Here is a 1,153,433-nt window from a genome sequence, read left to right on the forward strand (position 1 = left end):
GTTAACCATGATTCCAGCCTCGGCTGCATGGTTCTCAGTGATCGATCTGAAGAATGCTTTCTTTAGCATCCCAATTGCAGAAGAGAGCAGAGACATTTTTGGCTTTAGTTTAGGAGGTCGCAGCTTCCGCTTCAAACGCGCTCCTCAGGGCTACTGTGAAAGTCCATCAATATACAGTCAGGCTTTAAAAGCGCAGCTTGATGCACTGGTTTTACCCAGTGGCGCTATCCTCATTCAGTACGTTGACGATTTACTAATCGCCGCGGATACTGAAAAGATTTGCAAAGAAGCTACCTTGTCATTGTTGCGTCATTTGTCTGCCTTCCATCACAAAGTGTCTCTCTCAAAGCTGCAATATTGTCGACAAGAAGTGACCTACTTAGGTCATCTCTTGTCGAAGGAGGGAAGGAGACTGACCCCAGAACGAATTCAAGCCATTGCACAGTTGAGTGTGCCAAGAACACAGAGAGAAGTGCGTGCTTTCTTGGGCATTACTTCATACTGTAGGCATTGGATTCCTAATTTTTCCTTGTTGGCAAAACCTTTGTTGGCATTAACATGTAAAGACACACCGAATCCTATCCCATGGTCTGAAGAGTGTCAGAAAAGTTTTTGGGGATTACGTAATGCATTGTGTTCAGCTCCTGTGTTGGGTACTCCTGACTACAGCAAGCCTTTTACATTGTATGTTCATGAGAAAGATGGTTGCGCATTATCAGTGTTAACACAGCCTTTTGGCGACAGACCGCGTCCATGCGCATACTTTTCATCAACCTTGGACCCGGTAGCGAGGGCATTGCCAAGTTGTCTGAGAGCCACAGCCGCTGCAGCCATGTCTATGGAGAAGTGTGGCTCACTGGTTAGAGTAGGCAGACCTGGAAGCAGAGGTCAGCCCGGGACCAGGGTTCAATTCCCGGCTCGGCTGGGTCTTGAGTCCATAAATTGTCCATGGACTCGATAATTCTCGCTCCAGTGCATACTCGATTCATGGGTTCACACTCTGCGACTCTGGGCAATAGCTTGCTTAATCTCCACAATGGCCCCTCGTGGCGGGATGCCTGGCTTTCACCTTGTGGATGCCCTGCTGGGTTATCTCACAGGGGAATACCAGGACGGGTTCCCTAAGCAAGCGCTTAGAGACCGGTTGGTGATTTGCGCTATATAAATATCTGTACATTTACATTTACATATTCGACAGTCTGCTGGACTAGTAATGGATAATACATTGATTGTCATGGTTCCACATGCTGTGGACACATTGTTAAATAGGACCAAGACACAACACTTAACTAGTGCGCGGTTATGAGCTGACGCTGTTAGCAAACCATATACACATAAAGAGATGCAACACGTTGAATCCAGCTACACTATTACCAATTCCAGCAGACCTAGATGAGATAGAGCAACATGATTGTCTGTTCAGAACAGAGGAAGAAACGAAAGGGAGAGTAGATCTCAAAGATACTCCCCTGACTGAGTGTGATGGTACTTTATGGGTGGATGGTTCGTGTTTCAAGCTTCCGAATGGTGATACGACTGCTGCATATGCTATCACGACTTTGCACACAATTGTTGAAACTGCACGTGTGCCACAAAATTCGGCTCAAGCAGCAGAATTGATTGCCCTTACGAGAGCATGCGTGTTGTCTGAAGGAATGAAAGTGAACATATACACGGACAGCCAGTACGCCTTTGGCGTGGCTCATAGTTTTGGGCGATTGTGGAAGGAACGTGGGTTCCTGACTTCGCATGGAGCTAAGATTCAGAATGGCAAGTTGGTGAATGATCTCCTTGAGTCGCTGACCCTACCGTTGCAAGTTGCGATTATGAAATGCAGTGCGCACAAGAAAATCACTGATGATGTTGGCCGTGGTAACGCGTTTGTTGATGAAGTCGCGAAAGAAACAGCAAAAGATGTGAAGACTCGAATGTATGTTGCAGGCCCTGCCAGATGGGTTGGTGATGTTGGAATGTGTGAAAACACAATAGAGAGTGTAAAGTCCCTTCAAGCTGAAGCCACAGAGAAAGAGTTAAGCAAGTGGAGAGAAAGTATGGGTAAGTTGGATGAGAATGGTTGTTGGATTGATTTGTCAGAACATAGGCGATGGTTGTTACCTGATGCATATGTGCTTCCAGTGGTTACTATGGCACATGGAATGGCACACATCAGTACGAAAGGAATCTGTAAGTTGTTGGCTCCAGTATGGCAGAATGCTGGAATTCCTAAGTGTGCAGAGAATGTGGTCAAGAATTGTATGGTATGCTTGAAGTACAACCCTGGTAGGGGAACCCCAACTCCAGCTGGTCATTTTGCGCCTCCATCATATCCATTTGAAGTTTTGCAGCTAGATTTTATCCACATGGAAAGGTGCAACAACCTGAAATATGTATTGGTGGTTGTTTGCGCTTTCTCAAAATGGATAGAGGCCTATCCTCTAAAAGATAACACTGCTCTATCCACAGCCAAAGCCCTTGTGAAGGAATTTTTCCCTAGGTTTGGAATGCCAAGAATGGTGTGGAGTGATAATGGAAGTGAGTTTGTGGGTAAAGTGATGAAGAATGTGTGTGAGGGACTAGGTATAAAGCAAAAGTTTCACGCTGCAAATCACCCCCAATCAGCTGGATTAGTGGAGCGCTACAATGGCGCTCTAAAACTTGAATTGGCCAAAATCCAGGCGAGCACCGGTCTTAAATGGCCTGACGCCCTGCCTTTAGCACTCCTGTCCACTAGAATGACCGTGCATTCACGGGTGGGACTTAGTCCCTACGAGGTCGTTTTTGGCCGCCCGGCCAATGTATGGGGTGTGCCAAGACCGACGAAATTCAGTGAGATCGAGCATCCAGTACTACTTGATTACTTGTATGATTTGACGGTTAAACTGCGTGTTTTACACCAACAGGTGCACGATACTCTCCCCCCGGCTTCTGAGGCTCCAGGACACCCCATTGACCCTGGCACGTGGGTGCTCATCAAAAACTTCCAGCGGAAAACCCACGAGGAGCCCCGCTGGATTGGCCCTCACCTCGTACTACTGTCTACAAGATCAGCTGTTCGAGTAAAGGGGAAAAGGAACTGGATCCACGGCGCCCACGTGAAGAGGATCCCTTTGCCTCTGCCGTATGACCAGTGGGTCCAGGAGGGTATCGCAGACTCTGAAACAGACACTGTACCTCGTTTTGTGCCGTTCAGTGATGCATGCATAAGAGGCACAGCTTCAGCGCAGGAAAGTGACGATATTTTGCAAGAAGCTGTGCCACCGTCAATTCAATTGGACACTACAGAGCCTGAACTCTTGTTCCAAGATCAAACAGTACCTGGCCGTCTTCATTACAATCTGAGACCAAGGCCCATGGACAAATAAATATTCCTTTTCTTTTACCTTTTTATTTTTTGATAACCAGAGCTCTCCCATCTGAAGGACTTTCTTGATTTTTGTTTTTCGAACCACCATCCGGGTTCAGCCGCAGGGTCGCGGTGCCAAGACTTTGGGGTACAGGCCGAAGACGTTAGGTCGACGGTTCTGGTTGGTCTAGGGCGTTCCCTGGACTGACAGGCGTACTCCTTAGCAGAAGATACTCACCCGCCGCGAGCGGCACGATTAGAGGATGGAGTTTTGTAAGATGGAGAGACTCACTGAGGAAATGAACTTTAAAGCAAGAATATGTAAAATAATAAAAACCAAACGTTTTGTATTTTTATGCCTATTTGTATTATGTAGTATGGTAGTGTTTACTGTAGGATTTGTATTCTTCTCCTCTCAAGAGCCCATTGCACCCACTGTACAGCCTATACCTCCTCCTACTATCTCCTCACACTCTTTTCACCCTCTGCCTGAACATGAACATGCTAGACGATCGGAGTTTGTGAATAACTCATTTATTCAACTCCTGCACCAGCACCAACTAGTCATGAATACAACAAATTGTTGGGTGTGTGGTTTAATGCCACATACCATTAATAAGGGTATTCCCTATCTAGTGCTGCCGTATAGTTACAATGGATCGTCATGGGCATTCCAGACCATGTGTCTCTATGCTCTAGATGCCTACTCCCCGCGACAACCGCGTTCCATCAGACCTGGTACCAATAATAAAGCTTTAATAAAAGGAGCTGCCGATATGAGCAGAGATATCGATGCATACTCATCCATTCCCAAAGAAGAGCTGAGAGCTTATGTAGGGTGGAACGCGACGGGGTATAGTATTAGCCTGGGTGAAAGACAGCGGAAAATCTCATCCCCAATCTGGGTCGTACCCCACATAGGTCGGTTCTGTTTGCAAGGTAATGGTCAGAATCCTAGAGCTCAACTGGGAAGAAGTGACTGTACTGAAACGCACACTTTTCCGTCACAGTTTTCCCCTGCGTTTTTGGCTGCCAAGGGTACATATTTTATCTGCAATGACCGAGCATATACATGGTTGCCCCCTGATTTCTCGGGCACATGTTATATTGCAAATATGCTACCGCCAACATTTACTGCCGCCTCCGACTATCACAAGACCAGAGTTGTGAGAGGCGTGATTAGTAAGGAGGATACTGCCGGTCAGGAAGCGGGAGATTTCTTTTTGGGTTTCCTGCCGTTTTGGGGACCTATGGTCAATAGTAGGAACCTGAGACAGCTGACTCGTGTGGTTGAATCCACTGTTAATGTTACGGCTGGTGCCCTTGGTAATTTGACAGCTGAGCTCCAAGCGGATCGCCTCATGACTTTGCAGAACCGCATGGTTCTAGACGTCATAGTTGCAGACCGTGGTGGGGTATGTAAGGTTATCCAATCCAGTTGTTGCATTTTCATACCAGACAATGCTCCAACAGTCTATCAAGCCATCTCCAAACTGCACAAAATATCTGAGTCCATACACGTGGATAAAGGAGATTGGTCACTGGTGGGGTGGTTCTGGGAACTGATATCTGCCTGGGGTTGGAAAGTTCTGATGGTCATTGGAATGATCTTAGCCATCCTTTTCCTGTTCTGTCTGTGCATACAGTGTGCTCCTGCGATATGTGGCCTCTGTGCTACATTATGTGTAAGGAAACCTGTATCGAGGGACGAGCTAAGTAATAGGATGATGCTACAGCAACATCTCCATGACTTCGTGAACATTGACCTAGACTCGGATTGAAATGAGTATAGTTATTGCCTATGTAAGGGCAAAAGGAGGGTCTGTCGTACTTTTGAATTTGGGACCGCGTAGGAGGCAGGGCCCTACCCCTGTCTATCCCGGTAATAGTGAACCGCGAATGATTAATGCGGTATGTACGAGTGCTTTCTGTAACGTTTTAGCTATGAATGCACTGTGTATACGCTATTTCACATCACTACGTGGGTTCCATTTTGTAGCGGTGGCCATCTTATGGTTGCCCTCACATAGGCTATATAGCATGAAGCGAAAACGGGCCTTTTAGAGCACATGTGCCTTTCTTTGACTTTTCTGTGACCTGGGCAGCTTGGCTCCGCTGCCCCAGGTCAAACTGGTCTCACGAGTTCCCCGTCCTCTGGCCACCTGCGATTAGCATCAGGGCTTGACCCACCATAAAGTCTTTTCATCCTACACAAGCCTCCAGCTAATCTCTTTCACACCTGACTGTTCCTGCTTTATGGCTTGTTTCCCAAAACAGGAGATGCTCATGTTTATTGGGGCCTATCGATATCTGATGTGGGATCTGAGCCTTGCTGGGTAAATAATTACGGGCTGGCTTAACTGGAATGTGGGATGGTCATCATGACTCTGCCTTTTCGTTTGAAATGTATACATGTAATAGCCATATCATAAACTAAGGAATGTATGCCTGAGGCAGGATATTCTGTATTTAAGAAGAAGCCCGTTTCTGTGATTTTCAGCAGTCTCCTGAGAACATACACGCTGTTGTACTTCTAGGACGCCTGTAATTGGTCTGCAGCCAATAAACTGATCTTTGACTTCACCCAGAAGACTCTGTGTTTCTGTAGGTCTGAAACAGGAAGAACCCCGAAGTCATAGGGTGTGTTCCCCTGCACCGCTGGGCTTAAAATACCCAGTACTTCAGCCTGGCGAGCCAGTACCCTGCTACCCCCCTGTGAAGAATCATCTCATGGAACATCACAGGAATACGTGTAAAACTAACCAATGAGGATTGGGTAAATTATATTAAGGATTTGGATATTATTTGTCTCCAAGAGACATGGTACTAAGCTGATATCATGTTGGATGGTTATTGTTCTCTTAATGTCAAAGAAACTCCTTCAGCGGCTGTGAGGGCGAAAGGAGGGCTCGTGATTTTATTATCAGTCAAATATGGGCATATACAAACCCATGTTGTAAAAACCACACCCTGGTACCAGATAGTTCTCATTTCCAACCTTATTCGGGTTAAGTTTAAGTTACTGCTAATAAACTGGTATTATAATATTTTTGACCAGAATAGCAGTCATGTGATTGAGGACTTACAGCTGCAGATTATTAACATTGCGGGGAAGTAGCAGCCCTTATGTATTCTGTGGGTAGGGGATTTTAATTGTACCATTTGTGTGTTGAGTAATACTGGAGTTAGTAAGCTGCTAGACACAGACTGTCAGCCACAGTCACATTTTACCCATACTGTGCAGGGCGAGGCCTTGAACTCCATTATTATGGGTAACAATCTAGGTCTTATTAATACTAATTGTTTGGATTGTAATTCTCTACCTCAGTGGCCCACATATGATGGAGGAGGTAGAGGAAGTACAATTGATTTTATGTTTATAACCAGGAAGTATTCCCCTCTTGTTGGTGACTTTGAGGTAGCACCAAATGTTGCAAGTGACCATAATCAACTAACCATATTTTTTTAGAATAACAGACGGGATAGAGAAAGGTGATGGATGCCCTATTAATTTTAATCAAAACAAGGGAAGGAAGCTAAATTGGGGCGAAGTTGATCCCACACAATTTGAAGCAAAAATTATTAAGGCAAATTTGAATCTTATTACGAATTGCCTACATGATGACACTTTCCCAAATGATGTGAATCACGACTTCAAACTGATCTGTGCAGATGTGGCAAAAGATTTGACCAGATCGGTTCGAGAAAGGGAATCCCAGGAGGTGCGATGGTTTAATGCGGAGTGTTCTAGAGCACATAGGAATATAAAAATGGGCCTTCACACCACCCCACATAATAGAACGCAAATTAAAATTAGAAGGCAGATTTGTAAGCGTACTATCAAACAAAGACAAGATAAACTGCGGAGTTTGGCGTGGGAAGACCTAGAGAGAGCAAGTGCGCTGACAGATTCAAAGAGTTTTTGGGACATAATTAATTGCCCTATATTTAAGTATGAACCTAAACTTGTGGACTTGATTTTGGGGTCTGTCTGGGAATCTCGCTTCTCAGGTATGTTTAACCCAAAAACTACCTCAGTAGACAAAGCAAAAGGGGAACCGGTATTTGACTTAACTTTGGCCTCACAACTAAGTTTATCGATTACAGTGATAGAGGTGGAGGACGCGCTAACAAGAGTAATTAGTATGAAAGATCCTGGCCCGATGGAGTTCCTCTTGATTTGTTTAAAAATAATCCTAAATTATGGGCACCCATACTCACTAATATTTTTAAAGCTGTAGTGATCGGTCCCATCCCATTAACCTGGAAGGAGGCAATTGCTGTCCTAGTATATCAGAAAGGTAGTAGGAATGACCCTGCCTGTTACAGGCCAATTTTGTTAATTGATGCTACTGCTAATGTACTGGGGAGGGTTATCCTTGCGTGACTTGAGACCTGGGCGAATAGTACAGGGATTGTGTCAAGATTCCAATACACATTTAGAAGGGGGCTGGCCACTAATGAACAGTGCCTAAACCTGTCCCTTATTATGGACAAGTTCATGAAAACCAGGAGGGGCTCCATCCATCTGGCCTTCATGGACTTGTCCAATGATTTTGATACTGTCAACCGGGAGAGATTGTGGGGCTTGATGGAGCAAATGGGTTTCAAAGAGGCTCTTATATCCTTTCTACATAGGCTTCACACCTCCACAACGGTTGCCGTACGTTACGGTCCTAGGGGGGAAGAAGACGGGCCCCATTGTTTCTACAGAAGGAGTTCGCCAGGGCTGTATCTTAGACCCAATCCTTTTTTTATTGTATACAAATGGTTTAGATGCCTTTTAAATAGAGAAGCAACATGATTTCCCCAAAATTTGAGACAACAAGATCCCATTGTTATCTTATGCAGACGATACTGTTTTAATGGCTTTGACAGCAAATAGACTCCAAAAGTCACTTAACGCTTTTACTGATTTTATGGCATCATTGGATTTAAAAGTGAATTTTGTTAAATCTTATGTCATGGTCTGTGGCCCTAAAAGTACTAAAACAAGAACATTTGAGGTTAGGGGCAAGACTTTTGACAAATAATTTTTTTTTACATACTTAGGGAATATTTTTATTGAAACTATGACTTGGGATCATCTCATTGCAGCTAGGGCACAACAAACCAGCCGGGCTGTGGAAGGACTATTTCGATTTGCTCGTAAGCTAGGCCATAAACCAGTGACAGAACTAGTTAATGTTTGTCGGTGGAATCATATGGGACGGGAGTCTGGGGCTACTATAACACCCGACAGTTGCAGGTCCTGGAAAACAAATTTATAAAGAGATTATTATTGGCTACTAATAGTGCCCCCACATATTTTGCCTTTAGGAGCTAGGGTTGGCCTACCTTGAAGATCGAATTGCCATTGCCCAATTGCTTCTATGGGCCAAGGTTTGGTTATCTGAGGACCTAATGTTCTCACGAGACGTTATCTTAGATTGTACCAACTTAGATAGTGCACTGTCCATCCCATGGCTTCGCTTTGTGAAGGAAAAACGATATGAGTTAGTTTTGGGGCATTATTACGATAATCCTTCAAGCATTAACACAAATGCTAAAGATGTCATAAAACAGGCATCTTATGCAGCACATCTGCGCAGTGCACAATTGGTAGCACCAGATCCCCTCTGTTTATCCCCTGGAGAACGGAAATTTTACCTAACTACTTACCACTAATGTTCAAGCACGATTTTACCTGACTAGGTTTCGAATAAACCCATTGCACTATTTAGTGGCATTTCCTAAACAATCAGGCTGGGTTCATGGTTTATCATCCTGTCCGTGTGACAATTTCACAGTACAGAGCACGTTGCACTTTATTTTGTTTTGTCCCCTCTATAAAGTGCCGAGGGGTCAATTTTTAATCCCATTATTAAGGTAAATAAGGCCATGCACTTTTATTGGCGGTTTTAATTTTCTACCGTCTTTGTCTACGCTAACTATCTGCACTGCTGTTACGCATTTTATTAGAGTTGCATTGTCTATAAGAAATTGCTATGAACTATTATAGCTGAAGAGATTCTGAGTAATCGTTTTCTACAAATTAGTTACACGGTCTATACTGTGCAGGTGATACTAGAGATGGATGTTTAGGGTATTTGACACCAGGGCTCATATCTTCTTTTAATATGTATGTACTTTTTTTATTGATTGTTATTATTATCTGCTTTTATCTACGCTTTTGTAGCCATGAAATGTTAATTTTATCTTCGCAATGTATTTGTGTCTAACTTTTATGGTTCTTGTAACCGAATAAAGTTATTTTGATGAAGTTCGATACTTTCACATTCAACTTATGAGGGGCACCTAGTAATGGCTTGTGGAACTGCACCTTTATGAAAGAATATAAATCCCTTTTCATTTGATTTTTGAGGGACATCTAGGGACTTATTTATGGGGATTTTGCTTAGGGCAGTTCAGTAAGTCACTTTGCTGAGCTGCCCTATGTCAAAGTGAAAGGGCCAGAATTCACCATATTGATCCAATACGGAGCATTCCTGTCCTTTAACCCTGCTCTGGCACTGTTTTGGCAGCCTAGCACCATTGCAGACACCCTTGAACCATTGTGCAAGGGTGCCTGTCTTGTCGGCATGATTGGTTTTGTGCAGGAAGGGGCACCTTCCTGCACAAAAACAATCCTCAGAGCGTTTTTTCCTCTTTCTTTGAAAGGTCGAGAAATGCAGTACACAAGGAAAGAAAAAAAAACTAGGCAAAATAAAGTTATTTTTCCTAGTTGCACTTCCCCTGGGGAGGCGTAAGGTTCTGGCACATCCCCAGGTTTATATGGTTTTGTAAATCTAGGGAAGCAACAAAATCCATGGGTGTTGCATGGGAACACCCACCACAAAGCCCATGGAACACCTTCCTAGTGCAGTGTAAGGCAATGTAGATATTTGCGCTGCCTTGCCTTACTCCATATCTATGAGGCCATTCAAAACCACAATAAGTGGATTTTGAGTGACCTCATAAATATGATTTGTGGTTTGCGTTGCCAGAGCGTTAATTTCATGACAGGTTATCAAAGCTTTATTAGAGTGACAAAACTGTAAATGAAAATTTTTATGTTGAAGCCAGACTGTCTCAACTTTGTGTAGGACATTTTAAACAGTTGCATCTTACTCAAGAGGTACATTTAGAAACAAAGTGAGTTATTACAGCAGTGTGACAGACTTGTTAAGCAGTTGCTTCTGACTTGAGAGGTACATCTAGTAAAGTTCTGAAGGGTTGAAGTATAGTTAAAGATTTCACACACTTTTATTCTGACTCAGAGAGTATATCCAGTACTTAAAGTTACTGTAGCTATGTGAAAGGCTTGACAAATTGGCTTTGCCAATGCTTGTTTTCTTCTGTGAGCAATCTATAATACTGCATCAATCAGGTCAGCTGCAGTTGTTGGTCTGTTAATAACCAATGATAAAAAAAATCTTTCAAATTCTCAGAAAGTCCTTAGTAATAAGATGGAGCAGCAACCCTGTCCGACCAACTGCCTCTGACGATAAACTTTGAAAGTGGAAATATACGAAATGATATGCTGAGAACCTTGACAAAGTGACAATAATCCCATATGAGCTTCTGGTTTTGTATGCTTTCTTCTGTAGACAGCTCAAAACTGAAACAGGAAAGTTTTGAATTTCAAGGATTCAGGGGCATATGTATCAACATCTCCATTTGCAATTCTCAAATAGCGATTTTTTGAGAATTGCTATTTGAGAATTGCAAAACGGGATGTATCTAAAAATTCACACAAATTTTGCGAATTCTTAAAATTCCTTAATTGCGAATAGCAAATTGCGAAATCGCAATTAAGGAATACCTTCCCATTCATTCCTATGGGCCAGGAGGCCCATAGCAATGAATGGGAAGTCCTTCTCAATTTGCGAATCGCTATTTGCTAATCGCAAATTGAGAATATTTTCAAAGGTGCAAGGGTGTCATGATGACACCCTGATGCACCCCTGAAATCAGCATGTGTGCGCATATGGCGCACATACATGCCTAAGGGCATGTATGTGCGCCACATTGCACTTTGAAAAATGCAAAAAAGTGCATTTTTCAAAGAAATCGCAAATTAATTTGCGATTTCTTAAGGAGAAATCGCACAACTTGGGTGCGTGTTACATAGCATTTAAGACATCGCAATTTGCGATTTCTTAAATACTTACGCAAACTTAAGAAATCGCAAAATTAGCGATTCCTTAAGAATGCGAGGCTGAAATGCCTCATACATCTAATTTTGCGATTTTGTATTCGCAAACGCTGTTTTTTTGCGATTCACAGCGTTTGCGAATACAAAATCGTTTCATACATATGCCCCCAAATCTTTTCTTGGACCTTTTCTTCATATAAACTGAGTGGGCCACACTAATGTATTTCTATTCAGAAAAGATAATAAGAGGAATTTAGCAGCTTCAGATAAGATCCTGATGATTATCTAGAGGAAGGCACGGTAACATGCTTAATCTGTAACTGATTTACACGATCTACAAGAATCACTTTTGAAGTGAAAGGGTCATTGGCAAAGTCCTCATGAGCGCTAGCAAGAATATAATGCTTAGAGGAATTGTCTTGGGGACATAGCGAAACAAAACAATGATAATTATGGTGAATTGAGGTCCACCACACCTGAACACAGTAATCATGCAAAACATGGATGAAATGGTTGTAATCGAAGGGGCTTATTTACAAGCCCCTTGCGATGCCGGTGCGTCACTTTTTGTGACGCACCGGCGGCCCTTTTTGCTGCCCCATATTTACAAGGACAGGAAAAGCCGCCCTGCGTGGCTTTTCCTTTCCTTGTAAATACGGCCCCTTTACACACAGCACTTTACGTGAAAGGGAAGTTCAATGGGTGTTGCTGTGGGTGTTCCCACGCAACACCCAAGGAAGGTGACATATTTCCAGATTTACGAGGAATCGTAAACCTGGAAATGCGTCTGAATGCTACGCCTCCCCAGGGGAGGCTTAGGGAGGTGCAATGAGGAGAAATGTATTAATTTCCCCTGGTATTTTTCATCTTTCTATGGGTGCTGCATTCAGCAGCACACGTAGAACAAGGGAATCTCCTCTGGTGATTGTTTATGTACAGGAAGGTGTCCCTTCCTACACATAAACAATCATCCCAGTCACGCAAGCATCCTTGCACCATGGTGTAAGGGTGCCTGTGGCAGCGCATGGCAGCCAATTGTGTACCAGCACAGGGGAAAGCACAGAGATGCGACATATTATTGTGATTATGTTGCATCCCTGTGCTTTGAAAGTGCTGCAGCGTTGCGCAGCCAAAGGGCTTGCGGTGCCGCACTGCAACACTTTCTTGTAAATGAGCCCCAAAACTATTGACATTAGTATAGATACTGCATAGAAAATACGTCCTGGGGATTGCTGGTCCTACAGGAAGAATGGAGATTGGTTCTGTGAGAGTGCCCAAAACCAGCACAGCGACTAAAAGCAAATTACCCAACACAGCAAGCACATGTAGGGCAGCAAAGAGACCGAATGGGCACCTGAGAAAACAAGGCTGCTGCGAGGGAGAAGGCGGAGTATGACCTATTGAGAGAGTTGAAAAAACCTGCATCTTGCTGCCTTTTATAGTGTCTCTGCCTAGAATGACCAGGAAGGGTTGTTATGATGTATAGTGATGGGTGTCATCTTGGATTGGGTACTACTGTGGTAACAGTCGGTGACTCCTTAATGGGAACTACGGTGGGAACTAAGTTGGCCATGAGTCCCTACTCTCCAACTATGGCTTGATTTCTATAGTCTCCAATTCCTCTGGTATCTTACTCTTACTGGAACCCAAAGACTTCTCTCGATGAGCTGTTGTGATGTGTGCGGGCCCCTAATCTGTGGGTATGCTCCACAATTATTTAGCTACTAAATTGGTAGAGTAATAAAGGAATGTAATGAGTAATTGCATTATTCTTCTGAAAAGTTACTGTAATTTTCTCAATATGTGTCACATCGGTGACATGAATCATAGATTTCTTTGTGTGCTGATGATGCGTCATTCAAGCTATTGATTAATCTTTAGACAACACTATATCATTGTAGTTTGGGTGTTATATTGTGGCCTTTCAAAAGTTGTCTATCTGTTAATCTGTGCTTTTTAGTCAGGTAATTTTACTGATACCATAGCTTATATAATGAGCCATTGTATATATGAAATAGTGCCTGAGGTTATAAAGAGGACCTGGCCAGTTGGGTGTTAAGGTTTACTTACCTCTTTAACTATTGTGTTTCCTGCATTTTTGAGGTTTTGTGTTGTAGGTGCTACTAACAAACTGTCAAGAAACGTTTTTTTATGACTTGCACCTGAAAATTACAATCCCTCAAGAAAGGAGGTGTATTTACATTCGTTTCCTGCCTGGGTCTGCTTAAGAAGAAGTATGCACCTGATATGCAGCTGTTACCGTATTTTACCTAAACTAACCTCAGGTTTACAGTTTGTAGCTGCTTCTGTGTTCATATCCTGTCCGGAACAATACATTTCGATATGCATACCATTTTAATCAGTTCCTCCCATACAAATATGCAGGCAGTGAGTTTTACAAGCAAAGCATGCATTCATTATGTGCTGTACGGCAGAGGCAACCTGTTACAGTACACTCTGAAAAGTGGGTGGGAATTTCAAAGTGAGTGAAGACAGCTCAGAGAGTTGAGCACTCACTCCAGTAGAAAGCGCCCACTTGAATGTTTTAAGTATGAATTTTGCCATTGCTGGCACAAACGTTCATCCTTTCGTAGTAGGTACAACTCTTACTACTGAGCCCGACACTAGTAACGCACTTTCTATCCATCCATAAACCGGTACTCACTGCTTGCGTCTGCAGTATTCTCCCACTCATTTTCATATCAAAGTAAGGCGAGTCATAGGTGCAAAACGAAAATAAACTAGAACTTTGGCGCTAAAATATTCTCGCACTTTCACTGTGCAGTCTGCAAATGCGCTTTGGCGACTAAATAAGGGTATAAAGCGCTACGTAAATGATGCTGCCATAAAATCGTATGTCTGAAAGATCAGTGCGGTGTTTTATGCAAACTGCTGCATTTTTTATTTAGAGTGAATAGAAAAGAATTAGCACAAGCCGCTGGCACTACAATGTCATTTAAGCTTCTCACTCAGAATGAGGAGTAAAGCAGCTTACTAGCTGCATAAAAGAGGTCAGACAGATACCTAGGATGACAAGACACCATGAGCTCCTCGGAAGACCTGCAATATCCCAAACGTCTGCTTGCATACACAGATGGATTTCTTGTCTCCAAGGTAGGAAACTCCAGATTGTGTAGAAAGAAATATAAAATAGCTTCATAGTTTATTCACGAAAGTAGAAATGTTGACATGAACTTTAAAATGGGCAATACCATTTCTGATCAGCAGTTGAGAAATATAAAGAAAGGGGAAACATGTTTTAGATTTGGGAAGAGATGCAGGGAGCAAAATAAAGACTGGTTTGCATGTGAATGAACAGTAAAGATTTCGAATTACGAATTTATCTTAAATAACAATATAGTTGGTCCTATGTCTACACCGTACCCCATCCTTTTCTGGTGGGTATGGTGAAACGAGAATATGACAGGGACAGCCACATGCCTCCTTAGCAGCAAGGAGACAAGAAATGTGTAGGCCTTAATTCCTAAAAATAACCTTTTTGTTTTTAATAACGACATTTATTTAGCACCTCGAACAGCCCTTCTCCTATTTCTTTGCTCTGTAAATTATCACAGTTTTTATTACCCAATTTAACGATACTCAATTTACGGAGAGTGTAAGGCTGGGTTGTTCCAAATCCTTACTCGTAACGTGCAAATCACAACTGATGTTAGTGGCGAGCGTTAACTTAATTATTGTGAAACGGGCGGATGCCTCTGTAGAGGGCATTTAGAAGTAGGCAGAATAACCTGTTCTGATACAAAACAAATATACATTTGTTTTGCATTGTAGCCGGTACCATGCTGACAGTGCAGAATGCTGAACATTAAATTAATAGGTAATACAGGATACTATATGACCTCTACAGAAGAATAGACCCATAATCTATGAGTATATATATATATATATATATATATATATATTCCATTCCACATTTACCCAAGAGCGGGGCACACTCACTTCTCGACGCACATAGGGTCAGGGAAGAACAGGCACACACATTTGGGGAAACACTCCTTTCCCTCATAGGCTGTCCGCTACACAGTGAAAGCCACCATACAGACTTCCCAGTGATCTCCTTTTATTTGAATGCAAAACACAATTGCACTCAGGTGAATTAGTACACCATTGCATTCTGGGACTGGCAGTCCAATCAATCAAACCCATGTGGGCTGCTGGCAGTCTCTGTATAAAATAGTGCTAATCACGGGCATGTCTTCAATATCTTCCCCCAATACTACCATGTGTCAAAAGTTCCGCTCCGCTGAAAACACAGTCCAGCAGCGGAGCCGCTGTTGTCTGCGGCGGTGCGCCCCTCGGGTAGGCAAGCCGATTCTATTCCGTTCAACATTTACCCAAGGGCGAGGCACACTCACTTCTCGACGTCCATAGGGTCAGGGAAGAACAGGCACACTCGACGTCAGCAGAGACCTGACACGTTTCGGGAAACACTCCCTTCCTCATAGGCTGTCTGCTACACAGTGAAAGCCACCATACGGACTTCCCAGTGATCTCCTTTTATTTGAATGCAAAACACAATTACACTCAGGTGAGTTAGTACACCATTGCTTTCTGGGACTGGGAGTCCAATCAATCAAACCCATGTGGGCTGCTGGCAGTCTCTGTATAAAATAGTGCAAATCACGGGCGTGTCTTCGATATCTTCCCCCAGTACTACCATGTGTCAAAAGTTCCGCTCCGCTGAAAACACAGTCCAGCAGCGGAGCCGCTGTTGTCTGCGGCGGTGCGCCCCTCGGCTAGGCAAGCCGATTCTATTCCGTTCCAAATTTACCCAAGGTCGGGGCACATATATGTATATATATATAAATATATGTGGCAAAACAATGGTAACTCACTCGAGAAGCACTCGGGAAACACACAAGGTTACCAGCCTTTATTGAAGAGGTACGGGCAGGTACAGCAGCTGGTAGATTGTAGCAGTCTCTCGTGCTGCCTGACGCGTTTCGAATTTAATTTTTTCAAAGGCTCCCTACGAGAAATGTGTGCTCGGTCTCCTCCTCCCAATGCATTTATAGAGTCCAGCCCTGCAATAGAGCCACATGTTATCCTTTGGCATTGTGGGAGTTTGAGTGTCTATTATCATTTCAATGTATCGCACAATTTTCTGCCTGATGAAGCCCTGGATTGGGCCCCTGCCGCTGCTCGAGTCCTCGATCCTGCTGTGTTTCTCCGCATATGAGGTAGGTGAATCTTAACCACGCGGCCCCCTGAGCATTATGGAGTAGTGCATCCTCAGCGGCTGAGCGGCCACATATAATTGGCAAAACACTGGTAACTCACTCGAGAAGCACTCGGGAAACACACAAAGTTACCGGCCTATATTGAAGAGGTACGGGCAGGGACAGCAGCTGGTAGATTGAAGCAGTCTCACGTGCTGCCTGACGCGTTTCGAATTTAATCTTTTTCAAAGGCTCCCAACGAGAAATGTGTATATGTATATATATATATTCACTGAAAAAACCATAGGTTTCAGAGACGTTATAGTTAGAAATTAGCATTTAAAAAACCTTAGAAATTCACAGAAAGAAACATAGGTTTCAGTGGTGTTATAGTTAGCTGGACATTTCACCCGTACAAAACCATAGAAATTCCTCCGTTATAGTTAGTTCTGCTAACTATAACTCGCGCGCCCGCAATGCACTGCTGATGATGTCACATGTTACATCATTCATGACATGGTCAGTGACATCACTGACGACATCTCAAATGACATCACTGATGACATCACCGATGACATCATCCAGTGAATGTGGTTTAGTTTGAAATGTAAATATGTATTATATATATACCAATCTGTATTGAAGATTGAGTGGATATATAACTGTCTGGATGGAGGATTTAGTAGCTGTCTGACTGTTTAAGTGAGTAATTAAAAGTGTCTCCCTTCATATATGGATTAGTAACTAAACTATGTGAATATGTGCATCGCTGTCTCTGTTGTTGTATAACATGCTGCATCAGTTGGTCACTAACTACATGAGTGTGTATATTAGTTATTGATTAGTTGGGTGAGTATTTGTATGGGACACTGAGTTTGTGTGTGGTTGGATGAGTGAGCGTAACTCTATGCATTTATGTGTGAATGGTTGATTGACTAGGTGTATAGGTTTAAGAGTGCATGTGGAAACAGTTGTTTGGGTGACTGAGTGTATTTATTTGTGTGTTGGTGAGCGAATATATGTTTTAGTTGTACATCTTCAACAAAGTAAAAAAATAAAAGGCATTGTATGTGAGAGTTGGTGTATATAAATACGTATATATAAGAGTCAGTGATTGTGAGAGTAACTATATGAATGAGTGTATAATTGTAATGGTGATTTTTTAACATATTAACTATGAGTTACTATGTGTTTGAATAAATGAGGTGTTGTGTGTAAAATTGTGTAAGTGAGTAAATGTAAGTGTGATTAATGTTTTTCATGAGTGAGTAGGATGACTGCATAACCGACTAAGATGGCTGCTGATGTGTCAATGTCTATATATGTGTATAAGTGCATTTGATAGTGGTCTATGAATTAGTGACTGCATGTATAAGTGATTCTGTTGTTGAATGTGTAGTTGTGTGTGTAGACATAGGAATCAGTGAGTGGGTATGTAGTAACTGGTATTGGTGTGTCAATGGTTTCAAATATGGTACTCTGTATTTTACAGTGAGTGATGAAAGGTTATACTAGTGTATGATGAGGTGTATCAGATTGTCACGTGGATGATGTCATCAGTGATGTCATTTGAGATGTCATCAGTGATGTCATCAGTGATGTCACTGACCATGTCATGATTGATGTAATATGTGACATCATCAGCAGTGCATTGCGGGCGCGCGAGTTATAGTTAACAGAACTAACTATAACGGAGGAATTTCTATGGTTTTGTACGAGTGAAATGTCCAGCTAACGGTAACACCCCTGAAACCTATTGTTTTTTCTGTGAATTTCTAAGGTTTTTTAAATGCTAATTTCGAACTATAACGTCTCAGAAACCTATGGTTTTTTCAGTGAATTTCAAAGCTTTTTTAAATGCTAATTTCTAACTATAACGTCTCAGAAACCAATGGTTTTTTCAGTGAATTTCAAAGGTTTTTTAAATGCAAATTTTTAAGTGTAATAGTAGTTATACCTATTTTTTTGTACTGATTTTCTACAGTTTAACTGTTTATTTATAAATATTTTATTCATTAAATAACATTATATATTTTTCTGAAAATTGCACAAAATTTTTTTTTCAACTTTAAAACTGAAATATATGTTTAATTTGTTTGTTTTATTTTTTATTTTAATATATTATTATTTTCTTTTTTTTTTTAATATTTAAAAAAATTTTTCGGAGTCACGCACCCAAAGCGTACACATCACGGTGTGTGTGTGGATTCTAGCCGCCATTTTAGAAACATCGTGAAGGATCCACGTACGGTGTGCAACGGCTGCGTGTTTTTCAGTTACATCATATAAATTTAATATTACGTGATGTGCGCGATTGGTATGCGACCAGTCCGTGACTCCTGCTCCCGCGCATTCGCGACACATGCACATTATGGTACTCGACGCTTGCGCGGTGACGGGTCCTGCGTGATGTCATATACGTGCTGGGGCGCGCTGGGTGCGCAACTCCCGTGAAATTTTTTTATGTTCTAAAATGATATGTATGTGTGTTTAATATATATATTAGGGCATGAGACTATCTAAGATATTCATAAAAATAATATATTTGTACTTACAATAAACTTATATTATTTTTAAATATATTTTCGCGAAGTCGCGTCGGGTGCATGCTTCGTGAGCGCAGAGTGCGCGGATCCCATGTAACCTAAAAAAAAAAGGTTTCATTGGTTCATAACATTTCCCACTGTAACTATTGAAGGACCCCACCCATTTTATTCATTCTTGTTGGAGCATCTTTAGAGAGACATCTCTTTTCCTACAAGAACCCTTTTTGCTTGTTTTTTTGGTGTTTTTCAAAAAATATCAAACAAAATGGCATCTGGACAGCAGGAGCAGCAGGAGGAAGTATCTTCTGAAGACGAATTCTTGCAGGAGGCACCACGTCCACAGAGGCCGGAATGTCGTGTGGAAATTCTTGACTTTTCCACCTGGAGAGAAGAAAGTAAATGCGAGAAAGGTGACGTGCAAAATTTGTGACCAAGTCCTGTCAAGAGGCAGTGAAAAAAAATACTCTTGTGACACTGCTTCTATGTACAAGCATCTCCGGACCACACATCTTCTCAATCTTGCTCGGGAGGAAATGAGGCGAGCTGCTTTGAACCCCTCACCTGCTGTTGCAAGCACATCTGGAGCGTCCTCAGGAACACCTGCAATGGACATTAGGCCAGAATTCGCCTTTCTCGAGCAACACTGCGTGAAGTGTAAGAAACGTATATACTTCGGTGAGCAGTCGGTGGATGCAGTTTGTGCTGCGCAAACGCAACCATCATTGTTAATTTTTTTGTTTTTTTGTTTTTGGAATGATAAGTAATTCCAAATGTTTCCTGTTTTATTTGTTCTTTTTTTGTTCATTTTTTGAAAAAACACCGAAAAAATGCAAAATTGTTAAAAAAATAGAAAAAAATAAAAAAGAAGAAAAAAAAGTTCTTATTAGAGCTACCTCATCTGGTTAAAGAAAGAACTATAATTGCAAGGTAATGTGTGAAAGTTTGGTTGAATATATGTATACAGCATGATTGGCTGAAAGAATGCATTAGTAGAGTATGGTGAATTTATAGGTGAAGATTTATGAGGAAGTACTGCAGCGTGACACCGCAAGCTCTTTAGCTGCACTGCACTGTGGCACTCCCGAAGCACAGGGATGTGACATATGTACATGAATTTGTTGCAACTCTGTGCTTCCCTCTGCACTGCTGCACAAACTGCAGCCATGCGGTGACACAGGCACCCTTGCACCATGGTGCAAGGATGTCTGTGTCGTGTGGAGATTGTTTTTGTGCAGGAAGGGACACCTTCCTGCACAAAAACAATCAGTAAAGGCATTTTCCTCTTTCAATGTATGCTGTGGAATGCAGCATGCATTGAAAGAGGAAACAATGAGGAGAAATGAAAACAATTCTCCTTATTGCGCCTTGCTACACCAACTCGAGGATGGCGCAGCATTCACACACATCTCCAGATTTACGATTTCTCATGAATCTGGAGATGTGTCTTGTTCTATGGGTGTTGCATGGGAACACCCACAGCAACACCTATGGGACGCCCCTTCAACGCAAAGTTCTGTGTATGAAGGGGTCGTATTTACAAGGAGAGGAAAAACAACGCAGGGTGGCTTTTCCTCTCCTTGTAAATATGAAGGAGTGCCTGGCGCCATCACTACGTTACAAAAAGTGACGTACTGGTGGCGCAGGGTGCTTGTAAATCTGCCCCATAAGTGCTTAGGTATTGGCAGACTGATACAATAAGAACATAGTGCTGGATGGGTGATTGAAGAATTACATGAGACTGACAGGAGGTATCCTGCGCTGCATGGGTACTACTTCATTATTTAATGGAGTGGACCAATAGTATGTATCTGCTTAGAGATTTGTAGGGATTATGCACAGAATATTTTATGTGTACTTGTGTTGGTGTCTATGTCATTTCATAAGAATACCACTAGTAACTGGAATGATGACAGCGCTGCAAACAGAGTAAACATTTAATTTATAAGTGCTTACGTATTGGTGGATTGATAGGATAAATAGACAGTGGTAGATTGGTGATTAAAGAAGTGCATGGGACAGACTGGACGATTTCTACACTGCATGAGTACTAACTGGGTATTTAGAAGAGTGTATCAATAGTATGTAGCTAGTTAGAGTTCTGCTTGGACAGTGCACAAAATATTATAGATGTACTTGTGTTGTGACTTATTCATAATAAACATACTTAGAATTGCAAACATCAACATAAACAATGGACTACACATTACTTTAAAGTGAAAGGCTATCGGCCATATTAATCTGGGCACATTGCGTATTATAATGGTTCTTACACGAAAGAAAAGGAAAAAAAGGGGTGTTAATATACACAAACTATCCTTAAATAAAGTTCTAGCGATTATAGTTCCATTCCATTCACAGCTCATTTGAGATGTCATGAGTGATGTCATGAGTGATGTAACTGACCATGTCATGAATGATGTAATGTCTGAGGTCATTAGCAGTACATTGCAGGGGCGTAAGTTATAGTTGGCTCAGGAAACTATAACTGCTGAATTTCACTGGTTGTGTATGAGTGAAATCTGAGTCTAAATATACCGTCCCTGTAAACTTTTTTTCAGCAAATTTCAAGTTTTTTTTAAACGTTAAGTAAGATGCATATCAGAATGGATGGTGGGGGGTTGGAAGCAGGGCCAGGCATTGTGCTGCCCCCACCCAAGCTTGCTGCTCCTGCCTTCCCTCCTCCTAGCCATCCATTGTCCAAGTCCATGTCTCTGCTCCATTATTACAGCCCTGAGTGGCTGTTGTTCTGCCACTGGCCTTCCCGCCTTCTCTAAACAGTTAGCTTGCTGCTCCATCCACCTCCTCCCTATCCTCTGTTGTCTGAATCCATGGACTAGCCTCCTCCCTCCGGCTATGCATGGTCTGATGTGCTGCCACTGCCCTCCATTTAGCATGATGTACCAGTCCACTTCTCCTGCCCTCCATTGCCCAATTCTATGCCCCATCATTGACCTCCTGCTTAGCCTCTGTGCTTAGCTTGCTGCCCTTATTCTTCTTCCCCCTGCCCTACGATGTCGTTGTGCATGCCCCTGCTCCATCCTTTTTGCCCACCATGTTCCATGGACCTGCCACTCCTATCTATTCTGAGTGTTCTGTTGAGCTGCCACTCCCCTCCCACCTGCCTAGCATTGTCAGATGACTATAACCTGTCCCTGCCACCTCCACCCTGCCTGTCCACATTCCATGCCCGAATCCCCTTCCTCCTGTCCTCCATGGTCCATTTTACTGCCACACCCTTCTGCCCTCCCTGGTCTGTTGTGCTGCAACTGCTCCTTCTGCCTGCCCCGCGCAGTCTGTTGTGAGGCCCCTTCCCCTGAACTCTCTTGTCTGTGCCCAGGTCCTGACCCTCCCTTCTATCCTCCATGGTCCTTTGTGCATGCCCCTGCACCTTCCTTCTTGCCCATCATAGCCATTGTGCTGCCACTAACCCTGCCACTTGCCATGCATGGTCTTCTGTGCTGCTACGGCCCCTCCCACCTTCCCTGTGTGGTCAGCTAGCTGCCCCGACCCCCTCCCACCTTCTCTCCATGGTCTGTGTGTATGCCATCATAGTCTCACTGTTGCTCTCCATGGTGTGTCTTGCTTCTAGTGCCCATCCTGCCTGACCTCCATGGTCATCTTGCTGCTCCTGCGCTGCCCCCTTGCCTCCAGCCCTCTGTTTCCATGTGCGGACCCCTATTCCCTCCGTCCTGGCTTGTCTGTTCCATTGTAATGCCCCTGATCCGTCCCTCCTGCCCTTTATGGTCTGTTATTCTGCAGCTTTCTCTCCTGTCTGTCCATTATGGTCAGCAGCTACAATTGCCTCTTTCCATTCTGTTCTCTGTTGTCCATGTGCATGGTCCTGTCCCCTCCCTAATGCTTTCTGTGGAATGTTGTGCTGCACTCCCGTCCCGCATGCCTTGTGTGGTGCATAGTGCTGCTGCAAACCCTAATGCATGCCCCGTACGGTCAGTTTGGTGCACCTCTCCATTTCCCTCCTGTCCTCTATTATCCGAGTCCATGTCCCTACCCCAATTCCTCCTGCCTTCCATGATCCATTGTACCACACTTGCTAACATTTTGAACTTGGGAAGAGGGAGATTTTGAAAAAAAACTGGGGTATTGATTTTCCCCTTTGACTTACATTGAAAAAGAGGAGATTGTAGACAGGAGACAGATCAAATAAAGCACATTTAGGCGTATAAACATTGGACGTTTCCTGGCTGAATCGGGTCTGTTGGCATGTATGGTTGTACTACCACTGCCTCTTCCTTCTGCCCACAATGGTCTATTATATTGCCACAGCCTCACTTGCCAGTCCTGTATTGTTGGCTTGTTGCCACAGCCCCTCTTTCCACTGCCCTCCATAGTCTGTTGTGCTGCCACTGCCCTTCCTGCCTTCCCAGTGTGGTCAAATTGTTGCCTCTGCACACTCCTACCTGCCTTCAATTTTCAGAGTCTGTGCCCCTGGCGTCTGCCTCTCAACAGTATCCTAATGAACAACTAGATTGCTAACATTCTATATTTATTACAAAAGTGTGGAACGCCTGACTACATCTTGATGTAATCAAAACTGCAATACCTAGATCATTTCAGTTAGAAATTACATATATGAGAGGGTCTCATTTGCATCAAAATTATGGTTAGTGCTCTAAAAAAATAAAATGAGGACATATTTTCTGAGTTTTCAAATAGCGACAAAGCACTTTTCAATTATTTGTTATCTTTATGTTTTTTTATCCAGTTGACCACTTGATTAAATGTTGCACTTAGGGGAGAAGATATGGTGTTACTCCCAGAGCTGCAGACTTTGCAACTGGGCAACCAGTTTGGAGTTTCTGCTTCAGCTCGACATTCTGTGATTCTGGTCAAATCAATTAATCTCCCCATGTCTACAGCCAAAATGAATTTGTTCTTGTGTGATGTAACCAATGCTCATGTAAAGCACTCCAATACCTGACAAGTCTGCACTATATAAAACTGCAAAAACACAAAAAATAAATTTGCACACTTCTGTCATTGGGCTACATGTGGGCTACAGCTGGGTGATATTTGTGCTACATTTGGGCTCTTTTGTCTCTGGTGGCAATCTTGGGAGATTTATTTGTTATGAAGTTACCTAATTTCCTCATTTACTGCAGTCTCCTCAGTAGAAAATGCTTTCAGTTTTTTACTTTGATTCCATCAAGAAGGTATTCAGATATGTCACACATTTGCCATAAATTCTAAATGTTAGCACTGTAGTTGCTCATTAGGGGTCATATGTATCAAACGATTTTGTATTTGCAAACTCTGCGATTCGCAAAAAAACAGCGTTTGCGAATACAAAATCGCAAAACGCAATGTATGAGCCATTTTCGCATCGCATTATTAAGGAATCGCTAATTTTGCGATTCCTTAATTTTGCGTAAGCATTTAAGGAATCGCAAATTGCAATTCCTTAAATGCTATGTAACAAGCACCCAAGTTGTGCGATTTCTCCTTAAGAAATCGCAAATTGCCAGCAACTTAAAGTTGGTGGTAATTTGCGATTTCTTTGACAAATGCACTTTTTGGCATTTTTCAAAATGCCATTTGGCGCACATACATGCCCTTAGGGCATGTATGTGCACCATGTGCGCACACATGCTCGTTTCAGGGGTGCATCAGGGTGTCCTTATGACACCCTTGCACCCTTGAAATTATTCTTAATTTGCGATTCTCTAATTGCGAATCGCAAATTGAGAATGACTTTCCATTCATTCCTATGGGCCTCCTGGCCCATAGGAATGAATGGGAAGGTATTCCTTAATTGCGATTTCGCATCTTGCTAATCGCAATTAAGGAATAACAAGAAATCGCAAAATATTTGCGAATTTTTAAATACATCCCTTTTTGCGATTCTCAAATAGCGATCCTCAAAAAATCGCTATTTGAGAATCGTAATAACGGATTTTGATACATATACCCCCTGATCACTGTAGTAAAGCTACTGCTCACCACAGAAGTCTGCTGCTGGTATTAAAAGTGCATGTTTCAGTCTGCATGTCAGAATTTTTCAATGAAATAGAAGAGGATTTGAGAAGTCACTCAAAATGTGCCCTAATTTTTCTTTCTTCAGCACTAATCATAATTTCTATGGCAAAATGAACCCCCTCATTGTGTTCCTTTTTAAATTAAATGTTTTAAGTGTCACCAGTTTATTCCAATCAAGATGGCTTCAGGTGGGCCATACTTTTGTCATAAGTAAGACTGTTAGCGCTCTAGTTGTTCTTTAGAACACTCTGGGACATTCTGTCATTGGGCTATACTTGGGCTACATCTGGGTGATATTTGGGCTACATTTGAGCTCTTTTGTCTCTGGTGGCCATTTTGGGAGACTTATTTGCTATGATGTTTCCTAATTTCCTCATTTACTGCAGTCTCCTCAGTGGGAATACTTTCAGTTTTTTATTTTGGTTCCATCAAGAAGGCATTCAGATGTGTCACACATTTGCCATAAATTCTGAATGTTAGCACTCTAGTTGCTCATTAGATCACTGTAGTAAAACTACTGCTCACCAGGGAAGTCTGCTGCTGGTATTCAAAGTGCATGTTTCAGTCTGCATGTCAGAATTTTTTTATGAAATAGAAGAGGATTTGAGAAGTCAAAATGTGCCCTAATTTTTCTTTCTGCAGAACGAACCATAATTTCTTTGGCAAAATGAACCCCCTCATTTTGTTCCTTTGTAAATTAAATGTTTTAAGTGTTATCACTTTATTCCAATCAAGATGGCTTCAGGTGTGCAATACTTTTGTCATAAGTAAGACTGTTAGCGCTCTAGTTGTTCGTTAGAACACTCTGGGACATTCTGTCATTGGGCTATACTTGGGCTACATCTGGGTGATATTTGGGCTACATTTGGTCTCTTTTGTCTCTGGTGGCCATCTTGGGAGATTTATTTGTTATGAAGTTTCCTAATTTCCTGCAGTCTCCTCAGTAGGAAATACTTTCAGTTTTTTACTTTGGTTCCATCAAGAAGGCATTCAGATGTGTCACACATTTGCCATAAATTCTGAATGTTAGCACTCTAGTTGCTCATTAGATCACTGTATTAAAGCTACTGCTCACCAGGGAAGTCTGCTGCTGGTATTCAAAGTGCATGTTTCAGTCTGCATGTCAGAATTTTTTTATGAAATAGAAGAGGATTTGAGAAGTCAAAATGTGCCCTAATTTTCCTTTCTGCAGCACGAATCATAATTTCTATGGCAAAAGGAACCTCTCATTGTGTTCCTTTTTAAATTAAATGTTTTAAGTGTTACCACTTTATTCCAATCAAGATGGCTTCAGGTGTGCCAGACTTTTCTCATAAGTAAGACTGTTAGCGCTCTAGTTGTTCGTTAGAACACTCTGGGACATTCTGTCTTTGGGCTATACTTGGGCTACATCTGGGTGACATTTGGGCTACATTTGGGCTCTTTTGTCTCTGGTGGCCATTTTGGTAGACTTATTTGTTATGATGTTTACTAATTTCCTCATTTACTACAGTCTCCTCAGAAGGAAATACTTTCAGTTTTTTACTTTGATTCCATCAAGAAGGCATTCAGATGTGTCACACATTTGCCATAAATTCAGAATGTTAGCACTCTAGTTGCTTAATAGATCACTGTACTAAAGCTACTGCTCACCAGGGAAGTCTGCTGCTGGTATTGAAAGTGCATGTTTCAGTCTGCATGTCAGAATGTTTTAATGAAATAGAAGAGGATTTGAGAAGTCACTCAAAATGTGCCCTAATTTTTCTTTCTGCAGCACTAATCATACTTTCTATGGCAAAATGAACCCGCTCATTTTGTTCCTTTTTAAATTAAATGTTTTAAGAGTTACCACTTTATTCCAACCAAGATGGCTTCAGGTGTGCCATACGTTTGTCATAAGTAGGACTGTTTGCGCTCTAGTTGTTCTTTCGAACACTCTGGGAAGCTGCAGTAGAACACAAAGAAATCAACTGACAGTCTCTGCCCTTGTTGGATGTACATGTTTTACTGAGAATGTCAGACTTCATTCTCACATGACTGAGAAAGATAATGTGAATTTACAGAAAATATGCTCTCAGTTTAGCTTATAGATCACCTTCCAAACCTCTGTGGGAAAAGCATGAGAAAATAGTTTTCTCTCAAACATGATTCATGATATCACAGCAGAAGGCTTTTTCACATGGTAAAATCACCTTAGAACACACCACAATTCCTAAAATTATTATGGTACCATCAACAAATGATTTATAATGTAACTAAAGTCTTAAAACCTTCTATTAACTGCAATGCTTTTTAATGAGGTGCTCTCATGTATATTGGTCCCAAGATGGCTGCCAACACTTCTTGGATGAAGTGCTGACAGCCAAGCAGATTTCACGATGAGATGTGCGGTTAGGCTCCCCCCAGATATATATGTGATTTTACTTTTGATTTTCTCAGGAACTACTGAACGGATTTACACCATTTAAGCAAAAGGCACGTGTCTGAACTGAGGACTACCTCTTTGCCAAATTTGGTGTAATTCCGTTCAGCACTTCTGGCTGTAGCTGCGGCAACAGGTCCTATGGGAAAATGCATGGGGAAAACTCGTTTTGGGACCCCCTTTTTTCTCGGCCCCCGCTTGCCGAATCACCGTGAAATTGTCAGGACAGGAGCAGACCGGAGCTGGCCAAAAGTTTGGAAAAGTTCGCGAAGATTCATCAATCGACGCCAACGTTATTCCAAAAAGAAAGTTGCGGATTTCCTATGGAAAATAGGTCCTAACTATAACTACCTACTGGCGACTGCCAGTAGGTGATATATATATATGTGTATATATATATATATATATATATATATATATATATATATATATATATATATATATATATACATATACATATATATATATATATATTTATTACCTACCGGCGGATGCCAGTAGGTAGTTATAGTTAGGACCTAGTTACCATAGGAAAATCACAACATTCTATTCCCAATAACTTTGGCGTCGATTGACGAATCTTCGCGAAATTTTCAAAACTCGTTGGGAACTCTGTTCCGCTCCTATCTTGGGGTGATTCGGCAAGTGGGGGCTGAGAAAAAAGGGGGTCCCAAAATGTGTTTTCCCCAGGCAATTTTCAATAGGAACCTTTAGTCGCAGCTACAGCCCGAACTGCTGAACGGAATTACACCAAATTTGGCAAAAAGGTAGCCCTTGGTTCAGAGTTGTGCCTTTTAGTTAAATGGTATAAATCCGTTCAGCAGTTTTTAAAATATTAATGGAAAAATAAATATATATATCTGGGCGGAGCCTAACCACACATCTCATCGTGAGATCTGATTAGCTGTCAGCACTTCATCCAAGAAGTGTTGGCAGCCATCTTGGGACCAATACACATGATAGCACCTCATTAAAAAGCATTGCAGTTAATAGAAGGTTTTAAGACTTTAGTTACATTATGAATCATTTGTTGATGGTACCATACTCATTTTAGGAATTGTGGTTTGTTCTTAGGTGATTTTACCATGTGAAAAAGCCTTCTGCTGGGATAGTATGAATCATGTTTGAGAGAAAACTATTTTCTCATGTTTTTCCCACAGAGGTTTGGAAGGTGATCTGTAAGCTAAACTGAGAGCATATTTTCTGTAAATTCACATTATTTTTTTCAGTCATGTGAGAATGAAGTCTGACATTCTCAGTAAAACATGTACATCCAACAAGGGCAGAGACTGTCAGTTGATTCCTTTGTGTTCTACTGCAGCTTCCCAGATTGTTCTAAAGAACAACTAGAGCGCTAACAGTCCTACTTATGACAAACGTATTGCACACCTGAAGCCATCTTGATTGCAAGAAAGTGGTAACTCTTAAAACATTTAATTTAAAAAGGTACAAAATGAGGGGGTTCATTTTGCCATAGAAAGTATGATTAGTGCTGCAGAAAGAAAAATTAGGGCACATTTTGAGTGACTTCTCAAATCCTCTTCTATTTCATTAAAAATTCTGACATGCAGACTGAAACATGCACTTTCAATACCAGCAGCAGACTTCCCTGGTGAGCAGTAGCTTTACTACAGTGATCTACAGAGCAACTAGAGTGTTAACATTCTGAATTTATGGCAAATGTGTGACACATCTGAATGCCTTCTTGATGGAATCAAAGTAAAAAACTGAAAGTATTTTTTACTGAGGAGACTGTAGTAAATTAGGAAATTAGGAAACTACATAACAATGACAGAAGTGTGCAAAACACTTATTTATTGTGTATTTGCAGTTTTATATAGTGCAGACTTGTCAGGTATTGGAGTGCTTTACATGAGCATTGGTTACATCACACAAGATCAAATTCATTTTGGTTGTAGACATGGGGAGATTAAGTGATTTGACCAGAATCACAGAATGTTGAGCTGAAGCAGAATCTCCATCCTGGTTCCCCAGTTGCAAAGTCTGCAGCTCTGGAAGTAACACCACATCCTCTCCCCTAGGTGCAACATTTAATCAAGTGGTCAACTGGATAAAAAAATATTCCCTGGTGAGCAGTAGCTTTACTACAGTGATCTAATGAGCAACTAGAGTGCTAACATTCAGAATTGATGGCAAATGTGTGACTCATCTGAATGTCTTCTTGATGGAACCAAAGTAAACAAGCATTGAAAATGCGATAGGTCTCGCCTTCGATTAAGTTAAAGCAATTCTGTGTGTAATTAGGTGGCTTTTTTGCTTTGCTTGTATTAGTGTTTTTCAAACTTTCATGTACATAAGATGCATATGTATGCATATATGTATATGTATATGTATGCATTCATTTATATTTGTATTTATATAGATATGCAGATTATATATATGTTTATATATGTATGTATATATATATACACATACATATATATATGCATATATATGCATATATATGTGCATATGTGTGTGTGTAGAGAAAGGTAGAGGTAGAGAGGTAGAGGTGTAGAGAGGTGGAGGTGAAGAGAGGTAGAGGTGTAGAAAGGTAGAGTAGTAGAGAGAGAGGTAGTGAGAGGTAGAGAGTAGAGAGTGAGTAGTAGAGTGTAGTAGAGAGAGTAGCAGAGAGTGAGTAGTAGAGAGTAGTAGAGAGTAAGTAGTAGAGAGTGAGTAGCAGAGAGTGAGTAGTAGAGAGTAGTAGAGAGTGAGTAGTAGAGAGTAGTAGAGAGTGAGTAGTAGAGAATAGTAGAGTGAGAGCAGTAGATAGTAGTAGAGTGAGTAGTTGGGAGTGAGTAGTAGAGAGAAGTAGAGAGAGAGAGTAGTAGAGAGAGTAGTAGACAGTGAGTAGTAGAGAGTTGTAGCGAGTGAGTTGTAGAGAGTGAGTAGTAGAGAGTAGTAGAGAGTGAGTAGAAGAGAGTGAGTAGTAGAGAGAGTAGTAGAGAGTAGTAGAGTAGTAGAGTAGTAGAGAGTGAGAAGTAGAGAGTGAGTAGTAGAGAGTAGTGAAGAAGTAAAGAGTGAGTAGTAGAGTATAGTAGAGAGTGAGTAGTAGAGAGTAGTAGAGAGTGAGTAGTAGAATGAGTAGTAGAGAGTAGTAGAGAGCGAGAAGTAGGGAGCAAGTAGTAGATAGTGTGTAGTAGAGAGTGAGTATTAGAGAGTAGTAGAGAGAGTAGTAGACAGTGAGAAGTAGAGCGAGTAGCAGAGAGTAGTAGAGTAGTAGAGAGTGAGTAGTAGATTAAGTAGTAGAGAGTAGTTGAGAGTGAGTAGTAGAGAGTGAGTAGTGGTGAGTGAGTAGTAGAGAGTAGTAGAGAGCGAGTAGTAGAGAGTGAGTAGTAGAGAGTGAGTAGTAGAGAGTAGTAGAGAGAGAGTAGTAGAGAGCGAGTAGTAGAGAGTGAGTAGTAGAGAGTAGTAGAGTGAGTAGTAGAGAGTGAGTAGTAGAAAGAGAGTAGTAGAGAGTGAGTAGTAGAGTAGTAGAGAGTGAGTGATAGAGAGAAGTAGAGAGTAGTAGAATGAGTAGTAGAGAGTAGAAGAGAGTGAGTAGTAGAGAGAGTAGTAGAGTAGTAGAGAGTGAGTAGTAGAGAGTGAGTAAGAGAGATAGTAGTAGAGAGTAGTAGAGTAGTAGAGAGTGTGTAGTAGAGAATAGTAGATAGTGAGTAGTAGAGTGAGTAGTGGAGAGTGAGTAGTAGAGAGTAGTAGAGAGTGAATAGTAGAGAGTGAGTAGTAGAGAGTGAGTAGTAGAGAGTGAGTAGTAGAGAAAGAGTAGTAGAGAGTGAGTAGTAGAGTGAGTAGTAGAGAGTGAGTAGTAGAGAGTGAGTAGTAGAGAGCGAGTAGTAGAGAGTGAGTAGTAGAGTAGTAGAGAGTGAGTGGTAAAGTGTAGTAGAGTGAGTAGTAGAGTTTAGTAGAGAGTGAGTAGTAGAGAGTAATGGTAGAGAGTAGTAGAGAGTAGCAGAGAGTGAGTAGTAGAGAGAAGTAGAGAGTGAGTAGTAGAGAGTGAGTAGTAGAGAGTAGTAGAGAGTGAGTAGTAGAGAGTAGCAGAGTAGTAGAGAGTGAGTAGTAGAGAGTAGTAGAGAGTGAGTAGTAGAGAGTGAGTAGTAGAGAGTAGTAGAGTAGTAGAGAGTAGTAGAGTAGTAGAGAGTGAGTAGTAGAGAGTAGTAGAGAGTGAGTAGTAGAGAGTGAGTAGTAGAGAGTGAGTAGTAGAGAGAGAGTAGTAGAGAGTGAGTAGTAGAGAGTAGTCAGTCAGTGTCAGTCAATCAGTCAGTGTCAAGCAGTGTCAGTCAGTCAGTGTCAGTGTCAGTCAGTCAGTATCAGTTAGTCAGTCAGTGTCAGTCAATCAGTGTCAGTCAGTGTCAGTCAATCAGTGTCAGTCAGTGTCAGTCAGTCAGTCTCAGTCAATCAGTGTCAGTCAGTGTCAGTCAGTCAGTGTCAGCCAGTCAGTGTCAGTCAATCAGTGTCAGTCAGTGTCAGTCAGTCAGTGTCAGTCAATCAGTGTCAGTCAGTGTCAGTGTCAGTCATTGTCAGTGACAGTCAATCAGTGTCAGTCCGTGTCAATCAGCCCATGTCAGTCAATCAGTGTCAGTCAGTCAGTGTCAGCTAGAGCAGCTCTGCTGACCTGGTTCTCTGGCTCTAAAGCAGCTCTGCTGACCTGGTTCTCTGGCTCTAAAGCAGCTCTGCTGACCTGGTTCTCTCCCTCTAAAGCAGCTCTGCTGACCTGGTTCTATGGCTCTAAAGCAGCTCTGCTGACCTGGTTCTCTGGCTCTAGAGCATCTCTGCTGACCTGGTTCTCTGGCTCTAAAGCAGCTCTGCTGACCTGGTTCTCTCCCTCTAAAGCAACTCTGTTGACCTGGTTTCTCTGGCTCTAGAGCAGCTCTGCTGACCTGGTTCTCTCCCTCTAAAGCAGCTCTGCTCACATGGTTCTCTGCCTCTAGAGCAGCTCTGCTGAACTGGTTCTCTGGCTCTAAAGCAGCTCTGCTGACCTGGTTCTATGGCTCTAAAGCAGCTCTGCTGATCTGGTTCTCTGGCTCTAGAGCAGCTCTGCTGACCTGCTTCTCTGGCTCTAAAGCAGCTCTGCTGACCTGGTTCTCTCCCTCTAAAGAGCTCTGCTGACCTGGTTCTCTGGCTCTAAAGCAGTTCTGCTGACCTGGTTCTCTGCCTCTAGAGCAGCTCTGCTGACCTGGTTCTATGACTCTAAAGCGGCTCTGCTGACCTGGTTCTCCGGCTCTAGAGCAGCTCTGCTGACCTGGTTCTTAGGCTCTAGAGCAGCTCTGCTGACCTGGTTCTCTGGCTCTACAACGGCTCTGCTGACCTTGTTTCTCTGGCTCTACAGCAGCTCTGCTGACCTGGTTCTCTGCGCTCACAATGCACGCACACAACTTCGTGAAAATATATTTAAAAATAAGTTTATTATGAGTACAAATATATTATTTTTATGAATATCTTAGATAAACTCTTGCCCTAATAAGTATATTAAAGACACATACATATCCTTTTGGAACATAAAATTTTTTGGCGGGAGTCGCGTACCCAGCGCGCCCCTGCATGTATATGACGTCACGCGGGACCCGCCACCGCGCAAGCATCTCGTACCATTATGCGCATGTGTCACGAATGCACGGGAGCAGGAGTCGCGGACTGGTTGCATACCAATCGCGCACATCACGTAATATTAAATGTATATGATGTAACTGAAAAACACGCAGCCTTCGCACACCATACGTGGATCCTTCACAACTTTTCTAAAATGGCGGCTAGAATCCACTCACCCACCGTGATGTGTACGCTTTGAGTGCGCGACTCCGAAAAAAAATTGGAAAAAGAAAATAATATAAATCTATTAAAATAAAAAATGAAAACAAAAAAAATTAATCAATATTTCAGTTTGCATGTTTAAAAAAAATGTTGTGCGCAATTTTCAGAAAAATATATAATGTTATTTAATTAATAAAATATTTATAAATAAACAGTTAAAAAACTGTAGAAAATCAGTGCAAAAAAATAGGTATAACTACTATCACACTTAAAAATTAGCATTTAAAAAAACCTTTGAAATTCACTGAAAAAAACATAGATTTCAGAGACGTTATAGTTAGAAATTAGCATTTAAAAAACCTTAAAAATCAGAGAAAAAACCATAGGTTTCAGTGGTGTTATAGTTAGCTGGACATTTCACTCGTACAAAACTATAGATATTCCTACGTCATAGTTAGTTCTGCTAACTATAACTTGCGCGCCTGCAATGCACTGCTGATGATGTCACATATTACATCATTCATGACATGGCCAGTAACATCACTGATGACATCACTGATGACATCTCAAATGACATCACTGATGACATCACTGATTACATCATCCAGTGAATGTGGTTTAGTTTGAAATTTAAATATGTATTATATATATACCAATCTGTATTGAAGATTGAGTGGTTATATAAATGTCTGGATGGAGGATTTAGTAGCTGTCTGTTTAAGTGAGTAATTAAAAGTGTCTCACTTAATACATTGATTAGTAACTAAACTATGTGAATGTGTGCAATACTGTCTCTGTTGTTGTATAACATGCTATATCAGTTGGTCACTAACTACATGAGTGTGTATATTAGTTATTGATTAGTTGGGTGAGTATTTGTATGGGACACTGAGTTTGAGTGTGGTTGGATGGGGTGTGTGTAACTCTATGCATACATGTGTGAATGGTTGATTGACTAGGTGTCTAGGTTTAAGTGTGCATGTGGAAACAGTTGTTTGGGTGCCTGAGTGTATTTATTTGTGTGTTGGTGAGCGAATATATGTTTTAGTTGTACATCTTCAACAAAGTAAAAAACATAAAATGCTTTGTGTCTGAGAGTTGGTGTATATAAATAAGCATATATAAGACTCAGTGATTGTGAGAGTAACTATATGAATGAGTGTATAATTGTAATGGTGATTTTTTTAACATATTAAACTGTGTTTGAATAAATGAGGTTTTGTATGTATAATTGTGTAAGTGAGTAAATGTAAGTGTGATAAAAAATTTTCATGAGTGAGTAGGATGTCTGCATAACTGACTAAGATGACTGCTGATGTGTCAATATTTATATATGTGTATAAGTGCATTTGATAGTGTTCTATTAATTAGTGACTGCATGTAAAAGTGATTCTGTTGTTGAATGGGCAGTTGTGTGTGTAGACTTAGGAATCAGTGAGTGGGTATGTAGTAACTGGTATTGGTGTGTCAATGGTTTCAAATATGGTACTATTTATTTTACAGTGAGTAATGAAAAGTTATACTAGTGTATGATGAGGTGTATCAGATTGTCACGTGGATGATGTCATCAGTGATGTCATTTGAGATGTCATCAGTGATGTCACTGACCATGTCATGAATGATGTAATATGTGACATCATCAGCAGTGCATTACTTTAATCCAAAAATCTGGCGGCCATATTGGCCTGGTCACAATGTGAAAATTCAGGAATTGATACAATAAAGAAAAGAATACAAGTGTTAATATGCACACAATTTCATTTCAGTATATCTTGCCCCGTGACCGCCATACCTGTATGTCCGTCAACGTGACTTATTTATAATAAACATATTTAGAATTGCAAACATCAACATAAACAATGGACTACACAGTACTATAAAGTGAAAGGCTATCGGCCATATTAATCTGGGCACGTTGCGTATTATAATGGTTCTTACACGAAAGAAAAGAAAAAACAGGGGTGTTAATATATACACACTATCCCTAAATAAAGTTCTAGCGATTATAGTTCCATTCCATTCACAGCTCATTTGAGATGTCATGAGTGATGTCATGAGTGATGTAACTGACCATGTCATGAATTATGTAATGTCTGAGGTCATTAGCAGTACATTGCGGGGGCGTAAGTTATAGTTAGCTCAGGTAACTATAACTGCTGAATTTCACTGGATGTGTATGAGTGAAATCTGAGTCTAACTATACCGTCCCTGTAATCTTTGTTTTTTTCAGCAAATTTCTAGGTTTTTTTTAACGTTAAGTAAGATGCATATCACAATGGATGGTGGGGGGTTGGAAGCAGGGCCTGGCATTGTGCTGCACCCACCCAAGCTTGCTGCTCCTGCCTTCCCTCCTACTAGCCATCCATTGTCCAAGTCCATGTCCCTGCTCCCTTATTACAGCCCTGTGTGGCCGTTGTTCTGCCACAGGCCTTCCCGCCTTCTCTGAACAGTTATCTTGCTGCCCCATCCACTTCCTCCCTATCCTCTGTTGTCTGAATCCATGGACTAGCCTCCTCCCTCCTGCCATGCATGGTCTGATGTCCTGCCACTGCCCTCCATTTAGCATGATGTACCAGTCAACTCCTCCTGCCCTCCAATGCCCAATTCTATGCCCCATCATTGACCTCCTGCTTAGCCTCTGTGCTTAGCTTGCTGCCCCTATTCTCCTTCCCCCTGCACTCCGATGTCTTTGTGCATGCCCCTGCTCCATCCTTTTTGTTCCATGGACCTACCACTCATATCTACTCTGAGTGTTCTGTTGAGCTGCCACTCCCCTCCCACCTGCCTAGCATTGTCCGATGACTGTAACCTGTCCCTGCCACCTGCACCCTGCCTGTCACCATTCCATGCCCCAATCCCCTTCCTCCTGTCCTCCATGGTCCATTTTACTGCCACACCCTTCTGCCCTCCCTGGTCTGTTGTGCTGCAACTGCTCCTCCTGCCTGCCCCGTGTGGTCTGTTGTGAGGCCTCTTCCCCTGAACTCTCTTGTCTGTGCCCAGGTCCTGACCCTCCCTTCTATCTTCCACGGCCCTTTGTGGATGCCCCTGCATCCTCCTTCTTGCCCATCATAGCCATTGTGCTGCCACTAACCCTCCCGCTTGCCATGCATGGTCCTCTGTGCTGCCACGGCCCCTCCCACCTTCCCTATGTGGTCAGCTAGCTGCCCCTAACCCCCTCCCAACTTCCCTCCATGGTCTGTGTGTATACCATCATGGTCTCACTGTTGCTCTCCATGGTGTGTCTTGCTTCTAGTGCCCATCCTGCCTGACCTCCATGGTCATCTTGCTGCTCCTGCCCTGCCCCCTTGCCCCCAGCCCTCTGTTTCCATGTGCAGACCCCTATTCCCTCCCTCCTTGCTTGTCTGTTCCATTGTAATGCCCCTGATCCGTCCCTCCTGCCCTTTATGGTCTGTTATGCTGCAGCTTTCTCTCCTGTCTGTCCATTATGGTCAGCTAGCTACCATTGCCTCTTTCTCCTCTGTTCTCTGTTGTCCATGTGCATGGTCCAGTCCTCTCCCTATTGCTTTCTATGGATTGTTGTGCTGCACTCCCGTCCCGCATGCCCTGTGTGGTGTATTGTGCTGCTGCAAACCCTGATGCCTGCCCTGTAGGGTCAGTTTGGTGTACCTCTCCATGACCTTCCTGTCCTCTGTTATCCGTGACCATGTCCCTACCCCAATTCCTCCTGCCTTCCATGATCCAATGTACCATACTAGCTAACATTTTGAACTTGGTAAGAGGGAGATTTTGAAAAAAAACTAGGGCATTAATTTTCCCCTTTGACTTACATTGAAAAAGAGGAGATTGTAGACAGGAGACAGATCAAATAAAGCCCATTTGTCCTTAAAAACATTGGACGTTTCCTTGCTGAATCGGGTCTGTTGGCATGTATGGTTGTACTACCACTGCCTAATCCTTCTGCCCACAATGGTCTATTATATTGCCACAGCCTCTCTTGCCAGTCCTGTATTGTTGGTTTGTTGCCACTGCCCCCTTTCCTTTTTGCCCTCCATAGTCTGTCGTGCTGCCACTGCCCTTCCTGCCTGCCTAGTGTGGTCAAATTGTTGCCTCTGCACCCTCCTACCTGCCTTCAATTTTCAGAGTCCGTGCCCCTGGCCTCTGCCTCTCAACAGTATCCTAATGAACAACTAGATTGCTAACATTCTATAATTCTTACAAAAGTGTGGAACTCCTGACGTCATCTTGATGTAATCAAAACTGTAATACCTAGAGTATTTCCTTTAGAAATTACATATATGAGAGGGTCTTATTTGCATCAAAATGATGGTTAGTGCTCTAAAAATCTAAAATGAGGACATATTTTCTGAGTTTTCAAATAGCGACAAAGCACTTTTAAATTATTTGTTATCTTTATGTTTTTTTATCCAGTTGACCACTTGATTAAATGTTGCACTTAATCAAAACTGTAATACCTAGAGTATTTCCTTTAGAAATTACATATATGAGAGGGTCTTATTTGCATCAAAATTATGGTTAGTGCTCTAAAAATCTAAAATGAGGACATATCTTCTGAGTTTTTAAATAGCGACAAAGCACTTTTAAATTATTTGTTATCTTTATGTTTTTTTATCCAGTTGACCACTTGATTAAATGTTGCACTTAGGGGAGAGGGTGTGGTGTTACTTCCAGAGCTGCAGACTTTGCAACTGGGGAACAAGGTTGGAGTTTCTGCTTCAGCTCGACATTCTGTGATTCTGGTCGAAACACTTAATCTCCCCATGTCTAAAACCAAAATGAATTTCTTCTTGTGTGATATAACTAATGCTCATTTAAAGCACTCCAATACATGACAAGTCTGCACTATATAAAACTTCAAAAACACAAAAAATAAAAAGTGTTTTGCACACTTCTGTCATTGGGCTACATGTGGGCTACATGTGGGTGATATTTGTGCTACATTTTGGCTCTTTTGTCTCTGGTGGCCATCTTGGGAGATTTATTTGTTATGAAGTTTCCTAATTTCCTCATTTACTGCAGTCTCCTCAGTAGAAAATGCTTTCAGTTTTTTACTTTGATTCCATCAAGAAGGTATTCAGATATGTCACACATTTGCCATAAATTCTGAAAGTTAGCACTCTAGATGCTCATTAGATAACTGTAGTAAAGCTACTGCTCACCAGGGAAGTCTGCTGCTGGTATTGAAAGTGCATGTTTCAGTCTGCATGTTAGAATTTTTTAATGAAATAAAAGAGGATTTGAGAAGTCACTCAAAATGTGCCCTAATGTTTCTTTCTGCAGCACTAATTATAATTTCTATGGAAAAATGACCCCCCTCATTTTGTTCCTTTTTAAATTAAATGTTTTAAGAGTTACCACTTTATTCCAATCAACATGGCTTCAGGTGTGCAATACGTTTGTCATAAGTAGGACTGTTAGTGCTCTAGTTGTTCTTTAGAACACTCTGGGAAGCTGCAGTAGAACACAAAGGAATCAACTGACAGTCTCTGCCCTTGTTGGATGTACATGTTTTACTGAGAATGTCAGACTTCATTCTCACATGACTGAGAAAGATAATGTGAATTTACAGAAAATATGCTCTCAGTTTAGCTTATAGATCACCTTCCAAAATCTCTGTGGGAAAAGCATGAGAACATAGTTTTCTCTCAAACATGATTCATGATATCCCAGCAAAAGGCTTTTTCACATGGTAAAATCACCTTAGAACACACCACAATTCCTAAAATGAGTATGGTACCATCAACAAATGATTTATAATGTAACTAATGTCTTAAAACCTTCTATTAACTGCAATGCTTTTTAATGAGGTGCTATCATATATATTGGTCCCAAGATGGCTGCCAACACTTCTTGGATGAAGTGCTGACAGCCAATCAGATCTCACGATGAGATGTGTGGTTAGGCTCCACCTAGATATATATATATATTTCTTTTTCCATCAATATTTTAAAAACTACTGAACGAATTTACACCAATTAACTAAAAGACACAACTCTGAAGCAAGGGCTACCTTTTTGCCAAATTTGGTGTAATTCCGTTCAGCAGTTTGGGCTTTAGCTGCGACTAAAGGTTCCTATGGAAAATTGCATGGTGAAAACACGTTTTGGGACCCCCTTTTTTCTTAGCCACTGCTTGACGAATCACCCAGAGACTTTCAGGATAGGAGCGGACCGGAGCTGGCCAAAAGTTTTGAAAATTTTGCGAAGATTCGTCAACCGGCGCCAACGTTATTGGGAATAGAATGTTGCGGATTTCCTATGGAAAATAGGTCTTAACTATAACTTCCTACTGGCAACCGCCAGTAGGTAATATGTATATATATATATATGACCCCGGACCCCACCTATTATGCACTACACGTATATGATACTTACATTTTAGAAGAGTAGTCGACAGACACGGGAAATATAACTCATGATCCATTGTCTTGGTCACATCAATCCTACCAAAAATCAAAATCTGTTAGCAATACAGGTCACATGAAAAAAATATGGTACTTTTGTCCAACCTCTCCCCATCCTATTAAATTATTGGCCCAACAGACTGTACTACTGGGAACCGGTAAGTAAGCTGGTGATGCACACCTGTTCTCATAAGATTAGTTATAAATACTACGAACTCTCCATTGTGTTGTCAAGGTCAGTGAGTAATGATTTGTTTAAAGTGTAACCAGACACTATGGGAAAAGGAAGAAAAATCATTCAACTATTGTTAATGATAAAGCTGTCTGAAATATTCCTGCCACAACTTTATTTCTCAATGAACTTTGTGTTTTAGGTTCATTTTCTGTCGAGATCATTGTTTTCCATTCTTTCCTATGTGACTACAAATATATATAAGCTGAGTAGTTCGTAGGCTGAAGCAGACACAATGGCCACAATTGTGTATGGGTCTCCCATAACAAGTGGATAAATAGCCCAGGATTGGGATGGCATACTTCAGCAGTGCATGCAAGTGCTTATGTGATGAGAGAGTTTTGTGTGTGCACAAGCAACTGCTTTCACATTTCTGCTTTATGCACTGTATATCACTTCTTAGCAACTGAAGCTACAGTTGGCGTAATTTTATAGCGGTGCCTATGCTACTGAACAGTGAAAATAGGGGGTATACTGTTCCTTACTGACTAAAGCAGACTCTCTTTTTTTATTTTTTTTATTTCTTTATTATTCAGTTCATAGCAAATAACATATATTAATCAATCAATTAAATCATAGAAATATTACACAATTGCATGTAATAGCGCCATACATAAATCACATTAAAACAAAAATAAGAGAAAAAACAATAATAATTGAAAAGTAGCTGCATTTTAAGTCAACATCTCCATATATTGTAGCATTGGCTGCCAAATTGTAATCCCTAATTGTTTCTTCCTCAAAGATCTTATGCAATAGAGGCTAAATTCAAGATTAAACACATTATAAAACTTAGCACGCCACATTTCATATGATGACGCCTCTGATTGCAACCACATAGAAGCGACACATAATCGGGCAACAGCCATAGCTATAAATATAAAATATCAAAAAGGATAGCAAATATGCGTGGGTTCAATATCCTCGCCAACACCTAATAACATAATCTCTCTAGAGATATGGACATCGACCCCGGTAGTTGGCAATAGAAATTCTGAGATGTCAGCTAAGAACTGTTTTAAAACTATACAATCAAAGAATATATGTACAATATCAGCTTTCTCCGCCTGGCACCTAAAACATTTCCCATCGTACATCCCACCCCACTTCATCATCTTAACAGGTGTATGGTATAAATTAAACAAAGTTTCATAGTGTTGGGTGCGTAGATTTGCCGTCAATATAACTTTACTTGCCATATCAATTGATGATTGCACATATGAGCCAGTATTACCAAATCTATCCCTCCACTTCACATCATGCATCTCAATATCATCCCGCTGAGTCACCAATAGTATGTCATACAGCGCCCCAATCTTGGCTTTTTTGGACAATGCCTCTAATAAATCATTGGTTGTTATAGACGTGTATCTGCAGTGTTTGTTAATAAAGTCACGAATTTGCAAATATTTGAAGAAGTCATACTTAGATATTTTATGTCGTTCCACTAAATCAGAAAAAGGATGAACTATCCCATCCCTGTAAATATCCCCTAGGCGTTGTATCCCCTTACCCTTCCAAATAGCCATCTTTGTGTCCCAGAACACCGAAGGAAAGATTTCCATGGAGTTGAATGGTGTATAGTAACCTATCCGATTTATAGATACAATTTTGCGTATCATCTTGCAGGCTCTATATGCAGCACAATGGTTTTAAATCGAGTTCTTTTGAAATAGCTTGGTTCATAGAACGTAAGCAGGGCCTCACTTGCCTGAGTCCCCAACAGCATCTGATATACGTTAGGAGCTTCGAATGGCCTTGCTTCAGCCCCAATCACTAGATACTACATATTCTGCAAAAATCAAACTAGATAATAAAAAGCAAAATTTGGCACCCCCCCATCCACCACGTTTTCTATGGAAGCGTCATATATTTTGAAGCACGCCGAATTTTCTTCCACCCTCATATAAACCTATCTGCAATAGACTGAAGCTGCATTAATTGTACTCGTGTCAGCTCTAGCAATACCGTCCTAAAATAGTACATTACCCGGGGGAGTATACACATTTTTAAAACATTGCGACGTCCTACCATTGATAAATGGAGACACTCTACCTTTTCCAATTGACTTTTTGCAGCAGCAAGTATATCTGCCCAGTTCACTTCAACTATCTCTTGAAGTGACATCCGGATCTTTATGCCCAATTATTTTGCTTCAGGTGTGACACGGACATCACCAGGACAAAGTCCCTCGGTACAAACAACCTGGGTTTTAGAAACATTTAACTTATATCCAGCAACTTCCCCATACTGCTTCGTCTGAGTCTCGATCTCCCTTAGTGCTTGCTCTGAGTCAGATGTTACTACCACTATATCATCAGCGTAAGCGAGGACACGCATTTGATATTGCCCCACTACCATCGACTGTATACCATTGGTGGTCTCCAGTATTTGCAACGGTGGGTTAATGTAAATAGCAAAAAGTAGAGGCGAACAGGGGCATCCCTGCCGGGTGCCCCTAGATATATATACAAAAGATGACTCTTTCCCCATTGTACAAATTCTTGCCCGTGGTCGTTTATACATAGTCTGCAATGCTAACAAAAATTGGGGACCAAACCCCATCTTTCGCATTGTAGCCCACAAAAACGACCACGATACTCGATCGAATGCTTTTTCGGCATCTAAAAAAATTACACCTATATGCTTTTGACATGTGGTAGCATAGTCTATCAGCGAGATTACCCTATGTATATGATTTACCGTGCTCCTACCAGGCAAAAAGCCATGCTGGTGATGAGATACCAACGGTGATATAACTTGTGCTAGCCGAGTTGCAAGGATTTTTGAGTACACCTTACTGTCAGCATTTATTAATGATATCGGTCTGTACGACCCCGGGAGCCTCAGAGGCTTAGCCTGCTTCTTAAAAATCACTATATTGGCATCATCACAAGATGGTGGGGGGTTCCCTCATTGAGCTTCTAAAAACGTGGCTAGCATATCATCCTTGATGATTGAAAAAATTATCCGATAAACCTCCAAAGGGAGCTTTCCCTAGCGCTAATCCAGCTAACGCTGTCTGAAGTTCTAGCATGGTTATAGGAGCCTCTAGCTCTTCCCGTTCAGCTAGCCCTATCTCAGTTAAATCTAAGTTGTGGAGATATTGCTCTATAATGCCCTGCGCCACAGGATCTTGAGTATATAGTTCTTTATAATACAAATGAAGTACCTCCATTATACCTTCCATAGTCTCAACTACGCCCCCTTTACCAAAATGTCTATTCGCTGGGAGGTTTGTCTGCCCCGCATCCTTTGAGCTAAACATCTGCCAGTTGTCTCCCCATATTCATATCTTTCTGTCTTATATATATTAAAAACTGAGCAGCAATTTCTTGGCTCCATATCCCATTCATTCTAGCTTTGCAACAGGCCATCTTAGCTTGCATCTCTTTACTATCCACATTTGCTCTAACCGCTTGTATAAGTTCACATTCAGCCTTCTTTAATTCCTCACATAAACCCAGCATTTGTTCTTTCTGTTTTTTCTGCTTAGCCCAACCATAACTAAATGTTTCACCCCTTAGCCCTGCTTTCAAGGAATCCCAAATCATTGGTTGAGCAGCCGATCCTTTATTACTCTCTAAAAACAATGTAGCCCAAGTTTGAATATGATGAATATATTCCTCATCACTTAAAAGTGTTTTATTAAATGTGAAAGGTCGCTGCTCACTTGAAAGGGTAAAGCTAACAAGATCCATAACCACAGGCCCATGATCTGATGAAATACGGGGCCACACCTGTATCTTTGAGCCCACAGTCAAAAAACGAGGTAGAAAAATATAATCCAACCGAACAAACTCATTATGTGAGGATGAATAAAATGTATACCCAAGATCACCATCTCCATGATTCCCTACCGTCCATCCATCAACTAATCCATGGTTCTGTAACAACTGTTGCAAAGCCCTAAACACTTTAGGCTTACGCCCTTTGTACTTGGCAATATATGGTTCCCATGTCTGTGCTTCCCCGTGTATATTAAAGTCCCCAACTAATATCAATGGGGTCCCCCAAAGAGCCAACTCAACATTTAAAAACTCCAAACTCTCAGCCTCGTCCAAATTCGAGCCATAAACTGTGCATAGCACAGTCTTAATCCCCCCTAAAATACACTCAGTAATGGCCCACCTCCCAAAATTATCCACCCTCTCTTTACCCGTGCTGATTATGCTATGACGTGCCATAATCGCCACCCCCCTATTCATAGTAGATTGCTTGGAAGTTGATAGTAATTTAAATCACAGCTCAGATAATGTCCTACAATTATCCCAGGGTTCATGTGTCTCCTGCAAACAGAGAATATCGGGGTTAATTAACCGCAACTCAGCAGTAACACGCTTCCTCTGAAGGACATTGTTTAACCCACAAATATTAAATGAACATATGCGCAGCCTCCTATCTGCCATTACTTATTAAATACCACATGGCCATCAATATACCTGAACAATAAACTCTATGATTCCTACAACACATGCTATGAACTGAGTTTTTACCCTTTAACACCTTCCCACCCAACCCTCTACACCCCAAGTGACCCTCTATACCCCCATGACACCATCCCACAAGTCCCCCCCACCCACCCTGACCGTGACCCTCCCCAAACAATAGGGCTTTAGGGCCAATTGCCCTTGTGATGCTTGGTGAATAGCCCACTAGTACTCGCCTCTCCCGCATCATTATATATATATATATAGATACGACTAAGAAAGAAAAAACAGAAAGCAGACAAACAGAAGATAGTAAAAACTAATCCAAAAAGAAAATCATGTCGTTCAATATAAAGTCTGTTACCTATATATTTATCCTCAACCCAAAGATAGAAGATATTCTTTGGCTACAACATCAGAAGTGAAAAAACAGGTCTATCCCCTGTTTACAATCTTTTAAGTAGAAAATAGAAAAGCTTGTGTGCTATTTGCTTGAAAAGGAGTGATCAACTGCCGCAACTGCCATCTCTTCTCCACTGTAGAATGACAATAGTCAGGTCTCTTCTTATTTGGTCTAGCCAAATCGTACAGTGCCTGCCTAGCCAGAAAATTATTGAGGGAAATCAGAATTGCCCTTGGCTGTTGCAATACTTGCCCACTCTTTACGGGCCATTGTCGAAACGGAAATCTATGTCCCGCTGTATTTCCTGCGACCAGTTCCATTCTTTCAGCTCAGGGAGTGCTTCCTCAAACAGCTCGACTACAAATTTTTGAGCATCTTGCCCCTCAAATCCTTCTGGCACCTCCAAGATGCGCAGATTATTACGACGCAGGCGTTTTTCTAAATCGACCAGCTTATCATGCATATCATCTTTATTGGCTTTTATGTCTGCAACAGCATCCTTTTGAGCCACCATCTGATCTTCTAGCAACGAAATACGGGTCTCTGCTTCCCCCATCCGGGCAGTAAAGTCGATGCAAGTTTTCGCCAACCGTCTAACTGTATTTTGCAGCTTTCTACATGCAGTATGTGTTTTTAAATTTTCTGCCCTCGTTTCCAACCTATGCACTGAGATTAATCTATAAATCGCTTCCAGTGATGCATGACCTTGTATCTCCTCTACCGGGCCCCCACTGGCTTGGTCAGATAAGTCCAGACCTTCGAGCAGCGGCCCCCCACTAGAGAGCTCCCAATCAGAGGTTTCTGTCATCGCTAATCCGGTCATTCCATCCTTAGCTTTCTTCCGTATAGTTTGTACTTCTATAGACATACCCCCCAAAGAAGGATTTTTAGTGTGGTTGCCTTCCATAGGGGTAACATCACCAAGCCCCTCCTCGTGAAATTGGAAATTTCCTTCTACATCAGACTCTTCCGACTCTTCCGAATGCTCTGAAAGCTAATAAAATTCACTATCCTTACTACTAATAATAGGTTCATTCCTATCATTACTAATAATACCCATCTCATCGATTAATGCTGGTTCATTAAGAGTGTCAATAATGCCCTGGTGTGGTGCAGCATGTTCCAAAGGTAAGCAACTCTCCTCAATAAATGAGCCAAACGGCTCAACCCCCCCTTGTTGGGCATTAAGGGTATCAGATTTTGAAGAAGCAGTCAAGGAAGTCACCGCTTTTTTGCCAGCAGCCGCTTGAAAAATCTGCGATATCTTAGGTGTCCCTTGTACAGAGCCCGTACCCTGTGGAGTACTATCCTGACGCTCAGCGCCAAACAATTCTTTAGAGTCTTTTGCTGCAAGTGCTGCACGTGTTCCTACCGCAGCCTCCCCAGTGGATCTTGTTTTCCCACCTCGAGCAGCTTTAGGTGCCATATCAAGCCTCCAGTAGTGTCCAACAATGTCCCAAAGCACACAAAAACAATGAATTTCAAACTCCCCAGCTGTTATATTTTGTTGCTTTTTAAAAAAAAAATTTTTAACACAGGCTTATTGCAGAGGATTAATATATAATTGATTAAATAACAAAAAAAGTTTGCCCAAAAGGTTCTTCCCGTCGTTTTTCCCGTACTCTACCAGCTCACAGCCAAGACCAGTTTTTTTGTTTTACGGAAGATTTATCTGGAGTAGCTTTATATCTGCTGACCTGGTTCTCTGGCTATAAAGCAGCTCTGCTGACCTGGTTCTCTGGCTCTAAAGCCGCTCTGCTGACCTGGTTCTCTCCCTCTAAAGCAGCTCTGCTGACCTGGTTCTCTGCCTCTAGAGCAGCTCTGCTGAACTGGTTCTCTGGCTCTAAAGCAGCTCTGCTGACCTGGTTGTATGGCTCTAAAGCAGCTCTGCTGACCTGGTTCTCTGGCTTTAGAGCAGCTCTGCTGACCTGCTTCTCTGGCTCTAAAGCAGCTCTGCTGACCTGGTTCTCTCCCTCTAAAGAGCTCTGCTGACCTGGTTCTCTGGCTCTAAAGCAGTTCTGCTGATCTGGTTCTCTGCCTCTAGAGCAGCTCTGCTGACCTGGTTCTATGACTCTAAAGCAGCTCTGCTGACCTGGTTCTCCGGCTCTAGAGCAGCTCTGCTGACCTGGTTCTTAGGCTCTAGAGCAGCTCTGCTGACCTGGTTCTCTGGCTCTACAAAGGCTCTGCTGACCTGGTTTCTCTGGCTCTACAGCAGCTCTGCTGACCTGGTTCTCTGCGCTCACGATGCACGCACCCGACTTCGCGAAAATATATTTAAAAACTAAGTTTATTATAAGTACAAATATATTATTTTTATGAATATCTTAGATAATCTCTTGCCCTAATATGTATATTAAAGACACGTACATATCATTTTGGAACATAACATTTTTTGGCAGGAGTCGCGCACCCAGCGTGCCCCTTCATGTATATGACGTCACGCGGGACCCGCCACCGTTATGCGCATGTGTCACGAATGCGCGGGAGCAGGAGTCGCGGACTGGTTGCATACCAATCGCGCACATCACGTAATATTAAATGTATATGATGTAACTGAAAAACACGCAGCCTTCACACACCATACGTGGATCCTTCACAACTTTTCTAAAATGGCGTCTAGAATCCACGCACCCACCGTGATGTGTACGCTTTGAGTGCGCAACTCCGAAAAAAAATTGGAAAAAGAAAATAATATAAATCTATTAAAATAAAAAATGAAAACAAAAAATTAGTAATCAATATTTCAGTTTGCATGCTTTACAATTTTTTTTTGCACTTTTCAGAAAAATATATATAATGTTATTTAATTAATACAATATTTATCAATAAACAGTTAAAAAACTGTAGAAAATAAGTGCAAAAAAATAGGTATAACTACTATCACACTTAAAAATTAGCATTTAAAAAACCTTTGAAATTCACTGAAAAAACCATAGATTTCAGAGACATTATAGTTATAAATTAGCATTTAAAAAACCTTAGAAATTCACAGAACAAACCATAGGTTTCAGGGGTGTTATAGTTAGCTGGACATTCCACTTGTACAAAACCATAGAAATTCCTCCGTTATAGTTAGTTCTGCTAACTATAACTCGCGCGCCTGCAATTCACGGCTGATGATGTCACATATTACATCATTCATGAGATGGCCAGTGACATCACTGATGACATCACTGATGACATCTCAAATGACATCACTGATGACATCATCCAGTGAATGTGGTTTAGTTTGAAATTTAAATATGTATTATATATATACCAATCTGTATTGAAGATTGAGTGGTTATATAAATGTCTGGATGGAGGATTTAGTAGCTGTCTGTTTAAGTGAGTAATTAAAAGTGTCTCACCTAATACATTGATTAGTAACTAAACTATGTGAATGTGTGCCTCACTGTCTCTGTTGTTGTATAACATGCTATATCAGTTGGTCACTAACTACATGAGTGTGTATATTAGTTATTGATTAGTTGGGTGAGTATTTATATGGGACACTAAGTTTGAGTGTGGTTGGATGGGGTGTGTGTAACTCTATGCATACATGTGTGAATGGTTGATTGACTAGGTGTATAGGTTTAAGAGTGCATGTGCAAACAGTTGTTTGGGTGACTGAGTGTATTTATTTGTGTGTTGGTGAGCGAATATATGTTTTAGTTGTACATCTTCAACAAAGTAAAAAAATAAAATGCATTGTGTCTGAGAGTTGGTGTATATAAATAAGCATATATAAGACTCAGTGATTGTGAGAGTAACTATATGAATGAGTGTATAATTGTAATGGTGATTTTTTAACATATTAAACTATGTGTTTGAATAAATGAGGTTTTGTGTGTATAATTGTGTAAGTGAGTAAATGTAAGTGTGATTAATTTTTTAATGAGTGAGTAGGATGACTGCATAACCGACTAAGATGACTGCTGATGTGTCAATGTCTATATATGTGTATAAGTGCATTTGATAGTGTTCTATTAATTAGTGACTGCATGTAAAAGTGATTCTGTTGTTGAATGGGCAGTTGTGTGTGTAGACTTAGAAATCAGTGAGTGGGTATGAAGTAACTGGTATTGGTGTGTCAATGGTTTCAAATATGGTACTCTGTATTTTACAGTGAGTAATGAAAGGTTATACTAGTGTATGATGAGGTGCATCAGATTGTCACGTGGATGATGTCATCAGTGATGTCATTTGAGATGTCATCAGTGATGTCACTGACCATGTCATGAATGATGTAATATGTGACATCATCAGCAGTGCATTACTTTAATCCAAAAAGCTGGCGGCCATATTGGCCTGGTCACAATGTGAAAATTCAGGAATTGATACAATAAAGAAAAGAACTCAAGTGTTAATATGCACACAATGTCATTTCAGCATATCCCAGTGACCGCCATACCTGTATGTTCGTCAACATGACTTATTCATAATAAACATACTTAGAATTGCAAACATCAACATAAACAATGGACTACACATTACTTTAAAGTGAAAGGCTATCGGCCATATTAATCTGGGCACGTTGCGTATTATAATGGTTCTTATACGAAAGAAAAGGAAAAAAAGGGGTGTTAATATATACACACTGTCCCTAAATAAAGTTCTAGCGAGTATAGTTCCATTCCATTCACAGCTCATTTGAGATGTCATGAGTGATGCCATGAGTGATGTAACTGACCATGTCATGAATTATGTAATGTCTGAGGTCATTAGCAGTACATTGCGGGGGCGTAAGTTATAGTTAGCTCAGGTAACTATAACTGCTGAATTTCACTGGTTGTGTATGAGTGAAATCTGAGTCTAACTATACCGTCCCTGTAATCTTTGTTTTTTTCAGCAAATTTCTAGGTTATTTTTAACATTAAGTAAGATGCGTATCACAATGGATGGTGGGGGCTTGGAAGCAGTGCCTGGCATCGTGCTGCCCCCACCCAAGCTTGCTGCTCCTACTAGCCATCCATTGTCCAAGTCCATGTCCCTGCTCCCTTATTACAGCCCTGTGTGGCCGTTGTTCTGCCGCTGGCCTTCCCGCCTTCTCTGAGCAGTTAGCTTGCTGCCCCATCCACCTCCTCCCTATCCTCTGTTGTCTGAATCCATGGACTAGCCTCCTCCCTCCTGCCATGCATGGTCTGATGTGCTGCCACTGCCCTCCATTTAGCATGATGTACAAGTCCACTCCTCCTGCCCTCCAATGCCCTCCAATGCCCAATTATATGCCCCATCATTGACCTTCTGCTTAGCCTCTGTGCTTAGCTTGCTGCCCCTATTCTCCTTCCCCCTGCACTCCGATGTCTTTGTGCATGCCCCTGCTCCATCCTTTTTGCCCACCATGTTCCATGGACCTGCCACTCATATCTACTCTGAGTGTTCTGTTGAGCTGCCACTCCCCTCCCACCTGCCTAGCATTGTCCGATGACTGTAACCTGTCCCTGCCACCTCCACCCTGCCTGTCCACATTCCATGCCCCAATCTCCTTCCTCCTGTCCTCCATGGTCCATTTTACTGCCACACGCTTCTGCCCTCCCTGGTCTGTTGTGCTGCAACTGCTCCTCCTGCCTGCCCCGCGTGGTCTGTTGTGAGGCCCTTTCCCCTGAACTCTCTTGTCTGTGCCCAGGTCCTGACCCTCCCTTCTATCTTCCACGGTCCTTTGTGCATGCCCCTGCATCCTCCTTCTTGCCCATCATAGCCATTGTGCTGCCACTAACCCTCCTGCTTGCCATGCATGGTCCTCTGTGCTGCCACGGCCCCTCCCACCTTCCCTGTGTGGTCAGCTAGCTGCCCCTGACCCCCTCCCACCTTCCCTCCATGGACTGTGTGTATACCATCATAGTCTCACTGTTGCTCTCCATGGTGTGTCTTGCTTCTAGTGCCCATCCTGCCTGACCTCCATGGTCATCTTGCTGCTCATGCCCGGCCCCCTTGCCCCCAGCCCTCTGTTTCCATGTGCAGACCCCTATTCCCTCCCTCCTGGCTTGTCTGTTCCATTGTAATGCCCCTGATCCATCCCTCCTGCCCTTTATGGTCTGTTATGCTGCCGCTTTCTCTCCTGTCTGTCCATTATGGTCAGCTAGCTACCATTGCCTCTTTCCCCTCTGTTCTCTGTTGTCCAAGTGCATGGTCCTGTCCCCTCCCTATTGCTTTCTATGGATTGTTGTGCTGCACTCCCGTCCCGCATGCCTTGTGTGGTGTATTGTGCTGCTGCAAACCCTGATGCCTGCCCTGTAGGATCAGTTTGGTGCACCTCTCCATGACCTTCCTGTCCTCTGTTATCCGAGTCCATGTCCCTACCCCAATTCATCCTGCCTTCCATGATCCAATGTACCATACTAGCTAACATTTTGAACTTGGTAAGAGGGAGATTTTGAAAAAAAACCTAGGGTATTGATTTTCCCCTTTGACTTACATTGAAAAAGAGGAGATTGTAGACAGGAGACAGATCAAAAAAAAAACCCATTTGGCCTTAAAAACATTGGACGTTTCCTGGCTGAATCGGGTCTGTTGGCATGTATGGTTGTACTACCACTGCCTAATCCTTCTGCCCACAATGGTCTATTATATTGCCACAGCCTCTCTTGCCAGTCCTGTATTGTTGGTTTGTTGCTCCTGCCCCCCTTTCCTTTTTGCCCTCCATAGTCTGTTGTGCTGCCAATGCCCTTTCTGCCTGCCCAGTGTGGTCAAATTGTTGCCCCTGCACCCTCCTACCTGCCTTCAATTTTCAGAGTCCGTGCCCCTGGCCTCTGCCTCTCAACAGTATCCTAATGAACAACTAGACTGCTAACATTCTATAATTCTTACAAAAGTGTGGAACTCCTGACGTCATCTTGATGTAATCAAAACTGTAATACCTAGAGCATTTCCTTTAGAAATTACATATATGAGAGGGTCTTATTTGCATCCAAATTATGGTTAGTGCTCTAAAAAAATAAATGAGGACATATTTTCTGAGTTTTCAAATAGCGACAAAACAATAATTTGTTATCTTTATGTTTATTTAACCAGTTGACCACTTGATTAAATGTTGCACTTAATCAAAACTGTAATACCTAGAGTATTTCCTTTAGAAATTACATATATGAGAGGGTCTTATTTGCATTCTCTTTTTTAGAAAGAAGAACAAAACTTTGGTTTTAAATTCTCGTCCGTCCTGAGGAAGGTGCTACTATTGTAACCTATGCACCAAAACGCGTCGACAGTGGGACTTTTTAAAGCATATGAAATGTATTTGTGTAGTATTTAATTTGCAATTTTGAAAGTACATGATTTGAACTGTGTGTGACTCTGAGATAGATACCGTAATACGGAATTGTTAGATAGCATATATAAGACTGTACCAGAGCACCCAATCAGAGTATATATTGAATGCAATTTTAAAATATGATTTTATTGAACATAAGTGTTTTCCTATGAAAAATAAATTTTGAGAGTAACAAAAAGTATATTCTAGTCTGGAGTTATAATATTTGTCCAGTGTCACAGTCAAAAATCAAAGGTTATTGATCTAAATGTGTAGGCCTCGTGGTCACCAACTAAAAGAGTAATACACAGAAAGGAATCTTTTTTGATAAATTTTTAACCAGTTGACCACTTGATTAAATGTTGCACTTAGGGGAGAGGATGTGTTGTTACTTCCAGAGCTGCAGACTTTGCCACTGGGGAACCAGGTTGGAGTTTCTGTTTCAGCTCGACATTCTGTGATTCTGGTCAAATCACTTAATCTCCCCATGTCTACAACCAAAATGAATTTGTTCTTGTGTGATTTAACCAATGCTCATATAAAGCACTCCAATACCTGACAAGTCTGCACTATATAAAACTGCAAAAACAAAAAAAATAAAAAGTGTTTTGCACACTGTCATTGGGCTACATGTGGGCTACATCTGGGTGATATTTGTGCTGCATTTGGGCTCTTTAGTCTCTGGTGGCCATTTTGGGAGATTTATTTGTTTTGAAGTTTCCTAATTTCCTCATTTACTGCAGTCTCCTCAGTAGGAAATGCTTTCAGTTTTTTACTTTGATTCCATCAACAAGGTAGTCAGATATGTCACACAATTGCCATAAATTCTGAATGTTAGCACACTAGTTGCTCATTAGTTCACTGTAGTAAAGCTACTGCTCACCACTGAAGTCTGCTGCTGGTAATAAAAGTGCATGTTTCAGTCTGCATGTCAGAATTGTTTAATGAAATAGAAGAGGATTTGAGAAGTCTCTCAACATGTGCCCTAATTTTTCTTTCTTCAGCACTAATCATAATTTCTATGGCAAAATGAACCCCCTCATTGTGTTCCTTTTTAAATTAAATGTTTTAAGTGTTACCAGTTTATTTCAATCAAGATGGCTTCAGGTGTGCCATACTTTTGTCATAAGTAAGACAGTAAGCACTCTAGTTGTTCTTAAGAACACTCTGGGACATTCTGTCATTGGGCTATACTTGGGCTACATCTGTGTGATATTTGTGCTACATTTGGGCTCTTTTGTCTCTGGTGGCCATCTTGGGAGACTTATTTGTTATGAAGTTTCCTAATTTCCTCATTTACAACTTCTCCTCAGTAGGAAATACTTTCAGTTTTTTACTTTGAATCCATCAAGAAGGCATTCAGATGTGTCACACATTTGCCATAAATTCAGAATGTTAGCACTCTAGTTGCTCATTAGATCACTGTAGTAAAGCTACTGCTCACCACTGAAGTCTGCCTCTGGTATTCAAAGTGCATGTTTCATTCTGCATGTCAGAATTTTTTAATGAAATAGAAGAGGATTTGAGAAGTCAAAATGTGCCCTAATTTTTCTTTCTGCAGCACTAATCATAATTTTTATGGCAAAATGAACCACTAATTTTGTTCCTTTGCAAATTAAATGTTTTAAGTGTTACCACTTTATTCCAATCAAGATGGCTTCAGGTGTGCCATACTTTTGTCATAATTAAGACCGTTACCGCTCTAGTTGTTCTTTAGAACACTCTGGGACATTCTGTCATTGGGCTATACTTGGGCTCCATCTGGGTGATATTTGTGCTACATTTTGGCTCTTTTGTCTCTGGTGGCCATCTTGGGAGATTTATTTGTTATGAAGTTTCCTAATTTTCTCATTTACTGCAGTCTCCTCAGTAGGAAATGCTTTCAGTTACTTTGATTCCATCAAGAAGGTATTCAGATATGTCACACATTTGCCATAAATTCTGAAAGTTAGCACTCTAGTTGCTCATTAGATCACTGTAGTAAAGCTACTGCTCACCCGAGAAGTCTGCTGCTGGTATTAAAAGTGCATGTTTCAGTCTGCATGTCAGAATTTTTTAATGAAGTAGAAGAGGATTTGAGAAGTCAAAATGTGCCCTAATGTTTCTTTCTGCAGCACTAATCATAATTTCTATGGCAAAATTAACCCCCTCATTTTGTTCCTTTGCAAATTAAATGTTATAAGTGTTACCACTTTATTCCAATCAAGATGGCTTCAGATGTGCCATACTTTTGTCATAATTAAGACCGTTAGCGCTCTAGTTGTTCTTTAGAACACTCTGGGACATTCTGTCATTGGGCTATACTTGGGCTACATCTGGGTGATATTTGTGCTATATGTGGGCTCTTTTGTCTCTGGTGGCCTTCTTGGGAGACTTATTTGTTATGAAGTTTCCTAATTTCCTCATTTACTACAGTCTCCTCAGTAGGAAATACTTTCAGTGTTTTACTTTGATTCCATCAAGAAGGCATTCAGATGTGTCACACATTTGCCATAAATTCAGAATGTTAGCACTCTAGATGCTCATTAGATCACTGTAGTAAAGCTACTGCTCACCAGGGAAGTCTGCTGCAGGTATTGAAAGTGCATGTTTCAGTCTGCATGTCAGAATTTTTTAATGAAATAGAAGAGGATTTGAGAAGTCACTCAAAATGCGCCCTAATTTTTCTTTCTGCAGCACTAATCATACTTTCTATGGAAAAATGAACCCCCTCATTTTGTTCCTTTTTAAATTAAATATTTTAAGAGTTATCACTTTATTCCAATCAAGATGGCTTCAGGTGTGCAATACGTTTGTCATAAGTAGGACTGTTAGTGCTCTGGTTGTTCTTTAGAACTCTCTGGGAAGCTGCAGTAGAATCAACTGACAGTCTCTGCCCTTGTTGGATGTACATGTTTTAATGAGAATGTCAGACTTCATTATCACATGACTGAGAAAGATAATGTGAATTTACAGAAAATATGCTCTCAGTTTAGCTTATAGATCACCTTCCAAAATCTCTGTGGGAAAAGCATGAGAAACTAGTTTTCTCTCAAACATGATTCATGATATCCCAGCAGAAGGCTTTTTCAAATGGTAAAATCACCTTAGAACACACCACAATTCCTAAAATGAGTATGGTACCATCAACAAATGATTTATAATGTAACTAATGTCTTAAAACCTTCTATTAACTGCAATGCTTTTTAATGAGGTGCTATCATGTATATTGGCCCCAAGATGGCTGCCAACACTTCTTGGATGAAGTGCTGACAGCCAATCATATCTCACGATGAGATGTGTGGTTAGGCTCCACCGAGATATATATATATTTATTTTTCCATTAATATTTTAAAAACTACTGAATGGATTTACACCAATTAACTAAAAGGCACGACTCTGAAACAAGGGCTACCTTTTTGCCAAATTTGGTGTAATACCCTTCAGCAGTTCAGGCTGTAGCTGTGACTAAAGGTTCCTATGGAAAATTGCATGGTGAAAACACGTTTTGGGACCCCCTTTTTTCTTAGCCACTGCTTGACGAATCACCCCGAGACTTTCATTATAGGAGCGGACCGGAGCTGGCCAAAAGTTTTGAAAATTTTGCGAAGATTCGTCAACCGGCGCCAACGTTATTGGGAATAGAATGTTGCGGATTTCCTATGGAAAATAGGTCTTAACTAAAACTTCCTACAGGCAACCGCCAGTAGGTAATATGTATATATATATATATATGACCCCGGACCCCACCTATTATGCACTACACGTATATAATACTTACATTTTAGAAGAGTAGTCGACGGACACATGAAATATAACTCATGATCCATTGTCTTGGTCACATCAATCCTACCAAAAATCAAAATCTGTTAGCAATACAGGTCACATGAAAAAAATATGGTACTTTTGTCCGACCTCTCCCCATCCTATTAAATTATTGGCCCAACAGACTGTACTACTGGGAACCGGTAAGTAAGCTGGTGATGCACACCTGTTCTCATAAGATTAGTTATAAATACTACGAACTCTCCATTGTGTTGTCAAGGTCAGTGAGTAATGATTTGTTTAAATTGTAACCAGACAATATGGGAAAGGAAGAAAAATCAATCAACTATTGTTAATGATAAAGCTGTCTGAAATATTCCTGCTGCAACTTTATTTCTCAATGAACTTTGTGTTTTATGTTCATTTTCTGTTGAGATCATTTTTTTGCATTCTTTCCTATGTGACTACAAATATATATAAGCTGAGTAGTTCGTAGGCTGAAGCAGACACTATGGCCACAATTGTGTATGGGTCTCCCATAACAAGTGGATAAATAGCCCAGGATTGGGATGGCATACTTCAGCAGTGCATGCAAGTGCTTATGTGATGAGAGAGTTTTGTGTGTGCACAAGCAACTGCTTTCACATTTCTGCTTTATGCACTGTATATCACATCTTAGCAACTGAAGCTACAGTTGGTGTAATTTTATAGCGGTGCCTATGCTACTGAAGAGTGAAAATAGGGGGTATACTGTTCCTTACTGACTAAAGCAGACTCTCAATGGGATCTGTATGAAGTCACTGGGAGTATGCGCTCATAAGGGCAAGTTTCATCACCCACCTGAAGGTGGCATGCTTCATCATTGGGCTTGCTCCTCATTAGGCTGGTGCTGCAATGCCCAACTGGCCCCGCGATAGGGCTCTTTATTGAAGAACTTTTAATTGCCAATGGTTGACTGGCTTTTGTGAGTGTCTTTTCAGTCTGTGGGTGAGAAGATTGGAAAAAGGATGTGAACTATAATCAACTAGAGGGCTGGTGGGGCTATCTATTTAATATGGTTCCAAATCTATGTTAAGTTAAAAACAGAATAAGAAATTATTAGAAAAAACCTTTTAAGTGTGTACTTCATGGTGCAAGATCAAGTGAGTGTACCTAGATCTTAGTCAATGGTCGACATGTTTCATGCCTCAAATATGTCGAAAATCGATCAAGTGTCATTTCTTCACAACCTTTGACGTTGCATACCTAAGCTTTTGAAGGGAGGCAACCTACGTGTGTGTCTGGGTTTCCTCGCTATGATGAATGGTGTGAAAGTTCACCCTAAACCAAACTAAGTCATAAACACTCACGTCATTGCATGTGTGCATCACATTACGACAGGTTCACTGGCAGAATATCGACTGACAAAATTTCCCCATACACAAATATCGAGTTATAAATATCGATGTAAAAAATATCGACATCCTATATTATAATGGTAAGTACAAAAATAATTTTTAAAAAATGTATGTAAAAAATATAGTTGTACAAAATATTGATTTTAATATATGTATACAAATTATATTAAATATATTAAATAATAAAATTTACTTTTCAAAAATAAATTAGATTTAATATACATTTTAACAAATACATTTAATTTAACAAATCTAAACGTATGTATATAAAATGTGATATATATATATTTACTTTAAAACAATCAATAAACTATTCATTTGAATTTATTTTATAATTGTATATATGACAATTTACAAATATATATATATATATATATATATACATATATATACATATATACACCAATAACTTAAAATCTGATTAAAAAAACATTATATTATAAATTAAACCATTAAACTATTTAAAAGTCTTTAAATTTAAATTTGCCACTTCAGTGAGTGCAACAGTAGGTAAAGTGTTGGATAGCGGAGGGGTAGAAATTACTTTTCCCATTCCTGTGAGTGCAACAGTGGGAAAAGTGTTGGGTAGCAGAAGGGTTAAAAACTACTTTACCCATTCCAGTGAGTGCAACAGTAGGTAAAGTGTTGGATAGCGGAGGGGTAAAAATTACTATTTCCACTCTAGTGGGTGCAACAGAAGGGAAAGTGTTGGATAGCGGAGGGGTAGAAAATACTATTCCCATTCCAGTTAGTGCAACACTAGGAAAAGTGTTGGATAGCGGAGGGGTAAAAAATACTATTCTCACTCCAGTTAGTGCAACAATAGGGAAAGTGTTGGATAGTGGAGGGGAAAAAAACGAATATTCCTACTCCTGTCAGTTCAAAATTAAAAACAAACAAAATATCACCAACACAAAATATTAAAAGATAAAATAAAATCAAAAATATATAAAAATATTTTAAAAATCTGAAAAATAGAAACCTATTATAATTTAAATGCATATGACAAATACCTAGAAATATTATATTAAATACATTTAAAAATAATTCATAAACAAATAACTATTTTTAATATGAACTCATTTATAAACAAAAGCATTCATTATTACATAAAGTTAATCTTTTTTATTTCCTACCCCATAACACCGCACAATTCACGACACAGATCAAAAATCTTTAAAAAATGTACCTCCATAATTAACCTAATTAACTATCAATTAAAGAAATATTATTAAATAAAAAACAAATCAAAACAGATAAAAATTAATTTACTCCCCAAACGTTACCCCTATAAAACCTAAACTCACACAAAAAATAAACAATTACCCTAATTGCTTATCAATTGATGAATTAATAATAATGATCTATAGAGAAGTGGTTCTGTCTGGAATGTAACAATTTATTTGTTCAAATGTAATTAATATATCCAAAACATTCAATTTTTAGTGAAAATCATTTACCAAATCAATAGAAGACAAAGGTTCAACATCACATTTAAAGAACCAATTAGGAATACGCTGCACACACCACAGGTAAGGAGCTGAAGGGGGACAGCCAAATACTCTGTGTGCATCCTATGAGAACAGATGCTATCCTTTTGGGGGCACTTTGCTGTATTCCAATGTTGTAGAGTCTGTTGATGAGGGTGTGGTGGGAGAGGGTGTTGAATGCAGCAGAGAGGTTGAGGAGAATCAGGGTTGCAATTTCTCCACAGCTGAGTAAAGTTCTGATGTCTTCAGCAGTGGCAATCAGCGTGGTCTCATTGCTGTGGTTGGCTCGGAATCTTGATTGTGAGGCATTGAGTAGGTGGTTTTCTTCCAGGTATTCAGTGAGCTGTTGATTGATGGCTTTCTCAAGTACTTTGACCGGGTAGGCTTTCTCAAGTACTTTGACCGGGTAGAGGAGCAGGGAGAACGGTTGGTAGTTTTTGAGGTTGCTGGGGTCTGCAGAGGGTTTCTATAGGTGGGGTCTGTGTGTTTCCAACTATTCTGGAATGTTGCTGTGGAGATGGAGGTATTGGCTGTTGGTCGCTGGTTGGTTGAGGTTGTTGAGGCTGAGGGTGGTGGGTTGTGGCTCAAAGGTGTTGTAGATTTTGGCAATCTTGCTGTGGACGTGGTCCTAGAGTGGTCACAGAGTTTTTGTGATGGGTGGATGGTGTTCTCTGTGGCTGTCGGGTTGGAGAATTCCTTGACTATTTTGAAGAGTTCCTGTGTGTGATTGGCGGCGGTGTCGATGCAAGCAGTAATGGCTGATCTCTTGACTTCCTTGATGCGCCGGTGGCAGTTGCTGAGAGCTGCTTTGTGGACGGCTTTGTTAGAGGGGTCCTTGGTCGTGTGCCATCGCTTCTCGAGTCAGTAGCAGTTGTGCTTGGTGGCTCTGAGATGTACCAACTGGTTTGTTTAGTGGTTCTGTTGGCTTTTGCTGGTTTCAGCAGGCAACTCCATAGGCGCACTTGGTGATCCAGGTGTAGAAGTTCTGAATGGCCTGTTCAAGGTCTGCTGAAGTTTCAGGTTGTGTGGTACTGAGGGCCTGTGTCCATTGGGTGTCAGTTACCTTGTCTCAGCTGCAGTGGGTGGCGCTGTGGTGCTTGATGATGGTATGCTGGGCGTTGGAGATGGTGAAGTGATCAATGGTTTGGTCAGTCCATGAGAATTCTGTGACATGGGTGAATTTGATTTTGCCACTAGAGATGACAATAGGGTCGAGTGTGTGTCCGACTTTGTGCTGACCAGTGCTTAATCCACCAGTAAACAACCCATGTGTGAACTTCGGAAATCACTGCAAACAAAAACAAACATGCACGCGTTGTGAGGAACCTATGTGAACATATTATTGGTAAATGCTCATATTGGTGTAAACATATTGGCTGTCTCACCCTCCACATTGTCGGTAAGGTCCCCGAGGATAATGAGGACATACTCACATTATTCAGGCATCAAAGATATAGATACATCTCTTAGTAATCGCTGTAAAGATCTATACTAATCAAGAAGTACTTGATACACACGTAAAGAATTATAAGTAAGTACTCAATATCAAATCTCCCGAGGGCCGGGCTCCTAGTTATAATTTCTTGCACTCCGTGGATCACCAGTGCATTAATCTACCGCCAGCCTCACATCCGCAGATGAAAGAGAGGCCAATCTGAGTCGGTTATAATGGCCGCCGGGGAAGGGAAAGAAACCTAATTACCGGGCGGTGGCCTGGAACTGAACCCAGGGTACAGCAACCTCATGGAGTACTGCGAGGATATAATCATAATGATGATTGGGATTTGGCAATCCGCAGTGCGCAGCCAAGACTTGCCCGTATCATGATGTACTCAATGCTGTTAAAAAATGAGAATTGTTGCTTGGTAACCATCAAAGTGTAGCCGAGCCACGAATGTGAGCGTGCATGTCGCTGTTGAAGCAGGAGGCAGATGGATCACACACAAGTGGCACACTGATGGTAACAGTGTACACAGAGTAAACGTTATAAAAATGTAAAAGCAAAACAGCTAATGTATGCCTCAAATGGGGCGGTGCAGAACGTTTATACCATGTGCTCATAGTGGAGGTATCTGGGAATGCACTTAAATCACTCTGTATCAGGGGACGTGGATTAATGAGCATGTAATTGATCTGTGTCTAAATATAGAAAATCAAAAATGGAGTATCAGAATGACCCCTTCTGGTCCTTGCATGGGTAGGTGGGCATAATTCCATCATAAGGACCCTGCGGTCTTACAATCTTGGTGGGTTAGGTATAACCACTGATCTGGTACCCCAAGAGGACATAGTTCTGTGGGATGGTGTGCAAGATATTTCCTCTCGTCAAAGAAGGAGAATGGTCAATTTGAACAACGTGCCCTTGTCTCTGCAGGGATTCATTAGCGGATGTCCCCACAGCAGTGTGAGTATAACAGAGTCACAAGGTTAAAGTATAAAGACCCTCAAACCCTGAAAGGGATCATGGGAAGTGAGAATGGTTTTTGGTAAATCCAGATCTCAATCCATGGGATCTTTTCATTATGTCCATTGATATACGTTTTCAGCTTAAAGACCCACTTTTTTTCTTTCTTGAAGGGTCTAGTGGGTATGTTATCCCCTTGTATAGTCTCCAGTATGGTCCCACTTGTGCCATCTGCAAAGTGATTGACTGTGTTGGAGTGTGTGCTCAGTTTTGAAGTGAGGCGGCAGCACCTGATATTACTGCGGTGTTCGTCGATTCTCATTTTGATTGACCTGGTGGTCATGCCTACATACCTGAGGCTGTAACGGCAGGAGATAAGATAGATACAGTGCCCTGTCTGACAGTTTGCGGGTTTTAATAATTTCCATCATTCTCTTAAGCCCACGTCAATCTCTTTAGTTGTGTATGTCCAGTGGCCTACATTGCACCACCCACAGGGATAATGTCCCATCACGGGGGTAGACCCCAGGAAGTGGTGATGCTCTTTGAGACTCCATTCCCTCGAGGTCTGGTGTGTATCATGAGATCTTGGATATTACTGGTACGTGTGAATGTGAAGAATGTTTCTCAATCTTGGTGTCCCCACTGTAAATCTTAACTCACATCCTTTTTCCAATCTTCTCACCAACTGACTGGAAACACACCCACCCAAGTCACCCATTGGCGATTAAAAGATATCCAATAAAGAGCTCTGTTATGAGGCCCATTAGGCATTACAGTGCCAGTCCGACAAGGAGCAAGCCCAATGCCACCTTCAGGTGGGAGAGGGCACTCGCTCTTATGAGCGCATGCTCCCAGTGATTTGGAACAGACCCCATTGAGAGTCTGCTTTGGTCAGTGCATAACTGTATGGCCCCTATTTTCACAGTTCTTGATTAGAGGAGATTGTGTACTGGTCTAATATTCTCCTTGTCCTCCCAAATATATATGACTTATTCAACTGAAGCCTGTGATATTTTATGAGTAAAGTGGCCATGTGCAAAACAGCTGCAGTAATGGAGAATGACTACTTTTCACCAATACATATCATGAGGCAAAAACGCATACATCCTTGAAATGCTGAGAGTCCACAATGTGATGGAGCACCCAACGAACTGATATGGCTGAAGGGACTTCACCCAACAAGATAATCATTGGAAAGAGATTACCCAAAGCCATTTCTGTATGTTTAAAGCAGTGTGTGGTGATGACATGAGGTCTGGCTACCCAATTAAAGCTGTCTGTAGCTAGACCTAAAGAACAGGTATTAAAAGAAACATGGAAGAGAAGCAGGAGAGGGAAGATGACAGACATGACTGATATGGGCATCAGCAGGACACCAGCTAAAAATGGAGAGAGGAAAGAAGGAAGAGAGATGAAGGGGGCAAGGCCTTGCAACAGAGGATTATAGGGGAGTAAAGGGAGACAGACTAGAGACAGGCAGGCATGTGGGCCATAGGAAGCAGCAGCCCACGCTAGACTGGGCCGTGGCAGGGGAGGGGCCATTCTATATACAGAAGGTGAATTCCAATAGGGGTTACATTGGCTGTATCATTATACAGTAGAAACATTTTCAGCAGGTGACATCTTCTCCGAATAATACGTACATTAAATTGATTTTCAAACTTTTCTGTTACTTAAGTATTGTATTTTAATACCACTATCCTCTAGGCAATGTTTACTGCGTGTGAACTGGGCGTCTTTGACCTGTTACAGCAGTCAGGCATCCCCCTGTCCTCTGCCACCATTGCTGATCGTCTGCACACCAGTGTTGATGGAATGGAAAGGTTGCTCAGCGCATGTGTGGGATTACAACTCCTGGAAATCGAGATGAACACAATGGAAGGTACTAACCATATAAACATGCAAGGTTTGGCTAAACTAAGCATTGCAATATCTATCAGTAGATTAAAAACATAAAAGTCGGAATATCAGGAAAAAAAATTGTGAGTATTTAGTTTCCCAAACTCTAAATCACCCACTTAGTATTTAGTGCATAAGTGGAGATCTTGTAACTAAAGTTTCCCATTGAAGGTTGCCTGCATTAACTGCCCCATATATAACTGTGTACACCTGGCATTTGGTATTTACAATTGCAATTGCTTTTCGTTTTCTTCTTCGAATAATGTTTCCTTTTGGCTTGGCATTTCGAACTTGCTTCATGTAACACAAATGATTTATTCATCTTCCCTTTAAACCTTTTTATTTCTTCACAGCAGAGACTTGAAAGTTCTTTATATTTGTTTCAAATAGTACACTAAAATGAAGACACTGTTTCATCGTGCCTGCTTCCTGCTGCTTTCATTGGGATGGCATGTGTTTCTATCAGGGCCACTAATAAAAACTGCACATGATAAAATAGCATGCGCACAGGCTAAACTCCATTTGCTTGTCTCTTTAAGCAGCAATCATAAAGTCAGAACTAAAATATTTTTAATTGCATCATAAACATAACTGCCAGGGTTTCCGATTACCATGTGTGACATTTTCATAAATTCTGTGTAATTATGAGTGACATTCAACGACTAAGAGGGACACTTACTCGCTAGGAAAAATCATGCAATGAAGATGAGGGAGACATATAAATATCAGAAATTACACCTTTTTGAGCAACCAGAAACTCTAAGGGGCTCATTACGATGGTGAGTGGACCTGAGCAACACCATCGTTGCGGTGTTTGGGACCGCCCGCCAGACATGCGGCGGTCTCACCACTGCAACTAGGATGCACCCGCCACACTGGCGGGCGCATCCAGGGCCTTTAACATTGCCGACGGTGCTGCTGGCTGCAGCATCGTACGCAATGTTTAAATGGCATGCACTGCATTTCCCTGCACTATGTAGCAGGCACCATGCGGTGCCTGCCACGCAGTGCCGGGAAATGCAGGGGGGTACCCATGCAGGGGGGTACCAGGGGTACCGCCCCCAGTGCAGCAACACCTTCCCCCTCAACAAGGCCGGCCCACTACAGGCCCCTGAATCCCTTTCTGCCTTGCTTTTTGCGGTGGGATGTCCGCTGCAAAGAGACAGGAGGAAAGGGATTTTGTAATCCCTAGGGCAGTGCCTGCAAGGCACCGCCGCAATGCTGCCCTATCTTTTGGTTCTGCAAAGCGGGCGGACACGGACTGCCTTGCGGAAACGTGGCGGACGGTCTTTGCGTCCACCATGCTGCCCTGAGGTTTCCCCCTGCCATCATAATCTGGCGGGGGGAAAACTGCTGTCAGATGACGGAAGAACCGCCACCGCCGGCCCTGCGGTGGTGGTCCTTCCGGCATCCTAATCGGCCCCAACGTTCTTAAACCGCTGCAAAGCACCAGTGCTGCTTGGAAATTCCATCTGTAACTGTTTCTGCCTAAGACCGTAATTACACAGAAGCAGCACACCTCCCTGCCCCCACCCACTCCTCTAGTGGTCTCAGAAGGATAGAAAATGAAAAATTTGATAGTGGTCTGAAAATACAGACAATAAAAGCTTGTATCATAGCGGCTATAGTTAGTGGAGCTCTGTAATGCTCTGCAGACCAATAGTTTTTCAAATTTCCAGGATTTCTTAAATGGACTGAAGAGTGCCCAGATGCATTATAGCTTGCAGCACAGCGCTATAAAAAGTTAGCAAATAAAATAAATACAGTCAACAAAAGTGTATCATAATCTTTTTGGGAATTATTGGTTCCAAATAAAACATTAATGTGAGGCATGGCAATACAAGACGTGCACATTTCAGAAAAAAAGCAAACAGCAACTGGTGGCGCTGTGGTTTGTGTTTATGCGGCTTACGCCCACACCCCTTTCCCAGTGACAGCCCTGAAGAGAGAACAGAATATACCAACAGAACCTCGAGGAAGTGAAGGTTTTAAAACTAACAATAATAGCATAGGAACAGACAGACAATAAGTAACACACACAAATGGGGAACGGGGCTGTCACGAAAACTGCAGTAAATATACATGCCTTGCATGGGGGAGAGTCAATCCTGGCCCCTATCCAATCCGTGCTGTGGGCCCCAGGCAGTGAGCCCCTCCGGGCACTTCAGCTTTAGTGCTCCCAGGTTCCATGCAGCCCCAGCGTGCTCATCAGGTGGTTATGCCTATTTGTTGGTGCATTACCACCCAGCACTTCGTGATTCTCCCTCAGCCCTTCAAGCCTGTGTGCTGCCCCATTGTGTCTCTTTGGTTGCAGGCCCAGAAACATTGCAAGCAGTTAGGGAGCCAACCTGGCTCTGGCGATGTTAATGTTAGGGTTATGCACCCCAGGAGAGTGGGCACACCCCAGAAGTGTTTCAGGCCGTTGTGGTCCCTGGGCGGCACCAGCTAGCAGCTTCAGTTAGTTCGGGGCCTAGGGCAGTGAGGGAACAGTGCCGCCCCCCAGCCATTTCAGGGCGCATCCTCTGAGTGTGTTGGAGGACACGGCTCCCAATGCAGTGCGGCCATGCCAGAAGTCTCGCTTCTGTGCCTGGCCCTTCCTCACCTTTGATTGCGGGTGCAGCTTCGACCGGCTCTCTCCACTCCCGCCATTATTTACCAGGCTCTCCTGAGCCTCCTCTCAGTGCAGCCCTCTTGAGGCCGTGTACTGGTATGGGCAGTCGCTCACTGCTGTTGCCGGTAACTCACCAGAGTACAGCCATCGACTCAGGGTTGATATCTAATAGACCACATCAATGTTTGACTTGTTGCTTCTCCGGGTGCAAGTTTTGGTTCTGAAATCCTCACGCATATGGAGCTGCCAGTTAAAACACTGAACAAGGAGAAATGCCACAGCCTGCTGCAGCATTAGTCCCCGGGGTAGAAAGATTCGCATTTGCCAGCCTCTGTGGACGACAGGAGGCAGTAGAAATGCACTTATGCACAATAGGGTCGCTTCCATTAGCAAGACTTTGCCTGGCAGGACTCAGCACGTACGCCACGGCGCGTTGGCATGCCAGCTAGTTTTAGCCAGCATAAAAGTGCTACCGCCAGACAGCCGAGGCAGACACTATGCCCATTATGCGTGACTTTCCATTTCAGTGCGATGATGCAGATCACCACACTGAAATGCGTTATTCTAGCACCTGATGAGTGGCACTTGGCAGGGTTGCATGAAGATATTGTTTACTGTGCAAACTCCCTTCATTTTAACCCTTGCACAAATAATTTGGAACATTTTAATCAGCTACAGTCTCCCAAAGTATAACACGCAGAGTTTCCATTCTCTACATCCGAGCTCTGTTGCATTCCATGGTGGCTGGTCCAATGAGAACGTTCATTTAGGGGGCAACATAACAAAGTGTATACACTGAGGCAAACACCGTCCCCTAGGTGTTGCAGTCGGCCTAGCGGGGAATCAGATCACTAGGCAAGCACATAGTAAGGATCCTATGTTTCTGCACAGGACCAGTAAGAGGGAAAACCGCATCAAGCTGATCAATTTTCTGAGCAATCAAAAAAGGGATGTCCTCACAATCCTGAGGACGTTTACCCATAACCAAATTAATGATAATGAGACTAATCACATGCCCTCACATGCGCAGCCTGCACAGGTTGTGAGAAAAGCACGGGCAACAAATTGGATCAGGCGTCTATAAAGGAGAATCACCTGAGCATACAACAGACGCACCTCTGCCAAATTGGCGTTGATATAATTAGGATATGGTGTAAAACCGGACAACACAGATAAAGTAGCCCTGTCAATACTTAAGGGGCTCATACGAACAGTAGCAATAGGATGGGGTGGGACACCATTAAACCAAATCTGGTGCTTCCACGTCTTAAAAGGAACATCAACAACCACATAAGGGTGATAAGCTGCTGGAAAACGTAACCCAGGAGTAAAACACTTCTAAGCCGTATGCAGAATCCACCTCAACTACAAAAACAACAGAGACCCTGCTTTGGGGACTCCATGCTTCAACAAATGTTGAGTAACCACCGCGTGGCAATGAGCCGGAATTGCATTCGGTTGAGCCATTCAGCCTAATAAAGGGACTCAAACTGTAGCCCAAAAACGGGTCAAAAAACCTTTTGAAATTCAAGCTTGAAAAACCTACAGCAATAGGTTATCCCTACAAACTGAAGAGGAAAAGCCCTCTCACTACAGACGTCTCCCGGAAAAGGTATTAGGATATTGTGGGCTAACACAAGCGTTACTCAGAGGTCCGTGAATAAGTGCCAGACCAAACATTGATGGGATTCTGCGGAATCATAGAACTATGCTTGGGATCATAGGATCTTAGTAGGCAGAGACTGAGTCATCCTACCACCTGAGTACCCATGAGCCTGGGACCGACTATCTATAGTGTTTCACTTGCTCTAATACTCACTCACAGAGGAACAAGTGATTAGACACCCCAGAACACAACACTCCTGACCCTTTAAGGAATCACGGTTGCAGGACACACACTTTCGCTCTCACACTCATACTAGTCCACAATAAGATCTGACAGAGACATCAGAAAAGTTTAAAATGTTTATTTTAACTATTGTGCTCTAGTATGCAGTAGACATGCCACAACAAGTAAGAAAATACTTAACACGAATACGGTCAACATTGTAAGTAGTCCACAAATCATAAAAGGAGCTGTCATTATACAAGACAGGGTAGCCTAACCCCATTCCCTTCTACAGAAGCACAGTGATTATATATAAGAAGATGTCTAAGTGTATGCCGCAGACCCCATACCTTAGCATGCTCAGATGAAGGTTCTACATCTCATGTGCTGTCACAAACTTGTCCCTGAAAAGATGCCTGTCTAAGTGTGTTGTTACTTATTCATGCATACCTATATGGCAGAAGTACTGTTCCCAAACAACAGCTGCTTTTGTGTTTTTTGTCTAGGTGCTGAGGCCTGACCAGAACAAAATAACAAGGGGCATTGTAGTTCGCCCCTATCTATGGTATGTTGACTAAATCTCAGGAAAGAACAGAACATGAAAACAACAGTAGATTCTGTGTGAAAATACAGTGTGGCACATAGCAAAATACATTTGTATAGTAACATGTGCAAAGCAAAGGGCAATCTGCAACGTGCTCATGCTAACATAGGGGAAACGACAATGGCCCTGCCTGGGACATTTGACACTACAATGGGATATTCTCCAATGATATAATTAAACAGACACTACATTGGCATACATACCAGTCAGCCCTAGTGACTGAGAACACTTTTAGAATTTCACATCCTAGTATAAAACAAATGAACTTTAAAACAGCTAACCAGCAACCCTAAGAGAGGTACTATTGCAAAACTAAAGTGCAAAATTAGATATGTGCAGTAGATTTAATGGTGTCATTTTGCAGGCCAGAAAGTGCAAAATTGCAAAGTAGCAGGTTAACTCCAGAAACATGGTCCTGGACAGTGTTGGAATGGTTTTGTCTACAATAAAACCCACTGTTCGCTGAACCACTGATGATCACAACTTAGCACGCTTGTACCATATATTCATCAAGAAGGTGCTAATAGCATTCACAGTTAGGGCTGAGATATCAGTTTTCAGGATTCTCTGAGCAACTGCATAGTGGCTCACCACCAGGTTCAGACACACTGGGCATATTCACTTGAGGCACTAGTTAAAATATTCTGAGCAAAAGAACAAAATATGGTCCTTTGTCTCAGAAACCAAACCACAGTCTGGGTACAAGTTAGAGGTCTGATTGTTCGTCCATTTGCTAGTAAGTGATTTCAAGGGTAAATTGCACAAACGGAAGTGCGTGTACAAGCTCTTGGCTAAAGATGGTGTAATAGTATCCAAGAATAGTTCAGAGCAAGGATTGATCTTAAACTCGAGAAGCTGACGAGGTAAATACCCATTTGTACCCCTCACAACATGTTGTTCACAGACATATGCCCGGTAGCAGGATTTTAGGCCATCGGCCTCAGCTTTGCATATATTTCCTTGGTCTTCTCACAGTCTCTGTAAACCTAGTTTCTTGAACAAGCTTGATATATGCTCATGTTCATCAGTTCCCCAAGAGAATCCCTAGACTCAATTAGCTCCAGCATGGACCAAATGTGTATCAAATACACTAAAGGCTTCATTTGTGCCACGTCAGAGATTCTGTTGATACCTAATCCAAGAAAAAGAGGGATGAAGGGTGTGCTGACCTAAACTGAAATAAGCGATCTTACAAAGTTGTTCTTTGCTTTGGCCAACTTCCGGGTGTCAGCACAGTCACAGATCTCAGCTCCAAAAAGCACTGCTCTCTGTGCTTTAGCCAGGTATACTTGAAGGGCAGGGGATATTGAGCGGGAGCAAGTTCTTTTGTGCAATTGAAGGATTGCTCTTATTAAGTTGAGGTTCCCACTTGACTTATCAGATAGTTTAACCCCCGATAGTCAAAAAAGTGGACCATTTCCAGAGGTTCATTGCCAGCCCTGCTACACAATTCCTAGCTACACCAGTCCCAAAGACCATATATTTATTTTTTGATGCATTGAGCTCGAGGTCTCTGGCTTTGCAAAACCCTACTAATGTATCAATCAGGTTCTGCAGCCCCATAGGGGTCTTAGAAATAAGAAGTGAATCGTCAGAAAAAAGAAGTATGGGGAACTTCTTACTGGTTAAAACAGGCGAATCGTTCTTGCAGATCACAAGTTCCTTTACCACATCCTTAATATACAATGTAAACAGGGTGGATACAAAAACGCACCCCTGGCATACGCCAGGTCGGATGGAGATGCGGTCAGTCAATTCACCCTTACTATCTCAGCAGCCCTTACTATCTCAGCAGACCTGAGCAGATTTTTTGATGTGTAGTCTTACAATAAGGTTTATCAAGTTGCCAGGGGCACCTATTTCAACCAAAACTCTCCATACGTTCTCTGAGGAACAAGGTCAAATGCGGCTCACAGATCTACAAAGGCCATGTGTAATCTTAGTTTTTTCAGCAGTGCATACTTCCAATACAAGAAGGGCAAATTTAAAAACCTGCTCTGAAGTACTAGTTTTTATGCTGAAGCTAGCTTAGAGTGGCAACAGGATATGTACCTCATTTATCCAGTTTAGCAGCTTGTCACGGACTTGCCTTGCAAAGACCTTCTGCAGATTATCTGTAAGGCTCATAGGCCTATAATTGGACAGAAGGCAGACATCACCCTTCTTATAAATCAGAATTATCTCCACTCCCCACCAGGACTCAGGTATTGCCCCCCTGGCCAAAATGGCATTAGATAGAAGATTGACATAACTAGTCCAAATTTTGGGCTCTGACTTGAACATATTATCAGGTATTTTATCAGGGCTGGGAGCTTTCGCTGATTTTAGGTGGCTGAAGGCAGTAGGAGTATCCTCTAAACAAAAGGATATTATACTATCCTCCCCTGCATCTGCATTTAGTATATTTTAAGCAAAGTTCTGGGCCTTAAGCCAGGTAGTGAGTCATCAAGCTTCTCTTGAGCATAGAGCATAGAGAAGTGGGGGAGCAACCTCTCTGGTGTAATATGATTGTGATATGTGCTCACGCTGTAAATACTTCCATGGGATATTATATGCTAGTAAGATCCGTTATCATTCAGTTTGGCAACAGATTCTGCCAGTTAATTTCATCCCAATTGCTCTTACCTTTTACAAGTGCCACTTTATAGTTCTGGCTAGCCTGTATAATCTCTTCAAGTATACAACCTTTAACAGCCTCCCTTAATACTTGTTTGGCTAATTTGCACATATGATTGAACCATGTTACCTCATTAACAGGGGATGTTTGCTTATGATCAGCTTTTTTATAACATATATCAATAAGTTTGTTGACATTTTTTTCATGAATATCTAAAATAGGAACTGCAGCAGAAGGAAAACCTTGATAATCAGATAGAAAAGCCACAAACAGACCATATATCTCTGAATGTAATTTGTGATCGGACATTACATGTGGCCAATGGACTCTCCTATGATTGTTCACTAATATTGGTACCATAACCGTTGTATGGCAGATGGTTGAAGCCTATCTAAGGGCAAGCCCAGAAACAAATGTAACCAGAGAGTTGTGGTCACTGTCTGTACGAGTTTCAACTTTCGGATCAGAAAGCAGTGGCCAGAGCCTCACATTTAGGAAGACATAATCAATAGAGCTCAAGTAAGGGCCTGTTTTGAAAGTGGGTGCCCTATCAGGATCTGAGCGAGGGCAACCATTACAATCCCTTAGGACCCAGCCAACAGTCATAGAGGTTAGTTGGAGAGCAGCACTCCAAAAATAATGCTAATATTTGCCTGTTAGTTGAGAAATATTCCACTGTTCATCCTTATTAGCTCACTAATGTATGGTGAGAGCTGAAAAGACACATTCAAATCTTCTGCCACTATTACTTTTGTATGTTATTGATGTAATTTAACAACATTTATTTAAAAAAGCCAAAGTAGGTGAATCGCTACTAGCAGGCGCTGACCTTACATAAGCATTGATTAATACCATGTTCACACTGGAGGGGAATTTAAGGGAGATCCCTACTAGATCAAGGGAATCAACCGACAATAATGTATACAAACACTAGATATTATTTTTTACAAATATTTGCAGCCTACCAATGACCCACCCAAATTTCCCCGGAGTCTTAACCAGGCCTGGGCATAGTTCACGGAGTATCGCTACGCGGAACTCGGCAAAGTGACCCAAAAACTCAGTTGAGTTCCGCAAGTGGCTGAGTGCAGAGTGCAGTGTGAACTGCCATTCGCGCTGGTCTTCCTGCCATTTGGGTAGAAATTCTACCCAAGCGGCAGCTCGCACTCGGAAACTTACCGCTCGCGAGCATGAGTGGGGAAAAAACTTCATGGCACTACGCAAAGCGGAGTTTTTTGCACTTCAGAAGCTCTGCGGAGATCGGAGTGCAGAAAACTCCGCAAACTCCGCGAACGGAGCGGAGTTCACTGCCCAGGCCTACTCTTACCTTCCACACTACATAGCAAGAAACCATTAATAAACACCTTTTTCACTGCCCAGGTTTCTTGGAATATACATACATCATGGTCGCCTATGTAAGAAATCCGTTCAGTGTCAATTCTTTCTGTTTAATCTCTGCCAAATTCATAGAGAAACTAACTTGTGGATCACACTCAGCTATTGGATACTGGTCTTCAGCCATTTGCTCTTTCAATACCAGCCCAGAGCACCCTAGTGTATCAGCATTGCCATCTGGGTCTACAATTTTTGACACAATGTAGTCAGCCAATAGAGCAGGCTCGGCTTGTTGCCTCAGTCAATCTATTGAGTTCAAACTAGATGCCTCTGGTCCCATAACAGATTCAAGCATACTGGGGCTCAGGTTAGTTAGGTACCACAGGTTGTCTGAGATGGACTGAGTGGCCGGGGGTGATAGGTTTAGCCTAATTTCGCACTTGGAAGGCCCACAAGGTGCCAAGTTCATAGTTAAAGATTTATAAGGGCTTTAACCAGCATTTTATATTTTAACGACACAAGAATGTAGTTAGAGGTTCATGAGCGTACGCTGTTAGTTATGCTTTGCCCTAATACAATGCGTGACCTTGTTGATCAGAGACTCAGTGTCCTCAAATGAGCCAGAAGCCAGTTTGAGAACCGGGGTCAAATAGATTACACTCCTGGATTTATCGCCATGGTCAATGTAGGGTGATTTCCCAGAGTAATTTGAGTATACCAGTCTGGGTGCCTAGTAGCAATAGTCTCACTTGCCCTAAAGGTAGGCTGAGCAATAGGCCGGTCAGTGCAATAAACAGAGGTGAGTCTTTGGACCGTGCAGATGGTCAGATGGCCTAGTAATAAGCATAGGGGATTTGTAGTCTGCCAGATTCTGCCGGGAACACAGGACTCTCTTCTCTTGATCCAGACTTTGGGCAAGCTTGGTGCCCGAAGTGAACAATTGATTAGTAGTGGCATGATTCAAGTCCTGGGTGCAAGGGTGTGGCTGCGTAGGAACCTAGGGGCCTAGAGACTTACTTCCAATAAGATTATTGCCAGGCTGGGTCCCCTTTTGTGGTCCCACAATCCAGACCCGCAAGAACATTTGCAGCAACAGTTGCTGGAGGGACTGCTTTGCATGTGAAACACTTTAAGTTGTTCAGCTTATGATGCAATGAAGAATAATAATCAGTGTCTGCTGGTGCCAAGGGAATATTAGCAGTTATGTCTCTAGAGGCACTATTTACTGTGGCTACAGGTAAGCCTTTGGGCTTTGTCATGGGTACAGTGGTGGACAAATTGTCTCCATGGTGTTTAAAGGAGAGAACCTGTTGGAACAGGGAATGCCAGGAACAATGTGAATTTTGGTTGACAGTTTCAGTCGGGTTGACATTTGCAAAAAGTTGCAGGTGGAAGTCTCTCAGGTTTTTCTGCTTGCCTATTCCACATAAGGGTTTCAGGAGCGCTAAAGGCATCCAGGCTAGTTTTATGCAAACTACCTTTGCTTCTGCAAACACCAGTGCTCTACATTTTCCTGAACATGTCCGGCACTTTTGGTTTATCTCTGATGTTAGTTGTTTTGCTTTGGTTTCTAGACTGTGTAGACCTCCTCATTTAGATGGTCCATATCGTCCAAAGTACTGTCTCTGTCAGCGTCAATAGGGGGGTCAGAACCCCTCCCCCCTGCAGCTTTTCTTGATTTTTTAGCATTTACTAACGTTTTGGGTGTTTTTGGTGCCATTGTTAAAATCTTGTGCACCAGCACCAGACACTCGTCAAAACTGCCAGGGGCAAAATGAAAATATACCCGGGCAACAAAAAGTTTTTAAAGCAAATGAACGTACACAGTCCAAGCAGATAATGTCCAGCAGAGCAGGGCACGGGGGAAGAGTGTGGGCCTGGCTTGGCCTCTTCTTGACGATGATGGATGAAGACAGGCCCGTCTTGGCCCAGTCTTGGCCAGTCGCATGCACAGGTATGTCCTGCAGTGCGGGAGAAGTCCTGCACTTAAGAGCGTGATGAGAAGAGCTGTTTGCATCTGAGAAGGGTGGGGGACATGGTCCCACCCCAGCACACGTGCGTACTCAAGCTGCTGCAATGCAGGCCGGAAAGCCACTAGCAAATGCATCCTGCGCTGCCAGAGGAGTCCTGCACTCAGGAGTGCAATGAGAAGAGCTGCTTGCCATTGGGAAGGCTAGGGGACGTAGTCCATCCCCACCCACAGGCCTTACTCATGCTGCTGAAATGAGGGCCTGAAAACTGCTGGAAAATTCTACAGTAGCCAGTGCTGGGTCCACTTGTTACAATTCTCAAATTCTATAATTAAGCACAGCCCAATCTCCGAATGTCTCTGTCCCATGGATATCCTCGTGCACCCAGAAAAACAAAACACTTTTCCTAATGTTGGTTAGAGTGGATTTATATTATTTTTCTTACAGTTGTTTAATTTTTTTTGCATTTTAATATTTAGTTTTTCCACAGTTTATATAATTTTTAGAAAAATATTATTTTTATATATGTTTTACATTTATTATATTACTTTACTTACTAATTATGTATATATATTTGAATATATATTTTTGCTTCTGCTACTATTATTTTTGTAGATTTGTAAATTGCTAAATATTGTTATTATGTGTTTAAAATATGTATGTTTAATCTTTCTATATTTAGTGCACAGTATTAAAACTATTTTCTATGTTTATTTTGCTATTTTAATTAGGTTACATATTTCTATTTATTATATATGTTTGGAAATTTTCAGTTTATTTTACTGTCATTATTTAAAATGAAATGCATTTAAAAATTGTTTATTTATTGATGTTACATTCTTCATGTATATATATTTCTACATAATTTAAAAATATTTATGTATATATTTTATCTAAATATATATACATTAAATAAATGATGAAAAAATGTATTTAACATTATATTATTTTAAACTAATAATCTATTAAAATGAAATTAGTTTAAAGTCAATATGTATAAAAAAAGCTATTCTTAACTGTTACTTTTCGATATTCTCTGGCGCAATATTTTTGGATCAATACCCTTGACCCACACCTCAAGTTTTCGCAAACAGTGTCTGACAACACCATCCCTTTTCTAGATCTTAACATCAGTTTGCACAGGGGCACATTATCAACCTCCTTGTATAAAAAACCAACAGACCGCAATAGTCTGTTACTATACACAAGTCATCACCCCCGAAGCCTGAGGGATAATTTACCTATTGGACAGTTCCTTAGGGTAAGACGAAATTGAAGTAACTTGTCAGACTACAGAGTAGAAGCGAAGAAATTGGCTAACAACCTACGGGCACGGAACTATCCTGCCAAACAGATAGCCCTAGCCAATAAGAGAGCCCGAAATAACCATCGAGAAGCCCTGTTGGAACCCAAAATAACAGCTCCTACTGAGGTCCTGACGTGTGTCACATCATTTACCCCATTGTCAAATCAGATCACCAAGATAATCAAGAAACATTGGAACATTTTAAACACAGGCACTATGCAACTTGAAACCCCTAGATTTTCATTCAAACGTACAAAAAACTTGAAGGACACCTTGATTCACACTCGTCCACGCCTACAGGGGCAGCCAATCCAAAGACAATTATGGGATTTGCCACCTGTAACTGGACATTACCCCTGTGGCTCATGTTCGGTATGCCCCATGACTACAACACACAAGTCTGTCCTTTTTGACAATAATTTTAAATGGGAGTTACGCCGCCACACTAATTGCAACACAGCCAATTGCATATATCTGATTACATGCCCGTGTAGATTACAATACGTTGGCATGACCACCCGCCCAATTAAAACACGCATGACTGAACATCGCAGCAATTTTCGCTGCAGAAAAATCAACACTAGAATGTGTACACACTTTCTAGAAAAGGGACATCCACCAGAGTCATTCACCTGGCTCATATTGGAATCATTTTCCAATATCACTAAAGAAGCTTTGCTTGCTAAAGAACAGAGGTGGGTGTTTAGATTGGGCACCCATGTGACAGGATTAAATGACGCCATTCCTTGGGCCTCCATCAAACCTCCTTGAACAAGACCACCTTTGTGCTAACACTAATTCTTGACAAACTGCACTCTCGGATACTTACGTATATGCCTTACGTATATGCCTGAGTGGACAAGAGAGTGTGTTTAAATCAGAGACCCTGAAAGAAATAAATAGAGTGAATCACGCAGACTCGCGGAATAGACTCTTTCTTTTGAGTGATTGCCTCTATGTGTACATGCAACAACTATTGACTTAGAACAAGAACCGTTGCACTTCACGAGCGCCATGACGACACCAAATAAAACCACCCCCCCCCTTCCCTACCACTGCTACTTACTGGTGGTATCTACACCTCACGTCATCCCGAAGGTTTAAGACTCTACCATAAAGATATATTAATACAACAACGAGCCTACTCTGACAACACGGAGTCAGAGGCCACCACTTGACTCAGATAAAGTACCTAGATCAGTATAACAACGAGTCTTTTTTGTGTACATGTATCCTGGGGCCAACCCTATTCAGGTTGAGTACAACGACCATACATTTCGTACCTATAAGTAGAATGCACTGACAGCGGCTCAATCACTAAGATGATTCAGTAATGCACATCGGTAAACTGAATAGTGAAATACACCCCTGACACATATTGCTATGGGACTAGATCCCTCACTCAAGATGGCGACCGGATTCACCGCCGGTCGGGATGGGGTAATGCAATCTCTAGTGTCTCTTTCACTTCCGGGTCTGAATCTAACAGACGCTGCCTTCATATACCGACACGAGACTCGGAGTATCGCCACCCAGTCCTGGTAGAACGGGGTAGGTGTATACGAGACACGGACTCGGCGTGTCAGTAAGTAGACAAAATCTTACTTGTTGACCCTTTACTTTTGTAAATTGAGTTGTGCATTTGGTGAATAATATTTTTGAAACAGGGATCCGGCGTGTCATTAAATAGACAGAAACCTCACTTTGTTGAACCCATGTTATGGTTAGATTCTTATTGAGGTGCTACTCGCTTATTTACCGTGGCTCCTTCAACGCTCATAGATTTACCATGTGGGTGATCTTCACTTCTAGATTCAACATCGGATGAGTATAGATTTGATTGTCAATGCCAGACCTAAATGAGATAGCATTTAACGCAAACCTATTTAATGTTGTGTCTGGTTATGTATCTAACAAACGAAATCACAGCACACAAACTACTCTGACAAGAGCACTCGAGATGGCCACATTTACATCTATTGAATGTATTTTTTTAGTAAGAGACTAGGGACTGAACCATCTCTAGATATAGGGGTGTTGGTTATAGCCCTCACCGACTGTAGTCCTCTCTAGATCATGACCCGTTTATGCCTTAACGAAACCAGAGAAGGGATTACTTTAACCCAGGAATAACCTGTTTCTAACCACATTTGCCAGTTTTATGATCTGACTTTGGCAATAAGAGAAGGGGTTACTAACAACCCTGGAGTATGTTATTTCTAACCACCTCTAGCTTTCTCCCTATATAATTACAGAACGCGAGGAACTCCTTGCGTTTATCTACCAGGAACTGCAGTGGACTATCCTTAGGAATTCTTAGGGTAAGTCCCTCTATTAATTTAAAATTTCACCATTCATCACTTGTAGTAGAAGTCACTTCACAGGGTTCAGATTCACTACGTTTTTTACCACCCTTCACGTCTAGAGTGCACTTTCACTACATTTGCACTCAATTGTTCACGTGATAATTAATGTCAGTACACCGTGACTGTTTCATGCATTCTTTAACCTCCTTGGCCTTTATCCCCTTACAGGTAGACCGAGCTGCAGGTAACTCTACAACTGTGACTTAGAATGCTCACTGTTTATTAAGATATTATGATGAATTTTAGATGTAGATAGAGAATATCTTTTGGTCCTGAGGAATCGCCAGAGAATTTCTCTAATGGAGCGAGAAACATGTCGACCTTACTGAGGCAGTGTACATAACCTAGTCTATAACCCTAAGTTAGTAACACTCAACCTCATAGTTTTTTAATTAGGGGAGAAGGCTTCCTAATAAATTGGTTGAGTAAGCACTTCGACCCCTATTTTTAATAATCAACACACTTCATCTACATCACCCTAGAGCCCCACACACCCATGCAACTACCGGCTTCATTGGATAAAAAGATCTCCACAAAAGTGCTCCTTAAACAAGAGCCCGTCGGGTATTGCACCAGCCGACTCGACGCAGGAGCAGCCCGATGATGACGCGATACATCCGAAGGGGTACGTGAATCACGATACCCTTTAGGTTGTGTGAGGGCCTCAATATCCAACATTTCAATTGTCCGTGAACACAATTTCTCCCCTCTTCCCTTCCCTTACCTTTCCACTTATAGGAACAGCTCTGTCAATTTTGTTGTACATTCTGAGGGCACACACAGCTGGACCTTTTCATAAAGCGCCTTTACGCCCCCCCTGTTCATTCTTTGGATATATGCAATATTTTTGGAACAATCTTTTGGTTGTTCCCACTATATGTACAGGACCATGATATTGTGGTAAATTATATTTTTGGTGCGATATTTGGGTGTCTCGATATTTTTGACAGCAATATTCTGCCAGACAACCTCACCAGTTCATCAGCAGGCCAAGCTGAATAAACGTCTTGAAGGTCTATATATCAACCACTGGGAAGGGCATAGAAAGATGAACAGCAAGTTGGACTGTACTGGAACTACAGAGAGAAATCTTCAATACCTCTATAAGGAATGCACAATACCGATAGCCTCAACCAGGCAGAGGCTTAGTGAAAACTACTACTAAACTGCAAGAATCTTTTGCTAGTAAATCAGACGTATACCCAAGCTATTATTAACTTATCAGTAAAGGCTGGTATTATGCCCAGTGAGTGGAAATCAGCACATATTAGTTCTCTTTTGAAGAAACTTTCCTGAATCCCGTATTGATATTGATACGTTTTTATTGTGTGCGAATGCCAACGGCGTCTTGGCGCTAATGTCTACCATTCTGACTGAAGATGAATCAAAAAGTGTAAACTAGTTTTTAATACTTTTTTTATTTTATCTCTCAAAATGAACAAGAAAAAAGCCAGGATTTAAGATGTTTTCTAAAACTTGAGAGGTTGGATGGGCCTCTCAAGTGTTCCGGTAAATTATTCCACCAGTGGGCTGCAGTGGTTAATTTGTAAAAAGAAGGCAGCTTGCACCAGCCCATTTCTCCTGTTAGCGTTGCCTAAAACAGAACCAACTACCAGCCATGAAAGCAGGGAGAGGATGTGGTGTAATGGCCAGAGCTTCTGACTTCGGAGCGGGGCATCGGCTTAACATCCTGTGATTCTGGGCAAATCACTTGATCTTCCTGTGCCTACTATAAATTAATGTGTCCTTAGCTGGTGCTCATGAAAAGCGCCAGTGTTGATGATAATGTGCCGAAACTGAGCACCGAAAATCACTGGCTCAAATTGAAATTGTAATGTGGAAAACTCATGCCCCCCCCCCACCCCAGTTAAATCTCCTGATTTTACGAACATTGATTGTTCTTAAATTAGTTGAGCCCAGTGGCCTACTGGGGTTATACCTAGTAAGATTTCTCTTTAGGTAATCTGTGGCAGCTCCATACAGGTTTTTGTGAGCAAGACAAAGAGCCTTGAACTTGACTCTATCCTTCAACGGCAACCAATGAAACTCTTTAGTTTCCATCACATTGACTAAAATGAAGGAATTTTCTTTAAAAGTCTTGCTGCTGCTTTCTAAAGGCATTGAAGTTTTTTCAAGGAACGGTGATGAAGCCCTACATATAGGGCATTGCAGTAGTCCAATCTTGGTAACACAAGTGCTGTTACTACTGTTTTCTGCAATTCAAAAGGTATGTACAAAAGAATCATCCTGATCTTACGAAGTATGAAGAAACAGGAGGCGGTGAGTCTATTTATCTGTGTATTAAAGTACAGACTCAAAGAGTCAAAGATTATTACTGGACAACTACCAACCAATATCACAATGCCCCTTCCTGTGGAAGCTGTTGGAGTGCACTGTCTATAATCGGCGGTCCAACTATGTAGAGAAAATCAACTATCTCCACACTTTGCAAGTGGGCTTTTGTGCGGGCTCCAGTACAGTAGTTGTATTGGATGACCTGATATAGTGGATCACCAGTTACTTCTAAACCGTCTGTATCAGAAATGATAAAAAGACCATGAAGAGTTTAAAGAACAAGGGGAGGGAGCCTGGTGGAACTCCACATTTTTAGGGACGTTTGGGGCTTATTTACAAGCCCCTTGTGCCGCGGTGCGTCACTTTTAACAATGGATATTACTGTCTATGCATACTTACCGTGTTGTGGTTACCTATTTTAAACATATGAATATTGGTGGAAGAGCTTTGCACACTACTTCTACTAAACACTAGAATTGATTACCAGCAAAGGTAAGAAGTATTACTGAAATTCTTCGTTTCAGGTTAGATCTGAAAGTCTGGCTATTTTCCAGATAAAACTAAATACATTCTCTCCACTACTGGTTTCATTTTCCATCTTTAGTCATTTTTCGGCTAAAGGTTTAGCACCAAGATACCTGTTGGTGATAGCTGCTCTTTAGAAATTCACATAAATCAAACAAATTAAAAATGCTGAAACTGGTCAACAGAAACAGACGTTTAACCCAAGAGAGGCTATGCTTTGCACATACACCAACAGGGATGACACAGATATGCTTTCTACTGATCCGTCCCTGGTGCTTCAGACATTAGATAAATATACCCTGCAAAGCTGTTTGGGAATTAACAATGCTTCCCATGAAAAAGTGGTGCCAAATTAGCATTTTCCTAAGAGAATGCAGGCAGATGACAAATACAGACAGATCACTGAAATAGCACCAGAAAATGTATATTCTCTCATCAGACTATACACAAAATGTAATGTTCAGATTGTGTAGCCATATTCATTTTGTTCCTATTTCTGCCATCGCGTCAATGCAATGATCCTGCTGTTTTTTTCCATCAGTGGTGTGCCGTATATATTTAGTATGGCAGCAAAAAAGAAAGGTGTGAATGCATCACTCACCATGAACCGACAGGTCAACACCATCACATCCAGCTGATTTAACATCTTCCGCATCCTCCGCAACACCTTCAGATGGTCCCCCCCCCGAGTCAAGGAAGATAGTCACCCACGCACTCATCACTAGCAGACTGGCCTATGGGAACGCGCTCTACACCGGCATCAACAAGTCCCTACTCCGCAAACTCCAGACAATAGAGAACACAGTCGCCAGACTCGTCCTCGGCATCCCCCGGCACGAACACATCAGCCAACACCTGCGAAGACTCCATTGGCTCCCCGTGGATAAAAGAGTCACCTTCAAAATCCTCACTCACGCCTACAAATACCTACACAACAATGGACCCAAATACCCTAACAACAGAATCAACTTCCACATACCCAAAAGAAACCTCCAATCTTCCAACCTCGCACTGGCCGAAACCCCGCGCATCCACAGAGACAGAGCAGGCGGACGATCCTTCTATCACATTGCAGCCAAAACCTGGAACAAACTGCCAGAGGACATCAGATGTCCCCCTCCCTGGACACCTTCAGGAAGGCCTTCAAGACCTGGCTTTTCGGTTAACGGAGCTGCAGACCCCCCTCCCCCTAGCGCCTTGAGACCCTTACCGGTGAGTAGTGCGCTTACAATTCCCTTATTGATTGATTGATTGATTAGCAGTTTCTATGGGTACCCTTCCATCATGCCGATACATTTATACTAATCAATGTTGGTGCTCTAGTTGCATTTCAGCCTCTTTAAACCACATCTACAGGACCCCTCCTTTCACTGGGAAGCTTGAATGAATCTTAACCAATTGGAATTCTTCCTGGTATTCCATTATTTTTAGCTTATATTTCCAATGCTAAAGATGACCAGTCATTGGTCAATTAGTGTTGTCTCTGCCCTAATAGCAAGAGTCATTTTTTCGTATCAGTAGCTCACTTTAATCTTCAGTGCTGTATTTACCGCTGCAGCTGAACAGCCTAGTTTGACATTCTGTTTTGTATTGAGATTTGCTATTGTGCATCACTACATGGGGTGCCATTTTCCTTTGCTGACTTGTTGCCATTTTATCACTCCAGCGTTTTACAGGAACACAGACCTATCAACTACCTACCTCACAGCGTCCAGCCCAAAGTCCTTGCTTCCCATGATGATTTACTATTCTCAGACAGCATACAAGTATTGGGATTACTTAGCAGATGCAGTAAGGTAAGGATGACATTTCTGGCCATTTTGTGTTCATTGTATTTCCCATGAAGAATTTACTAACCCATAGTAGGCATGATAAATAATATCTAAGGTCATGGCCAAACCATTTTTTCATTACTACCATGCTCACATATCTATGCTATCAACAGCATCTTTGTACCATGACTGAGATATCATCCTTCCAATTCAGGCAACTGCACACCGTACTAGGAACAAAGGCCCTGATTTAAAGTGTTCCGGACGGATACACCATCACAAATTTGATGGATATCCCATCCATCTTATCGCAAGTGCCACAGGACATAATGCACTTGCAGTAAGGCAGACACAAAATATGTCACATTTGGGATAGAGGAATCCATCCGCCAAACTCCAATCAAGCCCTAATTTTTTAGTAGCATCATTCATAATATGGGCCGATTGACCCAATCAAAGGCCTTCTCTATGAAAGGAAAGGCAACTGTGATTGACATTTTTGGTGCATTGTTCATAATTGCAATCACTAAACTAGGGCATACTCAACCATTGTTCAACCAAGGATGAAGCCATCGTGCACTGCTTATATGAATCCAGGAAGCAGTGGTGTTAGACAATTGACCAGCATTTTGGCAGGAACCTTCCTATAGACATGCAATAATAATACTGGTTATTAGGGTGTGCAAAGCTTTAAGTCTTTTCTCCAAATAGTAGTCATATTAGCCTAGTTCCCCTTTGGTGGAATACCTGTGTTGAAATGGTTTATAGAATTCAGTGTAATTCTCTTTCTTTGTATCGAGCAGATTCAGCATTCAGAATTTGAACAATATCTGAGATTAGCACCTGGCAGTTTACCAGTTTCAATAGTTGTTTTTATAATTTACGGGCCCGATTCACAGAACTAACTTAAGACAAAATCCTAAACTTACTACCATTTTGGTATTCACAGAAGGCACTTACTCATTTTGGTATTCACAGAAGGCACTTACTCATTTCGGTATTCACAGAAGTTAGGAGTCCTAACTTTAGGACTCCTAAATGCCTTCTGTGAATACCGAAAGTCTTAAAATTAGGATTTTTCTCAGTTTAGTAGTAGTATAGTTAGGACTCCTAACTTTAGGACTCCTAAATGCCTTCTGTGAATACTAAAAGTCTTAAAATTAGGATTTTTCTCAATTTAGTAGTCCTAAATTTAGGACTCCTAACTTTAGGACTCCTAAATGCCTTCTGTGAATACCGAAAATCTTAAAATTAGGATTTTTCTCAGTTTAGTAGTAGTATAATTAGGACTCCTAACTTTAGGACTCCTAAATGCCTTCTGTGAATACCGAAAGTCTTAAAATTAGGATTTTTCTCAATTTAGTAGTCCTAAATTTAGGACTCCTAACTTTAGGACTCCTAAATGCCTTCTGTGAATACCGAAAGTCTTAAAATTAGGATTTTTCTCAGTTTAGTAGTAGTATAGTTAGGACTCCTAACTTTAGGACTCCTAAATGCCTTCTGTGAATACCGAAAGTCTTAAAATTAGGATTTTTCTCAATTTAGTAGTCCTAAATTTAGGACTCCTAAATGCCTTCTGTGAATACCGAAAGCCTTAAAATTAGGGGGCCCGATTCACAGAACTAACTTAAGACAAAATCCTAAACTTACTACCATTTTGGTATTCACAGAAGGCACTTACTCATTTTGGTATTCACAGAAGGCACTTACTCATTCCGGTATTCACAGAAGTTAGGAGTCCTAACTTTAGGACTCCTAAATGCCTTCTGTGAATACCGAAAGTCTTAAAATTACGATTTTTCTCAGTTTAGTAGTAGTATAGTTAGGACTCCTAACTTTAGGACTCCTAAATGCCTTCTGTGAATACCGAAAGTCTTAAAATTAGGATTTTTCTCAATTTAGAGAAAAATCCTAATTTTAAGACTTTCGGTATTCACAGAAGGCATTTAGGAGTCCTAAAGTTAGGAGTCCTAACTGTACTACTACTAAACTGAGAAAAATCCTAATTTTAAGACTTTCGGTATTCACAGAAGGCATTTAGGAGTCCTAAAGTTAGGACTCCTAACTTCTGTGAATACCGAAATGAGTAAGTGCCTTCTGTGAATACCAAAATGAGTAAGTGCCATCTGTGAATACCAAAATGGTAGTAAGTTTAGGATTTTGTCTTAAGTTAGTTCTGTAAATCGGGCCCAGGATTTTTCTCAGTTTAGTAGTTGTAAAGTTAGGAGTCCTAACCTTAGGACTCCTAAACTGAGAAAAATCCTAATTTTAAGGCTTTCGGTATTCACAGAAGGCATTTAGGAGTCCTAAAGTTAGGAGTCCTAAATTTAGGACTACTAAATTTAGAAAAATCCTAGTTGTAAGACTTTCGGTATTCACAGAAGGCATTTAGGAGTCCTAAAGTTAGGAGTCCTAACTATACTATTACTAAACTGAGAAAAATCCTAATTTTAAGACTTTCGGTATTCACAGAAGGCATTTAGGAGTCCTAAAGTTAGGACTCCTAACTTCTGTGAATACCGAAATGAGTAAGTGCCTTCTGTGAATACCAAAATGAGTAAGTGCCTTCTGTGAATACCAAAATGGTAGTAAGTTTAGGATTTTGTCTTAAGTTAGTTCTGTGAATCGGGTCCTACATATTTAACTGTCGGGCAGTAAACATCCCCAATTGAATTTGCAACTTTATTTTGCAAATTGTAGCTGTTTACTTAAAAAACACTAGAATAAAATCGATGAAAGGTTGCAACTTTCGTTATGGGACATATTTGCTATTAATTTTGTTCTGTTTCGAATATTCTTTGGTCATCACAGACAAAATATGGACTGAATGTGTAATGAACTCATGCCACGATTTCTGCATATCAAATATAAGACAGGCTTGAATAACTCTCCATTTTCTCATTGCTAAAATCAACACCACAGTACCTTCACAATATAGTCATTGCATGTGTATTTGAAGCATCTGTAGAACATCATGAGAGTAGTTTAAATGTTGGGTGTAATACCGAGTCTTTGTTTTTGGTCCCAACATTATTTTATTGGTACATCTCCCTCTGTAAATTCCAAAAACATTGAGTCTTTTTAACACATTCTGTCAAAAGCCCCTTGCTACATGATCTGTTTCTGACCAGATCAAACTGAACCATGATTTCTTCTCTTCCTCCCCTCCTTCGTTGTGTATTTTCTCCTCTTGCTCACTTATATGTATGATTTTATCTTGTTTTGCATCATATGGTATTTCATTATTTACAAATAAAATCTCTTAAACTTAAAAAAAAACTGAACCATGATTGAAATTGCATGATCATTATCATAATGTGATAGATCACTATGGAGAAGAGACTAAGGATATCACTTGGAAAAATAAATCATATACATTCGCTGGATGAGAAACGTTAGTAAGGCAAATGTCTTGAGTTTTGGGTCTTACATTACTACTTTGCCGAGATAGCACACAAAAGCGATCATGCAAAGGACTTAACGTTAAGCTAAAGTCTGCTCCAGGAATAGAAGACCCATTGAAAGAAGAAAGCTCAACCAACAGCGTAATTAACATCAAATCCTTATCAGTATGAGGTCTATTATGTCCTAAATAGAACACATATAACATTTTCTTTAGAATTATCCACTGTCCTGAGTCATTTACAGTAACCTTTGAAACTAAGATGTATTACACCTCAAAATCGAAACTCCAGAATATTCAAGGTTTGTAATGTAATCTAGTACATATTTAAGTTTAATTTACAAAGAACTGCCCAATCCTGGACTGCTAATGCAGCTTTTCAAGACATTTAACTAGAACTTTTATCACACAAACCTGTCACATCACCAGATGTCCACATTACAGATAAAGCAACCCTTTGACATTCCACCTAATGAGTCCTATAAAATATCCAAATTGAAAAAGTGGAACTGATATAAATAAACACTAAAAAAAGAAAGAAGACAGACCCATCAGAACCAGGGGACAGGATCAAGTCGCCACAAAACACAGAAAATTCCCTGAGGAACCCTAGCAGGCCAAGTACAAAGGTATATATTTATGTGAAAGTCACGCAGCGCAGCTCAGTAAGTCACCTTGCTGCACCACGTGACAGGGAAAGGGCAGGAATGAGCCAAATTTTAAATAATATGGCAGATTCCTATCTTTGAACCTGCACTACCAAACTGTAGGCCAGAAGCTGTGCTGTGCCAGGATTGTGTCTAACCTGACAGGGTTAGTGTCAACTCCAACCTCCATATGCAGTTTGGGATCAAAGTAAGCCATTTCAGTGACATTCTCAATAGCTTGTTTAATTTTTTGGAAGCTGTTCTCACATGCATGTGACCAATGAAAAGACACTTTCTCTTTCGTCAGTTCTTGTAACGGTGCATTGACTGTAGCAAAGTCTTGTATGTATATAGAACAGTAACTGGTCATTCCAAGAAATGATCGTAACATAGACATTTCGTGTGGGTGAGTGGCAGTAAACAACGCTGGCACCTTAGCCGGTTAAGGGTTCATACCCCCATCGTTTAATTCATGACCAATTAATTTCAAGCTTTTCGTGTGGAATTCACATTTGTCAGCATTTAGAGTACAACCTGCATCTTTCAGTAAATGACATATTTGTATAAGAGCTTTGTCATGCTCTTTGTATGTGGCTCCAAAAACTAATATGTCATTGCTATAGTTAAATGCATTTACTGCAAGCCGTTTGATACATTGAATGGGGTCTTGGAAAGATTTTGCAGCTGAGGATACACCGAAACTCAATCGCTTGTTGTGAAAAGGTTGTACTGTACCTGGATTTTTCTTCAAGCTCTAATTGGTGATATCCTTTATTTAAGTCATTGAGAGAAGAACTTCACACCATTCAGGTGCAATGTGTGGATCTGGATGTCTCTCTCACTCAGTCACCTTGTTGACCTGACGCATGTCAACGCATATGCATACAGCCCTTTCACTGTCTCTTTAAGGGACTACTGCAATGGGAGAAACCCATAGCGTTGGACCAGTGGAGCATTCAATGATGTCATTTTCAAGCAATTAATTAAGTTACTTTTTAACAGCCTCTTACAAGTGAAACGTAATTCTTCTGTGTCTTTGTTCAACAGAACGAACATACTCTTTTATGTTTAACATTGTTTTAATTGTTTTGAGTTTTCCTAACCTGTGAAATAATGAAGGAAATTGACTTATAATTTCAAGATGGGCATTCATGTTGTAGTTCACTGATGTCAGTCCCATATCAGCAGCTGTGCTGAAATAAATTCAGCAAGCAAGCACTTGAGGCTTACTTGAAGTACATGAATATGTGCTTGCACCACAGTTTACTTATGTTTCATTGTAGCTACATACAAACCTTGACTCTTTAAGGGAGTTGAGGTAGCCCATGTGCATACTTCATACGTTAGTTGAGGTAACAGAGATAACTCTTGATACATCTCCTCAGGCAGGATATATATCGATGCACCGCTATCAATTATGAATGGTATCGAATATCCATTTATCATTAGAGTGTTCTTCAAGCAATATTTGAATGTTTCTGGTGCTTTTTCTTGTTGATTTGTCTTTACTTTGAATTTTTCTGACTAGTCCCAAAAGTGCACCCCTTTATGAAGCAAATAATGGCATTGCGCAATTGTCATTGTCACTTTCGCCAGAGACTGATACTGAAGAACTCTTCGTCGATGATTTAGATGACAATCAACTTCATTTTGTGTTGATTTGCCTCTGTTGTTGTGACCGCTTGGCGTTGTGGGTGCGTCGAACAAAGCTGAGGTAGCGTTCGGTTGGTCATTTTGTCTTCACGCTGTGATGCACTTACTTTTCTCTTCATCTTGCAGGTCGTCCCAACATGATTTGCTTTACCACAGATGATGCATATTTGTCTGATTCAGGGACATTTGTCTTCATGTGGCAATGACAGTCCACATCTATAACACGTTTTCGTCTTCTGTGGAGACATCACCATGTGTCCCCCCGCCTTATACCTTAGTGTACTCTTCATGCTCATGACTGACTCACTTTGGGTGCCTCGGGCCTCCATGTCAGTTGCTTGAGGATCAGCACGCTATTCTGCGCGAGCAGTCTTGTGGACTCGTTTAAAGCTCAGAGTTTCCATCTGCATGTGTAATTGAAAGGTATGTAACAGACATCCATCGATCACTCTGAGGAGGGTAACTTCCTCATCATTAAACTCATTGAACCTACAGTGTTTCACCAGAACATCCCGTCTCTCAAAACATTAATCTACTATTTCACCTCGAATCTGGCGTTTTTGACTAAATATTTATCTGTCATAATGCACATTTAGAACTGGATTCAAGGCTGCTTTACTTTGATCATACAGCACTTCACTTTCTTTTGGGATCTATTTCATGGCTTCTTTCACTCCATCACCAGCCATATTCTTCAGATACTTTATGATCTTTTTATGATATTTTACATCTATTGCATGTATGAAATATTTAGAAGTCTCCATCCATGCAGTCCATCTATTGCCAATATTGTATTTCTTGGCAGTATCAAATGCAGATGGTGGTTTTAAGAATGCATCAGCAGTATACTCTGCAGCACATTATTGAATGATGATTCATTAATGGTTTTGGTAAGTAGATGAACCTTGTATACCATTAGTCCATGAAAGCAGATAACATTATGATAATTGTCAGCTTGAGCTTAAATGTTTCTTCACAAGCACCTGGCTACATCATTTAGCATTCTTTCTCCATTTAGCATATGGCATTAATTTACGTAATGGCGCTGTACCTTTTATTTGCGGCCGTTTCACTCAGTTCCTGGCCACTGACAAGTTGGCTTTCAATGTTGCTTACTTTCTCTAATTGTTTTACAAAGACTGTGTACTCTTCTACACTTCGACTGTGCCACACGTGGCACGCACAAGCACTTTACTGGACCACGGCAAACTCTCTGAAGGAGGGCTTTCAGTGTACTGGCTTCATATTCCCTATCTCGTCGCCCATTGTAGCGTCCTGTCAGCTGCGGAACTTGCCAATAACCACACAACACGAGGAGAGTAGTTGTACATGTCTTTATTCTGCTGCGTGTAAGTCAGAACTCAACTTTCTAAGCCTGTCTTCAACTTATCAATCAATCAATCAGAGCATTTGTATAGCGCGCTACTCACCCGGAGGGTCTCAAGGCGCTTGGGGGAGGGGGGTCCGCTACTGCTCGAACAGCCAGGTCTTGAGTTGCTTCCTGAAGGAGAGGTGGTCTTGGGTCAGGCGGAGGTGGATGGGGAGGGAGTTCCACGTCTTGGCCGCCAGGTAGGAGAAGGATCTTCCTCCCGTTGTGGCTCTTCGGATGCGGGGGAAGGCGGCGAGGGCGTGGCTGGTTGATCGTAGCTGGCGGGTGGGAGTGTAGAAGGTCAGGCGGTCGTTGAGGTATCTTGGGCCTTGGTTGTGGAGAGCTTTGTGTGCGTGGGTGAGGAGTCGGAACATGATTCTCTTGCTGACGGGGAGCCAGTGCAGGTGTCTCAGGTGTTCGGAGATGTGGCTGTGTCGGGGAATGTCCAGGATGAGGCGTGCTGAGGCGTTCTGGATGCGCTGGAGTCTTTTGTGTAGTTTGGCTGTGGTTCCGGCGTAGAGGGAGTTGCCGTAGTCCAGTCGGCTGGTGACAAGGGCCTGGGTGACCGTCTTCCTGGTATCGGTGGGGATCCACCGGAAGATCTTACGTAGCATGCGTAGGATGTTGAAGCACGACGAGGAGACGGCGTTGACTTGTCTGGTCATGGAGAGGGAGGAGTCCAGGATGAAGCCCAGGTTGCGTGCTTGGTCTGTAGGTTTGGGTGCGCTGCCCAGGGCAGGAGGCCACCAGGAGTCGTCCCAGGTGGAGGGCGAGGATCCCAGGATGAGGACTTCCGTCTTATCTGAGTTCAGTTTCAGGCAGCTGTTCATCATCCACTCGGCTACGTCTTTCATCCCTTCGTGTAGGTTGGTTCTGGCGGTGGCGGGATCGTTGGTGAGGGAGAGGATCAGCTGGGTGTCGTCAGCGTAGGAGACGATGTTGAGATTGTGTTGGCGTGCGATGGCCGCAAGGGGGCTCATGTAGATGTTGAACAGCGTGGGGCTGAGTGATGATCCTTGTGGTACGCCGCAGATGACTTCAGTGGCCTCGGATCTGAACGGGGGGAGGCGGACTCTCTGTGTTCTTCCGGCGAGGAAGGAGATGATCCACTCCAGAGCCTTCTCCTGGATTCCAATGTTGTTGAGGCGCTGCACTAGGGTTCGGTGGCAGACCGTGTCGAACGCCGCGGAGAGGTCCAGGAGGATGAGAGCCGCTGTTTCCCCGTTGTCGAGCAGGGCTCGGATGTCGTCGGTGTCTGCGATGAGGGCGGTCTCGGTGCTGTGGTTGGCCCGGAAGCTGGACTGCGAGTGGTCGAGGGATCCATTCGTCTCGAGGAAGGCGGCCAGCTGTCTGTTGACGGTCTTCTCGATGACTTTGGCCGGAAAAGGAAGGAGCGAGATGGGGCAGTAGTTTTTGAGGTCGGTGGGGTCCGCTGATGGTTTCTTCAGTAGGGTGCTGAGTTCGGCGTGCTTCCTGCTCTCTGGAAAGGTGGCGGTGTCGAAGGAGGCGTTGATGATGTCTCGTAGATGGGGCGCGATGACGGCGTCGGCCTTGTTGAAGATGTGGTGGGGGCAGGGGTCGGTTGGAGATCCGGAGTGGATGGTGTTCATCGTGCGGATGGTGTCTTCGGTGCTGACCGGGGTCCAGGCGTGAAGGGTGGTGGTGGGGGACGTTGGTGCGGTCGTAGGGTGCGTCGGCTGTGTGCTGAAGCTGTTGTGTATGTCTGCAATCTTGCTGTGGAAGAACGCGGCAAGCGAGTTGCAGAGGTCCTGCGAGGGCGTGATGTCGTTGTTTCCGGCGCTGGGGTTGGAGAGCTCTTTGACGATGTTGAAGAGATCCTTGCTGTTGTGGGCGTTGTTGTCTAGTTGTTCCTTGAATGCGGTTTTCTTGGTGGTGTGGATCAGCTGGTGATGGTTTCGGGTGGCGAACCAAAAGATTTCCAGTGTTTCTTTATTAACAAGATACTACAAATAGCAAGCAAAAGACTCTCTTGAATAAAGTCATAATTTCTTTTATTTCTAGCAAAGTATTGCACAGGGGTTTGGAAATAAATTGCTTTGGCTACCTGGTTTTGCAGCTTTAATATCATTCTTTAGAGCTGTTGTCCAAACAAGATTACAGTGGTCCCGACTCCTTAATACTAAAGCTTGTTCAATTTATTGTGGTTTGATAAGAAAGAATGACACCCTGGACAGTAGAACTGGCCGATTTTGCCAGGTTAGCCACTAAATTTTTGTCTTTCACAGTAATGTTAGCCACACACAGGTCAAGAAGGACCAAGATTAATGATCAAACCACATCCAATGGTAATAGCAGATCTCTAATAATGAATGGAGATGAATTTTTGTAGTTGTCATGTAACCTACATTTAAACAGTCCTGCCAATAAAGGCCAGGTTGGAGATAGGTCTGTAGTGTACAGGATTTAGAGAGTTGGCCATTTGTTTGTTCAGTTTAGGAATAAATATGTCATATATTGTAGAGCCTATGACCACTCCTTTTTGTAGACAAACCTTTAAGATATTTGTTATCTCCTGGCCAAGCATAAAGAAGTGGTGCCTCATCATATTTTCCACTGCAAATCTCTGATCACAAAATAGGGCAGATGGTGTAAACCTAAGATGCTTACATGCATGTTCTAATTTGTTGCAGAGGAAATCTTTGTGATCTAAGACCCAACGTGTGGCTTAAAACCTTATTGGTAAAGTTGTAATAGACACGTACAAAATCTGCATGATTATTGACAACCTGGGGCAAGTTGGTGGAACAGTGTATGTTTCTGAAAGTCATCTAGCCTCTAGAACCTTTATTTTTTTGCTTAAATTAGTTTTATTGATTTTTTATATTTGCAGTGCATTGCAGGTCATGCATCTACATCACAATTCAATTTTTACTCGATAATGCTCCTGAGCAGATTTACAATATAGTTTGCTGCAATTAAAAGCATCAGATTCTCTTTCAGCTTTGTACTGGTAGCTGCGATGTCCTAGTGAATATATGTTTAAACAATTTACAACATAACATTGATATGACAAGGAAAATAACTCATTTACCCTTACTCTCAGATTAGAGATATTAAAAACAGTGCATCGTATTAGACATCATATATCACATTTTCATGCTGCCTATCTATTTTCTTGCACGCAGCACTTGGTTGTGTGTTAACCTGAATATATGCCTCCACCGAGGTTCTCACTCCTTAAATGGTACATGTTGTTTGCTGTGTTGTTTGGCCTGGATAAGCATCACCCGTCTTCTTACGCATGTTGTTGAACATGTGACGCATGCGCTAAGTAGTCTATTATCCTTTGCCTAACCTGGTAGATTCTGGCCCGCATCTCGCTCAGGTGTGCTATCCAAATCCTCAGGATGACTCTACCAGGATGTGCGAAATTCTGTCAAGATCATATCTCACTCCAGCGCTGGTGGCTGATTCCGAATCCCCATCGCATCCTCCCGACGTAGCGCTATACTCTCTGCCTGTGCCCAGCAAAGCAGCGACTAGAACCAGGCCTTCGCCGCTGGGGGCTCAGGGGATTTCCAACGCCGCGTGAGCAGACGCTTGGCTACTATGAGCCCCAGATCTATGTAACAGGACGTCACTTTATATTTACTAGACCTCTGGTACAATCCCAATATACACACCTCCCAAAACCAGTTTAGTTTGTGCTCTGTACATTGTGCTATAGCTCTGTGTGCCATATAGTACTGGATGAGTCTGAATCTGGCATTTCGGGGGGACGCGGGTAGGGCTCTTCAGGATATCTTCCTATTCACGCTCAGTGCTGGGCCGCTGCAGATCCGCATCACACTGGGTGCAGAGGGAGCGCAGCTGTGGTGCCGTGTGCATCCTCAGAGAGTCTGCAAACCATCTGACGAGATGGCGGCCCACACCCAACTCGCAGCATGTAGTAAGAACTGACCCTGTGGTACGCCCGAATCTTCAGCGAGCACATCAAATGGCAGAAGCTGCTCGTCAATGTACAGGTCCCCTAGTGTCTGTATGCCCACTTCTTCCCACTGAGATAGCTCTGCACTAGTGATAGCCCGGTGTCTCCTAGGCATGCCTAGGATAGGGAGAGACGGCGTATATGGGGTCACTCGGTACGTCATACGCAGGCTGCGGTGGAAGAAGTAATAGGCCACCTCTATAAGCAACTGGGCGGGCGGTCTGCTCTTTCTGTTGGGATGGAATATCTGAGTCGCTGAGTCTTCCAGGTGGCGTGCGCTCAGCCATCTCGCCACCCACGCTGCAAGATAGTATCGTTCCATATTGTGTAGCAAGAGGCCCCCATTATTCGCCGAGGGGTACATCTTGGACACGGCCTCTCTGCTGCGTGACCCACTCCAGATGAATTTCCGCATATCTAGTTCTAGGCCTTTAAACAGTGCTGGTTTAAGACGTAATGGTACAAGAGACGTGGGAGTACCACCATCTTCAGCAATGCAATCCGCCCCATGACTGTCGGAGGCAGGGTGCCCCAGAAAGCCATCTGTGCCTGCACCGCAGTGATAGCTCGCACCAGCTTGCCCTCAAGCAAGTCCACTGGGTCTCTGCATATAAGTATCCCGAGGTACCGGAACGCCAACAATTGCCAATGCACTGGCTTGCCATTAATAATCATGTGCGGGTCTAAAGTGGATTCCAAGAAGGGGTATAGGCACGATTTATCCCAGTTCACACGAAGCCCTGACACGTTTGTAAATTCAAGCAGTATTCTTTCTATTGTCGCGCAGGGTGACCTAACGTCTCTAAGATATATAAGCAGGTCGTCTGCATATAATGAGATACCATGTATACCATCCCCCAGGGGGATTCACCACTCGTCCTGTGCTTTACGCAATGATTCGCCCAATGGTCCCATGGCCAGCGCGAAAAAGAGTGGAGAGAGTGGGCAGCCCTGTTGTGTGCCTCGCTTAATTGGGATCCGGTCTGATACGTATGGACCAGTCTCAACCTGGCCACTGGCTGAGTATAGAACAGTTAGATGAGGCCCAGGAACTCGTCTGCCAGGTCGTATTTGCGCAGCGCGGCAAATAAGAAACCCTATTCCAGGGTGTCCAATGGTTTTTCTAACTCTAATACTAGGAACCCTGAATGCACCCAATCACCTCTGGAATAGTGTGCCACCCTGAAAAAACAGCGCAAATTTATTGATGTGCTGCGAGCAGGCACAAATCCATTTTGGTCTGTGTGGATTAGTATCGGAACCAATGGGGGCCTGCCTGCATGCTAGTATTTTAGCTAGCACTTTATAATCTGTATTTAGGAGTTCCAGCGGGTGATATGAGCCCAGCAGCTCCACATTTCTGTTTGGTTTCGGCAACGACACCAGTTAAGACTCACATAGTGTGTCTGACAGTATCCCTGTCTCCTGCGCGATTCGGTACATGGAAAGGAGCTGCGGCGCCAGGGCCTGTTGGTAGATTTTGAAATATTCAGCCGGCAACACATGGGGCCCCGATGCTTTGCCTGTGGCTAATGAACGTATCGCTTCATGTATCTCCGGTAATGTGATCTGCTTGTTCAGTTCGCCTCGCTGTGCTGCAGTGATTTGCGGCAGGGTCAGAGGAGAGAGAAAGGAATCTAGTTATGTTGTTTCAGCGCAATGTGTGGACCTGTACACTTTGGTGTAATGTGCTGTCAATTCGTTGTGCATATTGTGTTGCTTGGTGAGCAGCTGCCTGGTGGCAGATTATAGTAGTAATATAGGTATCTGCACGTGTTCTTGCCTAATCATTTTCGCGAGTAGACTACCGGCATGATCTGCTGTTGCATGGGTGCGTGCAGCATGTGACGCATCATTTAAAAAGTGTAGCCTCTCCACACCTCCACATGTCTTTGCTTCTGCATGTCTATTGCTTGCTGTGTGGCTCCACCATGTATTAGGTCAGCCACCAATCTAGTCAGGGTGTTCTCAATGTGCCTTACTTCGCTGTTGAGTTGCTTTCTAATACACCAGTTCAAGCCTAGGCATTGTCCCGCATCCCACAACGCTCCTGCATCAGCTATGGAGACAGTTTTTTCTTCAAAGAATGTGCCTATCGCTGTGTCTACTGCCTTTTTGAATGGGGGATCCTCTAGTGCCAGGGGCTGTAGCCTCCAGAGGAGGATGGTGTGTCCCACATTGTCCCCTTGCAACTGCAATACATGGGGGTTGTGGTCTGAGTGTGTTTTACCAAGGTAATCCATGCTGGTACACTGCATTAACACCGACTGGCATGGGACAAAGCGTTCGATGCGAACGTGTAGGCCATGCAGATGGGAGTAATGAGAGTACAAGCGGCACCTACGGGTTAAGGGCTCCCCACACGTTTGACAAATCCCAGTGGTGCAGCCACTCCTCCAGCCCCCGAGCGTTAGATGCTGTAGTTGTTTGCGACAGTGGAGGGAAGTACCTATTCAGGGCAGTGTCAAGAACTGAATTGAGATCCCCTGCCAGTAACCAGGGAACGTTGTACCAGCGCAAGAGCAGGTCGGTCAGCGCGTGCCAGAACATGTTTTGATTTGTGTTCGGGGCATTTATGGAACCCAGCACCATGAGCTTCTCATTGAGTCTCCCCTTTGATAGGACATATCTACCATATGTACCTACTTCAGTCTCTTCTGGTGTGAACAGTGTCCCCGGCCTGACCCAAATCAGGGCCCCCCCTGGCAAATGATGAGTAGCCTGTGGCAAGAATCTGACCTTTTCACCTTTGCTGGGGCTGGCAGCTCTCTGGTTGGGCTATGTGTGTCACTTGTAAGAGCACTACGTGAGTATTGTGTCAGTTGAGGTATGTGTAGATTTCATATCTGTGGGCTGATGTGTGTAGCTCCCTGACATTCCAGGTAACTACGTTTGTGGCTGGCATGTAACAAGGGAGTAAGATAGCACTGCATGCAGGCAACTTAGCGTGCCTGGGGTGAGGCGTCTATATGATGTGCGGCCAATGGGTGTGAGTTGCAACCATGTTTTTTTAAAGCTTGTGTGTATGTCATTACGAGGAGTTACTGAGAAAGGGATTATTGTGAAACTTAACTGGGGTAGAGCAGAGGGACAATATGTATCTGCCCAAACAAGGAACAATGCCGTGTGGCAACTTATGACTGTGTATGCCGATTTGATCATGTCAGTGGGAAGAAACGGATGAGGTATAGTTTGTGGTAGGTGTAGTGACGTTGTGGATCCATGATGCGCATGTGTACTCGTGTGCTGTGCCGTAATTTGTATAGTGCACTGGTCGCCTGGTGGCTGGTGGGCCTACAAGGGAGCCAGTCCAGCATAGCCGGCCACAGCTATGAACTATTAGGGTACCATGCGGAATGTGCATATATAGCCTGGGTAGGCAACTGTATAGTCTGGTGGAAATGTATAGTTGCGTGACCACTGATTGTGGTGAACCACTACATTAAATTATCTGCAGTCTGTGGTGTCACTACAGGAAGTGTCTGCGACTCCTCGCTAGCTGGCCACACTGCCAGAGAGCTGCCAACACTCGACGAAAGTCCTGCTGAAGCATCAGTGTCTCTGCTGGGTTGCTGTATTCTCATGCTCAATGTCAAACAACGATGGGGAGAGAGCGAGGAAAAAAGGTTGGGGCGTCCCTATCCCCGGTAAGAATCAGATAAACAATGTGGACGAACCCAGAACCTGAGTAGGGAAAAATTTGGACTCATTGCAGATTGTCTGTAGTGCCAAAGAATCATTAGATTGTTTTAAAAGACCCCTCACACACCAACCTAGGTGGTGTCATGCTTCATCATTGGGGTCCCAACCGGGTGGCCAAGTGCCGCCCGGTTGTGCTACGACGCCTGATTACAGCGGAGCTGGTGTGGTGCGAAAGTGTGATGAAGTGAAGTGCTTGTTAAAAATACCTCTGGGGATCCTTACCATGTAAGTTTTATTCGTTGTGGCCCAGGGTATGTTTAAAATGACAGAGTGGACAACTAATGGAGTGATTTGTCTCATAGTTATCAAAATTGGTCTACATGTTTCAGCCCACGTGAAAAGATAGGTGGGGCTTTCGTCAGGACCTTGTGCAAAAGAGTGAAAAGTGGGTGGCAAAATTACGCCACGTGAATAGCAAAGTCACAACACACTCGCTAAGGTGTGTTGGAAAAGAAGAAGGAGGTCGGCACTGTGGGCCGTTTTGTCGGTACACTAGATTGTAGTGCGAGGCAGCGAATGAGGGGCCAGGAAGAGGAACCGCCTCTGTTCCCACTTTGGGTCAGGCAAAATTCCTGTTGTAAACCTGTTGCGGCTCCCTGGGTCAGCAGCCGAGACCCAGGGAGCCGCAACAGTACCTCATTTACTGCTAAGTCTGCCTATCCCAGTGCCCCTTGGGCAATTCAGAGCTAGGATCCAGAGACCCCCATACATTGACAGATTGCAATAAGTTCACTGCCCTGTAAAAACACTTTGAGCAAGCCTATACATTGGAAAAGCATATACAGCCAGGCAAGGCACAATCGTAGAGGTCATTAGTCATCATAGGAATATAATCTGTGCTTCATATAATTACCATTAAAACAAGCTGGAAACAAGTTAAAGGTTTGGTGGGTTTATCCAAGGGAAATGAAATATATGCTTTACTAATTTACTCAGACATGACAAACTACAAGAAATAGTGTGGTGTGCTGGTTGCTAATTACAGATCAAAACCTTTCCCTCCCAATCTTTTGATGTACTTAATTTATAGTACTGGAAATAACAGTGAAAGGAAACCCACTGGTTATCTTTTTCTTGCAGGGAGGGGACATGTCAACATGAAAGAGCGTTTGGAACATCATCAAAAGACATGTTTGAAGCACTTTATAGGTATGGGGATTACATTGTGTCACTGACTAGTGCAGAAATGTATTTCTTCTCAAAGAATCTTTATATTAGTTGCTTGTGTTTCTTTTACTGATTCATATTGTTGCATGGTTAAATATTGAAGTCAGTTAGCAGCTTTTCTTTGCATAAGCAATGCAATGACGACCCAATGAACAAAGCAATTTGCAAATTTAAGTTGAACTTGGGTGCTCAAATGTTTGATTTTTAAGTGAAAATACACATTGTGTATTCAGAAAATACAAATTTAGTGGCTGATGCCTCCTCCCCTCTTGTAATGTCTGCACTCAGACCACAGCCAGCTATCTCTCCCTCCTCAGGATACTGAAGACTTTGTCTAGGCACCCACCCAATTAACTGGCTCAAGGACTAGCCTACTAGAGTATGGATCCCCACCCTGTTCTGCCTAGATTGCTGCTCTAGTTGAGCCCCTGCGCTCTTGGTTTGACAAGGGCTGAGTGCGACAAAGCCATGTGCTTGCCTTGGGTGTGTTTGTGTCATCAGAAGGACGTAGGGTACAAACATTACTCAGTTTTGTTCTATGATTTCAGGATCTTGGATCGCTAGAATAAAGGGGGTGAGTGAGTGAGTGAGTCAGTGTACTGAAGTACAATGCAGAGCAGTGTGTCTGTAGAGGAAAAGAGTTTAGGGGCATGTAATAAACAATATCCAATCAAATAACTTTAGAAAGTGTCTGGACCTAAGTAATCAATAATCCAAACTCTAATTGCAGTATTTGAGCAAGGTTTGCTGAACTTTGTAACATTTTTCACTCATAGATTTTTAAGAAAGACCAATTGGCAATTGGAGTATATTCTAGTGCATAACTTAGGGTGGGGTATTTTTATTTTTTGACATCTGCTAGCTAATTACAATGCCCTAATGACTTATTCTAGTATTTGAAGGTGCTAGTATGTGCCAGAACCTTGCTCCCTAATTGAGTAAAGCAATGTTTATTACTTAAGCCATTCAAAAAGGTTCTACTCAAATATGTACAAGTTTTGACTGCATCAAGTTTTTGTTGCCCCAAGGTCCAAATGTAGGTTTTGTGCTGTTCTTTTCCTACAGACTAAAATCTTTGGTTTAGAGATATTAATCTCTCAAAAATGTTTTGGGCATAGTGATAATGCTCCGTTTGAGACCTACCAAAGTCAGATCAAACAAAACCAAGTCATCAGCGAACATCGAAATGTGTGTACAATTTGGTAGAAAACTCTTCCAATTCCCAATGTGAAGTGGTAAATCATAGCGAAACAGAGAGAACAATAAAAGGGGTGAGGGGCAAATAGACAACCTTGTTCTGATTCATTTTGTGTTTTGATCAATGATGATAAGCCTTTGTTTCTTCCAGCAATATTTTGCACCAAGTTGATGTATTCAAAGACCCAATCACACTCAATAAATTTGTTAGTATTTCGATTTGCAACATTTACTGCTGCAGTGTTGGTCTGACTGAACGATCAAATGCCGTGGTAAGTCAATAAAAGCTATATATACAGTTTAACTCCTTGCAGCTCTGTATCTATCTATAATAATCTGAACTGCAATTTTATCTATAAGTGAACAATTAGATCTAAAACCTGTTGCTCACAAGGGGGGTGATATTTTTCTGACAAGCCCATGGTCGAAAAAGCTCTAGTACACTCCTTGCAGCCTTTTCCTCAACTGCATTCAAAAGGGCAATTTGCCTCTAGTTACCAGGACTTTTCCTGTATCCTTTTTTAGGTCTCGCCTTGGCAGCGCATGCGCTGCATGCGCTGTCTCAGCGAGACATAAAGTAATCTGTATGTTGAATTATAATGGAAAGGAGCGGAGTAATATTACATAATATAAACAAATAAATGTTGTAGTACAACAAATGAATTTATATTATTTGTTTTTATTTCTCATTCTTTATATTTCTTAATATTGTTCCTTCCTGATTTTTTCAATTATTCAATCATTAAATAGTATTCCAATCAACTAATACATTGGTTTTCATCTAAACCTATACATGTACAACTGTTACATTAATTCCAACTAACAATATTCAAAATTTCAAACAATATAATAAATCCGTTGAGTGAATATTGCTCAATGTACATAGCCATACAGCCGACGCGTTTCGTCCTGTCTAGGACATCATCAGGGCTGTAATGAAGGAGAAAAGAAAAAAGAATATCGTATCACTCTCCATTATTCCATGTATGATTCTTACTAAGTACCTATACAAGGAAGAAATGTATCCCTAGTATACAGAATATACCTATTGAACAATACAATCATTAAAATAAAAATCAAAAATATCCATTTATGATCGAACAGTGTTAACAAATATTTTCCATTCTAGTGATGAGCTAATCGCTACTTTGACCCCTGATTTTCCAGTTGTGCCCTTGGTCCCACCCATAGCCGTATTATTCCTTTCACGTGTTCCATTACAGAGAGGATAACCCACAGCATCCTACCTATAATATAACTGTTTACAAAATCAACATTCATTTAAGAACTCACAATTTATTATCAAACTTAAAGATATAAGCTCCAATTCAATTTTATATTTTCCAAAAATTGACCCTTTTGTCATAAATCTGTATTTTGGCTTAAACTTCATGTAATCTGTTGTTCCGCTTGCTATTGGCTTACTTGTGGTAGTGTTGTTGTTATTTCCCTTTCTGTTGGCTGTTGGTCATTTGCTAACTTCCGTGTAGTCCCGATACAATGGTGCCTAACTATAGTTTTATTCCGCTCTGCTTGCACTTCTTTTAATTGAAGTGCAGTGTGCCATCTGTTTTTCACGCTGCAGCCTGCGTCTGTAACTGAAGACTTTCGCTTTCGTGTATGCTGGCTAGTTATTTTAGCCTCAGTGACGGGCGAGGCAGTATTGCATTACAGAATTTTTTTGTGCGGCGTTTTGAATTTGTGCGTGTTTTTCTCAGCAGAGTCAGCTCTGTACGGCATTAACTGCACAAAAACGTTTGCCTGTTTTAGATTAAGGAAGGAGGTTTAGGTGTACACAAAGACAATGTTTACTTTTTTCCCGTTGGCAGCCACTTTGTTACCGTGTGCATAAATGATGACTCGCCCCTTCTTAGACAGCTGGCGCCATCTCCTCCCCTGCGGCCTCCACACCTCACTCACTCAGCCTTCTTCCTCCCCTGCCCACTCCGGCACATCCTCTTACCGCAGCCTCTTCCCTGCCCCCCCCTGAGAGCCCTTGATGCCAGGCCAGCAGTTCACAGATTCCCTACCTCAGCCACTTTGTTCCCGTGTGTATAATTGATGACTCTCCAGCCTCAGCTTTCAGCCGCCAGCAAAGGTGGCAGCCAGGGCAGCAAGCACTCGAGCAGGCCAGGGGGGAGGTCACATTCTCACCAGACCTCCCACAAAACACCACTCATCATAGCAAAGCAATTATTGACCTCGGGGGAGTGGTGTGAGCCAGTTCTAAGTGAATCCAGGCTCTGATTGACGAGCAGTTGCCACGTGACCAACATGCATCCCAGCTGTTGCATGGCTATTCCATCAGGGCCTCTGACCCTCTGTTTGGGTTCTGCGAAGTTGCACAAGTGTGTGTGTGTTTTGCAGCCTCTGTACAAAATATTTCAGCGTACATAGGTTTTTCACTTTGCCACATCCTCACAAAAATGGTGACCTTTGTGACAACTGATGTTCCAAGCAACATTATTCAATGCAAAAAACTATTTCTCTTGTTTTGTTTCCGGCGCACCATGATTTCAGCTGCAGCAACTTTGCTTTTCGCCCCTCACGTAACGTTACTGATCAATAAAGCATTATTAATCAGCGCTCTGCTAGTTTTCACGTTAGTGTTGGATAAAGCATCATTTATCAGCGCTGTGCTCATTTCATGAGCGCTGCGCTGGTTTCACTTTATTTACTCTTCCTCTCCGTTCGCCCCCTCCCATTTAGTCAGTAAGCTCAAACAGAGCAATCGGACGGAGAAGACTGGTTATGCTGCAGCCAGCCTCAGAGCAGGGGGCACTGGTCTGTGCCTGCTCTTTGCAGCTACCCTGGCCATGGACTGGCCCTGGTCTCCACGAAACATTCAGGTATTAGCTCTTTATCAGCAGGGTGCCCCTTCACGAGCGCCACGCTGGTTTTGCTTTCACAACTAGCCTAGATTTTCAACTTGCTACTCCACTCCATTGTCTGCGCTCCCCCTACCCCGCCCTTCCAATCGCTCACGGGGCTCCTGCCTGCCCCTGCCTCACACCATGCCCCACCTCCTCACTCATCCCAGCTTGCCCCCTCTTGTTGTTCTTTTTATGTAAAGGATCTGAAAGGACGGATCATATGAAGGCAGTGGACTAGCACTCACCCTCCCTTCCTCCCCTCCTCTTTTCCACACCCAGCTGATTAGAAAAGTCAATCGCTCTTTTCTTTATCGTCTGCTGCTCCTGCCTTTTCACTTTTCTGTTGCCCGTTTCCCTTTTTTAGGTTTGTGTAATGTTGTCTGTTTGACATTTTTCTGTTCGGAAGTGCAGCCTCGGGACAGAAAGAAAAAGAATGTTTAGAATACTAAAAATCAACAATTAAATGAAGCAAAACAGAGTGGTCGCTAAGTGCCAATATTGGTTTTATTCATATCCAAACACATTAGCGCCACTTGGGTATGACACTGAAGCGCTAGTTTCATTTTTCGTTTTTCTTCAAAACGGTGATTTCAATAAAACTGTTTTTCAACTCCTTTTCTTCACTCCACTGTGAAATTGATTTAAAAAAAAATGCTTTTGCTGGAAATGTCATATTTGTAAGAATTGTTTTCTGTTACAAAATGCAGCCTAAGGACAGAGACCAAAAAAGGTTCACAATACAAAAAATATTCATTTAACTAAATAAAGCAAAACAAATAGGTTGCAAAATGGCCACAATGCTTTTATTCACACCCAAACACATTAGCTCCAAAATTCCAGCTCTGCCACTGGCTTGTTGTTTCCTCTGGCATTCTGCAGAGGCCAGCTTGCAACCTTAAAGGAAGGGCCTTTCATCCTTCCTTAGGGCCAAATAAACTTGGCTAATGAATGCGCCTAATAATCATCGAGGCTGATTGTATGCACACACTGTTGAACTGTCTGGGCACACGGCTGAAGCAGCGCAGTTTTCATTCTGTTAGTATGACACAGATGTTAAATTGTGTTTCAAATGGCATCACATGCTTTAACTACCAGTAGGAACCACACACGCTTCAATAGCCACAGAATAAACCACAGAAATTAGACTACAGTTTTGAGCACTCTGTTATCTGTTTACCGTCTATCTGCCCCTTCACTGTCTCCCCACCAGCCCCTTCACTCTTCCTCTCTTTCCCTCCACTCTCTTCTCCACCTTCACACTTAAGAATCCATCAAATGCCGCAGTTTACTTTATCAGGCATGTATGTGCTTTGCTTATTTTTGCTTGTTTTTGTGGCTTGCACACTAGTAATGACTGCTCGGGGTGCCTCTCCTCGCTTCAACCCACCCCCGCCTTGGAGCACATGTGTACGGTGGGCAGGACCAGAAACATTGTACACACACACACACTCACACAGAGGGGGGGGATCAACAGTTGCCGCAAGAAACCTCCGGTCCGGGCGCCATTACACAGGGATTTTTTACTTTCCCTTGTGTACCACATTCACCAGTTATAGCACCTTCCTCCTCTGGGATCTATGGCAGTATGCCGTTTTCCCTCCTACACTGTGTCCATCACCAATCACAGTAGCGTCTCAATTTTACAGGGCGTGCCTCGTAGTCTTTTCGTTACATTCTTGCTAGTCTGGACAAGTGTTACGAGAGAGTTGACACCGCTTACGCAGCCAACATTATGTGCATTATAATTTTATTGAGTTGTGAAACTTTCCTTTCGTAGCGATAAATACAACCTTTTCGCACACTTCATCACAACGACACCTTTGGGACATCTCCAGCATGCCTTTATGAACTTGTGACCCATTTTCATTTCTGTTACTTGTTCATATAGCGCAGGGGTACTCACAAACTTTCTCTTGGGGGCCAAATTTACAGTGCGGTTTGTGGCCGAGGGCCGCACCTTGGGGGCGGGGTCATTGGGGGAGGGGGCGGGGCTAGAGCAAAAAAAAAACTGCGACCATGAGGTGGAACATAGGTCCCTGCAGCGGACGCCTTCGTCCACTGAGCCACCGGACCCGGCATACACATATCTCTCCATCTCCCTCCCTCCCTCCTCCGTCTCCCTCCCTCCTCCGTCTCCCTCCCTCTCAGTCTCCCTCCCTCTCAGTCTCCCTCCCTCCCTGTCTCCCTCCCTATCTGTCTCCCTCCCTCCCTCTCCCTCTCTCTCCTTCCCTCTCTCTCTACCTGTCTCCCTCCCTCTCTCTCAATCAGTTTGTCTCCCTTTCTCTCTGTCTCCGTCCCTCTCTGTCTCCCTCCCTCTCCATCTGTTCTCCCTCTGTCCCCCTCCCTCCCTCTGTCTCCCTCCCTCTCCCAACTTGTCTGTCTCTCTCACGCTGTCTCTCCCTCCCTGTCTCCTGCTCTGTCTTCCCTCTCTCCCTCCCGCTTTAAACTCATCTGCCGCTCTCACTAGCTGCTGCCCCCCCCCCCCCCCCCTGCCCGTCACCTCACCCGGCGCTTCCCTGGAACACAAACAGCCGCCGCTCCAAGTACTTCACAGCTCTTTAAAAGGCCAAGTCACTTGTTAATGAGGCTTTGTTGTATTTCATCTCTTCTTAGCGCCCCTGCATCTCCACTCATTCAGAGGGGAGATGCAGGGGCGCTAAGAAGAGGTGAAATACAAAAAAGCCTCATTAACAAGTGACTTGGCTTTTAAAAGAATCGCCCGGCCCCCATAGCTCCGCGCTGCTGCAACCGGCGGTGCACAGGTACGATGTCTGCAAGGTCCGCGGGCCGCCAGGGAAGGCTTGCCGGGCCGCTGGCGGCCCGCGGGCCGTACTATGAGTACCCCTGATATAGCGCATGTTCCAGATTCAGCACGCTTCTTGTGCTTGGATAAGTGGGATTCATTCTGGACGCTGGTCCTGTTACTGAGGGCAAGGGCAGTATTTTAATGCAGTGTTTCATTCATGGACTTGGCACCTTGTCAATATGGTGTGCCAAATTATTGGTAGGTGGTTAATAATGTGCTGTCACAGGGGGATACCTTGCGTGTACTGCTGTATTTACATAATGCACCTTCATCTGTTTTGCACATTGTAATGCACAACCTTGTTTCCTGTCATGCAGACAGACTCGGGCTATGGTATAGCTCCCTAAGAGTGCTTTCAGTAACAGTACATGTTGTAGCACCCCAGGATAATGTGCTGAATCGCTAATTACTAATGCTACAAAACCCTATTCAGCTGCCTGCATCGTCTTGGTACGGGGATGGGCGTTGGTAGTGCTTGGCAATCACTGCAGAGTGCCTTGCACTACATATATAAAAATTTGGTGACGATTTGGAGGGGAGATATTTCTAAGAGGGCTGGGAGTATAGTTAGGAACTATCTACTGGTTCAGGATTACTTCTATGTATCCTATACAATTTGGAAATGTAGTCAGCTTAGACCTTAGGTGTAATGGAATTTATTGAGAGCTTAATTTTTGACCCACAATTTATTGCCACAATCTTCTGAAAATACTTTGAATATTTTGAATACTTTGAAATTTTCTCTTATGCGGCTTGATGGAGATCCTGCCAGTTTAGCCTGGACTGTCTTCTTCTTTGAAGAATGTGATTTCTGTTTATTTTTTTTCCCTCAGCATCTTAATTTTCTCCAAATGTTTTGTAGAGTATTGCCGGAATTGTTTATGGATATCTTTGTTTATTTCTGCTGGTATTTTTAAATCCATCAAATCCTTTGTAGACCTCTTTGATATTGTATATATTTCTCCATTGTCCTCTATGTTATTTACTCAATTTTTTATATAGGACTTAAATTTACCAATTTGTTCACTTTTGGCAACCTTTGGTAAATCTTGGTGTAGTTATACCATTTAATTTAAATATGTTTTGTTACATGGGTTCCAATGGAGTCAACCTCTGTTTAAGTTGATATCCACCTTACCAGAGCCAGTTCCCAAGAAGTGGTCTGTAGTAGTTTGGAGCTGTAGCTGAATGGAATCACGGGTGTGTATCGCGTTCATAATATATACTTCAGAAATCAAATTAAATGAAGCAGTGGTGCCAATCATACACTCAATTATTGATGTACTATAAGTGCCACATCAAATCTGCTGGGCCGGTATCTCTGTCTCCAAATATCTATTTATAATTATGTCATCCAAAGCTTTCAACTGTTCTAATGGAAGTATTACATGTTTATCAGCTTTAGGAATATTTGTGAATATATATTCGGGGATATTCCGGGCTTCTTCTAGCTCTGTTGTACTGTGTGCCTTTATAGGACCTTTTTGATGCCTTTGCATTAAAGTCACCCATTATGAATACCCATGTGCCTTTTCTCTTTCCCTATTATTTCATTTATGAAATCGAAAATGGAAGTTGATATTGAATGATGTTATTGCCAGGCAGAAAATATGTTGAATAATAGGAAAGAGTTACCATTGCCATGTTTGATGTTTGGAAGTTCAGTCGTTATACACTGTAAAGTATCACTGGAATGTGGAATGATCGGGTAATTGAGTCGTAATCGGCGGTAAAAGAATAGCAATATCACTTTAGCATGCCCCATTTTAGAGTTACTTGCAGACTCTATTTTTATATAATATTTGTCAACTAAAAATAATTCCAATTGCTCAGGATTCTTATAAGGTGCTGATTGCAAGGTTGGCACAGCTCATCCACTCTTGGCTTCCTTATGCCTGACCTGGGACATCTTGAGAGCTATCCTCCCGCCCTACAGGCTCACTAAGATCCGTTCCCAGAGTAGAATAAGTTTCATTCTCCTGGGCTGTGTGTTGGTGCCCTGCCCCCAGAATATTAACCCTCTGGCCATGTGCCGCTCCTGGATCACTGGTGAGATTCAATGCGCCTAGAAGCCTTCCTGCTTCAGGCTACTGCTGAAATACAGACTCAGCGCAGCCAGTTGGTGTGGCAAGGGCAGCCTCGTCAATAACAAAAAAAGTATCAGATATCGCATTCTCCACATTTCACAGCATTTTTTAAAAGAGTGCCCATTTTACAAAATTGCTGATTTCAATATGTTTTTTGCAAATTGTGAAATCCTTGTGGGTCTGGTTTTATGAATATGGAGAGTTTGCTTTTATTAAATATGTTGGTTCAAATGTATTAAATGTTCAATTTGTTTTCTTCATGTGGGTCTGCCAAGTTGCATCAGAGGAGGGTGAATTTTTGGTAAAACTAACTGTTGAATATCGTTTTGAGATTTGTTCCTATTCAAAGTTCCTGGTAGCCAGGACCAGGATAACCCCTTGCCATTTGCTGCAAGGTTTTAACAACTCCACCTTCTAAGTTAATCTGGATGATTATTGAATGGCTGGCATTCAGTAAAGCAAGTGAACATTCTTGTGGAGTGGTGAGTTCAGTGTTAAATATTTCAGAAACATCATTTATCCCCAGCTATCTGTTGGGGATTTTGCTGATGCTTGCGCCATTAATACATGAAAAACCTTTCCCCCAGAAAATTCACAGTTACACCGTATTACCCATGGTGCAAGACTTGACCAGAATTCTACCTTTACATTTGACATTTAATTTCTATCAATAAACTGGACCCATTTTATTGTAATTGAGTAGAATGATGGAAGTTGTGGATAAGTCAAAACAGATCTGTTGTAACCTATTTACCTGTTGGTTCTTCTTTCCAACCTTTGTTGTCCCTCCTTTCCCTTCTTTTGTTTTCTTCTGTTGGAATCTTCAGTTGAAGCTCAATTAGAATGTTGGTGAATCCAGTCAGAGCCAAGTCAGACGAGACCAAGGCAGGCATATATTTACATAATAAATTTTGACTGAGCCCCATCTACGGTGTTTATCTTTTGAAGATCCATTATTCTTGATCTATTAGGGGGACCATTATTTATTTGAAAAAGTTCTATAAAATCCATAATAGATGCCGTAGATGGCATCAAGTTTAAGACTTGAGATAAATAGGAGTTGTTGATAGAAATATGTGTGCTGTCTTTTCTTGATTAGACCATAGTATCATTTTCAACAATAACATTAAAATTAATGTAGAAATCATTTGCCAGTGGATTAATCCTTTGATCAGCCACTGATATAGTTTCTGTAACCAGTCATGAAGTTATCACTAGGGGTTCCTTAATGGTACCCGCTCAACAGCTCGAGAACTAAAGGATCCAATACCATTACAATATGATTATCCCATTAGTAGATGGCTCAAGCACTGCAGTATCAGAGGGAATTTTTACTTATCTCATTCTTCTTTTTATTATTCTGAGCTTTTTTGTCTTTCGTATTTTCTTTACTCGCTTTTTCAGTTACCTTCTATTATGTTTTCTCATTCTTGTTGAAGGTGAGCAGTTTCTTTGGTCTGCACGTTAAACATCAAAGGCAAGGAAGTATGGTACCAGACTCATAGGGTGGATCAAGTATAGAGGGAATTTATTCATTTAACATTTTGCTGTCCCCTGAAAATAATGTACACAAGGATTACATTTTCTAACAATGTGTTTCTTTTGTTACTCACTTTTCCCCAATGGTTTTCCCACTTGGGTAGCCAGATTTCTTTTATTTAGACCATTTCCATTTCAGTTTGTTTATTCAGTAACCTAACCTCTACACCCTTAATCAAATATTTTTTGTCAAGGGTATTTCTGCTACTTTGGTCCTTCAATTGACCCATAGCACTAAGGGGGTGTGTGAGGGACAACAATATCGTAGGTAATGTCTCCAATGTATGATCTGTGTTAAAGACTTTTTTTCTCACAGTTTTAGGGTGCATTGCAGCACATACAAAGCATCTAACACTTGGATATAGTGTCCAGGTAGCTGGGATCAGGAATCCATGGGGAAATCTGACATACTGGATAAATCTTCCATGGCTGGAAAGTTGTTACTCGAATTTCTGTCAAAATGCACTAGATTCTCCTATATTCTTTTGTTTGCTGCTAAGGGAGCCAGACATTTCATATAAATGTCTGGCAGAGCAAATTCTAAAGGGGTCATAGTTTAGGGAATTTTATTTGTACTTTTAGGGGTAACTCCAGGTGTTGTTATCTTATTACTGAGAGTTTCAGTAACTGTTAGGGGTGTTTGGAAGTGCAAGCCACAAAAGACCTTTAATTATTGGACTGTGATTGAGTATCAGTAGTTGTTTCTTTTTCGCATATATTAACAACAGTTGGATAACCCACAGTCATTTTTACTTCCCTTAGCTTTAGGAAACAAAAGTGGGAATCAGTGGTAAATGCACAAGAAAGTCTTAATGCAAGGATTCCATCTGACCCTATTTTAATTCTTGCGCCATTGTTTGCTATTTTTCCTGACAATATTTCTGTTCCTGAGGTTCTTAATTGGTATTTTGATGACAAATGATTTTTTAAGATTCTTATAGAACTGCCACAAGTTCAGGTTGTATTTCTGAATATCGGCAACAAAAATATCAACCTACCTAAACATCAAGGAAAAAAAATTGACTTTCAAAATATCAGGGACCCCATACTTATGATTAAAACTACATAAATAGAGTTATTCCAAAATATAATTCAATAGCAATTTCTAAACTTGAAAAAACTATACTACAAAAAAAGGATTACAAAAATATTGAAATACAAAATATAGTTTTAAAATATTTATTGTATTTATTTAAAATTAAAAAACACTTAATAAATATTCCTTATATAAACACAATTATTTATTTGTACAATTATTATGTAAATTAGTTTTGATTTTTCAAATAATCAAATAATTTTACAAATAATCAAAAGATAATGTAACTTTTATATATTGCAAAACAGTTTATTTGCAACAAAAGACTAATTCTAAAAATGTTGAATATGTTTTATAAACATCTATTTATCTAAAAATAAAAATGTTATTAAATATCTTTCTAAATAAATGTATTTTTCAATTTAAATTGTTTTAAAATCGTTTTTAGGAGCATAGACAATGTAAAACAATATTTTTTATCAATTTTAATTTGTAGTAAATTAATATATATACATAAACCCATGGCCCAAAGCAACAAAATCTAAGTAAGTGTTTATAAAAATAGCTTAGAAACCCAAAGATTTAATTAAATAATGCCAAAAACAAAATAAATTAAATGCAAAACTCAAACCTCAAAAACAACAAGCAAAATCTGAAGTAAACATAAAACAATAGGTAATTCAAAATCGTTAACTAAAAACATGTATACAAAGCAAACTTTACTTTTGTGAGTTGCATGTACAATTCTAACACCAACACAGCAAACATTGCGAAAGAGCATTATTTTGGAGGGTCAGGTTTACTATTTTAAATTCAGACCAACTAACATTGGGGAAAATGCATGTATTTGGGTGTGGGGGACATATTTAATATTCTAATTCCAATCTCAATATCATGGGGAAAGTACTTCTATTTTCAAAATTACAATCTTAATATCATGTGGAAATTGCTTATATTTTTGGAGTGCACGGTGAGCTCAAATTTGCTATTCCAACTCCAGTCCAACTAAAATTCTAGAAAACACATCACGTCTTCCCTTCTTCATTCTTTGTCTACCTCCACTATTCCTTTCCTCTCTCCCCTGTATTTCTCTCCCCCTGCCTGCTTTGTTTATCCTTATGCCTATGCTATGCTTTTGCAACTCATGTAACTATGCTCCAGCAACTGATATAACTGTGTAACTATGTTCTGAAACAATGTTCTTTCTTATGTAAAGCGCTCTGATACCTCCTGGTCTAGCCAGCGCTATGTTAAACTTCTCAAATAAAATAAATAAACAAATAAAATAAATAAAATTGTAAGTGCAATATATAGTTATAGATATCACAATTAAGAAACAAAATATTTTTGACCTTTAGTTTAAAACTTAAAATGCAAATCCAGCACACCTTAAAAAATATAAAGAAAAATGAAAATATATATAACCAATGTAATGAAGAATACGTTATGGGCCCGATTCACAGAACTAACTTTTGGTATTCACAGAAGGCATTTAGTAGTAGAAATTTAGGATTTTGTCTCAAGTCTGTCCTAAGTTTGTCCTAAGTCTGTCATAAGTTTTTCTTAAGTCTGTCTTAAGTCTGTCTTAAGTCTGTCTTAAGTCTGTCTTAAGTTTGTCCTACTACTTTTGGTATTCACAGAAGGCATTTAGTAGTAAAGTTAGGATTTTGTCTTAAGACAGACTTAAGACAAACTTAAGACAGACTAAGACAGTCTTAAGACAGTCTTAAGACAAACGTAAGACAAACTTAGGACAGACTTAAGACAGACTTAAGACAGACTTAAGACAGACTTAAGATAGACTTAAGACAGACTTAAGACAAACTTAGGACAGACTGAAGACAAAATCCTACATTTCTACTACTAAATGCCTTCTGTGAATACCAAAAGTTAGTTCTTTGAATCGGGCCCCTCCCTGCATGACTCTGCAAACGCACCTCCTGGCGTTCTCTGCATTGGGGGATTAATTCCCCATTGCTAATGAGGGTCCCTGGGGCCAACTAGGCCACCAGAAACCTCCAGTAAGCCTCACACAGTGGGATTGCTGAGAGTTGATACGAGGCCACGCCCCTTTTACACCACTCTGCAAACGCTCCTCTTGGTGCACTGCTGGTGGGGTGATGAAGTCCCCTTGTGTCCTGAGGACCTCAGGCCTGAAGTGGACTTCATCCCCCAAGCAGCAGTGCACCAGGAGGCACATTTGCAGAGTGGTGTAAAAAGGGGGCGTGGCATTGTACCACTCTCAGCAATCCAGCTGTGTGGGGCTTACTGGAGGTACCTGGTGGGCTAGTTGGCCCCCAGGGACCCTCAGTATTCAAGGGGACTTAATCCCCCAACTTAGAACATGCCAAGAGATGCATTTGCCTGTAAAACACCTTTGAAATTCACAAAAAAAAAACATAGGTTTCAGGGACGTTATAGTTAGAAATTAGCATTTAAATAAACCTTAGAAATTCACTTGCAAAACCACAGGTTTCCGCTCCCAAAGACTGCCTTTTCATGTTTCAAGTACGGGTTCCACCTCCCATTACATTTGAGATTCGAAATCACGTCTCCTTGGGTCCGCTGATATGCGGTGGGGCTATCCAGCGGCTGGGGCTAGCCGCTTATAAATCCAAACGAAGTTGCTCCAAAAAACAGAGATCAACACAGGTAGGTTTGAGTTTGCCCTTTATTTTGCTTGGAACTGCAGTCTAAGAAGCAGGAACCAGACAGCCAGCAGTTTCACCTCGCCGACGCATTTCAGAATAATACCTTTCATCATGGCGGTACTTCACACAGCAAGACTGTTTTTTTCACCTGGTTATAAATGTGTGTTCCTGCCTCAGTGGGCGTGACGTGTCAGGAATTCTGGTTCTTGTAGTTCATTATATCGCTACAGTGAGCTTGTCTCGTCACTTATGTATTCCTTCTCTAAAATATCACAGTGGGTTGACTGTACAGTTCCGCTCCCAAATACTGCCTTTTCATGTTTCAAGCACGGGTTCCACCTCCCATTACATTGGAGATTCAAAATCACATCTCCTTGGGTTCACTGATATACGGTGGGGCTTTCCAGCGGCTGGGGCTAGCCGCTTATAAATCCAAACAAAGTTGCTCCAAAAAACGGAGATCCACACAGGTAGGTTTGGGTTCGCCCTTTATTTTGCTTGGAACTGCAGTCTAAGAAGCAGGACCCAGACAGCCAGCAGTTTCACCTCGCCGACGCGTTTCAGGATAATTCCTTTCATCATGGCGGTACTTAACATTGCAAGACTGTTTTTTTCACCTGGTTATAAATGTTTGTTCCTGCCTCAGTGGGCGTGACCTGTAAGGAATTCTGGTTCTTGTAGTTCATTATATCGCTACAGTGAGTGTGTCTCGTCACTTATGTATTCCTTCTTTAAAACACCACAGTGGGTTGACTGTACAGTTCCGCTCCCAAAGACTGCCTTTTCATCTTTCAAGCACGGGTTTCATCTCCCATAACACTGGAGATTCAAAATCACGTCTCCTTGGGTCCGCTGATATGCGGAGGGGCTCTCCAGCGGCTGGGGCGAGCTGCTTATAAATCCAAACGAAGTTGCTCCAAAAAACAGAGATCCGCACAGGTAGGTTTCAGTTAGCCCTTTATTTTGCTTGGAACTGGAGTCTAAGAAGCAGGAACCAGACAACCAGCAGTTTCACCTCGCTGACGCGTTCCAGAATAATTCCTTTCATCATGGCGGTACTTCACACAGCGAGACTGTTTTTTTCACCTGGTTATAAATGTTCGTTCCTGCCTCAGTGGGCATGACCTGTCAGGAATTCTGGTTCTTGTAGTTCATAATATCGCTACAGTCAGCTTGTCTCGTCACTTATGTATTCCTTCTTTAAAACACCACAGTGGGGTGACTGTACAGTTCCGCTCCCAAAGACTGCCTTTTCATGTTTCAAGCATGGGTTTCATCTCCCATTACATTGGAGATTCAAAATCACGTCTCCTTGGGTCCGCTGATATGTGGAGGGGCTCTCAAGCAACTGGGGCTAGCCGCTTATAAATCCAAACGAAGTTGCTCCAAAAAACGGAGATCCACACAGGTAGGTTTGAGTTCGCACTTTATTGTGCTTGGAAAGCAGTCTAAGAAGCAGGAACCAGACAGCCAGCAGTTTCACCTCACCGATGCGTTTCAGGATAATTCCTTTCATCGTGGCGGTACTTCACACAGCAAGACTGTTTTTTTCACCTGGTTATAAATGTTTGTTCCTGCCTCAGTGGGCGTGACCTGTAAGGAATTCTGGTTATTGTAGTTCATTATATCGCTACAGTGAGCGTGTCTCGTCACTTATGTATTCCTTCTTTAAAACACCACAGTGGGTTGACTGTACAGTTCCGCTCCCAAAGACTGCCTTTTCATGTTTCAAGCATGGGTTTCATCTCCCATTACATTGGAGATTCAAAATCACGTCTCCTTGGTCCCGCTGATATGTGGAGGGGCTCTCCAGTGGCTGGGGCTAGCCGTTTATGAATCCAAAAGAAGTTGCTCCAAAAAACGGAGATCCACACAGGTAGGTTTGAGTTCTCCCTTTATTTTGCTTGGAACTGCAGTCTAAGAAGCAGGAACCAAACAGCCAGCAGTTTCACCTCGCCGACGCGTTCCAGGATAATTCCTTTCATCATGGCGGTACTTCACACAGCAAGACTGTTTTCTTCACCTGGTTATAAATGTTTGTTCCTGCCTCAGTGGGCGTGACCTGTCAGGAATTCTGGTTCTTGTAGTTCATTATATCGCTACAGTGAGCTTGTCTCGTCGCTTATGTATTCCTTCTTTAAAACACCACAGTGGGTTGACTGTACAGTTCCGCTCCCAAAGACTGCCTTTTCATGTTTCAAGCACGGGCTCCACCTCCCATTATATTGGAGATTCAAAATCACGTCTCCTTGGGTCCGCTGATATGCGGTGCGGCTCTCAAGCAACTGGGGCTAGCCGCTTATATATCCAAACAGAGTTGCACCAAAAAACGGAGATCCACACAGGTAGGTTTGAGTTTGCCCTTTATTGTGCTTGGAACTGCAGTCTAAGAAGCAGGAACCCGACAGCCTGCAGTTTCACCTTGCCGACGCGTTTCAGGATAATTCCTTTCATCGTGGTGGTACTTCACATAGCAAGACTGTTTTTTTCACCTGGTTAAAAATGTTTGTTCCTGCTTCAGTGGGTGTGACCTGTCAGGAATTCTGGTGCGCTTAAATTAAAGTTGCTGTTCCCAGATGCCGATGCTATCGATAAAGAGCGAGTAAATGCTCGAAGCGCGTCTAGCGATGGAAGTTTTTTTTAAAAGGCATGCTGTGAAACAAATGAATTATGGACTCAGTTGCTTCCTTGATGCCAGCCAAGAAATGGAAAAGCAAAACATGAGGTGTGTGTCCAGTTGCATTGGCACAAAAAATAAAGGATTACAGCCGTCTTCATAATTCAACCCACTGTGGAGAGAGAAACAACAAAGGGGCAATAGCGACATCTATTTGGAAAATAAGTGAGTAGAACTGTATCTACCATAATGCCTAGCGACATACGCCCACTGTGGCTAGACAATAAATTGCGCAGGTGCGCTTAAATTAAAGTTGCTGTTCCCAGATGCCGATACTATCGATAAAGAGCAAGCAAATGCTCGAAACGCGTCTAGCAATGGGAGTTTTTTTTAAAAAGGCATGCTGTCAAACAAATAAATTATGGACTCTGTTGCTTCCTTGATGCCAGCCAATAAATGGAAAAGCAAAACACGATTGTGTGAGGCGCCTCATTTGGGAGCGTATACTTTTGGATTTGTAAGCGGTTGGCTCTGACTGTGGGGTGCCCCGACGCGGACGAGTGGATTGTCAACGCAAGAGAAACGAGGCACTGAATTAACGTGTCCAGTTGGATTGGCACAAAAAATAAAGGATTACAGCCGTCTTCATAATTTAACCCACTGTGGAGAGAGAAACAACAAAGGGGCAATAGCGACATCCATTTGGAGAATAAGTGAGTAGAACTGTATCTACCATAATGCCTAGTGGCATACGCCCACTGTGGCGAGACAATAAATTGCGCAGGTGCGCTTAAATTAAAGTTGCTGTTCCCGGATGCCGATGCTATCGATAAAGAGCAAGCAAATGCTCAAAACGCGTCTAGCGATGGAAGTTTTTTTTTAAAAGGCATGCTGTCAAACAAATGAATTATGGACTCTGTTGATTCCTTGATGCCAACCAATAAATGGAAAAGCAAAACACGATTGTGTGAGGTGCCTCATTTGGGAGCGTATACTTTTGGTTATATATATATATAGACATTTAACACCAACCACAAAGAAATTAGAGCCATCTTAAAAAAACATTGGTATCTAGTTCGAGGGGATCCCTCAATAGGTTCGAGAATGAATAGACAACCGAACATTACTTACAGGAAATCAAAATCCCTGAAAGATCTTATTGTAAGTAGTGAGTTTCAAGACAGAAAGAGGGGAGCTACGAATTGGCTCCAACCGAAGGCAGGTTTTAATAAATGTTTTAAATATAAAGCATGCAAACATGGTTTGAATGGCACGAATTTTAGAACATTTTTTAATAAAACTATTTTTATTAAAAGCTTTTTAACCTGCAGATCGGATTTTGTTGTCTATTTATTACAGTGTAGCTGCCCGAAAGTATATATAGGAAGTACTACTCTACTACTCTACCTGTATATAAGAGAATTCTCCAACACAGAAGAGCAATTTTAAACAAAGATAGAACATACCCAGTCGCAAGACATTTTGAAAAATGTCGTCAAAGCGATCCTTTGAGTCTCCAATATAGTTGTTTAGCTGAGGTCCCCCGTAAAAAAAGAGGAGGGGACAGGGAGAAGGAACTGAGAAAATTGGAAACTTATTATATCTTAGAGTTTAATAGTAGGGAACCCCATGGACTTAATGGCGATGAGGATCTTTATACCTGCTTGCACTAAGATAAGGAAATCAGGGTGGCTCAGGGTAAAAGCTGCACAAAAATGAGACTCTTTTGTATTTTTTCCTTTTTTTAAATGAGAGAACTTTACAACGAGTGAAGAAAGGACATAGAGGTGGTGGTTCTCTTCTGTATATGAAATGTGTTTGGAAACAACTTTTTAACATTGAAAGTGTAATATTTGTTATTTAAAAAAACAAAAGTTTTTTAGATATTTAAATATGCAATGCGATTTTAATTATGTACTTTTGGGATAAAGTGTTTTAAGAAGAGTATGAAATATGTTAATTTATGGTTTGCAAAGCACTTGCACTTTAAGAAAAAACTTTGAGATTTTGAAAATTAACAATACTCTGTGAGGCACTGACACTTTCAATGATCAATTTGCACAAAGCACTGGTGAAATACCTCTTTAAAATATATATATGTCCAGAAAGAAGAAAATGAAATATAATAGCAACACATGTGAATATAATAGATTTTGTGATGTTATTTCTTCATGTACTATGTCCATCTAAAGATGGCCGCCACTCTTGACTAAAAGGAGTTTGTGGGCATATGTATGGAAACGTTATTAGTTCTTCTTCATTGTTGTTACTCTTTGATAGAGTATTTTAAGCAAAAGTGATGGCGTTTTTAACATCTGAACAAGGCAGCTGAGACTGCTAAAATGCGTAGAGGTTTCTCATCCAAATAAAAATCCGAATGATTTAATCCCTTTGGAGTGCTGGACGGTTTTCTTCCTACCACGACCGGGAACAGCCGGTGCCTCACACAGTGTTTGAATCAAGCCTCTGAAGAAATGCTAATGCAGCATGAAACGCGTCAGGCACTCGAATGAATTTGGACTGTGTTCCCCTTCCACTGCGCTGTTTCCTTGCAAATTAAACGAAGATTTACCTACCTGCGTGATGGCTCTTCTAATGGGTAAAAAATGAGAAGGTGGATTTATAAACGGCTGTTCCCGGTCGTGGATGAGCCCAGCCACGTAAAAGTGGACCGAGCTGCAGTCATCAGACAAGCGGCGCAAAGGGCAGCAAGGTCGTTTTGCAAGGTGTTATTGGCAGTCCAGATGGAGCGTGACATTTTCCAGACCCACTGGGGTTTTAACATTTTTACATTTCCACTGTGAGAAGGCAGCTCACTGCAGCAAAATTTACGGCACTACTCATACCAGCAGGCTCTGGGAGAGCCAACGCCCACTGAGGCAGGTGCTAAGGATTACAAATAGATGCCGGTGCCTCACACAGTGTTTGAATCAAGCCTCTGAAGAAATGCTAATGCAGCATGAAACGCGTCAGGCACTCGAATGAATTTGGACTGTGTTCCCCTTCCACTGCGCTGTTTCCTTGCAAATTAAACGAAGATTTACCTACCTGCGTGATGGCTCTTCTAATGGGTAAAAAATGAGAAGGTGGATATATACATATATATATATATTATCTACTGGCGGTCGCCAGTAGATAGTTATAGTTAGGATCGTGTTTCCATAGGAAATCCTCAACATTCTATTTGGAATAACTTTGGCGCCGATTGAAGAATCCTCGTGAAATTTTCAAAATAGGTGGGGCGCTCCGCTCCGCTCCTTCCCTGAAAGTCTCGGGGGGATTCGTCAAGCGGGGGCTGAGAAAAAGGGGGGCTCCCAAAACGCGTTTTCCCCATGCATTTTTCCATAGGACCTTTAGTCCAAGCTACAGCCCGAACGGCTGAACAGAATTACTTGAAATTTGGCAGAGAGGTAGTCCTCAGGTCAGGGATGTGCCTTTTGCAGGTCTGGTGTAAATCTGTTCAGTATTTCCTGAGAAAATAGAATTTAATAGCATATATATATCTATAAGCGCGCACCGTGCGCGTACGGTAAACTTACCGTACACGCACGCTGCCGTGCGCGAGCACGATTCTGATTGGTTGGTAGATCTTAGTAAACATTCGAATCGGTCGAAACCAGGAAGTGTCGACCGCCATTTTGTCTCTCGCAGTCTGAGGGGGTGAAAAACAAAGGTGGAGAATGTGAAAAGGGGGCAGGGTGGACAATTCCTGACCCCCTAGCCTTTGTCAGGGGGTCCCAGAAGGACCCCAAGGGCCAAAATTTCTTTTAATTCTTTTTCGAAAAATCACGGAGTGCGCGTAGCGTGCGCGTATGGTAGAAACGTAAAAATTCCGCGAAATGCGTGACGTGGGTGTGCACGGTGCGTGAAGCGCACCGTGCGCGTACAGTACGCGCACGGTGAAAAACCTTAAATAAATACATAACTTAGCATTTCAAAAACCGTACAAATTCACTGAAAAAACCATAGGTTTCACACACGTTATAGTTAGGAATTAGCATTTAAAAAACCTTGCAAATTCACTTAAAAAACCATAGGTTTCACACATGTTATAGTTAGCTGGACATTTCACTCGTGAAAAACCATTGAAATTCCCCCGTTATAGTTAGTGCAGGCAACTATAACTCACGCGACCGCAATCCTCTGCTGATGACGTCAGATATTACATCACTGATGACATATGTGTCTGAAAAAAAATATTTGTAATATATGTATAGCTAAAAATTAATGGAAGAAGACATGGGTAAATAAGTGTCTAAATACAGTGATGTAATATCTGACGTCATCAGCAGAGGATTGCGGTCGCGTGAGTTATAGTTGCCTGCACTAACTATAACGGGGGAATTTCAATGGTTTTTCACGAGTGAAATGTCCAGCTAACTATAACATGTGTGAAACCTATGGTTTTTTAAGTGAATTTGCAAGGTTTTTTAAATGCTAATTCCTAACTATAACGTGTGTGAAACCTATGGTTTTTCCAGTGAATATATATATATACACACACACACACACACACACACACACACAAAGGAAGAGCTGCACTCCATGATCAGTTTAAAATCCTTTCTATTTCTGAAATAAACAATTTCACCAACGCCACCATGGTCTTTTTTACAGTTGGTGAGTCCATTTTCTATTTCACTCATATGCATTAGCATCTGGGACATTGTGGAGGACTGACTTTGGGGCGGACTGCAAGCCTCATATTACTTTGCCTGCCCTGAGGGCTGCTGGGAGGAGGAGACAGGACAATGCCAATGCACCAGTTGGATGCTCAAAAAGAGACCCCGGTGAGATGCTGTGGAGGACAGACTTTGATGTGTACTGCAATCCCCACATTGGTTTGCCTGCCCTGACAGCTGCTGGGAGGAGGAGGCAGGAGAACACCATAGTGCCAGTCTAATGCTCAATCAGAGGTTGCTTTCCCTCCTGCTATGCAGGACATGCCCGCACAAAGTCCAGGCCAAGAGCGGGCCCATCTGCACCCATCCACGGCTGGACGAGGCCAGGCTGGGCCACGGCTCTTGATTCCCATCTTTAACAATTGAGACTCCTGCCTGATGATATTGGCCAGCTGCTGGTGTGACAAGTAAGGCTGTCCTCGTCTTCAAAGGTTGGTGAACTGCCGCTCTTTATTTGGGGCATCAGGTGTTAAGCCAGGTCCATTATTCCCTGTACTTTGGACAGACTTTCTTTAATGATGGGAATGAACAGTGCTTTGAGGAATAAGGGTAGATTTAAAGCTTCACACTTAACTCCTTCTATTACCTCTTACCTCACTAAGGCAATGGGCTGTATCTCCACTGAATTTAACCTGGTTGAAGATTGCATTGAAGCAGTGCAGAGACTGATTACTGAATGATTTTCTTCGTCGGAAGTCCAGCCTGGGGTACCCAATGCAATTTCTCAATTAATTTAAGATGGCACCATTCAAAAGGTGTTACGTCCTTCTGATCCTAAGGCAGTGATATTCAAAGTATGGCCCGGGAGCCGCATGCGGCCCTCCTGACCTTTACATGAGGTCGCTTGATCAACAGCAACACTGGCAGCTATTCACTCGACACTGCACTAACATAAAACAATTATTAAATACACAGGCAAGTCTTTATTTAAAATTCAATAAAGTTAAAGAAAGGAAGTAACTAGGTTGTCCTGCACCACTCAACTTTAGGAACACCTTCATTTTTTAAGCCATCTGTGAGAAGTTGGCCTGATATATGCTGTCCACTAGTTATAGTGGGCACCCTGTATCAGTCCAAACAACCCCTTATTGGTTATAGGTTAAAGACAACCTTTATTGAAAGCTATCCTAGTGGTAGCTATGGAGAGCAGCCTCAGGCTAAGTCTTGAAGGAATGTAAAGCAGCTTGTTTTACCAGTCTATAATCTCTTGAGTCACTAAATGAAAGATATCCACACCAGGTATATATATAAAATATATGTATTTATTACTAAACACACCCTCCTAGTCTCTTTATGAGACTAGGGGTCAAAACACATAAGTTACACTTTAATAATCAAAGTAAAATAGCACAAATACACGTCAGGCCCTAGGGTCGAGCCAAACCATATACTAAAATAGTGGTATAAGAACCCCGACTCAACTAGACACAAGGCCTAGAGCCTGTAGAATTGCTGGGACCCCAAGGAACCACCCAAGGTAGTGACACAGGGAACCCACGGGGGGCGTGTGCAGTGTGTGAACACAGCCACGAGCTCCCGTTAGCTTCTATGGGGAAAGTCGCGGTTAGATTTTTAAAGATTAGGGACACTTAGAAATGAGTCAGGACCAAACCCTTTTGGACTTAGGAAGTTCTAGGGCTAGCACCCATGGGAGCACCAGAGTACTCGTGTTACCTCACCCAGGGAAGCCGGGTGCATGGGTGTCTTTTGGTGTCGGGTCGCGTCGGCGATTTCAATGGGAGCTGGCGAAGAAGTGCTGCTGCCGTGAAGATGCGAAGTGTCCGAAGAGATCCAAGCATGGATTGAAGATGAGAAGAACCTGAAAGCAGAGGGGACAGAGTCTGGGTCACTAGCCAGTGACCAGGAAGGCGATGAGCAGATGCCCACCGATGTCGGGTGATTTCAGGTGAAAGAGGTGAAGCTTGACTCTTCAGCCACGAGGACCAGGAGGTGTCGAGGACAATCAGGAGCTGGATTCAAGCTGTCCCACAAAGGATGTCAAGTGCTGCAGCTTCGGTGCCCGGATTAGACACAACAAGCCTTGACAACAGCAACCCACACAGAAATGAGAAAGATGCTTCGGTGCAGACCAGCAAGGTCTGTGGGACTCACCACGTGGTTGGGAGTCAGGGCACGTCTGGAGCAACCAGAAAAGCCCAAGGAAATACAAAGTTACCCCCTCAGGGACCCACCAGTCAACAGGCTAGGGATCACGAAGGGACCTCAATACGAAACACAAAATGGTGGCCCACGGGTCACTCGGAATCACCAGGCTAACAATCTTCAGTGGATTCAGTGCTTGAGGTAGGGGCGACAAGGTAGCCCAAACACGACTTCAAGAGACGTCGAGCAGTCAATGCACTTGCAAAAGTGCACGGTGACCAGGAGTTCTGGTTCCACGCTACTCACGAGGGCTACGGGTCTCAGCTTTGCTGGGGACTGGGGTCGGTCTCTGAGATGTCTGGAAATCCTCTTCCTGGGCTGCAAATACTTCAGAGTCCGGCAGGAGCTTTGATAATGCAGACTGGCAAATTGCTTCTTTGGTGCCTGCCAAGCAGAAGAGTCACTCCTTGACCCCAAGGTAGATTTATTTCTTCAGTCCTCTGGTCTTGAGTAGAGCGTCAAAGATCCAGGATTTGGCTTTAGAGTTTTGTCCAGGGTAATCTGGTTACAGAGGTTCCTTACTTATACCTAAGGAAGGGGTTGGACTAGCTCTGGGGACCCACCTATGGGAGGGTTTGGAAAGAGGGGTGGCTACACCCATTTCCTTTGTCCAGTTTCCCGCCAGACCAGGGGCAGGAAGCCCCTGAACTGGTTTGAGCTGGATAATGCACAGGGACACCAAATTTGCCCCCAGTGCAGGACTTCAAAGCACTCAGAGAGTCCTCCCACCCAGCCCCAATACACATAGGCCTGTCTGGGAGGTGGTTACACCTCCCTGCGACAGGAAACCTATTGTCCAGGGCTCTATTAAGTTCCTACCGAGTATACCAGTGGTGTCATGTCTCTCCCTCTTGAAGGGTGGGATCATACTCCCACACCAGTTACTGTTGTGGGGGTATGATTCCAAGGTGTTTGACACCAATCACGACATGTTTCCGTGCAGCCAGTCCAAAGTTAGTATTTACCGTTTGGTTATAATGCACTTAAGAGTATATGGTCAGGCTGCACTACAAACAGCATCAGAGAAGGATCTCCGAACGCTGCTGAGGGGCTCTGCTCATGCAGGGGCACCCTCTCAGATAAAAAGCAGGCACTCTGCCTTCAGGATTGATAACGCCTGCCATAGGAGTGACTTATAGGTTTATATGTGTGTATATATATATATAGTGATATAGGTAACCTATATCACAGTAAGGGGTGCATGCACCAACTTACTCATGCTTCAGTAGAAGACCTGTGGTGTCATTTTGGGTGGCTTTCCAGGGGTGGCATAATACATGCTTCAGCCCCTGGTAGGCCTCTGGGGTACTTATGCCCTGGGTACATAGTATACCATATACTAGGGATTCATAAGGGTACCCCAGAATCCAATCTGGAGTGTACCTAAATTACATGGAATCAATTTATAAGAGAAAGCAGATATGCTGGGGACCTGGATAGCAGGTTCCCAGCCAAACTAAGTCAAAAACCATCAAAACACCAAGAAAAATGTAGGGGCAACAATGCAGTCAGATTCCACCTTCCTACACCATCTTGCAGCAAAAGTATAAAAATATGATAAGACCTCTTCAAAGTTAAAAACGTGTATTTCATTATGCAAAACCATTTCACCTTAGTGCATCAGATTATATTAGTGCATTGAGATGTATTTTTTTAAGTGAAAGGTTTGAAACATGAATTTAGAAACATTCATTCTTCCCAATACACTTACAACATTGCCGATAGTGAACTAAGAGGAAAATCAGTTGTTATGTGCACCCTTTGGGTGGCCTGGGTTCCTATTATGAATGAAGAAAAAGGAAAGAAAGTGAAATAAAACTATTGCCTAGGATCACACAATTTGGTAAAGTGGGTTTTCTGCTTTCATATTGTGCAATTCAGCCACTAGATGTACATGCTTTGCTTCACCTATACCCACCTTACCACTGCCCCTCCAAGACCACCACTCTGCTGGCATTAGTGGGGCCCTCGGTCACATCACAGACCAAACTTTGCTGCCCTTGGGGAAATGTTTGTGACTACCCATTCTAAGATATTGAAACAGGCAAAAACGAAGATCCAATGTTCACCACAAGAAGATTAGAGTATAAATACCTCTGGTTTACCTGGCCCTGTTGCTTCAAAAGTCAACAAACCACCACCGTACAAAAGGAAACGGGTTGAAGGGAAGACATCTAAGCACCCTGAAAAGGCTCATGGATCAATGGGTACCCCACATAGGGATAAAGAGTGCAGAGATTCCCCTTCTTGGGGTCGCTAACCTAGTGTTGTATAATCCCACCAATAGGAATAATAACAGGGACGTATTTCATACAAGCAGTCAATCACTTCTTACTGCCATGGAAGCTACGGTTAACTCCTTTCAGTAAGAGATGCTGGACCAGCTCAAACACTTGTCTGATAAGATTGTTTTATTGACAGAATCCCTAAATAGTGTAATATGAAGTAAAATTAGGCAACTCAGAGAAAATGTGTCAAAATATCAAGTGACTCAGTGTAATTCCACTAATGCCCTCCCAGGCCAGCATCCCCCTATGGTGAAACAGCCCACATGTCTCTATGTCCATGCAAGGGAGTCTTGCTCCCCCATCATCTGCGAGCATCCAGCCAGGCATTCATTCTGAGCCAGTCTCTGCACTAGCCCAAAGGGGTCAACTTGCTTGTCTACATCTGCCTCCTGAATGTACCACATACATGATTATTTTGTAGGGCATGCCACCCTTGGAGGAAGATGTACAAGAGGATGTCCAAAGTCTCATTAACAAATCTGCATTCTGGTATAAGAAACATGTGAATTGCCAATTTAACCTAGCAGGCAAAGTTATAATGGCTCGCAGAAAAGTTGTGTGGGATCATCAGCTAAGATCTCGAGGGGGGATTGTGCAGTCCTCAATTTTAAAGATCAAAATGTTGTCCTCTTTCTATTATCATGCCTGGAATACCTTTTCACTCAGCAAAGTGAAATGTGTGTCTACCGTTGGGTTTCTATACCACCCATATTGTACTGAATTAATTGATGCTAATTGGCGTACAGTTAGAAATACTAAAGGAACAGTGCAATTGGCCACAATCCCCACCCCCAACCTCTTTGAGCCTTTATCAAGTTTGTCAGAAAAGTAATATAGCCTTTTAGTTATATAGTTACTGCCCCTGTTCTTTCACCTGGTTCTAAGAAGACACCAAATCTTAATGGGGACCAGTATGTAGTCATGACTTCTTTGTTTTCTATCATGGAAGATTGCAAGGATCTGACAGAAACTGTGTAACACAGATTGGCTTTGCCTAAATTGAGACTTGATATAATAAGCTGCCAAGAGACCTTGTCCACTGACCCTTTCTTTGTAGAGGGTTTTACGTCCTATTGTTCTCCTGCTATTCCATTTACGGCAGAAAGGGGGGAAGGGTGGATTGGCAGTTTTGGTTTCTATAGTTATTAGGAACCTGAAGGTTAAGGTATTGGTATCCAATCCTTGCTATCGGATCCTAAAGTTATTGCAGCCTAATTCGATCAATGTGATCCTTATACATTTTTATTATAATTCTTTTGCAATACATTCAATTGGTATGATTGAAGAACTAGAAAAGTCTGTTATTGAGCTAATGCATTCCAAAAGGGTCAATACCTCACTCATCTGGGCGGGGAATTTCAATATTGTTAAATGCATTTATAGCTGTAATCATACTTGTGGCTTTTTAAATGATCAAGGCAATAACATTACTCATTTTGTACATTCTATATATGGGGAAGCCCTGAATCGGATTGTTGTTACCCATAATCTGCATTTTTCCTCAGATATTATTATCCCAGATTTAGTTAATCCAAACACATTTGTTGGAAGAGGCAAATGCAGTATAATAGACTTTATCTTACTTTCAACCAATTTAGTTTGTAATTTGTTGAGTTATTAGGTGCCTTCTTTACCTTTTAGTGATCATAACCCAATTATTTTACATTTCTCTTCTTTTCTTAATCCCAGAAATGAGAGCGAGACCAAGCCTCCATTGAATTATTCTGTGACTGAAGAGGTTTGTATGAAATGGGAAACAGTGGACCCGAATATATTTTTTGAAGGTCTGATTAAAGATACCGATGGGGACCTCACTTGTTGTGTTCCCCCCATGATGACCCTATCGAAATCTTTGATGGCTTTACAAAGATTTATAGCACAGTCTCACGTATATTAACCAGTAATAGAGCTTATTGGGAGATTGTAAATCACCCTTTTTTCAGAGTGATCGGCTTCAGACATAGATGCCATATTCCAGAAGGCGACTGGATTAAACATTACTCACAAATATTTAATTCTAGTATTGTGTTAGCAGACTAACCTCCCCTAATTGGTGGAGCAGATCCTCCCTTAGTCAACGAAAGTTGGCTTGAGGAACTGATTGATGTGGCAGACGTATCAAAAGCTGTTTTCAGTGCTGCAGCTGGGAAGGCCCTGATGGGGTACAAATCAATTTATTTAGACATACTCCAGTTTTAGGGCCCCTTTATTGACTAATGTAAAGAAAGCTGTGATTAAGAAAGGTCCCCTGGATTCCTGGATGGAGTCAATTATAGTGCCCATATTCAAGAAAGATGAAATGAACCTCCAAGCTTGTTTTCACCCTAGCTCACTATTAGATTCCTCTGAAAAAATTTCAGGGCATTTAATTTCGGGAAAATTGGAGGAATAGGCGGAGGAACATTTATTTTTCTATGAAGCCCAGTACGGGATCCAGCCTGGCCTAGGCATTACTGAACAGGCACTTAATCTATCTCTAATTCTGGAGAAAGATGTCAAGCACAGGAGAGGTGATATACATTTGGCTTTCATGGACCTCTCCTGTGCCTTTGACTTAGTTGACAGGGAGAAATTATGGCTGCTAATGTAACAAGCTGATATTGGTCCTCCTTTAATGGATTTTCTCAAGCGTCTCTACTGGAACACCTCTACTAAAGTCCGTTTTACAGAAAATGGTGATTGTACTTCCCTAAGGTTACAAGAGGGGTGGAGACTGTCAACGCTGAAGGCAGATACAATCAGGTTTTGAAAGAGCAGTCACAGATCAAAAATTGGAAAGTAAAACTGGGAACAGAATCGCTGCAAGGCAGAGATCAACCAGGTGTCAGACAGTACAACAAGATGCCTAATCTCAAAGTGATATAAAAAATGGTCCCCTGCTTACCACTACTGATTAAAGAGAGTCATCATGCCATAGTGTTGGAGGCAGTGACCCCAGAGCAAGCATCCAGGTTTGTGCTTGTGAAGCCGTCCATACCCGAAGCGGCACCCCATCAAAGCTGCAGAGTGGGACTCAGAACAAATCCAAAGGTCTCCAAAGTTCAGCACCCCGAGAGCGGCGACTGAAATCGTGAAACTTTACTTTTCCCATGGAGACCACAAAAGAGGTCACGTTTCCAGTCATTATCAAAGATGACCCAGAGGCCAGCACGTCACAGGGTCTCAGAGATGCTGCAGATGATGTAAGTGCGGGTGGACAACCAACAATCTGGAAAAGAGCTCCATCCTCAAAGTAAGCCACTCCCATAAATGGATACAATGCTGCCACCTTCCTGAAACCACCACCACCTTTCGATACCATCAAAATGCAAAATATTGGTAATAAATAGATTGTTTGGATAGCATCATTTGAAGATTTGATTGATGCACTTGAAGAGACTGATAACAGAAAGATTATCATATACCTCAAAAATTTGGCTGGTGATGGTGTAAAATAATTCATGAGGAAGATGTTGTGAACTGACAAAGAAATCACATACATCATATTAAAGAAACTTTGAATCTCAAGTTCCATACAATACCCAATGTAGATTACAAAAGATACATTTTCAGTCAAGAACAACAGAAAGTTGGTGAAATTTGTGGAAAGACTCAACACATTCATCAGGCACTGTAAGTTCAATAATTTTAATGACAAAGCAGCTGTACGTCTAGAGTTATTGATGGATGCTTGTCAGATTCATTGAGTCAACAAATGCTGTGAAAAACTCTTAGTCTGGAGTGAGTGTTAATGGCTGCCAGAGCTGAAGAGCGTGCTACAGACAAGTGGCTAACATGGATGCTGGAGGTGCCCAGAATGAATCAGTCATGAATGTGAAAGGTAAGCCAAAGCAAAAGACTGAAGGATACAAGGTGATGTCTACACATAAAAAGAAGTTGCGTTTTAGATGTGGATTTCCATTTCCATACAAAGGTAAATGTCCCTCCATTGGACAGATATGCAAAGGCTAAGAAGGAGAACCATTTTGTGACAGTTTGCAAAGGTAAAAGCGAGTGCGTCACGACGCGAAGAAAAAAATTGCCTCTGGAACGTAACAGGAACAACGTTCGACGCGCACCCACAAGCCCAAGCGGCAACATCAGTTAAGACACATCATCTCTAAACGAAGATGATTGTCATCTAAATAATCATCAAACAGTTCTTTTATATCAGTTTCAAGTGAAAGTGGAGAATATGGCTGTGCCATGTTGATATTTACCACAGAAAAGCGTGGACATGTTGTACTTGCTGCAAGTGCAGAGAAATGTCTGTAAAACAAACTAGACATGCCAAAGTACCAAAGTCATTCAAACATTGTCTGAAGATTACACCGAAAGTAAATGGTTGTTTAATACCTCATCATCGACAGTGGTGCATTGATAAACATAATGCCTGAGGAGAAATATAATGAATTGTCTCCAGTACCCTAACTTACGCTATCGAAAACCAAAGTGTATACCTAGGTTGGATCAACACCCTTAAAATGTCAAGGTTCATTTGTAGTGATGAAGAAACACAAGAAAACAAAGGTACAACCACCCACCAATGTGCTTCAAAGTGCAGTGTCAAGTGCCTGTCTAGTCAGTTTCACCACAGCTGCTGATATGGAACTCATTTCCGTAAACTACAACATGAATACTCACCAAAAAATGGTAAGTACATTTTCTTCAGAAGAACTTGGAAGAATACTTGTGGACATGGATTTTATAAAATTCTTTGTCTAAGTTTATCTGTGGTGCACCTTTTCTATTTGTTTAAATTATGAAAGTAAAGCTGAATATTAATGAGGACATCCTTCCTGTTGCTCAAAGACATAGACGAAGTGCTTTAAACCTACAACATGCTGTTGAAAAGGAACTTAAATCATTACTTAAACATTACATCATTGAGTGTTATACTTGCCCATGCCATGGGTATCTCCCATCTTCGTAGTGCCCAAAAAGACAGTGTAGGAGTGGTATGCACATGCTTTGACAAATGTAAGGTAAACAAGGTAATTGAACAAGAATAACATCCAGGTCCACACATTGCTGACATGTTATCACAATTAAATGGTGCAAAGGTATTCTCTCACCTTGATTTGAATAAAAGTTGTCTTCAGTTTGAACTTGAAGAACATTGCAGGTACATTACAACCTGTTCTACTCATGTTGGTCTGTTTTGATACAAAAAAACTAAGTTTTGGGGTGTCATTAGGTGCAAAGATTTTTCAAGACTTCATTCAACATATCATACAGCCTTTCATTAATGCATTCAATTATAGTGATGATATTGGTTTTGTGAGATACACAAAGAGAGCATGATAAAGCTCTCATGCAAGTATGTCATTTACTGGCTGATGCAGGTTTGACTTTAAATGCAGATAAATGTAAATTCCACAAGACAAAGCTAAAATTATTTAGCCATATCTTTTCTGAAGGTGGTATGGCACCTAGTCCTGCTAAAGTACAAGCGCTGTCAAATGCTGATCCCCACAAGATGCTTCAATGGTTCATAGTTTCTTGGCATGGCCAGCTCCTGTTCCAGATATATACGAGACTTTGCCACTGTACGCGCTCCATTGAGAGATTTGATGAAAAATAATATTTCATTGCATTGGTCACATCCCCTACAACAGTCCCTTCCTCCCTGTCCTGCTACCAATCAGATACAGCAAATTGAGGACCATATATCCTGTCCTACAAGGCATAATATATTACACACATAGCAAACACAGGACCTAGACCGCCCGTCTGTTTTTTCGCAAGTTACCACCCTGTTGTATTTTATCTTATCAGCAATTGAATAGCACACACGATTAATATGATACACAGTACCTTCTTAGTCTGGGCATCCTTTTCGTCCAACTCTGGATTTCATTTACTAGTTCATGGTTGTTTTTGCTGGTTGTGAATGGTGACTAGAGATTTATTACATATCTTGGTTTGTGTTTGGTAACATGAAACTAAAATAACTTTAATTCTGCTTAATAATAGTGTCAGATGGTCTTCGGTAAGTCTTACTAATTGTAGCAGTACAAAAGAGTGACACAGAATGCTTTTTTGGAATGAAGAAAATAAGCACTATCAGCAAGCAACTAGGTACATGTAGAATTTCAAGAGAACAACAAGGCTTGTGTGAGTTAATGCCAAACTAACTTTGATCTGATGGGTGGAATGGTGGACAATTTAGATGTTTCAGTTAATGTCAAAATAGATTGGTTGACTGTTGTTTGATCAACCCAAACTCCAATTTCTATCAGACCACAAGCACTCACAGATTAGTCTAGCTTGGTCTCAGGAGCATAATAACACGCCCCTGTGGTGGCTTTGTAAATGTTATGAATTTTAGCCTTTTTCTTTTCTGCAAAATCGAAAAAAGTGCTTTCATTAGGTGTGGGAGGAACTTGCGGAGTTACATCACAACTCCGCGAGAGTCCACAAACGGGTTGGAATTGGCAGGTTTGTGCTGGTTTTTAGCCAAGGAGATTTTTCAGTGCTCGAAAATTAGTGCGAATGGCACTACGTTGTGTGCCAGAGGGGGGCTGCTTCTTGAGTTGGTTTTGCTTCCACTCGAGTAGATTTTCCATTAATGGTCGCGACCGCCCGTGTTGGGAAAATCTCACGGGTGCCCTCCTAGCGTCTGAAAATCACACTAGGAGACGCCAATTTTCACTTGCCAATTTACAGTTAGCGAGCCATACGCCAGAAAAAACTATGCCACGTGATCGTTGGTGGAATTTAGTCAGAAGTCGGGCCAAATCTCTCCCAACTCCACAGGTAGAGCAGAATGTATCACCCACCATTAGTTTTCATGTTGTTCCTTATTGGTATACTTGTTTTAACTTTGAACATTTTTTTCCTTTTTGGCAGTTTGCTTATTGTTGACCTTCAAGCTCAATGTTTCTTTGACTGCATTTTTCTTGATATGTTTTTCATAAATCTTTTCATTGCTGAGCCAAGCTCCCAAAACTGAGTGAAGGAATATATCAGCCAGCAACTGATTTAATCTCATGGTCCCTTACTTAGACAATCCAGAAGCTCAGTACCATTTCACAATAACAGTATAACTTCTATTATATTATGCATATATGTACTATGCACATATCACCTGGGAGGGTATCCTGGTACCTGAAAGAATAACGCTGTGACCCTGACTGGGGACTATTGGAAGAGCTAGGTTTTTATTTTTGTGCAGAAATCAAGGGCTGAGCTTGCAGCTCTGATGTGCAGGGGGATGCCGTTTCAAGCTTTGGGGGCTGGTAAAAGAATATGTGCCCACCAGCACTGGCTCTTCAGATGTGGGAGTGGTGGGCAAGCAGGAAGGTAGCAGAGAAGAGGTTTTTGAGAGGGGTTTTGCAGCTGTTCCGATATGCGAGGGATTAATAGTATAGGGCTTTGTATGTGCATATGAAGAGACTGAAGAGTGCAAGCTTGTGTGAGCAAGTGGAGGCCTTTGAAATGTGAGGAGATGTATATGTAGGGGGAAGTTTAAGTGTGAGCCTGACTGCTGCAGTTTGGATGACTTGAACGTCTTGGCTAGATGTACGGAGATGCAGACGTAGAGTGCCTTTTCATAGTCCACAATGTGGTGCTCAAGGCCTATGTGATGGTTCTCCAAGTTTTGAGCTGTAGCCATCTTTTGACTGAGTTGTTCTGGTTGGTCATCAAGAGCTGATTGTCCACCACTATTCCAAGGTTTCTGGCTTAGTTAAATGGGATGGGTGCTAGTTCTAGTTTGGCTAGACACTAGGCTGTGCTCCATAGTGAGGTGTCTTTTCTGAAGAGTAACACCTCTATCTTGTCAGAGTTGAACTTCAAACAGTTGGTCTTCATCCAGTTGGTAACTTCGGACATGCAGGTGGTTCACTTCATCTAGGTATTGGGGGTGTCATCGGAGAGGATTAGCTGGATTCCATATGTGTAGGAGATAATGCTCATTCTGTGGGCTTAAATGAGGTTGGCAATGGGTGCCTTCTAGACACTGAACAGAGTGAGGTAGAGCAAGGATACTTGGGGAACTCCACAGATCAAGTTGGCAGAGGTTTATGGTTCAAGCTGACTGATTGGGAGCGTCCACTGAGGCAGGAGCTGATCAATTGGCTGGCTCATCATTCCCAGCTAGGGCCCTGGGAAAACTTGTCAACAAACAACTTGCCAACCACCTCAATGACAACCACCTCCGAGACCTCTCCTAATCTGGATTTAGGCCTATTCACAGCACCAAGACCACACTCATCCCTACCACTGACAACATCCATATGACATGAACAGAGGAGATACAATGGCACTCATCCTGCTCAACTACTCACCCGCTTTCAACACCATTTCCGACCCTCTCTTTGATAATGGTACCATAAAACCAGCATACATAAGTATTACACTTAAGGTGGATGAGCTTGCATTATCGCTATGTTATCTACGCTCAAACCATTTGGCTTAAATTCTGATGAAGGTTTATTGTTGTTTTATTAAGATATGGATAGCCCATATTTGTGTGATCCTCATTTTCTAACTCTAGGCTTTTTGTATCTTTGAACACCACACCTTTATTAGGTTCTAAAATACAAACTCCCCACTGGGCAGATTATGACATATCTTTCACCTTTATAATGTTACACAAAATAATAATGCTAATAATAATAACTTTTATTTACAAGATAAACATGTTGTCTATGAGTTTAGGCCCCATCTTCTTACTAACAGACCTCCTCTCAATTAATTCTTTCACTGATGTTTCCTTCTTCCGAACCTTAATCTGGGGTTTCTGTTACTATTCATTCAACCCAGCATTACCTTTAAGGTAATCTGGGTGCATTGACAATCATTATCACACACCACCACTCTTCCTTTAAAGCTGAATATGCTATCTTCTAAAGTAACTGCTCCATGCTTGAGCACCCTAATTGGTTTGGAATACGTTGATATTTTTTTTTCACTAACTTGGGTGTCTTAATTCTGACCCATTGACCCTTTAACACCTTTACCGCTTTAGCACCCCATCCCCCCCCCCTTTAATTTACAGATTTTTCCTCTTGTTTTTCCTCTGCACTCTCTCTGATTACGTCCTTATCCTTGTAATCACAAAAAATCTTGTTGCTAACTAGCAATTTAGGTTTCGACATCCTGCTCAATTTGACATAAATGCACAGCGTCCCATCATCGACCTGTGGGCCCATATCATGCCGTTGATTTTCCATGGCAGATTGGCAAATGCTAGTTGAACACTATATTTACTCATTCCATTCATTTTCTCAACTAAACCATTTTCCCTATGGCTATATAAAACACCTCTTTTGTGAACAAGATGTATCGCCTCTAAATTCTTCTTAGTTTCCCAAGAACAGAACTGTATTCTGTTATTACATACCTATTCTTCAAGGTATCCTTTCCTACATAATAAACATTGCATATTTTCAACATTTTGTGGAATGCTATTTCATTCAAACATTCTACCTCAAACCATTTAGGAGCTAACCTGTCATTAATATGACATATCTATTCCTGGCTCTGTGTTAATTGATGGGGCTGAGCACATCAGTGACCAGGGATTTTTCGAATACGCTACACGATTTGAAAGTTGAACATAATTTTATTAATTTTGTCAATATTCTAGCAAGTCACAATTTATTTTATTACTTCCTCCACATCTTTGTCTAAGGTCGGCCACCAGTTTAACTTGCTTATTTTTTTCTTCGTTATACAATGATTAATGCTCATGATGTCATAACTCTCTCAACCTCGACCTACATCTACTAGGGGATACTAATTTGCTTGATCTTCAGACTCTCCAACAAACTTTGCTTAATTTACCCTTAATATGAGCAAAACCTAAGAAACTACAAGCCCCCATTCACTAGCCTTCTCCATTTGTATTTGTTGTTATTTAAAAATGTAAAGTGATTTATTGTGGTCCTCTACTCTTCCTTCATCATGTTTTCATTCATATCCTTTCCCATAGCCCCAATACAATCTTGTTCAACACTAAACTCAATTAACAATACCATGGATTCACAATCAACTACATGATTTTCTGTCCCTGCAACTTAGTCCACAATAAAATTGTATCTGTGAATGTTTACCAACCACATGACAATCGTTAGCAAGACCAAATCACACGGCCTGGTGGTCATCAAATAAAATAACGATTTATGATCTGTGCAAATTGTGTAAGGACTTCCCCAATACGTATTTAATAAAATGCATAGGTGCCCAGAATACAGCTAATGGCTCTCTCTGTATCACATATAGTTTACCTATATAGGACAGAATACCTGAAGCGTAGGGTATTTCAACTTCTGTATTTCTTGAATATGGTTAAGGGTAGGTACTGGCATCTTTTTACATGAGAGTTTATTTTTGTGTATCAAACTTTCCCAATCCAGGGACATCTTTTATTGCAAGTTTCCTGTTCTCAAAATATTCTTGCCACATTTTACACCACCACATTTTCCCATTTGTATCTCACGGTTCAGAATCCTCAGGAACAGTACCCTCCAGAAGCCTTCCTTCCAGCAGTACTGCATCTGATATAGTATTCACAGACTATCAGTCTGTCCAGCCAAGGGTGGGAGGCAGTTTAGGGCAGGTATATCAGGAAAGGTGATTTTGAATGAGATGAGAACACAAGGTTATTGTGGAGGTTCACATATGTGTACAGCATACCTTTGCACAAGCACCTTCTAAATACAACAGTTAACTGTAATAAACAATCCTAACGTTTTTTTAAGATGAGCTAAGCACAAAGCCTTGCAATCATCATACTTGCATTATTATTGTGCGGAGTCTTAAGGAAGTCACATTTTCTTTGTGTTTTTTAGGATTCCTGTGTGTTGGTTTAAATCAGAGTTGTTTCTCAATTACTCTCCTGGTCCAATCACAAGTGAACATTGAGGCAGTTAGCTGAGGCTTACAAGGGTACCTGGCAAACATATCCTTTTGAGCAACTTCCTTTCCTTTGTTTAATACTTCAAGGTCCGTAATCATCTCATAGTTTCAGGATTAGTCAAGGCATTTGCCTGTGGTATTAAACCACCCTCCGATAATCAGTTCACTAATTAAAAGCTGGATTTACCTCGTCACTATGACTGTCCGAAATGCCTCATTTAGCCGTAAAAAAGTCCAGCAATCTTCACTAGATCTTTTTCTCTGTGACCTGGTTTGGACTGGACTGCAACTGCTGTTTATTCTCCAGTCTGGAATCTTCTTCCTCAGTACTCCTGACAGCTACCAAGAATAACTGACAAAAGAGAATATCACTCACTGTCCTTCAATATACAAAATGGGCACAACATATTTGTAACCCTTACGAGATCTCTTAATTTCATAGAAAATGCTCCAGTCACCCAGCATTGTCACCACCATGCGACCCTAGTAAGATGTGCTCTTCCACAACACCTATCACTGCATCTATCAAAGTAGGGAACCTGTTGGCCCAATATTCTGACTTCTATCGTGAGGGCCAGATGGGCGCAATTGATATGTTCCATGGGCTTGAGATGGGTACAAGAAACCACATGCCTTACACGTTAGAGTATCTCACATACTTATATTCGTTTCTGGAAACCCTTTAACAAATTTGACAAAATACTTACACATATGGCGTTAAACCACCTTTTCATTTCCAAATCTCGATGTTCTGTAATATATCAGCTAACCTATTCCTGGGCCTTATTCACTTGTCCTCATTAGTTTGTTCTAAATAAGATACTGTTCAACCTTCAATTTTCTCATTTGAGAGTTTACTCTTAAAGCTTTTTCTTCATTGTGTCTATTACCTTGCTCAGTTTGATATCTTGTTATATCTTCATCTCCCCACAGAAATGTATGTTGTCCTGAAAATATTACACCCCATTCATGCTATAAAAAATTGCAGCATTCTCTGAAACACTACCAAGGCCGACACTAACCCAAAAGCTATTCTTTTGTTGTGATAAGCCATGAGCTGCACAACAAAAGATATGAGATGAAATGACAAGGGAGGTAACTCTATCTGATGGTAAGCAGACAGTAAGCGTGAGAACAAAAATCATTTTTGCTCTTCCTATGGATGCAAATATCCCCCATGTTTAGCAAAGGGTTTATGTTAAAATAGAATAAATGATTAAAATCTCTTATATCTACGAACACTATCACTGCATTTTCTGGTTTGTGAACTGAAATTATGAGGGTGAGCCATTTCTGAAGCTTCAGTTTCTTCAATGACATCAGCTTTACATAATTAACCAGCATCCTGATGCCAATAGATAAAATCCTCTCTTTAGGTACTTTCGGCAGTAGTGCTGTCTGTAAAATTATCATGTGATCAAAATTACATTGATAGAATTTATACGAAAAAGTTTGGGGTACCTACTCACACAACTATTTATTTCCTTTACGTGTTCGACCTAAAATATTTGTTCTTTTGTACCCAGTTTCAGAAGCATTCCCAATCCATCTTAGAGCCCCATCCCAATATGATTGTATTTTTTATGACAACTATTGCTCTGTTTTTAAACTTTCCTTCTGGTATAAAATAACTTGTCATTTGTATTCTCTCTTCACAATTAACCTTTAGCCTGACATTGTTCTGCATAAAGTCATCCTTTTCTTTGGGAAATTTAATCTTGGGTACTTGTTGAATATAACTTTATACCTCAACGTAGAACCTAATAGTACTTCAAATTTTTTATTACTCATTTCTACTTAACATTTGGGATCATTTATATTTCTTTCCTCACAGTCATATAATTCATCATGCAATTCACCCAATACACTTAACATATAATCAGATAATCTTTTTGCATTTCAAACTTATAGCCTTGCTAGCTGGTAATATTTTGAATTTGAACTTGGATTTTGGACTTCATTACTTTCATTTCTTGGAGCTACAGCCTTATTGTCAGACACATCCATTATTATTGTTTCCTTGTGCTTTTTACACATTCTGTGCATTTATTAGTGATTATATCTCCTCTTGCAATTGCCAAACACTCTAAAATGTAGGTTTTCATGTTCTCCACAATTTTCCATGTAGGAATTTGTTTGAAGTATGTATCATAAGATTGCCTTGTATTTATTCATCTTGCTGTCCAATAAATTTACACTTTATTACTACCCCCTTACACTTACAACAAAACAGTTGATGGATTTGTTTTCATAAAATTCACTGAAGAAGAATTTGTAATGTTGTAGTATGATGTTCCTTTTGCCAACAACATGCATTTGCAACTTTTGCCAATGTTTACTCGTTTAGCATATAAACTAACAAAATTGCCACTATTCTCACCATGCAGATATGGTAATGTTATAAAAATACTTAGAACTTCCTTTGCAAAATGATGTAGTAGTCTGACTTGTTTCACGTCTTCAGAAAGACTCTTTAGAGATATTCCACCTTAATATAGACTCCAGAATTTCATGGTACCAGAATATCATTGGTAAATCCTCATGGACCAAACTATTGAGTATATATATTTGCCTTGTATTGACCAAGCATGCATCTATAGATAGGTATACATTTATTTTATTGAATTCTATATCTATATCTATCTATCTATCTATCTATCTATCTATCTATCTATCTATCTATCTATCTATCTATCTATCTATCTATCTATCTATCTATCTATCTATCTATCTATCTATCTATCTATCTATCTATCTATCTATCTATCAGGTGTTTGTTAAGCGTGACTACTCACACGTGAGGGTCTTAAGGCGCTGAGGGAGGGGGTTTTCGCAGGTTCCAGTCCATCAAGGAGGGGGTCTGTCGACGAGCCAGGTTTTGAGGTTTCTTGTGAAGCTGGGGAGAGATGTTGTCTGTCTGAGGTGGAGAGGGAGGGCGTTCCAGGCTCTGGCCTCAAGGAAGGAGAAGGAGCAGCCGCCTTATCTGGTCTTTCTGGTATGGGGGACCACAGCGTAGGAGAGCTGGGCTAATCGTAGGGTCCTTTGGGGTAGGTGGAATTTGAGAGGGCTGTTCAGGTATGCTGGTCCAGTGTCGTGAAGGGCTTTGTGAGCGTGGGTGAGCATCTTGAAGGTGACTCTGGCTTCAATGGGGAGCCAGTGGAGTGTGTGCAGGTGTTGAGAGATCTGGCAGTGTCTTGGCAGGTTGAGGACCAGTCTTGCGGCAGTGTTTTGGATGTTCTGTAGCTTGCGGGTGAGGTTTTTGTTTATTCTGGCATAGAGTGCGTTGCCGTAGTCGAGCCTGCTAGTGACCAGGGCGTGAGTGACGGTCTTTTTGTGTTCGAGGGGGATCCGCCATAGGAGGCGGAGGGTGTGAAAGCAGGAGGACGAGACAGAGTTGATCTGGCGGTCCATTTTGAGCTCTGAGTTCAGGATGATTCCCAGGTTTCATGCGTGGTCCGTGGGGGTGGGCCGGCTTCTGAGGGCGGGGGCCACCATGTGTCGTTCCATGCGTCGGGGTTTGGGCCCATGATGAGTACTTCCGTTTTGTTGGTGTTTAGTTGTAGGCAGCTGTTTTTCATCCATTTGGCGACGGCTTCCATGCCTTCTCCAAAGTTGTTTCAGGCGATGTTGGGTTCATTGGATAGAGAGAGGATGAGTTGGGTGTCGTCTGTGTATGACACAATGTTGAGTCCGTAGGTTCTGACGATAGGGCGAGCCGAGCCATGTAGACATTAAAGAGCGTAGGGCTGAGGGAGGACCCCTGGGGGACTCCGCAGGAGGTAAGTGTGGGGTCCGAGAGGAAAGGGGGAGTCTGACCCGCTGCATTCTGCCGGAGAGGAAGGAGCGGATCCAGTCGAGGGCCTTGTCTTGGAACCCTGCGTCATGTAGTCTGTGTATTTGGGTGTGGTGAGAGACTGTGTTGAACACTGATGAGAGGTCGAGGAGGATGAGGGCTGCTGTTTCTCCTTTGTCCAGTAAGGTGCGGATGTCATCTGTTGTGGTGAGGAGAGCGGTTTCTGTATTGTGTTTTTTTTCTGAAGCTGGATTGGGAGGAGTCGAGGATGTTGTGCTCTTTGATAAATGTGGCGAGTTGGCTGTTGATGGCTTTCTTGATTACTTAAGCTGGGAACAGAAGCAGGGAGATGGGTCTGTAGTTTTTGAGGTCGGTGGGGTCTGCCAAGGGTTTCTTTAGGAGCGGGTTGATCTCAGTGTGTTTCCAGTCGTCGGGGAATGAGGCGGTTGCCAGGGAGCGGTTGATGGTGTGGCAGAGCATGGGTGCGATGGTGTCATGTTGAAAATGTGGTGGGGGCAGGAGTCCGTGTGGGCCTGGAGTGGATTGACTTCATCGTCTTCAGTGTGTCTTCGGTGGTGAGGGCTGTCCAGTTGTTGATCACTGGCTTCAGGGTGTCGGGGTGGTTGGTGAGGGTTCAGTGTGTTGGTTGTCTTCATCAAAGTTGTCGTAGATGCTCTTGATTTTGCGGTGTAAAAAGGTGCTGAGTATGTCGCAGAGGTCTTGTGAGGGAGGGATGTCGGTAGACTCGCTGGTGGGTTGGGCAAACTCCTTGATGATGTTGAAGAGTTCTTTGATGTTGTGTGCATGAGTGGAGATTCTGTCTACAATCGCTTTTTCCCTCGTTTCTCTGATGAGTTGGTGGTGGGTGTTGGTGGCAGCTCTGAAGTTGTTGTGGGCTTCTGTGGATTTGGTGTTCCTCCAGGCCTTTTTGAGGCAGCAGCAACTGCTCCTGGACTCTCGAAGTTCGGTGGTGAACCATCTAGCTTCCTTGGTGTGGGTGTTGTTGTTTTTCTTGAGGGGGGCTATGGTGTTGGCGCTGTCGGAGATCCATCTGTGCAGGGTTCGGGCTGCGGTGTTGGGGTCGTCGTTTTCTGCGATGGTTGGGGTGGAATTGCTGAGTGATTAGGTTAGCTGATGACATCATCCAGTGAATGTGTGTTTTTCTGAAAACTAAATATGTTTTATATATATATCTCAAGGTCGATAGAAGGATTAATGGGTATTTAAGTGTCTAATTGGACGATTTTGTTTGTGTAAAATTGATTGTATAACTGACTGATTAAGTGTATCTTAGTGAATACATAGGTTAGTGAGTAATGTTTAAATATGTACATTTCTGTATCAGTCTCTCACTTTGTGTATAAGTGGCTGCATGGGTTGGTGAGTGGGTATATGAATGTCTATATGGATTATTAGTTGGTATTTTGAGTATCAGTCTGAGTGTCTGTATGGTTCGGTGGGGGGTATTACTTACTGCATAGATGCATGAATGAGGGACTCACTGTGTGTATGTGTTGAATACAGCATGTGTGCAGGACTGTATGGGTGGATGAGTGTGTGTATGGGTGTGTTGGTGAGTAAATGACTGTCTCAATAGTGTCTTTATGAGAAACTACATATGTTTTAAACTAGTATATGTGTGCATTGGTGTATATAAGTGAGTATATGTGAGAGTGAGAGAATGGAAGAGTTCCTGTATAAACTAACTATAACTGACATCCCCGCAATGCATTGCTTATGACCTCACATATTACATATTACATCACTCATGACATCGTCAGTGACATCACTGATGACATTACTGATGACATCATCCATTGATTATTTGTAAAAGTCAATTTGATTTAAATATGAATACTAAGGTACTACAAAAGGTAAATTAGTATACTTTCTATACTACTAATGAGTGATACTATTTCTAACATATGTTATCTCAAAGCATGTGTGGGTGTCTGTATGAGTCTGTAAGAGGGTGTCTCAGTGGCTGTATGGGTCTGTGAGGGCCTCTATGGATGTGTCAGTGGGTAGTGAGTGGCTGTATAGGATTATTAGTGGGTGTGTGAGTGGCTCGATGAGTGTGTGAATGGTTATGTGAGTAGTTTTCTGGGTGTGTGAGTGGCTATGTGAATGGCTGTATGGGTGTGTGACTGGCTGTGTGACTGGCTGTATGAATGGGTAAGTAGGCATGTGACTAGCTGTATGGGTGAATGAGTGGGTTTGTGAGTGGTTGCATGTATATGTGTGGGTGTGTGAGTGTGTGTATGGGTGTTTAAATTGGCATATGAGTGGCTGTGTGGACTTGTGAGTTGGTATGTGAGTCGCTGTACAGGTGAGTGATTGTGTGATTGGCTGTATGGATGTCTTAGTGGGTACATTAATGGTTGTGTTGGTGTGTAATTGGGTGCATTAATGGTTCTGTGAATGATCTCTTCAGTAATGTCACTTGAGATGTCATCAGTGATGTCAGTGATAATGTCATGCATAAAGTAATATTGTACGGTCATAAGCAGTGCATGACGGGGGCCTAAGTAATAGCTAGGCCCGCCATGTAACTATAACTGCTGAATTTCCATGATTTTGTGTCATTGAAATCTGAGCCCAATTATAACGTCCCTGTAACCTTTTTTTTGTGAATTGCTAAGTTTAAAAAAATACTATTTCCTAACTATAACAATCTTAAACCTTTGTTTTTTTCATTGAATTTCTACAGTTTTTTTTGTGAATTGCTAAGGTGTTTTCTACAGTTTTTTAATGTTTTTTTCTAACTTTAACGTCCCTGTAACCTTTGTTTTTTTCAGTGAATTTGTAAGGTTTTAAAATCCTATTATCTAACTATAATGCCCCTGTAACCTTTGTTTTTGTAGTGAATTTTAAGGTAACCTTAGAGGATGGGTGTGTTATTGGTTCTATGTATCGTTGAGTGGCTGTAAGTGGCTATATGAGTGTGTCATTGGCTTTATGGGTGACTAAGTGGCTGTATGCTAATGTTCGTGAAGTGGGCTGCTTGCACTCTTGGGCCCACTCCGGTGTCAATGCACCTGCAGCACCATGGCTATGCACCTGAATTTCTTGTGGCTGTTACTTAACATTTACAAACTGATTTCTATTCCATGTGAAGTGGGCTGCTAGCACTCTTAGACCCACTCCAGTGTAAATGCACCTGCTGTACCATGGCCACACACCTGAATTTATTGGTGCTATTGCTTGATATTTATAGGATTCACAGAAAAAATATTAGATACATTTTTTTACATTTTCAAATCCATTGTGAACTGTTCCCATACGTATTTTCTGGAACGTGATTTTAAAAGCACTAAAAATGATATATAGACATTATACAAATTATATTTGAGGTAAGTGGTTTACTAATAATATATTTAAATGTATTTACTGACAAGTGATTTAATATTACACACGTTTTAATACATATTTCTGTACAACATTATCACAAAGTCATTGTGCTGTCACAGTGAAACCCATGTGACACATGAATAAAGGGGCATGGTTGGTTAAAACAGATTTCATCACTCTCCAGAGGAAGTGCCCTCCCACTTTTTTTTTACTTCTGTGGCGTGCGCGAGCGCGATTCTGATTGGCTGTTAGATCTTAGTAAACATTCGAATCGGCCGAAACCAGGAAGCGGCGGCCGCCATTTTGTGTGTTTCACTCAGAAAAAAAAAGAGTCAAAACAAGAAAAGGGGGCAAGGAGGAGAGTTACAGACCCCCTTACATTTGTGAGGGGGTCAAAGAAGGACTGTAAAGTACAAAGAAAACATTTATTGATTTTTAAAAAAATCACGGGGTACGCGTACGGTAAGCTTACGGTAAGCGTACGGAAGAAAAAATAAATTAAAAAAGAAATGAAATGCAGATTAAAGAGTTTAGATATTAGGGAGCTCTAAAAAGAGCCGTTGTGTTTATGAAGTCATTTTTTTAGTGGTACCTACAAGTAAGTACCAATGCAGAGTCTAAGGTTCAAGAGGAAGACTCTGTTCCCTTCATCATTGAAGTGCACACCATCTCCTCTATAAATGTCTTGCATGTCATAACGCAAGTTGTTGTGGTAAATGGCACCCATACCATAGTCACGGAGGAAAGCAGAAACAGATTTGTTGACGTGCTTTCTTGCTTTGTCAATCTGCGGACAGAAATGATTGGACCAGTTCCATTTTTGCCTTTGGCATATGTTGGAAAACACAAAGGCAGTTTTAGGGAAAAGTGAAAACAGTTGTGCAAAGGTGTCCTTCATAAGCATTTCCAGACCTACCCCAGTCAAAGTGCCTAGGTCATTGCCACCACAGTGCACTATTATGAGGTCAGGGTGTTGGATTTGCATGAAGGATTTCACCAATGGCATCAATTGGTGCCACTTTAACCCTCTCTGACCAATCCATTTAATGTCTACATTTGGCAAAGCAAGGTCTCTCACCATACCTGTTTTCTCTGCAAACTTTTCACTCCAGAAGACATAGCTGTGCCCTACAATCCACACTGTGAACATCTTCAAAGGAGAACTGGATGCACTCAGGAGGTGTCTTTCAGTAGAATGGCAATATGAAAAGAAAGACAGTTTGGAAATGGAGGCATACATATTTTTTTCAAAACAAAAAGAACTGATTGGCTGTTTCATACCATTCTAGAATAAAAACTAGGCTGTATGTGTAAATTAATAGAAGCATGTTTTGTATTGGTACAAAAAAATGTGTTACCAAAGAACAGTACTATGGATTTGCTGTTAGGTTTGAAAAGTCAAGCACTCTTGCTCTGTGGAATTGAAACATTGTGTGGCGAACTTCTGACCTAACTCCACACAGCAGTGTTCCATGAGCTGTTGCTATGGTAGCAGGCAGAAGTCAAGTTGGGGGAAGGGTCCTAGGCAGAAGTCAAGTTGGGGGAAGGGTACTTTTGGAAATGGGTTGGTTTTCAACCAATAGAAATGTGTGATTACATTTGAAATAAAGGGGGAAGCACTGAGATTTGAAACTTACATGTATATGTGTGGAAAAATAGAGGGAAATTTTACCATTATCTGGTTCTGCTGAGAGGAGAGAGGTGTAGAGAACAGAGATCCTGGCTCTGATAATCTGCTGTTTGAGTGCCACATTTCTTTCACAACTAACTAATTTTAAAGGTGAGGTTAGAGTTTGAGAGGAGATGTATATGGTAAATTAAGAAATGAATAATAGAAATGTAATTCTTTTTGTTGAAGTTGCGTTTATTATTTTCTGTTTTGGGAGAAATTTAAATGTGAGGAACATGTAAAATAATATGGACTATGTTTTCACGATAAATTAAGGTGTACTGGAAAAAAAAAGAATAGTTTAAGGGTTTGAGGTTGGACTCAGCAATGCAAATACATTCAGCATCACTAAGGCTGGTTGCCCTTGCTGGAATGTAGGCAGCCACCCAGGTTACACATGGTGGTGGTCTGAAAAAGCAGTTTGGACATGTGCATTTAAAAAAATCAAAAAAGTGGATTCATAATGTGTCAGTCTGTAAAAGTGATTTTCACTTGCCAAAAAAAAAGAGCAGTAAGTGTGCTTTCAAATTGGCAAAGAAATTTCGTTTTGGGACTAATGTGAAAACATGACTCTGTGTGGAAATAGGAATTACAGGCAGAGATTTATTGCGTTTTTCTCTGGTGATTTCACAGTTGCATTAGTAGGAAAAAGGGGGAGCGATTTTTTGGGGGAAGAAGCAGACTCTTAGCACACACCCAGCTGCTTGCCATGTATAATCATGCACAGTATTTACAAGCGAGTGGGGTTTTCAGGTTTCAGTCTGTAATGCAAATACATTCAGCATCACTAAGGCTGGTTGCCCTTGCTGGAATGTAGGCAGCCACCCAGGTTACACATGGTGGTGGTCTGAAAAAGCAGTTTGGACATGTGCTTTTTAAAAAATTTAAAAAGTGGATTCATAATGTGTCAGTCTGTAAAAGTGATTTTCACTTGCCAAAAAAAAAGAGCAGTAAGTGTGCATTTAAATTGGCAAAGAAATTTCGTTTTGGGACTAATGTGAAAACATGACTCTGTGTGCAAATAGGAATTACAGGCAGAGATTTATTGCGTTTTGCTCTGGTGATTTCACAGTTGCATTAGTAGGAAAAAGGGGGAGCGATTTTTTGGTGCAGAAGCAGACTCTTAGCACACACCCAGCTGCTTGCCATGTATAATCATGCACAGTATTTACAAGCGAGTGGGGTTTTCAGGTTTCAGTCTGTAATGCAAATACATTCAGCATCACTAAGGCTGGTTGCCCTTGAAAGAGTGTAGGCAGTCACTGAGGATACACATGGTGGTGGTCTGAAAAAGCAGTCTGGTCATGGGCTTTTTAAAAAAACTGAAAAGTGGTTTCATAATGTGTCAGTCTGTAAAAGTGATTTTAACTTGCCAAAAAAAAAGAGCAGTAAGTGTGCATTCAAATTGGCAAAGAAATTTCGTTTTGGGACTAATGTGAAAACATGACTCTGTGTGGAAATAGGAATTACAGGCAGAGATTTATTGCGTTTTGCTCTGGTGATTTCACAGTTGCATTAGTAGGAAAAAGGGGGAGCGATTTTTTGGTGCAGAAGCAGACTCTTAGCACACACCCAGCTGCTTGCCATGTATAATCATGCACAGTATTTACAAGCGAGTGGGGTTTTCAGGTTTCAGTCTGTAATGCAAATACATTCAGCATCACTAAGGCTGGTTGCCCTTGCTGGAGTGTAGGCAGTCACCCAGGATACACATGGTGGTGGTCTGAAAAAGCAGTCTGGTCATGGGCTTTTTAAAAAAACTGAAAAGTGGTTTCATAATGTGTCAGTCTGTAAAAGTGATTTTAACTTGCCAAAGAAAAAGAGCAGTAAGTGTGCATTCAAATTGGCAAAGAAATTTCGTTTTGGGACTAATGTGAAAACATGACTCTGTGTGGAAATAGGAATTACAGGCAGAGATTTATTGCGTTTTGCTCTGGTGATTTCACAGTTGCATTAGTAGGAAAAAGGGGGAGCGATTTTTTGGGGGAAGAAGCAGACTCTTAGCACACACCCAGCTGCTTGCCATGTATAATCATGCACAGTATTTACAAGCGAGTGGGGTTTTCAGGTTTCAGTCTGTAATGCAAATACATTCAGCATCACTAAGGCTGGTTGCCCTTGCTGGAGTGTAGGCAGTCACCCAGGATACACATGGTGGTGGTCTGAAAAAGCAGTCTGGACATGGGCTTTTTAAAAAAACTGAAAAGTGGTTTCATAATGTGTCAGTCTGTAAAAGTGATTTTAACTTGCCAAAAAAAAAGAGCAGTAAGTGTGCATTCAAATTGGCAAAGAAATTTCGTTTTGGGACTAATGTGAAAACATGACTCTGTGTGCAAATAGGAATTACAGGCAGAGATTTATTGTGTTTTGCTCTGGTGATTTCACAGTTGCATTAGTAGGAAAAAGGGGGAGCGATTTTTTGGGGGAAGAAGCAGACTCTTAGCACACACCCAGCTCCTTTCCATGTATAATCATGCACAGTATTTAGAAGCGAGTGGGGTTTTCAGGTTTCAGTCTGTAATGCAAATACATTCAGCATCACTAAGACTGGTTGCCCTTGCTGGAGTGTAGGTAGTCACCGAGGATACACATGGTGGTGGTCTGAAAAAGCAGTCTGGACATGGGCTTTTTAAAAAAACTGAAAAGTGGTTTCATAATGTGTCAGTCTGTAAAAGTGATTTTCACTTGCCAAAAACAAAAAGAGTAGTAAGTGTGCATTCAAATTGGCAAAGAAATTTCGTTTTGGGACTAATGTGAAAACATGACTCTGTGTGCAAATAGGAATTACAGGCAGAGATTTATTGCGTTTTGCTCTGGTGATTTCACAGTTGCATTAGTAGGAAAAAGGGGGAGCGATTTTTTTGGTGCAGAAGCAGACTCTTAGCACACACCCAGCTCCTTTCCATGTATAATCATGCACAGTATTTAGAAGCGAGTGGGGTTTTGAGGTTTCAGTCTGTAATGCAAATACATTCAGCATCACTAAGGCTGGTTGCCCTTGCTGGAGTGTAGCAGTCTGGACATGGGCTTTTTAAAAAATCTGAAAAGTGGTTTCATAATGTGTCAGTCTGTAAAAGTGATTTTCACTTGCCCAAAAAAAAGAGCAGTAAGTGTGCATTCAAATTGGCAAAGAAATTTCGTTTTGTGACTATTGTGAAAAGAAATGTAGTAATATATTTAAATAAAATAAAGGAATTTTTTTTTTAGTTTTTTTCAGGTATTGCTGAAGAGCAGTGAACAAAATTTAAGATGCCTACAAAATCCAGAGTTCAAAAAACGCACAAAAAAAACCTATATTTGAAGACAACTAGAGGACCAAAGTTAGTAGAAGATGCTGATGTTGGGAAAAAGAAAAAATCTTCTGGTAAGCACAAAAAACAATTTCTAAAAAATATATTCAAAAGAATGAAAAATGTACAAAATGTCTGTACTCGAAAGGATGTTTTTAAAAAAAAAGGACAGGAAAAAATTGACAATTTAGTTAATGCAAATATACCTTCAGCAACTGAAAAGATTTATATAAATAGAAAAACAGCGTTTAAAGAGATACGTAGAAAAATGTTTCAGGGAAGAGTTATGTCTAATTTGATGAAGGATGTGAAGAAATATAAGAAAAAGACAAAGTTTTATAAAAGAAAAAAAGAAATAGAAGCCATTGCAGCAAAGGCATTAGAATTAAAAAGGAAACTATTCATATTAATTTTGAATAGGATGCGTACATTAGACAAAATGGTTAATGTACTGAAATCACATAGCAAAAGGAAAAGAGTAGTGAACAGAACAAACTTTTGTAAAGTGTTTTTAGGCAAGTGGATGCATAGTTCAAGTAGTGAACCTTTTTTTAATGAAGAGAGCTATTTTCAAAGTAATAGTTTGCGGCATGCAGTTGACACCAGAGGTCGTTCATACGAAGTAAAAAATGGTTGCATAATGGAGAAGGAGATAATGGTTCCAAGAGATGAGGTACAAGTGATGGCAGATGAGGCAATGGGGAGACGTCCTAAAGCCCCAGTGTACACTTGGAATTGTAGTAGTATTTGCACTGTGCGTCAGGAATCTATTGACAAATTTCGAGAGTTTCTAAGAGAATATAGTAAAAAAAAGTATAAAACAGAAGATTAAGGTGCTTCAAAGTCTGGATCCATGCAGAGTGAGAGAGAATACTGGTTTGCAGGGTCATTCTCTGGCTTGTCTATCTAGAAAAGTGTGCAATAGTGTTTTCCATCATTTTAGGATGCTGGCTGTTCATCATACTGAAATGAGAAAGTTTGTGAGACGGTTGTATTTTGCCAAAAGTCTAGCAATAAAGTTAAATGAATTGAATAGGCTCTGTTCCGAGGAACGGTATCAGATGTAGAGAAGGTTGTTGATGAAATTCAGTTTTGTTACTTTGGTCCTGAACAAAACAGTGCAGAGAAGGACACACTAAATGAGGAAGAAGTGGAAGAGAATGTAGAACCCTCTGTAAGTTACACATTTAATGATCACATAACAAAATTTGCAATTGTCTCTAATGAAAGACCAAATTTTACTTGTATTTGTTGCCGCAGAACTCATTATAGAAAACAAACTAGGAATGTTGATCTCTACAGAAAGAGTGAAAATGAAGATAATTATAAGTGGAAGGATTTTGCCACATATATATTTCTAGAAAATTGTTTTGATTTGGGTGAAGATCAGCGTATTTGTAAATACTGTTACAACAAGTTAGAGGAAAATAGAATGCCGACCAGAGCTGTACATAATAATTTAGAATTGGATGCTATTCCTGCTGAACTTTCTGAATTAAATACATATGAGTCTATACTCATTCAATGTGTTCATCCGTTCCAGACCATAGTACGTATGGAGCCCAAAACTGGTAAATTACCTCCTTCTGATTTACTGAGAGGTTTAAAAGGTAGAGTGGTGTATTTGCCCTTGGATTTGAAAAAAAATATGGAAACTATTGATGCGGATACTTTGGAAACTGAACCATTAATTATTCTGGTTAATGGTGTACCTACAAAGAATAAGAAGATTTGGCAGGAGCTGGTAGATGTACGGAAAGTACAAAGAGCAAATTTGTATTTGAAAAGGAATAACAAATGGTATGAATCAATTTATATAGAAGAAGAAGAAGAAGAAGATTTACAAGAAGACACAGAAACACCAACTGGACAAATTGAAAAAGTGGACAAGTCAAAGGAAGAAGAAATTTATGAACATTTTAGCATACATCCTCTTCATTCAAAAGAAGTTATGGGAGACAATATTGATCTCTTTCAGATGAAGAAAGCAAAAGGGACTCCCGTGAGTGTATGGGAGGAGAGCTTGGAAGCTCGATGTTTTCCCCAGCTGTTTCCTAAAGGAAAAGGAGGACGATACGATGAACGTCCAGAACAGATTCCAGCTTCTGAGTATCGGACTACAAGACTATATGCTGAAGATCCCAGATTTCGACAAAGTATTCCTTATTTGTTCCATCTTTTATTTGAAAGCGACTTGTCTGCACTGTCTTATGCAGTAAATCACATTTTAAAAAGTGGAGTACATTTACAAAATGTGTCTGCTAAGGATTTTATAGAGAAAGTGCAGCACCGAGATGATCATTTGGAAACACAACTGATCAATCTGATGGCTTGTCAGCGTGGGACAAATGAATATTGGTACAGACGCCATGGTGAATTAAAATGCATGTTACGGAATTTAGGAACACCAACATGGTTCGTTACCCTAAGCTGTGCCGAGTACGCTTGGGATGATTTACTGGATTTTCTACGAGAGGCAAATTCAAACATTAAAAACATCGAATACAAGACAGCAGGAGAACTGTGCTCATTGGATCCGGTTAATGTTTGCAGATATTTCAATCATAGATTTGAGGCTATGATGTCCTTCATCTGCAATAAAAAAAATCCACCTCTTGGAGAAGTAGAGGATTTCTTTTGGAGAAAAGAGTACCAGGCAAGAGGTGCTCCTCATATTCATATGCTGTTGTGGATCAAGGATGCCCCAAAGTTTGGAACAGATACTGATGAAGCAGTGTTATCTTACATTGAAGAATATGCAACATGTGCTATACCAAAAAGCACAGAAGAGAAAAAGTTAAAGGAGCAAGTTTTACGTTTCCAAAGTCATCGGTGTGGAAAATACTGTCGACGGAAATACAAGAGCAAAGATAAATACTACACTAAATGTCGATTTGGATTTCCAAGACCTGTTCTTTCAAATGGAAGAGTCAACAGTTTTATGTCAGCTGTGAGACATACTATCACAAGAAAATCACCTAAGAATACCTACAACCTAAAAAGAAAAGAAGAATCAAAAAATATAAATGACTACAACCCAGTCATTTTATCCATGTGGAACGCTAACATGGATATACAGTATGTAGCTGACAATTCCATTGCTGTTGCTCGATATGTAACGTCTTACATTACGAAATCAGAAAAAACAGAATTGAAGGAAATGTGGGAAGAGATTTCTCACGAGAAGACTGTCAGTAAGAAGCTGTACAGTTTCAGTTTGAAGATGTTATCGCATCGAGAAATTGGATCCTACGAATGTTCAGATAGGTTATCTTCTGCAAGTCTCTACTCGAAGTCAAGAAGAATAATTTGGGCAAGTTTAGGCCTTGCAGCAATGAGAAATCGGGTACTGAAATCTGTAGGAGAAATTGAATATTTGGCCGAGAATGACCCAGAAAGTACAGAGATTTTGAAATCAAACATGTTGGACACTTATTATCCCAAGAGAAGTCAACATCTGGAGAACATGTGTCTCTATGAAGTGCTGCAGAACTACATTTATTCACGGAAAGCCGCAGAAGACATCAACAATGGAAAATATAAAGTCGTTGGTGAGGAAGGATGTTTGGTGAAGCAAACAAAAGGAAGTTTGATAAATCACAGGAAGCTGAGTTGCGACACTACTGACAAGAAGGAATTTTACTACTTGGCTCTTTTACAGTTGTTTAAACCATGGCGTACAGAGGATGAACTACTGGGAGAATTTCAAAGCTATGAAGATTCTTTTAATGCTTGCAAAGACAGCATACAATGCAGTACATTCTCAAGTTATCTGCAAATGTTAAATGAAGAAATTGAACAGGAAACTACAATTGCAGCAGAAATAGCTAGAGACAGTTCTCAGGACAGCCAAAGTTCAGGAACACTCAGTCAAGATCCCCTAGGACAACCAATCGTTGAAAATGAAGCATCAATAGCCATGAATGAAATGGAAACGGCTATGAATCAAGCTCAAGAAGAATTTATAGACTTAGAAAATTTGGAAAGACAACTGAATCAAGAGCAGCAACAAATTTATGAAGAGATCAGAAACAGAATTGATCACTGATTTCTACATGAAAAAAAAGAGTGCTCATGCACATCATTTCATCCAATCAGGATGTATGTAAGCGGACAAGCTGGAACTGAAAAAAGTTTCCTTATAAAAGTCATCAGAAGCTACCTACAGCAAAAAACAGATTCTACTTTGTCTTGTGTGGTTACTGCTCCAACTGGGTTAGCAGCATATAACATAAAAGGAATCACTTTACATCGTTTGCTAATGTTACCAGTGGAGCATGAGAACAAAATACAATACAACAAGCTAACTGGAGAAGCATGCTTGGAAGTTTCAAGAGTATTGAAGAAGATGCAAGTTCTCATTATTGATGAGGTGAGCATGGTATCAAACTTAATGCTTGCCTTTGTGCATTTAAGAATGCAGCAAATTCTAAGGACAGACTATGACATGTTATTTGGTGGAAAACACGTCATAGTTTTTGGAGATCTTTTGCAACTTACCCCAGTTAAAGGACAACCAGTGTTTAATACTGTCACACATGAAGACACGAAGAAGTCATTAGGAAGCATCGGAAATACAAATATTTGGTCCTTCTTTGAGTACAAGGAACTTACTACTAATATGAGGCAAGCAAGCGATGAAGAATATGGAAGTATTCTGAAAGATATCAGAATTGGACTACTCACAGAAGTTGGCAAAAAAGCATTACAGAGTCGGCTGCTACATAATTTATTTCCAAAGGAAGAAATAGTTGCAGAGAAAATATACAAGAATATTGCAGAAAACAAAAGTGTCATCTGCTTAATGCCAACTCTACGTGAATGCTCAATATTTAATGAGGAGCTTTTGAAATTGGAAAAGGAAGAGATCAGGAAATTGGAAGCAGTGGACAAAATTGAGGATGGAAGAATTACTGTCACAGTAACAGGCAAACTGAAAAATAAATTGGACTCACTAGAGAAGAACATCTCCAAAACAGCTGGATTAGAAAAAGATCTATATGTTTGCATGAACTGTAGAGTATTTTTAAGAAGAAATTTGGATGTTGAAAAAGGTTTAGTTAATGGAGCTATGGGAAGAGTTGTGGGTTTTATTAATTATCAGAAAAAAGATGGAATTGAATGTTTAAAAATAAAATTTGATCAGATAGAAGAAGTTAAAGATATTTGTCGTTGTACAGTTCGTTTCATGCTTGTGAAAGACTTATATGTACGTAGGAAGCAGTTTCCGTTTTCTCTAGCATATGCTGTAACTATTCACAAGTCTCAAGGATTGACTGTAGATTGTGCATTTGTGAACATTGGTTCAACTGTGTTCAAAGAAGGTATGGCATATGTTGCTTTGTCACGAGTGAAAACATTATCAGGTTTATTCATGATAGACTTTGATGATTCAAAAGTTAGTGCTGATACAAACTGTGTAAAGGAGTATAATAGATTAAGAAGAAGCTATGCTCCTCATTTAGGTCAGTATCCTGTGTTGGAGAAACGTGTAGTTTCTCGTAAAAGAAAAAATGAGAATATCTGTAATGAAGATGTAGAGAAGAGGAAAAAAAAGAGGAGTGATGTAATTGCAAGCAAAAAGAAAAAGGAAAATGAAGAACAGGTTGTAGGATGTCATTTTGAAAATAGCTCTGGTGTCAACTGCTACGCAAATGTAGTGCTGAATGTTGCATTTTATCTGGAAAGTTTGCAAGAGCAGATAATAGTAAATCAGGGAAAAAGATTCTGTTCTGAGCTGAGTCTCCTTTTTCAAAAGCTGAGTAAAGATAAAACTCAAATAGAAAGTGCTACTGAAATTAGAAAACTTTTAGATATATGTTCAGGACGAACACAGTTTTCTCAAAATGAACAGCAAGATGCACACGAATTTTTGATGTATTTTCTTCAAGTACTGGAAGTAGAAGAAGTTGCAATTGATATTTTATTTGGTCTCTCTTATAAATGGGAACATAGTTGTGAAAACTGTTATAATATATGTGGCTCTAATGTTGATAATGAAAGGTTTATTTATTTGACATTGCCAGAGAGTAAAACAGTCACTTTTGCAAAATTAGTTAAAGATGCTAATCATAGCATGAAATGCGGTGAGTGTAAATCTGACATGTTTTCAACATTAATTTTAAAGGAATACGGACAGTATGTAATTTTAATGATGCAACGATGTAGAGCTGATGGTTCAAAATTGGATACTTTAATAAAGAAGTTTACAGGACAGCAATTATCAATTTCAGGAAAAACTTTTGTAACTGTTGCAATAATTTTCCATGATGGACCTACTGTTACTTCTGGACATTACACAGTTTATCTTAAATGTGAAAAAGGCTGGACACTGTGTAATGATTCCCAATTGATTTTCAAACAACGTTTGCCTTTTGATTTAGCAAATTCCTATCTAATCTTCCTGAAACCTAAATTTTAGAGAGACTTGGCAAGATCTGGACAAAATAATTTTACCATTTTACTGGATTACCATTGGAATTTTGTAAAAAAAAGATTTTTTAAATTATCATTTGGCCTAATGGAAAGATAACCAATTGTAATGTGGACTTTTTTAATTTTTAATGAAACTTTCAAAAACCAATAATTTAGAGATAATCGGTAACATCTGCACAATTTAAATTTTGGAATGTTATTGGAGTGCCATTGGAAATTTTTTCAAAAATGATTTTAAAAATTACTATTTGGCTATGCGGAAAAGTAACCAATTCTATTGTGGACTTAATAAATTATTCAAAAAATTTTCGTGAACCAAAATGTTACAGAGAATCGGTGAGATCTGGACAAATTAAACTTTAGAATTTTATTGGATTACCGTTGGAAATTTATTCCCAAAAATTTTTTAAAATTACTATTTGGCCTAAAGGAAATAGAATCAGATGTATTGTGGAGTTATTTGAGATATAATATTGTGATTATACTTCTGAAACAAACATATCAGACGGTATTTTAAAGAAATAAGTATTGGTATTAGATGATATTTTTTTAGAATATTATGCATTTCTATAATGTTAAGTTTAAGTAAAAAGAGATTCTGGGCTTTTTTAATACAATCTTTGAGATTGTTATTTTGTTTTGCCCACTGTAAAATGATGAATGCAATTGCTTTCACAATTTATAGTGAAATGCAATATATTCTGAAAACAGCAAAAATAAGGCAAAAATATTTTTTGAAAAATATGTAAATATGTGTACTGTATTATAAAATGTTTTACAAATATTAATACTTTTTTCTTTTTTTTCAGATTGATATAGAAAATTTTCGAAAACTAGAACCATTTTTAAAGCAATTTTTTTTTAAAACAAATGAATAAATATTTTTTTGAGTGGGTATGGTAAGTCAATAATAATAATTGTAGTCTCTCAAGGACCTTGTAATGTGATAATTGATTTTTAGTGTTTTTTTAAAAAAAAAAAAAAAAAATACGCGTACCGTACGCGTACGGTAAAAAAAAAAAAAAAAGTTTTTAAAAACATATATAAAAAATAGATGAAAGGTAAGGTTGGCTCTTAAAAGAGCCGTTGTGTTCATGCAGGGACAGAGGAAAGAAAGAATGGGAAAATTAGTCTCTGCGACAAGTGTGCTGATCTATTTTGTTGTTCACTAGGGAAACACTGGTCTCCCTATGACAAATTAGATCATGACAAGAGGCGCATCGAATATCAACCCTCCGAAATCGAGGGTTAATTTCCAGAGGGCCAGCAAAAGGAGATGCTCCCCCCACAGATGAAGGGCTCACCTGACCTGCAGAAGAAGGAGTCAGCCCTGCAGATGATGGTCCAGGCTGAGCTGCTGTGGATGTGCTTGGTTGACTTTCTGAAGAGTTACCTCCAAAAAGTCGAGCATGTGTCCTTCTGTGTACATCCTTGAGGTGTCTCTTCATGGTATGATTCCCAAAGGAATACTTCCTGTCAGGATTACCTCTTGAAAGTACACGCTTACACAGCCTACAAGTTACTAAGGGTGCATTTACCTTTTGCTGGCCTTCAGGAAAAGTAAAATAATCCCATACATAAGAGGGCTTTTGTTTCCTCGCTCTCTGCCTCAAGGTAGTGCTGCTAGTGCTAGCCTCACTCTCAGAAGAGCTCTGCTGTTCTGCCATCGTATCACAAAGACAACCCAGCTCCTTCTCCTAAGGGATCACAAGCAGAAATGAGAGGAATGGGTGTGGTGTAGGAGAGTTCTAGAACTGAAAGTAGTTTCAACCAATCAAAAGTTGTGTTTCATGATCACATGACCTACCGTACGCTTACGGTACGCTTACGGTACGCTTACGGCAAAAGTGCGCATGCGCGTAAAAAAGACACGCGCTTGCGCGCATGCGCATAACAGTCACTACCCGACACTTCCGCGTAACGTGCGCGTGTAGCGTACGCGCGCACGCGTCCCACGCGGAGTACGCGCGGCTACGCAAATTGCGTAACTATACGCAAGCAGCGTAGAAAAATTACGGACGTTGCGTAAACCGTACGCTTACCGTAAGCTTACGGTACGCGTACTAAAAAAATAATAAAAAAAATAGAAAAAATGTACTGCAAATAAATTTTACATGTTTATTTTAAAAAATATATTTAAAAAAAACATATTAAAGAATTTTAAAAATTTAACCATAGTCTTTATAAAAGGTAAGAAAATTAAAATAAAAATATGTTTAAAAAAATAGAAGAAAAAAAAAAAAATTAGCATTTAAAAAACCTTGCAAATTCACTGAAAAAACCATGGGTTTCACACACGTTATAGTTAGGAATTAGCATTTAAAAAACCTTAGAAATTCAGTGAAAAAACCATAGGTTTCACACACGTTATAGTTAGGAATTAGCATTTAAAAAACCTTAGAAATTCAGTGAAAAAACCATAGGTTTCACACATGTTATAGTTAGCTGGACATTTTACTCGTAAAAAACCAATGAAATTCCCCCGTTATAGTTAGTTCAGCTAACTATAACTCGCGCGCCCGCAATGCACTGCTGATGACGTCACATATTACATCACTCATGACATGGTCAGTGACATCACTCATGACATCACTGATGACATCTCAAATGACATCACTGATGACATCACTGATGACATCATCCTTGTGATAGAGTGGCAGACCTCCTCTTCCCCTAATATAACCTTTGATACACACATTCAAAAATAGAGACTAAAATTTTCAAAACAATGGACATACCAATAACAGTTACAACAACCTCTTCAGTAATTCTAAGATCCACATACACATCCACTCATTCACCAACAGTCCTATACAGTCACTCATACATGTACTCACTTATCATATGTACTCATACACCTATACATCCTGTTACACAATGCCACTCATCCATAGAGCTACTCACACACATAGTCACTCATGCTAATAAAGAATCAAACATACATTTACTTGCATATACAGTTATACACACACCACCACACTTACTTCTACGGAAACTTACACATACTTAGTCTTTTAAACAATCACTTATAGAAACACATACTTATTCATACAGGAACTCTTTCAATCTCTCACTCTCACATATACTCACATATATAAACCAATAGTCACATATACTAGTTTTAAACATATGTAGTTACTCATAAAGACACTATTGAGACAGTCATTCACTCACTAACACACCCATACACACACTCATCCACCCATGCAGTCCTGCACACATGCTCTGTTCAACACATACAAACAGTGAGTCACTCATTCATGCACCTATGCACTACGTCATACCCCCCACCGAACCATGCTGACACTCAGACTGATACTCAAAAAACCAACTAATAACCTTTATAGACACCCATGTAGCTACTCACCAACCCATGCAGCCACTTATACACAAAGTGAAAAAATGATACAGATATTTACATATTTAAACATTACTCACTAAGCCATGTATTCACTATGATACACTTAATCAGTCAGTTACACAATCAATTTTTCAAAAAGAAATCATCCATTTAGACAGTAATATACCCATTTATTCTTCCATCGACCTTGAGATATACATATATAAAACATATTTAATTTTCAGAAAAACACACATTCACTGGATGATGTCATCAGTGATGTCATCAGTGATGTCATTTGAGATGTCATCAGTGATGTCATGAGTGATGTCACTGACCATGTCATGAGTGATGTAATATGTGACGTCATCAGCAGTGCATTGCGGGCGCGCGAGTTATAGTTAGCTGAACTAACTATAACGGGGGAATTTCATTGGTTTTTTACGAGTAAAATGTCCAGCTAACTATAACATGTGTGAAACCTATGGTTTTTTCACTGAATTTCTAAGGTTTTTTAAATGCTAATTCCTAACTATAACGTGTGTGAAACCTATGGTTTTTTCACTGAATATATATATACATACATACATACATATATTACCTACTGGCGGTCGCCAGTAGGTAGTTATAGTTAGGACCACGTTTCCATAGGAAATCCGCAACATTCTATTTTGAATAACTTTGGCGCCGATTGACGAATCCTCGCGAATTTTTCAAAATAGGTGGGGCGCTACGCTCCGCTCCTACCCTGAAAGTCTCGGGGGGATTCGTCAAGCGGGGGCTGAGATAAAAGGGGGGTCCCAAAACACGTTTTTCCCATGCATTTTTCCATAGGACCTTTAGACAGGGCTACAGCCCGAACGGCTGAACAGAATTTAATGAAATTTGGCAGAGAGGTAGTCCCCAGGTCAAGGAAGTGCCTTTTGTAGGTTTGGTGTAAATCTGTTCAGTAGATTCTGAGAAAATAGCCTTTAAATCAATATATATATCTGTGGCAGCTTACGGTGCGCTTACCGTGCGCTTACCGTAAGCTTACCGTACGCGTACGGTGGCGTGCGCGAGCGCGATTCTGATTGGCTCTTAGATCTTAGTAAACATTCGAATCGGTCGAAACCAGGAAGCGGCGGCCGCCATTTTCTCTCTCGCTTCCTGAGTTGGGCAGCAAAAACGAACCCCAAAAATGTGTAAAGAGGCAGTTTCATGAGATCCTAACCACCCAGCATTGATACAGGGGTCCCCAAACCACCCCCAAGCCCAATTTTTTTTTCGGAAAATCGCCGATTACGCTTACCGTACGCGTACGGTAAAAAATTGTAAAAAAAAAAAAATTCTCCACATTCTCCCCACCCCGTGTGCAAATGGTGCCCGAAGTGCACCATTTGTGCATGGCATATAACATCTAAGAAGTTAACAAAGAATACATTTCACAAAGATGCGCAAAATATGTCCCCCATGTGCGCACGGTGCGCGAAGCGCATCGTGCGTACATGGCCCATCCCGCTTAACGTGGGCACACGGTGCGCGCAGCGCACCGCGTGACCACTGTGCGTGCACGGCACTAACTGCGTAAAGTGGGCGCGCGGTGCGCGAAGCGCACCGCATGCTCACTGTGCGCGCACGGTGCGCGAAGCGCACGGTGCGCGCACGGAACGAACTGTGTTAACTGGGCGCGCACGCCACGAATGGCGTAAAGTAACTTAGCAGTTAAAAAACCTTGCAAATTCACTGAAAAAACCATAGGTTTCACACATGTTATAGTTAGCTGGACATTTTACTGATAAAAAACCAATGAAATTCCCCCGTTATAGTTACTGCAGGCAACTATAACTCACGCGACCGCAATCTTCTGCTGATGACATATGTGTCTTTATGAAAAAAAAATATTTGTAATATATGTAAAGCTAAAATTTAATGGAAGAAGACATGGGCAAATAAGTGTCTAAATACAGTATTAGCATCAGCAGAGGATTGCGGTCGCGTGAGTTATAGTTGCCTGCAGTAACTATAACGGGGGAATTTCATTGGTTTTTTTATCAGTAAAATGTCCAGCTAACTATAACATGTGTGAAACCTATGGTTTTTTCAGTGAATTATATATATATATATATATATATATATATATATATATATATATATATATATATATATATATATATATATATATATATATATATATATATAAATATATATATGTTGGTTTAACTGAGTGTTTTAGTCATTGTATGCATTGTATATGGGTGTGTGAGGGGGTGTGTGGGTGGCTGTATGCATGAGTGATAGGGTGTGTTAGTGGCTGTATAGGTGAGTGAGTGGGTGTGTGAGTACCTGTACGTGTGAGTGACTGGGTGTGTGAGTGGCTGTATGGGTGAGTGAGTGGGTATGTGAGCGGCTGTATGGGTGAGTAAGTGGGTGTGTGAGTGGCTGTCTGGGTGAGTGAGTTGGTGTGTGAGTGGCTCTATGGGTAAGAAAGTTGAAAGATGAGTGCCTGTATGGTTAAGTGACTGGGTGTGTGAGTGGCTGTATGGGGGAGTGACAGGGTATGTGAGTGGCTATATGGGTGAGTGAGTAGGTATGTGAATGCCTGTATGGGGGAGTGACTGGGTACATAAGTGGCTGTATTTGTGAGTGAATAAGTATATGAGTGGCTGGGTGGGAGAGTAGATGTGTCAGTGACTGCATGGGTGAGTGAGTAGGTATACGAATATGTTTATGGTAGGCCTGGGTAGTGAACTCCACTCCATTCATGGAGTTTGCAGAGCTTTCTGCACTCTGTGGAGCATGTGGAGTTCTAAAAAACTTCGCTCCACGGATCAGAGTTTTTCCTCGATCGCGGTCACCAATGTTAAGTTGACAAGTGAAGAAAATCCAACGCTAGACCACCTCCCAGCTAGATTTTTCAATGCCGGCAGTTGCGGGTGGTCGTGACTGCTTGCGTTGAGAAACCTTCCATTCGCGTTGAGGAAGCTGCAGCTCGAGTAGAACACCTACTCGAGTGGCAGTAAAAGCAGCACCCTCTTGCGTTATGAATGGTGTAGTTTGTGCTGATTTTATAGCACGGGACAAATACCAGGCACAAACATCTACTCGAATGGCATGACATACTAGAGTCCATCACTTACAGAACTCCATGAACTCTGCCCAGGCCTAGTGTATTGGTGAGTGAGTTGTTGTGAGGGCACATATGGGTGAATGAGTGAATATGTGAGTAGCTGTATGGGTGAGTGACTGGGTGCATGAGTGTTTGTGTGGGTGAGTGAGTGGCTGTATCAGTTACTGTATGGGTGAGTGAATGTCTGTGTGCGTGTATGAGTGAGAGAGTGGGTTTGTGAGTAGCTATATGGGAGAGTGAGCGGGTGTGTGAGTAGGTAAATGATTGAGAGGTCTCTGACTGGGTGCTTGTATGTCAGAGTAGGTCTGTGAGTGGGTACGGAAGTATCTGAGTATGTCTGTGTGTGTGAGTGTCTGAGGTGGACTGAGCAGGTATCTCAGTGGGTACAGAAGTATCTGAGTGTGTCTGTGATTGGGTGTGTGAATATATGAAGGGGTCTCTGACTATACTTCATGAGTGGGTCTGTGAGTAGGTACATGAGTGTCTGAAGAGATCTGCTAATGGGTGCACGAGTGTCTGAGTGGGTCTGTGACTGTGTGTATGAGTGTCTGAGCAGATCTGTGAGTGAGTATGTGAGTGTCTGAGTGGTTTCTGTGAGGGGGTGCATGAGTGTCAGAGTGGGTCTATGAGTGGGTGTGAAAGTGTCTGAGTGGATCTGTGAGTGGGTTCCTGAGTGTCTGGGTGGGTCTGTGAATGGGTGTGTGAGTTTTTGAGTAGGTTTGTGAGTAGGTCTGTGAGTGTCTGAATGAGTCTTGGACTTGGTGCATGAGTGGGTCTATAAGTGGGTGTCTATGAGTGAGTGCGTGTGTGTAAGAGTGGGTCTGTGAGTATCTCTGAGTGGGTCTGTGAGTGGGTATGTGAGTATCTGAGTAGATCTATGAGTGGGTACATGAGTGTCTGAGTAGGTCTGTGAGTGGGTGCATGAATATCAGAGTCGGTCTGTGAGTGGGTATGTGAGTTTTTGATTAGGTATGTGAGTGTCTGAGTTAGTCTGTGAGAGGGTATATGAGTGCCTGAGTGGATCTGTGAGTTGATGCACGTGTCTGAGTGGGTCTTTGAGTAGGTGCGTGAGTGTCTGAATAGGTCTATGAGTGGGGTTGAGAGTGTTTCAGTCTGCGAGTGGGTGCATGAGTGTTTGATTGAGTCTGTGAGTGGGTGCATGAGTTTTTGAGTAGGTGTGCGAATAGGTGTGTGAGTGTCTGAGTGAATCTGTGAGTGGGTGTTTGAGTTGATTTGTGAGTGGGTGCATGAGTGTCTGAGTAGGTCTGTGAGTGGGTGCATGAGTATTTGGGTATGTCTGTGGATGGGTGTGTGAGTTTCTGAGTGGGCCTGTGAGTGGGTACTTGAGTGTCTGAATAGGTCTGTGAGTGGGTGCATGAGTATCCGAAGAAACATGTAAGTGTATATTTATCAAAAAAATGTCAGCATATTTTGCGAAACCACTGCGATGGCAGCACTGAGCATCAGAGTAAATTTGTGAATCATGGCATGCCTTTATTGCACTCATTGGGTCAGGGTACCTCTACCCTGACCTCTTCTATTATATTTCAGCTCAATATTGGCGGCTGATGACCATTCCCTGATATGTGAAATGGCAGCACAATTTTTTGCTCAAGTTGCGGCCAGCCACTTTTGGCTTCGCAGTTGGCACGTGGATTTGTGAAGCGCCACGTTAGAGTCGTGAAAGATGTGCACCTCTAGATATAAAAATGTATTTCTCTTTTAATATCTAAAAAAATACTGAAAATGTATATATATATTTGTACATATATATGTAGAGTTTTTTTAACTGTAAAACAAAGGTTAAAGTAACTTATAGTTAGGTGAAATGTTCAGTAACAACATAGGGGCATATTTACAAGGGGATTCCACCACGGGAACGTCACGGAAACCCTGCACCATATTTAACGCTGCTTTGTAAATATGGTACCCTTTCATGCAGATATCTTTGTGAAAGGGTAATGTAATTGGTGTTTCTGTGGGTGTTCTACCCATTACTTTTCGACACTGCCCCAGATTTACAAGGAAATGGCAATCTGAGGCAGCGCCAAAAATGAATGCCATGCAATTTTTATTTACGGAGTTTCATATAGAGCGAACGTGACCCGAAGGTATTGGGTATCAGAGCGCTTTACATAGCACCCGTTGTGTTAACTGAGGACACATTCATTTTTGTTAGTCACAGGGAGATTAAGTGACTTGCCCAGAATCACAGGATGTTCAGCGTCATTGCCGAGACTCAAACGCAGGTCCCCTAGATTCGAGGTTGGCCGCCCTAGCAGTTAGGCCAACTCCTCTCTACGTTAGACTGGCGCAATGAAGAGAAATACTCTTTTCTCCTTGTTTTTGCTTTTTCTATTTGTGCTGCATTCAGCATATAGAAGTAGAAAATCAACAGTATTGATTGTTCATGCACATAAACAATCATTCCCTGCAATGCAGGCCCCTTTGCAAGGATGTTTGTGTTGGTGCTGGGCAGCTATTTTTAGTACCAGTGCGAGGAAAAACACAGGGATGCACCGCACTATTGTAAATACGGCGCATCCCTGCATTTCGGAAATGGAAGGTACAGAACTGCACAGTTTGACGCATGTCAGCACTCTATCACTTCCTTGTAAATATGCCTAATAATGTTTTTATTAAATTTTATTTTATTAAAAAACACTGAAACTTACTATAACTCATGCCTTAAGGTAACTGTAACTCAGACAGCTGCCATGAACAATTTTCTTATCACTGATTTCATTACAAATGTTACAGTGAAATTATTAATGCTGACCTGAGTGATGTAATATGTGGGGCAAATAGTAGTGCATGGTGAGGGAATAAGTTATAGTTACCTCAGTGCATGAGTTATAGTTACTTGAGATGACTGCCTTCTCCTCCCCCTAATATATATGCTTTTGCTCCTGGGGATGCGATCCCAGGCCCTAAAGGCCAATTCTATGCTATGTTGCCAAAGGCTGTGTTGGCATGGGGTTGGCAGCCTACAGGGGTTGGTTGCCTTGGGGTGGGTTGGCTATAGGGCCTGACCTGCGGCCAGGCCCTCTAGCCAACTCAACTCTGTGAATGGCTGAAGGTTATGTGCAGTGTTGGGTTTATTGTCACTGGGTGGGTTGACAACAGGGCCTGGCCACAGTCCAGGCCCTGTGGCCAACCTTCCACTGTGCATAGCCACAGGCCATGTGCTGCATGGGGTTGGCTACCTGCGGGGGTGGCCAGAACCTGTGGTCAACCTCTCCTTCTGCCTGGCTAAAGGCCATGCACAGTGTGGGGTTGGCTGACTCTGGGTGGGTTGGCCACAGGGCCTTTCCCCAGTTGTGAATAGCTGAAGGTCCCCCGGACCAAATCCAATACAAAATAGTGACTGGGCTGTGTGGCCCTCCATCTTGAGCCCTATCAGACCTCTGGGACACCATCTCCTGGGGCTACATGACACTGTTAAGGGGAGGGAGGCCACACTGCACCCCTCTCCAAGCCTCCTCAGCCTCTGGAACCCTATTCCCTGAGTCCAGATACATCTAAAATGAGAGGGGGCCACACAGCCCCCTCCCTGAGCCTTATTAGGCCCTGCAGATGCTATCACCCAGGGAAAGAGGTGGTGCCCCAGTGCCCACCTTGTGCACCCACATACTGCATCTCCTCACACACTATATGGCCTCATTGCCCCTGTGGCCCCATTCTTCTTCCCACATGGTGCGGGGGCCATTACTGTTCCCACCTGGAGGGAGCAGCTATTAATGCTGCTCCCTCCTGGCAAGAGCAATATGGGTTCTGTTTCCCTACCCCCATCAGTGATGTCATTTGAGATGTCATCAGTGATTTCACTGACCATCTCATGAGTGACGCAATATGTGAGGTCATAAGCAATGCATTGCGGGGGCATAAGTTACAGTTAGCTGATTTTCTATGGTTTGGTGCATGTGAAATCTGAGTATAACAATAATGTCTCTGCAGCCTTTGTTCATTAGTGAATTTTGAAGTTTTTTTAATCTTCTTTCTTAACTGTAACCTGTAACCTTTGAGACAAGGTGTGTGAGCTGCTGTATAGGTCAGTGAGTGGTTGGGTAAGAGGCTGTAAGGGTCTGTGAGTAGTTTTGTGGGTGTGTCAGTGTGTCAGTGGCTGGATGGTTTGGTAAGTGGGTGTGTGAGTATCTGTATAGATCTGTGAGTGGGTGTGTGAGTGGCTGCAAGGGTCTGTGAGTGGGTGAGTGAGTAGCTGTATGGGTCAGTGACTGGGTGTGAGTGGTTGTATGGGATTGTGAGTGGGTTTATGAGTATTCATATGGGTGTTTAATTGGGTGTGTGAATAGTTTTGAGGGTGTGTGAGTAGATTTGTGAGTCTGAATAGATTTGTGAGTGGCTATATGGGTCTCTGTGTGACTTTCAGTCTGTGAGTGGGTGTGTGGGTGGCTGAATGGATCCATAAATAGGTGCATGAGTGCCTGTATGGGTCTGTGAATAGGTGTGTGTGTGGTTATGTGGTTATGTGAGTGGGTGTGAGAGTGACTGTACGAGTCTGTGAGTAGGTTTGTGAGTGGCTGTATGGGTGTGAGTGTAGGTATGTAAGTGGTTTTGTGGGTGTGTGAGTGGTTTTGTGAGTATGAATGGGTCGTTGGATATCTGTGTGAGTCTATGAGTGGGTTTGTGACTAAAATTATAGGGTGTGAGTAGTTATATGGCCCTGTGAGTAGATGTGAGAGTAGCTGTATGGGTATGTGAGTAGGCATCTGAGTGGCTGTATCAGTAGCTGTGTGAGTGACTGGACAAGAACAGAACCATATCTGCCACTTTATCCAACAAGAGACTAGAGTTTTACACAAAATGCCTACCCAACTAGAGTAACTTCTACCTGGTAATTAGGAAGTGCTAACTCGTTGGGTAAATGTCTAGTGCATATTCTATCCTACATCTGCGTAATGGACCAGGAAGAAATGTCTTCAGTGACCCTGTGTGCATTTAATTTCGACAATGTGATTGTTCCTCAAGCGTCTTCTTCCATAAATCTGTGATAACATAAATCCTCCTATAGAGAAGACAACAAGACTACAAGGAGGTGAATCTCTACCAAATCAGGGTTTTTCCTCTTAACTTAAAGGTTCTTTGTTTGGTGGAGATTTCCTTATATTGCTCGCTATTAAAATTGTGTTCACCGAAATTGGTGGGAAACATGCTTGGTGTGTCTTTTGATAAGCTGTGCATCAACCTGTGGAAAGGTGGGAAGACCTTGTATACTACTAAGGTAGACAGGGCAGGGCTAAATGAGTGAATGGATGAGGCTTGCACATGATTTTGCATATTTAAATACTCATAGTAATTTAAAGGGAAAACCATGGACTCTCCTTTCACCAGGAGAGGACTAGAATGAACCTACTCATCACAGTCACTACAAATTGCACTCCGATAGATCAACAATGAATTCACCTCCACTAAGGATTTCAGATTGTTTTTCAATGAGTAATTGCTGAGAAACCACACCTGCTTTGCCTTCACCAAGCCCAGGAAGTTAGGATCATTTGTCCTTTACAGAAGTAAAGCTTCAACTGGCGCACCTGCTATATCCCCCAACCAGTTGCACACCAGGAGGGCTCTGTGGCAGTATTCCCTGGGCTGATTTTGGCCCAGTGGACCACATCCACCGGGGCCAGGTCTTTTCGAATGTGGGTGGGGGGGTCAAGTGGACCCCCTCCCTAGGCCTATTTTGGCCTGGCCTTTTTAATTATTATGTTTTTTTTAATAAATAAGGGGAGGGCGCTGCACAGATCACCCTCCTTAGCCAATTTCGGCTCCGTGTACCCCATCCACCATGGCCCTGCCTCTATTGCGGGCACCTTGGTCCCACCTAGGGCACCCACTCACCACTGATTGGATGGTGGGGGGAGCCCGAAGACCCCTGTGGTCCCTGCTGGCTCCCTGCCTTCTGCAGGAGCCAGCATTGCTTTTACAGAGAGGAAACTGCTGAACATGCAGCTCCCTCTCTGTGAAAGCAATTTTGCTCTACTTCAAGCAAGCAAGAGCATTTGTAATGCTCTTGCCTGCTGGAAGCAGAGCATTTGCTATGGCTTGGCAAGAGTGCTAAAGCCCCCACCAAGCCATAACAAACAGCTCTTTCTCAGGAGTTGGCACCTCTGGACATAGCAGGAGCTGGCCAAGGAGGGTTATGGTCCCCAGGGCCATCTATGCCTCTTTTATTTCACACCAGGGTTGATGTTGGTCCCTGGGGCTGCAGCGGAGTCCAAGTGGCCCCCTCAAAATATTTGAAATTAAAGCTCTGGGGAGGTGGCAGACCCTGGGGCTGCGAGGGGGATCCCTGCACCCCCCCACATTTTTTTAGGAAAAGCCCTGGGGAGGTTGCTGTCCCCTGGACTGGGGGAGTCCGAGAGGCCAACCCCCGGTTAAAAGTAAATAAGCCCTGGGGAGTTGATGGTCCCCAGTGCAGCGGGAGGCCATATGGGCCTCCTCACATTCATTTGTAAAGAAGCCCCAAAGAGTCCTCACTTCATCTGGCACCACAATCAATTAAGTCTATCATCAACCCTATATGGCAGATTAATTCATTAACTCCCGATGAATGGATTAGAGGCAGCGCAATGTGTGTCTCACGCCATTGGTCGTCACGTTCAAGCAGTCCCTGTTGGCCCTTCAGCATGGGCGGTAAGTTGTTCATGCACCAGGTACACCCCTCGCCAGCCGCTGGATGTCATCCGAGACGTAGCTACAGGTGTCGATCAGATGGATCGGCATCCTTGGGCTTGAATAGCCCACGACCTCACTTGGTCAGCAGGGTAGTCAGGGCAGCGGCGGTTCAAGCGGTTAAATCAATTCAGCTCCATTGTTTCACCAAAACCGCTGAACTCCAAGGGCGGGTGCTACCGTTGTGCGAGGGTGAGCTCACATGTAATATCACAGCTCCAAAGGTACGAAGCACTTGCAGGGTTTCACGCAAATATTTATTAAAAGCAGTTCTCCAGATGCATTTCGGCGTGATGGTACCTGGTGTCCCATTGGCTTATATTCTGTGTCAAAAGTTCTAATTGGTTGGTTCTCAGCCAATGGAAGGGCAGCATCGTTTTGATGGATATTCCACAGCCACAGCGTGTCACCGCACCAGCGCTGGCACCACAATCAATTAAGTCTCTCATCAACCCTATATGGCAGATTAATTCCTTAACTCCAGATGGATGGATTAGAGCCAGCGCAATGCGTGTCTCTGCGGCGACACGCTTTTTCCTTCTGGAGAGAGACTGGTGATATGTGTTTGCCAGCTTGCAGGTGCTGCCTTGTGACCGCCCTCTCGGTCTGGTGCAACGCGTTTTGCCTGCAACCTTTGGTCTGTGCACGAAAATGCTACGTGTCACCCCCCAGTGCCCCACATGGTGGAAACAGATGCACTGGGAAGAGAGGAGGCAGAATTTGTTTTGCCTCTTTAAGGGGGACTAAGGACGGACTTTACCTGCTCTAGTGCTGCAGCGGCGAGAGAGTACCGGCCAACACTGTTTGGTAGCATCAATGGTGTAGTAGAAATCCCGTCACTGTATTGGGCTCAATCTGGACTCCATCGTCCATGATGCAGTGCAGCAGCAGGATCAGCGCGAGGTGCCTTACAGCTGTGAGGCGTAGGAGGGGCCCGTGATCACGTGATGGTGTGATCACAATCAAAAACAACAGAGTAACAAACCCCTAGGAACAACAAGGACACTGAAATGGGCACTCAGGAAAGCCATTTACAGGATGAAATGCGTCTGCCCAGCATTTCAGGAAGCTTTGAATTGCCAGCACGTCTACAGCAATAAAGCTGTTTTTAATCCCCCGGAGCTGTGTCACGTTTTTTCTTCTGGAGAGAAACTGGTGGGATATATATATATATATATATATCAAAAACCCACAGTCCAGCCTTGTACAGCAACTTCCGCCGAGGAAATCTGGCACGGACCTCTTTTACTCTCCTTCACAAAATTACGGACAGCCACATCCAATATGTGTGCAGAAGTTTATTCAGGCAATAATACATGCTGGATTCTCAATGCCCGCCATGACGCGTTTCGCTAGCTTTCGCTAGCTTTCGCTAGCTTGACCACATGACACGTTCGTAGATAGGAGACTGATAAATACAACAATGTGCACTATTGGCTGTAAACAGTGAGGGTCAAGTGAATGAACATGAAAAACAGACTCAAAGTAAACACATTCTCCGATAGAACTACTTGTATACCTTACAAGTATGTTGGAATATTTCAGTTCGTAAAGAGAAATACAGAATCATGCCACTTTATATCTCAGTTGAGAAATGAAAATTGAAATTGATGCATAGTGCCTATTATACTGAATGAGTCATATGTCAATGGGGTTAAAAAGTGAATACAGGTTATTTGAAAAGTCTTGGCGAGGATCTCTAATTTCCCCTATATTTAAGAAAGGCAACTGGGCCCTTGCGGAGAAATATAGACTCATCACACTACAAGATACAGATGCCAAACTTTTCGCAGGAATATTATTAATTAGACTAAATGAATGGGTAGCAGAATATAAGACCTTGCCATTGAATCAAACTGGCTTTATTAAGGGACTTGGAACAATGACAAACATTATGGTGTTAGCACTACTAATTGAAAAATCTCTGAGAGAAAAAATGCCCCTCTATCTGTGCTTTGTAGATTTTAAATCTGCTTTCGACTGTGTGCAAAGGAATTTATTGTGGAAAAAACTTATTGAAAGAAACATTCCATTTGAACTGTTAAGACTTATTCAACTGTTACACAATAAAACCTGGGTAAAAGTAAGGATGGGGGACGGCAGATCACTAACTAAGGAAATTCCCGCAACAAATGGGTTAAAGCAGGGATGTGTGTTGGCTCCCCTACTTTTTAATCTATTTTTAGGAGATTTACCAGGATACCTAGATGAACTCAATGCACATCCTCCGAAGCTAGGGGATAAACTGATAACTAACCTAATGTATGCAGATGATGCCATTCTTCTAAGCCATACCAAAATAGGTCTTCGGCGTTTAATTGACAGAACAGTTTTGTATGCACAAGAAAATGGAATGGTAATAAATGAATCCAAAACAAAAATCATGGTGGTCACTAGGAATATAAAACTGAGACAAAAAAATAAATGGTATATGGAAAGCACCCAACTGGAACAAATAGAAGTGTACAAATATCTGGGTGTACTATTTGACCAAAATGGAAACTATCAATTACAGAAAATTGACATACAAAGGAAAGCTAACTCGCTAACTGCAGCATTCAAGATAGCACAGAAATCGCTTGGAACTCTGACATATGGGCCGCTTTTGAAAATTATAGGGGCTAAATTGCTCCCAACAATAACATATGGTAGTGAGGCATTATTGGGGACGGATGCAGAACTGTTAAATAAGGTTCTTTCAAAAACATATAAATCCCTCTTCTATCTCCCGAATAACGCTTCCCCAGCACAAATTAGACTGGAGTTCGGGTTAACTAACCAAGTTATTGCAAGAAAAGGCCAATTTATTAAAACGTGGTACAGGATCAAAAATGACCATGATGATCATATATCTCAGTTACTTTGGCAAGAAATCAATAAGAATACCAAATCGGTCGTAAGGAAATATCTCAACGATGCATTAGAAGAGTTTGCACTAATGCCAATCTGGAACAACACGATAAGCAATGGATCCTTTAAAAAATTAGTAAATCGAACAACTAATCCCCTTTCACTTATACAGGATAAAGATACACTAGCAAAAAGAAAACACTCATGGTCAGTAATAAACGGATACGAAAAGAAGAAAGTACAAGAATACTTGGAGACACCTTGGTCTGAAAAAAGTAAACAATGCCTTATGAGAGCAAGATTTGGAATTTTACCGGGCCTTAGTCATGTCCCTCCGTGGAAAAAAACTAGTAGCGGTACATTGTGCAGACTTTGTAAAAGTGGAGAAGAGAATATTGTCCACCTTTTATGTATTTGTCCAGGACTCCGAAATGAAAGATGCACGTTACTGAAACCCCATTTTAACATGCGTGGAACAAGGACATGTAGACAGGCATTTAAAGTCTGTCTTCATTCGAACGATATAGTCATGAACGTTACCTTTGTAAAGTTCCTAAAGATTGCATCTATAAAACTGGGAGTATAAAATAGAAAAACAAAAATGTTTTTATGAAAAAGTTTTAAAAGTACAATTTTAGGTTATAATAGTTCTTTTTATATTTAAATGTAATATATTCACTAAATATGTCTTGGTATTGGAAATATTGTAAGATTGTAATTAATCAAACAATAAAGAATTGTCTTGTATTTGAAAAGACCTTATTTCCTAAAAATGTATTCGCGCAAAAATGCAACAGTTGTTTCACTTAAGTAAGTGAAAACCAGTAAGAGCCATGACATTGTACCTATAGGAAAGAAAATGCAAGTGCAATAATTTCATAAAAAGTACAAAATAAAATGACTTCTAACATTGCAAAGGAATTGTAAATGCATACGGATTCATGGTGTATTGTCAGTCACTTAAAACCACAGATAAAAGCAAACAATGCATGACCATCAAATAGGACTGGAAGGAAATAAAGTGCAAGTGCACTAATATAAAATACTATGCATAAAAATCAATAGAGTCAACCATATTAAAAAGTAGCTTAAAAAAACAGTATTTCATAGTGAGTACTAAAAAGGTAATAAAAACTCTAAAAATCGGGATAAGTTACCTAAAAATGTATGTTATGGCAGTATAGCAGTGGGGGCAGAAAGATTGGGATCAACTGGCAGTTTCCTGTATTTGGGAGTGGTCTTTGCTGCGAACAACTCCTGGAGTGGGCATATTGCCCACGCCAGGAGTAAGTTCTCAAAGTCCATTAATTCGATTTTGATCCTCCCCCGCCCAAAATTGACCGGGGCATTGCCTGCTATTTTAAAAATATACAAAACTCAATGCGTCCCGGTTGCTACTTACGGTGCTGAGGTTTGGGGTATTGCCAGTTGCTCTGACATAACTACAGAGGAACACAGATTTTGTAGGAAACTTCTCTGTGTTCCCATTACTTCCCCACATTTTATATGCCATAGGGAATTGGGTTTGCACTTTATAGGGGATTTTATTCGCGCCCGTCCAGCCCTCTTTTGGCTGTCGATTTGGAAAAATCCCGCTGCTAAACTGACTAGGGATATTATTGAGGATTGTCTCCGCTGCGATAGGGGCATGACCATTCCCTGGTTATCAGGGGTGCATAGTATTCTCCGCAGCGTGAACCTTGAAGACATTTTCTTGAAACCCTCTACCACTAAGCACCCCACTAAATATGAACTTAAAAAAGCACTTTACATGTTATTTGATGCCGAAAGGGTAGCAAGGGAGTCCTCGAAATCTAGTGTTTCTGGTTACTTAGCCTGTAATTTTATAATGTATCCCATACCCAGATATTTATCTCTTCCATTGAGCCATTGGGAGCGAGGCCTTATATTTCGCCTTAGGGCAGGCACCATTAAACATGCACTTAGCTTCCCTTTATGGAATTTTAATGCCCAATCAGTTGAGCCATGCCCCTGTGACTCCCAGAGTAGGCAAACAACTCTACATTTTTTATTTTTTTGTAAATTTTATATGAAGTATATTAAATGGTTTTTAACCCCGTATTTTAAAAAATCAAAACCAATTAGCCTGGAAGTTGCATTTTCAATGATTTTGTCCCTGGATGACGATGAACTTGTCTTTCGTGTGAGCTCTTTTTTAAAAACTGCGGTTCGTGCCAGGTCTACAATGTCTTAAAGTTTAGATGGATTATCCCCCATGTGTAAACAGCATTTTATTTTATCGCATGATTTTATAATTGTTCTTTTGCACTTTTATGGATTGTCAATAATCCGAATAAAGTTTTCATTGATTGATTGATTGATTGAAGTGCTGAGTCACGTGCAAATGTGCAAAAATTAGTGCAAAGAGAAATAATTATTAAATGTCTTGAGTGGCTACAGTAAAACCTTGTTCAAGCCTGAACAATGATAAATTTAATGTCTAAAATAGACAAAAACAACAATGGAACAGTACAAGAATAAGATCACAGTATGAAACAGGATAGCTATCTGACTCTAAAAAATGGCGAGAAACTCAGATAAGGCAATATGATACTAGAGGTGGGCATATATTGTGTATATCTTCGCTGTTGTTGAGGCCATTAGGCATTCTCGTTTTGAGGGATAGAATAAAATGAGTTTCAAGTTACCGGAGAATTTTCTCACGGTTCCCACCCCATGCGGGCATGGGAACAGCCCCCAACACTGTATATTCAAGAGCTTTAAGTTTGTTATTATGGACCAACTTAAAATGCCTGGCCACCAGATAGTTCGGATCCGAATATATATATATATACTGACAATACATATACATTGTTAAGGTGTGCAGATGTGGAGTTATGAATAGTAAATCTATATTTACCTATATGCACTTTCTCAATATTGTGGTCCTCAATGCGATGTTTTGCCCATGATATTTTGGTAGCACAATGTTTCTGTAGTTTATCTTTCAATGTACAACCCTGATAGAAACTAGCATGTATGCCTCAGGCATGTCTCCCTGTCCCTCCCAAGGAGTCTCTGGCACAAGTAATAAAATAACCACAGATGACATTTGTGAAATGATGGGGAGTATGCTATAAAATACAATAATGGTGGTAAAAAATATATATTTATAGCTAGGACCTGAACTCAAGAGCAAAAACATAACTGACATCTGGAACATATTGGGACATCGGTAAAGAAGAACTCTAGAGATGTGTCCTGACCTATTACCAGAAAATAATAATATATTTAATGCCACTTTTCTAGCTAATGGTAGATTTAAATAGGTGAATAAGAGGTGCCTATTTAATAGAATTTGGAAAATGGCAGCTAGCTCCAAAAATGTTGCTGAATTTTTTGAGGTGTGGAGGAGTTGGTGTAGCATTTTCCTAATTATGGAATGTGGTGGAGGAGCCTTTGTCTGAGTTTCAGAAACAACCTCAAGATGGAAAGTAAAATGAATAACTGCAAGTTGTTATGTAAAAATGTATTTAAAAAATGAGAGATGGGAAGGCTGATTTGTGGTTTATGAGTGGGAAAAGTATGAATTCTCCTAAACGTTCTTCATCAGGTCATTTTACTTTTATCATCCAGCCACAAGCTCAGTAACCAGTAAAAGATGATTCATTCTGCTGCCACCAAGGGTCTTCTTGTGGCTTAGAAAGAACTCTTATCCTAACTGCTGTTTCCATATCATGGGAGGATTAGCCTTTTGATGCTCTGATACCTTATGGGGACGCTATGGGGGAGTACAGTCTGGACTCACTTCAATTTCACAGCAACTTAAAAAAAAACAGCCTGCAATCTCTCATTCTGAATTGCTTTAGTATGACATCAAAGAAATCCCTTAGCTGTAAGGTTCACAATAGAACCCTGAAATGTTCCTTAGCTTTGAAAAGGGGCTAAAATGGCCAAAACTCGTACAAGGCTCAAAAATAACTTTGCGGTGGTGAGTCATTTTAATATTTCCTGATAGGTGGTTAGATAAGCCAACGGTCTTTGCCTAAGTACACTTTGCAAACTATTACGTGAATAACCTGACAGACTAACCAAGCGGCAAGAGAATATATGTGCAAAATCATTGCTGTTACATGACCTTTGAAAATGTGTATTTTTGTCATTTTGATCAGGTCGGAGGATGAGATGTTAAAGTTTATGCGTCTCATGAATTCTGTTTGGATTCTCTGTGGCAAGGATGTCATAACAGCCTTTGATCTTTCACCTTTCCCAAAAGTGTGTGACTTGGGCGGTAAGTATTATACTTGTGATGAACTTATGGATGTATTCATGGAGGCCCACTGTAGATCATCTCTAGATAAAAAAGAAGGCATTTGAATATTGACCAGATTTCCAGTTGCATAATATTAAAGCCTTTGCAGGGGCACAGACCAAACACAATTTGGAATTGGCACATACAGAATCATCCAAGATGCTCAGTGCATCTTGGAACAAGCCGCTGTACAGGTCTTTTTTTAGATGTTTCATTAAAAGAAAGTATATATATATATATATATATTATATAAATTCTATTTCCTAACTATGACGTTCCTGTCAGATTTGATTTTTTCAGTGAATATATAAATATATATGTTCCCCCTCAGCGGGCCTAGGTGGTGTGGGTGTTTCTACCCTTCCCCCTTTTCTTAGTATTGATTGTTTTTCAACCTTTTTCCTTGCAACTCAGTTTAACAGAGTCACAAAATGGTTGGAACTGTTGGAAGCTGATCAGATCGCAGGCTCGAGATCGGGAGTGTTCATAGAGCCTTCTCATTGTTATTTGGATATCTGAGAAATGTCTAACTTTCTCAGGAACTACTGAATGGATTTACACCATTTAACAAAAAGAGTACTTTCTGAGCCAAGAGCTACTTTTTTGCCAAGTTTGGTGTAATTCTGTTCAGCAGTTCAGGCTGTGGCCATATCTAAAGTTTTCTATGGAAATTAACATGGAGAAAACATGTTTTGGGACCCCCGCTTTTCTCAGCCCCCACTGAACGAATCACCAGAAACGTTCAACACAGCAGCTGACTGGACTGCCCCATTAGTTTGAAAATTTCGTGATGATTTGTCAAACCGCGCCAAGATATTGGCAAAAGAGAAAAAAGCTTTTTGAATAGAAACAAGGTCCTAACTATAACTACCTACTGGCGACTGCCAGTATGTAATATATATATATATCTGCCACCAAATGCCACATATACCGACAAAGACTTTTCAGGCTGAGTGCTCTTTTCGTGAGAGTGGCATGCACAATATTTAACACCAGATATCCAACAAAGGACAGAAGAGCACTCCTTGGGTTTCCGACACCATTTATTGCATCCAACAGACTAGTTTTGGCGATCAGTGTTGATTCAATAAAGGTTTAGTAAATTTCACTATATATATAACCTACTAGCAGTCGCTATTAGGTAGTTATAGTTAGAACCAAAGTTTCGATTGGAAAATAATTTGTTTGTTTTGCCAAAACACTTTTTTCCAATATTAAATCTCTGGAGATTTTCCTTTTTTTAACACAGCTAAAGCTCGAACAGCTGAACGGTATTACACCAAATTTGGCAGAAAGCTAGATGTCGGTCCAGAATGCGTGCTTTTTGTGATTTGGTGTAAATCCATTCAGTAGTTTTTTAGATATCTATATTTTAAAAATATAGATATCTGGGGACACAAGTTCTTGCAGAGCACTCGCAAATCTTACTAAAATGTTATTGCAACATTTCAACCAGGAAGTGTTGGCAGCCATCTTGGGTCTCAGCTTGAAGCTGAGTCCCATAATTGTTTTTTTTTTTTTAAATGAAAAGGGAACAGGGTGGTAATACCCTAACCTCCGAGATATAGTGGGGGAGAGGGTCTTCCTCTCAGGGACCCAGCCGGGGGTAAAATGCCTTTTTGTTTTTTAATTTTAACACGCACCGCAGGAGAATCCCCAAATCTGTGGCTATATTTTTTTTTAAAAGAAGCACGGGATCTCGCGCTTCACTTACTATAGGCCCCCAGGTGGGCCAGGTCCAGGGGGCAGTGTGGAAATGAGGGGGTGCATGGAGCCCTCCTCCGCAGGCCATTCAAAGACCCGGGGACAGCTTCCTCCTGGGGCACTGAATTACATATGAAATAATGCAGGCACCTTCCTGGGGCTAAATATGAGAAATGCAGGGGCCACATGGGCCCCCCACATCCCAAGGACCAACACCTCCCTGGGACTATGATACAATACTATGGTGTGGGGGGGTCTGGCCCCCACGCTGCCCTGGGACTCCACCTACCCAGGGCACAAATCAAATAAGGAAGGGGTCCGTTGCCACAATGGGTCCCGTGGACCACCACCTCCCTTTGGAAAATTTAAACAAAGGAAGGGGGCTGCATGGGCCCCCTCCAGGAGCCCTACTGGGCCCTGGGGACCACCACTTTACAAGGCCAGCTCTAGCAATGTTCAGAAGGGCCCACCCCCAGGACATTGCAGTTTGCTATTGCTTGGTGGCAGCACCACTCCCACCATACAATAGCAAACAGTGTGCTCCACTTTAAACAAGCAATTCTTTTATTAAAAAAATAAAAAAGGGTCAGACCCCGATTGATGGTCCAAAACGGTCCAGGGAAGAGAGACAATGGAGCCACCCTCCTAAAAAAAAAAAAAAAGAAACGGCAACTCGCCAGAGGTCCCGACCCCTTTTTCCACTACTCGTGCTCCAGGAGGCATGTTCTCAGAATGACGGAGAAAGGGGGTGTGGCATCTGATGACTTCTTAGCAATCTGAAAGTGTGGGTCTTACTCGATGTAACAGGAGAGCTAGTTTGCCCCAAGGGCTCTCAAGAGCCAAGTATACTTCATCCCCCAACTAGTAGAGTGCCAGGAGGCGTGTTTGCAGAGTGGTGGAGAAAGGGTGTGTGGCCTCCTATCAGGTCTCAGCAATCCTGCTATATTGGACTTACTGGAGGTCATAGGAGGAGTAGTTGGCCCCCAAGGACATCCTTGGGGGCCAACTACCCCTCCTTTTATCTCCAATAAGTCCCACACAGAGGGATTGCTAAGTGGTCTGCGGAGGCCATTCCCCCTTTCTCCACCGCTCTACAAACACAGCTCATGGTGCACTACTGGTTGGGGAATGAAGTCCACATTACTCCTGAGGGACTTTGGGGGCCAACAAGCCCTCCTGGTACCTCCTGTATGTCCTACACAGCAGGATGGCTGAGAGCTGGTAAGAGGCCCAGCCCCCTTTCTTCACCACTCTACAACTGCAACTACTAGTTAGATAACCATTGAAATTCACTGAAAAAAACAAAGGTTACAGAGACATTATAGTTAGGAATTAGCATTTATAAAACCTTAGAAATTCACTGAAAAAAACAAAGGTTACAGGGAATTCATAGTTAGGAAATGGAATAAAAAATTAGAAATTCATTGAAAAAACCAGAGGTTACAGAGACGTTATAGTTAGGTTCAGGTTTCACTCGTACAAAACCAGAAAAATTCAGCAGTTATAGTTAACTCGCACCCCCGCAATGCCCTGCTCATGACCTCACATATTACATCACTCATGACATGGTCAGTAACATCACTGATGACATAATAGGCCCCTGTATATGAGAGAAAAAACTGGAAAACCAAAAAAGGAAAAACTGTTAAATATAAAATCTTTTCATATTTCAATATAGAGACTACAATTTGCATTACGTATTTCTTAATTACCTGATGATATTTATTCTATGATGTTGTGAGAAGTTGGCCTGGCATATGCTGTTCCTAGTTATAGGGACACCTTGCACCAGTCCAATTCGACTCCTATTGATGATAGGTTTAAGACAACCTTTAAAGAAAGCTATCCTAGTGGTAGCTGTGGAGAGCAGCCTTCAGGCTAAGTCTTGAAGGAGTGTTAAGCTTATTGTTTTACCATAATAACCTCTTGAATAACCAAATGAAAGAGTAGCCCACACAGGTATATATATAAAATATATGTATTTATTCTAGACAGAATCCCACAGTCACTTTATGTGGCTAGTGGCAAAGTTACAATTCAAACAAGCATTTCTAAACACAATAAATAGCACAGAAATCAATGGGCCCCAGGGGGGGACCAAACCATATACTAAAATAGTGGTATAAGAACCACGACAATTCTACAGGCAATGCCTAGGGCATTCAGGATCGCTTGCCCCTTCAGAATCCACCCACAGTTAAGAGGAAGGGGACCCACGGGAGACGCGTGCAGTGCAAAGAGCTGCTATCGGGATCGCAATGATAGCCTATGGAGAATGTCGCGGTTGAATATTCAAAGTTAAAGGACACTTCTAGCAACAGTACAAAGTTAAGGCTTGAGACTTAAGGCTTTGGGGAGCCCACCACCACTGGAGTACCGAAGTACCACTGTTACCTGCCCCAGGGAAGCCGGGTGCATAGGTCGATCCTGGTGTCGGGTCGCGGGCTGATTTCCTATGGAAAAGTAGTCCAAACTGCTGCTAGCTGCGAGTGTCGCTGAAGTCGTGAAGATTGAAGTTGAAGAGAAGATAAAGATGAACCTGAAAGCAGAGGGGACAGAGTCTGGGTCACAGCAAGTGACCAGGGAGCTCACAGCAAGGAGCTCGTGGAAGTCGGGTGCTTCAGGTGTAGGAAGTACAGCTGGGCTCTGCAGTCACGGGCTCCGGGAGGCTTCAAGGAAGGCCAGCTTCTGGAGGGCGACTGTCCCACGTCGGCTGAGGGTCGCTGCGGTGTTAGTGTCCCGATTGGATCCACTAAGCCTTGGCAACCGCAACCCACGCAAGACGGACAAAGTAGCTGCTGGTGCAGACCCACGAGGTCTGAGGGTGCTCTCTTTTTCAGGGAGCGTAGAGCAGGCCTGGAGCAACCAGGGGAGCTCTTAGAAGCAAAGATTGTCCTCTGTCAGGGCCCACAAGTCGAGGGACAAGGGACCGCGGAAGGCAGCAAAATGGAGTGCGTAAAAGGGCTCCCACGGGCCACCGGAGCGGGCCAGGGAGCTGAGGGTCGGCACAAATGCTGCTGGATGGTTGGCTCAGAAATGGGCCAAAGCACAACTTCCCCACTGGTCGGGGTCGTGTGCTGGACAAGAAGTGGCCGGTGTCTCGGGGTATGCGGGGATCTCGACACCCACGTGGTCCAGGGTGCTCAGACTTGCTGGGCACACTCACAGGACGCTGGGATGCACTGGAGACCCACCTCGAGGGTGCTGGAAGGCGTCGAAGATCGTGAGAGCAACGAAGTTCCAACCGGGTATCTTGTAGTCTTTTAGGTGCCTGCCAAGCAGGGGGATAACTCCTTTATCCCAAGGGAGATTTCTTCTGTCAGCTGGGCAGCAGCTCGTCGAAGGTCAGTTCTGTGAAGTTCTGGACGAATCTAAGGCTCTAGGGCAAAGTTATTCCCATATATCCCCAAGATTAGGGGATGGTCCAAAATAGAGCCTGCCAATCAGAGTAGAGGCGGGAAAGGGTGGCTACACCCACTCCCCTTTGTGTGTTTCCCGCCTGGGCGAGGGGCAGGATGCCCCTGAACCGGTTCCAGGCGGTGTATGCAGAATTGGGGCTCTGCAGCTGCCTACGTGCAACTCTGAATGGACATTTGGTGCACCCACCCTGTTCCAATCCACATTATCCTGTCTGGGGAGGTGCTGGCACCTCCCTGCCACAGGAGCCCTATTGTCCAGCTGGCGAGGCTGGGATTTTCCCCAGCAACAGCCAGCCAGAGTTGTGTAGGTGGCGAACAGTAGCCATTTTGTGGTACACGTGCACTTTTAAATTGGTGTCTAAAATCTACCGCTTTTCCCATATCACCCTCCTAGCAAGGGGGAATCGTGCCCCCATGCCCATGGCTGGACTGGGGGTATGATTCCTTCATGTTTGACACCAAACACGATATGGTTCTGTGTAGCCAGTCCCAAGTTACAGCGATGACGCAATAACTTATAATGCGGTAAGAGTATATGGTATGGCTACACTACAAACAACCCAGTAACGGTTTTACGAAGGTTGCAGGGAGGTCCTACTCATGTAGGGGTCCCCCCTCACACATACCTCAGCACCCAGCCCTGTAGGATTACCAGGGCCTGCCATAGGGGTGACCTATGAGAGTATATGTGTTGTAATGGTATGGGACATAGGGTACCTACATCCCTGTAAGGGGTGCTAGCACCACCTTACCCAGGCTACAGTAGTGGCCTGGTGGTGTCAGTTTGGGTGGCTGTCCCAGGGTGGCACAATAAGTGCTGCAGCCCTGGTAGGCCTACTGGGGGACCCATGCCCTGGGTACCTAGGGTACCATCTACAAGGGACTGGAAGGGCATGCCCAGCATCCAATTATGTTTGTACCTAGAGTACTCACAACAGTTTTAGGGAGAAAGCAGATAGGCTGGGGTCCTGGATAGCAGGATCCCAGCCAGACTAGTCAAAAACCACTTAAATACCAGGCAAAAAGTTGGGGGCAACCATTAGTCAGATTCCACTCTCCTACAGATGTCCATGGAGAATTTGTATTACAAGTTGAAATCAAGTAGTATGTATCAGTGATCTTTTGTAAATTTGATTGAAAATGAAATAGTTTACGTCAACAGCCTTAACAATTAGAAAATATTGGTACAATATAATAGAGCTAGATGGATCAGGAGGGTTGAGGCTCTAATTCAAAATTCGTTTTGTTTAATACATAGTTACAAAGAGGACTGACGAGGGGGTTGATAATCAAGTTACCCCAGATGTGCTGCTACTTCCTCATCATGGTTTAACCCAACAGCATGCATTGTCTGGAATTTGATAATCATTCTAGAGTGCAGTTGTCTCAGTTGCACATTTCTGTTGCCACCCTGATGTTAATGGGTATTCTGTCTAGGACATCGAATTTAAGTAAGTTTGCCTTAATAGAATTTTCCATTTAAAAAAACTTGGCCGCCGGGTATTATTTATTTCTATTTGAGATAGTGCTCATGTGTTCTAGCACTCTCAGTTTGGCAATGTGTATAGTGCTACCAATGTAATATTTGTTGCACGGGCACTTGAGGCAGTATACACAGAAATCGGAATGGCTAGTTAAATATTGCCTAATTTCAAATTCTTTCTCTTCTGGATTGAGATTAACTTTTTTGATATTTTCAGTGTATTTACACACCTTACATTTAGTACAACAAAAAAAATATTTATTTTGACTGCTGTTGGTTTTGGTTGGTACCAGGTTCCTACATAAACTGTCTTTTAGGGATTTACTTTTCCTAAAGGTTAGTTTTGGGTGGTTATCTAGATGTTCATTAAAAATGTTATCAGTCTGTAAGACATGCCGATGTTTCTAAAGCACATGTTTACTTTTCTCCGAACCTTTGTTGTATGTTGTTATGTATCTGATGGTTGAAATTTCACTAGTTGCTTTTTGGTTTGCTAATTAGCACATCCTATCTTTTGATCTTACTTGCTTTGTTCAGGGCAAAATGTATGTTCTTTCTGGAATGTCCCCTTTTCAAAAACCTTTGTGTCATACATTGTGCTTCCTTTTTAAATTTCTCATCTAAGCTGCAGTTGCGTCTCGCTCTCAAAAGTTCCCCTTAAGGTATGATGTAAATTGAATCCCGGGGATGTCTGCTGGAGGCATGTAACAAGTTATTTCGTGCAAGTTTGTTTGCAATTTAGTCAGTCAAGTCAGTCAAAGGCTTTATTTCGATAAAAACATATCATAAAAGCTTTACAAAAACAGAATTTAAATTCATTTAAGTTAAAATCCTAGTGTTACAATAAGAGTAAAACATATCATAAATAGATGTTTAAGAACGGATTAAACAATTTCTTTAAGCCTTTTGCTTCTGATGCGCCATGCCCAAGATAAAAATTTTGATAGGGCGCAAGCATACAGAGGGCGGGAGTCAGACATTAAAATACGTAACGCCTCAATGTAGTGCCTAGTGCCTAAGGAACGGCACAGTTGCTTGAGCCATCTTCTTCTTGGGTATGCATACTGTGGGCATTCAAATAAAAAATGGGCCACAGACTCTTGTCTGGATATACAAAAAGGACAGAATTCAGTAGTCTGGGCAGGGGGATTCCACCGGGAAGTAAAAACATAAAGTGGAAGAGTCCCGGTCCTAAATTTGAAGTAAAGAGATCTGTCATGAGGTCTCTCAATAATGTCAAGATACAGTTCCCGGATCGGCTGGTCCTTGAATTCCAGAAAGTCCTCCGTGAGTCTACCCAATGTACAATTTGTTTTTCTTTGGGTCGCAATCCAATTCCAATATAGAGACTTAAGCGTAGCTTTCGGGGGGGAAGACCTGTTTTCCCATGCTGCGCTTAGCCCAAGATTGCACAAGAGGATTTTCATGTCGCTCAGCCACTTTATCTTGTGCCATCCCGGGAGTGACATAACTTCGGAGAGGCCTTTGGCATATTTAGCTAGTTCCGGGACACGCCATAGTCGGGCCCATAGCAGTAAAGGGCGAAGTTTCGCCAGGTCGTCAATAGGACGACAACCTAGATCGAGCATCAGTGGGATCGTTGGAGTACCTTGAGGGAGTGACATGATGGCCCTACAAAACTTTCTCTCAGCTCTTGACAACTCACTAGTATTGCATGAACCCCACAGCTCAGCCCCGTAAAGAGCAGAGCTGACTGCCCTTGCTGCATAAATTTCCATAACAGGGGCTATAGGTCTAATAACACAGGAACGCTGTTCCTTCAGTAAGGCCCCTGTTACTCTCTTGTGGGCTAGCAACATCTTGCTTAAGTGGGGGGCCCATTGCATATTATGAGATAAACGGATCCCTAGGTAATCAAACACATCCACCCTCCCCAAGGGTACGGCATTTAATGTCAAAGGGCGCACAAGTTTTTTTGGGGGGTTCATCACAAGATATTTCGTTTTTTCAGTGTTGATTACCAGGCCCCGTTTAGCGCAGAAGAGTTGGAAGTTATTTAATAATTTTTGGAGGCCCATAGGGGATTTGGAGAGTAAAAGGGTGTCGTCTGCGAAGAGGAGGGTAGGGATACGTTCCCCTGCCAGGGATGGTTCGTCTGAAGGATCGTTCAGCAGATGCTCAACCACACCATTCACATATAAGGAGAAAAGGGTGGGGGCTAGAACACATCCCTGGCGAACCCCTCTCTCAACCGGGATTCTACTAGTTCTCTCTCCATCCCTGCCCCATCTAATCTGGGCAAAGTTGTTTTCATGCAACCTTACAATTAACAAAAGTAAGTAGTGGGGCACCCCCATGTCAGAAAGTACTCTCCAGAGGGTCTCCCTGGGTACCAAATCAAAGGCAGTCTTTAAATCGATAAATGCGAGATAAAGACTGCCCTTGCCTAGGACCACCACCTTCCAATACACTAGTAACAATCTAAATGTCTGTTCAATAGTACCAGTGCCTGTTCTAAATCCTGCCTGGTAGTCGGAAAGGACATTGGTTTCGTCGATCCATTGCGATAATCTGACTAACAACACCTTCCCGACTACTTTTTGGGTAATATCCAGCAGGCTTATGGGTCTATAGTTAGACGGGTCGTCCCTGGCCCCCTTTTTAAAAATAGGGACAACCTCCGCCCCTTTCCACGATGTCGGAATAGGAGCTCCCCTACTAATAGCATTGATCAAACAACAAATGAATTTGCCCCAATTCGGAATATCCGAACGTAGGAGATCCCCGGGGATACCATCTAAGCCGGCTGCTTTTTGGGGCCTAATGTTGCCAATTGCATACTCGACTTCTTTGATCGTAAAAGCAGAATCTGCCAAATTTACCCCCCGGTCATTGAGTGTCGTGATTGCGCCTAACGTGTCGGTTTCATAGTCTATGCTTCTTATTGGGAGGTCGGGAGTTGCTAACGCCACCCCCCGAACCAAATCATCATTAGAGGTGGCTATCGGGGAAGTTTCAAGAATCTCCCCAGTGCGGCTAGCATACAATTTAGTAAAATGGTCGACCCATGCTTGACTTGTGATATTACATGTGATAAGTTCACTATCGGGTCTTGTTTTAGCTCTAATTGCATCCCAAAAACGCCTTGAATCTTTCCTCAAACTGGCCTCTTTTAAGGAGCACCAGTATTCAAGCTCCCACTCCTTTCTAGCGCTTGCAAGGGTTTTCTTATATGATGTCCTAGCTCCCTGAATTGCTTCTTGATTTTTGCTTTTGATGGCCTTAATCAAGAGTGATTTTGCGTGTCTACAGGCCGATGTATACCAATCATGTTTCACCCTAGGATTCCTAGTTGCCTTGTTCTTGACCAGATGTTCCTCTTTAGAAAACACATTCCCGATAGACCTAAGGGTTTCCTCGAAGACGGAAGTGACCCGGCCAGGGATCGAGATGGCCGGGTCGCTATTGTCCAGCTCCATTTGTGAGGCAATAAGCAATGTGTGTATAGTGAAGAGTTTTGTTTCATCCTTGGAAACCAAACTCCACTTCAGACGTCTCCCACAAGAGGAGACAAAGGTTTTCAGTGTATTTACACACCTTACATTTAGTACAACAAAAAAAATATTTATTTTGACTGCTGTTGGTTTTGGTTGGTACCAGGTTCCTACATAAACTGTCTTTTAGGGATTTACTTTTCCTAAAGGTTAGTTTTGGGTGGTTATCTAGATGTTCATTAAAAATGTTATCAGTCTGTAAGACATGCCGATGTTTCTAAAGCACATGTTTACTTTTCTCCGAACCTTTGTTGTATGTTGTTATGTATCTGATGGTTGAAATTTCACTAGTTGCTTTTGGTTTGCTAATTAGCACATCCTATCTTTTGATCTTACTTGCTTTGTTCAGGGCAAAATGTATGTTCTTTCTGGAATGTCCCCTTTTCAAAAACCTTTGTGTCATACATTGTGCTTCCTTTTTAAATTTCTCATCTAAGCTGCAGTTGCGTCTCGCTCTCAAAAGTTCCCCTTAAGGTATGATGTAAATTGAATCCCGGGGATGTCTGCTGGAGGCATGTAACAAGTTATTTCCTGCAAGTTTGTTTGCAATTTAGCTTTGACTCCAGTCTATCATTGGCTACCTCTAAGTGTAGACCCAAAAACTCCATCTCCTGTTTGTTTATATTGCTGGTAAATGACAGGTTCACATGGTTCATGTTCAGATCTGTTTCAAACTCTTCAGCATAGTCTACTGAATCATTCCAAAAGCAAAATATATCATGTATATAACTGACCCACAGGACGGCACGGGTATTACAATAATGGTGATGTCTGAACCCCTGTTCCTCCCACCAGCCCATATATAAACCTACATAGCCATTGTTGTCCCCTGAGCCCTGCAATAGATTTTCTGATCAAATATGTAAAAGTTATTTGTCAGGCAGTATGCCATCATGTCCATCACCATTTCTGTATGCAGGAGATATGAGAGTGAACATTTCTTCAAGACATTTCTGCAAGCCTGCAGCCCTGATTATGTGGTAAGCATGTGTATGGACTATTGACAATAATAAATACTTATTCTACCAAACAACACCATAAAAAATGCATATAAATCACCAGAATCCTCAACGTAGTATGTTGAGTCTTCTACAAAAGGTTGTATGACGTAGTCAAGGTAACTGGACGTGTTTTCTAACAAACTCCACATTGAAGAGACAATGGCTCTCCCTGGTGGTAATGTGGCATACTTATGGAGTTTAGGTAGTAAATAAAGAATTGGTCATTTGGGAAAATCAAATTTCAGAAATGTATATTCATTACATTCCAATTATCCTTCTTCTCTCCGTTTCATAAGGAATTCATTGATATCTTATATTGGATTGGAGGGCTGTTACTTTGTTAGATATTTTTTAACTGGACCCATCATTTAGTTGTTTATAACCGTCCGTCAGTTACATCTCACCTTTGTTTTTTCAGTGAATTTCTAAGGTTTTTTAACTCTGTTTTCTAACTACAATGTCTTTGTAACCTTTGTTTTTTCAGTGAATTTCTGAAGTTTTTTAAATTGTATTTCCTAACTTTAACATCCTTGTAACCGTTTGTTTTTTTCATTGAATTTTTAAGGTTTTTTAAAATTCTATTTCCTACTTGTAACCTTTGAAAATAAGTTTGTGAGTGAGTGCAGAGTGCCTCAGTGGGTATGTGATTGAGTGCCTGAGTGTCTCAATGGGTTTGGGACTGGGTGTGTGTTTGTGTGTCTGAATGGGTCTGAGACTACCTGAAAAGTGTCTCACTGGGGATGTGAGTTGGTGCACCACTGTCTGAGTGAGTCTCTGACTGTTTGAGTAGATATATAAGTAGGTGCATGAGTGTCTGAGTGGGTCAGTGACTGAGTGCATGCATTGTTGAGTAGATTTGATACATGAGAAAGATCTATAACATGCAACTTGAAGCTTGCAGTGAGAGAGCTTGGACAGGATCTGCACCAGTAGCCATCATCTAAGTTTGAAGGACTATTTCTGTACATAGTTGAGAAGGTTCTGTCTGTACTTGCCTACATATATCAGTATATCAGATAGTGTAGGAGTACACCACTATCAGTGCCATGTGATGTTTAAGTAAATGTGCTGGTATGTAACTGCCTGCTATAATGCCTCTATGGCTGTCTAAATGTATATGTAAGTGGCTGCGCAAATACTTCAGTGCCTGTGTTAGGCAATTGAGAGCCATGTAGGTATCACTGCACATACCTTTGAGTATGCTGAATGCATAAATAATCTCTGATAAGTGACTGAATGTATATGTGCTTCTGTAGCTTTCTGATTAGGTTGAAGAGAGGGTCTATGCTTTGTGAACATGCATATCAGCTGCTTTAGGGCTTCATACTCTATATAGTACTTCCCATAGGGTCCTACAAGTGCTCAAGTAACGTATTCAACTAAAAAGGACATCTGTCAATCTCTTAAACACAAAACAGGATCCTTTATGGCATACATACAGCATTTCTTAGAAGTGTGTTATGTGTACTAAAACGTGCGTTTAACACATCGAAAACGACTATAACATGCCAAGTGAAGCTTGCAGTGACAGAGCACAGACAGAGTCTGCACAAGTAGCCATCAACCATTTTGAAACACTATTTCTATGCACGGTTGAGATGATTGCATCAGTACTTGCCTACATATCTGAGAGAGTGTAGACGTAAACCTCTATCAGTGCCATGAGATGTTTAAGTATATTTGCTGATCTGCAACTGCCTGCCCTACTACCTCTAGTGCTGTCTAAATATGTATGTAAGTGGCTGCAGAAATGCTATAGTGCCTGTATTAGATAATACAGAGCTACGCAGGTGTGATTGCAGGTGCCTTTGAGTCTGCTGCATGCATTAATAGTTTCTGGTGAGTAACTGAATCGATAAGTGATTCTGTAGCTGTTTTAATAGCTGAAACAGAGGCTTTATGTTTTTCTGAACATGTATGTTGATTGCTTTAGGGATGGCATAGTCTAAGTAGTACTTGGCATAGGGCATGCACGTGCACAAGTAACTTAGTGAACTGAAAGGAACATCTCACATCTTATAAGCACAAACCAGCATGTTTTATAGCACACCTACAGCATCTCTCACATATGAGGTGTGCATAATGAAACTTGGATTTAAGACTTGACAAACAGCTTTTACATGGCAAATCAAGCTACAAGTGAAAGTGTGCACACAGTACCTGTACTACCAGGCAGCATCCATGTTTGAAAGAGTATTTCTCTAACCCCTTCACTGCTAGGCCTTTTCCCCCCTTGTGCTAAGCCTTTTTTGGGCTATTTGGGGTAGTGCGCACTTAGGCCCCTGTAACTTTTTGACCACATAAGGTATCCACGCCAAATTTGTGTCCTTTTCTTCCAACATTATGGGCATTCTAAAGGTACCCAGGGTTTGTGGATTCCCCTGGAGGGGTCCCAGAAACTAGCCAAAATACAGCTAAAGTTTTTTTGGGGGGGAATTGGAAAAACGGGCTGAAAATGAAAGCGTCAGGGTTTTTCTCTGCAAATGGTATCAAAAAGGGTTTGTTGGGCTGAAATCACCATTTTCCCAGCTTTTAGGGAATGACAGACGTTTATCAGAAACCAACATTTTTTACACAGTTTTGGCATTTTTCTGGGACATAGCCTTTTTTTGCTATTGTTTGTGCTTTCTACCTCCTTCCAATTAATGGTATAAATGGGTGTGAAAGCAATAATGGATCCTGGAAAGCTATACATTTTATTAAAGTAGATAAAATTATGAATTCAGCAAGGGGTCATTTGTGTAGATGCATCAAGGTTTCTTTATAGACATTGATAGTTAAATATAGGAAAAATTGAAAATTAGTTGAAAAAACAGCCTTTTGTGTCAACTATTTTACCTGTACCTTCTTCTAACTATGACAGCTCTTTGAAAGCAAAATACCATTACATCTGCTGAACCTTCCTGGTTGTGGGGATATATAGGACTTGTAGGTTCGCCAAGAACCCGACGAACCCAGAGTCAAAAACTGAGCAGCAATTTGCAATGGTTTTTTATTATGTTTCGGGTATATAGCAATTTTTGTGGGAAAATGTATACATGGAAAAATTGGTATGAAAAACACCTATGTATTTCTGAAATGGGAACAAATTATAGAGTTTAGAAACAGTACATATTTGCACTTTTTCGAAATTGGGAATACTCATACTACCATGAGAATTATCGGTCATTTTTCAAAATGACGTCTTTTTTACACAATGTCTTTCGTTTGGAAGGCAGAAATGCATCCAAAACCAATAGGTAATAACAGTTGCTTTACAAATCTGAATTACCCTAAGTCTCCCGATAAAAATGGTACCTCACTTGTGTGGGCAGGCATAGTGCCCACGACAGGAAATGGCTAAAAACCCAACGTGAACACACCACATTTTCACAATGATAATTTACCCTTTTTTTGCGAAGTGTCTAGCTGTAGTTTTTGAACACTAGCTCTGCCGGCACCTAGGGAAACATAGCAAACCAATACATTTTTGAAAACTAGTCTCCCAGGGGAATCTAGGGTGGGTGATTTGACTGCCTACCACCAGGTTCTGTTACCCAGAATCCCTTGCAAACCTAATTGTAAAAAAACCCACTTTTTCTCCACATTTCTGTGGTGGAAAGTTGTGGAATCTGCATGGATCCACAAATTTCCACCCACCCAGCGTTCCCCAAAGTCTTCCAAGAAAAATGGTACCTCACTTGTGTGGGTCGGTCTAGTGCCCGTGACAGGAAACGGCGCAAAACGCAACGTGGACACACCTCAATTTCGCAGAGAAAAATGACCCTTTTCTGGCATAATGCCTAGCTGTAGTTTTTGAACCCTAGATCTGCCGGCACCTAGGGAAACCTACCAAACCTATACATGTTTGAAAACTAGACACCCAGGGAAATCCAAGATGGGGTGACTTGACTGCTTCCCACCAGGGTCTGTTACCCAGAATCACTTGCAAACCTAAAAAATTGTCAAAAAAGCCACATTTTCCCCACATTTCTGTGGTGTAAAGTTGTGGAATCTGTGTGGATACACAAATTTCCACCCACCCCACGTTCCCCAAAGTCTTACGAGGAAAATGATACCTCACTTGCGCGGGTCGGCCTAGTGCCCGTGACAGGAAACGGCGCAAAACACAACGTGGTCACACCTCATTTTCGCAGTGAAAAATGACCCTTTTTTGGCAAAGTGCCTAGCTGTCGTTTTTGAACCATAGGTCTGCCGGGACCTAGGGACACCTAGCAAATCTATACATTTTTGAAAACTAGACACCCAGGGGAATCCAGGATGGGGTGACTTGACTGCTTCCCACCAGGGTCTGTTACCCAGAATCACTTGCAAACCCAAAAAATTGTCAAAAAAGACACATTTTCCCCACATTTCTGTGGTAGAAAGTTCTGGAATCTGTGTGGATCCACAAATTTCCACCCACCCCACGTCCCCCAAAGTCTTACGAGGAAAATGATACCTCACTTGTGAGGGTCGGCCTAGTGCCCGCAACAGGAAACGGTGCAAAACGCAACGTGGTCACACCTCAATTTCGCAGTGAATAAGGACCCTTTTTGGCAAAATGCCTAGCTGTCGTTTTTGAACCATAGATCTGCCGGGACCTAGGGAAACCTATACATTTTTTAAAACTGTACACCCAGGGGAATCCAGGATGGGGTGTCTTATCTGCCTCCCTCCAGGTTCTGTTACCCAGAATCCCTTGCAAACCTAAAAAATTGTCCAAAAAACACATTTTCCCCACTTTTCTGTGGTGGAAAGTTCTGGAATCTACGTGGATCCACAATTTTACACCCACCCCGCTTTCCCCAAAGTCTTACGAGAAAAAAGGTACCTCACTTGTGTGGGTCGACCTAGTGTCCCCGACAGGAACCGGCACAAAACCAACGTGGTCACACCTCAATTTCGCAATGAAAAATTACCCTTTTTTGGCAAAGTGCCTAGCAGTAGTTTTTTAACCCTAGCTCTGCGGGCACCTAGGGAAACCTAGCAAACCTATACATTTTTGAAAAATAGACACCCAGGGAAATCCAGGATGGGGTGACTTGACTGCCTCCCACCAGGGTCTGTTACCCAGAATCCATTGCAAACCTAAAAAATTGTCAAAAAAACACATTTTCCCCATATTTCTGTGGTGGAAAGTTCTGGAATCTGCGTGGATCCACAAATTTCCACCCACCCCGAGTTCTCCAAAGTCTTCCGAGAAAAATGATACCTCACTTGTGCGGTTCGGCCTAGTGCCCGCCACAGGAAACGGTGCAGAACGCAACGTGGTCACACTACAATTTCGCAGTGAAAAATGACCCTTTTTTTGGCAAAGTGCCTAGCTGTAGTTTTTGACCCTAGCTCTGCGGGCACCTTGGGAAACCTAGCAAACCTATACATTTTTAAAAACTATACACCCAGGGGAATCCAGGATCGGGTAACTTGACTGCCTCCCACAAGGGTCTGTTACCCAGAATCCCTTGAAAACCTAACATTTTTTCAAAAAAACACATTTTCCCCACATTTCTGTGGTGGAAAGTTCTGGAATCTGCGTGGATCCACAAATTTCCACCCACCCCGCTTTCCCCAAAGTCTTACAAGAAAAATGATACCTCACTTGTGTGGGTCGGCTTAGTGCCCGTGACAGGAAACGGCGCAAAACGCAACGTGGTCACACCTCAGTTTATCAGTGAAAAATAACCCTTTTTTGGCAAAGTGCCTAGCTGTAGTTTTTTAACCATAGCTCTGCCGGCACCTAGGGAAACCTAGCAAACCTATACATTTTTGAAAACTAGACACCCAGGGGAATCCAGGATCGGGTAACTTGACTGCCTCCCACCAGGGTATGTTACCCAGAATCCCTTGCAAACCTAAAAAAGTGTCCAAAAAACACATTTTCCCCATATTTCTGTGGTGGAAAGTTCTGGAATCTGCGTGGATCCACAACTTTCCACCCACCCCGCATTCCCCAATGTCTTACAAGAAAAATGGTACCTCACTTGTGTGGGTCGGCCTAGTGTCCGCGACAGGAAACGGCGCAAAAGGCAACATGGTCACACCTCAATTTTGCAGTGAAAAATGACCCTTTTTTGGCAAAGTGCCTAGCTGTCGTTTTTGAACCCTAGCTCTGCCGGCACCTAGGGAAACCTAGCAAACCTATACATTTTTGAAAACTAGAAACCCAGGGAATCCCGGATTGGGTGACTTGACTGACTCCCACCATGTTCTGTTACCCAGAATCCCTGGCAAACCTAAAAAAGTGTCCAAAAAAACACATTTCCCCTACATTTCTGTGGTGGAAAGTTCTGGAATCTGCGTGGATCCACAACTTTCCGCCCACCCCGCGTTCTCCAAAGTCTTACGAGAAAAATGGCGCATCACTTGTGTGGGAGGCCCAAGTACCCGTGACAGGCAAGGGCCCAAAACGTAGTGAGGCAACATTAAAATTGCCTATCTCAAAACCACATGGTTTTGCAATTGGGGTCACCTGGGTTTTTGGCCCGGTGCTCGGCGGCCATCTAGGGAAACCTACCACACCCACACATTTCTGAAAACTAGACACCCGGGGGCTTCCAGGGAGGTATGGCTTGTGTGTATCCCCCAAAGTTTCCTTACCCAGAATCCCCTGCAAACCTCAATTTTAGCTGAAAAAACCCCACTTTTTTCACGCATTTTTGTGTGGGAAAGTTGTGACATCACCGGGCTCACACAAATTTCCCACCACCCAGCATTCCCCCAGGTCTCCTGGTAAAAATGGTGCCTCACATGTGTGGGAGGCCCAAGTACCCGTGACAGGGTGTACCTTGTCCCTTTTTCAAAAGGACAAATATTACTGCACAGCCATCTAATCCTCAAGCACACACACATACTGGTTGGATTTGGCACAAGGGTGAGTGATGGATCAGTATATGCAATTGTATTAGCAAGTGATTTCACAAAAATGACATGCACTGTTAATAATTGAAAGGGCGAGAAACTGAACCATTGACTCACAGCTCGTGAGCTGTAAAGACACAACAAGGCACCAACCTCTCTACAGGCCATTCATACACCTTTCATACATGTGACACATACAAAACCATTCACACCGCCAGCCGCGGGCCCATCAGATTACAACACTCACTCAAGCAGACAGCGCCATTCAAGGGCCCATCACTTTCAAATGCCCACATTCCTGACACAGCAACCACACAAGCTGATGGATTGCGTGGAGTGGCACTCAGCTAGCAGTGTGTGTAGTGGCCAGCAGCAAATCACTACTCACACACTACCAGCCGAGCGCCAGTCCACGCACACCGCTAGCCAAACACCAGTCCATGCACACCTCCAGCCAATGGCCAATCCACACACACCACTAGCCAAACACCAGCCAACGCACACCGCCAGCCAAGCGCCAATCCATGCACACCGCCAGCCAAGCGCCAATCCACATACACTGCCAGCCAAGCGCCTCTCCACACACACTGCCAGCCAAGTGCCAGTCCACGCACACCACCAGCCAAGTGCCAGTCCACACACACCACCAGTCAAGTGCCAATCCAGGCACATCGCCAGTCAATCGCCAATCCACGCACACTGCCAGCCAAGTGCCAGTCCACGCACACCGCCAGCCAAGCGCCAGTATACGTACACCGCCAGCCAAGCACCAGTCCACACACACCACCAGCCAAGTGCCAGTCCACACGCACCACCAGCCAATCGCCAATCCATGCACACCGCCAGCCAAGCACCAGTCCATGCACACCGCCAGCCAAGCGCCAGTCCACGCACACTGCCAGCCAAGCGCCAGTCCATGCACACCGCCAGCCAAGCGCCAGTCCACGCACACCACTAGCCAAGCGCTTGTCCACACACACCTCCAGTCAGGCACCTGTCCAGACACACCAGCAGCCAAGCATCAGTCCATTAACACCGCCAGCCAAGCACCAGTCCACGCACACTGCCAGCCAAGGTCCAGTCCACGCACACAACCATCACATTTAGGATTTTTTTAGACAAAAATAAAAACACAAACAAATTGCAAATAGATACAAATCTACTAACACAAAATCTGAAACTAAATACATTGCACTGATGCCAACCTTGAAATAGAATCAAATTGTTTAAAGAATACAGACCAGGCAGTTCACTTTACCACTCATGGATGCTCCCAAAAATTATTTTGCATGTGGTAAGCTCTAAAACAAGCAGGGACTCACAGCCCAGGGTTAGAAGGACACTCGGGGCAGTACATACAAGTCTCCTTCCGCGTACCTCTTCGCCAACAGACTCTACATCTCCTGGTGGGAAAGTCTTTTGAGGATGTGGGAGGAATGAAATCTGGAAAGTGGCGATCTTTCTTTCAATCGAGCCACATCCTCCACCACTCCAACTCTAGGAACACTTGCCTATTCCACAACAACAAGGCTGCCTATCACAAATTGCTGAAACTGAACAAAAGTCAACTTTGATGCAGGAGAACACTCCTTGAACACAACAAAAGCATTGAAAGTGCTAAATTAAAGAGATGGATGGCCAACTTCTTATACCAAACTTAAACCTTACGAATAGCAGTGTAATGTTCCAACCTCTGATCTACTCTATCAACACCACCCATGTGCTTATTGTAGTCTAAAATGCATACAGGTTTGTACACTTCAGAAATCAGACCCCAACCAGCCACAGGTGAAGGACTCTCATCATGGATGGTAGTCAGCATGTACACATTCCTCCTGTCCACAAATTTTACAGCTAGTAGTTCATCACTACGCAAGGAACTGCACTGTCCCCTCTGAAGTTTACTGCAAACAAGCTCTTTTGGATAACCTTTACGGTTAGAGCGGATTGTGCCACAAGCAAAAGTGTCCACTTTGAACAATTCCTTAAACAATTGCACAGAAGTGTGGAAGTTATCAAGGTACAAATGGTGGCCTCTGTTAAACAGTCCTCTAGCAAGATCCCACACAATTTTCTCAGAAACTCCAAAAGTGGACGGACAACCAGGGGGGTCAATAGTGGAATCCCTACCAGTGTACACACAGAAATTAAAAACATATCCTGTCCTACTCTCAGACAACATATACAGCGTAATTCTATAGCGTGCCCTCTTGCTAGAGATGTACTGTCTAAAAACCAAACGGCCCTTGAACAAGACCAACGACTCATCAATAGATATTTCTTTCCCTGGAGTTGAAAATCGATCTACAAAGTGATCAAGAACAGGCCGAATCTTAAAAACACTGTCACATTCAGGGTGATCTCGTGGCAACGCCAAAGAATTATCAACAAAATGCAGCATCCGTAGCAAAAGTAAATACCGATCACGAGTCATAACTGCAGGAAATATGGCCGTTGCCATCAAGGGACTGGTAGACCAATATGAAGACATGGACGGCTTCCCTATCAAACCCATCAATAAAGTTAAACCCAAAAACTTCTTCATCTTTTCCAAATTTGTGGGAGTCCACTGGGTAGCTCTAAAGTGGGGCCTAAGTTTGTCACTGTTGTCCCTCAAAAACTGCCTATCAGCCTCAGGCTGTAATCCAGATGCCTCTTGCACCATCGGCACAGCAGTATTCTCCTCTAACACAGGCACTTCATCCGCACTGAGAGTAGCTTCATCTGCACTGAAAGTACCTTCATCATCTGATGATTCCATGTGGAGAGAAAACTCACTGCCTGAATCTTCCCCTCCCTCCTCTCCCTCAGACGCACTGTCAGTCTCATAATCCTGCTCAGAGGAAGATTCAAGAAGCATACCAACCACCTGCTGAGCAGTCATTCTACGGCTAGCCATACTGCTTACTAATAAAAGTAACTTGTCAAACAAGTCAACAACAACAGACACTTTAAAAAATAAGTAATAAACAAAATGCACCTTTATCAGAAATACCTACATACTCCAAAACGATACCACTCACTTGCCAGAAGCAGCTAAATTCACCACCACCTACTCTGCACAGAAACAGTATGGATCAACAATATCCCACTAAAAAAGAAAGAGAAAAGAAAATTACACATAAGACAATGCAAAACACATCGCAAAGAATTCCATGCACAAAACACTAACTAAATAAGCTGCCATTATGACACCACTTACAAAAAAATCATCCACACATGACAAAAATACTCATTTGGAGAAAATACAACAAAAATGTTTTGCTTACCAAAAAAATACAACTGTGCAAAACTGCAGAACACCACTGTCAAAATCTCACACAGGAATCAAAAGCTTTACACTAGAATAAAAAGGAGAATAGAACATTACAATCACATATGCAAATAATGCACCAGTCCACACACAATCCACCAGCCAAGCTAAGGGGTTGGTGGGCCTAAGAGTGTAAATAAAATATTCACCCCCATAAAAGGGGAGCAACCCTTGCCCTTGAGGCCACTCCCAAACACAAAAAAAGGTGTCTAGTGGCCTCTGCCCCCCTAGATGGCAGATGGGCCTAAAAACATACTGCTATTCTGCCACCCAGAGGGCAGAAATGACCACAATCATCCTCCCACAAAGGGGAGCGACCCTTGTGCAAGGGGCTGCTCCCCAACATAAAAAAAACGGGTGGCCTAGTGGCCCTACAAAAAAACAAATCAGCCGATCTGCCCCTCAGGGTGGCAGAAACGGCCAAATTAATGCTTACCAAATGGGAGCAACCCTTTCCCAAGGGGCCACGCCCCACAAAAAAATCCCTGGTGTGCCCAATTTTTTTTTCAAAACATGGCAATCTGGCACTCTGCGGGGCAGACACAGCAACAAATATTGACACCAAAAGAGAGTGACCATTGCCCAAGGTGTCACTCTCCACAAATAACTCCCTGGTGCCCTAGTGGGCCCTACATTAAACAAGCATTTGCAATGCAATCGGTCTTGCCTTTGGGACCTTACATGTACTTAGCTATGCAGCACATTAGGCTGCACCCTGAAACATCTGCTGTTCTTTGACATGGAGGGAAAGCAAGCATCAAACTGCGTGACACGCCAAGTATTGGAACACACGGGGAGAAATATTGCCTTTCAGCGGGAAATGGTATAGTCCAAAGCTCTGTTTTTAATATAAAATCTGAGCCTTCGGTGGTCATATCACTGAAAATACAAGATTTAAAAAAGAATATTGTCTATCGGTGCTCGTGGTAGACAATTTCTATGGACTGAAAACTAGAGAATGCTGAAGTCATTCTGGTATTTTATTGACCTCTGCTGGTTGTTTTCTATCAAGAAAGTTAAATAGAGTCAGTTGATCTGAAAAAAGTCCCTAAGCGGAAGCAGACACGTCCTAGGGCTGATCTCCAAAGCCCACAAACCATATAAACATATAAGTATATACTAAAGTATATACAAGAGGTCTCAAATGCTCGACCTCAAAATAGCGAAATATGTCCCCCCATGGGGGCAGACTGCCAAAATCATAAGCCCCCAAAGGGGAGTGACCCTTGCCCAAGGGGCCACTCCCCACTAAAAACTCCCTGGTGGTCCAGTGGGCATTTCTTTTCTTTTATTTAATAAAGAAAATCTACCCCCCCGGGGGGGCAGACAAAGCTTGAATACATTGCCCTCCAAAAGGGGAGCGACCCTTGCCTAAGGGGCCGCTCCCCCAAACAAAACAAACAAACATTCCATAAAAAATGGCCCCCAAAGGTGAGTGACCCTTGCCCAAGGGGCCACTCCCCACTACATTATAGTAAGATGGCCAAAGGGCTGATTTAATTATTTTTAAAAAGTCTGCCCCCCCCGGGGGGCAGACAAAGCAAGGAAATATTGCCCCCAAAAGGGGGCGCGACCCTTGCCTCCCCCAAACAACAAAATGATGGCCATTTTAAAAAAAATCCCTGGCGTCTAGTGGGCATTCCTGTTGGTGATCCAAGGGAAACCTCAATGACGTCAGCGCAACTTGTGCGCTGACGTCATTGATGACGGGGGGAGGCAGGGGAAGGTCTTCCCCTGCCTTCCCCATGAAAACAACCCAGATCGGCCACCCGCGGGGGGGCGCCAGCGATTCCCCGTGGGTGGGTGTCATGACGAGCTGGGCTCGTCATGAGCACACGGCGACTGTGTGCCATGACGAGCCCAGTTCGTCATGAGCACCGAAGGGGCTATAACAATGAGAAGGATGTATCAGTACTTGCCAACAAATCAACTGACAGGCTGTTTCTATCGAAGTACAGCAGGAAGATATTTGAGCTTTGAATTAAAATGTGTCCTCATTTTCCTTTCTAATGCACTAACCATAGTTTGTATGGGAAAATAAACTCCCTCATTGTGTTTCTTTCTAAATTAAATATTTTAAGTTTTACCAGTGGGATTCAATCAAGACGGCTTCAGTTGTGCCATAATTTTGTCATAAATAAGACTGTTAGCTACCTAGTTGTTTCTTATAACACTCTGGGAATTTGCTCATGTTGGAAGTACTTTTTTTACTGAGAATGTTAGATTCTTATGTGGCTGAGAAACATAGGGGCCGATTATGATCTCGGTCAGAAAGCCTCCGACCTTATATCTTTCCAACCAAGATTGGTGGTTTCACTTCCGACCAACTAATTACAATTTAGGTGGATGGAAGTGAAAAAGGCCTGTCAGTCCGGTTGGGTTCTGACAGGCTCAAGGAGCCTGTCAGCCAGTCAGAACTGGCCAGTAATCTAGAGGGACGGCATTTTACAGCATCCGGGTTACGATGCACAGTTTCTGGCAGGCTTTCCATGTCAGCCTTTCCGACAAGGAAAACCTGTCAGAAAGCATGTTTGGGGGCCCCTAGCATGGCCCCCTTTTGTTTGTAGCCTCCAGTTGGGGGCTGAGGATCCCAGCACTATGTGGCAGGCACCCTGAGGTGGCTGCCACCTGGTTCAGGGATGAATACAACCTCTCATTTCCATATGGGAACTTGTGCCACGGCCGGTTTACGTCCTTAACACATGCTCCCATAGGGAAATGTGAGTATTCAACCACACCATGTGCGGTCACAGCGTAATTAGGTGATTGGGACCACCGACCAGAGGTTGGTTGGTCCCGTTTCCATGACGGTGCAGCTGCACGGCATCGTAGTAAGCCCCCATATTGTGAATTTACAGAAGATATGCTCTCATTTTTGCTTCTGGAGCACCTTCTATGACCTCCATGGGAATCAGCATGAGTAAACTGTTTTCTTTCAAACAAGATTGATGTGCTCCCACCAGAAGTCTTTTTCACAGGGTAAAATCACCTTAGAACACATTACACGTCCTAAAATTAGTATGGTACCATCAACAAATGATTTCTCGTTTTTGTGACCCTCAAAACCTGGCATTCACAACAGTGCATTTCAACAGGGTGCTATCATGTATATTGGTTCCAAGATGGCTACCAGCACTTTCTGGGTGAAGTGCTGAGAGTCAATCAGATCTCACCATGAGATCTGTACTTAGGCTCTGCCCAGATATCCTTATTTTCTTTCCCTTACATTTCTCAACAACTACTGAACAGATTTACACTAAATACTTGAAAGCGTGATCTGTGAAACAAAATCTACCTTCCTGCCAAATTTGGTGTAATTCTGCCCAGTGGTTCAGGCTGTAGTCGTGTTCTAAGCTCCTTTGGGAATTAACATGGGGAGTTGTATTTTTTGACCCCACCTTTTTCCTGGCCCCTTCTTGACGGATCACCTCAAGACTTTCTATTAACACTGGACTCACAATGACACTTTTTTTGGAAAAGTTTGTGGCACGTCAAAAACACTTTTTCTATGGAACTATCGTCCTAACTATAACTACCTACTGGTGACCGCCAGTAAGCAATATATATGTTCTTCGAAATGGGGTTCCTGGTTGACTGGGGTGTACAGGCCCTGGTCAAGCAGTAGCCACAAACCCTAGTCAGGGTAAGTCATAAAACACACCCTAAATTAACATAAGAGGCAACGTGTAAAGTATTTGCACTGCACTTTAAACAGTAAAACAGTGAAAACATCACACTTAAAGGTTCCACACCAATTTAGAAAAATAGCTCTTAAATACCAACCACCAAGCCAACCTGAAATGAATATTCATTTCAGGTTGGCTTGGTTGATATTTTACCAAATCGAAGCTGTAATACTGTGCCTGGAGTGGTAAAAAGCTTTAGTCATTTTATAGTTCGACATGGACAGCACTGTGCTAGTCCTATGCCTAAAAACTTTTTTGTAGAAATGGCAAAATAATTTGCCCCTTTCTATCTTGGTGTAGATGACATTGTGCTAATCCTATGCTTGAATACTTTGATCACAAAGCAGACATTTGAGGTGAGCAGATCTAGAGTGTTGCTGGTGTTGAGGGTGCTCTATACAAGAGCTGCTTTCCACCTAAACTTGAGAACTACCCAGAGTTCTCTGCTTCTTTTTTGCATAATTTATGCGTCACTCAATGCCTGAAAGGGTATTATTTTGAAAAGGGAGGGGTCACAAAATGCACTTTTTCCATAGGAAAATAGAAAAAATATACTGTAAAAAATGCTGAACGGAATTGCTCCAAATTTATCAGAAGCTTAGATCTTGATCCAGAAACCGTGCTTTTTATGATTGAGTGTAAACACAAGCAGGAATGTTTGAGAAACAAAGGCTCAATAACTTGGTATGTTTTTGTATATTTCACGCTATGGAGGATCTATGTAGCTGGCAAATCTGAAGCTAAGATCTGATTAGATACCACCACGTCAACAAAGATGTGGCTGCTGCCATTCTAAAATTTGTGGAATGAGTTCTCTGTCATAGAAATATGTTAAAAAAAGATAAAAGGGAGCAGGTTAGGTATACCCTGTCCCCCTATGCCTGATGGGGGTATCCCTCAGAGACCTCATGGGTCAAAAATGATTTGATACATTTTTTTAGTGCAAGGTAGCGGAGGCTCCATGGATCTGCTGGATGGCATGGGCACCAAAATAAATCTGATAGGGAAGGATGCCTTTCGGCCCCTTCTCTGAGTCTACTGACACAATAGGAAATTAAGAAATCCCAGATGGAAAGGTAAAATAGAGATAGAACATAACAATTTATATCTACAATGGCTAAGCTTTCCCAACAAGCGTGCCAAAGAGGCCCTATAGAACCCATTAAAAGTATCATCACTCTCTTGTGTATAATTGGTGAACCTCAGCACTAACTATGACAGAAGTGCTGGGTAGTGCAATATTAGCAACTCAAAGGGCAATCCAGCTACATAATTACAACTTTTACTTGCAAATCAAGTGGTAAAACTTTAATGAAATAGTTTACTGTCACAAAACATTCAGAGACATCTTTTAAAGTAAAAATATTGGCAAAATGAATTTGACCATAAATCAATTAGAGCAATTGTATAATTGGTCTCTGTGTTAATCAATGATATTCATTTCTAATATGTAGGAAGTAAGAAAAGTCAATAAGGCACTCCTCTAGAATTGTTCAGGGGAAACTCCCATCAAACACCACCACCCACGCCACTTAAGCCTAATTTAGTGTTGGCTTTGATGCAAGGATCTTGCCAAACCTGTGGTTGAATCCTCATCTATGCTTTCAGCCTTTCCACACAATTGCCATGTGACGGTTGGGTAGTTCTCGACACCCAGTTCTGATATTTGTGACCAGGAAGTGAGGGTGATTTTGGAACAGCTCCGCTACCTCAAGGCTGGTGGAAGCTCCATGTACTCTGCTCCAGACAGCTCAAGCTCTGACTTGTTACTGACAAACAAAAGCGATGCACACGAGTCATCACTGCCAATTGTGACTAACCAGAAACCTACTTAAGGGTAATAAGGGGGAATGGACCTTGGAGCAGTAATAGGTGTCCCTTTGGTCAGCTGTACATACTAGGCACAATATACACTAAAGACTAGTGCGAGATTTAGAGATTGGTGGACAGATTACTTTGTCACAAACGTGATGGATATCCCATCCTCCTAATTACAAGTGATGTTTCATGTGATATAAGGTGGATGGCATCTGTCACATTTGTGATGGAGTAATGATCTGCCAAACTCTAAACCAGGCCCATAGTTATTAGGCACATTCAGATAAGGGAAAAGATGCAGTGGTAATAACAGGCTGTCAGCACCTCGGGTAAGTAGATAGATATAATATGGAAATAAGTATAGTGTGCTCAAATGAATAGACACTATGCCATCCAAGTAGTGTACATTAATATCTGGGCAATAAAGATCTCCACATATATACAAGCTTATTTTACAATCTAGTGCTCAACAGTAAAGTGATTTTGATTTGTCACTATTACAGATCCAATTTTAATTTAGAAAGCACTCAACAACAGCACAAGTTCAAAGAAAAGTCTATATGTCAGAAAATTGATAGCCCAAAAGTCTGTTGACACGGAGGTTGAGATATGACGCGCACCGCGTGTTTCATTGTGTTAATGACTTCTTTCAAGGCTTAAAAACGTTACAACCCCATTTTTCCTTTTCAAATCAAGGGTTTTGACCTCAGAAGCCCCCTATACGTTAAGGAGGAGTATGCGATAAATGCAACCTCTAAGAAGTCGAGGTTTGGGTGGATCAAATGTTGGATCTAGTTGCCACCCTCCTTGAAGAACCTAATGCCTGTAGTTATCTAAAATTACCTCTTGCTTGAAGGTGAAGAGAAAAATTCAAGAAAGTAGAGTGGGCATACGATGGCCCATTGTCCGGTAAGGGGAGGTCTGTGAATGAACATAAGTAGCAGACCGTAGTGGCCAGGCAAACAGTATCAGGCGTAAGATTATTACTTTTGTTTGAACTTCTGCTGTTGTAGAGTGCTCTATAAATTAAAATTGGATTTGTAATAGTGACAGATCAAAATCACTTTACTGTTGTTGTGCTCTGAATTGTAAAATAAGTTCTTAGGCACATATTATGACTAACAGCCACACCCTGTATTTACCTGGCATTAGAGATTGGCGAGCCTCTGTAAGCTCGAGCCTGAAGCCTGGCTCTGACTCAGCTTGAGGTCCTGTTAGAACCTCAAGCCCATAGAGCGACTAGCTTTCATGGAGCTCCTTTCTCCCTCTGTCTACCCAGGATGCGGTGTTATGGTGAAAGATGCCGACTATAGAACTCGAAAACCCGAGTCTTGACATCAGCTCAACAAGTGATTTCGGGCAAATCGCTTAATCTCCCATACCTATAAATCATGCATGAAACCTTGTGTAATGTAACTGGTGCTCATGTAAAGAGCTTCAATACCTTTGAGTCGCGTTTGCACAATATTTTAAAAACTGAAGAAGAATGCACTAAGAGGTAAAAACAAAGAGTTAACATAAGGAAAGACAAATATACCCATTTACTGGCTGATCTGTACAGAGTAAAACTGTAAAACCTGGATAAATCATGGCTTCCTTTCTTAAACTGTGCGATCTTAAGCAAATATTTGATTTCCCTAAAACTCTTTTTTCTTCATTATCGCTTGTGAACGCACTTTCGAATATGTGACTTCAGAGTAAGAGTCGTAGAAAACTGTCACTTTTAGTAAGTACTTCACAGTGCAATGCTATCATGTGCCCTATTAATGTTAGAGCTTACACATGTTAAAGAAATACACTTTTTTGAGCTTTAAAGAAACTTTATCATAATTTACGTGTTTTTTTTGTATGGTCTTCATAGCACATATTTTCAGGGCTCGGCTCATGCACATGCTTTAATATCCAAGCCAGATCCTCGGCTTGGCTCTCCCAGTTATGTTGGCCCGCCCACCTCTTCCTAGGACTGAGATCAAAATAGTGATGGGTGGAATGCTTAAATCAATTTCAGCTACAGGAAATAACCCGGGCCGCATGAAAGACAATCATAATTGTTCTGCCTACCATACCACCTCTCATTAGAACTGGCCATATGCAAATCAACCTTGCCCCTGCTCCAATAGGAACAATCCAGCCTAACTGCCAAGCCAGATCCTCTGAACCAGAACACAAGCAACCTAAGGCTGGCTTCAGCCTATGTCGGTCCCTTTAGTTAGGTGCAGCTTGGTTCCATGGCTTGGAAGACAGAATAAACAGTGGACTGGGGTGTGTCTTAGAGCTATTACATGTTGCTGGGATTAATTCAAACATTCCATCCATCACTATAATGTATTCTTCATTGAGATGCCATAAGTGTGACGGATATGCCTAAATTTGAGTCCCTTGCTTACTGTGCCACTCGGAGCTGCAGGACCAAGCTTGATTGGCTTATGCCTAGATTCAATCTGAGCAAGCATTGAGGGGAAAAAAATGATGGCTTGGGATGCATCCTGATTAATTACCACTATCAGCATACTGTAACCCTTAGCTAAGCCTTTACTAACATTTTTTTACCTATGGAATTTAATTTTTTTCAAATCTAATCCTGTGGCATCAACGAATCCTGACATTGATGAGGGTCAATGTATAATGGCCCCAGGTGGGGTATTTGGAGCCCCCCACCTTGCCCAAGCTGTAGGGGTGCTTTTTTCCACTTATTTTGCCCAAGAGCTGGGGATTTTGTTATACCCCTACTTTGCCTTAGGGTGAAGGAAGTGATTGGTAACCCATTAAGCCCTTGGTTAAAACAGCGGGATGGAGGAGGCACATCAAACTTAAACTTTTCCTTCTGGCAAGGGGAAGAGCGGCTGGCCCTTCTCACTCTTGTATAAGCCAGTGAGGCAATAACCCCTCCTCAAAACCGTGACAAGGTCTGTGGTTCAACAAATATCACCACCCTTTTACAAGGCAGGAGAAAGTTGAGGTCATTAATTCCCTTTTGCCCTTGGGAAGGGCAAGGGGGAAATACATGTCCTATTGGGATTGGGCAAGATTGTGACCCTGGAGTAAATTGGGGGCATAAATATCCCCACATCTTTAGGCATTTCAGAGTAATTCCACAAACCACTGAGGAGGCAGGCGTTTGCCCCACTGAAAATGTTAATAATTCCTCACACTAGTCATTGGCAAGGCAGCACACAAATAGCCTTCCCTGACCAAAAGGCAAGCATGTGGAGGCATAAAAAACCTGACACTGGGGATAGAAGAAGATTTGGGGATCATCAATGCTTCTGCAGGTTACTACACATTGGAACCTTCAGGCTGCATTGCCACTGTAAAGGATGACTGGACTGTAGGGGCATGGCTACCAATGGTGCAGGAGGTGATCTTTTAATACTAAACAAGGAGAGAGGGCAATGTTCCTTGCTTGCATGGGGGCCTGTGTCCTCCATGCGACACCCTTGCTAGACTGTGGGACAATGAAGACCTTTACTCAGTACAGAACAGTAGCGGCCTTTCCAAACACAAAGCCCGGCTTGCACTTGGAACCTGCTCTGTCTCTGACCGGAGACAGCAGCATACCCTAGCTAGGCCAGTCTGCACACGAAACAAAAGCAGTTTGTTATATATTTGGAAAGTGCATGTGACCATACCTCCAGTGTTTTATTGACTAAATGACATCTGCCTTGCGTGAACGAAGTCTGGGAGTGAGCAAGTAAATTTTATTGTACAGTAAATTAAAACCATTACAAACATCCGTCAAATTAATCAATTTCATAAAAAAAGTTAATTTTATGACACATTACCATTGTGGCAGTTCAAGGATAATAAAAGAAGCCACTGCTAAATATGTGTGAAACCTGCCGCAGCCGCCACTTCACCTCGCAGCCCAGAAGCGGGGAGACTACAGCTCCCAGGCGCCCTAGCGCCCGTTGACGCCACCCACGCGTCCGGAGGCGCACAAAAGACCGTGGCTTCCTCCGCGTCGCAGGACGCGCGCGGGCGGCGCCCGGGCAAATGGCGGGCCCTCTGTAGCCCTCAGGAGCCGAAGGAGGCCGGGCCGGGCTTCCCCCTTGACTTTTATCTGTACTGTTCCCAGTATATTGTAATTTGGTTCGGTTTGTTATTTAGTGTTTGTAATTGACATCCTTGATTTGTTTCCTTCAGTCCAGTTGTATGCATTACTTTAGTAGTGTATTTTATTAGCTTCATTAACATGGCTGAATGTGTTAATAGGGGTACCCTTGATGGTTATCTGTTTAAAGTCAATTCGGGACTAGATCGTGAAGCCACTCTTGCAGAATCAAGGGCGAGGCGGCGTAGCTCTATTGAGCTTATTAAAAGCACGCCTCTATCTACGGACCTTCTTCATCTAGTGACTCCCCCAGGCACGAGTGGTCCTTCTCACAATGAGATTTCCGTCCTCTCTGGTAATAATGACTCCCTAATATTATCTCGGAATTCAATCTCTGTTGAGCCATCCAATGATCTGTCCCCAATTGCCTCACCCATACCTCTTAGCCTAATTACCGAACCAGTTGTATTGAATGGGTTATTACCACAAGCTATCAAGCCTTTACCTCAAAAGGTTAAACCACCCAGGCAATCTAAACTTCCAGGCCCATTACCTAGGAAAAGGAGAAAGATAGACTCTGAGCTACTAAGGAGTAAAAAAAAAACCCGGTCGTAATTCTGATCTGGTTAATATTGATAAAGGCCTCTTACCCTGTACTGAAAATACATCTCTCTCAGGTATGTCTACATCTCGTTTTGCAAATGATACAACTACCACGTTGATACTCGGCAACATAGACCAGTTATTGAAATCTCTTATGTTGCCTATTGTTGAGAGTTTAAAAGCAATTGAAAAAAGGCTAGACAAAGTAGAATTCCTAATGGGTAATAACAGGGAATCAATTACGAATTTTACAAAGTCAACTATAGTGTCCCCTATTGTTTTAGCTTCTGCTGCACCACCCTCTACTGCATTACCACTAGAGTCTATCTCTCAAATCCACCCGAGTATTAATAATGTAACTAATAGCAATGCAGGAGGAACCACTATTCCCAATTTAATGCAACCCATCATTTCAAGCAAGGACAGAGATTCCCTGGGAGAAAATATCTCAACACAAAAAGGCCCAATGTACGATAGAAAGGGTTGCAATCCAGTCCCTATTACAAAGACACGTGGGCCTTTTTCTATTGACTTGCCACCAGAAGCTGTCCCTCTTGTAGTTGTCCTTGCGGGTGTACCAACTTTAAAGGATGGTGTAACAGAGGGTTATTTGCAGCTAAAGAACAAGGTGATCCACTGGCTTGGAGAGAACCGCCCTCTCCCCTCGTATATCAATGGAGAAATCTTACACGTTAGGCGTCTACCCTGGCTGGGAAACACACCAAAGAATATAAACGGGGATATCATTTTAATTAACTTTAGGGATCCTAGAGCTGTCAGCCACATTCTTAACTGGCACACAAATCATATGAGGTCTGTCATTACTACCTGGGAATTAACTTATTTCTATCCCAGATCTCAGACAGTTTCCATTATTAATCCTGGGGCTCTACTTTGTAACCAACCTAACCCTCCCATTCCGCTCAGAAATCGATATGAGGCGTTAGCTAATCTTGAAGACGTGGACTGACTCAATAACCCCAAGGCTCCGTCCTTGGTCCCTGATGAGCCACTTCCTGATATATTTCCATCTTTTAATGAGCTAAGAAACTCAGTGCCAGAAGTAATTGCAGACACTTGTATCAATCATCTCATTGTCCCAGATTCTCTACCATCTGTCTCCTGTTTGGCTGGCACTGAGGCCATTACGGGGAATTTACTCTCTTGGAATATTGCAGGGCTGTCCTCAAAACTGGAATCTGAGGATTGGATAAGTTTTGTTAATAATTTTGATCTATGCATATTCCAGGAGACTTGGTTATGTGAACCCTCTTTTGTACAGGGATACTTGAATTTTTCTGTGCCTGCATTAAAGGGCCCAAGGGGGAGACCTATGGGGGTTTAACTATATGGGTCCATCAGAGTTTAAAGCTGGCTATCAAAGTTGTTGACACTAATAATCGAGATATCCAACTAATTAAGATGGACCTAGATAAATTAGGAACGTTGGATATTTATAATGTCTATGTCCGGAGTAACAGAGGGGGGAGGTCTGAGGCTCTAGCAGCCTTGGGTTGTCTTCTTGATACCCATTCCTCAAGCACCAACATCGTCATTGCGGGTGATTTTAATAGAACATTTGAACCCCTAGTCAATGAAGATGATCTTTTCGGGGACGAAGAGGACCGGCAATGGGGAGTTCCTAAATTGGAGCTCACTCCGGTTGTGCGTTGGTCCAATGATGTGATCGGTCTAAATGCCCTCTGTTATGAAAAGGGCTTAAGAGCCCTAAATGGAAGGACTAGTAGTGACAGAAATGGGACCAGTACATTTGATAACGGGTGATACAATAGTAGAATTGACTACGTTTTATGTAGTCTTAAACTATGGCCCCTGATCTGCGACATGGAGGTTGTTGGGAGGATAGAGAGCGATCACAACCCCCTGTGTGCAATTCATAAATGGTGGTCCCATACTAACCGTCCCATAGGCCCTCTTGAGATCGTCCCCCCCCCTGATTGTCCCCACTAACGATATGCATAGATTAAGGTGGGAAAATATAGTAACTAACCATCAGGTTATTGCTAATATCAGTGGACAAGTAGACAAAGCAATATTGGACATAGAGCACTTTAATCCACTTAGCACTGGCTTAGACAAGGTAGCAGGAATACACAATACCCTCTTTTGCACAATCAAAAACTATTTCCTTAAACCTGCGAAAAATAAAGGAGCCAGAGCTCCAAAGCCTGCTAAGTGGTATAATGACCAGTGTAGGGAAGCAAGACTAGCTCTAGGTAATGCCATCAAGGGGGGGCAATCTGTTGTGATTCAATCTGCTAGAAAGGATTACAAAATCAGTATATCTAGGGCAAAGAAAGTCTGGGACGAGCACCACTGGTCTGAGCTAAAGGCAGCTAGCGACAGTAAAGATTTCCGGTTATTCTGGCACATTGTTAGGTGGGGAAATTCGGGTTCTCCCGAGCCACCGCATAACAATGTGCCAGAAGATGAGTGGGTAACATTTTTTAAAAATCAGTACGCCGAGCGAAATAATGCCAATCTGGGCACAGAAATTAGTGTAGATCAATTCCAAGATAATTTCTTCAGTATCGCTGAAGTCATGACGGCCCTTGGCTCAGTGGCTTGTGGACGCACCCCTGGTCTCGATGGGGTGCCAGCTGACTTAATCATTAATGATAAAGAGCGCTGGTGCAAGTACATTCATCTTCTTATGAATGCTATTGCACGGGGTGCAGCGATACCAACATCTTGGCAGGGTGCAGTCATCATACCTGTCTTTAAAAAAGGTGAGCGGTCTCAACCGGGTAACTACCGACCAATAAGCCTTATAGATACTATTCAAAAGGTTGTGGGGCGTGTGATCGTCAATAGGCTCCTGGATTGGGCGGAAGAGTCTAATGCCCTTTCACCCTTCCAGGCAGGCTTTCGTCGGTCCACAAGCACGGTAGATCAGGTCTTTCGTTTTACCCTGTTGCAATGGAGAACTGTTGTGCTGGGTAAGGGAAGCCTGTACGCGGCTTTTGTTGATTTGCGGGCCGCTTTTGACCTTGTTCCCCGGTCTAAGTTATGGTCGGTCCTTAAGAAGCAGGGTCTCCCAAGCGAGTTATTATCTTTGATAATGAGGCTCCATGAATCCAACTATGCTAGAATCCAGTGGGGGGGACTAGGCTTGGTAACTGCGGACTTCCCTGTCGAGAGGGGAGTTCGGCAGGGATGTTCGATGGCTCCCGTGCTTTTTACATTGTACATCAATGACGTTGTTGCCCGTATGCTCTCTGCACAAGTGGATGCCCCTTTTTTAGCTGGGACCCAAATCCCTATTTTAATGTTTGCAGATGACACGCTCATCCTATCTAAAACCCCTAGCAGTTTACAGCGTGCCTTGTCTATTTTTGATCAATTTTGTGGGGAGTATGGCTTAGAGGTTAACACAGCCAAAACAAAACTAATGATTTTTAACCCCCATCGTAGTTTTAAATCTAAAATTACCTTGAATGACCGCCCGCTAGAGGTAGTGAATAATTTTATATATTTAGGTATACATATATCTAGCGAGAAGAGTTGGCGGCATCATATTGATATTGCTACACTTAGAAATAGGCAATTGTCTGATGCTATTTGTACAGAGCACAGAAAATCTATAACCAAACCTGTATAACCTGCCCTACAGGTCTACGAAGCAAAGGCTCTAGGCTCTGTGCTTTATGGTGCTGAGCTCTGGGGCTTCGAGAAGATGGTTGCACTTCAATCCTCGGAGAATACATTTCTTAGGGCAATAACTGGTGTCCCTAAAAGCACCCCATTGTTGCCCCTTAAATACGATTTGGGTAGAAGAGCAGTCTCAGATATGGCAAAGCTTCGCCCGATCTTGTATTGGCGCAGGCTATGGACGACCTGATGTATACCACAAAATTGGATGGTTAAAATCACTTAAGATATCCCTGAACGAGCTGGGTATGTGCTCACTTTGGGAAGATCCGGTGAGAGCAACTTTTCCATCTAAAAGCATTTTAAAGAGCACATACTGGGAGATGGTTGCCTCCTGGCACTGGAGTAGCTCCAGTGCTGGTTCCATGACTGGAGAATTCCTAGAGGCCAAGATGTACCCCTGTCTAGAACCCTATTGGGATATTATAACTAGGCCTGGAGAAAGGAAGCTCCTCTTCCAACTCAGAGCAGGTGCACTACCCCTCAAATCTTTGACAGCTAAGTGGATAGGTGGATCTTGTGATAACTGCCCTGTTTGTGGTATTACTAAAGAAACCATCGGTCATTTTTTGTTTTCTTGTAAATCTTATGCGGTTCCAAGACGTATCTGGTTGTCCCCGATGTGTAAAAACTTAGGGACAAGCAGTAGTATTGTAGCTTTGCGTATTATATGCACTAGCACTTTGACTTGGATTTCAGTAGCTACCGCAAAGTATTTAGGATGGGCATGGTTGATTAGACAGAGATTGCTAGTCACCTGACTATTCTCTTGTTCAGATAGAGACTGCTAGTCATTTGACTATTCTCTGCTATGCCAATTTTCTCTGCATTTTTATCCTGTATGTCATTTTTAAAATTATTTTTATCTAAATTATTTCATTACTCTTCATAACTTACCACTACTAACGGAACAGTGCATTCTATTTATATAGGTTTAGCAACCAAGTCAGAAAACATTGAGAAGTATGTTTTGAATTTTGATGCTATTGACTGGAATTTATTTCTATTTTAAAATGTTGTATGTATTGTTTTTTTTGTAATTTGTATTCTGCTTTTATGAATGAAATTCGAATAAAGCATACTTTGACTGACTGACTCATATGTAAGATAAAAGCTTTTAAAATGCGGCTAATGATTTATGAGCATAAAATTAGCCTGAGCGCTGATTTGGTTCACGTCTTAAAGTGCAAAATTCGCAGCAGAGGATCTTGAACCTGCGAAAAGTGCCATGCGCGCAGGTGACTCCAGGGCAAAGGCAGGGCAGCCGGGAAACCGTTAGGCGTACAGTTTTGTTAATGAAAGCCTGTATACTGGGATGGGGCGCATGTAATGTTGCATCAACCTTAAGAGCAAGTAGCGGGGTCTATGTGCACAAGGTTGCCTCAAGATCTATAATCAATAGAGTCCGGGTGCTAATTAATATTCGTACTTAGGGGGAGATTTATGTGGGACAAATTAAGAGTCAATTAAGATAAAAATAGTGACTGGCAGCTAATGCAGGCCTGTGATTAGCAGCAGGGCCTGGCCCTTCAGCCTCTTAATCGTGTGTTTAGCAGCAGTCTGGTTCGGGCAGCCGGTAACACTGTCCGAGTGTGCCGGAGAAAGTGCTTAGTGCAGAAGCGACATAAAAAATATTTGCAGGGCATCAGGGGTTGGCCCGCCGCATGGCCTTGCGCTATATATTTCATCATTTCAATTCAGCAAATAAAACCTATTAAGGCAGAAAAACAGTAAAACAGATTAATTCCTAAGAGTCCTTCAAAAGCAGGGAGTGGTACTTGTCTCAAACATGTTCTCTTACCTCGCTCATGCCTCCAGAGAACCAAAATAGGAGAATGCAGGGGGTACTCTGCCCCTGCCAACCTCCAGATTTGTGCTAGCCATAGGCCTCTGCAGGCTCGCTATGACAGGTATTTCCAAACCACACAAACGTGTTTCAGAGAGGCTGTCTGCTTTGTACTGGCTCTCTCCACCAAGGAGAACAGAAAACACACCTTTAGTTGGGGAGGGAAGGCAATGAAGGCAATGGGGTGGGTGGCTCGAGGCCAGGTATTATTATTTATATTTTTTGGGGGGGGGGGGGGATACCAGGTTTTATTCTAATTTTGGTCATTGCTTGGACTTCTTCCATTGTTGCATAAATACGTCCCTGATTTTCCTGCACTTCCGAAGTCAGGGGTAAGCAGTTCTTTGTTATTTAGGAAATTGAGCATGCAGCTAGACTTTTCTTGAATATATGGCATTCTTTAATGTTTATATAAATCAAATGTTAACTTTTCTCTTTGATTTTTTTTCCTTTTTAAGGCTGTTCAGGAGCACTAGCCAAGCAATGTATTCTGGCAAATCCAAATTCTACTGTCACAATCTATGACTTGCCTAAAGTTGTGCTAACTGCAAAGAGGCACTTCCTATCCCCAGAAGAACATCGAATCCAGTTCCATGAAGGTCGGAAGGTTTTGTGTACATGCTAATGTGGGTTATAAAAGAAACGTATTTTTGTCACCATCAATCCCAGGATTGTTTTCAAAGGCACCAAGGCACCAAAAATGGCGACAGGCAAATGACTAAAACAGCACAGACATTACACATTTTAATAGTTTTCTATTCCACATGAGCAATATGACACGAATTAGCAAATTATCAATATTGCAGTGCCAGATGTAGCCTCTATTGAATTAATGATAAAGTATAAATGCTGCGATTTAAGCCAATTATTAAACTATTCTGATAATCTCTAACTACAAAAGTGCATTATCTAAACTTAACAATTTTTTTATCAGAGAACACATTAAAATATTTAGCAATGAAAACAGCAAGAGCAGCCAGAAGTCAAAGTTGAAAAGACAGGGCATAAACAAATAATGTCCTATAAATGTTCAGATGTTTTCAAAACTTTGTAGTTTGGTATTACCATTTATAAGTAATGAATATACCTAAGGTATTGCATAGTATTTGCATGTATGTAGAACTGCATTACTAACATGACATTATTATATATTAAACAATGGTTTTAAAGGCTTGTGGCGAAAGATGTCTCATTCGAAACCGCCTGCCCTGAGTAGAAATTGTAAATACATTAATAAATTAAGTTAAATTGAACACTGCTCTGAGGGAAATCAGTCAATACCGAACAGAGTGAGAGCATTGGGGCCATATTTTGTGGCTTCACCTCATTAGGAAGAATCTTCTTCAAACGAAGGAGTAAAAGAAAATAGCAGATCAGAAGTTATAGCACTTCCATCTTTTCATATACAGAGCACCCACAACTGGGCTGCGATTCCTATATCAATTCCTATATCACTATTATGCTTACTGTGCAAATGCAGTTTTAATAAATAATGTTTTGCTAAGCTATTAATATGAAGTTTGAGGAAAAGTAAAGTCATCTTTGACTTTAATGGAATTTGCCCAATATAAACAAAGTCCAAGTGTGCATAGCTAGGACATCTATTGTTTGAAAGGGAGGAGTAAAGACTAAGGAAAAGTGAAAAAAATATGCATTCAAAATGGATTAATTTGTATAAAGTGATACTTTCATTCTCTCTGCCTATAGAGCCTTCCTGACCCAAGAAGCCTTAAATTTGTCTGAAAAGCAAAAACCTAAAGACCTATTAGATGGCACTAATTTAACATAGGATTTAACCATTTAGAAGAACTGATTGCCTAGAAATGGTTAGCTAAGATGTCAGAGTGTGTGTCTTTTAAATTAAAGGGTTGGAAGTTGACATTAGGAAATTACAGCTCTCTGTATTGTTGGTTGTGTGCCGAAATATCGTAGGCAAAAATATTGAAATGCAAAAATGTTGCCAAAATTACTGAGGACAAAAATATTGTCTTAATATTCTTTGTATGTAAATGACACATGTTTGAATACAAAAATAAAGAAAACTAAAATATAATCACAAATTGGGCAAATATATCAAAGTATTAAAATTCACTATTTATTAACTTTAAAACATATTTATTTAGAAAACGGAGTACATTAAAAAAAATAACAACAAATTCTGACTTACAAACATAAAATAGAAATATAGGGGCAGATTTACAAGCCCCTTGAGTCATTTTTGCGCTACAGTTGCGTCACTTTTTGTGACGCAGCAGCAGCGGAAAATGCTTCCCATTTACAACGTGACGCATCTAGGGACATGCGTCATGTTGTAAAGCCCTGCGTCACATTATACCTGCGTCAGGTATAATGTATGCAGGGTGGGTGTTCCAATGAAAAAAAGCCTCGTAGAAGTGACGCAGTGAAATCTACAAGATTTCACTGCGCCACTTCTAGGACGCCACTGCGTCAAATTCTTACGCCTCCGTGAAGCAGGCATAAGGAGTGACGCAGCACAATGAGGATAGGCCTCCCCCTGCATTGCTGGAGTTGCGTCGTGCTTGCGAAACGACTCCAGCAATGAGTGACTTTTGCGTCAACAGATGCGTCAGAATTTCTGACGCATCTGTCAATCCTTGCGCCATGGTGCGCCGTATTGTAAATACGGCGCATCCATAGTGGCGCAAGAGTTTCTAATGGTGGCGCAGGGAAGGTGACGCATCTTTACAGATGAGTCACTTTCTTGTAAATCTGCCCTATATACTTTAAATTAAAAAAAGAATAAACATAAAATATAATAAATACAATTATATACTAAACATTAAAAATAAAATAAAACATACTACTTATATTGACCAATAATTAAAAACACAATGATTCTATGTATGCATATGATATTTACATAGTACAAACCTAGCCAAAAGGCTGCAGAGCACTGTGAGTGGTCAAAGGCAAGCTAAAGTTGGCAAGTAAGAAGAGAGGAAACTCAGTTGTGGACTGTTAACGCATTGCGATGTAGATGGTCTATATACCAAATATAGAAAATTACACGTACAATGAAATTATTACAACTAAAAATGTATATATTAAAAATAATATTATTTACAAAATATGAATACATCAGTCAAAACTATTTAAAATAACTTTTAAAATTAAATCACAAAAATAAATCACAAAAACAATTAAAATATTACAAAAATTACACTTGTAGGGTTCAATGTTACTATTCCCACTCCTAAGTAAACAACAGAAAGAAAATGGTTGGACCTTGGAAGGGAGCCAGTTTTACAATTCCCACCCCAACATAAACAACAGTAGGGAAAGTGTTGGACTTTGAAGTTGGCAGATTTACAGTTGCCTCTTAATCGTGAACAGCAAGAAAGTGTGGGATTATAATAGGGTCAAATGTACTGCCTCACTCCAACGTATGCAACAGTAGGAAAAGTGATGGACTTTGGAGGGGTAAAACTAACTATTCCCACTCCAACCTCAGCAACAGTAAAGAAAGTTCTGTGCTTTCGAGGGGTTAGATTTACTGTTGGAAATTGGGTTACTAAGTGCTGTAATACTAAATGGAAAAGAATTTTCAAGCATGAAATTGCCTCTCTCTTGGTCCTCAGATGGACCTTGCTGTGTGCTGAGAGGTGTATGATATAAAGGGTTCCAACAGTCATCCAATGCGGACAAGGAATTGGACAATTGAATTACAACGTTGATATCAAGCTCAAGAAAATTACTCTCAAGGCATTAGTATAAACGTTAAAAATTATCACTGCAAGCCCAAATATCCTGAAAAAAACATACATACTAAAAGTTCAGCTAAAGCTTTACTGAATAATAGTATTGGAATCTAATGCTCTGAGATCTCTCTAATAGGATCTCCCCTTGTCATTAGTAAATCTAAATTAGAAATGCATCCTCACATTTATAAGGATAAAACATGACAGTTGAGTCAAAGTAGTAAAATTAGTTTAGTTTATCAAATATTAGAAAGATAAGTGCATCAATAGACCACATAGGGTAATAAGACAAATAAGGAAAGGTCCAAATAAGTACCAAAAGCTAAAACATTCAGAAAAGAGATAATTGGGCAAGTTCGAGTGGTCCCCAAAGGGAGAGACCACAATCGCATACTGCATATACATCAGTTCGGGAAAGAAGCCAGATGCTCACTTATCCCGTATGTCTGGCAATAATATATTCTTAGCGTTTTCAGGGTGACACCTCCTAGAGTCACCTCATCTGGTCAGATCATTCAGTCCATTGGTCAGTTCGTATGGAGTGTGTGTCAGGCAACATAAAGAAGACAAAAAATGCAGAGAAATAGATGGGACAATTATGTTAGAACAATGCTCCTTTAGCTAGAGCATCGGAGCAAGTTCATGAGGACAGTTTCCCAGGTAGATGTCCTGGAATTGTACCATAGTTGTAGAAAAATCTTTTGTTCAATAAATGTGAACTTAGTAAGGAAAAACACGATTGCACATAATTTGTTATACTGACAAAATCTCTCACAGACAGTGAGCTCAACAAAGCATAAAACTTTGTGAATGTATTAAGGCCATAATTAATTTCGGCTAATATCACACAGTAAATAGTTATAAGCATACATTCAAAAAGGAACATAAAGTCATGTTTTAAGTATACCTTCTGAAGCACTTAGGAACATTTAGTAGAATTACAAATAATGTGTCAATATATGGTACTTACACCTTTTGTATGTACCAACATCCAAATACATTTCAAATCACACAATTTTAACATTGTTTCGGACAAATAAGATTGTTATATAGGTGAAATACATTCTCTATAAGTTTCACGGAAGCATCATTAAATAGCAATATGTAGCACCTACTTTTCTTATGTCATTTTCAGTGCACACGATTGCATACACCAAGAAGTCGTTTTTAGTAAATATACTACCATAATCAGGATTAATCATAGTAGTTGATAAATCTTTTCAGTTATTCTTTCATATAAAGATGTTCAGAAATGATTGAAGCTAAACTTTATAACGTGAGAGTTCATCGTTGACACGTTTCCTAACACACTTTGATAAAATATATTTATTTTTCTATAGTAAATCACAACCTATGCTACTTACACCCATGATATCATATAAACTACTATTTATCTGCATGCTTTTACGATGCAGTAACTAAAATTCTTTGTTTTCGTCATCTTTTCTATAAAGTGTATTTGACACACACTTATTAATTTTTCTTTCAAAAGGTGACATGTTTGGTTTCTCTCATTATTAGTGGGAAATGTGATTTTCCTCTCCAACACCCTACTCGAGCAGCAATGACAATCTCTTCTCAGGATGAAAAACAACCAAACCCCAACTTTACCTGTGTTTAACCCTCCGGTAGCTTAGCACAAAAGCCATCAGACTTACCTTAGAGTCAATTTATAAAGTATGTATGCAGCATTTCAAACAGTAATAACATGAAAACAGAACACAAGAAAAATCCCAAACAGATTTAGAAAAAATACAGTCAAATCTAATGCATAATTTGAGACCAAAACAACAAATCTCCAATCAGTAGAACCAGAGATAAACAATTTTAAAGATTTGAGGTAAGTAAAGTGCCAAAAGCAAAAGCGCCACTTGCGGTTATCTGTGAGACCGGGTGAAAGTCACAAGTTCAGGACGACCTTGATGAAGCAGGGGCCAGATACAGTGACCAGGTTAATTCCGCTGAAAGAGTTACCTTCAAAGGTCTGGTGTCAGTTCCATTTGCGATGGAAGGGGCCACACAGACAATGGAGGGTGTCATGCATGGCTGTCGATGTAGCCTGAAGATCAGTCTGGGCGTCATGGACCATTTCTGCTGTAACGCAAAAATCATGTCGGAGGCACACTTGGTTGTTGCTGGAGCTTTGCATTGGCAGCCTCCCCGGGCTGTTGATGCTGCAGAACTCGCGCTGCTGGGCATTATGGATGGTTGTTGTGGCACAAAGAGTTAGGTTCACTGGAGCTCTGCATTTGTGGATGGTAATATACTGGCACAAACAGGCCTCTTCCAGGTTGTGAAGAACCCAAAAGTTCAGACTTTCTCCTTTCTTTGAGTGGGGAGCTAAACTGAGTCCAGGACCTGAGTGGCACCTCTTGGAGGTCAGAAACTCACTCAAGCAGAGGCCAGCAAAGCTCAGGCGGGTCCAGTAGCAGGTCAAGGCAGCAGTTCAACTGGGCAGATGCAGGGAGGCCTCTGGAGCTTGTTATGTCCATGTAGCTCAGAGCAGGAGGTCAGTCAGCTGACCCTTGGAGTCACTTCATCCTGGGGCAAGGTTGCAGGTCCAGTCTTACTTCTCAGCAATCAGGGCAGCAGGCAGTAGGGCAGCAGATTAACAGGGCAGCAGGGTAGCAGTCCTTCTGGAAGCAGAACAGCACAGCAGTCCTTATTCTGTAGTATCCATAGTCCCAGATACGAACTCAAGATTTTGGTGAGAGGGGTCTACTATTTATACCTGTTGCCTACTCTGAAGTAATAGAAGTTTCTAGAGAATTCCCTCTTAAGTCCTTGAAGGTTCCTACCTCCCCAGTCCTGGCTCCAATCTGGCTACATGAACAATATTGAACTGACAAGACCCATGTGTGAAGGCATGGCACAGCCTATTCAGCTGCAAGTGGGGATGTGCTCAGCTCCACCCCTACCAGTTGATGGCCCATCCAGGCACAACTAATCCCTCTATTGCATGGCTGCCTGGGAGTAATAATCAAAGCCAACTACACCCAGTCATGTTACTCAGGAACAGGCTGCAGACAGCAAATAGGGCAGGAAATGGCAACTTTCTACAAGTGGCATTTTCACAATTATAACTTAAAATTGGATGATTAAATAGGATTTTTAATGATGATTTCTCCGATGCTAAACATGATATTCCCATCTGCTCCCAGTTGTAAGTTACTACTTATTAAATGTAATAAAGGAAATCCAATGTTATCCTATGGGAGGAAAGGCCTCAAGTAGTGAAAATGGATTTAGGAGTGCCTCACTACCAGGACATGTTAAACCTAAAAGTACATGCCCAACTTTTTAAATACACTGTAACCTACTGTCTGGGCTTTGTAGAACCTACCTTAGTGGTGACATATGCAATAAAAGGGGAGTTTAAGATTCAGAAAAGGGGTTATAGTGCCAAGACAAATTGGCAGTTTAAATCTGTTTTCTGGTTGCAATAGCAGCCCTGGGACACATTTTAATGGGCTACTTAAGTGGGTGGCACAATAAGTGCTGCAGGCCCACTAGTAGCATTTAATTTACAGGCCCTGGGCATATAGTATACCACTTTATTAGGGAATTAAAAAAACAAATTGGACTGTATATTTTTGAGTTTGAAAGTTCTGTCATCTGACCGCCCCCTCATTTATCAATCCAGTCTTAAAATGGCTAAATTCACCTCTTCTGCACTTGGCATCCGCTCTAAAATCATTTGGAAATAAGTATTCTTTGTTATTATCTAGCAGGTTATATTTAATTTACTTTCATCTTGGTAAACAATACACTTTTTAACTATGTATATATATTGGAAATATATTGTAGCTGTCCTTCAGTTTATTTTCATCTCATTAAATCATGTGGTTTAATCACTTCCCATTATTTTCTCTTACTTATTATCCATAATTCTTTGGATCCCGTGAATACATATTTGACCTCCTTTCGGCTGTGTATAGCAATTCAGAAGGGTTTCCTGTCTCAATAAATAACAACAGAACTATGCAGTGCTGAGTTACCTGTGTGAAAGTGATTTATTAGTTGGGGTGGATTGATGTCCACCATTAGTAATAAAATAATTAATTTTTCTTTAGAAATACAACAGCATGCTTATCTACTAAAGTAGGACAAATTGGAATTCTAATGTTATTTTTCAAACAGTACATCAAAAAATGTATAATAACATATTATTTACCTGTTAGGGGACTTCTTTGAGGATCCAATTCCTGAAGCTGATTTGTACATCTTAGCCAGGATCATTCATGACTGGAAAGAGGACAAATGCTTGCGACTGTTATCAAAAGTTTACAATTCCTGCAAATCAGGTACCTTGTGCTTTCCTTAGGCTTGATGAAATTCAAATGCATTTAATAACAACAAAAGAAAAAGCATAAATAAAATGTAACACAAGAAAACTGAATTGCTATAACTTTAACTTTTAAGAGAGAGGCATACTTAGAGACATGATTTTATGGAAAAGAAGTGATTCAGATTATTAGATCTTTGATAATAAATACTGACTACAAAGTTGTTGGTGGCTTTGAAAGAGGTCATCTATGGCTTTCCATCTACAAACTACTGATAATCAAGGAATGATGATGAAAAGAGAAACAAGGAAGTGTACACACAAGACGTAAGTAAAGATATGAATAAAATGCTACTACAAACTGGGGACATGGTTCTATGTGAGGGAAAACTATATGGTAATTGAGAAACGGTATCTGCTTGTGGAAGAATTATGGGTAATGAAAACCAGGATGACAGAGAACTAAATGTGATCATGTCCTCTTCATTAAAACTAATTCTGTCACTTGCTGTCTCTTCATTTATGTGTTCTGATATGCAATATAGCTGTCATGAGAGAACAATTAGGGGCTTTTTTTGTGTTGGGTGGAGCGAGGGGAACGCTGTAAGATTGTGTTCCTCCTACAACCCTGCCAAACCTATTGTGTCTATACTCTATTGTTCCATTAGTAGTCAAGGAAACTGTTGGATAACCACCAGCAGAGCCTCTGCTGTCTCGGCTGGTGGTAGCCCTGTGGTCTCTCTGCCACAGGTCCGCTCTGACAAAGTGACAGTCATCCCGCTCTATTTAGGACGTGACAACCATCACTCATTTTCCCTGCCCATGTCAGCCAAAACGTCCTGTGCATTGGTGCCATTACCTTTTTGCTCAGAAAAAGCAGACTCCCGCTTTGAACATGATGTCCTGCTAAGAAGAGTTTACTTCTTAGTAGGGAAAAGTGTGGCAGCAGCTTCCTTCACATGAGTGAGATTCCCACCAAGGAGGAAGGGATCTTTAAATAAAGCTGGCAAGCCTTCACCAGGATGGCAGAGATCATGTTCATCCCCATAATAGGCCAGGGGCTAAATAAAATCCTTAGTGATTTGTGTCTGTTAGTCTTGGGTCATTTTTAGCCCTATTTTACACAGTGTCCAAAGAAAGCTGATCTTTTTAGTTGATAGAATTCGGAGTTGTTCAGAGTTATGCAGTCAACAGTTAGCAAGGTGTGAAATAATATAGGCATGTCCCATTTAATCTAATGAAAGCAATTCTTAAAAAGTCAATGAGTTTGACACTTGAAAGAGACATCAATATTTTACAGAAAGAATACGGTAAAGTTTCTGTAGGTCATTTAAAACTAATTAATTACAGAGAGGGGCCTTGCCCATGCAACCAAATCATGTTGTCTATAAATGTATTGGCTGTGTGCTTACATTTATCATAAAACACTTTATCTAATGTAATGAATTTCTGATTCCTTCACTTCCCGTTATCTGGCCAGGTTCTGCTCGATCACTTTCTGACCAGAGACTAAAACTACCGGAACATCTATTAAGGCTCAATTGTCACCCGGGTTTGGACCCTTTATCCATATATTCTGTATACAGTACAGCTGCTGGGTGTCTAGGGTCAACATGAGAGTGAACCCCTTGGGCATGTCCGTGTCGATTTAGGTCATGTGGTTTTGTGGGTTTGGACCTCAGAGCGAATTTAGGGTCCTCATCATGGTTTTCGTCCTGTGTGATAGTTTGGGGTGCTTTGTTGACATTCCTTTCAGCAAGCTTAAGGAGTATTGTGTCCCATTCTGTTAAATGACTAGTCCACTTATTTGTGGTCAGCTGTACAGGTAGTAGCACGCTTTTGGCCTCCGCCCACTTATGCATATCACTCCTCCAGCATGTTATCTGGCGCATGCTGGATGATTTCATACCGTTACCATAAACAAGAGTGAGAGAGATCTCTTAATAACTAAAGGGACAGTGTCACAAGACAAACAAACAATACAAATTCCTCTTGGTACAATTTAAAACTCTTAAAGTGCAAACTGTGCAAAACGATTCCCTACAACAAACAAATATAAACAAATATAAAATGTTTTGGATATAACTACATATAATACAAAATATAATGTACACACCAAGATGCACAACATAATTAAGACGCACTAACAAACTTCATGTTGATCCATCAATTTAATCATTTAAAAAATACATATAATATTGCCATTTTCTATCACATTTCAACAGATATTAGATGTATATATGTTTATAAATATTTCTAAGATCCAGTGTTTGCAAGAAATATGCCTATTTTTCTCTTTGGTGCATTTCTTTGTATAGAATAATAGAAACCACATTCTTCTTTGGATAGAATAATAAAAACCACATTCTTCAGGACAATTATTAGGTATATTTGATGCTTGATTAAGATTACGGCAAATTGTAAAAGCATGAATATGCCTACAAACAAAACAAGAAACACATATTACCCGACATGAATTATACACATATGACAAACCATAACCATGACATCAGTTCATAGCATTTGCACAGAAAGCACACTGTTAATTTAAAAATACTCCCTATAGGATATAGGGGTAAATAAATATATTATTTTATACACAATCTATATATTGAATTAAAAAAATAAAAAGAGATATAGATAACAAAATGAAACAGCAGTCTACCACCCCAGCGTACTGGTCTGTGCCTATGAAGTCCCTCTCTTTCAAAGCCAGGAGTTACAAGTCATAAATATCATTCTCTTTGCCATTTCACTTCACATTGTACATCCTAAATCTTATTAACATACTTTCAATCATTTGACCAGAGTCTATACCATTACATACTTGATTGTTGTCCAATATGCACAATGAGGCTTTACCTGCTAATGTAGATCTTTCATCGTTTGTTAAATCTGCTTGGACAAAACCTCCTGACAAAGGATATGTCCAGAAGGGAACACACAGCTCCTTCAAAAGGAACAAACATCAGTTGCATACATGGATAGGCAAGAATTCCTGTGAATTAATGCATGCCCCATTAGTAATCTCACAAGATAAATGATAAACTACATCTCACATGCATATCTGACTCAAAAGTATGCATTTATTGTGTCTTAGAGTGCACTGAGGGCTGCAAACCAGAACTCAGTGCCAGCCTTCTAGCCCACTACAAAGTGTATGTTGAATTGGCTATCCCCAATTGGCAAGTAATTACTTACTTATACGTCTCTAGTATATGAAACTCAGGGTACCAAGGGCATGTAAGGCAGAGCGTCCACCCAGAGCTGCAGCACTGATTGTGCCACCTTGTGTGTGAACAAATACAAAATGGCTCCCAGTCTGCCACTGCAGACTGAAAAAGCAGTTGTCACGCTGCCAGTTCAACTTTGCCAATACCATTATTAGCAAAGCCACCCTTTCCCTTAAAAATATCTCTAAGTCTTTTGTGGTGAAGGCTTATAGAGCGCTAAAGCAGAGAGATGTATATTATTAAGTGGGACATGTATATTTATATGTGCCCTTGCAGCAAAACCCCTGAAACTGTCATCTTGCTATAGAAAAGTTAGTAGGCCCATTGTCTAATGCAGAGTTGCCGGCTGGCACATCACCCTGGCTAACTTCTGAATGGGACTACCTAACTGGGTACTTTAAGGTATCTGGTTTATCGTAGCATTAAACCTGACCTGCTGTCCAGGTCAAATTTAATGTCACTATTAAAGTAATGCACCTTTAAGAGAGTTGCCACTCTGTGACCCAGCTGGTCTAGTGGAGTCACAGGGGCACTGTCCCACAGACAGCACACTGCCCACCTGAGGAGTAGGGTGAATAGCTCCCAGGCTTGACAATAATATTAGCCTGCTGCAGGGAGTGGTGTCACTTTCCCCTTGCAGGAAGCCACTCAGGGTGTTAGCCCAAAAGGCGACCTTCAAAGGCAAAGCTGCCTTTGGTGGTCAAATGGTGATAACACTTGTGAGCATCTGCCCTTTGTTTTGGTAGGCAAGCTGGAGACAGGGCCACAGAGTGAAGACCAGTGCCCAAACCATTGTTCACATGGGCGTGTAGCCAACCGGCAGCCACACCTTTAGGGTGGGCTACCAAGCTCCTAACAGCAGAATTGAGAGTGGGCGGAATAGTGCACTATGGGATAGTTAGATGCCACAGATTGCTGGAAAGTTGTCACCAAGAGACCTGGTAGCCTATTGGCTAGTAAATGCGTCCCCTCGAGGTTCTTTCCTGGGTTAAATATGGCACCCTGAACCTCAGATCACATTGGAATCAAAACAAAAAACAAAGAAGGACTGCCCTGCATCCCCTGGACTGTACAAAGAGAGGCTGGACCATCTGCTGGATTGCACCTGCTGCTCTTTTTGGCTGGCAAAGTCAGGACTGTGCCAGTGGTACTTGGATCAGAGAAAAGCTGCTCCCCAGACTGAAGACGTGACTCTAAGGCTCAGTTAGCTGCCCCACGTAGAACAGCACCAGGGTCATTAAAGCTGAAGAAGTCCAATCCAGTGAGTTGGTAACAACTTGGAAGAAATCACGGCTGACTGCCACTGGGCATCCTTAGAGACGGATTTCGAAGAGTCCCCTGGCTCTGAGAGTGTCGTCAAAGTCGAGATTAGACACCCGAGAGGGACACTAGCCTCCACAAGAGGACTTGTCCCCAACAGTGGTGTACAGAGAATGGTAACCAAGCCACATCTGGCCTTCCAGGGTCTTCAAGAAGGCTTCGACGGACTTCGACTTCTGTGGCCAAAGTCGCCCCAGAGGACCCGTGGACCAAGGAATCACCATGAAGAAACCCCCTCCAACTGCACCATATTATCTTTGAGCATCTTTTCCTCCTGTGTTCTCTTGCGTTGTGTGGCTTTTTTATTTTGTTGTTTGATTCTGTTAAATGCTTAACACTAAGTTCATTTGTTCAAGCTTTGCTACTTGAAGACATAGCTACACAGACTTGAGCTTGAGGTTGTTCATATGAGCCTGACTGGACTCAAGACAGTTTTTGCTAGTGTATTCCATGGTAAGACCCACATCCATACCATGTTATACACCCAAATCCTGGCACCTGTGATGAATCTTATAGGGCATGTGCTTCTACCCATTCATGGCCAAATAGCTGCTCACCAACTACCTAAATTGGATATAATTTGGTTTCCTTTGTAGAAACCTACCGAGGCAGCCTAATACACAATCCCATAGTAAAGGAAAACAAAAACACCGAAATACCTTATACAGGATGAACTCATAAAATCAAACTATTGTAATGTTTCACAAAATATTTAAAATTGACAAGGATAGCTTCTGCAAATGATTAAGAAATGTAATCAAAAGTCCCCCTCTCTATGGAAATGCCATGATGCCCCAAAACAGCTCTCCTCACCTTTTCTTAAAGAATGTGTGTTCAGCACCCTCGGGCAAGGTAATCTGAAAAGCTAACAGAAGCACGCTGAAAGGCTGCTCATATATACATCCACCAGCATGTTAAATTATATGCTCACCTGTTGCCAGTCACAAAAGGAACAATGTCTATAAATTAAACTTTCACTCTCTGCTATATTGCTACATACAATGAACCATAGGCACTAATTTCATAATTATAAAGCAAACATGCATTAGAAATGCAATTGCATTTGTTTTAGAAATTGGAAAATCTTTTCTGCGCCTTAAAATGGGAATAGTACATTGGAAAAAGCCTTTTTATGTGCACAGACCAAAACATACTTCAGACAGAAATTCTTTGCAATTTCAATGCAGTGCAATCAATCAATCAATCAATCAAGGACACTTATAAAGCGCGCTACCTACCCGTAGGGTCTCAAGGCGCTGGGGGGGGGGGGGTGGGGGGGGGTGCCGCTACTGCTCGAACAGCCAGGTCTTCAGCTTCTTCCTGAAGGAGAGGTGGTCTTGGGTCAGGCGCAGGTTGGTCGGGAGGGAGTTCCAGGTCTTGGCGGCCAGGTAGGAGAAGGACCTTCCTCCTGTAGTCGCTCTTCGGATGCGGGGGACGGCGGCGAGGGCGTGGGTGGCTGATCGGAGGTGGCGTTTGGGAGCGTAGAAGTTTACTCGGCTGTTGAGGTAGCTCGGGCCTTGGTCGTGTAGGGCTTTGTGTGCGTGGGTGAGGAGGCGGAAGGTGATTCTTTTGTTGACGGGGAGCCAGTGAAGGTCTCTCAGATGTCCGGAGATGTGGCTGGTTCGTGGGATGTCGAGGATGAGTCTGGCTGAGGCGTTCTGGATCCGCTGGAGTCTTTTCTGGAGCTTGGCGGTGGTACCGGCGTAGAGGGCGTTGCCGAAGTCCAGTCGGCTGGTGACGAGGGCCTGGGTGACAGTCTTCCTGGTCTCGGTGGGGATCCACCAGAAGATCTTCCGTGGCATGCGTAGGATGTTGAAGCACGCCGAGGAGACGTTGTTGACTTGCCTGGTCATGGAGAGGGAGGAGTCCAGGATGAAGCCCAGGTTGCGTGCATGGTCTGTCGGTTTGGGTGCGGTGCCCAGGGCGGGAGGCCACCAGGAGTCGTCCCAGGCGGAGGGTGAGGAGCCCAGGATAAGGACCTCCGTCTTGTCCGAGTTCAGTTTCAAGCGGCTGGTCGTCATCCACTCGGCTACCTCTTTCATCCCTTCGTGCAGGTTGGCTCTGGCGGCGGCGGGGTTGTTGGTCAGGGAGAGGATCAGCTGAGTGTCGTCGGCGTAGGAGATTATGCTGAGGTTGTGTTTGCGTACGATGGCCGCGAGGGGGCTCATGTAGACGTTGAAGAGGGTGGGGCTCAGAGATGATCCTTGAGGGACGCCTCAGATGACTTGGGAGGCCTCTGACTTGTACGGTGGTAGGCGGACTCTCTGTGTTCTTCCGTCGAGGAAGGAGATGATCCATTCCAGCGCCTTGTCCTGGATTCCGATGTTGCTGAGGCGCCGTACTAGGGTGCGGTGGCAGACCGTGTCGAATGCCGCGGACAGGTCTAGGAGGATGAGGGCCGCTGTTTCTCCATTGTCCATCGCGGCTCGGATGTCATCGGTGGCGGCGATGAGGGCTGTCTCGGTGCTGTGATTGGCTCGGAAGCCGGACTGTGAGGGGTCGAGGGATCCGTTCGTCTCGAGGAAGGCGGCCATCTGCTTGTTGACGGTCTTCTCGATGACTTTGGCTGGAAACGGGAGGAGCGAGATGGGGCGGTAGTTCTTGAGGTCGGTGGGGTCCGCTGTTGGTTTCTTGAGTAGAGCGCTGAGTTCGGCGTGTTTCCAGCTCTCAGGGAAGATGGTGGTGTCGAAGGATGTGTTGATGATGTCTCGCAAGTGGGGTGCGATGACAGCGTCGGCCTTGTTGAAGACATGGTGAGGGCAGGGGTCGGTCGGTGATCCGGAGTGGATGGAGTTCATCGTGCGGATGGTGTCTTCGGTGCTGATCGGGGTCCAGGCGTGGAGGGTGGTGGTGGGGGGTGGTTGTTCGGTCATAGTGTGCGTTGGTTGGTTGTTGAAGCTGTTGTGTATGTCCGCGATCTTGTTGTGGAAGTATGAAGCAAGGGAGTTGCAGAGGTCTTGCGATGGGGTGATGTCGTTGTTTCCTGCGCTGGGGTTGGAAAGCTCTTTCACGATGTTGAAGAGTTCCTTGCAGTTGTGTGCGTTGTTGTCCAGCCGGTCCTTGAATGCTGTTTTCTTGGCGGCGCGGATCAGCTGGTGGTGTTTCCGGGTGGCGAGTTTGAAGGCGGTCCTGTTGTCCGGTGTCAGTTCCCTTCTTCAGACTTTCTCGAGGGCTCGGCAGTTCTTCTTGGAGCTCTTGAGTTCGTCAGTGAACCATGGGGCCTTCTTGCTGCCGGGTCTGCTAGGCGGGGTCCTCAGTGGGGCGAGATCGTCTGCGCAGTTGCTGATCCATTTCGTGAGGTTGTCGGCGGCCTGGCTGGGGTTCGCTGAGCTGGCAGGAGGGTGCTGGCTCAGGGAGGTGGCGAGCTGGTCTGCTGTGATCTTGTTCCAGCTTCTGCGGGCAGCCTGTTGCTGGTGTTCGTGGGTCGTCGCTCTCTTGAAGGTGAAGTGGACGCAGCTGTGGTCCGTCCATTGAAGCTCTGTGGCGTGGATGAAGTCGATGTCTGTGCTGGAAGAGAAGACTGCGTCGAGTGTGTGTCCGGCGAGGTGGGTGGGGGTGGACACCAGTTGCTTGAGTCCAAGGTTGGCGAGGTTGTCGAGCAGGGTGCTGGTGTTGCGGTCGTTGTTGTTCTCCAGATGGAAGTTGAGGTCTCCCAGGAGGATGTAGTCAGCGGAGGGGAGGGCATGCGGGCTGACGAAGTCGGCGATGTCCTCGCTGAATTGTGTGCGTGGTCCAGGGGGTCGGTAGATCAGGGTGCCTCTGAGGGTGGTCTTCGGGTTGGTGTGGATCTGGAAATGCAGGTGTTCGGCGCTGGTCAGGGTGTTGTCGGTGCTGGTCGTGAGACGGATGGTGTTCCTGTGGATGATGGCGATGCCTCCTCCCATCTGGTTGGCGTTTCGGTCCCTCCGGACGATCTTGTAGCCCTCTGGGATAGCGATGGCGATGTCGGGAGCTGAAGAGGCGTTCATCCAGGTCTCCGTGAGGAAGGCAACGTCGGGGGCTGTGGCGTCTAGAAGGTTCCAGAGTTCGATGGCGTGTCTGTGGACGGAGCGGGTGTTGAGCAGGATGCACTTGAGGTGGGTGCTGCTGGTGTTCGACTTGGCGGGTGCTTGTGCGAGGCTGGTCCGGATGCAGGAGAACTTGCAGGCGTGGCAGCTGAAAAGTCCGTGGGTACTTCGTGGAGTGGCTTGATGGCATTCTGGGAGTCGGCCGGTGTTGAGTGTGGTGAGGGTGGCGGCGGAGTACGTCAGGCGGGTCGGTCGGGGTCCTCGTCGTGGGCCAGGGGTCCTGGCACTGGGCGCGGTCCAGGCGCGGACGGGCGCAGACGGGCTTACCTTTGGCGCGCCTTCGGCGCGCCCGCTGCGCGTGGCCGCTGCGCGTTCGCACGGTCGCCATTTAAGGCGAAGTGCGCGGGTGGGCGGAGCAGCTGGGAGGCGGGAGCGGGGAGGGTACAGAATAGAAAAAGGGGCGGGGAAAAGCGGCGGTGGCGGGAAGGGAGAGCGGAGGGCGGCGAGGTAGGCGGACAACAAGGAAGGAAACCAAAACAAAGGCACAACGAAATAATAAAAACAGGCACAAATTACAGTGAAAACAGTGAAAACAAGGCAAAACAACTACCGCGGAGGCAGCCGGCAGCCGGCAACGAGGCAGGCAGCGAGGCAGAGGGCAGGCAGGGGGCACACCCAGCAGCTGGTGGCCGTGCGGCGCGGGGGTGTCCCACAAGTGGGTCACACTCACCTGCGTCGCACGGTCGCCATTTAAGGCCAAGTGCGCGGGTGGGCGGAGCAGCTGGGAGGCGGGAGCGGGGAGGGTACAGAATAGAAAAAGGGGCGGGGAAAAGCGGCGGTGGCGGGAAGGGAGAGCGGAGGGCGGCGAGGTAGGCGGACAACAAGGAAGGAAACCAAAACAAAGGCACAACGAAATAATAAAAACAGGCACAAATTACAGTGAAAACAGTGAAAACAAGGCAAAACAACTACCGCGGAGGCAGCCGGCAGCCGGCAACGAGGCAGGCAGCGAGGCAGAGGGCAGGCAGGGGGCACACGCAGCAGCTGGTGGCCGTGCGGCGCGGGGGTGTCCCACAAGTGGGTCACACTCACCTGCGTCGCACGGTCGCCATTTAAGGCCAAGTGCGCGGGGTGGGCGGAGCAGCTGGGAGGCGGGAGCGGGGAGGGTACCGAATAGAAAAAGGGGCGGGGAAAAGCGGCGGTGGCGGGAAGGGAGAGCGGAGGGCGGCGAGGTAGGCGGACAACAAGGAAGGAAACCAAAACAAAGGCACAACGAAATAATAAAAACAGGCACAAATTACAGTGAAAACAGTGAAAACAAGGCAAAACAACTACCGCGGAGGCAGCCGGCAGCCGGCAACGAGGCAGGCAGCGAGGCAGAGGGCAGGCAGGGGGCACACGCAGCAGCTGGTGGCCGTGCGGCGCGGGGGTGTCCCACAAGTGGGTCACACTCACCTGCGTCGCACGGTCGCCATTTAAGGCCAAGTGCGCGGGTGGGCGGAGCAGCTGGGAGGCGGGAGCGGGGAGGGTACAGAATAGAAAAAGGGGCGGGGAAAAGCGGCAGTGGCGGGAAGGGAGAGCGGAGGGCGGCGAGGTAGGCGGACAACAAGGAAGGAAACCAAAACAAAGGCACAACGAAATAATAAAAACAGGCACAAATTACAGTGAAAACAGTGAAAACAAGGCAAAACAACTACCGCGGAGGCAGCCGGCAGCCGGCAACGAGGCAGGCAGCGAGGCCGAGGGCAGGCAGGGGGCACACGCAGCAGCTGGTGGCCGTGCGGCGCGGGGGTGTCCCACAAGTGGGTCACACTCACCTGCGTCGCACGGTCGCCATTTAAGGCCAAGTGCGCGGGGTGGGCGGAGCAGCTGGGAGGCGGGAGCGGGGAGGGTACAGAATAGAAAAAGGGGCGGGGAAAAGCGGCGGTGGCGGGAAGAGAGAGCGGAGGGCGGCGAGGTAGGCGGACAACAAGGAAGGAAACCAAAACAAAGGCACAACGAAATAATAAAAACAGGCACAAATTACAGTGAAAACAGTGAAAACAAGGCAAAACAACTACCGCGGAGCCAGCCGGCAGCCGGCAACGGGGCAGGCAGCGAGGCAGAGGGCAGGCAGGGGGCACACGCAGCAGCTAGTGGCCGTGCGGCGCGGGGGTGTCCCACAAGTGGGTCACACTCACCTGCGTCGGACGGTCGCCATTTAAGGCCAAGTGCGCGGGTGGGCGGAGCAGCTGGGAGGCGGGAGCGGGGAGGGTACAGAATAGAAAAAGGGGCGGGGAAAAGCGGCGGTGGCGGGAAGGGAGAGCAGAGGGCGGCGAGGTAGGCGGACAACAAGGAAGGAAACCAAAACAAAGGCACAACGAAATAATAAAAACAGGCCCAAATTACAGTGAAAACAGTAAAAACAAGGCAAAACAGCTACCGCGGAGGCAGCCGGCAGCCGGCAACGAGGCAGGCAGCGAGGCAGAGGGCAGGCAGGGGGCACACGCAGCAGCTGGTGGCCGTGCGGCGCGGGGGTGTCCCACAAGTGGGTCACACTCACCTGCGTCGCACGGTCGCCATTTAAGGCCAAGTGCGCGGGGTGGGCGGAGCAGCTGGGAGGCGGGAGCGGGGAGGGTACAGAATAGAAAAAGGGGCGGGGAAAAGCGGCGGTGGCGGGAAGGGAGAGCGGAGGGCGGCGAGGTAGGCGGACAACAAGGAAGGAAACCAAAACAAAGGCACAACGAAATAATAAAAACAGGCACAAATTACAGTGAAAACAGTGAAAACAAGGCAAAACAACTACCGCGGAGGCAGCCGGCAGCCGGCAACGAGGCAGGCAGCGAGGCAGAGGGCAGGCAGGGGGCACACGCAGCAGCTGGTGGCCGTGCGGCGCGGGGGTGTCCCACAAGTGGGACAAGTGCAACAGTGTGAAATCTCTCTAATAAATGCCTTGTGAGTGATGAGGTCAGGCGTGTGCGCTTCCTCCAGCACTGCATTGTACATTTTCCCAGAAAGCAACAGGAGAGTGGCTTTACGATCTAAAATGTCCAAATACCATCACTCACAGGCTCTCAGTCTCATTCAACAGTTGTCATTTGCCTGGAAAGGCTCTGAAAAACCTGAGCTGGATTTCAAGAACTGAATCATGGTGGGAGACACAAATCTTTCATCCCACCAGTAAACTTTCCCCATTTTTAGTTTGCAGTGCTCATCTACTAATCTATGATGTGTACAACACCACATATTTCCATATTGATACATTTTATAAGGACTCACAGACTCCCTTGCGGAAAATAGGCATCACGGGCTCAAACACCCAAAACAATGGCAGCAGATTTTAAGAGATACGCAAACAAAGGTCCAGTTTTCTTTTTACAGAAATTTGACATTTGCTATACATACAAATATATGTCTATACGCGCTTGGACATGTATGGTTATGTATGCCACCCTCCATCTGCACGCGCTCACACACATACAACCCAAATGAATGTATTAACATAACATGCAAACAAAAATCAATTTATAACTCGTGTATATATTTCCCATCTTCCTAGATTCATCCAGGACTGACTTCTTTGTAGATATTGCTAGCTGTGTGCACCTGAAAAAGACTGTAGCACATGGACCACTAGAGTGGATTCTAATGAACTGAGTTAAAAAATGGATGCTTGAGGGAGGTGGGAGGAAACACATGACTCTTGTCTGCCCACCACCCCAAGGCAGGCAGGCACTCCTAAGAAGACCAGGGGAGCAAGCACAAAAGGAGAGGGGAGACAATGTGGCCTAACGGCTAGGGCGGTCGACCTTAAAGCTGGGGAACCGGGTTCGAGTCTCAGAAGGGACGCTCAACATCCTGTGATTCTGGACAAATCACTTAATCTCCCCATGACTAACAAAAAAATGAATCTGTCCACCTGTAACGTAACTGGTGTTCAAGTCAAGCAATCTGATACCTTCGGGTCTAGTTCACTCTATATGAAACTCCCCCAAAAAATTACTCCTGACATTTTCCTATCAAACAACGGTTCAATTTGCTTCCTACCTAAACATTTTGCCTTGAGCTGTAGAATGTACCCACAGAATGAGAACACGAGTGACAGAGGGTATGATAAATCTACTCTTAATGACCTGTTACTCCTAGTCCATAGAGTCTTTCCTGTTACCAACACCCTCATGCTCACCCCTCTGTAATAGGTCAGAATCATTGCACACACAATGGGACAGGACTTATCATCCTCAAAAGGATGAACACAAGTGGTGGCCCGCTGGAGTTTTAATGTTATCCGTGATTGACTTTAAGGTCTTTGTGATAGGACCCTTAACACACTCCATTGTATACATCAAAGATGGAAACCGTTAGGCTGCACTGCGCACACACACAAAATGTGATTGCACAAACCTAAATCATGACCTAAGCTCAACACTTACCTGAAACAAAATCCCACAGAAAGTTCCATATGAACCACAGCTTCACTTAGTTTCTCGAAGTACAGAAAGCAGCTTGCAGGATTCTGGACCTGGCAGCAGACATACTCCATTTGTCTGAGTCCAACACCCTTTGCAAGCGTGGACAACCTAGCTCCTATAGGTGGTCCACATTAAAGTGTATGCCACATGAAAGTGCACCCTGCCACTTTGTGCATCTGCGTTCCCGCATACAATCCCAGTAGCTGCTAAATAACCCAACATATAATAAAGAATAATAATCCCTCAAGTTCTCTTGGCCTGGGGACACTCGGGACATGTATGTCAATGCAGCTGTGTCCAGAAGAAATCCCAGAATCTGCTACAGATTGGGTACCTACTATCAGTGGAGCACAGCACGTCCCTGACTCATCCTGGCATGAGCTGCTAGACCTGGATCAAAGGAAGTGGTGAGGCCACAGCAGTAGCATTTGGACCAAAGAGAAGCTCTCATGTGTAAAAGAACAACAGAAACACAATACGATCCGGCTCTACACTCTTTCGGTCCAAAGGGTGTTATCAGTGGTCTAAGTGGAGTAAAAAAGTTTGGGAAACTGCAGGCGGGAATAACCCAAGGATTGGGTCAGTGGTCAGAGTCAAAAGTGTGGCAAGAAAGAGCAAAACATCTAATTTATTAGTATTTATTTGCTATTTCGCCGACCACTTACAGCTTATTACGTTATTTAATTCAACCAATGGATACACATGTTTATTGAAGGTTTAATATGAGCTATTGACATTAAAATACATGCACAATGTGGGATACGTTTCCAATCACAGAATGTCCCAAATACGCCTAAAAGTGGAATCACAAGCCATTTGTCATCAGCACTTCTCCCTTTTTCCACAAAAGCAGTTCGAACTTAAATGGCAAAATATTCTAGTTTGCAAATGTTTTCCACACAATTATGGCTCTGTCATATTTGCCAGGTAATACATCATCTTTTGCATAATCTGACAGTTTTAACTAAAAAAAAAATGTAGCTCAAACGGATCAAAAGTTAATAAAAATGTGACTTGTGTTGCTACAAAGTGAAGGGCTCTTTGCAAAGGTTGACTGGTCACCTTTCTCACTGCTGCATTTGTATGTTAAACTGGTACAGAGGCAAAATCTTTGCAGAGACAGTTAGTTTGTGTGAAAATGTCAAAATAATAAAGTATTAGAAAATGTACCGCATTACGAGGCAGCCTTTTTCTTGCTGCATAATTTAGTCAACACTGCGACATAATTTTGTCCTCCATTGATGCATAATTCCATTAGCCCCAAAGCAGACAGCACACATTAATAATGCTTGCTCATGAAGCAGAGAGACTGTAAACCTTGTAAACATGGTTTGGTGTGCGTGCAAATCCTGCAAAGCCGAGCTAACAAGGACTGGCCTCAAGGGTCCTGTGACCTCAGTGACGCAGTCACTGTTGCTCTAGAGTGTGCTGCTTCATAGGCCTGCCTGCAAGACTGGAGGAGAACTTCAATATGGATTGTGATGGACAGGCCTTCAAGGTTAACCCACACTTGCCACCACTAGGGTCCACCTGCTGGTGCAAAGACAGCAGAGCTTCTAAGATCTAGCGGGCCGTCTAAGGTCTAGCATGGGAATGTGCTCCCTCAGGAGAGTGGTCTAGTGGACTGATCATGAAGGCTGAACCGTATTCCCCAGTTAAAAATTTGTGTGAAAACAAAAGAATGCCAATGCTGATAAATCATTCCAAAGAGTCAATACATCATGGAGGACATCATAAAACGACCACGATGAAACTGATAAGTAGTATTTATTTGAATTTATCTTCATTATATAGAAATTATAATTTTTCTTGTATAGAAATTATTTTAGAAACAAGAATGGGAGAAAGATGAACAGTTTTACATACATGAACATATAAAAGGATTTAGAAAAAAAAGATTTTGAAAAGATTATTCTGCCTTTGGGGACAGACCTTAAACTAACTTTCATACACCGCTCCTCAATCAACCACACAAGCATTCACACAAGACTGCCTAAGGTAACCTTTTTGCACTTTTTAGAAGTTACCAGAAGGGAAAAATAAGGGAAAAATAACACAACCTGGTGAGAATTGAACACAACCATTTGTAGGTGCAAATCTATAATCGTTCATCACGTTTTGTGAGCAATTTGAAAAAAAAATTTTTGAAAGCACCAACTGAATAAGTTAACACCAGTGTTTGTTAACACAACCAAAGAATAGGTCAAAGAACAGGTCGACGCGTTTCGAACCCCTAAACGTTAGCACAAAGGGGTTCTCCTCAGGACCGAGACACTGTAACAAGAAAAAAAGAGCGGAGAAAAGGGTGTAACTGAACCTGTGCTATGTACAATGGCCTCAGAAAACACAGAATGCCTACATTCAATCGCAGTAACATGAATCGTACCGGCAGCGTGAATCAAGCCTTTTCTTGGATAGAGCCAACTATGAAAGCAAAGGATGGACTGAAGTACGACATGCAGCCAAACACATAAAACAAGAAAATGTCATGGTCGAAATAGTCCTACAGAGCTAATCATTTACTCACATTAATGGCGCGAAACCTCATGCAGAAGTAGAGTAAGTTGTTTGTTTAGGCAGGGGGTCCCCTGCTAGGGTGTGGAGCGTGAAGCTCTAAGTTGAGAAAATGAAAAAAAAAAAAAAAAGAAAAAAAAGCTCGGTGTAAATATGAGCCCCAGATGGCCAGTTACGGGATGCTCACTGGTTTCAAGAAAAAGTACCTGATAGGTACTTCCATGGACAGGCACTACACTTGCTTGGTACGGGAGCGGGAACGCCACATCTATGGACAAAAGAGAACTTGGTAAGTGTCCTATATCCAGTAGGGACCTTTCGCGCAAAAGGAGAATCCAACAGAGTTGTGTCCATGAGAAGTTTACCTTATTCATGGCCGGGAGCACTGGAAATCCATCGGAGTGCGAGGCTGTTGTTTGTGAGTTCTTACTTCCGTATGGCTACTACATAGAATTCTGGGAATGCCCGGAATTCTGGGAATTGTAGTTTCCCGCTACTCGGAAAAGAACCCTTACGGTTCAAGGCGGTGGACGAAAAACTATATTTCAGAGACGATTAGAATAAAATATTTAATTGTACGTGATGAGCAAAAGATTGCAATATTGGGGACCAAGAAATTGGAAGATGTGGCGCAGGGCATACGAGTGAAACTGTGCTGAACCAGCAATTGCAGCTATGTATCGCGGGAAATAGGATATCAGCCTTTAAAGTCTGTAGATTTCAGACAATTCGTTCAGACCTGATATGGCAGTATCAAATTTTACGATTAGCATTGCTTCCCGTTGTGCGAGTTTTAATTCCAAGTCCCCTCCCCTAGGATCACGTTCGACTTTAGAGATGACCGTCCAACGGAGGTCTTGTTCTCCATGTCCCATTTTGTGCCAGTGGTTCACAAGTGGTGCTGTCTCTACGTTTTTCTTAATGCAGGATTTGTGTTGCGTGATCCGGTGGTGTACCTCCTGATTGGTTTTGCCAATGTATAGCATTGAACAGGGACATAAAATTCCATAAATGACGTATTTTGTCTTGCAATTTGAAAAGGTTAAATGCTTCCAATAGATGCCTTTGTGGGAGAATAAAGATCCACTGATCGTTTGATCGCAGCACGAACAGGTTCCGCATTTGTGGTGTCCTTGTATGGGTGTCAGACCCATCATTTGTCTCAATGTAGGTTCGGGGACTTTAGTAGATGATGCCCTGACCATGTGGTTGGCCACATTTTTTTCTCTTTTAAAAGCAAACAAAGGGTCTGTCTCCAAAGTGGAATCCAAATTCTGGATCAAATGCCAATTCTGGTGGATTACTTTTTTTAGCTGGTTGGAATTGGGGCAAAAAGTGGTAACAAATACCTGGCGTTCTGTAGGTGACTTATCTTTTTTCGTCAGTAATGTTTCTCTAGGGGTCCACAAGGCTCGCTTCATTGCTGTTTTTACAAGTTTTTGAGGGTAACCTCTGTCCCGTAATTTTTCTACGAGGCTAGTGGCATGGATACCATAATCATCCTTGAAAAAACAATTCCGTCTTATTCTCAAGAACTGGCCATATGGTAGATTTTCTTTTAGGCTTCTGGGGTGATTGCTTGAAAACAAGAGGGCCTTGTTTCTGTCCGATGGCTTGGTATACAATGTTGTTACTAGGCATCCTTCTGCTGGAAATACTTCAACGTCCAGGAACGGTATCCTTGTCTTTGAAAAATTGATGCTGAACTTAATGTCTGGCGATCTCTGATTGAGCCAGTCATGGAACTGGATTAGTTGTTCGTGGTTGCCAGTCCATGCCAGGAAGATGTCATCTATAAATCGCAGCCAAGTTGTTATCAAATGCTTGTACGGGTTGTTGTTATAGATGAATTTTTCTTCGTACATGGACATGTACAGCACTGCCAGTTCTGGAGCAAATGGACAACCCATTGCTACACCTTTCGTTTGAAAAAAGAAATCTTTACCGAATGAAAAAAAGTTCTTTTTAAGAGCAAAGCTGGCTAATTCTATGATGAATTCAGTTGGGACCCTCAAGGGTCTTGGGGCCATATGTAGGTAAATTACATTTACCGACTCTTAAATACCGAATTTTACCGATTCGGTATTTATGAATCAGTAAATGTAATGTAGGTAAAAAAATACCGATTCGGTAAGTGTCGGTATTTTAGAATCGGTATTTACCGATTCGGTAATGGTAACTTGTTTCCCATTGATTCCTATGGGCCAGGAGGCCCATAGGAATCAATGGGAAGCCAGTTACCATTACCAAATCAGTAAATACCGAATCGGTAATGGGGGGAGCACAATCAAGGGTGGCAGGGTGTCACAGTGACACCCTGTTGCACCCCTGATTCCTGCATGTGTGCACATGTGGCACACATACATGCCCTAAGGGCATGTATGTCTGCCACATTGCACACTTCTAAGGGCCAAATAATGCTTTTACTAAGACATTCGTCATTTATCACCAACTTTTAGTTGGTGGTAAATAACGAATCCACACTACACCCACACACTCCCCCTACATCTCATTTCAGGATTCGGTATTTACCGAATCGGTAAAATTACCGATTCGGTAATTTTACCGATTCGGTAAATTACCGAATCCTGAAATGATCCCCCTACATAGCAAAAGCCTAAATACCGGTCGGTAACGGTATATTTACCGAAAATCGGCCATTACCGACCGGTATTAGGCTTCCTACATATGGCCCTTGGTCTTTTGTCCAGAAAGTGGGTCAACACTGCCAGGTCTTTTTTCACCCTTTACAGCGGTAAACCATAGGTGATGTGGTTTTGAATACGGAAATTACCAGGTAATTACCGCTGGATCCGTTTTTGGTAGCAGAGTTGTGGTTAGTGCCATCCCCAAAAGGAGCATAAATAGTTTAATGCCTAGCGCTAGAAAATAATTGCCCAAGTTAGATAAAGTCCTGATTCCTGTGCTCAGAACCTGAAGACTGGCAAAGCAGTACTGGAAAGGTGATACAAGAAGGAGATTGCTGGAGTGGTGTGAGTATTAATAGGGTTGTGAAATGTTAATGTGCCTGCAGGTATGTTTTTGTGGTATTGAAAAATAGTAAGGGTTTGCTCATTTTGACGATGTTTTTTATTTTGTTTTATTGATTGAATTGGTAGTTTAATAGGACAGATTTATTGATTATTGATTTATGTACTAACATTCTATGTTGAGTCGCGTCGAGTTTTATGTTGTTTGCACGGCTTCTGGGATGTAGGAAGTCGGAAGTTTGTAACGGTTCCGTAGTAGAGCAGAGGTAAGCGCTGTTCTCGGGAAAGACGGAATTGTTGTTGCCCTGTAGGTACACAGGGAAAACGTGTAACGATTGAAGTTGCACGACGCATTGTCTGGGTTCGATTCAGTGACATTAGAGACATTTTCTGTGTGAGAGAAGTGTGTATGATAGCGAAGTTTACCTGTGAAATTCTGGTCTTAGGTACCAGGGATCCAACTGGCATTCCGATAACGCTTATCACTGGAAAGGTAATAGGTACTCTCTGAGCTTGTTAGAAGGACAGGGAAGAGGTAAGCGCTGCTTTGTTAACGTATGTCATAATTCTGTAGTAGGACAGACTGTTCGCTGTTCTCGGGAAAGACAGAATTCTGTGTGAATGTACTACATTTTCCGTGTGAAAGTGCGTGAATGAAATAGCATTCGGGTTAATTGTGAAACTCTGGTTTTATTTCTCAGGAGCATTGGGTCTCCAACTATGTGTCTTAATTCTGGAGAAACAGTTAATTGATGCTTGATAGAAGGGTGAAGTAGAGGGATGAGCTACTTTATCAACGGAAGTAACGATTCTGTAGTAGGGCAGAGGTAAGCGCTGCTCTCGGGAAAGACGTAATTATTGTGAGAAAGGTCTATTGCTATTCTTTGGTTAGCGAAGCGGACAATGGAGATGTTTTTATGTTGTTACTAACAGATGTTGAGTAAAAGAGAACATAAGAAAAAGATTGTCGTAAGATTTTGATGCAGATCGTGCTACTCAATCTCCCTAGGCTTCCACGGACAGGATGATTTCACAGTCACACGCACACACACACATCACACGCTGGTGGGGCCCATAACACCAACATTCATTCTTATCAAACTATCCGTATTTAACCTAAGGGAGACTCTCTGTGGTTCTCCGATCCACACTTGTCCTTAAGATGGAAATAACACCTTCCCTGAATTACTTTTCTATTATCTCCATCTATCTTGGCGACGGATCATTTAGTTGGAGTGATTTAATGACTACTTAACACTCTAATATATACAAATACACATTTCAATGAAATAACAACCCGACACTTGAATTTAAAATCAATATTTCATTTTATCTAAATCAAAAGCAGGTTAAATCCTAATAAGTCAAATTCATCTTTGTCATATTTACCTATTCTGGCTATTTGTCGTTTTATAAGTCAGAACCGGTCCTCAATGAGAATCGACAGAGTCCCGTTCTATCATGTAAGTCACCGTCATCTCCGTCAGCATAACATCAGGATACTGGAATGACGTTCAGTAGTGACGCGTCAGGAAGCTCTCAAATCGACGACCCAATCGACTAGCCTAGACCCTCTCTAGTCTACCAATATTTATACTAAAATTTACATATACAATGTTTCATTCGACAATTTCTCGATTTATGATTGGCTATTCCAAATACATTTAATATCATTAAGTTACATGGGGAAATTTTCACATGTAGAAAAAGTATCGTCCATTCAAAACAGTTCGCATCCAAAGTTTCATTTGATACTTTTCTTCCTCATTCAGGGGCCTTGGCATGGTTCCCGGATGACCTTCACACGCATAGATTCTCCGGTCACACAGGGGACATGGTTGCTGAAGTCATTACAGGCACCCTTCTCCATTGTTTCATTAGTGTCATCATAAATCTAGTTAGGCTTCAGTCGGCAGCCATTGTGTGGCAGACCCAAATGGTCAACTTAAGCAAAGAAGACACAAAAACGTAATTAATACATCTAAATGATTATAACAGTGTTATTCCCTTGCTAAAACCCATATGTGTATGCATTTATCTAGCCATATGCGACATCCAAAGCCATTAATACTTGATTATTTAAGCGAAAATCACAAATAACATCATTTTTAAGCAACAATTATCATTTTAATATGCGTACAACTTAGTACACTAATATTTTAGCCATGCAATTGCATTCCCACGTGTATTCTTTCTGTTAATAAGGTTGGTTAATATCAAACCATCAAACCATTAATCATTATAATTAATCATAAGTAATTTTAATATAGACATACGAAAATGTATTGGGTATGTAAAAAGAAAACAAATTACCCGCTCCATCAATCCCCCCTTTGGTGATTTTATCACCACAAAACAAAACCCACAAATTCAATTTGTGTTTCCCCTTTTACGGAAATTCAAAATGTTTTCTTGCTCAATTATAGTCTGGTTTCCCCTTCATCTTCTCTCTTAGCTTTATCGTACATACTCTCCTTCCACTCCTCTAACTCAATTACTTAAAATTCTCTTTCTTGTTTCTTTTCTTTCTTTTTAATTATTTCTCGTTTAACTTTCTATTTATTTCTTCTATGTCTACAACACATACATCCTAGTATAAATATTAATAATACTAAAATCACACACGTTAGTGGAAATAATATTTTCCCTAATATAGTACTACCTAGTCTAGCTAAGAAATTCTTTATAGCAGCCATTTTATTACTCATTTTAGTCCAGATAGTTTCAGCTTCCAGTGGTACTATTTCATCATGCAATTCTGTAATATTTTTGATATAAACTTTTAGATCTTTGCTTTTATCTGGAATGTAAGTACAACAATGTTAAACTTTCAGCATTCCACAGACTCCACCCTCTTTTGCCAATAAGATATCAAGGGCAAGTCGATTTTGCATAATCATAGCACGCATAGCAACCATTTCAGTATTTACCAAAAGAAAACCTCCAGCGGTGCTTGTTGACAAGCGATCCACTATTGTTGACAATTTCCGAATATTATTTGCATTCAAAGATATTCCCACTGCTTGTGTTAATGCTCCAAAAGTATCACCTACTATTTCTAACCAAGTTTCTCTTCTACTGCGCATTAGTAAATTATTTGGTCTACTATTTTCTACTCTATCCATATGAAAATTTTTGGGAAAGACCAGGCCAACATAACACGTGCCATACCAATGGTCAGGCAACCTGTAATACGCCTTGTTCCCACAAATGTAATATAATCCAGGAAAGACTGGATCATTTCCACCTCTAAATCCCCATCCGGATGCAATAAAGTATGTATCATGGCACTTACTAGTCCCTATATAATAATAATCATATTGAGACCTTTCCCTCATAATACATAATTTTCCTTTCTGTGGAGTGTCTATAGCCACTGTCGGACTAGCATCATTTGCCAGCTCTTTCCCTCCATTTATGTCCCACATAGTTTCACTCCTTTTACTTTCTTCTGCTTTCTCGTGCATTTTTAACCTTCTTCCCTCAACCATATCCAAAAACGGTCTCTCTTCTTTCTTCAAACTGCAAGTCAAATTGTTTCTAAAAATGTATTCTAATGTTAGCTCTTTAGTTTCTATAAAAATTTCACCTAACACATTAGCAGTTTTAGCTGGATTTAGCTCATTATTCATAGGCAATTGTCCAAGAATGTTATCTATGTTTGACAGATTATATTCTAATTTTCCTAATTGATAAAATATACTTGTTAGCACACTACATGTTATTCCATAAGTTGCTGGGAGTTGATGATAAGTCACTCCTTCTGAAACAGAGGCAGGTAACTGCATACATTCGTAGCAATCCCTTACATCCATTGTTTTTTCATATTCATACAATAATTTTGAAAACACATTACTAGAAAAATCAGTTATAGACCTATCTTTATGTATATGTTCTGTGGTAGTTCTTATTGGAACTATCTTTTGAGAACCTTTCCCTATGTTAGTCACATTCTCAGTATGACCTTCTAATGTATCTAAAGTTACTTTAAAAGAGATCAGTAGAGCCAGTACGCTCCAAAGAAGCATTAATAATCCTGTACAGCAACAGCACATTTTACACCATCTTTTCAAAAAGATGCATCTACTCTTGTTATCCTCTATGTTAGCCATTTCGTTAAATAGACTGTGTCTTTTGACTTAGCCTCTTTTACTCCACTACTGAGCTCTTCTACTTTCAGACACTCAACACCTAGCAGGTTATTCCAGTTCTTTAACTTCTAGTTTTAGTCTCTTTACTCTCCTCTTCACAATGCTTTCACAGGATTACTCAGCTTGGCATCTCATCGTTTTTCACTTCCTTCTCGTCAGGCCAAAACAGAAATTCCTGATTCTCCGCTTCTTCTCCAATATCGGACAAGATAACTCTCAGGATTCCTTCAGCTTCTTCTTCTTCAACCACTTTCAGCAAAGTCTCCTCTGGATTTCCTTGACTATCTACCTCTTCCCCTTGTTCAGGTAGTGCCACATATGTCCATTCAGGTGACTTATACTTCTGGTTTGGCTTTCTTGTTCTTCTGTTTTCTCCAGACACCTCTGTCTCTCCCTCTTTTGCTTGGTCTTGGCTTGTCACTTCATTCACTTGTTCAGCCTTTGAGGGATTAACTCGTGTCAATCGATATCTCAGTCTTTTTATCTTGTTGGGCCAAAGATCTCCTTTAGCACTTCTTCTTGGTTTACTTCCTTTGTTGTTTTTCTCCTCGATCCAAGTTCTCTTTCTCAGAACTCGACCTTCTGGTATTCCAATTTCACTGTCCTCAGATTCTGTCTCAATTGGCTTTTCACCTTCAACAGTTTCTTTTTCCACCTCTTGCGTTTTCCCTACTTCTGTCCCTCCTCGGGTCTCCGACACGCAATCTTCCTGCTGGCTACTTGTCCCTTCACCTAACTCAGTGTTGGTTGTCCCTACACCTCCTCGAGGGATTTCCGCAATCTGTCCCTCTCTCTCTGTACCTGTCCCTTCTTCCTCTTCAAGAATTATTTCAGGTGGATTTTCTCCTACTCCCTCATCTGGTGTAGAAGTCACTTCTGTTGAGGTGTTCTTTTCTTTCCTCTTCTTCTTTTTGTGTTCATCACTGGTACTTGGTACCACCTGCTCGTCTCCAGAATCTGAACTTATATCTGAAATCTGAAATCTTTTCCTCAGAATCTCCTCTCGTGGGGTTTGAACTGGTTTTGGCCTTTTCTCCCCCCTTTCAGGATTTTCTTTTGCTCTTATTTTCTCATCATCTGAATCAGCACTCGATTCTGAATCAAAATATTCTTTGCCAATTCTGTCACCTGGACTTGGAACTCTCAAGGTGTGACTTGCATGTATCCAGTTCTTCAGTCCAGCGCACTTCACAGCAGTTGTTGTGATTAGAACAACTTGCCTTGGTCTTCCCCACCTTGGGACCAAGCAATTTCTTCTTCTGTGGACTTTTATTCTCACCCAGTCCCCTGGGCTCAGATCATGGGCTGGTTTTCTTTCAAGTGTGGTGGCATCCGCTCCAACCTGGTGAAACACAGAATTGACGGCGTCAGCCAGGCCTTTACAGTAATCCAAAACCATGTCATCAGATATAGTCATCAATTTGTTGACTGGAACAAATACGTGTCTCATGGCTCGTCCCATGATGATTTCATGAGGACTCAAACCTGTAGCTCTGTCTGGAGTAGACCTAATCGTCATCAGGACTAGAGGCAAGACATCAGCTCATTTCATTCCTGTGGCTAAACACATTTTCCCTATTCTGTTTTTGATTGTACCCTTCATTTGTTCAACCACACCAGAAGCCTCTGGTCGGTAGGCACAATGTAGTTTTTGCTGTACACTCAATGCTTCACAGATCAATCCCATTAGTTCATTATGAAAATGTTTTCCTCTGTCTGATTCAATGGTCACTGGGAACCCGAACCTTGAGATGGATTCTCTTAACAATAGCTTGGCCACCATTAATCCATCATTTCTCGTTGTTGGGAATGCTTCCACCCACCTGGAGAACAGACAGACTACCACCAAGACATACCTCAATCTATTACAAGGAGGCATTTCAATGAAATCAATCTGCATTCTGGTGAAGGGTCCTCCCTCACGGCCTGTTGTGCCTAGGCTCACCACTGTTTTCCTTCCAGGATTGTACTGCTGACATATCAGGCATCTTTGACAGAGACTCTCTGCTATCAACCTGAATTTTGCATTGTACCAGGTCTGCTTAAAGGCCCTTATCATAGCATCTCTCCCTAAGTGTCCCTGGCCATGATACATCCTTGCCATTGTTGACATCATGCTATCTGGCATTACTGGTCTTCCATCCCTGTAGACCCATATATGGTCTTTCTCTCTTGGGGCACAACCTGCTTTTACCCACTGCTTCATTTCTTCATCTCTTGCTTCATCCTGCAACTGCCTCACTTCTTCCCATGTTCCTACAACGTTAGTAAACATTAAGGAGCAAGAAACCATTTCCTTTTCCTTTGCCCGATTAATTGAATACCTGTTGCGTGCACAATACTGAGCCATGTCATTGGCATAACGGTTCCCTGTAGTGATATAATCACTACCTTGACCATGAGCAGCACATTTTACAACTGCTAGTTCTTTTGGCAACTGTATTGCTTCAATCAATTTTCCAACCACTTCTCATTCTTTATTGGAGTTCCACTAGAGGTCAGGAAACCTCTTTGCAGCCAAAGTTGGCCAAAGTCATGGACAACTCCGAAGCCATATTGGCTATCAGTTACCACAGTCACTCTCACATTCTTCCCAATTTTGCATGCCTTTGCCAATGCCACTAGTTCTGCTACTTGAGCAAATTTAACTCCTTTCAAGTGTGATGCTTCCATGACTTCTGAAACTGTACAAATTGCATATGCTGCACTCAGCAATTCTTCATCTGTTCTTAGACATGATCCATCCACAAACAACACATAATCACTTTCTGATAATGGCAAATCTTTTATGTCAGGTCTGTGTTTTGTACAGAGATCAAGCACATCCAAACAATCGTGATCAACATCATCTCTTACCTCCACTCTTTTAGCATCTGGCAATAGTGTGGCTGGATTCGCATTCACACATCTCTCAAGACTCACATTTGTTGCTCCTAGAATGACTTTTTCAAACTTAGTCAGCCGACTATGTGACATGAACTGTGTTCGGCTCCTTGTTAAAAGGATCGCCACATCATGAGGTACATAACTTTTACTGGATATCCCATCACAATCCCCTCACTTTGCTCTAGACTGCGACATGTAGCAGCTACTGCTTTCAGACATCCTGGTAACCCTACAGCCACTGGGTCCAGCATTGATGAGAAATAGGCAACTGTTTTCCTTAGTCTTCCATGTTTCTGTATTAACACTGAGAGTGCACATCTGTTCCTCTCACTGCAGTACAACTCGAACTCCTTCTCATAGTCTGGCATACCCAGCGCAGGTGCTTCACAAAGACTGTCTTTCAATTGTTTAAATGCTGCCAATTCTTCCTTGTTTAATTCAAGAGGGTCTTTCACCTCACTTTTTGTCAATTTTACCAATGGTTTGGCAATCAGGGAGAAGTTACTTATCCACTGATGACAGTAGCCAACCATTCCAAGGAACATTCTCACCTCTCTTTGTGTCATAGGGGCTCTCATTCCTTTGATTATTCTGATTCTGTCTATTGTTATTTTCCTCTGCCCTTTCTCAATATTGTGTCCTAGGTATTGTACTTCCTTCTTGCAGAATTGCAATTTTTCTGGGGACACTTTCAGTCCTCCATCTGCCAAATGATTCAGTAAAGCTATTGTGTCTGCTTCACAAGCCTCACGAGTTTTTGATGCCACAAGCAGGTCATCGATGTACTGGACCAAGACTGAATTTTCAGGCATTGCTAAACTTTCCAGAGATTTCTTCAACAACTGATTAAATATTGAGGGGCTCTCTGTGTACCCCTGTGGGATTCGGCACTATGCCAAAATACGGTTTCCAAACCGAAATGCAAAAATTGGCTGACTGTCATGATGTAACAGAATTGAAAAGAAAGCATCACACAAATCAATCACAGTGTACCATTCTGCATCATGGGGAATCTGATACAAAATCACTGATGGATTTGGTACGATGGGACAACATGACACAAGAATTTTGTTAACCTTTCTCAAATCTTGTACTATTCTGAACTTCCCATTAGGCTTCTTTAGTCCCATTATAGGTGAATTACATGGACTACTCATGATTTCCCTTAGAACTCCTTGCTGAATCATTTTCTCAATTATCGGAGTTACTCCTTCAATTATTTCAGGTGTCAATCTGTACTGGAGAATGTTTGGATAAACTACTCCTTCTTTCACAGTAATCTTTACTGGATCCACATTCCTCATAAGTCCCACATCTTCTCCAGTAAAATCCCAAACTCCTGCCTTCACTGTCTGTTTTAATTCTGGGGGTAATTCATCTGGATTGAATATGGCATATGTTTCAGAAACATCATTCTCTCTGTTAGCTATAGTCATTTTATACAGGACATCCTCATCCGGTGTCTCAAAAGCTATTCCATCTGGAGTACAGAATATCGTGCAATTTGTCTTGCACAACAGGTCCCTTCCTAACAAATTCACAGGACTGGTATCACACACCACAAAGCGGTGCATTTCTGAGAATTTCCCTATTTTAACATTTACTGGTTCTGTAAGGTATGTACTAATCTGTGTGTTTGACACACCAACTACTTGGATTGTTTCATCCGAAAGAGGAAGATTCTTTACATCAGCTGACCTGACAGTTGATCGTGTAGCCCCAGTGTCGACTAGAAAAGTAATGCTTTCATCATTAACCTTTCCATCCACAAATGGTCCTGTCTGGTCTATTTCTAGAGATGCGCCAAGTACGCACTCTTCTTCCTCCCTTCGGCACCGTCAGAAATTTTCCTCTGAATCACTCTCGTCATTTCGCAGCCAATATTGTGAAACAGCGCTTGCGCAATGTGGTTTGTTTACCTGCTCTTCATCGTAGAATCCTGTTTCCGCACTATACCTCTGCTTGCTTCTGCTTTGCGGTAAAGGTGGTTTTGGCACCTGATTCTGCGGTTTAACAGCCTTCTGCTGTCGCTGCTGTTGGCCACTCCCCTCACACTGCACCTGTGGATTCAATGAGGGATTTTCATTGTCAGTACTCGGAGGGTCCTTACACTCGGATTTCCAATGCCCTAACCTACCGCAATTGTGGCATGGAAACTTCTTTTTAGCTTCTTCTATATTACCTTACCCCTTTCCTGGGCCAAATCTCTGCTTGTTTCCTGGGTTATTTGCTTGTTCGACTAACTGAGCTTCTTGTCTTTCTGCAACTTTCACCTGTGCCCACATTGCCTTTTCCTTCAACTTTCGTTGCTTTGCTTCAATCTCATCACTAAAATACTTAGCATGTCTCAGAATCTCATCGATCTTTTTACTCTGCCATTCTACAGTGTGCTGCTTAATCATCTCACTGATTTCAGGACATAAACCATAAACAAATCTATATACAAAATGACTCAGGTCCTTTTCACCAAGATTCTCATCTCCACTAAACTGCTTGAAAGCTAGTATTAGCCTTTCGTAATAAGCATGGACTGATTCTTTCGCTTCCTGGTGTGTTCGGTCTATCTTTACCCAGTCTGTTTCTTTGGGAGGTACTTTATTTTTCAAAAATACCATAACCTGTTCATATTTCTTCATTACCTCGGGTCTAGTGCTCCTGTTTTAGGATCTCTCGGGTATTCTTTAGTAGGCCAATCTATGACTATTTTACATTCTGCCCATAAATCTGCTGGCACTATTATATCAAATAGGCTATTCAGATCAATCCACAGTACTTTTGACAACTTCACAAATCTGTCTACCTGTCTGTACCACTCAACAGGTTTCTCTCGTAAACGAGGGAAGTCATTGGTAAATGACAAAATGTCCTGTCTCGTCCATGGGACATGCACATATCCTCCTCCTGGTATCTCTCTCATGGGAAATTCTGTCACTACCTTCTCTTTTTCTCTCACAGGAAATGCTGGAAAAGTTCTGTCTGAAGTATCATCTCGCTTCCTGTACCACCTACTTTTCCATTTATCTACATCTCCCCATTTTCTCAACAACGTGATTATGTCTCTGATCTGTCCTATCCGTCCGGTAGTATTCATGTTTTCAATATCCTTATCCGTGAAATCCACTCGGTAAGGCTTTTGTAAAGCTTTTACCCTGTCCATGTCAATTCCCATCTCACTTGCTATTTCTTCTAACCTGTCATGTAGGTTCTTTGCTCTCCAAGTGACACTCTTACACAAAAATAGCAGCTCCTCATCCTGGTAATTTTTCAGCTTTTCTATAGGGATCGTTCCTACTATTAATTCTTCTAGTACCATGCGTAATTTTGCCACATCAATTGTTTGTGATTCTTTTTCTTTTCCCTGTAAGCCTTTTAACCATTCGCTCAATTCATCTGCAGTAATTACTGTAGATTTTTCTACATTTCCATGTTCTATTACTCTTTGCGGTTCTAATATTGTTTCTCCTGTCATTCTGCTCCTTTCTATGGACTCAGGATTTAAAAACGGATTATTTGACAAATTCAATTCACCTTCACACATTGTATGTCTCCAAGTGTTTTCTCTTGTTCTCATTGGGGTTTGCTCAACCTGTGTACTGCTCACATATGGAACTGTTAGACCATGTTCCCTCTCTTTCTGTTTCTCAAAAATGGGCATTACGGGACCTATTGTTACAGGGACTGTAACTGCTTCTAGGTTTTTGGTCAATTCTCTGATTTTCTCGGTTAATTCCAGTGTGGTTTTCGCCAATTCCATTGACTTTTCACTATCAGCTTTATCTTCCATTTCTTTTTCCCTTTCCCTAATGGAAATACTTCTTTTCACTTCGGGGGTCGGGATCTCTGTTTTAATGATTCGCATAGTATCTCTCATAGGTGTACTTTGGGTTGATGAATCTGGTTCCTGTCTGTATGACGGCGGATTTTTGTAAAACATGTCATCTAGGACATCATCCTCAACTTCATTCGCTCCATATCTCCTAGGTTTTACATGATTTTTCTTCTCTTTGCACTTTCTCCCTTCATTCTCCCCTATAGTTCTAACGGGAAACAGTCCTTCAGTCATACTTGCGTCTCGCCATCTTCTCATTCGGTCACTATGAGTTTCACGATCATACTGCCGCCCAAATGTATATCTGTACCTATTACCACTTCTCTGTTTTTCTCGCTCATGCATCTCATCTTCCCACTCAGTCAACGCCTCAAACTGTGTAGGTCTCGGACGCGGCTCTAAGCACAACATCCGCTCTCGCAAATTTCTCAATATGGCCAGATTAAATGAGCCATGTTCTGGGAAAGCTAAAACTCCATCTTCCTTTGTGTATTTTACCCAATTTTCTAACCAAATACAAGTATGATATCCATATTTCGCAACCATGAAGGATGCAGGCAATTTCGCCGGAGGAAGTAACTGTCCTTCCCTTGTCACAATCTCTTTGTCTTTCACGAACCACCCCTTGATTCTACTGAATAAGGATCTTTTCTTCTTTTCGCCTGAGTGATAATACATTTTTCTATTCTCTGTGAGTCTCTAGTCTCCTTTTCTACTGTACGATTTTTTTTTTCCAATAGCAGCAGGACTCACACTAACGCACCAATCCCGGAGCGTCTACATCACTGTAACAATCTCCAATCCCAGCGCGACTCACACTAACGCACCAATCCTGGAGCGTCTACTTCACCCTGTACTTCTTCCAATCCGTGCGTGGCACACGCTAACGCACCAATCAGGGCGTTTCTACTGTTCTAACCCACTGTCCAATCCCAGCGCGGTCTTTCTGACGTCAGCAGTCGCTGAAGCAGCTCCTGCTCCTTTCTTTTGTCTCCCGTCTACCCCTCCTTTACAAACTACTTGGTAGACTTTGTTTCTATTTCCACAATCCTGTTAGTTACAACATATAAACATCTCCATTGTCCGCTTCGCTAACCAAAGAATAGCAATAGACCTTTCTCACGAGAATTCCGCCTTTCCTGAGAGCAGCGCTTACCTCTGCCCTACTACAAAATCGTTACTTCCGTTGATAAAGTAGCACATCCCTCTACTTCACCCTTCTATCAAGCATAAATTAACTGTTTCTCCAGAATTAAGACACATGGTTGGAAACGTAATGCTCCTGAGAAATAAAACTAGAGTTTCGCAATTAACCGGAATGCCTTTTTCATTCACGCACTTTCACATAAGAAAATGTAGTACATTCACACAGAATCCTGTCTTTCCCGAGAACAGCGAACAGTCTGTCCTACTACAGAATTATGACATACGTTAACAAAGCAGCGCTTACCTCTGCCCTGTCCTTCTAACAAGCTCAGAGAGTACCTATTACCTTTCCAGTGATAAGCGTTATCGGAATGCCAGTTGGATCCCTGGTACCTAAGACCAGAATTTCACAGGTAAACTTCGCTATCATACACACTTCTCTCACACAGAAAATGTCTCTAATGTCAACACACGGCGATGTCACCGAATCGAACCCAAACAATGCGACGCGCAACTTCAATTGTTACACGTTTTTCCCCGTGTACCTACAGGGCAACAACAATTCCGCCTTTCCGAGAGCAGCGCTTACCTCTGCCCTACTACGAAACTGTTTACCGACTTCCTACATCCCAGAAGCCGCACAGACTACATAGAACTCAACACGACTTCAACATATAGGGTTAGTACACATATCAATACCAATCAATAATCAATAAGCTAAATATACAGGCAAAATCATTAAACCAAAACAATAAAAACCATCATACTGCTACCAGAAAAACTGATGCAGGTCGTGCTACTCAATCTCCCTAGGCTTCCACGGACAGGATGGTTTCACAGTCACACGCACACACACACATCACACGCTGGTGGGGCCCATAACACCAACATTCATTCTTATCAAACTATCCGTACTTAACCTAAGGGAGACTCTCTGGGGTTCTCCGATCCACACTTGTCCTTAAGATGGAAATAACACCTTCCCTGAATTACTTTTCTATTATCTCCATCTATCTTGGCGACGGATCATTTAGTTGGAGTGATTTAATAACTACTTAACACTCTAATATATACAAATACACATTTCAATGAAATAACAACCCGACACTTGAATTTATAATCAGTATTTAATTTTATCTAAATCAAAAGCAGGTTAAATCCTAATAAGTCAAATTCATCTTTGTCATATTTACCTATTCTGGCTATTTGTCGTTTTCTAAGTCAGAACCAGTCCTCAATGAGAATCAACAGGGTCCCGTTCTATCATGTAAGTCACCGTCCTCTCCGTCAGCATAACATCAGGATACTGGAATGACGTTCAGTAGTGACGCGTCAGGAAGCTCTCAAATCGACGACCCAATCGACTAGCCTAGACCCTCTCTAGTCTACCAATATTTATACTAAAATTTACATATACAATGTTTCATTCGAAAATTTCTCGATTTATGATTGGCTATTCCAAATGCATTAAATATCATTAAGTTACATGGGGAAATTTTCACATGTAGAAAAAGTATCATCCATTCAACACAGTTCGCATCCAAAGTTTCATTTGATACTTTTCTTCCTCATTCAGGGGCCTTGGCATGGTTCCCGGATGACCTTCACATGCATAGATTCTCCGGTCACACAGGGGACATGGTTGCTGAAGTCATTACAGGCACCCTTCTCCATTGTTTCATTAGTGTCGTCATAAATCTAGTTAGGCTTCAGTCGGCAGCCATCTTGTGGCAGGCCCAAATGGTCAACTTAAGCAAAGAAGACACAAAAACGTAATTAATACATCGAAATGATTATAACAGTGTTATTCCCTTGCTAACACCCATATGTGTATGCATTTATCTAGCCATATGCGACATCCAAAGCCATTAATACTTGATTATTTAAGCGAAAATCACAAATAACATCACTTTAAGCAACAATTATCATTTTAATATGCGTACAACTTAGTACACTAATTATTTTAGCCATGCAATTGCATTCCCACGTGTATTCTTTCTGTTAATAAGGTTGGTTAATATCAAACCATCAAACCATTAATCATTATAATTAATCATAAGTAATTTTAATATAGACATACGAAAATGGATTGGGTATATAAAAAGAAAACAAATTACCCGCTCCATCAATTTTGTAAAGGTAGGGCTAGTAGCAGGAGGAAAACTGACGTCCCAAAGGGCCACGCTGGCACTGGACGAGACAGTGGGTGTGAAGTGAGCCCAGTTTAAAAAGAAGGGGTCTGTAGCAGGAGTTAAACAGACTGAAACTGTCAATTGTGGCAGGATTGGAGAAAGTAAATTGCATTAAAATGTTGCAGAAATGGAATTGTTTAAAGGTTTAAAGAAGCTGTTTGGAGGTAAAGTGAAAAATTCGTTTTTTGTTGGTGATGCTCCTGAAGGAACACCTGTGCATTTTATGTCTACCAATTTGGGACAAAATTCATGTATGTGGGTTAACCAATGGTGCAAGATTACTGAAAAAGAGGGTCCTTTGAGGTTTCCAAAAGATGGTACTTTTGAATTGCAAGTTATTGACAAATTAAGGGAAGTGTTATGTGAAAGAAAGACACCATCTAGAGCTGCACAATTTGAGGCCTTAAGCATGTGGGAAAAAGCAGCAAGAGACAAAGCAAGTGAGGATAAAAAGGTAAAGCACCAGATATAGGAGAAGGGAATTAATGATGATAAAAAGCTTCAAATAAATAATGATTCAGGGGATGAAATAATGGATGCATTGTTAACTGAGTGTCCACCACTTTATGTGGTTCCCAATAAAAATGCTGAAAATAGTATACCAGTAAGTACTACAGTGGCTACTGCTTCTGTTGAAAAGAGAGACATACAGAATGAGAGAAATGTGCAGACATTTCAGATTGACCCACTACCTGTTGATTCAGCACTGACAGTGATACCTTCAGGTGTTACTGCTCTAAATATGACTGATTCAGTGAAAAAACTACAAGCTGCAGATGCACAGACAGTGCCTAGACAAATTATGACTGTTCAAATTAATATGGGCCCTACTCAAAAGGTTCAAAGAGTAGTAGAAGGAGTAAATATGTCACGGTTTATTTCAGAAACTCAGAATGCACAGATTATTGAACAGAAATTACCCCAGACAGTCCAAGCATTGAAAGATGGGGAAAAATGGTGTTTACAGCACAGGATAAAATGAATATATTTGAAGATGGGATTTTTCAAACCTGCTTTGAGGAAGCAGCAGTAATTAAAAAGATAGAAAGCATGGGGGAACAAATTAACCCAGACACCGAAAAAGAGAAACAGCTTAGTGTTTTAAATTCAACATTTGAGCATGGAGAAATTAACAGTACTTGCTATTTAAATCATGAAAATGTGAACCAGTGTCAAGAAAAAGAATTAATTTCCCTGAGTAAGGAAACAAATACATGTGCATTAACTACACATGGTAGACTGACCAATTTGGCTAAAAAATATTAAATAAATGTTTCAGGAAGTTTTCCATTTCAGAAAAGTTTCAGGGTACATGTGGATGATGAGGCAAATGAGACAATTTGTTCTTCAGAAATGCAATTGCACATTGCAGAAACTAAATATATTTTTAAATGCAATGGGTTTGAGAAATTAGGAGACAAGTGCACAAGAAAACATGAGAAGAAAAAGAAACCACCAGACCTAGCAAGGAAACTGGATAAGAAAAAGAAACCACCAGATTTAGTTGAGGAAAATAATAAGCAGAATGAGGGAGAAGCTTTTGCTTGCTCAATGAGAAAAATGGTGGGAGAAGTGCATGTTCATGTTCCACGGAACAAAAGTGAACTTGCAGAATTTCTGAACACATTCCCGAAATTGAGAGACAAACTTATGCTGTGGTACCCACAAGTTGATGGATTTATCGAAATTTTAAAGGACTTGTGTATTAATTTGGAAATGATTTTTGACACTGCCATGCAAACTGAATTATGGTTTGAATCTAAAGTTGTGGTGCAAAGGTCAGGTGAGGAGACAGTGAAAAATGTTTGCATGAATGCACCATCATTTTCTCTTGTTGTTGAGAAAAATGAAGCAGTGATTACTTTTCTGAAGGGCAGCGTGCCAGGAAAATATGTTAATTGGGTACAGACCAAAAGAACAAAACAGGAGCTAAAATTGGTTCATGAGTTTTGTGAAAGTGCGCGTTTAATGTTTCAGCAACACAGTGGTAGACTATATCCTGATGCCACTAGCATAATATTCTTTGTGACTCAGCTGGTTATTGGTTTAATATTTTCTGATCAGGTCAGTGTGCACATACAGCAAAAGCTGATAGAATGGCACCTGAAGGATGAAGGTTACTATTGTCCTGGACCGGGAATGAATCCAAAAGAGTTTGAAGAAAAACCTATGATGGTACAGAGAAGGTTTGCACAGAAACGTTTTCAGAATAAGCTGTTTGCAGAGAATAACATTGTGGTACAGGGTGATGTTTCACAAGCAGTGGTAAAAAGTGCTCAAGGAAGATTTGGTGTTCCACAGGGTGGAAATAAAGGTGTTTTGGTTTGTGCAAATTCAGGTATGGATGTTGTACTGCTGAAAAAAGTGTCCTTTTGCCATCTTTGTGACAGATTTGAGCACTGGAAGAAGAAATTTAAATTTAAACATGATGCAGCAGTAGGAAATGTGCAAAAACAGAGAGAAATGCAGGTGCAAGAGGTGCCAGCTAAGCAAATGCAAATGTCAGTTCAGAAACAGGTACATATGGCAGACATTTTTCAAGCCCAAATTGTCCCACAAAATATGGAAAATGCTAAAATTAATTTAAATAAGTTGTCCAGAGCAAATGTGAATAATTTCCAAAAACAAGGCCTGACAGGAAAACAATTGTTTTGCAAATTAAACAGCACAGATTACTATACACCAGATAATATTAATTTTCAGATTCCTGATGAGGATGTACATTTTAAAATGGCCCAACAAGAGACAGCTGTAGCATTGTTTTCAGAAAAGACAGCTGAAAAATTACCTTCTGGTTTGAAAGCAATAATAAACACAGAAATAAGAGAGTTCACAGAGAAAGATGTCAGATTAATAAAATGTGCAGAGCATGTCTCATTCAAATTAGAATTAGATGACATGTATTCAAGAACAGCATCAGTTGCAGGAATTTTACCAATAAAAGGATTTTTGATGGAATTGATTGGAAGTTAATGTAACTTTCTGATCACAGGTTCGCAGAAACTAAATGAAAAGAACAGATTAGAGCAGGAGATTAATAGCATAATTTTTCCATGTTGTCCTGTGGTACCGAATCCAGCCAATATATTTTGTCACATTCCATGTGCTGAAGAATGGCTTACTGTTATTGATTTTTGCCAAGTTCATGTCACAGTGCCATTGCATGAAGCTAGTGAGGAGTACTGTCAGAAAGAAAATGAATGTCTGGGACACATAATTGGAAAGGGAGGTAGAAAGGTGTCACCAGAGAGAGTGGAAATAATTTACCAGATGAATCCACCTCAAATTCAGAAAGAAGTCAGGAAGTTTTTGGGAATGGTTAGCTGCTGTAGTGAGTGGTTACTAAACCTTTCCCTAGTGGCTAAGCCTTTACTGAGGCTGACACACATGGATGTGTCTGATCCGCTTCCATTGGACAACAATTGCAAAAAAACATTCCTAGAGTTGAAAGAGAAAAGGTGGCGCGCCCCAGCACTAGGAATGCAAGTTTATTTAAAAGAAAATACACTGATGTGCAGTGAGAGGGAGGGCTGCGCTCTCTCAGTGCCTGTTCAAAAACATGAAAGCGTTCAAAGGTCTGTGACGTATTTCCCAATGACCCTTGAGCCCAAGGTCACAGAAATGCCCAGCTGCCTTAATTTAGTAGCTGTGGTAGATGTTAGTCATAAAAAGAGTGAGTTCATAATAATGGCATTTTCAATTATTGTAATGGTTGCTTCCTTTGTGGAATTATTTTGGGAAAATACTGTGACCAAGAAATGTCTAAATTCAAATGTATTTAGCTTATTGCCAGCAAATGAAATTGTTTGTGATTAAACTGAACCTAAATGTTTAAATGTCATGAATTTCTGCCTGAAACCAAAGTTAGACTTTAATGATGAACGTCTGATTCAACCCAACCATTTTGTAGATGGACCATATTTGAAAGGTAACAATGACACATTAAGAACAGCACATGCTGTGCTTCATATATATTATGTTGTCAAAGTTTCATGGCTGTCAGCAGTTACCTCAGCCCAAAATTCGAGATTGATTGCCCTTATCACAACATGCAATATAATTTCTCAATTGAGAGTCACTGTTTTCCTGGGAAAGAGAAATGCTAATTCAGTTGCACAATATTGTATCCTGTTAGTCTCAAATGTGTTATTGCAAAAGCTGATGCCCAGGTATAGATTGCCAGTTTCTCTGAAATCAGATCATAATGAGGTCTCAAAGATGATGAGTGCAGAACCACAGACTGGACAAGGAGTGGATTGTAGCTATCTGCCTGAAGTTTCAAGCATAATAAAGCAACACAAAGGCAGCACAGAGTTACACTTTGCAAAAGACTGTGTTTCAGCGTCACCAAAGTTGCTTGAGTATTTACATGCAAATGCACTTGTGAAAACGACTAATGAAAAGACTAGCCATTGTCGTGAAGGTCTGACTGATGTGGAGCGTGCAGTTTCTCACCAGATTGCAGCTGCTACACAAGATCTACATAATGAATGGTGTCAAAACATTGATCTGAGAGATGCTGTGAAATGGAAAGGCCAGTTTCAAATGATCCTGGCAAAGACTGTTGTGAAATTTGGTGGCCTTCCAAATTGGGTGCATGCCTCTCACACACGTATGGTCCTATGTCCCCCTGATAAAACAGCTCCTCTTCAAGAAAAATTGCCAGCAGTGGTCAAAAGTCCACAGAAGAGGGTCAATCAAGCTGTAAGGGAACACACAGAGTTTGAAGCAGCACTAGAAAAAACTGAGGTGGCACTGGAAAAGCAAAAAGTGGAAACTGACTCAGATGAAAGCAGTATCCAAAGGGTGAAAGAGTCACATGCAGCCTCAATAGAAGAAATTAGTGTTGTGGACCTACGAGTGGAGGTAGGAAAAAGCTGGCTGAAAGGGAAACCACAACGTTTGCAGTGGTCCCTTGAAAAATCATTTGCACCCATAGCTGAAACATCTGAATCTGATCAAAGTGAAAATAAAAGTGAAAAGTTTGGATTGGAAAAGTGCAAGGAATTGATGGTGCTCTGTCAGAGTTTTTCAGCACCTGAGTGGTCAAAATGCATGGAAAAAGTAAAGGATGCCACACTGTTTGAGCCACCCTGAAGGCAAGCAGGTGACACGGAGCCAAAATTTGCTGAAACAATAAATGAGAACTGTCAAACTGTTCCAAGAAGCTACTTACAGAAATCTGCACAACAACATTTGAGCTTGGCCATATATGATCTGCTTACAGACCAAATTTGTGTGGCCTTAGAAATAGAGATAACATTGTAATATGCTCAGCTTTTGTAATAACTAGTGATAAACAACATACTAATTTAGTAGGGTTTTCTTTTAGACACCTGTGTACTAAAGATGAGTAGTAATATTTTAGGTAGAGAAAAACATATATTTGACTCAACTAATGATGTGGTTTTTTTTTTAAAACAAATGTAACATGTGAAATTTAGTGTGATAAATTTCGAAATCATTTAAAGTACAATGATCTGATATTTATCAAAAGGGTGAATTGATGGAGCTTAGATTTCACCTATAAAATGTATGCATTATTATATGACAAAAGCTGCAGACATGCATTTTAAAATGGCACGCAGATTGTGGCGCAGGCAAGATCAAAACATAGGGCCTGATCATAATGCTTCAGTTTGAAGGTGCTTTCATGTGAAAACATGCTTAATTAATTGAACAGCCATGCTTATATGTGATTAATCCATATGTAATCTCACTATAGAATGCACATTAATTTAGAAAATGTATTTGTACTTTCAAAATGGCATCATGTATTTTTGCAAGAGTCGAAATGTGCTGAATTGTGTTTCACAGTGTAGAAAACAACGTGATTTTAGTTTGCCTTAGTGGAATAAACTGAAACAGTTTGGAATGTGCTACTTTTTCCCTAGCAACTTTCAATGAACGGGCTCTGAGCTTCCTCCGACCTTCACAATGTTGCATATTTTTATAGCCTGTTTAAACAAAATGACGTATCCAGTCAGCCCATGGGGAGATGATATGTCTTGAAGTTCTGATTGGACCAGCTATTAGGATTGAGCACGTGAACTTTTCCTTGAAATATGGCTTACAAGTGGGAGGAGTGCTCCTTTTTTGCCTTGCTATTTGCCTCTCTCCAGGCCCAGTTTCTGTGCTGGACACAGAGACAGGGAGGGGCTGCATTCTGTGGGGGCTATGGTGCAGCTTGAGACAGAGACACAGACTAGCACAGCGAAGCAGAGGGAGAGCTGAAAGGAACAGAACAGATTTAGATTTTAGGTGCTAAACTGCATCTATTTCTCTTTATGGGATATTTTTGCCATTATTAATTATTGATTAACCTTGTAAGACTTACTCTTTTTCTTAGAAACTCCTTAAGAGTTTTGACTGACAATTTGCGCCACATTTCCCTTCCTATATGTGATGCTTATATGCAGACTGTAATATGTTCTGTATTAATGCTATTTTTCCTATTTTTCAATTCTGTAACCTGAATGATATTTGACTAATGAATAAAGAGTCAGAGAACCTTAACTTTTGACTTAAATAAAACCCTTTAAAATAACTCACCACTCTCATTATTGCCTCTAATATTGTTTGCATTTAATTTTTATATATATGTAAAGTCTCCTGTTTGGTGAAACACGGTCATCAAAAGATCCATCATTTTTCACCCTTTACAGCGGTAAACCATAGGTGATGTGGTTTTGAATAGGGAAATTACCAGGTAATTACCGCTGGATCAAGGGTTTTTGCCCATTCTCTGTGGGTAAATGTGATGGTACATATTGGGAAAGATTCTTATGAAACCTATATTTTTCCTATCAGTGAAAGACTCAAACGTAGCCAAAAAATCAAATGTGATTTTGATATTTCTTGATTATTTATTCTAAAATAAATAAACAACACCTAAAACATGCTTCTAACCCCTGTACCTGTAGACCAAAGACCACAAAACTGAAAAAAGGAAGAAGAAACTATATTTTAGTGACATCCCTAAAGAAACAAAACTTAAGCAGAATAACGTTAGCCCAGTCTTTCTTACTGCTACCTTATATAACAAAGTTACATTGTATTGGCCCCTTCAGGAAGAAATAAAAATGACTCTTTCACTCTCCTTTTCCTTTCTTTGAATGGCATTTAGTTTGTGGTTGTGCTGTTTTTATTTTAGTGTTTATATATTTACACTGGTGGGGGCTATTTTCCTTCTGGTAGGGTTTTATCAGTTAAATAGGTTTAAACCTAAAACCGGACAGCCTATTTATATTCCTCTACGACTATATTGATAGAGTTTTTGAGAGTTACACATCCTACAACTAAGGAATTTACTTTTTATTCAAATGCACATTCTACTTTTTCCAGGATTGATTATCTCTTGACGTTTATGTAGTATGATTACACATTCAACCATTAAAGCTATTACAATTTCAGACCATATTTTTATCTCTTTTCCCTGATACTCAATTAAAATTGTTATCCTAAAACGTGATGGAGAATGAACTCTGACATTGTTTTAAATCCATCAAATTCTGTCAATCTTTCAACTGCCATTAGCAACAACTTTTTACACAATAACCGTGATGACACCTTTCAAGTTAATAACTGGGATGCATTTATGCGAGGCATCACAATATCCCTTATGTCTCATGAAATAAATCCTTTTAATGCTAATCTCTCTATAGTAGAAAAACAATTAGCTGATTTAGAAAGACTTTTTCTCTCTTCACGAGATGATCAATACAAAACTAAACATCAAATATTACGATATGAATATAATACTCCACTAACTTAAAGGGCAGGTTTGGTCATCTCTAAAGACAAATCAAATTACCACTTTAACTCTAATAAATCTGGACTACTCTTAGCCAATTATTTACGTATTAAAAAGATATAACTCCCATACAAGCTACTAAGAAACCTGATGGTAGTTTGCTTCTTAAAACTGAAGAGAAAGCACAATAATCCTTATCCTTCTACTCTTTCCTTTATAACAAGTCTGCAGATTACCCTAATGATACTCTTGATACTTTTCTACAAGGTTGCCATTTACCTCAGATTTCGATTGATGATAGACCCAAATTAGAAAATCCAATTGATATTCAAGAAATCCATTTAGCAATCAAGACACTGAACTCTAACAAAGCTCCTGGCTCCGATGGCCTCTTCGCAGAATTTTAAATAATGTTTTCAAAGTCAACTCTCCCCTAGTCTACTTTCATTGTTTACTGAATTCCATCTACAGCAAATGGCTCTTTTAAAGAAGCCATTATTATTGTTCTTCTGAAATCAGAGAAGGACCCTACTTCGGTTTCCAATTATCGGCCTATCTTTCTCCTTACCCAGGATTGTGCCATTTATACCAAAATTCTAGGTACCAGAATAACACTTTTACTTCTATTAAGCAAGCAGGCCTAATAGGTTTTATGAACGGTAGACTTGCTGCACGTATCACCCGACTTTTGTGTCATATCATATCTTTGGCTGATATAATCCAGTGTGCAGGGGGTATATTAGCATTCTTTTTTTGTAATTTTATATAGCGCAAACTCAACCCAAAGGTTTCAGATTGCATTACATTAGCACCAGTTGCATTACAGATGGACACATTCAATTTTATTGAGGCATGGGGAGATTAAGTGATTCACCAAGAATCACAGGATGCTTGAGCCACCAGCCAGCCTCAAACCTGGTTCCCCAGCGTCAAAGTCAGCTGCTCTAGCCATTAAGCCACATCCACTCCCCATTAGATGCTGAAAAAGCATTTGATAAAATAAATTATCTATTTCTCTTTCGCATATTCGAAGCTTTTCATTTCGGTCCCAATTTTATAAGTTTAAAACATTATATAGTCCCCCATCTGCGACAATCCATATCAATAGTTCCTTTTCCTCTACTTTTAATCTACATTGAAGCACTAGACAAGGTTGTCCATTATCCCCCTTTTGTTTTTAATTGACATTGAACCTCTCTTATGCTTTTTTAGGAATAATACAGACTACACTAGAATTGCTTTAAAAAATACTATTGTCAAAGTTTCAGCATATTCTGACGATGTATTGTTATACGTTAATGATCTAGCTACATCAGTATCTATTATATTACATATTATTCATCAATAGGCTACTATTTCTAGTTATTCTCTAAACATCAACAAATCGGATTTTTTCCCACAAAATATATGATGCACTCCCACTACGATTGCAGCTACACACATTCTATGTAACTTTCCTTCTCTAAAATACCTAAGTATTACGTATTTTCCTTCTATCAAACCTACAATTGAAATCAATTGTTTCAAGATGCTTACCACCACAAAAGCAGCTTAATAAATGGTCAACACTTTACTTCAATTGGTGGGGATGTATTGAAGCAAATAAAATGGTTATTAATCCCTAAATTCTATCCACATTATCTATGTTATCAATTTATTTTCCCTCCACTTTCTTTACTAAAGTACACAAATTATTTTAGAAGTTTATCTGGAATAACAAACCGGCTTTCATTGGCATTAAATAATACAAGTTCCTAAAAAAGATGGTGGGATTGGATTACCTGCGCTTTAAAAATATCATTATGGCTTCCTCATTGCCAAAGCTTGTCATGCTTTCCAGTTATTGGCCTTATACATAATCCTAAATGGCAGTTATTAGAACACATTACCTAATTTACGTGGTTTTGGCACAGGGCAGCAACACAAGGAATCTTGTGGCACTGCCCTGAGTCAAAAGAAAAGGGCAGAAATGCACCGTATCTATTAGATACAGATCATTCCTGTCCTTTTCCCCTGCGTTGGCGCACAATGGGCTGCCTTGCCATGGTGCATGGTGCGTTGAAGGGGTGATTGTTTATGGGCTACAACATATACTTTATGATTGCCCTCCTATTTTTAATTTCTGTACAGAAGAATGTAATATTAATCTACAGATTTTTCAACTTCAAGTTCCTTTATCATTTAATATACATTTTTATAAATCTCATGCTTTTAAAATCCTAATAGCTCCTGCTGAATGTAAGCTTTTTGATTTGCTTATATCTACTGACGTCTAATCAATCAATTAAAATTGGAAAGATGCCAGTTTATTATCTATTAATGCTTGGTGATCCTTGATAACTTTTCTCAAACATGGTCACTATTCACTATTATGTTCTTCTATGCTTGTCTCTACTATTCTGTATACTCAAGGCTCCTATATTAGAAGCTCTAATGCATTAAAATGCCTACAAAATGTTCTGCTTCTATTCAATATAGTAGCCCTAATATGTTTTTATTTTGGTTGTCATCATTAATATACTAATATGATTATGTAGGCGCTACCACCTTAGACGAAGCTGTGTCTAATGCTCGTCAGGTTGGTGCTCGAGAGCCTGCCGATTTGCCTATAATCATCATTTACATATTTCATATTTTAACCTTTTTTACCTGTATCATTGGTGATTTTAATTGCTGATTTGCACATTGACTTGTTGACTTGCACTCTGGTCACGGGGCCGGAAGGGGGAATTATCTACTTTTACCGCCATTTGTAATCACTGCTAGCGGTTAGCGCTCTAGTGTTCTGACAGATTCCGGCATAAATCTCACGCTGGCGCGAACGCGCAGCGCTACCACCTTAGACGAAGCTGTGTCTAATGCTCGTCAGGTTGGTGCTCGAGAACCTGCCAATTTGCCTATAATCATTATTTACATATTTTAACCTTTTTTACCTGTATCATTGGTGATTTTAATTACTGATTTGCTGATTTGCACATTGACTTGTTGACTTGCACTCTGGTCACGGGGCCGGAAGGGGGAATTATCTACTTTTACCGCCATTTGTAATCACTGCTAGCGGTTAGCGCTCTAGTGCTCCGACAGATTCCGGCATAAATCTCACGCTGGCGCGAACGCGCACGGCAGGCGCGCCGCCAGCGCGCCAAAGGCGCGCTAAAGGCAAGCCCGTCTGCGCCTGTCCGCACTAAGTCCGGGCATAGGGCCATCTCCCCTGATTCTCTCCCGTCCACTATTAGAAGATACTCCAGGGAGGAAATGCTGAGCTGGGACCCGAAGGGGGGTAAGGCTAACTGCCCCCGGATTAATCCTGACAGCATTAGTGGCCTGCAGACAGAGCTATGCCAACAATGTGACTACATATGGATTGGGGATAATGTAGGTACTATGGGTTGCAGACCTGATAGTGGCAGACCCGCTTCATCTGAGTACGAACCTTTGAAGCGCCTGCTTCTGAACGCAAGGTCACTAACTAAGCACAGTATGGAATGCGCTCTATTCATGGAAAATCACAATATTAAATTAGCTCTCATTACGGAGTCCTGGACAAATGAAACATCGGGCCCCGATCTTGTTAATGCCATGCCCCCTGGTTTTAGATGTTATACACTTGACAGACCGACCAAAAAAGGAGAGGCCTGGCGGTGTTATATCATGAAATCTTAAAGTCTACCTTTACTAAGGCCTCTAATTCGGCCTGTGAGGCAACATGTATTAACATGCAAATATCAGATCACAATACTTTTAGGGCCATTCTTCTATATCGACCTCCTGGGCCCAAGGGCAAGTTTTTAGATTCTATTGGCACATTATTAGAGGAAGGGCAATGCAACAAATCTCTCACGGTGTTGGGTGACTTTAATTTTCATCTTGAAGACCTGTCCGACACGGATAACATTAGCTTACAGCAGATTTGTAGCGGTGGGGATCTTAAACAATTAGTGACAGATCCCACCCACTTGGCAGGCCATACTCTTGATGGGATTTTTTCAAACAACCACCCCTCTCTTACTTACTCCAAAACAGTCCCTCTTACTTGGACGGATCATAGGGCGGTTCTCTTTGATCTTGAAGTAACTAATCGTAATTTTTCTAAATCCTCCACAAAGGTGTCCACGATCACTAGGGACTGGAAAAATATTGATAAACGAGAACTGGGGAATTTGTTGGAATCATCACGGCCTGCTCTATTATTTAATGTGGAGTCAGACACAAATGCTTATACGAAATGGATAGATTCTGCCTGTCAGAAACTTGCGCCAGGCAAACAATGTATCCTTAAACGGATAGTGCCATCTGCCCCTTGGTACTCGGAAAATCTTAAAAAACAAAAACTTGAATGCAAAAAATTGGAACGTAAGTGGAGGGAAAGATATGATACTCATGATAAAGAGATCTATAAACTATGCCTCTCCAAATACAAAAAACTGGTTTTTGAAACAAAGAAATTATATTTTGGAGATCAAATTAAGAAGGCCGGACCTTCATCTAAGGTTTTGTTTAACACAATTGTTAAACTTACCACTCCCGTTAGCCCTAAAACCGAGAGTAGTCCAGAACTTTGTGAAACTCTGGCTGCTTTTTTCCTACAAAAGGTAGGAAAGATCTTTTCCTCCTTTTCCTCTATATCTTCTGGAGCCGCAAAAGTTGTTTTAACTCAACCACCTGGCGGTAGCATACATACTCCAACATTAGATTGCTTTATTCCCCCAAACCGATCTGAGGTTTTTAAACTACTCTTTGAGATTCGATCCGGCTCCCCTTTGGACCCATGTCCAGTATCTATTTTGCACCAGGTCCCGGAAGTGAGCGTGGAAGTTCTTACCCCACTGTTCGCAGCTATCTGTGACAGTGGGCATTTTCCAAGTGCTTGGAAAATAGCCTCTATCCTCCCCCAACCAATCTAGACCCTTCTGACCCTTGTAATTATAGGCCTATTTCTCGGCTTCCCTTTCCTGGGAAAATACTTGAGAAGGCCATCAATGGGCAACTCAGTTCCTTCCTTCAAGCGAACTCTCTGCTTGATAAGACACAGTTTGGCTTTCGTGCTGAACATAGCACAGAGTCGGCATTGATTAAACCCACTGAGGAGGTCAGGAAAGCCCTAGATCAGGGAGGTGCCGCCATACTTGTTCTACTGGACCTTTCGGCCGCTTTTGATACGGTCCATCATGTGGTTTTGATGGACCGTTTATCTGCGGCCGGGGTTACAGGCAAGGCTTGGGATTTTCTTAGGTCATTTTTGACCAAAAGAACTCAAACAGTAGATTTAGGCAAATATAAATCAAGACCTTTCGCTCTTCCCTGTGGGGTCCCACAAGGGTCCTCACTCAGCCCTACCTTGTTTAACGTGTATGTAGCGCCGCTGGCCGCTGTGATTAGATCATTTGGTTTTCAGCTGACCACATACGCGGACGATACACAAATTGTGTTATATATTAAAAGGGGGGCTGAAACTGAGATTGGATCCAGTTGTCATAATTGTATGCAGGAGATTTCTGCCTGGATGAGTTCGAACTGTTTGAAGCTCAATGCTGACAAAACGGAAGTGATTGTTTTTGGGAACAGCATTAACCGCTGGACTCCAGATTGGTGGCCAGCAGAAATGGGCTCACCCCCACTACCTGTGGTTCGAGCTAAGAACCTGGGAGTGATTATTGACTCCAAACTCTCCTTCCGTGACCAAGTTAGCAGGGTTGTCTCTTCCTGTTTTTTCATTTTAAGAACCCTTCGGAAAATTTAATTCCTCCTCCCTGAAGATAGCATAAAGACAGTCGTCACAGCATTTATTCTATCCCGATTGGACTATTGTAATAGTCTTTACATCAATATCCAGGAGAGACACTTGGCTAGACTACAGATTGTACAGAATGCGGCAGCCAGGCTGATCACAGGGACACCTAGATTTGTCTCTGTGAGAAAGGGTATCAGGACACTCCATTGGCTGCCCGTCAAGCAACGAATTCAGTTTAAAGCACTGTGCGTTGTTTTTAAGGCACTCAGTGGAATTGGTCCTGATTTTCTGAAACGTGCCTTTCAGTGGTATGTTCCTGGAAGAGCCCTGCGCTCGGCTCAGGCTAAACTGGTTACCCTCCCCCGCTTTAACAAAACTAACTGGGGAGGTAGGAGTTTCTGCCATTGCACTGCTAAGGCTTGGAATGGTCTGCCTCCTAAACTCAGGAAGTTCACGGAGCTTCTTTCTTTTAGGAAAGAATTAAAAACATGGCTATTTAACTAAACCTCCTTATCAGCATTATCACAGACCAATCTCAGGTGGATAGCTTACAGCGCCAGGACACCTCTGGGTAACAGAGCGCTATATAAGTCTTTTTAACATAGCATAACATAACATGTAGGTTATGGCTCTCATACCTATTAATAATTTCTCTGTTTTTTACTCCTTACAGTTATGGCACTATTTTTGTATGTTATTCATTACTTGTTCTGCTAAAAACAAAATAACTGGCTTCTTTACTTTGCACAGGTTAATTTCTTTCAAATTGTTATTATTTATCACCCACCTCCCAACTTAGGGATCGATTCCAAAAGGGCACTGAATCCGATTTGGGTTTGCCGAATCCGATCTGCATCCCTTGTTTTCGACCGGCTCATTCCCAGTTCCGAACGACCAAGTACGATGTAACAAAACTATTAGGGCTGGCTGAATCAGTTCCGAAAGGCATTTGGACAGGTCAAGCCTTTCTGGAGCCAATTCGTACGGCTCTATGGACTCGGTTTCTGAATGAGGGATTACTATGACTGATTCGACCAGCCTTTCCGAATCAGTTTGCCTGGAACAAAATGGCTGCCAGAATCGGTATTCGGGGGCCCGTAACAGGCCCCCCTTCACCGGGGCACTCCAAATCAGGCCCCTCTTCCCATTCATGCACAGTGTGGCAGGCACCATTGAGAGCCTAGCACAGGGCTCATATTTTTCCCCAGCCGTCCCTCTATTCAATGAGAGCCTGTGTTCACTTTTGGAACACAGGCCCCTTTGAAGTCAATGGGAGTCCGACCGAATCGGATCTAAATGCATTTGGATACTTGTTCGGTCAGACTCCCCTATCCAAGTCATACTATATGCATTTCGGACCCAATTTGGTCGGCATGCCTTTCTAAAGGGATCGGAATCGGGCCCTTATTCTTTTATCTTTTACATGACAGTACATCTGAAACTGTTTTCATTTCCCATTTCTCTTTAACTTTTTTCGAACAATTTGTATCTTTTATTGCATTTTCATTTTGTTATTTTAACCACTTCATTGAATAGAGTTGTTTTTCTAAGCAAATGTTTCCAACTATGTATCTGTTACCTTTGTAACAACATGGTCTCTGTTTCTCAAAGAAATTAATGTTTCTATAGTCTGAGATTAATTACCTCAAATTGATGTAGATTGACTAATGTGTGGAATGCACAAACAATCTCCAGGTTATATAAACGAAACAAGCAACAGTCTCGGGCTTGTGGAATCGTACACAGTCTAGAATAGGACATGGGAATAAACATCATATTGGTGTAATAGCACTTTTATTTTAGAAAATATGCTTCTTGTGGTGAAACCCATTCCCTACACCCTACCAATGTTGAGGATCTCCTGTTCTCCATCCTGTCCTGGAGGAGGCTTTTATCCTGCCCTTATCAGCACCACAGTGCTGATCTTTTCTCGGGTTGGAAGGAGTCAGAGAGGAGTTCATGAATACCCACAACATTGTGTGCCATTTGTGGGAGTGCACAAACTTGCAGGGGTGCACATAAGCCTTAGAATGCCCATGTTGTCCCTAATGTTGTTCTGTGAGCAGATCTATTCACATGAGTAAATCCTCTTAGGAGTGCAAAACACACTTTCTAGAATCCAAAACGTGGTTTTATGCTTCTAAAACATGGCTATTTGCATGTGTGAGACACGACTACATGCATAAAAAGTTTCATGAGATGATCTCTATTTGTTTCCCTATATATGCATATATATATATACATATTGACCAATAGAAAATGAGGTGCCTAGCATTATTTCCACAATGTTTTGTTAACATTGGTGCTTGGAGTGAAAGGCTGACTCTAACTTGTGGCCTAGCCTCAAACTGGTTAGGCCTTACATAAATGCATTTGATGCCTTTAACCTTTAACCTCAAATAACATTTAGGAAAGAACATTGCATTCTCGGATCTTCAAAACCAGTTGGTATGTACCCTTGGGCATGTCAGAGGTCTATATTGGCTTCTAGGGTGCTGAGGACCTAGTCTGCTTGTTACACACCTTGGGCCTGATTCACAATCATTTGTGCATGAGTAAGTCTAACCTACTCTTGTGGTACCCATAGCTTACTCATGAATTTAAGGAGTAAGCTACAAGTATTCCTGGCTTACACCTGGATTTCAGGAGCACTACAAAATTAAGACACAGCACCAGTGGCATATCTTACTGCAAGCTTTGCATTTTGTAACCAAGATAGCATTTTCGCATCTAAGGTATGATGCTAATTTTGATTCTATACTTCAGTTTTGAAACACGACTTACTGAATATTGTCTAGCCCAATATAGCCTGGAGCATTTATATTCTCTCAAGCTTCCTTCTATGAATCTTATTTATCCAGTAAGAATCCTCATGCTAATGTGACCACTATTATTATAAATGTATGTGATTAAATATAATCAGTACATGTTCAAACAAAAGTTATGACTATTGAATTGTTTCAGCGTTGACCTGGACGTGGCTCAAAAACTCTTAACAAATTAGAATAAATTTTGAAATATTTAAAACCTACTGGAATATTCTTCATTGTAATCAGACTAGAATGCTGATAGAGGCAGCCACTATTAAAAGTCATAGAACTGTTAAGTCCTTTGTGAAATGTGGTAGTTGTTCACTAAATCTATATTTGTTTGTTTTCTTACTTGGCTAGATTTTTCTTTCTTTAATTCATGACACAAGCATTTCAGAAATAATTCACAGTTTATATACTTAAATGGTGCACAAAATATTATATGGGGAAATCCAACTAATACTTATTTTATTTGTGCCAGGTGGTGGAGTGCTCCTGGTGGAAACCATTTTGAATGAAGATAAAAGTGGACCATTGACAGCCCAGTTGTATTCCTTGAATATGCTGGTACAGACAGAAGGCAAAGAGAGGACCGCGCTGGAGTACAATGAGCTTCTGTCCGCAGCTGGGTTTACGAACATTGAAGTTAGGACAACTGGAAAGATCTATGATGCAATATTAGGGAGAAAATGAAATATTCCGTTATTATTCTGTATTACTTTGCTCCTAGTGGGAGATCAGGCACTATATCCTAAATGTCAGAATTTAAATATTATATGTCATATCATTTAATATAGGTAAACTCTGCCCCATCTTATTGCTTGCTAATTTATTAAATTGTGTTTAAATTTGAAAATAATGATAACGCGGTCCAACTAACAACCAAAAGTGGAAAACTAAATATAACATTTTATACAATGAGACCATCATGTTGAGTCTCCTCATACTCCCATCATATTTTATGAACGTGTGACTTTATATGATATGAAACAGTGTTCTAATTGGGGAATTGACATTCTGTGAAACTGAGGTAGGATGATTTTCAAATCTAATATATAACTGATTTGCTTAGTAACCTTGAATTGAAATATAAAGTAAAATTAGTGTAAGACAGTTTCAGTTGCCACAAATGCATATAGCCATGTAAGATATGTTATTAGTTATGAAGGAACATGAGTGTTATTGCCGGTAATTCCCCCTCTCCTCCCTCCTCTCAACTTCCTAATATGTTACACAATTTTTCCAGTGTGGCAAAGTGTGCAAAGGACCCATGTCTGGTCATACCCATCACACTTATGGCATTGTACTAAGGAAAACATAAATGAGTTGGGTAGAATACTTGCAAAAAATCTCTGATCTCCATCTATAGTAGCATTGTGGGTCTTGAATACGTCACAAGTGATCACCAGCACCTGAGATTAATTGTAGCATTCCTTCCTACACATTGTTGTTTGCAGTAATAGACATCCTAAGTGTCAGGGCATAACCCAGACATATGTACTGTGATCACTGCGGCACAGGAATCAAACTATAATTCACTGATAATTCCCAAGTAGGCTGACACCGATCTGGATTTGCTTGTGTTCCTATCTGGAAGGCACCTGGTCTGACAGTTTGGGCTAGACCTTTCTTATTGGAACAGGAACAAGACTGATTTGTATATGACTAGACTCTGCCTATGGTGGTATAGTGGGCTAAAAGCACTAGTCTGAAATGTGATCGCCAGTGGCTAAAATTAGTTCAAGAATTCCTGTAATTGTGTTGTTGTTTGTTGCTGTCATTAAAGACACACAAATAGGAGAAAGAGAAGCAGTGTCATAGGTCCTCCATACCCAACAGTGGCAGCCTGGCCCCCCTAAAGGAGTTCCCAGCTTCCTGCCATACAGAAACGGAGGCCAGGAAAGTCAGAAAACAAGAAAAAACAAAACAAAGAAAAGTAATTCTAGAGACATGTCTACATGTCTCTGTCCAGCCAGAATCTGGTGGAACTATCTGCAAGGATGCAGGAAAAGCTGTGGATGAATTCTGGCTTTATTGCTCTTTGTATTTGACAGGGGACTGGGGAGGATTGGTAGGAGGGATTCTGATTTCTTTAACTAGTTCATATTGTACCTAGAGGAGGCTAACACATCTCACTTGGCATGTAATGTAAAGGGGAAGGATGGAAAAGTGCTAACAATCCTCCATTGTTTGCTATTAACATCTGTCATACAGTCACAAGTACAAATTGAAGGAATATTGGATTCTCTCAGCATGAGCAATCAACTGACTGAGGAAAATAGTCGCCCATTTTTGTTGTACAGCACTCACATGTATAGCTTAATTAAACTGACTCAGGAATCAAATGGTGGAAAAAATTCATAGATTTGTAGCACCAACCCTTGAAGTCCTCCACAGCACCTACTATTTCTCACACTGCTCTCCATTGCACAATTTACCCTCTCAGCATGGTGATTAACTTCTGTCAGACACGCACTCTGTGCCCACTCAATAAATTATCAGAATGGTAGTATTAGAAATTATATAATTAGGGGACACTTAATAATTGCAAGAGAGAAAGCACAAATGAGAAGGCCTAGTTTTATAGTTGCATGAATTTGAGCGGTGTCGATGGTGAAGCTAATGATTATCTGGAGTTATGAGCATAGAGAATAAACTGGGGTTAAATAAATTAAATTCACCATGTACTTCCTATGTGCACCTTTGTCATTACTTTGTATTGTGCAAATAATGCTGATTTTAAGGCAAGATAGGAGGCCAGCATTATGCATTATGCCTTTATTTGCCACTTCCAATAGAGTGACCAACTGGCTTGGGTACAAATTCAGGACAGTGAGTGCAAAAATTCAGGACAAATGGTCAAAATTCAGGACATAAATTCAGGACAAAAGGTCAGAATTCAGGACAAGAATTCAGTACGTTTTGCTTAAACATCAGAGGAAGTCGTGCAATAGTGTATAAGTAAATAGACAACCAGCACAAGCACAAGTCAAAATAGTTTTATATTAGGTTCACTCACTGCATCGGTTGTGTATGTAAGTGAAACTTGAACACCTGCGTTTGCATATTCAAACAAAATAAAAAGTGCAGAAAAAGATCAAAGCTGAAGGCTTCTCAGATCTTACATGCCCCCTCTCCCCCACTGAAAAAAAACACCCGATCCGAAATGCTGTCACTGGGCAGAGAGGCCCATTATCATTCTGTATGTGATAATTAAGCCAACATACAGAATGATAATGGGCCTGATAGCAGTCTGTGCCAGGTCGGGAAGGCGCTGCTGCAGGCCACAGATCAAAGCAGGGGTGTGAGCTGGCCCCTGCAGTGAGAGTTACAGGCTGCTTGCAGGGGGCAGCTCACGCCAATGTCTGACATTACGGACAAAAAACTTAGTGGAAGAAACCCTTCCGGACAACGGACAAGAGGTCCAAAATACGGGCAGTCCGTGAAATTTACGGACGGTTGGTCACCCTAACTTCCAAGCAGCCTTCAAAGAGCCTCAAATAGAACTTTAACAACCAAACAATAAAATAGAACTCCACAGTACAATAAAAAGATCTCTGTCACCCATATTCTTCAGTTTTTAGGTCTCGACTGACCCAGCGCTTGCGCTGGTCTGGCAAGACTTTAAGTAAGGACTTCAAAAAATGCTACCGCCGGCCACAGCTTGCAGTGCATGTGTGCGCGCTTGAGCAGAGGCACCATATGGCGTGATTGCTGCTGCTCGCGCACCACTCACGCACATGCACTGCAAGCTGTGGCCGGCGGTAGCATTTTTCCCCCGCGATCACTTTCACTTTGGCCCCGCAGTTAACTTCCTTGTTTCCTTACCCTTCCATTTTATACAGCGCGGCCCTCTGCTGCACCTCACTCTTTCATACCCATGTGCCCTCCTTTTTTCCTGCACTGCACCCTCCCTCCTTATCATTCCTGCACCCCAATAACTTAACCCTCCCTTCATTGTGTTCCTTCTGGAGTCCCTGCCTTTCAGATCTATGTCTCACTCTATAGCATAGCCCGAAACAATTCACATGCACCATTCACTACCTCTTCGGTGCACTGTCCTTTGCATGTGCCATGCAGCACCCCCAGACATTTACTCCAGTACATCTACTCCTCTAAACATGTCTGCCTATGCACCATCTCCCTCCCATGACACTTTCTGTCCCCAACACATTTCTTCTTCAGTAACCCACATCTTAATCTCTACCCCTCTACAACTTTCTGTACAGCTTAGTTTATAAACCCTTTCTTTGACTTTTCTACACCCTACATATTTCCCTACACTGCTTCACCTTCCAGCCCACTGCCCATTTACGTATCTACAACCCTTCTCCATACGATGCCACCTTTGCCTTCACCTCCCCTACACGTGACCCATGTATAGTGTCAACCCCTACTCATGGTTAGCTCTTCTACTCACCCTCTACAATGGCACACTCCAATCTTTTTTATTTTATTTTATTGCAGATTTATATAGCGCGAACTCGACCTGAAGGAAGCACTTTACATGAGCACCAGTTACGTTTTGTCCTTTATATTGCCCCGCTACACCCTTCTCCTTCCTTTCTCAGCATTGTCTCATCTACATATTCTCTTTATCTCCCCCCTTTCATTGCATAGATCTCTTTTTGCAGCCTCTCCTGCACATTTCCCATTCTGTACCCCTTTTATCCTACAGGCTTCCCCTTGTAAACATTCTTCGCCTGTTCCACAGCGTGCATGGCAAGCTCTGCCCTCTTTTCTGACAGCTGAGGCCGCTCCCTCTGGCTCGCGTGTCTGTGGGGAGGCCCTGGGGTGTCAAGGGCTGGCCCACACGGCCTCACTGACTGAAAGCCCATCACACAGCTTTTCTGTACACCCCCGAATGCCTGGAACGCTTTGCCAGCTAGCCCGAGGGCAATCACTGATTACGATGCTTCCAGAAAGTCTCCGTAAAACCATCTATTCACTTCCCTGTTTCGTAATGTTAGCGGGTGAATTATGTCACAATTCCGGTCGATTTTTAGCGCCAAGAGAAGGCTGGTTGGTAACATAGTACTGACACATCTTTGTATACGTAAACTACCACACAACGCACACGTATCCTCTCTCTACTAACGCGGAGAAGCACACTTACAGGCACAACTGCATAGACTGACACCGGCTAACACACTTGACACACCAAGGCTTCAACATGAACATATGCAAACAATCGCACTGGCACATTGCCTAATGCATGCACATACTAACAGCAACACATACACCAATTCATAAACACATACCGGCCCACGAATACATACATTGACGAGCTGATTGAGATACACACGCTAACAAGCATATACACGTACCAGCGGACACACTAACTTACATGCAATAAAAAAATAACACCCATAGCACAATTCCGCACCCACAATGACAGAAACATTGAACTGCACGCACTAAGGCAAACACACACAGACATTGACGCACACACAACCTAGAGCTGATACAGACTGGCAACGAGTGTCCATGTACAAACTGACACATGGGACAAAACCAATACATACGCACTGCCAAAAAGAAAGACTCCTTCCCACAGGCACATATACACACAGACATGAACATTCATACATGTACAAAAGCCATAAGATGCCCACAAACACCAGCAAGAACATGCTCTACTTAAAGTGAATCAAATTGCTTGAAGGCCAGATCTGCACAAAAAAAGGACTGTCAACCAGCAGAGTAACTAGACAAACATTTTTTGAGGAATGGGGAGCTCAGCTAACCAGGGGTGTAACAAAACCTGATGAGGCCCCCCTGCAAAGTACATGGAGGGCCCCCCCACTCAGGGCTGACTGAGCTATGAAGTGGCAAGAAAGAGGCATGTAAAAACTGAATGCACGGGCTTAGAAATGTACTGTTTTTTTTGTCAATCTTTACTTACTCTCTAAAAGTAGTATAGAAATTCTCATTAGTGTAGACTTCACCAGCCACTGTGTTATGTTTTTAATCCTGAGTCTTCACAACCACACGCTCACACACAACCACACACATGCAACCACAACCACACTAACACAACCACAAGCACACACAACCACACACACAACTATACACACACAACCACTCACACACAACCACACACACACACAACCACATACACATACAACCACACAACCACACACACAACCACACACACACACACAACCACACACACACAATAACACAAACGCACATCACACACACAACCACATACAACCACAACTACACACACAACCACAACAACACACAAAAACACAAAACCACAACTACACACACAACCAAAACAACACACAACCACAATCACACAACCACACACAACCACACACACATACAACCACAGCCACACTCACAACCACAAATACACACACAAAACCACAAACAAACACAACCACTCACACACATAACCACACACAACCACAACCACATACAACCAAAGCCACACACACACAACCACACACACAACCAAACACAACCACACCCACACACAACCACAAACACACAACAACACACACATAACCAAACACACACACAACCACACACACAAACAACCACACACACACAATGACACACGCACGCAACTACACACACACAACCACACACACACACACACACAACCACAACCACACAAACAATTACAACCACACACATACAACCACACACACACAACCACACACAACCACACACACAACCACACACACACAACTACAACCACACACACACAACCACACACACACACAACCACACAAGCACACAACCACACACACATACACAACCCACACACACAATCACAAACAGTTTTTGGGCTGTCAGCATAAATACACTGTCACCAAACACGATGAACACCTCAGGAAAGTTTGGGAAGTCACCCCCAACTTTGAAACCACTTGCTGTTGCAGAGTGTGTGCTGTACACATGGCAATACCTTGACACAGCTGACTGTTACAAGGAATGCTTTGAGCCTCGGAGGCTGACAGACCTCAGTCTGTGCATTAGTTCACCCCGTCTTGGCGCTGCATGAAAACAGGGTACCCACTGTTATGTTTTTAATCCTGAGTTTTCACAACCACACACACACACACAACCACACACACACAACCACAACCACATACACACACAAGCACAAGCACACACAAGCACATACAACCACACACACACACACAACCACACACACACAACCACACACACACAGCCACACACACACACAACCACACAACCACACACACAACCACACACAAACACACACACAACCACACACACACAACCACACATACATACAATAACACAAATGCACATCCACACACACAACCACACACAACCACAACTGCACACACAACCACAGCAACACACAAACACACACAACCACAACACACAACCACAAACACACACACAACCACACATAACCATACACACACAAGCACACACACAACCACAAACACACACACAAAACCACAAACAAACACAACCGCAACCACTCACACACACAACCACACACAACCACAACCACACACAACCACACATACACACACACAACCACAGCCACACACAACCACACATACACACATACACAACCACAACCACACACACAACCACACCCACACATAACTTCAAATACACAACAACACACACACAACCAAACACACACCCAACCACACACGTACACAACCACACACACACACAACCACACACATAACCTCAAATACACACACACAACCACACACACAACCACACACACACAACCACACACACAACCACACACACACAACCACACACACACAACCACAACCACCCACACACACAACCACAACCACACACACAACTACACAAACAACCACAACCACACACACTCAACCACACATACATAACCACAAACACAACCACACATACACAACCACAACCACACACACACACACACAACCACAAACAGCTTTTTGGGCTGTCAGCATAAATACGCTGTCACCAAATATGATAAACACCTCGGGAAAGTTGTCAACAGGGTGCCCACTGTCCAGCATGAAGTGAGACATTGTGATCGGGGCTGGAGATGTTATTTAGCAATCTGTTTAGAACATTGTGTTTCATTTATGGCATTAAACATAAAGGAGCACTGGCAACACTGATAAAATGAATTTCATTTTGAGTAGTGACTAAAACTTTAAAAAAGCCTGCAGTACTGAAACAAGCATTTGCAATGCAATAGGTCTCGCATTTGCAAAAGTTTAAGCTATTGGCATTGTTAATGACAATGCCTTTTTTTCTCTATTTCATAAAACAAACACATAAATAAATACCATTATCATTTACAATGCCAATAGCTAGTGTTGCATTATTATTAGCAATGCCAACTGCTCACACTTTTATAATGCGAGACATATTACATTGCAAATGCTTGTTCTTTACTGCTTTGAGCCTCGGAGACTGACAGACCTCAGTCTGTGCATTAGTTCACCCTGTCTTGGCTCTGCATGAAAACAGGGTACCCACTGTTATGTTTTTAATCCTGAGTTTTCACAACCACACACACACACACACAACCACACACTCACACAACCACACACACACAACCACAACCACACACACAACCGCAAACACACACACAACCACACACACAAACAACCACACACACATAACGACACACGCACACAACCACACACACACAACCACACACACAACCACAACCACACACACACACACAATCACAACCACAACCACACAAACGACCACAACCACACACATTCAACCACACATACACAACCACACATAAACAACCACACACACACAACCACACACACAACCACACACACAACCACACACACACACAACCACAACCACACACACAACCACACACACACAACCACACATGCACACAACCACACACACACATACACAACACACACACACAACCACAAACAGTTTTTTGGGCTGTCAGCATAAATACACTGTCACCAAACACGATGAACACCTCGGGAAAGTTTGGGAAGTCACCCCCAACTTTGAAACCACTTGCTGTTGCAGAGTATGTGCTGTACACATGGCAATACCTTGACACAGCGGACTGTTGCAAGGAATGCTTTGAGCCTCGGAGGCTGACAGACCTCAGTCTGTGCATTAGTTCACCCCATTCTTGGCGCTGCATGAAAACGTGGGTACCCACTGTTATGTTTTTAATCCTGAGTTTTCACAACCACACACACACACACAACCACACACACACAACCACAACCACACACACAACCACAACCACACACAAGCACACACAACCACACACACACACACACAACCACCCACACACAACCACACACACACACAACCACACACACACACACAACCACACAACCACACACACAACCACACACACAACCACACACAACCACACACACAACCACACACACAAACACACACACATACAATAACACAAATGCACATCCACACACACAACCACACACAACCACAACTACACACAACAACACACACACACACAACCACAACACACAAACACACACACAACCACACACAACCACACACACACAACCACAAACACACACACACAAAACCACAAACAAACACAACCACAGCCACTCACACACACAATCACACACAACCACAACCACACACATACACAACCACACACAACCACACCCACACATAACCACAAACACACAACAACACACACACAACCAAACACACACCCAACCACACACACACACAACCACACACACACACAACCACACACACAACCTCAAACACACACACATAACCACACACGCACAACCACACACACACAACCACAACCAGACACACACACAACCACACACACAACCACACAAACAACCACAACCACACACACTCAACTACACACACACAACCACACACACAACCACGCACACACAACCACACACACACACAACCACATACACACAACCACACACACAACCACAACCACACACACAACCACACACACACAACAACACACGCACACAACCACACACACACACAACACACACACACAACCACAAACAGTTTTTGGGGCTGTCAGCATAAATACACTGTCACCAAATACGATGAACACCTCAGAAAAGTTTGGGAAGTCACCCCCAACTTTGAAACCACTTGCTGTTGCAGAGTGTGTGCTGTACACATGGCAATACCTTGACACAGCGGACTGTTGCAAGTAATGCTTTGAGCCTCGGCGGCTGATAGACCTCAGTCTGTGCATTAGTTCACCCCGTGTTGGCGCTGCATGAAAACAGGGTGCCCACTGTCCAGCATGAAGTGAGAAATTGTGATCGGGGCTGGGGATGCTATTTAGCAATCTGTTTAGAACATTGTGTTTCATTTATGGCATTAAACATAAAGGAGCACTGGCAACACTGATAAAATGGATTTCATTTTGAGTAGTGACTAAAACTTTAAAAAAGCCTGCAGTACTGAAACAAGCATTTGCAATGCAATAGGTCTCGCATTTGCAAAAGTTTAAGCTATTGGTATGGTTCATGACAATGCCTTTTTTTTCTCTATTTCATAAAACAAACACATAAATAAATGCCATTATCATTTACAATGCCAATAGCTAGTGTTGCATTATTATTAGCAATGCCAACAGCTCACACTTTTATAATACGAGACCTATTACATTGCAAATGCTTGTTCTTTACTGCTTCTCAGCAGATAAGTGCATGTTTTTCATTATTGCATTTAATGTTCTTATGAAGAGTTTTTGGCCATTTTCTTTTTAAACCCTCCACTCCACTCAGCCTATGTGAGAACCTCAACATCCAACTGGGCAATGCCCTCTTCTCCCGACTGCTCTCACACCAGTCACTACTTAATGTACACTCAGCACTTACACTTAGAAATATAAAATCGCTCTATACACCCCAGTTTTTGTCAAGTATCCTTCTCTTCAGCAACCGTCGATCCTGCTCTTGCTAATCATGATCTCGGTGAATATCACACTCCTGCCATTCAACCCTTATGCTTTTTGAAGTCATCAAACTTTTTACCCAGCTTTTAAAGTGGTGCTTATTATGAGGGGCATGTAAATCTAATTAGGACATTGGAATTTTGGGAGCTCCATTCGCTATAATGGAGAAGATCTGCTCTTAGAATGGCTGGTATAAGCTGATAGCTCCAACATTTCAATGTTTACCTTCAGGTTTCTACTTTTTTAATTTTAAGACATTCTACCCCCTAGCGGCTGGAATCTTCTAATAGCCCTATAGCCCTTCTGCCTCGGGCTATATCAGTTGTTAAAGACCCTTTCTCTCCTTATAGGCCCTCGCCTGGGGCTCAGGCTAAATAATTGAGTTTAGGGCCTTTAACAACCAGTATAGCCTGAGGCAGCAGCTTTAATGACTAAAACATCCATGGGATGTGCAATTAGTCATGAAAATCGAAAGCAATTATTAATAGTTTTAAATTCAACAGAAATAGGAACTTGCTGAGATGCGAACGTAGTTGACACAATGCGTTTCCAAGTCCAGATAAGAGAAGCTGAACCTCTATAAATTATACCAGCCATTCCCAATTCCAATTGTTATAATCTCAGTGAGTAATATACCCAGGACACATGGGCCAGTCAGAAAGCTAAGAAACAGTGGTTCTGTAGTAAACCTTCTATAAAGGGTGGACCAGAAGATTACACATTCAATCACGGAACAAATTGCTAAATAGTAGTGGATATCTGAACAAAGTATCGAAACATCTTTTTCAATCAAATGTTTAAAAAAACTTTTTGGGGAGAAAATCGTCGAGGGATACACTATTATTAAACAACTTAGTCACATTATATGGATGTTCCAATAATACAAAACCTTTAACTGTAAAAATATAGATGGCTCAGCGCTCAGTAATACCTAAAATGAGTACATTTAGAACACATACATAATAGAAAAACAAAAGGATGCACAATGTTCTTAACTCTGAAACCGTTGAGTCTTATAGTGCTTCATTAGCACATCTCTGAATAGCTCAATGTTGTGATGTTGACATTCTGACACTGGGGGTGCGAGTTAGTGCTTCTGCCCAGGACACAACAGCCATCTCTCTAAAAACCTGAGAAAGGTATACATCTCATGGAACATCAGTTTTCTCACCAAAAAATATTAATTCCATCTAGGTTTTTCCACACTCTTGATTGATAACGCCTCTTGTAACAACAAGCATTCTATACCAGGGCTAATATAGCTAGCAATTTAGCAGTGTAAATTCTCAAAAAAATCTCAAATAGTCAATAGATTTAACAACACTTAATAAACCCAGAATAATCGACAAGAAATGATTACGTTTGAAAATGTTATTTGCAAAAAGAAAGCAAGATGGCAATCGTGTAGATCACCGAAGCAGAGCTCCCACCCTCAACCTCCTGAAGAACCACAAAGCACCCGGCTGGATGGTTTACCTGCGGGATACAGATGCAGAACATGGATGTAGGCGATCGGTGAGTCCCAGTGGCCATCAGAGTTTCAGCCATCCTACCGGTCACGGGTGAGTCTGGTGTGTCTGCCCCGGAGACTTCGGGGCTGCGATGCATGTTCGCTGCTGCTGAGCAAAGGAGGAGCAGCCTCAACGCGAGTCCCGGTGTGAGTAGCGTCTTGGCTGCAGGACTCGTTTGATCTCTACACAAAACCTTGAGGTCGTGGACGAGTCTTGCTACTGCTGTCAGTTTAGCATTTGCCCGGAAGACACAGGCTGCTGTAACTGATACCATTTTGGCACTGGAAACTAAAGGAGTGCCTCCGAAAACATCGAGGCAAGTTAAAGGGACCTTGGGGCAGAATCTAGCCCAGCCACAGGGATCAAGGCAGGAGTCCCCACCGGCGAACATAGAGATTAATGCAGGTAAGCCCAGCGAGCCCCATATTCCCAGAAAACAATATGATAATATGGGGCCAGGAAAGGGAAGGAACCCAATGAAGTGGGGCAAGCCGGGGGAAAGAAAACAATCACACCCAAGACTGAGGAAGAAGTAGGGGCAATCCCTGTTAGGGATAACGTAGCTACCACCCCTGTTCCACTCCAATCAGCCATCATGGACTTCTTCAAAATTAAGGCTGGACCAGAGGCCCAGATTCCTAATGAACCCTCACTTAAAATAGGTTCCAAAACCCTTGAATCAAATTCTAGGGAAGGCGCGGTGGCAATACTGTGGCGCACAGGGAGGATCAGGAAGACAATGAAACATCATATAAAGTGGCAGACAATGATATATCCTCGCCTGGTACTTCAAGCACACCCACATCAACTCGGATGGAGGACCAGGGGGCAGAAGTCAGCATAGAAGGCGCTCTGAGAGAGGTGTCCCAGGGAGGCACCGGGAATGATTCTCCTCAGCCGGAATGTCCTTCTGGAGGGTTGATCTGCAATACAGGCCCTGACGGGCAATTACTATCCAATTTTATATCCGATGGAATGGATACATTTTTCTCTCTCAATGAGGACTTGCACTCTGGAGCTTCCGATTCTGGACGCAGTGAAACAGAGGACAGCGCATCAACCTCAGGCTCGAGCACACTTGAAGCACCCGAGACTGCCCTTAAACCCCAAAAATGCCTAAGGAGCTCTAAAGGATTTAAGGACCATGCTGAGGCACGAAAAAAGAAGGGAAGACACATCGGCTCAGGGTTGAAATGGCACTATTCTCATATAAGGATTATGGGACCTATGGACTTAGCGTTTGTATAGCCTGGAAGCTCCGTAGCTGAACAGCAAGGAGAGGCGGCCGCTAATATAATCCCGGCTCTGAGTTTGATTCTGGAGTCAGTTAAAGAACATCGGGCAGAGACCGGGGCAGATGGAAAAAAGGCAAGACCACAAAGAAATTGGAAGGGGCAGTACGGAAAGTGGGGAGAACCTGTGTGGAGATCGGAGAACATCTGTTGTTGAAAAGGATCTGGCTGTTGTGAGAGAGCAGGCAACAGCTCATGAAGTGCAACTTATAGATGCTGTGTGGAAACTAGAGGATCTGGAAAACCACCAGAGAAGAAATAATCTTCGATTTCTGGGGATTAAGGAGGGTCTGGAAGGGGATGACATCCATTCTTTCATTCTGGACCTCCTTAAAGAGGCCTTCCCCGAACTCACAGGGTAGGATTGGGAGCAGGAAATACAGAGGATTCACAGGTTTCCATATGCCCGCCATAAAATCCCTAGTCAAGTGTCAAACCAGCCAAGGGCCATTTTTTTGTTTTTTGGTAACTTCATGCTGAGGCAGGAGATATTCGAGAAAGCCCATCCTGAGGCTAGAAGGCAGTATAAGGGTTCTTCTTATTCTGTTTGCCCTGATATCTGCCAAATAACTGTCGAGCGCAGATGGCGACTACGACAGTTAATTAAACCTTATCAAGATGCTGGTTTTGAGGCGTTTTTGCTGGCCCCTGCTGAAAACTATTGTGAGAGGGTCTGTAAAGTTTTTTACTTGCGAAATACAAGCCAGAGAGCATTTGGATCAGGCTCAGGTGGGGAATAGAAACATATAAGCAGCTTGTCAAAGGGGCTTGGGCTAAATTTCACAAGATAGGAGAGTTTATCATATAGTCAGTACACTACAAAGTAGTCCCTGCCCTATCTTTTTTTTTTTCTTTTTTTTTTCTCTCCTTTTTCTTCAGCTCCTTCTTTCTACATTACGGGTCTCTATAAAATGGAGAAATCTGCTCTTCTGGGGGCTATCTTTGTGTTATCGATAGATAACTTAGGTTGTAATTATGGTTTGGTGCATGGGGGTTCAGGAGGTGGGGGCTACGGTGTTGCTTGCTTTCTCTATAACACAGACCTGGTTGGTCTGGCTGCTTTCAAGGACAGGGGAGGGGTGAGGGAGGTGAGGGGTTGTGAGGGGGGTTCAGGTTGGGGGGTTACTTGGCGAAAAGTCTGAATGCAATTTGCAGCTAAAGAATGTTTTTTTATTAGAATGTTGGGAAGCAATAAATGTTGTAGAACAATGTGTGTGTAAGATTAGATTAGAGTGTTTTTTAGACAGTATTGATGCCTATGCAAACAGGGGGAAGGAAACATGGCTAGGCAAGATGATTTATTGGCACTATGGTTAAGGTACACCTAGCTATCATAAATATCTGTGGTTTAAATGACAAGGCTAAAAGGAGGAGGATCCAAGAAGATCTTAAATTCCTGGAAGCAGACCTGTTCTGCCTCCAGGATACCCACATAGTTTGCTATGACAGCAATGTGCTTAATTCTTTAGGCTTAAAAGTAGTCACCCATACAACTCAAGGGGGTGGTCATTTTAATGAAAGGTGGTTCCATTACACATGGGAGAAAGGCAGTGGACAAGAGGGCAGATGGATAAATCTGGAATGCAGAGGCGGGGCAGATACATTTTTGCTATGCTCAGTTTATGCTCCAGTATTAGAAGATCCAGGCGTGTTTAATTGTTTTAGCTCTCAAGCTACCCTCTTGGCCTGCACTGTATATAGTCTGTGGGGACTTAAACATTAATGGATCCAGAGGAGGTCCAGAGGGGTACGAGACATCAAGTGAGGAGCGTAAACCTCAATCATCTAGGACGATGATTTACTTTTAAAGGATTTTGGTATGGTAGATATCTTGCCAAGAGGTAGCAATGTTATGAGTACAGTGAAAATGTCGGCCGATTATTAGCAATCAGGGCCAGCCAATAGGTGGCAGCGGGGCATATCAAGCAGGTCAGAAATATACAGAGAAAAGTAGTGTCAGATCCTGCAGATATCAGGGAGGCTTTTAGGGAGTTCTATGAGGAACTATATACACCCTCACCTGTAAGGGGTCTGCATATGCATGATGAACTATGCGCTTTTGTTCCAAATGGGAGGGGCTCCCAGGAGGAGGGCCTCCTGTTGGGGTTGGAAATCTCTCAGGAAGAGCTTCACCTGGCACTCCAAGCTCTCCCATCGGGTAAGACCACAGGCACTGACTGTATACCACTCGAGTTTTATAAAACCTTGATTAGCGAGATCTCCCAGGAAATACTTAGATTATTTAAAGAGGTTAGGGATGGGGTTGTACCACCAGTCTCATGGGGCACCGCCAACATTGTCATCCTTTTGAAGAAAGATAAGGATCCTATCAATCTGGGTTCTTATAGTCCTATAACACTTTTAAACAGTGATACTAAATTATATTCAAAGATTTTTGCTACCCGATTGAATAAGGTAATGCACCACCTAGTATCAGAATGGCAGCATAGTTTTATCTAGGGGAGGGGGACTGCTGACCATGTTAGGCATTTAATTTCTCTTTTCGATGCAACCAAGGCTCTCACAAACCTCTAGGGGTGGCCTTCTTGGATGCCAAGAAGGCCTTCAATAGGGTGTCTTGGAGTTATCTATGGAGGATCTTGGAAGCCAATGGCCTATGGGCTTCCTTTGTTGGAGCAGTACAGGTTTTATACATTAACCCTACAGCGCGATTGCAGATAATGGGATAAGAGTCTGAGAATTTCCAATTGGCAGAGGAACTAGGCAGGGGTGTCCTTCCTCCCCCCTGCTATTCGCACTATATGTAGATCCCCTTCTCAGACGGTTGGAGACTTCCCCTGATATTGTCCCTATGAGTTTACAGGGTTGGGATACGAAACTATTGGCATATACCGATGCCGTGGCGATAATCACCTCCGACCCTGATAGAGCACTGTCCGCAGTTGAAACCATTGCGGAAACTTTTGGGATTCAATTGGGTTTCTCATTAAATAAGGCAAAAACTCAGATCTTAATAAGTAGAGTTACTACTTCCTCTGACAGTAGGATCATGGAGGAAGCAGTTTATTTAGGAATACACTGCATGGCAAAGGTGGAAGATATTGCAGATATAAACTTGACTCCTATAACAGGGAAAATTAAGAATGACATGCGGCGATGGGATAATTTAAAGTTGTCCATAGTTGGTAGATGCAACTTGATTAAAATGATGATTGTACCCAAACTACTGTATATATTCGCACGATCCCTTTGGAAATACATAACGATTGGTTCAGGCAAATTGAAAGAGAGGTGGCTAGATTTATCTGGTCATATGGCAGAAACAGAATTTCCAATGCATTTTTGTTCCTCCCTAGGGATAGAGGTGGGCTGGGGTGCCCTAACTATATTACCTCGCCGCATTTCTGCAATACTACTGGCCTCTCTTTGGAATCAGAGCGAGGGAAGAAAATTATCCCAGCTATGTCACGTCAACCTTCGAGATTTTGATTGGATTAAGGGCTAATGGCTGCCTTCTAAAAATCCATGAACCAAGCTATTCTAAAAGAACACTGTTCCAGATTCTAATTGCTGTATTCTGTAACTGGGCAGGTGTCCGGAAAAAATGGGGATGGGTAGGTTTAGCAGATACACCCCTCTGGTTGGTAATGATCAGCTCCTAAGGGTTCTACAGGATGATTGCCTGGGAAGGTGGGAGAAAGATTTAACATCGGCCATCGGGACTTCTTCAAATTCTTGCAGTTAAGGGATTTCCTTCTTTAAAAAGCTGGTGGTGCCGCGGTCTTTGCACAGGTATCTCTGATTGAATTATTAAAAAGGGCCTCTGGCTCTTCGATTTCACAACTGTATAAGTGCCTGTTGGAAGGGGTAACGGACGATTTGGACAGGCATGGGTCGAAATGGCAGGACAGGTTAGGGGTCTGGGACTCCAGCTTCCTGAAATCATTGCAAATGGGCAACTCTATACTATTTTCTGCAAACTTGCAGGCACAACATTTTAAAACCCTCTTTGTCCTGTACATCACACCCGCAAAAATCGTGAAGTTGGGAGGTGTGGAAGGGACTCAGTATTTTAGGTGTAAGACACACGGTTCGGACCTGGTCCATATCTTCTCTAGATGCCCTAATATAGACCCGATTGGCCGAGAAATATCTGGCTTTTTGCGACAGTATTGAAAGAGGATGTTCCGCTTTCACCTCAGCTTATGCTATTAGGTGTCACTGAACAAGATGGGAAAATTGGAGAAGAGCTTACGTTTAGAGCAATGTCAGTACTCAGACTCTGTGTTGCTTCAGCTTGGCTAGACTCTTCTCTCCGATCTTCCAGCAGTAGAAAGGTCGATTTCTGCACATATTCAATCTGGAAAAAGCACTTTATGAGGAGAGGCAAAAAGAGAAGGATTAAAGGTAATAGGGTCTGGGGGCCATTAATTGCCTGGACTATTCTACTTGCCCTGGACGAATTGATACCAAGGCATGGACTAATTATGTTTTTGTATCTATAATGACGTCTGGTGATGACTTTTATGATACACATGTTTGTATTGTACCTATACACGTGTCTGTGTTGCCATTTTTTATCTTAGGTATATCCTCGGTATTTCGGGATTTATGATTATTGTAATTCAAGAGATTTTAGCTCTTTGCTCTTAATCTGTTCAACCTCATACCCTCATAATCACGGTACGTCTATTTTCTTTTGTTAATGATTTACATTAGTTGTATAGTATTGACTAATTTAAAGGAAATATGGTTTGTTTGAAATGTACTTATATGTATTTTGACTTATGCTGCATTTGCATCTTTTTTCTTTTCTTTCATTAAACTATAGGGAAAATAAAAAATATTTTAAAAAAAATGAAATGTTATTTGCACATAAAGAACATACCTAGGGAAACCTGATCGGTTACAATTCTTCAGGTATAATTCTTTTCAACAAATGATCTTCAAAACATCATAATTTGTGTTAATTTTGAGATAGTGTTTGTTTATTGATTGCAGTAAATATGCCAATTTCCTCTGAAGATTTATGGGAGAAAGCTCTAATAGAACAATGTTGTCAACTTGCATTAGAACATTAATCAGAAAAGACTGTATATTATTTAGTTCAGTTGGTAAGTCAGCGAGATACAGGGGAAACAGGGAGGGCAGCGCACATCACTGAGTAATGCCGCTTTTAAAGTTATGTGGAGCTGACTTAATTTGGGGCATTCATTAGGATCCATATCCATCTACCTATATGATTGTTGTTCACTTTGTTAAAGAAGGGTGATGGTAAATCGCAATTTACCAGCTTAGATGAGTGATTAGCTTTATTGAAAGATGGTTAGATTGATAAAACAAAAATAAAAAGACTGCTTTCTATGAAATTGATATTTTTCACAGAGCAACCTATGATACATAACAGTATAAATCATTGACTAGTTTTCCTCTGAAATCTCACTGCTCAGATGTAAGCAAGCCTATATTTGTTGACAGCTGCTTCAGAAGATGTAATATGTATTTTGAGTATAATTCACCAGCTGCATGCTGTAATCCTATGGGCCTTTCACTTGAAGGGGATTCATAAGATCCGTTCTGGTTTATGGGCCATACAAGGCTCACATTCCATTACTCCGGGATTGTGTCTATAGATAGGATTTAAAAATCAGGCAAAAAGGTTTTGCCTATAAGTTTGGGTTTAATTGCATCACTGTAACAGGCACCCCATTTGGACCTTGAGCATGTGAGGCATTAGCAGATCTAATTAACTTGACCTGTGAGCCATATTCCAACAATCACACCAGACCTAATTGGGTTACCAATCACCTGACTGATTCAGACATTAATTCCCTATTACTATCCTACAATTCAGTTCATACTGTATCTGCTCCCTTTACTTTCAATATACAAACTATTACCTCCAAAATGTTAGAGAACCCAGTGTCAACCTCAGAACTATGAACAAGGAAAACTTTCTTCCGGTTCAAACATCACATCTCGAAAGCGTTGTCATCAAATCTCACATCAAATTAATGTTTTTTAATTCTAGATCAGTGGTAAGACACACATCTGATATTGCAGACATGATCCTGTCACATGATCTACACCTCCTGATCCTTACTGAAACTTGGCTCAAGAAAACCTCCACACCAATCCTGGGCATTCTAGTTCCCCCAGACTACAACATAATTAGAATGCACAGATTAGCAAAAACTGGAGGTGGAGTTGCTTGCATCCATCGATCTAGTCTTTGCTTGAGACAGATTAACTCGGCTCCAATGTCCTCATATACGAACATCTGGAAATCAACATCTGGAAGAATGACAAAATAAAGACTTGCTGAGACCAGAAGCAGACTGGAAGCAGAGCCCGTGCGAGCGTGCGAGAGTCAGCGCCGGCTGACGGCTGCCGACTGAGAGGCGCATGGAGAGAGTGGCCGTGGTGGTGGGGGAGCAGAACGGAGCAGACCTGAGCCTGCACGGAGCCTGGAGAGCCCGTGGAGTTCGCGGAGCTCAGCTCAGCTCAGCTTGGCAGCTTGGGCAGCGGCTTGGGCAGCAGATTGGCCACAATTGGCCACAAGACACAGGTGAGTCCCAAAACCCAGGCTGCGCTCCTGCAACAGTTAAATCTCAACTGAGGTACCTCCCACCGAGGCCCAGGCACCCTCGACCGGCTGGGAGCACTCGACTGGCTGGGAGCACTGAACACTAAACAGGCTCAGCCCCAGCTCAAAGCCCGTAGCTTAACTTAACTTATAGAGAGTAGTGCCAGTGGGAGGCGGCATCAGATTGCTCTTGTGACTGTCGCAGTGCTGGTCTGGACGATTGCTGTCCTGCCTCTGCCTAGACCGCTTCTTCCTTGTCCCGGGACGCGAACCAGGTGCCATGTGTTGCTGCCTGTTTTGCCGCCTGATTTGCTTGATTTGCAAGCGCACCCTCTCCTTCACTGCTACTCTTTTCACTACCTGGCTGCCTCCCTCCTGACATTCCTGTCACTGCTTGGTAAAACCCCAGAACCTGATGAGGCCGCAACAGCAGACAAGACAGGGCGAGGAAGAAGAGGTGGGACAGCGGGGGGACCCAAGCTGCAGTGGTAGTAGCTACCAGTCGCTGAGCGCGAGCCCAGTTCCCAGCAGAAGCAGTCCAGCTAGGTCTAGGTGTGGTTTGCAGGGCACCTGGTGTGTTCCAGCTTGGGTGCCCTCGCACCCCCCCAGTGCATGGAAACTCGGGAACCACGAGGAGCAGCCCCTCAACTCAACTTTGCACTTCACAGGGAGTGCTCTATGAGGGGACAGCAGGCTAGAGAGCCCAGAGGGGGCTCCACAACGTGATCCACAACAGAGGAAGTGTACACCTCCAAAAATACTAAAACATACTACACACAAGGACACACAAGGATACACAAGGACCAAGTGACTACAAACACAAAAGCAAACAAGCCAAATTAAAGGGAAAACAACCTACACAGGGAACATGAGGTCGGGAAAAATTCACCAGGTGGCAACAAGAAAAAACAACAAAAAAATCACTTCCTTAATGGTACTAACTGCCTCATCAAGCAAAAAAAGGAAGACGTCCGGGCTGAGAGAGAGGCTTGTTTTGGCACCAACGCCAGAACCAACACTTTTTAACTTTGGCAGCAAGACCGGAAAACAGAAATCTTTCTTTTTAAAGGACCCAATGGCTGCACTCTATTCTCCAACAGAAGAGACACCAGGTCTACCGAGCCCAATAATTCTAAATAAAATGGACAAAAAAGCATCTCAATCCAGGAAAACCTGAACCGAGTACTTCTACTTCCATTAAAACAAGTTCTCTTCTTATTCAGTCAGATAGAAGTAAAGTTCAAAAAGAGAATCCAACCCCACAGGGAACAACTTCAGTAATTTCAGAAGGGAGACAGTTAACTACAACGGCACAGGTGCACCAGAATGCTCCCACAGCAATTCAAAATAAAAAAATCAGAAAAAAATCTAACTCCGGCAATAAAAACGAGCTCACGGAAGACCCATTAGAGAATTTTGTCAAACAGGCAGCCCCTTCTGACGATGCTTGGACCTGCTCGTTCTCTTTATCTAATGACGCCAACCACCTCCAAACCATGGAAATTAACACGCTAAAACAAGACACACCAGAAGCAGTAATCCAAGAGAAACTCCCTCCAACTGCCACCTCAACAGGACGGGTATCTGGTGGAGCGGGGGGGGGACAGCCTCCACCCCCCTAAACCCGATCCACAGAAACGACCGCAAGAGAAAAAAATCAAAAGATGGACACTTTTCAACTAAAACAAACCAAATAAGCCTGTCATCTCCAATAACAATTTCATCAGTAAGCCGGATTGAACTAGAGTCGGGGACATCAGAAAAGTCCCCCTAAGAGATACCAACCATCCCTTGGAGTAAATCCCAGTTAGGTACTTTAGAGCAAGCAATAAAGGTCAAAATGGAGGTGCAGATCGACCTTATAAACCTAATTGCAGAACACATCACAGGCATAAATATCAAACTGGACCTAATCACGACTCTCCTTAAAAGCAGGGGAAGCTCAGAACCACAAATAAGCAGCTCTCAACATCAGTTCAACTGCAGTTGCGGCAAAATAATTGATAAATTGGCCAAACTTCCTGAAATACTAACGGACATACTAGGGGCAGTACAACCAACTCATCAAAACAATACAACCCAGGACAGCGTAATAGCAAGTCCATCCATTGTTGAACATCAGACAGGCAACAGTTCGGACTGGTCCTGGGTGCCAATGGCCCTAAGCAAAAAACGTATCTGATGAAAACCTAAGGATTAGTCCAGAAGACACCATGGGGGTGCATCCAGGCAGGAACAATGGGTACACATCTAAGAATGGCCCTAGGAATAACCGTGATTCTGGAGGACTGGGTCTGGACACAATCAAGATCTGCTCATGGAATGTCCAAGGCTTCAGAGAAATGGGCCAAGACCATGAAACCCTGTCCTTCTTGCAAAAAGAAGATCTCATCTTGCTCCAAGAAACATGGAACATGAACCAAGTTCCAATTCCGGTATACATAGAATATCACATTTTCGCAGAAAGATTCTCAAACTTTGGGCACCCTAGAGGAGGATTATCAATTTAGGCAACAACAAAATATGGTTGGTCTACAGAAGAACAAGACGCGGGGGAAAACTGGTTGCAAGTTTTAAAACTTACTGGTAAGCTTCACTTTAACACGTCAAGCTGGCAACTAATATTAATTAACGTCTATATCCATCCTGAGAAAAAGACGCAGAAGGAAAAATTCCTAACATTAGTGAAACTGATCAAGATGCTGCAAAGGACACATGAACAAAACTATCTGATCATCTCAGGAGATTTTAATAGCAACCTCATAACAAATAAACAGAATATTAGAAAGAAGCAGGAGGACCCGGGAAACCAAATAATAACTTGTGAGTTGAAATCTCAAGGCCTGACTATCTTGAACAGCAACGTAACGGAGATAGACCAGCGGCTATCACGAACTTGAGTGGAAAAAGTCAATCAACCATAGACTTCACCATCACCAGCAGTAACCTTGTTCCAATAATAGATTCATTTCAAGTCTGCCCATGCCCAGAAAGCAACCACTTCGTGCAGATCACGAACATTAATATCACACTGGTTCAGGTACAAAAATTTAAATCCTTACTACATGCCCAGAGAAGTACAGCCTTAGGAAACTAAAGTGGCGAGTATCAGATACAAAGATAATAATGGATGCAATCCAGGATTACGTAAATCAAACAGGGATGCAAAAAGAAGAAAAAATAGTAAAAACAGGGAATGCCTGGGCCACGTCCTTATTAAAAAATTCCCAGTCAACCCCGGACGCCAAAAGAAAATAGAAACCAGGGGGAGCCATGGTTTAACATTGAACTGCGAGATCAAAAAAGAAGGATCGCAAGAGAGGTACGACTTCAAGCAGTGGCAGCGAGAATGGGAAAAATAACGGACAATGGAAATATTAAGGAAATGTGGAAAAAATACAAGATAAAATTAAGGGAAGCGAAAACAGAGTACAAAGAAACCACCTGGAAAAAAATACTGTGGTCAAGCAATTTGCCAACAAGTAGGCAATTCTTGGGAATCATAAATATTTTGACTAAGAGATCAAGACTCCAACAAGAAGCAGGAATTGGGGAAGAGACCTGGATACAACACATACAAAACATGTATAACAATGTGGAGCATAAAAAGTGTGCTAAAGCGACAATGGCCTCAGAATCACCACGAGGACAGAGGATTGGAGCAGAAAAAATTACCCCACAGCCTCAGGAAGACTGTAATAAAAAAGAACAAGAGATAAGTAGCAATGAACAAAACAACCTAACCGACACCAAATAACTAAGAGGAATAATAAAAAACTTAAAACGGAGGGGGCAGCGGGACCAAACAGGCTTCCCAACGCGCTTTTCAAGCAAGCCACAGATTTTTGGGCAGACTATTTTAGGCCCCCTTTTAACTAAATTTATCGTCAGAACAAGGTCCCTAACTCCTGGAAAGGGAACATAATTCATCCAATAGTTAAACAAGGAAACCACAGCAAGCCAGAAAATTACAGACTGATATTCTTGATCGATGTAGAGGCCAAATTGTACACATCATGTCTCCTAGTCCATCTTTGAGATTGGATAGATGAAAAGAGCATAATTCCAAAGTTTCAAACAGGCTTTAGGTCAGGGATGGGAACTATCACAAATCTGGCAATCCTGGCACTTTTAACAGAAAAAACAGCAAAAAGAAAAACCCGACTATATGCATGCTTCATCAACCTGAAATCAGACAGAGTGACCAGAAAACAACTCTGGGAAAAACTAAAAAACTGGGGGTTACCGATCAAATTATTGGATGTAATGATCGCCCTACACAGCAAAACCTGGGCAAGCGGGAAGCTAGGTGATGGGAGTAGAGTAACAGCCAGTATAAAAACACAGCACGGCCTAAAACATAGCTGCGTCCTGGCTCCGAGCGTATTTAACCTGTTTCTTGCGGACATAACTAAACACATGCAATCGCCCAAGTGTCGACCGTCCAATTTGGCCAAAGAGCCAATTCCTTTTTTACAGTACGCAGACGACATAGTGGTGTTGAGTCAAAGCCCGACTGGCCTGCAAAGAGCAAAAACCAACCTAGCAATTTACCTCGACCAGTAAAACCTCGAGTTGAACAAAAAGAAAAATAAGGTTGTACGCCTAGTGGATCCCCAAAAAACCAAGTTCAAATGGCTTGTTAAAGGGGGTGCAAGTTGAAGCACAAGTGTCCTATAAATATCTTGGCATAACACTGGGACGGGGAACAACCCATAAGGAACAAAAAACGGACCTAAGAGCTAAAGCTCAATCATTAATCTTCGCTTACAGATTATTGAATAAAAAAACTGGGCTGTCCGGCCTACAACCACCTCTTAAAAGTGATGACAGCTCAAACTTTACGCACTCTGTCATACGGCCTAGACACATGGTGTGGAAAGGAGTCTGAAATATTAAACAAGCTATAGACCAAGGTTTACAATGCCGTCTTCAATCTCCCTAAGTCTGCATCACTTGCACTGGTACAGCTGGAATTCGGCCTCAAGAACCAGAAATTCTGAGGCATGAACTCCTTCTGGAAGCTGTGCCATAAATTTCGATCATCAGAGCCCGGCTCATTGAGCAGTCTATGCTGGGAAGAGATCAAAAGCCAGATGGATCAAGAAACATCAAATACATGGGGAGCTTACTTAAGAAAATCTTAGGATTGAACTTGACATTCTACCAGTATGGGACAGCATAGTAGAACAGGCAACCTTTAACAAGTCCAGCAACGATTCAGCAAAGAAGAAATCTCTCTTGGAAGACAAAAAAATATTGTCCAAACTACGTCATGCATGGACAGTGATGAATTCCTATACACATATAAAGCCTCAAGCTTATCTAGCAGCGCATTTTAGCATTGAGATAAAAAAGAGCTTTATTCATTATCGTTTAGGAATGCACGACTTGAAGGACCTACAGCCATCATGGAATTGGAAAAGTAAACAACAAGCAGCTCACTGTTGATTATGTGGCTACTCCAAGCAAACAATAACTCACTTGTTGTGTGCATGCCCCGCAGTTAAGGATTTGAGGAAATTGCTTTTAAAATAAATTTTTAACGAGTTAAACATCCGCACATGCAGGCAATCCGTGATTAGTTAGATGGAAGGCTCCTCAATAATCTTGTCATGTCAGGGCGTAAAATACTTTGCTGAACTCCGGCAAGCAGACTTAGAGTATAATAGAGAGTTAGCCGAAAGAATAGCTTCTGGAATGGGTTAGACTAAATACTGCTGCCCTTTATACATCCAATAATTAAGGGTTCCAGGTTTAATCAATTATTGGATGACCTTACAGCAGGACTTTAAAGAAAGATCAATATTTTTATTATCTATATAAACCAAATGTACTGAAATTTCTGTTTTAAAGCTTTTAGACAAAGATAGATAAAAGAATCATTGTGGGCTGCTTATACATTATAGGCCCAATTCTTCTAGGCACTTCAGCACTTTAAACAAACGGCTTGAGTCATTGCAACAGCTTTAGATCAATTCTGCTGCTTGAGCTTCATTAAACAGCGAAGACTGACGGCTTCTGTTTATGAATACTCATAATGCTATTTGCACTCAGAAAGACATACATGTTTGTTCAGGAATCATAATAAAGATATTTGCACTTAGAAGAACACACGCCTGTGGCACAGTACTCTGCACTTTAGCTTAAGACCTACATGTGCATCACTTATTTTTACACTGTTCACATTTTATTAATTGTATATCGTTTGTTACTACCTCATGAACATCATTGTTATGGTTTAGTGACCATTTTTTGTTTTGCATGTTGAGATATTTTTATTCTTCGTATATTGTAATGATTTTAAGTAATCACATTATAAAATTTGAACTTTGACAAAATAATATATACACTCCACAATATTTACCATCCCCTGGAGATAACCATGTGTTCACTAAACAAATAATGGGGACCATATCAGTGAACGCGGACCAATCTCACAACCATATTTTCCTTGGGGATTTCAAACTGCATTGGAACAAATAAAATGATCCATTAGTAAACACCTTCAAGACTTTCCTATACAAACTGAATCTTACTCAATTCTGCAACAAGCCTACGCATATCAAAGGTTCCACCCTAGCTCTTATCACAGCCAAAGATAACATCTTTCAACTTGACGAGATAGCACGTTGTGACTGGTAGGATCACCTGTTAATCTTATTAGAATTCATGGAAAAAAAACTGATCAGACAAGGTCAACCTCAAAAAACAAAACAATGGAATAGAGATCTGAGAAACATCAACATAAATGATCTTACCAATATGAGCAATATTCTTCTTCAACCGCCCCACAAAATGACAAACTTGGACGATCTCACTGACCATTACACCCATTCAAATGACGGATATCTTCAATGCACTTGCTCCTCTACATCTCAAAAGAATTCCTAGCAAGTATTCTAAACCTTAGTTCAACAGCTCCCTTAACGAAGAATGACATAATCTTGAAAGATCATGCACTTCTCCTTCCCTAGTTAACCTCAAACTACAAGGGAAGACTCAAAATGCCTACAACAAACATATACGCAGCTCTAAATCTGATCACTTTAGATCGCAACTTGACAAGGCCAAAAATAGACATAAAAACTATTTGAAATCATCAAACAACAATCAAACCAACACTCTAATCAACTCTTGACACTTAAAAACGCAATCCCAAGCGGTGTGGAGTTCTGAGCCCATTTCACTGAAAACAACAAGAAAGATTGAATTAGATTTGCAACTCTGCTTACAGACTTGCAGAATCAAGCTCTCTACTCCCCAGCCTCTGGTTCACCATGGATGAGCTCTCCTATGATGGCTCCATTTGCCTTTACTCCAAAAAAATGATGCTTCATGTAATACCTTCAGACTTCCAGATGATCTTGAGCTGCTTAACATATTAACTTTATTAAAACGATCAAATCATCTCAATTATCCTATGCACACAAAACTCTTTAAAGAGCTTACCTCATCCATTTTCCCGCTCTGGGTGAAGATTGAACATGAATCCCTCAAGCAAGGCCTCATTCCAGATTGCCTCAAGATTGGTCAATTCATCCCCATACCAAAGAAACCTAAGGCAAATGTATCTGAGCCTAAAGACTGCAGACCTATTTCTACTATCATGACTCTATCCAAACTACTCGCGAAATATGTACATACTCAACTCTGTAATCGCATTGATCATTTTCAACTCCTTGACCAATACCAGTCTGGCTTCAGATCGGGTCACAGTACAGAAACCGCCGAAACACACATTGTGGACGATGCCCTAAGACTACTAGACCAGAATGAACCTTTCCTACTTTTACTGTTGGATCTCTCCTCAGCATTTGTTACAGTCAAACATGACAAATTATTTGACCTACTAGAAATAAGGATGGGGTTATCAGGTACAATGTTACATTGGATTATCTCATTTCTTCAAGATAGAACTTAAAGATTCAAAGTTAATAATAACCTTTCCAACAGTATTCCTGCTTCAATTGGAGTCCCACATGGATCCACACTATCACCTACTCTTTTCAACCTGTATCTGGAGCCTCTCACAGAAAATCAATATCATATGTGTGCTGATGATACCCAACTGTGAATGAAAAGTTCTTCACCGGAAGACATTACTACACTCAACCTTGTACTCTTAAAAAACAACTGTGGTTATCACACAACCACCTTTTGCTAAATTCACTCAAAATAGAATTCCTCTTCTCGGCCCCCACAATCATACTGTGCCCATTTAGGAATGGCTCAAATAGCTAACAGCCGTCAGCTGCACCCCACATGTAGTCAGCTCCACTATATCACTAGGCCTAATTCTGTACAAATGCCTAGATATGCAGGACCATATCAGTGCTTGTCTTGCCTCGCCTTATCTTCAAATACTACTACCCCCACACTGTGGCTCAGACAAGACGCAGCAGGAGACATAAAACACAACACCACCTCAAAAAGGGGTTTCACTTTATAAAATAAAACACATCAAAGACTATCTTTTTAGAATGAGGCTTGGGGTTTCATTTATAGAATGATCTCTAACAGAAATGCTCCCCCAGCTGCCAAATTAACAACATTCAAATGTATATGGATATATATATAGGAGTGGGACCCGCCTGCAGTGTTCCAGCAGTTTGGCACGGAGGTTTCCAGCCGATATTTTCTGAATACACTTCAGGCTTTGGGAATGTGCAGCACACGGGTGCTGTAACTAAGGACTTTGGGATTGTTTCAAGTGCAAGCAGGAATTGGAAAGGGGTTTACAGACGGTTTTTGAATTGAGCAGATGTTACATCGAGTAATTGACTCTGAAAATACAATATCCACTGCATTTGCAGATTTACACGAACATTAATCATAAGCAAACAAAGCAGTGAAATATATTATAATGAGACTGTCAGCTGACTCGATGCATTCTGGGAATTGTATGAAGTTGAAACTACGGTGAAACCTGAGTAGTTCGACGTAGGCGTATAAAAGTCACATGGTACGCCGCAAATTCAATGATGCCTGCTCACCTGTGATCAAGGCTGCGCAAGCGGCTGAAACGCGTAAGGTTTAGATATGGCTGTTTTCCTGGCAAAATAAATGCACACAGTTACCCCGATAACCTGGTCCAGCGTGCTCCTTTCTGCAAGTTGGGAGTTTTGTTGGTTTATTTATGAGGTTGCCCGCCCTCAACGCTGTGACCGCCCTGGAAAGAGGTCCGTCGCTCCCTGTGGGCCAAAGAAGTTGGGATTGATGTTAAAAGGAGTGGGACCCGCCTGCAGTGTTCCAGCAGTTTGGCACGGAGGTTTCCAGACGATATTTTCTGAATACACTTCAGCATTTGGGAATGTGCAGCACACGGGTGCTAGAACTAAGGACTTTGGGATTGTTTCAAGTGCAAGCAGGAATTGGAAAGGGGTTTACAGCCGGTTTTTGAATTGAGCAGATGTTACATCGAGTAAGTGACTCTGAAAATACAATATCCACTGCATTTGCAGATTTACCCGAACATTAATCATAAGCAAGCAAAGCAGTGAAATATATTATAATGAGACTGTCAGCTGACTCGATGCATTCTGGGAGTTGTATGAAGTTGAAACTACGGTGAAACCTGAGTAGTTCAACGAAACGTATAAAAGTCACATGGTACGCCGCAAATTCAATGATGCCTGGTCACCTGTGATCAAGGCTGCGCAAGCGGCTGAAACGCGTATGGTTTAGATATGGCTGTTTTCCTGGCGAAATAAATGCACACAGTTACCCCGATAACCTGTTCCAGCGTGCTCCTTTCTGCAAGTTGGGAGTTTTGTTGGTTTATTTATGAGGTTGCCCGCCCTCAACGCTGTGACCGCCCTGGAAAGAGGTCCGTCGCTCCCTGTGGGCCAAAGAAGTTGATATATATATATATATATATATATATATATATATATATATATATATATATATATATATATATATATATATATATATATATATATATATATATATATTGATATGCAAGTCATAACACACTTGGTAAATGCAACAGTTAAATGCATGAATAATATTAATGAATAAACAAGCAGCAAATAGTCATGCAATAAATCAGAAAGATATATACACTAAATACATCAAACGATTACTTTGGATGTGCACTCTGACTCACTTACCCATCACAAAGAAAACACCCTAAATGACAACAGCCACCGGAACCACGCATCACAATCGCACTAGTCAAAAAAAAATCACCTAACCTGATCGTTCACTCGACATCCTTCCCAACTCAAGCTGGAGGAGCCCATTAACAGCAAGGCAATGGACTCATGATCAAAACTCAAATCCAGATTCTTGTGACAGTGCATCTACTCCACAAGTGTACTCCTGTTGCAGCGCGGAGCGTCAAATTTCCCCTTCGGCACAGACCAACTACCTCGGCATCAAATTCACTCAAATACATTCATTGGTGGGGCCCATAACTCCAATATACTTACACTCCGTTGATCTGTTTTTCCTGGGGGAAATATGCTTCCAAACGCTTACATGAGAGGAATACCTTTACCTTACTCTAAACACATTAACCTCAGACCTAAGATATCCCTCTCATAAGGAGAAGGATCATTTAGTTGTTTGAAGGTTTAGATTCACAGTCATTTATCTAGTCTTTAAATCTCATTAAATTCTCTTCTTAATTAATCGACACAACACATTTGTCAATTAATCAAATATTCTTTTATCTAAGAAATATTGCAAGAAATGTTAGAAAGCATCATCAGCATTTCAGAGCATCATATTTACCTATTCTGGCTAAAGTCGTCCTCTAAGTCAGTCAGTCAAGAAGAATTTTATTCAGCAAAGTTAGGCCGCAATTCAGTCTCTCAAAGATCCAGGATAACAGCTGTCCAGCAGTGTAACCGTCCTCTCCGTCAGCATAATGTCAGGAAATCGAGTTCGTCAAAGAAGAGCGTGTCGATCAGCGATAGCGTTTTTTAGCCTAATTCCCTACCTACTTTTATAATGAAAATAATGTCAAAAAGTATCAAGATTGGGTTTTAGAGAGTCCTCATTGGTCCATTTGGGGTAGCGGGGTGCAGTTCTCAGGGTGTCGAATGATGAAGTCATCAAACTTGCTTGTTCCGGCTTTTAAATTGAGCTTTCTCTTTGGTCTTGGATGGGTTCCCGGAGCGTCCTTGAAGGGTACATGTTCTCCCGGGGTCAGATCCAGGCCACTGCTGCTGGCGGTGGCACCTGCGCACTTCACCCAGAACCTCATGTTGTCAGGTCAGTCACGTTTAATGTCTCGTTCAGCCATCTTGCTTAGGCCAAAGTGGTCAATTTAAGCAAAAGAAACACAAAAACGTAATTAAAACATAGAAATGGCTAATAAAATGTTTTCCCCTTGCAACACTCAGAGCGGTTTATACTCACTAAATAAAGCACAAATCACAGATACATCACCAAAGCAACATATAACATGCAATATTCTAGTTTTCTACTATTAATGCGTACTCAAATTAGTTTACAATTAATATAGCCATGCAAGGTGCAATTCCCACGTGTAATTCTTTTGTTAATATAATTGGTGAGTTATCACTTCAAACGGATTAATAATATTACAATTAATTGATTATTTGGATTAATATAAACATGCAGAATGGGGGGGGGTATACAAAATGTTGTATTACCCGCTCCAGCAATCCCCCCTTTGGTGATTATATCACCACACTAATTAAACATGTTGTATCCCTTTTACGGAAATTTGAATTGATTTCTTGTTTCGTTCATATTTCAGTTTCCCCTGTTTCTTCTCTTTTTGCTGTTTTATACATGCTATCCTTTAACTCCTCTAGTTCTATTTCTTCAAATTCTCTTTCTTGTTTCTTATCCCTTCTCCTTAAGTTTTCTCTTTTTATTCTTTTCTGATTTTTATTATTTCTACAACAAATACAACCTAGTCTAATTATCAATACTAAGGAAATCACACATGTTAATGGAAATAATATCTTACCTATAAATGTACTACCTAGTTTTACTACAAAGTCTTTAATAGCTGATATTTTCTTACCAATCTTCTCCCAAACACCTTCAACCTCCAGTGGTACAATTTCGTCATGCAATTCTGTAATGTTCTTAATATGAATTTTCAAATCTCTACTTTCGTCAGGAATGTAAGTACAACAATGTTGAACTTTCAGCATTCCACAGACTCCACCCTCTTTGCCAATAAGATATCAAGGGCAAGTCGATTTTGCATTACCATAGCACGCATGGCAACCATTTCAGTATTCACCAATAAGAATCCTCCAGCGGTGCTTGTTGACAAGCGATCCACTACTGTTGAAAGTTTTCTAATTTTGTTCGCATTCAGAGATATTCCCACTGCGGGTATCAGTGCTCCAAAAATGTCACCCACAATTTCAGTCCAAGATTCTCTCTTACTACGTGCTAAATAACTACCTAACTATGTACACCATCTTCTCCTCTATCCATGTGAAAAATCTTTGGAAAAACCAGGCCAACATAACATGTGCCATACCAATGGTCTGGCAAACGATAATATGCCCTGTTCCCACAAATGAAATACAGTCCTGGAAAGACTGGATCTCTTCCACCTTTAAATCCCCATCCTCCCATGATTTGGTATGTATCATGGCACTCACCATTCCCTAGAAAATAATTGTCATACGCCGTCTGATTCCTTCTTATACACAATTTCCCTTTCTGAGGCCAATCTAAAGCCATAGTTGGATTAGTTTCTCCTCTCAAGTGTTTCTCTGTTTCTACATCCCAAACTGTTTTCTCCACTTTCCCTTCTGAAACTTTCCTTTGCATTTTCAATCTCCTTTCTTCAACCATATCTAAAAATGTCTTCTCCTCTTTCTTTAAACTGCAAGTCAAGTTATTTCTAAATATATATTCTAAAGTTAGTTCATTTGTCTCTAAGAAAAAATCACCTAATACCTTTGATGGTTTTACCTTGTTTAGTTTGTTAATTGCTGGTACTTGTGAAAATATAGCATCTACATCTGAAAAATAATACTCTAATTTGCCTGTTTGATAAAATAAACTAGCTATTACACTACAAGTTATTCCATATGTTACAGGAAGGTGATGATAAGTCACTCCTTCAGATACAGATGCAGGTAATTGCATACATACATAGCAATCCCTTATATCCATTGTTTTTACATATTCATACAACAACTTTGAAAACACATTGTTAGAAAAATCTGTTATTGACCTGTCTTTCTGTAAATAGTTTTTATCTATTCTAGTTGGAACTACCTTTTGAACTTTCTCTATATTAGTTATGTTATCACTATGTCCTTCTAATGTATCTACAGTAACTTTAAATGAAATTAGTACAGCAAGAATACTCCAAAGAAGCATTAATAATCCTGTACAACAACAACACATTTTGCACCATCTTCTAAGGAAGGTACATCTACTTTTGCTACTTTGATTGTTTGCCATCTTTCTAAATGAGCCGTGTCTTTTGACTTAGCCTCTTCTACTTCACAACTAGTTTCTAAGCCAAGGCTTCTAAGCACCTACGTGGTTCTACCAGTTTTTGTCTTTTTCAGTATTTTATTGTTTTTCCATCAGTTACTTCCTTGTCTCATTCAGTTTGGCATCTCATCATCTTTCACCTTCCCTTCATTTTCAACATACAGGTTGTCCTGAACATCCGCTTCTTCTCCAATATCGGACAAGATAACTCTCAGGATTTCCGATTCTTCATCTTCCTCAACCACTCCCGGTACAACCACCTCTGGATTTCCTTGGCTATCCGCCTCTTCTTTCACTTCAGGCAGGGCCACATATGTCCATTCTGGTGATTTATACTTCTGGTTAGGTTTCCTTGTTCTTTTGCTTTCTTTGACTACTGTCTGTTCTTCTCCTTTCGATTTCTCCTGACTCGTTACTTCATTCACCTGTTCAGCTCTTGGCGAATTCACACGTGTCAGTCGATATCTCAGTCTCTTTATTTTGTTTGGCCACACCTCATCCTTTGCCGCTCTTTTCAATTTACTTCCTTTATCATTCTTTTCAGTTCTCCAAGCTCTCTTTCTCAGAACTCGGCCTTCTGGTATTTCATCTTCGCTTTCCTCAGACTCTGTTTCAACTTGTTTTTTTATTTCGACAATTTCTTTTTTCACCACTTCTTTTGTTTTCCCTACTTCTGTCCCTCCTCGAATCTCCGTCACGCAATCTTCCTGCTGACTACTTGTCCCTGTTTCTAACTCGATGTTGGAGTTCCCTACACCTCCTCGGGGGTCTTCCGCAATAATATTTCCCTCTCTCTCTGTATCTGGCACCTGTCCATCTAAAGGTGTTGTTTCAGGTGCAATTTCTCTCAATCCTTCATCTGGCACTTCCTTCTCACGGATTTCTTTTATTCTCTCTCCACTGTCCTTTTCTTTGTTCTTCCTTTGTTCTTTCTTAGACGAATGTGCTCTTTGTTCTGTCTCTGAGTCTGAACTGGATTCGGAAATCTGTAACCTTTTCCTCAGGGAGTTACTTCTGGGGACCAAAGTTAACCTTGGCTCTGTCTCCCCCCTTTCAGAGTTTTCTCCTTCTTTATCTTTTGGATCTCCGTCATCTGACTCAGTACTGGATTCTGATTCATTAAAATACTCCTTTTCTTTACAGTCAACTGGATTTGGAATTCTCAAAGTATGACTTGCATGGATCCAGTTCCTTAATCCAGCACCCTTCACAGCTGTTGTTGTAGTCAAAATGACTTGCCTTGGTTTTCCCAAACAGTTTCTTCTTCTGTGTACTTTTATCCTTACCCAGTCCCCTGGGCTTAGATCATGAGCTGGCTTCTTTTCAAGAGTGGTGGCATCCGCTCCAACCCGATGAAACACAGAATGAACTGCGTCAGCCAGGCTTTTACAGTATTCCAATACCATGTCATCAGTTATTGTCATCACCTTGTTGACTGGTATAAATACATGTCTCATTGCGCGTCCCATGATGATCTCATGAGGACTCAAACCAGTAGTTCTGTCTGGTATTGATCTATTAGTCATGTGTACTAGAGGCAAGACATCGGGCCATTTCATACCTGTGGCTAAACACATTTTCCCTATTCTGTTTTTGATAGTACCATTCATTTGTTCTACTCTACCAGAAGCCTCTGGTCGGTAGGCACAATGCAGTTTTTGTCGTACATGCAATGCTTCACAAATAAGTTTTATGATCTCATTATGAAAATGTCCTCCTCTGTCTGATTCAATTGTTATTGGGAACCCAAACCTAGGTATAAATTTCCTCAACAATAATTTTGCCACTGTCATTCCATCATTTCTTCTTGTTGGGAACACCTCTACCCACCTAGAGAATAGACATACCATTACCAAAACATACCTCAACCTGTTACAAGGAGGCATCTCAATGAAATCTACTTGATTTCTGGTGAAAGGTCCTCCCTCTCGACCTATTGTTCCTAGAGCCACCACTGTTTTTCTTCCTGGATTGTACTGCTGATAAATTAGACATCTTTGACAAATACTTTCCGCCACAAGCCTGAACTTGGCAATATACCAAGTTTGTTTAAAAGACCTAATCATGGCGTCTCTCCCTATATGTCCCTGTCCATGATACATCAGTGCCATGGCAGACATCATGCTATCAGGCATAACTGGTCTTCCATCTCGATAGACCCACACATGATCTTTCTCTCTTGGTGCACATCCTGCTTTTTCCCACTGTTTTACTTCTTCCTCTCCTGCTTCTTCCTGTAATTGTCTTACCTCAACCCATGTTCCCACTGTGTTAGTAAACATTGGGAAACAAGAAATCATCTCCTTTTCCTTTGCCCGATTGATTGAATTCTGATTTCGTGCACAATACTGTGCCATGTCAATGGCGAATTTATTTCCAGTGGCAATGTAATCACCACTGCGACTATGAGCAGCACATTTTACCACAGCCAATTGCCCAGGCAGCTGTATTGCCTCAAGCAACTTTCCAACCACTTCAGCATTCTTAATGGGAGTTCCACTTGAGGTCAGGAAACCTCTTTGCAGCCAGATTTGGCCGAAATCATGGACCACCCCGTAGCCATACTGGCTATCAGTTATCACAGTCACTCTCACACTTTTCCCAATCTTACATGCTCTGGTCAGGGCAATAAGTTCAGCTACTTGGGCCGACCTTACTCCTTTCAAATAGGATGCTTCCATCACAGCTGCAACTGTACATACCGCATATGCTGCACTCAGCACTCCATCATCTGTTCTTAAACAAGATCCATCAACAAACATGACATAATCACTTTCTGGCAAGGGTTCATCTTTTATGTTAGGTCTTGGTTTTGTACAGAAATCAAGTACATCCAAACAATCATGATCTGCTTCATCTCTTACCTCCACATGCTCTATATCAGGCAACAATGTTGAAGGATTCACATTCACGCATCTCACAAGACTTACATTAGTTGCACCCAAAATGACCTTTTCATACTTAGTCAGTCGGCTGTGCGTCATATACGACTCCTTGTTAAAATAATCGCCACATCATGAGGTACAAACACTTTCACAGGATATCCCATCACAATTCCTTCACTCTGTTCCAAACTTCGACATGTAGCAGTTACTGCTTTCAGACACCCTGGAAGGGCTACAGCTACTGGGTGCAACATGGATGAAAAGTAAGCAATTGGTTTCCTCAGTTTTCCATGCTTTTGTACTAGAACAGAGAGTGCACATCCATTTCTCTCACTGCAATACAACTCAAACTCCTTATCATAGTCAGGCATACCTAATGCTGGCGCTTCACACAATCCTTCTCTCAACTTCTTGAATGCTGCCAACTCCTCTTTGTTCAAATCAATTGGATCTCTCACATCACTTCTTGTCAATCTTACCAAAGGTTTTGCAATCAATGACAAGTTACCTATCCACTGACGACAATATCCAATCATTCCCAGAAACATTCTCACCTCTCTTTGGATCATTGGTGGACTCATTCTTTTTATGATCCTGATTCTATCTACGGTTATTTTCCTGTGTCCTTTCTCAATGCTGTGTCCCAAATATTGTACTTCTTTCTTACAGAATTGTAATTTCGATGGTGACACTTTTAGTCCTCCATCTGCCAAATGATTCAGCAAAGCTACTGTGTCTAACTCACAAGCTTCACGAGTTTTCGATGCCACAAGTAGGTCATCAATATACTGGACTAGTACTGAATTTTCAGGCATTTCTAGACTCTCCAAAGACTTTTTCAATAGCTGATTAAATATTGAGGGGCTTTCTGTATACCCCTGTGGAATTTGGCACCACGCCAAAATAGGCTTACCGAAACTAAATGCAAACATTTGCTGACTGTCATGGTGCAATGGGATGGAAAAGAAAGCATCGCACAAATCAATCATTGTGTACCATTCTGCATCATGAGGGATCTGATATAAAATTACAGATGGATTTGGAACAATGGGACAACATGGAACAACAATTTTGTTTTCTTTCCCAGGCCTTGCACTATTCTGAACTTCCCACTAGGCTTTTTCAGTCCCATTATTGGTGAATTACATGGGCTACTCATTATTTCTCTCAAGATTCCTTGTTTTATCATTTTCTCAATCACAGGAGTAACTCCTTCGATTATTTCAGGGGTCAATTTATATTGTGGGACATTTGGAAAACATACTCCTTCTTTTACAGTTATTTTTACTGGATCTACATTCCTCATCAATCCTACATCTTCTCCTGTGAAGTACCAAACTTCTGCTTTTACTGATTGTTTCAATTCTTTTGGTAGTTTGTCATGGTTGAATACAGCATAGGTTCCTATAACCTCTTTCTCTCTGTTTGCCATTGTCATTTTATACAGCACATCATCATCTGGTGTTTCAAAGCTATTCCATCTGGAGTACAAAATATAATGCAATTCATCTTGCACAATAAATCTCTACCTAACAAATTCACAGGACTGGTGTCGCACACTATGAATCTGTGCATTTCAGAACATTCCCCTATACTAACTTTCACTGGTTCTGTAAGGTAAGTTTTAATCTGTCTTTTGGAGACCCTAACTACTTGGATCGTTTCATCCGAGAGAGATAGATTCTTAACATGAGCTGATCTAACAGTTGATCGTGTAGCACCAGTATCAACTAGGAAAGTAATATTTTCATTATTAACCTTTCCATCTACAAATGGGCCTGTCTGGTCTACTTCTAGAGTTGCGCCAAGTACGCACTCTTCTTCCTCCCTTCGGCACCGTCAATAACCCTCTTCTGAATCGCTTTCATCGCGTTGCAGCCTATCCTGCGAAGCAGCGCTAGCGTGTTGCGGCTTATTTACCTGTTCTTCGTTGTAGAATCCATTCTCCTTACTATACTTCTGGTAATTTTTGTTCTGTGGAAAAGGTGGTTTTGGCACCTGATTCTGTTGTGTTACACCCTGCTGTTGTCGTTGCTGTTGACCCCTCACCTCATTCTGCACCTGTAGATTCAAGGTTGAATTTTCATCATTAGTACTTGGTGGATTCTTACACTCGGATTTCCAATGCCCTATCCTACCGCAATTATGACACAGAAATTTATTTTTAGCTTCCTCAATATTCCCTTTATTTTTCCCAGGATTAAATCTTTGTTTTGACCCAGCTTGTTCCACTAATTGTGCTTCCTGTCTCTCTGCTACCTTTACCTGTGCCCACATTGCCTTCTCTTTTAGTTTTCGCTGTTTTGCTTCAATTTCATCATTGAAATATTTAGCATGTCTCAATACTTCGTCTATTTTCTAATTTTGCCAATCTACCGTATGCTGTTTTATCATTTCACTAATTTCTGGACGAAGACCATATGCAAATCTGTATACGAAATGACTCAAATCCTTGTCACTCAAATTTTCATCTCCACTGAATTGTTTAAAGGCTAAGATTAACCTCTCATAAGAGGCATGCACTGATTCTTTGCTTTCCTGATGGGTTCTGTCAATTTTCACCCAATCTGTCTCTTTAGGAGGTACCTTGTTCTTCAAGAATGCCATAACCTGATCATATTTCTTCATCACCTCAGGGTCTGGAGCTCCTGTCGTAGGATCCCTTGGGTATTCCTGTGTCAGCCAATCTATTACTATTTTACATTCTGTCCATAGATCTGCTGGTACAATTATGTCAAACAAGCTATTCAAATCAATCAGCAATACTTTGGATAGCTTCACAAATCTGTCCACCTGTCTATACCACTCGACGGGTTTTTCACGCAGTCGAGGGAAGTCATTCATAAATGACAAAATATCCTGTCTAGTCCATGGGACATGCACATATCCTCCTCCCGGAATCTCTCTCATAGGGTATTCTGTCAAATCCTTCTCTTTTTTTCTCATAGGATAGGCTGAAAAAGTTTTGTCTGAAACTTCGTCTCGTTTACGAAACCATCTGCTCTTCCATTTGTCCACATCTCCCCATTTTCTCAACAAAATAATTATATCCTTAATCTGACCTATTCATCCTGTGGTATTCATGTTTTCAATATCTTTTTCGGTGAAATCTACTCAATAGGGTTTCTGTAGGGCTTTTACCTTTTCAATATCTATACCCATCTCATTTGCCACTTCTTCTAAACTTTCATGAAGACTTTTCGCTCTCCATGTTATGCTTTTGCACAGAAATAACAACTCCTCATGTTGGTAAGTTTTTAATTTCTCTGTCTGAATTGTTCCTACTATTAATTCTTCCAGTACCATTCGTAATTCAGCTACATCTATTGACTGAGATTCCTTGTCTTTCTTTTGAAAGCTTCTCAACCATTCACTCAACTCCTCTGTAGACGGTCCTACTGACTTCTCTACATTTCCTTGTCCAAAATCTTTTTGTATTTCTGACATCGTCTCTATCATTGTCATACGTTTCTCTGCACAGTTCTGACCTACAAACGGGTTATTTGAAAAATTCGGTTCAATCATACTCATAGTCTGTCTCCATTGATTCTCACTCTGACTCATTCTTGGTTGTTCAACCGGTTTATTACTTTTATAAGGGACTGTCAAACAATGTTCGCTGTCTTTCTGTTTGTCAAAAATAGGCATTACTGAACCTATTGTTACTGGTACAGTTACTGCTTCTAAATTCTTAGTCAATTTTCTTATTTTCTCGGTTAATTCTAGGGTTGCTTTTGCTAGTTCTGCTGAATTTTATCCATCCAATTTTCCTCCAGACTTCTTCTCTACTGCTCTAATAGGATTGTTTCTTCCCAAATCTTGTAACTCTGGTTCCGATTTTATGATTCGTATTGTTTCTTTCATTGGGGCACTTGGAGTTAATATTTCTGGTTCTGGTCGGTATGGTGGTGGTTTCTTATAGAACATATCATCAAGTACATCATCCTCTGATTCATTCACTCCATACCCTCTCGATTCCACATTATGCCTCTTTTCTACACACTTTCGTCCTTCATTCTCTTCTGTAGTTCTTACAGGAAACAAATGCTCAGTCATACTCGCATTTTGCCACCTTCTCATTCGATCATCATGCGTCTCGGGTCCGTATGATCTACCAAACAGGTACCTATCTCCTCTACCATTTCTCTGTCTTTCTCGTTCATGCATTTCGTCTTCCCACTCCGTCAAAGCCTCAAATTGAGTCGGTCTAGGTCTCGGTTCTAAATTCATCATTTTCTCTCTCAAATTTCTCAAAACAGCCAAATTCAATGAACCATGCTCTGGAAAAGCCAAAACTCCGTCTTTCTCCGTATACTTAACCCAGTACTCTAACCAAATACAGGTGTGATATCCATATTTCGCAACCATAAAGGATGCAGGGGTTTTCGGTGGAGGAAGTAACTGTCCTTCCCTAGTTATGATCGGTTTGTCCTTCTTAAACCACTTCTTAATTTTACCAAACCATGACTATTTCTCCTTTTCTGGTGGATCGTAATACATTTTCCTTTCTTTCGTGTCTTACTAGTTTCTCCTTACGACTGTACCGTTACTCTGTCCAATTGCAGCGCGACTCACACTAACACACCAATCCGGAGCGTTTTACGTTTCTGACCGACTGTCCAATCCCAGCGCGGTCGTTATGACGTCAGCAGCCGCTGCGGCAGCTCCTGCTCCTGTCTACCCCTCCTTTACAAATCTGCTCAGTAATTTTTTGTTTAAATTTCTACAATTCTGTTAGTAACAACATTAAAACGTCTCCATTGTCCGCTTCGCTATCCAAAGAATAGCAATAGACCTTTCTCACGAGAATTCCGTCTTTCCCGAGAGCAGCGCTTACCTCTGTCCTACTAAGGAATCGTTACTTCGGTTGATAAAGTAGCACATCCCTCTACTTCACCCTTCTAACAAGCATTAGCTAACCGTTTCTCCAGAATTAAGACACATAGTTGGAGACCCAATGCTCCTGAGAAATACAACTAGAGTCTCACAATTAACACGAATGCCTTTACATTCACGCACTTTCACACAAGAAAAAGTAGTACATTTAAACAGAATCCTGTCTTTCCCGAGAACAGCGAACAGTCTGTTCTACTACAGAATTATAGCATACGTTAACAAAGCAGTGCTTACCTCTCCTTTGTCCTTCTAACAAGCTCAGAGAGCACCTATTACCTTTCCAGTGATAAGCGTTATCGGAATGCCAGTTGGATCCCTGGTACCTAAGACCAGAATTTCACAGTTAACCTTCGCTATCATACACACTTCTCTCGCACAAAAAATGTCTCTAATGGCAACACACAGCGATGTCACTGAATCGAACCCAGACAATGCGTTGTGCAACTTCAATCATCACACGTTTTCTCCTGTGTACCTACAGGATAACAACAATTCCATCTTTCCCGAGAACAGCACTTACCTCTGCTCTACTACGGAACCGTTACAAACTTCCGACTTCCTACATCCCTGAAGCCGTGCAAACAACATAAAACTCAACGCGACTCACCATAGTGTTAGTACATAAACCAATATCAATAACCAATAATCAATAAGCTGTTAACAAGCAATAATCACCAAACCAAAACAATAAAACCATCGTCTTGCTATCAGAAAACTGTTGCAGCGCGGAGCGTCAAATTCCCCCTTCGGCACAGACCAACTACCTCGGCATGAAATTCACTCAAATACATTCATTGGTGGGGCCCATAACACCAACATACTTACACTCCGTTGATCTGTTTTTCCTGAGGGAAATATGCTTCCAAATGCTGACATGAGAGGAATACCTTTACCTTACTCTAAACACATTAACCTCAGACCTAAGATATCCCTCTCATAAGGAGATGGATCATTTAGTTGTTTGAAGGTTTAGATTCACAGTCATTTATCTAGTCTTTAAATCTCATTAAATTCTCTTCTTAAATAATCGACACAGCCCATTTGTCAATTAATCAAATATTCTTTTATCTAAGAAATATTGTAAGAAACGTTAGAAATCATCATCAGCATTTCGGAGCATCATATTTACCTATTCTGGCTAAAGTCGTCCTCCAAGTCAGTCAGTCAAGAAGAATTTTATTCAGCAAAGTTAGGCCGCAATTCAGTCTCTCAAAGATTCAGGATAACAACTGTCCAGCAGTGTCACCGTCCTCTCCTTCAGCATAACGACAGGAAATCAAGTTCGTCAAAGAAGAGCGTGTTGATCAGCGATAGCGTTTTTTAGCCTAATTCCCTACCTACTTTTATAATGAAAATAATGTCAAAAAGTATCAAGATTGGGTTTTAGAGAGTCCTGATTGGTCCATTTGGGGTAGCGGGGTACAGTTCTCAGGGTGTCGAATGATGAAGTCATCAAACTTGCTTGTTCCGGCTTTTAAATTGAGCTTTGTCTTTGGTCTTGGATGGGTTCCCAGAGCATCCTTGAAGGGTACATGTTCTCCCGGGGTCAGGTCCAGGCTACTGCTGCTGGCGGTGGCGCCTGCGCACTTCACCCAGAACCTCGTGTTGTCAGGTCAGTCACGTTTAACATCTCGTTCAGCCATCTTGTTGAGGCCGAAATGGTCAACTTAAGCAAAAGAAACACAAAAACTTAATTAAAACATAGAAATGGCTAATAAAATGTCATCCCCTTGCTAATACCCGTATGTGAGTGTATTTATCTAGCAGAAGCAACACTCAGAGCGGTTTATACTCACTAGATAAAGCACAAATCACAGATACATCACCAAAGCAACATATAACATGCAATATTCTAGTTTTCTACTATTAATATGCGTACTCAAATTAGTTTACAATTAATATAGCCATGCAAGGTGCAATTCCCACGTGTAATTCTTTTGTTAATATAATTGGTGAGTTATCACTTCAATCGGATTAATAATATTACAATTAATTGATTATTTGGATAATATAAACATGCAGAATGGGGGGCTATACAAAATTTTGTATTACCTGCTCCAGCACTCCCAAGCTGGCTGTCAACATTCTCCGGCTTTATAGTCTCAAAACACACTAGAAGGTTTGAGAGTCTTTCCCTTTGTGCCAAGAAAACTTACTGGAACTGGCCAGTTTCCATGCAAGCACTCCAGGGAAAAAGGAGTTCCCAAGTTCCCTCTACATTCTCACATGTTCCAGCCTTTATCTTAACAAAGCTTATGAAAGCCTTCCTGGGTACATTAAACAATCTCTCACAAAACAAACCTTGAACGTGATTAACCCAAACAACTTGCAAACACTCTGGGGGCCTGTCTGTGTATGCAGAAAAGCTCAAGCAAGCAGAGTCAGAACTCAGGATTACATGAGGCCATGTCAAAGACAATAGTAAGAACTTCATAATGCTTCCCAATGTACAACACAATGCCTATTTGTGCATCACTGCCTATAGCATCACATACTTCATCTCTCAATGTACAACATAATGCACATTTGTGCAGCACTGCTAATAACACTGCACTTCGAGACCAAAAAGTACATTCCACACCTCTCTCTCTCTCTCATGCTTTCAAATGCACATCCCACACGTTCTGTTCTTGGCAAGCTGTTCTACTGTGAAAGCTCCCACTTCAAAACTACGAGCAGAGATCTTCAAGAGAAACAAGGCATATGCAGGACATCGTACATTCTGGCTAAGGTAAAATAAAACACCAAAGTCAGTTAAAATGATGGCAGTCAAAGGTCATCACGTGGCGTCAGACCAGAAGCCTGCCTCTAGCACTACAGTGCTACAACAAGAGGAGCCAATTATGAACTCTGCACATTAAGGAAAATCACAAAATTACTGCTGCCCTCTGACCTGCAACAAGCTGTCCAGTCCCTTGTGATCTCCCATTTAGACTACGGAATTGCATCCTCGGCTGAACTCCCCAAAACTAACCTGGCTCCTTTACGAGCCACTCTGAACTCTGCTGCCAGAGTCATCAGCAGCTCAAGAAAGCGTGACCAATTCACACCTGATCTATGCCAACTGAACTGGCTTTCCATTGGTGCGAGGATCAAGTAAAAGATATATTGCTTGACTCACAACGCACTGCATCAGACCAGGCCCATGTACCTAGCAAATAAATTTGAACTATCGGGTGAGAATCGGGCACTAAGTAGTTCAAATACTCTACAGCTGAAACCCTCAAAGTTAAAAAAGAAGAGAACTTACAACCACGCCTTCTCCGGTCTTGCTCCAAGAATATGGAACGCTCTTTTGCCAGAAATCAGAACAATCCCTTCGCCCTCCTTTTTTAAAAAAGAAGTCAAATGCCTGACCGTGAATAGCCACTGGAGACAATAGTTCTCTAACTTCTTAAACTATTTGAAATGACCCTACAACTTTGACCTCCCCTACTTTCGATGCAATCCGCTTACTGTTCAAGATGTTGATGTCCATTTCCATTTGCCTTTATTATGCTTTTAAGGTTTTTGCATTGTTTTCAATGGGTTTCTGCCTGCTCCAGATTAACCAGCAAATGACATTGTACAGTGCTCTTTTACCTTGCCGGGTCAATAGTCAAAGGCCTAATCATGAATAGTCACTTGAGTCAATAGTACTGTAACCTCACATACTATTTGAAATTACCTCACAACTTTGACCTACCTGACCTATGTTGCAATCTACCTATTGCTCAGGATGTCGATGTCTATTTTCCTTTGTCTGTAATATGCTTCTACTATTTATACATAGGTTTCGATTATGCTTTCCTGCTCAAGCTTAACCAGCAGGCTGCGATGTACAGTGCTCTGATCCCTGCAGGGCCATGTTCACACTTCATAAAACTTTTCAAATAAATAAACACTAAATCTACTGTACAAAGTAAATTAGAATCAAGATTTCGATTTCGAAGAGCGGATGTCTAGTTAGAGATTGAAGAGTACAGACTGACTGCATATAAATCATCAGAAAGAGGTTTTCAAGTTTGTTCACTAATTAAGACGTACCTTTTGAGAACATTCTTACCTACTGATTTGGAGACAAAATGCCACAGTCTTGCAAATTCCCCATGATAAGTGAATTATTAATGCAAAATCAAGCTTGTGAATTTTAGTTATCCTTTTGGCATTGTGATATGCACCTAGGCTATTGTTTGACTAATCCAATTTAAATTTGGAATCCCAGCATGTGTCAAGGATCTAACAGAATAAAAGCCAACTTATCAAATTCTTTATTCGTGAACTCATTATGCCAATGTAAGAGGTACCTATATGTATGAGAAGTTGAATCAACGAATCATGTAACCATTCATCAATTGCACCCTATTTGTCAGTCATTCCATCTAATTGCAGGGTGTTTGAAACTCTGAAGAGTTCCATAAGGGTTCATGTTTGCAGTAGAGCTGGAGCAATTTCCGAAGTGGGGGATGCAGCTATCAATATTATGTCACTAAATTCATAGTGATTGTAAAAAAATCCAAGCATCACACAAAGAACAAGTGTAGCAAATGAAAACAGCAGGAGAGTGGTACGAGTAATAGTATGTAGTATGTACCGGAGGTTCACTTTGGAGTGAACTGTTGCAAATACATGACTAGAGTATGGTGTGACAGTGTACTGCCATTTACATAGAGCACATCTTCCATTGAACTAGAAACTAGATTTGCACAGGCATGCAGTGTGACTGATACCATTATATGGTGCACAAACAATATTGTGTAAAAATCAGGTATCACTTGCATCACAGATCTCCCGAGGTGCCTACCGGGAGCAACGTTACCTGCCTCGCTGTACTTTTAATCAGAACCCTGTGAGTTCCTGTGTCTGCGCTCTGGACTCTGCGCATTCCTACGCTTTTAGTTCCCTTACCTGCACGCGCTCCTGAGCGCCCTCCGCTGATCGCTCTCCTCCATTGCCGGCTGGTCCCTGGAGCGGGGACGGGCGAGGTCGCCATCTTGGGCTGCTCTGGGGTTGGCGGTGCAGTCTTTTGGTCCCTCCCCCCCTGGCAAGTATATCCGGCGCACGGCCACTCGAACGCCCAGCTTTGACTTGCATCACAGATCTCCCGAGGTGCCTACCGGGAGCAACGTTACCTGCCTCGCTGTACTTTTAATCGGAACCCTGTGAGTTCCTGTGTCTGCGCTCTGGACTCTGCGCATTCCTACGCTTTTAGTTCCCTTACCTGCACACGCTCCTGAGCGCCCTCCGCTGATCGCTCTCCTCCATTGCCGGCTGGTCACTGGAGCGTGGACGGGCGAGGTCGCCATCTTGGGCTGCTCTGGGGTTGGCGGTGCAGTCTTTTGGTCCCTCCCCCCCAGGCAAGTATATCCGGCGCACGGCCACTCGAACGCCCAGCTTTGACTTGCATCACAGATCTCCCGAGGCGCCTACCGGGAGCAACGTTACCTGCCTCGCTGTACTTTTAATCGGAACCCTGTGAGTTCCTGTGTCTGCGCTCTGGACTCTGCACATTCCAACGCATTTAGGTCCCTTACCTGCACGCGCTCCTGAGCGCCCTCCGCTGATCGCTCTCCTCCATTGCCGGCTGGTCACTGGAGCGGGGATGGGCGAGGTCGCCATCTTGGGCTGCTCTGGGGTTGGCGGTGCAGTCTTTTGGTCCCTCCCCTTCCTGCCACGCTTACATCGTGCTGCTTGTGCATTCTATATCATGCCACTATTTCCTCGGCAGCGCAGCGGACGAGCGCAGCGGGCGCGACGAAGGCGCGCCGAAGTTGCGCCTAAGTTAAGCCCGTCTGCGCCCGTCCGCGACGGTCCGGGACCAGGGGCCACGGACTCTGCTCCCTTAGTGGTCTATTCCTCTACTCAATTGCGTTCCCACATAGTCAATCTATCACTTACCCCTTCACTACAGCAGCATCTTGACTCTCTTGGCATTTCTGCTTCTTTTCCTTTGTCTGATGTCCCTGCTTTGCCTACTGCCCCGTCCTCTCTGTTGGGGTGCCCTATTGCTACTCATTCTCTTTCCCCTCCTAATATTGCTTCTGCTTGTCTCCTCAATACCCGTTCGGCTGTTAAGCACCAATTGGAATTATTTAATTTTTTGCATACTGAGTCCCTCGACTTTTTGTTTCTCACTGAAACTTGGTTCTCGACCGGTTCACTTCCTGACGTCCTGGCCATCCTCCCTAATTCTTATTACGCCCTCCGGGCGGACCGCCCCGATGGCAGGATCGGAGGGGGTGTGGCCATGATTGTTCGCTCCAGCTTTCAATTCCAGCTTCTTCCCCATTCTCCTATATCTAATGTGGATTTTCTGGTGGCCCGCTCACTCAACCTTTCAGTTCCCCTCACAGTTGTCCTTATGTATTGTCCCCCTCAGCACATGCCCCTGTTCGTAGCCACCCTGCAGGAACTTCTTGCCACACTTGTGGTTAATAACTCTTCGGTTCTTCTGCTTGGTGATTTTAATTTTTGGCCGGGCGACCCTAAGGAAGATTTGTCCTCCAAGGATTTTTCGGCTACCCTTCAGTGTCTTAACTTTCTGGCCCATGTTACTGTTCCTACTCACGACCAGGGTCATATACTTGACCAAATTTGGTCACTACGCTGCACGATTTTCCCGCCCAGCATCCTTCCTTGCACTTGGTCTGATCACTCCCTCGTTTCTTTTTCTATCAATCTTGGTGTTCCTGATAAACCTCCCCTACCCAAAAACCTTGTTGCACGTAGTTGGAATCCGGTTAATCTTAATTCCCTCTCTCTCTCTCTTGCTTCTTCTATCCCTGATCTTTCCGAGCTTTCTCTGGATTCTCAAGCTGAAGCGCTCAGCACCTGGTTGTCTTCCTCTTGCGACCGGGTTGCTCCACTCAGGAAAACTAAGGCTGTTCGTCCTTATGACGCTCACAAATGGTTCAACTCTGATCTTAAAGTTCTGAAATTAGATCTTAGACGTTCTGAGCGTCATTGGAGACGTAATTATTGCCCCGACCTTCGGGCTCAATATAAACGTCTCCTAAATGAATACAAGAGAGCCGTCCTCTTGGCCAAAACCAAGTATTTTTCTGAGAAAGTTGCCCTCTCTGTTAATAAATCCAAGGAGATTTTCTCTTTGGTTCATGATTTGGTGATTTCAGACCGCGCCAATTCTAGTCTCATTCCCTCTCAGGACCTCTGTTTTTCCCTTAAAGATTTTTTCATTGATAAGATCGTTAATATTAAATCCAATATTCCCTTGGTTCCTCTTCCTCCCCTTACCTCTTCTTCTTTGGTGCCCTTGATGAATACAGGCCCCAGCTAAGCCTGCAAAATACAAGGGTTCGCCCTCCTGTAACGAAAGCTAGAAGGAAGTTGGCACGGAAACTGCAAATACAAAGATAGAGTTTATTAACCCTTAAGGGTGGTCCTACAACCTACACAACACTCTTCAGTTTTGCATAGAGTAGCACAAAGAACTTGCGTACACGGTCCCCTTTTATACACAACAGAGGGGCTCATAAGTGGGTGGATACAACATAGAGCAAAATTCATTACCATTTATGGACATTTTCAATACAGGATCAATATATGGGCGGAGTTAACAATTTCCTGAGCCCGCGAAAACATGGTTAAACAAGGACTAACTGATAACAGATGTGGTCAAGTCTGGGCATGCGCCAGACGGACAAAGGAGCTATTGATAGACTGTTACTAGGCAGATTACAGGAGGACTCTTCTTGTGCAAAGCACGTGGAGACATGACAATATAAAATGGAGTCCGGACATTAGTCAACATAAGACAAGAAACACATTTTGACTGTAGAGAATTCATGTCTTCAGTGAATGCTTAATCATATCGCTGTTTTAGTTTTCAACAGACGACCCTTTCAGCATTTACTGAAGACATTCGGCTTATTAAGATAATCATCATATATGTCAATTTTCATCATCTCTTCCACTTCCTTGTTTAAGTGTTTCTGATAGGTGACATTGGCAATAGCTTTCTTATCAGGAATACAAAATGACACACACAAAGAACAGAGTAAAGGACCACACTGAACACAGATGCAGCCGGAAAACAGAACTGCTACAATAATACAGAGACCAGTTAAAACTTTCCATCCCCATGTAGTGATCAATGCCCAAAACCATCCAGAAAAGGTCCAAGTGCCATTTTCTGTATGAATCTCAGCTGCGATTTTATGCAATTTATTAATAGTGTTATAGACTGACGGCGTGTGGTCAGGAATGAATACACAACAGCTACTTCCGATAATCCTACATGCTCCACCTCTGTCTGCTAACATAACATCTAATACCATACGATTCTGTAACGCAACAATTCTAGTGATTTGCAATTCTTCCGTAAGATTCCCAAGAGCAGCAGCAGCTTGATTTGTTACAGCCTCTACAACTCTCGTTAATCGTCGAACCTTCCTACTATTTAGAGCAGCTCCAACAAAGAAAAACAATCCTAAGTTAAAATCAACATACTGCTGTAAGCTAGTGTCAGTTTGGTCAACATCATCAATAGATAGAGTACGTTTATACCTATTTACAGTTACATTGTTCAATAACTTCAAGTCTTTATGATAGGATGCAGGCGCTAAGAATACAGGGGGTAATAAAAACGCTACATAACATACTCCGGACCAGCCGGCTGGTAAGCGATAATAACCCTTATTCCCACATACGAAGTACGTATTATGAGAAGCTAAGAAAGTACTATTATTTAATCCATCTATATTCAAAACAATAATACAGTCACTAACACCAACAGGAATATGACCCACACTCTGAACACACTGGTCCGCTTGAGCTTGTGCCACTTGAATTACAAATTTTTCATTTCCGACAATGTCTCTAGTGTTCGTGAAGATGTAGGGGATTGATTCATTATCTGGTCGATATTCTTCCCACTCCCATATTGTCCCATTCGCTTGTGGATAGCCTTCTTTATCTTGATGACATTCCCTATTAAGTCTAAAAAGTAGTCGTCCCACTGTAGGTTTCCGTGTGGCAAAAAGCAAAGTGTACCATGCTCTACAAGAGCCATTATGAGAGAAAGGAAGAGGTATAAACGGCGTTCCTCCTTTCTTCTGATGAGCTGGCATCATACCACATATCCAACAGTTCGTAGCATTTGTAGCAACATGGGTATGATGCAACATCTGGATAAAAGTATTATTCAAATAAGACTGACGATGCTTCAATTCTTGATACGGAAGAGTGTAAAAGTAGTGCTCCTCAGGCACTGGAGTAGTCAAAACAAGCAACTCACGGGCAGGAGTCACATCCTCAACAAACCACGTGGTTATACCAACAATAGTTATAATGATAATAAAACTTGTCGCACAAAAAATCTTCTTCTTCTCAATTTTGTAGTAAAAGTCAATATCTTCCTGAAACTAAAAGGTTGTCAGAACTCTTCCCCTTAGGCAGCCGTTGATTTCTTCACCAGCGGGCCAAGACGGGTGTCACTACACTAATGCAGGGCTGATCCCCCCCCCTTGCCTCATTGGCTCTCCGTTTCACTAACCTAAGGGCCGTTCTGACAACGGGTCCTGATACAGAAAGAAATCACTTCCTCGGTCTGAGATGATATCTTCTTCCTCCAGGAATCGCTTGGTCCGGAAAGAGCTCCTCAGTGTCGTTCGGTTCCACAGCACGGCCTTTCTCTGCAGTCAGGATTTCTCGATGGTCGGTCAATACAGCAGGCTCCACTAATCCAGGTGGCACTTTACGACAGTGCAAGGAGTGGATCCAGTTCTTCCGATTGGAGACTCGCACAGCTGTCCTCGTTGCGAGCAAGACTTGCTCAGGACCAACCCATCTCGGCTCCAGACTGTTCGTCCTTTCAAACACCTTGATCATAACATGGTCTCCAGGCCGGAGGTTATGTCCTTCACCTGTGGACCGATCAGGGAGCGCTTCTCGAACCTGTTGATGAATAGAAACCAAATTATCCGTTAACTGTGCCAGATAATCATTCATCATTACACAAGGTACATCATACACTGACTTCGGTTTCGGTGGACCCCAAATATTCATTGGGCGTCCGAACACGATCTCATATGGCGTGAGACCGGTCCGAGAATGCGGTATCGATCTAATTGACAATAATGCCAGCGGTAAAGCGTCTGGCCAAGTCAAAGAAGTCAAAGCTTGGATCTTAGCGATCTTAAGCTTCAAAGTACCGTTATATTTCTCAACCAATCCCGCAGACTGAGGGTGAAACACTGCATGAAATTTCTGTGTAATTCCCAGTCCTTTCAGGACATACTTGATGACGTCTGCTATAAAATGAGGTCTGTTATCACTCCCCAACAATCTACAAACACCATATCGAGGGAAGAACTCCTTCAATAGCATCTTGGCTGTAGTCATTGCAGTATTGTCTTTCGTAGGGTATGCCTCAACCCATTTACTGAAGGCACAAACCACTACTAGAACATACTTCAGATTGTTACAGCGCTCAAGCTGAATGTAATCCATCTGCAAAACCTCAAAGGGTGCAGTAGGTGTTGCAAATCCTCCTGCGGGAGTTCGTGTACCCTTTCCTGGGTTATACTTCAGGCAAATCATGCAAGTCTGCACTACCCTCTTTGCCGTACTAGCGATCTCCAGATGCTCCCAAACTCGTGTGAGTAATTTTACAATTGCGGAAGCTCCGACATGCGCTAGTCCATGTGCCATCTGAACCATAGGTTGTACGAAAGCTGTGGGTAACTTCCATTTATCCATCTGCTTATTTCTCCAACACCCTTCATCGTCTAATTCTCCATCATTGGACCATTGCTCCCGTTCCTTATCGGAAGCGGTCCTCTGTATCTCCAGCACTTCTCTCCTAGCATCGTGCCATCTTTCTGCCTGTGACTTCACAACATACATTGCAGTAGAGTCAGCCTGCATCGCAGTCTCTCGTGCCACCCGGTCTGCCAAAGCATTCCCTTCTCCAACTTTATCAACCACCTTTTTATGGGCACTACATTTAATTATAGCAATCTTCTTTGGATATGTTAATGCAGTCAAAAGGTTGTGAACTAACTCTCCATACATTATCTGCGCTCCATGTGACGTTAGAAACCCTCTCTCCTTCCAGAGTAGGCCAAAATCGTGCGCTACTCCGAAGGCATAGCGGCTATCTGTATAAATATTCATACACAATCCTGCACTGAGCTCACATGCTCGTGTTAATGCTATCAGTTCCGCTGCTTGAGCTGATTTCTGCAGTATGCGTGCTGTCTCCACTATTGTTTGTAATGTGGTAATTGCATACGCTGCTGAAGTCGTACCATCTGGTAGCTTCAGGCATGATCCGTCCACCCATAGTTCTCCATCAACATCTGTAAAGGGCGTATCCTGGAGATCAATACGACCCTTTGTCTGTTCCTCAGTCACAAGAATACAGTCATGTGCTTTTCGTGCTTCAGACTGAGTTTCCGGGAACGGCAACAATGTGGCTGGATTTAACGTTGCACACCTCTTTAACGTAAGATGAGGAGCCAAAAGCGTCAATTCATATCCCGTTAAACGAGCACTGGTCAAATGCTGCGTCTTTGTCTGATTAAGCAGGGCATCAACAGCATGGGAAACTAATACCAACAGCTTATGAGATAACACAATTCCCTCACTTTGGCGTATTGACACAGCTGTCGCCGCAACCGAGCGAAAACAACCAGGCAATGCTCGGGCAACAGGATCAAGTACGGCCGAAAAATATGCACAAGGGCGCTGCTTGTCGCCGTGCATCTGCACTAAAACTGATAGTGCACATCCATCTTTCTCATGTACATACAATGTAAAAGGCTTCGTATAATCAGGGGTACCTAACACTGGTGCTGAGCAAAGGGCTTGTCGCAATTGCTGAAAGGCAATTTCACATTTATTTGACCAGGGAAGAGGAATTGGGGTATCTTTTGTCAAAAGGGCTAACAATGGCTTAACTATGTGTGAAAACCCCAATATCCATTGCCTACAAAAAGAAGCAAGACCCAAAAATGCACGCACGTCCTTCTGTGTGGAAGGTACCGGCGTGTCCAAAATTGCTTGAATACGATCTGGTGTGAGTGCACGCCCCTCCTTAGACAAAAGGTGACCAAAGTAAGTCACCTTTGGTCTACAAAATTGCAATTTCTTCTTCGACACTTTGTGATTGTGAGATGCCAAAAAGGAAAGCAAGGATAACGTGCACTTCTCACACAGCTCAGGAGTGTCGGCCGCCAACAAGATGTCGTCGACATATTGTATAAGGGCTACACCATCAGGCAGAACAAAGGAATCCAATTGTCTTTTCAATGCTTGACTGTAAATGCTAGGACTCTCTGTATAACCCTGAGGGACTTTACAAAATCTGTAGGACCGATTATTCAAAGTGAAGCCGAAAAGATACCGGCTATCAGGATGAATAGGAATCGAAAAGAAAGCATTTTTCAAATCGATAACCGAAAATGTGGTCGCCGTTGGCGGGACCAGAGTAAGCAGCGTCATGATATCAGAAACCACTGGATACTGAGGTATCACTATCTTATTCACCTCCCTTAAGTCAATAATAAAACGATAAACCCTAGTATCGGTATCTTTCTTCAAAATGGGTAAAATAGGACTGTTGCAGACATTGTAGGGAACTTCCTCCACTACTCCCACCTTGATCAAATCCTGCACAATCTGTATGAGCGCCTCCTCCCCCTACTGGGAAATACGATATTGAGGGAGGCGTGGTAACACAGTACCCTCCTGGACACTAATGTGGACAGGCGGAATCACCATCTGTCCCACATCAGTATCCGAAGTGGCCCACAAAGTATGAGGGAGAGAAGCTAATACAGTATCCTCTGCAACCACACACATCCGTTCTGTCATAGGGTGATTGTCATTTAATATCACACGTACTCCAGTAGGGGAGCAGCGGATCGTAGCTCTGAAGTGCTTAAGCATATCAAGACCCATAATGTTGTCAGGCGTGTTCGGGGCAAGCAAAAACGGACAGGGTACAGAAAGTTGGTCAACATGAAATGCAAGGGGTTGGGATAGAGGGCTTCGAGAGAGTGTACCATCAAATCCTACCGATGTAACCATTAAGCCAGATGGGGGAGCCCTCGGAACCAATTGTTTGGACAGCGCACTGCGAGTAGCTCCTGTATCAACTAGGAACCGATCAGTAGAACCCAGAACATTTGCTGTAACATAAGGACCCCTCTGATCAACTGGCACTTCAACTGATTCCAACCCCCACCCAACGCAATCCTATGCATGCTGCGAATCTTGGTACCCAGGGCGGTCATTCCCAGACATTTGATACTGATGTTGCCGATCAAACACATTAGGTCTATCTCGTTGCTGCACGTTAGGCTCAAATCGAGCACGATCATTGGAATTCCCTCTGAAATTCGAAAAGCCCCCTCTACCTCTTGGCGGTCCCTGACCACGTCCCTGACGAGGTGCATATAATACCGGACAATCCCTGGCCCAATGACCCAACTGTTTGCAATACACACATTGATTTCTATTAACATCCGACTGACCCGAAGGGGGACCATAAAATCCTCCCCTACCTCTCTCAACACCCCGACGAGGCGGACCATACACCTGCGCTAACATCACCTTAGTTTTCAAATCTTTTGATTTCTTCTCCTCATGCCCCTTCGCTTCTTGTTCCTGACGCTCATAATACTGACTCACGACTGTTTCCCGCCGACATGTGGATTCGATTGCTCCTCCTCCCCTGTCTTTTGGCGCGCTTTCTCTTTAAGTTCAAGCATCGCGTCCCGCAATGTAAACAGCTGTCGGACCGCATCGGGTACCTTAGAGGGAGAAAAAACACCGTTACGTAATGCTTTAGAATCTAATACTATATCATCAGGCTCAAAAACATCAGAATATTTCCGAAAGGCAGTAACCACTTCATCAGAAAAAGTTTCAACAAAATATAACTTTTCCCTATTCTGCCAGCTGTCCAAAGATGCCAATAATTCAGTAAGAGATAGCTTGCCCTTAGGCGCACGAAAAGAAATTTTCCGAAGCTCACCCATACGATCAGCTGATAACATGGACCGCGTGTCTACCTTATCCGAAACCGATCCAGAATCCTGTGACCTCGGGGCAGACGCGCCAACATAAGGGGGTGGAGAGCGATCTAATAAATTAAAATCATCTTCAAGATTAGTAAGGACAGGATAAAGTGGCTGGCGGACAGCATATTGACCGATACTTGCAGCCTACGCTCTTTCTCTTGCCTCTCCGCCAGTTCTCTTTCCTCCCGACGCTTCGCTTCCTGCGCTCTCACATGATCATTTTTCCGTTGCTCTTTATCAATCAGCGCTTTCTCATGTTTCTCCCGCCCACGCACTTCCTTCACCCATAACCGTACACATTCAAACATGTCTTGCCGAGCACGCCGTTTACACATACACTGTTCCACAAACTCAATCTTACGCATATCAAACGATCCATACAAAGGCCATCGTAACTCAGGATACTTTTTGGTGTATTTCCTCCACACTGTGCTGTACATTATAGAGGAAAGACCGTGCTTCACATACATATCCCTATTAGGAGTCCCCTCTGGGGGGGTTGGAGCAGATTCCTCGAATATGCAGTATTATCAAAAATGGCACTTAAACGTTGCGCCGTTCAAATTTAAACAACTCCGGAGAAATATCTCCACATTACCTGCCTATATGTGTTGCAACGCATATATTTCCACAGTAATCAATACAAAATATGACCGGTCATCACAAATCAAACTCAAATAGCCAACCCAGGCTTCAAAAACTCGGAGCAAGTACCGTACAACGGTTCTTACCAATCAAGAGCGTCCAGATTCCAACTGCCAAGTTCCAAATTTCGCCCAAACGGCTATCACGCGGCAAACCGACAGAAGAGGTCTCAGTCGAGGACCGGCGCCACCCAGATGGTCAGCTGGGAAGGGAAGGAAGAAACCTCGGGATGCCAGGACTAAAAGACGCCGCTGGCAATGATCACATCCCCGGCCAATTTCCTCACCTTCGTCACGACCAGTCCTTCGAGCATCCGAGTCGCCGATGAGCCCCACGTGACGGGCGCTAATTGATGAATACAGGCCCCAGCTAAGCCTGCAAAATACAAGGGTTCGCCCTCCTGTAACGAAAGCTAGAAGGAAGTTGGCACGGAAACTGCAAATACAAAGATAGAGTTTATTAACCCTTAAGGGTGGTCCTACAACCTACACAACACTCTTCAGTATTGCATAGAGTAGCACAAAGAACTTGCGTACACGGTCCCCTTTTATACACAACAGAGGGGCTCATAAGTGGGTGGATACAACATAGAGCAAAATTCATTACCATTTATGGACATTTTCAATACAGGATCAATATATGGGCGGAGTTAACAATTTCCTGAGCCCGCGAAAACATGGACAAACAAGGACTAACTGATAACAGATGTGGTCAAGTCTGGGCATGCGCCAGACGGACAAAGGAGCTATTTATAGACTGTTACTAGGCAGATTACAAGAGCAACTAGCAAAAAGGTAGGACTCTTTTCATGCAAAGCACGTGGAGACATGACAATATAAAATGGAGTCCGGACATTAGTCAACATAAGACAAGAAACACATTTTGACTGTAGAGAATTCATGTCTTCAGTGAATGCTTAATCATATCGCTGTTTTAGTTTTCAACACCCTCTTCTTTTTTTGACTTTTTTCCCCCTATCTCTTTAGACTTGTTCTCTACTTTGCTTGCTAAGATTAAGTCCGGCTCTCTGGCCGACTGTGCCCCTGCCCGCATTTTGAGAGCATTATTTACTAATTGTCCCTCTCCTCCTCTTTCCCTTCTCAATGCCTCCCTTGCTCTGGGTTTAGTCCCTTCATCTTTTAAATCCGCTATTGTTTTGCCTATTCTTAAAAAGCCTGGCCTGGATTCTTCGCTTCCCTCTAATTTTAGGCCCATTTCCCTTCTTCCCTATCTCGGCAAGATTTTGGAAAGTCACGTCACCTCTTGCCTCTCTACTTATATTGAGGAGAACCATCTCTTGGCTTTCCATCAAGCAGGTTTCCGCCGGGGCCACTCTACAGAGTCGGTGGTCCTGGCGGTCCTAGATGAGTTGAAATCAAAGGCCGATTCCTCTCTTCCTCAAGCTTTGGTCCTCCTTGATTTGTCCGCTGCATTTGACACGGTTGACCATTCCATCCTTCTCGACCGTGTCAGCGCAGCGGGCATCCGGGGCTCTGCCTTCTCCTGGCTTGCGTCCTTTCTTTCGGGACGTTCTCAAGCGTTTCATCTGTCCGGTTTCTCCGCCCCCACCCGTTTGGTTTCCTGTGGGGTCCCTCAAGGTTCTTCCCTTTCCCCTCTTCTTTTTAACCTCTACATTTATCCTCTTATCACTTCTCTTCTCGACCTGGGGGTCTCGGTGTATAATTACGCAGATGACCTCCAGCTCGTCTTTGATCTTTCCCCCTCTTCCTTGTCTCTTTCTAAGTTCCGCTCTACCTTGGTTTTTATTTCTGAATGGATGAGCTTCAACCATCTTAAACTTAACCCGGACAAGACCGAGCTGGTCTTGACGGGTGGCTCACCCAGTCCTTGGTCCTCTGCTTTTTGGCCTCCTACCTTTGGTTCCTCTCCTGCACCTGTCTCCTCGGTTAGAACGCTGGGTATCAAGGTAAGCCATGATCTTTCCATGCACGCCCAAATTAGTTCTGTTGTCTCTTCTTGTTTTCTATCCCTCCGGCTCATTCGAAAGATCTCTCGCTTTTTCTCTTCTGATGCACTTAAAATCATCATCATGGCCCTGATCACTTCTCGCCTTGATTACTGGAACAGCCTGTATGTGGGCATTTCAGCTTATGAAACACGTCGCCTGCAAGCCATTCAAAATCAGGCTGCCCGCCTCATTCTTCATCTTTCTAAAACTCATCACATTACCCCAGCGCTCAAGTCCCTCCATTGGCTTCCTGTCTATCAGAGGTCTCTTTTTAAATTGGGTTGTTTTGTCTTTCAGGCTCTCGCCCATTCTGCCCCGGCCTTTATCTGTTCTCTTATTTCCTCTCATATTCCCGCCCGCACTCTTCGCTCCTCCACCATGGCTCTCCTGAATGTCCCCCGCTTCTGTAAATCCAGAACGGGAGGCACTCGTTTTTCTGTTTTGGCCCCCCATTTCTGGAACAGTCTTCCCCTTTCTATGCGATCTATCTCCATTTACTCTCATTTCCGCAAAGCGCTGAAAACTTTTTTGTTTTCTCAGGCGTACTCCTGCTAATCCCCTGGGCTGTCTCTTGTGACTGATAGTCATAGCTCTCAGCACCAGGAAGCCGCTTGGCCACAGTGCGCTTTATCAAATACTTTCTTCATTCATTCATTCATTCATTCATTCATTTGCGCATCCCCAACTAAAGTACCATGTTGTGTTTTGATCATATTAAAATCTTTGTTTTCATCACACTTCAGCATTACACAAAAGTGCTTCATCTGTGCTTTCTGAGCTGTTGAAATATTTTGAAATATTCAGTTAATTTGCAGAAATTTACAATTCGTAGTGTGTTAGAAAACATTGCCGTCCTACAGCCTTTCATTTCACACTCCCTGTACCGAAGCAAGATTATCATATAGAACACTTTACAAAATCCTCTCACTTTGCAGTCATAGGCAGAAAAGTAAACACCAATCTCAATATCAAAAGTACTAGCAACAATTTGTCAGAACACATAGCCTGACATTTGCCCTCTGTCTTTGAACGCACAGCAACTGCGACAAGATAAAAACGAAATTTAAAGGCAGCGTTATTGTTCATTCACCTTCTGCATTCTAATTTTGTGGGTTCTACAGCACCCCCTGCACTCCCACTTCCAGCCCTATAAGTGTTGGTTCTGACCTGTTTGAAGTTGAATATTCTGGAAACAAGAGGTAGATTATGAATGAATGAATGAAATAAGCTTTATTTCGATAAAAACATATCTTAAAAGCGTGTACATTTATGACATAAACAAATATATAAAAACGCAGGACTAGTCATAAAACTGTGATATCACCAGATTTCCAAAGCAGACAGAAGATAAAAAATACATATAAACAGGATAAATAAGGCAGCTTCTTTACAAGCAAACGATATGACAAAAGGACTGTTTTTGTGTGGACTACTAGGGCTTTTGATCTTATGAGCCAAGACCACCTCAGGAACTTGGATAGTGCGCAAACATACAGGGGTCGTGTATCTGATTTAAGAATGCGCAAAGCTATGAGATGGTCTCTTGTGCCCAAGTCTCTACACAAAGGTTTGAGCCAATAGGTCCTTGGGATTTTATATTCAGGACATGCAAATAAGACATGTGCAATTGACTCAACTCGAGTCTCACAGTGAGGGCAAAATGATGATGTCTGGAAAGGTGGCTTCCAGCGTGCGGTTAGTTCGCGCACTGGAAGTGTACCAACCCTAAATTTAAAATAAAGGGCCCGATCGAAAGGCTTCTGAATAATATCAAGATAGGGCTCATAGCGCACTTCATCTTTAAGCCTTAAAAACTCACTGGTGCTTCTACCACCATAAAGACTAGAATTCCTCTTTGCAGTGACCCAACTCCAGTACAATTTCTTCAATTCAGCTTTCGGGGGTGAGGTTCTATTCACCCAGGCGTCATTGAGACCTAGGTCACAAAGCAAGGTCTTAACATCTTTCAGCCATTTGATTTTGTTCCAACCACATATAGACAATATTTCAGTCAGTCCCTCTGCAAACTTGGCTAGCTCAGGGGTTCGCCAAAGCCGGGCCCATAGGAGAGGGGGGCGGACTTTAGCCAAGTCGTTCATCGTGTGGCACCCCAAGTCCATTAACAGAGGCACTACTGGAGTGCTCTGGGGTAATGCCATCAGTTCCTTATAGAAACTGCAATCAGACTTAGCAAGCTCGTCAATGTTATTCAGGCCCCATAGTTCGGCGCCATAAAGTGCCGAGCTCACGCCTTTTGCTTTGTATATCTCTAGGGCTGGGGCTATTGGCCTAGACATGGAAGAACGATGTTCCCTGAGGAGGGCACCAGTAACCCTCTTATGGTTTAAAAGCATCTTTTGTATGTGAGGTGACCATCGCATAGTGTCTGAAATGCGGATACCCAGGTAGTCGAATTCTTTTACCCTTTCGAGGTTAGCCGCATTCAGAACTGGGGGCCGCCCTAATTTTTTAGGTGGATTCAGTATTAGGTATTTCGTTATGGCGCAATTTATTATAAGGCCTCTGCCATTACAAAAGGTTTGGAAGCTGTCGAGAAGAGTTTGAAGACCCATAGGTGATTTAGATAACAAAAGAGTATCGTCAGCGAACAGGAGAGTTGGAATACGTTCGCCCGCCAGGGATGGCGCATCAGAAGGAACTTTCAGCAGGTGCTCCACTACACCATTCACATAGAGTGAAAAATGGGTAGGAGCAAGAACACATCCCTGGCGGACACCCCTGTTCACTGGGATTCTCTCCGTTTTCTGGCCCTGTGAGCCCCACCGCACTTGTGCGTAGTTCCCCTCGTGGAGTTTTATTAGTAGAGCCAATGAGTTGGGGGGAATCTTCATGTTGGCCAAGACGCCCCACAAAGTAGCTCGGGGAACTAGATCGAAAGCTGTTTTAAGATCTATGAAGGCGAGATAGAGGCTGCCCTTTCCGAGAAGGACAACCTTCCAGTAGACGAGGAGCAGTCTGAAGACTTGTTCTATGGTACCTGTCCCGACCCTGAAGCCTGCCTGATAGTCTGAAAGGATGTTATTTTCTTTCGCCCAGAATAGGATCCTCTCCAGAATCACCTTCCCGACAACCTTCTGGGTTGAGTCAATCAGACTAATTGGGCGATAGTTGGCTGGGTCGTCCCTGCCACCCTTCTTAAAAATCGGGACAACCTCAGCCCCCTTCCAGGATTCAGGGACCGGAGCACCATTAGCGATGGCATTAATTAGGGTGGAGAGGAGCTTACCCCATCTGGATGGATCTAATCTGAGGACGTCACCAGGGATACCATCCGGACCAGCTGCTTTCTGGGGAATGATGGACTTGATAGCAGTGACCACTTCCCTTTCAGTAAAAGGGTCAGTGTTCAATGTACCCATGGAGGCAAAAGCCTCTTTGGGAAAAAGCTCCCCCTCACTCTCGGGCGGGGAGGAGTAAAGTTTGAAAAAATGCTCAAACCAAACTTCACTAGTGATGTTACATGTCATAAGTTCGTGGGCTGGTCTGTTCTTGGTCCTAATTATGCTCCAGAAAGGACCTGAGTCACGTTTTGAGGAAGCCTCCCTTAATGCCTGCCAGTACTGTTCCTCCCAATCCTTTTTAGCATTAGTCACACAGATCCTATACTCCTTCCTGGCCAGCTGGATCTTTGGCGTGAACCTGCTTTTGAGTGCCATAATTAAGGCAGATTTCTTCCGCCTACAATTTTGTGTGTACCAGCCATCCATGAATTTGTGCTTGTCCCCCCCCCTCGATGGCCCGCCTTTACCATATACTCGAAATAAATTCCCCAGCTCTTTAATAATACCTTGGAAAATGGCTGGAGCCTTGCCATAAGCAGCCTCATGGATATTGGACGAGGCAAGCTCGACTTGTGCTGCCCACAATATTGCCCCAATCGACTGAACTTTCTCTTCGTCAAGCATCACTTTTCGCCATTTAAGGCGCCTCTCGCAGTTTGTGGGGCGCACCTCGAGGGTTGGCATAAAGCTAACTATTGGTGGAATCAAATACCCATTTACTCCCTCCCATAATGGTTTCATACTTAAGGATAACTGGTTGTGGTCGCTATCATCAGAGGGAATTATTTCCATGTCCACCACATATGACCAAAGTTTAAAATCAAGGAGTATATAATCTATCCTCGAGGTATGGTTTATCCTGTTATAAGTGTGGGCGCCTTGCAGGTCTGAAGCTGTTCTGCCGTTTGCCGCCCTTAATCCGAACTCTAGGGTCATGGTGTTCATATGTATAACTGATTTTGTCCATCTCCTAATGGGGGGCAATGATAATATCGGAATGCCTCTTTTGGCATCATCCTCCATTAAATCAGGAAGGTCTAATGACGCAAGGGGCTCAAAAGAACAATTAAATTCTCCTGCTACCAGGACGTGGGATGCTTGATGGCACTTTCGCAGTTCTCCCTCAAGAAGTGTAAGTACAGGTGACAAAGCTCCTCCACTTAAACCCCTGGCATAGACATTAAATATGTCTAGAGACTTCCTTCCCTGAGCTCCCTTGAGAGTAAGCCTTAGAATATCGGGAGAGATATTTTGGGTCTGCCTAGTGTTGCACCCGAGAGAGATGCTGACCCAGATAAGAAGACCGCCCGAGGGGCGTCCTCTACCAGACGAAGATAGAATGGCCGGCACAAAAAAGGTGGTATAGCCAACCATATGGTGGGGCACTGTGCTCCAAGTCTCCTGGAAGATACAGATGCTATAGGGCTCTATCAAAGAATTCCAGTTTGGGAGATCTAATTTGCTAGCAATGCCAGCAACATTCCAACTTAGAACCCTTAAGGGAGGGACGTCTGTAACTAAATCCTGTGTTGTAAGAGGAATGGCAGAACTAGGGATAACCTGAGACAAGTTAGGTGTAGGGGGCGATAACAAATAATTTGTATCCTGGAGATTTAAAGTAAACTGTGGTCTTTGCTGCTGGGCATGGAGGCTCAGAGTGTTAGGTAAGGAATCCCCAGCTGATTCAGTAAGAGTTTCTATATCTTCTTTATTTTGATCGCCAGCGGAAGTATAAGTTCCAACCGCGACAGAGTTTCCATGTCAATAGGAATCATAATGGCCATGAAGTTCTCGATATCTAATAAAGGCAGAAGTGGAATAATCATTTCCACTGGTAAACCGGGCCCCCTTATGGAGCCCATCATGAGCCGAATGGAAAAAGGACTGTGAATGATGGAAATACACAGAATCTGAATAGAATTGACTTAAGTCAAGACATCCTATACCATTGACTGCAAAGCCTGATTGTTGGTTACAAATTAACCTTGTAACACGAGGATCCCTGAAGTTTACAAGAATACAGTCACCAGACGTGTTCTTAGGTCTATTACCCACCCAGGAAGCCCTTCTGACATAGAGGACATGGCCATCCAGATGGCTAGGAAGCGGCTTGTTGGTATTTAGCCAATGTGTTGTTTTGTTTTTTAATTCGGTAAAGGATTCAAGCTTGCCAGCTTTGAGCTGAGGGACTCCGGTTAGAACAACAACATAGTGTAGGCACTCCGGTGGCAAATTAATGTGAGGTAGGTTTTGATGGGTGCAGATAACATTATCGTTCGGTTGATCTTGTACAGGTTCATTACTAGGTGATTTGGACAGACTCTGGGTGGATTCTATCTCGTGTCCTAGTGCTTCAGGGTTTCCATGACTTTTAGTTGGGCCAGGGACTAGCTTTTTTTTCGTGGATTTTCTGCCCAGGTTAAGCGTAGGTGCAAAGGGTTTGGGTCCTGGTACAATGGCTCCATTCTTAGGCCCTAAATTTGGAGCAGTATTTGGGTGTAGCAAGGCAGCTTGAGAAATAGACTCGTTTTGGATATTAGGAAGGGGGTCGGCAATGACTGGATTATCGTGGCCAATCTTCAAATGCAACTTAATTAATGATTTAAGAGAAAACAAGTTGTCTAGAGAGGCCTGCTCGAATCTCTTGAGCCTCTCAGACAGTGCCTTCACTCTTTCAATCAGAGGGAGTGTAAAAGATCTAATAATTAGTTCGAATTGGCCAACAAGGGAAGATTGAAACTCAGGGCCAAATGGACCAGGATTTAGGGGAAGCTGCTCTACAGAGGTTTGAGGGACCAGGTTATTAGAATGCACATAGGATGATTGTATCCTCTGTTGTTGAGGTGTAGATATCGCTATGCGACCCACTTTCCCATTATTGGTATTACACGGTTTGGTTTTACATTTCTTTGGTGCTTTAGCATGGTCACCCTTTTGGCCACTACCCACTCTTTTCCTTTTGCTTGGTGCAGTTTTAGGTCCTGCAATATTAGTTGACTCAGGGGAGACTGGGATTTCAGAGGAGGGAATTATGTTAATAATGGTCTCAGAAGCCGCTGTTGGAGTAGCCAACAGAGGTGAATACGACAAGTCTAGCTGTGTTGAAGGCCCATGACCTATAGAGCTATCTGAATTTGTATGCAAACTAGTCGCCGTACGTTGTTTATTCCCAAATGAAATACTATTTGTTTGGTTACTTTCTGTAACAGGGGAAACAGTCATTGCTATTTTGCCCAATGAGGAGCGTTTATTATTAAGCTGATCAAGAGAGAGTCGGCGTTCTGTGATAGCTATTTCCTTTTCGAGGACAGAGTAGGCACGTATGATGAATTGATCTAAGGTGCCACTAGCTCTGCCCCCGCCTAACCCACCTCCCTTTCCCGAGCGCGTAGACATTGCCATGTGCTTAATTTAAGAGAACAAGACAAATCCTATGCTACAATAGACTGAACACTATTGTCAGAACACCCAAAATTAGTCCTCAGAGTAGTAAATTACAAGACACTTTACAAAAAAAACCCAACAGTACAGTGGGACCAAGAGGAATGGCCCGGCCCGGCCTCCTCTGGCCACAGACGGCCCCCGCCCGGGCTCGTTCCCGCGCGCGTTCCGCGCAGCGGAAACTGTGGTGAGTTGATATTGGACCGGTGGGCGGGAGGGCAGGTGGGCGGCCCTAGGCCCAGGTGGAAGCAGCCAAGGGCACCTGGGAGATGTAGTGCTCCTCTCTTCCTTCCCCACGGTGACGTCAATGTCCAACAGCGGTGGCTCGGTGAGAACAGCAGACCACAAGGTACAAAGCGGCAACAAATCCAACAGCAGGCAAAGCGAAGCGGGACCCGCGCCAGCGGGTTCCGCGAGGTTATTTAAAGGACTGGTGGGCGGGAGGGCAGGTGGGCGGCCCTAGGCCCAGGTGGAAGCAGCCAAGGGCACCTGGGAGATGTAGTGCTCCTCTCTTCCTTCCCCACGGTGACGTCAATGTCCAACAGCGGTGGCTCGGTGAGAACAGCAGACCGCAAGGTACAAAGCGGCAACAAATCCAACAGCAGGCAAAGCGAAGTGGGACCCGCGCCAGCGGGTTCCGCGAGGTTATTTAAAGGACCGGTGGGCGGGAGGGCAGGTGGGCGGCCCTAGGCCTAGGTGGAAGCAGCCAAGCGCACCTGGGAGATGTAGTGCTCCTCTCTTCCTTCCCCACGGTGACGTCAATGTCCAACAGCGGTGGCTCGGTGAGAACAGCAGACCGCAAGGTACAAAGCGGCAACAAATCCAACAAATCCAACAGCAGGCATAGATTAGGAAATTCCACGACTAAAGATATGGAAACAAAAATACCAGCTATGGCTGATGATCTGCGATGTCTACTCCAGGTGGGAAGGCCTGGAGAGTCACCTAAAGTCCTAACAGCTAGGGCGGTTGACATTGGAGCTGGGGAACCAGGTTCGAGCCTCGGTAGGGACGCTTAACATTCTGTGATTCTGGGCAAACCACTTAATCTCCTTGTGCCTAATAAAAGTTAATGTGTAACGTAACTGGTGCTCATGTAAAGTGCTCTGATTCTACCGGGTCTAGTTCGAGCTTTATAAAACTCGACAAAAATAAATAATGTACTATGAGTGCCATGTTCTTATTGTAGAGATTCAGGCTTACTATTCCCAGATTTCACAAATAATTAATTGTTCAGAAAATTTATAATTTGCTTGTTTTAGAAGTGCTGACATCCCCCTTATCTACTTTCAATGAAAATAATTAACTTGAAGAGATTCTATAGTAAACTTCACTCGAGCTAACTGCTAAATGCTCTGTTTATATCTTGTCAAAACTTAAACATTACACAATATGATCTTGTGTTCAACTCCTTTATCTATTATTGAAATTCATAAACTCATAACTCAGTCAGAGTTGAAGGGTAACAAAGGACAATTCCAGCTATTCGAAGCCTTAAGAAGGCTAGCTAACCTACCATTAGCATGATCCCGCTTAGCAGTGATGACTGGTTTACTATCTATCTATACATATATTTATATATATCTATATATATCTATATCTATATTATCTATATCTATATCTAGGCCAACAACAAAGTAATGCGCTCTCCAGGGAACCAGGGAATATATTTTCAGGCTGAATTTATTTACTTATCACCATCAACACCAACGAACATGTTTTGAACCACTTGATCTTGATCACGGTTAGTTTGGTCCATCTTTTATTTCTAATTTATACACAATTGCCTACATGGCCCATTAATGAGGAATTGTGGGACATGGAGTCCAAATTAATTAAAAACATATCTAATGATAGATGTTTACAGATTGTCATGTAAATTACAAAGCATGTTGATGTACTATCAATTTTTTTCCCCATTTCGGATAGCTTTTTAATTCGGTAGCACACTGCAGACTGTGGGCCACGAAACACACAATTCAGATCAAAATCCATGCTTTGTCCTATTCTAAATATGGACAACAGGATTGACCTCTACCATGAACTAGTAACAGCTGAGTTGGAAAAGTTAAACAACAATATACAGTGGAAACAAAAAGAGAATCTAACAAAAGCAGAAAGATTAGACAAGGCACAGAAGAGAAAGGAAGCATTGAGGCAACTGAACGTCTCGAGCAACTACAGAAAACTGAAACAAAATCCAATTAATGAATTAACATTGGCTCTACATGAAAAAATGTATTAATGGTAAGACACAGGACTACTCAGTAAAGAAGAAGCAACATTTCTGATGATTGAAAGTCCAGTGATTCCCACAATCTATTTCCTTCCCAAAGTGCACAAAACATTGGTAAACCCTCCAGGTAGACCGATAATATCAAGTTGTGGTGAACTATACGAATCCATCCGCAAATACGTGGACCACTTTCTGGCCCCAGTGGTAACAGTATTAAATGTATACATAAGAGATTCCGGAGACTTCCTGAGAATATTGGAAAATACACACTGGCAAGATGGCTATCTCATCGTTACAGATGATGTGGTATCTTTATGCACATCTATAAGTCATGAAATAGGACTTACTTCATATTGAATACCTCCTATGCCAAAAATACATAAAAAACCTGAAACATTCAAGATGATGATGGAGATGGTTGAACTATGTCTCAGGAACATCATATGTTTATTTTTGTTTGACCAACAGTTGTATTACCAAATGTGTGGAACTGCGATGGGAGTTTCCTTCTCTCCAAGCTATGCAAACCTCACAATGAGTTGGTGGGAGAAAACTGTAGCTTGGGGAGAGGGAAAGGACCAATACACAGAGAAGCTCATGCTGTGGTTAAGGTTTATTGACAACCTTTTCATAATATGGAATGGCACGACTAACAAATTCATGCAGTACTTTAATCTGTTGAATGATAATATTATAGGTCTGAGATTCACATGTAACACCAGTACTGAGATGGTTCAATTCTTGTATGTACAAGTATACATAGATAAAGAGCAACTCAGTGTATCAAAAACCGACTGCAATGAACAGCATCCTACATTGCTCCAGTTTTCGTCGCAAATCTAAAAACACTGCATACCGTATGGGGAATTTTTGAGGATGAAACAAAACTATTCAGATGAAAAAGAACTAGAAATCAAAACCAAAGAAATGGAAAATAAGTTCTGTAAAAGAGGATATAAGCAATTATACATCAAGGAAGGTAAAAGAAGAGCGCAGAAGATACCTTAGGAACAAATCTTGTTGAACAAGAAGGAGGATCCAATCAAGATTCAGGACAAAGAGAATTCAGAGATCAGACTTATTTTACATATAGCAAAGAGAATCATCAAATGATAAAAATCATGAATAAACACTGGAATGTGCTCATGAAGGTCCCAGACATAGGGAATTCAATTGGTAGACAGACCTAATGTAACTTACAGAAGGGCGCCCTCCCTTAATGACAATCTAGTACATAGCCTCATCACAAGGCCACAAGTTACATCATGGCTACAGGAACATCAGAAATGTTTCAATAAATGTAAAAAATGCAAAGCATGTCGAACAGGGAAAAACATTAAGGAAATCAAGCTTTTCAAAGGGAGAACCTTTCTGATCAATGAGAAAATTAGCTGTGAGACAACATATGTGGTCTTAATGCTTGAATGCCAGTGTGTCCTTAGATACATAGGAAGCACAATCGGCCAACTAAAAAAGAGGATTCTAGAACACAGCCGAGCAATACAGAACAATGACAATAACTACGCAATGATAAAACATATGGACACACATCAGGGATACAGTTGGCAACAAATTAAATACTGGGGAATCGAATCAATGCCTGCCAATTAGAGAGGCGAAGACAGAACAGTGCAACTGAGACGCTTGGAATCAAGATTGATCATATGATTCCGAACCAAACAACCGTATGGGTTGAATGAGAATAAGGAATTACATGTGCATCTCTAATTCGAACAGTAACAAGAACTTTCCGTAAACAACTGCTCTCCAGTCATAAGATGTCTCAATTGTGTCCCCCTCCTAAATCGTAGGAAAAGGGAAAAGACAATTAGCAAATCTTTTAGGCTAACAAGAAAATATATTATATTGCAACATTATAGCATCCACTGGCGAAAAAAACAGACACCAGAGCAGGAACTATCTATACAAACGAACAACGAGTTTGGATCAATATGCTAACAAGCAATAGAGTCATACAGTCTAGTAACAGATTAAAATGAAGTGCCCTTGAGAATAGTTTCTGTAGTGCACAACCAAATTAAAAAGCAATCCGAAAAGGGAAAAAGAAGGGACAGTACATCAACATGCTGTGTAATTTAAATGACAATCTTCATTTGCACACCATGTCCCACAATGCCTCATTATGGGCCATGTGGGCAATTGTGTATCAATTAGAAATGAAAGATGGACCAAACTAACCGTGATCAAGATCGAGAGGGTCAAAACGCGTTGGTTGGGGATATGGTGATAAGTAAATAAACAAGCCTGAAAACATATACCCTGGAGTGGGAATTACTTTGTTGATAGTAAATGGATTTCAAGATTTGATTCCATCTTGTATACTTCGCACCGGCCAGGCTGCATGCTGCAGAGGGAATCACTTGTTGGAAAAAAAAATACATACATATATATATATATATATATATATATATATATTACCTACTGGCGGTCGCCAGTAGGTAGTTATAGTTAGGACCCCTTTTCCATAGGAAATCCGCAACATTCTATTTTGAATAACTTTGGCGCCAGTCGATGAATCCTCGCGAATTTCTCAAAATAGGTGGGGCGCTACGCTCCGCTCCTACCCTGAAAGTCTCGGGGGGATTCGTCAAGCGGGGGCTGAGATAAAAGGGGGGTCCCAAAACGCGTTTTTCCCATGCATTTTTCCATAGGACCTTTAGAACGAGCTACAGCCCGAACGGCTGAACAGAATTACTAGAAATTTGGCAGAGAGGTAGCCATAAGGTCAAGGAAGTGCCTTTTGCAGGTCTGGTGTAAATCTGTTCAGTATTTCCTGAGTAAATAGCATTTAAAAGCATATATATATGTGGGCAGAGCCTAACCACACATCTCATCCTGAGATCTGATTGGCTGTCAGCACTTCATCCAAGAAGTGTTGGCAGCCATCTTGGGACAAATATACAGGATAGCACCTCATTAAAAAGCATTGCAGTTAATAGAAGGTTTTAAGACTTTAGTTACATTATAAATCATTTGTTGATGGTACCATACTCATTTTAGGAATTGTGGTATGTTCTAAGGTGATTTCACCATGTGAAAAAGCCTTCTGCTGGGATATCATGATTGAGAGAAAAATATTTTCTCATGCTTTTACCACAGAGGTTTGGAAGGTGATCTATAGGCTAAACTGAGAGCTTATTTTCTGTAAATTCACATTATCTTTCTCAGTCATGTGAGAATGAAGTCTGATATTCTCAGTAAAACATGTACATCCAACAAGGGCAGAGACTGTCAGTTGATTCCTTTGTGTTCTACTGCAGCTTCCCAGAGTGTTCCAAAGAACTACTAGAGCGCTAACAGTCCTACTTATGATAAACGTATGGCACACCTGAAGCCATCTTGCTTGGATTAAAGTGGTAACTCTTAAAACATTTAATTTAAAAAGGAACAAAATGAGGGGGTTCATTTTTCCATAAAAAGTATGATTAGTGCTGCAGAAAGAAAAATTAGGGCACATTTTGAGTGACTTCTCAAATCCTCTTCTATTTCATTAAAAAATTCTGACATGCAGACTGAAACATGCCCTTTCAATACCAGCAGCAGTTTTCCCTGGTGAGCAGTAGCTTTACTACAGTGATCTAATGAGCAAAAAGAGTGCTAACATTCTGAATTTATGGCAAATGTGTGACACATCTGAATGCCTTCTTGATGGAATCAAAGTAAAAAACTGAAAGTATTTCCTACTGAGGAGACTGCAGTAAATGAGGAAATTAGGAAACTTCATAACAAATAAGTCTCCCAAGATGGCCACCAGAGACAAAAGAGCCCAAATGTAGCCCGAATATCACCCAGATGTAGCCCAAGTATAGCCCAATGACAGAATGTCCCAGAATGTTCTTAAAAACAACTAGAGCGCTTACTGTCTTCATTATGACAAAAGTATGGCACACCTGAAGCCATCTTGATTGGAATAAACTGGTAACACTTAAAACATTTAATTTAAAAAGGAACACAATGAGGAGGTTCATTTTGCCATAGAAATTATGATTAATACTGAAGAAAGAAAATGAGGGCACATTTTGAGTGACTTCTCAAATCCTCTTCTATTTCATTAAAAAATTCTGACATGCAGACTGAAACATGCACTTTTAATACCAGGAGCAGACTTCCATGGTGGAGTAGTTTTACTACAGTGATCTAATGAGCAACTAGAGTGCTAACATTCAGAATTTATGGCAAATGTGTGACATATCTGAATACCTTCATGATGGAATCAAAGTAAAAAACTGAAAGCATTTCCTACTGAGGAGACTGCAGTACATGAGGAAATTAGGAAACTTCATAACAAATAAATCTCCCAAGATGGCCACCGGAGACAAAAGAGCCCAAATGTAGCCCAAAATCAACCAGATGTAGCCCAAATATAGCCCAATGACAGAAGTGTGCAAAACACTTATTATTTTGTGTTTTTGCAGTGTTATATAGTGCAGACTTGTCAGGTATTGGAGTGCTTTACATGAGCATTGGTTACATCACACAAGAACAAATTCATTTTGGTTGTAGACATGGGGAGACTAAGTGATTTGACCAGAATCACAGAATGTCGAGCTGAAGCAGAAACTTCAACCTGGTTCCCCAGTTGCAAAGTCTGCAGTTCTGGAAGTAACACCACATCCTCTCCCCTAAGTGCAACATTTAATCAAGTGGTCAACTGGATAAAAAAACATAAAGATAACAAATAATTTAAAAGTGCTTTGTCGCTATTTGAAAACTCAGAAAATATGTCCTTATTTTAGTCTTTTAGAGCACTAACCATAATTTTGATGCCAATAAGACCCTCTCATATATGTAATTTCTAAAGGAAATGCTCTAGGTATTACAGTTTTGATTACATCAAGATGATGTCAGGCGTTCCACACTTTTGTAATAAATATAGAATGTTAGCAATCTAGTTGTTCATTAGGATACTGTTGAGAGGCAGAGGCCAGGGGCACGGACTCTGAAAATTGAAGGCAGGTAGGAGGGTGCAAAGGCAACAATTTAACCACACTGAGCAGGCAGGAAGGGCCGTGGAAGCACAACAGACTATGGAGGGCAGTGGAAAGGGGGGCAGGGGCAACAAACCAACAATACAGGACTTGCAAGAGAGGCTGTTGGAGGGAAGATCTATTACGGGTCAAGGAAGCTAGGGGCGGTCCCCAGATCCCCGGGAGCCACCACAGAACTGAGCAGGAGAGTGAGTCAGGGACAAAAGGGGCACCTTAATTTGAGCCGGGGTGCCTAGGAACGCTTGCTCCAAAAATGAAGAAAACAGACATATGAGACATGGAATTGGAGGCAGTTTAATGAGAAGATGCAACTTCAAAGAAACCGCAGAATAGAGACATAAAGTACAAAAAACAGAATCCAGATAATCATACAGCTGTCATAATATTCTCTGTATCTCAATTAATGTACTGACAGAGAGAGAGAGAAAACACATCTATAAATGCATCATGAGAAACAAGTTACACCAAGGAAAATGTTACCTAGGAACACTCACGTTTACTCTTAGAGCAAGCATTCCTGCAATTACAATACAAAATCTTTTAAATGCAAAAGTAAAGAGAACAATGGTTAAACATAACATGACATTTCATATAGGTAAAATAGAATAAGATACTTCAAGCAAAGCAGAGCAAGACATTTTAAGCAAAGGAAGACAAGAGCTCCCAGCTCTTGGGGAAAACCTGCACTGCCTGTTAACCTACATACAGACGGCGAGGTAGTCCGTCGATATCTGTGGGTGCTCCCTTTTTATAGCATTTTGTGGGCTCCTTTGCACGCTACATCTACCTACGTATGCTACCCAAAAGCTTCGACTGCAGATTTTACCAGACATTTCGTCATTTACCCACTTAATGCTGACAATGGACTGGGTGAAAAGGTCAGTCTCTCAGGCCAATCGCTTATCGTAAGTTCCATAGAGCAAGCAGAAAATAATGGGCATTGTACGGGAATTCAATATATTCATGTATAAAATCTCCTCAGTTCTCCTAACTTGACGCTCTGCGGTTGCCACTTCCTTAAAAGCGGGAAACCTTCCCAGGAAGCAAGTACCAGTCCAGGATGCAGCCTACTGTATGTCGACAGCTTCAGGGGGATGTTGAACTTTGATACCGAGCACGGAGCACTCGGGTAGGGTGGGGGCTACTAGTTTGGATCAGAAGGCCTCGCAGACCTGCCTTCAGACTGCTATACACTAAAATTGCAGAGCTATGGTCAATTTAACAAAGAGGCCTACATATTGAACAGAAGGGCCTACACAGGGGTTTTATGCTGGCTGAGTGGTAAGGATGTCTCAGGATAATTATATAGCAATACAGGACCCGCTGGTCAATTTAATACAGCCTACAAATGCAGCTGGCAGGGCAAGGACAAGGGTCTCATACTTCAGGTGTGGACAGAACGGGCCAGGGGCCCCCTGTGATACAAAATCTACCCTCCTTCAAGGCTGTGGCAATGTAATAGACCATTGTGGGCAGAAGGAAGAGGCAATGGTAGTACAACCATACATGCCAACAGACCCGATTCAGCCAGGAAACGTCCAATGTTTTTAAGCTCAAATGGGCTTTATTTGATCTGTCTCCTGTCTACAATATCCTCTTTTTCAATGTAACTCAAAGGGGAAAATCAATACCCCAGTTTTTTTTCAAAATCTCCCTCTTACCGAGTTCAAAATGTTCGCAAGTATGGTACATTGGATCATGGAAGGAAATGGGATAGGGACATGGACTTGGATAACAGAGGACAGGAGGGACATGGAGAGGTGCACCAAACTGACCCTGCAGGGCAGGCATCAGGGTTTGCAGCAGCACAATACACCACACAGGGCATGCAGGACGGGAGTGCAGCACAACAATCCATAGAAAGCAAGAGGGAGGGGACAGGACCATGCACATGGACAACAGAGAACAGAGGGGCAAGAGGCAATGGTAGCTAGCTGACCATAATGGACAGACAGGAGAGAAAGCTGCAGCATAACAGACCATAAAGGGCAGGAGGGACGGATCAGGGGATTACAATGGAACAGACAAGCCAGGAGGGAGGGAGTAGGGCTGGGGGCAAGGGAGCAGGGCAGGAGCAGCAAGATAGCCATGGAGGTCAGGCAGGATGGGCACTAGAAGCAAGACACACCATGAAGAGCAACAGTGAGACTGTGATGGCATACACACAGACCATGGAGGGAAGGTGGGAGGGGGTCAGGGGCAGCTAACTGACCACACAGGGAAGGTGGGAGGGGCCATGGCAGCACAGAAGACCATGCATGGCAAGTGGGAGGGTTAGTGGCAGCACAATGGCTATGATGGGCAAGAAGGAGGGTGGAGGGGCATGCACAAAGGACAATGGAGGATAGAAGGGAGGGTCAGGACCTGTGCACAGACAAGAAAGTTCAGGGGAAGGGACCTCACAACAGACCACACGGGGCAGGCAGGAGGAGCAGTTGCAGCACAACAGACCAGGGAGGGCAGAAGGGTGTGGCAGTACAATGGACCATGTAGGACAGGAGGAAGAGGATAGGGGCATGGATTTGGGACAGGCAGGGTGGAGGTGGCAGGGACAGGTTACAGTCATCTGACAATGCTAGGCAGGTGGGAGGGGAGTGGCAGCTCAACAGAACACTCAGAGTAGATAGGAGTGGCAGGTCCATGGGACATGGTGGGCAAAAAGGATGGAGCAGGGGCATGCACAAAGACATCGGAGGGCAGGGGGAAGGAGAATAGGGGCAGCAAGCTAAGCACAGAGTTTAAGCAGGAGGTCAATGATGGGGCATAGAATTGGGCAATGGAGGGCAGGAGGACTGGACTGGTACATCATACTAAATTGAGGGCAGTGGCAGCACATCAGACCATGCATGGCAGGAGGGAGGAGGCTAGTCCATGGATTCACACAACAGAGGATAGGGAGGAAGGGGATGGGGCAGCAAGCTAACTGTTCAGAGAAGGCGGGTATTAGGAACTTTATTGTTTTTAAAACATTGTGTCTGTGCGAACTACTTAAAATATGAACAAGTATGCAGCATAATCTCACTTTTATTCAGGAAGAAGAGGACGTTTGTGACTGTGACTCCGGGCTCACTTGGCAGAAACACCCCCTGACCCTCCACCCCCTATCGCAAAATGTAATGCCCGTGAAAAGGGTAGGTGAACACAGTGTTATATAGAACATAGTCCTGAGAGCACGATTGAAAATGAAAACTAGATATAGTGTATGGTATAAACTATGCACCAAAAAGTGTGATATAAGATGAACCGGGCGTGAAATATAATTTGCAATACATTGTGCGCAATGACAGATTCATTGGAGAGCGCGAGATAGCACAGGCACTAGCGCGTGCTATGCGATATGCGCCTTGGAGTGTAATATGCACAGGGCAGTGTTGTGTAACCTAACTAGTCTCTAAAGTTGTAATATAAAATATGTGCTGGGGAGTGTAACGTTGCATATGCACTGTGACAAATATATGGATCCCAGATTGTAATATGTATGGCATAGCACTGTGCGTTATAACATAGGCATCGAGAAAGGCACGTTAGATGGGGCAATATAACCCGTGCGAAGACAAGTGTGGCATGACATATTCACGGGGTGGTGTTACAGTGCACATGGGCTAGAGAGTGTCATAGCATATGCACTAGCTAGTGGAATACAACACAGAGGTGTGTGGCACTCGGCAGGCAATGGTGGGTGTAACACAGCATTGGGCTCTGTCAGGAGCACGCTGTGACTCTCAAGTGATGTTCGTCCCCTTTCCAGAGAGTAAAATAAAAAGTATTACACATCCGGCAGTGGATGTGTGTTTTATTAACCGTGAGGGGGGTTTCTTGCATAGTTTTGGTCGAATTTTTGTCGAATCCCCTTTGAATGGCTTGGTGTGCATGTGTATTAAATGTGCCCGTCAATAGCTACCCATGTTTGTATAAATAAACGACAAGGGTGTCTACCAGGATTAGGCACGGTAGGGCATCAGACATGTCAGAGCTTCACTAGTGGTGTAAATACATTCCACGTGGATTCATTGCATGCATAGTCGCCTTTTAATGAATATCACGCAAATCGTCATGGTGATAGGTACGTACGGTTTGTCCAGCATGTCCTAGGTGTGTCTATAAATATATATTTTTTAAAAATAATAAAAAACAGTGGCCGGCCCTGGGGATTGGGGTCAAAAAAATATAATTAGGAGACTGGCCCTGGGGGATGGGGTCATCAGGGCCAATAAATTAGAATAAGAAGGGGAACCAAACAGCCCCCCTTCTTAAAAAACTAAAATAAATAAAAGACTGGCATCGTGCCGGAGGCCATGCCCCCTCCGTGCAGCACTCTGCAAACGCGCCCCCAACAGGCATCTCCAGTATGCGCCAGGGAGCTGCACTGCAGCCAGGTGTTCTGAGGCCAAGCCCCTTTTTACACCTCTCTGCAACGCAGCTCTGTGGCGCTTACTGGAGGTACCTAGTGGTCTAGTTTGACCCTAGGGACCCTTAGGATTCAGGGGGACTCTCAACTTAGAACAGCCACAGGGCGCGTTTACACAGTGGTGAAGGGAGGGGACGGGGCCTGAGGTGACGTGTGCAAACACGCACTATGGCATGTTTTAAATTGGGGATATAATTTCCCTTCAATACTGAGGGCCCCTGGGGGCTAACTAGCCCACCAAGTGCTTCCAGTAAGCGCCACTGAGCTGCATTGCAGAGAGGTGGTCCAGGCCGTGCCACTTTTTACACCTCTCTGCAACGCAGCTCTGTGGCACTTACTGGAGGTACCTAGTGGGCTAGTTGGACCCTAGGGACCCTCAGGATTCAAATGAACTTAATCTCCCAACTAAAAATGGACACAGGGCGTGTTTACACAGTGGTGAAGGGAGGGGACGGGGCCTGAGTAAATGTGTGCAAAAACTCCCTGTGGCCTGTTTTAAGAGGTAGTTTTAATCCCCATGCCCTATTATACACTAGGGGCTTACAGAGGAGGTCATGCTAATCACAGGGGGACCCCAACGCATAATGTTCCCTAGTGTATGTAGGTGTTTTCACTGTATTCTAAGTGTCTTTTAACATAGCACTGGCTCTAGGACTGGTTAGTCAGACTCAGTTACCACCAGTATCCGTCTGAAAAAGTTGAGGGTACAGGATGATTTTGCAACAAGGCTTCTTTCTGCTCTTCTTTTTGTTCTTTCTGCACGTTATCCTTCTTCCTGCACTTATCTTCGTATTTGAGGACTTCTGTTGCTTCTTTCTGCACTTCTTTTGTTTCTTTCTGTGCATTTTTTCTTCTTTCTTCACATGTCCTATCTCTGTAGGCATAGTTAGAAATTAGCATTTAAAAAACCTTTGAAATTCACTGAAAAAACCATAGGTTTCACACACGTTATAGTTAGGAATTAGCATTTAAAAAACCTTAGAAATTCAATGAAAAAACCAAAGGTTTCACACATGTTATAGTTAGCTGGACATTTCACTCGTAAAAAACCATTGAAATTCCCCCGTTATAGTTAGTTCAGCTAACTATAACTCGCGCGCCCGCAATGCACTACTGATGACGTCACATATTACATCACTCATGACATGGTCACTGACATCACTCATGACATCACTGATGACATCTCAAATGACATCACTGATGACATCACTGATGACATCATCCAGTGATTGTGTGTTTTTATGAAAATTATATATTTTTTATATTTATGTATATCTCAAGGTCAAAGGAAGAATAAATGGGTATATAAGTGTCTAAATGGATACTTTTTTTTGGAATTTTTTTTGTGTAACTGACTGTTTAAGTGTATCATAGTGAATACATGGCTTACTGAGTAATCTTTAAATATTTAAATATCTGTATCAGTTTCTTACTTTGTGTATAAGTGGCTGCATGGGTTGGTGAGTAGCTACATGAGTGTCTATATAGGTTATTAGTTGGTTTTTTATCACTATGAGTGTCTGAGTTTCTGTATGGTTCGGTGGGGGGTATTACTTAGTGCATAGGTGCATGAATGAGTGACTCACTGTTTGTATGTGTTGAATACAGCATGTGTGCAGGACTGTATGGGTGGATGAGTGTGTGCATGGGTGTGTTAGTGAGTGAATGACTGTCTCAATAGTGTCTTTATGAGTAACTACATATGTTTTAAACTAGTATATGTGACTATTGGTGTATATAAGTGAGTATATGTGAGAGTGAGAGATTGGAAGAGTTCCTGTATGAATAAGTATGTGTTTCTATAAGTGATTGTTTAAAAGAGTAAGTATATGTAAGTTTCTGTAGAAGTAAGTGTGGTGGTGTGTGTATAACTGTATATGCAAGTAAATGGATGATTGATTCTTTATTAGCATGAGTGACTATGTGTGTGAGTTACTCTATGGATGAGTGGCATTGTGTAACGGGATGTACAGGTGTATGAGTACATATGATGAGTGAGTACATGTATGAGTGACTGTAGAGGACTGTTGGTGAATTACTGTATGTGTATGTGGTTCTTAGAATTACTGAATAGGTTGTTGTAACTGATATTGATATGTTCATTATTTTGAACATTTTAGTTTCTATTTTTGAATGTGTGTTTCAATGGTTATATTAGGGGGAGAGGAGGTCTGCCACTCTATCACAAGGATGATGTCATCAGTGATGTCATCAGTGATGTCATTTGAGATGTCATCAGTGATGTCATGAGTGATGTCAGTGACCATGTCATGAGTGATGTAATATGTGACGTCATCAGTAGTGCATTGCGGGCGCGCGAGTTATAGTTAGCTGAACTAACTATAACGGGGGAATTTCAATGGTTTTTTACGAGTGAAATGTCCAGCTAACTATAACATGTGTGAAACCTTTGGTTTTTTCATTGAATTTCTAAGGTTTTTTAAATGCTAATTCCTAACTATAACGTGTGTGAAACCCATGGTTTTTTCAGTGAATATATATATATATATATATATATATATAGCACTTAAAAAAACCATAGGTTTCACACATGTTATAGTTAGCTGGACATTTCACTCGTAAAAAACCAATGAAATTCCCCTGTTATAGTTAGTGCAGGCAACTATAACTCACGCGACCGCAATCCTCTGCTGATGACGTCAGATATTACATCACTGTATTTAGACACTTATTTACCCATGTCTTCTTCCATTAATCTTTAGCTATACATATATTACAAATATTTATTTTTGATAAAGACACATATGTCATCATTGATGTAATATCTGACGTCATCAGCAGAGGATTGCGGTCGCGTGAGTTATTGTTGCCTGCACTAACTATAACGGGGGAATTTCATTGGTTTTTTACGAGTGAAATGTCCAGCTAACTATAACATGTGTGAAACCTATGTTTTTTTAAGTGAATTTGCAAGGTTTTTTAAATGCTAATTCGTAACTATAACGTGTGTGAAACCTATGGTTTTTTCAGTGAATTTGTACGGTTTTTTAAATGCTAAGTTATGTATTTATTAATTATTTTTTTTTCAGGTTTTTCACCGTGCGCGCACTGTGGGCGCACGGTGCGCTTCGCGCACTGAGCACCCACGGTTCGCAGTGCGTGCCATGCGCGCGCGGTGCGCGCACCTCGCGATTTTTTTAAAAAAAATGTTTTGTTTTTTTCTCCCTTGGGGGTCCTTCTGTGACCCCCTGACCAAGGCTAGGGGGTCAGGAACTGTCCACTCTGCTCCCTTTTCACGTTCTCCACCTTTTTTTTTCACCCCCTCAAACTGCGAGAGACAAAATGGCGGCCGACACTTCCTGGTTTCGACCGATTCGAATGTTTACCGACATCTAACAACCAATCAGAATTGCACTCGCGCACGGTGCGCGCGTATAGATATTGATATGCTTTTAAATGCTATTTTCTCAGGAAATACTGAACAGATTTACACCTGCAAAAGACACTTCCTTGACCTTATGGCTACCTCTCTGCCAAATTTCACGTAATTCTGTTCAGCCGTTCGGGCTGTAGCTGCGACTAAAGGTTCTATGGAAAAATGCATGGGGAAAACGCGTTTTGGGACCCCTCCTTTTTCTCGGCCCCCGCTTGACGAATCACCCCGAGACTTTCAGGATAGGAGCTGAATGGAGCGCCCCATTAGTTTTGAAAATTTCGCAAGGATTCGTCAACCGGCGCCAAAGTTATTCAAAATAGAATTTTGAGATTTCCTATGGAAACTAGGTTGTAACTATAACTATCTACTGGCGACCGCCAGTAGACAATATTTAAATATATATCTATATATATATATATCTATATATATCTATATCTATCCTTATGATGGATATACAAACTCAAAAGAGCTCCAAAAAAACAAAAAAATATATTAAAAAAAGAATACCAATTCTGTTAGGTAAATAGTGAATGATTTGTGTTTCGGATCTGTGCTTTCAGGGCATTGTCAGCCGTTTGGGTGCCCCCTGTTTCCTCCTGCTGTACTCAAAACTTCGTGTAAATATTTTGTGACTTTGTCATTTCACTCTGATGTGCAATTTATATAGGACCATGATTATCAGGTCACTTGACCTGTGTTTTCGAGAGTTTGCATGTGGCAACAGTTGATTGGTAAGATAAATGGAATTATTGTTTGAAATTTGTGTGATACTTCACACACATGGCCACTGGGCAATTTACGTATTTACATATACTTATATAGATCATAATGATTTATAGAATTGTATACACATTTGAACACTCTCTTATATGCAGTTAGAGGAGTGTATATTCTTTTCTCTTATTTAAACTGCGAGAAAGTCTTTTGTTTATTTTTGTGCTCGGGTTACGAGCAACTGTTGGTCCGTTTTCTATGTTTATACACACTTGAAATGGTGGATGAGTGATTTGCAATTTTGTGGCACAGTGAAGAAGAGCGCTTGCTCGAAACGCGTTGCCATTAAAACATTTTTTCAAAACGAGCCTTGGAGTGCGAGGTATTCCTTTGCCAAACAGGACTGTGGAGTTTTCTACAATATATATATATATATATATAGATATATATATGTATATATATAGATATATATATATTCTCTACTGGCAGTCACCAGTAGATAGTTATAGTTAGGACCGAGTTCCCATAGGAAATCTGAAAATTCTATTATGAATAACTTTGGCGCCGGTTGACTTATCGTCGTGAAATTTTCAAAACTAATGGGGCGCTCCGCTCAGCACCTACCCTGAAAGTCTCGGGGTGATTCGTCAAGCGGGGGCTGAGAAAAAAGGGGGGTCTCAAAACACGTTTTCCCCATGCATTTTCCCATAGGACCTTTAGTCGAAGGTACAGCCCGAACGGCTGAACAGAATTACTTGAAATTTGGCAAAGAGGTAGTACTCAGGTCAGGCATGTGCCTTTTGCTTAAATGGTGTAAATCCGTTCAGTAGTTCCTGAGAAAATCAAAAGTGAAATCACATATATATCTGGGCGGAGCCTAACCACACATCTCATCGTGAGATCTGATTGGCTGTCAGCACTTCATCCAAGAAGTGTTGGCAGCCATCTTGGGACCAATATACATGATAGCACTTCATTAAAAAGCATTGCAGTTAATAGAAGGTTTTAAGACTTTAGTTACATTATAAATCATTTGTTGATGGTACCATACTCCTTTTAGGAATTGTGGTGTGTTCTAAGGTGATTTTACCATGTGAAAAAGCCTTCTGCTGTGATATCATGAATCATGTTTGAGAGAAAACTATTTTCTCATGCGTTTCCAAGGTTTGGAAGGTGATCTATGAGCTAACTGAGAGCATATTTTCTGTAAATTCACATTATCTTACTCAGTCATGTGAGAATGAAGTCTGACATTCTCATTAAAACATGTACATCCAACAAGGGCAGAGACTGTCAGTTGATTCCTTTGTGTTCTACTGCAGCTTCCCAGAGTGTTCTAAAGAACAACTAGAGCGCTAACAGTCCTACTTATGACAAACGTATGGCACACCTGAAGCCATCTTGGTTGGAATAAAGTGGTAATTCTTAAAACATTTAATTTAAAAAGGAACAAAATGAGGGGGTTCATTTTGCCATAGAAAGTATGATTAGTGCTGCAGAAAGAAAAATTAGGGCACATTTTGAGTGACTTCTCAAATCCTCTTCTATTTCATTAAAAAATTCTGACATGCAGACTGAAACATGCATTTTCAATACCAGCAGCAGACTTCCCTGGTGAGCAGTAGCTTTACTACAGTAATATAATAAGCAACTAGAGTGCTAACATTCTGAATTTATGGCATATTTGTGACACATCTGAATGCCTTTTTGATGGAATCAAAGTAAAAAACTGAAAGTATCGCCTAATGAGGAGACTGCAGTAAATGAGGAAATTAGGAAACTTCATAACAAATAAATCTACCAAGATGGCCACCAGAGACAAAAGAGCCAAAATGTAGCCCAAATATCACCCAGATGTAGCCCAAGTATAGCCCAATGACAGAATGTCCCAGAGTGTTCTAACGAACAACTAGAGTGCTTACTGTCTTACTTATGACAAAAGTATGGCACACCTGAAGCCATCTTGATTGGAATAAACTGGTAACACTTAAAACATTTAATTTAAAAAGGAACACAATGAGGGGGTTCATTTTGCCATAGAAATTATGATTAGTGCTGAAGAAAGAAAAATTAGGGCACATTTTGAGTGACTTCTCAAATCCTCTTCTATTTCATTAAAACATTCTGATATGCAGACTGAAATATGCACTTTGAATACCAGCAGCAGACTTCCCTGGTGAGCAGTAGTTTTACTACAGTGATCTAATGAGCAACTAGAGTGCTAACATTCAGAATTTATTGCAAATGTGTGACACATCTGAATGCCTTCTTGAAGGAACCAAAATAAAACACTGAAAGTATTCCCACTGAGGAGACCGCAGTAAATAAGGGAAATTAGGAAACTTCATAACAAATAAATCTCCCAAGATGGCCACCAGAGACAAAAGAGCCCAAATGTAGCCCAAATATCACCCAGATGTAGCCCAAGTATAGCCCAATGACAGAATGTCCCAGAGTGTTCTAACGAACAACTAGAGCGCTAACAGTCTTACTTATGACAAACGTATGGCACACCTGAAGCCATCTTGAATGGAATAAAGTGGTAAAACTTAAAACATTTAATTTACAAAGGAACAAAATGAGGGGGTTCATTTTGCCATAGAAATTATTATTAGTGCTGCAGAAAGAAAGATTAGGGCACATTTTGATTTCTCAAATCCTCTTCTATTTCATAAACAAATTCTGACATGCAGACTGAAACTAAACTTTGAATACCAGCAGCAGACTTCCCTGGTGAGCAGTAGCTTTACTACAGTGACCTAATAAGCAACTAGAGTGCTAACATTCAGAATTTATGGCATATTAGTGACACATCTGAATGCCTTCTTGATGGAATCAAAGTAAAAAACTGAAAGTATTTCCTACTGAGGAGACTGTAGTAAATGAGGAAATTAGGAAACATCATAACAAATAAGTCTCCCAAAATGGCCACCAGAGACAAAAGAGCCCAAATGTAGCCCAAATATCACCCAGATGTAGCCCAAGTATAGGCCAATGACAGAATGTCCCAGAGTGTTTTAACGAACAACTAGAGCTCTAACAGTCTTACTTATGACAAAAGTATAGCACACCTGAAGCCATCTTGAATGGAATAAACTGGTAACACTTGAAACATTTAGTTTACAAAGGAACAAAATGAGGGGATTCATTTTGCCATATAAATTATGATTAGTGCTGCAGAAGGACAAATTAGGGCACATTTTGACTTCTCAAATCCTCTTCTATGTCATAAAAAAATTCTGACATGCAGACTGAAACATGCACTTTGAATAGCAGCAGCAGACTTCCCTGGTGAGCAGTAGCTTTACTACAGTGATCTAATGAGCAACTAGAGTTCTAACATTCCGAATTTATGGCAAATGTGTGACACATCTGAATGCCTTCTAGATGGAACCAAATTAAAACACTGAAAGTATTTCCTACTGAGGAGACTGCAGTAAATGAGGAAATTAGGAAACTTCATAACAAATAAATCTCCCAAGATGGCCACCAGAGACAAAAGAGCCCAAATGTAGCCCAAATATTACCCAGATGTAGCCCAAGTATAGCCCAATGACAGAATGTCCCAGAGTGTTCTTAAGAACAACTAGAGCGCTTACTGTCTTACTTATGACAAAAGTATGGCACACCTGAAGCCATCTTTATTGGAATAAACTGGTAACACTTAAAACATTTAATTTAAAAAGGAACACAATGAGGGGGTTCATTTTGCCATAGAAATTATGATTAGTGCTGAAAAAAGAAAAATTAAGGCACATTTTGAGTGACTTCTCAAATCCTCTTCTATTTCATTAAAAAATCTGATACGCAGACTGAAACATGCACTATTAATACCAGCAGCAGACTTCAGTGGTGAGCAATAGCTTTACTACAGTGATCTATATAGTAACTGGAGTGCTAACATTCAGAATTTATGGCAAATGTGTGACATATCTGAATACCTTCTTGATGGAATCAAAGTAAAAAACTGAAAGCATTTCCTACTGAGGAGACTGCAGTAAATGAGGAAATTAGGAAACTTCAAAACACATAAATCTCCCAGGATGGCCACCAGAGACAAAAGAGCCCAAATGCAGCAAAAATATCACCCAGATGTAGCCCACATGTAGCCCAATGACAGAAGTGTGCAAAACACTTATTTTGTGTGTATTTGCAGTGTTATATAGTGCAGACCTGTCAGGTATTGGAGTGCTTTACATGAGCATTGGTTACATCACACAAGATCAAATTCATTTTGGTTGTAGACATGGGGAGATTAAGTGATTTGACCAGAATCACAGAATATTGAGCTGAAGCAGAAACTCCAACCTGGTTCCCCAGTTGCAAAGTCTGCAGCTCTGGAAGTTACACCACATCCTCTCCCCTAAGTGCAACATTTAATCAAGTGGTCAACTGGATAAAAGATAAAGATTACAAATAATTTAAAAGTTCTTTGTCTCTATTTGAAAACTCAGAAACTATGTCCTCATTTTTGTTTTTTAGAGCACTAACCATAATTTTGATGCAAATAAGACCCTCTCATATTTGTAATTCCTAAAGGAAATGCTCTCAGTATTACAGTTTTGATTACATCAAGATGGCGTCAGGCGTTCCACACTTTTGAAATAAAGATAGAATGTTAGCAATCTAGTTTTTCATTGGGATACTGTTGAGAGGCAGAGGCCAGAGGCAGGTAGAAAATTGAAGGCAGGTAGGAGAGTGCAGAGGCAATAATTTGACCACACTGGGCAGGCAGGAAGGGCAGTGGCAGCACAACAGACTATGGAGGGCAGTGGAAAGTGTGGAAATATGGATTTTTATGATCAGTTATGTCCCCTATCTTGGACCCCAACGGTTCTATGTGCATGTTACAAGTACATGTATGTTCCCTCCAGTTCCAGTTATGAAGACGCAAACACATGTGCGTCCACCGTCAACATGTCCTCTTTCAGATCAGCCATGAATGGGCTGGATATTCGATTCCTAAGTACGAAAGGCCACCGACTTTATATGGCTCAGTTACTCCATTTTGCAGTTCAGGCGAGTAGGCCCTGATTCTGCCATCAAGCCTTTTCTTGTTTGCTGCCTCTGACAGCTTCAGCTTGAGCTCGCATCTGTATCCATGAACTTTGTCCTACTCCCTGTGCGGCTAACGGTGCCTGCCTCGGCCGGTTTGCCTGCCTGCCAAAAACTGTATTTCACCTTCGAGTTATCTGCTTCGCTCCTCAGCCGATGCATTCCTGTCTAGTAGTTTAGGTAAACATTTCCTTCAGCTACTGAGCAAAGGGCCTAGCCTCTCTGTCTTCATGCAAGTAATTCATAGCCCTGTTACCATGGAAAGGTTTCTGCCCCTTGCATCTCATATAGACACTTAGACGCTTGTGCACGCACACACAGTCAGTATAGAATAGATTTTGTCCAAGAGTCCTTCCTTTGTGGATAACATAGTTCTTTAAACATAGGATGTTAGATATGATTTGGGATTAGGTTGACTTGACCCCCCAGACTTCTTGTCTCCACATGTAGAGCTAAATGTCAAGTCCCCTTCACCCCATAGTTGCACGTCAATTACACGTCATGCTGCTGCGCGCGCATCTCTGCCAAGTATTTCTGCTGACATTGCGAAATTATTTCATAGGTCCACCCATATGTGACATCATAACCAATGACGTTTCTTTGTTATTCCCAATTACGCCTCTTTTCATTACGCATGTAAGATGTTATCTTCCCTATCAATTGTTACGCCTCCTGCATTTGTTTCATTATAATGTATGTTCTATAAAAGCGATTACTTGTCAATAAAATGTTGTACTTCACTTCCTGAACCCCCGTGGTGATGGAACTTGGAGGCCCCAATTCGAATTGCGTCCATTGGAATAAAGCCCGTTCAGAACCTCTTATACCACGGATTCTGCCTCTTATTTTACTGAGCTATGTTTTCTAAGATTCCGTATCAAATTCAGTTCCGGTAATTAAATTATTTACCACATGATTGGCGCCCGAATAGGGACACTTTCTCATCTCACGCGCCGGTGGTGCGTTGCAGGCCCGGTCTCCTGCCACAGCTGGACGGACAATAACGCGTACCAGCAGGATTTCCTGTATCTCCCTCCGGTCAAGCGGGGGCGACTGAGGCTGCGATCAACCCAGACGAGGCGGTGAGAAGTGCGAAGTTTCCCGACCAGAGCCTAGCTGAGAGAGCAAGATCCGAGGTATACAGAGGCCCACCAGGTTTCGAAGTCCCGACGTCCAGAGGGTCCGATGTCCGCAGTTTCCAAAGTTTTTCGAGTCGAGTCCAGTTCAGTTCCGTTCCGAGGCCTTCCGTTCCGAGCTACCCGGTGAGTACCATTGCTGGGGAGGCGTTCTGACGTGCACATAGGTTGTGCCGGTCAAGACGGGTTTGGGGTACACAAATCCGGTCTGCACTGTTTCAGCAGTGTATATGTACTGTTTAGCAGTATATCAAGTATTCCGAAGTATCTAGTTATTGTCGAGAATTATGCTTGGTGATTAGTTTTTCAGACTATCATCATTGTTGTTCATTTAAATGTTAAATGTTTAATGTGTTAAAACGTTCTGCATATTGTGGTATGAATGATTGTTCATTATTGTGTTTTTTTTGTATTAAGTGTGTTCAAGATTAAGTATCAGATCAGTTGTCAATATGCCGCTCTTTTCGAAATTAAGACAGATCACAACTAGAAAAGGGGTACTCGAAGAAGCGGTTCCTATTCCCCCTAGGGACACTCCAGGGCACTTCATGTATCACAAACATGGCTTAGACGCCATATTATTTCTTGATTTATGGGTGGACTACACCAAAGAATTACCAGAAAGTCAGAGGTGGCCCGCAGCTGGGACCTGGGATGCAGAGTGCATTATGAAAGTGGAAGAAGAGTTATGGAAAAGGAAAGCTAGACAGTCACAGAAAGACGCTGTTGAGTTATGGCGTAAAGAATCGCATAGACGTACCGAAAAAGCACTAAGACAGGAAGAGAGAAGTAAAGAAAGTGCAAATAAAGTCCGAGAAAATCTGTTAATTGAAGAAGGTACACGAGTGAAATCAGAACAAGTAGATAGACAAAGACATGCCCTTATGAATGGTATGTATCCCCTCCTGGCCGAAGGATTACCTAAGGCTACTCCGGAGATACCAAAAGACTTGCCACCCCCATTGTTTCCGATAAAGGCACATCCAAAGGGGCATCCCAGAACAGCAGAAGATGTTTTTCTTTCCTCATATTTAGATGACGCAGCTCCCGAGTATGCTAACCCCGCACCACATAGACCATCTGCTGGGGGGGTTCAACGTCAAGACCAGGTGTCTGTATCTGTGCAACAACAAACTCCGACACAAGCTTCGGCAAGCACATCTGTTTCTACATCTGTTCCCGCAGCCGTTTCTACAGCTGCGTCAACACCTATAGTTGCTGTATCACGTTCAACGAATCCTTTCGCGCCCAGTACCCCAGATGGGGCTACCGGAGGTGCTACCAGCGTTTATTCTACACCACCCCGAATAAGTAAACTTACTTTTCAAGAATCAGCACATCCACGTACGCCCAAACTTATAAATACCCGCACGCTTAAGGAACTTCTAGTAGATTGTAGATATGACCCGGTGCCCGGCAAAGAGGACGAAATGGTCCTGGCATCATTACGTATCAGACGAGCTGCAATGTTTTTAGGGAAGCTACCAGGAATTACCATGCATCTAGATAACATATATCATTTTGTCCAAACAGGGAGAGATTCTGAATGTATTAACAGAGCTATGGAATACCAGAAAGTGGAGATACAGGGGGAATTGTTACGTTTTTTCATAAATTGTGTGATCAGAAATCAAGATCGACCGGGGGTAAACCCGGAAGTAATGCAAACCCTTACGAGATGGAGCCAGAATATATCAGACGGGAAACATGATAAGCAAGGATGTATAGTAGCCATGTGCCGAAAGATCAGGAGGGAAATAGAGCGAATACATGAAGAGAGATTGGAGGTAGACGAGTTTGAGCAAACCGAGGGGGGAGAATCAGAATTTTCCGCAAGACAGTCGGACACTATAGCCTATGTAGGTAGAGGAAGACCTTGTAATAATACTAGATGTTTTACTGATCCGATACGTCCGATATGTCCAGATAATAACAGAACTTATCCAACACCTATAATAAATATGAGGTCTCCCGAACATTCGTTCCAAGCCGCTGACAAAGTACTCCGAGAACGAAGGGGTTATCACCTACTTGATTCTATGGATGAACAAGAATTAGCCAGGTCAGCCGTTCATTGGATTGACAGTCCCGGAAAATATGGTGATGAAACAGTAGCACACACGTTTTTGAACCTCAGCCTAGATGAACAGCGTTTAGCTGGGATTTATATGATCCAACAACTTCTCATATTATATAAGCACCAACATTCCGATCCTGGTCCCTTGCCTGATATATTAACTGAATTACTCACGAATAGATGGAGAGGTTCAGGTACTAAGTTAATTAGAGAAATACTAGAATCAAGAAAGCAGTACATTCTTTTTGTATGTCCGGAACATGTCTCACTACCCATCAAAGAAAGAACGCCGTATTACATGGATAGACAGAATCCCTTGCGAGAAGTGCACCCAATAAAAGGCGATGACAATGAGTTTAAACGTGTATTTGTATACACGCCCATATCTAAAATAGAATTGTTAGAAATGAAGAAAGTGGTACCCAGTCATGACAAAGACCCAGCGGGTTTTCACCGAGAAATTAAAGACATGTTACTGATGGGAGAGTATACCTATCCTGACATTATGACAATATTAAAGGTGTTAATGCCTGCTGGCATTTATGAAAAACTTAAGGAAAAAGAGTGGGAAGTGGGAGACCAAAAGATAGACTGGACAGCATTAGAAACCGAAGAAAAGGGCCGAACTGCAGGTTCAGGGCTCGGGGATAAAGTTAAAGCACTACCAGGTTTACTAGTACAGGTACTGCCACGTTTATTAACTACGAAAAAGGAAGATTGGGGTGCAATCTCAGCCTGTAAGCAAAAACAAGATGAAGACACTAGTGATTTCTATGCCCGATTTGAAAAATGTTTTGGTATAAATAGTGGTATAAAAGCAAGTAGCGAGTCATATCCACATCTGTTTGTGACAAAATTAGTTGAAAATTCCTTGCCTCAAGTGAAGAATAGAGTATTGAAATTCGAGAGTACCTGGCAAGGTAACACCCCATCACAAATGTTACAAATGTTACAGTACCATCACAACAGAATCAGAGAGGAACAAGAACATGAACAAAGACGTATGAAGGACACTAAAATGAAAATGCTAGTTTCCCAGACAGTTCCAGCGGATGGTCACAAAAAGGGTGTGACACATTCCGGAGATTCAGCAGTTCCTGTAAAAGGAACATGCAATTATTGTAAACAACTAGGTCATTATGTACACGATTGTCCAGTCCTGAAACGTAATATAGCCGTAGGTCTTGCAAAAGAAAGACCACGACCACCTAGACAGGATCAGAATGAACAAGGAGCTCCGCAGCATGCACAGTCCATGCCAGCTCAGCAACAGTCCATGCCAGCTCCGCAACAGTCTATACAGTTTGTGCCAGCTGCACCAGCGCTGCCTGTTGCTGCCACACAAACCACGACACGACAAATGTATCAGACCGCACAGTATGAATATCCTGAGTATCAACGATACGCATGAACCAGCCTAGAGAGGGAAGTTGACTTACCCCTTATCGAGGTCCCTGTAGATCAAGAGGGGCCTTATGTGCACAGTGAATTATTGGGTCAAGATAGAAAATTTTTACTTGATACAGGGGCAAGTCGAACAACAATAAAACGTAGTGAAGTTCCAGGGGCACCCCTCTCAGGCTCACAGAATATTTCCCTTGGTTTTTCAGGAAAACCCATTGTTAATGAAGTATCACAGCCTCTTCCACTCACGATTGGACCCTTGACACGAACTACAGATTTATTGCTTACAAAATCATGTCCAGAAAACTTGTTAGGTATAAAGACATTGAAAGCTCTAGGGGCTATAATATGTTGTTCTCCGGAAGGAGTAAGATTGTTTTTACGCGATTTCAAAGGGCACTATGTGTCCAGAGACATGGATCACCGACTGCAGACTTTACCCACACATTTATGGGCACAAGGCCCTACTGATGTTGGTTGCATGAACATTACACCATATCGAGTCACATTAAAGGCAGGAGTGGTACTACCACGGATGCGACAATACAAGTTACCACCAGATGCTGTAGTGGCCTTACTGAAAATCATTGACGAGCTTATTGCCCAAGGAGTGGTTGTGGAAACTGACTCCAATGTATGTAATTCCCCGATAATTCCGATTCTTAAACGAACTGATCCGAAGGCCCCACCAGTCTACCGATTGGTTATTGATCTGCGCGAATTAAACAAATGCATTGTGCCACAATTTCCTGTGGTCCCCGATATCTCATCATTACTGACAGCCATTGATTCACAAGCAACGTTATTTACAGTAATTGATCTCAAGAATGCCTTTTTCAGCGTCCCAATAGATCCGGAAAGCCAATACTTGTTCGGATTTAGTTTAAATGGACGAAGTTTTAAATTCACACGCGCACCTCAAGGATTTACAGAAAGCCCCAGCATCTATAGCCAAGCACTGAAACGAGAACTTGACAGTATACACATGCCAGTTAACACTGCACTGCTTCAATATGTCGATGATCTGCTGATCACCGCCCGAAGCGAACCTGAATGTGAAAAAGCATCACTGACGGTTTTACAGTTTCTAGCCGAAAAGGGGCACAAGGTGTCCCCTTCTAAGCTGCAATTCTGTGTCCAGCGAGTTGTTTATCTTGGACACTCGCTGTCCAAGGAGGGAAGGCAGCTTACACCCGACCGCATTCAGTTAATTGCTAACATGCCAATACCCAAGACACAAAAGGAGGTGCGGGCTTTTATAGGCCTCACTTCATATTGTAGGCAGTGGATCCCTCAATATGCATTTTTAGCAAAACCACTCATTCAGTTGACAACACAGGAGGCGGCCACATCGACTGTCCTCCCTTGGACTCAGGAACACACACTAGCTTTTGAAAGCTTAAAGAAAGCTCTATGTCAAGCACCTGTTTTAGCGACACCATGTTACCATAAACATTTTACACTCTTTGTTACAGAACGTGAAGGTACTGCCTTGTCAGTACTCACTCAGGAACAAGCAGGATCACGCAAGCCATGTGCTTATTTCTCTAGTACATTAGATCCGGTAGCCCAGGCTTTGCCTGCGTGCCTGAAATCAGTGGCAGCAACAGCTTTAGCAATCAGACAAAGCGATGCCATAGTGTTAGGACATCCGTTGACAGTACAAGTACCGCATGCAGTAGAGGTTCTTGTGAACCGAACGCAAACACAACACTTGACCATAGCAAGACTTACAGGGTACGAATTAACATTGTTTCAGCCACATATAGAAATCAGACGCTGTAATACATTGAATCCTGCTACACTTTTACCTGTAATCGGAACAGACCCACTAGCTCATGATTGTGTTGAAGTTATTACAATAACGACGAAACCCAGACAAGATTTGACAGACGTTCCATTGTTAGATCCAGACCTGACGTTGTATGTAGATGGATCATGTATGAGAACAAGTACAGGAGATTTAGTGGCCGCGTATGCAGTCACAACAGATACTGAAGTCATTGAAACAAACTGTATAAATACCTTGTCAGCCCAAGCAGCAGAGCTTACTGCTCTGACACAAGCCTGTATTCAAGCCACAAATAAGAAAGTTAACATATACACTGATTCACGTTATGCATTCGGAGTTGTACATGACTTCGGCGTGCTGTGGCGAGAGAGAGGTTACTTAACTTCTCACGGTACCCACATTCAGCACGGTTCCCTCATTCATGCTCTGTTAGACGCAATCCATCTGCCCACTGCTATATCGATTATGAAATGCAAAGCGCATACGAAAGTTACTGATATCATTTCTCAAGGCAATGATTTAGCTGACAGAACAGCTAAACAGACTGCTCAAACTCGCACATCCGACATGACAAAGACAATAGTTTCGATACCAACACATTGTATGACGATTAAGGATCTCGCACTTGACGTAATTGATATACAGACACATGCTACACCAGACGAAATAAAGAAATGGACTGAATTAGGAGGGATCCAAACAGATCAGGGATGGATGACGAAGGAGAAATCTGTATGGTTTCTTCCTGACTCTATGGTCCAAGCTATCATAACTACAATTCACAGTCCAGCGCATCTAGGAGAGAAAGCTATGCTAGACAGCATTCAACACATTTGGTTCAACAAACATTTACGAGCAGCAGCTAAGCAAAAAGTCCGTACCTGTATGATATGTTGTCAGTTTAACCCAGGTAAAAGCATCCCCGTAGAGCAGGGTGGATTTCAGCCTCCTGATCACCCTTTTGAAGTCCTCCAGATGGATTATATCCAGATGGAACGATGTCGAGGATTCAAATATGTTCTCGTAGTTGTTTGTGCTCTTTCCCGCTGGACCGAAGCGTACCCAGTATCAGATTACACTGCCCCGACTACTGCCAAGCAGCTAGTTCGAGAATTCTTCCCACGGTACGGTTTACCACGTGTTGTCTATTCAGATAACGGCCAGCCGTTCTCATCCGAACTAATGAAACATGTTTCACTCTTGCTAGGATATCAGTTGAAGTTTCATTGTGTCCGACACCCCGAGGCAGCAGGTCTCGTGGAACGACATAATCAAACTTTGAAAATCAGATTGTCCAAAATATGTAGAGAGAAAGGTGTTGATTGGGTAGTAGCCTTACCAGTTGCACTCTTTTACATGAGAATGGTAGCACACTCTCGAACAGGGCTATCCCCTTATGAGGTGATCTTTGGAAGACCACCGAATATGTGGGGGACGCCTATACCCCGTAAAATAACTGATGTTGACTGTAATATGCTGACAGATTACCTGGCTTCCTTGATGTCTGCACTACAATCTTGTCGTTCACAGGTAGCTGCAGCCTTTCCTGACAACACTGAGGTGAAACCCCATGACGTAGCTCCGGGGGATCTCGTTTTAGTGAGGAACTTTGACCGAAAGACTCAGCTGGAGCCTAGGTGGAAGTCGCCCCAATTGGTCCTGCTCACCACAAGAACAGCCGTGAAGATCGAAGGCAGAAAAGGCTGGGTGCATTCAAGTCATATCAAGAAATTTCATGGACTTCCTTCGGATGTAAATATCACACCTCGTGTGTCTTCACCCATTGACTCAAAGCTACCTTTGGTTGAGGCCAGTAGCCAGGAACAATACAAACTAAAACTTAGGTCTAATCAGTCGGACAATTTGATTGTTTAAGTCCTCTCCAAGGTGAAGCGGTTGAATTTGTCTCTGACATGTATCCCTTAGACCTGAATAGAGGAAAAACTCGAAAAATGTTGAAACGACATGCGTACTGTAAATCACTGCGTAGCCATTGTATAGTGACGTTATTAATTTTGTTTTTCTTGAGTCTTATAATAATAACTGCAAGTATATTGTTGCATATATATTATCCTATTTCTAAACATGTTTTCAATGTTACTGCTGAACATTCTTTTAGTGACCTACCCCCGCATGAATTGTCCTATAGATTTGCGCTGCGCAATAACACTTTCATTAGTATGTTACATCATTCCCATCAGACTAGTAATGCTACCAATTGTTGGGTGTGTGGCCGACTCCCTCCCTATCAGAATTATAAGGGAGTTCTGCCCCTCTTTCCATATCCGTTTACACACAATGGCTCCTGTGGAGCATGGTTTAGTTTAATCAATTCCATAGATTCAAACACAGAAGTTTATCAAGACGATTGGTTATGGGGAAACCTGAACCTAGTTTTACTCAAAGTCTGCTACCCTGACAAGGAGGGTCGCCCCAAAAGAACAGGAACTGATCTAGAAAATGAAGTATATGGATTAGGTAATTTTACACTTAATCTCATGATTCTGAATGTCGAATCCGAAGTTGCACCAGTTTTGCCCGCCATGTCAGTATTCCCAGCTAAGGGTGAATTGTGTGTAAGAAAGAATGGTTCCATACATATGGGCCATAGTAAATGCACTACTGTAATAGAATTCAGTGATCAAGGCAAGTCTTCTTTTAGAGCTTCTCGCCATTCCTACTTCATATGTGGTCAGACTGCATATATGCGTCTGCCTCTAGATTGGGATGGTACCTGTTACATTGCATTTCTTTTGCCACCTGTTTTCCTAGCACCTCCAGACTACCACAGAAATATTCATTTAGTACACAATAGAGAACGGAGAGATCTCCCAATTGTCGATTACACTGAGACGGCATGGGAAAAGTATGTAGATTTTAATAAAGGCCTCTTTCCCTATATAGGTACAGTTACAAATAGTAAGCTAATACGTAGATTAACTAGGACTCTTGAAGCTGTAGTGAATGAAACTATTGCCGCCCTAGGCAACTTGACAGAGGAGCAGTCTGCGATGAGGATTGTTGTTCTTCAAAATCGTCTTGTCCTTGACGTCATCCTGGCCGATGGGGTGGAGCTTGTAGGGTCATCGGATCAAGCTGCTGCGTATTCATACCAGAAAATTCGCCATCTGTATATAAAGCTATAACCCGCCTTCATAAGATTGTGAGCCAGATACACCAGAATCCGGGCACTTGGACTTGGTCCGGGTGGTTTTGGAGCGTGATATCAGCCTGGGGATGGAGAGTTCTATCCTTCCTAGGTATTGGCCTTCTTATACTATTCAGTTGCTGCTTATGCCTGCAATGTGGACCAGCGATTTGTGGCCTGTGTGCCACATCGTGTATTCCACATCAAGGTTTTCACTCAAGATCCCGGAAGAAGAAAGAAGAACAAATGATGCTCGATGAACAGATCGATGGATTTATGAAGATTGATATCTCTTGATGGGCAAGTAGGGGACAAGGAGGGAATGTGGAAATATGGATTTTTATGATCAGTTATGTCCCCTATCTTGGACCCCAACGGTTCTATGTGCATGTTACAAGTACATGTATGTTCCCTCCAGTTCCAGTTATGAAGACGCAAACACATGTGCGTCCACCGTCAACATGTCCTCTTTCAGATCAGCCATGAATGGGCTGGATATTCGATTCCTAAGTACGAAAGGCCACCGACTTTATATGGCTCAGTTACTCCATTTTGCAGTTCAGGCGAGTAGGCCCTGATTCTGCCATCAAGCCTTTTCTTGTTTGCTGCCTCTGACAGCTTCAGCTTGAGCTCGCATCTGTATCCATGAACTTTGTCCTACTCCCTGTGCGGCTAACGGTGCCTGCCTCGGCCGGTTTGCCTGCCTGCCAAAAACTGTATTTCACCTTCGAGTTATCTGCTTCGCTCCTCAGCCGATGCATTCCTGTCTAGTAGTTTAGGTAAACATTTCCTTCAGCTACTGAGCAAAGGGCCTAGCCTCTCTGTCTTCATGCAAGTAATTCATAGCCCTGTTACCATGGAAAGGTTTCTGCCCCTTGCATCTCATATAGACACTTAGACGCTTGTGCACGCACACACAGTCAGTATAGAATAGATTTTGTCCAAGAGTCCTTCCTTTGTGGATAACATAGTTCTTTAAACATAGGATGTTAGATATGATTTGGGATTAGGTTGACTTGACCCCCCAGACTTCTTGTCTCCACATGTAGAGCTAAATGTCAAGTCCCCTTCACCCCATAGTTGCACGTCAATTACACGTCATGCTGCTGCGCGCGCATCTCTGCCAAGTATTTCTGCTGACATTGCGAAATTATTTCATAGGTCCACCCATATGTGACATCATAACCAATGACGTTTCTTTGTTATTCCCAATTACGCCTCTTTTCATTACGCATGTAAGATGTTATCTTCCCTATCAATTGTTACGCCTCCTGCATTTGTTTCATTATAATGTATGTTCTATAAAAGCGATTACTTGTCAATAAAATGTTGTACTTCACTTCCTGAACCCCCGTGGTGATGGAACTTGGAGGCCCCAATTCGAATTGCGTCCATTGGAATAAAGCCCGTTCAGAACCTCTTATACCACGGATTCTGCCTCTTATTTTACTGAGCTATGTTTTCTAAGATTCCGTATCAAATTCAGGGGCAACAAACCAACAATACAGGATTGGCAAGAGAGGTTGTGGCAATATAATAGACCATTGTGGGCAGAAGGAAGAAGCAGTGGTAGTACAACCATACATGCCAACAGACCCGTTTCAGCCAGCTCAAATGGGCTTTATTTGATCTGTCTCCTGTCTACAATCTCCTCTTTTTCAATGTAACTCAAAGGGGAAAATCAATACCCCAGTTTTTTTTCACAATCTCCCACTTACCAAGTTCAAAATGTTCGCAAGTATGGTACATTGGATCATGGAATGCAGGAGGAATTGGGGTAGGGACATGGACTTGGATAACAGAGGACAGGAGGGACATGGAGAGGTGCACCAAACTGACCCTACAGGGCAGGCATCAGGGTTTGCAGCAGCACAATACACCACACAGGGCATGCGGGATGGGAGTGCAGCACAACAATTCATAGAAAGCAATAGGGAGGGGACAGGACCATGCACATGGACAACAGAGAACAGAGGGGAAAGAGGCAATGGTAACTAGCTGACCATAATGGACAGACAGGAGAGAAAGCTGCAGCATAACAGACCATAAAGGGCAGGAGGGACGAATCAGGGGCATTACAATGGAACAGACAAGCCAGGAGGGAGGGAATAGGGGTCTGCACATGGAAACAGAGGGCTGGGGGCAAGGGGGCAGGGCAGAAGCAGCATGATGACCATGGAGGTCAGGCAAGATGGGCACTAGAAACAAGACACACAATGGAGAGCAACAGTGAGACTATGATGGCATACACACAGACCATGGAGGGAAGGTGGGAGGGGGTCAGGGACAGCTAGCTGACCACACAGGGAAGGTGGGAGGGGACATGGCAACACAGAAGACCATGCATGGCAAGCGGGAGGGTTAGTGGCAGCCCAATGGCAATGATGGGCAAGAAGGAGGGTGCAGGAGCATGCACAAAGGACCATGGAGGACAGAAGGGAGGGTCAGGACCTGGGCACAGACAAGAGAGTTCAGGGGAAGGGGCCTCACAACAGACTGCGCAGGGCAGGCAGGAGGAGCAGTTGCAGCACAACAGACCAGGGAGGGCAGAAGGGTGTGGCAGTAAAATTAACCATGGAGGACAGGAGGAAGGGGATAGGGGCATGGCATGTGGACAGGCAGGGTGGAGGTGGCAGGGACAGGTTACAGTCATCTGACAATGCTAGGCAGGTGGGAGGGAACACTCACAGTAGATAGGAGTGGCAGGTCCATGGAACATGGGGGGCAAAAAGGATGGAGCAGGGGCATGCACAAAGACATCGGAGGGCAGGGGGGAGGAGAATATGGGCAGCAAGCTAAGCACAGAGGCTAAGCAGGAGGTCAATGATGGGCCATAGAGGGCAGGAGGAGTGGACTGGTACATCATGCTAAATGGAGGGCAGTGGCAGCACATCAGACCATGCATGGCAGGAGGGAGGAGGATAGTCCATGGATTCAGACAACAGAGGATAGGGAGGAGGTGGATGGGGCAGCAAGCTAACTGCTCAGAGAAGGTGGGTATTAGGAACTTTATTGTTTTTAAAATGTGTGTCTGTGCGAACTACTTAAAATATGAACAAGTATGCAGAATAATCTCACTTTTTTTTCAGGAAGAAGAGGACGTTTGTGACTGTGACTCCGGGCTCACTTGGCAGAAATACCCCCTGACCCTCCACCCCCCATCGCAAAATGTAATGCCCGTGAAAAGGGTAGATGGAGGCAGTGTTAAATAGAACATAGTCCTGAGATCACGATTGAAAATGAAAACTAGATATAGTATATGGTATAAACTATGCACCAACAAGGGTGATATAAGATGAACCGGGACGTGAAATATAATATGCAATACATTGTGCGCAATGACAGATTCATTGGAGAGCGCGAGATAGCACAGGCACTAGCGCGTGCTATGCGATATGCGCCTTGGAGTGTAATATGCACAGGGCAGTGTTGTGTAACCTAACTAGTCTCTAAAGTTGTAATATAAAATATGTGCTGGGGAGTGTAACGTTGCATATGCACTGTGACAAAGATATGGATCCCAGATTGTAATATGTATGGCAGAGCGCTGTGCGTTATAACATAGGCATCGAGGAAGGCACGCTAGATGGGGCAATATAACCTGTGCGAAGGCAAGTGTGGCATGTGTGGTAAATAATCTTTTACCTGGACTGAATTTCATACTGTATCTTAAATAAAATAGCTCAGAATAATAAGAGGCAGAATCCGTGGTATAAGAGGTTTCTGAATGGGCTTTATTCCAAAATGGCCGACTCGAGTGGCGGCCTTCAGGTTCCGTCACCACGGGGGTTCAGGAAGTGAAGTACGATACTTTATTGACAGGAAATTGCTTTTATAGAACATACATTACAATGAAACGAATGTAGAAGGCGTAACAATTGATAAGAGAATCGACACAGTGAATACGTAACCGAAACTGGGCGTAATAAGGAGTAAAAAGAAACATGATTGGCTATGATTATCATACATAGGTGGATCTATAAGATAATACTTGGCATAGATGCGCGCGCAGCAGCATGACGTGTGATTGACGTGCAACTAGGGGGTGAAGGGGACTTGACATTTAGCTCTACATGTGGAGACGAAAAGTCTGGGGGGTCAAGTCAACCTAATCCCAAATCATATCTAACATCCTATGTTTAAAGAACTATGTTATCCACAAGGAAGGACTCTCGGGCAGAATCTATTCTATACTGACTGTGTGTGCGTGCGCAAGCGTCTAAGTGTCTATATGAGATGCGAGGGGCAGGAAACTTTCCATGGCAACAGGGCTTATGAATCACTTGCATGAGGACAGAGAGGCCGGGCCCTTTGCTCGGGAGCTAAAGGAAATGTTTACCTAAACTACTAGACAGGAATGCATCGGCTGAAGAGCAAAATAGATAATTCGAAGGTGAAATACAGCTTCTTGGCAGGCAGGCAAAACTGGCCGAGGCAGGCACCGTTAGCTGCACAGGAAGTAGGACAAAGTTCATGGATACAGATGCGAGCTCCAGCTGAAGCTGTCAAAGGCAGAGAGCAGGGAAAGGCTTTGAGGACAGAATCGGGCCTACTTGCCTGAACTGTAAAAATGGAGTAACTTAGCCATATAAAGTCGGTGGCCTTTCATACTTAGGACTCGAATATCTAGCCCATTAATGGCGGATCTGACAGAGGACATGTTGACGGTGGGCGCACATATGTTTGCGTCATCAAAACTGGAACTGGAGAGAACATACATGTGTTTGTAACATGCACATAGAACCGTTGGGGTCCAAGATAGGGGACATAACTGATCAGGGAAATCCACATTTCCACATTCCCTCCTTGTCCCCTACTTGCCCGTCAAGAAACATCAATCTTCATTAATCCATCGATTTGCTCATGGAGCATCATTTCTTCTTCTTTCTTCTTCCGGGATCTTGAACGAAAACCTTGATGTGGAATACACAATGTGGCGCACAGACCACAAATCGCTGGTCCACATTGCAGGCATAAGCAGCAACTGAATAGTATAAGAAGGCCAATACCTAGGAAGGATAGAACTCTCCATCCCCAGGCTGCTATCACACTCCAAAACCACCCGGACCACGTCCAAGTGCCTGGATTCTCGTGTATCTGGCTCACAATCTTATGAAGACGTGTTATAGCTTTATATACAGATGGCGAATTTTCTGGTATGAATACGCAGCAACTTGATCCGATGACCCTACAAGCTCCGCCCCTATCGGCCAAGATGACGTCAAGGACAAGGCGATTTTGAAGAACAACAATTCTCATCACAGATTGCTCCTCTGTCAGATTGCCTAGGGCGGCTATAGTCTCATTCACTACAGCTTCAAGAGTCTTGGTTAATCTACGTATCAGCTTACTATTGGAAATTGTACCTATATAAGGGAAGATGCCTTTATTGAAATCTACATACTTGTCCCATGCCGTCTCAGTATAATCGACAACTGGGAGATCTCTCCGCTCTCTATTGTGTACTAAATGAACATTTCGGTAATAATCAGGAGGAGCTAGGAAAACCGGTGGCAGAAGGAATGCAATGTAACAGGTACCATCCCAATCTAGAGGTAGACGCATATATGCGGTCTGACCACATATAAAGTAGGAATGGCGAGAAGCTCTAAATGAAGATTTGCCTTGATCACTATATTCTACTGTAGTAACGCATTTGCTATGGCCCATATGGATGGAACCAACTTTTCTTACACATAATTCACCCTTAACTGGAAATACTGACATGGTGGGCAGAATTAGCTCGACTTCGGATTCGACATTCAGAATCATAAGATTAGGTGTAAAATTACCTAGTCTATACACTTCATTTTCTAGATCAGTTCCTGTTCTACTGGGATGACCCTCCTTATCAGGGTGACAGACTTTGTATAACACTATGTTCAGATTCCCCCATATCCAATGGTGTTGATAAACTGCTGTGTCTGAGTCTATGGAATTTAATAAACTAAACCATGCTCCACAGGAGCCATTATGTGTGAACGGATGTGGAAAGAAAGGCAGAACTCCTTTGTTATTCTGATAGGGAGGGAGTCGGCCACACACCCAACAATTAGTGGCATTACTAGTCTGATGGGAATGATGTAACATACTAATGAAAGTGTTATTTCGCAGCGCAAGTCTATAGGACAACTCATGTGGCGGTAGGTCACTAAAAGAATGTTCATCGGTTATATTGAAAACACGTTTAGAGATAGGATAATACATATGCAACAATATACTTGCAGTGATTATTATAAAACTCAAGAAAAACAAAATTAATAAGGTCACTATACAGTGGCTACGCAGTGCTTTACAGTATGCATGTCGTTTCAACATTGTTCTTGTATGTTCATGATTCAGACCTAAGGGATACATGTCGGGACAGATTCAACCGCTTCACCTTGGAGAGGACTTAAACAATCAAATCGGCCGACGGTCTGGGTCTGAGTTTTAATTTGTACAGGTCTGTGCTACTGGCCTCAGCCAAAGGTAACTTTGAGTCAATGGGTGAAGACACACGGGGAGGACTGTTTATATCAGAAGGAAGTCCATGATATTTCTTGATGTGGCTTGAATGGATCCAACCCTTCCGGCCTTCGATCTTCACGGCTGTTCTTGTGGTCAACAGGACTAGTTTAGGTGTCTTCCACCTGGGCTCCAGTTGGGTCTTTCGGTCGAAGTTCCTCACAAGGACATAATCGCCAGGGATTACGTCATGGGGCTTCACCTCAGTGTTGTCAGGAAAAGCTGCGGCTACCTGGGAACGACAAGATTGTAGTGCAGACATCAAGGAAGCCAGGTAATCTGTCAGCATATTACAGTCAACATCAGTTATTTTACGGGGTATAGGCATCCCCCACATATTCGGCGGTCTGCCAAAGATCACCTCATAAGGGGATAGCCCTGTTCGAGAGTGCGCTACCATTCTCATGTAAAATAGTGCAACTGGTAAGGCTACTATCCAGTCAACACCTTTTTCCTCACATATTTTAGACAATCTGATTTTCAAAATTTGATTATGTCGTTCCACGAGACCTGCTGCCTCGGGGTGTCGGACACAATGAAATTTCCACTGATATCCCAGCAAAAGTGAAACATGTTTCATTAATTCAGATGAGAAAGGCTGGCCGTTATCTGAATATACAACACGTGGTAAACCGTACCGTGGGAAGAATTCTCGAACTAGCTGTTTGGCAGTAGTCGGGGCAGTGTAATCTGATACTGGGTACGCTTCAGTCCATCGGGAAAGAGCGCAGACAACTACGAGAACATATTTGAATCCTCGACATCGTTCCATCTGGATATAATCCATCTGGAGGACTTCAAAAGAATGGTCAGGAGGCTGAAATCCACCCTGCTCTACAGGAACACTTTTTCCTGGGTTAAACTGACAACATATCATACAGGTACGGACTTTTTGTTTAGCTGCTGCTCGTAAATGTTTGTTGAACCAAATGTGTTGAATGCTGTCTAGCATAGCTTTCTCTCCTAGATGCGCCGGACTGTGAATTGTAGCTATAATAGCTTGGACCATAGAATCAGGAAGGAACCATACAGATTTCTCCTTCGTCATCCATCCCTGATCTGTCTGGATCCCTCCTAGTTCAGTCCATTTCTTTAATTCTTCTGCAGTAGCATGTGTCTGTATGTCAATTACGTCTAGTGCGGGATCCTTAACCGTCATACACTGTGTTGGTGTCGGAACTATTGGCTTTGTCATGTCGGATGTGCGAGTCTGAGCAGTCTGTTTAGCTGTTCTGTCAGCTAAATCATTGCCTTGAGAAATGATATCAGTAACCTTCGTGTGTGCTTTACATTTCATAATCGATATTGCAGTGGGCAGATGAATTGCGTCTAACAGAGCATGAATGAGGGACCCATGCTGAATATGGGTACCATGAGAAGTTAAATAACCCCTCTCTCGCCACAGCACCCCGAAATCATGTACAACTCCGAATGCATAACGTGAATCAGTGTATATGTTAACTTTCTTACTTGTGGCTTGAATACAGGCTTGTGTTAGAGCAATAAGCTCTGCTGCTTGGGCTGACAAAGTATCTATACAGTTTGTTTCAATAACTTCAGTATCTGTTGTGACTGCATACGCGGCCACTAAACCTCCTGTACTTGTTCTCATGCACGATCCGTCTACATACAACGTCAGGTCTGGATCTAACAATGGAACGTCTGTTAAGTCTTGTCTGGGTTTCGTCTTTATTTCAATAACTTCAACACAATCATGAGCTAGTGGGTCTGTTCCAATTACAGGTAAAAGTGTAGCAGGATTCAACGTATTACAGCGTCGGATTTCTATATGTGGCTGAAACAATGTTAACTCATAACCGGTAAGTCTTGCTATGGTCAAGTGTTGTGTTTGCGTTCGGTTCACAAGAACCTCTACTGCATGTGGTACTTGTACTGTCAATGGATGTCCTAACACTATGGCATCGCTTTGTCTGATTGCTAAAGCTGTTGCTGCTACTGATTTCAGGCACGCAGGCAAAGCTTGAGCTACGGGATCTAATGTACTGGAAAAATAAGCACATGGCTTGCATGATCCTGCTTGTTCCTGAGTGAGTACTGACAAGGCAGTACCTTCGCGTTCTGTAACAAAGAGTGTAAAATGTTTGCTGTAACATGGTGTCGCTAAAACAGGTGCTTGACATAGAGCTTTCTTCAAGCTTTCAAAGGCTTGTGTGTGTTCCTGAGTCCAAGGGAGGACAGTCGATGTGGCTACCTCCTGTGTTGTCAACTGAATGAGTGGTTTTGCTAGAAATGCATATTGAGGGATCCACTGCCTACAATATGAAGTGAGGCCTATAAAAGCCCGCACCTCCTTTTGTGTCTTGGGTATTGACATGTTAGCAATTAACTGAATGCGGTCAGGTGTAAGCTGTCTACCCTCCTTGGACAGCGAGTGACCAAGATAAACAACTCGCTGGACACAGAATTGCAGCTTAGAAGGAGACACCTTGTGCCCCTTGTCGGCTAGAAAATGTAAAACTGTCAGTGATGCTTTTTCACATTCTGGTTCGCTTCGGGCGGTGATCAGCAGATCATCGACGTATTGAAGCAGTGCAGTGTTAACTGGCATGTGTATACTGTCTAGTTCTCGTTTCAGTGCTTGGCTATAGATGCTGGGACTTTCTGTAAATCCTTGAGGAGCGCGTGCGAATTTAAAGCTTCGTCCATTCAAACTAAATCCGAATAGATATTGGCTTTCCGGATCTATTGGGACGCTGAAAAAGGCATTCTTGAGATCAATTACTGTAAAGAACGTTGCTTGTGAATCAATGGCTGTCAATAATGATGAGATATCGGGGACCACAGGAAATTGTGGCACAATGCACTTGTTTAGTTCGCGCAGATCAATAACCAGTCGATACACTGGCGGAGCCATTGGATCAGTTCGTTTAAGAATCGGAATTATCGGTGAATTACATACATTGGAGTCGGTTTCCACTACCACTCCTTGGGCAATAAGCTCGTCAATTATTTTCAGTAAAGCCACTACAGCATCTGGTGGTAACTTGTATTGTCGCATTCGTGGTAGTACCACTCCTGCCTTTAGTGTGACTCGATATGGTGTAATGTTCATGCAACCAACATCAGTAGGGCCTTGTGCCCATAGATGCGCTGGTAAAGTCTGTAATCGGGAATCCATTTCTCTGGATACATAGTGACCTTTAAAATCACGTAAAAACAATCTTACTCCTTCCGGAGAACAACATATAATAGCCCCTAGAGCTTTCAATGTCTTTATACCTAACAAGTTTTCTGGACATGATTTGGTAAGCAATAAATCTGTAGTTCGTGTCAAGGGACCAATCGTAAGTGGAAGTGGCTGTGATACTTCATTAACAATAGGTTTTCCTGAAAAACCAAGGGAAACATTTTGAGAGCCTGAGAGGGGTGCCCCTGGAACTTCACTACGTTTTATGGTTGTTCGACTTGCCCCTGTATCGAGTAAAAATTTTCTGTCTTGACCTAATAACTCACTATGTACATAAGGTCCTTCTTGATCTACTGGAATCTCAATAAGGGGTAAGTCGACTTCCCTCCCTAGGCTCGTTCATGCGTAACGTTGGTACTCAGGATATTCATACTGTGCGGTCTGATACATTTGTCGTGTTGTTGTTTGTGTGGCAGCAGCAGGTAACGGTGGTGCAGCTGGCACAAACTGTATGGGCTGTTGTGAAACTGGCATAGACTGTTGCTGAGCTGGCATGGACTGTGCATGCTGTGAAGCTCCTTGTTCATTCTGATCCTGTCTGAATGGTCGTGGTCTTTCTTTTGCGATACCTATGGCTATATTACGCTTCAGGACTTGACAATCGTGTACATAATGGCCTAGTTGTTTACAGTAATTGCATGTTCCTTTTACAGGAGCTGCTGAATCTCCGGAATGTGTCACACCCTTTTTGTGACCATCCGCTGGTACTGTCTGGGAAACTAGCATTTTCATTTTTGTATCCTTCATACGTCTTTGTTCGTGTTCTTGTTCATCTCTAATTCTATTGTGATGATACTGTAACATTTGTAGCATTTGTGACGGAGTGTTACTTTGCCAGGTACTCTCGAATTTCAATATTCTATTCTTCACTGGAGGCAATGCGTTTTCCACTAATTTTGTCACAAATAAATGTGGATACGACTCACTACTTGCTTTTATACCACTATTTATACCAAAACATTTTTCAAATCGGGCATAATAATCACTGGTGTCTTCATCATGCTTTTGTTTACAAGCTGAGATTGCACCCCAATCTTCCTTTTTCGTGGTTAATAAACGCGGCAGTACCTGTACTAGTAAACCTGGTAATAGTTTAACTTTATCCCCGAGCCCTGAACCTGCAGTTCGGGCCCTTTCTTCTGCTTCTAATGCTGTCCAATCTATCTTTTGGTCTCCCACTTCCCACTCTTTTTCTTTCAGCTTTTCATAAATGCCAGCAGGCAAGAGCACCTTTAATATTGTCATAATATCAGGATAGGTATACTCTCCCATCAATAACATGTCTTTAATTTCTCGGTGGAAACCCGCTGGGTCTTTGTCATGACTGGGTACCACTTTCTTCATTTCTAACAATTCGATTTTCGTTATGGGTGTGTATACAAATACACGGTGAAACTCATTGTCCTCGCCTTTTATTTGGTGCACTTCTCGTAAGGGATTTTGTCTATCCATGTAATACGGCGTTCTTTCCTTGCTGGGCAATGAGAAAGGATCTGGGCTCACAAAAAGAACGTACTGTTTACGTGACATTAGTATTTCTTTAATTAACTTGTTACTAGAACCTCTCCATCTATTCGCGAGTAGTTCAGTTAATATATCAGGTAAGGGACCAGGATCAGCATGTTCGTTCTTATATAATATAAGAAGTTGTTGAATCATATAGATTCCAGCTAAACGTTGTTCATCGGGGCTGAGGTTTAAAAACGTGTGTGCGACTGTCACATCACCATATTTCCCTGGACTGTCCATCCAATGAACAGCTGACCTTGCTAATTCTTGCTCGTCCATAGAATCGAGGAGGTGGTAACCCCTTCGTTCCCGGAGTATTTTATCTGCGGCTTGAAACAAACGTTCGGGAGACTTCATATTTATTATAGGCGTCGGATAAGTTCTGCTATTGTTTGGACATACAGAATGTATCGGATCAGAGAAACATCTAGTATTATTACAGGACCTTCCTCTACCTACATAGGCTATGGTGTCTGACTGTCTTACGGAATCCCCTGATTCGGACACTTCATCTTGCTCGAACTCGTCTGTTTCCAATCTTTCTTCATGTATACGTTCTACTTCTTTCCTAATTTTTCGGCACATGGCTACTATACTTCCTTGTTTATCATGTCTTCCGTCTGATATATTCTGACTCCATTTGGTAAGAGTTTGCATTATTCCCGGGTCTACCCCCGGTCGGTCTTGATTTCTGATCACACAATTTACAAGGAAACGTAACAATTCTCCCTGTATCTCTACTTTCTGATATTCCATAGCTCTGTTTATGCATTCAGGATCTTTCCCTGTTTGGACAAAATGATATATGCTATCTAAATGCATAGCCATTCCTGGTAGCTTCCCTAAAAACGATGCAGCTCGTCTAACACGTAATGATGCTAGGACCATCTCGTCCTCTTTACCGGGCACCGGATCATACCTACAATCTATCATAAGGTCTTTAAGCATACGGGGATTTACAAGTTTGGGCGTACGTGCATGCACTGTTTCTTGAAAAGTAAGTTTACTCATTCGGGGTGGTGTAGAATAAATGCTAGTAGCACCTCCAGTAGCCCCCTCTGGGGTAACGGACGTAAAAGGATTCGTAGAACGTGCTACAGCAACTACAGGTGTGGACACAGCGGTAGAATCAATTGCGGGGACAGATGCGGAAACAGATGTGCTTGCCGAAGCTTGTGTCGGAGCTTGCTGTTGTACAGATGCAGGCACCTGATCTTGTTGAACCCCCCCAGCAGACGGTCTGTGTGGTGCGGGGCTAGCATACTCAGGAGCTGCGTCATCTAAATATGAGGAAAGAAAAATGTCTTCTGCGGTTCTCGGATGTCCTTTAGGATGTACCTTTATCGGAAACAATGGGGTTGGCAAGTCTTTTGGTATGGCCGTAGTAGCTTTAGGCAATCCTTCGGCCAGGAGGGGATACATTCCTTTTATAAGGGCATTTCTTTGTCTATCTGTTTGTTCTGCTTTTACTCGTATTCCTTCTTCGATCAACAAACCTTCTCGGACTTTATTTGCACTTTCTTTACTTCTCTCTTCCTGTCTTAATGCTTTTTCGGTGCGTCTATGCGATTCTTTACGCCATAATTCAACAGCGTCTTTCTGTGACTGTCTAGCTTTCCTTTTCCACAACTCTTCTTCGACTTTCATAATGCATTCTGCATCCCAGGTCCCAGCTACGGGCCATCTCTGACTTTCTGGTAACTCTTTGGTGTAGTCCACCCATAGATCAAGGAATAATATGGCGTCTATGCCATGTTTGTGATACATAAAGTGCCCTGGAGTGTCCCTAGGAGGAATAGGAACTGCTTCTTCAAGCACCCCTTTTCTAGTAGTAATCTGTCTTAACTTCGAAAAGAGCGGCATATTGACAACTGATCTGGTACTTAGTTTTGAACACAACTGATCTGATACTTAATCTTGAACACAACTTAGTACGAAAAAGCACAATAATGAACAATGCACAATGGACAATCATTCATACCACAATATGCAGGACATTTTAACACCTTAAAAAATTAAACATTAAACATTTTAACCTTTAAAAAAATATGACCAACAATGATGACAGTCTGCATAACTAATCACCAAGCAGAATTCTTGACAATAACTAGATACTTCGGAATACTTGATATACTGCTAAACAGTACATATACACTGCTAAACAGTGCAGACCGGATTTGTGTACCCAAATCCGTCTTGACCGGCACAACCTATGTGCGCGTCAAAACGCCTCCCCGGCGATGGTACTCACCGGGTAGCTCAAAACGAAAGGCCTCGGAGAATGGACCGGACTCGACGACTGCGGACATCGGACCCTCTGGACATCGGGACTTCGATAACCTGGTGGGCCTCTGTATACCTCGGATCTTGCTCTCTCAGCTAGGCTCTGGTCGGGATACTTCGCACTTCTCACCGCCTCGTCTGGGTTGATCGCAGCCTCAGTCGCCCCCGCTTGACCGGAGGGAGCTACAGGAAATCCTGCTGGTACGCGTTTTGGTCCGTCCAGCTGTGGCAGGGGACCGGGCCTGCAACGCACCGCCGGCGCGTGAGATGAGAAAGTGTCCCTGTTCGGGCGCCATTATGTGGTAAATAATCTTTTACCTGGACTGAATTTCATACTGTATCTTAAATAAAATAGCTCAGAATAATAAGAGGCAGAATCCGTGGTATAAGAGGTTTCTGAATGGGCTTTATTCCAAAATGGCCGACTCGAGTGGCGGCCTTCAGGTTCCGTCACCACGGGGGTTCAGGAAGTGAAGTACGATACTTTATTGACAGGAAATTGCTTTTATAGAACATACATTACAATGAAACGAATGTAGAAGGCGTAACAATTGATAAGAGAATCGACACAGTGAATACGTAACCGAAACTGGGCGTAATAAGGAGTAAAAAGAAACATGATTGGCTATGATTATCATACATAGGTGGATCTATAAGATAATACTTGGCATAGATGCGCGCGCAGCAGCATGACGTGTGATTGACGTGCAACTAGGGGGTGAAGGGGACTTGACATTTAGCTCTACATGTGGAGACGAAAAGTCTGGGGGGTCAAGTCAACCTAATCCCAAATCATATCTAACATCCTATGTTTAAAGAACTATGTTATCCACAAGGAAGGACTCTCGGGCAGAATCTATTCTATACTGACTGTGTGTGCGTGCGCAAGCGTCTAAGTGTCTATATGAGATGCGAGGGGCAGGAAACTTTCCATGGCAACAGGGCTTATGAATCACTTGCATGAGGACAGAGAGGCCGGGCCCTTTGCTCGGGAGCTAAAGGAAATGTTTACCTAAACTACTAGACAGGAATGCATCGGCTGAAGAGCAAAATAGATAATTCGAAGGTGAAATACAGCTTCTTGGCAGGCAGGCAAAACTGGCCGAGGCAGGCACCGTTAGCTGCACAGGAAGTAGGACAAAGTTCATGGATACAGATGCGAGCTCCAGCTGAAGCTGTCAAAGGCAGAGAGCAGGGAAAGGCTTTGAGGACAGAATCGGGCCTACTTGCCTGAACTGTAAAAATGGAGTAACTTAGCCATATAAAGTCGGTGGCCTTTCATACTTAGGACTCGAATATCTAGCCCATTAATGGTGGATCTGACAGAGGACATGTTGACGGTGGGCGCACATATGTTTGCGTCATCAAAACTGGAACTGGAGAGAACATACATGTGTTTGTAACATGCACATAGAACCGTTGGGGTCCAAGATAGGGGACATAACTGATCAGGGAAATCCACATTTCCACACATGACATATTCACGGGGTGGTGTTACAGTGCACATGTGCTAGAGAGTATCATAGCATACGCACTAGCTGGTGGAATACAACAAAGAGGTGTGTGGCACTCGGCGGGCACTGGTGGGTGTAAGACAGCATTGGGCTCAGCCAGGAGCACGTTGTGACTCTCAAGTGAGGTTTGTCTCCTTTCCAGAGAGTAAAATAAAAAGTATTACACATTTGGCGGTGGATGTGTGTTTTATTAACCGTGAGGGGGGTTTCTTGCATAGTTTGGTCAAATTTTTATTGAATCCCCTTTTAATGGCTTGGTGTGCGTGTGTATTAAATGTGCCCGTCAATAGCTACCCATGTTTGTATAAATAAACAACAAGGGTGTCTACTTGGAGAGTACCCACCGGCGGGGGCGCCGGGATTAGGCACGGTAGGGCGTCAGACACGTCAGAGCTTCACTAGCGGTGTAAATACATTCCAAGTGGATTCATTGTATGCATAGTCGCCTTTTAATGAATATCACGCAAATCGTCATGGTGATAGGTACATGCGGTTTGTCCAGCATGTCCTAGGTGTTTCTATAAATATATATTTTTTTAAAATAATAAAAAACAAAGGCCGGCCCCGGGGGATGGGGTCCCCGGGGCCATAAGTGGCCTGAGGAGGGGGGCAACGCAGCCCCCCTCCTAAAGTATAAATTAAAAAAAAAGGCCATGACCCGGGGGTTGGGGTCCCCGGGGCCAATTAAGGCCTTGGGAGGGGGGGCACGTGGCCCCCTTCCAAATTAAATTTTTTCAACAAATAAATTAGGGTGCAGGCCCTGGGGGATGGGGTCCCCAGGGCCAATAAATTAGAAAAAGAAGGGGGGCCACACAGCCCTCCTTCTTAAAAAAATAAAATAAATAAAAGACCGGCATCGCGCCGGAGGCCACGCTCCCTCCTTGCAGCACTCTGCAAACGCGCCCCCTGGCCACTTGTAAGTTGGGGAATTAATTCCCCTTCAATACTGAGGGTCCCTAAGGGCCAACTAGCCCAACAGGTATCTCTAGTATGCGCCAGGGAGCTGCATTGCAGACAGGTGTTCTGAGGCCACGCCCCTTTTTACACCTCTATGCAACGCAGCTCTGTGGCACTTACTGGAGGTACCTAGTGGGCTAGTTTGACCCTAAGGTCCCTTAGGATTCAAGGGGACTTAATCTCTCAACTTAGAACGGCCAAAGGGCGCGTTTACACAGTGGTGAAGGGAGGGGACGGGGCCTGAGGTAACGTGTGCAAACACGCCCTGTGGCGCGTTTTAAGTTGGGGAAATAATTCCCCTTCAATCCTGAGGGACACTGGGGGCCAGCTAGCCCAACAGGTGCTTCCAGTTACCGCCACTGTCCTGCGTTGCAGAGAGGTGGTGCAGGCCGTGCCCCTTTTTACACCTCTCTGCAATGGCGCTTACTGGACGTACCTAGTGGGCTATTTTGCCCCTAGGGACCCTCAGGATTCAAGGGGACTTAATCTCCCAGCTTAAAAGGGCCACAGGGCGTGTTTACACAGTGGGGAAGGGAGGGGACGGGGCCTGAGGTAAAGTGTGCAAACACGACCTGTGGCGTGTTTTAAGTTGGGGAAATAATTCCCCTTCAATCCTGAGGGACCCTTGGGACCAACTAGCCCACAAGGTGCTTCCAGTAAGCGCCACTGCGCTGCGTTGCAGAGAGGTGGTCCAGGCCGTGGCACTTTTTACATCTCTCTGCAACGTAGGTCTGTGGTGCTTACTGAAGGTACCTAGTGGTCTAGTTGGACCCTAGGGACCCTCAGGATTCAAGGGGACTTAATCTCCCAACTTAAAACGGCCACAGGGCGTGTTTACACAGTGGGGAAGGGAGGGGACGGGTCCTGAGGTGACATGTGCAAACACGCCCTGTAACGCGTTTTAAGAGGTAGTTTTAATCCCCTGCCCTTTAATATAGTAGGTGCTTACAGAGGAGGTCATACTAATCACAGGGGGACCCCAACGCATAGTGTTCCCTAGTGTATGTAGGTGTTTTCACTGTATTCTGAGTGTCTTTTAACATAGCACTGGCTCTAGCACTGGTTAGTCAGACTCAGTTACCGCCAGTATCCGTCTGAAAAAGTTGAGGGTACAGGATGATTTTGCAACAAGGCTTCTTTCTGCTCTTCTGTTTGTCCTGCACTTTTCTTCTTCTTCCTGCACTTTTCTTCATCTTTGAGGACTTCTGTTGCTTCTTGCTGCATTTCTTTTTTTTCTTTCTGTGCATTTTGTCTTCCTTCTTCACATGTCCTATCTCTGTAGGCATAGATAGAAATTTGCATTTAAAAAACCTTTGAAATTCACTGAAAAAAACATAGGTTTCAGGCACATTATAATTAGGAATTAGCATTTAAAAAACCTGAGAAATTCACTGAAGAAACCATAGGTTTCTGGGGCGTTATAGTTAGCTGGACTTTTCACTCGTAAAAAACCCTAGCAATTCCTCCGTTATAGTTAGTTCAGCTAACTATATCTCGCGCGCCCGCAATGCACTGCCGATGACGTCACATATTACATCACTCATGACATGGTCAGTGACATCACTGATGACATCACTGATGACATCTGAAATGACATCACTGATGACATCACTGATGACATCATCCAGTGAATGTGTGTTTTTCTGAAAAGTTTAAATATGTTTAATATATTTATAGTGAAAGGCCTATGGAAGAATGAGTGGGTGTATAAGTGTGTGAATGGGTGATTTTCTAGGTGCGTAACTGACTCGATAAGTGAGTCATTAAATGTATCTTACTGCAGACTAGTGACTAAACTGTGTGAATGTCTGTATGTGTCTGTGTGTTGGTGTATAAGTGGCTGCATGGTTTTGTGAATAGCTATATGAGTGTCTATATGGGTTATTGATTGGTTGTCTGAGTATCTGTATGGGTGCCTGAGTGTTTGTGTGGGTAGGGTGTGTGTGACTCTGTGCATAGATGTGTGAGTGGGTGATTCAGTGGGTGCATGGTTTTAAGAGTGCATCTGTGATGGACTGTATGGTTGGGTGACTGTATGTAAGGGTGTGTTAGTGATTGAATGTATATCTCAGTTGAACATGTGTCAGTAACTACATATGTGAAACGCAGTGTATATGTGTGTAAGAGAATATAACTATCTATATGTGAGAGTGTGTGATTTTGGGAGCGGCTGTATGGATGAGTGTGTGCTTGTATCAGTAATTGTATAAGAGTGTCAGAATTTGTTAGTATTTTTATGAGAAAATGAACTTGAGTGTTTTTAACTGTATAGGTGAGTAAATTGGACTGTGATTAATTATTTGCATGAATGACTAGATGTGTCAGTACCTCAATGGATGATTGGCGGTGTGTGAGTGTCTATGTAGGTGTATAAATGCATATGATAGTCCTGTACAGAGTGACTGTAAGTATGAGTGACTGTACAGGTGAGTGAGTGGAGATGTATGTAGACCTAAGAGTCAATGAGTGGGTGTGTAGTTATTGGTATTGGAGTATCTATGGTTTTCAAAATGGCCATCTGAAATTTTGAGTCGGTGTATCAAAGGTTGTATTAGGGTGTGAGAAGATGCACTAATTTATCACATGGATGACGTCATCAGTGATGTCATCAGTGATGTCATTTGAGATGTCATCAGTGATGTCATCAGTGATGTCACTGACCATGTCATGAGTGATGTAATATGTAACGTCATCAGCAGTGCATTGCGGGGCGCGAGTTATAGTTAGCTGAACTAACTATAACAGGGGAATTTCTAGGGTTTTGTACGAGGGCAATGTCCAGCTAACTCTAACGCCCCTGAAACCTCTAGTTTTTTTAGTGAATTTCTAAGGTTTTTTAAATGCCAATTCCTAACTATAACGCCCCTGAAACCTTTGGTTTTTTCAGTGAATTTCAAAGGTTTTTTAAATGCCAATTCCTAACTATAACGTGCATGAAACCTATGGTTTTTTCAGTGAATTTCAAAGAAATTTTTGTTGTGAGGGCGGATAACTAGCTGTTGCAGGTTAGCACTCTCAACATAAATTGTAAACTCCACGGCTCTTACCGCCAATCTCTGTGCCTTCTTACCTCTCCCACGCTACTCGCGCCGCGCAGCTGCTTCTCCCGCCCCGGTCCATCACGGCTTGTGCCGATTGTGTGGAGGGCGTGGCCGAGCAGACTGACGCATTTCCGGGAGGGAGGAAGGGGAGGAGTTTGACAATCAACTCCCCCACTTAAAAACAGATGATTAGGCGACCGCGCATTGACACGCTGAGTGAGAGTGTGTGCTAGCGCTTTTACCTCTTTTAAACTTGTACTCCACTGTTACGCTACTTGTATAAGGGCAGGAACACTCGTCTCCAGAGTTAAGCACTTATTTGTAACAGAGGTACCTTTTTTAAACGTTCTATTTTAACGTTTTAACCTTGCCACCTGTGCCGTTTTTACTGTGTTTTACTGTTTGATTGTTGTGAGGGCGGATAACTAGCTGTTGCAGGTTAGCACTCTCAACATAAATTGTAAACTCCACGGCTCTTACCGCCAATCTCTGTGCCTTCTTACCTCTCCCACGCTACTCGCGCCGCGCAGCTGCTTCTCCCGCCCCGGTCCATCACGGCTTGTGCCGATTGTGTGGAGGGCGTGGCCGAGCAGACTGACGCATTTCCGGGAGGGAGGAAGGGGAGGAGTTTGACAATCAACTCCCCCACTTAAAAACAGATGATTAGGCGACCGCGCATTGACACGCTGAGTGAGAGTGTGTGCTAGCGCTTTTACCTCTTTTAAACTTGTACTCCACTGTTACGCTACTTGTATAAGGGCAGGAACACTCGTCTCCAGAGTTAAGCACTTATTTGTAACAGAGGTACCTTTTTTAAACGTTCTATTTTAACGTTTTAACCTTGCCACCTGTGCCGTTTTTACTGTGTTTTACTGTTTGATTGTTGTGAGGGCGGATAACTAGCTGTTGCAGGTTAGCACTCTCAACATAAATTGTAAACTCCACGGCTCTTACCGCCAATCTCTGTGCCTTCTTACCTCTCCCACTCTACTCGCGCCGCGCAGCTGCTTCTCCCGCCCCGGTCCATCACGGCTTGTGCCGATTGTGTGGAGGGCGTGGCCGAGCAGACTGACGCATTTCCGGGAGGGAGGAAGGGGAGGAGTTTGACAATCAACTCCCCCACTTAAAAACAGATGATTAGGCGACCGCGCAGCGGACGCGCGCAGCGGGCGCGCCGGCGGCGCGCCAAAGGCGCGCCAAAGGCAAGCCCGTCTGCGCCTGTCCGCGCCAGACCGGGCCCAGGGGCCGGCCATGCTGCCCATCTCATCACATATACTCCGGGCGCTCTTAGAGCACTACAGCGACCCTCTCTCACCCTAAGTCCTACTATTGTTAGGCGTCTGGACACTGTGGGCATCAATCGCCTAGGTCTTCCCAACTGCGCTGAGGCTCAGCCCCCTGCTCAAGCCAACCATAGCATGACCTCCCTTAGGGTATTATATCTGAATACTCGGTCCTTGGTGAGCCATCAGTCTGACATCTACATCCTGCTCACCAACGAAAAACCGGATATTCTCCTTTTGACGGAAACCTGGCTCACTGCTGAGTCACTTCCTGATATCCTTGCGGCTCTCCCCCCAGACTATTATATTCTTCACGTGGACCGACCGGGAGACCGCTCTGGGGGTGGAGTAGCCGCCATCATATCTAAACGCCTCAACGCTCTTTCCTCCTCCTCCCTCCCCATACCGGAGGTGGATAATCTGCTACTCAGCATGGGAACCGACTCAGGCGCCCTCACACTGCTTCTCCTTTACCGGCCACCACACCCTATGAGCACCTTTGCTACTATGCTGAGCAAACACCTGTCCTCCATTTTGACACATCATGCTAGCTTCGCACTTGTTGGCGACCTCAATTATTGGTACAACGACCCTAAGGCTGGCTCTCACGCCTCTGAACTGTTCGAAACGCTTCATAGTTTGAACTTGACGCAACAGATTCTCTGCCCTACCCACTTTAAAGGCCACATCCTCGACCAAATTTGGTCACACAACCTAGTGTTGTCTCAGCCTATTGTCTCTCCCGTTGTCTGGTCAGACCATCTCTTAGTCGACACGATTATTACCCTCCCTGGTAGTCTCCCGGCCCCTCGCATGGCTGGCGGGCTCTCTAGAAAATGGAACACACTGGACTCCCAGGCCTTTCTTACGGCCCTGGCAGAGACGAGCCCAGCCCGGGATCTCACAGCCTGCCCGGATATCGACACACAAGACAGCAACATCACTAATTGGCTCAAGTCGGCCAGCGATCAATTTGCCCCGCTGACGCGATTCCCCCCCACTAAACATGCCTCCTCTCATAGATGGTATACGCCTGACCTCAAATTACATAAACTAAAAGTACGCCAACAGGAACGTATCTGGAGACATACCTACTCTGACGCAGCTAGATTACTCTACATTAGTGCGCGTAGGGAATACAAAGCAGCCATTACCTCAGCCAAATCAGCCCACTTCTCGGACAGGCTCCTATCTGCAGCCAACAAATCCAAGGAAGTGTTTAAAATTATGAACGAGCTCACCACTGATGACAGAACCCTTCCTGCTCAGACCCCTTCCCAAGAAACTTGCGACGCCCTCAACCTTTTTTTCATCGAAAAGATCAAAAAAATTAAAGATTCAATCCACTCTCCTTCCCAGCCATCCCCCCAGGTCGCCATGCCTGATAACCAACCGGTCATCACGACGCTCCCTGCTCTTAATGCTGACTCATTGGCACGAGTCGCAACGAGAGTCAAATCTGGCTCCCCTAGTGACTGTTGTCCTCCCTCAGTCATGCGGGACATCTGTCTTAAATTACCGGATCACATCCTCCCTTTGTTGAACAGCTCCCTCAATTGCGGCTCTGTCCCTGCATCTTTTAAGGAGGCAATTTTGGTGCCCCTCTTAAAAAAACCTGGGGCTGACCCAGGAGAACCCTCTAATTATCGCCCCATCTCCCTTCTCCCCTACCTCTCAAAGTTATTGGAGGCCCACGTTACTCAATTCCTGTCACACTTCATTGAGTCCTCTGACTTCCTCGAGCCCAATCAAGCTGGGTTCAGACCCGCCCACTCGACCGAGGCGGTCATCCTCGCAGTCTTGAATACTCTGAAATGTAATGCGGACGCTGGCACTCCTCAAGCCTTGGTGCTACTGGATTTGTCCGCCGCGTTTGACACGGTGGACCATGACATCCTCCTCCGCCGTGTTGCAGAGGCTGGCATCCAGGGCACCGCCCTTAATTGGATCACGTCTTTCTTAACTGGCAGAACTCAGGCTGTACGCCTGGGCCCTTATACAGCCGAGAGAACTGCAACTACTTGCGGACTCCCCAAAGGCTCCTCCATCTCGCCGTTGCTGTTCAACCTCTACCTTCGCCCACTCATTCAGTCACTCAGGGACTGGGATATCACGGTGTATAACTACGCCGACGACCTGCAAATCATCTTCCCACTGAACTCCCCTAATGCTGTTAATACCTTCCATTCTGTTATGATCCACATTTTGGATTGGATGAACATTAACCAACTAAAGCTGAACCCGGGGAAAACTGAACTACTTCTCCCTGGCTCCAGTTCTGGTCACTGGGGCCCACAGTTCTGGCCCACTGAGTTTGGCCCTCCTCCGGTCCCGCTGAAAACAGTGAAAAGTCTCGGCGTGATAATAGATGCGGAACTCTCTCTAAAAGCCCAAGTGGGGGCTGTCATTTCCTCATCTATGCACCAGCTCAGAAAGATCCGCAAGGTTAGCCACCTACTTTCATCCCCTGCATTAATTCAGGTCGTCATCTCCCTGGTCCTGTCCCGCATGGATTTCTCCAACTCCATCTACCATGGTCTTCCCCAGTGTCTTCTGCATCGCCTTCAGATTGTCCAGAACCAGGCGGCCCGTCTTATCTATAAAATCCCCAGGTGGCAGTCAGCAAAACCACTACTACAGCGACTTCACTGGCTGCCGATCAGTCAAAGGGCAGCTTTTAAGATGGCGTGCATCATCTACAAAGCACTTCACTGCACCAGCCCTGCTTTCTTGCAATCCTCAGTCACGGCATACCAGCCAGCGCGTAACCTACGCTCTGCCTACCTCCACTTACTGACTGTTCCCAGAGTCAAAACCAAAAAGTTCGGTGCCCGCTCCTTCGCCCTCTTGGCCCCTTCTCTCTGGAACTCATTACCTCTCCCCATCAAGTCTACCCCCTCCCTCCTCGACTTCAGGAAACTGTTAAAAACTTCCCTCTTCCCCCCTCCTTGCTAACCTATCTATTGCTGTCTGTCACTCTGCTACTGCTCTCACTCCTCTGTCATTAGCGCCAGGAAACCATTGGTGTCAGTGCGCTTTACAAGTCTCATTTAACATAACATAATTCCTATCTATAACTTATCTCTAAAGATATCATGTTTAATGATTTTCATTGGATTTCTATATTTTTCAAATTCCGTGTGTCAATTTCATTAATTATGTTTCTTAGAAATTCTTTTTTATCACCATTTTTTAAATTTATTTTTTTAATTAATTCTTTTAAAAACTAAAAAAATAATATTTGTTTTTATTGGGTTTTCCAAACATATTTCTTTATATTTTTAAAAATATTTCTATAACTATATGTTCAAAACTTTATTTTATATATTTTTTCTATGTTTTTGGATCCGCGCACCCTATGCGCACCGTTCTCGATCCCTATGCGTTAACATCCGCGCATGGTATGCGTTGGGTACGTGTTTAGTGCGTGATCGCAATGCGACAGGTACGCGACTCCCAGCCTATACGCGACACATTCGATGTACGTAATGCGACGTTTACGCGCTTCCGCGATGCGTCATCAGCATCTATGACGCGGTAGGTGCGCGGATCCTGCGAAATATTTAACATTTAAAAAACATATATATCTGTATTTCATGTGAATATTAATGAAGACAAACTCTAAACTAGTCTTAAAACTAATATATTTTTACATCTAATCCTATAATTTTTTTTAATTGTGAATAAACCTGTTTCTGCTTTTCTCCGAGACTATAGAATGGGGTCCATTTACAATAACAATCTGCACTTTCATATGCAAGAGATGTATAGGAGAGATGGAGTACACTTTACTGATGAAGGAAACAGAGCCTTCCTCAGCAACTTTACACTCTTTATAGGTACTTACTTATAAGTACCAAAAACTCTCAATGAACACAACAGCTCTTTTTAGAGCCACTGAAGAACAAAACACTTAAGCTTGATGTTTATCTCCCAAAAATTTCAGTTTTTTTTCCTTGGATCCGCGCACCCAACGCGTTAGGAACTGCTCACCCAACGCGTGAGAATCGGTGCACCCAACGCGGTAGGATGTGCACACCCTGCGCGCATTTTGCCATTTTTTTTTTAAAAAGGGGGCCCCAGCGGGTCCTTCTGGGACCCCCTAAGCACCTCTAGAGGGTCAGAGTATTTCCACTCTGCCCCCTTTATATGTTTTACACACTTATTCCCCTTGCTTCTTCAGCCTCGCTTCTACAGAGGCAGAAAATGGCCGCCAACAGTTCCTGGTTTCAAATGTAGACAGACACTCGACAGCCAATTAGCATTCAGCGCGTGATCGGGAGGGTGCGCGCTCGATTTGGGGAGGATGGGCTTACGGTGCGGGTAGGGTCCACTGATCCTTCCCGGCTATAGATATCACTAACTTTTTTACCCTACTGAACTACTGAACAGATTCACACCATTTATGCAAAAGGCACGACTCTGAACTGAGGACTACCTCTTTGCCAAATTTGGTGTCATTCCGTTCAGCGGTTCGGGCTGTAGCTGCGACAACAGATCCTATGGGAAATTGCATGGGGAAAACGCGTTTTGGGACCCCCCTTTTTTCTCGGCCCCTGCTTGACGGATCACCACGAAACTTTCAGGGTAGGAGCGGAGCGGAGCTGGCCAAACGTTTGGAAAAGGATGACGATTCATCAACTGGCGCTAGACTTATTGGGAATAGAATGTTGCGGATTTGCTATGGAAAATAGGTCCTAACTATAACTATCTACTGGCGACTGCCAGTAGATAATATATATATATATATATATATATATATATATATATATATATATATATATATATATATATATATATATATATATATATATATATATATATATATATATATATATATATATATATTATATATATATATAACCTACTGGCAGTCACCAGTAGGTAGTTCTAGTTCTAGTTAGGACCTTATTTCTATGCACAAAGTTTTTTTTTTGCCAATATCTTTGGCGCCTTTCGACGAATCTTCGCTAAATTTTCCATATGAATGACCAGCTCAGGTCAGCTACTGTCCTGAAAGTTTTGGGTGATTCGTCAAGTGGGGCGAAGAAAAAAGTGGGGTCCCAAAATGCGTTTTCTCCATGTTAATTTCCATAGGAATTTTGGAACAGGCTACAGCCCGAACTGCTGAACAGAATTAAACCAAATTTAGAACAAGCAGTGGCATAGCCAATACGTCTCACTCTTGGGACCTTCTAAGTATTTAGTTATGCAGCACAATATTCTTGGTGCAACAATAACTGTTGCATGGCTAAACACTTAAAAGGTCCCAAAGGCGAGACCTATTGGCTATGCCAATGCTGTTCCCAGGAGGCACAGGGTCAGACTGATTTGCATATGGCCGTGTCTGAACTGGGGTGCTTGAGTGAGCTACAGAATGGTTATGGATTAAATCCAGATCAGTTGACTGGGGGTGAGTGTTTGATTTGCTTAAACGCTCCGTCCATCATCCCCTTTGGTATTGCTTTATTTTATTTTGTGGGCAGGCAGGAGGCAACTTTGACCTTGGAGGATGGGGGAGTGCTCTGATATGGCTGTACTTCTTTATTGTAGTGTGGGAGGCAACATGGAGGTCAGTGTGGAGGGGAAGGCAACATGGAGTCCAACACGGACAACATGGGGGCGGGGCATATGATGCGGCCAGAGGTATTTGCATCACAGCACTTTTCTGTTGGTTATGGCGGGTGGTGTCAACACAGACATTGGAAATGGGGAGAGTGGGTAGTGGCAGCAACATGTACAGGGGAAGGAACGAGACTAGGTGGTTGCGGCAGAAAATGGAAGGAGAGAGGGTGGGTAGGAGCAAGCAACACGGTCAGTGGAAGGAGAGCAGGCGGTGGGGGCAAGCAGTATGGACATCAGAAGAATGGAGGGCAGTTGAGAGCAAGCAACAAGGACAACGGAAGGATAGAGGGCTGAGTTTTGCAAGCAACACAGATAACAGAATGGAGTGGGATTATCGGGGTAAGCGACACAAACAACAGAAAACACGAGGGCAGGAGAAACACAGTACAAGAGGGAGACAGCAGACTAACACACACTTTCATGAAGTGCCTAAACAAAAAGAAAAAGTAGCAGCTACAAAAAACAAGCATTGGCTGCGCTGCCGTAAAAGCAATGCCGTGCGGCCGCGAAATTCATTGCGATCACGGTGAAAGCGAAAGTGATCGCGATAGCGATGACGTGCTCTGTGCAAGCATTGGCCGCGACCATTAAATAAAAAAAATAAAAAGCGCGAGTAGTGATGCGAGTGGTGCACGTGCGATGAGAAAAAGTGCTGTGCACGTCGTGCGCGCTTGTGCGCGTAATAGCAAGCTGGTGGCCGGCAATGTAGCACTTTTAAAGCAGCTACTAAATGTCGCGCCAGAGCAGCGCTGGCTCAGACGAGACCTGAAAAAGGTGTCTCTCGGTTCAGAAAGCGCCCCTTTTTTCAATGGTGTAAATCCTTTCGGTAGTTCCTGAGAAATCCAACAAATAAAAATATCGATATATGGCACCGAGGAGTAGCCGTGAATCCTCCCGAGCATGAGCTTTATTCTGATTGGCTGTCAACACTCCACATCAGAATGTATTGGCAGCCATCTTGTGAGAACCGAGTCAAAAAAAGAAAAAAGAAAAAAAAGTAAAAAATGAAGATAAGGGGGCAGGGTAGAAACACCCTGAACCCGTAGGGCCCCTGCCCCCAAAAAAGCATTTTATTTTTATATTCAGCCGGAGTCACGCTGGGTGCCTGAATCTGGAAAAAGATTTTTTAAAAAGCCCCCGGGTGGGCCAGGTCCCAGGGGCAATATTTAATAATGGGTCAGGGGCGCATGGGACCCCAGCAGCCACGTGGACCACCACCTCTCCAGGGCGATCCTTATTCAAATGTGGGGGGCTTGCAGCCCCCTGCAACCTCAGGGACCACCACCTTCACGGGGCTTTATTTTTAAAAAAAAATTAAAAGCATGGGGGGGCTTTTGCCCCTCCACACAGCCCCAGGGACCGCCACCACCCCGGGGCTTTAATTATTATGTGCAGGGGCATCGTGGCCCCCGCAGCCCGGGGACCCGCCACCTCCCCGGGGCTTTTTTTAAATTAAAGATGTGGTGGGGGCTCCTGCCCTCCCACACTGCCCGGGGCATACAGTAATTTAAATTCGGGGGTCCGTAGTTGACCCCCGGCCCTGGAGACCACCACCTCCCTGGGGCTTTGCACATATGTTGGAGGGGGGCCATGCAGCCCCCTCGTGGATCCCTCGATGGCCCTCGGTATTTCCACCCCCAAGGCCAGCTCCATCAATGTCCCGGGGTGCCCACCCCTGGGACATTGCCATTTGCTATGGCAGGGTGGGAGCACGGCTTCTGCCCTGCAATAGCAAACTCTGTTTTGCTTCGTGGAAGCAAGAGCTGGAAACCTGCTCTAGCTTCCAAGAAGCAAAGCGGAATTGCTTTTGGGCAAGGGGGGCTTCATGTCAGCAGCTCCCCTTGCTTAAAAGCAATGCCAGCTCCCGCAGGAGGCAGAGGACTGGCAGGGACCGTGGGGGCATTGGTGCTCCACCCATGGTCCCCAACTTGATGGCCTGCCCCGGGGGATAGGGTCTCCTGGGCCAGAAAAGGCCTGGGAGGGGGGCCACATGGCCCCCTCCCACAAAAAAACAGGCCCCCTCCACTTTCATTATTTAATAAAAAAATAAAAAATAATGCTGGGCCCCGGAGGATGGGGTCCCTGGGAGCCTCAGGAGATAAGGAGACTTCCTTCCCCAACCAAGAGCGTGCCAGGAGGCACGTTTGCAGAGCAGTGGACAAAGGGGGCATGGCCTGTGTCCACCTCTCAGCAATCCCACTGTGTGAGGCTTACTGGAGGTAACAGGTAGGCTAGTTGGCCCCTAACCACCCCCAGCAGAAAAGGGGACTTCAATCCCCATCTGAGAGCACACCAGGGAACGGGTTGGCAGAGCGGTGGGCAAAGGGTTGTGGCCTGCTATGAGAACTTAGCAATCCTGATGTGTGGGACTTACTGGAGGTAATAGGAGGGGTAGTTGGCCCTCAAGATGCCCCTGGGGCCAACTACCCCTCTTGTTACCTCCAGTATGTCCCACACAGTGGGATTGCTAAGACGTCTTTGGAGGCCACACCCCCTTTCTCCACCACTCTACAAACGTGCCTCCTGGCACACTGTATGATGGGGATGAAGTTCACATTACTCCTGAGGGACTTTGGGGATTAAGAAGCCCTCCTGGTACCTCCTGTAAGTCCTACGCAGTGGAATTCCTGAGCTCTGGTCGGAGGCCCAGCACCCTTTCTCCACCACTCTGCAAACACAATTACTAGTTAAAGAAGCATTTGCAATGTAATAGGTTTTGTATTTGCAAGAGTTTGAGCTATTGGTGTTCTAAATGTAAAAGTGTTTTAATAATGTTTCTTGGAGTGGAGTGGATGTAGGTTGTGTTTAGTGTAAATATGTGGTATGTTGTGCAGTGGAATGATGTGGATAGAAAGTATGTGGATTTAGTGTGTAGGAATTGCGTAGAGTGGGATTATGTGTTATGGAGAGTTATTGTGTGGTAGGATAGTCTGTGTTGTGGTATTGTAACCTCAGGTTTAGTATTCCTCATTTCCATAGAAGCTAAATTATGAACTCAATGAGACAAAAAAAAGAAGGAACCACTGAGGAGCACTTCTGGACCTAGTCAGAGGTATGAGCAGGGCCACTGAAATTATGTGACTGTTTGGCTGCACTGGCTTCTGCACAACTACACATTTTCCGCATTTGCCACATAATCCATCATCTGTAGCATAATCTGAAGACTTGAACAAAAAAAACATTGTTTCTAGCTCAAACGTTACCAAAAATGCAGCGACAAGTGGTACAGCGTGGTAGAAAGCCCTGTGCAAACCTAGAATGGTCACTTGTTACTTATGTGCGTATTAAATTGGTGCTAACGGTTTGTGAACCACTCCTCCTTCCTTCTGTGCCTCTCTTGCCTTTTTCTATATTTCTGTTGCTTCTTTCTGCAACCCTCATGCCTCTTTCACACCACTCTTCCCTCTGTCTGCACCCCTTCCCTCTTTATGCACCTCTCTTGTTACTTTCTGTATCCCTCTTGCCTCCTTCTCTACCCAACTTCCCCTTACTACATCACTGTTGCTTTTTCTGCACTTCTAATACTTGTTTCTGCACGTCTCTTGCATCTTTCTGCACCTCTTTTGTGTCTTTCTGTACCTCTGTTGGTTCTTTCTGCACTTCTCTTGCTCTTTCTGCACCCTTCGCGCCTCTTTCAGCACCTCTGTTGCATCTTTCTGCACTTCTCTTCTTTCTTTCTGCACTCCTCCTGCTTCTTTCTAAACCTCTTGTGTCTCTTTGTGCAATTCTTCTACCTTTTTCTGTACAGCTCTTGCTTCTTTTTGCACCTCTGTTGGTTCTTTCAGCACTGCTACTGCTTCTTTCTGCACCTCACTTTCCTCTTTCTGCACTTCTCTTGCTTCTTTCTACACCTCTGTTGCTTATTTCAGCAATTCTTTCACCTCTATCTGTTCTTCTCCTGCTTGTTTCTGCACCTCTCTTCTGTCTTTCTGCACCTCACTTGCCTCTTTCTGCACCCTCTCCCATCTTTCTGCACCTCTTGTTTCTTTCTGCACCCCTGTTCCCTCTTTCTGCACATTTCCTGCCTGTTTCTGTACCTCTCTTGCCGCTTTCTGTACCTCTGTAGCTTTTTTCTGCACGTCTCTTGCTCTTTCTGCACCCTTCATGCCTCTTTCATCACCTCTGTTGCTCCTTTCTGCACTTCTCTTCCTAATTTCTGCATCCCTCCTGTCTCTTTCTGTACCTCTCTTGCCTCTTTGTGCACCTCTCCTATATCTTTCTGCATTCCTTCAGCCTCTTTCAGCATCTCTGTTGCTTCTTTCTGCACTTCTCATCCTTCTTTCTGCACCCCTCCTTCCTCTTTCTGTACCTCTCTTGTCTCTTTGTGCACGTCTTCTACCTTTTTCTGTACCGCTCTTGCTTCCTTTTGCAGCTCTGTTGGTTCTTTCTGCACTGCTCTTGCTTCTTTCTGCACCTCTGTTGCTTCTTTCATCAATTATTTTGCCTCTTTCTGCACTTCTCCCACTTCTTTCTGCACCCTTCCTGCCTCTTTCATTGCCACCCGTGCCTCTTTGTGCAACTAGCCTACCTCTTTCTGAACTCCTCTTGCCTCTTTTTGCACCTCTGTTGGTTCATTCTGCACTGCTCCTGCTTCTTTCTGCACCTCACGTGCCTATTTCTGCACTTCTTTTGTTTCTTTCTACACCTCTGTTGCTTCTTTCATCAATTATTTTGCCTCTTTCTGCACTTCTCCCACTTCTTTCTGCACCCTTCCTGCCTCTTTCATTGCCACTCGGGCCTCTTTGTGCAACTAGCCTACCTCTTTCTGGACCCCTCTTTTCTCTTTCTGTATCTCTGTTGCTTCTTCCTGCACCCCTGTTCCCTCTTTATGCACCCCTCCTGCCTCTTTCTGTAACTCTCTTGTCTCTTTGTGCACGTCTTCTACCATTTTCTGTACTGCTCTTGCTTCCTTTTGCAGCTCTGTTGGTTCTTTCTGCACTGCTCTTGCTTCTTTCTGCACCTCACGTGCCTCTTTCTGCACTTCTCTTGCTTCTTTATACACCTCTGTTGCTTCTTTCATCAATTATTGTGCCTCTTTCTGCACTTCTCCCACTTCTTTCTGCACCCTTCCTGCCTCTTTCATTGCCACTTGTGCCTCTTTGTGCAACTAGCCTACCTCTTTCTGGACCCCTCTTTTCTCTTTCTGCACCTCTGTTGCTTCTTCCTGCACCCCTGTTCCCTCTTTATGCACCTCTCTTGTCTGTTTCTGCTCCTCTCATGCCTCTTTCTGTACCTCTGTTGGTTCTTTCTGCACTTCTCTTGCTTCTTTCTGCACCTCTGTTGCTTCTTTCAGCACCTCTGTTGCTTCTTTCTGCACTTCTCCTCCTTCTTTATGCATCCCTCCTGCCTCTTTTTGTACCTCTCTTGCCTCTTTGTACACCTCACCTACCTTTTTCTGCACCCCTCTTGCCTCTTTTTGCACTTCTATTGCTTGTTTGTACACCTCTGTTGCTTCTTTCAGCAATTCTCTTGCCTCTTTGTGCATTTCATTTGCTTGTTTCTGCACATCGCTTACGTCTATGCATCTCTGTTGTCTCTTTCTATACCTCACTTGCTTTTTTCTGCACCCCTCTTACCTCTTTCTGAACTCCTCTTGCCTCTTTTTGCAACTCTGTTGGTTCATTCTGTACTGCTCTTGCTTCTTTCTGAACCCCTCTTGCCTCTTTCTGGACCCTTCTTTTCTCTTTCAGTACCTCTCTTCCTGTACCCCTGTTCCCTCTTTATGCACCTCTCTTGCCTGTTTCTGCTCCTCTCATGCCTCTTTCTGTACCTCTGTTGGTTCATTCCGCACTTATCTTGCTTTTTCTGCACCTCACTTGCCTCTTTCTGCACTTCTCTTGCTTCTTTCAGCACCTCTGTTGCTTCTTTCTGCACTTCTCTTCCTTCTTTCTGCATCCCTCCTGCCTCTTTCTGTACCTCTCTTGCCTCTTTGTGCACCTCACCTACCTTTTCTGCACCCTTATTGCCTCTTTTTGCACTTCTATTGCTTGTTTGTACACCTCTGTTGCTTCTTTCAGCAATTCTCTTGCCTCTTTCTGCACTTCTCTTCCTCCTTTCTGTACCCCTCCTGCCTCTTTCTGCACCCCTCCTGCCTCTTTCTGCACTTCTCTTGCCTCTTTGTGCATTTTTTCTTGCCTGTTTCTGTACTTCCCTTGCCTCTTTCTGTACCTCTCTTGCCTCTTTCTGCACCTCTCTTGTCTCTTTCTGCACTTCTCTTGCTTCTTTATGCACCTCTCTTGCGTCTTTCTGCACCCTTCTTCCCTTTCCTGCATCCCTCTTGCCTCTTTCTGCAGTTCTATTGCAATTTTCTGTACCTTTCTTGCCTCTTTCTGCACCTCACTTGTCTCTTTCTGCACTTCTCTTGCTTCTTTCAACACCTCTGTTGCTTCTTTCAGCAATTCTCTTGCCTCTTTGTGCACTTCTTTTGCTTGTTTCTGCACATCTCGTGCGTCTATGCATCTCTGTTGTCTCTTTCTACACCTCACTTGCTTTGTTCTGCACCCCTCTTACCTCTTTCTGAACTCCTCTTGCCTCTTTTTGCACCTCTGTTGGTTCATTCTGTGCTGCTCTTGCTTCTTTCTGCACCCCTCTTGCCTCTTTCTGGACCCTTCTTTTCTCTTTCTGTACCTCTCTTCCTGCACCCCTGTTCCCTATTTATGCTCCTCTCTTGCCTGTTTCTGCTCCTCTCATGCCTCTTTTTGTACCTCTATTGGTTCTTTCTGCACGTCTCTTGCTCTTTCTGTACCTCACTTGCTTCTTTCTGCACATCTCTTGCTTCTTTCTGCACCTCTGTTGCTTCTTTCAGCACCTCTGTTGCTTCTTTCTGCACTTCTCTTCCTTCCTTCTGCATCCCTCCTGCCTCTTTCTGTACCTCTCTTGCCTCTTTGTGCACCTCACCTACCTTTTTCTGCACCCCTCTTGCCTCTTTTTGTACTTCTATTGCTTGTTTGTACACCTCTGTTGCTTCTTTCAGCAATTCTCTTGCCTCTTTCTGCACTTCTCTTCCTTCTTTCTGTACCCCTTCTGCCTCTTTCTGCACCCCTCCTGCCTCTTTCTGCACTTCTCTTGCCTCTTTGTGCATTTTGTCTTGCCTGTTTCTGTACTTCCCTTGCCTCTTTCTGTACCTCTCTTGCCTCTTTCTGCACCTCTCTTGTCTCTTTCTGCACTTCTCTTGCTTCTTTATGTACCTCTCTTGCACCTTTCTGCACCCTTCTTCCCTTTTTTGCATCCCTCTTGCCTCTTTCTGCTTTTCTAATGCCATTTTCTGCACCTTTCTTGCCTCTTTCTGCAACTCACTTGCCTCTTTCTGCACTTCTCTTGCTTCTTTCAACACCTCTGTTGCTTCTTTCAGCAATTTTCTTGCCTCTGTGTGCACTTCTTTTGCTTGTTTCTGCACATCTCTTGCGTCTATCCATCTCTGTTGTCTCTTTCTACACCTCACTTGCTTTGTTCTGCAACCCTCGTGCCTCTTCCTGTACCTCTCTTGCCTCTTTGTGCACCTCTTCTACCTTTTTCTGTACCACTCTTGATTCTTTTGGCACCTCTGTTGGTTCTTTCTGCACTGCCCTCGCTTCTTTCTGCACCCCACTTGCCTCTTTCTGCACTTCCCTTGCTTCTGTCCATACCTCTGATGCGTCTTTCAGCAATTATTTTGCCACTTTCTGCACTTCTGTTCCTTCTATCTGCTCCCCTCCTGCCTCTTTCTGAACCTCTCTTGCCTCTTTGTGCACATTCCCTACCTCTTTCTGCACTCCTCTTGCCTCTTTCAGCACCTCTGTTGCTACTATATGCACTTCTCTTCCATCTTTCTGCACTCCTCCTGCCTCTTTTTGTACCTCTCTTGCCTCTTCATGCACCTCTTCTACCTTTTTCTCCACCTCTCTTGATTCTTTTTGCACCTCTTTTGGGTCTTTCTGCACTGCTCTTGCTTCTTTCTATGCCTCACTTGCCTATTTCTGCACGTCCCTTGCTTCTTTCTACACCTTTGTTGCTTCTTTCAGCAATTCTTTTGCCTCTTTCTGCACTTTTCTTCCTTCTTTCTGCAACCCTCTTTTCTCTTTCTGCACCTCTCTTGCCTCTTTCTGTACCCCTGTTCCCTCTTTCTGCTACTTTCCTGCCTATTTCTGCTCCTCTCTTGCCTCTTTCCGATCCTCTGTTGGTTCTTTCTGCACTTTTCTTGCTCTTTCTGCACCCATCGCACCTCTTTCAGCATCTCTGTTGCTTCTTTCTGCACTTCTCTTCCTTCTTTCTGCACCCCTCCTGTCTCTTTCTGTACCTCTCGTGCTTCTTTGTGCACCTCTCCGACCTTTTTCTGTACCCCTCTTGCCTCTTTTTGCACATCTGTTGGTTCTTTCTGCAGTGCTCTTGCTTCTATCTACACCTCAATTGCCTCTTTCTGCACTTCTCTTGCTACTTTCTACACCTTTGTTGCTTAAACTTTAAGTGCCGAAACTTTCCAGACACTCATCTCCAGTCACAGATCTGGGTTAAGTCCTTCATTGTTCTTTAGCTCCCTTCACCACCCAAGTTCAGACCCACAAATATGCAAATCAGTCTTGACCCTGTTACCCCCAGGAACAGTCCAGACGAAACTGCCAAGCCAGGTCTTCCCTGGACCAGAAACCAGCATCCTGGGATGGGTTTCAGGGTAACACCCCATATCAGCCAGGCTAGCTTGAATCCAGTGGCAAAGGGAGCAAGGGGCCCACATCTGGGCTGACCCTGCTAACTTAAGGTGAATAGAGTAAGCACAAGGACATTATGGGCGGAGCGCTGAAAATTGTCACACACTCACCCCCAGTCACAGATCTGGTTTGAATCCATCATCGTTCTTTAGCTCACTTTGCCACCCTCGTTCAGACCCAGCCATATAGAAATCATTCTCGAACCTGTTCCCCATGGGAACAGTCCAGCCCGAACTGCCAAGCCAGGTCTTCCATGGACCGGGATAAGCTTCCTGGGATTGGTTTCGGGGTAACACCCTTCATCAGCCAGGCTAGCTTACTTGAATCCAGAGGCAAATTGAGCAAGGGACCCACATCTGGGCATACCCTGCCAAATAAGGGCGAACAAAACAAACACACAGAGATAATAGACAGAGCGCTGAAACTTTTCGGACACTCACCCTAAGTCACAGATCTGGGCTGAATCCATCATCGCTCTTTAGCTCACTTCGCCAGCCCAGTTCAGACTCAGCCATATGCAAATCACTCTTGACCCTTTTCCCCATGTGAACAGTCCAGCTCGAACTGCCAAGCCAGGTCTTCCCTGGACCGGAAACAAGCATCCTAGGACCTGTTTTGGGGTAACACCCCTCATCAGCCAGGCTATCTTACTTGAATCCAGAGGCAAAGTGAGCAAGGGGCCCATGTCTGGGCATACCCTGTCAACTTAGGGTGAACAAAGCAAACACAAGGAGATGATGGACAGAGTGCTGAAACGTTTTACACAAATCAGTCTTGTCCCTTGGGGAACAGTCCACCTCTAACTGCCAAAGCCAGATCTTCCCATCAGTGGAAACAAGCATCCTTGGATCGGTTTCGGGGTAACACCTCTTATCAGCTAGGCTAGCTTGAATCCAGTGTAGAAGTGAGCAAGGGACCCACATCTGGGCATGCCCTGCCACCTTAGGGATCACAAAGTAAACACAAGGAGATGATGGATGGAGCGCTGAAACTTTTTAGACACTCACCACCAGCCACAGATCTGGGTTGAATCCATCAACATTCTTTATCTCACTTCTGCACACCAGTTCAGACCCAGGCATATGCAAATCAGTCCTAACCTTGTTCCCCATGGGAACAGTCCAGCCCAAACTACCAGGCCAGGTCTGCCTTGGACCAGAAACATGCAGCCTGGGACCGGTTTCGGGGTAGCACCCCTCATCAGCCTTGTTTCCGGGCCAGGGAAGACCTGGCTTGGCAGATCAGGCTGCACTGTTCCCATGGGGAACAGGGTCAAGACTTATTTGCATATGTCTGGGTCTGGTCTGGGGTGGTGGAGTGAGCTAAAGAACAATGGGGGATTCAACCCAGACCTGTGCGTAGCGGAAGTTTCTGAAAAGTTTCAGCTCTCGATCCATCATCTCCTTATGTTTGCTTTGCCCACTGAGACATTGCAATTACCTTATGTGATAAATGTTTCAGTGAATTATGTTATAATCCTCAGTACCATTTCAGATGATTGGGATGAATGTATGATGGCATTCCGCATGCATTTAGGACGCATGCCTTCCGAACGCCTTCTTTTGAACGAATGCTTCTTTAGTATGCATTTGTTCAGCACACAAGTCATTATAACGACTTGCCTGGGGGGGGGGGGGGACTGGATTTTGGAATAGTTTAGTTTAATTTACTATTCCAACTTTAGTCTATGCAACAGTAGGGAAGGTGTTGGACCTTAAATGCAACACCATTCCACCAATGCTCCCCCCTGAAATCAGTCACTTTAACGACTTGTGTGCTTAACGAATGCGTGCTAAAGACACGTGTGTTCTATTGCCGGCGCTGTGAAGGCCCACTGTGATTCCAGCTTCCTTTTAATGGACTTTTCCCTATTGGGACATTGAGACTGTTAAGAGAATGATGTCTGATTTACAAGCATATGCTACTATGAATAATGAAGAACCTTATTTGAACTAAAATAAAAAGCAAAGAAATGTATTGATAGCAACATTATGCACATTATTTCATACATAGGACTGGCTATCTTAGAGAAGTATACAATTACGCATAATGAGAATATTGTGAGGCTCTGACTCCTGTAGGCCATCCTAATTTCTTAACGAAATTCCCTTATTTTCAGAGTGCTGATAGATCATAACTTTCAGCCTTCTATTTTACACAGAATCCACAGCAGCTTAAAAAAAATGAATCACTACCAACCAGCTGATTTACTCCACTGAATTTAGTCAAAATCTGGCTATTCAAGTATACGAGTATTGGAAAGCGAATGTTGATGAGAAAAGCATTTGGGGAGCCAAATGTTCACAGATACAAGGCAAAGAAGTCTTAGTTTGAGCATGTATAATACCGAAAGAAATTCTTTCTAAACAAAACCATCTAACGGACTACTTGTCTGGGATTTGCAACAATTAAGGACTTCGAAAACCTTCTATTCCAAAAGTCAATTTGACCATGTTCAATAATTGACAATTTAAAATGGATATGTCTGAATCAGACATAACTAATATGATACAAAATGGAACCTATAATTCAACCCATTTTCTGTTAAAGGTTTGACCTTATGGCTCTATGATTCCAATACTTACATGCACCTTTTCCTTTCCAACACTCCTGGACCGAAAATGAATCAACCTGATCCAAGGTGTAATACCCAAACACCTGCAGTAGTTACCACATATAGGGGCCTATTACGATGTCGGGCGGATGGCGTCTCAGAAATGGGACTTACCGATCTCCGGTTTGCGGTCTCGACCGACCTCTGGGCGATGGTCACGATCTCCTCATTTTGATGCAACCGCACATGGTGTGATTTCATATCGACATTTCCCTATGGGATCATGTGTTACAGCCATAAACCAGAAGTAGTACATGCTCCGATAGGGAAATGTGAAGGTACCTGCCACAAGGTTCGAGGATTAACAGGGAGACATCATAGGTGCCACTCGGCCACCAACCAGAGGCCACAAAGGAAAGGGGACCCTGCTACGGGCCCCCAAACACGCTTCCGACAGGGATTCCATGTCGGAAAGGCTGGCATGGAAACCCTGTCAGAAACCATGCATTGTAATCCGTACTGCGTAAACCGCCGTCCATTTGGATTACGGGCCAGTAGCAACTGGCCGACGGGCTCCTTCAGCCCATCGGAAGCCAACCAGAATGACCGTCCGGTTTCAATTCCGACTGGCTGAATCAAAATCAACCGGTCGGAATTGAAACTGACGATGCCGGTCATAAGGCCTCCGACCTGAGGTTGGAGGCCTTACGGCCGACATCATAATAGGCCCCATAGTGTAAGTAAGCTATGCCAACAACGGATCAGTGAAAGAACACTTTTTCTCCATTAATGAAAACATCGACTTTTCTGATTTACTTCTAAGACCACATCCTAAAAGAAATAAAAGATTCCTTGCCACAGGAATATATCCCATTTATAATGAATTAAATAAATATTCAGAGAAAGAATATGCAGAAAGAATTAGACACATAGATCAGAAGTTATAGACAACAGAATGCACACTCTTTCTAAAAGAGTGTACTAAATAAATTACATTTTGTCATCAACCTTAGATCTCCTGACAAGAGATCTGACATTATTATAACTGGGGTAGGCTCACTTAAGAGCAATTAAACAACTAGTAGTAGTCAAATTATTTTTTCGGTTAAAGTAGATATAACCATAAAAGATACATAGAATCAGATAAAAACAGTTTTTACATTACATCAATGTTAAAATGATCATCAAGAGAAAATAGAAGAAGAGGTAAAGTGCATGACCCTTGAGCAAAAAACATTGACAAATGGCCATTCTGCCCAGGGGACGAGTATATCTTTGCAATCTAGGTTATGGACAATTCTCGACAGCGGAAAAAGATCTCTAGATGGAAGGGAAAAAGGGCGAAATGCCTAACCAGAGTACAATAAACTTTGAACACGTCCAATTGACCTAAGAGACAAATGAGTCAAGCCAGTTCAAATTACAAACAAATAGCTAAGGCAAGTAAAAAACTCAGGTATCCCACCCACATGAGAGCTAAATTACGGTCAAGCCTCTCATAATTTTAACAATGCTGCTTAAGAACAAACATACATTGGCACACATTTTAACATCCCTCAACATAAAAGAGACTGATTAGCAGCCTTACTTGATTACCTTTTAAGGATTTTAATAAATATTTTAAAACATTTCCTCTATAGAAAAGTATAAAAAGTACAAAACAGGACAAAATGGGCAATGGTCTGGGCTGAAGATTTCTCATACTCACAGGGACCAAGGGTACCCTGTGTGGCCCAGCCCTTGGGAAAACCAATTAATGGCAGAAGAAGATTAATTCTGAACCTGGGTAACTGCTGGCGGTGGTACACATTATTTACCCATGTCAGGTATAGATCAATTAAGGAGACAGTTTTAATCAAACAATGGGGATAAACAGTGGGTTTCTGTAGTTCAATCCCTTCTCTGTCAGCAGAGCTATGGGCCAAAAAATTTTGTTTGACCTATATACAATATGCTTTGGCAATTCTTTCAGGACAGGAAAACAGACAAGGGCGGCCCAGAGCAATCAGTTCGATCTTGTTATATTTCAACCAGGGAATCACTCTCATATTCCAAATGAAGATCCAGCATAACAAAGGCCTCAGTTTGATGATGTCTGAAATATATTTGAGGACCAATTCCTTATGGATAACATTGTGGGACAGCCAGTAAGCACCTAGAAAACGTGTTCTCTTCAACCTGGCTGCAATCCGGGTAGCCCTAAATATCGCTACCATAACATCTAGCGGAAAAACCCTTGGCTTTATAAATCTGAAGCAGAGCCTTTATTGGTTTTCCGCCCACCTTAGCTCTGAAATCCATTACTGCACCACAAGAGCAAGCTAACATAAAAGTTTTTGAAAAATGTACGAGTACCCAAATAATCCTGTCATCAGACAGGATGCCCTGTGATTAAATGTGTGCACAAAATGGGCTTTCAATTTAACTGGTTTGTCACCTGCAACCAAGATGAAAGATTTACTGTTATTTAATGAACAATCTAATCTGGCCATAAAATCAGCAAAACAGCCAAGTGACAATTGAAGCCTTAATTCCATCCTTGACATAAGGACTGCATAACCTGCATATAAGAGAACTGGTAATAGGAAGGCTCTGCATTGTGTTTCCAGCAACATCTCTTCTAATCCATTAACATAAATAGTAAATAAAAAAGGGTCCAAGAGGCACCCATGCCTGATGCCTCAGGTAATAGGAATGTGTTTAGTGCATGAACCCCAAATCTTAACGAAGCATACAAGCCCATGTGAATGTCTGCCAAAAACGATACCAAAACTCGGTCAACACCAAGAGACAACAGCATTGCCCAGAGCGTTGAGTGGTTAACCCGATCAAATGCTGATGTAAGAGCCCTAAAATCCAAAAGGGGAGTGCCCTTTTTTTCTACTGTATACTTCTGGATTAGTAGATGCAAATTCAGACTCTGGTTGATAGTCTAAGACCAAGCCTGAACCCCTACTGTGAGTCGGAGATGATGTTATTCTCCCCGGCCCACAGGGACAGTCTTTCAGGAACTACCTGGCCCAGAACCTTAACAGAGGTATCAATCAGAGATATTGGCCTATACCATCTTGGGTCAGCCTTTATAAAAATGAGTACAATGATTGAATGGGACCATGAACTAGGGGGACCTGTTAATACAGCAGTATATAGGATGTTGGATAGTAAAGGGACCCAGACATCTACGTCACTTCTGAAGAGATCTGCCGGGACACCATCAAGGCCAGGAGCCTTGTTGCAGGCTAGGCAATTGTTGGCACACACAACTTCATCCATAAAACAGGAAAGGCTGGAATAACCCAGTGTTTTTTTGCCAGTATTATGAACTGCTGAATCCGTCCCACCCTCAAATGAATAGATTTGCCACTTCACTTCAGTAGTTACTGAGGACAGAGATGGAACAGCCTCAGCAAATAAAAAAGGGTGGTTAGGGAATCTCCAGAAGGCTTCAGTATCATGAAGATCACTGACTCTCATTAACTGTTCCCAGACATCGTCTTTGAGGAACTCTTTTCTCTCCTTTGTGAACTTCCTTCGGATGGCTTGTAAATGTTTTATCTCCCCATTGCTTGAGGAGCATTTAAGGGTCTTCCTGAGGCCAAGATGGGCTCTAGAACAGGGCTCGTTAAACCAGCAAACACCACTAGAAATAATATGGCCTGAATGCAATGAGGGCAAATCTCACTGCGACACATATTGCAGAGCGGGCATTGAAAACATTTGAGTATGCTACATTCTAACTTGTAACTCTTCTGCCTTAACAGATAACCGCAAAACTAATCTGATATCACTTTAGTCCATTTCAGACATCTGCCCTGGTCTGAGAGAGCCAGGTGTTTAGTAGAAAGGGCAGAAGGTAACTGTCTCAGACACTAGAATTTAAGTACTAATACTAGAGGGTTGCGGTCGTTCCTGCCGGACCATTTGGTCTGATAATCAACTAAAGAGGTAAGAAGGGGCAAGGAGAACAATATATAGTCCACAATTGATTCAGACCCTCTTCCAACATAGGTAGGGGCTACCTGAATACTGAGTATAACAAGGTTCAGGAATTGGATTAGTATTTTTGCCTCATGCCCCTGGGTGGAATGTTCAAAATGAGCTGGGTAAAAATAATCGCTTGAAGAGAGATCCTGAAATATTTGACAGGTTTCTATACAAGGATAGATATTAAAACCACCCAGAACCACAATCGAGATGAATGAAGCGGAGCTTCTGCCCAAGGCCAAGAAAGGGATCTTATATTTCTCTACAATCGTGCCCAACAAATAAATAATTTCAGAGTGAGGAGTGTGTCCATGAGAATTATAAATATTTGCTACCAATAAATTTGATTTATCGTAAACGTGAGTAATACCTCTCCTAAGTATGGGTATTTTGTCTCTACCTCAGCCATCACACAATTCAAAGAAAAGGCTATTAAAGTGTACAGCCCCACCTTAGCTCACTCTGAAGAAGATGGGATCACTGGGTAAAATGGGCATATTCATCCAAAAAAGGAATATTCTTAACAGACCAGGTTTCCTGAAAGGGCAATATGTTATATGGTCTAATGAAATCTAGCCAATTTGGGTCCCTGGCCTTCTCCTCAAGCCCTGCTACATTCCATGAAAGGAAACTAAGCTGGCCATTCGAGTCAGGTCCTAGAGCTTAGAGAAGGACTGATGGCTTCCCCACCTATATTGGCATAAGTAGCATTGGGCTCAGCCGGGGGCAGTCAATTCAGAGCCTCATATGATTCAAGAACCGCAAATCTATTGGAGGAGGTCAAAAGGGAAGTAGGCTCCCAGGGGTGCCTAGGATGTATCTCATGGAGATCTTGCGTCATCTGAGGATAATGGGCCTAAAAATGTGTGCCTTTGGTGCATGCCTTGTTTTGTAGAAAACTCCCAACGGCCACAGCCTAATGCTCAAAGTGGAACCTTCTAACCCCTGAAAATGGCTAAGATTCTTCCAGCAATCCATCAACTGCTGTAAGTCACCACAACGTAATCACCATTGAACAGTTTAGTGTCTCAGCCCACCCTCCGTACCATGTACTGGACATTGATACATTTAATCGAACCCTGCTCAACAGTGCTCCCACCATGGACTCTATATCTATGTCTTCTTTAGAGACCATTGATAGTTGGATCTCTAACGCAATTGATGAATGTCTTCCTACTTCTGTTAAAAAATCATATAATCATGGTCCCCCTGCCCCGTGGTTCACTGAACAATTAAAAACTGAAAAAAGTAAATGTAAAGCACTGGAAAGATGTTGGAGAAAAAATCACTCTCCAGAATCTAAAAACATATATGGAACCGCTTTAAAAAAATACCAGGCTTTATGTAAACTGGCTAGAGCGGAATATGTTTCCTCCACTATTTCCAATGCAAAGAATCGTCCACGTACATTATTTGCCATGGTTAAAAAGTTAGCTGGCTCAGATACACAGCCCACCCCGCCTACTCTAGATGAGTCACAATGCAAAAGTCTTGCTAAATTTTTTATAAATAAAGTGTAGCAAATATATTTAAAATTAGATAAATCTAGGCCACTAGTGCCTACCCAGTTAGCCCCCGAGTCTGAGCCTATTTCTTCGGACAAACTGACAACGAAACTCAAACGTGGTCTCCTCTCAATATTGATTCTCTAATAAAGATTTTAAACAGTCTTAAGTCAGGGTCCCTTTGTGATCTCCTCCTGGCTTTTGTACTTCAATAATTTGAGTTGCCATCTTTGGGAATTATTATGAGGCTACTTAATGCATCGCTCCAAGAGGCCATGGTCCCACCTGATTGGAAACATGCCATGGTCCTACCACTCCTGAAAAAGGTCAATGCTGACCCTTCTCAGCCTTCTAATTTTAGGCCCATCTCTTTACTCCCTATCTTTTCCAAGATTTTAGAGAAACACGTTAATCTACAGCTTACTGAGTTTGTCAAATCTTCAAATTTGTTACATTGATCCCCGTCTGGCTTTCATGCAGGCTTCTCGACTGAAACGACTCTTCTTGGTGGTATTGAAATGTTGCGGTAACACTTAGAAAAAGGTAACACAGCAGCCCTTGTATTGTTGGACTTGAGTGCTGCATTTGACACGGTCTCTCATACCGTGTTAATAAAATCTTTGCAGTCTCTTGGTGTTACTGGTGTGGCACTTGGCTGGTTGTCCTCTTTTCTATCCAGGTGGACTTTTCAAGTTTTTTCCTCTAGAGCCACTTCTAAAACCCATTCTTCCCCTTATGGTGTGCCTCACGGGTCCATCCTTTGTCCTCTTCTGTTCAATATTTATGTGCAACCTTTGGTAGCAATTGCAGAAGAGGCTGGGCTGTCTCTCTTTTCGTACGCTGATGACACCCAAATAATCTTTTCCCTCTCAGCAGAAAAGCTGTCAGGCCCTTCCACTCTTCAAACTGGCCTGAGTAAGATTGCATCTTGGATGCAAAGCAATCTACTCAAGCTTAGTGGCGAAAAAACCAAGGTCCTTATTTTAGGGAAAACAAAGACCTATGGGGCCCCCAACAGTGGCCCACTGTAATGGGTCCTCTTCCTGTGCCCTCCTCTGAAGTCCGTAACCTAGGATTTATCATGGATAGTAATCTTTCTATGAAACAACATACGGTAAAAACGGCGGCCACCTGCTTCACCATATTGAAATGTCTGAAGAAAATCATTTGGATCCTCCCTAGTGCTACCCAAAAGACAGTTGTCCAGGCACTTGTAACATCTAGACTGGATTACAGAAATATTATTTTCTTGGGCGCAAATAGGGATGTACTACGCAAGCTTCAGGTGGTTCAGAATTCGGCCGCAAGATTGCTCTGCAATCTTCCTAGAATGACTTCCACCACTACTGCCTTGAGAGATCTTCATTGGCTCAGAGTGGAAAATCGAACTAAATTTAAAGCTCTGAACTATATGTTCAAGATCAAGACAGGCACTGCCCCCCACTACCTGCAAAAGTTAGTCCGTCCTTATCAACCTTCTCGCTTGTTACGATCCACCACCCAGGAAAAATGTGTGGTCCCTAGGGTCAAGCATGCAAGAACGGGTGGCCGTTCCCTTTTTCTATCCTGGCCCACTCTTATGGAATTCTCTCCCCATAATGATTCGCAGAGAAACATTATACACGAACTTTCGCAAATTACTAAAAAACAGGTTATTTAATCAATAAACTTTTGATTTTTCTCTTCCTTTGCCCTTTAATCCTGTGCTGGGAAACCCTTTTTGTGTAGCTGAGTGCATTATAAAATTATTTTAACGTAACACATAACATAACATGCTAATTTGGATATGCATGTTAGCGCCAAACTCAGCCCTCCTGGTAGCCCCATGTGTTACTTTGTTCTTCTAACATTTGTCATGAAGTGGGGGCACATCCACTAATACCACCACATTGGGTGTGCTATCTGGGGAAAGATCTAATTGTTCAACCTTGGGCAAGGGTCTGCCAGAGTGCACCTCAGGCAGCATCTCAGGCTGAGTGCTTTTGCAACAAGATGGAACAAGGCCATATCCTGAATCTAAGGAGTGGATGAGATGGGCTTGGCATGATTGCCACCCTTGCGCTTATCTGTACAAATGCTCTTTACCCCTGAATCGACCCCTTGTCTTGAGAGGTTGAAAATTATAGCCGCAGATATAGGGGCCATAAGAGGGGGTATGATGTTTCCATGAATGTGACCTCCCTGAGGTGAGACCCTGGAACTAGCACAGCCAATAATGTGATCAAGCCGATTGTCTACACATTTTCGATGAAGACAAAACTCTCTTGCCAAAAAGTTCTCCATTAGTCCATTTGTAGATACAAAAAAATCATTCACCATTCAACTTTGATGTCGTCCAGACAAACAGCATTAAAGCATTAATGTCCAAACCAATTGCCAGCCCATCCTAAGATCTGATTGCGTTTGTTTGTGGTGTGTTGCATGTGGCTGCATATTGCTAAGATGGGCAGGATATATGACCACTTAACACTGCTTCCCGTGGTGGGCCACTGCTATCAGAAGGTACCTTGGTGGTGAAAAGAGTGGTAAATTCTGGGGGCCTTGCAGAAAGATTTTTTTTTGCATTTGGATGGGCGCAATTTGGCTTTTCCTTCCTGTTATAGAATTAGGTGATGTTAGATGTGGCCATTATAAACAAAAAGGGTATAAACCCCCACCAGCGACAGACAGAATAAGCGAGCATTGAGGCCAGTGAGAGTCACAAAGGGGATAGAGAGCCCATAACAAGGTTGCAAAACATCATTTGGGGCTTACCACTATAAGAACAAGTAGGGGTCGTGCGCAAGGCTAAGGGGGTGCCCCTGCCCTGCCACTTCCTGGCACTAATGAGCACTGGGCAGACGTGCCCTTGGCTCAGACTTTGCCCAGGCATGGCACATGCGTGGCCCATTCAGCGGGTAATCAGGCCCGGTTTTATGCACCCTGCTGTGCCAATACAGCTCCCTTGCCTACTTGCAGGCAAGGAATTATGGTCTCTGTGGTCCTGAGACCCAGGAAAAGGGTAAACAACTAAATCTGTTGCAACAAACACTTAGATAAGGTTTTGCCTTGGCATCGTCTCAATTAAACAGCCTTGTTTGAACCATATAATTTGACACTCAGGCAAAAAACAATGGCAAAAAAATAATCCACATACACCTTATTAAGTATAGAACAAGTTGAGGATGCACAATTTATAGTCAGTGACACTCCACTTATTACTGGCTCATACTTGGTATTATTTCATTGCCTATTACAAAATTTCATTTTCACGTCTGTCAGAAATATAAATTGATTGATTGCATTGATACGATCTACAATTCACAATGGTTCCATTCATGGAAGTTTCCTTTTTCACACATCTGTTTAAAGAAAAATTAAGATGATCCTCTGTTTATCAGAATAGCAAATTGTAATCCCTTGGACATTGCCTTCAGTGTGATACCATATCATTTGACAGAATGTTTAGCTCTTTGATTCCAGGGTTAAGCTGTGTTTTATCTTTTATCCCCCGTTGCATTCATTCCCACAAATTATGAACTTCCGAATAATGGTTCTTATTTATTTTTGACAGATGCTATTTGCTGTGTGTTGAACCCGGGCAGCCATACCTGATAAAGTTTTCAGAAACAATAGAGTGTTGTGGCAGGACCTATATCCTCCACCGAGAAATATCATTAGGAGCATCCCTTGACGTAGTATAAGAATGAAATCCATGCGTTTTGGTGATTTGCACACAATATTGTTGGTTCTGTTACAAAAAGAAGCCCCTTTATATTAGCGGTTGAAGTGTATAAAATGCAGACATCCAGACCTGCTTCAGGAATTTGGAGGCTGTTACACACACAATGCCCAACACATTTTGCAGCTATTTTTCAAACAATATTCAATCAGTCTGTAACAACTGGTGTCATGCATCTTTTGACGAAAATTGGATCAGGTCTAGTGACTGGATTAAAAGCAGTATTTAAACGATTCTCTCATTTTTCAATTCTCTATTCTCCAACCTTGTTGGGGGATTTCCAATCATCATATTGCTAATCGGCTGTGATATCATCATCTTTCACCTGTTCCGACAAGAAAATCAACAACATGGAGCACATGTATTCAGCTGAGCAAAGCAACAGAGAGACTCTAGCATGTTGCAAGGTACATACTTGGCTATCTGACCTCAGTGACCACTGGGTGCTCATATTCCGCAAAATGGATGCTACACAAGTAAAACCTGTGTTCTGGTGCATAAACTTTCCCACTGACATTATCCTGGACTTACATCTGGAGCAGCCCCCAGTGACTTATATCGATATGGAGGCAGTAATTCAACCTCTTCATGAGCACTTGTAACAATGCAGAGCACCGCATCTGTCCCTGCTCTCGGATGCTCCCTATGAGAGTGCAATATCACCGGTGGCACTTTTAGACGCAGCACATGATGAATGGCTTGACTCACTATTATCTTTTAAGTCCCCTGGAGAGAAACTGCAACTACCATCAAGTACTCATGATGAGTAACCAATTGCTTGTCCCTCAAGTACACAGACAAATGATCTGAATGGTTTTCGGAATGATCACATGCATGCTGGGTGTGCACCAGGCGATGTCGACGTCCTCTACGAGGAATGAACTCAAAAGTAAATTGACCAATTAATAGAATTTAGCAAATATACCACAAAAGCCTGAACAAACTATATTCTTTTTATAAGACTCTTTTTTAATGTTTTGTCTTTTAGTTTTCTTTTTACCACCTATTTTAAATTTGGCCTATTCATAACGGCACTTGTTTGTGCTGATTCCAACATGAATGCAACATTCTAGATGGACTACAATCTATACATGACATTTATTTGAAGCAACGTAAGGCTGGAAAATATTTGTGCTTCACTATTATAGTTTATATCTAACACTTCTGTCATTTAACATTTATGATATATTAATAGCCCCTGTTTTATGATTTAGTCATATGTTTGTTATTGAATGATTTTTACTATATTTTATATACCTAATTAAGTGTGGACGTTAGTAATTTGGGAGCATGGATTTTCCTATACTTTATATAAAACCTTACTCTTTAGAGTCACTGCTATAATCCAATCCAAAACAGCTTTATTCGACATTTGTCATAAAAGCGATAAAACAGGGACAGAAACAGCATATATACAAAACAGAAAGTCATTAAAAATCCCTAAAGACAACTTAATTAACATATAAATTTAAAAAGCAATCATTAAGATATGTACATAGGTTAAAAAAAAAACATTACAAGCACTCTCACAGAAAATGCTTCTTAATGTCCAGGGGCCAGTAACACATTAATCATCAATGCTGTGTTTTCTTATGATCCAAGGCCAACCTAGAAATTTTGCCACAGCTACAACAATAGCCGATGATGTGCTAGTACATAGGATCCTCATTGCCTCAACACTTAGCCTAGTACCCAATTGCTTACAAATTGGTCTCAACCACACCCTACTAGGAGATAGGTATGCGTGACATACAAAAAACATTTGACATGATGTTTCTTCTTGGGACTTGCCCAGTGGGCATGGATTAACTTGGCTCATGGGGACATTAGACCATCGAGCAGTAAAAGAATTCAAGGGCAAAGATCCTACTCGCAACTGGAAGTACAACTTTCTGTCTAATACTTTGGTAACAAGGTCCCAAAAGAACTCCAACCTTGGGACAGATTTTATATTCAGAAAGTCATCAGTTAAAGAAGAAGTTTTACAGTCGATCAATACCTTATCTTATCGAAGGCTTTACCCATAAGTCACTCATACCCAACACCTCAAGGGTTTTTCTAAGGTCCTTGAACCACCCAATGTCACGAGATCCAACCATGGACAGAACATCCATGAAACCAGCTGCATACTGGGATAATGCCAGAGTAGACCACAGTCTACGCCAGTATAAAATTGGTCGTAATCTAGCTATGTCGGCAATAGAATTCTTACCCAGATCATACCTAAGAGGAACCAAAGGCGTACTTTGAGGAAGTGATGTAATGCCTCGGAAGAACCTGTTCTCAGAGATGGTTAAAGAGGACAAGCCTTCGAAGCCCCACAATTCAGCCCCATATAATGAAGCACTAACTGCTTTGGCACTATAAACCTGGAGTACAGGCTTAATTGGTTTCGTTAATGATTTCTTGAATTCGCCACTTATTACTCCAGTAAGCTGTCTATGTTTTAAAGCTGCCAATTGTTTCTGCTTGGTCCACTTAAGATTATTTTGGATATTGACCCCCATATAGGTAAAAGCCTGTACTTGTTCTAAGGATTGGTTAAACAGTAAAAACTAATTTTTAAAATGCCGGTGGGGATTAAAAGCCATAAACTTAGTTTTCTTGACATTTACTTCAAGACCCTGTTCCTGGCAAAAATTCTCGAAGATACCTAATGCTCTCTGTAGACCGTTTGGAGACTTAGCAATTAGAAGCGTGTCATCCGTGAACATTAGAATCGGGATTTTAGCACCCGCGAGAGAGTGAGCGAGCATCTATGTTTTCAGCTAAAAGACGATCAGCAATACCGTTGATATATAAGGAAAATAAAGTAGGGGCCATTGCACACCCTTGCCGAACCCCCCTTTCTACCGGGAAAGATTCCGTTATCTCGCCCTGACCTCCCCACCTTATTCTGGCGGAATTGTCCTCGTGGAGCCTCTGGATTAAAGATAACAGTCCTGGATGAAGTCCCAAATCATTCAGCACCTTCCATAATTTAAGGCGAGGGACTAAATCGAAGGCTGCCCTTAGGTCCACAAAGACCGCATAAAGACTCTCCTTGCCCAAAATCACAATCTTCCAATATAGAAGAACAAAGCGGAATACCTGGTCCACTGTACTTATATGCTCACGAAAACCCGCTTGGAATGGAGACAGAATATTGTTTGAGGCTACCCACAAATGTATAGGATTTAAAATCAACCTACCTACGATCTTCTGGGTAGCATCAATCAAGCTAATAGGCCTGTAATTTTCCGGGAGCAATCGGTCCCCTTTTTTGAAGACCGGAATTATCTCCGCCAATTTCCATGCACTGGGGATAGGAGCACCATGCACCAGGGCATTAACAACCAATTGGATGTACCTCCCCCAATTAACGTTATCATTCAGTAGGAGGTCAGCATGAACCCCATCTGGACCAGGGGCTTTTCCCGATGCTACACCCGTAAGGGCCAGAATCACTTCCGCAGCACTAAATTCAGGAATTGTGGAGATCATAGCAGCAGTATCTACACTATCTGCTATGACCTGGTGGGAAGCATATTGAGGTTTAAAATACTCTACCCACCTCTCTGGAGCAACATTATTTTGCAGCCTCTCTGGTTGGCCACCCTAACCCCACTTCACAATACCCCAAAACAATTTACTATTATTCTTAGTGCTTGCTTCCAATAATTCCACCCACTTAAGTTCATCCCATTGACTTTTAGCCCTAGTAATACTGTTTTTATAGTTATTTCTGCTAACACGGACAGCGCCTACATCGCCGTCCTTTAAAGCTTTCCCCAGTGCTAGCCTTGACTGTCTGCAATCCTCATTATACCAATTATCTCGCCTCAAAGGAGCTTTCTGGCCGGTAGTCCTTTTCTTTATAAAATAAGATCTTAGGGAAGTAAAAAGATTTGTAGGAATACTTGTCACGACCCCTACCTCCCCATTTGAAGAAAAAATCTGTTCCATTTCTTGGATAGAACTATTTACCTCCCTTGAGATACTCTGGAGAGTATTAGAATTCTCGAGTATACCACCGCTATAATGTCATTCAGATGTATAAGCCATAGGAGATTTCTAATCTTACGCCATTACTTAATTCAGGACCGCCCAGGGGAGAAAAATCCAACTGCAATGTAACTCTTGCGGCCAGTGGCATTATGGGTAATGTAGTTCCTTTAAACCCCAGAGACAAGTCTCCCAGCGGAACTGCTAAAGATAAGGTGATTAAGCAGAGCATTTTGCAAACCGAAGGTGTTGGTGATAATGACTTAATAGATAATTTTTTTTCCTTATCTGCTCCCTTATCCTCATCCTCATCCGAGGAAGGTGATCTAAGCAAAGGCTGGGCAAATTATGACACAGACAGCACTGATCAAGAAAAGTTGTCGATGTCCCAAACAGGAACAATCCGTAGATCTTAGGCACAGGGGGATATAGGGACTAACCATGGGGCTGGGGGTACAATGAACTGGGATTACTCCTTTTCAAGTGCATTTGGAAAACTGTCTTTGATAGATGAGAGAAATGTGACATCAGTGACAAACCCGGTTCAAGATCCTACGAGCGAGACTACTCTTGATTTGATCTATCAAACTATCGTTGCCCATCGTGCTGAGACGAGATTGGAAAAAGCTAGGACCCAGGGGGCTTGCCGCAAACTTCAGAATGCCATCAGGAGTATGGCTAAGACTTGTGCTGATGTCGGTCTTTGAGTAGGGGAAGCGGAGGGTCGAATTTCTATACTTAAAGATGAACTTGTTGCGCAGAAGGAGGTCACTAAGGAATTAAAAAGTCAAAAAGAGGATGTGATTTGGAAGCTCTCCGATTTAGAGAATTGGATGAGAAGAAATAACCTTCGGGTACTAGGTATCCCAGAGGGCTCAGAACGAGAAGATACTAGACAATTCATGATTGAGCTGTTTACAGAAGCATTTCCGGAACTGAAAAATTGGGATTGGAAAGTTGAGCTTCAGAGAGCTCACCGATTTCCTTTTCAATTAAAAACACACCCTGGTCAAGTTAATGTATTACTCCGGGCTATTCTGATCTCGATGAATACTTTTTTAGCTCGTGAGGCTGTGTATATTCTGGCCAGGTCTAATAGAAAAAGGTTGGCTAAAGGGTTTGATTTTTTTGTGAGGCCAGATATTTGTCAGGCGACAGTGGTGCGGAGGTGGCAGCTTCGCCAATTAATGCCTTTATTTCTTGATAAAGGGGCACAGGTATTCCTGCTTAACCCCGCAAAATTAAAAGTGATCTATAAGGGACAGACCAAGTTTTTCAATTCATAAATGCAGGCAAAGGAATATTTGCACGTAATGTGAGGGGTGAGAAAGGGGGAATTGTGGAAGGCTGCATGGGTAGGGTGTACTCTCAGCAGGGGGCACTCCGGCTCTCCATCGCTAGGACCTACGGTCCTTTTGTCCCGTAAGCAGGGTTGGGGGGGGAGGGGGCTCAGGGGTTGGGTTTGGGGGGTGGGTTGGGGGGAAAAAAGGGGCAAAAATATTCCATAGTTATCTGTACACATGTAAGACGATTGTTACTATTTTTTTGATTATGATATTACAAATGCAAAATTTGAAGATTGATGTATGGCTCATTTAGACTTACGGATATGCTCTTTTAATGTATGTGGACTTAATGGCTACCAAAAAAGGAAGAGAGTTCAGTCTGAACTCAGGGTTGTTAATCCAGATATGGTATGTATACAGGAGACACATCTCCCCTGGCTCAAGAGACAGAGCTTAACAGATTTGGGGTTTAGCCTTTTGGTCACCTCTAGCCAATCCAATACAGTCAGAGGTGTGGCAATATTAGCCAGACCCTCCGTTGTGGTCCCAGGGTGGCAATTGGTAGATAATCATGGGAGGTGGGCTATTTTGGAGTGTTTGGTGGGGGATACAAGATTTACTTTATGTACTGTTTATGGTTCTAATTTTGTTGAGGATACAGTTTTGGAATATTTAAATGGTGAGCTAGCACTCTGGCCCGCTCCATTAGTTGTATGTGGAGACATGAATATTAACTTTTCTGGTAATATTCTTCAACTTGATAGAAAGGATTATAAAGGTCGTAAGCCTAAAGTGTTTAGGGCATTGAAAGCTTTGCTTATGGATCATGGACTGGTGGATGTCTGGGACACTCATCATCTGGAGGATCCAGGTTATACTTTCTTTTCGTGTCCCCACAAGAAACTAGTGCGGCTGGATTACTTTTTTGTAAATGCTGCTTGGGCTTCTGAAGCCTCAATGCTAGTTTATCCTAGGGTTACATCGGACCACGCTCTGGTTGTTATGAAAGTTTCAAATATGTCAGTGTATAGACCTCCTAAATCTTTACGTTTGATAGGAAGCTCCTTCTTGATCCAGCTTTTGTTTCCTATATGAAGAGTTGGATTAAGGAGTATTTCCTAATAAATAGAAACTCTGCAACTTGTAAAATTGTATGGGATGCGTTTAAAGCCTGTTTTAGAGGGGAGGTGCCGAGCTATGGGCTTTTTTTACAGAAACAGGCAAAATTGACTATTGCGGAGCTTTATGATCAACTTAAAAAAGCAGAAGAAAGGCAATCTGGTGGTCTGGGGACCGGCCAGGACGTAACGGATCTATTGGATAATCTGGCACTTTCTAAGGCTAATATAAATCGAATATGGTCCCAGGAGATTGCATGTAAGCATCAGGTGTATAAAGAACAAATGTATGAATATGGGGAAACCACTGGCAGGTGTCTTGCTCAGAAAATTCGTGCCAAGGAGGCTCACCAAAGAATACAAATCATTAAAGACACAGGAGGTGCCTCGGTGTATGATCCACAGGAGATTTTAAACGTTTTCCATGCATATTATACAAATTTATATACAGAGCAGGTTTCTGGTAAATTTTCTCCAGATTTGGGGCTCCCGCCGTTATTATGGGAGCAGCTGGACTGGGCAGATTATGAAATGCCAGATGTATAAGCCGGGGATGACATTAAGTCCCTAAGCTCTGACTCCATTGTATCGTATGCAGGCCTGGACCCCTTCTTGACTAATGGAGGTCACCATTTTTCCTCTCTCAAACAATGGAAGTCACTTTCTTTCCCAATTTATGCAGAATAATTGTCATGTCTGCTATTAGACGCAGATGTCGCTTTACCATATCTTTGTAAGAACTGCTAAATTGTCAAGCCCTTCAATCGAAGACACAGATGCAACCATCAATGCAACATTCATCAGGACATATGTCTACTTTCCACCATATCAGGGTTGAGCAAGAACAAATACAGACATGTAAACAAAATAGTGTGGTCTAATTTGATGTTCTTTTACCTTATATGTTCATAAGGAAACATCTATTACGCATATCTTGATGCACATAATCTATGTCAGACATTCTTAAACTTATGTCAGATATTCCAATTTCTGATAGGATTTAGTATTTAAGGATGACCACTTGACCATTTGTCAGCAGAGGTCCTTCGCCAAGAGTATCTCCAGAGATTCTAGCAGATATGGTATCACCTACTGCCAGCACACGTTGTAGTTCACATCTGCTACTTCTCACGTGAAGCCTGAAGCTGATAATGCTGAGTCTCAAAGGAAGACTGACCAAATGCTACCGCAGCGTGTTTGCCCTTTGTGGGGAGCACTGTCCTCATTCCTCTGCTGATAAAGACAGCTTTTGCTGTTGACAAAGAATGGAGTACATCTCTTCTCTCTAAGAAACTCTAGACCGCAAGTTGCTCTGCCTTTCATGCTCTCTTATTATATCTCATAGAAGTAGACATCAGGGTTTCAGGTTGTAGATAACATTTTAACAATGCTAGAAATATTAATTCTATTCTCGTTAGTCATAACATGTCTTCTTGCTGTTTTTATAAATTTGATACAGTTGTTTTAGATGTATTGCGAAATAGATTGCTCCTGTGGTAATAAATACTTTCAACCTAAGAGTGTTTATTCTTATTAGTAAAGTGTGTGTGATACAGTGAATAACGAAATATAGTGCTCCTGATCCCTGTATGGGATTGTTAGTAAGCCAAAAGCAATACTTCTATGTCAATTACACTTTCAATAGTGTTTTGAAGGGCTTCAGTAATCTGTCTTTCACATTCAATGCTGGTGTATTGAACTGACTTCACTAGTGTCACATGTGGGTGGGAAAGAACATTTTGTAGAGTTTTGCCAAAGTCGTAATTTATGCAACTGTGCCTTAGCTCAACAGGAAACGTGTGCACTATGTGTAATAGGGCCCCAGATGTCTTGTAAACATAGTTTATGAACTGCAAAGTAAGTCTCCGAATACAAGAAGGAACTGTGTCTGGCAACATTCCCACTAAATATATATAAACATTTAGTAGAAATTGTACACATTATTTATCATTTATCATCTCTCAGGTAAAGCATTACTGATTTTCAATTAAAAGTATCCATGAAGCTAGTCTGCCCTACTTTGCTTTAAGGGGGAATTCCGTGGGTGGCACATAGGCGTTTGCAGCACAAAAAAAGATGAAGGAAGGAATACTGAACATTGTCAAACATTCACCCCCAGTACAGAGATCTGGGCTTGAATCCATTGTGTTTTGCTCACCATGCCATTCCAGTTTGGATCCAGCCATATGCAAATCCATCTTGATTGCTTGTTTCCATTCCAGGAAGGAGCTGGCTTGGCAGTTCGTGTAGCAATACATATAACACAACACCACCTAGTAAGGGGTTTTACTTTATAAAATGAAACACATCAAAGACTCTCTTTTCAGAATAAGGATTGGCATTTTATTTATGCAATGCTCTCTAACAGAAAGGCTTTCCCAGATGTCAAATGAACAACATTCAAATGTATATATATATATACACACACACACACACACACACACACACACACACAAATGCACACTCATAAGGACAACTACACACATGAACACACATGACTTCTATCACCAACTTCATTTGCTGAAAAAAACTGGTACTTAAAAGATGGTTTTGTGATACTTCTGGTCGTACACGTCATTTGGTCCAAGGCCTCACAACAGCATAATGCATTATCCAGTAGCAGAAATTCTGGCATTTCTTTAGGGACAAACAACAGAGATGGTGTTGAGCTTGTGAAAATGGTGATGTGTGCTTGATGTCAGATCAGGTGCATCATTCACTTCCTCAGTAGGAGCTTGATGTTCCAGTCAACTTGTCAATCGCATCATTTGTCTAGTTCTTTAGAGCAGAAGTACTAGATTGAAATGCCGGAACAGTCTCCCACCTTCTCTCTCCTATAACTCTACCTTTTTATATTGCCACTGCTTTAAGTGGTTTCAACAAACCTCACTGACAAGGTGGAGATGGGTAGACTCACAAACTAGTCAAAAACTGGTTTCTGACTGTTAAAAATGCGAACATGTGTGCTGCAAAATACAGAAAAAGGCTCCCAAAATGCATAAGGTATTTTTACAATGGCTGTATGATATGCTGTGGTAAGGCGGAGGCACACTTTAGTTTCGGTGCAGAGAAGAAACAGGCAAGAAATGATTTATAGGGTCAGAGTAACACTCTTTGACCAAACAGAGGAGGAGAGTAATGCTAAGTACAGACTAAGGGCCTGATTCTGATGTGGATATGAATGGCTCCGACCCTCAGTTGGAGCGATCCTAACCGCATCGGATCTGCCCGTTCGTATTCCTTTCCGACCGAGCCATTCCGATGGGCTCGGTAGGAAAGGAATCTGACTCGGTTTTCTAGATGGCTTCCGATGGGCTCAGAGAAACCATCCGCCATCCAGCAAACTCTTCAGTACTCCCCCGGCCAGCTCTTTCCGGCCGAGAGAGTATGATGGCAGTTTCCCACTGCCTTTCGGTGCAGGCCTTTCGGACACAGAAAGGCAGTGGGAAAAAGTCTTTGGAGGGCCCCCAATGGTGTGAGGCCGCCAAATGGTGGCCTGGGGGCAGCTATGGTGCCCCTTTGTTGATCCCTGCAACCGGTGAGTGCAACAGGGTGCAGGGATGAACTGCACCTCTGCACTTAACAATGCTAGCATGTATTTCGTTCAGAATGCATGCTCCCATTGTTAAGTAAGTTAAGGGTTCGGTTGCATCCTACTTGAAGGCCTGGAATCGACGACAAGAGGTCATTCAGTTCCAATCCCTGACCGATGTCCGACAGACTCCAGTTCATCCGACATCGGAATCGACCCCTAAGTAGTAATGTTATTTTAGATTTGATACAATAACTACATCATATACTACAGAGCACCACAATCAAAGCCAGGCCATTCTCACACACATTCAAGTGCTGTGCTCTTTGCATCTTTTGGCATTAGGCACCTATCAAGCTATTGTGGCTGTGGCAGGAGCATGGGCGGACTAGGAACGTAAGCCAGCCTTGGCAGCTCAGCTCGACGCCCCCCCCAGGGGGGTGGGGGGGCTGGGATAGCTTTGGAGAACCTCCAGCCCTCCTTTAGACCACTGTTACATTTGCTACAGGGGGCCGATATTGCAATACTGCTGAAAAACCGTCCCTGAGTACTAAAAAATGCCCCCAAGGGCCATAAAACCGCCCCCTCTCTTCTGGCCCACCAGGAAAACACCCGATGCCCACTACGGTCAGTATGGCCCTGGGTAGGAGGCACAGAGTGCTCTTTGTAAGGTTTCTGTAAATTTTCTTTATGCCATGTTTTTCAAGATAAATACTTATACTGTATTTCTTAATACACCAGCGGAACTTCATGACACCAATGTTGCGTTTTTTAGAGTTGCCCAATTCCCTCAGTTAATTGGCTGCATTGATGATACCAACATTGCAAATTATTCTCCATCAAGGATTGAATTTCTATACAGAAACAGGAAAAATTACTTCACCTTAAATATACAGATAGATTGCAATAGCGAGTGTGTAATTACCAACATTGCCACATGTTATCCTGTCAGCAGCCATGACTCATATGTTTTGCAGCTGTGGTCTGTACAACAGTCTGACTACAGGACAACTTGGAGATGCTTTCTTTTTAGTATGCAATATATATAAATATACATACATTATTAAGTAAAAAGGATCATGGCGATTTGAAAGATGATGTTCTTTTTTTAGGTGACGGTGCATATGTACTTCGACCATGGATTATGACACCCTAACTTAATTCTCGTTCTGCCAGGGAGACAGGATTTAATGTACCACACAGACAAACTAGGTCTGCAGTTGAATGAACATTTGGACTACTCAAAAGGTGATTCATATGCTTGCAGAAGAATGGTGGTGTTTTACAGTAAGCCGCAGACATTTCTAACAATACAGTTGGCATGATGTTCTATGTTGCATATTATAGCAACCAAAAATGCAATACTATCAGATGTTTTACCTCCACCTCACATAAACCTACAACAAGAGGATGCAATCAGAGCCATCACAGGAAGAACTGTAAGAACAAAAATGACTACATTTAAAGTAAGTATTTTTTCACATTTTATTACCTGCTCATAAGTGTTTTTTCACAGACCATAGAAAGAAGAAAATATTTATTAAAATATCCTTTGTCAAATCCACATTGTAAATATGCACAAAATATGTCTTATTTTCTTTTTTTAACTTTATTTTACAATAAAGACATTTGTAATGAAAATGATTGATTGGATTTAATGTCTAAATTTTTTCTGCCTTTCATTCCTGTCACTCTGTCTATAGGTTTAGGTGTAAAAGATGCATGCACATCTGTGGTTTGTCTAGTGCTGCACATAAAATTACCCTGCTCTTGCAGATAAACTGCTATGACTTGATGTCTCTTCACTGTGTTCTCCAAGACTTTCCTCAGCCCTTCTAGCATGTGTAGTTTCCATCTCGTCTAAGATATTGGATATTTTTTAGTCCTTTGGCAACATTCTCACTGAAATGTCCTAACTCAATTTCATACCAAAAGACCTAAAAAATCAAAGACTTTCACAAGTAACGGGGCGATCTACTGATCTAACTATTCCTTGCAATCTATTTATTAAATGTTTCTGACAACGTTGTACATAGCATTAATCAGCATTCATTACTCCACATAGTGTGTTTACTGCCTGAGTTAGTGCATTGATTTCTGTGCACATTGCCTCATGAGAACCATGAATGCTATTGATACCTGATTTAGGGCCATATGTAGGTAATTTGGAAATACCGATTCCTAATTACCGAATTTTACCGAATCGGTATTTAGAAATCGATATTTCCGATGTACGTAATAATTCGTTAATATTACTGAATCGGTAAAAATCGGTAAATATTTACAGAATCCAAAATACCGATCAGTTTTTCCGATTCAGTAAATGCCGAATTGGTAAATATTACCGAATCGGTAAATACCGAATCGGTAAATATCGAATCGGAAATTTAAAAAAACTGCAATTGAGGAATCAGTCAATCCTGTGCAACCACCACTCCTCCCAACCAGGAAGTGGCCACGCCCAGGCAGGTGCACACAATCAGAACCTTCTGGAGAGGCTGGGAGTGCAGAGGAGAGCAGCAGAGCCACTGCCTGAACTTTTTCTGCAAATCTTACATAATGGCCAGCCAGGACACAGAAAGAGAAAGAGGGGAAAGGAAGAGGAAACTGACATTCAGTCAGAAGAAAATGCAGGTCCTTGTGGAGGAGGTAGTGAAGCAGAACACAAAGCTGTTTGGAAAGCAGTCCCTGCAAGTTGCAGATTCAGAAAAAAGAAAAATCTGGCTTGGAATCCAGTCTCAGGTGAATGCCATTGGAGTGACCCCCCCGGGACATTGATGTGCTCAAGAAGCGGTGGTATGATATCAGGATCATCACGAAGAGGAAGATGGCTGATCTTAAAAAACAAGCCAGCAGACAGGAGGAGGGAGGAACAGGGCACCTGCCCTGACTGAACTTGAACGGCTTGTGGAGTCCACGATAGAGCCAGAAAGTGTCTGTGGAATCGGGGATGCAGACAGCTCTGCCAGAGGTGCTTCCAACCAAGGTAAGAAGCATGCACAGCATTGTGCCCCCCCTTCCCCTATCCCAAATCCCCAATTGGGCTATGTGAATCCCACTCCAGTACACGTTTTTGTTCAGACCAGCAATGCATTATGGGAGATGTAGTCAGTGAAACCCCTATCATGACAGGAACGCACTGAACAACAAGGCATGTGACACACATCAGTGATAAGCAGGCTGAGGACAATGAGATAGTGTGGCAGAAATGTATTTTAATGTTTGCAATGCAGGGCTGCAGGTACACTGAGCTAATGTACAATTTCTGTCCACAGGCAAGACATCGCACAGGACTGCTCAGGACAAGGGAGAGAGGGCACCCCGGAAGGACATCACAGAGAAGGCCAGCACGAGTGCAGGGCACACAACACCACCACAGCCAGCCTCACCACCACAGCCAGCCTCCCCACCACAGCCAGCCTCGACACTAAAGCTAGCCTCACCAGCATCAACACCACCTGCAGTGGTTAGACCTAGGAGACGTGCTGTTGCCAGACTGCAGGAGTTTGAGTCCTCCTCAGAAGACTCGAGGGGGGGGGGGAACATCTACTGTGCCACTGGATGACAGCAATGCTGGTTTGCTGTCCACTTCTGAGGGAGCACACACAGGTGCCAGATGCTGCCGCAGGGCTCGTGTGCATTACAACAAACAAATGATGGACGGAATGCTGACAATGCATACATTCTCCCCCAGTCAAGAGATCTGGGTTAAATCCATCGTTCTTTTGCCCACTACGCCACCCCAGTTTAGACATGGCCATATGCAAATTAGTCTTGACCCTGTGCCTCATGGGAACAGTCCAGCCCGAACTGCCAAGCCATGTCTTCCCTGGACCGGAATCAAGCATCCTAGGACCGGTTTCTGGCTATCAGCCGTCATCAGCCAGGATAGCTTGACTCCAGTGGCGTAGTGAGCATGGGTCCCACGTCTGGGAATACCCATCCCACTTAGGGCGAAAAGGGTTACAACAAGCAAATGATGGACGGAATGCTGACAATGCATACATTCTCCCCCAGTCAAGAGATCTGGGTTAAATCCATCGTTCTTTTGCCCACTATGCCACCCCAGTTTAGACATGGCCATATGCAAATCAGTCTTGACCCTGTGCCTCATGGGAACAGTCCAGCCCGAACTGCCAAGCCATGTCTTCCCTGGACCGGAATCAAGCATCCTAGGACCGGTTTCTGGCTATCAGCCGTCATCAGCCAGGATAGCTTGACTCCAGTGGCGTAGTGAGCATGGGTCCCACGTCTGGGAATACCCATCCCACTTAGGGCGAAAAGCGTTACAACAAACAAATGATGGACGGAATGCTGACAATGCATACATTCTCCCCCAGTCAAGAGATCTGGGTTAAATCCATCGTTCTTTTGCCCACTACGCCACCCCAGTTTAGACATGGCCATATGCAAATCAGTCTTGACTCTGTGCCTCATGGGAACAGTCCAGCCCGAACTGCCAAGCCATGTCTTCCCTGGACCGGAATCAAGCATCCTAGGACCGGTTTCTGGCTATCAGCCATCATCAGACAGGATAGCTTGACTCCAGTGGCGTAGTGAGCATGGGTCCCACATCTGGGAATACCCATCCCACTTAGGGCGAAAAGCGTTACAACAAACAAATGATGGACGGAATGCTGACAATGCATACATTCTCCCCCCGTCAAGAGATCTGGGTTAAATCCATCGTTCTTTTGCCCACTACGCCACCCCAGTTTAGACATGGCCATATGCAAATTAGTCTTGACCCTGTGCCTCATGGGAGCAGTCCAGCCCGAACTGCCAAGCCATGTCTTCCCTGGACCGGAATCAAGCATCCTAGGACCGGTTTCTGTCTTTCAGCCGTCATCAGCCAGGATAGCTTGACTCCAGTGGCGTAGTGAGCATGGGTCCCACGTCTGGGAATACCCATCCCACTTAGGGCGAAAAGCATTACAACAAACAAATGATGGACGGAATGCTGACAATGCATACATTCTCCCCCAGTCAAGAGATCTGGGTTAAATCCATCGTTCTTTTGCCCACTACGCCACCCCAGTTTAGACATGGCCATATGCAAATCAGTCTTGACCCTGTGCCTCATGGGAACAGTCCAGCCCGAACTGCCAAGCCATGTCTTCCCTGGACCGGAATCAAGCATCCTAGGACCGGTTGCTGGCTATCAGCCGTCATCAGCCACGATAGCTTGACTCCAGTGGCGTAGTGAGCATGGGTCCCACGTCTGGGAATACCCATCCCACTTAGGGCGAAAAGCGTTACAACAAACAAATGATGGACGGAATGCTGACAATGCATACATTCTCCCCCAGTCAAGAGATCTGGGTTAAATCCATCGTTCTTTTGCCCACTACGCCACCCCAGTTTAGACATGGCCATATGCAAATCAGTCTTGACCCTGTGCCTCATGGGAACAGTCCAGCCCGAACTGCCAAGCCATGTCTTCCCTGGACCGGAATCAAGCATCCTAGGACCGGTTTCTGGCTATCAGCCGTCATCAGCCAGGATAGCTTGACTCCAGTGGCGTAGTGAGCATGGGTCCCACGTCTGGGAATACCCATCCCACTTAGGGCGAAAAGCGTTACAAAAAACAAATGATGGACGGAATGCTGACAATGCATACATTCTCCCCCAGTCCCCAAGGGCTCATGTGAGCAGTCCACCTCCACAAGGTGAGAGCCATGGTGTCTTCGGAGGGCTGGAGGCAACCATGGTGAAGGTGCAGCGCCTACATGGTAAGGGAATTCAGTCAGTCCAGCGACAAATGAGGCGCCTCAATGACAACATGACCAACATTGACAAGGGCATTAGCTCAATGGCTGAGGGCATGAAGGAGATGACTGCGGGCATGCGGGACATGTCCCAGTCTGTGATGCTGCTGTGCAGCTAAATGGATGAGGACAGAGTAACACGGAGCAGGGAGAGGCAGAAAATGGAGCACCATACGAGGGCAGTGAACCGCCTAGCAACTGCCACTTCTCTGCTCTGCAGGCGCTCCGTGGCCATGCAGGAGGGGCTGGCGCACTGCAGCACTGGTGTCTCTAGGGGGCTGGTAAAGGTGACCACTGCTCTTGAAGTGCTGCTTACGAGTCAGTCTGCCACTACTGGTGCTGTGGAAGTTGGGGACAGTGAGGACATGACCAGTCGGAGCAGCATTACCCCCCCTGTAACAGACACCCGGAGGAGCAGCAGACGGCATGGGGCTGCCACTGGTTCCACAGCCAGTGAGGACAGTCAGTTAATGGCATCCAGCACTGTTGTGCGTGGCCGCAGACGCTGATGCAGCCCACACTTTCAGGACAGAATTGGGTGAAGTAACCTATGACTTCCTACTATGGATGTCACAAATTGGTCTGCCAAGTTTGGCCATTTGTGTAGTGGCGCAGTTCCGCCTGTGTGTTTGGGAAGCTAATGTAGTGATGCATTTTCTGCATCATGGCATCCAGGAACTTTCTGAAGGATGGGACAGACAACTCTGAAACACCCCGCCTACCGCAGCTATCACCCCCGGTAACTGCCAGATGCGAGTAGATGTAGGCTACAGAGCACCTGCACATGTGGTGGTATGGCATGCGCCCTTGGTGTTGGGTGCTCCAGGAGTGGGTGCAGGTCCCTTATCAAGTCCAGGATGGTGTGGGGGTGTAGCCTGTACCTTTCATGGATCTCAGCCTCAGTCTGTTGGAAGAGTGTGATGCGCTGTCTGTAAATGCACTCCTCCCATCTCCAGATCCTCACTCCTGCTGCCTGTAGACGTAGCCGCCTTGCAATCACATAGAAAGCCGCCATAGTGATCACACATTTTAGGATTGCTTATATACACTGTAGCTGATTACCACCTGCTTTCAGTCAGTGTTAATTACCGACTCTTAAATACCGAATTTCATGAAATTCGGTATTACCGAATTTACCTACATCTCTTTTCTCGTTTTTACCGTTTCTTATTTACCGATTCGGTAAATAAGGAATCGGTAATTCAGAATCAGTAATTTTGAATTTGGTAATGATGAATCGGTATTTACCAATTCATAGTTACCGAATCCTTATTTTTGGCCTCCTACATTTCAATTGCCTAAATACCGTTCGGTAGGCCTTTTATTCCCTCCATAGTTGAGACCATCTGCTTCATATAATGTGTCACTGTCTGCATAGATGTACATCTTTCAGTTATATGTCTCCCTGTATTTCATTTCTCAAACCAGAAGGATCTTCATTTTCTATGTTTGAGGGAGCAGCAGAAGTTTCTCCCATTTCAAAATCAGGTAAAGGTTCCACAGTATCACCTTTATGTTCTAAACTTTCTTGTTCAACAGTGCTCTCTGTAGATACATTATATATTATTTTAAAGAAATGATTACATATGTATTATGTTTAGTAGCTTGTATATTCTTTATTATATAAATACATGAACCACAATGCATTGCTGCTTTGCCAATGATTCACAAACTGACAAATTGTGAGTAATGCAATTTTGTACATAACATTTATAGTTAAATAATAGAAATGAGATGTTAAAATGATTTTTTTTTTAAGTTGTTCAGTTTTGAATTGCATTATGAAATGTGTAGTTTTACATATAAATGTACATTTTAATATTTAAAACAAAAACTAGTATGTGTATTTAGGTTGTATATATATGGTACAATCATGAATTAAATAATATTGTTGTAATAAAAAGTGATGTTTTGATTTATTTTTAATATTGAATTGTAACCTGTGTTTGAAGCGGGAACATTTGAATTGTCAATATCGGTAACTCCTGACACAGCTTTTGGTGCAAAGGTGCTTAGCGTCTTCTACTCTATTGGATTGACGGGAGATAGAGGAACAGCCACCTCTAACACACCGTTTATCAGACATTCTTTGGGCCATCTTCACTTTTGCACAAGAGCATAAGTCATACTAGTGCTTACATCAATGGTGCGCTTGGTGACACCAACAGCTTTTATGAAGCCCTGCATTGCCACCCGAAATTTATTTTTGGTGGACTCAGGCACATCTGTTTCATTTTGCGCCCACCATCATCCTTGGCTTCATCTTGGCTGGACATTGTCCGCTTTCTCCACTCTGCTCCAGAGATGTGTGTTTTCCAAGTTCAACGTAAGCAATGTAGTTCATGTATCACACTTCCTGGTTATGAGGTCATCAAACACAGTCTGTGCACCATTTGAAATTAGAGATTCTCTATTTGCGACTACTTCAGATTCACTAATATAGAATCATCATTTGCAACTGCGAATCCTAAGAAATCACAGATAGAGAAATGTAAATATTCTAACATATGGTTTACCGATTCACTAATTGTGATTCCGTAATTTATCACGGATAACGAATAGGTAAGCTATATGTTTCAAAATAAGACCCTCTGGTCTCTACTTCTTCCTCAGACATGGCTGGACAGGCCTACCCAGGCTTTCCAGGCCTTCAGTGGCGATTAGAATGCTACACGAAGGTATGTGATCCGTGACTAAAAGCACATTAGGCCATTCTGTTCCCAGGACCGCATGAATTAAATAGCACTGGATGTGTACAATAAACAATGCATGTGCTTGTATGAGGCATTGCACTGTTTGCAGATCATACTAGGCTGTGAAAACAATGGTAGTGCACAGACCTAACACCCTCAATAAAAAATTACCACTTTCTATTGCTGACTAACAGTAGGTTTTGTCAAATGCACTGCCTAGTCCCCATCACTTTCTGAATAAAAAGAAACTTACTTCCATGCTCCTTTACAGTCAATTAGGATTCACAATTGTTTACAAGATAGTGTGGAAATTCACTTAAAGAACCTTGATTTGGGTCCTGTCTACTATTCAACTTAATACATTAATTCTTGTAATAGTAAATTTCCTTCCAAATAGTAACTTGGCAGATCCAATTATATCTTAATTCTACAACTGTCTGTCACCACTGCAGGTGAGATGTACACTGTACTGTCTTGTCGAGATCACATTCATCAGTTTCTGGGAGAAAGCTATTAGACTAAATATTGAAGGCTGTGGTACACTCTTAAACTTAAGTATATTCTTCAATAACCAGATCTGTTCATCGTTTTGTACACATTATCTTGAACAGGCCCTCTTCAGTCCCAATGCCCTAGGTACCCAGGTACCATTTACTAGGGAACCACAGATGCCTGAAGGGCCAATTGTGGAACCGTTTTAGGGAAAGAACACTGGTCCTGGGAACCGGGACAGCAGGGAGCCAGTACTCTAAAGTCAATGTTGCATCAAAATCCAGGCAAAAAGTGGTGAGGTACTGCAACAGAAACCAATTTTCTCACATCACCCTCAAGGTAGGCCCTAGGTAACCCTATGGGCACAGTTTGGTGCAAGTAAAAGGGAGGCCATGGGCCTTTATGTGTGGCATGTCATGGTAGTGACAAACATCCTATTTCGATATTCACTGATGGGAGGCCTAATCCTCTCATAGGCTAGCATTGGGAATTTCCTTACATACTTTTAAGTGGTAATTTCTGATCAAAAAGGAGCGGCGTTGCAATGTTTGTATGTTTGGAATAGTGGTGATAAATTCGACTTACTGGTGTAGACAGATTTTACATTACTGGTTTAGAAATAGAAGTTTTAGAAAGGAGGCATTTCTATCTGCTTATGACTCTCTGTGCTTTGCAGCCTGACTCCAATACACGTCTGGCTTAGATGACAGCTATAATTTGTACATACTCTCTAGACAGCCACAACACAGGAAGGGCTGGGTGTGACAGGGGATACATCTGCATTCATGCATACTGATAGTCTTCCTGGGCCGGGACAGGGAGAGGTGGTTCACATTTAACTTTGAATAGGTTGTGTCCTGCCCTCACACAAGGGGCTAGTTTACCCCCTATGGATCGTCTGTAGCCAGGGCTGGGCTGAAAGGGATTGTTGCACACTTCTAAGGGTTCCTTCGAAGTCACCCCTTCATCAAAGATATTTTTGAGTATAAGTACCGGGGCTCTGACCCCATGTTTTTGGAAACTGCATGGACTTTTAACGAGACTCTATTCGCTCTACAAACTGCACATTGCCAGAGGACTGCTGTGTACCAGGAGGAACCCCCATTGCACTGGTTGCTTTGTTGTGCTGGCCTTCTGCCTGCTTGGCTGCTGGATGGACTGCCACTCTGCAAAGTTACTTGATAGTCCTATAAGGGCTTGTTGGCGTGCCCCCAGTTCTCTGGGAATTTCAGAACTAACAAAGAGTCTCCCTTTCTACCCCTGCTATGGAACTCTGCAGCTGGTGAGGGCAACACAGGACTTTTTTGTGATGTCAGCGCTTGGCTGACCAACGTGGAGATAAACTTCAGCTCAGCACTCTGTGCTACTTGAGACTGAGTGTAGGCTGCCTGCAGGAGAAAGAGTGCTGCCCTGAGGGTCAACATGCCCTTCTGTGGGTCTCACCACACCCAAAATGAGTGCCAAGCCCTCAGCGCTTTTCCCCTTCATGTGTTCACTTGCACAGATTCAAGGACTGCCTTCTGCTGTTCCCAGGTCGCAGTGACAGCGAGGAGCCGCCTGTGAACGAGGATTTAAGATTTCGACAAGGAGAACTGGAATTGTATCCCTGAGCAGGCGTACTCCCGAGCTGATGACGCCGTCAGGGACAGCACTGCACCGAAGCAGGACTTGTAGCCTGTGGAGCCCCCCTATTTCCACAAACATGCTGTGCTTCGTGTTGAAGACCTGTGGGGTCCCCATGGAGTGCAGAACCTCACAGACGCCCCAATGCTAGGGAAGCCCCTGCCACCCTGCACACTAAGGATTCAGTGAGCCAGCACAGCTGCAGGACCATTTCACTGTATATACCGGGAGCTCTGGACATACCGGTTGGGGCTCCATGTCCATTGCTGATTTGGGGACATTATTTGTTCCAGGGGGAGGGCCAAGAAGGGGTCCATGCATGACTACACCACAGAAAGTTGGTGCCCGCATTACACAGAAAGGAAGGAAGAAACATTTCTGCTATTCAGACCAGGGTGATTACAAATTACCGCATCACGTGGAGGAGTAGGTGTGTAGGTGCTCCAGCACCCTACACCTTGTTTGCAAATACACTTGTTTCAATATAGGACCACAGAAATTTCAGTAACTCGGCTAGTAGGAGTGCAGGTGTTCCTGTGCCTGAGCTTGCCTACTGTGACTTATGTGCTTTTCTGTTGCATTACATGGACTAAGTATTTACAGATATATGACATTTTATTCATGCCTTGTACAGGATTAAAAGTACTATCTAATTAACTGCATAGTATACACAGTATTTACGATTCATGTTGTTTTTATCAGTTTTTTTATACAATATACCATATATTTTTGTATCATCCTGTGTGGTGTCTCTTTTGTGGTGAATTTATTATGTTGATGTCTGACTGCGTTGCGCAAACACTTTACACATTGCCTCTGATGATGTCTGCCTGCTCTGCGCTAAGGTACCAGAGGGTGAGCACAGGTTGTCTTAGGTGTGAAACGTACTTGTCCTGACTAGAGTGCTGGGTTTTGCCTGGCTTAGGTACATACCCTTGCCAACTAGAAAACCCCTTTCTAACAATATGCTACTTTTAATGACTGCATGTCAATAAAATCTGATCTGAACCATGGAATGCAATGCATACAGGACAACCCTCCATTAAATGTTATCAGCTAGTGCTGTACCAGAATGATGAAGGTCACCTGGCTGTGAATTTATACACTCATGATCATATTGCTCAGGTATTCAGCTCCTGCTTATTTAACTGAATATATGGTTTCACTTCCTTGCACCCAACAGCTTCTCACTGTCCCAATTTCAAAATAAAATCTAGAAAGGAAATCCATCTCTTGATGCAGGGTTTGGAACCTGAACCCACATGAGGTTCCTGCTTGCCGATTTCCACCAGTGTTGACATGGAAATTAAAGGCTCTGTTATCCTAAATGCAGGTGACTTGTAAGAGAACAATGCTGGGTATTATGCATCAGTGTGTTTAACACGTGCAGTCAGTAGTAGTAATAGTAGCAGCTACATTGGATTATTTTAGTGTTCATCTCCATTTCAGCATGCTTCCCCAACGTGACCCACATTCTATACAGGTCTTCAACAAATAATTGCTTTAGGATCCACTCATATTGTATAGCGGTTCAAGACAGGGGTATCTTCTACCTGTAGTGCTTTCTAATTGGTATCCAAAGACAGAAAACAAGAGTCATTACTTTTTTTTTTTTTTACATTTTGTATTTTGCCAATTGAAAAAAAAAAAGGTATCAACATACAAGGAAACATGAAGACAGATGAGCAGGCACCAATCACAAATGCATTGCGAATACAATAATAACAGTACAATTTACATGAATAGTAAAAGAGATAATAGTAACAAAAATAATAATGATAATAATAAAGATATTAAGAGGAGGATACAATTAAAAGAAAAAAGCAAAACAAACCAAATCTAGAAGAACAATTTGTAACACACCACCGGCAGTATGACATACCCAGCTAGCAGCTAGCAAATTAAGATGTTAACGATACACCAGTATTTGATTAGTCCCAATGGAGACAAGACCAGGTGCGTTCAAATTTAGCACAATCATCTCATAGACCCCCCTCAAAATCAGCCGCATCTCCATGAATGTTGGGCATTTCGTCTCAATCCAAACCCTTGCAATACAAAGACGACAACAGGCCATAATGATGGAAAATAGGGCATTAGATATTAGGCCAGAGTCGTCTATTAAACCCATGAGTATCTCTTTCTCAGAAATAACGATATTCCTACCTGCCAGATTACACAATTCCTCAGTTACCTGAACCCAGTATGTGTTCAATTTCGGACATGTAATAAACATATGTCTAATATCGGCTGCGTAAAGTAAACATTTAGGACAGTATGTCTTAGGTGAGGAATTGGTCGTTGCCCATTTTGTAATAACTTCAGGTGTGTAGTAAAGAAGAAACAACATTCGATGTTGTTGAAGTTTTAAGTTTATAGAGGTAACTGCTGAGTTAATAGTAGTCAGGGAGCTGTATACATTTTCTTCACTCACAGCTATCCCAAAGCATCGATTTAATTTTACTACGGCCTGACCGCCATCATCCCTTGACTCCAGCAAAAGATTCTTATAAATTTTCCCTATACAGCCCCTGCCAGTTACCTGTAATATTTAACAAGCAGTCTTGCTAAGTCCACTAAGAGTAACTAAACCTTCTCCATTGATGAGAAAGTCTCGTACTTGCAAGAATTAAAAAAATGAATTATACAGAACTCCGAATTCGGCTCTAAGAGAAGAAAAAGATCTAAAACCGTCCAAGTCGTATAGTTGCCCTAACTGTATAATTCCGCTACTCTGCCAGCTTCTCCAAGCTGAGTCGTCAAATAGGGCTCCTAGTCGCAGATTACCTCCTAGATACGTAAGTTCATGAAGTTCCGGGATGTTGTACGCACATACAATATCGTGCCAAATCCGGACTGCTTGTCCCACTATCTTAAAACGGATCCGCTTGAAGTAATTCAGGTCAGACATCTTATGCACTATGAACCTGTACTCTAGCCCACATGCTAGCTGGTATGATAACCAAATTTGGGACATGCCAGATCCTTTAAGCAGACTCTGTAATCGGCTAGCGAAAGCTGCCCAGAAGTATAGCTTGAAGTCTGGCAGTCCGAAACCTCCTCTTTCATGAGGCAGCTTTAAAAACTTAATGGCGCGTCTAGCCCTTTTATAACCCCAAATAAAGCTGCTGATAATACTGTCTAGTCTTTTAAAGAAAGAAAAGGGGACCCTCAATGGGATAGCCCTAAAAAGATATAAAAATTTTGGCAGGACATTCATCTTAACAAGATTACATCTCCCCCAAATTGTAAAAGGCAGTTGATGCCATTTGCGCAGGTCAGCGGCAACCTTCTTGAGTAAGGGTTCATAGTTTAGTTTTACTATTTTATTCGTCTGACTGCTAAGGTTAACCCTCAGGTATGTAGCTGTTCGAGTGACGCCTAAAGATAATGTATCAGGAATGATTTCAAAATTAGTTATTGTTTGAGTTTTATTTGAGTTAAGCTTGTACCCCGAGAAAGCCCCAAATCGCCGAGCCTCCACAATAGTCTCCCCCATTGCCACAATAAGATTAATGGTGTAGACCGCAATGTTGTCCGCATACGCAGTTACTTTAAGATGTACATTATTAAAAGACACAGGGATAATACTCGGATTGTGCAATAAGTGATGGATAAAAGGCTCAATGTAAATCGCAAACAGGAGTGGGGATAGGGGACACCCCTACCTCATACCCTTCTGAATGCTAAAAGGAAATTAAGTTAGACCATTAAGCCTAATTGCCACCGTGGAGTTTATATATGATTTCTGAACTGCTGTGACAAACCTCCAACCAAGCCCTAATTCTGCCATTATTAACCAGAGAGACCCCCAGGTAACCCGGTCGAAGGCCTTCTCGGCGTCAAGCAACATCATTGATATTTTACCCTCCATCTGACAGGCGACATCAAACACGGCAATTGCGGTGTTAATATGTGTCGTGGTATCCCGCCCAGGAATGAAGCCGTGCTGTTGATCCGTTACAATTAAATGTATAAACGGTGCTAGCCTTAAGGAAAGAGTTTTAGAAAAAATCTTTGCATGGTGGTTAATGAGTGATATCGGGCGATGAGAGCCTCTTTCCTCTGACGGTTTTCCTTTCTTAAGGAAAACAACTATATTGGTCGATTTCCAAGAGGAAGGTGCTGCCCCACCTTCCAATATGTCGTTGACCAGCTTCAAGAAAACCGAATCGAGGATCTCTCCAAAAGTTCTATAGAACACGAGGGGAATAGCATCCTCGCCAAATGCTTTCCCTAAAGGTAAGGCCCTAATGGCGGCCCCAATCTCCTCTGTGTCCACATCCCTATCCATTAATGCCGTTATGTGTGGTTCTAGTGAGTTCATTTCACTCTCCTGAATATAGTCTATAGCTGTATGCTGGTCGAAAGCTAGGTTATCACTATAGAGGTCAGTATAAAATTGTCTAAATTGTTCCAGTATGTCCGTCGTCTTGTTGTAAGTTAAACTGTCTCTTCCCTTAATGCTCTTAATATGTGTGTTAGCCCGCTGATCAGCCAGCTGGTATGCTAAAACCCGCCCGACCTTCTCCCCATACTCGTACTGTTGGGTTCTAAATTTTAAGTACTGATGTGCCACTTTCTCCTTTAACTTGCAGCTAAACTTAGCCCTGACTGATAAAAGCTGCTGATAAATCTCAGTTTCACCTACATCCTTTGTTAAAAAAGCATTAGCATGTAGTTGCTCTAAATCAGAATATTCCCTCCGTTCAGACTCTAGCTTCCTAAGTTTTTCCCTGTTCTGTTCAAACAGATATTGCTGAGTAACACCTCTGACATAGGCCTTAAGACAGTCCCAGACTATAGCCCACGGTGCAGTTAAAGAATTATTGTTAATATACTCCACAAGTAGTCCCTGCATACGCTGGACGAAGTCTGAGTTCTTGAGTAAATATTTGGGAAATGAGAAAGCCCTTGTAGACCCTCTCACATCTGTCCCGTACTGAATGGTAAATAATAAAGGATTATGGTCCGAGGGGATTTTCTGACATACCTCTATACACAATTCTTCAATTCTAGACTGATTAGCGAATACCATATTGATCCTAGAGTAGTGCCTGTGTGGGTTAGAGAAAAAAGTGTAGCCAGGGCTTGCTGGATAGACCGCCCGCCATATATCCACCAACTGGTGGATATAGAGTAAATCGCTTATGGCAGCTCTTGACTGTATCATTCTAGACCGGCCCGAAGTGTTAGTAGTGTCCAAACTTTGGTTCAGTATACAATTGAAATCACCCATGACAACAAGTTCGCCACCCCACTCCAGCAATTCTGAGCATAAAAAAGAGATAACCTCAGGGCAATCATTATTAGGTCCATAAATCATACAAGTCGTTAATTTTTTGCCATATACCAAGAGTTGGGCGATTGCCCACCTGCCCTTATTATCACATAATGTACGAAGAACCGAAGCTTAGAATGTTCTAGCTTTAAGGATAGCGACTCCTCGTATTGAAACAGTCTGTGTAGTGCAAGTAATCATATCTAACCCCATTTTCTTAAAAAGACCACGGTTTTTAAAGGCCAGATGAGTCTCCGCTAACCCTACAATCTGTGGCTTATAAGCCTTCAATTCTTATGATACTAATCGCCTCTTCAAGGGAGAGTTCAGACCAGCCACATTCCAGCTCAATATTTTAACTTTAGACATAGTTAAACATAGTAATCAGCCGATTGTCCCCCCTTGAACCCGCAATACCCTCCTAGCATGCCCATCTGTCTCTATTTTAAATAACTTTTGGCAATTTTCTTTTTTTTCCCCCTGGCATCCTGAACTAACTTAGTCTTAACAAGTTTCCCTTCCGAATCCCAGAAAAAATCCCCCCCCCCACCACCAACCCCCCCACTCCTGTGTCCTGGAAATGGAATCACCCCGATCCCTGCTGTCAGATATGACAGCATTTAACCAAAGAACACCCCCTTCGGCCCCCCCAGAGGGCTTCCACCACAACGCACCGACCATGTCTAGCAACAGCAAGAAAAAAACACATCAAGTAGTCAAGTAATAAAGCTACCAAACTATGAAACCATGTACAGATCGTTTCCTGTGCCTCATTTGAAGTTACACATGTCCTCATTTTTTGGGCATTATTTGCCATTTAAGTAGAGCATTCTTGGCCTCTTGCTCATTAAAAAAAAATAAGCCTGCCCATCTTTTATCACTTTAAGGTGGGCTGGATCCTGCAGATACACCTGCGTGCCAGCTGCTTTAAAAGTATCCATAAGTTTTCTAAGTTGCCATCTTCTATCCATTGTTGGTTTGCAGAGGTCGGGGCGGACAAAAATAGATATTGTATCGTATTGAACAGGAGCTGTTGGTCGAGCTTTATAAAAAATAGCCTGCCTAAGTAGAAAATTCCCTATATAAACCAACATTGGCCGTAAGAAGCTAGGGTTTCTCTGATTGCCCACAAATAAAGGAAGTCTGTGTGCCCGCTGAATCTGAGTATCCATATCCCAATCCGCCAGATCAGGGAAGGCTTTTTGGAACAAACTAACGATGAACGCCCGTGGGTCAGATCCTTCCCTACCTTCAGGGACCCCGAACACCCTCAAGTTCTGGCGTCTTTGCCTATTTTCTAGGTCTTCAATCTTAATTTGCATGGCTGTCATCTGAAGATCATGGGCCTTAACTGAGTCGCAAGTTAGGACGTTAGCTTCCTCCACTTCGGCCACCCGTTGCTGGAGGTCCAAGACCTCAAGTGAAAGATTTGAGACCTTAGTTGTCACCTCAACGAGGGCCTATTTGATCTCTTGGCTATCTGCTTTAGCCTGCTGGAAGAAGCTCTGTGCCTCCTCATGGTGCGTAGCCAAAACTTGTAAAACCGTAGATAATGTGGATTCATCCTGCAAAGTATGTTTCATTTGGCTACCATCATTACTACTGTTCGCGGGGTCCCCATTGGCAGAGATAGAGGGGGCTGAAAAGAGCAGAGGGGGCAGGGATACGTGCGAGACATTTGAAGTACCTGGTACCGATGTAGTTGCTTGAACGGGTGCAGTGATAAAAGAACCAGCAGAGGAAATAACAGGGGAGATCAATTCAGCCACCTGAGTAGTGAGTTTTTCCGGAGATATCCGAGTAGAGTCACTCAAATCATGTATAGCTTTGGCGGCAGTTGCCACGTTTGTTATTTTATCAAAGACGTTAACAGTGTCCATAGCTGAACTTTCACTTGAGTTATTTAGGTCAGAGTGAGTTGCCTCAACCGCCGTTGGAGTTGAGGCTGACCCTTGTCGCTCTAAGTGTGTTAGAGATTTCAAGTGGCTAGATGCTCCTCCGATATTAGATAGACGGGCTACCAATGTTTTTACCTCACCTTTTGATGACACCCACTTACGCAACAGGCTCGCTCCTAGATCTATTTTAGAAGTGGTTGTGGGAATTTTAATAGCTCCTTTAGCCCCTGCTGCGCCTGGTACTTGGGCCTTGGTTCCTCCGCCCAGGCCGCGGCCTTTGCCTCCTTTACCAACAGGGTTTAATTTTGTCCCTTTACTTTTGATTACCTTTTCAACCTCGGGCGCATCCTCATTAGATTTAGTGAAGCCTCCTTTAACTCTATTCCGCTTATCATGTGACTCGAGGCACACAGTGGTGGCTACATGTTCCAAGGTGTTCCTCATTGCTATTTTTTTTTTGATTGCCCCCGCTGCCACTCTCTGCGTTGCCCGTAAGCCCGAAGTTGCAGTCTGTGAAAGTAACACTTGGATCGCTGAATGCACTCTCACCGCCTATCGACCCAGCCGACGCTACCTCCTCATCTCGGTCATCCTCCACTGAGTGTTCACCTGTATTTGGAGCAGCCGTCAGACAATGATTCATAGCCGTGGAGGTATTGGCTGCTGGTCCGTCAGGCCTCCCCATTCCGCACTCGATTGCAGCATTCAGCGCTTCAGCTAATTGAAGACCCGGGGTGGATGGCTCTGAGCCGATAGCATGGAGGAGCATCAAAGCTTTACCAGATTTAAGGAAACTCAAAATAGGTTTGCCCATTTGAGAAGTATTATAATTATAGTTATCAGTACTGATAGACTCCGTCCCATAAGCACTATCACCGCTATTAGCTACCAAGGCTAATTGTTGAACACCTTCCACGCCGTCCGTTACCTCCGCCACGCCGCTATTATCAGTTGCGGATTCAAGTCCTTCGGTTTGTCCAACCCGTCCACGCCGTATGTTTCGCGGTGGGGCCATTATTGAATCAAAGTTCCACAATTCTTTTCGCAGCCCCTTAGCACTGCCGATATTCTGTTGGTGCTCGAGTGTCAGAAGTGTACGCGCAAGGCCAGCGCTTTAGGCATTCCAAGATGTTCAGCTAGGTACATATAAACACAATATTTTCTAACATACAACTTACGTGTTGCTGCATTTGTCTGATTATACATTTGTAATCCTAGTCAAAGTATTGATCCTCATGGAGTAGGCGGGTCAAATATTTGGGATCCAAGCAATGCGTTAAGTGAGATGTTCTGACTGTCAAACACAAAGAGAGGAAACTTAGGTTTCAAGACTACCTTTTGAAGTTTTAGCAGGGTCATCTGAAATATACAAATGTGGTGCTCTCCATCATAGGTTGGCAACACTGTTTTGCGTCATTTAAGACCCTCTCATAGCTATCACTATAGTTATGGGTGCGAAAAAACATACTCACTATTACGCAATGGGCATCACCAATATCCCAAAGTAGTATGTTTCACCCAAACTATTTCATGACATTAAAGGTTTGTCTGATGGTATAATGAAGCCCATTCATGCTTTGAATCATCAGCAGGAAACTCTGTGGGTGGCCTGGTACTCCCTAATATGGAGCAACAATAAAGGCATCCAAATGGTGTATGTCCTATGATAGCTCAACAAGAAAGTCAACGGACACGAAAAACAGTGAGTCTGAATGATGACCCTTCTGTGAATAGATATTAGGCTATTTCTCTGGGGTAGTCTTTTGTTTACCACTTGTGTTCCCAGACCTCTGGTACTATCACACCTACAGGATAACAAAGTTACCTCCTTGTACGCTCTATAAGACAGAGATGTCACACTAATTTAACATCCTATTCTATCTCTGCTGCTTGAGTCCAAGGGGGTAACTCAGTGTGTTTGTGCCCAGGCAGCACAATGTTGACAAAAAGCCCAAACACGAAAAACACCTTACCAACAAAAAAGTGTACCGCCACTCGCATCTACAGAACATTGATTGATTTACGGTGTCTTCCAAGTGTCTGAAAGTCAAGCTTTTAGTGTCCATTTAATGCGTGTAGCCGACATAGGTGGTCAGGAAGAATGGGCCATTAGAAAGAGCTTACTGGGGACAGTTACCTTTATAGCTGATCACAAAAGCCAAAGTTCCAAACAGGGGAACAAGTGGTGGCCTTTTGTTCCCCACTCGTGTTCTCAGAACTCTAGTACCATCACGCCCACATGATAACCAAGTTACCTCTTGGTATGCTTTTCTTTCCAATGGTAGCTAGCTCAGCCAGGCAAGGCTTATTGCAGGAGATAGTAGTATGTATGAAATGTGGATACAAGTTTACTTTACAATCCTTGATCAATAAGACACGGATGTCACTCTAATTGCTACAGATAATTTATCATCCTATGCTATCTGTGCCATGTGGATCAATGGGGGCATCCCAGTGTATTGACCTCAGGAAGCACAGTGTTTGACTAAAAGCCCAAAGAAGAAAAACAACACCCACCAACAAAGAAGTGAACTGCCATTCACATCCACAGAACCTTGATGGATTTACGGTGTATTACAACTGTCTAAAAGTCAAGCTTTTAACGTCCAATTAATAAGGGCAGCAGACACTGGTTGTCAGGGAAAATGGGTCACTAGAAAGAGCTTACTGAGGATAGTTACCTTTCTAGCTGATCTCAAATGCCAAAGTTCAAAACAGGAAAACCAGTGGTGCTGGGAAAGGACTAGCACACACACTAGATTCCCAGGGATATCAAACTTTAGGGCCACTGTCTTGTGGACTACTGATCGTGACTAAAATGTTCAAGTTATCTGGGTGCCCACAAGTCCAGCCCTATAAATGATCATGACTAAAAAGCACAGTAGTACAAATTTGGCATCGATCCCGATAAAAGATAACCCGGCACACAACCAAGCACAACCAAGCACTGGTGAGTATCCAGATGGGGATCTTGGTATTACCGCCACCTGCATATATGTCATTACTTATGATTGCTTAATCTACACACATTGTTTAATATACTTATACTACTATATTTGTAAAAAATAAATCCATATAAAATAATCCAAATATCGTATGACGTATCCCACAAACTCCCAGGGCTGGGCTTGGTCCTGTCTTCTAATTGTTGGATCAGCTGCATCCATGGTGGTAAGCATGCATACCCCACTTCCCCCACCCCACATGACTGGTAACGCTGCAGAAGATATGTGAAGGGTGATTAGTAAAAAGCTGTGCATAGTGATTAGAATACACATCTTATTTTCTCTTAACCTAAGGTTTTTTAAGGATGGAATACTACTCCTCGGAGTAGGGATGGACAAGAAGGGACTAGCAAATATGGAGCTTTTCAAGCCCTGGAAGAGAATGTTTGTGCCTTGTAAAGCCCAAGGGAAAATTGTATATCGGCTCTGGGACAGACTACTGTCAAGATAATAACATGCAATTTTGATTCGTCTTGACTAGACTGTGATAAAAAGTACTGCTTTTGATCTTCCTTTATAGTGGCATGTTGTTAAAAATTATATGCCTGCCTGGATAGGGGATTCTTGAGAGAGGGTAAGAAGAAGTACGACAGTTCCACTCATGTTGGCCACTAACTCATAAAGTCAGTCTCCTAATTATAAGCATAATTATGCAAAATGCTTTTCATAGATTAATTATGTGGCAACTGTAATATTATTGTACTATAGTACTTATATTATACAATCCAAATAGCTTTTCATCATGGAGGCAATGAAGGGGGCAGATCAGTGCAAAGATACCTTTTTGTAGTGGAAATCCCAATTTGATATGGCAGGACTAGGCTTTGTACATCAAAAACTCTAATTCTGACTGGAAGTGGAGGCGAGCAAGGGGGAATGTGCTGATGTTTGCAGCATGCAGTGCACGGCAGCAGGCCAGTCTTTGTAGATATGGTGCTGTGCTGTGTCTCCCCTGTCACATTACTTAGCACAGCAAATTTTGATGCCGCACTTCATCGAGTGAAATATTAGTAAATCCGGGACACTGGGCCAGATATACGACCATTGGATTTAGCGCCTCGCAATTTGCAACAACTTGCGAGTCGCAAATTGTGTGGCGCTAAATCTAATGTACAACAGTGTCAGAGACACTGTTAATGATTCCAAATAGGGTAGTAAAATGCATGCCTCATCAATATTCATGAGGCACTCTCAATTTTCGACCCCATTGAGAATGGCCAGCCTCACAGGGATAGTGGGCTGCTGGGGTCAGCAGACCACCATGTCAGTTTTTTTTTTCTAAATGCAGCCCGTTTTCCTTAAAGGAAAACGGGATGCATTTAAAAAGAAAAAATGAAATGTTTTTGTTTCATATTTTAAGGGCAGGTGGTGATCCCTGGGACCACTGCCTGCCCTTAAAAAATAATTTCCCCTGCATTCCCTGGGGACCCCTTACTGTTTGTGAGTGCTTTATTACCCTTTTTAGAAGGGTGGTATACTGCAACTGATTTGCGACCAGAATTGCGGTTACAATAGAGTCATACATACCTGGAGGACTCATTATTAGGAAGGGATGCCCTCGGAACGCCCTTTCCTAATAGCGACTCGCTATTCCTATTTTGCGAGTCACAAATTATTTGCGACTCGCAAAATGGGAATAGTACATGGCCAACTCATTTTTTGCGGTTGCAAAGGTGTCTGAAACCCCTCTGCGGCCGCAAAAAACTGTCATATATCTGGCCCACTGTCTCATTACATAAAAAGTCCCTCTTCCCCAATGCATAATGTCAGTGCAAAAAGACACTCTGTGATAACATTGTTGTATACAAAATTATATTTAGATTTTCATGTTTGGTTCTTTATAGGAGCCTTTATTTGTACCATCAAAGTTAAGCTCAATTTCCCAAATTAACAGCAGGCAATACGGGGAAGCGTTAAATCTTCAAGAATTATCCAGAAATCAATCACCAGATAAACTGCACACGTGCACGTGCGCACACACACACACATTCTGACACTTAGGACAGCGTGCCTGATCTCCCATTACACATGGTGATACAAAGTAATTACACAGCATGCTACTTTCTAGCTAATATTGCATCATATAACTTTCCAGTTATCTTGACTTCAATGTCCCTAAACCCAGCTGCGGTCAGGAGCTCGGTGTATTCGGATTGAGTTTTCTCTTTGCCTTCAGCTATTAACAACATAAGCAGGCTCATAAAGTGGGCTGTCAAAGGTCCACTTTTGTTGTCGTTTAGAAGGTTTTGCACCAGGAGCACCGCACCACCTGGCAAGAACAAGGACAGCATTAGTTGGATTTCCACTTAAACAATATTTTACATAGCTCAGAAGTGCATGAACTGGGAATCATTTCTGATATATCGGCGTTAAGATTAATTGAAGCAAAAAACTAGTTACTGTAAAATTTCCTGAATGCTTTAACAACTCTAGGACTTTTAACAGTGGCTCCCAGTCATAACACTCTAGGTGCTACCATAATTACTTTCAAGAAGAGTTTACGATTTTATTGATCTGTTGTAATTACTTGTGGTTGTAAATATGAATAACGATGGTAAAGGTGTCCGCGTTGCATGGAGGATTTTGTATCTCTTGCATTACAAGTTACATATATCAAACTTGAGGAGGAGCGAAAATGCAATATTGAGCAAACCATTGACCTTGTTGAGGTGGAGCTTTAGGGTCTGACAGCGACAGAAAATGGGCCCGGGCACCGAAAGAAAAGTGGCGCCATTTGCGAGTCAAATAGCTGAAAAACTTTCACACATTTTCAAATCAGGGCATTAGTGAACTTGTGAAGACAAGCTGAATATGTTTGTTGCAAAATATGGGTGTCTGCACACATTTGCGATGGCTGAAGGCAATGTTTTTGGTAATATCAGAGAGAAAAACAGCCCACCAGACCATAAAACTGGTCTACACACTGACCTGCCAGACCAGGGCACTGCCACATTGCCCTAATGGGCAACCACTTAGCCAAATAGCATATCTTGTACCACTCAATATAATTTCTGAATAGAGGCTTTCATATTAATACATGGATACAGAGAATATCATTACAAGTCTCGGGAATAATCACCAACTTTGCCCACACCTAAAATTACCTTTTTTAGCCAAATTGGGATTGCTGGTGGCACTTGTGAAAAGACCCAAAGTGAGACATTGGCATAAAAGGCACCTTACAAGAGAGTAAGCACTCCAGTCTACATTGAGATAGAAGTTACTGATAGAGCTAGATTTCATCAAGATTAGGCATTGCTTTATATTTGTGCTTTAGACAGACTGCATTTAAAATTACGCAGATTTTGCTGCAAGTGGAAAACACATGACACATGAAACATGAAATGAGGCCTAGTCAGTCTGAAATGCTTGTGCTGAATTAACATGTGTTTTTGCAGTGTAGAGAAAACTCGTGATTTTAGTGGCCTCTTTGGCTGTGAAGATAATCATTGACTGTTCTCCCTATTTCCAGCTCATTTTCCTTGTAATCTACACTCCCTATTCCTGTTTTAAGAGACTTTGGCTTTGTTGCATATTAAAACAATGCATATTCAATCCTTAACACATCTCCTTATAATGTGTATTAAATTAGCCATACACCATCACTAAACGTGGGGCTAAAGCATTTTGCATGAAAAGCTATCTACAACATTAGAGCATGTTGCCATGAGTATGTATTAACTGTGTGCGCTTTGAAAATGTGCACTGGTGCATGTTTTATGCTATTTTGTACATTGCACATTGTTGCTTATTGTGCACAAATATTAGAAAAGCTGCATTAACCCCTTCTGTGCCACGCCCTTTCCCCCTCCTGTGCCGGGCGTTACATTAGTGGGTGGGGTTCATGACGAGATAGTCTCGTCATGGGCACAGCGCGACCGTGCTTCATGACGAGACTATCTCGTCATGGGCACTGAAGAGGTTAAACAAATAGCTTTTGCTAAGTAAATAAATAATACAAGGTATTAGTATGGGGGAGGTAAACAGAATGGGTTCTATTTCATAAATTAATACTATTTTTGTGTTTGTTTCATTTTTGGGCCTAAGATAAAATGGCTGCCTGTGAATCCAGCAAGGCTGAGAATGGTGCTGAATTTGAGAGCATGTGCAGACTATACCAGCTTGCCTCAAGTGAAGACCTGGTCAAGGCAACTGTGAACTGTAAATTCTTGCTATTCTGCCAATGTACCAGAGTTTCTCGAATGTTCTTATTCTGCGTGCGATGTCACAGGAAGGAGGAAACTGGACTGAAACATTTTTTTCTATTAAATGTTGCTGAAATATATGATTGTATTAATCATTAACGCTTCTTTTGTTAAAACCAGTATGGTTTGGAATTTGCAATGAGAACAGGATGGTGAGACCCTCATGTCATCTATGGTAACCAATCACAGTGTGAGTTTCTCTGAATCTGAAACAATTATTAGTGTAGTCTGCCAAGAATTAGAGTATAAATAATGACCCATAGGGGGCGTGTTTGTCTTAAGCCTTAGCTTTAGGAGAGAGGAGAGGCAGCAGATGAGGCCAGTTATCATATGGGTTAGGTACGCGATTGTCGCCAATGCTGTCTGGGTGGAGATTGGGTCTGAGGAGAGGCAGAGCGAGGTGGGGGCCTTTTGCTCATATTTTTTCAGAGTCCTTGCACGTGATATTTTTGGCAAGGGAGATCACATTCCTCTGTGGTCTATGAAGGAGGGGCTGTCTTGCTCCTTGTGTAGCTGAGAGTGGCAGAGATGAACAGACCTGGGCAGAAGGTAGATTTAGAATGCTCAAACTTTAAGTTTATGCTTTGACTAACTAATTAGTTTTGAAAAGATGTATTTGTCTTATGCATTTATTTCTCTTTATGGGAGATTTTTGCCATTATTAATTATTGATTAGCCTTGCAAGACTCACTCTTTTCTTAGAAACTCTTTTTGCGCCACATTTCCTTTCCTACATGTGATGCTTTATATGCAGACTGTAATATGTTCTGTATTAATTCTATTTTCCTATTTTCAATTCTGTAACCTGATTGATATTTGACTAACGAATAAAGGGTCAGAAAAACTTAACTTTTAACTAAGGAAATAAAACCCTTTAAAATACTCACAACTCTCTTTATTGGCTTAAATATTAAATGCATTTTTGATTATTTTTCATGTTTATGTAAAGTCTCCCGAAGGTAATATACAGTGGCAAGGGTCCAGTACCTTTACAGCAGTAAATTGGAGGTAAATGAGGTTTTGCATTGAGAAATTACCGTGAAACTACCGCTGCATCATTACCCGGCAAATGATGTTTCAAATGCAAAGCGTAGAATCAAAATGAGTTTATGTATCTTTAAGTTGAAAGTGCTACTTCGTTTAAAAACACACAAAGTTCTCAGGAAAATATAGCACTGGGTGTGCAACACACAACCTAGGGTTGCATGAACCTGGAATTTGATTTACTGTTCTGAAATTCCAAACAACTTCAAGACGGCACACCAACAGGTTCCTAACTTCTGGGAACTCACTGTATCTCCGTCAGTGCTATTCACATTTAAAGGAGGGGACACCAAAAGCAGTTATATAAGACTTAATCAGTCTTAAGTTATACTAAAATTCCAAACTCCATCATAAACAAAGGTTTGTGGAATTAACGCAAGTCACCTCAGCCGGTATTCTCAGGGCCGGACTAGGAACGCAATCCGGCCCTGGCAATTGAGTCAGACCGGCCGCGGAGAGGGGGGGGGGGGGTTTGGGAGGAAAACACTGCACTTTTGTCATAGGGGCTGATTTTGCAGCAATGCTGCAAAACTGGACCCTGGTAACAAAACCCCCCAGGGGTCCAAAACAGGCCTCCACCCTGGCTGCCCACCAGGGAAAAGCCCGGTGCCCACCATGGCCAGTCCGGCCCTGGGTATTCTCCAGAAAAAGGACATTTAAGAAATATATAGGGCTCATTTCCTAAAATTTTCATGGATACAAGTTTGAGCTACAAATAAAAACATTCCTTTTTGCAAGTGTCAAACCATTTTTTTCATTCTCAAAAGTTGATTTTGTATTTTGTAAGGGGATTTAATCAAACAGGTTTGTGTGTGCAAACTACGGAGTGGGTGAGTGCCAAGAGGAGGAGGTGGCTGCAGTTAATTTTATTTTTTATTTTATACATTCATAAAGTGTACCCGGACACTGTTTTTACGAGAGCACTTGATATCTAAAAGTGTAAACATCACAGGGGCTACTTTAAAAAAGGGGCAGGATCAGCACATTCTGAACATTGTTTTTGGCCAGTACAGTCAAGCATTAAGTTTGAAGGTTGCTTTGGAGGTTTTAGTATAGGAATGGTTGAAAAAGTTAGATTTGAGTTATTTGTGAAAGATCGAGTGGGCGTTCACGGAAGGCTTTTTGTCTCAGGATAAGAAAGACTGCCATGAGTGTGGTGAGTCTAAATGCAGTGTGTGAAAACGGGAAAGTGATTTAAAATTGATTAGCATTGGAAAATTATTTTATTCAGTGACCAATGGCATCAAGCTAAAAACAGCAGAATTCGTCAAGGGAACGCGTCCACAAACGTTATAGAGACACGTCACGCCACACTCATGGCAGTCTTTCTTATCCTGAGATAATTTATCCTCCCGACCATAGGAATCAAAACATCCCTGAGCTCCTCCTTGTTACAGTAATCTAAGGAGTTGTAGCTCTATAACTACACCAGGTGTGGTTATGGGAGGTCCCAGATGATGAAGCATGCCACTTCGGTGGGTGATGGGACTTGGCCCTCTTTATGAGGACTTTTTCATGTTTGAACGTGCTGTTGTGTCACTTCTGTTCTTTTGATAGACTGGTTAGACCCGTAGACTCTACTTGTTGTGTTAGTTCGAGTGATTTGGGGATTTGTCTGCGCAGGTCTTTAAAATTCCCTGAGACCCTATAACCAATTGTTTTTTCTTGATACAAAATAAAGCCACCTTAAAACTCCTGGAAATACGAGTGAGTGCGTTTTCTCTTCAAACTAAATCAACCTGCTGTGTGGTAGCAGATTTGCTTCGAATTGTAAATACAAACCGGCGTGGCCCTGCCGGAGACAAACACACCGTCCTAAAACCGAGCGCCGGTGTCAACCTTTGGGTGACAATGTGACAAGATATATATATATATATATATATATATATATATATATATATTCACTTAAAAAACCATAGGTTTCACACATGTTATAGTTAGGTGGATATTTCACTCGTAAAAAAACAATGAAATTCCCCCGTTATAGTTACTTCAGATAACTATAACTTGCGCGCCCGCAATCCACTGCTGATGACTTCACATATTACATCACTCATAACATGGTCAGTGGCATCACTCATGACATCACAGATGACATCATCCTTGTGATAGAGTGGCGGTCGCGAGAGTTATAGTTATCTGAAGTACCTATAACGGGGGAATTTCATTGGTTTTTTACGAGTGAAATATCCACCCAACTATAACATGTGCGAAACCTATGGTTTTTGAAGTGAATTTGCAAGGTTTTTTAAATGCTAATTCCTAACTATAAGGTTTGTGAAACCTATGGTTTTTTCAGTGAATTTGTATGGTTTTTTAAATGCTAAGTTATGTATGTATTATTTTTTTTTTTATATATTTATTTTTCAATAAACTATGTATTAAAAAAATAATATAAATGTTTTTTTCTGCCTTCGGGGTCCTTCAGGGAGCCCCTGACAAAGGCTAGGGGGTCAGGAACTCTCTACCCTGCCCCCTTTTCACGTTCGCCACCTTCCTTTTCTACTCTCGCACTGAAAACAAACAAAATGGCGGCTGACACTTCCTGATTTCGACCGATTCAAACTTTGACTGACATGTAACCACCAATCAGAATTACGCTCGTGCACGTTAGGGTGCGCGCACGGTGTGCGCACGGTGCGCGCACGGTGTGCGGCTATAGATATAGTGTATGTAGGTGTTTTCACTGTATTCTGAGTGTCTTTTAATATAGCACTGGCTCTAGGACTGGTTAGTCAGACTCAGTTACCACCAGTATTCGTCTGAAAAAGGTGAGGGTACAGGATTATTTTGCAACAAGGCTTCTTTCTGCTCTTCTGTTTGTTCTTTCTGCATGTTATCCTTCTTCCTGCACTTTTCTTCGTCTTTGAGGACTTCTGTTGCTTCTTTCTGCATTTCTTTTTTTTCTTTCTGTGCGTTTTTTCTTCTTTCTTGACATGTCCTATGTCTGTAGGCATAGTTAGAAATTAGCGTTTAAAAAACCTTTGAAATTCACTGAAAAAACCATAGGTTTCCGGCACGTTATAGTTAGGAATTAGCATTTAAAAAACCTTTGAAATTCACTGAAAAAAACATAGGTTTCAGGGGCGTTATAGTTAGCGGACTTTTCACTCATACAAAACCATTGAAATTCCGACGTTATAGTTAGTTCAGCTAACTATAACTCGCGCGCCCGCAATGCACTGCTGATGACGTCACATATTACATCACTCATGACATGGTCAGTGACATCACTCATGACATCACTGATGACATCTCAAATGACATCACTGATGACATTACTGATGACATCATCATTGTGATAGAGTGGCAGACCTCCTCTCCCCCTAATGTAACCTTTGATACACACATTCACAAAGAGAAACTAAAATTTTCAAAACAATGGACATACCAATACCAGTTACAACAACCTATTCAGTAATTCTAAGATCCACATATACATCTACTCATTCATCAACAGTCCTATACAGTCACTCATACATGTACTCACTTATCATATGTACTTATACACCTATACATCCTGTTAAACAACGCCACTCATCCATAGAGTTACTAACACACATAGTCACTCATGCTTATAAAGAATAAAACATCCATTTACTTGCATATACAGTTATACACACACCACCACACTTACGTCTACAGAAGCTTACACATACTTAGGGCCATATGTATGAAGGCAATTTTACGATCGCAAATGCCGAAATTCGCAAAACAGCAGTGTCATATGTATGACACAAACCACCCCATGCAAAATAAGGAATCGCACATTTTGCAATTCCCTATTTTGCGATTGCATTAAATGCAATGTAAAAAGCACACAAAAAGTGCAATTTGGACTTAAGGAATCGCAAATTACCACCAACTTCAAGTTGGTGGTAATTTGCGATTTCTTTGAACAATGCACTTTTATGCTTTTTTCAAAGTGCCATGTAACTCACATACATGCCCTTAGGGCATGTATGTGCACCACATCTGCACCCATGCTCATTTCAGGGGTGCAACAGGGTGTCCTTTTGTCACCCTGACACCCTTGAAATTGCATTCGCAATTTACAATTCTCCATCTGGGAATCACAAATTGAGAATCTCTTGCCATTCATCCCTATGTCCCTCTAGGCCCATAGTAATGAATGGGGAGGTATTCCTTAATTGCAAATCACAATTTGCGATTCGCAATTAAGGAATATGTAGGATTCGCAAAAGTTATTGCAAATCCTACATACATAGGGTTTTGCAATTCTCAAATAGCGATTTGCAAAAAATCGCTATTTGAGAATCGCAAATGGGCATTTTCATACATATGGCCCTTAGTCTTTAAAACAATCACTTATAGAAACACATACTTATTCATACAGGAACTCTTCCAATCTCTCACCCTCACATATACTCCCTTATATACACCAATAATCACATATACTAGTTTAAAACATATTTAGTTACTCATAAAGACACTATTGAGACAGTCATTCACTCACTAACACTTCCATGCACACACACATCCACCCATACAGTCCTGCACACATGCTGTCTTCAACACATACAAACAGTGAGCCACTCATTCATGCACCTATGCACTACGTAATACCCCCCCACTGAACCATACAGAAACTCAGACACCCATACTGATAATCAAAAAAACAATTAATAACCTATATAGATACTCATGTAGCTACTCACCAACCCATGCAGCCACTTATACACAAAGATAGAGATTGATACAGATATTTACATATTTAAACATTACTCACTAAGCCATGTATTCACTAAGATACACTTAATCAGTCAGTTATACAATCAATTTTTCAAAAACAAATCATCCATTTAGACACTTAAATGCCCATTTATTCTTCCATTGACCTTGAGATATACATATATAAAACATATGTAGTTTTCAGAAAAACACACATTCACTGGATGATGTCATCAATGATTTCATCAGTGATGTCATTTGAGATGTCATCAGTGATGTCATCAGTGATGTCACTGACCATGTCATGAGTGATGTAATATGTGACGTCATCAGCAGTGCACTGCGGGCGCGCAAGTTATAGTTAGCTGAACTAACTATAACGGGGGAATTTCAATGGTTTTGTACGAGTGAAAAGTCAAGCTAACTATAACGCCCCTGAAACCTATGGTTTTTTCAGTGAATTTCTAAGGTTTTTTAAATTCTAATTCCTAACTATAACGTGCCTGGAACATATGGTTTTTCCAGTGAATATATATATTGGACAATTGGACGTTTTATCACAGTTTTATCTAAGGGCCGCTGTACTCGTGGTGACGGTCTGACCATCACCACACTGTGGGCCCACCTACAGTATTATGAGTTTGGTGGTCAGACCTCCACAGAACTGCTGCGTCTGCAGGGGATCTAGGATCCTGCAGCAGTCACATAACATCAGGGAGCAGCAATATGCTGGAGGTGCCACTGCCGCACCACTGAGCATATTACGAGTTACCTTTCTTTCACCCTTTTCATGGCGGTAGGCCTGCCATGAAAAGGGTAGTGTCAAGGAAAAATATGGGTCTTAGGGCCCATGCCACTTCTGGGCCTTGGGATGCAGGTAGGGGGGCACACGCAGTGCCCCTCTGGGTGTGTACACACAGTTCCTGCACAGTGGGGTGTGTATGACACACTGTGTTTGAAGGTGCAGTCAGAGCTCTTACAGTGGCCAGCTGCCTGTTAGACTCTTCTATGAGCCCAACGGACCGCTGCCATCAGATGACCACAGGACCACCTGCCAGAACAGGATTTAACTCCTAATATGTTAGGTGGTCCATAACGGCTTTGCGGGTCCTACAGCGGATGGCGGGTTGCTTCCCTGATTGTAGAACCCCCAAACTCGTAATCAGGCCCTTAGATAAATAGACCACCACTATGTGGTGTCTTCTCCCTTCTTGGTAGTGCAGATTCTTAAACCATAAGAATGTACCTGTTCGGAATGTTCTCTGAGAAACAGATGCTAGAGAGTAGTTGTTCGGTGAGGTTGAAGAAAAAGCCTCTTAAGCACATTTCGCTCTGTGCATCATCTATCTTTTCACACTGGCTATGTGTGATTATAATGACATTTTTACCACAACATTACAAGGAACGCCAAATAAAATTAAGAGTAGTGTAGTGTTACCTTTCCATGTTCCGATGAAAGGCGACTGGTGAGGAGAAGTACAGCAGAGTGGAGCACTTTACTCAAGCTTCCCTTCTAATTGTGTCAGTTATGGTGCTGCGGCATGAGCAGAGATCGGATGTCTCTGGATTACTCAAGGCGGACATGGGAAAAATTGGACATGATCCCAGCTAATAGACAGTGCACAGCCCGATAGAGCAAGAGAGCTGTCCAGGCTGATGTGCAGTTAAGTGACTGACTTTTGCAAACATTTCCTCATCATCTGAATCATCATTTGAATCAGAAATGTGCAGCAGGCTGTGTGGAAATGTGAGTGACTTGTTCTTGTGACCAAAGAATGTTTGTTAACAAAATTACAAAACAAAGCCTGAGTTTGTAAGCCATTGTCATTGTTGTTTGTCGGCGGCTATAAATTAGATTGTTCTGATTTTGACTTGAGCAACACTGGAGACACTGTTAAAGCTTCTTGATAGAAGTGGCGAAGATCTCCATACTGTGAAGTATAGGGAAAGTTTAAAATTTGTTTTAAATTATTTTTTATTGATTTTATGCATCACATTTATTAATTACTAATACATAACAACAAATGTATGTTTCTACTTTTGGGGGAAGTGTTTTAAAACTTTACAAAGAAGGAGATCTCTATATGGCAAAGTATAGGTACAGTTTGAAACAAAATATGTATTTTAATAATGTAAATTAATTTGATATATTCATTTAAAATCTAGAACAAATCAAAATGCTCCAGTACTTTTAACTTCATTTTCAATATAATACTTAATTAATTTAAATGTGTTACATTTAGAAATATATATTTTTGTTATTTATTAAGAATGAATGAAAGTGATGTATAGAATTAATTGAAAGTAATTTAATTATATTATATTTAAAATATTGTTACATTTATTTTTATTTTTAAAAACGCTGTTAAAATATTAGATAATCAACTAAATATGTTTTAGTTTCATGCATTTTTTCTTACATGAAACTAATTTTATTCATATTTTTTACTAGCATAAATAAGGTAATATAATTTAACATCATTTAATGAGGGAGGGTCTCTATTTTAAGTCCTTCCCTCCATTCATTTCTTTGGGAGGATTTTGCAATAGAGGTGGCTGGCCTTGTGTGGTGATTGACTTACTTAGGCTCTGAGCTACAATCTTGCTTAACATGGTACAGACAATGATTTGTTTGCTGGTGCATTTCTATTTCTTCTGTGGACAAGAGTGTCATCGTCCCTCCTACATGAATAGTGGTTTGCTCTGAGTTTTTAGGTTTTTGGCTCGATTTTCTCTCTGTCAGATGCTGATCAATTTATAGTACTGTTTTGTGTGTGTGTGTTGAGGTACTATATTGGACAGGGAATCTTTTAACTTGTCTCTTAGAACAGGATTAAGGATTCTGGGGGTTTTTTCACCTCAAGCCAGTTACCTTTCCATGTTCCAATGAAAGGCGACTGGTGAGGAGAAGTACAGCAGAGTGGAGCACTTTACTCAAGCTTCCCTTCTGATTGTGTCAGTTATGGTGCTGCGGCATGAGCAGAGATCGGATGTCTCTGGATTACTCAAGGCGGACATGGGAAAAATTGGACATGATCCCAGCTAATAGACAGTGCACAGCCCGATAGAGCAAGAGAGCTGTCCAGGCTGATGTGCAGTTAAGTGACTGACTTTTGCAAACATTTCCTCATCATCTGAATCATCATTTGAATCAGAAATGTGCAGCAGGCTGTGTGGAAATGTGAGTGACTTGTTCTTGTGACCAAAGAATGTTTGCTAACAAAATTACAAAACAAAGCCTGAGTTTGTAAGCCATTGTCATTGTTGTTTGTCGGTGGCTATAAATTAGATTGTTCTGATTTTGACTAGAGCAACACTGGAGAAACTGTTAAAGCTTCTTGATAGAAGTGGCGAAGATCTCCATACTGTGAAGTATAGGGAAAGTTTAAAATTTGTTTTAAATTATTTTTTATTGATTTTATGCATCACATTTATTAATTACTAATACATAACAACAAATGTATGTTTCTACTTTTGGGGGAAGTGTTTTAAAACTTTACAAAGAAGGAGATCTCTATATGGCAAAGTATAGGTACAGTTTGAAACAAAATATGTATTTTAATAATGTAAATTAATTTGATATATTTATTTAAAATCTAGAACAAATCAAAATGCTCCAGCACTTTTAACTTCATTTTCAATATAATACTTAATTAATTTAAATGTGTTACATTTAGAAATATATATTTTTGGTATTTATTAAGAATGAATGAAAGTGATGTATAGAATTAATTGAAAGTAATTTAATTATATTATATTTAAAATATTGTTACATTTATTTTTATTTTTAAAAACGCTGTTAAAATATTAGATAATCAACTAAATATGTTTTAGTTTCATGCATTTTTTCTTACATGAAACTAATTGTATTCATATTTTTTACTAGCATAAATAAGGTAATATAATTTAACATCATTTAATGAGGGAGGGTCTCTATTTTAAGTCCTTCCCTCCATTCATTTCTTTGGGAGGATTTTGCAATAGAGGTGGCTGGCCTTGTGTGGTGATTGACTTACTTAGGCTCTGAGCTACAATCTTGCTTAACATGGTACAGACAATGATTTGTTTGCTGGTGCATTTCTATTTCTTCTGTGGACAAGAGTGTCATCGTCCCTCCTACATGAATAGTGGTTTGCTCTGAGTTTTTCTGTTTTCGGCTCGATTTTCTCTCTGTCAGATGCTGATCAATTTATAGTACTGTTTTGTGTGTGTGTGTTGAGGTACTATATTGGACAGGGAATCTTTTAACTTGTCTCTTATAACAGGATTAAGGATTCTGGGGGGTTTTTCACCTCAAGCCAGTTACCTTTCCATGTTCCAATGAAAGGCGACTGGTGAGGAGAAGTACAGCAGAGTGGAGCACTTTACTCAAGCTTCCCTTCTGATTGTGTCAGTTATGGTGCTGCGGCATGAGCAGAGATCGGATGTCTCTGGATTACTCAAAGCGGACATGGGAAAATTGGACATGATCCCAGCTAATAGACAGTGCACAGCCCGATAGAGCAAGAGAGCTGTCCAGGCTGATGTGCAGTTAAGTGACTGACTTTTGCAAACATTTCCTCATCATCTGAATCATCATTTGAATCAGAAATGTGCAGCAGGCTGTGTGGAAATGTGAGTGACTTGTTCTTGTGACCAAAGAATGTTTGCTAACAAAATTACAAAACAAAGCCTGAGTTTGTAATCCATTGTCATTGTTGTTTGTCGGTGGCTATAAATTAGATTGTTCTGATTTTGACTAGAGCAACACTGGAGAAACTGTTAAAGCTTCTTGATAGAAGTGGCGAAGATCTCCATACTGTGAAGTATAGGGAAAGTTTAAAATTTGTTTTAAATTATTTTTTATTGATTTTATGCATCACATTTATTAATTACTAATACATAACAACAAATGTATGTTTCTACTTTTGGGGGAAGTGTTTTAAAACTTTACAAAGAAGGAGATCTCTATATGGCAAAGTATAGGTACAGTTTGAAACAAAATATGTATTTTAATAATGTAAATTAATTTGATATATTTATTTAAAATCTAGAACAAATCAAAATGCTCCAGCACTTTTAACTTCATTTTCAATATAATACTTAATTAATTTAAATATGTTACATTTAGAAATATATATTTTTGTTACTTATTAGGAATGAATGAAAGTGATGTAAAGAATTAATTGAAAGTAATTTAATTATATTATATTTAAAATATTGTTACATTTATTTTTATTTTTAAAAACGCTGTTAAAATATTAGATAATCAACTAAATATGTTTTAGTTTCATGCATTTTTTCTTACATGAAACTAATTGTATTCATATTTTTTACTAGCATAAATAAGGTAATATAATTTAACATCATTTAATGAGGGCGGGTCTCTATTTTAAGTCCTTCCCTCCATTCATTTCTTTGGGAGGATTTTGCAATAGAGGTGGCTGGCCTTGTGTGGTGATTGACTTACTTAGGCTCTGAGCTACAATCTTGCTTAACATGGTACAGACAATGATTTGTTTGCTGGTGCCTTTCTATTTCTTCTGTGGACAAGAGTGTCATCGTCCCTCCTACATGAATAGTGGTTTGCTCTGAGTTTTTAGGTTTTTGGCTCGATTTTCTCTCTGTCAGATGCTGATCAATTTATAGTACTGTTTTGTGTGTGTGTGTTGAGGTACTATATTGGACAGGGAATCTTTTAACTTGTCTCTTAGAACAGGATTAAGGATTCTGGGGGGTTTTTCACCTCAAGCCAGACACTTTCTCCCACTAGTGTATTTGTTTTGGCTTAAAGAACTCAACAGATCTGTAGTGCCTTGTTAAATACTTAGGAGTTCTTGGTTGACAGCTGAAGTGCCATTTCGATCTTCAAATACACTTTGCATTACCTGCAGAAAGTTACTATTAACCGAAGCCTTGACCAGCTGGGATGCTTTCCCCCAATGTATGAAATTAAAAATACTTAACCATTGATTGTGACTCAAGAAAGTATACTGGACAACAGAGGTTGTGCAATTTGCATTGGGTATGAATGTCTGAGTCTGCTACATGCTGTCTCAGGATGGTTTTAAAGAGGCTTTTCAATCTTTCATGAAATGAAAACGTGTTTGGCTGGGATGCAGACACCATCAGACCAACTGCTCCCTATTCCATGACCACCAAATCCATTCCAATTATAGCAAAGGACAGACTGGGGAACCTAAGGGTGTGAAACTTGGTAAAAGGAATACTGAAGTGGTATAGTCTGGTGGTTTGTGTTGAAGGAAAAGAGCAGTGCTAAGAGGAGGAGCAGCGTTTGAACTGAAATGAGGCAGGACATGGACAATAATGTGAACTAGGTGTGTGATACTAATTCCACCCCTACTTTGTCACAATCCAGATAAGGAATAGGGAAATGCCCTGAATGTTGTGGGAAATAAAGAAGTTACATTTACACATACCATATAGCAGAGAAAGAAAGAACAGCAGAAGAGATCTACATCTACAGGGGCCCATGGCTTAAATGCAGGACTAAATGTGCCATATTAAAGCAAAGTCTTGCACCAGGAGAGAACCGAAAACAATAAATGAAGTCTATCACCAGGAACAAACAGGAAGCAGTAAACAAAATCTCACGCCTGGAAGGGACAGGAGGTAGCTGACAAAGTTTTGCACCTGGAAGGAACTCTAAGCAGGAACGAAAGTCTTGCAAGAGAATGAGGCAAGAGGCAAATCACTACTAAATGTAGAGGTTGAGTCAAAAGTGTTGGGAAGCAAGACAAGTACAGTGGCAGACATTAGTCAGTACATGGAAGAGCAATCTAAGCTGGGCAGAGGAACAGGCATGGACAAGGAAATAAATGTAATAAAAAGGGTAGGTCAGGAATTAAGGTACTGATGAAAGTAAGTAACTGAGGGCCTGTTTTTGAGTTTGGCGGAGAGGGTTTGCAACAGTCGCAACAGTAACAGATTGACTTCCATGCCAAACCTAAGGTCCGCCTGCCTCATTTACAGTCAGTACTTGGAGACTTCTCAGTCTACAATACCAATAAAAACCTCTAAGAGTCTTCGGTGGTTTGACCAAGTGCCCGCACGCCCACCCAATTTGGTCGGCAAACACATGGCCAGTTTTCACTGTCTGTCACCACCAAGTAAAACCTGGTGGTAAACAGCAGTGACAACTGCAAAATGCCTCCCTCACCATGAAAGGAAACTCCCATGACAACGTGGGTGTTGCTTTTTTATTTTTTAAAACAAATCCCCTTTATTTTTTTGGGGTGGTTTATTTAAGGTTAATTTAGAGGCTTATAGGTTGATTCTGACAAAGGTTGTGATCATTCCTAGAGGTGGGCAGTCACTGACCCAAAGTAATAATCCAATTTCTTACTCTCTGCAATATAATTTCTCAAAAGAGTCCGGGTGCTGGACTTTGTGATATGCACATGAGAAGCAGATGGCCTTCTCATTTATATATGCTTCTTTCAATAGGTTGGAGGTTTGGTCCTGGCCTAGGGGTGTGAACATATCAGTGCCATAATGTTGAGCATGGCTCTACTGTTGAATAGCACCACCCTAAATAATAATCCAAATTCCAACAGTGGTCCTTGTTTGCTAGTTTTACAAGTTTTCACATTTATAGGTAGGTAGAACACGGCTAATGTATTGGATTGGATTGTCCAACACCTAAAAATATTTTCAAGTCAGTAATGGAAGCATCTTGTACTAGTACAGCCCAGCAGGTAGCATCCTTAAGAAGCATGGCTTAAAGTGGAGAAGACTATTTTCTTTGAAAACTATTTGCTAATTATGATTTGTTTCTGGACGTGCAGCAACTATTACCACTACAACACATCTGATTGGACACTTTTGCAAAATCCTTTCCAACTGCTCAACCTCAGTAATCTCTTGCCTCCACCTAATTCCCATCAAACAAATACCCTCCAGATTATTTCAAGTAAGCAGATCACTAACATCTTCAATAAGGCTTTGGCACAGGCTAGGTCCCACTTTGCCAAACCTGATTTGCTGCACCTGATTTATATGGCAAGCAAATGCTATGCCTTAGACAGCAGAGCCCCAGATTCCTCTTCTGTAGAAAACCACCTCTGTGCAGCCCTTGTGCCACTGGGCCACAGGGACTACAGTGACAAAAGCCACTATTTGTTCTTGCCCAGGTTTGCTGGTTCAGCTCTCTGCAGAGCTTCCTACTGAGGCATGTTGGACACCGAACTAGTTTCCAGTTCTGAGTATCCCTCTTAACCTAATACTATCAATATGTTTATAAGTTCTGCACCTCAGGTTAATTAATTGTACCCTTGCAGTACTAATTATAATTCGCAAAATTAAACAGCAGGACTGGTAGCATGTTTGTTGGACATGGGCCTGTCTGCAGGGTCACTCTCAAATGTTTTGACCTTTTCCCTCCACTTTCTGCTGAATTTGTTTCTGTTGGCCTTAGGACACTGTGCACTTTACCGCTACTAACCAGTGATATAGTGATTGAGCTCTCTAATCAAAATATGGTTTAATTGACTTATATCCAACTGACATATTCAGTTTTCATGTAAGTCCATTATTGTGTCACCCATTTAAGCAGCATCTTAAAACATGTCTCATGCCTGCCACTGCAGCCGGAGTGCAGTTTTAAACTGCCATGTCGACTTGGCATTGAAACCCCCTTTCCAAGCCTTAAACTCTTCTTTTATTACATATAAGCCGCCCCTATGTGCACTTTTAAACTGCCATGTTGACTTGGCATTCAAGCCCCCTTCCCAAGCCTTAAAGACCCCTTTTATTACATATAGGTCACTCCTAGGATAGGCTTAAGGCAGCCCATAGGGCAGGGTGCTGTATAAGTAGAAGGTTGGATATGTACTTTTATGTTTTGCTTGTCCTGGTAGTGAAAAACTCCTACATTCATTTTTCACTACTCTTAGGACTTCCCCTCCCCTAGGATAACATTGAGGATTCCTTATTACATTTAATAAGCTGTCATTTCCAGTTGGAAGATGGTAGCTGTCATGTTTGGTATATTTGTAATTTTAGTGAAGAACCCTATTTGAAGTTGGGGTTTTCATCACAATTATAAAATCCGCAGTTTTACAAAGCTGGCATTTTCCTGCCCTTAGTCTTTTGTATCTGGCCTAGTTTGAGTATTATGACTGGATGTAGCTAACAGTTAGGCTGTGTGAATTCCTCCCTGACAGTCACACAGTAGAGGGATGAGGAGTGCCTTAATGGGCCACCCGGTTGCGGGATGGGGCGGAGCTCAGCAAATCCCCACTTACAGCTGAATAACCTGTACTCTGCCTTCAAACAAAGGGGCTAATGACCCTGATTGTCACTGCAGCCAGCTAGGAGCCAAGGAAGGGGACTCAGGAAATTAGATGCACTTCAAAGAACCTTTCCAGATGCTTCTCTCACCTTCCAGAAAGAGGGTACCAGGGTATAAAAATAGCAAACTCTTCAGTTCACTACAGGACCTTCGGAAGGGCTTACAGAGGACTGCCTGCTGCTGGTATTTGCTGTGCATTCTGCCAGACTGCTGATGTACCTGGAAGGATTGCTTTGCTGCCTAACTGGAACCGTCTGAGGCCAGTCCTGCTGTTGAGCCTTACATCTTCACCTGCGCCTAGGACTACCAGACTGACTTCAGGGGCTAGTTTGCTGGCCTCCTTTTCAGAGCCACAGAGAAATGAAAGGCTATCACCATCTTGAACCCACACCTGGACACAGCCTGAGTGAATCCTGAACCCCCAAGAGGCATTTTACCAGTCCTGGACCCTTGGTTGTGGAATTAAAGGTTTGTAAATGGCCAAAAACCAAAATTGAGGATCAATTTTGGTCTGAATGTGCTCTGGGAACTAAGAGGAGACCGGGACAAACCAGTTCGCCTATGCACCCGAGGTGCTTTGCTGGTCAGATTGAATTTGCAGCTTCTCCCACTTGGTTCTTCTCCGCAGCAGCATAGCCTTTCAGCAGTCCTTCAACAAAGGGGTATTTGACCTTGTGGAACTGTCTTCTGCTGGAGCCCTCTGCCTCATCCTGATGGAAATTTTGGACTTTCAATTCAATTACTAAGTTCAAATGTAGAAATCTTCGTTGCAGCTTCAACTGAAGGTCATGTGAAGATAAAGCTCCCTTCACAGAAACTTGCTCCAGACTTGCTCCACTGAACTTTATCTTCTCTGAACATTTTTCTCAGAAAGTCTTTTAAGTCCGCAGGTAAGTGCTGACCAGGCCCAATCCACTTCTTACTTCTGAAACACAATCATCGCAGTCAGCCATATTATTCGACTTTAACCTTGCCTCATGCGACTAGATGTCCGCGGTTGGCTCTTTGAACTTTTAGGCACTAGTTTTCAATAAAACCTTTCCAAATACATAACTCCGGTATTACTAAATTGATTTTTGTCATTATGGTGTAAAAATGTATTAAAATGTACTCTATTTTTCTACATTGGTTTTAGATTTTTCTTGTGCTGTGTTTTCACTTTATTACTGTGTGTGCTGCATGAATATTTTACACATTGTCTCTAGGTTAAGCCTGACTGCTTTTTGTACCTGCCAAAAACAGTACTGCCATACAGTACACATTTAGGCAAAAAAATGAAACTTTAAAGTTTTTCTTCAACTGAACATAAGGATTGATGGTTCTTACAGAGAGTAGAAGTGAGTTTTAGTATTTCGATTTCAAGAAAGTTTCAGTTGCTCATATAGGCATTTTTAGTGAAAGTAATTTTCAGGTGATTAGCCAAGGTAGATCATAGTTATCTCATGGCTACATCATGAATGCATTTCTTTTGTATATTTGCCAATCAGGGCTGATTGATGCATATTGGGGCAATCAAGTCTCTCGAAGTGTCCCAGGAAATAAGCAACAGCAGGAAAATCAAGAACACGAGAGGATGCTATGTTTTGATTAGCCTTCAAATGGTGATTGAAAAATGCACACAACCCGGTATATAATGAATTCTCCTATTCAAGGTGGGTCATAGCTGAATCCTGGATTGCAGATTTCCAATAGCCCAAAGGCAAATATATGGATGATTTTGGAACAGCATTTCAAGATAATAGGAACAAGATGAGGACACTGCAGGGATAAGGCTGTTGAAAGAAAATGTATTGTCAGAAATTAATCCTAAATTCCTTGCTGCTGTCACTAGCTTTAGGGGCCAGATGCCTGTCATTCCGCAGGAGGCTGGGGTTAATTACTCTGTCCCCATAGCAGAGGGACCACCCACCCAATTTATAAATGACCACCCAGCAGGCAGTTATTTATAATGTATTGACAGGAACTGCTATGGTGCCAATGTATTTTGCTGTTTGGTGCAGGGTTGCACCAGAATGACGCAGCCCTGCACCTTCAAAAAGAAAATACTGAAACTAGATTTTCTTTTTTTAAATATAAAAAGTAATGCCCCTCCCCATGAGGGTCATCTCCGATGGTCAGGGGGGCATTATTTGCATATTACTGTCCATCACTACCAAGGTTTGCCTGGCAGTGGCAAACAGTAAAGAAATGGCGATATATCTGCCCAGCCTGATTGAGTAGAAGGACATGTAGCACATTTCTCTGATGGCTCTTACTCTGTCGGGCCATCAGAAAGGTTTGACTATGGTGGTGACATAGTTGTCACTGCTGTAGGCAAGCCTGTGGTACTCCTCCATCTAAATTTGGCGGCCGGACCATTATGTTGGTGGTATTTAAACTATGTCGCCGTTGTAACAGAGTATAAATTCCACCAACATATAAATTAAGCCACTAGTATTCATCCATGTGACACTGCCAAGAGGCAGGAATGAAGGTTCATTTAGTCAATGTGACCTTTTGCATGATAAACACAACATTTTGCTAGTTTGCTTGCAATCTGATCACTATATTCTAGAGTCCAAAGGACTGGATGATAGCTGCAAGTTAAGAGAAATACACTTTATAAGGGGGGGGCTGAGAGAAAAGCCATGTGGAACGTAACAGGAGAGAGCAGAAAGGGTGAAGTTGGGTGGCCAAAGAACAATCAGGCAAAAACATTGTGAAATCAGGGAAGACCATTATGGTGTATTCTGGTGGAATCAATATGACGGCTTAGGATGCCTTGGGACGCAGTACCAAATTCAACAGACAGATCTTAAAGGATCAATGCAGACTTGCCTCCCTTAATTAAAATGTGACCCAGAATTTGTGCCAGCGAAAAAGTATGGTTTTACTGTCATGTGACAGGTCAAAACCTAAATCAGTGAAGCTGTGTTTCTCTAATAATTAAGATAGTTGTCAATTTGCCTGTCTTTAAATGGTTTTGGCGGGGAATGGGAGCCAAGAAACAGACCTCTCACTGCTTGAACGGTTGGCCATATCTTTTTATAGAAGAAATCTTACCAAGGCTAGTTTCCAAGAGTTTGGTTCAGTGCTTTGAATACCAAATTATTGCAACAATTGGTAAGTAAAGGAGTTATTGCAGATATAATTTTGGAACAAATAGATACGAGGCAACCATTGAAAGAAGTGCTGAGTTTGACGAGTGTGGTTAGTGATGCTGTAAGAGTATCCAGAAGGAAGAAAACTACTAGGAGTAATATTGTTAATTTCTGACATCTAAATCAAAGAGTTCTGTTCATACTTTCAAAAATGCTGTAGTGGAGTTATTTGCTGAGTCAATTCTATATGAATAGTAGTTTTCATCAGCAAATGTAAGACTTTTTATAGGTTCTGTTCGCAATTCAGATAACACGTAGGCAGCAGTTGGATTTATAAATTCATTCTCATCCTTTGCACATGCATTTTAAGGCCCCTGGGGCTTCAGTAAACCAAGAAAAGGAAAGGTCAGCTCTTTTCTAAGTTTTAGTCTTCAGTGGCACAAGGGAGTCTAGTATTTCATTGAGCCAAGCACCAGTGGTGTAGCAGAACTTGAGGGGCAACCCCTGAAAAGTACATGGAGGGGGCCCCATGCTCTAAACCCAGTCAGGAGCTCTTGGTGCCAGCTGCCCGTACACAGTGCCGGAGGGCCTCCCCCCACACCACGGGGGCTGTGGGGGCTATTGTTACACCCTTGCCAAGCACAATACAAATGATCTCTGGTATTTACATCATTAATCTCAAGAGCTGGAGGGGGACTGCAGCAGAAGCATGAGTAAAAGCAGTGACTTGCCACTCATTGTATTAGAATTGTCTTGCTGGTAGAAATTGGAATCTGCAGCTTGACAGGGATTGCTAGGTGACTAGTCCACGGTAACTTAAAGGAGGGAAATATGAGGTTCAGGAGCATGTTTAGAAATAAGAGCAAGGTTGTAACCCACAAATGGGGAGGCCTAGAGATGATAAGTAGCCCAAGAATATCAACATTGAAACATTCTAGGCGATCAGCTCAGATGTTGAAATGTTCTGGGCAATCAACTCAGATATTAAATTTGGCAAGCTCCATAAAGTCAAGGCCACTGGAAAATAATTAGGGATATTCTGCATTTGCCACATAATCCATCATCTGCTGCATAGTCGGCATTTTTCACGAAAAAGTGTTTATAGCTCAAAAGGATAGAATGTTACTACAAATGTGCCAACAAGTGCCCCGGCACAGTTAAAAGCCCTTCCCAAAGGTTTTTTGATCACTCTTTCAATTGCTTTTTTTAGGTGTTAAATGGGTACTACTAAGGTGAAATCTTTGCCCAGACTGTATTACCATGTGCTGGACCACGCCACATTCTTGGGCGATCTTGATGCATAATTTAGACACCGCCCCACATAATTTGGTCCTCCCCTGCTGCATAATTTCAGTGGCTCTGCCTAAAGATAAAGGCACAAATAACTTGAGATGCAATGAAATCTAAAAAGCTTTCCCGAAAATTAGTTGCCGACCTATGGTCAATAAATCACCATCCCAGACACAGTAGAAGTATGGATAATAATATTTGCAATGAAAAGCTGGAGCGCTGCATTATTGAAAGGGACCTCTTGAAGAGAACTGTGCTATATAATTGCAACGACAACTCCATGCTTTGAGCGCTTCTCCACAGGATAATTTTTAAATAAGGAGGGACTGTTAAAAATATATGGTTTATTAAGCGTTGTAAAATTGGTAATCTTGAACTGATAGTGGGCAAAGGCAGTAAATATTCAGGACTAAGCGTAACATATTATTCCAGTGAGTATTGCCAGTCTGAATTGTGTCTGCGGGAGACACCTTGTGATCAGGTGCTATGGAAATAATGTTTTTAGTAACATTCTTGCTGCATTTTGATGGGATTAAAATGTGTTGCTGTACTGAGTGCTTCCCTTATTTCCCTGATTATTAAGTGGAGTACAGATAGCAAATGCATAAGTAATAAGGTGTAAGGGTCAAGTTTCTTAATGAGGCTAATGCATTTATGGGTGCTGATGAGCTTGCCTTTGGTGCACTTTCTGCCCACTGCCAGCAGGTGTCCATGTGATCAAACGATTAATGAAGGCCCTATGCATTGTCCATGCATAGTAGGAGGACAAGGCAATGCCTCTGTGACAGGGAAAGAAAGAGCATATTAACAGGTGGGCTAAAGAAGATCTCAACTAGAGCTTAGTGACCCTTATTGTGGAGAATGTATGAACCTTGCAGTACCTACTGAGAAATAAAATTAAATTAAAATAAACAAATGAATAGACTCAGGAAACAGAAAAATAATTAAAATATCAAAACCTGCAATCGCTCACATGAGTTAAAGAACTAAAGACAAAAATTCAGGGAAAACAACATTGATGGCATTATATCCTACCATGCATTTAAAGGTAAACTGAAAGTAGATGTTATTACAATCAAGTGGGTCAGAGTTTTGATTATCTATGTGTGAGACTAATGGAAAAATTGTTATGGAAGACACAACTTGAGAAAAGCCAATCTCTGTTGCAACATCAATCATCAGTCATTTAAAACAAAAAAAGCATAGATGTACCTCTAGTACGGCTCTGTCTCCGATGCGAGAGATATATAGAGGAGTTGAGCTAGGTGGAGCTCTATACGGGGCTGAAATTTGGGGTCTTTGTGATATAAGCCCCTTTTCCATACGGAAAATGAATTCCTAAGGTTCCTACTCAACTTACGGAGCAGTACTCCAATGACACAATTGAGATGGGACCTGGATCTATAGAGGTTTGATCATATTGTCTGTCTAAGGATTATAAAATATTGGACCAGAGTTAGGTCTACCTCTGAACTGGCTTCATACAGGAGGGTGCTGAAAGAGTTGATATACTAGATTCAAACGAATCTATGCCTTGGTTAAAGGTGGTCAAGGATCTTTATTTTAGTTTGCAAATGTCTGAAATGTGGGAAAACCCAGAAAACCTGGGCAGTAACAAGGCTGTCCAGATTGAGAGGATCTACTTGGAGCACATAGTAACATAAACCTGGCGGTGTTCTCTTCCAGAGGGAATGATAGACAGATTTCTAGCCCAAAAATGAGTCCCAGAGTATGAGCTCTACATGGATAAGACTACCCCCCATAAAGCCAAAACTTTATACTTCTGCTTGAGAACCAGTGTCCTTTCTTTTTAACTTTTTGACTGCGAAATGGAAAGGTGTAAATGGTCAAGCGGAGGAATGTCCTTTCTGCCCTTCGGTTAAGGCAACTGAGACTTATTTTTTATTCTTTTGGTAAAAATACCTTTTACCTCACTCAATGTGGATTATACCGATATGTCATCTTTTGGGGTTTAATCATTGCTCTGCGGCACTGTACATTCTTAGATGTGACACAAGCGAACAAATAGTGTTTGCTTTATTAGTGTATCTAAATTGGGCCTGGTATTTAAGGGCAAGCTGCTCCATTAATAGCTAGCAGATTGATTGATTTCACTGATGTTGGACATTAGGCCAACAATTGTGAAGCATCTGTCTTCTGCAAATGTTGACGCGTCTTTTCACCAGTCACTGTCATTTTAAAATGTTTACTTGGATTGTAGACTTTATTGTGGTCATTTTATTATGTAATATCTTGCAATATTCCTTTACTGCAAACAGTTGTCTTATTTATGTATGTGTTTCTTTTATACATGACTGCATATAACACAACAGTGTAATATGTTTTTTAAATTTTTATTAGGGATTTTCTATTAACGTTCTATATGTTGGGTTGTACTGTGACTCATGGTATGACTTGGTTATGGCACATGTCTCTTTAGGTAGATCTTCAATAGGCTATGCAGCTTAAAGTTTTAGCATTGGAAATTGTTTTAACTAATCTTTATGGTACTGTGATCTTTTGTGGCTTTATTCATGGACATGTTATGTATATCATTATGTCAATGTAATTTTATGGCTATTCAACTGCAACTGAAATAAAGTTTTACCACTTATAGTACTAAACAAAATAATTAACTGGGCCCGGGAGCTAGCCTTCCCCAACAGTATAAGGAGCAAACAATGATGTAAATTAATTAATTTAAAAAACAGATCAAAAACCAATGCTGGTCTACCAGCTTATCATTAGCTCTTTAAACCCCCTGACGTCTGTTGACGCACAGAGTCCCACTGCTGATACTCAATTGCTCTCAAGTGCAACTTAGCAAACCATCTGACATTCCTTTCACTATTTAAGTTTCCTATTTGTCAGTCAAAGCCATTTGTCTGACTCTTAAAACCCCACTGCATCCTCCTAAGCCTGGAATCAGACTCAACCAGGTGACCCTTACTCACCATATGCCTGCTATCCGGCTACAAATGGAAACCCTCGGACACTCTTCAATCATCCCTCAAACACCCAGGCCACATCTAGTAGCCCTCAACACCCTTTCTTTGGACCTTCATATTTTCATTTGCTTTAGTTCAAGAATCCCTGCATATCTCTTGTTTGTTCCTCAAAAACCCATCCTGTTATCCCTAAAAGAGGCCCATAAACCACTTCTGCCAGCCTTCAACAGCCTCACTACCATCCTTCAGGGATCCAGAATGCCCCTCCCACACTCGATATCTATCCTTATGCTAGGATCCAAATCCATCATGCAGAGCAGAGATCTTTAAACTGTTCAACTGAAACTCACTACCTCTTATCTAACTCTGAGATCTATTCATAGCCACGTTTTCAACACTTATTGCCCTTTGCACCCCATTTGTTTGAACTCATATTTACTAGGGGTGGGCGGAATTTGCGAAATCCACTTTCGCAAATGATCGCGAAAATGTTAAAAATTATGGCAAACAAGCGGAAATATCGCGAAGATGCGGAAGTGTTTTTTCCCGCATGTTCGCGAGATTTTCTGCATGATTGCGGCTCGCCAACTTACCCATGTGGTTGCTCGCGGGCGCGGCCATCTTGTTTTCAGTTGTCTCGCGGTGCATGATCACGAGAAGAAAGACGTGATCGCGCGACGCATGACGTCACTGCGGGCGCGAACTGTCGCGAGACAGCGCAAATGGCTAAAAACAATACAACATCTCATGGAGAACGCGACCGGATCAAGAAAACTTGTCGACGAGCGCGTGGATTCAGGTAAGGCGATCGCGCGCGCGCGAGAATGTATTATTTTACAGCGCGAGCAAGAAACAAATTCTAGTGCTCAAATCCTTTGCATCAGATTACCAGAGATTGAAGACTTCTTTCACTTCTCGAAGAAATGCATTGACGTTCCAGACCATCTACCAATATTTGGCTGGCCCTTAAACCTATTCAGATATTATTTATCTAACCTCACTGCTGGCCATCAAATGTCTCCACTGGAACCCATGTGATCCTTAAACAACCTTCAATATGCCATCAGCTAGTCCTGAAAGATTCCCTGTCACAACCTGCTCACTTTCATAGCTCCTTAGCACAAACTCCAAGTTTCCCATTTCCATGCGTACACGACAGGGTGTTGACTGCTCATGGGGGATTAGGAACAGGCAGGAGATTGCTTTAGTTACCTATAGTATTGAAATATTACTTTACATTTAAAAAAGCATAGAAATTCACTAACAAAAAACAAGGTTAAAGGGAAGTTATATTAAGGAATAGTTAGGAATTCAAATTATATCTGACTTTACAGTAAAAATAACTTGGAAGTTAATTGAAAAACACAAAGGTTAAAGGGAGGTTTCGGTTGGGTGAAAATGATACGTAAAACATACTGCTTTAAATGAAAAAAACACTGAAATTCTTCTGTTAATCTCAAAATTTTTTATTAAGTATACTGATGCATCGTAAAACATCACAGACATAGGTCATCATTGTGACTGTATACATTTTTAACCATGTATTGATCTCTGATTTGCCCGTGGGCTTTACAGAGCCATGCTCTTGTTCGGATGATAGTGTCATCATCCATTGATATTAGTCATATATTGTCTATTCCCAGATTCTTATAACTTTTTGTTCTTTACCATGAGATTGTAGCCCTCTGTACTTCACCCATTTCCCCAAGACTTTGTCCCATTTGCCTGGACATCCCCAGCCTTGGTAAATTACCTTCTCTGCTGCACAACACCAGTCTAGGTCTTGCTCCAAGTCCATCACTGTAGGGGGCTGCGACTTCCCCCTACAGCTCTGGCTATGTTCCTTTTGGCTATTACATCTGCTAGGATTAACCACAGTTTACTGTATGTTGACTATTTTATATCTCCCATAACACATAATACATGCCATGGGGCTTCCAACTGAACTGCCTATTCCAATACATTTGACATCACATTTGTGATCTCCCTCCAATATCTCTGTACCCTTGGTCAGCTCCATAGTGTATGGCCCTCCTCCCCACTTCCCCTCGCACAAGTATTTGATTCGCATCTGCTCATTCGGTAGCGTCTCGATCTGGTTGGATAGGATCTGTGTATAATTCTAATTTGTATAAATCGTAACAGTGCCCTTATAGCTACCTCTTTGGGACTCTGTATGACTTCTAACCCGTCATTATTTTCAAGGATCCCGACATATTCCTCCCTCTTCTCTCTCAGGGCCACCAGTGGATTTGTGGTGTTATTTATAATCTTTTTATATATGAGTGAGGTTGCCTATCAGGTCTACCAAGACTTTGTCTTCAAGCGGTTTAGATTTAGGTAGTTGTTCTCCCAATTTTACATGTGTTTTTAGGGCATGTTTCAGTTGTATGTAGTGGAATTTATCAGTGTCTGGCATTTGGTAGTCTATCTGCATTCTCTGAAAGTCCACCCTCTTTTGACCTTTTCATATGTCCCCCAGAAATTTAATGCCCAGGAGTGCCCATGCTCGAAATCTCTTTAATTCACCCACCTCTGTTAGGTTGCCTTCCCAGCCTAGGAATTTGGTCGCCTGCTACCATATTCTCACTGTCGTGTGTGTATGTGTCTGTAGTCTTCACATTGTTTACTTACTGTACAGAGCTTCCAGGTAATCTCTTTGCCCCATCAACCAGTAGTCTACTCAATATGCTGGTACCTCTATGCCCGCAAAGACACAGTTATTCAACGTGACCAGTTGTATTGCCGAGTAGTACTTGCGTATGTCTGGGACTGCTATCCCACCTTCATACGGTCCTCTCTGTAACTTACTGAGCGCAATCTGGGGACTCCCCCATCTAACAGCCATTTTCATAGCTCTGAGTCTATCTTTTGACAGAATTCAAAAGGTATCCCATATGGGGTGTTTTGCAGGATGTAAGTGGTAGCTTTCCCCAGTGTGCCACGTCACTCCGCAATCTATGTAGGTGGGCGGTCAAATTGTCATCCCTAAATCCATTTTCTGTTTGTGAGATTACCATACCCGGATATTTACATTTATTTCTAATCAGTACTGCACTCCCTATTGTTGACATACTTGATGCATCTCCTGCTGGTACGAATATGAGAAATTTGCCTCAATTTATTTGGTAGCCGGAGTAGCTATCGAATAGCTGGAATATATGGCGTATACGTTGGGCCATGGCCTAATGGAATATAAGAGTATGTTATCCGCATATAGTGAGATTCTTTCCTCCCACACATCTCAAATCAGTATACCTCTTATCAATGGGTCTCACCTGACCCATGCCGCCAATGGCTCTAGTGCGATAGCGAAAAGCATAGGTGAGAGCTGGCAACCCTGCCTCCATTGACCTTTACACTGGCCATGGGTTTTGTACACAGCAGCTGTATCCAAGCGCAGACTTTATGACCAAAGTAAACGTTTAATTACCGCAAATAGGTACTGCTATTCTATGCTGTCAAATGCCATTTGGGCATCTAGTGACAGCAGTACAGCACTGTCCTTCAGCTGAAGCTTTATTACATGCAACACACCGTATAAGCAACGTAGTTTTAGTCTGGTGCGTTGCTTAGGTATCAATCTGGATTGGTCCGGGAGGATCAGGCCAGTTATTACTTTGGTGAGTATGGTTGCTATGACCTTGTCTACGACTTTTGCTTCTGTGTTTAACAGGGAGATTGCCTTGTAGTATATACAATCTTCCAAGGGTGTGCCCTGTTTTGGGACGATTACAATCGTGGCAGTTTGTTGGTCTTCCAGCAGACTGCCTTGTTTCAGCGATTCTTAAAACATGCTCAGCATATACGGAGCCATCAGTGTCGCTCCTCCCCTGTATAGATCAGTGTGCATACCATGTGGCCCAGCAGCCTTGCCCGATTGGAGCGATCAGATTGCCCTGCACACCTCATCCAAAGTGACTGTAATTTATGCGAAAATAAATAACTATAATCACATCCACGCCATGCACTGTTAATTACTTCACAATTTACATAAATCATGACATAAGCACAGTCCTGGGCACAGGTAGAGGGGATATCACAATGCTAGTGTAAGTTTGATACGTATTAAAAATGCAGCGATCGACACCAGTGTAAGTTTGAAAAGCTTTTATCACGAAGCAACAACTGTATTGAACCAAACAACCAGCTGACACATGTTTCGTCGCTAGGAGTGGTCCTGTTACTCTTCAGGGCTCTACTCTGGTGAAGACGAGGCCGAAAGACACTGGAGCTGTCTGGGTTACCCGGGTGACCCAAAATGTGTGTTATGATAATAATAATAATAATAATAAAATGAGATTTATTGAAATATGAAGAAATATGTTTGCGGTCCTATCTTTAATATTGTCATCACTCCATAGTGATCATTGTGTATGTTATAGTTGCTTAAAGTCCATATTGATTTACTGTACTGCCAACACAGCCTAGACCTGTGGACGGCAAACATTTTGTAAATAAATTCACAATTAAACCTAATTTGTGAAAAGAATTTATAATCCCTCCTTCTGTAGTCAAATGGTAAATGTTTGATGATACTGTTCAAACTTAATATCCTCTATAACAATCTTAACTAAAACAAGTTTTTGTTTCATAATTTGGCAATGTTTATAAAGAGGTGAAATCAAAAAATGTAAATTGTTTCTACCACTGCATCAAGTATTTCAAGGTCACGTTGTAGGTTTGCAATTTGCTGAAGAAATTTTTCATCAAAAATGTTATTGAGATTTCACTGCATAGACACAACAACACCTAAAAAAACGCTTCCATCGGGGGATTGTCTTAAAAACAAAACGAGCGTCTCATCTAGTTAAAGAACTTGAAATATTATGGAGGATTTTTTTAAACTCCTTTAATTTCATAGTAGAGTTATACGAGGGGTTGGAAGTAAAATCAACAACTTGAAGTGATGTTGACAGTTAAAGGGATTACAAATTTCATATATTAAATGAAAATGTTAGGTAAAACCTTTGAGAATTGGCAGCCCCAATGTACACAAAATTATTCAATTACACAATGGCTATGGTGTAACCGTGTTTTTGAAATCTTGATTAGACTTAAGTCACATTGCAGTTAGTATTAGTTATCAATGACAAGAAATACTGAATTTGTTTTTCAAAATATGAAAGTGACTCAATAAGCCAATCTCTTGAAAGTTATGGTTACAGCACTTAGGTATTGTTCTTATTCATTTTGTAAATGATTTTTGTTTCATTAACATACATTACATTTTAATTGGTTTGAATTGAAGAGAAACTCATGGTACCTGGCTTGCAGGAATTGTAAACTTTTGATAACAGTTTCAGGCAGGTCTCACTGTTAAAACAATACAAAATCCGGGCTAGGATGTATAAGTCAGCTTCTGGAATTGGATCTTCAAGGAAGTCACCTAGAAGGAAGGTAAGGCATCAGTACACACTTCTGTAAATATGCTTGCTGAAATTAACATTACAAATCCTATTTTTCCAATTTTAATAAATAGGTGTGATGTTTCTATTAGGCCTTGTAATAGGTATAACACTTCAATATTCAACCAGGACTATGGGTACCGCTTAAATACAACACCAGAGCTCTTCTGTGTATTCAAAGGGGAGAAATCAACTTCCGTAGCAAATGCTACAATCTCCTCAACTCCTGGCCTGCACTCCTACAAAATATATTGACATCTTAACATACTTTTTTAAAATGTCTTTCAATGTTGCAGAATAGCACATTTTGGGCCATATGTAGGTAGCCCAATACCGGTCGGTAACGGCCGATTTTCGGTAAAAATCACGTTACCGACCGGTATTCAGGCTTTCGGTATGTAGGGGGGACATTTCAGGATTCGGTAATTTTACCGATTCGGTAAATACCGAATCCTGAAATGAGATGTAGGGGGAGTGTGTGGTTTAGTGTGGATTCGTTATTTACCACCAACTGACGAATGTCTTAGTTAATGCATTATTTGGCCCTTAGATGTGTGCAATGTGGCAGACACACATGCCCTTAGGGCATGTATGTGTGCCACATGTGCACACATGCAGGAATCGGGGGTGCAACAGGGTGTCACTGTGACACCCTGCCACCCTTGATTGTGCTCCCCCCATTACCGAATCGGTATTTACCAATTCTGTAATGGTAACTGGCTTCCCATTGATTCCTATGGGCGTCCTGGCCCATAGGAATCAATGGGATACAAGTTACCATTACCGAATCGGTAAATACCGATTTTAAAATACCGACACTTACCAAATCGGTATTTTTTTATCTACATTATATTTACCGATTCATAAATACCGAATCGGTAAAATTCGGTATTTAAGAATCGGTAAATGTAATTTACCTACATATGGCCCTTTGTATGTAATTCTTTTTAATATAATGTCATTTTTCTCTGGTATATTTTTGTCTCACTGAATCATGTGCTTGTCAAGGTCTGCATTGCCATTAGTCAAACTCATTTATCAGTCATTATTCTGGAAAACGATCCAATCTGAATTTAACTTCTAACCTTTTTTTCGAGCAATGGAATGTTGACAGGTACATTGAAAATAGTGGAGCAGGAGCGGCATATGAATGATATCTACATTACAATACCCTAAATGAAAATCTGAGTCTCATTCCCTCCTGAAAGACAAGAAAGGGGGCAGAGTGTTAGAATGGCGTACAAGGAGAAATGCTTTTATTTCTCCTTGTTTTTGATTTTTCCATGTCTGCTGCATTCTGCAGCACACATAGAGAGAGCAAAAAGCCATGAATGAGTGTTTATGTGCAGGAAGCTGTCCCTTCCTGCACATAAACAATCATTAAATAATGGCGATTAGCCTCTTCTATGTGTGCTGCTGAATACAGCACACATTGAAGGAACAAATATCCACTCGGGATTGTTTATGTGCAGAAAGGGACACCTTCCTGCTCATAAGCAATCATTCCCTGCAATGCAGGCATCCTTGCACTATGGTGCAAGGGTGCCTGCATTGGTGCTAGGCAGCTAAATGTAGCAGCAGCGCAGGGTAAAACAAAAGGGTGCACTTTATTGTAGTAAATACTGCGCATTGCTGTGTTTTGGAAATGTCGCTGCTAGATTTGATGCAGCTATGTGGTCCGACATTTTCAAGTAAATATGCCCCATAGCCACCTGCACAAATCATGTATGTGTAGTTCATATGTATCATTGTAATTGTAAATATATTTATATCGAGCATACAGCCCCTGATGAGGCATCAAAGCACTTTTTTGGCAAGTAGCATGCTACTCCAGAACCCAAGATTAGTAGTAAGTAAACATCTTTTTTTGCCTGTGCATTGGTTGTTTTAGGTTTGTGCTCTTGATTTTATGCATGTTTAGTAGAGTTTGGAGTAGGGACAGGATGATCATTGATGTGAAGCTGAACATTAAACAGAGCTAGGGCAACTTGAGCTCTATGGGCCTGAATGACAAACGTTAATGTACACTTTTGTGTAAGTTCACTTTTTTTTGTGGTCACAAACTACTTGGCAATAACAAGTTTACAACTGCAGAGAGTCCACAGTCAGGGTGGAGAACTCTGCAGAAAAAAGATAGAAGAGGGCTATCTTTTTATGTACAGAGTTGCACGCCCTAATTGCTACTATTAACTCATAGTTTGTGAATACAAAAAAAACAGCAAGCTTGCACAAAAGTGGAGGTTTACTTTTGTGAATCAGGCCCTATAAATGATTTGGAAGCAGCGGAGGAAGTGGATGAAAGAATTAACAAGGTAAGTGCTTTTTAAAATATTAAAATGTTTCCTAGAGCATTGCATATATTTATCCAATCCTTAACTCATTGTCATAAAAAGTATTTCCTCACAGAATTGGTCCTACTTATTTAAAATCATATCAGTACCGTGCCTACTGCAAAAGCCCTCAGAAAAATTTAAAAAATAAACAGATACTCATGATTTTTGCATGTTTCTTGTGGCATGCAAACAGCAGAATTACAATTATACATCACTTTGCATAATTTCCTTCACAATTATTAATTTGGTGTCAGCCCTTGGTACTGCAGTGAAATAGAAACGCTTTAGGGTGTGTGTTCTGCATGAGGGATTGGGACTTTCCTTGTAGTTCTGCATCCTGCAGTGGTCGAGGACAATGTACTTCTAAGAATTTATCTTTGCACATCGCCTGCCACTTAATTGACCAATAATGTGGCAACCTGATGAATATCTATAGAAGTCACCTTCAATCAATCAATCAATCACTGCATTTGTAAAGCGCGCTACATACCCAAGAGGGTCTCAAGGCGCTGGGGAGGGGGGGTGCTACTGGTCGAAGAGCCAGGTCTTGAGGAGTCTTCTGAAGGCCAGCAGGTCCTGGGTCTGTCGTAGGATGGTGGGGAGAGTGTTCCAGGTCTTGGCGGTGAGGTAGGAGAAGGATCTGCTGCCGGCGGTGGTTTTTCGGATGCAAGGGACTGTGGCGAGGGCGAGGTTGGCTGAGCGGAGGCTTCAGGTGGGGGTGTGGAAGCTGAGTCGGTTGTTGAGGTAGGTGGGTCCGGTGTTGTGCAGTGCTTTGTGTGCATGGATCAGGAGCTTGAAGGTGATCCTTTTGTTGACAAGGAGCCAGTGCAGGCCTCTCAGGTGGAGTGTTATGTGGCTGCGGCGGGGGACGTTGAGGATGAGTCGGGCCGAGGCGTTCTGGATGCGTTGGAGTTGTCTCAGGAGCTTGTTTGTAGTTCCTGAGTAGAGGGCGTTCCCGTAGTCGAGTCTGTTGGTGATGAGGGCCTGGGTAAAGGTTTTTCTCATGTCGAGGGGGATCCATTTGAAGATCCTGCGGAGCATACGGAGGGTGTTGAAGCAGGACGCGGAGACGGCGTTGACTTGCCTGGTCATGGAGAGAGTGGAGTCGAGGATGACCCCCAGGTTGCGTGCGTGGTCCGTGGGTTCCAGGGCTGTGCCTAGTGATGTGGGCCACCAAGAGTCGTCCCAGGCTGATGGGGTGGGTCCGAGGATGAGGACCTCTGTCTTGTCTGAGTTCAGCTTCAGTCTGCTGTCCTTCATCCAGTCGGCTACGGCCTTCATTTCTCTGTGGAGGTTAGCTTTGGCGGTGTGGGAACCTCAAGTGTAAATCTTTGCTTAGCTCTGTGCATTTGTGTGTTTTATGTGTCACATTAGAGGTAAAGCCCTAATCCACAGAATTTAGCCTCTATAATCATGGGGTACTGCATTTAGCACTGTGAAACAACCTGTGGAATAACATGCGTCTGTAATCCATTTCCCAGGGGTCGTACATGAGTCACAATATCATATAATATCCTTATATTTTTAAATGCCTAACAATTCATTGGTGGACCAAATGTTTATGAAAAATGTTAGGGAAGACTAAAATAGTTTTATTGCCCCAATGTCACTACATCAACAACCATGAGAGTCCTTCAATTGATTTTCCATGTTGAACTGTCAAATTGTCAGAGCTCACTCCATGCCGCAGATAGTCAGCAACATTTGCCGTGGGAATCAACTTTAGTGGACCAAGTGTCTGTCTGTAGTCTAGATAATCTCAAGATAAAAATTCAAAACACAAACAGGAGATACAAGGTTTTCCATTCCTTGACAAGCCTTTTAATGGAACTTTCTTTCCAGAAGTAGTCCATATTGTTGAGTAGGTATAGCTGGGTAGCAGACCCAGGAGACTTCCGGATTTTCAAAACTCCTAAGATTTCGTGGGTCATATTTAGTGAATGTGTCCAACTGCTTTCTTACCATCGTTAGAATTCTGATTGCACCCATTCTTTTACATATAATCCCCTATAATGGACTACTGAGTGCCTTGAGAGTAGATTACAAGGGTGTTTGGACAAACTATACAATAAATAATATGGTGAATCAAAAATATTGTGTAAAGAATATTGTTATGTCCATATTATCATGGACAGAATAGCACTTTAAAAGTGTTTTTTTGTCATTGTAAAAATATTGCATTCTAAATTATTGTACATATTATTATTTTAATGTTTATTTTATTATGTTTTTTGTAGTATTTAATGAGTGTTATATGCTAATGATTGTTATTTTTATTTCTAATTAATGTAATGTAATATATAAATATTAAAAATATTTTAATAATTATTAATGAGTTACGTTTTTAATTTTGATGACATTCATTGTGTTATAGGAGCTAGATTTTGGGTTTGTAGGGGAAGAGGTTTGGTAGGTTTTTAATCTTTTGAAACTGTTGGTGAATTCGTAGTGGTAGTACAAAAATGTTATTGTTTTAATCAGGTGTATTACAATAAAAAATAGGCCTTTTGAAATCATCATAATAAACTTCAAAAATGGAATTAAAAAATGAAAAACTTTAAACGACATATAATAATTGCAGTTTTTTTAACATATTATAGGTTATGTCTAAAAATGTCATTAATTTAATAATACAATCGTGATTTTTAATAGTACAACAGTATCTAACCGGTTTTGCAATTGATCTTATATTGACGTAAATTAAAAGACTCTGCAAATAAAATCTCCTTTGAGGCAACAGTTTTGGACATGCATAATAAACGACTAAGAAATACCTCTTCATAGCCACACAGTCGGATTGTAGTTTTCCCTTGTAGAAGTTGTCTCCAAGACCACTCAAACTCTTGGATAGGTATATATAACAACTGTCATCTTAGGTATTTCCTTTTTATTGCACCTTTCAGTCTAGATTTAATATATTCCTGATATAATGATGAATAAGATTCATATACAAAATCAATATGTTTATATTTTTTACTAAGTCTAGATATTTTTCCCTGTGACCAATGGATAGGGTCTTCCTTAAAACTATTTTCCGTGCCGCTCAACTTCATTTTGTCAGAGTCTCAAAGTTTGATAAATTATGTGCTTGAATTACCTTGTTTAATGATGAGATCTTTAATTCCAAATCATAATTTGCTTCTTTTTCTAGTTTAAGGAAAATTAAAGATTTCAAGGTTGTGGAAACTGCAACCGAACAATCACATAGATAATTTACAGTGGCTCCAATGTGGAGTGATAATAAAGAATTTAAATTCAAATCCAGCCTGATGACAAACTGAAGAGTAGCCGATCGAAGAGGTAAGAGTTGCTGGATGCTCTGCATCTAGATTCGATTGAACTCAATGATTGTCTTATCATTTGGGACAAGCGAAGCATAAAGCAGAAATAGAATGAGTTACATTCTTAAAGCTTTTAGAGAAGAGTCTAGGACTCTACCTCCAAATCGTTTTGCAAATCTCATTATTAATTTAGTGGTAATGGTAGATTTGAGATTTTGAATTAAAAAGATCAGACCAGGATAACCTAGTCTTAATTGAGACTCCAAGATTATCATGTTGGTTAACAATTTCAATTTTAGCATCCCAAGTTCCCAAGATACTTCTTTATTTTTTACGAACAGCATGATTTTTTGTTTTTGAACAATTAGCTGTTATTTCATTGACAAGATTGAATTGGAGTCTGAGTCCTGGTGCAGATTCAACATGGTGAGAGCCTGTTATGTGCCTTTGGCTCTGAACAGGAGGCCAACAAACCTGCCCTTGGGGTCACTTCTGGTACTCCTGGTTGCAGGTGTAGATGCAGGGCTGGCCTCTGAGGGTTCAAGGCAAGCTCCAGGCACCAGGACAGTCCTTCTAGATGCATCAGCAGTCTGGTAGGTAGTTCTCTGACAGCTATTCTGCAGGTTCAGTACTGGACAATAGAGTGGGTCTGAATGTTCTATTTTTATATGCCTGTGACCTTCTCCTGGAAGAAAGGAAAAGATTCTGGAAAGGTAATTCGAAGTGCTCTGAATTTCTTTCCTCCACAGCCTCCAAGCTGGCTGCAGTGACAGGGTCATTAGGCCCTTTATGTGGAGGCACAGCACAAGCTATTCAGCTGTAAGTGGGGCTGTGCTGAGCTCCGCCTTCGTCATCCTGTCAGCATATGGCCCATTCAGGCACACCTAATCCCTCTATTGTATGACAATCTGGGAGGAATTCACAAAGTCTAACTTTCAGTTACACCCAGTCATGTGACCCAAGACAGGCTGAATGCACAAAAGGGAAAAGGACATAAAAATGTCAATATTTTCAAAATTGTGCACTGTATTCTGGCTGCATTGGCATGTCTGGGACATGTCTTAAGATGCTGCTTCAGCGGGTGGCACAAAAAGTGCTTGCAGGCCCACTGAAACAATTTAATTTACATGCCCTCGGTATATGGTATACCACTCTACAATGGACATTTAGGTAAAATAAATGTGCCAATTATGCATATGCAAATCAAACCATGTTTAGGGATGTCAGCACAAGGACTTTAGCACTGGGTATCAGTGGTAAGGTGCGCAGAGTCCTACGGCCAACAAAAGCAAAAATCCACTCAAAAATTGGAGGTAAGTAGGCAAAATGTTCGGGGTATACCACCCTAAAGCTGACAGATCCAACAAATTTATAATTAAGAGTTTCCAATTATTATAATGTTTAACAGGACTGCCAGTATGTAGTTAGAAGTAAGGTTGAATCTAACATTTTTTACATTCATTTTGGTGCTGATCATGGTCAACAGCTCTCCACTGGGCCTCTCTTCCCAAAATTTCACAGGTGGAAAAGTTAGACACAGAGAGTTTAGAGGACTAACATGTTTCTTGCATGCACACTTCATTCAGTTTTCTCCAGTTCGGTTTAGGTGTCAGTCTAATCCTGCAATGTTCCTAGAGATAATAGATTACAGATAATTTCTTGGGGGAGTCATAGGCACTCCTGACACTATGATACTATTAGGTATCCTGGTTGGTAACTGAGTTTAGCAATGGGTTTTGAACACAAAATTTGCCTGGTAAGAATATTGATTGTGCACATAATGGCTGTGCTTTAGCTGTACTACTGTATGGGAAAGTCTAGGCCGTTGTAATTTGGAATAATATTTGGTGGAGTTGCTGAACTTCCTAGCTATTGAGCTTTAAACCGACCTGCTGTATTAGTAAGTTTATGATATTTTACAACTTTCTATTTTAAGAAAAAGGAATTGTTTAAATACTTTGCAAGTTTTCACTGAAAATAAATTTTTTATGGAATGTTGATTTTTTATGTTCAATATGTTTTACATTTTTTGATAAAGATGCTATATAATTTACTAAATATATTACAAAAGGATTGTTTCAGAAATTATGTTTACAATATTTTTGTTTTAAATTGTTCAATATTTTATTGAAAAAAATGATTTATACTGTGAAATTCTAATATATTTTGGTTTACATTTTAATTTTCTATTGATTGTTAAATTGTATTTACTTATTTTACTATGCAGTAATTTATAATATTTTTTTATAAGTCTTTTTTATTTTGTTAAAAGTTTTAATTATGAAATACATTATAATTTATAATTGTATTTATTAGTTATAGAAAACTGCACATGTATATATTGTATTAGTTAATCAATTATAACTTTCACATTATATAATAAATTGTTAATGATGAAGTTGTTATATTTGATTATGAATAATGATAAATAATGATCAGCTTTGTGTTTAAGTGCCAGATTTACAACCCTATCACTCAACATAGCGCAGCACCTATGGTTGCATGATAGGGTGAGAGGACGAAAGCGCCATATCTACAGAGATATGACACTCCTCTCCCCTTACCCTAGCACAGTTGCACAATGGGGCTACAGAGCACCACAAACACACCTTTGCTCCATAGTTCAAGGGTGTCTGCATGAGTCTAGCACAGGTTTTCTACTGGAAAGTTGCAGAATATTGCAGAATGAGGCAAGTGGGGTACAGAAAGAGGCAAGAGAAGTGCAGGAATAAGCAACAGAGGTGCAAAAAGAGGCAAGAGAGTGCAGAAAGAGGCAAGAGAGTATCAGAAACAAGCAAAAGTGGTACAGAATGAGGGAAGAGGGGTTCAGAAAGAAGCAAGAGAGGTGTTAGAAGTTTGCCTGGTATATGCTGTCCACTAGTTATAGTGGGCACATTGTACCAGTCCAAACAGCCCCTTATTGGTTATAGATTAAAGACAACCTTTATTGAAAGCTATCCTAGTGGTAGCTACGGAGAGCAGCCTTCAGGCTAAGTCTTGAAGGAATGTAAAGCAGCTTGTTTTATCAGTCTATAATCTCCTGAGTGCCTAAATGAAAGACAACCACACAAGGTATATATATATTTATATATAAAATATATGTATTTATTTCTAAACACACCCTCCTTGTCTCTTTATGAGGCTAGAGGTCAAAACACATAAGTTACACTTCAAAAGTGACAGTAATAAGCACAAATACACGTCAGGCCCTAGGGGCAAGCCAAACCATATACTAAAATTGTGGTATAAGAACCACAGCCTAACTAGACACAAGGCCTAGAGCCTGTAGAATCGATGGGACCCCAAGGAACCACCCAAGGTAGTGACACAGGGGACCCACAGGGCAGTGTGAGAACACAGCAGCGAGCTCCCGTTAGCTTCTATGGGGAAAGTTGCGGTTAGATCTTTAAAGATTAGGGACACTTATGAATGAACTAGGACCAAACCCTTTGGCACTTAGGAAGTTCACCCACGGGAGTACCGGAGTACTCGTGTTACCTCACCCAGGGAAGCTGGGTGCATAGGTGTCAAATGGACCGAGCTGTCCCACAAAGGATGTCAAGTGCTGCAGCATCATTGCCCGGATTGGACACAACAAGCCTTGGCAACAGCAACCCACGCAGAAAAGAGAAAGATGCTTCGGTGTAGACCAGCAAGGTTTGAGGGACTCCTAACTTAGTAGGGAGTCAGGGCACGTCTGAAGCAACCAGAGACGCCCAAGGAAAATCAAAGTTACCTTCACAGGGACCCACCAGTCGACAGACCAGGTATCGCAAAGGGACCTCGAGAGGAAACACAAAATGGCGGCCCACGGGTCACTTGGGGTGACTAGGCTGACAATCTTCTGTGGATTCTCTGCTCATGGTAGGGGCTACAAGTAACCCTAAGCACGACTTCAAGAGACATTGAGAAGTCAATGCACTTGCAAAAGTGCACAGTGACCAGGAGTTCTGGTTCCATGCTACTCACGAGGGCTGCAGGTTTCAGCTTTGCTGGGGACTCGGGTCGGCCTCTGAGATGTCTGGAAATCCTCTTCCTGGGCTGCAAATGCTTCGGAGTCTGGTGGGAGCTTCGGAGATGCAGACTGGCAAAATGCATTGTTGGTCTCCTTGACCCTAAGGGAGATTTCTTCAGTCCTCTAGTCTTTAGTAGAGTGTTGAAGTTCCAGGGATATCTAAAGTTCTGGTTGCAGAGGTTCCTTACTTATACCTAAGAAAGGGGTTGGACTAACTCTAGGGACCCACCTATGGGAGGGATTGGAAAGAGGGGTGGCTACCCTGAACCGGTTTGGGCTGGGCTATGCACAGAGACACCAAATTTGCCCCAGTGCAGGACTTCAAAGCACTCTGAGAGTGCTCCCACCCAGCCCCAGTACACATAAGCCTGTCTGGGAGGTGGTTACACCTCCCTGTTACAGGAAACCTATTGTCCAGGCCTCCCCTGCCAGAGTTTTGGTCATCAGCAGGAGGCCAGACTTGTGTCTGTGGCTGCAGCATCCATTTTGTGATGCCAGGGCTGTGTTACGTTTCTATCGGGTATACCAGTACTGCCATGTCTCTCCCTCTAGAAGGGTGGGATCATACCCTCACATCAAGAACTGACGTGGGGGTATGATTCCAAGGTGTTTGACACCAAACACAACATGTTTCAGTGCAGTCAGTCCAAAGTTAGCATTAACCGTATAAGATATAATGCACTTAAGAGTATATGGTCAGGCTGCACCACTGACAACCCCCGGAGAAGAGATTCTGAATGCTGCAGGTGGGCTCAGCTCATGCCTGGGCTCCCTCTCACATATAACCAAGCACTCTGCCTTCAGGACTGTTAAGGCATGCCATAGGAGTGACTGACAGGTGGGTATGTGCAGTGAGAGATGAGGTATAGTGAACCTATACCTCAGTAAGCGGTGCATGCACCACCTTACCCATGCTGCAGTAGCAGATCTGTGGTGTCATTTTGGGTGGCTGTCCAGGGGTGGCATAATACATGCTTCAGCCCCTGGTAGGCTTCTGGGGTACCTATGCCCTGGGTACATAGTATACCATATACTAGGGATTCACAAGGCTACCTCAGGATCCAATCTGTGGTGTACCTTAAGTACATGCAATGAATTTAGAGAGGAAGCAGCTAGGCTGGGGCACTGAGTAGCAGGGTCTCAGCCAGACTACAGTCGAAAAACAGTGAAACACCAGCAAAAAGTGGGGGTAACCATAAGAGGCGGATCCTACTCTCCTACAATAGTCAGAAAAGAAAGTAGAAAGCGTCCTTTTCTATTTTTTGTCCTGAGAAAGTATCAAAGGATAAGTTCAAAAATCAGTGCAAAAACCACATTTAATTTGAACTACCAATTGCAAATTCATGGAGTTTAGCAATAGTACAAAATGCATTTATCTTACCACCATAATAACAATAATAATGATATATAAAGAAATAGCCTAAACCAACAGGTCAAACATTTAAATTACATAAATTCTCCTTAAGATAGCCAGTCATACAGGATGCAAACCCCTATTTATCCTTTTAACGCCTATTGTTAGTAAATAGAGTTTCGCATCAAAAAGCATGGGTGGCAGCACGGAAAAGCCCACTTAATATACATGTCACGTCCCTCTGATGCAGAGTAATGTGCTACTTGTAGTCAAATTTCCAAAGGAAAACAAGTTCTGTAGTGGTAATAGTAAATTGCACCCCTTTAGTGTGCAACACGTTCTCTGAAATGGCTTATATTGGAGTGGGGATAGTGGATGTGACCACTTTTAGTGTCCAACATTTTCCCCTAAATAGCTTATATCAGAGTAATTGTGATCCTTTTAGCGTACAACATAACCCCCAAAATTGTTGCAGTACAAGTGGGAGTAGTAAATATAAACACTTAAATGTGTAACATTTTTGGGCCCGATTACGATGCGGTTTGGAAGGCCTCCTAACGGCATTTGCTTTGTCCGAATCGGATCAGGAACATGGCTTTCCGACCGAATCGGAAAGGTTTACGACTGACCGATTACAATGTGAGTTATACCAATCTGAACCTGGTGGCATTCGAAATAACCGAGCCGTACGGAGCAGACTCGTACGTCTCTATGGGCCCAATTTCCGAATGACCAGTTACGATGCTGAATTCGGACAGTCTTTCCGATTCATGCCATCCGATTTGAATCTCTAGTCAAAATCAGACTTCGGGGGCCTGTAGCACTCCCCTTGCACCTGGAGCCATCCCAATCTGGCCTGTGGGGGTTCCCATGGGTCTCCCCTTAGCAGCCATGCACAGTGTGGCAGGCACCAGAGGGTACCCGCCACAGGGTGCCCAATTTCCCCCAGCCACCTCTTTTTTCAATAGGAGCCTATGCATTCCGTCGGAACATAGGCTCCCATATCGACCAAATTGTAGCTGGAAGCATCTGGATGCATTATAATCAGTCGGTCAGACTCTCCCGATCCGAGTAGGTTGAAAACCATTCCTAAACCGATAAGGTCGGAATGATATCTGAACCGCATTGTTACCAGGCTTTTTATTTTATATGTTACGTATGTAATTCCGATATCGCTAGGAAAGCACTCTGTACGACTCGAATCCGGACGGCTTTACTAGCGATACGCGCTGTGTGAGTCTGATAGAACGAATATGATGCAGCCGTATGCTGATAGTCTCGGTTCGCTCGGACCCCCATTAAACTCTATGGAAGCCTGTATACCGACGCATACACAGGCTCCCATAGCAAAAATTAGTTGGGTGGGAAAAAGCATACACCCTGTGGTGGGCACCCCATGTTGCCGGCCAGACTGTACATGCTTGGATCGGGGGACCCATGCTCACCTCCCTGTGACCGATTCGGAGGGCTCCGGGTGAAGGCGGGCTGCTCTGGCCCCCCGAAGTCCGATTCCAACAGCTGTTTCATGTCGCTGAGACCGAGTCGATACAGCTGTCCGAATCATGCATCGTACTCGCTCGTTCGGAAGCCGGGTCCATTGCGTGGCACGATTCGGCTCTAGACGAGCCGGACGGACAGATTGGGGTTTGGAAACGATTCGATCGGCGCAGACAAGATCTTTGATTTGTACTTGGTGATTCGGAATGGGGGACAATTCGAATGGAAACAGCAGATCTGAATCAGATTTGGTCATTCCGGATCCCGTAAGGAGCCTTTCTGACCGAGATCGTAATCGAGCCCTGACTATTTCACACAGATTTATAGTATTGACATTTCTTGATAGGGAAGTAACGGCCAAATTGAATGATTTTTAAATTTTTCTTTAGTTTTTTATATTGTAATTAATGTATATGTTTACATTTTCAGAAACATATATATACGTATATAACATAATATTATTAAAAAATGTCAGTTTTTAACACTACTGATTTATTTTTTTTCAATGCAAAACATGTCATATATTTATTCAACATTGTTTCCCATTTTGGTATTTTTCAATATATTTTTTTTTTAACACTTTATTTTTCAAATAACGCATGAGAGTTACATAGCATTGCAAAGAAGGGCAAATAAGCAGTCCAATTATTCCTGACAGTGGGAGTACAAAAGTAGTTGTCTAAACAGCCTGTACATTGATCTCATTTATCGCAACAGCCAACCCCCAGGGCCGCCCTTACCCACCCACTCACCTCGCACCCCACAAATAGGCTACCATGCCAGCAATGCCCCCTAAACCGCACTAATCCTCTGCGAGTCACCCCTATCTGTAAGAGCCTATAATATGGGTTTCGGAAAGTGTACCCTCAGCCCACTCCCTCAGGTACTATTCCATTGTCTGGCTGTGTGTTGGGGGTCTGCTTAGTCTTCTCCAGATAGGCCCTCAAGGGTCCCCATATGTCCTTTGGCCGTGATGTCAGTGGCATCAAATTGGCATATACCTCCGAATTTGTGTTACAGTGTACTAAACTCCTCAGCCAGTCTTGTAGTTTAGGAAATGTTTTCCTGCCCCAGTGAATGGCGACCTCTCTTTTAGCCAGTAGGAGTCCCCATGCAGCAAATTTCCTGACCTTTGGGGGATCTGGACTGTGTACCCCAAAAGTGCTATTTCAGGGAGTGGAACCAGTGGAAGACCAATTATTGTCCCTAGTGTATCATGTATCGCTGCCCAGAAGGGCTGCAAGCGGGGACAGGACCACGCCAGATGGAAAAAATCAGCATGTGAAGTCGCGCATTTCAAACAACTGTGCGGCCTGCTGGTGTCTATTCTATGTGCCATGGCCGGTGTAAAATAAGCCCGCCGAAGAAATTTAAAATGCAGCAGCTTATGGCGGCTGTTGAGTGAAATGTCCTTAGTAACCTCACAACATTTTATCCATTGCGTATCCGTTTTGCAAATATATTAAATTGTTTAAACCATATACAATTGTTATACAAAAGTTTTTCATAACAAGTTTTATATATTATAAAACATTCTATCTTATATGATCTGTTGTTCTTATAGTATGATTCACCTTATATTTTACATAACATATTTTCTTAATTTCTTGTTTTCGTGATTCATTGAGTGACAATTATTACTTATTTTAGAAATTGTTACATATTTTTCATATATTTTCTCACAGTTTTTGGTTATAGTCCCATTGTTTTCTTAGTATTGTTTTCTCTAGTTTTGAATATAGGCCAGAAGTAAATGAAAAGCCTCTTTTCACATATCTGTTATTTCTTTGCAACTAGGAGAGAACATATTTATAAAGACTAATGACTTAAGTACTGAGTTGAATAGGAGTTCTCTGGTGTGGCTATCAAAGTGCAGTCTCAAATAATTTCCCAGTCCCCCTTTCATCTACACAGTGTTTCTATATACCGCTAAAGATGAACCTGAAGGGTTTAGTTGGGAGAGTTAGAACTGTCACTAATCTATGGCACTTCTGCAGGTTATCAGGAATATGGTTAGGCCTAATTTCTGTTTCCACCATTCTGAAGTTTGGGACTAAAAATTTCAGTTTTTACTTGAAAACAGACTATTTTACCAATCTTTTTTCCTAATGTAGGGGTGAGGTTTTAGAGTGAGAGGGTGTATATTTTTTTTGCATTGTCACACAGGATCTTTCTCTGATTGCTAAACTCAAACATGAACCAATGAGATTTATTTTTCAGATATTTGCATATATTTTTGGCTGGAGCACGATTAATAAATATGAAATATATTTTATCACAGTATTGCTTATTTAGTTTGGTGAGGTCACTAGAAGGAGGTATATACAGTGGGAGAAAGTGGTTAATAAACAAATTTGATATGATGAAGGGCCCATACCTCTCAGACTGATATCTCAATAATGTCAAATAAAGTGAGGGAATGGTTTGACAGGTTAACATGGCTAGGGGTAGGCATTTCAATGTTGCCAGGTTTGGAAATCACCAAGGGCCTGATTTAGAGTTTGGCGAATATGGTACTCTGTTGCAAACACAAAAGACAATCATGGCCCCCAAACCCTTGGTCTGCCTGCCTCATTTAGAGACATGTGGCCACCTATCAATCTTTTTGTACAGTGTAAGGAACTGCAGTGACAACAGAAATGGCCACTGGACTGGCAGTCTTCTCTAAGTTTGGCCTATGGTAGTAGTTTATCAGGGTGGCAGAGGTTTTTTCCTTCATCAGCCTGAAGGAATAAGTACTGTGCACTAAACCCTAAATCAGATTCTAAATCTAGGGTACCACCTTTGGCTTGATAGATGCACTGAAATGTGTCATCATTCTTCTGTCAGTTTAGTTTCATCCCTGGACAAATCACAAAGTTTTTATTTTATGATATTTTCAGGAAGGGCTTCTTCTAACTTTGATCTACCGAATCATACGTAAATCATCTCATGTTGATTACATGTGTAATCCAATCCTAATTTTGTCTATTAGCTGGTGTCTTGTTCTGTTAATTTTCTTGTTGCCATCATGTGCTTTGGCGAAAATGCTGCGATTAGATTTTGATCTAGTTCACCACAGATGAACAATAACCTTACCTGCAAGGAACTGGACTTGATGTTCATCTGGAGATATGAAGTGCTTCTTTGCAGTTTCTACAACTTTAGGCAAATCATAGATGATTGCTGTAGAATGTGGATGTTCCAAAAGACATTGCTTGGCTAGTTCTCCGGTGCTGCCTTAAAGAGGAAAACAAAATCCAGGAGAAAAGTTAGCTTTTGACTTGCATGAGTGTTTAAAGAATTTCCAATTGTCTGATGGAAAGAAACCAAATGAAGTGATTTTTGATGTGCAGGACAATACTCAGTGACAAGGAAAGCTTTCATCTTGAGGCTTGATTGAAAAGGTAACAACAGCTTTGCATTGATGTGTAAGGACATATTTTAAGGAGTGTTCCAACCATTGCCAGTTCAAAGAACATGGTTATTATTTGTGGATAGTAGTTATTAATTTTCTACTTTATGCCTGTCAGTAATTCCTGATATGTGGTGCTTTGCATATTTAGTAACCCTGGGCGAAGTAGCACTTCGCGAAGCTACGCAAAGTGCAGTTCGCACTACGCGTGCTACGCGTAGCACTTCGCAAACTGCGTAGTACCTTGTTCACACTGTGCCAGATGTCGTTTTCAATGATTGCACAGTGCAGACAAGCAACCGGCACTGTGCAATCATTGAAAATGGCATCTTGCGAGCTGTAGTTTTCTGCTGCTCGAGTAGATTTTTACTCGAGCGGCAGCTTTCTCAACGCGAACTGGTAGTTTCTCATCGCGAGCGGTCGTGAGCATACACGACCACTCGCAATGAGAAACCTGACCTCCTCGTGTTGGGAATCTCGCCGGGAGGTTTATTTTCCATGCTCGCGATCGCCCACTTGATGTTGCTGATCGCGAATAAGGAAAAAGTCTCGCCGAGATGTCATTTTGCTTGCTCGCAGTCGCCATCTTGACGTTGAGGACCGCGAGCAAGCAAAAAATGACCGCAGCACTACGCAACACTACGCTACGCGTGTTTGCACTGTGCTACGTACAATTCGTGTAGTGCAAAGTAGCGCGAACTTCGCAAACTACGCGAGCGTAGCGTAGTGCTTTGCCCAGGCTTAATATTTAGTAATAGTGTATAAATTAGTTGCATATTAGAATTTTAGCCCTCCCAGTGAATTGTGTATATCTGGGTAAGGGGTGGTGTACCTGATTTAAAAGTGATTCAACCAGGAAGTGTTAGGGTTTTTTGCTGTGCAGAAAAGGATAATTCGGTTTTCATTATTCTCCCTATCATAGGGATTAAGTTCTCCTTTGCGTGCGTGAAAAGAAGACGAAGAGGACGGAGCAGGTAAGTGTAGAAGAGCTTCTTTAATGCAGTCCAGACACTCGGATTCCCCGGCAGCAACTGCCAACCCTGACCGCTCCACATTCCCTGCACGGAACCTTCATTCCAGGTTCCGTGCAAAGAACCCGAACGCGGTAACGTAAGAACCCCACACACCCCCCTTCCTTCACAAAAAAAACACAAACCCTCCATTCCGTAAAAACAAAAACTACCCACACATAGACACATTAACCCCAAACTACAGAAAGTCAAAATCTAATATAATCCCTCAACTTAACAGGGGATGACCTAGACCTAACAGGAAGAAACTTGGTTCTCGAAGGGCCTTGTTGAGAAGCAAGATTATTCTCCGAAATGCGACCACCATGCACATTGACGCTGGAAGGTGGAATTGTACCCTGAGTACCAACACCAAATTTGGCTCTTACAAACTCCACCTTAGACCTAGGTACCACAGAAACCGCAGACTTATTCCAGACCTTGCCCTTATCCAGGACAACTACATGATCTCTCACCTTACTGACCCTCATAGGAGCAGAAAAACGAGAAGAACCCTTACGAACAAAAACAGGTTTTTTAATCCTCACCCAATCCCCTTCACACACAGAAGACTGCTTAGGACAATTAGAGCCATACTTGGCTTGAGTGGCAGCTCTAACATCCGCCACTGCACCCAACCTCAGTGGATCCACAACCTTCCTTGACATCCAATCCTTGTTGAGCTTCGAACCGGCAACCCTACCCCTTAACAAAGAAAATGGAGACACACCCGTACTACAGTGTGGAGTTGTCCTCATTGCCCACAACACATCTGAAATCACAACCTTCCAATCCAGACCATTAACAGAGGCCAACTGTAGCTGTTCCTTGACAACACGATTAAAACGCTCAACCAACCCATTACTGCGTGGGTGGTAAAGGGAGGTAAGTGTGTGTTTGATGCTGTGCTTGCACAAAAAACTTTGCATCTCAGTAGACACCAACTGTGTACCATTGTCAGTCACCAATTGCTCTGGAAATCCCTCCCGAAGAAAAACCTCCAATAAAAATTTAATAACCACACTAGAGTTAATACCATCCACAAATTTGACCTCCGGCCACTTGGACATATAGTCAATCAGGACTAGCACGTATTTGGCAGAAGCCCCTAAACCGCTGAATGGACCAGCCACATCAAAAGCCAATTTAAACCATGGTGCCTCCTTGACTACAACGGGACTGACAGAGGACGGACAAGTTACCTGAGATTTGTCGCTCAACACACACGCACCACAATCCCTGACACAATGTTCAATGGACCTGTCAACACCCGGCCACCAAAAATCTTCCCTCACTCTCCGCTTCATTGCTCGAATGCCCAAATGACCTTCATGAGCTAAGTCTAAAACTTTCTTCCGTAAAGACAAGGGAACAACCAGTAACCCACCCCTGCGTAAAATCCCATCAACCAGAGACAACTCGTCACTAATTCTTGAATAGGGGATCAATTCCTCGGGAATAACCGCACTGTTGGGCCAACCCTGGATTACCAAATCGATTACCCTGGAAAGCTCCACATCTTCAGAAATGGCCAGTTTCCAATCCCCTTCGGATAGAGCAGCTCCCGTATCAGCAATAGCGCTGACTGCACACACCATTTCCACAAAGTCATTGGCAGGTTCACTAACACTGGCAGAAAGAGGCAGCCTAGATAAACAGTCAGCCACACAGTTCTTCACACCTGCAACATACTCCAGGCAATAATTGAATTCATTCAGTCTGTATTGCCATTTGGCAATACGAGGTGTAGCTCTGCCACCTCCTTTGGTGGTGAACAGATCTACCAAAGGCTTATGATCAGTTCTGAGAACAAAATTGTTACCCCACAGAAAATTACGAAAATACTGTACACCCCACCATAGTGCCAATGCCTCCTTTTCGATGGTAGAATAGGTTCCTTCAGCACCCCGAAGTGTTCTGGATGCAAAAGCAATGATTTCTTCCTTATTGGCCGATCTCCTCTGCATTAAAACAGCACCAAGGCCAACATTGCTGGCGTCAGTGGTAACTATGCATTTATCGTTGATGTCAAAAAGTTTGAGTGGCTGTGCCTGTACAATAGCCTCCTTGAGAGACCTAAAATCAGACGCACATTGCTCAGACCAAGTGTACTTCACATTCTTCTTAAGAAGACTACGCAAACACACAGTTCTGTCTGAAAAGTTGGGTACAAACTTAGCGTAATATTCAACAAGCCCTAGAAAGGAGCGTAACTGGTCTTTGTTTATGGGTTCAGGTGCATCCTTAATGGCATCCAGTAACTTCATTTTTGGTTCCACCCCCTTAGCGGAGATATGGTGACCAAGGTAATCTACCTCTTCTTGCAGAAATCTGCATTTGTCCCTCCTTAATGTCAGACCACTAGACTTGACTATATCCAACACATGCTTAACCCGGACATCGTGCTCCTGTATGGTCTTCCCGTGAATAAGAATGTCGTCCTGGAAAAACACCACACCCACAGTGTTCCTGAATAAGTTTCCCATGAGACGTTGGAACACTGCAGAAGCCGATGCCAATCCAAACGGCATGCGTAGATAACGGAAAGCTCCATCAGGAGTCACGAATGACGTAAGATGTCTGGAGTCCTTGCACAGTTCGACTTGATGGTATGCGGAGGATATGTCAAGAGAAGTAAAATACCTGGCACCCTCCAAGGTCGACAACATCTCATTGATGTTGGGTAGAGGTTGTCGATCGACCCAGATGCACGCATTAAGATCGCGCAAGTCCACACACATCCTGAGGGACTTATCGGCCTTGCGCGCTAAAACAATGGGTGACAACCACTCAGACCCTTCAATAGCCTCGATCACACCCAGTGCGCATAACCGTTCTAACTCAAGCCTCAATTCCCCACGCATACTGAGTGGTACCTTCCGTACCTTGTGCGCCACAGCAACAGCACCATCCTTGAGAACTATGCGGTGTTGAAATCCCTTGAGTTTGCCCAACTTACCACTAAATACCTCAGGATAACTTTTAATCCAATCATTCATAACGCACACATCAGACGTGATAGTATGTATTGGAGGAACCTCTGGAAGACTAGCATAGTACTGTCTAGCCTCCCGTTTAGATAACACCATGTCAACATGGTTAGGATCAAGAATAATCCCAAGTTCGCCTTGTTCATGCCATCCTAATAAATTCGCACCTTCCTCCACTATAAATATAGTACAGAAAATACACTCATCCTTGAATTCTAACTTTCCCTTGAATTTGCCAACTACTTTCACTCTTTTACCACCATACGCAAAAATTCTTATGTTAGAGTGAACTAGTGAAACATTGCCCAGAGTTTTAAAATCCTTGACATTAACTAGAGTAAAAGGGGAACCGGAATCAGCAAGAAACTTCATGCCATTCCCATTCACATTTATGATGCACACAGGACTTTTCCTTCTTTGACCCTCACTGATGGAAGCTATTTCTACAACTCCTTCTTCATGTGTCGAAGATGAAGATAACATTAATAATTCATAGCGCTCGTCATCCTCATACACACAGTCCTCTTCTATGGCCCTCACAGTACGAGGAGGTACCCTCTGTGGTACAGTTGCCTTGCACATCCGTGCTAAGTGTCCTTTCTTGCCGCACTTGAAACAAGTTTGATTTATGGCATAACAAAATTTGAAGTTTCCCAGATGAGAGGTGCTACCGCAGCGATAACACGCAGGATGTTGTTCAAGTCTTGTTTTCGGAAGATTAGACAAGGGTGGTGTCCGGGAAGAATTGATACTCTTGGTCGATTTGGGTGAAGCTTTTGTGGTGACCAGCTTGACCTCAGATGCAGAAGTCGTTTCGGATGAAGACACAGGAGTATTTAATTCTTTCATGCAGAGTTGAGAATGTTCAACACTCTTTGCTAAGATAAGGGCAGTCTCAAGGTCAGGATCATCAGAAGACAGAAGCTTTTGTTGCACTTTCTTGTCACAGGTACGCTCAATTAGCTGATCGCGAATTATTTCATCCCGAAATTCTCTGTAATTACATTTAAGAGCTAAAATTCTGAGAGCCGCAACAAAGTCATCAATGGATTCACCAGGCATCTGTGCACGTTGTAAAAACTTGTGTCGTTCCAAGACTACATTGCGCTTGGGATTGAACCTTTTATCGAGAGTTTTTACCAAGGAAGCATAATCATCAGCAACTAGTGCATCCCCGTCTTCACCACGGCTGGTGCACACCCACACTGACTCCAGAGGTAAAGTTTGAAGGATTGACCTTGCCTCAGCACCAACATTGTACATTAATAAAGCCTTCTTTTTCTTGGACGTGAAGGTGTCACCATCAATTGCTTCTAAATAGGCCTCAAAAGTGGCCTTCCATTGTGGCCATAGCATAGGAGGAGGGCCAGGTAGCTGTAAAAATGGGGGTGGAGCAGCAATGTTATCCATAATCAATCTTGCGTGGGTGAGTTGCTGCCACAAAGATTAACACAATACTGCAAATGTCACTAAAAAAAAACGGTACTTTCAATGAAACCTCCAAAGAAATGCACTCTTCTGCTTAGGGAAAAAAAAAACTACATGTGCACATAACTGTAAATTTCATATTTCAAGGAAGGTGCTTTCATGTACATAGCACAAAGCTTAAAATTCTGAAGCTTTCAAATTGCTCCGTGTGCCATCCAAACACTTCGAGTAGCTGGGCTACACGCGCTGCTTCAAATCAAAGCGCAAGACACATAACTCCAGATTACCAAGGCAACAGTACACAAGGAGACGAAGGACAACACGCGCTGCTTCTAATCAAAGCGCATGCCTCGTAACTCCAGGTTGTCAAGGCAACAGTACGCAAGGAGACGAAGGACGTCAGAACGTGACGCTCAGACATACGCCACGCGCCGATCTACGCGCCGAGGAACAGAAGAGGCAAAGAAAAAAAAAAAATAATAATCTCACCGGCGAAGATGAGATTGGAGAAAAACAGGAGGCATTCCAAGTCCGGCGATCATCCAAGCTTGGCCAGACTCAACTTCGACGATTCTTCGTCACCCAGGAGTGCAGGCAGGAAAACCACATCACCGGACAAATGGAGGGGAACTGAGAGCTGGACCAGCCCGTCGCCAATGAAAAGAAGACGAAGAGGACGGAGCAGGTAAGTGTAGAAGAGCTTCTTTAATGCAGTCCAGACACTCGGATTCCCCGGCAGCAACTGCCAACCCTGACCGCTCCACATTCCCTGCACGGAACCTTCATTCCAGGTTCCGTGCAAAGAACCCGAACGCGGTAACGTAAGAACCCCACAGTGCGTTATCTTTAGGTGGTCAGGAAAGTCTATATACCCTTATAGGGTTTATTTAGGAAAGAAGATAAATGCTGGGAGATTCATTCTTATCCTGATCAAAGAAAACCCCCTAAGATGAGCACAGCTACTCTTAAAATTGTGGCAATTATGGCTGCCCATGGGTTGAGACCTTGCAATGGCTGTTCTCCCTCAGATGCAGTTGTTAAACCCACATTCATGAGGGCTAACTGCAATAGCCACATTGATTACATTATGATCGATTTGTTGGGGTGGCATGAAATTAGAAATAGGAAACTTGGCAATCATCAAGAGAACAACTATTTTTCGATTACACTTCAGTGGGAATAGGCAAGAATAAGGGATCTGGAATTCATAGGAAATGCTTTGTTATCAACACCCATTGCTCTGACGAGCTATAATTGGAAAATCCGGTGGGAGGTTGTTTGTAAGTCCAATAAAGCTATTCTTGACTTTTATAATATTGTCATTAGCAAATCGGAAGTGTTAAAGATACAGACCTTGACCCTATCCCAGCTCATGAGCCTCCATAATAGTCTCCTTGATAAATTGTGAAATATATTCACAAAATACTTTAAAAGGAGCAGGGCCCTATACAAAACGTGTGCAAATGAATGGTTTGATGAGTCATGCAAAATTGCCAAGAAGGCTCTGATTTAAGCCTTGAACATTAATCAAAGAAAAGTGATCGTAGTTAAGAGACAGGAATATGGCAAGACCATTGAAGATAGCAAAGCTCGGTAGGATGCTGGGATCTGGGATGAATTGAAAGCAGCCACCAAACAAGGGGACAATTAGTGCTTTTGGCATTTGGTAGCACAAAATGGATGTAGACAGTCATCTTGCCCTGATTGTCAAATAGGGCCAGAAAAGTGGGTCAAACACTTTTCAATCTTATACGCTGATAATAAGACTAATCAAGCCAAAACAGTAATTCCATACCAGGGAGGTAATGACATCCTGGAGTAAGTGGTCAGGCCCTTTACTCCAGAGGAAACATGTGTTGCCATACAAACCCAAGAAGTAGGGAAGGCACCTTGGTTGGATAGAGTCCAGGCTGATTCATTGTGCTCCAGACCAGAGATTTGGGGGCCGTATATAAACTCCTGGTCAAACGCTTTATTGATCTGAGCTCCTGGAAAGGAGGTTTAATAATTCCCATACATAAAAGAAAGATAGACTAACCACTGGGAATTATAGGCTCATAATAAGTCTAACTGATAATGTACAGAAAGTTTATAGCAGGCAGATTCTGAGTAGGTTATGAGAATGGATTTCCTCAAGTCAAGTGTTGTCAGGCGGGTTTGCACCAAAATACTAGTAAATTGATCAGAGAATGCAGTTACTATCTATTAAACGGAAGAAAGTAGGCATTGATCGGGGTCGTCATTTGTTGGTTTTGTGGACCTCTGTGCCATATTTGATCATGTTGCAAGAGGAAAGTTATGGGAAACCCTACAAGGTAAAGGGGCCCCTATGGGTTTATTGTTTCTAATAAAAGCTTTGTGCTCAGAAAACTATGCAAGAGTGAGGTGGGGATCAGAAGGAGAATTGATTGCGGCCATTCCTATTAAAAGATGAGTTAGACAAGGGTGCATCTTGGCCCCTACTCTCTTTTATTTATAAATGGATGCACTCCTTAGCTATTTGATTGTGAAAATGATTCACCCAAAATGGGAGAACATAAAATGCCAGGTCTCCTTTTCGCAGATGACACCTTGCTTCTTTCCAAAACCCCAAAGGGGCTTTCCAATATTTTGGTGAATGTTAACCTGTTTTGCAAAGTACGTGGGATAGAGATCAATAGTGGTCAAACTGAACACATGGTTTTTAGTCACAAGAAAAAATAAATGGCAAGGTATTGTTTGAGGGCTGGACACAGGATAGAGTAAAGGAATTTGACTATCTGGAGTGAGAATAAGTGATGATCACAGTTAGCAAATAGAAAAGGTGTGCTATTCTTAAAAAAAAGAGGGCTGGGTCTATCTTAAGGACTGTCAATAGGGCATCTACTTTTGCTATTCCCCCCCCCCCTAATTGAGATATATAGGAGTGAAGCTTGTGGAGCTGTTTTGTACGGGCAGACTTGTAAGGACACTTTAAATTTTCTTCTCTTGAAGCGCCCAGACACTACCAGAAAGACTAGAACTTTATCTCAGGTCAATTTGGGATGTGGCTTCCTTTTGAAGCCATCTTGTACTGGATCAGACTGTGGCTGAATGAGGACTTGGGTCCCTATAGGGATTGCATAAGAGTTCTAAAAGAGAGCCTTCTAATGAGTAATATCCTTTGGCAACTGCACATAAAAACATGGGTCCTCAAGTTGGGCCTAAATGATTATCGGTTCAATCCTATTACACTAACTAGTACTGATAGAGAAAAGGTGAAAACAAGTTATTGAAATTACGTTTTAGGAACAAAGATTGCTATGGCCACCAAGGGCAGTTTAGTGAACTCCTCTTTGACGTTGAAATGTAATCCTGAATTCAAGCCTTTCATGGATTTTTTTCAACGAATCCTGCTGCAAGAACATTTTATATCCAATTTTGTTTGGGAAGTTTGCCCTTGGCTGGTCTTTCTGACTCTTGAAATAAAAAAGAACCTACTTCTATTACCTGCCCTAAGTGTTTTCCATCAACCGAGAATGATGAACATGTTTTGTTCTTTTATAAAGCATATTGTAGATAGCATTCCCATTGGCTTTTTCCCCTTTGTTGCTGTTTGGGTATCACTGAGTGGCAAACAGCATTAACTTTATATAGGACATATACCCATAATTGTATCATTTTTTCTGTCTCCTGCTTGTACTCAATAAGTTATATTAGGATTAAGGCACTGAAATGTTCAGAGGAAAGTTTTCTTATGGAATTACTCTTTTCATAAACAAACCTGTAGTAAACGTTATTGTGTGTGATTTGGGATTGAATATGAAAGCCCATTGTTTATAAGTTTTTAGGGATCTGTTATATTGAAGACGTTTTTATCATGTAAATGTATGTGATGACAAAGTTGTCTGTATGTATTTAGAATGTTAGGAATAAGAGAGCATTTTAGATTTTTTTGTACTTTATATTGTTGATTGAGCAAAAAAAAGGACTTTTGATATAACCTAAAATATTTTTTGGATAGGAAAATTAGAATATGGGCTCTAGCCACAAACCGTATTTTGGAGTATCCACATTATTGCTCCAGTTGTACAATGTACTCACTATAAAATAAATTTCACTCTGGTTACACATCTGTGCCTCCAACTTTCCTATTGTTTCTATAAGGATATCTCCACCACATAGGTGGAGCTCTCCATCCACATAGGCATACATTTCTGTAGAAAGGGAGGGTCAACGGGAAGTGGCTGGAAAATGGGAACAAACTAATACAAAATAGGTGTACTTAATGGACATTAATTCACCAACACAAAAACACGATCACAAATGAGTAAGACAATTGCAATTCACAAAATACACATCTAATTCCACTACGGCTCTAATAGAGACAAAACAGACTCAAATGTACTCTAGTCAAGCCTGTGTATAATTCAAGCCCTTCACATTGCTGACCAATGGTGCTGCAACACAGAAAACAATGAGGTGCCAAAGAACATTAGCAGAAAAATAGAAAAAATCCATTGATTTTTTGTGACTTTACTAACTTTTTTTAAATGTATAATGCAATGTGCAAAAATGTACCAATATTGTTAAATTAGACATTCCTTTAAAAGGTATTACAACAAGGATCTCAATATATAGACTACATCTGCTAATGCTAATGATGAGCCAGGACTTCACCACCCTGCTGCAGGCGATATTACAACACCAACCCAACCTCATGCAGACTGACCACATGAGAAATGAGTTGGAGCACACAATTACTTTTGTGTTCACTTTGTCAGTTAATGTATTTGCAGCTTTGTCCATCCTTTTGAATATCTATTATTTGAGCTACCCTGAAGTGTTTAGGTGGTTGCAGACTGTTCCATGGCCAGTGGACCTTTCTAGAGGGTTACATCTGACAATGTAGACACCTCACAGGCAAGCTGAGCTTGATGCTTGCATCAGGTACTGAGATGCATCAGTAGCAGATTGTATCAGCATATCACCGTTCCACAGTCACTTGAGGTAAGACAAAGGATTGCAGGGGAATTCTATGCTTTTTCTCATTACATTTATTTGCTGGATGCATTGATTGCACTTACTTCAGCTGTCTCACCACAGGAAAACACCTTTTCCGCAATAGACACAGCTGGCGCTCCTTCAACGTGCAAGCTACCTGCTATGCTAGTGGCTGGTTCACTGATCGGTATTCTACCTTTCCTGGAAGCAAATACAATAGTAATATATTTCTTAAGTCACCTCCTTCACATCAGTGTTTTGCTGATAATGTCAGTGACATGTGGCTCATAGGTGAATTATAAGACTTCACACTGGGGTTGCATATGCATCTCTGAGATGGGATCTCAAACATTCTCACTCATTACTCATTACTATAAATCACATTATTGTAACATTTAATGTATGCATGTATAGATGATGTAGTACATTTACTATAGAACTAAGGGGCATATCAGCAACAGCCGGCGATAATTATCGCTAAGCGCACTTAGCGCTAGGATAATTATCGCCGGCTAGCATGGATTTTTATCGCTGAGATAGCGTGCTATTGACAACGCTTATCTCAAAAATCCTAGCACTAACTGCCAAACGTGTGATTATCACTGGAAACCCAGCGATAATCACATGAAGTTTGGCGATAGCTTGCTGATAGGGCCTCACATACTTAGCCATGATATCCACCTTCCATAGGATATCATGTCTAAGTCAGTTTCAAAGCAGGCGTATGGAAAGCAGCGATAACAGAGGTTATCGCTACTTTTCTTGTCGCTATGCTGCTTTGCGTGAGGCTTGATAATAGGAGAAATGTCGCTTAGCGACATTTCTCCCGTTATCCTGGGGAGGAACGCCCACATTGCATCGCATTAGAGATGCAAAGATGGGCGTTAGGAATTCAGGCGCTAAGGCAAGGTTTCAAGCAATAGCGTGACCTTGCTAGTATAGTGATAAAATTATCGCCACTTTTCGGCTGAGGTAATCTTTCTGTTTCTTATTCTCCCCAGCCATGATCGCTGTTTCTCCTTCTTCTATATTTCAGAGAATCCCTGAGGTGCATAAAAATATATATAGTTTCGCTGGGTGTTCCTCAGAGCTTGTCGTCCCAAAAGTGGCAGGCCTTGAGTGGCTTTGATTCTCAGCCACTTTTGAATGACAGGATCTGAGGAACACCCAGAAAACAGTATTTAACTCCTGATTCACCCACTGGGGTTTTGCACTTAGTGTTTTATTTAATGTTAAACTTGGGAAAACCTATTTAGGAAACAAATTGTGAAGCTGAATAACCAACACCACTGGAGGTGGAATGTATTTAAGTGCAAACAGGTGTCAGTTTTGTTTTCCACTGCCTCACTAGACATTGGCCTTTAAATAAGAGCTGTGTAAGCTTGAAAAGCGTAAGGCCTGACCTTTTGAATCTGTTATTCTTTGCTGAATTTGCTGTGGAAAAAGGAGGAAATAAACTTGTTTTGGGAGTGCATTTTCATCAATGGCAACTTCTTTTGAATCATATACCCATATATATATATATATATATAAACACCACCCCGCTAAAAACCTCACTTTTGGACTATCCAGCTGAAAACCGGCATTGATAAAGGCATCCGCCGAAACGCGTCTGCCAGGAGCTGTTACATGAGGACAACGCGTTTATTTATTGAGTGTGAATGGAGGCATTAAATCTTACTGCAGAGCATCTCCAGCATGTGTCGGACTCGTTTTTTAAGGCGAAAAACGGGACTGTTGTTGTACATATGGCGGTTGGTCGGATCCGCATTTCAGACACGCCTCTTGATCTGGGGCTCCACGCATTGCCGACAAACTTTGTGGTTAAGTGCACGGACTGCACAGCGTGGCGCCCCCCCAGCCTGGATTGTGGTGTAGGCACTGGGGAAAGAGCAGCAGCTGGTCTGCTGATAGAGATGCTCTGCAGTGACAAAGTCCGCCATCGACCACGCCAGAGTAAAGGAACGAGCAGAACAAAGGCTGACTACGTCAGGGCACAATTGTATGCACGGGCGGGTTATTATACCGCGCTCGCAATTTTGGACATGCTTATTCCTTTTGGCGAGATCGTCACACTGGGCATTTTGAGAGGAATCTTGATTGTCAGATTGGGAGAGGAAAAGCATTGACTTTTTGAAATTTTTCTGTCCTCTCTCAATTGCTACATCAGTCAGCCAATGAGATCCCTCCATACAGATATTTAAACACCACCCCGCTAAAAACCTCACTTTTGGACTATCCAGCTGAAAACCGGCATTGATAAAGGCATCCGTCGAAACGCGTCTGCCAGGAGCTGTTACATGAGGACAACGCGTTTATTTATTGAGTGTGAATGGAGGCATTAAATCTTACTGCAGAGCATCTCCAGCATGTGTCTGACTCGTTTTTTAAGGCGAAAAACGGGACTGTTGTTGTACATATGGCGGTTGGTCGGATCCGCATTTCAGACACGCCTCTTGATCTGGAGCTCCACGCATTGCCGACAAACTTTGTGGTTAAGTGCACGGACTGCACAGTGTGGCGCCCCCCCAGCCTGGATTGTGGTGTAGGCACTGGGGAAAGAGCAGCAGCTGGTCTGCTGATAGAGATGCTCTGCAGTGACAAAGTCCGCCATCGACCACGCCAGAGTAAAGGAACGAGCAGAACAAAGGCTGACTACGTCAGGGCACAATTGTATGCACGGGCGGGTTATTATACCGCGCTCGCAATTTTGGACATGCTTATTCCTTTTGGCGAGATCGTCACACTGGGCATTTTGAGAGGAATCTTGATTGTCAGATTGGGAGAGGAAAAGCATTGACTTTTTGAAATTTTTCTGTCCTCTCTCAATTGCTACATCAGTCAGCCAATGAGATCCCTCCATACAGATATTTAAACACCACCCCGCTAAAAACCTCACTTTTGGACTATCCAGCTGAAAACCGGCATTGATAAAGGCATCCGCCGAAACGCGTCTGCCAGGAGCTGTTACATGATGACAACGCGTTTATTTATTGAGTGTGAATGGAGGCATTAAATCTTACTGCAGAGCATCTCCAGCATGTGTCTGACTCGTTTTTTGAGGCGAAAAACGGGACTGTTGTTGTACATATGGCGGTTGGTCGGATCCGCATTTCAGACACGCCTCTTGATCTGGAGCTCCACGCATTGCCGACAAACTTTGTGGTTAAGTGCATGGACTGCACAGCGTGGCGCCCCCCCCAGCCTGGATTGTGGTGTAGGCACTGGGGAAAGAGCAGCAGCTGGTCTGCTGATAGAGATGCTCTGCAGTGACAAAGTCCGCCATCGACCACGCCAGAGTAAAGGAACGAGCAGAACAAAGGCTGACTACGTCAGGGCACAATTGTATGCACCGGCGGGTTATTATACCACGCTCGCAATTTTGGACATGCTTATTCCTTTTGGCGAGATCGTCACACTGGGCATTTTGAGAGGAATCTTGATTGTCAGATTGGGAGAGGAAAAGCATTGACTTTTTGAAATTTTTCTGTCCTCTCTCAATTGCTACATCAGTCAGCCAATGAGATCCCTCCATACAGATATTTAAACACCACCCCGCTAAAAACCTCACTTTTGGACTATCCAGCTGAAACCGGCATTGATAAAGGCATCCGCCGAAACGCGTCTGCCAGGAGCTGTTACATGAGGACAACGCGTTTATTTATTGAGTGTGAATGGAGGCATTAAATCTTACTGCAGAGCATCTCCAGCATGTGTCTGACTCGTTTTTTAAGGCGAAAAACGGGACTGTTGTTGTACATATGGCGGTTGGTCGGATCCGCATTTCAGACACGCCTCTTGATCTGGAGCTCCACGCATTGCCGACAAACTTTGTGGTTAAGTGCACGGACTGCACAGCGTGGCGCCCCCCCCAGCCTGGATTGTGGTGTAGGCACTGGGGAAAGAGCAGCAGCTGGTCTGCTGATAGAGATGCTCTGCAGTGACAAAGTCCGCCATCGACCACGCCAGAGTAAAGGAACGAGCAGAACAAAGGCTGACTACGTCAGGGCACAATTGTATGCACGGGCGGGTTATTATACCGCGCTCGCAATTTTGGACATGCTTATTCCTTTTGGCGAGATCGTCACACTGGGCATTTTGAGAGGAATCTTGATTGTCAGATTGGGAGAGGAAAAGCATTGACTTTTTGAAATTTTTCTGTCCTCTCTCAATTGCTACATCAGTCAGCCAATGAGATCCCTCCATACAGATATTTAAACACCACCCCGCTAAAAACCTCACTTTTGGACTATCCAGCTGAAAACCGGCATTGATAAAGGCATCCGCCGAAACGCGTCTGCCAGGAGCTGTTACATGAGGACAACGCGTTTATTTATTGAGTGTGAATGGAGGCATTAAATCTTACTGCAGAGCATCTCCAGCATGTGTCTGACTCGTTTTTTAAGGCGAAAAACGGGACTGTTGTTATATATATATATATATATATATATATATATATATATATATATATATTCACTTAAAAACCCATAGGTTTCACACATGTTATAGTTAGGTGGATATTTCACTCGTAAAAAACCAATGAAATTCCCCCGTTATACTTAGTTCAACTAACTATAACTCGCGCGCCCGCAATCCTCTGCTCATGACATCACATATTACATCACTCATGACATGGTCAGTGGCATCGCTCTTGACATCACTGATGACATCATCCTTGTGATAGAGTGGTGGTCACGCCAGTTATAGTTATCTGAACTAACTATAACGGGGGAATTTCATTGGTTTTTTTACGAGTGAAATATCCACTTAACTATAACATGTGTGAAACCTATGGTTTTTTAAGTGAATTTGTAAGGTTTTTTAAATGCTAATTCCTAACTATAATGTGTGTGAAACCTATGGTTTTTTCAGTGTATTTGTACGATTTTTAAATACTAAGTTATGTATGTATTATTATTTTTTTTTATATTTGTTTTACAATAAACTTTGTGTAAAAGTTTTTTTTGTTATGGTTTTTTACCGTGCGCGCACCCCCGCGATTTTTTTTAACACATTTTTTATAGTTTTTTTCTGCCTTTGGGGTCCTTCAGGGACCTCCTGACAAAGGCTAGGGGGTCAGGAACTCTCTACCCTGCCCCCTTTTCACGTTCGCCACCTTCCTTTTCCACTCTCGCACTGAAAACAAACAAAATGGCGGCCGACACTTCCTGATTTCGACCGATTCGAACGTTGACTGACATGTAACCACCAATCAGAATTACGCTCGTGCACGTTAGGGTGCGCGCACGGTGTGCGGCTATAGATATGTATGTGCTTTTAACTGCAATTTTCTCAGAAACTACTGAACAGATTGACTCCATATATGCAAAAGGCACATCCCTGACCTGAGGACTACCTCTCTGCCAAATTTCAAGTAATTCTGTTCAGCCGTTTTGGCTGTACCTTCGACTAAAGGTCCTATGGGAAAATGCATGGGGAAAACGTGTTTTGGGACCCCCCTTTTTTCTCGGCCCCCGCTTGACGAATCCCCCCGAGACTTTCAGGGTAGGAGCTGAGCGAAGCGCCCCATTAGTTTTGAAAATTTCGCGAAGATTCATCAACCGGCGCCAAAGTTATTAAAAATAGAATTTTGAGATTTCCTATGGAAACACGGTCCTAACTATATCTATCTACTGGCGACCGCCAGTAGATAATATATATATATATATATATATTCACTGAAAAAACCATAGGTTTCACACACGTTATAGTTAGGAATTAGCATTTAAAAAACCTTGCAAATTCACTGAAAAAACCATAGGTTTCACACATGTTATAGTTAGCGGAAATTTTACTGATAAAAAACCAGTGAAATTCCCCCGTTATAGTTAGTGCAGGCAACTATAACTCACGCGACCGCAATCCTCTGCTGATGCTAATACTGTATTTAGACACTTATTTGCCCATGTCTTCTTCCATACATTTTTAGCTATACATATATTACAAATATTTTTTTTTCATAAAGACACATATGTCATCAGCAGAAGATTGCGGTCGCGTGAGTTATAGTTGCCTGTACTAACTATAACGGGGGAATTTCACTGGTTTTTTATCAGTAAAATTTCCGCTAACTATAACATGTGTGAAACCTATGGTTTTTTCAGTGAATTTGCAAGGTTTTTTAAATGCTAATTCCTAACTATAACGTGTGTGAAACCTATGGTTTTTTCAGTGAATTTGTACGGTTTTTTAAATGCTAAGTTACTTTACGCCATTCGAGGCGTGCGCGCCCACTTAACGCAGTTCGTTCCGTGCACGGTTTTTATCAACTTTAATAAGCCCTGTACATTTGGTGGCCTTCGGTCACCAAAAGCACAGGGGGTGGGGTCAATGTGGATAGTGTTTTTTTTATTTCGATTTTTTAATTTCATGTTTTTTTTCTGGAACAATAAGCCCTGTACATTGGGTGGCCGCCGGCCACCAAAACCACAGGGGGGGGGGTAAGTGTTGATAGTGTTTTTAGATTCAATAAGCCCAGTTCATTAGGTGGCCAGCGGCCACCAAAAGCACAGGGGGTGGGGTAAGTGTGGATAGTGGTTTTTTTTTCGTTTTAATTACCGTACGCTTACGGTAAGCGTACGGTAAGCGTACTCGGCGAAATTGCCGAAAAAGAAAAAAATATCACCGTTTTTGCTCTTTGGGGATGTTTGGGGACTCCCTCAACATGACTGTGTGGGAGGGAGTTGTCAAAAATGCCCCGTAACATGTTTTTGGGCATCAAGTTTGATAAATAACTCTCAATGCGAGAGACAAAATGGCGGACGCCGCTTCCTGGTTTCGGCCGATTCGAATGTTTACTAAGATCTAAGAGCCAATCAGAATCGCGCTTGCGCACGCCACCGTACGCTTACGGTAAGCGTACGGTAAGCGTACCGTAAGCGGGCTCAGATATATATATTGATTTAAAGGCTATTTTCTCAGAATCTACTGAACAGATTTACACCAAACCTACAAAAGGCACTTCCTTGACCTAGGGACTACCTCTCTGCCAAATTTCTAGTAATTCTGTTCAGCCGTTCGGGCTGTAGCTCATTCTAAAGGTCCTATGGAAAAATGCATGGGAAAAACGCGTTTTGGGACCCCCCTTTTATCTCAGCCCCCGCTTGACGTATCCCCCCGAGACTTTCAGGGTAGGAGCGGAGCGTAGCGCCCCACCTATTTTGAGAAATTCGCGAGGATTCGTCGACCGGCGCCAAAGTTATTCAAAATAGAATGTTGAGGTTTTCCTATGGAAACGTGGTCCTAACTATAACTACCTACTGGCGACCGCCAGTAGGTAATATATATCTATATATATTACCTACTGGCGGTCGCCAGTAGGTAGTTATAGTTAGGACCCCTTTTCCATAGGAAAACCTCAACATTCTATTTTGAATAACTTTGGCGCCGGTCGACGAATCCTCGCGAATTTCTCAAAATAGGTGGGGCGCTACGCTCCGCTCCTACCCTGAAAGTCTCGGGGGGGATTCGTCAAGCGGGGGCTGAGATAAAAGGGGGGTCCCAAAACGCGTTTTCCCATGCATTTTTCCATAGGACCTTTAGAACGAGCTACAGCCCGAACGGCTGAACAGAATTACTAGAAATTTGGCAGAGAGGTAGTCCCTAGGTCAAGGAAGTGCCTTTTGTAGGTTTGGTGTAAATCTGTTCAGTAGATTCTGAGAAAATAGCCTTTAAATCAATATATATATCTGAGCCCGCTTACGGTACGCTTACCGTACGCTTACCGTACGCTTACGGTGGCGTGCGCGAGCGCGATTCTGATTGGCTCTTAGATCTTAGTAAACATTCGAATCGGCCAAAACCAGGAAGCGGCGGCCGCCATTTCGTGTGTTTCACTCAGAAAAAAAAGAGTGATAACAAGAAAAGGGGGCAAGGAGGAGAGTTACAGACCCCATTACATTTGTGAGGGGGTCAAAGAAGGACAGAAAACATTTATTGATTTTTAAAAAAAATCACGGGGTACGCGTACGGTAAGCGTACGGTAACAAAAAAAAAAATAAAAGAAATGAAATGCAGATTTAAGAGTTTAGATATTAGGGGGCTCTAAAAAGAGCCGTTGTGTTTATGAAGTTATTTTTTAGTGGTACCTACAAGTAAGTACCGATGCAGAGTCTAAGGTTCAAGAGGAAGACTCTGTTCCCTTCATCATTGAAGTGCACACCATCTCCTCTATAAATGTCTTGCATGTCGTAACGCAAGTTGTTGTGGTAAATGGAACCCATACCATAGTCACGGAGGAAAGCAGAAACAGATTTGTTGACGTGCTTTCTTGCTTTGTCAATCTGCGGACAGAAATGATTGGACCAGTTCCATTTTTGCCTTTGGCATATGTTGGAAAACACAAAGGCAGTTTTAGGGAAAAGTGAAAACAGTTGTGCAAAGGTGTCCTTCATAAGCATTTCCAGACCTACCCCAGTCAAAGTGCCTAGGTCATTGCCACCACAGTGCACTATTATGAGGTCAGGGTGTTGGATTTGCATGAAGGATTTCACCAATGGCATCAATTGGTGCCACTTTAACCCTCTCTGACCAATCCATTTAATGTCTACATTTGGCAAAGCAAGGTCTCTCACCATACCTGTTTTCTCTGCAAACTTTTCACTCCAGAAGACATAGCTGTGTCCTACAATCCACACTGTGACCATCTTCAAAGGAGATCTGGATGCACTCAGGAGGTGTAATTCAGTAGAATGGTAAAAAGAAATGAAAGACAGTTTGGAAATGGAGGCATACATATTTTTTTATTAAAAAAAAGAACTGATTGGCTGTTTCATACCATTCTACACTAAAAACTAGGCTGTATGTGTAAATTTATAGAAACATGTTTTGTATTGGTACAGAAAAATGTGTTACCAAAGAACAGTACTATGGATTTGCTGTTAGGTTTGAAAAGTCAAGCACTCTTGCTCTGTGGAATTGAAACATTGTTTGGCGAACTTCTGACCTAACTCCACACAGCAGTGTTCCATGAGCTGTTGCTATGGTAGCAGGCAGAAGTCAAGTTGGGGGAAGGGTACTAGGCAGAAGTCAAGTTGGGGGAAGGGTACTTTTGGGAAAGGGTTGGTTTTCAACCAATAGAAATGTGTGATTACATTTGAAAAAAAGGGGGAAGCACTGAGATTTGAAACTTACATGTATATGTGTGGAAAAATAGAGGGAAACTTTGCCATTATCTGGTTCTGCTGAGAGGAGAGAGGTGTAGAGAACAGAGATCCTGGCTCTGATAATCTGCTGTTTGAGTGCCACATTTCTTTCACAACTAACTAATTTTAAAGGTGAGTTTAGAGTTTGAGAGGAGATGTATATGGTAAATTAAGAAATTAATAATAGAAATGTAATTCTTTTTGTTGAAGTTGTGTTTATTATTTTCTGTTTTGGGAGAAATTTAAATGTGAGGAACATGTAAAATAATATGGACTATGTTTTCACGATAAATTAAGGTGTATTGGTATAAAAAAAGAATAGTTTAAGGGTTTGAGGTTGGACTCAGTAATGCAAATACATTCAGCATCACTAAGGCTGGTTGCCCTTGCTGGAATGTAGGCAGTCACCCAGGTTACACATGTTGGGAAATATAGGCAGAGATTTATTGTGTACAACTCTGGTAATTTTATATTTGCATTAGTAGGAAAAAGGGGGAGCCATTTTTTGGTGCAGAAGCAGACTCTTAGCACACACCCAGCTGCTTTCCATGTAGAATCATGCACAGTATTTACAAGCGAGTGGGGTTTGAGGTTTCAGTCTGTAATGCAAATACATTCAGCATCACTAAGGCTGGTTGCCCTTGCTGGTATGTAGGCAGTCACCCAGGTTACACATGGTGGTGGTCTGAAAAAGCAGTCTGGACATGGGCTTTTTAAAAAATCTGAAAAGTGGATTCATAATGTGTCAGTCTGTAAAAGTGATTATCACTTGCCAAAAAAAAAGAGCAGTAAGTGTGCTTTCAAATTGGCAAAGAAATTTCGTTTTGTGACTAATGTGAAAACATGACTCTGTGTGCAAATAGGAATTACAGGCAGAGATTTATTGCGTTTTGCTCTGGTGATTTCACAGTTGCATTAGTAGGAAAAAGGGGGAGCCATTTTTTGGTGCAGAAGCAGACTCTTAGCACACACCCAGCTGCTTTCCATGTATAATCATGCACAGTATTTACAAGCGAGTGGGGTTTGAGGTTTCAGTCTGTAATGCAAATACATTCAGCATCACTAAGGCTGGTTGCCCTTGCTGGAGTGTAGGCAGTCACCCAGGTTACACATGGTGGTGGTTTGAAAAAGCAGTCTGGACATGGGCTTTTTAAAAAATCTGAAAAGTGGATTCATAATGTGTCAGTCTGTAAAAGTGATTATCACTTGCCAAAAAAAAGAGCAGTAAGTGTGCTTTCAAATTGGTAAAGAAATTTCGTTTTGTGACTAATGTGAAAACATGACTCTGTGTGCAAATAGGAATTACAGGCAGAGATTTATTGCGTTTTGCTCTGGTGATTTTACATTTGCATTAGTAGGAAAATGGGGGAGCCATTTTTTGGTGCAGAAGCAGACTCTTAGCACACACCCAACTGCTTACCATGTGGAATCATGCACAGTATTTACAAGTGAGTGGGGTTTGAGGTTTCAGTCAGTAATGCAAATACATTCAGCATCACTAAGGCTGATTGCCCTTGCTGGAGTGTAGGCAGTCACCCAGGTTACACATGGTGGTGGTCTGAAAAAGCAGTTTGGACATGTGCTTTTAAAAAAATCTGAAAAGTGGATTTATAATGTGTCAGTCTGTAAAAGTGATTATCACTTGCCAAAAAAAAGAGTAATAAGTGTGTTTTCAAATTGGCAAAGAAATTACGTTTTGTGACTATTGTGAAAAGAAATGTAGTAATATATTTAAATAAAATAAACGATTTTTTTTTAGTTTTTTTCAGGTATTGCTGAAGAGCAGTGAACAAAATTTAAGATGCCTACAAAATCCAGAGTTAAAAAAAACCACAAAAAAACCTATATTTGAAGACAACTGGAGGACCAAAGTTAGTAGAAGATGCTCATGTTGGGAAAAAGAAAAAATCTTCTGGTAAGCAGACAAAACAATTTCTAAAAAACATATTCAAAAAAAGGAAAAATGTACAAAATGTCTGTACTGGAAAGAATGTTTTGAAAAGAAAAGGACAGGAAAAAATTGAGAATTTAGTTAATGCAAATATACCTTCTGCAACTGAAAAGATTTACATAAACAGAAAAACAGCGTTTAAAGAGATACGTAGAAAAATGTTTCAGAGAAGAGTTATGTCCAATTTGATAAAGGATGTGAAGAAATATAAGCAAAAGGCTAAGTTTTATAAGAGAAAAAAAGAAATTGAAGCCATTGCAGCAAAGGCATTAAAATTAAAAAGGAAACTATTCATTTTAATTTTGAATAGGATGCGTACATTAGACAAAATGGTTAATGTACTGAAATCACATAGCAAAAGGAAAAGAGTAGTGAACAGAACAAACTTTTGTAAAGTGTTTTTAGGAAAGTGGATGCATAGTTCAAGTAGTGAACCTTTTTTTAACGAAGAGAGCTATTTTCAAAGTAATAGTTTGCTGCATGCAGTTGACACCAGAGGTCGTGCTTACGAAGTGAAAAATGGTTGCATAATGGAGAAGGAGATAATGGTTCCAAGAGATGAGGTACAAGTGATGGCGGATGAGGCTATGGGGAGACGTCCTAAAGCCCCAGTGTACACTTGGAATTGTAGTAGTATTTGCACTGTGCGTCAGGAATCTATTGACACATTTCGTGAGTTTCTAAGAGAATATAGTAAAAAAAGTATAAAACAGAAGATTAAGGTGCTTCAAAGTCTGGATCCATGCAGAGTGAGAGAGAATACTGGTTTGCAGGGTCATTCTCTGGCTTGTCTATCTAGAAAAGTGTGTAATAGTGTTTTCCATCATTTTAGGATGCTGGCTGTTCATCATACTGAAATGAGAAAGTTTGTGAGACGGTTGTATTTTGCTAAAAGTCCAGCAATAAAGTTAAATGAATTGAATAGGGCTCTGTTCCGAGGAACGGTATCAGATGTAGAGAAGGTTGTTGATGAAATTCAGTTTTGTTACTTTGGTCCTGAACAAAACAGTGCAGAGAAGGACACAGTAAATGAGGAAGAAGTGGAAGAGAATGTAGAACCCTCTGTAAGTAAGACATTTAATGATCACATAACAAAATTTGCAATAATCTCTAATGAAAGACCAAATTTTACTTGTATTTGTTGCCGCAGAACTCATTATAGAAAACAAACTAGGAATGTTGATCTCTACAGAAAGAGTGAAAATGAAGATAATTATAAGTGGAAGGATTTTGCCACATATATATTTCTTGAAAATTGTTTTGAATTGGGTGAAGATCAGCGTATTTGTGAATACTGTTACAACAAGTTAGAGGAAAATAGAATGCCGACCAGAGCTGTACATAATAATTTAGAATTGGATGCTATTCCTGCGGAACTTTCTGAATTAAATACATATGAGTCTATACTCATTCAATGTGTTCATCCGTTCCGGACCATAGTACGTATGGAGCCCAAAACTGTTAAATTACCTCCTTCAGATTTACTGACAGGTTTAAAAGGTAGAGTGGTGTATTTGCCCTTGGATTTGAAAATAAATATGGAAACTATTGATGCGGATACTTTGGAAACTGAACCATTAATTATTCTGGTTAATGGTGTACCTACAAAGAATAAGAAGATTTGGCAGGAGCTGGTAGATGTGCGGAAAGTACAAAGAGCAAATTTGTATTTGAAAAGGAATAACAAATGGTATGAATCAATTTATATAGAAGAAGAAGAAGAAGAAGATTTACAAGAAGACACAGAAACACCAACTGGACAAATTGAAAAAGTGGACAAGTCAAAGGAAGAAGAAATTTATGAACATTTTAGCATACATCCTCTTCATTCAAAAGAAGTTATGGGAGACAATATTGATCTCTTTCAGATGAAGAAAGCAAAAGGAACTCCCGTGAGTGTATGGGAGGAGAGCTTGGAAGCTCGATGTTTTCCCCAGCTGTTTCCTAAAGGAAAAGGAGGACGATACGATGAACGTCCGGAACAGATTCCAGCTTCTGAGTATCGGACTACAAGACTATATGCTGAAGATCCCAGATTTCGACAAAGTATTCCTTATTTGTTCCATCTTTTATTTGAAAGCGACTTGTCTGCATTATCTTATGCAGTAAATCACATTTTAAAAAGTGGAGTACATTTACAGAATGTGTCTGCTAAGGATTTTATGGCGAAAGTGCAGCACCGAGATGATCATTTGGAAACACAAATGATCAATCTGATGGCTTGTCAGCGTGGGACAAATGAATATTGGTACCGACGCCATGGTGAATTAAAATGCATGTTACGGAATTTAGGAACACCAACATGGTTCGTTACCCTAAGCTGTGCCGAGTACGCTTGGGATGATTTACTGGATTTTCTACGAGAGGCAAATTCAAACATTAAAAACATCGAATACAAGACAGCAGGAGAACTGTGCTCATTGGATCCGGTTAATGTTTGCAGATATTTCAATCATAGATTTGAGGCTATGATGTCCTTCATCTGCAAAAAAAAAAATCCACCTCTAGGAGAAGTAGTGGATTTCTTTTGGAGAAAAGAGTACCAGGCATGAGGTGCTCCTCATATTCATATGCTGTTGTGGATCAAGGATGCCCCAAAGTTTGGAACAGATACTGATGAAGCAGTGTTATCTTACATTGAAGAATATGCAACATGTGCTATACCAAAAAGCACAGAAGAGAAAAAGTTAAAGGAGCAAGTTTTACGTTTCCAAAGTCATCGGTGTGGAAAATACTGTCGACAGAAATACAAGAGCAAAGATAAATACTACACTAAATGTCGATTTGGATTTCCTAGACCTGTTCTTTCAAATGGAAGAGTAAACAGTTTTATGTCAGCTGTGAGACATACTATCACAAGAAAATCACCTAAGAATACCTACAACCTAAAAAGAAAAGAAGAATCAAAAAATATAAATGACTACAACCCAGTCATTTTATCCGTGTGGAACGCTAACATGGATATACAGTATGTAGCTGACAATTCCATTGCTGTTGCTCGATATGTAACGTCTTACATTACGAAATCAGAAAAAACAGAATTGAAGGAAATGTGGGAAGAGATTTCTCACGAGAAGACTGTCAGTAAGAAGCTGTACAGTTTCAGTTTGAAGATGTTATCGCATCGAGAAATTGGATCCTACGAATGTTCAGATAGGTTATCTTCTGCAAGTCTCTACTCGAAATCAAGAAGAATAATTTGGGCAAGTTTAGGCCTTGCAGCAATGAGAAATCGGGTACTGAAATCTGTTGGAGAAATTGAATATTTGGCCGAGAATGACCCAGAAAGTACAGATATTTTGAAATCAAACATGTTGGACACATATTATCCCAAGAGAAGTCAACATCTGGAGAACATGTGTCTCTATGAAGTGCTGCAGAACTACATTTATTCACGGAAAGCCGCAGAAGACATCAACAATGGAAAATATAAAGTCATTGGTGAGGAAGGATGTTTGGTGAAGCAAACAAAAGGAAGTTTGATAAATCACAGGAAGCTGAGTTGCGACACTACTGACAAGAAGGAATTTTACTACTTGGCTCTTTTACAGTTGTTTAAACCATGGCGTACAGAGGATGAACTACTGGGAGAATTTCAAAGCTATGAAGATTCTTTTAATGCTTGCAAAGACAGCATACAATGCAGTACATTCTCAAGTTATCTGCAAATGTTAAATGAAGAAATTGAACAGGAAACTACAATTGCAGCAGAAATAGCTAGAGACAGTTCTCAGGACAGCCAAAGTTCAGGAACACTCAGTCAAGATCCCCTAGGACAACCAATCGTTGAAAATGAAGCATCAATAGCCATGAATGAAGTGGAAACGGCTATGAATCAAGCTCAAGAAGAATTTATAGACTTACAAAATTTGGAAAGACAACTGAATGAAGAGCAGCAACAAATTTATGAAGAGATCAGAAACAAAATTGATCACGGATTTCTACATGAAAAAAAAGAGTGCTCATGCACATCATTTCATCCAATCAGGATGTATGTAAGCGGACAAGCTGGAACTGGAAAAAGTTTCCTAATTAAAGTCATCAGAAGCTACCTACAGCAAAAAACGGATTCTACTTTGTCTTGTGTGGTTACTGCTCCAACTGGGTTAGCAGCATATAACATACAAGGAATCACTTTACATCGTTTGCTAATGTTACCAGTGGAGCATGAGAACAAAATACAATACAACAAGCTAACTGGAGAAGCATCCTTGGAAGTTTCAAGAGTATTGAAGAAGATGCAAGTTCTCATTATTGATGAGGTGAGCATGGTTTCAAACTTAATGCTTGCCTTTGTGCATTTAAGAATGCAGCAAATTCTGAAGACAGACTATGACATGTTATTTGGTGGAAAACACGTCATAGTTTTTGGAGATCTTTTGCAACTTACTCCAGTTAAAGGACAACCAGTGTTTAATACTGACACACATGAAGACACGAAGAAGTCATTGGGAAGCATCGGAAATACAAATATTTGGTCCTTCTTTGAGTACAAGGAACTTACTACTAATATGAGGCAAGCAAGCGATGAAGAATATGGAAGTATTCTGAAAGATATCAGAATTGGACTACTCACTGAAGTTGGCAAAAAAGCATTACAGAGTCGGCTGCTACATAATTTATTTCCAAAGGAAGAAATAGTTGCAGAGAAGATATACAAGAACATTGCAGAAAACAAAAGTGTCATCTGCTTAATGCCAACTCTACGTGAATGCTCAATATTCAATGAGGAGCTTTTGAAATTGGAAAAGGAAGAGATCAGGAAATTGAAAACAGTGGACAAAATTGAGGATGGAAGAATTACTGTCACATTAACAGGCACACTGAAAAATAAATTGGATTCACTAGAGAAGAACATTTCCAAAACAGCTGGATTAGAAAAAAATCTATATGTTTGCATGAACTGTAGAGTATTTTTAAGGAAAAATTTGGATGTTGAAAAAGGTTTAGTTAATGGAGCTATGGGAAGAGTTGTGGGTTTTATTAATTATCAGAAAAAAGATGGAATTGAATGTTTAAAAATAAAATTTGATCAGATAGAAGAAGTTAAAGACATTTGTCGTTGTACAGTTCGTTTCATGCTTGTGAAAGACTTATATGTACGTAGGAAGCAGTTTCCGTTTTCGCTAGCATATGCTGTAACTATTCACAAGTCTCAAGGATTGACTGTAGATTGTGCATTTGTGAACATTGGTTCAACTGTGTTCAAAGAAGGTATGGCATATGTTGCTTTGTCACGAGTGAAAACCTTATCAGGTTTATTCATGATAGACTTTGATGACTCAAAAGTTAGTGCTGATACAAATTGTGTAAAGGAGTATAATAGATTAAGAAGAAGCTATGCTCCTCATTTAGGTCAGTATCCTGTGTTGGAGAAACGTGTAGTTTCTCGTAAAAGGAGAAATGAGAATATCTGTAATGAAGATGTAGAGAGGAGGAAAAAAAAGAGGAGTGATGTAATTGCAAGCAAAAAGAGTAAGGAAAAAGAAGAACAGGTTGTAGGATGTCATTTTGAAAATAGCTCTGGTGTCAACTGCTACGCTAATGTAGTGCTGAATGTTGCATTTTATCTGGAAAGTTTTCAAGAGCAGATAATAGTAAATCAGGGAAAAAGATTCTGTTCTGAGCTGAGTCTCCTTTTTGAAAAGCTGAGTATTGATAAAACTAAAATAGAAAGTGCTACTGAAATTAGAAAACTTTTACATGTATGTTCAGGACGAACACAGTTTTCCCAAAATGAACAGCAAGACGCACAAGAATTTTTGATGTATTTTCTTCAGGTACTGGAAGAAGAAGAAGTTGCAATTGATAATTTATTTGGACTCTCTTATAAATGGGAACATAGTTGTGAAAACTGTTATAATATATGTGGCTCTAATGTTGATAATGAAAGGTTTATTTATTTGACATTGCCAGAGAGTAAAACAGTCACTTTTGCTAAATTAGTTAAAGATGCTAATCATAGCATGCAATGCGGTGAGTGTCAATCTGACATGTTTTCAACGTTAATTTTAAAGGAATACGGACAGTATGTAATTTTAATGATGCAACGATGTAGAGCTGATGGTTCAAAATTGGATACTTTAATAAAGAAGTTTACAGGACAGCAATTATCAATTTCAGGAAAAACTTTTGTAACTGTTGCAATAATTTTCCATGAAGGACCTACTGTTACTTCTGGACATTACACAGTTTATCTTAAATGTGAAAAAGGCTGGACACTGTGTAATGATTCCCAATTGGTTTTTAAGCAACGTTTGCCTTTTGATTTAGCAAATTCCTATCTAATCTTCCTGAAACCTAAATTTTAGAGAGACTTGGCAAGATCTGGACAAAACAATTTTACCATTTTATTGGATTACCATTGGAATTTTCAAAAAAAAAGATTTTTTAAATTATCATTTGGCCTAATGGAAAGATAACCAATTGTAATGTGGACTTTTTTAATTGTAATGAAACTTTCGAAAACCAAAAATTTAGAGAAAATCGGTAACATCTGCACAATTTAAATTTTGGAATGTTATTGGAGTGCCATTGGAAATTTTTTCAAAAAAGATTTTTTAAATTACTATTTGGCCATGCGTAAAGGTAACCAATTCTATTGTGGACTTAATAAATTATTAATAAATCTTTCGGGAACCAATATGTTACAGAGAATCGGTGAGATCTGTACAAATTAAACTTTAGAATTTTATTGGATTACCATTGGAAATTTAATCAAAAAAGAATTTTAAAATTACTATTTGGCCTAAAGAAAATGGAACCAGATGTATTGTGGAGTTATTTGAGATATAATATTGTGATTATACTTCTGAAACAAAAATATCAGACGGTATTTTAATGAAATAAGTATTGATATTAGATGATATTTTTTAGAATATTATGCATTTCTATATTGTTAAGTTTAAGTAAAAAGAGATTCTGGGCTTTTTTAATACAATCTTTGAGATTGTTATTTTTTTTTTGCCCGCTGTTAAATGATGAATGCAATTGCTTTCACAATTTATAGTGAAATGCAATATATTCTGAAAACAGCAAAAATAAGGCAAAAATAATTTTTGATAAATATGTAAATATGTGTACTGTATTATAAAATGTTTTAAAAAATATCAATACTTTTTTCTTTTTTTTCAGATTGATATAGAAAATTTTCAAAACCTAGAACCATTTTTAAAGCAATTTTTAAAAAAAACAAATGAATAAATATTTTTTGGAGCGGGTATGGTAAGTCAATAGTATCATGGTTCCTTTTTTTCTACTTCTCTACAATCACATTTTCAGTTTTTAATTGTAGTCTCTCAAGGACCTTGTAATGTGATATTTGATTTTTAGTGTTTTTAAAAAAAAAAAAAAAAATTACGCGCACCGTACGCGTACAGTAAAAAAAAAATAAAAAAAGTTTTTAAAAACATATATAAAAAAAGATGAAAGATAAGGTTGGCTCTTAAAAGAGCCGTTGTGTTCATGCAGGGACAGAGGAAAGAAAGATTGGGAAAATTAGTCTCTGCGACAAGTGTGCTGATCTATTTTCTTGTTCACTTGGGAAACACTGGTCTCCCTATGACAAATTAGATCATGACAAGAGGCGCATCGAATATCAACCCTCAGAAACCGAGGGTTAATTTCCAGAGGGCCAGCAAAAGGAGATGCTCCCCCCACAGATGAAGGGCTCACCTGACCTGCAGAAAAAGGACTCGGCCCTGCAGATGATGGTCCAGGCTGAGCTGCTGTGGATGTGCTTGGTTGACTTACTGAAGGGTTACCTCCAGTAAGTCGAGCATGTGTCCTTTTGTGTACATCCTTAAGGTGTCTCATCATGGTATGATTCCCAAAGGAATACTTCCTGTCAGGATTCCCTCTAGAAAGTACACGACCACACAGCTTACAAGTCACTAAGGGTGCATTTACCTTTTGCTGGCCTTCTGGAAAAGTAAAATAATCCCATACATAAGAGGTCTTTTGTTTCCTCGCTCTCTGCCTCAAGGTAGTGCTGCTAGCCTCACTCTCAGAAGGGCTCTGCTGTTCTGCCATCGTATCACAAAGACAACCCAGCTCTTTCTCCTAAGGGATCACAAGCAGAAATGAGGGGAATGGGTGTGGTGTAGGAGAGTTCTAGAACTGAAAGTAGTTTCAACCAATCAAAAGTTGTGTTTCATGATCACATGACCTACCGTACGCTTACGGTACGCTTACGGTACGCTTACGGCAAAAGTACGCATGCGCGTAAAAAGACACGCGCTTGCGCGCATGCGCTTAACAGTCACTCCCCGACACTTCCGCGTAACGTGCGCGTGTAGCGTACACGCGTACGCGTCCCACGCAGAGTAAGCGCGGCTACGCAAATTGCGTAAATATACGCAAACAGCGTAGATAAATTACGGACGTTGCGTAAACCGTACGCTTACCGTAAGCTTACGGTACGCGTACTAAAAAAAAAATGAAAAAAAGGAAAAAATGTATTGCAAATAAATTTTACATGTTTATTTTATAAAATATATTAAAAAAACATATTATAGAATTTTAAAAATTTAACCATAGTCTTTAAAAAAGGATAGAAAATTAAAATAAAAATATGTAAAAAAAAATAGAAGTTAAAAAAAAATTAGCATTTAAAAAACCTTGCAAATTCACTGAAAAAACCATGGGTTTCACACACGTTATAGTTAGGAATTAGCATTTAAAAAACCTTTGAAATTCACTGAAAAAACCAGGGGTTTCACACACGTTATAGTTAGGAATTAGCAAAACTGTGAGTAAAGACGCTTTTATGAGTACTGAGGAGACTGGCCATTGACTCAAATATAGTGTACAAGACAGCTCAGACAAGTTTGGAATCTATATGAGCTGGATTGACTAGTAGTTGCCTGTCATTTATTCCTTTTTCACAGCACTAGAAGGTGTGTACGCTCGTCCCCTAACCTATGGAGCATTATTCTCCCCGTCTTTAGGTGAGTGTTTGTAACATATCGTAGTAGGAACCGTAATGACAGACCTATACACTGTATGCCACATGAGGCTTTGGACATTTGGTTTAACCTCTACCACGGTCAGTGCCTGGACTAATGGGCGACTCCGCTAGGCGACGGGCTGTCTCCTTTCCAGGTCCCTTTCCCTGGCCCAGGCACCCGGCAGCTTATCGTTGAGACCCCATCACGCCACCATCCGTGAGTGGAGGTGATATCCCTTTTGTATGTTTTTATTATGCACTCGTTGTTTTTTTGAATATCTTGGATAGGTGAACATTCTTTAATAGGCAGGATGTTCTCCTTTTTCTTTGTTTCCATATTTACCTAGGCTGTCTATCCTGGAGCGACCTGACTCTCAACACAGAGAGCAGTGCTACCTCGGAGTGCACGCCCGGATAGTAACTGAGGGTAGTATCCCTTAGTGCACATTCACTTTCACTCTTTTTTGGTCCTGAGGAAGCGCCAGGGATCCTTTTTTGGACCATTGGGGCGCGAAACATGTCGACCGCATGACCACACACAAGTTACCTAATGGCACATTATTTCCAATAAGGTAACACCCAACCTACGGGTTTTTTATTATGTCAAGGGTGCTATTCACATTAAACCTTATCCCAGTAACCCTTAGACATTTTTAGGCTACCACGTCACTAACACACCCCATCACCACACATCTTTTTATTAGGACCCAAACCACACACCCGCATGCACCAAACGGCGTTTTCTCTAAAAGATCTCCGCTAAAGTGACCCTTCGGGGGACCCGTAGGGCATTGCAGCGCCGGCCCGACGAGGAGCAAACGCCCAATGATGAAGCATGACATCCTTCGGGGTGTGTGAGGGCAACAAGAGAAACTAAGGTATGCCCCCCCACCTAATCCTAGTGTAGTTGGGTCTAACACTAGCCTACGCCTCTCGCCTCGTTTATCTCTTTCTTTTTGCCCTTTCCCTCTCTAGGAACAGTGTCTCCATTTGAATATTATAGATATAACACGGAGCACAGACACTGGACCATAACTAGCTCCCGGTCCCTCCCCTCTTCCTTATGTACAGATCACTGATGACATCTCAAATGACATCACTGATGACATCATCCAGTGAATGTGTGTTTTTCTAAAAATTAAATATGTTTTATATATGTATATCTCAAGGTCGATGGAAGAATAAATGACTATATAAGTGTCTAAATTGATGATTTGTTTCCGAAAAATTGATTGTATAACTGACTGATTAAGTGTATCTTTTTGAATACATGGCTTAGTGAGTAATGTTTAAATGTGTAAATACCTGTATCAGTCTCTCACTTTGTATATAAGTGGCTGCATGGGTTGGTGAGTAGCTACATGAGTGTCTATATAGGTTAATAGTTGGTTTTTTGAGTATCAGTATGAGTGTCCTAGTGTCTTCATGGTGCGGTGGGGGGTATTACGTAGTGCATAGATGCATGAATGAGTGACTCACTGTTTGTATGTGTTGAAGACAGCATGTGTGCAGGGCTGTATGGGTGGATGAGTGTGTGCATGGGTGTGTTAGTGAGAGAATGACTGTCTCAATAGTGTCTTCATAAGTAACTACATATGTTTTAAACTAGTATATGTGACTATTGTTGTTTATAAGTGAGTATATGTGAGAGTGAGAGATTGGAAGAGTTCCTGTATGAATAAGTATGTGTTTCTATAAGTGATTGTTTAAAAGACTAAGTATGTGTAAGTTTCTGTTAAAGTAAGTGTGCTGGTGTGTGTATAACTGTATATGCAAGTAAATGGATGTTTGTTTCGTTATTAGCATGAGTGACTATGTGTGTGAGTAACTCTATAGATGAGTGGGATTGTGTTACAGGTTGTTTAGGTGTATGAGTACATATGATGTGTGAGTACATGTATGAGTGACTGTATAGGATTGTTGGTGGATGAGTGGATGTGTATGTGGATCTTAGAATTACTGTATAGGTTGTTGTAACTGGTATTGGTATGTCCATTGTTTTGAAAATTTTAATTTCTATTTTTGAATGTGTGTATCAAAGGTTATATTAGAGGAAGAGGAGGTCTGCCACTCTATCACAAGGATGATGTCATCAGTGATGTCATCAGTGATGTCATTTGAGATGTCATCAGTGATGTCATAAGTGATGTCACTGACCATGTCATGAGTGATAGCTACTATCTTAACTCTTACTCTGGCCTCATAGCTACTGTCTTAACTCTTACTCTGGCCTAATGGTTAAGGTCTTGGACTCCTACTCTGGCCTCATACCTACTGTTTTAACTCCTACTCTGGCCTCATAGCTACTGTCTTAACTCTTACTCTGGCCTAATGGTTAAGGTCTTGGACTCTTACTCTGGCCTCATAGCTGCTGTCTTAACTCTTACTCTGGTCTCATAGCTACTGTCTTAAGGTTTCACACATGTTATAGTTAGCTGGACATTTTACTCGTAAAAAACCAATGAAATTGCCCCGTTATAGTTAGTTCAGCTAACTATAACTCGCGCGCCCGCAATGCACTGCTGATGACGTCACATATTACATCACTCATGACATGGTCAGTGACATCACTCATGACATCACTCATGACATCTCAAATGACATCACTGATGACATCACTGATGACATCATCCAGTGATTGTGGGTTTTTCTGAAAATTAAATATGTTTTATATATGTATATCTCAAGGTCGATGGAAGAATAAATGGGTATATAAGTGTCTAAATGGATGATTTGTTTTTGAAAAATTGATTGTTTAACTGACTGATTAAGTGTATCTTAGTGAATACATGGCTTAGTGAGTAATGTTTAAATATGTATATATCTGTATCAGTCTCTCACTTTGTGTATAAGTGGCTGCATGGGTTGGTGAGTAGCTACATGGGTGTCTATATAGGTTATTAGTTGGTTTTTTGAGTATCAGTCTGAGTGTCTGCATGGTTCGGTGGAGGGTATTACGTAGTGCATAGGTGTATGAATGAGTGACTCACTGTTTGTATGTGTTGAACACAGCATGTGTGCAGGACTGTATGGGTGGATGAGTGTGTGCATGGATGTGTTATTGAGTGAATGACTGTCTCAATAGTGTCTTTATGAGTAACTACATATGTTTTAAACTAGTATATGTGACTATTGGTGTATATATGTGAGTATATGTGAGAGTGAGAGATTGAAAGAGTTCTTGTATGAATAAGTATGTGTTTCTATAAGTGATTGTTTAAAAGACTAAGTATGTGTAAGTTTCCGTAGAAGTAAGTGTGGTGGTGTGTGTAACTGTATATGCAATAAATGTATGTTTGATTCTTTGTTAGCATGAGTGACTATGTGTGTGAGTAACTCTATGGATGAGTGGCATTGTGTAACAGGATGTATAGGTGTATGAGTACATATGATGAGTGAGTACATGTATGAGTGACTGAATTGGACTGTTGGTGAATGAGTGGATGTGTATGTGGATCTTAGAATTACTGAATAGGTTGTTTTAACTGGTATTGGTATGTCCATTGTTTTGAACATTGTAGTTTCTATTTTTGAATGTGTGTGTCAAAGGTTATATTAGGGTGAGAGGAGGTCTGCCACTCTATCACAAGGATGATGTCATCAGTGATGTCATCAGTGATGTCATTTGAGATGTCATCAGTGATGTCATGAGTGATGTCACTGACCATGTCATGAGTGATGTAATATGTGACGTCATCAGCAGTGCATTGCGGGCGCGCGAGTTATAGTTAGCTGAACTAACTATAACGGGGCAATTTCATTGGTTTTTTACGAGTAAAATGTCCAGCTAACTATAACATGTGTGAAACCTATGGTTTTTTCACTGAATTTCTAAGGTTTTTTAAATGCTAATTCCTAACTATAACGTGTGTGAAACCTATGGTTTTTTCACTGAATTTCAAAGGTTTTTTAAATGCTAATTCCTAACTATAACGTGTGTGAAACCCATGGTTTTTTCAGTGAATTTGCAAGGTTTTTTAAATGCTAATTTTTTTTTTATTCTTCAATTTTTTCAAACATATTTTTAATTTAATTTTCTTACCTTTTATAAAGACTATGCTTAAATTTTTAAAATTCTTAAATATTTTTTTTTAATATATTTTTTAAAATAAACATGTAAAATTTATTTCCAGTTCTTTTTTTTTTTTTTTTTTTTTTTATAGTACGCGTACCGTAAGCTCACGGTAAGCGTACGGTTTATGCAACGTCCGTAATCTATCTACGCTGCTTGCGTATAGTTACGCACTTTGCGTAGCTGCGCGTACTGCGCGTGGGACGCGTGCGCGCTTACGCCACACGCACACGTTACGCGGAAGTGTCGGGGAGTGACTGTTATGCGCATGCGCGCAAGCGTGTGTCTTTTTTACGCGCACGCGTACTTTTTGCCGTAAGCGTACCGTAAGCGTACCGTAAGCGTACGGTAGGTCATGTGATCATGAAACACAACTTTTGATTGGTTGAAACTACTTTCAGTTCTAGAACTCTCCTACACCACACCCATTCCCCTCATTTCTGCTTGTGATCCCTTGGGAGAAGGAGCTGGTTTGTCTTTGGGATACGATGGCAGAACAGCAGAGCCCTTCTGAGAGTGAGGCTAGCACCAGCAGCACTGTCTTGAGGCAGAGAGCGAGGAAACAAAAGCCTTCTTATGTTTGGGATTATTTTACTTTTCCAGAAGGCCAGCAAAAGGTGAATGCACCCTTAGTTACTTGCAGGCTGTGTAAGCGTGTACTTTCTAGAGGTAATCCTGACAGGAAGTATTCCTTTGGGAATCACACCATGAAGAGACACCTCCTGGATGTACACGGAAGGACACATGGTCATCTTTTTGGAGGTAACTCTTCAGAAAGACGAGCCAGTACATCCACAGCAGCTCAGCCTGGACCATCATCTGCAGGGCTGACTCCTTCCTCTGCAGGTCAGGTGAGCCCTTCATCTGTGGGGGGAGAATCTCCTTTTGCTGGCCCTCTGGAAATGAACCCTCGATTTCGGAAGGTTGATATTCGATGCACATTTTGTAAAGATCTAATTTGCCATAGGGAGACCAGTGTTTCCCTAGTGAACAACAAAATAGATCATCACATTTGTCGCTTTGAATGATTATCCCATGCTTCCTTTCCTCTGTCCCTGCATGAACACAACGGTTCTTTTAAGAGCCAACCTTATCTTTCATCTTTTTTTTACATATGTTTTTTAAAACTTTTTTTTATTTTTTTTTACCGTACGCGTACGGTGCGCGTACTTTTTTTTAATTTTTTTTAAAAAACACTAAAAATCATTTATCACATTACAAGGTCCTTGAGAGACTACTGTCACATTATGAAACCACTTTTCAGATTTTGTAAAAAGCCCATGTCCAGACTGCTACACTACAGCAAGGGCAACCAGCCTTAGTGATGCTGAATGTATTTGCATTACAGACTGAAACCTGAAAACCCCACTCGCTTGTAAATACTGTACATGATTATACATGGCAAGTACATGGGTGTGTGCTAAGAGTCTGCTTCTTCCCCCAAAAATTTGCTCCCCCTTTCCATCTAATGCAACTGTGAAATCACCAGAGCAATATGCAATAAATCTCTGCCTATAATTCCTCTCTGCACACAGAGTCATGTTTTCACATTAGTCCCAAAACGAAATTTCTTTGCCAATTTGAAAGCACACTTACTGCTCTTTTTTTTTCGGGGCAAGTGAAAATCACTTTTACAGACTGACACAGTGCTTCCCCCTTTTTTTCAAATGTAATCACACATTTCTATTGGTTGAAAACCAACCCTTTTCCAAAAGTACCCTTCCCCCAACTTGACTTCTGCCTAGTACCCTTCCCCCAACTTGACTTCTGCCTGCTACCATAGCAACAGCTCATGGAACACTGCTGTGTGCAGTTAGGTCAGAAGTTTGCCAAACAATGTTTCAATTCCACAGAGCAAGAGTGCTTGACTTTTCAAACCTAACAGCAAATCCATAGTACTGTTCTTTGGTTACACATTTTTCTGTACCAATACAAAACATGCTTCTATCAATTGACACATACAGCCTAGTTTTTATTCTAGAATGGTATGAAACAGCCAATCAGTTCTTTTTGTTTTGAAAAAAATATGTATGCCTCCATTTCCAAACTGTCTTTCTTTTCATATTGCCATTCTACTGAAAGACACCTCCTGAGTGCATCCAGTTCTCCTTTGAAGATGTTCACAGTGTGGATTGTAGGGCACAGCTATGTCTTCTGGAGTGAAAAGTTTGCAGAGAAAACAGGTATGGTGAGAGACCTTGCTTTGCCAAATGTAGACATTAAATGGATTGGTCAGAGAGGGTTAAAGTGGCACCAATTGATGCCATTGGTGAAATCCTTCATGCAAATCCAACACCCTGACCTCATAATAGTGCACTGTGGTGGCAATGACCTAGGCACTTTGACTGGGGTAGGTCTGGAAATGCTTATGAAGGACACCTTTGCACAACTGTTTTCACTTTTCCCTAAAACTGCCTTTGTGTTTTCCAACATATGCCAAAGGCAAAAATGGAACTGGTCCAATCATTTCTGTCCGCAGATTGACAAAGCAAGAAAGCACGTCAACAAATCTGTTTCTGCTTTCCTCCGTGACTATGGTATGGGTGCCATTTACCACAACAACTTGCGTTATGACATGCAAGACATTTATAGAGGAGATGGTGTGCACTTCAATGATGAAGGGAACAGAGTCTTCCTCTTGAACCTTAGACTCTGCATCGGTACTTACTTGTAGGTACCACTAAAAAAATGACTTCATAAACACAACAGCTCTTTTTAGAGCTCCCTAATTTCTAAACTCTTAAATCTGCTTTTCATTTATTTATTTTTATTTTTTTTACCGTACGCTTACCGTAAGCTTACCGTACGCGTACCCCGTGATTTTTTTTAAAATCAATAAATGTTTTTTTTGTACTTTTCTGTCCTTCTTTGACCCCCTTACAAATGTAAGGGGGTCTGTAACTCTCCTCATTGCCCCCTTTTCTTGTTTTCACTCTTTTTTTTTCAGAGTGAAACACAGAAAATGGCGGCCGCCGCTTCCTGGTTTCGGCCGATTCGAATGTTTACTAAGATCTAAGAGCCAATCAGAATCGCGCTCGCGCACGCCACCGTACGCTTACCGTAAGCGTACGGTAAGCGTACCGTAAGCGGGCTCAGATATATATATTGATTTAAAGGCTATTTTCTCAGAATCTACTGAACAGATTTACACCAAACCTACAAAAGGCACTTCCTTGACCTAGGGACTACCTCTCTGCCAAATTTTGAGTAATTCTGTTCAGCCGTTCGGGCTGTAGCTCGTTCTAAAGGTCCTATGGAAAAATGCATGGGAAAAACGCGTTTTGGGACCCCCCTTTTATCTCAGCCCCCGCTTCACGGATCCCCCCGAGACTTTCAGGGTAGGAGCGGAGCGTAGCGCCCCACCTATTTTGAGAAATTCGCGAGGATTCGTCGACCGGCGCCAAAGTTATTCCAAATAGAATGTTGAGGTTTTCCTATGGAAACGTGGTCCTAACTATAACTACCTACTGGCGACCGCCAGTAGGTAATATATATATATATATATATATATATATATATATATGGGTGTGTATATATTACCTACTGGCGGTCACCAGTAGGTAGTTACAGTTAGGACCTAGTTTCCATACGAAAAGTGTTTTTTGTTTTCCCAATAACTTTGGTGTTGTTTGACAAATCTTCGCGAAATTTTCAAAACTAGTAAGGCGCTCTGGTCAGTTCCTGTCTTGAAAGTTTCTGGGTGATTTGTCAAGTGGGGGCTGAGAAAAAAGGGGGTCCCAAAACACGTTTTCCCCATGTTAATTTCCATAGGAAACTTTAGGCAAAGCTACAGCCCGAACTGCTGAAACAAATTACACAACATTTGGCAAAAAGGTAGGTCTTGGTTCAGAAAGCGACATTTTTTGCAATGGTGTAAATCCGGTCAGTAGTTCCCGAGAAATTAGAAAAAGAAAAAGTTTTGATATCTAGGGATGCGGTGAATTCGCAAACCCTCCCGACCACGACTATATATATATATATATATATATATATATATATATATATTCACAGAAAAAACCATAAGTTTCAGGGGCGTTATAGTTAGCTGGACTTTTTACTCGTACAAAACCATTGAAATTCCCCCGTTATAGTTAGTTCAGCTAACTATAACTTGCGCCCCCGCAATGCACTGCTGATGACGTCACATATTACATCACTCATGACATGGTCAGTGACATCACTCATGACATAACTGATGACATCTCAAATGACATCACTAATGGCAATGCTTTTTAATGAGGTGCTATCATGTATATTGGTCCCAAGATGGCTGCCAACACTTCTTGGATGAAGTACTAACAGCCAATCAGATCTCACGATGAGATGTGTGGTTAGGCTCCGCCCAGATATATCTATCTTTTTAACTCTCATTTTCTCAGGAACAATTGAACATATTTACACCATTTAAGCAAAAGGCACGAGTCTGAACTGAGGACTTGCCACATTTGGTGTAATTCCGTTCAGCAGTTCGGGCTGTAGCTGCGTCAACAGGTCCTATGGGAAAATGCATGGGGAAAACGTGTTTTGGTTCCCCCTTTTTTCTCGGCCCCCGCTAGACGAATCACCGTGAAATTTTTAGGATAGGAGCGGACCGGAGCTGGCCAAATGTTTGGAAAATTCCGCGAAGATTCGTCAATCAGCGCCAACGTTATTCCAAATAGAATATTGCGGATTTCCTATGGAAAATCGGTCCTAACTATAACTACCTACTATATATATATATATGCACTAAAATGGGTCCTCGGTCATATTTCACGTCTGGAGGAGAAGGTGCTAACAAGAGATTGGATATTTATCAGAGAGGCTGCTTCCGGCCTGTGGACCCCCTTCCCAGCAAGTGGCTCCGGATCAGCAAGTCAGTCTTCCGGTATCCTCTGCCATCGGCTCTGCGGGCTCGCAGAGCTGTGTCGGCAGGGACCCCACCGGCACTTCAGATTATTTTCCCTTAACAGAGTAAACCAGAGCCCCCTGCAGAACAACGGAACGGTTATCTGATAGGAAATAATTTGTGCGAGGAGGCACTACACTCGAAGATTGCTCGGAGGAGCGACATCGGGAGCAGAATCTTCCAGCCTACTGTGAGCCGAATTCAGGTACGGAATATATGTTACATGCAGGAGGGGAGGTGTGCACCCTAGGATATCCCATTGGCATTGTCATATTAGGAGTCTTTCCGAACAGGACATTAAACATTCATAAAAGTCACCGATCATGTCCGCTGACACGCTTAGGAACAGAGACATAGCAACAGAGGAAAGGAGCCATACAAGGTGCAACTAATGATGCAATTGTGCAAAATATTGGTAGAACGAAAGGATTAAAAGACAATAACTGCACATTAGAAAGGCTGATGGGTCAGGGACAATCTAAGTGGTGGGAGGCTCGATTGCTTCAGAGGTACCTTGATGTGGGGAGGATCCCCAGTGGCCTCCGGATCATGATCGCCCCCAGCTAAGAGGCACCTAACCCACTCATGATGGCAGAGTGAGCACAATGCAATCTTGAGTCTTCACGTAGACTATTGGAGATACTAGTGAAGTACGCAGAGATCGATAGAGCTGACCTTCAAGCCAAGATAGAAGTGCTGGATAATGAGATCAAGCAGCAGGGGAGCCCCAAAGCAGACAAAAGCTGCACGATGAGATGATAATCAGATTAAACAAAGAAGAAGAGAAAATAAAGACGAGGAAAACATACAAATGTAGGCGAGACAGGGATGACTACGCTAAAGGGAAAAATTTACATTTGCACGAAGATACAACTCGCTAAGAAAAGCAACAGCCAACCGACGATTGCAGGGCTCTGATACAAAGGACAAGAACCAGCAACAAGCTGAATCTGTTTCAATGTCTGACTTAAGCTCTGCACAAGATAGTGAATCAGAGATTGAAACAGCAAGAAGAAGAAAGGAACAAATCACTATAAGATCAACATTGGGGGAAGAGTTGGACATTTTAAAAAGGAGCCGAAGGGAAACACTACGACCCCGCAACCAGGGCCCCCTGGCAACAGGAATGGCCAGAGGCAAAGGGGAAGAAGGCAAGCCCAGAGAAAAAGGGGAGAAAACAAGAAAAGAGGACGAGGGAATTGCAAATAGAGGACGCTTCCCATATGACCACTAATGCACAAGCCCAAGCCCCATTCAAGCAAATTCCATTATTTATATGGCCAATTTCAATCTTGCTATTGCTGAGCAACAACTTCTGTCATTAGGATTATCCTATTGCCCTGAATCGAATTTCGATTCTATCAAACTAGGGCGGACATTTATAAATGTATTATAAAATTAAAGCTCGCAAAATTCCATCGACAAAGAACAGCTAATGATTTGACTGAAAACAATGAACCAACAAACATCAATTCAGAATCTCTGATATAGGCCTGCTACAAGATATGCAAGAATTACAAATGGGGAATTTAAATCTGGTCAATGCAAGTGGCATTATAACATCACAGGAAGAAAATGGTCATGAGCAAAGTGTCCTCACCAATACAACCACTAAACATAATACTCCTTTCAAAGCAAAGTCTAAATTTGTACCTACTATGCCTCGTGATGCATTGGATGTATTCAATGAGCAGAGAGTTGCACAGGTTAAGAAGCTGAATTACACCATTAACAGATCTAAAACGAAAATATCTTATCAAGAAAGAAGTTACCACCAACTTATCGACAAATTGAAAAAAGAAAAAAGAGTGGTCATAAGAAATGCAGAAAAGGATGGGAACATATTTTTATGGCCTTTGGATGAATATTTGAAAGAAGCCTATAGCCAATTAAATGACCAAGATTGTTATAGAAAAAGTTCTATTTTGGAATAAACTGACACAGGAGCAATTTTTCTCGCAACTTCTTGCATGGAAAAGTTTGGGTCTAATCAGCTGGGACGAATACATGTTTTTAAAGAAAGAATACCCATCTACTCCGATTATATACTTTATCCCTAAGATCCATATAAACATACTAAGACCGCCAGGTAGACCCTTTATTGCTGCATGCGATGGACCATTAGAAAATATATCCAGGTACATAGATTGTTTCTTACAGGAACATGTAAAAAGCTTGAAATCTTATGTGAAAAATACCTGTGACTTTTTGTGAAAGGTCAAGGATATTCAATGGAATTCTGAATATTTACTCATAGCCCTGGATGTTTCATCTCTTTATACATGTATTAGGAAGAGGGATGGCATCAGGGCTGTGGACTATTTTTTATCAAATAGACCGAGAAGATTTGCACAATACAACACAATGTTAATCAGCATGTTACTTTTCTGTTTGGAGAACAACCTTTTTACCTTTAATAATCAAATGTACCAGCAAATCCAAGGAGTTGCCTTGGGGGCCAGATTTTCCCCAAGCTATGCCTGTTTATTTATGGGCTGGTGGGAGGAACTGGTCCTCATGAGGAAATATGACCATGTGTTTTCATCTAAGGTCATATCATGGTTTAGATATATAGATGATCTGTTTATTTTATGGTGTTGTACCGAACAAAGTGATATGAATATCAATGGTGTCAATCTTAAATTTACTTTTACAATGATTTAAACAGAAGTTACATTTTTAGATGTGCAGATCAAAATTGTAAATAATTGTCTGACCACAACACTGTTTAGAAAACCCACAGCAGGCAATACACTGGTACTTGCATCAAATGCGCACCCAGCTCACCTCATCAACAGCTTCCCTTATGGGGAAATGCTGCGTATCAGATGTATTTGTAGTAATGAGGATGATGCTAATATCAAACAAGCAGAATGTCGCTCACGCTTTTTAGCGAAAATATACAAAACAACAGTAGTAGATGCAGCCATAATTAAATCTAAGGAAAGGGCGAGAACAGATATGCTACAATATAGCTCCAAGAAGAAAAGTAGATCTAATGACAAACAAGAGATAGCCGAATCAACCAGACTAATCCTTGGATTTTCAAAACAGGAAAAACAATTTAGAGCTATTATTAGATGGAACTGGCCCATTGTACGTGATGACCCAATAATAGGTAGGCATTTACCTAAAAACTCATCTATTGCTTTTAGAAAAACAGCTAGTATGGGTAACGCACTAGTCAAAAGCAGCCCGGAGAATCAGGGAAAAGTGATATGGTTGACAGACAGGAAAGGATTCTTTGGATGTCCGATATGTAAAGCTTGCAATTATGGCATCAATGCCACTTCGTACCAAACAGCATTTAGCAACAAGACACAAACTATTACACAACATCTCACATGCAAATCAGAATTTGCAGTGCATGTTTTACAATGTAGTTGTAGACTGAAATACATAGGCAGCACGAAGTTGGCAGTACATAATAGAATTTTGCAACATATGCGGGCCATCACAAACAATGACGCAAGTTACCCAGTAGCCAGACATTTCAGGGAACATCATGATAGTGACCTCAAACATTTCAAATATTATGCTATTGAGTCAGTACCGGCCCAAAAGAGAGGTGGGGACTGGGAAGACAAATTAAGACGCCTGGAAACTAGATATATTTTAGAATTTGACTCTAAACAGCCAGGAGGTCTCAACAATACAGAAGATCTGCACACCTTCCTATAGAATTTTATAGATATTTATAGATTTTTATGGATTTGTACGGATATGCGTAACAACAACATGCAGTTGACACATTTGCACTTTATATTGAATTCTTGGGAGGTACCATATTATAGTGATTTTGGAACTTAGCCTGTGTTCATTGAGCAGTATTTATTTATTTATTCAGTTGGAGTCAAATTCTAATATTATATTTGTAGGCATATTGATGCACGATTATACATTATGTAAAGGAAAGGAACCCAACAGCTACTAGATCTCATTTCATACATATGATGTAACACCTATTGTATTCATTCTCCAATTACCTCATACTGCATCAATCAGCATATTCAATATGAACAGATAAATAGCCCAAACTGAGTTGGAAATTATGGATATGCCGAAGATCAATTTTAAACATATTGCGTATTTGCACAATTCACTTAAGCACTTTTTTGCCGTTCCATGATGAGTGAATTAGGATTTTAATGGCAATATACAACACATAGCACCTTTTTCAATCTTGCACTATTCTTTTATTGGAATCACTGTAAATGTCAATTTAACTTTAGAGACATGCACTTATAATTTTTCGGAAATAAACGTATAAGCATGGCATTGTAGGCATATTTGGCATTCATGCAAATATTAACTTATGGCGATATATCTGTGCTCAGTGAAGACAAATGCAATATATTCTTGCAACACAGCGCTCTGTGTGCTGATGATTAATATTGTTTTTTTTTAACAATGGTGGAAATATTATATATTTTTCTTTTCGCATTCAAGTGAGAAATGTTTATAACACCATAGTATGTTGTCTATGTTGATTGACGCAATTCAAGCACTAGCACTTAAATTTGGGAATCACTGTTCAAGCTGTGTCATGTGATTAAGGTTGTGAACTGGCTGAAATGCGTCATGGTGGAATAATTTGGTGGCAATAAAGAAACTTTGCACTAAATTGGGTCCTCGCTCATTTTTCAAGTCTGGAGTGAAAGTTGCTAACGAGAGATTGGATATATATATCCTACTATAACTACCTACTGGCGGTCATCAGTAGGAAGTTATAGTTAGAACCTAGTTTCCATAGGATATGCATTTTTTGTTTTGCCAATAACTTTGGCACCATTTGACGAATCGTAAGAAATTCTCCCAAAAAATGTTTAATCCAGGTCAGCTCCTATCCTGAAAGTTTGGGGGTGATTTGTCAAGTGGGGGCTGAGAAAAAAGGGGGGTCCCAAAAAGTGTTTTCTCCATGCTAATTTCCATAGGAAACTTTAGCCAAGGCTACAGCCCGAACTGCTGAACACAATTACACCAAATTTTGCAAAAAGGTAGCGCTTGGTTGAGAAAGCAACCTTTTTTTTTAAATGGTGTAAATCCGTTCAGTAGTTGCTGAGAAATTCAAAAAATAAAAATATCAATATCCAGAGGCACGGTGGATCCGCGGACCCTCCCGACCACGAGCTCCATTTTAATGGGCTGCCAACACTCCAAATCAGGAAGTGTTGGTAGCCATCTTGTGACTCGATAGAACCGAGTCACAAGAAAACAGAAAAACAAAGGTGCAAAAAAGAAAAGGGGGCGGGGTAGAAACACCCTGACCCTCTAGGCCTGCTCAGGGGGTCCGAAAAGGACCCCCAGGGCCAAAAAAACCTTTAAAAAAAAAAATCAGCCGAATTCGCGATGGGGTCGCGAATCCGGACGAGAAAATAAAATTAAATCAAAGGACGGGCTCCTGCGCTTCGTTGTACTGAAGCCCCCAGGTGGGCCAGGTCCTGGGGGCAGTGAAAAAAATGTATACATAATATTCTGCAGGATAATATTCACTCGTGGGTAAATGTCAGGGAGGGACCGTTTAATAATAGGAGGTAATCGCACAGCTAACGTCTGAACGTCATTGTCAGCTGCGCAGGATGACAGAGTGCAGGATATGGAAGAAAATGCCATCCAGGAAAAAATACATTACTGTAGCATAGAACGGGGCCAAAGGCAAACCCTGGCTGCACACGGCTAACATCTCTCTTGTAAATGATCAGCTTAAGAGAGACGCACGTGCTGCAGAAAGAGGGGGGTGCAGTGAGTCCAACAGAAGCATATCGCAAACCGCGTGATGTGAAAAGCAAATTTCAACCAGAAAGATGTTGTTCCCCTAGAAATGCTAGTTGGTGGCACTGCAGGCATTGCTGGATTGATTAAATGATGTTAATGAGGGGGGATTGCACACTGTGAGTATAATCTTGATGGGTGCATGTATGCAAACTTCTTAATTAGGCAAAATGCATAATAGACAGCCCATTATGTGGTAGTTAGTGCTCTGCTAGACCAGCTGAAGGCAACCAGGCACACCAAGTCCGTTCATTTACAAACACTCAATTTGGCAGCCAATAATGTAGTTGAAGGGCTCTGTGGCATCAGCAGGAGCCTCGGATATGGATTTCACACTTAGCGCTACCCGTGCCGTATCGTGATGGGCTTTTATGGCACAGCTCACAGCCAGTGCCAGTTTTCACACCTGCAGTGCCTAACGTGGATTCATTTAACCAATATTTTTCCGAGCAAGTTTTGCCTCGTTCTGTTTCTGAGCCTTGCTGTTGGAAAATAAACCACTAACTCAGAGAAATATTGAGTAAAATGATCTGACTTCACACTCTAAAGGCGCATAAAACAGGTGTGCGGCTGTCCGCTGCGACATAAAGGTCCTTCATAATACAGCCCAGGGCTACTTAAAATGTTGGTTACACTCCTGAGAAGTATCTTAACAAATGATAGATGTTAATATGAAGTGATACACGCTTAACCACAAAGTAAGGTAGTGTATAGGGAACGTAGTGCCTTAAAGGTTAAACACCATGCGGCAGATTTACAAGAAACTGACGCATCTCTGCTCTATAGCAGAGATGCGTCAGTTTACTTGCGACGTGGCAAAAAACTCTTGCGCCACCATGGAGGAGCCGCATTTCCAATGTGGCACACTTTGGCGCAAGGATTGACAGATGCGCCACGCATCTGTTGGTGCAAAGGTCACGCGTTGCTGGAGTTATGTCACAAGCACGACGCAACTCCAGCAATGTTCAGGGAGGCCTATACTTAGCCGCTACACTCCTTATGCCTGTTTCAAGCACGGTTTTGACGCAGTGGCGTCTTAGAAGTAGCGGAGTGAATTCACTGCATCACTTTTACGAGGCCTTCCTGCTTGGAAACGCCCACCCTGCATACATTATACCTGACACAGGCATAATGTGGCACAGAGCTTTACCACATAATGCATCTCCCTAGATCCGTCACGTTGTAAATGTGTTGCAACTTGACGCATTGTTTACGCCACCGCTGCGTCACTTTTGTGAAGCAATGGCAGTGCAAAAGTGTCACAAGGGGCTTGTAAATCTGCACCCATGTTTTGAACTCAATTTTCTGCTTAACTGGCAATGAGTTAAAGTTGTCACATGATTTTGGACATTTTGAAAATCAAGCATTCTGGTGGGTTTTGCAGCATCGTTCGTAATCTGTATAGATACATTTGGGAAAGGTTTGAGTAATCTAATGTTGTTCCAATATTTGTTTGATTTCCTTTCACCAACCTGCAAAGGCTGACATACACACACAGACAGACAGAAAGATAGATAGATAGATAGATAGATAGATAGATAGATAGATAGATAGATAGATAGATAGATAGATAGATAGATAGATAGATAGATAGATAGATAGATAGATAGATAGATAGATAGATAGATAGATAGATAGATAGATAGATAGATAGATAGATAGATAGATAGACAGACAGACAGACAGACAGACAGACAGACAGACAGACAGACAGACAGACAGACAGACAGACAGACAGACAGACAGACAGACAGACAGACAGAGAGATAGACAGATAGATAGATAGATAGATAGATAGATAGATAGATAGATAGATAGATAGATAGATAGATAGATAGATAGATAGATAGATAGATAGATAGATAGATAGATAGATAGATAGATAGATAGATAGATAGATAGATAGATAGATAGATAGATAGATAGATAGATAGATAGATAGATAGATAGATAGATAGATAGATAGATAAGCAGAGAACTCTGGGTAGTTTCCAAGTTTCGGTGGAGAGCATCTCGTCTATAAAGAGCACCCTACAACATCACAGACACACTGAATATGCTCACCTCAAATGTCAGTTTCTCTAGCAGAGTTTTCAAGCATTAATTAACACAGTGCCATTCATGCCAAGAAAGAGTCTGACAAAACCTTTTGCCTTTTTTACAGCAAAGTCTTAAAGCAAAGGATTAAAAAGTGTCATCCACGCTGAGCTGTAAAATGACAAAAGCCTTTTACCACTCCAGGTGCAATATCACAGCTTTGAATTGGGGGTGATTCTTCAAGCGGGGGCTGAGAAAAAAGGGGGGTCCCAAAAAGTGTTTTCTCCATGTTAATTCCCATAGGAAACTTTAGCCAAGGCTACAGCCCGAACTGCTGAACGGAATTACATCAAATTTTGCAAAAAGTTAGCCCTTGCTACAGAAAGCGACCTTTTTTTTAAATGGTGTAAATCCGCTAAGTAGTTGCTGAGAAATTCAAAAAATAAGAGTCAAAAAATCAATTTCCCATAGGAAACTTTAGCCAAGGCTACAGCCTGAACTGCTGAACGGAATTACACAAAATTTGCCAAAAAGGTAGTGCTTGGTTCAGAAAGCCAACTTTTTATAAATGGTGTAAATCCTTTCAGTCGTTGCTGAGAAATTCAAAAAATAAAAATATCGATATCTAGAGGCTAGTTGGCCCCCAGGGACCCTCAAGACTCAAGGGGACTTAATCCCGCCATTTTAGAACGCACCAGGGGGTGAGTTTGCACCGTGGTGCAGGGAGGAGGCTTGGCCTGATGAGACAAGTGTGCAAACGCGCCATTTGAAGTGTTTCAAATTGGGGAATTAAGTCCCCTTCAATCCTGAGGGTCCCTGGGGGCCCAACTAGCACACAAGGTATGTCCAGTAAGCACCACAGAGTTGCATTGCAGAGATGTGTAAAAAGGGGCATGGCCTCGGACCACCTCTCTGCAACTCATCTCTGTGGCGCTTACTGGAGGTACACGGTCGGCTAGTTGGCCCCCAGGGACCCTCAGGATTCAAGGGGAATTAATCCCCCAAATTAAAACCCGCCCGGGGGCGTGTTTACACAGTGGTGAAGGGAGGGGGGCGGGGCCTGATGTGACATGTGTGTACTTATGCAATCACTCCACCAAAACCCAAGCACTTATAAATTCACCATGCACTCTCCTTGCAGCACTCTAATCATCCAGTCATTACCCATGCACTCATGCAATGACCCATGCACTAACTCATGCACTGCTACAATACACTGAGCAGTACCCATGCAGTCCAACCATTGCCCTGTCACTACCCATGCACTCCTCCAATCACCCAGCGAGCACCATGTACTTATCCAATTACTCCGCCAAAACCCAGGCACTTATAAATTCACCATGCACGCTCCTTGCAGTACTCAAATTTTCCAGTCAGTACCCATGTACTAATGGAGTGACCCAGGCACTAACCCATGCACCGCTACAATCCCCTGTGCACTACCCATGCAGACCTCTAACCACCTACATAGTACTGTTTCACTCCTCCAATTACCCAGGTTGTACTCATGCACTCCAGGCCTGATGTGACATGTGTGTACTTTTGCAATCACTCCACCAAAACCCAAGCACTTATCAAATCACCATGCACTCTCCTTGCAGCATTCTAATCATCCAGTCACTACACATGTACTCATGCAATGACCCAGGCACTAACTCATGGCAAATACAGAGGAGGTCATGCTAATTACAGGGGTACCCCAACGCATAGTGTGCCTTAGTGTATGTAGGTGTTTTCACTGTATTCTAAGTGTCTTTTAGCATAGCACTGGCTCCGGTTCTGGTTAGTCAGAGTCAGTTAACACCAGTACCCGTCACTAAAATGTTGGGGGCACAGGAGGACTTTCTGCTCCTCTGTTGGTTCTTTCTGAACATCTCTTGCTTCTTCCTGCACTTGTCTTCGTTTTTCTGGACTTCTGTTGCCTCTTTCTGCATTTGTCTTGCTTCTTGCTGCGCTTTTCTTCCTCTTTCTTCGCATGTCCTAACTTTGTAGGCATGGTTAGAAATTAGCGTTTAAAAAACCATTGAAATTCACTGAAAAAACCATAGGTTTCAGGCACATTATAGTTAGAAATTAACATTTAAAAAAACATTGAAATTCACTGAAAAAATCATAGGTTTCAGGCATGTTACAATTAGAAATTAGCATTTAAAAAACCTTAGAAATTCACTGAAAAAAACATAGGTTTCAGGGACGTTACAGTTAGTTGGACATTTCACTCATACAAAACCATAGAAATTCCCCCCTTATAGTTAGTTCAGCTAACTATAACTCGTGCACCCGCAATGCACTGCTGATGACGTCACATATTACATCATTCATGACATGGCCAGTGACATCACTGATGACATCACTGATGACATCTCGGTGTGATATATACACACACACATATATATATCTTGCATATATATCTCAAGCACTCCACTGCCCCTTCAGTTCAGAAGAAATGGAGCACGGACCGCAACTATGGTGCATAAAATCAAATTTATTCACCTCAGGTAAGAACAGTCATTACGCGTTTCGGCTCCCGAGAGCCTTGATCACATGACACGCAAGGAAGTCAGCTGACCATATTTATACAATTATTTCAAACTTTTTTTGCTGATCGTGTTAAAGTGACAGTGCAAAAATTTCATGTTTAAAACCAGTCAACAAAACAGACATCTAGAGTTACATTTTAACATTGCTCGTATTTTGTAAGATAAAAGGTAGTTGCTGAAATATACCACCCATGTACCAATGTGATTTTAGTTTTTCCGATCCTACGTTCTTTTCGACGCCGTGCAGAGTGTAAGGTCGCCGATTCCGGGACCCGCAGCGGTGACGGATGATTTGGAGTCTCGGCGTCCCTCACCCGCCCTGTCTTTTGCCCTGTCTTTCGCGTTGGTGTGCTGCTGCCTTGGAGCTGAGGTGCGGCCGTAGAGCGATTTCTTTGGAGCAGCGAGACTGGAACTGGGGAAGGTGGAGTGTGCTGGGGATGGTCTGACGGCCTTGACCTCCCCCACGGTCTCCTGCGCAGTTGGTGTGTTGAGGAGGCTCCTGCGTCTGGAGATACTGACGCCCAACCGGATCAGCACCCCCATTCTCCCCCATATTGCCAGGGCGCTCAAGTCGATAAAGACGGTAGGAGGTCTTCAGGTAAACCAGCTAATATTACTGAAAAATCAAAAGAGAGGCAAGGTAAGAAGGCTGGCAAAAATGTGTTTGGGGGAAATAAGCGACAATTTAAAGAAAAGGGGAAAGTGAGTGGCGACCGATTAGTGGGGAAGGGGGCTAAAAACACTGCATCTATCTTAAATATATCTAAGCCTACCAACTTGTCATGTGATAATTCAGCTTTTCAGAGCTACCAGGTTAAAGGCAGGAGTATAAAAAAAGGAAAGACTAAGGCTGTGTCTAATATAGTGAAGGTCGCCCCCTCCCTGAGGTCCTTTTTCAGGGTACAACCAGAGGTCTTACTCATTACAAATCAGGGTGAGATGCAATCTACAGGCTTATCAGGGGTGGACCTTGAACTACCTGTGACGGCTATTGCCCCTCCCACTGACTTAGACACAACCATCGAAACTGCTCTTCCCCCCACTATCGTTGGAACTGATGTTGTTAACATTGCTACTGCTACTGCTGCTGGCGGTCAAATTTTAGGCGAAGTGAGGTTGGAAATAGGATCAGGCTCAGACAACTTAGAGCAGACTGGGCCCCTCCCTTCTTCATTTTCAATCAGGATGGAAGCCCTATTTGCATCTCTAAAGGAAGATATTAAGCAGGGTTTTGCTGTGCCAGCGGCCAATCAAGGGGAGATCAGGAGCTAATGCGAGATATTAGAAAAGAAAGTAGATCTCCTAAACACTAGAACAGAATCGCTGGAGCACTCTGTTAAAGAGTTAAAATCCAGTTTAGGGTTGGCAGAGGTAAAAATCCAAGAGCTCCAAAAGGGTGAGGGTGTCTTGCGCGAAAGAATGGAAACGTTGGAAAATAATTCCCGTAGGAATAACTTCCGCGTTTTGAATATTCCAGAAGCGAAAGAGGGCTCTGACTTGAGAAACTTCATGGCAAACCTGCTAAAAGAAGCCCTCCTACTCGATGACTCAGTAGATGTTTTGATAAAAGATATACAGAGAATCCATAGGGATCCCTTCCGACTAAATCCAACCAGGACTAAGCCAATGAAAATTCTTATTAACTTTCTAACTTATGCCGTGAAAGAAAAAATCCTGAACTTGGCTTTAAAAATGAAAAGAGTAACAAGTAAGGATTTTTCTTTTGAAGTTCATTCGGATCTCTCAAGAGAAACACTGGAAAGACAGTGGGAGCTTGGGAGAAGAATGGACAATTTTAAGAAGATCGGCACCACGGTGCAACTTAAGTTTCCTGCCTTCCTGAAGGTAATGCATAACAACAAAATGCATAACGTCAGGTCTATTCAGGAGGCGGATGAATTACTGGAAAGCATCGGTAAAGGGACCCTGTAAGCAAATTAATCATTAAGCTATGGTCGAGGCGAGGGTTATCACCTCCGGTAGTCTTCGGTAGACACATGAGATATATATAGTATTATGGTTTATGAGAGGAAAGGGGGGAAGGAAGGGGAGGAAAGGAAAGAAAAGGGAAAGGAAAGGGAAGAAAAAAAAAGAAAGAATTGTTTTTATAAATACACAATAAGGAAATGAGGGAAGGGAAAGGAAAGGAAGAGAAAGGGAGAAAAAGAAAATCTTTGTCTTATCAAAGGGGTAAAATGAGGGAAATAGAGTTTATACATACTCATTTATATCCAGGGGCACCATCACCCTTCCCTTTCTCTTTTTCTTTTTTTTTTTGGTGGATAACACATTGGGAGTAAATAGGCAGAGGAGTAGGGGGCCACAGATGCCACATCTGGACAACAACCAGTCCAGGTAAATAGGGGTTGGGTTCTCCAAGGGGGGTGCAGGGTGGGGGGTTTAGGAAGGGGGGTATGGGAGCACATGGGATTAATTAATAACAAAAACAGCTCATTCGTCATACTCATCATATTCGTAATATTTAACATAGGTTATGTTGCCCAGAACGTTTTAGCTAGGCTAGGATTGTCTGATGGGTTAAAATCAAGTTGCAATAGCCGCTTTACCTTGAGGAGGGCCTGGAGGCTGGAGGGCCCCCCTAAATGAACTCTCTGCAGATATTATCCTGGAATGTAAATGGCTTGAGGTTGGGGTCATGTAGAAGAAGAATCCTACAATATCTGAGAGATTCCCCCACCCAAGTCTTGGTCATCCAGGAGACACATCTTCTTGAGGCAGAGACAAGAGATATACTGAAATCACAGAAGTGGGTGGACTCCTATGTATGTACAGATCAGACAGCAAATATTAGGGGGGTATGTATCCTTTTCAAAAAATCAGCCAAAGCACAGATTTTGCAACATAAGGGGGACCCAGGGGGTAGATGGCTAATATTGAAAGTTACTGTTAGAGAGGTTCTTCTTACATATGTTGGCTATTACGGCCCGAACCATGATGATCCCTCCAATCTCCAAACCATTTTTCGTACTTACTGGACTTCCCTGAGCCGGTGGTGAGGGCAGGAGATTTTAATATCGTTTTGGATCCTAATTTGGATAAGTCCCCCAATAGTAGAGCAATCTCTTCTATGAGATCAAGGATACCCCTCCTAACAATAATGTCGCAATTGGGCCTCAGAGATATCTGGAGAGAAAGGTCAGGGCAACAGGTGGGTGTATCGTTCAGGAACTTTAAGTACGGACATAAGTCACGCATTGACTACATACTGATTAGTCATTCTTTTAGAGACAAAATAAAGGACATAACATATTTGCCATCGCATCTGTCTGATTATTCCAGTATTCTATTAACGCTACAGAGCCTAGGCACCCAACAGGTTAGAGCATGGTCCTTTGACCAAACTCTCCTATTAGAAGAAAGTGAGTTGAGTTTCCTCTCTCGAGAGACAAATTACTTTTTAGAGACCAACTTGGGCACTGCAGACATTACGACAGTTTGGGATACCCTCAAGGCTTTCTGGAGGGGTATAATAACTAATAGGGCAAGCTATAGAAGTAAGAAATACAGAGAAGAGATTGAGGGTTTGGAGATAGAAATGAGGAAGGTGGAAGTAAAATTAAATGCCCAAGAGGGAATTGGACAGAAGGAAGATCTAGAAACCAAAACGAAATTGAAGGAACAAATGGAGTTGGTTCTCCAGAGACGGCTTATGCGTAGGTGGGAAGTGAGCAAGATGGCCCATTTTGAGTATGGAGAAGGAGCTGGAAAATTACTAGCTTGGAAGATCAAGGCAGACCAGCTCTGGAACCATATGAAGGAGATTTCACTGGGTAACGAAGAACCCCCTATCTATTCAGATGCAGCAATAGGAGAGGATTTCCTCGATTACTTCCAGGAAATATATAAAGAAACCTCCACAGATGATAATTCCAAGGCAAAATCTTGGCTGGAGAATATCACTCTAACACCTATTAGCTCTAAACAGCAACTGGATCTGGGGCAACCTATTACACAGGAGGAAGTGAAGAAAGCATTGGCAAGTGGGAAAAGGGGCAAGGAGGCCGGCCCGGATGGGCTTACAATAGAACTATACCGTTCACTTGGAGAGAAATGAATACCAGCAATGACTCTCCTATTCAACAAAATCTTTATGGATGGTATTAGCCCGCCGGTAACATGGAATGATGCTACCGTAGTTATTATTTTGAAACCGGGTAAAAACCCCTCCAGTTGCGGGTCCTATCGGCCCTTATCACTCCTAAATGCTGACTACAAAATATATACAACTATTTTGGCTACTAGATTGGGGGAGGTGGCTAGAGATATTCTGCATCCTGACCAAAAGGGGTTTGTGAAAGGGCGACAGTTAGCAGACTTCACTTATGATCTGGTCGGTGCAATAGATATTGCCTCTACATGTTCGTTACCCCTCGCAGCCCTGACTTTGGACGCCACCAAGGCTTTCGATAGGATGAACTGGATTTACCTATCGGAAGTCATGGAGAAATTCAATCTGGGCGTAACATTCTGTCGGGCTATACAGTCAATCTATAAATCCCCATCGGCCAAGTTATTGGTGAATGGTAGTCTTACAAACCATTCAGTATAACTAGAGGAACTTGTCAGGGTTGCTCTCTCTCCCCCTCTTGTTCGACATGTATATCGAACCATTTGCACAGAAACTAAGGGATAACCCCGATATCGAATCATTCAGATATGGGGAGTGGGAGAGAAGGGTGGCCCTATATGCGGATGATATTTTGATTCTCTCCGCAGATCTAGATAGAACCCTACGGGCAGTAATTAAATCGGCGGAGGAATTTGGCAGGGTTTCCGGCTATGAGATAAATGCCGGTAACAGAAATCATGACTTGGATTATCCTGAATCCTGCATCTCAAACAAGCTGCAGTATGCGTTATCTTGGTATCACAATCATTCAAGATATTAATAAATTGGCAGATACCAACCTATCACGGGTATTTCGGGACTGTCGTAAACAAATGAAGTCATGGGCACATCTTCCCTTATCCATTCTGGGTAGAGTCAATTTAGTCAAAATGTCTATATTGCCTAAGGCCACTTTCCTTTTTAACACAATCCCTCTGCATTTTGATAAAGACATCATAGGAAAATTCCAATGGGAAATTAACTCTTTTATCTGGGCATATAAATCTACCAGAATTACATGGAAGAAACTAAGACGAAGGAGGGAAAAGGGGGGGCTGGTGTTACCGGATCTGCAATATTACGCCTGGGCATTCCAACTTACTCACTCTCGAATGTTGTTGAAAACGCCAAGTGACAAAGGGAGTGGAGCTATGTTTCTGGCCATGTTGAAAGGGGCGGGGTTGACACCGGAAGGGTTTATGTATAAATTTCGCGATCAAAAATTTTTTAAGAAAATCAAACTCAAAGTTCTGCAGGGGTTTGCCAGGATATGGGCAGCATTAAGGAAGGCGACAGGTCTTAGCTATTTCTCCAAACTGGCCCCACTCTGGGATTCTCCAGGCTCCCCAGATTGCCTCCACGATAGATTGGCTATCCCACTTAGAGACGCTGGAATTAAACTATGGGGAGATCTAATCAGCAATGAAACATTTATCCTATGGGAAGATTTAGTAAAGTTAGTGGGTAGCGATCTTTCAAGATTTAAATACATCCAGCTACATAGTTGGGTACAATCCCAGCTTAAAAATAGAAAAATTTATAGGCGGAGGAACTAGTTTGGAGCAACAGCTTGTGGAAAGACCAGTAGGTAAAAAAAGAAGTTTCCTATTGGTATTGGGCCATAGAACAGGAGGTTGATGGGGAATTTAAGCTGGCTGATGAGCTGTGGAGAGGATCGCTGCCTAACGAACAGTGTGATCGTCTATGGCAGGAATCTTTCAAAATCCTCTTCAACATAGTTAAACCAGCATGGTTGAGGAGGAACCATCTATTTACAGCTCATCGTGCATACCTATCCCCCCTTAGACTATCAAGAATTAGTAAAAGCACACAAGTCAGTTGCAAAAAATGCGGTCTGCTTGAGGCCTCGGACCTTCATATGTTTAGAGACTGCCCCTCCATTCAGACATTCTGGGAAGAAGTACAAAAAACATTGGAGAGTATATTGGGGATAGCAATTATAATTGACATAAAATTAATAATTTTTGGCTTACACACCCAGATATTAGGTCCAGCCAGACTTCTCCTATTCGATTCAATTCTTCTGGCAAGAAGACAAATTTGTCAGCAATGGGCAGATTTCGCCCCTTCAATTCACTCGGATTGGCTAACTTTTAAGAAGCTGGAGTGGTACCTAATCTCCCCAAAATAACAGTTGGGTAGTGCTCTTCAGTCTGATAACATACCCCTCTAGGCTACGGGCTGAAAGCTTCGAGGGAATCCGAGGGAAGAGCCCACGTTATCCTAGCCTATTGACAAAGGGGAATGCATAGACGGTCAGCACGTTATGGGTATTGGCGAATGAGGACAGAAAATTAAAATAAAATTTTAAAAGATGTAGCGGGTTTCTAATTTACGTAGGGTTCTTTCCCTGTCACCAGATGTTTGGGGTCTGACTGATGGTGTTCTTTAAAATGGCAGGTGACTGGCTACACAGGATCGTGATTGTTTATTGCTCTGATGTGTTGCAATATCCTCTTGTGCCCCTGCAGCTTGGTACTTCCCACGTACCGAAGCCCACAGGGGCATTCGAGGACATATACAACATATTCAGTTCTACATGACAGAGCTTTGGTGATTGCCTGTTCATGCATGCTAAAGGCTGTTTTGTATGTTGTGGTGTTGATACCATGCTGGCAGGCCTTACAGGTCCTGCATTTAAAGAAACCTTTCCTTTGGGCTAGCCAGTTGCCTTTTAACCTGTCTACTGGATTAGTTTGAACCAACCTATCCTTCATATTTGGTGCTCTTTTGTTAGTGGTCGAGATCTTCTTAGGTAGTAAGTGACCTAAAATAGGGTCGCTTTTCACTAACAGACAGTTTTTTTGGATAATGCGGTTGAAGTTTTTGTTTTGTTTACTGTATCCCACTATCATCCTGAAATCTTCATCTGCCGCTTTTTTTAGATGGTTAGGGGCCTCTGCTGTTGTACCTATCTTATCCCCTACTATATTCAATTTTAAAAGAGTATCCCTGTCTGTTAACTCACTTTTGGATATGGCAGCATCAATACACTTTTTGGTGTATCCCCTTTCGAGGAACCTTGATCGACTAATTGGTTGCGCTACCTGTAGCTCACAGTCAGTGCTAAAGATTCTTTTAAGCCGAATCATTTTGCCATATGGGATACTTTGAATAAGGTGTTTTGGATGTAGACTTGTTGCATGCAATACTGAATTTACTGCTGTAGGTTTCCTGTGTATTTTTGTCTCAACTTTACCCCCCTCTTTATATACTTCCACATCCAGGAAAATGACCTTGTCTGAGCTGATGTTTGCGGTAAACTGCAAGTTAATTTAATTTTGATTAAGCTTTTCAATTAACATTTTAGCCTCTATTTCAGAACCATGCCATCATCAAATCATCAATATAGCGCCACCAACATTTCAAATTGTTCTTCAAAGTGTTCTCTAATTTTCTATGTAGGACCAGTTCCTCCCACCAACCCATGTGGAGGCAGGCATAGCTGGGGGAGTGACTGGCCCCCATCGCTACTCCCCGTAGCTGTTGGTAGATAATGTTCTGAAATAAAAAGATGTTATTGTGAAGGCAGAAATCACTCATATCAATCAGCATTATGTTATGTTGTTCTTGCAAAGCTGGCCTTTTCCTGAGATAGTGTTTTACTGCCCTCAAACCATCTTTGTGGCTAATGCTCATATAAAAAGCTGTAATGTCCATTGTTATCAATAAAAAGTCAGGTTGCTATTTGAAATCCTGAATTTTTGCCAAAAAGCACCTGTGTCCCTTAAGTTTGATGGTAAAGATTGGACAAATTCTTGGGATGTGTTTTCAGTTAGGCTGTTTTGGGCAGAAATAATAGGGCAGCCAGGACGTTTGACCGGCTTTTTATGCAGTTTGGGAATAAAGTATGTCACTGGAGTCGTAGGTGTGTTGTTTCTCAAAAAAAGATATTCATCTTTATTGATTAAACCCAAACTTTTCCAAGCCATAAGTTTGCTGTAGTAGTTGTCGTATGTTGCTTTCAAACTTGCTTGGTCACTTCTACGATAACATTGCCAGTCAGTCAATTGTTCTAAAGCCTCTTTGATGTAATCATCCTTTGCCCAAATTACTAAATTACCGCCTTTATCTGCATTCCTTATGATTATGTCTTTATTGTTTGACAAATTTTTCATCAGTTTATGGTATTCAATCTCCTGTTTTTTCTTTTTGGTGTTTTTTGTTTTATTGATTTTATGATTCAAAAGTTTAAGTCCTGGGATGACTTGTTAGTGAAAAAGATCAATAGAGTCCCTCGACATAATTGGGACAAATGGTGAGCAAGGTTTAAATCTTTTACTTTGTATGGAGATATTGATGTTAGTCCCCGTAGCTTGACTCTGATTGAGATCTTCCAGAGTACCAGTTGTTTGTACCAATGTCTGGAGGTCTCTGCGAAGCGGCATGTCATCCTTGGTTAAACCATACACAGAGGGGTAACAGGCAATAGGAGACAAGTTTTCTACTTCATCATTATTTCCTTTGTTTGTTGTCTCTTTAAGGAGATGATATTTTAAAATTTTTAATTTCCTGATGCCTTTGAAACCATCAATGCACGACACGCGGCATAATCAAACAAACTTTCTGGACAATATGATAGTCCAAGAGAAAGCAGTTGTAACTCAGCTCTATTCAGGGTCATGGTTGATAGGTTTGTCACCGTGATGTTACTGGCATTGATCTGCTTTTTGTTTACTTGCGATTCCATCGGCGTGTTTGGTATCGCCTGGTTGGCTCGCCTTTGTTTTGCCCGTCTCCTTTCCTGACGCTTGAAAGTGTTGTTTGCCTTGTTGCCATTTTGGTCGCAACGTTTGTTTCTGTGCTTCCACTTAAAAATCCAGTTCCTCTACTAGTGAGATTGCAATTGGAACTCTTTTGTCTCTAATGTCACTTTCCGTTTCACTTTCAATAGGTGAACTCAATTCAGAGGTTGAAGATTCGGCTTGTTTATTCCCTCTGTTGCCTCTTGATGGAGTTTTGGAGGCGGCGTTATACTTTGAAATCTTCATATTTTCATATTTCTTGGCAAATGTGAAGATGCGCCTGCACTCATAGTCAGCTTTATCTCGATGATATTTATATGTTTTACGCTCCCTTATTTTGTATTCTTCCTTTTTTAAGCGTTGCATCATTTCATCTGTTAGTTTTTTATCTTTGTCACTTTGGCCCATTGTGCCGATTTCATCATTCAGGGCTTCTATTTGTTCCTGCAGTTTTAATCGATCTGACTCTGCATATTTCACCAAAAGGATTACCAGTCTCTTTGATGATTCCAGATTTGTCTCAGCCCATTCTTTCATCATTTGTGAGTCTGTAACCCTAATCATTTGTGGGTTTCATACCTAAGTGCGATCAATATGTGTAAGCCATGTGGGAGCCTCCTAACATCAAGGTATCGCTGGAGGGATCTGCCCTCCCACCCCTTTTCATCAGTTTTTCTAAACATTTGTATGTATCTCGGAGACTTGTGGTTTTTGCCCCTGCTGTTGCATTCTGGGCTATGTAGCTGGTGTTGGGTATGTTCGTGTTGTTGAACATTTCTCGCGGTCTCTCGCATCGGCCAACATTACTTGGGAATTATTGTCTCTTATGGTTTGTTGACCGAAAAAGGGCTTTGTTCCTATTGTAAATCCTTTTAGCAAACACCGTACTTCAGTCCTTTGCACACCCCTCTACCCAGCGTGTTATGTTTTTTTCGATCCTACCTTGGGATGCCATCAGTCCACCTCGCATCCTCCAACTCGAGTCTGTGCTGCTCTGCTTCCTAATAGGTATCTGCTTCTACGTTGCTGGGGGGCTGGGCACCGTAAAATCCTCCTGGATTGTAGAAATGGTGTCTGTTACCAGACGGCATCTTCTTTGCTGCCTGAACAAAGTCGAGGTGGGGGTCCGTGTACAACCAGAGAAGACAAAAACCGGTTTAGAAAATCTCAAGCACTCCACTGCCGCTGGATCTTCAGTTCGGAAGAAACTATGGTGCATAAAATCAAATGTATTCACCCCAGGTAAGAACAGCTATTACGCGTTTCGGCTCCGGAGAGCCTTGATCACATGACACGCAAGGAAGTCAGCTGACCATATTTATACCATTTTTTCTAACTTTTTTTGCTGATCGTGTTAAAGTGACAGTGCAAAAATGCCATGTTTAAAACCTGTCAACAAAACAGACATCTAGAGTTGCATTTTAACATTGCCCGTATTTGCAAGATAATAGGTAGTTGCTGATATATACCACCCATGTACCAAGGTGATTTTTGTTCATTTTCAAACAACATCATGATCATATTATGGTATTATGGTTTATATATACCTGAGCCCAGGTAGGTCGAGAGCGATGATGTTATCGAGAGTTGATGCGTTGGGCCTGAATCCTGTCTGATAGGCTGGTTAGATTTTATTGTCAGTAATCCATTGCTCCAGTTCTTTTAAGGGAATTATTGCAAACAATGTGTAATCTACTTCAAGGAGGGCAAGTAACCTGTAGTTTTCCAGCAATGTTGGATCTCCCTTTTTATTTATTGGGTAGAGGATCGAGCCCTTCCATGCTTCTGGTATGACGGATGTGGCAAGGCACTGGTTGAACAGGTTGAGCATCACTGGGGCCCAGAACATTCTGTCATCTTTAAAAATGATCCCCGGTATGCCGTTCAGTCCTAGAGCCCCGTCACTTCTGTTATTACTTTAGTACCTCTGCCCTAGTTGCTGTTAGGGTGCTGTCCTCCGTGTCTTCTAAAAGGTTCTTCAGATGCTCTATATGAAAAGTCTTTGGTTTGTCCGAGTCTACATATAGGTTTTCCACGTGCTGCTCCCATGTGGTTGCTGCTACGACGTTCTGTTTGCTATATGACGTAGTCGCTAGTCTGTTTACATATGTTGAGAATTCTTTGGATTTGCTGGGCATAAGCAAGGAGAATAAGTGTTTCCACTGTTCCTGAGTTTCTTGATGTTGTTGGCTCTACACAATATTTTTCTTTTGTTTTCTGTCCTCTTTCAGCTTGCTTTCTGTAGCTATAGTTCTTGATTTTCTGTGTTGTTTAGCAGCTTGTCTGTATATTTTTTGCTCTCTGTAATCTTTCTTGTTCCAACTGTTCAGGACCACCAAGCTTCTTTCAGCACAATTTGGCATTCCTTTTGATTTTGTGGAGTTAATGACACATGGAGCATGTCTAGCAGCTGGGACCACTTTGTACGTGTTGTTGGCAGACCTTTCTAGCTGAGGTAATCTTTCTGCTAATTATTCTCCCCAGCCAAGTTCTCTGTTTCACCCTCTAATACGTTATATTTCAGAAAATCCCAAATGTGGGAAAAAACAAATATATGTATATGTGTGTGTATATATATATTCACTGAAGAAACCATAGGTTTCAGGGGCGTTATAGTTAGCTGGACTTTTCACTCGCACAAAACCATTGAAATTCCCCCGTTATAGTTAGTTCAGCTAACTATAACTTGCGCGCCTGCAATGCACTGCTGATGACGTCACATATTACATCACTCATGACATGGTCAGTGACATCACTGATGACATCTCAAATGAAATCACTGATGACATCACTGATGACATCATCCAGTGAATGTGTGTTTTTCTGAAAATTACATGTTTTATATATGTATATCTCAAGGTCGATGGAAGAATAAATGGGTATATAAGTGTCTAAATGGATGATTTGTTTTTGAAAAATTGATTGTATAACTGACTGATTAAGTGTATCTTAGAGTATACATGGCTTAGTGAGTAATATTTAAATATCTAAATATCTGTATCAGTCTCTCACTTTGTGTAGAAGTGGCTGCATGGGTTGGTGAGTAGCTACATGAGTGTCTATATAGGTTATTAGTTGTTATTTTGAGTATCAGTATGAGTGTCTGAGTGTCTGTATGGTTCGGTGGGGGGTATTACGTAGTGCATAGGTGCATGCATGAGTGACTCACTGTTTGTATGTGTTGAAGACAGCATGTGTGCAGGACTGTATGGGTGGATGAGTGTGTGCATGGTTGTGTTAGTGAGTGATAGACTGTCTCAATAGTGTCTTTATGAGTAACTACATATGTTTTAAACTAGTATATGTGACTATTGGTGTATATAAGTGAGTATATGTGAGAGTGAGAGATTGAAAGAGTTCCTGTATGAATAAGTATGTGTTTCTATAAGTGATTGTTTAAAAGCCTAAGTATGTGTAAGTTTCTGTAGAAGTAAGTGTGGTGGTGTGTGTATAACTGTATATGCAAGTAAATGGATGTTTGATTATTTATTAGCATGAGTGACTATGTGTGTGAGTAACTCTATGGATGAGTGGCGTTGTGTAACAGGATGTATAGGTGTGTGAGTACATTTGATGAGTGAGTACATGTATGAGTGACTGTATTGGACTGTTGGTGAATGAATGGATGTGTATGTGGATCTTAGAATTACTGAATAGGTTGTTGTAACTGGTATTGGTATGTCCATTGTTTTGAACATTGTAGTTTCTATTTTTGAATGTGTGTATCAAAGGTTATATTAGGGGAAGAGGAGGTCTGCCACTCTATCACAAGGATGATGTCATCAGTGATGTCATTAGTGATGTCATTTGAGATGTCATCAGTGACGTCATGAGTGATGTCACTGACCATGTCATGAGTGATGTAATATGTGATGACATCAGCAGTGCATTGCGGGCGCGCGAGTTATAGTTAGCTGAACTAACTATAACGGGGGAATTTTAATGGTTTTGTACGAGTGAAAAGTCCAGCTAACTATAACGCCCCTAAAACCTATGCTTTTTCAGTGAATTTTTAAGGTTTTTTAAATGCTAATTCCTAACTATAACTTGCCTGAAACCTATGGTTTTTTCAGTGAATTTCAAAGGTTTTTTAAATGCTAATTTCTAACTATGCCTACAGAGATAGGACATGTGAAGAAAGAAGAAAACACGCACAGAAAGAAAAAAAAGAAATGCAGAAAGAAGCAACAGAAGTCCTCAAAGACGAAGAAAAGTGCAGGAAGAAGGGTAAGGTGCAGAAAGAACAAACAGAAGAGCAGAAAGAAGCCTTGTTGCAAACTCATCCTGTACCCTCAACTTTTTCAGACGGATACTGGTGGTAACTGAGTCTGACTAACCAGTCCTAGAGCCAGTGCTATGTTAAAAGACTCTCAGAATACAGTGAAAACACCTACATACACTAGGGAACACTATGCGTTGGGGTCCCCCTGTGATCAGCATGACCTCCTCTGTAAGCCCCTAGTAAATAATAGGGCAGGGGATTAAAACTACCTCTTAAAACGCGCCACAGGGCGTGTTTGCACACGTCACCTTAGGCCCCGTCCCCTCACTTCCCCACTGTGTAAACACGCCCTGTGGCCGTTTTAAGTTGGGAGATTAAGTCCCCTTGAAACCTGAGGGTCCCTAGGGTCCAACTAGACCACTAGGCACCTCCAGTAAGCGCCACAGAGCTGCGTTGCAGAGAGATGTAAAAAGGGGCACGGCCTAGACCACCTCTCTGCAACGCAGCGGAGTGGTGCTTACTGGAAGCACCTGGTGGGCTTATTTTTTAAGAAGGAGGGCTGTGTGCCCCCCCCTTCTTTTTCTAATTTACTGGCCCTGGGGACCCCATCCCCCAGGGCCTGCACCCTAATTTTTTTTGTTGAAAAAAATACATTTGGCCCTCCCAAGGCCTTAATCAGCCCCGGGGACCCCAACCACCGGGTCATGGCCTTTTTTTATTTAAATTCTTTAGGAGGGGGCTGCGTTGCCCCCCTCCTCAGGCCACTTATGGCTCCGGGGACCCCATCCCCGGGGCCGGCCTTTGTTTTTTATTATTTTAAATATATATATATTTACAGAAACACCTAGGACATGCTGGACAAACTGTATGTACCTATCACCATGACGATTTGCGTGATATTCATTAAAAGGCGACTATGCATAGAATGAATCCACATGGAATGTATTTACACCGCTAGTGAAGCTCTGACGTGTCTGACGCCCTACCGTGCCTAATCCCGGCGCACCCGCCGGTGGGTATTCTCCAATTAGACACCCTTGTCGTTTATTTATACAAACATGGGTAGCTATTGACGGGCACATTTAATATACACGCACACCAAGCCATTCAAAGGGGGTTCGACAAAAATTCGACCAAACTATGTAAGAAACCCCCCTCACGGTTAATAAAAAACACATCCACCGCCGGATGTGTAATACTTTTTATTTTACTCTCTGGAAAGGAGACGAACCTCACTTGAGAGTCACAGCGTGCTCCTGGCTGAGCCCAATGCTGTGTTACACCCACCAGTGCCCGCCGATTGCCTCACACCTCTGTGCTGTATTCCACCAGCTAGTGCGTATGCTATGACACTCTCTAGCCCATGTGCACTGTAACACCACCCCATGAAAATGTCATGCCACACTTGCCTTCGCACGGGTTATATTGCCCAATCTAACGTGCCTTCCTCGATGTGTATGTTATAACGCACAGCGCTATGCCATACATATTACAATCTAGGATCCATATCTTTGTCACAGTGCATATGCAACGTTACACTCCCCAGCACATATTTTATACTTTAGAGACTAGTTATGTTACACAACACTGCCCTGTGCATATTACACTCCAAGGCGCATATCGCATAGCACGCGCTAGTGCCTGTGCTATCTCGCGCTCTCCAATGAATCTGTCATTGCGCACAATGTATTGCATATTATATTTCACGCCCCGGTTCATCTTATATCACACTTTTTGGTGCATAGTTTATACCATATACTACATCTAGTTTTCATTTTCAATCGTGCTCCCAGGACTATGTTCTATATAACACTGCATCCACCTACCCTTTTCACGGGCATTACATTTTGCGACGGGGTGGAGGGTCCGGGGTCGTTTCTGCCAAGTGAGCCCGGAGTCACAGTCTCAAACGTCCTCTTCTTCCTGAATAAAAGTGAGATTATGCTGCATACTTGTTCATATTTTAAGTAGTTCGCACAGACACACATTTTAAAAACAATAAAGTTCCTAATACCCACCTTCTCTGAACAGTTAGCTTGCTGCCCCATTCACCTCCTCCCTATCCTCTGTTGTCTGAATCCATGGACTAGCCTCCTCCCTCCTGCCATGCATGGTCTGATGTGCTTCCACTGCCCTCCATTTAGCATGATGTACCAGTCCACTCCTCCTGCCCTCCATTGCCCAATTCTATGGCCCATCATTGACCTCCTGCTTAGCCTCTGTGCTTAGCTTGCTGCCCCTATTCTCCTTCCCCCTGCCCTCCGATGTCTTTGTGCATGCCCCTGCTCCATCCTTTTTGCCCACTATGTTCCATGGACCTGCCACTCGTATCTACTCTGAGTGTTCTGTTGAGCTGCCACTCCCCTCCCACCTGCCTAGCATTGTCAGATGACTGTAACCTGTCCCTGCCACCTCCACCCTGCCTGTCCACATGCCATGCCCCTATCCCCTTCCTTATGTCCTCCATGGTCCATTTTACTGCCACACCCTTCTGCCCCGCGCGGTCTGTTGTGAGGCCCCTTCCCCTGAACTCTCTTGTCTGTGTCCAGGTCCTGACCCGCCCTTCTATCCTCCATGGTCCTTTGTGCATGCCCCTGCACCCTCCTTCTTGCCCATCATAGCCATTGTGCTGCCACTAACCCTCCTGCTTGCCATCCATGGTCTTCTGTGCTGCCATGGTCCCTCCCACCTTCCCTGTGTAGTCAGCTAGCTGCCCCTGACCCCCTCCCACCTTCCCTCCATGGTCCGTGTGTATGCCACCATAGTCTCATTGTTGCTCTCCATGGTGTGTCTTGTTTCTAGTGCCCATCCAGCCTGACCTCCATGGTCATCCTGCTGCTCCTGCCCTGCCACCTTGCCCCCAGCTCTCTGTTTCCATGTGCAGACCCCCTATTCCCACCCTCTTGGCTTGTCTGTTCCATTGTAATGCCCCTGATCCGTCCCTCCTGCCCTTTATAGTCTGTTATGCTGCTGCTTTCTCTCCTGTCTGTCCATTATGGTCAGCTAGCTACCATTGCCTCTTTCCCATCTGTTCTCTGTTGTCCATGTGCATGGTCCTGTCCCCTCCCTATTGCTTTCTATGGATTGTTGTGCTGCACTACTGTCCCGCATGCGCTGTGTGGTGTATTGTGCTGCTGCAAACCCTGATGCCTGCCCTGTAGGGTCAGTTTGGTGCACCTCTCCATGTCCCTCCTGTCCTCTGTTATCCGAGTCCATGTCCCTACCCCAATTCCTCCTGCCTACCATGATTCAATGTACCATACTTGCGAACATTTTGAACTTGGTAAGAGGGAGATTTTGAAAAAAAACTGGGGTATTGATTTTCCCCTTTGAGTTACATTGTAAAAGAGGAGATTGTAGACAGGAGACAGAGCAAATAAAGCCCATTTGAGCTTAAAAACATTGGACGTTTCCTGGCTGAAACAGGTCTGTTGGCATGTATGGTTGTACTACCACTGCCTCTTCCTTCTGCCCACAATGGTCTATTATATTGCCACAGCCTCTCTTGCCAGTCCTGTATTGTTGGTTTGTTGCCCCTGCTCCCCTTTCCACTGCCCTCCATAGTCTGTTGTGCTGCCACTGCCCTTCCTGCCTACCCAGTGTGGTCAAATTGTTGCCTCTGCACTCTCCTACCTGCCTTCAATTTTCAGAGTCCGTGCCCCTGGCCTAGGGGTGGGCGGAATTTGCGTAATCGCGTTACGCAAACCTCCGCGAAACGGTAAAAAATCTCCGCGAACATGCAGAAATTCCGCGAACACGCGGAATTGCTTGTTCGCGATACTTTTTTCCTGTTCGCGATCGCTGTTTGCGTGCTCGGGGTGAAATATCTCGCGAACACGCATATTGAGAACGCGAACAAGCAAAAAATTTCGCGAAGTTGCGGAACGTAGATTTTTTGCAATTTCGCGTTCTCCGCGGAACGCGAAATTATCCAAATTTCGCAAATTCCGCGAACGGAATGGGATTTACCGCCCAGGCCTACCCTGGCCTCTGCCTTTCAACAGTATCCCAACGAACAACTAGATTGCTAACATTCTATATTTATTACAAAAGTGTGGAACGCCTGACGTCATCTTGATGTAATCAAAACTGTAATACCTAGAGTATTTCCTTTAGAAATTACATATATGAGAGGGTCTTATTTGCATCAAAATTATGGTTAGTGCTCTAAAAAACTAAAATGAGGACATATTTTCTGAGTTTTCAAATAGCGACAAAGAACTTTTAAATTATTTGTAATCGTTATGTTTTTTTATCCAGTTGACCACTTGTTTAAATGTTGCACCTTGGCGAGAGGATGTGGTGTTACTTCCAGAGCTGCAGACTTTGCAACTGGGGAACCAGGTTGGAGTTTCTGCTTCAGCTCAACATTCTGTGATTGTGGTCAAATCACTTAATCTCCCCATGTCTACAACCAAAATGAATTTGATCTTGTGTGATGTAACCAATGCTCATGTAAAGCATTCCAATACCTGACAAGTCTGCACTATATAAAACTGCAAATACACAAAAAATAAGTGTTTTGCACACTTCTGTCATTGGGCTACATGTGGGCTACATCTGGGTGATATTTTTGCTGCATTTAGGCTCTTTTGTGTCTGGTGGCCATATTGGGAGATTTATTTGTTATGAAGTTTCCTAATTTCCTCATTTACTGCAGTCTCCTCAGTAGGAAATGCTTTCAGTTTTTTACTTTGATTTCATCAAGAAGGTATTCAGATATGTCACACATTTGCCATAAATTCTGAATATTAGCACTCTAGTTGCTCATTAGTATATCAGAATGTTTTAATGAAATAGAAGAGGATTTGAGAAGTCAAAATATGCCCTAATTTTTCTTTCTGCAGAACTAATCATAATTTCTATGGCAAAATGAACCCCCTCATTTTGTTCCTTTGTAAATTAAATATTTTAAGTGTTACCACTTTATTCCAATCAAGATGGCTTCAGGTGTGCCATACTTTTGTCATAAGTAAGACTGTTAGCGCTCTAGTTGTTTGTTAGAACACTCTGGGACATTCTGTTATTGTGCTATACTCGGGCTACATCTGGGTGATATTTGGGCTACATTTGGGCTCGTTTGTCTCTGGTGGCCATCTTGGGAGATTTATTTGTTATGAAGTTTCCTAATTTCCTCATTTACTGCAGTCTCCTCAGTAGGAAATACTTTCAGTTTTTTACTTGGTTGCATTAAGAAGGCATTCAGATGTGTCACACATTTGCCATTAATTCTGAATGTTAGCACTCTAGTTGCTCATTAGATCACTGTACTAAAGCTACTGCTCACCAGGGAAGTCTGCTGCTGGTATTCAAAATGCATGTTTCAGTCTGCATGTCAGAATTTTTTTATGACATAGAAGAGGATTTGAGAAATCAAAATGTGCCCTAATTTTTCTTTCTGCAGCACTAATCATAATTTCTATGGCAAAATGAATCCCCTCATTGTGTTCCTTTGTAAATTAAATGTTTTAAGTGTTACCACTTTATTCCATTAAAGATGGCTTCAGGTGTGCCATACTTTTGTCATAAGTAAGACTGTTAGCGCTCTAGTTGTTCGTTAGAACACTCTGGGACATTCTGTCATTGGGCTATACTTGGGCTACATCTGGGTGATATTTGGGCTACATTTGGGCTCTTTTGTCTCTGGTGGACATTTTGGGAGACTTATTTGTTATGATGTTTCCTAATTTCCTCATTTACTACAGTCTCCTCAGTAGGAAATACTTTCAGTTTTTTACTTTGATTCCATCAAGAAGGCATTCAGATGTGTCACAAATTTGCCATAAATTCAGAATGTTAGCACTCTAGTTGCTTATTAGATCACTGTAGTAAAGCTACTGCTCACCAGGGAAGTCTGCTGCTGGTATTGAAAGTGCATGTTTCAGTCTGCATGTCAGAATTTTTTAATGAAATAGAAGAGGATTTGAGAAGTCACTCAAAATGTGCCCTAATTTTTCTTTCTGCAGCACTAATCATACTTTCTATGGCAAAATGAACCCCCTCATTTTGTTCCTTTTTAAATTAAATATTTTAAGAATTACCACTTTATTCCAACCAAGATGGCTTCAGGTGTGCCATTCGTTTGTCATAAGTAGGACTGTTAGCGCTCTAGTTGTTCTTTAGAACACTCTGGGAAGCTGCAGTAGAACACAAAGGAATCAACTGACAGTCTCTGCCCTTGTTGGATGTACATGTTTTACTGAGAATGTCAGACTTCATTCTCACATGACTGAGAAAGATAATGTGAATTTACAGAAAATATGCTCTCAGTTAGCTTATAGATCACCTTCCAAACCTCTGTGGGAAAAGCATGAGAAAATAGTTTTCTCTCAAACATGATTCATGATATCACAGCAGAAGGCTTTTTCACATGGTAAAATCACCTTAGAACACACCACGATTCCTAAAATGAGTATGGTACCATCAACAAATGATTTATAATGTAACAAAAGTCTTAAAACATTCTATTAACTGCAATGCTTTTTAATGAGGTGCTATCATGTATATTGGTCCCAAGATGGCTGCCAACACTTCTTGGATGAAGTGCTAACAGCCAATCAGATCTCACGATGAGATGTGTGGTTAGGCTCCGCCCAGATATATATGTGATTTTACTTTTGATTTTCTCAGGAACTACTGAACGGATTTACACCATTTAAGCAAAAGGCACATGCCTGACCTGAGGACTACCTCTTTGCCAAATTTCAAGTAATTCTGTTCAGCCGATCGGTCTGTACCTTCGACTAAAGGTCCTATGGGAAAATGCATGGGGAAAACGCATTTTGGGACCCCCCTTTTTTCTCAGCCCCCGCTTGACGAATCCCCCCGAGCCTTTCAGGGTAGGAGCGGAGCGGAGCGCCCCACCTATTTTGAAAATTTCGCGAGGATTCGTCAACCGGCGCCAAAGTTATTCCAAATAGAATGTTGCGGATTTCCTATGGAAACACGGTCCTAACTATAACTATCTACTGGCGACCGCCAGTAGATAATATATATATATATATATATATATATATATATATATATATATATATATATTTATCCCTTTATTTATACTAGGCAATCATGGCAATTATATTAGGAGAGCATTCCAAAACAGATTCAACTCCCGCCAACACTTGCAAAAGTTCACGCTTACCTTTTTCTGTTATTGGCAGACCGCTCTTACAACAATATTTTCCTCTTTCTTTGCACATGGAGCAGGCTCTTCAAACCCTCTCTCCCGTTGACCAGGGGAATCCGTATAAGGCATATGAATTCACCATTTTGGTTAGAATCTACTCATAGTAATATTACAATGAGACTAATTCTTATCAACTGGTACTCTCATCCCGTGTTACCTGGTGTTTTTTGGATGTCGTCTTGTGATCTGACAAAACAATGTGCTCTTTTATGCAGGCCTTTTATCGGAGCACCTACAAGTGTCCTTCCTACTTTGAACTAATGCTATTGGTCAAGTGCATGTGCCTGTCTCATTGTGTATGTCACAACACTGCCGCTATTTGTAAAACATTACAACAAACAAATGATGGACGGAATGCTGACAATGCAGACATTCTCCCCCAGTCAAGAGATCTGGGTTAAATCCATCGTTCTTTTGCCCACTACGCCACCCCAGTTTAGACATGGCCATATGCAAATCAGTCTTGACCCTGTGCCTCATGGGAACAGTCCAGCCCGAACTGCCAAGCCATGTCTTCCCTGGACCGGAATCAAGCATCCTAGGACTGGTTTCTGGCTATCAGCCGTCATCAGCCAGGATAGCTTGACTCCAGTGGCGTAGTGAGCATGGGTCCCACGTCTGGGAAAACCATCAATTGTTTTTTTTGCATTTGTCACCCCGAGTGGGAAGGGTATGCTCAGACGTGAGTCCCGTGCTCCCCATGCCACTGGAATCAAGCTATCCTGGCTGACGAGGGCTGAAAGCCCGAAACCGGTCCTAGGATGCTTGTTTCTAGTCCAGGGAGGACCTGGCTTGGCAGTTCGGGCTGGACTGTTCCCATGGGGCAAAGGGTCAAGACTGATTTGCATATGGATGGGTTCAAACTGGAATGGCATGGTGAGCAAAAAAACGATGGATTAAGGCCCAGATCTCTGTACTGGGGTGAATGTATGACATTGTTCTGCATTCTGTCCATCAATTGTTTTTTTTTTTTTGCTATTTGTAAAACAGGCACATCCTTTTGTAATGGCCTGTGCAATCTTCTATTACATCTTCAAATATTCTTTTAAACTCTGGAAATCCCAAAATAAGGGACTTTTTTCCAAATGGGCCCCGGAGTCTGATATCAGAAAGAGCGCTGGGATTTCCCTTTTACAGGACGGTTTGCCTCACCCATGCGAAGGTGGCATGCTTCATCATAGGGCAACCTCCTCATATCACGAACCTATTCATGAAGCGGCTACAACTCCATCTCAGAGAGAGAGGAGCTCACAGTTTCAAACGAGAGGTATCCTAAAACCTATAAGAGAGCAAGGTGTGGTGAAGTGAAAAATGAGAAATGATGTGAGCTAAAACAAATGCTGCAAAACACCAATGTAGACTTTAATTGGACGTTCGGAGTTTAGGATTAAAACAAATAACTATGTCTAGGGGTTATTCAACCAGTCATAGAACAGTGGGGGTCGACATGTTTCAGCCTTCTACCCTCCGTAGAGGTGTAGCGGCTTTCTTAAGGACCGACAAAAAGAATGCCAAGGTGGAGTAATTCTCCCCACATACAAAGTAAATTGTTATCATATAGCACCAGTGGATGGAGTGATTTGACACTTCGAAATGTTGGATCCACCTGGTCAATGTGTTACCTGAAAAGAGACAATGTGTTTGATTAGCACACATAGTTATCCCAAAGCACTCTATCCAGATTGTACTCAAGATGATAAATCAATTAGTGTCAATATCAAAGTCTGTAAGGATTCAGATGTAGCATCATGTTGGTGAAACCAACCGTGAAATGGCTTACTCAAAATTACAAGTAACCAAATGACTCCTTGACCTCGGTGCTTAACTTGAGGTGACAGCCAGGTCTTATTTTGGAGAACAAATGGGACTTTAATAACTTGATGGTCATATTCCATCATAGCACAACACATACACAGATTATGACCTTCGAAGTAAAAAAGTGTGAGCATAAAGGTGTGTAAGTGAAACTCTAATAAATGAAATGTTATTTTAAAATTCCCAATCAAAAAGGGCTATTAAAACAAATGTGGTATAACCTTGTGCCCTATGATCGGAGAACTGACAATGTGGCTTTTATATTATCACCGACACTAACCCGTTTACCCTGTGTTTCCCATATGTATATTGCGGTGTTTGGTCACTCTGCATTCATTTATAAGGGCCACATGGTCAGTTCTCCAATCATTGGATTGGATATAACATTATAGGTGGTTACACAGAATATATGACATTACATTGCGGCCTTCACACAGTGATACGTTTACAACGACTTGCGCTGGAGGGTGCTGGACTTAGGAATAGTATGATATACTATTCCAACTCAAGCCTACGTAACAGTAGGGAAGGTGTTGGAATAGTAAATGATACTATTCCTTAGTGTATAGCACCAGCCAGCGCAAGTTGTTGTAACAACTTGCATTGTAATGCCTGTGTTGTAAATGTATTGCGGTGTGAAGACCACGATGTAACGGATGTCTCCCGGTTACACAGGTCAGCGGTGGTACCGTAGGACTCTTTTCATTGTCTTCCAATAGTGCGTCTCTTTTCTGGTTTTTAGTTCTCTTCATGGTGTTTGTGATTATTCTCTCTGGGTATTTCACTGGTCCTTAGTTTCTTTCCCAGGTCATTTGCTTGAAATTTGAAATCCTCTATCTTGCTACAGTTCCTTTGTAATCTCAAGAACTGGCCATAGGGCACGTTTTCCCTCAGCACCCTGGGGTGAGAATTATCAAATTTAAGCAATGTGTTCTCCACAGTTGGTTTGTAGAAAGTTTTTGTCTGTAAACGATCATCCTCGTAGTAACCCACTGGCCACATTGTGTCTACGCAAAATAGGACGATCTAGTTTCCTTATCAAAATCTTACTTTATGGCTCCAAAGGCAGCGGTTCACATTCCTTACTAAAAAAGGTTCACCGTAAAATATTTTACCACCCTCTATGTATTATATATACAAAATCAGACCAATTGTAAGTGATAGTGCTCAGACCTTGTGCCTTTAAGTGTTCTGCTGGCCACACTGTTTAATTAAACAAACTGTTCCTGTTTTGCAAAACGCCCTCTGTCTCTTGTTTTCTGAAGGTATTTCATGTTCAAGCAAAACCATTTTTTTACATATTTAAATGTTTACATCTTACACCCAAGAGGGAGTGTTCTTTATTTGGACTTGCTTTTATGTAATTAACTACTGCCATTCTTATAAACAACCGCAATGGAGCGCACACCGCTAGCTCCTCCTCCGGGTCGCCCCATGGGAAGCTGGTGCATGAAGTTCTTAAGTGGTTCACCCCAGTGGGTGCAAGTGAGTACTTGTTGATGATCTCTAGACCCGATACATGTCCCGGGTTTTCAAATATCGCCCGAGACATGGCTCGGGTTTCGGGATAACTTCCCTCCTCAGTAGAGAAAATAGTTAGGGGTGGAAGAGAGGGCCGCCAAGCAACCGTCAAGGGCCTCAGTGCCCACACAGGCACGCAGGTGCATCGTCCAGGAGCTCGTCAGCTCAAAGCTCGAGGGAGCCATTTTTATAAACAACCGCAATGGAGCGCACACCGCTAGCTCCTCCTCCGGGTCGCCCCATGGGAAGCTGGTGCATGAAGTTCTTAAGTGGTTCACCCCAGTGGGTGCAAGTGAGTACTTGTTGATGATCTCTAGACCCGATACATGTCCCGGGTTTTCAAATATCGCCCGAGACATGGCTCGGGTTTCGGGATAACTTCCCTCCTCAGTAGAGAAAATAGTTAGGGGTGGAAGAGAGGGCCGCCAAGCAACCGTCAAGGGCCTCAGTGCCCACACAGGCACGCAGGTGCGTCGTCCAGGAGCTCGTCAGCTCAAAGCTCGAGGGAGCCATTTTTATAAACAACCGCAATGGAGCGCACACCGCTAGCTCCTCCTCCGGGTCGCCCCATGGGAAGCTGGTGCATGAAGTTCTTAAGTGGTTCACCCCAGTGGGTGCAAGTGAGTACTTGTTGATGATCTCTAGACCCGATACATGTCCCGGGTTTTCAAATATCGCCCGAGACATGGCTCTATGTTGTTCAAGCCGTCCTTATATGTTTCAAACTTGAACATACAGAATTTTTCTCTCCTTTTCCTTTCACAATGCAAATCACCCCCTCTTTTGGATCCCTTGAGGCATTCTGGAATAAACCATTGCAAATCACTTTCTTTGTGTTCTCTTTCCATCCAGTGTTAGACTAGTGGTGCATGTTCGCATCTTGTTCTTATTGCTGACCGGTGTTCATTCAGCCTTATTTCCTTGCCTGTTTCACCCACATAGCCTTTGTCACATGGGCAAGCAACTAGCTAGATCTCTTTCTTCGTTATGCAGTTCACCATGCTTTTAATGCAGTGGAAACCTCCCTTATGCATGATCTAATCTAGACTCATTATGGTTTAGCAATTGATGCAGGAACAACATGGGAAGTTCCCACTATTGGTTTATTACTCAGGATACTCGTTTTTTGTCTTACTTTTCTCTCTATATAGGTGTGTGGCAAATGCTTCCATCTCATTCTATTTCTCCTAAAGGCAAATAAAGTTTTTTTTAATGCTCCATGTCCCTGCCCATTTAGAAGGAAGCTGTTTTTGTTAATCAAATTCTTTATCTTATTGCTTTATGTAGAACAATTATATACAGAAACTATTCAACTGTTTTCCGTCTTGTCCTTCACACTTCCATCCAACATACGATCTCTAATATAATACTTGCCCCTTTTATATGCCCTTTTTATGAACCTATTGGGATTTCCCTGACCCTTCAATTTATTCTGCAACTTGCTAGCATTGCTATCAAAGTTATTCCTGTTTGTACAATTCCTCTGGAGTTGAAGGAATTGCCCAAAAGGTATGTTGTCCTTTTGACAACAGGGTGCAATTGCTAGAAAAATGCAACCTCATGTTTCAATCTGATAGCTTCGTGTAAAGTTCTACCTTAAGAGTGCCCTCAATTGCTTAGAGTTTTATGTCTAAAAAGTCACATTTGGGTTTTATTCATTGTCGAAGTGATTTTAAGGTTTGGATCACCACAATGTAACCACTATATAAATATCAGAAGGGATTCCACACTTCTTCGCCGAATAAAAAACATATAATGGATAAATCTCGACTAGTGATAGAGATTTTCAGAAAATGGGGCTACTTCATTACATACATGCTCAGATTCAAATGCACTCACGTATAAACAAGTCAAACTGGGAGCATGCTGGTCCCTTTTATTTGACATATAAATTCTCCTCCATACAGAAAAATATTATTATTTAGGATGATATCCAAGCATTCCAAAATAAAGTTAGAGTGAGCTGACAATTCATCCTCCTCACCAACCAAAATACCTTTGATAACCTCTATGGTAGAGTCTTGAGGTATATTTGTGCAGAGGCCCTCAATGTCCATAGGGGCCAAACACTCATTGTTGGGATCATTTTGTAGGCCCTCTACCTTCCATATCACCATAGTCACCATAGGGGTTATCAGAGGTATTTTAGTAGAGGAGGGGGAGGAATTGCCAGCTCACTCGACTTTTGTTTTGGAATGTGTAGAGATAATCCTAAAGATTGTTTTGCTTGCTTATACATGAGTGTATTTGCAACTAAACATATATATAATAAAGTAGTCCCATTTTTTGAAAATTTCTATCACTGGCCGAGATTTATTGATGATGTGTTTTTATTTGGCAAGGAAGTGAGGAATCCCCTCTGATATTTATAGAGTTGCTAAATTGTGGTGATCCTAACCTTAAATTCACAGTATTCTGAATGGTAAACCAATAGTGGCCACTATCCAATGTGGTTTCTGTTTCACAAAACCATAATGAAATAGGATAAGGCCATGGATGAGGGAGTTTCTCATCATTTGCATAAAAAGCATGGTGAACTGTAGAATGAAGATTGTGGTCTATGTGGGTGACACAAGCAGGAAAAGGAGAACAAGGCTGAATGAACACAAATCAGCACTAAGAAGAAGACATTAAAATGCCCCAATAGTCGTACACTGGAAAGAGAAAACAAAAAAAGTGACTTGCAATGGTTTATTCTAGAATGAGTCACGGGATCTGAATGAGGGGGTGATTTTGAAGGTAAATGGAAATGTTTGGTACAGATTAGGATTGCTTAAACAACAGAGGAGTGCTTAGTTAGATGAAAGTAAGTCCAAAAACAAGGATTCTCCCTCTTGAGTAAAAGATGTATATATTGTTTAAAAAAAGTAAAAAAAGATTGTTTTTACATTACACTTACACTATACGATTGGAAAACATGCTTTTTTACAAAATGGCTGCCACTTGGGGCACATAGGCTGAAGTAGGCAGCGATATTTGCTCTAACAGTAGTGGATCCAATGGGGAAAAAAATTCTACTCTTTTTGGGCATCCAGAGTTTAAAAGAATATTTGAAGATGTAATAGAAGATTGCATTTCTTTTAACTCACACTGAACATTACAACAAGATGTGCCTGATTTATGAATAGCAGCCACGTTGTGACGTAGACAACGGGACAGGCAGAGGCATTTGACCAAGTGCATTAGTTCTAGGTGGGAAGGACCCTGATAGGTGCCCAGACAAAAGACCTGTACAGCAGAGAGAGACATTTTGTCAGATCGGAAGACAAAGTCCAAAAGAAAATAGATAACAAAAGATGAAGGAGAACAAGTTGATTGGAATTACTCTTTTTATAATAATACTATGACTAGATTCTAACCCAACTGGGAAATCTCCATGCATTGTAGGGATTCCTGTGGCCAATGGGAGTGAGGGATTGAGGATCCATCTCAGTGTACAAAGAAAGAGGAAAATAGTGTGTCAAGAGCGTTCTGAAAATAAAGGAAAAATTTAACTGTGAACTTTTGCAAGTGCTTTTGAGAATGTAGTCTGTTTCAGAACGCTCTCCTAATATAAGTGCAACAATTTACCAATAAAAGTTTTGGGGACATACACACATATATATATATATTTTTTTTAACCTTAGGGATTCACTCAAATATTCCAGAGGGCGAAACAGAGAACCTGGCAGGCGAGAATAAAAAAATGAAAGATTACTTCGGCAAGAAGGGTCTGCCAACATCATGTACCAACTGCGGTTGACCGTTAAATGTTGCTGACACTAATGATAGGAAAAGAGGCAATAAATAGGAAATGATTATCAAGATCTTTTTACTTTTTCCCCTGTTGTTGTATACAGAAGGAAATTCTATTTGGTTGTCTCCAGATTATTATAAGGGAGCCTTGGTGAACAAGTAAACCACAGAAGATGAAGAACGATTCCAAAAGTGAATCCAGTTTTTAAATAAACTTGCAGATGGGAAGAAACACACATGAAATATTCAGTGTGTAGAGATTAGTGTATATATAATTAGTGTATATTCTTCATCTTGCTGCAGTTAACCATGGTCAGTGACTAAATAAAAGCAATATGCATGATCATTCATTGGGTAATGTTGAGATTAAACCCATTACCGTGATAGAGTAGGAGGTTCAGCCTCTATTATTTCCTAAAGGATGTTAGGAAAATGAACCAGGGAAATTAACCGGGCGATATAAGATCATTACCTAATCAATGTAAAAATGCAGTATTTATGGTATTTCTTGTCTTAGGCATGTTTTGACCAAAAAGGGGGAACAACCTTTACAACGCAACTTTTACAACGCACTACCTTTACAACGCATTTTTTACAACGCACAATCCATTACAACGCATGACATTACAACGCAGGACACTACAACGCATTTCTATATACTACCTTTACAACGCATTCCATTACAACGCATACTACCATTACAACGCATACCATTACAACGCATAATATAGTAATATACTATCCAACACTTACCCTACTGTTGCACCCCCTGGAGTTAGAATAGTAATTTTTACCCCTATACTATCCAACACTTACCCTACTGTTGCACCCCCTGGAGTTAGAATAGTAATTTTTACCCCTATACTATCCAACACTTACCCTACTGTTGCACCCCCTGGAGTTAGAATAGTAATTTTTACCCCTATACTATCCAACACTTACCCTACTGTTGCACCCCCTGGAGTTAGAATAGTAATTTTTACCCCTATACTATCCAACACTTACCCTACTGTTGCACCCCCTGGAGTTAGAATAGTAATTTTTACCCCTATACTATCCAACACTTTCCCTACTGTTGCACCCCCTGGAGTTAGAATAGTAATTTTTACCCCTATACTATCCAACACTTTCCCTACTGTTGCACCCCCTGGAGTTAGAATAGTAATTTTTACCCCTATACTATCCAACACTTACCCTACTGTTGCACCCCCTGGAGTTAGAATAGTAATTTTTACCCCTATACTATCCAACACTTACCCAACTGTTGCACCCCCTGGAGTTAGAATAGTAATTTTTACCCCTATACTATCCAACACTTACCCTACTGTTGCACCCCCTGGAGTTAGAATAGTAATTTTTACCCCTATACTATCCAACACTTACCCTACTGTTGCACCCCCTGGAGTTAGAATAGCAATTTTTACCCCTATACTATCCAACACTTACCCTACTGTTGCACCCCCTGGAGTTAGAATAGTAATTTTTACCCCTATACTATCCAACACTTACCCTACTGTTGCACCCCCTGGAGTTAGAATAGTAATTTTTACCCCTATACTATCCAACACTTACTCTACTGTTGCACCCCCTGGAGTTAGAATAGTAATATTTAACCCTATACTATCTAATACTTACCTTAAATGCAATTTAATATTATGCGTTGTAATGGTATGCGTTGTAAAGGTAGTATGCGTTGTAATGGATATGCGTTGTAAAGGTAGTTTTTAAAAATGCGTTGTAGTGTACTGCGTTGTAATGTCATGCGTTGTAATGGATTGTGCGTTGTAAAAAATGCGTTGTAAAGGTATGCGTTGTAATAGTATGCGTTGTAACGTCATACATCCACCAAAAAGACTTAGATAAACATATCTAAAAAAAAACACAGTTAGGATGGCTGTATTTGAGCTATTATGAAGGATCGCTACTTAGTGATAATGTGGACATTAATATTATTAACAAAGAATTAATATGCTTAGTAAAAAATGTATAGTGACAACCTATCCCTATTTAGCAGTTTGGTATGGTCAATGTAGTGTAAAGAATGAGTGATTAATTACTAAATATAATAAAAAGTAATTATGTTTTTCTGTCCCTTAATAGTTATTGTGTTTAACATTATGTCCTAAATGAAGGTGGTGAGAACCACATCTATATTCACTGATCATTTTGAATGATTTTGTGTACAATATGAATATGTAATTGGTTGTGTTTTGGAACATGATATTTATGTAAAAATCTTTTTACTATTGTGAAAATATGTTTTTAATGTGTAAAATAATTTTTCTTTTTTATGTTTAATACCCAGCATCGCATTTCTAATGAGCGTGAGACATAAAGTGATTTTATGTTTTCCTAGATGTTAGAACTGTATTGACGGAAGGAGTGCTCTACATACAGGACTGATTTAATTCAGAAAGAAGCTGAAGAGGAGAGGGAAATATTTTCGACTGTGGACACTATAAGCCTGTCCCTTTTTGCACAGAAGTGTAACAATTATTTTTATTGGTTGCTTATGGCACAGACCATTCTCAACGCAGAGATCTCTGCCTACAACTACAAACGGAACTTAGATTACCCACAGGAATAGAAAGTCAGCAGTCTCCTGGTCATTGTCAGCCATACTTTATGTTAGGTTATTTGTTTTTAAAAGTTGCTCTTAAAGTTTTACAATTGAAGTTTTGGAAAAGGTGCATGTAAAGTAAGTGTAAATGTTTGAGTGAGTGAGATGTTAAGAGAGTAGTGAAGTGAATCAATGAAAGGTTTTAATGGCCTGGGTTGGAGGGGGGTGTCCATGTCTCCTGCTGCGCAATATGGGTTGGTATTTATGGTTACAATGATGCTTGTGGGGTTGCTTGTGCTGTTGTTAGTGATGGTGTCTGAATTAGTACTCGAGGGGGTATTTAAAGTGGTTCTTGTGATGTGACACATTTGTCGGTATTGCAATAGGATGCACATTCGAGTTTGTGGGTATTTTTGGTGTTACAGTTTGTGGTGCATCAGTAAAATCCTATATATGCCTTGGTTCTGCAGATTCTCATTGGCACTCAGTGGTTAATGCCCCTGTCATCTTCATTGTCAAGACATGTTTCCTTCTATTCACTTCCTCACAAGGATCTTTGCCATGTCCTGGTAACAATTCACAACATTACCCAAAGCACAGTTCTGCTTGTCAACCATCTGAGGTAGTCCTTTATGATAGTTCATAATTTCACACAGAGTCTTCCCATGTCCCAAATATCCCATCGTACAGTGGTCTCCTGAGGGAAAAGCAGGATATGCTAGGCCAACCTCCGCTGGTGGCTATCTGGCATGGCTAGCAGTATTTACACCATGGAGAGGGCTGTAATCAAATTGATGAAAGGGAAGAGCTCCTCTTTATAAGGGAGGTCCCCAACATCAGATTACTAGTAGAGAGGACCAGAGATTCTCCTGCATGGGAAGAGTGTGTAGGAAAGTAATTTGAGATACCTGAAAGTTGAGGGTTTTGTGGAAGGCATTTAACATAGTTGCTTATTAGGTGGCCAAGGACTAGCAATCCTCAGGAGAGACCTTGGAAAAAGTTTGCTGTCCGATTATGAGATGATCTAGGGTGATAGTTCCTGTTTCATTTTCAGTTTAATTTGTTATTAATTAAAATCTATACATTCAAGTAAGAAATAATTAAAGAGAAAAACAACACATTAAAAGTGTACATTTTAAAATTATTAATTTCCAGTCAACCCTAAATGAAAATTAAATCAACAGTTTAAAATTGCGTCAGTTAAATAAATGCATGCAAGGATTGCTTGATGGCATGTGTAAATGTATTGTTGGTTGAGTGCCATCGTCAAGAGTTCCCATGTGTCCTGCATGAAAGCTGGTACATGCAGACAAGGTGGACTATGTCCTCTTTACATGCCCCACATAAACAGGAACTGATTGATTCACTGGTCCTTTTCCAAGGGAGACTAAGTAGGAGTGTTTGTAAGTGGCCAAGGTAGAAGAGCATGAATTTCAGTTTTAAGAACAGAGTACCCAGACTCAAAAAACATAGGCCTGAAATTTTAGAATCTTGTAGTTCTGTAAGAACATCCAACCTTGAGATCTTTTGGAAAGTATTAACTTGTCTGCAGCTATGGAGGGCTTCTTCATTGAAGAATTGATCAATTTTTAGTGCACTGTATGCTATATTTAAATCCCAAAGGTAATCGAGCCCAAAGGTTTGAAAGACTGAGTCCAGCTATAACCCGGCGGGAATTGAGGAACAGTTAGCTAACACAGACCAAACTATTGTGCCAATGGAGTAGACGGCTAAAGTTTTTAGCCTGTAGCAGCTTTTGATATAGGTGTCCTACCTGGCTGATTGTATAATATAATGATAACACAAGACAACCTTGGGTCTATATTGGCACACAAATATGCATCAACAGGCGTGCATGAGATATTGGAAGGACTGAAGAATCACAAAATATCCCATGTAAACAGGGGGATGATCCCTTTTAGGACGGAAACTCTCACCCACCATATGTGGCATGCTTCATTATATGGGTTTCTCCTCCCAGTACGAAGCCTAGTCCAACTGAGGGCTACAACTACCTCACTGTGAGGTAGGAGCTCTGGGATGTTTTGCAAGATGATAACAAGTAGGATACTAAAATCCCATACTTGAAAGATAGGTGTGGTGAGAGTGCAGTGCAATGGGGCTTGATAGAGTGTGTATGGCGTGGTGAAGCTAAAACTATCTAGTGAATGCCAAAGCGACTCTTTATTAACTTGCTCGCACTGGTAGGGTTAAAAAAGCAGTGCAAAGAATAGTATTGATTTAAAACTACTCAAAAAATAAAAGGTTGACATGTTTTAACCCTATAATGATCAATAAAATGTATCCAGGCTTTCTTCAGGACCAAAAATAAATCAAAAATTGCTGCTGCTAGTGACAAACATGAATAAGTAAAGAAAGATAATACAACACCAGTAATCGCATATGTTGATGAAGGAATATCTGTAAGGGTGAGATAAATACAAGGTGCAACAAGTTAGACAACATTCCTTCAATTCCATTGTGGTGCATTTATTGCTATAAGGTTAAACCTTTGACCTTAAATAGCAACTCCTCGTACATTTGTTTCAGAGAATATATATACACTTACCCATATAATTTGGATAAGTAGCCACACCTCTACCTGGCGACAGCTCAGGGAAGGGGGCCTCGTGTCACACTTTCCATCTTTAAATGTGGGCACTTATCTCTATATTAGTGTGTGTGCCTAGCATCTAACCATTCATGACGGCATGTGCAGATGGACTGTAAAACGAATCACTGTTGCGCCCCCCTTGTCGGCGGGCTACACCACAATGGAATCGTCCTGTGACAGTTGCTGCAATGCTAATCTCTCGGAGTTGGAAAGATTCTGATACTGTTGGGTATTCTGTTCAAACAGAATGTTCACATCATGCAAGACAGCCTTTTGAAATGGTACAATCTGTGCAGGAACCAAATGCGCAGGGTGATTAAAAGTAGAGCATGGCCTCAGGATGACTACCCACAAGATTTGGATAAGGATACTAGAACACAAAGCACCATTCGGTGCAAGAAAAGGTCCACAAAGCTGACAAACCATTTTCTTGATATGAATCACTCTGCCGATGACCATTGGACAGTTTTGGAGCAACCATGGATTCTGGCGCATATTACTGACATATCAAAATTCTTGTTCAGACGGGAACAACGCTGGGTCTTCAGAATAAAAAGCGACACCATAGGACTGAATGATGATATTCCCTGGCTGTCTTTATAACAACATTTAGTCAACACACAGCACATTTATGTAGACACTTCATGGGTTCACTCCAGTTTAAGGGCATGGACTTGTCCTGTTCCACCCTTGACGCTAGGTATTCTGTTTCTCTCAACAACAACTTTAATCACATTCACTGGTTTCAGGGTCCATAAACATCGGGACTTACCATTTGTCATTACACATATTTTAACATAATTTCTGGCGATGTGAAGGTGATTCTTTGTATAATGAATTTGCCTGTATTGTCCATCTGCCGCACATCAGCACCCTTTTGGGTACTATGCTCTATGCGTCAACACATGCCTAATGTGTGACGAGGGTATTGGTCCCTTGGTATATCCCACAGAACAGAGAGTGTTACAGCTCATAAGTACACTTGGGTATTGGAACTACACCATCCAGGATTGACGTAATTTGCCTGAATGAAGTTTTTTCATTCTAATGCAATTTCGAATGGAATTAAAACATCTTCTTGCGTGCATGCGCAAATGGAGCAAGTGCACCTTCTTGCGTACATGCGTGGCATGCCACCCACGCATGTGCAATGTCCGTTTTATCGTTAGACTTGGAGTAAGTCAATAACAGTGATATACTTGTAATCAACTACTATTTGGCATGCGCTACCACACAGGCATGTTGTTTCATACTTTTTATTTTGGTTATGAAGATTTACGGTGCCTTCGCCAATGTATTGTCTTTAGTCCCACGCATGCGCAAGCTCCTTCTTTTTGCCTTTGCACTGGCACATTGTTAGGACACCTACGGGTCCTAAATTATTGAGCGCTAGAAAGAGACTTCCGACGGGATTATTTAAAGGTTGATCTCCTCTCCGATCTGTACCTCCGGTCGCAGCTCCTGTACCGCCACGGGGTACCGACGGAGAGGTCAGTGATGGTGGTGGGTTGTTTGGGATGCTTCAGACTATTTTCTGGGCGCATGGTTGGGCAGTAAGAATTTATAGCTGCACGCAGATATTACAAATTACCATGTGCCTTTACTTAAGTATCTCACAATGTCTCTCGTAAATTTAGCCCTCTTGCTCGACTAAGTCATACAGGCATTTGCGGTAGTAGGGGTCATTCATCTCTTTTTGGCCGATATGGCAAATTTCACCGCCTTACTTAGATTCGACCTTACCAAAAAAAGGGGCTGTACACACATGGTTACTGCTCCAATAAGATGGTGTATCAGCAGTTGCCCTACAGTCACGATGCCAATGGTATGGGGCCTTGTGTCCTACCATGGTTCATCCAACATCTGTTTGTCTCCAGATATCAGGAGTAGTTGGTCTGACCACAGAACAACGAGAGGTTACATATGTCAATATACCATTTGATTGACAATGAGCCTGTTATATTCGGGCTCTTAGCCAGGTAATGCGACATAGATATGTTTGTGGAGTTTTACAGTCCAGTTGCATGTTCCGTCATAAATGGTTAGATGCTAGGCACACACACTAATATAGAGATAAGTGCCCACATTTAGAGATGGAAAGTGTGACGCGAGATCTTGTCTCTTACAGAGAGCAGTCCCCTTCCCTGAGCTGTCGCCAGGTAGAGGTGAGGCTACTTATCTAAATTATATGGGTAAGTGTATATATATTCTCTGAAATAAATGTACAAGGAGTTGCTATTTAAGGTCAAAAGTTTAACCTTATAGCAATAAATACACCACAATGGAATTGAAGGACTGTTGTCTGACTTGTTGCACCTTGTTTTTATCTCACCCTTCAGATATTCCCAGTAATACCGTTCATCAACGTATAGGATTACTTGTGTTGTATTATCTTTCTTTACTTATTCACGTTTGTCTCTAGGTTCAGCAATTTTTGATTTATTGTTGGTCCTAAAGAAAGCCTGGATACATTTTATTGATCATTATAGGGCTGAAACATGTCGACCTTTTATTATTTTTTTGAGTAGTTTTAAATCAATACTACACTTTGCACTGCTTTTTTAATCCTACCAGTGCGAGCAAGTTAATAAATAGTCGCTTATGCATCCACTAGATAGTTTTAACTTCACCACTGCATACACACTCTATCAAGCCCCATTGCGCTGCACTCTCACCACACCTTCCCATATGGAATTTTAGTATCCTGCTTGTTAACATCTTGCAAAACATCCCAGTGCTCCTAACTCATAGTGAGGGAGTTGTAGTCCTCAGTAGGACTAGGCTTCCTACTGGGTGGAGAAACCCATATGATGAAGCACGCCACCTATGATGGGTGAGTGTTTTCATCGTAAAAGGGATCATCACCCTGTTTACATGGGAGATTTTGTGATACTCCAGTCCTTCCAATATCTCATGCATGCCTGTTGATGCATATTTGTGTGCCAATATAGACCTGAGGTTGTCTTGTGTTATTATTGATTATAATTAGTGGATATGCTCCTCGCTGGTCTTTAAACTTGTTCCCTTGGACCCTTCCCTACCCTGCGTTTTAGCGATTGTATAATATCCCAAATCTGAGATATATTTTTGCTGGTGAGGCAGTTTTAGTCAGATTATAGGTGCCCCTGTACACTTTTGAGATTATTGTTTCCAGTAGTGAGGCATCACTGCCGTAGGTCAAGGTTGGAGAAAGATTCGCAGCAACAATCTTTAATTGGAGGACAAGTACTGATCATTTTAAGATGATTTTTAGAGAACAAAATGCAATTTGTAACTTTGGAGACTGAAAGGAAACCTTTTTTGTAAAATTAAAAAAAACTATGTATTTTTATTCCGCCACCATATCCAGGGGTTGCCCTTGCAGGTACAGTCAAGGTGACCCTTGATTTGGTTGCTGATTACCATGACTTTGGATTTGGACTGAATTATAAACATCCCATTTATGGGGAATATTGATTTAATTATTCAAGTAAACCCTGGAGGTTGATTTGATTTGACTTAGAACTATTACATTGTCAGCATTTCACAGATTCGAAAGCTGAAAGTCACCAAGCTGTGGTATATTTGAGTTGACTTGGAATGGGGCGGTGGTCATGTCGACCTTGAAAAAGGTTGAATAGCTGAGGTACCAACAAGCATCTCTGTTTTAGACCTTGATGTGTTGCAATTTTTCTTGAAAGTGGGGTGTTGTCACTAATTCTAATTCTTAACCAGTTGTCTGGGTAGAGCAACTGCATTACTCACAGTAAATGTTACAGGTTTTCCTCAGATTGAATATTTGGATCACAGTCAAATGCAGCCTTAAGGTAAAAAATGCATTAATCTAGCAGCTGTCATTTTGATAACATTTGGTCAAGAGCCAATGGCATGATGTTAGTGGAGGTCCCAGTTCCTCAAGAGAAGCCAGTTTGGTTTAATTATATCATTCTTTGATCCAAGGACCAAGTGTGGAGTTCTTTAAGAAGCTGTGAGGCAAATTACTTTGCTTGTTGTCAAGTAGGGCTATTAGGCGGTAGTTGCTAGGTTTAGGCCTGTTGCTCTCCCTTAAAGATTGAATTGATCATGGAGCCTCTCCAGGATTCAGAGATGATCTGGGTCTGTAGAAGACCATGGTCAGTTCCTCTGCCCTATGTTCAATATTGTTTTTATGAATTGCCTGAGGGATGCATTAGCTCAGGTGCTCTTTCCCAGCGACCTTGCATGGTTATTTTCCCAACTTGGGATGAGTCATCCTTGTTATTCCATTTGTGTGGGTGTGATTTGCAACATCTGCTGTCATTGATGATGACTTGTTAGTGTGTGCACCTATTTCTTCTAGTTCATCCTTTGTGGGGTTCGTACTGTGGGCCTTTCTAGGATATTTAAACTGGTCTCCTACTTGGGGGTTGAAATGGGTAGTAAGATAGGCTGCCTATAAGTCCCCAGAGATGTTGGAGTTATTGATTGCAAAGGGCACTTTGTTAATGCAGTTCACTTCTAACTAAAAGTTTTTTGAGTTTGGTCACTTGCTTAGAAATACAATGTTTGACAAAAAAGCTTCATTGGTTCTCTTTGTCTCATTCCAGAGTACATTTCTACACGATTTACTGGGAATCCATGTGTTTGAAAAATGTTCATGGTTAGTTGATTTACTTAGTGTTCTCAATGCCTGATTAAGCTTATTTTTTGCCAGCTTTCAAGATGGTGACAGCATCCTAGCTCTTAATTTTAGGCTAGTCCATCCTTGGTCTGCATTGAATGGAAAGTGCAATGAAGAGTTGGTGTACACATGTGATAGTAATTCTGGAAACAATACCCAGTTTTTAACGCCGTTGAAGTCTGCTCTTTACCAGAATTCAAAACTTGCACTGCTGTGGCCTCAATGGAATTGATTGGCTTTTCCGACCAAATTATTGTCTTAGAACGTACCTATATCAGGGTACCAGGTATCTTTTTCGCTAAGAACTGTAGTGGAAGATTAGTACCCAGTTCAACTGTTTGTGGTATGTGATCACTTTCCTGCCTTTTTCTTATGTTAAAGAAGCTACATGTGGAAATAGTGATAGACTGACTAAAGTGTAGTCAAGAATGGAGTGAGATGTGCATGCTTGGTGCATAAAAGCAGGCAGCTTACTGTACTCAAATCTGGCATTTAGAACTGGGAGGCCGAGCCACTCTAGCTCTGAGATAGAGGGCCTGGTACACAAAGGTAAAGTTTAGCCCAAAAATCTAACTTTACTACTTTTCAGTATTCGCAAAGGGAAGTTATGAATAGTATATTTGTGACTGCAGAAATTCCACACTCAGGGCAGGGTTTCCGCACTCAGGTTGAATCTCCATACATGGGGCAGGGCAGACATCCTTTCTGAATTTGATCCTACTTCAGTTACTTGATGGAAGGACAAAAGATTTCTAGGAATCCTGACAGAGTTGTTAACGTAGACCATGTTTCTTGCAGACTCACTAAATTATAATGTTTCTAGTAAACTATTAAATAATTGTCATAGGACTTACTGGGGAGTCGGCCAATGTTCCAGGAGCAAATGCAGAGATTAATCCGGTTATTGTGGTTTGTTGTGGCCAGGGACTCTTCAGGTCATTGCGTGAGCTTTTTGGAGGTGCCAATGCTAACCAGCCTGAATCGACCGTTTGTGGCATGACCTTGTTTATATGATTTTGAGTAATTGTCAAGTCCCTGTTTCTATCGAGTGAGTCTCTGGCCAGGGCATTCTTTACTTCGGAGTAGACTCTCTCTTTTTTTGTCTGAAGGACTATTAGTGCAATTTGTGTCTGCTGAGGTTATCACATGGGGATAAGCATAAAAGGGTGTATATTAAGATGTCTATGTCCCAGTTGCTAAATGTGATTATTTCCTGTAGAAACAAATTGCCACCTGTAATTACCAGGTAGCAAGAGTTGCCCCGTTAGAATAATTCACCTGTGGCTGGAGAAATTCCACTGACTCAATGTCCAAGGCGGTTAATTCTGCCAGGGCGGGAAGGGTGTCAAGTAATCTCAAAATATGGCCCATTTTAACAAGTTGAAGCAGCCCCACAAGTGGTATCTTGATAGAAGCATAGTTCTCAGACTTCCCAGTTCAAACACCAGTTGGTGGTCGCAAAGAGGGTCTTTTCATGGGTTGTTTTGTGCCATTCTGTGGCTGCATTGGGGGTTGTTGCTCTGCTGCTAACGTCATGTTGTTGTCAGTGAGGGGCAGATACTGTACTGCTGTTCTGTTCAAATGCTCTGAAGATCCACGTTCATTTGTGACAGCCTGGGGAAAAAGAGCTGGATGGCCAGGTGGCAACTAGGGTTTTAACTGTCCTGACAGGATTGCTGTGTAGGGATTTGAGGCAACTCAATAAAAACTTGTCTGACATAACCAATAGCACTTGATCTATGGTCACCAGTTCCTGGGGCAGGCTGACTCCTGCGAGGAGACACCATTTTGACTTTTGTATGCTAGTGCTTTGACAGTGAGAAACTAAGTGGGTGTTTTTATCATCCTTGTTATGTTCTAGCTCCTAATGTTTTTTACTAGAATGGGTGTACCCATTCATTGTTGGGGCAATTAATCAGCTGTGTTCCAGGACATCACTGACTTTTGGGCTAACTTTGTGCAGCAGCCACCTGCTGTGTGCTGTGTTCCACTTTGCTTTTGAAACAAGCTGGGCCTAATTTGTCGGTGCAATCTTAAAAATGGGGAAGATACAAGTACACTTTATTTCACACTTATTTCACCACAGGAAGAGGTGTGGCGCCGTGGCCATGGCGACTGACTCCGGAATCTGGGGATCACGGTTTGATCCCCGGCGCCGATGGCAGATTAACCCAGCACCATGTGACTCTGGGCTATAGCTTTCTTAATCTTCCCAACGGCTCCCAGCGCCTAGAGACCCTTACGGGTGATTGTTCGCGCTTTACAAATGTGGATTATTATTATTATTACACTTTGGTCCTTTCATTTTTTGGCACCAGTCAGGCTGAGTTTAGCAAGGTTCCCCATCAGGCTGGACTGAACCGACTGTATGAGTGCAGAGGCTATGATTTGACTGAGCGAACAGTACTGAGCTGTTATTATTTCTAGTTTTCCTTTGTCTTTTTATTTTTGGCTTGGGTGTTTGTCGTGCAGGAGTTTTGTCTGCCTTCTGACAAGGTGGCATCGCAGGTAGTTCTATTTTAGGTTTGGACACATGAATGTTTACTGTCTGGAAGCTGCAGTGTGTGGCCACGATTGGATTTTCCCTGATGACTCTAATGCCTCACCAGAGTTTATTGAGTCAGTGAACAGACTACACCCATGGCTAGGAGATGCTGAACTATTGGAAGCAGTTAGCGTCATAAAATGGTTAGACTGAGCAGAAGTATTATTTGATGATGTTCTTTGGAGATGTTTTATATTGCAAATTGAGCAAGGGATCCTCAGGATTGCTTTGAACTCCTTAGTGAAGATATCTAGAACTGAGGGCAGGGTACTAAGGGGTAAATTTACGAGGAAATGGCATACCGCAGCGTTAGCCACCTTAGCGTACTGCTGCACTCCGCCACTTCCAAAATGCAGGCTACACCGTATTTACAAGGCTACAGTGCAGCCCTGCATCTCCCACTGCACTGGTGCTAATTGTAGCTGCCTAGCACCAACTCAGACAACCTTGCACCATAGTGCAAGGGTGCCTGCTTTGTAGGGGAAAATTGTTTGTGTGCAGGAAGGTGTCCCTTCCTGCAAATAAACAATCTGAAATGGCATTTTGAAACTTCTATGTGTGCTGCTTAATGCAGCACAGATAGAAGTTGCAAAACGTCTTTTTTTATTGATTGTTTATGTGCAGGAAGGGTTACCTTCCTGCACATTAGTAATCAATGAATTTTTGGTGTTTCTATGTGTGCTGCACAATGCAGTACATATAGAAGCAGCAAAAATGCAAAAATGAGGATCCTTGTTGTGCCCGTTTAAGACCGGGTTTTCCTTTGTCTTAATTTTGGCACTGCCCCATATCTACGCTGCCCTTGTAAATATCGGGCAGCATCAAGGTCAATGGGTGTTGGGGTGGAACTCCCATCGCAACACCCATTGCCCACCCCTTTCACACTAAGTATTGCGTGAAAAGGGGCCTTATTCACAAGGTGGCTTTAGGCCATGTTAAATAGCTTAACGCTGCCTTGTGAATAAGGCGAAGCCCCTTTCACCATGACAACATCAGAAACGGTGACTTGTGGTGGCAATAGGGCCTTTTAAATATGCCCCTAAGTATGTTGATTAGAGGTGAGCAAGAACATGTTGGTTGCTGTAGAATGTGCTATGAATCGGCTATTGTACGCCGATTATTACGTTGTAAGCAATGGGAAAGGAAAAACTGTAGCATACTACTGACAAAACTAACTACACTCATTTCCCACATTCGAACTATGGAGATTGTCTAAATGAGATTTTGTTCATGTTTGGTTTAGGCTTTCCTAATGATTTATGCACCCCCTCAGTACCTTTCGATTTCATGTTTAACGGGAGAGGCGCAAATTCGAACAATGATTATATAATCATATCGAATAGACACTTGTCAAGACTTAACCGCTTGAGTGCTCATGATGAGCCCAGCTCGTCATGAAGCACAGTGGAGCTGTGCTCATGACGAGCTGGGCTCGTCATAAACGTCGTGGCCTGCCCACGCGCGGTTGATTCCCCGCCTGTGCGGGAGAATCAATCAGTGGGCGGGGTCGTGACGAGCTCAGCTCGTCATGAGCACAGCTCCACTGTGCCTCATGATGAGCTGGTGCCTCATGATGAGCTGGTGGCGGTGCCTAGCAGGCACTGTCTGCCATATTAGAATGCTTTATCTCCACCAGCCTTGATTGGCGGTTCACCCGCCATTCAAAGACTGGCGGAGATTGATTTCGGGGGCCCTTTGCAGGCCCACTTTCTGCACTTGGGGGGCACCTATGGTGCCCTCCTACATTTCCCAGACGGGTCTGGTAGAATCAGTGACTGAAGGATGTTTACTGTTGTCTTCTTAGATTATTACGGGAGAGACGAGTTTTGCCGTCTTGTCGGCGAGTAGCAGCCGGTATGTTTTAGTAGGATTTTCTCTACAACACGTTATTCACATTGGATTTTAAGGTGTGATTAGTAACTGTGGTCCCTCTTGGTTCTTTGAAACCAGTATTTTCTTTACCACAGAACGCTGTATAAACGCTGTTAAATTCCTAGAACAGGCTGAATTTCCGATTTCTCATTGCAGTGAGTTTTGAGTTTTTTGTTACCATACTTTTGGAGGTTATGTTTTGCACTGTCCACGGGAGATTCTTCTGGTTTGGTGTAGAGGTATCGGGTTCTTTCAAATTGCCACCACATTTCGGGTGGTTGGAACAGATCACACCTGTTTTCCTTTCGTGTATAATCAATACAAACTTATGAACTCAAATATATTAACAGAATGTATGTATATATTTTAATAGATTCATGGTGCAACTTCGGTCCTGAGGATGGTCTCTGTGATTGTTCTTCGAGAGTGAGACCGAAACGTTGACGCTGTGACATTTTCTTACACAATTAATAGGCATTTGAAGCCTGAAAAAATCCTTCTATTTTGTATGGATTAAGCTCAACACATGGCCAAATATGTGGTTGGCTTTGATTTGTTTGTAAGAAATGTCATTGACTACTGCTAATGAGATTCTGAAGTAGACAGTAGTTTTATGTTGCCGTACATGAAATGTAAAGTGTATTGTTTCACTACTTTACTGGATGAAAATATTGAAAACACAAATTTATTTTTATTAAAAAACTAAAAATGAACTTGGGTAATTTTTTTGAAAATTGCACTTTGTGAGTTTCTTTCTTTTTTGAGTTCAAGGAAATTAAGATCACTGTTGTGACTATTTAATTAATTAATTTCTACTGAATAAATCCTCAAGGTATCTATTGTTATTTGACTCCTACATTTCCCTGCACCATGTGGCAAGCACCGCATGGTGCCTGCCACTTAGTGCAGGTAAATTCAAAACCTGCATTTTTACCATTGCGGCGGGTTCCACCCGCTGCAATGGTAAACATGCCTAATGCAACTGCCATTGTGGTGAACTTAAGTCCACCTGCCATCGTAATGAGCCCCATAGTTCTGAATAAAACCAATGGTTATGCACTTCGGTGGTCTAAAGTAGACCCAGTTAAATTCACTGAGAATATAGAGGCTCATTACAATGGCGGACGGAGTCCGTCTGGCACCGTCACGGGAATTGGGACCGGCCGCCTATATGACGGGGGTCCCAGCCATGAAATTCCAATGCCACGGCCACAGTGGTGGTCGCATTGGGCATGTTTACCATTGCGGCGAGTGCTGCAGGCTGCAGAATCCGCCGCAATGGTAAGAATGCAGGTTTTGCATTTCCCTGCACTACATGGCAGGCACAATGCGGTGCCTGCCACATGGTGCAGGGAAATGTAGGGGGCCCCATAGGTGCCCCCCAAGTGCAGAAGGAAATTTCCCTTGCTGAAGGGGGGTCCACAACCGGCCCCCAAAGTCAATCTCCACCAGCCTTTGAATGGCGGGTGAACCGCCATTCAAGGCTGGCAGAGATGAAGCATCCAAATATGGCAGACGGTGCCTTCTAGGCACCGCCACCATTGTAGGTATGCTTTCCGTGTCCGACAGGCAATCATTACGATTGCCTGTGTCGGACCCGTGGCAGATGGACTTCCCGCCCTCAGCAAACCGGCCGCCATCATAATTTGGGGGGCAGAGAATTTCCGCACATTGAGGGGGAATTCGCCACCAGCAGGCTGCCCGTGGCGGATTCACCGCTATCGTAATGAGCCCCATAGTGCGTAAACATCAATCAGCCTTTATAGCTTGTCTTGATGAGGAGACTGTTCACCCTGCAATCTTAGAAGCCTTTGCACAGATCACCTGAGGAATTAAGCAGGCACTAACAGCGGAAAATAAAAAAGAACATGAGACATCAAGGATGGCTTAACGCTAGATGTATAAAAGCTTATATTAAACTGAAACACGCTCTAAACCAAACACCAAGAAATAGTGGAGAAGTAAAAGAGTGCAGATGGGAATACAAACAGGCCATGAAAGAGCGCAAAGGGGACATTAAAAGGGAAGCTTAGAGAGCCTTACATGAAGAAACAATGGCTAGAGAAAACACAGCTTTTTGGTGGGCAGTGAATGCTAGCTTTCTGGTACCCCATGATTTCTCCACTAGAGAATTAGCTATTGGAAAAGATGAATGGGGACACATTATTCAAATATTTAAAATCCACAATAGACAAGTTACCTATAGACAAAATATCGCCGGTGCAGGAAATAATTGCTCGAAGGGTTTACACAGTCCATCGTCACAATACTTCAGACAAGGTAAATGGTAGGTTCAAAGCTAGCAAGGGAGAAAAAGCACCTTGTCCAGATGGCGTGCCCGTAGACCTTTTTATAGCCAACATATCGCTATGGGGCCCACTACTGACACAAGTGATAGCAGCTTGTTGTTCCTCAGGTTTTATTACAACATGGTCAGAATCATTATTGGTACCAATCTTTAAGAAAGGGAACCGACAGAACCCTGCCTGCTCTTGGCCAATATCACTTCTTGATTCCTTTGTTAAAGTGGTGGGGGGGCATCATACTTAATAGACTTCAGGACTGGGCCGAAGACAATAATGTATTATCTAAGTTGCAGTTTGGTTTTGAGGAGTCAGTCGAACAGGGTTTAAACTTAGATATTTTAATCGGGAAGTTCACAGCGGCCGAACAGGGTAGCCTTCTACAGGGCTTGGTCGCCCCACTCACTGCTGCCGCTCCTGCCTTGCCTTTTGCCGCCTCCTGCCTGCAGATTCCCCCGTCCTTCGCTCGCTGCCCGCTGCTTCTTCGAGTTTCCCGCCGCTGCCTCCCTGCGGCCCCGCCCCCCTGTGATTCCATTCGCCGCCCCGCTCCCGCCACCCAGCTGCTCCTCCCTCCCGGCTCCTTACTTGTGATGCCCCCAGAGCGACCGCGCAGCGGACGCGCGCAGTGGGAGCGCCGATTGTGCGCCGAAGGTGCACCAAAGGTAAACCCGTCTGCGCCCGTCCGCGCCTGGACCGCGCCCTGCGCCAGACCCCCTGGATCTCGTCGCCGCCAGCGCACCCGACTCACCTACGACGCTAAAACCCTACTCGCACTCAACGCCGGACAAAACAACGCCTGCCACCACGCCACCCTGAGACGCACCCACGCACCCTTCTCCTGCCACGCCTGCCGATTCTCCTGCCTCCGTCCCTGCACCGCACCAGCCAAACCGAGTCCCAGCAACAACCATCTGAAGTGCATCCTGCTCAACACCCGCTCCATCCACCGACACGCCGTCGAACTCTGGAATCTCCTCGACCCAACATCACCAGACATCGCCTTCCTGACGGAAACCTGGACGAATGCCTCCTCAGCGCCCGACATCGCCATAGCCATCCCGGATAGCTACAAGATCACCAGGAAGGACCACATCAACCAGACGGGAGGAGGCATCGCCATCGCCCACAAGAACACCATCCGCATCACGACCAACTCAGATGACACCCTCACCTCCGCCGAACACCTCCACTTCCAGATACACACCGACCCCAAGACTACTCTCAGAGGCACCCTCGTCTACAGACCACCGGGACCATGCACACAATTCAGCGAAGCCATCACTTATTTCGTCAGCCCACACGCCATCAACTCCACCGACTACATCCTCCTGGGGGATCTCAACTTCCACCTGGAGAACAACAAGGACCGCAACACCGTCGCCCTGCTGGACAACCTCGCCAACCTCGGACTCAAGCAACTGGTAACCACCCCCACCCACTACGCCGGCCACACGCTTGACCCAGTCTTCTCATCCAGCAAGCACGTCGCCTTCAGCCACTCCACCAAACTCCAGTGGACCGACCACAGCTGCGTCCACTTCAGCTTCAGAAAAACAACAACCCACCACCGCCCGCAACAACCCCCTCGTAGGAACTGGAACAAGACCACAATCGACCAGCTCACCACCTTCCTCAGCCAGAACCCCCCCACCAGCTCAATGGACCCCAACGAAGCCGCCAACAACCTCACTCAATGGATCACCAACTGCGCGGACGCCCTTGCACCACTAAAGAACCCCCCCAGCAGACGCGGCAGCAAGAAAACCTCCTGGTTCACGGACGAACTCATCACCTCCAGGAAGAACTGCCGCTCCCTGGAGAATACCTGGCGCACCAACCAGACCACAGACAACATGACTGCCCTCAAACACGCCACCCGCAAACACAACCAACTGATCCGCGCCACAAAGAAGACAGCCTTCAAGGAACGACTGGACAACAACACCCACAACAGCAAAGAACTCTTCACCATTGTCAACGAGCTCTCCAACCCCGACGCCGGAAACAACGACATCACTCCCTCGCAAGACCTCTGCGACTCTCTCGCAGCCTTCTTCCACGACAAGATAGCTGACATACACAACAGCTTCGGCCCTCCAACCACGAACCCCACCACCGAACCGACGCCCCCCACCGCCACCCTCCACACCTGGACCCCGGTCAGCACCGAAGACACAACTCGCACGATGAACACCATCCACTCCGGATCGCCCACGGACCCCTGTCCACACCACATATTCAACTCGGCCGACCACATCATCGCACCCCACCTCCGTGACATCATCAACGCCTCCTTCAACACCGCCACCTTCCCGAATTGCTGGAAACACGCCGAGATCAGCGCCCTGCTGAAGAAACCTACAGCAGACCCCACCGATCTCAAGAACTTCCGCCCCATCTCGCTCCTTCCGTTTCCTGCCAAAGTCATCGAGAAGACCGTCAACAGACAGCTAGCCACCTTCTTTGAGACCAACTGCTCCCTCGACCACACGCAGTCCGGCTTCCGAGCCAACCACAGCATGGAGACCGCCCTCATCGCAGCCACAGATGACATCAGATCCCTACTGGACAACGGGGAAACAGCGGCCCTCATCCTCCTGGACCTCTCCGCAGCATTCGACACCGTCTTCCACCGCACCCTGGTACAATGCCTGAACAACACCGGAATCCAGGGGAAGGCCCTAGAGTGGATCACCTCATTCCTCGCTGGAAGAAGCCAGAGAGTCCACCTCCCCCCGTTCCGGTCAACGGCCACTGAAGTCCTCTGCGGCGTCCCCCAGGGGCCATCGCTCAGCCCCACCCTCTTCAATGTCTACATGAGCCCCCTCGCAGCCATCGCACGCCAACACAACCTCAAGATCATCACCTACTCCGATGACACCCAGCTGATCCTCTCCCTCACCAACGACCCGGACACCGCCAGAGCCAGCCTACACGATGGGATGAAAGACGTCTCCAAATGGATGAAGAACAGCCGCCTGAAACTGACCTCAGACAAGACGGAGGTTCTCATCCTGGGGTCATCACCCTCTGCCTGGGACGACTCCTGGTGGCCCCCTGCCCTGGGCGCCACCCCCAAGCCTACGGACCACGCACGCAACCTGGGCTTCATCCTGGACTCCTCCCTCTCAATGTCCAGACAAGTCAACGCCGTCTCCTCTTCGTGCTTCAACACCCTGCGCATGCTTCGAAAGATCTTCCGGTGGATCCCCACTGAGACCTGGAAGACGGTCACCCAGGCCCTCGTCACCAGCCGGCTGGACTACGGGAACACACTCTCTGCCGGCACCACCACCAAACTCCAGAAGAAACTCCAACGGATCCAGAACGCCTCAGCTCGACTCGTCCTGGACATCCCCCGCCGCAGCCACATCTCCGGACATCTGAGAGACCTCCACTGGCTCCCCGTCAACAAAAGGATCACGTTCAGACTCCTCACCCAAGCACACAAGGCCCTCCATGACCTGGGCTCCAAGTACCTCAACAACCGCCTGACCTTCCACCAGCACACCCGCCAGCTCCGATCCGCCAGCCTCGCTCTCGCCACCGTCCCACGCATCCACAGAGCCACCGCCGGAGGAAGATCCTTCTCCTACCTGGCGGCCAAGACATGGAACTCCCTCCCCATCCACCTCCGGACAACCCAGGACCATCTCGCCTTCAGGAAGCAACTCAAGACCTGGCTGTTCGAGCAGTAACATCCCCCCCCCAGTGCCTTGAGACCCTCCGGGTGAGTAGTGCGCTATACAAATGCCGTTGATTGATTTATTGATTGATTGATTATACCTGGCTTTCGTAGACTTAAACGCAGCCTTTGACTGCATAGAACACAATAAATTATGGAACATACTGGCCAATGTGGGTATGAAAGCTCCACTCTTACATCTTTTGAGGCAGATCTATCCTGAGCCAAAAACAAGGTTATGTTACGGGTTAAAGGATGAATGTACTGCACCATTCGGTGTAGAGAGGGGGGTAAGACAGGACTGCGTCCTGGTATCTTTTTTGTTTACACTTTACACCAATGGATTGGGACAAGCATTGGTGGATCAGTGCCAGGACTTGCCACAAATCGATAACCGCCCTATACAGCCCTTCTTTACGCCAACGATGCCGTCTTGATATCACATACACAATTGGGGCTCCAACGGATGTTCACTAGTTTCACTGTGTACATGGAGAATCTGGGTCTCTGAGTTAATATCTCAAAGACATTTATTATGAATTGTTTGAGAGGGAGCACAAAGTGTAGAGACATATACATAGATAATAAAAAGATAGAACCTACAAAGACATTCCCCTATTTAGGCATCCTATTAGACCATACGGGGACATGGTCCAAGGCAGTTTAAGCTAGGAAGCTTTTATTTCTGAAATCCACGGCCGCCCTAGCAACTTTTACAACAAAATTGGTAAAAAGACATACTGAAGAGTTGTTATGAATTTTCAGGGCAAAATGTGTTACTACTGCTATATATGGTGCTGGTGTATGGGGCTATTCTGATACACAGCCCCTACAGTTGGTGGAGAACGCCTTTTTAAGATTCCTCTTGGTCATCCAAGGCAGTTCTTCCAGTTATACATGTCACGCAGAGTTGGGGCTACCCTACATATTGGACTTAATAGAAAGACAGCCAGTTCTTCTGTGGAACAGGATTTGGACCACCAAGAAAACCAATTTAAACAGGGACATTATAAGAGACTGTACTGAGCTCGACAGGTCTCCTGACATCCCATGGTTAAAATATATAAAATATCATCCAGAATATCATGAGGATCCAAGCCCAACACTCTCTGTAACTAGAAAAGATTTTAAAACAGAGTGCAAGACTCTTTTAGAGATAAACAGATTCTCCACAGAGATAGCATTGCCAACAGCCCAGTCCAATCAATTGATACTGACCACTTACTGCATTCAGCCTTATCTTAAAACATTAAAGGAAAAACCAGCTAATAACGCACACCCATATTGGAAGTACAAACAGTTCTATATCAAACTCTTTTCTTAGGACCGATATATATAATAATTAGACCAGCAATCTCCCAAAGTCCTTCAAGAATCCGGAGTGTTCCAAAGTTCCATAAAATAGTTTGCCTGGACGTCAAATCTTCAAAAACGTATTCTTTTTAATGATTTTCAAACTCATATCCAAATTCTCAACAGCCAACACGTGTTTCATCCGTACTTGTTAAGTACTTTGACTTTCTCAAGGCTAATGGTTGATTAGTCAAATCCTGGCTTGAGATAGCGACATCCAGATAAGGTAATGGTTCAATGAGATGTATCCACGATGTATATACAAAGATGCCGTCAGTTCAAGAACATTCCAACGTAGATCTATAGTCGTCCATGTTGATAAATCTAGGTCCCAAAGTACTCAAAAGTAACGAGTGGATAATATGTACCGATCCGTGGGGATGAGTCGTAATATATCGAAACACACTTGATAACACTAAAAAGAACTCCAGCAATGCCCCACAATACATGCGTGAGCCCCATTCAAAAAGCCCTGCATCATTCCTTACGACTTTAGTTTTTGTGTGTTTAAGGGATGGAGGTAGTTGATGTTTCCAATTTCTACATATAGTTTACTTGGAGGGATGCTCTGATTTTTCCCGATCTCATATTTCCACTTGTGGGTGTTAGCATTGTGAACCGCAATGAATCCCAGTGGTGGATCCCAGCAGGGGCAATCAAGGGAAGCAGGGAGAATGCCACCTCGGGTACTCCCATGCACCTATCCACATGCCTCAGGAGCAAAGAGGCTGTGAAGGCAAATGAGGTCATCAAGACACGAGCTGGAACAGGCATGCATGAGTGGTGCTTGTATAGAAAAGGAGGGAGAATTACATAAGCCTCCCCTGGGCACAAGCTTCACCAGCTTTTAAGCCAGCTACTCTGGCAAGCCTGGACTGTCATACCTAATGCGTGCTTCAAATAGGGCCACTTGGTCTCGAGGACCCCCTACATGGGCAGTATTGTAGTATCTCGCACTCCTGAACTAGCTTACTGAAGGTCTTGACTCTGGATGGTGTGGGCTCCAGCTTCAACTTTGTTTGCAAGTGTTCAATAGTCAAGACAGTGTTCTCAGGGCCAGCTGTGTTCCAAGGCCCATAATCCATCTGTTCTGCAGCTGTGTGCTGTGTACGGCATCGACAAGGGAACAATGCAGCAAGCCGGGAGGCAGGAGTAGGAAGCCGGTCAGGCTACTCCCTCTGAGGCCGTGCAGCTCACATCGCACATTCTATCTCCTCCTTACTTTACTCCCCCACTGTGGTTGGCCGCTGACCATGAAAACCACTAAGTCGCAGCAGCAAAAACAGAGCAAACAAGCAATCTACCCCTGCAGCTGCTTCCTCCTGATTCAGCTTCTTCAGAGCATCTATTGTAAAATCTTAGCTCGCTCACATCACCTCGCTTATTAGGAGGATAGTTGTAATGATGGTTTCTGTGTGGGACCAACAAAGTCCTCCTCCTTAGAGGAGGATTACATTTACATGTAGGATTACTCACCATCTTCCACCTGCAAATGGTGGAGCACCATTGTCAGGCTCAGTGTCTCTAGTACCTGCAAGAGAAAAAGTTAAAAGCTGCAATATATACAATAATGGTTCTGGTCAATAATTGACCATACATTTCCGCAGAAAAACTCAAACTTTAATTTAGTGAACTGAGAGAGTACTTTAGAGCTGATCCATGAATACTGTGCAGTTATATTTAGGTCAGAGTTTCCATAGGAAGAGCGTCTTTGTTTTGGTAATAATTTTGGCACTGTTTAATGATGACATGTAACTTTACAGCAAATATTCATCAACTTCAGCTCCTCCCTAGAAGATTTTGTGTGGATGTGTCCAATGGGTGGCAAGAAAAATGGGAATTCCAAAACATTGATTGCACATGTTAATGCCCACTGGAAACTTCTGTTGCAGTTACAGAGAAAAATGGCTGAACAGAATTGCTCCAAATATGACAAAAAGTTAGAACTTTAATCAGAAAGTGTGCTTTTTGTAATTTGGTGTAAATCTGCTCAGTCTTTTTCAAGACATGTGCATTTCAAAAGCAGCTTGGGTAAGATTCAAAGGCTTAAAAAAATAGATATCAGGATTTTTCATCCTGCAGAACCGTAATTGTAAAAACTGAGACCTTCCAATTGGCCCAGGAATTTTTTTCTCACTGGTTCCTTTTTCTGAAATGCCTTATCTCTACCATTTCAATGGTTCTCAGGAATTCGAATGTCTTACCACAGCAAGAAACACAATGTTGTGACAACCATTACACAAAATAAATTATTGAAAAGAGCCGTAAAGAAAGCAGGATGGGTACACCTTGACCCCTAGGGCAACTCTGGGGGAGGGTCAAAAGGGACTCCTACTAAACCACAGAAGTTAGATGGGAGAAGCAGCAAGCTGACTTTGGAGAAAAGGAGGAAGAGGCAGGAGCTGCTCAACAGACCACTGAGGGCATACAGGAGTGGCCGGGTCACCACCCTCAAACACAGAATGTAGGTGGGAGGAGCAGAAGCAGCAAGTGTACAATGGGGGTTTGGAGTGAGGAACAGGGGCAGCACAATGGACCACAGAGGAAGAAAAGAGGGGCAGGGAATGCAAGATTATCTCAAAGGGCAGGAATAAGGCCAAGGCAGCACAAAAGAACACTGGAGAAGATTAGGAGGCAGGCGCAGCAAGCTGACAGTGTCCAGATGGAAGGGGAAGTCCATGAATAAAGGAGGGCAGGCAGAAGGGGCAGAGGCTGCATACTTGGAACACAGAAGGCAGGAGGGAGGGGAATGGGCATCAGAACAGACCACAGAGGGCAGTAGGGAGGGGCAGAGGCTGCACAAAGCACCATGGTAACCAGTGGGTAAGGGAAAGGCCAGTAGAACAGGACAAGGATGGTAGGGTCAGTATGCTGAACATGTTGGACAGGTAGGAGAGGCATGGTTGGCCCACAGAGAGCAGGACAAAGATGCAGGGCAGCACATTAACCATGTGAAGCAGTTGGAAGATGTAGGGTCAATGTACAGACAATGGCAGCCATTGGTAGGGGAGAAGAAGGGGTAGCAAGCTGACTACAGAGGGTAGGAGGGAGGGTCTGGGGCACTTCAATGGTCCACTGATGGTAGGAGGGAGGGGCAGTCACAGCAAGATGCTGGGCAGGTGGGAGTCGCAAGTGCAGCAAGTTGACTTTTGGGGCAGGAGGGAGAGACAGGATAGCAAAACTGACGCAAGGGGGAAGGAGAGAGGGGCAGAGTTTAAGAGGATAACCATGGAGGGAAGGCAGGGGGGCAGGGTCAGCAACACAGACCATGGAGGGAAGTATGGAGGGGCAATGACAACAGACTGACCATGGAGGGCAGGTAGGAGGAGCTGAGGCATTACATCACACCCCAGAGGGCAATATAGAGAGAGGCAACAAGCAGATCATGGAAGGCAGGTTGGAAGGGATCAGGATGAAGGGGTATGGCAACAAGCTGACAGCAGAGAGCAGGAGGGAGGAGCAGGGGCAGCCTACCAACAAATGGGCGGCGGAATGCACTTCAGAAAAGCAGAAAGGTGTGCGAGGGACAGTACAATGGACTATAGATGGCAAGCAAGAGGGGCACAGGGGCTACTTAGCTGACTACTAAATACATGTGGGCATTCAAAAATCTGGCCAAGAGGGCATGGGCAGTGGCAGCACAATTTACTACAGAGGGTAGGAGAGAGGGTCAGGTGAAGCAAGCTGGCAACTGAGGGAAGGCAGGAGGGACAGGTGCAGCATAATTGACTACTTGTGGTTAGAAGGGGCACTGGCAGTCCACAAGAAATTAATTGCAGAGGTAAGGGCAGGGGTAACCCACCGACAATGGAGACCAGGGTGAAGGGGCAGGGGAAGCACAACAGATCACAAAGAGCAGGAGAGAGTGACATGGGCAGTAAGCAGACCACTGAGGACCGGTGGGATGAGCAGTGGCAGCACAACAGACAATGGTTTGCAGGATGGAGGAGATGCAAGCTTTTCACAGAAGGGAGTTGTGAGGGGTAGGGGCATAACAATGGACCATGAAGGCAAGAAGAAAGGGGCAGCAAGATGCTATCACCCGGGAGGGTATCCTGGTGCCAGTACCTGCAAGAGAAAGAAGTTAAAAGGTGAAATACATAGAATAATGTATCTGCTCAATAATTCACCTTACTGTTCAGAAATAAAATCAAACTTTAATTTAGTGACATGAGAGAGTAATTTATAGCTGCTCTATGAATACTGTGTAATCAAAGTGTATTATAGTTACATCAGAGGTTCCTTAGGAAAAGTGTTTTTAGCTTTGCATGGGAAGGGACGGGGCAACACAACAGAAATTGGGCTTAGGATGTTATTTTATGTTATTTAGATTTGTAGAATGCACTATCACCTGGGAGGGTGTCCTTGGGCAGAGTAGGTGTGAGTCTAGCCACAACTAGGGCCTAGAAGGACCACTCGGAAAGCCAGGTCTTCAGCTTCTTAGTGAACCCAATAAGTGGGGAGGAGGCACCTATATGTAGTGGGAGGTCTTTTCCTGCTTCAGGAGCAATGTATCAGAAGGCTCAGCTACCGGATCTGATTTTCCGCATGCATAGGATTTGTGCAAGTAGGAGTCTGGACAAGTAGAGGTTTCTGGAAGGTTTGTAAGAGTAGATGTGATGGTTGAGTCATGCTGGGTCAGTCCAATGTAGTAGCTTGAATATGTGGGTGAGGAGTCTGAATTGTGCTCGTTTGTGAATAGGGAGTCAGTGGAGCTCCTTCAGGTGTTATTTCTTGAGAGTGCGGTATGGGAGATTGAGAGTGATTCTGGTCGCCAACTTCTAAATGGTCTGTAGCCTTCTGATGAGTTTTGTGGTAATTCCGGCATAGACGGTGTTCCTGTAATGTAGCTTTCTTGTGGCCAGTGTATGTGTGATGGTTTTCTGGGTGATAATTGGGAGCCATTTGAAAATCTTCTTCAACATCTTCAATGTATTAAGCATGAGGCAGTGACAGCATTGACCTGTGGGTCATGTCGAGTTGCTGTCCATGATGATGCTGAGGTCCTTGGCATGAATGGTGGGGGTGTCAGTCCTAGCCCTTTTGGACACCAGGTAGAATTCAACAGTGATGTGCTCTTCACAAAGATCTTGATTTCAGTCTTGTCGGTGTTCAGCTTTACATGTGGTTTTCATCCAGTATGCTATTTCAGTTACACAGGCATTGAACTGGATCAGGCTACTGGGCATCTTGTAAATAAGGGAGATAATCTGTTGTGTGTTATTGGCCTAGGAGAGGACTAGAGCAGATGATGCTGACTAGAGGGATTGTGTATGCATTGAGGAGGGTGGATCTCAGTGAGGATCCTTTCGAACTCTGCAGATAAGATTGAGGGCATCCAAGGCATATGTGTACAATGCCAGGCTGACTTACTAGGCCCTTTCAGTCAGGAAGGAGCATATCTATTAGAGTATGTATCCTTGGAATCTGATGTCATGTATGCATTGGAGGAGGAGGTGGTCGGAGACTGTGTTGAATGCTGAGGATTGGTCCAGGAGCATGAGGGTCTCCGTGTCCCCCCTCCAAAGTCATGCGGATGTCATCTGTAGCAAGAATGAGGGCAGTTTCCATGCTGTGGTTGGGTCTGAAACCAGACTGAGTAGTGTTGAGGAGTGGGTGAAGTTGAAGGTATTCAGTGAGGTGTCTGTTAATGATTTTAAGACCTTGGAATAGTGGGAGGGAGATCAGTTTGCAGTTGCAAGTGTTAAAGGGTCCGCAGAGGTTTTCTTCAGTAATGGGAGGACATATGGGTGATTCCAAGAATCTGAGAAGGCTGTGGTAGAGATGGAAGTATTCAAAATTGATGTGAGCATGGTGATAACAGTCTACAGTCCTCTGGAGTAAGTGCGGTTGGGGCAGGAGTACAATGGGGCCCCTGAGTGGATAGAATTCATGGTGTTGGTGGTTTCTTCCGTGGTGATGACCAGCCATATGGTTAGCATTAGTTCTTTGGATAAGATCGGGTGGTGTTTGGTGAGGTGCGTCAGGTCATGCCGCAGGATGACGTTTCTGAAAATGGTGGTGATTTTGTTACTGAAGAAGTGAGATGAATTGTTCCAGAGGTCCTGCAATGGGGGTATTCAGAAAAAATATCAAAAAATAAATATTGAGATGTAGAAATATCAAGTTGCAAACATTGTGATGCACAAATATGTGCAAGAAAATCGTTGACAAAAACATCGATTTTAAGGTAAGTAATATCGATGTCAAAAATATCTATGTTGTCAATATAATTTACAAAAATATCTATGTTGTTAATATCCATGTTAAAATACCTATGTTGTTAATATCGTTGTTAATAATATTGTTTTTAAGTTTTTTTAATGTATTTTAGTATACATTTGAATTGTATATGTTATAAATTGTTTGTAAAATTATTGTTAATGTATTTTAATATAGTTTGTAAATTTGTTGTTGTTTTAAAATTTAATGTAATAGTTTATTGTCGCTTTTAGGGTTGGGGTTTATAGGGGGCCAGGGTGTGAAGTAAATTTATTCTAATCAATGAATAATTAATTGTTTAAATATTATTAATGATTAATTTGATAATTCATTATGTTAATCGTGTAATTATTTATGTTTTATGTGCAGGTTGTCAGTTATGTACGGGTACAGGGTGGGAAGTAATTTAATTATAATTAATTAATGTGTAATTTTTATTAATTATTTCATTAATAACCAATTCAGCAAAGTGTTTAATTAATGAATTAATTAATTTAGATTTTTGGTGTGGGTTGTTGTTTTTGTAGGGTTAAAGGAAATTAATTAAAATAATTAATGTTAATGATTAATAATTATTTAATTAATAATACATTATTTAAATGTTTCAATTAAGAGTTTTTAAAGTTATATATTAGGTGTTGGCTGTTGGGTTTGTAGGGGTAAAAGGTGGGAAGTTACTTAAATATAATCAATGTATGATTAGTTAATTATTAATATTTGTTTAATTGATAATTAAATATGGACATTATGTAATTATTATACTTTTTGATTTCTATACTAAGTGTGGGTTGTTGGGTTTGTAGGGATAAAGGGCGGAAAGTTAATTACATATAAATATTTTATTATTATTTAAATACTATTAATTATTTTATTTTATTGAAAATTAATTATGTAAAATGTGTAATTTGTTATATGTTTTAAGATATATTGTAGGTGTGTGTTGTTTAGTTTGTAGAGTTATAAGGTAGGACAATGTTTAAGTAGTAATAAATAGAAACATATATATTCATTCATTATAAATTGTGTTATTTATTATGCAATGTGTTAATGGTGTTATTCTTTTTAATTGTAAATAACATTAGATTTGTTGATTGTTATGATTGTGAGAATGTAGTGCAGGATTTTAATTATTTTAATATTATTTGTTTTAATTTAAAATATGTATTAAACATTGTAATACTTATGTAATTTGTTTATTTAAAAAAATGTATGAACATATTTGTATTTTAAATATTTAGATTTCTTTTGATTTAACATTGTTGTTAAAATACTTTATTTGTTTGAAGTGAACAGCTCTCTCTACAATTTTGCACAGACTAGAGAGGGAATAATAAATTGTACCCATCTGCAATCCAGCTCTTTTCCTACTATTGCACAGATGAGTGGAAATAGTACATTTTATCCCTCCTAAGTCCAACTGTTTCCCTACTGTTGCATAGACTGGAGCGGGAATGGTACATTTTACCTCTCTGCAATCCAACACTTTCTCTACTGCTGCAGTGACAGGGGGAATAGTAATTTGTACACTTCCTGAGTTCAACACTTTTTCCACTGTTGCACTTTTATGATTTTTTGTGTATTTAACCCTATATTATTTTTAATTGGTAAAGTTTGTAATATGTAATATATTTATTGTAAAATGACATTTCTTATATTGTTTACTTTTTAGGTGTAATTAAATTGGTTTGTTTTTAATATTTTGTCCAGGTCATTTGTTACGGTTTTGAATCCTACGACCCCCTTGGTTAGGGGACGAGTGACACCCAGTAGGCAGTCCTGACCGCCCCATTGTAATGAGGCAGAAGGAAAGGAAACCAAGTGGCCCAATACAATGGGGCCAAAAAGGCTTGACCGTAGGTCAGAGCCTTTTTGAGCCGCATCATAATCGGCCCTATAATCTGTAAATTATGATTGAAATTACATTTTTTATTTTTATAATAGCCTTAAATGACATATGTCGAAATAAAGAAACAAAAATAATTATAACACTGATATATATTTTTATTATTTAAATATTTGTAATTCACATTATATTACTGTTAATTGTTAATATATTTAATGTTGATTATTTTTAACTCTATACTTTAAAAAACAAACATTTTGTCTTTGATAGTAGTGTACAATTATATATATTTTTCAATATTGTTGTCATTTGCATTTGAAGTATAGGAAAATGATCTCTTTGTGCATGATTTGTTTGACATCATTTTGATATACCTCAATATTTATGGTTTCGATATTTTGTCAGTGAACTTCAAGGAGGTCATCGAGTAAGAGGCGGCCTATGATGATGTGAAATCTTTCATAAAGGGGATTTCTGTTGGTGCTGGCCTTGATGCGTTCCGCCAGAGGGGCGCCTTTGGTGACCTGTATCATTTGGTGGTTGCATCTTAGGGTGGATTTTAATGTGCTTCTCTCTGCATTGTCCGGGCTCATGCTCTATTTGAGTTCCAGTTGTTTCTAGGGGTGGGCTGTAAACTCCACTCTGCCTGAGGAATTCACAGAGTTTAGCCACTCTGGGGCTCTGCTTAGAACACATAGTTTGGAAAAAACTCTACCAACCGCTGGCGGAGTGGAGTTTACCCGCAGCCGCTCTCAGTGGGACGACAGTAAGGGCAAACTTTTCACCAGTGGTGAATCTGGTGATGCATCACTTCTTGAAGTATTCCTTCCTGCTGCTTGGCGCATCATGTTCGTGCCAGCTGTGCCATGCAACAGCAGTGATTGTCCCCTTTTCTGCAAGGGTGATGTGGGACTGGCAGAGTCATCAAGAACCCTGAGGGTGGCAGCGCCCACTCTCCATTTTTCTCATCTCTGACTGTGTGTGTGAAGCACACAGTGGCAGCATGGATGGCAAGAATCCCCGCCCTTGTGTCTGTTGTCGGCTGCCGCACACAGGAAGTTAAGCAACTGCTCGGGGCCCGGGCAAGTGCACTCAACTGGCAATTAGTGCAGCTTGCACTATGTCACAATAGAGATGTATATTTGAAGTTGCGGCAGGTAGTGTGGGGTGGGGAAGGAATAATGAGCTACGTACTTCCCAATCTAACATGAGTCACGGAGAAGGGAAAGGTCTCACTTTATTTTTCCACTGCAAAAGCTTTTTTTAAATAATCTGTCTTCTTCATCAACACGCAAATGCATATTCACAGCAAGATTAACACTAGGAATGAAAGGGGTATATTTCAATGATTTTTTAAAAAGATGTGTATTTTAACGTACATTTATATACTGATCATTAAAAATACAAACATTGCTTTAAAGTGGTTCTTTGGTTAAAAGTAAGTTATATTCTATTCAATTCTTTTTAAAATAAGGTGAACTATTCTTATTTTAAAATGGCTGCTGCAGTCCGTTTCTCGGGTATATCCATTGAAGCTATCCTACAAGCAGTGTCTCGCTAGTCCTTTCTCGGTGTCTATAAAATGGCCTGGTGCTCTATTAGAGAAACCTTTGTCCATCAGCAGCACCTCTTCTAATCATTCTACTTTCTTTGTCCTTCCCTCCCTCCTTTTTTGCATCATGAAGGCAGCCATAGATAAAATGTTTCCTGAGGGAGCAGGGCATCAAATTTAAATGAGGGGACTGGGGACTTCTGTAAAATTTGGGGTACGACTAAAGGAACCTCAAAGCACTCTGCACAACTAACTGCTCAGGTTGAAGGGGAACGGAGGGGGGGGGCATTGGGATTTATTTCCAGCAATCAGTAGTAGATGCCTAGTACTTAAGGCACTGTTGTGGAGTTGTGGTAGGGTGGTCTTGCGGAACTCTGCCCGCTCACAGAACTCTGTGGAATTCGGTGGAGTTTTTCAGTAACTCCATGAAATTCTGTGGAGCAAAACTCCATGAGCTACGTCCAGGCCTGGTTCTTTTCAGTGACGATTCATCATTCTGGGTTCCTCAATGTATCAGCTGCCCTGGGGTCTGGATCTTTTTGTATTGCTGTGTTTGAGGGGGCCAGGGAGTTGGCACAGGACGTGGGTGATTCAATTGTTGAAATTTGTTATGGCTTTGGGGAGGCTGTTGCTGTGTTTGGGTCTGTGAGTGTTGAGAGAGGTGCTCCAGTCTTTGTCAGTGATGCTGTTCCAGGTTCAGTGGGTTGGTCTAACTGTGGTGTGTGTGCACTGGTCAGGGATAGGGATGATGAGCTTGGTGGGGATATGGTCCATCCAGGGAACTGTTGTGGGGTCGTATACTTGGATGTTGTAGAAGCTAGTGACAATAGGTTGCAGGATGTGTCCGATAGCATGGGTAAGCAAGAGGGCAGAATGAGGGGCAAGGGAAACCCATGGATAACAGAAGGTGTGAGAGGGCCAGCTCAATGGACAACGGAGGCAGGAGGCAGGAGGGAGGGACAGAGGCAAAACAACAGACCGTGAAGGACAGGCTGAAGGAGCAGATTGTTGACTATTGAGGGCAAGTGGTGGGGTCACATGCAATAAAAATGAACTCAGAGTCAAGGGGAGAGGGGCAGCAAATGAACCATGATGGGAAGGTGGGAGGTGCTGAAGCTGTACAACAGACTACATATGGCAGGAGAGTGGACAGGGGCAGCAAGCTGACCATGGAGGGCATGCAGGAAGGGCAAGGGCAGCACATGAGGAGTTAGAGCAAGGGGTTGGAGTAACAAGTTAACCATGGAGGGCAGGTGGGAGGAGTGGGGAGGCCCTCGGACAATGGAGGGCAGTGGAATGGGCAGGGGCAGCACAGTAAACAATAGAGGACAGGATCAGATACCATGGAAGACAGGAGGAAGGGCAGTAAGCTGTCATGCATGGCAGGTGGGAGGGTTAGGATTAGTCCAACTGACTACAGAGGGTAGGAGGGAAGGAGGAAAAGACAGAGTCAGCACAATGGAACTCGGAGGGCAGACAGGTGGAGCAGCGCAAGGGGCGTGAAGGGCAGGAGGGAATGGCAAGGGGAAGCAAGCTGATAATGGATGACAGGCAAGAAGGGAAGAACAAGAGCTAGAGAGAGGGCAGCAAGCTGACCATGTGATGAAGACAGGAGGGGGCAGGGGCAGCAAGTTTTTCATGTAGGGGTGGAGGAAGGGAGGAAGAGCAGCACACAGGCAATGGATAGAAGGCAGGAGAAGGTAGGAGCAGAAGGTCAGATGGGAGGGCAGAAGAATGACAGTTTACAAGGAAGTGCAGGAAAAAGGTGACAGCAGTAAGCTGCTAACATAGGGCAAATAGGAGGGGCAGGGGCAGCACAAATACAATGGAGGGCATGTGTGAGTAGACAGGAGCAGCAAACTAGTAGTCTGCAATGGTAGGGGTACCCACGTTCACTGGCAGGCAGGGGCAGGAACAGAGGACAGACAATACAGGGCAGAATGCAGGGGACAGCAGCAACAAATTGGCCACAGATGGCAGGTAGAAGGTCTTAGGGCTGCTCATCAGAATTCAGGAGGAGACAGGAGCAGCTAGGTAACCACAGAGAGGTGTTGGGCTGGGCAGGGCCAAAAAATAGGCCATGGAGGGCAGGATGAAGGAGCAGGGGTAAAAACCTGGCCACAGACAGCAAGGGGGAAATACGGGAGCAGTACAACTGATTACGGAGAGCCAGGAGAGGGGGCAGGGGCAGCACAATGGATCAGAATGTAGAGGAAGAAGTGAAGGAGCCACAACATACCACAGAAGGCAGGAGAAAGGGGAACAGGCAGCACATGAACAACTAAGGGCAGGCGAGATGTGCTAGCATTGCAGACTATGTTGCCAATTGGCACTGTGCAGGACAGTTGCTGAGTGCAATGTTTTTGGCCGGTTGTGGTGGGATGGGTACAGGTCTAACGTACAGGTGTGCACTGCTGAAGGTTGTGTGCAGAGGAGGTCGGGCATCCATTGGAGGTGAGCCCGGGCCATCTACTGCTGCATATGGATAAAGGACATGTGCAGTCAGGGTGTGGCTGAATATGAAAAAATAGCTCCATAATTCACAGAAAAAAGGTTGAAGAGACGTTACAGTTATGCATGTTATTATGATCATCCCTTATGTTAAATAAATTCTAGAAATACACAATATTTTTAAATGCTGTTATAGTTAGGTATGGTAAAAAAGATCTTAGCATATGCAAAATATACAGTGAAGATGGACTGTATATACATGTGTGCATTTACAAAATAGAAGTAGAGTAGTTCAGGAAACAAATCTGATTCAGTATGATAAAAGTTATATGGTGTATACCTTGGCCACCATAAAAGCTCATGCATTACTTAACTTAATCAAGGTAGAGACCGACCACAACTGGTGTGAGTTGCAGACACACATTTCAAATTGATTTGGGCTGAAATCAAAGGAATGTTTCGAAAAATATTTGAGAAACACTAAAGCTTCTCTTTACAATTCATTATTCACTTGTGGATTTCTGTCTACATGCAGATGAGTTTTCAAGTAGTGATATGAACAATTTCTATATAAATGGAGATTTAAAAGGTACAGATACTTATTTGTAGAGACATGAAGTTTTTAATGTACCTAAATACCAGTGAATACAACTTTATTACCTACTAAATATAAGTGATTTCACATATATTCTTCATGTCTTGCAGGTTGCCAAAGATGACGCCCACTAGCACTACACAAGTGATAGGACATTGGTTCTAAATGTATCTCAGTGAATACCTTCAAGTATGAAAAGTGTGTAGCAAATTGTCATATTCATTGGATGATGTAATCAGGGATGCCATCAGTGATGTCATTAATTATATCAATTGAGATGTTAGTCCTGATGTCATCTATTGTGTCATTTAACATGTCATAAGTGATGTAATATGTACAGCCATAAGTAGTGCATGGTGAGGTAGCTAGTTAGAGTTAGCTCACTGAGGGTGCATGATGATGCTGCAAGTTAGAGTTACACAACACCAAATTGGTTCCTGGCTAATCATATGGTGAAGGCTAGCAAGCATTTAAGTGTCCTCATCTGGAAAATGAGGGACTGACCCTCTATGGCGTTATAGTTGTATAGGCATTAGAACATATCTCATACCATCTAACAAGCTAAAACAACAGGTTTGCCGTGTATTGGAAAATGTTAGCTGCAATTTCAAACTGGAATTCCTACGCTGAAGCTTTGCTTAGAGCATTACAGCTGTTTGATTTATCTAGGTACACCTCAGGAATAACTAATTTAGTAAATGAAATAGAAAGATTCATTAGCTCCTGTAGATGTTTCATTTCTTCAAATGAAATAGTAATCTATCATACCATAGCAATCTGTCTTAGGCACCAGGAATATACATTGGTTTATTTGGGAGCGACCCCTTGGGCAAGGGTCATTCCCATGGGCTGACTTTCTTTTCTCTGTGTTTTGGTCCCACTGGGAGCTGGTTTGGCTGTTTAAGGTGGATAAATCCCCCTGGGCGGCCGAAACACACTAGCCACCAGGAAAATTATTTTTATGCATTTTGGGAGTGACCCCTTGGGCAAGGGTTGTTCCCATATGGGTGATTTCCTTTTTTCTGTGTTTCCGCCCCTCCAGGGCTAGATCACCCAATGTTTCTTCAGATCTAGCTCTTGCGAGGGTCGAAGCCCACTAGAAGCCAGGAATTAATTTATTAATAAGTACAGGGAGAGATCCCTAGGGCAAGGATCACTCCCCTTTTGGGGATTAATGTTTTAGACTTTTCTGCCCCCACGGGGCAGATCAGCCATATATTTTTAGGCCCATCTGTCCCCAAGAGGGGCAGAAGCCACAAGACCACCAAGGATTATTTTTTATATGCAATTTTAAATGTTTTGGGGAGTGGCCCCTTAGGTAAGGGCCACCGCCTTTTGGGGATGAATGTTTTGGGCATTTTGGCCCCCTTGGGGGCAGATCGGCCTTCTATTTTTTAGACCCATCTGCCCCAAGGGGGAAAGAAGCCACTAGACCACCAGGGATTTTTTTTGTAAATGGTACAAAAGGATTTTGTGAGTGGTCCCCTTGGCAAGGGTCACTTCCCTTTTGGGGATGAATATTGTGGCCATTTCTGCCCCCACTTTGGAGCAGATCAGCCTTATAGTTTTAGGTCCATCTGCCCAGGCAGTAGCCACCAGATCACCGGGGATTTTTTGGTATATAATTTAAAATATTTTGCTGAGTAGCCCCTTGGGGGCTACTCCGCTCTTGGGTGTGAATGTTTTGGCCATTTCTGCCCCCCTTGGGGGCAGATCGGCCATGTATTTTTAGGCCCATCTACTCCAAGGGGGGCAGAAGCTGCTAGACCACCAGGTATTTTATTGTTTATGACATAAAATGTTTTGGGGAGTGGCTCTTGGGCAAGGGTTGCTCCCCTTTTGAGGTTGAATATGCTGGCTATTTTTGCCCCCTTTAGGGGCAGAAAGTCCTTATATTTTTAAGCACATGGGCCCCCAAGGGGGGTAGAAGCCACTAGACCACCAGGAAATGTTTGCGTATTAAATGTAGTTCCGCTGATGGTCTGTGTGTTTTGCCATTATTAGTGTTCCTAAAGTTTTTTTTTTCCCTTTCAATTTAGTGCACAACTTTTGTTTTACTTTGGTGTAACTTGTGCTTATGGTTTTACCACTGGTAGAGCTGTAATTTGTGTAGTTGCAAGTGTTTGGTAAGAAAACTTTTTTTTATATTGTTTACTACAAATGACCTGCATGAATGTGTTGTTTGGAAATGTTGTAATAATAGCCAGTCAGTCAAAGTTGGCTTTATTTCGATATAAAACATACCTTTAAAAGCAATACAATAAAAAGCCAATTCATAAGAAAACAGTTATACAGGTTCAAAATACGAATGGCATAGATAAATTACATAGAAAATTCCAATTTTAAAACCATGATTAAACAGCATACAAAAGCCTTTTTGATCTGATCGTCCATGCCCAATTTAAAAACTTTGCCATACCACAGACGAGTAAAGGGCGTGTGTCAGATTTTAAAATACGGAGGGCCTCACTACATTGTCTTGTGCCTAGTTCTTTACATAGGGGTTTCAGCCACCTGAGGCGAGGAGCTTTATATGCGGGGCATTCGAATAAAAGGTGGGAAACCGACTCAATCCTGGTCTCACAGAAAGGACAAAAAGGAGTAGTCTGTGCTGGCACCTTCCATCCAGCAGTCAACTCACACACGGGCAGCACACCTATCCTAAATTTAAAATATAAAGCCCTATCTCTAGATTTTGAAATAATATCGAGATAAGGCTCAAGTAGTGCCACCTCCTTTACTAGTAGGAATTCAGCAGTACATCTGCATAGATTAGGATTAGAGCTTCTAGAATCCATTACCCATTTCCAATACAGTTTTTTCAGGACAGACTTGGACGGTGCGGTCCTGGACTGCCAGGCCTCTCCAAGACCCAACTCACCTAACAACCGCTTAACATCCCTCAACCATCCTATTTTGTGCCAACCAGGCATTGATAAAACCTCATTTAGCCCCTCCGCATAACTAACAAGCTCTGGAACTCTCCAAATGCGGCCCCAGAGAAGTAAAGGGCGCAACCTTGCCTGGTCTTTGATAGGGCAGCAGCCCATGTCAAGGAATAGGGGAAGGGTGGGGGTACCATAAGGGAGGCCCATTCGCTCCTTCAAAAACTTATTTTCTGAGCGGGTCAGCTGGTCTACATTCTGCGTCTATCAAAGCTCTGCTCCATAGAGCGCCGCACTCACCCCTCTTGCCTTATAGATGTCAAGTACTGGGGCAATCGGTTTGAGGGTGGAGGACCGTTGTTCTGTAAGGAGTGCCCCCACCACCCTTTTATGGCTTAGCAGCATTTTATGGAGATGACAATTCCACCTCATGGTGTCAGAGAGGCGGATTCCTAAATAGTCAAACTCCTTGACCCTTTCTAGGGACACTGAGTTCAGTACAGGTGGCCTGCCCATTTTCTTTGGGGGGTTCAAGACCAAATATTTGGTCTTTCCCGTGTTAATTTCTAAACCCCTCAAATTACAAAAAGTTTGGAACCTATCAATGAGGCTCTGCAGCCCCACTGGGGTCTTGGAGATCAAGAGGGTGTCATCAGCAAATAATAGAGTGGGTATTCTCCTGCCCGCCAGGGATGGAGCATCAGAAGGGTTTTGTAAGAGATGCTCCACCACTCCATTGACATACAATGAGAACAGAGTGGGGGCTAGCACACAGCCCTGACGGACACCTCTATTTACAGTTATTCGGGCGGTCTTTTGGCCCAGATTACCCCACCGAACCTGTGCGAAATTTTCTGCATGAAACTTAATTATCAAAGATAATAGGTACGGTGGCAGGCCTAAGTCTGATAACACCCTACATAGGCGGCTGCGGGGCACTAAGTCAAAGGCAGTCCGTAAATCTATAAGGCCTTTGCCCAGCACAACCACCTTCCAGTATAACAGCAGCAGACGAAATGACTGCTCGATGGTCCCAGTACCTGACCTAAAGCCTGCCTGGAAATCAGAAAGTATCCTATTCTCCTCTACCCACTGGAGCATCCTCCCTAAAACCACCTTTCCTGCCACCTTTTGGGATGAATCCAATAGACTTATAGGGCGATAATTAGCTGGGTCATCCCGACTCCCTTTTTTGAAAATCGGGACGACCTCAGCGCCCATCCAGGAGTCTGGGAGAGGTGCATCATAAAAACTTGCATTAAGTAATGATGCAATGAGCTTTCCCCATTCTAATGTATTAATGCGGATCAAATCCCCGGGTAGCCCATCCGGGCCCGCAGCTTTATTTGGGATAAGACACAAAATCGCATCCTCTACTTCCTTCCCTGTAAACAGGAGGTCCTCGCTCAGCCCAAAGAAGTCCTTGCCAAGCCCAAAGAAGTGAACCGAAGAACTTTCAGCTGAATCTACCCCAACCCCCGTTGCTACAGTGTAAAGGTTGGAAAAATGGTCAAACCATGACGCCTCAGGGATGTTGCATGTTATAAGGGAGTCCATGGGTTTTTCCCTGGTTCTGATTAAGTCCCAAAAACCCTTCGAGGACCTCCCAGCACTTGCCAGTTTTAAATCACACCAGAACTGATTCTCCCACTCTTTCTTCGCCTTACCAATAGCACCCCTGTACAGCTTCCTGGCTGTACTAATCAATTTGGTATCCTTAAGTTTAACTGCGTTAATTAAGTCCCTTTTCGCACTGCAGGGAGCGTAATACCAACCAGGGTTACCCTTAGGGCGCCCCAACTTGTTAGCCCTATATCCTGGGTTTCGCACGGTGAAGAGAGCACCTAGTGCTTTGGTAGTATAGGTAAACAGAGTGGAAATCTCATGAACGTTTATCACAAGGGAATCTAGTCTGGACAGGGCATTAGCCATAATTGATCTTATTTCCACAATCTTGCCTTCGTCGAAAGCTAAATTTTTCCATTTTAGGCGCCTCCCACAATTTGAGGGACAGACGTCACTTGTTGACTTCCACGCCTGGGGGGCTTGCAGTTTCTCCCCAGCCGTCCACATTGGGGACAATGACAAGGACAGCGGGTTATGATCGCTGTCAGACGAAGGGAGGACTGCCATATCCAACAGATGCCCCCAGAGCTTGAAATTCAGCAGGATATAGTCAATTCGAGATGAATGACCTACCCTATTGAAGTTGTGGGCCCCACAGGAGTCCGACTTTGACCGTCCATTTACTGCCCGCACACCGTATTCCAGGGTTAGGGCATTTAAATGGATAGCACTTTGGGTCCAACTCTTAATCGGTGGTATTGACAGGGATGGAATACCTCTCCTAACATCATCTTCTTGAGTGCCTAGTATATCATCCTCGGCTAGGGGTTCAAAGGTGCAGTTAAAGTCCCCTGCTAACATAATATACGTTTCTGGCCTGCAGGATCTAAGTGCATCCTCTAAACCCAGTAGGGTCAATGAGGGCGCGCCCCCTTTCGGGGGTCTAGCATAGATATTAAAGTTCTCTAAAGTCCGCCCCCCAGGGGACCCTCTGACTACTAGTCTCTGCAAGTCTGGGGACTTAGTTTCTATAGACCTTATATGATACCCCAAAGTGATGCTTACCCAGATTAATAGACCGCCTGAAGGTCGACCTCTCCTGGCGGGCGAAGGGATTGCAGGTACAAAGTAGGTAATATAACCAACCTTGTACCGGGGTTCCAGACACCAGGTTTCCTGGAATAAGCATATCCCATATGACTCAATAAAAGAGTTCCATTCCGGTATGTCCAGGTTGCGAGAAATGCCCGCTATATTCCAGCTGACAATCTTCAGGACCTCGTCATCAACTACAACCTGCGCAGAGGGAAAACTATGCTCGGATAGACTATCGTGAAATCCAGAGTTAGTGGGTACATCACTCACTGATTTCAGCTGGTTTGGGGCATCAAAGGCGGACTCATCAGAATTTAAATAACCTGTAGACTCCCCAGTATGGGACACAGCGCTACCCTTAGAAAAAGATGAATTACAACAGGGTGGCCCCAAAACTACCCCTTTACAATCAGAAACGCAGCTCTCCTCCTCCTCAAGTACAGCAGGTGACTTCATGGGAGGTTGGTAACTATTATGTCAATAATCCTGCCAGGACCAAGTGGGAAATGGGCATGGGTTTTGGCGAAACAGGCTGAATTGGGGGAGATTATGAGGAATTTGTCTGCCATTCCATACCTCCCAACTAATGGCTCTAGCAGGCCGGGCGGGAGCTACATAGGGATTAAAAAAACTAATAATAGCAGTCTATTTAGCTTCCGTTTGGATGTGTGAGACGTTTTCCTAGTATTTGTGCGCAAAGTGTATTGTGTTGCCTTGTGTGTAATTTTTTTTTTTGGGTGGGATATCGGTGCTTGCTGTGTCTGTGCAGAGTAGGTGGTGGTGAGTCTAGCGGCCTCTGGCAAGTGAGTGATATCTTTTTACAGCATATAGGTCTTTGTGTTCTTTATATTGATTGACTTTACCTTTCAACTGCTCTATACCTGTAGTTTTTCTTTTTGTTTTATAAATCCACACTTTGTTTAATCCTTTTTTTACACAGTTTTGGGTACTGCTGTCTTATCTGTCAAGGGATTTGTATGTCTAACGATTATGGCTAGCCGCAGGATGATCACTCAGCAGGTTGCCGGGATGCTTTTTGAGTCTTCTTATGACCATGATTATGAGACTGACTCTGCATCTGAGTCAGAGGAGGAAGGCCAGTATTCTGGCAGTGAATTTTCCTGTCCAAGAGTAATCATTTGATGATGAAGCAAATTTCAGTATGGATGAAGCTACTCTCACGATTGATAAATGTAGCTGTTTTAGAGGAGGACATTGATGTAACGATAGTGCAGCAAGAGGCATCTTGATTGCAGCCTGGGGCGGCAAGGCTTCCCATTGGAAGTGTTTGACTCTGGTTTGACCCAAACATGGTGCAGCTGGTGTTGCCTGTCTTTAGTTGTGCTGCAGGTTGTAGAGTGAATTGTGAATTTATTTTTCCTATACATTTCTTTCAGTTGTTAATAAACAATGTTTTTTGGCAGAGATTGTTGAGCTGACTAATTTGTATGCTGAATAATATTTGAGGGACAGCAGTGCCAGACTTAAGCCCCACTCTAGAGCTACCCAGTGGATTCCCACTAATCTAGATGAGCTGAAGAAGTTCTTGGGTTTAACATTTTTGATGGGTCTGATAAGGAAGCCATTGCTGTCTTCCTATTGGTCTACTTCCTGTAACCTTGAGTCATAATCTGTATTTGCTTTTTCTTTGGTTGTTGCATCTCGTTTTTAATGTGTTGTGGTTATTCTTAGAGCTGCTTAGCCTGGCATTCTGTCTCCATGGTAGCAGTCTCGTGTGGAGACAGTTATTACCAGGAGTACTGACAGGCTGGCATCTGGAGTTGGTGGTTCTGCATTGAAAAAGAAATACAGACTGTAAAACTTACCAGTTTGAGTCTTTTCAACACTGGCGATGAGCGATGCTTGTGGGGGAACAAGCTTGCCACCAACTTTTCCCCTTTCCTCTGAACCCGTAAATCGACTTTCTTTACCACAGTTTTCGTGAAGTTAGAGAAGTAGCATCGTCTTCCTCAAGATTTCCTGTGTCTACTGCCGTGATTCCGTTTTATCTGTGAGTGGAGAACCGCTTATGTGCAAATTTCTACACTTTTCCACATTTGCCTAACAGTTTTCGCCGCTCGCGACTTGCACTTGCTGATGTGCACAGCAGGAGCAGCACTGAGCCTCGTTATATAACGCTCCAGCATGCTACGTCCTTTGCGTCCGGAGCAACACGCTACAGGTAAAATTTGACGTTCTCTTTGCTTACGACCGATTTTAAATATGAATCGGTTGAGAATATTTGTTTAGTTTTTCATTCCTGGAAGGATTTCACACACACTGGGTCATTTTATTTGTGACTTCTTATTTTACCTGTGCCAGTGCTCACAAATTTTGAAGTCTGCACAGCTTTGTTTTTTTAATCTGTCATTCTCAAAAGCTGCCTGTGCCTGCACCACCTATTTTGGGTTTAATCCTTTTTTTTTTTGTGCCTATTAATTGACTTAACTTCCAATAAGCTCCACCATGGCTGCCACTACAATGAACCAACCACCTGCTTTTCTTTGTGAAAAGGGTAAACCACTACTACCTTTGAAAAGATGGACATTACTTTTTGACTCTTACTTGGTAGCTCTTGGAGGTGAAAAATTCTCGGCTCATAGGAAACAAGCCATTCTCCTTCATAATCTTGGAGTAGAAGGGTGTAATATTTACGAGAGTACTGATGTGATTCCTGTTTGTGAGGGAGATGGTGAACCGTCTGATGTGTTTGAAATGTCCCTAAAAATGTTGGAAATGTACTTTGGGCCACGCATCAATGTTGTGTTAGAAAGACACAAGTTTTTCATGAGGATTCAAGAGACTAATAGGAAAATTAGGAATTATATAGCTTCATTAAAAACACTTGCCCGCACCTGTGAGTTTGAGGACCGTACTGACTCATTGATACGCGATCAATTGGTCAGGTGCACTAATAGTCCTAGAGTGTAAGAAAAACTTCTGTCTAAAGACCCTCTCAAGGAAGCTATAGTTATTGTAGAGGGCATGAAAAATACCTTCGGCTGGGTTAAAGAGATGAAAACCCATAAAGCAATAACTGACAGTGCTCCAACTCCTAGTAGCATTCACGAATTAACCCAACAGGAGACGCCTCAAGACTCTATTGACAAGGTCTCCAAAAATGTGCGTGGAACCAAGACCAAACCTTCCACAGATATTTCAAAGATAAAATGCTACAGATGTAGCAGCACCAACCACTCCTCCAACTACCCTCAATGTTATGCGAGAAACACAACCTGTCTTAATTGTGGAATTAAGGGTCACTATGCCAGAGTATGCAAGTCTGGTGGTAGAGTACGTATTGTAGAGAATGTTGAAACTTGGGACACCTCCAGAACTGTCATGCTAAGCGTGCGAGGGGATGGAATGGTCGACGCTGATCTCATCAGTATGCCAGAATGTGAGGTGATGATTGGTGACAAGTTAATTATGGTTTTGACAGACTCTGGCTCTCCTTTCAAAATGCTGGGCAATGAACTGTGGAACAAGACTTTTCCTGAGCTCCAACTTTCAGACCCTGACATTAGTCCTGTTAGTTATGGTGGCTCACATATTAATGTAATTGGGTTTGCTATCATGAAAATTCATTTCAAAGGAAGAGAGACCATTGGGAAGATTTATGTTGACAAACAAGGCGATAATCTTCTTGGCTGGAGACATCAGAGAGACTTGAGAACAATACTCAACCCAAATGCTCGGTTTCCATCTGAGCAAGTCATGCTGGTTGACCAATCAGCAGTCTCTAGTAAGTTCTTGAGGGGTTCCCTCAAGTCTTCTCTGACAACTTTGGTCTTCTTAAGAACTTTGAACATCATATAGTATCCGAGCTGAACGCAACACCTTTGGTGTTAGGAAAGGAAGGTTTCCAACATGATGCTTGAACCACTCAGAAATGAACTTAAGAGACTAGTACTTCTGGGAGTGATTGAGGAAATTGAATCCTCTGAATGGTTGGCCCCAGTGGTTTTGGCCCCCAAGGATGGATGGAATAGTATTAGAATGTGAGTGGACTTGAGGAGTCTAAATAGGTGGATGTGGGTTGACCGCCAACGCCTGCCTAATATCTCTGAGTCGATCAACATGCTTGATGGTGCCAAGGTTTTCAGCGTGTTAGACTTGTCCTCGGTCTATCACCAGGAGTCCCTCCATCCAGAGTCCAAACATTTAATGTCTTTTGTAACACCACTGGGGGCCTTCCGTTTTATCAGAATGCCATTCAGGTTAGCCTCTGCAGCTGCCTGTTTTCAACGCATCATGATGATGATCCTGGGCGATATTTCCAATGTCATGTTCTTCTAGGATGACATCTTAGTCTACAGGAAGTATGATTTGGAACATGACAACGTTCTGAGAACTGCTTTACAAAGACTGAGTTACAATGGTTTGACTGTTAATAGACTAAAATGTAAGATTGGGGTATCTTTCGCCACGTATTTGGGACGTGTTGTTTCCGAGGAGGGTATCCGACCAAAACTGGATCTGGCTAAGAGTATTGTGGATGCTCCTGCACCAACAGACAAAGAGCAGGTCAGGTCTTTCCTTGGCCTTGCCGTGTTTTACTCTAAGTTTCTTTCATGTTTTGCCTCTACTGTTGAACCCATCAGGGCCCTTCTAAGGAAAGGCACACACTTTGTTTGGTCGCCAGAATGTTTAGGCTTTTAGTTCTGTAAAACAAGCAATAGGCAAGATGCCTACACTTGGTCATTTTGACTCCAAGAGGAGAACTTTCTTGACTACTGACGCCAGCTTGTGTGGCCTGGAGCGGTGTCTTCCCAAGTTGATGCAGGTGTGGAAAAGGTTATTGCATTCACCTCTAGGGCGTTGAAGAAACCAGAGCAACAGTATTCTTGTATCGAAAGGGAGGTTTTGGCTTTTGTCTGGGCAATAAAACACTTTACGTTTTATCTTTGGGCCATTCCCTTTTCAGTTAGATCTGATCATCGCCCCTTGGTTCAAGTTTTCTCGTGTGCGGAGAGTGAAAGACTCACCCCTAGACTTAAGCGTTGGAGTGAGGGGTTGGAAGAGTACATTTTCGAAGTACAATATCTTCCTGGCTCTGCCAATAAGGCAGCGGATTGCTTATTGAGACTCCCCATTGACTGTTGTAATGATGCTTTGGACTGTGATGCTGTCAGTGTTTGCTGGGTGAGGGAGCCTGCCATTCAAGAGCCAGAATGGGAACAAGCTTTGTCGAAAGATGTGTTGCTTCCCATTGTTAAGGATTTTGTAGTTAAAGGGTGGCCTGTCAGCAAGAGAATTGATTCTGATCTATTACCTTTCTGGTCCATTAGAAATGAACTTACTTTATGTCAGCGTCAACTCATGCGTGGTGAGAGAGTAATACCCCCTGATGCCTTAAGACCTAAACTGGTGAATCTCGCCCATGAAGTGTACTTAGGGAGAAATCTCATGAAGTCTCATTTGCGTGAAAGATATTGGTGGCCTAGGTTTATATAGCCATGTTGAGGAGGTTGTTAAAGAATGCTGTCAGTGTGCCTCCAGTGATAAATCCCAAGTCACAAATACTGCTCCTTTGTCACCTGTTGAGGTTCCACGTGAGCCCTGGATCAAGCATGATTTGGACCTTATGGGTCCCTTTGAACTCTTGGGTCCTTCAGAGAGGTTTGTGATTCTTTTGGTGGATTATTTTTCCAAGTGGGTGTCCACCAGGTGTGTGAGTTCTATCAGCGCCAGGATTGTTATTGATTTCCTTAAAGATGAGTTTGCATGTGGGGCATACCTAGACTCAAAACAAGGGGTATAATACGCGCACTACTTGAAGGTTTACAAGTTAGTTGTAGTGGTTTTAATGTCTCTGTTCTTACGTGCTATTAACCCATTACAGCAGTGTGATTTATATTATTTTCAACCCCATATGTGTTCCCCTACTTTCCGTTTCTACTTCTTGTAACCAATATACCTCATTTTCAAATCTCTTTACAGCCCGTCAACTATTTTTATTCCACATCACATTAGATCTCCCTTAAACGCGTTTGTTTCATTTTAGAGTCCTTCTTTTATGTTCATCACCTTCACGTTTATTTGTGTTATATCTCAATTGAGCACGCCAACCCCGTTACCTGAAACATCGCGAGAACACTCTCTACGTACGGCAGACACTGTCGGTGTCTCGATCCAACATACACTCGGTAAGCGTTAGCACATCTACATTGCTCCGTATCTTTTTTTCACCACGGCGGTGATTTAGCAACCTATTAGTCTACACGTTTAGAACTGCATGGTATTTCACCATCTTTATACGCACCCTTACGGTTTGTAAATCGTCCGTAGAATCAGTCACTCCAGTTTGACTCACGCCATATCTTTTCGATCCAGACTTGGTGACACTTATTAACAACCACTTATTACTCGTTTTTTTAAAAACTAACCAAACAAACTAAACCACGTTGTCAAGTACGCTTATCACGTGTACATAATGTCAACTCACATCGCGCCATTTATTTTATCTCGTTTAGGGACTCTCAATAGGTGCTGGTAACATTTACCATATCGTGCTATTCTCCCTCATACGTTGCATTTCGTTTCATTCTTTGTTTATCACAGTAGTTGCATTTTAGTTTTCCTTTTAACACACTTCACAATATCTGGGTGAGAAGAATTCCCCGTGTATCACATTATACTTACCATCAATACCATTATTTTCAGAACATCCCCTGACGAAGGCATGACTGCCGAAATGCATTGGGAGTGTATGTTAACATAACTACTCAGAGAAATATGTTTTCCACAATGGACTTTGGGAAATTAAGTTTTCAACCCTTGTGAAATGAAAAAGCATCAATTAAGCTTTCATGAAAAAAAACTCAAGAACTGTTTCATACAACATTGAATTACAACAGAGAAACCTCTTAGAGGGCTTAGTATTCAGTGCCTGGGGGACATACCCCATGTCTTTGGGGATGCAAGTATACTGCATACCTAGACTCCTCATCACGGATAATGGGGTGCAGTTCATCTCGCAGGAGATGCAGGATATTTTGAGGGAATATGGAACCACTCATCAGAAAACTGCACTTTATGCACTGCAAGCCAATGGACTTGTGGAATGCATGAACAGGGTGGAGAAGGCATGTGTGCAGAGAGCTGTTGATGGGAAGGATTCTCTCAAGAGTGTCTTAAGACATACTTGGTGGGCACATCGCACTGCTCTCAATTCTGTGTTACAAAGATCTCCCTTTCAGATATTGAGAGGGAGAGTTGCTCTATCCCAGCTCAATCCTGGTTGGTTACCTCTCATTGAAGGTCCTGTTTTGGATAAGGAGGAGGTGGGTGCAAAAGTCACATCTTACCAACAGAAGTATAAGGAGAGGTTTGACTTTAAGAATTTAACCAAATCTATGACATGGAAGGTGGGTGATTGGGTGCTTATAAAAAACCTTGGTGGCATAAGAAGGGAATCACTGACTTTATGGGCCCTTTAGTTATCACTTTTGTTTACAAGAATGTGGTCATCGTTCATAATGGTAGCAAATGGAGCATATCTCGACTGGTGAGATTCCAGGGCAATAAGTCCTCTTTCTCATCATGCTCTGATGATTTACCTGTTACAATATTGCCCAAGTGTGTTCCTCCTCCAAACTTACATTCGCGTGGTATTTCTTCAAGGCCTCGTTTTACTCCTAAACTTTTTGAAGAATACGAAATGTATTGATGTCTCTCAGATGTTTTTCTTTCCATGATTCTTTTTGCTATGTTTCTCTTGCACATCTCATTCTCGTGTATTTTTCTTATTCTTATGCTTTCCTTGTCCTTTCCTTTTTTTCCTTGCCTGTTTTTCCTTCTTCTTTGTATTTTCAGTAAAGGGGATGTGTTGTGGTTATTCTTAGAGCTGCTTAGCCTGGCATTCCATCTCCATGGTAGAAGTCTCATGTGGAGACAGTTATTACTAGGAGCACTGACAGGCTGGCAGCTGGAGTTGGTGGCTCTGCTTTGAAGAAAATAAAAGACTGTAAAACTTACCTGTGTGAGTCTTTTCAACATAATGCTTTAACGTCGCCCTGAGATCACCCTGATTGTAACCGTCTTTTTAAGGTTCTGCCTGTCCTTGATCACTTTGTAGATCGATTTTCAGAGATCTATGTGCCAGGGAAAGAAATAGCTGTGGATAAGTCTTTGGCTCTGTTCAAGCTGACTGGTTTTTAGGCAGTACATTCCTTGCAAGAGGGCACGTTATGGAATGCATATGCTGTCTGAGAGTAGTACTGAATATGTCTATAATTTCATGGTCTACGCTGGTAGGTATTCCAGTACTAACCCCTCTCGTTGTCCTTCCATTTTCGGAGTTGTAGAGAAAATTGTGTGGGAACTTGGTAGAAGACTTATGAACAAAGTTCACCATTTATATGTAGATACATTTTACACTGGTGTGCCATTGTTCAAGGAATTATTCAAATTGGACACTGTTGCTTATGGCACAATCCTCTCTATATACGCTAACTCTAGAGAAGATGTCTGCCTGTGGTCACATCCCACATGGGCATCCACAGTGCCTCGGAACAAAGAGGAGTGCTCCCCAGACAGTACAAGGTCCAAGTGAGGGGTCATTCTTAATCCAGGAGGCCTCTCAGGACACAGTGGGGGAACCGGTGACCATAACAGTCAAAGATCATGGAATTCCCTTTATATGATACTCTAAGCTGGCTCACCCATATGTGATTGTAGTGCCAGTATATTAAATAAAATACAGAAAAGAAAAAGTCAACAAATGAATGATACCACACTCACAAGATAACTACTGTCCCAGGGGTTGTTATTAAGAGAACAGTTATGGGGGCATGACTGGGGATGGGCTGAGCGGAGCTGGGGGATAGGCCCCAACCATGGACACCACATCCCAGGCCACCTGTGTCCTGGTATTCTGAGCTTTCAAGCAGTCTTGATAGCCCTGAGCAACGCTCCAGTCCACCCAACAGGCCCACCAAGTGACATTTTTGACTCAGGTTTTCCCCCTGGGCCTCACTGCAGATCTCCAGGCCATGGCAATGCACCTCTTGGCCAGGATCAATGCCAGATTAATAAACCTGTTCCTTACTTTCTTAGGGGTGGGTCTAGGAAGGGTGCCCAAGATACAGGTTTTGGGACAGTTTGCAAGCGAGCTATTCAGGGTCCCATTAAGCTTAGAAATGACCTCATCCCAAAACCCAGAAAGTTCAGGATAGCCCCATATCATACATCCATAATCTGCGACCAGTGCCGCACACTCTGGGCATCCCCTAAGGTTTCCTCCATAAATGACCCTGAGCCTGTGCAGCGTCAGGTACTTCCAATGTATGTAACTTTCTGGGGTATGGCAAAGCCCTCCTCCATTCAGCATCAGTCAAGTCCCATCCCAGATCTGCGGCCCAGTATGCCTGAAGGGTATCCAAAGGTATCCCACTCAAGCTGTATAACACTTTATAAAACCACGTGGACAAGTGGCTGCTGGAGCCCATTGTCAGTAGATGTTGGAGGGCACTGTGCATCTGAGGTTCTGCCTCACCATTCCCCACAGGTCTAGGAATGTGTGTGTGAGTGCTTCATACGTAAGAAACTGTCCAAGGGGCAGGCCAATTTGCTCTGATAATTCCCCAAGGGGGATAAGGGGGACTACTTGGAAGCAGTTGCCTATAGTCACTATCCCTGCTTCTGAACAAGAGCATATTTGCCCTGTTGTAAAGAAAGTTAAAGGATCGCTATGGGGCAACCCTTTTTAGAGAACCCAGGGGCAAAGGGTGTTATTCCCCCAGCCCTCCTCACGTACCACCACCAACAATACAATGTTGTGAATTGCAGAATTGCTGGGAGAGAATCTTCTGAGCAGGCCTTAGCCGTTTGGCCAGTAGTGTCACCTGGTTGGGCTCAAAGACCATCGGACCAAGCTCCTTCAGCCCAACTCCATACACCCACCTGATGATCCACTTGAGTTGCACCGCCATGAAGTATAATTCAAAATTCGGCACTCTCAATCCACCCTCAAGTGGGGGGCAACGGAGAGTGACAGGAGGATTCCTGTAGTGGCCCCCGTCCCAGATAAGCTCTCAGAGGAGACAGTCAAGCCACTGAAATCAACGTGCAGGAACCTGTATAGGGAGATTCATAAAGAAATAGAGGAGCTGTGGGAGCATGATTATTTTGGAGCTTGCTATGCGCGCCATGATGAGTAGATTGAGCGACTGCCAAAAGGAGATACACAACCTGAGTGACTGAAGAGTCTTCCCCGAGTTACCCTCTCATCGGCCTGGGAGATAATGAAAAATCTGAATGCCCAAATACTTAAAGGCACACAGCACCCAAAGTGTATAAGGTGGGCTGGACACGGGCTGGGGACACCATCGACCACCGGAATCACAGAGGTTTTGGTCCTGTTCATTCAAAGGCCTGAGTACAAGACAAATTCTTTGAGGAGCCGCAGAGCTCGGAGAATATCCCACTTACCATTTTGCAGATAAATTTGCAGATCATTTTGTGGGAGGGAGATAATATGTTCTGTACCCTCCCTTGCAATACCCCAACCCACACCCTTGCACAGATCCACTCCACCAATGGCTCAATGGCAATGGCAAACAGTAGGGGCAACAGCAGGAAGCCATGTCTTGTGTCCCAGAACACTTTGTAAGTGCCAAAATCATTTGTTCCATCCTGACCCATGCCATAGGATAGGTGCATAGCAGACGTTCCCATCTAGCACCCAACCCCATTTGTAGCTATGATGGCATCTAGGAAGTCGCACTGCACCGTACCAAAGCCCTTCTGCAGGTCCACCAACATAATCATAGCATGTGGGTTGGCTAGCCATTCTCGAATATAAAGGACATTATAGAGTTGACAGGAGATAAAGGGAAATGTTGCGGGCTGCTATGAACCCATTGTGATCCACGTGGATCAGGTCCTTTATATTGGGCAATAGCTGAGTCGCGAGCACTTTACTAAGTAGTTTAAAATCTGTGTTTAGCATGTAAAGGGGTGTAAAAATGGTGACCCTCACCTCTGGAGAACCAGACTTTGGTAAGGGGACAACCAGGGCATCCCTAGTTGTGGGCAGAATTAATCCAGCCTTGTAATCCCCTGTATACACCTTTAGCAATCTTCGCACAACAATACCACAAAGTCTGCAAAAAATTCTGAGGTGAGCCAGTCTGGGCCAGAGGATTTGCCAGTCTCCATGGCATAAACAGGACTTCTAATTTCCTGGGCTGTGACCGGGTCACCCAGGGCCGTCTCCCACATCTGGGAGGTGGCTCCAAAGGGCCAACCTGACCAAAAATTGGTCAAACATTGCCGGAAGGCCAGCCCTGAGTGTGCGTAAGAGGGAGACATGAAAGACCCGAACAGTGTTACCGCTTCAGGAATTAGCAGGCTGTGCCAGAGACCTCTCTGCTCTCTGGTTGGACAAGCCAAGCCAGTTGCCTCCCCAATTTCCTTTCATCCTCATGAGCACAGCTCACATATTCTTCATAATTGTGGCACCAGAGATACTTTGTACCACTCCCCGGCCTCCAACAGTTGCGGAAGGGCATCCGGGTCAGGCCCCGTTCGTTATGTGCTCATGAAGAACATTCTCCCAACTTGTGAGTTCCTGGTGAAGGTCTCTATGTGTACCCACCAACTGGCTGAAGCAATGCCCTCTGACCACTGCCTCCAACAGTTGCGGAAGGGCATCCGGGTCAGGCCCCGTTCGTTATGTGCTCATGAAGAACATTCTCCCAACTTGTGAGTTGCTGGTGAAGGTCTCTATGTGTACCCACCAACTGGCTGAAGCAATGCCCTCTGACCACTGCTTTAAAGGCCTCCCACTCCGTCTGCTGACACAACGTTGTCCCAGGATTCATGGCTATGTACTGAGTCACCTGCCCCTCTAAGCTTCTCAAAGCAGCACCTGCTGTATGGGTCTGTGCCCTGGGCAGTAGGGGTTGGTGGAACTTTTGTGTAGTTCCTATATGACCTATACACGATCTGCGTGTTTTGATAACATAAACTGTGGGACTGGTGGCAGACTGATTCCGTGCACCACCACCGGGCATGTTAGCCTGTCTGTATCAGCTAGCTCACAGTGCCACTATAATCCCCTCTTACGAAGGGGAGAATAGATTCTGGCAACCTCAGAACATGACAACCCTGATCCCTCAGAATTGTGGAAACAATATAATACCTTTCGCTCAGTTACTCGTGCTCACTTAGTTTGTCTCAGAGAGATACACAAAATAAGCAGGCTGGGCGTTTTCAATAAGAATATATTGAACAGTTGTTATTCTAGTGTAGAGTAGATGAGCTGCAACAACCATTAGACAGTAGCAGAGATATATGATCAGAAGTACTACAAAAGTAAAGAGATGGTAAACTTCTACCATTTTGAAATAATCATGAATACTTACACGTATATAAAACACATTATAAAAAGTGCGGAGGTGTAGGTGTTATGTCAAGAATCCCTCTAGGATCTAGTCAACCCCATTACCTGAGAATGAGAGAATATGGGATCCCGTCCTGGTCTCGAGTTGGACACCCCGTGAGGGATGTTAGACCACTGCGAGCTGGGGCGTCTACATGCAGGAACCTCAGCGTCTCTGGTCACTGTGTCAGCCGGGAAGTCTAGGTCTCCTCTGTCCTTCTAAGCAAGATGTGATGTATATATACCCATAGGTCTCCCCAGGGGTTCTACCTTGCTGTGTTACTGTGTCAGCTTATTGGATGACGTCGGGCATGAACTATATACAGAGATATTACACAGGAGATGTTAGTCCTGCTGTTAGTCCTGCTGTGCATCCAAGAAGCCTCATGCATAATGTATGAGATTCGAACTAGGGAAAAACCCTTGTTCTGAATGCAGTATTGTATCTAGGTAAAAGGTCACTCCCTAAGAACCGTTATGTATGTAATGTGGGGAAGAATATAGGTGAAAGGTTGCAATGTTACCTGTGCCTATATAGGGTACCTTTATGAAATATAACAGAAAAATCCAGGGTGGTATCAAGTATGCAGTTGAAATCTCCTTCAAGGAGCAGTGCCCCCAGCACAAAGTGTCCTAATTGGACCTAAAGAGTGGCAAAAAAGGAGCCTGGTCCTGGTTTGGGGCGTATATGCTACAGAGTACTATCTGTTGGCCACAGAACCACAACAACAAATTTTTAGGAGGGTCACAAGAAAGGGACTTGGTTTAAGGACTGAAACAACTCCGATCCCCAATAGACACTATGAAACAAAAAGAAGGAGTACAGTCCATTCAAAACAGAAACAGCCAACTAATGGTTATTGTAAAGGTGTGTACGAGAACCTGCGAATATTTGAGGCACCCCTGCAGGAGATAGGAGTCCATCAGCCCACCCTTACTGGCGGAGCATCGTCATCTGGAACTCCAAGGAATCACTGTCTGAGCCCGAGATAGCAGATCGCTCAGGTGCACAGGCTAGTGAAACCCAGAAGGAAAATAAACTCCTGCCAGGGTGTGTACCCACATAGTCGAGGGCTCCTGTGAAGTGCAGTGCTAAGAGAGTGATGTGAGGTTAAAAATGAATACTTGATCAAAAATGAGTTTAATATGGATTAATCAAGTTTCATATCTAAAAGAACCTATAGTCTGGTATGAATTTTACAGGCTAATTTTTGGTTCGTGTGAAAAAAGTATGGTCGACATGTTTCAGCCGGAGCGGTCTCTTTGACCCGGCTTTCTTCAGGACCTTGAAATTGAAAAAAAGCTACTGCTTAAAGTAATCACATAAAGTGAAAAAACAATAATGAATTAACCCATACAAATCAATTTAAATGTGGGATATGTGTGTGGCGTGTGCCACCCTACCAGAACAGCTCCAGCATTGAGCGTAAGGACAATGTCTTCATTCCTAAAAATAGAATACACACATAAAACCTCATGCACATCAGAACAAAACCATCAGTTGAAAAACAGCAGGTCTAGAGTTAGCCGTGCCTTGATTGTCAAACAAACTCAAAACGATGTTTGGAAATACAATTTGTATGTCAAAATAGTGGAAGAAAACTAGCAAAAAAACTCACCCAGCTTTATGTGGGAGTAAAGCCTCACCTCACCCGGCTGACTACTCGGAGAAGGAGGCACCGCTCTGTTTGAATGTGGAGAAAAAGCCCAGACAGATTGCTGATTGATACCTGTCTGCTTTGAGCTCAAAACACGTATTTCAAACATATTAAAAAAAAAAACCTACAATAATTAAAATGTCCAAAACCTTAAAAAACTCCTAACTCCCAAGACGTATTTGTGGTATAGATCTCTGCAGACCCTTGTTATTCTGGGGTCATGTATCTTAATAAGCCAGTAACATAGTAGAAACCAGTGACAGGTAGAAACCAGTAATTGGTGAAATTGTGTATGGTTATTGCCCATATAAACTAGGGGGATACTGGGGATTAGTGAAAGATAATTATAGTGACTATAAGTGTCCACTAGGCTCTACTTATTGCATCTGGGAAGATAATTCGTTTATAGAGCACAAATAGCATGAGCTCCCAGCCTCCTCCCTTACCTGTCCGTCGATACCTCTGACTGACTCACGAGCCGTCTGGGAGGTATCGACCGGAACAGGAAGGGGCTTTTTATAGCGCTCGCGTGTGAAATTGTAGTCCCTGATCGAGATCAGCTGTGTGTCTCGATCGGGACCAGCGAGCGTGTCCGTACTGGAGCGCATGCGCCTCAATGCTATACTAGCAGAGACACAATTCTCCACAGCGTACGTATCAGAGCTATCGCATTGTGAAAATAAAACCCTGTTTGCCGGAAAAACGGCCATTGTAACCGTGATCAGGCAGAGCCGATCACCCACATAATGAAACCGCACCCAGTGAGTGTACGGGGAGCATGCTAGATAACGCGCCTCTAGTGAAATTATTGTTCGTCTGTCGCGCATGCGCGAGGAGTAGGTGGCAGTTACTAGCGCATGCGTGCGCGTGAATCATTATGACAATGGAGCAGCTCTCGAAAACAACATAAACCAAGAGCAGGGTATAGATGTTGACCCTGAGTGTTTTAGCAATAAAAAAGATGATTCGTGCTGTTAGCTCACAGCGGAGTCAATAATTATGGCGCATTGGCTTAGGATCCTAGAGCCACTGTCATGCAGAGTAGGTAAAGGTATCGTGAGGTAAAGTCACCTATAGGGAAAGCTAGAGTTACAACCCCTCTCGTGCCAATTAGATACAGGACTGACAGCCAGGTTGTCATTCCGGGGGTCTAGTTGGTAGTGGTGCCCAAAGGAGTAATCCAATACCCTAGTAGTGTACTAGTAAATCGTGTATAGCTTTTAATGGTATAGAATGACTCAGTCATCAAGACAGAAAAGCCCAAAGGAGACGGACATGGAGAAGTTCAGACCATCCAGATAACTAATCAAAAGATATAAAAGGGTGTTTTGATTAGTAAAATGCGTCCCAGTCATTTAACCGAATATATACAATTAGAAATTGCAAGTAATCATTCAGTATGGCAATACGACTGTCTTAAGTGTAAACGGACGCCCACGGTATGTTATCATTCAGTCCTTGGGTGTCAGTCTTTAGCTTATAAACCCATTTTTGTTCTTTGGCAAATAAGAATTGAGAAACGTCCGTTAAATGTTGGGGAATAAATGGACGTTCTAAGACAATCCACCTGAGGTCCTCAGCTTTGTGTTTCTTAGCTAGGAAATGCTCGGTCAAACAAGTGGATTGTCTCATGCAGCGGATGGTGCTTTTGTGTTCGCTTATGCGAAGCTTGACTTTCCGTGTGGTGTACCCTATGTAATGTAGGGAACAAGGGCAAGTGATTCTGTAGATAACGCAATCCGAATTACAATTCGTGTGGTTGCGTAATATCCAGGGGCGTTCTGTGCCTATGTCCACAGATGTAGTTTTAATGGTCTGCGGACAGACACTACACATGCCGCATGGGAAATGGCCCCGAACAGGTGGTAAGGACCACAAAGTACTGGTCTCACAGACAGGATGTGATAGTGGTCTTGTATGGACGAGACTGTCTCGCAAACTTGGGCCCTTCTTGAAAGCAAATAAGGGAGGCGCGATACTGCCCGACGCTATGTTCAATATCGACCAATGCTTGCGTACTGTCTTCTGTATTTGGTTGGACACAGTGCAGAATGTAGTAACAAAGGTGAGTCTCTCGCTGGTAGTCCTTGACACAGCGGTATCTAGTAAGGCATCGCGATGGTTATTAGATGCCCGTTTCCAGGCTTTTCGTACTAGATGTTTAGGATACTGTCGTGATTGTAGTTGTTTAGCTAATGCTCCAGCATGTTTATCAAACAACTGTCTGGTGGAGCAGTTTCTGCGGATCCGCAGAAACTGGCCGACTGGAAGGTTCTCACGGAGTGCCCTTGGATGATGGCTGTTGAATGACAACAAAGAGTTTTTAGACATGGGTTTTTTATACAGTTCCGAACTCAATGAGTTTTCATGAACAAAAATGGAGATATCAAGGAAAGCCAAACGATGTTTACTGTATTCAATGGTGAAACGTAAAAACGCATTCTGTTGGTTTAGCCAAGAATGAAAGGCTAGAATTTCGTCACCTGTGCCTCGCCATACCACCAAGATGTCGTCTATGTATCTCTTCCACAGCACCACATGATGACGATAGGGGTTGCTGTGGTTGAGTACATAGTTCTGTTCGAATAGGTGGACGTATAGGTTCGCGAGGCTGGGCGCAAAAACGCTGCCCATTGAAGTACCAGATGTCTGGAGGAAGATCTGATCCTCAAACTTAAAATAGTTCTCCATCATAGCCAGTCTGGCGCATTCCATGATAAAAGGCACTGGGGTGATGCTATCCAAAGACCGTGCTTCTAAGAGTCCTCTGATTGCATCAAGGGTCTCAAGCTGCGGAATGCAAGTGTACAATGACTCTACATCCAGGCTGACTAATAGATCGGTATCGGAATTGAATTCAACCTCAGGTAAAATACGAAGGACATCAGCCGTATCTTTCAGATATGTAGGCATCTCGGTAACCATGGGTCTTAAAAACACGTCTACAAATTTAGACAGAGGTTCCAATAATGAACCAATCCCAGAGATAATGGGACGTCCAGGAGGTGGTCGTTGCTGTTTGTGAATTTTCGGGAGGCAGTAGAAATAGGGTATAACTGGGTTGTTGGTCACCAGAAATTTCGCCTCATGTGATGTTATCCATCCCTCTGCCTCCCCTTCCTCCACCAGCTGTCTAATCTCTAGGGAGAGTCTAGAAGTAGGATCTGACTCTAAAGCCCGATAAGAATTAGCATCTGACAACTGCCTCAGACATTCAGCCCGGTAGATGACAGTATCTTGTAGGACCGTAGCCCCACCCTTGTCTGCTGGTTTTATGATGATCGACGTGTCCTTGATGAGATTTTTTATGGCAGTTTGATCCTTCTTAGAAAAGTTACAGAAGGAGTGGGGGCGGGTGTCATACAATGTCATTAAATCATGAACCACCGCCTTTTCAAAAGTAAACACTTGTGGGGGGACCTGATGAGGAAGAGGACAAAACGTACTTTTAGGACGTAATCCAGTATTGACCACATTGATCTCGTTGCCAACGGTTGTGACTGTTGGATCTTTCTCCTTAAAGAAGAAATGCAGCCTGATCTTTCTGAAGAATTTCTCGATTTCACATCTCAGGGTAAATGGATCCCCTGAGTGTGTGGGAACAAAACCCAAACCCTTGTTGAGGACATTTCTTTCTTCGGTCGTCAGGACTTTTGAACTTAGATTGACTACCAGGTCATTTACTCGCTGGTCGAGTTCGTGGGTGGTTGTTGATTGCCCCTCCTGCTCCGAGTGTTGGGAAATGTCTGGTCTGGTTGCCAGTGCACCGTTGGGGTTCCTCTCCGTTTGCCTCTGTTGCGTCCCTGACCTTGATCTAAAAAAGACTGGTTAGGGAAGAATTGCTGCTGAGGTGGATAGGTGTGCATGTGTGGCGGAAAGGGGGGTGGCTGGTAGCCCCAAGGTGCCGGTGGCCACCATTGGCTCTGATTGGGGTAAAAGTTCTGATTACCCCTCCTTCGGTTATATCTACGAGATTGACCTCTCCCTCTTCCTTGCGGTGCCCCTGACGCACCTGAGTCAGACTCGTCAGATCCTCCTTCGGACCCAGATGAAGAGTAATTGGAACCGTAGCGTCTCCCCTTGTTGTTAAATGTTGGTGCTACATATGTGTCACTTGTGTAGGGGTATATCTTTTCCCATGAAAATCGGGCAAGATCCTTCTTAAATTTATCAATTTTGTTGATCAGGATGTTGTCCCTATATTCTTTATTGGTTTTGTTTGTCTCATCCATTTGTTTTTTGAAGAGGGCTGCTGTGATGGTAGTTTTAATTTGCCCCTCCAGAGTTTGGATCTCAACTAAGATTGCATCTGCCTGACGTTTCGCCGTGCTGATGATAAGGATGAGCCAGTCACGGGTACAGCGCCAGGCTATGAGTGACCAGTCTCGTGTGAACTGTTTATCTGTCAGGAATAATCTCGGGGTATTTGTCACAATAAGCCCTGTAGGGGCACATTTCCCTCGTAGGTACTCTGCCATGACTAGGCCGTGAACCGCAGTCCGTGATTGGTTTTTTCGGAGATTGAGTAAAGTGGCCCAGTCATCCTTAGGGTTACCTGTAATCTCTGGTAAAGAGTCTAGGATGCTGGGATTGTCAGATAAAATGCTACTCAGGGTTTCATCATCGAAAGCAAGGCCTGCAAAGTCGGCCATTATAGAGCAGGGTCTTACGGTTAAGGACAATAGGGAGCGGTATAGGACTACTAGAGATTCCTAGAGTCCGAAAGTTGAGACCCGCAGCCGTAGCTGCTCTACGAACACAACAACAAATTTTTAGGAGGGTCACAAGAAAGGGACTTGGTTTAAGGACTGAAACAACTCCGATCCCCAATAGACACTATGAAACAAAAAGAAGGAGTACAGTCCATTCAAAACAGAAACAGCCAACTAATGGTTATTGTAAAGGTGTGTACGAGAACCTGCGAATATTTGAGGCACCCCTGCAGGAGATAGGAGTCCATCAGCCCACCCTTACTGGCGGAGCATCGTCATCTGGAACTCCAAGGAATCACTGTCTGAGCCCGAGATAGCAGATCGCTCAGGTGCACAGGCTAGTGAAACCCAGAAGGAAAATAAACTCCTGCCAGGGTGTGTACCCACATAGTCGAGGGCTCCTGTGAAGTGCAGTGCTAAGAGAGTGATGTGAGGTTAAAAATGAATACTTGATCAAAAATGAGTTTAATATGGATTAATCAAGTTTCATATCTAAAAGAACCTATAGTCTGGTATGAATTTTACAGGCTAATTTTTGGTTCGTGTGAAAAAAGTATGGTCGACATGTTTCAGCCGGAGCGGTCTCTTTGACCCGGCTTTCTTCAGGACCTTGAAATTGAAAAAAAGCTACTGCTTAAAGTAATCACATAAAGTGAAAAAACAATAATGAATTAACCCATACAAATCAATTTAAATGTGGGATATGTGTGTGGCGTGTGCCACCCTACCAGAACAGCTCCAGCATTGAGCGTAAGGACAATGTCTTCATTCCTAAAAATAGAATACACACATAAAACCTCATGCACATCAGAACAAAACCATCAGTTGAAAAACAGCAGGTCTAGAGTTAGCCGTGCCTTGATTGTCAAACAAACTCAAAACGATGTTTGGAAATACAATTTGTATGTCAAAATAGTGGAAGAAAACTAGCAAAAAAACTCACCCAGCTTTATGTGGGAGTAAAGCCTCACCTCACCCGGCTGACTACTCGGAGAAGGAGGCACCGCTCTGTTTGAATGTGGAGAAAAAGCCCAGACAGATTGCTGATTGATACCTGTCTGCTTTGAGCTCAAAACACGTATTTCAAACATATTAAAAAAAAAAACCTACAATAATTAAAATGTCCAAAACCTTAAAAAACTCCTAACTCCCAAGACGTATTTGTGGTATAGATCTCTGCAGACCCTTGTTATTCTGGGGTCATGTATCTTAATGTATCTTAATAAGCCAGTAACATAGTAGAAACCCCTAGTTTATATGGGCAATAACCATACACAATTTCACCAATTACTGGTTTCTACCTGTCACTGGTTTCTACTATGTTACTGGCTTATTAAGATACATGACCCCAGAATAACAAGGGTCTGCAGAGATCTATACCACAAATACGTCTTGGGAGTTAGGAGTTTTTTAAGGTTTTGGACATTTTAATTATTGTAGGTTTTTTTTTTTTAATATGTTTGAAATACGTGTTTTGAGCTCAAAGCAGACAGGTATCAATCAGCAATCTGTCTGGGCTTTTTCTCCACATTCAAACAGAGCGGTGCCTCCTTCTCCGAGTAGTCAGCCGGGTGAGGTGAGGCTTTACTCCCACATAAAGCTGGGTGAGTTTTTTTGCTAGTTTTCTTCCACTATTTTGACATACAAATTGTATTTCCAAACATCGTTTTGAGTTTGTTTGACAATCAAGGCACGGCTAACTCTAGACCTGCTGTTTTTCAACTGATGGTTTTGTTCTGATGTGCATGAGGTTTTATGTGTGTATTCTATTTTTAGGAATGAAGACATTGTCCTTACGCTCAATGCTGGAGCTGTTCTGGTAGGGTGGCACACGCCACACACATATCCCACATTTAAATTGATTTGTATGGGTTAATTCATTATTGTTTTTTCACTTTATGTGATTACTTTAAGCAGTAGCTTTTTTTCAATTTCAAGGTCCTGAAGAAAGCCGGGTCAAAGAGACCGCTCCGGCTGAAACATGTCGACCATACTTTTTTCACACGAACCAAAAATTAGCCTGTAAAATTCATACCAGACTATAGGTTCTTTTAGATATGAAACTTGATTAATCCATATTAAACTCATTTTTGATCAAGTATTCATTTTTAACCTCACATCACTCTCTTAGCACTGCACTTCACAGGAGCCCTCGACTATGTGGGTACACACCCTGGCAGGAGTTTATTTTCCTTCTGGGTTTCACTAGCCTGTGCACCTGAGCGATCTGCTATCTCGGGCTCAGACAGTGATTCCTTGGAGTTCCAGATGACGATGCTCCGCCAGTAAGGGTGGGCTGATGGACTCCTATCTCCTGCAGGGGTGCCTCAAATATTCGCAGGTTCTCGTACACACCTTTACAATAACCATTAGTTGGCTGTTTCTGTTTTGAATGGACTGTACTCCTTCTTTTTGTTTCATAGGGCCACAGAACCACACCTCCAACAGTACATATCCACCATCCCTATCAATGTCAATTGTTGGGGCCTCAAAGGGGACCCCAGCTCTCACCCAGATCTATGCTCCCTCATGAAGGTTAAGTAGGCTGTGGCATGAATATGTCCCCGCTGAAGGTGCTCTGCCTCTGTGCTTGTGAGGTGCATCTCTTGGAGTAGGGCAATGTGGACCCCCACCTCTTAAGCTACGTCAGGATTTTGTGGCGCTTGACTGATGACCCCACCCCCAGATGTTCCATGTCATCAGTTTATAAGCTGTAAGTGTGGGGGTCATGGTAGGTTTAGCAGCACATACAAGGACATGAATCCTCACAGACCGCCCCGCTTCGCAGCCTCCTCATGAAAACATTTACCCCGATACAGCATCGAACAACAAAAAGTAAAAGTCCCAACTCCCCGGCCCCAGTGCAGTCCAGCAACAGCTGGCCACCAAACTGTAGTGCTCAAATGTGCTAGAAGCCCATTGCACCACCATTTTGGTATCTCTGGAATGGCGATATAGGGGTGATCAAGAACTAGACAGTTTTGCGGTCTCCGTAAGCTGCGCCAACACCAGCATTGTATGCGAGGTCCTGGCATGGAAATGAAACACTCTGGTAGACAGGATCATTTAGACAAGCTGCTCTGCTGTCTGTGGGGGCGCATTCAGCAGTTCATCTCCCCCTAGACTAAGTGAGTCTTATTCAGAGGCACCAGAGCGGCACCCTGAAGTACTATTATTGTCTGATTCGGAAGCCTTTGCTTTAGAAATGGCTGTCACCACCTGCAGGGTCATAGCCCTGTCCATAACGGATTCCCTTTGTCTAGGCCTCATCATCCCTCCATGTTGAGAAGCCCTATGAGACCAACGCCTCCTCCAGTGCTGGGTCCGCCCATCTCCTGAGCTACTCTGCAGCCGGTCAGTCCCAGCCCGGCAGTCCCCAGCCACAATCAGGCCTCCTCTGTATCTTGACAAAAGTGGGTCCCTCCGTCTAGCATAATCTTCAGCTTGACTGGGAAAATGAGCAAGTGGTAAATCTCCTAGTTGTGCAGTACCCTCTTCACTTCCAGGAAGGAGGCTCATTTGGCCTGAACAGACACAGTAAAGTACAGCAACATAGGCATTTGGCTGTTCCCCACTTGAAACGGGCCTGCCTACCTCGCTCTCTGCAGCAGTGAGTTCCTATCATTGTAATGAAGGAGTTTGGCAACCACAGGCCTAGATAGGCTACCAGAGGCTGGTGGATGGGCAGGGACCCCCTGCGCTCTTTCAAGGGCAAAGAATAGTGTGAGCAAATGCTGGACCACTTCTGAGCGCATCCAGGATTCCGGGAAAGTCACTATGTCCAACCATTCCATGCCCTCAGGCAGGCCCACTATGTGCACATTGCTGCGCCAATTGCAGCCCTCAGCCTCTTCAGTGCAATGCTCCAGACAGCGCACCTGAGCCATTAGATGTGTTATCAGGAATTGATGTGATGGCTGCTGGTCTGCTAATGAAATTTCAGTATCTTTGACTCTGTCGGCCAGTTTATGATGGTCAATACAAAGCAGGCCCAACACCACCAAGACTGTGCCAATCTCCCTTTGGATGGTGGTTTTTGGACTCGGCCCTTCTGGCAGGTTCACCCCTGAAACTTTTTGCTTTTTATTGTGACCTGGTGTTAGCGATTTTTGGCTTCTGCGCACTTTACCACTGTGTCCCAGGGTAAAGTGCGTGCGTGTAGTGAGGTTGGCCTGCCCTCCCATAGGAATGCATGGGGGAATGTATGTGTCCCTGGTAGTTCCTGATGCGTGGGGAGTGCAGGTGCGGGTTTGGTACATGCGGACTCGTGTGATGAAATGCTGCGCGATGATGTGTGCGGCGTCAATGTACCTAGTGTGGAAGTGCCACTTCTAGAAGTTGGCATTTCTGTGTGCAGTGTGAGATGAGTGCCTTGTCTGGCGATTGGCTGGCTGAGGTCATGTGATGGGCTAGGGAATCCCCAGAGTCAGGAGGAGTCACCCAGTGGTGAATGGGGAGATCAGCAGCCAGATGGGTGGGAGGAGTACACCTGGGACCTGTGAAAGGAAGGAGAGGAGCTGAGCAAACCAAAGTGCTCAAGTGCGCCTGAACCAGTTGTAACTGGTTCTGCCCTAAATCCTGTGCTGTGTCACAAAGAAAACCTGTGTATAAAAAGGGGCTGTGACCCCATGTATGTTGTTGTTCTTCTCATCCTAACTTGGGGGGCCTGCAGCACCAGGAGAGACCGCCACTGGGGACTGCCTCCCTGCCTGGAGGGCCCTGTGAGCTGGCCCCTGGGTCCAGCCCTTGCCCCCCTGCTTTCCTAGAGACCTTCCCTGGACTTTGCCTTACTGGGGAGAACTGGTTGCTTTTAGTCCTGGACTGTGGGCGTTTGATTTGATACCCTGGAGGGAGCTTTGCTTCGTGAGCAGTTCAGGGGTGCCCCGAAGTGTGGAGGATTCCCCTGTGCTCCGAGGAAAGGCGGGAGCCCACCCCGCGTTGTGCCGCATTGTTCGCTTATTTCAATTGCGGGTGTCAGAAACCTTAGCAGATCTTGCCGATTCCACAGGAGCAGATGCTTGATCTCCACTCCTCCACTCCGCTACCGCGAGCTAAAAGCCCACGAGCAGCAGAGAGGGGGAAAGGGGAATTGGACAGACAAGAGAGACAGCACTGCGTCTTCTTCCTGGACTGGACTCGTAACTTCTTCCTCACGATTCCTGCAATGAGAGTTACTCAGAAACAATTCTTCACTTGACTACACTAATGGGTTATGGTAGTTATTCACACACTATACCTGTCCTGAAACAGTGGGTAGCTGCTCTCTGACTCTTTTAACTGGTGCCTTCTAAGGAGTAGAGGAGTTGCTCTGTTGGCGTGTAAAGACTCCTGCAAAAAGAATCATATGTAATCCCTGTTACCTGATACCTCACTCCCCACCCTTCACTTTGTCTACCATTACCTGTCTAACCCCTAGTAGAGTCTTGACTTTTCATAAAATGTGTGATAGTTCTTCTTTTTAACAAGTAATCTTCCTTCTTGATCCAGTACCGTGCAGGGTGTGCTAAGTTGACAGTTCCCTTATATATATATATATATATATATATATATATATATATATATATATATATATATATATATATATATATATATATATATATATATTATAGTTAGGACCCTGTTTCCATAGGAAATCCGCAACATTCTATTTGGAATAACTTTGCCGCCGGTCGATGAATCCTCGCGAAATTTTCAAAATAGGTGGGGCGCTACGCTCCGCTCCTACCCTGAAAGTCTCGGGGGGATGCGTCAAGCGGGGGCTGAGAAAAAAGGGGGGTCCCAAAACGCGTTTTTCCCATGCATTTTTCCATAGGACCTTTAGACACAGCTACAGCCCGAACGGCTGAACAGAGTTACTTGAAATTTGGCAGAGAGGTAGTCCTCAGGTCAAGGAAGTGCCTTTTGTAGGTCTGGTGTAAATCTGTTCAGTAGTTCCTGAGAAAATAGCATTTAAATCAATATATATATGTGGGCGGAGCCTAACCACACATCTCATCCTGAGATCTGATTGGCTGTCAGCACTTCATCCAAGAAGTGTTGGCAGCCATCTTGGGACCAATATACATGATAGCACCTCATTAAAAAGCATTGCAGTTAATAGAAGATTTTAAGACTTTAGTTACATTATAAATCATTTGTTGATGGTACCATACTCATTTTAGGAATTGTGGTATGTTCTAAGATGATTTCACCATGTGAAAAAGCCTTCTGCTGGGATATCATGATTGAGAGAAAAATATTTTCTCATGCTTTTACCACAGAGGTTTGGAAGGTGATCTATAAGCTAAACTGAGAGCTTATTTTCTGTAAATTCACATTATCTTTCTCAGTCATGTGAGAATGAAGTCTGACATTCTCAGTAAAACATGTACATCCAACAAGGGCAGAGACTGTCAGTTGATTCCTTTGTGTTCTACTGCAGCTTTCCAGAGTGTTCCAAAGAACTACTAGAGCGCTAACCGTCCTACTTATGATAAATGTATGGCACACCTGAAGCCATCTTGCTTGGATTAAAGTGGTAACTCTTAAAACATTTAATTTAAAAAGGAACAAAATGAGGTGGTTCATTTTTCCATAAAAAGTATGATTAGTGCTGCAGAAAGAAAAATAAGGGCACATTTTGAGTGACTTCTCAAATCCTGGCATGCAGACTGAAACATGCACTTTCAATACCAGCAGCAGTTTTCCCTGGTGAGCAGTGGCTTTACTACAGTGATCTAATGAGCAAAAAGAGTGCTAACATTCTGATTTTATGGCAAATGTGTGACACATTTGAATGCCTTCTTGATGGAATCAAAGTAAAAAACTGAAAGTATTTCCTACTGAGGAGACTGCAGTAAATGAGGAAATTAGGAAACTTCATAACAAATAAGTCTCCCAAGATGGCCACCAGAGACAAAAGAGCCCAAATGTAGCCCAAATATCACCCAGATGTAGCCCAAGTATAGCCCAATGACAGAATGTCCAAGAATGTTCTTAAAAACAACTAGAGCACTTACTGTCTTCATTATGACAAAAGTATGGCACACCTGAAGCCATCTTGATTGGAATAAACTGGTAACACTTAAAACATTTAATTTAAAAAGGAACACAATGAGGGGGTTCATTTTGCCATAGAAATTATGATTAATGCTGAAGAAAGAAAATGAGGGCACATTTTGAGTGACTTCTCAAATCCTCTTCTATTTCATTAAAAAATTCTGACATGCAGACTGAAACATGCACTTTTAATACCAGGAGCAGACTTCCATGGTGAACAGTAGTTTTACTACAGTGATCTAATGAGCAACTAGAGTGCTAACATTCAGAATTCATGGCAAATGTGTGACATATCTGAATACCTTCATGATGGAATCAAAGTAAAAAACTGAAAGCATTTCCGACTGAGGAGACTGCAGTACATGAGGAAATTAGGAAACTTCATAACAAATAAATCTCCCAAGATGGCCACCGGAGACAAAAGAGCCCAAATGTAGCCCAAAATCACCCAGATATAGCCCAAATATAGCCCAATGACAGAAGTGTGCAAAACACTTATTATTTTGTGTTTTTGCAGTGTTATATAGTGCAGACTTGTCAGGTATTGGAGTGCTTTACATGAGCATTGGTTACATCACACAAGAACAAATTCATTTTGGTTGTAGACATGGGGAGACTAAGTGATTTGACCAGAATCACAGAATGTCGAGCTGAAGCAGAAACTTCAACCTGGTTCCCCAGTTGCAAAGTCTGCAGTTCTGGAAGTAACACCACATCCTCTCCCCTAAGTGCAACATTTAATCAAGTTGTCAACTAGATAAAAAAACATAAAGATAACAAATAATTTAAAAGTGCTTTGTCGCTATTTGAAAACTCAGAAAATATGTCCTTATTTTAGTCTTTTAGAGCACTAACCATAATTTTGATGCCAATAAGACCCTCTCATATATGTAATTTCTAAAGGAATGCTCTAGGTATTACAGTTAAGATGATGTCAGGCGTTCCACACTTTTGTAATAAATATAGAATGTTAGCAATCTAGTTGTTCATTAGGATACTGTTGAGAGGCAGAGGCCAGGGGCACGGACTCTGAAAATTGAAGGCAGGTAGGAGGGTGCAAAGGCAACAATTTAACCACACTGAGCAGGCAGGAAGGGCCGTGGAAGCACAACAGACTATGGAGGGCAGTGGAGAGGGGGGCAGGGGCAACAAACCAACAATACAGGACTTGCAAGAGAGGCTGTTGGAGGGAAGATCTATTACGGGTCAAGGAAGCTAGGGGCGGTCCCCAGAGCCCCGGGAGCCACCACAGAACTGAGCAGGAGAGTGAGTCAGGGACAAAAGGGGCACCTTAATTTGAGCCGGGGTGCCTAGGAACGCTTGCTCCAAAAATGAAGAAAACAGACATATGAGACATGGAATTGGAGGCAGAATACAATGGCAGTTTAATGAGAAGATGCAACTTCAAAGAAACCGCAGAATAGAGACATAAAGTACAAAATACAGAATCCAGATAATCAGACAGCTGTCATGATATTCTCTGTATCTCAATTAATGGACTGACAGAGAGAGAGAGAAAACACATCTATAAATGCATCATGAGAAACAAGTTACACCAAGGAAAATGTTACCTAGGGACACTCACATTTACTCTTAGAGCAAGCATTCCTGCAATTACAATACAACATCTTTTAAATGCAAAAGTAAAGAGAACAATGGTTAAACATAACATGACATTTCATATAGGTAAAATAGAATAAGATACTTCAAGCAAAGCAGAGCAAGACATTTTAAGCAAAGGAAGACAAGAGCTCCCAGCTCTTGGGGAAAACCTGCACAGCCTGTTAACCTACATACAGACGGCGAGGTTGTCCGTCGATATCTGTGGGTGCTCCCTTTTTATATCATTTTGTGGGCTCCTTTGCACGCTACATCTACCTACGTATGCTACCCAAAAGCTTCGTCTGCAGATTTTACCAGACATTTCGTCATTTACCCACTTAATGCTGACAATGGACTGGGTGAAAAGGTCAGTCTCTCAGGCCAATCGCTTATCGTAAGTTCCATAGAGCAAGCAGAAAATAATGGGTATTGTACAGGAATTCAATATATTCATGTATAAAATCTCCTCAGTTCTCCTAACTTGACGCTCTGCGGTTGCCACTTCCTTAAAAGCGGGAAACCTGCCCAGGAAGCAAGTACCAGTCCAGGATGCAGCCTACTGTATGTCGACAGCTTCAGGGGGATGTTGAACTTTGATACCGAGCACGGAGCACTCGGGTAGGGTGGGGGCTACTAGTTTGGAGCAGAAGGCCTCGCAGACCTGCCTTCAGACTGCTATACACTAAAATTGCAGAGCTATGGTCAATTTAACAAAGAGGCCTACATATTGAACAGAAGGGCCTACACAGGGGTTTTATGCTGGCTGAGTGGTAAGGATGTCTCACGATAATTATATAGCAACACAGGACCCGCTGGTCAATTTAATACGGCCTACAAATGCGGCTGGCAGGGCAAGGACAAGGGTCTCATACTTCAGGTGTGGACAGAACGGGCCAGGGGCCCCCTGTGATACAAAATCTACCCTCCTTCAAGGCTGTGGCAATGTAATAGACCATTGTGGGCAGAAGGAAGAGGCAATGGTAGTACAACCATACATGCCAACAGACCCGATTCAGCCAGGAAACGTCCAATGTTTTTAAGCTCAAATGGGCTTTATTTGATCTGTCTCCTGTCTACAATATCCTCTTTTTCAATGTAACTCAAAGGGGAAAATCAATAACCCAGTTTTTTTTCAAAATCTCCCTCTTACCAAGTTCAAAATGTTCGCAAGTATGGTACATTGGATCATGGAAGGAAATGGGATAGGGACATGGACTTTGATAACAGAGGACAGGAGAGACATGGAGAGGTGCACCAAACTGACCCTGCAGGGCAGGCATCAGGGTTTGCAGCAGCACAATACACCACACAGGGCATGCAGGACGGGAGTGCAGCACAACAATCCATAGAAAGCAAGAGGGAGGGGACAGGACCATGCACATGGACAACAGAGAACAGAGGGGCAAGAGGCAATGGTAGCTAGCTGACCATAATGGACAGACAGGAGAGAAGGCTGCAGCATAACAGACCATAAAGGGCAGGAGGGACGGATCAGGGGCATTACAATGGAACAGACAAGCCAGGAGGGAGGGAGTAGGGGTCTGCACATGTAAACAGAGGGCTGGGGGCAAGGGGGCAGGGCAGGAGCAGCAAGATGGCCATGGAGGTCAGGCAGGATGGGCACTAGAAGCAAGACACAACATGAAGAGCAACAGTGAGACTGTGATGGCATACACACAGACCATGGAGGGAAGGTGGTAGGGGGTCAGGGGCAGCTAACTGACCACACAGGGAAGGTGGGAGGGGCCATGGCAGCACAGAAGACCATGCATGGCAAGTGGGAGTGTTAGTGGCAGCACAATGGCTATGATGGGCAAGAAGGAGGGTGCAGGGGCATGCACAAAGGACGATGGAGGATAGAAGGGAGGGTCAGGACCTGTGCACAGACAAGAAAGTTCAGGGGAAGGGGCCTCACAACAGACCACACGGGGCAGCAGGAGGAGCAGTTGCAGCACAACAGACCAGGGAGGGCAGAAGGGTGTGGCAGTACAATGGACCATGTAGGACAGGAGGAAGAGGATAGAGGCATGGCATGTGGACAGGCAGGGTGGAGGTGGCAGGGACAGGTTACAGTCATCTGACAATGCTAGGCAGGTGGGAGGGGAGTGGCAGCTCAACAGAACACTCAGAGTAGATAGGAGTGGCAGGTCCATGGGACATGGTGGGCAAAAAGGATGGAGCAGGGGCATGCACAAAGACATCGGAGGGCAGGGGGAAGGAGAATAGGGGCAGCAAGCTAAGCACAGAGTTTAAGCAGGAGGTCAATGATGGGGCATAGAATTGGGCAATGGAGGGCAGGAGGAGTGGACTGGTACATCATACTAAATTGAGGGCAGTGGCAGCACATCAGACCATGCATGGCAGGAGGGAGGAGGCTAGTCCATGGATTCACACAACAGAGGATAGGGAGGAGGGGGATGGGGCAGCAAGCTAACTGTTCAGAGAAGGCGGGTATTAGAAACTTTATTGTTTTTAAAACATTTTGTCTGTGCAAACTACTTAAAATATGAACAAGTATGCAGCATAATCTCACTTTTATTCAGGAAGAAGAAGACGTTAGTGACTGTGACTCCGGGCTCACTTGGCAAAAACACCCCCTGACCCTCCACCCCCTATCGCAAAATGTAATGCCCGTGAAAAGGGTAGGTGAACACAGTGTTATATAGAACATAGTCCTGAGAGCACGATTGAAAATGAAAACTAGATATAGTGTATGGTATAAACTATGCACCAAAAAGTGTGATATAAGATGAACCAGGCGTGAAATATAATATGCAATACATTGTGCGCAATGACAGATTCATTGGAGAGCGCGAGATAGCACAGGCACTAGCGCGTGCTATGCGATATGCGCCTTGGAGTGTAATATGCACAGGGCAGTGTTGTGTAACCTAACTAGTCTCTAAAGTTGTAATATAAAATATGTGCTGGGGAGTGTAACGTTGCATATGCACTGTGACAAAGATATGGATCCCAAATTGTAATATGTATGGCATAGCACTGTGCGTTATAACATAGGCATCGAGGAAGGCACGTTAGATGGGGCAATATAACCCGTGCGAAGACAAGTGTGGCATGACATTTTCACGGGGTGGTGTTACAGTGCACATGGGCTAGAGAGTGTCATAGCATATGCACTAGCTAGTGGAATACAATACAGAGGTGTGTGGCACTCGGCAGGCAATGGTGGGTGTAACACAGCATTGGGCTCTGTCAGGAGCGCGCTGTGACTCGCAAGTGATGTTCGTCCCCTTTCCAGAGAGTAAAATAAAAAGTATTACACATCCGGCAGTGGATGTGTGTTTTATTAACTGTGAGGGGGGTTTCTTGCATAGTTTTGGTCGAATTTTTGTCGAATCCCCTTTGAATGGCTTGGTGTGCATGTGTATTAAATGTGCCCGTCAATAGCTACCCATGTTTGTATAAATAAACGACAAGGGTGTCTACCGGGATTAGGCACGGTAGAGCATCAGACATGTCAGAGCTTCACTAGTGGTGTAAATACATTCCACGTGGATTAATTGCATGCATAGTCGCCTTTTAATGAATATCACGCAAATCGTCATGGTGATAGGTACGTACGGTTTGTCCAGCATGTCCTAGGTGTGTCTATAAATATATATTTTTTAAAAATAATAAAAAACAGGGGCCGGCCCTGGGGATTGGGGTCAAAAAAATATAATTAGGAGACAGGCCCTGGGGGATGGGGTCATCAGGGCCAATAAATTAGAATAAGAAGGGGAACCACACAGCCCCCCTTCTTAAAAAAATAAAATAAATAAAAGACTGGCATCGTGCCGGAGGCCATGCCCCCTCCATGCAGCACTCTGCAAACGCGCCCCCAACAGGCATCTCCAGTATGCGCCAGGGAGCTGCGCTGCAGACAGGTGTTCTGAGGCCAAGCCCCTTTTTACACCTCTCTGCAACGCAGCTCTGTGGCGCTTACTGGAGGTACCTAGTGGTCTAGTGTGACCCTAGGGACCCTTAGGATTCAAGGGGACTTAATCTCTCAACTTAGAACAGCCACAGGGCGCGTTTACACAGTGGTGAAGGGAGGGGACGGGGCCTGAGGTGACGTGTGCAAACACGCACCATGGCACGTTTTAAATTGGGGATATAATTTCCCTTCAATACTGAAGGCCCCTGGGGGCTAACTAGCCCACCAAGTGCTTCCAGTAAGCGCCACTGAGCTGCATTGCAGAGAGGTGGTCCAGGCCGTGCCACTTTTTACACCTCTCTGCAACGCAGCTCTGTGGCAGTTACTGGAGGTACCTAGTGGGCTAGTTGGACCCTAGGGACCCTCAGGACTCAAATGAACTTATTCTCCCAACTAAAAACGGACACAGGGCGTGTTTACACAATGGTGAAAGGAGGGGACGGGGCCTGAGTTAACGTGTGCAAAAACGCCTTGTGGCCTGTTTTAAGAGGTAGTTTTAATCCCCATGCCCTATTATATACTAGGGGCTTATAGAGGAGGTAAGGCTAATCACAGGGGGACCCCAACGCATAATGTTCCCTAGTGTATGTAGGTGTTTTCACTGTATTCTAAGTGTCTTTTAACATAGCACTGGCTCTAGGACTGGTTAGTCAGACTCAGTTACCACCAGTATCCGTCTGAAAAAGTTGAGGGTACAGGATGATTTTGCAACAAGGCTTCTTTCTGCTCTTCTTTTTGTTCTTTCTGCACGTTATCCTTCTTCCTGCACTTATCTTCGTATTTGAGGACTTCTGTTGCTTCTTTCTGCACTTCTTTTGTTTCTTTCTGTGCATTTTTTCTTCTTTCTTCACATCTCCTATCTCTGTAGGCATAGTTAGAAATTAGCATTTAAAAAACCTTTGAAATTAACAGAAAAAACCATAGGTTTCAGGCACGTTATAGTTAGGAATTAGCATTTAAAAAACCTCAGAAATTCACTGAAAAAACCATAGGTTTCAGGGGTGTTATAGTTAGCTGGACTTTTCACTTGTACAAAACCATTGAAATTCCCCCGTTATAGTTAGTTCAGCTAACTATAACTCGCGCGCCCGCAATGCACTGCTGATGACGTCACATATTACATCACTCATGACATGGTCAGTGACATCACTCATGACATCACTGATGACATCTCAAATGACATCACTGATGACATCACTGATGTTCCAGATACTTGTCACTCTCTCGAAGTCTCTGAACTGCCTTAACGCTAACTTGAAGATAGAAAGTAATGTGAAGAAAATACCCAGACTCAGGACAGATACGGACCCAAAGAACTGGAATGGGTAAGTCTCCTCTAAATCTCCGTAAGGGAACTCTGACTGGAAATACTTCACGAGAAGCGCGGAGCTCAAAGAGAACGCCGCCTTCGCAGAGATTTGACGGTTGAAGTGCGCCGCGCTCAAAACGCGCGCGCGCCACATCAACCCAGGGAAGCATGCACCGCTGCCAGAGCGGGCCACTGGGAAACAATCGCAGACCAAGCCAGCGGCCATCTTGGGAGAGGGAAAAAAGACCTAAACTCTCAAAGAACGAAGGAAGGCGGAGAGTGATCTCACTGAAACACTCCTTCGCCTTCCCACCAAGCGCCAAAACCGGCTCCTGGGTTGTATGCTCAACTTTGGGAACCTAACCATACCAGCCCCAGTCCTGACAGTACCTCCCACCAAAACCCCCCTCCTCTCCTCCTTGGGTTTAGTGGGGTGAGTGCGATGAAACTCTCGGAGCAAACGTGAAGCATGGATATTGGATTGTGGCTCCCAGGATCTCTCTTCCGGCCCTTCCAATCAACCAGATAGTAGATTTTCCCTCTTTGAAACCTAGAATCAAGAATTCTCTTTACCTCAAATTCCTCCCTTCCTTGCACTAAAACTGAGGAGGGTGAATTACCAGCCCTAAATCCCTCAGGACTACGCTGGAGCAGAGAAACATGGAAAACTGGATGTATCTTCAATCGGGGAGGAAGTCTAACCTTTACACTGACGGGATTCACCATTCGGTCTACCTGAAAGGGACCCACAAATCTAGGCTGAAACTTCCGATTCCCCTTCAATCGTAAATTTCTAGTGGAAACCCAAACCTGATCTCCCTTTTTAAAAACTAGATTTGGACGTCTCTTCTTGTCTGCCTGCTTCTTGTAGGAAACCTTAGCCTTAGACAAATTTCTGGAAGCCAATCGAAAGGCCTCATGTAACTCTTGTACTACCGTTTCCACGGCAGGTACATTACTGATTTCTTTATCAACCAGAGTGTTTGGGTGTCGACCTGAATTTAAATAGAACGGGGAGTAACCAGTGGAAGCATGCTCGGCATTATTATAGGCGAATTCAGCTGCCCAAATCAAGTCTGGCCACTCTCCCTCCTGATCCATCAAGAACAAGCGCAAGTATTGCTCCAATTCCTGATTGACTCTTTCCGTCTGTCCGTCCGTCTCCGGATGGAAGCTGGAAGACAGATGGGAGTCTACACCCAACCTTTTCAAGAAGGATCTCCAAAAACGAGAGACAAATTGAGGGCCCCTATCTGAGATGACTATCTTGGGGATACCATGGGCCCTTACTATGTGTTGCGTGAATAGTTTGGACAACTGTGTAGCATTTGGGAGGGCTTTTAGAGGGACAAAATGGCTCATCTTGGAGAAATGGTCCACCACCACCCAAATGACTGAATGACCACCACTGGATGGGAGTTCCACAATGAAATCCATGGAAATGGTATGCCATGGGTACGGGGCTTGGGGTATAGGCAGCAAAAGACCTTGGGGAGCCCTTCGCTGAGTTTTTCCCTTGATACACAACTCACAAGTGGCTACATACTGCCGCACCTGAGCTTCCATTGCCGGCCACCAAAACTCTCTTCGGATCAGCTCCATAGTTTTCTTCACCCCCTTGTGCCCGGCCAATGGCTCGTCATGGAAGTGTTCAATGATTTGTGCTTGCAGCTCCAGATTTGGCACAAACAACTTGTCTAGGTAGGTGGGCCTTCCATTCCTGACTTGGAATTCTTTCCCCTTCGCCATCCAATCCCTCATCTCATCTGGGGACGACAAGTTTGCAAGCTTCTTTTCAATGTCTGTGTAAGTGAGTGTTCCGATGATTCGATCCACAGGAATAATTACTCCTTTTTCAGCAGCTTGAACTTCGGTGCTCACATTCAGATGAGATAAGGCATCAGCCTTTCCATTTGCCGATCCAGGCTTGTAAGTTAAGACAAAGTCATAGTCTGCAAAAAATAGGGACCATCTCAATTGACGTGGGGTAAGAGTTCGGGCGGATTTCAAAAACTGGAGATTCCGATGGTCCGTAAAAACAGTAACAACATGCTTGGCCCCCAGTAAATAATGTCTCCATTCCGTGAAGGCTTCTTTGACTGCCAACAGCTCTTTATCCGCGATGGGATAATTAATTTCTGCCACAGTTCATTTCCTTGAACGAAAAGCTACTGGATGTAACTGGCCAGTCTGCTTATGGCGCTGAGACAAAATTCCTCCGATGGCCAAATTGGAGGCGTCTGCTTCCACAAAAAATGGTTCTCCCGGATCTGGATGGAGCAGCACTGGGGATGATACAAAAATTCTCTTGAGTTCATTAAATGCTGATTCAGTTTCCGCATTCCACTCAAACTTAGTCTTCTTCCTCAGTAATCTTGTGAGTGGACTAACTCTCTCGGAGAAGTTGATAATGAAGCGCCTATAGAAATTGGCGAAGCCAAGAAAACTCTGAACTTCTTTCACCGATCGTGGAGAGGGCCACTCCTTGATAGCCTGTACCTTAGAGTCATCCATAGATACACCATTCGGGGACAGAACAAACCCCAAAAACTCAACTTGCGTAGAATGAAACACACACTTCTCCAATTTAACAAAAAGTTGATTCTCAAGCAACTTCTTCAAGATGGATCTGACGTGCTGGATATGTTCCTCTAAGCTGGCCGAGAAAATGAGGATGTCGTCAATGTACACCACTGCAAATTGATCCAGAAATTCTCGCAAAACGTCATTTACAAAGTGTTGGAAGGCTGCTGGAGCGTTGCATAATCCAAAAGGCATGACTTGATATTCGAATAACCCAAAACGTGTACGGAAAGCCGTCTTCCACTCTTCTCCCTCGGCCATGCGTACCAAGTGATACGCCCCCCTCAAATCCAGTTTTGTGTATACCCTCGCTCCCTTGACTTGGTCCAAGAGCTCCGAAATCAAAGGTAGCGGATATCGATTCTTCTTGGTAACCAGATTGAGAGCGCGATAGTCTATGCTATGTTCTCAGTTGGCCATCTTTCTTCGGAATGAAAAAGAGTGGAGACGAAACTGGTGACTGTGAAGGGCGTATGAAACCATTGGCCAAATATCTGCTCAGATATTCTTTAAGATGGACATTTTCTGCTTCCGACAGCGCGTAAATTCGGCTACAGGGCAGGGAGGCGCCAGGCTCCAGCTCAATTCGGCAATCATACTCTCGGTGGGGAGGTAAACATTCCGCTTCCTTTTCATCAAACACCGAGGCGAGATCTTCATATTCAGGTGGAATTTCTTGGGTGTCAACAGCACAAATGGTCTTAGGAAAGCTTGCTAAAAGTTGTGATTGCGAAGCTCCTGGTGGTTCTGGATTCGAATGAAAACAATGACGCAAACAATAATCTGAGCTCATACGAATTGATCGTCTGGCCCAATCAATTTGAGGATTATGCTCAGTGAGCCAAGGCAGACCCAGGATTAGTTGAAATTGCGGAGCATCGATCAAATTGAATTGCAAAGAACTAAGATGTTGACCGGGTCCACACAACAAGATCTCCTCGGAATCAAAAACAATCGGCCAAGAGGACAAACTAGTTCAATCCACCGCGCGTACCGGTTCAGGCCGTTCCTTCCTCAAAAAGGTAATTCCGAGAGCCTTGGCAAAACCAATATCGCAAAAATTACCCGTGGCCCCTGAATCGATCATGACCGAAATCCCTTCCTTGATCCTACCACCAAATCTTATTTGGACAGATAAAATTAAATGTGGAGCCGATGATTGCAAGGTATTAGCCACTAATTTTGGATCTGGAGTTGACTGTTCCTTCGCTTCCACCAGGGCAACCCCTTCTACTGGTGGAGCCGATCTTTTACCTAGGAATTGCTCTTGGGCTTCTTTGGACATTCCTTCACAAAGTGACCAGAGTTCCCACAGTACATGCACAACTTGCCCAAACGCCTCTTCTCTCTTTCTTCCTTCGACAAAGGTCCTCTTACCGAACCAATCTGCATAGGCTCATCTTCAGACACCGAATCCTTGGGCTTGGATCCCTCTGATTTCATCCTATCAAAGCGGGGTGGAATATACCTTGTTTCCTTTCGCCTTTCGTTCCTTCACTCACTTTGATGCTGATCAATCTGAAGAACTAAATCAATTAATTCTGAAACCTCTGTGGGACGTTTTGGAATCTGTGATAGCCCATCCTTAAGCTCATCCCTTAGACCGCGATAGAAGATTGCAGCTCGTTTAGCCTCAGGCCAACTTGTTTCCACAATTAGCTTGTTAAATTGAGCCAAGTATGCCACTAGTTCACGATTTCCCTGCTTAAGATCTAATAACTCATTATCTGTGGCTTGAGAGATGGACCGTCTGTCAAAAATCCGCAGAAATTCTCTTTTGAAACCCTCAAATTCATACAAAATGGGATCATTGTTGTTCACCAAAGGCATGGACCAAGCGGCGGCATCTCCACTCAGGTACAACAGCATGAACGCCACCTTAGACTGGTCTTCTTTAAAAATGATGGGCCGACAGAGGTAGTGTAAAGAACATTGCGTGAGAAAAATTTGAGCCTTGTTTGGGTCCCCACTATATCTTTCTGGAGCGGCCAATGGAATAGTAGGGGAGATTGCGTGAATTACCTGCATAGTGAGTTCTGCTGCAGATGGGGCGGGGGCAAAAGAGGGTGGCTTATCTTCTTTTACTGTTGGACGAGAACCCCAGAAAACTCTTCAAACTGTTGACGCAAATAACTAGCATCTTGGGCAGACTTCCTAACCTCCTCTCTAAGGGACTTGTTTTCCTCCATGGTGTCACTTAACTGCTTTTGTATACTATCTAACACTGTGGCCAGAGCCTTAACATCAATTCCCTCAGCCATCGTGCTCAGGTGGAAAATAATTGTGTGGCACTTCAATCTGTCGGAAACCTTAGCAGATCTTGCCGATTCCACAGGAGCAGATGCTTGATCTCCACTCCTCCACTCCGCTACCGCAAGCTAAAAGCTCATGAGCAGCAGAGAGGGGGAAAGGGGAATTGGACAGACAAGAGAGACAGCACTGCGTCTTCTTCCTGGACCGGACTCGTAACTTCTTCCTCACGATTCCTGCAATGAGAGTTTACATGGAATTACAAAGAAAGTCTTTTCACTCTTCTGTCTTCTTCTCACTCTTTTAGCTGAATTCTGTACTTGATACTGAAACTACTTCTGCTGCCAAATGAACTTGGAATGTAGACTTTATTCACGATACTCTCTCACACTCACTTGCTTAATGTCAGTGAGTTCTTTTAGTCTCTTTTCATCAACTGTCTCTGGAAGCCTTCAATGGAGCGCTGGCACATCCAAGAAATACAGAAATAAATGGAACTTACTTCTCTTCAGAATGTTCACCGGACTTGCCTCTACCTTTTCTCCGCCGTAAATGCACTGAAGAACTTCGTCGAGTTCCAGATACTTGTCACTCTCTCGAAGTCTCTGAACTGCCTTAACGCTAACTTGAAGATAGAAAGTAATGTGAAGAAAATACCCAGACTCAGGACAGATACGGACCCAAAGAACTGGAATGGGTAAGTCTCCTCTAAATCTCCGTAAGGGAACTCTGACTGGAAATACTTCACGAGAAGCGCGGAGCTCAAAGAGAACGCCGCCTTCGCAGAGATTTGACGGTTGAAGTGCGCCGCGCTCAAAACACGCGCGCGCCACATCAACCCAGGGAAGCATGCACCGCTGCCAGAGCGGGCCACTGGGAAACAATCGCAGACCAAGCCAGCGGCCATCTTGGGAGAGGGAAAAAAGACCTAAACTCTCAAAGAACGAAGGAAGGCGGAGAGTGATCTCACTGAAACACTCCTTCGCCTTCCCACCAAGCGCCAAAACCGGCTCCTGGGTTGTTTGCTCAACTTTGGGAACCTAACCATACCAGCCCCAGTCCTGACAGCGGGAGCCCACCCCGCATACTTGTGCTTGTCGCGTGTGCCCACCCCGCTTATTTCCTTGTTTCCATTGCGGGAGCACACCCCGCATACTTGTGCTTGTCGCGGGAGCCCACCCCGCATACTTGTGCCATTGCGGGTGCCCACCCCGCATCTGAGCCGTGAAAGAGTCACCGCCGCGGCCTGAGCCGCGCATTGGATTCCCTCCGGGCCGCTGCCCAGCGCGACCCGGAAGGCAGGGACTCCGTCGGCAGGACTTCCGGGAAGGGAAGCCCCGCGAGAGGAGAGTCCGCGCCGGCAGGAAGGAAGAAGACGGGAGAGGACGGGAGCCTACCCCGCCTCCCCGAGTGCCCCTGCAGAGTCCCGGGTCCCAGGAGGGTGCCCGGGTGAAGTAGAAGGCGCCGCCGCTGAGGAGAGACGCCACAGAGGGGAGACGCCACCTCCCAGGCAGACGGTGAGTGCGGGCGTCCCCGCGGGTCACTCCTCTGCTACGTGCAGAGTTTTCTCTATTTCAGAGCCAGAGAGGCTCCAATGTGGTTTGAGGCCCGTTTTTGTTAGGGCTCACGAGTCCCCCGAGTGGGACTCCAACATTTAAGGGGGCATCATTGTTAAGAGCCTAAAAGGCTCCAACGACGGGGCACAGTTGTTCCCGAGCCCCTGAGAGGCTCCAACACCGGCCAGAGGGACTCCAACGTCGGGGGCAGTGTTCTCGAGCCCTGACAGGCTCCAACGTTCTTGGGTGCATATTTGTTTAGAGTCCAGAGGGACTCCAACGGGCCTTATTTGTTTTAGAGCCCACGAGGCTCCCACGCTGTTCTGGGCATTCCAGAGCCCAGAGAGGGCTCAGGAGGCACGCCGGTGCCAGGTTCCTTCCCAGCTGCCCAGCACTTAGTGGGCAGCTGCAACGTTTAGGTGGTGCCCTGCGCCCTGCACCCTGTGCGTTGCTGCATTCACAGCTAGCCCTGACTCTGCTGGACAAAGGGCGTTTGAGCCCCTGAGAGGCCAAGTTGGCCTGGGGACAGTTTTTCTGTGGTACATTTGTACTTTTGCGCCTGCGCAATGCCTTTATGCTATTTTAACTCCTAAATGTGATTTATGCAATGCTTTGGGTATCCCTCTAGATGTATTTTTATACCTAGGAGGTTGTGTTACCTAGTATAGTGATACTAGTGAGTTCATGGTTCCCTGCGTAATATTTTCCTAAGGTGGTTAGGGTTGCGTAGGTGATACTTACCTGTTACCAGTGGTTACTGGTTGTGCGCTACATTTTCTAATTGGTGCTACAGTGATTATATGTGCTATGTTCTAAAGTATCATTCCTACAAAGTGCTAGTTCTAAAAGTGCTTATTCCTGACAGTGGTCCATGAGGCCCTGTCCCATGGAGATAATTCCCCTGTAAATTCTGCCCAGTGCCAGTTGGCACGGTGTAAATTGTGTGAATATTATCTAATGTGTTTTGGTATAATACAAAGGCTATTTTTATATAATACCTTGTGTGGAGTTTCTTTTGTGGTGGGCCTTGGGTGTTGTTGCTGGGTGTGCGCGCAAACGCTTTACACATTGCCTCCGGTATAAGCCTTACTGCTCGTGCCAAGCTACCAAGAGGGTGAGCAGGGGTTATCTTTGGCGTGTAACTCCCCAGCCCTGACTAGAGTGGTGGTTTCTGCCTGGCTTTGGCGCACGCCCTAGCCAACCAGAAATCCCATTTCTAACAGTGGTCTTCAAGTTTTCTATGGCCCCTTGAACTTTGTCCAGTCTAAGTTGCAGTGTCAGAGGGGGTGGGTCAGGGGTAATCCCGATTTCCAACATAGTCAGTGGGTGTTGGCCCTGTGTGTTAGTCTTTAGTTTGCCCAAGGTATTATCCAGTTTCACTCACAGCAGGCTACACTCCCTCACACTCTATGCAGGACCCACTGTGGTGAGTATCCCTGTCCTCCAGCCTTACAGGTATTGTTGCCCCCCCAGAGATTCGTCAAAAGTCTACCAGAGCCTACAGCATCCAGTAGACCCAACACACTCATCCACAAACTCTTGCAGGTGTCGCAGCACACCCCAGCATCAGTCCACTCGGAGGTGACACTTTTACCATATAACAGATGTGATTCCGCAGGAGAGTGGGCAACCCTCAGGTGATGGGAATGAACTGTGTATTATGGCCGGGGTCACAGATGTCATACTGGTGGTTATGGAGGCAGTCCACAGCACCCTCTACCTCACCTTGGAGCCATGGGCACTGCCCCAGGACTGGGCAGATAGAGGAAGCCATAGCAAAGTGCCAGGCAGGTACAAATCAGTGTCACTTTCTACATGCTGCAAGGCTGAAGAAATCTATGCTACCTGACTGGCAGTTGCCATTTCTCCAGCAATGTAAGGGGCCCTCAGGACATCAGGATTAGCACGGCCTCAAGCAGCAGTACCAATGGCGCAGGCAGGCTCTTCATGCACAAAAGGCACCCCAGAGGGGGGCAAAAACTCAGATATCTAGCTTACAGAGAGAGCCCCAGGAAGACAAGCACAATGTGGCAGTCAGGAATCCCCTGCAAAAGTCAGCCAGTAGATGAGCGTAGCTAATGCAGCACAACCTTGCCGCACTCTCCAGCAACCACTGAGTCACCAGGATTGCGTGCTCATTGGAAACAGAGGCTGATGACCAGATGGGCCCCAGCAAGACGTCCTCACTCTCCAAGGCAGTAGTGCACCAGACAGATACAGGTGCCAGACGCGAGGAACGGATCCTGGGTATTTAATGTATCAGGGCGCTGCTGCATCGTGTCGGCTTTGGCGCAAATCCCTGCAGTCCTCCGCAGGGGTGCATGATGCTCCTTACACTCAGAGAATGCAGCTTGTGTGAAGCTCCTTGGGCCGACTGCCCTCTACTATTGAGCAGGTAGTCCATGAAAGGCAGGCAAAAATGGGCAGCACCTCAGGGACGATGCAACCAGCTAAGCCCAACCAGTGCAATCTCCTGACCTCTGCTCATTGTTGTAGGTCCCTGCTCCATCAAGCTGCTCTCATGCTTTGATCAGGAGCCTGCAGTCTCATGGGGGAGAGACCCCAAATAGTCTTCCACTAGGCACCCTCTACCATATTTCGTGTGGTTAATTAAATCTGCAAGTGTTTATTTATAATAACTGAAATACAAGTAAAGAAGCAAATAAGGTGTCCTGCTCTATTTAACTCTAGGAACACATTTATTTTTAATACATCTTTCAACAAACGTGTAAAAATAAAGTGTCTTCAAAATTAAAAAAAATGTAGGTGGCCTGACAGAGCTTGGCATAAGGTGTGTATTGCTTGGGCTCCGGACCCTGACGAGTGACGGATCACCATCGACAGCACCAGGGTCAATCTTTACACCAAATCTGTAGCAGGCTAGTTGCCCTGACTCCTCTCTAGCTTGGTGGGGACTGCTATGGTCATTCTACACTCCTTTCCAGCCTTATTTGAGAAGCAACCTGGTGGCTGCCCTGTCTGGGACTGCAGCACAGTCTTAGACCTGGGGCCTGGCTTGTTCCTGCTGACCTGCCATCTTGGGTGAGTCATGACAGCCACAGGAGCCATGCAGCCCAGCTGCTGCCATTGCGGGCCACGCCGGAGCACTGATCCATGCTACACTGACACTTGCCTGACTGCAGGACACCACTCTTCTCCTGCCGCCCTTCACTGTTGTGACCTGGGGTGGGGGATCTGAAATACAGCACCTTAAGACCAGTTACAGATGTGGGGGCAACCAAGAAGCACCACATCGAGGGATTGGCATTGAGAAGCTGCAGAGGTGAGGGGTGCACTCAAGGGGTTGCTCTTAGTCCCCCCACCAGTCTCCTCGCACTCAACCTAATCCCCAGAACACCCTCTCTGCTTAGGGCCTACCTACTTTTCCTCTTTGGGGCCCTCACACTTGCTCTAATTTGGTACCCCTGCACACCTGTTGCTGCAACCATGGGGCTGGACGGCCACTGGAAGCCCTCGGATTCACTCCCTAATCTTATACACCTGCCGCGTCTGGGCATGTTCATTGTTGGACTGACTGTTGCTTGGGCTCTGCCATGTGCTGGATGACAGAGGCTGGCTACAGGGACTAGCAAGGGACACTATTCCTATCCGTAGACTGAGGCCCCAGGAGAGTATGTGCTTTAAGTTTTTTTGGGCTCCACCCGATCCTGTAGTGACACTTCGCTTGTTCGCGCCATGCCTTAGAGGTCAAGCCCTAAGGAAACATGGACAGCTGACTTTGGTTATTCAACTTGGTAGCGCTCAGGGGCATTTCACCCTACTACGACTGCTAAGCCTTGGCTCCTTCTAGGGTTCCCTATCATTGACTACTCCTGTCTCTTCACTAGGTTCCCATGCACTATCTCATCTCTGTGGTGGAACCCTCCCTGGGCTGTTCACCTAAAGGCCCCTCTCTCTAAGACCAAGGCACCTCTCTGGCCACCTACTGGCACCCTGCCATGACACATGCCACATTCCATTAAGGACATGCCTGGTCCACCTTCAAAAGACGTTCCAGTTACATCACTATGGTGTAAGCCGGTGCCAACATCCATGGGATCCTCCACTGCCTCCTCCGGCCCGCCCTCATGGCCTTGACCACCGTACCTATCACCCAGGCCTGCATGGAAAGTGCCCTCAAGGAACTCTGCACTGAACTTGATTCTCTCAAAACAGAATTCAAGTCCTGTGTCCATGATCTCACGGTGGGCTTGGTCAGAAAGTGAATTATCTTGAGCAGACACTTGATTCTCGCACTGAATATCAATGGGGCTCTCTGATGTAGAGTCGCAATCGTAGAAGACACACAGCTTGCTCTCCAACTGAAACTTGAGGACCTTGAAAATGGGAGCCAGAGAAATAACATCCATATTTGGAGGTCTCAAAAGGATTGGAGAGCACCAATATCATGACCATTACAGTTGAACTCCAACACACCATTCGTGGGGACCCTGATGTCTCTCCTCCAGTGCTGGATAGAGCACATTGGGTGGCGTTGACCTCCGGATGTCCTGATACTGCTCTAGACAGCGTGACCTGGGTGCACTTTTTCACTTAAAAAGCGAAAATCCTGCAGGCCCCCCAGAAGAAGTCAAATTTGGTGTTCAGAGGCCATTCCATTCAATTATTTTAGATTTGGCCCCGACTTCACTGTGGCATCACAAGGATTTCCGGCCTGTAACCACTAAGCTCCAGGAACTCAACATTCGCTATCAATGGGGGCACACCTTCAGCATCATCTTCATGTGGGAGGGAAGGCGCTACTGCTCTTCAATTTGAAATCAGCTTCAAGCGATGATAGTCTCTCCCCACCTTGCTCGCCCGCTTGTGAAACTCTGAGACCTACATGGGCCGTGGTGACCTCCAAGAACACTTCCAAATGCAATATAGAGCTTGTCACTCATGAAACCAAGAAAGATGTCATCAAACATCTTCGCAATCTTGAGCAACCCTTACCTCCTGTTCCCTCCACATCTGGATCAGTCTAAAGCAGGTAGATCTGCTTCCTCCTTGAAACCAGCAGAGACTAGTGAAGGCTTGAACATTTGGACGTATGAACTTCAGCACAATAGATGCTTTTCCAATTTGACTGTGCCCCTGCACTGCGTCTGGAGGTATGATGCCAACAGCCCTCTTGATGCCTCTGGGTATGGCACTTGTCATCCAAAGGCATGCACTCTCTCATAGAACTCAGCACTTGTTTTTGTTTATTTTTGCTCAGCTATACACCATGGCTTCTGTAGACTGTGGGAGTCTGAGACTCTGTGGCCGGTTGGTTGCCGCTGAGCCCCACCTATATGCTCAGACCTTTGGAGAGTGACTTTTCCCGTATGACTGGCATTAAGCTGCATGGGTCATGTCAAGACATGGGTCGAATGTTTAGGCCCCGTTGGCTTTTTATTGCTCACGTTTTTAACTTGATTTTATTATTTTCCTAGGTTGTCTGGTACCCTGGGGAGGTTCACCCATTCCACTCACCTCGTCCAAGCAGCGCCCACCATGCTATGCCTTCCTACGAGGGATCAAAGCAAATGAGACATAATTGATGGACAAAATGCAGAATAAATCAAAACATTCACCCCCAGTCAAGAGATCCGGGTTAAATCCATCTTTCTTTTGGTCACCATTACCTGGCTTGGCAGTTCGGGCTGGACTGGTACCATGAGGCACGGGGTCAAGACTGATTTGCATATGGCCAGGTCTAAATTGGGATGGCATGGTAAGCAAAATAATGATGGATTTAACCCTGATCTCTTGACTGGGGGTGAATGTTTTGATTTGTTCTGCATTCCGTCCATCAATTGTGTGTCTTTTGCTCCTTGCCCAGAGTGCGCCGGGTATGCTCAGACGTGGGTCCCGAGTTCGCTGTGCCACTGGATTCAAGCTATCCTGGCTGATGAGGGGGTGAAACCCTGAAAACTGGTCCTAGGAGGACCTGGTTTGGCAGTTTGGGCTGGACTGGTCCCATGAAGCAAACACAAGGAGATGATTGACGGAGCACTGAACATTTTCAGACACTCACCCCCAGTCACAGATCTGGGTTGAATCTATCATCATTCTTTAGCTCATTTCGCCACCTCAGTTCAGACCTAGCAATATGCAAATCATTCTTGACCCTGTGCCTCATGGGAACAGTCCAGCCCAACCTGGCAAGCCAGGTATTACCTGAACGGGAAACAAACATCCTGGGACCAGTTTCTGAGCAACACCCTTCATCAGCCAGGCTAGCTTGAATCTTGTGGCAAAGTGAGCAAGGGACCTACGTCTGGGCATATCCTGCCAACTTAGGGTGAACAAAGCAAACACAAAGACTGGTTCAGGCTGGACTGGTCCCATGAGGCACAGGACTGATTTGCATATGGCCAGGTCGAAACTGGGGTGGCATGGTGAGCAAAAGAATGATGGATTTAACCCAGACCTCTTGACTGGGGGTGAATGTTTTGATTTGTTCTGCATTCCGTCCATCAATTGTGTCTCTTTTGCTCCCTATGAGGGATGGCATGAGCTGTCTTGTCTTGCTCCTCCTATTTGGTCACATCCCCAGTCACACACTTATCTGTCACTTGGGAACCTGATGCTTTCCTTTTGCTGCTTGGAGGCCTCATCCTCCGAGATACCCAAGGCACCCTTTTGAACCATTCACGTACGCATCACTTCTCTCCTACTAAAGCCACTACCCCATCCGCCAAGTTGCCCACTCTTAATGTGTTGTGTTTCAACGCACATAACTAGAGGATACAGTTATGGCGTTACCTTTTCTTGCAGGACTTAGATGTCATCTTTTTACAAGACACTCATCTCATGCAGCAGGATGTCACTGACATGCTTCCCCCCAAGTACCCATTCCACCACTGGGCACATACGACCTCTAAGATGGCTTGGTTTGTGATTCTGTGCAAAGACATCTTCTGCTCCAAGGTCCTACGAGTTGTGCATGATGAACATGGCTTTTTCTTTTAAGTAATGATACAACAAGGCCTATGACCCCTCACCATCCTAAACATAGGTGCTCCCAATCAAGAACAAGATGCATACATCAGGAACCTTATACGGGATCAATTGACATATGAGGGGGGCTACTTGGTGGTTGGGGGGATTTCAATCTAGTTTGGGACCCTTAACTTGACCGTAGCATTACCTCCTTCCAGGGTACTGGGCCTATGTCCACAGCCCAGAAACACAATTTAAACGAATTGGGTTTAGTAGATGCATGGCGCTATAAACACCCTGGGGCCCGGTACTTTTCTTTTCTATTCACACGTTCATCACACCTATTCCCATATTGATTTTTGCTTCCTCACCCACTTCCTATTACTGAAACTTGACACTGCAACCATCTCAGGTATCTCTATTTATGACGTGCTCTTAGAAGTGGTCTGGACTGGAGCTGTGACTCAAACCCTGTCCCATCTGCGTTGGCGTCTTCCCCTGCACTTGCTACGAGATCATGTTGATAAAGAGGAGATTCAGAAAGAAATAGTGAATTGTTTTGATTCCAACACGCACCCTGATGTCTCTGGGTATACACTCTGGGATAGGTTTAAAGCCACCAACAGGGGTACCACCACTTCTATAGCTATTGCTTGGGCACACTAGGCTGCTTGAGAATGGCTTGGCAGGTGACATGAAGACTTTGGAATGTCTTGATCACTCTACCCTATCGTAGTGCAATAAGGGGTATCTAGCCCTCCAACAGGGTCAATTGCGAGCGCATTGTACGAATAAGACAGAGAGATCCCTGCTTGCTCTGGAAAATATTATGAGTGGGGATAAAGTATGGATCTCTTAATGTGCAAATTACAGAAGCAGTGCACCCATACTCACATATCCCAAATTCAGACCGGGGATGGCACCTGGGCCACATCTGAGGGGGCTAAACAACTAGCATTCCGAGATTTCGATCATGCCCTCTATAGGTAGAGGATGCTTCTCCAGAGGTTAAAGAGTCTTATCTAGTCGGATGCCAGTGAGACCCATTTTATCTCTTCCATTCTGAAATGCTCGAGGCTCTCATCACTTTTCAAAGGCTACAAGATGTTCTGAAAAGCCTCCCTCTCAGTAAGACCCCTGGCCCAGACTGTCTATTTGAGGCCTTCTACTGTGATCTCTTTCCTCAACTGCAAGACCACATGCTGACTCTTTTTAACTCATTTTTGGCTGAAAGGGGTTTAATTCCGACTATGTCTGAAGCAGAGATTTCTCTCATTCCCAAGTGGTGCAAGGACCCCTCCCTACCGCACTGTTGCACTTTTAAACACCAATGCCAAAATCCTTAGTACAATTTTGGCCTTCAGATTGGAGTACTTTTTCCTGGACCTTATTGATCTGGATCAGGTGGGCTTTATTCGCAATCGCCAAGGGGTGAACAATATCTACTGTATGTATTATTTGCTGGAACATTCCCATCGCCAAAATATACCGTCTTCCCTCTTCTACCTAGATGCGGAGAAGGCATTCGATCGAGTCAGTTGGTCCTTCTTAAGAGCAGCACACCATAAAATCAAGTTAGGCCCAGCAATGATCACCAGAATAATGGCATAATGCGCCTAACCTACCACCGGATACTATTCATTAGGCGGATGATTTATTCGGCATCCCCTTTAGGGGCCACATTCAAAAGATTGCTATGTTTGCTTATGGCTTCCTGCTCACCCTTGCACAGCCTGCAACCACCCTTACTGCAGTAGTGCGGGCGTTACTCGCATTCGAACAAGCCTTGGGTTTTAAGTATAATATGACTAGACTAAATCCCAAGCCTTAAACCTTACAGTACCAGATACAGAGTGCCTGCCCTGCAATCCATCAACCCCTTTCAATGGGCCCAGTGATCTTTTAAATATTTGGGATTGACTCTCATCCCGTCTTTAGCCTCCTGGAAGCCAGCTAACTAGCCGGCATGTCTGGGGTCTGTTCTGGATGAGCTCTGTCATTGTAAACCCATGCAGATATCCTGACTGGGCCACTTACATGCCGTTAAGATGGGTATCTGGCCAAATGAGTAATGAAGTGTGCTATGACATTAATTGTCTGACCTTATCGAGAATAATGTTCTGTTTCATTTTAATATGATTTACTAATTGTCTTTGAGTATTCTAATATGTTAATCCCTTTTAGGGGTATTATTATTCTTTAATATCAAGTGATAACAATATAGGTTCCTTTTTTCTCCCCTTCGCCTTTGGCAGATGTAGACTGCAAATATGCAATACTTTTGGTAATAACAGGTTTATGTATTTCTCTGCTTTTATATAGCCTATTTTTTAAGAAAAGCCGTAAGAACAGAGGTAAATATGCGCACATGTCAAGTGATTTACCGAAAGAGCATTGCATTGTAGAGGATTGTACTACTGAATATCAACACCAACAATATCGTGGCATACTAATATCGAGGACAGAATATCGAGCGACAAAACATCGAACCATAAGTGCATATATGGAAGTATGGATTTACCACTCCACATGTTCGTACCTTGAAGATATATGTACCACAAAGGTGCATATATGTAGAATTAGGTATAAAAAATGTAGACTAACATACCTGTTCATATTCTATTTCTGATATTCTGCCCCATCGATATTATTGATTCGATATTCAAGGGACACACTAATTGAGAGACTGGTAGTGCTGAAAAACTCAATCCCATATCAGGCATACACCACTGACCTGTAATGTTGCTAAAAGTGTGTGAGATTCATTCAGACGAGGACATGGTATGACGGGATGCTTTAAGACCCTGCTGCCCACTGTCTTGGAGAACATTCCAATTTCCTTTAAAGGCTCATGACCCACAGACTATGGTATATTTCATTTTTGCCAAGCTTTACATTATGAAAAATTATGTTGGAACCGAATGGTATGTCCCGCTATCTTCTGTTCTTGTGCTGTTATACAATACAGTTTTATGCATCATTCAGCCATGTTCATCTATATTATACAATGTTACCTTAGTCTCTATTATCTTGTTTATTGCACAGAGGAATATATTTTTCTCTAAGCACTTTACTTTAATTATGCTAATTTGTTTAATAACACAATAGGTAATAGAGAGACAAGCTAAAGTATTGCATATTGCTTCACAGAGAATGCCTCATCTGTCACATACTGCATTAGTGGTTTGGTTGTCTTTTAAGTGTCCTTTCTAAGGCTGACCTCCAGACAAAGCATGTGTGTAAAGTGATGCTCTCACTATAGGTTGCAACGGTGCTGGATCCAGGTAGGAGTACTCATTGACTAGGTATGATGAAGTGTGAGATCTCTAAATCTGTCTGTTAATCAAACTTCCTGAAGCAACAACCAGGGGAAGACCTATCTAAAAGCGTCTCGCCTTGAGCATGTGAAACTGGACACTCATCCATCACCCCTGCCATCAATCAAGTAGCTTTTCTCGGAACAAATAATCAGCATCCTCTTGATAATAAAGTATTTATGGAATATTTACAGGTAGCTGTGTCTCCATTCTGATCACTTACGTGTCTGGGTCTCCTTCCACCAGCCACAGGAATGCAAGAAAATAAACACTTCACCTGTCTGCAGAAGCTATCCTCAACCCCTCCTCCATATTGTGTCATGCTAAATCAAATGCATCAAGAACGGATACCACTTAACTTTGGTGAGTAATACTGTGAACCACACTTTATGGAAAACATCATAAGATATCATCTTCTGTGTTTGCAGAATCTCACTTTCAATGTTTGCTTTATGCAAATTGTATTCGCATGCTGCTATGATCCTTTGAGCATTGCCTAAAGCTCTTGAGATTCCTCTATTTATGCATTCAACTATTACTGTATGTTTCCAACTCCTGAACTGATCAATTCTCCTTGCTAAAGTGGTGGTAAAGCCGTGGTCTAGCAGTGAACAGATTGTTGGCCTGATTCTAGTGCCTACAAAAAGGTTGTATTATAGCATTATCTATGTTGTTTCTTTATAAACTTTTGCATCATTAGAATGCATGCGTTTTCATAAAGCCTCCTGCATATATCTAAAACTCTGCAAAAAAAATTTACTTGGACTTTCAGCTCCAAATGTTCACCATCCGTTTTTTTTTTAATGACCATCTCCTTTCGTTCCATCCTCCGCATGACTCCTCTCTCAGAGCACAGTCTACAGGGTCACATGCATGTTTGCCTTAATCTCTATTATCATATTCTATTATATTTCTGCAAATTTCTCACACTTAATTTCAAAGATCATTTCAAAGATCACAACGTCTCCTTCTTTGAAAGTTATATCCCTGCAACCTAGCACTACCCAATCTCCAAATCATCTGCATAACCTCGTACATCTCCAACTAGCGATCAGACTTAACTCCTATTAATTTAATCTACCACAAAGAAAACGTTGTAAACATATGGAATGGCTTTCTTGAGAGCACAAAACTAAGCCCAATAATCAACAATAAGTAATAACAACTACAATAATCACTCAGCATGGGTTCTGGAGCAGTGTGCTCTGGGTAAAGTAAATGTAAATTGATACTTGTATAGCGCACTACTCACCTGCAAGGGTCTCAAGGCGCTTGTACGAATACCGCTGTGGAACCCATCCTGGCTTTCCCTGTGAGGCGTCCACTCCTGGGCACCCCCAAGGTGGAGGCCAGGCATCCTTAGTGTTGTGGGGGCCATTGTGGAGATTAAGCAAGCTATTGCCCAGAGTTGCAGAGTGGGACTCCATGATTGGAATGGCACCGAGGCGAGAATTATCAGGTCCGTGGAATTTTTGAGCCCAAGACCCGCCGAGGCAGGGAATTGAACCCTGGTCCCGGGCTAGACCTCTGCATCAGGGTCTGCCGCTCTAATCATTGAGCCACACTTCTCCAAAGTGCTTCAATATCTCATCAGGGGAAGTAAGCACTATATAAAACCAACTCTGATACTACAATAATACCTCTTCAAAAGTCTGTTTAAATCATGACCTGCACATCATATAAAGCAAGGGCTGTTCAGCATGTGGGAAGTTCTGCATTTTCGAATACAAATTTAAATTTTGATCTATGTATGAACGATTTTAAGAATGATCTAACTGGAAATCTGAGCAATCTGTAAGAAATCTACCTTATCTGTAAATGATCTGAAGCAAACTTACATAAATATACTCCTAGGTTCCTCATCATATGTACATCACTTACCGCCTAAGTCACAGACTATGGAGAAAGAAGGAAGATCAATTGCTGTTATCACATCTCTGCCACATAGAACCCAAACGGATTTCATGAAGTGCATAAAATTTAACAATTCATCATCTGACCTGCAAATGACCAAGACATACGTTAAAAAAAAATATTTGACGTAAAAAAAAATTACATGATCACAAATTACAATGGAAATATGCCAGGTTTGTAATAATCAGAGAAGCATATTTATTGTTTTATCTAACTTGCATATCAGGAAACGGACAATGGCTTACAACACCATGTTTTGGATCTGTCTCATGTTTAGTGAGCCTTTTCAGTGTTCTTTCGTGGATCTTTCAGCTCTGGTTGTTATATGTTGCTATAATAAATGTAATTCAGAATAAGATGTAGAAGGTTGTGTTTTAAAAATGCAGTGAACTTGAACCAAATCCATATTGCTCTTCCCTACAACTTGCTGGGAACTCATATGAACCTGGAGCAGCATTCAATCTATGGGATATCTATAGACTTCAAGCAGATTTGGGAGGCTGCATATTGAGTTCCATAAAAAGTAGATCAGAGGGAAATCAAAGAAAGGGCCAATCCTCCCCCCAAAGGTACTACACTGCAAAAAGAGTCTCAATTAACGGCTGAATTGCTACTAAGAAAGGGAAAACCTCCTTTATTGTGGAGTGGCGCACCAGCTATTTGGCACACTGAAATATTGGTTCCAAGCACAAAAGCATGTGTTAGAAAAGGATCAGTAGATCCTAATGGTGTGGAGTGGAAACACATCACAGGAGTGGTAAAATGGATTCCAGATACTGAGAAAACTCGTCATAGGTGCTCAGTCACAGTGGAAGGTCTAAAACTACAAGAGATATTGCTCGGGTCAAGAGGCCTCTTAATGAATGGTCTACAAAGTAGAGAGTTGCATAATCAGTGCTAAAGGCCTGCAATTGACTTGCCCTATTGCCTTTACTAAAGGAGTGTTAGAAAAAGACTAATGATTAAGGAGAAAATTAGACCTGGTGCCGTTGGAGATGTGTCAATTTAGAAAGCTATATGAAATTAATTAAAAATATGTCATGTGATGTATCTACAAGTTCACATTCAGCAGTCACTCCCTGCACATGTAAACAAACTGGACATTTAGTACCATAGTTACGAAAAATGGTTAACATGTTTCAGTGCCAACAAACTTAGGGCAAATAAATCAGGGCAAAACTTTAATAGTATCTGATAATAGACCTGTGTAAAGAGTTCAAACTGAAACAGGTTGATACTTACCCCCTGGCCAGTCATATGTGTGTTTTAAGTTAAGTATGGGTTGAGTGTTTGCCCTGGGATTTTAGGCCGTCATTTCATATGTAGAGAAATTCACCTAATGTTCCATTTGAACCTCACAAAATTGAGCAAAGCTTTTGTAGCTTGATATTTTTGTACATGTATCCTTTCAGTAGGCATCTTTTCTTCTCCCATTTAAATATGTTAGTTGACTTGGTCCTCCAGATTTCATGGCCCTACTAGTCAGATATCGTTAAGGCATTGTTCTCCTGCTACAACACACCAGAAATCATAAGAGAAGATTTCAGGCTAATCTAACTCCTAATCACTCCACTATTAAACTTGTGAGGTGATATCCGCTATCTTCATGCATAATGCTCAGTTTTCAAAATGCTGTTCCTGATACATAAATCCCTCGGTACGCCTGGAGCCGTATTACACAAAGTGCCCCGGGGGCGCAACAGGCATTTGCGTCCACTTCACGCACCTCCAAGACACTTTGGCTTGTGCGGCCCCTTGTGTAATACTGAAAGCGCTGGTGGACATACAGCGCCAGCGCTTTCTCAAGAGGGCGGTCTCTCATTTGCATGGAGGTGCCCGTACTGTATTACAGACGTGGGCGCAGAGGAAAAGAAGCTCTCAGGGGGCAAGATGGCGGCCGGTGCTTCGGCCGAGTGAGCTGGACCTATGCACTCCCCACGGTGACTCCCTTCGCTGGAATGCTATGAATATGATTTGGTTCTAAAAGGCTCAAAGGCTCAAGGTTTGACGCTGTGATCCTCCCAATCCTTCGGGGGAAAAGAGAAGTGGTGTTTGCGTATGCGGCTGAAAGTTACCGGTGATGAGCATACTCACCGAGGCATTCGCTTTGATCTGGGCGCGTAGAGGCGTTTGGCGTTCTTGCCTTCCGCAGTGTGGGAATTGGTGCTCATTCACTACTTTAGCGGTCGACAGGTCCCTCCGATCTGCTAGTGAAATGCCGCCGAAAGCAGCTCCCAAGATCTTGACGAAAAACCACAAGCCTCGTAGCGGTAAGCCATCAACAAATGCAGAGTCTGCAGCCGGGGGACAGGTGAAGGCAACGACGTCTGAAACTGGGTCTAACGATGCCATCGGCTCTGTTTCCAGTTCGCTGCCTCGCTCTAAGACCCCTCTGGGTAAGACTTCTGTATCCTCTTCTGTTGCTATTATGCCTGCAGTAAAACACACGGCCCCTCTGTTTGTTAAACGGGCAGCCAAAGCCTTGACACAATATGTAAATAAATCGGCTGATAGCGGGATATTGCAACCTTCAGGCGCTATCCTGGGCTCTCCACAGGAGGGATATAATGTGGCTGATATGACGGGTGAAACAGCGGTGATTCATGGTGATCGTCAATCAGAGATAGGAAACGCTTCGGTTCCATCTGCGAATTTAGATCTGGATGTCGAGCCCCCAACTGTATTGGCCGGCTTATCAAGATGCATGTTGGGACTTGCAGTTCTCCCTCTCAAACCTACTGATTCTCTCGTACTGGGTGCGATACAAGATGGCTTAGGCCCTGACCAGGCCGGGTCTAACCCAGATAATGACCCATTAGATAATTTTTTTTCTCTATCAGATGGGTCTACAACATCTGATGATGATGCGACCAGCAGGGATTGGGCAGAGTATGAACAAGGAGAGATTGATGATTGCATAACGGGAGGATATATGAATGCGGCCCCTCCGGGTGGTACAGTTCGGAAAAATAAGATCTCGAGTGGAGAGGTGAACGATCTAGGGGCCACCGTACCTGATAACATCCTTAATGCCCAAGGGGGGAACTTGGCTTGGGATTATTCATTCTTTACCACAAAGCCATCCGCCTCAGGCCATGAAGTGGGCCTAGGGAATTCTGCCACGTTTAACTCACTTGATCCTCCCAAATCTATTACGCTGGAGATGATTTACGACATGATGCTGTCACATAGAGCGGAGACTAGGCTTGAGAATGCTAGAACACAGGGGGCCTGCCGTAAACTACAAAATGCCATAAGACGCATAAATAAGACAAGTGCTGAGATTGGCACTAGGATAAATGAGACAGAAAGTCGCATCTCAGTTTTGGAGGATGAACTATCGGCTCAGAAAGGAGTGGTCACTGCGCTAAAAAAGCAAAAAGACGACGCCACCTGGAAACTATCTGAACTTGAAAATCAGATGCGGCGGAATAACTTACGAGTGTTGGGTATTCCGGAGGGGGCAGAGCGGGATGATGCGAGGCAATTTATCATCTAATTGTTTACAGAGACTTTCCCGGAGCTTTCCCAATGGGATTGGGAGATAGAGATACAGAGAGCCCATCGATTCCCTTTTCATAATAAACAACAAGCTACTCGCTTAGGACATGAATCTGCCTATTCTCGTGCCATCTTGATCTCAATCAATAATTTTTTAGCGAGAGAAGCTGTTTATGACCTGGCTAGGCCAAACCGTAAGAGATTGGCCAAAGGGATTCACTTTTTTGTTAGACCTGATTTTTCTCATGAAACAGTGTCTCGCAGATGGCAGCTTCGTCAATTAATACCTATGTTTCAAGCTAAGGGTGAGCAGGCGTTCTTAATGTATCCTGCAAAGTTAAAGGTTGTGGTTCAGGGCCAAAATAGGTTTTTTTTCTCAGAAGTGTTGGCTGAGGGATATTTGCAACAGCTGGGCCCTGTGAGTTGAAGATAATGTGGCATAAGGTGTTATATGGTGTTATAGTTATGGCTATGTTTTTTTTCTTGTAAGGGGTACCGTGGGTGAGTGCTTCCAGTTCCCCATCACCAGGACCGCGGACCAATTGCCTCGTTATTGGGAGGGTGTGGTGGGAGGGGGGAAGGTAGATGGTGGGGTGGGGGGGGGTTTCGGGTGGAGGGAAGGGTGGGATCCGGCGGGGTATGGGGGGAAAAGGAAAATTATGTTCCACAAAAGGATTTTAGATTCACTCTGTTTGGTTTTTTTTGTGGTTTTTTGTTTGATGCACTTATGATCGTGTTTACTAAAGGGCTTTCAAATTATGAACTCAATGGCTAATTTAAACTTAAAAATTGTAACTTATAATGTTTGTGGTCTCAATAATTATGAGAAACGAAGGAAGATGCAAATTGAATTGAAACGTATTAATCCTGATATTGTGTGTATTCAGGAAACGCATATTTCTTGGTCCTTAAGGCAAAAGTTAGATGATTTGGGGTATGTTACTTTGGTTGCTTCTAAACAATTGGATACGACGCGGGGGTGGCCATTTTGGCACGCCCCTCTTTAGTTAAAACTGAGCGTTTTTTGGCAGATATACATGGCCGATGGGCTATTCTCGATTGTTTAGTGGGAGATATGCGGTTTACCCTTTGCACTCTATACGGATCTAACCTTGATGAAGCAAATGTTTTTGATTTTTTAAATGGTGAGCTTGCTTTATGGCCTTTACCAGTAGTGTGTTGCGGAGATCTTAATATCCATTTGGATAGTGGCTGGGCAAGCCCTTCTGCCCGGTTATACAGGGGTCGTAAACCTAAGGTTTTCCAGGCATTAAAGAACCTGATGGCTGACCATGGCTTGGTTGATGGGTGGAATTTCTTATACCCACAAACACCTGGCTATACGTTTTTTTCCTCACCTCACACTAAATTATTTCGGTTGGATTATTTTATTATTCCTGCTGCTTGGGCCTCCTGCAGTCAAATTCAAGTCTATCCTAGACTTTTATCCGATCATGCTCCTGTAGTTACTTCTTTATGAAATGTGGCTATTATAAGATATAGTAAGACCTTCTCCTTTGATAGGAAACTTTTGCTTGATACTCTTTTTTTGAATCATATGAAAAAGTGGATCCCAGACTTTTTTCAACTTAACCGTGGCACAGCCGAACCCGCAGTAGTCTGGGATTTCTTTAAGGCATGTTTTAAAGGTGAGGTTCTCAGTTATGGCCTACATGCTCAAAGATTGCGCAAGCAGAATATGATACAGTTATTTACCCAACTGCGGAATGCTGAGTTAGATCTTATAACTCAACTGCAGGCAGCTGATGATCATATGGATAGCCTTGATAGATTAGCTTGCTGTAAGGCAAAGATTAATCTTGTATGGGCCCAAGAGATTTCGCTTAAATATCATCTTTATAGGAAACAACTGTATGAGTTTGGGGAATCTTCAGGGAGATACTTAGCTCAAAGAATCCGTGCGAAAAATCAAATATCAAAAATTAACTCTATTTATAATGACCAAAAGGTATTAGTTCATGAACCCCAGGCTATTATGAAAGTTTTCCATCAATTTTATTCTGATTTGTATAGCCAGCCGGATGTTGGAGACCTCCCGCCTGACTTCGGGCTACCAGTACTAGAATGGGATAAGCTCGACCCTATAGAGGCAGAAAGATTGGATTTGCCATTTTCTGCCGAAGAGATCGAGCATGCATTGTTTAAATTGCCCTCGGGTAAAGCGGCTGGACCTGATTCTCTTCCATCAGAGATTTATAAGACCTTTTTTCTAGAACTTCAAGAGGATCTGTTGAATACTTTTCAGGCAGCTAGATTAGGATTCCCTCCCCAGTCATGGGATGCAGCCCATGTAGTTATATTCCCGAAGAAGGGGAAACCTCCTGATCAACCAGGTTCATACCGCCCGATATCTCTGGTTAATTGCGATGGCAAATTATACACTAAATTGCTGGCAAACCGTATGGCCCCGTTTGTTGCTGGTTTGGTATCGCTGCAGCAGCATGGTTTTGTGCCAGGTCGGGGGACGGTTGATCACATTAATAGGGTCATTGCACTTCTCGACGTCGCGCAGGTTGATTCCAGATTTCTGGGTCTTGTCCTGCTCGACACCGAGAAGGCATTTGACCGTGTGTCTTGGGGCTTTTTATGGGAGGTCATGGTAAATAGGGTTCAGTCCAGGTTTTCTTCGGGCCCTTCAGATCTTTTATCGGTCCCCTACGGCAAAGATATGTGCTATGGGTCTTAAATCGGAGAAGGTTCAGATTAGCAGAGGGACCCGCCAAGGCTGCCCCTGTTCCCCAATTCTTTTTGCTTTTTACATCAATCCTTTCATTAAAATGCTTGATCTTAATTTACAAATCCCTCCCTTTATAGTTCAAGGTACGCAGTATAGCGTTCTCGCTTACGCGGATGATATAGCTGTCGTCACGTCTAATTTAAATATTGCTTTACCAGCTATAGAACAACTAGCGGAATGTTTTGGCAGATATTCCGGGTATAAGCTCAATAAAGCCAAGACACAATGTTTGTGTACGGATCAAACGATAGTTTCTGACAGTAGGATTGTGGAAGAAGTGGTTTATTTGGGTATTAAGATCAGACCTAATTTGGATGATCTGGTTAGTGTTAATTGGAAGGGCATCTTGGATAAAACCAAACATGCACTGGATTCATGGCAGAGTCTTCACCTTACTCTTGTTGGCAGAGCAAATTTATTAAAAATGATTATATTACCTAGAGTACTCTACTTCTTTCATGCTGTTCCCCTTTTGATTCCTAGATGTCAGATTCGCCAGCTACAATCGGTCTGTGAAAAATATCTTTGGGCTCCAGGAAAAATCCGTAGAGCTTCATGTTTTATAACGCTTCCGCCTGCTCGCGGTGGGTGGGGAATTCCGGATTTTGCTCTTTATCAGACTTCTTGTTTACTTTTAAGGATGCGTATTCTCCTGACTGGTGAGGAAATGCCCAATGTGGCAGAAGCACCATCGATCTATCAAATTACGCTTGGTTCTATTGCAAAAAAACTTTTGATTTCCAATACCGACGGCAGCTACTACAAACGCACTCGGTTTAAAATTATCATGTCTGCTTTCAATGTTTGGAAATCTGTTAGGAAAATTTGCAATATACCCAAAATTACAATATATACTCCTCTTAGGGCACCATATCTTTTACCCTCTTTTTTTGGTGATTCAGTTATACGATGTTGGTATTCTAAAGGCATCACATGTCTGGGTGATTTTGTTTCCACGGAGGGTGTTTTTCTTTCTTTTGATGCATTTAGACAGAAATTTGATTTATCTAATAACCAATTTTTTTAATTCTTACAGATCCGCGATTTTCTCCATAAACGTACTACGCAGTTGTTATCAATCCGCATTATTGAGGCTATTAGATCTCAATCATGAATCGGAACTATTTATAAGGAGCTTTTAGAACATCGTATAGATGATATTGATAAAACAAATGAGAAGTGGTCATGCCGGCTCTTATCTTCGTCCATTAGCATTCAAGAATCTATTAAGATGGCCCACATGGTTCTTTATTCTGCGTCACTAAAGGCTCAACTTTATAAAACTATCTTTAATCTATATCGTACTCCGGCGGTGATGATGAAATGGGGTAGCTCTTCTCAATACTCTAATTCGGGTGAATGTATTCGTTGCAGAGCTTGCAATGCTGATATAGTACATGTGTTTTACACTTGTCCTTCTTTAACATTTTTTTTAAATCAAATTTTAAGCTTTTTGACTCATGTTCATGGTAAATCTATCTCATTGTCATCGAACTTAATTTTATTGTGTATTGGGGAGGAAGCTACCCAAGGGCACCCTCTCTTTAAGTTCCGTTTTTTTCTTTTTATTATAGCAGCTGTGATACGTTTGTCAATAGCCACGGAGTGGCTGCAGCCACAGGCGCCGAGTTTTGATATATGGCGTACTAAGTTATTTAATTTGTATAATCTTGAAATTAGTATGTACTTGTTGAAAAAACCACGCAAGAGGCGATTTGGTCTCACTATCTGGTGTCCGTTAAAAGATTATTTTGATGAGCAATAACTATGTTTAGCCCTGTTATATATGATAAGCATATGATTAATTATTATGGTTTATTTTTTATTTCTCTTGTATTCTGTATTATATTAATTCTGCTGGTTAATTGTAATTGAATGTTTGTTGTGGAACATTAATAAAAAAAAAATAATAATAATTAAAAAAAAGAAAAAACGCCTGAACACATGAAAAAAAAAAAAAAAGGAAAAGAAGCTCTCAGGAGGCGCAATGACAGTGCCCCACCTTTTATGACTGACAGCGCACCTCCCGATAGCAGCCCTCTGGAAGAGGGAATGGGGGTTCGATGGACCCCCATACATCCCCTTGCAGGTGGATACAGTCGCTTACTGCACCCGCCTGCAAGGGGATTTCTAATCCCCTTTAAAAGTGCAAGCAGGTTTCCGCCTGCACAGTGAAACAGCGAGCGGCCGCTTCAAAGCTGTTCCGTATTTCACATGAATATGCTACCCCAGTTCATGGCTGCCCCGGGAGCAGCACATACTATGTAACAGGGAGCACTTTTTCTGTTTGCACCCAGCGCACCTGTTTTATGGTGCACCAGGGCGCAAACAGGGAAAGTGCATCCCTATACATAATATAGCCACTGTTGCGGAACACTGGCCAGAGACCAAGAAAATGGGAGAAAGATCACCATCAGGGACTTAAGTGTCCCGCGAGCGCAACGTGCGTTTAAACCTGTGTTGTGCGCCCCAAGGCACTTTGGTATTACAAAAGGGGCCTCAGACGCTTGTGCTGCCCCTTCTGTTATACCGATAGCGTTGGCGCACATAAAGCGCCTGCACTATCTTCAATGGGTGTTCCCTCATTTGCATGTGGGCTTGCCCCATGTAAATGAGGGAATCAATTTACCTCTGCACCTGTGCCATGTTACAGATGTGGTCGCAGAGGCAAAGAAGCTCTCAGGAGGCACACTGACAGGGTGCCATCCAAAGGTTGGTGCACTGTCAGTGTGCCCCTTGATGGCATCCCTCTATGGGGGAAGGGGGTTCCATGAACCCCTCAGACATACCCTTGCAGGCAAGTGTAGCCACTGACTGCACCCCCCTGCAAGGAGATCTCTAATTCCAATTAAAAGTGCAGGCGGGCTTCCGCCTGCACTGTGAAAACACAGAACGGCTTCAAAGCAGCCGCTCCGTTTTTCACAGTAATGCGCTGCCCAGGAAAGCACAAGTTTGCAGCTGCCCTGGGGGCAGCACATTCCACGTAATAGGGCACACTTTCCCTCTTTGCACCCGACACACCTGTTTTAAGGTACACCCTTTACATATTAGTGCCCCAGATTTACTTGCAAGAGGGACAAGAACCGTGCCAGCATACTCATGTTTGATGTTGCCACTTATCCAGAAGCGCGATTGGAAAGGCTAACCCCAACTCTTCAACTTTTTCCCCCTTTACTCTGCCTCTGCCTGACTGTGTTTAATTTTCACTGGTTACTTTGCTGATTGTGTTTAAATTCTTTTTTCACTGCTTCACTCTGTGATCTTGTATATTGCCCCGCCACTGTTGACCTTTCCCCCCTCTTCCTGCCGTTTTTCTCCGCTGTTCCCGCTGCTGCGTCCACCCGTGACCCCTCCCCCTGACCGCCCGGCTCCTGGTTCCTAGCTACTTGTCCCTCCCCCCTCCCCTATATAATGGCTGCCGCTGCACGGTCAAGCCGCTGGCGTGCCGAAGGCGCACGGAAGGCAATCCCGTCTGCGCCTGTCCGCGACCAGACCATGGCCAGCGCCAGGACTCCTGGTTCTCTGAGGCCCCACCACTACGACTCAACCACTCTCCACTCACTCAACCCAGGAAGACCCGCCAACTGCGCAAAATCCTCACCGAACAACACACTCGGGCAGTTCTCGTGCAGATCCTGCCACTAATCCTTCACCATCGACAGCCCCCGCGACCGCCGAAGGAACGCCTGATGCACACACCAGCAAAACCCTGACTTGCATCCTGCTCAACATACGCTCCCTGCACTGACATGCCATTGAGATCTGGGACCCCCTCCGCCTCTCCACATCCAACACCAGTGACCCTCACTCCAACACAGAACACCTCCACTTCCAGATCCAGACAAGCCCCAGGACCACGCTAGAAGCACCCTCATCTACAGACCTCAAGGACCTCGCACCCACCATGTAACTACCATCACCCAGCTCGCCGCACCCCATGCCATCACCTCCACGGACTACATTCTACTCGGTGACCTGAACTTCCACCTCGACAACGGCAATCACCCCAACTCCTCTGCTCTCCTTAACAACCTCGCCAACCTAGGGTTGAAACAGCTCATCAACACGCCCACCCACAGAGTGAGCCACACCCGCGACCCCATCGTCACAGGCGGAACAAACATCCACTTCTGCCACACCACCCAGCCCCTCTGGACTGACCCCCACTGCGTCCATTTCACCTTCAACACCACACCCAAACCCACGCTACGCCCGCCACGAAGGAACTGGAGCAAGTTCACAAAGGAACTCCTAAACACCACCCTACTCCAAGACCCCCCCAGCTCCACGACCGTCACCAACTCCAGAGCCAAGGAATTCACCGTTGGATCTCCTGCTGCGCCGACAAGCTCGCACCCCTCCGCCACCCTGCCAAACAACATCTGCTGAAAGCCGCCTGCTTCACCACAGAACTTCAAGAAGCCAGACGCTCCTGCAGATGCCTAGAGAAAACCTGGCAAAACCTGAAAACTACAGAAGCACGGAACGACCACAAGAGCACCCTGAAGGAATACCACCAGCGCATAATAGACACCAAACGGACCTTCATAAGAGACAAAGTCCAGACCAAAGCCAAGGAACTGTTCAACGTCATACAGCAGTTTGCAAAACCCACCTGCGAAGCAACGGACGTCACACCTTCCCAGGAACTCTGCGACAAACTCAGCTCCTACTTCCATCTGAAGTTTAAGGCCCTCTATGACAATTTCAGCAAACCAACGACGAGCACCACCCCCCCTACCCACCGCTGCCGTCAAGCCGACCATCACATCCTGGGATCCCGCGACCGTCGAACTCATCAGAGCAACCATGAAGATAACCCACTCTGGAGCTCCTACGGACCCCTGCCCTCCGCACATCTTCCACAGGGCCACAACTGTCATCGCACCTGAACTAGGACGCACCATCAATGCCTCCCTCAGATCAGGCATCTGCCCAGGCGACTGGAAATGGGCGGAGATAAAACCCCTCCTCATGAAACCATCAGCTGACCCAACGGACCTGAAAAACTACCGGCCCATCTCTCTCCTCCCTTTGCAGCCAAAGTCACAGAGAGACTCGTAAACACCCAGCTGACCACCTTCATAGAAGAGAACTCCATCCTGGATGCCTCCCAGTCGGGATTACGCAGCAACCACAGCACCGAGACCGCCCACCTTTCCGCCACTGATGACATCGGTATGCTACTCGACCAGGGACACACCACGGCCCTCATCCTTCTAGACCTCTCCGCAGCCTTCGACACCGTTTCTCATCGCACTCTCGCAGCCAGACTGCACGATGTGGGAATTCAAGGAGCCGCCCTCGACTGGATCCAATCCTTCCTCTCCGGCAGAACCCAGAGGATCTGATTCCCTCCCTTCCTCTCCAAACCCACGGAAATCAACTTCAGAGTACCCCAGGGATCTTGAATCAGCCCCACGCTCTTCAACATCTACATGGCCCCCCTCGCCACCATCATTAACCAGCATGGGCTCAGCATCGTATCCTATGCCGACGACACCCAGCTCATCCTCTCGCTCATGAAGAATCCCGAAGACGCCAGACTCTGTTTCCAGGAGGGCATGAACGTGGCAGCCTGGAAAAAGGACAGCTGCCTGAAGCTAAACTCAGAGATGATCCAAGGTCCTCATCTGCAGTCCCTGCACCTCCGCCTGGGTCAACACCTAGTGGCCCTCTGCCCTCGGGAGCCCACCCACCCTTACAGACCATGCTCGGAACCTCGCCATCATCCTTGACTCCTCCCTCTCCATGAACCACCAGGTCAACACCGTCGCCTCCACTAGTTTCAACTGCCTTTGCATCCTCTGCAAGACCTTCAAGTGGATCCCCCCGACTGCAGAAGGACCATCACCCACGCATTCATTACCAGCTGACTGGATGACGGCAATGCCCTCTATGCCGGAATCAACAAAACTCTCCTGCACAGACTCCAGACCATCCAGAATGCCGCAGCCAGACTCATCCTCAGGACACCACGCCATGAACACGTGACCCAAAACCTACTAGGCCTCCACTGGCTCCCTGTCGAGAAGAGGGTCACCTTCAAACTCCTCACCCACACCTACAAATCCCTCCACAACATCAGACCCAAACATCTGTGCTAGAGGGTATCCTTCCACATACCCATGAGGAACCTCCGCTCCACCGACCTCACCCTGGCAGAGGTTCCCTGCATCCGCAGACACAGAAACGGCAGGAGAGCCTTCTCCTACATCGTAGCCAAAACCTGGAACGAGCTCCCGGTGAACAACAGATTCTCCTCGACCATGCACATGTTCAGGAAAGACCTCAAGACCTGGGTGTTCGACTGATCCAGCGCTTTGAGACCCTCACGGGTGAGTAGCATGCTATATAAACACCTGATTGATTGATTGATTGATTGATTGATTGATTGATGTTCCCCAAATGCTTGTGGTTTGCTTGACGACAGTAGCACTTTTTTTATCGATCTGTAGTCTGAGAAAACAAAATAATTTCTTAGATATCTCTATTTGAATCTCTCCCAGCACATCAGTATTACAACGTGTGAAAGGTGGTTTATACTTAAGTCTAAATCCTTACTAACCTTCTCTTTTACTTCAATGTTTTGTGCACAATAAAATTACATTGTACTATAATGACATATCAATAGAGCCATTTATTTCTACCCGACAGTTGAGAAGCATGTTTAAAATTATGCACAATAATTCACAATGCAAATGTAATAAGGGACAGTCATGTCATGTGCCCCTCTGCTCCAGCCAGCGCCAATACTAGAATCACTGTGTCGCTGAGCCAAAATGCTGTACTGTGCTGCAAGGAGGAGGGCAGGCAGTGGTAACACTTCAGGCCTGAAGGGGAGAGTGAAGATCCCGAAAACGGCCCGGCAAGCAGCCGCAGACGGAAGGAACAAAGCGGAGTAGAGTGGGAGGTAAACATCTTGAGTGTGGCGGTATTAGTTACCGCTCTCAAAGCGTGTGCCCAGGTTCCCCGCGGAAGAGGCCTAGCCAGGTCTAGGTGCAGCTTGCGGTTAGCCTGGTGTTCTCCTGCTTGGGCCCTTACATCCGCAGTGCCTCACAGCCTCAAAGTATTAAACTTGGCAGCTTGCAGGCTTAAAGTTCTTAATTCTTTTTTGCTGTTTGGCGTTTTCTTTTTTAAAGCTCTTTTTCAAGCACTGATCTTATTCAAAACAGCTCATAACAGCTCATGTCATTTTTGGGGTTACCATGGTTCATGGTGCAAGTCTTTGGTGTTGCAGGTTACCACTGGCATAAAAAACCCACACACGACTATTGTGAGGTTCCAAGGGCACCATAATCAGTCCTGCTTAAGTCATAAAAGTCAAAAGCACTCAGGAAATGCACTTTATTTAAAGTTGGACTCCAGTGCTGCGTCAGCTATCCCAATATCTCTCAGAGCGGTGTGTGTTCATACACCCTCCTCCTCCTCCTCAGTACACTCTGCACAGGTGGAGCTGTGGTAGCGCTGGGCTGGCTTGCTTTGGTGCAAGAGAAGGCTAAGGCTGAGGGCTGCATAAAAGGAGCATCAGTATACAAACAGCACACAAGTAACAAGCAACAATAAACAATAAAAGGGGGACTAGACGCTGGAGAATTGAAGCCTGGAATCCAGAAACCAACAAGACCTTCTAACAGTCGTGTGCTGTGTGCTGTGGGAGGCTTAGGCTGCCGTCCCCCCGGTGGTGCAGAGATGGCCAGAATCAGGCTGGTGCGAATTTTACCTTGGGGTGGTCTGCCCACAAACGTATTCCTCTCTCATGAGCACCCTGCTGCTTACCTGTGCGCTCCTCTGCTCCCATGTGTAGCCCTGCTCCACCTTCTAGGAAGGAGGTTAACATCTGGTGATGTTGCAGTGAAGAGTCTTAGAGAGGAGTTAAAAGGGAAGTAGACATCGAGAGTTTGTGGTATCTGTGGACAATTGGATACTTGTGGATATCAGTGGACAAGCTTCTATAAGTTTTTATAAGGTGTTTTAGAAGATGCCTCCAGGTGTCTGTTTCTGGTTGTTTAATTATCCCCCTCAGGCTCAAATGGTCCTATTGTTAATCACATCAGCTCCTTAAAACTTTAAAAAACTATCCAGCAAAAGAAGCCCCAATCCCATTTGTCTCTCTTGAAGTTCCATCCCTCTGTGTCGTCTCTGTTCTCAAAGAAGGGGAGAGGGGTAGGAAACAAGGAAATTAGTGATGTCTACAGGCATATACAAAGAAGATGAGACGCGTTCAGTTTAGTTATGGACCCTTCCCAGGGCACAGTCCCGTGACAGATTAACCGCTTCATGTATAACCCAGGGCAGCCCGTTCCCCAAAGCCAGCCAGCAAGTTATATCACTCTGGGGAAGCAGGGAAAGCAGTGGAAGAGATGGAAGAAATGGACATAGAGGATGTAAAGGCTGATTCTGAGACAAATATCATCGGTATCAAGTTGGACTTTCTGTCTGGGCCTAAGAGTCCTGTGGCCCTATCTGGTGACCAAAATGAGGTGCCAATGTAAAAAATTTCTACATCAAAGGAGGCCTCTTGAGTGATTCACAGTGAACTTGTTGGCGATGTGTGTAGCGGTTATCCTGATGTATTGGAGGACTATTCCTTGCTGGACATTGCCATTCTCATAGAGTAAAACTGAGTTAGAGAGGCTATTTTAAGATCACCTGTTGCCTTGGACATTGTCTTGAGTCCTTCTTTGGACTGTCCTTTTAGTCGTCCTCCATTACCGGCTTTGATTGGCAGTATGCCTTCTACAAGGATCTCTCTTTTAAGTTCAATGGAATCCCAGAATTGTGATCCCTCCTTATTCACAGGGGCTCAAGCCCCGTGCAGCCATCAAATTTGGAACTCATTGGGTCGGGTAGGGGAAGAGCTCACTCTGATATCTTATTCTCAGTGGAAAGGAATTTTTCCTCAATTTTGGCCTTGTTAGATAAATCAGTTGCTAATTCTGATCATGTGCTCGATGTGTTGTCACCAATTCTAAGGGGGGTGCAGCACCTCACCTCTTTTGGTTTATGTTCAGGGAAGGAAGAATGGGGCATTGAAATGAGATCCCAGCCTTGGATAATTGATTGTGTCTGAGTTACTGATAAGTCTTTTTTGATTTTAGCATAAGTCATTTTATGACTATTTTTTGGTAAGAGAGATGGATCTGTTGCTGATTTTATTAATGTTTTTTATGTTGTGTATTCTTTTATGGATTTTATTAACCGAATAAAGATTGACTGAAATCCCAGGCTACCTTGACTATTATAGTGACATTAAATTGGGTGGTAGAAATGGGTGTTCAGGTGGGGAATTATGATCAACGGGCCCTCCCTCTGGGGAATCTAATATTCTTTTTTCTTGAGGCCACAAATGAGAATGTCAATATGGCATGTTCTTTCTTCTCAAACCATGTGTCTGTGGATCAACGTCAGGCTGCTCAAATGGCAAATGTAAATGTATCTGTACTTGAGAATCCTCCTCCTGTTTTCCTGATGTTTAAAAATGGGTTTTGCCTTGCTCCTGGGGCTGTAGTTTCACAAAATGGCCCTCCTAGTGTTAAACCATTAAGGGCTAAAGAAAATGATGTCTCTCTTCTCTTAAGGGATGTGTGGTGTTTCGCTGAATCTAGAATCTGGAACACTGACTGTGTGCCAGATTCTAGAGGAGACGGTTAGACCCAGGTTTACATGTATGGATGATTTCTTTGAAGCTCTGTACTAATAAAGCTTCCTATAACAACTAAGGCGTGCGTGGAGACATCATTATTGCATTGGCGACGATTGGAGAACAAGCGGAGAAGAAAAGGAAAAGTAAACCTGGAGTCCTGCGAGCTGCAGATCAAGCGACCGTCAATCTTCGAAGTGAGTGAGCCGGTACCGCGTCTGATGCAAGAGAAGTATAGCGGAAGGCATTGGTCGAAAATCCGATGTTCACAAGATCTTCGGTGAGGCACATAGTTATTTTTAACTATTTTGCTCGAGTTCAGGGCTGGAGTGAAGCTCTGCGCAAGCGCGCGTTCTTGCGTGATGAAGTCATAAAGTGGCGGCCATACTTTGGGACACATCCACGTAACGTGTCGGCCATTTTAAGGCATACTACGAGTGAAATCGTACGTGTACATCGCTGATGTGCACAGCAACTGTATTAGAAACAGGATTTTGTGAAAATACGAGTGGAACATTACATGTACATCGCTGATGTGCACAGCAATTGTATTTGAGTTAAAATGTTGCGAAGAAGATAGTTAAGGTGCAAAATTTTAATTGGTGTTGGCATTAATGATAGTGACACATATATATACATAAAAAAAAAAAAAAAAAAAGTTGATATTCAGTATAAACTAAATTATATTTAATTTGGTATAAATGGAGGGTTTTAGTACTCCCACTCCATTTTTGACATCTCCTGGTGAACCAGTGTTGGAATGGAAACGCTGGAAAGAAGGTTTTGAGGCATATCTTGAAGCCATAGGCGGTGAAGTCTATACTGATAAAAGGAAACTGGCCTTATTAAAACATTGTTTGGGTGCTGAGGGAAGATATATGTTAAGCCATCTCCCACCCTGTTCTAATAGCATTTCATCATCAGAAGAGGATGCTGATGTTTATGAAGAAGCCATTTCGAAATTGGATAAACGTTACATAAAAAAAATCAACGAAGTAGTGTCACGTCATAAATTTCTTAGCAGAGGTCAGCTGGTAAATGAATCTATAGACACATTTGTAAATGACTTAAGAATTTTGGCATCCAAATGTAACTATTCTTCATTTCATGATCAAATGCTGCGAGATCAAATGGTGCATAAAGTTGCCAATGTGAAACTTCAAGAAAAATTACTGGCTGCTGAAGACTTGACCTTGGATAAGGCTATGGATATTGCTCATCGTTTCGAAGATATGGAGTTGGGTTTAAAAGAACTTGCTGAGCAAAAAGCATCACAGGTTAATGCGGTCAAGGTAATGAATGCTGCGGATTCGACAGCTAGCAAAGACAAATTTAAAACTCAAGTTACGCAAGAGAAAAAAGAGTATATATGCTTTAAATGTGGTATATCAGGTCACTTGGCTAACGACAAAAGGTGTCCTGCTATAGGTCAAGTGTGTAGGTATTGCAGATTAAAAGGGCATTATACTAGGATGTGCAGAAACAAAAATAAGATACGAAATAAAAGTTTTGAACATAAGACTCAGAAGGAGGAGCATATAAAAGAAGTTGAGGATGCCATTAATGATGATGAATTCATGTTAGCGGTTTATGAAATTAATAGCAATTTGAAAGATGCCCCATTATGTACGGTGTCCATTGGAGGAAAAGATGTGAGGGTAATGGCTGACTCTGGTGCTAGACACACACTTATAGGAGATGAATGGATTAAAGAATTTCCTGATGTGTGTCTATCACCTCCTGATATCAAATTGGTTGGCTATGGTAAGAAACCCATTGATGTAATTGGTTATTTTACTTCCACTCTTACATTCAAAGGTAAAACCATTACTTCAAAAATCTATGTGGCCAAGGAAGGTTCGTGCCTTTTGGGATGGCCTCAGCAAAGAGATCTGATGATTAGGTTAGACCCTAATCATCCGGATCAGGTTCGGGGTTATTCGGATTTGATTGGGCAGATCGACATTGATCTTGCGTCTGAGTGGGAGAAAAGATTTCCTAGTGTGTTTTCAACAACAAAGTTGGGGCTTTTAAAACATTTTGTGCATAAAATATTGGTAAAACAGGATGCTGTACCTAAGGTCCATAAAGTTAGGAATGTTCCGTTACATTTAAGAGAGGCTGTTAAGCTGGAGCTTAAAAGGCTCTGTGATTTGGATATCATAGAAGAGATAGAATCATCTTTGTGGTTAAGTCCAGTGGTAGTCGTGCACAAACCTAATGGCAAAGTTAGATTATGTGTGGACTTGAGGGATCTAAATGACAGTGTATGGGTGGATAGACATCCGTTAACAAATATCGGTGAGATGTTCACCAAATTGAAGGGTGCAACCATATTTTCTACTTTGGATTTGTCTAATGCTTACCACCAGATTGCATTACATGAGGAAAGTAAACATCTAACGTCCTTCATTACATCTGAAGGTGCGTTTAGATACAAGAGGATGCCTTTCGGGCTAATTTCGGCATCCTCTGTATTTCAAAGAATGATGCACAAGTTGTTTAAGGACATGGATAATGTGTTGTATTTCCAAGACGACATTTTAATTTTTGCTGCCAATTCCACTGAACATACGGATATATTACATAAGGTTTTGTGCATTCTCCAAGATAATGGGTTAACTTAGACTAAAGAAAAGTGTAAATTTGGTGTAGAGTCAGTTGAGTATTTAGGGCATTCAATTGATAAACGTGGGGTGTCGCCCAAACAAAATTTAATCAGGGCTATTGAACAAGCTCCTGATCCACAGAACAAAGATCAGTTAAGATCCTTTTTAGGGTTAGCTGAGTACTATGCTAAATTTATACCATTGTTTGCTGACAAAACGGAGCATATAAGAAATTTATTTAAAAAAAAATGTTTTTTTTGTTTGGGATGACAATTGTAAAAATGAGTTTAAAATGTTAAAAAAGGATATTTCATCTGCACCTGCGTTAGCCACATTCAATACTGCGTATGATTCAATAATTGTTTCTGATGCTAGCAATGTTGGGTTAGGTGCAGTGTTGATGCAAGATCAGAATGGGCATTTAGTCAACATTGGGTTTGCATCAAGACCATTGAAGGGTGAAGTATTCTACTTTGGAAAAAGAAACACTTGCTTGTTGGTGGGGGATAGAGTATTTTCGGAAGTATGTCTATGGTACTACATTTAAAGTCAGATCTGATCATCGTCCGTTGGTAGATCTTTTCACAACAAAAGGTTGTGGTAAAGCTACGTCTAGGATTGCCAGATGGCAATATAAATTACAAGATTTTCATTTTCATGTCGAATATATTCCAGGCGTGAGGAATATTTTGGCAGATTGTTTGTCACGGTTGCCAGTTGTGGATGACAATGTTGTAGAAGAGGATTACGATCTGGAGAAGGTGGTTTCTATTTGTGAGGTGTCTAATGGTTGTATTCAAGAGAAGGAGTGGAAAGTTGCGTGTGGGAAAGATGTTGTTCTTGGGGAAGTGATTAAATACGTCAAATCCAGGTAGCCTAAGAAAGCCGAGGTGTTGGAATGGGTGCGTCCATTTTGGCAAGTTTCTCATGAGTTGTCCCTTAAAGAGGATATTTTAATGAGGGGTCTACAGTTAGTGGTCCCAGTTGAGTTACAACAAACAATTTTAGACATGGCCCATGAAGGTCATCCGGGAATGACAAGCATGAAACGTAGAATTAGGAGTGAATTCTGGTGGCCAGCAATGGACAAAGCCATTGAGCGCAAGGTTAGGGATTGTGTAGAATGCAGTGTAAGTGATAAATCACAAAAAGGTTTGACATATGATCATCTACCAGTGTCTAGGCCAACTAGAGTTTGGCAGTGTGTGTCTTTGGATATTGCTGGTCCTATTTGTTTAGGTCACAATCCAGTGTATGCTATTGTGTTAATTGATCAATTATCACAATGGCCAGAAATTAAAATTGTGCCTCAGGTGACTTCTAGTGTGGTTATTAAATTTTTGAATGAGGTATTTGAAAGGGAGAGTTTTCCAGAATTTCTGGTGACAGATAATGGGGTACAGTTGATTTCTATGGAAATGAAAAGTTTTCTTGAGAGACATGGGATTAGTCACAAACGTGCTTCTGTATATTATCCTCAAAGTAATGGGATTGTTGAAAGGTGGATCAAAGTTTTTAAGGAAGGGTTACAATTGGCAATTTCTAATGGAAAAAATTGTTGTCAAGCTATCAGTGAAGTCTTGTGGAGTTACAGGAATACCCCTAATTTGAGTCAAGCCTGGATGAGAGATATAGGTACTTACAAGGATGACAGGGTTGGAATGGATAAAAGTGGTTTGAATAAAGATGGTATCGCTCCAGTTAGAATCAACGATTGGGTTCGTGTGAAGAAAGGGAGGTTGGTTAAAGCTGGTGAATCGCGTTATTCTCATCCACTAAGAGTACTTCGGGTTGGTCGTCAGGTGGTTGAGTTATCTGATGGAAATGTGTGGAGTCTATCCAAAGTGATTAAGGTACCACAATTCTTGTGGCCTGATAAAGAGGCATCTCGATCAGATGATATTGTATTACCCAAATTGTCTGACAATATCACCAATTGGAGAAGGGGTTTTTCACCAGAAGTCAGTGGTTTGGTAAAAGACCATGTGCACAGGTCAAGACAAATGCCTGTTAGATATAGGGATTATTATGTAAGTAAGAAATAATTATTTTCATGTTATTGTGTTAATTGATGTAGGTTATTTTGGTGCAGTGTAATTTTGATCAAATTGTTTGCATAATGGGTGTGTAATAATATATTTAAAATGTTTGTTTTTTTATTTTTGTTTTGCATTTCTAAAGGAGGGAAATGTGTGGTGTTTCGCTGAATCTAGAATCTGGAACACTGACTGTGTGCCAGATTCTAGAGGAGACGGTTAGACCCAGGTTTACATGTATGGATGATTTCTTTGAAGCTCTGTACTAATAAAGCTTCCTATAACAACTAAGGCGTGCGTGGAGACATCATTATTGCAGGATGCTCTCCCTCTGGTTTATTGGGGCAAAATCCCGGAAGAGGAAAAAGAAAAGGAACTGGCACATTACGAAGTGTAAGCCTAAAAAACTAAGGTTTTCCAATGCCCTCGAAGAGTCCGATCCCATTATCCAGCCTCAAAAAGTAAAGGAGTTGATGAAGGCCGGGCCTCTTAAAGGTCGGTAGTTTGTCTGCCCAGAAGTAAACAATCGGCCCCCTTATTCTATCATATGAGAAGTACCAATTCCGGGCTGCCATTGGCAAGGAAAAGGGGATAATAGATATGCGGGTAACCGCCCATTGTAACTGTGGGGGTGGATCATGGAAACTGTGAAGGATGATGCTGGGATGGGATAATTTAATTGGTGAGCACAGATGTTGAGGCTAATGGCTCCACAAGAGTCATGGTGGCTCCCTGATAGATTTCTCCCAATCCTATCTTGAGTGGATTCTTTCCCTGTAAGGACTGATCTTAAACATGTGAGGTCTCTCAATGGGGTGGCTCCCCCTTTTATTACTCCAGTTCAAATCCTTAAATCAGGGGCTGGGACAAGTCAGAGTAATAATCCAGTCGCAGGACTGGAGCCTGTGCCATTCTTCCAACACCCTGAATTTTGTTTCTCTTTTTGATAAGGAATTAGGCCCAATGAACAGAAGGTTCATCCTGCTGCTCTTATCAGATAACAAGGTTTTGTGCCTGGTATCAAATAGAGATATTGATCGGTTGCTCCCCGATTCTTTAAAGAAACTTCCGAGTTCCAGAGTAACACTTAGCTCTAGGATCGTTGTAATGCTTATCCGGCTATGGTTGATCACCTTCCGAAAAATAGGTATTGATGTCTTTCTGGTTTATGAAACTGTTGACGCTCAGTTAGATATCCATAAGGTGGGCACGGCGGGCCCCATTAGAGTTGTATGCAATAGCATGGGGTTTGTACATCCAAATTATATCATAATCCCTTCTGGTAGAGTCACGGGGAGAAGAGCGATAAATATTGTGGGACATGAGGACCAGTTGGGCAGGGAATCTAGAAAAGGAGATGAATTGGCTCCCTGGAGTTTGGTAGCAGGTACACTGAATGCCTCCAAAGAAAGCCTAAAACTTCTAATGTTACAGAGGTAGAACATAGGGTAAAACTCTCTCCTAGAATATGTTGGGCTTAGGACAGTCTAATTCCAAGCTAAACGTTCGAATGTGATTTGATCCAATGATAATTTGTTTACAGGGAACTTGAATTTGTTCTGATTTTAAATACAAAAATAATTTTGTAATTTCTTGTACAGCAAACCCTACAGTAAAAGGCCATGCCAGTGGAGGTTTAGCTATTTTCCTTAGCAGCAGTATAAACTGGAATCCCTTGGTTTTTGAACATCCCTCAAATCTTTGTATGTTCATAAACTTGGCTCTGTGTAATATAATAGGAGGACTGTATTCTTCTTTCCCTCTGGTAACTGTTTACATTTCCCTCGGGAATTCGTATGACTCTCTAGTTGATTCTATCTTCTCCTTTATGCATAATATTAGCTTCTTGGAAGAATTTACACTGATAATTATGGTGGGAGATTTTAATGCTAAAATCTCGAATTGCTCTTCTGTGACCTTTGGAAACCTGGATTTGGATGAGGTATGGATTATCCCTGGGGCAATTATATCAGGTAATATTAGATCATATAGGCGGGGTTTAAGCTTTTTAGATTGCCTGAGAACCAATTACTTTGTTGCTCTAACTGGTAGATTCCCAGACGATTCCCAGCCTCTTTTACTTTCCATTCCTCTCGAGGACAATCACTAATTGATTATATTGTGGTTTCCTATTAATTGTTCTGCGCCTATACACATTTTAAGGTATTGAGGATGGATTTGAGTGACCATAACATTCTCTGGGTGGTTATCGATTTAGAGCTCAAGGTGCTTGAACCCTGAAATGATATGATAGTTTATAACAAAATAGTGAGATGCATCTGTTCCTTGCTTTGGGGGAGGCGATGCGTCACTCCTCAATGCTTGCACAGATTAGGGGATGCGTCTTGTTCCTTACCGGCGAGGAGGTGATGCATTGATTCTCGTACTGCGTTCCGGTTACGATGCGGCAAGATGGCACCTTGATGCGATGCGACAATCCAGGGTGATGCGGTAAAATGGCACCCTTGATGCAACGACATGTAGACGATACGTGCACTCCCGAAGGCCGTGCGGCGACTCTGTAACTTGGGAGACGCGAAACACCCAGCAAACACGCTTCTCCATTGATGCGACCTCTACGGCGGCATCAGGCTTCTTCGGTGATGCGTTTGGTAACAGCTTTGACGAAGACATGCTTCTCTGGTGATGCGGCAGTGAACTTTGCGGTCGTGACACGCTTTTCCAGCAATGCGACGGCAACAGGTGCGACACGCTTCTTCTCATTGAGTCGCGCTTCCAGCTCCCAGCGACATGCAGTCTTCTGCAGACAGAATTCCCAGCAAGGGAATTCAGAGGGGAGCTGGTGGTGAAGTATTTTGTCCCTGAGACTTCAGCAGGAGGCCAGCACAAGTTCAAGCCCTTGGAGTGATATTCTGCAAGATGATGAAAGTCCTTTGAAAGTTCCTTCTCCTCTCCCTGGCACTGAAGACACTACTATAGGCCAACCCAGCAACACAGCACACTGGCAGGGGGGCAGTACAACTCCTACAGCTTCCTTTGGTTCTTTTCCTTGGCAGAGGTTCGTCTTGTTGTTCCAGAAGTGATCTAAAGTCCTGGGGTCTGGGTCCCCGTATTTATACTACTATTCTCTTTGTTCTCTGAAGGCATAGAGGGCTTTGCCTAGTCCAAAACAGTTCTGGTCGGTCCTGGAGCACTTTGTTGACAAGACTCCTTCTTGCCTTTCACAATGTAGGCCAGGGACATCAGATGCACCACAGGAGGTGGAGCCAGCATTGAGGAGGGAAGGCACAGCCCTATTCAGGTCACAGGTGCAGCTCCTCCCACCCATCTACATGCAGAGCTCTCTATTCAGCCCTGTGCTGACTCACCCTGTCTCCTGGAATCCCCCAGCCCCTGCCACTCAAACTCCAGACACACAATACACAACCTAGCAGAGGCAGGCTTGGACAGTTAGGCAAGAAAATACCTACTTTCTAAAAGGGGTATTTTCAAACACAGAATGTTAAAACCAACTTCACTAAAAGATGTATTTTATCATTCTGAGTTCAGGCATACTAAACTTGAATTTCTACCATGTTCCCTGGGTCAGTTAGGATTATAGGATATTATAATCAAATTGCCCATTCTGGCCTATGGGGAACAGGTAGCCTTGCAATAGTGAAAAACGAAAATAGCTGTAATTCACTATTATGATATGCCACACACACCAGGGCATGTCCTACCTTACACTTACAATGCACCATGCCCTTGGGCCTACCTTAGGGTTGTCTGATATGAAGATAAGGGAAGGTTTAGGGACTGGCAAGTGGGTGCACTTGCCAAGTCGACGTGGCAGTCAGAGACTACACATAGGCTCTGCGATGGCAGGCCTGAGACACACTTTACAAGCTGCTTCTGTGGCACAACCAGTGCTGCAAGCCCACCAGCAGCATTTGATTTACAAGCCCTGGGCACACATGGTGCACTGTACTAGGATCTGACAAGTAAATCAAATAACCCAATCATGGAGTCACTAATCAATACATCAATTTACCATAGGGAGCACTTGCACTGTGGCCCTGAATAGCAGTGGCACAGTGCCCAAAGCATCTAAACCAGCAAAACATATAAAAAACAGAGGAGGCAATCAGTAAAAAAATGGAAGGGAGACTCACGCCAATGGTACCAGGTCTAACACCTGTCCCCTCCAGCAGAAATGTGGGAGAACTACACTTCCCCTTGGGAGTTCTTCTCACTAAGGCAGAAAATCTGGACAGACCATCATTATTGGCGTGTTCTGTACCCGGGCGGTGTTCCACTGTAAAGCCCATCCCCTGTAGGGAAATGGACCACCTCAACAACTTTGGGTTCTCACCCCTCATCTGTATTAATCATCTGAGGGGCCTGTGGTCTGTCTGAACCTGGAAGTGAGTCCCAAACAGGTATGGTCTCAACTTCTTCAGTGCCCAGACCACAGCAAAGGCCTCACGCTCAATTGCACTCCACCTCTGTTCCAGTGGAAGGACCCTCCTACCGATGAAGGCTACAGGTTGGTCTAGGCCCTCCTCATTAATCTGTGATAGAACAGCCCCCACACCATGCTCTGAGGCATCTGTTTGAACAATGAATTCCTTTGAGAAGTTGGGCGCCTGAAGCACGGGTGCTGTACACATGGCAGTCTTCAGGGTGTCACCTGTGTCTGAGTCTTGGGGGGTTCCCATGCCAGGGTGGTATCAATCTTGGGTTATAGGGGCGCCACATGGCCGCTCCCCACCTGGTGCACCACGTACACCATGGAACCCTGCCCGATCTGGCACTTACTCACCTTGATTGTGAGGCCTGCCTTTCGCAGTGCCATCAACACTTCCTAGAGGTGGAGCAGATGTTCTTCCCAAATGGCGCTGAACACCGCAATGTCATCCAGGTAGGCAGCACTGAAATCCTCCAGTCCAGCCAACCTCTGAAAGGTGGTAGGGAATTCTTCATCCCAAAGGGCATAACCCAGAATTGGTTGTGCCCATCTGGTGTGGAGAATGCTGACCTCTCTTTGGCCCATCAGTCAAGGTGATTTGCCAATACACAGACGTTAAATCAAATGTGCTGAGGCACCGTTCAGCCCCTAACCAATCAATGAGCTCAGCAGCTCTGGGAATGAGGTGCGTGTTAGTCCTGGTGACTGAATTGAGTCCTCGGTAGTCCACACAGAACATGAGTTCGGGTGTGGCACCAGGCGTGGCAGCCTTTGGGACCAAGAACACTGAGCTGGCCCAAGGGCTGTTAGAGGACTCAGTCACCCCTAAGGCAAACATCTTGGAGACCTCCTCTTTGATGTGAGCTTCGACCCTGTCAGTCACTCTGTAAGCCTTGTGCTTCACAGGAGGACTGTCCCCAGTGTCCACATCATGGGCGCACCACTCAGTGATGCCAGGATCCAGGGAGAACAAATCAGATAATTGTCCCAACAGTTGGCGACAATCTTGCTGCTGTTCAGGGGTCAGTGTGGCAGAGAGGCTGACACCATCCACTGACCCATCTTGCTCTGTTGCAGACAGGAGCTCAGGAAGAGACTCAGTGTCCTCATCCATTCCATCATCTGTCGCTAGGAGCATGCCCACTTCGGACCTTTCTATGTGGGGCTTCAGGCGGTTAACATGCAGGACACGCAAAGGGTTCCTAGGAGACCACAAGTTCACCAGGTAGGTGACATCACTCTTGCGCTCCACTACCTCAAATGATCCGGCCCACTTGTCCTGTAGCACACAGGGCTCTACAGGGGCCATGACCCAAACTTTCTGACCAGGTTGAAGCTCAATCAGAGTGGCATTCTGATCGTACCACCGCTTCATTTCCTCCTGGCTGGCTTCCAGATTCGCCTGAGCGAGTTGTCTGAATCGCAGAGGCTGGTTCCTGAAGACCAGCATGTAGCTGTATACATCCTGGGGAGGTTTCCTGGGAGATTGCTACCAGCCTTCCTTGACCAGACTCAAAGCTCCTCTTACCGGTTGACCATACAGCAGTTCAAAGGGGCTGAGTCATAAGGACTTCTGTGGCACCTCACGGTAAGCAAAAAGAAGGCATGGCAAGAGGATGTCTCACTTATGTCTCTTAGGCTCCTCAAGACCCATTATCATGCGTTTGAGGGTCCAGTTGAATCTCTCAACCAGCCCATTACCTTGGGGGTGGTAAGGAGTGGTAAACTTGTATGTAATACCGCACTCCTGCCACAGGGACTTTCATATAATTGGATATGAAGTTTGTACCATGGTCTGACACCACCTCTCTGGGGAACCCCACATGGGAAAAAATCCCCATCAATGCATCTCCCAACACAGGGGCCGTCACTGTCCTGAGCGGGATGGCTTCCGGGTATCGGGTAGCATCGTCCACCAAGACCAGGATAAACCTGTTGCCCATGGCTGTTTTGGGGTCCAGTTGCCCCATAATGTCAATGCCCACCCGTTCAAAGGGGGTACTGACTACAGGGAAAGGTTGTAGAGGAGCCTTTTGCTTCCTTCCACTTTCCCCACTTGCCTGGCAAGTTTCACAAGTCCTACAATGAGTGTCTGACCTCTTCCGCATCTGGGGCCAATAAAAGTGGGTGACAAGCCTTTCAAAGGTCTTGCCTGTCCCAGATGTCCAGCTAAAGGAACATCATGAGCTAAACCCAATAGGAAGGCTCTGAAGCGCTGGGGTACCACCAGCACATGGACTGACCCATGCTCAGTTTCCTTAAGCTCGCTATACAGGAGGTCGTTCTCTCAGTAGATCCAATGTGATCTAGATTGATCACCTGCTGCCTGGTTTGTGGCCAGTTGCCACAAACCCACAGGAGAAAGGCACTTCTTCTGCTCTGCACAAAATTCCTCCCTGGAGGGGCCTCCTCCTTGCTGCCAATGGGTCAGCTCAGGCAGGTCCCTCAGTTCAGCAACTTGCTCCACTGTAGGTTCCAGGGCATCTACCTCAAAGTCTGCCTCCTCCTGGACTGTGGGAATAATGGGGGCTGGTTTCCCATGCCCCCCTACATGTTCGCTTTAAGGCAGGTACCTGGGCCATACTCTCAGGCTCCACAATCTCTTGAACACCACTACTGGCTGCCATGGACCAAGTGGTCACTCATGCCCACTCAGGCAGACCCAACATCCCCAAATGAGACCTTCACTCCACCTTAGCCCAAGGAGAGCTCTCTAAATCATTGCCTAACAGACAATCAACAGGCATGGCTGGCCTCACAGCTACTTGAAGAGTACCTGAGACCCCCCCCGCTCAAAGGGAACCTGAGCCACCTCACACTGACTCTCTGAGTTGTCCACGGCAACTACAGGGAAGAATGCATGGGGGATAACCTGCTCTTTGGACACCAGCTGGCAACTGACTGCTGTCACTCTAGCCCCAGTGTCTCTTAGAGCTTCCACCCTATAGCCATTGATGGTACACCACTGCCTGTATTTCTTAGTGTTATCAGGCAGCTGGGTCTTAGGGACCATCTCAAAGTCTCCTAAAGAGACAAGGGACATTTCTGCACGACCCCACCCACCTTGGGCACCCATCTCCTCCCCCCAGGGCTATACTCGGCATCTGACGTGGTAGTGCATGTGGTGGTGCTTTGGAATCCTTCATGGGACACTGGGCATCATACCAATGGTGACCCACTTGACCACACGTAAAGAACTTAGAGGGGGCCCTGTGAACAGGTTTACCTGTCGGGGCCTCTTGCTGTTTATCAGGGGGAGGCTGGCAACCCTTCCCTTTTTTCCTTGGGAATTACTTTGGGGCCCTTTCTGGAACTCCCTCTGTTTACTTTTGTCCCCCCCCAAAAAGTATGTGGTTGTGTTTGGTCTGCACTCACTAGTAGTGTACACCAATTACTGTATATGAGTCACAAATGCAAGTCTAAAATCCTCACCGCTTACCACCAATGTTAGAACTGAGGGTCTCTAGTTGGCAGAGGTAGGTAGCGTTAACCAAATAAGGATTCTTGCTTCTAAGTCAGGGAAAAGGGATTACAATCCTGGATAACGCCATCTCACCCCCTTGGTAGCTTGGCACGAACAGACAGGCTTATCTCAGAGGCAGTGTGTTAAGCATTTGTGAGCACTTACAGTAACACAGTGAAAACACTACATATGGACATCACACAGGTTGTATAAAATAGGTACTCTTCATATAGACTTAACACAAGACCACATACGACAAAAATCCACAATACTGTACTCAAAATAGACTTAAAGATGGTAGAAGTAACTTAGTTCAAGTTGGTGATAAATGCAACACTTTTCTCACAAAAGTACCTGGATGCGTAATGCAAAACAAACAAAAGGTTCGCAGGGAGGGAGATGCGTTGGTTCCTTGCTTCAGGGGAGGCGATGCGTTGCTCCTAAATGCTTGCACAGAATAGGGGATACTTCTTGTTCCTTACCGGAGAGGAGGTGATGCGTTGATTCTCGCACTGCGTTCCGGTTACGATGCGTCAAGATGGCGCCTCGATGCGATGCAACAATCTGTTGTGATGCGATGCGATGGCACCCTTGATGCGATGCGACGACATGAAGACGATGCGCGCATGCCCGACGGCCGTGCAGCGAACTCTGTAACTTTGGAGCCGTGACAGGCCCTGCAACACGCTTCTCCGGTGATGCGACGGCGACCCTCGTGGTGGCGACACGCTTCTCTGGTGATGCGTCGGTACTCAGCTGTGACAAAGGCACGCTTCTCTGGTGATGCTGCGGTGACCTCTGCGGTGGCGACACTCTTCTTAGGCGATGCAACGCCAACAGCTGCGACTGCGACACGCTTCCAGCTCCCAGCAGCACGCAGGCTTCTGCTGACAGAATTCCCAACAATGAAATTCAGAGGGGAGCTGGTGGTGAAGTCTTTTGTCCCTGAGACGTCAGCAGTAGGCAAGCACAAGTTCAAGCCCTTGGAGAAATATTTTGCAAGATGATGACAGCTCTTTAAAAGTTCCTTCTCCTTTACTTGGCAATGAAGACACCACTGCAGGCCAACCCAGCAACACAGAACACTGGCAGGGGGGCAGTCCAAACTCCTGCAGCTTTCTTGGTTATTCTCCTTGGCAAAGGTTTGTATTGTTGTTCCAGAAGTGATCTAAAGTCCTGGGGTCTGGGCCCCAATATTTATACTGCTAAATCATTTGTCCTCTGAAGGCAGAGGGTCCTGTACCTAGTTCAAACCAGTTATGGGTGCATTCTGCCAGTGTACACTTTCTTTCTTTGTCAGTGTGGACCAAGGTCCTCAGACATACCACAGGAGGGGGAGCCAGCATTGTGGAAGGAAGGCACAGCCCTGTTCAGACCCAGGTGCTACTCCCCTCTCTCCACTCTACATGCAGATAGGTCTATTCAGCCCTGTGCTGACTCACCCTGTCTCCTGGAGTCTCCCCAGCTCCTGTCACTCACAAACCAGACATACAATACACAAACTAGCAGAGACAGGCTGGATGGTTAGACAAGAAAAGACCTACTTTCTAAGAGTGATATTTTCAAACACAGAATGTTAAAACCAACTTCACTAAAATATGTATTTTATCATTCTGGTTTCAGGTATACTAAGCTCAAATTTCTACCATGTTCCCTGGGTCAGTTATGATTATAAGATGTTATAATCAAACTGCCCATTCTGGCCTATAGGGACAGGTAGCCTTGCGATAGTGAAAAACTAACTTGGCTGTCATTCACTATTATGAAATGTCACACAAATCAGGGCATGTGCTACCTTTTACAAACAATGCACTCTGCCCTTGGGACTACCTTAGGGGTGTCTGATATGTAGAAAAGGGAAGGTTTAGGGACTGGTTAGTGGGTGCACTTGTCAAGTCGACATGGCAGTACTAGACTGCACACAGGCTCTGCAATGGCAGGCCTGAGACACACTTTACAGGCTGCATCTGTGGGTGGCACAATCAATGCTGCAAGCCCACCAGCAGCACTTGATTTACAGGCAGTGGGCACACATGGTGCACTATACTAAGGTCTGACAAGTAAATCAAATAAGTCAATCATGGAGTCACTAATAAATACATCAATTTAACATAGGGAGCACTTGCACTGTGGCACTGAATAGCAGTGGCACAGTGCCCAAAGCATCTAAACCAGCAAAACAGGTAAAAAACAGAGGAGGCAATCAGTGAAAAATGGAAGGGAGACTCATGCCAATGGTACCAGGTCTAACAGGGACATTTAAGCAAATGCACCAATAACAAGTCAGCATGTGTAAATGACCCAGATAACAGCCAATGGCAACTGGTGGGTGGGCCATACCCCACAGAATAGATATAACAGGCCGATCAAGCTCGACCTAAAAAGTAACTTACCGCAGCCGTCCTGTCACATTCCTCTTCCTCCCGCAAAGGAACACTAATTTGTAAACTTACAGTGCTGCAGAACTTAAGAGCAGCAGCTACTAGTGTGTAATGGGAACTTTGTTAACTGAGCTCATAAACCCCTCCCTAGACTTCTCCTTCCCAATTTCCTCAATTGGCCTTTTTGCTGGAGGCTCCACACTAAGGCAAGCAACGCAAGGCGTCGATGAGTCACCACCTTTTGGCGGGAGGGCCAGTCACAATGCATGCTTCAAGGAATCTCCTCAGTGCATGCTACGCACATAATACCAACACTGAGTTCATGCCCTTGTGAAAGGCAACAAAGCAAGCCAAAGGTTAATTTCCTGATAAGGCTGAAGCAGGTACTAGTTATTAACAACGTAACAATCATGTCTTAATGCCTCAATGTCACTTCCTATGGAGTAACTGGATATGCCAAATGCTGTTTCTGCCTCTCAGGAAGCGAATTGGATATAATGTTTTCTACTTGAATAAAACAGGTCTCTTATGCTTTATACATTGAGTAGCAAAATATGCCATATTAATTATTGTTGCTTCAGAGAAAGAAACGACTCAAAGCACAGCATAAATGCAGCCAGAGAAAAATAGAGCAGTGTTACAGCAGATTCAGCAAACGAGTTTCAAAATCTTTTAGAAACAGCACATGGGCTGGGCAATAGTGTCATTTTCTGTAGCAGACAAATGATCACATACGCGTAAAAAATATATTGGCAACAAAAAACAATGGGGAGGGGTAGAGAGGGTCTGTAAACAGTTCAACCCTTTAGGAGGTACCAGATTAAAACAAAAAAAAAGGTACCTCTCCAAATGGCGGCCAGTGGAAAGACACTGCCGTCAGAGACAAGAAATTAGGCTTGGTCCAAGCTCCATGGACGACCGGAGGACAGCAAGAACAATAGACATACACTCATATACAATCTGTTAATGTTATTTAATTTTCTAAGCAGTTTTTGACACCCTGAGTAGGTATCATGGTTACCTCAGGGGTAATCGGACCACAGATTAAGAACCACTGACCTAGTCTATGCCATGCTCCAGTCCTTCTGACTACTCGTTTCTACATGCACATTTTATCAGTTGTTTTAATAAATATCCCCTTTGAGAACAATACCTGTGCTCCATACCAAAGATAGGCAAAAACCTATAAAAAGTTTCTACTTTTGTGGTTGCTATATTCTCATTGGCGCTAACTATTACCTAATCACATCCACTCTCCTCAAGGGATGTTGTTTGCAATTTCCATATTGGAATGCAATCTCACTGTGCTTCTAACAGTAATATAATTTTATAACTTACATACCGGAATGATAAGACTTCATCAAGCTAGGTATTCTGATGTTAAGTAACAATGCATTTAGCTTTCTCTGGTACACCTCACATCAACGTGAATATGGGTTATAACTTGTAGGCTTTCTGTCCTATTTAGCGTATGTATAGGATACAAGTAACTTGTCCAACAGAGCAGTGAATGGTTAACACTGACCGCAATCAGCCTGACCATCTCAGAGAAGACAGTTTCATTAACAGTAGGTGTAATGTATCTTTGACTATACCTCAGAAATTAGACTTTTAATACATGTGGGAATCATCTAGGTGAAAGCCCAGATGAAAGAGTGCGCTCTAACAATACTGCACCAGGAGTAGTGGCATCAGGCCCACGGGACTGAGGGGCTCCCTTCATCACTATTAGTGACTGTTTTCTAATACCAAACCAAGGGATGGAAGGTCTAAATTACTTAGTTGCATTATAGGCAATGAATGAATGAATTATGCATGTAGTTAGCTTTCAGAGGCTACTTTGCTCATTGATTTTGGAACAATGTTCTCAGGGCACGAGTCGGGGGTACACGGGGTGGACGGCGTCCACACACTTTTTTCACAGGGTAAACGCCGTCCAGCCTGCCAAGAATTTGGGCCCCACTGAATAATGTGCTGAACACGTACCAGTGTAATTTCCAAACACCTGGACACTTTCAGCAGAGCCTGCACGTTGTCTGCTTTCCATCTGCAACAAGCAACAACGTGCAGGCGGGGAAGGGGCTTTCTTATTTTAGACTCCTGTTGAGTCTATAACAAAGGCTGAATTTGTGGCGTCATCAGGCCTCCTTTTGTTCAAGTCTCTTGCCTGGGAGCAGACAGGAACCTCATACCTGATGCAAATGAAGCAGAGAGGAAACAAAGGCTCACACCTTGTTAGCCATTCATACATACTTAATAGAGGCAGCTTTTCACTTTCCCAGTATTTACATGAAGCAAATTGCATTTATATAGACCTTACTTCCCCTGAGCAGGCGTTGAAATAATTTAAATACCACTATTTTTTCCTGTATAGCCCTACTCATCCCAAAGCCAGGTGTCAGAGCCCTTTACATCAACATGTGCATATTACATGTACAATAAATGATATACGTTTGTAGATGAATGTACAGGATGTGTTACATAAAAATGGGGTATTGCAAGGTGTAGAAGTCACATATCATCTTCTGTAGCTCACTGTGCTCTTATCGTTGCAATGCGCTCAAACGTACACATGATAGCCCTGCCAAACATATATTTGAGGGCTTTAGATCTGATGTCACTTCTTGTGATGCCACTTCCTGTAAAGTCGTGGCTTGTGATGCCACTTTCTCTGATGTCCATTCTTGTGATGCCATGTGTGATGTTGTGCGCAGTGATGTCATGTGCTGTGAAGTCACGAGCTGTGATGTCACGCACCGTGATGTCATTTGCATACTACCAAGGTAGGTCAGTCCCCCCACTTATTTGTTAAGGACTTGTGCCCTGAATGTACTGTGTTGTACTAGCAGTACATGCTCAACTAGCTAATTGGAGGGGCTACTTGGAGGGGAAGTGCCCCAAACTACATCTCTTTTTCTGCATCGAAGATTTGAAGTTGCAGTGAATGAGATATTATGAAATTCGTTACCTACTTCGCTTTCTCAGACGTAGGGATTTGAAAAAATTCAATATCTGAAACAGTGCAGTTGCACCAGTCAATATAAGACCGGGTTTTTACTAAGAGGAGAAAAAATGTAATGTCCTGAATAAGGTGGCCCTACAGTGAATATACCACCGAAACGTGTTGACGCCTAGAGCATAATCTGTGTTAAAGTCAGCAACAAGACAGGGAATTTAGACCCATGCTTTATACTGTTTATATAGATACGCAAATTAACATCTAGAAGACATAGTGAACTGTCTTTTTTATATTCTCTTTTTTTAATTGTGCATTTTAATTATTGTGTTTATTATTTATGAACTTATGTGTTTTTTGATGTGACTAAATCTTTGTGTGTAGTATATACCTGTGCCTTTTTTATACTGATTAAAATATATCAATAATTCAACAAGAATTTGTGATCGACTTATAAGTGCCTTCATCATTAATGAGTGTGGGATGTGTGGATTTTAAGTACGGTGGCTGTATGAGGGTGAAGTGCTGACCATATGGTTTATCCAAAGGGAAAAATTCTTTTAACTCCATAGTTAATGGGTTTTCCATCCCTTTTGGATTTTAGAGCCCCCTCTCCTTGTGTTCAAGGTCTACTGATGAGCCACCTGCAGTGGCTGGGGGTGACATCCCTGAATTTGAGCTCCCTGTGAGAGCAGGAGCTGTTTTTCCTACCGTGGCCTATTCCCAGAGGAGCTGGGTGAGAGGAAGGAGGAGAAAGAATTCAAGCTGCAGATGATCTTATTTAAAATGGAAAGTGAAGAGTAACAGTCTGAAAGAGAGGCCTAAAAGGCGGAGGCAAAAAGTGCCTTAGCAGAAAATAAACATTTACTGGCTCATGAACTGTGTCTGAGGGAGCTTGATATCAAGGCCAGGCAGGCAGATTCCAGCAGTGATGGTGGCAGCATACATGCACTACCTGATGGAGTTAAACAGTTAATATCCCCATGGATTTACTGCCCAGTTATGTGGTGGGAGATTACATTTATAAGTGATTTTCTTCTACTGAGGTTACACTGAAGGTTAGCAGGGTTCTTAAGGTGCACCGGTGGGGGGGCAGGGGATGGGAGGAGGGGTCTGTGGAAACACATGCCAACACTTGGGAGGCACATACTTCTGAAATTAGAGGTTGGGGACTAAGCCAAGTACACTCCAATGAAGATCATTTTGATTGTGAAATTTGGACTGACCCATGAGCGGTATATCTGATTCACGGAAGGGGTCAGTTCCTCTATTGTGGCAGAAGCACTGAAGGTCACTGTCTGCCTACTGTATTAGTCGCTGGGAGATCTATTTTTCAGATCATAATGCCCTCACACATCTGTTAGGGTGTCATGCTTCATCATAGGGCGCTCCTTGTCAGACTGGTGCTGCAATGTCTGACGGGCCTGGTGGCATCTTTAGCAGAGTTCTTTTGATCTGAGATCGCTGTTTGTGAAGAGTGTATGTGGGCAAAAAGTGATTGAATCTTAGTGTGTGTTTAGGTGTCTAGGTGATTTAAAATAGGCACCAGCCCTATGAATGTTTTAATTTGGGGAATAGGATTGGGACTAAGTAAAAGCAGTGGGGCTACAACAAGGACTTAAGGTACCTAGGTAGCTATTAGGTGTATGTGGTCAACATGTTTCGTGTCGTTGAGGCTCCAATGTCGAGCAAAACTTCTTCAGGACCAAAAATATATAAATGTGAAGGGTCCTCAACAGGGGAGGACCAGCTGCTGACTCCCAAAATAAAGGCGATGTTCAATAGATGAATGCAAGCTCCCAAGTCAGGAACCCGCAGTGTCTCCCCACATCACTTGGTGAGAAGTGTTACTTCATAGAAGAAGGGGAGGAGGCCCGACCACTGGAGGGGACCAACGAGTCTAGTGAGCGAGCATTACTGGTACTCCAACGCGTCTCCCCAACGTCTGGATATTACCGGTATTGTGAAATCGCTGATATTTTGAAGTAAAAAACCTTGTGACGTTAGCTTACTGACCCTAGGAAGCTTTCTATGGAGGCAAACCTCTGGGTTAGGACCAGAGTATTTACAAAGGTATCTTGGGGGCCTCTCACAAAGGTGGTCAGGGTTTCCAACAGAAGAAAAAGAGGGGAGAAAAACGTTAAAGCAAGGAGCTCTCAAAAGGTCCCCGAAATATTTTCGCTGGGAGTAGTGGTAACCAGTCGCAGTTTGATCCTAATAAGAAGGGGTTCTGTGACTAAAGACGGGGAGGTTCGTGCCCCAAGGTACAGAGTGCTACAAGTATGGGCACAACAAGGGCGACTCCAAATGACTTAATGGGGCACAGCCCGTACCAGAGGGCAGCCACCTGGGTTGACGAGTGTAGTGCTACGGGAGGAGGTATTCCTAGGTAGCATTGGTCAACAGATAGAGGTAATCCTATTGTCCCTGGGGGATAGAAAAAGGGTACACAAAGCCCCCATACCAGCTAACACTTCAAAGTATATGCAATAGGCCACTATTAATGGGCAACTGGTGGAGGCTCTGTGAGACACAGAAGCCAGCAAGACTACTCTAAAGTGTCAACTGGTGTCTGCAGAGCAGGTCCTACAAAACACATTCCACCAAGTCATAGTCACTGACAATCATAAGCAATATCTACCATTGGCTCTGGTTCCCTTTGAGTGAGAGGGGGTGTCAAGTTCTCTAAAAGTAGGTCCTAGCCCTGCTATGCATCTTGATTGTTTGCTAGGTAACGACCTGGACCACACTACCTGGAGTGAGGTAGAGCTCAAGTCTCACTTGCAGATGATGGGAATGTCTTGAGTGGGTCTGTATGACCACATGGTCCAAGACTACCCTCAAAGGGAATCAGAGGGGTCTGGAGCCTGGAACAATGGCCCAGCCAACTGCCAAGGAGAGGGGCAGAGGTGTGGTAACTCAGACTCTGAAGTTCCTGGGGTAGAGGTTAATGGGGTCCCTCAGGAGGAGACCCCCGAGCCCACCAGGAAAGACATTGTCACCCTAAGTGCCCTACCTGAGCTTGCTGACTGGCAAGTTGAGGGCGGGCCTACCAGGGAGGTATTCTACCAAGTGCAGAAAGAGTGCCCCGCTTGTGAAGGTTTTGAGGTGGCAGGCCTCAGCCCATACAGAAGATTAAGCATCTGGGAATCTAATGGGAGAATTATCTGTTTTTATAGTGAGTCTAAAGCTCATGAATATGGCGCAGTCCATGTGCTTGTGGTTTCCCAGAGTTAAAGGGCCTTCTCACTGGGATTGGCTAATGACATACTCCTGGCAGGACATTCAGCGCAAGACAAGACCTTCACCAGGCTTATCTCCCACTATTTTTGGCCTAGAATGAAGACAGCCTTAGATGCATTCTGCAGGTCCTGTTCCACCTGCCATGTCAGTTTAAAATCAGGAAAAAACGCACAAAGCTCCCCTGAACTCACTACCAGCCATGGGCACCCCCTTTGAGTGGGCATCAACATAATTTGAACTTTGGACCCCAAGACAGCCATGGGCAACATGTTTTTACTGGTCTTGATGGACCATGCTACCTGCTACCTAGAGTCCATCCCTCTGACGACAATGACAGCACCTATAGTGGCTGGAGCTCTGATGGGGAGCTTCAACCATGTTGGGTTCCCCAAGGAGGTAGTGTCTGACAGACGCACTAACTTCATGCCAGCATACATGAAGTCCATGTGGGATGTGTGTGGTTTAATTTACAAGTTTACCACACCATATGACCCCGAAACCAGTGGTCTTGTTGAAAGATTTAACAAGACATTGAAGGGCATGCTTATGAACCTGCCTGAGCCCATGAGGCATAAGTGTAACGTCCTCCTGCCATGCCTTCTCTTTGCCTACAGGGAGGTGCCACTGAAAAGAGTAGGGTTCAGTCCCTTTGAACTTCTCTATGGCCTCTTCTTAGAGGACCTCTGACCATTATCAGGGAGGGTTGAGAGAAAGCTTCTAAGAACCCCCCCAGGATGTGGTCAGCTACATGATGCACCACTTCTGGAAGAAAGCTAAAAGCAATCTAGAGGCCAGCCATGAAGTCATAAAACTCTGATATTATCAGAAGGCTACTCTTGTGGAATTTCAGCCTAGCCAGAAAGTGTGGGCCATGAACCCAGTAGAGCCCAGGGCTCTCCAGGACTGCTGGACTGGCCCATATCAAATCAAGGACCATAAGAGGGAAGCCACTTACCTGGTGGACCTCCAGACCCCTAGGAACTCTCTAAGGGTGATCCATCTAAACAGACTTATGCCTCACTTTGAGAGGTCCGAAGTGAGCATGCTCCTCGTGACAGACGAGGGAGAGGAAGAGGGGAGCAAACCTCTCCCTGAACTCATCTCTGCACAAGAACATGATGGGTCAGTGGAGGGTATCAACCTCTCTTCCACCCTGACTCCCAAACAGCAAGGTGACTGTTACCCATTGCTGAGGCAGTTTGCCGTCCTGTTCTCACACAGCCCTGGAGTCACACATCTGTGTGTCCTTGACGTTGACACTGGAAATAGCCCACCTGTAAAGAACAAAAGGTACAAGTTGTCAGGGTGAGAGCCAGCATCAAGGAGGAAGTCTCCCAGATGTTGGCATTAGGGGTGATTGAACCCTCTAACAGTCCCTGGTCCAGCTCGTGGTGTTTGTACCAAAGACTGCCCCACCGGGTGCCATACTAAAATTCTGGTTCTTTGTGGACTACCGAGGACTCAACTCAGTCACCAGGATTGATGCACACCCCATTCCCAAGCTGATAAGTAGGCATGGGCAGATTTCACGGAGTTCTGCTATACAGAACTCCGTGAAGTGACACAAAAATTCTGCCAGACTAGGTGGAGTTCTGCAAACGGCTCAGTGCATTACACCGGGTGTTCATCCTAGGCTGTGAAATTGGCACGAATGGTACCTCATGCAGCATAAGAGGGTGCTGCTTCTTTCTGCTGCTTGAGTAGATGTTCTACTTGAATGGCAGCTTCCTCAATGTGAATGGAAGGTTTCTCAATGCATTGAGAAATCTCGCCAGGAGGTGGTCTGGAGTAAAAATGTCCTCGCTCGCTCTTGCCAACTTAACACTGAGGAGCACTGGCAAGATAAAACCTCCCCTACGCGGAGGGCAGAGTGGGAAAAACTCTGCAAACTCCGTGACTAGAGTGGAATTTCACTCCCAGGCCTACTGATGACCTAATCGACAGGCTGAGCACTACCAAATTCCTCAGTACCTTTGATTTAACATCAGGATACTCGCAGATCACTCTGACTGAGGGGGCCAAAGAGAGGTCAGCATTTTCAACCACTGAGGGCCACTTACAAATTTGGGGGTGATGCCCTTTGGCTTGAAAAATGTCCCTTCTACCTTCCAACGTGTGTGTAATAGGGTCCTGGCTGGTAAGGAGACTTTTAGTACTTTCTACATAGCTAACATTGCTGTCTACACTTCCAGCTGGGAGGAACACCTGCATCACCTCCACATTGTGCTTCAGGCCCTGCAACAGGCATGGCTGACCATCAAGGCCAGTTAATGCCAGATTGGACAAGGTTCCCTGGTGTATTTCAGACACCTGGTATGTGGAGGCAAGGTGCAGCCCCTCCAGGCCAAGATTGAAACCATCATGGCCTGGCAACCACATAAGACCCAAAGAGAAATGAGAGCATTCCTATGCCTCACTGGCTATAATAGAAGATTCCTTAAGGGTTATTGCACCATTGTTGCTCTCCTAACTGAGCTGACTTGTAAGAAGCAACCCAGATTGATGATCTAGACAGAGGCTTGTCAGAAAGCCTTTGACTCTTGAAGAAAGCTATGTGTACAGCACCTCTATGCAAGGCCCCTGACTTCTGGCATAGGGGCAGTCTTAGCACAGCTGAATGAAGAGGACCTAGATAAACCAGTAGCCTTCATTAGTAGAAGGCTATTTCCACAGGGACAGAGGTGGAGTGTGATTGAAAGATAAACATTTGCTGTGGTATGGGCACTGAAGAAGTTGAGATCATGCCTGTTTGGGACTCACCTCCTGATTCAGACAGACCACAGACCAATCAGATGGCTCATGCAGATGAGGGGTGAAAATACCAAACTGTTGAAGTGGTCCATCTCTGTAGGGAATGATCTTCACGGCCGACCACCACCCCAGAACATTTCACTCCACTGCTGACTGTCTCTCCAGGTTTTTCACCTTAGTGAACAGAACTTCCAAGAAGTTGGGTAGCTCTCCTCAATTTCAGCTGGGGGGAACATGTTAGATCTGACAGACTTAGGGTGGTTGTTAGAAATTGGGTCTGTAGATGACAGAGGTATGCACCCTGTGCAAGTAGGGACAACAATCCTAGTTGGGTAAGTCAGATACACACTGAAAATAACCTGTGCTCACCCTCTGATAGCTTGGAACAGAGCTGTCAGGCTTATCTTAAGAAGCAATGTGTGAAGTATTCGTGCAACACATACACATTCATAGTAACACCATGAAACACCACAAAGAGACTCCACACTGGTGCAGAAAAATAGACAATAATTTTATAAATAACTCAAGACCACAATGACAAAAACCCAATGAGTTTGTGAAGAGAGATGAATGAGAGATGAATGCCCCTGACTGCTCCTGAGAAACAAAGTTCCGGTTCCGGTTCATACCATCTGCTCGGTTGGAGCTCAGCTCAGGACGCTGCTCAGGACATCGCCGCCCCCACCTTCACTTCTTTACCGCGCAAAAGGACAGGATGGGACCGGGGCTAGACACGGATTACCGGCACCCCTGTGCATCCCCCGGGGTACCTTCCGGAAGCGGGCCAGTGCTGCCAGGCTGGGCACTGCGCGGAGAGAGGTGAGAGGCGCAAGACAAGGAGGACGCGGTACGGGTGGGTGGTGTGGACAGGAGAAGTGGTGAGGCCCCGCAGCGGCCCCAGCGATAGGAGGCGGGCAGGAGGTACCAGTAGCACCAAAATCCAGGGCAGCGGCAGCAGCCGTAATGGGTGCCGGAGGAGAACGGACAAGCTTGGTCTAGTACACCAGCGGCAATCTACCCAGTAACGTGGCCAAATCCAGAGCTCACCAATGAGACTCCAGGCATCATACAGAATCACTGGTGCAGGGCAGTGGAAGTGGCATGTAGAGCAAGTAAAGCAAGTAGAACAGCGACAGCACTGAGCTACACCGGGCAGGTCCAAGCACTAAGTACTCAGCACCAAGGTAAATCACCAAGCTAATTCAAGCTGCAGTACTTAGCACCCCCTAGTGCAGCAACATCCGACAGGAGCTGGGATCGTACTAAGCAGTTAGAGGACTTACCATCCTGCAGCCTTACCTCCTTATACTAGACTCGCAGGCCTTGTTGTAGCATAGTTCCTCGCTTCCAGCTCTCATAGGAGTTCACAGCACCCAGATAACCCCCAGAATCTGCACTAGATGCACAGGAGACATCTAGGCTCCCCCTAACCGGCACTCGCCAAACAACAATCAGCAGGAGCAAGTGGTGCCAACGGGGGGGACCTGGGAGCTAGGAGAGGACCGGAGTACCGGAGGAGGAGGGATCCAGACAGAGCCCAGACAAGAGCCTCCAAGAGGCAGACCAGGCATAAAAAAGTAGGAAACTCATCCCCTAACCCAAAAAAAGTCTAGAAAATTCAATTTTATCTAATTCAACCAAAGGAAGGGCCAGTACAGAAGTATTCAGGAACGCATGAGCCTGCCGAAAACATAAAAGGAAGGGAAGGAACAGGAAAATAATTGCAGTGGTTCACACCGTGGAGGATCAGCTAGCAGGAACCCCTGGGGAAAAAGAGCAAATAAGGAATTCCCGATCCCTACTCCAGCTAAGGAGACATCATCCTTTAACCAGAGATCGACAGCCACAAGGAATCCAAATAGGTCGGAACTCCCAAAACCATCAAAACTATTATTTGAGATAAGATGTGAACAGTCAAAGCTGAAGGAAATCAGCATGTCAACACGCACGCAACAAAGGGGGTGAACTGAGCTGGAAAATAATACACAGGCTAGTGTAAGGGGTCCGGCTGAAATCTTGCCAAGGGAAGACACACAAAGCAAGAACCAGCAGGCTACTGAGCAAATATCAGAGGAATCTCAATGAGCAAGCATTGCTGTCTTTGACAGCACAAATTACAACCAATACGTTCACAGGTCTAACCACCACAACATAATTTAATTCCAAGAATCCCCGGTCTTGCATCAAAAGAGTCAGACATAATCCTATTCGTCCCAGAATACAAATCCTGAGGAAGAGTGGATATCCTAAATAGGGGAAACATATTGAGACTTCACCACTCAATCAACGGCCTGGAAAACATCAGCACAACAGACCTGCTTGCAATAGAATTCCAACCGACATTTAATCAACAAAGCTCAGAAGCAACAAAGACAATATGGAAATCGAACAAGCTAGTTGATCGAATCTTGGTAGAAACTAACAAATTCTCTCAGTGGGGGATAAGGTTAGAACTAGGAACAAAAAGTGCCTACCCCACACCCCTAGAAGAAAGTAATAAGGACACACCGCATATAGTCACATCAATTTCAAAAGGAGCACGCAGCCATTCCCCAGGGTCCCATCGGAGCCTCTTAACCATCAAAAGCCCAACAACACGTTCATCGGCTCCCAGCTGAGCAAGTATACAGCGAACAACACGACAGCGGGTACCCAGTGACAAGGTGTAGCCGGCTCAACCCCAACACAAGCAGATCCAACAAAAAATAGATTAAAGTATTTGGAACATTAATGGTCTGGTGAACAAGCTGGAGGATCCTGAAATACTAAAGTTTTTAAGGTAATTTGACTTGATATTAATTCAAGAAACCTGGGAAGAGCATGAGATAGCGCTACAAGGATATATGTCACAAATTGTCCCAGCTATCCAAGGGTCAACTTTTGGCCATCGTTCAGGTTCTGGTTTGGCCATTCGTTCCATCGTGCCTCTATACTTACGATAGGAACAATAGAGGAGATCAAGGCTATAATTACAGCCCCAAGTGCCATACAGGCAATAGCTATAACAATCAAAATCAATAAGGAAGATCGGACACTTATCATAATTAATACGTACATACATCCAAAGCAGAGGCTCAAAGGGGCTAAAGAATTGGTCATCAAACTGCCAAGAATTATAGAAGAGAGAGATGCAGAGAACATAATCATAGCAGGCAACTTCAATCTCTACCTCTTCGGAACGGCCTTAGAAGATGACCTAGTACAGGAACTCAATATAGCGTGGGGAATACCAAACCAAGCCACTACACACTCAGAAAAATAAACAAGATGTTCAATTCAATTACTTAGAGAAATGTAACAATTAAATTTGAGGGCGCTGAATGGCCGATTCAGAGAGGACAACCCGCCAGCACCAACTTACCACTCCGAAACCATTTCCTCCTACTTAGATTTCACCTTAGTAACTCTTCCCTTTTTCGACACCATAGAATCCTTTAGACTGGGCGAAAATGGGCAAAGTGACCATCTAATACAAGAAGTGACGCTAAGAGTAATGAAAGGGAATAATATGGAAGCAAGATTGAGGGCCTCATGTACGTAGCCGAATACCGGTCGGTAACGGCCGATTTTCGGTAATTATACCGTTACCGACCGGTATTTAGGCTTGTGACATGTAGGGGGCTCATTTCTGTATTCGGTAAATTACCGAATCGGTAAAATTACCGAATCGGTAATTTTACCGATTCGGTAAATTCCGAATACAGAAATGAGATGTAGGGGGAGTGTGGGTGTTGTTTGGAGTCGGTATTTACCACCAACTAATAGTTGGTGGTAAATAATGAATGGATGTGTAAAAGCATTTTGATAGCGCTTAGAAGTGTGCAATGTGGCAGACATACATGCCCTTAGGGCATGTATGTGTGCCACATGTGCACACATGGCCGAATCAGGGGTGCAACAGGGTGTCAATGTGACACCCTGCCACCCATGCATGTGCTCCCCCATTACCGAATCGGTATTTACCGATTCGGTAATGAGGCATACCTTCCCATCAATGGGAAGGTATGCCTCATTACCGAATCGGTAAATACCGATTCGGTAATTACCGAATTTTTCCGAATCGGTATTATTTACCGACTCATTACCTACATTGCATTTACCACTTCATAAATACCGAATCGGTATGATTCGGTATTTATGAAGTGGTAAATGCAAGCCCACCTACATGAGGCCCTAAGTGCTGGCACCAAATACACCTTGGGTTTCAGGCGATTAAGGTGTAAGCCTGACAAGATCGGAGAGCTATCCATCAAGGCAAAGACACTTATCCACCAAGAAAACAACCTGAAAGCCACCTCAATAGAGACTTGGGAGGTCTTCACAAAGGATTTTAGGACAAAATTTGCCACAAAGTCAAGGATCTTGGCAGGGAAGAAACTGGGTCGCTTACCAGGAAAGGCCACCTCACCCGAGACAAGAAATCTTAAACAGAAAATAAATCAAGCTTTAAGACAACTTCACAAACAACCACAAAACCTAGCCCTGCAGACCGAGCTACGGGACCTAAAGGCAAAGTTAAAAAGAGATGGACTGGGAAAAGAATAGGTAAGAGAATGAAGAACTTTGGGTAAAGATAAAGTGGCAGGTTCGGGCGGACAATCAACAGCCTACAGCGGGCAGCCCATTCAGAAATAATCTCACAAATAACAGAAGCACAACCACTTTAATGACAAGAATCAAGAAGGGAGCACAGCATACATATATTAACTAATGGCAGTCGCCAGTAGATAGTTATAGTTAGGACCTAGTTTCCATAGGAAAAGTGTTTTTTGTTTCCCCAATAACTTTGACGCCGGATGACAAATCTTTGTGAAATTTTCAAAACTTGTGGGGCGCTCCGGTCAACTCCTATCCTGAAAGTTTCGGGGTGATTCGCCAAGCGTGGGCCGAGAAATAAGGGGGATCCCAAAAACGTGTTTTCTCTATGTTAATTCCCATAGGAAACTTTAGACACGGCTCCAGCTCGAACTGCTGAATGGAATTACACCAAATATGGCAAAAAAGTAGCCCTTGTTTCAGAAAGAGACCTTTTTTTCAAATGGAGTAAATCCGTTCAGTAGTTCCTGAGAAATTAAAAAAATAGAGGTGGGAAAATCAATTTTCCATAGGAATCTTTAGACACGGTTACAGCTGAAACTGCTGAACAAAATTACACCAAATTTGACAAAAAGGTAGCCCCTGGTTCAGAAAGATACCTTTTTTTAAAATGGTATAAATCCATTCAGTGGTTTTTGAGATATTTAAGGAAAAATGTGTTTATGCATCTGGGCGGGACCTAACTACACAAGCACGAGCTTGGCTCTAATTGGCTGGAAATACTTCAATCCAGAAGTAGTTGGCAGCCATCTTGGTGCAATGCTTTTAGGTCTCGCCTAGCGACGCAGCGCATGTGCTGCCCGCTTGGCGAGATCTATTGTTGTCGAACTACACAAACACAACTGCACTACCCTATACCCTAAAACACTAGCCCCAGCATGACATCTGCACTATGCAAACACCACTGCACTACTCTAACCCCTAAAACACTGCCCCCAGCATGACCCCCTACACTGCCCAAACATCACTGCACTACCCTAAAACACGACCCCCTACACCACACAAACATCACTGCACTATCCTAAACCCTAAAACACTACCCCCAGCACGACAAGCTACAATACACAAACACCACTGCACTACCCTAAACCCTAAAACACTATCCCCAGCATGACACCCTACACTACACAAACACCACTGCACTACCCTAAACCCTATAATACCACCCCCAGCACGACCTCCTACACTACCCAAACACCACTGCACTACCCTAAACCCTAAAACACAACACCCAGTATGATCCCCTACACTATCCATACATCACTGCACTACCCTAAAACACGACCCCCTACACTACACAAACACCACTGCACTACCCAAAACCCTAAAACACTACCCCCAGCATGACTCCCTACACTACAAAAACACCACTGCACTGCCCTAAACCCTAAAAAACTATGCCAGCACAACGCCCTACACTATCCAAATACCACTGCACTGCCCTAAACCTAAAAACACTACCCAAGCATGACCCATACACTTTACCAAACACCACTGCACTACCCTAAACCCTAAATCTACCCCCAGCTCAACCCCATACACTACACAAATACCACTGCACTACCCTAAACCGTAAATTTACCCCAGCACGACCACCTACACTACACAAACACCACTTCACTACCCTAAACCCTAAAACACTACTCCCAGCACGACCCCCTTTACGACCCAAACACCACTGCAATACCCTAAACCCTAAAACATGACACCCTACACTCCACAAACACCACTGCACTACCCTAAACCCTAAATCTACCCCAGCACGGCCCCCTACACTACACAAACACCACTTCACTACCCTAAACCCTAAAACACTACTCTTGCATGACCCTCTACACTACTCAAACACCACTGCATTACCCTAAACCCTAACATATGACCCCCTATACTAAACATACACTACTGCACTACCCTAAACCCTAAAACACTACCCCCAGCACGACTTCCTACACTACACAAATTCCACTGCACTGCCCTAAAACACTACCAGCAGCATGATCCCCTACACTACCCAAACACCACTGCACTGCCCTAAACCATAAAACATTTCCACCCGCACGAGCCCCCTACAATACCCAAATACAACTGCTCTGCCCTAAACCCTAAAACCCTACCTCCAGCACATACCCCTACACTACCCAAACACCACTGCACTATCCTAAACCCTAAATCTAACCCCAGTATGACCACCTACACTACACAAACACCACTGCACTACCCTAAACCCTAAAACACTATCCCAGCACGTCCCCCTACACTACACAAACACCACTGCACTACCATAAACCCTAAAACACTACCCCCAGCATGACCCCCTTCACTACAAAAACACCACTGCACTACCCTAAACCCTAAAACTCTACCCCCAGTGTGACCCCATACACTACCCAAACACCACTGCACTATCCTAAACCCTAGAATACTACCCCAAGTGCAACCCCCTACACTACACAAACACCACTGCACTACCTTAAACCCTAAATCTACCCACAGCATGACCCCCTACACTACCTAAACACCACTGCACTACCCTAAATGCTAAAACACTGCCCCCAGCACATCCCCTATAACACTATTGCCAGCACGACCCCTACACTACACAAACACCACTGAACTGCCCTAAACCTTAAAACACTACCACCAGCACGATCCCATATACTACCCAAACACCATTGCACTGCCCTAAACCCTAAAACACTACCCCCAGCAAGACTCCCTAAACTACACAAACACCACTGCACTGTCCTAAACCCTAAAACACTACCCCAGCACGACTCCCCTACACTACCAAAACACCACTGCACTACCCTAAACACAAAAACCCTACCCCAGCACGGACCGCTATACTACACAAACACATCTGCACTACTCTAAACCCTAAAACACTACCCCCAGCACGAATTTCTACACTACACAAACACCACTGTACTACCCTAAATCCTAAAACACTACCCCAAGCACGACCCCCTACACTACACATACACCACTGTACTACCCTATACCCTAAAACACTACCCCCAGCATGACCCCCTTCACTACCCAAACACAACTGCACTACCCTGAACCCAAAAACTCTACCCCCAGCACGACCCCATACACTACCCAAACACCAATGCACTGCCCTAAACCATAAAACACTACCCCCAGCACAACCCCTATAACACTATTGCCAGCACGACCCCTACACTACACAAACACCACTGCACTACCCTTAACCCTAAAACACTACCCCCAGCAAGACTCCCTAAACTACACAAACACCACTGCACTGTCCTAAACCCTAAAACACTACCCCAGCACGACTCCCCTACACTACCAAAACACCACTGCACTACCCTAAACACAAAAACCCTACCCCAGCACGAACCGCTATACTACACAAACACATCTGCACTACTCTAAACCCTAAAACACTACCCCCAGCACAAACTTCTACACTACACAAACACCACTGTACTACCCTAAACCCTAAAATACTACCCCAAGCACGACCCCCTACACTACACATACACCACTGTACTACCCTATACCCTAAAACACTACCCCCAGCATGACCCCCTTCACTACCCAAACACAACTCCACTACCCTAAACCTAAAAACTCTACCCCCAGCACGACCCCATACACTACCCAAACACCAATGCACTGCCCTAAACCATAAAACACTACCCCCAGCACAACCCCTATAACACTATTGCCAGCACGACCCCTACACTACACAAACACCACTGCACTGCCATAAACCTTAAAACACTACCACCAGCACGATCCCATATACTACCCAAACACCATTGCACTGCACTGCCTAAACCCTAAAACACTACCCCCAGCATGACCCCCTACACTACACAAACACCACTGCACTGCCCTAAACCCTAAAACACTACCTGCAGCATGACCCCCTGTTGTAAATTAAGGCAGAATGTGATTAAGCATTTACTGAAAACATTAGTGTTTCCCTTTTATCGTGTTTTCCTCATTATGTTGGCCGAAGTCCGGACTCCATTTTGTATTGACATGCTGCCACGTGTTCACCACGAGGAGAGTCCGACCTCTGTGTTAGTTGCTCTTGTAATCTGCCTAGCAACAGTTATAAATAGCTCTCCCTCTTGTCCGTCTGGCGCATGCCCAGACTTGACCACATCTGTTATAATTAGCTTTGCTTGACCATGTGTTTTCGCGGGCCCAAGGAGTGTGTTAGCTCCGCCCATGTATTGATTCGGTATCGAGAATGACCCTAAATGGTAATGTTCTTCAACTTTGTGGTATCCACCCACTCATGAGCCCCTTCGCTGTGTATAAAAGGGGACTGTGTATGCAAGTTCTGTGTGCTACTCCTTGCAATACTGAAGAGTGTTGTGTGGATTGTAGGACCACCCTTAAGGGTTAATAAACGTTGTTTTTGTACTTTGCAGTTTCCGTGCCAACTTCCTTATAGATTTCGTTACAGAAGAGCGAACCCTTGTCTCTTGCGGGCCTAGCTGGGGCTTGTATTCAACAATTGGCGCCCGTCACGTGGGGCTCATCGGCGACTCGGATGCTCGAAGGACTGGTCGCGACGAAGGTGAGGAGTTTGGCCAGGGACGTGATCACTGCCAGCGGCGTCTTAGCCTTGGCATCCCGAGGTTTTTCTTCCTTCCCTTCCGAGCTGACCATCTGGGTGGCGCCGGTCATCGACTGAGACCTCTTCTGTTGGTCCTGCCGTGAGAGCCGTTTGGGCGATTGTGGAGCTTGGCAGTTGGAACCTGGACTCTTGATTGGTAAGAACCGTTGTACGGTACTTGCTCCGAGTTTTGAAGCCTGGTCTGGCTATTTGAGTTTGATTGATGGTGACTAGTCATATTTTGAATTTGTCTTTGTGAAAATATATGCGTTGCAACACATATAGGCAGGTAATGTGGAGAAATTTCTCCGGAGCTGTGTAAACTTTGAACGGCGCAACGATTAAGTGCCATTTTTCTTGATAATACTGCATATTTTGCATTATTCCTAGCATGCCTGCTTTTAGCGCACTACGTAAGTGGTGCTGCTGTCTTGGGAACCGGTTGAACCTCGAGGAATCTGCTCCAGCTCCCCCAGAGGGGACTCCTAATAGGGATATGTACGTGAAGCATGGTCTTTCTTCCATAATGTACAGCACGTTATGGAGGAAATATACTAGGAAGGATCCTGAGTTGCGATGGCCTTTGTATGGATCGTTTGATATACGTAAGATTGAGTATGTGGAACAGTGTATGTGTAAGCGACGTGCTCGTCAGGATATGTTTGAGTGTGTGCGATTATGGGTGAAGGAAGTGCGTGAGCGAGAGAAACGTGAGAAAGCGCTGTTTGACAAGGAGCAACGAAAGAATGATCATATGCGAGCGCAGGAAGCGAAGCGTCGGGAGGACAAAGAGCAAACGGACAGACAAGAGAAAGAGCGTAGGCTACAAGTTTCGGGTCAATATGTTGTTCGTCAGCCGCTTTATCCTGTCCTTAATAATCCTGATGACGATTTTTATTTACTAGATCGCTCTCCGCCCCCTTATGTTGGCGCATCTGCTCCACGGCCGCAAGATTCTGGCCCGGCTCCGGGTAAGGTCGACACACGGTCCATGTTATCGGCCGAGCATATGGCTGAGCTCCGGAAACTTTCCCTTCGTGCACTTAAGGGCAAGATGTCTATGGATGAGTTGTTCCATGCTTGGGGGTCGTGGCAAGATAGAGAGAGGGTGTATTTTCTGTCTCATTTTTCAGAAGAAGTAATTGCTGCTTTCCGAAAATATTCTAGTGTCCTTGAGCCTGCCGACGTGTCTTCGGATGCCGGAGCATTACGTAATGGTGTTTTTTCTCCCCCTAAGGCTTCTGAAGCGGCTCGGCGGCTGTTCGCTTTGCGGGACGAAGTGCTGGCCCTTAGAGAGAAAGCACGTCAACAAACGGAGGAGGAGAAGCAGTCGGAATCGTCTGCAGCAGGGGGCCACCCATCCGCCTCCCAGTCAGATAAGGATGACATAGTGCATGCTAAACCAATGCGAGAGGCGGCGCCTTTGTATGTTCCTCCTAAAGGAGCAGGGACTAGCTCGGATGTTAACTCCGCCGATGCAAGGGGATATTTTGTATATAATTGGGTTTATACTCCATGGCATAGGGCCGATGTTATGGCATTAAAAAATGCGCTGCCCGACCCCCGCAAGAATCCAGCGGCCTTCTATGAAGAAGTCGAGGGGGCCTTGAATTCTTGCATTATGACCTTAGCGGATATAGACCTATTCTTTGGCCTTATCCTACCGCCGGATACGTGGCGCTCTGTCCGGAAGGTAGATGATGCGGTTGCCTTCAAGGCCCGGTGGTCTGACCTTGAGGATGAGGATAGGGAACGAAAGCCCGCACAGAAACCCCCCCAGAATATTTTAGATCTCCCTGCGGCTATTGTGGCTAAGTTGAAGACGATTATCCCCCCTAAAAAGATTGACTGGAACATGTTAGCTGCATGTAAACAGAAAGTTGACGAGTCAGTCGCGGACTTCTTTACGCGCTTTGAGGAGACGTTTCATGATTTTAGTGGCCAGTCGCTTACTGACGACACGGGCCGCCACCTTTTTGCGGACAAATATGTGGCTAATCTGCTGCCGGCAGTTGCGGCCCGGTTAAAAGCGAGTGAGAGTTCTTGGTCCTCCGCGACACCGACGGCCCTTCTGACCATTGCTCAGTATTATGAGCGTCAGGAGCACGAGGCGAAGGGCCAGGAGGAGAAGAAATCGAAAGATCTTAAAACCAAAGTGATGTTAGCACAAGTATATGGCCCGCCCCGCCGGGGTAATAATAATAGAGGAAGGGGCGGATCTTATGGTCCCCCTTCGGGCCGATCTGATTTGAATAGGAACCAGTGTGCGTATTGCAAGCAGTTGGGCCATTGGGCCAGGGATTGCCCAGCGTTGCGTGCTTCGCGTCAGGGGCACACTCCGGGTGGCCCGAGAGGTAGAGGGGGCTTCTCGAACTTTAGAGGGAATTCCAACGATAATGTCCGTTTCGATACCGCTGGACAGCACCGAGATAGCTCAAATGTTTTTGATCGCCAGCACCAGTATCATGTATCGGACATCGATCGCTCAGGATATCATGATTCTCAGCATGCATAGGAATGCGTAGGATGGGGGTCCGAATCAGTTGAGGTGCCGGTCGATCAGACGGGTCCTTATGTATCGGCTGAGGTTTTAGGTTCTACTGATCAGTTCCTAGTGGATACAGGAGCGACACGTAGTGCATTGTCTAGGTACTTGGTTCCGGGGGCTCCCCCATCCGGCTCAATAGTTACATCGGTAGGGTTTGACGGTACACTCTCCCGAAGCCCTCTTTCACAGCCCCTTGCATTTAAAGTTGATTGTTTTTCTGCGCCTTGTCCGTTTCTGCTTGCCCCGTACACACCGGATAACATTATGGGCCTTGATATGTTAAAGCATTTTAGGGCTACAATTCGCTGTTCCCCTGAGGGTGTGAGGGTGATTTTAAATGACAACTACCCCCGATCTGGGCGGATGTGTACGATCTCAGAGGATGCGTTGTTGGCCACCCTCCCACAAACTTTATGGGCGACTTCGGACACAGATGTCGGACAAATGGTGATTCCTCCGGTCCACATTAGTGTCCAGGAGGGGGCGGTACTACCGCGCCTCCCACAGTATCGTATTTCCCAGGAGGGCGAGGAGGCTCTCATACAGATTGTGCAAGACTTGATCGCAGTGGGGGTAGTGGAAGAAGTTCCCTATAATATCTGTAACAGTCCGATTCTCCCTATTCTGAAAAAGGACACGGATGCAAAGGTTTATCGGTTCATAATTGATTTGAGGGAGGTAAACAAGATCGTGATACCTCAGTACCCGGTGGTTTCCGATATCACGACGTTGCTTACCTTGGTCCCGCCTACGGCGACCATGTTCTCGGTGATTGATTTGAAAAATGCCTTCTTCTCTATTCCCATTCACCCTGATAGCCGATTTCTTTTTGGGTTCACATTAAACAATAGATCTTATCGTTTTTGTAGAATTCCCCAGGGCTATACAGAAAGCCCTAGTATTTATAGTCAGGCTTTGAAGCGGCAGTTGGATTCCTTTGCCTTACTCGAGGGGGTCGCCCTCATTCAATATGTTGATGACATCCTGTTGGCGGCTGACACCCTGGAGTTGTGTGAGAAAAGCACGTTATCCTTACTTTCCTTTTTAGCATCCCACAATCATAAGGTATCTAGGAAGAAATTGCAATTCTGTAGACCAAAGGTGACTTATTTGGGTCACCTTTTGTCTAAGGAGGGGCGTGCACTCACACCAGATCGTATCCAAGTAATTTTGGACACACCAAGGCCATCCACGCAGAAGGACGTGCGTGCATTTTTGGGTCTTGTTTCTTTTTGTAGACAGTGGATATTGGGGTTTTCACACATAGCTAAGCCATTACTAGCTCTCTTGACAAAAGACACGCCCATCCCGATCCCCTGGTCAGATGAGTGTGACGCTGCTTTTCAGCAATTGAGACAGGCCCTTTGTTCAGCACCAGTGTTAGGGACCCCTGATTATGCAAAACCCTTTTCGTTGTATGTGCATGAGAAAGATGGATGTGCATTATCAGTCTTAGTGCAGATGCACGGCGATAAGCAGCGCCCTTGTGCATACTTTTCGGCTGTGCTTGATCCTGTCGCCCGAGCATTACCAGGGTGTTTTCGCTCGGTTGCGGCGACAGCTGTGTCAATACGCCAAAGTGAGGGAATTGTATTGTCCCATAAACTGTTGGTGTTAGTTCCCCACGCTGTTGATGCCCTGCTTAATCAAACAAAGACGCAGCATTTGACCAGTGCCCGTTTAACGGGATATGAGTTGACGCTTTTAGCTCCTCACATTACGTTAAAAAGGTGCGTGACATTAAACCCGGCCACATTGTTGCCATACCCCGAGACCCAGCCTGAGGCACAGAAAGCGCATGATTGTATTCTTGTGACTGAGGAACAAACAAAGGGTCGTATTGATCTCCAGGATACGCCCTTTTCAGATGTAGATGGAGAGTTGTGGGTGGATGGATCATGCCTGAAGCTACCAGATGGTACGACTTCAGCAGCGTATGCAATTACTACGTTACACACGATAGTGGAGACAGCACGCATACCACAGAAATCGGCTCAAGCAGCGGAACTGATAGCGTTAACACGAGCGTGTGAGCTCAGTACAGGATTGTGCGTGAATGTTTACACAGACAGCCGCTATGCCTTCGGAGTAGCGCACGATTTCGGCCTACTCTGGAAGGAGAGAGGGTTTCTAACGTCACATGGGGTACAGATAATGCATGGGGAGTTAGTCCACAATCTTTTAACTGCATTGACATACCCAAAGAAAATCGCCATTGTTAAGTGTAGCGCCCATAGGAAAGTGGTTGATAAGGTTGGAGAAGGGAATGCGTTAGCGGATCGAGTAGCACGGGAGACTGCGATGCAGCCCGGCACTACTGCCATGTATGTAGTGAAGTCACAGGTGGAGAGATGGCATGATGCGAAGGAGCAAGTGCGAGAAATACAAAAGACCGCTTCTGACAAAGAGCGGGAACAATGGGTTAGCGAAGGAGAACTGGATGACGAGGGTTGCTGGAGAAATAAGCAGATGGATAGATGGAAATTACCCACGGCTTTTGTACAACCTATGGTCCAGATGGCACATGGGCTAGCACATGTTGGAGCTTCCGCAATTGTGAAATTGCTTACCCAAGTCTGGGAGCATCCAGAGATTGCTAGCACGGCAAAGAGGGTGGTGCAGACCTGTATGATCTGTCTGAAGTATAACCCAGGGAAAGGCACGCGAACCCCAGCAGGAGGATTTGCGACACCCACTGCACCCTTTGAGGTTCTGCAGATGGATTACATTCAGCTTGAGCGCTGTAACAATTTGAAGTATGTTCTAGTAGTGGTTTGCGCCTTCAGTAAATGGGTCGAGGCGTACCCTGCGAAAGACAATACTGCAATGACTACAGCGAAGCTATTGCTGAAAGAGTTTTTCCCCCGATACGGCGTCTGTAGACTTCTGTGGAGTGATAATGGCCCTCACTTTGTAGCAGATGTTATAAAGTATGTCTTGAAGGGCCTAGGCATCACCCAGAAGTTCCACGCCGTGTTCCACCCTCAGTCTGCAGGACTAGTCGAGAAATATAATGGTACACTGAAGCTTAAGATCGCCAAAATTCAAGCTTCAACGTCTTTGACTTGGCCAGACGCTTTGCCACTGGCGTTATTGTCAATTAGGTCGGTGCCACACTCTCGAACCGGCCTTACACCCTATGAGATTGTATTTGGACGCCCAATGAACATTTGGGGTCCACCAAGGCCTAAGGCTGTGTATGATGTACCTTGTGTGATGATGGGTGATTATCTGGCACAGTTAACGGATAACTTGGTTTCTATTCATCAACAGGTCCGAGAGGCGCTCCCTGATCGGTCTACCGGTGAAGGACATGGTCTCCGGCCTGGGGATCATGTCATGCTGAAGGTTTTCGACAGATCGAACAGTTTGGAGCCGAGATGGGTCGGACCTGAGCAAGTCCTTCTTGCAACGAGGACGGCAGTGCGAGTCTCGAACAGGAAGAATTGGATCCATTCCTTGCACTGTCGAAAGGTACCGCCCGGATTGGTGGAGTCTGCCGTGCTGACCGATCAACGAGACATCTTAGCAGCAGAGACAGGCCGTGCTGCAGAGCCAAACGACACTGAGGAGCTCTTTCCGGACCATACGACTTCTGGAGGAAGGCGATATCATCTGCGACCAAGGAAGTGAGGTTTCCAGTACCGGGACATACTGTCAGAACGGCCCTTGGGTTAGTGAAACGGAGAGCCGATGAGGCAAGGGGGGGGGATCAGCCCTGCATTAGTGTAGCGACACCCGTCTTGGCCCGCTGGTGAAGAAATCAACCGCTGCCCAAGGGGAAGAGTTCTGACAGACTTTTAGTTTCAGGAAGATATCAGGGTATTGTTTCCTTTGACATGGAGAAGAAGAAAATTTTTTGTGCGTTGGGGTTCATGCTAACAGTAGCTATCATTGGTATAACCACATGGTTTGTGGAGGAGGCAACTCCAGCCCGAGAGACACTTGTGTTGACGACTCCAGTGCCTGCGGAGCACTACTTTTATACATTGCCATATCAGGAGTTGAAGCATCGACAATCCTATTTGAATAACACTTTCATTCAGATGCTGCATCACACCCACGTTGCTACAAACGCTACGAACTGTTGGATATGTGGGATGATGCCAGCCCATCAGAAGAAAGGAGGTACGCCATTCATACCACTTCCTTTCTCTCACAATGGCTCCTGTAGAGCATGGTACACTCTGTTGTTTGCCACTCGAAAACCGACAGTGGGACGATTGCTTTTCAGACTTAATAAAGAATGCCATCAGGACAAGAATGGATATCCACAAGCGAATGGGACAATTTGGGAATGGGAAGAGTACCGACCGGACAATGAATCCATCCCCTATATCTTCACGAACACCAGAGACACTATGGGAAGAGATAAATTTGTAATCCAAGTAGCACAAGCTCAAGCGGACTTGTGTGTCCAGAGTGTGGGTTTTATCCCTGTTGGTGTCAGTGATTGTATAACTGTTCTAAACATTGATGGGTTGAACAACAGCACCTTCCTAGCATCTCATAATACCTATTTTGTATGTGGAAATAAAGGTTATTACCGTTTGCCGGCTGGGTGGTCTGGGGTATGCTATGTATCATTCCTATTACCTCCTGTATTTTTAGCACCCGCGTCATATCACAAGGATTTAAAACTGTTGAATAATGTGACTGTAAATAGATATAAACGTACTCTATCCATTGACGAGGTGGATCAAACAGATACCAGCTTGCAACAGTATATTGATTTTAACTTAGGACTGTTTTTCTTTGTCGGAGCCGCTTTGAATAGTAGGAAGATCCGAAGATTAACAAGAGTGGTAGAAGCTGTGACAAATCAGACTGCTGCTGCTCTTGGGAATCTTACGGAAGAATTACAGATTACCAGAATTGTTGCATTGCAGAATCGTATGGTATTGGATGTGATGCTAGCTGATCGAGGAGGAGCCTGTAAAATTATTGGAAGTAGCTGCTGCGTGTTCATCCCTGATCATACGCCATCCGTTTATAATGCCATTAATAAGCTGCATAAAATAGCAGCTGAAATCCACACGGAAAACGGCACTTGGTCCTTTTCTGGATGGTTTTGGGCATTGGTTACTGCCTGGGGATGGAAGGTCTTAACTGGTCTCTGCATTATTATAGCAATTCTGTTCTTTCTCTGTATGTGTATTCAATGTGGACCATTGTGCTGTTCTGTATGCATTTCATTCTGCATTCCAGATAAGAAAGCTATTGCCGATGTTGCCCGCCAGAAGGGTCTAGCTAAAGAGGTTAAAGGAATGATGATAATTGACATATACGATGATTATTCTTGGAAGCCAGATGTCTTCAGTAAATGCTGAAAGGGTCGTCTGTTGTAAATTAAGGCAGAATGTGATTAAGCATTTACTGAAAACATTAGTGTTTCCCTTTTATCGTGTTTTCCTCATTATGTTGGCCGAAGTCCGGACTCCATTTTGTATTGACATGCTGCCACGTGTTCACCACGAGGAGAGTCCGACCTCTGTGTTAGTTGCTCTTGTAATCTGCCTAGCAACAGTTATAAATAGCTCTCCCTCTTGTCCGTCTGGCGCATGCCCAGACTTGACCACATCTGTTATAATTAGCTTTGCTTGACCATGTGTTTTCGCGGGCCCAAGGAGTGTGTTAGCTCCGCCCATGTATTGATTCGGTATCGAGAATGACCCTAAATGGTAATGTTCTTCAACTTTGTGGTATCCACCCACTCATGAGCCCCTTCGCTGTGTATAAAAGGGGACTGTGTATGCAAGTTCTGTGTGCTACTCCTTGCAATACTGAAGAGTGTTGTGTGGATTGTAGGACCACCCTTAAGGGTTAATAAACGTTGTTTTTGTACTTTGCAGTTTCCGTGCCAACTTCCTTATAGATTTCGTTACAGAAGAGCGAACCCTTGTCTCTTGCGGGCCTAGCTGGGGCTTGTATTCAACACCCCTACACTACTCAAACACCACTGCACTACCCTTAACCCTAAAAAACTACCCCCAGCAAGACTCCCTAAACTACACAAACACCACTGCACTGTCCTAAACCCTAAAACACTACCCCAGCATGACTCTCCTACACTACCAAAACACCACTGCACTACCCTAAACACAAAAACCCTACCCCAGCACAAACCGCTATACTACACAAACACATCTGCACTACTCTAAACCCTAAAACACTACCCCCAGCACGAACTTCTACACTACACATACACCACTGTACTACCCTATACCCTAAAACACTACCCCCAGCATGACCCCCTTCAGTACCCAAACACAACTGCACTACCCTAAACCCAAAAACTCTACCCCCAGCACGACCCCATACACTACCCAAACACCAATGCACTGCCCTAAACCATAAAACACTACCCCCAGCACAACCCCCCACATTACACAAACACCGCTGCACTACCCTAGACCCTTAAACACTACCCCCAGCACAACCCCCTATATTACCCAAACATCACTGCACTACCCTAAACCCTAAAACACTAGCCCCAGCACTACCCCCTACACTACCCAAATACCACTGTACTACCCTAAACCCTAAAACACTACCCCAGCACGACCCCCTACACTACACAAACACCACTGCCCTACCCTAAACCCTAAATCATTACTCCTAGCATGACCCCCTACACTACACAAACACCACTGCACTACCCTAAACCCTACATCTACCCCAGCACAACCACCTACATTGCACAAACACCACTGCTCTACCCTAAACCCTAAATCCTAAAACACTACCACCAGCATGACACCCAACACAAGACAAACACCACTGCACTACCCTAAACTCTAAAACACTACCCCTAGCATGACCGCCTACACTATCCAAACACCGCTGCACTACCCTGAGCTCTAAAACACTTACCCCAGCACGACCCCATACACCACACAAACACCACTGCACTACCCTAACCCTAAAACACTACACCCAGGACAACCCCCTATACTACCCAAACACCACTCCACTACCCTAAACCCTAAAACACTTACATTAGCATGACCCCCTACACCTCACAAACACCTCTGCAATACCCCAACCCTAAACACTACCCCCAGCATGACCCCCTATATTACCCAAACACCAGTGCACGACCCTAACCCTAAAACACTACCACCAGCACGACCCCTACACAGCACAAACACCACTGCACTACCCTAAACCCTAAAACACTACCCCTAGCATGACCCCCCACACTATTCAAACACCACTGCACTACCCTAAACTCTAAAACACTTACCTCAGCATTACCCCTTATACCACACAAACACCACTGCAATACCATAAACCCTAAAACATTACCCCCACAACGACCCCTATACTACCCAAACACCACTGCACTACCCTAAACCCTAAACACTGTCCCCAGCACGACCACTACACTACACAAACACGCTGCACTACCCTAAACCCTAAAACACTACCCCCAGCATGACTCCCTACACCACACAAACACCACTGCACTACCCTAAACCCTAAAACATTACCCTTAGGATGACCCCCTACACTACACAAACACGACTGCACTAGCCTAAACCCTACATATACCCCCTGCACAATCACCTATACTACACAAACACCACTGCACTACCCTAAACCCTAAAACACTACCACCAGCATGACCCCCTACACTATTCAAACACCACTGCACTACCCTAAACCCTAAAACACTACCAGTAGCATGACCCCCTACACTATTAAACACCACTGCACTACCATAAACTCTAAAACACTTACCTCAGCACGACTCCTACACTACACAAACACCACTGCAATACCCTAAACCCTAAAACACTACCCCCAACACGACCCCCTATACTACCCAAACACCACTCCACTACCCTAAACCCTAAAACACTTACCCCAGCACGACCCCTATACCACACAAACACCACTGCACTACCCTAAAACACTACCCCCAGCACGACCACTACACTACACAAAAACCACTGCACTACCCTAAACCCTAAAACACTACCCCCAGAACTACCCCCAATACTACACAAACACCACTGCACTACCCCCAGAACTACCCCCAATAATACCCAAACAATACTGCACTACCCTAAACCCTAAAACACTACCCCCAGCATGACCCCCTGCACTACGCAAACACCACAGCACCACCCTAAACCCTAAAACACTACCCCAGCAGTACCCCCTACACTACCCAAACACAACTGCACTACCCTAAACCCTAAAACACTACCCCCAGCATGACCTGCTACACTACACAAGCACCCCTGCACTACCCTATTGCACTACCCTAAACCCTAAAACACTATCCCCAGCATGACACCCTATACTACCCAAACACCACTGCACTACCCTAAACCCTAAAACACTACCTCCAGCACGAAACCCTGCACTGCCCAAACACCACCGCACTACCCAAAACCCTAAAACACTACCACCAGCACGGCCCCTACACTACACAAACACCTCTGCGCTACCCTAAACCCTAAATCTACCCCCAGCATGACCCCCTACACTACACAGACACCACTGCACTGCTATAAAACCTAAGACACTACCCCCAGCATGACCCCCTACACTACCTGAACACCACTGCACTGCCCTAAACCCGAAAACACTACCCCCAGCACGACCCCCTACACTGCTCAAACACCACTGCACTACCCTAAACCCTAAAACACTACCCCCAGCAAGACCCCCTACACTACCCAAACACCACTGCACTACCCTACACCCTAAAACACTACCCCAGCACAAACCCCTATACTACACAAACACCACTGCACTACCCTAAACCCTAAACACTACCCCCGACAAACCCCTACATTACACAAACACTACTGCACCACCCTAAACCCTAAAACACTACCCCAGCATGACCCCCTTCACTCCCCAAACACAACTGCACTACCCTAAAGCCAAAAACACTACTCCCAGCATGACCCCCTATACTACACAAACACCACTGCACTACCCTAAACCCTAAATCTACCCCCAGCATGACCCCCTACACTACACAAACACCACTGCACTACCCTAAACCCTAAAACACTACCCCAAGCACAACCTCGGACACTACACAAACACCACTGTGCTACCCTAAACCCAAAAACACTACCCCCAGCATGACCCCCTACACTACCTGAACACCACTGCACTGCCCTAAACCCGAAAACACTACCCCCAGCACGACCCCCTACACTGCTCAAACACCACTGCACCACCCTAAACCCTAAAACACTACCCCAGCATGACCCCCTTCACTCCCCAAACACAACTGCACTACCCTAAAGCCAAAAACACTACCCCCAGCATGACCCCCTATACTACACAAACACCACTGCACTACCCTAAACCCCAAATCTACCCCCAGCATGACCCCCTACACTACACAAACACCACTGCACTACCCTAAACCCTAAAACACTACCCCAAGCACAACCTCCTACACTACACAAACACCACTGTGCTACCCTAAACCCAAATACACTACCCCCAGCATGACCCCCTTCACTACCCACTTACAACTGCACTACCCTAAACCTAAAACCACTACCCCCAGCAAGACTCCCTAAACTACACAAACACCACTGCACTGTCCTAAACCCTAAAACACTACCCCAGCACGACTCCCCTACACTACCAAAACACCACTGCACTACCCTAAACACAAAAACCCTACCCCAGCACGAACCGCTATACTACACAAACACATCTGCACTTCTCTAAACCCTAAAACACTACCCCAGCACGAACTTCTACACTACACAAACACCACTGTACTACCCTAAACCCTAAAACACTACCCCAAGCACGACCCCCTACACTACACATACACCACTGTACTACCCTATATCCTAAAACACTACCCCCAGCATGACCCCCTTCACTACCCAAACACAACTGCACTACCCTAAACCCAAAAACTCTACCCCCAGCACGACCCCATTCACTACCCAAACACCAATGCACTGCCCTAAACCATAAAACACTACCCCCCGCACAACCCCTATAACACTATTGCCAGCACGACCCCTACACTACACAAACACCACTGCACTGCCCTAAACCTTAAAACACTACCACCAGCACGATCCCATATACTACCCAAACACCATTGCACTGCCCTAAATCCTAAAACACTACCCCCAGCATGACCCCCTACACTACACAAACACCACTGCACTGCCCTAAACCCTAACACACTACCTGCAGCATGACCCCTACACCACTCAAACACCACTGCACTACCCTTAACCCTAAAACACTACCCCCAGCAAGACTCCCTAAACTACACAAACACCACTGCACTGTCCTAAACCCTAAAACACTACCCCAGCACGACTCCCCTACACTACCAAAACACCACTGCACTACCCTAAACACAAAAACCCTACCCCAGCACGAACCGCTATACTACACAAACACATCTGCACTACTCTAAACCCTAAAACACTACCCCCAGCACGAACCTCTACACTACACATACACCACTGTACTACCCTATACCCTAAAACACTCCCCCCAGCATGACCCCCTTCAGTACCCAAACACAACTGCTCTACCCTAAACCCAAAAACTCTACCCCCAGCACGACCCCATACACTACCTAAACACCAATGCACTGCCCTAAACCATAAAACACTACCCCCAGCACAACCCCCCACATTACACAAACACCGCTGCACTACCCTAAACCCTTAAACACTACCCCCAGCACAACCCCCTATATTACCCAAACATCACTGCACTACCCTAAACCCTAAAACACTAGCCCCAGCACTACCCCCTACACTACCCAAATACCAATGTACAGCCCTAAACCCTAAAACACTACCCCCAGCACGACCCCCTACACTACACAAACACCACTGCCCTACCCTAAACCCTAAATCATTACCCCTAGCATGACCCCCTACACTACACAAACGCCACTGCACTTCCCTAAACCCTACATCTACCCCAGCACAACCACCTACATTACACAAACACCACTGCTCTACCCTAAGCCCTAAAACACAACCACCAGCATGACACCCAACACAAGACAAACACCACTGCACTACCCTAAACACTAAAACACTACCCCTAGCATGACCGCCTACACTATCCAAACACCGCTGCCCTACCCTGAACTCTAAAACACTTACCCCAGCACGACCCTTATACACCACACAAACACCACTGCACTACCCTAACCCTAAAACACTACTCCCAGGACAACCCCCTATACTACCCAAACACCACTCCACTACCCTAAACCCTAAAACACTTACCCTAGCATGACCCCCTACACCTCACAAACACCTCTGCAATACCCCAACCCTAAACACTACCCCCAGCATGACCCCCTATACTACCAAAACACCAGTGCACTACCCTAACCCTAAAACACTACCACCAGCACGACCCCTACACAGCACAAACACCACTTCACTACCCTAAACCCTAAAACACTACCCCTAGCATGACCCCCTACACTATTCAAACACCACTGCACTACCCTAAACTCTAAAACACTTACCTCAGCATCACCCCTTACACCACACAAACACCACTGCAATACCATAAACCCTAAAACACTACCCCCACAACGACCCCTATACTACCCACACACCACTCCACTACCCTAAACCCTAAAACACTAACCCCAGCACGACCCCCTACACCACACAAACACCACTGCACTACCCTAAACCCTAAACACTGTCCCCAGCACGACCACTACACTACACAAACACGCTGCACTACCCTAAACCCTAAAACACTACCCCCAGCATGACCCCCTACACCACACAAACACCACTGCACTACCCTAAACCCTAAAACATTACCCTTAGGATGACCCCCTACACTACACAAACACGACTGCACTACCCTAAACCCTACATATACCCCCAGCACAACCACCTATACTACACAAACACCACTGCACTACCCTAAACCCTAAAACACTACCACCAGCATGACCCCCTACACAGCACAAACACCACTGCACTACCCTAAACCCTAAAACACTACCCCTAGCATGACCCCCTACACTATTCAAACACCACTGCACTACCATAAACTCTAAAACACTTACCTCAGCACGACCCCTACACCACACAAACACCACTGCAATACCCTAAACCCTAAAACACTACCCCCAACTCGACCCCCTATACTACCCAAACACCACTCCACTACCCTAAACCCTAAAACACTTACCCCAGCACGACCCCCTATACCACACAAACACCACTGCACTACCCTAAACCCTAAAACACTACCCCAAGCACGACCACTACACTACACAAAAACCACTGCACTACCCTAAACCCTAAAACACTACCCCAGAACTACCCCCAATGCTACACAAACACCACTGCACTATACTAAACCCTAAAACACTACCCCCAGAAGTACCCCCTACACTACCCAAACAATACTGTACTACCCTAAACCCTAAAACACTACCCCCAGCATGACCCCCTACACTACGCAAACACCACAGCACTACCCTAAACCCTAAAACACTACCCCAGCAGTACCCCCTACACTACCCAAACAGAACTGCACTACCCTAAAACCTAAAACACTACCCCCAGAATGACGCGCTACACTACACAAACACCCCTGCACTACCCTATTGCACTACCCTAAACCCTAAAACACTATCCCCAGGATGACACCCTATACTACCCAAACACCACTGCACTACCCTAAATCCTAAAACACTACCCCCAGCACGACACCCTGCACTGCCCAAACACCACCGCACTACCCGAAACCCTAAAACACTACCACCAGCACAGCTCCCAACACTACACAAACACCACTGCACTAACCTGTCCCTAAAACACTACCCCCAGCATGACCCCCTACACAGCACAAACACCACTGCACTACCCTAAACCCTAAAACACTACCCCTAGCATGACCCCCTCCACTATTCAAACACCACTGCACTATCCTAAACTCTAAAACACTTACCTCAGCAAGACCCTCTACACCACACAAACACTACTGAAATAGCCTAAACCCTAAAACACTACCCCAACACGACCCCCTATACTACCCAAACACCACTCCACTACCCTAAACCCTAAAACACTTACCCCAGCACGACCCCCCAATAACACACAAACACCACTGCACTACCCTAAACCCTAAAACTCTACCCCCAACACGACCCCCTATACTACCCAAACACAACTCCACTTCCCTAAACCCTAAAACACTTACCCCAGCACGACCCCCTACACCACTCAAACACCACTGCAAAACCCTAAACCCTAAAACACTACCCCAATACGACACCCTATACTACCCAAACACCACTTCACTACCCTAAACCCTAAAACACTTACCCCAGCACGACCCCTATACCACACAAACACCACTGCACTATCCTAAACCCTAAAACACTACCCCCAGCACGACCACTGCACTACACAAAAACCACTGCACTAACCTAAACCCTAAAACACTACCCCCAGCACAACCCCCTACACTACCCAAACACCACTGCACTACCCTAAACACTAAAATACTATCCCAAGCACTACCCTACACTACCCGAACACCACTGCACTACCCTAAACCCTAAAACCCTACCCCCAGAACTACCCCAATAATACACAAACACCACTGCACTACCCTAAACACTAAAATACTATCCCAAGCACTACCCCTACACTACCCGAACACCACTGCACTACCCTAAACCCTAAAACCCTACCCCCAGAACTACCCTCAATAATACACAAACACCACTGCACTACCCTAAACCCCAAAACACTACCCCCAGAAGTACCCCCTACACTACCCAAACAATACTGCACTACCCTAAACCCAAAAACACTACCCCCAGCATGACCCCCTACACTACGCAAAAACCACAGCACCACCCTAAACCCTAAAACACTACCCCCAGCAGTACCCCCTACACTACCCAAACACAACTGCACTACCCTAAACCCTAAAACACTACCCCCAGCATGACCTGCTACACTACACAAGCACCCCTGCACTACCCTATTGCACTACCCTAAACCCTAAAACACTATCCCCAGCATGACACCCTATACTACCCAAACACCACTGCACTACCCTAAACCCTAAAACACTACCTCCAGCACGACACCCTGCACTGCCCAAACACCACCGCACTACCCAAAACCCTAAAACACTACCACCAGCACGGCCCCTACACTACACAAACACCTCTGCGCTACCCTAAACCCTAAATCTACCCCCAGCATGACCCCCTACACTACACAGACACCACTGCACTGCTATAAAACCTAAAACACTACCCCCAGCTTGACCCCCTACACTGCTCAAACACCACTGCACTACCCAAAACCCTAAAACACTACCCCCAGCAAGACCCCCTACACTACCCAAACACCACTGCACTACCCTACACCCTAAAACACTACCCCAGCACAAACCCCTATACTACACAAACACCACTGCACTACCCTAAACCCTAAACACTACCCCCCGACAAACCCCTACATTACACAAACACTACTGCACCACCCTAAACCCTAAAACACTACCCCAGCATGACCCCCTTCACTCCCCAAACACAACTGCACTACCCTAAAGCCAAAAACACTACCCCCAGCATGACCCCCTACACTACACAAACACCACTGCACTACCCTAAACCCTAAATCTACCCCCAGCATGACCCCCTACACTACACAAACACCACTGCACTACCCTAAATCCTAAAACACTAGCCAAAGCACAACCACATACACGACGCAAACCCACTGAGCTACACTAAACACAAAAACACTACCCCCAGCATGACCCCCTTCACTACCCACATACAACTGCACTACCCTAAACCTAAAACCACTACCCCCAGCACGACCCCCTACACTACACAAACACCACAACACTCCCCTAAACCCTAAAACACTACCCCCTACACTACACAAACACAACTGCAATACCATAAACCCTAAAACACTGCCCCAGCACTATTCCCCTACACTAGCCAAACACCACTGCACTGCAGTGCCCTAAACCCAAAAACACTCCCCCAGCACAACCTCCTACACTTTCCAAACAGCACTGCACTACCATAAACCCTAAATCTACCCCCAGCATGACCCCCTATGCTACACAAATACCACTGCACTACCCTAAACCCTAAATCTACCCCCAGCATGACCCCCTACACTACACAAACACCCCTTCACTACACTAAACCCTAAAACACTCCCCCAGGACGACCCCCTGCACTCCCCAAACACCACTGAACTACCGTAAGCCCTAAAACATGATCCCCTACACTCAGGGCAGGCTGTAGCCCTGGTGGCGCCCGGTGACACTGTCTTTTTTGGCGCCCCCCCACCCATGACCTTCTGCTCCACGGATTCTTTCTCTACCACCCTACAACATTGCCCCTGATCTTTCCATAGCCCCTCTCCTACATATATTTTGTTTTATAGCACTACTCATAACAGTGTAGTATGTCAGAGTTCTTTACATCACACACACATTATATAGAGACATATAATCATTCAGGCTAAAGGAAACATTTCATAACACGATGAGGATTACAAGATTTAGGAATCACATGTGATCCACCAGTAAGCAGCACATTTTAAGATAGTTTTTAAAACGTAACACATTGGTTGAAGTTGGCTTCACTAATAAGAATATATTTCAACCAGAACAAACCTTTTTTAGTAATTATGATAATAAAAGACTGATGTAAACAACAATGTTCTAACCTATACCATGCAGTTCTTCAATGACTGATCATTTGTCTCTGTACTTTATTAGGATTGTAACCGATGAATTGAAAGTAACAAAAGCATCTATGTGACAAAAGCAGTAACCCACTAAGATATCCACCTCAAATACAGTTCAGTAATCTGCAATGTATGGTTCTTTGCAGCAGGCATAGTAGCTCAAAAAAACTTTAGACACCAAACTTTTTTGGGTGTTTTGGAGTTCATATTTAATGAAATGTTTTAAAAATAAGGGAGGCAAAACTTAATGTCACCATACCATTCATCGAGACAGAAATGTTAATGTTTTTAGTTCAATTATGCAATTGCAATCTTCCTGTTCTATGTGACTTTAATTCACAGGTCTAACCTTTAACAGCATTCAGCAAATCTGATACACAACACCAAGTTGAATGTTGCTGCTTTCCGTATAAATTTTAAACACTGTACCAAGCAAAATGTTACTTACTATATGGCTTTTTTTCGAGCTGCCTTCCAATTGCAAATTTTTAAAAATGAAACAGGTGAACGTCACGTAAAACACTTTGATGGAACAATTAATGTAACCAAACTGACCTTTAATGCTATACCAAGAATGTAGCTCACTTTGTGTGCCACTGCAAATACAGGAAAAGGAACACAACAGTTTTTTGTCTACCGGACGGCTCCAGGCAGTTGTTCTGAGACTAGAAAGCAGTAAGGGTGGGGGCTGGCAGTACATGTATGTAATCTGCAGTCAGGAACACAGGTGTCTTACTTTTATTTCCACAAGGACCGACGTTGTGGAAATAAAAGCGTGTTAACGGTGCGCACTGCAAGCCTTTGGGCGATGCGATTGGTGCCGTTTTATGAGTACAAATGGCGCCTCCTCAAGCATGACGCCCGGTGCAGTGGCACTGGCCATACCGCCCTGCCTACACTACTCAAACAACACTGCACTACCATAAACACTAAAACACGACCCCCAGCACGACCCCCTACACTACACAAACACCACTTCACTACCATAAAACCTAACACACTATTCCCAGCACAACCCCCTACACTACCCAAACACCACTGCACTACCCTAAACCCTAAAACACAACTCCCTACACTACACAAACACCACTGCACTACCCTAAACCCTAAAACACTACCCCAGCATGACTCCCTACACTACACAAATACCACTGCACTACCCTAAACCCTAAAACACTATCCCCAGCATGACCCCCTACACTACACAAACACCACTGCACTACGCGAAACCCTAAAACAATACCCCCAGAAAGACCCCCTACACTACACAAACACCACTGCACTAACCTAAACACTAAAACACTACCCCCAGCACGACCCCCTTCTATGGTTTTGTACGAGTGAAATGTCCAACTATCTATAACGTTCCTGAAACCTATGGTTTTTTCAGTTTATATATATATATATATATATATATATATATATATATATATATATATATATATATATAGATATTCACTTAAAAAACCATAGGTTTCACACATGTTATAGTTAGGTGGACATTTCACTCGTAAAAAACCAATTCCCTCGTTATAGTTAGTTCAGATAACTATAACTCGCGCGCCCGCAATCCACTGCTGATGACGTCACATATTACATCACTCATGACTTGGTCAGTGGCATCACTCATGACATCATTGATGACATCATCCTTGTGATAGAGTGGCGGTCGTGCGAGTTACAGTTATCTGAACTAACTATAACGGGGGAATTTCATTGGTTTTTTACGAGTGAAATGTCCACCTAACTAACATGTGTGAAACCTATGGTTTTTTAAGTGAATTTGCAAGGTTTTTTAAATGCTAATTCCTAACTATAACGTCTGTGAAACCTATGTTTTTTTCATTTAATTTGTACGGTTTCTTAAATGCTAAGTTATGTATGTATTATTATATTTTTTATATACTTATTTTACAATAAACTACGTATTAAAATTATTATTTATTTATTTTAGGGTTTTTCACGGTGCGCGCACCGTGCACGCACGCCACGATTTTTTTAAAAAAATGAAATGTTTTTTTCTGCCTTCGGGGTCCTTCAGGGACCCCCTGACAAAGGCTAGGGGGTCAGGAACTCTCTACCCTGCCCCCTTTTCACGTTCGCCACCTTCCTTTTTCACTCTCGCACTCAAAACAAACAAAATGGCAGCCGACACTTCCTGATTTCGACCGATTCGAACGTTGGCTAACATTTAACCACCAATCAAAATTACGCTCACGCACGTTAGGGTGCGCGCACCGTGCGCGCACGGTGCGCGGCTATAGATATTTATGTGCTTTTAACTCAATTTTCTCATGAACTACTGAACATATTGGCTCCTTATATGCAAAAGGCACTTCCCTGACCTGAGGACTACCTCTTTGCCAAATTTCAAGTAATTCTGTTCAGCCGTTCGGGTTGTACCTTCGACTAAAGGTCCTATGGGAAAATGCATGGGGAAAACGTGTTTTGGGACCCCCCTTTTTTCTCGGCCCCCGCTTGACGAATCCCCCCGAGACTTTCAGGGTAGGAGCTGAGCGGAGCGCCCGATTAGTTTTGATAATTTTGCGAAGATTCGTCAACCGGCGCCAAAGGTATTCAAAATAGAATTTTGAGATTTCCTATGGAAACACGGTCCTAACTATAACTATCTACTGGCGACCGCCAGTAGATAATATATATATATATATATATATATATATATATATATATATATATATATATATATAAAAAATCCTCTCGCTTCTCCCTCGGTTCTTCAAAGGTTCATCGCGGGTAAGAATCACAGCACCACAGAAGACACTCAGATAGTGTTTATTTCAAGTGGAAACGGGGCATAATCCACGCAAGAGACGGTCTACGCGTTTCGGCACTCGGCCTTCGACTGGACCATAGAGTCTCAGAGCCCAGAGTGTCCATTTTAAAGTGTTACTGCAGATTTTTAGTGATAGACAGTGAAGACATACTGGACATAGTTGCATCGACAAAACATTTTTAAAGTAAAGAATTAATTTGTTCTAATTGCTACTACAATTTATCCATTGTTTCAGGCAATTTACAAGGAAAACAAGTAGTTACAAATTGCAATTGGTTTACGAAGTAGTTCAAAAATCAAGGTAAAGTACCAACGATAATTTAGAAAGAATGAAGAACATAATTAATTAAATGGTGTCTCCAGTTGGTACTGGTTATGACCCTATTGGTAAAGCATATATATAATCTCTCTATAAATATATCTACATATAATATCTTATTCACAAAGAATAATCAAGAAGTAAAAATTCTCATCAAATGAAAATTGAAGAATCATGATTTTTCGATTTAGACAATAATTCATACTCTAGAGAGATATGTGATTTTGATTGGTGTCCTAGTAAAGTACATAATGTATATCTCTATGAAGGGTCAAATTGACATGATGGAATATTTATGAAAAGGGTTACTTCATCTAATAAATTCCCTCCTAATGTAAACCAATTTGCAAAAAATTATCAATCTCGTCTGTCACAGATAAGAGTGGTGAGAATAAAAGCAATGTACAGTTCCTAGTTAATTGCAGGAAGAATCAAAAGATATAAGAATGAAATTAATTGAAACTAGGCAAGGATCAACATTCTTAAGGGTGTCCATGTCCTTCTTTTCAGTAGGGGTTCCCATGATTTATAAATGCACATGTAGTTCAGCGTCCAAATTATGGCCCCATGGTTTTTCGGTACCTATTGATAAGATTGTTCTTGACTCTGCCCTTCTTAGCTCTAGAACTCTATTTCCACCCCTCTCTTTCTGTTTGACGATTTTGATGCCAAAATATTTTAGTTGATTACAGTCACCAGAGTGGAATTCAGAGAAGTGTTTGGCCATAGGGTATGGGTATGAAAAGGCACGGAGATGTTGCAGAATGCGGAGTTTGAGTTTATTAATGGTGCTCCCTACGTATAGTTTTTTGCATGGACATTCCAAAATATAGATTGCAAATTTGGATTCACAGGTTATATGATCTTTGATTCTTTCATCATGACCGTTTTGTAGTTGATATGTGGTAGTATTTTTCCCGTGTTCACATGCTTTGCACTTTGAGCACTTCCAAAAACCCGGAGTGTTCGGCCAAGATGTAGTTATTGCTGGTTTGATTTCAAAGTGACTATGTGTCAATAGGTCACCCAAAGACACAGTTTTTCTATAGGTGATCCTGGGTCTCGGGGATAAGATTTTGTTGACAGTTTCATCAAGTAACAATATTTCCCAGTGTTTCCGTACAATTCTTCGTAGGTCATTGCTCTGGTTGTTGAAATCGACAATTAGCCTAGATGTTGTTTCAATTTCACCGTTGTTTGATCTATGGCTTTTCAGCTTGGTTTGTAGAAGATCAGGTCTGTTCTTAGAGCTGACTCTATTCATGGCAGTAGTAATGACTTCCGAAGGGTATCCTCGTTGTAGGAAACATTGGCTCATTTCTTGCAATTGTAGATTCGGGTCAGAGAGTTCAGAACAGAACATATATATATTCACTGAAAAAAACATAAGGTTTAAGGCCTGATATAGTTAGGAATTAGCATTTAAAAAACCTTTGAAATTCACTGAAAAAACCATAGGTTTCAGGCCTGATATAGTTAGCTGGACATTTCACTCGAACAAAACCACTGAAATTCCTCTGATATAGTTAGTTGTACTAACTACATCTTGCGCGCCCGCAATCCACAGCTGATGACGTCACATATTACATCATTCATGACATGGTGAGTGACATCACTGATGACAACTCAAAGGACATCACTGATGACATCAATGATGACATCATCCAGTGAATGTGGTTTGGTTCATTATCTAAATATCTATTATATATATATATAGCAATTTGCATTGAAGAATGTGTGGATATATAAATATAAATATCTGAATGGAGGATTTAGTAGCAGTGTGATTGACTGTTTACTTGACTAATTTATAGTGTCTCACTAAATATATTGGATAGTGACTAAACTGTGTGAATATCTGTATCACTTTGTAAGTTGTTGTGTAAACTGCTGCACCAGTTGGTTACTAGCTACGTGAAAGTCTATATTGTTGATTGATTAGTTAACTGAGTATTTATATGAGAGAGTGAATGTGTGTGTGGTTCGGTGGGGGGTGTGTGACTGGCCAAAGATGTGTGAATAGTTGATTCAGTAGGTATATGAAGTTAAAACTACATGTTATAACAGTTGTTTGGGTGAGTGAATATCTTTATGGGTGTGGTGATGAGCCAATACATGTCTCAATGGTACATGTCCAACAAACTAGGAAAATTAAAGCCAGTGTATGTGTCAGTTGTTGTATATAAATAAGTATATATATGACTCAGAGATTGTATGAGTGACTGTATGGATAACTGTATACTTGTAATAGTGTTTTTATAACACACTAAGTATGATTTATTATCTATATGAATAGATGAAGTAGTGTTTTTATAAGTGTATAGGTAAGTAAAAGTAAGTATGATCCATTGTTTGCATAAGTGAGTAGGATGACTTCATAAGTGGTTAGGATGTGTGCTGGTGTGTAATGTCGATATAGGTGTATAAGTGATAGTGTTCTATTGATCATTGACAGCATGTATAAGTGAATCTATAGGTAAGTGATTAGATGAGTGTATAGATCTAGGAATCACTGAGTGGGTGTTTTGAACCTTGTATTGGTGTGTCAATGGTTTTAAATCTGGCACTATGTATTTTACAGTGAGTGATGAAAGGTTATACTAGTGTATGATGAGGTGTATCTGATTGTCACGTGGATAATGCCATCAGTGATGTCATCAGTGATGTCATTTGAGATGTCATCAGTGATGTCACTCACCATGTCATGAATGATGTAATATGTGACATCATCAGCAGTGGATTGCGGGCGCGCGAGATGTAGTTAGTACAACTAACTATATCGGAGGAATTTCAATGGTTTTGTTCGAGTGAAATGTCCAGCTAACTATAACACCCCTAAAACCTATTGTTTTTTCAGTGAATTTCTAAGGTTTTTTAAATGCTAATTCCTAACTATATCAGGCCTGAAACCTATGTTTTTTTCAGTGAATTTCAAAGGTTTTTAAAATGCTAATTCCTAACTATATCAGGCCTGAAACCTATGGTTTTTTCAGTGAATTTCAAAAGTTTTTATTTGCTTATTCCTAACTATATCAGGCCTGAAACCTATGGTTTTTTTCAGTGAATTTCAAAGGTTTTGTAAATGACAATGTTTAATGTATCAATTGTTATACTGATTTTTTATACTGATTTACTACATGTTTTTAAACTATTTATTTTTAGATATATTTTTTTTAATTACATTATGCTTACATTATACATTACAATACAAAATATACTTTCTCAGAATGAATTACTTTAGTTTAAATACTTGGCAAATAGGCAACAGACTTTTAAGTACAGTAGTTACAGTTGTTGCAATGGGCAACACAATTTCAAACACAAAGTAACTTTGAGCATAATGTGAATTTCTAGTTAAATGCAATTAGTTACTTTATGGATTACTTTTCTAACCACAGGACTGGATCCTAGATTCAGTCCTTTGACATCTCCTGTAAACAGATGAGTAAAAGCATTTTGGTTACAGTAGTAATTTTTAAGGAATATTATTGTATTTTAAAAGTTGACACTTAGAAAAATGTTCACATAGAATCACCAATGTTATCCTATGGCAGAAGATTCACTTAGCAGGTAAGTAGTGTTGTCGTTACTTTTTCTTACTCAGTGGTGGATCCTGGATCCAGCACTGGCCAACCTCCTGTAAACATTTGAAAGAATGTGTTTAAGTCATACAGACGATTTTTTAGGAATATTTTTAGTTTGTGAAAATAGGCACTTAGAAACTTTTCTGCTGAAAACCACACAATGGATTCCTATAGAAGGAAATACAAGTTACTTTTAAGTACACTTAGAATTACTTTTCAGGGTCAGTGCTGGGCTAAAAGATGCAGCACTGGGTTCTCTCCTGATTACAGGTGAGTAAATCGGAATTCGTAGTTCAGCTGATTTTAGAGGAATATTTGTATGTTTCAAAAATGGACACAAAATTTTATGCTGAAAACCACACAATGGATTCCTATGGAAGGAAATACAAGTTACTGGTAAGTACACTTAGAATTACATTTCAGGGTCAGTGGTGGGCTAAAAGATGCAGCACTGGGTTCTCTCCTGATAACAGGTGAGTAAATCGGAAATCGTAGTTCGGCTGATTTTAGAGTTATATTTGTACGTTTCAAAAATGGACACTTAGAAACTTTTCTGCTGAAAACCACACAATGGATTCCTATGGAAGGAAACACAAGTTACTGGTAAGTACGCTTCAAATTACTTTTCAGAGTCAATGGTGGGCTAAAAGATGCAGCCCTGGGTTCTCTCCTGATGACAGGTGAGTAAATCGGAATTCGTAGTTCGGCTGATTTTAGACTAATATTTGTATGTTTCAAAAATGGACACTGAACATTTTCTGGTGAAAACCACACAATTGATTCCTATGGAAGGAAATAGAAGTTACTGGTAAGTACGCTTAGAATTACTTTTCAGGGTCAGTGCTGGGCTAAAAGATGCAGCACTGGGTTCTCTCATGATTACAGGTGAGTAAATCGGAATTCGTAGTTCGGCTGATTTTAGAGGAATATTTGTACGTTTCTAAAATGGACACTGAAAATTTTCTGGTGATAACCACACAATGGATTCCTATGGAAGGGAATACAAGTTACTGGTAAGTACGCTTAGAATTACTTTTCAGAGTCAGTGCTGGGCTAAAAGATGCAGCCCTGGGTTCTCTCCTGATAACAGGTGAGTAGATCGGAATGCGTAGTTCGGCTGATTTTAGAGGAATATTTGTAAAATGGTGAAGGAAGGGGGCGGGGCCTGAGGTGACGTGTGCAAACACGCCCTTTAGCGCGTTTTAAGTTGGGGAATTAATTCCTCTTCAATCCTGAGGTCCCCTGGGGGCCAACTAGCCCACCAGGTACCTCCAGTATGCCCCAGGGAGCTGCATTGCAGAGAGGTGTTCAGAGGCCACACCCCTTTTTACAATACCCTGCAACGCAGCTCCGTGGCGCTTACTGGAGGTACCTGGTGGGCTAGTTGGTCCCCAGGGACCCTCAGGATTGAAGAGGAATTAATTCCCCAACTTAAAACGCACCACAGGGCGTGTTTGCACACATATCACCTCAGGCCCCGCCCCCTACCTTCACCACTGTGCAAACGTGCCCTGTGGGGTGTTTTAAGTTGGGGGATTAAGTCCCGTTGAATCCTGAGGTCCCCTGGCCGCCAACTAGCCCACCAGGTACCTCCAGTATGTGCCAGGGAGCTGTGTTGCAGAGAGGTGTTCAGAGGCCACACCCCTTTTTACAACACTCTGAAATGCAGCTCCGTGGTGCTTAGTGGAGGTACCTGGTGGGCTAGTTGTCCCTTAGGGGACCTCTGGATTGAAGAGGAATGAATTCCCCAACTTAAAACACATCACAGGGCGTGTTTGCACAGTATCACCTTAGGCCCCGCCCCCTACCTTCACCACTGTGCAAACGCACCCCCTAGCGTGTTTTAAGTTGGGAGATTAAGTCCCCTTGAATCCTGAGGTCCCCTGGCAGCCAACTAGCTCACCTGGTGCATACTGGAGGTTCCTGGTGGGCTAGTTGGCCCCCAGGGACCCCCAGTATTCAAGGGGAATTAGATCCCCCTCTGCAAACATGCCAGGGGGTGCGTTTGCAGAGTGGTGTAAGGAGGGGGTGTAGCCTCTGGCCCGATCCCGGACTTTTTTTTTTTCTTTTTTTTTAGAAGGGGGGCTGTGTAGCCCCCCTTCTTTTTCTAATTTATTGGCCCTGGGGACCCTATCCCCCAGGGCCTGCCCCCAATTTTTTTTTTTAATTAAAAAAAAACAAAAATCGGGAAGGGGGCCGCGTGGCCCCCCTCCCGACTTCATATTTTGCCCCGGGGACCCCATCCCCCGGGCATGGCCCTTTTTTTTCATTTTATTTTTATTTTGGAGGGGGGCTGCCTTGCCCCCCCTCCTGTGGCCCCTTTTGGCCCCGGGGCCGTTTTTTTGTTTTAATAATTTTTTACATTTTTAGGAGGGGGGCTGCATGGCCCCCCTCCCGGGCCACTACTGGCCCCGGGGACCCCATCCCCCAGGGCCTGGCCATCTCATTGGGGACCGTGGGGGTCCCAATACCCCCACGGTCCCACCAACTCCCCGCTTCCTGCGGGAGCCGACATTGATTTTCCACATGGGGAGCAGCTAACATGCTGCTCCCCATGTGGAAAAGCAATCTGCTTTGCTTCATTGAAGCGAGAGCAGGTTTCCCTGCTCTCGCTTCAATGAAGCAAAGCAGTTTGCAATGGCAGGGTGGGAGCCGCGAGGCTCCCGTCCTGCCATTGCAAAAAGCAGTGTCCTGGGGTTGGGCACCCCGGGACACTGTAGGAGCCGGCCCTGGGGGGTGGCAGTCCCCAGGGCCATCATTGGCTCCAGGGGGAAGCCACATGGCCCCCCTCCCACTTTTGTCAAAGCCCCGGGGGGTGGTGGTCCCCGGGGCTTGGGGGTCCGAAACGGACCCCCTGTTTTAAATAATTAGTGCCCCGGGGAGGTGGCGGTCCCAGGGGCCTGTGGGGGGGGGCTCAAGCCTCCCACACAGGTTTTTTTTGTTTTTTGAAACTGCGGGGCTGCGGGGGGAGCCATGAGCCCGCCTAGACATTGTGAGAGCACGTTCTGGTTGGAAGCGTGTCACTCGAATTGCACTCCGGTGGAGAAATTAATCAAGCGAAATTTGTATGTAATTCATCGATTTATTCAGTTCACATGAATTTAATCATTCCTTTGAAAAGGTATCGTTATCACTGACGATTGTACATCACAAACGAGTATATTGTATTCATAACTCGGTATAGCCCAATGCATTTCGGGCCGGTACGGCCCTTCGTCAGGGGAAGCACTAAAAGGGAGGATACAAGGGAACAGCTTTTACTCAATATGAAAGTATCAACATTGTAAAGAGCAAAGTACAAGAAACGTAAATTAACATTCCAAATTCAAATTAGCAGGTTTAACTGAAAAAACAACGAACAAGAGTGTGTACAGAATTCGAGAAGTGTAATTGAAGTAAGGCGATGGTACGTTGATGCATGCGTTGTACTATGTCAAAGAACAATGGTTTTAAAAAAAGAATTGTGAGTAAGATGAATTCGAGTCGGTGGTGAGTCGTGTAAAACGAGTCTAGTGTTTGGCTAGATTACGTGCGGACAAAGAACAGCAATGAGCATGAAACCGTATGAGAGAAAAAATAAATAACGTAAGTGGGAAACGTGACAAGTGCAAGTGATCTAATTGTGACGGGTATAGAGATAAATTAGGTAAGCGGAAATTACACGAAAATCAATCGAAAGGGGTGATAGAAGAGTTTGGGTGCCAAATGAGAAAGAGCGCCAAAAGTGTGTTGGTAGACGCAGAGCAACGCGAGTATAAAGAAGCATAACGGTGTCATCAAATAGCATATTCTACTTACGTGATGCTAGATCGTTCAGAGCAGAGCGGTCAAAGGTGCCGGTTTCTCAGCAAGTCAATAGACTGTAAAACGCGCGCGGTTTTTAAAGGGTGTCAGGTGATAATTATCACTAATCAGGTGTGGGAGGCTGCATAGCCAGTCGTGTGCGTCGATGTTAGTCAATGTGTTATCCAACGTGTGTGACGCCGATAGGTTAGTTATGGAAGGTGGAGGCCAATCAAAATAGGAAAATACAAGCCTGTTACAAAGTAACAGCGACTGCGTAGTAGCGTGTAAGAAGTTACGTAAATGGTAGAAAGTGTGTATACGATCAAAACGTGATAGTGAAACAGTCAAAGAGGAATGTAATAAAAGAAAAAGTGAAAAGACACAAGTGTACAAGCAAACGTAGTCTGGAAAAAAGTAGTGAGCCCAATGGTAAGAAAAAGTCATGTCAATATGTTAATCCAACTGATAACAAAGTAATATGAAATGAATAAATAAGAGTGTGTGCGGGGTAAATACAGGAACCAAATAAGAAAATATGGCACATAATACGATGGTAAATGCAGACATACAGTACACTGAAGGATGCTGACATGCAATACTCATAAATGATAATAACTGGTGCGACAAGTAGCTGGCAAAATAAACAACTAAGGTAAAACATCAGGGGATACAAGGTTGTGGGGTCCCGGGTCTCATGGGTGTATGCCCATATGATTCATATGAAGGTGTATTCAGAATATCGGAGAACAAATCAGAGTCAAAGAACATTACAGAAAGCAACCTAGATCAAAACGATCATTAAGTCCTTTAGGATGAATCGAATCAAGTTTGTTGATCCAAAAAACTTCACGTTGTAATAGATGTTGGGTATTATTTCGTCCTTTTATGATCGGTACTTGTTCGAGAATCAAGAAACGTAGTTGACAAATGTTATGTTGTAAACGATCAAAATGGGTAGCAATGGGAGACTTTGACTGGTGAGTGCGTATGTTGCTCTTGTGTTCGTTCAGGCGAATACGTATTTTTCTCTCCGTCTTGCCAACGTAAACAAGCCCACAGGGGCATTTGAGTAAGTAGATGACGTTCTGTGTGTTACACGTGGCTGTTACGGATAAGTTTATGGGAAAACCTTTATGAGGGTGTGCAATCTTATTACCCTTGATAATGGAGTTACAGTTTCTGCAGTTCAAGCAGGGGATGGTACCTTTGAATTCACTGGTTTGCTCTTTTTTGGGCGTGGATTAAAGTTGTTTCAAATTTTGAGATCTTTGGTATGCAAATCTTGGTTGTGAATCAAAGATGTGTTGAAAGTCAGGTTCATTGCTCAGTATCGGCCAATACCTTAGCACAATTTTCTTGATTTGATGACTTCTCGTTGAGAATTTGGAGATGAACACGGATCTAGTTTCTTGTTGGACCTGCGGTTTAGGTTGAAGCAAGTCCTGTCTGGTAGGGATATCAGCTTTGGTGATAGCATTTTCCAAGATCGTAACAGGATAGTTGCGTTGTTTAAATTTGTCTATACAAGAAGTTTTGCTAGATTCGTAAAGTTCATCTGAGCTGGCAATTCTTTTGAGTCGTAACAACTGTGAATAAGGTAGATGTTTTTTTAAGGAAGGCTGATGAAAACTGTCATAATGTAGTAGGTTGTTCCTGTCGGTGGGTTTGGTGTATACTTGTGTGGTAAGTTGGTTTCCAGTGTTGGTAACAAGAGTATCCAAAAAGGTTACTGACTCTTGACTGATGTTATGGGTGAATTCGATTCGATGATCCACTGTATTAAGAATTTCTATCAGTTGAACCAGAAGGGTAGTCGGTCCTTTCCAAATGATAAAGATATCATCTATATACCTTTTGTAAAGAATCAAGTTGTTTGTCCAGTCAGTATTACAGAGAATGTGATCCAGTTCAAAACGATACATATAGAGATTGGCGTACGTGGGCGCTGCACAATTGCCGCCTAGACATTAACATAAAGCCCCGGGGTGGTGGTCCCCGGGGCTTGGGGGGGCCTTTGAGCCCCCCCACTCATGTATATTAAAGACCCGGGGGTGGCGGTCCCTGGGGCTGGGGGGGCTGAGAGCCCCCCCATAATTCAGATTAGCCCCGGTGGGTGGCAGTTCCCGGGGCTGGGTGGCCCCTCTGGGCCCCCCATTATAATATCATTTTACCCCCGGGACTTGGCCCTCCAGCGGCTAAATTAAAACGAAGCGCGGCCTACCGCGCTTCATTTTTTTTTCGGCAGTGGGATGCGTGGACCCTAAGCGCATCCCGCGATTTAAAAAAAATATATATATTTTTTTTTGGCCATGGGGGTCCTTGTGGGACCCCCTGAGCAGGCCTAGGGGGTCAAGGTGTTTCTACCCTGCCCCCTTGTCGCGTTTTGCGCCTTTTTTTTTCATTTTTCTTGTGCCTCGGTTCTACCAAGTCACAAGATGGCTGCCAACACTTCCTGATTCAGAGTGTTGGCAGCCAATTAGCATTCAGCTCGTGCACGGCAGGGTGCGCACTGGGTGCGGGGAGGGTGCGCGGATCCTCCGAGGCCATAGATATCACTAACTTTTTCCCCCTAATTTTCTCAGGAACTACTTAACGGATTTACACCATTTAAGCAAAAGGCACGAGTCTGAACTGAGTACTACCTCTTTGCCAAATTTGGTGTAATTCCGTTTAGCAGTTCGAGCTGTAGCTGCGTCAACAGGTCCTATGGGAAAATGCATGGGGAAAACACGTTTTGGGACCCCCCTTTTTCTTGGCCCCCGCTTGACGAAGCACCGTGAAATTTTCAGGATAGGAACGGAGCTGGCCAAAAGTTGGGAAAATTTTGCGAAGATTCGTCAATCGGCGCCAACCTTTTTCCAAATAGAATGTTGCGGATTTCCTATGGAAAATAGGTCCTAACTATATCTACCTACTGGCAACTGCCAGTAGGTAATATATATATATATAGTGAGAGTGTTGTTTTTGAACTGAGAGCGCACTGATTTTGGACTTTTGCTTAGAGGATTGCCAGCACGCTCCGCTGGCGTGTGCGCCACTTTCCATGGGTGCCAGCTGTCTGGAAGGGGCTTTTTCTTCGAGGATTCAATAGAGGACAGCACTGCACCGGCCGTAAGAATTCGACTACTACGATATCAATTATCTATTATCAACAATCAGAACACCGACTGCGGACCCGATATAGCATAGAGGTAAGCCCGTGTGAGTGTCTTCCGTCCCTTGTGTTGATTGGGGTGAACGCGCATTGGAGGATGAGCGTAACAGCTTGATTACCGGGGCAGCGGGGACCTCTCGCCGGGTGGTTTCTGTCTATGCCGTACGGGTGGGAAAACTGGATATATGTAGACTCTGAGCTATCGACTGACAGAAGATAGAGTATTCCTGCTGAGGGGTGCCAGGAGGATTCCTTTGCACGGACACGCTCCTTCGTAGCGTCTCCCGTGTATGTTGTTTTCTCCCCTCCCTCTACAGTTTCTCTATGGTTGCCCGAGAACACTCCGGGGAGCTTGTGAAAAATACTTTTGGACACGCGTCTTCTTAACACACGGATTCACGCGAGCTACATACAACTAAGTCTCGATCATCCTCAGAAATACCAGTGACTTTTAACCGCATTCCTGCGATGACTATTTATGAGTGAAAACGAATCACAGTAGTCCATTACACTGCAGAAAGAACCCTGGATTTCTTTGTACAGGGGGTCTAAATCACACACTCTCTCAGTTAACATTTTTCGGTGTGGCTAGTAGGTGCACGATGGAGGAGGAGGCTGAAAGGAGAGCGGCTGCTCTCACTTTATTTGCTAGAAAGCCAGGGCAGAAAATACAAACGGAAAACGTCAACCCTGAAATTAGATCAAAAGAGGAGAAATTAAGAGAGATGGAGAAACTTAAGAGGGCAGAGATGTCCAAATGGTGGGAGTCCATCTCATTACAAAACTATGTTGACCAAGAGATGGCGCCTAGAGGTTTGAGGATTTTCATCACTCCCTCATATGAGAAACCCAACCCTAAAATGTTAGAGGAATGGTCTCTCAATTCAGCATTAAGCTCTAGACGCATGTTGGAGATACTCATCAAGTATGCTTGGAGTGATCGAGAGAGCCTTCTACAAGATATCAAAGTTTTACAGGATGATCTATTGAAAACTATGGGGATGGAGGCGTACAATAAGGCTATGGTTAACATTAAGGAACGACTGATAAAACATGAGGAGGATATTAAGGGACGCAAACAGAGGAAACTCAACAGAGATTATGCGGATTACGAAAGCGGCCGAATCTTAACTTTTAGCCGCAAATACGACCACCTGTATCAAGAAAAAGAAACTGCAGCAATCACGAGTACCATTACTACCGAAGGGGACATATCCGAGGCATCTACTGCCAGTGAAACAGAATCAGATGTGTCAAGAGGTGAAACTTCTGGAGAAGAACGCAATACTCGTGCGATTACTTTTTTAGACGAATACAGGACAATGCGTCAAACACGTCAAACTACGAGAGAGACAGAAACAACGAAATCGAGAGGTCAGAGAGGACGAGGTCGAGGTCGAGGCCGAGGAGACGGAGGAACAGACGCCAGCGAATTCGACAACAGTGGCAGAAGAGGCAGAGGAAGGGGCCGCATGGGAAGCAACAAGCCGCGCTCCAAAAGAACATATTAATGGATCTCACTATGGTTAATAAGACAATTATTAATCTTTCTAAAAGACAATTAAGTGATGAAGAGAAGTATACTTTGTGTCTAGGATTGTCCTTCTGTCCTTCCACCAGTTTTAACTATGTACAAACTCGAATAGATCTGTTTAAGTATGTTAGGAAGTTGAAACTAAAAAAGTGGCACACTCTACGCCGACTAAAACCCAGAATAGATCCCATGACAGAAGAACAAGAGATAGAGAATTATGATCTCAATATTGGTGACATGGCTACACTTACCACTATGTTTGAGCTCCACAGTGATATTACTTCCAACACAGTGGATACTGACGATGCAGATACCCTAGCCTCTATGGGCATAACATATTACTCTGCGGCATCAACTGGTTTCAGACCACCATCTACCTTTCTACCCACTCTACCCCACGACGGCATTGACACATTTCATGATAATGTTAGTAAGGCTCTCATAGATCTGAGACATAGACCACATACCAACAAAAAGGTCAACAACAACATGTCATATGAACAAAGACAGTTATTGAAATCACTAGCAGATGACAACGATATAGTGATACGACCTGCGGACAAGGGTGGTAACATAGTTATCCAAGACAGGGAGCAGTACATACTAGAGGCCCTTAGACAACTGGATGATGGAGCATCTTATATGCAAATCACCAGAGAAACATATAAAGACAGCATCATCACCATATGGGACAAACTTGCCAATTGGAGAGATAAAGGTATCCTTGAGTGGGAGGAGTACTGCTACCTGAAAAGAGATTTCCCAAAGTTACCGGTACTATACTTACTACCCAAGGTCCATAAGAATGCAGAGATACCACCTGGCCGTCCCATCGTGTCTTCCAAAGGAAGTGTGGCCGAACACATATCTAAATATGTGGATTTTTTTCTAAGGGAATATGTCACCAAACTCCCGAGTTACGTAAGAGACACCAAGGATTTCCTTAGGAAACTAGGAAATATAAGATGGGTTAGTGGCTGTCTCCTGATAACATTGGATGTACAGTCACTATACACTATCATCGACCATCAGCAAGGTCTGGCTGCTTGTACACATTTCCTTAAACAGAGGAACATCAAATACTGTGAACATAATCTCATGATTATTGAAATGATGGAATTTTGTCTAAAGAATAACATCTTTGTGTTTAATGGGATTCTTTACAAACAGTTAGTCGGTACTGCGATGGGTTCTTGTCTGGCTCCTAGCTTTGCGAATTTGTTCATGGGCCTCTGGGAAGAAGAACTTTTTTCTGGGGTGAACACCATCAAGAACCTTGATAAGGGGGAGGAGCCTAGCGCGCAACCAAGATGGCCGCGTAGGCTTACGGCTCTCGAGGGCCTCCGCAACCTCCCACGTCTATCCTGACTTAATCCTGGTTTATTTGACGGGCTTTTGCAGATGAACTTGCGCTGAGGTGCCACCCGTTTTCCAAATTCAGATCGGATGCCGGGACCCGGAATGGTTGCACTCCGAAGTTTGCGGCCTGCTCTTGCCTTGGTCCCGATCTCGAGCTGGTGAAGTGCCCGGGTACGAAGTGAACAACAGCGGCTGGCTGGGCTTGACCTGCCACGGACCCCGCACTTTCACTTTCGTTTTCAAGCTTGTTCTCTGATATCGGCTGAGAGACTTTGGTGTTTCAGAGGGGCGCGGACGGCGAAGTGTCTGGCCTGACTCTCGGACTATACATGGGCTGACTGTCGGCGACGGCTGTGTTCAATTGAATTAGCTACCTGGTCCCTTTTTCCTGGTGCGGGCGGGTGCCAGCCTTGGTGGCCTCCGGACGATGGCGGCGAGACTAGACGGAGACAAGTCGAAACCCAAGTCAACCCGGAGGGGTGCCTATACCCAGGTCAATAACATGGATCGATATGCGCAGGCAAAGGGATCCCCTGGTGGCTCGCATAAATCGCCTGAGAGGTCTAAGGAGGTCTCAGGCCCATCGTCAGAATTGACCCTGCTGGACGTCATGGGCGCCATTGAGGAGATGAAGACCGCTGTGGGTCAGCAGTTTGATACCCTGGCTCATAAACTGGACGCGGTCCTGATCAATGTGAATTTAGTCAGGGCAGACCTGTCCAAAACTAACGAGCGGGTCGACTCCTTGAGTCAAGCGGCGTCGAGCTTAACTGTGGACGTGGCCGCCCTGCAGACGGAGGTCCGTAGGTTGCAGCTAGCCAGTGATCTGACGGACCATCGACTTGAGGACTCCAAAAGCAGGGCTAGACGGAACAATGTTCGTATCATTGGAGTGCCGGAAAGATCGGAGGAATCTGCTGCGGATCTTTTTGTTGAGGATCTAGTGACCAATCGTCTCGCGCCCAAGGGACTGAGCAAGTTCTTTGCGGTGGAGCGGGCCCACAGTATTCCGGGTGGTGCGCCCAAGGTGGGTGCTCCCCCGCGGCCTATAATCGCCCGACTCTTTAACTTTCGGGATAGGGATGCTATCCTTCAGGCGTCGAGGGTGGCCGGGCCGCTGAAGTTTGAGAACTCCAATGTCAGCTTTTACCCGGACTTCACGCAAGCGGTCCAGAAACAACGGCTGGGATTTTTGGGTGTCAAACGGCGCTTGAGGGACATGGAGCTGAAATATGCGATGTTATTCCCGGCGAGGCTGCGGGTTGAGTTCCAGGGTCGTTCCCACTTTTTCGACCGGCCGGAGGCAGTTGGAGACTGGTTGGATGCCCTGCCTCGGGGACAGGATCGAGACAGTCGGATGGCAGAGAGCGGACGGGATTTGGTGGAGCAAGACTAGAACTTGGTTCCTGGTGATGGACTGGACTGGTGACGTTTTGTACCTTGGCTCAACTGGACCCTAGTTTGGCACAATATGCCCTCCAAATGCTTGGGGGTTGTGGGGAGCTTATTGGGGTCCTTTCCTCCTTCTGGGGTTCTTTTTGTGGTATATGTTAGGGCGACAGGCACACTGCGAGTTGGGGGGGCTGTTTGGGCTCAAGCAGGGGTGCAGGGAGGGGGGAGTTGTGGTTTGGGGATTGTGGGGGAGGGGGGTTGTTGGGGATTGTTTGTTTGTTTCGCAAGGCAATGTGAAGTTCTCTGCTGACTTATCCGGGTTGTGCTTTCCGGGATGTGGGTATCATGCACGAGAGTGGGATGGGGGGTAGGGGATTGAGAATCCTTTCGTGGAATGTGAATGGACTGGGGGACAGGATCAAGCGCGGGGTGGTGTTGCAGTTTTTGAAGCGGATTTCGCCCGACATTGTTTTCCTGCAGGAGACACATTTGATTGGGAAGTCCTTCCATGCCCTAAATAGGAGGGGCTATCGCCTTGCCGCTCACTCTGGTTTCACCTCTGGCTCTAGGGGAGTGGGCATTTTGGTTAGGGCCTCTCTCCCATTGGAAGTGGACGAGGTGCTTCACGATGATAGGGGGCGCTATGTGGCACTGGTGGGGAGATGGGAGGGTAGGACTATTTCGCTCGTGGCTGTGTATGTGCCTCCGGGGTTACAGACGGCTACATTTGCTGATTTGGGGCGTTTGGTCCTGGGACTCCCTGGGGGGGTTCTGGTGTTGGGGGGTGACTTTAATGCCGTTGTCTCCGGGTTGGAGGACCGTCACCCCCCCAGGGACCTCCCTAGGGCTCAGGCCTGGATGGGTGTCTTTTTGGACACTTTGGGACTTGTAGATTGCTGGAGATTGATGCACCCGGGACAGGCGCAATATACCTTTCACTCGGGGGCCCATGGGAGTCTCTCGAGACTTGATTACATGCTTATGCCGGCGATCCAAGCTGGGATGATTGGGGAGGTGCGTCATTTAGCCCGAGGTATTTCTGATCATTCCCCTATATGGTTGCAACTGAAGGTTGTCCCTGGGGCAGAGGGGAGAGTGGCACCCATTAGCCCCTGGTATCTACATAACCCTAAGATCCGCGCGGAACTGGTCAAGTCCACTGATCACTACTTCAATGATAATGTGGGGTCGGTGTCGTCGGCCGTCTCCCTATGGGAGGCTTATAAAGTGGTGATCAGGGGGAAGGCCTTGTCCCTTATCTCCCATGCTAAGAGGTGCGAGAGAGCAGAGGTGGTTCGCCTGGAAATTGAAATAGCTGAAATGGAGGAGGACTTGGAGCGGGGAGTTACTGATGAGAAATTGCATGTTCTCAGCCTCAAACAATCAGATTATAGAGCGCTAGTCACGGAAGCCGCTAAAGGGATGAGTAGAGAGCAGCAAGGACGACTGTATGATGTGGGGGATAAGGCCGGAAAGTTGATTGCTTGGTTGGATAAGAAGGAGAGAGCGAGCAGGGTGGTGCCCGTTGTGGAGAGAATGGATGGAGTGCGTGTGACTGACCCGGTGGAGATCGTTGACTGCTTCGCGGCTCATTTCCGCGGGGTATACTCTCCGGTTTCTGTGCGTTCGGAGGAGGATTCTCATCTGTTGCTTAGAGACATTGCATTGCCAACCCTATCGGAGGCTGATGCAGTATTGATGGAGGCGAAGTTGTCGTCAGATGAGATCGCTCTGGCCACTCGCTCGATCGCATCGGGTAAAGCTGTGGGTCCTAATGGTCTTCCCATCGAACTATATAAGTTGCGTCCCGATAAGATAGAGCCGTATCTTCGGGACATGTTTTTCGCGGCACGTGCGGCGGGCTTCCTCCCCCTTGACCAACGCCTCGCCAACATAGTTGTGATACACAAAGAGGGGAAGCCGCGAGATCGCTGCGCCTCCTATAGGCCCATTTCGCTGTTGAACGCAGAACCCAAAATTCTGGCTAAGGTATTGGCTAATCGACTGGTTCGGGTCGTGGGCGACTTGATTCATCAGGATCAGTCCGGTTTTATACCCCATCGGAATACCGCTCTAAATTTGAGGCGGTTGCACAGCGTGCTTGCTAGAGCGGAATTTATACGAGACCCGGCCATCTTGGCATCTTTAGATGCTACTATGGCGTTCGACACTTTGGAGTGGCCATATATTTGGGCCGTGTTGGCGAAATTTGGGTTCGGCCCTGAGTTTATTGGTTGGGTAAAATTACTATATGCTGACCCACTGGCTCAGGTGGTGGTGAATGGTAGGGTGTCGGCTCCCTTCGCACTGGGGAGAGGTACGCGGCAGGGATGTCCGTTATCACCCCTTCTCTTTGCACTTTCTTTGGAGCCTCTCGCCGCCTGGTTGCGTTGGGAGCCGTCGTTGCAAGGCATTAGATGGACGCCGGAGTTTGAAGACCATGTCTCCCTTTACGCAGATGACATCCTTCTGTATCTCACCTCTCCCCGACAGTCGCTAATTGTATTGGTGGACGTACTGAATTCCTGTGGTCGCAACTCCGGCCTGGTCATCAACTGGGCCAAGTCGTGTGTTTACGTCCTCTCGGGTGAGGCCCCCCTCCTGCCTCGGGATTGCCCTATCCAGATTGCTACCCTGGGGTTCAAATATTTGGGAATCTTTATCTCACTGGATCCCGCGGTCCGCTATGAGCGAAACCTTCTCCCTCCCCTTCAGCGATTGAAGGCCGACGTCGCGAGGTGGCGATGACTTCCGCTCTCGCCGCTCGGACGGGCGGCATTGTTTAAAATGATGTCGCTACCTCGCTTCTTGTACGCTTTGCAAAATACTCTAGATGTCGTGCCAGCCCGTTATTTCCGGGAGGTGGAGGGTCTTCAGCGCCAACTGTTTTGGGACGGGCGGCCGCGGATTGCTCTCGCCAAGTTGACGCTCCCTTGGTACGATGAGGGGGTCGCCCTCCCCGATATTAAACGATACTATTGGGCGTCTCAGTTGGCGGCGGTGAACCACGGGATATACGGTCCTGCCTTGAATCCGGCCTTCGAGATGGATACATTTCTGCTCCCGGGTGGGGACTATAATAGGGCGCTGTACTCGGTGACCCCGGACACGCGGTTGACAGGACCCACGCAGGTTGCGGTACGTGTGTGGCACGCGGTGAATGCTGCGATGGGGTGGAGGGATCGCTTGACTCGGGCGACGCCGTTGTATGCCTCTGGGCGGTTGGGCTGTTTGTGGAGATCGAAAGGCTTTGAGAAATGGGATATGATTGGTATATGTAAGGTGGGTGATCTTTGGGCGAAGGGGTCTTTCAAAACGTTTGAAATGCTTAAAACTGAATATAAATTAAACGATAGAGAGTACTTCCGGTATGCTCAAGTCTACCATGCGCTGTGTTCGGTTTTTCCGGACGTTGCTGCTATCCCCGAGTATTCCCCACTGGAGGATAGAGTGTTGGATGGCTACGTGCCCGACAGCACTATTTCTCTGATTTATAAGAAACTCATTAATGATCGCGCGGACTTGCTGCTCCGTCTGCGGGAGGCATGGACGGGCGATGGCTTGGAACTGGACGATGAGGACTGGGTATCGGCGGTGGCCTCCCCGAAAGAGGTGGCGATCCCGGCCCGCTTACGATTCGTACAGCTGAAGATCCTTCATAGAGTGTATGTCACGGGGCCCGGTTTGCTGCATATGGGTTACTCGATGGATGGACTGTGTAAGCGTGGATGTGGCCTGCCGGGTACCTTTCTTCATATCTTAGGGGAATGTTCGGAGGTTGTGCGATTTTGGAACGGTATCCACACCGTAATGGAGGAGGTCACGCACGTTGCTCTGTTGCAAGAACCGAATGATTGTAATGCGGCACAGACGCAGTGGGTGACCTTGGGGTACATGGTGGCTAAGCGTAACATTGCACAGCTGTGGGGCTCCCCGAGGCCGCCCACGATCGAGGTATGGAAGGAGAATATGGACTGGTGTATGTTTAGGGAAAAGACGGTGTATGTGGCGAGAGGCAAGCCAGGGAAATGGACTAAGGTATGGGGTCCATGGAATTTATATCGTGAACGTATCTTCACCCCGCCTCTGCCATTAGAGGTCGATATTGCTTTGTCCCCCTAGCCACACATTCTGCGGGATGGTGTGAGGTGTGTCCCATGCTTTGTTTTCCCGTTGCCCCCCTCTACCGCTTCCAGACAAGAACTGCTTTGGACACTGTACGTTGTTCACTGTCCTGGGAAGAGCACGCTGCTATTTTGGACTCTCATTGCCTTGAGTGTGTTTTATATTTAATAGAAAATGAAACTGTTTTTTCCGATTGCTCCTGGCCTATGGCCACGGCCTGTTACATGTACTCACGAACTGCCGGGAGCTTTGCCTCTGGTTCATTTGAATGTGTGGCGTTGCACTGTGGGCACTCGGGCTCTATAGCGGCCGGCCCTGGTGGTTGTAGGCCCTTGTCTGTATTTTATTGTGTACCAACGGTTTCTAATAAAAAAAATTATAAAATAAAAAAAAAAAAAAAAAAGAACCTTGATAAGATCGAACTTTGGCTCAGATACATAGATGACCTTTTCATCATATGGAAAGGTAGCCACACAGAGGCCCAGGAATTCATTCAAGAACTTAACGAGAACAATCCCAACATACACCTCACAGGGAACATCAGTGATAGTGAGGTGGAATACCTAGATGTCAAAGTGGAAATCAGACATAACAACATACACACTTCCCTTTTTCGCAAAACCACCGCAGGTAACAGCATCCTTCACGCCCTCAGTAGCCACCCAGAAATCCTTAAGTGGAGCATCCCCTATGGGGAGCTTCTGAGGGCGAAAAGGAATTGTAGCAGAAGTGCTGCTTTTGACAGAGAAAGTGCAGAAATGATTGAAAGGTTCAGACTGAGAGGGTATCCTACGTGGGTTCGTAAAAAAGCAATAGACAGAGTAGAAGGTATTGAAAGGAAGGATACTCTTCTCGACAAAACACCTGACTCAGCAGACACCATGGATGCAGACACCAGAGTTATCCTCACCTATAACTCTGAATCAGATAACATCAAAAAGATTCTAGCACGTAATTGGGACACACTCAAAAATGATGGGAGTATAGGACATACCATCAAAGACAGACCCAGTATTACCTACAGAAGGGGGAGGAACCTCAGAGATCTTCTTGTACACAGTGAAATCACCCAGAAACAGGATAACAGTATTCAGAATCTCAGAGGTTTCTTCCCTTGTGGGCACTGTAAAGCTTGTTCGGCCAGTACTTTCCGCAAAGAATACACTAGTGGTTCTAATCAGAGAGAAATCACACAATTTCTAACTTGTAGTACCACATTTGTAATATATGCAATTGAATGTCCCTGTGGACTGTATTATATTGGAAGTACCACTCTGATGGCTAAAAAGAGGATTTTAGAACACAAACGAGCTATTACTAATAAGGATCCGAAATACCCAGTGGCTCGTCATTTCCAAGATAGACATTTTTCCAACTCCTCGTTACTGAAATATTTCATTTTGGAACAGATCCGTACGGATCATAGAGGAGGCAACAGAACACTTAGACTCAGGCAGAAAGAGTCCAAATACATTATCGACCTACAGACTAGAGCCCCGGGGGGGATGAATCAGGATGAGGAACTCTCGATACACCTTAAAAAAGAGTAATTGCACATATTAACTCTGCTTGCCTCTTAGTTGTGACTCATGTTTTTCGTGTCTCCTTTTAGAATAGATTTTGTCTATATTTGATTAAGTCATGTATAGGCAGCCTTCTCCATCTATGTTATATGTGCATTGGAAACTGTGTTTTTAATTTTGTCGTTTAAATTTATAATTTTACTCATTTTGTTTCTTTTGTAGGAGAGAAGGAAGGCACCTTATCACCACACAGGTTGCCCAACCTTTTCTTCGACTTCACTTTTTGACATCACTTAGTGGGATTTTGGATGACTCAGATGCACATGAGGGTTTCACGGACAGGTTGTATTGACCATGTTTTTGGAAGGCAGCTTAAATCCCATTGTGTTTTTCTCATGGCAGATATGGTATTGGTCTGACAGGTTCTACCACTAGGGATCCATTGATCAATAACAGCTAGGAACCAGGGGATCTTGGTGCATCAGGCATATTACGGTCTGCTGGTTGGGCAAGTACCCTAACAGACATTTTGGGTACATTTACAAATATATTTGTATTCACTGCATACTCATGCCATTACACTATTGCTTTGTGACTATCCATTGGAGAGATGTACTGCTCTGGCATTTGCCTACGTTTTTGTGCAATACTGCTGATCACATGAAGGGAGACTTACAGTCCCAAATGCACTATGCCTGTATTTTCCCATCTCTCTCCCCCCCCCTCTGTTTAGACATGAGTTTCGCTTTTACCATGTACTACTTATGTTTTCCGATCTACTTGTTTGATTCGCACTGGTCAGACACCATGATGTATAGTAGATCGGTTTACACGATCGCATGCAATTGTTTCAGCTGGCATTAGTTTCCATTTAATTATCATGTATTATTTTCCATGTGAGAAACTTAATTAAGCACTTGCATTCATTTTCTGTTTAATTTCACGTCCAATGGGATTTGATGTATGCAACAACTATCACAAACTTTTCAAGTACTTCCAACATGGCCGCCACTGTGTGGACAAGCTCATGTCCTTCCTTTATGTCCAGTAACTATGACGCGATGTCCGAGTTTGACTTATGTGTGTTTGTAGTCTGTGCACCATTCACGTGAGCAAGGCTGTGGATACAGTCGAAACGCGTCGTGGAATAAACTCTAGCCACATCACTATTGTGAGAGTGTTGTTTTTGAACTGAGAGCGCACTGATTTTGGACTTTTGCTTAGAGGATTGCCAGCACGCTCCGCTGGCGTGTGCGCCACTTTCCATGGGTGCCAGCTGTCTGGAAGGGGCTTTTTCTTCGAGGATATATATATATATTATCTACTGGCGGTCGCCAGTAGATAGTTATAGTTACAACCTAGTTTCCATAGGAAATCTCAAAATTCTATTTTGAATAACTTTGGCGCCGGTTGACGAATCCTCGCGAAATTTTCAAAACTAATGGGGCGCTCCGCTCAGCTTCTACCCTGAAAGTCTCGGGGTGATTCGTCAAGCGGGGGCCGAGAAAAAGGGGGGGTCCCAAAACGCGTTTTCCCCATGCATTTTTCCATAGGACCTTTAGTCGCAGCTACAGCCCGAACGGCTGAACAGAATTACGTGAAATTTGGCAGAGAGGTAGCCATAAGGTCAGGGAACTGCCTTTTGCAGGTCTGGTGTCAATCTGTTCAGTACTTCCTGAGAAAATCAAAAGTAAAATCATATATATATGTGGGCGGAGCCTAACCACACATCTCATCCTGAGATCTGATTGGCTGTCAGCACTTCATCCAAGAAGTGTTGGCAGCCATCTTGGGACCAATATACATGATAGCACCTCATTAAAAAGAACTGCAGTTAATAGAAGGTTTTAAGACTTTAGTTACATTATAAATCATTTGTTGATGGTACCATACTCATTTTAGGAATTGTGGTATGTTCTAAGGTGATTTCACCATGTGAAAAAGCCTTCTGCTAGGATATCATGATTGAGAGAAAAATATTTTCTCATGCCTTTCCCAGAGAGGTTTGGAAGGTGATCTATAAGCTAAACTGAGAGCTTATTTTCTGTAAATTCACATTATCTTTCTCAGTCATGTGAGAATGAAGTCTGACATTCTCAGTAAAACATGTACATCCAACAAGGGCAGAGACTGTCAGTTGATTCCTTTGTGTTCTACTACAGCTTCCCAGAGTGTTCCAAAGAACAACTAGAGCGCTAACAGTTCTACTTATGATAAACGTATGGCACACCTGAAGCCATCTTGCTTGGATTAAAGTGGTAACTCTTAAAACATTTAATTTAAAAAGGAACAAAATGAGGGGGTTCATTTTTCCATAAAAAGTATGATTAGTGCTACAGAAAGAAAAATTAGGGCACATTTTGAGTGACTTCTCAAATCCTCTTCTATTTCATTAAAAAATTCTGACATGCAGACTGAAACATACACTTTCAATACCAGCAGCAGTTTTCCCTGGTGAGCAGTAGCTTTACTACAGTGATCTAATGAGCAAAAAGAGTGCTAACATTCTGAATTTATGGCAAATGTGTGACACATCTGAATGCCTTCTTGATGGAATCAAAGTAAAAAACTGAAAGTATTTCCTACTGAGGAGACTGCAGTACATGAGGAAATTAGGAAACTTCATAACAAATAAATCTCCCAAGATGGCCACCGGAGACAAAAGAGCCCAAATGTAGCCCAAAATCACCCAGATGTAGCCCAAATATAGCCCAATGACAGAAGTGTGCAAAACACTTATTATTTTGTGTTTTTGCAGTGTTATATAGTGCAGACTTGTCAGGTATTGGAGTGCTTTACATGAGCATTGGTTACATCACACAAGAACAAATTCATTTTGGTTGTAGACATGGGGAGACTAAGTGATTTGACCAGAATCACAGAATGTCGAGCTGAAGCAGAAACTCCAACCTGGTTCCCCAGTTGCAAAGTCTGCAGTTCTGGAAGTAACACCACATCCTCTCCCCTAAGTGCAACATTTAATCAAGTGGTCAACTGGATAAAAAAACATAAAGATAACAAATAATTTAAAAGTGCATTGTCGCAATTTGAAAACTCAGAAAATATGTCCTTATTTTAGTCTTTTAGAGCACTAACCATAATTTTGATGCCAATAAGACCCTCTCATATATGTAATTTCTAAAGGAAATGCTCTAGGTATTACAGTTTTGATTACATCAAGATGACGTCAGGCGTTCCACACTTTTGTAATAAATATAGAATGTTAGCAATCTAGTTGTTCATTAGGATACTGTTGAGAGGCAGAGGCCAGGGGCACGGACTCTGAAAATTGAAGGCAGGTAGGAGGGTGCAAAGGCAACAATTTAACCACACTGAGCAGGCAGGAAGGGCCGTGGCAGCACAACAGACTATGGAGGGCAGTGGAAAGGGGGGCAGGGGCAACAAACCAACAATACAGGACTTGCAAGAGAGGCTGTGGCAATGTAATAGACCATTGTGGGCAGAAGGAAGAGGCAATGGTAGTACAACCATACATGCCAACAGACCCGATTCAGCCAGGCAACGCCCAATGGTTTTAAGCTCAAATGGGCTTTATTTGATCTGTCTCCTGTCTATAATCTCCTCTTTTTCAATGTAACTCACAGGGGAAAATCAATACCCCAGTTTTTTTTCAAAATCTCCCTCTTACCAAGTTCAAAATGTTCGCAAGTATGGTACATTGGATCATGGAAGGAAATGGGGTAGGGACATGGACTTGGATGACAGAGGACAGGAGGGACATGGAGAGGTGCACCAAACTGACCCTGCAGGGCAGGCATCAGGGTTTGCAGCAGCACAATATACCACACAGGGCATGCGGGATGGGAGTGCAGCACAACAATCCATAGAAAGCAAGAGGGAGGGGACAGGACCATGCACATGGACAACAGAGAACAGAGGGGCAAGAGGCAATGGTAGCTAGCTGACCATAATGGACAGACAGGAGAGAAAGCTGCAGCATAACAGACCATAAAGGGCAGGAGGGACGGATCAGGGGCATTACAATGGAACAGACAAGCCAGGAGGGAGGGAGTAGGGGTCTGCACATGTAAACAGAGGGCTGGGGGCAAGGGGGCAGGGCAGGAGCAGCAAGATAGCCATGGAGGTCAGGCAGGATGGGCACTAGAAGCAAGACACACCATGAAGAGCAACAGTGAGACTGTGATGGAATACACCCAGATCATGGAGGGAAGGTGGGAGGGGGTCAGGGGCAGCTAACTGACCAAACAGGGAAGGTGGGAGGGGCCATGGCAGCACAGAAGACCATGCATGGCAAGTGGGAGGGTTAGTGGCAGCACAATGGCTATGATGGGCAAGAAGGAGGGTGCAGGGGCATGCACAAAGGACGATGGAGGATAGAAGGGAGAGTCAGGACCTGTGCACAGACAAGAAAGTTCAGGGGAAGGGGCCTCACAACAGACCGCACGGGGCAAGCAGGAGGAGCAGTTGCAGCACAACAGACCAGGGAGGGCAGAAGGGTGTGGCAATACAATGGACCATGTAGGACAGGAGGAAGAGGATAGGGGCATGGCATGTGGACAGGCAGGGTGGAGGTGGCAGGGACAGGTTACAGTCATCTGACAATGCTAGGCAGGTGGGAGGGGAGTGGCAGCTCAACAGAACACTCAGAGTAGATAGGAGTGGCAGGTCCATGGAACATGGTGGGCAAAAAGGATGGGGCAGGGGCATGCACAAAGACATCGGAGAGCAGGGGGAAGGAGAATAGGGGCAGCAAGCTAAGCACAGAGTTTAAGCAGGAGGTCAATGATGGGGCATATAATTGGGCAATGGAGGGCAGGAGGAGTGGACTGGTACATCATACTAAATTGAGGGCAGTGGCAGCACATCAGACCATGCATGGCAGGAGGGAGGAGGCTAGTCCATGGATTCACACAACAGAGGATAGGGAGGAGGGGGATGGGGCAGCAAGCTAACTGTTCAGAGAAGGCGGGTATTAGGAACTTTATTGTTTTTAAAACGTGTGTCTGTGCGAACTACTTAAAATATGAACAAGTATGCAGCATAATCTCACTTTTATTCAGGAAGAAGAGGACGTTTGTGACTGTGACTCCGGGCTCACTTGGCAGAAAAAAACCCTGACCCTCCACCCCCTATCGCAAAATGTAATGCCCGTGAAAAGGGTAGGTGAACACAGTGTTATATAGAACATAGTCCTGAGAGCACGATTGAAAATAAAAACTAGATATAGTGTATGGTATAAACTATGCACCAAAAAGTGTGATATAAGATGAACCGGGCGTGAAATATAATATGCAATACATTGTGCGCAATGACAGATTCATTGGAGAGCGCGGGATAGCACAGGCACTAGCGCGTGCTATGCGATATGCGCATTGGAGTGTAATATGCACAGGGCAGTGTTGTGTAACCTAACTAGTCTCTAAAGTTGTAATATAAAATATGTGCTGGGGAGTGTAACGTTGCATATGCACTGTGACAAAGATATGGATCCCAGATTGTAATATGTATGGCATAGCACTGTGCGTTATAACATAGGCATCGAGGAAGGCACGTTAGATGGGGCAATATAACCCATGCGAAGACAAGTGTGGCATGACATATTTACGGGGTGGTGTTACAGTGCACATGGGCTAGAGAGTGTCATAGCATATGCACTAGCTGGTGGAATACAACACAGAGGTGTGTGGCACTCAGCAGGCAATAGTGGGTGTAACGCAGCATTGGGCTCTGCCAGGAGCGCGCTGTGACTCTCAAGTGATGTTCGTCCCCTTTCCAGAGAGTAAAATAAAAAGTATTACACATCCGGCAGTGGATGTGTGTTTTATTAACCGTGAGGGGGGTTTCTTGCATAGTTTTGGTCGAATTTTTGTCGAATCCCCTTTGAATGGCTTGGTGTGCATGTGTATTAAATGTGCCCGTCAATAGCTACCCATGTTTGTATAAATAAACGACAAGGGTGTCTACCGGGATTAGGCACGGTAGGGCAACAGACATGTGAGAGCTTCACTAGTGGTGTAAATACATTCCACGTGGATTCATTGTATGCATAGTCGCCTTTTAATGAATATCACGCAAATCGTCATGGTGATAGGTACGTACGGTTTGTCCAGCATGTCCTAGGTGTGTCTATAAATATATATTTTTTAAAAAGAATAAAAAACAGTGGCCGGCCCTGGGGATTGGGGTCAAAAAAATATAATTAGGAGACAGGCCCTGGGGGATGGGGTCATCAGGGCCAATAAATTAGAATAAGAAGGGGAAACACACAGCCCCCCTTCTTAAAAAATTAAAATAAATAAAAGACTGGCATCGTGCCGGAGGCCACGCCCCCTCCTTGCAGCACTCTGCAAACGCGCCCCCTGGCGAGTTGTAAGTTGGGGAATTAATTCCTCTTCAATACTGAGGGTCCCTGAGGGCCAACTAGCCCAACAGGCATCTCCAGTATGCGCCAGGGAGCTGCGCTGCAGACAGGTGTTCTGAGGCCAAGCCCCTTTTTACACCTCTCTGCAACGCAGCTCTGTGGCGCTTACTGGAGGTACCTAGTGGTCTAGTTTGACCCTAGGGACCCTTAGGATTCAAGGGGACTTAATCTCTCAACTTAGAACAGCCACAGGGCGCGTTTACACAGTGGTGAAGGGAGGGGACGGGGCCTGAGGTGATGTGTGCAAACACGCACTATGGCACGTTTTAAATTGGGGATATAATTTCCCTTCAATACTGAGGGCCCCTGGGGGCTAACTAGCCCACCAAGTGCTTCCAGTAAGCGCCACTGAGCTGCATTGCAGAGAGGTGGTCCAGACCGTGCCACTTTTTACACCTCTCTGCAATGCAGCTCTGTGGCACTTACTGGAGGTACCTAGTGGGCTAGTTGGACCCTAGGGACACTCAGGATTTATTTATTTATTTATTTTTTAAATTTTTTTATTTAAGAAGCTTGGAACAATCAACAATGAATAAGAAGAAGAAAAACCAAAAGCATAAGCTCTTTACAGTGCATAAGACATTCGCACACCATTAGCTTCAGATGCAGCTACCAAGGATTGTAAAGTCAAATACAGGGGGAAAAAAAAAAAAGAAAAGGGGTCAAAGTATACAACATAATATAATAAGTAAGTTCATGTTTAGCTGATCCATTTTTAACTATTCCTCAATCCATTTTTCCAAAGTCCTTAATCTAGCTAACTCGTACTCACCCAAACTAGGCAGTCTCCACCTGTCAAATTTATTGTATGCCGATGATGTGGTTCTTTTAAGCCACACAAAGATAGGTCTACAACGGCTCCTGGAGGCAACCGTTGTATACTCAAATAGGAATGGGCTTCAGATTAATAACAAGAAAACCAAAACTCCTGGCGGCTCGCTCAGGAAGGCCAAAGAAGCTGGCATGTGTCTTAAACACAGAAAGAATTGAAGAAACCAACTGTCACAAGTACTTAGGAGTCTTCTTCAATAATAATGGCAGATACAAGAGCCAATTGGATGAACAAAAAAAGAAAGGAACTGCGCTAGCATTTGCACTCAGTTCCATTCACAAGAAATTATCTGGCCCAACCTTTGCTCCAACCCTTCAGGCAGCCCAGGCAAAAGTCATTCTAACGCTAACGTATGGAGGTGAGGGGTTAAAAGGACTAGACTGCGGCAAACTAGACAAAATAGTCTCAAAAAGTTTTAGAATGACCTTCCAGCTACTGTCCCACACCTCTCCGGCACAAATCAGGCATCTGCAAACAGTCAATGGGCCAAAGGATAACTTTTTTAATGAGCTGTCACAAGCTGATGGCCTCAAAGGAGGGCAGTCTGGCTCACCATCTATGGGCACAGCTAAACACAAGACGATGGCTAATGGGATACCGCTATTTGTCCTGTGGGCTCAGCATCCTAGGCCTGAGCGAGCTCTTGGACTTACATGTAAGCCAAAGTGAATTCAAGAGGATAGCAAAACTCAGCGCGAAAAGGCTTTCCTCAGCAGAAGACAGGGCTAACCTCTGTTAGAAGTCACGGTTGGATGTCTATCAGCACCTATGCACAGCTAAACCTCAGAGTTATTTAACTCTCAATTTCAGTGCACGCACCAAGCTCCGCTTTTTAAAATTGAGAATGGGGGTGATTCCATTGATTTGCCATCTGCCCTAATGGAAAAGAGACTGTGCCCTGGAAACATGCCGGCTTTGCGGCCAACATAGGGAACATACTGCGTGTACTGTGTTTGTGTCCTAACCTCATGAAGGAAAGAAGGGCTCTTCTACGAAGGGGATGGATCGACAAGGAGGTCAGATCATGTAGAGGTGCTTTGTTGTTCTGCTTTGATCCCCGGAACATCACCCTAAATTGTGTACTGCTTAGGTATATGGATCGCACTGTAAAAAAACTAGTGGAGGGGAACTATTCAACGTTTTCTCGGCCTGAGACTCAGACCCCTGCTTACTGTAATAGTGGTTGGACAAACTCCTTTTTCGAGCAGTTAGGCACATGGACAGTTTTTACAAAAAATAAAATAGAATGGTCAGCAGAAGGGGAGCAGCCTAAAGATTAGCTAATCCAGGTCTCAAACGCTATTGTAATCTTGGACTCTAGTTTTTTTTTTAAGGGAACAGCATTATAGGAAATATGGACAGTGCACCTACAAGAAAGAGAGTTTTATAAATTGGGTTGTCGGGTGCTACATGGCTTACCACAGACTCCGATCCTGCCTTAGTTAGTGCTCTCCCTCCTGGTTTCCAAATTATTCGGCAGGACCGCCCTGATGGGAGAGGCGGAGGCCTAGCTATTATCCATAAAGAACAGTATCAATGCCGTACCATCCCGGAAATCATTCCCGACTGTGAGAGTCTCGCTTTTAGTATTAATTTTTCCCCGAACAACTGCCTCTCTGGTACTCTCCTTTACCGTCCCCCAGGTCCCCTTAACAACTTTCACCTGCTTCTCCCTCAGACTGTTGCAGATCGCGTTAGTACCTCGTCCAACTTCATCTTGCCAGTGACCTTAACCTTCACTTTGACTCGGTATCGGAGCAGGTAGTCACCACATTGGTAGACGACCTAGCCGTGATACAACTTACACAACACGTCAAAACCCACACCCACGTCAAGGGTCACCTATTGGACCCGGTTTTTAGCAACTGCTTAAACTTCACAGTCGACCTACCTTCCCCGCTCCCCTGGACAGATCACTTTTTGGTGCCCTTCACATGGACCACATCTAAACCGTTGTCGGGAGGACTAACAACTAAATCCATCCGAGCTTGGTCCCGCCTCTCAATCACCGACTGCTCCTTGGAGCTCGCTTCCAATCAACCTCTTCATAATAAGGACCCAGGCCTAGCCAACCAGGCCTATGCTGACTGGATCTCGCAAACTCTCGATAAAACCCTCCCTAAAAACAAGATCACGCTAAAACGCTCCCTCAAAACGGCTCCATGGTATACGGAGTCTCTCAGGGACAAGAAACGCCAGTGTAGGAAAAACGAAAGACGCTGGCGTTTAGACTATTCTTCAGGTAGTAAAATCAGTTATCGAGAGTCAATCAACGAATACAAAGCGGAAGTCAAACTCGCCCAGGCCACTTATTTCTCCAATAAAATCCTCTTAGCCAAATCCAAACCCAGAGAAATCTTCCAGATTGTAAAAATACTAACCAAACCCCCTTCTAGTCTGCATGATACACAATCTTCAACCCACTGTAATGATGTAGCCGAGTTCTTTCATCAAAAAATCAATAACATCTATTCCACTTTTCTTCCCAATAATATCCCCTCCCCAACTCAGTCTAAAGCAGTTTTAACCATTTCCCTCTCTCAGCCTCATTTTATTTTGGACCACTTCCCTCTCCTGGATCTTCTCACTCTGGAAGCCATAGCCCGGAAAGTAAAAACTGGTTCCCCAGATGATCCAGCCCCCCCAGACATCCTCATGTCTGCATCTTCTATCACACTGCCAATCATCAGAGATGTACTGAACGCTTCGATCATATCTGGCTTAGTTCCCCTACCATGGAAACAAGCCATGATTCGTGCATTATTAAAAAAGCCTAATCTCGACCCGTCAGATCTCAGCAATTATCGGCCCATCTCCCTGCTCCCGTGGGTGAGCAAAATATTAGAAAAACACGTCAACTGTCACTTGGTAAATTTTTTGGAAAATGCCCAATTGTTAGACGCCACCCAGACGGGCTTCAGACCTAAACATGGGACTGAGACCGCCCTCCTCATGGTCACGGAGGAATCCAGAAAAATCTTGGACCGGGGAGGATCAGTGGCAGTGATCCTCCTCGACCTCAGTGCAGCCTTCGACACGGTCAGCCATGACACCTTGTTACATCGTCTGTCCAGCGTCGGAGTTAAGAACAAAGCCTGGCTTTGGTTCAAATCCTTTCTGGAGGATAGATCCTTCCGAGTCTTTGACGGCGAGGCCGTCTCTACCAGCAGACCTCTGGGGTGTGGAGTCCCTCAGGGCTCCTCCCTAAGTCCCGCCCTTTTCAACATCTATATGAGGCCACTGGTTGATGTCGTCCGCCCATTTGGGATTAAGATCATCTCCTACGCGGACGACACACAGCTGGTGGTCTCACTGGCACAGGGAGTCAATCCCCCGGTGTCAGGCGGACTTAGAGATTGCCCAACTGAAGTAAAAAACTGGATATCCTCATCTTCCCTTAAACTGAATGGGGACAAAACGGAGCTGATGCTCCTGGGCCCCTCCGACCCCCTTCTTTTCAATTGCCTGTGGCCCTCCGACCTAGGCCCCCCTCCAGCACCTAAAGACAACATCAAAAGCCATGGGGTATGGTTGGACAGTTCCCTTTCATTTAAGACCCAAGCCACCAAGCTCTCGGCAACCTGTTTTGGCCTCCTCAAAATGCTTAAAAAAATCCTGCCTCTCCTCCCAATGGAAGCCAAACAGGTAGTCATTCAGGGTCTGATACAGTCCCGCCTGGATTTTAACAATGTGTTATACCTTGGCGCCCCAGATTACACCCTACGCAGACTTCAGATAGTGCAGAACTGCGCGGCCCGCCTACTACTTGAACTCCCTCGCAGTCATCCTGTGAGGGCCGGTCTGGTCAAACTGCACTGGCTGCCAATTCGGCAAAGAATTCATTTTAAAGCCATGTGCATTGCTCATCAGTCCTTCTGGGACACAGGCCCCATGATCACTCGCGATCTAGTTACCCACTACATACCCACCAGAAACCTTCGCTCCAGTCAAACCTTTCTGGCGACACCCTTTAGAATAAAAAAGACCAGGTCAGGCGGCAGGTCGTTCACATATAACGCTGTTAAGTTCTGGAATGCTCTTCCTTTGCATCTCAGAGCTAACTCCAACCTCTCGTCCTTCCGTAAAAAGTTAAAAACCTTCCTTTTCAACCTTTCCTACTAGTCTTCCCCAGCCACCTTATTAGGTTCCTTCTAATATCCTCTAGCGCTTGGACGCCCCTGGGCAGCAATTCGCGCTTTATAAATGCACATCTATTCTATTCTATTCTTTTACCCACAGGAACCGGGGGTTTTTATCAAATTTAAATATTGTAACATTTTTATCTGCAGTTTTTGCATGGGACTGGATCACAAACAATAGTTTAACTCCTCTGAGTACTTCCAATCCTTTCGAAGTCGAAATCTTACTGAAGATTAACCGATACCTCTGCCAGTGGTCAATAGGACAGCTAATTTTTGTGTCCCCATGGCAAATAGCCTTCAAGTTTGTCAGTTAACTAGAGTGGTTGAAGCAGTTATTAATGCAACTGCTGGGTTGATGACGAATGTCACTGCTGAGCTCCAGTCTACGAGATTAGTCACTTTGCAGAACAGGATAGTGTTAGACGTTATCCTTGCAGATCGGGAAGGTGTCTGTTGTGTCATGGGAAGCAGCTGTTGTGTTTACATACCTGATAACACTCCCAATGTTTCTTCAGCTATACAGAAATTACATAGGATATTGGCTGAGATATACCAAGAAGCAGGTACTTGGACACTGTTGGGGTGGTTTTCAAACACGCTAACATCCTGGGGTTGGAAGATCCTTACTTTCTTGGCTGTGGTTGCGGGTATCTTCTTTATATGTTGCCTTTGAATACAATGTCTCCCAGCTTGTTCTTATTGTGACAATATCCTCACCACCAAACAGAAAATATCAGTTCATGATACTAATGCCACGATGATGTTACAAAAGGATACTGATGATATGATGCAGATAGATGAGGGTATCTTTGAGTACTGACTATATGAGCAACTACCCATAGTGATGTTTTTTATCCTTGTAAATGGTATACTTTCCTTGATAACAACATAATATGATTAGCTCGTGCTTTAAAGGGGGGTCTGTTAGAATGAAAATGTTTTCGCTGTGTTGATTATGTGTTGTTCTATGTAAGTTAGCATTTGCAGCACCATTTTATGTTTTACCGCTATTTTGAACCATGATCGAAACAAATCACAGCTTTTGGAAGTCTTGTTTTTCCAAGGTTGAGCCCTGTTTTTTCTCTATGAATACACTGTTTTCGTTAGCGCATATATTTTCCCACTAGATAGAGACCTTCTCCCACTAGTCTAGATGTTGCCACAACTTTGAGCAGGAGATAGTGTGTGCCTGGCATCAGGATCAAAACTTATCCTTTTGTACTTCTTTGTGTAGCTGTATCTGCCTGGAAAATTCAATTGTGGGAGTGCCTTAATTTGTTCTGAATCGTACATAATGTATCACCATGTTTGCTGATGTCAGTCCCTCTGCAGCAATCCTAGGAGAGTGGGCAGACTGGGTTAGACTTGAGTGTATCTGAATAAATATATTGGTTTGTATTCTCTACTGTTTAATCGACTCTTCATTTGTATGGAAGGCTGAGAGGTGGTCGTGAGTGACCTGGGTGACCCTAATCGGGTCACTTCCTTCAGAGTGGTGGTGTATGCGCGGTAGTGGGTGATCAGTGTGTCATCGGGATCAAGTATAAGGAAAAGAATATTACCAAGCACATTTTAGATATCCTTGAAAATGTCCAAGGAATATAAAGTGGAATTAAAGTTAGTCTCTTATTGGCAGTTTATGTTGGATTCTGGAAAAAGTGATTTATCTAATTGTGGAATTGGTGATCTGCTGTGCTCCTATTCAGTGTCTTCCCTTCTGCTGCTCCTACTATACCATATTTGAGAATTCCTCCCTCCTTGCTGTTTTACCCTCTGCTGCTGATGGTATGGAGTACTCATTACTGTTTCTTAATGTGATTTATTATTGTTTTCCATAGTTTGGTTTCCTTTTTTTGCAATTGGAAAATGTTTTAACTCATGCTAAAAGAAGGGTCTGTTAGAATAGAAACTGTTTATGCTTACGCAGAGCTCCATGTAAGTTAGCATTCGCTGTGCAATTTTCTCTACAGGCACCATTTCAGGCTTTTCAAAACTGATCTCATCCAATTCCGGGAAATACTCCCTTCTGAGTTTTGTTTCTTTACTTAGGTTTTGTTTCAGTAATGAGTGCACTGTTCATATTAGCGCATACCTTTCCCACTAGATAGAGGCCCTTTTCCACTTGTCTGGTGGCGGGCACAGGATGGAACAACCTTGGATTATGTTAGTTTGTGTCAAACCTTTTTTTATATTTTACTGTTTAGCTGCACCTGCTTGGAAAATTCCACTGTGGGCGTCTTTCTGCTTGACTACAAAACATACATAATGTATCTTTATGCTTGTTTATTTCGGTTCCCTCTGTAGCTCTCCTAGCGACTAGGCAGATGGGGCTCCACTCTGAGTGTATATGAATAAACAGTTCTTGGTTTGTATTCCTTACTGCCTGACAGACTCTTCATTTAGTACGGAAGGCTGAGAGGTGGTCATTAGTGACCCAGGTGGCCCTAAACAGGTTACTTCCTTTACCTCTTGATTTTAAGTCTCAGGGACACAAAAGACTTACAACGCTGTTGCTTCAGCACTTGGACTGTACTACTTGTGAATCTGTCCTGCCAAGTGGTGCCACTCCAGTGTTGGACCTCTAGAAGTGGACATAGGTGTTTGCTCCAGCGGCACCTCTGTTGTGAGAGCAGAATCGATGCATTGCTGCTGTTGCGTGAACAGACATCACCTCCTGAGCCTCCACTTCAGAACTGATGCACTGCCACCACTGCATGGATAAGATCAGCACATCGCCTCTACAGCGTGGAGAAACCTGGAACATCACATTCAGATCCACCGTACCTGGGAACTGGCTTATCGCTCATGAAACTGTTGCATCACAGCCATTGCCCGGAGAATTCCGCTGCATCACTCCAACTGCATGGGGATCACCGATGCATTGTTCGGCTGCACCCCACATCTTTGTCGAAGCGAATCAAGGATCAAGGTACTTTTGTTCAGTGGGCCTAAGTGGGTTCCTATGGCAACACTCCAGCATGGTCGGCCTAAACTCTTAGCTTTGTTGTGGTCTAGTGCGACCAATTTACTCTTAAGCACTTATTGCTTCTGAGAACTATTTTTGCATTTTATTTCTAAAAATTCATATCTCGACTTGTACACAGGATTTTTCTCATTTAGTCCTGTTTTATTTATGACATAACGTTTTATTTTTCTAAACTGGTGTGGATCCTCTTTGTGTGGTGTTTTTACTGTTTTACTGTGTAAGTGTTGCTCAAATACTTTACACATTGCCTCTTAAGTTAAGGCTGACTGCTCTGTGCCAGGATACCAGAGGGTGACCACAGGATAATATAGGCTTTGTAATGACATACCCTGACTAGGATTGTGGTACCTGCTTGGTAAGGGTGCATTTCTCTGCCACCCAGACACCCAAATCTTAACAACTAACATGTCCAATTTTTTATAACACTCCACCTTCCTCAATGGAGCTAAGCACTCCGTGTCACACAATGGTGTATCTAAGATCAGTTTACCCAGCCACCCTGTCCTCTGGGTCCTCTTTCTCCAAACCATAACTGCTTCTGCGGTTGGCGCTGGCATAGTCGTCAAGTTTCACTTCCCATATAGGTGTCTGAGAAACCCCTCTGGTTCCAATGCCCTACTATCTGCCATCAGAGACAGCTCCATCTGTGCTCCACAAAGAATTGTTCATTAACCACTAGCAATTGTGTCGCTAAGCAGTAGAGGCACAAGTCCATTCCAGAGCCTCATTTTGGCATCCACCATTGCAAAAAAGTGATCCAGGACCCCAAAGAGGGAGTTCTTGAACGCATACAGGAACTTGGGCAGGTAAATAATTTTATATAATGCCTCTCTGCCTAGCAAGAACAGAGACAGTTGGCACCAATGCTGCACTTCACATCAATAGCCCTCCGACAGTTGACCTGGATTCCTCTCATAGAATGATTTCTGATCTCAAGTTGCATAGATCCCCAAGTACGTGAAGCCCTCCTCCTCTCTCGGCATTGGGAAATGCCATCCCTCGTGGGGCTGCCATCCCACTAAAGGGTATAGCAGGATTTGTTCAAATTAATGTGAATCCCAAAGTACCACCCTAAATATATCAGGAATTTGAAGCATTCTTTCAATAGAGTTCTCAGGCTCATGCCAAATGCAGTAGTATTCCATCTGCATATATCAAGATGACATATTCCAAGCCATAACCCCATCTGAGACCCCTCCTCATTGAGTCTCAATGTATCCACTCAATCAATATCTCCATTGCCACTGCTAACTGGAGGGGGAGATAGGCCACCCATGTCTAGGCCCTCTCCCTTTTCAAAGTCACCAGAAAGTGTACCATTTACCCAAATCTGCACAAAGGTGCAGGTGGAGAGCAGCATCACCCTTGTCAGAAATGAAGATCTGAACTCACCCTCCTCAGCAGTGCCATCATATATGACCAATCCAGATAGTCAAAATCTTTTTCGGCATCCAGAGCAACCAACACTACTGGTACTCGCAGGCCTGCCTCCTGTGTCAAGCATCCGAAAACCCTCCGCAGATAGTGCTTATTCGACCTTTAGGACATAAAGCCTAATTAGTCCAGGGCCACAATGTCACATATCACCTGCATTAAGCGCTTAGGTACCATCTTTGCCAGGATTTTCTTTTCCATATTGAGAAGGGGTATTTGTCCATATGAGGAGCAGTGCTCCAGTGATTTGCCTAGTTTGTGAATTAAAACTATGGTTGAGCCTTGCTGATCCTTTCAAATGTTCCCCTTTCTTTATACTCACGAAGCATGGTGGCCATTGGATTCACCACCCTGCGCCTAATGCGTATTCGAAAAAATCAGCTGACAGTCCATTTGGGCCTGCAGACCTCCCAATACTCAGTTGAGTCAGGGTTTCTGCAATTTTGCCCTCCTCGATTTCACCCTCCAAAACATTTCTCGCCTTACTCCACAGTGTGCAGACTTGAAGGTCATTAAGAAAACCATTCAGATCGTCCCGTCCCTCGCATTGGATGCAAGGGGCATACAGTTTCCTTAGAAAGTCTGCAAACATTTGCGCAATCTCCTGGCTAATTCCACCAGTTGACTGTTCCCTGTATAGAACTTCTGCACCCACCACTGGCCTTGCTCTCTCTTTCCCAAACATGCCAGGAGTTTCCTCACCTTATCGCCTGCTTCATAGAGTCTATGCTGTTTAGCCCTGTAGAGCATTTTTGTCTGCCAGGGTATTAACTGCCTGTATTAGTCATTTGCATCATCCATCCGGGCAGCAAGGGTTACTTCAGGGGATCTGTCATATTATATCTCCCCACTGCGCTAGTTGATCTACCAACTCTCTCCCCTTCCTCTCCCTCTCTCATTTAAGTTCCATCGTGTGGGATATCAAGTGGTCTTTCACCACTATCTTATAGGCCTCCCAAAGGGTAGCTCCTGACTCCACTGATTTCTCATTGCCCCTGAAATAGTTGTCCGCCACCTTCTGGATGAACCCCTTCATCTCTCAATACATCAGTTCCCAGGTATCCAGTATTCAACTTGCAATGGGATCTGGTGTTGGCTTCAACACCTGAATGCTGAATGAAGAATGGTCAGACATACCCCTTGACAGGTATGGCAGTTCACTAAATCTATGGATACAGTATGCTGGCACCAAGAAATTGTCCAGGTGTGATAAGGATTGCATTGAGTTTGCCGCCTAAGAGTATTGCAGTATTCCAGGATGTGCGACTCACCAGTGGTCAAGCAGACCAAGTGCCTTGGTGAAGGACTGTCGCAGTACATCCTCCCTGGCCTGACCATTTTGTCAATGCCGCCTTGTAAAGTTGAGTTGAGATCTTCTCCCAATATCAAGAAGTCTCTGCCTTTGTGGCTATCCAGTCTCCCATCTCAGCCAACCCTGGGGTTTGTAGCCCTGTTGGCAAGTACCAAGAAGCTACTATCAGGTCCTCTCCTTGCCATGTACCCCTTACTGATGGCCAACAACCCCGGGGGGTCACACCATGACTTCTACACCAATACGCCTGTGCCACAGGAACCCACCGAATATCGTGCATGTACCAGTACTTTGTGTTTGTCTCTGCCCTCAAAGGTGTGGTTGTTACCCCCAAAGTGTTTCCTGTAGAAGGACCATGTTTGTGTCAGGTAGGTTGTAACCACTCCTTTCTTCACCCTATTTCCCTACTCGGTTACATTCCAAGATAGAACCTTTAACTGCTTGTCACCTCTACTATCCCGGCCCAGTGTGCCTTTCATGTAAGGACAAATCGGAACATTCCACCTGTGACCCATTGCAAGACCCACTTGGGATGGTAGCATGAAATACTGTTGTTTATAACCCCAAACCCCCCTCTCCCTAGCACCTCATGAGACAGGTTTAAAACTACCCACCCCCAATGCCCGAGATGTCTGTCGCCCCCCACCTTTAACTAACAAATCACTAGTGAAAACCCAGGGAGAGCGTGCCAGTCCTGCTAGGCTACACCCCACAGGCCATCTGTCCCACTTTTGATGCCATCACAGTCCTCTGAGCCCATCGAGTCCAGACTGACCTCTAAGGCACCCCATTCCTCAAGCTATATCATCCTCCTTCATTGGTGCAACTACAAGCAATCTCATATCCTCTGCATCCGTAGCCAGGGTCACAGTACTCTCCTTGGATGCCAAGGAGTCTCCCTGTAACAGAGACCAACTGTTTCCAGCTGACCATGAACGTCACTGCTGCACTTCGTCCAACACTTTCTCCCTCTCTGAATACACCTGGTCTTTCAAGGGGGACAGACTAGGTCCATAGCAGGCAAGTTGTCTTGGCTTCTGCACCTGCCAAGAAGTTGATTGGGCTCACTCATGTTCATCCAGAAGCAGATAGCCCACACTCTCTAGCCATGCCCATGCCGCTGTAGGAAAGACGTGTGTTTTTTCTTGAACAATGACCTTCAGGGTCACCAGGAAAGACAGTGCATACCTCATATATAAATGTTGTAGATTCTTCTTAACTGCAATTATGGTTTCTCATAGCAGTTGAACCACATTATTGTAATTTGGGTAGATATTTACTGGACTTCCCTCTAGTTGCCAGCATCCATGAGCTGATGCCACCTGAAGGATGTGATCGCGGTCACGAAAATTAAGCAGTCATGCGATTATCGGTCTTGGCAGTGTTTCCGGTGCTGGCGATCTACTGGAGGGTTTTATGGGCTCCTTCAATAGTGTAGAGGTTAGATGCTTGTTACTGTTTCCACCAGCCAACATTCCACATAAGGTTCAGTACTGGGGCCTTCCATTTTTTCAGTCTAGGACAACCCCGCGCCGCACGGCCACCAGCTGCTGCTGCGTGCTCCTCCCACCTGCCTGCCTCGTTGCTCCAGCTACCGCCGTCTGACCACGCCCCCTACCGCCGATCGGCGTGGTCTGTGCTCCTGTGCCCCGCTGTCCTGCCGTGTGCCCCTCTGCATTATTGTGTACTGTTGTTAAATTGTTCCTTAACCTGTAATTGTATTTTTGTCCCTGTTTGCCTGTTCTCGCTCCCCCGTATAATCCCTGCCCGCTTCCCGCCACCGCCGCTGACCACGCCCCCTTTTTCTTTGTGTACCCTCCCCGCTCCCGCCTCCCAGCTGCTCCGCCCTCCCTCGCACTTGGCCATATATGGCGACCGCGCGACGCAGGTGAGTGTGACCTAGTCTAGGACACCCCCGCGCCGCACGGCCACCAGCTGCTGCTGCGTGCTCCTCCCGCCTGCCTGCCTCGTTGCTCCAGCTACCGCCATCTGACCACGCCCCCTACTGCCGATCGGCGTGGTCTGTGCTCCTGTGCCCCGCTGTCCTGCCGTGTGCCCCTCTGCATTATTGTGTACTGTTGTTAAATTGTTCCTTAACCTGTAATTGTATTTTTGTCCCTGTTTGCCTGTTCTCGCCCCCCCATATAATCCCTGCCCGCTTCCCGCCACCGCCGCTGACCACGCCCCCTTTTTCTTTGTGTACCCTCCCCGCTCCCGCCTCCCAGCTGCTCTGCCCTCCCTCGCACTTCGCCATATATGGCGACCGTGCGAACGCGCAGCGGCCACGCGCAGCGGGCGCGCCGATTGTGCGCCAAAGGTAAGCCCGTCTGCGTCCGTCCGCGACCGGACCGCGCCCAGCGCCATAACCCCTGGCCCTCGAGGACCCCAGCCCACCCGCCGAACGTACACCGCCACCACCCTCAACGCACTCAACACCGGCCGAATCCCAGGATGCCACCAAGCCACCCCGCGACGCACCCACGGACCCTTCAGCTGCCACGCCTGCAAATTCACCTGCATCCGGACCTGCCCTGCACCAGCACCCGCCAAGCCAAACACCAGCAGCAACCACCTCAAGTGCATCCTGCTCAACACCCGCTCCGTCCACAGACACGCCACCGAACTCTGGAACCTCCTCGACACCACAGCCCCTGACGTTGCCTTCCTCACGGAGACCTGGATGAACGCCTCTTCAGCGCCCGACATCGCCATCGCCATCCCAGAGGGCTACAAGATCACCCGGAGGGACCGCACCGCCAACCAGATGGGAGGAGGCATCGCCATCATCCACAGGGACACCATCCGCATCACGACCAACACCGACGTCACCCTAACCACCGCCGAACACCTGCACTTCCAGATCCACACCGACCCGAAGACCACCCTCAGAGGAACCCTGATCTACCGACCCCCGGGACCACGCACACAATTCAGCGAGGACATCGCCGACTTCATCAGCCCGCATGCCCTCCCCTCCGCTGACTACATCCTCCTGGGGGACCTCAACTTCCACCTGGAGAACAACAGCGACCACAACACCATCACCCTGCTCGACAGCCTCGCCAACCTCGGACTCAAGCAGCTGGTGTCCACCCCCACCCACCTCGCCGGACACACACTCGACGCCATCTTCTCATCCAGCAAAGACATCGCCTTCAGCCACGCCACAGGACTCCACTGGACGGACCACAGCTGCGTCCACTTCTCCTTCAAAAGAGCGACGATCCACCACCACCAGCAACAGGTTGCCCGAAGAAGCTGGAACAAGATCACAGCCGACCAGCTCGCCGCTTCCCTGAATCAGCACCCTCCGGCCAGCTCAGCGAACCCCAGCCAGGCCGTCGACAACCTCACGAAGTGGATCAGCAACTGCGCGGATGAACTCGCCCCTCTGAGGACCCCGCCCAGCAGACCCGGCAGCAAGAAAGCCCCATGGTTCACCGACGAACTCAAGAGCTCCAAGAAGAACTGCCGAGCCCTCGAGAAAGTCTGGAAAAGGGAACCAACACCGGGCAACATGACCACCCTCAAGCTTGCCACCCGGAAGCACCACCAACTGATCCGCGCCGCCAAGAAAACTGCATTCAAGGACCGGCTGGACAACAACGCACACAACAGCAAGGAACTCTTCAACATCGTGAAAGAGCTCTCCAACCCCAACGCCGGAAACAACGACATCACCCCATCGCAAGACCTCTGCAACTCCCTCGCCTCCTACTTCCACAACAAGATCGCGGACATACACAACAGCTTCACCACTCAACCGACGCACGCCACGACCGCAGCAACGCCGCCCACCACCACCCTCCGCGCCTGGACTCCGATCAGCACCGAAGACACCGCCCGCATGATGAATTCCATCCACTCCGGATCTCCGACCGACCCCTGCCCTCACCACGTCTTCAACAAGGCCGACGCTGTCATCGCACCCCACCTGCGAGACATCATCAACACCTCCTTCGACACCGCCACCTTCCCTGAGAGCTGGAAGCACGCCGAACTCAGCGCTCTACTCAAGAAACCCACAGCGGACCCCACCGAACTCAAGAATTACCGCCCCATCTCGCTCCTCCCGTTTCCAGCCAAAGTCATCGAGAAGACCGTCAACAAACAGCTGGCCGCCTTCCTCGAGATGAATGGATCCCTCGACCCCTCACAATCTGGCTTCCGAGCCAACCACAGCACCGAGACCGCCCTCATTGCTGCCACCGACGACATCCGAGCCCTGATGGACAACGGAGAAACAGCGGCCCTCATCCTCCTAGACCTCTCCGCGGCATTCGACACTGTCTGCCACCGCACCCTAGTGCAACGCCTCAGCAACGTCGGAATCCAGGAGAAGGCACTGGAATGGATCATCTCCTTCCTCGACGGAAGAACACAGAGAGTCCGCCTACCACCGTACAAGTCTGAGGCCACCGGAGTCATCTGCGGCGTCCCTCAAGGATCCTCGCTGAGCCCCACCCTCTTCAATGTCTACATGAGCCCCGTCGCGGCCATCGCACGCCAACACAACCTCAACATAATCTCCTACGCCGACGACACCCAGCTGATCCTCTCCCTGACCAACGACCCCGCCGCCGCCAGAGCCAACCTGCACGAAGGGATGAAAGATGTAGCCGAGTGGATGACGACCAGCCGCCTGAAACTGAACTCAGACAAGACGGAGGTCCTCATCCTGGGCCCCTCGCCCTCCGCTTGGGACGACTCCTGGTGGCCCCCCGCCCTGGGCACCGCACCCAAACCGACGGACCACGCACGCAACCTGGGCTTCATCCTGGACTCCTCCCTCTCCATGACCAGACAAGTCAACGCCGTTTCCTCGTCGTGCTTCAACACCCTGCGCATGCTACGGAAGATCTTCTGGTGGATCCCCACCGAGACCAGGAAAACTGTCACCCAGGCCCTCGTCACCAGCCGACTGGACTACGGCAACGCCCTCTACGCCGGAACCACCGCCAAGCTCCAGAAGAGACTCCAGCGGATCCAGAACGCCTCAGCCAGACTCATCCTCGACATCCCACGAAACAGCCACATCTCCGGACATCTGAGAGACCTGCATTGGCTCCCCGTCAACAAAACAATCACCTTCCGGCTCCTCACCCACGCACACAAAGCCCTACACGATCAAGGCCCGAGCTACCTCAACAACCGAATCAACTTCTACGCTCCCAAACGCCACCTCCGATCAGCCAGCCACGCCCTCGCCGCCGTTCCCCGCATCCGAAGAGCAACAACAGGAGGAAGGTCCTTCTCCTACCTGGCCGCCAAGACCTGGAACTCCCTCCCGACCGACCTGCGCCTGACCCAAGACCACCTCTCCTTCAGGAAGAAGCTCAAGACCTGGCTGTTCGAGCAACAACGGCTGTTCGAGCAGTAACGGCACCCCCCCCCAAGCGCCTTGAGACCCTACGGGTGAGTAGTGCGCTCTATAAATGTCTTTGATTGAGGGACTCAGCCATGTATTATTGTGGCAAGAGCGAACCTCAGCATCATCCAGCCTGGCTGTCAGATTGTAAATGTACTTTGGCATTTGCTGTATTTTGGCCTCTCAATCCACAACCATGGGTGCAACCTACATTCTCATGTCCTCTGCCTCCTTCAGTCTGTCCACCTGCTTTGTGTGGTCTGTGCAGAGAAGCACTACATCCATAGCCACTATAACTCTATTTTATGTTTCATGACAGTCTCGGTATCACAAATCACCACTAGGATCCTCTCTGTATGATCTGCCATTTCCAAGTCACCTCCTGTCTTGGTGGTTACCATCTGGCATGTGGTGCTGCTGCCCTGTACCATTGTCTAGGTCATGTGGTGCACTATAATTTAATGCCACATGGGAAGCCACCCAATGGCCTGGGTGGCGACTGCCAGCGGTTAAGCCCACTCAAGTAGAACTCTGTAGCCGCCAAAGGGGGGGCACAATCACCCTGCACTGTAGTTATTATAATGCGGCAAAAAGCCTTCTGTTAAGTGACCCTCTGGGGGCCTGGAACCACAGTCCTGTTACACACAGTGACCCCTTACAGTTGTCCCCCAGCCCTGGGCCTCTTGGCTGGGCAATGTAGTCTCCACTTCATAGGGTCTTGCAGCTGCACTTGTATTCTGAGAGTCTGCCAACTGTACCCTGCCACCACATCTCGCTGCTCCTTTGGGATGCTGTCTTCCGCAAAGACCACCACTCAGCCTCCACTGCACTGACCCCGACAAATGCGATGCACCAGGATTGCTGCCCTTGGGGCATCTATCCAGGTGCTTGCCTCTTTGCTCAAAGGCTGCCCCCACCTTCCTGCAGTTATCACCACTCAGCAGCATGAGCAGCCACCGCCTTCTTATGGGGCACGGTGCCTTCGGCTCCCTTTTTGTTTCTTTGTATTAGGTCCCCTGGGGCTGGGGGCTTCACTGTCTAACAGTGCCCCCCAGTTTCTCAGGTACCGTTGCAAATTTCTGGGTGGTGTATGGACTGCAGAGGTGAACAAGATAATTGTGCCTGTGGGGGTCTGTCATTGGAGCTCCACCTCAAACCACCTTCTTCCTTGACAACCATACCCCCCATCTATTAAGAGGATTTAGGGCCTAATTTAAAGTTTGGAGGACAGTGCATCCGGGTATTCCTCCAAAGGTGTAGCAGAGTACGCTGTCCGTCAAACTGATTTTGAGGCAGGAGGATTGTCATGTTTCTGATGCCAGTGCCTCCGCTGGCTCTGCCATCAAAAGCCATAACCCAATGACCCGATGGAGTTGGGACCATTGGTGTAGGTGTATCAGACCCTCTGCCCAATTTAGATTGGTCACGCTCATGTATTTGTTTCAAAGAGGGAACGATAAAGCTAAAAAAGATCATTTGGGATCACAAGAAAATAACTTTCTCCCCCTGACAGCGTACACCCAAGAAGATCTCTTTTTGAATAAAAACACCAATGGTGCCCCAGAACCAAATGGGTTATGCAGCACTTATTGAAATCTAATTCAGAATTCTGTGAGGATGTATTAAACCCTCTATTCAACCACTGTGTAGTAAATGAACAAATTACAGACTCCGGTGCGGGGGGGGGGGGACTTCATCAAGTCCAGAAAGAGGAAAGGCCGAAAATCCAGCAAATTATAGACTTATTTCAATTTTATTTAATGAGCCTAAATACTTTGCAAAGTTGCTCTTAAAGAATTGGAAAAAATTAGTAAATGAACAGCAAAATTCATGTAGATATTTTGGGGTTATGGTGTATCAGATGGCTTAACAGGACAAGAGATTAGAGTATGTCCAGTGGCGTAACAAAAGTTGAGGGGGCCCCCCTGCCAGGTACACAGAGGGGCCCTGCTCCAGATTTAATCCAGAGCTCTCAGGCCGGAGTACTGTGCTAAGAGGTCCCCTGCAGCTTGAGGGCCCCCCTACACCGGGGCGCCTGTGGGGGCCTTTGTTACGTCCCTGCATATGTCTCATGATTACACTATACTGTTCTGATTTTGACCAATACTAATCAGCTTTTGTTCAGACTTTCAGCAACTTAAGATGGAGAGCCTCAAGTCCAGTTCCCAATAAAACTCACCCGCTTCTGATGGTGACATAAAAGAAAAATAGAAGAAGAAAATGCTATCACCAATTAATATTTTTTAAAACTTGTTTTAGTATTTGTTGATTTCAACAGTTGCTTTCTCATAGAGAACAATGAGCGATCTATGCAAATGACCCCTTGCTGAGCTCAAACTTTTGTCTGGTATTCAGAAATGTACAGCTTTCCAGGTTCATCCATTGGTTTTTTACACCTGACTCCAGTACAAACTGAAAGCATGTTAAAACCACAAAAAAGAGAACAAATGGACTACCAATAGGAAAAATGTTTCAAAACTAAAAACACTGCGATACAAAATTATTTTCATTTGCAAGTCTAGAGCTCCTACGGGCAGAGAGGATGGTGATGTTAGCATAGGAAAACTTTTGTTGATGCCAATTTTACCCAAAAAACATAGGGCCATATTACCAAGGAGCTATCGCCGAATTAACGGCACTTCATCGCAGCCAAAGTCGTTATAAATTTACCTCCCCATTCACAAGCTGGTGCTTACAGCCCACAGCACCATTTTTACGCGCGATAGCAGCCGCAAAAAACAACGCCACAGAGGACCCCCGCAACTATCGCTAATGAGATGCAGAGTGGGCTTTCCCATGCCAAAAGCCGCAACCACACCTCAACATTCTCAACGACCAGACAGATCAGCGATAAAATCACAAAACAAGCGATAAGGCGTGTTAGCACCAGGAAATCTAAACCTGCTCTGACCTGGTGTTAAGTCGGACAGCAGCCAGCACCACAAAAGGGAGACCAGCCCAGGGCCACATCGGAAGTGCAACAGATGTCAAGGAGCCACTCCTCCTGTGGCCTGGATACTCAAGAGGGCCACAACACCCACCAACACCACCCCAGGACCCCACCCCACACCTGGAACACTCCCCCGGACAACTACAGAGGCAGCGCAGACAAAGACAGCAGACCCCCAGGAAACGCACCAGCCTTACAGACCCAACATCTGATAATGTCACTGTCCACTACAGGCTGAAAGGGACAACCATCCCATGCATCCTGACCATCATCGCCTAACAGGCCTACGGCACCAACATGGCGGACAACCAACAACCCACCCCAAACCAAGCTGCTGGTTTGGCTGTACCTGTTGGCCCCTGGTACCCCCCAACCAACACCCACCAGATTCGGAAGAGTCTCATAGCTAGCCACATCCAAGTCCCCCACACATGTCCTGGACATCACCATCACCCTGGTATCCCAGTCCCCATACATCCAACACAATGTGCAGGTTCCGCTGGAGACCAAGCAAGGACCATATGCCATAGCAGGATGTACGCATGTGTTTGGGGCAATCCACAGCACACATGTCCCACCTGTGCCCCCTGGTGACACAGCACACAATCACCACAACAGGAAGCCCACGTCTCACATCAATGTGCAGGCAACATCAGAACACCGTGGAACCTCCAACAACGTCGCCTCTAAAAACACAGGCAGTGTACATGATACCTTCACCCCCTGACAGTCCATCATCAACCAGCCTACCCAGGATGGCAACAATGGAAATGCACAGCCCCTTGGCAAGTTTCAAATGAACACCCTACTCACCTCAACTCCACAACCATGCAACTCACAACTCTGGCAATGCACACATCACAAAATCACTACCAACCTGCACAACAACATGCCCACCCACCAGACACGACGTAACAACTAACAATGCTAACCTGGGCCAGTCCTTTACATGTCCGATCAATGGCATGGCACCTCAGCCACACAACATCCGAACGTGGGGAGAGGTGGCAAAAAGGCATGTGTGAAGGATGCAGTAGAACCACGATTGGGAAAGCACACAATGCCAAGAGTGGTGGAGATGTGCTGGACAGACCGCAGAATGCAGAACACACCCATATCCATGGTGACACATACCTCTGGTTTATGGAGTCTAGTGGACAGTGGACACAACCATTTCACCCCAGCCAGTGGGGGACCTTGCGGAAATGCTGCCTGTTACAGCCTCCCCAAGCATGATCAGAGTGGGATGGCCTGACGTACGCCATGCCAGCATTAGGGTGTGAATAAAAAGCACGTAGGCCTGGGCATGGTCCTCTTCTGGAAAGCACAACATCTCTGCCAGGGCGGCACCTCCCACCCCGCCATGAGGCCGATGCTGTCCTTGTGAGCAGAGTTGCCTGCGAATCTGTGCGCCTGCTGGACCCCGGCACGCAGCACCACAAACCTGATAGGCCCGCCCCTGAGCAGCCAGGCCACACTGATCACCTGCCGACACCGGCGTGTGTCAAGGTGGGCCCACCAAATGCCAGCGCAAGCTCCAAGCCCAAGGGCCGCGACCTTGGCGGCCTCCTTAGTCCATCATTGCCTCCACGACACAGGCCCGCTTCACTCCTTTCTCGTTGACATACTCTACTTCCGTCTTCAGACTACTCTTCGGCCCAGTTGGTCATATGTGCGGAAATGTGTCCAGATTCATAAATGGCAGTGACCCCAATTCAGGGCCAACGGCCACAGCAGCAGACTCACCCCGATCAGTGATGCTTAGTTCCATATGAGCATCTAGCGACATGTGGTGCCACTAATCTTGTTCAACGCCAGTCGGCGACACGTGGTGCCGCTAACCCTGTTCAATGCCAGCCGGTGACATGTGGTGCCACTAACCCTGTTAAATGTCAGCCAGTGACACGTAGTGCCACTAACCCTGTTCAACGCCAGCTGGCAACACGTGGTGCCACTAACCCTGTACAACTCCAGCCAGCGGCACGTGGATGGGGGACCAGGACTACGCTGCGGACCAGTAGGTCTCAAATCCAGCACCTAGTCGCAAATCACGAATGGCAGAGTCCACACCAGTGGTCACACAGAGAGGAGTAAGAGGAAGATGCGGCTCAGTCAGGACGAAAGTCGGGTCACAGTCACGGAGGTGACCGAACACGTGGTGTAACTGAACCTGAACTACGCAAGCTGGTGGGGCCATCCAACCTATGCCGGCGACACTCGGTGAATGCCAGTTCTGACCGCTGCCTCAGGCGACACCACGGCAAACTAGGTCACACATTTGGTACCGAACATCGGTCATTCCAAGGAAGAATGCATTTTATTGCACGCACGGAGATGTGCAAGAGTATGACGCGTTACAGACCAGAGGGAACAGGATCATTGTTACGTATGTGAGCAAACACTACCGACAACTGCCCTTGTGTCACTGACTCTGTGCCAAGAGAGCCCACGATATGTGGCTGTGGCCCTCTGCTGGGCACTGGCTCCGGCCTACACTGCAGGGCAGTAGTTCACAGAGTCTTGATTTAGCAATGATGGAGTTCATATCAGTGTACCGCCAGCATCGCAGTCTGCACACCCTCTCAGCACCTGTGCCACTAAGTCTGTTCCCCGACATTCATGGACACTCACTGATTGTTCATTTGTGGAGGTTTGAGTCTATGGACTAGGGGCTAGTTTTCATCCGCCTGCTGCTGATACCGAGTTGTTGGTGTGAACTGGGTTTGCGCTTTCCATTCCTCTATTTGCTGCTTCCAGATGACATCAGACCTTCCGCATAATGCCCTGGAGAACAGCTTCCACTGTCCCCCGAAACGCTCTGCAACATACACCTCGGACATTGATGAGGACCTGCTCAGGTCACATGGCCCATCTGACTGCACCACAAGTCAATGTCCTGTGGCTGGGTGCCTGTGCTGGCTGCAGTGCATCCGGGGCCACAAACTCTGTGCTGGTCTGGCCCTGGACCCCTTCCAAGAAATAGGATGGCCAATGAAGCATTGGCCTTGGAGTCATCAATGCCATGTCTCTGTGGCCCAGCGCTGTATGCAGTCTCCGGCCCCAACTGCATCCCACCAGGGCTCACACACCAAATTGAGACCTGACCGGCCTGGATGTGGCATCACCGCAGGAGGCACACGCCACCACCGCAAGGACCACCTCCAACAGCCATCTGCCACAGTTGACACGGTGGTCCTGACAGACTTACGGAGTTGCTGATACGTGGATGCCATCATCGGCCTGATACCCTGCTCAGCACTCCTGGTGCCAGTGACTCAGTACACCGCAAGCCATTGTCCGTTACTGACTGACTTTTGTGCTGTGGAGATGTTGCGCAGCAATGTCACCTCCTGCAGTGGGGAAGACCTGGGATTATGATGAGGAAGATGTGTCAAGTGTGCGGACGGGAGATGGCACAGACAATGGGAGGGCAGGAGGCAACATCCCCAAGGCAGGAATGCAGACTGGAGGTGGTAGTCAAGCTACACACCCGGAACTATTACTGGGTATTGCGCTGTGGACTGTGCACGCAACTGTCACCTCAGACATTGTGGGAGACCTGGGACATTGATGAGGAGGTTGATGCAGGTGTAACACACCCCACTGCATCTGCATCAGGACTAACACGAACTGACACAATCATAGCATTTCCTTCATATGAGCACGCTCATCTCTAGTGCCCCTACCTCAGTGCACTGCAACTCACAGAACCTCCTGACCTCTGTCCTTATTCCGGCTTCCTCCATGTTGCTTTGAAGTTGACTCTGTTATGCATGTGTTTGTTGTTTCTGGTGCACTGGTGTCCAATGTTCAAGTTGTTGCCAGCACCAAGCATTCCGTGTGGGCTGGCTTACACTCACCCCACACACATCCAGCACAGTCATCACTGTACATGTGGCCCTGCCAATAAAGGGGCCGGGCGCGTGTGCCCATAGCCAGTTCAACATGATATCGGCGTGTGTCCCTGTGGTCTTGTTGTAAGCATGAGGGCCCTGGGCCCTACGACATTACATTGTGCTGTGTACATCGGATGCAGATGTGTTACCGCAGCCAGCAGGTTTTAGCTTGGACATGTAGCGTTGTCGTCCCCCACTCAATTCATAAGGGGAGTGTCCAGGGTCATCGTACGCAGAGCCAACATGGGTGTGTGACTACTATTTGAGTGCCCCTGCCAGTGGTTCTTTACTGTGAATGTGCATCTGCATGTGTCTCTATGGCAGTGTGGGTCTCCTTAGTGGGAAGTTGGTGGGCCCTGAAGGGTGATACACACCTACGTATGTGTCCTGGTTCGCAGTCCATGGTTTTGGACCCCACCCACACCTGCTGGGCACCTCCTTTTGGTGTGCAGGAACATGGCATTAGGTGCGATGTGTGGGTGAAGTGTTTTGAGCCAGCTGTGCTTGCGGGTGCTTCCAGCTGTGTGGTCTGTTGCAGGCTCGGTGTTCTCCTCTGAGTAGCTTGGCTGTCCGGGTCCTGGGGGGGTTGTGTGGGATATCCATGTGCTGGTGTAGGGCGTCGGTGTCGACGGTGTGGTGGTCCTCTCAGGTATCACTGATGTGTTGTATTCTGTGCTCTGCTGAATGTGTTGTGTGCCCCTCTGCGATGTGAAGGGGAGGTGCGTACTGACTTTGTGTTGACATATATGTTGGTGCATTGTGCAGGTTTGCATGCAGACTGTATGGCAATGTACATTGTGACTGTTTGGGGGGTGCAGGATTCTTCTGCTGGACAGTGTATTTTTGATCTACATGACGGATGTGAGGTCGTACGTGCACACTTCCATTTCACAGTTTCCGGCTCCGTCAGATGTAGTAGGCATGTTTCTGGGCATGTGCGGAGCCAGTTGTGTCCTCTAATTTGCAGTGTCGGCAATGCGCGCTGTTCCTCGTTATCGTCAATGTGGGTTTGCTGTTCATGCTATGTGTGTGTGCTGCAGTGTGCCAAGGGGATCTGGGCCATGGACCTGGGTGATTGTGGGTGTGCAGTGTGGTAGATCTCGTTGTGCATGTATGCCATTGTGCCCACTCCCACGTCCCCCAGTCCCTGTTCGTTGCACTCCCTGTTGATGTTGTGTCAGGTCCTTTTGAGCTGTGTTCGTACTCCCTACTCCTTACACCGTCTCTAAACTGATGACTGTGGCCTGGGTTTCCTTCAGCTCCTCCGTTGGCGCTGGACTGCCACCTCCTGTCGCCGTTGCTCCCTTCCTGTTGGCAGCAGATTTGTGCCAGGTTTAGGTAGTCACATAATGCCGGCGCCTATTGGCCTCCTAGATTGGCCTCCTCGGCACTCCGCCTGCAATCCAGGTAGTCTGCTTGTGGGTCAGTTGCTGGTAGTGTTCTGTCACCTCCGTGACGCTGGTCATGTTTTCCTGCGGTCTGCACCCCGTCTTCCATTCCCTCTTCTCCTTGGCCGTTCCCGGCCCCGTTGTTCCTTGCTGGTAGTCTGTGGGAGTTGTGGGGTTCGGGTTGGCTTCTGCGCTGTGTCAGGGTGCATCCATGCTGCTACGCACTTTGAATTGTTTTTGGTGTATTTTTTCTGTGGTTTTTATAGTGCATAGTTCCGCCAGACTTGTGGGATTTGCAGGCCTGTGGCTGTTTTTCGTGACTTTTTGTACCGCGGTTGGCCTCATCGAATATGTTTTTTTGCGTTTGCGTATCGCATTTATGTGGCATGCCGTTTATTTTGATGCAGTCATTTGGCGCGTTATCTGGTGACCATCGCATGCTACTGCGTTGTTGTGAATCCCACATTGTCACAGGGTTATTTTCCCGCGATAGGCTGCGATATTGAAAGTTGCGTCACGCTACTCTTGTGGTAGTTATCACACGTTCTTGTGAATATACCCCATACTTTCTTGCACAGCTCTTTTTGCCATTTCACCCCCCAAAAGTTATTTGACTATTTTCTCAGTTCCCTCCAGGGGAATCCACAAACTCTGTGTACCTTTATAATTCCCAGGGAAAAAGGATATGTGTTTTGTAATACGTTATGAAGGCTTAAGTGAGAGCTGCCCAAATATAAATTAACAAAGTGGTCAGCCCCTGGGAGGTGGGGAGAAGGCGGTGGAGAGGAGAACCCCGAGCAGTGAAGTGGTTAAGCTAAACCTTTAGAAGAAGTTTACTAAACAACTTCTGGACACAGCTAGCAGGCTCTAATAGCAGTCTAGAGGTCTTTATCATTAAGACAGTTGCACTTCATCCTGTAACATTCCTTTCTCTTTGTATGTAGACACATGATTTTGGGTGATGGGAAATTACTTTTTTAGGATGAATTACAAATTGCCTTTCATGCTATAAATGTTTCAATGATTTTTTTCTGCCTCGTCAACAAAGCATTGAGCCTGATTCACAAAAGTTGCAAATTTACTTCTGTAGTTTTACTCCTGTGTTTTAAATATATTTAATGGTAGATTTACAAACATTTTGGCCTGGGATAGCGTCACAAAAGTGATGCTCTCCAGCACAAAATGTTTTTTCCTAATTTACTTTCCATGGTAAAACTTGTTTTGCGCTTGAAAGCCCCGAACGTTTCGCAAAGCAGCACAAAGCTTTACTTAGCGCCAAGGTAGCATAACATGGGTGGTACATTCCCATGCAACCACCCATACCTTTCACTACAAAACCCTATCTAAAACAGTAGTAGGCAGGATTTAGCGCCAAAAGTTAAGAACATTTGAAAAGAAGCATAAAAAGGAGAAATGTTTTTATTTCTCCTTTCTTTTTTGACTTTGCATGCGTGCTGCACTGTACAGCACACCTACAAGGTAGGAAAAGTTTTAAGGTGTGTCTAAGCATGGAATTTTGTACTGGAAGGGTACTCTTCCAGTACAAAACCTATGCTAGACTCAAGCACACACCATTGCACCATGGCGCAAAGGTGTGTGCCTGGCGCACAGCAGCTATAATGTGAGCAGTCACTAGGGAGAGGGGAGGAGAGAGCCATATGTCTGTAGATATGTCGCTCTCCTGATCCCTCCCTGTTATGCAATACAGCGCAACACTTTTGGTTACTCCACTGCAATCTCTGACTATTTCGAAAATCTAGTCCTTAGTCTTCTGTTTTTATTTGATTAAAAAATTCCATTCCTACTCCTGGAATTACGTAATTATTAGCTCGTAAATTTCTAGGGGAATCCATTAGATCAAACAACTTGAATACAATAAGGAATGCCAGGAAGGCATATAAAATAGTGCAGGCCAAGGCAAAATAAAGAGTGGGACGAAGGTACGTGACAGGAACTGAAATCAGCATGAACAAGGAGCAATCTGCAACACTTTTGGTCTTTTAATGGGGCAGGGGTGCACATCCCCCTCCTCCAGAAAGCCAAGTTGGTCCAGAATCTTGGGTAAAACATTTTGCCCTTCAGTAGAGCACCAATGTTGAGGAGGAAAGTGAACCCTTAGAATTGGCCCCTTTCTATTCATCGGGCCAGCAGACGTTCAGGCCGCCCTTAAAGCAATCACGGGGGGAGAGCCCCGTGCATTGATAGCGTTCCCGCTAATGTCTTTCTACAAGATAAGGAGAAGTGAGGCAGGTACATAATGCTATTAGCAAATGCCATCTCTCAGGGCGCGGTGGAGATTATACAAGTCTATATGAAGGGTGACAGATCTCTGCCTGGGAATTATAGGCCCATCAGACTCATTGATTCATTTTAAAAGGTGGAAGCACGACTTGTCCTAGGAAACGTGTGGATAGAAGATAATGATATTTTAACTCCTCACCAGGCTGTGTTTTGTGTGCACATAAGCACAATAGATCACATTTTTTGTTTTATCCTAATATATTGGCAAACAGTGGCGCTTGGCGAAGGTATCATGCATGCCGCTTTTGTCGACTTAAAATTGGATTTTGATTTGGTGTCCCGCAACAAGCTCTGGGTGGTGCTCTGGGACCTAGCCATGCCGATGGATCTGTTAACCCTCTTACCTCGCATACATGAGAATAATTTTGCTTATATACGTTGGGGCACGCAAGGGAACATCACAGACCCATTTCCGTTTGAAAAGAAAGTGCGTCAATGGTGCATTCTGGCCCCAACGCTGTTCTCCCTTTTTATCAATGAGATTGCTAAATTCTTATCTCTTATACCCACTGATGCCCCCACCCTAGCAGGCGCCAAGGTTCGTATCTGAATGTTTGCCGATTACACGCTTATCATTTCAAAAACATCTAGCTGGTTACAGCTTGCGTTGACATCATTTTGAGACTTCTGCAATCTCAGAGGGTTAAAGAGTAATGGAGCCAGGGGGGGCGTGGCTTCGGCGTCTTCGGAGATGGCCGCCGATTTCGGGAGCTCCGTGGTGCCGTGACACAGTGCACCCTATCCAGGTTATTTCTACCCCTTTTTGGAGCGCGGAAAGTACATTTATCGACGTCGGAAGTGTCTCCTGACGCAATGCAATATCTTTCCCACCGGTATGGTGAGCTTCTGACAGTTTTTTCTTCTCAAAACGGCCGAAATGCACTCGCGGCCGCCATTTTGTTTTCATTTTTCAGGCATTTTTCATATTCCTTGCTATTCTACCTCAGAGGATGCGTATTTTCGCCTGAAATGACTGCATACTCAGAAACCTTCTATTTTTCTATGTCCTCATTGATTTCCTGTGTGAAGAGGCGCTTGGGTCTTCAGTTTTGAGCATTACAGCTGCGTTATTATTTACTTCAAGTTATGTGGCTTCACGTTTGGTTCTAGCTTTGGGGGTCAAAAACCGATTGTCAAGGCTCCATATTTCTACCAGCCTACTTTGTGTAACAAGACTCTCCGGGTCAGAATCTTTTGGAACCGTCGCCAGCATTTCTGCGTCTAGAGTGGTACTGTGTTTGTTCTTAATTTGGAAACTTTCTACCGTGACTTTTTTCTCTGGAGCTTTGTTGAGAATCTCCCTCTTTCAATTCTACACTATGGCGACATCTCGGATCAACCGTAAAGAAGTGCCGCAATCCGCTGGTGCCCCTTTAGAGGACTTCAATCCGTTCATTATTTTACAAGAAAATACAGACGAAGCTCTTAGTGATTCTATGCCCATAAAAGGCTCCTCTTCTTCTACGACTCGTTTAGGCTCCAAGCAGGGATTTAAAATTCCGTCTTCAGCTCCCTTCACGCCTAGAAAAAGAGGGAAAGCGAATCCTCCATCTCCCACTAACTCCGCTACACCTCTTTCAATGGAACTTCTTCTTGAGGAGATTCGTGCCCTCAAACCATATATGGAGGAAACCAACACCCGTTTGCTGAGCTTAGAGGATAACTGGTCTCACACTGTGCAGCGGGTTGATGTTCTGGAGAAACGTGTTGACTCTGTTCAGGAGTTCGCTGACAAGGTTCCTCTTATCCATAAAGATGTTGAACGTCTTCAGCAACAGGTTGAACAGTTGGAAAATCGAAATAGGCGTAATAACTTACGCATTTATGGCTTGGCTGAAGGTCTTGAAGGGTCTAACGCCATATCCTATTTTCAGTCATTTCTTCCGAATCTTCTTGGTCTTCCGGAATCTCTTCCATTAAATATCCAGCGTGCACATCGTTTGGGCCAGAGTCCCCGTTCTTCATCTTCATCCACAAAGCCCAGAGGAGTAATTTTGTATTTTCTGGAATATACAGATCTGCTTAAGGTCTTACAGGCAGCCAAACAAAGAGGAAAAATTTCCTGGAACAGTTCCAATCTTTACTTCGCTCAGGACTATGCCAAAATAACTGCTGACCGTCGAAAAAGGTTTTTAGATATGAGACCAGCTCTACGCAGTTTGAACGCACGTTATGGCTTATTCCACCCCAGCCTTTTTAAAGTGACTTACAACAACAGAACCACCAACTATGAAGACCCAGCTGTCCTGCAACAATTTTTGGACTCTTGTAAAGGAATTTCTATGGATATCTCTAAACCATGATATGTCGTGTAGTGCCTGTGGCGTATTTACCATAATTGTGCAATTTGTGTGTGTCAGTCATATTTGTAAGTTTTTGGTGTCATTATCATTTCTCACATTAATTGTTATCTTATTTGATCTCTTTTTTCCCAGGTCGTGATTTCCGTACTCCCCTACTTAATGTTCTTCGTTTCGCCTGGATGGTGTTCTTCTGTGTATTTCACGTTCTGCGACCTCCCATCTGTCGTGTGGCCTTCCCCATATGGCTCCACCTACCCCGTTTTTCTTGTTCTTTTGTGGTATGTTTTTCTGTTATTGTACTGTTTTATCACTTGATAGCTTTAATTAGTCCTTCTGTCCCTTTTTTCTTTCTCTCCTTCCTTATCTTTTCCTCATTCTTCTGTTCTTATATATTTCTGGTTTTTACTTTATATTTCTCACTTATCTAAAACTTTTCTTTTATCCTCATTTTCATTTTCCTATATTGTTTCTTGATCTTCTCAGTTTCTCACTGCTGTTTTTTCATTATAAGAAATTGCCCTCATGTTTTGCTGTGTCCTTTGATTGCCTCTGCCTTTATGCACAATATTTTCCTTTACGAACAGTTTTAAAAATGTTTAAATAAGTTCTAACATGTCGTTGAATATTATATCTTGGAATGTTAAAGGTTTGGGTTCTCCTATCAAACGTCAACGAGTTTTGTCTCATATTGCAAACTTAAAAGGAGATATTGCTCTTTTACAAGAAATTCATATACCAGACTCTGAAATAACTAAATTGAGACGATGTTGGGTGGGCCATGTTTTCGCATCACCAGGTTCCGGAAAACGCAATGGCGTTGCTATTCTCTGTCACAAACGCTTAGATGTTCAACTCATAAGTCAAGATAATGATTCTGAGGGTAGATGGGTGGTGATCTCCTTACTAATTAACAAGATTCCCCTTACTATTTTTAATGTTTATGCTCCCACTTCGCCGGATAAGTTGTTTTGGCCTCAAATTCTCTCCCGTTTAATGCAATGTACTGATGACTACTTAATTTTTGGGGGGATTGAAATATGATTGTGGATCCCTTTATTGACAGGAATTCCGGCTCCAGATTTGTCCCGTCTTTTATGCATTCTCAATTCACGTCCACTATTTCTCAAAGAACCCTTGTAGACTCTTGGAGACTTTGCCATCCCACACTGCAAGAGTATACTTATTATTCACCAGCTCACTCCTCCCAATCCCGATTAGATTACCTTTTTATTTCTAAGGCCCTACTTCAGCACATTTCTCATTCGGACATAGGTTCTATTCTACTCTCAGATCATGCCCCAGTTTCCTTGAGTTTAGATTTACTTCCTCCCATTAAGGGTACTAGACGCTGGAGATTCAATAACTCTCTTCTTTTAGATCCTACGTTCACACCAGTCTTTCTCGAATTCGCTTCCTTATTCTTTGAGGAAAATGAATCCCCTCAGTTATCCCCTCAACTTGTATGGGATTCCTTTAAAGCTGCTTCTAGAGATTTTGTTATATCCTTTGTTGCCCGAAAACGACGTGCAGCTTCTCTTTCCTCTCATGCACTCACTTTACAAATTAAAAAACTGGAACATCTTTATTATTTTTCGAAAAGTCAATCTACCTTGAAAGAATTAATTAGTGCTAAACTCTCTTTTAATAAGCTTTCTACTGGCAATCTTCTTGCTAAATATCTCAAGATAAAAAAGGAACGTACTAAAATTTATTCTATCGTATCCTCTACCAATGCCGTGCTTCATACAGATGAAGACATTCTTTCGGAGTTTTCTAATTTTTATAAATCCCTTTATACTCCTGAATCTACTCCTCTCTTATCTGACATCGATCAGTATTTAGCTTCTATCCCTCCGCCTCCTTCTTTAGATGTAGACTTCTCTTCTTTAGAGTCTGATATCCAGACTAAAGATATTCTTACTGCTATCCAGTCACTTAAAAAAGGGAAAGCTCAAGGTCCTGATGGTTTTACCATAGAATTTTATAGCCATTTTTCCAAATTACTTATCCCTAAATTACTTAATTTGTTCTTGTTTTTTATATCTTCCCGAAAATCTGAAGGTTCTTTTCAAGAGGCTTTGATTTGTCTTCTTCCAAAAGAGGGTAAAGACCATACACTATGTAAAAACGACAGGCCTATTTCTTTAATCAATCTGGATTATAACATTTTTGCAAAGATTATTGCGCTCCGTTTGGATAATATTTTACCTCATTTAATTGGCAGAGAACAATGTGGTTTCATTAAAGGTCGTCATCTCTCAGATAATACTCGCCTCTTTTTCAATGTTCTTAGTAAATCTCACTCCCATAAATCTTCGTTAGCAGCTGTAGCTTTGGATGCTGAAAAAGCTTTCGACAGGGTTAATTGGCAGTTTATGTTTTCGACTCTTACTTGGTTTGGTTTTGGCCCTAGATTTCTTTCTTATATTTCTCTTCTTTACTCTTTTCCGAGGTCGTTTATCTTAGCTAATGGTCTTGTTTCTCCTTCTTTCCCACTTCTCCGCGGTGTCAGACAAGGTTGTCCCCTTTCTCCTCTTTTATTTATTCTGACTCTAGAACCCTTTTTATCTAAAATCCGGTTGAATGACAGTATTACTGGTTTCCCGTATGGCGATAAACACTTAAAACTTTCAGCGTATGCTGATGATATTCTTTTATTTCTATCTAATCCTCAGACCTCTCTACCGGCTTTTCTTTCAGAAGTTTCTTCTTTTTCTTCTGTTTCAGGATACAAACTTAATGTGGATAAATGTGAAATTCTTCCATTAAATAAATATTGTTTCCATGCTGATTTTGTATCTTCTTCTTTCCACTGGAACCCTACCAAAATTAAATACTTAGGTTTATGGTTCACCCCTTCTATTAAAGAAACTGTATCGCTTAATCTTAAGAACCTCCAGTCCACTTTAATTAGCTCCACAACACGATGGCATCCCTTATTTTTATCTTGGTGGGGTAGATTAGATTCTGTAAAGATGATGTTGGTTCCTATCATCCTATTTTTCTTATCTAATCTGCCTGTTAACATCCCTAAATCTTGTTACAAACAAATATATACTATTTTATCAAAATTTTTGTGGCAGAACAAAAAATCTAGGATGTCTTTTTCCAAACTTAAAAATCCTAAAAACCTGGGTGGGGTTAATTTCCCTGATTTTGCATTATATCATACTTCCTTCTTTCTTAAAAATTCCTCTTCATTATTATCTCAAAATACGACTGATTTGTTATCATTACCTCTGTGGGTAGATATTGAAGCCTCTTTCATTTACCCTTTCTCATTTGATGACTTTTTATCTATATCGAATACTCCCCAGAAGTTCTCCCTTCCCATTCTTAAACATACTCGTAAAACTCTTCATCCTGTTAAGCTAGACGGTTTAGATGACCGTACTCATTTCTTGCAATCACCGATTTGGTATAATACTCGTATTAAGATAAATAATCGCACTCTTTTTTGGAAAGAATGGTTCGATCTTGGTCTTAAATGGACTCATCAACTTTTCACAGGGGATACTTGCATACCTTTTCCTATACTGCAACGGAGCTTCCTTCTTCCCTCCTCATTTCATTCTAAGTATAAATTATTGACTTTAGCTGCCCAAAGTTCTTATGATAAACTCGCAACTCCCTCCTCACAGACCATTTCTTCTCCTGTTACGATTTCATTCTTGAAATCGAACCCCTCAGCTTCTCAAATTTACAATAAATTGAGACACATTGGTCAAACTCGGGACAAATCTGCAGTTGAAACTAATTGGGAATCCGATTTAAACACTTCCTTTTCCACGTCAATATGGTATAACATTTGGACTAAGATAAGGAAATCTTCTAGGGCGGCAAATACTACACAAACATTATTTTTCATATATAATAGACTTTTAATTACTCCAGCCAAATTACATCAGATTAATCCTCTCTCTCCCTCCACTTGTTGGTCATGTCCAGCCCCTGTTGCAGACCTTAATCATATGTTGTTTACTTGCCCGGTTATTCATCACTTTTGGATTAAAGTTTGGCAGCAAATTAACAAAATATTTCACACGCATATCCCCTTTATTTTTCTAGGTAGTGCTGCGGAAGTTTGGTCTTCATCCACTTCCCTTAATCCCCTCATTATTGACTTACTCATTGCTGTTGCCTTTCAACAAATCACTAAGTCCTGGAAAAATGCTTCTAATGTCTCTTTTCAGGCCTGGTGGTATGGTGTTTGCTATAATCATAGGTTAGATAGAGCTTATGTTTACCCGATCACTTTGGCTATTAAACGTGATCTTTTGTGGCTTCCTCTTACAAATTTTTTAGATTTATCTGCTCAATCATTACCTTCTCATGTTCCAGCCATAGAAGAAGTTTCCAAACCTCCTTAAATTAAGGTTATTCAGATTAAGGTATCTTAAATATTATTCTATTTTATATATGCTCTCAGTATATAGGTGAATTTGTGGCAGTGGGTTCACTATGATGTGCCTTGTTTTATATTGTGTATAATACCTTTTTTTTTTATGGTATTATTATAGGATATACCTATAATTTCCTCTTTCTCTCCCTCTCCCCCTTCTTCCCCTCTAATGGAGCCAAACTCAAACTTATGATTTTTAACAAGCATCGATCTTTTAGGGGCAAAATTATCATAGAGGGTGTGCCTCTAGAGCAAGTTGATGCCTTTACTTATTTAGGCATTACTCTGGAGAAAAAGATGAAATGTAGCCCCACATTGAAACGATGTCACTAAAACACCGACAATTGGCAGGAGCCCTAAGCAAAAAATTTAGAAATTCTTTGACAAAGACCAGTAAGTCCTGCATTACAGATTTACAATGCAAAGGTGGTGAGGTCAGTTCTGTACGGGTCAGAGCTTTAGGGGTTTAAAAATATGAATAAGCTAGCATCTGCTGAAGACAGGTTCCTACGAACTCTCACTAGTCTCCCCAAAAGCACCCCTACCCTCCTACTGCTCAGTGACCTAAGAAGGAACTCTCTGGTTGACTTAGCTAGGATTCGTCCCATTATAGACTGGCACAGAATATGGAGCACCCCGAACTGATCACTTATGCAAGTGGGCTTAGGGATGTTATTGAGGCAGACCATTTACACAAAATAAGCTGACTCAGAGACATCATGGGGGCACCGACAGCTATGGGCTTGTCAAACCTGTGGGATAAACCATCTAGCACGCAGTCTCTATCCAAAGAAGTTATGAAGGAAAGATATTGGGAAACAGTGGGGCAAAATATTATCAGAGTGATTGTACTACACAGACTGGGAGTTTTAATTCAGCAAAACCCTGTCCTCGTTTTGAACTCTTTTGGGACATTATAACTAAACCCCTTGATTGTAAACTTTGCTTACAATTTAGAGTGGGTATCCTGCCCCCAAAAACCTTTACAGCAAAATGGTCACCACTGGGAGTTAACAAGTGCCCCCTCTGCATTGAGCATTCAGAAACACACCTACACATTCTGTTTGTCTGTCTTGCTTATGCAGCTCCCCGTAAGGTCTGGCTAGTGCAGACTTGCAATAATTTGGGTACGAGATAAAATAGCATTGCCTTGAGAATATTGATGACTGACCCCGCAACCTGCTACACAATCCCCATAGCCAAATTTCTAAGGTGGATATGGTGCATAAGATCAAAATTTGTTGTCCCGGAGAGCAATTAAGTATGTAAAGTTAAATGCCATTAACATCAGCACCACATTGGTTTGTCTGGGTTATCAGAAAATTGTTCTTTCCGAGCATAGGTCTTGTATACCCATTGCAATTTGCACAATATTTAATTCTTGCTGGTACTACTGTACTAATGATATGATGTGCCTTCTCCATGGTCTCTGGATATGTTGAAATTCCACATATCAGGGCTTTGCTTTAACTACCGCATGGGGCAAAATCTATATGCTTTTTCTTATGCCGAGCCTTGGTGCTGCCCATCCATTTGAAATGTTTACATCTTCTATTTTTGCTGGTGTTTAAATCTATATGTTTTGATTTTAATCAGCTGTTTTCTGTTAAAAATGTTATTGACATTTATATGACCCATTGGCCGCTTCCCTCTGAGTCGTGGTCCCCAACCTATTTTAATGTTTTTACCATGTAAATTTGCTGTTCTCCAGTGTTTTAATAATATGATTCGATTTTTTAGCTGTATTTCTGATGAATTGATAACTTTTAAAATGAATGTTCCTGTTTGATGGAAAAATCTTTTCTTGTTAACTTGTCATTTATGCTGCAAACGCTTTTTATGACAAATCTGTTGAAATAAAGATTTTTGAAAAGGATGTAATTATTGCAGATTCCCAAGAGTACTCACATTGACACACATTTAAATGTACATAGTGTACACTTATATATTTGCATGTGTGCTTGGTTACGTTTTCACTTATTTTTCGACCCGTGGAAAAACTCTTTCCTGTGCCACCTTACCAAATCCGTTGCTCCCTCCCCATTCCCATATGGCATGGAGCTTTACTCCTACCGTCCCAGGGTTTAACCATCAACCAATTCCAGGGCGTGACTGTGCCTTGCAAATGTAATTACTCACAAACTGAGTTAGCAGTTCACTGCCGTTTGAAGGCACAACCACACTGGAACCCTGATTTTTATGAACCAAAGCAGGTTTGCTGTATATACATTTACACTATACTTCCGTAACAATATATATGAAAACACCCTATAGTGCAAATACTCTTTTTCTGACTACGCAGTGAAAATGTACCATTGAGAAACAACCATTTGAACACCGAGTTTCAGATCAGATTTTCAAATTGCTGTGTGAACTCGACTATCATTGTATAGCCAAACGAAGAAATTGTAACAGACAGGTAGATAATTGACATCTGAGTTAAACCGCACCGAAACATGAAAATTGAAATAAAACACACACACTTGATATAATGGACGTCAAGAGAAACACAATAATGCACAAGTTGCCTATGGCAGATCTTTGAAAACACTTTTAGTGTTATTCCTTCTCAGTCAATTACAAACAAAATGCAATTAGTATTACCTGTAAACCGCTTCAAACAAGGTTTTTCTTGATATCCCAAATGCTCTTTCCTCCTGACTTGTCCCCTCCCTGTGAGACAAATGTAAGCAAAGGTTTACAGGGTTATTTTCATCTAAACTTCAGTTTCCTCACATGCTCATTTGTAGTCATATTAAATTAGGCCAAAGTATAGGATTAATCATTTTGCATATTTGTTTGTCATTGGCATTAGCTAAGTATATATTTGATTTTCCTTGGATTAATCAACCAAACATTTGACTAGTCACTAACAGACTGCACTACTTGCCATTTGAAAAACAATGTAAATCATTTAATGAATGATTACTTTTTAAGATGGTACCTTGCCTGACCTTGAGCAGCTGTGTATGATTAGGGGCCTTAAGTACAAATAATACTTCTGCAAATTGTGCATCAATTTCGTTTGACTGGAGTCTGATTTTGCTAACCAACCTATGTATTAGAAGGTCAGTAAACAAAACGTCACAAATCACACGGCCTCACAAAACAACTTGCCTAATTAATTTTTATCAGGCAGGTTGTAAGTTGTGACCTTTTGGGATTGGCTACAACCACAGGGATGGTGGCCTACAAAAGATTGCTGACCACCATCCTTATGAGTTTTTTTCAAAAACAGTCAAACTGGAGCTACCCTAAAGACATGTTTTCTGGTCTGAAAATCCCAAGTGGGAGACACTGCCCACTCCCCTGAAGCTGCATATATAATGCAGCAGAGGATCAGATTAGATCTGATCGGCTGCCACCACATCAACTATAGTTAGTTGGACATTCTTCTCGTACAAAACCATAGAAATTTCCCTGTTATAGTTAGTTCAGCTAACTATAACTCGCGCACCCGCAATGCACTGCTGATGACGTCACATATTACATCATTCATGACATGGTCGGTGACATCACTGATGGCATCTCAAATGACATCACTGATGACATTACTGATGACATCATCCAGTGACAGTGTTTTTCTTTAAAGTGTAAATATGTATTATATATATGTGCCAAGGTGTATTGAAGAATGAGTGGGTGTATAAGTGTCTGGATGGAAGATTTAGTAGGTGTGTGACTGACTGTTTAAGTGAGTGATTACATGTGTCTTACTGAATGCATGGGTTAGTGACTAAACTGTGTGAATGTCTGTATTAGTCTGCCTGTTGTATAAGCTGCTGCATGGGTTGCTCAGTAGATACATGAGTGTCTATAGGGGTTAGCAATTGGTTGCCTGAGTATTTGTATGGGTGCATGAGTGTGTGTGTGTGGGTGGGCAGAAGGTGTGTGACTCTGTGCATAGATGTTTGAGTGGTTGATTCACTGTGTGTATGGGTTCAAGAGTGCATGTGGAAACAGCTGTATGGGTGGGTGAGTGTGTGTATGGGTGTGTTGGTGAGTGAATGGATGTCTGAATGGTACATGTCCAAGTAACTATGTAAAAGGCAGAGTATGTGAGAGTTGAAGTATATAAATGACTATAAGCGAGAGTCAGTGATTGTGAAAGTGGCTGTATGGATGACTGTGTATTTGTATGAGTCATTGTATATGAGAGTAAGTATGCGTTTGTTTCTGTTTGAATAAGTGATGTGGTGTGTGTATAACTTTATAGGTCAGGAAATGGAAGTATGATTGATTCTTTGCATGACTGACTGGGTGTGTGAGTAACTCTGGATGAGTGGTGGTGTATGAGTGCATGTACAGGTGTATGAGTGCTTATGATAGTGTTGTATTGATGAGTGACTGCATGTATGTGTGATTGTATGGGTGAATGAGTAGATGTGTGTGTAGACCTAGGAATCAGTGAGTACCTATGTAGTAACTGGTATTGGTGTGTCAATGGTTTTGAAAATGGTAGTCTGTATTTTACAGTGGGTGTATCAAAGGTTATATTAGAGTGTGAAGAGGTGCATCAGATTTTCACGTGGATGATGTCATCAGTGATGTCATTTGAGATGTCATCAGTGATGTCATCAGTGATGTCACTGACCATGTAATGAATGATGTAATATGTGATGCCATCAGCAGTGCATTGCGAGTGCACGAGTTATAGTTAGCTGAACTAACTATAACAGGGGAATTTCTATGGTTTTGTACGAGAAGAATGTCCAACTAACTATAACGTCCCTGAAACCTATGTTTTTATCGGTGAATTTCAAAGGTTTCTTAAATGCTAATTTCTAACTATAATGTGCCTGAAACCTATGGTTTTTTCAGTGAATTTCAAAGGTTTTCTAAATGCTAATTTCTAATTATAATGTTCATTAAACCTATGTTTTTTCTGTGATTTTAAATTATTATCCCATTCTCAACCTGGTGAAAACTGCCGATACCGCCAGTTTTCCAGCGATAACTTCCTCAAAACAAATCGCCACAAATGAGAGCGACAAGTATCGCTAATGATATGCAGAGTAGGCGTTCTTGTGCAAAAATAACACGAAAACACCACTTTCCGATATTTTCAACGACCAGCTAAATCTGCGATGCGATCGAAAAACAGCTGAAAAGCTATGTTAGCAGTAAGAATTTAACATCTGCTTTTTACTGGTGTAAAGCAGGATGACTACCTACAGTATGAAAGGGAGCCCAGCCCAGAGCCACATCTGAAGACCAGCACATGTCATAGAGCTACTGATCATACAGCTCTGACCCCCAAGAAGGCCACAACACCCACCGCCACCACTCCCAACACCTCCCCCCGGACTCCCTCCTACTACCACCGAGGCAGCGCAGAACAGGACAGCGGACCTTCCCAAAATGGCATGGCCCCTCAGCCACACAATAGCTGAATGTTGGGAGATGTGGCAACTAAGTATGTGTGAAGGACGCAAGTTACCCATCAATAACAATGCACATAATGCCAAGTGTAGCGGTGACGTGCTGGACAGACCTCATTATGCAGAGCACAGACCTCTCTATGTGTAAATATACTGCTGGTGAATGTAGTGTTGTGGACAGTGGACACAACCATGTTACCTCAGGCAGTGGGGAAGATCTCGGTCATGTAGCTGTGTCTCCCCCCCCTGTAAGCGGAAGCTAAAGCAGAAGCAGAGTGGGCTGGTCCAACATATGCCACTCCAGTGTAGGATTGTGAATAAATAGGCCAGGGCTCTGAGTGTGGTTCACTTCTGGGAAGGCCAACGTGTCTGCCACAGCAACGGCCCTCAAGCTGCCACGACCGCCGGCCTCCTCAACACAGGACCCCTGCGAAACCAGTGGCACAGCACCACAGAGTTTTGTCTGTACAGACTACTGCCTTCAATGTACACTACGGACAGCAGGTCTAACAATTCAGATCGAGTTGAGATTCCAGATGGCGCAGTCCAGTAGGCAACAGACATTGCTCCCAGTGGGGCCCGTCCGGACTAAGCATCATCGCAGGCTGTGCACACGCAGAGTGCTTCAGGTGCCACTAACTTAGTGCACCACAATTCATCGCCACATAGCCTTATTAAGGCAGAATTCATTAGACAAAAGACATTGCTACCAGTGCGGCCTGCCCGGACCACGTATCATCGCAAGCTGCGCACCCACTGAGTACTTCAGGTGCCACTAACTCACTGCACCACGAGTCATTGCCACATAGCCTTATTAAGGCAAAATTCATTAGACAAAAGACATTGCTACTAGTGGGGCCCGCCCGGACCATGCACCATCGCAGGTTCTGCACACGCTGCTTGCTTCAGGTGCCACTAACTGTGCAGCTCAACTCAATGCCACATGGCTGTGGGCCCTTTCTGACCGCTGCCTCCGACCTACACTGTAGTCATCAGGGCTCACAATTAAAAGTGAGTCTTGATTCATTAATTGCAGAGTCCAGTAGGCAACTAAGTATAACGTCCCTAAAACCTACATAATATCCATTTAGTATCCTTGCTTCAAGAACTTGTTTTATATCAGTTATAGCTTTAGTAAAATGACCAAATTCATCTTGCAAGTCCAAAGGAACACTGAATGGCAGTCTACACTGTGGACAGCAGAGCTCACAATTTGAATTCAGTCTTGATTTATTAATTGCAGAGTGAACTGTACTCTATGTCCTCTGATTTTGTCAAGAGGAAGTGACAAAAAGCATTCCTCGATGTCTTTGCTGACTACTGCCTTCGATCTACACTGCGGACAGCAGGGCTCACAATTCTGATCGAGTCGCGATTGCAGATGATGCATGCCAGTTGGCAACAGACATTGCTCCAATATGGCCCGCCCTGACCATGCATCATCGCTGGCTGCGCACATGCTGAGTGGTTCAGGAGCAACTAACTGTACAGCTCAAGTGAACACCACGTGACTGTTGGCCCTTGCTGACCGCTGCCTCTGGCCTACACTTCGGTCAGCAGGGCTGACTGTTCAGATAGTCGCAATTGCAGATGACGCAGTCCAGTAGGCAACAGACATTGCTATCAGTGCAGCCCGCCCGGACCACGCATCATCGCTGGCTGCGCATACGCTGAGTGCTTCAGGTGCCACTAACTCTGTGCAGCTCAAGTCAATGCCACGTGGCTGTGGGCCCTTCCTGACCGCTGCCTCCGGCCTACACTGCGGTCAGCAAGGCTCACAATTCAAGATTAGTACTGATGCAAATTGTGTAAGAGAGTATAATCGGTTAAGAAGATCAAATGCTCCGAATCTGTGCAGCTAAAGTCAATGCCACATGGCTGTGGGCCTTTGCTGACCGCTGGCTCTGGCCTACACTGTGGTCAGCAGGGCTCACTATTCAAATTCAGTCTTGATTCATTAATGTCAGAGTCCAGTAGGCAACTAACTATTACGTCCCTGAAACCTACATATTTCGACAATGTAGTCCATATATATTTCATCTTTTGTTCCATACGCCCACACTGCAGTCATCAGAGCTCACAATTTGAATTCAGTTTTGATTTATTAATTGCAGACAGAATTGTACTCAATGTCCTCAGGTTTTGTCAAGAGGAAGTGACAAAAAGCATTCCTCGATGTCTGTGCTGACTACTGCCTTCGATCTACATTGAGGACAGCAGGGCTCACAATTCAGATCGAATTGTGATTGCAGATGACGCAGTCCAGTATGCAACAGACATTGCTACCAGTGCGGCCCTCCCGGACCACGCATCATCGCTAGCTCTGCACACGCGGAATGCTTCTGATGCCCCTACCTCAGTGCACCACAACTCATGGACCCTTTATGATAGAATATTTTGTGTATGATTTCATATCTGCTGCCCCTACCTCAGTGCACCACAAGTCATAAAGCCTTTACAATAGAATATATTGTGTATTATTTCACATCTGGTGCCCCTACCTTAGTGCAGCACAAGTCATGGACCTTTTATGATTGAATCTCTGTGTGTGATCCGATGATTACTGTTGTACTTGTTGCCAGCACCAACCATTCCCTAAGGGCTGGCTTTCACTCACCCTACACGCACCCAGCACAGACGTCACTGGACATGTGACCCTGGTAATAAAAAGGGGCCGAGCGCACGTGCCCGTACCCAGTTCCACTATCTATCTCACTGTGTCCGTGTATTCATTATATATGCATGATGCTTCCCCTGGCCCTACCACATTACATTGTGATGTGGACAGTGATCGCAACCATGTTACCTCTGGCAGTGGGGAAAACGTTGGTTATGTAACTTTGTCTCTGTCATTGTATAAGTACATAGGTAGAGACTGGATCATTAGAGTACTCCAAGGAGAGTGTAGTGTGAATTTATAAGTGCTTCGGGATTGGCGGAGTGATTGGATAAGTACGTATGTTGGCGGAGCTTAACTCCGGTGCTCGAGCTTGGCTCTAATTGGCTACCCTCCATGTGCCAAAAAATGGAAATTGTTCATCTTTGCATGGCCCTGTATTGCTACAGCTGCAACACTCCACTGAATGTACAATAAACATTCGTATCCACACAGATATGTCATGTGCATGATCTTTCATGTGTGGAAGAATGGATGAATGTAGGGTCAGTGATTCCCCCTACCTTCCATGTTGGCCATGTTGTGGGACTTGGGTCACACGGTGTCACATTGGCGCTTGCAGCCCGCATGGCGCCAACACTACAACAGAGACACCCGCATCAGTTCATTCCTCATACAGCCCAGGACGGAACCACGCCCATAGCTCTGGAGTCATTGTTCACAGCCTCACACAGGACTGGCATACGCCAGGCCAGCCCACCCTGCTTACGCTTACCGGGAGGAATGACAACGCTACATGTCCCAAGTCTTCCTTGTAGTGATTTGCTGATCACAGGTCTAGTTGTCAGCATGCCACCGCCACTCCCTAATGGCTGGTATACACCCACAGCACACCCATGCAGCACAGGTGTCACAGGACACGTAACCCTGCCAATAAAAAGGGCCAGGTGCATGTGCTCGAAGCAATTTCTGACCTCTCTCAGGGTGTATCCGTGTGGTGTGCATATGGGCATGGGGACCTAGGGGCCAACGACAACACATTCCGCTGGCCCGGAGGTGACAAGATGGCATCCACACCACTTTACCCAATCATAGAGGGTCCATGACTTTTAGGGCACAGACTTGGTGACACCGGATGCACTGTGGCCGGCAGAGGCACACCGCCATGGGATGGTGACATTCAGTGCACTGAGGTAGGGGCACCGTAACTGCTGAGCGGGTGTGCAGCCTGCGATGATGCCCCGTCCCAAAAGTCTAGACAGCTCAGGTTTTGTGGTCCCTGCTGGACCGCAGTGAAGGCCTGAGCCATCGGACAGCGGGGGGCCTACCACCACGTGGCGTGGCCTCGCTGGTCACACAGTTAGTGGCACCGCAAGGGCTGAGAGGGTGTGCAGCCTGCGATAAAGCCGGGTGCACTGGTATGTCCTCTGCCATGGCGAAATCAAGACCCAGCACCAAATGTGTGACCTGGTGGCCTGCGGAGTGGGGCTGCATGATATGAAGGGTGCCTTGTCCGTGGGCCCCAGGATTGGGGCTTGCAGCGGCACGTGGTGGGCCGTCTTTTCTACATGTAGGTTGCAGAAGGTGAGCAGTTAGGCCTGGGTGCACAGGCGCGGAACAGCGATGAAGGTGTGTGCAGTTGTATGTACTCTGCCATTACTGATTCTATACTATGTTTCAGATGAGTGAGCTTGAGGGCTGCAGTATGTTCTGCCACATGGTTCAAGACACACCGGTGGTGGAAAGGTGAGGTGGGAGTGGATGGTGTGCAGCAGCCTGGGTACGCAGGGGCGGGCAGACACCTCTTGGCAGCAGAAGTGGATGGGGTACATCAGCCTGGGTGCACAGGGGGCGAGTAGACACCTCTGGGTGGTGGGAGTGGATGGGGTGCAGCAGCCTGGGTGTGCAAGCGCAGGACAATGATGAAGACATGTATAGTTGTATGTACTCTGCCATTACTGATTCTATATTATGTTTCAGATGAGTGAGCATGAAGGCCAACAGTATGTACCTGCACGTGGTTGGACACACACCGGTGGCAGAAAGGTGAGCTGTGAGGGTTTTGTCCGCAGTGTCGGCACTCATTCTCCTTCTCTTCCTTTCTCTCTCTCACACTCTTTCTTTCTCTCATTCTTTCTCTCTTTCTTCCTCTCTCACACACTGTTTCTCTCTTTCTCTTTCTCTTCCTCCCTCTCACTCTTTCTCTCTCTTCCTCTCTCTCACTCACTCTCTATTTCTCTCTGTCTTCCTCTCTCACTCTTTCTTACTCTCTCTCTTCCTCTCTCTCACTCTTTCTCTCTCTCTCTCTCCTTTGATGGGCACACGACTCACAATCTTATCTTGCTTTTTGTCTTGCAGGCTGTTATTCACAGATTGTCCACCCCGCCACGTGGCGATGATTTGAGTTCCACTCAGTTAGTGCTACCAGAGCTGAGTGGGTATGCAGCCTGCAATGATGCGTGGCCTTGATACACTGTCCTGGCAATCAAGACCTAATTTGAATTGTGAGCTCGGCTGGACTGTGTGTACGCCATGGCTGAGGAGGTTGCTGCGGCATGTGGTGGGCCCTCTTGGACACATGCTGGTGGTGGAAGGTGAGCAAAGTGGCTTGTTTGTGCAGCAGTGGGCAGTCATCTCTGGGCGGTGGGTGTGGATGGTATGCAGCAGCCTGGGTGTGCAGGAGCAGGCAGACACCTCTGGGCAGTGGGAGTGGATGGGGTGCAGCAGCCTGGGTGCACAGGGGCAGGCAGACACCTCTGGGTGACGGGAGTGGATGGGGTGCAGCAGGCTGGGTGCGCAGGGGCAGGACAGCGATTTAGGCGTGTGTAGTTGTATGTATCTGCCATTACTGATTACATACTATGTTTCAGATGAGTGAGCTTGATGGCTGCATTATGTCCCGGCACGTGGTTGGAGACACACCAGTGGCGGAAAGATGAGCTTTGAGGGTTTATTCCACTGTTTCGGCACTCACTCTCCCTCTCCATCTCTTTCTTTCTCAACCTCACACTCTTTCTCTCTCTCTTCCTCTCTCTCTCACTCTTTCATCTCTCTCACACTATTTCTCTCTTTCTCTCTCTCTTCCTCTCTCTTTAACTCTTTCTCTCTTTCTCTCTCTCTCTCCTTTGATGGGCGCATGACGCACAATCTTATCTTGCTTTTTGGCTTGCAGGCTGTGAGTCACAGATTGTCGAGAGATGACACGCCATGGCTGTACCTACTTTTATTTTGTTGTTTTGTTTAAATAAAATGTTTTATATGTAAATCCATAGATGACTGAGATTCTCATTTGTCCAACCTCATATGCATCTTTTTTATTATAATTGTGTGACGTCAGCCAATTTGTTACATTCCAGATTTTGGAAGGTTGCTGTCACATTTTTTCTGCTGCCTCCTCCATACCGCGTGGTACCTCGGCAGCCATGTCGCACTATTTTATGTTTGAATGGAGAGCAATAACGGAAACTCACTCAATATCCGGGATCTTTACAAATAATTAGAGAAGCTCATGAAATCGGGGTAAGCTAAGTGGTGTGAGCATAAGTCCCTTTCAAAGTATCTTGAGGTGGGCCGCATTCCTGCTAACTGAGTATCATGTGATGCAGAAAGTCAAGAACAGCTTGAGTCTACACAGACATTCATGGAGGGGCAACAAACGAATATCATGGCCACAATCAATTCAGGTTTTAAACCGAAATCAAATTTTGTACCTATCATGCCCAGGGACAACATTGATATCTTCAATGAACAAATTACAAAAGAGATCAAGACATTGTCTGGCAAAATTATACTTAATAGCAGAAAGCTCAGCACACACCCATAGAAATACAAACAGTTGGTTCAGAAAATCCAGAATATTGACGCAGTAGTGATCAGAAATTCAGACAAGGGGGGCAACGTTGTCTTATGGCCGAAAGAGCAATACATGGAGGAAGCTATGAGACAATTGGGGGACGGGAGCTGTTACAAATTGGCAAACATACAAATAGTCATAACAGCACAGAATGATTTGTTTTCAAAACTTTTGGCTTGGAAAAGTATGGGCATGATCAATCAGGAGGGATATAAATTCCTGAAAAAAGACTACCCCATATTACCAGTTATATATTTTATACCAAAAGTACACAAAGACAAGTTAAGACCCCAGGGAAGGCCAATAATTTTGGCCAAACAGGGCCTACTTGAGAACGTGTCTGTGTGCATTGACTCTTTTTTGCAAGATCTAGTAAGAACATTGCCATCATATGTACAAGATGCGACAGACTTCTTGAAACAAATACATGAGTTGCAATGGCGTGATGACTATCTACTGCTAACGTTGGATGTATCTAACTTATACATGTCCATTAACCATAGTTATAGTATAAGAGCACTAGAACATTTCTTGGGCACCAGGCCAATAGAACTATGCATGCATAACAAAATGATCGCTGACATCACAAGATTTTGCCTGGAAAATACATACTTTCTGGTTCAGCAACAAGTGTACCATCAGACTACAGGTGTAGCTATGGGGTAAGCTTTTCCCCATGCTATGCCTGCCTTCATATGGGGTGGTGGGAGGAAAAAGTTGTGGCCACCACATATGCAGACGTCATAGCAAATCATGTTATTAAATGGGTACGCTATATTGACGACCTATTCATAATCTGGCAGTGTGATATAAGTGATGCAGAAGTGTTCATCCTGAAACTAAACAACAATAACATAAATTTGCACCTCACACATACCATTAGCGAGAAATCAGTTGAGGGTAACCTAAACACCAAGTTAAACCGCAAACCAACAGCGGGTAATACCATACTACACTCAACTAGCTTCCATCCCAAACATATAATCTTCAGCGTTCCTTATGGGGAAATGCAGCGGATAAGAAGGATCTGCAGTAATCAATCAATCAATCAAAAGACCTTTATTCGAATTACTTAAATTCATAAAAGTACAGACATAAAAACAATTCATTGATACAATATACAAAATACAATATTTTTTTTAAAAAAATTTAAAAAGGGAACTAAGACAGCAATCTTTCAGGGGTTTTCCATCATATTGCGTACACGAATTATTAATCTTAAAAAGGTACTAGTACGAAAGGTCAGTTCCTCTGTATCCAGGGAGAGTAACATCAAGCGGGACTCCTCCAAGGAGAGGGGTTAAGAACCAGTTAATATATTTTAGATAACATTTACAGAAAAATAAAAAGTGCAGATCATTCTGTTTGCTGGTACCATCACAGGGGCAGGGGTTACGTTCTGTAGTTTGATTATAACCCAAAGGAAAGCCCAACAAAAATTTTATGGAGCCTGCCCTTAATCGAAATAACAGAGACCTCTCCCAACTGGACATAGGAAGAGTAAGATAAAGTGGGAGGGGTTGCCTGGGCAGGTCATCCTCCATGTATCTGACAACAGTTGATTTGGATATTTCCCTTTCCATCCTTTCAGTTTCAAAGAGTGCATATAGTGCTTGTTTAACCTCTACCTTATCTTGACATCCGATTCTGGAGGGATCTGAAAAGAGACCTCCTTTGTTCACGGCACTTAATAATTTTAGGACTCCAGCAAGCCATGGAATTAAGAGACCGTGGTCACATTTAAGACAATCTTTAATTATATCTTGTGTTAAGGAGGCTGCGTTATTCCTCCAGATTCTCAGCCAGAATAGGGCTGGTCTACATCTGATAAAGTCGCTGATATAAGGGAGGTTCAACTCTTTGTGACAAATAAATTCGGAGGACGAAATTGGGGCACCCAATACTTTCCTACAGAAACGTGTCTCTTCTCGTTGGATACCGGGATTTTTAGCAGGGCCCCAAACTTCGGCCCCGTAAGTGGCAACAGGAATACACTGCAATCTAAAAAAATTTAAAATAGCACTGGTTGCACCTAATTTTTTAGGGCGTGGAAGACTCAATATTGATTTGATGGCCTTCGAGAACTTACTCGTGGCGTGGGCGAAGTGCCCACTCCATGAGTTGTTCGCAGCGAAGGCCACCCCAAGGTATATAAAAGAATTTACATAATCAAGTTTATCAGACCCGATATGGATGGTATTAAGTTTCCGTTTTCCAGGTCCGCATGACATAACAAAAGATTTTTTAAAATTCACACGCAGGTCTAATCCCTCCATATGATGTACAAAATTTTCCACAAGCAAACGGAGGGCATTAGGGGTGCGGGCCATAAGGACCGCATCATCTGCGTATAACAGAACTGGCAAAGGATGCCCTTGGACAATTGGGACATCTCTAGTTACTTGTTTTAAAACCTTTGCTATGCCATTGATGTAAATAATAAACAGTAGGGGTGCTAAAACGCACCTCTGTCTAACCCCCCTGCCAATTTTTATGGCTCCGGAAACTTCGCCCCCCGACCCAATTCTAACTTGAGCCCTAAGGTCAGTATGGAGATACGCCAGGAAATGCACTAAAGGCTCGTCCAGTCCATAATTGAGAAGCATGGGCCACAGTTTTGATCTGTTTACCAGATCAAACGCAGATGAAAGATCCATAAAGGCGAGGTATATAGGGGACGATCGAGCGACGGTATACTTATCAATTATTAGTTTTAAATTCAGACATTGCTCGACCGTGCCCACCCCGCTCCTAAATACCATCTGACATGGATCCAGTAGGTCAGAATCTTCCGCCCACTCTACCACCCTGTTATAAATGACTCGCCCAAGTATTTTTAAAGTGTTGTCCAAAAGCGAGATTGGGCGATAGTTAGCTGGATCTGACCTATCGCCCTTTTTATAAATTGGGACAATAATACTAGAAGACCACGTCTTAGGGATAGGCGCTCTTGTCAAACTGTTAAAAACATTATGTAAAATTGGTGCCCATAGGTTGGGACTATGCTTTATAATGTCTATGGGAAGACCGTCTGGTCCAGGGGCCTTGTTGCCAAGGCTCTCTCTGACGGCTATCACCACCTCGGAATGATCAATCGGCAGGTCTCGCAACTGTCCCAGATCTGAGGTAATTGTTTCTTCAAAGGGGGCAGCATATATATTGGAAAAGTGGGCTTCCCAAGTGCTACTGGTTATATTGCAGCCAATTGGGGATAGATGTTTACCCGTGTCGCGCATTTTCCTAACTGCGGTCCAAAATGGCCCACTGCTCTTCATGTTAGCGCTGACAACCAGGGACTCCCACTGTTCCATCAAGAGTGCCGCCTTTCTTTCAGCTATTTTTTGTTTATAAAATTTCCTAGCTGATTGTACCTCCGCTATATTCCTTGGCTTAATGGTTAATACCCTGCGCAGTTCCCTGTTTGCCATGGAACAGGCGGAGTCGAACCATCTTGGGTCTTTCGCCTTTGTAGGTAATGGGACTAACAAATAATTTTTAATTGCCACGGATAGTTTACCAAAATCGGTGACTATTCTGTGGCAGTCCCCGTCGGGCGATGAGCAAGAGTTTATTAGTACGAGGTGATCATTTTTTACACGATCCAGTAGGGCTTCACAGTCAATTCCCCTCCATTTTAGACGGAGACCATCACCTGATGGCGTAATGTCTCTCGCGCCATTAAATTTAGCATATACTGGGCTAGGTCCCAAGTACAAGGTGACTATAAGGGGGTTATGGTCTCCATATAATGTCTCAACCACATTTGAGTCAATGACACGATCTATTAGGCAGGGGGGTGTGAAAATAAAATCAATCGTCGAGTGTGAATCTCTCCCTCTATGCGTTGGGGCACAAATCATCCTTGAAGATTGACTTGCTTCCATTACATTACTAAGTATGTGTTCATTTAATATCTTAACAAGCTCAATGCCTCTACGGTCTGCTAAATCTGGGCAGCTTTTATCCTCTAATTGGTGCTTTTCTGGAATCTTCGCATTAAAATCACCCCCGATAAGAATCCCTGACTTCTCGTCTGTGCCTATATTCATGTTTGTTTCAAGGTGTACCAATAAATTAGAAAGTGCTATATAGTTCCTATTTGGTGTTGAATTAAAATCATTATTGTAAAAATTAATTAAATAAATCTTGGTCTTTCGCTTGTATTCGAGAACCTGGATATTTGGGTTCCCGAATGATAAATCCTTAAAAGTACCACCCGCCAATATCCTAATCCCAATGAAAAGTCCTCCCATTGCACGGCCAAAGGCAGGCTTAGAGGCAAACACACTAAAACAATGATAACCCTCTATGTGCACATTCCCTACGGCCCAGGTCTCTTGGAACATGATGATATCTTTGCCATCCAATAGCTGGACCCACTGAGGGTCGGACAATCTAGATTCTATGCCTGCAACGTTCCAGCTAAGGATTGACAAATCACAGCCACTTGGGGTGCTTAGATGCTTGTCCCTGGTTATCTGCCTGGGGTTAATTTGGGGGAATGTTATAACGTCCTCACATGCGACTGGGAATTCAACCAAGGCAGGCTGTACAGCCATGGCTTGAGTATAACCGTTTTTGCGGGATCTAAAAGTTCCTCGATTGCGTTGGCTGCCTCTACACATTCACTGTTCCTATCGCTATCCCCCAGTCAGTCCAGTTCCTCTAGGTTTGAAAAAGCATGTTCAAATCGATTATATGTTGGGACGTTATACAGGTACCTCCTCTCATGCTTATCCGGGTAAATATTTTGATTGGTCACTGCATAAGGCCTCACCCTGGGAATGTGCTGGGGAACGACTAAGAAAGGGGGATATGACATTTGGTGTGCAGGTGGTACAATCACGTTATCCAATGGAACGCCATTACTAATATCAGGATGTTGGCCCTGGTGGTAACGTCGATTGTTAATTCTAAAATCAGTATTAATGTCCTGGCGGTGTCCCAAGAAATGAGTCCCAAGACTAGGATTAGGATCTATTAGGTGCCTATAAAAGTACCCGAGAGGGAGAAGTGTAGTGTTATATTCCCAGTGGGAGGGCTGTGGGGCTTTTGCTAGCGTACATTGGGCCCATAAAGGGGACTTAAAGTTTATAATTATACAGTCCCCTTCAAACTTTTTCCTTAGGGGGCCCACCCACCCCACTCTTTGGGTATGAATAATTTCTCCAGCGCCATCCATCGGAAATTGACAATGTCTAGATAGCCAATGGAGGGTTCTGTTTTTTAGGCTGACAACATTTTCCTCTTGATCTTTCCTTAGCTTAGGGACATTGGCTAAGACCAGGACGTAAGGTCCACACTCTGGGGGTAAACTAATACGAGCCGGAATTTGCTTAGCAGTTGTTAAGATAGATTGGTCCGGCTTAGGTGAGGGGGGGATGAATCAGGTAGGACATCAGTATTGGTTTGACCCAAATGTGCCGTATTACTTTTAGAGACAGTTTGAGCCATCGCTATGGGGGTGGCAACCTTGGGTGATGTTGGTTTGGGTACCCGTTTAGCACGATGCTCCACAGATGGTAGGCTTTTACTTGTGCCTGGTATTGGGAGCAGCAAGGGGACCCTGTTATTAGTTTTGTTAGACATTTTGGGCTGATTTGTTTGGACATCATCAGTGGTGGTAGTTGCCCCTAGAGAGGGAAAAATTTCTTGATGGCGCCCTGAACTTAGTTTAGAAACATGATCAGTCAGCACTCTCATCCTTTTTTCCATGTTTGAAACATGTAAATTCAGAGGACCCAATAGAGTAGATATCAGTGTCTCCAGTCTCCCCCAGAATCCCTGAGCCCCTGACACTGTGTTGATTTCTATAATGGACGAATCCATCCTGTTAGATAGGCCAGCCTCTTTGGTCTTATCTAGTGCTACGGGGGCAACAGATCTCCGTGGTTGGCTGTTCCCACCCTTCTGTTTGTTTTGTACAGGCTCAATGTTTTTCCGTTTATTCTTAGCTTTTTGCCTCTTTGCTTTCTGGCCCCTTGTTTGCATTGGTCCACTAGAGCTTTTATCCCCACCTGCGTTCAAAGCATCAAAGTCATGGCATAAGTCAATCCCTTCAGTGTGAATCGAATTATCAACTGGGGATGGCAGAAGATCCAGGTCCCTATTTGGGCTTGTCTCTAACATAGTCGGAGTTGACGATAGCCTGGTATCCGTGGGCAGGTGGTCGTGAGATGCTATATTTCCATTAGTGTGGTTTTCTTTGGTGGCTGTGCCCGGAAGCCCTGCGTAAGATGTAGCAAGTAGAGAATCAAGGGATTTATCAGAGGAGTTATCATGGAGCATAAACAAGGGCAGGCTTGGTGGGAGCGAGAGGCGTCTTTCAGTATTCTGAATAGCCGTAGCAACAACCCCTATTGTTTTTTGCAACATTTTGTCTATGGCCGTTAGGCTTGGCAATGGGGTAGTAGGTGCTGCATGTTGTTTGGCCTTACCCAGTCTTCTGGATGCTGCTGACGTCTTTTTCCCCATAGCAGATGTCGATGCGGGTAACCAGAAGTTGTTTCTCAGCCGGATGCCCCCGGGTCAGCAAAGTTAAGGGGGTGGCCCAGCCCTGCCTCTGTCTGCCTCGGACGGCCACAGACGGCCTGCCCTCTGTCCGGGCTCAGCCCGGCGCCGCCCGCACGCGTCCCGCGAAGCGGGCCTCCGCGGTGTTTTGTAGGCGCCACCTGGCGCGTTTACGGCGTCACCTCGACGCGCCGCCGCTGGGGCTGCTGGGAGTTAGAGTCCCGATGCGGCGACGCGGAGGATTGCACCCGCTGCTACTTCCGCTGGCTGTTGGCTCCCCCTGTGACTCCTGGCGGTGGCGGCAGTGTAGAGAACGATGAGGTAGGTTTCTGCTGCTTTCCCGCAGCTCCGCCGGCCTCTGCGGTGTTTTGTAGGCGCCACCTGGCGCGCTTACGGCGTCACCTCGACGCGCCGCTGCTGGGGCTGCTGGGAGTTAGAGTCCCGATGCGGCGACGCGGAGGATTGCACCCGCTGCTACTTCCGCTGGCTGTTGGCTCCCCCTGTGACTCCTGGCGGTGGCGGCAGTGTAGAGAACGATGAGGTAGGTTTCTGCTACTTTGCAGTAATGAACATGACCTTATCGAGGCCCAGCAGGAATGTCTAGGTTCCTAGCCAGGGGATACACCAGTACAACTATTGATAAAGCCACTTGCCACTCTAGAACAATGATCAGAGAGGAATTGCTACTTAAACCTTCCAATAGCAAGGCCAAACAGATACAAAGTGCAGGACAGGACATAGGTAATCCAAGGCTTATCATGACGTTCAACAAACAAAAAGATAGCCTTGCTAGGATTATCAAAAAGAACTGGCATCTTGTCCGCAATGATCCCATACTAGGAGACACTTTTTCTCAGTCTTCTGTGATAACCTATAGAAAAGCTCCCAGCACCAGTGATTTTCTGGTTAGTAGCAATCCTGAAATCAAAACTGGAACCAGTTGGCTAACTGGTAGCAAGGGATTTGTAAAATGAACAACATGCAGAGCGTGCATGTTCGGCACCAGCAAAACGTCCTTCAGCACACCATTTAAGAACAATAACCCTGGGCGGGCAACTACGCTACGCTCGCGAAGGTTGCGTATTTTGAGCTACTTCGCGCTCTGCAAATTGCACATAGCACAGTGCAAAATTGCGTAGCGTAGCGTAGTTGGCATGTTTTGCTCACTTGCGGTACTCAACGTCAAGTTGGTGGCCGCGAGTGAGCAAAATGACATCCCGGCGAGACTTTTTCCTCGTTCCCAATCAGCAACATCAAGTTGCCGATCGCGAGCGTGGAAAATAAACCTCCCGGCGAGATTCTCAATGCGGGGAGGTCAGGTTTCTCATTGCGAGTGGTCGCGTATGCTCGCGATGAGAAACTACCAGTCCACGTTGAGAAAGCTGCGGCTCGAGTAAAAATCTACTCGAGCGGCAGAAAACGACCGCTTGCACTGTGCAAGATGTTGTTTGCAATGATTGCACAGTGCTGACAAGCATCCGGCACTGTGCAATCATTGCGAACAGCGTACCACGCAGTTTGCGCAGTGCTACGCGTATCTCGTGTAGTGCGAAGTGCACTTCGCGTAGCTACGCGTAGCGCTACTATGCGAACTACGCCCAGGGTTAAGGGACAAACCTTTGACTATTGATAAACGTCTCGCGTGTAGAACTGAGTTTGTAATCTATGTGCTGCAGTGCTCTTGTAGGCTGCGGTACGTGGGCAGCACGAAACTGCCAGCCCACAAGAGAATTCTCCAGCATTTACGAGCAATAATAAATTTGGATATAATCTATCGGGTGGCTCATCATTTTAGTGAAGACCATGGTAAAAATCTGGACCACTTGAAGTACTACGTGATAGACTGCATTCCCCTGCAAAAATGAGGTGCTAATAGGGAGGCTAGCCTGAGGAGACTAGAAACCAAGTATATTTTAGACCTAGACAGTAAGAGTCCCCAAGGATTAAACACTACTGAGGACTTATATACTTGGCTCTGATGTCACATCCTCACCACTACCATGCTACATAGTGAACACACATTTCCAATAATTATATGAAACCATGATGGTTTTTATATGTATTATAGTCCGCTACTCCACTGAACCGCGAAAAATGAATTTTTCCCCTTTCCCCTTTTTTTCATTATGGATATGGGTTTATAAGTAACCACTTTTCCATAATTATTCAGTTTTATATTGGCACCAGGCACTTTTTCTGCATATGATAAATATGCAGATGAGCACTTTTTTCATAGATAGACACATTGCACTTTACACTCATACAGTACACACAGTAGAACAGACGTCCACAGGGGCAGTACTCTCCTTGTTTTTGCAGCATTTGCACATGACTCTTTCAGGGGTCCTCACAATAGGAATAACATAATTTTAGCAATTTTTAAGGCACTATTTATTCAAGTACATGTTGGAAGTTCTTAACAGAGTAGTAAAATTGATGTTTTATGACTACTTTTAACATAACCGCATTTATGCGTTTTAATGTGTCATTTAAATGCTATGCACTATGTACTATGTATGCTAATGTTTAAATGTATTTATGCAGATTAATTGCATAACTTGCACATAGTAGTGAGAGTGTAGGAGCAATTTTTATAATTGTGTTTTCATGACTGCTCATGTGTGTACTGTAGTAGGGGAGTTCAGACGAGCAGTCTGTCTTCGCTATTTAGTTGAGCACCTAGCACTTTAAATTCTGGGAGGAAATGACGATGTGATCAAGGCCCTACGAGGCTGAAACGTGTCATGGCAGCACAGCACAAAAAATAAAAAAATTTGCACAAGATAAGAGGAGTCTGTTTCCATTTTTGGATTCAGCATTGCAAGAATCAACGGCAAAATGGACAAACTTACAATATAATATAGAAAGAGTCACCTCCAGCACTGGATCTCTGGTGGCCTGAGGAAATGGGCCCACGTCCGTCCCCTGCAGACAGTATAAAAAATCTTGGGGTGAAGTGGGAGTCTGATTTGTCATTTTCGGCTCAGATACGGAAGGCGACGGCCACCTACTTAGTAAACTCAGAAATTTGTGCAAATTTCTACATTTACTGCCAGAAGCGTGCTGGAAAATTACCGTCCATGCAATGGTGACTTCCAGGCTGGACTATGCCTGCAGACTCTATTTAGGCCTACCAATTTATCTAATCAGGATGCAGATGGTCCAGAATGAGGCTGCGAGACTGACTAGGCGGGTCCCTTTCCGACATCATGTCTCTCCGCATTTAAAAGAACTCCGCTTGTTACCCGTTGCTAAAAGGATTGAATTTAAGGCGCTGATGTTGACTTTCCGAGCTACCCATGGCAACTGCCCCAGCTACCTGAAACTAAGACTACGTGGTTATAAGCAGACGAGGTCGCTAAGGTCTAACTCAAAAAGCCTGCTCTGTATACCCCGTTTTTAACAAGTCCCGCCTAGTAGGTAGATCCTTCACGGTTGTGACAGCTAAATTGTGGAATTCCCTGCCAGACGACTTATGCAACATTGAGGCAGAGCCTCTTTTCAGGAAAAAGGTTAAGACCTGGCTCTTTAGGGCAGAATAATGGATCTGCGGCTTTGCCTACTGGTTTTCCATCTGCATACTGTTGATCACTTAGCTCCGGGACACCTCTGCTTGAGGTAGATGGCGTGAATTATAAGTGTCTGTATTAATATTTTTATTATTATTATTATTATTATTATTATTATTATTATTATTATTATTATTATTATTATATATGATGAACTAGCAGTCACCAGTAGGTAGTTATAATTAGGACTTTGTTTCTATCAAAAAGCGTTTATTCTTTTGCGAATATCTTTGGAACCATTTGACGACTGTTCATGAAATTTTCAAACCTAATGGTCCACTTACTTTAGTTGCTGTGTTGAAAGTTTCAGGGTGATTCATCAAGCGGGGGCTGAGAAATAGGAGGATCTCAAAGTGTGTTTTCTAAGTGTTAATTACCATAGGAGACTTTAGACACGGCTACAGCCCGAACTGCTGAACAGAATTACACCAAATTTGTCAAAGAGGTAGCTTTTGGTTCAGAAAGCACTCTTTTTTGTTCAATGGTATAAATCCATTCAGTAGTTTCTGAGAAATGTTAAAATTTCTCTGATATCCATATATCTCGAGCTTGCGATCTGATTGGCTGCCAACACTTCAAAGCAGGAAGTGTTGGCAGCCATCTTGTAACTCGGCTCAACAGAGCCACAGAAAAAAGGTTAAAATCAATAAAAGGGGGCAGGGTAGTAAAATCGTGACCCCCTAGGCCAGCTCAGGGTGTCCCACAGGGAGCCCCAGTGCCCAAAACGTATTTTTAAAAAGTTTTGGCGGGAGTGACATTGGGTCCACGAATCCAGCCGGAAAACAAAGAAGCGCAGTCTCCCACGCTCCATTCTCTTTTAGCCCCCAGGTGGCCAAGGTCCCAGGGGGAATTCTAAATGAGATATGGGGGCTCGTGTTGGCCACCGCATGCCTTGGGGACCACCACCTCCTTAGGGCTTATAGAATTTATGCGGGCAACCCCGGAGACCGCTTCCTCCCAAAGGAATAATTCCTAATTAAAGGGTGTGCCACTTCACTGGGGCTCTGTTTGTAAAATGCTAGGGGCCACGCAGCCCCCCAAAACCCCTGGGACCGCCTCCCCCTGGGGCTTTCTTTCTAAAATGAACGCAGGGGGCTCCTGCCCCCCCGCCCCGGGGTCCACCACCTCCCTGGAACAAAAATTAAATAAAGGCGGAGGTCCATTGCAGACCCCCAGCACCAGGGACCACGACCTCCCCAGGGCTATAGAGAAAATGGGAGAGGGGCCCCTCAAGGAGCCCTTCATGGCCCTGGGGACCGCCTCCCCACCCCATAGCAAACCCCACCATTGCAGTTTGCTATGGCACGGCAGAAGCACTGCTTCTGCCATACCATAGCAAACTTTGCTTCTCCTCATGGAAGCGAGGGCAAGAAAAATGCTCTCTCTTCCATGAAGTGAAGCAGAGTTGCTTTTGGGCAGCTGGAGGTGCATGTTTGAAGCTCCCTCTGCCCTAAAGCAATGCTTGCCCCTGCAGGAGGCAGAGATCGTGGGAGTCCTGATGCTCCTCCATGGTCCTAAACATTGTGCCATGCCCCAGGGGATGGGGTCCCCGAGGCCAAAAATTGCCTGGGAGGGATTCTGCTCTGCTCCCCTCCCTTTGTTTGAATTTAAATGATAAAATGGCCAGGCCCCAGGGGATGGGGTCTCCGGGGCCAAAAATGGCATGGGTAATGGGCCGGCATAGCCCCCCCCTACTCATTTTTATTGAAAAAAACAGAGCATCTGACCATGCCCTGGGGATGGGATCCACGGGGCAAGATTGGCCTCAGGAGGGGGGCGTGTGGCCACCTTATAAATTAAAAATAAATTAATAGAAGAAGTCCCTGGGGCCCAAACTGGCCCAGCAAAGGGGGCCATGCAGCCCTACTTCCTTCAACAAATTATAAAATACATTTTAAAAATGGCCCAGCCCCAGGAGATGGGGTGGAAATCAGCCTCGGGAGGGGGGCTGTGTGGCCCCCTTCTGTTTTATTTTTAATTAAAAAAAATGTGTTCTGAGGACTTCAGGACTTAAGTGGGCTTCATTCCCCAAGCAGCAGTGCTCCAGGAGGCACGTTTGCCGAGTGGTGTAAAAAGGAGGAATGGCCTCTGGCCACCTCTCAGCAATCTAGCTGTGTGGGGCTTACTGAATGTAACAGGAGGGGTAGTTGGCCTCCAGAGACCCTCAAGAGGCAAGGGGACTTCATCCCTGAACCAAGAGTGGGCCAGGAGGCGTGTTTGCAGAGTGGTGGAGGAAGGGGGCATGGCCTGCGATCACCTCTCAGCAACCCCACTGTGTGGAGCTTACTGGAGGTAACAGGTAGGCTAGTTGGCCCCTAAGTACACCAGGAGCAAATGGAACTTCATACCCCAACCAAGAGCACTCCAGGAGGTGCATTTTCAGACTGGTGGACAAAGGGGCTGTGGCCTGGTATAAGATCTCAGCAATCCTGCTGTGTGGGACTTACTGGAGGTAATAGAAGGGATAGTTGGCCCCCAAGGATGTCATTGGGTCCAACTACCCCTCCTGGCACCTTCAGTATGTCCCACATAGGGGGATTGCTAAGGGGTTATTGAGGCCACGTCTCTCTTTCTGCACCACTCTGCAAACACGCCTCCTGGCACACTAATGGTTGGGGGATGAAGTCCACTTTAATGTTGACGGACCCTGGGGCAAAGAAGGCCTCCTGGTACCTCCTGTAAGTCTTGATTTTTTATAAATACTGAGAGATTAGAATGGGTAGGATGCTTATTTTCTCTCTTTGTTTGATTTTGGTTTTTTGGGAGGACCTCCTTGTGGTGGTACGCTGTATGATGTATATTAGAAACATATTGCATAATTATTGGAATTTGAATTTGGGGTTTTGACGTGCAGGCTGATGGGTGAGGGGAGGGTGGTAGCAATGTCCTTTATTTGCTGTCGATCAGGACAGCTTTAAGGGGGGGTGATTCCTTTCTTTAGAAACTGGAGGGAGGGGGGTGGGTTTTGCTTTAGGGGGAGGCAGGGTTGCTGGGGAGAAATAGTCACAGGGGTGTTAAAACGGCACAAGAAGATGATGAAAATACATTTTAGAAATATGAAGAGGAGGAATCAGTTAGTTTTTCTAGAAAATGAAACAATTGTGAATGGCTAATTTGAAATTTATGAGTTGGAATGTTTGTGGGTTGAATCTTGCCAGTAAGAGACGATTGGTGGCTAAAGAGCTTAAAGAATTTAAGCCTCAAATTATTGGATTAGCAGAAACTCATTTGTCTTACCAGGATAGAAATTTGTTTAAACATTTAGGGTACGACTTGGTGGTATGCACATCGCAGACAGCTTCTATACGTGGGGTGGCGCTGCTAAAAGACAGGTTCTTTCAAATTCCTGTACTGCGAACTCTTGCCGATAGCCGGGGTAGGTGGGCAATTGCGCAATTGTTTATCCTTGGCAGGAAGGTTACTGTTTCTGTGGTCTATGGCCCTAATGTGGACTCTCTGGAGGTTATTTCTTATTTGAATTCTGAATTTTTGGAATGGGAGGGTGATTTTGTTGTGATGGGCGACTTTAATTGCATTTTAGATAAAAAAAATTGATACTACAAATGCATCTGCCCGTTCTAGGATGGTTCAGGTTAGGGACGCGCTTAAGGATTTATTGCATATTCACCAACTGGAAGATGCCTGGAGAACATTGTTTCCTACAAAGCCTGGATTTACTTTTTACTCTCATCCTCACAAACAATATTTGAGGATTGATATGATTTTTGTTACAGGTCGGCTTTTGATTAACGCACAAATGTCCGTATGTCCTAAAATAACCTCGGATCACAATCCCATCCTGTTGTCAATAAATTTTGGCCAATCTAGACAAGTCCAAGGTAGAGAATTCTCATTCCCTCGGCATTTGCTTAGTAATTCGGATTTTATTGATCATATGCATCTTACGTTAAGAGAATATATATCTAATAATCTTAATACCTCTTCCCATACGGTGGTATGGGATTGTCTAAAATCAGTGGTTATAGGTGCCAATACTCAGTTTATAGCTAGGCAAAATAGATTTAATAATATTCAAATAAATAATGAACGTCGGCAAATTTCTGAACTGGAGCAGCAACATGCTCGGGCAATTGCTATAAAGGACAGTAGTGAATCATTAATCTATGCTCAAATTATTGCAGCAAGAACTAAATTGATTAGAGGGATGAAGGATAAGGTTGCTAATAATTTTATTAAGTTTAGATCTTTGTAATATGAATATGGTGAAAGGGTTGGGAAAGTACTGGCTTATCAATTAGCTGATCGTAAGGCTAAATTACACATTAAGGGTTAGACGGTATTACATAAAGGGTTAGACGGTATTACATATACGAAAACTGAGGATATAGCAGAGCAATTTAGGATTTTTTATGATACTTTATAAAAACAATCTGGCAGTGTTAATCAGCTGATAGGGATACCTTGATGCCATTCTTTCTCGAGCTGATTAATGATATACTTCAGGGAGGGGTGGCTCCCCTTTCATGGAATCGTACTAATATTATGGTTTTTCTCAAAAAGGGTAAACCGGCAGAAGAATTGGGCTCATACCAACCGATTTCTCTTATTAACTCGGATGCGAACATTTTTGCGAAACTTCTTGCTTCTCGTCTTTCTTTGTATATACATCGGCTGGTCTCAGATGAACAACATGGTTTTGTTCCAGGAAGAGAAACAGTAACCCATATTAATACTGCGTATGCGGCTTTTGATATTGCTAGTCAAGAGGGCCATCAGATAGGTATGCTAATGCTGGACGCTGAGAAGGCTTTCGATCGAGTAGCCTGGGGGTTTCTTTGGAATACTATGCTCTCTTTAGGCCTCGGTCGAGGATTTGTCTCGGCAGTCCAGCAATTATACTTTAGTCCATCTGCTGTTATCAAAGTCAATGGATTTACATCTAGCTCGGTTCAGATTCAGCGGGGTACGCGTCAGGGTTGTCCGCTCTCCCCATTATTGTTTGCCCTATATATTGAGCCCTTTATTAGACATCTATTACAGAATGCCTCTATTGCACTGGTAATACTCAACGGAATAACATTAAAAGTTACAGCCTACGCAGATGATATTGCTGTGTTTACTACTAATCCCGAAACCGCAATTAATGCTATTACGCAATCAGCTGAATATTTTGGCTCCTTTTTGGGGTATAAGCCTAATATTAAAAAAACACAATCGATTCTTAATTACGAGACTTTATCTCCAATACCACTTTTGGGGTTAACTAACTCGGCCACGTATTTGGGGGTTTGTATTAGCGGCCGTATTAAGGATTTTATGCTCTTAAATTACGAACCGCTACTTAAGAAAACTTTAGCGGATTTACGGAAATGGCATAAATTACCACTAACTATTTTCGGAAGATGTAATGTTGTAAAAATGAATATCTTGCCGAAATTTTTATATCTTTTTCGATCCATTCCTTTACGAGTTCCAATGTCATACTTTAAGCGGCTTGATTCAGCCATTGGTAGTTTTATTTGGGGTTTTCGCAAATCCAGAAGAGCACTTAAATACATAAAATTGGCATATGAGCAAGGTGGCTTCCTTCTTCCTGATTTTAAAACTTACTTTTGGTCAGCTTTCCTTAATCGGATTCAGAGCTTACTTTTGGGACCTTATGTAACTAAAAAATGGTTAGCGTATCAGCTTGCTGTTGGCTTTAACACAGGGTTTCTTTTACATAATATGTTGGATCCTAATTACTTTAAGAGAGTTCGTTTTAAGATAGTTAAACATATTTACTATACCTGGCGATACCAGAGCTACATGAATTTATTGCTTTATGGGGAAATCCTTGTTTCCCGGATATATTTTCAGACTCAAAGTTCCGGCTGTGGTCTCAGTCGGGTTTAATATGGCTTGGGCAGTTATATGATGATAATGGGTTTAGATCATTTGCTTCTTTACAAGAGGAATTTGGATTATCCCATAAGATGTTTTTTAAACATTTACAAATCAGGGATTATTTTTTACATAGGAAGGGTTTGTTTACCCTACCCGATATTACAGAGGTAGTGCGGGCTGTTTATAGGATCTCTGGCCGGGGTCAGATTGGGAAAATTTACAAGAGCTTCCGATCTGTTAGTGAAAGCGACGGCTTGTTGATAGCGACTAAACTTTCTTCTATGTTTTGTACAGATATTAATATTGATGAAGTTACTGATTCTATGGCCATAATTAACTCGGCTGTTATCTCAATTAATTTGAAACTGCAACATCATCGTACTATCTTCATGCTATATTATACTCCGAATGTTATTTCTAAATGGATTACAGAACAGGCTTCAGTAAAATCATTTTGTCCTAAATGTAAGGAATTTGCGGCGGATCTTAGACATATGCTTATAAAATGCCCTGCTCTTACGTTATTCTGGCATGATGTTGGAAATGCTATTAATCAGCTCGCTGGCAAGGATATACAATTAACGGAGAAGGAAATAGTTTTGGGTATGGTTTTGGATTCAGGCCTTCTTTCGGCCTCACTGATGTCAATTTGTATTAGTACTGCTCGGCTGTGTATTGCTCATGCTTGGATTGACCTAGTATGCCCCAAGATTACTGATTTTTGGGTATTATTAAGAGGGGTGTATGAAATGGAGTCTGCAGTTGCTAAAGCTCGGAGAATACGTTCTAAGGACAAATTTGGAAGGATTTGGTCAAGTCTACATTGGGATTAATGGGGGAGGAAGGAGCGAGGGTTCTCCCGCTGATGGGGTCCTGTGGTATGTCTCTCTGGATTTATTGTTGTATGTATATGTATCTCTGCGCCTACAATTTTAGTATGTGTTATTTAGGAATGTTGTGTTCTGATCCTCTGTTCTGAGTGGTTGTTTCTTATGTGCCGTATTTGTTACTCAGATTTGTGCTGATATATGTGACATAAAAATCAATAAAATATGTTTAAAAAAAAAAAGCGAATGTGTAGTTTGAAAGATGTTCATATAAGGTGTATTAGCCTTCATTTTTTTTACTCTCTACAAAGGTATAGTTGAATGATACTGCATATTTATAGATACTTTGGTAAAGATGCAGCACAACTGCGCTGTTTGAAAGATGATCATATAAGGTGTTAATAATTAGGTTTCTGTTATTAGTTTGTACAGAAGGTAAAGTCAATGATGCCATATATTTTAAGATAGAATGGTGAAATAAGGTGCTGTTAATTAGTCTTCTTTTTGTAGTCTGAGCAAAGGTATAGTTGAATGATGCCACATAATTTTAGATACAAAGGTGAAGATGTACAATGTAAGTGTGGTTTTAAAATGCTAATAAAAGGTGTTGTTAATTACCCTTCTTTCTTAAGTCTGTTGAGAGGTATAGTTTAATGATGTCACATATTTGTTGATTGAATGGTTAAGATGTAATTCAAAAGTAAACCACCACATAGTGCCCTTTCTGGCATGTTGTATTTATCTACTTAACAAGATAGTATGTTATCACTCATGTTTGTGTTCAGATTCTATTTATACTGTTATATGTATGCTTAGTGAACTATTGAGAGGTGCCTGACCGATTACAGGAGTGTAAAGGTAGTGAATATGTGATTTTAAAACTACATGAGTAATGATTGACTGATTCCATATTCTGCAATCACCCAGTTAGTTTCCAAGCACTACCTATGCACTCATGCAATGGCCCACGCACTAACTCATGCACTAATAAAATTCCCAGAGCACTACCCATGCAGTCCAGCCATCATCCTGTCACAACCCATGTACACCCCCAAACACCCAGTGAGCACCATGTACTTATCCAATCACTCTGCCAAAACCCAAGCAGTTATAAAATCACCATGCACTCTCCTTGCAGTACTCTAATCATCCAGTCAGTGCCCATGTACTCATGAAATGTCCCAGGCACTAACCCATGCACTGCTACAATCCCCTGTGCACTACCTAAGCAGTCTAGCCAACAAGGTTTTGTGATTCTAAGACCTGGAGTAACAAATTTGTTATCAGTCTGGGCTCTTCTTTTGATCTTAGAGGCTTTACACAATGCTCTCTTTAATCCTATGACTAAGTGTTTTGGTGGTTATTTTCACGGTCAGGGGTTTAGTGGAATTAACTGCTTTGGTATGTAATTCCCCCTCATCTCAGGATATTTGAGGAAAGTTTTTTTTACGGTTGGTTCTTAGTTTATTCCAAATGTTACCTACTCATTCCTTAAGAAATAACTCTTCCTGCTTATGTTTCAGATCAAGATTGTTTGCTTTATATTGTCAGAGTTGTTAAGTTATGTTTGGTTGCATCAGATGATTTCAGGAAATGGGATTCTGTGTAAATCTGGACAAGCATAATTTTGGAAAAATCCATCCTCTTTACCTTAAATCAGTGGATAAAAGAAGTAATTTTAATTTTCTATTTGAATTCCGGACAGGAGTTTAAAATACCTGTTCAAGTTTGCCTGACAGGGGAGATGGTTGCCTTATAAACCGAATAGGGCAACATTTATGATATATGTAAAGCAGCTACCTGGGCAGCACAATTTAACTTTGTTAATCATTACAGGTTGAATTTGGCTCTAAGTTACATTTGTACAAAGGGTTATAGTTCAAATGCTGTACCATAGATAGTAATGTGAATGACATATTCATGTGATTTCAATTCAACTTCAGTGCAGCCTGATATCTGTCATATGAGTTATGTTTTTTGGAAAAGTATTGCTCTGGTATTGTTGCAAAAATAAAGAATGGCATGAGGAATGTAGCTGAGGATGGTTATGTCAGAAATTCTTACTAGTATTCATCCTCTGATTCCACATTCCTTGTCTCATTACTTAGGTTCTTACCATTCAGCTTTTGAAGGGGGTGAGAATTTATTTGGGTGCTTTACAATAGACAGGGAAGAATGTTGCTTGGGGCAGGGTGCCTGCAGTGTGATAGGGCATTACTAATGCATAAGTGAATGATGGGATGAGGAATGTGGAGTCGGGGTAATGGAGATTACTGCTAAGTATGCAGACATTAAATACTATACGGCAATAAAATATCTGATAATTAATTTGTTCATTCTGATAATCATCCTCTGAAAGTCATTATGGATTAATAAATTGTATCAGTGGGCAGCAAATCAAATAACGATCCCGACACACAGGAAGTAAACCTCCTGTGAATCAGAGTAATTCTTTTTATTTTTTGTTCTTCATAAACAGACTGCTTCTTTGGGAGTTTGTTTGTGAAAGAAAACAACGTTGATGGCACCAGCTCAGCAACATGCTCTGCATTCAGAGCAATTGCTTCACAGTCAGTTATTCTGAAAGCAATGGGAACCCTACCAAGCAGTTGGGGATCTCCTAATGTGGCACAGCGCTCTCCACTAGGGGAGCGGAGGCCAAGCAGACCTCCAGAATCTGAGTTACACTAAAAAATGAGTAAAATTAGCTAGACATTCCTAACACTGCATTTCATATGCAGCCTATATATACGCAGAATGTAACATGCCTAAAGTTCAACCCTACTCTGTGTCTACTATGGAGAAGCATAGTTTTCTCTATGCTGGCATTGGAAACCTTTCTTTGCTTTATTTTTCTTTCACCAAAGGTGCTGAAGGAAGAAATGCACTCAGATTGTAATTTAAAAGTGTGTGGTTATTGTTCAGCCCTCAGGTTTTAGTTCAAGGAATATGGAAGAATATTTACACCAGTTAGGTTGTAATTTAAATGTTGTATGTATTGTTTAGCCCTCACGTTTTGGTTAAAGGAAAATGAAACAATATTTACACCTGTTAAATTTGCTTTTGCTTTCAACAGAGCTTTGAGGAAGTTTTTGTAAAAAGCAATGAGGGAAAACAATTTATATAAGGACTTACATTGAATAGTCCCAGATGGCTCTGTGACTGGTAGATAAGTGCTATTTGCAGTTGAACATAATATTAAGTAGCACTACACCTTTGGTTCAATATTTACTCCCCAGTAAGTATAAACCTATGTTAGATTTTTCTTTTCGTATTTTGGTATATTGTTGCCCTGTTCCTAATTTTATAATGTTATGGATGCCTCTGTATTATGATGTGACACACAGCATTCAAATTCCTATATGTAGGGAGAGTCTAGTGAACTACTCAGATTAAGGCACACACTGACAAATGGCCCAGTTACATATTCTTCGTAATTTTCGTATGGTATTTTTATTACAGTTGCTTTCTAGCAGAAAAGCATAAACAATAATTTAGGTCTTATTTTCTATTTATAATTATTTTTTTTATTTAGGTTGTTTATCCATATGTGTTTTAAAATCACACCTACTGTACGTTCCTGTATACTGAATGCATTTAAACCATACTAGGTGCTTCATTAGGTGTTGATGTACTAATGGGTAAATTCTGAAGTACCAGAATCCCATTCAAAGGGCCCCTGGGCAAGCTGGGGTTACTGGGCCCAGCCGAGGTGGTTGAGGCCTTTTACTCCTATGGCCCTGGTGCATCTCCTGGCAGGCGCCAGCAATCTCTCCTGAACCATGCCCACCAGTGTCCTGACGATTGGAGTTGCTCTGGCACCAGCCACATGTGTTAAGTCCTTTCTCTTCCTTAATCAGGGTTGAGGGCAGTCCCCTTCCTTCGGCGTGGCTCTGACTACCTGTTCTCTGTCCTTGGGCCACCTAGGACACAAAACTTCTTGGTCGTAGCAGCAATTTTGGATCATGGGCATCCACTCAGACATCAGGCCACAGCACTCCGAGCGGCCCCTCCTTGCATACTGGGTCGCTGCAACGAACCTCACTGTCAGTTCACGTTGATTTCACGGTGCCTCTCCCGCATGCCCCTCCTGGCATATGGGGTCGCACCAACATTCCACACATAGGCTACGGGCCACTCGATGTGGCATAGTTCCTTGGAACACGATGGCTCCTACTGGCATGGGTGTCACTGAAATCTCACAACGTTGCATGTATATGATGGCTCAATCAGTGCACCACTTGTCCTTGGAGCACAACAGCCCATCTTGGCTTAGGAGATTGTCAAATTCCACAACGCTTCATGCGGGCAACTGCCTGATCAATGTGGCACTGCTCCTTTTGCACGATGGCCTTGCCTGGCATACGTGGTCACCAAACCTTGCAACGCGGCACACAGGCAATAGTCCGATCAATGAAGCACTGCTCTGCACACCTCGCTCAGGAGCTCCACACATCTGGGCTCCCGTCTGGATCTGGCTTCCTCCAAAACGCTCCTCTCCTGAACAGGCATACCGGTCTTAGTTAGCAGGATGGTACTGTGCTCCAGGCTTCAGGGCCAGGTGGTCTTGATTGGCCTGGGTGATGTCACTCAGCAGGGAGACTAGGAGGCTGTGCCCCTTGCACTGGTCACAGGCAGAAATCTTTCAGACTTTCCTTTAATTATACAGCCCGGTTGGCTGCTCGGCAGATGACAAAGTATGGGTCTCAGACTCCCCTACTTATTGTTCTTTTCCAGACACAAAATGTGATTTCGGGTCTGGACCTTTGACATTGAGGTTCTTCTCCTTTGAGGTGGCCATCTCTCCCCTTCATCCATCCTTCTGAAGGAGGCCTGTTACAGCAGGAAGGACTGAATAACCCTCAACAAGATTCATGGCAGTGACCAGAGCTCCTGCCTGCATGACAGCCGCAGAGATGTGTGCATCAAAGGTCAATCCTGGGCCCTCAGCCTTACCCTTTATAATTTACTTATCAGTCCCATCACCCACTTCCTGAGATATATACAGGCCCCTTTCCATGTGATATGTCACTAAATCAAAGAGCCTTTTGAAATGCAAAGGGTGAGCTTGGCTCCCCCTCATCCAGTGCTTGTCCCCCCCAGCTCACATAAATGCAGCCATACACAAATCTGTCTAGGGGATTCCACTACTCCTCGTGTTTTCATCAGTCAGGGCTGTGCTTCCCAAAATGGAACCTAAGGTCCTCCATGTAATGTACCAGTGCAGGCACTCCATTCATAGTGCATTCACTGTTCTGCACTGCTTTCCTCATACAGTATGCTACCACCAGCATCTCCACATGCAACATACACACTCCGTCTGGGCATACCGTTCAGCACTACAGTCTCTCTGTACTGTACCCGGTGTGTCACTTTAAACACACACGGCCAGGGCACACACATTTACCATGTGCACACTGTGCCGCACTTCACTCTAGGGATACCTTCCTGCACAAAAGCAATCTTCCCCTGCACACAGACACCCTTGCACTATGGAGCAAGGGTGCCTATGTTGGCACTAGGCAGCTAAGTGTAGTTCCAGCACAGGGGGAAATGCAAAGGCTGCACCATATTCTTGTAAATATGGTGTTAAGTCATGATGGCTCACTCCTCTTCCCACCACTTCTTTGTACATATGCCCCTTTTGATTTAAAAGAGTCATTGCTAAGAGTTTTTCAGACCATTATATTCTTTGAGAATGCGATTTTTAATTACATTCACTTTTTCCATAATATACTTCTGGCTTCCTTGTCAATAATTAATTGATAAAATATAGAGGTTGGTGAATGTATCCTCAACACTATGGAACGTACATATTTTTTAGGAATATAGTTTCATCACTAACATCCCTCACAAATATTACTTTTCCATTACATACTTCAAAGTTCTTCCTCTTAATGGATTGTTTACCAAATTATCCCAAATTATCTCAAGTAGGGTCACCAGCATACTCAAGTTGTTCTCAAAGACTAAAATCTCTAATCTACTACCTGCTCCTTTGCAGAATGTATCAGCAAATCCGAAATAGCCCCCATTACGAAATCAGGACTGCGGCAAACCAAACTCGTATTGATATTGCGCCAGGCCCAGAATACCAAAGAAACCATCATATGAATTTATTCTTTGCTTACCTCACTGCATCTACCAGAAATTCAGAATACTTGTATGCAGTTTGAGAAAAGAACATCATCATGGAGTTCAAGGACTTTGGATTGGACTTTGTAAGGTAGATAGTTGATAGTTCTGTGTTCTTATAAAATGCTGCTGGGAAAAACAGGAATCAAATTAACAAAAGAAAATGGCATCTTACGTACTGATACATAATGGCAAATACCAATACAAAACAGAATGTCGCAGTAGGGTGCTCAACTTCAGTGGTAATTACAGGAATAAACATTAATACGACCAACTGATACGAAGCAAACTCAGTGATAAATTGCCTCATAGTTTTGCCCTATTAGGGCAGGTTCAACACTAAATTGAATTGCAAAGCATTTTCCACCTTTTGGACTGACAAAGACAAACTAAAAATAGAGGAATAGAATGTTACACAGAAGAATTTCGATATGTTAGGACTGCGGGAAAGAAACTTTACTCCAAATGTTTTACTTTACAGTATATTTACTACACATTTTTTTACTTTGGAAATACTGTTACCACGTAAGTCTTTTCAGCACAAGACTTAACATCACAATTGAACAGTAGGTGGCAGGGTTTCTCATTCTGTGTCAAGTTTTAAAGGATTAGTATTAGGTGCAATTTTTATTTTTTGAGTGTTTGAAAGCATACTAGCAAAACTGGTGAATATTTGATAATGCGAACACAAAGACATGATGGGCGGTGCACTGAAAATTTTCAGACGCTCACCCCTAGTCGCAGATCTGGGTTGAATCTATCATCATTCTTTAGCTCACTTCGCCACCCCAGTTTAGACCCAGCTATATGCAAATCAGTTTTGACCCTGTACCTCATGGGAACAGTCCAACACGAACTGACAACCCAAGTCTCCCTGGACTGGAAACAAGCATCATGGGATCGGTTTCGGGGTAACACCCTTTATCAGTCAGTCTAGCTTCAATTCAGTGGCAATGTGAGCAAGGGGCCCACATCTGAGCATACCCTGCCAGCCTAGGGCAAACAAAGCAAACACAAGGAGATGATCGACGGAGCACTGAAATGTTTCAAATGCTCACCCTCAATCACAGATCTGGGTTGAATCCATCATCAATTATGAACTGGGGTGGCAAAATGAGCTAAAGAACGAGGAAGGATTCAACCTAGATCTGTGACTGGGGGTGAGTGTCTGAAAAGTTTTAGTGCTCCGTCCATCATCTCCTTGTGTTTGCTTTGTTTGCGCTAAGTTGGCAGGGTATGCCCAGATGTGGGTCCCTTGCTCACTTTGCCACGGGACTCAAGCTAGCCTGGCTGATGAGGGCTGGTACCCCGAAAATGGTCCCAGGATGCTTGATTCTGGGCCACGGAAGACTTGGCTTCGCAGTTCAGGCTGGACTGTTAGCATGAGGCACAGGGTCAAGACTGATTGCATATGGCTAGGTCTGAAATGGGGTGGTAAACTGAGCTAAAGAATGATGATGGATTCACACCTGATCTGTAACTAGGGGTGAGTGTCTGAAAAGTTTCAGTGCTCCGTCGATCATCTCCTTGTGTTTGCTTTGTTTGGCCTCATTTGGCAGGGTATGCCCAGACGTGGGTCCCTTGCTCATTTTGCCACTGGATTCAAGCTAGCCTGGCTAATGAGGGGTTTTACCCCAAAACTGGTCCCAGGATGCTTGTTTCTGGTCGAGGGAAGACTTTGCTTGGCAGTTCAGGCTGGACTGTTACCATGAGGCACAGGGTCAAGACTGATTTGCAGATGGCTGGGTCCATAAAGAGGTGGCAACGTGAGCTAAACAACAGTGATGAATTCCATCCAAATCTGTGACGGGGGGTATCTGAAAAGTTCCAGTGCTCCATCCATCATCTCCTTGTGCTTGCTTTGTTTGCCCTATGTTGGCAGCGAATGCACAGATGCGGGTCCCTTGCTCAATTTGCAACTGGATTCAAGCTAGCCTGTCTGATGAGGGGTTTTACCCCGAAACTGGTCCCAGGATACTTGTTTACGGTCCAGGGAAAATTGGCTTGGCAGTTTGGGCTAGACTGTTCCCATGAGGAACAGGGTCAAGACTGGTTTGTATATGGCTGGGTCTTAACTGGGGTGGCAAAGTGAGCTAAAGAACAATGATGGATCTGTGCCTAGGGGTGAGTATCTGAAAAGTTTCAGTGCTCCGTCCATCATCCCCTTGTATTTGCTTTGTTTGCCCTAAGTTAGCAGGGTATGCCCGGATTTGGGTCCCTTGCTCATTTGCCACTGGATTCAAGCTAGCCTGGCTTATTAGGGCTGTTATCCCAATACCGCTCCTTGTGTTTGCTTCACGGGACCACAAACAAGCATCCTGGGACAGGTTTAGGGGTAACACCCCTATTGCTGAATATTTAATAATGGCAGTACTATCAAAACTAGTGAATATTTAATTATGGCATTGAATAAGTAAATGTTGTGTCAAGAACCATCACAGGAGTGCATGCGTACACTGTAGCATGTGTAATACATTTACATGGTCAAAAGAGACAGAACTTACAATGGCACAGCTAACTCCTTAAAGCTCTGGCGATGCAAGTCATAACGTTGAAATCAGCAAAGTAATTATTGATCCTAAACACTGTGAAGCCAGAGTGGCATATATTGTCACTACCATAGTCAATTTTTACTGCCTTTAAAAATTCTCGAATGTGGGGGCTTGAACATCTCTTTATACAGAAAAGAGAGCATATTGAAACAGGATGGATGATCGGAGCAGAGAATGCTGTGTACAGGTAAGTTTACTATACAATCTTAAAGTCAGAAAGAGAAATAGTATGCTAGCATCAGGTACCTTTCCAGCTGCCTGGAAGGCTGCCTGTGTTAAACCCCTCCTCAAAAAGGCCTCCTTGGACCCCTCTGAACCTAAGAATTATCGCCCCATCTCGGGCCTTCCTCTGATGGCTAAAGTTGCTGAGAAGGCTATCAATCAACAACTGATGGGGTACTTGGACGAAAACACCCTGCTGGACAGGTCCCAGCACGGTTTTCGGCCTAGGCATTCCACAGAGTCTGCCCTCTTAACTGCAGCTGAAGGGATTCGGGCGACAGTAGACAAAGGGGGGTGAGCTATTCTCGTCCTTCTTGATTTGTCTGCTGCGTTCGATACTGTGAACCATAGGGTGCTGATTCAGCACCTACAGGAGGTGGGGATTGTAGGCCGAGCCCTGACTCTGCTCTCTTCCTTCCTGGAAAAACAGAACCCAACGCTTAAATTGGGCTGGTCTACATTCGGACAGCTTCTCTCTACCTTGTGGTGTCCCCCAGGGTTCAGCCCTTTCCCCCTCCTTATTTAACATTTATGTTAAACCCCTGGCCAGCTTGGTTAGGAAGCATGGTTTCACGTTGGTGTCCTATGCCGATGACTCACAGCTAGTGATATCGGCTGTTGAGCATCCTGAACAAATAGCGGCCAAATTCCACACCTGTCTCTCCGATGTGATGACATGGATGCATCGGAGTTTTTTGAAAATAAACACCGAAAAAACAGAAGTGATGGAGTTTGGGAAGGGGCCATCGGTTTGGAACTCTTTCTGGTGGCCTGTGGCAGCCGGGCAATGTCCCCTTCCAGTCACTAAGGTGAGGAATCTGGGGGTGGTTTTTGATCAAAAGCTAAACATGTCAGCTCAGGTCGACAGCCTTGCGTCCTCCTGTTTTTTTCTGCTCAAAACTCTGTGGAAGATTCTTCCTTATATACCTCTGGCATTACAGAAGACTGTGATGGCTGCTCTTTTCATGTCCAGACTGGACTACTGTAATGCCCTGTTTCTGGGCACCGACAAATTTCAGGTCAGAAAGCTTCAATCTTTGCAGAACGCCGCAGTTCGGGTTATTCTTAATCTACCCAGGGGTTGCTCTACCTCTGCAGGAAGGAATTCCCTCCACTGGCTCCCGGTTCAACAAAGAATCGAGTTCAAGGCACTTTGTTTGGTGCATCGGGCTCGTTTTGGCGGGGGCGCGAATGATGGGACTGACCGGTTCATACCCTATACTCCGCTCCGTGCTCTGTGATCGGCCAACCTTGGCCTTATGTGTAACTCCAGATTCAATCTTGCCAGATGGGGCGGGCGCTCCTTCGCCATCTGTGCAGCGAGACTATGGAACCAATTGCCTGTTGAGTTGCGACTACAACCTAGCTATGTCCTTTTCAGAAAATTGCTTAAGCATCACCTATTCCAGGCCCAGCTGTAATCTACTCCCCTGTAAGTCATTCACACCACAGCGCCTAGACACCACATGGTATTCGAGCGCTTTATAAACCTTTTTTATACTTATACTTATACTTATACATCACTTTTTTTGGCTTCTAAGTGAAAACCCATAAAAAGAGGGTTGTGTGCTGACAAGCTACTTGAGCTGCTGTGCCAATAGAAATACACCAAATGCAACAGAATTAACCGCCCCCCATTCAGTCAAGTAACTCCGAAGTCAACAAAGCGGCACCTGCCTAATTATTTTCCTATGTGTCAATCACAAGCACAAATTGTCCACCAATCTGCTCAGGTAGGCCAGCCACCCTTGAAATTAAGTGACGACTTGATGCCTCTCAAATCTTCTGAGATTCAAAAAAACTGCAATAAATTTGGCACATCAGATGTCGCCCTACCAACCGATCCTACCTTTTTGCAAACTGAAAGAATCTATTCTCAACAAAACACAGACCATTTAGCAAATCAAAGGCTATCCAACATCGAGTCACCATTCTTTCCAGAGAACGAATTCACCTCCACCTCTTTAGCCTCTCTTTCACATGAGCTATCATTCATCAGTGACTTTCGTGTGGAATCATCAATTCAAAACGGCAGCCTAAATAGATTTTATTTTATCCAAGGAACTGATAGCATCTGATGAGCACCTTAGAAGCCTCAGTCAGGGAACTGGAGTACCAATCAAACAAATTCGATATTCAAATTTCCCTGTTAGAAGCTTTAGCTCAGTACACATCATCCATCGATTCACGCATTGTGCGACTGAACGCTACAGTCAGCAGTTTGATATCTAACCCTCAAAATCCTAGCAATCGTACATCATCGCATGTCAACAAATGAAATCCTCAAGACTGTGTATGTGCGATCTTGCTAGACAAATTCTTTGCCCTACCAGCAATAGTCAGAGATCTACTCCAGAAATTCAAACTGATTGACAAGTATAAAGCCACTCAACCCAGCTCCAAACAGCCCACAACACCAATAAACCACTCAATCCCAGCATCACCAAAACAAAGATCGATCTCAAAACTGCTTCCTCTATTAATGCGACTCTCGAATAAGACAATAAAACTTAAAGTGGAAGTTCATCCTGCACTTCCTTGCTCCGACTCCCCAATTAGTGACCACATATTGAAACATCAAATGACCCCAGACGTAAGTCGACAAGCAGCTCCAGCCCTAAAGCATTATGCACAGCCGTAAATGTAACTAGTAGTGCCTTCAATCCCCCCCTTTGTTCAACTAGCTAAGTGAAAGAGAAAACGCATAGGAAAACAAATAAAAAAACAGGATAAAATCAAGAAGATGGCAGTTTATGCAGCCAATATAAAGAGCTTCTTCCCCCCTTATGAAAGGAGTCCAATCACATACCAGATACTCCTGAGAGCTTGTTGGGCATGAATAGTGAAAGCGCCATAGTGCATTCGACCAAATCAACCTCACTTCAAGGCTCTGTTAAGGAACATCCATCTGACCGACTCCACAGAGTTTATAGCCCAAAACCCCATCACTCAACTAGACCCCCTGCCCCAAGAGCCCCAGCTTATTAACAATCAATCACTAAAAAAGGTCCTGGCTGACCTACCCCAGAGGCATAAATCTAGCCAAGCACCCAACGGCATTAGCCCCCCAGAACATAAATCGAGGCAACCTCTAAACGAGATCCGTCAACAGCCCGAAAGCTTGCACCGATACTTGAGTCAACAAAAGAATAGCGGGGCAAAAGGCATGCAACAAGTGACTTTAACCCCTTCCATGCTCATGACGGAACGGTTCCGTCATGAGCCACGGTTGAGCTGTGCTCATGACGGAACCGTTCCGTCATGAGCCCGCCCGCGCTCGAACCCTTCAGCACCGCGGCGGAATTCGCCCAGCGCTGAAGGGGTTAAAAACATCTATGCCTAACATAACCATGACTCCAATCCAAAACAACTCTTAATTACCAGCCGACACTAAAATAACAATCTTACATCCGGAGCACACATCCCAAGGACCAAATGACATCCTGAATAGGGGCAATATAGTTAAACCTCCAGCTTCTCACTTAAAATGTCATCATTTAAATTTCAATGATATCAAGAGTAACCAGTTTATCCTCTCAACCTTATTCCCCCACAAAGAAGCAACAGCCGTAACTTGGACCACTTTCTTAGCTGTCAACACCATATATGAAAATCACACTCTCCTAGAGGAAAGAGGGATTCTGATAACATTGCCCTCAAACATCTGATGTTCTTGGGCTCTTTCAGAAGCCAGAACAACTTCTAAAACAGGATTCCCCCAATCCAGTGAATAGTACAAACTCTTGCAGGTAGCAACAAACGCCACGCACATCAACACTCCTCAGGAGTCTAATAGTGACCAATTTCAAACAAGGTTTGATCATCTCCACCAAAGCTTAAGGAAGACTCTATAAGTTTACTCCACCAGCACAGGAACATCAGCAAGAGGACTGGAGCTGGTTGGCTGCCACTTTGGCAGGTCCTCTATTAGAATGACTTACGTACAAAATGCATGCACCTTCACTCCTAAAAACGAAGAATGAGCCCAAACCCATGAGTCTACTGGCCTGAAATGTGGCCCGGCTGGAAAACATTCTAACAGACTTAAACGCAAAATCTTTTTTAACATCACACAATATCATATGAATGCAAACAATAAACCCTGATTGGCTCCAGGCTCCTGTCTTGACATAGCATCTAGCAATCTCCCAAGTTCCGATGTTGTGGGGGTATTAGACAGCATTTTTCCATTTTTTAATAGGAATGCCCAACAGAGGCTGTCAAGGTTCGGAAGAGGAGGTGATGTGGCATGCCCTAAGTGCGGGGGTTTGAAAGAAGATGACGTACATGTGTTCCTGGATTGTCCTGAGATCCAGTCATTCTGGAATGACGTGAGTAGGATATTGTCTAAGATGCTGGACACTACTATCAAGGTAAGCGTTTTGTCGGTTATCTTTAGCTGTGTTGACTCCTCTGAAGAAATCACAGAGAGCAAATCCAAGCTGTTTTTCTATACCATGCTGCTGGCACGCAGAGAGATCTGTAAGCAATGGATATCCACATCTCCTCCCAGGTTCTCCAACTGGGTGCTCTCTATTAAACATGTGGCCAGGCTAGACATGAGGTCTTTCAAGAATCATAATTTTTGGTCTCCTACTTTGGAGTGGTGTGAGCAACAAACGAATATTAATATCCAATGAATATGCCTGCTATGCCTCGTCTAGCTATCCTGGTCTTTCTCCATCTATGCTTCCCAATCTGTGCTCAGGCGCTTCGGGGAATGCAGTGGAGTGATAGCGGGGAGGCGGAGGTGGGTCGTGACGCTCCGTGAAAATCTGGGCCATAAAGTCTTTGAGCGAATGACCTTTTCCCTCCCCCACCCCCCCCCCCTGGTTTTCCAGCACACAGGCACAGGGGGGCACGGTACTTCCATTTATGTGTGCAAATGGAATCTGGTCTTTTTCAGAGGCAAATGAGGATTAAAAAAATATATATATATATCATATGAATGCAGGAATTATGGTGCGAATGTTACAGTGAATTATTTATTTCATCCACCAGACAATACAAAGTATCATGCGATGATCGGCTTATCCATTTGCGTATCACTATGTTGTACCTTCGACGCTTCATTTATCTCACTAACCACCATAACCTTTTATGGACCCAAAATCCCTCTGCAGCCAACTTAATACTGCTAAATGTTTACATCCATCCAGCAGCCCAGAAAAAGAAGCAAAACATCAAGGCTTTGGAGCTCCTAATAATAGCTAGCAGATTAACTCATCCAAAAGACCATTTACTGATAATAGGTCAGTTTAACCTAAATGTAATGGATAATCCATTTAGAAACCCTTCTTCTGCATTAACGGATTTATGATGGCTAATATCCTTGAAGACAATTAAAGGGTAACCAGTTCCTCTTATATAGCATATATGGCATGGACAAGGACACTATCACTGCATGCCACGGGATCTTTGTCGTGCTTCATCATAGGGCGCTCCTCGTCGGACCGGCGCTGCAATGTCCGACGGGCCTGGTGGCTACTTTGGCGGAGTTCTTTTGATCTGTAAAAACGCCGTATGTGAAGTATGTATATGGGCAGTCAGTGCTATGTGTATTGTAATGTGGATAAGTGATTTAAAAAAAGGCTCCAGGTCTGTAGAAACTCTTTATTCAGTCTTAGATCTGGGTCTCATTTCGGAAGCGAGGGAGCCCTGGTATGAGGAGATCTTGCCCTCTACCTAACTGTTGGCTACCTTTAATATATTGAGCTGACTCCCCCTCCTCCATGTTGCACAACCCACTGCCGACCATAGGTTGAAAGGTTGGGTGAGATTCACATATGGGACTCGCCTTTGTCTCTATTGTGCCCCCCCAATTCAGGAGGCGCAGCTAATCTGACGTACTCTAATCTGATTCGTCACAACATAGGTCCTGAAGAAGTGTCGCCGGATTTTGGAGCCCTTAAGACACGAAACATGTCGACTTGATTTACACCAAGCAGCCACCAAGGTACCTTAAGCCCTACAGGTGGTTCCACTGTTTTAGAGAACTTGTATCTGCGTGCCCTAAATGGTCGCTATCCTGACGATCAGCCAGCCCATTAAACATATTTTACACACTACAGTCAGATAGTCCTAGACTGCACATTTCGCTCATTTCCACTGTCAAGCGTAGAAAATCCTTGCCCAGCCAAATACGCTGTGAAAGCGCCACATGCCCCAGCGGCTGATCATAGCCCATCAGACTGAGACCCTCATGACATTAGAGACGATCTGCACACGAAGTCAGCATCAAAACTGGAAGCTTATCAAATGTTTGATGGACACTGCCTCAAAATACTCTGTTTTAAAAAAATATTTTTATTTGAACAGAAAAATATAGAAAGACGAGAGCAAACAGACAAGGAATATAGCATCAAATATAGAACGGAAATAATAGAGAACTATAAACTACGCCAGGACAGAATGATTATAAAATTAAACTTAATGGGAACTATAAAACTCACTCCATAATAAAGTAATTAAAAAAATATAATAATAATTCTTATCTGAAGAAATTAAAACATGATTCCAAAGGGTTCATATTATGATACAGCTGAAAGATAAACATATTCCCTACAGTTTCTCCAATGCATACACTCGAGTCTAAAAATACTGAAACCTGAGTAGATAACATTCTTAATTGAATTAAAGTGCATAGACATCTAACGACAAGTGTCCCTCAGACCACTTCAAAAGTGCAATATGCAGAAGGTTAAAGTGCATTCAAATCTAGCAGCAAATATTCCTTAACACACTTTAAAAATGTTTTTGCATGTGCGGAAAGTTGTTTAAAGGATTCAAGAGGGTCCTATAATACTTAAAGTGCATTGTGCTAAAAACAAGAATTAAAAGACATGAACAAACAACTAAATCCTATAATCACCTTTCATCTGCAAACCCATTAAAAGAAAAAAAATTCCAAGGGGCATATTATCAACAACGGCGTTAAAATTATCGCCGCTTCAGCGCAGGAAACTGCTGCTAAAGTGGCGATAATGGGCTTGATAATATGCAATTGAAAATTCCAATAGAAGCCCAGGTTTACAAGGGCATATTATCAAGCCCATTATCGCCGCTTTAGCAGCAGTTTCCTGCCGCTAAAGCGGCGATAATTTTAACGCCGTTCTTGATAATATGCCCCCAAATACCTCTGAATCTTGTCATTGCTCCTATACGTTTAGCATAGGTCTCCTCTAATCTACAGGTCCTGGACATTTTATGAAACCAGTGTTCGATACCAGGTTGTTTCTTGGTTCCCCAGTTTTGAAGGACAAGTGACCTAGCAACTGCGATAGAGATTAATATAAAATACTGCTGGTATTTTGTGAAACATTTCACTTCCCCTGATGAACCAAATAGCACCAACATGGCTGATGGCTCAATTGACAAGGACAAAATCCGAGACATCTCGGCATAAATCCCCTTCCAAAAGTGCTGTAAATCATTACATTCATAAAATATATGCACCCAGCCACCATTACCGTTTTGGTTGCATTGAAAACATTGATTCGGGCTCGTTTGATACATTTTAGAAAGTCTCTGGGGTGTATAGTATAATAACCATCTAGATAAAAAATGTATTCTCTTGTAGTTAGCGCCTCAAAATGCTTTATTCGCGAACTTACTGAGCTGTTTCCATTCTTTGACATTGAATTTGCAGCCTGTCTCCGAATACATTTTTGGGAGTTCTTTCCTTAAAATCTCCTCAGAATGGGCTTTTTGATGGAGTGCTGCAGCTTGGAATCCAAAATCCTCTCTTTGTCAGAGACCAAATATCACACTAACACATTCAGTCAATAAATTCATTGGTGGGACCCATAACACCAACATTCACACATGATTGGTCTGCACTTTCCGAGAGATGAATGTTCCAAACGCTGACATGAAAGGAATACCTTATGACCTAATGGAAAATATATTTACATAACTACTCATCAAATATTTTAATTCGGCACATCTTATACCTAAACTTCTAGATATTCCTTCCACATGATCGATAGATCTGATTTAGTTGTTTTGGTAAAGTGATTATTCAATCCTCTAACTTACATTTAGATTTTAAACATTCTCTATGAATAAACAAACCAACTCATTTGTTTATAATCCTTAATAAAGTTTATCTAATTAATGCAAATTTTAATAAACTGTTATTCAAGACACAGATCCCCATATTTACCTAATCTGGCTATTTGTCGTCCTCTAAGTCAATCAAGTCGTTCTGCAGCACGCTACAGTCCCATAGGTTGGGTCGAGACCATAAGCGTGTACAAGTCAATCTATGCCCATTAGGTCAACGTTCTTCAGTTCATCAGGAAATTGGGCAGCAATTCAGTCCGTCAAAGATTCAGGGAAGCAGCTGTCCTGCAGCGTCACCGTCCTCTCCGTCATCATAACGTCAGGAAAAGAAAAAGAGCGCGCGTAACTCACTATTCTATCAGTTTTTATAATAAAATCGATGTAAAATTGTAGCAAATATCAGCTTTACACAGTCCTCATTGGTGGGTTTAGGGTCGATCGGTGAAGTTCTCACATAGTTTATAAAGTTAGGTCATCGCACTTGCTGGTTCCGGTTTTTAAAGAAAGTCTATTGTTGGGCAAAGCTGGCAACTCTCCCCGGATGTCCTTGGTTGGTACGGCTTGGCTGGGGTCAGGACGAGGCCACTGTTGCTTACTGCAGCGCAGGCGCAGTTCAGCCAAAACCTCGTGGTGTGCAGTCAGTCGCGTCGAGTCAAAAGGGTGGGCATTTTATAATAGGCCAGAATGGTCAACTTAAGTAAAACAAGCACAAAAATTAATTAAAACATGGAAATGGCTAATAAATTGTTAAACCCTCACTAATTCCCTTATGTGTATGTAATTATCTAGCATAATAGCAACATTCAAAGCGTTTATATTCACCCAGTGATGTCATCTGGTGCGACTTCACATAAGCAACATATATCATGCAAAATTCTAATTTTCTAGTATTAGTATGTGTACATATTTTAGTTTACAATTATTTTGGCCATGCAAATGCAAATCCCGCATGTAAATCAAATATTAATAGGATTGATTAGTATTCCACTTCAAACATTTAATATGATTATAATTAATTGATTATTCTAATTAGTATGCCCATGCAAATTGGGAGGGTATACAAAATTTTGTACTACCCGCTCCATCAGGAGCAGCCGATACCAACAGCTGACCCCCATTATTTTGTTTGCCGTCTGCTTAGTGATTTGACGTGCCATTTCATCCAACATAGAATAATTAATTGTAAGAAAATTAACTAACTGTAAAAACTGAGAAAGAGGTCAGTGATCAATGTAGTAACTCGGACGCGCACCGTGTTGCAGGTAATTAATGTTTCATGGTTATAAAAATTCCTGTGCTGGTGAAAACCTAGTTCTTGCCATACCTGATAAAGCCTTCTTGACAGTATAAGACCTCCTGCCTCGCAATCCTGTATAAGGGTAGATGCATGAAATGTAGGGATATCACAAGATTTGAAAAATATCTGAGTTCTTTCAGCTAATGTCAGTTTCACCTTGTATCTTGTTTTTTTAGGACGTTTTGCCAAAAGTAAAAAAATGGGAAGTGTTATAGCACTTTCCTTCAGCATAAGAATTAGCAGAAAATTATCAAAAAACGACTTTTCCTCGCCAAGTTGGGAGAGTAAATTAGTTAAAGAAGCCTGGTAATACATTGGAAAATGTGGAAGTGCCAGGTCTCCTGATGTTACATCCAATTGTAAAGTAGCTATCTTAACCCGGGGATGTTTGTTATTCCATAAAAACTTCCTAATTATTTGATCTAACTCCTTAAAGTATGAATTCGGGATTTTCAACAGGAAGATTAATAAAAAGAAACAAAAATAAAGGGAGTACCAACATTTTCACCATAGACACCCTCCCTATTAATGATAATTGAAGCATAGACCATTTCTCTAATAGCTTTTTATTTTTCGTGAGCCTGCTAGTATAGTTTAAGGAAAATAATTGCATATAATCATTTGTAACGTGTATCCCTAAATATCTGACTGGATGTGATGGTTTTAATTGAATGGAAGCTGGAATATCCGAAGGAATCACATTGAATGTTAAAATTTCAGTTTTCGCTTGGTTTACTTTATATCCACCAACCTGTGTGAATTTCTTGATTTCATCAAGAGCATTCTGTATATTATCTGCCCCTGCACTAAGATATAGAATAATGTCATCTGCGTATAGCTTAATTTTTGCCATCCCCTCAATGGGAGGCAAAATCATTAAGCTCTTCCGGATCCTGACAGCCAGGGGTTCAATAAACTAAGAAAACAGAAGAGGGGATAGCTGGCATCCCAGACGTGTGTCTCGTTTAATAATCACCTTGCTGGCTTCTGAACCATAAATGATGATTTTAGCTTCTGTATAACTATATACTTCTTTTAACATCTGTATGAATTGTGACGGAAAACCAAATTTATCCAAAATAAAAAATAAAGCTCTCCCATCTACCAAATCAAAAGCCTTTTCGGCGTCCATCATCATAATCACCGCATTGATCTTGTTAATTGAAAAATAATCAATGGCTTGCATTAAAAAACTACGTATTAGAAGACATAAGGCATCCTGGAATAAAACCATTTTGGTGACTATGAACTACTTGTTGTACACAGGCTGCAATTCTTTTTTACCAAATCTTCTTAAGCAATTTATAATCTGTGTTTAGCAGACTGATAGGATGAGCTGGGATCGGAGGGATCTTTATCTTTTTTTATGAAAACTATTAACACTGATTCCTTAAAACTTTTAGGGATGTCTATAGATTCTTTAATTTGATTGAACAATTTTGTTAAAAAAGGAAGCAATTCTGCTTGGAATGCCTTCTATATTTCCACCGGGGTCACATCCATTCCACAGGCCTTGGCATTGGGCATACTATTTAAAATGGTTCGGACCTCTGTAATTCGTATTTGAGCATTTAATATCTGCGAAAGCTGTTGTGATAGCAGAGGTAGTTCTAATTCCTCGAAGTAACTCCTCAATGCTAGCTCATCTATTGCCTGAGATTCTGTGTAGATTTGATTAAAATGTATATGAAACACCTAAGCAATTAAGCCTTTATCATCCTCTAAAATACCCGTTGATGGATTTTTTATTTGGGAAATTAATAGAGCAGCTTTTTGACATTTTGTTGACCAAGCCAAAAATCTACTCACCTGTTGACTTTCCTCATAATGTTTTTGCTGATAGGCCTTACTACCTGTAATTCCCTCTAATAGAAAAAAATCCTTCAATTTCTCCTTGGCTTCATCTAGCTCTTGCTGCTGAGCTTTTATAAGAGGTGATGGTGTATCTGTTAGGATTACATTCAGTCTAGCTTTTTCTACGGCAGTCTGTATTGCCAAAATCTTTTGTTTCCGTATATTAGTTATCCTTGCCTTATATGATATATCTGGCCTCTGAAGGTGGCTTTTAATGCCTCACATACCGTAAACATTGGAGCCGTATTTAAATTAAGCTGGAAGAACTCCTTGATGAACCCTTTGGCTTCTGTCAACCAAATAATGTCCTGTATGGGGGATTTATCAAACTGCCATCTTGGTCTCTTTTTTATAGCACTTCCGGATCTTAATGTAAACGAAACTAATGAGTGATCTGAAAATAAATTGGCCAAAATTTCTGCCGGGCCATTGGCAACCAGCTTATCTACTAGAAAGTAATCCAAACGGGAGGTTGATCTAAATCTCGCTGGATAACAGGTGAATTGCAAGAGACTAGGGTGTCCTAGTCTCCAAGGATATTAATGAGAAATCAGTAGAGTGCCTATTTATTAATTTTGCAGTTTTAGGCTTTAGTTGGCGGTTTGCCTTGTTTGATATATCAAGTGCCAGGTTCTGAATAAAATTAAAATCACCACCCAAAATTAATATACCTTCCATTGGTATTATTAATTGATAGATGTGGCCGAGTGCTGCAGTATCATCCTCAATAGGACCGTAATAATTAACCAAATTCAGAACTGTTTCCTGCAGCTGTACTTTCACCCAAAGCCATCTACCATTCCCGTCTCGACGGATATTCTTAACCTGCCAATCAAGAGTGTTAGATAATAAGATCCCCAACCCGCGAACAGCTAAATTAGCGGATGAGAAGTATGCCTGCTGATACTTCTTAGGAAGTGATATCTTTGGGGAGTCAGTCCTGAGATGCGTTTCTTGTAGAAATATAATCTCGTGAGAGAGGGACACTATCCAGTTTAAAAGAGCAGCACTTTTCCACGGGTGAAGTAGTCCATTAATATTACATGTTACAATTTTTATATCTTGCATTTTTGGTTTCAGCTAGTTTGACCTCCGAATTTTTTCCCCAGACTTTCAACCTTGAATCTCTCATTATTTGGTCTCAAGATCAATCCCTGAAATGTTCTAGCCCCTTGCAAATTAATTCTAGATAGTTTATATCTTTCCTGTTCATTTTTTACTACTGCAAAACCTACCCCTTCTAAAACACCACCCAACGCACCTCTACCCTTACCCCCAAGAGCCCCCCCCCCAAAGATGTGGTCCTCTCCTCAGGTCCCACATACCACATCTCACCCCCCTTCTGTACTATGGGGTGCCCTGTTCCTGCACCACAGGTGATCTACCCCCCACACAACAGTGAAAACCCCACAAACATAAATCCATCAGCAGTCATTCCCAGCGATTCATTTCACAGTGGAGATCTCTTTCAGTAACTCTTGAGCTTCCTCTATGCATGAAAGCATATGGAATTTCTCTTTTACCAACACCCTTAACTTAGTTTGCTGCACAATGGATGCTTGAGCCCCCTGTGCTTTAAATAAATACAAAAGTTTTACAAACTCTTTACGTGTGCGGGCCACAAAATACTCAATGTGGAAAACCATACCCAACAAACAGATCATGTCATGGTGTCACACAACAGAAGACTGGGAATTATTTGTGCACCAACTCCTTTTAGCCCTTACTCAGCAGCCTGGCTGGGGCTCTGGTCACACAAGACCTAGTCTAATGTAACCATGGGTCACAAAAGATCTAAAAATCTTGAAAAGCGCTCTAAACAAGAAGGTCGGATTGCAAAAAAAATGGATCAAATACCGTTGCCCCAGACAAAATCACACATATTTGAGGGATATACGATGCTCCATCTGGCAAGCAAAAAAGAGGCATGAGGAAGCACTACAGCTGGAGCTATTCCTGGCTTGCCGAACAAAAAACTCCAAAGCTTTTTAGATTAGAATAAATCGACTAAACAACAAAAACGCCACTCCTTGACTTAAAGGAAACAACGTGACTGTGCATAGCTAGTCTCACTAGATCAGCACTCTGTATGAAATGATACCCAACCTATCCACCATCTAACATTTGTACTCCTAAACTGACCAAATTCCAAGAATCCCGGAGGACATCAAAGACCAAATGCATCACCTAGCACAAACCATCACGGTTAAAAAGATCGCCATCTTAATAAAAAAAAGTAGAGCAGATGGTGCCCACGGACCAAATGGTATCCCAGCCTCAGTTTACAAACTGGATATCAAATTTTGGTTGCAATTGCTGGAAAGGCTGTTTAGAACCTGTCTTACCACAGGCACTATCCCCCCTCATTGCAAGGATCAATACTGCATCCCATTTACAAAAAAAGGCCCAGTGGCAAACCCTGAGAGCTATCGTCTCATCGCTCTCCTAGACATTGAAGCTAAATATTTTGCTTCTCTATTATTGGAAGATCTAGAAGCATGGGTCAGCTCAAAACACCTGATCTCATTTAACCAAACCGGATTCAGACCCATGTTAGGCACTACCAATAATCTAGTAGCAATCAGGAGGTTAGTGTCAAACAGATACAGAAAAAATAACTCCTCTACAACTGTTTTGTAGATTACAGCAAGGCCTTCGATCATGTCCAACCAGAACTTCCTTGGTCAAAACTCCAAAATCCGGGACATCCCCGAACCGCTGCTCTGAGACCTCCAACTACTCTACTCCAAAACATGGGCCAGAGTCGAACTCGATAATAACTCAGCAGTCTCCAACAAGATCAGGATAGAGCAAGGAGTGAAACAAGGGTATGTTTTGGCCTCTGCTTTTTTTAATTTATGGATGAGTGACTTGGCCCTTGCCCTTGATGATATCATTAATGACAAGCCAAAACGGGGATATCATTACATCACCTCCCTTCTTTATGCTGATGATGCAGTTCTCCTAAGTAAAACTGCCAGGGAGCTACAAAGGCTGCTCAACGTCTTATTTGCACATAATACTGCAAATGGCATGACTGTGAATCTTGAGGAGAACAACGTCGTGATCTTCGGACGGAAAAAGAACAAACACCGAACATGGTACTGCAGCAAACACCATCTGTCCACCACCCCCAGTTACAAGTACCTTGGATGCTGGCTAGATGATAAGGAAGTGCACTACACTCAGGAGAATTCCCTCAAACCAAAGTGTGCATCGCTAATCTTTACATTTCAATCAATTTTTAAACCCACCAAGCAACCCACCTTAGAACCTCTGCTGAAAATAATAAAAGCCAAACTAGTCCTCATGTTGGCATACGGAAACTGGGCACCTTTCTGAGCAAATCTAAGAGCTAAGTGTTCAGAACATTAATTAAACTCCCAAACCCTTCGTTAGCAGCCCAGATTGGATGTGAATGTATGTTATGCGATCAAGTCCTGGCACAAGAGGCCTGCATTCTTAAATACCTACACACTACACATGCTGCTAAAGTAGGAGCACTGAAAATTTTAATCTGGAAGGTAGCATCCTCAGCAAATCATACAATCGCTCAAAATCCTTAAACTGACGCCTTTCATGAAGCATTGAAACTTAAAACAGCCGCAGCTCTTTGGAGCCAAAATCTTCGACACCAAAGCTTTAAAATGGCGTCAAACCAAACAATCCAAAAAGCTTCATTTGTACAAGACCGTCGGGCCCTCGTGGTCCGAAAGCATGGTAACCTCATATGAAGAAGCTACAACAAAAGAAAGAAAGATTCAAAAATATCTTACAAGACACTTTTGCTATGCACTAAAAAATCAAGTATTGCCATATTAGGATGGGAAACTTCACATCACTCGATCTTTGACAGCCATAGTAGACGTGCCCAGTGTCAGCCGAGTGTCGGGTATGTGGGGAATTTCAGTGGAACTTATCTCACCTTCTCTTTATTTATCCAACCCTAATCAATGACCGCAGGAAATTCCTTCATCAAGTATGGATCAAACAAGGATCCCGAACAACTCAAGCAGCAGTAGATTTGCTTCTCATCGACGCTCATTCTCAAGCTATTTGTGGTTTGTTCAAATTCCTAAGCAAAGCCTTTTGGAACAAAAACTGTTATTCACCATCCCTTCTTCCATATGCGTCTTTATGCTTAAAGTACTGTTGTATTCAAACTAACATCATTGACTTGCACTTTTAATCATTCTCAAATGCACAAGTACAAATCACTAGTAATTAAACAAGAGCGCTCACCAAAAGCGCATTTTACCATCAGACTGTTAGGAGTTTGACACTAGCATTCTAGGCCAATTCCTCACGCAGGCCCTAAACAAAATCTTGCCCTCGTGGAATGTGCTTACTTTTATTTACACATTGACACTTTAAGCTTCACCATAACGGGTGCAACAGCAGTGTCTGTGGTTTTAATCAAACACGTATTGCTATTAACCCGCTCATTAGATACAATGATTGCAACCAGCTACCACCATCATATGCTAACATCACCAAGTTGATCCAGGCAACATTTTGACATCGTGTAGAATAAATTCATTTTTTAAACAACGATGTATTGACATTTTTTTTAATGATATTATAACTAGTGCATCGGCACTGTCCAACGCTCCTTTATTGTAAGCAGGCATTTTCCCACATAACATTTACTTCTAACATCAATTTAAAAGTTTTCACTGTATTATAGTTTATGACAGTGTTTGGTGCCACACTTAGCTGTGTTTGTTTTATATGTTTTATCAATTTGCAATGGCTTTAATTAGCTGAGCATAAACAAATAAACGTGAAACTTGAAGCATATGTGTGTGCATGACAATGTAGGACTAGTTTCGCTGAAACTACATTGTTTACACATATAGCTTCACAAAACATTATCACGATGCCTCGAACATCATGTCAAAGGCCCTTCTATGCACTATCTACAAATGTCATTCTGCCTTCATTCACGGGGTGACATATCCATAACATTGCTAACATACACACATCACAAGCTGCTTTCGATTATAAATAAAGAGCATCCCAAAAGATTAGCAGAAGAGGCACTTCAGCTGACACTGAGGGTGCCGGCATGCTGAGACTTCACCACGCAGCGGTCTGACATCTCCGTGAGGGGGTGTCCAGTTTTTGATCAACAAGGACTCCTACATTCTATCCCACCTGTAATGTGGTTAGATTGTCCCTTTGTGGGGATTCTGGGCTTCACACCTACGCACACTCTAGGTACACTTAGAGTAGGGTTTTGCATAGTAGGTGTATGCCTGATTACTTCCTTGTATATATGCCTGCATATATACACTGTTTTAGCACCATGATGGAACTGTATCTACTATTTGCACTTCTGGTGCTTGTAATGACTTTCATCTGCTTCTGTCTACTGATCATTGCAGCACTGGATTCTATACAAGCATAATGTTGGTTCAATTAATATATTGAAAACGTCCTACTGTGTATTCTGTATATTTCTCTGAGAACAAGTAAGCACGAGTGATTGAAAGGTTCCAATCTGTTTCCACAATCCCTGAGGGGTCAGAGTTATCGTGTTCAATTGTTGCCAGAAACCCTTCACTCTCTGGTAAGGTTGCGAGGCTTTTGGTGGCACTGTGAGCTAACTGGTCTCTAGGCCAATATATTCTACGGGAGTGCCTGGAATCAGTCAAGGAACCTCACCTAAAGTTGGTGTTGTCCAACAAACATGCAGATCCTATGGATTAGTAGGAGCTACACAACACTGCTTATCTGCCAACCACTATGGATTAACTTCAGTAGGATTTCTCTAAGTGATTCAGGCAAATGGGACGTGGGTTGTGTCAAATTTGGAAAAAGGGTAAGGATTATTCAAAATGTTCATTTCTCCAAATCAATCTTGAGGATATGTTCTGAAAGGGAAAACACCTAGCCGAAACACAAAGGCAAAATTGGAAAGAGATACTGGGCTAACTATTAGCAAATAGTAGTTTTGTAGTGGTATCTCATATGTGGGACCCTTGTGATCTTTAGCAGCAATTCTGAAGAGAGGTACCACTAACATAAGTAAGGATAACTCATGTCAATACTACATAAGAAGCAGGTTTCATGGTTTACCATTCTCCAGGGCAGATCAAAAAGTAATGAGTCCTTAAACTAACCGTAAACTCATGGAGAATCCCATGATGCAGACGAGCAGTAAGAGTCTCAGAGAAAGAAATGTGGCAACAAAACTACAAATATGCAAATAGAGAGAGCTATGCCTAATCTCTAACTTGGGTTATTGAGAGAGCTAAAACCACAAATTGGAGGGATGAGGAGCTGTGTGATGATCTAACTAGAAAGTGGAAGATCCTTACAACTAAGTAAGTTGTGGCCAGGCGTCTTACTAACTGAGGCAAAAGGTCTGAATCCTTGCTATGACTGTGATAAAAAGTAAGTGAATGCCCAATGCAGGACAGTACCTCAATTCTAGTTAGTGGTCTAATCTGAAGTCCAGTTTCTATGCAGTTTCCAATGCCTTGACCTGCTGAACGTATGCATGACTAAATGGTCAGGTAATGGAAGCACTGTTGAGTCTGCTTCTTATAGTGGGAAACTTAGGCTCAGATTTACAAAGAGCTGACACGACGCAAGGCATCAAGCGAAGTTGATGTGCTGCATTGCATTAACTGGAGAGAGCAGAATTGCATCATATCTACAAAGAAGTGGTGGAGTTCTGCTCTCTCCCTGCGCGGGCGCACTTTAAGCGGCCACATCTAAATGTAAGCACCTTTGAGCCATAGTGTAAGAGCGTCTGCTTTGAGGTCAGCATAGTTTTTGTGCAGCAAGGGATCCCATCATGCACATAACTATACTTTAAGGCAATTTCCTCTTTGTATGGGTGCTGCAGAATGCAGCACATATGCAAAGAGTAAACAACAGGGAGAAATACAAATATTCCTACTTGTGAAGCCAGCCTCAGCGAGGCACAGGATGTTAATGTAAATCCATATCTACAATTCTTTCTAAATCTGGCTTTGCATCAATATATACAGGTGGACGCACAGTAACACCCATGCACCACCGACGGAACACCCCCTTGATGAAGAGTAATGCAAGACAGCATATTAGTTTGTAAATACCTACTTGAAGTTTTCATTGGGTCTGCATTAAAAAAGCCCAATGCAAAATCTTTGCATTGTAATGGGGTAGTCAGTGCACATGCAGAAGGCTATGTAGCAGGTAAAGAAGTGACATGTAGTTTGTCTAATGCAAGTATGCACGTTCCACAGTGGAACTAGATCATTCAATAACTCGGAATTACACTGGATTAGGCTAAATAGGAAACCATAATAGAGGATCTGTTCAACACCTTTACCAGAAAGCACAACAGCTGTGAAGAGAACCTGAATTTTGTTGGGAGGACTTGTTCAGAGCACGCTCTAAGGAGTAATAAGATTGACATGATAGATGCATCAAAGTTTCATAGCTCAGAACATTTGGACAACAGTAGGACTGGGCAAAATGTTTATTACCCTGGAGTAATCAGAGTAATTTTGATAATTTTGTGTTACTCCTGTGACACAAAATTACTGAAAGATACATGATTATACCTGATCATGAAATTCAGAGTATTTTGAGGCATAAATGCCTACTACAAGAGCACAGGATCAGAGCATGAGTGGCTGCTGACTGTCATTTTTCATTTACAGTTGCATTTAGCTCTATTTTCCTAGTGCAGAATGCATTCCCTGTTGTTGATGCAAAGCTGCATTTTTCAATAAGACCATAGGGGTAATTGATGGGTGATGCTCCTCGCGTAGTTCTGCATACACTCACAGAAGTGTGCTCTCATTTTATATAGTTATGCTTCAGCAAATTGCAATGCACTAAGCCCACTCTTAGCCACCAGATATTTTTCCTGGTATAGCTGAAGTTAAGCCAAGTAAAAAAAGAAAAATAGGATGAGGTTAAAATCTAATATGAAAGTAAAGTGCAAACAAGCAATCAAGTATCATGCAAAAAAACTTCAGTTCTGAAGTAAATGTCCTTATTGTAAGAAGGCAGAAACTAGCGGTGAGAAAGCGAAGCTGATAGAAGTTTGGTCATAGCTAATATTTAGAAGAGTTGATTTACCAGAGCAAATACTACAGTTTGAGACCTTCCACTATAAGTTTCATACAAGGGTGGGAAGGGGGGAGGTCTGCCCCAGGCGGCACGAGTTTCGGGTGCGGTAGCCTCCCCCGCCCTTACATGCCATTTTGTGGCACAGGACGCAAACCCTCCACTCTTCCATGTTGCAGTTGCAGAGTGGCAAATGCAGGGACTGCCGCGGATGGCCTAAGGGCTAGCTACACCACTGTTCCTTATGGAGCAGGGGTAACTTGAGGAAGGAGGCAGCTAGAATATTATGGTTAGCATTATGATAGTTAGCTCTAAAATCTTATGAAGTGGCAATTAATGACAAATTGACATGGATTGCATGGCACTTCATCAGTGACCATGAGTAACATATACAATGAGCGCTAATATAGACTCGCCTACGTAATTTGTACAGTGACTAATTAGAAATTGTTTCATGGAATAATTCCGGATCTGCTAGACATGTAAAATCAATATTTTCTGGATTTTCGAATGCGCAGGTATTACAGATGCAAGAAACGGCAGTGAGTGATCTATCAATTCTAATCATTATGATCAGGAATGTATTAATGATTTAGCAAACATTTTTAATTGTTTAGATATTCACTGTAAGGATTTGGGTGTACTATATGACATGGTTCTGGGGACTTATCATGGAGTGCACTCACAACTACCATCTTGGGTCCAGTCAGGCTTGTTTACTTAACCTTTAGCTCAACCCTGGGTACCTGTGGCTGCGAGCAGTAAGGATTAGCAAAAGAGCTTAGTGCAAAGCATTTAACAGCACCAAACAACAAAATAAGAAAGTCACATAATATGAAAGAAATTGGACCCCAGTAGATAAATCTAGAGTCTAGTTTTCTGAATGTTTAGATACCCTGATTATCAAAATCCACCAGAGGGTTCCGGAGATGTAGATTTTAGATGTTTTTATCACTTTTAAATGCAACTATAAACAAGCATTGGTCAATGAAATGTTTGAAAGAGTTAGTGTGAGTACTCCGGCCCAAGTTGGGCAATCAAATTTGGCAAGGAAATGTTCTGGGGGACCAGTGAGGAAACTTTGGACAGTTACCTGGCCTCCAGAGAATTTTTGAAGTGATTTCCAAGCTTTACAGGAGGACTCCATAGACATCAATGGTGTGGTCATGATGCTGAGGATACAGGCAAAGGATCCTCCAGTTGAGGTGGGGTGCATGGAGGTGTCTTCATGGTTGTCCCTTGGTCCCTGGGTTATACGGGGTGACTCTGGCTACAGAGATCGGAGTCCTTCAAGTCCTATTCATTTTTGTAGCGGGCCAGCCAATGCTGGGATTATGGTTTCCGTGCACAGTGGTTGGAGCGAAATCCATAGGTGGGGACTAGTGTTCCTTAATTGCAATGAATCTCACTCCTGGGTCTGGCAAACAAGGATGCAACTTTTGGCTATCTTAAATTTGTCCTTTTGTTCACCCAGCGACTTATAGCAGTAAAACGTTTGCAGTGGCTACCAACTTCTCGGTTTGGGCTTCTTCAGTTGTTGTGTCCCTGGAGCTAGTTCATGGGGATAAGCTGACAGATCCTTGGAGTCACTGCTGTGGGTAATGGCAGGGAACCAACCTTTCTCTGAGCCAGGAGCCGCAGGCACAGTTCAAACTTTGCTAGCCCAAAAGTGCAGCATGTGCAGTCCTCTTAACGGTGCAGCCTCTCTACATGCATTTCAAGGGCAGCCGGGCAGTCCATTTTTGGTCCTTTCTTCAATCTCAGTGTGATCTGAGGGGTGCCACTTTTATCCCTGGAAAGAGCCCCGAGAGGACCATGCAGTCACTATGCAATGGGCTACTGGGTCCCCTCCTACCTTGTGACGCGTTTTGTGCAATGTGTGGCATCTGGCTAAATCAGAGTGTCCCTTCTTCCCCTTTTGAAGATGGCACAACCCTTCCTTTGTCATAAGCAGCGAGGTAGCCCATCCTGGAAGCATTGTTACCAGTGGCCTACACTCCCACAGGAAAACAGGTTTAGGGATGGGTTTTCCCTCTCTTGTCTGTCTCCTATTTGTTTGCAGGAACAAAAGCATGCTGTTCACGGGTGTTGTCGCAGTTGTCCCTTTAAAGACAGCTTCCCCTTTGAAGCTCTTCTTTTGCGCAAACACCCTGAATGGGCAGGAATCTGTCTGTGTGTAAGGGTCTTTGTGAGGCCGCTGGTCTAGCTGGAGTGCAAAGTGACACTTTCTAAAGTTGCTTATCTTTAATAGTGGCATTAAATTCAACCTGAGCATCAGGTCAGGTGTAATGCCATGATTAATTTCATACCACAAATGACCCTGTTAGGTAATTTGATTCAGAGGTTAGTCAGGCTGGGGAGACATTTGGCAAACCTGTCTTAGCCAATGGGACTACTAACCTTCCCACAGCAAAATGACAATTTAAAAGTGTTACTGCTAAAGCTTATGCAACTTGCTTAGAGGAGGTGAAAAAAATGTAGCAGGGGTTTTTCTTGGTCATGGTGTATTGGACAGGGCGTGGGGATGGTAGGACAGAAGGTCTTTAACTTTAGCATAGAAGCCTTACGGGCAGGTGGGGCTCTGGTGCATGGGCTGCCAGCAGCCGAATTAACTCTTCAGTAGACTCCAGGGACCACATTACACAATAAGCGCATTTTCATTGTTTGCACTGGGGGCACCTTTAAAAAGGTGCACCAGGCGTAAACAATGAAAATGCACCCTATTATGAGAAATGAGATGCCTGTAGGGCAGCCTCGAACCCACACTGCCCTGGGCATTCAGGTGGAAAGCTGAACAGCTGCTTTACAGTCGCTCCGTGTTTTCACAGTGCAGGCTGCAACCCACCTGCACATGAGAAGGGGATTAGAGATCCCTTTGCAGGCAGGTGCAGTCAGAGACTGCCCCCACCTGCAAGGGGATGTCTGAGTGGTCCGTGGGACCCCCATTCCCCCACCAGAGGGCTGGCATCAGGGAGCACACTAACAGTGCGCCTCCTGAGGGCTTCTTTGCCTCTGTGCCGTTGTCTGTAATATGGCATGGGTGCAGAGGCAAAGGGATTCCCTCATTTGCATAGGGCACACCCCATGCAAATGAGGGAATGACCCCGGAAGATAGCGCTGGTGCTTTAAGTGTGCCAGCGCTATTAGGTTTACAAAAGGCGCAGTGCAATTGTCTGCGCTCCTTCTGTAATACTAAAGTGCCCCAGGGGCGCACAAAGTGGGCACAAATGCCAGGGCACTTTATGTAATACGGCCCCAGTCCGTTGTCTCTCCGGGACCCAGAATTCTCAGAAGCGTGAGAACTAAATTAATTCCAGGACCATATGCACTAGAATACTTGTGGTTTCCCTTAGTAGTATTCCCTTGAGGATCCTACTCCTAGCAAGTCCTAATGAGGTGCTCAGCAGTTCACCCACAAAGTATTATGCACTTTCACTGCATTCATACTAACAAGTTAAAAAAAAACGTGTCAGTTGTTACTTTGAGATATGTTCCATCGTAATGCTGAAAATTGTGGGGCCGATTCACAGAACTAATCTGAGATAAAATCCTAAACTTACTACTTTTGGTATTCACAGAAGGCATTTAGTAGTAGTAAAGTTAGGACTCTTAACTTTACTACTACTAAACTGAGATAAAATCCTAAACTTACTACTTTTGGTATTCACAGAAGGCATTTAGTAGTAGTAAAATTAGGGCATGTAATTAATGTTAAGGCTATTTGTAGGAAGGTAGGATCCTTCTGCATTGTTACCCCCACTGTTTGCCTGGTATTGTTATGGTTTCTGACTAGTCTGACTGGGATCCTGATAATCAGGATCCCAGTCTCTGTGCTTTCTCACTTAAATTGACTATGGTGAATACCTAGGTGCATCCCATATGGGATACTGGTGCACCCTTATCAGTCCCTAGTATATGGTACTGAGGTACCCAGGGCATAGGAACACCAGGGGTCCACTATGGGATGAAGGATGTCTTATGCCACTCATGGGAGACCACTCAAACTGTAACTACAGGCCTGCCATTGCAACCTGTGTAAGCTGGTGCTAGCAGCAATTTCAATAGATATAGGTTTCCCTATATCTAAGGTCACTGCACTTAAAAACTATAAGTCACCCCTAAAGCAGGTATTTTCACTCCTGAAGGCAGGGTGCTCAGTTCTAAGTGTGAGGGTTCCTCTGCATGAGCAAGACACCCCTACAACCTCCGGAGTCTATTCTCCCGGGTTGTAAGTGCATTAGTCATAGTGATACATAGAGTAGCCATGCGTTATTACGCGGCGACCATCTCTATACAGGCTGTAACAAACCCTGTCATGTTTGGTATCAAACATGTTGGAATCATAACGTAAATGATGTAGGAGGTATGATTCCATGCTCTATAAAGCTCCTCCGGGAGGCCCTCAGTGCTCCCAGTACCAGTCTTATCAACCCGGACAGCACAACATGGCTGCTGCCGACCACAGACACGTTTATACCCTCCTGCTGCTGAACCAAGCTCAAGCAAGGGAAGGCAAAACAACAGGTATCCTGTCACATGGAGGTGTGACCACCTCCCAGACAGGGTTTATATTGTATAGTGCCAAGAGGGGGCGCTTGCCAGCACCACATATTCTGCTGGAAGGGCACATTTGGTGGCCTCCTTGCATACTCCAGTTCAAACCAGGGAGCTGTTAGCTCCTTGCTCTGGTGCAAAACTAGACAAAGGATATGGGAATATCCTCCCCACTGTCTGACCCCTCCTCTGGTAGGGGCCCCTGAATTGGGTCCCTTGATTTGTCGTGGGATTTGATTCAGATCCAACTCCACTTCTTCTTTGACCATCTGGACATCTTGGCCGAGTTGTGCTGACCATGCCAAACTGTCTCTAGTTATCAATCTAGATAGATTCTATCAAAACATTTTTACAATCTACATAGATAAAGGCATCTAACCAGGAAGGAAACAACAATACATATATACACATAAATTGTACATACACTAGGGACTAACATACAAAAAAGAAAAACAGCTCGTACATACACACTAACCCCTAAACAATCACAAATAATTTCCACTAGTGTCCTCCTAATGGTTCTGGACGGGCCACTGGGAGATAGTCCAAAGAGTACACTGAAAATCTTTCAGTTAATGTAGACCATCTCAGCGTACTGTCGTACAATGTCCAATCATTACTTTATTTCTGTGACTCCTCCTTCAGAAAAAGTCTACGCAATCGCGTTTCGGCCTTAATCTTTCCTCGGCCTCCTCAGGACTGGGTTAATACATGACTGAACACACAGCCTAGAACGGTGGTCCTCCAGCCGCGCACTCAATTAAATCGGCCGAGTCCACAATGCCCCAGCGCTATGGGGAAGTACCGACGTCGGCTGGCGTTCCTTGGAGCACCGAGCATTGTTGCAGGACCCAAGAAACTATTTTGAAATTACCTAAAGTCGTGAAATAGGCTGAGTGGGAAGAAAGAGAATCTCCTTGACTCATACGTGTTCCTATGAGGAAGGATCGCTTTCCAGGCGAGGAAGGTACTTCCCCATAGCGCTGAGGCATTGTGGACTCGGCCGATTTAATTGAGTGCGCGGCTGGAGGACCACCGTTCTAGTCTGTGTGTTCAGTCATGTATTAACCCAGTCCTGAGGAGGCTGAGGAAAGATTAAGTCCGAAACGCGATTGCGTAGACTTTTTCTGAAGGAGGAGTCGCAGAAATAAAGTAATGATTGGACATTGTGCGACAGTACGCTGAGATGGTCTACATTAACTGAAAGATTTTCAGTGTACTCTTTGGACTATCTCCCAGTGGCCCGTCCAGAACCGTTAGGAGGACACTAGTGGAAATTATTTGTGATTGTTTAGTGGTTAGTGTGTATGTACGAGCTGTTTTTCTTTTTTGTATGTTAGTCCCTAGTGTATGCACAATTTATGTGTATATATGTATTGTTGTTTCCTTCCTGATTAGATGCCTTTATCTATGTAGATTGTAAAAATGTTTTGAGAGAATCTATCTAGATTGAGAACTAGAGACAGAGTAATTAAATGTGCAATATCTAAAAATAATGTGTATATTAATTCCTTTATACCACTTCTTTTGATTATATATGATTACGTTCCATACCCAGGTATATAAAGGGTCAATTGGGTATAACCCTGTTGTTTGCTAGACCATGCCAAACTGATCACATCATCCTTCGCTTTGGGACTGAGGCTGCAACTGAGAAGACTCTGTCGACTCCTGATCTCATTGTCCTGCAATCCTGCTGCACATCAGTGTTTGTACTCCATACAGGTTCCGTCCTGGGTCTGTGCACATCAAAAGACATCCAAAGGAATCTCCCTTGGAGAACCAACCTCGCCAACCTCGGACTCAAGCAACTGGTCAACACCCCCACCCACTACGCCGGCCACACGCTTGACCCCGTCTTCTCATCCAGCAAGCACATCGCCTTCAGCCACTCCACCGGACTTCACTGGACCGACCACAGCTGCGTCCACTTCAGCTTCAGAAAAACCACTACCCACCACCACCCGCAACAGGTTCCTCACAGAAGCTGGAGCAAGATCACCGCCGACCAGCTCACCCCCTCCCTCAGCCAGAACCCACCCGCCAGCACACCGGACCCCAACGAAGCAGCCCGTAACTTCACGCAGTGGCTGACAGCCTGCGCCGACGACCTCGCACCACTGAAGAACCCTCCCAGCAAACCCAGAAGCAAGAAAGACCCCTGGTTCACAGACGAACTCAAGGACTCCAAAAAGACCTGCCGCACCCTCGAGAAAAGACCTGGCTCCTCGACTGGACCACTGACAACATGGCCGCCCTCAAACACACGACCCGCAAGCACCACCAGCTCATCCGCACCACCAAGAAGAAGTCACTGAAGGATCGTCTGGACAACAACGCCCACGACAGCAAGGAACTCTTCTGCATCGTCAATGAGTTCTCCAACCCCAGCACCGGCAACAACGACATCACCCCTTCACAAGATCTCTGCGACTCCCTCGCCTCGTTCTTCCACCGCAAGATCGCCGACATCCACAACAGCTTCGGCACACCATCCCTGCACCCAACCGCCGAATCAGCGCACCCCACCACGACCCTCCGCACCTGGACCGCAGTGACCACCGAAGACACAGCCCGCACGATGAACACCATCCACTCCGGATCTCCGACTGACCCCTGCCCCCACCACGTCTTCAACAAGGCCGACACTACCATCGCACCCCAGCTCCAAGACGTCATCAACACATCCTTCGACACCGCCACCTTCCCAGAGAGTTGGAAGCATGCCGAGCTCAGTGTCCTACTGAAAAAACCAACAGCGGACCCCACCGACCTCAAAAACTTCCGCCCCATCTCGCTCCTCCCGTTTCCTGCCAAAGTCATCGAGAAGATCGCCAACAGACAGCTGGCCGCCTTCCTCGAGACTAATGGATCCCTCGACCCCTCGCAGTCCAGTTTCAGAGCCAACCACAGCACCGAGACTGCCCTGATCGCAGCCACCGACGACATCCGAGCCCTTCTCGACAACGGGGAAACAGCGGCCCTCATCCTCCTGGACCTCTCCGCAGCGTTCGACACTGTCTGCCACCGCACCCTAATCCAACGCCTCAGCAACACCGGCATCCAAGAGAAGGCATTGAAGTGGATCATCTCGTTGCTCGCGGGAAGAACACAGAGAGTCCGCCTCCCCCCGTTTCGCTCCGAGGCCACCGAAGTCATCTGTGGCGTCCCGCAAGGATCATCACTCAGCCCCACCCTCTTCAACGTCTACATGAGACCTCTCGCAGCCATCGCACGCCAACACAACCTCAACATCATCTCTTACGCCGACGACACCCAGCTAATCCTCTCCCTCACCAGAGACCCCGACACCGCCAGAACCAGCCTCCCCGAAGGGATAAAAGACGTCGCCGAGTGGATGAAGAACAGCCGCTTGAAACTGAACTCAGACAAGACGGAAGTCCTCATTCTTGGACCATCACCCTCTGCCTGGGACGACTCCTGGTGGCCCCCAGCCCTGGGCACCGCCCCCAAACCGACAGACCACGCACGCAACCTGGGCTTCATCCTGGACTCCTCCCTCTCGATGACCAAACAGGTCAACGCCGTCTCCTCTTCATGCTTTCACACCCTCCGTATGCTCCGCAAGATCTTCCGATGGATCCTGATCGAAACCAGGAAGACGGTCACCCAGGCCCTCGTCACCAGCCGGCTGGACTACGGAAACACCCTCTACGCCGGAACCACAGCCAAGCTACAGAAAAGACTACAGCGCATCCAGAACACCTCTGCCCGACTCATCCTGGACATCCCTCGACGCAGCCACATCTCCGGCCACCTGAGGAACCTGCACTGGCTCCCCGTCAACAAGAGGATCACGTTCAGGCTCCTAACCCACGCACACAAATCTCTCCACAACTTGGGCACCAAGTACCTCAACGACCGCCTGACCTTCCACATGCCCACCCGCCAGCTACGGTCCACCAGCCTCGCCCTCGCCGCAGTACAACGTATCCGCAGAGCCACCGCCGGAGGCAGATCCTTCTCCTACCTGGCGGCCAAGACATGGAACTCCCTCACCATCCACCTTCGGCGGACCCAGGACCACCTCGCCTTCAGGAGACAACTCAAGACCTGGCTGTTCGAGCAGTAGCGGCCCCCTTCCCCCAAGCGCCTTGAGACCCTTCCAGGTGAGTAGCGCGCTATACAAGTGTTGTGATTGATTGATTGATTGGAGTGAAGGAGTCACTCGCCTGCATCTGAGGCACCGTAACAAGAATGACTGGTTTGCCGAACCTGGGATCCTACAGACTCCACAAATCTCTGCAACACAGGTGGTGGATCAGAGTTCCCTCCAGGCCTGAGTTGTCCTCTCATTGAGTTGCGCCCAGCATCCTTCATAGAACACCCTACAACAAAACCCCTGTGCAGCGTGTTGCTGCATTGCTCCCATCACCCGGTGACCTCAACGGTTACCACGACCGACTCATGCCAAAAGAGTCGGGCACATTGAGAGGTTCTCTTGATAAGTCTGTCCCCGCTATCACTGACATGTGCCGACGCGGTTGGTTGGACGGATCGATTCTATTGTCTTAAGCCTCCCGGTGGCTTGGGCAGAGCTACTGCTTCGGTGGACCCAAACTTGAAGCCTCTTCACTGAACTGGTTTTACTTGAACTCAAGTGGCCTTTATCCTCCATGCCTCCTGGACGTCCCGGTGTGGTATAGACTCTGTCCCCTCTGCTTTCAGGTACTCTTCAATTCAAATCACTTATGGGTTCCAACAGACTCTTTCGTCCTTCTGTGGTAAGACTGCAACCGTGACATACCCGTTGATCTGTATTGAACATATGGTTGGGTATTCTCTTTTCACCCAACTGTTCGGGGATTCCTAGACTCTCACCTGGGTGGTTCTTTGGGTCCCGACTCTTCTACGTCTCCTGGGTCCTGTTTCGACTTAGGTTGTGGTTCACTTCCCACCCCCGTGATATATGGTCTGTTCTCCCCCCTGGGGACCACTGTGTATTATCGCTACCTGTTGTTCTATGTCCAAAGTTTTGTGTGCAATGTGAATATCTCCGGATAGGAGATATTTTAACTTGTTAGTGAGTGATTGTAATAAAGATCTATTTTAAAAATTACACTGTGTGGTTCTTTATCATTTAGCCTACACTAAATGACTAGATACTGGTAAACCAAGCTGCTTTGCACTCATCCTAGATTATCCGCTTAATCACAATCGTTCACAAGGAACTAATTTCAAACAAAGATTTCTCACTTTTGCAAATATATGAATTTTTCCAATGCCTTAGTCACAAGTCTGAGAAAAAAGAATACAATCAATATGTTTAATATTAATTTGCACATTGTAGTGTTTACTTAGTCCTTTAACTAGAGAAAAGTAGCCAAAAGCTTAAATAGTTAACACAAAAGTGACTATATTAAAACACAGGTTATTGGAATTTAAAGGATGTCCTTTAGGGATTCTGATTCAATCCTTTAGCTCCAGAACTAGAATGCGTTCTAGTGTTCTCAGGACTATCCTTTATTGGTTGCCGACAACGTTTTGACCCCACTAACGACATCGGAATCTCTCCAGGACAAGGAATTCTGGGGACTGTAAGTAAGATATGGGGTTAGTGAGGTTTACAATAGATATGTAAGGGGTACACAAATTTATATGATTAGAAACGTGGCTTACCTAGGGGCACTTAGGCTCTTGTCAAAATCACCAATTCAGAGGTCTTTTAAATCACCAATGGTCCTTATCCTTAATTCATTGGGTTCAGGTGAATATTAGGGATTTGTCTCATATCTATAATGGAGAAGGCAGTGGTGGTTATAGGGCATGCTAAAGTGCGATTAAGTTGGTAGCCTGGTGGAAAGGGAGAAATAGAAACTCAATGGTGGACGAACCCAAGTATGTGTGGTACGATCACTGTTGTGCAGCGTTTGGGAACCCAATGGGTTAGTTAAAAGACCCCTCACACACCAACCTGGTTGGTGTCATGCGTCATCATTGGGGTCCCAACAGGGTGTCCGAATGCCCCCCGGTTGTGCTACGACGCCTGATTACAGCAGAGCTGGTGTGGTGCAAAAGTGTGTTGTGGTGTGGATTAAAAATACCTCTGAGAATCCTTGCCGTTCTAATTTTATTACTGGCGGCTCAGAATATGGTTAAAACTTTATACGTGATGCAACTAAGAAAGAAATAATTATCTTATAGTTGTATGTTTGGTGGGTCTACATGTTTCAGCCCGCAAGGAAATCTATGTGGTGTTTTATTCAGGACCAGTGAAAGTGGTGAGTAGTGCCACGTGAGAAGAGAAAAAATGAAAAAGATGTTACCTACACACTCGCTATGGTGTGTGCGATGGGTGTCTATGTACTTGCAGACATCGAAGTGAAAAAGACCTTTGGGAGAGAAGGAGACAGTACACAACATGTATACATATATAACAAATAGATAACATAGATGCAGAGCTTTTCAGCAATTATAAAATGCAATCTTAGGTGCTGCGATTATCCAAACGTATCTGTCAAGTGATTGTACCTGTGGATGCAATCAGGACATACAGTGAGCATACCGCATGCTGAGAAGGTGCAGCAGCGAATGGAAAAATATGTCTGGTCTAAGGCTGTGCATATTATTCATGCTAGACTACCGGCAACTGAGGGTTGTAATGAAAAAATATTTGTACTCCGTGGCATCATACAATTGTGGAGCCTAGCCACGGTGGAAAACCCAATGATGCGTGGGCACACCTATGAGAAAGCTGGCGAGAGCCGTGGTGCAAAGCACGTGGCTTTTTCAATCAGGGTAGTGTGGAAATGTGGATTTTCCTGATCAGTTATGTCCCCTATCTTGGACCCCAACGGTTCTATATGCATGTTACAAGTACATGTATGTTCCCTCCAGTTCCAGTTTCTAAGACGCAAACATATGTGTGTCTACCGTCGACATGTTCTCTGTCAGATCCGCCATCACAGGGCTGGATATTCGATTCCTAAGTATGAAAGGCCACCGACTTTATATGGCTAAGTTACTTCATTTTTACAGTTCAGGCAAGTAGGCCCGATTCTGTCCTCAAGCCTTTCCCTGCTCTCTGTCTCTGACAGCTTCAGCTTGAGCTCGCATCTGTATCCATGAACTTTGTCCTACTCCCTGTGCAGCTAACGGTGCCTGCCTCGGCCAGTTTTCGCTTGTCTGCCAAGAAGTTGTATTTCACCTTCGAATTATCTATTTTGCTCTCCAGCCGATGCATTCCTGTCCAGTGATTTAGGTAAACATTTCCTTTAGCTCACAAGCAAAGGACTCAGCCTTTCCGTCCTCCTGCAAGTGATTCATAGCCCTGTTGCCATGGAAAGTTTTCTATCCCTCGCATCTCATATAGACACTTAGACGCTTGTACACGTACACAGTCAGTATAGAATAGATTCTGTCCGAGAGTCTCTTCCTTGTGGATAACATAGTTCTTTAAACATAGGATGTTAGATATGATTTGGGATTAGGTTGACTTGACCCCCAGACTTCTCGTCTCCACATGTAGAGCTAAATGTCAAGTCCCCTTCACCCCCTAGTTGCACGTCAATTACACGTCATGCTGCCGCGCGCGCATCTATGCCAAGTATTATCTTATAGATCCACCTATGTCTGATAATTCTAACCAATCATGTTTCTTTTATTCCTTATTACGCCTAGTTTCGATTATGTCACTGTTTTGTCACTTTTCTTATCAAATGTTACGCCTTCTACATTCGTTTCATTGTAATGTACTTATTATAAAAATACATGTCTGTTAATAAATTATTGTACTTCACTTCCTGAACCCTCGTGGTGACGGAACCTGAAGGCCGCGACTCGAGTCGGCCATTTTGAATGGAATAAAGCCCATTAGAAAACCTCTTATACCACGGATTCTGCCTCTTGTTATTTTGAGCTATTTACTTTATTTTAAGATTCCGTATGAAATTCAGTCCGGTATTTTTATTTACCACATAATGGCGCCCGAACAGGGACACTTTCTCATCTCACGCGCCGGCGGTGCGTTGCAGGCCCGGTCTCCTGCCACAGCTGGACGGACCATAAACGCGTACCAGCAGGATTTCCTGTAAGCTCCCTCCGGTCAAGCGGGGGCGACTGAGGCTGCGATCAACCCAGACGAGGCGGTGAGAAGTGCGAAGTATCCCGACCAGAGCCTAGCTGAGAGAGCAAGATCCGAGGTATACAGAGGCCCACCAGGTTTTCCGAAATCCCGACGTCCAGAGGGTCCGATGTCCGCAGTTATCGAGTCCTGTCCATTCTCTGAGGCTTTCCGTTTCAAGGAGCTACTCGGTGAGTACCATCGCCGGGGAGGCGTGTTGACGCGCACATAGGTTGTGCCGGTCAAGACGGATTTGGGTACACAAATCCGGTCTGCACTGTTTAGCAGTGTATATGTACTGTTTAGCAGTATATCAAGTATTCCGAAGTATTCAGTTATTGTCAAGAATTCAGCGTGGTGATTAGTTAGGCAGACTGTCATCATTGTCGATCATTGTTATAATGTTTAATGTTTAATGTTTAAAGTATTCAGAAATGTCTTGCATATTGTGGTATGAATGACTGTTCATTGTTCACTGTTCATTTATGGTGTTTTTCGTATTAAGAAAATTCAAGAGTAAGTATCAGATCAGTTGTCAATATGCCGCTCTTCTCGAAGTTAAGACAGATTACTACCAGAAAAGGGGTGCTTGAAGAAGCAGTTCCTATTCCTCCTAGGGACACCCCAGGGCATTTTATGTACCATAAACATGGCTTAGATGCCATATTGTTTCTTGATCTATGGGTAGATTATACCAAAGGATTACCGGAAAGTCAAAGGTGGCCCATAGCGGGAACCTGGGATGCAGAGTGCATCATGAAAGTGGAGGAAGAGTTATGGAAAAGAAAGGTCAGACAGTCACAGAAAGACGCTGTTGAGTTATGGCGTAAAGAATCTCATAGACGAACAGAAAAAGCACGTAGACAAGAAGAGAGGAGTAAAGAAAGTTCAAATAAAGTTCAAGAAAATCTATTAATTGAGGAAGGTATCCGAGTGAAATCAGAACAAGTGAATAGACAAAGAAATGCTCTTATGAATGGTATGTATCCCCTTCTAGCCGAAGGACTACCTAAGGCTGTTACAGAGATGCCAAAAGACTTGCCACCCCCATTATTTCCAATTAAGGTACATCCAAAGGGGCATCCCAGAACCGCAGAAGATGTTTTTCTTTCCTCATATCTAGACGATGCAGCTCCCGAGTATGCTAACGCCACACCACATAGACCGTCTGGCGGAGGGGTTCAACGTCAGGATCAGGTATCTGTCCCCGTGCAACAGCAAGTCCCGATACAAGCTTCGGCAAGCACATCTGTTTCCGCATCTGTCTCCGCAGTCGATCCTATAGGGGTATCGACACCCATAGTTGCTGTGTCACGTTCAACGAATCCATTCACACCCGACGCCCCAGATGGGGCCACGGGAGGTGCTAGCAGTACCTTTACACCACCCAGAATAAATAAACTTGTTTTTCAAGAGTCAACACATTCACGTACACCAAAATTCGTAAATGAACGTACGCTTAAGGAACTCCTTGTAAATTGTAGATATGACCCAGTGGTTGGTAAAGAGGACGAAATGGTCCTGGCATCATTACGTATCAGGCGAGCCGCAGAGTATTTAGCAAGGTTACCAGGGATGACTACGCATCTAGATAACATATATCATTTTGTTCAAACAGGACGAGATCCAGGATGTATTAACAGAGCTATGGAATTCCAGAAAGTAGAGATACAGGGGGAACTGTTACGTTTCCTCATAAACTGTGTAATCAGAAATCAAGATCGTCCGGGGGTAGACCCGAATGCAATGCTTATTCTTACAAGATGGAGTCAGAATATATCAGAAGGGAGACACGATAAGCAAAATTGTATAATAGCCATGTGCCGAAAAATACGTAAAGAAATAGAGCGTATTCATGAAGAGAGATTGGGAACAGACGAGTTTGAGCAAGATGAAGTGTCCGAATCAGGGAATTCCGCAAGACAGTCAGAGACCATAGCCTATGTAGGCAGAGGAAGATACTGTGAAAATACTAGATGTTTTTCTGATCCCATACACTCTGTATGTCCAAATAATAGCAGAACGTATCCGACGCCTGTAATAAATCTGAAATCTCCTGAACATTCGTTTCAAGCCGCAGATAAAATACTACGAGAACGAAGAGGTTACCACCTCCTCGATTCCATGGATGAGCAAGAATTAGCCAGATCAGCCGTTCACTGGATTGACAGTCCTGAAAAATACGGTGATGAGACCGTAGCACACACGTTTTTTAACCTCAGTACAGATGAACAACGTTTAGCTGGAATATATATGATTCAGCAACTCCTCATATTATATAAGAGCCAACATGCTGACCCTGGTCCTTTACCTGATATATTAACGGAACTACTCACGAACAGATGGAGAGGTTCTAGTAACAAGCTAATTAAAGAGATATTAGTGTCACGTAAGCAGTATGTCCTTTTTGTAAGTCCGGATTCTCTCTCGCTGCCCCACAGAGAAAGAGCGCCGTACTATATGGATAGACAAAATCCCCTACGAGAAGTGCACCCAATAAAAGGCGAAGACAATGAGTTTCACCGTGTATTTGTTTACACACCCATATCAAAAATGGAATTATTAGAAATGAAAAAAGTAGTACCTAGTCATGACAAAGACCCAGCGGGTTTCCACCGAGAAATTAAAGACATGTTACTGATGGGAGAGTACACCTTTCCTGATATTATGACGATATTAAAGGTGCTTTTGCCTGCTGGCATATATGAAAAACTGAAAGAAAAAGAGTGGGAAGTGGGAGACCAAAAGATAGACTGGACAGCATTAGCAGAGGAAGAAAGGGGCCGAGCTGCAGGTTCAGGGCTCGGGGATAAAGTTAAACTATTACCAGGTTTACTAGTACAGGTACTGCCACGTTTATTAACTACAAAAAAGGAAGATTGGGGTGCAATCACAGCCTGTAAACAAAAGCAAGATGAAGACACAAGCGATTATTATGCTCGATTTGAAAAATGTTTTGGTATAAATAGTGGTATAAAAGCAAGTAGTGACTCATATCCACATTTATTTGTGACAAAATTAGTGGAAAATGCATTGCCTCCAGTGAAGAATAGAATATTGAAATTCGAGAGTACCTGGCAAAGTAACACTCCGTCGCAAATGCTACAAATGTTACAGTATCATCACAATAGAATTAGGGATGAACAAGAACACGAGCATAGACGCATGAAGGATACAAAAATGAAAATGCTAGTTTCTCAGACAGTACCAGCAGATGGTCACAAAAAGGGTGTGACACATTCTGGTGATTCTGCAGTTCCTGTAAAAGGAACCTGCAATTACTGTAAACAACTAGGCCATTATGTACATGATTGTCCAGTCCTGAAACGTAATATAGCTACAGGTATTGCAAAGGAGAGACCACGATTAGTTAGACAAGATCAGAATGAACAAGGAGCTATGCAGCATGGACAGTCCATGCCAGTTCAGCAACAGTCCATGCCAGCCTCACAGCAACCCATACAGTTTGTGCCAGCTGCACCACCGTTGCCTGCTACTGCCACACAAACCACAACACGACAAATGTATCAGACTGCACAGTATGAATACCCTGAGTATCAGCGTTACGCATGAACCAGCCTAGAGAGGGAAGTTGACTTACCGCTTATCGAGATTCCTGTAGATCAAGAAGGACCTTATGTACATAGTGAATTATTAGGTCAAGATAGAAAATTCTTACTCGATACAGGGGCAAGTCGAACAACCATAAAACGTAGTGAAGTTCCAGGGGCACCCCTCTCAGGCTCTCAAAATGTTTCCCTTGGTTTTTCGGGAAAACCTATTGTTAATGAAGTATCACAGCCTCTACCACTTACGATAGGACCTTTGACACGAACTACAGATTTATTGCTTACTAAATCATGCCCAGAAAATCTGTTAGGAATTAAGACTCTGAAAGCACTAGGAGCCATAATATGTTGTTCTCCGGAAGGAGTAAGGTTGTTTTTACGTGATTTTAAAGGTCACTATGTGTCCAGAGACATGGATCCCCGACTACAGACTTTACCAGTACATCTATGGGCACAAGGCCCTACGGATGTTGGCTGCATGAACATTACACCCTATCGAGTTACATTGAAAGCAGGAGTGGTACTACCACGAATGCGACAATACAAGTTACCGCATGATGCTGTAGTGGCTTTGTTGAAAATCATTGATGAGCTGATTGCCCAGGGAGTAGTTGTAGAAACAGACTCCAATGTATGTAATTCACCGATAATTCCGATTCTTAAACGAACTGATCCTACTGCTCCGCCAGTATACCGATTGGTTATTGATTTGCGTGAACTAAACAAATGTATTGTACCACAATTCCCTGTGGTCCCTGATATATCATCATTGTTGACAGCAATTGATTCCGAAGCAACATTCTTTACTGTAATTGATCTCAAGAATGCCTTTTTCAGCGTCCCAATAGATCCGGAAAGCCAATACTTGTTCGGATTCAGTTTAAATGGGCGCAGTTTTAAATTCTCACGCGCTCCCCAAGGATTCACAGAAAGCCCCAGCATCTACAGCCAAGCACTGAAACGAGAACTTGACAGTATCCACATGCCAGTCAATACTGCACTGCTTCAATATGTCGATGATCTGCTGATCACCGCGAGAAGCGAGCCAGAATGTGAAAAAGCTTCTCTGACAGTTTTACATTTCCTAGCCGACAAGGGGCACAAGGTGTCCCCCTCTAAGCTGCAATTCTGTGTTCAGCGAGTTATTTATCTTGGTCACTCGCTGTCCAAGGAGGGAAGGCAGCTTACACCAGATCGCATCCAGTTAATTGCTAACATGTCAATACCCCAGACACAAAAGGAGGTGCGGGCTTTCATAGGCCTCACTTCATATTGTAGGCAGTGGATCCCTCAGTACGCATTTCTAGCAAAACCACTCATTCAGTTAACCACACAGGAGGCAGCCACATCGACTGTTCTCCCTTGGACTCAGGAACATACACAAGCTTTTGAAAGCCTAAAGGAAGCTTTATGTCAAGCACCTGTTTTAGCAACACCATGTTATAGCAAACCTTTTACACTCTTTGTTACAGAACGCGAAGGTACTGCCTTGTCAGTACTCACTCAGGATCAAGCAGGATCATGCAAGCCATGTGCTTATTTTTCCAGTACATTAGATCCCGTAGCTCAGGCTTTGCCTGCATGCCTGAAATCAGTGGCAGCGACAGCTTTAGCAATCAGACAAAGCGATGCCATAGTATTAGGACACCCATTGACAGTTCAAGTACCACATGCAGTAGAGGTTCTTGTGAACCGAACACAAACACAACACTTGACCATAGCAAGACTTACCGGTTATGAACTGACATTGTTTCAACCACACATAGAGATCCGACGGTGTAATACATTGAATCCTGCTACACTATTACCTGTAATTGGAACAGACCCACTAGCTCATGATTGTGTTGAAATCATTGAAATAAAGACGAAACCTAGACAAGACTTGACAGACGTTCCATTGTTAGATCCAGACCTGACGTTGTATGTAGACGGATCATGCATGAGAGCAAGTACAGGAGATTTAGTGGCCGCGTATGCAGTCACAACAGACACTGAAGTTATTGAGACACATTGTATAGATACTCTGTCAGCCCAAGCAGCAGAACTTATTGCTCTAACGCAAGCCTGTATTCAAGCCACAAATAAGAAAGTTAATGTATACACTGACTCACGTTATGCATTCGGAGTTGTACACGACTTCGGCGTGCTGTGGCGAGAGAGAGGTTATCTAACGTCCCATGGTGCCCACATTCAGCACGGGCCCCTCATTCATGCTTTGTTAGACGCAATACATCTACCCACTGCTATATCGATTATGAAATGTAAAGCACACACGAAGGTTACTGATACCATTTCTCAAGGCAATGATTTAGCTGACAGAACAGCTAAACAGACTGCTCAGAATCGCACATTAGACATGACAAAGCCAATAGTTCAGACACCAACACAGTGTATGACAATTAAGGATCCCACACTTGACGTAATTGACATACAGACACATGCCACAGCAGAAGAAATAAAGAAGTGGACTGAACTAGGAGGGATCCAGACAGATCAAGGATGGATGACGAAGGAGAAATCTGTATGGTTTCTCCCTGATTCCATGGTTCAAGCCATTATAGCTACAGTTCACAGTCCAGCACATTTAGGAGAGAAGGCTATGCTAGACAGCATTCAGCACATTTGGTTCAACAAACATTTACGAGCAGCAGCTAAACAAAAAGTTCGTACCTGTATGATATGTTGTCAGTTTAATCCAGGAAAGAGTGTTCCCGTAGAGCAGGGTGGATTTCAGCCTCCTGACCATCCTTTTGAAGTCCTCCAGATGGATTATATTCAGATGGAACGTTGTCGAGGATTCAAATATGTCCTCGTAGTTGTCTGCGCTCTCTCCCGTTGGACAGAGGCGTATCCCGTATCAGATTACACTGCCCCGACTACTGCCAAGCAGCTAGTTCGAGAATTCTTCCCACGGTACGGTTTACCACGTGTTGTATATTCAGATAACGGTCAGCCTTTCTCATCCGAATTAATGAAACATGTCTCACTCTTGTTGGGATATCAGTGGAAATTCCACTGTGTCCGACACCCCGAGGCAGCAGGTCTCGTAGAAAGACATAACCAGACACTGAAAATCAGACTGTCCAAAATATGTAGAGAGAAAGGTGTCGACTGGATAGTAGCATTACCAGTTGCACTCTTTTACATGAGAATGGTAGCACACTCTAGAACAGGGCTATCCCCGTATGAGGTGATCTTTGGTAGACCACCGAATATGTGGGGGACGCCTATACCACGCAAAATAACTGACATTGACTGTAACATGCTGACAGATTACTTGGCTTCCTTGATGTCTGCACTACAATCTTCTCGTTCACAGGTAGCTGCAGCCTTTCCCGACAACACTGAGGCGAAACCCCATGACGTTGTTCCGGGTAATCTTGTCTTTGTGAGAAATTTCGACAGGAAAAGTCAACTGGAGCCCAGGTGGAAAGCACCCAAGTTGGTCCTGTTGACCACAAGAACAGCCGTGAAGATCGAGGGACGCAAAGGGTGGATTCATTCAAGTCACGTCAAAAAATTTCATGGACTACCTTCAGATATAGACACTGTGCCCTGCACTCCCTCACAGACTGATTCAAAACTTCCTTTTGTTGAACAGAATGACTCTCAGTGCTACAAATTAAAGCTTAGGCCCAAACAGTCGAGCAATTTGATTGTTTAAGTCCTCTCCAAGGTGAAGCGGTTGAATTGTCTCCGACATGTATCCCTTGGACCTGAGTAGAGAAAATACCCGAGAAATGTTGAAACGACAGGCGTATTGTAAATCACTGCGTAGCTACTGTATGAGGACATTATTAATTTTGTTTTTATTGAGTATTTTAGTAATTATTACGAGTGTGATTTTGCACATATATCATCCTATCTCTAGACATGTTTATAATGTTGCTGCAGAACATTCTTTTAGTGACCTACCGCCACATGAATTATCTTATAGACTTGCGCTGCGCAATAACACCTTCATTAGTATGTTACATCATTCCCATCAGACTAGTAATGCGACCAATTGTTGGGTGTGTGGCCGACTTCCTCCCTATCAGAATAACAAAGGAGTTCTGCCTTTCTTTCCACATCCATTCACACACAATGGCTCCTGTGGAGCATGGTTTAGTTTATTAAATTCCATAGACCCAGACACAGCAGTTTATCAACAACATTGGATATGGGGAAATCTGAATCTAGTTTTATTCAAAGTCTGTCACCCTAATAAGGAGGGTCACCCCAGTAGAACAGGAACTGATTTAGAAAATGAAGTGTATAAATTAGGTAATTTTACGCCTAATCTTATGATTCTGAATGTCAAATCCGAAGTTGAACTAATTCTGCCCACTATGTCAGTATTCCCAGTAAAGGGTGAATTATGTGTAAGAAAAGTTGGTTCCATACATATGGGCCATAGCCAATGCGTTACTACAGTAGAATATAGTGATCAAGGTAAATCTTCATTTAGAGCTTCTCGCCATTCTTACTTCATATGTGGTCAGACGGCATATATGCGTCTGCCTCTAGATTGGGATGGTACCTGTTACATAGCATTCCTTTTGCCACCTGTTTTCCTAGCTCCCCCTGATTATTATCGAAATGTTCATTTAGTACACAATAGAGAGCAAAGAGATCTCCCAGTTGCCGATTATACTGAGACAGCATGGGACAAGTATGTAGATTTCAATAAAGGTATCTTTCCCTATATAGGTACAATATCAAATAGTAAGCTGATACGCAGACTCACCAAGACTCTTGAAGCTGTAGTAAACGAGACTATAGCCGCCCTAGGCAATCTGACAGAGGAACAATCAGTGATGAGAATTGTTGTTCTCCAGAATCGTCTTGTCCTTGACGTCATCCTGGCCGATAGGGGCGGAGCTTGCAGGGTCATCGGATCCAGCTGCTGCATATTCATACCAGAAAATTCGCCATCTGTATATAAAGCTATAACACACCTTCATAAGATTGTAAGCCAGATACACGAAAATCCAGGCACTTGGACGTGGTCCGGGTGGTTTTGGAGTGTGATATCAGCCTGGGGATGGAGAGTTTTATCCTTCCTAGGTATTGGCCTTCTTATGCTCTTCAGTTGTTGTTTATGCCTACAATGTGGACCAGCGATTTGTGGTCTGTGTGCCACATCATGCATTCCATATCACAGTTCTCGTTCAAAATACCGGAAGAAGAAGGAAGAAGAAATGATGCTCCATGAGCAAATCGATGGAATGATGAAGATTGATGTCTCGTGAAGGGCAAGAAGGGGACAAGGAGGGAATGTGGAAATGTGGATTTTCCTGATCAGTTATGTCCCCTATCTTGGACCCCAACGGTTCTATATGCATGTTACAAGTACATGTATGTTCCCTCCAGTTCCAGTTTCTAAGACGCAAACATATGTGTGTCTACCGTCGACATGTTCTCTGTCAGATCCGCCATCACAGGGCTGGATATTCGATTCCTAAGTATGAAAGGCCACCGACTTTATATGGCTAAGTTACTTCATTTTTACAGTTCAGGCAAGTAGGCCCGATTCTGTCCTCAAGCCTTTCCCTGCTCTCTGTCTCTGACAGCTTCAGCTTGAGCTCGCATCTGTATCCATGAACTTTGTCCTACTCCCTGTGCAGCTAACGGTGCCTGCCTCGGCCAGTTTTCGCTTGTCTGCCAAGAAGTTGTATTTCACCTTCGAATTATCTATTTTGCTCTCCAGCCGATGCATTCCTGTCCAGTGATTTAGGTAAACATTTCCTTTAGCTCACAAGCAAAGGACTCAGCCTTTCCGTCCTCCTGCAAGTGATTCATAGCCCTGTTGCCATGGAAAGTTTTCTATCCCTCGCATCTCATATAGACACTTAGACGCTTGTACACGTACACAGTCAGTATAGAATAGATTCTGTCCGAGAGTCTCTTCCTTGTGGATAACATAGTTCTTTAAACATAGGATGTTAGATATGATTTGGGATTAGGTTGACTTGACCCCCAGACTTCTCGTCTCCACATGTAGAGCTAAATGTCAAGTCCCCTTCACCCCCTAGTTGCACGTCAATTACACGTCATGCTGCCGCGCGCGCATCTATGCCAAGTATTATCTTATAGATCCACCTATGTCTGATAATTCTAACCAATCATGTTTCTTTTATTCCTTATTACGCCTAGTTTCGATTATGTCACTGTTTTGTCACTTTTCTTATCAAATGTTACGCCTTCTACATTCGTTTCATTGTAATGTACTTATTATAAAAATACATGTCTGTTAATAAATTATTGTACTTCACTTCCTGAACCCTCGTGGTGACGGAACCTGAAGGCCGCGACTCGAGTCGGCCATTTTGAATGGAATAAAGCCCATTAGAAAACCTCTTATACCACGGATTCTGCCTCTTGTTATTTTGAGCTATTTACTTTATTTTAAGATTCCGTATGAAATTCAGTCCGGTATTTTTATTTACCACAGTAGTTTTAAAAAATAAGTGGAGCGGCGTCACTCCTGTAGGCAGCACTAGGGTGGAAAACTATATTTACACTATGGCTGAGCTTGATCGCTGATCGGGGTTCGGGAGGAGTGCGCTCCTCAGTCAAACTCTGCAGAAAGAGAAATGATAAGTGTAAGAGGTATGGGGTCGAGGTCGTGCGCAGGCGTCCCTCGTGTAAGCTAAAGCGTGCCACCTTACTTGGTTTCAGAGCTGCACCCGCCTTGTACCTATTTCGGTCTCCTGTAGTCCCGGATGGTATTGGGACCTGAGGAGTACTTGGAGTATATAGTGAGGAACTCCATGGAGTAGGTGCTGGGTGCCGGTAGGCGTGCGATGCAGAAGTGGTACTGGCACATGCACGGGGAAGCAGTGGTTCAAGCCCGCGCATGCGCGGAGAAAGTGTCATGAGCCCTGTTGCGCGCGTGCGCAGCGTGGGCATACAGCTCTGCGAGCTGAAGATGATCATTAGGATATGGCAAAAGTCCTCAAGGGGAGAGAAAGAGTAGTGGTTAAACTATGAATGGAGTGCTCAAAAAACGAGGCTATAGTCAAAAGCTGGCTCTAGATTGGAGCCCTGGTTATTTGTGGACTGCTGACACTGACTGGTACGTTGGGAGGCTGTGTGTCTAGGTTGATAATGCATATGGTGGCAGGTTTTTGACGATGGGTGGGAGCTTTATGTCCTTCTTAGACTGTTCCAGGGGATATTATTATTCAAGCCTGTGAGATGGCTTGAAAGCCGATATATCAAACTTTCTTCTTTTTCCAAAAGGCGGTTCTGGATGTTCGGCAAGTTAGGGTCCAGTGCTTCTAGAACAACCCATCTCATGTAGTTAGTTGTGTGGCCTCTTTCCAGAAAGTGGTTAGTCATTTTGGTGGTGTTTTTCTTGCAGCGTATCGTGCTGCGGTGTTCACAAATCCTGGTTTTGATTTTGCGGGTGGTCATACCGATGTAGGTGAGGTTGCACGGGCAAATTATTCGGTATACAACATGTTCCGTGTTGCAGTTAGTGTGTTTTCGCAGTTCCCATGTTTTACCAGGTTCTAGGTTGAGGCTCTTAGTCGTCTTGGTGACATGGCAGACGCTACAACTTCCACATGGAAAGTGCCCTTTGATGCTTGGAAGCCCCCAGGGGTTGAGGACCGTACTTGTCGGTCTAGGTGGGGGAGTGGGTCTGGTAGACACTATGGTGTCTTTGATGGATCTTGCTCTTTTGTTCGAGAGAAGGGGAGGTTCCCAGTTGAAGTTGCCTGTTCCCAATATTTTCCAGTGTTTCCTGATGAGTTGGGAGACTTTGTTGGTTACTGTGTTGTAAGTAGTCACGCATGTTAATGGTGGTGGTGTCGGTTCTCGTGTATGGGTTTCGAGCAAACCTTCACGGTTCTGGTTTCTGGCCCTCTTGTTGGCTTTCTTGTTATGCCTTTGGGGTAGCCATGTCGGTGTAGTTTGTGACACAGCTCAGTGGCTTGAGTTTTGTAGTCCTTTAGATCGCTGCAGTTTCTGCGTAGTCGGAGGAATTGGCCATATGGGAGGTTTTCACGAAGAGCTCTAGGATGGAAACTGGTAAAGTGTAGTAGGGAGTTGCGGGCAGTGGGTTTGAAATGGGTCTTGATCATAAGGCCTCCTGCTACCGCTATGATGTCCAGATCCAAAAACGTTGTCTGGTGGCTGTCAGAGTTGTGTGTGAAACGGAGGTTGGGATCACACGTGTTCAGCCAGTCACAGAATGTAGCCAAGGATTGACTGGTTCCTTCCCAGATTAATAGGATATCGTCGATATAGCGTTTGTAAAATTTGATTTGGGGAATGCGTGGTTGGTTGTTGGTGAGAAGGAGTTTGGTCTAGAAATTATACACGTACAAGCCCGCTACACTTGGAGCGAAGACACTCCCCATGGAAGTGCCATACTTCTGGAGGTAGTTTGCCTTCGTACTCAAAGTAGTTCTCTTTGAATGCAAGTGTTGCACATTTCAGCACAAAAGATGTGGGTATGCGGTGTTGCCAGTTGGAATTGTTCAGAGCCTCTTCTAGTACTCTCAGGGTGTCATCTTGTGGGAGGCTAGTGTATAGGCTCTCCACATCAAGTGATACTAGGAGGGAGGTGTTGGGGTCATAGGGTATGGCCGCTATTAGTCCTAATAGGTCTTTGGTGTCTTTGAGGTAAGTACTAGTTGACTGGACCAGGGGCTGTAAGAAATGATCACAGTAGCGTGACAGGGGTGCCAACGGAGACCTAATGCCTGAGACGATGGGCTGTCCAGGGGGTGGTATTATGTTCTTGTGAATTTTAGGCACAGTGTAGAAGTATGGTATTTTGCCTGGTGTCGTGGTTAGGAATTTGGCCTCACTTTTGGAGATCTGGCCAGTGTTCTCCGCATCTTCCACAAGGGTGAGGATGCGTGTTTTCAGAGCTGTGCTGGGGTCGTGTGTTAGTTTCCCATAGTTTTTAGTATCCTTGAGTAGTCGCTCACATTCTCGATGATATTCTTCTTTGTTGAGTATGACCGTGTCTCCACCTTTATCGGCTGGTTTGATTATGATCTTGGGGTTGTTTTTCAATGATTGTAGGGCCATTCGTTCTAACTTGCTGGTGTTTTGAAACGTGTTTGGTACTTCCAGAGCTTCAATTTCTTTGAACACTGATTGTTCATACACAAGAATTTCTGGTGGAGTTGAGCTCGGAGGTGGAATGAATGTAGACTTGACTCTAAATGGGGTATCCCCTTGATCTCCAGAGTCGGGTTGAGTGGGGGCGTTTTCAAAGAAAGCTTTAAGTTTGAGTTTGCGAAAGAACTCAGCTAGTTCACAGTGTAATTTGAATTTGTCAAGTTTTGCTGTGGGGGGGTAGCCGAGGCCTTTTTCAAAGATAGCTTCTTCTGTTGGTGTGATAGTGTATTTGGAAAGGTTGGTGAGACTCAGCGTGTGCTTGGGCCTGGTTGTTGGTCTCTGGTTTTGCTCCTTGTCAGTGCTCCCTGTTGTGGGTCATCTTGCCAGTGTACTTGGTTCCCTCTATGTCTTATTCCGCGTCCTCGTCGGCCTCTTCCTAAAAAAGGTTGCTGCTGATTTTGGTTCATGTATAGTGGTGGTGGTCCAAAGGGTGGGTTCCAACCGTATCCAAATTGTGGGTGTATTTGGGGATACATGGGCGGGTAAAATACATTGGGTCTCGGGGGTCCATGAGTCCATGGTTGCTGCCATACTGTTTTTCCCCTTCTGCCCTGCTGTCGTCTGCGATAGCTGCTGGTGCTGGAGCCACTGCTCCCAGATGAGTCCTCATCTGATGAGACACCCGAGGTATCAGCTCTATTCAGTCACAAACTTGCTGGTGTATATGTCCATTTCTATCTCTCTTAGCCTTTCCATGGGGAGATATCTATACAACTAAAATAAATTTTTTCTAGTAAATTTGAGAGGCACTAAAGAGACTTTTGGGAAAATTAGGACTATCTACTATAAAATGGGAGGGAATTGGTGAGGATTAAGGGGTTGTTTAGGTAGGGGTCATGGGGAGTTTGGGAAGGGACATGTAACTACAAAGATCCACTGACAAAAGAGCAAGGTCATTGCTATTAACAAGCTGCACTTCTAAAGTCAATACAGCCCAACAGGCTACAAAACAGTTGTAAATGTACTGCAGACCAACTTTGGAGTAAGTCTAGCAACACACACCACCACTCCCAGACACTGCAACACCTCCCCATTGTTAACAGTGGAAGCAGGGACTAAACATTTCAATCAAAAGAAAAAAAGTTAAAATAAATAATTAATTGATTGTGACTTTTTACAAATATATATAAATGTAATTTCAGGCAAAAAAAATATGTAATTTATTTTTTTATTCTGCACTATTTTAATAACTTTTTAGTTTAAAAATGAGTGCAACTTTAATTGTTTCAATAATAATTCATTTAATTTAATCCTATACATGTGTTTTGTAATTCTTAATACATAGTTGATAAATATAAACATTTTAATTTTGGGTGAGGTTAATACATCTTAAAAATAATTTTCCTTTAAATAACATATTAAAATTAATTAAATCCTTAATTCAAATTAAGGTAGTCCTGTGGCATTTGTCTTGTTAGTTAACAAATTACATAAATATATGAAATTAATTTACATCATTATTTAACAGAAAAATATATATTTTTTTAAACTTATATATATATTTTTAAATATTCTTATACATTACCATAACACAGTGGCAGAGATTTCTGCCTACATGTGAAAAGTTACTTGTAGTATATTTACACTGAGAAGGTGAGCTGACATTTAAGTCTACACTTGTGGTTAATTTACACTTAAAAATTGAAAAGGTAGTACATTAACTATAAAGTGTAAGAGTAAATTGACACATGTACATCTACACATGTGCCAATTTACCTTTTGAATAGTCCCCTAAATATTTATGTACAGTTGTCTTTTGTGGAACTGAAAGAAAGAAGTATCACACAATTCTGATGAGGAAGTATTGAAATTGGCAAGGTGTAAGAGTGCCCACATGAGTCTGGCTTTTAGTATCAGTGCAGTAACTGACTTAGCATGTCATCACTTTCAATACTTAGCAGCTATTAACCAACCTTTAGACAGATTTCTTAAAAGGGATCCCTCAGTTCTGTACTGAAACATTAACATAATATTCATATTGTATGTCTCAGACTAAAATATAGTGAAGAGCAAACACTTTGAAGAAGGAACAAAATATATTTTTACTGTAAATATCAAATTTACACTTGCATTTGGGACAGTATTGCTTTCAAAGTTTAGCGTTAGCTAAGATTTCCATGTTTATTGTCCTAGGTTTTTATTTACCAAATCAGTGCATTCTGGGAATTGTAGATGTAGATTCATTTCATCTAATACAATTAACAAACTTGATAACAATTATTAGCTAAATTGGTGTATGAGCAAATACATTTGCTATAATAATAAAAACAGTGAGTATCATCTCCTCCCCACTGAGCTTTATGATACCGAGGGTAGCATAGCTCTAGAAGTGGTGCAAATATGGTCCACAGCAAGTTGGACCATGAGAATTTATTGCAAAATAATGAAATCCTGAGGTAATCAGTTGTTGCAGGTCTGATTCCCCTGGTGTTCCCAACTTTGCCCTAGTCTTTTACCCAGCACTCTAAATCTCAGGATGAAAGTGAACAACTAGATCTTAGTGTTCCAACAGATCTCTTGATTCCAATTGAGCCAATAACTATTGCCTTCGGACCCACCAGAATTAAGTGCCCTCTTTTAATGAGAGAATATTTGTGACATATATAAGTCCCAGAGGGGAAGGTGCTGAATGATAGTGCAGTTCATGAATGAATATGCTAAGGAAGGGGAGGACAGAATGGCAGGTAACTCTTCTAGAGAAACTTATCAGATCCTTAAAGAGCTTCTCACTGTCCCTACTCCCCCGGTAACCCATGAGGTAAATTCTGATAAATGCAATCAACTGGCCCAGTTTTTTGATGTCAAAATACAGAACATCTTAGCCAGCCTTCCTCTGAGTACAGGTAGGGTAGACAAAGCAGTTCCAGAGGCTGAAAAGGTGTTTGATAGCTTCCCCTCCATCTCAAAGGAGGCTTTTTGTGAGGAGCTTTCAGCCCTGAAGAGCGGCTCCCCTTCGGACCCCATGCCCATTCGGATCCTCAAGCAATTTACGAACACCATTGCAGGCCCAGCTATCGACCTGCTGAATGCCTCATTCACCCACGGCATTGTTCCACCTAGCTGGAAGCAAGCCATTGTCAAGGCCCTTCTGAAAAAGCCAGGCCTTGATCCGGCCGATTTGGCCAATTACCGTCCCATCTCGCTTCTGCCCGGGCTGAATAAGATTGCCGAGAAGTTTGCCAACCGCCACCTTTCGCATTTCCTGGAATCTAATGATCTACTGGGTCGTACTCAGACGGGCTTTCGGCCTGGCCAGGGAACCGATTCGGCCTTGATTTCAATGGTGGAGGAAGGCAGATGCATCTTGGATTCGGGAGGATCCGCTGCGGTGGTCCTCCTGGATCTAAGCGCTGCATTTGATACGGTTGATCATAATATCCTGATCAACCGTTTGGGGAAGATTGGAGTGAGAGGGTCGGCCCTCAAATGGCTCGCGTCGTACTTGAGTGGCCGGACTTATCAGGTCTGCGAAGGCAATCTTCGATCTCTGCCTACCCCCCTTCAGTGTGGAGTACCGCAGGGCTCCTCACTGAGCCCTACGCTTTTTAACATCTACATGGCCCCACTGGAGGAGGTGGTCTCACCCTTCGGGGTGAAAATCGCAACCTACGCAGACGACACTCAATTGATCGTCTCGCTGTCCCTCTCGGAAAGCCAGGGGGAAAAGTTCGCATCATGTCTTGTTAACATCATGTCATGGATGTCGGAGTCCCGGCTCAAACTAAATGGGACGAAAACGGAGCTGATGCTTCTTGGCAATCTATGTTCAACTCTCCCCAAATCCATGTGGCCGGACAGTCTAGGTGCCCCCCCAGTTCCCAAAGAAGCAATAAAAAGTTTGGGGGTTTGGCTTGAACCTGAACTGTCAATGACCACTCAAGCTAAACGAGTGGCAGGGACCTGCTATGGACTGCTCAGGTCAGTACGGAAGATCCTCCCGCTACTCCCGGAAAACTCCCGAAAACTTCTGGTTCAAGGATTAGTCATGTCAAGGCTGGATTATAGCAATGCCTTATTCCTTGGCTCACCAGAATCCACCCTGAATGTGCTCCAAAGAGCTCAGAATGCGGCTGCAAGAATGCTCACTGGTACTGCCAAAAGATCATCAGCTAAGCCTGCTCTCAAGGCCTTGCATTGGCTTCCAATCCGAGCTCGCATAAAATTTAAATCCCTTTGCATCGTGTTCAAAGCTTTGCAAGGATCAGGCCCTCCAATCCTTAGAGACCTGGTGCGCCCTTACAAACCTACGCGAGCCCTTCGCTCGGATGATGGTAATTTTGTGGTGATACCCAGAGCCAAAAAGGTGAAGTCCGGCGGTCGCCGGTTCTCTATTAATGCAGGCCAACTATGGAATGCTCTGCCGACGGCCCTGCGGAAAGAACCCAATCTAGTGCGTTTCCGCAAGGCACTGAAAACTTATCTCTTCCCCCGTTAGGCTTTGCTTTAGTTGTGTTTGGGTGGTGGTCCTGTGTTTTGTTTCAGCGCTGGGACGCTCAAGGGCAGCCATGCGCTTTACAAATCTCTTTTCATTTCATTTCATTTCATTTCAAGTGTGTTAATTATTTATATGTCAGTGTTCAATGAAAAGCATACAAGGATTGGATGGGCATTGACAGTTCAGTTTACCATCACAAAGCTTACATGTTGTTTTTTTTTCACAGAGAGACCACATGCCACCAGGTTTTGCTCCTCAGATATAACAACATCTGAACATCGGCTAAATATTAAATAAACATGAAATTTAAATCTTCCCAGCACCAATTAGGCATCCTTCCAACTGTTGGGTCATCTATCTATCTATCTATCTATCTATCTATCTATCTATCTATCTATCTATCTATCTATCTATCTATCTATCTATCTATCTATCTATCTATCTATCTATCTATCTATCTATCTATCTATCTATCTATCTATCTATCTATCTATCTATCTATCTATCTATCTATCTATCTATCTATCTATCTATCTATCTATTTATCTATCTATCTATCTATCTATCTATCTATCTATCTATCTATCTATCTATCTATCTATCTATCTATCTATCTATCTATCTATCTATCTATCTGTCCAACTCTACGTGTGCCTTTCTGCGAGTAGTCTGACTGAATGTGTGTTTTGTGGTGCTATACATCAGTCTTTATGTATGTGATACATTTGTTTGTGAGCATGCAGGTCTCTGTGTGTTCTGTGTGCATGGATACCTATGTATCTGTTGGATTGTGCGCTATTATGGCTGCATTGTGAAGGTCTGTGTCAATAGGTGCATGCATATAAGACTGGTTGTCACTGTGAATGCGCACCTGTAGGGAAATGTCCATGAGTTACTATAGATTATTTGGTCTGTTGCTGTATATCTGTTGGTATTTCAGCATGGATGCATATAAGTCTGAGGGGTGATTATATAGGTGACTGTTTAAGTGTTAGTGTGGACATTTTTCCTAATGTATCAGTTTAGGTGACAGTTTATTTGTGCATATTAATAATTTTAGTGATGTATATAATTGTAAGCAATGAATAAATAACAATGCACCTAACAACATGATTATTTTGTTTAGAAGTATTCTGTTTATGAAAATAGTTATGCCACATTTTTGAGTGAGACGGCATTATTTTAAAATGGATGCAGTTTCTTTGTTAGTTCGTCTTGCTCCTCTCTCTTTCTCGCCATCCCAATCAGCGACCCACTGAAATTATATTTCTGTGTAGCATAGAAATGTTATGACATCAAGGGACTTTAGGGCTCATTTGTAAGAGGGATGCGCCACATTTGCACTACTCAATGTGGTACATGCATGATACTAACCTCTAAGCCAGATATATGAAACTATGCAAAGTCACTTTGCGTGGATCTGAGAGGCTTCAGAAATCTGGAATAGTGCAATGCAGTGCAAATTGCTGTGTTGAGCTCACCTGCCCTAGTTTGGTGTTCCATTGGCGTTGTGGTGGTTGTTCCCACACAACTCCCATGGATTTTGACTCATTCCCAGATTTACAAGAACTTGTAAACCTGGCAATGCGCCAAAAGCTTGCACTTTTAAAAGGGAAGCATAACAAGGAGAAATTCCTTTATTTCTCCTGGTCACTTTCTCTTTCTATGGGGCATATTATCAAGATAGGCGATAAAATTATCGCCGCTTTAGCGGCAGAAAACTGCAGCTAAAGTGGCGATAATGGGCTTGATAATATGCTCTATGGAATTACAATTGAAGCCCATGTTAGATGTGAAGATTTGCCAATAAAAAATAACCATGATCATGCCATGCTGAATCTGAAAAAAAATATTTGAAAAACCCTGGTTTTGAGGGTTCATGGGCGACTTCCCATTATTCTCCCAAGATTCTGTCTAACACCCTTATGCATCAAGCCAAAATCCAGTCGGTAAAATACCGATTCGGTAATAGCTCCCGGTAATGTGTGAAAAATACCCAATCCCAATGCATCAACCCAAAACCCGAGCAAATAACGAATCGCTAAATAAATAACCTCGAACATACCGAATCGCTAATACCCAAAATGCTAATTTACCGATTCGCTAAATACCGAATTCGCAATTACCGAAATCACTATTAGCTCCCGGAAATTGCCAATAGCAAATAACGAATCGCACCCCAATGCAACAAAACTCGCTAATAACGAAAATTCCAAAAATCGCTATTTTGCCAGAGCTAAATAAGGGGAATCAAAACCTGGAGGTAAAGTCACAAAAAATAAAAAATAAAAAAAATAAAAAATCCTACATGTGCAAATGATTGAGGCAATCACTAAACCCTTAAATTTGGCCCAGGAGACCCTGTTGGCTCCCACAAAATGGCTGCCCTCTACGTGCTTGCAAGGAGGATGCGGATAAATGCAGCAGGACAGCGCAGGAGAAGGGTCCAGGAGCGAGTGTTCAGACTGCGCATAACCCTGCTCGGCCAGAATGAGGACGAGGTGTACCAGAAATATCGCCTCAATCGCGCTATAATCATGCGCCTGATTGCAGACCTGGAACCATTACTGCAGCACCAGACACACCGGACCAATGCAATCCCTGCGCACGTTCAGGTCCTATGCAGCCTGCACCTACTGGCCTCAGGGAGTTTCCAGGGGGTAATTGCGGTTGCCGGAGGTGTGTCGCAAAGCGCACTGTCACGCTTCTTCAAAAAATTTCTAGATGCCATGCTGACAATGCTACACACACACATCAGCTTCCCCACAACCCCACAGCAGTTGGACCGCACCAAACAGGCTTTCTACCAGGTGGCACAATTCCCACATGTGATTGGATGCATCGACTGCACGCATATCGCCATATGCCCTCCGTCAGCAAATGAGTACCTTTTCAGGAACCGCAAGTCATACCACTCGATCAACGTGCAGGTTGTGTGCGATGCCAACAACATCATAACGGACCTAGTGGCACAATTCCCAGGGAGCACACACGACTCATACATCTTCCGCAACAGTGGAATGCACAGGCGACTACTCAATGGCGAATTTGGAGAGGGACTCCTGTTAGGTAAGTAGAACTACGCTTCCCCACACCAACACCACACATGTATGTACATCACCAATGCTAAGTCTATGCTTCTATCTTCTAGGTGACAGTGCTTACGCCCTGCGGGAATACATACTAACCCCATACCTAAATCCAGCAACCCCGCAGGAACATCGCTACAACGCTGCACACATCAGCACGAGGAATGTGATAGAGCGGACTTTTGGGATTCTCAAGAGCCGCTTCCGTATCCTCCACAAGACTGGCGGCGCAATGCTATACCAACCAGACACATGCTGTTGAATAATTGCTGTATGTGCAATGCTGCACAACATTGCCACCAGAAGGGGGATACCCATGGAGGTGGACAGGGATGACGACCCCCAGGCTGACCAACCACCCGCCCAACGACGACCGGCACACATCCCAAACACAGCAGAGGGCCATAGGAGGCGGACAGACATAACGCAAAATCATTTTTGACCCTGGGTAAAATGAGACATTACAAGTTGGTGTTGGGTGCAACTGTTTAATGCACAGTAGCACTGAGGATTGTGCAACAGAACTAGCATTGTGAATCATGCTCCGATTGCATAAATGTAAATAAAAGGTTCCTTAAAGTCAGGCCTGTGCAAACAGAATAATTGCATGGCCATGGTTGCTCCACCATGGACCTGCAGCATGTCCAAATTTCTAGTGGCGCTTGCCACGTACACCAAGCCTCCGCTCAGGTGCATCCAAACCCTCACCACGGCCTGTCCCCGTGGAGGCACGCGAACTTCGGCGCCTGGTGCTGGCCTCTGCCAGTGACACGCTGCTGACACTGGAGGCAGCCTCACTGGTGTCATCCCCTCCCAATGCTGCAGCACTGCATGTGCTGCTCTGAAGTTGTTCCACAGCAGTGGTGATGTGTCCCAGTGACTTGGCAACATCACCGCAGAAGTGCCCAAGGTCCACCTGCAGGGAGACTGTGCGGCGTGCCAACACAGCGGTGCAGTTGCTGTGCCGTTGTATGGCCTTGGTAGCGGCGGCAGAACGCAACATTAGCTGCCGGTTACTCCTCCTCTGGGACTCATGGCCCTCCCTGATGGCACGGGTGAGCTCACGTACCTCCTCCCTGAGCTGAGCATTGCCATCAGCAACCGCAGTGGTCTGGTCCCTGACCGCCGTGCCCATGTCCCTGACCGCGGAGCCCATGTCGGTGACTGCTGCAGTCATGGCGCGCATCTCCCTCGCTAGGCGCACGATGTTGCAGCTGATGCTAGCCACATGTCTTCCCTGCAGGTTCTGTGTGCGCAGCATCCTCTCCTCAATTGCAGAGGTTGTTGGGACATCCTGGTCAGCTGAGGAGACGGAACTGCGACGGGCCCTGTGACGCCGTGCGTGTCTTGAGCCTCCATGTGGTGCAGCAGGTGGTGTGGATGTGCGCTGCGTGGGTGCCAATTGCGGGGGGGGGGTTGCCATCTCCTGCAAGGGCGCAACTTGGTGCCTGTGCCTCTGCGGTATTGTGGCTGTACTGGCTGCAGGCTGGCTTGCTGGTGCCGTTGCTTGTGGCGCAGGTGGTGGTGCCTTGGCTTGTGGCGCAGGTGCCTTGGCTTGTGGCACAGGTGCTGGTGCCGTTGATTGTGGCGCTGGTGGAGGTGGTGCTGGTGGGGTGGCAGGTGTTGGCGGTGCGTGCGCATCCTGCGCAGTCTCCTGGTCTGACTCCACGGGTGTCTCAGATATGATCAGCTGGTCGCTGTCGTCAGAGTCCCCAGGTGATGCATCTGTGTGTGTAACAGTGCATGATTAGTGGGATGATTACACCTACATAGTGTTGTACCCATCAATGTCCCTCTGTGGTCCAACAAATGAACAGTCTACAGCCATGTACAAAATATGTGTTGTGTGAGGATTTACGCCTGTACCTGCACTCTGGGCTGACTAGACTACAACTCCCAAGATGCAGTAGTGTCATGTGTGGAACTGTCTGTGCCAGAGCTGCAGACACAGTGAGATTGGGCTGGGGGCATGGGTATGGATTTACGCTATGCTGGGTGTGGCACAGGCATGCATCTTACCTTGGGCACTTGTGGCTGCGCCGGACGTGTCCATCTGGATCACCCCCACGACGGCTTCCCGCTCTATCGTCCCTTCCACAAGGTCCTCCAGGGCTGTGTTGGATGGTGCAGTGCTTGTTCCGCCTCCAGTCCTTCTTGCCTCCCGGAGCCTCTCAGCAATCCTCTCTTTTGCGCGCTTCCGGAGGTCATACCACCTTTTTTTAAGGTCGTCGATGCTGCGGCTAGTGACGCCAACCGCATTGACCCTCTCACGGATGCGCTGCCAGATGCGCCGCTTCTCGGTCTCAGGCACCTTGAGGGACAGCTTGCCAAAGAGGCGGTCGTGTTTGCTGGACACTCCCTCGATGAGGTACTCCAGCTCCCTGTCTGAGAACTTCTTCTTGCGCTTGCGTGCAGATTCAGCGCTGGATGGCACTTCCTGCGACATGATGGATGTGTGCTGTGAATGGCAGTATCTGTGTGGCCTCACTCTGCACAGCCTGTCCTTCTTTCCTGCTCCTGTCTGCTCCTCTGTCGAGGCTATGTGGGTGGGGCAGCAGTATTTCCTGGTTGGTGATGTCATCAGCCTGTTCCCGGAGCGACGCGGCAATTTGCGATTTCGCTATTACCGATTCGGTAATTGCTAATTCGGTATTACCGAACTCGCTATTTGCCAAATCGGTATTACCGAACTCGCTATTTGCTAGTGGGGCCGTTTGCGTGCCCCGCTATTAAGGAATCGGTAAATTTAGCGATTTTTAAGGAATCGCTAAATTTCACCGAATCTGTTGATGCATGCCAATTACCGATTCCTTAATGGCGATTCCTTATTTTTCGCTATTAAGGAATCGGTATTAGTTTGGTTGATGCATATGCCCCTAAGTATTTTGAGATTTTTTTTATTTTACGTCTTCTAGAATGCTGTCAATACTCTTTATGACTTTGACAATTATAATGTCTTTAGTTTTCTTTTCTTGATTAGGAATTTTGGTAAGCTTTGTGGCTCTGTATTATTCTGTAACGGAACCATATAGCAGACTTACGTATTCCTTGTATCGTTCCTATGAATAATTGCGTAATAAATCAATTTTTCCCTATAATGATTGAGAACTGAGGGCCTGATTACGATCTTGGCAGATGGGATACTCCGTCACAAACATGACGGATATCCCGTCCGCCGTATAACAATTCCATTATATCCTATGGAACTTGTAATATGGCGGACGGGATGTCCGTCATGTTTGTGATGGAGTATCCCATCAGCCAAGATCATAATCAGGCCCTGAGCCATTTAGAGATCAAAGTTTTATTTTTACTCTAATTCTGTTAATTTTGCTAAACTAATGATCCATAGATGGGGGTGTAGTCCCTTACCGCTTGATCAACAAGAGAATCAGAGCTGTTTTTATTAAGGGTATTGAGATACACAAAATATTGGGGTTCAGTTATTTATTGGAGTTCACATTAATGTGTCTGTAGTTGTGTTGCTTCTTCGGCATATGTGCTTGTATGTATGGTCTATGTGAATGTGTGCACGCATATTGTCTGCCTCTTTGAGCATGCATCATACAAAAAACAACCTTTTTGGGTTTGACAAGGCTTATTTACCTAATGTGCTCTCTTATCTTCCGTATGCAAAAAATGATTGTAGGATGCCTGTTAGGCTATATTATGAAACACCTACTGAAGATTTCTCTGGGTTTGTAGCAGCACTATGGGGCAGATTTACAAGCCCCGTGCGCCACTTTTGCTCCGCCGTTGCGTCACTTTTGTGATGCAGCGGCGGCGCAAAGCTATCGCCATGCTGCGACAGATTTACAACGTGACGCATCTAGGGAGATGCGTCACATTGTAAAGCCCTGTGCCACATTAAACCCGCGTCAGGTTTAATGTATGCAGGGTGGGCGTTACGTCAGAAAAAGCCTCGGAAAAGTGACGCAGTGAAATCTACAAGATTTCACGCAGTCACTTTTCCGACGCTGGTGCGTCAAATCCTTACGCCTGCTTCAAGCAGGCGTAAGGCGTGACGCACCATGTTAGGGATAGGGCAGGTTGGAACAGTGCTGGAGTTGCGTCGCGCCAACCTTACGCCAGCAGATGCGTCACGCATCTGCTTGTCCTTGCGCCACAATGCACAGCATTGTAAATGCGGCGCATCTGCGGTGGCGCATGGTCAAACTTGCGTGATGCATCTTCCCTGGCACATTCCTGCTGATTTGCAGGGATGCGCAGGGGAACGTAAATCTGCCCCTATGTGTTTTTTTTCGCCCTAGTTTCAAAATAGAAAGAGGATTTTGCAAAACATTCAACTGAACCATACACTTTGGGCCTAACACTTTCTCATTTGCATTATTTATTGACATCAATGGCAAATATATAGTAAAAGTGAGACTTTAGAGCATTTTACAGGATTAAATTTACTAGAAAAAAGTAATTGCATTTTTTGATATTACAATTTATGCATGAATAATGAAATCTTTTTTACACTTCCTGGCTTTGTTAATGACTGTAACACTATGACATTACCTTCTGTATTCTTCATCTCGATTTCCAGGAGCTTTAAACCCACGCATGCGCACAGTAATCTTTCCATTCCATCAGCACTGCAATGCAAATGCTCAGCAATGGTGGCAGAAGTCAGGGGGGCACCAAACTCCTGCAGTAGGTCAAAGACTCCAAGTTCACATGCAGCAAACATTGCCTGAGAAACAAAATAACAATAAAATAGAATTTTTAAATTACAGTGTTTTAAATCAGTTTATTTCATTTACCATTCAGTGAACACGTCACTTGCTATCCGTATGCATGTTGCATAATCATTCTAAGGAACTTCTTGAATTATTTATTTTGTGCATCTCTTTTGGAAATTCACTTTCAGGAGATAGGAATAATGGCTCCTTTCTTTGATGATTTAGGGGCTGAGTATTAGTTTGGCAGTCCATCTGAAAAAAAGGGTATCTCCTGTGTACTAGACTGTATAGTGAACTGGATATCTTGGTCGCACTGGTTTAGCCATTGGTGGAACAGGTTGAGTTGAGTAGTTTCACCATTCCAAATTATTAATATATCGTCAATATATCTTTTCCACATATTAATATGGATCGAGAATGGGTTGTTATTCAGGACGAAACGCTTTTCAAAATTGTCCATATACAGGATCGCTAAATCTGGAGCAAAAGCAGCCCCCATCGCAACTCCTTTCGTCTGTACATAATACTTGCCTTGAAAATAAAAGAAGTTCTTTTTCATAGCGATGGTCAAAAGAGCTATGATGAAATCCGTGGGTACCCTTGTTGGTGCTGGTCTCAAATCCAAAACTTCTCGCATAACCGCCAATGCTGGTTCTTGCGGGATGCTGGTGTATAGTGAGACGATATCGCAGGTGACAAGTATCTGCTCACTAGAGTTGAATGGTTTTTGGTCGATCATTGCAATGACTTGCATGGTGTCTCGCAGGTACGTCTCTGTTTCTTCCGCTATTGGTTTAAGGAAAAAATCTATGTATTTGCATAGAGGTTCCAATAGTGAACCGCAACCGGATACTATAGGGCGACCAGGAGGATGGAGGATGTCCTTATGTATCTTCGGTAGGGTATAGATGGTAGGTAGTCGTGGGTGTCGCTGATTCAGATATTCATATTCTAATTTGCTTAGAAAGCCACAGTTCAAGGCATCGAGAGTTATTTGGTGGATTTCCCCCATCAAGTCCTTTGTGGGATCAGATTTTAGTAAGGAATAACTGACGCCATCTTGTAACTGCCTTAGAATCTCCGACTTGTATGCAGTCGTGTCTTGTACCACTATACTAAGGCAGTTACAAGATGGCGTCAGTTATTCCTTACTAAAATCTGATCCCACAAAGGACTTGATGGGGGAAATCCACCAAATAACTCTCGATGCCTTGAACTGTGGCTTTCTAAGCAAATTAGAATATGAATATCTGAATCAGCGACACCCACGACTACCTACCATCTATACCCTACCGAAGATACATAAGGACATCCTCCATCCTCCTGGTCGCCCTATAGTATCCGGTTGCGGTTCACTATTGGAACCTCTATGCAAATACATAGATTTTTTCCTTAAACCAATAGCGGAAGAAACAGAGACGTACCTGCGAGACACCATGCAAGTCATTGCAATGATCGACCAAAAACCATTCAACTCTAGTGAGCAGATACTTGTCACCTGCGATATCGTCTCACTATACACCAGCATCCCGCAAGAACCAGCATTGGCGGTTATGCGAGAAGTTTTGGATTTGAGACCAGCACCAACAAGGGTACCCACGGATTTCATCATAGCTCTTTTGACCATCGCTATGAAAAAGAACTTCTTTTATTTTCAAGGCAAGTATTATGTACAGACGAAAGGAGTTGCGATGGGGGCTGCTTTTGCTCCAGATTTAGCGATCCTGTATATGGACAATTTTGAAAAGCGTTTCGTCCTGAATAACAACCCATTCTCGATCCATATTAATATGTGGAAAAGATATATTGACGATATATTAATAATTTGGAATGGTGAAACTACTCAACTCAACCTGTTCCACCAATGGCTAAACCAGTGCGACCAAGATATCCAGTTCACTATACAGTCTAGTACACAGGAGATACCCTTTCTTGATTTGAAAATTTTCTATGAAGATGAGAAACTTCTAACTACCTTATATAGGAAGCCAACTGAAAGAAATTCCTTACTAAGGTACAGTAGCCACCACCCACGCGGTTTACGCGACAATCTTCCAGTCGGACAGTTCTTGCGGATCCGCAGGAACTGCACGAAGCGAACAGACTACATAACAGAGTCTGAGAACTTAATGGCCAGGTTAATCTCAAGAGGTTACCCGAAACGACTGGTGAAAAGGGCCCAAAAGAGGGCCTGGTACAACCCACGGGACATTTTGCTCTCATCCAAAAATCCCGCTACATCATTACAAAACAATAAGATGATATGTGTCACAACATTCTCCACTCGAAGTAACGCAGTGAAAAGGATCATCAACAAACATTGGAGCATTGTATCTACTGAAATTGATCAACCAAATTTACCGATGCATTCTTTTAAGAAAGCGATGAGCATAAAGGATCATGTGGTGCATTCCTTCCTTGAGGACCCAGTTGAACCGACTATCCAGTCGCTCTGGAACCTACCACCAATCATAGGTCATTTCAAATGTGGGTCATGTAAAGCGTGCCCCACAACTATGCAAGCTAAAAACTTTGAATACAAAAATCAGACCATTACATTGCAATCACATACAAATTGTAATTCCAGTAATGTCATCTACGGGATTCTGTGCCCATGTGGCCAACTATACATCGGCCAGACACAGCAAAAAGTAAAAGCAAGAATTCTGCAACACCAAAGTAGGATAAGATGCAATGTGACAGGTGCACCTCTGGTTGAACATTATCACCAACTGGGACATCGCCCAGATGAAATGCAATGGATTGTTTTGGAGAAAACCGAACTGGGACCCAGGGGAGGCAATATATCCTCTATCCTTCTCATTAGAGAGTCTAAAATGATGATTCGATTTGATACTATTCTAACGGGTTTAAACGAACAAGACCCCAGCAATGCCCAACTAGCTATTCTCAGCAATTAGTGAACACTGTCCTCTTTCTTCAGGTGTTTCAGCTCATAACCTGCTGTCAATGTCACTTTTGAACGTTTTGTCCTTTTGATCATCATATGCATATGAGTAATGTACACCTTGTATATATGACAATTTGACTTTTTTAAAATAATTTCAGCTGTCAATGTTATTTTTGAGCGTTCTGTCCTTTTTCCCATCATATGCATATGAGTAGTGTACACCATGTATATATGATAACTTGACTGTTTTCTCTCTATATGAATCAACCACTTGTCTTTGCTACATTCTAACCAGTCATTAAGATAATATCAATCTACACGAGTTCGCTTGTAGTGTTACAAACTTTGCATTTCCAAATGAATTATGCTTCTTTTATGCTTTGTATTTTTCTAATTTATGCGTTTTTATAATGTACAGATTTTTTCTCCATCAGAGCATCCCCTGGTTGTTTACATTTACTCTCTGATTACTCCGTCTGAGCGTGTAACTCTTCGAGTCACGTTTCACTCCAATATCCATAATTAACACCCCCCTTTTTTCCGCGATACCATTGTGAGTCATTTCTATTTTATTCTAGACCACGATTGCGATTAAAAAATTTTTTAACCATTAGTTTACTGACGAAGTACCCGTGATGTCTTTCTTCCATTGTACCGTCACGGACAGCATCCAGCGTCTGCACCCGTTCTAACGTCACGCGGCGGCTGCGTTCTCCATATGAGGCAGCCGGCCCGCGGTCTCAGTGTTTTGCCAGTTCCGAGTGCAGCAGACACGGACACCGTCTAAAGGTAGGGGAACCTCTCCTCTCCTCTCCCTTTCGTTTAACTTGGCCCAATTCGATATATGCATACACACGTTGGCTATTTTTATTATTCACACGAATAGCTTGCTCCTATATAAACAAGTGTCTTTGTTTCCCGTGTATTCATATTAAGTAATTGCTTAACGGGAACCACGCCACCCACCTCCGTTCTATTTGGACAAATCGATTTAAGATTCCCTACACGTTCTATTTGCTGCTTTGTTAACTGATTATTTTTCTTTTCATAACGTGCAAGCAATACCTGTCTGCAATGACGGTTCACTTTTCCATTGCTTACTCATTTTTAATCATCAGAAGTAGCGCCCGCTTCTCTGATTCTCTCGCTCCATTATGTAACAACCCAACGCACGGATGATAGGTTGGGGGACCAGGTCCTTGTGGCAGTTTATTTCTTTATTTCTCTAGCTTTGGATTACCTACTAGGTTTTTCACTAAAAGAGCACCCCTCTCCATTTACTTATAGAGGCTGATTTCCAAGTGATTTAGTTCACTCAACACGCACCGATCTACGTTGCGGCGTGTAATGATGGAGTAATCAATTCCTCCTCTGTGGTTCGACTAAGAATTGTAAGTTCCCATCTTCAGGGAGTTATACCCAACTTATCCAATGAATTGTTACTTGAATGATTCCATTGTCACCTTTAATTTGTTATAGGTGTTTATCACTCCCACCTGCCTTTGGAGCCTCTTTGCCCTTGCGCCTTCGGACGCCAAGCTGACACTGATTAGATGTCCTTTCTCCCAATTGGTAATTATGGTATAGCCTTTCCATTTTCAGCCTCGCTGCTCTTTTCTGCTTGGCTTCGCTACCCCTTTTTTTTTTAATACTGATCGAATGTTTTTATAGGTGCCTACCCTTCCTGTCTCACCGTCCTCTCTGTCCTGAGGAAGACCCCACTCGTAAGGATCTAATCATCCTACCCTTGATGAGGGGTCGAAACGTCGACATTTCACTACGCCAGTACCTACAATAGTGCATTGAGCATTGTGTATTTTTGCTTGTATATGGCTCTTTAGGCTGTTCACTCAATTTTGCCTATGATTGATTTTCATTCTGATTATTTGGCACGATAGCAACGTGCACAGCAATTGATTTGTACAACCGTTACGAATGTTTACATGTCACTTATCCTATTACCCTACCCAACTCATCACACCCTCTCCTTCCTTGTGGCACCCTGCACTTTTGTAAATGTGTTTCTTACATGCATTCATGTGCCTGTTCCAAGTGTGATTAAACAACACTTTGATATGCTTTATTTGTTGCAATTGTTATTCTGCTGACTTTGCTCAGTTTTTCAATCTATGTATGTTCTGGGACCATATCCTTTTCTACTGTTTGTTACCCAGGTCCCAGTGACTATTGGGTTTGCCCTTTGTTCTAACTGCCATTAAAACTGTGGCGGTGAGGAAACTAAGGGGGACCTAGAGAGCCCACTGTTGCCTCTGGGCCAGGGGATGCATGCAGGGGGGCACATGGTGTGCCCCCTGTCTAAAAGCACCCCCAGCTCCTGCAAGGCATGGACTTTATGGTCCATGGCGTGCAGGAACGTGCTTTTGCACATCCCAGCGGGCAGTGGCCAGATGAGTTTGACGGTGTGGAAACAAAGCCGTGGCGTGGTATGGCAGCCCGCTCCCACACCGCCAAACTTGTAATCCAGCCCCTAGAACTGTGATTTTCCACCACATTAATTGTTAATAGACTGAATTGTCAACTTTCCAATAGATCAGGAAATCGAAATGTATCATTTGTTGTGACTCTATCCAGCTGTACTATGAGTCTAATGCTTTTACTTCAGCCGGCATTTTTCTTTATTTCTTCCCCTTTATTGAGTTACTTGACTTGAATATCATTTTACTATGTTGTCATATATCTAGAACCCCAATCTTCACATTTTCTTTTAAAGCAATTGTTAACTAGGTAGCAAACAAGGTATTGGTTAATTTGCCTACCTTGAAGAACCTACCCAAATTATAAAAGCCCTACTGAAAATAAAAACCCATTGGGCTTCATCTGATAAACAGGACTCATTACCACTAGGTTATACAATTATCATGAGAAACTGGGCGAATTGTACCTTTCATGATAAGTGCATACACACCTTGTGCCTACATCATCATTTTCGGCATGCCAGTTTCTTGTTAGTTAAACACAATCCATTTCCCTAATGCCTCAGTGTTGTCCCTACTATTTTACAGCCCTCTGTCTCAGAAAGTCTCTTTTGCAACAGTGTTCTGCACCAAGGGAACTGGAAAATATAGATATAAGATGAGCATGTGGAAAAAAGTATTCACAACAAACTCATGAACTGATTCATAAGCATATAAGAAAAACTAAATATTCCATAATTTTTATGCATGTTCATTCAAATGTAAATCATATCTTCCGTTGGTCATTATATCTTTTATATGAAAAACCAAGTGCAAACACATAAAACAACAGAGGTTGAACCACTAATAGAGAGACAGGGCAGAGGTGCAAACTATTACAGCTGTTATTCTTGCTGGCTTTAGAACCCCTGGCAGTTGTGATCGATAGTCCCCTAACATCACTAACATTCCTATTCCAGCAGGCCCCTCAAAACTACTTCTGTAATGGGACAATACTCTCCTAATGCTTTCTGACTTTAATGCCACAATCCAGCACTTTGATTCATTCTAGAGGAATTGTCAGGGTGCAAAGTTTAGTGGGACAAGAGCTAGATGATGTCTATGTCTTGGGAAACCATGAAGGCAGCTATTCAGGGTTTTGACTTCCAGTGGCAGTCTGGCAAATTAAAGTACCTGAGCATATACATTACAAATAGATAGGAAATCATGGTCCCCACTGATTTGGATCACCTAATTGATAAGGAGCCCGAAACCAGCCAGCCACAGTTTGCCGCAGCCCAGCAGAGGGGAACTCCTGTCCCCAGGAAGCACTGCGCCAGAGAGGTACCCGCATCACTCGGCAAGCGCCCAGAGGCGCTTATTACCAGCACGGGCCTCACGCAGCGTGGGTCTCATGCGGGCCAGACCCGGGCAAAGCTTGGGCCAAGGGCAGGCCCGTCCTTGCCCGTCATTGCCTGGAAGAGGCAGGGCAGGGCCACCCCCTTTTCATCTGACTCCCGGACTGAGTCACTGTTGTTCATCGTTTGCCAGTGAAGTACTGGGTATTTTAAGCCCAGCGGTGCAGGGGCACACACCCTATGACTTCTGGGTTCTCCCTGTTCCGGACCTACAGAAACACAGAGTCTTCTGGGTGAAGTCAAAGATTCATTTATTGGCTGCAGACCAATCACAGGTATCCTAGAAGTACAACAGCGTGTATGTTCTCAGGAGACTGCTGAAAATCATAGAAACGGACTTCTTCTTAAATACACTTTTTCCTGCTTCAGGCATACATTCCTAGGTTTATGATACGGCAATATACAAGTGTACATTTCAAACGAAAGAGCAGAGTCATGATGACCATCCCACATTCCAGTTAAGCCAGCCCACAATTATTTACACAGCAAGGTTCAGATCCCACATCAGATATCGATAGGCCCCAATAAAACACGGGCAGCTCTTGTTGATAGAAACAAGTCATAAAGCAGGAACAGTCAGGTGTGAAAGTGATTAGCCGGAGGCTTGTGTGGGATGAAGGGACTTTATGGCGTGTCAAGCCCTGATGCTAATCACAGGTGGCCGGAGGAAGGGGAGCTCGTGAGACCAGTTTGACCTGGGGCAGCAGAGCCAAGCTGCCCAGGTCACGGAAGAGTCATGGAAAGGCTAATGTGCTGTGAGGCCCGTATTTGCTTCATTATAGCCTATGTGAGGGCAATCACAAGATGGCCACCGCTTCCAAAATGGAACCCGCGTAGTGATGCAGAATAACGTGTACACAGTGCATTCATAGCTAGAACGTTATACAAAGCACTTGTACATACCGCATTAACCATTTGCGGTTCGCTAATACCAGGATAGACAGGGGTGGGGCCCTGTCCCCTACGCGGTCCCAGAGATTAAAGTACGACAGACCCTCCTTTTGCCCTTACATAGGCAATCACTATACTCATCTTAATCCGAGTCTAGGTCAATGTTCACAAAGTCATGGAGATGTTGCTGTAGCATCATCCTATTACTTAGCTCGTCCCTCGATACAGGTTTTCTTACACATAAGGTAGCACAGAAGCCACATATCGCAGGAGCACACTGTATGCACAGACAGAACAGGAAAAGAATGGCTAAGATCATTCCAATGACCATCAGAACTTTCCAACCCCAGGCAGATATCAGTTCCCAGAACCACCCCACCAGTGACCAATCTCCTTTATCCACGTGTATGGACTCAGATATTTTATGGAGTCTGGAGATGGCTTGATAGACTGTTGGAGCGTTATCTGGTATGAAAATGCAGCAACTGGATTGGATAACCTTACATACCCCACCGCGGTCTGCAAGAATAACGTCTAGAACCATACGGTTCTGCAAAGTCATGAGGCGATCCGCTTGGAGCTCAGCTGTCAAATTACCAAGGGCACCAGCCGTTACATTGACAGTGGATTCAACCACACGAGTCAGTTGTCTCAGGTTCCTACTATTTACCATAGGTCCCCAAAACGGCAGGAAACCCAAAAAGAAGTCTCCCGCTTCCTGACCGGCAGTATCCTCCTTACTAATTACGCCCCTCACAACTCTAGTCTTGTGATAGTCAGAGGCAGCAGTAAATGTTGGCGGTAGCAAGTTCGCAATATAACATGTGCCCGAGAAATCAGGGGGCAACCATGTATATGCTCGATCTTTGCAGATGAAATATGTGCCCTTGGCAGCCAAAAACGCAGGAGAAAACTGTGATGGGAAAGTGTACGTTTCAGTACAGTCACTTTCCCCCAGTTGAGCTCTAGGATTCTGACCATTACCTTGTAAGCAGAACCGACCTATGTGGGGTACGACCCAAATTGGGGATGAGATTTTTTGCTGTCTTTCACCCAGATTAACACTATACCCCATTGCGTTCCACCCTACATAAGGTCTTAATTCTTCCTTGGGTATGGATGAGTATGCATCGATATCTCTGCTCATATCGGCAACTCCTTTCATCAAGGCCTTATTATTGGTGATAGGTCTGATGGAGCACGGCTGTCGAGGGGAGTACGTATCTAGAGCATAGAGAAACATGGTCTGGAATGCCCATGACGATCCATTGTAACTATACGGCAACACTAGATAGGGAATACCCTTATTGATGGTATGTGGCATTAACCCACACACCCAGCAATTGGTTGTATTCATGACTAGTTGGTGCTGGTGCAGGAGCTGAATAAACGAGTTATTTACAAATTCTGATCGTCTGGTTTGTTCGTGTTCAGGCAGAGGGTGAAAAGAGTGTGAGGAGACAGTAGAAAGAGGTATAGGCTGTACAGTGGGTGCAATGGGCTCTTGAGAGGAGAAAAATACAAATCCAACGATGAACATTATTATACTACATAGTATAAATAGGCACAAAAATACAAAACATTTACTCTTTATAATTTTACACATCCTTGCTGTAAAGTTTATTTCCTCAACGGGTCTCTCCATCTTAAAAAACTCCATCCTCTAATCGGGCCGCTCGCGGCGGATGAGTTTCTTCTGCTAAGGAGTACGCCCGTCAGTCCAGGGAACGCCCTAGACCAACCGGAACCGTTGACCTAACGTCTTCGGCCTGTACCCCAAAGTCTTGGCACCGCGACCCTGCGGCTGAACCCGGATGGTGGTTCGAAAAACTAAAATCAAGAAAGTCCTTCAGATGGGAGAGCTTATAATGTCAAAAAGAAAATAGTAAGGAAATCTTTATTTGTCCATAGGCCTTGGTCTCAAATTATAGCGGAGACGGCCAGGTGCTGTTTGATCCTGGAACAAAAGTTCAGGCTCTGTGGTGTCCAGTCGACTTGATGGTGGCACAGCTTCTTGCAAAATATCGTTACTCTCTTGGTCTGAAACTGTGCCTTTTATGCGTGCATCACTGAATGGTACAAAACGAGGTACAGTGTCTGTTTCAGAGTCGGCGATACCCTCCTGGACACACTGGTCATATGGCAGGGGCAAGGGGACTACCTTGCAGTGGGTGCCATGGACCCAATTCTTTCTCCCTTTCACCCGAACCGCTGATCTCGTTGACAGAAGTACAAGGTGGGGGCCGATCCAACGAGGCTCGTCGTTGCTCTTGCGCTGGAAATTTCTAATCAGCACCCATGTGCCAAGGTCGATAGGGTGTCCAGGAGTTTCAGAAGCTTGGGGAAGAGTATCATGCACCTGTTGATGTAAAACACGTAGTTTAACAGTCAAATCATACAAGTAATCGAGTAGTACTGGATGCTCGATCTCACTGAATTTCGTAGGCCTTGGTACACCCCATACGTTAGCCGGGCGGCCAAAAACCACTTCGTAAGGACTAAGTCCCACTCGTGAGTGTACGGTCATTCTGGTGGACAGGAGTGCTAAAGGCAGAGCGTCAGGCCATTTAAGACCGGTGCTCGCCTGTATTTTGGCCAGCTTGAGTTTTAGAGCGCCGTTGTAGCGCTCTACTAATCCAGCTGATTGGGGGTGATTTGCAGCGTGGAACTTCTGCTTAATACCTAGCCCCTCACACACATTCTTCATCACTTTACCCACAAACTCACTTCCATTATCACACTACACCATTCTTGGCATTCCAAACCTAGGGAAGAATTCTTTCACAAGGGCTTTGGCTGTGGATAGGGCAGTGTTATCCTTTAGAGGATAGGCCTCTACCCATTTTGAAAAAGCGCAGACAACCACCAATACATATTTCAGGTTGCTGCACCTTTCCATGTGGATAAAGTCCAGCTGCAAAACTTCAAATGGGTATGATGGGGGTGCAACATGACCAGCTGGAGTTGGGGTTCCCCTACCAGGGTCATATTTCAAGCATACCATGCAATTCTTGACCACATTCTCTGCGCACTTGGGAATCCCAGCATTCTGCCATACTGGAGCCAACAACTTACAAATTCCTTTCGTACTGATGTGTGCCATTCCATGTGCCATCGTAACTACTGGAAGCACATATGCATCAGGTAACAACCATCGCTTATGTCCTGTCAGATCAATCCAACAACCATTCTCATCCAACTTACCCATACTTTCTCTCCACTTGCTTAATTCTTTCTCTGTGGCTTCAGCTTGAAGGGACTTCACACTCTCTATCGTGTTTTCACACATTCCAACATCATCAACCCATCTTGCGGGGCCTGCAACATACATTCTAGTCTTTACATCCTGTGCTGTTTCTTTCGCGATTTCATCAGCAAACGCATTCCCACGTCCAACATCATCTGTGATTTTCCTGTGCGCACTGCATTTCATAATCGCAACTTGCAACGGTAGGGTCAGTGACTCAAGGAGATCATTCACCAACTTGCCATTCTGAATTTTAGCTCCATGCGACGTCAGGAACCCACGTTCTTTCCACAATCGCCCGAAACTATGGGCCACGCCAAAGGCGTACTGGCTATCCGTGTAGATATTCACTCTCATTCCTTCAGACAACACGCATGCTCTTGTGAGGGCGATTAATTCTGCTGCTTGGGCCGAATTATGTGGCACTCGTGCAGTTTCCACAACCGTGTGTAAAGTCGTGATAGCATATGCAGCAGTCGTGTCACCATTAGGGAGCTTGAAACACGAACCATCCACCCATAAAGTACCATCACACTCAGGCAGGGGAGTATCTTTTAGATCTACTCTCCCTTTCGTCTCTTCTTCTGTTCTGAACAGACAGTCATGTTGCTCAATCTCATCTAGGTCTGCTGGAATTGGTAATAGTGTAGCTGGATTCAACGTGTTGCATCTCCTTATGTGTATGTGATTTGCTAACAGTGTGAGCTCATAGCCTGATAATCGCGCACTAGTCAAGTGTTGTGTCTTGGTCCTGTTTAATAATGTGTCTACAGCATGTGGAACCATAACGATCAATGTGTTGTCCATTACCAGACCAGCAGATTGTCGGATAGACATAGCTGCAGCGGCTGTCGCTCTCAGACAACTTGGCAATGCCCTCGCTACAGGGTCCAAGGTTGATGAAAAATATGCGCATGGGCGCGGTCTGTCGCCAAAAGGCTGTGTTAACACTGATAATGCACACCCATCTTTCTCGTGAACATACAATGTAAAAGGCTTGCTGTAGTCAAGGGTACCCAACACAGGAGCTGAACATAATGCATTGCGTAATTCCACAAAACTTTTCTGGCACTCTTCAGACCATGGGATAGGATTCGGTGTGTCTTTGCATGTTAATGCTAACAAAGGTTTTGCCAACAGGGAAAAATTGGGGATCCAGTGCCTATAGTATGAGGTAATGCCCAAGAAAGCATGCACTTCTCTCTTTGTTCTTGGCACACTCAACTGTGCAATGGCTTGAATTCTCTCTGGGGTCAGTTTCCTTCCCTCCTTCGATAAGAGATGACCTAAGTAGGTCACTTCTTGTCGACAATATTGCAGCTTTGAGAGTGACACTTTGTGATGGAAAGCAGATAAATGACGCAACAATGATAATGTGGCTTCTTTGCAGATGTTCTCAGTATCCGCGGCAATTAGTAAATCATCAACGTACTGAATCAGGATAGCGCCACTAGGTAAAACAAGTGCATCAAGCTGCGCTTTCAAAGCCTGGCTGTATATTGATGGACTTTCACAGTAGCCCTGGGGAGCGCGTTTGAAGCGGAAGCTTCGGCCTCCTAGACTGAAGCCAAAAATGTCTCTGCTCTCCTCTGCAATTGGGATGCTAAAGAAAGCGTTCTTTAAATCGATCACTGAAAACCATGCAGCAGAGGCTGGAATCATGGTTAACAAGGCAGTTATATCAGGGACAACTGGAAACTGTGGCACAACAATCTTATTAACTTCTCTAAGATCAATCACAAATCTGTAAACAGGTGGCTGTGAAGGGTCCGTTCGTTTTAAGACAGGTACAATCGGACTATTGTAAACGTTGCCTCTTGTCTCTTCAATTACATCCTTATTAATCAAATCGCTGACAATTTCTAACAATGCTTTCTGGCCTTCATTAGAGATCTTGTACTGGGGAATACGTGGCAATCTGACATTAGCCTTTAAAGTTACCATGTATGGCGGTATCTCCAAGAGGCCCACATCATTGGGACCAGTAGCCCAAAGGACATCCGGAAGGGATGACAATTCAGGCGGCATTGTATTTTTAGACAAGTACATCGGGGAAATCACTTTCCTGCCTAATGTAAGTTGTACTCCTGAAGGTGAACAATACAGTGTAGCATGCAATCTTTTTAACAAATCTAACCCTAGCAAATTTTCACCACAACCTGTTGTTAGAATCAGGGGTGCTTTCAGCTCGCAAGGTCCAATAGAAAGTGACTTGGGACTAGAAATCGGGTTTCTAACTGGGGCGCCAGAAAAACCTACTGAAACATTTATATCGCCAGACAAAGGTGAGCCAGGGAGTTTTGAATGCATGATTGAACTCTTTGCAGCACCAGTGTCTAGCAGAAAGGGCTCCGTTACATTTGCTGTAGTCACCTCAACATACGGTCCGCTCTGATCCACTGGCACTGAAACAACTCCCTCTCTCTGTCTGCGGCTGTCCTAGTAATCATTATTTTCTGCATCGCCGTCCTCTGCATAATAATCATTATTGTAGTACTGAGCTGTATTACTAATCGCGTTGGCTTGCTGATCAAAACTATTGATGGTATTTTGAGGCGGAAGAGGACGCGCGTTCTGGGGAACATTTCCACGCCCTCTGCCTCTAGGAGCTTGCTGACCACCCCTCCCTCTTGCGGCATACATATTGCCGTTGCGCTGCATCAATTTAGGGCAACTATATTTAAAATGACCTTCCTCTTTGCAGTATGAACATTGGTTGGGACCTACAGGGACACGTGGTTGATAATACCCATTCATTTGCTGATTGTTCTGAAATTGTTGGGGTTGGTGATAGACACCTTGGGGTTGCCTATAATTATTCTGACCTCCACGTGGCGGATAGGCCTGCTGTAAAAGGACCTTTGTTTTTAGTTCTTTCGTTTTCTTTTCTGTTCTATCTTTCTCGTCTTTATCTCTGTTTTCATAATACTGTGCAGTAGCCAGTATTTGCGCTGAAGAGGAAACAGCCCAAGAACTTTCTGAATCTTTTAACTTTTTACACAGGTCAGGAAGTAAATTCTGCACAAATTTATCCACAAATAACCGTTGGCCACCCTCAGTACTCATATCTTGCCCACTGTGGTCAATAAACGTTTCTTCAAACCTGGTAAAGAAGTCTGACACTGTCTCATGTTTCTTCTGCTTGCATGCAGATAGCTTGTCCCAATTTACGCGCATCGCGGGCATTATTGTCTTCATATACGTGATGATTCTACCAGGGAGTTCTGCTATTAAAGGCTCAGGTTTCGCGCCACCAGTTTGTCTAGCGTCAGCGGCAATGATGTCAGCCCATGTAGCACCTAGTTCTGCGTCGTGATCTGCATTACGAATTGATCCCCATAGGGGCTGTGGAACAACATTACCAAACAACATGTCTATGTCTGCCAAATTCATAACGCATGATCCTGCCGTCTGTGACAACTCTTTATAATATCCTGCAGGGTTTTTACGGGGATCAGGCAATGTCTGCTTAAGCGCTAACACCTCAGAACGCTTCCATGGAACATGTACCCAAACACACTGAAAATGCGCTGGCATTGCAGCGATACCATTAGCGGCATCAGCTGCAACGGCGTCCTTCCATACCGGAGGGACTTCTCTCATGGGGTATTGTCGCGCTTTTACCTTTTTCCCCACAAGGACATCTTGTTCAAACAATGACTGTTGACAATCATCATTCCTGAAGGACAATACAACTGCAACTGCTTTATCTACGTCGCGATCCACAATTGTACCAGTTCCAAAATCAAATCTCACTCGACACAACTCCTGCGGGCTCGGGTCTTTACCACTATCATCCAATTCCTCACAGAGAATTTCGCACATTTTCTAAAAGACATACCTCTGTTTTGGGGCATCCCATTGATGGAAAACATTGACAACTGATTCCACATCATATAGTGAAGGGAAAACAATCCATCTACGCGCCATACGATCTATTACCTTTTTCTCATCGGGGTTAGGCAATTGACTGCGCAATTGCTTACGCTGTAAGCCAGGAGTCGCACCGGATGACTCAAAGAGAGGCGACATTAACGTAGTAACCACGTTAGCTAAACGCTGTCGCGCTGAAGGAGAAGTTGAGGCGAAAACAGGGGGATAAACAGAGGGGAGAAAAGAGGATGTAGAAACAGGTACTGGAGTGGTGCAAGGAAGAGTGTCAGGGGAGGCAGCTGCTGAATTAGACAAAGTCGCAAGAAGCGCGGGGGCAGTTGGAAACACAACTGGCGGCCCTTGAGAGGGCTGTGCTATAGGGATAGGAGCCGGCTGCGGAGCAGCTGGCGGTAGCGGCAAGGCTTGCAGTATATTAACTGGAGGTGGCATATTCACAAGCTGGGGAGGCGCCGTGGCATTTTGAGCATACGGGGGTGGCGAACTCAACAAATGCGACATCAGGGGATCTTTCTCCTTGTCTTCTAACTCATTCTGCTTAGAGTGCGGTAAAGCTGGGTAACATTTGTCGATCCCTAACTTACGCTGCCTGTGCAATTGCTCATTCATCTGTTCCTCCTCATTGTCCTTGAATTGTACAGCTGCTTGCATTACTGTCATACCTTTCTCTCTCTTATTCTTTTTCGCTAGCTTAATTTCCTTCTGTTTGGCTTCCTTTCGCCATAAGCGGAAAGAATCAAACATCGCCGGCCGGGCTTTCTTTTTAAACAATTTAATTTCCAAATTATCTAAAATATCGGTATCGAAACTACCATTTTGGGGCCATTTTAAAACAGCGTCTTTTCTGGTGTAGTGGATCCATACTTCGTTATATGCAATGGGGCCTACACCATGTTTTACATAGAGCTCATAAGTTGGAGTTCCAACCGGAGGAACCGGACATGATTCCTCCAGCTGGAAATCTCTTCCACAACCCAAACAAAACAATCTACCAAATATTCTAGAACCAGGCATCTTCGCTCACTAGTCTAGATCCAAACGTCAAAGGATTATCGATTACGATAGTCTCGTGAATACACGAGTCCTCTGGCTTTGGCGTTTGCAAACTCCAAATTTCCAAATCAAAACGATCCCAAGGGATACCAAACAAATGGGAGACGCTCCACTTATACTTAACTGAATATTGATGATCGATGGCGTCACCAGAAGACTCTCTCGATTGTTTCGCTCTATCAAAACTCGTCAAGGGTCCAAAACAGGTCGATTAATCAGGGCAGCAGTCCTTCGTAGCCGTCGGGACGCGGAGAACCTCGCAGAAAAGACTTTTGGACCACGTCGACATGCAGGGGTCGATGAAGTGGCGGCCTTCCTCCAGAATTTCCACACGAAGCTCCTCACGAACCTCTGGCTTGGACTGGTACCGCTGAAATCGTCCCGAGTTGGGCGCCAAACTGAAGTACTGGGTATTTTAAGCCCAGCGGTGCAGGGGCACACACCCTATGACTTCTGGGTTCTCCCTGTTCCGGACCTACAGAAACACAGAGTCTTCTGGGTGAAGTCAAAGATTCATTTATTGGCTGCAGACCAATCACAGGTATCCTAGAAGTACAACAGCGTGTATGTTCTCAGGAGACTGCTGAAAATCATAGAAACGGACTTCTTCTTAAATACACTTTTTCCTGCTTCAGGCATACATTCCTAGGTTTATGATACGGCAATATACAAGTGTACATTTCAAACGAAAGAGCAGAGTCATGATGACCATCCCACATTCCAGTTAAGCCAGCCCACAATTATTTACACAGCAAGGTTCAGATCACACATCAGATATCGATAGGCCCCAATAAAACACGGGCAGCTCCTGTTGATAGAAACAAGTCATAAAGCAGGAACAGTCAGGTGTGAAAGTGATTAGCCGGAGGCTTGTGTGGGATGAAGGGACTTTATGGCGTGTCAAGCCCTGATGCTAATCACAGGTGGCCGGAGGAAGGGGAGCTCGTGAGACCAGTTTGACCTGGGGCAGCAGAGCCAAGCTGCCCAGGTCACGGAAGAGTCATGGAAAGGCTAATGTGCTGTGAGGCCCGTATTTGCTTCATTATAGCCTATGTGAGGGCAATCACAAGATGGCCACCGCTTCCAAAATGGAACCCGCGTAGTGATGCAGAATAACGTGTACGCAGTGCATTCATAGCTAGAACGTTATACAAAGCACTTGTACATACCGCATTAACCATTTGCGGTTCGCTAATACCAGGATAGACAGGGGTGGGGCCCTGTCCCCTACGCGGTCCCAGAGATTAAAGTACGATACCAGCAACCAAGGTACTGTGCCTTTCCAAGTCATGCTTGTGGGGATTTGGTGTACAGTAAAAGACGCTCAAAAAAACCAAGTTGCCAGAACTCTCTGTCCTGATTGTACGACCGATCAACCTATTATTGCAACTACTGCAACCATATAACTTGGACTTCATACCCGATTGCTGTCTGGACAAAAGCCACTCCGAGGACTATTATTTGAGAACAGTTGCAATCACTCTAAACTTACTAAGGTTAAAATATGGACAATAGGAAAGCTATTGAGGGAATAGGGGTGGAAAATAGTTCAAGAAGCGGGACAGGCAAGGGGATAAAGGCAAGGAAATCATGCAAACATGCAGCCAATAATTGTGTGCTGGATAGGATTGATACCTTGATTAGTGAATGCAAGGACATTTTAGGAACAGAACCAACAGTGCCCCACAACGATGTCCAGCTCCCCTCTAATGCCAACAGCCCTCCCCGCCTAACTACCATTCTCATAATGTTCTATAAACAAACTTGAAAGGGAACTCCTGACCATAGCAATACCATGTCAGGGGTGCAGACAGAAGCACAAGTCAGGGATCTCCACCTCTCAAAATCTCCCACTTGTACTGATGAGCACCCACTTGGCCCCCCTTCCCTGTACAAATAGATTTGCACTACTGTCTGATACGTCTGACACTTGTACCGCCCCAGCCACCTTGCATAATACCAACAGAGAATAACAAAGAGCAATTCTTGGCATCACAAGACACACCCCAGCTTATTAGTGGCCTTAAGTCTGAGATAGCTACCTTGAGACACATGATCGAAGAACTTACGATCCTGGTCAAATACCTACTCCCTAGGACCCTACTTGATCAACAGAATGTGAACCATTCGCATCCCCATGACCAACAACTAAACATGGCAAGCAGGCGGCCTAGCAACGATAGGAGCATATTGGGCTGCAGCTTTTCTCTACCTCTTTTATCACCTTCCAACAATATCCCCCCAGCTTCTAAGACTGACCACCAACACAACCCAAAGATTAACTTGCTTAAATACACTCTACCCTAGCTCCCCCTCGGGCTCCCATTGTTCATGCTGGATCCCTCAGTTTACTATCGACATCGCATACCTCTGGGAAAAATCACAAGCAGAGACCCCATACGTGTCCCCCATCCTTGCCGCATGCCCCAAAAATCTTCATGGTTAACGTTCCTAGGATCGGCCCAATGAATGGCCCTGAAGGAGAAGATTGTCTAAAAAACAAGGCCATACATTGGATCCGTCATGTCAGGGGCTGCCGCTCAGTGATACGGGAGGACATCATTATGGCCCGGAGAGGCTTGTCCCCCGCCCAACCCTTTGACTGCATTGAACACACTATGTCTAACGCATAACTAGCTGAGAATCTTCTCACACTTGAGTATCGCACCTGCCCACCCGGCACCTCACCCATACAGTTTAGGTGGTTTCCATCTATTACAGAGGGCAGGACACTTCCTAACCCAAGGGGAGGGGTATCCCTGGAAGCCATGGATTGACTACAAAACGAATTCCAACCACACCAGGAACAAAATATAATCCCCCCAAACTTCAAGTGTGCTCCCTATGACATTCCATTCTCTTGTATTGATGACGAACTATCAATAGGTAACCCAGGGAGGAAGGGCATAAGTAACCCCTCTGCTGATGCCCTGAGAATCCAGGGGGTAGATCTTTTCATATCCCCAGTTTCCACCGTACCATCTCACCCCACTGTGCCGCCCAGCCAACTTATCCTTAGCAGAAATGCTAGCTCTGCCCTGGTTCGAAATCGCCATCAGTTGAAGATTATATCTTGGAATGTGGCAGGGCTAAATAGCAAGTTATTTATTCCCCACTGGAATGAACTCATAGAGGGATTCGATATCTGCATCTTTCAGGAGACCTGGAGTCTGGTCCCACTATATAAGTCAGGTTATGCTTGCTTCTGTTCACCACCATGGGGAGAGGGTGCCCTTCAGCGGGATTGATCATATGGGTGAGCATTGCCTTGGGCTGCCGATCCATCTTGCAGCCAATTATGAGCCCTGACATATTGAGGCTCACCATTCGGGGACCCAGGAGAGGGGGCACTCTGGATTTGTTCAATGTCTATATTAGAGGGACTAAGAGGGGTAATCCATCGCCCATCGTTACGACACTGGAGCAAGTTCTAGCCAGTTGCTCCCCCATGCTAAAATTGTAGTTGCAGGAGATTTTAATTGCACAATCGAGCCTTTGAGCGCAGAGGACATGCTGGGGGTTGAGGAAGATGATAGAAAATGGGTGGTCTCCTCACTCAACATACCCCTAGTCAAAAGATGGGCTCAGATAGCAATCCAACTAAATGCATTTACTATAGAATTTGACTCTGAGAGCAGCTAATGGCAGAACTCCATCAGACACCCAGGGGGCAAACACTTTCAACAGAGTAAGCTGTCCTTCACACATTGATTACATTCTAATAGACGTAAGGCTCTGGGGAAAAATTATTGATATGGTCGTAGGTACCACCACTGACAGTGACCACAATCCCCTCTGCGTGAACATGAAGACCCCGTGGGATGTAACATATCCTACCCAGACCGCTCGGATTCCAGTTTCTATCACTGAGGTTGTCCCCTCTAATTGCAAAAGGTTCTTAAAATGGCATAAGGTCTCTTTGCAAGATTCTAAAATAGCGGGTATTCGACTAGTCCTGACCACGAACATTACTGAGCTTCAGGTTGCAGCTGCAGATGCAGGCGGCCGGGTAGTAGTCCCTACTATTCATTCACGTACCATGGAACAATTCAGTTCCTACTTTCAAGCACCCAGCAAGCGTAGCAAACCAAGCATGCCTTTAAAATATCTGCACCCATGGTACACAAAAGAATGCAGGCTTAAAAGGCAGGCTCTAGCTTTAGCAATTAGAAGCAAGAACTACCCTCTGGTCAAGACAGCAAGAAAGTATTACAGAGCTGCTCTGTACACAGCAAAAATCACATGGAATGAATTGCACTGGCAGGACTTAAGGGACACTAGCCTTGCAAAAGACACTAACCTATTCTGGACCCTAGTGAGTAGGGGCAACAATAGGGACTTAGGTTCACTATCTAATCACATCACAAGCCAAGAGTGGTATGACCACTTTGGAAATTTGTATTCGGTCACAGAGTTTGCATGCCTGGAGGGGTCATTTGACCCCGAGACATTCCTTCAGCAGAGAATGCTGATGAACCCTTTTCCCTGGCTGAAATTGAAACAGCGATAAATAAGATAGTCCCTGCCAAAGCTCCAGGACCAGATGGTCTGCCCGAAGACCTATTTCTTGCTGACCTCACAAACTGGTCACAGTATATTCGGCTCCTCGTTAAAGCTATAGCCGAAGGCTGCCCAGTGCCAGAATCTTGGAAGGGTGCGGAGGTGGACCCAATATACGAAAAGGGTGCCAGAGAGGACCCCCTCAAATTATAGACTGATCAGTCTGATCGATGCTATGCAAAAGGTGTTAAGCAGGGTGCTCCTGGAGAGAATCCAATCCTGGATAGAGGAGGAAGATGTACTTTCCCAATATCAGGCCGGCTTTAGGGCCACACCGGAACGATCAATCCAGTTTTTAGGCTTCTCCTTATATACCGGAAAGTTGTGTCGATTGGCAAGGGCAGTCTTTATTTCGTATTTATCGACCTAAAGACTGCCTTTTTGACCTGGTACCCAGGAATAGGTTGTGGCAGATCCTTAGAGATATGGGTATCCCTTCTTTAATTCTCAACTTAGTAGTCCGTCTTAACGAGGACAATTATGCACAGGTGAGATGAGGGTCCCAAGGCCAGCTGACGGAACAGATCCATGTTGGGAGGGGAGCCCGTTAGGGCTGCGTTTTGGCCCCCACCCTGTTCTCCTTATATGTGAACGGGGTGGTGTGCTATTTACAAGAAGATCCAGCCGATGCTCCAGCCCTGCTGGGCGAAAAGGTACCGACTCTCCAGTTTGCTGATGACACCTTTCTAGTGTCAAAGACCCCAGCCGGGCTACAAAAATTAATAAACCGGTATCAATCTTTCTGCGACTCTCTGGGGTTGGTCATTAATACCTCTAAAACAAAGCTTATGACATTTAACCCCCCCAAATCTTTTAGAAATAACCTCACACTGAATGGTGCCCTCCTGTAGAGAGTCAGCACCTTCGATTATCTTGGTGTCTGAATCTCAGATAAAATGCTATGGAGGCCCCACATAGCAAAGATGCTTATGAGTCATAAACTTGTGGTCAGGGCACTAGGCAAAGAACATCGCTCCTCATACAGCATGCCAGTCGCCCTGGCCCTCACCATCTATGATGCTAAGGCAGTCAGCTCAGCCCTGCACGGAGCAGAGTTGTGGGGTTTTGACAACGTAGATGACATCTGTAAATGGTAGTATAAATTCTTGAGGGACTTGGTGATGCTCCCCTGCAATGTCCCATTAACAGCTCTAATTTTCGACATGGGCAGGCGATCGTTCAGAGATATTGCCAAACTGCGCCCTTTGCTCTTCTGGGCTCACATAAGGCATACTCCAGAACTTACAAAATACGCCACAGCATTATTTGAGGTGATGAGCCTAGATGTGGATCACAGAGTTTAATGGATAGCAAATGTTAGGAAAACTATGACAGAGCTAGACCTCAAAGAATCGTGGGATAGTCAACCCCCCCAAACAAGACAGAGCTTAAACGCGCATTTTGGGACCGGGCAGATAGCCAGGAACTCAGTAAGCCCAACGTGGGGAGGCTAACGGAAGAATTCTTCAACCCTAAGCAGACCAGAAAACTTGAGCCTTATCTGGATATAATCCAGGTTCCACGAAAGAGGGCATTGTGTATCCAATTTAGGCTTGGTACACTTCCAGTCCATGCATTCACAACAAAAAGGAGCCTACCAGTTCAGACAATAGAAGGCTGTCCTTGCTGTAGAGCCCCGTTGGAGTGTGTTGCCCACGTTATGTTTGCCTGCCTGGCCTATAACATCGCAAGGTCTAAATGGCTGACACCAATCTGTAGACACCTGAGCACCCGCGACCATCGGGATGCTCTGCACATTCTGAAATCTGACTCAAGAGCTCTCTTTGTTTGTGGCGTGGCCAATTTCTTACGCCACGCATGGATATTTAGGCAAAAAGCCTTACGAAGGGCGTCTTAATTTTATACACTAGAACACACGGAGAAATCACTTCAATTTAAGATAACTTTTCAATCATTCACAACATATTCTATGCACTGGCACTTTATACAAGTCCATGGACTGTCTTGCCAAGTTTTTACTTTTTTTAACTTTAAATATTTTAACTAGCAATGATGATTTTAGCAATGAATTTTTGGGATTTGTATTGTACAGTTTTGCTGATAACCATTTTATATCCTGTGGCACAATAACATGCTTTAAACGTACTGCTCGAATATGTTTTTATCAACCATCTATGTAGTAAGTGATTTCCTGTATTACCTTATCTTTTAGCCTTCAGTATAAATGTTATTCAATGCTTTTATGATACAAGTTATTGAAATAAAGCAAATGATGATGATGATGATGATGATGATAAGTGCTTTGCAGACTTCCAGAAGTGTTCCTTAGTGAATATATCTCTGTATGGTGGGGTTGCAAGATGGTGATCACTCCCAAATATATATGTATATATCACTGACAGAGCAAACTCGGTAACAAAAATCACAATTTGTTTTGCTTATATATATATATATATATATATATATATATATATATATATATATATATATATATATATATATATCTACTGGCGGTCGCCAGTAGATAGTTATAGTTAGGACCACGTTTCCATAGGAAATCCGCAACATTCTATTTTGAATAACTTTGGCGCCGGTCGACGAATCCTCGCGAATTTTTCAAAATAGGTGGGGCGCTACGCTCCGCTCCTACCCTGAAAGTCTCGGGGGGATTCGTCAAGCGGGGGCTGAGATAAAAGGGGGGTCCCAAAACGCGTTTTTCCCATGCATTTTTCCATAGGACCTTTAGACACAGCTACAGCCCGAACGGCTGAACAGAATTACTTGAAATTTGGCAGAGAGGTAGTCCTCAGGTCAAGGAAGTGCCTTTTGTAGGTTTGGTGTAAATCTGTTCAGTAGATTCTGAGAAAATAGCCTTTAAATCAATATATATATCTGAGCCAGTTTACGGTGCGCTTACCGTACGCGTACGGTGGCATGCGCGAGCGCGATTCTGATTGGCCCTTAGATCTTAGTAAACATTCGAATCGGTCGAAACCAGGAAGCGGCGGCCGCCATTTTCTCTCTCGCACTCTGTCAGGGTGTTGACTATCAAAGTGCAAAAACATGTAAAGGGGCTGTTTAGACAGCTCCCAAGCACCTAGCCATGTCGAGGGAGTCCCCAACGATCCCCCAAGTGAAATAAGGCAATTTTAATTTTTTCGATAACCTTCTGGGCATGGCTTATTTTTTGTAAACCAAACATATATATTACCTGTCACAACGATGCTCATCATATGTCCTCCATGTGCGCACGGTGCGCGAAGCGCATCGTGCGTTCATGGCCCATCTAGCGCAACGTGGGCACGCGGTGCGCGAAGCGCACCGCGTGCTCACTGTGCGCGCACGGTGCGCGAAGCGCACCGTGCGCGCACGGAACGAACTGCGTTAAGTGGGCGCGCACGCCACAAATGGCGTAAAGTAACTTAGCATTTAAAAAAACGTACAAATTCACTGAAAAAACCATAGGTTTCCACACACGTTATAGTTAGGAATTAGCATTTAAAAAACCTTGCAAATTCACTGAAAAAACCATAGGTTTCACACATGTTATAGTTAGCTGGACATTTTACTGATAAAAAACCAATGAAATTCCCCCGTTATAGTTACTGTAGGCAACTATAACTCACGCGACCGTAATCCTCTGCTGATGACATATGTGTCTTTATGAAAAAGAAATATTTGTAATATATGTATAGCTAAAATTTAATGGAAGAAGACATGGGCAAATAAGTGTCTAAATACAGTATTAGCATCAGCAGAGGATTGCGGTCGCGTGAGTTATAGTTGCCTACAGTAACTATAACGGGGGAATTTCATTGGTTTTTTATCAGTAAAATGTCCAGCTAACTATAACATGTGTGAAACCTATGGTTTTTTCAGTGAATATATATATATATATATATATATATATATATATATATATATATATATATATATATATATATATATATATATATATATATATATATATTTAAATCACAATACTGAGATGCTACCACATTCAAACAATGAAGGAAGATCTTGCGTTGTTTCTTTTTAGCTTCTTTATTCTTTATTTAACGGTTTATATAAACACAGCAATACAGACTTGATGCCTCTGTAAATATAGCACAACAGCCGACACGAGTTTCGTGAACATTTGCGCTTCTTCAGTGCTGTTTAAATACAGAAAATCATATACCAAATTCAACACTCTCGGTGTTAACATTTTAACATATAATTAACACAAAAAGTAACACAAAAATTAATACATAAAATGAAACATAATGTTCATCTCATATACACATAACACACTGTTTACATATAGCCCTAGAAGCAAAGAGATTCTTTATGTATATTCTTTATACACGGAACCTTAAGATCATCATACATAAAATCCACTCTAATTTTACCTTTTCCCCAAATGCAGGGAAATTCTTAATGTACAAACCATATAACGGGAACATTACAACTCACATTTAGTTTAAAACCATCTGTCCCTTTACTTTGTTATCTATATTGCTCATCACTTTTGCTACGCTAATTTTCAAAGTCTACATCTTCACTTCAAAACAATTTTCACGAGTTTGGATAAGATATATATTTACCTAATGAGTCACTCAATTTGTTATTTTATCTCAGATCTTATCTTCTCAATCGAGTTAAATTAAAATTCTCTGTGTTCTCAACACTGTTTAGAGTGAAAGAATAAATGAGGGGTAGTTTCAGTAAATTGTTGGTCTTTCTACAGATACCATATTTTGTTATTAGGTATTTCAATGAAGGTAAACCCCAACTAACATATTTAAGGCAAAATATTTATCCCGCACCCCCATTTTCCTTTTAAAATGTAATAATGAGTGTTTAGCAAAAGTATCAAGTGGAGTCAACTTGTCAATGTCAATTACAATGCAGGTTCTCTTATTTTTATGATTCCATTTTGACATTTAATATGGATTCTCGCTTGTGGTGAAATCGCTTAACTTTATTCATTCTATTGGGGCAGTGTCTCGTCTCAATGAATTGTATATGGATTACTGTACTCCCCTTGATACGGGTCTGCAAATGAATTAAGAAATGGTTTGTGGTTTCTCTAGAAACCTTGCAAATATTACAACCTAGTTGTGGAGACTTTTTTAATATAAAAAACAAAAATGTAAATCCAGTATTTGTAAAGCGCAAACAGCTACCCAAAGGCATCCCGGTGCTAGGGGCCGTCGGGAAGATTAAGCAAGCTATCGCCCAGAGTCACATGGTGCTGGGCTGATCTGCCGCCGGTGCTGTGGATCGAACCGTGACCCACAATTTCCAGCATCAGTCGCCCTGGCGCCACACCTCTTCTCTCTTCCCTCATATACTACACATTTCATCTGAGCCTGCCCTATGTATAAGGAAGGGAGGGATACACAATTCTAATTGTTTGAGTCTTGTTCTTGCTAAAAGCAGTCAGAACCGGAAATTGACACAACGCCTGTTGTGATTACATTGTTTCATTCTTAATGGCAGAGTTGGTTACCCCTCCTGGTTAACTTTGGGGTATTAAAGTTAAAGACGTAAATCAGCCTGTTTGCCTTCTCACTCCTGTTGTGAAAGAAAGAGAAGGATAGTGGTGTGCAATACCCGACATACCACTAGTATAATATCCACCCTGACTTAGATATTTGCGGGACAATACAGTTCATCATACGCCTTCAATAGCAAACAACTCACCCTCTTTAAGAAGCTCAATGACAGGGTCTCTCTATTACCATGGTACAATTAAAAGTTCTAATCGCCATTTAATAACAAAATCCTCACACAGAATTTTTGTGTTACTTTTTGTGTTAATTGGATGTTAAAACGTTAACTTTGAGAGTGTTGAATTTGATATATGATTTTCTTCATTTAAACAGCCCTGAAGATGCGCAAATGTGAGTGAAACACATGTTGGCTGTTATGCTGTATTTACAGAGGCATCAAGGCTGTATTGCTCTGTTAATATAAACCGTTAAAGAAAGAATAAAGAAGCTAAAAAGAAACAACGCTAGATTTTCAGTCATTGTTTGAGTGTGGTAGCATCTCACTATTGTGATTTAAGTATTGCATTACCATAATGGTAGGGACGAGTAACTGAGACACATGGCGCCAAACAATTATTCCTATTAGCCAAAAGAATTTTTTTATAAAATATATATATATATATATATATATGTATATATATATATATATATTCACTGAAAAAACCATAGGTTTCACACATGTTATAGTTAGCGGAAATTTTACTGATAAAAAACCAATGAAATTCCCCCGTTATAGTTAGTGCAGGCAACTATAACTCACGCGACCGCAATCCTCTGCTGATGCTAATACTGTATTTAGACACTTATTTGCCCATGTCTTCTTCCATACATTTTTAGCTATACATATATTACAAATATTTTTTTTTCATAAAGACACATATGTCATCAGCAGAAGATTGCGGTCGCGTGAGTTATAGTTGCCTGCACTAACTATAACGGGGGAATTTCATTGGTTTTTTATCAGTAAAATTTCCGCTAACTATAACATGTGTGAAACCTATGGTTTTTTCAGTGAATTTGCAAGGTTTTTTAAATGCTAATTCCTAACTATAACGTGTGTGAAACCTATGGTTTTTTCAGTGAATTTGTACGTTTTTTTAAATGCTAAGTTACTTTACGCCATTCGTGGCGTGCGCGCCCACTTAACGCAGTTCGTTCCGTGCACGCACGGTGCGCTTCGCGCACCGTGCGCGCACAGTGAGCACGCGGTGCGCTTCGCGCACCGCGTGCCCACTTTACGCAGTTAGTGCCGTGCACGCACGCTGGGCACACGGTGCGCTACGCGCACCGCGTGCCCACGTTACGCTAGATGGGCCATGTACGCACGATGCGCTTCGCGCACCGTGCGCACATGGAGGACATATGATGCACTTCGTTTTGAAAGGTAATATTTTAATTTTTCGTATATGTTATAAGCCTTCGGGCACCAATTGCACACGGGGTGGGGAGAGTGTGGCTAATTTTTTTTTTTTTTATAATTTTTTACCGTACGCGTACGGTAAGCGTAATCGGCGAAATTAGCGAAAAAATAAAAATTCAGTTTTTGGCCTTGGGGGATCTTTGGGGACTCCCTCAACATTGCTATGTGTGTGGGAGCTGTCTAAACAGCCCCTTTACATGTTTTTGTGCTTTATATTTTAAACATCACTCTCAGTGCGAGAGAGAAAATGGCGGCCGCCGCTTCCTGGTTTCGGCCGATTCGAATGTTTACTAAGATCTAAGAGCCAATCAGAATCGCGCTCGCGCACGCCACCGTACGCGTACGGTAAGCGTACCGTAAGCGCACCGTAAGCTGGCTCAGATATATATATTGATTTAAAGGCTATTTTCTCAGAATCTACTGAACAGATTTACACCAAACCTACAAAAGGCACTTCCTTGACCTGAGGACTACCTCTCTGCCAAATTTCTAGTAATTCTGTTCAGCCGTTCGGGCTGTAGCCCTGTCTAAAGGTCCTATGGAAAAATGCATGGGAAAAACGCGTTTTGGGACCCCCCTTTTATCTCAGCCCCCGCTTGACGAATCCCCCCGAGACTTTCAGGGTAGGAGCAGAGCGTAGCGCCCCACCTATTTTGGAAAATTCGCGAGGATTCGTTGACCAGCGCCAAAGTTATTCAAAATAGAATGTTGCGGATTTCCTATGGAAACGTGGTCCTAACTATAACTACCTACTGGCGACCGCCAGTAGGTAATATATATATATATATTCACTGAAAAAACCATAGGTTTCAGACATGTTATAGTTAGCGGAAATTTTACTGATAAAAAACCAATGAAATTCCCCCGTTATAGTTAGTGCAGGCAACTATAACTCACGCGACCGCAATCTTCTGCTGATGCTAATACTGTATTTAGACACTTATTTGCCCATGTCTTCTTCCATACATTTTTAGCTATACATATATTACAAATATTTTTTTTTCATAAAGACACATATGTCATCAGCAGAAGATTGCGGTCGCGTGAGTTATAGTTGCCTGCACTAACTATAACGGGGGAATTTCATTGGTTTTTTATCAGTAAAATTTCCGCTAACTATAACATGTGTGAAACCTATGGTTTTTTCAGTGAATTTGCAAGGTTTTTTAAATGCTAATTCCTAACTATAACGTGTGTGAAACCTATGGTTTTTTCAGTGAATTTGTACGGTTTTTTAAATGCTAAGTTACTTTACGCCATTCGTGGCGTGCACGCCCACTTAACGCAGTTCGTTCCGTGCGCGCACGGTGCGCTTCGCGCACCGTGCGTGCACAGTGAGCACGCGGTGCGCTTCGCGCACCGCGCGCCCACTTTACGCAGTTAGTGCCGTGCACGCAAGGTGGGCACGCAGTGCGCTACGCGCACCGCGTGCCCACGTTACGCACCGTGCGCACATGGAGGACATATTATGCGCTTCCTTGTGATAGGTAATCTGTTAAATTTAATTTGTAAGTGATGACAATAATATGCCATGCACAGAGAGTGTTTTTTTTTTTAATTAAAATTTTTAGCGTAAGCGCACCGTACGCGTACGGTAAGCGTAATCGGCGAAATTTTCAAAAAATAAAAATTTACCGTTTTTGGCCTTGGGGGATCTTTGAGGACTCAACTAACATGGCTATGTGCATGGGCGCTGTCTAAACAGCCCCTTTATATGTTTTTTGCCTTTGTTTACAGCCCCCCCCTCAGAGTGCGAGAGAGAAAATGGCGGCCGCCGCTTCCTGGTTTTGACCGATTCGAATGTTTACTTAGATGTAACAGCCAATCAGAATCACGCTCGCGCACGCCACCGTACGCGTACGGTAAGCTTACGGTAAGCGTACCGTAAGCTGGCTCAGATATATATATTGATTTAAAGGCTATTTTCTCAGAATCTACTGAACAGATTTACACCAAACCTACAAAAGGCACTTCCTTGACCTGAGGACTACCTCTCTGCCAAATTTCTAGTAATTCTGTTCAGCCGTTCGGGCTGTAGCCCTGTCTAAAGGTCCTATGGAAAAATGCATGGGAAAAACGCGTTTTGGGACCCCCCTTTTATCTCAGCCCCCGCTTGACGAATCCCCCCGAGACTTTCAGGGTAGGAGCGGAGCGTAGCGCCCCACCTATTTTGAGAAATTCGCGAGGATTCGTCGACCGGCGCCAAAGTTATTCAAAATAGAATGTTGCGGATTTCCTATGGAAACAGGGTCCTAACTATAACTACCTACTGGCGACCGCCAGTAGGTAATATATATATATATATATATATATATATATATATATATATATATATATATATATATATATATATATATATATATATATATATATATATATATATTAGTGAGAGACTCCAGATTGGAAAAGACAGTAATTGTTGAAACACAACTCTGGAAATGTTTGCAGCTTTAAATACAATTTTAATGGCCCACCCCCTCTGGAGTGCAAGGACTCTTTGTACCGGAAGGAGAAAGTGGTATATATATACATATATATTCACTGAAAAAACCATAGGTTTCAGAGACGTTATAGTTAGAAATTAGCATTTAAAAAACCTTAGAAATTCACAGAAAAAACATAGGTTTCAGGGGTTTTATAGTTAGCTGGCCATTTCACTGGTAGAAAACCATAGAAATTTCTCTGTTATAGTTAGTTCTGCAAACTATAACTCGTGCGCCTGCAATGCACTGCTGATGATGTCACATATTGCATCATTCATGACATGGTTAGTGACATCACTGATGACATCATTGATGACATCTCAAATTACATCACTGATGACTTCACTGATGACATCATCCAGTGAATGTGGTTTAGTTTGAAATTTAAATATGTATCATATATATATATACCAATCTGTATTGAAGATTGAGTGGATATATAACTGTCTGGATGGAGGATTTAGTAGCTGTCTGACTGTCTGTTTAAGTGAGTAATTAAAAGTGTCTCACTTAATACATGGATTAGTAACTAAACTATGTGAATGTGTGCATCCCTGTGTGCATCACTATCTCTGTTGTTGTATAACATGCTGCATCAGTTGGTCACTAACTACATGAGTGTGTATATTAATTATTGATTAGTTGGGTGAGAATTTGTATGGGACACTGAGTTTGTGCGTGGTTGGATGGGTTGTGTGTAACTCTATGCATAGATGTGTGAATGGTTGATTGACTAGGTGTATAGTTTTAAGTGCATGTGGAAACAGTGGTTTGGGTGACTGAGTGTATTTATTTGTGTGTTGGTGAGCGAATATAGGTTTCAGGTGTACATCTTCAACAAAGTAAAAAAATAAAAGGCATTGTATGTGACAGTTGGTGTATATAAATAAGTATGTGTAAGAGTCACTGATTGTGAGAGTAACTATATGAATGAGTGTATAATTGTAATTTGTAATGGTGATTTTTTAACATATTAACTATGAGTTACTATGGGGCAGATTTACAAGCCCCTTGCGTCACTTTTTCACCGTTGTTGCGTCACTTTTGTGACGCAACGGCAGTGTAAAAGTTGCGGCCCATTTACAATGTGATGCATCTAGGGAGATGCGTCACGTTGTGAAGCCCTGCGCCACATTAAACCTGCGTCAGGTTTAATGTATGCAGGGTGGGCGTTCCGTCGCAGGAAGCCCCGTAAAAGTGATGCAGTGAAATCTACAAGATTTCACTGAGTCACTTTACGTCCATGCTGTGTCAAAACCCTGCGCCTGCTTGAAGCAGACATAAGGAGTGACGCAGCATGTTCGGCATAGGGCGCCCCTGAGCATTGCTGGAGTTGCGTTGTGCTTGCGACACGACTCCAGCAATGCGTGACTTTTCCGTCAACAGATGCGTCAGAATTTCTGACGCATCTGTCAATCCTTGCGCCATGGTGCGCTGTATTGTAAATACGGCGCATCCACGGTGACGCAAGCATTTGGCATGTTGGCCCAGGGAAAGTGACACATCTCTACAGATGCGTCACTTTCTTGTAAATCTGCCCCGAAGTGTTTGAATAAATGAGGTGTTGTTGGATAATTGTGTAAGTGAGTAAATGTAAGCGTGATTGATTTTTTTCATGAGTGAGTAGGATGACTGCATAACTGACTAAGATGACTGCTGATGTGTCAATGTCTATATATGTGTATAAGTGCATTTGATAGTGTTCTATTAATTAGTGACTGCATGTATAAATGATTCTGTTTTTGAATAGGGAGTTGTGTGTGCACACTTAGGAATCAGTGAGTGGGTATGTAGTAACTGGTATTGGTGTGTCAATGGTTTCAAATATGGTACGCTGTATTTTACAGTGAGTGATGAAAGGTTATACTAACGTAAGATGAGGTGTATCACATTGTCATGTGGATGATGTCATCAGTGATGTCATCCGTGATGTCATTTGAGATGTCATCAGTGATGTCATCAGTGATGTCCCTGACCATGTCATTGATGATGCAATATGTGACATCATCAGCAGTGCATTGCGGGTGCGTGAGTTATAGTTAGCAGAACTAACTATAACGGAGGAATTTCTATGGTTTTGAACGAGTGAAATGGCCAGCTAACTATAACACCCCTGAAACCTATGTTTTTTTCTGTGAATTTCTAAGGTTTTTTAAATGCTAATTTCTAACTATAACGTCTCTGAAACCTATGGTTTTTTCAGTGAATTTCAAAGCTTTTTTAAATGCTAATTTCTAACTATAATGTCTCTGAAACCTATGGTTTTTTTCAGTGAATTTCAAAGGTTTTTTAAATGCTAATTTTTAAGTGTGATAGTAGTTATACCTATTTGTTTTGTACTGATTTTCCACAGTTTTTTTAACTGTTTATTTATAAATATTTTATTCATTAAATAACATTATATACTTTTCTGAAAATTGCAAATACATTTTTTCGAAAACATTGAAATATTGATTATTGTTTTCATTTTTTTAAATATATTTATACTATTTTCTTAAAAAAAAAAAAAATCCAATTTTTTTTCAGAGTCGCGCACTCAAAGCGTTCACATCACGGTGGGTGCGCGGATTCTAGCCGCCATTTTAGAAAAGTTGTGAAGGATCCGCGTAAGGTGTGCGACGGCTGCGTATTTTTCAGTTCCATCATATACATTTAATATTACATGATGTGCGCGATTGGTATGCGACCAGTCCGCGGCTCCTGCTCCCGTGCATTTGTGACACATGCGCATTACAGTACGAGATGCTTGTGCGGTGTCGGGTCCCGCGTGATGTCATATACATGCTGGGGCGCGCTGGGTGCGCGACTCCCGCAAACAAAATAATTTTATGTTCCAAAATGATATGTATGTGTCTTTGATATACATATTAGGGCAAGAGATTATCTAAGATATTCCTAAAAATAATATATTTGTACTTATAATAAACTTATATTATTTTTAAATATATTTTTGCGAAGTCGGGTACATGCATCGTGAGTGCAGAGAACCAGGTCAGCAGACCTGCTGTAGAGTCAGAGAAACCAGGTCAGCAGAACCGTTGTAGAGCCAGAGAACCAGGTCAGCAGAGCTGCTCTAGAGCCTAAGAAGAAGGTCAGCAGAGCTGCTCTAGAACCAGAGATCCAGGTCAGCAGAGCTGCTCTAGAGCCAGAGACCCAGGTCAGCAGAGCTGCTCTAGAGGGAAAGAACCAGGTCAGCAGAACTGCTTTAGAGCCAGAGAACCAGATCAGCAGAGCTGCTCTAGAGCCAGAGAACCAGGTCAGCAGAGCTGCTTTAGAGCTATAGAACCAGGTCAGCAGAGCTGCTTTAGAGCCAGAGAACCAAGTCAGCAGAACTGCTCTAGAGCCTAAGAACCAGGTCAGCAGAGCTGCTCTAGATCCAGAGAACCATGTCAGCAGAGCTGCTGTAGAGACAGAGAAACCACGTCAGTAGAGCTGCTTTAGAGCGAGAGAACCAGGTCAGCAGAGCTGCTTAAGAGGGAGAGTACCAGGCCAGCAGAGCTGCTTTAGAGCCAAGGGACCAGGTCAGCAGAGCTGTTCTAGAGCCAGAGAACCAGGTCAGCAGAACTGCTTGAGAGCCATAGAACCGGGTCAGCAGAGCTGCTTTAGAGCCAGAGAACCAGGTCAGCAGAGTTGTTGTAGAGCCAAAAAACCCGGTCATCAGAGCTGCTCTAGAGCCTAAGAACTAGGTCAGCAGAGCTGCTGTAGAGCCAGAGAAACCCGGTCAGCAGAGCTGCTTTAGAGAGAAGAGTGAGTAGTAGAGAGTAGTAGAGAGATTAGCTGAGATTAGCTGAGAGTGAGTAGTAGAGAGTATTAGAGTGAGTAGAGTGAGTGGTAGAGAGTGAGCAGTAGAGACTGAGTAGTAGAGAGTAGTAGAGAATGAGTAGTACTATTACAAAGCTAAAAAGCCACCTAATTACAAACAGAATTGCTTTAACTTAAAAGAGGGCGATACCTATTGCATTTTCAATGCTTGTTTACTTTCGTTCCATCAAGAAGGCATTCAGATGTGCCATAAATTCGGAATGTTAGAACTCTAGTTGCTTATTAGATCACTGTAGTAAAGCTACTGCTCACAAGGGAAGTCTGCTGCTGGTATTGAAAGTGCATGTTTCAGTCTGCATGTCAGAATTTTGTATTGAAATAGAAGAGGATTTGAGAAGTCACTCAAAATGTGCCCTTATTTTTCTTTTTCAGCACTAATCATAATTTCTATGGCAAAATGACCCCCTCATTGTGTTCCTTTTAAATTAAACTACTCACTTTCTACTACTCACTCGCTACTACTCTCTACTACTCACTCTCTACTACTCTCTACCACTCTCTCTCTACTACTCCACTACTCACTCTCTACTACTCTCTCTCTACTACTCCCTCTCTAATACTCACTCTACTACTCTCTGCTACTCACTCTCTACTACTCTCTCTCTACTACTCACTTTCTACTACTCACTCGCTACTACTCTCTACTACTCACTCTCTACTACTCTCTACCACTCTCTCTCTACTACTCCACTACTCACTCTCTACTACTCTCTCTCTACTACTCACTCTCTACTACTCTCTCTCTACTACTCTCTCCCTACTACTCACTCTCCACTACTCTCTACTACTCACTCTCTACTACTCGCTCTCTACTACTCTTTACTACTCACTCTGCTACTCACTCTCTACTACTCTACTACTCTCTACTACTCTCTCTACTACTCACTCTCTACTACTCTCTACTACTCACTGTCTACTACACACTTTCTACTACTTGCTCTCTACTACTTGCTCTCTACTACTCTCTACTACTCACTGTACTACTCACTCTCTACTACTCCCTACAACTCACTCTACTACTCACTCTCTACTGCTCTCTACTGCTCTCTACTACTCCACTACTCTCTACTACTCACTCTCTACTACTCTACTACTCCCTACTACTCTCTTTCTACTACTCAGTCTCTACTACTCACACTCTGCTGCTCTCTACTACTCACTATCTACTACTCTCTCACTACTACTCACTCTCTACTACTCACTCTCTACTACTCACTCTCTACTACTCTCGGCTACTCACTCTCTACTACACTCTCTGTAAAACTCTCTACTAGTCACTCTACTACTCACTCTACTACTCACTCTCTACTACTCTCAACTACTCTATCTCTACTACTCTCTACTACTCACTCTACTACTCACTCTCTACTACTCTCTACTACTCTCTCTCTGCTACTCACTCTACTACTCACTCTTTACTACTCACTCTCTACTACTCTCTACTACTCACTCTCTACTATGCACTCTCTACTACTCACTCTCTACTACTCACTCTCTACTACTCTCTGCTACTCACTCCCTACTACGCTCTCTCTAAAATTCTCTACTAGTCACTCTACTACTGACTCTACTACTCACTCTCTACTACTCTCTACTACTCACTCTCTACTACTCTCTCTCTACTACTCTCTACTACTCACTCTACTACTCACTCTCTACTACTCCCTACTACTCTCTCTGCTACTCACTCTCTACTACTCTCTCTCTACTACTCTCTACTACTCACTCTACTACTCTCTCTGCTACTCACTCTCTACTACTCACTCTCCACTACTCTCTACTACTCGCTCTCTACTACTCTCTACTATTCACTCTCTACTGCTCACTCTCTACTACTCACTCTCTACTACTCTCTACTACTCTCTGCTACTCACTCTCTACTACGCTCTCTCTAAAACTCTCTACTAGTCACTCTACTACTCACTCTACTACTCACGCTCTACTACTCTCTACTACTCACTCTCTACTACTCTCTCTCTACTACTCTCTACTACTCACTCTACTACTCACTCTCTACTACTCTCTACTACTCTCTCTGCTACTCACTCTCTACTACTCACTCTCTGCTACTCTCTCTCTACTACTCTCTACTACTCACTCTACTACTCACTCTCTACTACTCTCTACTACACTCTCTACTACTCACTCTCTACTACTCTCTACTACTCACTGTACTACTCTCTTTATATATATATATACACATATACATACATATATAAACATATATATAATCTGCATATTACCTACTGGCAGTCGCCAGTAGGTAGTTATAGTTAGGACCTATTTTCCATAGGAAATCCGCAACATTCTATTTGGAATAACGTTGGCGCCAATTGACGAATCTTCGCGAAATTCTCCAAACTTTTGGCCAGCTCTGGTCCACTCCTATCCTGAAAATTTCACGGTGATTCGACAAGCGGTAGCGGAGAAAAAAGGGGGGTCCCAAAACACATTTTCCCCATGCATTTTCCCATAGGACCTGTTGACGCAGCTACAGCCCAAACTGCTGAACGGAAATACACCAAATTTGGCAAAGAGGTAGTCCTCAGTTCAGACTCGTGCCTTTTGCTTAAATGGTGTAAATCCGTTCAGTAGTTCCTGAGAAAATTAGAGTTAAAAAGATAGATATATCTGGGCGGAGCCTAACCACACATCTCATCGTGAGATCTGATTGGCTGTCAGCACTTCATCCAAGAAGTGTTGGCAGCCATCTTGGGACCAATATACATGATAGCACTTCATTAAAAAGCATTGCAGTTAATAGAAGGTTTTAAGACTTTAGTTACATTATAAGTCATTTGTTGATGGTACCATACTCATTTTAGGAATTGTGGTGTGTTCTAAGGTGATTTTACCATGTGAAAAAGCCTTCTGCTGTGATATCATGAATCATGTTTGAGAGAAAACTATGTTCTCATGCTTTTCCCACAGAGGTTTGGAAGGTGATCTAAAAGCTAAACTGAGAGCGTATTTTCTGTAAATTTACATTATCTTTCTCAGTCATGTGAGAATGAAGTCTGACATTCTCAGTAAAACATGTACATCCAAAAAGGGCAGAGACTGTCAGTTCATTCCTTTGTGTTCTACTGCAGCTTCCCAGAGTGTTCTAAAGAACAACTAGAGTGCTAACAGTCCTACTTATGACAAACGTATTGCACACCTGTAGCCATCTTGAATGGAATAAAGTGGTAACTCTTAAAACATTTAATTTAAAAAGGAACCAAATGAGGGGGTTCATTTTGCCATAGAAAGTATGTTTAGTGGTGCAGAAAGAAAAATTAGGGCACATTTTGAGTGACTCCTCAAATCCTCTTCTATTTCATTAAAAAATTCTGACATGCAGACTGAAACATGCACTTTGAATACCAGCAGCAGACTTCCCTGGTGAGCAGTAGCTTTACTACAGTGATCTAATAAGCAACTAGAGTGCTAACATTCTGAATGTATTGCAAATGTGTGACACATCTGAATGCCTTCTTGATGGAATCAAAGTAAAAAACTGAAAGTATTTCCTACTGAGGAGACTGTAGTAAATGAAGAAATTAGGAAACTTCATAACAAATAAGTCTCCCAAAAGGGCCACCAGAGACAAAAGAGCCCAAATGTAGCACAAATATCACCCAGATGTAGCCCAAGTATAGCCCAATGACAGAATGTTCCAGAGTGTTCTAACAAACAACTAGAGCGCTAACAGTCTTACTCATGACAAAAGTATGGCACACCTGAAGCAATCTTGATTGGAATAAAGTGGTAACACTTAAAATATTTAATTTACAAAGGAACAAAATGAGGGGGTTCATTTTGTCATAGAAATTATGATTAGTGCTGCAGAAAGAAAAAGTAGGGTACATTTTGACTTCTCAAATCCTCTTCTTTTTCATAAAAAAATACTGACATGCAGACTGAAACATGCACTTTGAATACCAGCAGCAGACTTCTCTGGTGAGCAGTAGCTATACTACAGTGATCTAATGAGCAACTAGAGTGCTAACATTCAGAATTTATGGCAAATGTGTGACACATCTGAATGCCGTCTTGATGGAACCAAAGTAAAAAACTGAAAGTATTTCCTACTGAGGAGACTGCTGTAAATGAGGAAATTAGGAAACTTCATAACAAGTAAATCTCCCAAGATGGCCGCCAGAGACAAAAGAGCCCAAATGTAGCCCAAATATCACCCATATGTAGCCCAAGTATAGCCCAATGACAGAATGTCCCAGAGTGTTCTTAGGAACAACTAGAGCGCTTACTGTCTTACTTATGACACACCTGAATCCATCTTGATTGGAATAAACTGGTAACACTTAAAAATTTAATTTAAAAAGGAACACAATGAGGGGGTTCATTTTGCCATAGAAAATATGATTAGTGCTGAGGAAGGAAAAATTAGGGCACATTTTGAGTGACTTCTCAAATCCTCTTCTATTTCATTAAAAAATTCGGATATGCAGACTGAAACATGCACTTTTAATACCAGCAGCAGACTTCCGTGGCTAGCAGTAGCTTTACTACAGTGATCTAATGAGCAACTAGAGTGCTAACATTCAGACTTTATGGCAAATGTGTGACATATCTGATTACCTTCTTGATGGAATCAAAGTAAAAAATTGAAAGCATTTCCTACTGAGGAGACAGCAGTAAATGAGGAAATGAGGAAACTTCATAACAAATAAATCTCCCAAGATAGCCACCAGAGACAAGAGAGCCCAAATGCAGCACAAATATCACCCAGATGTAGCCCAATGACAGAAGTGTGCAAAACACACACTTATTTTTTGTGTATTTGCAGTTTTATATATTGCAGACTTGTCAGGTATTGGAGTGCTTTACATGAGCATTGGTTACATCACACAAGATCAAATTCATTTTGGTTGTAGACATGGGGAGATTAAGTGATTTGACCTGAATCACAGAATGTTGAGCTGAAGCAGAAACTCCAACCTGGTCCCCCAGTTGCAATGTCTGCAGCTCTGGAAGTAACACCACATCCTCTCCCCTAGGTGCAACATTTAATCAAGTGGTCAACTGGATAAAAAAACATAAAGATTACAAATAATTTAAAAGTTCTATGTCGCTATTTGAAAAATAAGAAAATATGTCCTCATTTTAGTTTTTTAGAGCACTAACCATAATTTTGATGCATATAAGACCCTCTCATATATGTAATTTCTAAAGGAAATGCTCTAGGTATTACAGTTTTGATTACATCAAGATGACGTCTGGCGTTTCACACTTTTGTAATAAATATAGAATGTTAGCAATCTAGTTGTTCATTGGGATACTGCTGAGAGGCAGAGGCCAGGGGTACGGACTCTGAAAATTGAAGGCAGGTAGGAGAGTGCAGAGGCAACAATTTGACCACACTGGGCAGGCAGGAAGGGCAGTGGTAGCACAACAGACTATGGAGGTCAGTGGAAAGGGGGGCACGTGCAACAAACTAACAATACAGGACTGGCAAGAGAGGCTGTGGCAATATAATAGACCATTGTGGTCAGAAGGAAGAGGCAGTGGTAGTACAACCATACATGCCAACAGACCCGTTTTAGCCAGGAAACATCCAATGTTTTTAAGCTCAAATGGGCTTTATTTGATCTGTCTCCTGTCTACAATCTCTTCTTTTTTAATGTAACTCAAAGGGGAAAATCAATACCCCAGTTTTCTTTCAAAATCTCCCTCTTACCAAGTTCAAAATGTTCGCACAAGTATGGTACATTGGATCATGGTAGGCAGGAGGAATTGGGGTAGGGACATGGACTCGGATAACAGAGGACAGGAGGGACATGGAGAGGTGCACCAAACTGACCCTGCAGGACATGCATCAGGGTTTGCAGCAGCACAATACACCACACAGGGCATGCGGGACGGGAGTGCAGCACAACAATCCATAGAAAGCAATAGGGAGGGGACAGGACCATGCACATGGACAACAGAGAACAGAGGGGAAAAAGGCAATGGTAGCTAGGTGACCATAATGGACAGACAGGAGAGAAAGCTGCAGCTTAACAGACCATAAAGGGCAGGAGGGATGGATCAGGGGCATTACAATGGAACAGACAAGCCAGGAGGGAGGGAATAGGGGTCTGCACATGGAAACAGAGGGCTGGGGGCAAGGGGGCAGGGCAGGAGCAGCAAGATGACCATGGAGGTCAGGCAGGATGGGCACTAGAAACAAGACACACCATGGAGAGCAACAGTGAGGCTATGATGGCATACGCACAGACCATGGAGGGAAGGTGGGAGGGGGTCAGGGGCAGCTAGCTGACCACACAGGGAAGGTGGGAGGGGACATGGCAGCACAGAAGACCATGCATGGCAAGCGGGAGGGTTAGTGGCAGCACAATGGCTATGATGGGCATGAAGGAGCGTGCAGGGGCATGCACAACGGACCATGGAGGATAGAAGGGAGGGTCAGGACCTGGGCACAGACAAGAGAATTCAGGGGAAGGGGCCTCACAACAGACCGCGTGGGGCAGGCAGGAGGAGCAGTTGCAGCACAACAGACCAGGGAGGGCAGAAGGGTGTGGCAGTAAAATGGACAATGGAGGACAGGAGGAAGGGGATAGGGGCATGGCATGTGGACAGGCAGGGTGGAGGTGGCAGGGACAGGTTACAGTCATCTGACAATGCTAGGCAGGTGGGAGGGGAGTGGCAGCTCAACAGAACACTCAGAGTAGATAGGAGTGGCAGGTCCATGGAACATGGTGGGCAAAAAGGATGGAGCAGGGGCATGCACAAAGACATCGGAGGGAAGGGGGGAGGAGAATAGGGGCAGCAAGCTAAGCACAGAGGCTAAGTAGGAGGTCAATGATGGGCCATAGAATTGGGCAATGGAGGGCAGGAGGAGTGGACTGGTACATCATGCTAAATGGAGGGCAGTGGCAGCACATCAGACCATGCATGGCAGGAGGGAGGAGGCTAGTCCATGGATTCAGACAACAGAGGATAGGGAGGAGGTGGATGGGGCAGCAAGCTAAATGTTCAGAGTAGGTGGGTATTAGGAACTTTATTGTTTTTAAAATGTGTGTCTGTGCAAACTACTTAAAATATGAACAAGTATGCAGCATAATCTCACTTTTATTCAGGAAGAAGAGGACGTTTGTGACTGTGACTCCGGGCTCACTTGGCAGAAACACCCCCTGACCCTCCACCCCCATCACAAAATGTAATGCCCGTGAAAAGGGTAGGTGGACACAGTGTTATATAGAACATAGTCCTGAGAGCACGATTGAAAATGAAAACTAGATATAGTATATGGTATAAACTATGCACCAAAAAGTGTGATATAAGATGAACCAGGGAATGAAATATAATATGCAATACATTGTGCGCAATGACAGATTCATTGGAGAGCGCGAGATAGCACAGGTACTAGCGCGTGCTATGGGATATGCGCCTTGGAGTGTAATATGCACAGGGCAGTGTTGTGTAACCTAACTAGTCTCTAAAGTTGTAATATAAAATGTGTGCTTGGGAGTGTCACGTTGCATATGCACTGGGACAAAGATATGCATCCCAGATTGTAATATGTATGGCATAGCGCTATGCGTTATAACATAGGCATCGAGGAAGGCACGTTAGATGGGGTAATATAACCTGTGCGAAGGCAAGTGTGGCATGACATATTCACAGGGCGGTGTTCAGTGCACATGGGCTAGAGAGTGTCATAGCATACGCACTAGCTGGTGGAATACAACACAGAGGTGTGTGGCACTCAGCGGGCACTGGTGGGTGTAACACAGCATTGAGCTCAGCCAGGAGCACGCTGTGACTCTCAAGTGAGGTGTGTCTCCTTTCCAGAGAGTAAAATAAAAGTATTACACATCCGGCGGTGGATGTGTGTTTTATTAACCGTGAAGGGGGTTTCTTGCATAGTTTGGTCGAATTGTTGTCGCATCCCCTTTAAATGGCTTGGTGTGCGTGTGTTTTAAATGTGCCCGTCAATAGCTACCCATGTTTGTATAAATAAACAACAAGGGTGTGTACTTAGAAAGTACCCACCGGCGGGGGCACTAGGATTAGGCACGGTAGGGCGTCAGACACGTCAGAGCTTCACTAGCGGTGTAAATACATTCCACATGGATTCATTGTATGCATAGTCGCTTTTTAATGAATATCAAGAAAATCGTCATGGTGATAGGTACATACGGTTTGTCCAGCATGTCCTAGGTGTTTCTATAAATATATCTTTTTTTAAAATAATAAAAAACAAAGGTCGGCCCCGGGGGATGGGGTCCCCGGGGCCATAAGTGGCCTGAGGAGGGGGGCAACGCAGCCCCCTCCTAAAGAATTTTAAAAAAAAGGCCATGACCCGGGGATTGGGGTCCCCAGGGCCAATTAAGGCCTTAGGAGGGCCACATTTATTTTTTTCAACAAAAAAAAATTAGGGTGCAGGCCCTGGGGGATGGGGTCCCCAGGGTCAATAAATTAGAAAAAGAAGGGGGGTCACACAGCCCTCCTTCTTAAAAAAATAAAATAAATAAAAACCGGCATCGCGCCGGAGGCCATGCCCCCTCCTTGCAGCACTCTGCAAACGCGCCCCCTGGCCAGTTGTAAGTTGGGGAATTAATTCCCCTTCAATACTGAGGGTCCCTGAGGGCCAACTAGCCCAACAGGTGTCTCCAGTATATGCCAGGGAGCTGCGTTACAGACAGTTGTTCTGAGGCCACGCCCCATTTTACACCTCTATGCAACGCAGCTCTGTGGCACTTACTGGAGGTACCTAGTGGGCTAGTTTGACCCTAGGGACCCTTAGGATTCAAGGGGACTTAATCTCTCAACTTAGGCCACAGGGCGCGCTTACACAGTGGTGAAGGGAGGGAACGGGGCCTGAGGTGATGTGTGCAAACACGCCCTGTGGCACATTTTAAGTTGGGGAAATAATTCCCTTTCAATCCTGAGGGACCCTGGGGGCTAACTAGCCCACCAGGTGCTTCCAGTAAGCGCCACTGCTCTGCGTTGCAGAGAGGTGGTGCAGGCCGTGCCCCTTTTTACACCTCTCTGCAATGGCGCTTACTGGACATACCTAGTGGGCTATTTTGCCCCTAGGGACCCTCAGGATTCAAGGGGACTTAATATCCCAACTTAAAAAACGGCCACAGGGCGTGTTTACACAGTGGGGAAGGGAGGGGACGGGGCCTGAGGTGACGTGTGCAAACTCACCCTATGGCGCGTTTTAAGTTGGGGAAATAATTCCCCTTCAATCCTGAGGGCCCCTGGGGGCTAACTAGCCCACCAGGTGCTTCCAGTAAGCGCCACTGAGCTGCGTTGCAGAGAGGTGGTCCAGGCCGTGCCACTTTTTACACCTCTCTGCAACGCAGCTCTGTGGTGCTTACTGGAGGTACCTAGTGGGCTAGTTGGACCCTAGGGACCCTCAGAATTCAAATGAACTCAATCTCCAAACTAAAAACGGCCACAGGGCGTATTTACACAGTGGTGAAGGGAGGGGACGGGGCCTGAGTTAACGTGTGCAAACACGCCCTGTGGCGCGTTTTAAGTTGGGGAAATAATTCCCCTTCAATCCTGAGGGACCCTGGGGGCTAACTAGCCCACCAGGTGCTTCCAGTAAGCGCCACTGTGCTGCGTTGCAGAGTGGTGGTCTAGGCCGTGCCCCTTTTTACATCTCTTTGCAACGCAGCTCTGTGGCGCTTACTGGAGGTACCTAGTGGTCTAGTTGGACCCTAGGGACCCTCAGGATTCAAGGGGACTTAATCTCCCAACTTAAAACGGCCATAGGGCGTGTTTACACAGTGGGGAGGGGAGGGGACGAGGCCTGAGGTGACGTGTGCAAACACGCCCTGTGGCGCGTTCTAAGAGGTAGTTTAAATCCCCTGTCCTATTATATACTAGGGGCTTACAGAGGAGGTCATGTTAATCACAGGGGGACCCCAACGCATTGTGTTCCCTAGTGTATGTAGGTGTTTTCACTGTATTCTGAGTGTCTTATAACATAGCACTGGCTCTAGGACTGGTTAGTCAGACTCAGTTACCACCAATATCCGTCTGAAAAAGATGAGGGTACAGGATGATTTTGCAACAAGGCTTCTTTCTGCTTTTCTATTTGGTTTTTTCTGCACGTTATCCTTCTTCCTGCACTTTTCTTCGTTTTTGAGGACTTCTGTTGCTTCTTTCTGCATTTCTTTTTTTTCTTTCTGTGCGTTTTTTCTTCACATGTCCTATCTCTGCAGGCATAGTTAGAAATTACCATTTAAAAAACCTTTGAAATTCACTGAAAAACCCATATGTTTCAGGCACGTTATAGTTAGGAATTAGCATTTAAAAAACCTTAGAAATTCACGGAAAAAAACATAGGTTTCAGGGGCGTTATAGTTAGCAGGACTTTTCACTCGTACAAAACCATTGAAATTTACCCGTTATAGTTAGTTCAGCTAACTATAACTCGCGCGCCCGCAATGCACTGCTGATGACGTCACATATTACATCACTCATGACATGGTCAGTGATATCACTCATGACATCACTGATGACATCTCAAATGACATCACTGATGACATCATCCTTGTGATAGAGTGGCAGACTTCCTCTCCCCCTAATATAACCTTTGATACACACATTCACAAATAGAAACTAACATTTTCAAAACAATGGACATACCAATACCAGTTACAACAACCTATTCAGTAATTCTAAGATCCACATACACATCCACTCATTCACCAACAGTCCTATACAGTCACTCATTCATGTACTCACTCATCATATGTACTCATACACCTATACATCCTGTTACACAACGCCACTCATCCATAGAGTTAATCACACACATAGTCACTCATGCTAATAAGGAATCAAACATCCATTTACTTGCACATACAGTTATACACACACCACCACACTTACTTCTTAGAAACTTACACATACTTAGTCTTTTAAACAATCACTTATAGAAACACATACTTATTCATACAGGAACTCTTTCAATCTCTCACTCTCACATATACTCACTTATATATACCAATAGTCACATATACTAGTTTAAAACATATGTAGTTACTCATAAAGACACTATTGAGACAGTCATTCACTCACTAACACACCCATGCACACACTCATCCACCCATACAGTCCTGCACACATGCTGTCTTCAACACATACAAACAGTGAGTCACTCGTTCATGCACCTATGCACAACGTAATACCACCACCGAACCATACAGACACTCAGACACTCATACGTATACTCTCAAAACCAACTAATAACCTATATAGACACTCACGTAGCTACTCACCAACCCATGCAGCCACTTATACACAAAGTGAGAGACTGATACAGATATTTACATATTTGAACATTACTCACTAAGCCATGTATTCACTAAGATACACTTAATCAGTCAGTTATACAATCAATTTTTCAAAAACAAATCATCCATTTAGACACTTATATACCCATTTATTCTTCCATCGACCTTGAGATATACATATATAAAACATATGTAATTTTCAGAAAAACACACATTAACTGGATGATGTCATCAGTGATTTCATCAGTGACGTCATTTGAGATGTCATCAGTGATGTCATGTGTGATATCACTGACCATGTCATGAGTGATGTAATATGTGACGTCATCAGCAGTGCATTGCGGGAGCGCGAGTTATAGTTAGCTGAACTAACTATAACGGGGGAATTTCAATGGTTTTGTACGAGTGAAAAGTCCAGCTAACTATAACGCCCCTGAAACCTATGTTTTTTTCAGTGAATCTATATAAATACAAATATAAATGCATGCTTACATATAAATATACATATATGCATACATATGCATGTTATGTACATGAAAGTTTGAAAAACACTAATAAAAGCAAATCTAAAAAGCCATCTAAATACAAACAGAATTGCTTTAACTTAAACGAGGGCGAGACCTAATGCATTTTCAATGCTTGTTTACTTTGGTTCCATCAAGAATACATTCAGATGTGTCACACATTTGCCATAAATTCTGAATGTTATCACTCTAGTTGCTTATTAGATCACTGTAGTAAAGCTACTGCTCACCAGGGAAGTCTGCCGCTGGTATTGAAAGTGCATGTTTCAGTCTGCATGTCAGAATTTTTTAATGAAATAGAAGAAGATTTGAGAAGTCACTCAAAATGTGCCCTAATGTTTCTTTCTGCAGCACTAATCATACTTTCTATGGCAAAATGAACCCCAGCATTTTGTTCCTTTTTAAATTAAATGTTTTAAGAGTTACCACTTTATTCCAATCAAGATGGCTTCCGGTGTGCAATACGTTTGTCATAAGTAGGACTGTTAGTGCTCTAGTTGTTCTTTAGAACACTCTGGGAAGCTGCAGTAGAACACAAAGGAATCAACTGACAGTCTCTGCCCTTGTTGGATGTACATGTTTTACTGAGAATGTCAGACTTCATTCTCACATGACTGAGAAAGATAATGTGAATTTACAGAAAATATGCTCTCAGTTTAGCTTATAGATAACCTTCCAAACCTCTGTGGGAAAAGCATGAGAAAAAGTTTTCTCTCAAACATGATTCATGATATCACAGCAGAAGGCTTTTTCACATGGTAAAATCACCTTAGAACACACCACAATTCCTAAAATGAGTATGGTACCATCAACAAATGATTTATAATGTAACTAAAGTCTTAAAACCTTCTATTAACTGCAATGCTTTTTAATGAGGTGCTATCATGTATATTGGTCCCAAGATGGCTGCCAACACTTCTTGGATGAAGTACTGACAGCCAATCGGATCTCACGATGAGATGTGTGGTTAGGCTCCGCCCAGATATATCTATCTTTTTAACTCAATTTTCTCAGGAACTACTGAACGGATTTACACCATTTAAGCAAAAGGCAGGAGTCTGAACTGAGGACTACCTCTTTGCCAAATTTGGTGTAATGCCGTTCTGCAGTTCGGGCTGCAGCTGCTTCAACAGGTCCTATGGGAAAATGCATGGGGGAAACGTGTTTTGGGACCCTCCTTTTTTCTCGGCCCTCGCTTGACGAATCACCGTAAAATTCTCAGAATAGGAGCGGACTGGAGGTGGCCAAAAGTTTGGAAAATTTCGCGAGGATTCGTCAATCGGCGCCAACGTTATTCCAAATAGAATGTTGCGGATTTCCTATGGAAAATAGGTCCTAACTATAACTACCTACTGGCGACTGCCAGTAGGTAATATATATATCTATATATATATTCACTGAAAAAACCATAGGTTTCACACATGTTATAGTTAGCGGAAATTTTACTGATAAAAAACCAATGAAATTGCCCCGTTATAGTTAGTGCTGGCAACTATAACTCACGCGACCGCAATCCTCTGCTGATGCTAATACTGTATTTAGACACTTATTTGCCCATGTCTTCTTCCATACATTTTTAGCTATACATATATTACAAATATTTTTTTTTCATAAAGACACATATGTCATCAGCAGAAGATTGCGGTCGCGTGAGTTATAGTTGCCAGCACTAACTATAACGGGGCAATTTCATTGGTTTTTTATCAGTAAAATTTCCGCTAACTATAACATGTGTGAAACCTATGGTTTTTTCAGTGAATTTGCAAGGTTTTTTAAATGCTAATTCCTAACTATAACGTGTGTGAAACCTATGGTTTTTTCAGTGAATTTGTACGGTTTTTTAAATGCTAAGTGACTTTACGCCATTCGTGGCGTGCGCGCCCACTTAACGCAGTTCGTTCCGTGCGCGCACGGTGCGCTTCGCGCACCGTGCGCGCACAGTGAGCACGCGGTGCGCTTCGCGCACCGCGCACCCACTTTACGCAGTTAGTGCCGTGCCCACGTTACGCTAGATGGGCCATGTACGCACGATGCGCTTCGCGCACCGTGCGCACATGGAGGACATATTATGCGCTTCCTTGTGATAGGTAATCTGTTGAAATTTTTTGGGAAATTTCTGTGCTCTGATAAGCCATGCACAAATGGTGGCCTTCGTCCACCATTTGCACAAGGGGTGGAGAAAGTGTGGATAGTGTTTTTTTTATTTTTATTTTTTTACCGTACGCTTACGGTAAGCGTACGGTAAGCGTACCCCGCGAAATTGCCGAAAAAAAAATAATGCCGTTTTTGCTCTTGGGGGATGTTTGGGGACTCCCTCAACATGACTATGTGAGAGGGAGTTGTCAAAACATCCCCATAACATGTTTTTGGCCATCATGTTTGATACATAACACTCAGTGCGGTAGACAAAATGGCGGACGCCGCTTCCTGGTTTCTGCCGATTCGAATGTTTACTAAGATCTAAGAGCCAATCAGAATCGCGCTCGCGCACGCCACCGTACGCTTACCGTAAGCGTACGGTAAGCGTACCGTAAGCGGGCTCAGATATATATATTGATTTAAAGGCTATTTTCTCAGAATCTACTGAACAGATTTACACCAAACCTACAAAAGGCACTTCCTTGACCTAGGGACTACCTCTCTGCCAAATTTCTAGTAATTCTGTTCAGCCGTTCGGGCTGTAGCTCGTTCTAAAGGTCCTATGGAAAAATGCATGGGAAAAACGCGTTTTGGGACCCCCCTTTTATCTCAGCCCCCGCTTGACGAATCCCCCCGAGACTTTCAGGGTAGGAGCGGAGCGTAGCGCCCCACCTATTTTGAGAAATTCGCGAGGATTCGTCGACCGGCGCCAAAGTTATTCAAAATAGAATGTTGAGGTTTTCCTATGGAAACGTGGTCCTAACTATAACTACCTACTGGCGACCGCCAGTAGGTAATATATATATATATATATATATATATATATATATATCGAATCCTCCTTCCGTAGTACCAGCCGGTACTGCCAAAAGACACGGACACACAAATGCTGGTACAAATCTTCGTGCTCGGTTTATTACTTCATAAACAAAGTTTGGTTCAGACGCGTTTCGACCGACACAGCGGTCTTGATCACATGATTAGCATAAACTGAACGTGACTTTTTAAAGGTGCCTTGCCCCCAGATGCGTGTAGACATAAACAACATACTCTCACTCGGCTGTGTTTGTCAATTTTGTAAAATCACAGGGATCAATTCAATCAACATATAAATCCAATATGCATAGAAATATAATAAATTCAAAGCATACATTTACTTTTCAGCTTAATCCAGCCCAGATTGAACATTTCATTGACATTTCTCAAATCCAAATTATCTTTCGTATCGTGCTATAATTGATCTATAGCTAAGATGTAGATAAAATGCCTGCACTGCATTAAAATACAGCAAATGCAATGGGTAGAAGTTAATCATGGGAGAACTCTCCTCACCCATTGTGTGCAAATAACGCCTATCATGTGCAAATATAGCAAAATTCAATTATATGTGCAAATACAAAAACCTGTGCAAATCTGCAAAAGTATATGCAAATCTAGCAAGTTTTTAGATATCTGTGCAAATACAGCGAAATGTGCAAACCTACAAAATATTGTGCAAAACTTGCATAACATTAAATTGAGACCTTTTCGACATCTTAAAACAGTGGACCGGAATTCCATTTGGAACATTTCTGGATAAATGTAAATAATATATACACAGCCACTTTATGTCTAAAAAACGCACTGGGTATCATACATAAGTGACACAAATGCTAAAAAAGACAGAGTACAACAATCAAATTCTTGTAGGTATTAGCCCAGAGGAAGCTAAGTGACTAAATCACCCTTGTATATATGTAAAAATGTGAAATGTAAAAAAATATATATAAGAGACTTCCTTAAAAATATCTTATAATTCATGAAAAACGAGGATGTTCAGTAATGTACATGAGTTCCTAAGCTCCTATATGGTGTAAGTGGGACCTAACCTTCATAAATATCCACAATGCATAATACATTTACTGCCACAGGCGTTCATAAGAAGTGGTGTAAATCTTCCCCATTGTTCAAACCTCCTGGAATACGTGTGTCCAACTCCACTATATACTTGCATTCCAAATGCCTCAGAGTATTTTCCCGGTTACCTCCTCTCTTCAATTTCGGTACTGAGTCTATAATAAAATAGCTCAAGCAGCTCAGATTGTTATTATGGCAAGTTTTAAAGTGCCTCGCTACCGGGTAAGTTGGATCCGAGTTAACTATGGCCCGTAAGTGCTGTAAGATTCTATTATATGCTTGCAGTTTTGTATATATATATATATATTCACTTAAAAAACCATAGGTTTCACACATGTTATAGTTAGCTGGACATTTCACTCGTGAAAAACCATTGAAATTCCCCCGTTATAGTTACTGCAGGCAACTATAACTCACGCGACCGCAATCCTCTGCTGATGCCGTCAGATATTACATCACTGTATTTAGACACTTATTTACCCATGTCTTCTTCCATTAATTTTTAGCTATACATATATTACAAATATTTTTTTTTCAGAAAGACACATATGTCATCAGTGATGTAATATCTGACGTCATCAGCAGAGGATTGCGGTCGCGTGAGTTATAGTTGCCTTCAGTAACTATAACGGGGGAATTTCAATGGTTTTTCACGAGTGAAATGTCCAGCTAACTATAACATGTGTGAAACCTATGGTTTTTTAAGTGAATTTGCAAGGTTTTTTAAATGCTAATTCCTAACTATAACGTGTGTGAAACCTATGTTTTTTTCAGTGAATTTGCAAGGTTTTTTAAATGCTAAGTTATGTATTTTTTTTTTTTCACCATGCGCGTACCGTACGCGCACGGTGCGCTTCGCGGTCCTAACTATAACTATCTACTGGCGACCTCCAGTAGATAATATATATATATATATATATATATATTTATATATATATATATCCCAAACAAATGTAATAACACACGCTCTCAGAATTCGGTCAAAGTAGATTTAATACAGGTTTAAGGTAACGCGTTTCGGAAGCGAACTTCCTTGATCACACAAAGAACCAAGTGTCAACTCAGTGAATACGTAGTCTCTGTCATGTACATAGAAAGAGGACAAACTGTGTACTATACAAGAAAATACAATATTTGGCCATCTTGGAGTGCCTACAAAGGAAGTATAATGTTATAAGACAATGCGAAATGTTATTGTACGCAATTGTACACAGTTAACATTACAGATAACCTGGAAAAAACTATGAAGATAGCGTAAGAATAAACTAATGTGTTTCATTAGAGGCCACACCTACTATGGACCCGAAGAAGATTGCACCGCACAGTAGGTGTGGCCTCTAATGAAACACATTAGTTTAATCTTACGCTATCTTCATACTTTTTTCCAGGTTTTTCCACGCTGTTTTTCTAAAGTTCTTTTAAAGTATTATGACACCAATAATACAGCAGAACTGATATCTGTAATGTTAACTGTGTACAATTGCATACAATAACATTTCGCATTGTATTATAACATTATACTTCCTCAATCCTAATGCTCGTTATCCCTCCGAGCAAGTCATGTTGGTTGATGACTCTGCAGCCTACAAAAGGTTCTTTGAGAAGTTTCCCCAAGTCTTTTGTGATAACCTTGGCTTACTCAAGGATTTCGAACAACGTTTTGTACTTAAAGAAAATGCAATACCTATCGTACACAAGGTCAGGAAGGATCCCAATATGATTCTAGAACCCCCTAAGGAATTAACTCAAGAGATTGGTAACCTTGAACATCATTGGGGAAATTGAATCCTCTGAATGGTTGGCCCCAGTGGTTTTAGCCCCAAGGATGGAGGAAAAAATATCAGAATGTGTGTTGGCTTGAGGTGTCTGTACAGGTGGATATGGGTAGACCGTCAACCGCTTCCTAATATTGCGGAGTCTATTACCATGCTGGATTGTGCTAAGGTCTTCAGTGTATTAGACTTGTCTTCAGCATACCACCATTACCCCTCCACCCAAACTCCAAGCACTTAACATTGTTTGTAACACCACTGGGGGCATTCCGTTTCATTAGAATACCGTTCGGGCTAGCCTCAGCTGCTGCTTGTTTACAGCGCATCTGAAGATGATTCTTGGACACATGTCTAACATCTTGTTTTTCCAGGATGACATTTTAATCTATGGAAAGAATGACTTGGAGCATGATAAGGTTTTGAGGGCTGTTCTGCAAAGACTGTCTGACAAGGGTTTGACTGTAAACAGACTGAAATGTAAGATTGGTGTATCCTCTGTCACGTATTTGGGACATGTTATTTCTGGGGAGGGTATCCAACCGAAGCTAGATCTTGCTAAGAGTATTGTTAATGCCCCTGCACCTACTGATAAATAGCAAGTGAGGTCTTTCCTAGGCCATGCTGAGTTTTATTCTAAGTTTATTGAAGGTTTTGTCACTATCGTCAAATTGATCAGAGCCTTACTACGAAAGGGTACACTGTTTGCCTGGTCGGAGGAATGCAATGCAGCTTTTAGCTCTGTCAAGCAAGCAATAGGAAGATGCCCCTCTTGGCCATTTTGACACTAGGAAGAAAATGGTTTTCACAACCGATGCCAGCTTGTGTGGTCTTGGCGCAGTTCTTTCCCAAATTGATGGTAACGAGGGAAAAGTTGTTGCATTTAGCTCTAGGGCACTAAAGAAGGCCGAGCAACAATACTCTTGCATAGAAAGGGAGGCTCTGCCCATAGCGTGGGCAATAAAACATTTTACATTTTACTTGTGGGGCATACCTTTCTTGGTGAGATCCAATCATCGCCCCTTGATTCAAGTATTTTCTTGCGTGGAGAGGAAAAGACTGACACCAGTACAATACCTTCTTGGCTCTGGCAATAAAGCTGCGGACTGCTTATCGAGACTGCCGATTGAAAGCTGCAATGATGTTCAGGACATTGAACCTGCAGGGATTTGTTAGGTGAAGGAACTTGCTATCCAGGAGGATGAGTGGGAAAAGGCCTTATCTGAGGATGTGGAACTTCCCCTTGTGGTGCATTTTGTCATCAAGGGGTGGCCTGACTGTAAAAAACTTGATTCTGACTTCCTGCCTTTCTGATCTATCAGGAATTAACTCACCTTGTGTCAAGGTCAACTCATGCGTGGTGAGAGACTTGTACCCCCTAATGTCCTGAGATCCAATCTTATAAACCTTGCTCATGAAGGACACTTGGGAAGAAACCTCACCTAGTCCCTACTCCGTGAGAGATATTGGTGCCCTAAGATGGATGGCCAAGTTGAAATTGTGGTTAAAGAATGTTGTCAATGCGCCACCAATGACAAATCTCAGGTCTCCAACACCGCTCTCTTGTCTCCTGTCGAGATCCCACTGGAGCCTTGGGTCAAGCTGGGACTAGACCTCATGGGTCCCTCTGAATTATTAGGACCCTCAGAAAAATCTAAGTAGGTTTCCACCAGGTTTGTGGGTTCTGTTAACACCGGAGTAGTCCTTGATTTCCTTAAAGGTGAGTTCACGTGTGAGGGTGATCCCCGGTTCCTCATCACGGACAATGGGGTGCAATTTACCTCACAGGAAATGCAAGATTCTTTAAAGGACTTTGGCATAATTCATCAGAGAACTGCTCTTTGTGCACTGCAGGCCAATGGGCTTGGGGAGCACATGAATAGTGTGGTCAAAGTGTGCGTGCAGAGAGCAATTGAAATGAAAGTTCCTCTTAAGGGTGTCCTGAGGGACACTTGGTGGGCACATCGTACTGCCCTCAATGGAGTTTTGCAAAAATCTCCCTCCAAGAAATTGAGAGTCAGGGTTGCCTTGTCCAAACTCAATCCTGATTGGTTGCTTTTCATTGGAGGTGCTGTTTTGGATAAAGAGGAGGTAGGTGCCAGAATTGAGTCTTATCAAAAAAGGTACAAGGAGAGGTTTGATTTAAAAAAATCAACTAGAACCAAAACATGGGGAGTTGGTGAGTGGGTTCTCATAAAGAAACCAAGGTGGCACATGAAGGGTGTCACTAAATTTATGGGCCCATTCGTCATAACCTGCATGAACAGGAATGAGGTCACTGTCCACAATGGTAGTAAGTGGAGCATGTCCCATCTGGTAAAGTTTCGAGGTGACAAATCTTTATTTCCTTCTTGTCCAGATGCTATACCAGGTTCCAACTTGTCCATGTGTGATTTTCTTTTAATTTCTCATGCATGGGGTCTCTCTTCAAGGCCTTGTTGTCCTCCTCAGCGTTACAAAGACTATGTGATGTATTGATGTAATCCAAATGTATGTCATGAATTTTGAGCTGTTGTCACATTCTTTTCTTTTCCTTTCTTTTCTTCCTTTCCGCCACCTTTTTTCTCCTCTGCCAGTTCTTTCCCCTTCGTGTTCTTTTGCATTTTTACTATGGGGGATGTGTTGTAATGATTTAATGCTCCTTCTCGAGCCTGGTAGTTCTATCTCCATGGTATTGCCTCGTGTGAGACAGTTAGAGCAAGGAGAGCTGACAGGCCGGCAGCAGAAGTTGGTGGTGCTTCGCTAATACAATAAATCTTCCTGACAATTTACCGGTGTTTGTCTCCATAATACTATGCTACTCTTGCAGCATCCAGGTAGGCAACATAAAGTCTGTCCTACATTACCAATAACCAAGCACATAACAGAGAAGCACCACGTTTTAAATGTGGGCATATAACTAACTTACAATATGTATTGTTTAACTAGCAAATTGATACATATAAGACATTTTTAACTATTAAATCAGAGAAACTTCAATATTTGCATGATGGTTAGGTAATTCTTCAAGAACTGGGGCGAGGATGTGGCCTAACGGCTAGGGCGGTCGTCCTCAAATTTGGGGAACGGGTTCAAATCTCGGCAAGGACACACAACATCATTTGATTCTGGGCAAATGACTTAATCTCCCCGTGTCTAACAAAAATGAATGTGTCCTCATGTAACGCAACTGGCACCCGTGTAAAGCGCTCTGGATATCTTCAGGTTAAGTTTGCGCTATATAAAACTCCGGGAAGAAAAAAACTGATGCTATTTACCAAGACAAAATTGAAGTGTTTCTGTTTGCCTTGCTGTAGCTAACTAGTATATAAAAGGGTGGTTAAATATTCAAGTTATTTTCACAGTATAGTTAAGATGACATGTGCATGTGCACCAATATCATCACCAGTACTTGAACAAATAATCTACAAAAATAGGAACCAATATTTTTAAAATAATTATCTCTTGCCACTATGTATACTATAATCACAAACAAGAACACATGCACAGCCAAGAGGTGAAACTCTGACTTTAAATTAAGATGTTAGGATCATCAAAATACATCATCCAAGGTTTTGTATGTGAAAAAGTATTATAAACAAGAACACAGTTGGCGTAGCTCTAGACTGGTGATTCACAGTGCAAAGACTGTGGGACTATTCACAAAGCATTCTGCACACCTACGTCTAAAAGAAGATGTGCAAAAAAACATGTTGAAAACATAAATTCCACATGCTGATTCATAGGAAGCACATATGAATGTTGATATTGAACTAATGTGATGAATAAGCATCATTCACAGCTATAGGAATGAGGCTACGATTGTTAGTGTTTAAGGCTGGGGCATATTACAGAAGGCAGGCATTGCAGATAGTTTCCCCTTCTGGACATAAACAAACCAGTCCTGCCAAAATACATGAATGTTTTATTTTCCATAGCTAAAAGGGGAAATAATGCACCCATTATTAACAAGAGAAGTAGTTCTTCCATGGGTAAGTATATTTTCACCATGGAAAAGCAGCAAAAACTAACGTGCTAGTGTCAATGCATAATTTAGTAAAGCACAAATGTTAGCATCCGATTCTCACATCATTCAACCTTCTTTCCCCATGCCATCCTCCTGACCTCTCTTTTTTTGTCACAGCTTTGGGTGTTTCTGCTGATGTTTAGACCTCAGAATTCACCCAAGCCTATTGGTGGAAAATCTGCTGGCTCTCTGAAAGCCTGTCAGACCATTTTTAAAAACATTTTGCTAGCTCTCAAATTCCTCTTAGTGCCTCCTTTTCTACCCATTAACCACTAACTCTGAATTCTGCCCTCAGCACTCCATCCTACCCCTCTAGCCTCACACTAGCCAGCCATTACACTCACCAGCCTACCATACCAAAACACACTGCTGGCCGTCAAATATGCATCTTTTCCAGCATTCAGACCCTACTGCTCCCTCTCTCTCAGCCCTGCTGCTCCTCATGTAATTGTGAGTCTGTTTTCTCAAACCTCGCAGTACTCCTATTCCCTTTGTCAACATCCCTCAACAATAATAGAAGCCTTCAGTTGTCCCTCACAGTGCACTGACTATTTCAGAATCTATGCCTATTTTCAAAGACCCTCAAAGCCCTCACTTGCCCGCAGACTATTTGACCTGTACCAGACAACCTCTCCTATCCCACAGAACTCCTCTACTGTCCTTTAGGGCTAACCCTCAAGATAGCCCTGTTGGTCCTTAGCATAACTGCCAAGTAGCTACATGTGATGCATGACACCGTCACTCAGTTTGGATTTTTATTTAAAAGCATTTAATAAGTTGTAATTTTAAATCCAAAATTCAAATGTGAAATGCAGAACTACAAGTATCAGGATGCATTGCATAGTTAACTAGAATGCCATATTTGGCCCAAAGCTTCACATAAAATATAGGGATGTTTGGAAGCTTTACCTGAGCTTTCTCTGTCAGCATTGAAGTTCCTATCCGCTGCTGACATTCTGAGTCTTTCAAACAGCTATTACAGTCCCTTAATAATCTCTATCGGTCCTCAAAACCCCACTTAACTGCACTCATGGCAGTTCTTTAACGTGGATGAATAAGGTTGGTGCATTTGATTGGGATATGGTAGATGACACATACGTAAGAAGCATTTACAAAAGACTTGACCTCTGTAACTAAGGGCTTGCCCAGATACACTGGAAGTAGGATAAATTCTGGTCTTACGAGTTTTGTTGCACCTGCAGACTCCCTTGTAAATGGCTCACCTTCATCTATGCTGGGACTTTCTTCTAGTCATCTTGGTTCTGGTATTGGTGCCCACCTGGTTACAGACCTGGCCCTTATCATTAAGATCTTGGTCTTCTCTGTCCATGTCCTCCTTATGGTCTCCGTGGCTTTCCTTTTCATTCTTTTAATCCTGCTGGTCTTCCTGGTTCTTGTTGTCTTTGTCGTATTTGTGTTCTTGGTGTTTGTAGTCCTCCTGGAGGACGTGGTCCTACTCTTAAATGTCCTCATAGTCTTACTGGTGGTGCGGTCCTGGCCGTTGTCATGGTGTTTGTGTCCCTCCTGGCCTGAACGACCTTCCTGATATACCCTCTCTGCCGGGTATTCCTCTTACTAGTCTTATTCCTTCTCTTTATGTTTCTACACTCCACCCTATCCACTTCGTCCTATATGGCCATTCTTTCCAACTATTCCTGCTAGGCCAGTTCATCCATTCTCCACTCAAGTATGTACATTTTCTCCTTAGCCTTACTGTTTTTCTTTGTCAATTAAGACCTGATTCTGCCCATTTCCTTTTCAGCCTACGTGCTTTCTCCCCACACTGCCTAATTTTTCCCAGAATGCCCATTTCCCACAAGCCCCATCACTTTTTCATTAGCCTACTCACTTTTCTACCAGCCTGTCCATTTTGCTCGAAAAGGTCAGACAAAAAGTTGTTTGCCGGTTTTTCTCTCCATACTATCACAGTGAAGTGTGTACCCTGTGCTCCCACATAGCCACTTGACTGCTGCTAATTGATACGCAACTGTGTCAAACTAATTAACCCCTGGAGGACGGAGTTGGAACAAATAACAAAGTTGTTGGACCTGATATCCCTGGCATGGTTTCCCCCCAATGTATTGTCTTCAAACCTCCTGTTTTTTTCTGACTTTGTTTCTGCTGGCTTTAGGACTCTGCACACTTTACCACTGCTAACCAGTACTACAGTGATTATCTCAATCGTTTAAACATGGTAGAATTGGCTTACACCCAATAGGCACAATTAATTTGCTTGTAAGTACCTAGTAAAGTGGTACTACATGTAAGAAGGGCCTGTAAATTAAATGTTACTATGTGGCCCTGGAGCATTGATTGTGTCACCCCCTTAAGTAGCCCTTTCACCATAACTCTGGCCTGCCATTGGGGTCTGTGTGAGGAATTTTAAATCTTCATTTCAAATTGGCAAATTAAACCTTTAGCCAGTCCTAAACCTTCCTTTTTGATACATATAAGTCACATCTAGGGTAGGCCCTAACCAGGCCGTAGGACAAGGTGCAGTGTATTTAAAAGATTGAGAATATACTTTTACCTTTTACACGTCCTGGTAGTGAAAAACTGCTAATTTTGTTTTTTACTTTTGCAAGGCATCCCTTTCCCATCGGATAACATTGTATTAACTTATTTCATTTAATAAGTGATAACTTTAAATTGGCAGCAGGTAGGAATCTCAAGTTTGGTGTCTAAGCAATTGTAAATTAAAACCTTCTTTAATGGCAAAGTCAGATTTTAAGCAACTATTCTGAAAAGGCTGATTTTAGAAAGTTGGCATTGTCTTGTCCTGACCATTTGGTGCCTGAAACCTGCATCCTGGGTCACATGACTAGGTGTAGCTGGCAGATGGTCATTGTGTATTTCTCCCAGGCAGTGAAACAACAGGCAATAGGTGTGGACCACTTGGGCCATCTCTGGCTTTATGGGGGCTGTCACCTATCACACTTTCATATCACAAAAGCTCTGCCTGAGCACACTCGCAAAGGTTTTGACACTAGTCTTTTGTGAACTAAACGAGCTGTGGCCAGGGCAGGGAGTCAGGAGATTCCAGATATCTCTGAAGGTGGAACCCTCCATAACCTTCTCCTTCTTCAATATGTAGTAATATTGAACCCTAAGATCCAACCTTTCAGTACAACTCTCAACCTGAGGAAGACTCAGAAAGACTGCTGTGCTGTACTCTGTTGCCCTGCTGCCCTTGTGCCCTGCTGCCTGAGTGCAAGGACTGGACCTGCATCTTGAACCAAGGATGACCAGAGTGAGTCCAAGGGTTAGTTGGCAGCCTTCTGATCAGAACCTCAGGAACAGAAAAGGCTTTAACCACCTTGAACTTTGCTCCTGGACACTGTATGTGATGAGTCCTACCTCCCAAGTGGTGCCAATCCAGTCCTGGGACCTTGGAAGTGGGCCTGAAGATGTTCAACTAGCTCAACTGTGGTTCTGTAAAGCAGAACCGATGAGGCATGCTGCCTTTCCTCATAGCCACCTCAGAACTGCCACAGCGTGATGCTTTCCTGACGCCAGACATCGCATACCAGCTCGCAGTCTCCTCAGATACCCGCTTATGGACCCGGCACAGCATCGCAGCCCTGCAACTCCTCAGAACCAATGCTGTGCAACACATCCTCGACGAGGGATCTTGCAATGCTCTGCAAACCTTGATTTAAGGTACTTTTGTTTAGCGGGCCTAATTTGGTCTTATCTCCGGTTCACTCTCCATTGTGGTCAGCCTAAACCCTTGACTTTGACCAGGTCTAGCACGAACAGATAAACACAGTTGACATTTTTTGCTTTTAGGCTCTGTTTTTACTTAAAACTTTGAAATTGCATATTTGCAGTTTGACTGATTGGATTTTTGTTGTTTTAGTCTCAAATAATGTATCACATTTTACACTATTTTTCTTAATTGTTTGGGACTCATCTTGTGTTGTGTTTCAACTTTATCACTGTTTTGAAGTGCTGCATAAAAACTTTACACATTGCCTCTAAGTTAATTCTGACTGCTTTGTGCCAAGCTACCAGAGGGTTAAGCACAAGTTAATTTGGGGTTTGCTTGCATTTCGCTCTGACAGTGATGGTGGTTGCTGTTTGAGTAGGGTTTGACACCCCCTCAACCAGTACCCCATTTTCCAACAAAAGTAAACTAGCAAACACAAAATATTAAAACAGTAGATGTGCATCCAGTGCCTATGAAGAGAAGCACGCACTGAGATCACCAGGATTGTTAAAGAATGCATGGGATTTCACAAATGTCTACTGATCAGATATCCTCAAATGGACAACCTTCTATCCTCTTTATGACCTTGATTTGTTGACAGTACTCTTGGGACTGTTCTAGCATGGACTTCTGGGGTCCAGCAGTAGTACTTAATATTAAATGACAGCCTCAAATTACAAAGGTCGACCACTAAGGTATTTTGGGATGTAAAATTCCTCTGCATGGTAATAGACATGTGTCCCTGCCCTGAGTGCCCAATGGCACTGTTGCCTGAATCCCTAATGCTGATTTTTGTTGTCATAGGTAAACACGGATTGTGCGTGTGTACCATTAAATCATAAGCCTCTCTCCTGGATTGTGGGCATGTTGTACTGGGGGGCACCCAAAGTGCTATCATCATAGTGGTAGAAGGTTACTGCCTTGAGCAGGAGCTACGCAGAGTGAGCATTATGTTGGCAGCATACTTTGTAGTGATCAGTAGCAGTGGAAATTAATTTTGAAGCTATGTCACTGGAGTGAGGCCTACAGGCCTTAAACACTTTTAAAAGTTCTGCTGCTGTGTGCTTAACTCACCCTTGGCCTACATCAGTTAAATGTGAAGTGAAGTGATGTGCAGTGCAGAAGCGCTGACTCTACATTGGTTATATGCGTACCTGGGAAGAGTACAATACAGGGATAGAGCAGTGCTATGCAATGCATGCATGGTGAGTGCATGTACTGGGTGTGTGTGTACTTGCAAGAAGTACAGTATGTGAAGGATATAGTATGATGCAGTGTGTGCATGATGTGTACATGTACTGGGTGTATGTGTGACTGTGAATATAATGGTACCTAACGGGTATATGTTGTGCAGAGCACAACTGGTGAATGTGTGCGTTGGCTGTAGGTGAGCCTGCAAGTGGCACAATACAGAAAAGCTACAGTACTGAGGAGTGCATGCAGAGTGAATGTGTGTGTTGAGTATATGTGTACTGATGGACTGTGGGGGTACCGTTCCTCCTGGGAGGGAAGGAGGGGGTGGTTGTGTTACAGGGGGATCCGTGGAGGTGACTGCTTGGATACCACTGGGATTTGAGTGATGAGATCTCAATGCCCTCACACACCCAAGGGGTGTCATGCTTCATCATAGGGAGCACCCTGTCGAGTAGGCACTGCAATACTCAACAGGCCACACAGTGGGGGCTCTTTTTCAGAGATCTTATCCGGTATGATGAGTGCAAGTGAGGGAGAATATAATGAGTAGTGTGATGCGTACGTGAGTTAAAAGAGTTTAGGGGGTACCAAAAGGTGTTTAATAGAGGTCCCCCTGACACAATAAAAATACGAGAGCTATTGTTATTGGCAACGTGCCAAAAATAGCTTAGTGAGTGTTGAATCGGGTCAACATGTTTCTTGCCTCGGTGCCCGGAGGCAGGATAATGTGAATGGGCATCCTAAAATCAAGGTGGAGATGTAACGGGTAAACTTACCCAAATGTTGTGTGACTGGGCCCCTCAGGGGTGGCAGAGGTTCATGCCTTCCTGTGCGGAAACTAACATACATGGCAACTCATAATAAATAACAGTAGTGGGAGCCAAGGAAGTAAGCCAGTCTCAGCAATCAAAATAAAAACCACTTCAAAATCTCAGATTAGCCACTTGGTACACTGCACAGGACTAAGAATCTCTCTGGGTAAACCTGATACCCAGGAAGACGGTGAACAGGCCGCACATGGCTTATTGCAGTGTCCATGTCAAAGCCCTAATGGCAGCCAAATTGGATGGAGAGATGGAACGGATACAGAGGGCTAAATGCAGTCCATTCAGCTAGGATTCTAAAATCATGGGGCAAACAGGAGTGTTTTTTGTCAGGGACATGGTAGTCTGCACCCGAGAAGACGCTATGGTAGATAGCAAGAGGCAATGGGGACATAGGGTGATGTCTACAAGGGATATCAGCCGGTACCCCCGGGGAAATGTTGGTGGACTTAATGTGACAGATCTCTTAAGTAGTACCCAGTACTAAAGTTCAATCCATGGTATCTCATCATTCAACACCTTCCCACCACTGTGATTCACTCCATCTTGGAGTTTCATTCGTGGTTTGTTAATGACCGGAGCACATATTCGAGGCCCGGGGAGGGGGAAGGAAAGAAGACAGCCAAGCCGCTAGTTAAGGCGAGATGTGTGATATATACCAAAATGATATATAAGTGGTGCAGTGCAGTAAGGTGAAATACTAAAAAAGGATAAGGAGGAAAAAGAAAGGTAGTTTATTAAGAAATATTCCTGCCAATCCTTATCTAAAAATGGTGCAGAAACAGCTTCTAACAAATAGGCTGTTTGACAATAGGGTCGACATGTTTCAGCCTGCTTGCCCGGAGGGTCAAATGGCTTTCGTCAGGACCTTCATTATATTATCGCTACTGCTACAAAAGTGAAAAAATTATAAATTGTGAAACAATGTTAAAAAATACAACCTTCTTATGGTGTATAGCTTCTTCGTACTGTCAGTGTGTATATGAACATCTGATCAGCACGAGAAGTGAGCCTCACCTCACCCGGTAACGACTCAGGTATGAAGGAGGCCCCGCCCTCTCCGTCGGTACCTCGATGTAGAATCTGAGCCGCTTGGGACCTACATCAGATTCTACATCGAGGTACCGACGAAGAGGGCGGGGCCTCCTTCATACCTGAGTCGTTACCGGGTGAGGTGAGGCTCACTTCTCGTGCTGATCAGATGTTCATATACACACTGACAGTACGAAGAAGCTATACACCATAAAAAGGTTGTATTTTTTAACATTGTTTCACAATTTATAATTTTTTCACTTTTGTAGCAGTAGCGATAATATAATGAAGGTCCTGACGAAAGCCATTTGACCCTCCGGGCAAGCAGGCTGAAACATGTCGACCCTATTGTCAAACAGCCTATTTGTTAGAAGCTGTTTCTGCACCATTTTTAGATAAGGATTGGCAGGAATATTTCTTAATAAACTACCTTTCTTTTTCCTCCTTATCCTTTTTTAGTATTTCACCTTACTGCACTGCACCACTTATATATCATTTTGGTATATATCACACATCTCGCCTTAACTAGCGGCTTGGCTGTCTTCTTTCCTTCCCCCTCCCCGGGCCTCGAATATGTGCTCCGGTCATTAACAAACCACGAATGAAACTCCAAGATGGAGTGAATCACAGTGGTGGGAAGGTGTGGATATCCAGATGATGATATTCACCAATCACTGGTTTTTGATGGAAATCCTAATAAATCCTACAGCACTCTGAGGCTCCTCTTTCAAACTCTTTGCTTATTCCTATCCTTTTGGCGACTGTGCCCATTTTTCAGACTGACAGATTCCTTGTTGTAGTAGTTATTGTATGGGGGATTGAGTCTGTCTTAGTCTTTAAATTTTCCCTCGGACCCTAACCCCCCCTTTTTTGTTGTGATCTCATCATTCAAGCCATTTCTGTGGGTAGAAAAGCAGAAGGCCCAACATAGTTCCTTCTGGAACAGGGTCCGTTTGTCCTATTGGTTGCTGGCTTCAAGGATGGTCCATTTAAGGTCATCAGGGGTATGATGAGTTCCTTTCCTAAGAAGTGGGAACACATCTTAGTGGTACTTTGTTGACACCTGGTATTGCTCCGGTGCTCAAATATTCTAATCTTAATGGGTCTGGTGTTCATCCCCACATACCGGGTAGCACAGAGACAGTGAAAAACATATATGCAATTTTTTGGATTGCAATTCATATGGTTCCTCTGGGTCTATATGTGGGTCCCTATGTGGGTCAAGAGTGATTTCTTTGGATACTTTTGTGAGGTAGCAAATACTTCATGAACCACATGGGAAGTGTACAGTGACAGGGGTTAGGTCCCAAAGAGTATGTTGTTCTGACCTGAGGGTAATCTGTGGTTGGGTGTGCACATGGAGATCTCGTAGGTTGGATGTCTGCTAGTATGCAAAATGGGGCAGATAAATGTCCAGAGTGCCTAAGTGGAGTATGGGCCAATGTCTTTGAATAATCTTCTGTATGTGGTCGGAATTCATGGTAAATGTGGTGTTGCTGTTGTTATTCTTTTTGACTCAGGGTTCCAAGAGAGCTTCTCTGTGGTTGTTCCTGGCCATCTTGCGGTTCCTGCTCACAACCTCAACTGGGTAGTTAAAGGCTTGTAGATTCTGGATAAGTGTGGTGACTAGGTGTTTGTAGTCCCGGATATTGCTGCGGTTGCGTGCGCCAGAGGCGCAAGAACTGATAATAGGGTAGGGTATCACATAGAACTTTGGGTTGGTGGATGTCATATAACTGTAAGCAGTTGCAATCTGTTTTTTTTTCCCATGTAAGTGGTGGTGGAGAGCCTTCCATTCTTGATTGTGAGTTTTAAATTTAGAAAAGGAGTCTCATTATTGGAAACAGTCTTGGTGAACCTCAGAATGGGATTAGGCGAATTGATCCATGTGGTGAAAATCTGCCAGGTATCCTAGCCTCCGTGCCAAAATATGAGAATGCCATTGATGTACCATGGCCACAGTGGTGTATGGGTTGATATCTCTCAAATATGTTGGTGTTCGAATTCAGCCATGTACAGCCAGGCCAGAATTGGGGCGAAGGTGCTCTCCATAAATGTGCCCTGTATTTGGTGGAACAGTTGATTATGAAACTGGAAGAAATTCTCTTTTAGTACGATAGTGGCACATTCCATAATGAAACTCACAGGGTTGCTTGCTGTCAATTTTTCTGCAAAGAAGCAATCCTCAATGACCGCTAAGGTGGGGTTTTGTGATATGGTATTATTTCAGGCCTCCACATCGAGAGTCATCAGGAGTTGGATTTTGTCCATTCAGTTGGTTTCCTCAATAAGTTTGAGGATATCTCTTGTTTCTTTAAGAAAGGACGGAATCTTCTGTACCAATGGTTGCAAGAAGAGGTCACAGAATTGGCTGAGGGGTTTCAGTAGAGATCCTATGCCATCGGCAATGGGTCTGTCCGGAGAAGGATTATGCTCTTGTGGATCTTGGGCAGTATGTGGAAGTAGGGAACCTTGGGTGTCCGGTTGATGAGAACCTCTGGGGCTTATTTATGAGCCCTTGCATTACGTTTGCGCTGCCGGTGCGTCACTTTTAGTGAAGCACCAGTGGCGTAAAAAGTGAGCCTTGTTACACCATATTTACAAAGTGACACATCTACCTTGATGCGTCACTTTGTAAACCCCTGCATTACATTATACCTGCGCCAGGTATAATTTATTCAGGGGGGGTTCCCACGTAAGTAAGCCTCGTAGAAGTGACACTGTGAAATCTACGAGATTTCACTGTGCCACTTCTAGGACGCAAATGCATCAATATCTTACGCCTGCCTCATGGCAGGCGTAAGTCTGACGCAGGCCCTTTCACATGGGGCTTGCCCCATGTGAAAGGACACATTGCTGGAGTTGCATCACTTTTCTGACACAGTCCAGCAAAGCGTCACTTTTGCGACATGATGCGTCATACTGTAAATATGACTCATCAATCATGTCGCAAGGAGGGCGCACTGAGAAGTGACGCATCGCTGCTTTCACGCAGCGATGCGTCACTTCTCATAAATGTTTGGATATTCATCCTTGGGATTCTGCTTCATTTACCATGGTTTTAATCTTTGTTCTGAGTCTTGACATGGGTTTCTCATCTATCCGATGGTAGAGTCTTTCATCCGCCAGATGGTAGAGACATTCTGAGCTATAATTATAGTCTGTTGTATTGAGAATCACGATGGTGCCACCCTTATCTGCCAGTTTTATGGTAGTGGAGGCAAGGTCTGTGGTCCTCCAGATTTCCCACATCTTTGAGAACAGCCTGCGCAAACGTGAGCACTTCATTAGGTGTCTTAAGGAGCCCGTAATCCTGAGTCCATATTTTCTGAGGGGGTGGCGGGTTTCTGAGTGTATGTGAGCCTGTGGTGTCACAATACAGGAAGGTAACAGTGCTGAACAGTGTGAGTGCAGTGTACATACACTTAGTGCAAGTGTGCCGGTATTGGTCCATTACATGGACCCTGGGTTTCATTTTTAAAAACTCAGGCCTGGTTGGTGAAGCCATGAAGAGGCAGAGGCATCCGCTCAGACAGATTTGTGTATTTCTGCAATCCTGCAAGCTGTGTGGGACACACTGAAAGATGGGTAAAAGGAATCCCCCTGTACACTTCTAAGGGTGTTTTTTGATTCAGTGAGAGATCATAAAGAAGGGGCCTCGACACATCTCAGGAACAAAATGGGGCCTGTGAGTAATGTTTTTGTTGTTGAGTGGGAGGGGATAACCCTACTCAAGCAACCACTGCAATCCCTTTTAGGCTAAGCCACAAAGGTCTCTAAATTAATCTGTGCTTAACCCTCTGGGAGCTTGGCACAAAGCAGTCAGGCTTAACTTAGAGGCAACAAGTAAAGGATTTATGAAGAAAACAAACTGCATTACAGTGAAAATAAAACACAAGAAACAGCCCACAACAATTTAGAAAAATAGTTTCTATTTTAATAAATTATCCAATCAGCAGACCTGACATTATTACTTTTTTAAGTTTAAGTTAAAAACTTGCACCTAGAAAACTCAATGCACTAAACAAAGGCATCTATCGTACAAGACTGGGTCAAAGTTGAAAAACATGGCCGACCACGATGGACGGCAAGTAGGATACAAAAAGTGTATTGGGCCCAGTCTGCACTTACCTTCAGATTTAGAAGAAATTTTGATAAAAATCTCTGTGAAGGTAGAAGTTCACGGTGGTGTTCGAGGAGGAGGCATAGCCGTTGGGGAGCCACTGGGCGAAGTCACGGTGAATATTTCTATGTTTGGACTTAGTCTGCTTTCTGGACATTGAAGCTCTCCAGCTGGAGGCTGTATCCGATGAGAGCTCCATAAGGCCGGGTACCCATTTGGCAAAAGACCACTGAACAGGATTTGCAGCTGCAGAACTGAATGTAGTGGAAATTGCTGTGAAGTCAGGCTGACCGATGATGTACATTACACATATCAACAAGCGGGTTGGTCAAAGCCTACTTTCTGTTCTTCAACCAGGTCTTAGCCAAAAAGGTTTTAAGTTCCAAGTTTTGGATTTTGGCTATCTGGGCACCTTTAGCACCAACATTTAGAAACCATGACAGGAGGGACGCCACTTGAAGGTTAGGGCTCACTCAGGATGGTACCAGGTGCAGTTTCAAGATGGTTGGAGACTTTTCTGTCCCTGAGGCTCTGATTAGGAAGCCAGCCAACTAGCAATTGGACTCACTATGGTAGACCTGGGTTCAGCCGTGGAACAGGGCTCCAACAGCAGGGTAGGCCCCTGAGGGTTCAAGTCAGACTTCAGCCAGCAAAGCAGTCCTTCCAGGTGCAGCAAAGGAGTCTTCTGAAGTACACAGCAGGCGACAGCAGCAGACAGTACTGTGAGAGTCCTTCCAAAGGTCAAAAATGAACTGTGAAGTGGGTCAGAGGTTCCTTTTTTAATACCTGGTACCTTATCTGAAGTAGGAGATGTTTCTACAGAATTAACTTTAAAGTTCCATACCCTGCTCCAATCTGACTGCGTGAACAATGCAGTGGTCACAAGTCCTTTGTGTGAAGGCAGGGCACAGCCTATTTAGTTGCAGGCAGGGCTGTTATCAGCTTCTCCCTTCCAAGCCTGTCAGTGATGGCCCATCCAGGTACACCTAAACCCTCTATTGTGTGGCTGTCTACGTGGAATAAACAAAGTCCAGCTACCAACTGTACCCAGTCATGTGCCCCCGGAAGAGGCTGCAGGCACCAAATAGTTATGGCAGCAAAATACCAATCTTTAAAAAGTAGATTTTTCAAATTTGTTACTTAAAATCTGACTTTGCCATTCGACAGGATTTTCACTTTCAGTCTCCTGAACACCAAGGATGAAATATTTACCTGTTCCCAATCAATTGTTAGCACTTATTAAATGTAATAAGGCAACCCAATGTTTCCTATGGGAGACATAGGCCTCACAGTAGTGAAAAATTCATTTAGGAGTTTTTCACTACCAGAACATTCACAACTTAAAAGTAGATGTCCAATCTTTTAATTACAATGCACCATGCCCTGTGGGCTACCTAGGGCATGCCTTAGGGCGTGCCTTATATTCAATAAAAGGGGAATATAATTCTTGGCAAAGGGGTTACATTAAATCACTATAAGTACTCCCGCAATGGACCAGTCAGCAGTAGAAACTCTGCTACTAGCTCAGGTGTTGGTATGCCCTGTTTGAAGTAAATAACACCACCTAGGCGTGGGGAAGGAGGCAAGTCCTTTTGTCAATATTTTCCCTCACACACCCTAGTGGTGTCATGCTTCATCATTGGGACACCCTGACGTCTAAAAGTCAGGGTGGGCTCAACCAATATTTCAGGGAGCTCTTGGTGAGATGATTTTTGGCCAGGGGCTATAAAGATTAAAAATCGCGTCAAACCCCAGTTTCCCTTTATTCTTGGGTTTGGCACTGATGTTAAAAGATAAAGTAAAAGGGATGCTAGAGGTATTATGGTCCTAGGACCCTATTGCCAACATGTTTCCTTCCTTAATGCCCCATAAAGGGTGCACGGACATTCATCAGGGCTTGTGCCCCCTGTGGGTAGGGAAAGAAGAAACGGAAGTTCCCTATACTATTATGCAGTAAGGGCAGATAGCTGCTCCTTATTAAAATGTCATTCCGTATTTTAAATCACTTCATCTGTGAAGAACAAAAAATTACAAACAACATGTATAGCGCGTCAGTTCTTTTTGGCAAGGAGACATATCAACATAGGCAATGTGTACGTCTCGGTTCATTCCACATCATCATACGTGAAATCCAAAAGAAAATAGAATGTGCGCGTGATTTAGGCATAACCACTCATTATGTGTGACACACAGCATTTTGGTGTGTATCTAGTTTTTTTTGTGTGGCGGAATTTTCCGCATTCTATTTGCACTCATAATTGTGGTGTCAGATTCTTAAGGTGGCGGTTCTGTACCGCATCCTATTTTCACACATCCATTTGAGTGTGTCTACAAAATCACATTTTTTTCAAGTCAAACTTCCAAAATGCAAACACGAGTTTAAAACAAACCACTCCTTACTCGTACACACGTCATGAATATAAATTCACTCTAGTTTGTAAATTCACTCTAGTTGTATAGTTATGCTTACCCCAATTTAGGAGAGGATAAACGTCTAGTGGGACCGCTACTTGTGGGGTAGCCCTGTAGTCACACACTGCATTCGTATAAAACAATTCGTAACATTCAGATTGGTAGGTTCACGGTCAAATACCAGAGGTGTAGGAAATTTCGCCGAACAATGAGGAGGGAATCCAGCCCCACACACAATGGCCGAAATATATAAGGGACACAAAGTGGAAAACAAAAATGAGGTGCGGAGGTCACGCATTCGTTCGCAAACATGCTACATCACAGCTCGCTCTCCCGTATTCACCCACTACACATTTCAGAGGGGTTACATTGCCAAATCGAATTCACAGTTTAAAACTACATTTAGGTTACAATGACAGACCTGGGACATGTTTTAAGGAGCTAATTAAATAGGTAGCACAATAAGAACTGCAGGCCCACTAGCAGCATTTAATGTACAAACCCTGGGTATATGGTATACCGCTTTACTAAGGACTCATAGGTAAATTAAATATGCCAATTTGGTTTAAGCCACTCTTACCATACTTTTAGAAGTGAGCACAAGCACTTTAGCACTGGTGAGCAGTGTTAAAGTTCACAGAGCCCCAAAGGCCAACAAAAACATACGAGGTGTGAAAGCAAAACATTTGGGAATGACTCTGCAGAGAGGGTCAAGTCCAACAGGGTCCATAAAGAAATCATAAAGAGTGGGGCTGGGAGCCCAAGAATTACCTTTTGATGCATAAACAACTATGGCTTACATCCTGATGTGAATTCTAGTCACTCCCATGGCCTGTGTTGTGGGACTATCAGGCTTGGAATCTCTTCTGCTGTGACAGACAGGTTTTCAAGAGGAAGAGAAGTAGGTACTTTAAAAGAAGCAGAAACCCTCAATAAAACTTTAAAGACCCAGACCTTGAATCACATTTGGTGTCTGATAATGGACTATAAAAAGGGGAGTTTGCCCTTCTGCCAATCAGCCAGAAGGGCTGTGTTTGAAGGGCAAGCTCTGCAAGACTGCTGCCTGTGACCAGGAGTGTGGGCCAAAGCCTGCTAGTCTCCTTGCTGGGTCACTCAGTGAACCAAGGCCACCTGATCTGGAGCCTGGAGCACCAGTGTCTGCTTGCTTGCCAAGACCAGCATGCCCTGTGAGGAAGAGGAAGGCAATGGAAGGAGCAAGGTCTAGTAGGGAGCCCTGAAGTGTGGACTCCTGGTGCGAGGTGTAAGGAGGCAGGTGCTGCACCGACTGTGTTACTGCTCGTGTGCAGGAATGAATCTGTGACAGCCATATGCCAGGAAGGGGCCACCGTGAAGATAGCTGTTTAAAAAAATGTACATGTGGTAAGGGCGTAAGCCTGTGCGGGACTGTTGCGCAAACCCTGTGAGTCAGGAGGAGGAGCTGTGGAAGAGATTGCCTTGGGATCAGAGCCGAAGCCTGTGCAATACCATAGCAATGACCTTGTATGCCAGAAGGAGCCACTACAGAAGCGACTGATGTGCGGTGAGGACCGAAGTCTTGCTTGGAAGTGATGTACAACTCCGTGTGTAGGGATGGGCTGCTGGGATAATTGTGCCATGTGAATTGGGTAGAAGCCAGTGAACTGTGAGCAGCAGCAACTCACAGGTCAGCAGGAGCAACAAGAACTGTAACTGAGCCGACCCTGTGGAACGCGTGACGATGCACTGGAAGCATCACTACCTCAGCAGAGTTGAGATCTGGAGCATCAAAATCACCACCACCCCACCTTCTGGAGTGTGGAAACTCTGATCGCTGCTGGAGGACTACCATGTGGGCTAAGGAGAAAGCCTGCACTTGCAGAGTGCTGCTGCTAAGTCTGCATGCAGCTGACTCCTCTGAGCAGGATCAGAGCTGTTTAGAGCATCTGAAGGCAGAGCACCCTCCAAGATTCTGTACGCTTCCACCCTGCCAGAGTGGCTAGAACTTATTACAGTCCTACTGGGCCCTGGGGGATTCACTGCTGCAAATATTGCAGCGCTAAGTCAATTTTGACTGCATTTGATGAGTTGAGGTGGACTCTTGAGACAAGGCCTACTAGTGAGCATTCCCTGGATGTGGCTACTAGTGAATGGGGAATAACCACAAATACCTTATGAGGAATGGTTGGGACAGGGACCTGCCAATGAAAACTAGAGCCCCAAAATCAAGGGGGAAATGTGTTGTCTGTGAATGCCGTAACCTTCCTTTGAATGAGAAGACTTAGAAATAAAATACTTATTTTGGTTATATAAGTTGTATTTGGCTGGACAGTGATTTATTGCTGTGCTCATTTTGAGTTAGAAGCCTTCTTCACTTCTTGTATCATCACTGCTTCCCTGAAGGAGCCTTAGACTGCTCATTCACATCCACAACTGAGAGTTAAGTGCAGGAGGGGTATTTGGCCCAGTTGCTCAGAATCTACAGTAGGTCGGGCCCTGGGACATCAGGAGTAAAAGGCCTCAATCCCAACGATTGTTACTAGTAATCCCTGCACGCCCGTGGCACTCTGGAAGGGGTCTGACAGGGCATTAGTTTATTTTAATGTATAAATTCTTATTAGAATATACACCTTAAGGAAGAATTGAGAGACAAGTGCAATGATAACTTTATTGCCTTGATGAAACTCTGTGATGTTCATCAAAAGGGTTGAGTTTGTGCTCAACTTTTAAACTTATACACAAACATGCAGTTCAAGTACAGTTCATCCCTACATTCTCACGGTTAATGTGCTAGTTAAATCCAATGCTTCTATTGGTTAGCATTACAAAGGTTTTCATCATTGTGCCAAGAGAAAGTCTACAGATACAAGATAGCACACATCAGCTTTGGTCCTGGAATCACTGTGCAGACAACGTTGAGTGCTACAGTCTCTATAAGTCTCTTATAAAAGAGGATACTTCCAGCAAACACAGAAGATCACATAAGTCACCACCAATGTCCTAAAATGATTGGGTTCCACTACAACCCAGGAGTTGTTGCACACATAAAAGCGCTCCATGACAACAATGTTCACAAACGTTCCCTCTAGGTAATGCCTGATCAGTAAGGGATACATGTCTTTGAGATACAGATCTAGATTGCTTGATTTTCTTCAGCTTTAAAAAACAAAGGAGCACTCATTGACTCCACGTGAATGTCAGTTTTTCTTTTCAGCAGAGACATGGGCAGTCCTGCTGACAAAAAGCTATCTACCAGTTTCTGCTCTACCGAGGCACAAAAGATCGTAACCTCTGTCCTTCTTTAACCCAGGGCTCTAAGCACTTGATGAGTGTTTGAACAGGTGAGATCTATATTTATACATGGCAAAGAGCTGGTGAGGACTATGTAGAAGATCCTGGTTACCCTTTATTCTATGTGCATCATTCATTATAGGTGCTCTGAAAATTGTCATTTGATTGTACAGGACATTGATCTTTGTTTTGTTTTCTGTAAATCATTGGAATTTACCAAATTAAAGCTTCACAAAACCACTGTACACATATTCATCATTAGACAAGCATTGGCATAGCTAATAGGTCTTGCTTTTGGGACCTTATAAGTATTTAGTTATGCAGCACAATATCCTTGGTGCAATAACATCAACTGTTGCATGGCTAAACACTTATAAGGTCCCAAAGGCAAAGACCTATTGGCTATGCCAGTGCTTGTTTTATGAAGGCACAGAATGTATGGAGTAACACCGGAGGAGTTTCGGAGTGGGCTGGCGCAGGGGTTGAGGCGTTCCCTAAGAAAGGAGGCTGCTGAAGGATGGGTGGGGTTTTGAGTGTTGATACGGGACGAGAGCATTTAAGAGAGATAGGGTTAAGTGTGACGGCGGTGACTAAATGAGAGTAAACATACAAAGTTGCCATTTAGCTATAAATCTCTCTCGCCTTTGACAATAACGTTTGCATATCCCCTAGTTTTACTTCCGCTCTCGAAAAATATCCATCGCTTCAATGCAAGTCAAATGGAAAATAAAAGTCATGCACTTCCTGCCGTAAGATCTATTTTCTGTGGGGACTCAAGCCTTAGCATATTTGTCAGGGGTGGAGATATTCATCGGTTTGAAACTGAATCTAAGTTCTAAGGTGCAGCTGTGCGAGCGTCTGATGAGTGCTTAGTAAAACTGCTGAAAGTTAGTCTTGGGACTCAGTTTGTTGGGGAGGAGGGGTGCTGGCTTGAGACGAATGCTGAAGGAAGCTAAAGGAGTGGTTAAGTGCCAGAATAGGGGTGTAGAACAGGATGAGTGTTGAAACAAGGCTGTGGAAAAGAATATAAAAATGGGTGGCAGCTGAAACAACTGCGGATAGCGATGAAACAACAGTTTGTTTTAAGAAGAAAGCGGCGCTGAACAGGCGAAACAAAGTTGGGGCTGCTGGAGTAAAGGATTGAAAATGAAAAGCAGGTGGGTCCTTGGTGGAGTAGAGCATACTGGAATGGGGATCCAAAGACGAATAAGTAGATTTGTGAATGTTGGGGTTGTGATTTGAAGTACAAGGATGGAGCGCGCTGAAAAGGGCAGGTTGTGCGCTGGGATATAGCGCCAGTGGTTAAAAAAAGGAAGGAATGTTGAAACAAGCGGTGCGCTATGGGGGAGTGTATTAAAATACTGTTAATAGTGTAATAAGAGTGGAACTGAAGGAGGGTACCAAGTATTAAAACATGGTCTAAAGAACCATTAGAATGGCTAAACACAGTTAATACTGAAGCTACAGCATTGAAAACAAGTAGAAAACTACACAGTACAACAAAGTGGGCTTTTCTAACGTGCGCTGCGAAAGTGAAAGTGATCGCGATGCACTTCACTTAATGGCCCGTGAAAGACAGATGGCGGATGCGCGCGTGCACGCTGTTGTGAACGCAAACGCTAGGCCAGCCAAAGCATGGGGTTGCACTTTCAAAACCCCGCTTACTAAATGTCTTGCCAGAGCAGCGCATGCATGTGCTGGCTCAGGCGAGACTTAAAAAGGTTTGAACAAGTATAAAAGAACACCGTGGGGGGCGTGGCTTGGGCAAGATGGCCGATCGGACCTAATCCGAGTCAGCTCCCGCACCACCCCGGGCTTACTCCGGCTACAGCGCGGTTCCTGGGTCCCTGGGCGGGACAAACGCTCTCCGAGTGCACAGGCAAGCTGATGGGCACCGGTAGACCTGGGCGAATCCCGATCGGAGGCTGACTGGGGCGCCCGAGACCCGTGGCTGCGGCGGCGCCTACGACGATCAAGATGGCGGCTCCCACAGATAGATCGGCGCTCCGCGCCGGGCGCGGCTGACGGACCGGTGCGCCTGGACTGGGGGCGAGTGTGGCTGCATCTCCCTGGGGGCCTTCGTGGAGGCTCGGGCCCGGAGGGGGCGTGAAGCGGACCAGGCATCGACCAGCGGGGCATCTCCCCGAGGCTGCAGACTATGCAGAGACAGGGACCCGCGATCTCACAGCCCCGGATGTTGCGGCCTCATTGCGGAGGGAGCGGAGCATGAGCGGCGGAGGCACGGTGAGGAGCGGGAGTGAGAACTGCCAAGGGGGCCCCATGAGAGCTCGCGTGCCTGGACTGAGCGGGAGGAGGTGCAGCTGGTGAGTCGCCGTGCGTGTCCCTACAACTCTGAGGTGCTGGTGGGAGGCCGTACCCTCGTGGTCGCACCGAGGGCCCTCGGCTGCACCCCGTCTGCAACGCGCCTCCCCCTCGGGGGGCAGAAGAGAGAGACTTTGACAGGGGGCATTCGAGCACGGGGGGGCCGGAGGAGGTCCGCCACCGCATTCGCACCGACTGGCGGGTCCCCGGAGATCCAGCGGAGGCCTTAGCGAGGGGGGCCAGGAGTGGCTGGGGTGTGCAATCGGAGCGGTCTGAGGCCCCGGGTGCTGTTCGGGGGGCCCCTGCTCGTGCGAATCACTGGTTGAGCCGGTCAGGGGCGGCCATATGCCGGCTAAGAAGGGTCAGGCAAAACGCAACGCCTCCGTCACCGCCTTTTTCAGTCCAGCGGATGAGGGGCCGTCTGGGGCCCCGGCAGAACCACCGGGTGCGATGGCGCTAACTAAGGAGGACCTCCTGTCCTCATTGCGGGACTTCAAGGCGGAGCTACGGGAGGAGATTGGCCGGGATGTCCAACGCTCGATTGACCAGTTGCACGCGGACTTGCGCGACCAGCTATCCGGCCTCAGGCAAGACGTCGACGCGGTGGGCACACGAGTGGTGGAGTTGGAGGCACACCATAAGGACTTGGACAGCAGGTCCACGGATCACTCGCGACAGATTCAGGCCCTCCAGGATCAACTGACGCAAACGCAGCTAAAGGCGGAAGATCTGGAGAACCGCGCTTGACGCGATAACATACGCGTGCCCCACTTGGAGGAGCGGGCGGAGGGTCCAGACCTCGAGGCATTCCTGGCGGGCCTCTTCGCTGAGGTGGTGAAGCCGCAGACCCTCAAGATCAAGCTTGACCGGGCACATAGGGTGGGCTTTTTGGCGCCGGGATACAAACGGAGGCCGAGAGACATACTGGCTAAATTTCACTCCTACAAAATCAAAGAGGCTGTCCTAGCGGCGGCCCGGAGGTCCACGGAGGTGTCGTTCCAGGGATTTACATGGGCGCTGTATCAAGATCTATCCCCGGCGACGTTGGCGAGGCGCCAGTCCTTTCGGCCTCTGACTACCAAATTGAGAGCAGAGCACATTAGGTATCGTTGGACTTTCCCCTTTGGCCTATCATTTGAATACCAGAATAAGCAACGAACTGTGACGGACTTGGCGGCCGGCAGGGCCATTCTGGGACTTTCCGCATCAGAAGACGAGCAGGAAGAGGGGGGAGTTTCGGCATCTGGCGGAGCCGGGGCAAAGGCCGGAGAGTGGGCTACGGTGGGCCGTGCTCCTCCCAGATGACTCCGCAGGCGACGCCATCTGGAGATTGCTTTATCCAGCAGAAGGGGACCTTGTGCACTTGTTGTGCGCTCCTGCGGCCTCGCTTGCTCACTGCCCCATCAGGTCGGGTGGCCAGTACAGAAGCAGGAGTATCGCGGGGCGCTGGACTGCAGGTTTGGGCCTGTCAGGGGGCCTGGGAACAACAGTTGAGGATGTTTTCCTCATTTCTTTTCTTTGCATAGAGCTCTATTTGCTGCCGGGGTGGGGGTGGGCGGGTTGCCATGACCCTCCGAGTATTTCACACTTGGATGTTGTGTAGATATGGGGTGTTTTGGGTATTTCTATTCCTTTTTCTTCTCTCCCTTCCTTCTTTCTCTCTTTTTCTTTTCTTGACACGGAGGGCGGGGGGTCTTCCGGGGGGGTGGTGGAGGAGCGGGGGGGCAGGCTCTGGGCTTGGCTGCTGATGGTTGCATTCATTCCAATACACGATGGCTTTATCCATAGGCTCCTGGAATGTACAAGGGCTTAATTCCCCCCAGAAGCGACAGAGGGTGATGAAGTACATATCGGACCGTCACCTGGACATAGTTGCACTGCAAGAAACCCATCTGCGTAGGGGGAAGACCATAGGCTGCAGCATAGGTCATACCCACTCATGTACAGTTCTTCAGCCACCACTAAGCATAGGGGGGTAATGTTGCTGTTTCATAGCGGAGTGAGGTTCCAGCCGTTGGAGGTATGCTCGGACAAGATGGGGAGGTGGGTGATGGTGAAAGGGGTTTTAAGGGGGCAGACCTGCACTTTAATTTCCCTCCACGCACCCAACACAGGTCAGGCGGGGTTCCTGTCCACTTTTTGTTCGAGATTGGAACAGTTTGCGGAGGGCTCGGTGGTTCTGATGGGGGACTTTAATCTGGTCTGGCAGACAGAGTTAGATAGTTCGCACTCGCAAAGGGCTGAGTCGGGTGCCTTTTCCACGGCTTCTAAACAACGCTTCTCTGATTTGGGCCTTTGCGACGCCTGGCGCACCCTTCATCCTTCCACGAAGGATTACACCCATTTTTCACATGTCCATCAGTCGTATTCCCGGTTGGACTATATTTTTATTAATCGCTTTCTGTCGGGGTCTCTGCTGGATGCTCAGATCCTTCCACTCTCCGTTTCTGACCATAGTATGGTCACGATCACACTTCACTGGACGGGCCCCCGGGATCGACAGCGGAAGTGGTACTTCCCCGCCTCCCTCACCAGGGACATAGTGCTGCGTGCATCACTGCGGGAGGCTATAGACGACTACTTTGCCCTCAACGACGCGGAGGAGACCTCGGAGCAGATACGATGGGACGCATTTAAGGCGGTGCTCAGGGGTATTGCATCGCACTTAACTCCGCGCTCAACCGGCAGAGAGCAGCGGAACGGGAACGCCTGGAGGAGGAATTAGTGGCGGCGGAGCAGGCCCATAAGGCCAAGCCTTCTTGCCTCACCTTGCGGCCCCTTACGGCGTTGCGGGGCAAACTGAAGTCTATATATGCCAACAGGGCTGAGCTTACTCTCTTGCGGCTACGTCACGCCTCGTATATCCAGGGGAATAAGGTTGGAAGACACCTGGCCCGACAACTCCGAGTTAAACGGGATAAGGAATATATTGAGGGGTTAAGAGATGCCGCGGATGTGGTTATTTACTCCGACGCAGGGAAGGCGGACTGTTTCCGCTCCTTCTATAGCAAGCTCTACTCGTCGGACTCTTTGGAAGGCCCGGCGCAGGAAGTTTATCTGCAGGGGTTACAGCTTCCCCAGGTTGCCGCTGATGCCAACGCGGACCTCTGCGCCCCCATCTCGTTAGAGGAAGTCACCAGGGCCATAATGGCGCTTAAATTAAATAAAGCTCCTGGACCCGATGGCCTCACAGCTCTATTCTATCGCACCTTTGCGCTGGACCTGGCTCCACGCCTGCAATCTCTTTTTAACGCCATCATCACTCAGGGGGTGGTCTCCCCATCCATGGCGGAGGCGGTTATTATGGTCCTCCCCAAGCCGGGGAAACCCAAGGATCACTGTTCCTCTTACCGCCCAATCGCGTTGTTAAACCTGGACGCTAAATTGTATTCCTCTATTCTGGCCGCTAGGCTCAATCCTCTAATGACAGCGCTGATACATCCCGACCAATCCGGTTTCATTCCGGGGAGGCAAACGCACGATAACACACGACTCATTGTACATCTCATAAAAAAAGCCTCTAGAAGACAGTTGCTGGCCGTCCTGGTTGGTCTGGATGCCGAGAAGGCGTTCGACCGGGTGGACTGGGGCTTTCTCTTCTCCACCATGCGTCGGATGGGCTTTGCGGAAGCCTTTATCGCAATGATTCAGGCCAACTATCGGATTCCTACGTCGCGTGTTCAGGTCAATGGGACCTGTTCGGCTCCGTTTGCCCTCTCTAGGGGCACCAGACAGGGGTGCCCTTTATCCCCCCTCCTGTTTGCCCTGAGCATTGAGCCACTGGCGATGGCCATCCGGCACAACCCGCAGCTTACGGGTATTCCGTTCGCGGGAGAGGACCACAAGATCTCACTATTCGCTGATGACGTGCTTCTCTCCCTCACTCACCCCTCCGCGTCGCTTCCGACTCTCCCCGCAGAGCTGCGGCGCTATGAACAGGTGGCAGGGTTCAAGATTAATCAGGACAAGTCGTACATCCTTAATCTTACGCTTCAGGGTGCTGAGCTTTCGCGCCTCCAGCAGAGCACGCCTTTCCGTTGGGCGACTACATCGCTCCAATACTTGGGAGTTCAGCTCACTCCATCAGTAGATAATCTGTATAAGGCCAACTTCCCCCCCCTTCTTGCGCACATTAAGGCGGACTTAGCGCGCAGGAAGCCTATGTTTATCTCCTGGCTGGGGCGAATTCATTCGCTTAAAATGACAATATTGCCGAAACTGCTCCACTTGTTTCAAGCCCTCCCCATTGATGTCCCTCTCTCTTTTTTCTCGACTATGTGCTCCCTATGCTCTCGCTACATCTGGCAGGGGGGTAGAGCCCGTCTGTCATTTTCCTTGTTGCGGAGGCCTCGCTCTGCGGGCGGGGCGGGCCTCCCCGACTTCCACCTCTACTATAAGGCGGCTCAACTGCGCGTATTGATAGAATGGTCGAAAAGAGAATCGGATAAACATTGGCTACATATGGACAGGTCGGTGGCGGGTCGGACTATCTGGGATTTAGCGTGGTGCCCGAAACGAGATAGGCCGGATAACGCATACCTCAGCACGCCCACCAGAACAACGTTGCGGGTTTGGGACACCCTGGCTCCGGACGAATGGTGGACCACTTTCCCTTCCCCCCACACCCCTAATCATGGGCTGGCAGCCTTCCCGCCGGCGCTCACTAGAGGGCCATTCGCAGCGTGGGAGGAGGGGGGTTGTTTAATGATCAGACATCTCTTTAGGGGGTCACGATTGATGACTTTCTCCGAATGCAGGACTGACTTTAGCCTTCCGCAAACTGAACACTATCGATACCTCCAGCTCAGGCACTGGCTTCAATCACAGGAGGTTCAGGCAGCGATCCACAGGCCCCAGACACCATTTGAAAAATTTGCGCGCACTACCACAACCATGAGGGGGGCAATCTCATTTCTTTATGGTCACCTTTTGGCCACTGTAGTCTCCCCGTCCCCGCGATTTAAGGCTAAATGGGAGGAGATGCTGCTTAGACCAATTGAGGAACGGGAGTGGGAGGCGTTGTGGTCGGACATCTCTAAGCACAACCACTCAATAGAATTGCGAGAGGCTCACATGAAGGTAATGGTGGATTGGTACCTATATCCAGCTAAACTGCGGCGTATTTTCCCAGGCACCTCTGACCGCTGCTGGAGGGGGTGTGGGTTGCTGGGGGACTTTCAGCACATTTGGTGGACCTGTCCTACGATCCGCCCCTTCTGGGAAGAGATCTTGGCGCAAATTAAATCTATGTTGGGCTACCCGGTCCCCACCTCCATGGCGACAGCATTGTTGGGCCTACGAGATCCCTCCCTGCGCTACCAAACCAGAGCGGACAAGGCCGTGATGTGGCTGTGCTTGGGGGCGGCGAAGGTGGCTATCGCCGCCAATTGGAAGAAGCGGGCGGCTCCCACGGCCTCGATGTGGCATGCCCGCCTCTGGAGACTCCTGAGTCTAGAGAGAATGGCGGATATCTTCAGGGATGACTATGCCGCATTTGAGCTCAAGTGGGGCCCACTGGTGACTTTCCTTTCTAGATGTTTGCCGGCGGCGGTTTGTCCGCCCCAGCTTAGAGGCCTGAGGCTGTTCCAACTGTAGTCGGCCGCAGTGGCTATGGGTGACATCCCCTGATTGTATAGTTCACTGTTGCGGGGTCCCTGGGTGAACCCTTGGCCTGTCCCCGCTCTGGACGGGCCCCTCCCCTCCCTTGCCCCAGCACCGGGCCTTCGGGCCCTCTACCGGAGTTCCTCCCCTGTCTCTTTCTCTCTTACTTTTCCTTCTCTTTCCCCTTTTTTTTCTCGTATGATTTGTGGGGTGGGGTGGGTGGGGAGGGAGGGAGTGTGGGGAGTTGGGGGTGTTTATAAATTGGATTTGCAGCTTCATGACACAGTGTCAGCTGGATGCTTAGACTAAGCCTTTTGAGTGCCGGACCGGCGCTGGACTGTTAGAACCCGATTGACGCCCACTGGAGGTCTCCGGGGCATAATTCCCGGGTCTGCTTCCCCTCCTTATTTTAGCTCTTCTGTACCCCTCCAATAGCGTATGTTACGATTGGGGAAGCTCGCCTCTTCTGGGTTCATTAAGGGTCGGTACGTTGTTGTTGTATCCATCATCGCTTGCTGGTCCACTCAGCTATGAGGCACATGTCATGGTCTGTTCTGTTTGTTACGCTTTTTTTTTAGGCTAATAAAAACAATTTTGACAAAAAAAAAAGAACACCGTGGTTATTTGTTCTCTTAAAAAGGTAAAGTTTTCAGATTTGTTCTCAATTGACCCCTCTTTAGTTGAGAACCATTGGCACTAATGACCAACCAATCTCAATAGGAACAAATCTTGGTAGAGAAAAAATTCCCCTTTTGTATCAGAAACAGACCAATTGATGGGTGGAGGTCCCCATTCTTACTCTTCAGGACCACAGCTGCCAATGGTGGTTCCATACATGCTCTCTGGCTCACCCTGCAGGATGCAAGGTTTTCACAATCGAAGTGAAGTGTCTACTAGTGGTTTGCCTGACCCCCTACAAATCATAGGGGGTGTACTGCTCTCAGCACCACACCTTTGAGTGGAGTGGCCTGTCCAGTGTTAAATGACTGCCCACTCGACACACTCCGAGTGAATGTGCTTGTAAAGTAGCACCTCTCAGGTTAATCCCTGACATCTCTGTGCAGACCTGTGGGCATGGCTTAAAAACCCAGCCAAACAAGGTAGCTACAGAGATTGAAAGTTATCAACGGGAACAGACAAATTTCACATGAGCTCAGCAGAATTACTGCACAAGTGGAAGAAAGCTCAGAGAAAGCAATCCAAGGGTGAGTCATGGCTGAGGTTCTTCTGGAGGGGTCTGTATAAAAATGTGTGTAAGGAACGTTACTATGCTAACATACCTGCCAAATTTCTAGACCACTTATAAGTGACATGCTACCGCAAATGTGTGACACTGCGAGTGACACGTTCTCGCAAATAAAATAAGGCAATAAAGTCCATTTAAAGAGATACATATCAGAAATGTCCCCTTTTGAGCAAACAGAAGCTCAAAAATGTCCTTGAAACTGCTGCAAACCACCTGATAAGGAAGACTGATTGACGCTAGACAACTTGGTGGTCTGATGGGCAATGCACGTGCTAGATAATTCCTTGTGCAGTCTAGTTTTAAAATAGCATGAAGGGTTAATGTGCCTGCTGCAAAGGACCACGTGTAACAAGCAGTTCACAGATTTGTATTTTATGTGACAACTCAGTCAGTTACTGCTTATGCTTGAGAGATCCTTTTGTTAGCCGCTGGTCACAAATTAGAGACATTGAATTATAGCTCAACGAGTTACTAACTGGCAGCAAGGAGCTGCATGCAGATTGCAGTGCATAAGTTTGGATCCCTACTATTTTTTTCTCTGTTTTTCCTAGTTAGTGCTGTATAAATAGTTATTTGTAAGTTATTCATTTAGACATATATATCTGACCTTCTTACAATGGGTACATATCTATATAAAACTGATCATGGACACTCAAAACCTGCCTCCAAATCATAATTTAAGAACTTGTGAAGTGGCACGCTGAATTCTTTTGATGGCCTTGGCATCAGGGTGTCAAGCTGCAGTTAGGCTGCCCCCAGCCAGGATGACACTCGAACAAAAGGAGTTCTGATGGCACTTTGAGTGAAGCATTGAGTTGAGCCCAGCTGGAACTGAATAAAAGAGAGCTCGCTCACCCAAAACACAACAGTTCATTAGAATAGGAACTAACTGCCACAATTTTCTCTTTCGGTGCCCTCTCCCCACAGCCCTATGCAACTGCTAGCTCCAACACAGCAACACACATATGTGACAGGGGGCCTAAGCACACGGGGGCATATCAGCAACAACCGGCGATAATTCTCGCTAAGCGCACTTAGCGCTAGGATAATTATCGCCGGCTAACGTGGATTTTATCGCTGAGATAGCGTGCTATTAGCAACGCTTATCTCAAAAGCGATAAAAATCCTAGCGCTAACTGCCAAACGGGAGATTATCCCTGGAAACCCAGCGATAATCTCACGAAGTTTGGCGTTAGCTTGATGATAGGGCCTCACATACTTAGCCATGATATCCACCTTCCATAGGATATCATGGCTAAATCAGTCCTGAAGCAGGCGTAAGGAAAGTAGCGATAACAGGGGTTATCGCTACTTTTCTTGCCGCTATGCTTCATTGTGTGGGGCTTGATGATAGGAGAAATGTCGCTTAGCGACATTTCTCCAGTCATGTCAGGTCAGGAACACCCACTTTGCATCTCATTAGAGATGCAAAGCTGGGCGTTAAGAATCTGGGCGCTAATGCAAGGTTTCACGCGATAGCGTGACCTTGCTAATTAGGCGATAAAATTATCGACGCTTTTCGCCTGAAAACGTACGCAAAAGCGGCGATAATTTTTTATCGCCTCGTTGCTGATATGCCCCACAGTTTTAAAAACCTTGTTTCAAGTCTTTGCACTCTGCCACAGTACAGCTTTTATCTGTTAATTGCGTCAATGCTGGTTGGAGGACCCCATTATGCTGATATCGCTGACCCTTTCAGAGGGTTTTAGTGCTTCTGGGGATAAAACACCACACAACAGCCTCTGAGCTCACTGCAGTCTGTTGTCCCTGACAGTCATAGGCTGGCCAGATGCGCAGTGCCTTCGAAAGCCAGGGGTCTGTCTTTGCCCCCCAACCTTCAACACAAGTGGAAAACAGCTGGTAAGGTATACTGCTGTTAGTCTGTCGAACCGGGGCTGAGTTGAGGGTCTGTGACTCTGTTCTGATGTGTGCCATGCGGTTCTTTTCTGTCCAGTCATAGGTCAGCGCAGCTACCTTTTAAAGACGGGAAACAATTTGGTGTTGTTAATACACCCCCTGTGACCTCAGCGTCTACCCGCCCAACACATGAGGAGACAAGTGGGAGGTCATGTCAAGTTGTTTTCATCCATACCAGCTGAGCCACAACACTGATGTCTGTCAGATTCAGGGGGCTGCTGAGGCACTGGGGCTGCGCAAGTCGGGACTTGAAAGAGCACTGCCTGCCAACGAGCACGACCGCCTCTACATTTGCGCATGGACAACTGAAAAAGGCACCACTAATGTAATGGCGGCAGGCCAGCATAGCAACGTAAAACAGAGAGGCCGCCCACTGCCTGAGCTGTGCTCCGTGACCAATCACCTGCATGGTGACAGTTGGGGGCAGACACCTTGCCAGAAAAAAACAACATGCAACGTGTCACCCCCCAAATCCACATGAGGACACACAGCCGGGTCAAATTAAATTGCTTATCTATGCAGTGTTGACATTCAAAAGACCACTTGGTATGCTAACAGAGTCCCGCGCACTAGTTCAGCTTGATTCATTGTGGATGATCACTGAAATTCCACCCAACTTTTTGCCTTCCTCCTCCCTTATTTTTTACCTCGTTTTGACTGGGCTTAGGACTCTGAGTACGTTACAACTGCTAACTAGTGCTAAAGTGCATGTGGTCTCTCCTCCACACATGGTAACTTATATCCAATTGGCAAGATTAATTTACTTATAAGTCACTAGTAAAGAGATATTATAAGTGTCCACGACTTGTAAATTAAATGCTACCAGTGGGCCTGCAGCACTGATTTTGCAACCCACTTAAGTAGTCCTTTAAACATGCCTGAAGCCTTCTATTTCGACCTGGCAAAATAAGCCTCTTACCAGGCCCTAATCTTCCTTTTCAACACATACAAGTCACCCCTATGGTAGGCAGTGGACAGCTCATTGGGCAGGGTGCAATATATTTAAAAAGCAGGATATGTCCTGGTAGTGAAAAACTCTTACATTTGTTTTTCGCTATTGAAAGGCCTATATCTCCCATAGGGTGAAATTGGGATTACCGTATTATTTTTTATAAATGCAATTTTCGGATGGGAAGATATAACTGATTTAATTTTGGTGTCTCTGGAATCCTTATTTAAAATCCTAACTTATGGTAAGATCGGATTTGAAATTACAATTCTGAAAATGGCACTTGTAGAAAGTTGTCATTTTCATGCCAAAGCCATTTGGTGCCTGCAGACTGTCTCTGGTCATACGACTGGGTGTGTTAGGCAGTTGGGATTTGTGTTTTCCTCCTAGACAGCCACACACAAAGGGAGCTTAGTTGTGACTGAGTGGGCCAACACTGGCAGGATGGGCTGGGCCCTGCCTCCCTTACACCTGAATAAGCTGTGTCCTGTCTCCACACAAAGGGCTGCATACCCCATGTAGTTAGTCTGGAGTCAAGGTAGTGAAGTGAAGGAATCTGTGCACTTCAAAGGCAAGTCACTAGAAGCTTCTCCCTACTTCAATTGTACAACTGTGTATAAAAGAAAGACCTCAGACACCACCACTTCAGTACACTTCTATACCTCTGGAAACCCTGCCAGGAAGAAAGTCTGCTGTGCTGCTGTAGGACTGCGTCTCTGCTATGCTGTACTGACCTGCTGCCTACTGTCCTCTTGCTTGGGTGAGAAGTACTGGACATGTATCTCTTGAATCCAGAACCCCAAGTGACTCTTAGGGCAAGTTAGATGGCCTACTGATCTGAATAATCATAAATAGAACATTACCATGACACTTGTCTCTTAATTCTTCCTTAAGCTATATATTCTAATAAGAATGTATACATTCTAACAACCTTGCACCTGGAATATGCCATCTGTGAGTCTACCTTACCAAGTGGTGCCACCCCAGTCCTGTACCCTTGGAAATGGGCCTAAGGTGCTTGCTAGCGGAAGTGACACATCTTCTCTGCTGAAGGACGCATCCCCGATCAGAACTGATGTATCTCCTCCACTGAGCAGCACACCCCCAAGCAGAATCGATGCATCAACACTGCTGCATTGATTCGACTATTCGCAAAGACCTGCATCACTTCCTCTGACCTCTGAAAAGACGCATTGCTCCTGATGGTGCAAGGGATCGACAGGCCAGGTCCTTGCATCTCTCATCAATGGCAGCCTCGATGGCAATGCTGGACTCTGCCTTGCAGTCTCGCAGCTCCTCAGAACCGATGCATTGCCAGCAGCACACTGCATCCCCCATGCCAGACTTTGCATCACAAGTCCCGTCAACGGGACTTTGCACCGCAGCCTTGCCTCATCTCGGAACCGACATATTACTTCGGCAGTGCGGCGCATCTTTGATGGGGATCCATGCAACGCTCCGCAACCAGGATGTAAGGTACTCTGTTCAGTAGGCCTAACTGGGTCCATGTGGCCGGCCTGCCCTTCATCGTAGGCTTTGTCCCGGTCCAGCACAACCAGATATCCCTAGTAGACCTTTGTGTTTTTTAAGTGTTATTTTCACTAAAAACTCTCAAATTCAATATCTCCAGTTGAACTAATTGGATTTTTGCCATTTTGGTCTTGTTTCATTTAATAAAAAGGCCTCTATTTTTCTAAATCTGTTGTGGATTCCTTTTGTGGTGTGTTTTCACAGTTTTACTGTTTGAAGTGTTGCACAAGTACCTTGCAAATTGCTTCTGAGTTAAGCCTGACTGCTTTGCGCCAAGCTACCAAGGGGGTGTGTACAGGTTAAAATGGGGTTTACTTGTGCCTTACCCTGACAAGGAATATGGTTGCTGCTTAACCATGGTTTACACCCCAGTTAACCAAAAACCCAATTTCTTACACTGATGTGTTAAATAAAATGAAATAAAACACACCAGTACTGTGAGCTCCCTTCTAGAAGCGCAACACACTCACTGCTAGGAAACTTGCAGCACTGCAGCTTCTCATAATAGAGTGTTCTCTGGCAAGGCCCTAGGGCACTATAAGATGCATGACTAACTAGTGCAATTTAATGTGGTGAGGCACACAACAGCAATTATAATGCATTAGTCTAATCCCTAAGGTGTGGTACTTGGCAGTGCTATGCTAATACTGTGCATACTATGTGTGAGACATCCGACACACCAATGTTTCCACCTAATCCTCTGGGAGATATGCCAAAATACCTACACTCAGTGGCGGCTGGTGACACTCAAATATGGTGTGGAATTTTTAGGGTACTGGCGCTACCTTCACATCATTCATTTTTAGGTCTCGCTGAGCCCAGCGCATGGGCGCTGGCTCGGAGAGACGTTTTGTATGTGGGCTTTTCAAAGTGCTGCTGGCTGGCCTAACGCTTGCGTTCACGAGATCGTGCACGCGCGAAGCTGGCCGCCAGCAGCACTTTGAAAACTCGTGCGTCATCGCGATCACTTTCGCTTTCAGAGCGATCGCGATCACGATGACGCACGCGCGCACACAACTCCCGCTTCTCCCCTCCCCCACCACATATCGCGTCTCGTTCTTTTTTAGCTTCCGGTACTGTTGACACCTATGCGAATGCACAGACTTGTTTTAAGGAAGGCATCACCGCCTCAACCTTAAAGGCGATCAGTAATATACCCGCACAGCAAGTAGTGTCTTAATAAAAATCCGTAATGCACTCGCCGCGTTCTGCTGGGAACAGGTAGGTGCTACTGTTTTTGTTTTGAGATTTATTGTTAGTTGACGCTACTATTGAAATTGCTGTGTTTCGTCTTGACTGACAGAATTAAAATGACAATTTCTTTGTCTTTTGCCGTTTCCACAACGCTGAAGATTACAGCTATTTATTAGTGTAGGTATCCCTGTCGAGTGACGCACAACCAGTTTATCGACATATGAAGGCGAAAGACTGCAGTTGGCCCTGCGCGGTTAGGAATTTAGGAGCTGCAGGCCCCCCTCATATGCCAGCAGCATAGTTGACACATTTATACGCGTTATGGTCCTGAAATAAGCGTTAGTAACATCATGTTACTATAGAAAGTGTGTATATTCTTTCCAGGTTTGTTAGAAATCAGAGCGTGGTTTGTTGTTAAATCTGCAATGAGTCCCAGAAGGGCACACATAACTATTGGTGCTATTAAATACATAAGACCCGTATCTTTGAGAGCTCTTAGACATAGGCATGCTGGCAGTACAGCCTCTCGCATTCCGGCAGTAGAGTCTTTGATGTTTGTTGGCACAAGGTAAAGCTGCTTTCGAGACTGTATTTGTTTCAGCTGTTGTAGGAGAGGAGACTGTCAGGGTCTTTCTTTATCCATAGCCATTCGCATTCCAAGGCCTGCCTTTGATGTGCTGCTGTGTACGGAGGATGGTTGCTGAAACCACTTTTTTGGCAGCATTTCTTACAGATGCCCCACACTGGAGGCAATCCCATATGCGTGTTTTTAATAAAGTGTTCCTGTTTTTTATTCATGCTTTTACGTTTTTGATTTTTGAGGCACCTCCATCTATTATACAGCGGAAGCTTTAGCAAGTGTGATTTAATTTGTTTATTCATTTGTTTCAAGATCACAAAATGTGACTGCAGCCACAACCGATGGGTCAGCAATTGTCTGGTTGCCATGAGTCAGTAGAGATGTCAGGCTCTATTCATAAACAGTTAGCTGTGACTTACTCTTGGAGTACTCCTGTATTATTACTCCTAGGCCATCATTACAAGGGAGAGGTGTGGCGCAGCAGCCAGAGCAGCCGACTCTGGAGCGCGGGTCCACGGTTCGATCGGTATCTCAGCTCAGCATAATGTGACTCTGGTTAATAGCTCACTTAATCTCGCTGCTGAATCACAAAGTACTTGTTTGTGCATTGCACTTCTGACTTTGACCTCTCGGAATCAGCTGGATTGATTTTGCAAAACCAATATTGTTTTCGAATCAAGCCCTAATCTGAATGAGATGCTAAACATCTAAAGCAACGCTAAAAGAAAATATTCCTTACCTAACACTAACCATATAAGTGTAGGGCTGGTTCACAAAGATATTTCGGTGAGTAGCTGTCTTTTACTACTATTCAAGGTGTAAATTACTTCTAAATATTGAGGCCTGCTTTACACATCCTTTTCTTACACCAGACCAGGCTCTCCGGCTCTGCTCCTTTCTTCTGTTACCCCCCACCAGCCCCGCCCTCTTTCATCCTCATTAGAAGAAAAGCTGTCTTGGATGACTGAACTAATGAGTGTAAAAGCTACGTTTGTGGCTAGCACATCCTACTGGGCTTGACATTTGAAAGATAACAGATCAAACAGGACACTCAAAATGAAGGCATGATGGCAGGGCTCTCAGTGCCAGAAAAGTATTTCGAGTTATCGGGTAAAATTACATTGTCCATCTACTCTCTTACAAATGGATGGTCAGCTAGGAAAAAATATGCATACATTGTAAGAGAGTGCATTTTATTTTCAATTGACGTCAGAACCACAGGACAGAACTATTCACCATGAGTGCGACTGAATATAAAATATGATCTTTGCATCAATTATAGTTTCAGTGTGGATTGCAGCAAGTACGTGATGAGGCATTTGAGTACTTGCACTAAGGTTATAACAAGCATTGGCATAGCCAATAGGTCTCGCCTTGGGGACCTTATAAGTGTTTAGCCACGCAACGGCTGATGTTGTTGCACCAAGGATATTGTGCTGGATAACTAAACACTTATAAGGTCCCAAAAGCGAGACCTATTGGCTATGCCAATGCTTGTTTTATTATTGCAGTTTTTACACAGCACAAACAGAATCAACAATATTGGAGTCCATTTCCTGAGTACCATTACATAACATAAGACTCAAGACATTATGTTATATAATAAATAAACATAATAAATAAACAATTAACTTAATGAGCAGTTGATCTTCTTTGTACACCCGTGGGCTGACTCTTTGAAATCCACCCACAATGCACACTGAAGAGCTGCGAAATGAATGCCGGGCAGCCAAAGTGAAACTAAGCTCCATGCATCTCACCCAATCAAAGCACTGCTCTCATGCTGTTTATAATAGTATTCAGCTAGGACAGGCGAACACAGTGCTCAATCTAAGACCGATGGAGCTGAGTCTTTGCTTCCTTAGCTCCCTGACAGCGATGACATGGGCAGCCTGAACTGCACTTGTCAGGCTGGCCATGAGCAAAATCCTGATCAACCTGACATGCGCATTTCATTTAAACAACGCTAGCTGCGGGTCGCCAATAAATCACGCCTACTAGTATAAACAGTAAACCTGTGGTGGCATACATAATGTGAATGTGATTTAGGTAATGTCTCACAGTCAGGGATCAATGTCCTTATGTCTCTATGGAGAAACTGCCCCTGCCTACACCATAGTGCTGTTCAGGAATATGTGCCCCCCAAATTGAAAGATTTCGGTGGCATTCCTTCTAGGTGCACTGATGGGGGCTCTGACATAAAGTCTGCCAGTTCTTCCTTCTGCCTTTCTACTTACCCCATGCCTGCCCATTCTCCCTGGAGAGCTGCCTGCTCGCTCCCCAATGTACCCAGTAGCGACCCTGCCAGCGTTCCACTTAGCCTGCTTGTCTGATTCTCTCCCTGAGTATTCCTGTTTTCCCGAAGACTTTCCAACAAGTTCTGCTACTTTCCCCTGAGCCTGCCCTCTTCCCCCAGGATGTCCTACGTTTATAGCATTTTGCTCAATATCCGCAGTCATTTATATTTCCGTACAGCGATGGTTTTTCTTAGAGGGCGTCCGGGCTCCTACCCCTTTACATTCACAGTCAAAAGAAAGCTTTGAACAGAAGCAAAGTTAACTGCTTTATTTAAAAAAAAAAAACCTTATTCACAGTACGCACTGAATTATCTTTCTGGGAGCTGCTGTTCACTCCTACTCACCGTACTTATTGCTGTGGTGACAATAACGTGACGCTTTGCCCTAAGTATGCTCTCCTGGGCGGGTCCAACTCTAGAGTATTTGCCTGGCTGAAAACCTCACAGCCCTGAGGCCTGTGAGGTCATCACCTCGGCAAAGACACTGCATCCATGACCAGGCTCCACCCCCTAATGACATGAGGATAAAGTTAGCCCTGGGCGTTTAAGTCTCAAGCCCTGTGGCACTAAGTCTCCTCTTCAATCAGGGAGTGGAGCGCATTGTCACCACACCCTTTTCCAACTCGTCACAAGGTGGTAAAGGTTGTGGTACAGACTGCAGGGAGGAAGTCAGAAATCGAGTCTGCACAGTTTGTCATCGGTTTTGAAGACACACTGCGCAGACTCGAGGAGTCTTGCTTCCCGCGCCGCAGTTAGATGCCATTTGCCGGCTTCCCGGGGTCCACGCGGGAGACCCGCTAAGAGGGCGGCCGCCTTAGTGCCACAAGAAGGCACAGGAGGTAGTCTCCCAGTGTTTGGGACCCTCAGGGGTCTGGTAGGTCACGTCACTTCCGGGGAGAGGGGGCGGGGGTGAGGTATTTATACCTTCCCCTGCCCACTGGGCGCCCTCTTTGCCCACTACCCCTGATGCCGTTTAGACGACCGCTGCTGGACACGAGGTTAGTCTGCTGCCTTGCGCAGCATCCCCTGCCCCCCCACCTCCATGGCAGCTCTGACATGGTTCCGGGTAGGGGACTCTGAACAGGAAGGTCATGTGTGTTATGGATGTGTCTTCGGTCAAGTGCTACAGGGTTGGTCCGCGGGACTCTGGAGGGCCTGCCGAACCTGGGGAGGCCGGCGCGACGGGGCACCATTATGCAGGGGGTGTGCGGGGTAGGCCGGGACACGTCGGCCGGACCCAATGTATTCATTGAGGAGCAAGGCTACAGGCCTCCTGCCCGCGTGCCCCCCCCACCCCGGTGGGATTCCTGCTGGCGCGCGGGCTATGCAAGGTCAGGTGGAGACATAGGGTCAGGCTGGGCCAACGAGGCCTTGCTTCTGGGCCTGTCGGTGCCTGAGGCGACTAGTGACGCAAAGGGAGGTCCTGCGTAGGTGTCGGTTTTGCCCCGGCTACCACGCTATGCCGGGAGCATGTGGGGGAAGGGCATCGGGGAGCGTGCCAGGGCTTAGGCCCATGCATCGTAGGTCGCCTGCTGGCACAGGCATGTGCCCGATCGGGTCTGCTGGGTCCTTGTGCCGAGTCGAACAGGCCCTCAATTTTAGTAAGGATTGGGGGGGTGGGCCTCAGGTGCGGGGAGGCCGCTGCAGCTCACCTCTCCCCCCACCTGCGATCGCGTGTCACCTCATCAAAGGGGCCAAGAGTGTCGCATGCAGGAGAGCGCTACCCCCGACCCATCGTCGGGACAGTCTCCGTTTAACAGGAGCCCCGTCTGTCTAGCTGGCAGCCAGCGGTTTGCGATGGGCAGTCGTGCTTTACAGCAAAGTGTACTATGAGCTATAATTAGTGTAAATTAATTTTGTTTTAAAACTTGAGACTGGGTCTCACAAAGAAGGTGTCTTGTCTGGTTATTTCTCTGAGATTGCTGTTGGGGGGGATGGTGAATGTTGCCGATATTGGCACTATGAGCTATGGCATGTCTTCAGATTTATTGTCAGCATTAGATTCATGGGGACGTGGAATGAAGGACAAAGAGTGTGTTTATCTGAAGGAGTCCGCCGCATCGCCGACTCGTGTGTCTTGAAGCTTCCCTCCATGTCACTAGGTGAGGTACTAAAAATGCCGACTGGCCAATTTGATTTGTTGCAGTTATTGGAGGCCTGGCCTGCTAAAATTAATGCCCGTTTTGTTTCTTGCATAATTATTCCCTCCTTCATGCTTTTGGAGGGTTTTGAAAGACAACAGCTGTTTTTACTTAACTATCATTGTGGGATTTGCAGAGACGCTTGACGAGTTCCTATTCTGAACTCTACAAAAAAATCAAGTCAGTGAGCTGGATGACATAAATAAATCACTTTGAATCACTTGGATAAATATTTGTGACTTCCCGAAAAGCAGAATAATTTATTGCACTGTTGCACTCTAATCAACAAAGATTTAAAATAGGAGGCTGGGGACGGCACGTATGTTGAAAACATTTTCCACATAGAGACGGCGTTCAAAGTGTAACCTGCGGCAGTAGCGGCTCGTGGAGGGAGTTCGGTGGGGCAGTGAGGCGGGGAGGGGCAGGGTGGGGAAATGTAAACACCGCAATATGGATGAACGGAGGTAAGTACACATTTAAATTAATAAAACGAATTCCTTTGCGCGTGCTGCATCGCATTTTGCTTGCCCCATGTGAAAGGACACATTGCTGGAGTTGAGTCACTTTTTTGACACATTCCAGCAATGCGTAAATTTTGCACCTACAGATACGTCAGAAATACTGACGTATCTGTAACTCCTTGCGACATGATGCGTCATACAGTAAATATGACGCATCCATCATGTCGCAAGGAGGGCGCACTGAGAAGTGATGCATTGCTACTTTCACGCAGCAGTGCGTCACTTCTCATAAATGAGGCCCGAAATGGCGACTAGCTTCCCAAAAAATGGCGTGCCTACTAAATTGACCCCCTACACCAGGCCTAGCCCAGCCCACCCACTCTCAAACTTCACCAGCCCCCACTGTTTTCGTATGTCCATTCTTCCACCGATTCTGCTTTTCTGCCAGCCTGCTTGCTTCTCCACAGTCCTGCCACTCTCCACCACAAACCAAACTGTGTTCATTTAAGCACGCCTTTGTCCTCCAGGTTGTCTACCCAGCACAAGCCTGCTCATTTCTCTCTCGGGGCCTTCTCTTTCCCCCCTGTTCTAAACTTTTTTCCCTAGTTTTCCCATTCTTCCTACGAGTCTCCACGCCTCTGCGAGAGTGAGTCATTGCTTTCCATATAATTTGTCCACTTTCGCCTCAGCCCGCTTTTGCTACTTTGCTATCTATCTCTCCAGCCTGCCCACTTTCTTCTCAGCCTGCCTACTTTCAATTCAACGTGGCCGCTTGCAACCGCAGCATGTCCATTTTCTGATCTCCTCTAAGTCTGCCCAGTTTCCTCTTGGCATAATTGGTTGGCCTCTATAATTCTAACCCAAATCTGTCAGCTTCCCCTCCCCACTTATTATTCATCCTGTCCACTTTATCGCAGTCTGTCCTTTCTCATCTCGAGTTTTCCCATCCTCCCCTGCACTCTTTTCTAAGCCTAGGAATCACGGAGGATGCAAGGTGGACACGTGCACAGGCTATCACTTGCTGGTCACGTGACGCATACAAAGCCGGATAAATAGTAGGAATTTGTGTTAGTCGCCAGACTTTAGGGTGACTAAACGGTTCCATTTATTTTAGCTTTTTAAATTTGAGCTGCTGATGAAGCAAAAACATATTACCCTTTTTACTATTTGTCTCAGTATTTCTACTTTCTGACGGTAATGGTTAGGAGAAATAATTCCCAAATTAAATAGCTATGTTAGATTTACTTCTGCGAAGTCTAGAGTTTCGTACCTTAGAGGCAAGAAATCCATCTCTGTATTGAAGCAGCAGCCGGGGATACTGCAGGTCTTCGGAGGAGCTCATGGTGTTCATGTCTGACCGATTTGTGTCTGACGGGTTCATGTGGTGAGTGAACTGCTTCAACAATCGTGGGCGAGGACTCCGAGCTGAAAGCGCATGTCACGCCTCTCATGTCCTAGTGCCCGGTGCCGCCGCCAAGCCCTTACTTTTTGTTTACCGAAGAGACGGAGCAATCTATCGGAACTACCGCGCAAATGATAATTCTTGCACTAGCGCTCATTATACCGTTTACAAAAGAAAGGATGAAAGTATAAACTCTGTAAAGCTTGAGAGTTGTAACACGCACGGAGCACGCAACTCAACCTACTGAGCTGTCTTAGGGGCATATTATCAAGGACGGCGTTAAAAATTATCGCCGGTTTAGCGGCAGAAAACTGCCGCTAAACCGGCGATAATGGGCTTGATAATATGCTCTATTGAAATTGCTGTGTTTCGTCTTGACTGACAGAATTAAAATGACAATTTCTTTGTCTTTTGCCGTTTCCACAACGCTGAAGATTACAGCTATTTATTAGTGTAGGTATCCCTGTCGAGTGACGCACAACTAGTTTATCGACATATGAAGGCGAAAGACTGCAGTTGGCCCTGCGCGGTCAGGAATTTAGGAGCTGCAGGCCCCCCTCATATGCCAGCAGCATAGTTGACACATTTATACGCGTTATGGTCCTGAAATAAGCGTTAGTAACATCATGTTACTATAGAAAATGTGTATATTCTTTCCAGGTTTGTTAGAAATCAGAGCGTGGTTTGTTGTTAAATCTGCAATGAGTCCCAGAAGGGCACACATAACTATTGGTGCTATTAAATACATAAGACCCGTATCTTTGAGAGCTCTTAGACATAGGCATGCTGGCAGTACAGCCTCTCGCATTCCGGCAGTAGAGTCTTTGATGTTTGTTGGCACAAGGTAAAGCTGCTTTCGAGACTGTATTTGTTTCAGCTGTTGTAGGAGAGGAGACTGTCAGGGTCTTTCTTTATCCATAGCCATTCGCATTCCAAGGCCTGCCTTTGATGTGCTGCTGTGTACGGAGGATGGTTGCTGAAACCACTTTTTTGGCAGCATTTCTTACAGATGCCCCACACTGGAGGCAATCCCATATGCGTGTTTTTAATAAAGTGCTCCTGTTTTTTATTCATGCTTTTACGTTTTTGATTTTTGAGGCACCTCCATCTATTATACAGCGGAAGCTTTAGCAAGTGTGATTTAATTTGTTTATTCATTTGTTTCAAGATCACAAAATGTGACTGCAGCCACAACCGATGGGTCAGCAATTGTCTGGTTGCCATGAGTCAGTAGAGATGTCAGGCTCTATTCATAAACAGTTAGCTGTGACTTACTCTTGGAGTACTCCTGTATTATTACTCCTAGGCCATCATTACAAGGGAGAGGTGTGGCGCAGCAGCCAGAGCAGCCGACTCTGGAGCGCGGGTCCACGGTTCGATCGGTATCTCAGCTCAGCATAATGTGACTCTGGTTAATAGCTCACTTAATCTCGCTGCTGAATCACAAAGTACTTGTTTGTGCATTGCACTTCTGACTTTGACCTCTCCGAATCAGCTGGATTGATTTTGCAAAACCAATATTGTTTTCGAATCAAGCCCTAATCTGAATGAGATGCTAAACATCTAAAGCAACGCTAAAAGAAAATATTCCTTACCTAACACTAACCATATAAGTGTAGGGCTGGTTCACAAAGATATTTCGGTGAGTAGCTGTCTTTTACTACTATTCAAGGTGTAAATTACTTCTAAATATTGAGGCCTGCTTTACACATCCTTTTCTTACACCAGACCAGGCTCTCCGGCTCTGCTCCTTTCTTCTGTTACCCCCCACCAGCCCCGCCCTCTTTCATCTTCATTAGAAGAAAAGCTGTCTTGGATGACTGAACTAATGAGTGTAAAAGCTACGTTTGTGGCTAGCACATCCTACTGGGCTTGACATTTGAAAGATTACAGATCAAACAGGACACTCAAAATGAAGGCATGATGGCAGGGCTCTCAGTGACAGAAAAGTATTTCGAGTTATCGGGTAAAATTACATTGTCCATCTACTCTCTTACAAATGGATGGTCAGCTAGGAAAAAATATGCGTACATTGTAAGAGAGTGCATTTTATGTTCAATTGACGTCAGAACCACAGGACAGAACTATTCATCATGTGTGGGACTGAATATAAAATATGATCTTTGCATCAATTATAGTTTCAGTGTGTATTGCAGCAAGTACGTGATGAGGCATTTGAGTACTCGCACTAAGGTTATAACAAGCATTGGCATAGCCAATAGGTCTCGCCTTGGGGACCTTATAAGTGTTTAGCCACGCAACGGTTGATGTTGTTGCACCAAGGATATTGTGCTGGATAACTAAACACTTATAAGGTCCCAAAAGCGAGACCTATTGGCTATGCCAATGCTTGTTTTATTATTGCAGTTTTTACACAGCACAAACAGAATCAACAATATTGGAGTCCATTTCCTGAGTACCATTACATAACATAAGACTCAAGACATTATGTTATATAATAAATAAACATAATAAATAAACAATTAACTTAATGAGCAGTTGATCTTCTTTGTACACCCGTGGGCTGACTCTTTGAAATCCACCCACAATGCACACTGAAGAGCTGCGAAATGAATGCCGGGCAGCCAAAGTGAAACTAAGCTCCATGCATCTCACCCAATGAAAGCACTGCTCTCATGCTGTTTATAATAGTATTCAGCTAGGACAGGCGAACACAGTGCTCAATCTAAGACCGATGGAGCTGAGTCTTTGCTTCCCTAGCTCCCTGACAGCGATGACATGGGCAGCCTGAACTGCACTTGTCAGGCTGGCCATAAGCAAAATCCTGATCAACCTGACATGCGCATTTCATTTAAACAACCCTAGCTGCGGGTCGCCAATAAATCACGCCTACTAGTATAAACAGTAAACCTGTGGTGGCATACATAATGTGAATGTGATTTAGGTAATGTCTCACAGTCAGGGATCAATGTCAATCAATCAATCAATCAAATATATCTTTATTCGGGTCTTTGAAAATAACCAAAATGTGTATATTCTTTCCAGGCCCTCTCTAGAGTGTTCCGGGTGCCAGCCCTTAATAGAGGGGCAGACATCCCACGTACCGCCTTCCCATTTCAAGTGTGGGCACTGATGGCAATTAAAATCCCCCATAAGAATTAACTGAGAACCTGCATCCCTTGAGTCGTTTAAACTAGTCAGCCTCTCTTCCAGCTCAACCAGGTTTTGCATAGATTGACCTGCGTTATAAAAATGTATAAAAATGATCTTTGATCCCTTAGAATTAAGTCTCACTCCCTGTAGGCAACTTGAATCCCACCCCAGATCTACCCACCTCCCATTCAGTGCCAGTGCCACATACATAATTAGCCCCCCCATGGCGCGACCGATAGTTGATTTCCTGGCTGCAACAAAGAATGACTTAAAACCTTCAATAAATGAGGCATTATTACTTGTTTCCCAGGTCTCCTGGAGGCAAATAACATGATATTTTTTTGATAAAATCTTGCCAGTCCGGGTTTTGAATCTTAGATGCCAGTCCAGCAGTGTTCCAGGAGATCAACCTCAATTCGTTATGGTTTGGATCTAGTCCTTTGACTGCTCCAGGCAGGTTCCTTGGTGTAGTGCCCCTGGTTAAACGATTAACTGGAGGGGTTCTGGTTTCCACTTTTCTTCTCAACACGCCTGCAAACCCAACTGCTTGGTCTAGATCGAGAACCCCCAAGACCAAATCAGGTGCCACTGAGGGTAGTGTTTCTACATGATTGCTATAGGTGTCTGGCTCTTTCTGGCGCTCCCCATTCCCTGGTGTCGGTAGTCAATCTTGCTCATCCAGGGCAGACAGACTTGTAAGTGGGGCAAATCTGTTCCTTAGAGGGCCATGAGCCTCCTCCCCTCTTACCAGGGCTGCCCCTGGCCCTTGCCAATTCGCGCCCCTGACCGAGGCTTTGTTTCTATAAAAGAAGCGTAGGGGTAACATCCTAATACAGGACCCAGTGCCTCCATCCTCATATCGATTGTCCAACAGTTCTCTGACTAACTCGGGGTACCTAAAGTTAACGATCACACAGTCACCCGCAAATTTTTTCCCGGACTTTCCAATCCAAGCTACCCTCCTGGCCATAAGGATGTGCCTGTGCTGCAGGCTCCTGGCAGATGTATTACTGAGTAACCAGTGTGCAGCTTTGTTAATCAGAGCGTTGGTCGTTTCTTCTCTGTCATTGCTGAGACCAGGCACTCCTACCAACACAATCGAATAGGGACTAGAAGCGGGAGGCAAATCCAGGATCTGGAGACCTGGGGTGCTCTGAACGCAAGCATTCATGGTGGTTTTTTCCATGATGGCTTGCTCGTTTGGTCCCCGGCAAACCTCGTTGGGAGTGATCCGTGTGATATCCTGGACCATACAACCAATGGGTCTATTACTTATATTCCCCCGGTCCAGAGGTGTTTTCCTATGGGCTCTATCCTCAGGGTCGGGGTTCATTACAAGCTTTTCCCCACTGTCGGCCACTACTGGCTCCAAATCCCTCCTCAATGGGTTAGCCCCAGAGGGCTGATCTCTAACTGGATCTGCCAACCTACTTATCTTCTCCACTAGATTTAAAATTGCAGTCAAGGCAGGGTCTAGGTGTTGAACTAGGAGCTGTTCCATTTTTTCCCCAAAAGCTATAATAATATCCTGCAGCTCCCCCACCCTGTTTATATTCTGACAGTCTGGGCATGCTGTGTTCTCGGGATTTATCTTCCCTCCTTTACTAGGCTTAGTTTGCCCTCTACGGCCAGGCTTGCTGGAGCGATTAGCGGCGCAACTTCCGCCACTCTCTAATTGCCCTGTCCCAAGTTGAGATCTTTTAGAGCGCGTGATTACTTCGCTAGTGGGTGGCTGTGTAGAGTCAGGATTAGGCGTTAGAGGTTGTACGCTAGTTGCCCCCCTTAATGTTTCATCCCCCAATGTATTATTATCATTTACCAACTGAATGTTGTTACTAGTGGGCATTGGCTTTGGTCTACCTATATTATCGAGATCTGTTGTTAGTTGGCCTGCTGAGTCTGAGACCCCCTGAGAGCTTCCATCTGCTGCTAACGATGTATCAGAGGATTGAGGCTGAGATGGCTGTACTTGCGTCAATTGAGACGGGCAGGTTCCTCCGCCAGGTGTAGGGCAAAGGGCTATGTTGCCCAATGAGGACCGTTTATTAGCTATTAAAGAGTCCAGCGAGAGCCGTTTCTCCGTCAGCAGGATCTCGTGGGCTAAGAGTGACTCCGCGCGTATGATAAAGGCATCCAGTGTTCCTCTTACCCCTCCCTCTGCCCTTGTATGCTGAGACTTAGGCTTGACCATGATGTAATTAACACTACACCACTTGTTTATTCTCGTGCCTTGGTGGGGATGATTGTGTCTTTTATGTCTTAGGGGTGTACGATTTCACGACAATCCCACTCCTGTTGTCCACCTGACACCTATCAGTACCATATACAGGCAAGGGGGTATGAGCAAACAGAATGCTTCAGCAGGATACGAGGATATCGGGAATCAATGGGTATGGCCGAGTAGACTTCAGTGCGGAATACTTATAACTCACCAGCAAGGGACCGGGCCCAGCCCTGCCTCCTCCTGCCCCGGACGGCCACAGACGGTCCCGCCCTTGTCCCGGGCTTCGCCCGGCACGTCCTGCGAAGCGGGCCTCCGCGGTGTTTGTAGGCGCCACCTGGCGCGTTCACGGCGTCACCTCGACGCGCCGCCGCTGGGGCTGCCGGGAGTTAGAGTCCCGGGACGGCGACGCGGTGGATTGCACCCGCTGCTGCTTTCGCCGGTTTTTGGCTCCCCTTATGACTCCTGGCGGTGGCGGCAGTGTAGAAATCGATGTGGGCCAAATCAGGTAGGTTTCTGCTGCTTTCCCGCAGCTCCGCCGGCCTCCGAGGTGTTTGTAGGCGCCACCTGGCGCGTTCACGGCGTCACCTCGACGCGCCGCCGCTGGGGCTGCCGGGAGTTAGAGTCCCGGGGCGGCGACGCGGTGGATTGCACCCGCTGCTGCTTTCGCCGGTTTTTGGCTCCCCTTATGACTCCTGGCGGTGGCGGCAGTGTAGAAATCGATGTGGGCCAAATCAGGTAGGTTTCTGCAGGTAATTTCCCAATCTTTTTTTGCTTTGTGGGAGATTTTCTTAAAAGAGGCCCTTGATTCCTTAATTTCTTGTTTATTGCCATTCTTAATGGATGTGAATAGCAGTGTCTTAGCTTCCCTACAAGGTTTATTAAACCAAGTAGGGTTCCCCCTCTTGGGGGCTGAGTTACTCCTTATAGCCCGACTAAAATGGGTCCCCAGGATTGCGCAAAGTTCTATATGGGTAGTTCCAAATAGCTCAAAATCTGAGTGACCCTCTAAGATAGTAGATTCTCCCATTGTTTTCTCTAAGAGGGGATAGATCTCAGAATACATTGCACTAAGGTCCCTTTCAGATTGGGCAATCTTCTCCCATCTAACTCTTCGAGCACCATCAGTTGTGGTTAAAGGTGCAGCGATGGGTGAGTCATTGACGGGAGTATGAGGAGTAATAAAACCCTCGATAGTTACGACTATGGGATTGTGGTCACTTTCACTACGTTTGTTAACTTGAAAGTCCAGAATCCTTGGCCACAGTCCCATACTAATCAAAAAATAATCAATAATAGAAGATTGGCCATTTCTCTCAAACGTTGAAATACCTGGATTATCAGAAGGGAACCTGCCATTGCACGCTCTTACCGAGTAGGTAAGTGTGATTTGAGTAAGTTGTAAGACCAATGGTGTCCAGGCCTTCGTGGGATAAGTATTAGGTGGTATTATATCCCACACTTGATCCTCCTCCTGGGATACAGGGGAAGTTAGCCCATTCAAGGGTTCGTAGTGGCAGTTAAAATCGCCACCAATGATAAGATGGTCAGTATTATTAATTGAGCCCAAAAAGGCCTCTAGGGTAGTCAAAGTGGGAGACAATTGACCATAATTCAGTGGGCGGTAGTAAATATTTATCAAGCTCAACACCTGGCTATCCTGGGAGGACATGGCTAGGCACATGATGTCCGGGGAGTCGGTGCAGATTTTTTTGAAGACGCATCCCAAGTGTGTACGGACCCAGATGGTCAACCCTCCCGAGGGCCTGCCCTTTTTTGACCTTACTGCGGGTTCCCAAAAGGTGGCGAACCCTACTCGGTGGTAGGGCTTCAATGCCCAGGTCTCCTGATGGGGGCTCTGACACAAAGTCTGCCAGTTCTTCCTTCTGCCTTTCTACTTACCCCATGCCTGCCCATTCTCCCTGGAGAGCTGCCTGCTCGCTCCCCAATGTACCCAGTAGCGACCCTGCCAGCGTTCCACTTAGCCTGCTTGTCTGATTCTCTCCCTGAGTATTCCTGTTTTCCCGAAGACTTTCCAACAAGTTCTGCTACTTTCCCCTAAGCCTGCCCTCTTCCCCCAGTATGTCCTACGTTTATAGCATTTTGCTCAATATCCGCAGTCATTTATATTTCCGTACAGCGATGGTTTTTCTTAGAGGGCGTCCGGGCTCCTACCCCTTCACATTCACAGTCAAAAGAAAGCTTTGAACAGAAGCAAAGTTAACTGCTTTATTTAAAAAAAAAACCTTATTCACAGTACGCACTGAATTATCTTTCTGGGAGCTGCTGTTCACTCCTACTCACCGTACTTATTGCTGTGGTGACAATAACGTGACGCTTTGCCCTATGTATGCTCTCCTGGGCGGGTCCAACTCTAGAGTATTTGCCTGGCTGAAAACCTCACAGCCCTGAGGCCTGTGAGGTCATCACCTCGGCAAAGACACTGCATCCATGACCAGGCTCCACCCCCTAACGACATGAGGATAAAGTTAGCCCTGGGCGTTTAAGTCTCAAGCCCTGTGGCACTAAGTCTCCACTTCAATCAGGGAGTGGAGCTCATTGTCACCACACCCTTTTCCAACTCGTCACAAGGTGGTAAAGGTTGTGGTACAGACTGCAGGGAGGAAGTCAGAAATCGAGTCTGCACAGTTTGTCATCGGTTTTGAAGACACACTGCGCAGACTCGAGGAGTCTTGCTTCCCGCGCCGCAGTTAGATGCCATTTGCCGGCTGCCCGGGGTCCACGCAGGAGACCCGCTAAGAGGGCGGCCGCCTTAGTGCCACAAGAAGGCACAGGAGGTAGCCTCCCAGTGTTTGGGACACTCAGGGGTCTGGTAGGTCACATCACTTCCGGGGAGAGGGGGCGGGGGTGAGGTATTTATACCTTCCCCTGCCCACTGGGCGCCCTCTTTGCCCACTACCCCTGATGCCGTTTAGACGACCGCTGCTGGACACGAGGTTAGTCTGCTGCCTTGCGCAGCATCCCCTGCCCCCCCACCTCCATGGCAGCTCTGACATGGTTCCGGGTAGGGGACTCTGAACAGGAAGGTCATGTGTGTTATGGATGTGTCTTCGGTCGGGTGCTACAGGGTTGGTCCGCGGGACTCTGGAGGGCCTGCCGAACCTGGGGAGGCCGGCGCGACGGGGCACCATTATGCAGGGGGTGTGCGGGGTAGGCCGGGACACGTCGGCCGGACCCAATGTATTCATTGAGGAGCAAGGCTACAGGCCTCCTGCCCGCGTGCCCCCCCCACCCCGGTGGGATTCCTGCTGGCGCGGGGGCTATGCAAGGTCAGGTGGAGACATAGGGTCAGGCTGGGCCAACGAGGCCTTGCTTCTGGGCCTGTCGGTGCCTGAGGCGACTAGTGACGCAAAGGGAGGTCCTGCGTAGGTGTCGGTTTTGCCCCGGCTACCACGCTATGCCGGGAGCATGTGGGGGAAGGGCATCGGTGAGCGTGCCAGGGCTTAGGCCCATGCATCGTAGGTCGCCTGCTGGCACAGGCATGTGCCCGATCGGGTCTGCTGGGTCCTTGTGCCGAGTCGAACAGGCCCTCAATTTTAGTAGGGATTGGGGGGGGTGGGCCTCAGGTGCGGGGAGGCCGCTGCAGTTCACCTCTCCCCCCACCTGCGATCGCGTGTCACCTCATCAAAGGGGCCAAGAGTGTCGCATGCAGGAGAGCGCTACCCCCGACCCATCGTCGGGACAGTCTCCGTTTAACAGGAGCCCCGTCTGTCTAGCTGGCAGCCAGCGGTTTGCGATGGGCAGTCGTGCTTTACAGCAAAGTGTACTATGAGCTATAATTAGTGTAAATAAATTTTGTTTTAAAACTTGAGACTGGGTCTCACAAAGAAGGTGTCTTGTCTGGTTATTTCTCTGAGATTGCTGTTGGGGGGATGGTGAATGTTGCCGATATTGGCACTATGAGCTATGGCATGTCTTCAGATTTATTGCCAGCATTAGATTCATGGGGACGTGGAATGAAGGACAAAGAGTGTGTTTTTGTGAAGGAGTCCGCCGCATCGCCGACTCGTGTGTCTTGAAGCTTCCCTCCATGTCACTAGGTGAGGTACTAAAAATGCCGACTGGCCAATTTGATTTGTTGCAGTTATTGGAGGCCTGGCCTGCTAAAATTAATGCCCGTTTTGTTTCTTGCATAATTATTCCCTCCTTCATGCTTTTGGAGGGTTTTGAAAGACAACAGCTGTTTTTACTTAACTATCATTGTGGGATTTGCAGAGACGCTTGACGAGTTCCTATTCTGAACTCTACAAAAAAATCAAGTCAGTGAGCTGGATGACATAAATACATCACTTTGAATCACTTGGATAAATATTTGTGACTTCCCGAAAAGCATAATAATTTATTGCACTGTTGCACTCTAATCAACAAAGAGTTAAAATGGGAGGCTGGGGACGGCACGTATGTTGAAAACATTTTCCACATAGAGACGGCGTTCAAAGTTTAACCAGCGGCGGTGCGTCCATTGGGGCGTGGGGGCGTAGCCCCCCCGCCCGCGCCCGCTCCCGCAGCTCTCCCTCCTCTGTGAATGTCAGTCAGCATGACGTAGGACCGTGGGCGGTCCGGCGTCATGTTGACTGACATCATTGTCACACGCCTTTGGGAACGGCAGCACAAGTGCGCATGAGTGGGCATGGAGCTTAATTTTTACTCCGTGCCCAGTCATGCGTACTTGTGTTTTTGCTGCCTTGCGCATGCCCATTAGGAGCCCCTCGGTCTCCTAATGGGCAGGCGGCGGGCGAGGAGTAGGCGGTGCCGTCAGCCAATCCTGGTGCTGCTGCAGCGCCAGGATTGGCTGAGGGCCGGGTGGCAGTCACTTGCGTCACGTGGTGTTCCGGACCGTTTGAAGGGGCAGAGAGGCGCCAACGCGGGCCAGGAGAAGAGGCGGTCACTGGACAGGTAAGTGTTTTTTAATTTTAGGGTGGTTTGGCTGGGTTGGGGTTGGTCAGGTTTCGCTGGATAATCTGGCCGGGTTGGCGCCTCGGCAGTGCTGGGCTATCCTGTCCTGACAGGGACGTTTAAATGCGTCAAAATGATGTTGGCTTCTTTCATTCTGTAAATGTTATCAGATCTTTTCATAAATATTCCTCCTCACGTTTGAAAAAAAGATATAGGGGCTGATTTAGAGTTCTGACCCTCGCTGTGTCAGACACAGAGACCACTGCGTGTTTAGCTGTTGAGTACATGTTTAGACTTAACACTTGGGAAAGTTATAGATGTTTGCTGACACAGTTTATATCCCTCCTTTCTGTGCATGTGGCTGAACTTTCTGTTTGCGCCGAGACGGGGTGTTATTTGTAACTTTATCCCATATTTCTGATGCTAATTTGTCTGGAGTCATTTCTGTGGACACTGACCAGACGCCCTTTCCATTCTGGGATTGTGTATGTCAGCCCAATGTTGGAAGTTGAGGGTGGCGCTGGCGCTACAACAGCTCCCCAATATTTCGAACGAATCGTGCACACCTGGCACCGGAGCACTGGATTGAGGGGGGCTGAGGGCTCGATGGATGCTAGGCTCAGTCAGGATGCGGTGCAATCTGTCGGTTCCTGAAAGTCTCACGTGGCCCTGCTCACCGTGGTACGCTTTGCAGCTTTGATTCCTGCAGAGCCCACATAGAGCACCCCATGGGCTAGAAGGCAACATTCAGAGTGAAACCAGACCTATTCAGGGTACAACGTCGGGCATTTCATGCAACTTGCTGCGTTGTGTTCCTTGGCATGTCAGTGGGCTTGCTTGCAGTTTTGCTGGTACTAGTAATGTTGGCCTCCATGTTTAAGACTGTCTTTGCTCTGCATTGCTGCCAGGGCCTAAGTTCGATCTTGGCAGAGGGGGGGTTCTACCTTATGACGGTCGGGCTTGCTCGCCATGCGAGCACACCAACAGCCACTCATCCCAAACCTTTACGCCCCACTAATTTCAAATGTCACCAGCCGCGCCTGAGTTTAACCTGCGGCAGTAGCGGCTCGTGGAGGAAGTTCGGTGGGGCAGTGAGGCGGGGAGGGGCAGGGTGGGGAAATGTATACACCGCAATATGGATGAACGGAGGTAAGTACACATTTAAATTAATAAAACAAATTCCTTTGCGCGTGCTGCATCGCATTTTGCTTGCCCCATGTGAAAGGACACATTGCTGGAGTTGAGTCACTTTTTTGACACACTCCAGCAATGCGTCAATTTTGCACCTACAGATACGTCAGAAATACTGACGTATCTGTAACTCCTTGCGACATGATGCGTCATACAGTAAATATGACGCATCCATCATGTCGCAAGGAGGGCGCACTGAGAAGTGATGCATTGCTACTTTCACGCAGCAGTGCGTCACTTCTCATAAATGAGGCCCGAAATGGCGACTAGCTTCCCAAAAAATGGCGTGCCTACTAAATTGACCCCCTACACCAGGCCTAGCCCAGCCCACCCACTCTCAAACTTCACCAGCCCCCACTGTTTTCGTATGTCCATTCTTCCACCGATTCTGCTTTTCTGCCAGCCTGCTTGCTTCTCCACAGTCCTGCCACTCTCCACCACAAACCAACCTGTGTTCATTTAAGCACGCCTTTGTCCTCCAGGTTGTCTACCCAGCACAAGCCTGCTCATTTCTCTCTCGGGGCCTTCTCTTTCCCCCCTGTTCTAAACTTTTTTCCCTAGTTTTCCCTACGAGTCTCCACGCCTCTGCGAGAGTGAGTCATTGCTTTCCATATAATTTGTCCACTTTCGCCTCAGCCCGCTTTTGCTACTTTGCTATCTATCTCTCCAGCCTGCCCACTTTCTTCTCAGCCTGCCTACTTTTAATTCAACGTGGCCGCTTGCAACCGCAGCATGTCCATTTTCTGATCTCCTCTAAGTCTGCCCAGTTTCCTCTTGGCATAATTGGTTGGCCTCTATAATTCTAACCCAAATCTGTCAGCTTCCCCTCCCCACTTATTATTCATCCTGTCCACTTTATCGCAGTCTGTCCTTTCTCATCTCGAGTTTTCCCATCCTCCCCTGCACTCTTTTCTAAGCCTAGGAATCACGGAGGATGCAAGGTGGACACGTGCACAGGCTATCACTTGCTGGTCACGTGACGCATACAAAGCCGGATAAATAGTAGGAATTTGTGTTAGTCGCCAGACTTTAGGGTGACTAAACGGTTCCATTTATTTTAGCTTTTTAAATTTGAGCTGCTGATGAAGCAAAAACATATTACCCTTTTTACTATTTGTCTCAGTATTTCTACTTTCTGACGGTAATGGTTAGGAGAAATAATTTCTAAATTAAATAGCTATGTAAGATTTACTTCTGCGAAGTGTAGTTGCCTACCTTAGAGGCAAGAAATCCATCTCTGTATTGAAGCAGCAGCCGGGGATACTGCAGGTCTTCGGAGGAGCTCATGGTGTTCATGTCTGACCGATTTGTGTCTGACGGGTTCATGTGGTGAGTGAACTGCTTCAACAATCGTGGGCGTGGACTCCGAGCTGAAAGCGCATGTCACGCCTCTCATGGCCTAGTGCCCGGTGCCGCCGCCAAGCCCTTACTTTTTGTTTACCGAAGAGACGGAGCAATCTATCGGAACTACCGCACAAATGATAATTCTTGCACTAGCGCTCATTATACCGTTTACAAAAGAAAGGATGAAAGTATAAACTCTGTAAAGCTTGAGAGTTGTAACACGCACGGAGCACGCAACTCAACCTACTGAGCTGTCTTAGGGGCATATTATCAAGGACGGCGTTAAAAATTATCGCCGGTTTAGCGGCAGAAAACTGCCGCTAAACCGGCGATAATGGGCTTGATAATATGCTCTATTGAAATTGCTGTGTTTCGTCTTGACTGACAGAATTAAAATGGCAATTTCTTTGTCTTTTGCCGTTTCCACAACGCTGAAGATTACAGCTATTTATTAGTGTAGGTATCCCTGTCGAGTGACGCACAACTAGTTTATCAACATATGAAGGCGAAAGACTGCAGTTGGCCCTGCGCGGTTAGGAATTTAGGAGCTGCAGGCCCCCCTCATATGCCAGCAGCATAGTTGACACATTTATACGCGTTATGGTCCTGAAATAAGCGTTAGTAACATCATGTTACTATAGAAAATGTGTATATTCTTTCCAGGTTTGTTAGAAATCAGAGCGTGGTTTGTTGTTAAATCTGCAATGAGTCCCAGAAGGGCACACATAACTATTGGTGCTATTAAATACATAAGACCCGTATCTTTGAGAGCTCTTAGACATAGGCATGCTGGCAGTACAGCCTCTCGCATTCCGGCTGTATAGTCTTTGATGTTTGTTGGCACAAGGTAAAGCTGCTTTCGAGACTGTATTTGTTTCAGCTGTTGTAGGAGAGGAGACTGTCAGGGTCTTTCTTTATCCATAGCCATTCGCATTCCAAGGCCTGCCTTTGATGTGCTGCTGTGTACGGAGGATGGTTGCTGAAACCACTTTTTTGGCAGCATTTCTTACAGATGCCCCACACTGGAGGCAATCCCATATGCGTGTTTTTAATAAAGTGCTCCTGTTTTTTATTCATGCTTTTACGTTTTTGATTTTTGAGGCACCTCCATCTATTATACAGCGGAAGCTTTAGCAAGTGTGATTTAATTTGTTTATTCATTTGTTTCAAGATCACAAAATGTGACTGCAGCCACAACCGATGGGTCAGCAATTGTCTGGTTGCCATGAGTCAGTAGAGATGTCAGGCTCTATTCATAAACAGTTAGCTGTGACTTACTCTTGGAGTACTCCTGTATTATTACTCCTAGGCCATCATTACAAGGGAGAGGTGTGGCGCAGCAGCCAGAGCAGCCGACTCTGGAGCGCGGGTCCACGGTTCGATCGGTATCTCAGCTCAGCATAATGTGACTCTGGTTAATAGCTCACTTAATCTCGCTGCTGAATCACAAAGTACTTGTTTGTGCATTGCACTTCTGACTTTGACCTCTCGGAATCAGCTGGACTGATTTTGCAAAACCAATATTGTTTTCGAATCAAGCCCTAATCTGAATGAGATGCTAAACATCTAAAGCAACGCTAAAAGAAAATATTCCTTACCTAACACTAACCATATAAGTGTAGGGCTGGTTCACAAAGATATTTCGGTGAGTAGCTGTCTTTTACTACTATTCAAGGTGTAAATGACTTCTAAATATTGAGGCCTGCTTTACACATCCTTTTCTTACACCAGACCAGGCTCTCCGGCTCTGCTCCTTTCTTCTGTTACCCCCCACCAGCCCCGCCCTCTTTCATCCTCATTAGAAGAAAAGCTGTCTTGGATGACTGAACTAATGAGTGTAAAAGCTACGTTTGTGGCTAGCACATCCTACTGGGCTTGACATTTGAAAGATAACAGATCAAACAGGACACTCAAAATGAAGGCATGATGGCAGGGCTCTCAGTGCCAGAAAAGTATTTCGAGTTATCGGGTAAAATTACATTGTCCATCTACTCTCTTACAAATGGATGGTCAGCTAGGAAAAAATATGCGTACATTGTAAGAGAGTGCATTTTATGTTCAATTGACGTCAGAACCACAGGACAGAACTATTCATCATGTGTGCGACTGAATATAAAATATGATCTTTGCATCAATTATAGTTTCAGTGTGTATTGCAGGAAGTACGTGATGAGGCATTTGAGTACTTGCACTAAGGTTATAACAAGCATTGGCATAGCCAATAGGTCTCGCCTTGGGGACCTTATAAGTGTTTAGCCACGCAACGGTTGATGTTGTTGCACCAAGGATATTGTGCTGGATAACTAAACACTTATAAGGTCCCAAAAGCGAGACCTATTGGCTATGCCAATGCTTGTTTTATTTTTGCCGTTTTTACACATCACAAACAGAATCAACAATATTGGAGTCCATTTCCTGAGTACCATTACATAACATAAGACTCAAGACATTATGTTATATAATAAATAAACATAATAAATAAACAATTAACTTAATGAGCAGTTGATCTTCTTTGTACACCCGTGGGCTGACTCTTTGAAATCCACCCACAATGCACACTGAAGAGCTGCGAAATGAATGCCGGGCAGCCAAAGTGAAACTAAGCTCCATGCATCTCACCCAATGAAAGCACTGCTCTCATGCTGTTTATAATAGTATTCAGCTAGGACAGGCGAACACAGTGCTCAATCTAAGACCGATGGAGCTGAGTCTTTGCTTCCTTAGCTCCCTGACAGCGATGACATGGGCAGCCTGAACTGCACTTGTCAGGCTGGCCATAAGCAAAATCCTGATCAACCTGACATGCGCATTTAATTTAAACAACCCTAGCTGCGGGTCGCCAATAAATCACGCCTACTAGTATAAACAGTAAACCTGTGGTGGCATACATAATGTGAATGTGATTTAGGTAATGTCTCACAGTCAGGGATCAATGTCAATCAATCAAATATATCTTTATTCGGGTATTTGAAAATAACCATAAAAGATACACATCTTAAAATTGACATTCTTTTGTATAAAAATCACAATCAAATATACAGAATAACCCTAAAAATCAACAGTACTTAAAAACCCCCAAAATGCGAGGTCATTTAAAAAAAAAAAAAAACAGGACAATCAAGGCTATAATTCATTATCTATAAACTTCTAATAACAATTGATAATGGCTAAGTCTGGCGGAAGCTTTTTAAAATCATATAAACAAGGGAGCAATCCTACAAGTTAGTTCTCACCTCTAGTATTTCTTAGTCTGACTGCCAATCGCAGAAAGTGCACAGTGCTAAATAATACAAATGGATCAGCGGAGAGTTTAAGGAATAAGAGGGCCACTTTAGCCTGTCTGATTTTAAAGCGTTTCAAGATGTTTTTTAGAAACCGCTTTCTTGGGAGAGCATAAAAAGGACATATAAGAACAAAATGCATGGTGTCTTGCGGAGATCGTTGATCGCAGCCGCAACACCCTTTTTTGCTAACATCACTCATGTAACCAGCTGGGACTGATAAAATGTGGTATAAGAGATTTAATCTGAATCTTGTTATCAGGAATCTATCCTGTCTGTTATGTATATTGGACAGGTAAAATTCCATACCCACACAAGTTTTTAAAAGCTGGTGTTCTTTTACAGTACATTTCCGCCCTTCCCTTACCTCTCTAACACTAGCTGAATGTCGTGAGAAGTCTGCCTTTATGACACCCTTATCTCTGTTGACTATTGTAGAGGGATCATCAAAAAGATTAGCATGGCCCAAACTGGTTAATGTATCCTTTACGTGTTTGAGCCAGGGTATTTGCATCCCCTTATCCCTATTCATACAGTCCTCCAGGATTTGTCTGCTAAGACTTGCCTCAGGGTTTGTCCAGATTTTAATCCAACAAATGATGGGTTTGAGGCATGCCCTTTCGCTGATATAGGAAATCCCCAGCTCTTCGTGGACTATAAAAGAGGGAATGCTTTGGGGGACTTGCAAAAGTCTCCTTAGGAACTTATCTTCCTCTAGCTGAATTTTTCTATCATTTATAAAGCCCCACACCTCACTTCCGTAGAGGGTTTTAGCACAACAGATGAGATTGTATAGGTGAACTATTTCGTTGGGTGACCAACGACCCAATCTGCGTGCATAATTCCTGATTGACCCCTCCACACCAAATTGTTGGGTACATTTATGACTTACAAGGGGTTTAAAGTTTAAGTCTTTGTCAAAAATCATACCCAAGTAGTTAAATTGTTTTACCTTCTCCAATTTGTGAGTGCCTATGGTAAAAACACAATTCTTGTGTGGGGTTTTACCCACTTCCATAATAAAGGATTTTGTGAGGTTAGGGACCAGATCAAGGTCTGCCATGAAGCTAACAAATCCCCCAATGAGGGCCTGCAAGCTCCTTCCAGTACGCGCCAGGAGGACCGCGTCATCTGCATATAGGAGGACGGGTATTCCTCTCCTCCCAATGCAGGGACAGTCTGCCTCCAGGGCTCCGAGCGCCTTATCTAATCCATTAATATAAAGCGTAAACAGGAAGGGCGCCAAGATACATCCTTGCCTCACCCCACCCTTACACTGAAAATCCTCTGTGACATCACCCTCATTTGTATATCTGACCTGTGCCGTGGTGTTTTGGTGGAGCATACGCAGAGCGTGGATCAGACCTGAGTCCACGCCCATGGCACTCAGGATTTCCCACAGCCTTCTTCTGTTTTCACAGTCGAAGGCCGCAGAGAGATCCATGAATGCCAGATACATTGTCCCCTTCCTGGCAACAGTATACTTTGCCACCAGATGGTAAAGGTTGAGGCATTGATCAGTTGTGGAGCGCCCCTTTCGAAAGCCATACTGGACGTCAGTGATAATGTTATTTTCGTCAGCCCATGTCATTAGACGGTTTAAAATGACTCTTCCCAAGACTTTCGCCGTTACATCTATTAGGGATATTGGGCGGTAACATTGTGGGTCATTTTTATTACCCTTCTTGAATATGGGCACAATAATGTCCGTAGACCAAGATCTTGGCATGCCCACTTCAATAGCTGTATTATAGACCCTGGTTAAAATGGGGGCCCAAAGGTCTGTCTGGCTTTTAAATAAATCCGGGGGTATCCCGTCTGGTCCTGGCGCCTTCCTCATTACTAGACCGTCTATTCCTAGTTGAACCTCATCCACTGTAATAGGTGTCCAGGCACAACTGGGACATCCAATGACTAATGTAGGCTGCGTCTCCGGTGCCCCACGATTATACAAACTGGTGAAATGTGCTTCCCACGCCTCTGGTAAGATATGAGATGCCATTTGCGGTTTATCTTGGGGTTGAAAACATGGGGCGTTTATTATCCTCCAGAAGCTGCTCATGTCTCTAAGCTCGGCAGCCTCTCTTAAGGATTCCCAAGCTTCAATTTGTAAGGCTGTTTTCCTCAACTTGGTCGCTTTTTTATAACGACTCCTGCATGCGGCTATGTATCCTTTGTCCTTGGGGACCTTAGTTAGTGCCGACTTCAAGTCCCTATGGGCCTTTGAACAGTTCTTATCGAACCACCTGGGACAAAAGTCAGCCTTAGGCTTGGGTTTACTTCTTAAGAGACTATCGATGTGCTGAGCAGTGCCCTCAAATGCTACGATTAATTCAGTCCCCTCTACCTTAGGATCTAGGCACCTCCAGGTATGATTCTCGGCATTGTCGAGGAGAGCTCTATGGAGTTCAACACCATCAATGTTACTCCATTTGATTCTTCTCCCCTGATCCCTTGTCTTATATTCACCCACAGTGGGAATCTCCGCCCCCTTGGTGCCAAGTGTGTCCGCTAATGACAAAATCAAGGGGTTATGGTCACTGAACACACTTGGTATTATCTCAAAATGGGCTACCCTACATTCTAACACGGTGGATATAAAAATATAATCTATCATTGAGTCCCTTCCTCTCGCCTTAAAGGTCGGGATCAATACATTAGGTGTCCCATGCCCAATCATGTCCATTGTGTGGGTTAAAGCAAACTTACACAAAATTCTGCTTAGTGCCAGGCCCTCTCTAGAGTGTTCCGGGTGCCAGCCCTTAATAGAGGGGCAGGCATCCCACGTACCGCCTTCCCATTTCAAGTGTGGGCACTGATGGCAATTAAAATCCCCCATAAGAATTAACTGAGAACCTGCATCCCTTGAGTCGTTTAAACTAGTCAGCCTCTCTTCCAGCTCAACCAGGTTTTGCATAGATTGACCTGCGTTATAAAAATTTATAAAAATGATCTTTGATCCCTTAGAATTAAGTCTCACTCCCTGTAGGCAACTTGAATCCCACCCCAGATCTACCCACCTCCCATTCAGTGCCAGTGCCACATACATAATTAGCCCGCCCATGGCGCAACCCATAGTTGATTTCCTGGCTGCAACAAAGAATGACTTAAAACCTTCAATAAATGAGGCATTATTACTTGTTTCCCAGGTCTCCTGGAGGCAAATAACATGATATTTTTTGATAAAATCTTGCCAGTCTGGGTTTTGAATCTTAGATGCCAGTCCAGCGGTGTTCCAGGAGATCAACCTCAATTCGGTATGGTTTGGATCTAGTCCTTTGACTGCTCCAGGCAGGTTCCTTGGGGTAGTGCCCCTGGTTAAACGATTAACTGGGGGGGTTCTGGTTTCCACTTCTCTTCCCAACACGCCTGCAAACCCAACTGCTTAGTCTAGATCGAGAACCCCCAAGACCAAATCAGGTGCCACTGAGGGTAGTGTTTCTACATGATTGCTATAGGTGTCTGGGTATTTCTGGTGCTCCCCATTCCCTGGTGTCGGTAGTCAATCTTGCTCATCCAGGGCAGACAGACTTGTAAGTGGGGCAAATCTGTTCCTTAGAGGGCCATGAGCCTCCTCCCCTCTTACCAGGGCTGCCCCTGGCCCTTGCCAATTCGTGCCCCTGACCGAGGCTTTGTTTTAAAAGAAGTGTAGGGGTAACATCCTAATACAGGACCCAGTGCCTCCATCCTCATATCGATTGTCCAACAGTTCTCTGACTAACTCGGGGTACCTAAAGTTAACTATCACACAGTCACCCGCAAATTTTTTCCCGGACTTTCCAATCCAAGCTACCCTCCTGGCCATAAGGATGTGCCTGTGCTGCAGGCTCCTGGCAGATGTATTACTGAGTAACCAGTGTGCAGCTTTGTTAATCAGAGCGTTGGTCGTTTCTTCTCTGTCATTGCTGAGACCAGGCACTCCTACCAACACAATCGAATAGGGACTAGAAGCGGGAGGCAAATCCAGGATCTGGAGACCTGGGGTGCTCTGAACGCAAGCATTCATGGTGGTTTTTTCCATGATGGCTTGCTCGTTTGGTCCCCGGCAAACCTCGTTGGGAGTGATCCGTGTGATATCCTGGACCATACCACCAATGGGTCTATTACTTATATTCCCCCGGTCCAGAGGGGTTTTCCAATGGGCTCTATCCTCGGGGTCGGGGTTCATTACAAGCTTTTCCCCACTGTCGGCCACTACTGGCTCCAAATCCCTCCTCAATGGGTTAGCCCCAGAGGGCTGATCTCTAACTGGATCTGCCAACCTACTTATCTTCTCCACTAGATTTAAAATTGCAGTCAAGGCAGGGTCTAGGTGTTGAACTAGGAGCTGTTCCATTTTTTCCCCAAAAGCTATAATAATATCCTGCAGCTCCCCCACCCTGTTTATATTCTGACAGTCTGGGCATGCTGTGTTCTTGGGATTTGTCTTCCCTCCTTTACTAGGCTTAGTTTGCCCTCTACGGCCAGGCTTGCTGGAGCGATTAGCGGCGCAACTTCCGCCACTCTCTAATTGCCCTGTCCCAAGTTGAGATCTTTTAGAGCGCGTGATTACTTCGCTAGTGGGTGGCTGTGTAGAGTCAGGATTAGGCGTTAGAGGTTGTACGCTAGTTGCCCCCCTTAATGTTTCATCCCCCAAGGTATTATTATCATTTACCAACTGAATGTTGTTACTAGTGGGCATTGGCTTTGGTCTACCTATATTATCGAGATCTGTTGTTAGTTGGCCTGCTGAGTCTGAGACCCCCTGAGAGCTTCCATCTGCTGCTAACGATGTATCAGAGGATTGAGGCTGAGATGGCTGTACTTGCGTCAATTGAGACGGACAGGTTCCTCCGCCAGGTGTAGGGCAAAGGGCTATGTTGCCCAATGAGGACCGTTTATTAGCTATTAAAGAGTCCAGCGAGAGCTGTTTCTCCGTCAGCAGGATCTCGTGGGCTAAGAGTGACTCCGCGCGTATGATAAAGGCATCCAGTGTTCCTCTTACCCCTCCCTCTGCCCTTGTATGCTGAGACTTAGGCTTGACCATGATGTAATTAACACTACACCACTTGTTTATTCTCGTGCCTTGGTGGGGATGATTGTGTCTTTTATGTCTTAGGGGTGTACGATTTCACGACAATCCCACTCCTGTTGTCCACCTGACACCTATCAGTACCATATACAGGCAAGGGGGTATGAGCAAACAGAATGCTTCAGCAGGATACGAGGATATCGGGAATCAATGGGTATGGCCGAGTAGACTTCAGTGCGGAATACTTATAACTCACCAGCAAGGGACCGGGCCCAGCCCTGCCTCCTCCTGCCCCGGACGGCCACAGACGGTCCCGCCCTTGTCCCGGGCTTCGCCCGGCACGTCCCGCGAAGCGGGCCTCCGCGGTGTTTGTAGGCGCCACCTGGCGCGTTCACGGCGTCACCTCGACGCGCCGCCGCTGGGGCTGCCGGGAGTTAGAGTCCCGGGGCGGCCACGCGGTGGATTGCACCGCTGCTGCTTTCGCCAGTTTTTGGCTCCCCTTATGACTCCTGGCGGTGGCGGCAGTGTAGAAATCGATGTAGGCCAAATCAGGTAGGTTTCTGCTGGTAATTTCCCAATCTTTTTTTGCTTCGTGGGAGATTTTCTTAAAAGAGGCCCTTGATTCCTTAATTTCTTGTTTATTGCCATTCTTAAGGGATGTGAATGGCAGTGTCTTAGCTTCCCTACAAGGTTTATTAAACCAAGTAGGGTTCCCCCTCTTGGGGGCTGAGTTACTCCTTATAGCCCGACTAAAATGGGTCCCCAGGATGGCGCAAAGTTCTATATGGGTAGTTCCAAATAGCTCAAAATCTGAGTGACCCTCTAAGATAGTAGATTCTCCCATTGTTTTCTCTAAGAGGGGATAGATCTCAGAATACATTGCAGTAATGGCTCTTTCAGATTGGGCAATCTTCTCCCATCTAACTCTTCGAGCACCATCAGTTGTGGTTAAAGGATCAGCGATGGGTGAGTCATTGACGGGAGTATGAGGAGTAATAAAACCCTCGATAGTTACGACTATGGGATTGTGGTCACTTTCACTATGTTTGTTAACTTGAAAGTCCAGAATCCTTGGCCAAAGTCCCATACTAATCAAAAAATAATCAATAATAGAAGATTGGCATTTCTCTCAAACGTTGAAATACCTGGATTATCAGAAGGGAACCTGCCATTGCATGCTCTTACCGAGTAGGTAAGTGTGATTTGAGTAAGTTGTAAGACCAATGGTGTCCAGGCCTTCGTGGGATAAGTATTAGGTGGTATTATAACCCACACTTGATCCTCCTCCTGGGATACAGGGGAAGTTAGCCCATTCAAGGGTTCGTAGTGGCAGTTAAAATCGCCACCAATGATAAGATGGTCAGTATTATTAATTGAGCCCAAAAAGGCCTCTAGGGTAGTCAAAGTGGGAGACAATTGACCATAATTCAGTGGGCGGGAGTAAATATTTATCAAGCTCAACACCTGGCTATCCTGGGAGGACATGGCTAGGCATATGATGTCCGGGGAGTCGGTGCAGATTTTTTTGAAGACGCATCCCAAGTGTGTACGGACCCAGATGGTCAACCCTCCCGAGGGCCTGCCCTTTTTTGACCTTACTGCGGGTTTCCAAAAGGTGGCGAACCCTACTCGGTGGTAGGGCTTCAATGCCCAGGTCTCCTGATGGGGGCTCTGACACAACGTCTGCCAGTTCTTCCTTCTGCCTTTCTACTTACCCCATGCCTGCCCATTCTCCCTGGAGAGCTGCCTGCTCGCTCCCCAATGTACCCAGTAGCGACCCTGCCAGCGTTCCACTTAGCCTGCTTGTCTGATTCTCTCCTTGAGTATTCCTGTTTTCCCGAAGACTTTCCAACAAGTTCTGCTACTTTCCCCTAAGCCTGCCCTCTTCCCCCCAGTATGTCCTACGTTTATAGCATTTTGCTCAATATCCGCAGTCATTTATATTTCCGTACAGCGATGGTTTTTCTTAGAGGGCGTCCGGGCTCCTACCCCTTCACAGTCAAAAGAAAGCTTTGAACAGAAGCAAAGTTAACTGCTTTATTTAAAAAAAAAAACCTTATTCACAGTACGCACTGAATTATCTTTCTGGGAGCTGCTGTTCACTCCTACTCACCGTACTTATTGCTGTGGTGACAATAACGTGACGCTTTGCCCTAAGTATGCTCTCCTGGGCGGGTCCAACTCTAGAGTATTTGCCTGGCTGAAAACCTCACAGCCCTGAGGCCTGTGAGGTCATCACCTCGGCAAAGACACTGCATCCATGACCAGGCTCCACCCCCTAATGACATGAGGATAAAGTTAGCCCTGGGCGTTTAAGTCTCAAGCCCTGTGGCAGTAAGTCTCCACTTCAATCAGGGAGTGGAGCGCATTGTCACCACACCCTTTTCCAACTCGTCACAAGGTGGTAAAGGTTGTGGTACAGACTGCAGGGAGGAAGTCAGAAATCGAGTCTGCGCAGTTTGTCATCGGTTTTGAAGACACACTACGCAGACTCGAGGAGTCTTGCTTCCCGCGCAGCAGTTAGATGCCATTTGCCGGCTGCCCGGGGTCCACGCAGGAGACCTGCTAATAGGGCGGCCGCCTTAGTGCCACAAGAAGGCACAGGAGGTAGCCTCCCAGTGTTTGGGACCCTCAGGGGTCTGGTAGGTCACCTCACTTCCGGGGAGAGGGGGCGGGGGTGAGGTATTTATACCTTCCCCTGCCCACTGGGCGCCCTCTTTGCCCACTACCCCTGATGCCGTTTAGACGACCGCTCCTGGACACGAGGTTAGTCTGCTGCCTTGCGCAGCATCCCCTGCCCCCCCACCTCCATGGCAGCTCTGACATGGTTCCGGGTAGGGGACTCTGAACAGTAAGGTCATGTGTGTTATGGATGTGTCTTCGGTCGGGTGCTACAGGGTTGGTCCGCGGGACTCTGGAGGGCCTGCCGAACCTGGGGAGGCCGGCGCGACGGGGCACCATTATGCAGGGGGTGTGCGGGGTAGGCCGGGACACGTCGGCCGGACCCAATGTATTCATTGAGGAGCAAGGCTACAGACCTCCTGCCCGCGTGCCCCCCCCACCCCGGTGGGATTCCTGCTGGCGCGGGGGCTATGCAAGGTCAGGTGGAGACATAGGGTCAGGCTGGGCCAACGAGGCCTTGCTTCTGGGCCCGTCGGTGCCTGAGGCGACTAGTGACGCAAAGGGAGTCACTTCTTGCTCTTGTCTTGCTCGCCCGCCTGTCGCTGCTGAAAATCCCCAGACCTGCTTTTCCTTCGTGGAGGGAGCCGGGAGCCTTGCTGTGGTCCTGTATTTGCTGCAGTTCCCCCCCGCCGCAGGAGAATAAGCGCTGCCGCAGAGCGGGGGGAACAGGCCTGAACTACAATACCCAGGATCCCTTGGACTGCCACGCCCCCAAACGCGACCGGAGGCGCAAGAAAAACGCGCCGTACCTGCTGGCGAGCGAGTCACTTCTTGCTCTTGTCTTGCTCGCCCGCCTGTCGCTGCTGAAAATCCCCAGACCTGCTTTTTCTTCGTGGAGGGAGCCGGGAGCCTTGCTGTGGTCCTGTATTTGCTGCAGTTTCCCCCCGCCGCAGGAGAATAAGCGCTGCCGCAGAGCGGGGGGAACAGGCCTGAACTACAATACCCAGGATCCCTTGGACTGCCACGCCCCCAAACGCGACCGGAGGCGCAAGAAAAACGCGCCGTACCTACCGCCTCGCGGGACGCTCGCGGGACGCCGGGCTAAGCCCGGGCAAAGGGCGGGCCCTCTGTGGCCCTCAGTGGCCGAGGTCGGCCGGGCAGGGCTCTGTTATTTTCATATTTATGTTTTATCGCATGTACATTTCGGACAGCTAGGCGATAAAACGGTGAGAGTGATACAACTATTGACTGGTCGCATAAATATTTTAATTTGACTGTTGATTCTCAATATATTGTTGGTTTATTTATTCATTTATTGGTAGTCTTTGTTTATTCTTTTATAAAATGACAGCAAAAAAACTACGCTCTGGAAGAGTCTTAGGGGGGAGGTCATGTATCAAAACTAGATCCAACCCCATGAGGAATAAATTTGAACATAGCTTACAATTGAAGGGTCAGATGCAACTGTTTAAATTATGGGAAAAAACAGAGAACAAACATATGGAAGCTCCAGCCATCACTGACAATGAAATAATAACTATGACGGAACCACCGTTAGAAGTAGCCTCCGATATTAACCTTATGTTAACTACAGAAAAAGTCTCTTCCACCCCATTCTTGACTAAAGATGTAGACATTCCAACATGTTTCTCTAAAGGAGACAATTCTGTCCCTATGAAAGCAGATTCGATTAGTTGTCAGATTAACACTCTTAAGGATACAGAAGATCAGGTGGAGGAGACAAAAGAAATCTCTATCCCGTCTAGTATTGATCTAGAGTTGTGTGGTCGTTATATGAGTGAGAGGATTTTGAAACAGCCTGATCCTAGTATTTCCCTAAAAGGAGCAACGCCTTCAGGATTACGGTTATATAGTAGTACTCCTTCTATTACATCTAATGATATTCTTTCATTGGAGAGTGATTTGAAATCTCCGCAATTTAATCTATCAGGTATTTGCTCTCTCACTGCACCTGAATATATAAGAAATGAAAAACCAATCTCTGACTCCCTGATAGCACTTGAACATTTACTGACCTCCATATTAGGTCTATTGGGTAAATTTGTTGGGAGCACTGACTGTATTCTGGACTCAGTTACTGAAATATTAAAAGTACTAACTGTTAAAAATGCTGTGAACGGGTCTATTTTCCCGATCGAACCCGTTGTCCAGAATGTTCTTGATAGTAACATTCCATTAAGGAAAAATGTACCAGTGGGGATGTCAGTAAAAGTAGACATTCATGAGCCCTCAACGACTTCTCCACCACTCTCGTCAAATCTGAGGAAAGAGTTGGAACCGACTCTGAAGGAAGAACAATTGGCAGCGGTTAATTTAACCGCTGGAAACGAACTTTTTCCTATTTTTATTCAGGAGAAAAAAGAACCTGAAGGCATCGCAGTGATTACGGGGAAAGTAAAAGAAAAAAGCAGAAAGAACAAAGGGAAAAATAGGAAACCAGTTCGCAAATATAAGAAGAAAAGACAGAGGCAAATTATTTTTAAAAAGCATGAAAATACAGAAGTACTTGATGATATAGAAACTCCAGAAAGTCTATTATTGGAGACTCCCTCTATAGAGGTTGCTGGTGGTCTCACCTACCCTATACTTGATGGTCCCCCTGATGTCAGCACTATGGATGGGGGAGTCCTATGTTCCGAGGGTGGTGGGATAGAGCCTTCGGTACTAAGGGATGAAGTTATAAGTAATATACCAACGGTAGTAAGGGTACTTAATCCATCGGCATCTACTTTTTGCCCTTCAGTGAATGTGCCCACAAATTTAACTACTGTATCACTAAAAATTTCTAACCCATGTGTGGATACCTTGTCACTGGATTTTCTCCCCTTATTTGACTCAGACCTTAATATGAACAGATCATGGTTGCTGAATTCCTTTAAGGACATTGAAAGCTTAAAACTTATTTTGTCAAGCGATATTGATTTGGTTTCTATAATAAGGTCTGAAATTGGTCCGTGTATAAGGGTAAATTTTTGTTCAAAAATAATTGTGAATCTTGTCCTCCAACAAGCGGAAACATTCCAATGTAGAGGGATTGATGTGTTACCCTCTCTTAATAACGGAAGGCATACGTTTTTTAGAAAAGGAGTTTTAGAGCCGGGTTGTCGGCAAGAAGACCCGACCACCCATATTAAAGATCTAAAGATACGGGTCTCTAGAGGAAAGCGTACGGTCTCTCAGGTACTTCCTCCCCCTGAAAGTTTGGTTCCTTCCTTAACAGAAGATAACCAACAATGGAATTGGCTCCCAGGAATTTTATCTAGTAATACAGCGAATAATTTAAGACCGCTTTTACATCTTTAACAGACAATTAAAAATTGTATCCTGGAATGCCGCAGGACTACATAATTCTCCTCAGAAGTTTGAATATCTATTCTCTTTGAATGCAGATGTGTTATGCATTCAGGAAACATGGTGCATAGATTCCCTTTATGAGGGGAAAGATTATTTTGTATTTGAGGCTGCCGCCTTACCTTCAAAAAAAGGGCATGCGAAGGGAGGAATAGCCTGTTTTTTATCAAATTCATTACAATGGCAATTCTCCCATTATAAGGATACTATTAATCTTTTTCAATCAATAACTATTAATAATCTTGCGTCCACAGGTAGACGGACTTCTCTTGTGATTCTAAATGCATATATTCCACCTGAAGATATCTTTACTACTGTTCTGAAGCGAATGTTTTCTTATGTAAAACAATTACTAGAGCTTGATCACCCCCCATATATCTTACTTATGGGTGACCTAAATAGTAAAGTGTCCACCTCTAGTATGGATATGTTCAGGACTAAATTTAAGGAAGAAGCATATAATATACCCCAAGCAATCTTTCCTAGTAAAATAAAAACTAATAAAAGAGGAAAGATATTACTTGAAGAACTCAATCATTTAGAGGGGCTAATTGTAAATGGTAGGATGCCTTCTGACACCCCAGCTAAGTTTACACACATTTCTTATAGGGGTGAATCCATTTTGGATTATGTAATTACAGATTATGATTCATTTTCTTATGTTCAGGACATGATGATTTCTCAATCCTGCTTGAGCGACCATAATGTGATTAATTTAACAATCTCATTACAACCCCCAGACACTGAATCCTGGTCTATAATTAATAAAGGTGTTTCTATTCACTGCAAGTCTGGAAGGTGTTTCTGGGACCCTTCCTCTATGAAAGATGTACAAAAAATTCTTGCCCAAACCTTACTTGAATTAGATGATTGGCATGGTAGGGAATTTTTATATTTTGAAATTTTTAAGGAAAAGCTTACTATGAGAGCTAAGAAAGTAAGAATACCTAAGAAGTTACACCTTCCTCCTAGTTTATTACTTCCCCTAAATAAGGAAATAAATAAACTTGTAAGGCAACAGTACCTTAATAGAACTAAGGAAAAAGAGCACAAGATAGCCCTATTAAGAAGAAGGAGAGCTAGACTTAGAATAAAATTAAAAAGAGAAAAAGAAGACTCTCTCTGGATTAGGTTAAGAGAGGCATCGGCCTTTAATAATTCTAGAGAATTTTGGTCCCTAATAGGGAAAGGATGTGGGGTAAGAACTTCCCCTATCCCTATCTCTATTGCTGAAGATGTTTGGACATCATTTATACTTAGTTTGTATGCCCCTAACAGCGTAGAGGGTGACAGCCGGGTCCCAGCCCTGATTAGTCAGCCTAATATAGAGCTTCCGACTGAGAAAACCATTGCTTCAGTGATAAAGAGTATGAGTGCTTCTGGAGCTATGGGTCCGGATGAGCTGCCCATGTCTATAATAAAGCAAGATGTTACTTCATGGAGTAGGATTCTCCTTCCAGTATTTCATGCTTGTTTTCTATCGAGAGCAGTCCCTAATTCTTGGAGGGGAAGTATATTAATCCCGATATTTAAAAAGGGAGAGAGGGATAATCCGGGGAATTATCGTCTAATAGCTCTATTGGACTCTATAGGGAAAATTTTTGCTAAATGTCTTTTGATTTTAATTTCTGAATGGATGGAACTAAATGATATTTTACCCTTGGAACAAACTGGGTTTCGTAAAGAGCATGGTACACTTGATAATCTAACAGCATTACAGGTGATTGTAGATAAATACGTACGTGTTCGTGGTGGTGGAATATATGCGGCATTCATTGATTTCTCCACAGCGTTCGATAAGGTGGACCGTCCAACGCTGTGGAGAAAGCTCGCTACTTTAGGTATGCCGTTACAGTTACTTGAACTTGTAAAATCCCTTCACTCGAACACGTGGTGTAAGGTATTACAAGGCGGAGAAAGAGGTTTGTCTCAACCTATTCCTTCCCCTAATGGGCTGAAACAAGGGTGCATACTGGCTCCTATATTGTTTTCTCTTTATACGGCAGACCTTCCTTCTTCCATCTCAGTGTGCGACGGGATAGCCCCGATAATTGGAGGATCATCAGTATCAATATTAATGTACGCAGATGATATCCTCATATTAGACTTAACACCGAAGGGCTTATCTAACCGCTTACATGCATTAAATCAATTCGCAGTAGCAAACTACATGAAGATTAACGCTTCGAAAAGTAAAATCATGTGCATTTTTGGAAAGAAAAAATGTAGGTCTGAAAATTATAGATGGGCTATAGGTGGCCATAGTTTAGAGGTGGTTAAAACCTACACCTTCTTAGGTAAAATAATCTCTGCAAATCTCAGTGAGAAACCCCATACAGACCATAATGCGCGTAAAGCATTGGCTCATGGTATGGGGCTCTGCTCCTTGTATAAGGCCACAGGGAAGAGACATTTCACATTATTTTTGGATGTATTTAGGGCAAAGATCCCCGCAACCCTACTGTATGGGTTAGAATTAGTGGAGCTAAAACATTGGGGATTTTTACATAGAACGGAAGGAAAGATATTAAGAAGAATTACTTCTATTAACACTGCTTGTTCTATATCCTCATGTAGACTGGAATTCGGACTCCGAAGTTGTTGGGTACAGGGGTTGATTGCCCTTATAAGGTGGGTAGCTTGCTTAGCTAGAGGTAAAAAGAATTCCTTACGGGAAGCCATTAAAAATGAGCTTCTGGGCAATTTTAACGAGTTTTCACTGTTAGTAAAAAACTTTAGAAAAGCAGCTACTCTGTTAGAGCTGGATGTAAGCACTTTGTTTTTACTTACTCCCTCTGAACTAAAGTCTAAATTAAAAAATGTATCTTGGGAACTCAGTTATAAATTGGATATGATTGCCCAACAAGGAAAAACGGAAAGGCAACTTCTTTTAAATTCATACTTACCAAAGCTGGCACAACAATACCTTACATGGAATATCCCCCACAGAGTCCGTAGGTTATGGTACCTATTAAGACATGATTTGCTTCCACTAAATACCCTTTTAGCTAAATGGTACGGTGTATCATCGATGTGTAATCTTTGTCATAATGCGGTACAGGATCGCAATCACGTATTGTTTATTTGTCCCGCTTTACGCTCATTGCGTTACAAATGGTTGAAACCTATTTGTTTACAATTAGGAATTTTAAATGTAAATACCTTCTTCCATGCACTTTATTGTCCACCAAATGAAATGTTCTGTTTTAAAGTTTTTAACTTTTTTAAAGGCTTTTTAGATATTTATTGAATGATATATAGAGAAATATTAGACAATTGTCTGACCAGTGAATATGATGTATTACTTTCTCATCCGCCCTCTTGTGATTTTATTGTAAGTATTGTTGTATAATTGTGTGTTTATTTTATGTGGCCCTCTTAAGAGAGCCAAAACATAATAAACTTGAACTTGAACTTGAACTTGAACTTGACGCAAAGGGAGGTCCTGCATAGGTGTCGGTTTTGCCCCGGCTACCACGCTATGCTGGGAGCATGTGGGGGAAGGGCATCGGGGAGCGTGCCAGGGCTTAGGCCCATGCATCGTAGGTCGCCTGCTGGCACAGGCATGTGCCCGATCGGGTCTGCTGGGTACTTGTGCCGAGTCGAACAGGCCCTCAATTTTAGTAAGGATTGGGGGGGTGGCCTCAGGTGCGGGGAGGCCGCTGCAGCTCACCTCTCCCCCCACCTGCGATCGCGTGTCACCTCATCAAAGGGGCCAAGAGAGTCGCATGCAGGAGAGCGCTACCCCCGACCCATCATCGGGACAGTCTCCGTTTAACAGGAGCCCCGTCTGTCTAGCTGGCAGCCAGCGGTTTGCGATGGGCAGTCGTGCTTTACAGCAAAGTGTACTATGAGCTATAATTAGTGTAAATTAATTTTGTTTTAAAACTTGAGACTGGGTCTCACAAAGAAGGTGTCTTGTCTGGTTATTTCTCTGAGATTGCTGTTGGGGGGGATGGTGAATGTTGCCGATATTGGCACTATGAGCTATGGCATGTCTTCAGATTTATTGCCAGCATTAGATTCATGGGGACGTGGAATGAAGGACAAAGAGTGTGTTTATGTGAAGGAGTCCGCGCATCGCCGACTCCTGTGTCTTGAAGCTTCCCTCCATGTCACTAGGTGAGGTACTATAAATGCCGACTGGCCAATTTGATTCGTTGCAGTTATTGGAGGCCTTGTCTGCTAAAATTAATGCCCGTTTTGTTGCTTGCATAATTATTCCCTCCTTCATGCTTTTGGAGGGTTTTGAAAGACAGCAGCTGTTTTTACTTAACTATCATTGTGGGATTTGCAGAGACGCTTGACGAGTTCCTATTCTGAACTCTACAAAAAAATCAAGTCAGTGAGCTGGATGACATAAATAAATCACTTTGAATCACTTGGATAAATATTTGTGACTTCCCGAAAAGCATAATAATTTATTGCACTGTTGCACTCTAATCAACAAAGAGTTAAAATGGGAGGCTGGGGACAGCACGTATGTTGAAAACATTTTCCACATAGAGACGGCGTTCAAAGTTTAACCTGCGGCAGTAGCGGCTCGTGGAGGGAGTTCGGTGGGGCAGTGAGGCGGGGAGGGGCAGGGGGGGGAAATGTAAACACCGGAATATGGATGAACGGAGGTAAGTACACATTTAAATTAATAAAACGAATTCCTTTGCGCACGCTGCATCGCATTTTGCTTGCCCCATGTGAAAGGACACATTGCTGGAGTTGAGTCACTTTTTTGACACACTCCAGCAATGCGTCAATTTTGCACCTACAGATACGTCAGAAATACTGACGTATCTGTAACTCCTTGCGACGTGATGCGTCATACAGTAAATATGACGCATCCATCATGTCGCAAGGAGTGCGCACTGAGAAGTGATGCATTGCTACTTTCACGCAGCAGGGCGTCACTTCTCATAAATGAGGCCCGAAATGGCGACTAGCTTCCCAAAAAATGGCGTGCCTACTAAATTGACCCCCTACCCCAGGCCTAGCCCAGCCCACCCACTCTCAAACTTCACCAGCCCCCACTGTTTTCGTATGTCCATTCTTCCACCGATTCTGCTTTTCTGCCAGCCTGCTTGCTTCTCCAAAGTCCTGCCCCTCTCCACCACAAACCTGCCTGTGTTCATTTAAGCACGCCTTTGTCCTCCAGGTTGTCTACCCAGCACAAACCTGCTCATTTCTCTCTCGGGGCCTTCTCTTTCCCCCCTGTTCTAAACTTTTTTCCCTAGTTTTCCCATTCTTCCTACGAGTCTCCACGCCTCTGCGAGAGTGAGTCATTGCTTTCCATATAATTTGTCCACTTTCGCCTCAGCCCGCTTTTGCTACTTTGCTATCTATCTCTCCAGCCTGCCCACTTTCTTCTCAGCCTGCCTACTTTTAATTCAACGTGGCCGCTTGCAACCGCAGCATGTCCATTTTCTGATCTCCTCTAAGTCTGCCCAGTTTCCTCTTGGCATAATTGGTTGGCCTCTATAATTCTAACCCAAATCTGTCAGCTTCCCCTCCCCACTTATTATTCATCCTGTCCACTTTATCGCAGTCTGTCCTTTCTCATCTCGAGTTTTCCCATCCTCCCCTGCACTCTTTTCTAAGCCTAGGAATCACGGAGGATGCAAGGTGGACACGTGCACAGGCTATCACTTGCTGGTCACGTGACGCATACAAAGACGGATAAATAGTAGGAATTTGTGTTAGTCGCCAGACTTTAGGGTGACTAAACGGTTCCATTTATTTTAGCTTTTTAAATTTGAGCTGCTGATGAAGCAAAAACATATTACCCTTTTTACTATTTGTCTCAGTATTTCTACTTTCTGACGGTAATGGTTAGGAGAAATAATTTCTAAATTAATTAGCTATGTACCTTAGAGGCAAGAAATCCATCTCTGTATTGAAGCAGCAGCCGGGGATACTGCAGGTCTTCGGAGGAGCTCATGGTGTTCATGTCTGACCGATTTGTGTCTGACGGGTTCATGTGGTGAGTGAACTGCTTCAACAATCGTGGGCGAGGACTCCGAGCTGAAAGCGCATGTCACGCCTCTCATGTCCTAGTGCCCGGTGCCGCCGCCAAGCCCTTACTTTTTGTTTACCGAAGAGACGGAGCAATCTATCGGAACTACCGCACAAATTATAATTCTTGCACTAGCGCTCATTATACCGTTTACAAAAGAAAGGATGAAAGTATAAACTCTGTAAAGCTTGAGAGTTGTAACACGCACGGAGCACGCAACTCAACCTACTGAGCTGTTTTAGGGGCATATTATCAAGGACGGCGTTAAAAATTATCGCCGGTTTAGCGGCAGAAAACTGCCGCTAAACCGGCGATAATGGGCTTGATAATATGCTCTATTGAAATTGCTGTGTTTCGTCTTGACTGACAGAATTAAAATGACAATTTCTTTGTCTTTTGCCGTTTCCACAACGCTGAAGATTACAGCTATTTATTAGTGTAGGTATCCCTGTCGAGTGACGCACAACTAGTTTATCAACATATGAAGGCGAAAGACTGCAGTTGGCCCTGCACGGTTAGGAATTTAGGAGCTGCAGGCCCCCCTCATATGCCAGCAGCATAGTTGACACATTTATACGCGTTATGGTCCTGAAATAAGCGTTAGTAACATCATGTTACTATAGAAAATGTGTATATTCTTTCCAGGTTTGTTAGAAATCAGAGCGTGGTTTGTTGTTAAATCTGCAATGAGTCCCAGAAGGGCACACATAACTATTGGTGCTATTAAATACATAAGACCCGTATCTTTGAGAGCTCTTAGACATAGGCATGCTGGCAGTACAGCCTCTCGCATTCCGGCTGTATAGTCTTTGATGTTTGTTGGCACAAGGTAAAGCTGCTTTCGAGACTGTATTTGTTTCAGCTGTTGTAGGAGAGGAGACTGTCATGGTCTTTCTTTATCCATAGCCATTCGCATTCCAAGGCCTGCCTTTGATGTGCTGCTGTGTACGGAGGATGGTTGCTGAAACCACTTTTTTGGCAGCATTTCTTACAGATGCCCCACACTGGAGGCAATCCCATATGCGTGTTTTTAATAAAGTGTTCCTGTTTTTTATTCATGCTTTTACCTTTTTGATTTTTGAGGCACCTCCATCTATTATACAGCGGAAGCTTTAGCAAGTGTGATTTAATTTGTTTATTCATTTGTTTCAAGATCACAAAATGTGACTGCAGCCACAACCGATGGGTCAGCAATTGTCTGGTTGCCATGAGTCAGTAGAGATGTCAGGCTCTATTCATAAACAGTTAGCTGTGACTTACTCTTGGAGTACTCCTGTATTATTACTCCTAGGCCATCATTACAAGGGAGAGGTGTGGCGCAGCAGCCAGAGCAGCCGACTCTGGAGCGCGGGTCCACGGTTCGATCGGTATCTCAGCTCAGCATAATGTGACTCTGGTTAATAGCTCACTTAATCTCGCTGCTGAATCACAAAGTACTTGTTTGTGCATTGCACTTCTGACTTTGACCTCTCGGAATCAGCTGGACTGATTTTGCAAAACCAATATTGTTTTCGAATCAAGCCCTAATCTGAATGAGATGCTAAACATCTAAAGAAACGCTAAAAGAAAATATTCCTTACCTAACACTAACCATATAAGTGTAGGGCTGGTTCACAAAGATATTTCGGTGAGTAGCTGTCTTTTACTACTATTCAAGGTGTAAATTACTTCTAAATATTGAGGCCTGCTTTACACATCCTTTTCTTACACCAGACCAGGCTCTCCGGCTCTGCTCCTTTCTTCTGTTACCCCCCACCAGCCCCGCCCTCTTTCATCCTCATTAGAAGAAAAGCTGTCTTGGATGACTGAACTAATGAGTGTAAAAGCTACGTTTGTGGCTAGCACATCCTACTGGGCTTGACATTTGAAAGATAACAGATCAAACAGGACACTCAAAATGAAGGCATGATGGCAGGGCTCTCAGTGCCAGAAAAGTATTTCGAGTTATCGGGTAAAATTACATTGTCCATCTACTCTCTTACAAATGGATGGTCAGCTAGGAAAAAATATGCGTACATTGTAAGAGAGTGCATTTTATTTTCAATTGACGTCAGAACCACAGGACAGAACTATTCATTATGAGTGCGACTGAATATAAAATATGATCTTTGCATCAATTATAGTTTCAGTGTGTATTGCAGCAAGTACGTGATGAGGCATTTGAGTACTTGCACTAAGGTTATAACAAGCATTGGCATAGCCAATAGGTCTCGCATTGGGGACCTTATAAGTGTTTAGCCACGCAACGGTTGATGTTGTTGCACCAAGGATATTGTGCTGGATAACTAAACACTTATAAGGTCCCAAAAGCGAGACCTATTGGCTATGCCAATGCTTGTTTTATTTTTGCAGTTTTTACACAGCACAAACAGAATCAACAATATTGGAGTCCATTTCCTGAGTACCATTACATAACATAAGACTCAAGACATTATGTTATATAATAAATAAACATAATAAATAAGCAATTAACTTAATGAGCAGTTGATCTTCTTTGTACACCCGTGGGCTGACTCTTTGAAATCCACCCACAATGCACACTGAAGAGCTGCGAAATGAATGCCGGGCAGCCAAAGTGAAACTAAGCTCCATGCATCTCACCCAATGAAAGCACTGCTCTCATGCTGTTTATAATAGTATTCAGCTAGGACAGGCGAACACAGTGCTCAATCTAAGACCGATGGAGCTGAGTCTTTGCTTCCCTAGCTCCCTGACAGCGATGACATGGGCAGCCTGAACTGCACTTGTCAGGCTGGCCATAAGCAAAATCCTGATCAACCTGAAATGCGCATTTCATTTAAACAACCCTAGCTGCGGGTCGCCAATAAATCACGCCTACTAGTATAAACAGTAAACCTGTGGTGGCATACATAATGTGAATGTGATTTAGGTAATGTCTCACAGTCAGGGATCAATGTCCTTATGTCTCTATGGAGAAACTGCCCCTGCCTACACCATAGTGCTGTTCAGGAATATGTGCCCCCCAAATTACAAGATTTCGGTGGCATTCCTTCTAGGTGCACTGATGGGGGCTCTGACACAAAGTCTGCCAGTTCTTCCTTCTGCCTTTCTACTTACCCCATGCCTGCCCATTCTCCCTGGAGAGCTGCCTGCTCGCTCCCCAATGTACCCAGTAGCGACCCTGCCAGCGTTCCACTTAGCCTGCTTGTCTGATTCTCTCCCTGAGTATTCCTGCTTTCCCGAAGACTTTCCAACAAGTTCTGCTACTTTCCCCTAAGCCTGCCCTCTTCCCCCCAGGATGTCCTACGTTTATAGCATTTTGCTCAATATCCGCAGTCATTTATATTTCCGTACAGCGACGGTTTTTCTTAGAGGGCGTCCGGGCTCCTACCCCTTCACATTCACAGTCAAAAGAAAGCTTTGAACAGAAGCAAAGTTAACTGCTTTATTTAAAAAAAAAAACCTTATTCACAGTACGCACTGAATTATCTTTCTGGGAGCTGCTGTTCACTCCTACTCACCGTACTTATTGCTGTGGTGACAATAACGTGACGCTTTGCCCTAAGTATGCTCTCCTGGGCGGGTCCAACTCTAGAGTATTTGCCTGGCTGAAAACCTCACAGCCCTGAGGCGTGTGAGGTCATCACCTCGGCAAAGACACTGCATCCATGACCAGGCTCCACCCCCTAATGACATGAGGATAAAGTTAGCCCTGGGCGTTTAAGTCTCAAGCCCTGTGGCACTAAGTCTCCACTTCAATCAGGGAGTGGAGCGCATTGTCACCACACCCTTTTCCAACTCGTCACAAGGTGGTAAAGGTTGTGGTACAGACTGCAGGGAGGAAGTCAGAAATCGAGTCTGCGCAGTTTGTCATCGGTTTTGAAGACACACTGCACAGACTCGAGGAGTCTTGCTTCCCGCGCCGCAGTTAGATGCCATTTGCCGGCTGCCCGGGGTCCACGCAGGAGACCCGCTAAGAGGGCGGCCGCCTTAGTGCCACAAGAAGGCACAGGAGGTAGCCTCCCAGTGTTTGGGACCCTCAGGGGTCTGGTAGGTCACGTCACTTTCGGGGAGAGGGGGCGGGGGTGAGGTATTTATACCTTCCCCTGCCCACTGGGCGCCCTCTGTGCCCACTACCCCTGATGCCATTTAGACGACCGCTGGTGGACACGAGGTTAGTCTGCTGCCTTGCGCAGCATCCCCTGCCCCCCCTCCTCCATCCCCTCCTCCATGGCAGCTCTGGCATGGTTCCGGGTAGGGGGCTCTGAACAGGAAGGTCGTGTGTGTTATGGATGTGTCTTCGGTCGGGTGCTACAGGGTTGGTCCGCGGGACTCAGGAGGGCCTGCCGAACCTGGGGAGGCCGGCGCGACGGGGCACCATTATGCAGGGGGTGTGCGGGGTAGGCCGGGACACGTCGGCCGGACCCAATGTATTCATTGAGGAGCAAGGCTACAGGCCTCCTGCCCGCGTGCCCCCCCACCCCGGTGGGATTCCTGCTGGCGCGGGGGCTTGCAAGGTCAGGCGGAGACATAGGGTCAGGCTGGGCCACCGGGACCTTGCTTCTGGGCCCGACGGTGCATGAGGCGACTAGCAACGCAAGGGGAGGTCCTGCGTTGGTGTCGGTTTTGCCCCGGCTACCACGCGATGCCGGGCCCATGTGGGGGAAGGGCATCGGGGAGCGCGCCAGGGCTTAGGCCCATGCATCGTAGGTCGCCTGCTGGCACAGGCATGTGCCCAATCGGGTCTGCTGGGTCCATGTGCCGAGTCGAACAGGCCCTCAATTTTAGTAAGGATTGGGGGGTGGGCCTCAGGCACAGAGAGGCCGCTGCAGCTCACCCCTCCCCTCTACCTGCGATCGCGTGTCACGTCATCAAAGGGGACAAGAGTGTCGCATGCAGGAGAGCGCTACCCCCCGACCCACCGTCGGCACAGTCTCCGTTTAACAGGAGCCCCGTCTGTCTAGCTGGCAGCCAGCGGTTTGCGACTGGCAGTCATGCTTTACAGCAAAGTGTACTATGAGCTATAATTAGTGTAAATTAATTTTGTTTTAAAACTTGAGACTGGGTCTCACAAAGAAGGTGTCTTGTCTGGTTATTTCTCTGAGATTGCTGTTTGGGAGGATGGTGAATGTTGCCGATATTGGCACTATGAGCTATGGCATGTCTTCAGATTTATTGCCAGCAACAGATTCATGGGGACGTGGAATGAAGGACAAAGTGTTACGCATTGAAGGTGCGTGTGTTTATGTGAAGGAGTCCGCCGCATCGCCGACTCGTGTGTCTTGAAGCTTCCCTCCATGTCACTAGGTGAGGTACAAAAAATGCCGACTGGCCAATTTGATTCGTTGCAGTTATTGGAGGCCTTGCCTGCTAAAATTAATGCCCGTTTTGTTGCTTGCATAATTATTCCCTCCTTCATGCTTTTGGAGGGTTTTGAAAGACAACAGCTGTTTTTATTTAACTATCATTGTGGGATTTGCAGAGACGCTTGACGAGTTCCTATTCTGAACTCAACAAAAAAATCAAGTCAGTGAGCTGGATGACATAAATACATCACTTTGAATCACTTGGATAAATATTTGTGACTTCCCGAAAAGCATAATAATTTATTGCACTGTTGCACTCTAATCAACAAAGAGTTAAAATGGGAGGCTGGGGAAGGCACGTATATTGAAAACATTTTCCACACAGAGACGGCGTTCAAAGTTTAACCTGCGGCAGTAGCGGCTCGTGGAGGGTGTTCGGTGGGACAGTGAGGAGGGGCGGGGGAGGGGCAGGGTGGGAAAATGTAAACACCGGAATATGAATGAACAGAGGTAAGTACACATTTAAATTAATAAAACAAATTCCTTTGCGCACGCTGCATCGCATTTTGCTTGCCCCATGTGAAAGGACACATTGCTGGAGTTGAGTCACTTTTTTGACACACTCCAGCAATGCGTCAATTTTGCACCTACAGATACGTCAGAAATACTGACGTATCTGTAACTCCTTGCGACATGATGCGTCATACAGTAAATATGACGCATCCATCATGTCGCAAGGAGGGCGCACTGAGAAGTGATGCATTGCTACTTTCACGCAGCAGTGCGTCACTTCTCATAAATGAGGCCCGAAATGGCGACTAGCTTCCCAAAAAATGGCGTGCCTACTAAATTGACCCCCTACCCCAGGCCTAGCCCAGCCCACCCACTCTCAAACTTCACCAGCCCCCAGTGTTTTTTCGTATGTCCATTCTTCCACCGATTCTGCTTTCCTGCCAGCCTGCTTGCTTCTCCACAGTCCAGCCACTCTCCACCACAAACCTGCCTGTGTTCATTTAAGCACGCCTTTGTCCTCCAGGTTGTCTACCCAGCACAAGCCTGCTCATTTCTCTCTCGGGCCTTCTCTTTCCCCCCTGTTCTAAACTTTTTTCCCTAGTTTTCCCATTCTTCCTACGAGTCTCCACGCCTCTGCGAGAGTGAGTCATTGCTTTCCATATAATTTGTCCACTTTCGCCTCAGCCCGCTTTTGCTACTTTGCTATCTATCTCTCCAGCCTGCCCACTTTCTTCTCAGCCTGCCTACTTTCAATTCAACGTGGCCGCTTGCAACCGCAGCATGTCCATTTTCTGATCTCCTCTAAGTCTGCCCAGTTTCCTCTTGGCATAATTGGTTGGCCTGTATAATTCTAACCCAAATCTGTCAGCTTCCCCTCCCCACTTATTATTCATCCTGTCCACTTTATCGCAGTCTGTCCTTTCTCATCTCGAGTTTTCCCATCCTCCCCTGCACTGTTTTCTAAGCCTAGGAATCACGGAGGATGCAAGGCGGACACGTGCACAGGCTATCACTTGCTGGTCACGTGACGCATACAAAGACGGATAAATAGTAGGAATTTGTGTTAGTCGCCAGACTTTAGGGTGACTAAACGGTTCCATTTATTTTAGCTTTTTAAATTTGAGCTGCTGATGAAGCAAAAACATATTACCCTTTTTAGGTCGAGGACTACCGGTCTGCCGAAGGCAGAACCGGAAGTCCGGAGATCTGATGTTTCTGAGAGTGGCTATTTAGCCCGCCTCTCTTTTTGCCTCTCCTCCATTGGCTGGCGTCCCAAATGGAGGCCAGCCATTGGAGGAGAGAGCCGTCCCTCCAAATAAGCTCCGTCTTTTTCAGATTCGGGGGCGTCTTCCGTGCTGTTCTTTCCACTTTTTAGCCACGCCCTTTTTGGAACAGCAGGAACACGCCCCCGAATCCGAAAAAGTTTAGAAGCTTCTATCCGCCATTTGTTTGCTATCGTCTGGCCGCGAGGATCTTCTTGCTGTTGTGCGTCGAGGACCCGCACTCCGCACCGAGGCAGACAAAGAGGCCTGTGCTTGCGACATGCCAGCTGTTACTTCAACACATGTGAACAAAAAACACAACGCCTTAGGTTGGTGCAAGATGCAAAAACGTTAAGCTCATTTGAAGGCCAGGAAGGAAGGTACGGAGGAAGCGGAGGGTGCGGCAAGCGTTCCAAAAGGCACCTCTCGCGGAAGACAAAAAATGCTTATAAAAACACGTGGGTCTTGGGGAGTCAGGGCACAGGCGCGGCAGAAAAGGAAGCTTTTATTAACAACACATCTTCTCTGTGCGAAGCTTCAACCCGTGCGTTTCGTTCTCTCTTCTCTAACAGTTCACCTTTTAGGTGTCTGCCCAGGACTGAGCAACGTTTATCTATTTTTAAAGATTCACACGGGGGGGAATAAGCAGGAAGATTAACAGCAGCACCCAGTCTGAAAGGAGCGCGTGCCACCAATTTCACATTTTCGCGAGCTCCCTGGCCCAGTTTAAGATATTGATTCCTTAGGCCGGGAGTCACAGCACTAAGTTGCGGTGTGAGCTTCTTTTCAAGGGTTGTATTTTGTATTGCAGACAGGAAATCCAATTCACTGCAGCCCTGCAAACCCATGTCCTAACTCTAAAGATGGAGGCTGCGCATGGCAAAACACGAATGAACCAAAGGCGTGGCAACCATGACTTGGTCTCTATTCCAAGAAAGAAAGAAAGAAAAATGTGCCTATGCATCTTGTTTGATAGTAAAAGACCTCCCTCGTTGAGGTGCAAACGCCCTCTCTCGCCCCTGGGCACCAGGGCCACGACACCTGCTGGTTTCTTACAATAACTGATGCGCCCAGATATACAAAAGGCCAGAGGTCAAAACAATATGGTGCACAGATGTCCACGTGTCAAGCCAGCAGCGGGCGAGGGCGACCACAGCCCTAGTTTAGTTTGTATTTGCATTAGCCAACTGGCTTTTGTACATCCATAATGTACAACATACACACATTTTGGAAACTGTTAAATGATTAGAAGAAAAAGTTAAAAAAAAATAACAAGAGAGGGCTGCAGAAGAAAAAAGAAATGGCATATGAATAAAAAGAAAAATTCCATTTGCAGCTGACTCCGCTGTCTTTGCAGATCTAAGGATGAGGTATTTTGGTCAAATCCTCAGTTAGGAGTTCAAAAGATTCCGCAGTTTCAGACCAAGCATCCCAGATAAATAAATGGTCACTGTGTTTCTGTCAGTTGAAAAGGGCATTGTCACTCACTAACTCACTCGTTCACTACCTCACTGTCTATCTACTTCACTCTCTCTCACTACATAACTCTATACATCACTACTCCCCTCTGTCTATATCACTATCTCACTATCTCACTACTTCTCTCTCTAAAAAGACCACTACCTCACTCTCTCACTACCTCACTCTCTATATCACAACTTCACTCTCTCTCTAACTCACTACATCACTCACTCTCTATCTCTCTACCTCACTCTTTCTATCTCACTAACTCACTTTCACTGTCTCTTTCACTACCTCTCTCTATCTCACTACATTACAACACCACTCTGCTTACATCTCACTACCTCACAACATCCCTCTCCCTCACTACATCACTGTTTCACTACCTCACTCTCTCTCACTACATAACTCTCTCTACCTCACTACTCCACTCTATCTCACTACCTCACTATCTCACAACTTCTCTCTCAAAACATCACTACCTCACTCTCTAGCTCACAACCTCACAACTTCACTCTCTCTCACTCACTACCTCAATCACTCTCTATCTCACTACCTCACTCTTTCTATCTCACTAACTCACTTTCACTCTCTCTTTCATTACCTCTCTCTCTATCTCACTACATCACAACATCACTCTATGCTTATATATCACTACCTCACAACATCCCTCTCCCTCACTACCTCACTCTTTCACTACCTCACTCTCTCTATCTCACTACCTCACTCTCTATCTACCTCACTCTCTATCTCACTACCTCACTCTCTATCTACCTCACTCTCTCTCACTACCTCACTCTATTTCAATACCTCACTCTCTCTCTCTATCTCACTACCTCACTCTCTCTCTGCTAATGCAATAGGTATCACATATGCAAAAAAAAGCTAATGCCAATAGAAATGACAATGCCATTTATTTAGGGATACAAAAATGATAAAAAAATAATGAGCAATACCAATTGCTCTACCTATAATATTGCCGAGACCATTGCATTGCAAATGCTTGTTACTATTTGTCTCAGTATTTCTACTTTCTGACGGTAATGGTTAGGAGAAATAATTTCTAAATTAAATAGCTATGTAAGATTTACTTCTGCGAAGTGGAGTTGCCTACCTTAGAGGCAAGAAATCCATCTCTGTATTGAAGCAGCAGCCGGGGATACTGCAGGTCTTCGGAGGAGCTCATGGTGTTCATGTCTGACCGATTTGTGTCTGACGGGTTCATGTGGTGAGTGAACTGCTTCAACAATCGTGGGCGAGGACTCCGAGCTGAGAGCGCCTGTTACGCCTCTCATGGCCTAGTGCCCGGTGCCGCCGCCAAGCCCTTACTTTTTGTTTACCGAAGAGACGGAGCAATCTATCGGAACTACCGCACAAATTATAATTCTTGCGCTAGCGCTCATTATACCGTTTACAAAAGAAAGGATGACAGTATAAACTCTGTAAAGCTAGAGTTGTAACACGCACGGAGCACGCAACTCAACCTACTGAGCTGTTTTAGGGGCATATTATCAAGGACGGCGTTAAAAATTATCGCCGGTTTAGCGGCAGAAAACTGCCGCTAAACCGGCGATAATGGGCCTGATAATATGCTCTATTGAAATTGCTGTGTTTCGTCTTGACTGACAGAATTAAAATGACAATTTCTTTGTCTTTTGCCGTTTCCACAACGCTGAAGATTACAGCTATTTATTAGTGTAGGTATCCCTGTCGAGTGATGCACAACTAGTTTATCGACATATGAAGGCGAAAGACTGCAGTTGGCCCTGCACGGTTAGGAATTTAGGAGCTGCAGGCCCCCCTCATATGCCAGCAGCATAGTTGACACATTTATACGCGTTATGGTCCTGAAATAAGCGTTAGTAACATCATGTTACTATAGAAAATGTGTATATTCTTTCCAGGTTTGTTAGAAATCAGAGCGTGGTTTGTTGTTAAATCTGCAATGAGTCCCAGAAGGGCACACATAACTATTGGTGCTATTAAATACATAAGACCCGTATCTTTGAGAGCTCTTAGACATAGGCATGCTGGCAGTACAGCCTCTCGCATTCCGGCTGTATAGTCTTTGATGTTTGTTGGCACAAGGTAAAGCTGCTTTCGAGACTGTATTTGTTTCAGCTGTTGTAGGAGAGGAGACTGTCAGGGTCTTTCTTTATCCATAGCCATTCGCATTCCAAGGCCTGCCTTTGATGTGCTGCTGTGTACGGAGGATGGTTGCTGAAACCACTTTTTTGGCAGCATTTCTTACAGATGCCCCACACTGGAGGCAATCCCATATGCGTGTTTTTAATAAAGTGCTCCTGTTTTTTATTCATGCTTTTACGTTTTTGATTTTTGAGGCACCTCCATCTATTATACAGCGGAAGCTTTAGCAAGTGTGATTTAATTTGTTTATTCATTTGTTTCAAGATCACAAAATGTGACTGCAGCCACAACCGATGGGTCAGCAATTGTCTGGTTGCCATGAGTCAGTAGAGATGTCAGGCTCTATTCATAAACAGTTAGCTGTGACTTACTCTTGGAGTACTCCTGTATTATTACTCCTAGGCCATCATTACAAGGGAGAGGTGTGGCGCAGCAGCCAGAGCAGCCGACTCTGGAGCGCGGGTCCACGGTTCGATCGGTATCTCAGCTCAGCATAATGTGACTCTGGTTAATAGCTCACTTAATCTCGCTGCTGAATCACAAAGTACTTGTTTGTGCATTGCACTTCTGACTTTGACCTCTCGGAATCAGCTGGACTGATTTTGCAAAACCAATATTGTTTTCGAATCAAGCCCTAATCTGAATGAGATGCTAAACATCTAAAGCAACGCTAAAAGAAAATATTCCTTACCTAACACTAACCATATAAGTGTAGGGCTGGTTCACAAAGATATTTCGGTGAGTAGCTGTCTTTTACTACTATTCAAGGTGTAAATTACTTCTAAATATTGAGGCCTGCTTTACACATCCTTTTCTTACACCAGACCAGGCTCTCCGGCTCTGCTCCTTTCTTCTGTTACCCCCCACCAGCCCCGCCCTCTTTCATCCTCATTAGAAGAAAAGCTGTCTTGGATGACTGAACTAATGAGTGTAAAAGCTACGTTTGTGGCTAGCACATCCTACTGGGCTTGACATTTGAAAGATAACAGATCAAACAGGACACTCAAAATGAAGGCATGATGGCAGGGCTCTCAGTGCCAGAAAAGTATTTCGAGTTATCGGGTAAAATTACTTTGTCCGGGGCGTGGCTAGGACGCCGACGAAGATGGCCACCTAGCGTAGGAGCTCTGCTGCGCCGGGATGAACTTCTTCGGAATGCTGCACTGCCGGACCCTTAATATGAGCTTCATCGTCATATTCTGCAACCGGAATACCGCCTCCACACTTTGAGGTCTGCATGAGCTGTTTTTCTCTCCGTAATGCTTCGGTTCACCGTGTTTTCAGTTTCCCTCACGGAATCCGCCATTTTGTGTGTATCGAAGCGCTCACATGAATTCCAGCGCGTTCACACAAAACTCTCTGAATATGCTGCCCATTTATGCTCATTTGCCCGTTCCTCATTCATTTTTGGCAATATTTGTGTTCCAGGAGGAGTTTTTGTCTTGAGAAGCTTTTAAAAGTCTTGAATTTATTTATTTTTACCTCAGCTTCTCCTACATTTGCCATTTGCGGTCTGAGCTGACACATCATGTCTGTGAGTTACTATGGTATGACACCAACTTGTTGCTGGGCTTGATGTTGTTTTACTATACTGCCTTTGGAGGATTTGCCACGGAGACCTGTTCGGAATTCTAATTGCTGAGAGGTTTTGTTACAACTGAGGTGGTCACATTTACACCGCGTCCTTGTGCTCCCACTCGTCTTGCCTAATGCCCATTACTGTCCCGAATTTTTTATTCAGACGTCATACCTTTTTCTTTTTCTTAGCTGCTGGTTGCCTCCAAGGGTTTTGATTGTCTTGGGTTACCTTGCTGATTTCAAGCCTTGGGTGCTGTTGCGGTTGCTTGCCTCACCTCTGTTCTTCTTGATTGGAGAACGGTGCACGTTTGTCACGTCTCCTCAGTACCTATGGGCAAATTGCGCAACCCAAAGTTTGTCTTTGTACCCGCAAAAAACTCTCCCTCCTCTTCAGCTACTGACTCTTCGTCTGCTCTAGACCAAATGGCTGCTGCAGCTCCCAATCGGACTTCCACTTCTCAGCCCTCTCCAAATAAGGTTTCTCCTCCCTCTACATCATCTAAACGCTTGAAGCAGGATTACCCACCTCCGGGCCAGCCGTCCTCTCCTATCTTTATGGAACTACTCCTGGAGGAGATCCGGGCTTTACGTCCGTTTGTTGAGGAGACCAATAGTAAAATGCAGCAGTTTGACTTGAAGTGGTCAACCTTGGAAAACAGAGTCTCTTCGGTGGAGCAGCAGGTTTCAGATATCCAAGGTCACTCTCAACGTATCTCTTCACTAGAGAAATCCATCCTTGCCCTCCAGCAACATACTGAGGAGTTAGAAAACAGGAATAGGAGGAATAACCTGCGCATTTATGGCCTTCCTGAGGCGATGATCCCGTTTCGTTCTTCTCCTCCTTCCTCCTGAAACTCTTGGATATGCCTGCAACTACTTCCCTCAGTATCCAAAGAGCTCATAGACTTGGCCCTCGTTCTTCCACCTCATCTAAGCCTCGAGGAGTTATCATTCTTTTTCTGAAATTCACAGACCTACTTTTGGTCCTTTCTGCGGCTAGAGCCAAGCGTCAAGTTTCCTGGTTGGTTCAGAGGGTTTTTCTCTCTCAAGATGTTTCAAATGCAACTGCAGCAAGAAGGAAGGAGTTTTTGAATCTTCGTGCCCCTCTACGCTCTCTTGGAGCCAGATACGGCTTATTCCATCCCTGTATCTTCAAAGTTACTCATCAGAACCAGACTTGGTCTTTTCAGGATCCTGCGGAACTTAAAAACTTTATTCACATCCACTCCAACGCTGGCATGGATACTTCTACTGCTCCTGGTTGACTGTTCGATTCTCCTTTTTTTTGCAGGTTTTCTTGGAAAATGTTTCTGCTTTGCATCTGTGTCCTGTTGGTTTGTTTTTTGATCGCTTTTTGCAAGTATCTTTTGTGCTATTCTTCATCGATTCTTGCTATTTTTGCTTATCTTGAATTTGCTCTCATTTTCTTCCCGTTTGCATTTCTTGATGTATGTTTCTGTTTCATGCATTTTGTTGTTCTATTGTTAGTTCCATTATTGTAATTGTTCATATTATCTTTTTCTTTATCCAGGCCGACTGATGTATTCCTCTTCATTCCATATGGTTTGTCCTATTCGTCTTTCGTCCTGACTCAGTTTGTTCTCCTGCTTCTGGGTGGTCACTCTTGTCGAATCCTTCACAACCCCATCATCCTTTTTATGTCCCCCTCAGGTATGTTGTCTTCAGTCATCCTTTTTGGATATGTATTGTCTCTTCTTGTACTTCTTTTCTTTTACCCTTTCCCCTCTTTCCTTTCTCTTTCTTCTATCATATCCCTCAACTCTCTTTTTTCTTGTTCTTTTTTCTTATACAGTAATTGGCATTCTTCTCTTATTTCTTGTTTTCATAGCTCTCCTCTGTTGTTTACATTTGTATTGTTTTTATTTTCAAAGTTATTTCATGGAATGTAAAAGGTTTTGTTAATCCTATTAAGCGACAGAGAATCCTTTCCCACCTGGCTTCTTATAATCCTGATTTAGTCCTTTTACAAGAAACCCATCTTTCTGTGGCTGAATCTCTTAAGCTGAAGAGAGGTTGGGTGGGAACGGTCTTATGCTCTCCCACATCTAATAAAAAGAATGGTGTTGCTATTTTATGCCACAAGAAACTAAAATGTAAAGTTCTTTCCCAAGATTCTGATACTGAAGGCCGATGGGTTCTAGTTAAGTTATTAATCAACTCTGTGTCTCTAACTGTATTCAATGTCTATGGCCCTACACACCCTGATTGCAATTTTTGGCCTTTAATCACTTCGAAATGTTTTCAATACAGTGATACCATGTTTATCTTGGGAGGGGATTGTAATCAAATTGTTGATCCTTTTCTTGACCGCAAATCTTCTGCCCGCTTTGCACCTCACAAATCACATACACAATTTCTAGATACTATTTCTAAATCACACCTCATCGACTCATGGAGACTTTCCCATCCTGACACTCTAGATTACTCCTTCTTTTCACCTCCCCATGCCTCTTTTTCTCGGATTGATTACATTTTCCTTTCTCAATCTCTTTCTCAAAATCTCCTGTCCTCTTCCATTGAACCAATAGTTATCTCAGACCATGCTCCTATTGTCACAGTCCTTGATCTTCTTCCTCCACATCCCAAATCTTCTCGCTGGCGTTTTAATAATTCCCTTCTCACAGATCCTCTTTTTTCTTCTTCCTTTCTCTCCTTTGCTACAGAGTTCTTTTTGCTTAACTCTGACCCTTCTTTAGCCCCTAATGTTATCTGGGACTCTTTCAAGGCAACCGCTCGTGGTTTTGTAATAGACTTTGTTTCCAAAAAGAAGAAGCATTTCCTTAATAAACAGAAAGATTTGTTGGCTCGCATTAAATCCCTAGAACACAAATTCTATACTTCCTCCAGCAATTCCGTTTTGCCAGATCTCATTCGTGCCAAATTTGATTTCAATAAAACTTCTACCGATAATGCCTCCTCAGTTTTACTGCGGAGCAGCGCTCGTTATTATGGAGGTCGCAACAAATCCGGTAAACTTTTAGCTAACTATCTCAAATCTCGTAAGGAGCGTAACTCTATAGACTCTATTTACTCTACTGATAATCTTCTCTTACACAAGGAACAGGATATACTTGCCCGGTTCCAACTTTTCTACCAGTCTCTTTATACTCCTGAATCGCCTCCCTCTGTCTCACTTATTCAGTCCTATTTCGATAGACTTCCTACCCCCCCCTCCTCTCATCTCAACTTTCTTGATCTTGAACGTGATCTCTCCATTACCGAACTTGACGGTGCTTTAAAGACTCTTACTAAGGGTAAATCCCCGGGTCCTGATGGCTTCTCTGTGGAATTCTATTTGCATTTCTCGGACCTTCTCCTTCCCAAACTTCTTACACTTTTCCAATCCTTCTTTGTCTCCGGCGCTGCAGCCGGTACTTTCCACGAAGCCACGATTTGCCTTATACCCAAGGACGGTCGTGATCCTCAATTCTGTAAGAATTACCGAGCAATATCTTTGGTTAATGTGGACTATAAATTATTTGCTAAACTTCTCGCTTTACGCTTAGACCCTCTTCTGCCCCAGCTCATTGGCAAGGAACAGTGTGGTTTTGTTAAGGGCAGACTTACTTCGGATAATTCTCGCCTTTTCCTCAATGTCCTAAATAAAGTACCATCTCTCACCATCCCTTTAGCTGCTATCTCGGTTGATGCTGAGAAAGCGTTTGACAGAGTAGATTGGTCCTTTCTGTTCGCCGCCTTGAGGTGGCATGGCTTTGGCCCTAATTTCATTTCTCTCATTTCCTTACTTTATTCAGCTCCCAAAGCGTCTGTTTTAGTCAATGGCCACCTGTCCCCTTACTTTCCCCTCCAACGTGGGGTTCGCCAAGGTTGTCCTTTGTCTCCATTACTTTTTGTTCTCGCCCTTGAGCCCTTTCTCACTTCTATTAGGAATAATGTTTCCATATCTGGTTTTCCTTATGGCAAGTCCCATTTGAAACTTTCTGCTTATGCAGATGATATTCTCTTATTTATTTCTGATCCTGAAAAATCCATCCCCGCCCTATTAATTGAATTTAATTCCTTTTCGCAAGTCTCTGGTTACAAGATCAATTCTGATAAAACGGAGATTCTTCCCCTTACCAAATTCTGTCTCCCTCATCAGTTCTCTTCTACTGGTTTCGCGTGGAACTCCTCTAAAATCAAATATCTCGGTATATGGTTCTCTAACTCCATCTCTTCATCCATTCAGTTGAACATGTCTATTGTCTTATCCCATATTGACAAATTGTTATCTTCTTGGAATCCTCTTTTTCTTTCGTGGTGGGGTCGGCTTGATTCGATTAAAATGATGATATCCCCCATTCTTATATACATTTTCTCCATGCTTCCTATACATATTCCTGATATTTATTTTAAGCGCATTGACTCCTGTCTTTCTAAGTTTCTATGGAATCATAAAAAATCAAGGGTTGCTCTAGCTGCTCTCCGCAAACCAAAGTCTAATGGCGGAGTCAACTTTCCGGACTTTCGTCTCTATCATAAGTCTTTCTCTCTTCGCCAGGCCTCTAATTGGCTCACTTTGGAGCCTTCCCCTCTTGCCCCTCTTTGGCTTTCTATTGAACGCTCAATGCTTTCTCCGTTTTCTTTTCCTGAGGTTATACATTTCTCGGCTAAAAACTTATCCACTCCTCTCCCCTTATTCAAACACACTTACTCTCTTTTACACGCTTTGGTTCGTCCTGATCCAATGACTCGTGAGTCCTTTTTAGCCTCCCCTATTTGGTACAACTCGCTCATTCTCCTAAACAATCGCCCTATTTGCTGGACTGCTTGGAGATCGAAAGGTCTGATGTGGGTTAACCAACTCTTTGATGGCCTTCTACCATGCTCATTTCCTCGATTCCGACTTCTGTTTCACTGCGCCCAATCCTTTCTGTACAAATTCACTGTTCTCATGGCCCTTATCCTTGATGTTTATTATTCCCTTCCTTCGTCGTCATCTTCCATTTCCCATTCTCCTTTACTTCAGATTTTGTCTACTCTTCCCAAAGCTTCTCTTATCTATAAGTTTTTCTCCTCCCCTAATCCGTACCGTCTGAAATCTAAATTGGAGTGTGCTTGGGAATCAGATCTGGGCTGTGACCGGTCTATAGCTCTTTGGGATAAAATTTGGTCCAGGTCTTTCTGCCTCCCTGACCCAGTCTATGTTTTTTCTATATCACAGACTGTACCTTTCTCCAGTTTCTATTTCTCGCTTCTCTCTTGATAAGGTCTCTAATTGTTGGACCTGTGGCTCCCCTAATGCTGATCTTTTTCATCTTCTCTTTCTTTGTCCTTCTGTTGTTACTCTCTGGGGTCAAGTGTGGTCCTATGTTTCTCGCCTATTTTCGATATCTACTCCCTACTCTATCTCTTTTCTCTTTTTAGGTAGTCTTTCTGATACCTTAGATATTCCTCAACACTCCTCTGGCCTATTGGATCTTATGCTTGCTCTGGCTTTCCAACACATAACTTTTAACTGGAAAGACCTTAACAAACTCTCTATACAATGCTGGTGGAATTCTCTCTGTCATTATCATAGGCTTGATGTGCGCTTTGCTGCTGCTTCCACCCCCACACTCAACAGAGATTTATTCTGGTTGCCCCTCACAACATATCTAGACCGCATGGCTCTGAAACGAACCTCTCATTTATCCTCTGAGAATTTTAAACCTCCATGAGCGACTCTCTCTCTGTCCTTCTTCTTATATTTTTCTTCTTAAATTTTTCTATTTACATCTATTTTCTCTTGTATTTTAATATTCCCTATTCCGGGTCTTTTTACTCTTTCTACTTTATCTATTCTTTTGCCGGGTTTTCTTCCTATTCTCTTTATAATGCCTTCTACCTATCCTTCTTGCTTTCCCTCCCTCTCTCTCTCCTTTTCCTTTCCCTCTGTCTTTTCCCTTCTCTGTCCTTGTAAATTTTTTATAAAATGCTTTTTATGCTTCTTTTGTTAGCGAGCATTGATCTACTGTTCTCTATCTTGAAATACACAATGTTATTTGTATGATCAGTATCTTGTTGTTCTTTCTTAATTTTCTCAAATAAAGCATTTTCAAACTGAAAACAAAAATTAGCACAGTAAAATTACATTGTCCATCTACTCTCTTACAAATGGATGGTCAGCTAGGAAAAAATATGCGTACATTGTAAGAGAGTGCATTTTATTTTTAATTGACGTCAGAACCACAGGACAGAACTATTCATCATGTGTGCGACTGAATATAAAATATGATCTTTGCATCAATTATAGTTTCAGTGTGTATTGCAGCAAGTACGTGATGAGGCATTTGAGTACTTGCACTAAGGTTATAACAAGCATTGGCATAGCCAATAGGTCTCGCCTTGGGGACCTTATAAGTGTTTAGCCACGCAACGGTTGATGTTGTTGCACCAAGGATATTGTGCTCGATAACTAAACACTTATAAGGTCCCAAAAGCGAGACCTATTGGCTATGCCAATGCTTGTTTTATTTTTGCAGTTTTTACACAGCACAAACAGAATCAACAATATTGGAGTCCATTTCCTGAGTACCATTACATAACATAAGACTCAATACATTATGTTATATAATAAATAAACATAATAAATAAACAATTAACTTAATGAGCAGTTGATCTTCTTTGTACACCCGTGGGCTGACTCTTTGAAATCCACCCACAATGCACACTGAAGAGCTGCGAAATGAATGCCGCGCAGCCAAAGTGAAACTAAGCTCCATGCATCTCACCCAATCAAAGCACTGCTCTCATGCTGTTTATAATAGTATTCAGCTAGGACAGGCGAACACAGTGCTCAATCTAAGACCGATGGAGCTGAGTCTTTGCTTCCTTAGCTCCCTGACAGCGATGACATGGGCAGCCTGAACTGCACTTGTCAGGCTGGCCATAAGCAAAATCCTGATCAACCTGACATGCGCATTTCATTTAAACAACCCTAGCTGCGGGTCGCCAATAAATCACGCCTACTAGTATAAACAGTAAACCTGTGGTGGCATACATAATGTGAATGTGATTTAGGTAATGTCTCACAGTCAGGGATCAATGTCCTTATGTCTCTATGGAGAAACTGCCCCTGCCTACACCATAGTGCTGTTCAGGAATATGTGCCCCCCAAATTGCAAGATTTCGGTGGCATTCCTTCTAGGTGCACTGATGGGGGCTCTGACACAAAGTCTGCCAGTTCTTCCTTCTGCCTTTCTACTTACCCCATGCCTGCCCATTCTCCCTGGAGAGCTGCCTGCTCGCTCCCCAATGTACCCAGTAGCGACCCTGCCAGCGTTCCACTTAGCCTGCTTGTCTGATTCTCTCCCTGAGTATTCCTGTTTTCCCGAAGACTTTCCAACAAGTTCTGCTACTTTCCCCTATGCCTGCCCTCTTCCCCCCAGTATGTCCTACGTTTATAGCATTTTGCTCAATATCCGCAGTCATTTATATTTCCGTACAGCGATGGTTTTTCTTAGAGGGCGTCCGGGCTCCTACCCCTTCACATTCACAGTCAAAAGAAAGCTTTTAACAAAAGCAAAGTTAACTGCTTTATTTTTTAAAAAAAACCTTATTCACAGTACGCACTGAATTATCTTTCTGGGAGCTGCTGTTCACTCCTACTCACCGTACTTATTGCTGTGGTGACAATAACATGACGCTTTGCCCTAAGTATGCTCTCCTGGGCGGGTCCAACTCTAGAGTATTTACCTGGCTGAAAACCTCACAGCCCTGAGGCCTGTGAGGTCATCACCTCGGCAAAGACACTGCATCCATGACCAGGCTCCACCCCCTAATGACATGAGGATAAAGTTAGCCCTGGGCGTTTAAATCTCAAGCCCTGTGGCACTAAGTCTCCACTTCAATCAGGGAGTGGAGCGCATTGTCACAACACCCTTTTCCAACTCGTCACAAGGTGGTAAAGGTTGTGGTACAGACTGCAGGGAGGAAGTCAGAAATCGAGTCTGCGCAGTTTGTCTTCGGTTTTGAAGACACACTGCACAGACTCGAGGAGTCTTGCATCCCGCGCCGCAGTTAGATAACATTTGCCGGCTGCCCGGGGTCCACGCAGGAGACCCGCTAAGAGGGCGGCCGCCTTAGTGCCACAAGAAGGCACAGGAGGTAGCCTCCCAGTGTTTGGGACCCTCAGGGGTCTGGTAGGTCACGTCACTTCTGGGGAGAGGGGGCGGGGGTGAGGTATTTATACCTTCCCCTGCCCACTGGGCGCCCTCTTTGCCCACTACCCCTGATGCCGTTTAGACGACCGCTGCTGGACACGAGGTTAGTCTGCTGCCTTGCGCAGCATCCCCTGCCCCCCCACCTCCATGGCAGCTCTGACATGGTTCCGGGTAGGGGACTCTGAACAGGAAGGTCATGTGTGTTATGGATGTGTCTTCGGTCGGGTGCTACAGGGTTGGTCCGCGGGACTCTGGAGGGCCTGCCGAACCTGGGGAGGCCGGCGCGACGGGGCACCATTATGCAGGGGGTGTGCGGGGTAGGCCGGGACACGTCGGCCGGACCCAATGTATTCATTGAGGAGCAAGGCTACAGGCCTCCTGCCCGCATGCCCCCCCACCCCGGTGGGATTCCTGCTGGCGCGGGGGCTATGCAAGGTCAGGTGGAGACATAGGGTCAGGCTGGGCCAACGAGGCCTTGCTTCTGGGCCCGTCGGTGCCTGAGGCGACTAGTGACGGAAAGGGAGGTCCTGCGTAGGTGTCGGTTTTGCCCCGGCTACCACGCTATGCCGGGAGCATGTGGGGGAAGGGCATCGGGGAGCGTGCCAGGGCTTAGGCCCATGCATCGTAGGTCGCCTGCTGGCACAGGCATGTGCCCGATCGGGTCTGCTGGGTCCTTGTGCCGAGTCGAACAGGCCCTCAATTTTAGTAAGGATTGGGGGGGTGGGCCTCAGGTGCGGGGAGGCCGCTGCAGCTCACCTCTCCCCCCACCTGCGATCGCGTGTCACCTCATCAAAGGGGCCAAGAGTGTCGCATGCAGGAGAGCGCTACCCCCGACCCATCGTCGGGACAGTCTCCGTTTAACAGGAGCCCCGTCTGTCCAGCTGGCAGCCAGCGGTTTGCGATGGGCAGTCGTGCTTTACAGCAAAGTGTACTATGAGCTATAATTAGTGTAAATTAATTTTGTTTTAAAACTTGAGACTGGGTCTCACAAAGAAGGTGTCTTGTCTGGTTATTTCTCTGAGATTGCTGTTGGGGGGGATGGTGAATGTTGCCGAAATTTGCACTATGAGCTATGGCATGTCTTCAGATTTATTGCCAGCATTAGATTCATGGGGACGTGGAATGAAGGACAAAGTGTTATGCATTGAAGGTGCGTGTGTTTATGTGAAGGAGTCCGCCGCATCGCCGACTCGTGTGTCTTGAAGCTTCCCTCCATGTCACTAGGTGAGGTACAAAAAATACCGAATGGCCAATTTGATTTGTTGCAGTTATTGGAGGCCTGGCCTGCTAAAATTAATGCCCGTTTTGTTGCTTGCATAATTATTCCCTCCTTCATGCTTTTGGAGGGTTTTGAAAGACAACAGCTGTTTTTATTTAACTATCATTGTGGGATTTGCAGAGACGCTTGACGAGTTCCTATTCTGAACTCTACAAAAAAATCAAGTCAGTGAGCTGGATGACATAAATACATCACTTTGAATCACTTGGATAAATATTTGTGACTTCCCGAAAAGCATAATAATTTATTGCACTGTTGCACTCTAATCAACAAAGAGTTAAAATGGGAGGCTGGGGACGGCACGTATATTGAAAACATTTGCCACACAGAGACGGCGTTCAAAGTTTAACCTGCGGCAGTAGCGGCTCGTGGAGGGTGTTCGGTGGGGCAGTGAGGCGGGGCGGGGGAGGGGCAGGGTGGGGAAATGTAAACACCGGAATATGAATGAACGGAGGTAAGTACACATTTAAATTAATAAAACAAATTCCTTTGCGCGTGCTGCATCGCATTTTGCTTGCCCCATGTGAAAGGACACATTGCTGGAGTTGAGTCACTTTTTTGACACACTCCAGCAATGCGTCAATTTTGCATCTACAGATACGTCAGAAATACTGACGTATCTGTAACTCCTTGCGACATGATGCGTCATACAGTAAATATGACGCATCCATCATGTCGCAAGGAGGGCGCACTGAGAAGTGATGCATTGATACTTTCACGCAGGAGGGCGTCACTTCTCATAAATGAGGCCCGAAATGGCGAGTAGCTTCCCAAAAAATGGCGTGCCTACTAAATTGACCCCCTACCCCAGGCCTAGCCCAGCCCACCCACTCTCAAACTTCACCAGCCCCCACTGTTTTCGTATGGACATACGACCGCAATCATCTGCTGATGATGTCAGATATTACATCACTGTATTTAGACACTTATTTAACCATGTCTTCTTTCATTAAATCTTTAGCTATACATATATTACAAATATTTATTTTTCATAAAGAAACATATGTCATCAGTGATGTAATATCTGACGTCATCAGCAGAGGATTGCGGTCGCGTGAGTTATAGTTGCCTGCACTAACTATAACGGGGGAATTTCATTGGTTTTTTACGAGTGAAATGTCCAGCTAACTATAACATGTGTGAAACCTATGGTTTTTTAAGTGAATTTTCAAGGTTTTTTAAATGCTAATTCATAACTATAACGTGTGTGAAACCTATGGTTTTTTCAGTGAATTTTTACGTTTTTTGAAATGCTAAGTTATGTATTTATAATTTTTTTTTTCAGGTTTTTTACCGTGCGCGCACCGAGCGCCCACGGTTCGCAGTGCATGCCGTGAGTGCCCGGTGCGCGCACCTCGCGATTTTTTAAACAAAAAAAAATGTTTTTTTCTCCCTTGGGGGTCCTTCTGTGACCCCCTGACCAAGGCTAGGGGGTCAGGAACTGTCCACTCTGCCCCCTTTTCACGTTCTCCACCTTTTTTTTCACCCCCCTCAGACTGCGAGAGACAAAATGGCGGCCGACACTTCCTGCTTTCGACCGATTCGAATGTTTACCGACATCTAACAACCAATCAGAATTGCGCTCGCGCACGGCAGGGTGCGCCCACTGTGCGTGCACGGTGCGCGCGTATAGATATTGATATGCTTTTAAATGCTATTTTCTCAGGAAATACTGAACAGATTTACACCAGACCTGCAAAAGGCATTTCCTTGACCTTATGGCTACCTCTCTGCCAAATTTCACATAATTCTGTTCAGCCGTTCGGGCTGTAGCTGCGACTAAAGGTCCTATGGAAAAATGCATGGGGAAAACGTGTTTTGGGATCCCCCGTTTTCTCGGCCCCCGCTTGACGAATCACCCCGAGACTTTCAGGGTAGGAGCTGAACGGAGCGCCCCATTTGTTTTGAAAATTTCGCGAGGATTCGTCAACCGGCGCAAAAGTTATTCAAAATAGAATTTTGAGATTTCCTATGGAAACTAGGTTGTAACTATAACTATCTACTGGCGACCGCCAGTAGATAATATATATATATATATATATATATATATATATATATATATATATATATATATATATATATATATATATATATATTCACTGAAAAAACCATAGGTTTCACACATGTTATAGTTAGCTGGACATTTCACTCGTAAAAAACCAATGAAATTCCCCCGGTATAGTTAGTTCAGCTAACTATAACTCGCGCGCCCGCAATCCACTGCTGATGACGTCACATATTACATCACTCATGACATGGTCAGTGACATCACTCATGACATCACTGATGACATCTCAAATGACATCACTGATGACATCACTGATGACGTCATCCATTGAGTATGTATTTCTGATCAATTTTAATATGTTTAATATATATAGGGAAAGGCCTGTTAAAGAATGAGTGGTTGTACAAGTGTGTAAATGGATGATTTTCTGTGGTGCGTAACTGACTCTATAAGCGAGTCATTAAATATATCTTACTGCAGACTAGTGACTAAACTGTGTAAATGTTTGTATGTGTCTGTATGTTGGTGTATAAGTGGCAGCATGGTTTTGTGAATACTTATATAAGTGTCTATATAAGTTATTGATTGTATGGGTTCCTGAGTGTATGTGCGGGTAGGGTGTGTGTGACTCTATGCATAGATGTGTGAGTGGGTGATTCTATGGGTGCATGGTTTTAAGAGTGCATCTGTGATGGACTGTATGGTTGAGTGAGTGTATGTATGGGTGTGTTAGGGATTGAATGTATATCTCAGTGGTACATTTGTGACTAACTTCATATGTGAAAGGCAGTATATATGTGTGTAAGACTATATAAGTGGGTAGATGTGAGAGTGTGTGATTGTTAGAGTGACTGTATGGATGAGTGTGTGCTTGTATCAATGATTCTATAAGAGCGTAAGAATGTGGTACTATTTTTAAGAGTAAGTGAACTTGAGTGTGTATAACCGCATAGGTGAGTAAATGGGAGTGTGATTATTTGCATGACTGACTAGGTGTGAGAGTACCTCTATGGATGATTGGTAGTGTGTGAGTGTCTATATAGGTATATAAATGCATATGATAGTTTTGTATGTTGTGACTGTAAGTATGAGTGACTGTACAGGTGAATGAGTGGAGGTGTATGTAGACTTAAGAGTTAATAAGTGGGTATGTAGTTATTGGTATTGCAGTATGTATGGTTTTGAGAATGGAACTCTTAAATTTTGATTCGGTGTATCAAAGGTTATATTAGGGTGTGAGAAGATGTGGTAATTTATCACATGGATGACGTTATCAGTGATGTCATCAGTGATGTCATTTGAGATGTCATAAGTGATGTCATGAGTGATGTCACTGACCATGTCATGAGTGATGTAATATGTGACGTCATCAGCAGTGGATTGCGGGCGCGCGAGTTATAGTTAGCTGAACTAACTATAACGGGGGAATTTCATTGGTTTTTTACGAGTGAAATGTCCAGCTAACTATAACATGTGTGAAACCTATGGTTTCTTCAGTGAATTTGAAAGGTTTTTTAAATGCTAATTCCTAACTATAACGTGTGTGAAACCTATGGTTTTTTCAGTGAATTTCAAAGGGTTTTTAAATGCTAATTTTTGAATTTTTTATTATATTTTTTTATATATTTCTTTTACAACAAGTTACCTATGTATATATTTATAGATTATCTGTTTCCTTTAATTTGGAATGGCTCAGCTTTTTTTTTTTTTAATTTAGATAAAGTTGAACAGCATAGTTAATATCTTCTATTAACTTATATACATTTTAATTCATTCTTTTTGTTTTTAAAGTGTTTTTTTACCGTGCGCGCTCGGTGCGCGCACCCAGTATGCATGCGTACGTTTTTCGTGTACGCATGCGTACGTTATCTACATACGCATGCGTACGTCATAGTGCGCGCTCGGTGCATGCACTAAGTACGCATGCATACGTTTTTCGTGTACGCATGCGTACGTTATCTACTTACGCATGCGTACGTCATAGTGCGCGCTTGGTGCGTGCACTAAGTACGCATGCGTATGTAGATAACGTACGTATGCGTACGTTGTCCACGTACGCATGCGTACGTCGTGCGTGCTCTGCGCGGTACGTTCGCGCATGCACGCTTACTACGCGCGCTGAGTTCGTGCATGCACGCGTAGTACGCGCGCTGAGTTTGTGCATGAGCGCGTAGTACGTTCGCGCATGCGCGTGTGTTTCTTACGCGCGCAACATAAGCGCCTAATTCGTACGCGTATGCGCGCGTAGTACGTTCGCGCATGCGCGCGTGCTTTGTATGCGCACTATGTACGCGAAAAACTCCTTCATATGGCAGTTTTTCACTTTTCCAGAAGGCCAAAAGAAGGTAAATGCACCAAAAGTCACCTGTATTCTTTGTCACCGGACCTTATCACGTGGAAATGCTAATAAGAAATACTCTTTTAGTATTCACACAATGTTAAGGCACGTTGAAAAAGTGAATCCAGCGACTTTTACTCGAGCAGTTAGTGAAAACCCACCAGCAGCTCATCCGAGCACATCCGCAACAGCTCAGCCGAGCACTCCATTGGCAGCTCAGCCGAGCACTTCTTTTGCGGTGGTGCCTTCTCCTACTTCTACACCTCTGGATATACGCCCTTCTTTTGGGAGGCTGTATACACTGTGCATGGACTGTCATACTCTCATTTCTATTGGTGAGACCAGTATTGATCTCATTGAGAGGGAATTAGAGCAGCACTTATGCACCAGGCCATAGTTTTTTTCATTTTTTTGTTTTTCTCTTGCTCTGTCCCTACATTAACACAAGGGCTCTTTTTAGAGCCACCTAAAATCTAAACACAAAAACTTGTTTTTTAAATCTATTTGTCGATTTTTTTTTTAGGGTGTGCGGACGGTGCGCGCACGGTGCGCGCACCCTATGATTTTACACTCTTTGTGATCCTTCAGGGACTCCCTGACAAAGACTAGGGGGTCAGGAAGTCTCTACCATGCCCCCTTTCCATGTTCTCCACCTTTGTTTTACATTTAAACACATTTTTAAATGGTTGTTTTTAATTGCAAGTAAAATGGATTACATTTCCTAAATTTTCTTTCAAGATCTGAAAAAAAGAAAAAAAGGATTAATATTCAACAACACATTTTCTTAAGCAGTACATATTTTTTAATATTTATCAAAGCAATTTTTTGCCCTTTTTTTGCTGTTTTCAGAATGTATTGAATTTCACTGAAAATAGTGAAATCAATTGTTTTCATCATTTAACAGCGGGCAAAAAAAAAAAACAATCTGAAAGATTGTTTAAAAAAAGCCCTGAATCTCTTCTCACTAAAACAGACCTTGATAGAAATGTCACAAATATATTAAAAATACCTTCTAAGAACAATAACTATTTGCAATAAATAACGTCTGTAATTCTTGCTGCTTAAGCACGTACACCAAAATAATATCTGTCAAACAAGTCCACAATTGTTACCTTTACCTTTCCTTGAGGCCAAATGGTACAAATCCTTTGTAAGTGAAATATCCAATGTTAATCCTATAAAATTGAAATAATGGTTTCTTCAGATGCTGGAATTTGTATCTAAAATTTTGGTTTTAGAAAAATTAAGTAACAATTTGGTAAATCATAAGGCAAACGTTGCTTGAAAATCAATTGAGAATCATCATTACACAGTGTCCATCCTTTTTCACATTTAAGATAAACTGTGTAATGACCAGAAGTTATAGAAGGTCCATCATGAAAAATAATTGCAACTGCAACAAAAGTTTTACCTGATATTGATAATTGATTTCCTACAAACTTCTTTAGTAAAGTTTCCATTTTAGTTCCATCTGCTCTACAACGTTGCATCATTAAAATTATATACTGTCCATATTTATGTAAAAATAACGTTGATAACATGTCTGATTTACATTGAGAACATTCCATGTTGTGATTTGCATCTTTAACTAATTTACTAAAAGTCACTGTTTTACTCTCTAGTAATGATAAATAGATGAACCTTTCAGAATCAACATTACTGCTGCATGTGTTCATACAGTTTTCACAACAATGTTCCCATTTATATGAGACACCTAATATATTTTCTATTTCTACCCCTTCATCTTCCAGTACCATAAGCATATACATCAAGAATTCCTGTGCATCTTGCTGGACATCTTGTGTAAACTGTGTACATCCAGAACATTCATCTAAAAGATGTCTAACATCAGAAGCACTTTCTCTTTTAGTTTTATCATTACTCAGCTTCTCATAAAGGAGACTCAGCAGAGAACAGAATCTTTTTTCATGATTTAGAATTATCTGCTCTTGCAAAATTTGAAGATAAAATACAACATTGAGCACTACATTTGCGTAGCAGTTGACACCAGAGCTATTTTCAAAATGACACCCAACAACCTCTTCAACACTGTCCTTTTTCTTTTTGCTTGCAGTCACATCACTCTCTTTTTGTTTTCTCTTCTGTACATCCTCATAACAGATATTCTCAAATCTCCTTTTCCGACAAACAACACGTTTTTCAAACACAGGATACTGACCTAAAAGAGGAGCATAGCTTCTTCTTAATCTATTATACTCATATACACAGTTTTCATCAGCACTTACTTTTGAGTCATCAAAGTCTATCATGAATAAACCAGATATTTTTTTCACGCGTGACAAAGCAACATATGCCATACCTTCTTTAAACACGGTAGATCCAATGTTTACAAATGCACTATCTACAGTTAATCCTTGAGATTTGTGAATAGTTACTGCATATGCTAGAGAAAACGGAAACTGCTTCCTACATACATATAAGTCTTTCACAAGCAAGAAACGAACTTAACAACGACAAATGTCTTTAACCTCTTCAATCTGATCAAATTTTATTTTTAAAAATTCAATTACAACTTTTTTCTGGTAATTAACAAAACCCACAACTTTACCCATAGCTCCGTTCACTAAAACTTTCTCTACATCCATATTACGTCTTAAAATTACTCGACAGTTCATACATACATAAAGATTCTTTTCTAAACCGGCTGTTTTCGAGATGTTTTTCTCTAGAGAATCCAATTTACTTGTCAATTTGTTTGTCAATATAATAGTTATTCCTTCATGTTGTATTTTATCCACAGCTTCCAGTTTGACAATCTCTTCATTTTCCAATTTCAAAAGTTCTTGATTGAATATAGAGCATTCATGTAGTGTTGGCATTAAGCAGATTACAGTATTTTGTCCAGCAATGTTCTTGTATATTTTCTCTGGAACTATTTGTTCTGTTAGAAACACAGTACATAGCAATCGACTCTGTAAAGCTTGTCTGCCATGTTCTGTGAGTAGTCCAATTCTGATATCTTTGAGAATACTTGCATAATCCTCATCATTGGCTTGCCGCATATTGGTAATGAGTTCTTTATACTCAAAGTATGTCCAAATATTCACATTACCTATACTTCCTAATGACTTTTTCGTGTCTTCATGTTTAAGGGTTTGAAATACTGGTTGTCCTTTAACTGGAGTAAGCTGCAGAAGATCCCCAAAAACTATAACATGTTTTCCTCCAAATAGCACGTCATAGTTTGTCTTTAGAATTTACTGCATTCTTAAATGCACAAAGGCAAGCATTAAGTTTGATACCATGCTTACCTCATCAATGATGTGAACTTTCATTTTTTTCAATACTCTTGCAACTTTAAAACATGCTTCTCCTGTTAGCTTGTGATATTGTATTTTGTTCTCGTGCTCTACTGGTAACATTAGCAAACAATGGAGGGTAATTCCTTTTATGTTATATGCTGCTAACCCAGTTGGAGCAGTAACAACACAAGACAAAGTTGAATCTGTTTTTTACTGTAGGTAGCTTCTAATTACTTTAATCAAGAAACTTTTTCCAGTTCCGGCTTGTCCACTCACATACATTCTGATTGGTTGAAACGATGTGCATGAGCACTCTTTATTTTCATGTAGTAATCCGTGATCAATTTTTTTTCTGACTTCCTCATAAATTTGTTGTTGTTCATCATTCAGTTGTTGTTCCATATTTGGTAAGTTTATTAAATATTCCTGAGCTTGATTCATAGCTGTTTCGACTTCAGTCATGGCTATTGCAGCTTCATTTTCTACGATTGGTTGTCCTAGAGGATCTTGACTGAACGTCCCAGAACTTTGACTGTCTTGAGAACTGTCTCTAGCTACTTCAGCTGCAATTGTTGCTTCTTGTTCAATTTCTTCATTTAACATTTGAACATAAGTTGAGAAAGTACTGCATTCTATGCTATCTTTGCAAGCATTAAAGGAATCTTTATAGCTCTGAAAATCTCCAAGTAGTTCATCCTCTGAACGCCATGGTTTAAACAGCTGTAAAAGTGCCAAGTAGTAAAATTCCTTTTTGTCAGTAGTGTCACAACTCAGCTTCCGGTGATTAATCAAACTTCCTTTTGTTTGTTTTACCAAACATCCTTCTCACCAGTGACTTTATATTTTCCATTGTTGATGTCTTCTGTGGTATTCCGTTTATAAATGTAGTTCTGCAGCACTTCATATAGACACATGTTCTCAAGATGATGACTTCTTTGTGGGTAATATGTGTCCAACATGTTTGTTCTTAAAATGTCTGTACTTTCAGGTTCGTTCTCTGCTAAATATTCAGGGGCTCATTTATGAGCCCCTGCGTCACTTTTGCGCCGCCGGTGCGTCACTTTTTGTGACGCACCAGTGGCGTAAAACATGTGCCATGTTGCGCCATATTTACAAAGTGACGCATCTAGGTAGATGCGTCACTTTGTAAACCCCTGCGCCACATTATACCTGCGCCAGGTATAATGTATGCAAGGGGGGCGTTTTGACGCAGCAAAGGGTCGTAGAAGTGACGCAGTGAAATCTACGAGATTTCACTGCGCCACTTCTAGGGTGCAAATGCGTCAATTTCTTGCGCCTGCCTCAAGGCAGGCGTAAGACTGACGCAGGCCCTTTCACATGGGGCTTGCCCCATGTGAAAGGACACATTGCTGGAGTTGCGTCACTTTTGTGACACACTCCAGCGATGCGTCACTTTTGCGCCTACAGATACGTCAGAAATACTGACGTATCTGTGACTCCTTGCGACATGATGCGTCATACTGTAAATATGACGCATCACTGGAGTCGCAGGGAGGGCGCAGTGAAAAGTGGCGCATCACTGTTTTCACGCAGTGATGCGTCACTTTTCATAAATGAGGCCCTCAATTTCTTGAACAGATTTCAGTACCCGATTTCTCATTCCTGCAAGGCCTAAACTTACCCAAATTATTCTTCTGGATTTGGAGTACAGACTTGCAGATGATAACCTATCTGAGCATTCATAGGATCCAATTTCTCGATGCGATAACATCTTTAAACAGAAACTGTATAGCTTTTTACTGACAGTCTTTTCGAGAGAAATCTCTTCCCACATTTCTTTCAATTCTGTTTTCTCAGATTTAGTGATGTAAGATGTGACATATCGAGCAACAGCAATAGAATTGTCAGCTACATACTGTATATCCATGTTAGCATTCCACATGGATAAAATGACTGGGTTGTAGTCATTTATATATTTTGACTCTTCTTTTCTTCTTAGGTTGTAGGTATTCTTAGGCGATTTTCTTGTAATAGTATGTAGCACAGCTGACATAAAACTGTTTACTCTTCCTTTTGAAAGAACAGGTCGTGGATATCCAAATCGACATTTTGTGTAGAATTTATCTTTACTCTTGTATTTCCACACCAATGTCTTTGGAAACGTAAAACTTGCTCTTTTAAGTTTTTTTCTTCTGTGCTTTTAGGTATAGCACATGTTGCATATTCTTCAATGAATGATAAAACTGCATCATCAGAATCTGTTCCAAATTTTGGGGCATCCTTGATCCACAACAGCATATGAATATGAGGAGCACCTCTTGCTTGGTACTCTTTTCTCCAAAAGAAATCCACAACTTCTCCAAGAGGTGGATTTTTTTTATTGCAGATCAAGGACATCATAGCCTCAAACCTATGATTGAAATATCTGCAAACATTAACCGGATCCAATGAACACAATTCTCCTGCTGTCTTGTATTGGATGTTTTCAATATTTGAATTTGCCTCTCGAAGAAAATCCAGTAAATCATCCCAAGCGTACTCAGCACAGCTTAGGGTAAGGAACCATGTAGGAGTTCCTAAATTCCGTAACATACATTTCAATTCTCCATGGCGTCGGTACCAATATTCATTAGTTCCTCGCTGACAAGCCATCAAATTTATCAATTGAGATTCCAAATGATCATCTCGCTGTTGCACTTTGTTCATAAAATCCTTTGCAGACACATTATGTAGATGTACTCCAGTTTTTAAAATGTGATTTACTGCATAAGATAGTGCAGAGAAGTCACTTTCAAATAAAAGATGGAACAAATATGGAATACTTTGACGAAATCTTGGATCTTCTGCATATAATCTTGTAGTCCGATACTCAGAAGCAGGAATCTGTACTGGACGTTCATCATATCGTCCACCTTTTCCTGTAGGAAACAGCTGGGGAAAACAACGAGCTTCCAAGCTCTCCTCCCATACACTCACGGGAGTTCCTTGTGCTTTTTTCATCTGAAACAGATCAATAGTGTTTCCCATAACTTCTTTAGAATGAAGAGGATGTATGCTGAAATGTTCATAAATTTCTTCTTCTTTTGACTTATCCACTTTTTCAATTTGCCCAGCTGGTATTCCTGAGTCTGCTAGTAAAACTTCTTCATCTTCATCCATATAAATTGTTTCACACCATTTATTATTTCTTTTCAAATATAAATTTGCTCTTTGTACTTTTCGTACATCTACCAGCTCCTGCCAAATTTTCTTATTCTTTGTTGGTACTCCATTAACCAGAATAACTAATGGTTCAGTTTCCAATCTATCTGCATCAATTGTTTCCATATTTTTTTTCAAATCCAATGGCAAATAGACAACTCTTCCTTTTAAACCTCTTTGTAAATTCGAAGGAGGTAATTTACCTGTTTTTGGCTCCATACGCACTATGGTCTGAAACGGATGGACACATTGAATGAGTATAGACTCATACGTATTTAAATCAGAAAGTTCTGCAGGAATATCAACCAATTCTAAATTATTATGTACAGCTCTGGCTGGCATTCTATTTTCTTCTAACTTGTTATAACAGTATTTACAAATACGCTGATCTTCACCCAAATCAAAACTATTTCCCAGAAATATATATGTTGCAAAGTCCTTCCACTTATAATTATCTTCATTTTCACTTATTTTATACAGATCAACATTTCTTGTTTGAATTTTATAATGGCTTCTCCGGCAACAAATACAAGTAATATTTGGTCTTTCATTAGAGATGATAGCAAATTTTGTCATTTCATCTTCAAAATTTGTAGTAACATTGAGTTCTACATTCTCTTCCACATTTTCCTCAATAACTGTGTCATTTCCTGCACTTTCTTGCTCTGGACCAAAGTAACAAAACTGAATATCATCAGTAACCTTCACTACATCTTATACAGATCCACGGAACAGAGCACTATTCAACTCATTTAACTTTAGTGCTGGACTTTTAGCAAATACAATGTTCTCACAAACTTGCTCATTTCAGTATGATGAACAGCCAGCATCCTAAAATGGTGAAAAACACTTTGGCAAACTTTCCTAGATAGACAAGCAAGAGAATGTCCTTGCAAACCAGTATTCTCGCTCACTCTGCATGGGTCTAGTCTTTGAAGCACCTTAATCTTCTTTTTACTATATTCTCTTAGGAAGTCACGTAATTTATCAATAGATTCCTGTCGCACAGTGTAAATACTACTACAATTCCAAATGTACACTGGGGCTTTAGGACATCTCCCCATAACCTCATCAGCTAAAACTTCTTCCTCATTTCTTGGAACCACTTTCTCCTTTTCCATTACACAACCATCTTTAACTTCATAAGCTCGACCATTGGTGTCAACTGCATGCAACAAACTATTACTTTGAAGATAACTCTCTTCATTAAAAAATGGCTCAGTACGTGAACTATGCTTCCATTCTCCTAAGAACACTTTACAAAAGTTATTTTTTTTCACTACTCTTTTCCTTTTGCTTTGTGACTTCATTGCTTTGAATAATTTTTCTAATCTACGCATCCTGTTCAAAATTAAAATGAATAGTTTTCGTTTTATTTCCAAATCCTTATCAACAATTGTTTCAATATATTTCTTTTTTTTATAAAATTTGTTTTTCTTCTTATATTTTTTCACATCCTTTAGCAAATTTAACATCACTCTTCTCTGAAACATTTTTCTACGAATGTTTTTAAAATCTATTTTTCGTGTTAAGTCACTCTTTCATACTTCTGATTCAACATTGGCTTTTCGTATTTTCTGTCGACTCTGTTGTTGTTTTGTACTTGAAACACTATTTGCAGTGGATATATTCTTAACATTTTTTCTTTGTTTGAAGATATTTTAAAAAAAATCCTTAGTCTGCTTACCAGAAGACTTTTTCTTTTTTCCAACATGAGGTTCTTCAACTATTTTTTTTGGTCCAGTTTTCTTCAAATATAGATGTTGTTGCTGTTCTTTTCTCTTTCTTGACTTTATAGGCATCTTTAATTAATTTCACTGTTGTTCAGCAATACCTGAAAGAAACTAACAAAAAAATACCTTTATGTAATTTTAATACATTACGATTTGTTTTCAGAGCTTTTCAAATCCTATCATATGACCTGTCCCTTTCCTACAACTGCAAGTCTGACAGAACAAGAGCAACACGTATTAAATCTCTAACATCAATTCCTGTGTGCACATAGACTCATGGGGTGATTCTAGGCAAAAAACGATTTTGGTTTGGCAATTTCAAAGCACATTTACTACTGTGGAAGAGTAAGTGATAATTACTATGTCAGCCTGACACATTTTCCTTATATTTTAGAGAGACAGAAAAGAGTACATGTCCTAACAGCTACTTGAGACCATCAGCATGTGTTACAGGGTGAGTGATTAGAGTAGAGCAAAGGAAATGAGCCTTGGTGACGTTGAATGTGTTAGCATTACACACTGCTATCTGAAATACCACACAGAGGTGAATAGTAAGCATGAGAGTGCAGGAGAAGCACCTGTCTGTGTGCTAAGAGCATGCTTCTGGAGACCGTGTATTGTCAGGTGCAACACAGATCTGCATGGACGCTTGCACAACTGCATGAAGACTGCAGAGATGTATGTAAGAGTACATGTGTGGTAAAGGTTAATTGGAGTTTTGAACATGTAGGATCTACCTCACCCATTACGGGAGTGGAAGGAAAATGTACCATGCTAATTTCAAATGTGTTAGCATTTGCCTCTCATTTGTTAGAAAGTGATTTCTGGTAAATGCTAACCATCACAGTTCTAGAAAACAAGCTCCCCCTTTCCTGCGAGTGCAAGTCTAACAGAGCTAGAGCAACACAAATTAAATCTCTGAGAAGAATTCCTGTGTGCACACAGACTCATGGTGTGATTCTAGGCACAAAACAGTATTCCTGGGTGATACCAGTACACCTTAACTTATGGTGAAGACATACTCCATAATATCTGACATGTTCAAGGCAGTTAAATATCTTCCTTAACATAAAATGTAAAACACAACTTTTAAAGTGGTAGGAAAATGTACCATGCTATTTTCAAATGTGTTTGCATTTGCCTCTCATTTCTGAGAAAGTGATTTCTGCTGAATGCTAACCATCACAGTTCTTGAAAACAAGCTCCCCCTTTACTGCGAGTGCAAGTCTAACAGAGCTAGAGCAACACGAATTAAATCTCTGAGAAGAATTCCTGTGTGCACACAGACTCATGGTGTGATTCTAGGCACAAAACAGTATTCCTGGGTGATACCAGTACACCTTAACTTATGGTGAAGACATACTCCATAATATCTGACATGTTCAAGGCAGTTAAATATCTTCCTTAACATAAAATGTAAAACACAACTTTTAAAGTGGTAGGAAAATGTACCATGCTATTTTCAAATGTGTTTGCATTTGCCTCTCATTTCTGAGAAAGTGATTTATGCTGAATGCTAACCATCACAGTTCTTGAAAACAAGCTTCCCCTTTCCTGCGAGTGCAAGTCTAACAGAGCAAGAGCAACACAAATTAAATCTCTGAGAAGAATTCCTGTGTGCACACAGACTCATGGTATGATTCTAGGCACAAAACAGTATTCCTGGGTGATACCAGTACACCTTAACTTATGGTGAAGACATACTCCATAATATCTGACATGTTCAAGGCAGTTAAATATCTTCCTTAACATAAAATGTAAAACACAACTTTTAAAGTGGTAGGAAAATGTACCATGCTATTTTCAAATGTGTTTGCATTTGCCTCTCATTTGTGAGAAAGGGATTTCTGCTGAATGCTAACCATCACAGTTCTTGAGAACAAGCTGGCCCTTTCCTGCGAGTGCAAGTCTAACAGAGCAAGAGCAACACGAATTAAATCTCTGAGAAGAATTCCTGTGTGCACACAGACTCATGGTGTGATTCTAGGCAGAAAACAGTATTCCTGGGTGATACCAGTACACCTTAACTTATGGTGAAGACATACTCCATGATATCTGACATGTTCAAGGCAGTTAAATATCTTCCTTAACATAAAATGTAAAACACAACTTTTAAAGTGGTAGGAAAATGTACCATGCTATTTTCAAATGTGTTTGCATTTGCCTCTCATTTGTGAGAAAGTGATTTCTGCTGAATGCTAACCATCACAGTTCTTGAAAACAAGCTGCCCCTTTCCTGCGAGTGCAAGTCTAACAGAGCAAGAGCAACACAAATTAAATCTCTGAGAAGAATTCATGTGTGCACACAGACTCATGGTGTGATTCTAGGCACAAAACAGTATTCCTGGGTGATACCAGTACACCTTAACTTATGGTGAAGACATACTCCATGATATCTGACATGTTCAAGGCAGTTAAATATCTTCCTTAACATAAAATGTAAAACACAACTTTTAAAGTGGTAGGAAAATGTACTATGCTATTTTCAAATGTGTTTGCATTTGCCTCTCATTTCTGAGAAAGTGATTTCTGCTGAATGCTAACCATCACAGTTCTTGAAAACAAGCTGCCCCTTTCCTGCGTGTGCAAGTCTAACAGAGCAAGAGCAACACAAATTAAATCTCTGTGAAAAATTCCTGTGTACAGACAGACTCATGGTGTGATTCTAGGGACAAAACAGTATTTCTGGGTGATACCAGTACACCTTAACTTATGGTGAAGACATACTCCATAATATCTTTCAAGTTCAAGGCACTTAAATATCTTCCTTAACATAAAATGTAAAACACAACTTTTAAAGTGGTAGGAAAATGTACCATGCTAATTTCAAATGTGTTACCATTTGCCTCTCATTTGTGAAAAAGTGATTTCTGCTAAATTCTAACCATCACAGTTCTTGAAAACAAGCTGCCCCTTTCCTGCGAGTGCAAGTCTAACAGAGCAAGAGCAACACGAATTAAGTCAAGTCAAGTCAAGCTTTATTGCGGTTAAATTTACCATAAAAGCACATAAAAATACACAACAGTGCAACAAATCAAGCAATCCATTTCATGCATATAATCTCAAGCTATTAGATAATTGTTAGACATTTTTTTTTTTTTTTAAATTTAAATATTTTCCAGTATTCTAAAATTATTAAAACAATGATCATTCTAAAAAGGATAACATGTTATCTATTCTCTCAATATCCATTAACTTGATACTAGTGTACAGCAGCATTGTTTATCAGGTTCCTTCGAGTTATCCACATTGAATGCAAATATTTAGCTACTGCAGAAACAATCACTGCGTCGGTATCTGTTTTTGTATCCTAAAAAAAGCCAAATATTGCTTTATACCCAAGTTTTTACACAGCTGAATTATCAATTTCTTCCTAATGTAAGCATAAGCTGGACAGAAAAGGATAACATGTACAGGAGTTTCTTCCTCTGTTCGGCAACCTGGGCAAGGGCGTGCCGGACCCACTTTCCAGCTATCAATATTATGAAAGAAAGGCAAAGTGCCATATCTAAATTTTAAGTAAAGCTTCTTTGCTAAGGTAGGTTGTATTGTGTCAATCTCAGGCTCAAAGCTATAAAAGGACTTAACGTCCAAAAAAATATCGATTGAGCTTGAAGTTTTTAATGACCTAAAGAGATTCCTTAAGTTAATTTCTTTAACAGCACTTGTCATAGTTTTCTTGGAAATAGCTGGGCAGGAAACCTCAGGATTTAGCCAGAGTTCCTCAAACCCAGTCGATATAAGTGACTGTTTTACGAATGCTAACCAAGGAATCCTACCAGATCCTAATGAAGCCATGACAACTTTGAGCTCCTCCTTATAGTTCACCAGCTCAGGAGTGCTCCACAGGCGCTTCCAATAGAGTAAGGGCCGGACAGCAATAGCGTCTGCAATTGAGCAGATATTTAAGTCGAGTCTTAGCTGGACCAAAGGAGAATTCCTGTGTGCACACAGACTCATGGTGTGATTCTAGGCACAAAACAGTATTCCTGGGTGATACCAGTACACCTTAACTTATGGTGTAGACATACTCCATAATATCTGACATGTTCAAGGCAGTTAAATATCTTCCTTAACATAAAATGTAAAACACAACTTTATAAGAAGAATCACATTTCTATTATTTATATCCAACTACATCACACACATCCCCTCTCAAATTCATAACTCACCTTTAAAAGTAGTTAGTTGAGAAAGAAATGTGCCACTCACACAGCAGATTATCAGAGCCAGAATCTCTCAACTGTACACCTCTCAGCAGAAGCAGTAAATGGCAATGTTTCCCTCTCTTTTTTCACACATATACAAGTTAACTTCAAGTCACAGTGTTTCCCACATTTTTTCAAATGGAATCAAACATTTCTATTGGTTGCAAATTTCAACCCTTTTCCAAATGATCCTTTCCCCCAACATGACTTCTGCCTGCTACCATAGCAACAGGTCATGGGACACTGGTGTGAGCAGAGAGGTCAAAAGTTCAGCACACAATGTTTCAAATCCAAAGAGCAAGCGTGCTTGACTTTTCAAACCAAACTAATGTTCTGTGGGAACACATTTTTCTGAACCAATACAAAACATGTTTTTAAAAATTTAAACATACAGCCTAGTTTTTAGTGTTGAATGGTCTGAAACAGCCATTGATTTCTTTTTATTTTGAAAAAAGTATGTAAGCCTCCATTTTACATCTATCTTTCTTTTCATATTGCCATTCTACTGAAAGACACCTTCTGAGTGCATCCAGATCTCCTTGGAAGATGTTCACAGTGTGGATTATAGGTCACAGCTATGTCTTCTGGAGTGTAAAGTTTGCAGAAAAAAGAGGTATTGTGAAAGATCTTGCTTTGCCAAATGTAGACATTAAATGGATTGGTCAGAGAGGGTTAAAGTGGCACCAATTAATGCCTTTGGTGAAAACCTTTCTACATCTCCCACAGCCTAACCTTATTATTGTGCACTGTGGTGGGAATGACCTAGGCACTTTAACTGGGGTAGGTCTGGAAATGCTTATTAAGGACACCTTTGTGCAATTGATGTCACTTTTTCCACAAACTGCCTTTGTATATTCTAATATATGCCAAAGGCAAAAGTGGAACTGGTCCAACCAACATTGTCCGCAGATTGACAAAGCAAGAAAGCACGTCAATAAGTCTGTTTCTGCTTTCCTCAGAGACTATGGTATGGGTTCTATATACCACAACAACTTGCGTTACAACATGCAAGGCATTTATAGAGGTGACGGTGTACATTTCAATGATGAAGGGAACAGAGTCTTCCTCTTGAACTTTAGACTCTGCATCGGTACTTACTTGTAGGTACCAAAAAACACTCAATAAACACAACGGCTCTTGTTAAAGCCACCAAATATCTAAACACTTAATCTTCTTTTTTACATCTTTTTTTTTAAAACAATTTTTGCCGTGCGCGCTCGGTTCGCGCACCTCGCGAATTTTTAAAAAAAATTAAAATCTTTTGTTTTGCCCTTCGGGGTCCCACTGTGACCCCCTGACAAACGCTAGAGTGTCAGGAACGCCCTACCCTGCCCCCTTTTCACGTTCTCCACCTTTCCTTTTCAGTGTGACAGACAAAATGGCGGCCGACACTTCCTGATTTCGACCGATTCGAAGGTTTACAGACATATAACAACCAATCAGAATTTCGCTTGTGCACGTTAGGGTGCGCGCACCGTACGCTTAAGGTGCGCACACGGTACGCGCTTATAGATATTTATATGCTTTTAAATGCTATTTTCTCCGGAACTACTGAACAGATTGACACCAGACCTGCAAAAGGCACTTCCCTGACCTGAGGACTACTTCTCTGCCAAATTTCAAGTAATTCTGTTCAGTCGTTCGGGCTGTACCTTCGACTAAAGGTCCTATGGAAAAATGCATGGGGAAAACACGTTTTGGGACCCCCCTTTTTTCTCAGCCCCCGCTTGACGAATCACCCCGAGACTTTCAGGGTAGGAGCTGAGCGGAGCGCCCCATTAATTTTGTAATTTTCGCGAGGATTGTCAACCGGCGCCAAAGTTATTCAAAATAGAATTTTGAGATTTCCTATGGAAACACGGTCCTAACTATAACTATCTATTGGCGACCGCCAGTAGATAATATATATATTATCTACTGGCGGTCGCCAGTAGATAGTTATAGTTAGGACCGTGTTTCCATAGGAAATCCGCAACATTCTATTTGAAATAACTTTGGCGCCGGTTGACGAATCCTCGCAAAATTTTCAAAATAGGTGGGGCGCTCCGCTCCTACCCTGAAAGTCTCGGGGGGATTCGTCAAGCGGGGGCTGAGAAAAAAGGGGGGTCCCAAAACGCGTTTTCCCCATGCAATTTTCCATAGGGACCTTTAGTCCAAGGTACAGCCCGAACGGCTGAACAGAATTACTTGAAATTTGGCAGAGAGGTAGTCCTCAGCTCAGGGATGTGCCTTTTGCATATATGGAGTCAATCTGTTCAGTAGTTCCTGAGAAAATTGCAGTTAAAAGCACATACATATCTATAGCCGCGCACCGTGCGAGCACCCTAACGTGCGCACGCGTAATTCTGATTGGTGGTTACATGTTAGTCAACGTTCGAATCGGTCGAAATCAGGAAGTGTCGGCCGCCATTTTGTTTGTTTTCAGTGCGAGAATGAAAAAGGAAGGTGGTGAACGTGAAAAGGGGGCAGGGTAGAGAGTTCCTGACCGCCTAGCCTTAGTCAGGGGGTCCCTGAAGGACCCCGAAGGCAGAAAAAAACATTTAAGTTTTTTTTTTAAATCGCGGGGGTGCGCGCATGGTGAAACCCCCCCCCCAAAAAAAAAACATTTTCAAATTTTTTTTTAATACGTAGTTTATTGTAAAATAAATATATAAAAAAAATAATAATACATACATACCTTAGCATTTTAAAAAACTTACAAATTCACTGAAAAAACCATAGGTTTCACACACGTTATAGTTAGGAATTAGCATTTAAAAAACTCGTCAAGCGGGGGCTGAGAAAAAAGGGGGGTCCCAAAACACGTTTTCCCCATGCATTTTCCCATAGGACCTATAGCCGAACGGCTGAACAGAATTACTTAAAATTTGGCAAAGAGGTAGTCCTCAGGTCAGGCATGTGCCTTTTGCTTAAATGGTGTAAATCCGTTCAGTAGTTCCTGAGAGAATCAAAAGTAAAATCACATATATATCTGGGCGGAGCCTAACCACACATCTCATCGTGAGATCTGATTGGCTGTCAGCACTTCATCCAAGAAGTGTTGGCAGCCATCTTCGGACCAATATACATGATAGCACCTCATTAAAAAGCATTGCAGTTAATAGAAGGTTTTAAGCCTTTAGTTACATTATAAATCATTTGTTGATGGTACCATACCCATTTTAGGAATTGTGGTGTGTTCTAAGGTGATTTTACCATGTGAAAAGCCTTCTGCTGTGATATCATGAATCATGTTTGAGAGAAAACTATTTTCTCATGCTTTTCCCACAGAGGTTTGGAAGGTGATCTATAAGCTAACTGAGAGCACATTTTCTGTAAATTCACATTCTCTTTCTCAGTCCTGTGAGAATGAAGTCTGACATTCTCAGTAAAATATGTACATCCAACAAGGGCAGAGACTGTCAGTTGATTCCTTTGTGTTCTACTGCAGCTTCCCAGAGTGTTCTAAAGAACAACTAGAGCGCTAACAGTCCTACTTATGACAAACGTATTGCACACCTGAAGCCATCTTGGTTGGAATAAAGTGGTAATTCTTAAAACATTTAATTTAAAAAGGAACAAAATGAGGGGGTTCATTTTGCCATAGAAAGTATGATTACTGATTGCTGCAGAAAGAAAAATCAGGGCACATTTTGAATGGCTTCTCATATCCTCTTCTATTTCATTAAAAAATTCTGACATGCAGACTGAAACATGCACTTTCTATACCAGCAGCAGACTTCCCTGGTGAGCAGTAGCTTTACTACAGTGATCTAATAAGCAACTAGATTGCTAACATTCTAAATTTATGGCAAATTTGTGACACATCTGAATGCCTTCTTGATGGAATCAAAGTAAAAAACTGAAAGTATTTCCTACTGAGGAGACTGTAGTAAATGAGGAAATTAGGAAACATCATAACAAATAAGTCTCCCAAAATGGCCACCAGAGACAAAAGAGCCCAAATGTAGCCTAAATATCACCCAGATGTAGCCCAAGTATAGCCCAATGACAGAATGTCCCAGAGTGTTCTAAAGAACAACTAGAGCGCTAACAGTCTTACTTATGACAAAAGTATGGCACACCTGAAGCCATCTTGAATGGAATAAAGTGGTAACACTTAAAACATTTAATTTACAAAGGAACACAATGAGGGGATTCATTTTGCCATAGAAATTATGATTAGTGCTGCAGAAAGAAAAATTAGGGCACATTTTGACTTCTCAAATCCTCTTCTATGTCATAAAAAAATTCTGACATGCAGACTGAAACATGCACTTTGAATACCAGCAGCAGACTTCCCTGGTGAGCAGTAGCTTTACTACAGTGATCTAATGAGCAACTAGAGTGCTAACATTCATAATTTATGGCAAATGTGTGACACATCTGAATGCCTTCTTGATGGAACCAAGTAAAAAACTGAAAGTATTTCCTACTGAGGAGACTGCAGTAAATGAGGAAATTAGGAAACTTCATAACAAATAATCTCCCAAGATGGCCACCAGAGACAAAAGAGCCCACATGTAGCCCAAATATCACCCAGATGTAGCCCAAGTTTAGCCCAATGACATAATGTCCCAGAGTGTGTTAACAAACAACTAGAGCGCTAACAGTCTTACTTATGACAAAAGTATGACACACCTGAAGCCATCTTGATTGGAATAAAGTGGTAACACTTAAAACATTTAATTTACAAAGGAAAAAAATGAGGGGGTTCATTTTGCCATAGAAATTATGATTAGTTCTGCAGAAAGAAAAATTAGGGCACATTTTGACTTCTCAAATCCTCTTCTATTTCATAAACAAATTCTGACATGCAGACTGAAACATGCACTTTGAATACCAGCAGCAGACTTCTCTGGTGAGCAGTAGTTTTACTACAGTGATCTAATGAGCAACTAGAGTGCTAACATTCAGAATTTATGGCAAATGTGTGACACATCTGATTGCCTTCTTGATGGAACCAAAATAAAAAACTGAAAGTATTCCCACTGAGGAGACTGCAGTAAATGAGGAAATTAGGAAACTTCATAACAAATAAATCTCCCAAGATGGCCACCAGAGACAAAAGAGCCCAAATGTTGCCCAAATATCACCCAGTTGTAGCCCAAGTATAGCCTAATGACAGAATGTCCCAGAGTGTTCTTAAGAACAACTAGAGCGCTTACTGTCTTACTTATGACAAAAGTATGGCACACCTGAAGCCATCTTGATTGGAATACACTGGCAACACTTAAAACATTTAATTTAAAAAGGAACACAATGAGGGGGTTCATTTTGCCATAAAAATTATGATTAGTGCTGAAGAAAGAAAAATTAGGGCATATTTTGAGTGACTTCTCAAATCCTCTTCTATTTCATTAAACAATTCTGATATGCAGACTGAAACATGCACTTTTAATACCAGCAGCAGACTTCTGTGGTGAGCAGTAGCTTTACTACAGTGATCTAATGAGCAACTAGAGTGCTAACATTCAGAATTTATGGCAAATGTGTGACATATCTGAATACCTTCTTGATGGAATCAAAGTAAAAAACTGAAAGCATTTCCTACTGAGGAGACTGCAGTAAATGAGGAAATTAGGAAACTTCATAACAAATAAATCTCCCAAGATGGCCACCAGACACAAAAGAGCCTAAATGCAGCACAAATATCACCCAGATGTAGCCCACACGTAGCCCAATGACAGAAGTGTACAAAACACTTATTTTTTGTGTATTTGTAGTTTTATATAGTGCAGACTTGTCAGGTATTGGAATGCTTTACATGAGCATTGGTTACATCACACAAGATCAAATTCATTTTGGTTGTAGACATGGGGAGATTAAGTGATTTGACCACAATCACAGAATGTTGAGCTGAAGCAGAAACTCCAACCTGGTTCCCCAGTTGCAAAGTCTGAAGCTCTGGAAGTAACACCACATTCTCTTGCCAAGGTGCAACATTTAATCAAGTGGTCAACTGGATAAAAAAACATAAAGATTACAAATAATTTAAAAGTTCTTTGTCGCTATTTGAAAACTCAGAAAATATGTCCTCATTTTAGTTTTTTCGAGCACTAACCATAATTTTGATGTAAATAAGACCCTCTCATATATGTAATTTCTAAAGGAAATACTCTAGGTATTACAGTTTTGATTACATCAAGATGACGTCAGGCGTTCCACACTTTTGTAATAAATATAGAATGTTAGCAATCTAGTTGTTCATTGGGATACTGTTGAGAGGCAGAGGCCAGGGGCACGGACTCTGAAAAATGAAGGCAGGTAGGAGAGTGCAGAGGCAACAATTTGACCACACTGGGCAGGCAGGAAGGGCAGTGGCAGCACAACAGACTATGGAGGGCAGTGGAAAGGGGGGCAGGGGCTACAAACCAACAATACAGGACTGGCAAGAGAGGCTGTGGCAATATAATAGACCATTGTGGGCAGAAGGAAGAGGCAGTGGTAGTACAACCATACGTGCCAACAGACCCATTTCAGCCAGGAAACGTCCAATGTTTTTAAGCTCAAATGGGCTTTATTTGATCTGTCTCCTGTCTACAATCTACTCTTTTTCAATGTAACTCAAAGGGGAAAATCAATACCCTAGTTTTTTTTCAAAATCTCCCTCTTACCAAGTTCAAAATGTTCGCAAGTATGGTACATTGAATCATGGTAGGCAGGAGGGATTGGGGTAGGGACATGGACTCGGATAACAGAGGACAGGAGGGACATGGAGAGGTGCACCAAACTGACCCTACAGGGTAGGCATCAGGGTTTGCAGCAGCACAATACACCACACAGCGCATGCGGGACGGGAGTGCAGCACAACAATCCATAGAAAGCAATAGGGAGGGGACAGGACCATGCACATGGACAACAGAGAACAGATGGGAAAGAGGCAATGGTAGCTAGCTGACCATAATGGACAGACAGGAGAGAAAGCTGCAGCATAACGGACCATAAAGGGCAGGAGGGACGGATCAGGGGCATTACAATGGAACAGACAAGCCAGGAGGGAGGGAATAGGGGGTCTGCACATGGAAACAGAGGGCTGGGGGCAAGGTGGCAGGGCAGGAGCAGCAAGATGACCATGGAGGTCAAGCAGGAAGGGCACTAGAAACAAGACACACCATGGAGAGCAACAATGAGACTATGGTGGCATACACACAGACCATGGAGGGAAGGTGGGAGGGGGTCAGGGGCAGCTAGCTGACCACACAGGGAAGGTGGGAGGGGCCATGGCAGCACAGAAGACCATGCATGGCAAGCAGGAGGGTTAGTGGCAGCACAATGGCTATGATGGGCAAGAAGGAGGGTGCAGGGGCATACACAAAGGACCATGGAGGATAGAAGGGAGGGTCAGGACCTGGGCACAGACAAGAGAGTTCAGGGGAAGGGGCCTCACAACAGACCGCGCGGGGCAGGCAGGAGGAGCAGTTGCAGCACAACAGATCAGGGAGGGCAGAAGGGTGTGGCAGTAAAATGGACCATGGAGGACAGGAGGAAGGGGATAGGAGCATGGCATGTGGACAGGCAGGGTGGAGGTGGCAGGGACAGGTTACAGTCATCTGACAATGCTAGGCAGGTGGGAGGGGAGTGGCAGCTCAACAGAACACTCAGAGTAGATAGGAGTGGCAGGTTCATGGAAAATAGTGGGCAAAAAGGATGGAGCAGGGGTATGCACAAAGACATCGGAGGGCAGGGGGAAGGAGAATAGGGGCAGCAAGCTAAGCACAGAGGCTAAGCGGGAGGTCAATGATGGGCCATAGAATTGGGCAATGGAGGGCAGGAGGAGTGGACTGGTACATCATGCTAAATGGAGGGCAGTGGCAGCAAATCAGACCATGCATGGCAGGAGGGAGGAGGCTAGTCCATGGATTCAAACAACAGAGGATAGGGAGGAGGTGGATGGGGCAGCAAGCTAACTGTTCAGAGAAGGTGGGTATTAGGAACTTTATTGTTTTTAAAAATTGTGTCTGTGCGAACTACTTAAAATATGAACAAGTATGCAGCATAATCTCACTTTTATTCAGGAAGAAGAGGACGTTTGTGACTGTGACTCCGGGCTCACTTGGCAGAAACACCCCCTGACCCTCCACCCCATCGCAAAATGTAATGCCCGTGAAAAGGGTAGGTGGACGCAGTGTTATATAGAACATAGTCCTGAGAGCATGATTGAAAATGAAAACTAGATGTATATGGTATAAACTATGCACCAAAAAGTGTGATATAAGATGAACCGGGGCGTGAAATATAATATGCAATACATTGTGCGCAATGACAGATTCATTGGAGAGCGCGAGATAGCACAGGCACTAGCGCGTGCTATGCGATATGCGCCTTGGAGTGTAATATGCACAGGGCAGTGTTGTGTAACATAACTAGTCTCTAAAGTTGTAATATAAAATATGTGCTGGGGAGTGTAACGTTGCATATTCACTGTGACAAAGATATGGATCCCAGATTGTAATATGTATGGCATAGCGCTGTGCGTTATAACATACACATCGAGGAAGGCACGTTAGATGGAGCAATATAACCCGTGCGAAGGCAAGTGTGGCATGACATATCCACGGGGTGGTGTTACAGTGCACATGGGCTAGAGAGTGTCATAGCATACGCACTAGCTGGTGGAATACAACAAAGAGGTGTGAGGCAATCGGCGGGCACTGGTGGGTGTAACACAGCATTGGGCTCAGCCAGGAGCACGCTGTGACTCTCAAGTGAGGTCCGTCTCCTTTCCAGAGAGTAAAATAAAAAGTATTACACATCCGACGGAGGATGTGTTTTTTATTAACCGTGAGGGGGGTATCTTGCATAGTTTGGTCGAATTTTTGTCGAATCCCCTTTGAATGGCTTGGTGTGCGTGTATATTAAATGTGCCCGTCAATAGCTACCCATGTTTGTTTAAATAAACGACAAGGGTGTCTACTTGGAGAGTACTCACCGGCGGGGGCGCCGGGATTAGGCACGGTAGGGCGCCAGACACGTCAGAGCTTCACTAGCGGTGTAAATACATTCCATGTGGATTCATTCTATGCATAGTCACCTTTTAATGAATATCACGCAAATCGTCATGGTGATAGGTACATACGGTTTGTCCAGCATGTCCTAGGTGTTTCTATAAATATATATATATTTAAAATAATAAAAAACAAAGGCCGGCCCCGGGGATGGGGTCCCCGGAGCCATAAGTGGCCTGAGGAGGGGGCAACGCAGCCCCCTCCTAAAGAATTTAAATAAAAAAAAGGCCATGACCCGGGGGTGGGGTCCCCGGGGCCGATTAAGGCCTTGGGAGGGCCAAATTTATTTTTTTCAACAAAAAAACTTAGGGTGCAGGCCCTGGGGGATTGGGTCCCCAGGGCTAGTAAATTAGAAAAAGAAGGGGGGCCACACAGCCCTCCTTCTTTAAAAAATAAAATAAATAAAAGACCGGCATCGCACTGGAGGCCACGCCCTCTCCTTGCAGCAATCTGCAAACGCGCCCCCTGGACAGTTGTAAGTTGGGGAATTAATTCCCCTTCAATACTGAGGGTCCCTGAGGGCCAACTAGCCCAACAGGTATCTCCAGTGTGCGCCAGGGAGCTGTGTTGCATACAGGTGTTCTGAGGCCACGCCCCTTTTTACACCTCTATGCAACGCAGCTCTGTGGCACTTACTGGAGGTACCTAGTGGGCTAGTTTGACCCTAGGGACCCTTAGGATTCAAGGGGACTTAATCTCTCAACTTAGAACGGCCTCAGGGCGCGTTTACACAGTGGTGAAGGAAGGGGACGGGCCTGAGGTGACGTGTGCAAACACGCCCTATGGCGCGTTTTAAGTTGGGGAAATAATTCCCCTTCAATCCTGAGGGCCCCTGGGGGCTAGCTAGCCCACCAGGAGCTTCCAGTAAGCACCACTGAGCTGCGTTGCAGAGGTGGTGCAGGCCGTGCCCCTTTTTACACCTCTCTGCAATGGCGCTTACTGGACGTACATTGTGGGCTATTTTGCCCCTAGGGATCCTCAGAATTCAAGGGGACTTAATCTCCCAACTTAAAAAACGGCCACAGGGCATGTTTACACAGTGGGGAAGGAAGGGGACGGGCCTGAGGTGACCTGTGCAAACACGCCCTATGGCGCGTTTTAAGTTGGGGAAATAATTCCCCTTCAATCCTGAGGGCCCCTGGGGGCTAACTAGCCCACCAGGTGCTTCCAGTAAGCACCACTGAGCTGCGTTGCAGAGAGGTGGTCCAGGCCGTGCCACTTCTTACACCTCTCTGCAACGCAGCTCTGTGGCGCATACTGGAGGTACCTAGTGGGCTAGTTGGACCCTAGGGACCCTCAAGATTCAAGTTAACTTAATCTCCCAACTAAAAACGGCCACAGGGCGTGTTTACACAGTGGTGAAGGGAGGGGACGGGGTCTGAGTTAACGTGTGCAAACAAGCCCTGTGGCGCGTTTTAAGTTGGGGAAATAATTCTCCTTCAATCCTGAGGGCCCCTGGGGGCTATCTAGCCCACCAGGTGCTTCCAGTAAGCGCCACTGAGTTGCATTGCAGAGAGGTGGTCCAGGCCGTGCCACTTTTTACACCTCTCTGCAACGCAGCTCTGTGGCGCATACTGGAGGTACCTAGTGGGCTAGTTGGACCCTAGGGACCCTCAGGATTCAAGGGGACTTAATCTCCCAACTTAAAACGGCCACAGGGCATGTTTACACAGTGGGGAAGTGAGGGGACGGGGCCTGAGGTGACGTGTGCAAACACGCCCTGTGGTGCGTTTTAAGAGGTAGTTTTAATCCCCTGCCCTATTATATACTAGGGGCTTACAGAGGAGGTCATGCTGATCACAGGGGGACCCCAACGCATAGTGTTCCCTAGTGTATGTAGGTGTTTTCACTGTATTCTGAGTGTCTTTTAGCATAGCACTGGCTCTAGGACTGGTTAGTCAGACTCACTTACCACCAGTATCCGTCTGAAAAAGTTGAGGGTACAGGACAATTTTGCAACAAGGCTTCTTTCAGCTCTTCTGTTTATTCTTTCTGCACGTTATCCTTCTTCCTGCACTTTTCTTTGTCTTTGAGGACTTCTTTTGCTTCTTTCTGCATTTCTTTTTTTTCTTTCTGTGCGTTTTTTCTTCTTTCTTCACATGTTCTATCTCTGTAGGCATAGTTAGAAATTAGCATTTAAAAATCTTTGAAATTCACTGAAAAAACGATAGGTTTCAGGAACGTTATAGTTAGGAATTAGCATTTAAAAATACTTAGAAATTCACTGAAAAAAACCATAGGTTTCAGGGGCGTTATAGTTAGCTGGACTTTTCACTCGTACAAAACCATTGAAATTCCCCAGTTATAGTTAGTTCAGCTAACTATAACTCGCGCGCCCGCAATGCACTGCTGATGACATCACATATTACATCACTCATGACATGGTCAGTGACATCACTCATGACATCACTGATGACATCTCAAATGACATCACTAATGACATCACTGATGACATCATCCTTGTGATAGAGTGGCAGACCCCCTCTTCCCCTAATATAACCTTTGATACACACATTCAAAAATAGAAACTACAATGTTCAAAACAATGGACATACCAATACCAGTTACAACAACCTATTCAGTAATTCTAAGATCCACATACACATCGACTCATTCACCAACAGTCCTATACAGTCACTCATACATGTACTCACTCATCATATGTACTCACACACCTATACATCCTGTTACAAAATGCCACTCATCCATAGAGTTATTCACACACATAGTCACTCATGCTAATAAAGAATAAAACATCCATTTAATTGCATATACAGTTATACACACACCACCACACTTACTTCTACAGAAACTTACACATACTTAGTCTTTTAAACAATCACTTATAGAAACACATACTTATTCATACAGGAACTCTTTCAATCTCTCACTCTCACATATACTCACTTATATACACCAATAGTCACATATACTAGTTTAAAACATATGTAGTTACTCATAAAGACACTATTGAGACAGTCTATCACTCACTAACACACCCATGCACACACTCATCCACCCATACAGTCCTGCACACATGCTGTCTTCAACACATACAAACAGTGAGTCACTCATTCATGCACCTATGCACTACGTAATACCCCCCACCGAACCATACAGACACTCAGACACTCATACTGATACTCAAAAAACCAACTAATAACCTATGTAGACACTCATGTAGCTACTCACCAACCTATGCAGCCACTTATACACAAAGTGAGAGACTGATACAGATATTTACACATTTAAACATTACTCACTAAGCCATGTATTCACTAAGATACACTTAATCAGTCAGTTATACAATCAATTTTTCACAAACAAATCATCCATTTAGACACTTATATACCCATTTATTCTTCCATCGACCTTGAGATATACATATATAAAACATATGTAATTTTTAGAAAAACACACATTCACTGGATGATGTCATCAGTGATGTCATTTGAGATGTCATCAGTGATATCATGAGTGATGTCACTGACCATGTCATGAGTGATGTAATATGTGACGTCATCAGCAGTGCATTGCAGGCGCGCGAGTTATAGTTAGCTGAACTAACTATAACGGGGGAATTTCAATGGTTTTGTATGAGTGAAAAGTCCAGCTAACTATAACGCCCCTGAAACCTATGTTTTTTTCAGTGAATATATATATATATATTACCTACTGGCAGTCACCAGTAGGTAGATATAGTTAGGACCTATTTTCCATAGGAAATCTGCAACATTCTATTTGGAATAACGTTTGCGCCGATTGACGAATCTTCACCAAATTTTCCAAACTTTTGGCCAGCTCTGGTCCGCTCCTATCCTGAGAATTTCACAGTGATTCGTCAAACGGGGGCCGAGAAAAAATCGGGGTCCCAAAACGCGTTTTCCCCATGCATTTTCCCATAGGACCTGTTGACGCAGCTACAGCCCGAACTGCTGAACGGAATTACTCCAAATTTGGCAAAGAGGTAGTCCTCAGTTCAGACTCGTGCCTTTTGCTTTAATGGTGTAAATCCGTTCAGTAGTTCCTGAGAAAATTAGAGTTAAATGTACATATATATCTATGGCCTCGGAGGATCCGCGCACCCTCCCCGCACCTAGCGCGCACCCTACCATGCACGAGCTGTATACTAATTGGCTGTCAACACTCCAGATCAGGAAGTGTTGGCAGCCATCTTGTGCCTCGGTAGAACCGAGGCACAAGAAACCTAAAAACAAACGCGAAAAACGCAACAAGGGGGCAGGGTAGAAACACCCTGACCCCTAGGCATGCTCAGGGGTTCCCACAAGGACCCCCAGGGCCAAAAAAAGAATTAAAAAAATAAATAAATCGGCGAGATTCGCGCACCCAGCACGTATTTCGGCCGAAAGAAAAACAAAAATTCAGCGTGGGCTACCGCACTGAATATTCTAATTTGCCCCCGGGGGCCAAATCCCGGGGGAATAATTAAAAAAAAAGTGTGGGGGGTCCCAATACCCCCACAATGCCCCGGGGACCATCACCCCCCAAGGCTCCGAGGTTGTATATGCGGGGGGCTCTCGCCCCTCCCGCAGCCCCGGGGACTGCCACCCCCCGGGGCTTCTTTATCATAGGTGGGGGGCTCGCAGCCCCCCCAGCCACGGGGGCCGCCATCCCCCGGGGCTTAAAACTATTTGATGTGGGGGGCTCTCAGGCCCCCCCAGCCCCGGGGACCGCCACCCCCCTTGGCAACTTATACATGTTGGAGGGGGGGCCTTGTATTGGCCCTGGGGACCACCACCGGCTGCTGCAGTGTCCGGGGGTGATCACCCCCGGAACACTGCTGTTTGCAATGGCAGGGCGGGAGCCTCGCGGCTCCCACCCTGCCATTGCAAACTGTTTTGCTTTATTGAAGCAAGAGCAGGGAAACCTGCTCTCGCTTCAATGAAGCAAAGCAGATTGCTTTTCCACATGGGGAGCAGCATGTTAGCTGCTCCCCATGTGGAAAAGCAATGCTGGCTCCTGCAGGAGGCGGGGAGCCGGCTTGGACCGTGGGGACCCCCCCACGGTCTCCAACGAGAGGCCAGGCCCTGGGGGATGGGGGATGGGGCCCCCGGAGCCAGAAGTGGCCCGGGAGGGGGGCTATGCAGTCCCCCTCCATAACAAATTTTAAAAAAAGGCCCATGCCCCGGGGGATGGGGTCCCCGGGGAAAATTATGGCCTCGGGAGGGGGGCCACGTGGCCCCCGTCCCGAATTTTTGTTTTTTTCAGAAATAAAAATTGGGGTCAGGCCCTGGGAGATGGGGTCCCCAGGGCCAACAAAATAGAAAAATAAGGGGGGCTACACAGCCCCCCTTCTAAAAAACAAGAAGGAACAAAAAAAACAGGATCCGGCCGGAGGCCACGCCCCCTCCTTACACCACGCTGCAAACGCGCCCCCTGGCGCGTTTGCAGAGGGGGAACTAATTCCCCTTGAAGACTGGGGATCCCTAGGGGCCAACTAGCCCACCAGGATCCTCCAGTATGCACCAGGGGGCTGCGTTGCAGAGAGGTGTAATGAGACCACGCCCCTTTTTACACCTCTCTGCAATGCAGCTCTGTGGCGCTTACTGGAGGTACCTGGTGGGCTAGTTGGCCCCCAGGGGACCGCAGGATTGAAGAGGAATTAATTCCCCAACTTATAACGTGCCACAGGGCGTGTTTGCACACGTCACCTCAGGCCCCGCCCCCTTCCTTTACCATTGTACAAATATTCCTCTAAAATCAGCCGAACTACGAATTCCGATTTACTCACCTGTTATCAGGAGAGAACCCAGGACTGCATCTTTTAGACCAGCACTGACCCTGAAAAGTAATTCTAAGCGTACTTACCAGTAACTTGTATTTCCTTCCATAGGAATCCATTGTATGGTTTTCAGCAGAAAAGTTTCTGTCTATTTTCACAAACTAAAAATATTCCTAAAAAATCGTCTGTATGACTTAAACACATTCTTTCAACTGTTTACAGGAGGTTGGCCAGTGCTGGGTCCAGGATCCACCACTGAGTAAGAAAAAGTAACGATAACACTACTTACCTGCTAAGTGAATTTTCTGCCATAGGATAACATTGGTGATTCTATGTGAAAATGTTTCTAAGTGTCAACTTTTAAAATACAATAATATTCCTTAAAAATTACTACTGTAACCAAAACGCTTTTACTCAACTGTTTACAGGAGATGTCCAAGGACTGATTCTAGGATCCAGTCCTGTGGTTAGAAAAGTAATCCATAAAGTAACTAATTGCATTTAACTAGAAATTCACTTTGAGCTCAATGTTGCTTTGTGTTTGAAATTGTGCTGCCCATTGCAACAACTGTAACTACTGTACTTAAAAGTCTGTTGCCTATTTGCCAAGTATTTAAACGAAAGTAATTCATTCTGAGAAAATATATTTTGTATTGTAATGTATAATGTAATTATAATGTAAGTAGTAAATCAGTATAAAAAAAATCAGTATAACAATAAATACATTAAAAATTGTCATTAACAAAACCTTTGAAATTCACTGAAAAAACCATAGGTTTCAGGCCTGATATAGTTAGGAATTAGCATTTCAAAAACCTTAGAAATTCACTGAAAAAACAATAGGTTTTAGGGGTGTTATAGTTAGCTGGACATTTCACTCGAACAAAACCATTGAAATTCCTCCAATATAGTTAGTTATACTAGCTACATCTCGCGCGCCCGCAATCCACTGCTGATGATGTCACATATTACTTCATTCATGACATGGCCAGTGACATCACTGATGACATCTCAAATGACATCACTGATGACATCATCCAGTGAATGTGGTTTGGTTTGTTATTTAAATATGTATTTCCGGGCGCTTACACGCTTGTTTCTGCTCTCTGAGTTTGGCATTATACCATTCTGAGCAGTGATTATCTTTTTTGTTGGTCATTAATTTTTTGGGGATAAGCGAGTCTAAAGACATTTCCAGCCATCGACTCACAGAACTATTAGCTATCTCAGGGTCATTACCTATAACAGGTCTCGATTTTTCCAAGATCAATGCCCAGCCCTTAGTGTCCAGTTTGGACCAGTTCCTATTCCACCTTTTCGACTCCCCCCGTGGTTGCACACCATTCTGGTGAGTCCAGGCAAAAGGAATGAGAAAATGATCAGTCCAAGGTAGGGGAATAATCTTTCCTACTCTCAGATTATTTATATTAGAGAAAAGTGGGTCCAAAAGGTGACCTTTCTGATGTGTGGGACTGGAAACTTTAGGCGTAAGAGCCAACGCACCTAAACTATCAACGACAGGTTCCGCATCTGTAGCGGATTCCTTATCGAAATGGATCTTAAAGTCTCCTAAAACGGAGAAATTGGAAAAGGAACTGACCAATCTCGCGATGTAATCCGGGAGATCCTTAATGAAATGGCCGCTGTGTCCAGGAGGGTGATAAATGAGGACGCCAGTGAAGGCACATGTGGGGGAAAAGCCAAGAGAAAAAAGGCAACTTCCACAGTCAGTGATATTATTAGCAGACATGCGGCAATTGAATTTATCTTTATAAATAATGGCTAGACCTCCCATTGACCATTTTGGGTAGAATTAACCTGATTAAAATGATTATACTACTGAAAATGACTTTTATTTTTAACACTATTCCTTTGCATTTTGAAAAGCAGGCAATTGATAAACTTCGGCAAGCAATCAATTCATTTGTATGGGCCTATAAGGCCATGAGGATAGCTTGGAAGAAGCTAAGGCGCAGGCGGGAGAAAGGGGGCCTTACACTCCATGATCTCCAGTATTACGCCTGGGCCTTTCAGCTATCGCACTCAAGAATGCTGCTGAAATCCCCAGAACAGTCGAAGAGTGAGGTCATGTTCTCCGGCATGCTAGATGGAGTGGGGTTGTCACTTGAGGGGGTTTCTTTTTAAATATGGTGATCAAATGTTTTTCAAGAAGATCAGACTGAAAGTCCTCCTGGGGATGGCTCGTACTTGGGCCAGAATTAAGCAATGGTCTGGCCTTAATTTTTTTCAAGTTGGGCTCCTCTGTGGGACTCTCCAGGGGCTCTGGACTGTTTGAAAGACAAACTAGCTACACCACTTAAAACAGCAGGGCTTATGGTGTGGAGGGATTTGGCTTCTGATGGTACACTTCTATCTTGGGCGTCACTTCACCATAAGTTAGAGGACGGTGGGGCGGATTTACAAGCCCCTTGCGAGACATTTACGCCGCCGTTGCGTCACTTCTGTGACGCAGCGGCGGCGTAAACCATGCGCCATGTTGCGCCTTATTTACAACATGACGCATCTAGGAAGATGCGTCACGTTGTAAAGCCCTGCGCTACATTAAATGTCTTAAATTTGAAACTTTGAAGTGCAAATGAATAACATTCCACGACTAAATGCTATACTTCTTCTGATTAATTTTTTCAAGAACTTGTGTTCACAAAAATCGCCATGCGGAGATCATCTCAGCACCCAGGGGGACACATTCACAAATGATTGTGCTGCTTTCCTTATCCTATTGACGTCCATGACCGATACGTCGCCCCAGGAGCACTATTAAAAACTTAAAAAACTTTATTAAAAACTCTACAAAACATTGAACTTTTTTCTCAACCCACTGTTGTAGCGCGCACTACCCACTGTTCATCAACACTTCTCTACAGGCCACACACATGTTGCAAAATTGTAGTGACCTGTGCCATCCTGCACAACATTGCAATGAGGGGGACTGCTAAATGTTTAATCTATAGTGCAAATAGGAGAGGGTTCCTTGTGCTAGCGCGAGCAGAATTTCTAAGGGCTGGTCTAGCCTCTGATGGTTTCATAAAATATAAATCATAAATCAGTAGTCATGATTTTTCTCCAAGTGATTGATTTATTCTCAATTTGGATTATTTACGATATGCTTAATGGTTGTTGGTGAACTTCTTTACGGCGTTAAGAAACATTATCCGTCTTGCGAAGGTAACAACCATAAACCCGATGCATTTCGGGTTCAAACCGAACCCTTCTTCAGGGGTAGCTCTTGAGACTGTAAATGACAAAAGGCAAATCAAAACTGGGGTCCTCGATTGGCAAATGACAAATAATATAAGAAATTAAGCTAGAATATATGGATTACGAGAAAGCTATGTCCGTAGATGTTAAATATCACATGGTGAAACGACGCGATCAGAGTGGTCAACATTTGAGGAGTACATGCCTTAAGAAGCATCGGAAATGCTGAAGTGCCGGGAGTCGGTGAAAAGGTAAACCACAAGCAAGAACGGGATAGGTGAAGTACACTACAACGAGCCCATGTGAAACACGAGTATAGCGGAAACCAAGTGCAGTGCGAGATATGCCTGGAAACCGGCGTGTCTTAAAGAAGTAGAAAGAGGCTAAAGTGCGAGCATATAGTTCCAATAGATGTAAGGAGGAAAGTTGCGAAGACGCGTGAAACGAAGTAAAGCAGTAAATGTTACCATCAACCCTGACTCTGACAATGACCAACAGCCACTACAGGGCCGGCAGGACGGAACCCATATGGCTGAGGGAGGTGCACTACATCTGGAGAAACATAAATGTTAATGGGCAAAAGATGTGCCAAGAAAACAAAATCAACTCTCAACACCCAGTATTTATGGAGTCATTTTTTGTGTCCCCTTGGGTTGGTTTGCTTCTCAGCTGCACTGGTGTGTGGGCCAGATGCTGTGTCAGTCCCAGATGTGTGGCAGCATGTTCGCCTAGTTGGGCAGGCTTCATTTGCCGACACACCACTGACACTTGATCCCTCCTCGCTCCCAGGTGGTGGGGACATGGGGGGCAGACACAGGTTATGGGGTTGAATATTTTCAAGTGCCGTTGTGACCTGCATCAGCCCACGAGCAGTGTCCCGACAGCAGTGGGAGACATCTGTTTTGATGTGGCGTATACACTGTGTCCTGACCTTCTGCTCCATAGCAGTTTGGCATCACTCCTGCCCCTTCTCAACTGCCTTAGTCAGGCGCTGCAGCTCCCTAATGCTCCAACCTATTTTTTTGTTCTGCAAGCACTGTGTCCTTTGCATGGACTGCTCCAGGCCACCATAGATGGACAGTGTTTCGGCCAATCCTAGCATGGTCTCCGTGTGGTTGCTCACAGCCCTGACCTCTGTTGTGGTTGGGTCCTTTACAGTGGAAAGTTCACCTTTGCTACAAAAGTGGGCAGTGGGGGGTATGGGCTGTCCTGCTGGTTGGTGTAGATGCGCAGTGTATTGGGGATGGTGGTGTGTGAGGGTCTTGATGGATATCAATCCTTGCACCCCCTTCAGTTGGCACAGATGCAGAGACATCCAGGCTGTGATCAATGGGACATTTTTGAACATCGTTTTTTAAATATAAATGATATACTCTTTTGGTACTATAATGTTGCGACTGCTGCATGTCTGCACGACATGTTACTGATGTGCACATGTGTTTGCTGTGGTCATTGGCACTCAGTAAAGCATGCTGATGCAGTGCACTACAACTTCCATGATGCATTGCCTGGGTGGGCCATGCACCTCAATGGAGTATTTCAAGCTGTGTTGTATGTGATGTGGTTTGCTGAAAATGATAGCCTGGATGTGGTATGAAGAGAAATTACTTACAATGGCTGGTGCTTGTTGGGATAGAGATGTCAATGTCCCCAACTCCGGTGACACTCTCTATTTTGAGCGTCCCCTCGATCAACATCTCCATGGCAGTCGGGTGGGGAGTCTTCATGGTCCTCCTCCAGTCCTTTGTCCCTCTGTCTTCCAGGTGGTCAGATTGTCCTTGGTTCATGATTGCGGTTCACACCCCAACTTCCTAATTTGAGGGATGATCTTCTGTGTAACCCACAGAGAATTTACCTTCCCCAGTATCACCTTACAGCTGCTGGGGCATATTATCAAGCCCATTACCGCCGCTTTTGCGGCCATTTTTGGCCTAAAAGCGTAGAAAATGTCATCGCATTATTAGCAAGGACACGCTAGCACGTGTTTTCATGTCCTAGCACTGCTTTTGCTAACGCCCTGCATCGCATCTCTAATGAAATGCAAAGTAGGCGTTCCTGTGGAAAACAACATGGATAAAGTCGCTAACTGCACATCACGGTATTAACAAGCCTGTGCCCTGAAACCTATGGCGATATTAAAACCCGCCCTTGATGGAGCAGGTAAAATATATATTTTTTTAATACCCAATCCATTTATATATGTTTATATGAAAATGATTAATAATTAATTATAATAATTAATAGCTTGATGTGAAGGTACTAAACCAACCTTATTAACAGAAAGAACACACGTGGGAATGCGTTGCATGGCAAAATTAATAAGTGAACTAAGTTTGTATGCATATTAAAACGATAAATGTTGCTTGAGTAATGTTATTGTGATTTGCGCTTAAATAAACCAGCATTAACGGCTTTGAATGGTGCATATGGCTAGATAAATGCCTACACATAAGGGTATTAGCAAGGGAATAACACTGTATTAATCATTTCTATGTATTAATTACGATTTTGTGTTTCTTTGCTTAAAGTTGACTATTCTGGCCTACCAAAAGATGGCCGCTGACTGAAACCTAACTAAAGTACATTACTTCATCATTTGAACAATGGAGAAAGGCGCCTGCACTGACTTCGTTCATGTCCCTTGTGTGACCTGTCAGACCATGCCCATGAAGACTACCCTGGGCGAGGTGCCAATGCCCCTGAACGAAGCAAATGTTGCTATTGGAAATATGAACTGTCGAACCCAACCTGTTTCCAATGAACTGATACATTTAGGACTATGGATTAGTCTTTCCCATACATTTGCTTTGAGACTTCTTCCACATGGGAAAATTTGAAAATGTTTCCTAATGTATTGAGATATATTTGAATTCAGCCAATCGTTGGCCTGGGAAATGAGAAAATGTAACTTTAATATGTCAATTTTAGTATAAATATTAGTAGACTAGAGAGGGAATAGGCCACTCTACTCTAGATGGCACTTCATCCAGAAGCTATTGACGGAGAATCGATGATCAGAGATCTTTATGCTGACGAAGAGGACGGAGACTTTATAACTCTAATGAATTTACTGAGGACCAGTTCTGACTTAGACAACGACAATTAGCCAGAATAGGTAAATATGACAAAAGATGATATTGCATTATTAGGATTTAACCTGCATATAAATTAGATAAAGAAAATCATTATTTGAATTACTGTGTCGGGTGATTATTTCCATTGAAATGTTTATTGATTAATTTGAGAGTAAAAGTATCATTAAACTAAATAACAACTAAATGATTTGATCGACCTCTTGATGGAGGAATTGTTAGTTTGAATCAGGAGAAGTGGTTTCCTCTATCAAAAAGAACAGTTGTGGTTAGGATTTGATATCCCTTTGTAGGCACGGATAGTTTGAGAGAAGGAATGTTGGTGTTATGGGCCCCACCAGCGTATGATGTGTGTATGTGTGTGTGACTGAGAAATCATTCTGTCCGTGGAAGCAGGGGGAAATTTAGTAATCCGAACTGCACCACGCTAACCGTGGTTATCGCCGTAAGCTTACGTCTGCTTAAATTGAGACTTAGCTATATTTGTAATGGGGCATGGATTGGTGAGCTAACACCACCAGGGGCTATCATCAAGCATTCCCCTATCGTTGCGGGAATATCGCTGGATTTCCACATATCGCCGCTTTTGCTGGATTTTTTATCGCCCTGGAGAAACGCGTTGTTGATAGCGCGTTATCCGGGCGATAACACCCAGCGATAACATCCAGCGATAGCCGGCGATAACTGAAGTAGTGCTAAACGCGATTAGAGATGCCCCGCTGTTCTTCTGGGCCTCTGGGACTGAGAAGGAGGCCTTCCCAAACAGATAGTCCATAATTCCAACACACTCCTCTGCGAGCACCTCTAGCTCCCTCTCAGAAAAGTTCATTTTTCTCTTTCTGCTTCTTCCACCTTCGTCTCCATCCTCTGCACCCGTGATGTGGTGTGGTAAGGTTTCCCTGTGCTGGCAGCAATGATTCTAAACCACTTCCTGCTTCCAGTAGGTGTGTTAGGCCTCTGCCTGGTAGCCACACCCTGTAATTAGCCTCCACCTGCGCTCTGACATCATCAAATTGCTTCCAGCTGTATTTTGGCCTCCATTTATTAAATTGCAATTTCTTATTAAGAAATCGCAATTTAGCAATGTCTTAAATACCAATATCCTAATAGCGATTGTGACTCCCCAGGAATCGCTATTGGGGAATTGCATAATTCGTACATACTTATTTGCGACTCGTAAATAGCGAGTTCTACGGGAACTCTATGCGTGACTTGGAAATTTAGAATTTCGTACATCTGCCCCAAAGTGACAGTTTAGTTTTTTTTTACTAGGAAAGCCTTTAAAAGAAAAAATCACTTCGTTTTTCAATCTTGTGGCATTCTGGCTTATTTCCTAGCAGTCAGTGCTTTTTATGTGATGCATGTGTGGGGAAATCTTATCCCTGTGACAAATCACATCTAAAATTCCAATGACCCTGGGGGACCAGCAATGCTCTGTTACGGTGCCTCTATATAAACTTTTCCACCATCCCAGCAGGAGATAGCAGCGGCAGTGAATGGATGTCATCGAGGCCGAATATGTCCAGCTGGGGGCTCTGGAGGAGGAGGGGGATCTTGCACTGCCCCCAGTCAGTCTATAGGTCCGCCATTCCCACCACACCATCGGCAGCACCGCCGGCAGCTGGGATTCACCACTGCTGCCCCCGATTATTATCCACCGGCCAAAGCCACAGGCAAGCGCTTATAGTGTCTTAACTTGTTTTTAATGGTACTGTTTTAACTTTCCGTTATCTGGCCAGGGGTTCTTACCTGCGGCACCTCGTTTCCTGCTCCACCACGGCTTGTGTTTTTTGCGAGAATGAAGCCTTTTAGCCTTGATTTCATGTTTGTCCTTTTGGCATCAGGTAGCAGTCTTGTTGCTCCACTCACGCCACTTCCACCGAACTATGCTACCAGCCTAAGTACATTTGAATGCTGTACACCAGAGAATATGCATTTCTTGGCTCAGCTCAGTCTGGCTCCCTCTTCTTAGACATCTGCCCCCCCCCAGAATCATGGCAGACCTCTAATTTGAGCTTACACCCTTAATCTGTACCCATTAATATATCTATCAATACAGGTAAACGTCCATCGGACTGGAAGGCGGCTCCGGTCAGATTCATTTAAAAAAAAAAATCCAACTTGGCATTAACCAATCTTGTGAACTATCAACCCATCTTGCTGCTCCCTTTATTGGGGAAGCTATTTGAGAAACATATAAATAAACAACTTATGGAATATCTGGAGGCCATTAGAATCTTAGATTCATCATGGTCCAGGTTCAGACCATCGCACAGCACAGAGACAGCCCTGGTAGCAGTCACTGACCACATCAAATGCTCTATCAATGCTAACATACCATCAGTGCTGGTGCTGCTGCAGCATTTGTTACTTTATCCCATCCCAGGTTGCTTGGTTAGATTCAAGAGAATGGTATCCACAAAACAGCATTATTTACAATGATTTTCTGATTTCTTTTCTAACATGACCCAAACGGGTATTCTGCTTCCTTATCTCATGCAGTGACACTGGACAGAGATGTGCCAAAGTGCTCATGCCATAGCCCTACACTCTTTAACATTTATGTTGCCCCCTTGCCAAAATTGTCAGAGCCTTTGGCTTTGATATTATATCATACATGGATGATATACAACTACTAAACTTGCGTGTAAAAATTGGGTTACAACTAAAGAATCTTTTTCTGCTGGATGAAAGCAATGCTACCTGGATGACTGAAACTGTCTCCAGTTATATGCAGCAAACATTGAAATTATTTTGTTTGGGAAGGTACATCAGCTCTGGAAACCTGATGAATGGCCCCTTCACCTAAAGTGGTTGTTGAAAATGTGGGATTCCAGATGGATCAAGCTCCTACCATGAAAGAACACGTTTTGGCCATTGTAAGCTCATGCTTCCACATAATGCGTTTGCTGAGAAGGACCTTTCCTTTAATACCACTTACAGCAAGAACAACCTTAGTCCAGGCGTTGATTATCAGCCGTCTAGACTACGGTAATACACTCTTGGCCTCAGCAAAAGGCACATTGTTTTCTAAACTTCAGGAGGTACAGAACACGGCTGCACCTCTCATCTACAATCTCTCTTCTGGAGCTGCATCCTCCCCTCTCTTACATGCTTGAAATTGGCTACCAGTGAGCAAATGAATTATCTTTAAGATCTGCTGTTTGAATCACACAGCCTTATTTGTTAAAGGGCCCACCTATCTCTTATCAAACCTTATTCACTCCTTCCCTCCTAAGCCTTCTAAGATCTTGCGACAAAGCTTTGCTCACCGTCCCTAGGTACAGAAAGTCCCTGTCAGGGGGCAGGTTGTTTTCTTTCCTTGCCCCTTTTTACTGGAATACGTTGCCTCTTCAAATATGAATCTGCAAGGATCATCTCCAAATCAGGAAATTGCTTAAGACTAACCTTTTCTAACTGCATATTTTTTTGCCTGTTATCCCAGTATTCGTCCCGAGATACCCCTCCTGATGTGATTTGTGAACGAAATAACTTAAAATAACTTAACATAACCACTTTCAACGCCACCTCCTATGTGAGCTGGTGCTGCTTTGCTGAGAGGTGACACACCTTCATGTCTGGATCAATGCCCTCTATTAACCTTTTTTTAAATATATTTGCTTTGGTGGGCAGGACTTTTGTTGTGGGCATCGAGGGTGGAAACTGGGAAAGGTAGTTGGACTTTGTCAGATGTTAGTTTCTTTGAACATTGCTTGTGGTGATTTATTTATTTGTTTGGGAGAGGGGTTGGCCTGTTGTGGGTGCAGTGGGTGGGTCTTATTGTTAATTGTTGGAAATTACCTATGATAGAAATCTGTTTCTCTTGCTTTATTTTTCACTGCTGTCTGTTAGCGTAACCCGTTTTTTTAAATCCACTTATCAAAGTGCATACCAGTTAGTTAAACCCATGTACTACTAACCTCAGTAACTATATTGGCCACTAGGGGGATATGCCTATGCATATTGTGCCTACAATATCCTATTCATAAAATTTTAAACTTCAGTAGAAGTTAATTACTAACTAAACTATGTCACTTCACTTTATTGTTCTGTTACCTGAATAGATGAAGCAATGGTTGCTACCTCTCTTAATCTTCCAAACCCTTATTACAGGGTTACCCAAAGTGCCTTCATAATGGTGGTGGTATTGGTAGCTAGCCAGCATATTGACAGGCAAGCCATAACAATTGAGGTTCCACTTCCACCTAGGGGAGCTCCAACTGTAGGGTTAATCAGAAGGATTATCCCTCACAGGCAACAAAATTGAAAGAAAACACTGAGTTAGTGTGTTATTTTTTCAAATCATAACCTATCAAAGACAGAGACCAGATTGAGACCAGACTACTGCCATGACACAAGGACCAGATATTAGAACAAAAACTAGCAGTAGTAATTTCTTCTGAGCAATTTGGAGTATTTAATTTATGAAAACAATTAAACTAAACTTACAAAATCCTCGAGCGAGGAGAAGTGGACTCAGGACAAGGTTAAGCATTTTTACAACACAAGGCCTGAATGATGATGTTGATGAATGATGCTATATATGTAAATCATGGATCCCTTATATGCGTGGGCTGGTAAGTAGCGCTGGTGTGGGCTATTGCTAAGGTAATAGAAGATCCTGCAGTGAGTTAGTGTGGCTTTCACCACATCTGCCCCCCCTAAGTGGGGGAAGAGGGTAAGGGGGTGATGATTAGGCCTGGGCGGTAAATTTCATTTCGCTCGCGGAATTTGCGATAATTTGACATTCTTGTGCTCCGCGGAGAGCGCGAAAATGTCAAAACTTTCGCAATCTGCTGCGAAAATGAAGTATTTTTCTTGTTCGCGCTTTAAAAATGTGTTCTTGCGTGCGCGGTCGCGACTTACCGGGTCCCTGTGTTCGCCGACGAGTTTTCCAATCCGTTTGCGTGTGCCACAAGATGTTGGATTTTTGGTAGCCGGTAGCGCTATCCCACGAGAGTTTGGGATCGCGAACACGTCATTGCGATCGCGAACACGTCATTCGACCCGGAACAGGAAATAAGCATCGCGAGCAAGATGGCCGCGCCCATTAGCGACCGCATGGGCAAGTTGGAGATATATTTCCCTGCGAGCACGCAAAAACACATCGCGAACAGGTGGGAAAAGCAATCTCCGCATCTTCGCAAAAGTTCTGCATGCTCGCTGAGATTTTGCACAATTTCACGAGAATTTGCGAAAGTCAATTTTGCAAATTCCGCCCACCTTTAGTGATGATTGGATAGGAATTGATAGTTGGGGAAAGGTGTGATAAAGATAAACACTACACCACAACAATATTCATCAGGTAGATGAGCAGCACATCATCATTATCAAATCTATTGTGGAAGGAAATGAAATGAAGGAATGACAGTTTGAGTATATGCCTGGCAAACAGTCCTTCAGCCTCAGAGACCCAAGTTATTCTATACCTAAATGTTCTGTCATCTAGGTTTGAAAATACATATTTATGGAGGCGTGAATCCACACAGTTTTGAAAATTATGATTTTTAGAAGACAGATGATACTGAATCTGAATGCCAAATTAGGCAGTGCATCTGGATTATTCTTGAAATGTCTTGGGTGCCTGGCTGAACCAGTCCAGTAAGGTAAGCAGGAGTGTTATTGCGCTTTTGCCTTTCGTTCAGGAGAAGAGAAGGCCTGTGGATTGTAAAACAGTAACAAAATTAGAGAGTCAAGGTGAAGGACAGAGAGAGTAAGCTTCATGAGGAGTGGACCAAGAAGAGGCATATCAAGAGCTTTGTGCGATTCAGTGAGAAGTGAGAGACATTTTACAACCAATCTCAGAAACGTACCTGCATGTACCTGGATGATCAATCGCACAACTGTCATAACATTTAGCTGAGTGTGCCAATCGTGATGATGTGACATGATATCATGCCTGCCTCCAATTACAGCCTCCTCACCTCCACCACAACCATATGATAGTCTATTAAAGGGGTATGACATTTGAGCTAGCACACTATTTAGGAAGCATTACCCAAATTAATGCACCTCTCTCTAGTTCACAGGGGTGAGTAGGCCTCTTAGAGTCATCATCATGTTGGTTTCCCTTTGAATTAAAAAATATCCTGCTTCTGGCTGTTGAGGCAGTCCCACCCATGACCCTCACTTCGAGCAGCGAATCAGTCTGACTCCCGACTCAAATGAGATTGAGAGAGATAAACCGGTAGTGCACTGTTGATAAACAAGAAGAGCAAAATAATTTGTGTAGATTTGTATTTGTTAACTAAACTGACTGGTCTGGTCTTCGACGAACCAGAGAAAAAAGTACAGCAAGGAGTGGACTATGCAAGTAAATCTAGCTAAGTGTGAAAGGGCCAAACACCTTCAGGCAAAATCACCCATTAGGTCCAAAACATAGCAAATGATCAAAATCAAGCTTACAAATTAGTTGAACACCCTCACTGTCTGCCACCACATGAATCATAATCACTCATACTCACTCAATAGTGTATGACTCATTGGTGTATTAGTTACCTGCTGCCATGCAAGCATAGTGGTGCCCAATTGTTGTATTGTTGTATCTCCGATTTTTCCATGGAAGCAACACATTGACAGTCTTAAAAAGTAATGATGATCTTCACTGAGGCAGCCCTGGTATGGAATGGAAAAAAGAAGGATAGACATGGGACAGAGGCAGACATTCGCTCCAAAATTCTTTAAGGGAATGGGTAGGCTTCAGCACTGCACACTGGGCCCAATTCCAATCCGGCCATACATGCGAATATATGGTGGGGCTGCATAAGTCAGACACAAAATATATAATGTTCCTCTAGCTAGATCCATTTTCTCTTTGTGTTTGTTTTTGACAAAGCAGTTCAACAATAATCTGAAAGTTCTATGGTGGCCAGCTCAGTCAGGAAAGTAGGGTTCATCCTCAAACTCATGTGGTTCTCCCAGAAGTTGGTCAGCTAACGCATTTGAGTCTGACTAATCACTCTCATCTTCCTCCTCCTATGGTGTTTCACGAACAGTGTAATCAGGTGGTATGAAATGTTGGTTAATTTTATTCATGTTCAATCTCTCCATGTTTTGAGGAGTGAGATTGGTCCATTTGACTATGTCATCTGTTCCAGCTGCACTGAACACGTGCTCAGCCGTCACTTTGGCTATGGGACAAGCCAGATACTTTATTGCCAGTCTGCTGACCCCAGGCCATTGGCGCATGTTCCCATACCAATAGTCCAATGGGTTGTGGTCTATGTAGTCCCCTTTTGGGTCATCCAGACAGTCTTGGACCATCCTCTGAATGGTGATTGGTGCTGCCACTTACTCAACCTCTGTTGCCTTCACCTCTGCACTCAACTTAAACCCTGCCACTTGAAACCAATCCATTGCAGAGGGTGGGTCCAACTCAACTGCTGCTGGTATTGTTGATGGTGTTCGCTGCTGTGAAAGAGCAACACTGCTCTACCTGGACTTGGAGGTTGAAGACTGCATGCCCAGGACTCTAACATCCAGCTGTTCTTCTTCCGGGTCTCTTGCTTGCTTGCTGAACAATCCACATCTTGTTGCATGACATAACCCCTTCTGAAAAGGAATGGAAGTGGCCAATAGTTTTTCTGTACTGTGGACCAAGTATTGTGGCACAGATGGTCTGTTTGAAGGACACCATCTCTCTTTGCAGCCTTGGATTAACAGACAAGCGAAGGATTAAACTCTCAATCAACTGATACACTTCTTGGTTCACACTGGTGAACCTTTGCAACACCTTTTTTAACTGGTCCTATAGCAGATGCAACAACAGGATAGCCTGCCCCATCGCACTGTCCTCCTTGCTGACTTCCCATGAGAAAACCTCAAAAGGGAAGTAACATTTGTGTCAGGTACTTGACAAGCCCCTTTTAGTCCACCTCTATGGTCATGCTTTTGTAAGTTGTATCCCCACCTCCTTGAAGGATATAGTAATTGATCAGTCTGTACTGCTCAAACATTCATTGCAACGTTTAGTAGATTGAGTTCCAATGTGTTGGCCCTCCAGTATGACGTCTTTAACTGCTACTCTATAAGCATACTAAATTATCCTCAATTGATTCCTGGCTTTAAAAGAATGGTTGAAGTGAGTGCAGGTTCTTTTGCAGGTAGCCAGTATGTTGCTGACTGTGTTTCTGACTGATTGTCTCTCTGCAGTGCATACCTCAACTGAGGCAGTGGTGGATGCAGATCTCAGCGGGGACCTTGCAAATATGGAAGCAGGTGGAGGTGGTGGTGGTAGTGGACCCTCAGAGCAGGTTAAATAGGAGTGGTAATGTTGGTATCCTCTGAGCCAGCTTCCATGACAATGACTTCCATAATTCTAAGGCTTTTAGGAACTTTCCTTTTCCTTTGTCTCTGGTGGCGGGTCTTGGACCCAGTCAGGGTCCAATCCATGTCCAGATCCTCAGAAGGAGGACTTTGAGAAGATGGTGGAAAATGATTTTATTGCTGCAGATCGAAAAGCCAATGGTTCAAGAAGAGGTACATCTTTTTCAGCAGGAAGCTTGTCCTCCTGTTCTTCTCCTACTTCAGGAAGATGCATTGCTGGCTGCGGCTTCTTTTGCCACTATGCTCAGTTTTCTGCTGTGATTGGGTACTAGTTTACAGCTGAGGCAAATCCAATGCAGACTCCCTGTTCATTGCCATGTTTGCAGTGTCTGCCTCGCTGAGAGACATGGCCTTGGACTTAGGTTGGAGTGATGCTATTGATGCAGGTGATCTGCTCTGTACCCTGAGGGCAGTGCACAGCCACACCATATTTTCCTGAAAACGTGAGGGGCGGCACTCCAGTGGTGGCAATGGCAGTCTACTTCTTCTCCTCCTCCTTAAGGACCTCTTTCTTGGCAGAACCTTTGTTCGGGGTCATCTTCAAGCTTTGTCAGTTGGCACTTAGCTGCACAAGTGAAAGCAGGCAGAGGAGGAGGACTCATGTGTTGTGATCACATCACTTTGTGCCCACCTTCTGTCTGGCAGTACTGTGGGTATTGTCTCATGTGAGCCTAAAAGCAAACAAGCAAGAAAATTAGTTAGTGAATCATGGCATCATTTTTGCCATTCGAATTGTTGATAGTACAACCAATATCATTTTGTGTGGTTATCACATATTTTTAACAATAATAGTGTATCCATCCATTCCAAACTACACCAGCCATAACATCATAATTCAATCAGGATAACAACATATAGATGTAACTGTTTGTTTAATTTTCATCTCAGGGAGACACCTGTGGCAGGCAGGGAGGTGCAGGAGAAAATGGAATAATCCTTAAAAAATGAATTCTGGTGTGCACCTATGGCAGACAAGGGAACATGGAGTAATGACAATTATTTAAAAATGCATGTTGGTGTGTGCAGGTGCTTATGTCAGGCAGGGGTTGGAAGGAATAAACTAAGAAAAAACATTAAAAAACATTAAACATAAATAAATGAAATTAATGAATACATAAAAAATTAAAACAAAAATAATGAATGGCTGGTTACTAGGGTTCTTTGAGAAAACATAACCCTTTCCTAACAATTGCCCTAGAAAATGAATTTGAAAACTGGTAAAGAAGGATTTAACACACTGGATAGTTGCCCAAAATAGCCGTTGGCCACATGGTCAAACAACAACTACAAGCAAGAAGCCATGGACACAAGAAAGAACACATACAGGACTATGGCAATAGCACACTGGCTGGCTGCACAAAATTGCCCCTAACCACATGGTTAAACAACAACACCAGACACGGAGGCATGGTGGACACAACAAAGAATACATGCTGGCCTTTGGGAAAAGCACACTGGCTGGCTGCACAAAATGGCCACCGGTCATACGGCCAAACAACAACAACAAGCAAGGAGGCATGGTGGACACAACGAAGAAGACATGCAGGCCTATGGCAAATGTACACAGGTTGGCTACCCAAAAGGTCTGCAAGTTGCATGGTCAAAACACAACAATAAACAAGCAAGAAGGCATGGGCAGCAAAGAACACATGCAGGCCTATGGCAAAAGCACACTGGCTGGCCACAGAAAATGGCCACCGGCCACATGGTCAAACATCAAGAAAGGAGGTATGGAGAATGAACAAAAAACACATGCAGGCCTTTGGACACTGACTACACAAATGCCCCCCGGCCACATGGCATGGAGAACATAGAAAAATGGTGGCCTATGGCAAAAAAAACACACACACTGGGCAGAAGGCATAGAAAACAATGATGAACACACTACCTTTCATTCAGTAATGCCAGAATGCAAAAAATAAGTTAGCTATAAAATGTTTACAACAACACGAATCCTCCCAAGGCATCAAATATAATATTAATATTACCCCAGCAAAATCAAATTTTTCGAGAAAACAATTGAAATGCCAGTCAGTCAAAACTTTATTTCGGCAATTATTGCCATAAAAGCACAATAAGATAGGATTAAAAATACAGCATCATGATAAAATTTGAATATTAAAGATTAAAAAGAAGAAAATAAGAGATAGAAACAAATAACAGGTAATGGTGCTGTTTAAATTTAAAACCCTGTTAACAGGAAGATAATAATAAAAACAATTTTCACTCCCACAGAGATATTAAATCATTAGAGTCTTTAGACTAGGAGCGGTATATTAGATGGAGCAGTTTGTGTCCATATAAGGAAAAGTATCATCCTCTTGCACCATACCTTTTAAAAAACAATATAAATAAGCTGGTAGACATGATTTGAAATATAAACATCAGTAATAACATTTTAAAATCACGCTAACAAAATCAATTTAAATATCACCACCCAAATCTCAGCCCTAACTTTTCACTAGGCATCTGCGTTTACACCACACAGCAAAAAGAAAGTTGGATATAGCAGCAACAAGAACCGGATGTGTATCATATTTCAGTAGCCTAAAAACCTCTCTAAAATTTCTAATTCCCAAATTCCTACAGAGCTGAAAGACCCATTTGGCAGTTTTATATGCGGGACAAAAAAAGATCACATGGGTCTCAGTCTCATCTGTCTCGTTACACTCGGGACATAATAGTTTGTTGGCCCCCGCCCAGTTGTTAATAAATGCATAGAGAGGGAGCGTCCCGTGTCGGAATTGGAGAAAGAGTTTCTTGGCTAAAAAGGGTTGAATGAGATCATGAGCTGGCTCCAATTTGTAGTCTATTTTAAAATCTGCAAACCTAGAGGTTAGACTAGATGTCTCTATCACCCTACTGGTACACATCAGTCGGTATTCTTTTAAAGCGGAGGTTAATGACTGTTTAGAGGTTTAGAGGTTTAGAGGTGTCAAGACAAGATTCCTCGGGAGAAGTCCACAAATCACTCCTCCCAATTTGACGAAAAGTATCCCGAATATAGGACAGCCAAGGGATTTTTTCCACCCCCCGGATGTGCATAACTGATTCTAGTTCCTCTCTGTATATAACCAGCTTAGGGGTACTCCATAGCCTTCGCCAATACAATAGTGGGCGAGAGGCTATCACTTCAGTGATAGGGAGAATACCCAGGTCCATCCTTAGAGGGACTAAAGGGGTACTTTGAGGGAGACCCAAAAGTTGCCTTAGAAAATTATTTTCAGTCAGTGCCAAGGATTTAGTCTGGCAGTGACCCCATAATTCAGCTCCGTAAAGGAGGCACCCCTTGCTTGGACTTTATAAATGTCTACAGGGGGACCAATAACCCTTACAGCACAGCTCCTATGGACTTTTAAAATCCCCCCACTAACTTGAATAAGTTTTAAGTTCGCCTTGGCAATCTGCGGCCCCCAGTCCATTTTATCATTTATGGTAAGCCCTAAAGAATCGAAGACTGGGACCCTCTCTAAAGGCCTTTCGTCCATTCTGGGATGTGGGCAATTTGTTTCAGAGTTACACTTTTGTGTTTATTCTGTCTGTCCTTTTTTTCTATACTTTACCCTCACCACTTCTCTTCATTGTATAGACTAAAAAACTGCGCTCCATCCAAGGTGTTGGTCTGCACCTGGGTGTATGATGCGGCCCTATAATGAAGCATGACACTTTCAAGTGTGTGAGGGCAGTATTAAGATATCTATTGATTTTCCCACTTATAGCGTCCAGCACAGTCTTATATGTTTTTTTATTGCTTCTCTGTCATGTGTGATTAAATACAATTGAGGGAGTCAGAGATAGCCTAATCCCTTGTCTCTCCTAGCTTGTGTTTTTGAGTATAGCACGGACGCTGAGCCGTAGAGACATTAAGAGGTATTACCTGAGTCTAATCAATAAATCCCCATTAAGGTTCCAATTGAATCCAAAATGGAGGAACAAGGCCTCTCCTATGGAGATGAGGCCGCAGCCAGAATTTTAGCATGTCCGTCCCTATTAGGGGATACCACACTTACACAGGCACTTACACAGGTGGAGGGTTGGGATTCACTTACTGAGTTAAAAAGGACACAGGTTAAAACGATCTTACATGGGGCTATACTCACTGAGTATTTGAGAGCCAATGCAGCCCCCGGGGGTCTCCTAGTAGTGAATGAACCTCTTATTTTCTTGGAAGATTCAACGTTCAGAAAAAATTGGTCATTGATAGCGTGGAGATGCTCCAGAGATTGGCTTATACTTATTATAGAGACAGCCAAAAAGATCTCAGACGAGCTCTTGATCCAAATACAAGCGAGTGAGGATAATATGAGGACTCTAATCCAAATCTCTGTGTTTAAAAAGAAATTGGAAGAGACAAATAAGGTAGTCAATGAATATAAAGACTACTTGGTAAATTCCAAAGTTCAAAAACTCCAAAAAGTTCTGAAAAAATTCTCTAGGGAGAAGGTTTACCCATATATTAATGATGAGTATGTTAAAAATAAAGAAAACACAGTGATACAGAAAAAGCAAACTCGTCAGAATACAGATCACTCTAGCTCAGGGAGTGAGAGTAGTGACAGTGATTATAGACCCAGATACAGGGGTAGAGGTTGGTCAAGAGGATACATGCGACCTTACCAACACGGGCCACAAATGGGTTTTGGTTGGCCTCCATTGTACCCACCGATGGGCCCTCCACAATTTTTCCCGAAAGAATATCCGCCTTTTTTAGAGAGAGGCAGGGGGAGAGGCAGGGGGAGACAGAGAGCACAGAGAACACAGAGGGTACAATGGGAAGACTTGAACCAGAGGATAACGCGCAGCATGGCCCGGGAAGGGGAACCAAGTACCAGCAGGGACCAAGCTTAGTCATGAATCTAAGTAAGAAAATTCTGACACCAGTACAAGAGAGAGTGCTATCGAGAGGTCTAGGATTCGTACCTACTAACCAACCCAACAGTTTTAAACTTAAGTGCGAACTAGCCGGATTCTTTCGGAATATACGTTTGAGAGTTTTTTTCGAAGGAAAAGAATCTGTAGACAAGGGGGATGACACAGGTTTTAGGAAGAAGTCGACATTTGTTCCCACCCTTAACCAGTTACCCCCAGAGGTGGGAGTTTTTGAACAGGCAGTACTCAGAGAGTTAGATCTCTCAAATTCAACAAGAGTGAAAAAACCTTTCTTTAATCTATCTACATTGGAGAACAAGGCCCTTAAAGAACTTAGGGATGAGAAATCAGTAGTAATAAAACCAGACGATAAGGGCGGGGCGATAGTGATCCAAGATCTAGACACCTATAATGCCCAATGTCTTCTGTTGTTGAATGACAGAAGGAATTACACCATTCTAGAGAGGGATCCCACAGAAGAACTAAGGATTCAAATCGCCTCGCTACTAGAGGAAGCATTGACGAATGATTGGATCAGCCAAAAGGAGGCACTATTTTTGTGTAATCAACAGCCAACTGTACCTTATTTTTATACCTTACCTAAGGTACACAAACCTGTACAACCCCCACCGGGGCGGCCTATCGTTTCTGGCGTGAACTCAATCCTCGAACCTCTGTCCAAATCTTGCGACTTTTATCTTCGTCCGATTGTACAAAAGATGCCTGCATACCTTTAAGATACTCGAGAGGTACTGAATCTCATTAAAGACTTGGAATTTGATGTAGATAAAGACCTATTATTGGGCTGGACATAGAATCCCTGTATACTAACATCCCCCAAAAGAGACCTTGAGGGTGATTGAGAATATTCTTTTTGCAGAGGACTGAGATTTCCAGACACCAAGGGCATTTATACTCTGCCTCTTGGAATTGGCACTTACTAAGAACTTCTTCAAGTTTGAAGACAAATTCTATTTACAGACCCACGGTACATCCATGGGGAGCTCTTGCGCCCCTAGTCTGGCCTGTCTTTATGTTTCAAAGTTCGAGGAAGAAGTGATTTTTCAACCTACCAATCCCTTTCAGATTAACATATGGGATTGGCATAGGTACATAGATGATGTCCTTATCATTTGGAGGGGAGACAGAGTTTCATCTGAAACCTTCCTCACCTGGCTTAATCAAAGGAATCCATTCCTTTTTTTTACTGGAATGATTACGAATGATACCCTCCCCTTTCTCGATCTGAATATTAAAGCTGAGGGAGGGCTTCTGACTAGTAATGTGTTCCATAAAGAAACTGATAGGAACAATTTATTATCATTCCTGAGCTTCCACCCTCGGTCTTTGAGGGAAAATCTACCCTACGGGCAGTTTCTGCGCCTTCGCAGAAACTGTTCCAATGTGGCGGATTACAAAAAGGAAGCAGAGAATCTCAGTGCCAAACTCAGGAGTAGAGACTATCCCGAGTCCGTAATCAAGAAAGCTCAAAAAAGAGCTAGGAATTGTAATAGGGATGTCCTACTAGAAACAAATACGAGAGAGACAACGGAAAGGAGTATATGTGTAACCACATACAACACAACCTCGAACCACCTTTAAAAAAATCATCCAGATGATGAGTACAGGCCCCAGCTAGGCCCGCAGAATACAAGGGTTCGCTCTCCTGTAACAAAAGCTAGAAGGAAGTTGGCACGGAAACTGCAAATACAAAGACAGAGTTTATTAACCCTTAAGGGTGGTCCTACAACCTACACAACACTCTTCAGTATTGCATAGAGTAGCACACAGAACTTGCGTACGTGGTCCCCTTTTATACACAACAGAGGGGCTCATAAGTGGGTGGATACAACATAGAGCAAAATTCATTACCATTTATGGACATTTTCGATACAGGATCAATATATGGGCGGAGTTAACAATTTCCTAAGCTCGCGAAAACATGGTCAAACAAGGACTAACTGATAACAGATGTGGTCAAGTCTGGACATGCGCCAGACGGACAAAGGAGCTATTTATAGACTGTTACTAGGCAGATTACAAGAGCAACTAGCGAAAAGGTAGGACTCTTCTCGTGCAAAGCACGTGGAGACATGACAATACAAAATGGAGTCCGGACATTAGTCAACATAAGACAAGAAACACGTGTTGACTCAAAAAGAACTCATGTCTTCAGTAAATGCTTAATCATATCGCTGTTTTAGTTTTCAACACAGAAGAAATGGCAGATTCTAAATTCGAATGGGTTAAACCAACCTGTCCCTTTGTTCTCATTCAAGAAGAGTGCGAGTATTAAGAATATGATTGTGAACACATGCCCGAGACCAGATAGGGACGCAGTGAGTCTGCATAATAGCCATCAGTTTTTACCACCAGTAGTTGGGCATTATGCTTGTGGCTATTGCAGAGCTTGTCCCTTGTCAATGAATGGGAAAAATATTGATATTGGTCTTAATAGTCCCTGGGAATTATGACAACATACTACGTGCAACACTGAAAATGTGATTTACGTACTGAAGTGCCCTTGTGAATTACTATACGTTGGCATGACAACACGAAAAATAAAAACTCGCATCTTGGAACACATGAGTACCATACGTTGTGGTAAGTCTAATACGAGACTTACTGCCCACTTCCTTGAGAACAAACATAATGAGAAGGACCTTAGATGGGTAGTGGTTGACAAACCATTTATACCACCAAACATAATTGACATCTTGAGTTTCCTTCTAATGCGAGAACAAAGATGGGTAGAACGATTGAACTGTTACACTACAGGATTAAACGATGGAATCCCTTGGTTCCAATTATATGGTATCATGCAACAATGAATCCGATTCAGAGAGATATCGAATGGGTATTTATCCAGGGACAGATGATGAGGCAGTAGTTTGCTCAACTTCGTGGAACAATCCTCTTGGTACATTATGTGAGAATTACTATACATCTTACTCACTAATGTGTTCTATGCCATGATAGATGTATTGGGATATACAGATCAGAGTGAGGGCCTATTTCTATGTCTAAGAAGTGGAGAGCACTATGGGTAGCTCGTAGACAGAGCGGGCAGTGATTAGCGCGTACGGTAACAGGGGCTCCTTAAATATGGGCTTGAAGCGAGGAACCCGTATCGTCGGAGGACGGACGAGGGGAGACAGGAGACAGTGTCTCTTTGGAGTAGTAAGTTCCTATCGACATCCTGATTTGCCCGAAGTATTTTGAGGCTTGAGAGTCGATCGGCCACCCAGCCACACCCCTAGTTCCCCGAGTATTTTCACTGTGGGAGAGTTGAGCAGTGAAGTGAGTGCGTGTTAGACGGGTTATGGCCAAGCAATGGGACTGGTCTGCGTGGTTAAGATAATTGAGGGATAAACTATCTCCACTAATTTGATTATGTTGATAGTGATGCTCCGTTTTTATCCAGAGTGTGACGACAAGAGCACCCTCCCCCGCAGTCCCGGGTTCAGAACAGGACTCGTAAACTCTTTTGAGTACATAAGTTCCCATTGGGCGTTGGATGCTATCTATGGATAGTCTGATTAAAAACATATGATTTTCCTCGTGGAGGATCTAGAGAGAGTCACGGTGGTAGATACGTGCCGTTTTTAAAGTTAAAGCACTGTGAATATATATACACATATAGAATGTTTTGGCACTTAAACAATTGGTGTAGTGGTCTTTGTGGGTTGTGGTGTCCACTGGCACGGGGTTAGGGGTGTGTTAGAAGATTAGGCTGCACTGGAGATTATTTATCACGCTATTGGATACTTGGGAAATACAATGAGAATTGCAAATAATTATAAGAACGACGAGATTGAAAATCACGATCCGTTTCTCCTCTTTTCTTGTTGTAGATATGTATATCCTCTTGGAAATCCCAAAATAGAGTGACGCTGGGGTAATACCCCGATCAAAAAGGTAAATAAATACCCGAGTAGTGGTATAGACCATTCAATAGGGACCAACACCCTGATGAATGCCAGAGTGATCCGGTTGGGCACATAGAAAACTGGCAGAAACATGTTGGTTTTAGCAGTGGGGATTGTAGTGTCGTTACCTTCCCTGCATACCCCATTTTGTTTATTTTAATCCTGCCAGAGGTTGACAAGAATAAAGTTTGTGGGTGAACCTCTAGACAGTTTTATATCTATTTCTGCACTTCTTTTGGTCCCTTTCTCCAGGGGACTATTTGTTTCCTCTGTTTCAGAGTTACACTTTTGTGTTTATTCTGTCTGTCCTTTTTTTCTATACTTTACCCTCACCACTTCTCTTCATTGTATAGACTAAAAAACTGCACTCCATCCAAGGTGTTGGTCTGCACCTGGGTGTATGATGCGGCCCTATGATGAAGCATGACACTTTCAAGTGTGTGAGGGCAGTATTAAGATATGTATTGATTTTCCCACTTATAGCGTCCAGCACAGTCTTATATGTTTTTTGATTGCGTCTCTGTCATGTGTGATTAAGTACAATTGAGGGAGTCAGAGATAGCCTAATCCCTTGTCTCTCCTAGCTTGTGTTTTTCAATTTGTGGAGTTGGCATGAAACACCACGGGGCATATTATCAAGCCAGGCGATAAAATTATCGCCACTTTAGCGGCAGAAAACTGCCGCTAAAACGGCGATAATGGGCTTGATAATATGCTCTATGAAATTCCAATTGAAGCCCATGTTAGACGTCCTTCACATTTAACATGGGCTTCAATTGGAATTCCATAGAGCATATTATCAAGCCCATTATCGACGTTTTAGTGGCAGTTTTCTGCCGCTAAAGCGGCGATAATTTTATCGCCTGGCTTGATAATGTGCCCCCATATACTTTGTTTTCTTTATGTTTACCTCAAGATTCCTTTTCTTACAAAACGAGCCAAACTTCTCTAGGACACGTTGCATCCCCATAGGTGTTTTAGATAGGAGCAGCGTGTCATCTGCAAACATTAGAGCAGGAATTGTACGATTGGCAAGTTTAGGGGAGTCTATATCCTTAACTGATAAGAGATCTTCAATTAACACATTCAGAAAAAGGGAGAAGAGAGTTGGTGCAAGCCTTGTCTCACGCCCTTCTCTATAGGAATCGGAGCAGAGAGTTCCCCTCTATTTCCAAATCTAATTCTGGCGAAATTGCCTTCGTGGGGGCGTTTTATCTGTTGACAGAGATAAACTGGAGCCCCCATCTCTAACAGCAGGTCCCACAGCTGATCTCGGTCTACCAAATCAAAAGCTGATTTGAGATCCACGAAAGTAAGGTAGAGGGAACCACCCTCCAACATGATGGTTTTCCAATAGATAAATTGTAATCTAAACAACTGGTCTATAGTTGAAGTTTTGGATCTAAAACCAGCTTGGAGAGGGGTAAGTATGTTATGGTCTTCCATCCATATCTGGAGTCTTCCCAAGAGAACACGTGCAAAGATCTTTTGCAATACATCAATTAGGCTAATAGGCCTATAGTTTGCCGGATCTATTGGAGAACCTTTCTTGTAGATGGGAATGATCTCAGCACCCACCCACGTTTTGGGAGGTGACAGGCCAAGAAGAATTGCATTAAAAAGAGACCACAGGTTTGGAACCCAGACTACCTGGTCTGTTTTGAATAAATCTCCTGGGACCCTATCCAATCCAGGTGCCTTGCTGGGCAAGACTTTGGCCAAAGCAATTCTCACCTCAGCCAAGGAACAGAGGGGAATGTCTGTAGGTGGAACATAAGTAGAATGAATTACTGGCAGCCCAGTTACAGCTGTTCCTATTTAGGACTTAGAGTATAACACTTGGAAATGGTTTCGCCAGATTTCGTCCCCGAGGTTTGGCTCAATTGCATTGTTACCATCGGGGTTGCCTGTCTTCACCAAATTCCAGAACCCTCTAGGGTCCCTAACGTCCAATGCTTTCTTGATGGCCTGCCACCTATCAATTTCCCATTCAGATTTTGCTTCTAGTATGAGTTTTTTAAAGACAGCCCTTGCCTCCCTAATACGTGAAATATCACCCTCACGTAATTGAGTCAACAGAGCTTTCCTTGCGTCTCTGCAGGCCCTATTATACCAGGGACTAACACCTTTTTGTTCCTCTCTTTTTTGGGATGAGGTAGTATAGAAGAACTCTGCCAAGTCCTGGTGGTTGTCCCCCAACTCCACTAAAGAATCAGTACCACCACATCTATCTGTAATAAAGCTAGCCTTCACCAAAAAGGGTAATATGGATTTGTACAGTACAGCCTTTTTCTCTGGTGTTTGTAAAAAAGTTCCCCATCGGATTCTTCTACCTCCCGCTGCTACATATAAATTAGAGGGGGGTGCGGTGGACTCAGGTTGCCCTGCTCCCAATTGACGCCAATCCAGAGTAACAACCAGCGGATTGTGATCGCTTTCAGGACGGGGCTGTACCAGGAAATTCATTATCCTATGCCAGATATCCACCTTCACCAGAATATAATCAATTGTGGATGCCTGGCCGTTTCTTTCAAAGGTGTGTTTCCCAGGGTTGTCTGCATATATTCGACCATTACATGCCCTCAGCGAATGATTAAGAGTGAGTGAGGTCAACTGCAAGGCTAGGGGAGTCCAGCCCCTCAATGGATAATGGTTACACATTGGAATTCCCCATGTCGAATCCTCATCACCCGTTATGGGGTGGGATAACCTGTTTAAGGGTTCAAAGTGGCAATTAAAATCTCCACCGATAACAGGTAGAACTGGTTCAGGCAGCGACGCCAGAAAGGCTGACAGACAATCTAACGTCTGTGAAGTCTGCCCATACCTTACAGGACGAGAGTAAATGTTAATGATAGCTACTTTGGGGAAATCATTCAGGGATAAGATAATACATAAAATATCAGGGGAGCGGGTTTCTATCAGCTTGACTAAGCAGCCGAGATGTGTACCAATCCAGATACCCAAGACCCCCGATGGTCTACCCCTAGGCCTCTGAACTGCCTCTTTACAATAAGTGGCAAACCCTACTCTGTGCCAGGGCTTCGGTGCCCAGGTCTCCTGAAATAAAAATATCTCATGTGTATCGATGAATTCAACCCACTCAGGGATAATCATTTTAGGGGTTAAGGCAGCTATATTCCAAGATAGCGGGCTTAGCCCGAATGGTGAGGCTGCCTTAGGGCTCTGCAGGCCCATGATAGAGATCCCTCTCTCAGGGGCCGCAGACAGGGTATTCTCCTCAGAGCTACCAAAGTTTTCCACTGTAGCATCCTGTTGGCTGACTACTTCCCCTTTGACAAGCCCCTTAAATGCCCCACTATTACTAGTCAATAGAAAGTTATCAAGCACCATAACTCCCTGAGATAAGTGGGCAAATCTAGCCTGGGGAGAAAAGGTTGGTTGGCCCATGTTGAAATTAATATCCTGCTAGCTCGCCATCCTGCCTGGTGGGCTACGATATACATCCCCCTCGAAATCACCAATATTTTCCCTGATAGTTTCTTTATTCACAAATTCCCTGTTAAAAGTGAGTGTCTGGGCGTTAACAACATCTCCCTCAGCAATTCGCAAAGTTTGGCTGTTCAAAGTCAGTCAATCCACATGGTCTAGGCAACTAAATCTGTTTGATAGAGGGAGAGCAAAAGGTGGGGGTTTATCATAATTACATCGTCTATTAATTGCTCTCTCCACCTGCGGCATGAAATCATTCCCTTCCCTTCGTTGCCCCCTACTATTTGATGGTAAAAGGCTAGGGTGAGGGGATAGAAATACATTAAAGAAAGGGACCGTATCCCTTTGGTCACCCACGTCTGATGCCAATCGCATATATGATCAACTATCCTACTATCTCTAAAGTTGATCAAAATGCAATCGTCCTCAATGTGTTTCTTTTTTTGCCCTACCCAACTTACTCTACGAGCGAATAATATTTCACTGTGCACCTGTGGTGGTAGTGGTCTATTGATGTTTAACCAATGGATGCACTTATTTTTCAAATCAGAATACGATTCGTCTTTACCTTGAGCCAATCCGGGACACCAGCCAAGACAATAACATACGGGATTGATTCTGGAGGCAAGTCTACACGTGGCAAGTTAGGGCTCTTAGAATCACAACTTGGGGGGCACCTACCAGATTCATCAGCTTTGTTCTTTCTCGATGAGCCTATCATAGGACCACCCCCCTGGGTAGGAATCACTGGGTTTTTGTAACCTTTTTAGAAGCTCCCTCACCATGTATCGCTTTGCCAAATTTCCCAATGATGCCCAACTCGACAGATCCCCTTAGAGGGGCTAATATTGTATTAGAAGGCAAAGGGGAGCATAAACTGGACAGGATAGGGAGATTAGCACTTAAATTGGAGGTTACATCAGATGGCATAGGGTAATCCCCCCGTAACAAATTATTGTTCAGATGATTATTTGTAAAAGATAGTTCTAAATATGAAAGTTTGTCTTCAATTAGAGATAGTCTTTCAAGAAGTGGTTGAAGAGAAGAGGTAAGTAAAGTTCCAATTTTCACCAGGAAATCCTCTCCGACTAGGTGTGCAAGGGGATCCATTATAGCAGAGTTTGATGGACCCGTCAGAGGAAAAGATGGTCGAGTCTCCGTCCCAGGGGATGATACTATAAGCTCCATCACACCCGTTCCGCGGGGTATTTGAGACTTCTGCATTTTAGAATTTGTTTTCCTCTGCAAGCCCCCACCCCGCTTTTTCTTTGTGGCAGGTTCCTTGGGTTGAACCACAACTTGGGTGGCGGTATTACAGATTGACCTCGTTTTTGGACGGGGGCATAAACGAGAGACAGGCTCTTTAAGTGCCGGATCCACAAACTCAATGGTAGGAGCAGGCTCCGCTAGGGACAGAATGATAGTAGGACTCACTAAGGCCTGTGAGGGCTGGCAACTTTCTTCAAACAGGGGGTGAATATTACAACTCATGGCAGTGTGTTGCTCTGGTAACCTTGCATGCGTGATCTTACCCAAAGATGATCGCTTTGAGGACGCGGGGTCCAAAGATAGACGCCGCTCAGTCAGGGCAATTTCGTGGTCCAATACTGAGGTAGCCCGAGTAATGAACCGGTCTAATGACCCCACCACTGTCCCCCCTGTGAGAGAGATCCTCCCCTTTCCTCCTTTAGAGGCCATGGGCAAGGCCAGCACTAGAGCTACACCTTTGATCAAAGTTCCAATTAATGGCGCGGATGAAAGACAAAACTAGTCACTCACACTGACCTTATGGCTATAGTTGTATCAGAGGGGGGGCCCGACCCAACCTCTCCGAGCTCGAACAAGCTCAAACGGGCCCGCCCTTCGCCCGCCCTTTGCCCGGCACGCACCCGTGAGCGTCCCGAGCAGCGGCTGGCGCGAGGCGTGAAGTAGTGACTGGCGGGAGGGGCTGGAGCAAGTGGCTGCTGGGTCTCGTGGTCCGCTGGTCTCCAAATACCAGAGTCCTCCCTGCGCCTCCTGCGGTGCGGCGCCCACGCAGCGGGTGCCGCAAGGTTTGAAGTAGTTACTGGCGGGAGGGGCTGGAGCATGTGGCTGCTGGGTCTCGTGGTTCGCTGGTCTACAAACAAACAGAGTCCTCCCTGCGCCTCTGGTTCTCATCTGAGAAGACTTCCTGCAGTGTGTTCCTGGCTGACTGTAAAGAGCTGTTGTCTGCACCTCCCTCAGGATACTGTAGTACGGGGTATGTCCCTGTGGGATGAAGGAAGGCAGTAGAGGCCGGTGTCTCGATAGAGTGGTGGGCAGAGGAAATTGAAATGATGTCCAAAAAACAAAGTCCTCAAATGGTTTATATGGAGAAGGAATTGCAGACAAAGGGTGTGATCCTTCCACTTCAAAAACCAAGTAAAAAGTGATCAGGAGATGGGCAAAACAATGGGAGGAGTCTGCTGGACATGAAGAGGAAGCTGGAGTCCCTGGGGCACTTCCCTCTTGTGGAGAAAACATATAAAATGTTTAAAAAAAAAGGTTTTCGGATTAAAAAACAACCTGAACCATCAGTTGGAGTGGGATATTCACTCAAAAGCATCTTTTGGAGTTGATTTAGCTGCTTCTTGGTGCTGGAAGTCTCTGTGGTGACTGAAAACCAAGCTAAGAGCAGGCAAATCTCACTTGTGCTCACTAGCGGCCAGCAAATCTCATCACGCTTGCCAGCATACACTAACACAAGCCTCATGGACTCCAACGGGAATGTAATTCCATCAGGTGCTGAATTGAGGAATTTATCAAATTTCGTCAACTCTGTGAGTGGAATTATAATTCTGCCTAAGCCTACATATATAATATACACATTTTTACATGTAGCAAATTATTAAATACACTGTTTATAATGCAGAAGGGACATCCCTCATATTTGCACAAACAAAGCAGTCTAACTCTAATTCAGAGCCTAAATGTGGGCCAATGTGACTGCTTAGATCTGAAATGTGGTTCCATAGTTTGGGGGCTGCAAGGGTATGTTAGAACTTTAGAAAGTCAGTTTTGTTGATTCTCCTGCCCCAGGCTCCATCCTACTGTGCCATGGTGCAATACTATGAATTATGATTCCTTGAAATTTTAAGGTAATAATAACATTTGTAACTCACCCTCGTCTGGATAAGGATTTTATATAGGACATTCCATATGAAAAGACAGTCAGATTGATATTTCTAAAAATATTTTAAAATAGAAAAACCGAGAGATTTAAGAATTTAAATTTTTATTTATGTGTATGATTGCCCAACTCCATAAATGATAGCAACTCTTGTCAGAGTGAACCCTTAAAGACTCTAAATTAATCTTAGTTCAACTGCCTGGCAGGTATGACACCAAGCCAAGTCAAAACCATGAACATTATAAAAAAAAAGTGGAAAATGGAGTAAGTATTAATGAATATAATGAGACCAAAATCAAAAAACAACCCAACAAGTGGAACCTGAGATATGAACTTTTAAAATTTTAGCTAAATATAACACCAAAAAAAAGAAAGCGCCAATTACAGTTGGACGTAGGAATAATCTGAAACCGTCCATAATGGAGTGTGGCTTGAATATACCAAGTAGATTTATATCACTCAAGCTCTGGAAATGTTGAGGTTTTTGTTCATACAAAGTGACTTTGTCATTTTTTTCAGAAAAATGCTGACATTTCTTTAAAGTCCTTTTCTGGAGCAGGACCAAGCGGCGATAATTTTATCGCCTAATTAGCAAGGCCACGCTAACGCGTGAAACCTTGCTTTAGCGTCGGGATTCCTAACGCCTAGCTTTGCTTCTCTAATGAGATGCAAAGTCGGCGCTCCTGACCTAACATGACAGGAGAAATGTCGCTAAGCGACATTTCTCCTATCATCAAACTCCACGCTATGAAGCATAGCGTCAGGAAAAGTAGCGATAACCCCTGTTATCACTACTTTTCTTACGCCTGCTTCAGGACTGACATAGCCATGATAGCCTATGGAAGGTGGATATCATGGCTAAGTTTGTGAGTCTCTATCAGCAAGCTAACGCCACACTACGTGAGATTATCGCTGTGTTTCCAGCGATAATCTCACGTTAGGCAGTTAGCGTGAGGATTTTTATCGCTGAGGAGATAAGCGTTGCTAATAGCGATAATTATCTTCATGCTAAGAGCGCGGAGCGATAATTATCACCGGTTGTTGCTGATATGCCCCTTAGTTTTTTTTACTGTTTAAATTTCATACTTTCATCCTGAACGATCTACTTGGCGTATCTGTTTAGGGCTCCATCACGTCAGCATGAAAATCACGCTTAGATTTCATTCTATCGATTCCATAGGCTGCCATTGGCGCTTTGGGTTATCGGAACTATAATCACTTAAATCTTTGAAAAAATATTATCTCCTGCTCCCCTATTGGTTTATTACAATTTGGACGTCATTTAGCTTATTAATTGTATATCTATTTAAAAAAAAAAATGAGTGAACTTTTTACTGTGTTGTGTTTTTGACTTTTTAACAATTCTAGTACTTCTAAATATTTTACAATTTTTTTAAGTGAAGCCTGTCTACTCTGTGCCATAGCTGCCCGGGGTTTAAGGTACTGAAGCCTTGGAGTAAGTAACTCATTAGTGACTTTATTACTTGTGGTGGACTATCACCCATCCCGAATAATAATTCACTCCATAAATGGAATACTTATGGTATGTATTTATCAGTGGTAGACATCATGTTTGAAATTTAAGTTAATGAGTAAGATAACAGGGGTACCAATGACAATTGGGTCAATTGGTTAGGCTAAGAGAAGAATTATTTGGAGCTAATAGTCCCCACTCCATCAGGAATTCCTGCAATGCCTTCACGGTGGAGTATGGACAACACATTGTCTAATCAGGCGATGAGGTTGAGGGTGCCTGGGATAATCTACACCAATTGCCAGGGCATCTTGGTGTGCCCTGGAACTATGGGGAAGGTTCTGCCCCCCGCAGATCATTGCAGCATTTAACGATGTCCTCCTGTGAGTGCCTGGCATCAGAGACAGAATTCACCTTATCGTTTATTCTGCCCTACATTTCCTTCTCTGACTCGAGGTTGTAATCTGAAGCATGGCACCAAATATCTCTGGCCCCACCCTAATTAACCCTAATGTTAGGAAAAGAAAGAAATAACCACTGAAGTGGGTGTGCTGCAGCTGCTTGTATGAGTTTATAGTGCTAGATGGTTTGTAGGGTTAGAGTAGTAGTTATTGCAGTGTCAGGTGCAGGAGTGATTGAGAAGATGATATAGAGCAGCTGTGTGTGGGTTGATGAATTCAGGCAGCAATATGCACCTTCTGAAAAATAATTCAATATTGATGTACTCTATTGTGATGTTCCTCCGATCCTACTCTGATGACCAACAACTCTAAATAGGACAGATGGATGTACACCATACCAACACAGACGGAGTTGCATCTGTTGATGATGGGCGGCAGACTGATGAAGAAGTATTGAGGGCTGGCTGACAGACCCTACTCTAGCATGACAAATGGCAGTCGTTCAGCACAAATATAAAATACAGCAGATGATATTCCATCAGGTTATTGGACGGATCAGTTCCTCTGTGTTCAAGGGTCCTTTTTCAGTTTTACAGTTCCAGAAGAGATTGTATTCTGTAAGGTTAAATTGCTACATTATTTTTGGGGTACAGAATTCTCTGTGAAGAAGATAAACTTAGGGCCTGATTATGAGTTTGGTGGTCTTACTGTCGGATTGCCGGGTCAGAGATCCCAAGAAGACCGCTGAACCAGCTGTCATCTGCCCTCTGTATTATACTGTTACAGTTGTGATGGCGGTCACTTGGCAGCGGTCTTCTGACGGAGGGTGGATCATCATGCTAGGATTCTCACTTATTTTTTTGCTTTTTTGCCAAATAAATATGAGTGTATTTTAAGAAACCAAGTCAGTCAATATACTTATGGAAAACTAACCTTCTCCTACAGGACGGGTCCAGAGTCATTGCAACAGTGGACAAATGAACAAGGAACTTACCTGTGATTCTGGCGACGGTGGTGTGGATTTCCCTCATTGATAACTGTCTGCAGCAAAGGGGGACCTGGACGAGGGACTCTGTGATGGAAAGAGGAGTGGAAACAGGAGACAAGGTGAGTTTTTTCCTTATATTTTGCATTTCTGCTTGGTCAAGTATGGAGGTCTTCCCACCAGAGATGGCTTGGAGGTAAGACACATTGTAATCTTGATGGTAGGAAGAGGGGCAGGACTCACTCAATCAGGTGCTGTAGCCTGTGACCGTTGTTGAGTCGGGAAGAGAAATCCTGTCAGAGGTGGTAGTCTTTTATTTGTGGGACCACCAACATCGTAATTCGGCTGTCAGACCACCTAGTCAGCGGTTGGTGAATCCGACACCTTCAAGACTTTTAATCAGACCCTCAGTTTGAGCAAGGGTTGGGGGACCTTGGTATTAAAAAGAGGGCTAGACATTTTAGTCCATTTAAATTGTGAGGTTTCCTTAGACATATTGGGAGCAATTTCTCTTAGCCAATTTAATCTGATTGAGTTAAATACTTGATGTTTTAGGGTGTAAGATTTCATAAGATTTTAAGATGATATGACCAGATTTGTGATGAACATTAATGAACATTGGGAGTTTAGGGTTGGATTCTAAATTCGTATACTTTGTAAGGGATACTTTATCTTTAGGAACCTACAGAACTCAGTGTGTGAAATATCAAAGATTTGTTGAAGGTTTAAAAATATTCAGGAATTATTTTTGTTTCATAAATTTCCAACCCAATAAATATCCACTTTTGCCCATTCAATTTACCCCCTTGAAGGTAGATACATTTTTAGTTTTTGTTTAACCAAAGATAGGCGAGGATAGATATAGACAGTTTAAACAATAGCTTATTGTCAATATAATATAGCACACATCTAGTGTCTCACAGTATACCTCTAGAAGAAGGGAAGATGAGTTTGTAGATTATCATTGTAGCTGCAAGAGGAATATTTTGTACAGTAGATCTGTCAACTGTTCACCATGTTGGCAGGATTAGATAATCCTGAGAAAACCTAATCTTTGGGATATCTTAGTTTTTTTGTGGAAGTGTGTCTTTTTCTTCCCCCCTTGTTCGTTATATCAGTTATTTTGGTGAACACTTCCTCAGACAGTCTTATTAAAGACATACTAATTAACTAGTTTACCATGGGGGTTACCATCATCTTTATTGTCTCTATTCTATCCCACCATAAAAGCAACTTTGGGGACCAATCTTCCAAGAAGTTTGACATTTTCTATAGAGTTTGTTGTTCTTTTTGTTTTATTGATTCATCTATATTATCAATTATTTATATGCCCATATGTTCTGGAAGACCTGGCTTCCAGCATCTTGATGCAGTGTAAATTTTAGTGGACTGATTTATCTTGATTTAACAAGTAACTGGAGACCCCTGCATATGATTTGATTGTGTTTATTAAAGCTGATATAAATGATTCTGCATATTCACCAAACACCAAGATGTTGTCAGCATCAGCTGCTGCTGCTTTACATGTTACACCATTAAAGGTTATCCCTATAATCAGGGAGTTTGATCTTATTGCTTCTATAAGAGGTCCTATCGCTAATAGAAAGGGAAGATCAAAGGGGACAGCTTTGTCTTTTGTCTTGCTAGTGGCAGAGCAAGTCTGAGATCACATGATTGGTTCTTACTGCAGCTTCTGCCCCTGTTCACCTTTGGCCATGCGGAAGCATGCTTTTTTCAGATTATTGCACTCTGTGGCCTGAGTGCTTGAAACCATCATGATGGCAACTTAAATAGTAGTGAGCATAGTCATTTCAGTCAAAGCATCCGCACAGTAACCATCCCCCTGTAAACTACAGTAAGATACGTGATTTAACTGTTTCTCCAAAATTATTGTTTAGGCAGCTAACTTCACTGAGCTCTTGGCTGACTTTAAGATGGTGACCGCCAGGAACAGTAGTAATCGGTTTCAGCATCAATTTTGTTTTCCAATCGTTCTCCTCTATCCATTTTAAATCCAGGATGTTTTATCCAAGAGGGAATGCAAAACTAGCAAGGTGTGCTGTACGTGAAGTGGTCAAAACATATCTAAAATGGTGCATCCTCCGTATTATTTTGAAAATTGCACAGTAAACGTACTGCAACTCAATGGCACTAATTGCAATGTAGCCATTTGCCCCATAGTATAACAAACAATGGCCTGTTGGCATTAATCAAAAGTAATTTTATTATATTTGTATTAAACTTGAATGTTTTATCATATCATTTTTATATTAAATTATAAATAAGTATTCAATTCTATTTATTATTTTAATTATTTTAAATAATGTAATGTAGTAGAATGCAATTGTACACTTTTCCTAAGGGGTTTTATTTTAAGTCCATATTCCATTATTTTCTGTGGGAGAGTGTTGCAGTATAAGTGGTTGGCCATGAGTGGTGCTGAAGCAACTAATGTTGATTTTTGGCAGTAGTAACTTAAACTGGTAAATTTACTCCACCCCTTATTTTTAAAACATCAACACTTTAGAGTAAATTTACACTCAGAATTTGCGAATAGTATAAGTAGTAAAATGACTCACAAATGAAAGAAAAACGTTACACGTGCAACTCACTTTTGTGAAATGTCCTCTGCGACCCTAACACTGAAATGATCACCTAACATGTATGGACAGGAAAGGTCAAGCCTTCATTTGCCACATGAAATCCACTTACCTCTCTGTGGAGCAGAAGTGGGAGTAACACCATAAAGTGAAACCGAAGGTGAGTTGTATGTCCAACTGTAATTTGTGTATGGGGAAATTCCTACTTTTCTTAACTACAATAAAAGTCTTGCAATATTACAAAGTTAAGTGAATATTTATAACAGTGACACAGAAACCTGAAGTTTCTAGAGTGTAGAAGCCTGCATCAGCTTTAATTCCTCCCCAAATTAAAATCACAGAAAGGAGTCCAATGCTTCAACCGACATTGCCCAAGAGGTGGGGAATTGATGATTTCATGTAGATTATTAAGGACATATTAAGGAAACGCAACAATGGATATACTTTTGACAATTTCAACACTGAAAAATTGTTCTGCTTCCAGGTACCACAATGTATATATCTTATTGCTGAAAATCACACGTACTATTTTTTGGGCACTCAAGGGTCTTGTAAATCCACAACAGTAATTAGTACTCACCTTCCTGGAGGTGTTGATTGACCTACACAATTGAAGGCATGCTATTTACATTTAACACTGGGAATGTATTTGTCAAAAAGTTTTTAGACATTTTTCAGGATACTCGTGACCTCCTCATCATTGTACATTGTGCGAACATTGTGTGAAGAAATGCACCCGCTGTTAGATTTAAGTTATTGTTCAGTTAATAAAAACTGTTACACTATAATATATTGAAAGCACAAAATAACATATCAACACCGGGACAGGCCGTTAACTGCAAAAGCTACAAAAATGTAATCAGAGGTCCATGTTAATTGATTTCAAATATCAATAATACTATTAATGTTCTGTTTAAATAGCCTGAAAGCTATATCCATAAATGTAATAAGCTTACAAGATGACAACTGAGCACCATTGTTCATACACGTCATAAAAGCCGTGAGACATGAATCAATGCCAAACTTTATAAACAGTGGTCTCTGCAAGTCCGTTATTGTTTTAAATCTGGGCAGCCACACAAAAAATGCCTTAGCATTTCTAAGGTTTTAATACACTGCCTACTAAACTCGTCGTTGCACTGGACTCTCTCCCAGATTGGAATTCTCTCAGAGGTAACTGGAGAAATCAAAACATAATTATTTTAGTTTTTGAAGACAGTGAGCAACAAATATCAAAATAAAATTGAGACCACTGATATTTTTTGGGATGGCGGACCATGTTGCAAGGACCAAAGATGCATCACGAATTCTGACGCAACAGTGTAGGGAATGGCGCGAGATGCCGCAACGCAAGTGCTCCCTATGTCACACAAAACTGATTTGCATGTTTTAAAGCACCTCTATGTGCTGCAAATCAGATTTGCATCACCCAAAAGTACTTTGCATCACTGGAGCGCCTGAAACAGTGACCCAATCAACACAGCAATACTCCTCAATACTGAGAAGCATGGAAGGAGCCTCGGGGAGCCAGAAGGGCACCAACCCCAACACCAGTCATCTTCCCAGGGGAAGAGGAAGAGTAACTTCAATGAGGAGGCGAACCAGATAATAATAAGTGAGGTGACCAAAAAATTGACATCTCCTATTTGTCACCTCAAAATTGCCATTAGGGTGGAAGGATGCCATTTGGCAATTCGTAGTGGATACAATTAAATGAGTAGCACAAACAAAATGGACCATCCTGGAATGCAATAAAAGATGGCAAGATTGCAAGTGCAGGACCAAAGAAAAATTGTCCAGGAACCTTAAGGCAGCCAAGAGGACCAGAGGAGGACCTGAAGTCCAGGAGGAGTTGGATCCATTGGAGGGGCAGGTGGCATCCTTCATTCCAACAGAGTTGGTAGCTGGAGAGGAAGGGTAGGACTGTACCGAAGTGGAGGCCCAGCAAGAACTACAGAGTCAAAACAATGGTTTATACATTAGCAAGCTGTCATGCGGGGCAACGCAGCAGCACACTTTGCTGCGCAGTGTAAAGGGAAGGAATGCCCCACTTGTCAACTCATCCCTCACATAACTGTCCTTTCTTTGGTCAGTACCAATTTTACCAGCCCTGGCAAGTATCCTAGGTCTATCCGTCCTGTGCTGCCCCAGTCAAGGTATTACCTCTCAATACTGGTACATGTAGTGTCATTTATCCCTTCACAAAACAGGACTACAAGTTACAGAATACAAAGAAAAAACCTGGACTGGAACAGCACATCATGCATGGACCTTGGAATCTTGGCAGATATGCCAGTGCCAACGCAGGCCCACGTGCACCATCATGCAATTGTGCTTGTGTTGGGGCCAGGCAGCCAAAAGTGAGCCGTGATGCAGCGTAAAGCTGATCTTTCCCGTTATGACATATATCCCGGATGTGACAAAAAAACATACATGAAACACGTGTATCTTGCACATGTTTAAAAAGATTCAATGAACTGTTGAGAAGAAGTTGTAGTACAGGCACCGTAAAAGTGTGCTGTTTAGAAATAGAGAAAAACAAACTGTGTGCCTAACTTTGTAACAGTTTTATTCATATATATTTGAATTTTATTAAAACTATTAACTCACAAAATGTAATTTCTGCAATCATGCATTTAATGAGAAATTAATGTATCGATGTAATATTGAGCTTCATTTAAATACATTCCATGGTAAATAATAAAATTTAAAGGCCTAAAAAGCCTATTCTCTCGTATCACACCTTTGTCCGTTTAAAATGCTGATGCTAAACGTTTATTTCAGAAGCTAAAAATTTAAAACTTCTCACATATGTTCTTTATGATTATAGTGACTTAGATTTCCTAAAACAAAAAATGTATTTAGATATTTACCTACAGTTGCCATGTATATATTTTGAATGTCTTAATGTGCCATAACTAGAACTGAACGCTCGACATTCAACTGCTTGATTAATGCATTGATTTCCGCTGTCTTATTCTGAAAAACAACTCTTATATATATATATATATATATATATATATATATATATATATATATATATATATATATAAATATATCTATTTTGAATTCTGACTTAAATGCTTTAACTGTAAAATGTCATGAAACCGTACACCTTCTCACCACATTCATGGGAAAGGACATAGCTGCTTCTCTCATGAACATTTCTAGTATTTTTCCATAACCTTTTTGGAAATCATGAATACATTTGCATTTCCTAAATGAACACTAGTGTTGCGACAGAGACTTTTGTTCCATTCACATGGGAAGTGTTAGAATTGGGAATCTCTGGTTGGCACAGGTATGCACTTGTGACAGGCAGGGACTCTTACTTCTAAGTCAGGATAAGGGGATCACCCTTTCAAATAACCCCTGCTCACCCTTTAGGTAGTGTGGCGCAAGAGCAGTCAAGACTATTCTCAGGGCGTCATAGGTTAAGCATTTGTGAACACATACTGTAATACAATGACACACCACAAATGGACACCAGTCAAGGTTGTATAAAATAGGTTTCTTTATATAAGGCATAGCACAAGACCAGAATAACGATTAGAAATTACCACAGTATTATTTCAAAGTTCAATGTTCTTGTAGAAAGGTTTAAAATACAAAAATTGGCTTCTTTTAGTCAATTATGCTTCTTTTCAGGCTCTGTACGGTTCGTACCTGGATGTGCGACTCGTTGGCATTAAAAACAAGGAAAGTACGAGTCAAACAATCGTTGCGGACTCCGGGTTCCGTAGCGTGCACGCTGCGGTGGGAACAGAACAAAGTACCTTAAGTTCGTGGGGTCCGCGACGGACAGTGCGGGACAAGTCGATGAGTCCGGGTCGTAGCTCGGCAGCGTATTCAGATGCTGGTAGGGTCGCGGCGTCGGGACGTGGCGTTGGTACGGGACCTTCAGGGATACGTGCGGATGGCCCGGATCGGCTTGCAGAGTCTGTGGCGTTCGGCGTTCGAGCCGTACCTTCTGTGCGGATAGGCGGCGACACTTCTCGGCGCCGTACAGCGTACGGGGAGGATCGGTGCGATGCGGCATCTCGGCTCTGAGCACAGCACGGTGCAGTACGTTAGCAGCGTACGTACCGTACCTGCGGGACAACGAAGCTTGTGTCCGGCGTACAGGGTTCGGCAGCCAGGGCTGTACGACTCGAATCGGCAGGGATGGTTAGGTGTGATGCGGCCGTGAGGGATACGGCACGTACTAACGCTTTTGGATCAGCGTAGACACACGGTGCCGGGCGGCAAAGACACAGCTTCGCGGCGGATGGAGTACGAGTTGTACTGGGGCCAAATCCAGCGGGAAACAAGCAAGAATTGTCCAGGCAACTCAGTTTTGGAAGGCAGATGAGTCCAATGGTCCTGGGACTCAGTTCAGGGGGCAAGCTCTCTTCCAAGCCCTTGGAGATTGTTGAAAACAAAGTGCAAAGTCTCTCTTAGTCTTTTCCTCTCCTTTCTCAGCAAGGCACCAACTGCAGGCCAATGCCCAAGGTCAGGGAAAGTTACTCCTCCTTCAGCTTCTTCCAGGTCCTTCTAGTCAGGCAGAGTTTCTTCGTGGTTCAATCAGGATCTGATTTCTTAGGAGCAGGGCTCCTACATTTATACCAAGTTTCTTTTGTCATTACAGGCCAGGGGGGCCTTTGCATAATCCCAGTCCAGTTCTTTTCAGTGAGGAGAACTTTGTTGTTGGGACTCTGGCTTCTTCTTTCAGCAGGCAGGATAGAGACATCAGACGCTCCCCAGGGGGTGGAGCCAGCTTTTTGGTGGCAGAGCACTGCCCTATTCAGAGTCAAGGTGCACTCCTCCCACCCATTCTGGTGTAATCTCTCTATTCACCACCTGGTAGCCCCAGCCTGTCCCCTGGAACTTCCCAGCCCTGTCACTCAAGCTACACACAAAGAAGCTAGCCCTCCCCTCCAGAGGCGGACTGAAATGGTTAGGCACGCAAAGGCTAACTTTCTAAAAGTAGCATTTGCAAACCCAGGATATTAAAATAACCTTTACTAAAAGATGTATTTTATTATTCTGAGTTCAGGCATACTAAACATGAATTTCTACCATGCTTCCTGAGCCTGCTAGGATTATAGAGTGTTATAATCTAGCAGCCCATTCTGTCCTATGGAGAGCAGGTAGCCTTACAATAGTGAAAAACGAAAATGGCTGTAATTCACTATTAGGACATGCCACACACTTCAGGGCATGTCCTACCTTATCCTTACAATGCACCCTGCCCTAGGGCCTACCATAGGGGTGACTAACATGAAGGTAAGGGAAGGTTTAGGGACTGGCAAGTGGGGACACTTGCCCAGTCAGCATAGCAGTACCAGACTGCATGCAGGTTCTGCAATGGCAGACCTTAGACACATTTTACCCCGCTGCTTCTGTGGGTGGCACAACCAGTGCTGCAAGCCCACTAGCAGCATTTGGATATACAAGCCCTTGGCACCCCTGGTGCACTCTACTAGGGACTGATAGTAAACCAAATAAGCCAAACATGGAAGTCAATTCACATAATACATTTTCCCATAGGGAGCACTTGCACTGTGGCACTGGATGGCAGTGGCACAGTGCCCTGAGCAGCTAACACCAGCACAAAAATACATTGAGGCACAGACAAAAATGGAAAGGTGACCCACGCCAATGGTGCCAGGTCTAACAGGAAGCTACTGGAATGAACAGCTATTTTACACCAACCTGTGGGCCTTGGACAGACAACCTATTTCATGCTTTCCTTGACAAACAGTGGGGCAGATTTACAAGAACTGGAGTATCTCTGCATATTTGCAGAGATGCGCCAGTTCATTTGGGTGACGGAAAAATAGACTTGCTCCACCATGGATGTGCCTCATTTACAATGTGGCGCACTGTGGCGCAAGGACAGACGGATGTGTGACGCATCTTTTGTCGTAAAGGCAACGCATTGCTGGAGTCGTGTTGCAAGCACGACGCAACTCCATCAATGGTCAGGAATGACTATTCCGACCATGCTGCATCACTCCTTACACCTGCTTCAAGCAGGCCAAGATTGTGACGCAGTGGCATCGTAAAAGTCACTCAGTAAAATCTTGTAGATTTCACTGAGTCACTTTTACGAGGCTTCCTTGCGACAGGACGCCCACACTGCAGACATTATACCTGACGCAGGTATAATGCAGCGCATGGCTTTACAATGTGACGCATCTCCCTAGATTTAAGGCTGTATTGTGGCCTGATTGATCAGGGTGTATCAGTTTTGTGATTATGGGGACAAGTCTATTCGTTAAAGCCTTAGTGAGGATTTTGGCCTCTGCGGTAAGGAGCGAAATGGGTCGGTATGCACTATAATCTTCTGTTGTCTTACCATGTTTATATATGACTATGATTGTAGTTAGTTGAATCTTATCTGGCAGGAGACATTTTTGATAGCTGTCTAGATACGTATCTTGAAGATGGGGAGTCAACTTAGTTGTCGCTAATTTAAAAAGCTCGATGGGGAGGCCGTTGGGTCCCATGGCTTTACCCGGACGTATATCTCTGATTGCGGTCTGTAATTCTTCTTCTATTAGGTCTCCCTCCAGGGATTCTGGCTCTTTGAGAGAAAGGCCGGTGACTTGAATAGTGGCTCGGAGGTTTTGGGCATCAAGAGCAGTAGACGTGGCTGCTGACATATAAATTGCATCAAAATCAAAGGAAAACTTTTCTGCTATCTCCTGGGGGTCAGCTATTTCCTCTCCCCTGGCCCCTCTCAATTGGTGGACCCATCTTTGTGCTTGCTCCCTTCTCTCAAGCCAAGCCAATTACTTACCCGTCCTCTACCCGTGTTCATATGTCTTGTGATATAGTGTCTTTTGCCAGGTCTTTGCTGCCTCCATAAGAAGCTGCCTGTAGTCTTGTTCTTTGGCATCTAGCGTTTGTTTGAGTAAGTCATCACTTGCATGAATTTGTTTATTTTTGGTCTCTAAAATGTCTCAATCAAGCTGCTATATTCTCCTCCTTAGTTCTTTTTTGTGCCCCACCATTAGAACCAGAGCTCTGCTTTTTATAACGGCCCCGAATGCACCCCATATAGAATGAGGCGAGGTCACTGAGCCAACATTTGCCCTGAAATATAGGTCGATCTCCTTTAACAATTCTGTTTTAATGTGTGTGAGATTTTTAGTGACCATAGATTAATTGGAGCGTTGTGGATTGTTGCAGTGCAGGGGGAATATATACTGACATTACGCTCAAGGTTTTCCCTTCCCATGTTCCAGTTGCAGCTACGAACCTACCCTGCCCATCGACCCATGTTTTACTGACCATATATGTGCAGTTCTTACAGACAAGAATGCCCATCCCTTGGGAGCTAGGAGTGAATCCTGCGTGCGCTATGAGTTGATAAGTCCAGCAATTCAGGGCTAAGCAGGTGTTGCCAATTAGATGAGTCTCTTGCAATAGGGCTATGTCGGACGCTTGGCATTTTAAATACTGTAGGACAATACCCCTTTTGAGTTTGCCTCCTAGCCTGTTCACATTCCATGTTAGGAATTTCAGGTACCTTCCCGTCTTGTTGGATATGGTGATGAGTGTATGCTATTTGTTGGCGATGTATGGAGGATCTGCACAGGCCTCTTTTCCTCAGGAGGTAGTGTGATAGAAGTCTCACTCTGCAAGTCTCTCTTGGTTCATTGATCTATTTCTACTCCCCCTGCAGTGACTGAGCTGAAACTGGACTGTGATACCTCCCCTTTCTCAGGCCCTTGCATCTCTAGGGTGTGTTGCCGTTTGCCAGGTCCTGGAAGTGACCACTGTGATGTTTTTTGGGTCTGTGCATTAACCATATAACAAACAGTTCTACATCCCCCCAAAAACAGCTCCCCCTCCCTGCCTCCCTGCATGACAGAATCCATAAGCCCCCCTCCCTAACTGTGCAGAGTGCCCGTTGCCCTCCCATCCCTGTGTTGGAGGAAACCAAACCTACCCCTTTCCACCACCCTCCATTTCGAACAAACAGTGTGCAACAGGAGACACATGTGTACAGTTATTTTATATTCAGCCACTCCTCATGTTGATGATCGCTAGTCGTTGTTTCCGCCTTTTCCCCCATTGTGTGGCCCTGGTAACTCGTTCCAGGCCGCTGGCCCTTTAGAGGCCTCCGGTGTCACACCTCAGATCAATTTGCGAGGCACCTAGAGAAGCTGTTCAATTATCCCATGTCTCAAGGAGTGGCCCCACTCCAGTCACTAGTTTGAATGCTGTCAGGCGATTCACGAGCCACCAGTAGTGTGCTGATCCTTATCTCCTTGGGTGGGGTCTTGCCCCTTCTGCGCTTTCCCTACTTGTCGCTCCTGTTGTTCTGGGTTTCCTTGATCATCCACTTTCCGCCATACATCCAACCATTCCCGTAGTCTCCTGGCTCGGTGAAAAAACAGCTTTTGCCTTTTGCTTCCACTCGCAGTTTCGCTGGAAACAGCATGTCATACTTAATTGCCCTCTCGCTAACGTTTTTTTTAACCTTCAGGAAGGAGCTTCTTTGCCTCTGCACCTTAGTGGTGAAGTTCGGAAAAAATGATAATGTGCTGTTTTCATACTTGATGGGTGGAACGCTACATGCAGTAAGGAGAATAATAGCCTAGTCCCTAAAATTAATCACCTGGGCCAGGATGGGACAGGGGGTGCACCCAGCTTAGGCCTGCCCCCAGGCATGCGGTGCGCTCGCTCTATGGAGAAATAATTGGAAAGGTTTTTGAGCTGCAGGTGATTCATTACCAGGTCCTCTACAGAGAGGTCCGCTGCTGGTCCCTTGGCCCTCTATGGCACTCCTAAAATGCGAACGTTATTGTGTCGTGATCTGACTTCACAGTCGTCTAGATGCGCTGTTAAGGTTTCGGTGCGAATTTGCAGATCAGAGACTTGCTTCTTCAGATTTGTTGTGTCTGTGAGAAGATCTCGAGCGACATCCTCCACCTCTTTGACACTAGAGTCCATCTTCCTGAGGTCCGCCCGGAGTAGGGATATGTCCTTGAAGACTGAGTCTATGCGACCCTCCAAGGAGGTGCGCACCCCAGTGATCACTGCCATCATGTAGTGTAGCGTGGGGAACTCTCGCTCCATCGGCTTTTGCTGATCATCCAGTTCCGAGCTAGGGCATGACGTTACGTCCTCCTGTGTTTTCTGCCATGAAAATTTGCCTAATTTAGGCTGATGCGATCCACTGCCTCCTTTGTTGGTCGTCATTGTCATACTCAGGGCCTCAGCCTCTTTGCGCTGGGGTACTCACCGCCGCCTACCGAGGTAACTCCCACATGGCCTGTTGGTTTCCCCCTCCGTTGGACCATGGTGTCCGAAGGGTATTTACTAGGGATAGTGTGTTGTGCCGGTGGGTTCGGGCAGCACTGTTGATGCAAAAGTTCTATACCTCTGTACCAACTATCTAATTTTCAATATACTGCATAGGCCCCCCACCATGCCCTCATGCACCTCCAGTTCAGTCACGGGGCCTCACAGTACCGGGCCGTACCGCAGGCATCACCAGGGGTCAGTAGGTCCTCCTTACTTTACGATAGATCCAGCCGGGGGTCCCAAACTGTTCGGCTTCATCTGTGCCGGTGTTCTATTATGCCACTGCTCAGGCGCACAGCCGGTCACGCTGACTCATCTGGTGGAATTGGCCTTACTTGCTGGCGTTTTCCGGGGACGCGCCTCATATCTTGCGTTGGTCAACCACTCAATTACGCTCCCCTTTGCGCTGCCAAAACTCCCGCCACTGATGAGAGGCTGCTTTTCGTTGGTGCGATCGCAGGCGCGGCTGAGTCCGCCACCTCGCGGTCAGGCCTACACCTATGTTCCTCTGCAGCTTCTGGGCTTAGCTGGGCCACAACCTCGAGGGCGTCCAGCCGCTGCAACAGCTGATTTATGGATCACCGCGCCACGTTCCCGGGCTCTCCGCCCGGTTGCCGCCTCATGCACGTCTCGTGCAGCTGGATCGTGTACAGGATATTTGTGGAGGGATGATGCCCAGGGCCGGAGCCACGCTAGTATGCCACCATCTCCTCCGGCAGTTGGCCGCACACCCTCAAAATATGAATTATTGATTGTCTTAATTTCTAATACAAACACTAAATTTTTTAAATCATAATTGACTGAGTCCCTAATTTCACTAATGCTTTTCCCTCAGAGACTGTGCACATACTATGCAGATCCTGATGTCTCATAGGGAAAGACATAGACTATACTCAGAACAATTGATTATTTTGCTGTTGTTTTGTACCACGTTAGCAGAGCTTTTGGTTTGGGTGCTTTTGGCCAGATTTAACTTCTTGAGGAGGTTCGGATTACCAGTTGTGATTCTATACATTTATAGCATGGTTCTGAGAGTAGTATATTTAAACCTAATCACTAATTTGTAGATTGGTTACCAATTCCTGGTCCTCATTGTGTAACCAATAGTGGTCATTCGGAGTCCTCACCCCTTAATAAAATGAGCAAGGTCCATCGGAGGACCAAGCCCGGTTGCATTGGATACAAAATTAAATAAATAAAAGTTGTATGGGTCCAGAGAGAGGTAAACATAATAATATGAATAAAAGTAAGGCTTCCTTTGCAACAACTGTAATGTAAAATTAGTAAATGTGTCTTTGTAAAGGGTCAGTGTGTCACCCGAGAGGGTCTCCAGGTGCTGAGGAGGTGCATGCACTGCAAGTACTATCACTCAAAGAGCCAGGTGTATGGTTTCTAGTACAAATCCATATTTGACGCAGCTGATCTGATGTGCTGGGGGAGGATGTTCTAGATGCAGGCTGCCATGCATGAGTACACCCTACCTCCTGTCTTGCTCACATGCATATTGGGTGTGTGGGTGAGTGCAAGTGATGCAGAGCAGAGTACATGATTGGTTGGTAGAAGCGTAGATGGTGTGTGAGATAGGTGGGTCCCTGGTAGTGTAGTGCCTTGTAGGTGAGGCTGAGCATCCTGAACTGCCAGTGTGTCTGAATGAATAGGCAAGTTAAGTTTCTAAGGTGACTTGTGATGTGCATGTCACAAGGTAGTCTAAATAGTAGTTAGTAGTCTGGCAGTAGTGTGTTGGACAGTTTGCCTCTTGTGTAGGAGGTATACGGAGATGATGTAGTATTCTATTTTTATTTCTTTATTTATTTGAGTTTTATATAGCGCTGGCTAGACCCGGAGGTATCAGAGCGCTTTACATAAGGATCCACAAAATTACAGAATTACATCAGTTACAAGTTATATCAGTTACAAGTTACATCATATACAAGAAAACATTTCAAGAGCGTTGGATGACTAAATAAATGGAGCTTAGAAGGGTAAGGGAGTGGGGTAAAGGTGTAGGAGGGAGAAAGGATGCAGATAGGTTGGATGGAGAGACAAAGGAGAGTCTGCCGAATGTCCGGCTGGGTATGTGACGGCCGAGGGGGAAGTCCACAGCCCATCTCCTCTATAGCTATCAGGTAGCTCCACCGGGCATCAGTCAAGTGGCTAGGTCTCAATGAGAAAACAATTAGAGAGCAAAGAGGAGGGATTAATGGAGCGTAAAGGAGACAGTGGGTGGAGTAAAGGGGTACGAGGGAGAGTATGACAGAAAGATGAAGTAAGGTCTGCCCAATGTCCGGCTGGGTAGGTGACAGTCGAAGGGGTAGTCCACAACCCATCTCCTCTATAGCTATCAAGTAGCTCCACCGGGCATCGGCCAAAAAGCTAGGTCTCTACAGTCGGAGATAGGTTCACGTTTTGGTATCCTGTTGGGTAGGCCGGATGGGGGATGTATTTGAGGTCTGTTCTAAGTCCGTTTTGTTTTTCAGAGGAGTAGTACGACGTGGTAGGGAACACTGTGGCAGCCATCTTGGGGTCAGGCAAGGGTTTGACAGGTAGTAACAGGGAGGGCTTAAAAACTTGCTTGCCAGAAAATCAAGGTGGCTGTCATGCCCCTCATTACAGACCTGACCTTGGGGAGCATTCATAGAAAGACCTGTGAATCGGTAGCTCCCTTGCAGCAATGAGCGCTGACTCAATCCCAAGGCAGCAGATATTACCCCGACACAGGCTATAGGGACTGATAGTTGATAAGGAGATCCCGTTTTAGAACCAGGCGCTGACCTGAGAGTTCATACTACCACTCCCAGATTGCACCATGTAGCATACTTGGCGCTGTCTCACATAGATTTGTAGCCATAATTTGAAGCACGAAGCAAAGACAACTGCAAAACAGACCAAGAAACTGTTGCTGCCGTAGCTCTTTGTGCACCATTCCTACTGGGCCCCTGCGGTGGATATTGGGGTGATGATGCTAAATTCCAGCTGTCCGTCGCTGCTCCTTACTCTGCGGGGGTGTATTGTCAATCCAGAGAAAGAAGAAATCCCAAATCTGACGTGGCTAAATTGTGGGTTCTTGCGCCAGCACAGTAATGCTTGTTAGCATGCCTTATGCTTTGGCTGTGCGCCCCTCCCCATGAATCTCACTGATACGTGGTGGATAGTTACCTGGGACATGTATCTTCGGCCGTCTCCCAGCCTCCGAGCGTCATGCCAGTGGACTGGTGCAGTATTCACCCGGCCCGTGGGACTAGATAGGCCAGTGGCCCGGTTGCTCATCTATGCCTCTTGGGGTTCAGATGAGTCAGGCTGTTAACAATGCCCAAGTGCTTTTGAATTATGTGCCCCCACCACTCAGCAATAGTCAACAGTAGGCAGGGATTCCAGTTTACGTCTATTTGTGGCCTCTATCTCCAAATTCTTACTCTCTACGATGTTTCCAGGAGCCTCTCCAGTCCCTGGTCCAGTAATAGCGAAGGCGGGGGTCCGGCGGTGCCGCAAAGCGTCTTCCGAACCTCCTGGGCAATTTATACTGTACGCAGTGCGTCTTCTGCCCTCTTTGTCTATCAGGGCAAGGTTTTCTGGATGTCTGGTGCAGCCCACGCCCGCTTTGCAGCTCCTTGTTGGGAACTGATAGCCTGCTGTTGGCGTCAATGCAGTGTTTGTGGCCCCCCAGCTGCCGTCCCCCTCCTCCGCCGGTACTTCCCAATGCAATGCAGGCACTCGAGTTGCCCGCAGTGATAGAGGGGAGTCGGCGGTTTGGATTGCAGTCCTCCTCCGCTTTTCTAATGGATCCTCCCCACTGTAATTCATGTTATCCTGCTCCTCCGCAAGACAGTGGTTCCCCAGGGACATGCTGCTGTTCGTACCTTGGGTCAATGAGGCAGGTTCAGGGAAGCAGGGTGCCTTCTTCTAGGAATCAGCGTGTGGAGGCAGGGTGGCTTCATTACTGACTACGCTGTTTACTGGAGCCATTTAGTAATAGAGGACATTGGTGTGCTACAGTCAACATGTGATGATGGCCTGCATGATGCTCATACAAGTGTCAGGAGGGAGCCATGTGAAGAAACGTCGGACCATGCAAATAAAGTGAAAGCAGGTGAAGGTGATTGTGGCAATTTGAAGTCTCATGGTGATGTAGGTGTCCAGGATGATGGACAGGTGTCTGTAGTGGTTGGCGGGTGAGGGTTTCAGGCCTGGTCATGTGGCCAAAAAGGGTTAGTACATGTTGCAAAATGTCCACACTTTTATTTTGTCAGGTTGAGTATGAGCAGGTCTGATATGCCAGAAACCGGTCCTAGGAAGCTTGTTTCCGGTCCAAGGAAGACATGGCTTGGCAGTTCGGGCTGGACTGTTCCCATGAGGCACAGGGTCAGACTGATTTGCATATGGCCATGTCTGAACTGGGGTGGCAGAGTGGGCTAAAGAACGGTGATGGATTAAACCCAGATCAGTTGACTGGGGGTGAGTGCTTGCAATGTTCAACACTCCGTCCATCATTTCCTTTGGTTTTTGCTTTGTTCGCCATAAGTTGGCAGGGTATGCTCAGACGTGAGTCCGTTGCTCACTTTGCCACTGGATTCAAGCAAGCCTGGCTGAAGACGGCTGAAATGCCAGAAACCGGTCCTAGGAAGCTTGTTTCCGGTCCAGGGAAGACATGGCTTGGCAGTTCGGGCTGGACTGTTCCCATGAGGCACAGGGTCAGACTGATTTGCATATGGCCATGCCTGAACTGGGGTGGCAGAGTGGGCTAAAGAACGGTGATGGATTAAACCCAGATCAGTTGACTGGGGGTGAGTGCTTGCAATGTTCAACACTCCGTCCATCATTTCCTTTGGTTTTTGCTTTGTTCGCCATAAGTTGGCAGGGTATGCTCAGACGTGAGTCCCTTGCTCACTTTGCCACTGGATTCAAGCAAGCCTGGCTGAAGACGGCCTAAATGCCAGAAACCGGTCCTAGGAAGCTTGTTTCCGGTCCAGGGAAGACATGGCTTGGCAGTTCGGGCTGGACTGTTCCCATGAGGCACAGGGTCATACTGATTTGCATATGGCCATGTCTGAACTGGGGTGGCAGAGTGGGCTAAAGAACGGTGATGGATTAAACCCAGATCAGTTGACTGGGGGTGAGTGCTTGCAATGTTCAACACTCCGTCCATCATTTCCTTTGGTTTTTGCTTTGTTCGCCATAAGTTGGCAGGGTATGCTCAGACGTGAGTCCCTTGCTCACTTTGCCACTGGATTCAAGCAAGCCTGGCTGAAGACGGCTGAAATGCCAGAAACCGGTCCTAGGAAGCTTGTTTCCGGTCCAGGGAAGACATGGCTTGGCAGTTTGGGCTGGACTGTTCCCATGAGGCACAGGGTCAGACTGATTTGCATATGGCCATGTCTGAACTGGGGTGGCAGAGTGGGCTAAAGAACGGTGATGGATTAAACCCAGATCAGTTGACTGGGGGTGAGTGCTTGCAATGTTCAACACTCCGTCCATCATTTCCTTTGGTTTTTGCTTTGTTCGCCATAAGTTGGCAGGGTATGCTCAGACGTGAGTCCCTTGCTCACTTTGCCACTGGATTCAAGCAAGCCTGGCTGAAGACGGCTGAAATGCCAGAAACCGGTCCTAGGAAGCTTGTTTCCGGTCCAGGGAAGACATGGCTTGGCAGTTCGGGCTGGACTGTTTCCATGAGGCACAGGGTCAGACTGATTTGCATATGGCCATGTCTGAACTGGGGTGGCAGAGTGGGCTAAAGAACGGTGATGGATTAAACCCAGATCAGTTGACTGAGGGTGAGTGCTTGCAATGTTCAACACTCCGTCCATCATTTCCTTTGGTTTTTGCTTTGTTCGCCATAAGTTGGCAGGGTATGCTCAGACGTGAGTCCCTTGCTCACTTTGCCACTGGATTCAAGCAAGCCTGGCTGAAGACGGCTGAAATGCCAGAAACCGGTCCTAAGAAGCTTGTTTCCGGTCCAGGGAAGACATGGCTTGGCAGTTCGGGCTGGACTGTTCCCATGAGGCACAGGGTCAGACTGATTTGCATATGGCCATGTCTGAACTGGGGTGGCAGAGTGGGCTAAAGAACGGTGATGGATGAAACCCAGATCAGTTGACTGGGGGTGAGTGCTTGCAATGTTCAACACTCCGTCCATCATTTCCTTTGGTTTTTGCTTTGTTCGCCATAAGTTGGCAGGGTATGCTCAGACGTGCGTCCCTTGCTCACTTTGCCACTGGATTCAAGTAAGCCTGGCTGAAGACGGCTGAAATGCCAGAAACTGGTCCTAGGAAGCTTGTTTCCGGTCCAGGGAAGACATGGCTTGGCAGTTCGGGCTGGACTGTTCCCATGAGGCACAGGGTCAGACTGATTTGCATATGGCCATGTCTGAATTGGGGTGGCAGAGTGGGCTAAAGAACGGTGATGGATTAAACCCAGATCAGTTGACTGGGGGTGAGTGCTTGCAATGTTCAACACTCCGTCCATCATTTCCTTTGGTTTTTGCTTTGTTCGCCATAAGTTGGCAGGGTATGCTCAGACGTGAGTTCCTTGCTCACTTTGCCACTGGATTCAAGCAAGCCTGGCTGAAGACGGCTGAAATGCCAGAAACCGGTCCTAGGAAGCTTGTTTCCGGTCCAGGGAAGACATGGCTTGGCAGTTCGGGCTGGACTGTTCCCATGAGGCACAGGGTCAGACTGATTTGCATATGGCCATGTCTGAACTGGGGTGGCAGAGTGGGCTAAAGAACGGTGATGGATTAAACCCAGATCAGTTGACTGGGGGTGAGTGCTTGCAATGTTCAACACTCCGTCCATCATTTCCTTTGGTTTTTGCTTTGTTCGCCATAAGTTGGCAGGGTATGCTCAGACGTGAGTCCCTTGCTCACTTTGCCACTGGATTCAAGCAAGCCTGGCTGAAGACGGCTGAAATGCCAGAAACCGGTCCTAGGAAGCTTGTTTCCAGTCCAGGGAAGACATGGCTTGGCAGTTCGGGCTGGACTGTTCCCATGAGGCACAGGGTCAGACTGATTTGCATATGGCCATGTCTGAACTGGGGTGGCAGAGTGGGCTAAAGAACGGTGATGGATTAAACCCAGATCAGTTGACTGGGGGTGAGTGCTTGCAATGTTCAACACTCCGTCCATCATTTCCTTTGGTTTTTGCTATGAGCAACTAATCTCACATACAGATAGCCATGTTGTCCAATGGCATAATGTGACAAATATTTGTGGTGTTGGTACCTTCTGACAGTTATTGTATGATCTGTCTGTCATGAGTGTAGGAGATGTGTTATACTTATAAGTCAGATGTGTTATACTCATAAGTCATACTGTTTTACTTGTATGCTATGCCTTAGCCCTTTATTTGTGTCCCTGTTCCCTTACCCTTCTAGAATTCTTCAGGTAGATTCTAGTGCTGCTCCTGCATGAACATTCTGGTTTAGTCAGTTGCTCGACTGGTCAGCTGTGAAGTGTCCGTTATGCTGCTAGCTCAAAATAAAGTCGACATTTACTACCCCACAGAAGTGTCCAGAGTTGTTTTCTTCACTACAGATTTTGGCGATTATCCCGCTGCACTAACCAGACGAGTTGCTGCAACCTCCTTTCCACCATCCAGCAGCAGACACTTTGGACCATTTCTGTAATTTTGGTCCCAGTATCGGTTCCCTTGACATTGTACTTGGCCTCCCAAAGACGAGAACCCTCCGTTCTGGAAAGTGGTGTGTCTCAGACTCCACAAAGATGGCCTCACGGTTTCCTGTGATGTCACCTTGCAAAACAGCCTGGCCAACCAGCATGTCCTCAAGCTAGCACTGACGGCGGGCATTTCTTACAGCTGAATTTGCTTCCTTCATACCTGTAGTCAATGTTGCAGCTTTCCTGTTTAACGTCATCACGCTCTTCACTTACTGTAGCCATCTTGAATCGCTTAACATCAATGACACGCACACCATTAGCGTGTTCCAGTTCATCGTTGGCGCACGCACATCGAAAGTGTGTCCCAACTTGAGACAACTGTACACAGCCACTCGGCACAGTTTGTTTATCGCTTAACTTCAGTGACACGCACACCATTAGCATTTCCCAATTAATCGTCGGTTTATGCACACCAAAAGCGTGTCTCAACAGGTGACAACTAGAAATCAGCACGTGTTACTACGGTGACACCACAGGGATTTATTAGTTTATTTCTTCTCTGGCCTCCTCACAAGTGTGCCTTTGGTGATACACTCACCTCACTAATTTCATCTACAGCACATTACTCATGGTGATGTGCATACCTACGCTTATTGCCTCATATCTAACATTATTTAACACTACTATTACCATACCATCCAATACTATGTCCGCCCAACACATTTCTTAGGTGCCACCTCCTCAATTTCTAATTGAACCTGGTACACCTTCCATACCTTGGGAAGACTGGATAGTTATTTTTGATAATTATTTAGTTGCCTTGGATGGACATGAGTTTAGTGCAAAAAGAAAAAGAGCACTTTTACTTAGCACTTTGGGCAAGGAGGGCTAACGTGTTTTTAGATTCTGACCACAGGCATTACAAGCCAATGGGGGATCTTTGCCAGATGAGTATAAAGAAGCAATTTGTAGGCTCAAAGTTTGATATGCTAAAGAGGAGAACTTAGTAATGAATCGCTATAAATGTCATACTCACCGCCAAAAAGCGAAGAATCCATCGACGAATTTGTTGCCAGGTTGAGGGAACTTTCCATAAAATGTAACTTTGTGTCATGGGGGATGAGTTAATAGAAGACCAGTTAATTGTATAATGTAATAACAGGAAAATCCAAGAAAGGTTGTGGGCAGCCAAAAATCCTTTTTTTTTTTTTAAGATAAAAGTTTTATTTACAAACATTGAAACTCACATTGCTCACATTTAAATTAAGAATATATTACAACAGACAAAACAGAAGGACAGAGGAGACGACAGATTCAGTGCAAGTAGGATCAGCATCACTCAAGTCAGGAATCCCGGCTCTTCTGCTGCTTTGCATACTGTTCATGCAGGTGCTTCTTGTAAGCTGGTTGATTCTGCCAGAACTCTGCTGCTTGAGGGTTCAGGGGACTCTCGTTATTGGGTTCCTCAAGCAGGCTCTGGTGAGACAGCAGGATTGTCCAGATATCGTACAGCACCGACCACTTGTCCTTCAGAATGTCGAGGCAGTTGTTACCCTGGGTGTGTGTCAACTTTGGGGTGGTAACATGGGGTGATGAATTTGACAGTGGGGGCGTTGTAACGGTATCCACTCAGAAACTCCAAGGAAAACTTGTACCTCAGGCCTTCATAAACTGTCCCTATGGCACCATGAATTGTCCCAATCCACTTGAAGAGGTTGTAAGAGTCTGGGAATGCAGAAACCCTCTTGTCACCAGACATCATTAGAGTCATCGGCTCCTGCTGTAACCTTTTGCCGACGGAGCACCTGCTCGTGGCGCTGGACCCAGGCTCGGTTCCCTTGCGGGCGGTGGCAGAGTTGGTGGCAGCGGCTGGGTCCATGTTCTGGGAAGCCATGATTAGATCGGAACTCACTAGAGCAGAGCAAATTCGGGTGATCGCTGTTGTGTGTCTGTCTCCGAGACACCTACCACTCCTTAGCTATCTCCTCCTCCGGGCAGCCAAAAATCCTACATTGAAGGTAGCTATTGATCTAGCAAAAGTCATAGAGCATTCAGAGTGTTGCATGAAAGAACTGTAGAAACATAACACTAACCATGATGTTGCTGAAGTTTCTGATAAATAAGTATGTGAAGGAAGTGACTTCAAGCAGGTGGTACAAGCACTTGTCCTTCCTAGGCTAGACTATGGAAGTTCAATGCTCTGTGGCCTCCCTAAATATACTTTAGCCCCGCTTAGGGCTTCACTGAATGCCGCTGCTAGATTGATCACTGACACTAAAAGAAATGAGCAAATTTTCCCAGCCTTAAGATCTCTTAAGAGGTTTACCCTACGAAGCAAGAATACAGTTAAAGATTGCTTGTCTGATGCACAAAGCCCTCCACTTTAAATCACCTGGATACCTGGCTCAAAAACTGGAATGATCATGTGGTAGCTGACGTTCAAGAAGTGCTAACTCATTGCTACTCAAACCACAGACTTTTCACAAAAAGAAAATGAGACTCAGAGCCTTCTCGGACGCGGCACCCAAGATCTGGAACTCTCTCCCACTGGAAATTCGCAAAATCCCCTACACGGCGGCATTCAAACAGGAAGTAAAAACAATCCTAATGAACAAGTTCCTACCTTAATTGAATCATGGGTTGTCTGTTCTCGAAATTTCATTTTTTTTTTTGTTGTGTATTTTGCTTATCAACTCTAATGTCTATGATTCTATGCCTTACCTATTAAATAACATTTTGCCTTATTAAGTTATATTTTGCTCGTATGTATGTACAGTCTTATTAGCTCAACATGTTAGCCTCTCCTACCTCAATGTTCCCCTACTTTATTCCCCCTTCCACTACTGTGAAGTGCTCTGATACCTTTCTGGGTCTTCTTCGCACTATACAAAACTTTTAAAATAAATAAATGGAGACGATACTTCCAATAGCGTAGTTCATTGTCAAGAAAAGTTCATTCACAGGGCTACCTGTTAAATCCAGTTCAAGGTGCGGTAGCAATGGGCATGCTTCTGATTTCAAATTCTGTTTGCTACGAATAAATTATGCCTCAAATGTGGTCGTTTAAGATGTGCAAAACCAGGTCGCGTCCTAGACTAGCTATTGTTCAAGATAGTGTAGTGTGGAAGAAAGAAAACAGTGATCGAATCCTTTGTGTTGGCGATGATGATGATGACATTCCTGACAATGACATTAGGGTGAACAGACCCAAAGCTATGTTTTTGGTCGATGGGCAACAAGTCTTCCTAATGGTAGACACTGGGTCCAGATGCACTACAATTCCCAAGAAAATGTTTGACAAGGAGTGGTCAGGAAGACTTTTGCAACCCAGAGACATTTCACCTGCTGGTTATCAATGGGCGTCCATAGAACTGTTAGGTTTCTTTGAAGCACAAATTGTTTTCTCCAATAGGTTCACTAAAGGCAAGGTATATGTGGCAGTAGACGGACCCCCCATCTCAGGGTGTATTTACCAATATGATCTCCATATTATTGTGAATCCCAGGGCACCCTCACAAGTCATGGTGGTGGATAATGAGAGTTTGGATGATATTCTTCAAGAGTCTAGTATGGTTTTTAGAGGACAGTTGGGAGTACTCAAAGGATATGTCTAAAGAATAGTACTAAAGAAGGACGCCATGTCAGTTCAACATAAATTGAGGAGAGTGCCCTTGGTGGTGAGGAATGAGGTGAAGTCCCTCATAAAAGATAGGTAGATAGCGGGGTGATTGAACCCGTAGAGGCCTCTAGTTTGGTATCTCCAGTAGTGATTACGAAAAAGGCTGACGGCAAACTCAGTTTCTGTGTGAACTTGAGGTCCCTTAACAGGTGCGTAGTTGCAGATACATTTCCCTTACCCAATATAGGCAAGTTGGTCTCCACCTTAAAAGATGCCAAGTTCTTTTGCAAACTCAACCTTAAGAGCGTGTACCATCAAATAAAGTTTCACAAGTGTTCCAAACATCTAACGGCATTCATCACTACAGATGGAACATTTCAGTTCACAGGTTTGCCCTTCGGGCTATTATCTGCGGCTAGTGTGTTCCAGCGGATGGTCACCGAAATTTTTAAGAGCATTGACAAAGCCATATTTTTGCAGGACGATATCCTCGTGTTTGGAAAGTCTGTCAGTGAACACAACCAAGTTCTGAAATCAGTGTTGCACAGGATTGCAGATGTGGGACTCACTCTTCGCAAAGAGAAATGTTCCTTTTTGGTGGAGCACATTGAATATATGGGCTATGAGACTACAGCGCTAGGAATAAAACCTAAGAGGAACTTACTTGCCACTATTCAACTGGCTCCATTCCCCACGGACAAGGATCAGTTTAGGTCTTTCATGGGCCTGATTGAATTTTATTCTAAACTTATTCAGAGTTCTTCTGATAAAACTTTATGTTTGAGACAACTGTTCAAGAAAGGTGCAAAATTTGAGTAGGGGAACAACAAACTGCTTGTTTCAACAACATAAAAAAATAAATCTGTGAAGCAAATGTTTTGGTACCGTTTCATATTAAACTCAAGTCTATCTTTATGGTTGATGCCAGTGCTACTGGTTTAGGGGTCATTCTCTTACAGAAACATCCACATGCAGACAAAACAGTCGATTTTGCATCTAAGATACTCACGTCTTCTGAGCAAAATTACTCAGTTATTGAAAAGGATGCAATGGTGGTGGCCTGGAGTGTTGAGTATCGCTGGGGCACAAAATGTTCACTTAGGACTGACCAGAAGCCTTTGGTGAAGATCTTGTCTCCTGGAGGTGTGGGGAAAGGATCAGCAAGGTTGGTTAGATTGGCAACTAGACTGCAAGATACCAGTATGAGGTTGTTCACATCCAAGGTGATTGCCTATCCAGTTTCTCTCTCAAGTGGGAAACTATTGATGGTTCACCTATCTATCTGACCAGTGAAGATGGTGCAGTCACTTCTGTACATGATGCAGTGGCAGTCGGTGAAGGAACCTTTACTTGTGAGGAGTGGTGCAGGGAGATGGACGCGGATCACATCCTTAAAGCTGTTATGGATCTCATTAAGTTGGGTGCCAGGTATGAGAGTTGTGTGCTTATCCCTGTGCGTCCTTTTAGCAAAGTTTTAGAGGCGTTATCTGTGTGTGGTACTAATGTTCTCATAAGGGGAGACAGATTTGTTCCACCTTTTGGTCTGAGGTCCAAACTCCTAGCTCTGGCTCATGAGGGACATTTGGATCAAACCTTCCCCCAATGTCCTCTTAAGACAAATGTTTGGTGGCCCTGCATGGATGAACAGGTGACCTCATGGGTGGAAAAGTGCTCTGTGTGCAAAGAGGGAGAGAAAAGGCTTAAGGTGGGTTCAAAGACTGAGATGGGCCATTTAAGGGACCCAGGCAAAGCTTGGCACAGCATCCGTCTGGACTTTATTGGTCCCATGGATGAGTTACTTTCTGGCCAAATATATGCCATTGTGGGTATTGATGTCTTTTCCAAATGGTTGAATGTGAAGTTTGTGAGGGACATCACCACAGAGAACACTATTGTTTTCTTGAAGTGTTTATTCCATGAAGAAGGTTGTCCCGCCATTATCATCACTAATAAATTTACTCAACTTACTTCACGTGATATGCAAATCTTTCTTACTGATTTTGCTGTGGTGCATCATCGCAATTCCTTGTACAACCCGCAGGGGAATGATCTCTGTAAGAGAGCTAACCGTGTAGTCAAGGGCATTATCCAGATGACATGTGTCAGTGGAGGTGTTGCTCAAACTATGGTGGAGGAAATGATGTGGGCTTATCATACCAACAAACTTAATCAAAGCATTGAGTCTCCCTTTGAACTTATGAGTGGAAGGTCTCCAGGCACTAAGTTGGTCCCTGCTTGGATAAAGGAGTGGGTATCAAGCGGTGGTGTGATGGGTGCAGCGCCTGTAAGCCTTTCTCAAGGTGGGAAGTTTCAAATATCTGAGGGAAACTTAGTCAAGGTCAAGTCGGGTAGGTTTAGCAAAGGCCTTACTAAATTCAAGGTACCTTTTGAAGTCAAACGTGCCTTCCCACACTTTGTTATTTTGGAAAATAGCGAAAAATTGAACCTTTGTTGTGTGGCTTTATACCAGAGAGCTGAACATCCTTCTGAGTTTACCACCTCTGACCTAGGACGGGACAACATGTGTAGGAGTAGTGGTTACATGTTGGCACAAGCGTTTGGTCCTTCAGTGGGCCTATCTGTTAGTGGTGAAAGGGAAGGGGGTGGTGGTGATGCCAATGCCTATGGAGAAGAAAACTCACAAAGGTCCCATGAGTTCGTGAGTTTAAGACGGCGCAGATCACCTGCGTATTTTAATGACTTTGTCTGTTAAAATGTTATGTTTCTTCCATATCTCTTTCTTCCTTATTTTTCCATTTTTTGTGTTTAGTTTGTATAAAGGAGTAAATGTGTTATACTTATAATTCAGATGTGTTTTACTTATAAGTCAATCTGTTTTACTTGTATGCGATGCCTTAGTTCTTTATTTGTGTCCCTGTTCCCTAACCCTTCTAGAATTCTTCAGGTAGATACTAGTGTTGTTCCTGCGTGAACATTCTGGTTTAGTCAGTTGCTTGACTGGTCAGCTGTGAAGTGTCCGTTACACTGCTGGCTCTCAATAAAGTCGACATTTCCTATCCCACAGAAGTGTCCGGAGTTGTTTTCTTCACTACAATATTACGTACACTCCCTGGGTCTGAATGATGATTGTCAGAGGAGTCATGTACATGTTCAAGACAGTGGGGCAGAGTGATGAGATATGCTGGACTCTGCAGATAAGCTCCTTTGGTTCTGAGGGAATGTAATGAGCATGAGCTGTTGCATACTACCAATCATGAAGGAGGCTATCCACTTCAGAGATGCTCCTTAGTTCTTAGTGTTGTGGAATCTGGAATTGACTGCGTGTGTGGTAGAAAACCACAAGAGTCTCCAGAAAAATTGGGATTATGGCATGTACAGGCCCCTTCCCTTACATGCAGTGTAGCAAGGTGGCTTGCGATGTAGTGTTGTGTGGATGTTTGTGAAATATGAACCTTATGGTGCAATAATGCACAAATTGCATGCAAGACAGTACAGCAAGGCATCTTGAAGTGTAGTGCAGTGTGAAAGGTAGAATGTAGGATAGAGTGAGGTGTAATAATATTTGTCATGGCTAGTGCTGGCCTGCAAACAGATGGCTAAGGTGAATGCAGGCACCTTTGCTACATGGTGAAATGTTCTCTGCAGTTGTGCTCAGTGATGCTTCATGGTGAGTTGGCTGTCGATTACTAGTCTGAGGTTCTTTGTTTGGGTTGCTGGAAGTGGTGTGGCTCTGAGTTAGGCAGGACACCAGTTGGAGTCCCTCAGTGAGGTGTCTTGGAAAAAGATTACTACTTCCATCTTGTCTGTGCTGATCTTGAGGCCATTGGTTTTTATCCATATGGCAATTTCAGTCATGCAGGTGGAGAAATTGGACCGGGTTATTGGAGTCTTGTCAGAGATGGAGAGTAATATCTTCATGTCATCAGCATAGGCTATGAGGGTGATTCCATGGGTAGGGATGATCCTGGTAAGTGTAATCATGTAAAAACCAAAGGAAATGATGGACGGAGTGTTGAACATTGCAAACACTCACCCCCAGTCAACTGATCTGGGTTTAATCCATCACTGTTCTTTAGCCCACTCTGCCACCCCAGTTCAGACATGGCCATATGCAAATCAGTCTGACCCTGTGCCTCATGGGAACAGTCCAGCCCGAACTGCCAAGCCATGTCTTCCCTGGACCGGAAACAAGCTTCCTAGGACCGGTTTCTGGCATTTCAGCCGTCTTCAGCCAGGCTTGCTTGAATCCAGTGGCAAAGTGAGCAAGGGGCTCACGTCTGAGCATGGTGAGCAAAAAAACGATGGATTTAGGCCCAGATCTCTGTACTGGGGTGAATGTATGACATTGTTCTGCATTCTGTCCATCAATTGTTATTTTTGCATTTGTCACCCCGAGTGGATAGGGTATGCTCAGACGTGAGTCCCTTGCTCTCCATGCCACTGGAATCAGGCTATCCTGGCTGACGAGGGCTGAAAGCCCGAAACCGGTCCTAGGATGCTTGTTTCCAGTCCAGGGAGGACCTGGCTTGGCAGTTCGGGCTGGACTGTTCCCATGGGGCACAGGGTCAAGACTGATTTGCATGTGGCTGGGTTCAAACTGGAATGGCATGGTGAGCGAAAAAACGATGGATTTAGGCCCAGATCTCTGTACTGGGGTGAATGTATGACATTGTTCTGCATTCTGTCCATCAATTGTTATTTTTGCATTTGTCACCCCGAGTGAAAGGGTATGCTCAGACGTGAGTCCCTTGCTCTCCATGCCACTGGAATCAGGCTATCCTGGCTGACGAGGGCTGAAAGCCCGAAACCGGTCCTAGGATGCTTGTTTCCAGTCCAGGGAGGACCTGGCTTGGCAGTTCGGGCTGGACTGTTCCCATGGGGCACAGGGTCAAGACTGATTTGCATATGGCTGGGTTCAAAATGGAATGGCATGGTGAGCAAAAAAACGATGGATTTAGGCCCAGATCTCTGTACTGGGGTGAATGTATGACATTGTTCTGCATTCTGTCCATCAATTGTTATTTTTGCATTTGTCACCCCGAGTGAAAGGGTATGCTCAGACGTGAGTCCCTTGCTCTCCATGCCACTGGAATCAGGCTATCCTGGCTGACGAGGGCTGAAAGCCCGAAACAGGTCCTAGGATGCTTGTTTCCAGTCCAGGGAGGACCTGGCTTGGCAGTTCGGGCTGGACTGTTCCCATGGGGCACAGGGTCAAGACTGATTTGCATATGGCTGGGTTCAAACTGGAATGGCATGGTGAGCAAAAAAACGATGGATTTAGGCCCAGATCTCTGTAATGGGGTGAATGTATGACATTGTTCTGCATTCTGTCCATCAATTGTTATTTTTGCAAGTGTAATCATGTAGGCATTGAACAGAGTGGCTCTATTTGAGAATCCTAGTAGAACTCTGCTGATGAGGTTGATGGCGCCTGAGGTAAAGGGGGTCAGACTGACTGGCTGGGTAAGGCCTGTCAGGAAGGAGCAAATACAGAGCAGTTTTGGACCTTGGATGTTGGCTTGGACAACCATTGGATAAGTCTGGGGTGGGAGATAATGTTGAAGGCTGCAGAAAGATCCAGTAGGATGAGGGCCACAGGGTCCCCTCTGTCCATGATAATCCAGATGTCATGCGTGGTAGAGATTAGGGCAGTCTTTGTATTGTGGTTGTTCCTGAATCCAGATTGAGAGATGCCAAGGGGGTGCTTATTAGTGAGGTGGGTGGCTACACATTTGCTTATCATCTTTGTCATGATTTTTGCTGGGTATGGTAGCAGAGAGATTGGCCGGTATTTAGCTAGCATCTTGGAGTCTGCTGAGGGTGTCTTGAGGAGGGAGAAATATGGGTAGGTGGATGCGATCATTGAGCAGTTTAGAATTGGGGTGATGGCTGCTCTGATGGGGTCCAGTCCTTTGATGAAGACATGGTGAGGGAGGGGTCCGAGTGTGCTCTGGAGTGTATAGAATACATGGTTGTTGTGGTTTCTTGAGTGGTGATAGTGGGCCAGGTACAGATAGAGATGGGCAGGAGGGCTGTGAGGGTGGAAGTTTGCAGTTAGAATTTAGAAGTTTTCGTAGATGTTGGTGATCTTGTCCCTGAAGAATAGGGTTAACTGGAAGTGATGTCGTACTTTAGAATTTGGTACCGCGTAGGAGGCAGGGCCCTACCCCTGTCTATCCCGGTAATAGTGAACCGCGAATTGTTAATGCGGTATGTACAAGTGCTTTGTGTAACGTTTTAGCTATGAATGCACTGTGTATACGCTATTTCACATCACTACGTGGGTTCCATTTTGTATCGGTGGCCATCTTATGGTTGCCCTCACATAGGCTATATAGCATGAAGCAAATACGGGCCTTTTAGAGCACACGTGCCTTTTCTTTGACTTTTCTGTGACCTGGGAAGCTTGGCTCCGCTGCCCCAGGTCAAACTGGTCTCACGAGTTCCCCGTCCTTTGGCCACCTCTGATTAGCATCAGGGCTTGACACACCATAAAGTCCTTTCATCCTACACAAGCCTCCAGCTAATCTCTTTCGCACCTGACTGTTCCTGCTTTATGGCTTGTTTCCCAAAACAGGAGATGCTCATGTTTATTGGGGCCTATCGATATCTGATGTGGGATCTGAACCTTGCTGTGTAAATAATTACGGGCTGGCTTAACTGGAATGTGGGATGGTCATCATGACTCTGCCTTTCCGTTTGAAATGTATACATGTAATGGCCATACCGTAAACTAAAGAATGTATGCCTGAGGCAGGATATTCTGTATTTAAGAAGAAGCCCGTTTCTGTGATTTTCAGCAGTCTCCTGAGAACATACATGCTGTTGTACTTCTAGGACGCCTGTAATTGGTCTGCAGCCAATAAACTGATCTTTGACTTCACCCAGAAGACTCTGTGTTTCTGTAGGTCTGAAACAGGAAGAACCCCGAAGTCATAGGGTGTGTTCCCCTGCACCGCTGGGCTTAAAATACCCAGTACTTCAGTTGGCGCCCAACTCGGCGCGATTTCAGCGGTACCGGTCCAAGCCAGAGGTTCGTGAGGAGCTTCGTGTGGAAATTCTGGAGGAAGGCCGCCACTTCATCGACCCCTGCATGTCGACGTGGTCCGAAAGTCTTTTCTGCGAGGTTCTCCACGTCCCGACGGCTACGAAGGACTGCTGCCCTGATTAATCGCCCTGTTTTGGACCCTTGACGATTTTGATAGAGCGAAACAATCGAGAGAGTCTTCTGGTGACGCCATCGATCATCAATATTCAGTTAAGTATAAGTGGAGCGTCTCCCAGTTTGAATTTGGTATCCTTCGGGATCATTTTGATTTGGTGCTTGCAAGCCCCAAAGCCAGAGGACTCGTGTATTCACGAGACTATCGTATTCGATAATCCTTTGACGTTTGAAACTAGACTAGTGAGCGAAGATGCCTGGTTCTAGTGTATTTTGTAGATTGTTTCGTTTGGGTTGTGGAAGGGATTTCCAGTTGGAGGATTCATGTCCGTTTCCTCCAATTGGAACTCCAACTTATGAGCTCTATGTAAAACATGGCGTGGGCCCCATTGCATATAATGAAATATGGATCCGATACACCAGAAAGGACGGTGTTTTAAAATGGCCCCAAAATGGTAGTTTCGATACAGATATCTTAGATAATTTGGAAGTTAAATTGTTTAAAAAGAAAGCCCGGCCGGCGATGTTTGATTCTTTCCGCCTATGGCGAAAGGAAGCCAAACAGAAGGAAATTAAGCTAGCGAAAAGAAATAAGAGAGAGAGAGGTATGTCAGTGATGCAAGCAGCTGTGCAATTTAAAGATAATGAGGAGGAACAAATGAAGGAACAGTTACATAGGCAGCGCAAACTAGGGATTGATAAATGTTACCCTGTTTTGTCACCCCTTGTGCAAGATGACACAAAGGAGAATGAGAAAGATTCCCTAATGTCCCATTTGTTAAGTTCGCCACCCCCATATGCGCAAAATGCCACCGCACCTCCACAGCTTGTGAATGCGCAGCCTCTAGCAAATATGCCGCAAGCCTTCCCACAGGCGCCAGCTCCTCTTCAGCTGGCTCCTATCCCTGCAGTGCAGCCCTCTCAAGGGCCGCCAGTTTTGTTACCTGTTACCCCTGCGCTTCCTGCGACTTTGTCTAACACGCCAGCGGCTTCCCCTGGCGCTCCTTCTTATACTACCCAGGTACCTGTATCTGAATCTGTTTTTCTTCCCTCTGTCTATCCCCCCATTTTTGCCTCAACTTCTCCTTCAGCACGACAACGACTAGCTAATGTAGTTACTAGTTTAATGTCGCCTCTCTTTGGGTCATCTAGTGCGACTCCTGTCTTACAGCGTAAGCAATTGCGCAGTCAGCTGCCTGATTCTGACGAGAAAGAGGTGTTAGATAGGTGGATTGGTTTCCCTTCATGCTATAATGTGGAATCAGTTGTTGATGTGTTTCATCAATGGGATGCCCCGAAACAGAGGTATGTGTTCGAGAAAATGTGTGAAATTCTCTGTGAGGAATTGGATGATCATGGTAGAGATCCAAGCCCGCAGGAGTTGTGTCAGGTGAGATTCGATTTTGGAAAAGGTACGATTGTGGGCCCCGATGTCAATAAAGCAGTTGCGATCTTATTATCCTTGAGGAATGATGATTGTCAACAGCCGTTGTTTACACAAGATTTCCCTGTGGGGAGAAAGGGAAAAGCGCGACAATACCCTATGAGAGAAGTCCCTCCGGTATGGAAGGAAGCTGTTGCGGCTGATGCCGCTCATGGTATTGCTGCTATGCCAGCACATTTTCAGCGTGTTTGGGTGCATGTCCCATGGAAGCGATCTGAGGTGTTAGCGCTCAAGCAGACATTGCCTGATCCCCGTAAAAACCCTGCAGGATATTATAAGGAGTTATCACAAACTGCAGAATCATGTGTCATGAATCTAGCCGATATAGATATGTTGTTTGGGAATGTTGTTCCACAGCCTTTATGGGGATCCATCCGAAATACGGATCATGCTGCAGAGCTAGGGGGTACATGGGCTAATATCGTTGCTGCAGACGCTAGACAAGTTGGTGGTGCAAAACCTGAGCCTTTGGTAGCAGAGCTCTCTGGTCGAATTATTACCTACATGAAAACTATAATGCCTGCGATGCGCGTAAATTGGGATAAACTATCCGCATGTAAACAAAAGAAAGATGAGACAGTGTCTGATTTCTTCACCAGGTTTGAAGAAACGTTTATCGACCACAGTGGTCAAGACATGAGTACTGAAGGTGGCCAACACTTATTTGTTGATAAATTTGTGCAGAATCTACTTCCCGAGTTGTGTAAGAAATTAAAAGACTCAGAAAGTTCTTGGGCTGTTTCCTCTTCAGCGCAAATACTGGCTACTGCACAGTATTATGAGAATAGAGACAAAGATGAGAAGGATAGAACAGATAAGAAAACAAAAGAACTAAAGACAAAGGTCCTTTTGCAGCAGGCCTATCCGCCACGTGGAGGACAGAATAATTATAGGCAAACACAAGGTATCTATCAGCAGCCCCAACAGTTTCAGAATAATCAGCAAATGAACGGGTATTATCACCCACGAATCCCTGTAGGTCCCAACCAATGTTCATATTGCAAAGAGAAAGGTCATTTTAAATATAGTTGCCCTAAATTAATGCAGCGTAACAGTAATGCGTATGGCGCAAGAAGTAGAGGTGGTCAGCAAGCTCCTAGAGGCAGAGGGCGTGGAAATGTTCTCCAGAACGCGCGTCCTCTTCCACCTCAAAATACTATAAATAGCTTTGATCAGCAAGCCAACGCGACTGGTAATACAGCTCAGTACTACAATAATGATTATTATGCAGAAGACGACAATGTAGAAGATAATGATTACTAGGACCGCCGTAGACAGAGAGAGGGAGTTGTTTCAGTGCCAGTGGATCAGAGCGGACCTTATGTTAAAGTAACTACAGCAAATGTAACGGAGCCCTTTCTGCTAGACACCGGTGCTGCAAAGAGTTCAATTATGCATTCAAAACTCCCTGGCGCGCCTTTGTCTGGCGAAATAAATGTTTCAGTAGGTTTTTCTGGCGCCCCAGTTAGGAACCCGATTTCTAGTCCTATGTCTCTTTCTGTTGGACCTTGTGAGCTAAAAGCACCCCTCATTCTAACAACAGATTGTGGTGAAAATTTGCTAGGCTTAGATTTGCTAAAAAGATTGCATGCCACGCTGTATTGTTCTCCCTCAGGTGTACAACTTACATTAGGCAAGAAAGTGATTTCCCCAATGTATTTGTCTAAAAATGCAATGCCACCTGAATTGTCATCCCTTCCGGATGTCCTTTGGGCTACTGGTCCCAATGATGTGGGTCTCCTGGAAATACCGCCATATGTGGTAACTTTAAAAGCCAATGTCAGATTGCCACGTATTCCCCAGTACAAGATCTCCAATGAAGGTCAGAAAGCATTGTTAGCAATTGTAAGTGATTTGATTAAAAAGGGTGTAATTGAAGAGACAAGAGGCAACGTTTGCAATAGTCCTGTTTTACCTGTCTTAAAACGAACGGACCCTTCACAGCCACCTGTTTACAGATTTGTGATTGATCTTAGAGAGGTTAATAAGATTGTTGTGCCACAGTTTCCAGTTGTCCCTGATATAACTGCCTTGTTAACTATGATTCCAGCCTCCGCTGCATGGTTCTCAGTGATCGATTTAAAGAATGCTTTCTTTAGCATCCCAATTGCAGAGGAGAGCAGAGACATTTTTGGCTTTAGTTTAGGAGGTCGCAGCTTCCGCTTTAAACGCGCTCCCCAGGGCTACTGTGAGAGTCCATCAATATACAGTCAGGCTTTAAAAGCGCAGCTTGATGCACTGGCTTTACCCAGTGGCACCATCCTCATTCAGTACGTCGACGATTTACTAATCGCCGCGGACACTGAAAAGATTTGCAAAAACGCTACCTTGTCATTGTTGCGTCATTTGTCTGCCTTCCATCACAAAGTGTCTCTCTCAAAGCTGCAATATTGTCGACAAGAAGTGACCTACTTAGGTCATCTCTTATCGAAGGAGGGAAGGAAACTGACCCCAGAAAGAATTCAAGCCATTGCACAGTTGAGTGTGCCAAGAACACAGAGAGAAGTGCGTGCTTTCTTGGGCATTACTTCATACTGTAGGCATTGGATTCCTAATTTTTCCTTGTTGGCAAAACCTTTGTTAGCATTAACATGTAAAGACACACCGACTCCTATCTCATGGTCTGAAGAGTGTCAGAAAAGTTTTTTGGAATTGCGCAACGCATTGTGTTCAGCTCCTGTGTTGGGTACCCCTGACTACAGCAAGCCTTTTACATTGTATGTTCATGAGAAAGATGGTTGCGCATTATCAGTGTTAACACAGCCTTTTGGCGACAGACCGCGTCAATGCGCGTATTTTTCGTCAACCTTGGACCCGGTAGCGAGGGCATTGCCAAGTTGTCTGAGAGCCACAACCGCTGCAGCTATGTCTATTCGACAGTCTGCTGGCCTAGTAATGGATAACACATTGATTGTTATGGTTCCACATGCTGTGGACACATTGTTAAACAGGACCAAGACACAACACTTAACTAGTGCACGATTATCAGGTTATGAGCTGACACTGTTAGCAAATCATATACACATAAAGAGATGTAACACGTTGAATCCAGCTACACTATTACCAATTCCAGCAGACCTAGACGAGATTGAGCAACATGATTGTTCAGAACAGAAGAAGAGACGAAAGGAAGAGTAGATCTTAAAGATACACCCCTGACTGAGTGTGATGGTATCTTATGGGTGGATGGTTTGTGTTTCAAGCTTCCGAATGGTGATACGACTGCTGCATATGCTATCACGACTTTGCACACGATTGTGGAAACTGCACGCGTGCCACAGAATTCAGCTCAAGCAGCAGAATTGATTGCCCTTACGAGAGCATGCGTGTTGTCTGAAGAAATGAAAGTGAATATATATACTGATAGCCAGTACGCCTTTGGCGTGGCTCATAGTTTTGGGCGATTGTGGAAAGAACGTGGGTTCCTGACTTCGCATGGAGCTAAGATTCAGAATGGCAAGTTGGTGAATGATCTCCTCGAGTCGCTGACCCTACCGTTGCAAGTTGCGATTATGAAATGCAGTGCGCATAAGAAAATCACTGATGATGTTGGTCGTGGTAATGCGTTTGCTGATGAAGTCGCGAAAGAAACAGCAAAAGATGTGAAGACTCGAATGTATGTTGCAGGCCCTGCCAGATGGGTTGGTGATGTTGGAATGTGTGAAAACACAATAGAGAGTGTAAAGTCCCTTCAAGTTGAAGCCACAGAGAAAGAGTTAAGCAAGTGGAGAGAAAGTATGGGTAAGTTGGATGAGAATGGTTGTTGGATTGATTTGTCAGAACATAGGCGATGGTTGTTACCTGATGCATATGTGCTTCCAGTGGTTACTATGGCACATGGAAGGGCACATATCAGTACGAAAGGAATCTGTAAGTTGTTGGCTCCAGTATGGCAGAATGCTGGAATTCCTAAGTGCGAAGAGAATGTGGTCAAGAATTGTATGGTATGCTTGAAGTACAACCCTGGGAGGGGAACCCCAACTCCAGCTGGTCATTTTGCGCCTCCATCATATCCATTTGAAGTTTTGCAGTTGGATTTTATCCACATGGAAAGATGCAACAACCTGAAATACGTATTAGTGGTTGTTTGCGCTTTCTCAAAATGGATAGAGGCCTATCCTCTAAAAGATAACACTGCTCTATCCACAGCCAAAGCCCTTGTGAAGGAATTTTTCCCTAGGTTTGGAATGCCAAGAATGGTGCGGAGTGATAATGGGAGTGAGTTTGTGGGCCAAGTGATGAAGAATGTGTGTGAGGGACTAGGTATTAAGCAGAAATTTCACGCTGCAAATCACCCCCAATCAGCTGGATTAGTGGAGCGCTACAATGGCGCTCTAAAACTCAAACTGGCCAAAATCCAAGCGAGCTCAGGTCTTAAATGGCCTGACGCTCTGCCTCTAGCACTCCTGTCCACTAGAATGACCGTGCATTCACGGGTGGGACTTAGTCCCTACGAGGTCGTTTTTGGCCGCCCGGCCAATGTATGGGGTGTGCCAAGACCGACGAAATTCAGTGAAATCGAACATCCAGTACTGCTTGATTACTTGTTTGATTTGACGGTTAAACTGCGTGTTTTACACCAACAGGTGCATGATACTCTCCCCCCGGCCTCTGAAGCTCCTGGACACCCTATCGAACCTGGCACGTGGGTCCTTGTGAAAAACGTCCAGCGGAAAACCAACGATGAGCCCCGCTGGATTGGCCCTCATCTCGTGCTACTGTCTACAAGATCAGCTGTTCGAGTAAAGGGGAAAAGGAACTGGATCCACGGCGCCCACGTGAAGAGGATCCCTTTGCCTCTGCCGTATGACCAGTGGGTCCAGGAGGGTATCGCTGACTCTGAAACAGACACTGTACCTCGTTTTGTGCCGTTCAGTGATGCACGCATAAAAGGCACAACTTCAGCGCAGGAAAGTGACGATATTTTGCAAGAAGCTGTGCCACCGTCAATTCGATTGGACACTACAGAGCCTGAACTCTTGTTCCAAGATCAAACAGTACCTGGCCGTCTCCATTACAATCTAAGACCAAGGCCCATGGACAAATAAATATTCTTTTTCTTTTACCTTTCTATTTTTTGACAACCAGAGCTCTCCCATCTGAAGGACTTTCTTGATTTTTGTTTTTCGAACCACCATCCGGGTTCAGCCGCAGGGTCGCGGTGCCAGGACTTTGGGGTACAGGCCGAAGACGTTAGGTCGACGGTTCTGGTTGGTCTAGGGCGTTCCCTGGACTGACAGGCGTACTCCTTAGCAGAAGATACTCACCCGCCGCGAGCGGCACGATTAGAGGATGGAGTTTTTCAAGATGGAGAGACCCGCTGAGGAAATGAACTTTAAAACAAGAATGTGTAAAATAATGAAGCGCAAACGTTTTGTATTGTTATGCCTGTTTGTATTATGTAGTATTGTAGTGTTTACTGTAGGATTTGTATTCTTCTCCTCTCAAGAGCCCATTGCACCCACTGTACAGCCTATACCTCCTCCTACTATCTCCTCACACTCTTTTCACCCTCTGCCTGAACATGAACAAGCTAGACGATCAGAGTTTGTGAATAACTCGTTTATTCAGCTCCTGCACCAGCACCAACTAGTCATGAATACAACCAATTGCTGGGTGTGTGGTTTAATGCCACATACCATTAATAAGGGTATTCCCTATCTAATGCTGCCGTATAGTTACAATGGATCGTCATGGGCATTCCAGACCATGTTTCTCTATGCTCTAGATGCCTACTCCCCGCGACAACCGCGTTCCATCAGACCCAGCACCAATAATAAAGCTTTAATGAAAGGAGTTGCCAACATGAGTAGAGATATCGATGCATACTCATCCATTCCCAAAGAAGAGTTGAGAGCTTATGTAGGGTGGAACGCGACGGGGTATAGTATTAGTCTAGGTGAAAGACAGCGGAAAATCTCATCCCCAATCTGGGTCGTACCCCACATAGGTCGGTTCTGTTTGCAAGGTAATGGTCAGAATCCTAGAGCTCAACTGGGAAGAAGTGACTGTACTGAAACGTACACTTTTCCGTCACAGTTTTCCCCTGCGTTTTTGGCTGCCAAGGGTACATATTTTATCTGCAATGACCGAGCATATACATGGTTGCCCCCTGACTTCTTGGGCACATGTTATATTGCAAATCTGCTACCGCCAACATTTACTGCTGCCTCCGACTATCACAAGACCAGAGTTGTGAGAGGCGGGATTAGTGAGGAGGATACTGCCGGTCAGGAAGCGGGAGATTTCTTTTTGGGTTTCCTGCCGTTTTGGGGACCTATGGTTAATAGTAGGAACCTGAGACAGCTGACTCGTGTGGTTGAATCCACTGTTAATGTTACAGCTGGTGCCCTTGGTAATTTGACAGCTGAGCTCCAAGCGGATCGCCTCATGACTTTGCAGAACCGCATGGTTCTAGACGTCATACTTGCAGACCGCGGTGGGGTATGTAAGGTTATCCAATCCAGTTGTTGCATTTTCATACCAGACAATGCTCCAACAGTTTATCAAGCCATCTCCAAACTGCATAAAATATCTGAGTCCATACACGTGGACAAAGGAGATTGGTCACTGGTGGGGTGGTTCTGGGAACTGATATCTGCCTGGGGTTGGAAAGTTCTGATGGTCATTGGAATGATCTTAGCCATCCTTTTTCTTTTCTGTCTGTGCATACAGTGTGCTCCTGCGATATGTGGCTTCTGTGCTACATTATGTGTAAGGAAACCTGTATCGAGGGACGAGCTAAGTAATAGGATGATGCTACAGCAACATCTCCATGACTTCGCGAATATTGACCTAGACTCGGATTGAAATGAGCATAGTTATTGCCTATGTAAGGGCAAAAGGAGGGTCTGTCGTACTTTAGAATTTGGGACCGCGTAGGAGGCAGGGCCCTACCCCTGTTTATCCCGGTAATAGTGAACCGCGAATGGTTAATGCGGTATGTACAAGTGCTTTGTGTAACGTTTTAGCTATGAATGCACTGTGTATACGCTATTTCACATCACTACGTGGGTTCCATTTTGTATCGGTGGCCATCTTATGGTTGCCCTCACATAGGCTATATAGCATGAAGCAAATACGGGCCTTTTAGAGCACACGTGCCTTTTCTTTGACTTTTCTGTGACCTGGGCAGCTTGGCTCCGCTGCCCCAGGTCAAACTGGTCTCACGAGTTCCCCGTCCTTTGGCCACCTGTGATTAGCATCAGGGCTTGACACACCATAAAGTCCTTTCATCCTACACAAGCCTCCAGATAATCTCTTTCGCACCTGACTGTTCCTGCTTTATGGCTTGTTTCCCAAAACAGGAGATGCTCATGTTTATTGGGGCCTATCGATATCTGATGTGGGATCTGAACCTTGCTGTGTAAATAATTACGGGCTGGCTTAACTGGAATGTGGGATGGTCATCATGACTCTGCCTTTTCGTTTGAAATGTATACATGTAATGGCCATACCGTAAACTAAAGAATGTATGCCTGAGGCAGGATATTCTGTATTTAAGAAGAAGCCCGTTTCTGTGATTTTCAGCAGTCTCCTGAGAACATACACGCTGTTGTACTTCTAGGACGCCTGTAATTGGTCTGCAGCCAATAAACTGATCTTTGACTTCTCCCAGAAGACTCTGTGTTTCTGTAGGTCTGAAACAGGAAGAACCCCGAAGTCATAGGGTGTGTTCCCCTGCACCGCTGGGCTTAAAATACCCAGTACTTCAGTGAAGAGGTCCTGAGAAAGGGTTACTCTAATGGAGATTGCTTCCGGAGAGGTGATGTCTTTCACTATTGATAAGATTTCCTTGGCACTGTTGGTGCTGCTTTCAATGCAGTCAGTAAATGCAGAGCATTTGTTGGTTCTTATTTGCTGATGGTGGCATCAGAGGGCGGATTTGTAGATTCTATTGTTAGTCTTTCTGATTCTCTTGTTAGTCTTTCTGATTTTGTCTCAATCTGCATTCAATCTGCTTGCAGAGGTGTTTGGTGAGCCTGAGCCCTTCTGAGTACCAGCTTGCTCGTGGTTTGGTTGACTTTGAGCGGAGCCAGGGTATCTGCGCAGACAGCGATCTAGGCATTAAAGTTGGATATGTATTTAGGGAGGTTGTTGTTGAGTCTTTTGCACTTAAGACACTCTTCTCTGGGTTACTATGAGCAGCAACACTAGAACAGTTGCAAGTACCACTTTCCCTTTGTCTAGCAATGCTCGTAGTTGGATTTGATCTCTCCATAGCTATTTCTGATTCACAACTGATTCTGCATTGCTTCATCTTTCTTAGTTTTGTCCTTTTTCATCTCTAGCAGGTCCTTATGTCAGTAATCTGCCTTATGCTTCTGGGGTAATGTTGATTGAATTCTCACTGAAAGGAAAAAACTCAAAGAAGAAAGAAAATGTGTGGTGACTATACTCCCTCAAATAAAAAACATTTTGCTAAGTATTATAATGAATTTACTTGATTTTACCAAGCAAGTGAAAAGTCCATGGGTATGGATAAAGGAGAAATTGTAGACAGAGAGTGATACTTTCCCAACAAAATCCTAATCCAAAATGACCAATGACTAGACAAAGCAGAGGGAGGATTCATGACAGGGAGAGGAAGATGTTACTGAATGTGCAACAGTCTTCCAGTCTCCATGAAACTTCCTTCCAGTGCTCAATTTTAGCCATTCGTTTCCGGTGCTCAGCAACTGCACTTAATTGAAGCACCAGAGCTTGTAACAGTCTGCCACATGCTGGTGCTGTCTCTCTAATTTAAAGATGAGCATAACAACAGTTGTTTATTAATTCAAAATACATAAAAAATTATTTTTTTACCACTGCCCAAGCTATTCTTATTGCACTGGGGGCCTGGAAAGAGCTATATTGTCACACTTGTAGCAGTGTGATGATTAGTAATTGTGTTTTACTGCCATTGGCAGTGCTGAAAAGGGGCGATGTGGGATGCAAGCTGCAGTGGCCTCATGATGACAGCCCTGGCACGTATGTTTTTCTTACAAATTAAACACTGCTTTCTTCCTGTATAAGAAAAATAAAAAATATTTTTTCCACACAAGAAATTAACTGAACAGGCCATTTGGGTGATAATTCAACTCAAAAAATGTAATTCCGATTTTGTTTCCTGGTTGCTGTCAATGTAAGAACTGCAGTTTGTGTTAGTTTTTTTCTAGTATGGAGTACAAAAATTAACAAAATGGTCCCCTCATGTAAAAAAATCTACGTGAAATGTTCGTTGACCACCCACATTCATGTCAATCCCGTTGAATCCCGATGTCTCCCTTCAATTTCTACCTAAATCTGAGAATTGCTATGCCACAATGTGTTATGGTGTAATCTTGGTAGTTATGTGTAAATCATACAACACAAAATTACCAAAACTAGACAAATTATGTTGGTGTGATTAAAATATTGACAATGCCTAGTTTCTTTTTTGTTTGCCTGAAGAAAGGGTGACTACTATCAGTAGCCATAGTCCCAACCTGCGCTTAATATAAATGTAAAAGATACAAAATCTCTTCTCAAGGATAATGTCATAAAGAACAGATAAAAACTTCTTGGCAGTATTAGAATTTCTTGCTCGAAGATAACCGATGATACAGGAGTTGTCAATCGAGGTGCTATAACCAAACTGAAATCAGGGTTGCGATTGAGCTCTGCAAAAGGAAAAAGAATTGAACAAGAACTTTACTGCTGCAAAGGGGCAAAATCAGAAACAAAAAACCCATAAAGAGAATGATGAATGCAATGAAAAATCTGGAACACATGCATTATACATATTTCTCCGGGCAAAGCTGATTTATATATGGACTGGGCTGGAAACAACATCATAGGCAAGGAGGTTAACATCATCTTGGATTGGGTAGAACACAATGCTTGACATACTTTTTCTCCTCAAGCGGATCAACCCTCTGGATGACCGGTATCAATATGTGCCTGCAGAATGAAAAAACATGGCCGATTGCATGCTGAGTGTGAGGACCGAAAACATGTTGCCTCTGTTGCCTTCTCTTCCAGTGATGCGAGGCCAAGTGAGCACTTTGCATCCTCTGGTGAGTCAGGTACCCAAATCTAGCACCATGTGACCATCATGATTCCCTAGGTTTATCCGGGGCGCTGGAAACATCAACACACATAGGGTATGGGCTGAATAGGCATCTTCCTAACTCCATTCAATAGAAGGATAATTTTTCCAATGTATCAAAAACTGATGTTGACCTCGTAAGGCTTGGAGATCAAAGATTCTTTGCAACTCATATCCTGGTAGACCTTGCGGCACTATTGTTGATGTTTCTAAAAGTAGATGATCATACTTGCCTTTGGCAAAGTATGAAAGACAGGATGTATTCTCCAGGTGCGTGACAATTTCAAGCGAAAAGCTACAGGATTCTTATGCTAAGTAATGAAAAAAGGACAATAATTTGGTTGTCAAAACTTGACTGGTAATGAGTGACAAGAAGAAAATGGGAAAATAACCAACCTTTACTACAGAGGGGGAAAGAAGAAGAATTTGCTCTAGATTTGTCACCATGCTCTTTCTTCTTGACCTTAGAATGACATGAATTTTCCATTCCAAATTTTTATTGCTTATCCAAATGATTCTTTTAATCGATAGCTGCTTGAACCAATGGATCCATGGAGGTAAAAAAGCAAATATGTTTGGCTGAAAACCTTGCAAACAGAAAAATTGTGACACTTTACTGGAAATTTGGGTTGCATTGTCATAAGAAAAGTCAGCTACTGGAAAATAGGAATCACAGTCATTCTAGGTGGCAAAGATACTGTTCCAAAGTTTTATTAGTTTGCTGTCTTTGTCCATAAGACTAATGAGGACAACCAGAAGAAAGAGATTGTTCAATACTTAGGGGCAGATTTATGTTGCACTTGCGGCACTTTTGCGCCGCCGTTGCGTCACTTTTGTGATGCAGCAGCGGCACAAATCCTGCGCCATGGTGCGGGGCATTTACAAATGTGACGCATCTCCCAGATGCGTCACGTTGTAAAGCCCTGCGCCACATGTAGGCGTTCCAGGGCAGGTGGGGGCGTTCCGGCGCAGGAACGCCTCCTAAAAGTGGCTGAGTGAAATCTACAAGATTTCACTCAGTCACTTTTAGGCCCATGCTGCGTCAAAACGCTGCGCCTGCTTGAAGCAGGCGTAAGGATTGACGCAGCATTGTACAGATAGGGCCCCCCAGATCATTGCTGGAGCTGCGTCGCGCTTGCGACGCAACTCCAGCAATGCGCCACTTTTCGGCACAGATGCGTCACGCATCTGTGCCGTTTTTGCCCCATGGTGCGCCGCATTATAAATGTGGCGCATCCATGGTGGCGCAGCTGTGGCGCATAATAACTGGCGCATCCCTGCTGATATGCAGGGATACGCCAGTCGTCATAAATCTGCCCCTTAGTGTTTAACAAAGAGTTCTCTGAAAGTGTGAAGGTGAAATGTGCTTAATTTGCTTTGGAGAAACTACATGAAAATACAAAGCAAAATAATACACAAAATTACTCATAATTATACAAAATTCGTTATGTTTCCTACCGTTTGCCCAACAAGTCCTTTTGCATATTTTACCGAGGAAAAGCCGTTCTATTTTTAGAATAGCAAGATTTTGGTACAGCGGGGATCCTCACATGCTTGACAGGATACAAGTCGCTTCCTTTTACTTTAACTACATTTCGGAAGCAACTACCGAACTTATTAAATGACAAGGGTAATTCTCTAACTCATGTCTGAGACACCACCACCGACAATTAAGATTCTACAATCGCATTAACTTAATTCTTGAACAACAGCCTATCTGTGTACTATTTTGTGATGCTCTTCATCTCTCAATTGAAAGTTATCATTGTTTTCCTAATGCAGACAGAACAATTGAGTCACTAATTGCTTAGCATTATAGTTTTTAGCAAACACCTCACTCTTTCCTCTCTAACTCATACACCTGAATATTGCTCAATGTACCCTAAACCCATAACGTGCAGATAACGTTTTTAGGTATTTTGCCACTAAAATTGAACCGTGAAATACCCTATCACTACTGTACCAGCACCAACAACCTTTTCTCCCAATGAGCAAAGCAAGAGGTTGTGATAATGTACACTCTTTTCTTCCAGGTACAGATACTTCGGATTTGACCTCTAAACTATTAAGGTGGTGAGTACCCACCTAACTATTAAGAGTCATAAAGCACTCTATGAAACCCCGGCCCTGACGAAAGCCTCTAGAGGATGCAAGAGGCTGAAACATGTTGACTAACACCAGTGCATCAGACCTATAACTTGGTCTACACACGCACGGCTGCGTTTTTAATTTCCCACATCACTCTTTTTTAATAAAACCCATGTGAGTAGTGACACGAGGAATTTTATTTCACTTTATCAGAGTCCAAAGCACACCCTCTTCATTTCTGACCACTACTGACAAACAAGTTGGTCTTCCTCCTGGCGGAAGTCAGCATATTGACTAAGAAAAGACCCAGGGCCCGATTCACAGAACTAACTTAAGACAAAATCCTAAACTTACTACCATTTTGGTATTCACAGAAGGCACTTACTCATTTTGGTATTCACAGAAGGCACTTACTCATTTCGGTATTCACAGAAGTTAGGAGTCCTAACTTTAGGACTCCTAAATGCCTTCTGTGAATACCGAAAGTCTTAAAATTAGGATTTTTCTCAGTTTAGTAGTAGTATAGTTAGGACTCCTAACTTTAGGACTCCTAAATGCCTTCTGTGAATATCGAAAGTCTTAAAATTAGGATTTTTCTCAATTTAGTAGTCCTAAATTTAGGACTCCTAAGTTTAGGACTCCTAAATGCCTTCTGTGAATACCGAAAGTCTTAAAATTAGGATTTTTCTCAGTTTAGTAGTAGTATAGTTAGGACTCCTAACTTTAGGACTCCTAAATGCCTTCTGTGAATACCGAAAGTCTTAAAATTAGGATTTTTCTCAATTTAGTAGTCCTAAGTTTAGGACTCCTAAGTTTAGGACTCCTAAATGCCCTCTGTGTATACCGAAAGTCTTAAAATTAGGGGGCCTGATTCACAGAACTAACTTAAGACAAAATCCTAAACTTACTACTTTTGGTATTCACAGAAGTTAGGGTTTCGTCTTAAGTTTGTCTTAAGACAAACTTAAGACAGACTTAAGACAAACTTAAGAGAGACTTAAGACAGACTTAAGACAGACTTAAGACAGACTTAAGTTAGGATTTTGTCTTAAGTCTGTCTTAAGTCTGTCTTAAGTCTGTCTTAAGTCTCTCTTAAGTCTGTCTTAAGTCTCTCTTAAGTTTGTCTTAAGTCTGTCTTAAGTTTGTCTTAAGTTTGTCTTAAGACAAACTTAAGACAAAATCCTAACTTCTGTGAATACTAAAAGTAGTAAGTTTAGGATTTTGTCTTAAGTTAGTTCTGTGAATCGGCACCTGTGTAATTACTGCTGGAAATGTTTGGTGGTTGTATGCACCAGATTTATCTCTGGATGAGTGAATTAACTATAGTATATTTTATGACAAATTTACTGTTAATGATGGTGCAGAGGAGACATTAGGAGAGGTTTCCAAGGAAAATGTACAAACAATGGGTGGTGATGATATACAAGATATGGATGATGAAACTACAGTGATAAAAACTTAAAAAGGTAGAATTGTAAAGAAACTTAAGAATTTGGAAATGTTGTATCTGAAGTTGTTATGGGTTTAATTGCAGAACTTATTGTAGAACCTTACTTTGTGTTCTATGCTCTAGAATATTATGTGTGTGGTAGGATTTAGAATGTAATGATTACTTTAGCTCCTGAGGAAGATGCCTAGCAGAGACTGGGATAAATGAAGCTAAATATATCATCATCTTGTGTGTTCTACATTATTTACTGATGGATGCTACACAGTCCTCGTCAGTCAGCATTGATGTATCGCCCGGTGAATGCATGCCTCTTAGGGTATAATTATGACATAATGACTGTCTAAAGTGATGTCAAGAGTGTCTTAATGAAGCCAAAGGTCAAATGTACTGTCTGGTCACTTCATGTTTCAACACTTAGTTGATGGAGTACATGGTTTAGGTAATTCGTTGTATGCAGCAGGTGCAAACTTCCCTGTCAAAGCATCCAATGTATCTGTATGATGTGGACATTTCAAGAACATGAGCATAGAAATGATAAAAAGACTTTGGTTTGAATGACAATTGTAGGAGCCAGAATATTGACTTGAAAAGCCTGAGAAACAGCAAGGATTGAAATGAAAGAGTAATGAACAGTCAGAAGGTTCTGTCCAGTAATGAAGTGTGATGAATAGACCAGAAATAGGATTGCTTTCAGAAGTGTGACAGAGAAAACTGGATGCTGCAGTATATGCAGTGGCTTGTGAGGTGTACATGCTTCACAAATTAGTTTCAAAGTAACCAACTAAAGATAGTGCTGTTCTAAGTAGGTCATGGAACTGAGGTCAGTTGCTCCAATCAAAAGAGGTGTTCATGTAAGTACTTTGTATTGGGTCACTCATGTTGATACACTGAAGAAAAATATACTAACTTTATTCAAAGCAAATCACAAGCGAGAGGTGCTGATAGAGGCTTTAAACAAGAGAATCTCTTCAATCAGTGTTGCCAAGAAGGAAAGGCAGGCTGCTCAGGTGTGCATCTCTAGTGAGATGCGCCCACAGTATTAAGCAATAAAGCATGAAAGGCATCTGACATGGACCACTGATGACATAATAGCAAACTTGAATCTGACATTTTGGAGCTGGACGTGAACAGAGGTTACCACTAGCTACAACTTAATGATGATTTCCAGTACATCACAGTTTTCTCCGCCCTTGTTTGGGTCCAAAGGTAAACATGGATTATTTATGGCCTCTCTCCTTTATAAGAAGTGTTTCAGAAGCCTTTCAGCAAAATTCTGGGCCTGGTGATACCTTCGCTGTCAGTGACCACATACTGACATTCCCACCTAAAGAAAGATACCAAAAAGCATGCATGGCCATGTGCAAATTTCTTCCACTGTTCAGTGCATACAAGAAAGGAGATTTGGATCAGTGCAAAAGTACATTTCTCATACCAGTCCTGAAATTCCTTGCCTATATTTTCTCTGTAACTGGAGAGATGGTTGTCCCCTGAAACAGCAAAATGTCAAAATGGCCCAGGTATCACAAAACATATTTGAGCTTCACTGCCTCCATTGAAAAATCGCCTATTGCTGATGATTTATACTCATCTTGATATATGTAAATTGAACTGAAGGCCAGCACTTCCATAAAAAGGGGTACTACCTAAGATGGAGAAGATTCTAGTAACCTTTAGAATCACAAGGGATATTAAATCCAAACAATGGCCCCTGTTTCAAGAATGACAGTTCTGATGCATCTTGAATGTCTTGCAATCCAATATGACAGAATTACATGAACATGTTCTCATGCCATTGGTGAAGTGGAAAGGTTCACGCATACCATCAAGAAGGTAATAAGGGTAGTGCGGGAGCAACAGACTGGCCTATCACTTTCTCTAGAAAGATTACTTCAAGAGGATTGCATCAGTCCTCACTCCTGGATTAAGGGTGCCCATGTGATGTGTATGATAGCTGTTACCCTACCCAATCGTTACTCATGAGTCTGTGCCACACTAGACTGACAAAAAAAGCTGCTAGCTAAAAGAATACTGAATGCATGAATCATCAAAAGGATACAACAAATCCCCAAATTATATTAGAAAACAAAGGATTGATCAAAGACTGTCATGGGATGGAGGCTCACTTGCTGACCATCAAGGAAATGGTGAGGAGAATAAGTGCCACTTGCAAGTTTTGTATGCTGCAAGAGTTTCTTGACCTCAAGACTGAAGAAGACAAAAGTATCAGTGAGCAAGCAAACCTAATTTGGATAGTGACTCCACCTGAACCACAGCGATTAGTACATCTCCAGTGATTGGGGACTAAACCTGCTTCTTTGGTATATGAGGGCAGGGGTTCTTGTGTCACCCAAACCCAACTCTTGCTATCTTAATGTGAACTGGCATGCAGTATACATCTGATAGGCAATTCTACACATCAAAATTGCTGTTGTGCAGTTTGGTTGCTTTCATCTGATTAGCAAGGGATGTTATCTTTGTGTTAGAAGCTGTGGCCCATTCATGAAAAAGTCATTTACCTCTAAAATTGGCCACCTTACCCCATGTCATTATGGACACATTTTCCATTCCTAGGCCTATGTGTGTCAGCCTAATGCATTTTGGGTGTTGTGGTCTGGCTTTTACCTTTGAACTTCTTAGACTGACACACCTGATAACTATGATTTGTAGGCTCAAAGTTCAAGACTGGAAGCTGAAACACTGATGACATGGAGTGAGATGATCACCCATGTAGCTTTCCTATTCATTTTAAGTTCACCTGCTGAACTGGGCGGTGTACTGCAGGAGTGAAGTCCCAGATGGAATCTCCTGCATGGTTGTTTGTCCTTGAATTTATGCCTCACTCCTGGATTGATGTATTTGGTTCTCATGAAATTACAGTTACATGCTTTGCCCAATGAGTATTAGACAAAGCTCCATCGATATTCAGTTTACACTGTCTCACACATTTACGGTGAGTCTACATTGAGGGTCTTCTCCTCTGTACACCAAAAAAGTCAAGATTTGTAGTAACTTGGCAACATGTAAGCAACTTGCTTCTTACCTTAGGGATAAGACTCATTGACAACCAGAATTAACAGTTTACATCACGAGTCTGTCCACTGCTGAAATGTTCCCTGTTATGGACTGAGAACAAAAGAAGCCCAGGTAAAAATGTTCAAATCCTTTCTGATCTCTCTCTCTCTCTCTCTCTCTTTCTCTCTCTCCCTTTCTCCATTTCTCTCTCTCTTTCTCTCCCTCTCACTCTTTTTCTCTCCCTCTTTCTCTCTCTTTTTACCTGCTGCAGTGGTTACCATAAACCCCAGGGCATGGAGGCAGAGGCAGCAGCCCTTGACCTTCAAAAAATAACCTGCAATGGCTCAGTGGTGGCTGGCATGGAATGGGGGTGACAGGGTGGGGGTGGGGGATTAGGGTGTGTGAAAAAAGAAAACAAAAAACCTGCCTTCAACCTTCTCCTCCTTCATCCCTCCGTCGTCTCTCTTAGCCAAAAAGGAACACGAAGCACCCAGGCTCCCCTAAGCCAATCACAACGCTGCAATGCAGTGCTGTGATTGGTCTCAGCGCTATGGGTTGGCACTCAGATAGGCAGTGGGAGCCTGGGCATGTTCTCCACCCAGGTTATGATACAGCAATACAACATGTGTGGAGAACATGCAAAGAGCGAATGACTGTTTGGCTGACTCCAGATGGCTGGCCAAGGAGTTATTTGTACTTACAGTGTGCCACTTCTCCAACCCCCTGCTCCTCTGTTATCAGAGAAGCCAAGCCCCACCTGCAAAGCTGCCACAGCAGAAAAAAATAAAATTATAATAACTTTGAGTTATTATCATTTTATTTATTCTTTATTTCACTGCTGCAAAGCAGTGGGCGACGCTCCTCCATCTTACCGGAGGAGCCGCCACTGCAGAGGCTCCAATCCCCTGAAGAAATGCCTAATGGAATACGCAGACAATGTCTGCTGCCTCAGTGATTGGTAGAGCAGTGTAAATTTCAGAATTGTGGGAGCCTCAGTCAAGAAGTATTTTGGGAATCCCTGAGTGGAAAAACTTGTAATCTAATTTGGTGTGGATCATTGTTTAGAAAATTGCTGAACTTAATACCAATCATATATATGAGTCCATTCACCTTGAACGACAATTTCAAACCATTTTTTTATGTAATTGTATGTAATTTTGTGGCTGATGTCAGCCAAATAAAGAAATTAAATGAGAATGAGGATTTTATTTTCCGTGTTTTGCAAAGTCAAGTCCTATGCTACATAAAAATCGTAAATTATATGTTAAATGTTGATGTGCAAACATACACAGAAGGTATTTAGAGAGAAAGGTCTCTTTCCCAAGACGTCCCTTAGGAGGTGTGGCCCTGGTCAATTGCCCACTTTGCCCAGGCCTTAGAATGTCTCTGCGGTAGAGACAAGCAAAACAAGCCTTTCAAACATCTGAATACACACACTCATCACCCACATTTAGAAGCTGGCTCACAACAGTTCTTGTCAGACACAGATCTAACAGTATAAACCAGAAAACAACAGCTTTAGGGCTAGAACTGTTTTATTGCCAGGTAAGACTTTTTAGTTGCTAATTTTTTTTTTTTTTTAAACTGTTTATTAACATTAAAATCTGCAGCAGTTACAGCAATCGTGATCATTAGGCAATATGCAATTTTACAGAGTACATTTAAGGGCATCATAAGCGATCATCAGCACAACAAGGGTAAATTCGTTCAGCGACAAACTCAATCCAAAGCTCATAGCAGCTGACTAGGGGTCTACCAGAGATCCGGACATATTCCCGGGACCCAATGTGTCCAGTAACGCCTGTCTCTCCCGCCGGAGTTCAACCGTGGGGGATATACAAATGTCTCCCCTATACCTGTTCCACCGTCCCCATTTGTGGTCCCATTTTTTGGGGCACCCACGCCCTTTATAGACTGTCTTCTCAGCCACCATTGCTAGATCCATATCTTTGGCCCAGGCGCTCAAGGACGGCAAAGTGGCCACCCCCCATTTCTAGGCAATATTTCTTTTAGCCAGGGCCCAACCCAGCGCCGCCCATTCCTGTTCTACTGGGGTAAGGTCCGTGTCCTTCCACACATTCAGGAGACATAACTGAGGGGAGGGGACCACCGACTTCCCGGTGGCCCATGCCATCTGGCGGGTGACTTCTGTCCAATAGTTTTGTATGGGGGGGCACGCCCATAGAATATGCATGAACGTGCCTACCTGAGAGCACTGCCGGATACAATGCTCATCTGGGCGCCGACCCAAACTGCACAATAGGACCGCATCAAAATAAACCCGGTGTAGGACTTTGAGTTGGACCAGGCGGAGGCGCATTGATATTGCAACCTCCCGAGGGGAGGCCAGCGCATCTCTCCACCCCTCGTCAGACAGCTCGCCCACATCTGACTCCCATCTGGCCCGCAGTTTCCGCATCGGGTCCTCTCGATTATTGATTAGTTTCTTATACGTGAGGGAAGTCGCCCTGCGGTCCATAGGGTCAAGCAACAATCTGTCCTCCAAGGGTGAGGAGGCTGGAAGCGGGGCCTCAGCGGGCAGGGCACCGTCCATTGCATGGCTAATTTGTAAGTATCGTAACTGCTCCGAAGGGGCCAATTGGTATTTAATCTGCAGCTCTGCGAACGTCGCCCTTCTACCTTTAACCCACATGTCTCCCACTGTGGAGATGCCAATGAGGTCCCACTTATCGAACCCCACACATGTGCTCAGCCGTCCCAGGCAATCCGGTTCCCACAGTGGAGTGGCCTTAGTCAGCTGCCCATACCACCCCATTCGTTTCTGGAGGAGATGCCAAATCTCCACCGTTCTGGCCGTGGGTCCAGTAAGACCCAGTTTCTTCGGGTTTGAGTACAGTGCTCGGCTATATCCACCTTTCCCCATGAGCCAGCGGTCGGTGCGGAAGCTAGGGTCATCATGCGCCCCGAACACCCACTGGTTGATCGCAATAAGCTGTGTGGCCTGATAATAAAGACAGAGGTCTGGCAGGCCAATCCCCCCCAACATACCAGCCCATAGTTAGTTTCTGCATTGCGATACGCGGCGTTCCGGTATCCCACAACAATCCCCGCAGTGTTGCGTCAACCTGTACGAAATAGGCTTCCGGGACCGGGATAGGCGTATTCTGCAGGGCATAGAGGAAACGGGGGAGCGCTAGCATCTTGAAGAGGGCTGCATGGCCAAGGAGCATGAGGGGCAGCGTTTTCCAGTGGAGCACGTCAGATTTGAACCTCTGCAAAGGGCCTTCAAGGTTGCGCACATAGAATAATGCTGCATCTAATGTTACGAAAACTCCTAGATATTGAAAGCCCTGCACTGCAACCGGTATGGTATACCCCCTAGGGCTAAGCGGCGGATCGCCCCGTAGTGAGTACATCTGGGATTCGGACCAGTTGATCTGGTATCCTGAGTGGGCCCCAAAAATATGAAAAATATGCAGTACCCGGCGAAGCGATCGAGCGGGGGAGGCCAAGTATAGCAAGATATCATCTGCGTACAGCGAAATGCGATCCTCGTGATCCGCTGTGCATTTGAGGCCCCGAATTTCGGGGTCATTACGGATCCAGACCGCTAGGGGCTCCAGCGCCAGGGCAAACAAGAGCGGTGACAGGGGGCAGCCCTGTCTCGTGCCGCGACCCAGGGAGAAGGAGGTCGAGCGGTGGTTATTGACCGACACACAGGCCGTAGGCCGGGTGTACAATAGTCGGATCCATCCAAGCAACTGAGGGCCCAGTCCCACCCGGGCCAAAAATGCGAATAGATACTCCCAGGCCACCGTGTCGAATGCCATCTTGGCATCCAGCGCCAACAACAGCGCATCTTCCCGAAGTTTCGCCGCACAGCCCAGGGCGCCGTGGACGTGCCGCAGATTTCGTGCGGTGTTACGGCCCGGCATGAAACCCGACTGATCTGGGTGAATCAAATCCACGAGGTAGGGGAGCAGTCGGTTGGCCAGCAGCTTAGCTAGGATCTTGGCCTCCACTGCGATCAAGGAAATGGGCCTGTATGAAGCACATTCGACCGCATGTTTGCCGGGTTTGCGGATTACCACTATCTTGGCTGTGCAGATGTCGGTTGAAAGGGCGCCGGTCGCATAGCACTCCTTATAGAGGTTCAGCAGGTGGGGTGCCACCTTCAGAGACATATTTTTCAGGAGTTCGATCGGCATTCCGTTGGGACCCATGGCCTTTCCCGAGTGTACATCGCGGATGGCTGTCAGAACTTCCTCCAGCGAAATGTCTGATTCAAGCGTCTCTCGATCTTGCTGGGAGAGACACTTCATCGCGATGGTTGCGAGGAGGTCTGTTGCCCAGCCGGCCTGGGAGTCTAGTGGCGGGGTATACATTTGCTCATAATACTTAGCAAACACTTCGGCTATATGTTGAGGGTCGGTGACCAGTGTTGCGTCCGGCCCTTTGATCGCCCCCACCCATCGCGCCGCCAGGTCCCTCCGTTCCAACCACGCCAGCAGTTTACCCGTGCGTTCTCCCAGCTCATATATCCTGTGTCGAGCGGCTAGGGATCGGCGGCTGGCCTCCTCATAGAGCAGCTCCTTATAATCTCGTCGCTTTACCTCAAGCAAGTGTGGGGCGTCATGGGCCGAGGTGAGAGCATTCCCCCGTTCGAGGTGAAGTATCTCCGCCTCGAGCTCGCTAACCCGTCGACGTCGTTCCGTTTTGTGTCCCACCATGAGTGATAATGCTCTCACTTTAATAACTGCCCCATAGGCCCCCCATAGCGTCACCGCCGAGGCCACCGACCCCTCATTTTCTGCAAAATAGCAATCAGTGTCATGACGCAGAGAGTCTCGAATGTGTGGGACTTTCAGCAACCAGGGCTGAATGCGGATGGGGCCCGTCTGTCGGATGCTGCTGGCCCCAAAGGAAGCCACGACCGGGGAGTGATCGGAAATCTCCCTTGCCAGCGCCGAGGCATCCGTGAATTTATGAATATCCTGTGCGAGCGTGAACAAGTAGTCAAGCCGAGATTGACTGCCATGCACTCCGGATTGAAAAGTATAAAGCGTTTCTCGGGGGTGTGACCACCTCCAAACGTCCACCATGCCGAATGCGTCCGTGAAATTGCCCAGTGGCGTGCCCCTCGAGGCGGTCCCTCTGGGTGGGGTACGGTCTATGGTATCGTCCATCGTTAAATTAAAGTCGCCGCCCACTATCACAGCGCCCTCCGGCAGGGTCAGTAGGATCTTCCCAACGTCCGCCAGGGTCTGGCGCTGAAGGCCTAGCGGGGCATAGACCGAGATCACGGTAAGAGCCTTCCCTTCCCATTGTCCCGAACAGACAACATAGCGACCTTGAGGTTCAGTGTGAGTGCTGTGTACCACATATGGGCAGCCCTTACGCAGGAGAATTCCCACCCCACGAGAACCCGAGGTAAAACCGGAGTGTGCCACCATACGGTATCCCTTCCGGTCTAGGGCGTGACAGGAGTTACCTATGAGGTGCGTCTCTTGGAGCAGCACCACATCCGGACGATGGCGGTGTAGGTAGTTCTGAACTATGCCCCGCTTAATTTTATTGCCCAGTCCGTTGACGTTCCAGGTCATCAAACTAAGTGTCTGAGCCATTTCCAGTGGACCTCAGTATCATCTGTCCCGAACGGTCCGAGTGAACCCCGCCTATTGCGACCGAACCAGGCCCCCTCCATGACGCCACCCACACGCCCCCACCCCTACGGAGTGTGGCTGAAAGAAGCATGGACATTCCTAGGTGAACAATTGGTACTCTATTCTGAATACTGATAGCATGCATACCTACTGCAGAGGAACATTGCAAAACAACCCCCCCATGAAATTCAATCCCACAACATACCCATCCCTCCCTGCCACCCTGCAGAACGGGGCTGAAACCCCCCGCCCCCCCCAACACGCAGAGTGCCTGTCGCCCCCCCAGAAATACTTCGAGGAAACGTGTGCTACCCCACTCCCAACTGGGCAGTCTACGTCGTACAGAACCCCTTCTCGTGGCCCCAAACCCTACTATCGTCAAACAAATAAGAGCCCGTGGAAGGTTGCCAGGTCAGCCCGGACCCCGCTCCACCCCGTATCTACCCCTTGGTGCCAGATCCCTCTCGACTCCTAGCAATAACCACTATGCCATCTGGAAACGTAGAGTGGAGGGGAGTCTACTGTGAGTTCTGGAGGAGCGGCTCACCCCCCTCGGCGGATGACCAGTGGTAAGGCGTCCAGTCCATGGAGCAGTTCAATCCACGTCTATTTATCACCTTCTATCGGGCCGCCCGCCACCCCAAGAACAGCAGTGCCCTCCCAAACAGCCCAGGTAGGAGCTCCGAGCTGGCCTAGTGAGTCCCAAGCTGCCCTTACCGTCGTCCCCACTCAGGGCTCCTCCGCAGGGCCCAAGGCCCCAGAGTCAGAGCGCGAAGGGGAGCGCCTCAGTCGGCGCCAGTCTGTAGCAGAATCTGCTGCCGAGGGCTGCCTCTTCCTCCGACTGCCCATGGTGCGCCACCCCTCCAACCAGTCCCAAGCCTCCTCTGGGCGCATGAAGAACCAGGACTTGCCCTCCGCCTCCACCCGAAGCTTGGCCGGGAACAACATAGCGTATTTGACGTCGTTCTCATGAAGTGCCTTTTTGAGAGCTAGGAAGCTCCTTCTTTGTTTCTGCACTCGCAAGGTAAAGTCCGGAAAGAACGTGATGGTGCTATTCTCCAAGGTGACCGGCGGCGCCGCCCTTGCCGTTTGAAGGATTACATCTCGGTCACGGAAGTTAAACACACTGGCCAAGATAGGTCTGGGAGGGACTCCCGGCCGCGGGTGACCCCCCGGCACCCGATGGGCTCTTTCAATAGTGAAACACTTGGATAGGCCCCTAGGTTGCAGGTGTTTGAGGATCAGGTCTTCCACAAGGAGGTCCGGTGCTTGTCCCTCCGCCCGTTCCGGAACACCAATTATGCGTACATTGTTGCGACGCATTCTCCCTTCGTAGTCGTCCAGTTGGCGGGCTGGCACCTCGTGGGAGGCGCGCAGTTCACTGACCTCTTGTTTGAGGCGGCCGGTGTCGTTGGACAATTCGTTGGTGATTTGTTCGACTGCCCCCACCCGGTCAGCGATTTTTCGCACATCTTCTCTTATCAGACCCACCTCAGTGGCCACAGTGTCGATGCGCTGCTCGAGGGACGCCTTGACGGCCGTTATGGCGTCCAGTAGGTCTTTGTTTGATGGGTCTGGCTTACCGTCCGAGGCAGGCATCTCCACCCGGTCGCCGCTCTGCTGTTGGTGCCAAGTAAACTTATCAAGTTTAGACTGCGTTGTCTGCTTGCTGCTTCGCCCGGTTGGCATGTTGGCCCCTACTTAAGCACTCCCTCGCCAGAGGGCTCAGCCGCTAATCCCCGCCACCTGCGATGGAAACCTCCACCCGGCCTGTCGGTTTTCGCGGACTGTGCCCCCCCTGCAGGTGCACTCTACCCGGGGTCACTGCGGGCGGAAGAGCGCGCCTCCGTCAAGGGCCCTTTCCACTGTGAGACCGGCGCCCCCGCTCAACAGATAGTCCCAAGATCCAGCCACTCTGTTGGATGGTGTTCCAGCCTGCCTAGCGTGGTCTTCGTTCGAGCCCAGGAGAAGGCCCAGACCCTCTCCGGCGCAGCCGTGGGGGAGCAGAGGCCCCCCCTGTGCGTTCCGTCGCACTCTCTCCGGTAGCTCCACAGAGGCGGCCGGTGTGCCTGCCAAGCGTTGCTTCCTTCAGGCGATCGGGCGATGTGCCACCCAGGCTCTGGACTCCGGGGGGGGAGGGGGGTTCAGCTCAGCAGGCCCAGCTACGGCAACAGTGCTATGAAGGTCTAGGAACCAATTCAGGGCCCACATTGTGGTAGCGCCGGCGTTGGTGGTGGACATCCAGCACGGCTCACTCGCTACACCCTGCAGTCCACCAGCTCCGGAGTCCTCGACTGCAAGCGCCACTTCCCCATCCGCCTCCACACTCCTGTGCCCGCCAGCATCCAAGTCTCACCCTTACCGACAGCGTGGTCGTCAGTCGGTCTCCACCGGGATCCGCCGTTTCCGTCTCCCCCAAAGATCGCCGATCACGGGGCTGCAGCGCCGGGAAGTCCGCTCGGGCCCAGCGATGAAAGACAGCGGGGCAGGGCCGCGCCCAACGTAGATCAATCACCAGCGCTCGGGCCGCCCTCCTCCGCCGGCGATGTCCCCGATATGCGGGGGGCCCGCTGTCGGTGAGCCCGCAAACACTGTCGCTCCCCACTGCCCGCAGAAACCGTGGCTCCGCCTTCCCGGACAGTTCAGCCCGGTATAGTTTTCACTGTGGCCACTTCACCCGGCTCGCTGCTCCGGCGGCGTCCGTCGGTCCAGGCCGGCCCGAAGACCCCACTGCCACCGGGGCACACACGACAGCAGGCCAGCCGGAGGGTATGATGAGACCAGCCTCCAGGTCCTTAAGGGTGGCGCGTCCCCGTCCGCCGCGCCCTCCGCACTCCCAGGCCGCAGCCGCGACCTATCGCAGCCGGCGTATCCGGGCAGGATCCGCGCGAGGATCCGCGCGGCAGCGCTCCAGCTCCCGGAGAACTGAGCTCGGGGTCAGCACTACCTCCGATCTCCCCCAAACTCTGCCCGCCTGTCCGCGGGGGCCTCAGGACCACCAGCACCTTCTTGTTGCACGGGTTGGGGCCCCGGGGCAAGGATTAAACGGATGTTTCGGGAGTGGCACTGCAGAGCTTCGCTACAGCGCGGCCATTCCCGACGGCAGCAAGCCACGCCCGCTAGTTGCTAATTTTTGTCATTCTTCCTCCATAGAATGAAATACTTATACATAGGTTTAGTCTGTTACAACCATTGAAGATTTATGTTTTTCCCGAAAATTGAAATATTTTTCAAACCAATAAGTTTGCACCTCCTTTAGTTTAATACGTTGTGTTTTTTTATTGGGGCAACTCCTACTAACCCCTTTCTGTCAGCTTCTTCTCTCTTTCTCTCTTTCGCTCCATTCTCTTTTTTCTCTCTGTGTCAATTTCCCTATCTTCTTCCACTTTAATTTCTCCCCGTTTTGTAGTATAATTAACTGCTTTCTGGGGAGACTGTAGTACGTGTGAATCAAGGTGGCTGTTGCGCTGTAGTCTCCGTCATATATTTACTAGAAGACAATTACTTGAACAGTGTGAGGCAACATTCCTGCTCTCTTTTGTCAACAACTGATTCTTGCAGTTGCTGGGCTTATGAGGTGAGGTTTTTGTGCCTTTTCCTTTTACAGGAGATGTGCAACTGTCTCCTGACATGCTCCTTTGGCTTTCCTCGTCTAAAAAAGTGGCTGCCTCATGTCAAGAAGGCAGTCTGTCGACTTGAGGTGTCTCCGTCACACCCACTTCCTCTTCTGACTCCCTCTGAAAGGGATTGTTTCCTATGGTTACTTGGTGTCATAAAGGGATTATCCCTTTCCTATTCTATTCAGTTGCATTCCAGCTGCATAATAATATGGGAGGAATTATACCTACAGACATTTGTCTCAGGGAGTTGTTACAAGACACTCCATATCTTGACTCCCTTGTGATCTCTTAATAAATAACAGTTTTAAAAGCCGCTGATAGCATACTCATTACAGTCAATTCACCATCTAATTCATTTTATCTTATTTGATGCCATAGCAAATACTGACTATTTGGATTACTCCGCCTGATGCTTCTTTTGTGGCCTGTCTTTATTCTCCATCATTAACTTATGTAATAATGCCATTCATTCTACAAATGTCACTATCGAAATGAAACAACCATCAGTTCGCCAAAACAAACGGAAACAAACTGCTTCCCCTTCATATCCAAAGAGACGTTGCCTCTTTTACAGTGAAAGTATTCGACACTGAGATAAAAATATGGTATAATTACAAAGCAATCTGAGATATCCGGTCCTTTAGTTCACCCTTATCTTCTATGCAAAGTGTTTTACTAGACTTGGAGAACAGAAACCAACAATATAATCTATGGATGTTTAATGTTACTGAAAATATCGAAGGCCAGAACTGTAGACACTAATTGGAATCCACTTTACTTCATTTGCTTAAGATTACATTTCCAGAAAGATTTGAAATTGATAATGCTCACTGTATCCCTTCTCCAGTTCCAACTCTATTTATAGAGGGCAACAGAGTTTTTATACACCAGGATTTCTGCCAAGGAAATTGTGAAACTTCAACGTCAATTCTTGGAACTATGGCCTAGACTGAAAGATGCAGGATATACATATAGACTTTTTGATCCAGCTACAATGAGTATTTGGAAAAACAATATTTCAAAATAATTTTCTCTCCATCATACCAGATAAAATATCTCAACCAGCATGACCATATCTCCATGGAGTCTCAATCCTCAGGAGATGCTGATTAATATAGTTTTCCTCACAGCATAATATACATTTTTGTTCACAATAGCAGGTATGTGCAGTGTGTTCTGTCTTGTTTCACACCCTTGTCTCTACTTCTCCATTTAACATGTGGTCTTATAGTATGACCTCTTTTTATTTTGTTTATCCTGTTTGTCTTGTTTTTTATAGGCTCTTTTTTTTAACAGAAACTTTAATGCATTTTTGAGTTATACACTTTTGCCAACATCTGGTTTTCTTGTTGCACGTCTCCTCAATTACAGGGACAGATTCTGCCCTCCGTTTGGCCCGGGAAAGTGGTCTGCTCCACTATCAGGGTGCCAGAATCTCACTCTATCCTGATTTCACTCCAATGGTTTAGGAGGCCTGTTGCAAATTCAGTGATGTTAAGTACTTTCTTCGAAAACGAAAACAGAGCATTTTGATGTGCGATTCTTTATCCAGCCCGCCTCCTTGTGGAACATAATGGAAAAACACATTTATTTTACACCCCTGCAGATGCTTCTGCCTTATGTACATCTTTACGGTCTAAGGGCCACTCTCCTTAGCGGTCTGCCTTATCACAGCCCTTCTCTCCAGCTCATCCTGCTCCAAAATGCCTGCTCTACTCCTGTTTATTTACTGCCTTGCCTGAACCCACCTACCAGGCCCTCAGTCCTGACATCACCTGTGCATATCTTGTATCTTCGGTGCATATTGTTCTTGCATAACTGTGATTGATTAATCTCTACTTTTGCATGATAATGTCTCACAATGGGCCGACGCCTGCTGTGTTGTCGCTGTGCTCTCATGGTTTCCTCCATATTCTCGTTATTAGGACTGTTTTGTTTTTTGTTTCCACTTTTGGAGTTTACTGGATACCTTATAATTTGGTGTGGGTGAGGTTTGGGTTCCTAGGGTTTGATCTAAGTTTTTGTTTAACTATTCAATTATGCTTTTCTGCAGGGGCGTATCCCATGAGGTCTATACTTTTATTCCTCATGTCTTCTCTTTCACTCTCCTCATGCTGCTGGCAACCACCCACCCATGCTGGTCCTAATCTTCATCACCTGGAATATTATCAAATCAATAACCCTAGGAAAGGGAAACAGGTTTTATCATATCTTAACAGACACGGTGTCAAAATTGCCTTTTTGCAAGAAACTCATTTGCCCATTTTTCGTTGTCTAAATCCTGGGGAATGCATCGTTATTTCTCCTGTTACAGCTCATACTCATGGGGCGCTTGAATTCTCATACATAAAAGTGTCCCTTTCACTCTCCAGTTAAGTTACTATGACCCGAATGGCCGGTATGTACCCCTACAGGGCATCCTTGCTGACAAACATATTATTGCTGAAAATTTGTGCTCCTAAAGTGGACTACCCTCACCTTTTTCATCACCTCTTGGCACACATGGGATATCTGGATATAGATTACATCATATTGGGCAGGGATCTCAATATGCCGCTCTGCACCCAAACTGACTCCACCAGTACACAACCCAATAGAAAGCCTTGGGCATAGAACATCAAAAACACCTACGTGCCCCATGA

At 43.6% G+C, this 1,153,433-nt stretch overlaps 2 protein-coding genes, 1 long non-coding RNA gene and 1 pseudogene across 4 annotated transcripts; 2 read left to right on the forward strand and 2 right to left on the reverse strand.

The window, feature by feature from the left end:
- The first annotated feature begins 14,498 nt into the window (after positions 1 to 14,498).
- ASMT (acetylserotonin O-methyltransferase) lies at positions 14,499 to 270,290 on the forward strand. Its single transcript, XM_085622161.1, has 8 exons — positions 14,499 to 14,594; positions 62,770 to 62,944; positions 82,085 to 82,214; positions 97,994 to 98,062; positions 173,528 to 173,646; positions 211,077 to 211,217; positions 218,519 to 218,641; positions 268,117 to 270,290. The coding sequence occupies exons 1-8, from the start codon at positions 14,523 to 14,525 to the stop codon at positions 268,326 to 268,328; spliced, it is 1,041 nt and encodes a 346-aa protein (XP_085478287.1). The 5' UTR covers positions 14,499 to 14,522; the 3' UTR covers positions 268,329 to 270,290.
- Positions 250,434 to 974,204, reverse strand: LOC146805006 (acetylserotonin O-methyltransferase-like). 2 transcript variants are annotated; one of them, XM_085622160.1, is made up of 8 exons: positions 974,012 to 974,167; positions 880,577 to 880,751; positions 821,137 to 821,266; positions 789,006 to 789,074; positions 655,840 to 655,958; positions 487,472 to 487,612; positions 471,772 to 471,894; positions 250,434 to 250,897 (listed from the first exon to the last, which is right to left on the reverse strand). In XM_085622160.1, exons 1-8 carry the CDS (start codon positions 974,120 to 974,122, stop codon positions 250,848 to 250,850), a joined length of 918 nt encoding a protein of 305 aa, XP_085478286.1. In that variant the 5' UTR covers positions 974,123 to 974,167; the 3' UTR covers positions 250,434 to 250,847. The 2 variants fall into 2 exon arrangements, with proteins under 2 accessions (XP_085478286.1, XP_085478285.1); XM_085622159.1 differs by lacking the exon at positions 250,434 to 250,897 and adding an exon at positions 441,784 to 442,223 and having other exon boundaries at positions 974,012 to 974,204.
- Positions 884,815 to 886,695, forward strand: LOC146805007 (uncharacterized). Its single transcript, XR_014967773.1, has 3 exons — positions 884,815 to 885,042; positions 885,131 to 885,223; positions 885,323 to 886,695. It is a non-coding gene; the product is annotated as an uncharacterized LOC146805007 (long non-coding RNA).
- Positions 974,205 to 1,114,030: 139,826 nt separating the features above from the next.
- LOC146805008 (ubiquitin-conjugating enzyme E2 C pseudogene) lies at positions 1,114,031 to 1,114,636 on the reverse strand (annotated as a pseudogene).
- Between the last annotated feature and the right edge of the window lie 38,797 nt (positions 1,114,637 to 1,153,433).

This window comes from Triturus cristatus, chromosome 8 (assembly GCF_964204655.1).
Source record: "Triturus cristatus chromosome 8, aTriCri1.1, whole genome shotgun sequence".
In the NCBI taxonomy this organism is placed as follows: domain Eukaryota; kingdom Metazoa; phylum Chordata; class Amphibia; order Caudata; family Salamandridae; genus Triturus; species Triturus cristatus.

What these genes read in the sequence shown, in the direction of transcription:
- ASMT (XM_085622161.1), top strand. Translation starts at nt 14,523, where the DNA reads ATGAGCTCCTCGGAAGACCTGCAATATCCCAAACGTCTGCTTGCATAC. An exon ending in TACTTAGCAGATGCAGTAAG is followed by an intron (nt 82,215 to 97,993) that starts GTAAGGATGACA and finishes TTTTTCTTGCAG; the next exon opens with GGAGGGGACATGTCAACATG. An exon ending in TCGAATCCAGTTCCATGAAG is followed by an intron (nt 211,218 to 218,518) that starts GTCGGAAGGTTT and finishes TTTACCTGTTAG; the next exon opens with GGGACTTCTTTGAGGATCCA.
- LOC146805006 (XM_085622159.1), bottom strand. Translation starts at nt 974,122, where the DNA reads ATGAACCCGTCAGACACAAATCGGTCAGACATGAACACCATGAGCTCC. An exon ending in ATGGATTTCTTGCCTCTAAG is followed by an intron (nt 880,752 to 974,011) that starts GTACGAAACTCT and finishes TTTGTTTCTCAG; the next exon opens with GCAATGTTTGCTGCATGTGA. An exon ending in TTACAATTCCTGCAAGCCAG is followed by an intron (nt 442,224 to 471,771) that starts GTACCATGAGTT and finishes TGTTCTTGCCAG; the next exon opens with GTGGTGCGGTGCTCCTGGTG.